The 1,063,108-nt window shown below is 40.4% G+C and overlaps 3 protein-coding genes, 1 long non-coding RNA gene and 1 other non-coding gene across 10 annotated transcripts; 2 read left to right on the top strand and 3 right to left on the bottom strand.

Annotated features, from left to right (window-relative positions):
- Window positions 1–9,697: 9,697 nt before the first annotated feature.
- Window positions 9,698–814,251, bottom strand: ERC2 (ELKS/RAB6-interacting/CAST family member 2). 3 transcript variants are annotated; one of them, XM_075183252.1, is made up of 22 exons: window positions 814,085–814,251; window positions 786,069–786,149; window positions 781,595–782,410; window positions 733,088–733,111; window positions 724,997–725,413; window positions 673,319–673,393; window positions 656,179–656,334; window positions 652,491–652,658; window positions 604,010–604,177; window positions 567,057–567,194; window positions 557,444–557,584; window positions 548,150–548,290; window positions 544,484–544,519; window positions 535,928–535,978; window positions 534,723–534,916; window positions 480,032–480,167; window positions 431,169–431,329; window positions 272,204–272,351; window positions 240,656–240,787; window positions 203,460–203,525; window positions 131,299–131,492; window positions 9,698–11,157 (listed from the first exon to the last, which is right to left on the bottom strand). In XM_075183252.1, exons 3-20 carry the CDS (start codon window positions 782,258–782,260, stop codon window positions 203,499–203,501), a joined length of 2,979 nt encoding a protein of 992 aa, XP_075039353.1. In that variant the 5' UTR covers window positions 782,261–782,410; window positions 786,069–786,149; window positions 814,085–814,251; the 3' UTR covers window positions 9,698–11,157; window positions 131,299–131,492; window positions 203,460–203,498. The 3 variants fall into 3 exon arrangements, with proteins under 3 accessions (XP_075039353.1, XP_075039354.1, XP_075039355.1); XM_075183253.1 differs by lacking the exons at window positions 535,928–535,978; window positions 544,484–544,519; window positions 733,088–733,111; XM_075183254.1 differs by lacking the exons at window positions 9,698–11,157; window positions 131,299–131,492; window positions 203,460–203,525; window positions 240,656–240,787 and adding an exon at window positions 259,518–259,817 and having other exon boundaries at window positions 534,717–534,916.
- Window positions 259,674–259,778, bottom strand: LOC142100523 (U6 spliceosomal RNA). Its single transcript, XR_012678825.1, has one exon. It is a non-coding gene; the product is annotated as a U6 spliceosomal RNA (small nuclear RNA).
- A 94,744-nt stretch (window positions 814,252–908,995) lies between the features above and the next one.
- CCDC66 (coiled-coil domain containing 66) lies at window positions 908,996–937,899 on the top strand. Its single transcript, XM_075183255.1, has 19 exons — window positions 908,996–909,194; window positions 911,779–911,843; window positions 911,932–911,957; window positions 912,051–912,474; window positions 914,082–914,202; window positions 916,258–916,349; window positions 917,760–917,887; window positions 918,158–918,313; window positions 918,546–918,677; window positions 919,006–919,235; window positions 919,424–919,508; window positions 922,336–922,497; window positions 922,655–922,799; window positions 923,189–923,335; window positions 926,167–926,669; window positions 927,491–927,528; window positions 930,194–930,459; window positions 936,793–936,920; window positions 937,659–937,899. Exons 1-19 carry the CDS (start codon window positions 909,184–909,186, stop codon window positions 937,710–937,712), a joined length of 2,913 nt encoding a protein of 970 aa, XP_075039356.1. The 5' UTR covers window positions 908,996–909,183; the 3' UTR covers window positions 937,713–937,899.
- Window positions 937,900–946,059: 8,160 nt separating this feature from the next.
- Window positions 946,060–1,012,619, bottom strand: TASOR (transcription activation suppressor). Of its 4 annotated transcripts, none has more exons than XM_075183258.1 (24): window positions 1,012,136–1,012,617; window positions 1,008,630–1,008,772; window positions 1,007,774–1,007,866; window positions 997,946–998,018; window positions 989,257–989,348; window positions 985,450–985,608; window positions 984,597–984,724; window positions 982,155–982,186; window positions 981,120–981,222; window positions 980,529–980,629; window positions 980,318–980,421; window positions 975,266–975,338; window positions 975,111–975,185; window positions 967,375–968,031; window positions 966,496–966,911; window positions 966,275–966,398; window positions 961,318–961,377; window positions 958,569–959,488; window positions 956,889–957,011; window positions 955,104–955,263; window positions 954,709–954,817; window positions 954,013–954,191; window positions 953,764–953,922; window positions 946,060–947,179 (listed from the first exon to the last, which is right to left on the bottom strand). In XM_075183258.1, exons 1-24 carry the CDS (start codon window positions 1,012,422–1,012,424, stop codon window positions 946,713–946,715), a joined length of 4,839 nt encoding a protein of 1,612 aa, XP_075039359.1. In that variant the 5' UTR covers window positions 1,012,425–1,012,617; the 3' UTR covers window positions 946,060–946,712. The 4 variants fall into 4 exon arrangements, with proteins under 4 accessions (XP_075039359.1, XP_075039358.1, XP_075039360.1 ...); XM_075183257.1 differs by having other exon boundaries at window positions 966,496–966,914; window positions 1,012,136–1,012,616; XM_075183260.1 differs by having other exon boundaries at window positions 947,158–947,304; window positions 966,496–966,914; window positions 1,012,136–1,012,619.
- Window positions 1,012,620–1,012,641: 22 nt separating this feature from the next.
- On the top strand, window positions 1,012,642–1,015,270 carry LOC142099622 (uncharacterized). The gene is made up of 2 exons (XR_012678583.1): window positions 1,012,642–1,013,499; window positions 1,013,906–1,015,270. It is a non-coding gene; the product is annotated as an uncharacterized LOC142099622 (long non-coding RNA).
- Window positions 1,015,271–1,063,108: the final 47,838 nt, after the last annotated feature.

The following is a 1,063,108-nucleotide window of genomic DNA, read 5'->3' on the forward strand; positions in this document are numbered from 1 at the left end:
TTCCCCTCCTTTATCAGACTGTCCCCCTCCTTCATAACACTGCTCCCCTCCTTCATCTCACTGCTCTCCTCCTTCATCACACTGTTCCCCTCCTTTATCAGACTGTCCCCCTCCTTCATAACACTGCTCCCCTCCTTCATCTCACTGCTCTCCTCCTTCATCACACTGCTCCCCTCCTTCATCACACTGTTCCCCTCCTTCATCACACTGCTCCCCTCCTTCGTAACACTGCTCCCCTCCTTCATCACACTGTTCCCCTCCTTCATCACACTGCTCTTCTCCTTCATCACACTGTTCCCCTCCTTCATCACACTGCTCTCCTCATCACACTGCTCCCCTCCTTCATCACACTGCTCTCCTCCTCATCAAACTGTTCCCCTCCTTCATCACACTGCTCCCGCTTCTTCAATACTGTTCCCCCCTCCTTCATTACACGGTTCCCACTCCTTTATTACACTGTTCCCCCTCATTTATACCACTGTTCCCACTCCTTCATCATACTGCTCCCCTCCTTCATCTCACTGTTACCTCCTTCATCACTGTGCCTTCTTCATTACCACACAATTCCCCCTTCAACATCAATACACTGTGCCCCATTCATCACCACGTTCTGCCACCTTCATTATCGCACTGTGTCCCCTTTATCATCCCATTCTTATCTTACCTTGGTATGGTCTTTTATTCTACTGGCAGCGGCTCCTCTTTGCATGGCTCCTCATTGACAGCGTGGGGACGTGATGATGACTTCACGCCCAACAATCGGTGAGTAATGACAGGTGGGGAGGCACGTGCCCCAGTGTTCCCCCTACCCCTGAATCCACCACTGAAGTTTAACACAGTAGGGTGTGGAGATACAAGTTGCCTCCGATTTTGACTTACACATATCTTTAGGATACTCCTTTTAGGAAGTGTATTTGATCAATTGATGTAATTTTTGTTGATTTTAAATTCACATTTTATTACTTTTGCACCAATCTAATGACTCTCTGTTTTATATTTCATTGTGTTGAATTAGTGTTTGCAGGACTGAGATTTTCACTGAAGATTAAAAGAAGATATTTTTTTTTCTCACCAGAGCCTTCATAGATTAAGTAGTCCTTAATTTATTCTCAAAACACCTCCAGGAAGTTTATTCAGCATAATCTGTTGACTAATAACCTCTCTTCACTTTTGCTGGATTACAGGAGAGGAGAATACCCTGGGGGTATCGCAGATTAAACACTTTCTCTATTGACCTGGTGACTGTTATTCCACAAACACAAGTGATTCCTTCTTAAATGAAAACTAAACCTAAAAGATAATGTCATCCAATATCACTAGGTATATTTTACTACTCATAAATATACATTTAGAAGTTACCGTACCATGAATGGATTTAAAACATTGGACTCTTGTTATATACCTCATTAATTCCTCTGTGTTCAGAAAGGCACCGAGCAGTGTAATCTTCTAGGCTTACTTATAGGAATTCTGATGTGGATAGAAAACAAGTTGAATGTATAACCTTCCTTCTGCAGAGGAGTATTAATAATACACATGTATATTCAGGTCAAAGAAGTTCTCAAGCTCCAAGTCAAGAAAGGAAGAGATAGGTGTTTGAAGGACCCCATGCAATGCAATATAGTCATCATCATCTATTTATTTATATAGCGCCACTAATTCCGCAACGCTGTACAGAGAAATCACTTACATCAGTCCCTGCCCCATTGGAGATTACAGTCTAAATTCTCTATTACACACACACAGACAAAGAGTGAGTACGGGCAATTTAATAGCAGCCAATTAACCTACTAGTATGTTTTTTGGATTGTGGAAGGGACCCGGAGCAGCTGGAGAAAACCCACGCAAACGCAAGGAGAAAAGAGAAACTACACACACAGATAAGGCATAGTCGGGAATCAAACTCATGACCCAAGTGCTGTGAGGCAGAAGTGCTAACCACTAAGCCACCTACTGAATGTATTTCTGTCCTTAAAACCATAACAGTTGGTTCTGACGCTGTAGTTGTCATGTCTTAGCCCTTTTTTCTATTCATAGATTTTTTTTTACCCAGGAGGAATATTGCAATATGAACATCTCTGGATTTTGAATTACACAGTGATGGATGGATTTAGCTCTATAGTCACTTTCTATTAATGAATTTCACTACATATTTTTTTATTGGACACTATCATTCTATTTTGATTTCAGGATATATTTGTATTTAAGCAGGCAGGACAGATGATAGCTGAGTCTATTCAGAGACATCAATGGCATAATAAGGCTGGGTACACACTACAGTGTTTTCAGCCAAGTATTGGGTCAATCAAATGATAAACGACCGTTCTGCCTGATATTGCTCCAGCAATGAGCGATGATCGTTCCAAAGCCCAGATCATCGTTTGATTTGATTGCTCAGCAGAACTCCAAATCTCGTTCAGCTAAGGAATGACGTCCTTCCAATTCCGCAGTGAGTATGCAATCACGACTGGCAGTGTCCATAGATCTCTATGGAGTGTGCAGAGTCATGATCTTTTCAGCTGATGGTTATGACAGATGAAGAGCACAGATCTGAAGGTAAATCGTGTATATTGTATATAGTGTGTACACATAAATCGGCATGCTGATCGGGACTTTTTCATGTGTTGGTAAAATCGTTATAGATAACACATCGGGAGAAAATTTCTGTAGATACTTGTGTGCCTCTCAGTCACCTACCATGTAATTCACTTATCTAGCTCTAACACTTGCCATTGATGTAGGATTGACATCATTGGTTGTCCTACACTCAGGAGGCCGTTGATGTCACAAGGAACTCTCCTCTTCTCCATTCTAAGCGTACAACTTCAGTGAGCTTGGAGGAACCCAGCTCACATGAAAATAGATATCACCGGGCGCTAGATCAATAGGTTCACGGGAAAGCAATCTTCTAGAGTTCACTATTGTCATGCATTATATGGTGCCCCAGTGCCAGGGAGGAAATGGTGTGATCAACGGTGTTTCCTGCATGAGTCAAGTGAAAAAAATCCATGTCTAAATTTCATTTTTTTCTATTTTATTTTTTTTGGCCTGTCCTCTTCTCGTTACAAAAACCCTGTAGGTCCTTTAATTAAATATATAACATAGCCCGCTACTAGCTCGTGACTCTGTGCTTGGAAACTTATGGTGATAAGTAAAAGAAAATATCTTTAGAGATGTTTCACTCCACTTAGTGAATGGCACACGGCCTGGAAAAGTTCCGCTCCCTGCACAGAAAGTTCTAGAACGAGTGTCCAGCCAGCGAATATCTCGCAGGCATCCCATACCACAGGCACGTTGTTGTCAGGGGCTTGTCAAAACAATCCAAAGGTAAAAGGATCTTAAGACTTTAACAAATAGGTTCTAATTTGTAACAATACAACAGCAATCCAGATCGGAATGTTAACAATAGATTACCAGGCTGCTATCTCCCTGGACTGTAAAAGTATACATTGAGCTTAACATTTTGTCCTTAAAGGATGATTACAGTAATTTCTGAAAGATGTGTTCTCATGTCACACAAATTTTACTAATTACTTAAGCTGTAAATGACTTTGTGTTGAACAGTCACTCTTATTGAAATTATTGAGAGAGGACCTGGACTGGATGACTGGGTTAGGTAGGGTGAAATTTCCCATATGTGCTAAGGTTTATTTTCTGTTCCTGGCAAACCAATGAAACCAAACACTCAAAAAACACTGACACTGTAATGTCCATAAGAAATCAACATTTATTGAATAAATATTTGTATAAACAGGCGGACACATCTTTTACACGCAAATGGATGGAATGGTCCCTATCCATATCTGTAACTATACGCACTAAACATTTAATTACACAGTCATTATCGTGCCCAATGTTAATTTCTTAAGGTTTTCATATCAATTTCCATATTCACATATCAATATTACGATCCAGAACATGCCACTTTAAAAGTTAGAACGAGAAGCACTATCAAACAAAGGTTGAAAGTTTTGGGGGAGAGGGGGGTAAAACATACTCACGGAGCAGCAGAAGAACATCCAAACATCACCTCACACAGAAAAAAAATTCAGATAACGTTTTTTCCCCCCTTTTTTACAGGCTTAGAGCATTTGTCTCGTTTTTTTAATTAATAAACACTGTTTTTTTTTTTAATAAAACATTTTTCCATCCTGTGCAATCTCATTACACTTAAAATTCTAACAGATTCAATGTAAGCAAAATGCACCGAAACAATACCAAATACATAATACCTAGCAAACCAAAATGAAATTATACAATAAATAATTAAAAAAAAATTAAAAAAAAAAAATTACAATAAATATACCTAGTTCACAGTGTTTATTATAAGCCCCAAGATTTAGCGACTATATTACAGAACATCATTCAGCATATCAGAAAATAAACAAAATGTTCTCTGATGGGACAGTTGAAATGAAAATTTGTTACAGTCTTGCACCATTAATTGTCAGAAAAAATGCCCTAAAATTGTACAATAGAGAAAATTGGCACATACATATAAATGAACTGTACAATTTCACCTCTGTCGTTTACCTAGAGTATGTTAAAACTTGTTAACGTCTCGTCTATTTCAAGTATTTTAATTGCAGAGTTAACATAAAAACCTGATTGAAAGGGAGTGATATCAGCCCCCCTCAGGGACAACAAGTTGTTTAAAGTAATTGTTGTCTGGATGAAAGTGCAACGCTTGTCATATGTTATAAAGTAATATTTTGATACCTTTGCAATACAATAATACAATAACATATAGGGACAAACACATTTATAAATATTTTCTCTCTTATACCTTGGCGTTACATTCTTCATATAGCAATGATAAACTAATTAGATACTATTTTACCATAATTACAAGAATATTATTTTGAAAGAGCAGAGATAGCATTGGTAAATTTGCTAATAAAATTATACTAAGTAGTTTTTAAAACGAGGTAGGGGATGTTTTGTTTATGTCCTCTTGTCTGTGTCTATGTTATCTTGTCTATATTTTATTGTCAATGTTCTCTTGTCTATGTTTTCTTGTCTGTGTCTATGTCTATGTTCTCTTGTCTATGTTTATGTTCTCTTGTCTTTGTCTATTTTCTCTTGTCTATGTCCTCCTGCCTATGTCTATGTTCTCTTGTCTATGTTCTGTTGTCTATATTTATGTTCTCTTGTGTATATTACCTTGTCAATGTTCTCTTGTTTGTGTCTATGTTTTCTTGTCTGTGTCTATGTCCTCTTGTCTATGTCTATGTTCTCTTGTCTATGTTCTCTTGCCTATGTTTATGTTCTCTTGTTTGTGTCTATGTTCTGTTGTCTATATCTATGTTCACTTGCCTATATTTTCTTGTCAATGTTCTCTTGTCTATGTTTTCTTGTCTGTGTCTATGTCCTTTTGTCTATGTTCTCTTGTCTATGTTTATGTTCTCTTCTGTATGTTCTCTTGTCTTTGTCTATGTTCTCTTGTCTATGTTCTCCTGTCTTTGTCTATGTTCTCTTGTCTTTGTCAATGTTATCTTGTCTATGTCCTCTTTCCTATGTCTATGTTCTCTTGTCTATGTCCTCTTTCCTATGTCTATGTTCTCTTGTCTATGTTTTCTTGTCTATGTCTATGTTCTCTTGTCAATGGGAATTGAGGTCCAGACCCCCTGTCTTAATGACTGAGGTTTTCAGGATCTTTTCACCTTAACCATGTAAAGTCCATCAACTGTGGTCTGGTCACATAATACTGCAATAATTTAATGCAAAAGAAACCTCAATCCCTCATAAAAAGTGTTTCTTTTTTGGTTGTCCTTATGAAGAGTGGTCAAGATTCTATTGAAAAAAGGGTTCAATTTTATTTATTCTTCTATCTCTGAAGCCTAGCATGAGTCCCAGATTTTGTCCTTGGCCATTATCTAACATGTCAGGGGACCCTGAAGTCCACCATCTGATTAGAAGGTTATGTAACCTTGTTAATGGTTCTAGTGTAATTTTAACCTGTAATAGCAAAAATAGGCCCCTGTGCACTGTTGAAAAAAATATCCATTAAAATGTTTTAATAATTCTAGAATAAGAATAAGTTATTTATTTGATCAATGTGTAGAAACAACAACATACAACAATTATGGCTAATATTTTATGGTCATTTATTTTTGAGGTGGAGAGTCAGGGGATTCTCTGCAAATCTGGGAAAACTGGGATAAATTATACACAAAAAGGGGGGTATTTAAAAAATAAATAAATAAAGAATTCCTTATTTCAATTCAGGAAAGGGAAGTTGGTGTTGACGGGACAGCCATGTTGTCTCTGCAAAAGAATGAGCAGTACTGGATTTGCAGGATGACAACAGATTAAAGAGTCTCAGAGATCATATAATGCCACCACTCAAATCACAATTTAGCTACACTTAATACATTTATGCTGCTAGGAATGGGTTGTATAATACACTAGTGTAAATTTTTGATTCAAATTAAAGAAAATTTGTGTAAAATTCCAGTATTTTTTATTATTGTTAAAAGCCCTTTATGAATCATTTCATTTCTGTGTATGCCATCACTTTCATACTTGACATCATTTTTGCCGGTCTAGGGTGCAATCTACTTGGTGGAGGTCTAATAGCAGCACATATTGTCTATGTCAAGGCATGGATGTCTAAGACAGACACTACCAAATAACTTCTTTGGGAATCCCTCTGCAGGATTTAGAACAGCGTTGCTTACTATTGCTATATAGCTGCACCGTTCATGTGCTGGTGCTTTCATGGTGGTAGGGCAGGAACAAGTGTCTTAAAACAGTTCTGCCACAAATTCCTGCCAAGTACCGCGAGCGGAACAGTCATTTTAAATCCCTTAGTGATATTGACACTTTACAAGTAAATATAATCTGGACTCCTCTAGGTCGACAACGGAATAAAATATCTAAAATACATATTGAGCCCCAAAAATAAGAATACAGCATATATCTATACACATTTAAAAGTGTTCACACCTTGACAGAATTTAATTGATATTTCATTACTGATGTCAATTACCTGAGTGCAAGAAACTTTCCATGTACTTATCATAGGACTTCCTGCACTGCAGAACAGGAAGTCATGTGTGCATAGGAAAATATTTAGCCTTGTGGAACAGTTGAGTTTTCCGCAAATTATATATATATATATATTCCTGTTTATTCAATATATGTTCAAGATTATATGTGTGTGTATATATATATATATATATATATATATATATATATATATATATTCAATATTATATGTGTATATATATATATATACATATATATATATATATATATATATATATATATATATATATACGCACACACACAGTTATGCAGTTTTTTACACATCAATGAAAATCAAGAGGTATATTTACTAAACTGCAGGTTTGAAAAAGTGGAGATGTTGCCTATAGCAACCAATCAGATTCTAGCTGTCATTTTGTAGAATGCACTAAATAAATGACAGCTAGACTCTGGTTGCTTTAGGCAACATCTCCACTTTTCCAAACCCGCAGTTTAGTAAATCTAGCCCCAAGAGTATAACATTTGTAGGGATCATGTGAGTGTTCTCCTGGAAAGGTATAAAGCGTTAGAATACAGTAGGGTAGGAGTAATTATTAATAAAATGACTAGTTTTGTAGGTGAATACATGGAGATATAGGGGTTTATATGGTGGCTATTAGGAAGATAATAAATGTAAATGAAGTGGTTGAAGGTAATAAACCACTGGTGAAATAAACCAACAGAACCAAAATGAACATGGAAATGTTGATGAAACTATTATCCAACAAAGGGATAGACGTCTGGTGGTCCTGTGAGCCGTCCCACAATCACAGCTACCATGGACTCCAGTGATCCCTGCAGATAATATGATAGAAGACGGAACACAGAAAAGGAAGCAGAACTACAGGACAAATCATTGTATCAGGTATAATGTAGATGAGCTTCAAGTCTGACGCCAATAAATAATGCTTGAAACACTGGTAGCAAAGGAGATTATGTCACGGGAGCACCTCAGGCTGTAACGTAGAGGTAAATGGTACCTACACAATGGCCTTAGGAGCACTAAACTCCCGCAAGATACTCTCTTCCCCCACTAGTATCTCCAACACTGTTCATCTGGTTTTACCAAAACAGTCCAAAGCAACTGTAAGATGATATGTCGATCCGTCCTCTCGCATTGTGCCACTTTCTGTGCTCCTTCTTCTATCAGATCTCTAGGGACAGTTGTGTGTCTCATAAAGATAAAACTAGGCAAGCTAGTGGTTTTATGCAGTTTCACAGTCAAATAGCACTCGGAGATGCTGTGACAAAATAATCTTAGTGAACACCCCATTCTATATATATATATATATCCACAGTACCACAACTATAAATAAGGCCACTCCTTCTTATAATATAAAATCTATCTATTTCTTTCCTTAAATACAATACCATGCAATCTGGCATAGGGTCTGAAGTGATTGTTTAACTGAAATCCGAAAGCAAAATCATTTTTACTTTTGGTTTTACTTTCCATGTATAAACTATTTCCAAACTGCGGATGAATTACTTAAACTACTACGTTCTATCCCATAGTTCCGTGGCATTCAAGGCAGTTTTTATATTCCTATGTGCAATGGCAAAGCTTATGGCAGCATTGAGACAAGCACCTAACTGGAGTCAAGCAGGACGAGAAGTGCAAAAGGTTTTGGGAAAAGTTTTGAGAAGTGGTGTTTTTTTGTTGGGAGTCAGGAAACAAAACTACAAATGTCTCATAAAACCTATTTATACTTATTTTGTACCCACATCCCCATCCCACTTTCCTACAAAACTATCCCTTGTTTGGCAATAATGCACAGGCTTTTAATGTCCTCCACTTCACATGGCTCTGCTTGAAAATGGAGAGCTGCGTGCACCTAACAGTAGTGCACGCAGCATTGCCCATATATATTATAGGGATAGGAAGAGTTGGAGAGCAGCCAAGCACTGTCTAAAATTATAGCTACGCCCCCATGCATGCTGGTCACACCCACTGGCGGCATGGTGTGGAAACCCCCCTCTACAAATCCTGCATTTGCCCGATATATGCACATTTAACTAAAATAGACATTATCATTAAACCTTTGTAATTTATATCTTGCTTAAATATAGTATTATGGTGCTAGAATTGTCCATTTCAATGGAAATGGTGTTCATGTGTTTGCCGATGGCTGTGTTAATACTCACAGAATTCAATTGGGAAATGGAGGTCCATAGTGCAACCAGGTACACATATAATAGAGTATAATGCAAAATGTTAATAAATGAAAGTTTTAAGAGATTGTAAACTCAGGGGCCTCTATCCTCGTTTACCTGCCTAGTCCTATATTGTTCACCTGTACACCCCTCGGTCAGCTCTGTGTCATATGCTCTGTATGTTGCGGACTCTTGTGGTGTCTTATAAGTAAATAAAAATAATAATGTGCACTTAATATGTCCAATCTTTTTTCAGAAAATAAGCCGAGTGGATTTTTACACCTAGTCCAAAGTTCTGTTAATTTGGACTTTCAGGTTGAACCTCTGTGCTCACAGAGGTTGTACACAAAGCTTTAGATACGCACTTGGGGACAAGTAAATAAAAATGTTTAAATCAACAAATTGGTTTTTGGAAAAATACTTTACTTTTGGAGCTGGCAAAATGAATGCAGAATTGTAGTGCTTAAACATGATTCTGTACCTCTATGCGCTACTAAGGCTCTCTAAGGGGGGATCATCCTAACTCAGGTGGCTGGAAATGTGGGACAAAATATGCACTTTGTAAGAGTGCACATACTTATAAACATAGCACAAAATACTATCAGCAGTGTACCTGACTTAACATATGACCATCAGCAACTACATTAATGACGGTAAACAGATACACTTAGAAAACTGACTTTGGGATGTCAGTTAAATCAATCACTCAACATTTTCTCATTTTAAGTGGTTTCATTTAAAAACATTTGCTTGCACGATGTGAATACCTGCCAAAAGTACAGATTTTTGCCGGATAGTTTCTGGCCATAAGGCAATGGCCTGCCAGGAGAGTATTTGGTCTTGCAACAAGTGGGCGTACCATGGGCACGGTTTGGGTGGGTCAGTAGCGTGGCTTATTTTGTCTGGATTGAAAAAGCAGGATGCATGGATATGCACGTGACATAAATAGTATTAAAAAAACAGACATACACACATTTGACGCATACACAATAAGTAAATCTGTTTTGCATGTAAAGATTTGTTTGGGTCCCATTATACAAATGAACTTTTAACATGCAAAACACAAATGAAAAATGACCTGTTTTTAGCCAAAGAATCAAGTAAAATGCATATTTATTCTCAAAAACTTCACCGTGGTAATGTTCTGACGTCACAATGCCATTCAGAATCTTACCACCTTTTCTTGGGCAGAGAAAAGTTATTGTCTTCTCCAGTATTTCACACGTTTAACTTGCGACTACCCAAATATGCTGTTATGTTTTGTAACCATCACGTTAGTTCAGACATCCCATGCACTGTCCAGAGAAACATGCCACTGTTTAAATCACGTCCCATTTTAACCCCTTCACTGCCTCGGGGCCTGCAAAAAAAAATAATAAATAAATTGGAGAATGTGCAGAAATCTCTGGCAGTAAGGGTTTGCTATTGCGTATATATTGATTCGATTGTCCAACCTGGCCCAGAGCAAGTCGGGAACTTTGCTTTGTAATCTTGACAGGGTTAGGCCATCTGTTTTAAGGCTGGGGGGAAGCAGATTCAACAGACAACTCAGGCTATCTTTTGCATATAAAATCCGCTTCTTTACCTTTGGTAACCTGAAGCCCTCGGTTACAACAGTACCAAAAAAATCTGAGAGGACAGAGGAGAGGATTTAAATCTTTGGAATGCATTTTTTTTTTCGTACACCATTCTGATAATCAAGTGCTTTAATAAGGGCAGTTTAGATTGCAGGCAGAACTGGTATTGTAGAGTGTTCCTCACCAATATGAAACTTCCTGTGGGTTCTGACCACTGGTTAATCATACAATACACATTGCTTCATACTGCGGATTTCTGTACTTGTGAACACAATGCAACAGCCACACATTAGCCTCAGATGCCGAATTCTGCAGAGTTGCATCAGCGTGGTGAGAATCCGCATTAGATCATTTATGGGGCTGTTCCACTTCTCTGCTGAATCTTGCTGTTCCTTAACTGGAAAGAGATGAAAAGAATATTTTTGTTATTAATGGAGCAATGAACAGAGGTTTTAATACAGCTCAATGCATTTTTCTATCATTAAGTCTCTCTCTTTTATCGGACAGTAACAGATAATCAGATAAAAGTGCTTTGATTGGTATTTGTGTTTATTTTATCTTTTCACACTCTGTGATAACATTCGGTGATACATATATCCCCAAATTTTTTATTTGAATATAAGGATATAATAAGCCCCAACACTAAACAATGCCAAACCCCAGGAGCATAACAAGTCATTGTTGGGCCCTAAAGCATCATCATCAACATAACCACTTATTTATATAGCGCCCCCAGAAAACAATTGTCATTCACATCAGTCCCTGCCCCATTGGAGCTTATAGTCTAAATTCCTTAACACACAAATAGAGACTAATGTTAATTTTGGTAACAGCCAATTAACCAACCAGTATGTTTCTGGAGTGTGGGAGGAAACTCATAACCCCAGTGCAGTGAGGCAGAAGTGCTAACCACTGAGCCATCATGCTGCCCATGGTGGCTTGGTGCTTAGCAAAAGGTAAAATTTGAAGGGGAGGAAGGAAACTGTGACGATCCATCTTCCAGAGGCCTGTACATGCCCATTAAACCCTCCTTTGAGCTTTTCGCTCCGGATCTCAGCAGCAGATGGGCAGGTATCACTGAACCCTCTCTCATTTCCAGGTCCCTTAGACCCACTTCAACTGCGGTAGTTAAACCACTGCCACACCCAAACCATGTTCCCAATTAGTGAGGCTCCTCCTAATCAGGACTGCTGAGTAGTATGAATATAATATTTTCAGAATATACAAAAATCAGTTGTTCATTTTAGAGCAAAAAAAATGTCCCTAGTCAGTGTAACTTTAAGCATCCTTCTGTTCTGCAAATAAACAAATAAATTGACCACATCCATTTCTACATCTGTTCTGCTTGGAATTTGAAAGAAATAAAAGAATAATTCTGTGATGCGGATTCTTCCTATTTCAGATCTACGGGTAAATGTATCATAGTGCGGGTTGTACAAGTCGCCGGAAATCGGCGAGATGACAGCTTAAATTTAAAGCAGCGCTGCCTTGTAAAGGGAAACTTCCCTTTACAAGGCAGCGCCGCTTTAAATTTAAGCTGTCATCTCGCTGATTTCCGGCGACTTGTACAACCCGCACTATGATACATTTACCCCCTAGTATTCAATTTTCACTGCCCTGTATAAGAATCAACTCTGTATTCATGCCCTATCCCTACAAAGAAATATGGACCTTTGGTAGGAACTGTGTGGCCAGATATGTTAAATTTAACTATGTTTCAATGAGACGTTTTCAATGCATTTTTTATGTACAATTGTAATCTTTATAACTGGTGTCAGGAATATATTTGCGTTTCACTTGTAAACAAAGGTATAAGTGATAGACTTATGTAGGTTTAGCCACATACACTGCAAAACCCTGTAATACAAATTTACGGAAAGTAAGTCTGCAATGTAGAAGGCCATATTGGACAGATCCAAGCGTTTGGTGTAAGGGCTGAATGAACAGATCCCAAATATCACGTTTACTTTCGTGGAGGATATGGTGATTGCCCAACGTTATTTTCTATGCAGTCCGATCAGGGCAGGGCTGGCAAATTTTAGCCCGGGAAGAAAGACTCAACTCAGCGGCCTATTAGGAACATTTTAAAGGAAAAATAATGCAAGTGGCCCAGTGACCCAGACCAAGATAGACCACTATGGGACCGGCCCAGGGGGCATATTCCCCCCAGCCCCTGAGTCCGTTTGCTTGTTCAGCTGAATCATTTTACAGGCCACACAGTTTGGTGGATAATTTCGTCATAGGCCATTTTGTACAGCTAGCCCCATTCTTCCTAACAAGCAGATGACAGAGTCATTCCCAAGTTGTACAAAAGATCTGGAAAAGTAGTCTTCAGGTTGGAAACTATAGAGCATTCAGGGGCACATGTTTATTAGCATTCTAGCCCGTGGTGCAAGTGAGGGTATATACGGGCAGGCCCGGCGCTCCCATTAGGCAAGGTTAGGCACTTGCCTAGGGTGCCGGGCTCTGGAGGGCGCCTGAAGGGCGCCACAGAACTGGAAATTAATTTTAAAACTGTGCGGCGACCGCTGACCATACCTGTCACGGCCGCTGCACAGCATTCAGATGCACGGGGAGGGGGGGGAAGAGGCTATTGCTCACCACCGCCGCCTCTCTGCTCCGTCTCCTCCCCTCCACTCACTAGTGTCAGTGAGTGGTGGGGAGGAGACGGAGCAGAGAGGCGGTGGTGGTGAGACAAGGTAAGAAAAGACGGGGTGAGGGGGGAGGGAGGAGGGCGCCGATTTTTGCGGGGGGGGGGGGGGAGGGCGCTGATTTTGCCTAGGGCGCCATGGACCCTAGCACCGGCCCAGTATACGGGGTACACTATACCGCAACTTCTCCAACTGCCTGCATTGTAAAACAATAAAATACCATTCACTCACATTCCCATTACATTTTCCATACCACCACCTCTAAATTTCCACTTTGACCACTGAATGTCTTAAATAAGGAAATTAGTCTCCATAATCGGCCAAAAAAAATGCAAAAAAAACCCCATTAATTAAATACACTCTCATAAAAGAAATAAACAACTTTTGTGCAATATTTCCTATGAGAACATATTAATCATTCAGCAGCACGACACATTGATCCACATATTACGTTTGGAGGAAATGACTAAATGTTGCCGTCAGGAGACTTCAAGAACAGGGAGATGGGTGCCAACACGCACATGTGTCTCTCAGCTGTGGCAAGAGTCACTGGCACATCGAGGACGCTGGATAGTGTTGGGTAATAATTGCTAAGGCTGAATTTGTTTTGTTACTGCATTGTCATTATTGTTATTATGATGTTACAGTCTGAATGCTGAAATTTACAATTATTTGTGCTACCACATTGGTGGTTGGATTTTCTTATCTAGGGGCTTTAACTTAACTTACAAGTGTTTTGTGCTACCCCAGTATGAATTGGAATCTACTGAGGGTCCTAGAATTAAATAATGCTTGTGTTACCCTATAGGCATTGGATTCTCAAGAATGGGGGGCTGAAATATACAATTTGTTGTGCTATCCCATTGGGGGACATGGATTATACTGCCTGAAGTGTATCAATTACTTTGATTTCATTTTAGATGAGTTTTGTCATGTAAAACAGGTATTATTTGGTATTGACATGTGCATCTGAAAACAAGCTATGACAACTTCTGTGGTACATTGGAACTAACTTGTAAGAAGGGGCGTAACTAGACATGTGTGGGACCCATAAATACATTTTGTTATTTTTTTGGTAGTGCACATGACACAGACAATTTCTCACCTCCACTGACTTACTGAAGCTCCCTCAACTGATCAGTCTATGGCTTCTGTTATAGTAAACAATAGGAAGCAGCCTACACTATTAGTCAATCACAGGTTTCCTTTTGGTTACTATGATACTGACTGTGGCTTGATCACTGGAGGAAGCTTCAGTAAGCTGGGAAAGGTGAGAAACTGTCTGCAGCCTTACTGCTGGTGCATGGAGCACTGGCATAGGAAGTTCATAGCCACTGCACCCTTCTGCTTGTAATGGGGAGCACGGTGGCTACGTGGTTAGCACTTCTGCCTTACAGCACCGGGGTCATGAGTTCAATTCCCAACCATGGCCTTATCTATAAGGAGTTTGCGTGGGTTTCCTCCGGGTGCTCCGGTTTCCTCCCACACTCCAAAAACATACTGGTAGTTTAATTGGCTGCTATCAAATTGACCCTAGTCTGTGTGTGTTAGGAAATTTAGACTGTAAGCCTCGATGGGGCAGGGACTGATGTGCGTGAGTTCTCTGTACAGCGCTGCAGAATTAGTGGCGCTATAGAAATAAATGCTGATGATGATGTATGGGAGGTGACAAGTGAAATCATTCAGACGGCTGTAGAATATTACGAGTGTGTATGGTCATACCAAAAGTGGGTGGTTTGATAAATTTTATGTACCAGTTGTAACTGTATATAACAATTAGCCACTGAGCAAAGTGTACTTATTATGGTATTCATTATAAGTGAGACTAGAGCAGAGTATTGCAAAGGTGACATCTTACTGTGTTACAAATAGCAATTTGAAAGCCTTCTAGTCAACGCTACTTGATATTAAAATCTTTTCATTACATTATTAAAGGACTTTCAGTTACAGACTTATCCATGGAACTTTTTAATGGTCCTTTTAATTACTTCTTTTCTTTAAAAAAATACATTTATTCACGGTGGATTTGCATGTTAGGGTTGGGCTTCTGACCCTTTAAGTAAAGATGTAGTAGCTATTAATATCATTTGCCAGCGTTGTATAACATTAAATAAACTTGTAGGACCATTATCAGAATTTCAGCAGTTGATAATAGAGACTTTAATGGAATATAGACAGGAAAATTGTTCAATCATTCTTCAAAATAAAAAAAAAATCACTTCCAGCCAGCAGATTACACACAAAATGACAGGTTGTTCTGATAAATGGGGGGGAGAGACGGCCCCTCACATCTCTCAATGCAGGTATGTGAGTGTCTTTGTGATGTGTGCGCCTGTGACTGCTCTGTGCCCCGGGCTCTTCCTGACCAATTACAACATATCTGAAGTTGCAACATTATCCTCTTCCTAACAGAGAGCAGGGAGATCAGACAAACCACCTACTCTGCTCCTTCTATAATGATTTCAGATGCTCCCTTAAATTCCTTTCCTTTTATAGGTAAAAGTTAAAAGAATTGACATACACAAACTATTTCTGATAATTGACTACAAAGCTATTATACACCCCAGACTTTTTTTTGGCTGAAAGTTAAAAGAGAAAGGAACATATATATGTGGTGTCTAGTTCTCTGATACTTGGACGATAGTGCAAGCCACGTTCTACTATCTATGCACATAACACCCTCAAAGACAAGTAACAAGATATTTTTCTGGGCTGTTTTCACACAATTTTATTAATAAAATATGACTTTCATCTTTAATAAGCTATATCATACTCGCCTACTCTCCCGGAATTTCCAGGAGGCTCCCGAATTTCGGGGAGTCCTCCCAGACTCCTGGCATTGACTAGTGGGAGGCGGGGCTTAATGATGCAATTGTACCAATAAGCCCCACCCCCGCTAGTCAATGCCGTGAATTTCATTTATTTTGTAGTAGGGGCGGTCCTATGGTGACGTGATGACATCACCACCCCCCCCTACCTCCTGTCATGTGACCTGTCTTCTGGGATCTCCTGGAGGAGAGGTCAAAAAAGTTGGCAAGTATAAGCTATATCATACAAGACAAGTACAGGGTAATCACACTATATATATATAAATAGCTGCTGCTGCTGATGATGATAGACATATTAAATAGCAATAGGTTTGTTTTCTGACCTGGAGCAAACCATAATGTTATCTTATTCACAACCAAAGCAATGGATAAACTGATTACACAACATCAATTGCTTTTGTCTCTGAATGAACAACTGCATTTCTGTACAATCACATCAACAGACAACTGATCCCCGCATTTTATGGTCCAATCATCTGAACTGGAAAAAAATTATTGACTGCTTCATACATATTACAATTCTGAAGGAGCAGTAATACAGTTACAGTGTTTGCACAATAAAGGAATGTTGTAGGATCCTTAGATTTTACCTGAAAGATAACAATGTTCTGAACGGTGTTGAGTTAACATTTTCCTGTGAAGATTGGGTTATGGATGGATGTGTCCAATTACATTTGATCTCACTGGATAGACGGTCACCCATGTACATGTTGAATTTTGCAACAATATGATAAAACAACAGACATAGCTGGATTCTAGTAACTGTGACCACCAAGATGTCGTATCTGTTGGATCTGACCATACACGTACATACATGTGTATGGCCAAATGTGACAGATCCAGGCATTCAGAGCTCTTCTAAACATATGTGTTCATTTTTATAGATTAAGGATGCCCAGGATTACAGTGTGCCTGTGGTTTATTTAGTGAATGTATTTGGCACACCTCCCAATGTTCCTCATTGAAAAGTCACATATCCATCCAACCACAACTCCAACTTCCCATCACACGTCATTGTCCATTTAAGGTCACATTCATTTTCCAAATCTCCAGCAGGTCACAAATTGGGAACTAAAAAAAACCATCAGTTACCTTTATTTTGTATTTTTGGAATAAATATTGACCTGTGTGGAGTTTGTATGTTCTCCCTGTGTTTGCGTGGGTTTCCTCCGGGTGCTCCGGTTTCCTCCCAGACTCCAAAAACATACTGGTAGGTTAATTGGCTGCTATCAAAATTGACCCTAGTGTGTCTGTGTATATTAGGGAATTTAGACTGTAAGCTCCAATGGGGCAGGGACTGATGTGAGTGAGTTCTCTGTATAGCGCTGCGGAATTAGTGGCGCTATATAAATAATTGATGATGATGTTGACCATTGAGAACGATCCAATTCGACCACATTGGCCTACCATATCTGCTTAGAAGTTGTCATGTGACACAGGGAGAAAATACTCCATTACACTTTATGCAGATTAGTAATCCATCAATCAGGTTATTTGCAGAAAATTCAGACAGGTATCAATATGATAAGAGATGATTACTAAAGGAAATATCCTTTCAATAATGAAAAATAAGTCCATATGTTTAGGATATGGGTTGTAATAAACAAACTAGGTTGGGTCTACCTAAATATTGCAAATGAATTGAAATCTTTTTAGTACGTTTGTTTCTATAAACAGATACCTGCCAGAGCAACACATTATTTTAAAGTTATTTTTTCTTTAACTTGCTCATGGGGAATAAGTATCAAGCATTTTAATCTGTCTTTAAGGTGAAAACAAATGATAAAACATAATATTATGTAAAAAAAATAATTTGACACATAATACCAAAATGTGCAAAATTATGAATGACAAAATATGAATTTCTAAATAGATCATTGATATATTGCATCACATTATAGTAACCAATCATATTATGGCAACTATTAATCTGTCTAAATGATAAGAAGTCATGAAACATTTTATTATGTTAAGCAAATCGTATTAAACATTAGGTCAAAATGTGCAAAAGTATATAATTCAGTTATTGCACAACTGTTATGCCAGACAGAGATGTACTTTTTAGATCATGCACTGACTATAGTACATAGTGACTCATGCAGGAATCCAGCAATGAATATAAGCAAAAAGAAAAAACAAGACACAAAAACAAAATAGCTGTCTCGGAAGTTTGGAGACCTGATCAAGGAGTTACAAAGCAAAGCCTTTAAATAATTCCCATGGACAAATAAGATTTTATTTGTGAAACATTCAAGTTAGTACCAAGATAAACTTTTATCTGTTATGATTGTGGAAACTCGTATGTCACTGTGCAGTAACTGATACAAAGTAATAAAAGCAATTGAAACCTTTAGCACTCACAACAATAGATGTATGCTCTGTATGCATGAAGAAAGCATTGGCAGGGATCACTGATCATAGCGGAAGTGATTATGTACAAATTGATTACTAACAAACCTTAGTTACTATCAACATCTGATTGGGAGAATTCAGATGTCGATTGGGAGTCGGCGGAAAATGAGATGGAATGTTGGCTGTGTCACACGGTATTCAACTCTTTGGCCTGAGTAACAAATTGCTGTGTCTTCCTGATTTGACCATATATTTGTGTGGCTAAAATGTACATAGATCTGGGGCACCATTAGACAAAGGATTATTCTTGTTTTACCCAACAAGACATGTTACAAAAGCCATTTTGGCAATAATAAAGTCTCAATCCGTCAAGCCAGTCATATTATTAGGCTGTTGATGTGGAGAGGGGCAGTGATGTTGAGCCTTGAAGAAGAGACGGCATTTGACCATCTTAGTTGGTCGTACCTCTTTATAACACTTTAAGATTATTGGGTTTCCATGGTCCGTTCTTCTCCTCCACCAAGGCTCCTTACCAGTTCCTCTATTGCAGTGATTATATTTCCAGCAATGGTTTCTAATATTCTTCCAATATTAAACTGCACATGACACAGGCACCCTCTGTTGCCCTTGTTGTTTAATGGAGGCATTGAACCCCTGGCTTACTTTGTCAGTGATGGTGACGATATACTTCTTAAGATCACTAACCCAATAACCTCTCTCCCCAATTTCCAAGTTTTACTCTCTGAATCTGGGTATTACTCAGGTTTCAGGGTTAACAATTATAAAATGTAAGTTCACTCAATTAATATACCCCAACAAAAAATTTTATTGTGGAAGCTTAATATCCTATAGGAGTGGAAAGAGTATAAGATATTGACATTACACCAAATTATCATACCCTAAACACAAAAAAAGTCCCTAAATTATTTAATCAACTTTAATCAAACATCGATGTTGACTTGGTGGATGGAATAATTATTACTGAACAATTTGAGGATGGTACCAGCTTAGACTCTGCAATATGCATACAATAAATGGTAAAAAATAGAATACATATTGTTAGTGGCTTATCATTCGAACACCCTGTTGTGGGGATATTTATATCAATGGATTCTCCTCCGTCATTAATACACACAATTGCTTTCTTACTGAATGAATTAATCTGTTGTTTGTGAGCAGCTAAATTAACTTGTAAAGCAGAAAACTTATTGTCTAGGTTCGCAGGACACGGTGGTTACAATTCTCAACATATGTAACACTGACTCAATGACATCACTTTGTATGTGGGAAAAAAAATCTATAATTTTTTTTTAATATTTATAAAGTATAATTTTACAATGAATTCACACAATTTTGCATCATGTTTTTTAACACATGTAAAATTAAAAAACATTTAATCTAAATTATATTCTTATTTTTAATTATTTTTGCACACTTGTGCATTACTCAGCAGCATAGCCATTTTTCTTGCCTAAAATGTTTTAATCCTGCCTAGCAGGAGAATGGACAATTTCTGAATAGTTTCATTCAGAGCCCTATAAACGCACTCAGCTGTTTTTCTACCTTCCTTTTTAGCCTCAGCACCAGAATCTTACAACTCAACACTAGAAATAGCATAAGCTGTTCTATTTTCTTTAACATAAGTCTAATAGGAATGTGGTTACTGTTAATATTTCTTTTACAAATAGTATTTTAAAAGTTCCTTTTGCCCAGAATAAAAATAACAGCTGCCTTCGAAAATGAATCAGTTTATTAATGACTGTGAAGTTATTTTTGTTGCTGTTTTAATGATATAAAATTCTAAAATTTTAAACATTAAAAAACAAAGAACAAAAAGAATTAAGCTTGTCAAATGTAGTCTCTCTATAACAATGACCCAATTCCATTCTTTCTTTTTTTACTTTCAAAATATAATAAAATATGTAGAAAATTCGGGTCTGCATTTTTTTTTTTTTTACAAAACTAATACTTTAATAATATAATTTTAGTGAAATTGATCTTGGAATTGTACTGACCAATTAACACATGTTCACAAAAAAATATTTAGAAAACTCCAATGTCGGCGACATGTAAGGATCTTGATGAGGAGTTAAGGCAAAAGGTAACATAGAATTCACATTTAGGGAATTCTCTTTTGGTCTCTGGCACTAAGCCAGGGTTCCTTGTTAAAAATTTGTTAAATGTGTTTGGCATTAACACAAAAACAAAGTACTCATTTGTTATAGGACTATTGGAATTTATTCATTTAAAGCACAGATGCAGTTAGCAAATATAATAAATAAAAGGTATTTAACATGTATTTAAATGATGCACAATGACATATATGGTGCGTCACCCTGGTGCTGCTGCAACTATACAAATACCCTATTTACCACATCCTTCGTTTATCGCTTATAAACCTAAATTAAAAATGTACAGGAAAAATAATAGTATACTAATGTATGAAAAAAAAACCAAGACAAACTTTTCAGGGAATCAGAATGTTCTTGCTAAAGACGCGGATGTGTACTGTTATATTCTCATTAAAAATCTCAGAAGACAATCTGATGCTCAAATATTCAAATAAATCAAATAAAATCTAAAAACATAATAAATTTGTTTATCACATTGAAAACGTTATTATCGTGTGTTGCTCAATATTTATTATTATTATATAGTTAAAACACATTTTCTTTATATTTTCAATTAAATATATTAATTAAAGAATATATTAAAAAAGCACTGACAAGAAGATTTAACTCTTAAACATTTTAAAATAGTTTGTATTTGTTTAAAAATAAAATAATAAAATTGTTTACAGATGCAACAGTAATCTGCTACACCATGTTCTGCGAATCACAAAATTGATCCAAAACGAAGGTATAGCATGTAAAACAGGATAAATATTACACTTTTAGACTAAATAATGATAATGGAATCCCTGGAAAAATAATCTTATAGTAAATTAACTCTCTTTTGTCCTATCTGGAGTAGTAATGCTTTTTTCCTTCTTTTTATGGTGATGGCAACAGAAAACATTATACTTATAAAGCACTTGACTAGCAGGACACACCTGTCAGTGCTTACATCAATTAATATAACTAATAAAATAACCATTGGCCTAGTAATTACACCACTGAAGCTGATGTACGGATATACTTAAAGGTAAATAGTTGTGTCTATTGTTCTTAAATATATGTTAGAATTATTTCAACAATTTAATACAATGGGTCAAGTATTATTATTTTGCTTTATTGATCTAAAATTCCTTTGCGTACAAGTTCGTCTTCACTTTACCTTAGAATTCTGCAGTCCCTAATGAATGGACAACAGCTAAGTAATTATCTTGTTATACTTGGCACTACAACTAGCTGGAGAGTTTGCCATTAATCAAATATTTTATTTTAATTACTTTATTGTTGGGCACAAGTTAAGTACATATATATATTTACTGAAATCTAACTTATGGAATAAGGTATGTGTACAAAATAACACTTTAACATGATTCACAGTTTATGAATTGTAAATATTTTTACAATAGGGGATCATGCTGACCCCACCATATATGGAATGAGGAGTCACTTTTTTATTCTGACCTAAAGGTTAAGAGTTAGTCGTTAAGTACCAAAGTCAAAGTTGCTCTCGAGAGTGAAAAGGACTATTGAGATAATGTATGACCAAAATGTGTATTACATGGGAAAGTACACAGTAATTATCCAATTCCTCTGAGTCACTTGTCTGCAGACTCACTCTAACAGCAGACAAGCATTATTTTCCGCCTGCTTTCTTGCGAATGTGAATCATTTTATCTTCCAAAGGTATGTTATCAACGTCTTCAAAGTAAGATATTTATGAGACCATTACATGATACAAGCTTAGATAAAATATTTTGCCCCCACTAGGTTTATAATGGTCCTTCTCCCTTATTTCCATCGACCTAAACCTCCACTTCCTCAACCTCTATGTCCCATCTGTATAAACAAACAAAGTATGTCTACCACAAATATATAGGAAATAATAACAAAAGATTTTTAAAAAGTCCTTAAAGAACACATTGTCATCTGGAACAAAAAATGAGATGATATGAAATAAGGGGCAGCCAATTGTCCTACTAATTATCACGTCCTAGACCTGGGCTTTCCAAAAATCAAAGTTGTGATTGTTGGAGATTTATTTTCCCCGGATTTGGATCATGGCACACAACCAATCAGCAATCAAGCTCCAATTGTTTTTTTAGAACCAATTGCTCCCAAATACTTGCTTAAGGTGAACTGCTTGCGAATACTTACCTCACTCTTGTGTCCTGGTGCTTTACCCCAATTTTCTGTTGGTCTGGCCATGGGATCTAGAACAATTTTTTTTGATGTTGCTAATATTTTGTTCCCGGCTGGCTCCACAGTGGACCATCCTGCTCAGATGTTTTTCCCCACTGATCCGATTCTGGTCTCATTGATGCTTCTTCTAGATAAGGCTAACGAGAATAGCTTATGGCTAGGAGTTGGGGACAAGGCTAGGAGCCAGCAAGGTTAGATTTAAACTGCTAGGGAGAGGTATATAATGAAGACCTTACCTGACTATGTCTAGCAACAAGCTTGACTAGATATCAAGCAATTGCTCAAGGTGACAAGACTGGCAATGGCTCACAAGGAATTATAATTAACCACACCAGAATTACTTTAAATAATCTAGAGCTATACTGTTTTTTTCTTTACTTCTAGAGTCTTCGTTAAAATCTTTCAAATTCCACATGTGCAAGACATATAAATTCAGGATACAATGGGTTGCATTTAGGAAGCAAACTGGATGCACACAATAGACGTTGGTTTTGCACCAGTGCTCCTAGATGGTCAGCTAAGCGCACATCATGGTCACGCCTACTATATGCTCTCATGAGACAACTATGTGAACTACAAGTGTACCTAGGTATGGAGAATTGGAAAAATAGTCCAAACTCTTACCTCTCTAGAACAACGTCTTTCTCTAAATTAAACTTTTCTGATTTACTCCTAAAATAGTGCTCGGTTTAGCCTCTTTTATGGTAAATTAATAATGAGAATGAAGGTTCATCGTTTTTATTACGTGTTGTGTGTATTAAGCTTTTATTATATCGCCTAGAAATGTGTTTCTCCGCTGATGAAAAATGGGTCCCATTAAAAGCATAGAGACGAGACCCGGAGACCACCAACTTTGAGTTGGAGCAAAATGAAAGTTTTCTGTCTAAGTGAAAATGGTGTTGCACCACTCAGAACAGGAAAGTAGACCCCTAAACATGTATCCCCTCCACCCTGAAATCTCATTTTTGCATTGTTGAACACAAGGCACACCAATGATTCACTACACATATTCTTGGGGGTAAATGTATTAAGCTGTGGGTTTGAAAAAGTGGAGATGTTGCCTATAGCAACCAATCAGATTCAAGCTGTCATTTTGTAGAATGTACTAAATAAATGATAACTAGAATCTGATTGGTTGCTATAGGCAACATCTCCACTTTTTCAAACCCGCAGCTTGATACGTTTACCCCTTGGACTGTATTTATTATTTGCAGTGGAGACAAACTCTGACATTTCAGTGAAAGAGACATCTACACTGACAGCACCTAATTTGAACATTGCTGCTAGGTACTTTATCTTCAATACTTTTCTCTTCTGTATTCTTGTCAATTAACACAGCAAATCTCTTTTTACATGTCCATGCTCATGGAACTCATTTAACACTTCACCCAAAGGCTTTATTTAGAAATTAAAATGTTCAATGTAGAACACAATATTCCTTTGTGGGATGTAAGGTGAATAACCAAGAACAACTTTTCCCCACAAAATGCAAACTCACTTCTATCCCATAATACGCCTACACACAGGGGGTGTTGGTTAAGCCCAAGGATACTCTAATTTTGTGCACCATGCCCTTCCTATAACAATTTCTTTATTAAACAGACCAATGGAGTAGAGAGCAGAAAGCTCTGCAATGAGCCCTTTGCTCACCAACATTGGCTTCTGATGCCCCAGAATGCTCTGGAGTAGCGAGGCGGCCCAGGTGGGTGAGAGGAAGAGTGGTTAGGTGGATATTATGAGGAGGAGGGGGTTGATGGATAATGATAATGGGGTTTACGATGAATAATGATGATGAGGGGGGGGTTAATAACAAAGGATGATGATGATTAAAAAGGGAAGACAGAAGATGAGGTGTTAATGACTGATGGAGGATGAGAGGTTAATTATGAATGAATACCTATAGAAGAATAACAACATTAGGAACATCCAAATGAAATGTATTGCTCACACCTATAATCCCCTTCAAGGTAGGTTCCCCACCGCCAATCTGATGCTCCATACCACCTGATCAAATTTAATTAGATTTTAAATATTTAGTACAATAGCTGGAGAAACTACAGAAGGTGTAATGGCCACACAAAAATAATCAAAGCGGCCGAATAAATCTCATATCAATCATGGTGTCCAGCATAAGTCTACTGAAGGACACTGTATTCGGCCTCTTGGGAGTCTGACATGGCTGAAAGAGAATAATAGTCTGCACGCAAGTGCAAAGTAAATGTAAATATAATGTGAAACAGCTTCTCAGTCTACATATGGGAACTTATAGATCAATTTCTATTTTAGGTTTATTGGCCTCCACCTACTTTTACATGACTATATATGTCAGGCACATATCTGAAAGCCTAAGGGACTAGTGGAACATGTGAGACACACACTGCGTCAATGGTCTTTGGTCCCCGGGGTTAATGGTGACATGTGAGACACACACTGCGTCAATGGTCTTTGGTCCCCGGGGTTAATGGTGACATGTGAGACACACACTGCGTCAATGGTCTTTGGTCCCCGGGGTTAATGGTGAATCTCCTAGTAACATATAGTGACAGCCTAAGTCTGACAAACCATCTATAGCACTTACAAAACCAACAAAGGAAAAAAAATAAATGATTGTTATTATGTTTACAAAGTGCTATACAAGCCACATTTTCATTATAACACGCCCAAACAACATACTTAAAGTAACACTGCAAGAACACTGATAGTGAAGATTAGGTAATGAATTTCTCAGCAGCCTCTCACCCTTATTTGATGTGGAATGTCGTTTATTCTCAAGCTGGGGACTAATTAGGCTGCTTTTCTGAAGATCAAGGTTTTGCGATCTCTGCTTAATAACATGGTTTGCATGTCTGCCACCTGGGATGCTCTCTCTCTCTTTCGCTCCCTGCCTTAGGCCACTGCAAGTGTGGGCAGGAAACACTGCAGTCCACATTTTCAGCTACTTAACCGTTTCACTGCTTAATGCCACTTTATAGCCGTACACACCAATTTCTTGGAATTAAATGTCTCAGAAACTCACCACTTTTGGCACCAGTCAGTATGTGACGACTACATCTCTAAAGTTTATAACTAGATATAATAATACACACAAAATATTAAAAATCCAGTATTAAAATACTAATTAGGAGGAACCTACTAATGCCACTTAGAAAGATCGATATTTGATAATGACATCAGTTATAGCGTCTACTATGGAGCTGATGATGCCATTTAAAGTGTGTGATAGAGGATGGTCTGTTTGTATAATAAACAATTTTTAAACTGCATATATCTCTAAAAGGAAACTGAAGAGGTTAAGGGTAGTGGATTCAGTTTGATAGTGTTGCTGTCGAATTCAAAATATCGCTGCTTGCCTTTTAAAAAACACTCAAGGGGGTAATTGTATCAAGCTTAGAGGTTTCCGGCTAGTTTGAAAAGTGGAGATGTTGCCTGTAGCAACCAATCAGATTCTAGCTGTCATTTTGTAGAATGTACTAAATAAATGATAGCTAGAATCTGATTGGTTTTTCAAACCCGCCAGAAAACTCTCAGCTTGATACATTTACCCCAAGATATCATGTCACCTCTCTGTATTACTCACATAAATTAATTATTTCAATTTGGAGTGATTGGAAGCTGTGCTGTAAATGTGTCATTTTAAGCATGTGACAACACTAAATATGAGAGCTCAGCGCAGTCCAAGGACACAGTGATTTGGACAGCCAGATGGCTCCAAACCACTGCATGTGTGAGTTCAAAATCACTGGAAATACCAATAAACATCTAACCAAGACTAATCAAATTGTAATCAAGACTGGCGGAAAACCCCAATGACTGAAATCTGTTGGCGTGTGTGGGCATTGGCCTGGTGTAGTTGCATGAGCACCCGGATCCACGCCCAGTTAGTGTAGTGGTGACATTGGCCAGTACATGTGACCGGTTAATGGAGCGTGTGTCACCTCCAGAGGTACAGAGCATTATGGGAACACAATCACAGGTTCTCTTTCTTCTAAGCTCAGCCATAATAGTAAATAATAGTGCTAAAATATACACTTAGCACTACTAGTGTAGAGTGAACTCAGTCTGGTTTGAAACAAATGCAGTTTAACTCTAATTTTGTTTTTTCACTGTATTACACTTTAGCGCTAGACATTTTTATTCTTATTCTACCTTGCAATAAGTTAGTGGTAACCCAATAGTGGGCTTTAAATTATAAGTACCGTTCTTCATCCAGCTGAGGTCCATGTTAGTGATCACTCTTCAAACACAGTCTTAACTTACTTCCTGTTCTACAGCTTCTTATTAACCTTGTCCGTATCAGAGCGATCAGCTGTAATCAGTTTGCTGTTTTCTTATCTGCTTCCTGGAGAATCAAAACCAATCTGACAACTCAGGCCCCACCCTCTCCCGCACATAGAATGACCACTGACTATTACACAGTGACCTTCAAACGTACTAGTAGGTTACACTGCTGCTCACAAACCTCACAGCAACTTGATATTTCGGTGCTTGGTCTGTTTTGATTAAATGTCATTTTAATGTAACAGCATAAAGTAAGGGCTCATTTGCATAGGTGGTTGGATATGCAGTCTTGTTCCAGTGCACGGCACATTGTTCACGGCGTGTTGAATCCACATTTAACCCTTAGGGGGAGATTCAATTCTGTGCGACTCTTCCGCGATGTGCCAATGTACTCATTTCAGATTACTACGATACCCACAGGGGCGCACACAGCGGGGGGGTTTTTGGTTCTCCAGAAACCCCTCCCCTCCGCGAAGAACGGGGGCTAAACGGTGCCCCTACACAGCGGCACTTTATAATACAGCACCGCCGCAGATGCTTCTTTGACAGCGCCGTGGCTGCTGTACAATACAGTGCCGCCGAAATTGAGCTGCTGCACATGCACGGCCGCATGCGCAGCAGCTCTCTCTATTATTTTTTTTTGGGGGGGGGGGAACTCCCCCTTAAAAATCCTGCGTGCGCTCCTGACCCAGAGGATCGCTGGTTTTCATGCCAATCTTTATGGGGTGCAAGGAAAAATGAGCAGAGATACATCACCTGCGGAGTGCTTTCATGGACTGTTTTGGAAGTACTTTCATCATCATCATCATCATTTATTTATATAGCGCCAGCAGATTCCGTAGAGCCTCACTTTGTGACACATTGCAGAAAATTGAATATCGCCCTATATATATAGAAGTGTATTTGAGTCCAGGATTTTTCCTATATATTTGCTTTTATTTTGTACATATTGCTTTTATTAATAAATACATTTATATTGCAAGGTTAGATTGTATATATGTATCTCATTTACATGGATCTCCTGTGATAATAGGCTATTAGCGCTGTGAACTCAATATTTTCCTGTACATTACACCATGTAGGGGTTAGCTGGTACACACTGCAGTGGAGAACAAATTAAATTATTAAAACATATCTAAAACAAAAAAGTACAAACAAGCATTGTGCAACATCCACCAATCAGACGTTTGCTTTCATACACCTATATGCAGATATCAGCTCCTATAGGCTGCAACACATTTCTGCTCTATATTTTTGCATGAGAACTTTGTTATGCGTATGCTGCCAATCTAGTGCTATTTGATGTTCTCCACTTGGTTACAATAATTGAAGACATGACTTGTAGATAGCCAGGCAGGTCTGGTCCTATTAATGATGTGCAGGATTCATTCTTACAGATGTTTCTAAGCAGATAAATGAAGGAAGGAAATCATTCATTACTAGATTCAAAGAGACTTCAAGCGAAAAATGGAAACACAATCCATGGAAACGGTTATCTAGTTTGCTTTAAAAGAGATCACTTTTGGTTACTGCAGGTGGAAAATTTGGTTTGAATTTATCCATCTGAAATACGGTCTTTGATGTAGGCCTGCAAGTGAAATTTTGAGACTAGAACGTTTAAGTAGCATTACATGTAATTTTGCATTAAGGGACAAAAAAAAGACAATAATTAGAGTTTTGGGTTTTTTCCATAACAACTTAGTGTTTCCTGTTTCAGCCATTAGACACTCCTGTGCTGGTAGCTGTGACAGAACACAGCAGGGACATAGGAGCAGTGTCGGACTGGGGCATGAAGGGCCCACCGGGGGAATTCAGTGATAGGGGCCCACTATATTGGGGTGTGGCCAACTTTAGGAGTGGGTGTGGCCAGTAAAGGGGGTGTGGTCAGGCTATGGAGGACAACTTATAGCACTATTTTAAATGTGCACCTTTTGCATTAGACCCTGCCCATTCTACTGGTAGGGAACTACATGGGACCCATTAATAAAACACTTGTGGTTTGGAAGAAACTCCAGTACCAGCTCCTGTCGTCTCCTAATGCACCAAGACAGTTACTTATGATAAGTGCATCATTTGGTTACCTCCAACCCTCGCCTCATATGTTGTTATTGCCCATCATGTATTGAGCTTATTAAAAGCCATTACAAGGGCTACACAAACCAAATAATAACATCATCAATTAGAAGACATAAACTGCACAATTAATTTTTTAGTACAATGGTTACCAACCTGTTGTTGCTGTGACATGTCCTGGAATAAAAGTCAATTCATAAAAAAACAAGTGATTGTAATTCTCAACTAATCTCAGTGAAATCCATCTAATTTCATTTTAAATACGGTTGATATATGCCTATAATACTTTCACTATATCACCCCTAAATTCTAAACAGGACAACCATCAAAAAGAATGCACAATAGGCAAAAGGAAAAATATATAAATATAATTATGTTCTCCTATGCATGTGCCTTTCTACACTAACATACAATATAGACCAACATATTATACAACCCTGAATGATTATATTTTCAACTGGATGCAATTGGAATACTAGACTACATGAAAAGCACCCTTCATTTGCCAGATCTTGTATACACAGTCTGATTATTAAAATGACTCTTTGTTATAATTATTTTTTAAGGACTCTTACAGAATATGCCACTCGTCAAAGACCATACACACAGCATCAGTGCTACTACGGTTGCGTACTTCACCAATGAATGCTTGTTGAGAAGGGAAATTTTAAAAAACAAAAAAATGAACAGAATACAGCCCATCCAAAGCCTGTCACATTTATTCCATATATGCTGGTATGCTGCCAGTGTTGTATGAAAGAGAATATAAATATCAAAGGACGGGCGCAAATGGGGGAAGGGTAAAGAAACACAAGGATTGGGTCAATGAATAAGTCAAGGGGAAAACGGTCCCAAAGTCATTAAAGGATGTTGGTCTTCTAGTTCCACCTATACCGATGTCCCAGATGGTAAACTTACATCAATGTGACCTTTTCTATTCCATACAGTATTTGAATAATGTGTCCTCTTGCTTCAAAAAGCACCACCACGATGTACTTTTACTCCCCTCTAAACCTGTTTCTTCTCCTCACCAGAGTGCACATATGGGAGACCAGGGAGAGAACAGAGAAAGATCTCATGGTGTTTTACGTTCTCTATTTATTAAGTTAAAACATGGGGTTAAAAACACTCACATTTTGTATGTTAAAAAGGTATCTTTCAGTCCATATGTTTCCTCGATCAAACGGCAGTATCCAGCTTCTGTATCCCAGCCACGATCAAACTGGCTGGGCTTCAGATAACCCGGGGAAACTCTGCAGCGTCAGAGGGGGCGTGGTCTATTGCGTCCAGTGTTGCATGAACCTATGATGACCAAACTGACCTTGGATCAGTATGTTGATATCAGGACGTCCTCCTCCCCTGCTCAAACTGCTGAAAAACACACTACCGCGCCTGGGCTCTCTGCATCTGCGCGGTAGTGTGGTTACAGGAGATGTGACCGCCGCCGCCATCTAAACAAAGTTCAACATCAAGCTCCGCCCTAACAACGGAGGGGGCGGAGCTTCAACCCCGCTGGGCCTACCGGTGGATTGACCGGCTGTCCGGCGGGCCAGTCCGAGGCTGCATAGGAGGTGTAGAACATGTGTGTGATGTTTCAGCCAGACACACTAAGGATATATTTGCTAAACGGCGGGTTTGAAAAAGTGGAAATGTTGCCTATAGCAACCAATCAGATTCTAGCTGTCATTTTGTAGAATGTACTAAATAAATGATAACTTGAATCTGATTGGTTGTTATAGGCAACATCTCCACTTTTCAAACCCGCAGTTTAGTAAATATACCCCCAAGTCTTTAACTGTTGTAATAAAATCATTATTTATTTCTGTTTACACTACAAATCATTTTATGCTGTTTTGGGAATTTTAAAAGATGAATAAAAATAATATCAGTGTGCAGATATGCAGGATAAATCTCTCACGCCCAAACATAACACCCACAAATAATCTAAAGAGTTCACCAAAGAAGGAAAAACACTCAACAAAAATATGTTATAGTACATGAGTAGTGTGAATACATGTCTAGGCCGCTGTAAAAATATATTTTTCAACCTCTGACATCGCTAGTCATTAAAGACTTTTCGCTACGGTGGCCATGTTAGGACATACCTCCGCCATGTCACAGAGTGACAAAGATAATATACTCCACATTTGTTCATACACTATATCTGAACAACTTCCTTCACTGCCATTTACCAGTCTTGCCCCCTCCCCCATGTATAGGGATCCTGTCACAGAATCCTCTCACATGACACAGCTGTGTGACAGGATAAAAGCTGTTCCTGCTCTCATTTAACAACAAGTAATTAACAAGAAACATTTACCAAAACTTAACTTAAACAATTAAATAAAATATTAAATGTTTAGCTTACCTTGTCAAAAGCTACAATTCATATAATAATAATAATAATAATAATAATAATAATAATAATAATAATAATAATAATAATAATTATAAAAATAATAATAATAATAGTAATAATACAGAAGGCCCTAGTGTGAAATTTAAGGATGTTAGAAGTCGCCTCCTATATCCATGACCGTGTGAGGCTGTCTAGGCACGGAGATCCTCTGTGACTTCTTATCTCCTTATACTTCACAATAGGGGGTGCATTATGCCGTATAAGATAATTGCACATGTCCACGTTGCAAATACAACTCCTATAGTATTTGTACCCTCTAGGATGTTGACCAGCCAAAGTGGGACACTTAGGACTTGTTAAACAAAAAACAAAGCTCTTCCGAATCGCTGGGCAGCCCCTAACCTCCACTCCTAAAAACACCCTACCAATCCTGGCAGCTGCGTACAGCCCCCATTAGTGGGAAACATCTCCTGACTATACTGGGATAGTCCTGATCAATGGGACGGCAGAGCAGTACCTTCAAACCGGGACTATCCCTAGTAAATCGGGACAGATGGGGAGGATGCTGTTATCCAGGGAGTGAGCGTTGTTATAATAAGGACGCATGGTGGCTCAGTGGTTAGCATTGCTACTTCACAGTGCTGGGGCCATATTTTCGTCACTGCTAGGGGTTATGGCGCTTCACACCTCTGTATACCATCCACAAACAGATGGCTTGGTGGAACGCTTTAACCGCACATTAAAGCACATGCTCAGGAAAGCAGTTGCTCAAGAGAAAAAAGATTGGGACACTCTTATTCCCTATTTGATGTTTGCCATCCGTGAGGTACCTCAAGCTTCAACAGGGTTTAGTCCCTTTGAGTTATTGTTTGGGAGACAGCCCAGGGGTATCTTAGATATGTTAAAAGAAGGCTGGGAGCAGCAAGGTCCCAGGGAGCCAAATCTGGTACAATTTGTGTCCCAAATGTATGAGAGGCTAGGAAAGATAGGGCCCATTGTGCAGCAACATGTAAAAGAGGCTCAGGAACGACAGAAGAAAAGTTATGACAAAAGTGCTGTTGTTCGATCTTTCAAGCCTGGGGACAAGGTCCTAGTCCTGGCAGGGTCCATATGAAGTTCTAGAGGCTGTCGGTCCTGTCAATTACAGAGTCCGCCAGTTAGGTAGGAGAAAGGAGGAGCAAATATATCATGTGAACCTCCTTAAACCCTGGCATGATGAGGAAACCTCTCCTCAGGTAGTGAGTACTGCCATTGAAAAGTCTGAAGTGCCCATAGAGCCAGCCTTGTCCATTCAGCAGAGGCAACAGACTGAAGAAATGATTCGCCGGAACAGGGATGTCTTCTCTTCCATTCCTGGGCGCACTACCTTAATCGAACACGACATTGTCACTGCGCCAGGAGTCATTGTCAAGCAGAAGCCATATCGTATTCCAGAAGCCAGACGGGTGGACGTGGGAAAGGAGGTCGAGAAGATGCTCCAGTTAGATGTAATTGAAGAGTCCACTAGTGAATGGAATAGTCCCATTGTGCTTGTCCTGAATCCCAATGGGACAATTAGGTTCTGAAATGACTTTAGGCGCCTAAACAGTATGTCGCAGTTTGATGCCTATCCGATGCCACGTGTGGATGAACTAGTGGAAAATCTTGCTGGTAGCAATTATTTAACAACCCTTGATCTAACAAAGGGTTATTGGCAAGTTCCCCTGACTTCCACGGCCAAGCCAAAGACTGCATTTTCCACCCCTGATGGTCTCTATCAATATAAAGTCCTACCCTTTGGGTTGCATGGGGCACCTGCCACCTTCCAAAGGGCTATGAATAAATTGCTACGACCTCACACAGCTTATGCAGCTGCTTACTTGGACGATATAGTGATTTATACCCCAGACTGGGGATCACATTTAGCCAAAGTTGAGGTGGTCTTAGCTTCGTTACGGTCTGCAGGGTTAACAGCTAACCCAGAGAAATGTGCCATAGCCATGAGAGAAGCCAAATATTTGGGGTACATTGTTGGTCGAGGGCATGTAAAACCCCAGCTAGACAAAGTGGAGGCAGTCAAAAGACCATAGAAAAAGTCACAGTTAAGAACCTTTTTAGGCTTAGTAGGTTACTACAGGCGGTTTGTAAGCCACTTCGCCACTAGAGCTGCTCCACTTACGGACATGTTAAAAAAAAGTTGTCCAGATAGATTAACCTGGTCTGACTCTGCAGAAACCGCCTGGTCTGATCTTCGGTTAGCTCTTTGTTCCTCTCCAGTTCTACAAGCACCAGATTTTACCCGGAGGTTCTTCCTCCAAACTGATTGTTTTCAGGGATAAATGTGCAAAATTACACATCCAGCTTTCTATACTCGCCACCATATAGGGGCCCTCGGCCCCCCTAAACATTAGCAATGTTATTAAATAAGCCCCATATTTACCGTAAAGGTCCACTACTTGGCCTGACCTAGTCTGGTGTATGTAGGACCCATTCCCACATCTCCCCATCTAATGCTCTTTCTGATCATAATCAACAATACCTAAAACAGTTCCCAAGCAGACCACCAACCTCAGTCACTGGAGCTAAGCTGTTGTTGTCAGAAGTTTAATTCTTTACAGCTCAATCGTTCTGTTGTTTTAGCTTCTTGAATGCAAAGCTCAAATATTGCTGCAGTTTCTACTAATTCATGCGTTGCGTCTTCTCCACAAAGTGCATTATGGAAAGACAGCACCATGAAAATAAAATGTTCTATACTTTTAGATATAACCCTTGTAATTAATCTTACAGCAGTGAAATCTTCTTTCTTCTCTCTATATTATTCATTTGTAATAACGGCGTATGACTGCTCACTGTATCAAAAACCTTGTACGGCCCTTATGTCCCACCTGGTGATATCATATACTGTATTCCACCACTGATGACTGACTCAGGCTACATAAGGTTTATATCGCACTATTAACTAATTATGTATAATATAGATAAAACTGCTCACACACATTCAGATCCCATATACATGAGCAATACGCCACCGAATCTTTGGCCATCCACATAAGTGACCAAATTAGGTCACTTGCCATCTCTCGACACATGCAGAAGAGGAACGGGGTAGGAAGAGGCATGCAAATGGAGCCCAAGTACAGCAAGCGTGTGTTTGCGTAATTCCGAGCTGAGACAGACACGCATGAATAAGCAGATACTCCTGTCAGTGGCTGTATCAACTGCGGGTGCCTGAAGACTGGTGCCAATAGACGCTGATGACAACAGTCGCCAACACTAGCTATCTGCCTCTGATTGGCTGTTTGCAGATTCTCCTCTGTAAACTTCAATTGTGGATTGTGTACATATTATATGTGCTAGTGGGGCATATTTATCGAAGCTTTCCCCCCTGTTAAATCCCCGAAAACAACAGTTTTTGGGGATTAACCGCTAAATTGCTTATTATGATTGTAGCATCGCAGCAAATATCTGAGACATTAACATAATTTAAAAGTTTCAATGCCGACAGCTCTGCTCCGAAGAGCTGAGCTGCACAGCGCATGTGTGGAGGGATCATGTGATCTCTCCCTGTCACATGACTCACCATCTTGCAGTCCAGATCTCTGTGCGCATGCCTGAGCTTTTCGGTTGGCGCATGCGCACAGGGATTCAAAGCAAGCCGGAAACCACATTGCAGAGGATCGCAGACGACCGCAAGTGAAGAGCCCATGAAACATAAGTGTAAGACTTCACAGGAACGGCCGTTTTTCGGAACGGCTGTTCTGTGTTGATTTTTTAATAAATACGAGATATCTTTCAATCCTCATCTATGCGATGAGGATTGAAGAGTATCCTTCATAATATGCGGTGCTACATAAATAGGCCCCATTGTGTGTATGTTAGCAGGACTTATTATTTACTTTCATTTGTACACAAGGAGGATAATTGTCCCTGCTGTAATAAAAGGACTTTTATTTTGAAAAAAAAAACTTAATAGCGAATGCATGTTTATTGTTTATCTCATCTGATCTGGTGTTCTTGATGGAAAAATCATTTCTTTCCCACCATTCAGACGAGCAGTGCTGGTGTTTTCATCTCGCCTTGCTGATGCTTTGTATAAATGAGGATTGTCATTACAGTGTGAGATATGTAATCTCCCTCGAAACAGTTAATCTTTGTGTTAATTGTCCGGCCTCGCCCTGCAGCTGCGTTTGCTGTGTATGGTATTTAATATCAGTGTTTGGTAAGCCTGGCTTGGCATGTGGCTGAAAGGAGGACTCTTAACATTACAGTGGAGTTCTAGATTGGAGTAGAAATTGGCCAATGGTCAGCCGCACAAACTACACTTCCCTACTTTATCCTTACACACTGGTACATAACCAGACTGCAGCCAGCTCCACCACCTGTGCATTTTTCTATTATATTATTACATGTTAATATGCCTTCTGTACACTATGATGTGTATGCTTGATAAAAGGCCCCTACTTTGCCTGCTCTACCTCTACATTTCAACTTCCCCACTATACAGCTCTACGGCTTTTGTGGTACTTTATAAATGAACAATAATAATAATACATATGTTTAATATTCTTTATTTTTCACCATATATTCTAATGATAAATTACTAACATACACACATTATGCAAAAAAAAAAAGTTTTAATCTGCTTTTTTTAATTTGATCATACATGGCCTTAATTATGTGCCGCATCTTGCGTGAAATAGCTCTGCGCCTGCGTCAGAACGGGACTTACGCCAGTGAGCGTAGTTCATAGTTGCCTACTCTCCCGGAATGTCCAGGAGACTCCCGAATTTTTGGGAGTTCTCCCGGACTCCCGGGAGAGCAGGACAACATCCCGGGTCCAGCTCACCTCGTTTGTGAAGCGGGTGGGGGCGGGACTAAATGTGTCATATTGGCCCGCCACCCCCACCGATAAGCTGAAATGGGCAAAGATTGACAGGGGGCATGGCCTAATGCCGCAATTCCCGTGGCCACGTCCCCAAGATGGAGCCCTCTCCCAGACAGCTGGCTGCAAAAGTTGGTAAGTATGGCGTAGTCACATGCAATTTATGTCCGCACGCAAAATGACTCTTCTCCAGGTCTCACCCCTCCATGCTTCACTTTCACCCCCAAAGCTCAAATTTCACCCCAAATCCCAAGGTCGTCTGTTTCCACCAGCAGAGAGCTCTTTTATGGAGACCTTGCGTTAACAATCAGCTTCCTCAGGTTGCTAATTTGCAATTTATTATAAAAATTCCTAAAATATCCTTTTCTGTTGCTGTTTAGTATCCTAATCCTGGTTGCCACAGGGTGCACCCAAAGTTCGTTAGACTTCCGAAATTTTGGGAGTTCTCCGGACTCCCGGGAGAGCAGGACAACATCCCGGGCCCAGCTCACCTCGCCTACGACTTGACTATGGCGAATCAGAGGTGGAAAGGGTCGGCCATGTCCAGCAAGGGCAGATCTGGGCATCTCTCAGGTATGTGCTTTTCAGCCGTATCACTTGCACCAGCTACAGGACAGGTGTAAGTGCAGGTGTAAGTGCCGACTGATAGTGATGAGTACACGTATGTATGCCTGTACATGTGTTTGTAAGTAATAATGCGCATCAAGAACATCCTGATTTATGAATTTCATGTAAAAAAATTACAAATTTTATAAAGATATATGTTTTGCCTGCGTCCTGATTGGACTTTGCACATATGCATGTGACTACCCTGCACTGTGTCCTTTCTGTCTGCATATAGCAAGTAATTTATGGCCAGAGTGTACTTATACCCAGATTCAAATGGAAACGTTTCGTGAGATCCGCTAGTATCTGAATAAGGGCGTGCAAGTTACGTGCGGTTTTTAAAAAGGCAAGTTGCGTTCACATTGCAGTGGAAGATGAATCAAGCCCACAGTATATTGGATGAACCTAATGAAGTGAATACATCCTTATTAAACTATGTGATCAACAAGCAATATCAGTGGTGCAGTCACAGAACATTCGCAATGCAGAGAAGTGTTGATTTGAGTATATCTGACGTACCCCTGACGTAAACCTTGTGTCTATGCTATTGGTGCAGAGCTGCATGCATCATGAGATACGTCTGGCTGAGCACAGGTGTGTAAATATACTATCTATAAATGTGTTTAACTTGAGTGTATATGTGTCTAACTAAGCATGAGTTTCATTGTGTCCCCAGACTGCTCATGGCCAGTGACAAAAGCTAGTACTAATATATCATCATCATCACCATTTATTTATATAGCGCCACTGATTCTGCAGCGCTGTACAGAGAACTCACTCACATCAGTCCCTGCCCCATTGGAGCTTACAGTCTAAATTCCCTAACACACACACAGACAGAGAGAGAGAGAGAGAGACTAGGGTCAATTTTGATAGCAGCCAATTAACCTACCAGTATGTTTTTGGAGTGTGGGAGGAAACCGGAGCACCCGGAGGAAACCCATGCAAACACGGGGAGAACATACAAACTCCTCACAGATCTATATATGTGTATATATATATATATATATATATATATATATATATATATATATATATATATATATATGCATACAGTCCAGTAGATAGGATCAGCATTATCAGTACTCAGCAATGTCAATGCTTAGGTACAATTGCACATATCCCCCCTTTTGAAAGAAGATTAATACGTTAGGGGATATGCACTTAGCTGTTATAAGGAGTATTATGCTCCTACTGGATTCTTAAGGTATTTTCAGTCACCTCAGAGTTTCTATTAAAAGTTTAATGAATGTAAAACAGTCCAATTTATTTGTAACACACATTCCCCTATGCATAATTCCTTTGCTACACTTTATTTACGGGCTCTACCCCCCTCAACAACAAATAATGTCTCCAAAACAACATTCATCCCCTACAGATAATGTTTTGCCTTCCAATTACAGTTCATCATCTGCTACTTCATGAATAGTTTTACTTACAAGCTCCCATCTCCAGGTCTCACCCCTCCATGCTTCACTTTCACCCCCAAAGCTCAAATTTCACCCCAAATCCCAAGGTCGTCTGTTTCCACCAGCAGAGAGCTCTTTTATGGAGACCTTGCGTTAACAATCAGCTTCCTCATGTTGCTAATTTGAAATTTAATATAAAAATTCCTAAAATATCCTTTTCTGTTGCTGTTTAGTATCCTAATCCTGGTTGCCACTGGGTGCACCCAAAGTTCGTTAGACTTCCGAATTTTTGGGAGTTCTCCGGACTCCCGGGAGAGCAGGACAACATCCCGGGCCCAGCTCACCTCGTTTGTGAAGCGTGTGGAGGCGGGGCTAAACGCACCAACCTGGCCCGCTCCCACCCACCGATAGGCTGAAATGGGCAAAGATTGACATGGGGCGTGGCCTAACGGCGTGATTCACATGACCACGCCCCCAAGATGGAGCCCCCTCCCAGACAGCTAAGGTTGGTAAGTATGACCTAAAGAAAGCCACTGACTATTAGTTACCTAGAATTCAGACTCCCTAAACATATTCCTGTATCATCAGAAATAGACACTTTCAATAGTCTTACTGTACACGACATCCAAAAGGAAGCAGCTTAGTGGTAAATACATGGTAGCAAAATATAATGACCCTTATATCCCAATTTAATGATTAAAGAAAGAGGGCCCTATTTGTGCTTCACGTAACGTAATTCTTATCTAACAGTTTATCACACAATGTTTATCACAAATTAAACTTTTACATAGCTAATTGTCTAAGTGACCACCAATATGTATTTGGTGCTCTAATTATTAAATTCACCATTCAACATTAACTAACATGTCCATTTGTTAAATGGTTTGTATCCCTTTAGCAGTTTTAGACGTTAGTTATTTTTTATTTCGTTCATCACCAAGTCTTATAGTCCTTTTTTGTTAGACTGAATTTGTGCTCCAACTTTATTTTTAAAGGACTCTGTCTAAAAGCGGGCATTTATCTTTAAACTAATATGGCACAAATTCTGTGATTGCAGGAGGACTATGCCATTTATCAACGTCGAGCATTTGACAAAAGAAATAATACCCCATTCATCAAGCCCTTCCTCTCTCATAGGTTTCAGAAGACCTATTCCGGGAGGTAAATCAGATGTAGTTCATTTGCCACTGTTTTGCATATTTGATTAATAACCCAAATTATTTCTAAATCAGCACGGTAATAAAGTTAATTGTTTAATGAATTAGTCCCCCATAAAAACAGGTATGGCAGAGCTGAATGTTTGCGGTGTCAGAGATCACTAGTTCAGTTTCATATTGCCAATCCGGAAGGCAGGGCATAGCCAAGCACACAAGGACCAATTTTAGTTGCCTAGAATTCCCTCTAGACCAGAAATAATGAACTGGGCTTTTAAAAAAAGTCAAGAAAAGCTGCTGAACAATAATTTCTAGCATTGAAGAAGACTTGCAATGAGAACCTTTATAAAAATAATGAAAAAATATAAATTTATTTATTATAGCAAAATTGTGGTCACTGTTTGTCTATATTAGGGAATTTAGACTGTAAGCTCCAATGGGGCAGGGACTGATGTGAGGGAGTTCTCTGTACAGCGCTGCGGAATTAGCGGCGCTATATAAATAAATGATGATGATGATGATTATAAATGGAAAATAAATATAAATCAGACTGTGTTATTAACCGACAGTGGAAATGTTGGCACTTAACCTGCCGACATAAATATGTCGGCAGGTTAAATGGAGACACTTCGCAATGTTGCCAATTATAATGCCGACATTAAAACACCTATGCCGGCTGGTCCAGCGACTATACCCCTGTTGGTTTTTTAATGTTGGCATTGTGACCTGCGACATTATGAATGTTGCCAATTACACTATCGATATTGTCAACCTGTCAGCACAATGGAAGTGTCGGCATTTAGCCTGTCGGAATTAGGTACCCTACCCTTATTAACTGGTGTAGTCAGACACATACAGGCTGAATCTGCCACTCACCAGGAGCACCCAGCTACACTCAGTGATAACTTTGGCCACGCATGTGGGTGGACAATTTGGATGAGATCCGGACATTTTCCCACTCATGCCAAATGGCCCGATCACTTTGGGCATCACTGGGGACCTGTAAATCGAATAGAAAGGTGACCTTACACAACGGCAGATAGTGGTCATCTTCTGACCACATTTACTACCATGCCAAATAATGATTTAATACATTTGGGTTTACTGGGCATGATATGGGTTGTACGTGCTAATTGCGTTATATCAGTCAAGATAATCCTAGGGTGTAAGTCTTGCGTCAGAGTGTCCATCATATCAGCTGGGGCTGTGGCCTACATATAGGAAGGTGTACACTTACTGTGATTAGCCCAGGCTGACTAGCCTGGACACTGGTAAAGTGTAAAGGTTTCCTGTGCACTGGTCTCTGCCACATCATGGTAGGACTTATACTTATTAACACTGCACAGTACAGTGCACTCGCCATGCATCAAAAGGCAGTGGATTTATTATCTATTTAGACTGGCTCCAAGGGGTATATTTACTAAATTGCTGATTTGAAAAAGTGGAGATGTTGCCTATAGCAACCAATCAGATTCCAGCTATGATTTATTTAGTACATTCTAGAAAATGACAGCTAGAATCTGATTGGTTGGTATAGGCGACACCTCCACTTTTTCAAACCTGTAGTTTAGTAAATATACCCCCAAGTGTGATACATGGAGGGTGGCAGTACAATCCAGTTTACCCTTATTTCCTAAAAAGACACCTAAGCATTTTTACACACACAATCATATTTCTTTGTGCATTTGCATTTATTAACACAAACTGGTACAGAGTTAGCTCATTCAAAATACAACGCTGCTGCCAACATTATCATATAAAATAGCTGAATATTTGCCAAATAAGAATTGATCAGACATAGAAGTACTTTGCTTATTACAGAAAGAACAGTTCTAAAAAAGAGACATTGGTTTTAAATTAAATGTTTCTGATTATTAATAATATAAATCATAATTGATATTAGAATTTTAGTTCTTTTTTGTGTCGCATTTCTGTCAGAATCGTTTAAATGGAGAAATAAAAAATATATTATAAATATCAGGGAATCTTATAATGTCATGTCACATAACTAACATGATCTGTTCAGACTCCACTGTGCAATAAATAGAAACGTTATCATAGATTATACCAATAACTGGGGCCACAATGCATAACTTAAGCAAACAATGATCTGAGATCCAGGGAAATTTTATTAAAATTAGTGCTACAAAAAAATCCCTCAATCTGTCTTGCACAGAATGACGGCTGCCATGATAATACTGCATACATCTGGCAACTATTAAACAAGTACAAACTTGATTTGATACGCAGACTACAACATTCACATTGTAAAAGTTCTTAATTTACCACCAATGCTAACATGCCACCGTCACAAGCTCAGACTACTCACCGAAATACCATCAACTGGTAGAGTATGCAACAAAGGGGTACAACGGTAGGTATGGTATCTATCAGTTAAAATATAATACACATGGTCACAGACAGCAGGATTCTGTAAGAGCTATGTTTCAGCTGATAAGTTATGGATAATAATGTTTTTTAAAAAATTAACTAAAATAAAAATGTCATCAGCATAAAGGGCTCTGGTTTGGGCAAAACTTGCTTATACTCTAAATTTTAAAGAATTTTAGGAATGGTGAAGGTCATACAAGCCAAGGTCAGAAGTGTAACGCTAGAGAAACTCCTGCAGAGTACAGAATATGAAAGTGTTCTATTGCGGATGTTTGTCACAGGAAATACCCACATAGATATTTCCAGTTGTTTAAACTGTGCGCTTAACAACAGGATTTGTATCCAATCCGTCCACATTTGGTTGCCCAAATTAGCTCTCAGGCTGAGCAACCAGATTGGTTTGTCAGACTGACCATAGTCATCATTCCCAGTTGATCCAGATCAGATTTTGTTAGGGATTGGCGGGTGTTTTGAGCCCACACATAATGCAATTTTGCTTTTTACAGTCCAAGCTAGTCAACTAAACTGTAACATGCTGGGGCCAGTATAAGAGTATCAGAAAAGCTCATGAAGAAATAAGAAATTTCATGAAAGAGATATCAGTGTCTAATCTGAGCCAGAGAGGGGCCGGCTGGGCAGGGGGGCATCTGCCCCTCGGGTCGGTCCCATGGTGGGCTACCTTGGGTTGGGTCACTGGGCCACATGCACTTGTTTTCCTTTAAAATGTACCTAATAGGCTGCTGAGTCGAGTCTTGCCCCTGGCTTAAAATTTGCCAGCCCCCCCTGGAGCCAGAGATAAAGTAAAATGACTGTACAATGTGCAGAATACACTCACACTGCTTGAACAATTCCTATAGCCCTGTATGCAATACATAGCAGTTCATAGTAATGCTGTTAATGTAGCTGTGGGAAATCAGGTTTGCAGATATTGACCCAATGAAATTCTTATCTTATCTACCAATTTAGTTATAAGTGTGTGTGAAGATTCTCATTCTGGTACATGTATGAAAAGAACGCTCAGCAGGTAGAGAACAGCCTCTGGAGGGCGGCTGTAAGGCATTACATAAAAGTAATTTCCTGCCGAGTTCCAAGTGTTCAAGTTCAATAATATTTTGAGTATGTTTGGAAGAGAAGTATTTTTTTTGAACGTTAAAGACACCAATTCCTTTACGGCCTATTTCTTATAAAGTGGTGTCAACGCTGATACCATATAGCTGCTGATTGTGATAGAAAATTTGTTATAGCTGCCATATATCAATCAGATATCACTGGGCAGCTGAGCCACACTCAGCTGCTGCAGCGATACGGTCCAGGAGCGGTAAGACTTGATTCACCGATTTGTCGTGGTTCGCGCACCATTTGGTTCAACTAACAAAAAAATAATAATAAAATAAATAGCTTCAAATTATATAAAATATTTGAAAAATATTGACAAATGAAAAAATGCTTTATTCAAAACAATAATGGATTTTTTCATTAATTTTCTGTTATCTCCAGTGAAGCTAACTAACAGTGCTGCTGGCAGGGATAACCACTTGATAGTTAAGGCAAAGGCTTATTACATCACCAGCCATAGGGCTTTTCTCCCGTTGATAAATAGATCCGTTAGTGTCTTTCCTTTCTAGCACAGGCCTCTTAAGGTCGTAGCATCTGCCAGAATTTAGCGCTGGACAAATTACCATCTTTCTCTGAACTTTACCCATTTACCCAAAGGACATAGGCAAAAAAAGTTAATGACTCCATATAGACACTGTTATTGCATAGGAAGTACTTACTTCCAGATTCTCCAGAGAACTGCAATAGTCTAGGGTAGCTGTGGGCAACAGGTGGACAGCCAGCGGCCCACCAAGCAATGAAATGTGGCCCCTCAGCTGGCTGCTCCCATTCTTATCAGAAAGGGGCAGCTGACTTCCGAGTGTACGGTGCATGGAGGTCACATGACATACCCAGAGGAGGAGGGAGTGCAATGAGCTCTGGCCATTTCCTCTGTCTGGCCCTTCTGCTCTCAAACATTGCCCCTCACTGGTTTATCCAGCCTAAACTCTACAGGGTAGTCCTACAGAAGCTACCTTCCTCTCTGGAGAAGTAGAAGTGAGTGCAGGAGACCTTGCTGCCAGGATGTTTAGCACCAGGCCTGAGATCTTTAACCAAAGTATTGAAACCTAAGATCTAGGCAGGTATCTCCGCCATAGTATATAGTATCCAGAGAGACAGGTTATCTTATTTATGTGTTACAATGTATTTCCCCAAAAAATATGCCAAAGATTATGCAAACAATATATTTCTCCACAATGGGCCTGATTCATTAAGGAAAGTAAAGCAAAAAAATGAGTAACTTTGCACCTTGACAAAACCATGTTGCAATTCGAGGGGTGCAAATTAGTTTATTATTTTGCACATAAGGAAAATACTGGCTGTTTTTTCATGTAGGACAAAAATACTTGATAGATTTTTACAGTGACATTTTAAGTTGATTTGGGACATGCCCAACCCCAACTATAAATATATCCCCACATTTTAAATATACCTCCCCATCCACAATGCAACATGGTTTTGCCAAGGTGAAAAGTTACTATTTTGTTTTGCTTTACTTTCCTTAATGAATCAGGCCCACTAAGTTTAACCTGAGCTCAGCATTATCTTGTGGAATGTTAACAATGATTTAAAACAAGTGAAATATAAAATACACATATACTGTTATATAGTCTAACTTCAATGTTTTTCTGGTCCCAGTTAAACCGGAAGATCATTTAATTGTGTGAAATTTCCCTGTGTCTTGATCGGTAGTTGGATATCGCACAATAAACACTTTGTAGTCTGTGTATCCACTGAACTGGTGATGTTTAATTGCTGCCAGATGGGGTCTGTATTATCATCCCTCTGCCCATCGGTGGTGGGATGTGAGGGAGACTTGTTTGGCTCATGCAGTTGAACGTCTCTAATGAAGCACTTAAGATTTAGAGTATGACGCCAAGAGGTCAAAAAAGCACTATTTACAAATTACCTGCTGCAATTCAGCTGTGTATCGAAACAAGCGTCAGAACTGCATTTACTATGGACATATTAGCAATGACCTATAGTCAAGTATTTATATATTTTTATTATATGGTCATTTTCTACATATTTGGCAGTCCTTTAAAAATCAAAAAAATAAAAATAAAATATTTTTAATTAGAGAAAACCATAAAATCAAAATGGCTCCTTGGTTGGCATCTGTTTGGACCATGCGCAACATTTAATTTTCAGGCTCTGCAATTAAATGTCATGCGGCTAATCACCTAGGAATACATACTAGACCTCATTTACAAAGCAGACTGTGAAACACCTTAATTTTGCGCCAGTGTTCCGTCCAGTGTACACAACGCTACGCACGCCAGTCTCCGCAAAGTAAAAGTGCGCTGCGGTGTGTGGAGAGGTGTAAATATATTTAGGAGCTGCACTGTGCAAAAGTGAAACATCACGTGACAGTCCAACCTTCTGCCACTGTAATAACACCCATAAAGTATAAAGCATAAACTGTGACCACACCTAGAAATGCTCTTCTCCGCAGATGGCCTGTGCCTTTAATGTGACCCATTCAGTGGGTAAGTCATCTGCAGGCGCACTCGCCACCTATAAATAAAACTTTTCAGCAACTTGCGGGGGCTAGTATCCTTTAAGAGGGAGGAGTCACACTCTCCCCAGCTCAGGGCCATCTTAACAACATTATGGGCCCCCGGGCAAAGCAGTGCACGGGGCCCCTATATATATATATATATATATATATATATATATATAGATAGATACACATATCAGGTTTTTTTTCAAATCCCCCTCAACTTACCTTTCAATCGCCTTGTTCTCCGAGTCCGTTCTTCTTCTCTTCTTCGTCGCTGTTCTGCACTCCTCCGTGCTGTGCTCGCCGTGAATGTCGGCTGTGATGACGTCATCACTGCGAGCGCTGCACAGAAGAGGGGACCAGGGAGGGAGCCGGATCGCCACCTGACCTAAACGGGCCCCCTTGTCCGCTAGGCCCGGGGCACCTGCCCATCGTGCCCAGTCGGAATGATGGCCCTACCCCAGCTCCGCTCTTAGATGCTCCAGCCTAACAAGCCTGGGGCTGCTGCGCACTAGAGCAGGAGACTCCACACTCATCATCTCCCTGTTGTAGTGGAAACCAAGCCAGGCCGTTTAGCCCTGGGACTATGTTTCACTATAGCAGGTAGACCCCATGTCTGCGGTCTCCCTGTTATATAGGAGTGCAGCCAAGACTGGGGCTGGTTGTTAATTTTGTTTTTTATTATTATTTATTTTTAGCACACAGTGGAATGTGCATGGAAACTGTTTTATCGCCTTAAAAGTATAGAAGAATACCTGATCTCAGCTAGCTCTGTAATGGTGCAACGTTTAAGTACTTTCAGAGGGCTACAGGCCTGTGTAGCAGAGAATGCCCCTGAAAAGTGCCCTTTCCAGCCCTGTATCACAATAATATAAATATGCCCCTTAAAATCTTGTTTCTGTTCTGTGCAAAATGACTACACCTCTACCATACTCCAATGGGAACGCAACCCAACTTCACCCCTCTGCAAAGGCACATTCCGTAAACCTACCCGCCCTGTCAGAAATCTAGCTGCATTTGTGTAAATCGAGGTGCAATGCGAGTCCAAAGCTGTATTTGCGCTGAGGAGGGGCTGCTTTGCCCTTTGTAAATGACCTTCAATCTGACTTTACATATTTCCTGTTCAATCTCATGATATTAATCTCGCATATGAAAAATAAAACCCAGTTATCATTTCCTTAAAGACTTCAGAATGAACAATTAACCACTCATGCCGTTAAACTCTGTGGCGCAATTAATTGCCTAAGGGCCTTTCAATCCCGGCATTACACAACCGGAGGAGATCATTGCACGACAAAGTGATAAAAAGTTGCTTGTGTAGCAGTGCAATAGACAACAATACATTACAAAACAAGTGATGTATTTTATTAGATGAACCTCTCGAGTTCGCACAAGTAAACATCGCCCATGTAGTTCTAGTCTTCAATGGAAAGTCCAGGAAATTCCCTAGCAACAAAAGTATTAAATAGCCCCTATAACTAATTATCTCAGGTTTTTTACTAATTATACCCAATAACTCAACTGCTTTATCTAATTATACTATGTGTTTCTAGAATTTAAAAAGTGAAACGACATACAATGGCTACTTTAAAAATCCTTTGAGTAAACCTTTGATGGCTTTTGGCAGGCAATACAGACTGACAAATAGTTTATTTCCTGTCCATTAATAATCACCCTGATGATGGTTTGTTCAAATACCCCATAGCCCCATTCAGAGACTGGCAGTTTGATTCCATGAGCTATGGAGAATTAAATGGGCTACTGAGGTTACTTCTTAAGGATACACAACAAAAACAGCAAATACATCTAATTTATAAAGGAAACATAAGGTTTTCTACTTTCAAAGATACCATTTTTTTAGCAACACTTGTAAGTGATCCGTGTAATAGTCGTACCTAACTGAAGTCAACCTCCTCATAGATCAGTTATACAGAAATACATTTTGCAAGTTGTTCATAAATTAACTTATTCGTTTTCTCTCCCTACCCCACGCTGACCTTTACCCTTAAATAAAATCTCATTATTGGCAAAAGGGGAAGTTAGATTTTATTTCTGCTATCTGATGATTGCAATGCAATTAACAAAACAAAAAAACATTTGCTGCCAAATCATCATCATCATCACCATTTATTTATATAAATGCCAAATAAGAAATACTTTATTTGATTAACTCATAAGTTGATTTAAAATATTAGCCTTATTTAAAAAAGAAAAGAGACACAAGTGCTTGTAATTTGCCCCACAAAAACATAGGCAAACCGAGGGGCGGCGTCCCTAGTACCTGGAAACCCCCCTCCCAGCCGGGGGTACTATATGCTTGAGGTGGCTGGACCCTGCCCCGGGACCGGCCACTTTGCAGCTTGTGTGCAGATCGTTTCTGTCTGCACTGTTCACAGCCATCTCTCCCCAACAAGTAGTGAAAGCAGCAAGAACAGGTAGGAGAGAGCAGGACAGTCTGTCAGCTGTTCTGACACACTCAGTCAGGACTTTGTCCTGATTGTAGGGACAGTTGGGAGGTATGTCCCGCTTCACATGGCTCTGCTCGAAAAGGGAGAGCTGTGTGCCCCTAACAGTAGTGCATGCAGCATTGTCCGTGTATATGATGGGGATAGGAAGAGTTGGAAAGCAGCCAAGCACTGCCTAAAATTGTAGCCACAACCCGAAGCATGTTGGCCACTCCGACTGGCAGTGTGGCATGGAAACCGCTCTCTACAAATCCCTGATGAATTGGAAGCTGCCTGGCGCAGAGTCGCTCTTTTCCCTGCAGTCCTACTGATACTTACTGAACTAGTACGCGTTATACTGATGCACATCACCTACTTCCAGCAGTGACCCTGCCCAGGCATGTCACCTTCTTCTTTCAGACATACTAACTATTTATCATTTGGCGGCAATAAGGCTAGTTTTCTATCACTGCTTAGAGCAGTGACGGTAAATAAATTATCACCGCAATTTATTATTAAACATCGTCGAGGCAGCTGAGTGAGACTCGGCTGCCTGGCGAGACTGGCGGGAGAGCTAAGGCTTAACTCACCACTTTGTCCTGGCCAGTCCCGGTGGATATGAGCATGAGTGACCGGCTAGGCGACTCGTGCATGCACCGTGGAACTGGAAGCCCATACTTTACTCGAGTTATAAAGCAATTTTTCCTATATCTCCATCCTGAGATGGCGATAATAGAAGGATTGCGGCACTTCTGGTACCGCTGCGATCCTTGCTAAATAGACGTCCCCAGGCTTTGGATGGGAAAGCTATCGCTGGCGAAACCAAGCGAATCATATCATCGGCAGGGGCTACCTGCAGTGATAGTGGTGCTATCACCCAGGGAGGGCCGGCAAATCTTAGCCCAGGGCGCAAGACTAGACTCAGCAGCCTATTAGGAACATTTTAAAGGAAACAAAAGGGAAGGTGACCCAGCTCAAGATAGCCCTCTATGGGAATGAACCGGGGGGCAGATGCTCCCCTGCCCTCAACCCACCTTGCCCCTGCTATTACTCCCCAAGACCCCTTGATAAATAGGGAGAAGTTCTAACTCCAGTGAAAACACCCGTCTTTCCGGGAGATAAGACTTTTCTCCATTTAGTAAATAGAGCCCAGAGAGGGATCTAGTAACAGAATGGAAGCATTATCACTGTCAATCACTGTGATGATATTTTTGCTTTAGGATTGCCAGCTGGCTATGACTAAGTATTAAGTCAGCTGGGGAACGGAGGCCTCCACAAAACATATACTCTATTACTATTTAATTGATAGTGTCATACCATTTTATTGTGCCCATGTGTTACATGATTCAAAGCAAGCTCATTTAAGCAAATACATTTGTAACTCTCTGTAGGTCTTACAAATGAAGCTCTGTACTTTGAAGAGATGACATTTCTCCACAAACTGCAGAGATAAAATCTGCATTGTAGCAAGATGAGGTGGTGTTAATTTTGGCCTTGGGACTTTAAAGATTTTTGCAGAATTCTTTCTAAGTTTGAGCTTTCTGGCCAGTTTTAACCCACTTCATCCTAATCCTACTGGTTGGACGGCACAGATTGGCCATAAATGGTCATGAAAATCTTTGAGTTCCAAACCTGCCATCCAAGTTGCGAGTCTAGAATCTTGTTATCAACAATTTATTCTACAGGAAATTAACTGTGAAATTAAGACACTGGGGGTTATTCAAGTGACCGCGAGATTTTTTTACCTGCCGCGTTAAAAAAAAGAAATCACCCGCGGGTTTTTAACTGCTATAGCGACCGTTTTTAGTTAATGCAGCGTGAAAACTCAACTGAAAAAGAGGGAACGCTGCCCCCGCATGTTAATCATTGTGTTTGCGAGTTTTTAGGGGAGTGAAGGGGAGCTTTAACGCGGTCATTTATAACACAAAAAAAAGGATTGGCATATATTTTCATACATTTTACTTGATAATATACTTGATAATATCTACATTACAGTACTTTCTTTAGCATATTTCTTTATTTAACTATTTTTGTTTACTATAGAATCATCTATACCATGTCAAAACACATTAGTACATACATATTTGTACCAAAAACATACATAAATATATTTTATTACTGATTTTTTATTTCATTATTTTTTAACAACAAAATCAACTTTTACATGTTAGGCATTAGTGATAAATATAGTTTATCTATTTTTTTTCTCATTATTACATGATTTCAAATAGTTTTCACAGGTTTTTTATTTTTATCACACCCCAAAGAGGTGCGAGATAAAACAGCAAATTGGCCTGTTTAACGCGCCGCGTTTAAAAACAATAGAATAGCTCTTAACGCGGCTGCCTCTCGCACACCCTATACTTTCAATAGATTTTCTACTGGAGCGCGAGAGGACCGTTTGTTAAAAAAACCGGAGTGTGTAAAATGGAATTGAATCGCGGGTAAAGTTAACCCGCTCGAAAATGATAAAAAAAACAGCGTTAAAATGACTTACCGCGGTCTAAAAAAAAACTCGCGGCCAATTGAATACCCCCTATAAATGGCTAGCACAAAAGTAATTGCCTGAATTGTACCAGTTTTGTTTACAATAACTTTTGTAATCTATGACCAATATTTCATGTACCTAGCCAAGGCAATCAATTTGACTTCTACCCATTGTGAACATAATCGCTGCATAATATATTTTCCTTTAAACCATCACATATTCAATGCTCCCTCCCGACAGACCTTTTTTTGGGACAGTCATGGCCTCATAATAGGAGTCTTGACCAAAGACAGTCTAAGGACATGATTGGATAATGTCCAGCTGGGAGTGGTCAATTGTGTCATTACCTTTTAGTTAGGACTTTTGCCAGTGATGTTACCTGTATTCCAAGTAAATATATTTCCATTGTATGCAATGCAATAGTGCAATCTGCTGAAGAGTGATCATTGCTTAGTGTTTATCATATTGTAAGATACATCCCTATACACAGTCTTCTTACCACAGGTCTGTTCTAGGTGGCTAATGGACCGCGCAGAGTCTTGTGTAGGTGCTGTGGTGGGCGAATGCCCAATTAAATGCGACAAAAGGTCATGGCCTGGCAATACTCAAACGCCCACTATAAGTTTTACTTGCTTACCTGGGTGCTATTTACTAGCTTTGTTCCTGCCCCTTGTTCCTCCGGGCCTGCCCTCAGTGCCTATTTTAATCTTGATATCTCGTCTACTGATTAGTTTGCTTCTATCCATTTGACTCAGCCTATGTAACCTCTTCCGCCAGTTCGCTACTGCTAATTAGCCATACAGGTCAGTGGCTGTAGCTAAGTGCACAAGATAAAGGTGAAGACCACGGCTAGCCAGACTATAGTAGCAGACGTACCAGTGTCTCTGGTGACCATTACACATTTTGATTAAATATACTTGTCGTAAGATTAGATGTGGTACAGACCTGGCGCAGAAGGCCTCCGGCACTTATCTCAGCTACCTTGTAGTGCTCACAAAAATGAAGAAGCCGGCGCGACTTGATGACGTCACTGGGAACCGCAACGCTGTTATCGGTGCTGTTAAGGGGGTTAATGCAAGTATGCCAAGGACAATGTACATTGTCAACAGCACTGATAACAGAGATGCGGTTTCCAGTGACGTCATCAAGTCGCGTTGGCTTCTTCATTCACCGCGATTGCTTGCAGTCGGTGGGAACATCAGTCGTCCTGCTGCTTCGTCGGGAAGAAGCCCTTCGGTGTGAAGACGTTGGGGTAAGTCTTGTCGGAATAATCAGCATCATTATTCCGTACCCCACCCTATATGACAGTATATCCTATCAGTTTATTCTGGAATAATTGGTGCTTGACGCTAACTTTTGCTTTGTTAAACTGACATAAAAAAAAAATCATAAAAATAAACCAAAGTTCTGCTGCTGGAAAATCATAGGCGGCAAACTTGACTGTAGTGCTCCGACAGTACTGCACTGTGAGGAGCTCTGCATATCTGTGTGGACTTTGAATGTTCTCTCCGTGTTTGCATGTGTTTCCTCCAGCAACGACACCGTGGTTCCCTTCCACACTCCAAAAACATACTGGTAAATTAATAGGCTGCTGACAAAATTAACCCTCGTCTCTGTGTGTTTGAGAATTTAGACTGTAAGCTCTAGTGGGGCAGGGACTGATGTGGGCGAGTTCTCTGTACAGCGCTGCGGAAATGATGGTGATGATAATTCCCCTTCTTTCATGACACCGCCACCATGAAACAAGGAGTGTTCCTAACACTATACACATAATTATGTATATTTTTACTTTGTTTCTGTACTTTTACATTTTTTTTTTTGTATTATTCTTTTTTTGTTTCTCCATCCATCAAAGAAGCTGACAGTTTGTTCCTTTAGAAATGTACAATGCTCCAGAGAAACCTGACAGATTAGAAACCAACTTTCTCAGCCTGACACCACACCATGTGTTGGTTATAAAAATATGCACACTGTGTATGAGTGGATATCCTGCTAGCTTTACTTCAACAATGTGTATGATTGATGGGGAGTTATGTCTCAGTGTGTACATCCCTCGGAGTTTACAGAAGTATCTATAGCAATCAGTTTGAAGCTTAAATTATGTGCAGATTGAATGAAGTCTAGAAGTGTGAACAGCTCCCGAGTTGGTCTCTCTTCATTGGATTTAAAAGTACTTTTATCTTTTTCATCGCTCTTGACATTTCCATATTGCATACTTTGAACGTCTAAAAGTACTTTATTCCTCGTACCAGTCTTTAACTTTCTTTCATCCAAGAGTTAGATGGTCAATTTCCTCACTATAGTAAGTTCTAGCCTTGTCTTGGAAATGTTTTCACTGCTAGGAAATTATTCAATGGCCCATCAAGTTTATAAATGGTTTAGACCCCCAATTCAGAAAGCCGTCCAAATTAGGTGAACAAATTGTGCTACTGCTGTCTTTTAATCCACTTTAAAAACAGAATACATATTTAATGTGGAACTAAACCTCGGGCATTCTTTTTGTTTGAGAATGATTCAGTTTTCCCTCAAATGTTAGCAGCTCTATATACTTAAGACAGTACTTCAATCAAGATGATCACTGCATGCTTCCATATTTCTATGAAAATCTGCCCATGTCAAGTAATTAAACGGCCTGTCGATTCTTTTACCTCTACCTCTTATCACTAGTCGTGCATAGTTTCTCAACCTATGGTTTGTGTACTCCTGGGGTTACATCAAACAAACTTAATCTTATGAGAACATATATATATATATATATATATATATATATATATATATCATCATCATTTATTTATTTATATAGCGCCACTAATTCTGCAGCGCTGTACAGAGAACTCATTCACATTAGTCCCTGCCCCATTGGAGCTTACAGTCTAAATTTCCTAATATATTCACACTCACACACAGACACAGACAGACAGAAAGAGAGACACTAGGGTCAGTTTTGATAGCAGCCAATTAACCTACCAGTATGTTTTTCTACTCAGCAAAGGCTTAGATTGTACAACTGATGAAAGTTGGTGAACAATACACCTGTATCACTTTCTAATACTTCTCCCATAGGGTTTAGAAATAATTGTTGTTGTCTGCATTTAGTTGGATAGTTCATTAAGAAAACAATATGTTATGAATATATGTTATGAATTTACAGATGAAGGGTGCCCATACATAGCCTTACCCAGCTCTTCAGCATGATTTCGCCGGACACGTCAGTTTAGTCTGCACACATTGTACAGTCACGTTTATTCAAACCCGCCAGCAAAATCTCTGTGTTTATGTGAATGGGAAGTGCCCATATGGTGAAGTATGGTATAATGTATTAACTATTTGAAACTTATGCAAGTACTGGATAATCGGCATAATATACACCTGTGAGAATAGGTCAAGGGTATATATATTTTATAGAAATGTATTTGCTCAGCAAAACTCCCATTTTGTATAATAAGTCGGCCACGTGGTGTTAATGAAAGCAATACAACTTTTTGAAACATGTAGAATATGTGGGTTCATAATTCTTGGGGCTAGATTTACTAAGTTGCGGGTTTGAAAGAGTGGAGTTGTTGCCTATAGCAACCAATCAGATACTAGCCGTCATTTATTTAGTGCATTCTACAAAATGACAGGTAGAATCTGATTGGTTGCCATAGGCAACATCTCCACCTTTTTCAAACCCGCAGTTTAGTAAATATACCCCTTGGACAGAAAGAGGAGTATAAAGAGATAGAAACTACCACATTATATATATATATATATATATATATATATATATATATATATATATATATATATATGTATATATTTAGGGTATATACAAAGTACATAGAGCCATATTGCTTAGCATTAAGGCTAACACATTTCTTGACTAGCTCCTTTTGAATTTCATCTAAAACTCCTTTTCTTGAAAAAAAAAATATTGTATTTTCCACATGGCCAAAGGACTTCAGGCTACAAAGGGAACAAATGACTGTTTTTGCTTCTAAGTACCTATTAATATTTTCTTCGTCCAACTGTCCCCAGCCCCCTTAGTCTTTGAAGCATTTTCCTCAGTAAATTAATGTTTAACAATTAAATCAAGCTGAGGGTGATTTCGAAGGCTTGGCACAATTACTGTTTGGGTAACAGAACAGACCTTTAATTTGAATGGGAAACATCTCTAAAAGGGGACTATAAGACCCAAAAACTAATTATATAATGTGCTGCAACTGAGAAAACACAAGTCAGGAGAATGCAAACATGTCGCCATGTTATATGTCAAGAGGGTACAATGGAACTGGAACGTATATGTATTATCTTTACCAAATAAACTAACGTGCAGCAAAATACAATCCTGGCCCCTAGGTGTAGATTATATTAGAGTTGTGAGAAATTTTTACCTCATTCCATGTTTTGGTGGTGGAATTGTGCCTTAAATTATATCAATCCTACTCCAACCACACAGAAAAACTGATTGATCATCATCATCCCAGCGCTATTTATTCAGCAAAATGCAAATTTATAAATACAGGGCCTGATTTAGAGGTAAAAAAAAATTAGGACAAGTGAGGGCAGCAAAAATACGTTATGTTTTACTGCACATACACAGTAAAACAGAGCGGAGGTTTGAGTTCTACAGGAGATGCCCTTGTGGCCCACCTGCAAAGCCAGGACTCGCTGGAACATGTCAGATACAGGCAACTTAAAATACGCAGATTAGGTCATAATATTGTGACCAAAATATTGTGGACTAAAATATCTGAATGCAAAATTAAGGCCCACTCTAAGTTAGACTTTGCAAAATGGCCTGGTTCCACGTAAAACTCGTGTTGCCTCAAATGATGAGAAAGTGAGAATCAATTTGCGATCCCATGTCTCAGTCGGGTAACTGTATTCTGTGTTCAGTTCCAGTGAAGAGTTTAAATTCCTTGACAATCTATGGTAATTGGTCCTGCTGCCACTTAGCTAAGCTGTTTTAGGAAAAAACACAAAATCTTCTGATGCCCAATCTGAGGGTAAATATATAAAGCTGAGAGTTTTCTGGCGGGTTTGAAAAGTGGAGATGTTGCCTATAGCAACCAATCAGATTCTAGTTATCATTAAAATGTACTAAATAAATGATAGCTAGAATCTGATTGGTTTTTCAAACCCGCCGGAAAACTCTCAGTTTGATACATTTACCCCCTGATCTGTAAATTGTGGAATGGAAGCCTGCAGAAAGGATGGGGAACAGGGTTCCTTATGCTGTACACACTTTGCAGTTCATATAAGCTAATTAACAAAATGGACCGTCACTCAAAACAGATTCAAAATGGTGTATGCATAATGTCACTCCTGGTCACTTTAGCTCATACACTCTTATGAAGCAGATAGGAGCATTGAAGAGACAATGCAAGCCATCTGAACTTAAACCAATGGAAGCAGTATCAACTGAAGACCGAAAAGATCTTGAGAAGTTTGGTTTTTTGCTATGGATCAACTCAAAGTTATCAGAAATCAGATCTAGTATATTTTCACAAAGGATCATCATCATCATCATAATTTAATTATATAGCGCCAACATATTCCGTAGCGCTTTACAATTCGGGACAAACATAGTAATCTAATAAACAAACTGGGTAAAACAAACAAAGAGGTGAGAAGACCCTGCTCGCAAGCTTACAATTGATTGGACAATGGAAGTTTGACACATTAGGTTAAGTCTACAGTTGCAGTCGGCCCAGCCAGACTGCAAAGGTAAAAGTGACTCATAAGCTAAATGATCCAGTCACACAACAATGTTGGTCAAGGGGTAGTTGTATAACGGGTGGTAATAGGATAATGTAGTGAGGTTAAGAGGGTGGTTGAGGAATAATATAAGCTTGTCTGAAGAGGTGGGTTTTCAGAGAACGCTTGAAAGCTTGTAGACCAGAGGAGAGTCTTATTGTGCGAGGGAAAGAATTCCATAGAGTGGGTGCAGCCCAAAAAAAGTCCTGTAACCGGGAATGGGATGATGTAATGAGTGTGGATGAGAGACGCAGATCTGGTGCAGCAGTTGCCGAGTTGGGAGATATTTTGTTGAGAAGCAGAGGAGATGTATGTTGGTGCAGCTTTGTTGATGGCCTTGTAGGTTTGTAAAAGTATTTTATATTGGATTCGGTATAAAACAGGCAACCAGTGTAGAGACATGCAGAGTGATTCAACAGAGGAATAACGATTTGCAAGGAAAATCAATCTTGCCGCAGCGTGCAAAATAGATTGTAGGGGTTTGAGTCTGTTTTTGGGAAGGCCAGTAAGGAGGTAATTGCAATAGTCAATGCGGGAGATGATAAGTGCATGAATTAAGGTTTTTGCAGTGTCTTGTGTGAGATATGTGCGAATTCTAGAAATGTTTTTTAGATGTATGTAACATGATTTAGATATAAAGTCAATGTGGGGAACAAAGGATAGGTGTGAGTCAAGGATTACACCTAGGCAGCGAGCTTGTGTGGTGGGGACAAAGGATTTGGAAAACGTCTACATTTCTGTTACGGCAGAATCAAGTTAGATCCAGTTGTATGTTTCCATAGTTCTGTGGGATCGTATTCTACAATGAAAATATAATACCTGGATCTATCCTGATTCTACTGGAGTAGTTTTGCACCTGTTGGAGGATTATTACACAAAGTCAGTTGTCGGTGTGCAGGGGTAAACACAGGATTTGTAGAGGGGGGTTTCCACACCACAGCACCAGTGGGCGTGACCAGTATGCATGGGGGCGTGGCTATAATATTAGACAGTGCTTGGCTGCTCTCCAACTCTTCCTATTCCTATAATATACATGGGCAATGCTGCATGCACTACTGTTAGGTGCACGCAGCTCTTTTTCAAACAGAGCCATGTGAAGCGGGGGCAGGGTCCAGCCACCTCAATTATACAGTGCCCCAGGCTTGTAGGGGGGTTTCCAGGCACTAGTACCCCCCCCCCCCCCCCCCCCTCGGTTTGCCTATGGTGTGACAACCTTTGAATCCTAAGTTGTAATCCATGTACTAATTTTAAATGTACAAAAGTACTATATTGACTACATTTAAAACTCAGCATTTGATCTACTCCAGCATTCTGTCCTTTACCTAGTGCTCATCAATGCAACTATCTTTGAGAATAAGCACCTGGATGGTTGTGCGTTTAATGGACATTCTGACCGGACCTGGAGAGACAGCTTTTCTTTACTGGGGAAATGATATATGAAGCAGGTAAAGAAAATATTCTGGAAGAATGCACTGAGGGAATTAAAATTACTGGGAGAAACATGTACAAGCTTTGGAACACATATTGATGGTTTCAGGTGAACAAATAATGGACTGATCCCATTTGCATAGTTATTTCTAAATATATCTAACTCCCCCTGTGTAGCACATACAGAATCCTGACAGGGACACCAAACCCTCCCAGTTAGCTGAAACCAATGACACGGAAGCTCACATCAGTACAATCTATACAATGGAGCTCTATTGAAGTGGAATGGACAGAATGAATCTTCCAACAGAGGGAGCCGTAGCGTGATCAGCATTCCGCATTCAGTCGAGGATGTAGCTGTGTAAGAGACTAGATGGGGGGAAGGAAATATTAAGGGGGTTTTCTAAGAGAGGTGAAAGTAGAAATGTGCAAAAGCTGAGCAGCTGCTTGTTTTGTAAAGATAATGTCAACTGGCTATGTCAGCACAATGTAAACAGGTGGTAACAACGTGTGAGAATTTACGTTCCTGGCCTTACGGAAAGGACTAATAGTGAAGTTAAAGCTCAGTTGCCTGAAACTAAAACAAACAGAAGACAAATGGAAAAAGTCGGCAGCAGTTGAGGTGGTAAAACACTATAATTGATGCTATGAGCTTGAACTTGAAGGACTTAGAAGGACAGAGGCTGACAGAAAAGACTGGCATAGTAATTCCATCGCATTATGCAAGTTGGACTTGAGTGGATGCACACTGCCATATCGCTGTGAAAATGTTAACTAGCCTCTCGTTAGATTATATTTTTGTGCTTTTCATGTTGTGGTGTTTCTTTCCAATGTGGCACACAAGGGCTGGCTTTTTTTTTTTTTAAATCTTGGTGCCCTAAAGCATACTTGCCTACTCTCCAAGGCCGTCCAAGAGACTCCAAAATTTCAGCCAGTCCTCCCAGGCTACCGTGAGGATAGGCCACCCTCCCTGATCCTGTCTTGGCCTTGATAAGGTGGTTTGCATCAGTGGGCCTTACCATCCTGCACGGCCCTCACCCTTACCCTTTGAAAACACCCCCCCTGGATTTCCCAAAAATAAGCAAGTATTCCCTAAAGTAAGGTTAAATGCCTTGAAATACCACAGTGACCCGCTTCTGCTGCCACAGTTTGAGATTCAAGTTAGGAAAATGACAAGAGTTGCAGATGAAACAGGCAGTTACTGTACTTGCCAAATCCTTTTGCCTTTATAAATACACAATAAACAGTTCGCTCCCAGTTGTATCATAGCATTCATTATGAAAGTGTTCCATAGTGGTTTTACCCAGTAAACATAGTCAGTCACTCTGTCAGTCTCTACACTGGTACTGGCAGCACAGTGGCCTTGTGGTTAGCACATCTGCCTCACAGCACTGGGGTCATGAGTTCGATTCCCAACCATGGCCTTATCTGTGTGGAGTTTGTATGTTCTCCCTGTGTTTGCGTGGGTTTCCTCCGGGTGCTCCGGTTTCCTCCCACACTCCAAAAACATACTGGAAGGTTAATTGGCTGAAATCAAATTGACTCTAGTCTCTCCCTCTCTGTCTGTCTGTCTGTGTGTGAGTGTGTGTCTATAGTAGGGAATTTAGACTGTAAGCTCCAATGGGGCAGGGACTGATGTGAATGAGTTCTCTGTACAGCGCTGCGGAATTAGTGGCGCTATATAAATAAATGATGATGATGATGATGATGATGATGATGATGGTTGCCTGTTTTTCAACTAATCCAATATAAAATTCTTCTACTAATATACAAGGCCATCAACAAAATTGCACCGATATACATTTCCTCACTTGTCTCAAAATATCTCCCAACTCGACACCACCGTTCTGCACAAGATCTGCGTCTCTCTTCCACTCCCATCACTTCCTCCCATTCTCGGTTACAGGACTTTTTCGGGCTGCACTCACTTTATGAAATTCCCTCCCTTGAATACCACAAGACTTTCCTCTAGTTTTCAAACCTTCAAGTGTTCCCTGAAAACCCACCTCTCCAGACAAGCTTATAATATTCCTCTACCACACTATTAATCTCCCTAGGTTACCCTATTACCACCCCTCTACACAGCTAACACAAGACAACAACCATCTGACCAACATAGTTGTGTGACAGAGCATACAACCAACTAAATACTTTGTAACGTTTGCATTTTAGCTGGACAAATATTCAATATGATGTAGCACTTACCCTTTTGTATCAAACCATTGTACCATAGATTGTAAGCTTGGAAGCAGGGCCCACTTACCTCTCTGTCTGTCTGTATTTCCCAGTATTGTTTTATAACTGTTTGTTCCTAATTGTAAAGCGCTACGGAATCTGCTGGCGCTATATAAATAAATGTTGATGATGATGACGATGATGATGATGAAAGTAAATTGTTCCCTTTACCACAACATGTAAAAATAGTTTTTGCAGGATATTTTCATTTTAAACTTTATGAAAGTACCCAAGGCCAACACAAACTACTACAAAATCACTTTGTTTATATAGAGGAAAAAGGCCTTCAGGACAGAACCTCAAATTTAAATATTTTGTCACTTTTTCCACCTGATCTTTCACCTCAGAAACGCTGAAAGGGGTTAACAGAGTACTTGCAGGGCTAATGGCAGCTTTAAGCTATTTCAGAAGTCGTCTCCACCAGCTTGACCTAAAGGCTGCATCAATGTATACACCTATTAGCTTAAAACAATACTCTTTCTGTCCCCTTATGGGTAACAATTTAAAAGTTCCCATTTGTTGGATTTCTTAAGTAGTATTGTTTTCCTACCGTTCCACATAATACAACAGACTCCAATAACAATTTGCAGACACAGGATGCAATGAGTCACGGGATGTGTAATTTACGTGGAAAATTTCACTGGCTCTTTCTCTTGAATTTCTCCTGTACCTAAATTATGTAATTGCTCAAAAAAAAAATGTCTTAATGAATATGGCCCTCATCAACTCCATGGTCTGATCCTTAAATCTCTCTAAACTAACAAAACGATGATGTAGACAATATGGAGTTTGCTAATTCCCTTCAATCAAGGACATTTTCCCCCTTATTAAAATCTCAAATCTCAACCTTTCAAGCTAATGTCAAAAACTACTGTATAAAGTTTAAGAGAAGGAGAATAGCAGTCTCATTTAATTTAAACCATATCAACAAGGCATTTCCATTGTCCAAAGTGGTGTAAAAAGTTTATCATGCCCAGCTTGAACACATTATATTTTTTATTACAGAATCCTGTGTAATTGGTACCAGTGTGTTCCTGAAACAAAAATGGGAGATATGAAAAAGAGCTGGGACAAATTAATTGTTGCAGTGGTCTCATATTTGAACAGAAAACAAGGAAACCCTGAAGGAAATAATTAAATCCTTCCAAAAATACAGTGTAACAAAACCAAACAAAAATCTCTTTATTTTTCTTTTTTTCAAACAAGCATTTGGGGCAGTTGTAATCCTAAAGGTTGTTTTTTTTTTTTCAATGACAAAATTACAATTGAAATACATTTAATAAAATACGTTTTGGTGAATAATGTTATGTAATGTCTCATCCTGACAAATACACATTATAAAGATAATATTTGTTTACATTTGAAATCAGCTCTTATTGTAAAATAATACAGAATCATTTCATATAGAGAAATAATACGTAGCGATATCACATATCTAAGCAATCGTTTGAGCAAAGTGATTAATCCAGACTCGAATTCCGCCGTACCATAGTAGACAACAGCCATCATGTATGTACACTAATGGCCTCATTTAGAGTCGGACGCAATGTGCGCCTAAGATGTGCATGCAAGAGCAGGAGTGGGAGTGTGCCGCAGCTTGGTAGGGTATCATAAGTGGGATGCAACCCCAGTTGCGTCCCACTCGTAAGACCCTACTGAGCTGCGACTAGTTCCGCAGCTAGCTAACTACTTGCGTCACCTAATTCCTGCCGCAATTTTTCAGTCTATATTGACGTGTGTTCCGTCTGCGTCTTGATCCATCTAGGGTTGTTTTCACGGGTAGACGCCCATAGTATCTAAATTATTCACAGTTACGCCTACATAACTCCGCGTTCCACCCTTTTCCTCGTACTGAGACACAAGCTTTCGCAAGTGTACACTGCGTCTGAAAAGCAGATGGCACTGACGCTTACTGCGCATCAGTGGAAATGTGCACAATGCGCCTGAAATGGACTTTGCGTCCGACTCTAAATGAGGCCCTAATTGTTCACTGCATTTTTTAGATTTAAATCTTTAAACGTAAATTTGTATTCAGCGTAACAACGTAAAGTAAGCAAAATTCAATACAATTATTGACATGTGACATGTAGAAAAATTAGGCGAACTTAACTGCAAAAGATAAATTCATAAAAAGAATCAAGGTAAAAATTAACATATTTTCTATAAAAAAATAGTTGTTTCTTTACATTTGGAAGGTGAAAGAATGAGACAACTATAGTTGTACTTTTTTTATTTTAATTTTTTTCTAGATGGGGTGAACGGGAGCCTGCATGGAGATGATGTGCAGAAAAAACCACAAAGGAATAACAACGATCAAAAGACACACAACAACAACAACAACAACAACAACAACAACAACAACAACAACAAAAAAGTGAATTAGTCATGGGCAGAATTTTCAGGTTATTTTTTACCTTTAGATTCTATGTTCTTTATCCTAATTGAGACTTTGAGCCCCCTTTGTGTAGATGTATAGTATAGAGGCTTCATGTACCCCTGGCCTATGTAAGGGAAACGAGAATATCAGTACTGAGGCAGCACTGCAGTCGGAATGCTGTCAGCAGTCAACAGTCCTACTCAGTTCCTGGATATTAAAAGCATAGGACCTAAGGATTAATTAGGCATAACACTGGTGCCTTTTCAGAGTACACTGGGAAAGGAAACAGTTCATCACTATGATGAAAGATCAGTGAACCGATCAAGGCAAAAGAAGCTGAATAAATATAGGTCGCTTGGTAGTCCTCCAAAATTGTGGAAAAAAAAAAGCACAGGAGAGATCACAAGGTAAACCCAACGTCTGTATCTTGTAATGCTAATTGTGGGCCTTGCAGTGTGAATGTTCATTTGCAGAAACTTTGGCTGGGGTTGTAATCTATTATATGGGAACTTTTGGTAGAAATGACAGCTAAATCTCAGCAGTCATCAGAAAGCTGTGAAGTCATTGTGGAATAAACCACATTTGCATCCGACAGAGCATCTCAAATAACCCAAGAGTCACATAGTGTTTTCAATGAGCAGAGAAGTGGGTGTGAATTGATATGGGGAGAACTGGTGAACTCAGAACACTAAAGTCCAGACTAATTACTGCAGCCAAACCTCCAATAAAACAATGCAATGCAATGTTTAAAGACGCATGTTACGTTTTACATGTATTTTCCATTCACATAGGACATGTCTTAACATAAGCACCTGCCCATTACTCATTCCTGGCTTAAAGTATAATTACATTAAAACTGTAAAATTTCTTTTAAATTCCGTCCCCACAGCTAGTGAACCGCAGGGGTTCCAGCAAAAGGCACCAGGTCCTCAGAATTAAAGCAGTTACTGACCCCAGCGGATCATAAAATCGGCATCTATCCCCTAGTTAAATTATGAGATAAACACTAAACTAAATGAATGGACCTTTAAAAACATTGCATGGTACAAAATCTCATCACTGCAAAGTACTAAGAATATAGACATGTGTGTTATTCTGTTTTTAATGTGTCACACTTATCTATTCTTCCTTCATATTTAATTTCTCTTGGTCAAGATGTACAGCACAAATAACTTTTTGGGTGATGACAGTGTTTTTGTAGCAGGGTATTATTTTCTAAAGGTTTTGCCTGGAGAGTAGTTGGAGCAAGAATGCGGTAGGGCTGAATAAGTGGTTAACTGCAGGGGTCATGGCGATGGGACCCCCATGGTTTAACTAGTTAGTGGGAGGGATTTTAAAGAAAAAAATACATTCTGCATTTTTTTTATCCTTTGATGAGTACTATTTATATTGGTCAGAAATGACTAATACCTTGATCGTTTGTCAGGTTTATCCGCCAATCCTGGCGCAGTATTGTACATGAACACCCCAACGAAAAGAGACGCAGCTATTTAAAAAATTAAATTCAGAGAAATAAATATATCTTACTTAGTGTGCATGCTAACTTATAGTCACTACAAATGTATCTGACAAGTAGTTTTCATCAGCCCAAAATCTCAATTATTTGAAGAAATAAAACCTTTTTGTGTAACCAAAAGTGACCAATAGTACCTACTATTATATGAAGTTTCACAGCTGAGGGACAGGTATGCAATAATGCCGACTTGTACCATCTTATCATATAAACTATTATTTCTTTGTTTACCTCTATTTATAAAGTGCCAACATATTACGGAGTACTAAACAGAGTATATTTAATCATCCACATCAATCCATGTCCCAACAGAGCTTACTCTATGTAAATTCTCTATGACACACCCAGTAACAGTAAAGTACCCTTGTGGGAGGAACCGCGCACATGGAGGAAACCACTGCAAACACTGAGAGAACATAGAAATTACAGAGATAGCGCCCTGGCTGGAATAGAACCTGTGTTCCCAGCCCTGTGAGACGGCCAATGGCAGGACTACTGTTATTGCAGACATACCTCCCAACTATCCCAATATCAGCGGGACAGTCCTGATATTAGGGATCTGTCACACTGTCCAGACCCGGGCACACGTCTGTTCCGAGGGTGGGAATGTTGGGGGGAAGGGAAACATCTAATGGGCAGTCTAGCCCTCTGGGGATGTGGCCACACTCCCTTCGTGATGTAGCCCCACCACCATCAGGGCATGGGCATACCATCTGTTCCATCATGTTGGAGGCCAGATGTGAGAGGGGCATGGCCAGAGGTGAGAGGGCACGGCGATGCCAGTCCTTCTGCTGCAGAGGCCCCTGCTCTGCTCTCCTGAGCATCCACAGGGGCTGGTCCATGTGCACTGAAATTTAAGAACTGAAAGTCCAAAAGGGGCTTTGTGTGAATGGGTCTGCCCCGCACATGCCCAGAAGAGCAGAGCGGGGGTGGGTCCGTAGGGGCATCGCCATCACCACCCCATATTTTTGATATGGGGTAATGAAAGTTACACAAAATATAACCATATTGAGATTCACATAAATATCCTACCCCATACCAGAAAAGAGCAGCCATCTTTAATTACATCTTAATACCTCTAAACAAAGCCACATGCATGTTTCTCATTTTCATAAGGTGCTTTCACAACATTGCCACTGGTGGAATCCCTATGCCAATGTACAATAGAAAACCAGCATCTACAAAGATATATAAGACACAAAATTGCACATTGTTCAAACATGTCTTTGATGCACAGACCCTTATGTGCTGACCGATGCACAATGAGAGCCAGCTTCTAAGTACAACACAAGTGTCAGTCAAACACTCTCAATAAAAACAACACATTTTCTGCGAAGTGTTTGTTAAACAACTGTGTGGAGGAATTAGTGGCTAACAAACTGCTCAATATCATCACGGGTCACAGTTTTAGGCTGCAGAAGCAACCTGATTAGATGAAACTGATAACACTAAGGAAGAAGGCACAAATGCAGAGGAATTCCAGCATTCCTGCTATGATGACGGAGTTCCACTCTCCGAGCGCACAATTAATCCGGGCTGATGAGGGACAAGATGAGGGGTGATGAAATGAACGGGGGGCAGCATGGGAAAGCAGCAGTCCAGAAAAAGCAAAAACATTTCATTGTTTACAAGCAGAGACTTTAAACTAAGATCTTGAGCGAAACAAGGACACCTACATACAACACTATATTAACCTTATAGTTAATAGAATACCCTATATCTGATCAGTTCTTATTACTTACTATCGCTCAATTCACTTTCCTTCTCGTTTTAGTTGTGCTGAGTGACAAGCAACGGTGGAAATTGGGGGCAGAGGCAGTGCACCTTAAGAAATTACTATAAAGTCGCAAAGTTCCTTTAACCCCTTTATATCCGAAGGGTTTGCACCCCTTAATGACCAGTCTAATTTTGGAATACTGGTCATCTGACAGTTCATTGGGAATTTAACCTTTTTACTCTTTAGTCTGCAAAAGTAAAGTTTGAATTGCTTTATTTTAGGACAGAAGTGGATTTCCTTTGGTAGCATATAAGAATATACTTCTTCTTACTTTATGGGTGTTTTGTAGGTAAAAAATAATGTAGCCTCAATATGTACCCCAAAACTTAATCAACAAGTTCTCTGAAGTATAGTGATACCAAATATAGTTATAGAGACCAGGAACAAATCTACAGTTATGAAAGTTTCTTTTCCATAATGATATGCTGAGTTTGCACACAGGTACAGTATACCAAATGTGTACAATGCGTCATAAGGTGCCTCCATATGCTGCAATATTGCAGCCGAAACCAGGCTACTTGCCGGATATTGCGGCAACGTGTAGGAGGAAAACCACTACAATGCTTGATAACTATCCTATCAAACAGGATAATTATCTGTGAAGGCTGAAAAAGCAGTTAGAAGATGATCGCTATCAGTTATCTTCCGACAGGCCTCAATGGAGAAAGAAGTGATCCACTAGACCTTATCCAATCTCATCTTCTGTATCCTGCCAAATTTGCTAACCATAAGCGGCCAAATGAAACAATAATCCTGTTGCTCCCATCACGGAACAGCCCGTGTGCCGCCAGTTTGTTTATTAGTTTACTGTGTTTGTCCCCAATTGTAAAGCGCTACGGAATATGTTGGCACTATATAAATAAATGATGATGATGATGATGGTATGGCTGCAGTGGGAAGACTAATATTGGGGTGTTGGTGTCATCTAAGAGATTTCAATTGGTGACTTTCACACATTTGTTCATGAGTGTATGGTGCTCATACAGCTCATTCTGCTCTATATAAAAGCTTGCAGCTTGTCATAGACAGGCTGATTCTTTTGCAAGGACCTAGCACCAAGTTTCAAGACCAGTTACCAATTTGGCCAGACACATGGGTGGCCTAAAGGACAGATCTGACCATTTGGTGCTCTGACTGAGGGTCAGATCACACTGAGGATTGTAAATATAGTTACCAGATGACAGCAAATACAGACTCACAGAGGTCATCTGCCAACTGATAATGGTCTACCGTGGGCTGGGTCATTGGGCCACTTGTATTTTTTTCCTTGAAATTTTCCTAATAGGCTGCTGAGTCGAGTCTTGCCTCCCCAGTCTAAAATTTGCCAGCCCTCCCCTGATTAGAAATTTGCCAGCCCTTCCATGAAATTACAAAAACAGAGCAGAACTCAAAGATTTCACTTCTTTTGAAATGGGCTATAACGCCACAAAACTAGATTTTTATAAAATTGAATAGCAATTCTGATTATCTCTATTCTATGCAATATACAGAGCATTCTAGTGACTGCTATACGATATACGAGAGATTCTAGAGTGTACTTTACAATACACAGAGCATTCTCGTTACTGCTATACGATATATGAGAGATTCTAGAGTGCACTTTACATTATACAGAGCATTCTAGTGACTGCTATATGATATACGAGATATTCTAGAGTGTACTTTACAATACACAGAGCATTCTAGTGACTGCTATATGATATACAAGAGATTCTAGAGTGTGCTTTACAATACACAGAGCATTCTAGTGACTGCTATACTATACACAAGTGACTCTAGAGTGTACTTTACAATACACAGAACATTCTAGTGACTACTATACGATATACAAGAGATTCTAGAGTGTACTTTATAATACACAGAGCATTCTAGTGACTACTATACGATATACGAGAAATTCTAGAGTGCACTTTACAATACACAGAGCATTCTAGTGTCTGCTATACGATATATGAGAGATTCTAGAGTGTACTTTACAATACAGAGAGCATGGTAGTGCCTATTATACAATTAAGAGGGCATTCTAGTGATCACTATATAATGCAGAGATCAACTTGGTTATCGATATACAATGCAGAGAACGTTCTAATGGCTAATATAAAATATAGCGACCAATTTAGCCGACAAGTAAACAAAACAGAAGTCCACCCTAGTGACTGAATACAAATTTCAGTTGGTTTTACAAAGCAGACATACAAATCTAATTACTTAAACTTTCTGTCTTAAATGACTATGCGTGTAAAAGAGTTTGAATTACGTACTATGTTTCTCTGATTCTTATCTGCTTTAACCAGCAAGAAAGTAAATTATTATTGTTACAATGATAGTGTTATGCTTCTACGGTCTGGCACAGAAGACTCTCTCCATTTATTTCATCAATATATTTTATCTTGCAATACAACACCTGTGCAATCTAGTTTTCGGATATGACATATTTGGAAGAAGAACTTATCTTGCGCTATTTATCTCTCATATAACAAATAAAGTACTAATCCAGATTAATAATTATGTTTGGTGATGGTGAAATGAGAATCCTTCCTAAACTCTCAGTATAACGTGTGAACAAGGCAAAAAGAGAAAACAAAAACAAATAATAGTGCAACACACACTGTATAAATAATGTATGTGTCTTATCTTTTCAACTAGTGTATAGTTGGTTGATGTAAGAATGTTCTAGCTGCAATTGACAGTGAAGCGCTGTTGAAAGCTCTACCCCTTTCTTTATATCTGGAAGAAGGTAAACTGACAACTATGTTGTTATAGAAAAACCTATTTTCACAAATTCCTTTTTACAATATCAATCTTCCCTCTCTTCTTTCACTCGGAAACATATTCCTAAGTCTCAATTTGCCAGGATCAAGGCACTTTGCACTGATTCATAGACATGAGATAAACATCAGTACACCATGATACCGTGCTTTACTGAACATGGTTATTTCAAGCACTTACCCACATTCAATCCGTCTGCCGTTACTGTAGCAAAACCAACAGCTTCCCGCTAGACTTTTGTTACTGCTTATTTTTCAAATTCCCAGGCTATAATAAACACTGGAAATTGTTACTTTGTGAACCTAGATTCCAATCTGCGATGTACTATTCTCAACACGTGTCCTACAAATGCAACAGATCTCTTACAGATTACTTGGTGCATAGTGATACTGCTACTTATGCTACGTTAGTAACTACCTAAAGCTGGGTACACACTACAGAAATTTCAACCAACTTTTTATGCCGAGCGATTTTACATGCGATCGATGTTCCAATCGCTCGGTCCATGGACTGCATACACACTAGCCTTGTTTAGGACGATAAAGGGAAGAGCCAATGTCCCTTTAACGACTTTTTACAGCCATATTGTCGTGAGCAATGACTGTAATTTCGTACTCACTGCTGTGGATCGGTCGGAAGTTTATACACACTACACAGCCGGAAACGATATTGGAACGAAAATATTAAACGGTACGACCAACCAAATGAGGCGACAATCGTCCATTTGGGCAGACTTTCGACCATTGTGTCACTGCACACACTGACCCGACTTTTGAACGAGCGGTCGTATGTCGGCTGATTTAGACGATTATTGGATGAAAACTGTGTAGTGTGTACCCAGCTTAAGTGTCCTAATAGTAATTAGAAAGGTGAACACTGTGTTCATTCTCAGCATGCTACAAACACTAAACACATTCCACATTCCCACATTTTTTTTAAACATAGCATTTTATTTTTTTGCATTTTATTTTTTTGAATATATTGATGGTGCATTTACTGGTGCTGTAGTTTTAAATGCTAGTCCCTGGGCGCATGAACAATGATACCATGTAAAAAAGAACAATTTATTAGATATTAGAATTGCAACTATCATATAGAGCTGTACATATCACACATATAGCAGTGGTGATAAACCTTATGCGGTATGTCACTAACAGCACATTGCATACAACAAGCATATATAGCAAGCATAGGTGGACAATAAACGGAGCAATTGGCATAAATGATCCTAATGGTGCTGATATAACACCTAATAGTCAATCTGGCTAATCATATGTGCAACAAGTACTGGGTAGTCAGCCCACAAGTCAAACACGCACCTATGGATAATAACAAACAATGTCCAATTGTGAATCTCATAAATCCATTCCTCCTGGGTGAGGATATGCAGCAAATGGAATAGTGCAGACAGTTGAATATCCCCAAATGTGTAGTGGATCAGTCCCGAAAATAAATCCTGGTTTAAGAGTGGTTATAAATTGCAGACAGGTCCATCGGGTGAGCCCAATTGCGGAGACTGGTTAACGGACTTACCCTTAGTGAAGCGGAATACAGTTCACATAGTTGTGGTTAATCCATAAACTGAAACGCTCCCTTGTGTTTTTGGGCCCGTTGCCGTGGAGATGTTCTCACATCCTGCTGCCTGGCAGAAGTGTCCGTCTCTGGGTAGATGGCGTTGCGCATGCGCATGCGACTGTGGTACCGCCGCTCGTAGCGGTGGGTTTGAATTTAGTTGTTCACAAAACAAAAACTTCAAAGAACTGTGCAGTATGTAGATGTGTGGATTCAATCCAACGCGTTTCACCTTGGGGCTTCCTCAGGGATTGGTGCTGGTGCTGTCTCTTTTAATTGAGTATATTTATGTCTGATATGTCACAGAGGGGTGGGTTAGCCTCTGATGAAGTGTATGTATGTAAGTGTATGCGTGTATAACATGATGGGCTTTCAATAACCCTATAAGGTGAAATAATATTTTGTGCATTTTCCTCTGGTTACCTACCTTATGCTGAGTGTGAGTGTTGCTACATGGGAGTTTTATATTTACTCACTTGTACCTTGTCAAAATATATATGTGGGTTGCAATACTCGCCCATCAAAAAGTAGAACAGGGGAAGCATATAAGTGCAATCAGAAAATGTTTTAACATACAAGGCACTGAACAGAAAATACAAGCACATTAGGACTGCATTATATTGAGGCTGACTATCATTAACCCAGCAAATCATGGTTTACTGCTCTTGCTCATTAAGAGAAGGTAATTAGAATAAAAGAATGAAATTTACTGGATGCGTAAACTGGGTGCATTAAACCCATAATTGGCAAAATTTAAGATCTCCCCTCTGGAAGCTATCATACGAAAGATGCTTGTACCGAGTGCAAGGGACACATCGGCAAACCGAGGCCCTGCCCCGGGACCAGCCACTTTGCAGCTTGTGTACAGATCATTTCTGTCTGCACTGTTCACAGCCATCTCTCCCCAACAAGTATTGAAAGCAGCAAGAACAGGTAGGAGAGAGCAGGACAGTCTGTCAACTTTTCTGACACGCTCAATCAGGACTTTGTCCTGATTGTAGGGACAGTTGGGAGGTATGTCCCGCTTCACACGGCTCTGCTCGAAAATGGAGCGCTGTGTGCCCCTAACAGTAGTGCACACAGCATTGCCCATGTATATGATGGGGATAGGAAGAGTTGGAGAGCAGCCAAGCACTGCCTAAAATTATAGCCACGCCCTGAAGCACGTTGGCCATGCCGACTGGCGGTGTGGCATGGAAACCCCTCTCTACAAACCCTGTGTTTGCCCCTGGGACATGGCCGAGCGGATCATATAATTAGCCACCGCCGCCTGCTGTTCAAGTGCTGCGATTCGGGGGAGAATACAGCCTGGAGCAGCGCTAGGATGACGCGGATTCGCTGTGAATTGCGTCATTAGGCCCCGTTCCTACCCGCTTCGCAAAAGAAGTGGGGAGATGCGGGAGTTAACACTGCTCTCCCAGATGTCTGGGAGAACTCCTACAAATTTGGGAGTCTCCCGGGCATTCTGGGTAAGTAGGCAACTATGATTAAACCCCATTTGAATTGTGAAATTGTATTTTATATAACCTTATTTATATCTTATCATAACTAGCAAATGGCTCCCAGCACTCTGGTAGAAATCGCTGACCATTCACCAATAAGCATGTTGGGAACACCCAACATTGATTCGTGAATGGCTAGCACTATCCACTAATCAGAGTGCTGGGAGTTGTCTACTGTGCATTAATAATTTGTCATACTCAGTAGATGGCTCAGTCCAATAAACAGTTTGCAGAGCCTGTCCTGACATTTAAGGACAGACTGACCTGAAGGGAAAATGCCCTCCTGCCCTCCTTGCTCACTTTTGTTAAAGGACTTGCAAAATGTTGTAAAACTATCAGTACAGTAAAGTGGACTACCTACAATTAAATAAAGTGGTAAAATAAATAATGCCCATCACATTTTTGTTACCGTCACCTAATACTCTGTTCCAAACATTTCCATGATTCAACACTGTTTTACTTCCATAGAAAAAAAGTAAAAAATATCTGTCCAGTGAGTCAGTGCAATTCAAAACCTAAAATTCCCTTAGTGCTGCTTGAACAGGTGTACCGGTAATCAGTGGATAATTTGTGATTAGTGCAATTCACTTCCAAGCAAGTTGATATGGAAAGTAAAACTGTATTGGGTCTTGCTGTATTTATATAAAAATATGAATAACGTGAATGGAACAAATACATTTGTGGATAAGAATTTTCTGAAGAGTTCAGAGCTGAAGGAAAAAGAGCAATATGACCATTTAAAAAAAAAAAAGAGGCCATTCCCTGCTCGGTCCATATAGTGTTAATTATTGTCATTATGTGTAATTCTAAGGGGGAATACAATTGACTGCGAGGTGCAGCTGGACATCGCTTCGTGCACATTGTCGGACAATACTGAACAGAAATCTCGGCCCATTTTCCCTCTCATCTCTATGGGGGGCGAGGCAAAATGAGAGTTTAGTAAAAGCCCACCGTGTGTCTCCGCTGACAGCTCAGGAGACACATCGCGCACCTGGAGGGCAATTAGGTTGCCCCCTTATATTATACAAAAGACATTACATTTTAGAAAGCACGTTTGTCCTGCTTTACAGCACTAGCCATGTGCCTAGCCACCCCCTTCTCATGGTGTCATAATGTAACCCAGATTAAATTAGTCTGGTTGATACTCATGTATTTATTACATCTCTAAAATTAAAATATGTTTCTAATTGTAACAGAAAAACAAACCAACCAAAGAAAAGATTTGTCAGCCTTTCAGCAACTGTATTTTATAAGTTTTTAACAAGGAAAAATGAAGCTTCAAACATAACCTGCTAAGAACTTGAGCACAGGAGCAGGCACGGGCTGGCAAGATACAGCCCGGGGGGGGGGGGCGCACAGACGGCCGCGTCACATGACACGTGATGCGGCCGCGTCATCAATGACGCAGCCGCATCGCCTGTCATGTGATGCGGCCACCGGTAATAATTAGGTTATAGTGCAACCTGGGGAGGGGGAGCTGGGCGGGCGGCCCTAACAGTGGATAAACTGAGCGGCCCGGGGGACCGATGCCCCCATGCCCCCCGGGCCAGCCCGCTCCTGCACAGGAGTTTAGGAACTTTTAAATCAATGAATACAATTAGGTTTAACAGATTTATCTTGCTGTAAACTAAATAAATATAAACTGGAGTGTGCACTCATTGTAAGTAGCCCTATAAACAGGAGTGCTATATACAGTGATAAGAAACTATGGCTCAATGTGTACATCATCAACAAGATTAAGCAATACAGAGTGGCACTATAATGCTAGTTCCCTCTTATCCAACCAACAGGATATAGGCTCAGAGCTGATCCAGTTATACTTATTACAATTCTGCCAATACAATCCATATGTTTCCTGCTACTTAACCTGCCCTTCCACCTAATTCAATAGCTGCTATCAGCCCACATTATTATAGGATGATAGAGATTAGACAGATCCATTCTTGGACCATCCACCACCTAAATTGACCCTTGTGTGCAGCCCTCCTAACCCACAAAATAATAAGAAAAACAACACGCTACAGCCAGAGGTCACTGACTGCCAAGACTGCCACTTCTCAGACACTGATTGTACGGAGCGAATGACCTGATCGCCGATCCCTTACTACTATCCGTGTTTAAGCAGTACTATAGCTTGGGCGGGGATAGAATAAACTAACCAATCATCTCCCACTTCTTCTAGTAAATATCTGGGCAGCTAACAGGAATAGGGTCTGTTTATATATTTGCTGCCAACAAGGGGACTGTACTGCATGAATGCAGTCCAGCCTTAGTTGTCCTTTACTCCATGCACTATTGCTTTCAGATTCTGTAAAACTACAGTCTACTCCATAACACACAATGGTTATATATTAGCAAGGTCACCTGGTGCTGTATGGGTTCGATTTGTAATATGTAGCAGTTTTTAAATATCAGCAAATTATTTGGTCAATAGACCAAGGGGTATATTTACTAAATTGCGGGTTTGAAAAAGTGTAGATGTTGCCTATAGCAACCAATCAGATACTAGCTGTGATTTTGTAGAATGCACTAAATAAATGATAACTAGGGGCCTGATTCATTAAAGATCTTAACTTAAGAAACTTCTTATTTCAGTCTCCAGTACAAAACCATGTTACAATGCAAGGAGTGCAAATTAGTATTCTGTTTTGCACATAAGTTAAATACTGACTGTTTTTTCATGTAGCACACAAATACTTGATAGCTTATTTGAACACTGAAATTTAAAGTTAATATTTGTGTGCTGCATGAAAAAACAGTCAGTATTTAACTTTTCTGCAAAACAGAAAACAAGTTTCCACCCCTTGCATTGTAAATTGGTTTTGTCCAGGTTAAGATCCTTAATGAATCAGGCCCTAGAATGTGATTGGTTGCTATAGGAAACATCTCCACTTTTTCATACCCGCAGTTTAGTAAATATACCCCCAAAAAGTTTAGAAAATAAGATTTGTTGCTTTGTCGCATTGCAGTTATGTCGTGAGGTTTCCTTCCAGCAGTCAAACAACTGTTTACAAACAAAAAATAATGTTTTAAATATTTGTCGCTCTGATGCTTTAAAACAAACAATCAAGCATTTTATATATATATATATATATATATATATATATATATATATATATATATATATACATATATATAACATGGATATATTTACAGTATGTGTCCGTGTTCTGTGGTGGCATAAAGTATTTACAAGGGTATATTAGCCATTATACTGAGGAAAGAGGGAGAATTTCAATATCTGGAAAGCCCCGAGGTGCTTCCTCTTCCTGCTATCTTTTATTGTCCTGAACACTAATTACAAACGGACATTTTATGTTTCTTGTTAGCTGCCAGGAGCTAAATTGATAGCATGTGACTGAAATCCCCGCCATTTCTCCTCTAATATATTCTCACAAACACAAATGTTTACAGACAAAAATCCCTTGTGGTTATTTTCTCCTGAGAGAATCCATTTGTTATATATGTTTTATTGAGCCCACATGAGATGCAGATTTGGATTGTGGTTGGAAAACTTGGGCATTTCATTTAATAGGCTTCATTTAAATTCAAACATTTTTGGTTTCTCCTCCATTACTTCAATTACGGAAACTGTGGTCCCCCAGCTGTTGTTGAACTACAAATCACAGTGTGTACTGTGACACCAGTGACCACTGACTGTGAACTGCTAGTAACTGACAGGTTAATTCTGTGATGTGTTTGCTGCGATTTTTAGTTCAATGGTCATCATTAATGAAGCTATAAAAACACATCTAATTTTTATACTTAACTGCACATTGGGGCAGCACGGTGGCGAAGTGGTTAGCACTTCTGCCTCACAGCGCAGGGGTCATGAGTTCAAATCCCAACCATGATAAACATGACAAACTCCACACAGATAAGGCATCTGTGTGGAGTTTGTATGTTCTCCCTGTGTTTGCGTGGGCTTCCTCCCACACTCCAAAAATATACTAGCAGGTTAATTGGTTGTTATCAAAAATTGACCCTAGTCCCTCTCTCTCTCTCTGTATATGTTAGAGAATTTAGAATGTAAGCTCCAATGGGGCAGGGACTGGTGTGAATGAGTTCTCTGTACAGCGCTGCGGAATCAGTGGCGCTATATAAATAAATGGTGATGATGATGATGGCATATACGCCACAACATTAAAACCACTGACAAGTGAACATTGATCATCTCGCTACAATGGCAACTGTAAAGGGGTGGGATGTATTAGGCAGTGATAATGTATTTTATATGAAAAGTAGTGTATCTTTAAGAATGCTTCACATTTTAATATGCTCAGGGATATATTGTAGAATTTGTTTTGCAGAGGATGTTAGAAGCAGAAGTAAAGATGGCATCTGCAGAAGTAGCTGATTACAAATAACGTACTAACTTAAGGCTTCTTGGAAAATTGCACCATAACGCTAGAACAAGTACAACCGCAGACTTGTCAGGAAACTGATCTTGTGATTCATCAACTGTTTTTGCACATCAACAAGTTCTTCAGAAGAACTATAAAAATGTGAACCTGGTATGCATTAAACAGAGCAGATTCTATACAGAAGAGATGGTGTTGTGTATATTCTGTTCTCCGATCGATCGTAATGCATGCTTGCAGAAAGATTTCCTTTGATTGTGTATAAGCTCGGCATCAATCGGCATCAATCCACGGACAGCATACGTTGGATTTGACACCAGCAGGTGAACAGTCAAGTTGATGAGTTGGAAGCAGCAAAACTGGGCAAGCGTAAGGATCTGAGCAACTTTGACAAGGGCCAAATTATGATGGCTAAACGACGGGGTCAGAGTATCTCCTAAACGACAGGTCTTTGAGATCTTACAGTATGTAATATACAATTATGTACATATCCTATACATGCCAGATTCAGAATCTCTGGTAATCCTCCAGAATGCCTGTGAAAGTCCCTGATGGTGGGATTAGTGGGCAGAGATAAGGGCACAGTGATGGAGACTGGTGAAAAGGTACAATGAGTTAGGTAAGGATATTAGGTAGGAAAGATGGGAAAAAAGGGGAGCAACGAGGGAGAGGAAGGAGAAGAAGATAGACAGCATGGAGAAACATGGCTGTCAGTGTAGTGCGGGTAATGGTACGTGGGGTAGTGTAGATGAAAAATGTGATAATACAGGTGACTAAGAGAGTAGACATACTGCAAATGAAATGAGTGACAACATTCGCAAGTGGCTCAACAATTCAGCAGTGATCTCAACATCGCTGACAGTTCAGTAGGAAGTGTCTCTAGGAGGTAATACAGAAAGCAGGTGCTTCGAAGTAGAGTGTAAGAGGACTCACTGGAGAGTGATCTGTTTCACCTCCTCTAACAGTGATATATGTTAGAGTGTTCTCATCCTGTTAACTCCAGTATAACTCCAAATTATGCTATATCAATCTTCTTAATGCACTTATGAACATACTATCTAAGCAGCCACACTAGATATGCAGGCAATACACACAAGTGATCGGTGACATCAGTCAACCTCCTATATCAACAAAAGGAAGGCAATAAAATACAAAAACAAATAGTCTAAAAGCAGCATTCCATGTTATTAATTAAAAACAGCAGTTTCTTAAAGAAACTGGGAAATAGTACAGACATGGTTTAAGATAATTACCATGTATTAATCAAAAATAGCAGTTTAAAAGCCACTCTCTATGGCTTATGTTTGATTTTACACTCACTTAACAATCTATTAGCATCACTACCTTATGCAAGGCCCACCTCCATCATTAACTCGCTGTCACAATGGTTCCAGTGCAATAAAGATTGACGCTGGGACTTTAAACTTCAGCAACCGATGACAGGGAATATGGGCCAAAATAAGGATCTGCTTGCAACCTATTAAAATTAAGTCCTCCTTTATGGGGGTCAGATTTACCCGACAGAGCTGAGAGTGGGGACCCAGAGGAGGGCAGCACTTTTAGGGTAAGCAAAGGCAGTGTGGGCGATCTCCAATGGCCTCCCAAACTCAGGTAAAAGCACTAGTAAACAAACCTCATGTCAGACACAATACAAAGGCTTGAGGGCTTAACACTGCTCATACCATGACAGTAGTAATGCCTGCAACCTTGTTATTACACTGATGAGCTAAACCCCAACTATTGTAGGGACTGGGAAATTAAGGGGGATGTGGGAGCTATGACTACTGTACTGAATTCTCAAACTGAACTGATGTTCACCTCATAAGTAAATGTGTTATAACTCTAATATATCCATTATTCTAATATAAGGTGGCAGAAGAGCTAATAAGAGCCATTTGCAAATCATCTTATTAACAAGGTGGGCATTGTGTGAAGTCCCTTTTAAATCTCAGTATCGGTACGTTCCCACTCTTTAAACCACCGCATGGTAATCGTAGCTTGAATGGATACGATCATCTATGGGAACTGCACTGTCACTGTCAGGTATTTGTACCATGCAGCTTACAGTGTTTTTGGTTTGGCCAGTGCTTGAAGCCAATACTAGTGTTTTCTGACCAAACATCCCATAGACATCTAGTGCTCTAGAATCAAATGCGTTCAAGTTGCCGTCACCGTCAATGCAGCTAAACATCACTGCATGTAACGAGATTGGAGCTGCAATAAAATGGTATTTATATGAAATATGGTGCATATAGGAAAAAGCCACCTCTGCTATCTCACCTTTATCTGAAGTATATTAAAATAAGCTCCATAAATGTATTTGTAACTACTAACTTCAAATGAATCAACTCAATTGTAGTTTAAGCATTCATTAGGACCTAATGGAAATATTTTATTATTAAGTCTGTATGCTAGCTATTGAACAAATATAATTTAATATTAATTGAATACATTTGTGTAAAGCATTACTTGCTGGCAAAGTTATTGTGTCATTTACAATTCAACAGTATATAATTCACATTTGCTTTTTGCATGTGTTACTTCCCCATCTGTACACAACAGAACATACTCCGTTATATTTATGTTTATATACAATCCTTTATTAAAACCACTCACTGGCCATATTTAGATGGCTCATAAATGAACAATTTTAAGCTTTATGACCCTTTGTTTCTCACACGGACGATAAATAAATAACGGAAGATAAATAAATAAATAAAAATTAAACTCTGGATGAATTTTGTACAAGCACCTGCGGGCTGTGTTCTGTTTCCATATGATAATCTACTTACATATCACTCTACAAAATATTAACCCCCCATCCCAGGTGAGAATGAGTCTTTAGCTTAAACCTTGGGCTACATGCATGGAAAGAAGACTTCAGAGGTTTTCAAAGCCCATGTAGACATCGATACATCCAGAGGGTATGGAAAACAAGAAAACAAAGATATTGTTCAGTAGGTGTTAACTTTCTTTTCAAATGAATGTGACTAGCCTCACAACACAAAGTAGGTGATGTCTGGTTCGCTGCTTGTTTCCCATTATATGAATGTGGAAAGAGACAGTCCTTCTACTTCTTTTATTGGGTATTCTTCTGAATGATTCTTCTCAAATGCACTACTAGCCTGATAGAACCCTACAAACACTCACTCACCTCCTTCCTCCTAAATGTTGCATTAAAATGGCTGCCGATTGGTGTATGAGTAGGTGGACCAATCAGAAGCTGCAATCTTCAGCTCTCTTCTACCGTCCGTGAAGCCAGACAGCCCTGGGTTCAGCCATGGCCAAAGAGCCCCAGGAAAAATGGCAATATGGAGCAACAATGTACATTATTGTACATTTGTGGTCACTAGTATACAGTGTGCTTTGTATAGTGAGCAATGGAACGCTCTCTGTATTATATATCAGTCACTAGCATTGTCTCTGTTGTTCATGTCACTCGAATGCTCTCTGTATTGTATATCGGTCCCTAACATGATCACTGTTCTGCACGGCATTGGATGGCGGGGGCGGGACTTAATGATGTGATTAAGCCCCACCCCTGCCATTCAATGCCGTGAATTTCAGCGAATCCAGGAAGTTTGCCTACTCTTATGGGAGTCCAGGAATTCCGCGAGTAGGCAAGTATGTTGTATAGAGGTCACTAGAATACTGTCTGTATTGTAAATTGGACACTAAAAATCACTCTGTGTTGTATAGAGATCACTAGAATAGCGTCTGCTTTATATACTGGTCAGATGGGACAGTGTTGAGCCGGACTCTAAAATAACAATTTACCATATATTTCATTGGCTGAGTAAAACCACGCCTGTAGAGTTTTAGCAACCATTTTCTCATTGAGGGACACTGCTAGTAGCGCCTAGCTCTACATATATCTGAATGATTCCAGATTGACAGCCCTCCCATGGGTATTAATCAATATATATTCCATTTATTTTTTGGGGGCCTCGGGCCTTTCTTCACAAAGTTAAAAGAATATATAGTTAGTAGTTTATAAGTCCGAAAATGTTTTTATGTATTGGCAAAAATAATAAATGAAAATTACAGAAAAAAATAAAATAAAAAATATTTTATATATATATATATATATATATATATATATATATATAAAATTATCATAAAGCATATTTTTACTTTATTGCAGAGAATGGTGACTTATTTTTCATTGTGGAAAAAGTTTATTTGTAAAGAATGACATAAACCTGGTTTGTTAAGTGGATTTATGGTTCTTACTACGTCTCTATATGTCATATGATATAAAGAAATAAAACATATCATTCTTGTGTTCTACAGTCTGCTGTCTCCTTTATTTAAAATTGTAACTTCTTGATTTCCGAGTAAAACGACCTTTCACAGACAGACAAATTCGGTTAGATCGCGGCACTTTCATTTCTTTAAACGCTGATCCCCCTGGATTGCAAACATTATTAGATACTATGACCAAATAATACGCAGACAGCCGAGAACAATGAGCTTCGAGCACAAGAAAAAGAGCTTGGTGGATTTCATTATTATTTTAAAGCCTCTCTGCGTTTACAACACCCTCCTGGGGCTGTACAGAGAAATATGACGTGTTACTGGAAATGAATGAGGCTGCAATCACTCAACAACAAAATCACCAATACTATTAGCATCAGATTTCATCTGTACGTCGTCTTACAGCAGCTCATAGGTCGAACGCGTATCCCAGCAGGGATCTTGGATGCAGACGGAGCAGGACGCAATGCATGTCTTGTCTGCTCGGGCTGCTGAGAACAGTGTAGGTGACGCAACGGCACAATAGAGAAGTTAATAACTGACTCCAATCAGCAGAACAGGAGAATTCTGGTGACGTTAGTGTTACTGATGGGATGATCACAACAACAAGGTCTAATGTAACCGAAGACAAATTTATGATAATTACAGTAGGAATCTTTCTAGCATTGACCTTTGACAGCTTTGTGTAGATTTAGACAGCATTTGACACTTGATAAATGTACTGGTAGGAAACACGGGTTGGGTACCAAACCCCGAAGCTGGTAACCCCAAGACTCACCGCACCATCTTCACTGAGAATCATCAGCAGCCCGACATATTCTTAAACATAATTGTTTAGGAAACTGACTTGTAGTGAACGCGATAAATGAACAGTCCGGCAGCACACAATGACGTAGATGTGTACGCACACACTAATCTTTCTACTCTTAAGGGGGCAGTTATAGAATAGCTTAAGGCTTCATTATGTAAGCCTTGCTAAAAAAAACATTGTAGAGGCGGCGCCTCTTTCACTTGCCCCCTTAAGTGTAGAAAGATTAGTGTCAGCGTACACATCGACGTCATTCTGTGCTGCCGGGCTGTTCATTCATCGCATTCATTAGTTTCCTAAACAATCATGATTGAAAATATATCGGGGTGCTGACCAATTGCAGAGAAGATGTCGCGGTGAGTCTTGTCAGGGTTACCAGCAGCGGGAATAAGAGTACCACCGAGAAACGCATAGATCTATCTACATCACTCAGTGTAAATAACTTTATAATATCACGAATAAAAAGTAATCACATAGTTCCTAGCATATTTCTTTTTAAGCAATAAAATAACAAACGTAAGCTTAGTGGTTTTATCATTTAGGAAATCAACCTACAGAGAATTCTATTGTAGATACAACAGATAAGGTCAGGTCTAACCATTGGATACAAGTATATCTACACAGTAGATCTGTTGTGTTGTCACATCTTAAGCTGGGTACGCACTAGTGCAATCTACTTCAGAAGAAATTTCTGTAACGATTTGACCAACGACTAAAGTCCGGATGAGCATGCCCGATTCATGCCTACAGAATTTACCTTCAGATCTGTGATCTTCATCTCTCATAATCATCTACTAAAAAGATCATGACTCTGTACACTCTACAGATATCTGCCTACACTGCTGGTTGTGAGCACATACATCATTACACATTTGACCGACATCGTTCCATCATTGATTGTGATTTTTAGAAAAGTTTATAAAACCAAATAGAATGATGCAATGTGTTTCGGTAAGATAACACATGATCGTGGGAGCGTAAACACTCTTGCAATATCTGACCAAACAATCATTCTTCGTGTGATCTGCACTATAATTGCATCAGTGTGTACCCAGCTTAAGGGTACAAACAAATCTGTCAGGACAATAGAAATGGTGAAGGTGAAATTGTGAAGTTTTGAAATTTTGAAGACCTCTGCCAGGGCGAATTGCAGAGGTCTTCAAAAAGAAGGGTCAACACTGCAAATATTGACTCTTTGCATAAAATTAATGTAATTGTCAATAAAAGCATTTGACACTTATGAAATGCTTGTAATTTTACTTCAATATACCATAGCAACATCTGACAATAAGGTCTAAAAACACTGAAGCAGCAAACTTTGTGAAAACCAATATTTGTCTCATTTTCAAACCTTTTGGCCATGACTGTACTGTAGTAAATGTTCCCCCCACCATACAATCACAACTGTATGTCAAATATCAGGATAAGGTTCTGTATCATCATCAACAGCAGCTATTTATAAAGCGCCACTAATTCCACAGCGCTGTATAGAGAACTAACTCACATCAGTCCCTGCTGCATTGGAGCTTACAGTCTAATTTCTCTAACACACACACACACACACACACACACACACACAAGGGTCAATATGATACCAGCAAATTAACCTACTAGTATGTTTTTGGAGTGTGGGAGGAAACCAGAGCACTCGGAGGAAACCCACGCAAACACGGGGAGAACATACAAGCTCCATATAGCCATGGTCGGGCATCAAACTCATGACCCCAGTGCTGTGTGGCAGAAGTACTAACCACTAGGCCACCATGCTGTAATTTTACATAGATAGTAATGAATGTTGCTAGTAGCTCATTTATGTACGCATACCCGTATTTTTAGGTTTAGAGGTCCTCCAAAGTGAAAACTGGCTCTTACTCTGTACTGGTAAATCTACATCAGGTGCTGGGTGTAGGGCCAAAAAAGAGAGATCTGGCTGTTCAGCATTTTGACTAAACGCCTGAGCCTATGGGGTAAAATTAGTACAATCAGACGATGACCGATAGCGGTCATTCATCCACGTTTTCTGCTGCTCTCAATCAGACAGATTGATTGAGATCAGTGATCAGCAAAAGGCCAACACTTTGGTCTTAAATTACCTAATTGGTCATCAGAATCCCAGACAAGAATGTCAGATAGATTAAAACACTTTATGGAAATATGTGTTTTGTGTGTTTTATAGTAATATCACACCAACATAGCATAGAAATAGTTAATAAATACATACTTTAGAATGCACTCAGCGAAATCCTCTATCATTATAAAGAGATTTATAAAAAAAACAATCATTTGACATAAATTCATTTCAGCATTATTATCCTTCTGTGCTTTTAAACATGGCTAACTAATCACCAAGATGGCAAGGGATGGAGTTTGGCGTGCAGAAATAATGATACTGGGTGTGCTATGTACTGATGTGAATGAGTTCTCTGTACAGCGCTGCGGAATTAGTGGCGCTATATAAATAATGGTGATGATGATGCTATATTTTAGAACTGCTTCAGATGTGTATAAAAAAATCGGAGTTTCTCAGGAAATGGATGCTAAGAAAATTGTACAGCATGCTAAATGTTCTGGTACGTGGGCACATATCTTAAACATGTCTCCGTAAAACTCTTTTTGGATGGTTGAGCAATTATGTGCAATACATGTTAGACTTTGGGGATCATCTCCTTTTAAGTTAAATGTTAGGGCCCATGCACACAGAATAGCCATTGGATTTTCATCTGCAAATTAAACTGTGATTGCCTGTATAAACTCTTCTCTGAAAAATGTAATAACATTTTTTTGTTAATTTTTTTTTTATAGCCCTTGGTATGCAATTCCTACTTTAATAACAGACTAAATCTGAAAGTGAAAGTGAAATATATGAATTAAATGAGAATGTAAGTGTCCTTTCAAATTCCTGTTTCCCCCCATCCCCAACTAGTAAATACATTTTTGGTTCTTCCCTGGGACAGATGCAGTTATTGAGTTATTCACCCCAAAGCATCTATTTTCCAGGTTGCTGTGCCTAGACTATTTTGAATGTAAATTCGTCTCCCATTGGTTATTAAGACACTGCGCCTTAATCAGTCTAGCAGTTCTCTAGGGACAGTGAGCTAAGTGGGGCTGCATTGGAGCTGACGAGCTCAATAAGCAAGGGGTTAACAACGTGGCACACCTGTGATTTTACTAATTGGGGAGAGGGAGATTTTTTGGGGGTAATTATTTTTTTAGGAGCCTGTAGTTCTCATGCCCTTAATGGTGCAACTTTACCAATAATCTTTCCAAACCAAACAAGGTGAAGAATTTACATGAATGAAAATAAATTATTTTGCACCATTTATGGACATTTTACTAGGCGGAAATATTTGTGCAGTTATTAATTAGACAGAAGACTGGAGATAATGTCTTAAGTTTTCATCACAGAGACAAAAGGAGAAACTCAAGATGTGTTAAAGATCCCTTTGAAGTCAAGTTTTAGGTTGTCTTCAAAGGCCAGACATAAAGTTCTTTAGCCACATGATAATAATTTAATTAGCCACATGGATAACAGTGAATGTACATCACTTATGCTAGACATAGTTGGCTGTTGACAGTAAGAGCAGGTCAAAGAATTGCGAAACATTTGGATAATCGTCATGATACAGAAATCATCCACATGATTGAGTAATGTTATTACAAAGTTAGTGAACCCTAAGTTCTACATTCAATCTTTGTTAGGTTTTGCTGCATTGTGAAAGTAGACAAGTCTACAGAATATGTATTGATTGTTTCGTATTCAATCTTTTCACAGGTTTTTTGTTTCGTTAATGTTAATGTTTTTATTTAGTTACTATACTTTTTCAAAGATTTTTATTTATAGAATTAGTTAGGTATTTCATTTTTGTTAACTATTTTTTCATGGGGTAACTCAAAAATCACTCTTTGATGGAATTCCTGCAGTATAACTCTAAATATAACTTAAAAAACAACACATTGTGCAATATTTTTACCGATTGTTGTTTTTTCAAGTATGACTGACACAACTGAGAAGTGTTGCTAGATATTCCATTGTTATTCTGTTCCATGATTAAGAAGAAACAAAACTGGGTTACAAAAATGTCAAAAATTAGGTAATCACAGACAAATGTCTTAAGTAAAATGAAATAGAAATAATATAATAATATATTTTTCTTGTTTAATCTTTACTATGGTGAAATTCCTGCATAACCTTAGTATTTGAATATTTTTATTTTAGTGGATTTTATTCCTACACTTTGATTGGTTTCTGGACTTGAAGTGACAAATGCAAAAACATTTGGAGAATTCTATTTACACAGTGGTGATCATTCATTCTTTAATTCTTTGATTTTCAACAATCATTCACACTGTCCACTTCTACAAACAAAGGAAAGTAACTTCTATAAAATCATCAATATATAGGTGCTACTAACATTATGAATACTCGAAGTAACAGAACATTTTAGAAAATCTTTTAAAAGGATTAATATGTATATTTAAAAGTGGTAAAATAGTCAAATATGATATTACAGTTACCTAATCAGAATGTTGAAATAAGAAATAACAACCACAGATTCAGTGGAAGCGAAACTTTCAAACTTGTGAAGCGAATTGATTTAGATACTATTTTAAAGTAAAAGATTGAAGGAAGCAGAGAAAAAGAAATATAAATGAAATAAAATATATTGTATTAAAGTAAACTAATGATTATATGGAGAATGTGTCACAGACCAAAATAATAATAATGCTGTAATTTATATAGCCAGATAGTAGTGGTATTTAAAAATATTTAACAAGCAACATTTACTGCGTCTGGCTGGGCCTGTGAAATACAATTTATTGTTGTGATAGATGAAACAATTCCAGTGATAATCCTCTCTGTAAAAGGCCACACAAAAAAATCAAACAGAACAATTTAAACTATTCAAAAGGTCTAATCTTGATGCACAGAGAAAATAACACAACCTAATGCTTAAACAACACAAAGCATGCCAGACAAAACAATGTCTGTATGATAAGATGGGCTAGGAAGAATTTTTAGGGGCTATGTGTGAGTCAGATGCTGGTAGCAGGTGAGAAATAGTAACACACTCCAACATGAAAGGTTTGTGCTAACGTAACACAGCCATTTACTACCTGGAAGTATCATTTTCTTTTGCAATATCCTGGCAGTATTTCAGCAAACATTTTAATTATGTTGGACCTTTTTTTTCTTCTGTACAAAGCATGTTTTCTACATGTTACACCTACCACATGACGTCACATAAAACGGTCAGATAAGACTTATAAGAAAGATGACTGTTGGACAAATAAATAATTTTTTATAGAAGGCAACTTGGGGCCTGATTCATTAAGGATCTTAAATGAAGAGGATCCTTATTTCAGTCTCCTGGACAAAACCATGTTACAATGCAAGAGGTGCAAATGAGTGTTCTGTTTTGCACATAAGTTAAACACTGACTATTTTTTCATGTAGTACACAAATACTTGATAGCTTATTTGTACACTGAAATTTAAAGTTGATATGTGTGTGTTACATGAAAAAACAGTCAGTATTTAACTTATGTACAAAACAGAACACTTATTTGCACCCCTTGCATTGTAACATGGTTTTGTCCAGGAGACTGAAATAAGGATCCTCTTCATTTAAGATCCTTAATGAATCAGGCCCTTGGTTACTAAAATGAATATAAACGTAGGGTTCACTTTATAACTACTTTTTCTGTAGTATTTTGTAATGCATGTCCTCCTTTTATATGCCAGCAATTACCAATATTAGTTTCCACTGCCAAGTTACTTGTAAAATAAAATTAAAACAATAAATAAATCATAGATTTTAACGGAACATTTCCACCAAAGTCTAAATTACCATGAAAATTGTAGCATGCTTCAATGACTTTATAACAAAAGAAAGATAAAGCACTTTTGTAGGTCACACTGAAACAAATGAAAACAATGTATACTTTGTATTATGTTCCATTTGTCACTATATGTCCATATTAACCATAAGTTCAAGTCTGTTTTATGCTGATGTTCACGATAGGCATAGATTTAGTTGTGTTAGTTTGTTAGACAAGTGTCATCCTGACAGCTAATGATCCTATTAGAGAAGGAGCAGATTTGTGATTAATGCACTGACGATACGGAGCTTAACAGAACCCAGTGTCACCAAACTGTATGTATTATACAAAAATAATACATTAACATAATTTCCAGTGAACTGATATTATTCATGTTAACTTATAGGGAGCCACATGAGTTTCACAGCGCCATGCAGAGGGCAAACAACAAGACAGTACGTGGTATAACGGCACAATACAGTAGACAAATAACATTACAGCTCTCAACACAGCTACTGGGGTGCAAGGGTTATAATCAGCGCAGGCTGAAACCTGTGCCAATTAGCGTGGGCACAACTAACAGGTTTAGAGCCACAGAAAGAGGTGCGAAGACAATGGATGAGTGGAGTCAATGGGCAGAGAGCCCAAGGAGGAGGTAAACTGGTGAGCAAAAGTTATAGGTAATCATGACAGGAGGGAAGAGAGCACTGCTCACTAGAGCTTACAATCTAAAGGGCAGGGGCGCACGCATGGGGGGTTTCTGGGTCTCCAGAAACCCCTCCCTTCCGCTAAAGAAGTGCCCCTACATAACGGCACTGTACTATATAGCAGCCGCGGACGCTTCTTTGACAGCGCCGCGGCTGCTGTATAGTACAGTGCTGCCGAAACGGAGCTGCTGCGCATGTGCGGGTGCATGCGCAGCAGCTCTCTCGGTTTTTTTTGGGGGGGGGGAAACCCCCTTAAAAATCCTGCGTGCGCCCCTGAAAAAAGTAAACACATGGAGGTGAGCCAATGTAAGGGGATCTGTGGGCAAGAAGCAAAAGTGGGAGACCTGATATTAGGGATTATCTGATATGCAGCATTGTAACATGTGTGAAGAAGCTATCTTATCTGGGAATATTGAGGGGTACTGTTATAAACATCCCAACGTACTTTCTAAGTACCCACATAAACACAAGCTGCTGTTATAAAACTAATCATTCGACTATTTGCTACAGAACAAATTGGAATTTTTTTAAAATCCAAATGATTTTGTGTATATTTATTTTCACTTATTCTCTTATGCAAATTACTTGCTCTTTTAGATGTGTAGACAATTGGAATTTATTTATTTGAGTCTATCTGAGAGCCCCTTAAATCATGTTGGTTGATTCTAAAAAGTAAAACACATGGAAGGGGCTTGGAGGTCATTCTGCCCCACATTATATCTGAGGATAGTTAGCCTGCTCTTGTAGGGCTTGGGTCTGGTTCCCTGATTGGCTAAGGAAGGCAGCCAGGCCCGACCAGCCGTAATTCAGACATACCTGGCAAACTGACAGGGTTCATCTTTATACTTGTTAAATGATCTGCTTGTTTTCTTGTAAGCAGCCAAGAAACGGCATTGGGCATGCATCGATGTGGGAAACATGAGTGGATGCTGTATTTGTGTTGCAAGGTGTTTTAGCTTGCTTGGTATAATTATAAAACATTCCAGTCGGTGTGCAGGACAAAGCACTCGACACACAGCAGTCATGCTTTCATGGTGAGAAAGATGACTGGCCAAAGGATGGAACTGAAAGACGATAACCCAGAATCTCTAGTACGTCTCGGCTATAGTCTGTCTGTGTTAATCTGTAGTGGATTAGAAAGGGTTTTAGAATTGTGCACTGGATCATATACATTTAATAATTTGATATTAAAAAAATTATTTGCTTTAATTAAATGTAATTTATAATCAGGTTTTGAATTTGGTGTGAAAAATATTGTTCACAGGCAAAACAATCCTAATATGTAATATAAACTTTCTACCGCTCTTCGATTTACAAGTTAAAGGTCTGTTGTGAAGTGTAAGATACAGGTTTTGATCAGCGGTGTGCCCCGATGTGCCTAGATGTTTACCAAACCACATAGGTTAGGGGAGCAAGATGTCCACATTTGCAAGGTAGTCATCAGGAAACTATTGGTTTAACAATAGATGTTTGAGCAGGAAGAGATACCAATGGCTGAAATAAGAGCAGTGGTATGTTGTCCAGAAGTCAGACAGGCCAGCTAGTATCAGGAGCGAACAGCAGTAATTAAAAGGACAAACTAGAAATCAGATTCTAAGGGCCAACCGTAAGTGAGGGAAAGTAATATGCTGAGGTCAGTAACCTTTGCTTAAACCTGAAGAAACCGATCTGACCATCAGAACAGGTAAGGGGGGTTAAAAAGAGCAGAAGTTTGCATTGGTGGATGGTAGGAGTTGGGCAGAGTGAGGACGTTCATAGCAAAAATCGTAGTGTGGAAACGAGATTCAATTTTGTGGAGTGAGGTCACTTCTAAGCTCAGAGCTGGAGAACATCGGGCCCCGTCCCATACTTTTAATTAGACAAAACACAAAACACTGTTCCCTTCCCTCCTACCCAGTCCAGGGCTTGAGAGTGCTGGTAGATTTCCATTATAACAGGGACACCATGAGTGTGGGGTCCTTCTGCTATAACAAAACTAGCTAAAATGAGTTATAATTTATCCTTGATGTGCTTGAGCTGAGTTGCACACAGCAATGTGACGAGTACCATAGAAGTGGGTATTACTAACAAAATATTACATGTAAAATAACACACATAAAATAATAAAAGGGGGGTAATAGTGAAGTTGGTAGGGTCACTGTGTTCCTTATATTTTTTAGTTCCCGACTATACTTTTTCAAACTGAAAGATATTGAGGCTTATTTAATAACATGGTGCAGAGAGCAACCAATCGCAGCTCTCGTTACACAAACCACACAAAACTGCCCAAACTTGAGTTCTGATTGCAATCAGAGATTGGCCAAGTGTCAGAGGTTCTCCATGAATTCATACACAAACTGCTCCCAACTCACCATAAATTCACTCAAAAAAAACTATGTCCACTGGAGAGAAATAAAATTACAAAAATAAAATTACTATTAAAGTATTACACTGGAAATACAAATGTTTTCTTTAATTTCTCAGCAGTGCCATCTTGACATTTGTTGAACAGTGTCTATTCCATACCTTCCAACTTTTGAAATTGGGGAATTAGGACAATGTGCATAAGAACGAGAAGGGGCATATTCATGCTTCACAGGACCGGGGGCTTGTTCACGCTTCCCCCAGCTTGTGTGGATGTGCCCTATAGAAGGAAGCAGTTTGTGCTAATATGTTTTTGGATGATTGCAAAAGTGTAATTGAAAATGCTAGTGTGAGAAGGGGCTTAAATATATAGTAGGAAGGTGGAGAACCCAATTAAGTGTACTTTTTTTGATGATTTGAGATCATTTCTCTATCATGATGTGACCCACAAACTGTCTTGGTTTTGCACTGGTGTGCTTTCATCATCATCATCACTATATATTTATAGCGCCACTAATTCCGCAGCGCTGTACAGAGAACTCATTCACATCAGTCCCCATTGGAGCTTACAGTCTAAATTCACTAACACACACACACACACACACACACACACACACACACACACACACACACATAGAGATTAGGGTCAATTTGATAGCAACCAATTAACCTACCATTAATGTTTTTGGAGTGTGGGAAGAAACTGGAGCACCCGGAGGAAACCCACGCAAACACGAGAACATACAAGCTCCACACAGATAAGGCCATGGTTGGGAATTGAACTCATGATTCCAGTGCTGTGAGGCAGAAGGGCTAACCACTAAGTCACCGTGCTGCCCACACGGACATCAAGATACACGTCTCCACTACACAGATGGGAGCAGCATCCACATGCTAAAAGTGCATCTGTTAGTGTGTAAAAATATTTAGGAGGTGCATAGTGTTAATACTTAAGTCCTACTTCCTACCGCTTTAGAAACACTCCAATCATATAACTACAGCTTTCAGTTTTTGTCCCAAATTACTGCGTGGTGTAACATAATTTATGTTATAAATAAATCATATGCGTGAGGGGACATCGGGACACTTTTGTGTGAAGCTATTTATAACAGTGCTCTGAAAAGCACCTAGACTCGCACTTCTCTGTCAAAGAGCTTTATTATTAATGGGACACATTCGACGGAGAAGCACATTTGCAGGCAAACTCACCACCTGTAATTAGAGTCCTCATATAGAGTACTCTGTGTTCATATATAAATTAATAATGGTGATTGAATAGTGGTGAACAAGGATTTTTGGGAGTTTTTTTTATTCAATTAAAGATTTTAAAATTGTGTATGTTTTACTTTTTCGGTGTAATTGGCTAGAGCAATGATGGGCAGCCACTCATTCTTCGAGGGCCGCATATCAAGAGGGCAACACAGAAGAAGGGGGAGCACACTACAGTACCTGTACCTCCATCACCTCCTCCAGTATGCAGTGGGACCTCCCTGCATTGAGCAGAGGAGGCCATGTGATGCGGAATTCTGCTGCCTCCGCTCTGCCTTATATTCAGCTTTAACAAAACAGAGATTAAGGTTGTGAGCAGTCGGCTGGAGGGCCACAGGTGAAGGATCTGCGGGTGCCTTTTGCCCACCATTGGGCTACGGTTATAAGGATAGACAAGCTGTTATTGGCTAGCCCAGGGGTAGGCAACCTGCGGCTCTCCAGGTGTTGTGAAACTACAAGACCCAGCATGCTTTGCCAGTAGATAACCAGCAGTTAGGTGGCAAGGCATGCTGGGATTTGTAGTTTCACAACACCTGGAGAGCTGCAGGTTGCCTACCCCTGGGCTAGGCCAACCACCAACAGAGGCACACACACTCATCATCCTGTGGCTGGTTTTCCCTATAAGCAAGTAGATCCCAAGCTTTTGTACTGGAAGTGTATAAAATGAGCCCCGATCTTCACCAGTGTAGAATTCAAGTTGTTTTGCAGAGAGGGAATTAACATGCACATTTAGGTATGCCCCTGAAAAGTCCCCTTTTTTTTCATTAAAATACACTTGCGCCACAAAACTAGATCTCGTTTGAGTATTGCTCTGCAAAACGTGGTGCATTTCTGCAAATTCAGGGTCAACATGTCAAAAGCAGTATTTTGTCTTTCAGGAATTATCTATTAACAAAGGCAACATAAAAAAAACTGTCAGTAACAACTGTATAATATTTGGGCATAATTATTATTAAGTGCCCCATGGTGCAAATAAAAATACTATGTTGCTCCATTTTATCATGCCCTACTTCCCGACACAGCTCCAGTGAAAAAACGGCGGCCCCTCCCCAACGTGTTTATTCTATCCTTCAGTTAAATTTCATCTGGTCTTATGCCTGCAGTGAGTTATCATTTCCTGTCCGCACTAAATTGTGCATGTGTGGCAAAAATTCTGTTGGTTATATCTGCTCTTCGTCCTTTATTGAATGTACTGCGCATGTGTGGTAAAAAGTACAATCATGCCTTTTTTCCCCAAAGCTCCTTATGGTAATTTGGAATAAATCAACAAATGATGTGGGCGACACTTGAAGGGGGCTGTATTACTTGAAGTAATTCATGCTTTGCACTACACATATCCACCTTGCAACTGGGAAATTGTCTGGATGTCGTCAAATTAGCAAAGGAGTGGTGCAATAGTAATAGAAGCACAGGGAATTTATCTGTCCCTAAGATGCGGTTAAGCTCCAGAACAGAGACTAGGAGTGCGATTGTACTCCAATCTCTGCTCCCATGTAGCTGGCCGGGCCAGGAGGCTCCAATCTCTACTCACATGTAGCTGGCCGGGCCAGGAGGCTCCAATCTCTACTCACATGTAGCTGGCCGGGCCAGGAGGCTCCAATCTCTGCTCCCATGTAGCTGGCCGGGCCAGGAGGCTCCAATCTCTGCTCCAATGTAGCTGGTCGGGCCAGGAGGCTCCAATCTCTACTCACATGAAGTTTGACCAGGCAGGAAGCTCTAATATCTGCTCACATGCAGTTGGCTGCGGCAGGAGCCTCCAATCTCCGCTCACACGCAGTTGGACTGGCCAGGAGGCTCTATTCTCTACTCACATGCAGCTATACTGGTCAGAAGACTCTAATTTCCACTCACATTCAGCTGACCAACCCAGGAGGCTTCAATCTCCACTCACATGCAGCTGGCTGGGCCAGGAGACTCCAATCTCTGCTCACATGCAGTTGGACTGGCCAGGAGGCTCCAATCTCCGCTCACACTCAGCTGGCCCATCCAGGAGTCTACCACTCACAGCATAGGATTGATGATGGGAAAGAAATGCTACCTAACAAAATGCACAAACTTTATCATGTACAGGTGCTAATAACAATTATTGGACCCAATAGTACAACGACTGACCGACTGATGGATGATAGTCAGTTTGCATATTACTCAATCCCTTCTGTGTCTGTAGTGAAATCTCCTGTTTTTCCACTGAAGCTCTCCTTTCTCTTCTTTGGTGCCTGGATAATACTTCATACTGAGAAAGTGTGAGGTGAATTAATCTACCTTGCCATACTGTGAGGTCATGCAGACCACACACTCTTCATGTTTGCCTGACCTCATGGTACCACTGTTCTCATGTATAGGATGAAGTGAAAAGAGCCCCATCGCTCGCTTAAACATCGATAGGACTTTTTGAGCTTTGCTAAATCTGCTCCATAGATGGTCTACAGGGAAATAGTAATTTTTATGTCAGTGATCTAAAACATGAAATGTATATTTCACCAAAACCACTGTTGAATAAATGTGTTTGGTACACAATAGACATATACTTCTCCTTTAACCATTCCCGATAATCTATTCATCTTCTTTTCCTGCTACCATAATAGGACGTCAGGAAGTCTCTGGTTATTTCAATACATAAATATGTATAGAAAAGAGCACTTGAGTTGTCACCAAGTACTCCGGCCAACACATTTTTCTAATTGTAAAAAAACTCAAAAAAAGCCCTAAAATGTTGGAAAAATATTGATCCAACAATAATAAAATGAAGTGTATTGTTCCGTCGACGTGTATCATCTTATAATGACAAGAGCCAGGATTCTAATTGCTGTAGCGAGCTGGGATATGTGCAGTATCAATCTCTAACTGTCCTGGCCAGAGATGTTATAATACTCGGAGGTGTCAGTCAGCACACATGGATCTCCGAGGATTTTCCAGTTGACAATAAGTTTTTTAACATTAAGTAATAAAACACAGTTTCTCTCATTTCATTTTCTGTGTTAAATGATTTTGAGGCTTGAAACTACAAAAGGGAAGTGTATAACAGAGCAAATACATAAAACCATTAAATATAGAGTGATCAGGATAACCTGCGTTTGACCATTGCTATGGCAAAACATTGTACATATGGACTTGTCATACACAGAACATACCATGGGGTCTATTTACCAAGACCCATCCAAAATGAAGATTTTATATTGCTCCTTAACACAGAGATAGAAAATTGTCTGTCACAGTAAGTTATCGATAAAATGTCACTGGGGCAATGCTTAGCGCCCCCGTGATACCGGCTGGCAGCATTAAGAAGAGTCTTAATGCTCTCTAGGCCAGTGTAGTGTTCCGCTGCGCATGCGTGAGGTGTCTTACACATGCGGACCAGAACTGGGCTTCCAGTTTCAGTCTCAATAAAAAAAATAAAAAAATAAAAAATAATAATAATAATGTTAATAATATAATAAAGTTAGTTAAAAAAGTGTAACAAACTAAAAAAAAATAAAATAAACTTTGTTTACAAAAATAAATAATAATAGTAAAGCATTTTTTATTTTACGACAACCCCGGCTATCATCATACTAAGATGGCGACAGTGAAAAGAAGTGAAGAGGCGGTAACTGATACATGACAAATCCACACTCTTTGTGAATTTTCAGGCACCCCTGGCTCCCTCCAACCAAGGGCACATCAGCACGTCGGGCTCAGACACCACCGTCGTCTTGGCCAGAAGACCAGGTGACAGCCCAGCGCCTATAGGAGGCGCCTTTAAGCCCCTACTACATACATGGGCATCTACACCTGATCTTAGCCAAAAGGACATTCATTGGTATTGTTTAAAAAAACTTGAAATGGGGAAGTGCTTATCGCAGCGATAACAATTTATCAATAAAATGTCGCTGAGGCCACCGCGCGATACTAACTTACTTGTATTGGGGAAACTGTCGGCATTATCAGGACAGAATGATCGCGTGGACTTTATATCCTGAGCAAACGTCAGGGAACACTGTTTCCTGTTTTTTTCATTTCACATAGGAAGTTTATTAACAATACATCTTTGAAAGAAATAGTAAAGTTCGTCTAACATCATTTTTCGCAGTAAGGGTTTATAGATGACAAAATTAGTTTGTTTGAATTTGCAATTTGTTCAGTGCTGATTTGAAAGAAATATATTTATTTAAAGAAAAGTATAAGAAGTGTCTCTGCCAGTGTACACAGCTTTGCAGACACTCAGTGGATATCCAATTCCAGAACTATATTATATCAGAATGAAGCATTGGCTCTCCGGGAAGAGGGACTTGCTGGAGGGTCTTTTGTGATGTCTATGTTACACAGCTGTTGCAAACTAACCAGCATAATGTCAATCTAATGCACAAAGAGCAAATGTGTGTTTACCAATTTAAAATCTTTGAAAAATCCCTTTATCCCCTTTATTGGTCTGGGGGTGCTCAGATTTCCAATAAGTGGCATAAATGCATGATAAATCAAAGTTACAGTTTAACTATTATGGTGCATATAACATAGAGGAAATGGGAATATGACAAGAACAATGATATCACGTTATCAAAGAAAAGTCCTTGAAAGTGAAATAAAACTCCAAAAACTGAAAACTCTTATTTTAAAACAGATGTAAGGGGCATTGATTCCTACACATGAAAATGATTAATTGGTGTTTTACATCATGTGTTCTACAGTGTCAGCTTTTGTTGTCAAAGATCAGCCACAATAATCTTTCTCAAATTTGGAAATACTGTACAGAATATAAAGACACCACAGAAGAATCTATCATGGATTTGCTTCGATTCAGGCCCAGATTGGCAGAAGGGCAAAACTGGCAGTTGTGGGGCTGGCGTGCTTGACAGTATTTTTTAAATGGTCTACTGAGGTAGTCAACCACCCAGGCCTGCTTTTATCATAATGGTCTTGTATCGCAGCCACTCTACACTTAGTCCCATTAGTGTACTATACTGTGCCAGTGGGAGCACCAGTAGTTAGACACAATTGTTAGTTTTTGAAGCCACCTGAGGGAGGTACTAAAACTTGGCAAGTATATTGGTACAGGGAGGTAGCTATAAATCTTGTGGTAAAGCCACATAAGCCAATGCTGAGGGTAGATTTGATAGCAGGATGTCGACTTTTTATTATCTTACCATGCACAGTGGCCTAGTGGTTAGCACTTCTGTCTCGCAGCACTAGGGTCACGAGTTCGATTCCCGACCATGGCCCTATCTGTGTGGAGTTTGTATGTTCTCTCTGTGTTTGCGTGGGTTTCCTCCGGTTGCTCCGGTTTCCTCCCATACTCCAAAAACATACTGGTAGGTTAATTGGCTGCTATCAAAATTGACTCTAGTTTGTCTGTCTCCCTCTTTGTCTGTCTGTCTATGTCTGTGTGTGAGTGTGTGTCTATATTAGGGAATTTAGACTGTAAGCCCCAATGGGGCAGGGACTGATGTGAATGAGTTCTCTGTACAGCGCTGCAGAATTAGTGGTGCTATATAAATAAATGATGACGATGATGATGTTTCTTTGGTTATTATACCAATTGGACATGATGGTGTTTAGGACCATGGAGCTCTGTGGTGATGGGAAGAAAGAGGGAGGGGGCAGGAAAGTAAAACCAGGCATGGCTATGGAATATGTTGGCACTATATGAATAAATGATGATGATGATGATGGTAGGCCTAAATTAAATTATTTCCATGTAAAAGTCTGGGACAGAAGACCTGGACCGATGGGAGCAAACAGCAAATTGAGTATCTCCATATGTAGACGTACGGTGTTACTAACAGACATATAGGATGACCAGTATAATGCTAGTCAACATAGTACAAAAAATAGATTTCATTGTATGGATAAAGGACAGAACTGTAACACACAACAGTATATAAACTGTGGGTACGTTACTGTCAGTATTGTTGACAAGACTTTCCAGCAGAATCCCTTCAATCTTTCCCTATGCTGACACTTTGTTTATTATCCTGGTGGTTTAAAAGGATATTTTAGAAACTCCTTGCTGGATATGAGCAAATCCTATATTGAAAAGGTTAAGGCCTGGATGCTTTATGCACTGTATATACACACGCTGTAACATTTTCCAGTCACTAGCCGAGTCGACCATCTCCACACATTCCTTGCTAAGCTGCGATGGCTAATTTAATATTTGCATGGCACTAGACTGACTTTTACACAATCGTTTGCTTTCGCCAAGGGACGAGAAAAATACAATTCGGAAGGTGATATACAGAGTTGGAGATGAAAATTAAAGGAGCGAGAAAAGCCAAAGGAATTGGCAGGAATAATGCATTTACTATGTAAATGCAGCCTGGGGCTCTTTTTAGAAGGAAGAGGCTGAGCTGCCACAGAGGTTTCACGGTCCATACACTGCAAATGATTCCAACTAAAGCAGAGGACTGAAAGCTTGTGGACACACAAGGTCAGCAGCTGTGCTCCACGTTAACTATGGTCCAATACCTCCCCCGTTAATGATATAAATGACAATACGTTTTAAGCAATGAGAGTGAGAAGGGCTGGAAAAGAAATTGAGCTTTATTTAATTTCCTTTCTAAATCACAGCTTAAAACCCAAAGTGAAATATCTTAGCAAATTCCCATGCTCGTGGCTGTTGATTCTCTTTGCTGGAACCAAAGACTTTAATTACCTGCAGAAGTCGTGTTTACCAGCGAGGAGCTCAGTGGAACAGTCAATCTGTCGTTTTCGTTTTTCAAAATATAAACCAGCCCCGGCCCCTAGAAGCGGCATTTATTGTGGATTTCAAAGCAGACGGCCCCATGTGATCTGTTCCATGCTGACTGCTGCTTTGCCATTCAACATTCTTCTGTTTAAAAGTTTTGCTGTAAAATGAGGAATTCACCTCATTGACAAGCCCGACCAAGGAACTCATTGGAACTAATGGTTAACCTCTTACGTTTTTATTGCTCCTACAAATACATGTATTACCTCTAAATCACAAACAGCTGCACTCTACCTAATTACAAGAGAAACTGTTGGCCGGGCTGGAGGTTGGAGATTTCTTTTAACCAAGTGTTGGAGACGGGTTCAACCTATTAACGCCATTGTTCTTGGTTTATTTGATGCTTGCGCTATTTTAAGTTTTGGGGTTGTTGTTTTTTTTCATGCTGTGTGAACTTAGAGCCCAGCAAACTAAAATAATTACTTGAGTCTCTTAGCAAGGGGGGATACCACTTCAGCTAATTTTGGAATGAAAAACTGAGACAACCCAGTGACCTAAAGTTTGTGAAGGTCAGAAGCTCCCAACTCAATGCTTAGTTTTAGGTCCTAAATAAGATAAAACAGTTATAGGAACATATTTATTGTTTATTTATATAGCTCCACCATATTATGCAGCGTTGTACATTTGTCATTCACATCAGTCCCTGCCCCATTGAAGCCTACAGTCTAACTTCCCTACCACACACACACACTACATGTACATTTTAGTCAGCAGCCAATAACCTACCATTAAGGTCTTTAGAGTGTGGAACATAGGGAGAACATACAAACCACATAGATAAGGCCCTAAACAGGAATTCAACTCGACACCAGGGCACTATGTGGCAGCAATGCTAACCGTTCTGCTACCCCCACTTATCATGTTAATTTAGGCACATCAGGGTGGGAAAATTATCAGTCAGTTTAACCATACCCCCCAACATTTATATTTCCAAAATTGGGACAATAAGCCACACCTCGATCTGCCCACTTTTGGACAAAACTCCACGCACTTTGTCTTAGCTCCACCCTGTTTGAGGTCCACATATCGGGACAATTGGGAGGTATGAGGTGTGATTAAATTGGGAAAAAATGAGGACCGTCTGGGGAAAACAAGAACATATTGGATCCCTGGATACCCCCTATATGATTTGAGACCGAGAAAAATGGCAACAAGGAGTATTAAACTTTGTATTAAAGAAAATTCTGCCATATGCAGGACTGATCGTGTTTTTGAATGTTCACGTTTCAGCCACTTCCCCTGCAGGAAATTCAAAAAAATAGGATTGCACTTAGAGGTCTTAATTTGGATTACCAACACTATTCTATAAATCAATGTCGCAACGCCTTTATATATGAGTTATAAACATTTATTAAAATGAAACAATCGTAAAACATTAAAGATTAAAACAACAGACATGTAAATCTGTATACACTAATCTGTTTACATATAGTAACAGTCTCTGTATGACTGCACTTTAGCTATAATGAATTCAGGAAAATTTAATATATCAATCCAGGGGCGCACGCAGGGGGGGGTTTCAGGTTCTCCAAAAACCCCTCCCCTCTGCGAACGAACGGTACTGTACTACAATTCAGCACTACCGCGGACGCTTCTTTGACAGCGTCGCGGCTGCTGTACAATTCAGAATCGCCGAAATGGAGCGCAGCAGCTCTCTCTCTCTCTGTTTTTTTTTGGGGGGGGGAGGGAGCCTTAAAAATCCTGCTTTTTCCCCTGCAATCATATATATCTGATAAGAGTCTCCGTGAAAGGAATAAGTTCTGCAATAGTGAAATGTAATGATGTCTCCAAATTACCACATATGTGGCTCTGTTTGTACAAGGATACAGAAAACCACTCACTTTCCTTCAGGCTGTCAAAGTTCTCTGAACAGACATTCCTCTGATGTCACAGTAGTGCGCCACCAATTAGCTTCCAGTATTCTACAGCTCTAATTCTAGCTGTCTAACTGCCGCAGTGCGCGAAACTTGTCAATCTGCATACAGCCATCAATGTATGTTGATCAAAAAAACACGTATAATTGAGTCGTACTTGACTACCTTTTGGGCCTCCCAGAGGGAAAGTCCAGGGAGCAAGTCTGACTGGTGTGATGACGAGATTTGCATAATCAAGGCCTGATACTCCACCGCACAATGACATGATTTGCGTCATTGCACAACAGGTGTGGGGCCATTAAGTCACAATTCCCATAATCAGGCCACACCCACTGCTACGCGATAACACATCTTAGTGGGGCCTGATGCCGCAAATTGTGTCATTAAGGCCCGTCCACTTCATAAGCAAAAGAAGTGGGTTCTGGGAGGGTGATCTACTCTCCCGGGAGTCTCCCGGTCATTCCAATGTGTTTTGGAACCAAGGTCCTTTTGTCTTTGTGCTCATGCTGTCATGTCATGCTGACTCATATGATTGCTACTATTAATAAAGGCACTTTTTTGCATTTCCTATAGTTACTATAATTATCAATTCACAATTGTGAACTACAACTGAGTGACCTAGCACAGCAGGTCTATTGGTGATTAAACGTTTACAGTAAATCTACTTATATCTACCCTGGGGGAATCCAGCTGTAGGCCTCATTCACTACTCAGGACTTTCTGCATTAGGTCTCCTTTCCTGCCCAAACAGGACTGCCTGCAGTTCATCTCATTTTTTGCCCAGACACCAGGGATGAGGAACTATGCAGTACTGCCTGCAAAGAGCCTCATTCCCTGCCCGGATACCAGGAATGAGGAAATACCCAGGACTGACTGCAGTAGACCTCATTCCCTGCCCAGACACCAGGAACTACCCAGGACTGGCTGCAGCAGGCCTCATTTCCTGTCCAGAGATCAGGAACTGCCCAGGACTGCCTTGAGCAGGCCTCATTTCATGTCCAGAGATCAGTAACTACACAGGACTGCCTGCAGCAGGCCACATTCGCTGCTCAGACACCATGGATGAGGAAATACCCAGGACTGCCTCCAGTAGGCCTCATTCCATGCCCAAACACCGGAGACCAGGGACTATACAGTACTGCCTGCAATTGATCTCATTCCCTGCCTAGACACCAGGGATGAGGAATGATGCAGTACTGCCTGCAGCAGGCCTCATTCCCTATCCAGAGATCAGGAACTACCCAAGACTGCCTGCAGTAGGTCTCATTCCCTGTCCAGATACCAGGGATCAGGAACTACCCAGGACTGCCTGCAGTAGGCCTCATTCCCTGTCCAGATACCAGGAATCAGGAACTACCCAGGACTGCCTGCAGTAGGCCTCATTCCCTGTCCAGATACCAGGGATCAGGAACTTCCCAGGACTGCCTGCAGTAGGCCTCATTCCCTGTCCAGATACCAGGGATCAGGAACTACCCAGGACTGCCTGCAGTAGGCCTCATTCCCTGTCCAGATACCAGGGATCAGGAACTACCCAGGACTGCCTGCAGTAGGCCTCACTCCCTATCCAGAGATCAGGAACTATCCAGGACTGCCTGCAGTTCATCTCGTTTTTTGCCCAGACACCAGGGATGAGGAACTATGCAGTACTGCCTGCAAAGAGCCTCATTCCCTGCCCGGATACCAGGAATGAGGAATTACCCAGGACTGACTGCAGTAGACCTCATTCCCTGCCCAGACACCAGGAACTACCCAGGACTGGCTGCAGCAGGCCTCATTTCCTGTCCAGAGATCAGGAACTACCCAGGACTGCCTTGAGCAGGCCTCATTTCCTGTCCAGAGATCAGTAACTACCCAGGACTGCCTGCAGCAGGCCTCATTCCATGCCCAAACACCGGAGACCAGGGACTATACAGTACTGCCTGCAATTCATCTCATTCCCTGCCTAGACACCAGGGATGAGGAATGATGCAGTACTTCCTGCAGCAGGCCACATTCCCTATCCAGAGATCAGGAACTACCCAAGACTGCCTGCAGTAGGCCACATTCCCTATCCAGAGATCAGGAACTACCCAGGGTTGCCTGCAGTAGGTCTCATTTCCTGTCCAGATACCAGGGATCAGGAACTACCCAGGACTGCCTGCAGTAGCCCTCATTCCCTGTCCAGATACCAGGGATCAGGAACTACCCCGGACTGCCTGCAGTAGGCTTCATTCCCTGTCCAGATACCAGAGATCAGGAACTACCCAGGACTGCCTGCAGTAGGCCTCATTTCCTGTCCAGATACCAGGGATCAGGAACTACCCAGGACTGCCTGCAGTAGGCCTCATTCCCTGTCCAGATACCAGAGATCAGGAACTACCCAGGACTGCCTGCAGTAGGCCTCATTCCCTGTCCAGATACCAGGGATCAGGAACTACCCAGGACTGCCTGCAGTAGGCCTCATTCCCTGTCCAGATACCAGGGATCAGGAACTACCCAGGACTGCCTGCAGCAGGCCTCTTTCCCTGTCCAGATACCAGGGATCAGGAACTACCCAGGACTGCCTGCAGTAGGCCTCATTCCCTGTCCAGATACCAGAGATCAGGAACTACCCAGGACTGCCTGCAGTAGGCCTCATTCCCTGTCCAGATACCAGGGATCAGGAACTACCCAGGACTGCCTGCAGTAAGCCTCTTTCCCTGTCCAGATACCAGGGATCAGGAACTACCCAGGACTACCTGCAGTAGGCCTCTTTCCCTGTCCAGATACCAAGGATAAGGAACTACCCAGGACTGCCTGCAGTAGGCCTCATTCCCTGTCCAGATACCAGGGATCAGGAACTACCCAGGACTGCCTGCAGTAGGCCTCATTCCCTGTCCAGATACCAGGGATCAGGAACTACCCAGGACTGCCTGCAGTAGGCCTCATTCCCTGTCCAGATACCAGGGATCAGGAACTACCCAGGACTGCCTGCAGTAGGCCTCATTCCCTGTCCAGACCAGGGATCAGGAACTAACCAGGACTGCCTGCAGCGGGCCTCATTCCCTAACAGGAATCAGGAACTACCCAGGACTGAGGCTCTAGGTATATCCACTTCATATGGAAAAAAATGCTGGACTGCCAGAAACAATTTCAATGGTCTTCCTAGGAGACCCTTAATCTCAGCAACAAGGAGAACACTGAAAAAAGTTGGACCCTTCTAATCTCAGGATGAATTAATCGCATTCACCCACATATATCACCAATCACGTAAAGCCAAATACAATTTTAATGTGAACCAAAGTTCCAATAATAAGAGATTTTTGGAGGCTGGTAAAATCTAGTGAGAGCTCCCCATACTGTACCTTATCTGAGTGCCAAAGGAGGGCTCATTTATTAAGCCAACGTCCCTTGGAAAGCTTGACTAGCAGAATGAATGCAGCCTTTTCTTTGGTAATAAGTAAGTGAACACCCACAACCCACCCCTTACAATAATAAGACTGGCATGGACACAGGAGGAATCCCAGAAGATTTGCAACTTGTCTAATTGCTTTATTCCAGCCAAATGAAATGTTGTCTTTTCTGCTCTATTAACCCTTGAAATAAACATTGCACAAATTGTGCTCTATATCCATATGGCAAAAATATAGGCTGGGTTTGCCAGTAGCTTTAAATTGAAAACTGGATCGTGATAAAGGTAAATGACTGGGGAAAAAAAACTGCCCAGGTGTTTTCCAACGTCTGGGGGAAGTCGAGCGCATATTTCTGGAATATGATACCAAGAGCACAAATACATCTAAAACAGAAGGCTGCCATTGTGCTACTGAAATGTGTGTGACATAACAAAAGACAATCTGTGGTTTCCATACATTATTACCAAATATAGAACAGATTTACACTGCTATCCAGTTTGTATAGGGTGATGACTGTGGTCAAACGTGAAATTCATTGAAACATGACTTAATTCCAAACTGTTCTGTGTTACTAGATGAGCTAGGCCCATGTCAGTTATTTCTCACTTATTACACTTATTGAAGAGGTTGTAACTATATACTTTTTAATTTCCGTTTGTATGTGTCTAATTTAAATATTAAGGGACAAATGTATAAAATTATTCCTGTTTCTATTATGGTGCTGGTAAGTCAGCTTGCAGTGCTCACCATTCAGCAGGGAAACCATTGTTTTTCTTCCCCCTAATCATACGTGCCTACTTTTTATAAGCTCTGAGAGAGGAAGTCCAAGGGGAAAGTGTAGGGGTTTGATGACGGAATTTGCACCATCGCGACCCCACTTCCAGCAGCTCAATGATGTGATTCGCATCACCGACAGAGGGGAGTAGGATCATGATGACACTATTCACATCATCAGGTCCCGCCCCCATTGTATGACATCACGAAGCGTCGGTGGGGTCTGATCATGCAAATTTTCATCAGGGAACAAAGAAAAAAGAACGGTGATCCGGGAGGATGGCCTACTCTCCCAGGAGACCAGGCCATAATTAAGGAGTGTCTAGGACATTCCTGGGAGAGTAGGCAAGTATGCCCATAATACCTTCATCTTCTCCCAGAGATCCCCAGTCTTAATGAAAGGTGAAAGTGTTCATTTGGGGATGTGGTCTAAAGGCAAAGTTAAAGGCACAATTAAAGGGGTTGGGGTTCTAGATAAATGATGTTGTGGGCATCAGGTACGGACCTAGACTTTATTTTTAGAGGGGGTGATTTAGCATAGTCATGCCCCTTCTTAATTCTGATTGGCTGGTGCAGGCTGGCCCCGCCCCCTCCTCCGTTTTGATAGGCGTCTTGGCCGCAATTTAAAGGTATGCTTGTGCTGCTGGGGGAGGGGCAATTGCCCGATCGACCCCTTCTCCCTGGATCCCCACTGGTGGGTATTTGTGCCTGTGATATGCATACTTTTTATGCCAGCTGTTACAGTCTCCATCGGGTCATGGACGTAAATTATGCATTTCATTCAAAGGAAGGGGTACAACCCTTTTAAGCAGAGGATTATTTTTATAGTACAGACCCTTTAATAAAGCATAATTAACCCCTGTTACAAATACAGGTTTATTAAATAACATATTGGATGTTTTATAGCTGTCTAGTGCACTGCAATGTTGTGCGCTTCATTTAGCACTATTGCACCCCTTTTTTGTGTTCTGTGCACCCCCGGATGTGCGATAAATTTTAAAAGCTTATAAGCAGGTTTGTTTACAAGATTAACAGGGTGCCTAAGAGTGCCATTAACCCTTGCAAAAAAACTTTTCCCCTTGCGACACAGTGGAAGGTAGGAAAAAAAAGAGAGAACTGTTTTTAGCTCTCTTCACTGCAGAAGCCACAAAGTTAAATAAGCAACCAGATAATTTCACTGGGGAGGGCCATGAATAAGATCCTATAGGTATTATATGATCCAACTTTTAGGTAGATGTGTTCCTTGTGCACATTGCATACACCCGTGGACTACATAAAATAAGCTGCCACAAGCCCTAACTATGAGATATTTTGTTCTTTTCTAAATAGTAAACTCCAATGACAGCGTAAACTCTTTACACAAAGAGGAATCTAGTGATCAAAATTTAGTTTGAGCAACTCCAATGCTTTGTGGGTGTAACCAAAAGAACATTCACATTCAGACTGTCCTTTGAAAAAAAAAAACTAAATATATATATAGTCTTCACCCCCCAACATGAAAATCAAACTGGCCTTAGATTGCCCGTCTTTACGCTAATGGGGCACAGCCAGTGGAGTTTCATGATAAGGACTCAGGAACGGATCAGAAATGTTTTTCTTGAGATTGAGACAAATGGAGAAGGATTTAGGTGGCTTTAGGACTGGCAGTGCATCAGAGTTCCAGTGATTCACTGCTTATTTAGTTCAGAGCTTAATCTTCCTTGAGACAGATGAGATTTTGCTATTCTGCATCATACCATGAAGGCCCGAGTCTCACTCCTATTTCTAGGTCATGATTTGAAGAGATTGTAAAATTAGCCAAGTGTAACTTAAGTATATTTTAACAATCTGTTCCAAATGTGCAGTAAAAACATATTTAGTTACATCTGTATCGACATATTCACTCTGTAACATTACAATATTCTGATCTGATTATATATGTGAATGACAAAGAAATATACAGTACATTTAATGTGTACATGTAATCCGATGTGTATTTAAAAGAGTAAAAAAATCCTAAAATAAAAATGTCTATGTTTACATTGCAAGTTAGGAAATAAATTATTCTTGCTGACTGGATGACAAATCTGTCCCATTGTAGTCATTGTGTAACATTGTTTCAAATACATAGTATGTAGTATGCAAATACATAGTATGTAATATACAGTAGTATTAAAAACTAAATATGAAGTGGGTTGAATATATTAACTAACCTACTATCAGGTTTAGTCTATCCTATAGCAGATGATTCAATAACGGTCTACCACAGTGTTGGCTAACCTGTGACACTCCAGGTGTTTGTGAAACTACAAGTCCCAGCATGCTTTGCCAATATATAGCAGCTTTTTGCTGGAAGGGTATGCTGGGACTTGTAGTTTCACAACACCTGGAATGTCATAGTTTAGCCAACAATGGTCTACCACTACCTTTTAATAGCCAGCCAGAATAAAACATTGCCGATGCCTTGGACAATTTTATGCCCCAACATAAAAGTATATATCTGATTACCCGTTTGACACAGATAGCCAATACAGGGGCTGATGTAGAGTTGGATTCTGCGTTTCCAGTGTATAATACGCTAATTTACTTCTACGCACGCTTTCAGAGCAGTTATGTTTGCAGCCTGATGTAGACTGAGACGAATCTTGGGCTTACAGCCGCTTACGATAGAATAGAATGCGGAAAGGCGGAGGGTCTGTAACAGACGCTGGAACGAATGACTTATGTAGACTCAGATGCACATACACCTGTCAGGAGACGGGAAACTTGCTAGTGCTCAATCACTGGTATAAGTCAGCAACCATCAGCTTAGTCCAGTGCAACAAACAACTGTATTTTTGGGATGCAATTTCCGTCTACGTTGCGTCAAACTCTACATGTGGCTCACAGTCAGCAAATAATTTGCTGAATGAATGAATTGATCAAGTGAACAATTATTGCCATTATTCCCCAAATCCCACTGTTTAATGTGTGCCTGATCCATATAAAATAAATAATAAATAAATTAATTAAAAAACGAATTAAAAAAGAATGTTTATTTATGATTGCTGGAATGTGTGTCCCAACACACCAATTACTCCACCTCTCCTAAGAAAAAGAAAAACATGTTGCTTTTATTTGCCATGTACCATTATAACCATACACAGATCATATTTGAGATTCATATTATGTTTGACAAAGGGGTCTGGAACTATTCTTCTCATCAGCAGCTATATTAATGGAGACACATTTATATACAGGCTCAGATTTATGGACTGGTAACACAGGCCTAGACCTAGGGCAGCAGAAAGTAAGGGGGGCAGCGTGCCACTTGTATCCTCATGTTATCACTTTCTACCGTTATGATCATTTAAATCACTGGTAGAATGCATGTATTTGTTTTATTCACATGCTCTAATGAACATAGTGACTGGTCATGTAGCTCTACGGAGATGAATAGTGGGGTGAGGGGGGTCTCCTGGAGTATAAAAATGAGATCCGTGCCTGCCTTTATAAGGTTAAGCTAAAGTAACATGTAGGCAATATATGCAAGCCAATGTTGGCACTCTCATTGATACACTTCAAGGGCCGATGGGTGGCCCTCTCTAACTTTCAAAAGGGCTACACATTACCCTTAATCTTAGCAATAGGTTAAAACAATACACTTAAAAAAGAAAGAGACACCTATCTGTAACAACATATCAGCAAGCAGGTTAAACAAGTGTTACAAGCTATAACAAAGAGATCTGACAATAAAGAAGTAAGGAGCCTGGGCCCCAGGTGAAGGCTTGGAGGGCCACTTGCAGGTCTAAGGACACCTGTTGCCCATCAGTAGAATAGAGGCACCATGAAAGTGCTGGATATCTTAAATATACTTCACGGATGGAACAGTTAGGACTTCTGATGTTATCATTTTACTGTCTGCTTTATCCATCTACAGCTACAAGAAAACAGGTTTCCATGCAGTAACTGAGAAAAGCAATTAGAAATTAAAGAACGGTCATAACTGCAAATTAGACAAATGTAGCAAGTATAATTGTTTATATCATTAGTGCACAAATCCAGCTATGCACTTTTTTTACACTTTGAGGCTGCACTAGTCGTATTAGAAGCATTTAGTATTACAGGGAATGAAATCACATATTTATTAATAAAGAACAATGTTATTCTGTAAGGATTGCAATCCATTATACATGTATTCTGTTCATCAAAAATGCGATTGACAAATATTTTTTATGATCGTAAAGGATCACTAAACTTCAAATTTGAAGTTTTCATATATGAACCAACACAAAGATTAATGTTTACCTGACATTTGGCTGACACTATATTAAAAAGAATCACCTCCCCACTCCATTACAGTCAGATAAAGCTCCTCCTACATACCTAATGGGATTTGATACAGATCAAAACGCTGTGAATGCAATCCTTTGAGCTGCTGTGACATCACTGTACCTGTGCTTGTATTAACCCACCAATCCATTCAGTGATTTTCTGCACTGCAAGTCTGCCGAGCTGTCAGTCACTCTATACCTGCTCAGTAAGATAAGCTCTCTACCCTAATATGGCAAACTGATGCAGAGGGGTAATATAGCATGGCGGACAAACTTAGTTAAGTATAAACACTTCAGTTATTAGAGGTATAATATTTAGCACAATAATACAAAATCTTTTAAATATATTAATTTCAAATAGTGACTTCACTTTAAATCTGGCCATTGCCTCTAAGCAGTGCATGGGTAAAATGACAGTTTTCAGCCAGTGATGTTATTGAGTGTCAGAAGGATGATATATTTCATATGTAGTTGAATTTGAAAAAGTTCCATTAACAACAATTCCCTGTTCTATATCCTCAACCATCTCTGAATCCAAATACATATTTTATCCTCTGTACCTATTCCTAAGGATTCCTAATCCAGTTTTTTTATCAGCTGTTGAAAACGAAAAACTCAAAAATGAAATTAAAAAAGGTCAAAGGAAAAAAGACGTTATACTCTAAAAAATATTTGGCTATTTAACTCTACAGTACTATCTTTCAATGATGTGACAGACTTGAAGAGGGTAGATGAAAAGCCGAAAATTCGTCTCTGAAGATTTTAAACAGGATGCGTTTACAATTAAGTAATGTCTTAATAGCATCTTTCCAAGCTAGAGATCATTTTAGACCAGTAAGATTATTTTACATTGACTGAATTCCATTACACATCAAAGTTCTTTTGTAAAAGAAAGAAAAAGAATGAATTAAGCAGGGGAAAAAAAGTAAAAAACAAACTTCATTCCAAAAAATCTTTGGCTGAACAAATAATTCTTATTTTAAGAGCAGGTGACAGTTACATATTTCCCATGGGCAGAGTATTTAGGATCTGTACTCGGGCTGACAGTCCGATGCTGGTGAAAGCTGGACATTTCTCAGATCTAATGAAAACGTCAACAACATATTGTATTGTGTTTTGAAGATGACAATGTAACTGTTTACGAGATCAATTTAACATTTATCATCGATTATTAAATACAATGTGAAGTCAGCAATTTGGCCGCACAAGACCCATGCGAATGAGCCTTGTATGGTATGTACTTTGTAATTAAGCCAAGAAGCTGACAGCTGAACCATATGGTAAAAGAGAAAATTATTATATTACACACTTATTACACAGTTCATTAGGATAGGATTTAATACCAGCCCGGCAAATATGCTATAATATGCCCAGAACACAGATTACACTGTCTAATGTTGAAGCTTTAATAACAGTTTTAGAGTTAAGCGTTGCACATTATGGGTGTTATGACAATTATAAGGCTGCGCAGACCCTTTGATTCTGTTTTTCCTATGCAGATTTTGCACAAGTCACAATCAATCATTAATAGCATCTGCTCCAATGAAAGCACCAGTAATTAAATATATGTTCCTTGAAATTCCTGCCTTGAAATTCCTTCCTTTTATTTTAATACTGGCCAATTGCAGAGAGGCTGTTCCCTTGTTCAGTATCCTGGGTGTAAATCTCAGTGTCTGCCCTTATTATGCAAAGGGGGCACTAATTTTGTCACATCTACCATCATATCTCTCCGGGATTCACAGAGTAGGTCACTGTCCTTATTGTACAATGACAGCGAGAGACCGTGCATGGCAACGTACAGGCCAATCACTGTGTGCGGCTGACATCGGAATAAGTATGTACAAGGGAAGATGGATACCTCCTTCCCCCCTCCACCCCCACAAGTTGTAGCCTGTCAGTCACCACAAGAACCTCAGGTGGCAATGTGGTACAGGGTAGAGAAACAACCCATCCTGTATGTATTGAAACTCCCACAGTATTCTGTCTTTCAGTATCCTGGACGGAAACCTCAGCAACTTTCAGGACTCATTCACAACTATCCACAGTAAATGCACCAACTAACAACTGAAAAGCGCATTAAAAAATAGGATTAATTGTTCCTTTTGGGCTGTTTCAAGCCATTACATGCTAAACTTTTGAGACTGCATTTAAAATCTTATAATGCAAAACGGTCATGGGAAGGCGGGGGGGGGGGGGGTGAAGGAAGGGGACGACATTACACTGTGGACAATCTGTAGAAATATAAATTATTAATAGCAGTGTGAAGAAACAAACCAAGGAAGGAGGTAAATATCAAGCTTCTTCTTATAGCATGTCATAGTAATTTATGTAACGGACAAAACACCTTTCAATTATTCATGGCTCAAATTAGTCATGATAGTGAGGGGACACTGACTGTCTTTATTACGTGTTGCAAATTTGTGGGTGTAAGACTATATTATATTAGTTTGAGTGTGTCTGTAAATGTACTTCTCTACCAACATACAACATGAAATATACAGGTGCTATATGGGTCCCAAGTATAGGACTAGATACAATCTCTGCCAGCCCTGAATTGGTGCAAAATCCATAGTCCTGTGACAGAATGAAAATGCATTTCAATAATCTTGCCCTGTAAACTGCACAAATCCAAGCATAGCACTGTGCTTACCCCATACGTCTCTAGGAATGCCTTGCCTCCGTCCAACGCCTCCTCTCTGCCTGTGAAAATAGCTGCTCCTCCTTAAATTGGGTTGCAGATAAGGCTCTGACCTTAATACTGGACACCAGGTTGTGCTCTGCATATTAAACTTGGCAGATATGACTTAGGGCATGCCTGTAAATGTGGCCCAGCAGGAGTTTTGGTTGTGGCAAGGGGGCAGCGCTGAAAAAAAAAATCCTGCATAAAAAAAAAAGAAAATACTTACCTTGCGGTCACGTCAGCTGGCTCTCCGGCTCCCTCCCTGGTCTCCTACTCCGTGTGGCGCTCGCAGTGAATGTCGAGGGTGACATCATCACACCCGACATCCATTGCGTAGCGCAGCATAGAGGAGTCACCCGCGCGAACTATCAGCAGCAGTGAAAGATTATCCAGTATCTTATTGTTACTCTGAATTTGGACTTTCTGCACCATGCAATTATGAACTAGCTGTGTTCTCTGTATGTATCGAATATAAATATTAAGAGATAATTGTATTTTTAATATTTTAAACCATTTTAAATGTGCAGTGCTGAGTAGGGTGAAAATATCACCCACTGTTACCCTCATCGGAGGCTGCTCCATGAGCCATTTTTCCCGCCACCCTATCTTTAAATCTCTGTAGATTTCTATTAGTCCTCCTGATGCTACCTATATCGGTGACCATTTCAAACTGGTCAATAAAAAAAATGATTCATGGGTGCAGAAAGAGAGGGAAAAAAAAGTTTTTGGCATTTAATTCCTCGAACCCCACTAAGGTGCAGATGCAGGTAAATTAAATTGTAGCTGGTAATGGGACTACTGCTTTAATCATCATTCTGCAACAGGTTTCCTAACTCTTACTAACTTCATTTCCAAGTAAGTTTAATATGTTAACTATGTTTTCTATGGTTTTTTAGATGATCAGCTATCGTTAGTGTTAGTGTGTTTTATGTGTGGCCCAAACCAACTCGTCGTCTTCCAATGTGGCCCAGGGAAGCTAAAAGGTTGGACACCCCTGACTTAGGGTATTCTACTTTGCACCAAATATGGCAGTGTGCCCTGGACTTGGCACAAGAGAGGGCTCAACTATGAATACTTTTGCAGCAAACATGGCTCAACTGTATGTATTTAGTAACATACCTGGTTCAAATCATTATAGCAGGTGCCAGATATGGTCCCACTTTATATACTTGGCAATAGACATGGCACAATGAATTACACCTGGTGTCTAAGTGCCACTAGAAACTGCATGTCTTTTGTATATTGGTGCTGAACCAGGGAGTTGCTACATAACTATATGAGGTCACTTCTGGTTGAACCTATAACAAGGCAGGTTCCGTAAGCGTTGAAGAAACCGCACATAAATTATCTCCAGTAGCAGTTACAGATGGTTAAAAAAAATATTTTGCTAGTTCTGTAATACAGAAACGACAGAGACCTAGGAAGAAAATGAGCTCTAGAGCTTTGGGTATGGGGCCACCTTAAAACAAATGTTTCCTAGGTGGCAGTGTAGCTTTATGTCAAAGCGTTTTAATCTACAATACAGAATAAGGTATCACAAGTGAAAAAATCCTGCTCTAAAAAGTAAGGTAGATTGTATTACTCAGCTAAAAATCATCATGTATAAATTACATAGAGCCATAACCCACTACACTGCTGAGCAGGACTCACAGATAAATGCCAGTTTGCGAATGAGGCTGATGCATATTTTCCTCAATCAAGGCTGGATTCATCGCTACGCCAGGCAGTTACCTTTCTATAATTCCCACAATCCCTGTGTTTGCAGAGGCATGTAGCTATGAGGATTTGTAGGTACTGGATAGACATTGGCAGCTAAATCTAGATGCCTATCTGCTCATGAGGAATTAATGTTTGGGATTATGTACAAGACCGACCAATCAACCAGATAAAATCAGTAAAAAAATCACCCTGGCTGGCTCTCTGCAGAATAAAGCCCCAGTGTTTGTACAGTATCTCTAAAGTGTTATCATAACGATAGAAACAATGTATTATTATGATAACTTAAAGTACAAAGAAGCACAGTAGAATAACTATAATTTATTTACAAATGCTGATGCTTCATGGAAGTACAGTAAAAGCGCTCTCAGAGGGTGCAGCCAATCAATTCACTAGGAACCACTTACATCACTGAAGTGCTAGATGAGGTCCACACTGCAGGCAGCCATGATGGCTGAACCAATATTCATGACTTGCTCGGATTATCAGTGATGTAAGTGGCTCCTAGAAGCATGTATTCTGGCCAGAGGCAGGACACTGCCCTTTTTGGGGTGGTTGGAGGAGAGGATGTAGTACGAGTGATCGGTGCTGTAAACATGGACACTCTTTAATCCTCCACAATTATTTCTATACTGAACAGAGCGACGAAGACAAAATAACTACTTACAATAGTAAAAAGACAGAGAGTAAATCCGAAGACAGGAGATCGCGACTGTTGTAAATGACGTCACTTACAGCTGCGACTTGCAAAGTTCCTAATTTAAAGCGGCAACGCACGGAACCAGGTATTAGGTTGACATTACCAGTTAGGGGTAGGGGTTTTCACCCTAAGTCCTAACCCCTATCCCTAACTGGTAATATCAACCTAATACTTACCTGGTTCCGTGCGTTGCCGCTTTAAATTAGGAACTTTGCAAGTCGTAGCTGTAAGTGACGTCATTTACAACAGTCGCAATCTCCTGTCTTCGGATTTACTCTCTGTCTTTTTACTATTGTAAGTAGTTATTATGTCTTCGTCGCTCTGTTTAGTATAGGAATAATTAAGGAGGATTAAAGAGTGTCCGTGTTTATAGCTCCGAACACTCGATTACCACCAGGAGGAGAGGGGTGGGGACCCCCTGATGTACAGCCCTATGGGCGGTGAGTATACTCGTTTCTATGGCAAATATTCCCCTAAGTTATTGTTTATGGCGCTACGGTTTCATTTCACTTCCAAAAATCAACATCCAGCGCATCATTTTGACATGTAAAATTGTTTTACAAGATGGTCTCAAGCTGAGTATCTCTGTCCCTGTGACGGGTCTTAGTGGGATAATAAAGACATCATGGACATCTGTGGGAGAATAAGGTATGTGCAACTGCATTCTGGAGCTCAATGGAAAATATCTAAAACTGTAATTTCTCTTCCTTCCTGGGGGATATTCAAATGACCGATTAAGCAGCAACACATACTTTAATTTGCACGGTGTAAAACCAAACCAGTCTTCCCAAATGTTACTTCAACAACAATAATCCTTTGTCTTTTTTTTTTTTATTTATTGCAAAGAGCTGCAGGCCCTTCCAGCAGGAAAAGAGTTAAAGGAAATCTATCTTAACCACTTCAAGACCAGATATGTTTCACACCTTCATGACTAAACAACTGTTTGCATTTTACTTATGTGTCGGTTAAGTATAGATTTATTTTATTTGCATATGAAAATAAAAAAATGGTCAAAATGTTTTGGGAAAAAAAGATAAGTTCATTCTGCCCAATAATATACCACAAAATGTTACAAATATGTGTTTTATTCAAGGTCTGCTAATGTATATGCTCTCAAAATAAATATTCAAGTCTTTATGGTCTTGAAGTATACTATGGGGCATATTCAATTGTCGGCGGGAACGCCGAAAATCCCACAGTCCGCGCACTATAACCGTTATTACGGTAATAGTGAGTGGAAAAACCGTTAATACAGCAATTTTCTCGTTGAGCCGGGAGCTGAAATCCAGCTAACTACTACCATAATAACGGTAGTAGTTTTTACGCGGCAGGGAAACAGCACAATTGAATTTTTCCCTATGACTGCAAAGTCCTAACAGTACTAAAATGCTAAAAAAAAAAAGTTTGGGGAAACTCTACTTCCAAAGTATCACTCTTGGGGTATTTTGAAATGTGCCATAAGTGGGTACACATGGATGTGCAAAAGTGGGCAGGTCCAGAACAGCCTGTGGCCAATCAGAGTAGAGGTGTAAGGGGCAGATTCAATTGGCCGCGTTACTGTCAAATGTTAATACGGCAAAAGTTAATCGCGGGTCAGCATTAAACATTACCGTACTAACGGTAATAATGGGCACTATTACTGTATTAACGGTAGTGGTGCACCGGCTGCGTTACTTTTGACACTAACGCGGCCAATTGAATCTGCCAATGGCTGTCAGTCACAAAGCACAGACCCAATTACAATGTTTTAATAATATTTTTCTGTTTTCCCCCAATGTGATAATGCAGCCTCTTTCCAACTGGGCGACTGTTTTCCCACCTAGTTATATCTCTGATTCAGCTCCCATGTGTTAAGGTGTAGTCACATTTACTCCGGTAGGGGCTAGACCAACATGCAGCCCTCTAAACATTAACAATTATAAGCTCTCAGGAGCAGAGCCCTCTCTCCTCCTCTCTTCTTGTCTGTGTCAATCTGTGAGTCCTTGTATCATGCTTCTTGCATGTTCTGTACAACACTTGTTTGTTCCTTACACATTATGTCTTATTGTGCATTTTTATTCTTAATTTCTCCCTATTCTTCCATGTATGCTTCTTGAATGCCCTGTAATTTTGTACTTTCTTGTTTTGTATTTTGCCTTTTGGTCGTCTACAGGGGAGGGCTGGAAATTTTTACCACGGAGGGCAAGACTCGAACATTTTAAAGGAATGAAAATGCTGGTGGCCTATTGACCCAGCCCAAGATAGCCCACTATGGGACCGGCCTGCGGGGCAGATGCCCCCCTGCCCAGCCTGCCCCTCGTCGTCTATGTCTCTGTGTTATGCTGTATTTAGCCACTGTACGACACTGCAGATTTTTTTGCTGCCATATAAAAAAAAAATAATAATAATACTAGTAGTGATGTGAAACTCCTGACAAATTGTTGCAGGAAGATTGTGGTTTCAATCACAACTCTATATGAAACCGATCACACATCCAACTAGTTTTGGAGAAGCCAACTGAAAATGTATCCAGCTATTTCTCCTGATCACCCAGTGCCTCTTCGTCCATAAGACAGGGTGAGACAACAGCTACAAGGTTCTCATTTCGCCTAGTGGTCGCAAGACTGCACCTGTTCCCCCTCCTGTACATCTGACAGCCACCTGCTCTTGAAAGAGTGAATCCAGTAAGTAGCGCAGCATGACACCAATATGTCTTCCTTCCTGCAGGTCATGCAGTAGTGGAATGGTGACCGATGCATAACTAGAGGCAGAAAACAGGAGGGAGGGTACTTCCTCTCACTTCTCAGTATTTCCACTTGTGCTGTTACTACAATGTCTACAGGTTATTGGTTATTGCTCCTTCAATGAGTTGGAGGAAGGATGAGTAGGAGGAGCGATATCGCTTGTGTTGGAGTGTGGAGATGACACTACCCCCTCATAAGGCATAAGTGTAAGGAAAATATATATTTATGGGAATACCCCCTAAGGGCACTTTACTGCATGGATATGTTAAATTAAAAAGGAAGAGTTTCAATAAGGGCCTAGTACCCAAGATCTATTGTGGAAAACCCTTATGATTAGCCTTCATGCTTACAGGCAATGGAATCCACTGCATAAATGTTCATGAAAAAGGGAAAACTGTACCATTAAACATTGCAAAATAATGAGCCTGATCCACCCAGAAAATGGAAACAGCTCTGCCCACAAATCAGCAGACTACACCCCTTCCCACTATGAAGTAGAGACCGCCCTGTGAACAATGGGACAATTGGCGGAACACCGGACTGGTGTAAAAATGATCAACATATAACTCATAACCCTGACGTTGGAGTAGACATATGGGCCACATATTAATTTTACAATGGCCGACATACAAGGGGATCGCAAGAAGATCCAGTTGCAGGTCCTGTTCCTCATAGATATTAAAAAATAAAATTATATATATATATATATATATCAGATGATTGCCACTCCTCCCCTCCTCCTTAAAATATCTTACTGCCTGGGTGCCCTCCCAGAAAAAAAACTTTTTCAAAATCGATCACCACATGGGGGGGCACTCCTTGGTCTTCCAGAGAATCCTACACAAAGTTGCTCTTATTCCAATGTTTTAATCATGTTCCCTGAGGAAAATCATTAAACATGATACAGTGGTCGAAGCGGGCTGGTTTACGGTGGTATGCCATACTACTACTGCCTTCATTGTAAAACTATCAAAGTCCATCCACTTACACTTTTCACACCGCCACTTCTAAATTTCCACTTTGACCACTATAGAAAACTATATTATATTGACTCTAATATCAATGAGCGATTTCATTATCTTCAGAACTTGGAGTGGCAAAACAGAGCAAGGAAGGGTGCCCATTTTTTGACTTTTCATTCCTATTAACCAATGTTACAAAAAACAACCTCCAATAAAAATACTCAGTTATAACATTATATTATTATTATTATTAATCTTTATTTATAGGGTACCACAAGGTTTCTTCAGGAACAGGCTGGTAGGCTTTACGTGCCCGCTTGAAGGTGCACAAATTAGGGGAGATTCGGATGGAGCGTGGGAGGTCGTTCCAGTGGAGGGGGACAACCTGTGAGAAATCCTGGTTTCTTGAGTGGGATGAGGTGATCAGAGTGGAAGAGAGGCGATGGTCATTGGCTAATCACAGGGAGCGGGAGGGAGAGTGAATGGAGAGGAGGCTGGAGATATAAGGGACAGTAGAGGGGGAGAGGGCCTTGTAGGTTAGGGTGAGGAGCTTGAAAAGGATTCTGTAGGGGAAGAGGAGTCAGTGTAAGGCAAGGCAGAGGCAAGGCAATGCTGTATCTAAGATTCACAATGGTGGCCCTGTGGTGGGTCCTAGTTCCCCTTCACCAGATGTTTACCTGTCAGAAAGCAATAGGTTTAAGAAAAGTACATTTGGCAGAACACCCCATCCTAACTTGCAGACTGCAAGACATTAAAGAACGGGAAGGGGCTTTCTGTCAATGTAAATTGTATTTTATAATAACATAATTTTAAAACATTTTGGTTGACCTTTAAGTTAAACACTTTTTTTCACAGTTACCCGAGCATCAGTTTTCATAAATGACAACATATATATTTCCCTGACCTCTTTTTTTCCCGTAAAACAGAGTTACTTCCATCTCTAAGTTGTTTGCTCAAGTTACTGAATGGTATAGCAAGTATTCAAGTACTTTTAATCATTCAGAGGCCTGGATCAGTGTCCCATATGGGTATCATTCTATGATGTTGTCAGCAGTCTTGGTGGAACCAATCATGTTATTAAATGCAACTAAATTATGTCCTGTGAGTAGAATGACTGTGGTCATGTCTTTCTAGCACCGACAAACTCTATTTGTAAAATGCATATATTACCTCAGTGCCTTTGTAAGGAAGAAAAAAAAAACAAATGGTATCCAGGTGTCAGACGCAGAATACATTTTCATCTCTCTAAAAACAGGAGCACTCAGCAAATTGGTTCTATTGTTGAGGAAAACTGGATTGTGGTAAATGGTCTCTTTTCTGCCACTGACCGTCAGAACAATGTAACCCGACCATATTTTCTCCTGAATAATTATAACGTTCCCCCCACTGTTTATTTGTCGAGAGTGTGTAAGGAGCATCTGGATGAGGGGAAATTGGATGTATAAAATGCAATGTACTTCTTTACACTGTGGCATCCACTCAAGCTGCTTAGCACAGCTCTCTCGTCTGTAATTGTTTTTCCGTCTAAGTTCAATGGACCGTGAAAACGGAGACCTGATCCAATGTACCTTGGCAGCCGGCAGTGATTTGTATCAGAACATCTGTGCACCATTGTGCCTTATTGTCCTCGAACCTTCACTGTGCAGACATCTTTGTTCCTCGAGATTTTGTGGGCAGAAAACGGTTGATTTAAGATTGTATCACACAATCGATAAGGCTTCGGCAGTGTAAATTATAATGTTCTATTTTACTGTAGCTCACTACAGTCTGTAGTAAGCTATCCTAAATTGTTATAAAACGCTCGATACTGCTAAACTAATTTGTTGGACAGGTTTGTTTTTTTTTAGCAAGGGGGAGGGTTAAACAACATGGCTGCAGCTTTGGGAAGATTTTTGTAAAACTTGTGCCAAACGTTTGTACAACTGAAATTTCAGATAATGACAGCAACAGACACAAACTCACATTAGTAAGACATGCAACCTGCTGCGCAGGTGTTTTTCCGAAAATCTAAGGTTACTTGTTAGCACAGAGTCCTAGAGAAAACTGGCCGGCGAACAAGTGCTGATATTAAATACATGAAAACAGAACCGTCTTATCTGAAGAAAATGATAAAATCCCAGATGTCTGGGGGGACAGAATCAGACCATTATAGTTGGGATGATATTTGAGGAGATTTATGGCAACTTAGATAAATCTTTCTCTCCTCTGTTTATGGACATTTCTGCAGATCTTAAAGTGTACTTTTCCCTGCACAAAGTGGAAGCAGACATTTTGTGGGCCGAACCAAGATTCATGAAAATACAGCCAATGAATTTGCTGAGAACTAGTGATGTCACTGTGATGTCACTGGATCCTAGTGAATTGATAGGCTGCATTTCAAGAACATTGGTTCAGTTCTACAGAATGGATTCCTCAACTATGTCTTGTCGATGGTGACCTCTGTCATGGGCACTGTTGGTTACTATGGGCACCCTCCTTTTAAGGTATATAATCATATGGGTGCCCACCTCTATTTTTACACAATAAAACAGATACCTAATTGTGCTGGGTTATAATACGGGTACTGCTCGTATAATGGGTGGGGTACGGAATAATGATTGTGATTATTCCGACAAGACTTACCCCGACGTCTTCACACTGAACGGCTCCTTCCCAACCAGGCTCCAGGACGACTGATGTGACAGCCGACTGCAAGGCATCGCGACGAATGAAGAAGCCGGCGAGACTTGATGATGTCACTGGCGACCGCAATGCTGTTATCGGTGCTGTTAAGGGGGCAATGTAAGTATGCGGGCATGGACAATGTACAGCGTTTTGCAAAGTACATTGTCCATGCCCGCATACTTACATTAGGTTGTCACATCAGTCGTCCTGGAGCCTGGTCGGGAAGGAGCCGATTGGTTTGAAGACGTCGGGGTAAGTCTTGTCGGGGTAGTCAACATCAATATGCTGACTACCACCGCATATAATATGGGCATCAACCTCTTTCCAGGATATATGGGCAAATGTATATGAGATTAAAGCTGTATTACCACCTAATTGTTAATTGTTATTCACCTGCCAATTCCCCTCCCTCGCGACTACAGCTTCTGATTGGCTCTTCTGCTCTATATTGCAGAAACAGAGGAACCCTGGGAAAAAACGTCAGCATGGGGCAACTCTTGGGGTAATGCAGTTTTATAGACATTAATGTGATAAAGTGCTGACGGATGAACAGTTAGCACTAAGGCCCATTTGGTTTTAATCATGTGACTCTGAACAATGTCCTTGGTTAGATAAAATTATGTTTTGCTTTTAAATAGCAAGGTTAGTTTAAGCAATGTGGAGTTAAAAAACACTGCTTTAAAAAACCAACGCTAACATGGTTCCAGCCGGATGCAAAGGCTCCATGTGCCTGAAAGCAAACTCTATATACAATATTGAATTGTTTGGATTGAAACATCTAGGGCTAGATTTACTAAGCTGCGAGTTTGAAATAGTGGAGATGTTGCCTATAGCAACCAATCAGATTCTAGCTTTCATTTATTTAGTACCGTCTACAAAATGACAGCTAGAATCTGATTGGTTGCTATAGGCAACATCCCCACTTTTTCAAACCCGCAGCTTAGTAAATCTAGCCCCTAATGTCAATATATTGTATAGTTCTGCCTTGGGTACTGGAAGATTTCCAAAAAATCTGCACAAACAGCTAATTATACAGCATATACTATTTTGTGTGATGTACTTTTGTTAAGTAACACTAGCGCTTCAGGTGTGATTTAGTCATCGGCCGGGTAAGATCACCAAATTTCTTTGTCTCTTTGTCTGCTGTTTACATGTGAAAACAAATTTAGACAATAAAAAAAAATATATGCTACCGCTTGCTCATCAACCATCTAAAGACACAGGAAACCATTGCGAAAACAAAAATGTACTGAACAAAACTTGAATCTAAAAAAAAAATAAAAATCTAAAAAACAGGAGTTGAAAAACTTCTCAGATGTAGGTGCCATAAAACAGATTAAGGGCGTTGTAGACGCCACCCCCAGTAGAAGTCAGGTGGGGCTCCCTACCCTGTAATAGACATCGGTCACCACGTTTGGAAGAATGGGGAAGAACACAGGAGGACTTGAGTCAGAGACGTGGTCTTAATTCAAAGCTGTGATGGAGTAGCTTTGGGTGGAACACACTAATGACGATGGGTTGTCCTAAAATTGACAACCCCATGAAAGAGTATTCACTTCTTGTTATATCGAGCATTTTCAAGCAATTTATTATTATTAAAAATTGTGTTTGGGACATTAAGTTCTCATGACCAGAACAAGGTAGCTGCAACAGGTTGTAACTGATCACAGGGAATAAAGTCACATTTTCGTTATCAACATGTCAACTCTTGTTGTCCACTTACATGTGTATCGTTTTCAGCTGCGTATATGAAAACACCCATGTAATCAAATGTAAGATTGCTGCCTCTCCAGAAGAGGTTAGTGAACCAACATGCACTGTTCCCTCCATACTGTATACAGATATATCTTAGATGTGCTGTGCCTACAGCTTTATAAGAGGTCCACATTAAAAGCTCAATTAGGCTTTAATCAAGAGAGCCGCCACATGCATTAAATGGTAAAACACAAGTCTGCCAGAAGCCACATTCATGATGAAAGGAAGAGGAGACATGGGAAGAGATAATGACATTAATGTTCTGAATCTCTGTCTCCTATTTTAAGTTGATCCGGCAATTAACCATCATTTATCAACTGAATACATTGTAGCTAAGTTACAAACCACCTTCCAAATCTGAAAAGAACGTTTCTTTAACATTAGTATTCTTCCAGAGATTTTGTTATCTTGATAATAAATATACTCTGTCTTAAAACAAACAGCAGAACTACTGGAACAAAGAATGGGGGTATAATTATTAAAACTTTTTAAAAATAAAATGATATATCTACTTTTTATCTAGTACAGTCTAGAAAATGATAGCTAGAATCTGATTGGTTGCTATGGGCAACACCTCCACTTTTCCTTTTTAAATGCTTTAGTAAATCTACCTCTAGGTGTCATTTATGGGTACAAAACAGCCATGGAGCAGGGTAATATCGGATTTGGTCCACCGAGCATGTGCACCTAAATTTCCGCCAAAGTGCACAGGTTTACATAGCAAGATATTTGCGGAGTAGCAGAAGTTTGCCCAGGCTGAAAGACGGAGTTGGGCACAGTGAGGACATTTTTTTGCTAAGTACATAGTAGGTGAGCAGTGCAATAAAAAGATTACATTTTGCCCAGGTCCATTAGTAAAACGAGAGAAAGGGCACATTTTAGATGTGTCCCTTGCTGAACGGAGGGGAGAATGGTAATTATCGCTCTGCAAAAGAACTTGGATTTTGCATAAGCTGCTCACAGCTTGCGGTCTTCCGGTCTGTTACACTTTTAACTGGTGTCAATGTTAGGCATCAATGTAATATAAAACTTCACACATACAAAAGTGACACATACATAAAAACATACCTAATGTGCCCTCTTATGATTAACTTATGCCATAGTTTGGTAGAAAGAAAATTATTTTTTTATAATTCAATTAAAGCGGAAGGGGGTTGGATTTTTACACAATGTTTACAGTGCGCTTCTTCAGAATTATCCACCTCTCCCTACACTTATTACGCATGTGCTTTGCGGAGATGACTATCAATGGCAGACACTGGGCATGCACTTTGATGCGCTAGGCAGGCGATAGGTAAGAAGCACTGGTGCAAAACCAAAAGCGTTTAAATTACCTCTATTGGTTTTATACCTACCCAATGTGAGTTCTGCTTTTCAACCAAAAGATGGAAGGTGGCTGTAGGCATCAAAAGGGATTAGTCTCCCCTTTAGATAAATGAACAGCTTGTGCACATAGGCTTCCAAACAAAATGCAATACAGAACCTTTATGCAAAAAAAAATAGGGACTAATTTAAGGAAAATAAATGTACATTGGGTAGACAACAATGCCCACATGCAATAAACTGGCAAAGGTGCACATAAAGGGCCTGATTCGTCTTCGTCTTCAGAAGTAAGTCCCTTTGCGTGCCATATCTTGCATGAAATTTCAAAAACAGACTTTATGCCAATGAACGCAATTTCCTTTTCTGAATGCAACTTGAAGGGCGGAATGGGGGAGGAAAGGGTCAGATGAACGTAGGCAATGTACAGTAAGGGTGTGCCAACCTAGATGCGGCTGATTCACGGTCTCTGTATCTCTTAGGTACGTGTTTTTAAGCTGTATCATTTGCACCAGCACAGGGCAGGTGTAAGTGCCGACTGATAATGACGACTGTCACAGCATAGTCTTTGTATTAAAACTAAACGTATGCGTGCAACTAGTTAGCACAGACCATGTCCATGCAAGTAAGAAAGACTATAAAAATGGATTGTACACACAGTATGCACTAAGAACCTGAGTTGTTTTTTAAGCACACTTATACATTTTCTTTTTAGCATGCGTTCTGATGGGAGTTGATATTGGACATATGCATGTGCGTATCCTGCAGTCTGTTCTGTCTATTAACATACGACAAGTATTGTTTAGGCAAAGCATACGTATACAAATGGAAACGTATCTTGAGATCCCCTTGGATTTGAATACAAGGGTACATACGCTCAAGTTCCGTGCTCGTTTTAAAAACGCAACTTGCATCAGACGATGAACCAGGCCCACATCGTATATCTTTTAATAAACAGTCACTGTTATCCGCAATATTATATGTATTCTGTACAGACCATCTCTTTCTATGCATTATAACAATGTTAATGAAAATGTCAGATGCAGTTATGAAGCAAGTTAAAAAGAAAAAAGAATGTCTGTTGCTCCTGGGTGTGAAAACCCCAATGTCGAATGTTGTTTAATCTACCTGTGCCAATAACACCGGGAGCTTCCCGCAGTGCAATGTGTAGATGATGTTTTTGGCATAGAATAGAGAGTGTGTGTGTCTACTACTTAATAAGTTGCGTGGTTCATTGTCGAGTAATATGTCTATATCCCAGGATAATATAAAGGAAATTAAAAGACAATAGGCATAAGAATGATTCTGCAGACAGTGGGGATCATTTAGCATTAAAATATAAAGCGAAAAAAGTACACAACATGCATAGTTTAACCTGTATTTTCCTGCTGTGTGAGATGGGATTGCAACCACTTTGGCTGTCAATACATGTCATTGAAATTGCAAGATTCCACCAACCCAGGACCGGGAACAGGAATGTAGCCTTTTTTTTTTTTTTTTTACCGAAAAAGCTCTGTGGCCCCTTGCAAATGATGGCCACAGCTCCACGTTTGTCCAGTCAGACAACTCAGTGGTCATTTAAATATTAGACTTGCAAAGTTGCCATTTCTGCACTGTGCTGAGTCAATGTCTATAATGCTCCTACAACAGAAATTCACCATCTCAGTAAAAATGAGCAAGACTCTACCTAGTTTATATGATGGCTCTAGTATGTCTGCTTGCAGGTGATCCAAATGAGAATTAATCACATTGTCTTCCCTCCCCCTATTTCTCAAAAGTTTATAAAGAATCTTACCCCCTCAACTAGGTAGTCTTTTTTTGCCAGACAGCTCTTCTGAAAAATGTATTACTTGGTGACCCAGTGGATTCAATCTCTGCTATATGGCAGAGATTATGGATGGCTTGTAAGCTGAATGTTACCAGAGGTAGCAGCAGTTAGAGGGTTAATCTGTCATTGGAAATGGTATAAAAGTCTCCTCCTTGTTCACAAACTAAACTGCAGCCACCAGTGTTTCTGATTCTGATTTTTTTTTCTCCATCTCAATAGATTTACAAGATACTTCACATCCCAATTGTATGATGTCACCAAAAGGTTCCTTTGCTTACTATTGGAGGGATGCACTTTTAGTTTACCAGCCTACCTTTTGTTCTGTCTACCTCATCACCTGTATTCACAAGAGTACTAATCATACTGATTTTGGGGAAAAGAAAGAAGATATACAAACAACCCATTACCTAGATGACATCCTTCTGATGGCAAGAAAGTCAATAATTTACTAAAAACAATGTCTTCCTTTGGGCCTTTTTCCATACAAAAATGAATCAAGTAACTTTTCCAGAGAACAAAATACTGAAGATCTAACTTAAGGTCAAGAAAGTATTGCCCTCCACTATAGTACAGTATAGATAAACATTTTGCCGGTCTTCTGGAAATCTGTCTGCTATCACCAACATGCTCAGATTGGCAAAGTGGCAATTCAGAGGACCTCACAGACATTTCGTAAACCATTTGAACCAACTACCAAACAACTGGGATCAGTCCATCACAGTGTCAACCATTCTGAGAGAGCACATACTGAAAACCAGCTCTACAGTTGCAGGACCTCATTTGATAACCATAACTACAGATTTGAGAGTAACACTAGCGTCTCAAAATGGCCAGGTTTACTGGAGTCTTCTATCAATATATCCTGTAACAAAAAGTGAACAAAAATGCAACCCTACATTTCACACCTCAGGTGCAGGACACACTCATGAAAATTCAGGCAAAACATCAAATAGCCACATGTTATATCAGAAAGCAGTGAGGTACGAACAACCTGGAGCTTCTCTAATAGGTTAACTTAATCCAATCTTCACATTCTAAAACCAGTATTCATTTCCAGAGCCAAGTGACAGACTTTGGGCAGACATGATTGGCAGTTGAACCAGAGAATTTTCAATCAACTGATTAGCAGGCAGGCTGTTTAGAGGTGGTTTGTGTCAACTCCAGACAAAGCTAACCAGATTTTTGGGTTTTTTTGCCGGAAGAATGAGTCATTTCACCTGTCATAGATTTTCCCCAAGTCCCACTTCGCCTCACAGCAGTCAGAAAAATAATTTAAGATCAGGCAGAGGTTATGTTGTCTGTCCATTGGGCTGGCATGCCTTGATTTACCATGATCAACCAGATCATCTTGAGTCTTAGAATCTGTCCTGATCTCCTAAAACAGGGTCCAGTATGACAACACAATCCTAAGCAGTTGGAACTGATTGCTTGGTGACTGAGTGGAGAACTTTTTTCTCTCAATCATCATCCAAACATTATTAAAACCAAGAAATATATCAATATCCTCCACTTACAATTGTTTATGGAAAAGATTATGAGCAGTAAAAAAAGTTTTTTTGATTTCTTCTTACTGTAGCCACCATCCTACAACCTCCACTCCGCTTCCGTTATCACTTGGGAGTACCACAAGGCTCAGTCCTAGGTCCTTTGCTATTCTCTATCTAAACCACTTCTCTAGAAAAACAAATAGGCTCCTTTGGAATTCAGTATCATCTCTATGCGTATGATACACAAATTAATCTATCCTCTCCTGATATCTCACCATCTGTGTTGTCTCGCGTTACTGACTGTCTTTCTGCCATTTCATCTTGGATGTCCTCTCACCAACTCAAACTCAAGCTTTCAAAAACAGAATTAATAATATTCCCACCCAACAATAGACATTACTGCCTGACATCTCTATTTCTGTTGACAAAATGACCATAAATCCCACCCCGCAAGCTTGCTGCCTAGGTGTAATATTCTTTGTTCCTCACATAAACTCTAAATTTATATCATGCTGCATACATCTAAAAAACATTTCCAGAATACGTACATATCTCACACAAGACACTGCAAAAACTTTAATTCATTCACTCATTATCTCCTGCATCGACTATTGTAATTCCCTTCTTACGGGTATTCCCAAAATCAGACTCGAGCCCCTACAATCTATTTTGCACGCAGCGGCTGGATTGATTTTCCATGCAAATCGTTTTACATCTGCTGAGTCACTCTGTCAGTCTCTAGATCGGTTGCCTGTTTTTCAATGAATGCAATATAAAATTCTTCTACCAACATACAAGGCCATCAACAAAACTGCACCCACATACATCTCCTCACTTGTCTCAAAATATCTCCTAACTCGACACCTCCGTTCTCTCTTCCACTCCCATCACTTCCTCCCATTCTCGGTTACAGAACTTTTTTTGGGCTGCACCCACTTTTTGGAAATCACTTCCTCACATCACAAGACTTTCCTCTAGTCTTCAAACCTTCAAGCGTTCTCTGAAAACTCACCTTTTCAGACAAGCTTATAGTATTTCTCTACCACCCTCTTAAACTCCCTAGGTTACCCTATTACCAGCCTCTACACAGCTAACACAAGACAACAACCCTCTGACCAACATATTAGTGTGACTGAGCAAACAGGCCACTAAATACTTTGCAACCTTTGCATTATAGCTGGACAAATATTCACTATGATGTAGCACTTACCCTTGTGTATCAAACCATTGTCCCATAGATTGTAAGCTTGCGAACAGGGCCTTTATCATCATCATTTATTTAAATAGCGCCACTAATTCCGCAGCACTGTACAGAGAACTCATTCACATCAGTCCCTGCCCCACTGGAGCTTACAGTCTAATGTCTTAATATAGACACACACTCAGACACAGACATACAGGGGAACAGACAGACAGAGACTAGGGTCAATTTTAATAGCAGCCAATTAACCTACCAGTATGTTTTTGGAGTGTGGGAGGAAACCGGAGCACCCAGAGAAAACCCACGCAAACATGGGGAACATGGGGAGAACATACAAACTCCTCACAGATAAGGCCATGGTCGGGAATTGAACTCATGACCCCAATGTGTCCTCATGTGTCACAGACACACAGACTAGGGTCAATTTGTTAGCAGCCAATTAACCTGTCCCATAGACTGTAAGCTTGCGAACAGGGCCTTCATCATCATCATTTATTTATATAGCGCCACTTATTCCGCAGCGCTGTACAGAGAACTCACATCAGTCCCTGTCCCACTGGAGCTTACAGTCTAATGCCCTAATATAGGCACACACTCAGACACAGACATACAGGGGAACAGACAGACAGAGACTAGGGTCAATTTTGATAGCAGCCAATTAACCTACCAGTATGTTTTTATGAGTGTGGGAGGAAACCGGAGCACCCAGAGGAAACCCACGCGAGCACAGGGTAAAAATACAAACTACACACAGAAAAGGTCATGGTTGGGAATTAAACTCATGACCCCAGTGCTGTGAGGCAGAAGTGCTAACCACTAGGCCACTGGGCCGTCTTACTAGAGATGCTCGGGCTCGGGTTTCTGAAAACCGAACCCATCCGAACTTAGGGGATCCGAGTAGGCTCACGAGTCGGCTTGGTACTTCGCGCATCCTCGGATCTGAATCTAGGCAAAACTACATTGTTGCGTTGTCGGATCTCGTGGGTTTTGGATTCCACAAGTAGCTCCCTCCCCAGGAGATCCAGCGCCATTGCTCACACAGGGGTAGCAGTGTTCTTCAAATATAAAACCAAAAGGTGGAGCGCTCTAACAAAAGCAGCCTCGGAAGTGTAAATTGGATGTCACCAAATCATCACATATAGCACATAAAATATTGGTAGACACTTCATATAACAATTGTGTATTCTGCATTGTCACAATTGTTTCACCTTATCCGTATATTTATATGATCATATTGATGACATTAGTGGACATTCATGAATTTACCATCATTGTATTTAGCACTAGCACCTATATGAAGTGTCTACCAATAGTTTATGTAGCAGTGATCTTGTCACTCTCCAGTCTCCAGTGACATTGCTCAGTGCCATTGCTCACACAGAAACAGGGGTAGCAGTGTTCTTGTCACTCTCCATTCTCCAGTGACATTGCTCAGTGCCATTGCTCACACAGAAACAGGGGTAGCAGTGTTCTTGTCACTCTCCAGTCTCCAGTGTCATTGCTTACACAGAAATAGGAGGTAGCAGTGTTCTTGTCACTTGACAAAAACTGACTGGAAATGAGTGGAATTTATTGTTATTGAGGTTAATAATAATGTAGGAACAAAAAAGAGCCAAATTATGTGATTATAGCAAAAAAAAAAGAAGGGATTTTAGAGGAAAAAATAGGGATCCAAACAAAAACCAGGACCATAACACGCGAGGGTGGTTTTGCCAAAACCAAAACACAAAGTTAATCCAGATCCAAAACCAAAACACGGGGGTCAGTGAACATCTCTACTTCTTACCTCTATGTATGTATGTATTACCCTGTATTGTTTTATTACTGTTTGTTCCGAATTGTAAAGTGATACGGAATCTGCTGGAGCTATATAAATAAATGTTGATGATGATAATAGAGCTAAGACTATCCTATTAGCAGAAGCGTCGTGCAGTAACGGGTGGCTTATCATAGATTTGCAAATATGTGTAACAGAGAATTCTGCATTTTTAAGTACAAGTAGTACAACACAGTGGTGTTGCTGGAGGATTTTTCTTTGTATTTTCTCCATTCTGGATAATCTCACCCTTATAAGCACCCTCTATGAATCTATAAATTAATTGAGCAATTTCCATTTCTGTATACCTTAAACACGACAAGATGTCTGCAGGTATACATTACCAGAACCAAAAAAATCTGAAATTTCATTTATAGTCTTCAATAAGGTCAGAAGTCTCAATCAAAACAGTAACCAGCTGGATTTTAAAGGCCATTGCAAGACTCAAGGCAAACTAGTCCCCAGGGTCTAATGGTACATTCCAGTGGTTGAAAAACAAGTTTGTGGGCTAGGAAGATGACAGTCTGTGCAGATCGAGTATGCAGAGCAGTAACATGGGTCCCAATGCTGATTAGGGTCGCCAGGAAAATTGTCATATTTACCAAAATTTTAATTTTCAAATTCAGTATTTTCCCACTATAATTCTCTAAGATTAGGGGCCTGATTCATTAAAGATCTTAACTTAAGAAACTTTTTAGTTCAGTCTCCTGGACAAAACCATATTACAATGCAAGGGGTGCAAATTAGTATTCTGTTTTGCACATGAGTTAAATACTGACTGTTTTCTTCATATAGCACACAAATATCAACTTTAAATTTCAGTGTACAAATAAGCTATCAAGTATTTGTGTGTTACATGAAAAAACAGTCAGTATTTAACTCATGTGCAAAACAGAATACTAATTTTCACCCCTTGCATTGTAATATGGTTTTGTCCAGGAGACTGAAATAAGAAGTTTCTTAAGTAAAGATCCTTAATGAATCAGGCCCTAGGTTCTTAAAAGCTGACCTAGCTGTGGGGTAAGGAATCTTTTTAAGCTTCAGGACGGGGAGGGTTTTTTGTCTGGATGTAAGACATGTAACCTAACATAATTAATGCTGAATCGGATCGCTTTGAGTCATGGTCTGATGGCAAAGGATATGCGTGACATCATTAGGGGTGGGATATGACATAATTGGAGGCATAAGCAGGTCCAGAAGTGCAGGTAAAGAGGTGAAAGTCACAACTCCCTATTTTATTTACTTCTTAACATTTATTTATTTATTTAGATCTTACCCTATTATATAAGGCTTTGCGGAGAATATTTAGTCATTCACACCACTCCCTGCCCATGTGGAGGTTACAATCTATATTCTTTACTATACAAACACATACTACGTTTTTTTTTTTCAATTAATGTACCAGTATGTTTTCGGTGTGCAAGAGGAAACCAGAGCACCTGGAGAAAATATAGAAAAAAAAATAATAAATTTCACACAAATAGCGCCCTGGTCATAATAAAATACATGGCCTGTTCCTATGTTTGCTCCCAGGCTGCTCAGAAGGATAAAAGAAAACCATGTCTGGCATCTTCCATCCCCTGTGTTAAGCACAATTATGGAAAAAAAAAAATTAAAACATGAAAGAATAACTGATATCACGGACTATATAAGTAATATACTGTACGCTACTGTATTTGTTGAAGCAGAGCTAAAGGTCACAAGTGTAAATGACATTAAAATGGAAACTGACCATAAGTGTACAACAACTGCCTATGAGTACAAGCTTTTTTTTAATGAAACTTTAAATATTTTTTACAAGGACATAATATGTGATCCTTGAGCAGATAATTGCCTCCATATTATACATTCCAATAAACTGTGGATTGGTGATTTGTAACATTTCTTTCCATCCAGTCTATGCGATATACTCTATTTATGTTTTTTCGACATAAATCACTGTGACAGGCTATAAGAAAAATGTTCATTGCCTTGTATTTATTCTAACTGCTAGGAATGAATTATGACCCTGGACTACCATGGCAACCACAGTAACATGACACATAATGAAATGAGCATAAAGGCTTTTGAACACCCCCTCTGCCATCACAAGACATGCCAAGCCTGTTTCTGTGTAGCAGACTAACTGTGTCTGTCTTTTTGTTTGTCAACCAAAGAGCTTTTGAAAAGGAGATAATGATTTGTAGGAAAAAGAGTACTTGACTTGCTATTTAAAGGAAAAAGTCTTGCCACTATGTTCTTGCATATTTTGGGGCAAATGTATGATTGTGAATAGATATGTAATCATGTTTTAATATAACATTATAATTGGATGTTTTAATACAGCCCTTTTATTAGCAAGTTCCAAAATGCTATATGGTATAAAACAATTACCTGCTCTGGTGTTAAACATTGTTCCTTGTTTTCATCAGATGTCTTCCATCCCCTCCTCCTGCTCCTCGTTCCCTTACTAGCTCAGTAAATGTCAAAGTTCTGGGGGTCTCACTCTAGGCAAAGGTTGGATAGATGATCAATGTACAGCATGAGGTCTTGTCGTGACGATGTGACTCCGGCAGAGACGGGATCATCTGCATAAACAAAATGGGTTTCTAGATAAATATTTTAGGTATTATTTGCCAACGTTTCTAAAAAAACAAAAAAAACCAAACAGGACTTAAAGAAAAATGTAGTATAATCCTCTGGCTGGTCCAAGGCCTACATTAAATCTCCGTATTCATTTATTTCAATAAAATAGCAGTGACCTCTCCGTTTTCTATTGGGTTATTATTATTATTATTACCATTTATTTATATAGCGCCTCTAATTCCGCAGCGCTGTACAGAGAACTCACTCACATCAGTCCCTGCCCCATTGGGGCTTACAGTCTAAATTTCCTAATATAGACACACACACACACACACACACAGACTAGGGTCAATTTGTTAGCAGCCAATTAACCTGTCCCATAGATTGTAAACTTGCGAACAGGGCCTTCATCATCATCATTTATTTATATAGCGCCAATAATTCCGCAGCGCTGTACAGAGAACTCATTCACATCAGTCCCTGCCCCACTGGAGCTTACAGTCTAATGTCTTAATATAGACACACACTCAGACACAGACAGACAGGGGAACAGACAGACAGAGACTAGGGTCAATTTTGATAGCAGCCAATTAACCTACCAGTATGTTTTTGGAGTGTGGGAGGAAACCGGAGCACCCAGAGGAAACCCACGCAAACATGGGGAGAACATACAAACTCCTCACAGATAAGGCCATGGTCGGGAATTGAACTCATGACCCCAATGTGTCCCCATGTGTCCTGATTTTTGGCAATTTTTTAAAAATGTAAATGCTTATTTTAACAGAATTTAAAGTATGTCATTTAGCATGTACCTAGATTAATAAACGTTTGTATTGGATATTAGATCTGCTTTTCAGACCTTAACGTATGTAACGGATGGTTTTCATAAACTGTCTAATCCTCCTGCTCCCGGTGATCACACAAAGTTCCATTTTAGATTTTGGCTGATCAAACATTTTGGCTGCCAATCCTGTAAATAAACGCAAACATTTATGGAATTCCCTGTCTCACCTCATCACACTGATCCTGAACTTTGCACCTTCAAACATTTCCCAATTCTTTAGAGCTACGGGAGAACTCATTCTGTGCTGATGATTGCAAAGGAAAGTGGTTTTATATATCTTATTTTGCTGTGAAAAATGGCAACAACCGTATACAAACTTTTCTCTTATCATTGCAAATCCAAGGGGCAGCAAACTATGTTGCATTAGATTAGGAACAGAGATTCACACTACAGTACAGTGTTTTCAGACGATTATCGGGCCAATCAGACGATAAAAGACTGGTTGGCCTGATATCACAGTAGTGTGTACCCTGTAACGATGAACAATTATCGCTCCAAACCCAACTGTATCAGTTTTTTAAACTGAACTAAAAATCTCATTTAACCATACTTGCCAACCTTTGACAAGTGAATTCTGGGAGATCCCAGGCAGGGGGTGTGGTTGGAGGGCGGGAGGGGGATGGGGCGCGGTCGATATGGTCATTTTGGCCCCATGGGGGCGGGACCATAATGTCGCGATTCACCGCGAATCGAGTCATTTTGGCAAGTAAATTCCAGGATGCGGGATACTTGCCTGCTCTCCCGGGAGTCCGGGGAGACGTACACGGATTCCGGGAGTCTCCCGGACATTCCGGGACAGTTGGCAAGTATGCATTTAACTATGGAAGGATGTCGTTCTAATCCTGCAGTGTGTATGCAGTCACGACTGCAGTGTCCATAGAGCTCTATGGAGTGTGCAGAGTCAGGAACTTTTCAGCTGATGGTTATGACTGATGAAGAGCACAGATCTGAAGGTAAATCATGTAACACTTCAATAGTGTGTACACATGAATCGGCACACTGATTGGGATTTTTTTTTAAATGATAGTCGCTGGTAAAATTGCTAAAAATATTGCATCGTTACAATTTTCCTGTAGTGTGTATTCTGCCTTAGAGTGTAAGCTGTGGATTGAACAAATATTTATCTTACCAATATACTAGAAATTAGTGACATCACTAACATAACACACTTTGTAATGTAATTAATTTCTGGTGAACTAATAGGTTGCCCTTTTATGAATACAAGGGCAGTCCCAGGGGCGGATCTAGAGAATACATCTACCCGGGGCGATTTAGGGGGGGGGGGGGGGGGGGGGGGGATTTAGGCCCCGCCCCCTTTTTGACATCTAAGGCTGCCGGCGGCTGCATACTATGTGCAGTTCCGTTCAGCAGTGACAGATAGGGACACAATCAAAGCGGCCGGGCAGTACACTGTCCCTGCCTGTCACTGCCGAACGGACCTGCACATAGTGTGCAGCCGCCGGCAGCAAGCCCCTGCTAGGGGGGGGCGATCGCCCCGATCCCTCCCCCGTGGATCCGCCACTGGCCAGTCCACAGAATGGGCAGTAATGGGTAAACTTTTACATTTTGTGCAAATATAGGAATTACCGTCTATCCCTCTTTTTTTTTCCGTTATGTAAAATTTGTTGGTTGCATTTTTGTTCTTGTCCTAAAAAATTTTCCCTAAAAATGTGTAAGACAGGTACAAAAATTTGCCAGACAGGTCAGTCACTTCCTGTTCCTGTGCTTGTGGATTTCTATAGTCTTTATGGATAAGAATATTTTAGTAAACAACGCTTATGCTGTTTATGCTTCATGGTCACAAAAGCCAGGGTTGAGGGTGGCGGAATATTAGAGGTCGCTGAAGGACAAGTTTTATCATCTTTTCATGTTTTCATATATGCCTTCCATATACATAAATAATCTTTGAAAATTATAAAGTACTAATAGAATACATTAAATTATGTTCCCCAGTTGTAGAGGTTGGGCCCATGGGCCAAAAGGATAGGTATGGGGGAGGAGGGGAGAACAACAATAGCGGCCTAGCGACCTAGCGAAGGTCTGGACACAATATTTCTATGTATTTACAATCAGGGAATTATCCTAAAAATATTACAGTTTTAAAACATTTCCCTCCAAAAAATATTACTAATATAACAATACAGAGTTTTGTTTTCCAATTTTGTGCTGTTATTTTGAAGATCAATTTGAAAAATAACATTAACATTGTTTTTTGCTGGCATTTAAATAATTTCAGCCCAATAATATTATTTTTTTATTTTATTTTTTTAAATGACAATAAGGTATTTACTTAACCTGTAGTTTGTTTCCTGCTTCCTATACAAGTTAATTATCTTCCTATTACAAATATCTCACATTTGGCCTGGCCACTCATAATAAACATTTAATTACCTTGACACATTTTTTTTTTCCCCCTTCTTCATTATTAACAGTGAACTCTTTACTAAAGAGAGACAAATTATTTGTAACCATGTCACTTGTGGTAGAGCCGAAATTCCCCGCAATCTCCTAATTCCCAAGGTCAAGGACAGAGCAGTTCATAAATGTACACAAATTTCACAGAAAATTTAGGAAGCTGTAGGTGAGCCCATTGCTTAATGTCACGTAACCTCCCGTGGCTTCAAAATGTAACCGTAACCTTTACCCTTACACGTTTAAACACTATAATTATGTAATTAAAAGTAATTACGTAATTCACAGTCCAACATTTTACACTATAAGAGGCATGCCAGTGGCTTGGATCGTTGACCTCTGAAAGTTTTGAACACTGAGCTACAACAATGAGCCTTTAAATTAATTTTGAAGCACAATCTGATTCAAACATCTGAACAGATTATACAATTAAAAGTGGAACTAGTGGATGGTTGAAATCATTAGTGAGGAATGTTTGCTGTACGGAGTGGCTGCCGTTTACTCACATCGTTCACAATCCCACCCCCCCACATCTCCCGGGACCAGCATGTTATAAAAATACATTTAAGACCCTTTAGAAGACCATTATCATTAAAGTCGCTGCTTCTTTTTGTAAACAGCATTGGATTTCTTAAACAAATGTAATTATTCTTTGTAGAAAAAAAAATTACTTTCTTTCAATTAAAATATATTGCTATTTGTCTAAAACCAGATGAATGGCTATTTGCACGTTTCTTTCGCCATCCACTCATTTTTCGGTCACAGAGATGATACATTTTGGTTATTTTTAAGGAGGTGGAAACACAACAAACTACTAAAAGGCCAGTTTACATCATGAAATTACAAGTAAAACTAATTTATGCTTCTCAAAGCAGTATATTCTGTATTATAACATATCAATAATTACTTAGAGCCGTTTAAATACACCGACATAGCAGATTTGTACAATAAGTCAGTGAATACGGAACAGATAAGTTTTCTAAAAAAATGAAATTGAAGCTCAGGCTGTAAGCTGACTTTCCGTTTCACCATATAAAATATTTCCTTGCCTTACCGGTCAACCAATAAAAGGTGGGATATGATATTCTGTTGCAGCTAAATTATTTTTTTTATAGACAAAATAACAGAGCAGTATGTACCTAACACCATTTGATACTCTTTGTTAATATCCATTTGGTGGTTCGTATTATATGATACTTGTCAGGTATGTGCCTAGCAACGGCTAATTTGTTATCCATTTGCCTAATTCTCCATCCTCCTAACCTTACTTTTTATATACATCCTGGTCATCAATATCGGATATCTAACTGGAGGATAGAAATGCATTTGTTTCTCCCTTGTTTCCTTAGCATATGATTCTCCAGGGATCCTTAGGATGCACTTAATAAGTAGCACATTATTTTGCCAAAGGAGGTCTTTGAGCCGGCCTGGGGAATGTATCACAAATTAGTAGCAGAGCCACAAAACTGGCTTACGGTTGTTATTCCAAGTCAATTCTGCAGCAAGAACAGAAAAGGAAAATAAGTAACAATATATTTTTTCGATAGAGCCTGATGCATCCACTGTGTGCCTATTTGTTTATGGAAGTTACTTTGTAGTATATTTTTAAAATTCATGTTCATAAATATAGCAATAGACCAGAGCTGAGGTTTCAAAGCAGAGGTCACATGTAGGGTGTACTGTTGCAGACTTTAAATTGAAAGTTCCTGTATGAATACCAGGCACAGCAGAAAAGATTAATCTCAAATGTTCCTTATTCCTTCAAAACAGACTTTGGTCTGCGTATGTAGTGAGCTTGTCCAGCATTTTGATGAGGCAGGTGGAAATAAATTAAATTGATTACACTGCTGCACCAGTGGCTATATGCATGAACCCAGAAGAGTAACTGAATTATTATATTATTACTATACTATTATTATTAATCATTTTATTGATAAGTCGCCACAAGGGTTCCGCAGTGCCATATAATTATAGGGGGTGAGAACATATGACAAGATAACATAAATACAGACGTGACAAAATTAAATAAATACAAACAACAAATTTACATAACTAAAAACCACAAAATGACATAAGGAAAACACGAGTTTAGAGGGCCCTGCTTGTGTCAGCTTCCATGGCTATTTCTTATGTATAGAAGGTATGCTTGCTATACCGATTTTGTTTGCTGCCTTTCTAGCAGAGTGTACAATCTTCAATTATCTTCACTATTGTGATAGGTATGAGAGAATTTAAGCTAGACGGCTGGATTTTGAAACACAAGCTACCACCTGAGGCAATGCTCCTTGTAAAACAGCGAGTTGAACAACCTTCATGACTGTACTGTCTGCCAAATGTGCCCCGACAATCACCCCTCTCTCATTCTCTGTCCAAGGCAGCCAAAGTAATGGCCAATTGGGTCTGCCCAGCAAATACATGATCCTAAGCAGGAGTGGATGATAATTGCTTAATGGTTCATTAATTCAGCAATCTTCATTCACTGAAGGATTTACTTTTTTTTGGCACTTACACACACACACATACATACACACACACGCACACAAACACACTCATACACAAATAAATTCATACACAAACACATTCATACACATACACACACAAACACATTCATACACATACACACACAAACACACACACACACTCATACACACACAAACACACTCATACACATTCATACACAAACAAACTCATACACAAACACATTCATACACATACACACACAAACAGACTCATACACATACACACACAAACACACACACAAACACACTCATACACATACACACACAAACACACACTCATACACACACCCATACACATAAACACACACTCATACACATACACACACACTCATACAGATACACACACAAACACACACATATAGCATACATTACAACAAATTCTGACAGGTAGTGAAAAAAGGGGTTCAGAAAATCCTGAAAATGCAAAAGTGTACAGTTCCCCCTTCCCTGCAAAATATTAACATTTATTTTGGTTACAACTACAGCTACAACTTGACTTCTGTATGATTCTACATGAATTTAATAGAAGCACCATAAATCAATATATAAAATATATAAATAGTGTTTCTACCTATAAAAGAAAACTGTTAGTATTATCCATTATTTATGAAATCACCGCATATTGCGGAGTACTGTACATTGAGCAGATAGTGATGTACAATGACATGAAAGAGAAGGTAGAGGTGGGCCTGCACCTAACAATCTTACACTATAAAAGGTTTGGGGAGTACTTAATACATATAGTAGCAAAATAACGAGTCTAGCTGCTGGTGGGGAAAGTGTGAGTGACTGCTGTAAGGCTGAGGTAGTGTAGAAGAAAAGGAAGATGGGTAGATTTCTATGAAGAAATGACTCTTCAGGGAGCATTTAAAGATTGAAGAGACTGGAGGGAGGGGTAGAGAGACCTATAAAAGAGGAGCTTCGTGGGAGAGGTCTTGCTGCCATGCATGGGATGAGATTATGAGAAGGGAAGACATTAGAAGGTCACTGCAGGAGCGCAGAGGGCGACTGGTAGAGTATTTATGGATGAGGTGGAAAACAGAGGTGGGATCGGAGTTATGGAGGTGTTTGCAAGCAAAACTCAGCACTTTGGCGTCCGTAAAACTTCAGAATAAAATTCAATAAAGAGCTTAGATAGAGGGGGCAGCAGATGAATGACAGAAACATCAGCATTAATGATTGCAGGAAGCATAGTCTTGTCACCGACAGGACAAACAAGAGGTTGTATAGTCAAGGCAGGAAATTATAAGGGGTGGATTAAAACTGGAAGCATCTTGTGTGCGGAAAGTACATATTTTGCAGATATTGCACAGGTGGAAGTGTGACTTGGAGATTGTTTGTTTCCTCACATTCAGACAATCTAGTAGGTAGAATTATGGTGCCATTCACCGTTAAAGAGATATTGGGCATCAATGATCTGTTGGCTGAAAGACCGCTTGAGATGCTGCCTAATGTAGAGGCAGCAAGTTCAGGAGAGGAAAGGTAAATCCTGGTGTTATCAGTAATACTGGAGCCCTAATGTAGATATTAGTTTACCTAGATATGTGGAGTAAACAACAAAGAATTAACTGGACAACGACCGCTCCTTGGGGTATTTCAACAGAGCGAGAGAAGTTGGTGGAGATGAGAATTCACTGAAGGAAATGGTGAATGATCGACAAGTATGATGAAAACCAAGAGAAGGCATTATCACCAATGCTGGGAATGGAGCGTACGCATGATTAGAAGATGATCAACAGTGTCAGAGAGATCCAGGAGGGAAGATTCAACTGATCCTATGGATTATATTGGGAGAAAATCAAACTGAAAAGGGTCTACTAGGGAGTTAGAGGTGAAAAAATGATCAGTATATTGTGAGCGCTCCTGTAGTTTTGATGGGTATGGAAGTAGAGCAATGGGTAGCTAGATAATGGACTAGGATGGGTTAAGAATGTTTCTTAAGAAAGGGAATGATGATTGTATGTTTGAAGGTGGGGGGGAATACCTGGGGGGTGTAGTACGAGTTATCGGTGCTGTAAACACCGACACTGTTTACTCCTACATAATTATTTCGATAATGAAAAGAGCGACATAGAAAAAATAACTACTTACCAGAAAAGAGACACAGACAAAATCCGATGAGAGGACATCGCGACACTTCCAAATGACGTCAGCTACATGCGCGACTTGGAAATTTCGGCTTTTAAAGCGGAAACACATGGACTATGGTAATATTAATTTTATTCCTAACCCTAACCCCTAATGTAAGTCCGTGCTTTGCTGCTTTTAGAGGCAAAATTTCCAAGTTGCGCACACAACTGACTCCATTTGGAAGTGTTCATTATCGGAATAATTATGTAGGAGTAAACAGTGTCGGTGTTTACAGCAACGACAACTCGATTACCACCGGAGACAATAGTATGGTGGAATTAGAGCACAGAAGGTATGAAGGGATTGGATTAAAGTGAGGTGAATGGGTGAAAGGAGTAGGGTAACTTCATCTTAAAGTACTGGTCTGAAAGAGCCGAGGTTGGAGTTGCAGGTAGGTGAGATGGGTGGGATGTCTGGTACACTGCAATGTCACACCTAATTGTGTCCATTTTACTTTTAAGTAGTTTGCAATGTCTTGGGCACTATTGTTCAGGTGGGTAAAGTTTATTCAGGCAGGACATCAGGCAGTGGGGGATTTGTAAATATTTTTTGTGTAAAACTAAAAATGAGTGCAGCCATGTATTTCTTTACACAAATGTATATAATTTAATTACATTTACTATTTTCAATGCTCTTCCTCCGTAGTATGTGGTTAGCTGTGGATAGATTTTAGTCACAGTCTAGACCTCCTCATACACCCTAGGCTACGAAAAAAACCCAGACTTTCAAAATACTGCATAGGAGAAGCACCAAAACAGACAGTAACTAGATAAACAATCTACAATACAGATGATATATGGTATTTATATTATGTCATTATATTATTAAAATATAATTAATACTCAATTATAGTTAACATAAAAATATATTGTTAACATTAAATGTTGTGGGTGCTCTCTGCTAACTGTCGAGAAACTCAGGGTCCTCAATATACTCCTAGCTGTGACTGGCTCAGTGGGCATTCTCTCTCTGCCTGGGAATTAGAAGTCAAGCAGCAACATTCTTTAGAAAAGCCATCCTGTGCAAATTCCGTCCGGCAAGTAGCAAAGCGGCTCGAATTTTCCAAGGCAGCGTTAATGTGAGGCTACTACAGTCAATTCCCCTCACTTTTACTAGCCATTTGTTCCTGTGCATTAACATGAAACATAGAAGGCCTGATTCACTAAGGAAAGTTAAGTACAAAAATTGAGTAAGTAGTCTCCTGGACAAAACCATGTTACAATGCAAGGGGTGCAAACTAGTTTTTTATTTTGCACATAAGTTAAATACTGTCTGTTTTTTCATGTAGCACACAAATATCAACTTTAAATTTCAGTGTACAAACAAGCAATCAAGTATTTGTGCTGCATGAAAAAACAGACTGTATTTAACTTATGTGCAAAATAGAAAATGAATTTGCACCCCTTGCATTGTAACATGGTTTTGTCCAGGAGACTAATTTTTTTTTACTTAACTTTCCTTAATGAATCAGGCCCAGAGACACATAACCCCGATCAGTTGGAAATTTTAATATGGCAATCTGCATTCAGCCTTTGTGCGTAAAATGGTCATAAACTGGCCAGAAGGGACGAGAAGGGCTAATTACCTTTCAAATGCCATGTGATGGTAAAATCAGGTAGAGAGAGAACAAAACCTCCCACTGGTTTAACAAGGCGATCGGCCTCTTAAGTTTACTGTTGTATGTCTGTATGTGCTTTACTGTGCTCACCCGTAAAAGGATAAAAGCCTTAGAAAAAAAGAATAAAAAACAAAACTTGGGTGTAGTGCTTCCAGTTATTCTTCTAGATTTGAACCGTATGGATAAGTAAGATCTCCCATTAATTCAGCAGTGCCCTGATTGGTTCTAAACTTCAACTGTAGTGTAGGCAGCAAATTACGGACGCTTCGTCTGGCCGCTGCGGAGATTTCTCAAATCGTTTTATTTATTTTTTCACAAAGCTGCGTCTCAACACTTCAGCAGAATGGAGCAGGAAAGGAGAGCTGGTCCATAAGGCACAGAAGAATAATTAGGCCAGAGCAAACATACAGCGAGAAGCAGGAGTCATAAAAATAAGCAAAATATTTATCTTTTTTTTCCCCTCCAGGGATTGGGGTTTGAAATAAAAATGTCAACACTCTATTTCACCAGTTAGCCCAGTTAGTTGAGGTATCAATGGCCAGGCAGATATGCTATACCCACGCACTCAAATGAACTCAGTATTACCCAATGCTAACAGCATTAACCACAGTGATTAAGAGGGCAACAAATGGAAAATCCCAATTGTTTTCCTGTAAAAGAAAGAAAATAAAGAAATTCTTGTTTTTCTCCTGGGGACGACAACATGCCTTAGAATACTGATGAATTTATGCAAAGAATAACATAATATGGAGAACGTCAAAGCTGGGGAACAAGGCTAAAGTCCAAACTCATCAGATTGTTGATGTGATGTGTACTTTATATAGTTCGCACCACCTATTTCCATACATTTCTCAGTTTTTCTTTTTCTCTCTTGAAATGTTATATGTTCCAGATTTTGGTAACTTTAACTCACAGTGTTCTTCTCTCTAGGTGTTGAAATGTTGAGCTGGACAAGCGGGGATGGTGAGAAATGCGAGAAAAATAAAAACATGGTTGTAATTGGACGTGGATTTCCTACGCGTTCCAAAGCGTTCAACACATGCAAAAAGTCAAAACGTTTGCGGCGAGCAACGTGGAGCACGCAGAAATACCAGCTAAGCAGAATAACCAATCCAAATGGCTTATAGTTGTAACAATATATCAATTTTAACCCAACCTGTCACTGCAGAGTCAGAACTACTCAAAGCTAAAATCTTTCTTGCTAGATTACAAGGTGGAGTAAAATGAAAGATCTAACTAATCTAGGATCAACTTATTCTCAGTTCAAAGGCTACGGCCCTTTCTACAGGTTCAATTGCAACTTCCTTTGAAGGCTTGCCCTTAAGTTCATTAAAGAAATTTCACTCACTTTTGACAGATTTCAGCTTTAACAAGATAACAGAAGATTAAAAAAAAATGACAGCTATTCTGTAAAAGTATTGTTTACTTAAAAACATGTGCGCACCACATTGGGTTTTTTCACAGTTTACTTATTTATGAACATGTAGACTTAACCCTTGTGGCGCCACATAGCAGGCTATGAAAAGCACTGATGACCTATCTAAAAGCACTTAATATGGAAGATATAAATATGACATTAAAATAAAATAAACAAAAGGTTATTTTAATTTTTTACAATTAAGGACTGCTGTTTTTATATAAATTATTCAGGCTATGCAAAATTCAATAAAGAGTATTAAAGTCAAGCTGTGTGGATATCATAGTTTTTTGGGTGTCTGGATTTAGCTGAGGATGTGAATTTAGTGTACAATTGCAAAAACTGACAAAATGGTCAGACAGTCACCATACTTCTGAAAAAAGGGATTAACCAGCAGTATTTCATATAGAACTGAGTAGATTCTAAGAAAAACTATGTGATATATTTACTATCTTGTGCTGAAAAATAATTCTACAACAATATAATATTGTATGTTAATGTATGCCTACGTTTAGTTTGCTTAGCAATGAAAGCCTTTCCATCAACTAAAAGAACAGGGTTCCTGAAAATGAGTCCCTTAATTCTTGCTTTCTACAGTCATTGCTACTTGTATGATTTTACAATCAGTGTACATTATAAACTTCAAAAGTATGGGTGCAGGTGGTAGAACTACATACGGAGCAGCTAATGCGGCTGTGATAGGGGCATTTCGATTATAAGAAGTCGCTTAGCTCACTACAGTGACCAGCCAAGGGGGAGCAGAGAGCCACACTTCGGTGCTCAGCAGTGATGACGTGGGCCATATGCAGAGCAGAGTACCGGTAATACAATCAGTGAGAGCAACCGGCTCATAGTTCTTTCCTACATGGGGCAGTAATGGTGGTAGATGTTGTGAAGAATACCTTAACCTCCTCTACCAGACAATCAGGGTATAGGGGGAAATGGAGGACTTGGGAATACATGACAAGGGGAGAGTGGGGAGGGTGTATGTTACATATGTAGCTCTCTGCGTCATTTAAGTTTGGAGGAGATTGGAGAAGGCATCAGTGCGAAGAAGAGGCATACACCTATCTAACATCTCCAGTGTTCTACAATGGGACTGGCAGGAAGTATTATGTGTGTAGGAAACATCCTCCCCTCTTGTTTGCAGCCTTTTCTCAAATAGCTCCAGCTCTTACTGGATCGTCCCACCCACTTCACTAGAACCTGGGTAAGATCCAGGAGAACTACCTGAAATTCGACATTCTGGGAGAGTAGCTAAGTATAACAGCAAATGATATGTCATTTTATATAAGACACGGATGTTCCTGAGGAATACTGAAATAACAGAGCACATTTTATTCAAATATGATTCACAGTAGTTGATGCATATATTGCCATTTGTATATTATACATGTATCGTAATTAATAATTATGACAATGGTATATTTAATATTCAATGTATGTTCAAACATTAATAGCCGGATTATATATACATGAATGTGTTGTGTTGATCACATTGTTGCTATGTGCTTATATATGTATACAATGCTATGCATCTATGTGTAATTTATTTAAAAAAAAATTAAATAAGTTATATTGCAATACTACCTTTTATAATATGCTGTTACAATGGATATTTTTAATTTGCATTACTGTACGTAGCGCTGAATGGATGTATGATACTAAAGGATTCTCTACTGCATTGTACTCACTTCTTATAAAGAATGAAAACGCAGCCTATTAATTCACTAGGAGCTAGGGATATCCATGAGGTATGAGCCACTTTCATGGTCCACTGTATCTAGGCAATGGGTACATTTTCAAGGTAAATGCCTTTATGAGGCCAAGTCTAACATAACCTATTCTTGCAGTGAAATGACTAAAAGATGCTTGACCTTTGCAGTTGAGATTAAATTTACTGCAGGAAACAGTCTTATCAAACGAAGAAAACTTTTCAGAGGGCGAGTGCTGATTAAAAGTGAAATGATAAAGAGAAACGGACAAGATTTCTTTGCTTAAGACATAACACTAAAATATAAGTTTCAGGTTTTTATCCGCTCACCAAATCTGTCATTGTGAATTCAGCCTCCTGCAACCCACTGCTGAGCAAATACCTTCCTGATTAAAAAGGTATTTTAGAAATTGATACTTTCTCTCTGGTGGAGATCTCAATTTTTCCTTGCAATATAAATAGGTCACCTGACAACAGAGACTGGGAGAAAGAGAGTTAACCCTTCCGTCATGGAACAAAGTGGTATCTGAATGGTTAAACAATGGAAAAAAATATTGTCTTTACAGCTACCTACACAGTGCTTTAAAATTAATAACTTACTATAATTTAAAGCTACAGCTAATGATTTGTAATGTAAAATGTTACATATTATAACCTATGTGCTTTGAAATGGTGAGTAGTGATCAGGTTCGGCACTACCACTAGGCGATCACCTAGGGTGCCAAGGTTTAGGGAATGCCTAAAACATTGATCATAGTGGCATTCATTCAGAGTTTTTCTTTTCCCACACTGACATAGAGGGACAGCAGCCGGCAGCTTGGTTACTTCTGGCGCTCCTGACGGTTGCTCCTCCATGATATTGATACCAGGAAGTGTCCAGCTGGACTAGAATGTCACAGCCTAGCGCCACTCTCCCAGTCCGACAGAGGAGCAGAAAATCCCATACCCACCCTGCTCCATGCAAGGTAAGAACCGCGGGGCAGGGTCAGGGTCAGGAGAGTGGTGGAGCACAAGAGGAAGGAGGGGATATTCAATTCTGAGAATATTGAAACAACAAGGGGTGGTCCTGGCTTGTTCCCACACATGCCCTCTCCTTAACCTGTATGTCAAGCATCTATGCTTGACATACAGTCATTCCTTTACCAATCGCCCTTACAACTAGTCACCAAATGTAGAATGCGAGGCCATGATGCGCTTCATATTAAGAGTTATCTGACGGTAAAAAAAAATTATGTTATACAATATTATTATTATTGTAGATTTGTAAGGCACCACAGTGCTCCTTAGCTCCGTACAGTAGGGGAAACAGTACATACATAAAACAGGAACATACAAGGTAGAAAAAATAAATGCAGACATGAAAACAAAGGGTATGGCGGACCCTGCTCATTAGAGAGCTTACATTCTAAGTGGAAGAGTGCACAGCTGAAACAAGAGGAACAAATGTGGCTCAGAGTGGAGATTGGGATAGTTGTGAGGGCACATTAGTGTGAATAGTGTTATTGGCGGTAAGGTCACCTCTAAAAAATAGATGGGTTTTCAAAAAGCATCTAAAGATTTGAAGGCTGTGGGACAGTCTGATTGAGCGTGGCAGGGAATTCCATAAGTGGGGAGCAACACCGGAGAGGTCTTGTAGGTGGGAGTGAGAGGTGGTTACCAGAGACTAGACAAGGCGCAGGTCAGAGGTAGATCTAAGAGGGCGGGAGGGAGAATATTTTGATATGAGATTTGAGATGTATGTAGGGGTGGTGTTGTTGAGGGCTTTGTAGGTACGGGTGAGTAATTTGAATGCAAAGACTTTGTCTTCAGTTACTGGAGAGAATGAATTAAGAGTGGATTGGGGAGTGTAGGTAAAGGCGGATAGAGTGGGTGGAATATAGCATGAGGAAATATCTTATCGAATGGCGTTGATTTCGTCTTCCAAATAGGTGGCAAAGTCATGGGCTGTGAGGGAGAAAGGGGGAGGAGGTGCAGGTGGACAGAGAAGTGAGTTGAATGTGGCAAAGAGGCGACATGGATCAGAACACTGGGTGGATATTAGAGCTTTAAAGAATGTTTGTTTGGCAATTGAAAGGGTAGTGCTGTCAGATGAAAGGATGAATATATAGTGGAGGAAATCGGGATAGGAACAACATTTCCTCCATTAGAGCTCTCTAGTACGAGAGTACTTTTGCATGTAGCGGATTTGTTTGGTGTGCCATGGTTGGGGTTTAGATAATCTGAGAATATATGTAGCAGCTGGAGTTGCATGTTTTGTTGTAGAAAGAGGCAGCCTGATTAGGATAGGATAGGACAATGCAGCAATTGAGGAAAATAGTTGATTTAGTGAAAATGAGAAGTAGTTTGAGTTAAGAGTACTTGGGTTTCATTGTGTACATGTGGATTTGGGTGCAGGGCAGAGGGCATAAGGTAAGGATGAAGGAAACGAGGTTGTGGTTGAAGAGTGGGAAGGCTAAGTTGGAGAATCTAGAGATGGTGCAGTAGAGGGAGAAGACAAGGTCAAGGGAGTGTCCATCACAGTGGGCGGGAGATGAGGTCCATTGAGAGAGTCCAAAGGAGGAAGTAAGTGAAAGACGTTTAGTGGCAGAAGAGACAGTGGGATTATCAATGGGAATGTTGAAATCGCCTAGTATAAGAGTCAAGTCAAAGGACAGGAGATAAGAGTCTATATAAAGTCTATGGAGGTTGTTACGGGTGTTGGGTGTAACAAAAAAGATTTAGAGGGCAACATTGGTCCCTCTGGCTGTCAGTTTGGCACCCTGCTGTGTGTCACACCCAAACCCTTGCTGTATGCCATACCCAAACTATCATCTATAACAGGGGTGGGCAAACCTGTCCTCAAGGGCCATATCCAGTTCATGTTTTTAGGATTTCTGTCTGTAGAAACAGGTGGGATAATTACTGACCCAGCCAAATAGATTAACTCAGCTGTACATGATTAAAGAAATCCTAAAAACATGAACTGGATATGGCCCTTGAGGACAGGTTTGCCCACCCCTGATCTATAAAGTCCAATGTCAGAGGTAGCTACAGATTTCACAGCAAAATACAAACCATATTTCCTCATTCTTCACTGGCTAGTATCTAATCCATTTTATACAATATTTAACAATACACACTGGTTAGGGAGGATTATTGCCTCTGATTTTACTTGGCATGCTGTGTTTGGAATATTTGCTGAATTTAACATTATTAGAAACCTCGGGTCAAATTTTTGACCTTATGGTTAAAAAGAGCCACTGGTCAAAAGGAAACTGGGAACCTAAATCTATCTCCAGCTGATTCCAATTTAACTAACCACTTACAGCTGAATATTAGTCTCTATTATACAACAATTAGACCCTTTCATGCAAAAACACTAAAGTAATTAAAAGACTAAAATGTCCATTTCATAATATTGAGCAAAATTGTAACATGAGATACAGAAATGATATCCTTGAATACTGTATCTATTATAAAAGAATACACGAGATGCGTAAAAAACAAATGATGGCAACACAAACATGTTTTAACTAATTATTTTCAGTATCGTTCGCCATTAAGAATTTAGCTCACATTAGTATATAGTTCCCCCAATATAATTATAACGACCCACAGTCTGCAAGGGGGGGGACATCCTCTACTAAAAGGTCACTGAAAACACAGTGGTGCAGCCATTTTCTGGGCTAAGCCAATATTCATGAGAATGTCGCCTATCTCTTTACTTGTAATCCTTACCTCATGAATACAAAGAAGGAAGTGCTTCAGTGATCATCATCATCAGCTATTTATATAGCGCCACTAATTTTGCAGCGCTGTACAGAGAACTCACGCACATCAGTCCCTGCACCATTGGAGCGAGAGACTAGGGTCAATTTGGTAGCAGCCAATTAACCTACTAGTATGTTTTTTGAGTGTGGAGGATATCGGAGCACCCAGAGGAAACCCACACAAACATGGGTAGAACATACAAACTCCACACACATGGTCAGGAACTGAATTCATGACCCCAGTGCTGTGAGTCAGGCGTGCTAACCACTAAGCCACCGTGCTGCCTAGAGATGCCACTGTTTTGTACAAAAACTCATAGTTTGCGTACTGAGCCAAGAAAATTAATACATCCACAGTGTGTAAGTGACAAGCCCACTTTAAAGGAGCACTCTAAAGGAGAAAACACCCGCCCCCTCTCACCATGGAGATATGAAGCCTTGGGGTAACACTGTTCGAGAGCTATTACTCACACTTGCCAACTCTCCCGGAAAGTCTGGGAGACTCCCGAAATTCGGGTCAGTCTCCCGGGCTCCCGCGAGAGCTGGCATTTCTCCCGCATCCCAAAATTAGCTTGTTAAAATGACGCGATTCACTGAGAATCACGTCATTTTTGGCCCCGCCCCTCGTGACAAAACATCATTTTACTCGTGGGGGTGGGGCCAAAATGACGCGATTTGAAGAGCCCCAATCCCGTCCATTAGTCACGCCCCTCTCCCAGATGTCGCCTACTGGAAGTAGGCAAGTATGCTATTACTCCACACAACTGGCACCTGTCATGGTTTCTTGGAAGTTCTTCTTTCAACATAAGACACTTGTACAACATCCAAGGCCAGTGGAAAGTTACTAGACGCTTTATGCACCCCCTCCTGATCTGCTTTTTACCTTGTTCAGAGAGGGGGGGCGACAGTGGTGGAGAATGTCAGTCTCAGTGCTTTGATGCTGACGACTGCTGTTCCTCCATGTCAGAGACAGGCTAGGAGTGTAGTGCTGGGCCGCAAGGTCCTAGTCTATTACAGACACAGAGGAGAAACAGACAGCAGAATCACAGCATAAAGTAAGAAGCACACAGAGGGCCTGAGTCATTAGGAAGAGCAAAGCATAAAAAAGTAACTTTGCACCTGGGCAAAACCGCGTTGCATTGGAAGGGGAGGTAAATTTAAAGTGTGGGAACAGATTTATAGTTGGGATAGGGCATGTCCTAGATCAACTTTTAAATTCCACTGTAAAAATAAAGCTATCAACTTTTGTGCTAGATGAAAACACAAGCAGTATTTAACTTATGTGCAAAATAATAAACTAATTTGCACCCCTTGAATTGTAACATGGTTTGTCCATGTTATAATGCATGGACGTATACTTCTGTTTTTGCCTTACTTTCCTTAATGACTCAGGCCCAGAGTGCACTCAAGGAAATTTAAATAATTATATATGTTCCCCCCTTTTTCCCTATTATCAGCCAGCGAGTACAGGGAGCGGACGGTGCTCACTAAATGAGGGACATGATTAGATACCCCTAAATGTAAAAAGTACTTACATTTAAAAAAAACACAAAAACAAACAAAACAGAAATCAGTTAAATGACATAAAAAAAAAGATAACACAAAAAAACCTAAAACTACATATTGAAAAATGACTCACCTTGATAAATCTAGCTGAAAAGCTACAATAATAGAACAGTGGAAGTATAGATAATGTGAGGAAGTTTTTATCAATTCTTTATTGTACTTCTGCTGTTGCCTGGGGTGCTATTTTTTTTTAAAATAACAACACAGCAAAGTGCTTGGTTGACAGCACAAACAAAACAGAAGAGAAGAGCAGAATTCTGAGTATTTCCTGCGTGATGGATACTGACATTTGACTGTTGTCATGTGTAACAAATGGTATGAGACAAACAGAGGATACATTCAAGCTGCAGACAAGTTTATTCATTTTGATTTCGTGTTGGATTCTTCCACTCTCTTCCTCACATTCCTATTACTCTAAAAATGTACCTTGATGTTTCACAGGCTGAAATCATATCTCTGAGCTGCCAGGTATGCAAAATAAATTGCCTTGAAATATTTCACTCCATGTATCCAATTGTATTAAACATGTTTTAATGAATAAATACAAGTACATACATACGTATCCTCTCAACTGACAAAATATGAGCTAAACCACATGGGAACTTTCACACCAATTAAATGTATCTCCCACAGGCAGAACCTAGAAAAAGGATTCTTAAAGGAACATTAACCTCAACAATTGTCCTTCCCTAATAGTTCCTAGACCAGAGGGAATTATATGGTAAACATTTTATTTTATACCTCTGCAGCGGGTATTAGCAAATATAAGGAGTTGTGCTTGGTTTTGGACGTCAGACCACACTCACAGTCAAGACATTTTACACCCCAAATTATTTTATGCAAACCCCTTGCTGTACGACTGTACCATAAACTATTGTGAGAGGACTATGGGGTCTATTTACCAAGACCCCTCTGTTAAAAATATTTTCTATCGCTGCTCATTGCATCCCCAGGGCATTAGAGAAGCTTAATGCTTGCCCGACTTAGCGGCTTACTGCTTGCCAGGCCAGTGGCGGAGGGTGCAACTGCGCACGCAAGAACTGAAAGCACAGATTTGGGCTTCAAGATTCAGACAAAATATATATATATATATATATATATTAATAATGAATAATTGTCCGCTGTGGGCACCCCCAGAAGCCATCGGAGGACAGCGGCAGTACTTGTACCGCCACTGTCCTTGGTAAAGAGGCTTCCCAATGCTTTACATGCAGAAACATCGCAGGAGGCACCAGGGGATGGCTAATGCCTGCTATAGCCCTGTTTTCCCGGATTTTAGGGTTTATCTCCCTTTGATAAGTAGACACCTATGACAGATGAACAAGATTAATGGATGGGTTTTGGGAGGAGATAAAAGGATTATAAAATAGAGACACAAAGGATGACAGTCTATTAAATGATTAGCTTTGCAAGCCAATTTAGTTGCAAATGGAACTGTACTATTACACATTTTATCTTACTTTTATCTCACTATTACACATTTATCTTATATTATTTTAGACAAATACAAAGGAAAAATAAATAAAAAAGGGTAGCGTGCCTGTAAACTGTCATATAGATGGTTTTAAGAGAGGGTGAGCAAAAATTATAAACTGTGGAGGAACCTACCATTCTAGACCACTGATGGTAATGCAGGTTAGTTCAGCACCTAATGTATATGACTGGAATACACTTGTACATGTTACATGAACAATTACAGACAGGTATTTTACTATTGTAAAACCAATAAACAATTAAACAACAAACACAATTCACCAGTGCTTGAATATGTCCAATGAATGTAAAACCATGCTTTTATTAACCACAATTCTGAATACAATGGTCAGTTAAAGACTACACACGTAGGTTGGGTGGTTAGCACTTGTTATGTTGGCCATGTGCTGCATTACTGGGTGCTCACTGCCCAATATATGCCCTATGACCTCATGCTTTTATGTGATGACAAAAGTACTTGGCAGCTTCTAAAATCCTTATATATTACAGGGGGTGTGCATAATTTCTATTATATTATACAAGTGACATTAACATATATAACATATATTCTTATACTTTGTGTACAGTGATGTCATCACTTATATTTGGAGAGTCGTGATGTCACTCCTGTAGGTGTTCCATTATGGAATGTACAGCTGTCAGTGAAAGTAACACACACCTGTTCATTAGGATCTTCTCATTCACTTCTCCTTTCATTCTCTTGCTTTGAAGTTTACGCTATCCATCTCTTCTACCCCATCCATCTCCGTGCCTCAGTCATCTACCACATCTTAGTCCCACTTACCTATTTCTTAATAATTTTGCTGCCTGGCATCCTCACTACCTCTCCTCAGACCTCCCCTCTAATATCCTAGGTAACCTTAACGTCACCATTGACAACCCCACAGACTCAGCGTCCATCAAACTTATGCCCTTACTTCCACCTTTGGCCTCGCACAATAAACCTCTTTCACCACTCACTGTCTCAGTCACTCCCCTGCCTTCTCCCATCAATGTGCCTCTCTCTTCCCACCCTCTGACCACCATCTCCTCTCCACTCTTTTCTCATCTCCTGCACACCTCCCCACACCCCAAACATCTGCCCTTTTCTAAACTAAATCTTGATGCTCTTAATCCGGCTATTTTCACCCCTTGTCACTTGAAATTCTCCTCTCCCCTTTATCCTCCCTAGCCTGCCTCAACCAAGCAGCCTTCCTCTACAACCACACCCTCACCAGCGCTCGTTCCTTGGCAGACTTCCTTCATTTTGAGCTCATCCTCTCACCCTACAGTTCCACCCCCTCCTTCGCTAAACAATCATCTCTCATCTCTTCATAGTCCTTCAATTGTTGTTACTTTTAACGCACTCTTTTGCATCCCGCTCCTCCCCTCCCATCCTCCCTTACTGCCATTGACTTTTGTCTCCTTTTTCCCTTCCAAAAGTGATCAGACACTAAATCTTCTCCTACCACTCGTCAGGCGCCGCTCCCGCACTGCTCCTAGGTGCCGGGGAACGCTGCCTGCTTGTCTCTCTGCTAGGCAACAGGACACTCTTCCGGATGTCGGCTTCTCCAGCGCGCACATGCACATTGCACATTTCAGCCGCGTCCCGTTGATAGGCAGCGGGACGCTTTCTCTGTGGCTCTGTCAGCGGTCAGCTGTGCTCTGACTGCCGATATCATCCTCTTCCTATGATGGCACGCGTCCTCCTATTTAGGGACCTCCCTTTCATTGGCTCCTTGCCAGAGTATTGGTTCACCAATCTCCAGCGTTCCAGAGTCCTAGTCCTTGTTCCTCTTTGCTGCTATTCAATTATACCCCTTGGCTTGTTTCTTGACCACCCCTTTGGCTTTGCAATTCGGTACCTTTCTGACCACCAGTTTCTGAACTCGGCTTACTCTGACCATTCTTCCAGGATTCCCCCTCGTTCTTCGCCTCTGCTGTCTACACTCGATGGCTCTGCCACCCTGTGTACACTCCATTGTACTGGTGATTAACTTGGAGAACCGCTCACCTCACGCAGCCAAGTCCATGCCTCCTTGCAGGGGTCCCTGGTGCATTAGACTCCGCGCCTCTCAGTCAAGTTGTGTCATTACCAGTCAGTGGCTACTTCAGCACTACAAACGTGACAGTATACTCTGGCCATGAGTACACAGGAGGAACCAGCCAGGGATCTTCTCCTACACTTGGCCCAATGAGTGGTCAGCAGGAGGCAAATGAAGCTCAGCTCTTGAAATGCATTCAAGCTGTGGTATCACTTCTGGACACCCTGCAAGCTTCTTTACCAGCCTGTCCCGTTGTACCCGCTGTGACAGTAACCACATCTGCCGCTACTGTCACCACCAGTTCTATCAGCACCAGGAGTTTACGTATACCCCTCCAGAGAGATTTGACAGTGATCCTAAAAAGTGCTGTGGGATCCTCAATCAATGTGCCATACAATTTGAATTGGTACCAAAGAACTTTTCCTCGGACAGAACCAAGGTGGCATACACTATATCTCTCCAGTCGGGTCAAGCTCTTGCTGGGGAATCTCCCTTATGGGAACGAGAGGACCCTCAGCTCCAAAATTGTACGACTTTTATCAAAAATTTTCGTAGGGTCAGGGATCATAAGTCCACATCAAGGAACACTTTTAGCTGGTCAGAGTGCGGTGCAATTCCAGACGTTTACATCAGAACTACACTGGAACGACGAGGCTCTTTCCGCTACCTTTTGGCAAGGGTTAAATGACCGCATAAAAGATGATATGGCGTCACAAGATCTTCCTTCCAGATTAGACAATGTGATTTCTCTGTGTCTTAAAGTGGACATACATGATTGTGAACGCACACAGGAGCGTGATCGGGGTCGCTGGTCCATTCCTTGCCTGGCACCACATTTTCTGCCTCCTGTCTTTATTGTGCGACACACGGACATCTTCTTTCCTCTTGTCCCAAAAGACCGGGAAACGCTCCCTCCTAAGTGATAGCAGGGAGGTCAGCCAAGGATTCCAGTCCTTTTCTCCCTGTACCCAAAAAGAATCCGAGTTTCTTATGCCCTTCACCATACTTTCTCCCAATGGTCCTCAACTGCTGTTTACCTTTGTGGACACGGGATCCAGGGGAAACTTCATATCCTCCAGTTTGGTTTCTAAGCTCTCCAGACCACTAGTTTGCCACAGCCTTTGGCGCTGACTGCAGTAGATGGAAACCGAGTCCCCAATGGCTCTATCACCTGCTTTATGGCCCCTATTCGGCTGCTGGTAGGAGCTTTCCACTCTGAATGGGTAAACTTTCTGGTTATCCCGCAATCTGTCAACCCGATTATTTTGGGCCTACCCTGGTTAAAAGCCTATACAATCCACAATTTGATTGGCATCATGTGCAAGTAGTTTTCTGGGGTCTTTTATGCCGGGCATGTTGTCTGACGCCTGTGGTTCCTGGTAATTCGGCTATTCCCTGTCGAGTAAGCTCTCTTCAGGCAGAGTCCTACTCCTTGTTCCTGTTTGTTGCTATTCAATTATAACCTTTGGCTTGCTTCTTGACCACCCCTTTGGTTTTGTGATTTGGTACCTCTCTGCCCGCAATTCCAGACCTCGGCTTACTCTGACTATACTTCTGGGATTCCCCCTCGTACCTCGCCTCTGCTGTCTACACTTGGTGGTTCATCCTGTGTACACTCCATTGTACTGGTGACTAGCTGGGAGAATCGTGACCTGAGCACCTCACGCAGCCAAGTCCATACCTTCTTGCGGGGGTCCCTGGTGAACACCAGGGGATGCGTTAGACTCCGCGCCTCTCAGTCTAGTTGTGTCAATACCAGTCAGTGGCTACTTCAGCACTACAAACAATACATCATCACTCTTCTGCTACTCCTACCACTCCACCCTTCTCTCCCTCCAGCCACCATATTTTTGCTCCTTCCGCTCCACTACGGGTGACGAAGTCCATTCACTTATATTAGTCTTTCCACTGTCAACCTGCCCCCTGTATCCCACCCCCTCTCACCTCTCGCGCTCTCTCCCCCACTGTCTGCAGCCACCTTGCTTATATTTATATCTGTCTCTGTCCACTGGAATCTTCCCCTCATCCTTTAAGCATTCTCTTGTTTCACCCATTCTTAAAAATAACAATCTTGACCCCACCTTACTTTCTAACAACCGCCCCATTTCTCTTCTGCCTTTTGCCTCCAAAATAGTTAAGCAGCTTGTCTACAACTTTGATACTCTCCGATCTGGTTTCTACCCCTCCACTCCATAGAAACTGCCTTGACCAAGTCACCAAAGATCTTCTCTCAGCCAAATCCAGGGGCCATTTCTCCCTGCTTATACTCCTGGACCTCTCTGCGGCCTTCATACCATGGATCAAAGACCTCCCCCTCACGTACAAGGCCCACTCACACTCCACAGCTCCCTAAATCTCCAATCTCATCTCCATACATTATCCCTCCTGCTCACTCCAGTCGGCCAATGACCATTGCCATTCCTCTCCTGGTAACCACATCTCACTCTTGTATCCAAGATTTCTCCTGTACTGCCTCCCATCACAGGAACGATCTCCCTCATTGTATCAGAATATCCCCTAGCCTGTACAGCTTCAAACAGTCATTGAAAATCCACCTTTTTATAAAAGCCTACCAGTCCTCCACTTAACCATTTCACCATGTAGTGCATCTCACTATCTTTAATCCTTCATTCCTCCCACTTGCTTCTTGCCATCAGATCTCCTAACATTGGTTCATCCCCACATGTCAAATGTGTGTCATGGAGCTTCAGTGACAACTCACCCAAGACAACAACATTGTCTAAGGTGACGTCAGCACAGACTCCTGATGGAACAACATCATCAACAAAGGGGAACAGCAGGCAGAATTGCATACTCCAGAATCATGATATCTCTGCTTTAATTTGAAGTTCACGGAAAAATAGGAGAGCAACTTCAGATCAATTAACTGCAAGGTTCAATATGTAGTGGAAGCAGCCACTTTCAACGAAAATAGTCCAAGAAAACTCTACAGAGCAGAATATCATAGTAGGTTGCAATGCATAAACCACTCATCCTACATGGCAGTCCACATTTGCTGGTTAAGTGGTGCAAAGAGCATAGGCTTCAATAATCAGCAGCAAGAAAACAAGACGATAAATACAAATAACACAGATTTGCATGTTTCATAATCTTGGCCATCCCACATGAGATATTAGATAATAGTTTTTGTCAATTGAATAAATCAAGTGTTAGATTGCAGCATTAAGGGCCGAACAAGAAATCTACATATATGTGCTCATTATGGAGTAAAAATTAAATATACAGAGTCTGATTCATAAAGGGACGCATACTGAACATCATGTGCATTTTATTTTTTATTAAAACGGACGTCAATCGAGCAAACACATCCCAGAATTCGGGAGCGGAATTGAAGATACGTGTGAGGATGAATTTGAGTGTAAGCTTGCTCTGCTCTACTACATAGGACACTGCAGGATACAGTCACTACCTATGTGGAATATATAAAGTCACCAAAAAACGCACAGAAAAAAAAATATTTAAACTGTTAATAATATAGCCATTAATGATAAAATATTAAAATATTAAAAACTAAAAAAAAGTTATTTTTTATTTTATTTTTTCCATTAAATACATTTATTAGTAATGTCTACTGTATATAAAATATATTTTTAACAGATTCTCCTGAATGCAAACACATGTAATAGCATACATACTCAACCGTCGTCACTAGCAATCGGCACTTAGATTAGACCTGTAGCTGGAGCAAGAGATACGGCTGAAAAATAAGTAGCTGAGGGAAGCTTGAATCCGACACTGCTGCGAGTGCTTGAGCTTGGCACGCATTTACTGTACAGTGACTACGGGCATATGACCCTCACTGAAACCTGTAGACTGTAGTAAGCGTCGTTTGTGCTCGAGGATGAATTGAACGTTCTGTGGCCTATTGTCTGTGTCTGCCAAGCGCAGAGTAAAATCTGCATTTACCTGCCTTAAGCTGGGTACACACTACAGAATTTTCCACCAACTTTTTATGCCGAGCGATTTTACATGCGATCGATGGTCCGATCGCTCGGTCCATGGACTGCATACACACTAGCCTTGTTTAGGACGATAAAGGGAAGAGCGGCCGACCCTTTAGCGACTTTTTACAGCCATGTTGTTGTGAGCAATGACTGTAATTTCGTACTCACTGTTGTGGATCGGACGGAAGTTTATACACACTACACAACGGAAATGAGATTGGAACGAAAATATTAAACGGTACGACCAACCAAATGTGGCGACAATCGTCCATTTGGGCAGACTTTCGACCATCGTGTCACTGCACACACTGACCCGACTTTTGAACGAGCGGTCGTATGTTGGCTGATTGAGCCGATTATTGGATGAAAACCGTGTAGTGCAGTGGTTCCCAAACTTTCTCAGCTCGAGGCACCCTTAGGGTCACCATAATTTTTCCAAGGCACCCCTAAGCAAAAATAATTTTTAAGTAGTTGGGTCAAAATGACGTAAGATGTATTTAGACCCCTTCACCATCACATTGTGCCCCTTTATCATATCATTTTGTATCCCCTTTGCCATCTTTGCCCTGTGTCCCCCTCTTCGCCATTTCACACCCTGTGTCCCCCTCTTCGCCATCTCACACCCTGTGTCCCCCTCTTCGCCATCTCACACCCTGTGTCCCCCTTTTCCCCATCTTACACTCTGTGTCCCTCTTCATCAGCTCACACTCTGACCCCCCTTCAGCATCTCTCTCTATCCCCCTCATTCAGTGTCTCTCTATCCCCCTGCTTCAGTGTCTCTCTATCCCCCTCCTTCAGTGTCTCTCTGTCCCCCATCAGCGTCTCTGTGTCCCCTTCAGTGTCTCTCTGTCCCCTTCAGTGTCTCTGTGTCCCCCTTCAGTGTCTCTCTGTGTCCCCCTTCAGTGTCTCTCAGTGTCCCCCTTCAGCCTCTCTCTGTCCCCCATCAGCCTCTCTCTGCCCCCTTCAGCCTCTCTGTGTCCCCATCAGTGTCTCTGTGTCCCCATCAGTGTCTCTGTGTCCCCCATCAGTGTCTCTCTGTCCCCTTCAGTGTCTCTCAATGTCCCCCTTCATCATCTCTCTGTCCCCCTTCAGTGTCTCTCTGTCCCCTTCAGTGTCTCTCTGTCCCCTTCAGCCTCTCCGTCCCCTTCAGCCTCTCTCTGTCCCCCTTCAGCCTCTCTCTGCCCCCTTCAGCATCTCTCTGCCCCTTCAGCATCTCTCTGCCCCCTTCAGCCTCTCTGTGTCCCCATCAGTGTCTCTGTGTCCCCCATCAGTGTCTCTGTGTCCCCCATCAGTGTCTCTCAATGTCCCCCTTCATCATCTCTCTGTCCCCCTTCAGTGTCTCTCTGTCCCCTTCAGTGTCTCTCTGTCCCCCTTCAGTGCCTCTGTGTCCCCCTTCAGTGTCTCCCTTCAGCCTGTCTGTGTCTCCCTTCAGCCTGTCTGTGTCTCCCTTCAGCGTCTCTCTGTCCCCTTCAGCCTGTCTGTGTCTCCCTTCAGCCCCTCTCTGTCCCCTTCAGCGTCTCTCAGTGCCCCCTTCACTTCCTTTACTTACATTCTTCCCTGAAGTCTTCTCTGCTGCTGCTCCTTACTGAGGCTGCCGGACATGATGACGTCACGCCCGGCAGTCAGTGAGGAGGAGGATCCGGCGCTGCATGATGGGTAAGTTTTTTTGTTTTTTGTTTTTTTTTCTTTTTGTTTCCTAGGGCGATCGCGGCACCCCTGTGACAGCGCCGCGGCACCCCAGGGAGCCGGGGCGCACAGTTTGGGAACCGCCGGTGTAGTGTGTACCCAGCTTTAGTGAATCAGGCCTAACATGTTGATTCAAGAAATTCTTTGAGAGATGGGAGGAGATAAAGTCTCTTACCAGAGACAAGAATGCTATAGGTGTACACCTAGTAAATCTTCTGATATCTTGGCCAGCCAGGCTGATCATGAACAAGCCACAGTTTCTACCATCAACAGGAGACACAATATCCAGTATGTGCTTTATCATAGTTGTTAGTCCTGCTAAATCCCAACTACATAACTTTGCTGAGAAGCCTTGTGTTGGTTGGAGTGTAAACATGGCTCTCAAGGTGATCTTCTGGGGGTTATCTAGGAATACAAGTGTATCCAAACCATAAATCAGTTGTTTGCACATGTATGTTTGGCTTTTGGGATGAGTGAAAGAATGTTAGTGTCACTGGTCTTTTATAAACATGCTACACAGTTCTTGCCTTTATGTACTACATCATAGACGAGCCTGAGACATAGCTGAAAACTCTGCTTTGGCATTCTGTTCCAACTGCAATATGCTGTCTGGACAATTATACTCAAACATTTATTTTTCTCGGTCTAGCGTAATTTCCTTAGTTAAAAATCTGCAGTAAATAAAATAAAAAATAATTTATATGTCTTACTTCTCCCAGTCTATTTTCATTTATTGGGGTTGCAATAACCATGGTAAGTCAAGGCCAGGACAAAAATAAGCAGCGAGTGTTCCTGGTCATAGAAGGCTATGCATGTGTGTGCATATGTATATTATATACATATAATATGTGATGCAATCTTTGGACACCTGCTGCTTTGTAGCTTTTAGCAACAATATGAAGAATATTTGTAATAGAATATGCATGTGCAGTATCTCATAGCAACCAATGAGGCATCTTCTCTCATTCAACTTGCACTAGAGCAATCAAATCTAATTGCTGTTTCCAGGGCCATAACTATGGTTGTGCGAGACGGGCTAGCACCCAGTCTGCACAGCTGAAGGAGGGCGCAGGGTCGTGAATATTTTAGATTTCGTTGCTATAGGTCACTGCGCAATTGGAGTTTATGCGTAAATAACTGCTATATTCTTGAGTGAAGGAGTGTCAGCAGTGGCCAAATCAAAACACACCATCTACACACAGTGGAGACAAGAGCGTAACAATCTTGGGTGCGACAATTATCCGGCAATACAGGGTTGCCCCCAACTAGAAGGCTACTGCTCCCCAGGGGCGGATCTAGAAAAATGCTGTACCCGGGGCGATTTAGGGGGGGGCGATTTAGGCCCCGCCCCTTTCTAGCATCTTAGGCTGCCGACGGCTGCACACTATGTGCAGGTCCGTCCAGCCGTGACAGGCAGGGACAGTGTGCTGCCCGGCTGCTCTGATTGTGTTTTAAACACAGTCAGAGCAGCCGGGCAGCACACTGTCCCTGCCTGTCACGGCTGGACGGACCTGCACATACAGTGCAGCCATCGGCAGCAAGTATCTGCTAGGGGAGGCGATCGCCCTGATCGCCCCCCCTGGATCCGCCGCTGCTACTCCCTACCCTGGCACGTGTGCAAATTTTGGAACCTCATGAATATAAAACCTCATCTCATGAATATCTGAATACTAGTCAGAGAGGCCTCATTGATATCAGTAGTCCTTAATTAACTGGTAAGTTGCAGCTTCATAAATATTTGCTCAACCCACAAAATAGCTGTTGTAAATTGTGTGAGAGCATACCTCCCAATGGTTCTGATTTCGGAGGGACATTCCGATTCGCGGACTGCAAACGAGGTGGGACTTGACAGGCAAGTGGCTGAAGTTTTACCCAAATCCTTCCGATTGTGAGCGGAGTTTGGGTGTAATGGGGGTGGGGCTTTCAGGATTCCAAATGTTGGGAGGTACGTGTAAGTGACGAATCCACTTTAACATGCATTACACTTGAACAAAGCATCTCTCATACTCGGAAATAAAGCATTCAGCATTAATAGTTGTGCAGAACATAGCTTCAGAAGTTTTAAAAGCATTATGTAGACAAAAAGGCAAATGTAAAAAGCAAACAATGGCTTGAAAGCTATTTTTACTGGCAGGGGTGTTAAAGACTGGTCATTAATGGTACCTTTAGACAATCAAAGGCTTCCAGTCAGCCCCCTCTTATATACACTACAGTACACAAGAGTAAGTTAATACACGGGCGACTGAAAACAAATACTAAAATCCATAGACGTGATGTAAATGAGCCGTGAGGTTTACATTTGCATATATTGCGTAAAGATAACATTCCCCTGCCATTGTGTAATGACATTATTCACACAATACAAAGTTTCACTTTACTTTTGGTAGGCTTGAAAAAACTCCTTCTCAAGGCTGTCACCAAACCTACACGTCCTACAATCACAAGTTCATTATATTAAGATGAGACTCAATTGAAGATTTGCAGTTGTTTGCCGCAAACAGTCATTTTAAATGTGGCGTGACCGGTTCTAAAAACAAGGGTATGACTTTTCTTTTATGGTGTGCTTTGTTTGGTGGGCGAACAAGTGGGCTGATTATCGCTATTCAGAAAATAGAAAATGTTGCAACACTTTGTAATGGCACTTGAGGAGATTGCTTTGATCATTGTTACAACAAAATGGAGCCCACGTCAGGTGATGATGACCAAGGGTTACCAATTAAATGAGCTTGGAAAAAATGAAACACTACCTGCCTCGTTTTTATATTTTAAATCAAAATAGCACAGCGGTTCTATCTATATCGGACTTCTAGTTCACATTGCTCTAAATAAAGTAATTAAACAAATCCTTCGACTGATTCCTGCAATAACATTGTTGTAACTTGCGAACAATCCCGGTAATAAAATGTTCATGGAATGGATCTTGTAACTGGAACTTTTCCCAGTGATGTCATTACAGAAATCCTTATACTGCGGCCTTCAATGACTTCACTGGGGCTGTGCAGTTCCTCATGGAGAGGGCTGTGTGAGCTCAGGGACATATGAACAAGTGTTTTTTATTTTTAACAATAGTAACTATACATTTTCATTTGCTTTACCCATAAATCAGTATCCTAGGCCTTGATTTTGCATGTATAAAATATAGTTTATTTTGTAATCTAAAAAGGTGAGGGGTGCAAGGGAGGGGTTTAGTCTTTTTCTCATCTAAAAATTAAATAAAAACAGATCTCTGAAGTCTTTCCTATGTATGAGTGAACCAATGACAGATTCCGCAAGATATTGGCATGTAGGTATCTCTTTGGCTACTTTAATGTTCCTGAATGTTGAGTAAGAAAGGCAGAGTGCCCCCTAGTGGGGAGCAAATTTTACGTACATGCCTGTAGTTCCACAACTAATCTTTAGGTTTATTCTGGTGGAAAATAAACAGTATCAGAAACCCCCATTTAAAGGGAGCTCAGAGGCAAAAGCTATATATAGGACTACAGGTGCTGCCATGTGCTATCATGCAATAGGGAATATATATATAACAAGTTAACCCGTGCATGATGCTCATGCATTCTAGTCAAATCAAGCTACTTAAGGTGTTAAAAAGGTTCTTGTCATGCATTTGGGCCTAGCCCAGGCCTCCTCAGGGGAAGAGCGTTATTTCCCGACGCAAGCGCCCTTTTTTAACGTGGTTTTGTCCACATGTCACCACCTCATAATTTTTCTCCATCACCTCATCCTTCATCTTCATCGCCACATCCTTCATTAAGCTACTTAAGGTGTTAAAAACTCCCCACTGTCACCCCCGGCAACCACCAATCACTCCCAACTGTCACTTCTCCTTCAAGAAATATATAGGTCAGTGTATAACTCTGCCCAGCAGGTGGCGCTGCAGCTTGGTTTTTTTTTCCCACACACGCCACTAGGCATTTATATAGTAGATGCTTTGCTGTAAGTGTGGTTTAGAGCAGCTTTTAAAGTCAACAAAAATAATATAATTTATTATATTAAAAAATAATCAATGTAAAGGAAAAATGAAGGAGAAAAAGTAGAAGAACGAATATTACACATAATAATAAAAAGGACATGAATAGTTAAGACTCATCACTTATTCTTAACAATACTGCTGTTATTTTATTAAAACATAAAATTTGTTTTCAGTGGGATAGCTAAATATCCTAGAGTAAAATCTCAGCTAGAGTCCCTGGCACCTCCACACGATTAATAATACCCATCACAAACATCAGACCTACCTTTTCCATAGATGTTTTGCCCAGGCTGCCTGCTATCCTGGAATCTCTATGGAATGTTTTCCTCACTATATACTGACTGCAAGAAGAAGCGCAGATGACTGTCCTGGAATCTCTATGGAATTTGTCCATCACTATATACTGACTGCAGGAGGAAATGCAGGTGACTGTCCTGAAATCTCTATGAAATTTGTCCCTCACTATATACTGACTGCAGGAAGAAGCGCAGGTGACTGCCCTGGAATCTTTATGAAATTTGTCCCTCACTATATACTGACTGCAGGAGGAAGCGCAGATGACTGCCCTGGAATCTTTATGAAATTTGTCCCTCACTATATACTGACTGCAGGAGGAAGCGCATGTGACTGTCCTGGAATCTCTATGGGATTTGTCCCTCACTATATACTGACTGCAAGAAGAAGCGCAGGTGACTGTCCTGGAATCTCTATGGGATTTGTCCCTCACTATATACTGACTGCAGGAGGAAGAGCATGTGACTGTCCTGGAATCTCTATGGGATTTGTCCCTCACTATATACTGACTGCAGGAGGAAGAGCATGTGACTGTCCTGGAATCTCTATGGGATTTGTCGCTCACTATATACTGACTGCAGGAGGAAGCGCAGGTGACTGTCCTGGAATCTCTATGGAATTTGTCCCTCACTATAAACTGACTGCAGGAGGAAGCACAGCTGGCTGTTTCACACTGTGCTCCCTCCTGCAGTGAATGACTCAAGAGCACAGGGACTGGCTCTATAAGAGGGAAAGGGATTTAAAGAGAAGAGGGTTTGAAAAGTGAGGTAAAAACCTTATCTGTCCCACTCTGAAGATTGTACCATCTGAGACAATGTTCCATGGTAGAAAAAGCTTTGGCTAAAGTTAAAATCTGGTCTGCATATAGCCAACACTGATATCTGCTACTCTAAATTAGAAACAATCATAGAAAAAGTGTGGTTAAATCAACATGACTCAGCCTTGTCTAGTTAGCATGATAAACTTTGACTCCATTTATTTCCTACATTTCTGAAATAAAGAGACTACATTTTAGAGAACCATGCCACAGCAACAGCAGACAGGAACACAAATGAGTTCCAAGAATTGGGCAATTTTATTTTCCTAAGTTGCAACAGGGCAGCCCTTTATTAAAACAATAATAAAATCCAAAGAAAGTATTACATATACTGGAAATGTCCTCCTTGTACAAAGTTACCAAATGCTTTATGCTACCAGAGTAATTCTACAAGGCTGCTGAAATGCCATTAAGTGGGAAGAACATGTTTGAAACCAGGAGTGTTCTACTGCTATTCGGTGAACAAACCGGTATGATATGGGGGCCTAATTATTAATAGCTGCATTTACCCCATTAATTATCATCCATTATCGCAGCAATAAGGGATGATACAATGCAGACACTTATTACAAAAATCATCCCGCGACAACACATACATTAAGAGGCTGTCCCGGTGATAACTTTACTTTATCCATAACTCCAGGATCTGACCCGGAGTCTTTAATTCACATGCCCAGCCATTAAGTCACTGATGCATCGAGTTATTTTCTGTATTTAATGGAAGGGGGAGCACGAAGCCTGCCTTAGAGGGATCCAGAGACCGTAGCCATCGGAGGTATCTATGATATCTGCTGCGTTAGGCTTTTGTTAAATAGCTATATTACTTTAAAATGTCTAAACCATTCAGAAATGCCATTTCTGCATAGCTTAAGGCTTGGCGTATCTCTGAGCACACACAGCTGCTTGGACTCCATGGATAGGGTTTAATTAAGGGTTCAGGCCACCCTAGGCTAATACACTCATAGCGCGCCCTCGCCTTTCATACCAGGTTAATACGCAGTAGGTAAAATGAACAGACAAAAATACCAAACTGGCTTTTACTCATCACAGTATCTGCTCATGGTCAAAATGCAGATAACTACTATAGATGGGAAAACTCACTGTAATACTGTATGTAGTTTCCATTGCCACATTTAAATTCCCTTTAGCTAGATGCTGACCAAACACACAGCAGCAAGCTGAGACTTGAGTCACTGCTCTCTTTACAACCTGGTGGGATAGAAGGCTTCAGGAAAAGGCTCACAGTCATTAGATGTGGTCAGTAAAAGGCCTGGAGGCTACATACAGCCTTCAGGTTCTTCACCTGTGGCCTTGCGAGCCAGGAATAATTCTTCTGATAATCCTGTTTTAGAGTGATTCTTGAATAGTACAGACGAAAAGGTGGATTAGACTGGTAATTCTTGATCAGATGGTAATGACTTATTACCTTATAGGTCAATCAATGTTACTCTATTGTTTGGGGTCTATAAACCCATCATACTGGTATTGTGTATTATAATGTACAGGATAGTACACACTGTTACAGCTGGTTGAGTAGTTGTGTGGACATTGTGAGTTGATGTTCTCTGCAAATGTAATGTGTTGCAAGCCCATTGAAATAAATTATGTTGCCAACGTATGGCCTTGGACTTTCTCCACTATGCCTTTATATTCCTTCATCCATTGCTCCCAAAAGCCGCTCTGTTGGATCCAAATGTCCGCGTCTATGAATACAAAGTTCTTCTTTGACCATTTTCAGGGAGGTATGACACTATTAGGGGCAGATGGAGCAGCTCTGTGTCATCTACATACACTTTCGAAGAACTCAAAGTAAAACCGAAAATGTTGTTTAGACTGAAGTTACCGTATTTCCCCAAGTATAAGACGCACCTTTTTCCCAAAAATTTGGGATCTAAAAACTGGGTGCGTCTTATACAGTGGCAGCGGTATTTACCTATTTACCTACGATCACCCAGGGATGCAGCATGACATTGTTGACAGAGACTCAGCCTCCCGTACCCTCGCTCTAGTCTCTTCTCCTCTCTCGGAGCTGTCAATAACGTGACCGAGAGTTCCAATGAGTGCCGATGACTCTTTCAGTTTCTCTTCCTCCAGTTCATTGGAATCTGGCTCCGAGGTGAGTTTTATGAATGGGTTCTACTCCGATAAATCTCTGCGAGAGTAAGCTCTTGCCATCCATGGTTGGGGTAGTTTGACATAATAGGCGTTACTAGTCTTGAGTAATTTTTGGGCAGTATGCTGTTTGCTTTTGACAGACCTCTGGTAAAGTGAAAGCCACCGAAAGTAACATGAGGTTGGGGTCCAAAATTAAGGTGCGTCTTATACATGGGTGCTTCTTATACATGGGGAAATATGGTAACTATGTTGAGCTAAAGTATATAGTTTGACTTACTACAATGAGGCCTACCCCCACCCCCACCTGCCCCAAATCACCAGGATCGCCAAAGTCTCCAATGGTCCGTTGCTACTTTCCTCTAAGGTCAGACTTGTTGTAGGCATCGGAGGACCTGCCAAACTTGGGGATTTACATATCGCAGACAAAATGATAGCTCTGGGTAATCGTCTTCATTATCTCCTTTTTTAAATATCTTGTTACGACGTGAAACTTATCCTTACTATGTATGGTGCAGTCTAGATGGAGCTGTGGATATTTGTTCCAGACTGCAGGGGTGCATAAGAGGTCAACACAACAATCAAAATGTGATGAACAAATCATCTTGACAAATTATCAGTAATTTCTTAATCGCGAAAAGCAAAGCAGTGAACCATAAAACAGGTGTTCTGTACCAAAACAGCACATTTCGCAACTGTACTTTTTCAGATATTGCACACAAATATTTAAATTTTACGTGCCGTTCCGAGTGCTAAATAAACACTCTTTGTGCATCAGACTGCAGGAACTGAAACAAGGAATGGATGAATTGTTATGATTCACCAGTTCATATCAATACACAATAACAATTATAGAGAATAAACTATGCAAGCACCTGGAACGATGATCATTTCATTCTGTGTGATCAGTCATGGCTCACTCTTAAGTGAGCCATGACCGATGTAACAGGGCTGTCTGTATAAAGAACCTTTTGTGCCCGGAAGTTTACATGTCCCAAATTCACAGGATACATTCATTTTCCACAGAATTTGTGGCTTAATAAATATCAGACAAACTTGGAAGTAAATTTACCATTGATTATTTTTTTAGGTAGTTTTGAAACCACCACACAACATCTCCGTATTTCCTATATAGAGGTTTGGAGGGTGAAAACTCAAATCGCCGGCGATGTCTGGCGGTTTCAAAATCCCTAAATAACATGTTGTTAAGTGCAAACTGCATGCGCCTTTGAGAAAACAGCCTGGTAAAATCAGATTGGAGGTATTTAGTTTTACCCTATATTGTGTAGCAGCCCAGTGGTACTCAGCATCGGCCATCTAATGGATGGCAGACGGCTCCTCATTGGTAGCCTATTAAGTAGGTGGTCTTACTGGATATTGATTCATTTCCTCTGGAGTTTTACCCAGATATTATTATTATTACCATTTATTTATATAGCACCACTAATTCCGCAGCGCTGTACAGAGAACTCACTCACATCAGTCCTTGCCCCATTGGGACTTACAGTCTAAATTCCCTAACACACACACACAGACAGCCAGAGACAGACACACAGACTAGGGTCAATTTGTTAGCAGTCAATTAACCTACCAGTATGTTTTTGGAGTGTGGGAGAAAATCGGAGCACCCGGAGAAAACCCATGCAAACACGGGGAGAACATACAAACTCCTCACAGATAAGGCCATGGTCGGGAATTGAACTCATGACCCCAGTGCTGTAAGGCAGAAGTGTTAACCACTACGCCACCGTGCTGCCCAGGTAAGTAGACTAATGCACTACAGAAAATTTCAGACATTATTAAGTAATTTATTTATACGTGGTAATTTTGTTGCCTAACTGTACTTTACAATTCACAGACATTCCAAATATAACTGAATGAGAATTTGGGTATATAAAAAGAAAGGGAAAATATGGCGGCCAATGCTGTTCACTGAATTTGCGCAAATGTCTGCCGTAAGCAGCTGCCATCCAGGTTTAATACAGAGAAAACACGTTACATTTTAAATACCCAGATAGGTCTTGTTTGTTATTATTCCGAATTTTTAGTACAACTATGAAATGTACAGCATTAAGAGTACAAATGATTCCTTTATACACAGTGCCTCGGGATATCATGTAATGGTCATTGAGTTAATATATACACATCTATACACTAATATACAGTATGCACACTCACATTAATTTTCTTAATTTATTAAGACCAGCTCGTGTTTTTTTTTTTCTTTGCATTACTGACTACACTCTACCAATTAAACATTGTCAGTCTCTGCTGTAACCGAATCTCTGCTGAAATTCACAGGCGAGATGTAATCTGGACAGGCCATTTGGAATCATTTTTAAAATATGTAAATGCGAACATTCTTCTGCACGAATGAATCAGTACGATAAAAATGTCTAGAATGGCAGGATAATCCATTCATATGAGGGCCTGTCAGAAGGGCCTTCACTTATACTGTAAAACTAAACCGGCCTCACAATTTTTTGTTAGATTTAAAGACTGGCTCATTCAGGTTCGTTAATTCTCTCAGATTTCCCCCAGAATCAGCTAAAACAAACGTCTCAAGATATAAAATAAATACATTCTGAACTCTGCTGGTCTACAAGTGACTATAGGTAACAAAAAGGCCACTAGGTCCTAAAGAACTGCTAAACACAAAATGCATATTACTTTATATAAATGACTAAAAGAGTGGATGGTAACACAGCCAAATATATAGTTTTATAAAAGTTCCAGGAACTTGTTGAAAATTCAGAATACTTGAGATAAGGCTTTAAAATGTGTGTGGCCACTGAAACACAATTTGTGTCATGTGGTAATGGCCTATGTAGGGCATCTGGGTATAATAAGCCCATGTCAGCTCTCCCACAGAGCCATTGGCGCTAATATCATAATTGTCGATGATTTGTAAGGTGCCACAGTGCTCCACAGCGCCAAATAGTGGGGGAAACAGAGAATACATAAAACAGGGACATACAAGGTAGGTAAATCCATAGGTGGATAATGGTATTGTCGGTGAGACTGAGAGGTGGTTATCAGAGAGGAGGAATGGTGCAGCTCAGGGGCAAGTCTAAGAGGGGATGAGGAAGAGTATTTTAAGATACTTGAGAGAAGTTTCATGTACATGAATGGGTGGTGTTGTTAAGTGCTTAGGGTGAGTAATTGTAATTGGATTCTGGAGGATATGGGGAACCATTAGAGATCTGCAGAGTGATGCAGCAGATGCAGAGTGGCGAGAGAAGAATATTAGTCTTGCCGAGACATTTAGGACAGATTGTAGCGGGACAAAGGGTGAGGGTAGTGTGGAGAGGAAGAGATTGGCAGTAGTCGAAGAGAGAAATGATGAAGTATTGGTTACATCTTGGGTAAGACAGTGGCGTATTCTAGCAAGATTGTCAAAGTGAAGACGATAGGACTGGGAGAGAGATTAGGGCCTAGATTTACTAAACTGCGGGTTTGAAAAAGTGGAGATGTTGCCTATAGCAACCAATCAGAATCTAGCTTTCGTTTATTTAGTGCATTCTACAAAATGACAGCTGGAATCTGATTGGTTGCTATAAGCAACATCTCCACTTTTTCAAACCCGCAGTTTAGTAAACATATCCCTAGATGTGAGGAGAAACTTCCACTTTAATATGACCCCAAGAAACACACCTAACCTGTAATAAAGTACAGACATTTGTAATCTCTACAAACGTATATGTGTAGGGTAGCACTATGTGAAAATAACTAAGTACAGAACAATGGCTAAGGGCAATGTTTTAATATTTATGCTCCTTTTTTGATATATAATGATACATATTAATCCCAATATGCTACATGAAGAAATACCTAACTATTGGATAGCCTGAGCCATAAAGTCATTCCTATGTAAACGACACATGGTGTAAGTGTGAAAATTGGCCCAGATAGGAAGGGCTGAAACATAAATACATAGAAAATTCTCTATCGTGTGTTCCAGAAATTCATTTTTTTTTTATTTATGTATTATTACTTCTGGACTTATATTTACTGCTGGTGGCTGCGACAAGTTTTTTCACTGCCATGCGAGGAATTAATTTCAACTATGTATTATACTGCATGAGAAGCTACACTAACACCAGTACACTTGAGTGACTAGGAGGTGTAAAGGTGCCAGTTACGTCATGCAGCCAAAAGTAATTACCACACAGGAGAGTATTTCAGCTTTGCAGACCGGAGAGCATAAGGTAGCAATGAGGCTACAAAGATGTCATAATAAAATTATATCACATGACATATTTTATATTGGGGCATCCCTTTACACAACAAAAACTGTTCTCAAGAAAAGTAATATTTTGCACACAGGCTGCACAAATATGTTTCAGGGTGAAAAGGAAGGGAGAACATGCTTGCTATTAGCATGATGCTGTGCAAACTTGTTAAAGCAATATGGAGGACAGGCCCGGCGCTCCCATTATGCAAGGTTAGGCAGTTGCCTAGGGCGCCGGGCTCTGGAGGGCGCCATAGATTAAAAATTTCTTTAAAACTGGCGACCGCTGACCATACCTTTCATGGCTGCCGCACAGCTTCAGATACATCCACAGGGAGGGGGGGAGGGACTATTGCTCACCACCGCCGCCTCTCTGCTCCGTCAACTCCCCTCCACTCACTGACTGACTGTCGGACGTGACATCATCATCACGGCCCGACAGTGTCAGTGAGTGGAGGGGAGCAGACGGAGCAGAGAGGAGGCAAGTTAAGCTAAGAAGAGACGCACATTTTCAAAATCGGCGCCCCCACCCTGCACACTTACACACTAATTTGTAAGTGTGCAGGGTGGAGGTGCCGATTTTGAAAATGTGCCGGGGGGGGGGGGGGGGCGCCGATTTTGAAAATGTGCCTAGGGCGCCACGGACCCTAGCACCGTGTCACGCGCCATCCCTGTGCGGAGGAAGAGACACAGGGACGGTGCTCTCTTCCGACAATAGACGGCCGGTTGATAGGCAAGCGGCCGGCACTTCCGGGTCCCGGCAGCTGCGCGTCCCGTTGCCTAGTATCCGGCGGTGGTGTTCAGCGTCACCACCGCCGTAGGTAGTCCTGCCCCCTGGGTCCCCCTTTATAAAGCAGACTCTGGCACATGATGAGTGCCAGAGTATTAGGTCATATCCTTGCTCCAGCGTTCCTGTTGCTACATATCTGTGACTCCAATGTATTACCCGGCTTGTTCCTGACCATTCCTATTCTGTGCTCCCTGTGAATTGACCTCAGCTAGTGTGACCATTCTTCTGCGCTTCTGATACCTGACCCGGCTAGCTCCTGACTACGGACATTGGATTTCCCCTGTGGCATCTACTGATCTCTCGGTTCTGACCCGGCCTGCCTGACACCGCTTCCATCCTTGCTTCGCTGGTTGCTCCCTCTGAGGACCGCGACCTGCGTGTTCCCGCAGCTAAGACCATACTTCCTTGCGGGGGTTCCTGGTGAAGACCTGGAACACGTTAGACTCCGCTCCTCTTTGGTGAGTAGTGCCAAAACCAGTAAGAAATACTCCTGAATCGTGACACACCGGCTCTGATGGAGGATGTGCTCATACCATACTCACACTTAGCTTCTGGAATGCCCGGGAGACTCACAAATTTCTGGGAGTTCCTCCTGGACTCCCGGGAGAACAGGGTAATCTCCCAGTTTCTGGCCACTTCATTAGTTAAGAGGAGGGGCTTAGAATGCAATTCATGAGCCATCGTGAACCCGCCCCCTGCTTTAATAGTCTAGAGATTGTGATGTCATGTTAGGGGTGGGGCCAAATGATGCCCCCCCTCCCCACACACACACTTCTCCTCTGGATCTCTCGGAGACCAACTTGCCAAAGTTGACAAGTATGATGTCACCTGAACTCTACTACTATTGGTAGAATATGATTGCAGGAAACCTTTAAGAATGTTCGGGGAAATCCAATACAAAGGCTAAAATGAGAGGCAGCTACCCATTGGATGGCAACAGCACTTGTCCAACCAGGAGCGACCTCTCATTATTGTTTAATCTTTCAGAAAGCTGGCATGCAGTCACAAATGATGTACTAATCTGGGGGTAATGTCATTTGTGTACCACCTAAATGTGGATAAAAATACTTTTGCCAAGGGATAATTTTGGGGTCCTTGAAAATGTACCCCTTCGGGAAGCCAGGGCAAGGCATATGTTCACGCAAAAGAAAACGCTTCTTTGACTTTAAAATTAATTTTACATTTGTTCCATCATGGCAAGCAGAATGAATTTTAAGAAATAGCAGCAAAAACAGTTAGCACACGCAGGTCATATTTCATCCAGTATGCGACATGTCACAGCATTTTACATGCATTATTCACAATGGCTAATCATGTCCTTAAACAATAAACATCCAGTCAGGGTAAATAATCTGATGTATCCACCATTTTAAATGGTTACAGCTGTTTCGAGCACATGTACTTAAAATGCTAATTGCAAATGTCATTTTAATGTACAAAGGAAAAATTTTACATGATGGGAAAGTGAAAAAAAAAATACTTTTACATTATTGTGCTAGTAAAACAATTGAGTTTTGACCTTCACTGTAAAGTTTTTTCTTTTACCATTTTAATCATGGTGGAGCAAGAGATCTGGTCACAGCTGTAAATAGAGATGTATGGATAGAAGGAATGCGTGACTTCAGATAAGATGAAAATCTGCTCAAGAAAGAATTTTTTTTTCTTTAAAGCAATAGTTGTAGACGCAGGGTATGGAGTTCAGCCAAGAATTTGGATTTTGATCTCCAGTGAAATTATTCAACAAACGGTATTTATACTTTGATGTAAAGTGTATACCACCCTAATTAAAACAGAGGAGAAAGAAAAAGAGCTAAGGTACAAATTCTTATACTTCAATCAGATTTTTCTTCATGACTTGACTTATACTTGTGCAAAAAAAATGCAACGAGAAAAAATTTAATTAGTAAACAAGTCCAGGAGCACAAAAGATTACTTTTCTTAAAGCTGTCATTTTTTTTAAAAAATAACAGCAGTAAATTGTTAAGTTAATTTAAAAAAAATACACAAGAAATTGCATTGGTTCATGTAGCGCTCCCTTGAGTGCGCGAGGTTGGAGTGGTTTGTGAGACCCCAGAATTTAGATATAGGGCTTGGGATGCGTAACTGTTGGAGTCGGACTCTGAACTGCTACCCTTTTCCCTTTTGGCAGTTTATATTCCAGCTAACCCAATTGCTATGTGATTGAGAGTGCCTGAGTTCTGAGAGGGAGGCTCTGCGATCAGGTGTGAGAAGCAGCAGAGAGTCCGGGAGTGAGCTTGAGGGAGACTACAGGCTAGAGTGATGCTGACCTATCAGAAAGCTGGGTGTTCGCTCTGAGATACACCCATGAATAATGAGACTGCACTTGTTAGCTGTCAAGTGTGGCCAGGGATAGCGATGAGTGCAATGGTGCCCCTGTGTAAGAGACATACGGGTGTGGCCACACAGATGCGAGATAGGATGGTAGACCCATCATGCGAGAGTGCCAGCTCCTGTGCCAAGCACTGAAACTAGCTCAATATTACAATAAGTAAATAAGAACAGTACTGTAGGGCAGGCTTGGTCAACCCTTGACTCTCCAGGTGTTGTGAAACTACAAGTCCCAGCATGCTTTGCTAGCAGACAGACAACTGATAACTAACAAAGCATGCTGGGACTTGTAGTTTCACAACACCTGGAGAGTCACAGGTTGACCAGACCTGCTGTAGTGTAAATAAAGCTACCTCATTTATTTCCTTCAAGGCCAAAAATGACCTGATATTCATTATTATACCAAGTAGTAACCGTACAGCACTATACTTGCTGCAACAGTATTAGACAAAATTTCTTGCTATCAAACCTGCATGTGTGGGGGATCCTGCTGAGCTGCCAAGAGGACCTGAGACACCAGACTGAGATAGAATCCGAGAGGCAGACTCAAGTGCACTTTAAAGGCAGTCTATAGATTTAAGTAATGGTACAATGTCAAACAAGTCTTGGATAGATAAGCGATTGATTGTAAGTAACACTATATATTTTTAAAGTGCGTTTCCTAAGGGTTAGAGAACCTTTTCAGCTGTCATTCTGTGTTGGTACGGATGTCCTCAGTTTTAAAAGGATGGAGACAGAGCAACCTGTAGCCACATCATCCAAATGTTTACAGCACAGAATAATTCAGAAGATGAGTGTGCTGATCTTGTGGACGGCAGCGACCTGTCTACTTGTGTGATTGTGTATGTGAGGACAGGGCTGCATGTGACAGGGACATGAGAACGAGAGTGGAGATGAAGTCACAGACTTAGGGCTAGATTTACTAAGCTGCGGGTTTGAAAAAGTGGGGATGTTGCCTATAGCAACCAATCAGATTCTAGCTTTCATTTTGTAGAAGGTACTAAATAAATGAAAGCTAGAATCTGATTGGTCGCTATAGGCAACATCCCCACTTTTTCAAACCCGCAGCTTAGCAAATCTAGCCCTTAGAGTTAGACAGTGGATGAAGCAAGGTCTCCCAATGACACAAAGTAGTGATGTAACTCCTGTCAAACTGATTTGGGAACATTGTGACCTCAAATGCACCTCTATATAAAATTAAATCTATACATCCAAATTGTTATTATTCTCATTTAGATCATACTTGCCGACTCTACCTGAATGTCCGGGAGAATACCAAAATATCTCTCTCCCGAGAGAGTCTGCTAATCACCCGGGGAAAGATCAAGAAGCACTGGGCTGAACCATTGGGTGATGACGTTATGCCCGTCACCACTCTCTGCCCACTGTATCACAATAAATCAAAATCATTTTGCATTATCACACTGCAGTGGGTAGAGATTATTATGGCCACGTCATTAATCCTGCCTAGCTTGGACTTTACAGAACTTCATTTTTGCATCTCCTGGAGAGTTGGCAACTATGATTTTTTTTTAATCGTTTTTGTTTCTGGATGAGGATACATAAAAGAGGGGAGGTGGGGGTAAATCAAGTAAATACCAACTACCCAATTCTTGTTTTGTTCTAAGTATATTTCAAGGTTCTGATTATCAACATAGAGCCACCTACTTTATGATTTGTGACATGTACATTTTTGCTACAATCTGGGCTTTATAAAGCTATTATGAATATTATTCAAATGCTTTGCATGTTTAATTTCATGTATACAGCACTCACCAGATTTGCAAATAGGTGATCAGCGTTTCACACTCTATTGAGACCATTGCCAAGAGAACAGGTGCTCCTTATCCTTATAAACCCTGTGTAGCAGGCAGTGAGATCCCATGTAGGCCTTCATCGCATGTGGGGGCGGGCCCAAGCGGGGCATGTATCACAGAGCATCCCACCGGAGTATACAAGCACTGCTTGCACCAACACAGTAAAAGCTAAACAAATAAACAAGCCCTGGGTCATCGTGTATGTATAATATGCAAATATAAAAGTAAGCGGCTAATCCCAGTAAAAAGCGGCAAAACATCTACTTCTTATATAAAAAGCATCATGAACCACAGGCTGATCATAATCTCAGCACGAAAAGGGGAAGTAAATCATTCCTGAATCCAACTGGACTAATGTACACCTGACAAGGGTCATCAGGGATGTTATATTAGACAAAACATGTGTAACACTGCTCATCAACAGAGAAACCTCTATACGCTCAGGGTGGTAGGTCATCTACGGATGGCACTGAAATGGACGGACTCGTTGAATCCTACAGGAGCCAGAGTAATTAGGGTGTAAATCCCTAATGTTTGCCTTTTAAGTAAGAGATGCCTCTCCTCGGAGGGGGGTCAAGATCGATCAGCATAGAGCACAGGCTCGCCAAAGGCTGCTTCAATTGATGAAAATATTGTGCTTATCACTAGTTCCAGTGGCCGGGGCATACAGTATGGAGGATTGATGGATGTCCATCTGCTTTCTTAAACCACATATGGTCTTTTCTACATATATGAAAGCACTAGGGCAGGTTAAAATGTAGATCCCAAATTCTGAGGTACAGGTTAATCTGTAACTAACAAATGACGATAACCTTCCCTGAGTATAATGTTCGAATGAACTCCCAGTGATAATGCTCCGACATGTGGTACAATGCGGGCAACAGTATCAACCCAGATTTTGTGTAAGAAGCCAGCTCTGGCCAGTGGGTGGTACTGATGAAGTCTGGTCTCATGAGAATACCTTTAAAGTTGTGCCACCACCTGTAGCTTATAAGTGGACTTGTCCCACTACAGGCATCTATCGCTGGATCAGGAAACGATATATTCCAATGTTTTTTCAGGATCTTGCAGATATGGTGACAGCCAGTGGAGAAGGTTGTGGAAAAAACAAACATATTCATGTTATGATCATTAGCAACATCAGGTATTCCTGAGGTTAATTTTATTTTTGCCTTCCCAAGCCAGCTGTTGACACCAGTCAGCTATTACCCCATAGCCAAAAACCGTTGAGCTTTGCGGCTATCAAAGTAGTATCGGAATTATTCCAAAAGACCCTCAAAAATTGGGAGACCCATTTTAAATAAAGCTAGATGGTTACCTCTTTGCAAAAAGTGTAGTATCTGTTGGCTTCAGGTATAGGGTGTAACCCAGAGTATAATCCTTAAGAAAAACTGTAACATCCAAAATGTTTATGGATCTCCAGCTAGACTTCATGATGAATCTGGCAGGGGTTGTAAACTGGTCAAAGCCCTCTACCATGTCATTAAGTGTCACAACATCAGTATTCCAAATCAAGAAATATAATCAACAAAATACATGAAACACAGGATCCTGACACAATATTTGGGTAATATGTACTGACGTTCATAATTGTCTAGGTACAAATTGGCATATGCCGGAGCGAGATTAGAACTCATGACCGTGCCAGCATGTAGAACTTATTACTAGTTACAAGTTAAAAGAAAATAACATCACATAACTAGGTTAATCAGCTCAACAATAAATACAATTGGGGTAGAATGATGTCCCCATTGCGCAAGTGACTCTTCTAGCATATAGTGAACATACATTGTTATTATAGTCAAAGCATTGGATAATTGTGAAATGTATTTTAGGTCTTCTACAAAAATTTGCATTTACTGTTAAGTAACTTGAAGTCTTGGACACACAAGGTTAAAGAAAATAACCTATATACTTGGAAATAGGCTGGAAAGGTAAGTTTCTCACTGAGATGAGGACCATTTGGGGGATGTGATATTGTGAATTTTGAACAGGATATACTTAATAAGGAAAATGGGATGTTCTTGTGCACTGGTCTATCCATCCTGTATTCAAGGCAAGTGAGATATACAAATCAGTCTTAGCTTTAAAAGTCATTGCGGGGACAGAATAAGCCTTATGATATGTGTTGGCAGTATTGCATTGCCTGCCATCCCAGATTTCCCCAAGCCTACCCACAAGCTGCTCAGGCACATCATGAGTGTTGCAACTTGTCAAATAGCAGCTTCATAGAAAAAGTTTCATCTTCCTCCCACCATCAATTTGGTGTGTAACAGTGTGTGGGACACATCGAACGGAACACATAACAAGTATTCTGAGAAACTCCTTTTCACAAAGCCATTGTAAGATTCTATAACAGAACAATAATTGCAGAAGTACTTGTACCACTGAGATCCTTGTTAAGTAGGCTTCCAAAATAAAAGTCTGGCAAACTTGGCAAAACGTATTGCCAGTGAGGGCTACCCCTGATATATAGGGCAAAGTGCTATCAATGGAAAAGTAGTTCTTTCCTTCACCTCTATGGTGGGGAAAGTTTCAGGTTATTCTGCATGGCTAAAAATGCCTGAACATGGCCTTTAGTACACGTTTGTGTCTGGTATGCTAGAGAGTCTTTATTATTTATGCCAATAAAACTGGTAAAATAAATAGACAAGCTACTTAATGTGCATAATAAAAATAACATGTATCATGCTTGTATTTCTTGACATTTACCAAATTTAAATTGCATTGGCATTACCACATTGATAATGTGTAACAATATCCTGTATAACGCAGAAATTAATTAAAGAGTCACATTATCGTTCAATGTGTCAAACTGAAACACAATATTAATCATTAATCAATGTATAAAAACAAATGTTTTAGATTATGAAGGCAATGTCCCTTTTAGCAGATAGTGAAAGTAGTACACCCTTTACCAGCGCCTCTTCTGTTTCTGGTGTACTCTTTAAAACAACTAAACAAGATTTTACAGCCGCCAACTGAACTGACAAGTTCCAAAAGTAAAGAAAAGTAACACATTTGGCGTACTCAGCATGATGTTGAATGAATGAAACATGTTCCACTGCATTTGTTAGACAAAGGGAACTAATTAAGTCATTTTGCTGATAACCGCTAACTGAGCAAGCCGTCTGGCATACAAATTTCATTATATACAGTCTAGGCCAGGTTTCATCAATTCAGTACCACTGATACTGAGTCAAACCATACATGTGTGAGTAATAGTTTATGATGGGCTATCATACTGTAACAAAACCACGTGTTTCCCTTTCGCAATATTACACAGCCAACTGTATTACACACATGACTGGTATTCCAAAAATCCGTCAGTGAGCAACAAATGACTCACTGTCGTGTAGTGACTAATTTGGGGCTGACGTTGTAATTGATGACTCTGCAACCTTTGATATTGTGTCGTTATGTGATCATTGTAGCGAATGCTTGTTGTGTTGTGTCTGTAGTAACATCACAGAGAATATTGTGTTGCTATTATGTCTAACACAATGCCCATACTAAACACATTCTCTGTTTAATTATGATATTAATTGCCTGTTTTTGCAAACCTTCATAGGCTTGGAAGGAAATATAATTCTTATAAAAAATAAAGATAATTAAATGAGATATATAGCTTTCACATTATTAGAATTAGCTTATCTCAAGCTTTGCAAATGCATATACATCAGTGGTGTACATTTAAAATTGTCCTCATTTAAGGACAACTCTTTTAAAATGAATTATTTTTAAAAATGATTTATTCCTTCACCTGAACCTTAATGGAGGAGGTCCGTCCTGTGTGACCCTCTTTATGTGTGTTGTCGGAATCCCTGGTTAAAACAGATCTCTAAATAAGAGATCGATGTGCAGAACTTGTCGCAGCAGAGTGTAATGTTTAAAAGTAATGGAATTGTCTTTCAAAGAGCATGCCCACCCAAACAATATGTAATAAGATTTGTTTTCACAATTAAAGAGAGTTTAGTACTTAACTGTTTTGTAATTTTTGGGAACTGTTGCGTGACTTGCCAACTTTGGCAAACATATACGCTCACACATTCTCCGTAGAGGAATAGCACTGTAGTCAATGAGCAGGTGAATCAGCTTAATAACTCCTAATATTTAAAAACCAGCAATGAAAAAGAAAAGTGGAGGTGTTGCCCTTGGCAACCAATCAGATTCTATCATTTTTCTAGTACATTCTAGAAAATCATAGCTAGAATCTGATTGGTTGCTATTAGCAACATCTCCACTTTTCAGAAGGACTGATAAATCCCTAAATCACAAAACAATTTAAAATACTGAAAATGGTTAAAAAATATTGTACTTCTCCTTTAAATATTCCATAGCCATTAACATAACTGCACAAACATATATTTCTTCCCTTGTTTCAAAATATATCCTAACTCGACACTATGCTCTGGCCAAGATCTGTGCCGCTCATCCACTGCTTCATTCCCGATTACAGAGTCATGGGTGTATCTGCCGGGGTACTATGCGGCGTGACAACTGAGGGGTCCCGTGTATCTGACACCCATGCTTCTCCTGGGCCCTGATCCCCTCTGTCCGCTGTGAGCATAGGGTCCAATGAGCTTCCTGTCATGTGGCCGCCAACACTGCAAGGGGTTTGAAGCCGCAGAATGCCATGCAGTCCAGTGAGCATCTTGGGGTTCCAAAGTAAAAATTATGCTCAGAGGGGCCCGGCAAGGTAAGTGAGAAAAGGGGAGGATGTAATGTGGCAGCTTTAAAAATCTTGCCCCGGGAGTTATAGTTATGCCCCAGAATGGTACCTTTGAACCTTCATTCTTATGTATAGAATTTTCCTTTTTTACCCTCTGGTTCACCTGCATTATTGCTACATTTCATCAATAACAACAATTTTGCATATAGACAGCCAATCCCAGTTTGTCAGTGCTGATTGCTTTTCATTATCACAGGTTTTATCCCTAAACCATAGTTAGTGAACTACATCACCTGTATCCAGGGCCGCCATCAGAAAATGCGGGTTCAGTACAAATGTAACAGGCAGGGCCCCCCTCTCTCACCCCACCCCCATGTTTAATTTATCCACTACCCAACATTTGCCTCCCCAACCACCCCCTTCTCTCCAATCAACATCCATCCCCGGTTCTATCTAACCCCTGCAGTAGTTAACTTACCTCCCTGCTTATCTGCTTCTTATACCTGGCTCCTTTCAGCTTTTCTCCATTGACAGCATTGTGACATCATTAATTTCATGACGTCAGCGTCACTGCAGGAAGCTTCTATGCTGCGATGCCGCTCTCTGTCCAGGATCCGGGTGCTTCTCTCTCGGGAAAATGCACATCTGGAGGCTGGGACTGGAACAAATGGAGGCAGCCATGGGGCCCCCACATTTTGGATTTGGAGGCCTACAAGAGTGCCCTCTTCTGTGCCCCTTAATTCAGTGGGGAAGCCTCCTCCCATCACTAACGTCTCAGAAGCAGCTGCCCTCTCCCCTAATAAAACTGCATGTATGGCGGCCCTGCCTTTACTCATGGTAAATTTACAATAAAACACCACCTGCGCTTCTCCTTTACTCTGCCGCCCCTAATACAGCTTTACCCATCTCGTATCTGAAGAAGTCACCTAAAGCAGCTACAGTGGAACGCTCAGCTCCTACACCGTCTCCAACCCACACGCTAATACCTTTTTTCCCAATATATATCTTTTAAACCGATTTGGTATGACAGAAAATGCAGATAGATGGTGACTCTACTTGGCACATATGTGATTCTGCCGACAGCAAAATGATGGGATGTAGCCAAGTTAGACACTGATCTGGTCTGGTCTGGAGCTCAGGGTAAACAACAGGAACTACCAAAGTATATGGGTAGCATCAGTTAAAGAAACGCACGTTCAACATTAATGGTTTCAAAGACAACCAGTTATTTTTTTTATCATTGTATATGATATAGATATGGGATCTTTTCTCTGGAAATCGATTACACAGAAAGTTCCTTAAACCAGAAAGAAAGAGAAGGGAAATAATTGCTGCTACTTGGTGATAACATAGACTCTCAGACATAATCACCATGTGTCTCCTTATAATTAGGAGTGAAATGCCAGGGGCAGTACAGGAAAGACGGGTCATTTTTAAATGCAGTTCAGTATATTTTAGGTATGGTGCTCCAATACGGAAAAACCCTTAGCCAGAAAAACTCTGTGTCGGGTGGTGAAACTACCACCGAGGCTCCTCTGGGGCCCGGCAATGACTGACTGTCTACTCTGGAGACATCAGCTCTGATTCTCTGAGCGTTTGAGAGGGCCGTGGAAATGGACAGTGAGACCAGCTTACTCCTACAGCTCCACTGTAATGTAACTGAAAGCTCAAACGGTGTTCCACTGTGAATGTCATGGCCCCACACACAGGGCCCTCTTAACAACATTTTGGGCCCCCGGGCAAAGCAGTGCATCGGGGCCCCTATATATACATATATATAAAAAAATATATAATATTATATATATGGGCCCAGCAGCCCAGGGGGGCCCGTCGGAGGTAGCACAAAAAAAAAAAACTGAGAAAAAAAAGAAGAAAATACTTACCTTGCGGTCAGCTGGCGATCCGGCTCCCTCCCTGGTCTCCTCTTCCGTCGCGCTCCACAATGGATGTCGGGCGGGCGTGATGACGTCACGCCCGACATGCACTGCGAGCGCCGCACGGAGGAGGAGACCAGGGAGGGAGCCGGATCGCCAGCTGACCGTAAGGTAAGTATTTTCTTCTTTTTTTTCTCAGTTTTTTTTTTTTGTGCTACCTCCGACGGGCCCCCCTGGGCTGCAGGGCCCCCGGGCACCTGCCCATTGTGCCCAATGGGAAAGACGGCCCTGCCCACACATAGTGTAGGAGAGGAGAGACCCTTATATGCCCCCCCCCCCAAAAAAAAAAAACCAACAACAAATGAACAAAACTTTTCTATGTTCCAAGCATTCAGGATAACAGATCTGTAGAAGGGATTATGTCAGGAAAGGAAAGAATTAAAATTTGACTATCTATAAACCAAAATAATGTTTTGTAGAGTTCAAGAAAGCAGGTTGAGTCTCCTTATCTTTTCAAATATGTTCGTTCCCAACCCACTGTAAATCAATCTTTAAATTGGAGGGTGTAATATTGGTAAATAAATAAAAAAAATAATAACTTTTATGCTGGGTCAACAAATATGTAATTCTATGGCCAATCTTAAAGTCTCCAGCAAACAAAGTCAGCAAATTCTAGGAGTTTTATAGACTTTTTACACGATTGCAACACTGAATGCTCGCTATGAGCTTGCAGATCACAAGGATTTGATAAGTAAACCTATAACTGTTTTACTCGCAGAACATAAAACACGTTGTTTGGGAGAATATAAACCAATAAAACTTACTTTTGAAAAAGTAAAGTTCATTTCTTTAAAAAGCTGTAATTGCACTGACCCCGTGTCATGACAGGTCATGCTGAAAATTACATAGGCATCAACTATCTCAAAGAGGCAATTGATGGGATCATCTCAAAGAAGAACATTAAGATTCCTATTTGTTAATCTGCAAACTCATAAAATAGAATTGTCCTGAGCATGTGGAGTGATACAAGGTATACTTAGAAAAGTGCCGAAAATGTATGACCCGATCGTGTGAATGTTTGTCGTACAGAATGGTGGCCACCTTTAATATTTTCAATCACAAATGCTCAACTGAATGCAGTTATTTTATAAAAGTTGTAGACACAATTACACAATAGAAAAAAAAAATAATTTAAATAACTGGGGTTTAAATTATATTTCATGGGGAGGTAATAAGAACCTGTATGTATAGAATGTCTGCATACTCTACAGAGCTGTATAAAAGAAGGAAAATAAATCAATTAACAACATGAAAGAAAACATTATAAACTCAAGAAATTAGGGTACCTTCAATATGTATGTATAATATGTTCCTGCACATATTTAATAAAGTATTTAGATTCAATAATACATATAGCAATAACAGAATTAGCAAGTTCCCAGCTTGAAACTGGTAAGATGTTTATGATAATACAGACACAGTTTAATAATGTTTTGCTGAACAATACTCCTTAGCTATAAAGGATTGGCAAATAATAATAGTTTAAAGACTCATGTTTTAGTTTCTATTCAAACCTAAAATATGCCCATTAATTACATTTGGTTCCATGGGTCAATGGGAATCGCCAACAATTATGAGATGACCTTATAGCTTCCAGCTGGGACCTTTAAAACTTATTTTTAGACCTGTGATTTCTCTGAATCTAAACAACAGAAAGGCAATGGAAAATGGACTTTTTAGAATATACAAGTGATGATAACATAGGCATAAATTTCTGTAAATAATATCCGTATAAATGATGAAGTTTGATGTCATTGCTTTTTATCATTAGGATAACTTGTGTATTATATGGTCTTATGCCTTTACATAGTCATAGTCCTTGGTGATTTCTAATATACTTATCATTTACATAAGTGAATACACCAGGGTCTCTTTATAATTAGAAGAAAGCAGAATTTTTTTAATGCAGCTTATCAAGGAGATATAAAACAACCAGTAAGCGCCGTAAATTAACAAAAGGATATCGCTGGAACAGCTGAGCAATACTGGCTCCAAACTGCAAGGGCTAACTTACAGCTTTGTCAGGTCAGTATTTGCAGATGTACGCATGTGTAGCCTGCTGGCAGGATTACGTATGCACAGTACAAAGTCTAGATACTTGTCCAAATTGCGTCATTTTGGTCCCACCCCTGTGACAAAACTGTCATTTTGGAGCCAGAATGACGCAATTTACCATGGATAGCGTAATTTTATATACTGTGTGCTACTGTTATATACTGATTATATATATATATCACTATAATATATGTGAATATACATACACACACACACACACACATATATATATATATATATATATATATATATATATATACACAGTATATATACACATTATGGGCCTGATTCATTAAGGAAAGTACTGGGTGCTTTTTCATGTAGCACACAAATACTTCATAGCTTCATTTTTACACTGAAATTTAAGGTTGGTCTAGGACATGCCCAACCACAACTATCAATCTGTCTCCACTTTTAAAATGTATCTCCCCCTTCAATGCAACATGGTTTTGCCGAGGTGTGAAGTTACTCCTTTTTTAGCTTTCCTTTCCTTAATGAATCAGGCCCTTTATCTTTGAACACATGAATGAATGTATTCAGAGCAGTAATTGTGCACCAATTCCAATACTGTATCTTAGAGCTGGTTGAGTTTATCTGTGTGCTTGTCATACAGACCCAGCCACAGACACACCCACCTCAGAAACCACATGATGTCACTATACGCCAATGGGCATTTTTCTTCACTTCTTATTGTGTGAGTAATGGCCTGATAGAAAAGTAAAATAAAAAAAAAGTCTACTTTGCCTCGAATTAATCTGACATCATGTCAAATAAATCAAACTAAATAAAGGGGAGAGAAAATGCTTATCGCATTCAGGACAGATCCTATAGGATGTAACAGATTATTATTCACACGTGGGTAGACTTTAATGGGGCTTGGCTGACAAATAGAATGTATTGTCCTATGTAAAGACATCGCTTGCACTGTTATACAATTGGCATGTACCACAGGTCACAATGCATTCTGGAGCCGTGGGGAGCGGCAGCTGCATGTAGGTGTTAAGTTATTACATAACCTTCTTCCAAAAAACCTGAAAAGCAGATTTTTGCTCCTAAAAACATGAAGTCAAATGTTAGATTCCTGATGGCAACAGACTATATACCATGTCAGTTATTTGTACATTATGTAACTAAAATTTACAAATAAAGGGCCTGATTCATAAAGGAAAGTTAAGTAAAAAAAAATTGGGTAAGTAATCTCCTGGACAAAACCATGTCCCAATGCAAGGGGTGCAAATTAGTTTTCTATTTTGCACATAAGTTAAATACTGACTGTTTTTCATGTAGCACACAAATATCAACTTTAAATTTCAGTGTACAAATCAGCTATCAAGTATTTGTGTGCTACATGAAAAAACAGATAGCATTTAACTTATATGGAAAATAAAAAACTAATTTGCACCCCTTGCATTGTAACATGGTTTTGTCCAGGAGAAAACGTACTCAATTTTTTTTACTTAACTTCCATTAATGAATCAGGCCCAAAGTCTTTAAAAAACCCCACTATATATCCTATTTATGAGTATAGTTTATAATACCATATTGTAAGCAGGATGTATTTTAATATTTAAATAAATGATCAGTAAAACATAGGGGGCCTGATTTATTAAGGCTCGCAAAACAACATAAATTGCTTTTTGTTTTTAAACGCAAGTAAATCGAGCATACGCACGTCCATATTCAACAAAGAGTGGATCTAAAGATATGGGTCTAGGTCGAGCAGACAATACCCTGCAGGATACATCCAATACACAGGTGGAAAATAAATTCCACCTGTGAGAAAGCACAGAAGAAAATATTCTATTTCTGTCACCTGTTAATAACATAACAAAACATTAAACTTTTATTTTTCCATGTTTTCCCATAAAATACATTTCTCATGATGTTTTTAATGTCTACTGTACATGAAATGCATTTTTACAGTTGCTTCTGATTGCAAACACATGTTCTAGCAGGCATACACAACCATCATCATTAGTAATGGGCTCTTACACCCGACCTAGAGCTGATGCAAGTGATACGACTGAAACACACGTACCTTAGAGATACCCAAAGCTTGAATAAAAAAAATGCTGTGTGCGCTCGAGCACGGCACGCACTTACTGAACACCGCCTACGTGCATACGCCCAGTCCCCTCCCTGTTCCGTCTATGAAATTGTAGCTTGTAGTAAGGGTCCATTGCGTTGTATATTTCTGCGTTCACTGGTGTATCATCCGGTTCTGCACATTTTTAATGAATCAGGCCCAGGATGTGCACACAGCGTTTTATCAGCCTATGTGCTCGAGGGTGACAAGGATTCAGCATTTTCTATTGTATTATTTATTCAACAACAGTTTCCCATTGACTGTTATGTGGCACCAGGCCTGGAATTGCCACAAAGGCACAGGGACCTATTTAACCAACACTCTGGGCCGGTGAAGACTATCTTTGGTTATCGCCAGCAATAACGAAGCATGGGAAAACCTTCTTATCCTCGTCAATTTTTGACAAAAGTGGAAATGGAAGCCCAAGTCTGAACTTTCAGCATCACTGCACATGCATGAACTCTCACAATGCCCTGGTGAAGCGGGAAGTTCAGCCTCACCGCTACCAGACAGTATTAGCGGGAGGTTAAGTATTGCTCAGGTGCCCCAAGAAAATTTATTGCTAAATAGCGGCGAGAGAAGATTTTCAATCGCTGCAATAAGCACCAATAGAAAATCTCTCATATTGCCATTAAATGTGAAATAAAGCCTTAGATTGATGAAACTGAAGGGGTGTCAGGTGCCCAAAAAATTCTGCTAGATGTTTGTTTTGAATAATTGTGACACTACACAAGCTTCTGGTTTTTGTACCTTATAACATCACCTTTAGCAATGGCCCAGAACACTCCTTCCCTTGTTCAGTATTAATACAGTTAAAAAAAGAAAGAATGACTTCAGGGTTTTCCTCGGAGGGTAAATGGAGAAAGTTGTGTAAAAGCCCAGCAACATAACGTACATGCTGGTCAGACAACTCTCCGTAAAGAAACATGAACATCCAAACCTTTCCTCCATGTTGAGAAATGTTCTATAGTTACAGGCCCAACATTTCACAGGAACATCTGGAGTAAATATATCTTAAAGCCATCCAGCTGAACCTATTTATTTATTGCTTGTGACACTGTTCCTGGCAACTGAAAGCAGCAGAAAGCATCGGTTTACCAAGCCCCGGGTACATAAAAGTACAATGTACCTCAAGTACTTGGATGAATGTGGATCAAAATATTACTCTTTCTCCCTCATTTTTATTGACGGAGATGTACAGCTAATTACATGCACAGCTAATACGCAATTTGAAAATTATTCCTGTTTAAGGAGCATTATATGTGAAAAAATACTTTGTGAGTACTCTTAAGTCTGAGATCTGCTGAATGATGTTAGAGCAAGTGACAAGATAATATGGAAACGTACCTACTCTCCTGAATTTCTGTGAGTTCTCTCTGACTCCAATGAGAGTGTCAGGCGCCGTCCCTGTACACTCACGGGTGCCAGGGACGGACGCCTTCTCTTCTTCCTAGCTGTCCCGTTGCTTAGCAATGGGACGCTACTTCCGGCCATAATAGGAAGTTCGGGCACATGCACCTGAATATTGCGTCAGGCAGCATTTCCTGTCGGCGGTCAGATCAGGTGACCGCCGAACCCACGTCCACCATTGAGTAAGGGGCAGCATGTATATAAACTAGACTCTGACACCACTAGGGTGCCAGAGTATTTAGTTTCTAGTTCTACAGGCTACATTATTTGCCATACCTTGCTTTCTTGTCTATTCGGATTTGACCCAGCTTTGCCTGACTACCTTCTTCGGATTCTCCCTAGGACCCAACCTGATTTCCTGGTTTGACCTCTGGCTTCCTGAAGATTCCTTTGCCTTATCCTTTGGGAACCTTATCTTGCCCACTCGGTTTTGACCTTGGATTGCACGATTCGACTGGTAGCTACCTGGGAATGCCGCGACCTACACGTCTCAGCAGCCAAATCCAAATCTCCTTGCGGGGATCCCCGGTGAAGACCTGAGGCGTGTTTAGACTCCGCGCCTCCCAGCGCAGATACTGGCAGGTGAGACCATCAGAACTACCCAGCTTGTGACAGAGAGCAGTGCACAACCCCGGATCGCACCCACTCCCTCAAACTGCCTAGTAGAGTGGGCAGGATAGAGTGTAGAATTTCGTCATCATGGCCCGCAACCAGAGCGCATTATCACGAAGTGAGGACTGTGCGGGGGCAATGATGACATCATTGCATCATTAATCCCCCCCTGCCCCCTCATAACCACACCCCACAGGAGAGCTGTTAATAGTTGACAAGTGTGTTTTATTAAAGTCTATGATTATTGTTATTTCTCTAAATATTTGTTTCTCTTAACATGATCTGGAATTTCCACTTTGACATATCTATCTATCTATCTATCTATCTATATATGTATGTGTAAAAACTACGGCTATGGACTCAAAAATGGAAATATATTGAACTAGGAGGTGTTGAAGTAATTGTCCACATGAGCTTTCAATCTACCTCAGTTTCTGTATTCTTATGAATATTGGTTCAGATCATAAAATATCGGCTTCCACTCGATTATATGACTTTAAGTACGAAAGCACTGATATTTAAATAGCTATAATTAAAATACACTAATTAATTAATTAAAGAAAATAAGCAAGATAAAAAAAGCCTGTCTATAAATAGGTTATAATTATCTACTGATTTAAACATTTTTTGATGCTAACTGCTGGGGTGCTGCTCTAATTGCCGGGGGTATACAAAGATGGCCGGATAGGTGAGAGGTCGGGGCTCTGAACACTGGCAGGTGTAATAACAAGGAGATGTTCTTTGTAAAGGAAATGCAAACAAGGGCTTTGCCTGAGGACACAGAGGCCCAGACCTCTTACATGCACATTCCTGTGATTGACAGTTGTAACACTGTGTCAAGGGCACAGTAGTTTGGGCACTTTTCAGTACTTAACAAAGCTGAAAGTTGAGAAAGAGTTTAACAGTGGATATTATTTTCTAACTGACACGGTAAAGCATCCACAATGTAGTCTAAAGGAGAGATGCCTCTCTAGTGACAAAATCAAAAACCACCAAATGGACGATTTTCAGCTCATTTCAACACCTGTTGTGCATTGAATTATTTCTCTTCTAACCATTTACACGTTTGTCATCTGTCTACACAACACACACAAACACCCATTGCACCGCTAACCATGTAATTATTCTAAAGATAACTGTGTTAAGCAGAAGAAACTCTGTAATGTTAGGAAAATATGTACAAAATGCTGAAAATCTTTGTCATCTTAGCTGTTAAAGGCTACTCATACAGCATACTTTACTAAAATGAGTAACTTTGATAGAGAACATAGGGCCTGATTCATTAAGGGTCTTAACTTAAGAAACTTCTTATTTCAGTCCCCTGGACAAAACCATGTTACAATGCAAGGGGTGCAAATTAGTATTCTGTTTTGCACATAAGTTAAATACTGACTGTTTTTTCATATAGCACACAAATACTTGATAGCTTATTTGCACACTGAAATTTAGAGTTGATATTTGTGTGCTACATGAAAAAACAGTCAGTATATAACTTATGTGCAAAACAGAAAACTAATTTGCACCCCTTGCATTGTAACATGGTTTTGTCCGGGAGACTGAAATAAGAAGTTTCTTAAGTTAAGATCCTTAATGAATCAGGCCCGTAGTATTTAAACCTGCATTAAAAAAAATCCCTTTTTTTAATTAGTTTTCATTACTTTTTATACAGAACATTATTACACAGGACAACATTATGCAGAATTATTTAGATACAGGCTGACTGTCAAACATGTTTGGCCATTGGACACAGAAATAAAGTGATTCCCCAATGTCTCCAGCAAATCACTGTTGTCACAGTCAGTGTTCTTAACCACCGAGCAGTCATTTTAACCATAAAAAAAGGTAAGAAAAACCCAATCCAAGATATTAATTGGATTCTCACATAGTACAGCCAATCTTATTGTCTGTACTGAAAACCTAGCCTGCTAGCAGTCATCGTTGACCCAAACACTTTACACGTGACATTGCTTTGAAAGAGAATTCCATCTTAGCTTTTGATTTAATCCATAACCTTCCATCAAGAATGAGAACATTTTCAACCTATTGTTATCAGGCGTTGCTGCCATTGGTTGAAAATAAAGCACTTCATACTGCTGTTTTCACACATGGCTTCTGTGCACAATAATCCTAAGGACTTTATCACAGCCACTCTCACTCTTGATTAATTCTTTACAAAAGAACTTGGCAGATAGGCAGCCTATTATAACTCAGTGCTGTCAGGCTCCTGTGACATTCTGGAACATAGTTAACCCTTGGCAATGCACAACATTGATAAGTTTGCACTGCTCTGCCAAATTAGAAATTAGGAGCACCAGTGCACCTACCAAGGATTGCCCTAGTTGTGCCTAACACCGTCCTGGTACAATCTTCTTCTATACTGAAAACTCAGCCATCTTGTTCTGCAAACCCTGTGGTGGAAATCTAGGCATAGCAAAGTGCACAGCATTGCTAAAAGGTGCATCTCAGCCACTGACTTTGGTTTGCATACAATGGTCTACTATGTGACTGGCTACATTTGCTGCTACGTTTATAAAGTGCTGCATGCTCAATTTGGTGATCTGTTCTAATACTTCACAATTCAGCTCCCGGCTTTGTTGGCTGCTGGTCACAGATTTGACACGTTTTGAAGCAAGCTAATGCTCGGTTTGAAAAATGTCTCTTCTCATCCACATCTATCTTTCTTATTCATAAGTCTAAACAGCATCATGAACTTTTGGCATTTAATACACATTCTTTCTAGGAGAAGTTCTCACAAGTTCTCTCATGATGATTGATTGGTGGGATTCCAACCCCAATATCTTCTATTACACGGCAATAGGCAACACACAATTAGTACAATGCAGTTCTTGTCCTATTATAGGGAGATAATTGGGGTCAGAGCACAAGAGCAGCAAACAGGTGACTGAGGAGAGAAAGAAACCGACCTCCCAACTTAAAATCACAGGAAGATATATATATATATATATATATATATATATATATACACATACACATACACACACATATAGATATAGATAGATAGATTCAGTATGTAATGATTTTTTTGCTTCAAGTTTTAGGTGGTTTCCTTGGACAATAATAGATTTGCAGATTTTCATATACACAAAAGTACTTTGTGGCAAATTACTCGCTTGGGGGCCTCACATACACATAGAATACGTGACAGTAAAATGACACATTTTTGTGGGTATGTTAACTTGCACAGATTAGTTGCAAGATAAATGAAACTCAGCCTGGTGTGCTAAATGCATCTGCATGAAGATACATTTGAAGTGTGTGATAATATGCTTTAGTCGTATCTTGATGCAGCCACACACTAGAGACACTTGCTAGTCACGGACATTGTGTGACATCACACTGTCAGCCACAGCCTGGCTTGGTTTCTTATTGGCTGGCTTTAAGTCTTACGGAATCAGGTAATCTTGTGAAATTAAGAGCTTTCTGCTCAATCTGCAGAAAGTTTCCACCCTGATGGATGTAGGGGCGGATCTAGAGATTTTTCTTAGGGGTGGCGATTTAGACACCGCCCCCTTTTTTACGTTTTACTGCTGTCCAGCTGCTCTGATTGTGGTTAAAACACAGTCAGAGCGGTCGGGCAGGATTCTGTCTGCTCACATGGACGTGCAGCACATAGTGTGCGGACGAAGATGTCATGATGTGTCTGGGGGGTGTCATGATGTGACTGTGGAGGGCATAATGTGGCTGGGCATGTCATAATGTGGCTAGATGTGGCATGATGTGGCTGGGGGTGGCATAATGTGGCTAGACGTGGCATGATATGGCTGGGGGTGGCATGATGTGACTGTGGAGGGCATAATGTGGCTGGGCATGTCATAATGTGGCTAGATGTGGCATGATGTGGCTGGGGGTGGCATAATGTGGCTAGACGTGGCATGATATGGCTGGGGGTGGCATGATGTGACTGTGGAGGGCATAATGTGGCTGGGCATGTCATAATGTGGCTAGATGTGGCATGATGTGTCTCGGGGTGGCATGATGTGACTGTGGAGGGCATGATGGGGCTGTGAAGGGCATGATGGGGCTGTGGAGTGTACAAGGTGGCTGTGGAGGGCATGATGTGGCTACAGAGGGCATGGAGCATGATGTGGCTACAGAGGGCATGGGGCATAATGTGGCTACAGAGGGCATGGGGCATAATGTGGCTACAGTGGGCATGATGTGGCTACATAGGGCATGATGTGGCTACAGAGGGCATGTGGCATGATGAGGCTACAGAGAGCATGGGGCGTGATGTGGTTTCTGTATTGTGTGGGGGCCACAAGGCTGCTGAACATATGCGGCTGGGAGAAGTTGTATATGATTATAGCTCTATAACATATTTTCATATAATTCATTGGCTATATATAACCACACCCACAGTACACATACCACATCCACACAGTAATTTCTTGGACCCCCAGGCCAAAGGTTGTCCACCCTTCAATGCTTGTTATCCAACAACCACAGATTTTCCCTATGAGCTTATTTAGACTGTGTATAATTAATGTATGTTAGGCGGCACATAACCCTTATCCTAAGCCTGTATGGAGGGGGGCCAATAGATGTTGCGGTACAGGGGCCACAAATTCCTCCTGGTGGCCCTGCACACTGTAACAGGGAAGTAGTCAAAGTGGGACACAGCTCCAGTCTGTTCAGCAGGAGGATGACTTCCTAGGGGAATGGGTCTGCAAAATAGAGTCCCCCCTTACTAAAAACAGCCTGAAGTGTTGGGGTTATGATGTTTTTATGTAAAAAATAATAATAATAAATTCATATGTGGCACTACTGGTCCCAGCAAGCATTGGCAGCCATAAACTGCTTGGGTATGCTGGCACCCATAGTGCCACGTAGGAAACACTGTAAAAAATAAACACAGACTATATAGATAAATTCTTCAATTAATATAAATACCCCCCTCACTTTAATAGACACTTAATTTTAAAGGGAACCTCTTCTTTCTAATTTAAATCCAAGGTGAAGGTCCGTCTGCCTCTAACCTCTCCAGAGCACCATCTAGCAATTGGCTAGAGCGTGAGAAAGGCGTTCTGATTGGTTAGTAGTGGCTAGACGCCATATGCGGTCTCAATTAACTTCTTTGTGTCAATTTAGTTAATTGATATTCACAATAAGCGGTGAATGAGCAATTAGTGAACTGCTTATTTTAATTTAAGTTTATTTTCTATGGTGTCTGTGTTTTTTACAGTATTTTCCTATACAGCACTACAATTGCCAGCATGCCCTGGATGTCAGTGTATGCTAGTGCTTATAGTTCTACAAGTGCCAGTATGCTCTGGGAGTCATCAGTAAGGTGGCACTGTAGCTCTACGAGGGACAGAACTCTGCATTGCTGGAGCCCATAGCAAAATTTGTGTAGGTGCAAGGCATCCTTCAGGGCCTCTTATGAGCATGTGCTGATGCATTAAGAAGAGGTGAGGGGGTGCCGGGACCCCCTGACCTCTGGGTCCTATAGCTGCCACATTCCCAGAACCCATGGTAATTCCACCACTGCTTGTAATATGCAATATACAGGGTCGGACTGGCCTGCCTGAAATCCGGGCTATACCCCGGTAGGCCCCAACCCCTGTAAATTCTGCCCCCTTCGTTGGTGGGGGGAGCAGGTTTTTTTTTTTAAACATAAAATATACTATATATATATATATATATATATCTCTGCTCCGTTCACATTGGACGTCATCAAGTCACGCCCGACAGCTCAAGAAGAAGAGGGTGTGAGGCACAGAGTGATGAAGAAGAGGGGGGGCACAGAGTGATGAAGATGAGTGGGAGAGGCGCAGAGTGATGAAGAAGAAGGGGGGAAGCACAGAGTGATGAAGAAGAGGGGGGAGGCACAAAGTGATGAAGAAGAGGGGAGGCAGAAAGGCACAGAGTGCTGAAGAAGAGGGGGGGAGAAAGGCACAGAGGGATTAAGAAGAAGGGGGGCAGAAGGGGACAGAGTGATGAAGAAGAGGGGGGGAGGCACGAGTATTAATCGTGGGTCCTAATGATTTAACGCCGGGCCTGGTTGTAATTTTCTAAATGTACCCATTTTTTTCCAAACAGGGCCCCCAACATTCCAGGGTCCGCAAATAAAGAAACCAGCAGCCACAGGTGCTGAAAGTGATGACAAGAACAGGTAGGACAGTCTGTCAAATGTTCTGATTCTAGTGGGACAATCCCGATTTTTGGTGACTGTTCCGCCCAATCGAAGGGGCAGGTCAAGACTCTGTACTTTATATACATACTGCATTCTTTATATACTACACTATGGTGCTAGCTTTCCTTCGTGGGCTGAACACTCCCCCTCTAGTGTTTGATTTCACCTCTATGATGGCTGGCCACACACCCTCTGGTGGGCCCCTAGCATTGCAGTCCCCCGGTGGGCCCTTCATGCCCCAGTCCGACACTGGCAATATAACATACAGTAGAAAAGGAATAAACTGTGAAAATCTTTAGACCTAGGCGTGGTCATTACTTCCTACTTGCAAATCTATGAAATAGTGGCATATAATTCCAAACCACACATTAGAAGGTAAAGGCTATGAGCTGATTCTTTTTTTTTTTCAAACCATTATCTTCAAGAGAAATCCTAGTTTCATACCATGAGCTATTTTTAAAAGATTCCACTTTCATCATGTAGTCAGATTGGAAGATCTTACACAACACAGCATTAATATGACCACATCAAGGACAGACATGGAATGATCACAGTAAAGATGAGAGATGAAAGTGATGTGTCTACACTCACAGTCAAATCATTGCTCTTTGTAAAGATAATGTATGACAAAGGTTCCAATAAAATCTACTCTACAGACTTATCTGTCCAGACTGCCAGCTTTTTTTTTTTAAATTGCAAGCATTCAATTAAAACGTTACAATAATTGGGGACGACAGTCATTGATATATCAGCATGAAAATGTCTATAGCAAGATTATCTGAAGGTTTAACAACGTACAAATTTGCACTTATATCTCAGTTTCTCCATTCTGCTGGTAATTATTACTGTATCTCTAAACAAATGATGATCCAACAAGTGTATTGTCTATGCAATGGCCATTTCCCATCTAGACTTCTCCAATGTGGTCTCAGATGCCCTCAAACATAAACTTTTAAGTGACGATTATCTTATCTTGCCCCTTTCTGCACAGCACGCACACTTTCCATTCATGTGGTTTCTGCATTGGTGTAACTTGCATTAGGGATGAGTAAATGTTTCAAAACTGATGTTTCCCTGAGTGGGAGGAAACCAGAGCACCCGGAGGAAACCCACGCAAACACGGGGCGAACATACAAACTCCACACAGATAAGGCCATGGTTGGGATTCAAACTCATGACTCCAGAGCTGTGAGGCAGAAGTGCTAACCACTAGGCCACCGTGCTGCCCAAACCCATGTCTTTGATTGGGCAAGCTAATGCATGTGGTAAAGGTGTACAGCAAGTGCCCTTGTGTTTCAAACTCCCATTGTCCTATAGATTGTAAGCTTGTAAGCAGGGCCCTCTTACCTCTCTGTCTGTATGTATTACCCAGTATTGTTTTATTAATGTTTGTTTCCAATACTAAAAGCGCTAAGGAATTTCCTGCCGCTAAATAAATCAAAGTTGATGATGATAATGATAACGCATACGAGCAGCTGTATGTCAGGGCACAGGTAAACATTCCCTACTGCCTTACTGTGTACTTGTATAGCTGTAGATATACTGAATAGCCTAGAACAGTGGTTCCCAAACTTTTGCAGTTCGCGGCACCCTTAGAGTCTCCAAATTTTTTCAAGGCACCCCTCCAAAATAATTATTGAGCAGTCCTGTTTTAGAAGTAGTTGGGTCAAAAAATTATAATAGGTATTTAGGTCAGGACAGAAATACTTATTTAGTTGTATGCAAAAATGCCCCCTCTGCATCCAGACACACTGCCCTCAGACACACTGCCCCCTCTGCATCCAGACACTCTGCCCTCAGACACACTGCCCCCTCTGCATCCAGACACTCTGCCCCCTCTGCATCCAGACACACTGCCCCCTCTGTATCCAGACACACTGCCCTCTCTCACACTGCCCCCTGTCACCCCTCCACTGCCCCTCTCACGCTGTGTCCCCCTCCACTGCCCCTCTCCGCTGTGTCCCCCTCCACTGCCCCTCTCACACTGTGTCCTCCTCCACTGCCCTCTCCGCTGTGTCCCCCTCCACTGCCCTTCTCACGCTGTGTCCCCCTCCACTGCCCCTCTCACGCTGTGTCCCCCTCCACTGCCCCTCTCACGCTGTGTCCTCCTCCACTGCCCCGCTGTCACTCTCCTGTGCCCTGCTGTCACTCTCCTCTGCCCCTCTGTCTGCCCCGCTGTCACTCTCCTCTGCCCCTCTGTCACTCTCCTGTGCCCCTCTGTCTGCCCCACTGTCACTCTCCTGTGCCCCTCTGTCTGCCACGCTGTCACTCTCCTCTGCCCCTCTGTCACTCTCCTGTGCCCCTCTGTCTGCCCCGCTGTCACTCTCCTGTGCCCCGCTGTCACTCTCCTGTGCCCCTGTCTGCCCCGCTGTCACTCTCCTGTGCCCCGCTGTCACTCTCCTCTCCCCCTCTGTCTGCCCCGCTGTCACTCTCCTCTGCCCCTCTGTCACTCTCCTGTGCCCCTCTGTCTGCCCCGCTGTCACTCTCCTGTGCCCCTCTGTCTGCCCCGCTGTCACTCTCCTCTGCCCCTCTGTCACTCTCCTGTGCCCCTCTGTCTGCCCCGCTGTCACTCTCCTGTGCCCCTCTGTCTGCCCCGCTGTCACTCTCCTCTGCCCCTCTGTCACTCTCCTGTGCCCCTCTGTCTGCCCCGCTGTCACTCTCCTGTGCCCCTCTGTCTGCCCCGCTGTCACTCTCCTGTGCCCCGCTGTCACTCTCCTCTCCCCCTCTGTCTGCCCCGCTGTCACTCTCCTGTGCCCTGCTGTCACTCTCCCTCTCACTCCTCTGACCCGCGCCAGACATAAAAAAAAAAAAACAAAGAACACATAAACTTACCAATCCGCCGGGCGCCGGGACCCAGCAGACTCCTCTCTCCCGCAGCTGTCACTGAATATCGACGTCAGTAACAAGCTGCTGGAGGAGAGAGGAGGCTGCTGGGTCCCGCCGCACGGCGGATTGGTAAGTTTATGTGTTCTTTGGTTTTTTTTTTATGTCTGGCTCGCGGAACCCCAGTTACAGCGCCGCGGCACCCCTGGGAGCCGCGGCGCACAGTTTGGGAACCGCCGGCTTAGAACTATATGCTGTATTGGAGATCTATACAAAGATAAAGTGTAATAAATTCTACTTATAATTCAGGAATATTTTCCTTTAAATAAATATCTAGACTCTAATACTGACATGGACTTCATTCCTAGTCCATGTAATTCATATTTACTAAGCATGAAGAACTCTACCAATGTACAAATTGCCACACACTGAGGCCAGTGCTTTCATAAAACTGCTACATTTAATATTTCAAATGTATCAGCAGACATATGGAAAGAATAATATCAGATTTCAATGCAGAAATCCCTGAAATTTGTAGAGAACAAATGTACAAAAAAACCTGCATAAACCTTCAATTATAACCGAAAAATGCTCTGAATTTCATATATACTTTTACTCAAAATAAACAACTCAAAATATCCCCAGTCACTAGAAATCACCTTACTGATCTTAAACATTGGAAAACAAGTAATAAAACACTACACAATAATTAGCCCGATTCATTAAGGGAAGTAAACGTCGATTTTGAGCGTATAATCAGCACTGTTACTCTGCGCATGCCCAGACAACACGTCACAGAACGCAAAGGACTCTTACTACAGTCTATGATTTCAAGGAGGGGACGGGGCGAGCGGGGGACGATTGCCCGTAGTCAATGTACAGTAAGGGTGTGCCAATCTCAAATGCACGCAGCTGTGGCTATTCAATCTCTAGACATCTCAAAGGTCCTTGTATTTTAGATGTATCTCTTGCTCCAGCTACAGGTCAAGTCTTGTCAACTGCTGATTACTAGTGATGACGGCTGTGTATGTATGCTAGGACATGTGTTTGCCATCAGGAGCAACTGCAAAAAAATATTTTAAGTACAGTAGATATTAATTAATCATAATAAATGTATTTCATAGAAAATAAAAAATATATATTTTTTTATATTTTGTCAGCAATGACTATGATGGAACAATAACTGTACAGTATTTTTCTTAATTTTCTGTGCATTCTTTTGTGAGTTTATATTCCTCATATGTATTGGACGTATTTACAGTGTCCTGTCTAGTGGAGCACAGCAGACCTACACCTATATTCATCACCACATGTATCTTCACATCCGCTCCTTTGTTGCATTCGGACATGAGTATACGCGATTCTTTAAAAACCGCATATTACAGTTAGTATGCATGTCTTAATGAATCAGGCCCTAATGTTTTGAGAGAAATTACCAAAGCATGACGGAACAATAATTTAGTTTATAAAAATTACTATTAAGCTGCAGTAGTTATAGGAAGGAAATATGCTCCAGATGTATCTATTTTGTTAAACAATTTTAAATTGTCCTAGATTTACACGTTCACACACCAAATGGATGAGCATTTGCAGCGCATTTCTATAGAGATAAATTCAATATTACTGCATAGCTATTATTAGGTTGAATAGTGATCAGTGACCCTTATGACCAATGCAATCTTATTCACATGGCATAACACAATGTGTGCATAGAACCTTGGTATAGTGATGTATCCAAATCCTGCTACATAAACCCAAGAAACATCTCCAGGAAACGCTCATATCTCACACAAGACACTGCAAAAACGTAATTAATTAATTAAATTTAATTAATGCACTTATAGGGCCTAATTATTTAAGGAAAGTAAAGCAAAAAAAAGTGGGTAACTTTGCACCCTGGCAAAACCATGCTGCATTGGAGGGGGAGGTAAATTAAAAAATGTGGGGACAGATTTATAGTTGGGGTAGGGCATGTCATAGATCACCTTAAATTTCAGTGCAAAAATAAAGCTACAAAGTATTTGTGTGTTAGATGAAAAAACAGCCAGTATTTATCTTATGTGCAAAATAATTAACTAATTTGCACCCCTGCAACATGGCTTGTCTCACTCATTTTTTTGCCTTACTTTCCTTAATGAATCAGGCCCATAGTATCCCACACTGATGATTGCAATTCCATTCTTATTAGCCTGACCCTGCCCAGACGTTCATCCCTACAATCCATTTTGAATACAAAATCTAGATTAATTTGCCTTGAAAAAATATTTCTTGGTAGAGCCAGAAAAAGTCTGTAACTGGGAATAAGAGCAAGTAATGAGTCTGAATGAAGAGCTCAGATCTTAGGTAGAGCGGAGGGGATAAGCTGAGAGATATTTTGAAAGAAGAGACTATATTGGTGCAATTCTGATAGCGGCTTTGTATATTAGTAGAAGCATTTTATATTGGATTCGGTAAGGTACAGGCAACTAATGCTTGGACTGGCAGAACAAAACAGAAGTAAAATAACACATTGTGTGGATAAACGTCTGGTTAGGGGAAGATCAATAAGGAGGGTAGTCAATTTCAGTGGTCAAGAAATATAAAATGAGTGCATGAAATATTATTTTTTGCAGAGTGAGATATGTGCGTGTTCTGGAGAAGTATCCAAGATGTACATAAAAGGATTTGAATACAGACTGGATGTGGTGAATAAAGGACAGTTCTGAGTCAAGGTTGACACCTAGGCAGCGAGCTTGATGGGTTGGGTTTATTGTATTGTCATCTGCAGAAGTAGAGATATCAGATGTTGACTGATGGGAAAATGATTAAAGTTTTTGGAAGATCGTTTTTGATGTTGCGAGAGGACATTCAAGATGAATTGTAAAAAGAAATCCTGTAATGCGGGTCAACATGGGTAGTGAAAGATCCACAAAGGATGAATAAGTTTGGGTATTATCTGCATAGAGGTGATAGAAAAATCCAACGGAATTTTGGAATCAGTTTTACAAGAGAAGAGAAACAGATAAAGATGAGCAGATGGACGAGGACTGATAGAGGAAGCAGGATGAAAATGGGTCTAGAAAAATGAACACTGAAGAAGTGGTTTTATATCTAAGGTAAGGTCTCAGAAAGGACGGTGTCCTGAAGACCTGGGGATGCTGCAGTTGTATGAGATGTGAGTGGTCAGAAGTGTCAAATGTAGAAAGGTCAAGAAGAATTAGAAATTAATAGTGGCCTCTAAGGTTTAGGAGATCAAATAATGGTTTGGTTTAGTCTGTGCAGTTTTTGTGGAGTGTTTGGATTGGGAACAAAAGCTTGACTGAAAGGGTCCAATATGTTGTGCGAGGAAAGGCAGTGTGAGGCAAGGTTCAGCATGCCTTCCAACGGAGGGACACGAGAGTTGAGAGATGGGACGGTAATCTGAGAGAGAGTTTGGGTGAGAGTACTTTGTTTTACCGAATAGGAGCAATAACCACATGCTTCAATAGTAACGGAAATATACTAGCATAGCAAGAGATTGAAAGTATACTTGTTTGGCAGCGTTCACAGAATGTCATGTGTGAGTTGTAGATAGCCAGGGGCGGGCTGGCCTGGGGGGCAGGGGGCCGGGCTACTCGTTTCAGCGCTCTTAGGGCCGGCCGGAAGGCGGCCGCATCACATGACACGCAATGCGGCCGCGTCAGACACGGCCGCATCGCGTGTCATATGATGCGGCCGCCTGTGTGCCCCCCGGGTTGTACTATGCCAGCCCGCGCCTGTAGATAGCAGTATATTCCAGTAAGTTATAAGAGGTATGAGACTTTCACTAATGATATTCTACTTGCAGGATAGTTTATGAAGGCTTTAGTCTGCCACGGCTGAGATAGTGGACAGCGTTGAGATGAAAGAGTTCCTGTGGGTACGAGGAGTCATGGATGAGTTAAAGTGCAAAAAGTTTAAAGTGGTGGAAGAGAGCTGGTAGGTGAACAGGTGGCGGTCTAAGAAAGGGAAAAGAGTGTTAAAGAAATCAGAAACGGAACAAACGTCAAGAGAGGAAGTTAGAGTAGTTTGCAGTCACAAAGAGGATGTGGATAATCAATTGGGATGTTTAAATCTCCCAGGATGATGGTTGGGATGTCAGAGGATAAGAAATGAGGTAGTCAAGCAGAGAAATGTTCAAGCGATTGTTGAGATGATCCAGAGGGAAGATAAGTGATGGCAACATCCGGATAGAATGTACTTTAAAAGTTTGGAAGGTGAAAAACAGTTGGCAGAACTGTGACTGTGCAGCTAAGGGAAAGGAGGAAACATAATGGAAGCGCAATTTGAAAAGAAAGATGTGTAAAATATTTGAATGCAATTCATTATTATTATTTGTTGACAATGTGTTTGTCTCTCCACAGTTTCTTTAGCCTGTAAACTCTAGAAGGGTGTTTGAGCATCTAGGGCTCCTTCAGTTTGGTGTAGAGTACATTTATAGAGCCAATGTGTTTGGCTGTATTATAGAGATCTGACAATGAAACAAGGTCTCACAAAACTATACAGGGTGGCATTCTAAATAAGTCCTTTGTCCTTTTGATCAGCCTTATTTGATTACTTCTTCATAGCAAGCTAGCAGCATGTCACCCCACACTCCTATTAGTAAATACAGACATGCAGAGAAAGCATATTCAAAATAACTTGTAATGTGTATAAAAAGATAAAATTAAATAGACTATAGTTATAAACAGGGTGTAGTTTTTCTATAACATAATACCCTTTATTTCTCTAAGGCCAGCCGCACAGTAACTTGATGTATAGGAAGAGGAAAGATCTGTGTCATCCAATCAACATGTATCACCCGCCCAGATAAGGACAAAGGAAGGATAAAGGAGATTTCTGCAAGGAAATCATTCAGGGAAAAACAGGTAAACACAGATTAATTACTAGTGCCCACAGATAGGAGCTGAAAAATCTAGCAGAGGACTGTGAGGGAGACAGGCTGTAAAACAGGGCCATTAAACAGCAATTTGTATGATATTGTTCTCCTGAGAAAAGTTTACCTATAACCCACTGCAAACAACATGAAAGGATGGGGAGGATTTCAACAGATGTTCAAGATTTCAGCCCTTGTCTCTGCTTTTATTTAACAAGAAAAACGCACTTGAGAACAGAGGAGAAACACTGAGGGGAAAGTTTTAAAGATGACATCAATATGGGACAGGAATTTATTTAAATTAACTGGAATGCTGTAATAAAAAAAGCAAAAATATAAATATGTTTCCCTCTCTGTTCATCTGGTAGAGGGTACAGACGAGTAACATGCTAATTACCATGACTAGTATGCTAAGCGCCCTGCTGTACTGTGCTTTGTCTCTCCACTGCCAGCCTCCTCCGTAACATCAGTACTATAGACCAGTGCTCAACTGTATGTACCTCTTTGTACACATTTAGGTTTTAGGAAGTACCCCCCTAAGGTAAGTCAATTTATATTAAGTGCCCCCTACATTGTATAAGTGTACTAAGAAACCCTTACATGTCTTTATAAAAGATCAAAACTATCCATCGCAATTTGTATTGTATTCTTTGTTCATAAATAAACTCCTGGGGGTAAATGTATCAAGCTGAGAGTTTTCCAGCGGGTTTGACAAATTCTAGTTATCATTTATTTAGTACATTCTACAAAATGACAGCTGGAATCTGACTGGTTGCTATAGGCAACATCTCCACTTTTCAAACCCGCAGGAAAACTCTCAGCTGCATATATTTACCCCCAGGTGATAGGTCCACAATAAAATTCGATAAATAGACTTGGCAAGCTAGAAGGACCAACCATAGATATATTTTCAGTAGGGAACAGTAAGTGGCTAAATGATCATGTATTGATCACGATCAATACATGACATTATTGTTCATTGTGATACAATTACTGTGTTCAGTGCCAGTCAGGTGGTTCTTGTGCCTACCTCAAGTCCTGTCCCTAGCCCACCTATACCTCCAATATTATTTGTAGAGCTTCTTGCATTGGTATAAGGTGGATAGCTAATATTTTTATTACATATCTCATTGCTAAATATAATATAATTTTGATGTCTCAAATGTCATTGGGAAAAGTTTTGGATTTGGCAGCAGGGGGTTGATTAGGGCTAGGTTTTGGAAGCTAGGGTTAGTGCCTCATAAATTAACACTGATGACCTAGACCCTCCTGATCAAAAGATCAATATATATATATACACACACACACACACATATATATATATATATATATATATATATATATATATATATACACTACTCAGAAAGTCACACCATCTGTGACTTATTCTTTACTCACACCTCTGTGTATTCATGTTACACGTTTAATGGCAAAGGGCGCATCAACATATAAAACTGTGATGAACCATATGTGCAATGTATTCTATAAAAGAACTAAGATATGCATTACACAAGCCTATAATTATGCTATTTGACAACAGAGTTTCAATGAACGCAAAGCTTGGCAGGCTGCTGAGAAAGTTGTGATTGGCTACTGGTATACCGACATTAGAGCAACCAAAGTCACAGGTGCAAATACATTTTATTTAGTTCTTTTTAACTTTAAGGCCTCAAAAAAGTTCTGTGCATAATTGAAAAGAAAGAAATGAGACAATCCAAATGCCATGGCAATCGTCTCTGGACACAGAATTGACGGCACAGCCAGCTCTTCTACATACATGACAAGCAGAACATGCGATCTCCAAGTTAGGTTAAAATAAAGTTCTTCCTTACCCAACAAAATAAAACTGGAACTTTGGTTTGCTGGAGCTGTTACGCCCATATTCCCTCCTCGTCATCCTGGACGATTCATTTGAAGATCCACCAAGGTGTTAGCATAGGAATGCAGAGAAGAAAGATACATTACAAACAAACACAAACCCATTGTGCTAAAACGATTAGTAACTAAACAAGACATTCCCTTCCCATACCCAACACAAACAGAATTTCTTTTTATTGCATCTGTAAGTTACCCCGTTCTCCAAGATTGATAGTGTTTTGAAACTGCAGACTTGATTTCAAAGATGTTTATTTGAAAACAACAAGAAGGTTACATATAACATAAAAAACACCTGCATAACATTGAAGAAAAGACTTAAGTAGTCATTATAGCCAAAGGACTCCTTTTCTGTATATCTATTAAAGGGCAAGGGGAAGATGTGTTGTGAGAAAAAGGGCAGCGTTGTAATAAAGATCTCATTGACAAACACTTAACCTTAAATCTCCTGTCCCAGCTTATTTATAATGAGCGGTGCCCTGCCTAAATCCCAGAGGACTCTTAAGTCAGGGCCCCGTCTGATGGTGAATACAGATGTGGCATTTGACATCTCTTCTCCTGGTTGTAAAACTATTCTGTAGACTAACATATTTAGTGACATCAATGTTTCGAGCTCGGACGCTGCATACATAGAAGAAAACTCAAAAGATTGTTATATAAAATACATTGCAAAAATCTTTAAAGAGTCTATTACAAAAGAACAGACTCCCGCTGCCTACAGTGCCAACATTAACTGTTGGTGTCATAGATATGGCGGACGAGATTGTGGGACATAAACTATCCACTGGTTGTAACAAAAAATGGCTTATTGCAAAAATGGTTTGTTTGAACAGAAGCAGTAAGGGACAGATATTTCAGACAAGTTGTTAAATGTTGTGATAACACGTCGCCCTGTGATGCCTTGTACTACTACTATGTAGTGTCATATAATACCATATGCTGCCCTGTACCACTAGTAACTATGATGTGATACCATAAGCTGCTCTGTACTACTATATGCTATACTGTGATACAGAGTGATGCCCTAAGATGGCCTGTACCAATATATACTGTCATATAATACCATATACTGCCCTGTGATGCCTTGTACTACTACTATCATATAATACCATATGATGCCCTGTACCATTAGTTACTATGATGTACTACCACAAGATGTCCTTTACCACTGTATACAGTCATATAATACCATATGCTGCCCTGTGATGCCTAGTACCACTAGCTACTATGATGTGCTACCATAAACTGCCTTCTACTATGTACTATATAGTGATATAGAGTGATGCCATAGGATGTCCTGTACCACTATATAGTCATATAAAACCATATGCTGCCCTGTGATGCCTAGTACCACTAGTTACTATGATGTGCTACCATAAACTGCCTTGTACTACTATGTACTATATAGTGATATAGAGTGATGCCATAGGATGTCCTGTACCACTATATACTGTCATATAATACCATATGCTGCCCTGTACTACTAGTAACTAGGATGTGATACCATAAGCTGTCCTGTACTACTATATGCTGTACAGTGATATAGAGTGCTGCCTCAGGATGTCCTGTACCACTATATACTGTCATATAATACCATATGCTGCCCTGTACTACTAGTAACTAGGATGTGATACCATAAGCTGTCCTGTACTACTATATGCTGTACAGTGATATAGAGTGCTGCCTCAGGATGTCCTGTACCACTATATACTGTCATATAATACCATATGCTGCTCTGCGATGCCCTGTACCACTAGTTACTATGATGTGATACCATAAGCTGTCCTGTACTACTATATAGTATACAGTGATAGAGTGATTTTATAGAATGTCCTGTACCATAATATACAGTCATATTATACCATATGCTGCCCTGTGATGCCCTGTACCAGTAGCTAATGTGATGTGCTACCATAAGCTGTACTATACTACTATATATTGTACAGTGATAGAGAGTTGCTCTAAAATATCCTAGATAATGCTGCTCTAGTATTTCCTAGATAATGTGATGTGATGCCTTAAGCTGTCCTGTACTACTATATACTATACAGTGATAGAGAACTGCACTAGGATATCCTATACTAAACACCATATGCTGCCCGGTAACACTAAACAATTGACTTGCAATTAAGACAGGAGCAATGCTGTATATGACCGCATGGAGAAAATGTTTCATGTCACACTGTATCTGTCCATACATAGACTCAATAGTTAGGTAGTTCCAACTTAAAATAAGACGTATACATCTGTATCCGGAGCAAATGTACACCGGTAATGTACTTACATCCAGCTGTAAATCACCCACAGTGTGTATGTGAGTGCAGTGTGCCTGTGTGGACCTTATACACCATCTGTGTTGCCACTCAATTTGTCATCGTTCTTCATCTGTATGCTGACTGCTGTGTTACGCTGTCTTGTACCACTATACTCTATGATATGATTGTGCTTTATGAGGATGCCCTGTAGCACTATATACACTGTGCTGCTCTGTAACATCTTGTTACGTTATGTACTGGTCTGTGAAATTATACACCAGTGAAAGGTGGATCAACTCAAACTTTAGTACTGAATCCCAGAGAAGGCTAGTTAAACTAATGTTTTATATATCAAACCCAGACCCCAGATAAGGAATCCTGTACTTGTAATACTTTGCACAAAAGACCATTCCTTGTCCAAACTTCATAATGAAAATGCTCCAAGATATATTCTTTCATTATAGTGATATCTTCATCCTAGCCGACCTACCGCTGTATATAATACAGTATAAAACAGTACTCCGAGACTGGCGCTGCACGAAACCCAACCACTAAATACACTTTGCAGTTATTAATTATGATTGAAAGAGACAGGAACTGGAGTCTCTCTCGATCTGCCGCCAGTACAACTGGTGTTACTGGTCTTCGCACACAACAGCTCTCTCATGTCAATGATTATTAGGAAACAGATGTTTGGGGGAAATATGTCAGCATGCTCTCAACTGGAGTGGGATATTCTGACAGAGCAGCAATGAGAAGGATATAATGTAACACATGCAAATCACATACACATTCATCATAACCACTGGTTCTGATTACCGAGTTCCCTCAAACTGTACAAAAGGTGTACAGGCTTTTACAGGTTTCTTCTCATTTCTAGGCAAAATAATGAGTTATAATCTGTATTTACATGTAAATGTAACACTCATAAATATAAACATTCCAGATTTTACAAATTAATATAACCTCAGATAATAATGGGGAGTATGTTGGCTCAGTGGTTAGCATTGCTGCCTCATAGAGGGCCCTAGCAGTGTGGCATTTGTATGTTCTCATCGTGCAACTTTGGCTTTAGCAGTGGTGGAAGTGGGGGTGTACGGTGGTATGCCATACCGCCATCATTGTAAAACTAGAAAATTCCGGTCACTTACATTCCCGTTGCATTTTCCATAGCGCCACTTCTACATTTCCTCTTTGACCACTGTGTCTCGGGGATTTTTATCAAACCAGCCTGTTATTAAAGGATCAATCCAAGTTAATGTGAAAATGTACTTGTTTGCATTAGCTCAACTCTAGCATGTTGGCATTAGCTGAGCTCTAGCAACTAGACGCTGAAAGTGGTAGGCAACCTCTAGGCTCCATCACTTGTAGAACTACAAGGTTCAGTATGCAAAACAGTGGTGTGCTTAACTAAATTATGTGCTGAGCCTACCTTCTCCATCAAAATTTTGCAAAATGTTCCACTGCTTACAGTTGTATATTGAGACTACGTTTATCATCTGCTAGCTTTGCTATAGTTCCTCTGGTTCCTGGAAGCTGAAGTTCCCAGTGTTGATTGCAGCCAGCCTCCCACAGGACCTTTAATTAATCTGCAGCATTGTGTTTAAATGAATCATCTCTCCCTATACCTCTTGGATAGTAGTAGAAACACTAAGATTACTGTTCTATCGCTGAAAGGATTAATAAAGCTCACTAGCATATGTATCATGGGAGCAGGGTGTGTGGCACACAGGGGCCCATGAATCCTATAAGCCCTCTGATGTCACCTTGACTCAGGGGCGGATCTAGAAAAGTACTGTACCCGGGGCGATTTAGGCCCCACCCCTTTCTAAAATCTTAGGCTGCAGACGGCTGCACAATATGTGCAGGTACGTCCAGCCGTGACAGGCAGGGACAGTGTGCTGCCCGGCTGCTCTGATTGTGTTCCACACAATCAGAGCAGCCGGGCAGCACACTGTCCCTGCCTGTCACGGCTGGACGGACCTGCACATACTGTGCAGCCGTCGGCAGCAAGTGTCTGCTAGGGGGGGGCGATCGCCCCTATCGCCCCCCCCTGGATCCGCCACTGCCTTGACTTGTGGCCCCCCAGCACCCAGAGACTAATTCTCTCTCTGAGTTCTAGGAGTCCTGAAATCACTTCAGCCCCTATTGGTTAATTCACTGTTGCCTATTGCCTGTATTTTCCTGTTCAACTATTTCACAACTTTTTCCGGTTTTGTATAATACATGGTTGTGGCTGATCTCACATAGGAATAGCTTATTGTAGATATTTATTCTAATTAGAGATGCAGTGCATCTCTGTATATCATTGCAAATTTTGTTAACTTTGCATTGCTTTTAAAATCCAAGATTAAAGAACATCTCACATCCTGATGTTAATCTCTGAAATAAATATATCAAACTTCTTGGGGTCTGGTCGGAAAATGGGGCTGTTTTACCCCCTGTCAGGTTGTGTACAAAACTGTATAAAATGATAACTGTTTGACCATGTAATGTATCATTATTCCATCTGTACCTTCCTGGATATCACTAGTACCTCAAACTAGTGTAACTATCCTTCTTAATAAACATCACTGCTTAAGGAAGCGGAACCTGCCTTGACGCCTACTCACCTGCTGTAATTTCTGTAACCACAGATTAGAACAATCTAATCCGTTATCCGGCTGTTCTGAGGTTTGGATCCAGCATCCAGTACCAACGCTCTGCCTGCTACCTGCAGCTCTGGCCAGTGGGATAGGCCTAGGGAACCATCCACAGCACGCCTGATCTTTTTGAAGGTAAGAGGTCAAGGGTACCAGCCCAGGTGTGCCAGCAAGGGGGTACACTAGCAGCAAGGGTTACCCAGAAGGACGTGGTTCTAGGTGACAGGGTGGCATAGGGGGTCCATCCTGTCACAATGGTGATTTATACTAAAACAAATTTTCTGTGCAGTCTAAAAATTAAGTGTAAGATTATTTTCTTCATTAATATTTTAGGGGTGTGGTCAACCATTATTCTTCCACAGTAGTCCACTGAATTTATAAAATGCCCCTGATAAAGCTGTTAACTTAGCTCCCCATACTACAGCTGTTTACCATATTATTATTATATAATCAGGGACCTAACTAGAAATTACTGGACACACAGCAAAATTCCAATGGCCTGCCAATATGTGTTATTTTTCTTGGGCCTGCCAATGATTCATCCATTATTAGGCTAATCTGATTGTGGACAACCCTGCGGTTTATCCAGTAGGCAACTATGCGTTACAGGAAAGCAGCTAATAAATCTCTAGAGACTGAAGTGTTTTTTACATTTCTGTCTCCATTACTGAAGTTATGTTGTCTTACCTGTCAGTCTTTGATTAAATCTTGGTCTCCATAAAAATGGCCACCTCCATAGGCCTCAATACATGGACATAGGACACAATTTCTGAACTGTGTCTTCATGCCACAGATGGCGAAGCCAACCACGTCTTGTACTGTCTCAGCATCAGGGAGAATGCCAGACTCTTCAGGGAGCGAGGGAGATCACCCCTATTTCAGGGAGTCTCCCTGACATTCAGGGAGAGCTGGCAAGTATGATTAATATACAATGATGCCAATCACATTTTTGAACTGGGTGATGTATTCAAAAAATATTGTCTCTTTCACTAAGCTCTGCATATTACACTATTATGTATAAACGCCAACCCACAGATGTATTGCTAGCTCGTAACCAACACAGCAGAGAAGTTCATAAAGAAAGTATCTATTCATAGCCCCATTCACATCAAGTTTAGAAATAGTTCTTCAAAGCCACAGGGAACAAGTGTAAAATATTGGACAACGTGAATTTATATAATCTTGCTTATAACAACATCCCAATTCCTAAAACTCTTTCTGAGCCAATATCTCTTTTTTTTATTTTTTATTTTTTTTACAATCTAATCCAGTTTTTGCTTGACTAAGTCCTGTGGCCTGTTCCACAGTGGGTGTCTGCTGGAGGAAAGAAAGGTTCACAAGGTTAAAATAAATGTAACACTTTCTCACTGCTCAGCTATCCCACAAGTGAGACCTTTAAAAAAACAAGAAAAAAAAACATTTCTTGATAATATGCGGATGATACTTCCCAACTTCTATTCCAAACTCTGTTTTGCATTTTATTTTGGAACATTTTTCTTACCCACCCTTATTCATCCAATATTTACTAAGCCTACAATAATGAGACAAGAATTGAATGTAAGGCCAAAGCAAGACAATATCAGTAAATCAACTCCAGTGCAAATTGTATTTAAAACACATGTTTACTTAGAGTTGTGCTGATTTGGGTAGTGGAGGACAGAAAGCTTTTACTTCCACATTTCTAGAGTGCTGGCCAAAAGTATTCTATCAATCAAAAACTATTCATCGGGGATCCAGATAAGCTGGAAGCATGTTGACGATGGTTTATCATAGAAAGGATTCATTATGCGTTTTTTTTTTATTATAGTTTTTGACGTATGCCTAACAGTTTTTGGGGAAACACACAGGAAAAGTGTATTTTTCAGAATGCTTTATTAACCTTATTATTAACTTTTATTTATGTAGCGTGAATATACTGTGCACCACATTACAGAGAATATTTAATCATTCACATGACAATTATCTGCTATACAAACACACAATAGGGCCAATTTCCTCCAAAGCCAATCAACCTACAAGTATATTATTTGGATTACGGGAGGGAACCAAAGCACTCACAGGACACAGCTGTAATCAACTTTAAATGAAAGCTCTCCAACTTAATATTCCCAAAATTGTCTATTACTGATATGGGTGTTTTGTGTCGTTTCATTAAAAAAATCCATAAGTATTAGCTTTATTGTATTTGTTGTTGGAATTGATGTTTGCACATGATAGTTGTAAGTGTTATTGCTGAGTGTATGAGACTGAGTGGGAGTGAGGGGTAAGAGAGAGACGGAGTTCTATGTCTATGCTCATGTGGAGGACATGAGTGTACTCAATGCTAGCTGTATGGAGGATTATATGAATAGAGGTATAATGTATATGTGTCAAAATGGAGAAATAATGTTGGAGACATGTATAGGACAATTACTGTAAATAGGTAGTATGGTGGAAAGGTTTTGGGGAATGAAAAGTGAAAGACAATTTGGCATAGATGGATCGGAGGGGTGCGTGACGGGTCCCCAAACCAGTATCCTGCCTACGGACAGGTACACACTGGGGGTTTTTCATCGGGCCAATCAGCATATATACGACCGTTTGGTCAGATATCGAGTTAGTGTGTATACTTACATGATGAACGACAGTCGTCCCAAAGTACTGATTGTCGTTTCATTTGGTGGGTCGGCATGTTTGATAATCTCGTTTCAATCACCTTTTGATCCTGCAGTGTGTATGCACTCATGTTCACAATCTCCATAAGGTTTAGAGAGTCATGGTCTTTTCAGCAGATGCCAGTAATAAGCATGTCCCGGTGACTAAATGTAGTGAGTGCTGTAGATGGAATAATTCGTTCGTTCGTTCTGACACTGAATATTTTGTTTCAGAGTCACAGAAGCTAACGAAATTCATTATGACATTTGGATAGCTATAACGAGGCGGTTAATCAGTGTGACAGGAGTGAATGAATGAGTGACTATTGGGCTGTCATTCTCTAAACAACTATAGGACCAGATGAAGAGCACAGATCTGAATGTAAATCATGTGTAGTGTGTATGCATGACTCACCCTACCGATCGGACCTTCAGTTGTAGGCACAATCGTTGTAGATAACAGATTGGTCGGAAAATTCTCCAGTGTATACCTAGCCTAAAGCTGGGTACACACTACAGGGTTTTTGTCCAATAATCGGCTCAACCAGCCGACATACAACTGCTTGTTCAAAAGTCGGGTCAGTGTGTGTAGTGACACATTGTGTCACTACTCACTACACACGTGTAACTGCAGACAGATATGGGTTGGTCCTTTTGATTGCATTTGCAAGGATTGCCCTTTTTCTCATAGGGATCACTAATTCCCAGTGCACTGGTGTCACACCTGAATGTCTCTTCTGTGAGCTGGAGAAATGGAGCACAGTGGACTGAGATCCCCTTTGTGCAGAAGACCATATTCTAATTTCCAGATCTTGATGTGCACAATTTCCTCAATCTATGTGAATCATTTAAACATGCTCAGTCAGAACCCGTCACCACACTGACAATGATCAGTTATATCAGTAACGCTCTTAGTAACAATCTTATAACAAGTGGCCGAGAATTCTGGAGAGATTTTTCTAGCACTTTATGGTGCAAAAATATATGAATATTGTACATTGAATATTACATGGAACGTTTACAGTTACCTGTTATCTAAAAGCTACATTAATGAATAATTAGACCAGTTTGATGATTTTCAGTAGAAGATTCGGCAGACGTTCCACCTTATAATATATGTTCAATCAAATCTCAATTTACATGGGATGTGTATTGTACATGAGTAGACACGTACAGAGTTACTGCTATCAAATATAATAATCCTAAAGTAATTTTTTGAAGTGTACATAGAACTGTCATTTAGGGAGGGACACAACAGTTAACACTGTATATGAGCAATACCTGTATATAAAGAAACTGTAAATTAAAGAGGCCCTGTGACTTATGTGACAAGTCCTCTTTTGTCAAGTACAGGGTTTTTTACAGCCTTTAGCAGAAAAAATGTTTCTGTCGATCGGTCTGGTTAATGGGGAAAGGGACATAGCTGATATCCTTCACGAATGATATTAACCTGTTAAACCCAATGCAATCTGGCCTCAGAACTGAAGACTGTTTGGCCATGGTTATGGTGACAAATCACTGGCAAAGCGATCTAAAGATTAAGTTTATCGGAACTGCTTTTCTTAACCTGTCTTAATCACAGCCTCCTTTTTCCCTCATTAAAAGCTATTTGACTAGATTCTCTCTCCTTACGCTGGTTCCACAACTATTTCCCTTCTAGGAGAAACCTGAAGTAAACCCTCATCTGCGGACAACCTGGACGAGTTGTTAAAAAAAACCCGACAGAGACTGAGGTTACAGCTTGAACTGCCAACTAACTATAGAGACCAAGAGACAAGAAAGTTCACTTTACGTTCCCTTCCCTAACTGACTACACTGACTTTGTAAACATACTTTACCACAGAGCCCTGTGCCACTTCTCCACTCATCACTGCACGTTATATGCGACCATTGGTTGGACCTCCATATAATACGGACGTGATAAAAATGTAGCTCTCTGGACATAGAAAGCTATCTGTGGCCATCTCCCTCAGTTTATTGGTGATTGTCTGTCTGCCAATATGCCTGGAAACTATGACCTCAGAGCTGTTCACTGGTTTCTCTAAAAAGTAACGTAACGCGTTTTGGTAGAGCTCTCAAAGGATTCATTCATGGTCACTCTAGAATGTGCTACAGAAATCAGTGAAACTAAGGGCACCTGGTAGCATTGCTGGGTTTAAAAGTTTATAATTAAAATACATAACAGTAGTCTGCAACTGGTTTTAATGATCATAGCTTATTCATCCTACCTGCTTCAACAGTCTACAACAAGCTAGCTGTTGCTGTCCTCCTACTTTCTTGCCTCTGTGAATAACTTGTCCCTGAATCACCTACGTATCTATTGCCCTATATCTCACATTCCCTCTACCTATTCCTTGTGTACTTTTACCTACCTATAGCACCTCATTTCCTTCCCTCCTAGTATTAGCCCAGTTATAATCCCCCTGGCCTCCTCTTTCCAACTGGTTGCCCTGCTCTCCAGACACATATCTCCCCCATGATATGCCTGGGTTTCTTTTAAACTCTCTATGTATGCCACTTTGTATGCCCTTTAATTAATCCCTCCTGCACTATATGATGCCTTTACTTTACTGGAATTCTAAGCTATGTCTGTAATTGCATTTGTGTAGGTATAATTCTTAATGACATGCTACCCCATTGTTATGCATATTCTACTGACTGTCCTTTACCTAAACCCAAATGTATTCTATTTATCCTGTCTATTGCAGATCTATCTGTACTATTGTACTCTTGCATCTACTGTCTATTTGTATATAAATGCATTATTGTTGCTCAACTTAATCCACTTTGTAAATGAGCTTAAGCTGGGTACACACTACAGGGTTGTTGTCCAATAATCGTCTCAAACAGCCGACATACGACCGCTCGTTCGAAAGTCGGGTCAGTGTGTATAGTGACACGATGGTCGACAGTCTGCCCAAATGGACGATTGTCGCCTCATTTGGTTGATCGTACTGTTGAATATTTTCGTTCCAATCTCCTTTCTGTTGTGTAGTGTGTATAAGTTTCTGACCGATCCACGACAGTGAGTACAAAATTACAATCATTGCTCACGACACATGGCTGTAAAAAGTCGCTAACAGGACAGCTACTCTTCCCTTTATCGTCTAAAACAAGGCTAGTGTGTATGCAGTCCATGGACTGAGCGATCGGACCATCGATCGGTATAAAGAGTTGGTGGAAAATTCTGTAGTGTGTACCCAGTTTTAGTCAATGATGTTCACCTGGAAAAATAAAGAATTAGATTTATTTTTATTTTGAAAGCATGCTCCGTATGGAAGTAGCATAGTGAGCATCAGACAGACCCTTCAAGTGCGAACACCTTGCTCCACACTAGCTTCTCATTGGTCAAGAGCACTGATGCGGTCAGGAGTGTAGCAGTGGCAACAATTAGCACGTTGTCCAATAAAGATTAGCACAATTTTCAAAACTGTTCCACAAAATAATAGCCCCATTGGCTACAGAATTTTGCGGGTTTTTGCTGTGGAATTTACACATGAGTGTTCCAAGCAAAATTCCCCCTATCAGTTATGTTCTGCCCAGACTTCTCCCTTATTAAACCCCGACCAAAATGCAGCGCAACTCTATAGACTATACATTACACAAAATGCATAATTTACAAATACAGTGAGAAATGCCATTTTCTTGAATGATGAAACAACGGCAAAGGTCAAAGATTGTATCGCCAGAGCTAGGCACTTCTACAAAATGCAGCAAAATTTGATTACGCAAATTATTGCACCAACTGCTCTCATTTCTACTGCTCAGGCTGGTTAGCATGAAACCTTTATTCAGTGTCTGCACTTAAAACAGTGGTGACATGTCCCGTTTATATAACAGGGTCATGTACTTATGCTTGAGTTTAACAATAACTAACCTAGACAAAGCTAAATACTTTATAGTACACACTATTATGCACATTGCTTTTACTTGCCGAGACCTTGTGTTGACAAGGGCGGATTATCTGAATTTACAAATGCAATACGAAAGACATACAAAGTATTTCTTTCTAAACCATTCTAATTTAATTTTCCTCTTGTTGGCTCATGATATATCCACGGATGTAACTGAACAGCCGCTGTTTAACCCGTTTCAACAACTGCAGAGTAACAAAGACGGTGAACGAATTATTATTATTTTAAATTATCTACACAGCCCCATCAGACAGAGCTTTCATCTATCAAAAGCTACACATGAATCACCAAAAAAACACAAAAAACAACAACACAATACAAAAGGAAAACATAAAAATATACATCCTGCTTTGAAAATACCTTCATAACGAGGCCAAATTGAATTTTTTTTAAAAAAAATGGGGCCATCAGTTTAACAGAGAAAATCTATTTTTCCTTACTCTATCCAAGCAATAGAAACACCCTTTTCATAAAAGTAACATTTACGCAATTTGTGAAACCTATGAAGGGTACATTTATCCGACACTGTAAATGCCGGCAATTAACCTGCCGACATGAAAATGTTGGCAGGCTAAATGCTGACACTTAATCAAGTAAAAAGGAGGAACTGCGCTCAACTCCAAAACGGCAAGAGCAGCAAAGAATCAGGAATCCCTTCCTGTGTACCAAACAATGTAAAACAAATAAAATAAAATGCGCTCAATTGCCTAGAACACACCTATTCTTGTGGATGATATCTATTAATGAGTGCAGAAATACAACATGAATAGTGTAGAAATTGCAATAAAACAGTCATTTAATAAGCCAGAGATAAACATTGCAATAATAAAATAATATAATAAAAGAGAATGAAGCAGCAACCAACAATATTGGAATTTATTGTTGGTTGCTGCTTCATTCTCTTTTATTATATTATTATTGCAATATTTTATCTCTGGCTTATTAAATGACTGTTTTATTGCAATTTCTACACTATTCATGTTGTATTTCTGCACTCATTAATAGATATTATTTACAAGAATAGGTGTGTTCTAGGCAATTGAGCGCATTTTATTTTATTTGTTTTAAATGCTGACACTTGCCTTGTATAGACAGGTGGACAACGTCGTCAGTGTGACTGGCGAGATTCACAATGTTGCCAATCACAATGCCGACATTAATAAGACCAATGCCGCCGGGTTCGGTGGCTATACCCTGCACGCGGCAGCATTGGTCTATTAATGTCGGCATCACACTGGCAATATTGTCCACCTGTTTACACAACGTAAGTGTTGGCATTTAGGCTGCCGACATTTTCAGTGTTGGAAAAATGTACGCCACCGTCTATGAAACATAACTAAATTTGTAACATTTGCAGCAATCGTACTCAACCCTATCCTTGGTGCACACCAACAATGCCTGTTTTGCGCATATTTTCACATTTTACTAAATTGGTCAAATTAGTGATTAATGTGCCTTCTGAGAAAATCCAACTCCAAGCATTGCTAGTGTGCCTTGAGAAGCACTGGTTTATAGGGATGCCAATTACAGCTTTGAACTATTTATGTGGGGCAAGAAAAAAACTTTACAGAACATTATTTTTCTTTCAATGACGCCTAAGCTCATGCTAGAGCATAAAACATGCTGCAACAGCAAGGGCACGGTGAGAGTCCTAATACGGGTTGCAAGACTCATAGGGGTAGATATACTAAAGTTTCTAAAGACGAAAAGTGGAGTTGTTGCCCATAGCAACCAATCAGATTCTAGCTATGAATTTCTAGAATGTAGTAGATGATTTCTAGCTAGAATCTGTTTGGTTGCCATGGGAAACAACTCCACTTTTCCATTATAGAAGCTTTAGTAAATCTACCCCCTACAGTCATGGCCAAAAGTTTTGAGAATGACACAAATATTGGTTTTCACAAAGTTTGCTGCTTCAGTGTTCTGAGATCTTTTTGTCAGATGTTGCTATGGTATTCTGAAGTAAAATTACAAGCATTTCATAGGTGTCAAAAGATTTTATTGACAATTACATTAAGTATATTCAAAGAATCAATATTTGCAGTGTTGACCCTTGTTTTTGAAGACCTCTGCAATTCGCCCTGGCATGCTGTCAATCAAGTTCTGGGCCACATACTGACTGGCCGCCCATTCTTGTCTAATCAATGCTTGGAGTTTGTCAGGGTTGTCATTTGTGGGTTTTTGTTTGTCCACCCGAGTCTTAAGGATTGACCACAAGTTCTCAATGGGATTCAGGTCTGGGGAGTTTCCTGGCCATGGACCCAAAATTTTGATGTTTTGATCACCAAGCCACTTAGTTATCACTTTTGCCTTATGGCAAGGTGCTCCATCATTCTGGGAAAGGCATTGTTCGATATCAAACTGTTCTTGGATGATTGGGAGAAGTTGCTCTTGGAGGATGTTTTGGTACCATTCTTTATTCATGGCTGTGTTCTTAGGCAAAATTGTGAATGAACTCACTCCCTTGGCTGAGAAGCAACCCCACACATAAATGGTCTCAGGATGCTCTACAGTTGGCATGGCACAAAACTGATGGTAGCGCTCACCTTTCCTTCTCCGGACAAGCATTTTAGCAGATGCCCCAAACATTCTGCAAGGGGATTCATCAGAGAAAATGACTTTAACCCAGTCCTCAGCAGTCCAATCCCTGCACCTTTTTCAGAACATCAGTCTGTCCCTGATGTTTTTGCTGGAGAGAAGTGGCTTCTTTGCTAGTCTTCTTGACACCAGGCCATCCTTCAAAAGTCTTCGCCTCACTGTGCGTGCAGGTGCACTCACACCTGCCTGCTGCAATTCTGGGGCAAGCTCTGCACTGGTGGTGCCCCGATCCCACAACTGAATCAACTTTAGGAGATGATCCAGGCGCTTGCTGGACGTTCTTGGGCACCTCGAAGCCTTCTTCACAATTATTGAACCTCTCTCCTTGAAGTTCTTGATGATTCGATAAATGGTTGATTTAGGTGCAAACTTACTAGCAGCAATATCCTTGCCTGTGAAGCCTATTTTGTGCAAAGCAATGATGGCTGCCCATGGTTCCTTGCAGATAACCATGGTTAACATAGGAAGAACAATGATTTCAAGCACCACCCACCTTTTAAATCTTCCAGTCTGTTATTGCCTTGTCCTCATCAACACTCTCACCTCTGTTAACGAGAGAATCACTGACCTGATGTCAGCTGGTCCTTTTGTGGCAGGGCTGAAATGCAGTGGAAATGTTGTTTTTGGGATAAAGTTCATTGTCATGGCAAAGAGGGACTTTGAAATTAATTGCAATTCGTCTGATCACTCTTCATGACATTCTGGAGTATATGCAAATTGCCATCATAAAAACTGAGGCAGCAGACTTTGTGAAAACCAATATTTGTGTCATTCTCAAAAATTTTGACCATGACTGTACATATATTTGGCATCCCTATACTCAAGAATCCCTATAGACCCAAATCGAAATTTTGGGTCTATGGCCAGGAAGCTCCCCAGACCTTAATCCCATTGAGAACTTGTGGTCAATCCTCAAGAGGCGGATGGACAAACAAAAACCCACAAATCCTGACAAAATCCAAGCATGGAGTTAGGCTAGAATGGGCAGCCATCAGTCAGTATGTGGCCCAGAAGTTGACTGACAGCATGCCAGGGCGAAGTGCAGAGGTCTTCAAAATGAAGGGTCAACACTGCAAATATTGACTCTTTGCATAAACTTAATGTAATTGTAAATAAAAGCCTTTGACACTTATGAAATGCTTGTAATTTTACATCAGTATACCATAGCAACACCTGACAAAAAGGTCTAAAAAAACACTGAAGCAGCAAACTTTGTGAAAACCAATATTTGTGTCATTCTCAAAACTTTTGCCCATGACTGTACTTCTAACTGGAGACTTAGTGAAAAAAAGTAAAAAGAAAAGAACATACTTTATTTCAGTGCCTATAACTATTTTAATATTTTTAACCAGGAGAGATGTTTAGGAATCATAAAAGATTCCAGTAGGTCTCCCTTATTTTTATTACTAATAGATTTAATGCAAAATGGATCTATTAGTAACTAAAATAGCAGTTAGTATTAGAACCATGTCAGCATGGATCAAATAGTAATGCCTTGCATGGTATAGCTGACTTAGCTATTAGAAGCAAGGACCTAGAGACCTGAAGGAAATCCTTAGTGACGTCACGGGGTGATGCCAGTGGGATTTCCTATGACAATGCAATAGCAGATGTCTGCTAATACATTATACAAAGAAATACAGATGACATGACCAGGAACCAAACAAAACAGTTTCTAGCTCTGTCACTGCGTCTGACGCCTGTCATTGATAGGTGTAGCCAGGAGATTAGGGGGCGGGTCACCAGAAACAGCATTTGTAAGCTTCATTTTGTCTTAAGAGGACGACTACCTGCCCATTAACTGACCACAGTCAAAGCTCTCTGCTTTGTACACTCTGTAATGGGAGGGTTAATACAGCAAAACTTAACATTAGTCATTATTATATACCAAAGCCAGTATATTATTGAGCTAGATAACTTATTTTAAATAACTAAAAAGTTAATACATGCCTGCTACATGTCCTATTTCATTAGTAAATAGTAACCCAATGTGAAGTGGTGAAGCTTCTCTATCTTTCATCAATCTGCAAAAGGTAGTAGCCACTTTGACACTGACCCAGTGCCAACCATAATAACCCGTTCACACTGCCTCAAAAACCTGGGTTATTGCCGGGCTGGGTCGAGGCTGAGTGTGAGTGCATCTACCCGGGTCGGATGACCCAGGAATTGAACCCCGGTCTCTTGAAGGATTATTCCTGGGTCCGACCCATGTAGATGCCAGTTTGAACAGTGAGACTCGGGTTTTTCAACCCAGGTCCACCAAAAAACTATTGAAAGGTAATAATAAAAATGAAAAAAAAAATCGACATCACAAGAGGAGCCAATCAAAGCTCCTCTTGTGATGTTGCCAGAGAGACCCAGATAGACCCTGGTTGAGTGTGGACCCAGTCGACCCGGGAATTTGCTGGCGTGGGAGGCTCTGTCACCCGGCAATATCCCGAGTTTATATAACCGGGAGATTGCCTGGTCGGCAGTGTGAACGAAGTATAAGGAGACTTTTGCTGTTTGTGATGGGGAGCGAAGAGAGATTAATGCACCATTACAATTTACTCTTTTAGCAACATGTAGTGAAAAGTCAAAGTAAAACTAAACAGTGCTTTCTTACTTCTATATGATGCTTCATGCTTGAAAATGTTACATTCTGAGTTTAACTGTCCTTGATTTGGAGAACATTCTGAAAAACTTACTTTAAAGACTCAAAGAATGTGTTCTCCACAAATAGTCCTTTAATAAACTCTTTCACTTCCAGAGTGGAAAAACTGAGCACCCTTTCTTAAAACCTCTCAAAAAAACAACACAGGATTTGAGGTGAGAGATTATCTAAATAAGCCTTGGTTGGTGCACATTTGAAGGCAAATCTGTGCCTGGAGCATCAGACGTGTTGACCTAGATAGTGCCAACCATGGGAAAAAATCCTAAAAATTAATCCACAGATTGGCGGATCCTCACTTCATTGCCAGAGGCCAGTCAAGAAGTGGAGGTAGGCGGTTTTTGGCTATAAATTTTTATTTTTTTTCAAAGAGATTTCAAAATGTGGCACTCACAAGGCAGAATTCAATCAGTTCCAGCACCAACTAATCTTAAAAAAAAAAATGGAAAAAGTCAAGATTTAGCCATATTTATTACAATACATAAGATGTTTTCATAAATATTGCCATGCTGCAATTTTTTATGAAGCGTGGCTATAACTTTAAACAACCTAACAGTGAGATTCTTGGCTCAGTGAGCTGATTCCTCTAAAACTCTTTTTTAACATATAAAATAACAGTAGAAATGTGACAACTTAAGCTGTATGGGGTATTTTGTGTTTTATGGATAGACAGTACCTGACCGGGCTCAAGCAGATTCTCTGTCATGTATGTGCACGTATGCATTAAATTAGCGTCTTAACTAGGGTTAAGTATTACTAGAAACAGTGGTATCCTCTGATCTGCCCTTATTCTGTGTGGCTAGTGACAGTTCAATAAACATGTATCTGCTAGCCCTGAGAATGTGTGAATGTGGATATATCTGTAGGATTATCCGGCAGAAATTATTACACATTCCACACTCTCCACAAATCCATAAAGTGTCCCGCGCTTGCACATCAATACATTAAAACAGCCATATGCTGTGGGAAGCAGAATCCAGTAAGCACCCTTGTAAAATAGATAAAAAAGAAGCACTTCAAAAGTAATTAAAGGTTTACAAAACAAACCTTTAAAAAGAATGGTTAACCTTTTCCCATTCAAGATGTCTTGCAACAGACAGTAAAGCGCTAATTTATAGAATGTCTGAACAAGACTATGTTCACTGCAATTGTTGAGAGGATCAGGCTGTAGATGCCGGATTTTTGCTGTGGAAGTTGCAAGAAACACAGATCAAATAGACCATGTTAATCATTCTGTTGGCGAATATTCAAGGCATCAGAATCTTAAAGTAAAACTTAAGTTGAAACACATTTTTTTGGACGTGTGTGTGTGTGTGGGGGGCAGGGCCATAACTATGGCTGTGCGAGAGTGGCGACCACCCAGGGGGCAACGTTTAAGGGGGGGTGCATGTGAATATTTTAGGTTCATTTGATTAAAATTGAGGGCTAGGGGGGGTGCCAATTTTTCTTCTCGCGCTAAAAGTTTAAATTACAGCTCTGGTGTAGCGAGAGTCTTAAATAGCCACTACCTTCTGGTCAGCGACCAATTCCAATCATCATCATCATTTATTTATATAGCGCCACTAATTCCGCAGCGCGGTACAGAGAACTCATTCACATCAGTCCCTGCCCCATTGGAGCTAACAGTCTAAATTCCCTAACACAGATAACCACACAGGCAGACAGACTAGGGTCAATTTGAGAGCAGCCAATTAACCTACCAGTATGTTGTTGGAGTGTGGGAGGAAACCGGAGCACCCGGAGGAAACCCACGCAAACACGGGGAGAACATACAAACTCCACACAGATAAAGCCATGGTCAGGAGTCAAACTCATGTCCCCAGCGCTGTGAGGCAGAAGTGCTAACCACTAAGCCACCGTGCTGCCATGTTACAGCTCTGGTGTGGGGGGAGAATTAAAAGCCACTGCCTTCTGGTCAGTAACCAATTCCAATGTGAATTACTGCACACAGGGCAGTATTTCAGTTACGGCCCTGGAATACGTCTCTCAGCAATGGCAATTCAGTAATTATGTTTCAATGATTTATATTTCTTATGCTCATTGAAATGTGCACTCCAAGCAGGGTGAAAAATGGTATAGTTTTTGAGCTTCTACTGTTGACAGTTTTTTAAGTTATTCTGCAGACTGCGTTATTCTCAGGCGCCGGTCCGGAGAGGCATTAGATACTAATTAATGTAAGATGCAACTTACACATGAGGAATCCAAACTTGAGGGATCATCCAGAGTTGGAAGTCGAAAACAGAAGTGAAATATGAGCTTTTCTGTGCATGCAAAGAAAAATGGCCTACGTCTAAGTCTGTATTCAGACATAGCGTAGAGAGGCACAATGGGCCGATATATCTAAGAGAAGAGGAACAGGAATGAAAGAAGTAGGATTGTGTAGCTCAAGTATAGTAAGGGTGTGTTCATGCATTTTACTACCTATGTATCGGTTGCGTTTACCATCTCCCTGGTTCAAGACCTCTGCTGATGATGATGATCACCAGCACGGACCTTGCCCCGCCTGTAAAAAAAACTATTTTTGCAAAAATTACCCCTTCTTCCCAATGTGAAACCAGCTCAATTTTGGGGTCCCCCTCACATAGATGGCAGTACTAGTGCTAGGGTATACCAGCCAGGGCTGGTGGCACTATAGCAGGAAAACTCACAGCATGGAGTCCCTCTGAATTCGCTATGGGGAACAGGCCTGGAAAAAAATGCACCCCCCTAGGATAAACCAGCCTGTGCTGAAAGCACTAGGACTATTTCCACACCCATAGGTTAAAGGTGTGGGTCAATAATATAAAGTTATTTAGGGTCAGTTTTGTATGGTGCACTACTGATCCCAGCATCCAGCATGCCCTGGCTGCATTTAAGTGGTTGGGCTCGCTGGCTCTTGTGATACTCAGAGGTCACTACTAGAGGGAACAGAGCTTTTGCTAAATTGCAAACTGGGGTGCAGTGTTGGGGCCAGGTGCCACACTGTTTTGTTTTTGGCTTAGAGCTCAGTCCAGTGTTCAAAATGAATGCTGTGTGTGCAATGGTGAGGATGGCCCCTAAGATGAAAGAATGATCTGAATCAGGTCTGTCCCTACTAGGTACTATTAATGGATCCAATAGTAGCTCAAATGGGAGATGTCTGCAATCATTTATCAAGGTCTTTCCTGGAACTAATGTTGTTTGAGACTGTCAGTATTGCCACCCTCATGGAGTAAATACCTTTTTTATTATATTAAAAACAAACAAACCTTTAACTTACTTCTTGGCCATTTATGTTTAAAGCTGCACTCACGGTTAAACAGCAAAAAATAACCAAGCTGTTTCTTGCCCTTGGTGAAGCACTTGGAACTACATGATGAAACAGTTTTCCCAGAGCTCCAGCATTGCTGTTGTACAACACTGGCGCACTGAGTATGGTGGTGTGACCACACGGATCAATAATATACAGCTTCCAATTGGTCACACTGCTCACACCCATTTTAATCAAACAGGTTGAGTAAACATTAACCATATATGCCTACTCTCCCGGAATATTGGGCAATTCTGCCAGATTCCCAGGGGAGCAACCCAACCGCATCCTGCCCACTTCCTAGTGAAATAGGTGGGATAGGGGTTGGAGGGCCTCAATTATGTAATTTTGGCCCCGCAATGAAATGATCATAGCATTGTGTCATGGGTGCTGGCCCAAAATTATGCAAATAGTGATGCCAGTATGACTTTAATATCAAAGCGGGAGTGCAGCTTAAGCAACTGGCCTTGGACCATGCACTGCCGCATTATCCACTTTTTGTTGCCACCACACTCTGTTTTCTGTTGCCCCCTCATGACAGAAATGCCCCATGGTCTTCACTGCCTCAATCAGCATAAATAAGAGTAAATAACTTGTGAAAATAAATGAAAAAAAATAAAATAAATTCAAATATGGGTCGAGTTATGTACACGGGGAGCAATGCAAAAGTGAACGTTGGATGGGTGGCACTACCATAAATATTAGGCACTATACTTCACCCTATACCAGATTAACAAAAAACAGCTTTAGCACTCTTTGAAGATGTCACTGTTTGATAGACACACTGGGATAGGTTGGATCAAAGGTAGAAATACCCCCGTTGTGACATCTCAGCTGAAATCCATAAATATTTCGAGATTTTATAATAAAAACCACATTTAACATTGGTTGAATGCAGTTGACAAGGAAATCTCACACATTCAACAATTTAAGAATGAAAATATTGTGCTTTCTTTGATGCAATAAGGAAAATATGCGGCATGAAAAAGATGTGTAAATGTTGTGACATCTATAAAGCAAGTGATATGTGCACATCAAAATATAATATTCAGAGCCTCTAATTGTCCAGGAAGCCTTGCTAAGAGATTACGGCTCTCAATAGTTCACAGTCCCAGAAATATTTCCTTTTTATGTCTGAGGATATTTGATATATTGGAAAACAGTAAGATTGTGGTACAAAAGCAATTTAACGTTGTGTTTTTTAAACAAATAAATGGGGGGCCATGAGGACGCAATTTGCGACGAATCATAACATCACAGCTCTCCAACTTCGCAAGAAAATCAAGTGGGATCCAGGAAGGTGGGTGGCCTACTCTCCCAGGAGTCCCGGTGGACCCCGAAATTCTACAGTCTCCCGGACTTTCCGAAAGAGTGGGTAAATATGGGGAAGAATGATTCACACTCTCTAATGGCATACTTGCCAACTCTCCTGGAATGTCCGGGAGACTCCCGCATTTCGGGTGGGTCTCCCGTACTCCCGGGAGAGTGTGGCAATCTCCCGCATCTGCTCTAATTAGTGCCAAAATGCCGCGATTATCCGGGAATCGCGGCATTTGGCCCCGCCCCGCTCTCAAATGACGCGATTTGCGTCATTACGTCTCGGGGGCGGGGCCAAAATGACGCGATTTCAGAGCCCCGCCCCTCGCACGCCCACCTGCCACAGAGAGTCTCCCGGACACCAACTGAAAAAAGTTGGTAAGTACGTCTAATGGCAGGAAGAAAATAGGATTAAATTGCTCTAATGTGCTACTACACTAGTAGTAGTAGAGCCACCTTCTCACAAATATACAAAACATAAATGTACTCTACAAAACTTTATGGAGAATGTCCTCAAATGTTATTGCTTAGTTGTGCCATACCATTTTTTTTTACTCAATCTTTGAAGATCAAGCAAGAAGGCAGCTGTCATTATATATATATAAATTCACAAAGAGTGTTAGGGTTCAGCTGGTTGTTCTCTGCATCTTCCCTTCCATCAAGTCTGAGCTGTTGTGTAGTTGTGTCTTCCTCTGAAGTACATCCCTGCATCCTTGCTTTAAATCATTTCTGAGCTGCTTTGTAGGTGTGCATTTCCTAAATAGACTCCTGATATCTGGTTGCATCATTCAAGTCTGTTTCTGTTTGTCTCCTGGCTACTGTCTACAGGTCTGTATCTACAAGCTATTCACATATAGCTCAACTCAGAATCCCCAGGCATGGACTGTGATAACTATCGTTTGCTCTCTAGCGGGACTTTGCAGTTATTACTGGACTCTGTGTTAATTATCACCAGCCTTGCTTAAAGAGACATTCTGCATTATCTTGCATTGCCTAAGACTTGCCTTGCCTAATTTGCTCCAGTATAACTTAAAAAGATATTGTTTGTTTAAGTATTACACACAGAGGGGCTTTGCAGTGATTACTGGACTCAGTGTTAATTTGCATCAGCATTGCTTCATTCTGCATTATCTTGCCTTGCCAAAGACTGTATCATCTGCTACACTATATCTTCAAGAGATACTGTTTATTATATTCCCTTGTCTAGACTGCTCCAGTATTATTTCAATAGGTATTGTTTATTTCAGTGATGCAACCAAAGACTACACAATTGTGGCAATTACTTATTCCTGCATTATTTCAAGGTTTATGTTTTTCCTGTTTGCTCTCGATTCTTCAATAAACTTCTTAACAGTTTCCACTACAACACAAACTCGTTATCCTGGTGCATACCTAACATATAGCCCAAGTCTGTTATTTAAGCTGCATAAAACATGCCCCACTTTGTGCTCTTGATTATGCTATTTTTGATTCATAAATGTGTGTGCTACACGATTAATATGAATTCTGAGGTCAGCCTTACAAGCCATTGGGGGAGTTCATCCTGTGGTCTGAGAAAACTATGACACTTAGAAAACTGCAATGTTGAGATTAAGAGGACGGGAGCAGAACGAGTGGGATGATGTTCTGAGCTCCAAGAGAGGTGCTCCTTGCTCTACAAGAGTCAAGAGAGATGTGCGGAGAGAAAAACAGGTCTCCAAATTCAAGTAAAGAATGCACCGAGAAAAATCATAGCAGAGCATGCCTGCTGAGTCACCTGAGTGTGAGTCAGGTGCTGAGACAGAAGCAGGGCCTGATCAACCAATAGGCTGATCAGGCTGCAGCGTAGGGCGATTTAATTTTTTCCCCACATCTTTTCTTTTAATTATGGTGGTGGCGGAGCTGGAATCATAGGGAGCACCCCTGGTCTTAAGGGGGAGTGGCCCGACTGTCACTTTTACATGACAGGCAGCCAGGCAGCGATTGCCGATTCAGGTCGGCTGCGGGTCTTAGCCTGGTCTTGCGAGAGCAGGACTTCCACATCTCATGAGACCAGAGTAAGAAGCGTCTGCGGCCGCAATGACAGGCAGCTAGCAGCAATTGCTGCCAAGCTGCCTGTCATGTATAGCGCTGGAGAGAAGACTGCTGCACCAGAACAACAGGTGAGTAAGTCCTAATGTCCAGGAGGTGGGTGTGTGGGGGAAATGTGAAAATGCTAAGGGGGCTGATTATATGGCTGAGGGGGATGGCTAAAGAGGGCAGATGAAATGGCTGAAGAGGGATGATGAAATGTCTGAAGGGGTAGATGAAATTGCTAAAGGGGTAGATGAAATGGCTGAGGGGGGTATTCAAAAAATAAAGCAGCTTTGGGGGGGCATGATCTTTTTATTGTGTGGCGGTTATGAGGATGGTCTCTAGGTTCACTAGAATGCTAAATATTAGTCAGGTGGGACTGATAGAGGTTTGTATTTGATTATAGCTCTTTGACAACTATTTTCAGATATTTTATTTCCTACATATGCCTGTGCTATGGGGTATATTTATCTGGCCATAATTGACTAGTACTTTTGGACAAAAAAGCCTAATCATGCAGGGTTTGTTAACATTTTGCATTATAATACAATTGCTGCATATTTTAAAAACAGGGCCTTGAATTTCCAGAAGTCAACTTGAAGACAACAAACTGGCAAGAACTGGCAAAAGAGAAGAGCGAGAACTGGTAAGAGAGAACAGCACAATCTGTCTAAATTTTAATGCTGGAGAAAAATTCTGAATATTCATATTCAGGTGTATTCCTATGCGCCTATATTGGGGGGAGGAGAGGGAGGGTGCTACTGCTGTAATAGCGTAGGGTGGCCGGAACCCTTAATTTGGCCCTGCACAAACTTGTCTGATTCAGAGACTATAGTTACTAGCTATAATTGCAGTTGAATTTGAGTATGGAAAGAGTTAGAATCTGACAGAGTAGATTGATGTGGACCTGGATGAAGTGGAGTAGAAAGAACCAGTGTACCCTAATATATAAGGTCATTTGCATTAGTTTAGAGACACTAAGGAACTGAAGGCTGATGGGGAACATAGGTCAGTAGCCCAATAGCTACAGTGCTGGAGGAGACAAACAATGTACAGCCCCACAACACGTGTAGGTTGTGGGGCTATCCACATCTGGTTCTTCCTCCACCCCCTCCCCTATCCCTATTGGAGTCCCTCAGGGCTCTGTTCTTGGCCCTCTACTCTTTTCGCTCTACACTTCCTCCCTTGGCGCTCTCATCTCCTCTTTCAGTCTTCAGTATCACCTCTATGCTGATGACATTCAACTCTACATCTCTTCTCCTGATCTTTCCTCCTCCCTCCTCTCTCGTGTATCTGACTGCCTCTCAGCCATCTCCTCCTGGATGTCCTCGCGCTTTCTTAAAATTAACATCTCTAAAACTGAACTCATTGTCTTTCCCCCGCCTAGACTCCCATCCCACCATGACCTCTCTATCGTTGTTAACAACTCCACCATCTCCTCTGTCACCCAACTCTGCTGCCTTGGGGTCACACTTGACTCCTCACTCTCTTTTGCCCCCCACATTCAATCCCTCGCCATTATTGCCCGCATCTGTCCCTTCCTCTCTCAGGATGCCACCAAAACTATCATACACGCACTCATCATCTCCCGCCATGATTACTGCAACCTCCTCCTTACTGGCCTCCCCCACTCCCACCTCGCACCCTCCGCTCTGAAATCAATGCGGCTGCAAGACTCATCTTCCTTTCACGTCGCTCCTCCTCTGCTTTCCCTCTCTGCCTTGCCTTACACTGGCTCCCTTTCCCCTACAGAATCCTTTTCAAACTCCTTACCACCACGTACAAAGCTCTCTCCCAGTCTACAGCCCCTTATATCTCTAACCTCCTCTCCATTCACACTCCTGCCCGCTCCCTACGCTTAGCCAATGACCGCCGCCTCTCCTCCACTCTAATCACCACTTCCCACTCCAGAATCCAAGACTTCTCCCGTGCTGCCCCCCTTCACTGGAACGACCTCCCTTGCTCCATCCGCCTCTCTCCTAATCTGTGCTCCTTCAAACGAGCACTCAAAACTCACCTGTTCCTTAAAGCCTACCAACCTTCTACCTAACCCCGCATCTTCTCCCAACGTTCTACCCTCTCTCCTCCCGGTCCTTCTCTCCATACTTCCACTTCCTCCCATTGTGTCTGTTTAGTTTCACCCACCCTTAGGATGTAAGCTCGTATGAGCAGGGCCTTCTTCCCTCTTGTCTCCACACCTGTTCTTCTGCTCCGCCTCTAGTACATTAACCTGCCTGGAGTTTCTGAAGCATTGGTATTTTTGTTTATTGTTCTGTACTGTCTCACCCTGTAAAGTCTACTGTTTGCTCTGTGTACGGCGCTGCGGAAATCTTGTGGCGCCTAACAAATAAATGATAATAATAATAATAATAGGTTAGCTCTTGAGCCAAGTAAACTTGTTATCACCCAAAAATCTTTTATTTAGGTGGGATGATAATGGATGCTTATACAGTGAACTCCACATGAGTACAAAGTGACATATGCTGCATGTTGTGAAATATAAAGTAAAGAGACAATAAATAAGCCTATATCATTTACCTATACAAAGAAGTTGTCTTAGTGCCCATTATGTTCATCAAACATGTATGTGCCCCATTTCACCTGCCTCACCTCTGTTTGCCTACACTGACCTATATACCCTGGGACCAGCGAGAGAATGAACTGCTGCTGATCATTGCCAGGTCGGTGAAAGGGGAAGACTTGCTTCCACATCACAGATACATAACAAAATATAATAAATATAAACAGAATTATTAATAAATATGAGTGTCGTTAATAACCAAAAGGAAATTACTGCTAATTTGTTATGCTTATAATGAATACCATATATGTTGCAAATATAACTCCTATAGCATATTACAAACGTTTTCCACCATTATTATGACACATCCAGCCCGGTATCATGACACATTGGGAATCACTGACCTATAGCAAGAAAACTTTTAAGCTCACATTTACAGATTGTCACTGTCAGGTTTATATGGCTACTTCTAACAGCTCTTTATACGTATAATTAATGCTCACACATTTTGCGATTATGACTGTTTGTGAGTAGTATGAGTAGTACCATATTAATAGATCTCAGTGGGTTTTGGCACATTCAGTCTTCTTTATGTAATTCTGGAGATTATTTTTACATGGTATAGTCACACACTATTCAGAGGTTCTCAGTGCATTTTACTGTTTTCCTATATGGTTTCCTCACCCTGATGATGTGACCACGATCACATTAAACCACTGACTCAGAATGTTCATTTGGTACATTTATACACTATAAAACCACACAACAATAAAATGTAATATTAACAACCATGAAATTGCTTCATAATAATAAACAGGCAATCTGGAAAGGTGAAAGACAAAGTTCTAAGTATTGCTATGGAGTTTGCTCAATCTATGTTGACACCAGTTGCGGATCCAGGGAGGGGGGCGACCGGGGCGATCGCCCCCCTAGCAGACACTTGCTGCCAACGGCTGCACACTATGTGCAGGTCCGTCCAGCCGTGACAGGCAGGGACAGTGTGCTGCCCGGCTGCTCTGACTGTGTTTAAAACACAATAAGAGCAGCCGGGCAGCACACTGTCCCTGCCTGTCACGGCTGGACGGACCTGCACATAGTGTGCAGCCGTCGGCAGCCTGAGATGTTAGAAAGGGGCGGGGTTTAAATCGCCCCCCCCCCCCCCCAAATCGCCCCGGGTACAGCATTTTTCTAGATCTGCCCCTGGTTGACACAATACTATTAAGGTCACAAGTCTCTGATTATTTGGCGGCTCATGAATGGACACTAGTTATAACATGTAATGAGGTACACGGATGTCTTGGCACTGTTTGAACAGCACAACAAAGTATATCAAAGTGATCACGCAGAAAAGAGATAGACAGCAAGTGTAGAGGAGTACACACATACATATGACAATAACTAGCAGTCGGGAATGGCACAACCAAACACACTGGCGCAGAGTCTAACCGACACCGGACTTACACCGGATCCCAGCAAGAGTTTATGGAGTTCGCTCAGTGAGGACCCAGGTTGAGGCACAGTGTAGCTGGTTCCCTCCATGAAAGCAGCAGAGTACTAAACCAGCATGAGGACTCTGCCGAAAACACAGCAGATGGAAATGGAGGTAAGGGTGTGATGCTGTTGGGGAGAATGGACAAAGGAGATGAGGAAACACAAAGAAACACAAAGAGCTGCTATACTTTCAAGTATAGTCATGGAGTGGGAGAATTGATGTTGGACACAAATGATACACTAAGAAGTTACTTATAGTGGCTGGTTAATTGGTGACACCCAGCTGGGTTCTGGTAAGGATTCTAATTAGGAGGACCAGCAATCAGTGAACTGCTGAGTGTTGGAGAAAGAGCAGTGATGACTGCTGGAACTGGCAGTATCCTCATCAACATCATCATTTATTTATATAGCGCCACTAATTCCGCAGCGCTGTACAGAGAACTCACTCACATCAGTCCCTGCCCCACTGGAGCTTACAGTCTAAATTCCCTAACAACACACACACTGAGAAAGACTAAGGTCAATTAATAGCAGCCAATTAACCTACTAGTATGTATTTGGATTGTGGGAGGAAACCAGAGCACCCGGAGGAAACCCACGCAAGCACGCAGAGAACAAACAAACTCTACACAGATAAGGCCATGGTCGGGAATCAAACTCATGACCCCAGTGCTGTGAGGCAGAAATGCTAACCACTAAGCCACCATGCTGCCCGGGCTGACACCCTCCCTCACAAGGATGGCCAGCGGACAACAACAAATCCTTTAATAGGGGAATTTCAGATGTATTGCTCAAGGCTGAATCCCATCTAATCTACAAGATATTGAAGGGTACCTCTGTATCTGCAGACATATAAAACCTGCTTGGTTTAATACTCCTCCTGTGATGACACTGAACTGGTAGTGGTGGCGTGTTCTGGAAGGAGTACCTATTGATGATGAACTGTTTTAGCAGTGAGATGTGGAACACTTTGGGAATCTGCAGGGAGTCTGCTAACCTCAGCCTAAATGTCACAGAAATGAAGATTTGAAAGGGTCCAATGTATCTCGGGGCAAATTTCATGGAGGGCACACAGTGACGAATGGTCCTAGTTGCTAACGAGACTTTGTCTCCGCGACCCAAACGTAGGCCCTTCCTTCTCCTTTTATCAGCCGGCGTTTTGTATGCGGTGGTGGATTTGGCCAGCAGTGTCTTGACATTCACCCAAATGTCCTGGAATTGTTTGTGTACATTATCCACTGCTGGTACTTTCTTTCTTCTTTTTTGTAAACATATTTTATTAGGGAATTTTTCAACATTTAAACAGTATACAGATTAAGTTACATTGATCAAACAACAATTATAGAACGATTAAGAAAATCAATACATAAAGAACAATGACCAGCGCGCTTTTCTTGGGTTTAGTCTGCTGGCTAACTGCAAATATGCCAAGTTCTTGTGATCAGTGAATAATGACACTGGATGTAAAGCCCCCTCCAGCAGATGTCTCCACTTCTCGATTGCCCACATGATGGTTGGCTGTTCCGTGTCCCCGATGCCATGGTTACTCTATGAAAACAGCATCTTGTTGGAATGATATCCACAGGAGCGAAGCTTCACCTCTCTGCCTTGCCTTACACTGGCTCCCCTTCCCCTACAGAATCCCTTTCAAACTCCTCACCATCACTTACAAGGCTCTCTCCAACTCTACTGCCCCTTATATCTCTAACCTCCTCTCCATTCACACTCCAGCCCGCTCCCTGCGCTCGGCCAACGACTGCTGCCTCTCCTCCACTCTTATCACCTCTTCCCACTCCAGAATCCAAGACTTTTCCCGTGCAGCCCCCCTTCTCTGGAACGACCTCCCTTGTTCCATCCGTCTCTCTCCTACTCTGTGCTCCTTCAAAGGTGCACTCAAAACTCACCTCTTCCTCAAAGCCTACCAACCATCTACTTAACCCCCATCTCCTCCCTTTAGCTCGTCTTCCCTTCTCTCCTCTTGCCTCAACTGGCTCCTCTTGTGCCTGGTCTGTTTACCCTCCCTTAGGATGTAAGCTCGTATGAGCAGGGCCCCCTCCCCTCCTGTCTCCATACCTGTTCTTCTGCTCCGTCTTTACTGTATATGACTGGCCGGAGTTTCTGAAGTATTAGTACTTTTTGTTCACTGTTCTGTATGGTTTCACCCTGTATAGTCTACTGTTAGTACTGTGTGCGGCGCTGCGGATACCTTGTGGCGCCTAACAAATAAATGATAATAATAATAATAATTCACTATGGTTCCCGGCTGGGATAGTACTGCCACTGGTAGGTGGGACTATGAGATTCCCAGAGGGTATGGAAAGGAGCTGGTGGAATTCATCAAGGCATAGTGAAAAGTCCTGCAGACATAGCATTATCTGCTTGGATGTCTACCCTTCCATTGAGGTTTTGCAGGAGATCCATTGCGGATGGAGTGTAACGAATCAGGTTAAGGATTCAGTGCTAATCAAGACTGACAATGGCTGACCAGAGGTGCAGAGTCTAAAGAGGCCCTGGTATTCACCAAAAACCGCCGCAAGGTGGGATGGGCTTAAATGCCAAGAGTTGGCAGGTCGCGGTCCACTGGCCGACCCCAAGATGCAGCACTGCGGATGGAGGTAGAATGGTATGGAGAATGTGCAAATAAGAGATGAGCAAAGTCAGACTGGCCGGTTCAGGTACACAATCTGGTACCAAATCAGGAGGCGGAAATGGAATCAGGATAAGTGGGGTCTGGTACACGATCTGACAGCAAGGTACAGAATCAAAAGGTAGAATCTGGGTCAGGACGAGCCGGGTCTGGTACACAACCTGGCTGTATGATACAGATTAATGAGGCAGAATGTGGAACTGAGCTAGCTGGCTCTGGTACATAGAAATGCAGACAAGCACAATGTGAGGATAGTCAAACAAACCTGGAGTCGGTATACAGGGAAAAGAGAGCAGAGCATAGTCAGCCGAGCAGAGGGTCTGATGCACTGGAATCAACCAAGGATATAGTCAAATACACTGACGTGCAGTCTAAGACCCCCACCAGGGATCCCTGCAAGAGGATATGGACTTTGCTCCATGAAGAGCCATATCGCTGCCCAGTGTAATTGTTTCTCTCTGTGGAAGCAGCACTTATGAGCTGGTATGAGGACTGCCGAAAACACCACAGATGGAAATGTGGGTATGGGTGTGCTGCTTTCGGGGAAATTGAACACAAGAGTTGAATAAACACAAAGAGCTGCTATACTTCCAAGTATAGTACTGGAGCGGGAGTATGGATGTTGGCACTGAGCAGTGCACTGAGCAGATTCTTATATTGGTTGGTCGATTGATGCTTCCCCCCACGTATCTTCATAAATGGAGGTCAGTGGTAACAAGCTAAAAGTCTTATGTCCTCTGAGCTCAGCTGGGATCTTTTAACAATTTCAATTGGGCCAGCAATCAGTGGACTGCTGTCTGTTGGAGGCGGGCAAGTAATGTCTAACACTGCTGGTACTGACACTTCAGCTTTACCATGGGAATACATCAAGATTAAAAACTTACTACATTCTTTCATGCTTTCTTTTGGCTTTAGAGAGCGACTGTTCTCTTAATTTTTAACTCAAAAATGTTTTTAATACATTTTCTAAAGAAAAAGTACAAAAAATAACACAAGTGAAATATGACAGAGTGAATATACCAATGCACGAACAATCAAAGGTCAAGTGGCCTTTAAAAGCATCAGGTATTGTTAACACGTACAAAAACATATCAAACCAAAAGATCAGAAACAAGGGTATAGTACAAACTAAAGGATAAATGTGGGGAGGGTGTGTGGGGGGATATGAGGGATGGAACTCCTGGAGCTGCTAAAGTAGGTAGTCAGGTGGAGTACGCAATAGGCCCCTACGGAAGGGGGGTTAGGAAAAGATAGTGTCATCATCATCATCACCATTTATTTATATCGCACCACTGATTCTGCAGTACTGTACAAAGAACTCATTCATATCAGTCCCTGCCCCATTGGAACTTACAGTCTAAATTCCCTAACATACACACACAGACAGACAGAGAGAGAGAGAGAGAGAGACTAGGGTCAATTTTGATAGCAGCCAATTAACCTACTAGTATTTTTTTGGAGTGTGGGAGGAAACCGGAGCACCCGGAGGAAACCCACGCAAACACGGGGAGAACATACAAACTCCACACAGATAAGGCCATGGTCGGGAATTTAACTCATGACCCCAGTGCTGTGAGGCATAAGTGCTAACCACTTAGCCACCGTGCTCCTAGTTGGACCCAGAGGACAAGAGTGCAGTCCTATGAGTAGCGTAGTAATCACACCAAGAGAACCACTTCATCAAGGAAAAAGTGGCTGAAGTGTCGTATCAGTCCAAAAGCTTGGTCCCATAGAGATCTGATTTTAGGACAGGACCAGAAAATATGAAAGAGTGATCCGGCTTCCTCTCACTCCATCCAACAGTGCTGAGAAATTGAGGGCCAAATTTTATGTAATTTAACAGAGGGTATTGTATAATCTATGGATCATTTTAATGAGCATTTCTGAGTGATTGATACATTTCCACATGGTCTAAACATTTTTGAAAACATGGTCCCAGTCCTCATCTGTCAGGGGCTGACTGAGATCAGTTTCCCATTGCACTTAAACTTGCAATTTACAATACTTGGGAGCTGTCAAGAGACATTGGTACCAAGCAGGCAAGCCCCCAGCGTGGGAACGTGAATCAGCTGCTTCACAAGCCGTAGAGGGGGGCGTGGCAGGTATGGGCATGATTGCTGCGACTGGATCCAATGTCGTACCCAAAGGTATTTGGGAGTTGGTAGCGCTACTGGAGAGAGAAAAACGGGACCAAGATAGCCCGCCCAAAGAGGTCTGAGACCTTATATTCGCTTAATTTTTAAAATAAATTTCAGTGTATACCTCTATCTGTCACAAATTTGCACCCCTAAAAATCTTGTACCCTCCAAAAGCCTCAGGCCCTAGACTGCAGTCTAGCCAGTCTATTGGATAATCAGGCCCTGCCTAAGTGATATGGTGGTGACAGTATCAATTATCCACACTTCTCTCTCTGGCAATTAACACAAGGAACTTTCTATGATAAATATACATAGTCCAGGTTTTATTTTAAATCCTCAACATGATCCATTTCACAGTCACCCTTTTAACATTCTTTTCAAATGGAGTCATTATTCTTCAGATCCACTTTACCACCTCACAATCATCATCCACCATTCTAACCTTACACCCATTACACCGAGAGAACAGTCACTCCAATTGTGTTTTACTGCAATGTTATCAACAAAGTGTGAAACATGTGGGCTGCACTGAACATGTAGGTAGTCATAGGTATTATTACATCCATATCACTACACATCAAAAACAAACAGCCCATCCATACAATAATGGGTGAAGAATCGCAATACGCTAACATTGACAATTACTCAGCTGACCACCAGTGATTCCAATTTGAGACATTTTTCCGCTCTACAGGGAAAGCACCATAGTAAAAGACATTCACACTCTAAGGCGTGAATGTGACTATAACAGGTAAGATCCATTTAAACAGTTTATGGCACACCAGTTTGATTGCACACTAATGATATGGACTTTGTAAAATCCATCTGAAAGCACCACAGATTACGTTTAGGAGACACACACTGCTACAGTCGTATCTGTGAGTATATACATCTGCTGTAAGAATACATCTTTTAAATAAAACCTTTTTTAATCCATTTACTGCCTACTACTTAATGTAACAGTCTACAAGACACCATCATCACAAATCACCATCCCACCCAGTCTCCCATATTGTAACCAGTGTCCACCTCAGAGATACAACTGTCATTCACCTTCCTTTTTATGCAGTCACAACTCTCTTCAGCTATCGCCCACATTACACCATCAACACTCTCATCAACCACCTTCCACATCACACCGTCACCCCTCATCAACCACCTTCCACATCACACCATCACCCCTCATCAATCACCTTCCACATCACACCGTCACCCCTCATCAACCACCTTCCACATCACACCGTCACCCCTCATCAACCACCTTCCACATCACACTGTCACCCCTCATCAACCACCTTCCACATCACACCATCACCCCTCATCAACCACCTTCCACACCACACTGTCACCGCCGTCTTCAACCACCTTTCACATCACACCGTCACCCCTCATCAACCACCTTCCACATCAAACCGTCACCCCTCATCAACCACCTTCCACATCACACTGTCACCGCCGTCTTCAACCACCTTACACATCACACCGTCACCCCTCATCAACCACCTTTCACATCACACTGTCACCCCTCATCAGCCACCTTCCACATCACACCGTCACCCCTCATCAGCCACCTTCCACATCACACCGTCACCCCTCATCAACCACCTTCCACATCACACCGTCACCCCTCATCAACCACCTTCCACATCACACCGTCACCCCTCATCAACCACCTTCCACATCACACCGTCACCCCTCATCAACCACCTTCCACATCACACCGTCACCCCTCATCAACCACCTTCCACATTACATTGTCACCGCCGTCTTCAACCACCTTTCACATCATGTCACCACTCTCTTCAACCACTTTCCACATCACACCATTACAACTCTCATCAACCACCTTCCACATCAAACAGTCACCACTCTCATCAACCACCATTAACATCACACAGTCACCAATCTCATCAGCCACCTGCCACATCACAAATCAGCATTCTCATTCCTCTTACCAAACACTTTCACATCCCAACTTCACCACTCACTTCAACAATCATCCACATCACACAATCGCCCTGTTATCCTCCTTCCTCATCACAGCCATAGAAAAACTTCATTACGGAGAGGTCCTGATGAATAGAACCCTTAGTATATTTGTAGTTCGTAGAAGTTGCAAAATAACATGAGAGGTATATTACGAGGGTTGAGATAAGTTTGTGAAATTAGCTAAGGGAAGACTCATGAAAAAGTGCATTTGACTATGGTACCAAAAGAAACCCCTAAATCATTCGAACAAAAATAAATTGCTTGGGTAGAGTAAAACAAAGAAAATGTTATTCCTGGAGAAATCATTGCATCACAAAAATGTAAAAAATTATTGTTTGAGAGCTTACTGAGATGCGATTTTGTCACAGACCCCTGGCAGCTGAAGTGCTACCTAAAGTTGCCTATAAATTCTGAGCTCAGATTTGAGGAAATACCGATCTCTCTTAAAACCAAAGGGATACTACTATTGAAGATACCCCTCTCAGCTATGCTTGTCCTTCTCTCTATACCATAGTGCTCTCTAAGCAAGCAGGTTAAAGTGATTAACAAGATGGACAGGCCACATTGCCTTAGATAACCAAGTGTAGCTAATTTGCCATAGTAAACCAAAATTTGTCACTTCTAATAAGTAAATGGTTTGTTTATTTAAAAAAAACCCAGTTGCAGAACATTTAAACATATGTTTTTAGCCTGGGCGAGCTTCCCAGATTAGTGACAGAGGACGTATGAAGTATTTTGATGATCAATTGCTGCCATCCGGCAAGTGGAGGTTCTGAAATTTATTTCCAACATCTGCTGGACACTAAGAAGATATGCATGGAAAGGGGAAACATCACTGGCTACTGCAATATGTTCACTGACATGTCAAAGCCTTAATGCCCAAACTCAATGGATCATTGTGATCAAAACAGAACATCCATTCTATTTTGCTGGATATAATGATAACACGCAATCCGTTCTTTCTTGATGACACTGCAACTAAACCATCTGCCTTTACAGTTGTGGCTTATTAAATATAACCTGTTCTTTAGGTCAGTCCCTTGATAAATAAATGGGCACATCATTAAACCAGTACTGCAGAAGATGTTGTCGATTTATAAATAATCATGCATTCTCATTTTTCTTTTGTAAATAAATCCCAAGAGATATTTTTGAAAAACTGCAGAGTTTCAAGCAGCACACGGAATCGAGGGCTGTGGCGTGCCTTGGGATCTCTATCAAAGACATTTCTTTTTTTTTTTTGCAAGTGGAAATCAAGGCTCCATTTACAGTAAATTATTAAATTGTTTAAATGTCATCATTCCGCTGCCAAAATAACTCTTATTTTAATAAAACACATTTTTGGCGAAAGTCCACTCTTAATACGTTTGACGCGAACCGGGTCTGTTACTTTTAAAGCGCTAAACATCTTGGGCTTAATGTGGACCTAAAGGCAAGCAAAGCAAAATATTTTATTAATGACAACCATTGTTGAGCCACAAGTTTTCAATTTTAGAAATCCTAATGTTTTGACAATATATATTCACATTTCGGAGACTTTTTTTTAGGGCCTAAAGGCAAACAATGTAATAAATTAGATGTAGATGTACAAAGACTAAGGGCTAGATTGATTAAACTTTCTAAAGAGGAAAAAGTGTAGGTGTTGCCCATAGTAACCAATAAGATTCTAGCTATCATTTTCTAAATTGTAACTAGATAAATGATAGCTAGAATCTGATCAACACCTTCAAAATGGATACATTTACCACTATATATTTATGCAAGACACAGTGGGCCTGTCTCCTGGACAAAACCATGTTACAATGCAAGGGGTGCAAATGAGTTTATTATTTTGCACATAAGATAAATACTGGCTGTTTATTCATCTAACACACAAATACATGATAGTTTTATTTTTACACTGAACATTAAAAGTTGATCTAGGACAGGGGTCAGGGAACTTTTTTTACCTTTAACCCCCAAATATATTTACATACGCCGACGTTACCCCCTTGATTTGAAAGGAAGGAAATCATATATTATTAATTATTGGAATTCAAAATTTTATTGAATCTATTCAAAATTTATTCGAAAGCTTCAACTTCAAAACTTTGGAGAAATGATGTTGCTGCATATTTGATACGAGAGCATCAATATTGGGGCATTTTGATGTCAGAGCAATTTGGATACAGTCTTCAGCGTCCAATCGATTTCTCTGCTTTGTTTTTATGTTCATTAGAGTGGAAAATCCTTGTTCGCAAAGGTAGGTTGTTGCAAAAGGCAGCAACTTTTTGACTGCCTCATGTTCAATTTTGATGCCTTTGCAGCTGTTGACATCCAAAAATATGACAGATCTGCTTTGTTTTCAAATGCAATACGTGCTTCATTATTGCATCGACGCTCAAGAAGTGCCTCTGCCAACCCTTGAGGCTCTTCTGGTACAACAGCAATTTCACATTTAAAGGGGTCTACAATCCAACTGGCAGCATGTGAATCGGCAGCATTTGGGGTAATTTACCCCTGTTCCCTGACCGCTGATCTAGGACATGCGCTACCCCAACTATAAATCTGTCCCCATAATTTAAATTTACTTCCCCCTCCAATGCAACATGGAATTGCCAAGGTTCAAAGTTACTGAATTTATTTGCTTTACTTTCCTCAATGAATCAGGCCCAGTAAGTGATATTTGCTACACTCAAGTCATAATTTAGCCCCTTCTACCCCCATTGTGAAGTATTTCAGTGTGAACACCTGCTGGGATAGTACTATCGCTATTTGCTAAAACCAGCAAGCGTAATTGCCGAATGGTTCTGTAATATCCATAGTTCACTGCCGTGTCCCCTGTTCAAAAAATGTGTTGTCCCCAATACTGATAGTGATTGTAATGTGTTTACATTACAACTTGCACAATTAATTCATATTATTATCTTATATAACAATGTTAACAGCAACAACAACAAAATTGTATCAAGCGAAACAAATATCTCTATGCGAAACATATCAAGGTCGTACATTCAATCTGTGTTTCACTGCTGTTCAACAAACTTAAAGATTCTAACCTGATCTGGAGAGGGTCTATGGCTAGAGAGCGTTCTCCCAGGAGAACGATGGTGGTGGTGATGGTGGTGATGGTGATGGTGGTGATGATCATCTTCATAGTTGTCCGCTATTAGTTTCATCCGGTTTTGTGTCTGGGTAGAAAACAAAACATAAAGCACAGTTAGCTGTAATTTGTAACAAACCAAATGAAGATAACCAGCCGTGTCCTCATCTCACCCGTCATTTAAAAAACTGATTGCACTCCAAATGCACAACATTATCTCTTCATCCTGCCACTAGTAAAATAAAACCACGTGTGCGGGAAAAAGTAAACAGTGGCTGGTTCTGTACATCCATCTGGCTCAGGGGAAAAATATAAAATAATTTGCAGACAAAGCATTAATACAAAATTATAAAAAGAACCCATAAAATAATTAATACCACATAAGATTTCTGTCTTTCTTTAACTTTCAATGTATGGATTATACTTGCCATCTCTATTCCCTTATATAGTTATCACATCTCTATTGCTTAGCCAGGATTATATCAGCTCCCTCTGTTTGACAGGGGAACCTATCCAGTGCCAATGGTGACATCGGTATGGAATACAGCGAGTTGGGGGAGGGACGTGGAACATTTCCCCTAGCAACTGTAATTCAGCTGAAGAAGTGTCAACTAGTAGTTGGTGCTACAATACCTTTATTCACGTTTATTGATACCCAATTTCTTTTTAATAGCTTGAATTCTACAGATCGGGTACAATATCAGTAATTATTTTTTCATTGGTGGTCCTTCGTTCTCCATCAATGTTAATACAATAAACTGCGGAAGGAGATTGGTAGGCTTAACAAGCTCATTTGTTTAACTTACAAATAAAAGTATTTAGAAATAAAGAACATAAAAAGAAAGGAAAAAAATAGAAAATAAGATCAACAAAATAGTCACAAATAGTAACAGGCAAGTGATCCCATTCATCTGCTTTTAGAATGCTACAGTTTATTATGGAAGAGGAGGAGGATGGGGGGGGGGGGGTGTTCAGGGATAGGTGATCATAACTATAATTCTTACGGTGCTATGACGAAAGGGGGACAGTAACATTTTATAGTTGCCTAAGAAAATACCATGATATTTGCTTAGACATTTATAAGTTTCAACGGGGTAAATGTATCAAGCTGAGAATTTCCGCAGGGTATGAAAAATGAAGATGTTGCCTATTGCAACCAATCAGGTTCTAGCTATCATTTTGTAGAATGTAATAAATAAATGATAACTAGAATCTGATTGGTTGCTATAGGTAACATCTCCACTTTTCAAACTGGACAGAACTCTAAGTTTGATCAATTACCCCATGATATTAGCGTCAACATTGTCATTCAGTGATTATATATACACCTCATTTTTGGTAAAAAAAAAAAAAAAGTAACTTTTGTTTCTATTTTAGGGAGGGTTCTGTCCAGATAGAATGTATCTAATAACTCAGTCTTTAGTGTACCTAAAGACGGGTGCAGTTGGGGTGGTCTAATGCTTTAATATCAACTGTTTTACAATGGCATTTAGTTGTTTTTTGAAAGCCCTTTTGCCATAAAACCATAAAAATTAAATCCCTTTTCTTTATTCTGGATAAGTACCCATTTATGGCCTAATACATAACATTACTTCATGACGAATAATTAGCTTTAGGTACAGATGAGACAGGGATCTCCTTGATTCTGCTTATCTGTTCTATATCACCAGCCACAAAGGCATCACTTACAATCCAATTAAAGACTTGTGAAATGTTAAACCACTGTATTTGACAGCGAATGGGATGGAAACATTTTTGGAGTAGGCATTCTTGACAGTGTGTGATTGGTCGTAGCTTTGGTCCAAACACACAGAGCCTTCTCCTGGTATTGAAATCCAATCACCCCTTTCCGTATAGTCATCAACCCAAAACTTATCTAATACAGCTATAAGACATTATGCAAGTAGGATAGAGAAAATCTTTAGTTACAAATAAATTGATTTAATATTCAAATAATTGCTGCCACAAAAAAAACTATAAGGGAAATACATTAAGTGCACTCATAATAGTACATATATTTACAAAACTGATAACAATTGATGTGTTTCCTCTTCCTTGTAATGAACTGTCAGTGCAGGGTTGAGTGGTGTTCTGCAGAATTTAATTCGTAAGGTGAATACAGGTGGATGGATGGCATGAATCAGTTTCCAGATGTGAGGGGTCAAGTCTAGATTTTCAACGGATTAGAATGGCTTAATTTGACCTGTCACGGCTATGTGATGAATTGAACGTTACATTTTTCGGACATTTTTTCACTTGATTAAGATGTAAAATCTTTCTTTTTTGAAAAGCACTGGAACAAATTCCAAACATTAGCTACAGACAAATATTTTATGGGAGATTCTTTTATTTTTTTCACTCAGCGCTGAACAATGACATTTCATACACAGTATGACATTAGTGACGTCAATAAGTTGAAGGGCGGAAATGATAAGTGTGAGCGTAGATCCGTCTCATCGCAAACCCTGTAATAGAATGTACAAGTATGTAGCAATAACAGCTGTGAAAGTTTTAAAAGTATATATAAATATAGTAGAAAATCCAGGCATTCTATACAAAGGTTGAGTATTATATAAGATGTCAGGATTCTTTTGCAAGGTATGAAATAGACAGCAGCATGGTGGCTTAGTGGTTAGCACTTCTGCCTCACAGCACTGGGGTCATGAGTTCGATTCCTGACCATGGCCTTATCTGTGTGGAGTTTGTATGTTTTCCCCATGTTTGCGTGGGTATCCTCTGGGTGTTCTGGGTTCTAGTTTACTCACACACTCTAAAAACATATTTGTAGGTTATTTGGCTGCTATCAAATTGCTCTCGGTCTGTGTGTGTGTATGTTAGGGAATTTAGACTGTGGGTGACTAAGTATTAGCTCATAAATGGATATCCACCGCTGCAGAATTAGTGGCGCTATGTAGATGACGATATTCTCTAATTGTCTTCTAGAATATATTGTTATTCATTGTATAAACCCCCATACCCCTAGCATACTCAGTTGGAAGTCAACAAAGTAATTTTCAAATAAAATAACATATTTTAAGTTAGGGTCAAGGTATTACTTAAGGTTTGGAAAGTGTAAACTACCCCTATGCACCACTCTATCAGAACCAGGCAGCGCAAGGAGATCACCAATTTTTTTTTTAAAAAAAAGCATCAAACTGTCGCCTGTCCCTAGCCCAAAAATTGTTAAAAAATAATTTTAAAAGACATGCAGTTTGGCTGAGGAGGGAACTGCCTGTGTCCTGATACCAGTATGCAATGGGGCATAACCGAGGATACCAATTTAAATGCAACAGTATTCTTTTCATAGAGTATGTCTATTTCATACTTTCCCTAAAAATGGTTCAGTTATTGTATAGAATGCAGATTAGCTACAAGCAAGATAAAAAAAAAAAAACCCATAATGAAATGTATTGGTTCAATCTACAACACATGTGCCCATCATGTCAGTGAGTTTGTGGCTGTGGTGTAGTATGCTAGAAAGCGTTGCAGAAGGTTCCATGTCAGGCAACTGTACACCAACCATGGGAGTATCAGACGGAATAGAAAGACGTAAGTTATATCCAGATGTGGAATACAGAAGTCCATCATGGGCAATCCTCGTTTCCAGTTACTTCAAAGAAAAGGTCATCACACAGGAAACTGTTCTACAGAATTCAGATATGATGTATGAAGTGCTTCTTACTTCAGTACTATGTATATAAACCAGGGTTACAGGATGATTGTTTTCTTATTGAATGTATTAACCTTGTGACTTCTAGGACCTCATACTTACATGTATAAAGAGCTTCTCTCTTGCTTTTTCAACTGCAGGTTATTGGTTCTCTCTATGAATCTGCAGACTATCTCCCTGTTTTAACGATTTCTTATCATACAGATAAGTATCCTTATAAGTTGGACAATTTGTATGATAATTTTAGGGAGGTGTATAACAGGTGGCAAAATCATGGTTAAGTATATTCCCCCCATCCTTTCTTGTTTTTACTAATCGCTCTGCACTTTTGTATAACTTAATATATGGTCTGACTTTATTCACTTGATCCTGTTACTGTAATGTAATATTTTATTGTTGGACAATCAAAATGAGAAATAAATATATATATATATATATATATATATATTATTTTTTATTTTTTTAAAAAATAAAACTAATACACATGTCAGTTTAGTATGAACAGGCATTAGACATTGTGTCACAGTTACAAAGATGTAAGGCAAAGTTCTGTAACAGAAAAACCTAAAGAGCTCCTATCATCTACTCACAGCTGATGCAGCCATTTTGTGAGCTGAAGCTGTGTTCATGTCTATTAGTTCCCTAGGAACTAGTATCCCACAAGTATTGGTCATGAAGTGCCTTGGTGATATAATTAGCCCATAGTGATCTGATAGCGTCCTTAAGAGAATTGTGCAGCACACAAAATGGCTGTTTCTACCGTGTGTAGTCCATCTAGTGGAGAAGGGCAGGCTGCAGTGACATCACATCTCCTCTGTGACATCATCACCAAACTGTCTGGTTGCAGCAGTTGGTGTCTGAAACCTGCACAGGGTTAACAGGTGCAGAGAAGATAACACACAATGGACTTTTAAAGTGGGTGAGCATAGCAAGGCATTTCTGCGACTTCATAGCAGTGTGTATTACCCAGAGTATCCAAACTAAACAGTATTCTTCCACGGGTGACACTCATTTCTAGGTCTTCTAAACCAAAGCTCAAAGATGCCTTGTTGTCTAAACTGTATATTCGGGCCTAATATATTTAACGGAAGTCATTTATTTGTAAGTGGGCAAATCTTTTAATGTCAGAGAGGCTCCCTGTATTACTAGCCCACCAACATTCAGGTATATCACTGCCTTCAAATTATTTTTATTCATGGAAAGCAAAAGTACATACAGTAGAAGTATGGACAAGAAGACTTGGCAAAGGGGTAGGGGGGCAATTACCCTCTTACTCTCAGGAGAACACCCTGTAAGGTGGACCTGCCTTCCTTAAGATCTACAGCAGGCCTGTCCAACCTGTGGCCCTCCAGGTGTTGTGAAACTACAAGCCCCAGCATGCTTTGCTGGTAGACAACCAGCTGATAGCTGGAAGGGCATGCTGGGACTTGTAGTTTCACAACACCTGGAGGGCCACAGGTTGGACAGGCCTGATCTACAGGTAGTACAGAGAGCAGTAGCTGTACATAGAACTTATTTTAGGCTTTGTGGCTGTTTCCGCACTTTAGCAACATGTAGCGAAAGCAGATTCCCCCAAAAGATGAGGCAACAGACAATTTTTCAGTTTTCCACATTTAACAGAAACGAGAAGTGACAGTCCCATCAACTTTCATGACAGTGATTATTCTACAAAGGAACATGGTTCCCAATCCATCCTGAGTTGTTCTCTGTATTCCATACCTGAAATTCGCAGCAACTTTTTTTTGCAACTTCTATTTTGACTCTTTAACTATGTTGGGTAACATACCAATGTTTAATCTCTGATCAAATGTCAAAAACTACTATTAAAGCTCAGCGCAGAGTTTATATAGCTGTGAAATGAGCCACAGGACTCAAAAGCTAATCCAATCCAATTAATTGCAGTGGTAGTGTACTACGCTACAATTGCTGATCCGGCCAAAGTGGTGTGTCCTAGGGTATGGAATCCATTACTTCACAATTTATCAAGAATGTAGATGGGATCAAGTTGAATCAATTACTCATGAAATACATTAATGGAAATGAACACAACACGGAATTGAACCGTTGGTAACAGATCAATACCATAATATCGCCCCTCCAGGCAATGCAGAGTTCAGTCATGTTTGAAAAACAGCAATGTAGCCTAGTACAGAACACAAACGAGGGGAGCTTCAAAGTGTTACAGGCTGAATATTTTTCTAATCCAAAGATTTCAGCTCCTGAACCCTTCAAACATGGCCCATCTGGAAATCCTTCATATGGATATTAAACATCTTTAGATTGTTTTTTTTTATTAGTGAAATGGAATTAAAATTCCGAAGAAATAACTGATGCAAAACAAAATGTGGGTTATCCACATAAACCTTCTCATTACACGGGTCTCTCTGATTTTTACTTGCAAATGAAAGCAGAGTTTAGAACTGTGGGGTGTGATACACAAATATGTGGCAACCAGCAAGCAGAGACTAGCTGGTCATACAACATTTCAGATCTATCACTAAGAAATCAGGGTTAATTCACAACTGAAATCAGGGTGAAAGTTAAATAAGTGGTTTGCTGGGGAACTCGCTTTCTGGCAAGTACATAAGTGATTTTTACTTGCTGGTAATTGTACTTGATGGCAGGAACATAAACCTTTACTACCTACTGGTAGATACGTAAGCTGTTAATACTTGCTGGTAGGTATGTAACAAATTTCTACTTGCTGGTAGGTACGTAACAAATTTCTACTTGCTAGTAGGTACGTAACAAATTTCTACTTGCTGGTAGGTACGTAAGCAATTACTACTTGCTGGTAGGTACGTAAGCAATTTCTACTTGCTGGTAGGTACGTAAGCAATTGCTACTTGCTGGTAGGTACGTAAGCAATTGCTACTTGCTGGTAGGTACGTAAGCAATTGCTACTTGCTGGTAGGTACGTAAGCAATTGCTACTTGCTGGTAGGTACATAAGCAATTACTACTTGCTGGTAGGTACGTAAGCAATTGTTACTTGCTGGTAGGTACGTAAGCAATTACTACTTGCTGGTAAGTACGTAAGCAATTACTACTTGCTAGTAGGTACGTAAGCAATTTCTACTTGCTAGTAGGTACATAAGCAATTGCTACTTTTTGGTAGGTACGTAAGCAATTACTACTTGCTGGTAGGTACGTAAGCAATTACTACTTTCTGGTAGGTACGTAAGCAATTTCTACTTGCTGGTAGGTACGTAAGCAATTACTACTTGCTAGTAGGTACGTAAGCAATTTCTACTTGCTGGTAGGTACGTAAGCAATTGCTACTTGCTGGTAGGTACGTAAGCAATTGCTACTTGCTGGTAGGTACGTAAGCAATTACTACTTGCTGGTAGGTACGTAAGCAATTGCTACTTGCTGGTCGGTACGTAAGCAATTACTACTTGCTGGTAGGTACGTAAGAAATTACTACTTGCTGGTAGGTACGTAAGCAATTGCTACTTGCTGGTCGGTACGTAAGCAATTACTACTTGCTGGTAGGTACGTAAGCAATTACTACTTGCTGGTAGGTACGTAAGCAATTACTTCTTGCTAGTAGGTACGTAAGCAATTTCTACTTGCTGGTAGGTACGTAAGCAATTACTACTTGCTGGTAGGTACGTAAGCAATTACTTCTTGCTAGTAGGTACGTAAGCAATTTCTACTTGATGGTAGGTACGTAAGCAATTACTACTTGCTAGTAGGTACGTAAGCAATTTCTACTTGCTGGTAGATACGTAAGCAATTACTACTTGCTGGTAGGTACGTAAGCTGTTTGCACTTCCTAGTAGCTACGTATACTGTTAATACTTGCTGGTAGATGCGCTAGCTGCTAGTGTTTGCTGATCAGTACGCAAGCTGTTATTACTTGCAGGCAGGTACGTAAGCAGTTACCACTTCAAGAAAGTTATGTAAGCAGTTATCACTTGCTTGCATGTACTTGAGCAGCTACTAATTGCAGGCAGTTATGTAAGTTGTTTGAGCTTTTATTAGGTATGCCAGCTATTACTACTGCTGAGGAACAGACATTGTAATGGTCATATTTCTGGGACATAAAGGGTAATGTATAACATATATTTGCTTGTAGCTTTGAAGTTATGATCAAACTCCTTTGGTGTCTCAGAACTTGTTTCCATTTTCAATACGTTGCAACTGCGAACATGTTCTAAGCTTTACCAGAATGATATAACCACAATGGCGTATTGAACTTTGTCAAGTAAATATGCATTGAAACTCTATATTTACAACTAATTCTTTATAAACTGTAGGATATTGGAATCTTGTTAAGAACTCGTGAGACTGCTTGTCTGTTAAGATCTCTCCCAGTGATCGCTTGACTAAATTAAATTTCTTCTGATTGTTCGCCATAATTAATGAGCCTCAGGTGTCAATATTCAATACTTGCTGGAAGATATTAAAGCTGTTACTACTTGCCAGTATGTATATAAAGTATTAATACTTGGTGGTAGATACAGATGCAGGGCCTGATTCATGAAGGAAAATAATGCAAAACAAATGAGCAACTTTGAACCTTGGCAAAACCATGTTGTATTGGAGGGGGAGGTAAATTTAAAATGTGAGGACAGATTTAGAATTGGGGTAGAGCATGTCCTAAATCAACTTTTAATGTCAGTGTAAAAATAAAGCTAACAGGTATTTGCGTCCTACATTAAAAAACAGCCATTATTTTCCTTATGTGCAAAACAATAAACTCACTTGCACCCGTTGCATTGTAACATGGATTTGCCATGGTTCAAAATTACTAATTTTTTTGCTTTACTTTCCTTAATGAATCAGGCCCACAGTTACTACTTGCTGGTAGGTAAGTAAGCTGTTAGTTCTTGCTGGTAGGTAAGTAAGCTGTTAGTTCTTGCTGGTAGGTAAGTAAGATGCTACTGATTGCTGGTAGGTTTGAAAGATACTACTACTTGCTCGTAGGTAAGTAAGATGCTACTACTTGCTCGTAGGTAAGTAAGATGCTACTACTTGCTCGTAGGTAAGTAAGATGCTACTGATTGCTGGCAGGTTTGTAAGATACTACTACTTGCTCGCAAGTAAGATGCTACTACTTGCTCATAGGTAAGTAAGATGCTACTGATTGCTGGCAGGTTTGTAAGATACTACTACTTGCTCGTAAGTAAGTAAGATGCTACTACTTGCTCATAGGTAAGTAAGATGCTAATATTTGCTGGTAGGTAAACAAGATGCTACTACTTTCTGGTGGGTAAGTAAGATGTTACTACTTGCTGGTAGGTAAGTAAAATGCTACTACTTGCTGGTGGGTAAGTAAGATGCTTCTATTTGCTGGTGGGTAAGTTGCTACTACTTGCTGGTGGGTAAGTAAGATGATACTACTTGCTGGTGGGTAAGATGCCATTACTTGCTGGTGGGCAAGTAGGATGATACTACTTGCTGGTGGGTAAGTAAGTTGGTAGTTCTTGCTGGTATGTAAGTAGTTAGTTACTACAACAATACATGTTGATAAGTGCCTGCTGCACTTAAAGTATATAACAGATACATTTGTACTATATATTATATATATATATATATATATATATATATATATATATATATATATATATATACATACACACACACACACACACACACACACACACACACACTCTTAAACTAGAACTGGAACACTGTAATTCAAGTAATACTGATTAAGCTCTATTTCTCCCCAGAAATATTTCAGAAAGTTTAGACATAAAATAAAAGCACGCCATCAGCTCTGCCGGAGACCGTCAGGTATTAATATAACCCTAATATTCAGAAGGTTTAGTGTGGATCAAGTAAAGTGAAATAAAAACCCTTGATTGACTGGTAATAGAGCAAGCAGCTTAAAAGCAATCTGTAGCTGTAAAATTCCAATATTTAAACTGTCTTTTTAAAAATATTTTAGCAATGTGGAATTAAGGACTTGTGCTTTGATCAGTCATCTGGATGATGTTAAGACTAAAACATTCATGAACACCGTTTAAATAAGCAAAAACAATAGGCTAACTTGCCAAGAGATAGAGACAAAATAAGCTCTTGCTTGTCCCTTTCCTTCGTGACCTCTATAGGCTTTCTGGGGGCTCTTCTTGATTGGACGCTTTGTGCAAAGTGAAAAAAAAAATATAGCTACAGTTTAAACTTGGACGCCCTTCCCAATAATGGATTTGTTGCTTGCAGTAAGCCCTATATATTAGACACACCAATATTTATTGGTTCGAAAAGCAAAGAGTTTGTCCTGCAGTCTCTCTAGAATCAGTACTTTATAAAAATACAGACAGACAGGACAGGGTTCTCACTTAACTTTGTAGATGCACAAATGAGGTTACAGTAGTGAGAGTGGTTTGTACTCTGTATAGTTCTCTTCCTGCACTGTCAATAGATAGGGTAGGTCATACAGCATGTTTTTAACAACACTTAACTTACTAATGTTCATACGTTAGAGCATACGTTGCCTACTCTCCCGGACTATTGAATTCCAGGCATAGGGAGGGCTGTTAAATTTTAGCCCGTAGGGCAAGACTTGACTCATCAGCCTATTTTAAAGGGAAAAAATGCAGGTGCCCAGTGACCCAACCCAAGGTAATTCAGTATGGGACCGGCCCCTCTGTCCCCCAGCCCAGCCAGCCCGATACCAGGTAGCTCTAACACACTCCCGGGGGAGTAGGCCATCCACCTGAATCCATCCCACTTCCTAGTGAAGTGGGTGGAAAAGAGGCCTTAATGACGTAATTCTCGTCATTTAAGCCCTTTCCTTGCAGCGAGATGTAGGTGTCCCTTAGATTTAGTAAAGGGTGACAAAAGCTCTAGTGATGGCGAAAGATGATATTTTTATTTTATAATTTTGGACTATACATCACAGGGTTATCACAGGTGATAATACCTCTTTGTCTAGTAATAACCCTGCTGGTGCGGGGTGAAGGCTTCTCCATGTCTATTTAACAAGTATCACCATCTCTGCATGGCAAGAACACATTATTATCAGCAGCAATCGGGGGAATAATTATAAATAGGCTCCATAGTCACTGGTTTCCTAGTAAGGCTACTCTTAAAATGATGCGCTGTTTGCAGTTCTTGAAATACAATTTGGTATGGTTGAGTGGGTCAGGGGCACAGAATCTGCACCACGGGCCTGATTCATTAAGGATCTTAACTTGAGAAACTTCTTATTTCAGTCTCCTGGACAAAACCATGTTACAATGCAAGGGGTGCAAATTAGTTTTCTGTTTTGCACATAAGTTAAATACTGACTGTTTTTTCATGTAGCACACAAATATCAACTTTAAATGTCAGTGTAGAAATAAGCTATCAAGTATTTGTGTGCTACATGAAAAAACAGTCAGTATTTAACTTATGTGCAAAACAGAATACTAATTTGCACCCCTTGCATTGTAACATGGTTTTGTCCAGGAGACTGAAATAAGAAGTTTCTCAAGTTAAGATACTTAATGAATCAGGCTCCACATCTCTATTTTTTGTGTTAAAATATTAGTGTAAAAAGCTGATGGAAAGATGCTCGTCTTGTATGAGACACAATAAGGAATCTTTACCTTGTTTCATGTCTTTGTATGTAATTTGCTTGTGTCATGATCCGCTCTGTGTAGTATGTCCGCGATTTATAAATAAAAGATAATAATAATAAGGCAGTGAAGTATCAGAGATATGGAGAAATAGTACATTTGCCAAAGAAAGGATTTCCTCAGAAAATCCTATTTATCCACTTTCAAGAACATCCGTCCTACACTATACAGACAATAAAATAAAATATAATAAGATAGGTGAGAGCTGCAAATATGCAATGGAATGCCGTGTTTTTTTTTAAATAATAGGGCACATAATTCAAGTTTTTGTACTGCACACCAGGCTTCATGGTTTCCAAAGGTAGAGAAGACTGAGGGAAGGTGTTATGGCAAGAAAAAGTAGTGGAGGTCGATGGGGTACAGTGAGGTCACCACGAGCATATAAACAAGTACAGGAATAATTTAATAAAGTCCTTCACCCAATAGATCACTGTTTTAAAAGTAGGGTGTGTACCTTACTTCAACTATACATCTGTTTCTTGGTTGTGAGTAATATTTATTCATGCTCTAAAAAACAAGAATTGACTTGATGTAAATAAAATCCACACAGTTCTAAACGCACATGAAAGACGTCAGTTAAGTCACAACAATATCCACATGCCAAAAATCTCAAATAAAGCATCTTCCAGACTTGCATGCAAGTTCCAAAACAAAATGTATCTAAAGTGACCACAGTAACGCGGCATGTTCTATATTATTTGCATTTGTGTTTAATATTATATCATTACTCCCCATTTCAATTCCTTGTGGAAATGGCCAGCACTGTCAGAAAACTCCTAACACAAGGACCCCTGTAGGGAAAAAAGAATAAGCTGTTTCTCTGTTCCTTAAACTTTGTTTTAAACACAGGAGAGGTACAAGTTTTCCTGGAGAGATAATAAAAAGCTAATTGAGCCATCAAAACATCATACAAAATGTCATATACACTACCATAGCCATATATCAGAACCACTCAGCCACCAGTCCATTGTACCATATAACGTCACTGCCTTTATGCTGTTTGTCACTGTTATATTTTGCAATGTATTCAGAAACTGCGCACTCAAACAGTGGCAGAGCTAAAGTGTTCTGGGTCCCAGAGAAAAATCTGAGCCCACTAGTGAAGATGTTGGCAACTCTCTAATTCTGAATTCTTGAAGAGTTCCCAATTTAGCGTGCCCCCCAGCCACTCTAAAGAGAGTGCCCCAGTGGCATCTGTCCCCCTGGGCCAGTCCCATGGTTGGTTACCTTGGGCTGGGTCACTGGGCCAACCGCAATGTTTTTCCTTTTTGGCTGCTCAGTCAAGTCTTGCCCCTCGGGCTAAAATTTTCCAGCCCTCCCCTGATAATGGCTATATAGCCCAAAGCACACATAACCTATTGTATGCCCTGTGAACCCCAATGAGTTGTTACCGTCACTACTCCATGGCATGTGGGGAGAGAGACCAATAAACAGGGATAATACAGTGTTATACTATGTGTGTGTTTGTGTGGCAGTGTACAATGTCTGACCTCCTACCATTTGGGTGCATCTTATAGGTATTGGTCACTTCAGAAGTGCTGGACACATCTCAGGTGGCACGGGCACACCTCAGATGGCACGGACACACCTCAGGTGGCACGGGCACACCATTGTGACATGTACCCACCCTTCTGGGAGGAGTCCAAATTCAGAAACGTCAAATGTTGGAAGTTATGCATTACTTATTAATAAGACATGGGAAGTCAGGACACAGTTTCCACTGCTTTTCAACCATTTAATATACTGGGGACTTTTCCTGGCAGAAGAGTTACAATTCTTGTTTGTACATTTTATTCATTGCAGTGACCTCCGCAGAAGAGGAACAGTATATAAAAGGCATAGTATGGATCTCATAATATGAAGATGATTTTGTATGTACCTGTGCTATGTAGCTGAGTGAAATATATTGTAAGTCACCCATCATACTTGCCTACCTTTCATGCCTCTCCTCCAGGGGGTTCTGGAAGGGAGGTCCAAGAGTGGCAAGTGCGATGGACAGCCCCCGTTCCCTGCTGTACAATGCTTCAATTTGCATGACCACAGGACACAATGATGTGGTTCACCGTGAAGTGCGTGCCCGCACCACAGTACGCAGGAAGATTGGGTGTGATCCGGGAGGTTGGCCTACTCCCCTAAATTCGGGAGTCCCCAGACATTCCAGGAGAGTAGACATGTAGGCCATGAATTAGACCTCCGTACGGAAGAGATCTGGCACGCAGAATAAAAGCTTTTATTTGCAGCCCTATCTCAAATAACTTTGCTTTTACAAAAATACTGAAACATGGTCAACACGGTGGCTTAGTGGTTAGCACTTCTGCCTCACAGCACTGGGGTCATGAGTTCAATTCCCAACCATGGCCTTATCTGTGTGGAGTTTGCATGTTCTTGACGTATTTGCGTGGGTTTCCTCCGGGTACTCCGGTTTCCATCCACACTTCAAAAACATACTAGTAGGTTAATTGGCCGCTATCAAATTGACCCTAGTCTGTTTGTTTTTGTGTGTGTATGTTAGGGCATTTAGACTGTAAGCTCCAATGGGGCAGGGACTGATGTGAGCGAGTTCTCTGTACAGCACTGCGGAATTATATGGTGCTATATAAGTAAATGATTATGATGATTTGCTTATATAGTTGGGGCAACTTCTATTGGTTCCTTCATATAGAAATTGTTATATTCTAGATCTAGTGGTTGTTGTAGGTGATCTTTATATTGGACATTCAAATGTCTCCATCTACAAGATGTTTAGAAGTCACAAAGCCTAACATAGATGCCCTAATTTTCAAGCGGGACCTATGATTCTTGGAGCGAACTAGACAGGCAGCAACTCAGTGAACAATCTCTGTTTATCAGTAACATCATTTCCAAATATCCAACCTCTGGGCTCTGCTAACACTAGCAAGGCATTTCGGTTTGAACACTGTCTGAGATTTCTTTTTTGTTGTGGTCACTGCGTGTAAAGCTTTCAAGTTGTGTGAGATAATAGGCTGTCTCCAAAACACAGGAAACAACTTGCAATAATAACACAATACTACAGACAGTAACATATAGGCTAATCATGCAAAAAAACATTCGTCCGCTGCTCGGCACGCCAAATGGCATAATTATACAGTGCTACGTGGGATCATTCACACAAAGAAATGGGTTGAAAAAGTGTAATTAAAGCTTAGAACAACACCTCCCTTGGGCATTCCAGCAAAAGCCTTTTCAAACTTCTTCTCACTCTGGCGATGATTTTGTTTTTGCCTTTTTTCTTCTATAAATTCAGGAAATAACTTATTATATGGGACAGTTAAAGAAAATAATTATTGTCAAAGCAGACAGGGTCGGAAGTTATAGAAATCTTAAGCCTCCAACCAGACAAGCAGCCTACATTATGTAAAATTGTATAGCAGAGAACCTGACTGCCTTCTAGACTCTTATTGTTTTTTGCAGCTTTTCCACAGGATTTTAGTTTTTGTTATAATATAACACCTACATCCTGACATTTAAACAGCAAGTACAATGATTAAAGTGTTGTTTTTGTGCCTGCTATTGATCTAGGTTTGAGTATGTGGAGTCTTTCTTCTGTTCCATATGTGGCTACAGGTGTCATTTTGTAATTTTTATCATTAATGTAATAGCAAATTAGAGGGTTAAGGGGCAGATAAGAGGTGTGTATTTTAGGTCAACAAGATCTAAAGTAGACATACTGCAAAACGAATGGAAATAGGTGACGAGACACCAGGGCAAATTGACAAGTATTATAAGGTTAACGAGTTGTCTTTGGTGTGGCCTGGCTATTATTATATAGGGCAGATTATCTGTACAATTTCTGAACGTAGAGTTCTAGTACCTACACTCATAGGAGTGACCGTAGTAGGAGCTTGGGAGAAACATCTGGCAGGAGTAGTACAGGCTTATATTGTAAATTAATTTAATAACACATGGGATAAGCATAATAGCATTCTATAAATTGGTTAGAATAGTTGAAAGATGTGTGGTCCTATAGGAAAAATGTAACCAACTAACAAGCTGTGTGTATTTTCCTTTTTCTTTTTCTGTACATTTTTAAAAAAGCACAATGTAGACTAGAAAAGGATATGTAACATTGAATATTCTCTCTATGCATTAACATGTTTATTTACATAGCATATCTCCCAACTGTCCCAATTTAGGCAGGCTCTGTTCCACCATCCCCACCGTGGACACCATTCCCCACGTGTCGGAAAGCTGAGAGGTAGGTCCCGTTCACTGTTGGCCATGGGTTCAATTTTGCTGGTCAGAAATGAACCCATGGCCCAGCGCTGTGAGATAGCAATGCTAGTCACTGTGCTGATCTATTAAGCATCAGAGAAAGGTTATGCAAACCCTGAGCAGGAACCAAGAACAAAGTCTTGATGTAGTGTAGACTCTCGTTATGTGAAAGCATACTTTCACCTGAAAAGGATTAACATGGCCTGTTCCCACACTCCGATATCTTATCATTGCAATCAGTTCCATATATGTGTCATCATTGCTCTAAGCACCATATGATACCTAAGACAGCACCGAAGTCAGAAAGCCAGATGGCTGGAAGCTGCAGGGTGGCTGCTTGTGAGTTAGTGCTCTCTACTAATGGGGTAAGGGACAGATAATGTGGTAAACCCGCCTGGCATTTATTTACTATTTATTTATAATATTCTACTGTTGTTTTTATTACAATAAATGTACTGTTGTACTTTTCTAACTGCATTTGCCTGAGTGACGATAGGAACCTTAGAAGGTACTGGGTTGGCTTCCCTGGCATAGTAAGGTACCCCTGGGTGGCCTGTCAGAATAAAGTGGGTACAACTAGGCCAGAAAACCAGATATCCCTTCACCAGGCTTCACAAAGAAAAAGCCTTCATGACGAATCACAACTTTACTCATTTCCTGCCGGGGACACAACAAGGAAGGAGCGTTGATACCATTATCACCTATCAGTGTGGGGCCTTTTCTGAGCCTACGCTCAAAGCGCATGTGCAGGTCAGAAGCTTCCGCACCCTCTATTGTTAAGCCCCTGGGTAGGTTCTTATTTGCACTGGAACTGATGTGAATGACTAAATACTCTGTGTAAAGTTCTGCTTAATATATAAGCACTATAAAAATAACTGTTAATAAATAACGACAAGCACGGTAACGCCACTATTCTGCCGAAATTTTGGGGAGATTTCCGCATGTCGGGGAGTCCCGAAAGAGTAGGCATCCCGGGTCTTGGTGGAGGCGAGACTTAATGATGCAATTTGCACATCAAGTCCCACCCCCGATATGTTGTGAATTTCGGTATTTCATAGCAGGGAGTGAAGCCAAAGTGCCCCGTTCTTGCACATGTCACCTTAAAAGTCAGCAAGTCTGCTTCACTCCTAATCAATCTTTGCCATATACATTTATGAAGGTTTCAATGTGACTTTTTTGTATATGCTTTTCATATAGGATCAACTTATGGTTTCCAGTGGCCCTTTAACCTGTAAAGCATTTCCTACAATAACAAGCAGCTCTCAGCACAGCTTCGGTCCTTGCAGGAGGTTTTCCTCAGTTTACATTATACAATTATGATTATGAAAATAGGCTCTGTACATGAAATGGGTCAGAAGACTATAGCTATGTGAGGGCCACAGAGCATGCAACAAATATCTCTTCATTGAGATCACGGGAAGCTGAAAGCACTTAGCACACATGGCAATGCTTTATAATCGGACATGTGATGTAGCTCTAATATAGAAGGCTCTGTATTTAAATGAACATACTGTGTAGCACTGTGTATTGTTATTCCCACTGAGAAAACAAAGCCATTGCCTGATATCTCAAGGCTTTTGCTGATTCTTTGAACATACAAAGCCAATTGAAAACACATGAGCTAATTACTGTGTATGATGCGTGTAGAGAACAATTATAACGTAAAAAAAACAACAGCATCAAATGCATTATGTGCTGACCGCGTGAACAATACGACATAAGCCTCGAGCTGCAGCATTCTAAATACATTCTTTCTATTAACAAAAGCTTCCTAACACATCCTTATTGTAAATGTATAACAGCAAATCTATATATCACAGTCCCACTGGTGCACATATTTGTGGCTAATTGTTGTGTATATGTCAGCAACTAACAATTATATTATATTTTAAATCACAAGCATCTGTAAATTCTCTTCTAAATATTTCAGGGCTGAGCCTAATATTGATCCCAGTGGACTGGTTAGTTATTAATTGTAAAAAATGAAAGGCAGATAAGTACAGACCGGTAGGTCTGACATCATTATGACATGACTTCAGATCATAATAGAGACCTGGCTTCATAAATCAGAAGTAAAAAGTTATTGATTGAATTTTTAAAGTGTTATGATGTAGGTTACTCCTTCTATGTGCCCCTAGTTGTTATATTATTAACCTCTAGCGATATAGTGCAGAGTCACACAGAAATGTATTTAGTCACACCTATCCATGGCCTAGAAGAATGAGGGGACTTAGGGGTCTATTTATTAATTATAAGGGTTTTTCTCTGATATAAATAAAGATTATTATCGCTGTTGGTTGCTCCTAATTGGTAATTAATGTTGTTAGTACGGACAGCGCGGCTGAAAACAGGCTGTGAAAAAGTGTCCTATGTATATTTGTCTTAGCTGCTTGCTTAAAGCAGCAGCATATTACTTGTTTAGCTTCTCCTTTAATATTCATACTGCATGCGTGGGGCGATGTAATGGATCTCTCCAGCGGGTTGTAAAGTTAGTAAAATCACCCTAACGCATGCTTGCCAGCTTTGAATAGTTGTTGACCTGTTGGAGATCCCGAAGCGGGAGCGTGGTGGGTGGGTGGATGGGGTTGGGGTGGGGCAAATTGTGTCATTTTGGCCTCACCTCTAGCTACAAAAGGACAATTTTTATACAGGGCCAAAATGACACACTTTACCACGAATCTCATAATTTTGTGTCTCGATGGGCAGGATTTTGGAGGCTTGATTGCTCTCCCGGGAGTCCTACCTGGAATTCAGGAGTCTCCTGGACAGTCCGGGAGAGTGGGCATGTAAGCTCTAATGCCATTCTGAGATAGCGTTAGAATTTAATGACAGGCGGCGACATGCTAAGCTTTTCGACACTTGATAAGTTAGGTAATTTCTCTGTCCCTATAGAGATCTATCAGGACGGTGGTATTCGGCGTTTACTATGTTAACATGGGAGAAAACAACTTTATAACTAGACCCCAAATTATCTGATGTTTGTTCAATTTTTCAGTTCAAGTATATAGTCCAGAGCATGGATTGAGTGCATTTATATCGTATAAAGATGGATATGTAAGCCATATAGAGTATTCTGCATAGGGCACTACACCAAAACATGATATGACCATTCCATACAGTCATATAAATATTTTTATAATTTTTTTTTATTAGAAGACGTCATTGTACAAAATAACAACAACCAGGTTCGCAAACTTTCAAATTACCTCAGTATACAAATACAAATTGTTTTATATCACAATTATTAATCCTGATACAAAAAAACCCAAAAAACTATGTTCAACTGTTATTTGTGTTATAAAAAAAATAACAAATCTGTAATAACTTGTGAATACTAAATAAAATAAATGTTTTTCACATTTTGTTTTGTATTTGTTGCTTCAGAGTTAACTTTATTTAGAAGTTTCTAACTAAAATGTTCAACAAATGTTCAACAGAATTGTAATATTTATTTGCCAAATACAGTTCTTTAGAAGACTGTCCGTCTTGTGAGTTGCTCTAAAAAATATGGAACGCTTCACGGATTTGCGTGTCATCCTCGTTCTTGGGCCATGCTAATCTTCTCTGTCGTTCCAAGTTTAGTATATGTGATGCCGAAACAAGCACACGAGAATATTTTAATATAATTTAATTTCTCATCATCACCTTTCAAGGAAAATAAAAATCATACACTCAGTTGTGCATCTTCATTAACATTTATTATGAAAATAGCTAAGTTTACTTGTGTGTTAGTGCAAAACACGACCCTCGCTCCAATCATCACTACTGCGGCTGGGCAATTAAAAATTGAGTCACGGCAGCCGTGTTAACCTATTACTAATTTTGTATACAAAAATAAGATCAGGAAAGCGACCATTAAGCAAAACAGAGCTGTAGCTTCAGAAAGGGCAAATCCCCGGATGGCATATGAGAACAGCTGCTGGTTCTAGGAAGGATTTCTGGCATAACCAATTATGAGGCTGTTGTATGTCCCACTGAGTAGTGCGGCGTTTCCCTGTGTCCCTATGGGGACAATTAAAGAACACAAACAGAACAAGATATAGGTATTATGTCAAGCTCTGATACCCACTGGCATTAGGAAAATGCCAATGACGCCGCATGTCAAATGTAGTTGTGTTTAACATTTGGTGGTAACCAGCGACTGCACTTGTGGTTGGGTGGAAGAGGGAGATTAATAAAAGATAGTGAAGTAAACAGACCAGGCATCGCCCCAAAAAATGTCATTGTGCCATTAAACGCTTTTCACTGCACGCACAAGCAGGTATGGTGTCACTGGAACAAATGGGTTCCATTTCCATACCCATGAACATGCTTTGACTGGAATTAATACATGTTATCATGATAACTGGCATCATGATTTAATTGAACTCATGACCCCAGTGCTGTAAGGCAGAAGTGCTAACCACTACGCCACCGTGCTGTGTACACACCTATGCAATTATTGGTCAGATATTGCAAACATGTGTGTACGCTCCCATGATCATGTTTTATCATACTAAAACACATTGATCATTCGATTTGGTTTTCTAAACTTCTTAAAAATCACGATCAACGATGGAACATTGTCGGCAAATGTGGAGCACTCACAGACCAGCAACATAGGCTTATCTCTTTAGAGTGTATTCAGAGTCACAATCTTTTCAGCAGATGGTTATGAGAGATGAAGATCACAGATCTGAAGGTAAGTCGTGTAGGTGTGTACACATGAATAGACATGCTCATCGGGACTATCAATTGTTGGTGAAATCATTAAAGAAATTGCATCTGAAATAAGATTGCATAGGTGTGTACCCAGCTTAAGATTGGTGATATTGAAGAAAGCTCCTCTTTACCTTATGCATCATACAGATTAAGAACCGAAACAACAAGAGTAGTAGGGTTTTGTGCAGTCGCCCATCAATAGAGAAGAAGAATATACAGTATAGTATAAAGGCCATCCAGTATATAGGATAACAGAATAAGAACTGTGTCGTTTTTTCATACACATATAGGAACATGATCTGAGAACTACATATACATATAGCATCAACAACTTCAATGGTCCAATTAAGATGGAACTATTTTAGGAAATCATGGAGATTTGAGAATCATGGCATGTACCATATATTCACTTTTCCTTCTATAAATGCAACAGAAATCATACACATCCATGATTCAATCTACTGTGCACATGTTTTCCCTTGTCGTGTTTTGTGCCCAAGGAAGGAATGGCACAGTTGGCAAAAGGAAAACTGCCCCGTAAGCCAGTGCTTGTCTAACAGGATTAGTGAGGACTGCCTGACTCAACAGGCCAGTGAATTGCCATTGCCAATGTAGACCAGAACATCGCCACTTTAATCTGACAATACATCACTGCGCACAACCTCTCATCTTTGTCTTTGACCTTTCGACCTGCTAAAACACAAAAGCAATAAGTTTGCTGTAAACGCAGCAATGCAATTCCTTTTTTGTGGTCAAAAACAAGTTATTTCCAATGACAGTACTCAGATGAAATGGTGGCTGAGACCAGCCAGAGGGCAATCGCTGTAATGAAGACAGCAGTTCTGTGAGATGACACATCCAATAGCTGCTGACAAGGTCAAGTTCTTTGCACAGAACTTCATCAAATGAAAGAAGACGACGCAAGGTTTAAACGGTACTTTCGAAGGTGTATCACTTCAGGCTGTCCGGCTAATGGCCTTCTTCATCAATATAAAATTCTGTGAAGACTCCCTGATTTTCCCGTCTCTTACCTCAACTACAGCGCTTATTTCACTCTCAAATATTCATCCTGATTTCCAACTTTTCTCGGAAACAAATAGGACCTTTGAGACGAGGGAATTGTTTCGATAGTGAGATGCGGAACTCCTTAATGAATAGTAGAATTTGGTTAAGTCCATTAGATAAAATTACAATAAAAAAAAAAGCCTCACGAGTCTATCCTAGACATGACCAATGATTGAAAACACAAAATTAGAGATCTGTGACCCAGATCGTGACCCCCCTGGGATTATCTACACATCAGACACAATACATATAACAATGTTTTCTTTGTCTGTAAATTCTGAATTATTAATCTGCATAGATGTTTTCTTGAACAAGGCTGTTTCCTACATGCCTCAACACGAATGCTGCTGTACAAATTCCTTCAAATGCTTCATTTTCTAAAGGCACTACATTAATCATAGACTCTAGCAATTTATTCTGTATATTTTTTCAGGTGCTGCAGACACACTATTCTCTGCTATTAACACATGAGATGTGATCACATCCTCACATATTTAGCAACTGTGGATAGGTCTCACATTGGCGACACAGCTCTGCGAGCGCTGCACGTGCGTTGTGAGATCGTGAGGGAGGGGAAAGGTTAAGTGATGTCTCATTAATTGTGTTATTCTATGGAGAAGTGCAAAAAACTACAGGAAAGATTTATATGAATTAGAGTAAAACATTACTGACCACCCGATACTCGCACAGACCACATAAAATGTGAAATCAGAAGATAAAATGTCCACTAAATAAAATATGCATTTCAACCGGATAAAACATAACTTGCTAAGTAGCATATTTGTAACTTTATTGCAGGTAAATGATTCTGTTTATACGGGTCTGTTATACCCCTTTCACACTTCCTAAAATACCCGGGATATTGCCGGGGTTGATCTAGGCTTGGTATGAAAGGGGGTCCCTACTCCCTGCATCTACCTGGATCGGATGACCCGGGAATTGAACTCGGGTCTTTTGCAGGGTTATTCCCATGTAGACCCGGGTAGATGCCAGTGTGATGGTGAGACCCGGGTTTTTCAACCCAGGTCTCACGGACAACAATTGTAAAGTTTAAAGAAAAATAAAAAACACCACAAGTGGAGCCAATCAGAACTCCTCATGTGATGTTGCCAGGGAGACCCGGGCAGATCCCTGTTCAGTGTGAACACGGTCTACCCGGGTATCTGGCAGGGTCGGAGGCACTGTCCCTGGCAATATCCTGGGATCATATACCTGGGATATTGCTGGGGTGGCAGTGTGAAAGTGGTATTACTTACAATCCAAATATTGTTTTATGTCTGGATGATGGGTGATGGATTTAATGCCCAATCCTATAGCACTGCTGAAAATGATCATGCTTTATAAGTATAAGCTATTCAAAAGTAACAGGAGCACAGTTATGTCATTTAATATAATGCCACAAGAAGGCACTTCTAGGGTTATATGCCATTAATAACTTATTTTAAAATAATTTATCCATGAATGCACTATGGCAGCAAGGATCACTAAAGAAGGCACTCGCCCTGGAGTGAGCATAGAGATATATGAGGTCTGATTCTTAGGCTAAGTTCCTGCATTTGTATATGGCTTGCACTGCTTTTCAATGCTCTATCCAGTTTCTTAGTCTATTGTTCCACATGTCACTCTATCCTCGCTCCTGAGCAGAGATCTTTCTATGTCATAGCTGAAGTGGATCACGCATGTCTGCTTGAGCCGCACTTGTGTGAATACGCCTATAGTGTACTCGGCCTGCGTTTACATGCCCCTTCCTTTCCCAGTCCCCCCTCTCCAAGCGCAGGCGGGCGTAAGTGCCAGAACCATGCATGTCTGCATAGGAGCATGTGCATGCACCCACTTACAGGCCATCCACATACACTATACGGACAAAAGTATACAGGCTCTTGACCATTACACCAACAGGGACTGCAATGACATTGTATTTATATACATATACTTTAATATGGAGTTGGTCTCCCTTTTGCAGCAATAACAGCTTCCACTCTTCTTGGAAGGCTTTCCACAACATGTTGGAGTTTTTCTGTGGGAATTTGTGCCCATTCATTCTGTAGAGCATTTATGAGGCACTGATGTTGGACTAGAAGGCCTGGCTCACAATCTCTGTTCCAGTTCATCCCAAAGGTGTTTGATGGGGTTGAGGTCAGGGCTCTGTGCAGGACAGTCAAGTTCTTCCACACCAAACTCATCTAATCATGTCTTTGTAGTCCTTGCTTTGTGCACTGGGACACAGTCATGTTGGAATAAAAAAGGGCCTTCCTCAAACTGTTGCCACAAAGTTGGACGCATAGCATTGTCCAAAATGACTTTGTATGCTGAAGCATTAACTTTACTGGAGATAAGGGACCTAGCCCAAATCCTGAAAAACAACCCCAAACTATTATCCTACCTCCACCAAACTTCACAGTTAGCATAATACAGTCAGGCAGGCAACGTTCTCCAGACATCCGCCAAACCCAGACTCGCCCATCTGACTGCCAAACAGAGAAGCGTGATTCGTCACTCCGCAGAACACATGTCCACTGCTCTAGAGTCCAGTGTCGGTGTGCTTTACACCACTCCATCTGACGCTTGGCATTGGTCTTGGTGATGTGAGTCTTGCATGCAGCTGCTCGGCCATGGAAACCCATTCCATTAAGCTCCCGTCGCACAGTTTTTGTACTTACATTAATGACAGTGGAAGTTCTGAACTCTTCAGCAATGGAATCAGCAGAGCGTTGGCGACTTTTACATGGTCTTCCACTTCGTGGCTGAGTTGCTCTTGTTCCTAAATGCTTCCACTTTCTAATAATATCACTTACAGTTGACTGTGGAATATCCAGCAGAATGAAATTTCACAAACCGTCTTATTGTAAAGGTGGCATCCTATCACAGTATCACGCACGGGGCTCTTCAGAACGACTCATTTTGTATCAAAAATATTTGCAAATGGAGACTGCATCGCTAGGTGCTTGATTTTATCCACCTCTGGCAACAGGTCTGATTGGGACACCTCAATTCAATAATTAACAGGTGTGGCCAAATACTTTTGTCCATATAGTGTAGTACTATGGTAAAAAACTGCTGCACTTTGAATCAGGTCCAGGGTGCTTTATTTTTCTCTGTTCCCTACTGAGTGCAAAAACAGGTACAAGACAATATCTAAAAGCCTTTTTAGGTCAAACATGACTGATCATCGTAAAAGAGAAAGTAAACACACTATCTGATATTAATATATCAAAGGAGATGGTTTATGGAACATAATACTATAGTTGAAATAAAGTGCTTACTTTTATAGATTTATATTACAGTAAGTATGTCCATCATGCTGACTGCTACCCGTCTCTAGCAGGTTCCCATGTCAGGAGAGATCTGCATCTCCATCTATCTTCTCTGTGAAACAGCAAAGTGTGACCATCTCGCTCCTTAGAGCCACTGTGTGTGAATGGTCAGTTACAACAACTGACATGCTGTGCTCTGCAGTTGACCTTTAGTCTGCATTAATTCTACATAGTTGACATCTTGAAGGTGTAGGGTATGACGTCAGCTGTATGTAACACAGGAGAGAGTATCTGCTCAATTCCAATTTACTTTATGATTGAACGTTTTTCGATAACTTAAATTCGGTGTTCAAAAGCTATATTGAAGCTTCTATCTTGTACAATATATAATTCATATATAAACATTTACATTTTTGAAACAGAACCAGAGAAAAAACAAGTCCGCGCTCGGTATATCCCATATTGTATATGGTACCAGCTGCGTGGCAATAAGCCTGCGTTCGGTATATCACATATTGTATATGGTACCATCTGCGTGGCAATATAAATGCTCATATATATATATACAAAACAAAAAGACAGTTGTCAGGGCTTATCCTTAAAACTGCAGATCTGTGTGTATCTAGCAAAATGAAAACATGAGGTATTAATTAGATAATATTTTGATCAAAACTTTTAAGCCTGCATCCCAGCGTCAAGGGACCTCATTATATGCAGATCCTACACTGACCTATATGCTTTAAGGCAATATTTTGAAACAAAACCAGAGAAAAAACAGATATGCAGTTTTAACGATAAACGCTGACAACTGTTTTGTATACATATATGGGATATACCGAGTGTGGGCTTGTTTTTTCTCTGCTTTTGTTTCAAAATATTGCCTCATTGTCATAGCAGCTGTCCATCAAGCCTATTTAAGGCACATTTGGGTGTGGCTCACAAGCCAGCCCTTGCTATATGTAAACCCCTATATCTGGGAGGTGAGTGATTTTAACTGCATTTTAATGGTGTTAAAAGCATATAGGTCAGTGTAGGACCTGCATATAATGAGGTGCCCTTGAAGCTGGGATGCAGGCTTAAATGTTTTGATCAAAATATGAACTATTACCTCATGTTCTCATTTTGCTAGTTACACACAGATATGCAGTTTTAATGATAAGCGCTAACAACTGTCTTTTTATTTTATTTACATTTTTGAGGTTAATTTTCTTTAAACTACACTTTTCTCCTGTGTCCCTTTAAGAGACTCAGATTAATTGCAGTCTTGTTTTTTTTATCACTAATACAGGCCGATGCAAACCCGCCTATCAGTTTGGCTGGTTTCAAAGACTGAGTCCTCTCTGGAATAAGGATACAATTGTCATAGAGACTGAGCAACATGACTATTGTAAAAATGATTGTGTCTTGTTGCACAATATAAGAGTGAGCTCTGAAGTATTATACATCATAACGTGTGCCTGATATTGTTCCCAGTCTAGGGGCGCACGCAGGATTGTTAGGGGGGGGGTTTCCCCCCCACACCCCTCAAAAAAGCATGCGCAGCAGCTCCGTTTTGGCTGCTCTGTACTATACAGTAGCCGCGGCGCTGTCAAAGAAGCTTCTGAGGCGGTGCTCTATACAATACAGCACCGCCGCGGACGCTTCTTTGACAGAGCCGCGGCTCCTGTATAGTACAATGCCGCTATGTGGGGCACTTAGTTAGCGGAGGGGGGGGGGTTTCTGGAGACCCAGAAACCCCCCCTGCGTGCGCCTCTGCAGCCAGAGTCAAAACAAATACTGCTGACAAGGGGCAAGTAAGCAAATATTACAGCGTCTCCTGTGGGAATATGTCCTGCTCCTTCCATCTTAGTATATTCCTTAGTGCTGTCCTTGAACATTACTCACAATGGTTTGTCAACTAAGTAGTGACAATAGCAGCAAAGTTAGATGGTCTCTCCGGAACACTTGAAAGGAAAGGGGGTTGTGATGTGATAAAGTGGGTCTCTATAGAAGGTGATTGGACAATACCCTCGCTACCGGGTAGTCAACCAGCACCAGAAGGGCAAACACAATATATTATATGGGGCCTGTCATATCTGCAGATCAGACTAGAAATGGTTAATTTAACAGTAATATAGGAACAACTACATTTTATTAATGTTTGACCAACAATAGCAAATTCTACTAGAAAATGAAGCAAATACCACAAAGCTGCCATATTAAACTTCAGCTTAGTTCTTCTGTAAATAAAGGGATGTATTGGTAATAAAGTTGAAAAAATAATAATAAGAATGACATTAATATCAGTCTTTTAGAGTACAACTGGAAAACTTTCAAAGCAGAGACATCTGCTGGTGGATTTGAAGTAAGCGTCAAGTTCCCTTGGACACCAGAATAAAGAGAAACACATTCATTGTTCCACAAAATGCCAGGCAATCTCACATGTGTATGGCAGCTGAAAGAAGCTTGCATTAATTAGCATTAAAACCACATTTAACAGGCTAACGCTACAGGGCTTGTATGCGCTACAAAGTATATTGTTCTAGGTCTAGACCAAGCTTATATAACCTGGGGGCGTTTAAAGAGTTTGGAAACTACAAGTCCCAGCAAGCCTACAAAATGCAGAGAGGCACAGGTTGTCTCCTTATGTGCTAGATGCCTTCTATTATAATTATTATCATTGATTTCTAAGGCGCCACAGTGCTCAGCATCGCTGTGACAGTGATAAAAACAGGACATAGAAGAAACAGAGACATATAAGGTAGACAAAAATAAATGCAGACTTAAAAATAAAGGCTAGGGAGGGCCCTGTTCATGAGAGAGATTACAATCTAAGTGGAAGAGGACACAGCTGAAACAAGAGAAGTGAGTGTGGTTCACTCATTGGAGACTGAGATATAGTTGTGAGGGCGCATTAGTGTGAGTAGTATAGGTGGGACTAGGGAAAGCGCTGGGTTCTAAATGCATTCTACAGCTGACTGACCTGAGGCTCTTCGATTGTGTTTGCATCGTGGCTGTAAACAAGGTACTTGGCAGTTATATCTGTGATGAAGTCAGTATCACATATGTTGGGTATTTCAAGGTTTGTTTATATAAGCCTGTAAAGAAAGCTGTCACAATTAGGGGGTAAATGTATTATGCGAGATGAAAAAACCGGAGCATATTACATTTACCCCTAGGAGTGAATTCCAAGACGTTAACTGTGACTGGAATATCTGCTCTCTATACTAAGGACTGGGATATCAGTACCCCCCCCCTGCTGTGATGGGGATACTTGTACTAGTCTGAGATCATCCAATCATATCTCTCTGAGGTCTGAACCATCTACCGCAGCACTTGATGATCAATTGGGCCTTTTCCAACAGCATTTTGTTATATACAACTTTATTTAGTGTAAATAACAACAAACACACTGATAGGTGGTCATTTAAAAAGCACAACATGGGATCTGTACATGGAAAAAGCCTTTTATCTTTAATGTGACTTCACATGAATGGATTCACAGTGAGTTGCGCCTATTTATGTGGCAAGATGGCATCTCCTGTGCGGGAGCAACTTCTTCCTGATAATGGGAGGTTAAGAGCATTTGAGGTGGCAGTGTTCAATACTTAGTGGTATATTTACTAAACTGCGGGTTTGAAAAAGTGGAGATGTTGCCTATAGCAACCAATCAGATTCTAACTGTCATTTTGCAGAGTGCACTAAATAAATGACAGCTAGAATCTGATTGGTTGCTATAGGCAACACCTCCACTTTTTCAAACCCGCAGTTTAGTAAATCTAGCCCTAAGTATGTCATATAGTGTCTGCTTACAGAAATTAAAGAAGAGTATTAGAAAAACACAAAACCAATAAATATGACTTATGACATAAAGGAGGTCCTGACATCCCATTTTTATAATGATTTATTTAATACTGTAATGAGGGTTCTATGTTTACTTGGACAAATCAGCAATTTCATGCGGAGAACGTCAAAACATACAAGTAGGTAGTGATTTGACATAACCTTTTTTTTTTAAGCTTTGAAACCCTGCACAGAAAGTTCTTACAGATCACTATACAAAACTACTAGAATAAACATTCATATGACTGGGGTTTTTCTTCACACATGACCCTTGTGTCCAGAGGCGGAAAGCTGAGGGCCCCGATGCAGGGAAGCGGGGAGGAGGGAACCAGGGGCCCACAGCGCGCTAGATCGCCTTGCACGAGACCCCAGTACTACAGCAATTAGCTTGTATCTGGGGAAATACAGAGCATTAGTAAATGAAATTTATGGGTAAATGTATCAAGCTGAGAGTTTTCCGGTGGGCTTGAAAAACCAATCAGATTTTAGCTATCATTTACTTAGTACATTCTACAAAATGACAGCTAGAATCTGATTGGTTGCTATAGGCAACATCTCCACTTTTAAAACCCGCCGGAAAACTCTCAGCTTGATACATTTACCCCTTTACTCTTTCAGGGAGATTGCAAAAAGCTATAGTGTGTTGTGGATGTTATTCTTCTGATGAAAGTACAAGCAGTACTACAACTAGCCAAGAAAAAAATACTAAACCTGATTTATACTGCCCATTTGCATGGACTGATTTCTGGATTTCATCTGATCACATTTGAGCTGCAAGTCCTCTTTTGAAAACATTCATAACAGCGTCTGTGACAGGGTGCCCTGCACTACAGTTGGCAGCAGGAGTAGTGAGAACTTTCTATTTTACACAGTTAGCCTGACGGGAATAAGATGTTCCTTACCAAATGAACTTGGTCAGCTGTGAATGTATCAACATACATCAACTGGCCTCGGATCTATATTCTTTTAATCTTCATTGTTGCCATACAAATTGCAAATTATTAAATGTATGCATTTATTTAACAGTCTTTGATTGAAAAGTGTTATAATATTTTTATAAATTGTTTACATTGTAATCTTACCACCCGGATAGTACGCTGATAGTGTTGCACAAATACAACGGGAGGAGAACTTCTGAGCATTCCAGTCTGCACATGCTCAGATGAAGCCTCAGCTCTGCTCTACTGAGAGGGGGGCTCATGAGAGAGTGGCATTGCTGAGCCCCTAATCAAATTTTACTATAGGGCCCACGGATGCCCGTTTACACCCCTGAAAGAAAGTACTACTTTTTTTAATATAATTTCTTAGATTTTGGGCATTTTGTTCCAAATTGTGGAAGAAAACCCTTATTCAGAAAATCAAAAGCCAACGGTATTCCTTATACCTGTTAGACATACTCCTCTAACTAATATGATGTCACAGACACAATATTTAATATTTTACAGGAAATTACAAATGTGGGGCCAGTAGCTGTATCCCAACAACACACATATAGGTCATATGAAGAAAGCGATAATCTCCGTCATCACACGCAGTGCCACTGGAAGGTCCGTGGGCGCCCTGGGTGACCATCCAAGGGTGTTGCTCCCCCATTACATCTTATATTGGCAGGTAGGAGGAAAAGATGGAGGCAGAATCCTCTGCTCATGTCAGAATATGTGTCCGGCGTTGGGCTGTGACATCATAACCCCCAACCACGCTCTCAGTCCACCAATAACATTGAGGAGCAGCAACCAGCTCACAGATAAGAAGATGCCGACTGATGCTTATCTATGTCAATGGCCAAGCATGGTATTCTAGGCTATACATTATTTGTAAATCACAAAACGTAATTTAATGCCATCATGAGATGGGGGTAGCTATACGAGGACAATGGTGGTACTTTGCATAGGGAAGCTTCACTGGAGGGCCTTCCGGCAATGGTCTTAACTGGCCCGGGAGCTTTGATAAATAGAAAAAGCCATAAATCCAGCTTTCGCTATTGATAGATAGACCCATTAATATTAGTGCACTGTGTGATCATATTATCAGCGACTTTACTCCTCCCTCTAAGATCATGGAGATTGGAGCTCTAGCTCTTTTAGGGTTATTCAATGCCGAACTGCTCAGACCTTTACCCCCATTAAACATTTATCATAATAAAACACTTTACCCAGTCAATCAAGTGTGGACTAATCATGTGACCTTTATCTTTTATTCTGCCGGCAAGCATACTGAGAAGGTGGGACAATGTGAATCAACATGGTACAATTCGAATGGGTGGTACAGTTTGCATTTCAGCAGGGGCGCACGCAGGATTTTTAGGGGGCGGGGCTTGCCTCCCACAGAAAAAAGAAAAAAAAAAGCGTTTCGGCAGCACTGTACTATACAGCAGCCGCGGCGCTGTCAAAGAAGCATCCGCGGTGGTGCTGTACAGCACCGGCGCGGACGCTTCTTTGACAGCGCCGCGGCTGCTATATAGTACAGTGCCGCGATGAGGGGCACTTCGTTAGCGGAGGGAGGGGTTTTTGGAGACCCAGAAACCCCCCCTGCGTGCGGCCCTGCTCAGCAACCATTTGAACAGATATATTCAGAGCTAATGTGACATTCCAATTTACACTCCTGACAAAGCAGTTGTTTTTATATAAAAATACATTTTACTACTTTGTTCTGCTTAATTGGCATAACGAACCTAAGTGTGTGCATGTGAGCTCCACTGGGGCAGGGACTGATGTGAGTGATTAAACTTTGTCATTATAAAGTACTGTGTAATATGTAGGCAATATATAAAATAAAACCTAATAAATAACTGAGAGGTACTGGGATTAACGGCAAGTAAACTATTGTACACTGCAGTGATTATCTTTTATGTCTGGAGCCGTAACTTAGAATTCTAGTGCCCTGGGCGAGAAAGACAAATGCCGCCCCCCTAGCCCTCAATTTTAACCAAATTAACATAAAATATTCCTAAATTGCGCCCCCCTTCAGCGTTGCGCCCTGGGCGGTCGCCCCTATTGCACAGCCCTAGTTATGGCCCTGCTGGTATGCATAATGGTGGCTGGAAATGATATGTAGCAGCGCTGTAGAGAATTGTGTTGGATATATTTATCTTTATCTTTATCATAGTCAACAGGCATCTGGTTTACCTTCCCCAGAACACATACATAGGCTATTGAAAGAATATAGTCTGGACATAGGTTCTGCATGTACCTGTTGCTTCAATTGATGAACTAGTCTGTCCTTCTCTCTCTTCAGAGCTATCACTTCTTCCTGGGTTTTCTTCTTCTTTGAGGCAGATAGTTCTAGCAAGGCGATGTTAGCGTCCTTCTCACTGATTGCAGCCAACAGTGCTTGCTGCCTGTAAATATATAACCCCAACGTTTAGATCATGCCATCGGTACATATGTATAATATATGCAGTATCTTATAATTCACATGGAGGAAATGACATCTAGGGCTAGATTTACTAAACTGCGGGTTTGAAAAAGTGGAGATGTTGCCTATAACAACCAATCCGATTCTGTTTATCATTTATTTAGTACATTCTGCAAAAAATGACAACTAGAATCTGATTGGTTGCTATAGGCAACATCTCCACTTTTTCAAACCCGCAGTTTAGTAAATCTAGCACCTTGTATCTAACTGGCACAAATTATTTCAATTAGAATTGAGTTTTTCTTAGTATACATAACAAACTACTATTCACATCAAGAGAGATCACTGTGGCAGGCAGCAGTCTGCAAAAACTGATATTGTAGAACTGATAAAGTGATTGAACACATTATTTTTTGATGACGAGTGTGACTGGGCACCTATCGCATAGTGTGATACCCTCCGTTCACCTCTAACAATGCTGTGAAGGCGAATAGACAAAGTTAATACAGCATAATCCAGCATATCCTCTGCTGTTTGGAAGGTGCCAAATTGTGTTATTTAAGTGGAAGAATCCATGGCACTCTAAGGCAGTCTTTAGTTACTTCCTGACTTATCCTAAGATACAATCACAACTTAAACTAATCAGAGATGCTGAAAACCAAACAATTCCCTGCTTTTATTTATTTAGCATTTATACAAACCAAGCCTATTTGACACATGAATTCTTGAAGAACAAAAAGAAAAATTATTAAATGGAGTTTATTATGACAAAAAAAGTCACAATGCTTATTGAATAAAAATGGTGATAAATAATTGACATACTGAAATATAAATGCAAAACAATTTTATTTAAAATGAAACAGGAATAAAAACAGAAATGTTTATAGTATACCCATGTAATTTTGCTGCCTGGGGAAGGCTAGAAGAACTGGACAATTCATCATTAGAAAAACTCCTGATCAATTTTGAATTTAAGCCCTTTTAAAACAGCTTCTTTCTACCCAAACCCCCTTTTGTTTGTGACCTTGCTGAAAAAAGTGAGTGTATGCTAATCTGTTTACAACTGTTGTCCAGCCCATTCTGTGCAAAAAAGTGCTATAACTAAGATATCTCTCATCGGGAACATAACAGAAACGTAATATTACGTCCATTAAACAAATAGTTATCATTCCTCACACATATGCATAGGAAACATCATTATGCAATATAGATTCCTTAGGAAGTTACGTTATTCCATACTTACTGATGGGGTTGGTTTCTATTGATGGTGCATATTATGTTACTAGTTCCACTGTCTACAAATATGTACAGAGGTCTCCCAAAACATAACATATAACAGGTAGTGCTTTGATGTATTATGTTCCTTATTTGAATATATAATGTCCTTGGAATGACCCTACAGGTGCTTTCTAGTAAAATGAATTTCTAATATCTTTTAGAATCTGGGGGTGTTGCAATAAACCATAGTTGGTGGCAAATAGGCATCTTTGCAAATACAATTCAGTCAGGTGACAAGAACCTGGCCATCGCTATCAGGGCCGCCTTCAGCAATCATGGGGCCAAGTACGGGCCCCCCGCGTCCCCCCCCCCCCCCCGATGAGCGCCCTCCCCCATGAGCAAAACAGCAACACATACTTACCTGGGGCCCCGCTGGTCTCCGCTACTCTGTCTTCAGCCTGGCTGTAATCATGTGATTTGCCTGTGACAGCCAGAACACATGATCGCAGGGGGGAATGAATCCTCCACCCCTGCGATCGCATCCTGGTGCCTGGCTGTCACGGTGACAGCCAGGCTGAAGACAGAGTAGCGGAGACCAGCAGGGCCCCAGGTAAGTCTGTGCTGCGCTGTTGTACCGGGCCCCCTGGTGAGCCCGGGCCCGGTACAACAGTACCCCCCGTACCCCCCTGATGGCGGCCCTGATCGCTATACATTACCCCCAGGTTTACTTACACTCAGTGATCTGCTACAAACAATGTTATCAAAACCCATGTGTGTCTTTGGGAGATCTCATGATCACATTAACATATTATTTTTCTAATTCCAAAGTTCTATATTGCCATACAACTCAACAGATAAAAAGAGAGATAATACCCCAATTTAGAGACAATGTTTATTTTCACTGTTGTTTTCTAGAATTATTCATGAAAATATATGGTTATATTTTATATTGACATTTCCAAACACATGAAATGCATATTATATATAGATTAAATTATGTTATTTTAGGAGCACAGATAAGAGTGCAATAGGGACTTGTCTGCCTTTACTGATTTCAAATAAAAATAAGTCTTTTTTTAGGTTTACATATATTCTGTCTGTAAAAATCCCCAAGCCAAAAAAAATAGCTTCTTGAGAAATCGTTAGGGCCATTTAGGAAAAAACAGCTAATTGTTAATTGCTATTATGTGCGTGCATGTTTTGCCAGGCTGCCTAATTACCACCTGTGCTAGTAACATCTAGTCTGGAAAAACAGCAACACATAATTATGCTTTTTGTCATGATCAAAGGAACAATATTGTGTAATGAAAATCGTGTTTATAATTACACCCTGTTCTAACTTGATAACCATACTTACAAAGGGAAGCTAATCCTCATAGCTGGGCCACATTCAACTACCCTTTAAACCAGTTCACCTAAGATGGAAGGTCATGAAACATACCATGAATATATTGTATATGCATGGAAAACATAGTGTACCACAAATATTTGTGGCATTTATTTTCCCGCGTTTCATACACATAAGCATTAAAAAAAAACCTTGTTGCTTTAAAAGAGCCTTCAAAGCATGTTCTCAAAGCATCCCTGCAGCATAGTGTACCATGTCATTTATAAGCGCTCCCACAAAGCTCCTTTATGTCACACCAAGCATTGACACCTGACACTGCAAGCAAACACCAAGCATTGACACCTGACACTGCAAGCAAACACCAAGCATTGACACCTGACACTGCAAGCAAACACCAAGCATTGACACCTGACACTGCAAGTAAACACCAAGCATTGACACCTGACACTGCAAGCAAACACCAAGCATTGACACCTGACACTGCAGGCAAACACCAAGCATTGACACCTGACACTGCAGGCAAACACCAAGCATTGACACCTGACACTGCAAGCAACAGTCGAATTAATGGAATGTGAAACAAACACTTGTTGTAAAGTGTGCGAGTACAAGTCCATTCACTTACATTATTATTTTGATTATTAGTAATAAAGGACATTTAGCACACTTTAAGAATGCGCACTAAACATGCGATTTCAACTACTGGGTTAAACGAGCCCTAATTATAAAGTAAAATATAGGTTTTCATCTGTGGGATTCAGGTATTACTTACCTGTATGCATTTATATGAGTGGGAGCTGACAGGTAAAGTGGACCTTGGATTGTTTCTAGGGGTACAAGGCCCAATAACACTATTTTTTATGTTCCTTATGTATCTGTTAAATACAATAATTAAGGGATGAATGTGTAGTAATATTTTTGAGCCACATTATTTTGATTCATAATTGAGGCTAAACTGAGGATTTTAGGAGAAACCAGAAAAGTTACATTTAATAAAAGGGGTGATTGTAAAGTGGTAGGAGGTAGGGTGTGACAATTACAGTTATGTACAGTGAGCTGCCTCTCTGCATACCTAGATACAAGGGGCTTGATTCATCAAGGCACACATACTGAGCGCAACCTGCGTTTCTTTTAAACGTACATAATTCGGGCATGCGGAAGCGGATCCGATACGTGCGCTGATGAACTCGGGTGTAGGTCTGTTCAGTTCTACTACACAAGACACTGCGGGACACGTCCAATACTTATATGGAATATAAATTCGCAAGTGAGCACACAGCAAAAAATTCAATTAATGCCACCTGCTAATAATATAGGCAATAACTGTATAAAAAAACAAAAGTTACATATATACATGGTCATATTATTGGGATCAGATGACCTTGACCTTTTTAATACACTTCTATTTGTATTTAATGTTATTTTGGCTTTAATTTCCTTGGGCTTTATTTATCAAAGAGAGAAAAGCCCTGTCCACGTGATAGCTTTCCCCATGCAAAGTACATGGAAGCCTATGTAACAAAGATTGTGGCAGTACACGTACCGCTGAAATCCTTTGTCTGCTATCACTATCTCAGGATCGCGATAGCAGGAGATATTCAATTATAAAATAGGAGGTTTTCTATCGCTGCTATAAGTGTCCCCATAGTGTTTACTGTCCCATACAGCACCCATCTCCTTCCAAAGAACGTCTTTCAATTTTAAAGACATGTGATAATCTTCTTCCAAAACAACATCTTGGGATCAAGTGTATTATTAATGGCCAAATCAAACATATTAAAATATGACAAACATGCAGGCAACGGAGTGGTAGCCACAAATACATACTTTCGATTGCAGCCTATACACATTGAAAGTATAAATCTATGTCTAATACAGGCATCCCCTTGTACAAGGCACAAAAGAATATATTGAGGTCCCTTTAATCTGTGAGGCCAACAAAATCTAATCTTTATTTTTCAACAATTTAACCTGGAAATTTAACTTTGGTTTATCAGATAGTAAATATTTGGGTGAAAATCACCTTGAAACCTTGAGTATGTATATACAATATATATATATATATATATATATATATATATATATATATATATATATATATATATATATATATATATATACATACATATACATAGTACATGCGCATACACATATATGTGTCTGTGAAGAACAGGGCTAGATAGCTAATGAAGGACATACATCTATAGCTTTTCAAACACTCCATATTTAATTGTAAACGTTCAGAAAAGGCTGTATGACCATGATAAAAACTTTCTATTAGATGAAATGTAAATATTTAATGCTAGTACTTTTGAGAGAGAAAAGAAAACATCTTGTCTGGCCTACTCCAAAATTAAAGGATGAGGATTAATTTAAAGTAAACACTAAAATTTCTCTCTGAATGCACATGAGCCATTATTTATTGCAATTGTTAGGTTAATGTACAGACTCAGTATGTAATTCTATAAGTCTATATACTGGCTATGACAGAAACATAGACCATATTGTAGACAGCGAACCAAACAAAAGTGGGAAAACTGCACCACAGATCCCTGAGAAATACATTGTAGCCTAATGTCATTCACTGTGGCATCAACGTACAGGACCGAGTGGGTTAATGAAAAAATATACTGTCGATATAAGTAGGTTGTTTTTATTCCTTCTGTATATTTGTATGCATTAACACGATTGGGCATACCACAATGTCCAGGTTTATAGAAGGTATTTTAATTAGGTGTATTTTGCTGAAGTCCTGATCTTAAACATGTATCAACTAAACAGGCCCCGCCCATGTGTACCATGTGACTCATTTTTAAAATAGCGGAATATAAGACTCCTATTCTGTACACTCTAGATACACCCAGACATGAAGTACAACTCATACAAAAACAGGTTTACACCTCAAACAACAAAGTGCCGGTATAGATCCTTGCAGTCATTTGTCTAATATAATTAATAATATGAAAGCAAACATAAGAATATTTGATTGGGGCAGCATAGTGGCTTAGTGGTTAGCACTTCTGCCGCACAGCACTGGGGTCATGAGTTCAATTCCCGACCATGGCCTTATCTGTGTGGAGTTTGTATGTTCTCCCCATGTTTGCATGGTTACAGGTTATTTGGCTGCTATCAAAATTGACCCTAGACTGTGTATGTGTGTGTTAGGGAAGTTAGCTCCAATGGGGCAGGGACTGATGTGAGTTCTCTGTACAGCGCTGCGGAATTAGTGGCGCTATATAAATAAATAATGCTAATGATGATTGGCTGTTACAGGCATCCTGCTATAGAAGAATACGTAAGTATATAATTGGTTATTTTGCAAATAATTTAACATCTCATATCTTATAAATATAATATGAATGTTGGATCTCCTAAATCTAAAAAGAACAGTTCGGGGGAACCAAACGGTTCCTACCTGTCACCAAATGCAACGTTTTTATTTTCGTGGCATATGCTGAGGATCAGCAGAGGGTTCATTAACAAGTCTTCATCTTCTAAGGAGAGGCTAATCTCTTACTGTTGTTTAATAAATGTGGTTAATGAAAATAAATTTTTCAACCATTTATTACAGCGATACATTTCTGAAAATATCTCTGTGTTAATATTTAGAAATACTAATCCGTTCCTCTGTTAGAAGATTGCCTTTCATTTTGGCCGGCTAATCTGCTATATAAACAGCCGGGTACGATTTCTCCCAAACTCTGAGCAAACACTAATGTATCCATTGAATAAATGGAAAGTTGTAGAATCGAGTCTAAATTGAAAACATATACAGCACCATACAGGAATGTGCTGCTTTATTTTCCATTTTTACCTTATAAACATACCCCCAGTTTGCAGATAGTAAAATGTCTGTATTATGCCTGTCAGACAAGTTTTCATTTTATATTATACAAATGTATCTTCATAAGGTTTAATACCTTTCAAACTATTTAGTGTAGCTTATGAATAATGAACAGAATACGAGTAGTGCAATTTAAGGTGAGGCGTAAGAAAAAGTTTCTTCTTTACCAAATAATTTGATTTTTTTTTTCTTCTATTGTATATTATAAAACTGGTCTATTGCATTCCAGTAACCATCTGCAGAAACGTATAATAAGGAAGTCTGAGATTCCAGAACTAATAAAGAGCATAATGTAAAGCTGGGTGGATTTTGGAACTAATCACGTGAAATATTGCAGTATTTTTCCACTTTTAAATTGATAATTGGACAGTACGCACTGATTTTTAACTCGGTACTGCAATCTCAGCCTTTGCCAAATGAGAGCTACCATGATGGGGTGATAATGCGCTGTATTTTCTGAGAGCAAAGAAAATGTTAATGGAATCGCTCTGTCTTTAGTGATTGTATTACATTCCATCACAGAGCACATATTAAAATGAAACATGACACAAGTGGATGAGTACAGAGTAATGCGCAACATCAGATGAGTGAAAAAGGTACTTACAGCATCACAGTTAGCAGTAAAGAAAATCTCCTGTAGCATATTTGCTGTACTTGAATTACTCAACCAGTTTAATCCCTTCATGACCAAACCGCTTTTCAGGGTTTTTTTGTGTTTGTTTAACCAACAATTAACTTTTACCTGTTTTGTGTACTCTACCCAGTTTCACATCGATTTTTTTGTGGCAGATAAGGTTTTCTTTTGGTAGCACAGTGAAATAATGTTTTATTTTAAGAGCATCACATGCAGAGGGACCACTAGGGACTAATAGGCCTTACAGCAAAGTTTTAAAGGGCCTTCACCATCACCCGACACCCAGAAAAAAACACATTTATTAAAGTCCTTATTAGCTTGTCCAAAGTGATGAAAATGATTTCGACAGTGTGCTATAGCAAACTTTAAATATTGAGCTAAAGAGGCTTAGCCATTATTATGATTATTATATTATTATTAAAGAGTACAAACAGTAGACCATACAGGGTAAAATAGTACAGAACAATAGTAATACAACGAGAACAACGAGTAACACCAAGGGATATGATTTCTAAACTACGAGTGTAAAAAAGTGGAGATGTTGCCTAGTTATCATTTATTTGATACATTCTACAAAATGATTGGTTGGTTGCTATAGGCAACATCTCCACTTGTCAAACCCGCAGTTAAGTAAATATATCCCCAAAAATCCAAAAGCTCCAAGTATAGCTAGTACAGTGAAGCTGTAGCAGAAAAATAGGTGTAGAGACAGAAAGGGAAGAGGGCCCTTCTCGAAGAGCTTACATCCTAAAGGGAGGGCAAACAGACACCAGGCACAAACGGAGTCAGTGGAGGGGATCTAGTGCAAGAGGAGCGTGTAAAGGTACAGGGGAAGAGAGAGATGAGGAGATCAAGCATGTAGAGATAGGTGGATGGCAAATAGGCTTTGAGGAACAAGTGATTTAAGTGCCCATTTGAAGGAGCACAGATTAGGGGGATAGTCAGATAAAATGAAGGAGGTCATTCCAATGGAGAAGGGCAGTGTGGGAGAAAATTTGGATTCTGGAGTGGGATGAGATGATCAGAGTGGAGGAGAGGCGACTGTCATTGGCTGATTGCAGGAAAGGGAGGGAGTGTGAATGTAGAAAAGGCTGGAGATATATGGAGCAGTGGAGTGGGAGAGGGCCTTGTAGATGAGGATGAGAAGTTTGAAAATAATTCTGTAGGGGGAAGGGGAGCCTGTGAAAGGCATGGCAGAGAGGGAAGGCAGAAGAAGAGCGGCGTGAAAGGAAGATAAGTCTCGCAGTTGCGTTGAGTATAAACTGAACGCGTTTCGTTCAGTTTGAACTTCTGAATTCCTCCTGATGAAGTTCAAACTGAACGAAACGCGTTGAGGACCACAACTGTACTATCTGAGACCCTGTTTCACTGATCTACCCTGGGAGTAACAAATGAAGATATCACCCTTTCCTGAGCTTTTGTATGGAGCCTATAGAGGGACATTTTTAACTACCTCCAGGGATATGACTACCAGTGATCTTGCCTGTATATTATACAGATAAGCTTATATTTATTATCTTCATTGTGAATTTGCATTTCATATTTTTAATCTGCTGAATAAATTGTTTGCAAAAATACTACACCATATGGCTTTCTTATATCTTTCCTACTATTTAGGGGTGATGCAGCAGTTATTAATAGAACATACTATATTTGCATCTTGTCTCTGCGAGCAAAGGAAATCACCACCTGGGACGACTGAGGAGCCTATATACAGATAAGCTGTTATTTTACTTGTTTCTGGTACGCACACTACTACATTATTAATCTGCACAGTGTCTCACCTGATTTGCTGATATATGCTGCTATCCACCTGCATTACTATTTTTCTCGGGATTTTATGTTCTCTGGACTCTCTGAGCTTACTGACTATATATACACAATTATCTGTTTTTACACCTGAAGGCGCCGTCCTTCCATAACTTATCATTTTGAGATATATATATATATTTATATATAGGCATTTGGTTTGATTTATGGAGTAATGTGTTGTGTTTTAATAAAGTGATAGTTTTGTAGGTACAACCCAGGTGTTTGTGAGTGCCATTCTGCCATATTCCTTATATGTGTGTATACATATTTTTTTATTGTTGCATTTTATAATTTGGCACCCCCGATTGTCTATTGTTTTTATTTTTACCATCTGGATATTTTGTCTTGCTAAAATGGAAAATGTTGTCTTTCCCTAATGTAGAGTGCAGCGAAGCACTGTGGTGCCTTACAAATCTACGATAACAATAATAATAATGGAGTTCTATGACCAGCTTGGGCTAGAGACATAAGGAGTGGGAAAGTGTGATTTGGTGCTGGATTGAGTAAATGAGTAGTTAAATCTGGAGATACCTATAAAAGTTATCTGTAGCATCTCACATTTCCAAAGCATATCTGTTTGAAGGAAACCCAAAAATACCAATACAGAATGTGATATAGCCACTCAAGCACTATGGCCAATCCAGGGATACCAGTGTTCAATTTACTATAGACTTGCGGATCTATGGTAGGCTTTTAAATTAGGCAGCACAAATCATCCTCCAACATTTGGGGAGAAATAGCTGGGATTGAATTTGAAATTAGATGATTACTATGACACAAAGTAGGAATGTGTTCAGTTTAAATTATGAGACTGCACTAATATGGTAGTAAATTATGATTAGTTGGCAAGGAAGATTATGGGTTAGTAATTGCAATCTGTACAGCACTGGCAAACAAGCATATTTTGTGAGATATGCCATGGATGCCCAGGTCCTGAACGCTCCCTGAGTTTGTGATTACTGCAGGCAGTGTGATCTGATCAGACAAGAGTGTATGCAATAAAAGATAGTAGACCATCATCCTCTAGACGTGGCAGTAGAGGTGACACAAGTGCTGCTGATATCATGGGAGAATCCTTCATTTGGGCAGGCAGGGTAGAGGGTAGCCAGGTACTTTATGGTACTTTCGAGGTACGGGGCCGCCTAGGTTGAAAAAATTGAATTGATGGTCCTGATTTAATATTTGTGTGCTTCTCTAGGAGCAGGATGGGTCCCAAGATTTGGAAGGCAGGAGCTATTGATAACAACAGCTACAGGGGGCAGGGCTGGATCCATAGTGGGCTGCCGTGGGCTGGGTCATTCGGCTACTTGCATTTTTTCATTTAAAATGATCCTAATTGGCTGCTGAGACGAGTCTCGTCCCCAGGTTAAAATTTGCCAGCCAGCCCCTGAACAGATGTCCAGTTCTTAGTGCATTTTAGTGCTATGGATGTCCGGGAGCTCATTGTTCACACTTCCATTTGCAGGACCCACTAAATATTTGTCTTTAATTCATGTTTTAGTTTTAAAAATGTTAACCAAGGGAGCCTGCCTCAGGTCTTCCCTATTGTCAGCACTAAAGAATTTAATGTTAACTGTATCTGACAGCAGTTGACCTATCAGCCACTGTTAGATCAAGCATACAGTGGATGTATCATTGCTGACATGCATGGGAGAACTTGCTTACATCTCCATGTGCAAACCTGCCAATAGGTAGATCTGACATCACATGATTCCTTGTGATCAAATGTTAAGGCCACAATTTCCCACAACCTATATATAGTGCTTACTTTGAGTGCCGTGTACGGAAAAACCATAAGTAACATCTCCTGGCCACTTCCCTAGAACCCGAAGCTGTCATTGATAGCCAATCTGCATGTATGGGGCTGAGCTTCACCAAACTTACCAGTTTCCAATTAGGCGGCACATGTGGGTAACCACGTTGATCAAGCTATCTGACACTTGAAACAAGGCCAAAATATTGCAGCACCATAAAGTGCAGGAACAGAGCATATAGAACCATCAAAGAGAAAATGTAGACCACTCTAGTAGCATAAATGCTATAATAATAATACATCAAACATAATGCATAAGACATAATAAGCAAGGAACAGAACAAACATAAAACATAGTACCGAGCATGCAAGATGTATATTGCAAGGACGCACAGGTGGACAAAGCAGGAGCAGATAAGAAGACAGAAGAAGAGAGAGCCCTGCTCCTAAGAGCTTACAATCTATGTAATAAAACGTTATCAAATAATAACAAATATAAAAAAACACATGTATGTCTTATATATTTTGTAGAAACCAAGTGTTAATTCTCAGAAGTCTGACAAAATCTCAGTATTTTTGTATTTTTTCTTCCTAGGCAAAATAATTTATTTTTCGACGCTATTTGCACCTGACAGCTGAAGTCAGAAAAGCCAGAGCAGTTTGTTGTAGTCTGAATAGAAACATTATTCTTGTTCTAATGTTCCTTGTTTCCATTCTATAAATTGTACAAATAGCTTTTGAAAGGAGTGATTTTAATAAGTATCTCCGAGCAGACGTAACCACTAAAACATTTAAATTATATTATCACTATCGATATATTCCACTGCCGCGCAGACATTTCAGGAATATTATGAAGGCAATTTAAAAGTCCTTCTTCTTAATTATACGACTGTAAAATGACTTTCCCTTAAGCTGCTTCAATTTGCTGTGTCGAACATAAAGTTTTGGCTGGAAATCGAGAGCAAATCGCAAAATTAATCATATTGTTAGTTCAGCTGCCAAAGTGGCCAGCTAAATGGAGTATCCGCTTGTCGGCAACACATTTTTATGCACCCTACGTGATGCCATTAATTCAAAACATAAACAAATATGGGTATCTTATAACGTAAGGAAAATCTAATGTACTTCAGAGTTCTCCTAGTAATCTTCTGATAGGGACACGCAGATGTCTGTTCTAATTGTATTTACTATTAAGGCTGCCAAGCAAATTAAATGGGATTTTCAACCTTTGTGAGGTTTACCCAACAATTCCCTTACATAAAATTAGTACATTTGTGGGGTCCCTCCTCATCATTCACTCAATCTAATAATTTCCCGGTACTTACTCTGACAGGAGGCATCTGCTGTAACAATATTCAGGAAAAGGAAGTAATGAATCTGCTATACTCAGCAAACAGCGAGCGTTCCAAAAGGGAGCCCTTTACTGATGTACTAGTGTGGGGTAACTGAGGATAAGTTTATCACAATGAGACTTATGTGCTATTTTAGGGAAGGGCCTACAAGTGGCCACCTGGGGCCGCATACCATCGTCCGAGCCTTCAAATCATCATGATCATCATCAACATTTATTTATATAGCGGCAGCAAATTCCGTAGCGCATTACAATTGGGAACAAACAGTAGTAAAACAATACTGGGTAATACATACATACAGAGAGGTAAGAGGGCCCTGCTCGCAAGCTTACAATCTATGGGACAATGGGAGTTTGATACACAAAAGTAAGTGCTCCATAAATTGCATATTTTTCATATAGAAAAGGTAAAAAGTATATAGTGGGCTGTATGATCAGTCACACAGCAATGTTGGTCAGAGGGTTGTTCTCATGTGTTCGCTGTGTAGAGGGTGATAATAGGGTAACCTAGGGAGAATAAGAGGGTGGTTGAGGAATATTATAAGCTTGTCTGAAGAGGTGGGTTTTCAGAGAACACTTGAAGGTCTGAAGACTAGAGGAAAGTGTAGTTGTGCAAGGGAGGGAATTACACAAAAGGGTGCAGCACGGAAAAAGTCCTGCAACCAGTAATGGGAGGATGCGATGAAAGTGGCCCCCAGTTCCTTCCTGAATCATTGTGAGATTTTTTTGTTATAACTTGTAACACTTGTTTAAAATGCCTGCTGGTATGTTATTACAGATTCTTTGATTATATGCATTGTTTTAACTTATTATGAAGATTACGGTTAATGTGTGGCCCTTTGAAAATGTATAGGGCCGCACCATACGACCACCAAGTGTATCAGGTTGCCCATCATTATACTATATCATTATAAGTGACATTACAAAAAGGAAGGCATGAAAAGTAGGTGTGACACGGATATGACATAAAATAGTTTCACGGTGGATTATTTAACTAGAGTGAAGGTAAAATACATCTATCTGTAATTACTACCTCAAATTACCAACTTCTTTTTAACTTCATGCGGAATCTACCATACATTCAAACAAATATACATTCCAGAGAAGTCCTGTACGACTGTAGCCTAAACATGTCTAAGGGAACTGGTTCATTAATAAGCATGCATTAAACTAACAGTGGTGGGTACAATTAATCAAAAGTACATTACAATGATTTGAACTCCTGATAGGAAACAATACTGTGGAATATCCACATTTGTTAAAACAGAACAGGAAAGACTGCAGCTGAAAGGAGGGGGGGATCAACAAAAAACTAGAACGTGAGGGATGGTATTTTAGATAAATGCTTTTCTGGAGAGCCTGTGCAGTTAACCTCTCTCATAAACTCGCAATGCATAATTGAACTGTCACTTTAAACAGTCATTTTAAAAGGGGGCTCTATAAACATTGCAATTTCATTTACAAAGTCTGTCCTTCCTAACTTCACAGAAACAAAAAGAAGTGATTTTTCATCATATATAACTGGAGCACCAGCTGCAGAACATCTACATGCAAACACAAACTAAACAAAGCCCTAAGGAGCAATAGCGAAGACGAGAGCTTGGTTTTGATCAAGCATTTGATAGAGAACAACTTTCGGATGCTAAAAAATGTTCAAATGAATAGTCAAGCCAAATACGGTATAGTACGCGCCGCATAATTATCAACAGAGAACAAGACAGCCCACAGCTTTGTGTTAATCAGGCAACACTAAAATCCAGCAAGATCAACCTTTTTCTGTTAATTAGTGTTTTCTTTCCCTGGTGACCTTGAAAATTTCAACGTTAAGTGGGAGGTAACGACATAGAATTTAAGGAGCTATCTAGTTAATAAAAAATGTTAACAATGCTGTTTATCTGCTCCGATAAAAAGACCTGTGAGGAAGGAACAAGTGAGGACAACTAGTGCTACATCTTGGAGCACAAATGAGATATATTTCTTTATAAACCTAAAATGTTGACAGCAGATGAAAACCATACATAGTCTGCCAATTTCACTTATTGATATTTTATTCTCAGGAAAGATCCGAGTTTATGACAAACATATATAAATTCATTCACTATTAGGGTCCAAGAATAGCAGAGACATGCTACCGGAAATGTTTTTGAAAACTCTTGCGCTGTTTGTATCTCTATTGTAACAATACTTATGTAGGGCTTAGCATAGCACAATACTTATGTAGGGCTTAGAATAGCAAAGTGGCAACAATTTCGGAGGGAGCCAATAGATTGGAGACTGTCAAGCACAATGAAGGTATGATACCTAATATTTGATTCTGAATAAAGCAAAAATCAAAGACTGATGTACAAGTGCAATAGTGAATTCCAACGGGTGAAGAATATGTGTATATTGGGAAGCATTCTTGTCTTAAGAGAAGAATGCAATCACTTTTTAGGGGTATATTTACTAAGCTGCGGGTTTGAAAAAGTGGAGATGTTGCCTATGGCAACCAATCAGATTCTAGCTGTCATTTTGTAGAATGCACGAAATAAATGACAGCTAGAATCTGATTGGTTGCTATAGGCAACATCTCCACTTTTTTAAACCCGCAGTTTAATAAATCTAGCCCTTAGTCTCATTTGACATCACACTGGAGGAGGTGGTATTCCGAGCTCATCACTATGGGTTGAATGGGTATAATTGTAGGGGAATAGAGAATAGGATTAAATTAAATAAAGGGGTCAAAATGTGATAATAATTAGTGCTTTGATTTTATGTCAGTTTTAATTTTGCATTTTCGGAGACAAGAATATTTCAAATTTAAAGTGTCAAGAAATGTTAAATCGCCACGCAAACAAACATTAATAAAGAGGAATGGGTGTAAGCTCCAATGCATGTGTATTTCGTGAAATACAAGCCTAAAACACGCTGTGCATTTGCTCTCTTTAACCTACAAACAACTTATGTAAACGGAAGAGTTAATGCTGTATTATATTCATATATTCTCACGGTTTAAAGTGGACCTGTTACATTTGGGACAATTAGCTATTTACATATTGCATAATTGACTTTCGGGATTATTTACTATTAAATAGAATGGTTTACTATTGCAGCTTACTGCAGTGATATAAAAGCTCCTATCACCACAATTTACCAAGAAAAAATTGCTAGGGCAATTGAGTGATACCCATCTGACTGGCTCATACTGCCTGACAATGGTAAGAGTACTCTTACTGCTTCGCTGACCAATGCTTGGTCCATCTGCGCATCCGTAACTTGGCTTGCAGATTCATGTATGCGCAGTGGAACTGAAAGTCCAACCTTAGTGGAAGACAGCCGACAAACCTCTTTACTGCCAGAAGCACTCATTCACCATCATTGCTTTACAATGTCACAGCTTCCATTTAACTTAATTTTGCAAAAACTAGTGAGGCAGGGAAGCTAATGGACAGCAGCTCCCAGGAGCATAGGACATTAGGTGGGGCAGCACGGTGGCTAAGTAGTTAGCACTTCTGCCTCACAGCACTGGGGTCATGAGTTCAATTCCCGACCATGGCCTTATCTGTGTGGAGTTTGTACGTTCTCCCAGTGTTTGCGTGAGTTTCCTCCGGGTGGTCCGGTTTCCTCCCACATTCCAAAAACATACTAGTAGGTTAATTGGCTGCTATCAAATTGACCCTAGTCTCTCTCTCTCTCTCTCTGTGTGTATGTTAGGGAATTTAGACTGTAAGCTCCAATGTGGCAGGGACTGATGTGAATGAGTTCTCTGTACAGCGCTGCGGAATTAGTGGCGCTATATAAATAAATGGTGATGATGATTATGTAAAGAACTAAAATTATCCCAAACGTGACAGTGCAGCTCGGTGGCTTAGTGGTTAGCACCATTGTCTCACAGCACTGAGGTCATGAGTTTGATTCGCAACCATGGCCTTATCTGTGTGGAGTTTGTATGTTCTTCCCATGTGTGGGTTTCCTCCGGGTGCTCCGGTTTCCTCCCACACTCCAAAAACATACTGGTAGGTTAATTGGCTGTTACCAAGTTGCCCCTAGTCTGTCTGTGTCTGTTAGGAAATTTAGACTGTAAGCTCCAATGGGGCAGGGACTGATGGGAGTGACAAATATTCTTTGTACAGCGCTGCGTAATTAGTGGTGCTATATATATATATAAATAAATAAATGATGATGAAGATGAATTAATGCAGAAATGTCCTTCTCACACATCCTGGTATCTTATGTATTATTAATTATTGGCTTTTCAAATGCTTATATAAAGCCAAACAATATACATTGTATTACAGTTTACAACTAATTTCTACTTTTACTTTATTTTCTTTAAACACACAATGCAATGCTGTTATGTTGCAAAATATCTAGGTTCACTTTGCTTTCAATGACAGTACAATTATTACTCCAGTAGGCAGGGTCTGTAGGGCTCTGCTTAGGATGAGACAAACTGAGGCAGCAGGTTTGTGGGGACAGTAAAATGTAAGTAATTACATTTTCCTAAATCTAAATTAGTGCTTCAGATCTTGCTGGTAAGATCAAATAATATTTTTCAATGTAAATGTTAATTCTAACGATCTACACATAAATTTAGAAACAACAATTAAAGAGGGTAGCTGCACTCTCCCTGGTCCTAGAACTCTTAACATTGTGATGATGGGGGAAGATGGATTGTCGTTCAGGTGATGGCCTCCGGCATTGTAAATAGTGGTTACTAAAGAAGAGGGCTTCTGCCAAGAGCAGCATTGGAGAGCAGCCTTGCTTGAATGCATATATATCAGGAATATCCTGAATATTTAAATAGTGAAGACAAATCGCTAAATATATTCAAAACTATGTACATGGGTTAAATTCAATTTATTTAACTATTTATTTTTTTACGTTTATTTATGCAAGGTCAAAACAAGAAACCGGCAAAGAATGTGATTACTTACAAAACAGGGCAATAAACCCCAGCATCAATAATGGACAGTTGTGAACCAACGAGGTGCTGGACGTGCTTTACTGTCTGAGTGATATGACCCATGTTTGGGGGGATTTAAGAGGAAGAGGAAAGGGGCAAAAAGAGGTGGACAGAGTCGGGGTGGCTGGTACCGCAAGAAAAAAATAAGGGGGGGGAACGACAGAAGAAGGGGCAGCTGGAGGGGAGGAAGACACTGTGGGATCAAAATAGCTTAATTCAATTATTAAATAAATGGCTATCTCAATTCTATCTAATTTTACATTGTGCCAAACACAAGCCTGAAATGCGCTGTACTCCTGTATGTTTCCATGTTTTAGAATTTAACTTCTCTAGAAAAATGTTTCGCTCCTGACTTTAAAAATAAAGTCACAACAGTACTTTAAACCTAAAATGTACTCATGTAGATGGAGCTAATGATGTATTATATTATTATTATTATCATCTTTTATTTATAAAGCACTATCACCTTATGCAGCGTTGTACAATGAGGGGGTTCTAACAAAAACAAATCACATACAATGACATCAAACAGACGGTAAAAATGGCCCTGACCAATTGAGCTTACAATCTAAGATTTGGTGACGGTTTTTACCGTGTATTACACAGAATAACATAGTAATAAATACAATGTGGATAGTTTAGTCCAGATGAACGAATGCAACTTGCTTTATTTTCACACTTCTGGTGCTGAGTGAGACTGCGATGATCCACAACGTTTGCTGATGTTTTAGAGGTCGTTATGTGATCTTGGCGACGGCACCTGTCTCCTCTACAGGAATACCAATTTGCACAAGGTGGCTACAAAACTTTGACATTGTATCAGATGCCGTTTCTTTTCTTTTCTTCCAATGATGGATCTCCTAGGAGAAAATGCTAAGGATAACAGACGCTGAGGAGACATTGGGCAGCTCTGTGCTCTTGTCCAAATAAATCCATCCGGACCACTGAGCAGAGAGAACTACTCTTGAACACTTATGTCATCTTGTGCTGTTTACTTAACCTGGTGATGTTAAAGAGCCTTGAAATTCTAAAGCTAGAATGAAATGGGCTGATAGATTTTAACATGAAGGAATAGGAGACGACATAGAACTGATATCGGGAGAGGCCTGGTTGAGCCTAACATGAATTGGTATAGTAGCTCTACTTTGTAGAGATGCCTCAGCTTTGTCCTTGTGTAACATTGAAGAGTGTAAATTAATAATTGCACTGTTTGAATTACTACTTTATTTACAATGTATTTGTATATATGATATCAATGCTTCATTGTAAATAATGTTATGGGTTCTCCTTTAATGGTCAGGATGTGGAGGTTTTTACCGTTGCTGGCTCTTGAGCAGGCAACATACAACTGCCCATGTGAGAAGCACGGAGCATGTTGATCCTGGCCTCTCTGAAACACTATTCATGAGCCGTGATGGCAAAACATGGAGTTATGGTTGGCTGCTTGAACTACCAGGAACAGTCTCTGGGCATGAGAGTGGTATGAAGACACACTGCTCCTTGGCATAACCTGTTAGTATGATGGGCTCTGTTATGTGCTCTCTCAAGCCACAGACTCTTGCAGTCTGGTTCCGTTGAAGAGTTCTGGGGCATTGAGGTTCTGCAGCAACATAAAAAGGGGATTCAATCTTCAGCGTCAGTGTGTGAGGAGGTATTCCTGGAGGGTTTAGTTGAAAAATTCCATGTAGTAGTTGGCTCAGTCTTCACCAACTGATGAGGTGCCCATTGTATGTCCTCTCCTCACCAAGAAAATAGTACAGCAGGTTCTTTTTGATTGACCGGTTTGCACTATGACAAGGGGATCCATCCTGTTGGTTTCCCTGTTATAGTGGCACTGGCCCTGTTTTAGCAAAGGGATGCCACGCTCGTTGCCCCCTTGATCTAGTAGTAACCAGGTCCAGGCTAGTGCTGGTTACTTAATTGGGGGTAAATGGGATGCTTTAAACAATATAATTTAAACAGTGTAAAGATATGTGCTGCTGATGTTGTCATCATCATTATCAACACTTACCCTTATTCAAGCCTGAGAAATTCACACTAGATACATGTATGTGTTCCTAAAGATGCACCCAAACCTAAATAGGAAGCTGCTGTAGGGGGCGTGCTACTATTATGTGTGCGCGCCTTTACTGTGTTAAAGATCACCACCAATATGCCTCTCCAGGTGCCAGGGCCGCAAAGGCACTTTATATGTAACTCTAAATACGGGCGCAATTGTTATGCATCATAGTGCATTATTATTTGCTGCAAGTGGATTATGTCCATGCCTAAATGAGTCCCTATGTATCATTGAGCATCATTAAATCTCCATTCACACTGTACATGACAGTCTTGGTGCACCTCTATGCTCCTTTTATTTTCTTTACAATTGCTCATCTAAAAGGTAGTAGGTTTAGCAAAGTTCCATATAAGGTTTATGAATATTCATTTGCAGAAGGTGCTAACCAGAATGTAGAAATTTGCTATACAATGAAAGAAAATACGTTTTAAAAGAAAAGCACTCAAATACACATCATTGTTTTAGTGTGATTTTGGATTGATTAAATAAAATCTTTATTAGATTAATAATATGAGTCATTAAGGGAAGTAAAACAAAAAATAGGAGTAACTGTTCCTGGACAAACCATGTTACAATGCAAGGGGTGCAAAATAGTTTATCAATTTCCACATAAGGAAAATACTGGCTGCTTTTTCATGTAGCACACAAATACTTGATGGTGTTATTTTTACACTGAAATTTAAAGTTTATCTAGGACATGCCCTATCCCAGCTATAAATCTGTCTCCACATTTTAAATTTACCTTCCCCTCTAATGTAACATGGTTTTGCAAAGGTGCAAAGTTACTCCTTTTTTTGCTTTCCTTTCCTTAATGAATCAGGCCCATAAACTTTAGTGTGTAAAGATTAAAAGAGTAGAAGAAAATTCTTCCATCTTATCATGAATCGTACTTGAGAATTTCCTGATTAGAAAGTATTTTTATTTATAAACCACGATAATCTGTGTTTATGCGGTTATAGATATCTGTCCCGCTCCGAGGACAGTGGCAGGTGGGGAGTTTGCATGGGGCGGTACACCTGTCAAACCGTAACGCAGGTTTCCTAAGGCGAGCTCAGGGAGGACAGAAACCTCCCGTGGAGCAGAAGGGTAAAAGATCATGAGAATGTATACTAGGCAGTCTCAATATTAATAGTGCAGTTATAATGTAAAAGACTATATTATTCTGAAATTGATCACAATCCGATATGGATATGTGTATCTGTAAATTCATGCAAACCATAGTGGGGAGAATATTATTGATAGCAATATCTCTATAAAATACCCAGTATATGAATAACTTAGGGGTATATTTATTAGCGGGTGTCAGGGAACCGGGCCACACTGCCAAGATAACATCTCCCACAGGCCCGTCATTCCGCAGGGATTACATGGACTGTCACCCCAGAACCAGTTCTAAAATTGTGCCCGTCGGACAACTTGTTATGGACACATGGGGGAGTAAGAAGAAAGGGACAGGGGAGCAGCTGTGGAAGGCCAGCTCATCTCCACTCCCTCTCCAACCCCCTGGCACAACACCCACCAATGTTTAAGAAGAAGAGACCCAGGGGTTTGCCCTGAAAGGGAAAAACACTGTGGGAATTTGACAAGGGATATAAGGAGCCACTCCAAGATTCATTCTAAGGATTGATTCCTGGAAGGTGTGTGGCTGACTGGTGTTGAGTTTCTGCTCTCTACCAGCAGACCTGGTGATCATCGCTGTCCTGTACCTGGGGCAGCAAGCTGTTGCTCCATCTTGGGACCTGTCCTCACCTCATTCCATTTCAGATACTCGCCAGGTTCTGGGTAAATTGGTGCACCCACAGGAGTGGAGAGAGTGATACCCAGAACCCCACTACACTGGTGGAGAGTTGGCCAAGCATCTGGGAACAGCAAGATACCTGGACATTCTTTTGATAGACTCTTTTGCCCGTGGAACTTTTGTCTGGCTAAGATGGGTAGGGAACCTTGCTGGGACTCCTACTGCAACCGGTGATCCGCTGACCTTTTGTTTAAAGTGTGTAGCTTTATATTCTGTTATTTTACCGTAAGAAAAGTAAAGATAGCGTTCTATCTTTCGTTCTCCTCTTTGCTTGTGTGATTTCTGAACCTAAGGGGACCCGGGTAACATAGTGAACTTCAGTTCTAAAAACTTGGTATCCTCATTAAGGGTGTAAAGCTTCACCCTATGCAGCAAGAGGGTACCACTGGTGATAGAACTGCTGCTGCTGGTAACATTCACCGGTGATACGATTTGCTGAGTTTCCCAAAGAATTGGGTAATCTTATTTCAAAGAGTGCATACCGAACAACTGTTCCTTGAGGGGGAATCTTATTTAATACAGTGCATACTGACCAACTGCTTCTTGAGAGGAGGTCATCTGGCAAGTGTGGAAGGGGACCCGGTGATCCATCACATCACTGTAGCCCCGCCTCTGTCACAACTTGCGGTATTGCGTGGCAGGGGTGGGCTTAACAACACAAATCATGTCCTTAAGCCCAGTCTCCACCAGGGATCCTGGAGAGTGTCTGCTCTCCCCAAAAATTCAGAAGCCCCCCGGGCATTCCGGAGAGTAGGCAAGTATGACATAGTGAAGATAGTTTGTTTTTCATAATTTGTGATCATACAGAGTCATATAATTTTGTGATTTTGGGCAATTTTTTCAAACATCATTTTCTTATTAAAATTTTGCTTTGGATAAGTAGTTTTTCCTAACTTTACCTAAACGGATATATCTGTTTAGAAATTCAAAGTGCCCTCCACGCATGTAGTTTAATTGTTTTCTGTTATATAATGCTAGTGACTTTACTTTTTGAATATATGGAATGGCAGATGGGAATCCGAATCTGTTAAAGGGGGCAATCAATCAGGCCAAAGGTTTAAAAAAAACGTATAACGTATAAAAAAACCGTAAAGATTTAATTACACACCACAGAAAAACAGATGCACACAAAGCACAAACAAGATCTGTGTATGATGGTTAAACGATCCTTGCTTTGTGTTTGACTCTCAATAACAAACCACTAAGCATGGATGTCTCGAGAGAACAAATACTCTTCTTGTAGAAAGGGTTTCCCTTTCCCTAAGAAGTGCTTCATCATCCTTTTGTTAAGCTTTTAAAAACCTGATTCATTCAGTGTCCTAAAATCCCCAAAAGGCGCGCCTGTCTGCTCAGCATAAAAAAGGAAATAAGGCAACGCACTTTGTAACAATGTAAACACTTTTACAAAAGCAAGGGCATAGATAGTAGACATATATGTCTCATTTGAACTCTGTGTCAACCGCACAGTAGACATCCTCCATCGGAGAACGTGAGCACGCAAGAAATGCATTTACTACTTAAATTCAGACATTCTTGTCAAAGAGCAAAAACATTGTTCAATAGAAACTGGTTCTACATGTTGGCGACACGACTGTTCTGATCTACAATAATTCCAGCAACAACATACACCAAGTTTTACTAGAACAAATATATATTTTCGAAAAGTACAAATAGAATAAAAATAAGTACAAATAGTAAATTCTAGAACATGATAGCTACAAGCTGGTGGTTGCTATGGGCAACATTTCTATTGTTCCTTTTAGAATGTTTGATTAATCAAACATTTTTTCTTAAGAGGGAAACTCAAGGCTGTTTTTTGAGAAGGACAATCTCATTAAAATTGTTTATGGTGGAAGCGACTTTCTGTTTGTTCCATGGGGGGGCAATTAACTCTATCCAAAAAAAGCGGGAACCCTTTTAAAAACTTTTACATAGTAAAACAGTTTTTTTTATCTCATTAGCTTTTCCCCCATAAGATGCCCACATACAGTAAGATTTTGGTGTGTTTGGCAAAAGTGGGCAACAAATTGTAAACAATCAAAGTTGGAGTAGATTGTGCAGGATGAAAATGCAGGCTGACCGATGAACCTCATTGCCAAGCGTCTCAGTTCATTGGCTGATCCTTAAATAGTAGTGTGAGCAGATAATAACCATTGCATTCTGATCACATTAGATAGATCACTGTAATCCAATCAGATTTATGCAATTTTACCCGCTACTTGTTTGGGGCCACTGTTTACAAATCCTGTTGGATTGCAATGATCCAATCTGATCAGACTTTAATCTGTGTGACCAGAGACAGGCTGGGCTGGAGGGCAGGTGGGCATTTGCACCCCTGGGCCAGTCCCATAGTGGGCTACCTTGGGCTGGCTCACTAGGCCACCTGCATTTTTTTTCCTTTGAAATGTTCCTAATTGATTGCTGAGCCGAGTCTTTCCTCCGGGGTGAAGTTTGCCAGCTCTCCTCTGTGTGTGACCATATGTTTGGTTGACATATTGATGTGAAAGCCTCAGTGCAGTTACTACTGGTAGTCGGACTTTCACGTGTCTTTATTTCAGCATCTGAAAGGAGTGTTAACGTGTTAGAAGGTGTGGTTCTATCATGCTGTACCTGTGGCTATTCAGGTGTTGTGAAACTACAAGTCACAGCATACCCTGTCAGCTATTGACCAGCTGTTGACTGGCAAAGCATGCTGGAGCTTGTAGTTTCACAACACCAAGTTGTCCAGGCCTGCTTTACATTGTGCCTCTCTTGTGGAAGAAAAGGGGATAGCGGGGGGCGGATCACCACCAAATTCAAGCGGGCACCATTCATTTTGTAAAAATTATCTCTAAAAAATAAATATTTTTATAACTAGAGTATTATAATTTTTTACCGGTTCTTGGAGACACAATGACAATGCAGATATAATGACAGTGGCAACCAGCATGGATGTGGATGCAGGTGTCAATTACAGCCTACAACAGTAGTCACATGGAAAGATCAGTTAATGACACATTTGCTAACTCTCCCGGAATGTCCGAGAGAATCCCGAATTCCTGGTAGGTCTCCCGGACTCCTGGGAGAGTAGGGCAACCTTTCTAGTGAAGTGGGCAAAATTAGTGCCGCAATGAGGCGAATCGTGTCATTTTGTCCCTCCTCCCCTGCTGTAAAACGTAAAGTGTTTGCGGCATTACGTCACAGGGGCAGGGGTAAACATTTTCTAAGCCTGAAAACCTGGCAAGTATGGGTAATGAGCAACCCATAGCACCAAAATATGTTTTTATAATTATTATTATGAATTCTTCGTCTTCCTTTTCCTCTTCTTCTTCATCTTCTTACCCTACCTTTGCTGAAATTTATTCTGTGACTTGTTTAATCACCAAAGGTAGACCAGTTACGCTTTAACACCATAACTTGTTAAATTATTTCTACCACAAAAAGAGGATTTTGATTCCAAACATAATATCAGTAGACAGAGGTAGAGATAATCATATTCTGGAACCAGTATAACTTTTTTCAAACCACTGTAGCTGAATTCAACTTAAGTGGTAACTATCTGCAGCTCACAAAGCAGAGCTTTTGGAATGGGGGATCTTGGGAGGTATTTTTAGCTATGTAATGCAGCCTGCCAAACAAATACTCCCTGATGGTGATATGACCCCCTAGTGACCTCTAAAAATGTTTTAACAATGTGAAAAATATCTCTCTTGTAGCAAGCTGCAATTTTTTTTTAAAATTAAATGTACGCTGAATGCGCGCTTATATACAGATAAATGGTATTCACATTCACTTTCTCTGTTTCCAATTTCAATCTCTTGAAACCCAGCCCAATCTAAATAAATAAATGGAGATGCTAAATAGGAAACTACAAGTTCAAGAGCTTTGTAATTCTACAAACAGCTTTTTTTCATTTTGCACAATGTCAACTTGATCCGGCCGGGAGCACGGGTATCGAACACTCACATTTGGCAGAGAGCGTACAATTTGTAGCTGACAATATGCTGGAGTTTACATTGTCCAATGCACAATATTTTGCAGACACAACGATATTCATAAAATTTGCAGCTGCCATTTGGAAACAGCAATGCATTGTTGCACTCAGAAAGTGCAGGAAAAAAAATATGTGCAAAATTTAATACATTTTATAAGAGCTTTTTTACAAGAGATTTTAGAATAAACTAAAAATTATATGCTATGCTATGTACTAAAATGTTTCCCTTTCTGTTCCCCTTACGATTATGTCATTTCATCCTATTAATGCCTTAGAGCAGGCCTGAGCGACTTTTGTGTCTCCAGGTGTTGTGGAACTACAAGCCCCAGCGTGCTTTCCCAGCCAGTAGCCAGACAATAGTTGACAGGGACTTTTAGTTTAGTTTAGTAACACTTGGAGAGCCACATGTTATCCAGGCCTGCATAAGGGAGTTGCCAGAGAATCAATGCACAGGTTTTTGCAGGAATAAAGAAAATAAAAATCCATAATACTTTTAAATGATAAAATTCTCGTGTTTAGATAGTAATAGTATGTCTCAATGATGGTTACACACATAGGGCACACAATACTATCAATTTTTATTTTGACCACATACATGGGTGGCCAAAATAAACAGATGTGGCCAGAAGATCATCATCAGCAGCTATTTATATAGTGCCACCAATTCCGCAGCGCTGTACAGAGAACTCATATCAGTCCCTGCCCTAGTGGAGATTACAGTCTAAATTCCATCACACACACACACACACAGACCAAGAGAGAATAAGGTTAATTTTGATAGCAGCCAATTAACCTACTAGTATGTTTTTGGAATGTTGGAAGAAATCAGAACGCCCACAAGAAACCCACACAAACAGAGAGAACATAGAAATCCCATACAGATAAGGCCATGATTGGGAATCAAACTCATAAGTCATGACCCCAGTGCTGAGGCAGAAGTGCTAACCACTAAGCCACCGTGCTGCTCCTAAATGACCACATACTTTGGTGGTGATATGATGACTGTATTTACAGATATATCCAAATACTAATCCAATATATTTCATTATTCTCTGTGGTTGGTGTGGAAATTTAGAAGTGACGGTATGAAAACCGTAAGTGAATGGAATTTAAGAGTTGTACAATGGTTGAAGTGGGAGAAGTGGTAGCCTATCACCATATACACCCCCCACTTCAACCATTGATCATAAGCTGTAACCCATAGTAGCAAATTATATATCAGCTTTCATAACACTACTGCAGGTAGAATAATCACCATCATCACCATTTATTTATTTAGCAGCGCTGTACAGAACTCACTCACATCAGTCCCTGCCCCATTGAGGCTTACAGTCTAAATTCCCTAACATATACACACAGACAGACAGACTAGGGTCAATTTGTTAGCAGCCAATTAACCTACCAGTATATTTTTGGAGTGTGGGAGGAAACCGGAGCACCCGTAGGAAACCCACACAAACACGGGGAGAACATACAAACTCCTCACAGATAATGAAACTAATATCAGACTGGTTGAAATAAGTTATAACACATGCTGCACAATTTACTTACAAATAGCCCTATAAATATGGAAAATAAAACATGTTGATTGGATTCATCAAATGTTCAAAATTAAAACAAAGTCCCACCCATACTTGGATGAACTTTTGTTATATTCAGACTGTTTTATTTTAATAACCCTGTAATCTGACATATAAACTAGTCTACACTACAGTCGCACAGTGCTGCAGAAAATACTATTTAAGAGGTACTTGAAGACACAAGCAAGGTCCCAGGACAATTGAGGTTGTTCAGGAATGTTTCTATTTCGAAACCCCAGAACGATGTGACATTCAGCAGCTGTAGGTCAGCTGTCAATTATGAGACAGTTCACAGGTCGCCCACACAATGATGTAAGGGCCCTCAGTGTGATTGTTTAAAAAGTCCATCAGATATCATTACAATGAGCCAATAGGATGGTGATGATAGAGGTGTGGTTATTGTGTGATGTGAAAGCAGGATGGGGGAGAGGAACAGTCGCTGTGGGTCTGCGCTGGGGGTCAGAGGTACAGAAGAGAAGTAACAGCTGGAGCCAAACACCCGTCCACACTTCACACAAGTCACATGACTTACAGGAGGTATTTACCAATAAAATTCACACACGACCCTGTTTAATAGGTGAACACAGCATCTGTGTAAACCAGCTACATTTTATGTACATTCTGTAGCCTGGCCATTTGTTATGATTGCATGAAACAACAGTTCCACTTCATAAAAATACTTTTTATAAATTAATTATGCCCCATTTGTATCTGAATAATGTGAATCTGGCACTTACTTTCTCTGCAGTGAGGAGGCCCCAGAATAAATTATTATTATCAATGTTAATTTATTACATTTTTAAAATTGCTCAAAATTGGGCCTGAAGTACTTAGCATTCCGTAGTGAAATGTAATGTAGGCTCCACTCCCCATCAATGCGCTAACAAAGAGTTTTCATAGTCACAGTACCAATAGCTGCTGCAAGCTCTGCACATTGAGTCCCTTTTGTGGACTGACATCACTAAATTTCATCCACTACAAAGGAAGCTATTCTGGAACAGGAGTTGGGTAACTAACTGATAAAAATACTTCTTATATAGACGTTTGCTATAGGCACATTTTTGTGTTTTGTCTTGAAGGTCTCAATAAAACTGATAAAAAAAAAAACAACTTATACTGAGGAATTGTCCTTTAAGTTACTGCATTCAGTTACAATCTACTGAGAAGAATACTGATCAGATCTATAACACTGTTAATAGAGGGTTCAAGCCAGGGACGTAACTAGAAACTTGTGGATCCCATAGCAAGGTTTTGAAGGGGCTCACAATGTTTCTAGGGGCACCATCCCGTCCTTTCCTCCCTTAAGTGGTTGGCACTTACCTTGCGGGACGGGCCATATCGACCAGCTACCACTCCATTATGCACTTCACTTCCTGGTCATAAAGGAAGGTAGCACCAGAATTCCCTTCCCCCTCGGAGCAGAATTTAATTTTGGAGTCCTAGTATTTCAGCAAGCAAATCTCTTCCCCCCAGCCCCATCATGTGGCAGGCTCCGAAGCAGCTGCTACCCTAGTTGACTACAGTAAGGAGTAGCACACCCCCTGGAGATGAGATTTGGACACATCCCAATATATGCTTCTTAGGAGGTGTATCTTTACAGGAACTCAAGGCATGGTGTAAGGATACATGGTGATGACACCATCAGGACTATCTAACCACTTCTGATTGGCTGTTTGCGTACTGACCCTTATGGATAGTACTTAATTTACTAACGTTGCGGCTATATTATGTTACGTTATAGACGACTACCTGGATTTCTTTATTTGTTACTTCCATTTGGACTATTGCAGGAAAGATTTCCATTAACATTTTAAACCACTACACAATGGATGTGGCTGAGGTTATTGATTAAATTTTATATTGAAAATGTGACTTTCACATTTGTTAATAACACTGTCAAGACATTATTCTCTTGCATATAAGACCTGTGCCATAACTGGGACTGTGCAAGAGGGGAGACCGCTCAGGATGCAATGCTTAAGGGGGGCGCATTTTATGAATATTTTACCCAATTTGGATAAAATTGAAGGCTATAGCCAGGGCAGCAGTTTTCCTTCTCACCCAGATGCTAAAATTTTAAGTTAAGGCTCTGTATAAGACCCTTTATGACATTATATTGTGCACAAATAACCCTAACTAACACTTTTATGCCGCATCTCTATGCTATCATTGGGCTTTAGTATAAGTATTTCTATGCATGATGTACCAATACTATCTTGATATACAGCTAGGTTCGGAAATATTTGAACGGTGACAAATTTTGAACATTTTGCTCTGAACGCCACCACATTGGATTCGAAATTAAACAATGGAGACTTTCAACTTTCATTCCAGGGGTTGAACAAAAATACTGTATGAAATGTTTAGGAATTGTCAATGGCTGCCTGAAGTCTGGAATCCATGGACATCAGCAATTGCTGGGATTCCTCTTTGTTATGCTTTGCCAAACCTCTACTGCAGCTGTCTTCAGTTGTTGTTTGTTCGTGGGTCTTTCTGCCTTTAGTTCTGCCTTCAGCAAGTGAAATGCATGCTCGATCAAGTGACTGACTCGGCCGTTGCAGAATATTAAACCTTTGCCTTAAAAAATTTCTGGTTTGCTTTCGCGGTATATTTTGGGTCATTGTCCATCTGTACTGTGAAGCATCATCCAATCAACTTTCCTGAATTTGGCTGAATCTGAGCAGACAGTATATCCCTATACACAAATCATCAGTTTGCTTCTGTCTTCTGTCACATCATCAATAAACACTATTGACCTAGAGCCATTGGAAGCCATGCATGACCACGCCATGACACTACCTCCACCGTGTCTTACAGATGATGTGGTACGCTTCGGATCATGAACCATTAAAATCCTTCTCCATACTTCTATCTTCTCATCATTCTGGTACAGGTTGATCTGCGTTTCCTCTGTCCGACGAATGCTGTTCCAGAACTGGGCTGGCTTTTTTAGATGTTTTTTTGGCAAAGTCTAATCTGGCCTTTCTATTCTTGAGGCTTATGAATGGTGTTCTGAAACCTCTGTATTAGCTCCTGTGAACTTTTCTCTTTATGGTAGACTAGGATAATGATATGCCTACGTCTTCACTTGGCTGAATGCCGTGAAGGTTTTTTTTCTTTACCATGGAAGGGATACTGCGATCGTCCACCACTGTTGTCTCCCGTGGACGTCCAGGACTTTTTGTGTTGCCAAGCTCACCAGTGCGTTCTTTCTTTCTCAGAATATACTAAACTGTTGATTTGGCCACTCATAAGTTTCTTGCTATATCTCTAATAGATTTTTTTTGTTTTTACAACTTAAGAATGGCCTGTTGCATTGAGATCTCCTGCATGTTGTGGGTTTAGAGCAACAGCTTCCAAATGCAAATGCCACACTTGAATATTTTGTTCATTGCCAGGATTTCCCCAGCAACTGATCCGTTTTCTGGGCACAGGGGAGCATGTGTATCGTGCTGGTTTCCATGTACCAGACTGCAGCCCCTTCTGGCAGTCTTAGGGGCCTCCACCTGCAGGTCTGGTTGCACTCCTTCCTGCATACTTTTACTACTGTAGAGTAGAATGAAAACTCAGATCAAGTGTTACAATAACAAGTCGATAAAATGATGTAATCTTGTACAGCGAAATCCCAAGGAACATAGACTCCAGATTCTCATGTTCAGCAATGTAACCAGAATACAGGACAGGAAAAGCTGATCAAGATATTATATTTTTTTGTTGTGGTGGGAGACAGACCAGCTGGGACATTTAAAATCCCACTCATTAAAAAAAGGAAGGTGAAAGGTCACACTAAGTATGATAAACATGGCAGTTTTGATTCCCATTGGGTGAGGATGAAAGACAAAACAGAAACGATGTACAAAGACCTCACGGAGCGAGGGAGAGTGGGGAAGAAAACAGGTTGATATTTGTGCCATAAAAATTATGTTTTTATTGCTTTCAAAGGGTAATTTTGCAGCTGCAGAAAAGGAAAGATCTGTTTTTAATTATGTCAGTGACTGACACTTATAGGTTTATATGAGGTTATAATGAATAATATGAAATATATAATGCACAATGAATCATGTTCCTATATTTAACTTAGTTTTTTTAAATTGCAATTGAGTACTGGCAAATGTCCTTCATTAATTTCACTCCCATTTGATTACCATTACCATCTAGAAAAAAAATCAATAAAACGGTTTCTTGTATAGTGAGATTTATTTGAACAGATACATTCCATAATCAGTTACATAGTTTTCCAGGAAAATATAAGCACTCAGTGAATATGTCCAATCTCCAAAAGGATGAGCACGGAGAGTACATCCAAAAAGGGTCCCACTGTACCTCAACAGATGAGCAAGTACATCTTGACAGGGGAGTTAACTTGGAGCCAACGTTAGATGGAATTATCCTGCTTTACTAGTCAAGGTCTTGTCTCCATCGTTCTTCATTTATCTGTATTCAGACCCAGCTTAACTTCACGGGTGCACCAAGACAGATCTCAAATTACTCTAACTAAGCCACCATCAGATTATTCCTGCAACAGGAATTCTACGTGTCTCTACTCTCCATTATCATTCTTGCATTAAATGACCACATAAATGCAAACCGATTAATGTAAAAGAACGGCTAGTAATAACTAAATTATATTTGAGATAAGGTTATGGTTTGCACATGAAAAATCTTTTCTTATGCACGTTAGATTTCCTGTTTGTAAACACATCAATGTGAACGGAGCCAATTAGCCTAAAATGGAAAATCAAATGGGATAAGAGCTTCGAATCAGCTACAGATTGAGTAGGATTTATGGAAGTGGTCACTGATGTTACAAAGGATCAACTGAAGAATTCTCTCCACAGTCATAGTAGCACAACAGACACCAAAGTCACATTGCCTTGGTGTTTAATGTGCCAGTTTCCAGATAATTGCTTGTGATGTAGTTGCTCCCTGAGACATTCACTTAATTGCAAAATCATGACCATAACTCTTATAGACAGGAGATTGCGCTTAATCTGCAGGGGCAGGTCACAGACGGGTTGCAGTGGTGGAGGCTAGGGTTAAGAGCAGGGGAAGGTAAGGACTAGGGTGGAACAGGGGACATAAGGTCTGGGTTGCTGGTGGTATGTTGTGGCTGGAAGGTTAGGGTTAGGCTATGAGTTAGAATTTAGGAATAAGTTATGGTAGAAGGTAAGGATTAGACCACAGGGGGAAGGTTAGGCTGCAGTAGGAGGTTACAGGCAGGTTGCAGTATTGGAGGCTAGGGTTATGAGCAAGGGCAAGGTAAGGGTTAGGCAGCAACAGGAGAGATAAGGTCTGGGATGCTGGTGGTATGCTGTGGCTGGAAGGTTAGGGTTAGGCTATGAGTTAGAATTTAGGAATAAGTTATGGTAGAAGGTAAGGATTAGATCACAAGGGGAAGGTTAGGCTGCAGTAGAAGGTTACAGGCAGGTTGCAGTATTGGAGGCTAGGGTTATGAGCAAGGGGAAGGTTAGGCTGCAGTAGAAGGTTACAGGCAGGTTGCAGTATTGGAGGCTAGGGTTATAAGCAAGGGGAAGGTTAGGCTGCAGTAGAAGGTTACAGGCAGGTTGCAGTATTGGAGGCTAGGGTTATGAGCAAGGGGAAGGTTAGACTGCAGAGGAGGTTACAGGCAGGTTGCAGTATTGGAGGCTAGGGTTATAAGCAAGGGGAAGGTTAGGCTGCAGTAGAAGGTTACAGGCAGGTTGCAGTATTGGAGGCTAGAGTTATGAGCAAGGGGAAGGTTAGGCTTCAAAAGGAATGCTGTGAGTTGTGGAGATAATGGTTACACTTCAGGGGAGAGTTAAGAGCTGGGAAAGTTAGGGTCAGAGGTCTTACCCCTAAAATAATTTACATTTCTGTGCCCATTACTACTGAAGGAAATTTTAGTCAAGCAATTGCTAATGCTCAAATGAACCGTAGTAAATTACAGGTGAGCAGGTGTCCTAGAAATGCAAGTCACATCACATTGATTGGTATAATAAAGCCTGCTCTAAGAATAACCACAATGCAATATTAACATCTGGTATTGGATCCTCTAAATAAGACATATTTTAATAACATTTTAGAAAAGGGTATTATTACACTATCACTGTATGGAAAGTTTTTCCTATATAACTTTTGCACGTAACAAATGGCCTTTTTTGTTACATTTAATACACATATAAAAAAAATGTTCACTCTCGATTACAACCTAATTTCAAACATTCTCTGCTGTAATCAGTTAGTAAAACATTTACATTTGTGAATAGCCCTTTTACATACGGCATCTGGTATTATAGGGTTAGTGGTCCTTTATACGTCTGGGTATTTTCTTTTTTTTTTTTTTTTTTAATAGCTCTAATCAGCAAATCTTTGAACATATCGTACACAGCCATACACAATCCACATGAAGATTTATAAAACAGGGAAAAATATACAACCATTTACTCTAAGAAAATACATTCAGAAATATTCCCTTTAAAAACCCATGGAGCGTCAAGCTGTTTTGTTTCCAGAGATCATATGGCATCGTTGTACAACACATACAACATTATGTGGTAAATCTACTCTAAACACCAGGATTTACTCTGTGTTTGAGGAAGGTTTTTACAACTCACTGCAAATGAATACGATGGAAATGCAAAGTCACAACAAAACCAGACATTTGTCAGGACGGGGCACACCTAATACTGCTACAATTGTATGCTGCTAGTAAACAATTGTGACGTGAGGTCACATATATTTTCCCCTTGATATAAATGGATATCATTATTTCTTTATAATATACATTTGATAATAGCATAATGTGTAAAATAACTATGGTCAGCTTGTGTGTATTGGCAATGCAAGGGTCTTGTTAGGGCTGGGTAAGTGGTCGGGGTCAGTCTAGCATTTTGGAAGTACTAGGCATACCCCAAGTTCCAATGCTGGGAAGTATATGTCACTATAAACAGTTGTTAAGATGCTACTATAGTCTAGATATGTTTTGTCCTCAATAACATTTACATTCATAATTTACATTCTGTTAAATTATAATTAACCAGAAGCAGGGACATTGCAGAGTATACATGGATTTTATTACAGTAAAAAAAATACAAAAATTACAGCAGCCATCTCCTTCCTTGCGCCACCCACCTTACATTATGTTCCTAAAGTAACAAGCTAGGCAGACGTGCCAGCTGCACCATTTTTTGCAGAAGACTCCTGCACTTTACACCTGTATCTCACCTTCTGAATGACAGAGGCAGACGTGGAGGAGCCTATAGAGTTTTTCAGAGCCTACGCCCCCTCTCAGGTCCATGACTGTCAGAGAACTCCTGCTAGGTCACTGTGCTACCAACCTATTGGCTAATGCAGCTCCATTTCATTACCTCACTGAACTCTTGACAGTGGAGTTCAGTGCAGAACAGGAAGCTGAATGCTATGAGTCTGTTCTATTGGCTGACAGTATTCAGATTCTTCACTGAATTCTGATTGGCTGTCAGTGTTCAAATAAGATGGAATGGAGCTACTATATTCCAGTGTATAACAGGGTGATAAAAGGTCAGACACCAGTTGAGACGAGGGGACACTAGTGGAGGAGGTAAGCTACAACTAGTCACCAGGGAAAGTGCTCTGCATTATACACTGAGCCACAAATGTCTAGGTGATATCACCTGTTTAGGTAATATAAAGGCTTAGGTGAAATACACAGAACGTCATACATCATTTACAGCGCATATACAGCTTTGGATAGAAATTTGCATATGCGCAGGGGAGGAGTTGGGTGGAGTGAAGGCGGAGACCAAAATTGGCACATCGGGCACCTTGTTTTGTGGAGGAGGGTGGAAAAATAGTTAATTTTGTGTAACTAAATTATTGCAATAAGACGAAGGGGTGATGAGGGAGTATTATTGGGAGAGTTTCTATCTATGCACACTCAATCCAGTGTGTCCCCAGCCACTTCTCCCCCGAAATACTTAACTAGATGGAGAAATGGGGGTTGTACAGAACAGTGTGCCCCCCTTGCAAAGGCTAACACCTCCCCGCTAAAAAGAAACGGGGCTCTTGCTGATCAATATTTCAGGAGTAAAACTGAAAAGTTTATTCCAGAAACATTGGTACTACTGGATTAAGACATTGGGCTTTGATTTGAAGTTTACACTTTTCCACGGTTCACCTCCTAAATTGTACGTCTCTTTTCCAGAGAGGATGTGGACACCTGGGGGTAAATGTATCAAGGTCCAATTTTTTCAGCGATTTCAAATTGCGGAAAATCGCGGGTGATAACCAGTAATTTCATTCTCCAAGTCTCCAGATGTATTAAGCTACGATTTTTACTCTGATCTTCAAAATTGCTGGTCATCTCTGGCGATTTACTGCAATGTCAAACACTCCCATCTTTAGCTAACTCTCTCGTGTTTCGGTTAAAAATCCCATAGACAACACGCTGCTTCCTAGCTGCGAGATTAGTAAACACATCACTGTTACACTGTCTGTCTATAGAGCCGGAGGTCCGGCAGCTGTCAAAAGTGTAAAAATAGATAAATGTAAAAGAAAAAAAAATGTGTGGGGTCCCCCTGTCCGACCACTATTAACCCTAGTGCTGCCAGCGCAATTTGTAATCCAAATCGGAGCATGCATGGCTAAAAAAAAAAAAAAAAAAACATGTTCCGGTTTGGATTACAAATATGGGGCCCCTCCTGGCCTGAAGAACAGAAGACTGCAATCAACAAGAGGGTCCATCTGGCCAGAAGAACAGAAGATATTTACAAGCAGGGACATATGGAATACAAATTATTTTGGACTTTTCAAGCATGGACAATTGGAATTACAAATTAATTTTGGACATGGTTTACAGGCATTTTTGGATTAAAAGCTGCTGACAACAGATGAAAAATTCAGATTGGTAAGTATATTGGGGTTTTATTTAAAAAAAAAATATGTGTTATGAATGAGGGTGTTTAGTGTATTTATTGGGGTTTTATTATTTTTAATACAATGTGGTTTTAAAGACGGTTTTGTGGTTTTGTAAACCTTTTGATTTGTGGTACTAGCCAGCCATGGGTGTCAGGACATGTTGGCACTTGTGGTTCCCAAAGTGCCAGCATGCCCTGGCTGCTATGGGTATGCTGGTGCTTGTAGTTATACAAGCATCAGCATGCCCATACTGTTATTGGCACCCGGGCTGGCTGGGACTTGTAGTTCCACAAAACAAAATGGTGTATGTTTGTTTTTTAACTTTATTTTTACTGATATTACCCTACACCCACCACCCCGGGGGTGTAGGAAGAGCCCTAGTACTTTCAGCACTTGGCTGGGTCTTCCTAGAGGGGGACCTGCTTGTTTTTTTCGGCGGACCCCAATCCCTAGGGAATCCAGCCCAGCGCTGAACAGCCTGGGGTTGGTGTGTCATTATGGCAGGGGGACCCCACACTTTTTTTTTTTTTTTACAATTATCTATTTTTACACTTTTGACAGCTGCCGGACCTCCGGCTGTATAGCAGAACAGTGTAACAGTGTTGTGTTTACTAATCTCGCAGCTAGGAAGCAGCGTGTTGTATTTAGCGATTTTTAAAGCAAACACGGGAGAGTTTGCTAAATTGCAGCTTCATACATTTGAGACTTGTATAGCTAGAGTGGCAAACAGTCGGGGCTTTGATCTCTATCAATTTTGGAAATGGCGATTTTGGCAGAAACACATCTCTGGCAAATTTACATGAAATCTCAGTTTCATACATCAGCGAGTTTCAACTCTTCCGAGAAAATCGCTGGCTTTTCAAAATCGGAGCCTGATACATTTACCCCCTTGGCGGAAAATCGAGATGCACAAATACATTGTGTTTTGCAGTGCACATCGGTACACTTCATAAATGACATCCACAGAAGGAACCAAGAATGAAACTATATATTTGAAGCTATATATTTAGCAAAAATTACAGGATTACATACTCATACCAGTAAATTAAATGTTAAAACAATCTTTGTGGACTTTCTTGTGAGATTAATGCGTAAAATAGCACTTACCTTTGCTGTAGCCTATTCATCTTTGGCAGGCCTGACACACTGAGTCCTCTATGAACGTCTGACCCCCACTGGTACATCACAAATCAGATGCCATCAGGCTTGAACTGAGTAGCATGAACAGCCTTTCACACCACTCAGTTTAAACCACTGATGTCAGCAAAAATACAAGATGGTGGGGGTCATGTGTACAGGGAACACTTAGCACGCTTATCCCACCAAATATGGAGCATACTTGCCTACTCTCCCGGAATTCCCAGGAGGCTCCCAAATTTCGGGGAAAGTAGGCAAAGCTCCCGCATTTGCCAAATGGAGGGAGTGGGGCTTAATCATGTTATTAAGCCCTGCCCCCTCCACTCAACGCCGTGAATTTCAGCTTTTTATAGTGGGGGGCGAGGCTATGGTGACGTGACAATGTCACCACACCCTCCTCTTACCCCATGTCATGTCACATGACTCTGCTACAGTGTATCTAGTTAACGATTACACTTATGAAATGAGTTATAATGACATATTATTCTTATTGGTACCATTGTGATTCAACATTTTTACATTGTGATTTAAAGTTTTTCAGGATAAATAGCATGTAGACAAAAACTTGCAGATGTTATCGTTGCTGTTTTGCCTGTCATTAATAGCTCTCCACGTATAGATACTAAATACTTAGAGGAAGGCAATCAGAACAAAATGCTTGGTACACTAAAACTATGCATAATGTATTAATTAAGTAAATACATTATTCAATAATTTAATTTATAAACCTTTTCATGATAGTTTATGTAATGTAACTATTACATGATGGTATCATAGCTTTAAGTAAATAGATGTCTAAAGAAACTGATTTATATCATTATGAAATTGTTAAGGAGATTAGCTGGATATTCATAAATTCTTCTTGGAGAATCAGTCCATCGTTTTGCGCTGCGACTGTTATAAAAACCGGGATGGCGTGCCAGCTGGCGCGGTTCTTCCCTGGTCATTTTTCATCGGCAAGTCCATCTGAGCTGCCAAAACATTTTTTTTTTCTCTTTATAGCCCTAAATTCTTTAGGCTCATTTTCTGCTCCAAAAAATATCTAGCTTTTTTTTTTTTTTTTCTTTTATTAATTTCTAATGTTTTGGAATAATATAATCTAATTTAGAGTTCGCTACAAGAGGGCAAAGTTAATGTTAAGTTCGTCAATGAGTAATGGAAAGTCGAAATGTTTTGGGTGGCATTCCATAAACTGATTATTTGGAGCTTCATCCCATAACTGTATATTAACCCTCCCTAAATAAATCAATGTTCCACCAGTGAACTTTGTAGAGGACATCTAAGATGATGGATATTTTTTAAGAGTAGAATCAATGACCTTTGGAAAAGAAAAAAAACCTGTCGGAAACTAGCAGGTATTTATGTTATGATTAAAGGAAATCACATTCTATCAATCAGATATTTTACTTTACTATTTTACTTTAACAGTTCATTGTATACAGAGAAAAGGTGTTACTGCCACCTTGAATTTTCAGTGCCAGAAAGGACTTATTGTCCCTGACAATATCCAGTCTTGCTTTTTAACTGCACAGTACCACTTCTTTTGTTCTGCATGCTAAGCGTAATTCTTAGTTTCTATGTATTGCACGGTGTCATTTTAAGTACCTTTTATAATATACATGACTAAAGTACTTAAATGCAACAAAATGGTACTATTATTTCAGTTGTTATATAATGTTAGGGATTTAGTACCGTATGTATATAACTACCAGGGGTGCACAACCTGTGGCAGGGTAGATGCATCCGCTCAGCAGTAGAGAACAGTAACATTTTCAAAACTGTTCCCTGAGGTTTTCATCTTGTTTCGCAATTGGCTACAAAATTGTGCATGTCTGGCTTTAATGAGTTGGAAGGGATAAACAAAACCAGAACTGGAAGATTGTACGTCCTCTGGATCTTTGCACCTCTGTGAAACAGTTGGCTTCACCGCAAAACTCGATTCGGGTGAAATCTTCGCTACTTAGGAGCAAAGCATCCCAGGAACTTGTATTGACAAATATTACCTTAGACACAGAATATATACCGATATGCACTACTTGGTGGGAGACAAATCTTCCAAAACTCCAGATTTTCATGGGACAGTCCTGATTTTCATATGTTAAAAGTTATATAGTCAATCTGGAAAAAGGAAGTTGCCTTAAGGGGAAATGGGCGTTGAATTTGCAGACCTGCCCGCGGTTTGGTGGATAGTGGGGTAGGTGGAAAAGAGTTTTTCTTTTCCGCCTTCCTTTACAATCTCTAAGCTAGCTCCTGCAGTGAGCGGCTGGTGACTGGAGTTCTGGGGAAGTTGGGTGAGGTATGCTGGAGGCCAGTAGGCAAGATGAGTAACTCATCTCTGCCACTACTAGGATAGTGCCACCCAAGACAACTTGCTGACCTCGCCACCTCGCCACATGGGAGGAACAGCCCTGGGCCGAAAAATAGTCATGAGCATGCACCCTAGGAATTCACTAAGAACTAGTGCTTCAGTGATGTAACTAGCGAATTTGTAGTCTGCTAAGTTGGCTACAAGTTCTGCCTACACTGTCTGTAAATGAAAGGTGCATTGTAAACTTTTTTCAGTAAAACATAAAATAAATAAATAATGTTTTGGACCGCGACACAATCTGAGACTGAAAAACAATTTCACAGCACAATTTGTGGGGAAAAAAATGACATAACCCCTATCCTAAGTACAAGCAAGTGTATTGGACAATCTTACCGTTGGAATAATTTCCAAGGGATAACGATACCCTCTCTATCCATGAGGTCCTTGTTTACTTGTTTTCATTCTGTGTTTAAAGATTTGTACAATGCAGATGATGAAAAGTAGAAGAAACAGAAAAGCAGCCATTTCTCAAGCGTTAAGGAAATTTGCAGAACTCTCACCTTACACCGAGCAAAGTCTGGAAACCTACTTCTGAATTCAGAGACTGCTCGTTTACACGGCCACACATTCAAGTCTGTCAGCAAATCCACAGCAAAGGGTCACACACCCAATTTGAATGTCTTAGCCACAATACTGCCAAGATCTCTCAGGCTGTTACTGCCCTGTAACCGATTTACCAGCTCACATATTTAATGCATCTCCCAAATTTTCTAGAGCTCTCCCTGCAATAAGTTCTAATCTTCAGTATTTTGTTACACAGCTTAATACACATCTATCCTTCCAGACAAATACACACTCTCCACATCTTATGTTTTACAAAGAAAATGGTGATGACAGTTGGAGAAAAAAGTAGCGGATTGTAGGGAAAACCAGCGAGACTAGGTAGAACATCAGCATTTAATGTCCAGAGGTGTAGGTGGATGAGCTTTTTAAAACTGCCTGACTGAATAAGTTCCATTTATTTCTGTGAAATGAAGCACTGAAGGAAATTTTTATGAAATACCTCAGGTTGGTAGTATAGATATATATACATTTCTTCTAGCTGGGCTGTGTTAATTGGCAAGCTTCTCGCGTACAGCATACAAATTGAAAACCGAAAATCTAAAGGTGACTCATTGGCGAGAACTTTTGTACCAGATCCAGTGACGAATGTAAAAAATATCCTTGACATAGTTTAGTGAGTGAAGGTATAGGGTCTCTTTGATCACATGTCAATATGAGAGAAACTATTACATACAATAAGCAGCCAATTTGATTCTAAACGCATTTCACTATGAAAAAAACCCTCTTGTTTTCTTATCTCTTCATGTATGGCATTTCTGTGTACGAATGAAAGTTGATGTGTCACTGTGTACAGTGAAGGCAGCCATGTTGTTTGTTCCATACATCTCCTATTATTTCAGGTTCATTAAATAAACAAACACTTTATAACTTTACCACATATTATAGGGTCATTACAAATCCCCACAATCCTTGGCTATGTGGTTTTATACTTGTCTCAGTAACGTGGCTGCTATTCCTTGAAGATGTATAATTAAAAGAATTATGAAAATTATCTAGTTGTAATGTAATTAGTTTGTGATGAATATCAGACCCATAGGAATGGAGGTGGACTACAGTTTAAATATTACATGGTGTCGTACAAAGAGAGTTGAGCTCAGAGTGTGCGTGTGTGTCTATACCGTCATGCCGCCCAACAATTAGAATCCTGAAAACGGGATACAATAAGCCCCGCCCATGATCCACACAAACTCCGCCCACAAATGAATATATTTGGGTAACACTCCACCCAATTTCTGTTAAACCCCATCCCTTTTATGGCCGTGAAACGGGATGTTCCGCCAATATCGGGACAGTTGTGAGGTATGCTCTGTGCATGTGCTCTCATCTATCCCGCTTTTCTACTAAACTTTCACTTTCCTTCATTATACTTCCTATTTTCTTTTTCCGTCTGATGTATATATAGCCCTGTGTGGGTAAATATTGGTTTATACATACATCATTCACCCTCTTCATCAGAACCACTTTAAGATCCTTGTGGACCCCAGGCAAGGGTCACATTAGTAGATCCAAATTCTTGTGTCTGTATAAGGGTTCATCACATTCAGAATTTCAGAGGGAAGAGTAGAACTATTCTTTGGCTCATACTAGTCTTAGAACTTGGGCCAAGTTTATGGTTACACTTTGATTAGTTTTTGGATAATGTATATTATAAACTAATTAAGTTACGTTATCACTAGGGCAATGTATGGCTTAGTATATAGCTTATATGGCTGATGCTAGTAATTAACTCACCATTCTACTTGAAAAAGGAGACTGTGTTCTTTGAAATAACATGTATCTTGTCTTCCTAGGACACTAGGGGCTGATAAATAAGCTTTTACAGCCTCTCCAATCTCCCTTATTCATGGTGGGCAAAAAGCATTTGCCACTGCCCACTTTGCATATCAACAAAAAGGCTCTGCTCTACATTATGACGATTCTTCAAGTTTTTTGGCATATGTAGCCCTTTGTAGGCATAAGTCTGTCAAGATATGTGTGCATGCTTGTAAACTATGACATTACTGTAATTCCCATGCGACACTGGCAGTAGCAGGAGACACACAGGATTCCTTTAAGATCACTGCATCCAAGAAGAATTGCCAACTGCTCTGATTCAAGAAACCTGGGGGGTAGATCATCATCATCATCATTTATTTATATAGCGCCACTAATTCCGCAGCGCTGTACAGAGAACTCATTCACATCAGTCCCTGCCCCACTGGAGCTTACAGTCTAAATTCCCTAATATAGACACACACTCACACAGACACAGACAGACAAAGAGGGAGATAGACAGACAGGGAGAAAGACAGACAGAGACTAGGGTCAATTTTTGATAGCAGCCAATTAACCTACCGGTATGTTTTTGGAGTGTGTGAGGAAACCGGAGCACCCGGAGGAAACCCACGCAAACACAGGGAGAACATACAAACTCCACACAGTTAAGGCCATGGTCGGGATTAGAACTCATGACCATGGTGCTGTGAGGCAGGAGTGCTAACCACTAGGCCACTGTGCTGCCCAAGGTAGATGTAACAAACCTTCATCAAGGAAAAGTGGAGGTGTTGTCCATAGCAACCAGAATGTACAAGATAATTGATAGCTAGAATCTGATTGGTTGCTATGGGTAACACCTCCACTTTTCCATCTTACAAGGTATCCCACCGCCATGAACTCAGAACATACATACACATTCGAAAGATGCTAACAGGTAGCATCACAGGATGTATAGAGCTATATGTACACATATAGTGACGGGAACAAGCCCCTTTTGCACAAATTTTACTATTAGAATTTTTGCTACAAATGTATATAAAATTGAGTACAGATCTATTATTGCCAATGGCCATACTGCACTAAACACCACATCAAATAATACAAAATTTGGCTTAATCGGTACATATTTTAGCTAATGTTTATGACTATAACACATAAAGCCATAATAAAGGACTTCAGCTTAATGGTTTACTATGTATGACAGCTTGGTGAAAAGCCACATTACAAGGATAATACAAATAAATAAGAAACAATAGTTTACACAATGAGAGCACAACAATGTTTGCAAGATCCATGTTATTGTTTTATGTCAGCAAATGTCCTGTGTTCATAAATTATGTTTTGGTACATTCTGTAACTTACGTAACCCTTAAAAGCTTTTTTGTAAAGTAGTAAGAGAGGGATAACTATTTTTTTTAATAAACATTTAATAAAGCACTGGGTATTGCTGAGGGCATTGAACATAATAACTCCTAATGTTGTTTACTTGATTGCTTTCAATATACAAGAATCCATATTCCAGGAACAAGTTTGATGCCAAGATAGAAGTCTGGTCAATCTGCCTTGAAGCTAGTTTGTGGGACTTACACCGTAATATATGGGGGGGATGCTTAAAACAGTGCACAGGTGTATCATTGGACCTCTAGGAACCAGAGCCTTGGGTGATGGAGCTTGGCAAAGGGGTCATGATCTACTAATTCATGCAGGGGGGAGAGAAGCTAAAGACTACTCATCTCCATCGCCATTCATATTTGGACTGAAACCGACGGTAATGTTCTATTCCAAAAGGCTGTGTAAAGCAGACGCAGACTGCATTCATACAAAACAGAATAGAGCTTTTTGCAGTGGACGGAATACCACAGCACAGAAAAATCCCTAGTTATTATTATTATTATTATTATCCTTTACGTCTAAAGCACAGACATATTATACTGCTCTGCGCATTGAGGGGATCATGATATAAACAAACTACATACCATGCGATGAAACAAAAGGCAAATATGGTTCTGCCCAATTGAGCTTACAATCTAAGAGGTGTAGGGAACACTCGATACATAAGTTAGTGAAAACAATTGTAGCTGTTGGTGGGTAAAGTGCTGAACCTACAAGCTAAACGTAGGCACGGTAATCTCAGATCTTGCAGAAGATGACGTCCTTAGCAATAGTGTGCCGTTTACTGAAATAAAATTCTACTGCATCTGTATTTATCCTACGCCAGTAACCACGAAAATCAAGATTTATTACAAAATAATGTACATCAGACAGCTTAGTTAAAGGGAGTTCTATACATACTTCCAGTGACACTGTTCCATGACAGTTGATGAAGATACTTATTGGCGATGTATGTGAATTGCGCAAACCATGGAAGTAAAACGTTACAATTATTAGTCACATGTTACCAATATCAGAACATAATTGAACTGTAACCAAATTCCTGACCTAACAGCAGTCAGGTTTCTGTTCACAATTGCATCATCCAACAAATGATTATTTTTTGGGTGTTGGGGGTATCAGAGCTGTTTAGAAACCATGATACACAAAAAATCTATTGCATGGTAAGTTGGTAAGATAGATCTGTTGCAGTACACTGGTGGCCACGCAATTCTTCTTCCATTATGTGACTACTGCACACCCTTGTGTGGAAAGTAGGGGGGTGGGAACCGTACTGCGTGTGGTGAGTTGGGAGTAAGGCTTATACTACAGGCTCCCTACGTAGTAGGAAGTCCAGGCGTTCCAGGTGGAGTAGAACAGGAGGGGACAATTGTGAATAATACTGGTAATGTGCTCCTAGAGTGCATTCTTTTCACTCAACATCCAGCACATTTCCATATCTTCCCTACAAGTACAGTGCATAACACAAAAATGGTGAAAGATGGCAGAGCCAGTACACAATGGTTTTGTACCCAAGGTGGGAAAAGTTCCCCTGATGCAGGCAGCATGGTGGCTAAGTGGTTAGCACTTCTGCCTCACAGCACTGGGGTCATGAGTTCAATTCCCGACCATGGCCTGTGAGGAGTTTGTATGTTCTCCCTGTGTTTGCGTGGGTTTCCTCCGGGTGCTCCGGTTTCTTCCCACACTCCAAAAACATGCTAGTAGGTTAATTGGCTGCTATCAAATTGACCCTAGTCTCTCTCTATGTCTGTGTGTGTGTATGTGTTAGGAAATGTAGAATGTTAGCTCCAATGGGGCAGGGACTGGTGTGTATGAGCTCTCTGTACAGCGCTGCGGAATTAGTGGCGCTATATAAATAAATGGTGATGATGATGATGATGATGATGATAATATGATGGTTGCAAGATAAGGATTGTAGCTCTTGTCGTATCAATCAGTACATGTGGATGCTGCAGATACAATGACTCTGAAGCTAAGAACAAATAACGGGACATTTAAATCAATCAACAGAAACAAATGTACTGTTTCAATGGAGAAATCAGAAGTCCCTGTGGTTTCACATTAATTTGGAATTGGGATAGCTTTGTTGGTACTTTAAGCTGCAAGAGTCCCACCATGCCATTAAACAGGAAAAGGGTTTTCCTTCCCTTACTTAACTTAGTGTGTGTTTTTTTTAACATACTAACATTCTTTGATACGATATTGAAAACAGCAAAACTCAGTTATACGTTACATCAGAACATGTTCGTCTCAATGTTTTGTAGATCCTTGTAGCTACCGCACACCCTGTGTTACTAGGCTGCTTAGAGGTACACTAAATAGCACCAGAGATCTCCTGGGAAATGCTTAAATTCCAAAATCTGCCAATGCCTTGAGAGCCAGAATAACAGAACATAAAAGAAGAGAGGTAGTCTTTACTTAACCTGCACATAAACCTCAGGACAGATACATTTCCCTTGCACTGCAGAGCTGATGGTAAATCCATTAGTGGAGGATGCTGGGAGAGGCCAGCACTGAGAATTCACGCACTATAAAACCAGGGAGAATTGTTAATGGTGTTATAAGAGGCAAATGTAAGTTGTAGCTGTATCTCATTTCCTTGTCCCCTGCTCTGTACCAATAATATTTTATACATTAAAAATACATGTTTAACTAACTTTTCTAAGAAGAACAAAATTATCAGATGGCAAGTTCTTTGGTCAGAACCGGTTTATTATCATGTTCTGTGGTAGTTTTACATATACTGCAATAATTTCAAATGTACAGTATAACACTAGGATGATTTGCAGGATATATTCTTTAAAGGTGAGTGAAGATAAAAAATGGTTTCAAATAGGAATGATATGGATACACTCCTGATTAAATAGTTTGGCCCCTTCTGGAGTATTACTGGATGACGGCCTGATGTGACTGTGGCTGTACCAGCAATGCAGTGGAGGGAGCCGAACTCCACTCAAACTGCCTGTCTTGCTGTCGACGATGGCGCTGCAACACGGAGGGAGGAGAAAGCTGTTACTGCAACTGGATATTATTTAGTAGTGAATAGCCAGGTAATTGTTAGTGACACATGATTGCAAAATAAAGTATTGAACACACTTTTAAGTTAAATAAAGTAGATTCAGCCGTAAAACATTCATTGGGTGTACTCTGGCATCAAAATATTTTACTCACACTGTTGTCTAGGGGAGTGTTAGCAGGCCCGGCGCTCCCATTAGGCAAGGTTAGGCACTTGCCTAGGGCGCCGGGCTCTGGAGGGCGCCACAAGAATGTAAATTACTTTACAACTGTGCGGCGACCGCTGACCATACCTGTCACGGCCGCTGCACAGCATTCAGATGCACGGGGGAGGGGGGAGAGGCTATTGCTCACCACCACCGCCTCTCTGCTCCATCTCCTCCCCTCCACTCACTAGTGTCAGTGAGTGGAGGGGAGGAGACGAAGCAGAGAGGCGGCGGTGGTGTAACAAGGTAAGGAAAGACGGGGTGAGGAGGGCGCCGATTTCTGCAAAATGCCTAGGGCGCCATGGACCCTAGCACCGGCCCTGAGTGTTAGTAACAAAACTGAAGTTAGTGATCAGGGGCCTGATTCATTAAGGAACTTAAATTAAGAAGTTGGGCCTCAGGTCATGTGGGAACCCCCTGACTGCACATATATACAGATGGTGGTAATTGGTCATTCAGGTTTTCCCAGTAGAAGTCTGATGATTCCAAACTGGATTTGTATAGGGATTGCTGGGAAATTATGACAGAGACCATCAAGTTACAAGACCTGGGGCCTGATTCATTAAGGAATTTAAATTAAGGAGTTTCTTATTTCAGTCTCCTGGACAAAACCATGTTACAATGCAAGGGGTGAAAATTAGTGTTCAGTTTTGCACATAATTTGAATACTGACTGTTTTTTCATGTAGCACACAAATACTTGATAGCTTATTTGTACATTGAAGTTTAAAGTGGATATTTGTGTGTCAGTATTTTCTACTGGGAAAACTGGTGTGCAGTCAGGGGGTCCCCACATGACCTGAGGCCCACCTCTTTCGGGCTGGTACCAAACATGTACATACATTTTGGATAACAGTGGTACCCAAGACCTGACTGATAATCTGGAAACTGTGATATCTACCGGAAAGGGTGGATGGGTTTGCCTGCATTACTATTATGCATTGGATACAGCAAAAACATTGATTCTGAATCCAATATATAGTCACAAATGCAAACATTAGGAAGTGCAAAAAAGATTATTGAGCACATACATATATGAGGCTTGCTCGAGAGCAAGACCACAGTTTTGAATAAATTTCCATCTCTCTCAGGCTTGCTTTATATAATTCTTCTTTATTTAGTTTGCTGTTTATGTATTATAGCTTGTTTATGTTTATACTTTGTATACACACTGTTCCAACTACTTAGCTCACATGATATAAACTCTATGGGGCCAATTCAATTCGGCCACGTTATTCTAGTTAATCCTAAACTAACGTGGCTGAATTGAATCGACCCCAATGTGTTTAAATGAGCACTCTCTATAGCTGCTATACTGCTTCAATCTCAGCTTCGCCCTCACACTCCTTCACAGTGTGATTGTGCGCATTTCAATAAAGTTTGCTCTGATTGGCAACATGGTGTTTCCTGCCATGCAGCCTGGCAGCTGTCACCTGTTCCACCACTGCTTGGCATGGTTACCAAGGCAACTGCTTGTTCAGGGGTTCACACTGTAGGCAATTTAATCAATAGCTCAAGGTATATAAGGTAGACTGTTCTTTATGATATTTGCTTTAAAAAAGGACCCATTCTGGGTCAGAGATGTTGATAAAGATATCTCACCTTTTCTTCACCATTTTTAAGACCATTTGTGGGGTATTCAATTGTTCCTCCGGGCGCCGCCGGAACGAGCGCGTTAAAACTATTACCGTTTATACGGTAAACTTGCCCGTAAAAACCGTTAATACGGTAGTTTACTCGCTAAATTTCATTTCGCAGCTCAGTGAGCTGCGAGATGAAATTCAGCGAGTAATTACCGTATAAACGGTAATAGTTTTAACGCGCTCGTTCCGGCGGCGCCCGGAGGAACAATTGAATACCCCCCTGAGTCTCATTTTTGTTATCTCTCTCTCACTAAATATATACATACATTTATATACACTCAGACACAAATATGACAGACATCCACAACCAGCCTAACTATTTCACCAAACCATGGCGCCTGGCTTATTTAAATTACTAGAGCAATAAAAACAGGTTTACATGTGAAGCCACAGGGGCCATAAACCAGGAGGAGCAGATGTCACTGTGCTGTACAAACTTCTTCCCTAAAAAAAAATGTTTCTGTCCATATACTTTACCAGACGGTAAACATGATATAAATTAATGAAATTCTGCGATAAATAACCTGTACTCTTCATTCCGCGGCCTTTGTGTCAAATGTGGGAAAGACTGCTCACTTCCTGACCATATAGTGCAAGATATTCCTTCTACAGAAGCATGGTTTCAGTCTTCCAGACACTTGGTTCTGCATGGTTTCATAAAGATAGGGCAAAGCTCTGCTTCAAATAGCAAAGGTCACGCGCAGCGAAGATTTCTTCCAGGAATTTGTACCACCAAATATAGTTAATACATTTTCCTTCCACATGATAGTTTGTTTACCTTACACCAGGGAAAACTCTTACCATTCAGATAGATTGCAAGCTCTTTTAATCAGCTTCCTCTTTAAAGTGTTTATAATCTTTTCCACTAATTCTAACAACCCAATTCAAAGTTTATGGGTTATATTTACTAATCTGCGGGTTTGGAAAAGTGGAGATGTTGCCTATAGCAACCAATCAGATTCTAATTATCATTTTGTACAATGCACTAAATAAATGACAGCTACAATCTGATTGGTTGCTATAGGCAACATCTTCCCTTTTTTTCAAACCCACAGTTTAGTAAATAGACCCCTTGGTGTCTTTTTATTAAGGATGCACCAAATACATATTTTAAGATTCTGACGAATTCTGAATCCAGAAGATTTCACCACACACAGAACAGCATATAACTCTAATTTGTACATTAAAATTAAATAAGAGCGCTAAATGATTAATGTTATCTGCAATTTTAAGTTCTGCAAATTAAAAAAAAGTCCATCGACCTCATTTATGATGCAAACTTGGATGAGCAGCAGAAAATGCTTTACTTTAGCATCAGTGCACCTAGCTGGTCCACACTGTGTACATCAAGATTTCTGCCTACTCCCCAATCTTGGGGGACCCCACTTCAAGCTAGAAGTGCATTTAGCAGTGTAAAGGTGACATGAATACATCTCACCAATATAGCAGAACTTCTTTCATTAAATAAAACATTTATCAGTTTTTCTCATAAAATACTACCCAGTGTAGCTTTATTTATGGCATAAATTAATAGTGAGGAGACATAAGCAGTGTCTTCATTACATGTGCCGCTATTTTGTGTTTGAAGATTATTTTACATTGGACAACATGCATCAAGAAATGCGACGCAAGATGCGTTTCAATAAAAGAATAGGACGAGATTCTATCCCTACCAGTTTAGAAATTGGTACAAAAAAAAAAAAAAAAATTGCGGAGTGGAAATAGCTATGCTCCCCTCAGTACAAAAAGAAGCGTCCCTAAAAACGTACACCTCCTCATCTAATTTCAATAATCTCATGCCACAAATCGGGAGCGCATTTGTGCACTGCTCTGCAAAGCTATGCACACAGGTGCTCCTACTCCATACCTTTGTAAGAAATACCCTCCCTCCAGCAACTGCTCCCATCAGCTACTGAAACTTGTGCGCCTCCAAAAAAATGCTGTCGTTCTACTCCGTAAGCCTGTGCGCTTTGGATGAAATCTAGGGGCATTTGTGTACATTGAGGAGCTCAGCACATCCAAAATGTTTGTTATATTGTGCCTTGGCCGTTTTGTACAAGTTTAGAGTTCAATTTGGTTGGTCGAATCCTAAGAATCTGTCCGTAACCCATCTTGATAAAGTCAGGATTAGGATTGAATTCTAGAGTTGGTGCATCACTACTTTCTATCCCTCTAAGAACACAGTGCAGGGAAATGTACCAGGGATCAGCTCTACAAATAGGCGTAAGAAAAGCCACATGGACCAATCTTGCCGCTAAGTGTCAGGCGACACGAAGTGTGTCCAATTTGGCCACACATGTATGTGACCGAATTGGTGGCCAATCCAGCTCCTTCAGGCACGCTCAAACAGCTTGATGTCTTCAACTCAAAAACATCTTATATCTTTGTCATGTAAGAAACAAGTAAAATATTGAGGTATGCTCTATTCATATTCTGGTAGACTACTGCAACATTCTCCTGATCTACCACTAAATAGACTGGCTATACTTCAATCTGTTATGAATTCCGCAGCTCGACTTATGTACCTTCCGTCCCACTCCTCAAGGGCTACAAGCACAGGATACAATGCAAAATCCTAGTATTAAGCTACAGAGCTGTCAGCAAATTTACAGCTCCTTACACTTCTACTTTCCCAAACAGACTCTATACTCTACACATAACTGTCTCTCTAAGTACCTCTTCTCATTTACACCTTCAGGACTTCTCTCCTGCTGCACCTATTCCCTGGAACTCTCTTGCCAAGACACTCACAGAGTCCAAGCTCAAAACGCTTGTCTTCCGACAGACATATAAACTGACCAGATAATAACTCGCTACACTCACGTGATCTATCACACCTTCTCATACCACAATCTAACACACAATCAACTTAAGTGTTCCTTCACCTCTTGTGCCTTTTCATTTAGATTGAAAGCTATTTGAACAGAATTCTCATTCCCATTGTCTCATGTTTGTGTGAATATTAAGGATCATATAATTGATATAATGCCCTTTATGCATTACTTACTCGGTACAGGGCTGCAATAGATTCTGTAACTTATAAATAAATTTTAATAATAATAACATGATGTGTAAAGTACGCTGAATGCCGCCCTTGCATTTTTGGTGCTGTAGGCACAGGCCTATATAGTCTATAATATGAACTGTGCTCAGCAAAAGAAAAACACACAACATAGGTGAGAAGGTAACATACATATAACTCATCTTCAGAAGTACAGTTTAATGCAATATACATCAGCGCAGAATGCTGGAGGTGACAGCTTTAGGGCTTTTTTTTTTTTTTAAAAGGATCATACACACTGAGCAAATGGTGAATAAGAGACAACCTAACAGCCGAGGAAGTTTACAATAAAATCCATGGACGTACAAGCTGAGGCAAAACATTTCAGTGATTGATGTCTGAGAGCAATGACAACTGTATCCATTCAAAAACCATTTTGCGTGTTTTTGTGTAAACAAGGTGAGCTGAGCTTTGATCTGCTAATATGAAGGAATGTTAATAAATGAGGTGATGTCATCGTGGTCACTGACAGACAATTTATACCATCGTATGAGTTGACATTGTCTGAGGGTTCAGTGTGCTGAAAGAAGAGATTTATTCTCTGCCAAATACAGGGAGCTGCCCTTTAAAAGATAAATGTATGACATTTCATCCTATTTAATAATTGTCCATTGCTAAAAGTTATGTATCATAGTTATGCTAATAATGAGAATAATTTTGTACCAGCTCATGTACTACGACAAAAAGCTTAATTTATAAACAAAGAGACAAAGTATGAGTTTTCCCTAAACCTCAGTCCCTGCGTGATAATACTTCTCTTCCTCTGAAGAATGGTTTCCTCTTGTACCTTGTTAGAACCCTTGATGTATTTGAAATCTTCCATTATATCCCCAGCTGCAAATGTTTAGTTTTTTAAGTCATTCCTGGTAAGTTTTGTGATTGCTTGTCCACGTTTATGTCTTCTGAAATAGTAACTGCTAGATCCCTTTCCTCTATAGTAGCTGACATTTTAGTGCCATTAATACTATATGCAGCCTTTAATTAACCTATTAGTATGTTTTTTCTGGAGTGTGGGAGGAAATTCAAGCAAACATGGGGAGATCGGAAATCAAATTTTTGACCTCAGCGCTGTGAGGCAGAAGTGCTGACCACTGAGCCACCATTCTTTCCAAGCTCAAACATTCTAATTTATTTAGACCTCAGTGAGGAACAGTCTGACCTTACAAAATCTAGATATGCTGGATCTACAGCTTCACCTTCATCTATTAGTGTTTTCACCCAGTCACAAAAGTCAATCAGATATTTTGTACATAAGCTCCCCTCAGCAAATCCATTAAGCTTGGATTTTAGATATTCTGCAATTCTTTCTTTCATTATAGGAGTTTGACACATCCTCCGAGAGTAGGCCTAGTGACACATCCTCCGAGAGTAGGCCTAGTGACACATCCTCCGAGAGTAGGCCTAGTGACACATCCTCCGAGAGTAGGCCTAGTGACACATCCTCCGAGAGTAAGCCTAGTGACACATCCTCCGAGAGTAGGCCTAGTGCTTCCCCTTCACCAGAGCACTAGTGGAAGATGTGTGTGGAAACAACTTGCAGCGGTGAGTGGGAGACCGTTGGAAAGGGGAAGTCAAGCGGAATTGTACCAGCCCTTATGTGATGAAAAAAACCTCAAACTGGAACCTGTCAAAGGTCCTCTGTCTCTTTCTCATCACCCAGCCTGAGGTACAGAGACTTTCGGTGAAGGGTGACTGCTGGGCACCGGATTGTTAGTTTTCGCCCTTCTTGGAGTGCCAGTACCACAAGTTAGGTACCGGTGGAAAAGTCTTGTCTTCAACTGCCCACATACTGAGTAATGAGCAGCTAGGGTGCACGGTGCACCCGGTAATCACCAAGACAGTTCCGTTACTCTTCCCAAGGGGCTAGCCCCAAAAGCCCAGTATAATCCCATTAGTGAGGACAACAGTACTATCGGTTCAGCAGGACGGACTCAAATTTAGGGGACTATGAATAAATGTCTTCTTTATGACAAATATAGATGACGTCTTATACGTTGCTTAAGTTTGCTTATATTTTTATTTCATAACAATCATGAATGCATTACTAAGAGACCAAAACCACACTGTATAAACCAGACTTAGGCAACCTGTGGCTAGTCAGCTGTTGTGGAACTACAAATACTCCCAGAATGCATCTGATGTTACCCTGTTATGAAAACCAAGACAGTGTTACAAGAGAAGAGTTGTCCTGCTTGACACATGCTCTGTGCGTGACTGAACTGATCCACACACATGTACCACCAGCACCGACAAACACAGCATGTAAGTACCAGATGCTGGGATTTTTCATTTGGAACATTGTTTTCTGTCACACTGTGTCCATAACTATTTAAATATATATGAAATATATTCTTGTAAACGTACAAACACATGTTTAATATTTAAATGACAAATTAAAAGAAAAATGGAATCTCAATGTATTTGCGTTCAACTGCTCTGACCTGCAGTTTGTATAAATGTTGATTTTCGAGTGAAATCACATGCAGTGACGGAGAATATGTTCATTTCAGAAGCCAAGTCCTCCTATAGGCCCTCATTATAGTTGAAAAATGAACCATGACATGTGTTTGGAAAACTTGCTGAGGGTGAACTATAAGCTCGACTGACTGTCAACTGCACTTTCCATTTTACACTCTATTTTAAGTTAAATCTTTCACATTTTCTGTTTAATTGGGTATTAAAACATAGCCATTTGTTTAGGCAGTGGTTCTAGCAATGCTATTTCTGTGAGAAGTTATTTCACTTAGGACAGAGGTAAAGTCATGTTAAATTACTCTTTGACATACTAATTTGAAATGGAGCAAATAAAATAAATGTCTGCAGCAAGTGGATTCCTGAGCTATGCAGTTCACACTGATAAATGCATATCTTGTGATATTATAAATAACCTTTTTTATGTAATTTAGCAATCAATTTTTTCATTCTTATTTTAAGCTTCAATTTTCTTCAAAAGTCAAATTTAGCATGCAAGTTTATGCTATTAAAATGCTAGCACAAGTTAAAGTCCCATCACCTATGGACAGTGAGCTTAACCAATAAATCTAAATTAATAACTTCGGGTCTGATTCATTAAGGATCTTAACTTGAGAAACTTCTTATTTCAGTCTCCTGGACAAAACCATGTTACAATGCAAGGGGTGGAAATTAGTATTCTGTTTTGCACATAAGTTAAATACTGACTGTTTTTTCATGTAGCACACAAATACTTGATAGCTTATTTGTACACTGAAATTTAAAGTTGATATTTGTGAGCTACATGAAAAAACAGTCAGTATTTAACTTATGTGCAAAACAGAATACTAATTTGAACCCCTTGCATTGTAACATGGTTTTGTCCAGGAGACTGAAATAAGAAGTTTCTTAAGTTAAGATTCTTAATGAATCAGGCCCTTCATTAGGAACTAGTGAATTGCTAGGCTGTACACTGGTTCAACTCACAAAATGCCTACATTACATGTAAGGGATGGGTTCATTTTAAAGGAATATATTTCCTTAGAAGAATTTATATTTTAATCATGGTTGTTGCGAATTGCGTTTTTGGCCAAGCGGCGCGATGAAACAGTCATTCATTTTTCAGTGGGAGGCGGGACCAAAATTACGCAATTTGCGGCACCAAGCCCCCCTGCACTTGCAACTTGACCTTTCCAAAGTTGGCAAGTATGGTTATTATAACATCCTTTTGTCCATATAAAATGCCTCTGCCAGACATGGAGTTTAGCTCCTGTGCACAAGTCACTGCATAAGTTCTCTTTCTACACAGTTTCTACACAGCCCTAAGCAATACTGTATATTTCCATCTTTTATTTCCAACTATCACTTAAGTGCATATACTACTTCTGGGCTCCCTCTCTCCTCCTCAGCTTGCCATTCACAAGCTGTTTACCATGCAGGCCACTTGTGACCGACTGCTGGTTTAGGAGAGAGTTTGAGCTTTGGCAAAGTTACCACTCCAGAGGGTAAATGTATTAAACTGCAGTTTTGCCTTTAAAGACATTGCCGTTTTAAACTTCCCCTGCAAAGTCGCCGAATATCGGTGTTTTGCAAAATCCGCAGTTTAATACATTTACCCCCAAAAGTCCCAATCTTGCGCCCCTTCCAAAATCTGGGGTGTTGGAAGGAGCCTTGAGTGCTTTCCTGCATGGGGCTGGTAGAGGGGGGTGCTGTCTTATTTTTGCACCTTCCCAATAGAGGAGCTGGTTTTCACTGTAGCAGGGGAGAGAGCAGGTTTTTAAGCATGTATTTAAGCATGTATTTAAGCATGTCTTGTCACAGTAATGGACCATACCATGCACCTCCCTGCCACTTGTGTGCCATGGCTCTTTATAACATGTGTCTAGTGTGAGTGTGTGTCAGCTTCATGTCACTGTACTGGGCCAGTTTATGAGCAGGGACTATGACACATTCCTGTTCCTTTCTCAACAGAACGTGCTGATAAATAGCTTCACAGTTTTATGTTTAAAATAGATTCTCCAACCTAAACACATTTCATTTAATTGCTGCAGAATGAAGTTTTGGCAAAAAGAATCTGTCTGATGAAATGTTCCAGCTATTTGCACTGTGTGCAAAAAAAGACTGCATGAACAGATAATTACACTTCTTTGTTATATACAACTTGGAGGGAAAATCTGCACACAACCTTCCCAAGTTGTAAGTCAAGTTCAAATATGGAACATGGCTTTAACCAAGCTGTAACTTGTGCAGCTTCAACGTGGAACTAGAATAGTGCCAGTAAATCGGTGTGTGCAGCCAGCAGGTCAGGTTTAATCATTTTCTAATCCTTACCCTGTAGGTTTTGCATTCAACCCATGGGAACCAATCAGAGATTTGCTTTTATTGTATAATTTGCATTGTTAAGATAAAATTGCTGATTGGTTGTTATGGTTTTAGTGCAAATTTGCACTTCTGAGCATAATAACCCTGGATGTCAGTACATTATGGTCAGCTAGTGACAGTCTATTAGGGCAGATCAACTGGTAGACTGTGGGTCCTTTAAAATTTTTCTGTGGTCCTCAACAGACCTGACCACTCCCTAGAGTGTATTGGTATATAACTTTGTTGCATTCTGCCCATGAACAGAAGGGGACATTTATAAATCTGCAGTGGCGCACGCAGGGGGGATTTCTGGGTCTCTAGAAACCCCTCCCCTCCGCTAAAAAAGTGCCGTGGACGCTTCTTTGTTAGCGCCGCGGCTGCTGTATAGTACAGTGCTGCCTAAACGAAGCTGCTGCGCATGTGCGGCAGCTCTCTCGCTTTTTTTTTTCGGTGGAGGGGAAACCCCCCCTTAAAAATGCTCCGTGCGCCCCTGATCTGTTCACTACAAATGCTCTTTAGTGATGTCATACCTCCTTTTGAGAGAATGTACTAAATTTTACTGTTAAGTGATTGAATTTGGTGGTCAATATGCGAGCATCTGCAAAGATGTAAAAGTCTGATGGGAGGAGTTGAGCAGAGAGGAGGCGTTCCCTGACAAGTGCAGGCTAGGCGAACTAGTGGATGTGGAAACTAGGCATGACTAGGCATGAATTCTCCAGTGTGTCAGAAGTGGACTTTTTCAGGAATGAGCATCTTTAGTGTACTTCAATCAATGTGATGAAAATTTTGAAATAGACAAAAGTAGCACAAGTGATAAACACAGCCCATGGCCCCTCACTCATCAATGGCATCAATAAGGCTAAACTGAGAAGAAAAATAAATACGTAAACATTTATGAAAGCAGTAGTCCCAAAGAGGAAGTAGGCTGCCTTTGTAGCAACTGTCGAAGTCAAATAATTGGATATGATCATTTCAAATTAATATCTGTCAATCTGATTGTCTATGTCTGACATTATGCGAATAGCACACTACGGCATGGAGGAGCGTAATTAACCACAACACGTGCAAACACTTATACACACATTTACACAAACACATACACTTGTAATTAGTTCATATAAAAATAGTTGCAACACATAGTTATTTCTAATGAAATGTAGCAGGGTTTAAAGTTAAATATTATAATGTTATATACACTTTAGGGAGATCTAAGGTTCAGGACACAGGAAACATATCATGTCTGGTATCATTCTAATCCCCTATTTAACCGCAGACGTCCGATGCAGTCGCCTAAAGGATTACACCTTGCGTATGCAAGATATGTAATATAGGGAATAAATGATCATGAATGGTATTATGTGTGTAATGTAAATAGACCAGTTTGAACTAGTTTTCGGCGGAAAGATTAGTATGCATCTTCTGTAGAGGTGACCCCACCCCTGGATGACATTGTTTGAACTGGCCAATGACCTGCATTACACTGAACCTTCCTGAAGCCTGAATCTATGGAAACATGCCAACTTATCTGTATTGTTTTCAATGTATCACTGAGTGTATATAAGCAAGGGTTCTGGGATCAGCAGACAGACTCTTTGACCACAAACTTCAGGACTGAATGACTGTTTGCTGGATCCAGGGCGCCTGCGAACGTAACGACTGTACTTATTTTATTTGAATTGTTACTCTGCTGCTTTTTGCTATTAAATCACATTGTGCTTTGGAACCACATAACTGGAGGTGGACAATCGCTATTGGATAGCGACTAGACATACATAACACAACGTTTCACTGATTCTACCATGCGCAGTATCACCCAACCCACAGGTGTAGATCCAACCCCCTTTTACAGGGGTGTTTACAAAGACCGTGATCTAGGCCTGTTTCTTGAAATATGTCTGGTGGACAATTAGTCACATTTGTGCAAATAAAAAGCCAGTGTGGGACACATTTTCACAGTTCATAAATGACCCTTCTAGCTACGACAGAAACAAGGCCTTCTCCATGGGAATTCTTGGCTAGCTCTGCTCCAAGAGTCATCAATGTACCAGAGGAAAATGTGTGACACAGTAGATACAAAGCAGTGTACGAATGTTCTGTAGTGTTACTTAAAGAGGTTTATTTCCCTATCAGCTTTTGTTCAATAAAACAGATGATGATGTACAGAAGGTTTAATCAAAATAGTATTCATACAGGGTCTGACACCCTTTTAAAAGTGTGAAAATAGTCTTTTAGTAAAGGGAAAAAAAACTAGTAGTAGCAGAAATTTGGATAGCACTGTGTAATGGGTTATTACATTGGTGCCAGGAAAGAATGAATATAATAGCTCTATGCTTGCAAACAATATAAGAGGGCAAGGGAGGTGGCGGCAATCTCATTCCTCAACACTCGGATTAGAGAAGCTGCAAATAAAAAAAAAGTGTACATTTTCTCAGCACAAAACTCTCTCTTCAACAGTCCCATTTTTTGTTGCAGTCCTGATTTAAATCAGGTTAAACATGTAGGGCCTAACAAATAGAAGGCGTGGATACATCAGGCACGTGGACCAAGATGGATCAGGGGGTGGCCTTATTTGTAAAAACTTTTAGTAAGGAATTTTGGAGACATGACAGCATGGAATAATCAAGAGATCTTCTTAAAACCGCCCTATTTCGCTTCTTCCTTTTGCCTCCAAACTCCTTGAACGGGTTGTCTAAAACCGTCTCACCTCCTTTCTTTCCTCTCACTCTCTACTTGACCCGCTCCAATCTGGTTTTTGCCCCCTCCACTCCACTGAAACTGCCCTCACTAAGGTCACTAATGACCTTTTCCTCGCTAAATCCAATAGACACTACTCCCTTCTTATCCTTCTTGACCTCTCTGCTGCCTTCGATACCGTTGAGCACGCACTCCTTTTGCAAACTCTCAAATCTTTAGGCCTATGTAACACTGTCCTTTCCTGGTTTTCCTCTTACCTCACCAACCGATCCTTCTCAGTCTCTACTCATGATTCTACATCACCCCCTCTTCCCCTACCCGTTGGCATTCCTCAAGGCTCCGTTCTTGGCCACATGCTTTTCTCCCTCTACACCTCCTCCCTTGGTGTCCTCATCCACTCCTTTGGCCTCCAGTACCACCTCTATGCTGATGATATCCAAATCTACCTTTCATCCCCTGACCTCTCCCCTTCCCTTCTGTCTCGTGTCTCTTCCTCTCTGCCATCTCATCTTGGATGTCCCAACGCTTTCTTAAACTCAATATTTCCAAGACCGAGCTAATAGTCTTCCTCCCTGCCAGGACTCTCCCACCTCCCCCCCTCTCTATTTCTGTTAATAACACTACCCTCGTTTCTGCCCCCCAAGTCCGATGCCTTGGGGTTATCCTTGATTCCTCCCTCTCATTTAAGCCTCACATTCTGTCCCTCTCAAAATCCTGTTACTTCCACCTTCGGAATATATCTAAGATACGTCCCTTTCTCACCACGGAAGCCACGAAAACCCTTGTTCACTAGCTTATTATCTCTCGCCTTGACTACTGTAACCTTCTTCTCTCTGGCCTACCTGATTCTCGCCTTGATCCTCTTAAGTCTATCCTCAATGCTGCTGCCCGCCTCATTTTTCTCTCCCACCGCTCTATCTCTTGCTGATTTCTACTATCCCTTTCACTATCTGTCAGATATAATCTGATTTGCTTTACCCTGTCAATTGTGTTTGTATATATTTGTGTATCATGTTGTGTCTTGGTTCTGTTTTCTGTATATGTAATGTACGGCGCTGCGGACCCTTTGTGGCGCCTTATAAGTCAAAGATAATAATAATAATAATAATAATAATAATAATAAAACCCGTAATCTGTGTTGTGTGAAATTCAGAATGGGAACTGTTTATGACCACAGTCAGCTTGTTACAATAGTACTCACCTTATGTATTATAATATAAGAAGATATTTATGACTGACATTTAATATAAACCAAACTATTATGTTTTTCTTAAAAAGGAAATATCTACTGGTTTACATATTGGCAATAAAAAAAGGCTATTATATTGGAGAATTATATATACAGAATTCTTAAAATATTAAATATAACAGTGAAATTTGACCCATGCTATATACAGTGCACACAACTATCTGTTTTAGTGATATGCTCAGAATCGATACTTCCCTCTACAGCACTGTACACTGGCTCTTTTTAAAACCCCTTCTGGCTGATTTCTGATAAACTAGCGTTCAGCATTTCCTACCAGGACTGCGGAGAGGAAATATCATTATGACTGCGGACCAATAGGAAGCTATTGTTTGGTGCAGTCACCTGCGTCTTGTTTGCCCACGCTTACAATTCGGCTCTGCATATCTGGTAGGGCCCCCTGATGCCCATCTGGTCACCCTTCTATTTCCATTATAATTTAGGGTATCCAAGACAGGCCTGGGCACCCCCTCACCTATTCACCATCAGTGGAGTGTACAATGCTTTTTAATTTTAGCTGTCACAAATATTGATTTACATTCAATAATTGGCATAAATGAGGATGTGTTTACTAAACATACTGAACTGACCGTATGTTTTACAGATCATTTACAGAACTAAATAATTACATAAAATAACTCTACTACTTTAAAATATGGTGTTACTTCTCATTAATGGAGACATTTTATTTTTTAAATTAAAATGCCTCGGAAATATTTAGAAAACTTATGGGCAGTCTTCTTGGCAACATATGACACACTGCCTATAGCTCTTTGAATACTGACCCTAGTAGATGGAATCTTTTATCAACTTGGAGTATATGCAGTCAATGTGGGTAGAAGCCATCTATCTCACTTGTTTCTTGAGCTGACCCCATATTACATATATAAGTAACAAAATATTTATACTAGTCATAAAAAGTGTTAAATTATTTGATATAGGTGGTCACAGGAAAATGTAATGAGGACTGCTAAATACTTAATTTCCCTGGAAAATTGACATAAAGGCTTTATTTTCCTGCTATGGGATCTGCATGACCTCTGAAAAAATGTATTTTGTAGTCAGAAATACTAAGTCATAAGTGGTATAAGTTAGGGAGTGATATCTGGGTTTGTGTGAGGGTCAGTAGGATGTCATCTACAAATCATGATATCTTAAAGCTAGTGTCACCTACTTCCACTAAAGGTATATCTGTTGAGAACCTTATGGTCGCTGTTATGGGGTTCTATCACCAGGATGAAGATCTGGGTGTCATGATTTGCCCCTAACTGCAGTTCAGCATCTTCTTCCTAGATGTTGCTGTGCCTTCATCTGTTCCTGCCTGCAAGAGGTTAAGTTCTCATCATTGGATCTAGATCAGCTGTGTCCAGTCTTTATAAGACTGCCTTTCCCTGCAAACTGGGCCAGTTCATCAATTGCCACTGCTGCTGGTGTCCCTGTGAAAACTCCTGTGAGCTGACCCTGACTTGCTCCCTGGTTTTTGACTCCTGTTTGTTTCTATGTTTTATACTTCCTCTTGTCTGACCTTGCTCCTGCTTACTCCCTGTAATTATTGAGGATTTCCCAGCTTCTGACTCCTGGCTTGCCTAACCCTCCATTTGCCTGATTCTCCCGTGCTTCAGAAACGGGAGAATCAGGCATCCAATACCTACAGTCACCCGACAAACTTGGAAAACCAGTCTCCAGCTTCTCAGCTTAATTTAGAATTTCAGACATCCTATATCTGCAGTCATTTGTCTAACTTGAAAAAACAGAGTCTCCAGCTTCCCAGCTAAACCTGGTTAACCTGACAACCCGCACCCGCAGTCATCTTGTCTGGTCTGAGGGAACTGAATATAGCACTTGTAAACCTGTAGGGAGGTCTCTGGAAATTCCTAAAGCTTTCAAGTTTGAGTTCATATTTGTCAGGACATGCTATCAAACTTTTTCGGTGTCGAGAGAGAAGATTGTGGCTGGAATCTGACAACCGTCCCTCCTTGTATTGTCCCTAGCTTTGGCTGTGGAATGAGTTCCACTTGGTCACATTAGATCAGAGTAATTAGAATCTGGTTCAAAAAAATTGTCAATACCTTGGCATATAGTTTTCTATTATTATTCAGGAGGGAAATAAATCTAAAGCTTGTGCGGTTATTGATATCTTTTCTTCTTTATGTATGACCTCTATTTTTTCCTTTTGATTTTCTTTTGCAGGTTCAGAGATGTAAGAATCTTTTTTTTTAAGGATTTGGTGTATGAGTGAAACATAAAACATGAATTAGATGTACCTCTATTGTTTGCTAAATATTATGTAAAATACATATGCAAACATTTATTAGCTCAGAGATCCCTCTTCCTCTGTACATTTGCACTTTTCATTATCATTGGTAACTGATATACTCCTTGGCCGTAAACACCTTTCATAGGCTTCCATAGAAAAGTGCCCTAAGAAGCCAAATTATCTGAGAAACAGAATATTTGCTTGAAGTTCCTCAGCAATAACCTTGGAACAAAATTTCTCCAAGACAAAGAGATGACCCTTCTCTTTAATCAGTGATGTTTAAGTACAATGTTCCTTAAAACTATCTCTGTTGAACTTTGTAGCATGTAAATAAAAGACCACAGACATTTACAATAGTTCATACAGCCATAAATTTGGTTGTTTGCAGGAACCGAGATGATTCAAGGAATTACGTGCGGCGGGTAGATTTACTGGAATTTAGGAAATATTTTTTTACATCTGTTTAGATTACAGACATTTATAGAATTGGAAAAAAGTTGTCAAACCTTAATTTTATGGAGTAATAAGACAGCTATTACAAAATGCCTCTTTACAATCGTTATAAACAAAGAGAAAATGCGTAATACACTGGCAAGTTGGAGATTAAAGGATAATATCTGTACTAATAAAAACTATGTTGTACTTAATTAGGTTTTCCTGCCTTCTACAAGCGGCCTGTCCCTCAAAGGACAATAACCACTTTTGTAAGAAAAATTGGGGTTTTCACCTGAAATGGGGTTTGTTTTTGTGTCAATCTATTGGCTATCTCCATCCTCATAGTGCTCTATGGGAATGGCGAAAATATCCTATTTACTATGAAAAAGTTTTGCCGTGATAAATATTTTTCTTAGCATAGCGTTAAGATAAGGAAGGCACTTAAAAAAAGTCAGTCATTAAATATTTTTTTGGGCATAGGTATCTCCCAAATGGATAGAGCTATTGCCCCAGAAAAAAATAATATTTGTAGCGGGCATATATTATATCACTTGCTATTTTTTTTATGCATAAAAGCTTCTATTTTATTTTTAAAGTGGTTATTTAACTTTTCTTATAGCAGTGGAACTGATGGGTCAAATTTGGACAGAGACTGGCGCAAAGCAATAAGTGATGCTTCTGTCAGTGGTTGAAAGGCTTTTTCTATTGTCACAAATTTATTTTAGCTGTCAATAATATACAGAACAATTGTTCATATGAATAGTGATATTAAGGGAGATCAAGTAGTAAGAGAGAGTTCCCATTGGAAATTTTATGCAGGAACTAACGCCCCAAAAAAAGTGACTTATTCTAAAAAAGTATTGAGTGTATAATATGTTACCTTTTGGGGATAATTCATATTTAAGAAAATATGCCAATGGCCCCAATTATCACAGGAAAGTCTCAGTTTTTGTCAATGAAATGGGTGTACCTTCGCCTAAAAAGGCTTTGGCATGACTGAAATTAGGGGCTAGATTCACCAAGCTGCGGGTTTGAAAAAGTGGGGATTATACCTATAGCAACCAATCAGATTATAGCTGTCATTTTGTAGAAAGTACTAAATAAATGAAAGCTAGAATCTGATTGGTTGCTATAGGCAACATCCCCACTTTTTCAAACCCGCAGCTTAGTAAATCTAGCCCTAGGTGTTTTTAGGGGAGCAGAAGGGGGCAGCCCAGCACTTCTGAAGGACAGATGGGAGGTGTGCTGCTGATGGATGCCCCTTGAATGCTGCGCATACCAGCTGCAGGTCTGGACAGCATTGAAGGGGTTTTTTAGGGGAGGGATAGGGGCTGGGACCAGCCCAGCATTTGGGAAGCACTGGACATGCTCCTGGGGGATGTGGCATACCCCAATGATACGTGGCCTTGTCGCCCCTTCAATGGCAGGTATGCACGGCATGAAAGGGGTGTTGTTTGAGGGAGAGGACGTGGCATACCACAACGTGACGTGGCAAAAAAATATTCCCTTAATCGTTCAGCCGTGACACTTCATGGCCACGTGAACACACTGTTTTGATTCCAGAAATAAAAATGTTGTGAGATAGGGTGCAGCGGTCATCCCAGCAGTTTGGAAATGCTGATAGGTGAGGCGCTGATGTATGCTCCTTCAATGCCACGCAAACCAGAAACAGGTGTATTGAAAGGGAGTTCGAGGGGAAGGGGCCTGGGGCCGGCGCAGCACTTTAGAAGTGCTGGACACACTCCCAGGGGGACAGAGCATACCCCAATGTGATATAGTTACATTATACCTTTCTTGGTTGCCCACCAACCCTTCACGGCAGCATGCACACACTGAGTCTGAGTCATAAAGGAGCTTAACTGGCGTTTTTTTGCGAATAATGCGTATAATTACTGCGCCCATGCCCAAAACCGAACCATACGCCACAGAATGCAGCAACTTCCAATTCATCTTCTAGTGCAAAGGACACTGACAACAGCTTACGATTTCAGGGAGGGAACGCAGTAGGGAAGGGGCGTATGCCTGTAGTCAATGTACAGTAAGGGTGTGCCAAGTTTGAGCGCCTGACAAGCTCAAGTGCACACAGCAGCGTCCGTTTCAAGTTCTGGGCAACTCTAGGGTATATGTTTTTCAGATGTATCTCTTGCTCCAGTTACAGGTCTAGTCTAAATGCTGATTACTAGTGATGACAGCTGACTATGTATACTAGTTTTGTCATTAATGACTATATTATTAACAGGTGAAACTGATTGAATAGTTTTTTTTTTACCTTTGCATTCTTTTGTGAGTTTGTATTTCTCATATGCATCGGATGTATCCTGCAATGTCCTGTCTAGTAGAGCAGAGTAGACCTACACCCGTATTCACCACCACACGTATCTTCATATCCGATCCTTGCTGAATACGGACGTGTGTATATCTTTTTCACGTGAGTTTTTTAAAAAAACACACATTGAGCCCGATTCATTAAGGATAGTAAAGCAAAAACAAAATGAGTAACTTTGAAAATTAGCAAAAACCATGTTGTATTGGAGGGGGGTCAATTTAAAATGTGAGGACAGATATATAATTGGGGTAGAGCATGTCCTAGATCAACTTTTAGGGCTAGATTACCTAAACTGCGGGTTTGAAAAAGTGGAGATGTTGCCTATAGCAACCAATCAAATTCTAGTTATCATTTATTTAGTACATTCTACAATGACAGCTAGAATCTGATTGGTTGCTATAGTCAACTTCTCCACTTTTTCTAACCCGCAGTTTAGAAAATATACCCCTTAATGCCAGTGTAAAAATAAAGCTATCAAGTATTTGCATCCTACATGAAGCAACAGCCAGTATTTTCCTTATGTGCAAAATAATAAACTCACTTGCCTCCCTTGCATTGCAATATGGTTTTGCCAAGGTTCAAAGTTACTCTTTCTTTTGCCTTACTTCCCTTAAGAATGTTTGTTTTGCATGCCTTAATGAATCAGGCCCACTGTCTATACTGTGCTATACAATGCTCAAAAATGAGTCCTAAAATGTGTTTTAAAACCAAAAGGAGTCGTTTTTCTTAAAACTAAAACTGAAACATTTTGTTAGATGTTTACTAGAACTGATCGTGCAATGTACAATAATATACTCAATGATTGCCATGTGTGGAAATGTATGCATTCTCCTGTATTATAGTGTCTCTTATGCAGCATAAATAATGACATTGGTATAGACATAATTATTCACAGCACTAGGGGTAAAACAATGGCCCAAAATTCTCAGTACTGTAAACTAAGCTCTGCAAAGGGCTAGGTGATTTTTCAGTATATGCAAATAGTTCTTGATTAACCCTTTACAAGGGATTAACCAGTTCAGGTCGAAAAGGAAGGTACTGTATTGAACTTGAGTGAAAGGGTCAGGCCCCCTTTGATTTTAAAAGCTACTGTAACTTTCCATGTAAGAAAATACCTAAACGTAAATGGTTTTAAGGGAGCAGATACTGAGGCATTCTTGTCTAAAGTCAGATTCCACAGAGAAACAATTAATCTTGTGCTGAGCCTGATGATCTTACTGCCATGGAGAGTCTATCTGCAACTGAAAATAAAGCCTTTAAACCATCCATCTTCCATGCAAAGATACCTGGAGCAGAAACTTGACCCCTTAATGGAGATCATCAGCCCAATTTGAACAGAATCTAGAATGTCAGCCATTGTGCCAGATAATAGGAACTATTCATCTGTCAGACTGTGGAAGCCAGGGTATAAGTACGTTTTGGGCACAGATAAGTCAGAGCACATTCTATGCCGGCAGACAATATAAAAACCCAGAATAATAACCGTTTAATGTTGGAAATACAAATTATAATTGATTTTGCCAACAAAGACTTATTCATCTTTTTTTGTCTAAAATATGTAATAAATAATCTATTATACAATAGGGGTAGAGACAAAAACCTGATAAAAGATTGTACGATTTACAATCAGGAAGGAATCGAGAAATTGGTGTAGTAATCCTATGGGACTTGTGTGTCTCAGGATAAGGAATGTTCAATGTAGAACCTACAGTTTTCTCCAACAATTTTTATCCGTAGTATAGCCGATCTTATAAGGGATGAGAGGATACAGCGTGATACAAACTATACAAAAGACAGATAATTTGTAACAACATTTTTTCTATTTGTGCGCTGTGCAGGAATGAAAATTGTTCTTATATCTTAATATAAAATGCGCTGCAATTAACTTACATATGCGACGAATATGTAATGCCTAAAAGGAATTATCAATCTAAGAGGCATGTAGATACTAGGATCACAATCCTATAGGAACCCGTATAATCTGAAGCAGGATACGTTCTATACAAATTCACACTGCTTTTTGGGGATTAGTTTATTTATGATCCACTCTGTGTATCGGATATTAACCTACAATACCCTCCTCATTCCAGCGTCCTTAAGAATGGAATTTATTTATTATCAGATAGAATTAATTTCCGATTGTTAAACCTATCTGTCCCTGTTATTTAACGGGCTCTATAATTATTAGATATATGCTGCAACAAATTAGATATAGCAGCAGTGGTAGGAGTACTTAATTAACCAATTTATAATTTCTTCCATGGTACAAATAACTAACATCGGTCGCATTTCAAGGCATACTCAGTATTGATACGTAAATTGTATTAGATTAATACAATATTGGACTACATTTACATCCCATAAGGAATAAGTAGAATATCTTTGGATAGTAATCCACCAATGGTCTTATATGAATGGAGATGTACACATTCATGAAATGTGACCAGCATTTTAAATCACATTTTCACTTGTTTATTTTATTGGATATTTCGCTGTTTTTAGGAATTAATAATAATAAAAGTTAAGTTTTATAATGATCAATCCATAGTTGCTTCCTACACAATTTAAATAATGGAGTATTTTAGTGCGTCTTACAACCTGTTTTCTTTCCTCTTCTCTTTTTCTACTGACATGATAGAGGTTTGATGCACCCCTAAATAATCCTAATGGATATAATTATCCTAATTTAATTACTATATTAGAAGGGTTAAATCACTCAACAAACTACTGGTGCGACTACCCCTATTCCCCTTGCCCTATCTTTATAAAAGATTGTACACGTCAAGTTTTATGTCGGTTTTGTGTAGTGTTATATAGCTACCAACACTTAAAAAGGTCAAAGAAAGGATTATACTGAAACATTACCTAGTCTAATCCATATTTGTTTTGTAGAATTCTTCTTGTTGAGTGAACTGCCATGCCTGGGAAATGTCTTGGTCAACAAGTTTTCTAGTATTTGTCATGATAATTTTGGCCAGTGGAGACAAGGTTCCCAAAGAGTCTACAGATTTACCGTAGACAACCTGCAGTTTTCCAGCAGTTCTGGAACTACAAGTCCCAACATACCATTTCAGGCAGAGGCTACCAGAGCATGTTAGGACTGGTTGCTTACTAGGGACAGTGAGATCGTGCTGCCACTCTGCTGGGGCTGTATGGCTGCATCACACCTCACAGGAACATGCCTTGTGCTTCTTAAGTACTAGGCTGCACCCAACCCACGCAACTCTCCTCCACTTGAAAAACCCTTGAACTGCCCCATGCACCATTGACAGATGTACAAACCTCCCAACAAAAAAAACAGTTGTCAGCGCTTATCCTTCACAATGCATATATGTGTGTGTCTAGCAAAATGAAAATATAAAGTATTGGTTCATGTTTTGATCAAACAATTTAAGCCTGCATCCCAACGTCTAGGGCACCTCATTATATGCAGGTCCTACACTGACCTATATGCTTTAAACACCATTAAAATGCAGTTAAAATCAGATGCACTCACCTCCCAGGTATAGGGGTTTACATCTAGCAAGGGCTGGCTTGTGAGCCACACCCAAATGTGCCTAAAATAGGCTTAATGGACAGCTGCTATGACAAAAAGGCAATATTTTGACACAAAACCAGAGAAAAATAAACCCGTGCTCAGTATATTGCACATTATATATGGTACCAGCTGCTTGGCAATAAGCCCGCGCTCGGTATATCCCATATTGTATGTGGTACCAGCTGCGTGGCAATATAAATGCTCATATATGTATACAAAACAAAAAGACAGTTATCAGCGCTTATCCTTCACACTGCATCTACTCCCAACAGACCCTGCATTCAGGATAAAAGTCCTGGCTAGAGGAGGGAAGGACAGTTTCCTAGAATTGGGACTTTACCATTTAAATGGAGAGATGGAAATAATTCTTGTAGTTCTAAAACAGTTGCAGAGTCACGGTTTACTAAGGCTGCTAAACATACGTCCCAACATTTCATTACCTGTTCTGGGGGCATGGCCATGTCGGCAACGTCATTAAGGGGACATGGCCACCCCCTCAGAAAGCTGACTAGTGCTGTAAAGCAATATGCTGCCCATTAGAAACCTCCCTCCCTCTCCAAACATTGCAGAAGCAGATTTGTTACACCCGTTCACCCCTGTTCTGGTATTAGATACCTCCCAGCATTCCCACCCACGGGACAAACATGTCCCCAGCTGGACAAAGCCCTAAAATCTGGACTGCCCCACCAAAATCGGGACAGTTGGGAGGTAAACTAAAGTTGATATTTCATATTGCATTGGCCGAAAAAAACAGTATGGCTGGCACATGTAGCATGCCCCCCATTTATTTTAATAAACACAGATAGGCAGATAAATAAAGTTATGCTTGCATTGTGAATGACTTACAGATATAAATCATACTTTCACATGGGTTTTGGATTTGCATTTAAGATATATAGCACCATCATATTCCATAGAGCTGTATAACAGTGAGCTGACACAAACACAGATAACTACAATGTATAGAGGATGGCGATCACTCTACAGGGCAGATTGCAGTGTGCTGTGATATATGTTCTCATGTATAAAAACAGCGGTCAGCGGCAGACATTTATTTGGCTGAACCAATATTCATTAGTATACAGCTATCAAATCGTTAGGAACTACTGAGATAAACGAGGCACTTAATAACCAATGTACATGAATCAGTATTTCTGAGTGAATGCATAGTAATATACAATGCAGGCAAGCTTCACTATGTTCTTCATTTGATCACGGCCACTTTAATTAATGGTCACCGGACAGTTCCTCAGAGGCGTGTTCATACTGTCCACATGATCGCCTAGAAATCTTCCTATTGGTAGTCTGCCTCTGTTTCATTCATTCCTCATCTGTTATAAGTGCAATTACCTAGAGTTGTGCTCTTGCCTGAGGCTGTACTGACCCATCTTCATGTAGAATGTACAGATTCGCAATATTTTCAGCAGATAGTTACGAGCGATTAAGATCACATAGCTGACGTTAAATCAGGTGTGCACGCATAAATCGGCAGGCTCATTGGGACTTTCAATCCTTGCATCTAAAGTAAAGTGGCATAGGTGTGTACTGAGCTTAATAGAGCCTGTGAATAAACTCTTTGGGGACAATAGGGTACCAGTGTGCATTACCAAATCTAAGCTAAAAGGGCTTCTGTAGGTGAAGCTCACTAGCAGACAAGTGTTGGTGTTACCTAAGCGTTCTTGTGTTTCAGCATTACAGATATGCATTCTATGTCCACGAATAGGCTGCCTGAACAATGTGATAGATGCTCTTTAATGTCCTGCGATGCTCTACACAGCATTAAAACCATCCATGTGATAGATGTATTAGGAATATTTTCTTGTTAGAGTGACTCCAGTATATATCAATGCTGTGACAAGGACCTGTGTGGCATAGAGAGTGACATACAACTAATTAGCACATACTAACCCTATAGTGTGAACAAGGCCTCTTGTAATTGAATACAGTAGCCTGACTTCACAATGAACTTGTTGGGTCTTCTCCAACTCCTAGGTCACACAAACCTCTACAGTGATTGGGGGTAATCTGTTGTGTTGTGTCCTTGGCTCCCATAAACAAGGCAAAGGAGAATTAGTAACCTTATCTTTACCAGGCATCACTGAATGAGAGCCATAAATGCCTGTCTTATCTAAGAGATGTGCAACAGATAGGTACTATTCCTTCTGGACCAGACTTCTAACTGCAACAATAAGGAGAAGGTCGCCGTTAATGACTTCAATTGGCATGACTGTTTTCTAAGAGAAGACACAGGATTATGCAGTCTGGATCTTTTAATCTCCAAAGTACATACTCAGAATTTTTCGGACAAACAATGTGTATTACAATGTGGTGTGTCTGTGAAAGCTCAATTTTATGCTTATCCACGTACAAAGAAAAATCAAAGATAGGACATTCTGCATGCTGATGTTTAGAAATCCACATATAATGAGATGTCTGAAAATCAAAGTCAATTCATGTCAGGTGAAAACATATCAATTGTACGTGCCTCTTAACAAGAGAGAGGATCTGCTCATATATCCCCTGCAAATATCATATATCACTCTGCAGATGTGAGGATAGCCAATGTTCACACCTGCTGCAAACACCTGAGGACGGATGCAGCTGGCTCGGATTAAACATTAGTCCCTCTCTGGTTGTATTCCCCGGATTGCTAGCGATCACGTTTTATGGCCTTGGTGTGTCAGTGTGTTGTATTGAGAGGTAAGAGAGGTTTCAATTCTCCATTGTATCCAAAGACATGTTCTACTGACAGCTCGTAATCCCGAGGCTGACCAGAAGGTCAGCAGGTTACAGGGGGAGCTTTGTTTTGCCATGTATTGTAGTCTCTCCTAAATTCACAGGACTAAAGGATAATGTTTGCTCATAAATAAACAAATGTTTTGTCAAAAACACGCATACAAAAAGAACAGATTTGGAGCTTCATGAGTTAATTTCAAAAATCTATTTTATTTTACAATTCCTCCTGAAGCCAGGTGGTGGAGCAGACTGAGACTCATAATGCCCTTACCTTATGAGCCAAAGTACTCCTTTATTACTGCAGATAATGTATACATTGAATTAATTTACACCTACCTACAATGTGAACTGAGGATTTAAAGGACATATCCGAAGTTTCCTAAACTTTGTTTATTCTTTAGATCCTTATGTCTAGCTCTTTTTCAATACAAACTCATACCCAGAGAAAGCAATTTACAAAAATAAAACCATTTAAGCTTCCCACTGTAGTTGTAACCAAAAACAAAAAACTGAAGGGTACAAGACAGGTGTTGAATTAGGTAAAATGTGTGGATAAGTACGGTACTTTAAAAAGTATCATTTGATAACATGTTAAACTGCAAATATGTGCTGCACACATGCTACATTTCTAGCATATCATTAAAAGGCAAAAAGCTCTATATATCAAGAGGCCATCGTTAGCTGTAACCATTCTCCGAATCTTGCCAGCCATAGCTTCTTCATGCAAAGTTTGGAGAAGTCTACGTAACAAGGATACTTGTTCTGTTATGGCGATAACAGAAGAAAATCAATAAAAAAAATATTTATTATTTTTTATTATTTTTTTCAATGGTCAGTATTCTTTAAATATTTTTCAATTCATTTAGCTTTCGCTCTGTTGCACATGTATGAACCAGCTAGCCAGGTCGCGCATGCGCATTTCTTTGAGACTGTTTCAGCGAAGTGGTAAGTTAACATGACAAGTGATGGGCATTTGAGGAGGTCTGATGTGCATGTGGCGAGGTCTGATGGGCATGTGGCGACGTCCAATGGACATGATGCAATGTCTGGTGGCACGTGGGGAGGTTTGATGGGCATGTAAGGGGCACTTGTGGAATTCTGGGGGACATGAGGCGTGGTCTGAGGGGCATTTGGGGAGGTGTCAGAGGCATGTTGGGAGGTCTGAGTGGCATGTAGGGGAATTTTGGAGTACATGTGGGGTCTGAGTACATGTTGGTGTATTTTCTAGATAGTGGGCGGCTAAGGGCATGTGGGGCTCTTTCTACGCAAGTGGAAGGTCTGAGTGACATGTAGTGGAATTTTGGAGGAAGTGAGGGGCATGTGGGGGCATTTTGGGATGAGTAATGTGGAAGTGCTGAGATTGTTTTCAGGCTGTGTTTTCATTCTTGAAATTAAGGGTACTGTGCAGCCCTGTTGAATGTTGGAGGGTGCATTTGGCCATAATCTTGGCTGTGTACAACCTTCTAGAGGGGAAAGGAATGTCAAAATGTTGAGCTTGGGAAGGTGGTTATACTGATAAGGTTCCCGACTTGCTGGCTCAACTCTATGTTATCTCTAACTGGGTAAAATTAATAATTTTACAATTAGATTTTTGCCAAGACCGATAAGTCTATGAATCTATGTAATTTGTCTTAAATAATATTTTGATCAACTATACAACACACTGGATGTCATTTACAAAGTGCAAATCCAGCTTTGGACCCGCTGCACACCTTGAATTACACAAGTGCATCTAGATTGTTGCCAAGGCGCATGGGTTTGCGGAACAAAACGGCAGCGCTTGCGGAGGAGCAGAAGTTTGCCCAGCCTGAGTGAAGGAAATGATTAGACACATTATAAGACATTCCTTGCAAACTATTAAGTAGGGTCACTGGAACGCCTAGTTTTGTGGAGCTTTGCAATGGGAAAAAGATTTCCCATTACAGAGCGAGATAACTGAAATGAGATACCAGTCCAGGGGGTAAATGTATCATATTCCGATTTGTACAAGTCGCCGGAAATCGCTGAGTTGACAGCTAAAATTTAAAGTGCTGCTGCCTTGTAAAGGGAAGTTTCCCTTTACAAAGCAGCGCCGCTGGCTGATCTATGAGTCTTGTACTATATTTTATGATACAAGACCCATTTTGTGCCTCCTTGTTGCTTTTCAGCGGAGAAGCACATTTCTATGTACACTCCAAACAATATAATAAAAATTTTCAACGCAAAAAATTGCCACATATTATAAAAGACAATCCCAATATTCCTGAACTCTCACGGTTGAGTCTAAACTGAGCTGTTTTAAAGAGAAACATTGATAAGTTTATTTGATTGAAAGGTTTGATACTAGAGCGGTAGGAGCTTTGACTTGATGCAATGATTACACATTTATACAGTGTGAGATGTTTTCGCCTGTCCCCAAATAGAGTATGTAGAGATGACCACGTGGCCACTCTGCTCACCTGGTCCATAAGCACCCTATGATGTATCACCAAAGTGGAATCTATTGCCCTGGTCGGGTAAGCCAACAGACCAGAAGAAAGACCTAGGCGCACTTCCAGATTCCAGAGGACTCTCCTGGGAGTGGAGGGTAGGTATCAGGGCCGGACTGGGACTAAAAATCAGCCCTGGCATTTAAAGCACACAGGCCCACCTCTTGTGGGCTCTATGCACTATATTGTTGTACACTGATGCTGGTGCAGTGCGCATTGCTGGTGCAGTACAACATGATGTAGCATGAGTGTCTGTGTGTGTGTGTGGGGGAGAATTATTTCTCCTAATCACCCTCAACATTACATTGTTAGCACCCCAATTACATCAATAAACACCATGACAATACATTAATAGTACCCAAATTACAGCAATAAATAACCCCCCACACACACTCATACTACATCAATCACCCCCACATTACAGCAACCGGCATCACCCCCCCACATTACAGCAACCGGCATCACCCCCCCACATTACAGCAACCGGCATCACCCCCCACATTACAGCTACCGGCATCACCCCCCGCATTACAGCAACCGGCATCACCACCCCACATTACAGCAACCAGCATCATCCCCCCCTCCCCACATTACAGCAACCAGCATCACCCCCCACATTACAGCATCCAGCATCACCCCCCACATTACAGCATCCAGCATCACCCCCCACATTACAGCAACCAGCATCACCCCCCACATTACACCAACCAGCATCCCCCCACATTACAGCAACCGGCATCACCCCCCACATTACAGCATCCAGCATCACCCCCACATTACAGCAATACCCTCTCCTACTTATTAACAATACTAAGCCCCCAAACACACTACAGCATTGCCGCCACCATGCCACCCCATACTACAGCAATACCACCAATTATACAGGTGCCACTGTAGGAAACCAATGTTTTGCTTTTTTCAAATCTCCCACAAAATAGCAACAACAGAATACTTATACACATATAGGTAACAGGTACCCTTTTCCCTCAATTAAATAGTAATGGCAGAATCATTCCACATGAAATAAAACTCTAACATATATCTAAAAAAAACATAACTATTGAATGATCATTTGAACCCACACGGCCACATTAAGAGTATTTCCATCTACAGCAGGAAGGGGGGGGGGGTCGCGGGGGTGCTGCGAGTTGCGGGGATCATGAGTGTGAGAGAGCCAGTGCGGTAGGGGCTGCTGGGAGAGGGGGTGAGAGACAGTGCACAGCATAACAGGAGAGGGAGCTAAGGAGTGCACAACAGAGGTGGCTGGTTCCCGGGGAGGAACCAGCCACCAGGAAGACAGGAGGAGTCGGGCCGGCCCATATAGCCATTAGGCCATCAGGCCCTGGTTCCGGCATGTTGGGGGCTGGTTGTGGCATGCTAGATTCATGGTTGCAACATGCTGGAGTCATGGTTGGAACATGCTGGAGCCATGGTTGCGGCATGTTGGGGGCTGGTCGTGGCATGCTGCAGTTATGTTTGCGGCATGTTGGAGTCATATTCGCAACATGTTGGGGTCTGGTTGTGGCATGCTGTTGGATTGCATTCACCCTGGGGTTTGGCTAGCAATCCTCAAGTCCCATTTCTGTCTCCAAACCCTCTCCAGAGTCCTAAAATTGTAAATGTCATGAATAAAGGCATGGGCTTCATATAAAACCAATTATGTAATTGCTATGAGAAAAGGTGTGTGAAATAGCAACCATTAAGGACATAGATTCCCTTGTAGTGAGGTTACATGTGATATATGTTGTTATAATAGGAATCTCATGCATGTTATTTAGTAATTTTTAAAGAGTACTCATCATATAAATACAGTTAAGGAAATGCCAGATAGGGCACAGACTATAGTGGCATCGGTGTGTGAATGGGCATACATATTTGTTGTTATTAGTAATAATTCATTATTTACATATTCTATTTAAACATTGTCTGAATTAGAGCTTTATTATTAATACATATCTTTACATGTATTTTTAATATTTGTTTTCTATAGATAAGATGAATTTGTGGTTGTGGAAGTGGACAGCGTTAATGGTGGATACAATTTGGGGCAGGGCATATACGTGGCACAGGTGGGCAAATAAAACAGCCAATTTGATAGCGGAACTAATGTACATATTTATTAGTCCACATGGAAATAGTTCTGACAACAAGATAACGTAAATAACTTTAATAGAGAGGTCATAGTACAATAGGAGCTGTAATAATTTTGAAAGAAAAACAGATAATATGCTCCATTCCATACACACACACACGCACTGTAGACACACAGACATACACTACACTTGCTTTCTTACATCCTTCCTGCGCGCTGCTCGGCGGTCGGAGAGTCAGTGACAGCCGCCTATGCAGTAATCACATGGGATGGCAACTGTCACGTGATGCCGCCCATGTGATTACTCGCATAGGCAGCAGTCACTGACTCTCCGACCGCCGAGCAGGGCGCTGCCGGCCCATCTGGTCATCGGCCCTTCTGGCATTTGCCAGAAGTGCCAGATGGCCAGTCCGGCCCTGGTAGGTATGCACCTGTAAGTGTGCTGTACGGCCTACGCACCGTGGTGTGTTCGGTACTGTCTTCTGTGTGGTCTTTACTGCCTTTGGAAGCAGAGCTGTCTATCCCCTCTTATTGTTACTATTTGTGTCCCAGATTCTTAAATGTATTCTGGTGTATTCAACTGGATTCAGACAAACCTGCAACCTTTTTGGCAAATCCAAATTTGACTGATCTTCTCAAGTCTGAGTTATGGCCTGGATGTGGGATTAAAAATTTGAGGCAGAGGGCCTGAGTCATTAAGGAAAGTAAGGGGAAAAAAAGAGTAAATGTTCTCAGGGAGAAACCCTGTTACAATGCAAGGGGTGCAAATTAGTTTATTTTTTTTGCACATAAGTTAAATACTGGCTGTTTTGTTATCTATCACACAAATACTTGATTTCCTTATTTTTACACTGAAATTTAAAGTTGATCTAGAACATGCTGCATTCCAACTATAAATCTGTTCCCACATTTTAAATTTACCTTCCCCTCCAATGCAACATGGTTTTGTTCAGGTGCAAAGTTACTCAATTTTTATGCTTTTGTCTCCTTAATGACTCAGTCCTAGAGAGTGCTTATCTTTCTAGAGGCTGTAATTTCCCTATAGATAGTGTATGTGTACTCCCGGCTGAAGCCTTTCTTTGGTTTCCAGGTGGAGTTGAGGGTTAACTTCATCTGTAACCATCCACAGTTGTTAGCATTACAGATAGCATAGTCAAAGTATAAAGCATCCTCTGAATAAATTTTTTCCTTTTACTACTATGGACATAGATATGCTTTGGTAGCACTGGTTCTAGTAAAGAGAGGTGCTTCAATTGATCCACTAGTCTGGATTTCCCTTTAATATCCACCCGCTGGTTTGTTTTCTAGTGTAGAAGACGTGGTCTCCTCTACGGCATAAAGACTGTTACAGTGCTGTCTACAGATTTACGTTAGGAAAACAATCCTGTTGTACATCTGTGATCCAATTACTCTTTATCTTGCCAACTGGGTGAATGTTGTTAATGAACTGCCAGTTGTCTACAAATTGAATAATGACTCTGAGAAATTACCCAATTTCCTAAGAATTGGATCCATGACTACCCAGATAAAAACTTTCTGGAAAAATACAGAACATTAAGAAAACTGAAGGAATATAAATATTTGTACCAAGACCCAATAATATCAGATTAGACGAACATAAATGTCCGCAAAATTGTGAAATATTGCTCCTATATGTCCCAATCTCTTGCATCATTACTAATCCCTGATTAGAGTATAATGGCTATTTCGTATTAATGACAACGCACTATAGTCTTTGGGGAAATTAAAACATTGTGTGAGTAGATATTGAGTACCAGCACACCAGGGAACACAAGATATATTTTAGTACACATCCTTACACACTTTAATAACAATTCCCATTCCTGGAGATGTTGAGCCATAGGAAAGTTCAGTATCGTGTTTCCCAAATATTTACAAAGCACTTGTAAGAAGACTGTATTGGTATTAATAAAATTGTTACATGCAGATGTGGGTTTAATTGCTCTATAACTCATACGACAGGGAGGCTTAAGCATATGGCAAGCGTTTTATAATCATAGAACATGTCTGGTTTGCAACGACTGAATCCAAACAAACAAGTATTTATCATACAGATAAGATGGACATTGTTGGGAGACGAGGTGTCTACAATGTGTGATCCGAGTGTAAGAAGCAGGCACAGGCTGGCGGTGTTTGCCTGCCGGGTAAAATAGCGCAGATTCTGGCCATCACTTACAGCCACGGTCATCAGGATACTTTACTATGAAATAGAATTTAAAACTGCAATTTGTGTCAAACAAGAGACAATATAATTCTATCTCCCTCTACAGATAATACTTTTATCAATGAAGTGCACTAGGAGACTTCACAGAGGCAAATGGTTTATTTTTATTACCTACATATTCCATTTGCTAAAGTTGCTCATGTGGAGGTGTGTAGACAATGACTAAAACCGATATACAGACTTTGTATATATATATATATATATATATATATATATATATATATATATATATATATACACAAATAAAAAATATAATAAAAAATAGATTAAAAGTGGGAAAAAAATTTTTTTTTTTCAAATGATGAAACTTTTTTCATTAATTTTCTTCTGCTATCCTCATCTCAGGAAGGATTGCAGCAGTACTTGTAGCACTGCAATCAATTCTTTTTAAATAGCATAGGAACCCTAGACTCAGCGAATCATACCACTGACAGGGGTCACTTTGAGCATGGTTATCGCCAATGGTGTCTCCTTCACAACTAAGGAAAGCAAAAACAACTGCTTGCAATAGAGACAGGATTTTTTCGTTTTTTAATAAATAGACCCCCTAAGTCTAGCTTGTCTTGTCTCTTACTTGAATCATGCAGAAAGACTAATGGAGCCTATTTATTAAATAGCGAAAATTAATATCAATCAAAGGGTCAATGCCGACGGTAGCCTCCGCTGGAGAAAAGATAATCTAAGCACAAGGAAGCCTATTTAACAAGGATCGTTGTGGTACAACTACTGCTGCAAACCTTCTGCCGTCTCAGGATGGCAATAGCAGGGGATATTCAATGACCAAGTGCTAATTATTTAAATAAATGAGTATAACCCTGGTGATATTTTATTAATAAGTCATGGCGATATGAGCTTTTCTATAACTGTGATATGTAAATAAACAATGGGCCTGATTCATTAGTGATCTTATCTGCCGTTTTTTTGCTTATCTTAAGCAAATCCACTCTGTGTATGCTCAGAAAAGGGAGATAAGAAGCAAAATCCACTGCGTAAGTGAAGAATTTCTTAAGTTAAGAAGAAAATCCATCTTAACTTCACTCTTATCTCCCCGATTGTTCTTAAAAATAAGCATCTTAACTTTTGCACAAGATAAGATCACTAATGAATCAGGCCCTATATATATATAAATAAATAATAAATAGCCACATAAGAAGATAGGTAGGATGTGCAAGTTCTGCCGTTTAAGAGGTTCTGCAGCAGATGTAAACTTTGCGGTTATGATGCAATAGACAAGTGTTGCCTTTTGCAGCCGTAGATCTTGAGCTGATCATACATAGTGGACATTCCTCTATGCTACTATATCAAGCAGCCTCTACAAGCATACACCCATGCCCATTGTATCGTATCATGCGAGATCTCTCACATTATTTACAAGTATAGTGCAGGTGGTTGGCTTCCGTCCAACTGCAAATGCTTGCCTTCAGAATCCAGTTTACTTTTATATTTTACTGCATTAAAACAATATTTGGAATAACAAATGCCTTGTTCAGAAATAATGAGTTCCTGCATTTGTCAAAACAGTTCAGGAATGTCTTGAGCCCACAGGCTACATCTGAACTGGTAATATAATAAATATGATTAGCATTACCATCTACACGCTCAACGATGTGTTAATGTGCTGTTTGATATAGCTTCGACAAGGGGAACAGCCCTCAAGGCATTAGATATTCATTAAATTTTCAGAGCACCAAAATAGATGATTGAATCCCAATAGGCAGTACTACAAAAAGGGTGAACTTGTAAAGAAAAAAACAATGCTTTAGAGCAGTGGTTCTCAATCTATATCAGAGCACTGAACCCTAAAAAGCTACAGAGCTCACAGAGGAACCCTTACCGTATCCCATCCCCCATGAAAAACTGAGCTATAAGTTTGTAGAACCTTAACACACGCACACACATATTTATATATATATATATATATATATATATATATATATATATATAGCATATCAAACAAATGGGGGCGCTTCCATAGTGCGTTATCCAAATAAAAGATTTTATTAAAAACAGAATGTACACGTACCAGATATATAATATAATCAAGCATAGAACCAGCAATCAGTTGACTCCTGTAATAGCGAACATCATTAATAGGACCCTAGATCCACAGCCACCTCGACGCGTTTTATCTAATCTGTTTAGATGAAATGCGTGTATGATATTCCAGGAATTGATTGACCCGTGGAGATCGGGTTAGAGAAGGGGAAGACGCGCAGACGAGTGACTGCTAGTGCTGATATTATCCGTGGGAATATTGCTTATTCTACCCGGACTTTTAAAGATATTTTTATAATCTATACCTTGTTTAAGGTGATCTTACAGAATTGTTTGAGCGCACTGTATTTGTTGTATTGATATATATATATATATATATATATATATATATATATATATATATATTATTGAATTGGGGTGTTTCAATCAGACCCATGGCCAAGGGTGTATAAAACCAAGCGCCTAGCCATGCAGTATCCATTTGAAGAATTTGTGATACGAAATGGGTCGTTCCTAAGAGTTCAGTGACTTCAAGCGTGGTACTGTGATAAGATGCCACCTTTGCAATAAGACGGTTTGTGAAATTTAATTCCTACTGGATATTCCACGGTCAACTGTAAGTGACATTATTAGAAAGTGGAAGCGTTTTGGAACAACAGCAACCCAGCGACGAAGTGAAAGATCGCGTACAATCACAGAGCGGGGTCAATGACTGCTAAGGTGCATGGTGCGTAAAAGTCGTCAACGCTCTGCTGATTCCATAGCTGAAGAGTTACGAACTTCCACTGGCATTAATGTAAGCACAAAAACTGTGCAGCGGAAGCTTAATGGAATGGGTTTCCATGGCCAAGCAGTTGCATGCAAGCCTCACATAACCAAAACCAATGCCAAGTGTTGGATTGAGTGGTGTAAAGCACACCGACACTGGAAACATGTTCTGTGGAGTGACGAATCACACTTTTCTGCTTGGCAGTCAGATGGGCGAGTCTGGGTTTGGCAGATGCTGAGAGAACATTCACTGCCTGACTGCATTATGCCAACTGTGAAGTTTGGTGGAGGAGGGATGATGGTTTGGGGCTGTTTATCAAGGTTTCGGCTAGGCCCCTTATCTCCAGTGAAGGGTAATCTTAATGCTTCAGCATAACAAGTCATTTTGGACAATACTATGCTTCCAACTTTGTGGCAACAGTTTGGAAAGGCCCTTTTCTCTTCCAACATGACTGTGCCCCAGTGCACAAAGCAAGGACTACAAAGACATGGTTTGATGAGTTCCGTGTGGAAGAACTTGACGGGCCCGCACATATATAATGTTTTATATCCATTGTGTAGCGCTGACATCTGCTTCTGTGGGAAGGTGAAGACATCGAGGCTTAGTGAAACGAGACATAGAACTTTCCATGGGCTTTATGTGAGTCTTCAGGGGTAGTACTAAGAATCATCTAGAGTGAAGCAGCGGTGAATTGTGCTATCAGTTGCAGAATGGTTAATGTGGAATGACCTCACAAAAATTTTAATTCATACAAATTTGGGAGCATACATATATATTTTCATACATATATATTTTTTTACGCCATTATACATTTTCATCTCACGGAACTCCTGACACTCCTTGGCAGAACCTTGGTCTTCCGAGAAACCCAGTTTGAGAAACACTGCTCTACTATAACTTGTTGACAATTAAATCAAATAACATGGGTAACAAGATGTATTAACTAATCATTACACTTCAATATGTTCACCTAGTTTAAGAACAGCAAGTACTAACATCAGCACTCCTAAGTTTCAGCAGCTTGAAAACAGTTTGCTTGGCACTGCGTACAAAAGTAATATAGGCAGCTGCTTTGTAGTAAGTGAACCATGAGCCAATACAACTGTAAGATCGACAACACCTGTGCTTCACGGTCTATAAATGAGCATTAAGGTCAGCAAGAAAAGCTTACAAAACTCTTAGGGCTAGATTTACTAAAGGGCGGTTTAATGAAGGCCAAACTGCCACTTTACAGATTGCCATCCCGATTTTAATATTGATGAACATACAAATAGCCAGATTTACTAAACCGGGGTTTGCAAAGCCACCACAAAACTAGAGATACTCGGGCTCGGTTTTCTGAAAACCGAACCCATCTGAACTTAGGGGATCCGAGTAAGCTCGGTACTTTCGTGCGTCCTCGGATCTGAATCGAGGCAAAACATCATTGTTGCGTTTTCGGATCTCACAGGTTTTGGATTCCATAAGTACCTCCCTCCCCAGGAGATCCAGCGCCATTGCTCACACAGAAACAGGGGTAGCAGTGTTCTTGTCACTCTCCAGTCTCCAGTGCCATTGCTCATACAGAAAGAGGAGGGGTAACAGTGTACTTGAGACTTCACAAAAATTTACTGGAAATGACTGGAAATTAATGTTATTGAGGTTATTAATAATAATGTAGGAACAAAAAAGAGCCAAATTATGTGATTTTAGCAAAAAAACTAGGGATTTTAGGAAGGGATCAAAAACCAAAACATGCGAGGGCGGTGGTGCCAAAACCAAAACACAAAGTTAATCCAGATCCAAAACCAAAACATTGGGGTCAGTGAACATCTCTACACAAAAACAGCATCCAAATGGCCAAAACAAGAAAAGGTGGTTGTGAGAGGCGAGATAGCTCAAACTGTATGTAGCTTGAGCTATATTGCCATTCAGAACATAAGTGGAAGCACCAGGGACATATACATTATGGGAGCAATCATTATTCATTGATTAAGTGGCAAAATTAATTTATAATTAACTTAACTCTAATTATGTTATGGTGACAATATTATTGTATTATATTATGGGGGAAAAATCAATATATAATTATATTAACAGGGCAATATTATTTGATTGCTAATGGAGCAATAATTATTTATCAATAAATAATGATTGCCCACATAATTTATATGTCAATAGTGCCTCCTTTTATGTTCTGATTGGCAAGATAGCTCAAACAGCATGAGCTACCAAGCCAATCAGAAGCAGGTATAGAAAAACCTGTCTTTTCCTGGCGGTTTTGGGCAAACTGCCGGCAGTTTTACTAAACCACCCTATGTTTTCAATCCGCCAAACATCGCCAGGCATTTTACATCGCTGCCTAAAACCCCCCTATAGTAAATACGGCGGTTTGGAGCACTAAACGCCACCAAATACGTTTCTTAGTAAATTTACTCTTTAGTCTAACAAGAGAAGTATCACCAAGTACTACGGCTTTCTCATATTTGTAATATGACAACTGGACTACTTTTAAATGAAAAAGACAAAAACCCTTGTTCAGAGTTAATACAGGCCCTATAATTTGGTCAAGGTCTAAACAAAGAAGGGATTTCCAATTTGGCCACTCACATGGGTAGAGATTGTACAGGTGTAGACATCCAATGCTCGGGCAAAGCAGCAAGATTACATGAGGCCTGATACTGTGATAAACTAATGACCAGCCAGAGAGTAGGCATATACTAAGTGCATTTAGGAATTATGCCCTAAAATGATCAAATTCATCTTGTTGACCTAAATAAATCTCAGCATAGACCTTGATCTCAGGGCTCATACATGGCAAACTCAAGCCAGTCAGCCAATATTGCTGACTTTGTGTCCAAGATTACGGCACTTCAATTACTCAAGTGTCATCAAAACTAAGACATTCTAAGACTTATAGATTATTTATAGGCTCAGTTTTTAAAGAATGGATTAATGAAGAGGTCCAGCTAAAATAATTTATTAGGTAAACCTTTAACTGAAATATAAATGTTATATAGTTTGCAAATCCCGGCAGGTAACTCTGTTTAAAGTCCCCGGCAAACAGCATGATGGAGACAGTGTAGCTGGAAACATCCCAACATTCTAGAATGTGAAATGAGGAATCAGGCCACGCCCTCGATCTGCCAAACCTTTTCTGACAGACCATGCCTAATTGATAACAGGAAATAGAGACTGTGAAGTACTATTCAGTCTGTGTTGTAGGACATTGTGATACCCATAATCACTGTTACCATGGATCTGACAACATAAAGGGGTGATAGACAAACCATTAAAAAGGAAAACAAAAAAAAGAGTACAAATAAATAAATGTAAACATAAAACTATTCCTCTGGTGTCCCGTAATTAACGCCGACTAGATCTCTAAACTTGACTTCCTAAGTCCTATATCCTGAATTTCAGCCCACCACTAATCTACTATTTGCAGACAGCATACTATAAGGAAATGATAACATGAATGACTATCCCACTAAGCTCTCGTGACCCGTGGCCTTGCGCCACCCTTGCATCTGTCTGTACCTGTAAATGACTGTGTCTTGTGGAACACGGCTGTGGAATATATTGACGCTTTACAGATAAATAGCAATAACATGGGTTATAGTGTGGCAATGACATATGTTTTGTTTATTAAGCCCTACTGCACTGATTGAACATGTTTATATGTTGACTCCTGCTGAGATTTAAAGGTTAGTTCTACTTTATAACTAGCTTTGTTTTGTTTGACATATATATTATATCTTCCATATGCATGTTTACATAAGATATACACATGTGAGCCGGCAGTCTTGGGAGTAACTGCACCAGCAGAACCATTAATCATCATAAAACTGTGACATCCTCACCTAGTTCACTTATTATTTCTGCTCTCACATTAATAAAAATGACAAGAGATAAAAAAAAAATGTAAAAAAATCGGCCCTGTTTATACGTAGACTTGAGCCAAACTTCCAGGCCGCCAGAAGTGTTAATGAAAAATACATTTATATTAAAAATATTTAATATTGTGCACAGAACCTTTCTTGGCGTGTGCACTAAAAGGATTCACAGCTTTATCTCCTCGTGGATTTCCATTATATTCCTTAACGACAGAACTTTGCAATGCTTGAGTGGACTTTTCTAAGAAAATGTGGTTTGTATTACCGGTTAATATGCGGATGGGAAGCGTGAACGGAGGTGTCTCTATTAATCACAGCCTGTGAAGTTTTTTTAAGTAAAGAAGAACAGTTGTATGTGTGCACCTTGAGATGAGGTTGGTATAATTGCTGCCTTAAAGAATATTTAACACAAATCAAAATCAAAACATGCTCAGGTGAAAAGTAACACTATAAAGAAAATATGTCAGTACTGTAAAAAACAAAATAAACCGCACAAAAAAAACAAACTGATTACATGTGCAATCTTTAAGTAAGTAGCAATCGTATTTTATTTACTATCACAAATAGTAAACATATTACCAAAGGCATAGCTTCCAACATTAAGTTTACCGAAAGCAGGGCAGCCCAAACTCCGCCCACAAATCGGGTATTTGGTCAAAAACCCACCCACTTTCCCATTAAGCCCCACCCCCTCTGCAGGCCGTGAATTGGTAAGTCCAGCCAAAATAGGGCAGTGGACAGGTCTTTCTGTGTTTTTTTATACAAATGCTACAAATGGAACGTGCAGCTAAAAAAGTTGCACTTAAAGAGGACCCATTAGGTTTGGTAAAAAGTAATTCTTTATATAGTAAATATGCCTAATACACTACGTATGTGCCAAGTTCCATTATGCTCCCTCTGCCCAGGTGAGAGAATAGTATATTGGCGTCCTATAACAGCTTCAATGTCCAGCATTCCCGAATCTCTGTGGCCCCTGATATTCCTTGAGGCCCCACTCTGTTCTCTCAAGAACAGACATCTGAACAGACCACGCATGTTCAGCAGAGAGCCCTGTTCCGCTCTATTAAGAGTTCAAAGAGGGGCCCAGGATTTGAGAATACATCACTTGGATCCTACTCAAAGTTTCCTATGGGGCCCGTCCCTGAACTTTGGGTTGTTTTATTGAACACACATATACAGTGCACAATGCATTGTACAAAACATCCTTCTTCACAAACCTGACAAGCCCACTTTGAAATTCCCCCGGGTTCATATTGAGACTTTTTGAAACATCACACGTTGGAGAGTTCATTTTACTGTTCTTCAGTCACGGTCGTAACCCATGCGGCGTTTTTACACAATAATGTATCTATTGTCTACGATTGTTCCAGAGAGGACACCCTTATGTGCACGGTACCAGCAGACGTGTAGCAGATGTACAAATTGGTGATACATTTGTTGGAATATTTGAAATCCCTCCCAATTCTTACCTCATATACAAATTAAGCATTCCAAGCATTATACACACAGCCAAGTTCTGCTGTACAAAATGAAATCCTCATATTAATAATAATAAGAGGCAGCATTATACTAATGCAAAAATTACTGTTGCTTTCAAGTTTTGGTCCAAAGCTAAGGAAAGATGGGCTTTTGTTTTAGCCATATTAGGAATCATAATTATTTAAATCATACAAAGAATGTGAAACTTGTTGTACAGGTAATTATGTAGAAAGATGATGTATGACAGCACGGTGGCGTAGAGTTTAGCACTTCTGCCTTACAGCACTAGGGTCATGAGTTTAATTCCCGACCATGGCCTTATCTGTGAGGAGTTTGTATGTTCTCCCAGTGTTTGTGTGGGTTTTCTCCGGGTGCTTCGGTTTCCTCCCACACTCCAAAAACATACTAGTAGATCAACTGGCTGCTATCAAAATTGACCCTAGTCTCTCTCTGTCTCTCTGTCTGTCTGTGAGTATGTTAGGGAATTTAGACTGTAAGCTCCAATGGGGCAGGGACTGATGTGAGTGAATTCTCTGTACAGCGCTGCGGAATTAGTGGCGCTATATAAATAAATGATGATGATGATGTATCCAATCAGATTGTTTGATTTAATTTTCTAACATCTAGAACAGTAATGGGCAAATTCCTCTTCGTCGGGGGCCGTACAGAGATAGGAGGAGAGCACACTGTACTCTCTCCTCTTCCGTCATGCAGTGTGACTTCCCTGCACTGTGCAGAGCAGAGAATAAGATTGTGAGCAGTCGACTGGGGGGCCGCAGATGAAGGCTCGGTGGGCCAGGAGCTGCCTGTTGCTCACCACTAATCTAGACAGAATGTGATTAGTTGTGATAAGCAACACCGCCTTTTATATTGTTAGTAGATGAATTTTCACAAATGTTCCACAATGGGATGTAGTTGATTATAATGTAATTATAATCAACAAAATAAAAATTAGTGTTTTATTTGGGAGCAATGTTTGGATCAAGCATTCGGACAAGCAACGGTTAGAGTAGGTGGGCTGAACGGATCTTCTCTACCATCAAATTTTAAGTTTCTGTAAAATGCTTCACTAGGAAACAGTCCTCAATTCCCTACTGTGCAATATGTTGCAGGAAAAGACAGAACAGGACATTAATGAAACACAGATTCCCTATAAACGTATCTGGAATGTGCTTCTTATACTCAATGTAAAAAATGAAGACTCTGAGGTTTCAGAAGTGACATCAATATGCAATGATTCTTCATGGAAATACGCACACTATCCAAATCCTATAACAAAAAAATATATATAAATATATATATACACAGTTGGCACATTGAAAATAAACTATAATCAAATATGAAACATTGTCTTTCCTATCTCTCCTATTTCCTGGCTGCAGTTGAAACACATTGTTTCAGAACATGCCGACTCAAAGAGGTAGTGGTTTGAGGTTTAACCACTTTAAAACAACTAAAAATACATAGGTTTCCATCCTTAATAAAATGGTATCTAATGGTAAATGGTAACTAATTACCAACAAAGTCACAACAAAACTTGAAGGGGTTGTCGTCCACCTTTGGACAAACCATGGTCAATAAAAGACAGTGTCCCAATCTTACTGAAAACCAGCCGTTCACCACCAGTGTGTGACAGTATGGAGCGGAGAAAGTTGTCAGCATTGGTGGACTCATGGGGAGGGTGTTGTCGCTTAATAAAAGGGGTTTCCAAAGGTATATAACCCCTTTTAAAATAAAACATTATGCAAATCTTAGATATTCATGATCATGCACTATAATATTACCAGAATTCCATCTACGCTGTAGACTTCTATGCCTTCCAGTTTAGTACTTTTTTGCCAATTCTCCACTGCCTAAAAACCTTTCCTTGCTGTATTGTGATTGGCTATCCAGCTCACAGCCAGTCGGGATGGCCAGTCCCAAAACATATGACTGGGATGTCCTGACTTTTGGCAAAAGAATAGCGAGAGGGAGCTAGAGAACACTTTACACACCAACAGTTCTAACTTACACAAATGATCCAGAGTTTCATGGTCAAAGACCATTGGCTCTTCATAATATAGCGGTGGAGCCTCATGATTTACGTCTGTGGTTTTGGTGGAAAAGGTCCTGATTTGGGCAGATGACCTTAAATTACCAAACTGGCAATGTTGTAAGGTATGAGATACATTAACCAGATTTTTTTCAATTGAATTAAATTTGATAATGATTGAGCTGATAGTGCTAAAACTTTTGCAACATTATACTCAGACTGCACATTAATTATTATTTTTAACTAAGGAGCTTCATCATGAATCACATTAATGAAATAAGACGTAATAGAAATATGTCTATCATAGATTCAAATGCGTTCATGTTTTTTTAAACAATACGGCACTAATATATTTTATGGTAAGACTCGCAAGTTGTTCATGAGATTTCATCTAATTTTGTTGAGTTTTGCTTTTCAATGCAGAACACATTTTCTAATTAAGTAACATGACACAGGTGAAAGGAGCATATGGGCAGAGACGGCTCAGAATTGTTCCACGGGATATTCTGGATCAGTGCCTGACAAAACCAGGTGCCTTGGGAAAAGGGGTGTAACCAGAGACTTAAGCCAATCACCTCTGGTGATACATTTGAATAAAGGCAACAAGCCTTATTTGGCTGTAAAACTGGGGGTCAGAATCTGATTGGTTCCTATGGTCAACACTTCCAATATTCCTTTTAAGAAGTTTTAGAAAATCTACCCCCTGGGCTATTTTATGACATTGGAATTTGCTATTCCCACCCCAGTTGAACCTCAGTGCCGGAAAACCTGGCTTCGGGTACTTTGCCTTTTCCTTACAATCCATTTCTCTTTCCCTTCTGAAAATGACTTACTCTCCTAATAACTTAAGCTACTTTAGTACCAGAGACCATCCACCTCTGGTCCTTGCCTGCAGCTGCCATCAGCTACCAAAGTAGTTGATCCACAGATATCCCAAGAGCCAGACCCGTTTCTATCAGGTCTTCCTATCCCAGTTTAATTGATCCCCCTATATGCCCCCATCCCCTGTTCCTCCATTAACTTTTATACTTGTTTTATTGAATACTTGATTCTGCATTGTTCCTCAGTGTGAAACACCCGCAGCTTGTCTGTGGGCCGCCTTGTAAAATGTACATGTAACCTATAAATAGAAAATGCAAAAAAGTGCAATAGTTGCTTCCTGCCTTTTGTAAAATATACATGAACAGAGAAAGGATAACAACATTGCGATGAACTAAGTGAAAGGCAAAATAACTATCAAACTGTGAAAAGTTATTTATCAATAAGAGATGACAGCTGTATACTTAATCATTAAAAGGTGACAATGAAAACTTAAAATACAGGCTAAAAAACAGGCTGCTTTGTATAAACAAACTTATAATAGTATCTACAAATATATTCCTATACAGAACTAGGTATGTGTATTTACATTTACTGTGCAAACTATTGCTCTCTGCTTGCTATCAGCTATTTTCTGCAAAAGGTGACTAGACGAGGCTGGCTTCAGGGTCCTTAACCGAGATTAGGGACAGGAAGTCTGTTGTGCGAAAGAAAATAGCCACCCTTACGCCCTGCATTCACAACCATGTATGAAATATTTTCCTCTCTTATAGAGTTATATTTTAGGTTTACTGGTCCCTTTAAAGATCTGTCTTGTATACGGTACTTCCAGAAGTGCAACTATAATGGAGATGACCTCTAGGTATCACTGGAGTAGTTTTTGTTTATTTATAATTCTCCTGAACCTTAACCAGTTGCCATCCACCATCTGTAAATATATGGATGGGTGCCCCGGATTGCACCCTGACACAACCGCCTACAAGTCCAGACTGTATGCCCTTTATCGGCCGTGGGTATGGTGATTGGACCAGTGACGGATCCAAGGCGAGTGTGTGGGGAAGGGGGGAGGGATAGGTGCAATCGCCCCCCCTATTTCCCCTTGCAAGGGCATGCTCCCTGCGGCTGTACACTATGTACAGGTCAGTGTCGCTGTCAGCACAGACAGGCAGACAGAGAACCCTGTCTGGCCGCTCTGATTGTGTACAGTCAGAGCAGCCGATCAGCATATTCTACCTGTCTGTGCTGACAGCAACACTGACCTGCACATAGTATGCGGCTGCAGGGAGCTCACAATTAGAAGTTTCAAAAAGGGGGGGTCCCTAAATCGCCCTCCCCTAAAAATACAATCTAGATCCGCCCCTGGATTGGACCAGGAACCATACAGAGTTCTGGCCCCATGATCATCATACATGGGGTGGGGGGGGGGGGGGGGGATTCAATTCCCTGTGTTGTTCAATTCCCCATGTTGTAATAATGCGGGCCGTGCACTATTACCGTGACTATGGTAATATATGCGTATTATTACCATTAGTATGGTAATTTTAACGTGAATGTTTGCTCGCGACTCACAGAGCCCGGAATTGAATTCCCCCCATGGTGTTCAAAGTAAATGCTGTGTGTTATATCTAGAGGAACACTGCATTTGGAACAGGAAATCCTGTGACGTCAACAAATGACATTACAGGGATTTCCTTGTAGGGAAAAAAGACCATGTTAAATATATAAGACTCCCATACAAAGTATAATTAATATGCCCATGCAACATTGCTGTAATAGTTACTATTTAGTCCAAATTGCACTAGATATATTCGAGTTCAACACAGAAGAGACCTATTAGTCTTTAGTGACTCATCAAAGTCACCTCTAAACAAAAAAACAAAACAAAGGGAAGAACACACTGACAAAAATCGGATGTGGTAGGCTATGAGAAGAATGTTGATATCTACCATTTACCTTGGTTTTTTTTGTGTTCTTCAGTCTCTCATTAATGATTTATGATTTTGGACTACCATGGCAACCACAGTCACATGACACCTGATGTAGTGAGCAGAGAGGCTTTGGAACGCCCCTCTGAGCTCTATCAGCACAGTGACATCTTCCTTCCCCCCACTCTGACATCACATGGCATGCTGAGAGCAGTGAGCAGACTGACAGTGTCTGTCAGCCATTCTTTTTGTCCATAAAGAGAGTCTAAGTGGGATTGCTGCTTTATATTTTGTGTATAACCTTATATTTTAAAATGGATTGTTCACCTTTTGGTTAATTAACCAAATTTTTACTAAATTATATTAACAAAATATCTTTGTTCAATACTCTGCGATTCACCTTCATTTTTAAATATGCTGGAAGAATGGGATGAAAGCTTTTTTTTTTTTCATTTAGTTAGCAGTTGACAAGGTATCACTCTGAGTTAGTGAACATGCATGTGTGGGTATAAAAGGAAGTCATGTAACAATCAAAAAAAACTCCTGTGTTTTTATTAATACACTAAGGTACCTACTACCTCTTATTTTCTATTGGCACATACTGTGCGGCTGTTTTTTGTTTTAGATAGTTGCCCAAATCCATATCAGCGATGACTTCTATGAAAGGCACTGCACTTATTTGTAAGCCGTAAACCCTTCAGATGACCTAAACTGGTACAAGAGGCATAAATTCTCTGCAGCGGTGTGGGATGTTTACTGTTTGGAATGTCAGTAAAGATTAAACGTATTTAACTTAATGCACTATATACAGAGAGATTTTGGTATCTAGCCATAAAACGTATTGTAAAACAAAGATCTAAATGACAGGGCATGCTATATCAATCTCTGTTCATTTTTACGTGTTTGAATATAGAGAACATCAAAGGGAATGTTCGTATTTGCTATTTTTATGGTTCACATTAGTAGGACTCCTTTATGCCTTTAAATTCTTAGTGTCACAATATAGAATAACATTTGTAATTGTTTACGCTGGATGCCCAGCTGTGGATGGGGAATTCAGTTATAACACTAGATTTTCCTATCAGTTCTGCTCCAGACCTGACCTCAGCTTCTTGTTAGGGTCCATAACGGTAATTTATGAACCGCAAAAGCGTAAAGCCGCTGCATGAATGCTCTTTTGTGACTTGACGCATCTACTTTTGTGTCTAGTTTTATAGGCAATAACTTGAATTTAGGGGCCTAGGTGGTGACTTCATGAATTGCACCACCAGATTGAAGGACCTGAGTGTTCCTTACTAAGGGGTCAATTTATTATAGGGAGATAAGCCTTAAATCCCGCTGCTGTCCTCTGATTGCTAACGCCATCTCAGGATGGCATTGGCCTTGGTGCCCACAGAAAAAAGCTTTATTTTTAAAATAAAAGCATTTTTTCTGGTTTGTTTTAAATTATTATTTTTTTTCTAACTTTTTGTATAGAATCTGGAAATAGAAGCGCAAATCCAGGCTTTGATTTCCAGTTTAGGGGGAAAAAGGGTTGCGCTCTACTCCAAATGTTGCAAGAGCTGGATTAACCAAGGGTATCCCTCCTTAAGAGCTAATAGTTAAGAGTTAAAATTAATAGTTAGGCGCTCATTGACTGAGAAGTGTTGATAATAGGATCGCTACTATAGGTCTAATTCACTAATTGGTATCAATTCCTCTAAATATGGGTGCAAATCTATTAGTTCAACGTGTTTTATTCAACGTGATTGCCTTACACATAAACAATACTATTAAAATCCAGACAATGTCTAACTGATAATGCCTAATATATCATAAAACAATCTGTCAATATCCAATGAACAATAACTCATAAAGCCACATAAAATCACTTAATATACATAAAAATACATAAATTAAACTGTGCATAAATAATGGTCACATTCCTTGTCGAACCATATTTAAATCAGAGGAAAAATCCAGCCAAGTGTCAAGCCAATGGACAAATGAATATATTGTCCACTATGTGTTCCCGGGTAACTGATAGTCCACTGTGGATAGTCCAATATAATAGATAATATCTTAGGCTGAATAATCCTCTTGAAAGGAGGAAGAAATTGGGAGGATGCACTGTGCTGATCTAACCTGTATTCTACAGAGTGCCTACCCAACGGTGTTAGCAGTGATGGATAGACATAGACTAGAGAGTCATTCAAATAATGCAATACATGCTGTGTTATGTTGATGGCCGGGTACCCAGCAACTCCTTTTACCAGAGACATGTCACTTCCGGTTCCAGTGTGCAGCGAATGGAATGGCTGAGGCCTGTGTCCAACGCGTTTTGTCCGAGAAGGACTTTCTCAAGGGTGAATTGAGTTACAGTTTGCATGCCTGGCTCAAGCATGCACAGAGGGTCCCAGGATTGACTTGATCAGCGGTAAGACGCCTATTGCCGCTGCTAGCCAGTATCATCAGGGATCTGACCATCTCTCAGCTGACCCAATGACATTTTCTTAATAAATTGACAAAATAAAAGATTGCTATCATTACGATATGCAGTAATATAAAATGTAGTTATCAGAGGGATCTTAATAAATAGACCCCTATGTGTAGATTAAGCGTCTGTTGTTGCATTGAAATGCAGAAACAAAATTATATTATCTAAATGAAATAAAGGAGTGCAGAGGAGTGGGTAGCCTTTTTCTCCCTGTAAGAGGACTTGAATTATTTGCCACCCCTAATATCCCTTTGATAGGCCCCTACTATAATGGGTCACATGTTGGAAATTGCAGTTGCACTTAGCAGAAAAGCGCTTTTCTAAAATACACAAACATTGTAATAAAAAGGTTCAAAACACACAAAAGTGATACATGTAATAAAGACATAAATGAAGTTAAACAGTATAAGTATTTTTGTGAAAAAAAAGTTAAATGAACAAAGATGGTAGTCCTGAAGTGGTTGTAGATTGGAGTGTGATGTGGTTTGCAGTTTCCATCCTGCACAATTTCAGGAACATCTGTCAAATCGCAAATATAGGGGCAGATTGATTTTAAAGGAGTGTCTCGAAAGAAGCAAAAGGCATGTGACAAATTTTGGAGGTGGGAGTGTGAGCTGTTTATCAAAGAAGAGAAGAGGAACAGGTCAGAAGCAGATCTAAGAGGACAACACGGTCAAAGATGTATAAAGGGGAAGTTGGTGAGGTTAGAAGCTTGAATTGAATTCTGGAGGATATGGGAAGACAATCTAAGAATAATTTGCAGGGTGGAGACGCTCCAGCAAGTGAGAATGATCAGGCTCACCGCCGCATTCAGCATGGATCGTAGGGGGGAAAGACAGGTGAGGGGAAAGCCAGTTGCAGTAGTCAAAGTGGGAGATACTGAGAGCATGGATAAGGGTTTTGGTAATGTTCTGAGTGAGAAAGGTGCGTAATTCATCCAAATTAAACAAAATCTTGCTTTTGGCACTTGTTCGCATAATCAGGTACAAAAGCGGGGTTCTCTCGCATTTCATTTACAGACAGTTCTACCCAGAAACTGAGTACATAATTGCTCATTATACAATGGACACCATCCTGCCGTGCTAATTTTTACAAATGCACAAAAACATATCTGTATGGCAGAATACAGGACGCATTCTGATTTTGCTCAGATTTTTAGTGTAATAAATGAAACCCGATGGCTGTAGTGTCCTGGACAAAATGCAATGAGCAGGTATGATTGAGATTTTCAGTAACAAGTCACAGCATATTTCAATTCTCCAATCTACATTTAATGCTCCCTAATTCACCTGCCAAAAAAGCTGCAGGAGATTCACACTTTAAAATGCAGCGACGGAGCTGCACTACGGCCTCACTGCGCAGTAGTCCTGCAACAATATGAAACTCCACTCTCTCATTAACAGAAGGGTCTCTGCATTTACACAGCGAACACACAGATTTCAGTATGAACGCTATATAAGCTAAGGGGCCAGGTCAAGGCCCCAACAGTGCCATATGGGCCAGTAAGCATACACTTTATAATATTTCTCCTATAACTATTCAACATGTTTCCCTCTACAACTGACTTTATAAGATATATTTCAATGCATGTCATACTTTATATAAAGTCTTTGAAGTATACATAGGCTCCTCAGTTCTTCTTTAAAACCTTGAATCGAGAATAGATTGAGAAGAAATGGTGAATTAAGGGACAAATCATTCTAAGTTTCTGAACTGCTCAGAGCTCATGGTATAACTTACTTCTTATTTAGCGTTGTCAAAATAGTCCCCCCACTATTAGTAACTAAGAAGGGATATACCTTTAATCTTCCCATCACCAGAACTGGCAAAGTTCTCCTTTCATCTAACGCTGAATAAACAATCTCTCTGTTCTAAGGCAGGAACACAAGAGCACCATAAATTGATTGAAAATTCACTGCCGTCCGCTTGGAAATACCACAAACAATACATGCACATAGAGACCTTTGCTTGAAATATTTCCTTTTGTTCGGTTCCACGACTTGAAGCTATCTCTTTATTGTAATATACGGAGGGCAAGCGGGGGGCGGGTGAAGAGAGGGACAATTTACTGTGCTTTACAAAGTCTCTCTTTTTGAACTAAACCGACTACCCCAGAAGGCTACCTTATTGAGACCTTTTGTGAGTGATATTCCGTACGTCACCATTTAATCTTCAGTGGTTAAACAAGAGTCCATTCATCTATCAACTGAAGCACAGGATAAAGACTTTGCCTGATCATTCATACAAGTCGGTTGGCATCAGTATTTTAGAAAAGCCTCTTTTGACAGCTTAGCAGCTGCAAGGACTGCTGGCCAAGTTCTTGATCCCACAAAAATTAGAGCTAAAAATGTATACTTCACTAAATTTCAACACATCTTTAGATGCAATAAGTGCCCCATTGTAATCGCTTTGTCCATAAAAAGGCAGATTAGCGTTGCATCTATCTGTGTTTGTTATTCAGGTAATGGAACCAACTAAATGCTTCATTTTACATATAAATAGAAAAACACTTATTGACTGTGGAGATAATTTGCGAAGTGCACAATGGAGTGTAAAATTAGCTTTGGTCCCATAGTGTGCTTTGAGTTATACAAGCGTGCCTAGATTTCCGCCAAAGTGCATTGGCTTATGGAGCAGGATAGCGTTGTTTGCAGAGGCCAAAGGGAGGAGTCGGGCAGAGTGAGGTTGTTATTTACGAAGTCTACTTTTGTGGAGCAATGCAAAATCGAAACATGATGTTGCAGAGCAAGATTACTGAAACGAGATAAAAGGGTAGAAATGGCGCACTTCTTAGGCGGCGTTCCTTGCAGCTCGACAGGGCAGATTGGCATTTTCACTACTGCACCACTACTTCAGCTCTGTCAGTCTTACTGCTCTTGTCCTATACTTTGATGCATTTTGTGCCTTCATTTGAGGGGGCAAGTGAGGACCCGCCGGCTGTATAATGTTTTTAAAAAGGGTTGGACATTATACAGCCGCCATGTCTTTGCATTGCCCCCTTATTAGCATGAATATAACTGATGCCCTTTGAATTTACGTCATTGTCAGAGTTGGTATGTATAATTGCCTGGATTGTTAGCTGTCACCCTTTCATGAAGTCTGTATTTGATGCATGTTGCAAAAACAGCATTTGCTGTCTTCGCGTTGATCAATCACATGTCGCAATTAATTAAATCGGAAACTCCTACCCCCTCCTCTGAGCAGTCGTTTTGGAGTTATATATAGAAACATAAACGTTGTGGGAGGTCGGACTTTTATGTGATATTTACACCTTTACATAGTGGGCCTCCGTCTTCTGCCCCTCCGCACACCTGGACATACTTCTAGACTGTAGACGCATCTCCCAACACCAGAGAGTAGGCTGGAAGGATCGCTTAGGTCAGTGTTGGCTAACCTGTGACACTCCAGGTGTTGTGAAACTACAAGTCCCAGCATGCTTTGCCAATATATAACAGCTTACTGCTGGAAGGGTATGCTGGAACTTGTAGTTTCACAACACCTGGAGTTTGACAGTTTAGCCAAGACTGGCTTAGGTGCACTAGCGGTTTTCACTGCGCAAACACATGTATAATGACCTCTTGTGTGTTAGGAGTATATTATGCCAGCTGTTTAAAACAGGTGCAGGTCAACAAAAAAAAACATGAAAAGCCTACGAATCAGGACCTGATCAAGGTGTCTTTATAGACAAGGTAGAGAGGACAAGCTACGGCCTCGCCCCATATATCATCATGACACAATGGGCGTGTACCAATATTGTGCGAACACCATATTATCAGCCTGTGTGTTCTGACAGCTGGAAATGAGCCAGACAGAGCATGGAAATGCAGATGAGGAAAAAGAGAGCATCATGTACTGAATACACACTGCAGTTCTCTTAACGCTCAAGGCAGATGCCTCTTCTGCCAACCCCTGATAACGGTCCTGCTAAGAATGGGGTGACTTTTCTAGACAGTTGATATCGCCAGCATGCAATTTCCATTCTGTTTCATGTTCAGCACATGAACAGAAGCACCATGTAAATTTGTTCCCTAAAAACCTAAGCAATTTACCAAAATAAAATGGACCCTACCCAAACCCACCTTTTGTTCCTCCACTCTGGGAAATGCCATTGGGTGATGGGTGGGGCTAAAATGACGCAATTTGTTTCAAAGCATGTAATTTTTCACCTAGGGAGTGAGCAGGCAGCGGGAGAACTGCCTACTTTCCTGAGAGTCCGGGCAACCTACCCAGAATTCAGGAATCTCCCGGACATTCCGGGAGAGTGAAAAAGTATGATGTGTCCACATGGACATACAAGGGTATTTTAAAGAGCAGGATTTTAGGACATCTGCAGATGGTGATATAAGTTGACCATAAAAAGAGTCAATGGACGTTTCCCTTATCCAAAAAGGATCACAGCAAACCTGTAGAAAACTGTGCTGAATGTTTCAAAAAAAATATCTGGATGTCATGAAAGTCATGGAGGAGAATGGAGGTCTTATGGTGAACAAAAATTGCAAGTTATGCAGCAGAAAACACGTGACCATTGTTATTCTGACAATGGCAGACCAAATGATCTGCTACATAAACGTCTGCCTGAATGCATGTCTTATTTAGATGTAAAATTCACTGGAAGACATTTATGAAAGCTGCTCTAACGGTAACTGCAGAAGAGGCAGTGCTGCACAGCAACCAACAAATCAAATGTTTGCTTTCATTTTCTAAACTTTAGTAGAAAAAATAAAACTATAATCTGATTGGTTGCCATGGCAAACACTTCATTTTGTACACAATGCCTTTTAGAACAATCTTTGTAAATGTTACCCAATATACTCAGTCCCTGGAGAAATCTCAAAAATCAACATTGCATTTATAGAAGCTGCGATAATGTGAAAAATTGTAAAAATGCACAATGACATTACCAATCTACAGTCATGGCCAAAAGACCGCGTCCAAAAGTCTACTCCTCACTGTGAGTGCAGATGCATTCACACCTGCCTGTTGCCATTCCTGAGCAAGCTTTGCACTGGTGGGAGTGGGCTCACTCACAATTTTACCTAAGAACACAGCCATTAATATGGAATTGTACCAAAACATCCTCCAAGAGAAACTTCTCCCAACCAACCAACCAAGAACAGTTTGATGATGAACAATGCCTTTTCCGGCATGATGGAGCACCTTGCAATAAGGCAAAAGTGATAACTAAGTGGCTTGGTGATCAAAACAACAAAATTTTGGCTCCATGGCCAGGAAACTCTCCAGACCTTAATCCCATTGAGAACTTGTGGTCAATCCTCAAGAGGCGGGTGGACAAGCAAAAACCCACAAATTCTGACAAAACTCCAAGCATTGATTAGGCAAGAATGGGCGGCCATCAGTCAGTATGTGGCCCAGAAGGTGATTGACAGCATGCCAGGGCGAATTGCAGAGGTCTTCAAAAAGAAAGGTCAACACTGCATATATTGACTATTTGCATAAACAATGTAATTGTCAATAAAAGCCTTTGACACTTATGAAATGATTGTAATTTTATTTCAGCATCCCATAGCAACATCTGACAAAAAGGTCTAAAAACAATGAAGCAGCAAACTTTGTGAAAACCAATACTTGTGTCATTCTCAAAACTTTTGGCTATTACTGTATATAGGCTTAGGACATAACTAGTGCAAATAAATTTGTTACAAATTCAATTGTGATTGTTTATAAATGTTTGCTCTACAGGGGTCTGTTTATCAAGTAGGGAAAAGTCCTAAATGCCTAAATCTGGCACGGTGGCTCAGTGGTTAGCACTTCTGCCTCACAGCACTGGGGTCATGAGTTCAATTCCCGACCATGGCCTTATCTGTGTGGAGTTTGTATGTTCTCCTCATGTTTGCGTGGGTTTCCTCCGGGTGCTCCGGTTTCCTCCCACACGCCAAAAACATACTGGTAGGTTAAATGGCTGCTAACAAATTGACCCTAGTCTGTCTGTCTGTCTGTGTGTCTGTCTGTCTTTGTGTGTTAGGGAATTTAGACTGTAAGCTCCAATGGGGCAGGGACTGATGTGAGTTAGTTCTCTGTACAGCGCTGCGGAATTAGTGGCGCTATATAAATAAATGATGATGATGAGTATATGCCGAATTCAGGGCTTCCTCCTATTTATATAGCATTCCCTGCTGGTTATAGCGTTCACCGATCACAAAAGCATGGGGAAGCCTAGTGGTATCGCTTTCTTCAGATGGCAATAGCACAAGAATATTTTTATTCTTGTGATAAGCAGTGATAGAAAATCTTCATTATGGACCGGTCTTGATAAATTGACCCATAAAGCTGCTTTTCGTTCAGCTATAACTTACCATCAACAACCATTTAAAATTTATTACATCTCAAGATAATCCATGAGCAGGGCCCTACCTTTGTTTTCATGTCAGCATTTGTTTTGTCTACCTTGTATGTATCTGCTGTTCCCACTGTCCAGTGATGCAAATCAACAATAATAATAATAATAATAATAAGCAATATGGGCAGCACAGTGGCTTAGTGGTTAGCACTTCTTCCTCACAGCACTGGGTTCATGAGATCGATTCCCGACCATGGTCTTATCTGTGAGGAGTTTGTATGTTCTCCCCATGTTTGCGTGGGTTTCTTCTGGTTGCTCTGGTTTCCTCCCACACTCTAAAGACATACAGGTAGGTTAATTGGCTGCTATCAAACTGACCATAGTCTCTGTCTGTCTGTGTGTGTGTTCGGGAATTTAGACTGTAAGCTCCAATGGGGAAGGCACTGATGTGAATGACAAATATTTTCTGTACAGCGTTGCAGAATTGGTGGCGCTATATAAATAGCTGCTGATGATGATGAATTAAAGGTTGTCATAGAAAGCTTACACATCCGCTGTGTGGGGATCCACTGGGCAGACAACGTTAGTGCTGCATTTATGATGTAGATCTAGAGGCTTTTGCCTGTGGATTTCCCTGTCACTCAGACTGGTGCAGCTGGCAGTAAATGCATGAGAGGGGCTGCTGACAGACATTAAACAGCCGCAGCGCAGCAATATAATGCTGGTGTGTTCTCATTACCAGCGTCTTACACTCCACTAATTCCAAGTACAGTGCTTGTAATACACAATCTGTCTCCTGAACAGTGATTTGGAGACAGCTCATTCAAACAGCCTCTGCAGGAATGCATTCCTGACAAACAAATCAAACTTTATAAAGTTCAATTAAAAAGATAATATAACCACTTCATAACAGGGTATATTTTAACTGTATTTTTTTAAATCATACAGTAAAACATGTGAACAAATAAACTAATATGAATGGATTTTGGAGCCAGTGTCTTACAATCCAATGTTACATTGTAAAGAGGTAACATATTAAGAGGTATCCATAAAACAAGATGGATAGAAGAGTAGGTCTCAGGTAAGACCCCCTTTCTGGAAGAAGAAAGAAGAAGCAAAGAAAGACAAAATAAAAGTAAAAAGCAGAGGGGAGGAAGTGGTTAGCACTTCTGCCTCACAGCACTGGGGTCATGAGTTCAATTCCCGACCATGGCCTTATCTGTGAGGAGTTTGTATGTTCTCCCCGTGTTTGCGTGGGATTCCACCGGGTGCTCTGGTTTCCTCCCACACTCCAAAAACATACTAGTAGGTTAATTGGCTGCTATCAAATTGACCCTAGTCTGTGTGTGTGTGTGTGTGTGTGTTAGGGAATTTAGACTGTAAGCTCCAATGGGGCAGGGACTGATGTGAATGAGTTCTCTCTACAGCGCTGCGGAATTAGTAGCGCTATATAAATAAATGGTGATGATGATGATTAAAGGAATAAGGGAAGCAAACTGCAAAATAAATAGCAAATGGCCACAAAGAAAGTAGAGTTAAATACACAGTATGGGGAGGAAAATGATGAGCTATGAGCTTTACAAAGACTATTTTCAGCATAATGTTCCTCTAGTAAAGTACTTGCCAATTATACATTGGGGTCTATTTACCAATTATCAAGAATCCCACCCCCTCTATATTTTTTAATGCAGATTTTTGCTCTGACTTGTTGGAGCTATTTATAATTATTTTCATGCCGGGACAGCACTTCTGAAAACGGCTCTCCTGGCGAAGTACTTTAGTCTTTAGCCGCAGTGGTGGCCATAGAATTAGGTAAGATACACTTAACGCCATTGTCATTTTGCGAAAAACGTAGCCATGTAAATAGCAGTCCACATGGAGATTTATGGGGGCAGCAGTACTAAGTACTAATTTAGTGAACTATGATTTGTCTGGCATTATTGCTTTGCTAAATGGCCCTGATATTTAAAGTTGCCATAAATCGTGATTTTGGATACAAATATGCTTAATAATTAGTCCCCCTTATCCTTTCACCAGAGCATGGCAACAGTAAACCTGGGCAAAAATTGTATACAGGGATCCTTTGGTAACTGTCAGTAGTTTAAAACTATGGAGATTTTTAAAGAAGATTTGAACCATAAAACATAGATAACAATTAAATAATATGACTCATAAATATTACACAACAGTAATGATGTTTAAACCCAACACAATATTAACACTATTGCTTTACTTATCACCATCATTAGCTATTTATATTGCATTATTATTTCCGCAGCTCAGTACAGAGAACTCACTCACATCAGTCCCTGCACCCAGTCTAAATTCCCTAAAATACACACATACACACATCGAGAGAGACTAAGGTCAATTTAATAGCAACCAATTAACCATACTTGTTAACTTTTTCAAAAGCCCGTCCGGGAGTTCACAGAGGGAGTATGGGCGGAGGGGGCGGGCCTTATTGTGTCACATCGATTTGGGCCTGCCCCCATGCTTTACATTTGGGGCGTGGCCAAAATGATGCAATTCCCTAAGAATCGCGTTATTGAGGATCTAATGCGGGAGGTTGCTCTGCTCTCTCGGGAGTCTGGGCTCTCTACCTGGAATACGGGAGTCTCCCGAACATTCCAGGAGAGTTGGCAACTATGTAATTAAACTACTAGTATGTTTTTGGAGTGTGGGAGTAAACTGTAGCGCCCGGAGGAAACCCACGCAAACACAGAGAAAACATACAAACTCCACACGGATAACCAACCTACAAATATGCTGTCTTAAAGGGCTAGTTTAAATGAAGAATTATTTATGAACATAATTAAAATAATAGTCCTAACAATTATTTTTTAACATAGAGAAAACAGCACGTCTATGTGGGCACAGATTAAAGCTTCAGTACAATGTTCCTTATATTCCGCAAATCAGGGGGAATTATAGATATACAGCTATGAAAATTGTACAGTGTTTCCTTTTTAATAGAGACGAGATTTGTATATTGGCAAAGATTTTCCTTTAAGAAGATCAATTGAATAACATGGTTGGATCTAAGGATCTTACATTTGTCAAACACATTTTTCAGCCAATTTCTGCCTCTCAAAGCAAGTTTAAAATAACTTTTTACTAGTAATCAAGAGGAGTAATATAAAGCAAACACTTCCCACATGTGTTTCACACTGTAAATACCACTTTAAACTGCTTAACGTTCTTACTAAAAATGTCTTCATAAGTCTGGTAATAATTTCAACAAGTAAATTTGGGTTCTCATGTTCTATAGAGAAGAAAAATGTTATTTGTACTTTACTATAAATGAGGAGTAAAACGAAACGAAGGTCTATATTTACTTTTTACGCAGCGAGTAAACAGACATAAAATAAAAATTGGAAGAGCTGGAACATCTGTGGTGCTTATGTAGGGTGCAGTTATGTATTAATTGCAGCTTGGGATATGTAGTGCTGTAAACTGCTGGAGAACTGAAGTCACAGCTACAGATATCATGTAACTATCTAGCTGTTGCTGAACTACAACTCCCACAATGCTCTATCTAATCGGGCTGTACAAGTTCTAGCACCTGCACGAGCTGGGTCTATAAACCTCCGATATTAATGCATAAAAATTATGGTAGTAATAAAAACAGCTCTTATTCTTCGCAAGTCTTAGAATACTTAAATAAGAAAAAAAGTCACGCAATAGAACTGCTATATGAAAAGTAGAATGTTAGAGACATTTTCATGGGATGAAATACTCATGAGTGATGGTACCCTCCCTCTCCAGTTGAGTTCCTCGTCTGCTGCTCGAGTAGGCAACTGTGCCCATCTCATTCCTTAGACAAGCTAACAAGCATTTGTATACAAGTAAAGCACACAAAAAAAGATGGAGCCATTTTCAATTCTGCCCAACATAGATTTTGCAACAAGAAAATCCTAATTTTTAGGTTTGTTTGACTGGAATCAGAGAACATATTGTACTCATTCTTCATTGGAGACAACAGAGAACAATGTGTAGCCTATAGCAACCAATCAGATTCTAGCTATCATTTTGTAGAATGTACTACATAAATGATAGCTAGAATCTGATTGGCTTTTCAAACCCGCCGGAAAACTCTCAGCTTGATACATTTACCCCCAGAATAGAGAATTGTTGCCTGGCCAACTCCTGCATTTCCAAGTATAGGCAAGTTTGAAAAGTCATGAGCCACACCAACATATAGATAATCTAAATGTATGAACGTTAACAACAGCACATGGCATGAAGCCCTTCTCAAACTGGTGTGGGGTGATTGTGGTGTTTAATTATAAGAAACAAACCCCTTCTGCTGTGAAGTCACGCCTGTGCCTATAATTATACACTGGTTTAACATGATGGAAACTGCTGATATATGGAGCAACAAACAGGGGAGCAAAGAGGGGGGAGAAGCAGGTACAAAAATGCTGGGATCCGGGCCTGGATGGGGGACATGGCCTGTCTGTGTAGTGGGAGGAGCCACCAGCCTGGTGTGACCATGCCCCCCTTTGGCGGCTATCAAAGCACCCCCAAAAAGTTGCTGTACTGGGTGTGACAATTCCTGGCGGCAACTAAGAGGTGCATTTGCAGGACATAGCTGGTTGTGTTGTAGCTGGAGGTTGTGTATAAATAGGAAATTAATAAGGGAAAGGGGTGGTGATAAAGAAAAAGTAGGTGTTAAACAACAAAATCACAACATTTTAATATTTATTCTATCATTTATTTTATTATATTTCAGACTCAGTGTAAAGCAAAAAATGAATTTATAGGGGTTCATTTAGAGTTGTACTTTTTTAAAAATAAATTACAGATAATCCACACTGCTGGATTTTTAAGGGGAAATACTACAGGTGACTGTATTTAATTTTACTTGTGTTTGGATTTAATTACATTTTATATTGAAAATGAAAAATTCACATTCATTAATACCAAAGTCATGACACTGCCCTCTCTTGTCTTTATGTGACATCATTCCATTATTATATTATGTACAAATAGGGTAACGTGACACTAATAATTGAAAATGGACCTCTGCCTGAAGTCACCTGTTCAAAACTCAAAAGCACACTGCTGGTGCAATGTGTTATATAAGTTGTGAATAAGTGATCTTCATCAGCAACACCTGTAACCATGGAAACAATTAGCGCAGTCCACAGTTTCCAATGGTTACAAATGTTGCTACTTAATGTCATTTATTCACAACCTTTCTGTTAAACAGAAGTATAATACGGTATTTTGAGAGATATTCTATTTCAAGCATTATGAGCTATCCCAGAAGCTTGTAGTACCAAGCGTTTTATTAAATTAGACAAAACATTTTTAAAGTAGAAATATCCTTATTTCTAACCAAAGCTTCTCTAGCAATATTTGAAATAGTAATAAAAACTGTGTTTCAGCAAAATTATTTGTTCAGAGGATTTAGTAGAACTGTGAATATTAACTCAGTAAATCCATTATTTACTATTTACCTTGACAATAACTGACCACCAGGCAAAGGCTGCGCCACTTTTTGGTAAAGTGGCTACACAAAAAACAGTATACAATCTAATCCAAAAGTATTTGTTGTGTTTGAAAATTTCATCCAGTACTTTGATTTCCATTACTATGTATGTGCAGATTAAACAGTCATAATTAAGGCTAGTTACCCAGTAGAGTTAAACCACGGCCTCTGCTTTTAACATAAGTGCAATGTATGCAAACGTTATATATGGCGTAGATTCAGTTCGGCGCAAGGTGACACAATGGGCCTGAGTCATTAAGGCGAAAATGGAGTAAATGTTCTCTGGGACAAACCATGTTTTAATGCAAGGGGCGCAAATTAGTTTATTATTTTGCAAATAAGTTAAATACTGGCTTTTTTTTCATCTAACACACAAAAACGTAATACCTTTATTATTACACTGAAATTTAATGTTGATCTAGGACATGCCCTACCCCAACTATAAATCTGTCCCCACATTTTAAATTTACCTCCCCCTCCAATGCAACATGGTTTTGCCCAGGTGTAAATGATACTCCTTTTTTATGCTTTGCTCTCCTCAGGCCCAATGTGTCTCCAGAACAGTTTGCAGAGTTTGTACAGAAATCTCCGTTCACTTTCCCTCGTGTCCCATAGAAGTGCGCAGGAAAATTAGCTGAGATTCCTTACCGTAACAGCCAGCAATATCCGCATCTGAACATGAATGTTCAGCGGCATCCCGCTCTGAATTAAATCTGCTCCTATGTGTCCAAGCCCATTTGCATTAATCCTTGCATCTGTGTTTGAATTGTGGAAATCTGATTTTGAAAAGTGCTTGTTCCAGCTTAAAGCATGTCACTGCACTTGAAAAAGTCAACTGAACTCTGTGGGAGTGCATTGTTTACACACTCACTAGGGGTTAACACAAGCAGTTTAAACAGCACTGTGCCATTCATGTCAATGGCTTATTCATTTCAATGGAGTTATACGATACATGTAGAGATTCCATTAAAATTAATGGGCCATAGACATGAATGAAGCTGCACAGCACTGGTAATTGTTTTTTCCCTCCACATCAATAGAGATTCAGTTAATCTTTATCGATGTGTGACCAAAGCAAGAAATGTCATGGACTCCACTTACTGCCAGCCAATTACATTGAAGCTAGCCTAGAAAACCACTTACGACTGGCTGAGTGGTTAAAGGGAGTCCTAGTCAGTAGATTTTTCTCTAATTCTGCAGCGAAACAATTTGTGTCATCTTAATGTTTGTTTGTTTGTTTTTCTCTCCAGTGCATTACAAGAAAAAGAACCTCCTTGGATTTCTCTGTTGATTACAAATTGAGGACATTTCCAATTGGATTACACAATACTCCCTCTGGATTAAAAGTCTTGGGAGGGGAATCCAATTGCCTGAGTTGTTCTAAAGAACAACATGGGGTGTGCACTGTTACCGTTAGTACGGTAATTGCTGCACGTTATTAACGTTACTACGGTAATTTCAACGCTAGTTTTTGATCGTAGCTCCCTGAGCCGCAAGCAGAAATCCGTATTGAAATTACCGTACCGCATCCAACGCGGGAAATTTAATTCCCTGATAGACTCCCTTTTCTTTTAACAATTTAGGAAATTTCCTTTTGAATTAAAAACTGCACAACTTCCTGTAGGATTAAAACGCATTCAATATATATTGAACAGATCTATTCCATATATCAGATACATGCCCATAGAGTGTATGGGCCTGAGTCATTAAGGAGAGTAAGGCAAAAAAAGGAGCAAATCTTCTCATGGACAAACCATGTTACAATACAAGGGGTGCCAATTAGTTTATTATTTTGCATGTAAAGAAAATACTGGCTGTTTTTTCATGTAACACACAAATACTTGCTAACTTTATTTTTACACTGAAATTTAAAGTTGATCTAGAACATTTACCTCCCCCCTCCAATGCAACATGGTTTTGCCCAGGTGCAAAGTTACTCCTTTTTTATGCTTTGCTCTCGTTAATGACTCAGGCCCTATATGCATTTTCACATGCAATTTGCACTTTTTGATACTACGTTATCTCCAATGATCCACCACCATTTAAGTGTGAAGTACACTGTGATTACGTTGCAGTGTGATACTCAGGGCCGTCTTTCCCATTGGGCACAATGGGCAGGTGCCCGGGAGCCCTGCAGCCCAGGGGGGCCCGTCGGAGGCACCCAAAAAAAAAAAACCTGGAAAAAACAAACAAACAATACTTACCTTTTGGTCAGCTGGCGATCCGGCTCCCTCCATGGTCTCCTCCGTCGCGCTCGCAGTGCATGTCGGGCGTGACGTCATCACGCCCGCCCGACATCCATTGCGGAGCACGACGGAGAACATGGAGGGAGCCGGATCGCCAGCTGACTGCAAGGTAAGTATTGTCTTTTTTTTTCCAGGTTTTTTTTTTTTTTTTGCTGCCTCCGACGGGCCCCCCCTGGGCTGCAGGGCCCATATATATAATCTTTTTTTTTTTTTTTTGTATATATATATAGGGGCCCCGGTACACTGCTGTGCCTGGGGGCCCAAGATGTTCTTAAGAGGGCCCTGGTGATACTGCTATATCCTTTACTGGATTATACACTGTGACTGAACAGACACAGTTAGCTGTTTCTCCCCATATTGTCTCTTGTGTGTGGAATCACTGAATGAAGAGAGTCTATTGGAATAAAGCTTGGCTGATGGGGCCAGATCTGCTATAAGCACATAGTTTTCTTTCACCAGCGCTGGGAAGTGCTTTATTAAACTATTGTTCTCGATTAAAAACGTATGTGTTTGCTCAGTACAACATGGGTCATTGCTTTGAGTGAAAGATTCCCTTGACATGGCAGAGACCCTAATTATATCAAGCATGTGCCAAGTATGTTTTAACCGTATGCAGTTCCAGGTCTGTGCAATGTGAGATTTAATTGTTTAACAGATAGATCAATTTCTCTCCCGGCCTTGCTGCATTGTATTGTGTCACTACACTCTTACCCATACTCACCAACTTTTCACTCCCAGAGGGCAGGTGAAGTGTAATGCAAAAGCGTAATTTAGCCGTGGAAGGCGGGGCCAAAATGATACAATTCACAGCAAATTGCATCATGAAAGATTCCACCCTGCACTCTTCACTAGGCAGTGGGCAGGATGTGGGAGAATGGTCTGCTTTACCGGAAGTCCGGGAGACCTACCCAGAATCTGGGAGTCTGATGGCCATTTCGAGTGAGTGTGCAAATATGCTCTTACTCAGCGGAGCCGGCACATGCGCAATGAAGTCTTAGCCCCATAATATGCTCAAAGGAGCAGATTAAGGGACCCCGGGAGGATGGGTCCCAAAATTTTGCTATGGGGACCTTCTATGCCATAGTCTGGCCCTGTTACTACCTCAGGGTATCCAAACCACCTTGTTGATATTGAAACACTGAATAAATACAAATGAAAATACATTATTGAAAGTTATATTTTATTTATATATATATATATATATATATATATATATATATATATATATATATATATCTATCATACTTGCCAACTCTCCCGGAATGTCCGGGAGACTCCCGATATTTGAGTTGGTCTCACAGACTCCCGGGAGAGCTGGCGATTCTCCCGCATCTGGTCACTTACATAAAATTAGTGCCGGAATGTAAGGGCGGAGCTTCGCGATTCGTGTCATATTGGCCCCACCCACAGTGATGTAATGCTTGTTTGGGGTCTTTTGTGAAAAGACCCAAAACAGGCATTACGGCGCCGGGGGCAGGGGCCAAAATTACGCAAATGCAGCCCCGCCCCCTCCGCCCATACACCTCTCCTGCCCTCCAGGATCTCCCAGGCCCGGCCAATGCAAGCTTGGTAAGTATGATATATGTCAATAAGAGCCGCACAACACTTCCAAACACTTAATAGTGGGTGCCAGGTTTAATAAATTGCACATATATTCCTATCTAGACAAGACTGGAAACCAGCACTCGTATAAAAATAAACTATATTATTACTTTTGAAGTCCAAAAATGAAGCTGTTCCATTACACCATCCATAGCAGCAAGTCAAATAAAGGCAATTCAGCAGCAAGTCGAAAAAAAGACAGATAAGCACCATAATTATTTCACAATATGCTCATCTTGTGCTGGTACTGATGGAACAGAGCTCATGATAGTGTATGTAATAAAATACCCAACGGCCGTTTCGGTGCTCCTGTAGCACCTTTATCAAGGGCTGGTCTAAATATATAGTTTAAGGAGCATTCTAGCCTGACTTACTTGCTGGAGATCCCACTGCAAACCACTTAGTGAAGTCTATGCATCTCAACACTGGAATGGTCTTTCATGCATTCATGGTACAGTGCAGTACTAGAGGGTGCTCCTGTCACAAACATGTAGCACCAAATCCCCATGTACTATAGGCATAGAGTTTATAAATTACCCTTTGTCACAACAGTACTGGTTATAAACTTCAAATTTACTTTCTCAAAAAGTTCAACGTAAGCTTCTCTATCAGCCAAATGTACTGAACCACTATGAGGGATAAAGATTGTATTATATCAGTGAAACTTTAGCCTCTTATACGAAAAACCCCCAATAACTTTCTCATTTCCCAAAAACTTGGCACCTCTCCATAAATTTGAATGAAAACCTAAAACCTCATAGCATCTGAGACTGACGGTAAGTCACAAGGCTATATCAACATTAGTATTTTATGCCAATTACACTCAACATTTATCCGGCCAAGTCAAGTCAGATGAATGGCACGTTACAATATTCTAAGAAACCATCACTTTTTCCATGTAAGGAGTTAATCTGGAATATCCCGTGAACAGACAGTGCCACATTTTTTTTTACATACAAAATGGAGCTATCAAGGCAGAGTTGTCACAGTGCGTTACAGTATGTGGTATTATTTGAAGGTAATTTATTGTGAATTGAGATCAATTTACTGTGAGGCTGAAACTTTAAGTCACTGGAGAAGGGGTGAGGCTACAATACTCTGTGATCGCAAACCGTGATTCTGCAATAATTTCTCTGCAATGAAAAACTGTCATTTCCTCTGAATTCACAATTTAAGTTTATTAAGACAAAAGGAATGTGAGCAACCCAGCGCAGTTGAAGTGGAAATATACTATTTTTTTTTTACATTAAATATGGTTTATTTTGATTTAATTTTTCCAGTGAATGTCCAGTAAAAATTATGGCCATAAGTCTTAAAGTAGGGCAGCACAGTGGCTTAGTGGCTAGCACTTCTGTCTCCCAGCGCTGGGGTCATGAGTTAAATTCCCAACCATGGCCTTATGTGTGTGGAGTTTGTATGTTCTGCCCGTGTCTGTGTGGGTTTCCTCCGGGTGCTCCATTTTCCTCCCACACTCCAAAAACATACTGGTAGGATAATTGGCTCCTATCAAAATTGACCCTAGTCTCTCTCTCTGTGTCTGTCTGTGTGTGTGTAGGAATTTAGACTGTAAGCTCCAATGGGGCAGGGACTGATGAGAATGAGTTCTCTGTACAGCACTGCGGAATCGGTGGCGCTATATAAATAAATGGTGATGATGATGATGATGAAGTAGGGTGGCCTTTCTTACTTTGCTTATCTGCAACTATATCAGAACAATGACCAAGGGGAAAAGAGAAAACAAATAGCTACTTGGGGTGGCAGTTCTATGTCTTGCATCACTCTAGAGTGAAAATTTAAGAGTTTGTAGAGGTTACATAATTAATGTATAACAACTATAGATTGTTGAATTCATTCAAAGCGACGTGTGGATTTAAAACGTTGTGACATCCTGGGAAGCATAACTGACACGTTAAGCTTTATTATCTGAGATTTTTGTCCAAGAGTTAGATCGGCAGTTAGAATAATACTTAAATGTTACTTTGTAACAAGGCGATAGTGGAACGGTAGGGCGAGACTCAATAAACAATTTTCCTTCATATTACCTACAAGAAATGTTATTATTTCCTATCATTTGCTATAAAGATGTTCTTTACATTTTGGAGAAAGATACAATACAGAAACCTGAGATAAGTGCATAGTGGGTGCTTTGTTTTATAGCTTATTTATTACCTTTTAGGTTTAGGTATTTAAGATATTTATGCTAAGGTATTGTATTTTAGGTTTAGTTTTATTTGAAATGTGATAACCACCCTAAAAAAACCTTAAAATAAGTTTATAAGTATAATCAGTATCCTGAGAGTTCAGGAGTTGAGTCAGAGCTCGGTTAGGTCTCCCGTCCCCGCCTTCCTGTGCAATCATTTCCATGATGTTATTGTCTGTGCATGACAGTCAGACACAATACAGTTAGAAAGGGTTGCGCTGTGACAACTGATTGGTGGCTAATGATGGTTGCGGGGGTCAGACAAGCTGAAGATTGAGCTCAAGGTGCACAGGAAGATATAGGAGAATCAATGATGAATCTGCTAAATGGTGACTATTATTTAAATCTGGAAAAAATGAAGGAGGGAGTACTTTTGGTGGGAAATGATAACTTTACTGATGGACGTAACATGTATCCAGTCTACTCCAGTCTTTGAGGTTGTTTTAATCCTCTATCACAAAACAATTTAGTTATGTAAATAAAGATTACACAAAATTGCATAACAGCAGTTTCCTTATACACCCACTTCCCAAACAGTCATCTATCTCCCATGTAATGTTCTGTATCAATATATTACATAAATACGAGGTTTTGTACCACTGAACTGCTACTCAGATTTAATTATATGTAGGCTGCAGACACAGAACAGGGCCTCCGCTATCTGTGTTCATATACAATGCAGAGTGCTTTATGTCAGAAGATATTCAGGATGACTATACAGCCCTGTTCGTCCGCTATCTGTACACACTTATCATTGTTATACTGGTGAGGATACAAAGTATAACAATGATCAGTGTGTTCTTAAATGAGGAAAAGAAGGCAACAAGAGAAATTGGACTTAATAATCCAAAATGAAATTGCCTTCAGCGCCTAATTCATATATCAATGAAAATACATAGTATTTATTTTGAAAAATGCTATGCAGTAATCAACTTAGACCAGTGATGGACAACCTCATACGCTCTAACCTTCATAAGGGTCACACACTACCCTTAATCTCAGTAATAAGTAAAAATATTACATTTAATCAAAGAAAAAGGCACCTATCTGTAGTCGCATAGGCGTGTTGAACAAGTGTTACAAGCTATAACAAACGCATCCGCCAATAAAGCAGAAAGGAGTTAGGTCCACAGGTGAAGACTCGGAGGCCACTTGATGCCCATCACTGATTTAGACACTGTACCCCCCAGTGTTGGAGACAATGTGGAGAGGTTCATTCTTCCAATTCTGGTGGACCTGGCCCATAACAGCCATGTACTGGCACAACATAGTTTCTCTAATCACTAACATCACCCAAATACCCATTTCCAAACCTCCATGCTCATTCCTTCTGGGCCTGCCGACTGCGGGTTTAAATAAATATTCTGATAAAATCTCTGTTCCATTCTGGTATTCAGAGTTTTTGAAACTTACGTTTTTTCAGGCAAGAGATCCTTCTGTAATTTTGGACCACTGTGTCTAAAACATTCTAAACATTTAAGAATCATGTTTTAATTGTGTCTGCTTCTGACAATGTCTACCTCATTGTGGGCCTGATGTCTAAAACTCATGCATAAACTTTATCGGAAAAAGACACAGTCTATATAGTGTGCAGAGTAGGATGCACCTCAGCGGATTATCATCATTATCAGTTTGTATCTTACACCATGGCAGGGGCTGGCTGGGCCCCTTTAAAATGTTCCTAATATTCTGCTGAGTCTTGCCCCCCGGGCTAAAATTTGCCAGCCCTCCCCTCAGAGGAGGGGGGCAAGACTCGACTCAGTAGCCTATTAGGAACATTTTAAAGGAAAAGAAATGCAGGTGGCCCAGTGACCCAGCCCAATATGGGACCGGCCCGGGGGACAGATGCCCCCCTGCCCCCCAGCCCAGCCTGCCCCTGCCTCCCCTGCACCAGGGGTGGGGCACCTGCAACAGGTACGTTGCCTGACAGGTGTATCTGCGTCTGCATCAAGGTCTACAACGTATTTATTAACCCTTATTCTACTTGAATGCCCAGTGACTCCCCGATCCACCTCTATAAGAGTAAGGAGTTATATACACAAGACGCAACTGACTCTACGCAAATGGACTTGCGTCCAACTCTACATAAAGCCCTATATCTATAGCAGCACTCCTCACAGTGACTGCAGGAGAACTGATAATAAAAAATGCCTGTGCTTATGATATTATCACCACACATCTGCAATTTACATTTTTTCCTTTGTTTTTGGAACTTCCTGGAAGTGTTTCCAAATAATAGAATAAGCCTATACTAGGCGCTCATTATAAAGACGATAGTACATTTTTTATTGAATGTTAAATTGTCGCTGAGAGGCTCCATGCTCATGTTCATTAAACCGAAAAGAAAAATGTTTCGTGCTAACACATTTTTAATCACTTAAAGTTGGCTTTGAAAATTATGACTTTTTAAATTAAAAAAGTGGGTAAAACACTTGAAAATCATTAAAATGCACAGGCCTTTTGAAATGGTAAAAGAAAGAGTGAGTTTTAATTGGACATTTTTGAATCTCCCACAGTCACTTTGAGGGGAAAAAAGAACTTGTTATACATCATAAGTTATTTTAATGGATATAATATTCTGTATTCCAGGAATAATGACCACACAATCGCTGCAGTGAAACCTCCAGTTAGATTTGAATGAACCACAACACAGTGATAAGCAGGGATCTGCGACCCTTAACGAGTAACATACAGCAGCAAACATACAGTCCCACTTGTTAAAAGACTCTTAATCCATGAATGACATAGGAAACCAGCTTAATTTGTCAAGATGGCAACGGCTAGTTGTGAATGGTTATTCAAATATAAGAGAGGCATGACACAGTACAGGCTCCCACTGCTGTGTTAAACATAAATATTCTCCGGGAGCAAGTGACAGCTAACATGTTTGTTGTAGAATGGAGACAGGCGCGAAAACACCTTCATTACGACGAGGTGCTGGGTTTAATATTACAAGGGAAAAAAACACCCACATCTTTCAGTCTTCCTACTTCCATAGACAAATCTTTAGCTGTAACACTAATATTGACAAAAAAAAAACGCACATGTGACAAGAAAGTGGCAATGGCTACAACAAAATGGCACACAATTCCGCATTGACACTTTTATTTATGCATCCATACTGAAAATTATACCAACATGTTATTAAAAAAACAAAACAAAACACCAAGAGTACCTCTACGTCTCAGAGATGTTTGTAAAAAATAAAATAAAATAAAAAGAAAGTTACTGTTTGTTTAAACAACACTGATTGCATCCATACACTGTAAATAGCCATATTGTGGGCTAAACCAATATCATTAGAATGTGGCCAATTATTTAACTCTGAATCAATGACATCACTGAGGTAACTAATAACCAAGATTCATAAGGCACTCTTTTCTAGTGAATTGATAGACAACATTCTTATGTATATTGCTTCAGTCCACAAAATGGCTGCCTTCATTGTGTGTAGGTGACCTGTGCTCTTTAAGTCCAGAATATATGTTACAAATATATATCACAATTTGGCCACATGTGGCACTGTTGTAAATAAATCCCAGACTCAAAATTGTACCCATCACCACTTACACACTGTAGGCTGCCATTTTGTTGTCAGAACACATATTCAGCAGATTCATACCTCCCAACTGTCCTGCACCTGATTTGAGGGGACTATTCAGCCATGCCGACAGTCGGCACCTTTCTTCTGACTCCCGGGAAGTTGGCAGTTATGTATCTGCCCCGTGAGCAGGGACATCAACATGGTGAGAGGGTGCTTTGTGCACTTGCCACAAGTGTGCAGGGCAATTCAAAGGTCGCACTAGGCACACCCCTCAAGTTGTTCATATTACCTCCAAAACAATATGGGGAGGTATGGACTATCATTTCACTAGGAACTAGTGACATATTTATACCTCATGCCTCAACGGTGTCACTAGCACCTAATTAATTGATAGGCTGCATTCTCATGAATATTTGGGCAACCCACAAAATGGTCGCCTCCGTGTGTAGGCACAGTTTCAAGGTCAAATAAATCTTTATAAGAAGTTCCTTTAATGAAATGCAATACAAAATAGTGTCTAGTCTAGTGTGGAACTAAGATATCAAAATGGCACATGGCCTAATCAGAAAATGTTTGCTGTGGAACTCACCGAGAAGCAAAACAGAACCGGTAATCAGGCTCGAACATATTTTGTGCTGAGTCTCTTCATCAAGTCTGAAAAATGCACATTATCCAAACACAGCTGGGATGAATAGAGCAAACCACATGGGGAGAGAAGATAATTTTCCAAATTCTGTGTATGGGTGAAACATGTTTAAAATTCAGATGTGCAACACGGTTCTGAGTGGGTTGAGATGTGGGAACGCTCACCTCATCAGGGATAAGCCTTCAGTGGGCAAAGAGTTTTCATAGGGAATTAAGGGCCGGTTAGTGAGGAGAGTTTTTCTGTTTAGACACAATTTACAAGAACGTTCAAATCTTAATGGTGTGGTGTACCACCAGCGTACCACTAATACAAAACACAAATATTCCTGGATTCTTTCATCTTTCATGTGCAGAGAGATTACTGACAGTCTGCCGCTACATCTGTAACAAATGCCAAGTACAACTTTTCCGTAATCACTATGAAGCACTCCTTGTCTTTTCAGTTTAAGTGTATAAAGTTCAGTGAAAATCCATGTTCTAACCCACGATGAGCCCTTAATTAGCAGATCCCACAGGCAGCAGGCAATTCCTGCGCTCATATAACATTTCCCCCTCTCCTTACCTAAATAGGGGTCTATTATGCTCACCTCAACAAGTTTCTAAATGACTATTAGATATTCTACTATATATAAGTGAGTTCTGCAATATATTATATTAGACAAAATAAAACAGCCTGTATATTAATTTCTTTCTTATGAATCTCTTCTGTCAGCTGTCTATTCTTCCTTACAGTTGTAACTGTTATCGTTTTCTATAAAGAGGTCTAATCTGTCACTAATTTCTCTTCACTTATACCTACATACTAAAATGGGCAACGTCAGAAGAAAATTGTAGGGAAATTCTTAAAAGAATACAGAGAAAATAGAGTAAAACACTTCAAAACTAAACTGCAAAAGGAAAAAAAAAACCATAACAATCATTTCAATTTCTATGGGGCATATTTGGAAAATTATGTACCCATGGGTTTCCTGATTTTCAATGCAGCCCTTGGGTGAGAAAATTACAGAAACTAAGCCTTTGGGTTATTTTTTTTTTGTCATTTTAAATATGGGCTTGGGTGGGTGCAGTAATCAAGCAGCATGAGTCACTTTGGCTCTTACTGACCACAGAAATCAGGAGAGAGCAGTAGAGAAAAATTCTAGGCAGCAGGCCCAGTGACATAAGTTTTCTGTCACAGACAGCGTTAGCGGTGGCCTCGCCCACATGAAACTTGGAACCAATCAAATTGGCAGGATCATTCTAGTGTTTATGGCAAATACTTTCCCAGAGAACAGCCTTCCAAAGGTGAGGAGCCAGCAAGTACCTGTATCACCACAGACCAATGACGATACAGGCAGGAGTTTCCTGTGTTGCAACTGGCTTTATCGTGCTAATCCAATAACACAGCAATACAAATAGGAAGGAACCAATTTGGAATTGGCCGATATCCTCCCTCTCTTCCACAAGACTGCAGCGCCAGTCGGCTTCCCCTCAAGTACTTCAGAAAAAGTTAAAAGCATGTTAAAATATCACCCTGGCGTGTTGCGGGCACAGGCGTCACGATTTCAGGTCTGGTCTCTGAAAAAGACCCGCATTGCTTTAGAAAAAATCCTAAATATCATTAGAACTATGAGTACCTTACTAGTGAAAACTACGGAAATGTTACACTATAATCAATTTTACACTAACTTTTACATCTTACATATATTAGTTGTCTTTTTTCTAAAAAATTAAAGTTAAACCAAACCAAAAAAAAACTGTTAAGGGAGTTATTCTACTAATTCTCGCGCCTCAGGACCACCTTGTAACTTCTCACTACCTGAAAACTATTTTTTACTATTTTATATGTGTGAGAATATTATTATGAGAGGTAGGTCACACTTACTCTAACGCGCAGTCACCTCAAACTACCATGTATGAGGCATCCATTCTTTTTTTGCAAATAGTAAATCAGTTTAGCGATCTCACCCTCACCTGGCTGGGAGTTGTGATCTCTTCCAAGTGGATGGTGCTCCTCCTTTAATACTAAGAGCAAAGAAAACTGTACTGTATAATAATGCAATCATGGAATTGCAGTATACGTTCCTGCTAACAAGCCTGTCATTCACTGATTAAAGTCAATGTAAAGATATGGGATGGAATATCAGAGGAATAAGCTGGCACCTGGTAGCATGTAGTGACAATTACTGTCTACAAGATCTTAAAGCAGAGGATGGAGTAGAGATTAACAAGAAAGGAAGGCAATGTCTAACAAAAAGTAATAGGAACATAATAGGGCACAAAAGTACAAGTTGTGTATCACACTATGCCTGGCATTCACCGTCTGCATCCTGTTTGGTTTTCAACTCTGGACAAGGTGGCATCTCTGGGTCTTGTAACTTAACTAGTTGGCAAACGTTAGCTTCTTGCCGAGAGACTGTATTTTATCTCAAATCTTCAAAAACTATGTACACTATGATTAAATATACATTATAGGGGAGAGAGAATGTGCTTGCAGCTCACATCTGTGTCCGGACGTGTCAATACTGCCTCAGCTGTTGGCCTTCCCTGCCCTTGCAATACTTTTTTTTTTTAGTCTGTTTCCAGTCAAAGTGCTTACTTTGGGTGCAGTTTTTTGCTTTTTTTATCTGCTCAAACAGAACTCGTGACCAAAGAAAACAACAAGGACGTGCTCAAGCAACAATTGTTTCAGCAAAAGAAACCTCAGGGGCCGACGCCATCTTTGATTCCTGCTTCTTTTAAGCTACTGGAGACCGTGAAGCAATTGGCAGAAAAGTAGTGTCAAGATCAAATGAAGCTATGGGATCTTTCAAGGGGTCATGGATTCAATCACAAGCAATTTGCTTATTTCGTAGCTTTTACAGAACAGAAATCCGTTCTGAGAGCAGTGTTTGCAGAGTAAACAGAATGTAATGTATAGAGCTATTTCCTGTGATGTGTAGTAGGGATGGTGTCAGACCGGCACTTTCTGTGCCCACCATATAACGGCTCCAGTGACCGGGTGCTTATCCTCTTCTTCTACCCACATGTTGTAAGCAGGACAGGTTCCGGTCACACTACCGTGTATATGCTCTAGGAACGCTATCGTGTCTAGGCGGAGGGAAGATAAATGCCAATTTCCTGGAGCAGTTATACGCTGGGTATAGACACTACCATTACAAAACCGGAAAAAGGATGAGTAGATGAAATAAAAACATGTCCTTCGTATGGGTCATCTCAATTACAGCATTACAGTAAATGGGAGAAAAAGAAAACTATTACTAACCAATGATGCACATTAAAACAGATGTTTTGAGGTTGACCAGCTCTTTTATAATAGCGACATTGTTAAGAGATTTCGAGATGGAAGCATTCACTTTATACATCTGTATTTATCATTGAATAATTAAGTTTCCGTAATTAAAGTAACTGCAATTTTTTTAAATTGGTTTAAATATCAGGGGACATCAAAGATACAGACCGTAAATGCAACAATATGCACTTAAAACGGTACATTGCTTCCATGTACAGTTAGCACGCAAATATAATGCTTTGGTAAATGAGAATAAAGAAACCATATATTGTCAGTAACGTCAAACTGCGCTTAGGACATAGATGCATAATGGCCATCTAGCACGCAGGCTGTGCACAGCTAACCAGCACAAGAACTTCTTCTGCCTCCTCAAGCTTGGCGGCTTCATCAGGGTCAGAGTTAATACGCACAGGTTGCAATAGCTCTCAAACGCCTGACGTACGGTATACAATGGAACTAATCCCAGGTGTAATACATTTAAATAAAAAACAAATAGCAAGAAACCAGTGTAAGGCATTATATTTAGCTAAAATCCAGTTACATGAACAATAAAGGACAGCAAAATGATAAAGATTATTATAAAACTCAAAAAGAATCCAAACACACTAAGCAAAGTAAATTAACAGGAAGTGACCATTCATCAACGTTTTATCTGTCCACATCTGGATATGTCACCATCTAAATGTATGCTGGTCAATCATAGTCAGTGATGCTCTAGTATGAAGAGTATAGATTCTCGTTACCTCATTACGCAAAAGAGAACCCAAGGATAACTTTTTGCATCTATTCCTTTCAAGCACTGACATAATGAATATTCATGAACAACACTACTTGTCAAAACTGTATTTTCTATATCCCGCTGATGTTCTAGTATCCTCTTATATAATTCCCTTTTCGTCTTTCCCACGTAGATGGTATTACATGTACATCTCAGTGGCGAATAACCGTGGTGAACTTATAACTAGCAGTGTGGACAGCTTGTTTATTGATGTATAGATGAGACACGGTACAGTCAGCCTTTTCTGTTCCCTAGACTAGTGGTGGGCAACAGACTGCCCTATATGTGGCCTCCAAGCCTTCACCTGCGGCCCCCAGCTCTTTCCTACTATATTGTCAGATGAGCTTGTTATAGCGTGTAACACTTGTTTAAAATGCCTGCTGATGTTATTACAGATAGGTGTCTCTTTCTTTGATTAAATATATTGTTTTAACTTAGTACTGAGATTAAAGGTAATGTGCGGCCCTTTTGAAGGTTAGAGGGCCATCCATGCAGCCCCTAAAGTTCCCCAGTTTGCCCCATCTCTGACCTAAACACTTCTACATCACACTAGTTGGGGAAACTTATCAGATTACATTGTTCAGAGTGCTCCCTTTGTGAGCAACAACCTGTATGTAGATCTCTCGTCAACCACCCCCCCCCCCCCCCCAACATATTGCTCATCCAGTCCCCTCTGCCTGTCCCATCCTCTCATCTTTATATACTAGCCCAGTGTTGGCTAACCTATGACACTCCAGGTGTTGTGAAACTACAAGTCCCAGCATACCTTTCCAGCAATAAACTACTATATATTGGCAAAGCATGCTGGGACTTGTAGTACTACAACACCTGGGGGTAAATGTATCAAGCTGAGAGTTTTCCGGCGGGTTTGAAAAACCAATCAGATTCTAGCTATCATTTATTTAGAACATTCTACAAAATCACAACTAGAATCTGATTGGTTGCTGTAGGCAACATCTCCACTTTTCAAACCCGCCGGAAAACTCTCAGCTTGATACATTTACCCCCTGGAGTGTTAGCCAACACTGTACTAGGCTTTACTACAGTCAAACTGTCCCTCACCGCCACTACAAATTGTCTTGTATCCCTCCCTTTTATTTTGTGTTTTATGAAATCAGTAAACCTAATAAAATTGGACTTATAAAAATAATACATTCCAGAATCTTGTATTCCCTTTGGAATCACAAACTAGATTACACTTTGCATTTGCTACATTTGTTTAGCTGATTTATGTGTGAGACTTATCAATGTTGACGGTTTATCATCCATCTAGCAAGGATTGATGTGGTGTTCCCTAATATTAACAAGGGCTATAGCACGGCTTGGTCTAAAGGTTGATTAATTGATACACTGGTCAGCATTATTTATAATATTTGCGTCCAACAGTCCTGTCTGCTCATTTTCATGGTAAAGTTATCAATCGTATCACTTTTAGGTTGTACGATTTACATTTACACACGTATTTATATAGCCATTAAATCATGTTTATATTTTAGTTTGTTGTTTCACAAGTATCTGGTTGCAAGTCTTGCTTCCAATGAACTCACAAGGCTAAGTGGCTTAATTTTATTCTTTTAAGTAAAAATACCCCCAAAGAAGTCTAGAAACTTTAATACATAGGGGTAGATTTTTCAAACCCTCTGAAGATGAAAAGTGGAGGTTTTACCCATAGCAACCAATCAGATTGTAGCTATCATTTATCTAGTACATTCTAGGATATGACAGCTAGAATCTGATTGGTTGCTATGGGAAACACCTCCACTGCCCATAGTCATTTCCATAAACATTCTCCATTGATGCTGAATAGTTTGCTGTATCCAGTACCTAACAGAACTGGGAATAAACGTCAGTGAATTCTGTAACAAACTGCAAATTAAATATCATTTTACAATCTGCAAAAGACAGGAATAGGCACGCGTCAGAACGTCATGGAATTGAACCTTTTCTTCACCACTTACAAATAAGTGTAAAAAAATAGACATTTCTTATAAACCAAATTACTTCTGTCAAATTTCACCACAAATTTGCTTACATTTCTGGTACTCCCACAAAACTCACAGCCAGACAGAATGAGAAACAACTGGCTGTAGCATGATGTAAATTGGAAATATACAGCAGACAATGGACAAACAAGCGATTTGAGTATAAATCGAAGGATAGTGGCAAATTCCCAGAATCCGGCTATATGAGAACAGCAGTTGGATCATTCCAAACTAGAGAATTTTAGCAGAAGATTATAGCGGTACTTGCAGTCGAATCTAATTTAGTGTCTCGTCCTTTATGCAAGCAAGATGCAGGACGAATCAGATCTTGGCACAGGTTGCATATTGCTAGAGAATCGTAAATAAGGGGAATAGTCTGCATTATTAGGTCTTCTGGGGAAACAGACTAGGCAGGATTCTTTTCAAACATATCTATCTAATGTGGAGAAACAAGTTCACACGTTAAAGATATTTGAATAGGAAGAAACTGTGAAGTGCTGTGGGGTGAACACAGTGTTACCAGCAACATTTTCCCTCAATTTGAAGGAACATTATACTGAAATAAACATTAGTGTAGTGTTCTTTGCTTTTAATGGTTTAACAGTCTCTTTTTTTTTTTTTTTTTTTTTTTTTTTTTTTTTTAAAATCAGGCAAAAAAAATTCAGTTGTTAGAACTGGAGTCAAAAGTGGATGTGGTCAATTTAGGAAAAAAAATTTTTTTTTATAAAGGACCACTAAACCCCAAAAGATTTTCAGGTAGGAACTAGGAAGGTAAAATATATTATGATATTCCACTGCCACTCTGTTAAAAAGTAAAGTATTACCTCCCTACTTCCTTACAAACAACTGAAACTCCTCCCACAACTTTATGGTTCCTGATGGGAACCATAAAGGTGAAAGAGCCGACACTCAATTGTTCTGACTTAACGGGCCCCGCCCCCATTGCATGAATCAACCAATCCATGCAGTGCACTTCTGTACAAAAAAATCTGCAAACCTGTCACTCAATCTCATGCCTGACGTAGCAACCTGCTGCAGAGGACTGACAGAGAGTGGACATGTAGTAGTTAAGTATACACACTCTAGTTCTTTCATATATATTATAGATTATATATGAATTAGAGATGGTCACTGACCCCCGTGTTTTGGTTTTGGATTCGGTTTTGGATCTGGATTACCGTCGTGTTTTGGTTTTGGTTTTGCAAAACCGCCATTGCGTGTTTTGGTTTTGGTTTTGGTTGGGTTTGTTTTGCTATTTTTTTTGAAAATCCATGTTTTTGGGCCTAAATTAACCCAATTTAGTGCTCCAACTGTTTTAGAGACAAGTAATCTAATTGTTGAGGTAATAAATCATCCAAAAAAACAGTTTAATTCTTCGTTGGTAGGCCTATTCTACACACAAAACAGATTGTCTTCCTCTCCATCTATGCATATTGGCAATGCAGCCATCGTCTTTGCATGTATATTACACCCTACACTTATAGTTAAATATGTAAAGAAATGGAAAAAGCCAGTTTGGTTTCTGTCTCTCAAGGCCCCCCTCCACTTGTATAAAATAGCAAAAAATTCAGCCATTATAGACTGTACAATATTAATTGACATGGAGAAAGCCAGTTTGGTTTCTGTCTCTCTAGGCCCCCCTCCACTTGTATAAAATACTAAAAAATTCAGCCATTATAGACTGTACAATATTAATTGACATGGAGAAAGACAGTTTGGGGTCACTCTGTCTCTCTAGGCCCCCCTCCACTTGTATAAAATACCAAAAAATTCAGCCATTATAGACTGTACAATATTAATTGACATGGAAAAAGCCAGTTTGGTTTCTGTCTCTCTAGGCCCCCCCTCCACTTGTATAAAATACCCAAAAATTCAGCCATTATAGACTGTACAATATTATGAAAAATGGACAAAGCCAGTTTAGGGTCACTCTGTCTATGACACCCTACCCTTAAGGATAAATTGCCCTAACAGCAGCCTTTCAAGATGGTATGTGATATGGAAATGCCACAAGTCCCTTTCCTCTTTGGGGGTAGATTGCACCCTACACTTACATAGAAAGTTTTAAAAAGATGTTATCGGCATCATCTTCAGCTTAATCCTCACCCTCATCAGTGTGTACATCATCATCACAGACTATCAATTCATCGCCGCTTGAATCCGCCATTAGAGAACAGTCAGTGCTTGGATGTCTTGGATGGTGAAGGCCTTCCTCGTGGAAGATGTAGTTCATTTTTATAAACATCATTTTCTCCACATTTTTGGGAAGTAACCTTCTACGGCGATCACTGACTAAGTTCCCTGCTGTGCTGAACACTCGTTCAGAGTACACACTGGAGGGTGGGCAGCTTAGGTATTGCAAAGCAAGTTTGTACATGGGTTTCCAAATGGCCTGCTTTTCTTCCCAGTAAGGAAAGGGACTGTCTGACATTTCCATATCAACAACCTCTTGAAAGTAATCCTCCACCATCCTTTGCATGTTTATACTCATATTGGATGGAGTTATGGGCAAAGTGACACATTTTTTTGAAAAATCCTTCAAACCAGCCCAGATGTTAAATTGTTCTGGTCTGCCCCCTGTGTCTTCCCTGCTTCTTTTTTGGAAATTTAATTTTTTACGAGCAACAGCTTGAGAAAGTGAAGGAGGACACGTCGTCAAGCCGAGGCCCAGTTCAGCGGCCAACTTGCTGAGCAATAGCTCCTTGCAAAAGTTCACATCTCGCTCATTTACAAGTAAAGACTCAATGTAGGTTTTAAACCTTGGATCAAGCACAGTGGCCAAAACGTACTGATCCGAGTTCAAGATCTTAATAACTCGAGGATCATTGTGAAGCGAATTAAGTACTTGATCGACAAGGCCAACATACTTTGCTGAATTGCTTGCTTTCAGCTCCTCCTTCATTTTCTCAAGCTGCTTTTCCAATAGTCTAATTAAAGGAATGACTTGGCTCAAACTAGCAGAGTCTGCACTGACCTCACATGTCACAACTTCAAATGGTTTCAGCACCTTGCACAGCACTGAATGGATTCCCCACTGTGCAAGAGTGAAATACATCCCCCCTCCTTTCCCAATGTCATGACTTGTGCAATATGCTTGGATGGCTTTGCGCTGTTCCTCCATCCTCTGAAGCATGTACAGGGTGGAATTCCACCGAGTTACCACCTCTTGCTTAAGTTGGTGGCAGGGCAAGTTAAACTGCTCTTGGAGCTGCTGTAATCTCCTACATGCTGTGGCTGAATGCCTGAAATGGCCTGAAATTTTACGGGCCACCGAAAGCATCTCCTGCACCTCACGGTTATTTCGTAGGAAGCTCTGCACCACCAAGTTGATGGTGTGAGCAAAACAGGCAATATGTTGGAAATCACCCAGCTGTAATGCTCGCACTATATTGTTGGCGTTATCTGAAATGACATACCCTGGGGAGAGTCCGAGTGGTATAAGCCATGCATCAATCACATCTCTCAGTTTGCGTAACAAATTGTCAGCCGTATGCCTGTTAGTGAAGCCGGTGATACAAAGAGTGGCCTGCCTGTGACAAATGTTACGTAGTGGTGTACATGCTGCTGCTGTTCCTGCTGGTGAAGGTGAATGACCAACCCAGTGGGCTGTCACAGTCATATAGTCTTTGGTTTGGCCACTTCCACTTGTCCACATATCTGTGGTTAAGTGAACAGTGGGCAGAATGGCATTTTTCAGCGCAATCTCTACATTTTTACACACTTTTTGGTATAGTTGTGGAATAGCTTTACGGGAGAAATGGTGTCGCGATGGAATTCTGTAACGCGGACACAAAACCTCAATTAACTGTGAAAAACCAGCTGCGTTTATTGTGGAGATTGGACGCAGATCTAACACTAACATTGCAGCCATGGCGTCTGTGATTCGCTTGGCGACTGGGTGACTGCTGTCATATTTGCTTCCCCTCGCAAATGATTGTTTCACAGTTAATTGCTGAAATGTAGGACTGCTCATTTTATTAACCTGCCTCTGGGATGACGATTCACCCCCAGCAGCAGCAACAGCAGCAGCAGGACTAACGCTTTCTTCAGAGGAATCAATAATAGTGCCGGAGTCATCCAGCCTTAAGTGGGATGCCGGGCTAACTCCGAGCGCTACTGAGGATATTGATGAGGATGGTGTGGTGGGTGTATTTTGTAGCCGTCGGTATGTCGGTGAGCGGAGGGTCTTAGCTGATGAGGGAGTGCTTGTATTCTTTTGGGAAGAACTTTCAGCTTTTCCCAACACTTTGCCATGAACTCTCGTTAAATGGCGTAACATAGACGAGGTTCCAAGATGGTTAAGGTCCCTCCCTCGACTGACTGTGGCTTGACATACACTACAAATGGCTATACAATTGTTGTCTGGATTTGGGTAGAAATAATTTCACACATGAGAAGTGGATTTTTTTGTTTTATGCCCAGGCATGACAATGGCCTTTTTCTTGTCACGTGCCAGAACTGCTGCCACTGGTGCAGGACTTACACAAACAACCTCATCCTCATCAACATCCTCATTAGCGCCCTCGTCGCCTACACAAATCTCCCCCTCATCCTCTTCTAATTCCAAAGTGGCATCCTCAATTTGGGTATCACCGGCTACACTCGGGCTATTAAGGCACACATCAGCAGAATGCTCACGATTAGACATCCCACTGTTGGATGGACTCTCCACAGGGATTGTTGTCATTTGTGAATCAGAGCAAATATTCTCCTGTAATGCCTCACTGTTATCTTGCAGCTCGGCTTTGACGCGTAACAGTAGTTGTGCACCAATTGTAGGCTGGGTAACTTTTTGGGATCTGCCACTAATAGCCAAAGGTGAAGGCCTCATTCTCTCTTTGCCACTGCGTGTGTAGAATGGCATGCTTGCAATTTTTTTTTTATCGTCACTTAACTTTTGCTCAGTTACACTTCTTTTTCGCTTCAATACAGTAATTTTTTTTTGGGTTTTTGTTTTTTGCACTAATTTGAAAACACTCTGTTGTTTGACATCGCCTTGGCCAGATGACGTACTGGGAACACTAACATCAGGACTGGTGACAGAACCTGGTTGCTCATTCAGATCATATGTGGACTGCTTTGAATCCATTCTGAGCGCAAACCACTGGGGAGTGCTAAAAATTATTTAGTAGATACTGCTGACAGTTATGACTTTTGACAGCCAGAAATATTAATGCACAATTAGGGAGGACACCCCAAAAGCACTGAGGAGTGCTAAAAATTATTTAGTAGATACTGCTGACAGATATGACTTTTGACAGCCAGAAATATTTATGCACAATTATGGGGGACACCCCAAAAGCGCTGGGGAGTGCCAAATATGAAGAAAAAATAATAAACCTCTATCCTCCTCTCTGCACTAGCGATTTTGGTTAGAGCAATTGCAAGAACAATATTGTATTCTCTGTCCCTGCTCTAATTAGCCTATGACTACACCCTGCTCTCTCCCTCTGTCAAATGGCGATGGATTGCTGTGGAGGCGTGCATTTATAAAGTTGAAGTATCGCGAGAACCGAGCCCCGAGATCCGACGATGTCACAATGACGTTCGGCCTCGATTTGGATTCGGAATGGGCGGGAGAGTACCGAGCTGCTCAGCTCGGTACTCGGATACCCAAAGTTCGGGTGGGTTCGGTTCTCGGAGAACCGGACCCGCCCATCTCTAATATGAATACAACATAGACTTTAATACACATCAATGTCAAATAGTGGCATTAACAATGATTTAAGAAAGTTTTCAAGGAAAATATAAGCTCCAGATACAACTTATGCTGAATGAACCATGCAGTAGCTAATGTTTACTTTGCATTTTATTAATTAGATGTAAATTAAGGGATATTTTTAGAATATTAATAATTAATAATCATAGAGGGGATCTCAATTGACCGCAAGTTTGTTTTTTTTTAGCAGCGTTAAAAAAAAAAAAGCCTGCGCGGGATTTTAACTGCTATAGAGACAGTTTTTAGTTAGCACAGTGTTAAAACTTGTGCAATTCAATTGAAAAAGAGGTAGCGCTGCCCCCGTGCGTTAATCATTGGTGCTTGTGAATCTTTAGGGGAGGGTTTAACGCGGTCATGTATAAAAAAAAAAAGGATTGGCATACATTTGCGTACATTAGATTGCATTACACAACCTTTCTATTTGATAATATCTACATACAGTACTGTCTTTTAGCATATTTTTTATTTCACTATGTTTTACTATAGAATCATCTATACCATGTCAAAACACATTAGTACTTACATATTAGTACAAAAAACATACCTAAATATAATTAACTAGTGTTTTGTTTTTTGGGTTTTTTTTACATTTTTTTTTTTAAATAAAATCAACTTTTTCATGTTATGCATTACTGATAAACATAGTTTATTTATTTTTTTATTATTACATGATTTCAAATAGTTTTCCTAGTTTTTTTATTTTTACCACACCCCAAAGATGTGCGAGATAAAACAGCATATTGGCCTGTTTGACGCGCCGCGTTAAAAAACAACTGAATAGCTTTTAACGTGGCGGGCTCTCACCCACCCTATACTTTAAATAGACCTTCTACTGGAGCATGATAGCAGCGCTGGATGAAAGAAAACACCGCGTTAAAAATGGAATTGAATCGTGGGTAAAATTAAGTGATAAAAAAACGTGTTAAAATGAATTAATGCGGTGTTAAAAAAAACTTGCGGTCAATTGAATTCCCCCATATAGTATATATTTTATTTTAATGTACTTATTAGAAATGTTTTAACTTATACCATCTCTCATTTATAACAATTAGTCCGTTCTGTGTTAAGTTTTGTTATATATCTATTCCTTATATTTGTCTAAGGATATTTTGTCAGATATGCATTAATTTTCTGAAAGAAAAACTATTGAACATTTTGTTAGTTTGTAGAAATAGTATTAAAATGAGTTTTAGCTCTTTCTTAAAACAGCATCTAAAACAGCTTTTATAAAGGTGTTCTTACGTAGTGTGCTGAGGGACACTTCATTCTAAGATGTTAGCGTTTATTTAATACCATGTGCTGCAAATACTAATAATGTTCTAAAGTTCTGGTCGACCAATCAGGTAACATACCTTTAGCAGCCTAGTGTAGTCCAACTGAACGCTAACTTCTGATTGTTGTGTGTTATAGCAAATCATCGTTCTTTGCACATTACATTGCGTAAGCCCCATTTTTCTTGGACATACGGCCATAGGTGCCACTGTTAATTTCAAGTATACAGATGATTTTCTATTTCATTTTAGCTGGCAAATAAGCATGGCAAAAATAAACTACGCAGATAAAAAATGTTAAGAAAGTGTCCCCTGTCCACCACCCGCAGAGTAATGTAAAGACCATAACATTACGTGATACGTACAAACAGTGCTTATCAAAAATAACATTATTATCATTAACAGTTTTTTTAATATAGTTCCTACATATTATACAGCGCATGTTTTTGGGGTATGGGAGGAAACCAGAATACATGGAGGAAACCCAGTCAAACAAAGAGAACATACAATGTCCACACAGATAGGACCCTGGTCAGAATGAAACTCCTAACCCCAGCGCAGTGAGACAGCAATGCTAACCACTTTGCCACAGTTCGACCATTTTTATTCTAATAAGGTGCTTCACTCAAAAACAAAATGCTTTGGAGATCTCCTCTCTGCGCCCTGAGGGCATGGGCACTCGATTCATGTGGCCACGCCCCTCTGCTATACTTTACAATGTTTGGCCTATTACAGCAGATGGCGGAGCCAGGGTGACAGGATAGCCCCACCCCCATCCTCTTCACTTAAGAAGTGCACAGGATGCGGGACGTTGCCCTGTCCTCCTGGGAGTCCGGGAGAAAGCTCAATAATTCGAGAGTATCCAGGACATTCTGGGAGAGTAGGCAACTAAGTTTTATAGTAAATAATACATTATTCCTTATAACACAATTTTATATAAGATGATTGTCAATGTCATGTTCGGTTCACATTTACACACATTTTCCTAAATTTGTTATTTAACACAAGTAACACCATTAGTCTCCATATATAATGGCACCAACTGCAGGAGTCTTTCATCATCATCACCATTTATTTATATAGCGCCACTGATTCCGCAGTGCTGTACAGAGAACTCACTCACAGTCCCTGCCCCAATGGAGCTTACAGTCTAAATTCCCTAACACACACACACACACACAGACAGACAGACAGACAGAGAGAGAGACTAGGGTCAATTTTGATAGCAGCCAGTTAACCTACTAGTATGTTTTTGGAGTGTGGGAGGAAACCGGAGTACCAGGAGCAAACCCACGCAAACACGGGGAGAACATACAAACTCCACACAGTATAAGGCCATGGTCAAGAATTGAACTCATGATCCCAGTGCTGTGAGGCAGAAGTGCTAACCACTGAGCCGCCGTGCTGCCCATGTCTTTAAATATATATTCATCTCATGTTTTTCAACTATACGTAGTAAAAACATAACTCACTGTATGAAATGCAAGATACTTGTGGCTTATCTGAGCTGAAACATTGGGTATTTATATACGGCAGCTATAGTGCAAACACGAGACATATACTTTGAAGTGCCACAATGAGTTTCTTCATATGAAGAAATACAGCACTTATGGGCAAATCAGTGTTTCATGAAAGGTGTTTGCTAATCATTTACAATTTCTCAGAAGACAAACACAATACTGCACAGACTACGGCAATGTTATCTCCCAGGAAATAGTTAGGTCAATAATAAAAACAATAGTCAGTAACACCGACCTCATTAAAAATCGCTAGTAGAGAGCATTCAGCTCCAAACCAATGAAGAAAACTGATAATACTTTATCTATATTCTATATCGTGCAAAGAAGGACAATAGAAAACTATTTGTAGAAAGAAAAGTGTAGAAGGTGACCACGATAATCATTTCAAGGAATTTTAGTAAAAAAAAGTTATATAGGTTTATAGGCTGTTTTATGTATTGTACAAAAATAAATAGGTTATTTTATTAATCGTATATATCCACTCACAAGAACTTCTTGTAACTGGTGTACTGAGGATCCATTAGAAGCTGAACACAGGCAACAATTTAGATTCTACACCCACATCTTATTGAAAATGAAAAACAAATGAGTGTGTTGAAAGAAAATACCTGTTTGTATTGTGTATGTTATTTGTTATGATGCAGCTCCTCATTAGTGATTTAGTTTTTTTTGTACCCTACACTATATATATATATATATATATATATATATATATATATATATATATATATATATATACATACACACATATATATCTATATATATATATATATATATATATATATATATATATATATATATATATACCCTGCAGTTGTCAATGTTGTCATTGTTGTGTATGAGAAGGTTAGTGGTCTATTTATCAAGACCCCTCCAATAACAGGTTCTGCTTCAATATAAAAAAAAATGTCACATGGGCTGCTGAGTGGTTATCAGCTCCCCGGCAACTCTGGCTATCAGTGGTCCCCGGAGCAGGCAGATCTCTGTGCATGCATAAAAAAAGATAGCTAGCTTGCGCACTGGAACGGGAAACCCAGACTTCAGATTCCAATTCCAGATTCCATTAAAAAAAAAGTAAGTACATTTTGGAAAAAAATTTTGAAAAAAAACAAATTAATTTTATTTAAGAAAAAGAAAAAAAAATTAGTTTAATACCACATTTTTTCCATTGCTGACCCTCAGCTAAGGCTGTCCTCCTGACATGGCGTTAGAAATCAGAAGACAGTGGAGGTACTTGTAAATAGGTATCCCAGTTTGCATGTGGAAGCATTGCAGGAGACCCTGGGTGAAGGCTACTGCTGGCGATAGTCATCACCAGGAGGGGGCATTGATAAATAAGCAGAAGCCATAAAATTAAAATTTAGTTACTTTGTGCCTTTGATAAATAGACTCCTTAGTCAGTTATTAAAGGTGACCACTCGTGGGCGGAACCAGCCACAGGGCCAGCGTGGCCTGATCTATATCACCAAATCATTTCCAATTTGATATTTTGGAGTCTTGAAGATACTAGTATGAGCTGCTACACACAAATCTCACTGTTTCTTCCTCTTTCAGAAAACATTATTCGCATTTAGCTTAACAGGATAAAGCTTAGGGACATGTATGAAACATAGGACAAAGGAAAACTGTGGAGTTCTTCACAGCAATTCCTGAAAATATACCACAGCATATATTAATTAAGGACAGCATATATCATGCTCTCAAAATGAAATTAATCTTATTGCAATGTAAATTGTTGATGAATGCCGTAACTTGAAAACCCATATAGTTAGAGTGTCAGGGAATATTTTAAGATTACATAAATAAAGTACAATATTGTATGCTGAGGTTCCACAGGGCTTTGGTTATCAAGATCATCTCACTACGCTTGTGGATGCTATATCATTGTAGAGTTGAAGATTTGCCCTGTTGATCTGGATCAGTTGGGTATTCATCATCATCCATTTATATATAGCACCACTAATTCCGCAGTGCTGTACAGATAACTCAGTCACATCAGTCCCTGCCCCATTGGAGCTTACTGTCTAAATTCCCTAACATACACACAGACCGAGAGAGACTAAGGTCAATATTGAAAGCAGCCAATTAACCTACCAGTATGTGCTAACCACTAAGCCACCGTGCTGCCTATTCCTTGTTGCAGCCATGATTTCTGATGGAGTCATAGTGTAGAAGAATCACAATGTCTCTCAGTGGCTGATCGGCTGGGGCCTTGATTAAAAAAATGCTTTATGTAAAAGTACAGCATTTTTTTTAATACATCCTGCTATCACTATGGTGAGATATTAAAAGGAGGATTTCGGCGATATATTTATTGCCACCATCCTTTTCATGGGGAAGCTTACACGGGACTTCAGCAGGGTCCAGCACCAGCCATAGCACAGCGGTAGCCTTTCTTACATAGGGAGAAGCACCAGTTTTCGATGGATATAGGACTTTTCTCCCTTTCATAAATAGGCATTATATCTTGTCAGCATTTCAATCTGTGCCCATAAACTTTCTAACGTTGAACACATATTTGGACACTGACACAATCTTAAACTCAAATACTTCCTGTTTTCTCAAAGAGGGTGATAACCGAACATATATTCTCAGCATATTACAACGTTTCTCACTAGTATGTTCACCACACAGTGCAGCAATCCAAGAGAAACAAAATACACTTCTCCAAGCAGACCCATCGTCTACACAAAGTGGAGGCAGCCATTTTGTAGCCTGAATCAATGTTCACTCTATTAATTGGCTATCAGCTAGTGGCAGGCGTTCCTCAGCGATGTCACTAGCCTTTAGAATGTTGGCCTCCAGGAGATCCCGGGGAGGTGGGCGTGTGGGGGAGAATCATGGTGAATCGCATCAATTTTGCTCCGTGACGTAATGAAGCAAAAGTTTTAATGCGGGGGATGGGCCAAAATGATGCAATTCCCCAAGAATGGAATCATGGGGGCTCCAAATTCTGCCCGCTTCACTAGGCAGTGGGCAGATGGGGGAGAATGCCCTACTCTCCCAGCAGTCTGGGAGACCTACTCAGAATTTGGGAGCCCCCCGGACACTCTAGGAGAGTTGGCCAGTATGTACTAGCAGCTAGTAAATGGACAGGCCACAAAATGGCTGCCTTCCACTGCATGCAGGTTCACTTTAACACATAGATGATGTTGCCTATGATGTTGCCTATAGCAACCAATCAGATTCTAGCTGTCATTTTGTAGAGAGCACTAAATAAATGACAGCTAGAATCTGATTGGTTGCTATAGGCAACATCTCCCCTTTTTCAAACCCGCAGTTTAGTAAATCTAGCCCAGGGACTGCTTTACTTCTCTGCATACTCTTCATTATCTAACAAATGAAGACTGATACGATAACCCTGCCACAAGATGAATAAGAGACTGGGCGCAATCTAGCATCATTTTAATTTAATTTCATAATGTAATTGTAACCCTGGGTAAACAGAAGAGTTTCACATTTTACAGCCTATTTCTCTCCCTAACACCGAAGTTTTTAATTATCCTCCATTGCCCGAATAACTAGGGCCTTAGACCAGCCAGCTGGGAATGTGCCCCAGTGATGTTATAACCTTGTTAATGTAACAAAAGAAGGGTTTACTTAAAACTGCGCTGCTAGTGGATTTCAGCCAAATTTACTTGAAAGAGGAAAGAGACTGTCAAAAATCCTACGGTAAACACAAAAACTCAGCTCTTTCACAACCTTCACCTTAATTCATATAGACAAGCAATTTACATGTAAGTGGATGCATATGGCTGGCTCTGAGGCCGCTTGTCTTGACTCAGTCTTTTCCAGGAGCTGCCACCCCCCTCAATTCTGCTCTCTATCTCTTGTATGCAGCAGAAAGCAATATACAATGGCTGAGAATGCAAAAAAATCATATTTATTGTGACAAGCTTTCAATACAGTCTTACAAACTTAAAAAATAAGTAAATAAACACTCGCTGAAAAATTTAAATCTTCCCAAGCATTTATAAATTATGAACACTGTGCTATACCTACAGCAAAATGGGTCTTGTGCGCAGTCTAAAGTTGCACTTCTAATGAGGTAATAGTTACATTAGGCTTAAGTAGATGTTTCTTGTTAGATAGTGATATCCCCAAATGTTCTGCAGCCAAATTACAGCTGGGATTTCCTTGCATGGTCTGCTATTTAGATTACTCGTGGTTATTGCATTAGTAAAACTTTAGCAGAGACTAAACAAAACTCTGCAAGATCATGTTCTGGAAGCCCAGTGCAGGGATCTTCTCTCAGATACCAAATCAATTCATCTTTTTTTACCCACAGCTCGTCTACATGACAATATAATGCGCCACAAGGCGGGTATTTTCATTTATTCGCTTTGGGTCTTTCTAACAAAAAAAATAATCAGGTTCACAATGATCGAAACTAGAGTTCTTTTATTAAACTAGACGTAAAAATATTACCCTGTAAGGTCGGGCAACAGGCTATATCTCAGTGCCAATAACTGTGATACAACAAATCTTCACTGCGTCATATGGAATATAATGCATGGTCTACTCTGCTGGTAGCGAATACTCATACACACTGATGTTGCGGCCTTAGCTGTCCACAGACTGTGTGTATTGTGTACACCGTGCGGTGAACGCAGCTCGGATGGATGTAACCGTTAGGATTCAATTCTTTCTATGGTGAACACATTAGGGCTCATTTTCTATCGTGGCTTGCACAATTTGCATTGAACTACAGCAAGCAACCAGCAATTAGCTTTTATCTCCCTAGTTTAAGTTAGACAATAAAAGCTAAGTGTCTGATTGGTTGTTATGTGCAAATTTTACTAAGTAATAAGTTAGTAAATAGACGGGCTCTATTTACTAAACTGCAGGTTTGATAAAGTGCAGATGTTGCCTATAGCAACCAATCAGATTCTAGCTATCATTTATTTAGTACATTCTACAACATGACAGCTAGAATCTGATTGGTTGCTATAAGCATCATCTCCACCTTTCATTCCCGCAGTTTAGTAAATATACCCCTTAGGAGCATATTCAATTGTTTGAATTCCCCGCAGCGTTAAAAGTATTACCGTTATACTAAGCCGGATTTTAGCTCGCAGCTCCCTGAGCCGCGAGCTAAAATCCAGTGTGTAAAGGTACCGTAATAACGGTATTTACTCGCACTATTACCGTAAGGACAGTAATAGTGCGCGCGACGCGTTACTTTAGCCAGTAACGCTGAATATGCCCCCTAGTGTCAGTACAGTGGGAACACTGAACATATGATAAACATATGTTTTTATTTTTGCTACATTCAGGAGGTGGCAAAAACGTTAGGCTACATACACACTGGTGTCAGAATTAAACATTTAAGAAGGATTTCCAATGCAAGTTAAGCGCATGTAAAAGGATGTGGAAATAAAAACTATTATACCAAATCTTACTTTGCAAACATATATTAAACGTATATAGAACCTCTGCGCCGTTTATGTGCATTTTACTTACATTTTAACATGCGATAAAAAAAACATTGCAAACAACAGTACTTACTACAGTAATCCATGAATCTAAGGGGGGAAATCAATTGACCATGTTACTCGTGAGTGTAAAGCAGCCGCACATTATTACCATTAGTACGGTAATTTGAACTCGGATTACTGCTCGCTGCTCTCAAAGCTGCAGCAAAAATCAGCGTTGAAATTATCATACTAACGGTAATAATGAGCAATATTACCATAGTAAAGGTAATGATGAGCACTATTACCGTAATAACGGTAATGATGAGCACTATAACCGTAGTAATGGTAATGATGAGCACTATTACCGTAATAACGGTAATAATGAGCACTATTACCGTAATAACGATAATAGTGCGCGGGCCATTTGACTTCCCCCCTTAATAGTTAAAACCAGACAAGCAGAGTTAAACGTATACGCCAACTTTCCTGATTTTGCTGGTACAGTCTTGAATTGCGGACGTGGAGCTTTTTGGGGAGATCGAGGGAAGGCCTTATTTTGTCTCGGTTCTGAATGTAGATATGTTGGGAGGTATGGCTGAACCATATGGTTTGATTAGCATTTTAATTTCTTTTTTGACAAGTTACATTTGTAGCATCATACAATTTGCCCTTGTTGGGAATAGTTCATGACTTCAAGTAGCAGCTGCTGATCAGAATCTTTAACTTGTAAGTTCTGTAATTCGGAATGTTTTTGCTTTTTAAATGCAACATCATGGCAGTCTTCGGCCAACAAGATCCCCGTACAGTCCTGTTGTAATCGCAAGGTCAAGGCTAGGTATTTCCCACACTTGCCCACTCTCCCAGAATGTCTGGGTAGGTCTCCCAGACTCCTGAGAGAGCAGGCAATTCTCCCGCATCCTGAAGTGGGCAGGATGGGAGCCTCAATGACATAATTTGCGGTGAACTGCGCAATTTTGGCCCTGCAGCCCGTGACAAAAGTGCTCTTTTTTCGTAGGGGGGGTGGGTAAAATGAGGCAATTCACTGCGACCCTCCCCCTCCTGCCCCCCTCCCAGAGGACAAAAACTAGATGTTGACAAGTATGGGTTTTCCTTGCAGCACAAGCAAAGTTGCACACCAAAACTATTATGCGATGTCAATTGTCTAGCCCATGAAAATCTCAGAGAAAGCAGCAATTATAAATGGCCCCAAGATCCTAGAAGCACAACAACTGGAACACACATACATGGGATAACCTCTGTACAATCAGGCTGCAGCATAGTTACCAGGCGTTAAAGGTTGCCCCTGGGAATGTCCCCGTACGATTCTTATTTTCTCTACAATGACTGCAGTTTTCACCATCATCATTTGTATTATCTGTGCTTTAGAAGATGACATTTTGTTGAATAGGCATATTGAAAAAAAGAGTTGCATCATAACCTAGGCCAGTATAAATATTATTATGTGGGTTGCAGTACACGTGTGCCCACCTAGGAAGCCCGGTGCGTGACATGGTGATACACATCTGCTCAGCAGCAAGATGTCCCTGGAATTTATTTATAAATATATGTTAGCAAGTAAGCAGAACCAATGTGCTGTATTAATAATAAACAAAGGTGCATATCAGATGAAGTCTGGATCCTTGTTTATACGGAAATGAGAAACTAACATAGACCCCACTGGCACTTAGTACAGGTGTGTGCGATATAAAGCTGTGTGTATTTCCACACTGGAGATACACAGGTTTGCGTGTGCACATGCATGTGGCGTTCAGACCCTCCAGATCACATTCTGTGTAACAGCGACCGAGCCCCCCCTCTTGTGGCCGCCGCTCTACCAAGAAATACTGTGCCACAATCCAGTTCAGTTATCTGATCTTGGCCCAACATTGTGCTTTCCAAATGTTAATGGTGTCCTGCTGATTTATGTAAAGACAAATACTCTATAGGACCAGAGACTTCAGCGGTCCATGGTGTAAGAATGGTATGACCTACTGTTAACCCCAAAAGGTATAGCTTTGTGTGTCCTCATCATATCCAGTATATATTTTTCACTTTTCAAACTAAAAATGAAGAACCTTTTCCCCTAATTAAGGTGGCAGATGGCGGGAGGAAGTTATGGCTGCCTGGAAGCAGTTGTCTGCTCCACAGACACTGAAACACTCTAAATTTACAACCAACGGGTTCTGCAAACTGAAAGGCATTTACAGCTATTTCCCATTTTCACAGCCCACACACACAGGACAAAAGAGACGAGCGATCAACGTTTTCACTTAGACGAGCATTTTGTTGAAACATTAATAATAATTTTGCAATAAACTGTTATTTGTACAATCATGGCTCATTTAGACAACTTGATATTGTATTGCTGTGGATGCAGCCTCAATGATAAACCTTAATAATTTCACTTAATTGCAAAATAGGTCATCCTCTAAAAAGTTTTGGCTTGTGTTCTAAGCAGGCAGTATAAAGGGGGACATACTGCATTTAATACACATATAACAGTATTATCGCTCTTCATAAAACGTTTGTGCTAAACTGTTGTAGAATACTGATCTCCATCGTGAACCACAAAGAGATTCAAAATTGTGAATGACATAATTTAAGATAAACATTTTGGCAGGTATCACTTTCTTTGCTAGTGTTCATGATGAGGTTCAGCCTAATACATGGCGAAGATCTGCATATATTCAATAATCACTTGTAAGTGCCATATTTAAAGGAAACTCCAATTTTGTAGAGTTTTTTTAGGAGTTAAATGTGCAAATATAACCTATATCCCATCTCTGCAGTACAGTGTATATAGCATTTAATTGTCCCTTCAACTACTGCCATCTTTAGTGGACCAGCATCGTCTTGCTGAATTCATCAGAGTGCCATGAAAATCTCAGCTCTAATCAGATCAAACCTGATAACAATTGGTTTGTGATGCGCAGGAAGGGAAAAGACACAGGGCTCACTGCAGTCAGCCCACCTGAGATGTCAGGAGCTTAATAACAGGTCAGTGCTACATACACTCGCTCTACTAGACATAGTGCATATAAAAAATGCTGACAAACCCGCCTCTGCCCCCGGTCCTGACGGCTTTTCAGCACAGTATTATAAAAAGTTTGCTGCGGACCTTGTACCTTATCTAACATCCTTTTACAACCAAATTCTGGAGGGGGCTTCCTTTGACTCTGCTACTACGCTTGCCAATATCGCAGTAATTCCTAAACCTGGGAAAGACCTTCTCCACTGTGCGGGCTATAGACCCATTTCCCTCCTCAATGTAGATCTCAAGCTTTACGCTAAAATCTTGGCCATCAGGCTTAACCCCCTGCTCCCCAAGCTGGTTCACTCGGGCCAAACGGGCGTCATCCCAGGGAGACAGGCCCCCGACAACACTAGAAGATCCATCAATTTGATCCACTCTATACATAACGGAAAATTGCCTTCCCTCATGATGGCCTTGGATGCGGAAAAGGCGTTCGACCATATCTCTTGGACATTCATGAGGGGGGTTCTCGAATCCATGCTCTTTTTCGGTAGGTTCCTAACTGGTATTTTGGCTCTCTATCGAAACCCTTCTGCTACGGTTTCGGTCAATGGCCTAACCTCCAAACCATTTACAATTTCTAATGGCACTCGCCAGGGATGCCCCCTCTCTACATTGATCTTCACCCTTATAATCGAACCGTTAGCAGCCAGAATTCGCTGCAACCAATCCATTTCCGGTATAAAGGTCGGTTCTACGGAAAGCAAAATTGCTTTGTATGCATATGATGTCCTCATTAGCATGCCTAACCCTATTACCTCCCTCCCCCCCCCCCCCCCTCCTTTCGGAATTAAATACTTATGGGCACTTCTCGGGCTGTAAAATTAACCCTGCCAAAACTGAAACTCTGGATTTCTACATCTCTAAAACAGATAAGGCAATCCTAGATCAAACATTCCCCTTTACCTGGCATCGCCATAAAAAAGTACTTGGGGGTCTTTCTTACCAAAAATCTCTCCCATCTATTCCAAGCTAATTTCCCCCATACCCTTTCCCAAATTAAGAAAGACTTCAACACCTGGTCCCTTCAATTTATCTCCTGAATAGGTCGTATAAACTCTCTTAAAATAAATATTCTTCCCAGACTGTTATACCTTTTTCAAACCCAGCTATCCGAATTCCCCCCTATGTATTTAAATTCCTCCAATTTGAGTCTTCTAAATTTATTTGGCAGGTAAACGCCCACGAGTACGACTCGGGGTCCTACAGACGTCCTCGCGGGGTGGTGGTCTAGGTATACCTAATTTTAAAAAATACTACCTATCGGCCCAAATCGCTCAATGTGTCCTATGGAACAGTCCTGTTTTTGCTAGGGTCTGGGTAACACTAGAGGCGGAAAGTCTGGGGATGCTTACTCCTGCCTCCCTTCTGTGGATTCCAAGGGCAAGTCGCCCCAAAAAAGCTTTGTCTCATCCCATAATTTCCCACTCTCTGGCTACATGGGACTCATCCATCAGGGTCTATGGTCTCTCTCCGCATCCATCACCAATTATCCCCCTTTTTAATAACCCTGATTTCCCTCCTGGTCTACACCATTCCGCATTCCTTCCGTGGCATTCTCGAGGGATGCGTTTCCTAAATGACATAACCCGCGATCTAACATTTCCCCAATTTGCGGACATTCAAACTAAAATTGGCCTGCCCACACGGATATTTTATCAATTCCTGCAAATTTGCAATTTTCACTCCTTTTCCAAACTACGTCTTACTTCTCGACACCACACAACAATTGAAACATTGTGTCTGCACCAGGTATCGACGTCAGGTCTTATTTCTAATATCTACTCTGAACTAATTGCTCCCTCTACTCCTCCTCAGGACCCTCATGAGATGTCACGGGAACATGACCTGGGCTCTCCTCTTGATGAGGAGGAGTGGTCAGAAATCCAGGACAATGCTGCCTCCAGCTCAATCTGCGTTTGGATAAAGGAAAATGTTTACAAACTCCTCTACCGATGGTACTATGTCCCTACTCGACTACAAAAGATACTACCTGATTCCTCTGACAGGTGTTGGCGTCTATGCTCTGGCGCGGGCTCTTTCTTACATATACGGTGGGACTGCCCGAAACTGATTCCCCTCTGGCGCGAAATTAAAGCTTTGATAGAAATGTTAATTCAAACCCCCTTACCTTTTGACCCAAATTTTTCTTCTACCCCTCGGGTTCCCCACGGCCACTAGACACTAAAATAAACTTGCTCGTCACATTATTTCAGCGGCCACATGTCAAATCGCCATAGATTGGAAACAGGCTGCCCCCCCTTTATTCTCCGCTGTAACTAATAGGTATAAGATGGAATACATGACTAGCATTATACGAAACACAGCCAAATCTTTTAACAAGGTTTGGGACCCCTGGATGTCTCATTTTCAATACTGCTCCCCCTTTTCTTAATCGTACCCTCTCCCCTTACGTAGCCCCCTCCCCCCCATCTCATTGCCTCTGACTCAAGAGGGACTCTACTCGCTCTCCCTCCTTCTCCCCCTCCACCTCTCATCTTCTCGCTTATCTTCCTCTTTCTTCTTCTTTCCTTTTTACTCTTTTAAATAAAAAAAAAAATGCCGGTCTTTATTTCATAGAATCTGTGCTATTTTATCTCCTAGGCACGGAGAGTTCTACTTCACTATCCTATGTACTGAATATATTCTGTTTGATATAACATGTATCCTTTTGCACTGTTAATTCTTTTTTGACCGTTAATAAACACTTGTTTAAAAAAAAAAAAAAAAAATGCTGACAAATATTATGTGATAATATATAACTAGGGAAACCGTCTTAAATTAAACTGAAATCTAACGACTAATTACTTTACTAACAGAATTCAATAACTTTTTTTTATACACTACATTACTATGGAGTATAATGAATAAATAACTATATTATATATCACTGTATTAAAGGAACTAAAGAATTTCTTTATACACTACATTATGGGCGACGTGTAAGGGTTCTACCAAGTTGACGTCCTCGACGGCAGCCTCTTGGCATGATTGTTGTAAGCAAAGCCAAATTAAGTGAATAATGAAATAACACAGCAGTCCGCGATTGAGATCCCCTCAAGAAAACCTTAATAATTGTGACAGATAATAATTGCTGATATATGTGACAGAAAGTAACTGTCACAGTTTCCAGACCACCCAGCAGGTCACATGTTCCAGGTCACCAGCAGGGGCACAATGAGAGTTCACTAACTGTCACAGTTTCCAGAGTAACCAGCAGGTGCACAGGTTTACTGCCAACTGTCACATTTTCCAGAAAAGAATAGTAATGCGTTCTTGTAAATGGTGGGTGGATGTTTTGCAAAATAACTCTGAAACAATGCAACCGATTATAACACCAATATTTTTCTGCAAATCTACATACCAAGACCTTTAATTTGGTAATTCACAAAACAGACCCTTACGGATAGTGTAAGTCTTCAAAAATGTGTATATATATATATATATATATATATATATATATATATATATATATATATATATGTATGTATGTATTTATTTACTATCAGTTATTTATATAGGGCCTACATGTTATACATCACTTTACAGAGAAAATTCTAAAATATGTTAAAATCACATAATTTTGCTCTTTTTTTGTTCCTACATTATTATTACCTCAATAGCACTAATTTCAAGTCATGTGCAGTCAATTTTGACCACCTCACAAATCACAATATTATTTTCATACACTTTCGGACAAATACTGCAGCGACCTGGCTGGATGGTAAGTGACAGAGCAATGACTCAAACACACGGCAGTTCCTACCACATCTAGGACACATTGGCACACAGCAGTGGCAGAAAAGAAAAATGGCGCACAATGGAATTGTCCTTGGGCCCGCCCTAACTCCCACCCACCGTTATGTTGGATCTTAATAAGGAATCCAAAACTTGCGAGATCCGAGATCCGACGAAGTAACGATGATGATTTGCCTTGTTTTCAAATCCAAAAAAGCACGAAAGTACCGAGCTGGCTTGACTCGGATCTGCTAAGTTTGGGTATGTTCGGTTCTCGGGCAAACGAGCCTGAGCATCTCTTATGTAAACTCCATACACACACACATATAATCTATCTGTTGTAGTATAATAGTACACAGATTGGAGGCAGTCATTTTGTGGCCTGAACCAATATTCTTGCGAACGCAACACATCTATTAACTAGAAACTACTGACACCATAAGCCAAGCATGATGTACAAAATGTTAGGGATGTGTTTGTCCAACATATATCAAAGGTATACAGAATGTGATAGCAACTTGTGCCCACCACCAGTGTGGTGCCTGCAGTGCTCCACACCATCTTGTGACTTTTCTTTCAGTACAACGTTCTCCCTTAGTACGGAAATGGTACATGCTATGCCTGCAACACTGCCCGCATTTCAAGCAAGCTCCATTAAAAAAAGACAGTGACTTCTGTTGTGGGATAACTGGCACGGGCTGTAATTTTCTAGGAGCCGTGGTGACTAGAATTTGGCTAGCCCTGTTCTAGGGATCACTTTGGGAGACATGTATGAAAACTGATTCAAAGGAGGAATAAGTGGTGTTACTCATGACAACCAATCAGATGGTTGCTTTCATTTTCTAAATAGTTCTAGAAAACTGACAGATAGAATCTGATTGGTCACTATGGACAAAGCCACCTTTTCCTGTGCACCAGTTTGACTCATTTGTTTTTAAGCTGACGGTTATTATTTTTACCCTTTACTATTTATATAGTGCGAACAGCTGCTGATGTTTAAGCAATAATATGAAAACAGTAAAATTTGCAATCAGTAGACTCAAGTAAATATTATTCCATTAAAGCTGCATACTTAGCCTATAATATTATAATAATGTGATACGTCAAGAGCCTAGACACTGTGTAAAGAATATTGCAAAATGATGGAAAAACATGGATCCCAGTAATTGCAATTTTACAGTAAGCCTCTTCCTTCCTTCCTTTCATCCCACTTTAAATTATGATTCTCTGGCCCTTCACTTTACAGCAGAACGCCTGGAAAAAAAAAAAACCCTCACTTTTCTCATTTTGTCAGGGCCTTCAACATCTGGCGGAATCATAATAGGTTTGTTGGCTGAATCTACCACCGTGGAAATCTGCAGTGGATCAGATGTGCCCTTTGTGTCACATGGGCTCTTGGGAACCAGCTGCATTCAACAAGGGAATTATTCAGCTGGCCGATAAACACTGCAACATCAGACACAGATCACGTATAGTAGCCCTGGGCTTTTCATGCACAGCTCTGAGCTAAATATAACCCTGGTTAACAAGCTATAGAAATCTCCAGGTTCTATCCAGAGTCTAAAGCACAAAACTTCACTGGGAGAGAATCACATAGTCATTTGGAATTAAAGTCACAAATGAGGCTTAGATTACAATTCCATGTCATAGGTATTTAGTATGACATTTGAAAGTGGAAAAAAGTATAATAATATAAATATTTATATTATTTGTAAAAAGCTTTGTGGCTTTCATTACTATTGTTTATCTATAAAATGCATAGTGTAGATTACTCCTCCTATGCAACCCCCCCTTCTGGTTAATCATTCCCCACACTTACAACCTTAAATAAAGACACGGACACCGACTTGAGTTTGGAATAAAAAGGTCACTTTTATTTTTATTATTATTTTTTATTATTTTATTTACTTTATTTTATTTTATTTCTATCAAAGTTTTCTATCAAAAGTTTCTATCAAAAATTGGACCTTTTAATAGGTGGCGAAGAGCAGGGCAGCCAGCTAGACCAACATAAACCAATAAGGTGGAAGATCGTCTCATTTCCACCGACCCAGGTTAAAACCTTATCTATTGGCTGATACTATAACCATAAATTAACTCAATACCCTCTGGACTCAACTAGTTATGCCCTTTCTAGGCAAAAACCTGATACTCCTTACTAGAGCATCAACGAGTCTGATAACGTTGAGGAAACCAAAGCTCGGTATCCAGATCCAGGAAACAGGAAGCTCTCTTCTTCCTCCCCTCTTTGATATATATTTTCCACGACACTCCCACCTCCTCACCATTGGCTGATTCCATCACAGACTTAACCCACAGTGGTAAGTAACATATCAGCTCACAACACATGCTTTTAAACTCCTTTGGCTTAATGGCCTCTCTCATACTTATATGGCACCATAAAATTCTGCAGCACCATACAGTGGTGAAATAGATCATAGTACATAAAACGTAGGGGATCCAACAAGCAAAACACGGAACTAGCAAAGGCAAAATGCAAAAAAACTCAAGAAGCATAAATGCAATAGCAGAACAAAAATTAGGCATAATAGGTGAGACGTAACAGGCAAGGTACAGAACAAACTTGAAGCGTAGTACAGTACATGCAGGAGGCATCATAATACAAGGACGCATGTTGTACATGACCTCCTGAGAGCAGAATACTTGGTGCCTAGTCAGTATCTTTAGTTCTGGAGGGTCCCTAGATGGTCAATCTATGCACAGTAAAGAAGCCACATGGTGGGACAAATCAGGTTTTGTAAGCAGGCCACAGGTAGGAAGAAAAGAATGATCTTGTAGAGACAAAATATCTGCAAAGTAAAATCCATAAATGAATGTCTGCATAGGGGAGACGAGATGTCACACACCGCAGCAACCTTGGTGCAACCCCCAAAATAAGCCCCGCCCACAAATAAGAACATTTACTCAAAACACCACCTACTTTCATGTTAAGCCCCACCCCTTTTGCTGTCCACAAATCAAGACGATTGGGAGATATGGAATTGACTATGAGTACAGTTTACTTTCAAACATTAATAGCCAAAGCCTCTTCATAGCTCACAGCACACTACTTGCTGAAGAGCGTTATCCTGCCTTCAATCACTCCAATTCAGCACCACTTTGAAGTGGAAATAATGCATTAGATGCTGAGTTATGTGAACACCACACTAATATATATATATATATATATATATATAAAATGACAAGTGAGACCATAAGTCAAACATCCTTAAACGCAGGTGATAAGGTTAATGTCTGGTGCTTACCCATTGGGGTTTAAGTTCACTGCAGCTCCCAGCCAATAGCAAGAATCCCATGGGAGTGTTTTCAGAGACAGCATATAACTCCTCCCAGGACATACTGGCGTCTCTTGCTCTGCTGGATATCCCTCCCTCCCGTCAGTTTATGATAATGTGTGCATTGCTATATTTAACCAATTCTTTTCCCATTTGAACAGAGCAGGCACAGTTTGGCAGAAAGGCATTTGTGAGTCAGTGACCAGTTCATACGGTGCTATCGCTGATTGGCCGCAGGTCACTGCCCTCTTCAAAGTATTTTGGCTCTTAATCCCTTAGTGAGGGGGATTCCTTGACCTGCTTTGTGTGGGTAAGTCATTGTGAGTCCAGAGGAGGTGCAGTAATGCTGATGCCAGATTTAGCACCGGCCAATTGTAAAGGACTTTGGTCCTGGGACCAGTGGTTAGTGCCGGATGACCACACACTGCACACTGTTTAGTCTTGGTCTTTATTTTTAATGTAAGGTACTTAGGATTTAAGGTGTGTGTATATATGTGTGTATATATATATATATATATATATATATATATATATATATATATATATGTGTGTGTGTGTGTGTGTGTGTGTGTGTGTGTGTGTTTTATGCCACCATAATAGAGTTTATAAATGCTTTAGAAATTCTCCAGTGTCCAATAAATTAGTGACACTAGGCTGGGGAATCTCAGCATCAGTAATATCACAGATAGTAGCGTCAAATTTTTTAAACGTATGGATCAATCTATTATTAGTATCATTACTTTATAAAGTGCCGACATAATACACAGTGCTGTACATTGAATAGCTCATAATACAAACAAATGACGTACAATGACATAAAACAGAAGGTGAAGATGGCCCAACCCAAATATGCTTACTAAGAGGTCTAATCTAATCTAAGAGGTGTGCGGAACACATGATACCTAAGGTAGCAGAGTAACAATGGTCGCAGGTGGTGTGAATATTACATACTTACCAACATTGGGAGGGGAGATCTCTATGATGCCCCTTTGGGGCGTGGTCACGCAAATTAAATCGTTAGGCCCCACCCCTCTGCTAAACAGTGCCAATTTCAGCCTATTATAGAAGGGGACAGGGCCAGGATGACACGTGTAGCCCCGCCCCCACCCACTTCACCAACGACGTGGGCAGGATGAGGGAGGTTTCCCTGCTCTCCCAAGAGAAGTCCTGAAAATTCTGGAGTCTCACTCCGGGAGAGTAGGCAACTACGGAATAATGTGTGCAGCTAATGTAATGCAGCAGCAATATCAGCCACCAATATTAAAGCAGCCATTGGTGATTGGTTTTTCTCTGCAGCTACTGGTGATACATTTGTAATGAGGAGACACACTGGAAGGTGGAGACATGAGGCATATTTATCAAATAGTAAGAAGCCCAATTACTGGCGAGAATACTTGTCCTGTTATCGACACCTCAGGTTAACAATGACAGAAAGGTCAATAAATTTTCGATGTTTAAAAGTTTTTAAATATTTTTTAAAAAAAATATTTAAAATGTATTTTAAAGCAATTTTTTTTTTTTTACTGAAAATCTGAAATCTTTAGTCTGTACTTACAGTTCCCAGAGACTGGCCCTGGCCAAAGCAGTAATATAACCCTTAATGCACAAGGCTAATATCGCTGAACATTCAATTTCCTTAAATGATGTCACTTTAGCCTCAGTGAAGGATAAGCTGCACTGGATGTGAACATGCGTTCAGTCCACAACATGGCTGCATATTTATTTCATCAGTAACTTTAACGCATAAATTGTTTGTGATTTGAACATACAACTTTTTTTTTTTTTATGGGCCCATTTTTTTCACTGAAATAAGTATGTGTTTTGTAGTCATCCTAAACCTCAATAGATGCAATAAAGGGTGTGGATATCTGCGTATAGGTGGTGTACATTATGCCCCCAGCATTTTCACACACATTTATTGTGTTCCATTTGTGGAATTTGGCAGTCTGAACATTCCTCGCTCAGGTGGGATTACAAAATGGCATCTATACAAAAGACAACATAAAATTTTATGGTGTCAGCTGAGGTGTAAACAACAATTTAGGTGACAGTGAGCATTTATCAGTACCACACCATCATTAAAGTCGCTCAGACAATTTGCCAGGTAAACAGGCCCTCACGCTGTTCCCTGTCTGTTCTCAGAGACCTGCATTTACAGCAAGCGGCCATTTTGCTCCTGTTAAACAGTCACAGTTGTAATGCTGGGAGCTTCTGTTCTAGAGAACAAAGCCGGGGTTTAATATCCTTGTAATGTTTATGGTGTTTGCAAGTAAGTGTGAAAAATGCGAGTGGAGGCTTGGTGAACAGCACACTAGGTAGGAGATGCCTGAGCAGACTTCTCATCTCTCTGAAGAAGATATTAGATCTCTAACTACTTCCCACGGAAGTCTCTGTTGTATTAACATCCTGCTGTTTTGTTTGCATTTAGCCAGGAATAGGATTCACTGTTCCTAGCAGGAATTACTCTTATTTTTGGACACATTGAGATCTGCTACAGGCAATTTAAGATTAAGCCACACCACTTAGAGGTGCATCCTACAGGAATATTGCTATGATATTAGGTAACACCGAGCGCTGTGGTAACACACTGAAAAAGGAAATTGTGATTTTATTAGGGATTGTAAACATAAGTAAAACGTCAGGTATCATCTATACGAAAAATAGTGTAGTTATACTTTGTAACCAATGGCGGCAAAAAAAGGACTAATTTGAAACAAAAACAAGGAACTCCAGTTAAGAAAATCAAAGATATTTAATTTACAAAGTTTCAAATTTACAAAGTTTCAAATTTACAATTAATATTTGCAAAATCTCCAGGATAGTCCCCAATCTTCAAGAGCTGAACAGTTTACAGGACAGAGGTGATACGGGCATTCAAATATAAGTATTAATAGAGTTTAGGAAGGAGGTCTAGAATGGTTTCTAGAACAAGGGGACATACACTTTGACATTTGATGGAGGAAGACTGAAATGTAACATTGCGAAAAACATTTTTTTTAGGAAAAGGTGATAGATCCCTGGAACAGTCTCCCGAAAGTTCTTAAAAGAATTCAAGGATGCATGGGACAAACATATTGCTATTGTTAAGCCACAAAAGCAGAAGCAAAAAAAACAAACAAAAGAAAACCCTCCCACCAAAACAAACAAACACACACTAAAGGCAGACCGGACTAGAGGGACATGTAGGTCCTTTTGGCTAACACATTCTAAGTGACTTTCCCAGTGGTACAGAAGCAGTTGGGAGGCTAGTGAATATCTACTATACAGATTAGTTGCCTATTTCTAAATACAAATATAACCAATGTGGTTATTCAGAACAAAGACCCTACGACCAGAGGCCACCTGGTAAGTGGTGTCTGGCTATGCGTACTTTGTACTATGTGCTCATTCTGGATTTAAATGTAATTTTCTTATATTAAACAATTGAGCACTGGAGGAAATAGCTACTTCTATATTTATGCTGTGACATGTACAAGCCATGAAGTGTTATTTCATTTATTTTAGGAGTTAACTATTCCTTTTTTTGCATATTCATAAGTATAATTTGATGCCAAACTAGCAAATCCAGATCCAGTAGTTGCTCAATGGGAAGGATACATATAAAAGTTTGCTGTAATAATAATAATAATAATAATAATAATAATCATAGTCTAATTATGATAAACATGTAAGCTTGCGAGCAGTGCCTTCTTACCTTTCTGTTTAACCCAGTATTGTTATATTATTATGCTTGTTCCCAACTGTAAAACGCTACGAAATTTGCTGGCGCCATATAAATAAATGATGATAATGATAAACATGCAAGAAAACTGTGGCGTGCTATTTTGAGCTTAGCGTACACCATACTTGCCAACTTGCTATAGACTTGCTCCGGAAGACTGCCGGGGAGGTGGGCGTGAAGGGGCGGGGCTCCAAAATTTGTGTCATTTTGGCCCCGCCCCCGTGAAGTAATGACGCAAACACGTGAAACCGGTGAATCGCTGCGTTTTGGACCTAATTCTGCCCTCTTCACTAGGAAGTGGGCAGAATTCTGCCAGATGCGGGAGATTGCCACACTCTCCCGGGAGCCGTGAGACTCTCGCAAAATGCGGTAGTCTCCCGGACATTCCGGGAGAGATGGCAAGTATGGCGTACACTATATATTTGCATTCACTTGCGCTTGGAGAGGCGGATCAGGGAGTTCTTGTGTCAGTATAAGGGTTTCTGATTTTGACTTACACATATCTTTAAGATGCGTCATTTAAGTTTATCTTTGCGCCATATTGTCTCATAGGAAAGTTTGAGAATGATGCCACATTTCGTGTATTTCTCTACTTGCTTTATTTTTGGTATAAAACAGTCATTTGCTCCAACGTTTGCTATCATTTTCATATGTTGTATTTTATATTTTATCTTCGCTTGACCAACAACGTAAATGAATGAAAAAATGATATTGAACATCAAACTCTCCAATAAACAAAGTAAAATAAAATGTGTAAGGTGAAGCTTTAAGTCAGTGAACAAAAACTGGCATCTCTTACAATAAATGCAACAAAAACAAAACAAAACAAGACAAAAATAAAATTCTAAAACAAAGTAAAGAATAAAGTATAAAGAATAATACATTTAGTACATAAGATAAAGCGTATTTTTTACTTTATATCTTGTAACACATTTTACAACCTTAGTTGACTGTGTATAATGACAAATGTTTACAGTAACTTCTGTTTCTTAGAATTTATTACAATTGTAAGACTGGTTTTACTTTAAATTAAGATCTTTTAACCCTTCTCCACTTTTACAGATTAAACCCCTTTAAAGCACTTGTAAATCCTGCACACATTAGTGCAGGCTTTACTAGACAAGAGCAAGGTGCAAATCTGTGACTCTAGTCATACACCTATATACAGCGAATTCAAGTTTTTCCAGTTTTCACGCAGGAGCTGTTAACAGTTTTAATTTCTACAGCCGAATAATATTACTAGAACCAATTACCTTACCAAAACATCAGCACCTCATAACATGTTTCCCACTTTGGGAGGTTCAAAACATGCTTAATCGCCATGTCGACAACGCCCAACTCAATCGCATCTTCTGACACCTCTGGAATCCTATTTTATAATAACAATGCTATTCAGATTTAATTCACTTATCCTCAATTATCAGACCAAGCTACTGTACATTTAAGACCAACATTTCCTCTAACACATTGAGCTCAGACACTTGGAGACATAATACAAAAAGCAACATCACACAAAAGCATAATAATAGAGAAAAAAACCATTACATGAAAACATTGTCACCTTGTTTATTGTAGGTAGAGGCTTAAATAAAAAAAATAAAATGTTCAAATATAAAGCATTAAAGTAAAATAATTTTTCCACGTCTACCCTAACAATTAATTTCAGCTCTGTTAAAAAAGTAAAAGTTGACACCGTATTATTTTCCATCTACATTACAGACAGCTAGTGCACCTACTGCATCTTTAGGGCAGGGACCCACAGAGATCTCATACAGGTTAAAAAGCTTAACGTTTAGTCAGTTAGTTCACCAATCCACACAATGCACATCTGCAGAGAAAGTCAGATAAAGAATCACCTCCCACATAACATGGCAATCTGCTGCAAATGGGCAAACCAGGAGCATGATGGACATACTACATAGATCTCATAAAATGAACCTTGTCTGGGTGCAGGGTGATCCATAACTAGCGATTATTTATGTCTAGGAGGATAGAGTGGGACAAAAAAACTGGAGGAAAAAAATTATTTAGTGCAGAGGAGGATGAACTGTACAGTCTTACCACAAATATCAGAATAGCTCAGTTCACTCGCATAGCACCTTGGATTGTTCTCAGATTATACTGCACAGAGTCTCTCACTTTGGGGGACAACGTTATATTAGGTTTCAGTCACCAAAGACTGAGGTTGTAGAATTGATGCAAGACACTATAAAATAAATATACCCATTCATATCATTAGCTACTTAATAGCGCCACTAATTCCGCAGATCTGCACAGAGAACTCACTCACATCAGTCCCTGCCCCATTGGAGCTTACAGTCTAAATTCCCTAACACACACACATACAGACAGAGAGAGACTAAAGTCAATTTAATAGCAGCCAATTAACCTACTAGTATGTTTTTGGAGTGTGAGAGGAAACCGAAGCACCCGGAGGAAACCCACGCAATCATGGGGAGAACATATAAATTCCCACAAATAAGGCCAAGGTTGGAAATTGAACTCATGAGCCCAGTGCTCTGAGGCAGAAGTGCTAACCACTGAGCCACCGGACACTACGAAACACAATTACATGTTTCCTCTCATTACTTAACAGGTAGCCAGCGTTGTCTCCCAAGGCTGTAAATGCTTATACACAGCAGTTCCTGGTTTCTGGCTCCCCCCACATCTATAGCCCATTGAAATGTGCCATAGCACACATAGTAAAATAAGATCGCAATATAGTACATTATAAACAGTTATAGATGTTAGGAGTGCTGAAGCTAGGGAACTATATCAAATGCTATATTTGCACTTAGAAGGTTAAGGTTTAATTTTTTTTTAAATAGCAAGTTAAATGCAGTTAAAACACGCATCCAATAGTAATTTTTCTTACCTGTTGTTCTATAAAATATTATCTCCTTTTCAAAATTTCTCTGGAATTTGTAAAAGATATGGTTGCCAGTTACACAGACAGCTTTCAGCATGTCATGTGATGACAGAGGAGGGAGTGTTTTACAGTACACAGAGCAGAGGCTAGCTGCTCACTACATTATGTGCCATGTGACTGTGGTTGCCACGGTAATCCAAGACACTGTGCAGAATAATAAATCATTAATAGCAGCCTGAAGATACAAACCCAAGAGAAATGGTAAATACCCAATTTCTTCATATAACCAACCACAGTGACTTATGTTAAAAACACCTAATTTTTTAAATGAGATTGCTGCTTTAAAGGTAGAAAGTCCTGCAACAAAATCCGTCAGCACTGGAGCTTAACTATTAAGTACTGAAAATAAACACACTTAACACATAGTTACACCATTGGGTGGGAAGGATGGGTACATATTTTATTAGGGAGGAGAAAGTCTATCACTACCATTCACGGTCTTAAAATTGATTACTAACCAAGTTTATGTTTGGAAGATTACCTTTGTGTAAACTACACCTATTTAATACATGAAAACTGCATGCTACATATGAATTGACTGGAGAGCCTTGCGTGTCCTGGTTCCACATGGCAGAAAGAGGGAGAATAAGCAGACAGCAATTACAAAAATTAAAACAGATTCCGTGGGAAAATGATGTGGTAACTAACTGATAAATCCTCCTATTAAATCTTTATTCATCCTCCTGTAAACGTCTTAAAATGATTCAGTTCCTTGATATTCCGAGAGATCCCTAAACACTAACAATTAATGGCCACCAGTAAATTCAGCTGGATCAGATGTCAGGCCGGAATGAAGCAGAACCCCTGAGCTCTGGCTGGAAATGCAAACATTATATAAGCATTGGAAATCATCTCCGACGTTCATACATACAGACACCCCGTCCCGGCTATAACTTACTGACCACATCCCATGAACAGTTCCAACGTAATGCAACTGATAGGCCCTAGTTAAAGGGACAGTACGCTGAAAATGTTCTGTACAGACAAAAATATATACTGTGGATGGCCTTTATTGCAGTCATTGTTACTTCCTCATATCAATGATTTTCAAAAAGACATTGAATATGTCCATCCTAATTGGTATTTATATACCCAACATACTCAAAACCCTTCGACACCCTCTGTCTCTGCTATATTTTTTGAGAAACATAAGTAGTCAGAAAAGAGCAAGTAACAGAACAAGAAATTTAAAGGAAACAAAGTAAATATAATAGACAAGCAACCACTGTACAGAGAACTCACTCACATCAGCCTCTGCCCCATTATAGCTTGCAGTCTAAATTCCCTAACATACACAGACCGAAAGAGACCAAGGTCAATTTTTGTAGCAGCCAATAAGCCTACTAGTATGTTTTTGGAATGTGAGAGGACACCAGAGCACCCGGAGGAAACCCACGCAAACACGGAGACACCATAGAAACTCCACACAGATAAGGCCATGGTCAGGAATTGAACTCATGACCCCAGTGCTGTAAGGCAGAAGTGCTAACCACTAAGCCACTGTGCTGCCCGATATTCATGAGCAAACAGTGATAACACAGAGATCCAACCATGAAATGTTTCTTGTCTCAGCGATGCCACTGGTTTCTAGTGAATTGATAGGTTGCATTCCTATGAATAGTTTTTTGGTTCACACAATGGCTGTCACCATTATGTGTAATCCCATACAGCCACAACATAGTAACAAAGGATTGCATTATCTGCATAACCTTCCTGAGTGCAATAAAAACACTATCATTTAAGGATGAGTGAAGACTTGAGTAGAGAACAATGCCTTTCCTCTCACCAGGAAAATAAAAAGAAATAGTGCTTATACCACGCTTTGATTTAATATTTCATGAACAATCTGCATGGAGTTTGTATTTTCTCCTGATGATTGCCTGGGTTTCTTCCAGGTGCTTTGGTTTCCTTGGCTTCCTATAAAATTGGTCAATTATCTTTATGGGTAGTAAAATTAGACTATAAGTTTCATTGAAGCAAAGGCCGATGTGAATGAAAAATCCTCTACAGCACTGCATAATATGTTGGCGCTAAATAAATAATAATAATAATAATAATAATACTACTATAAAACAGCAACTCTTTGCACTTAATGCTCCACCGACTTTTCTGTTAAATGATTCAGTCGCTGAATTGTACTCCATCTATTTGCTGTTGAATAAATGTATGTTTCTATTTTATTACCAGTATATTACTTTTTTGGTGAGCAAACACATCTATGGTGTGTTGTTTTCTAAATATCCCATGTTGTTCTCAAAACACAATGTTTCTAGTTCAACAAAACTAGTTTAACAGTGTGAATATGTATTGAGGTAGCTCTGCTCCAAAAATCAGCAGAATTCAATATACGTAGGGCAAATTAAACTGTCACCTGCCATTCTGGAATGGAATATACAGGACACCATGGTGTTCATCAGGGACCTCTACTGGATACCCGCAGACTGCGCCCACAAGCTACAGCTGACAACAGGTACCACCAGTACTAGGCAGGAACAGGCCAAGGGTCAGTACAGGAAGCACAATATCAAAGGGTCAAACCAAGGTTATGATCACTGGTAAAACTAGCATCAATATTAGGCAAGTTGGGACGATAATATGTAATTAGACCAGAATAAGTTTAGGTGCTGGACATCTGAACAAGCTGTCTTGTGACATCACCAGGCATGTATCTGTATGCCCTCTTAAACATCACAAGATGCGCCCAGCCCAACGCATCTATAAAAGAATCACAAGATGTGCAATTGAACAGAGATGCGCAGGAGGAAAGGCAGCAACGGAAGCATATGGTATGATGTGACTGCAGAGAGGCAGAGCAGGATGTTACACTGTTTCGTCCTTTCTTGTGTTTCCAATGAATGATCATGTAAGGAGTGGTAGGCAGACTCGCTCCACCGCAATCCTCCTCCATTTCTCCAGGATGGTAGGTTGGTATGGCATCTGAGCAGCTGGGCAGACAGTGCAATCACATTATCACACTGTAGTGAATAAACACCAGAGAGACTTTGATCTCTAGGAGCCTTCGGACTCGCTGCCTGCTCTTTATAGTGCAGAGAGCTCAGTTCCTTTTCAACAATTATAGGTTCAGGCACGCTTAATGCCAGCTTACTAATCCTGTCCAGTTTTCTGGTTTTGACATCAGTCTTGAATACTAACTACTGTTTTGACTGCTGCCTGCTCTGATCACTGCTTTGGATATTAACCACTTCCTAGACCACAGTCTGCTCTGATCTCTGATCTGGACCCTGACTACTCTCATGCTTATTGGATTGAAAACTTTGCTCAATGTCAGATCGACTCGCAAATTCTGCCCCAGACCTGTAACTCCAATATACACTATATGGACAAAAGTATTCAGATGCTTGACCACTACACAAACAGAGACTGTAATGACATTGTATTCAAATACATATCCTGTAATATGGAGTTGGTCCCCGTTTTGCAGCGATAACAGCTTCTACTCTACTTGGAAGGCTTTCCACAAGATGTTGGAGTGTTTCTGTGGGAATATGTGCCCATTCATTCCGTTGAACATTTATGAGGTCAGGCACTGATGTTGGACTAGAAGGCCTGGCTCGTAATCTCCGTTCCAGTTCACCCCAAAGGTGTTCGATGGGGTTGAGGTCAGGGCTCTGTGCGGGCCAGTCAAGTTCTTCCACACCAAACTTATCAAACCATGTCTTTGTAGTCCTTGCTTTGTACACTGGGGCACAGTCATGTTTGAATAGAAAAGGGCCTTCCCCAAACTGTTGCCACAAAGCTGGAAACATAGCATTGTCCAAAATGACTTGGTATGCTGAAGCATTAAGATTGCCCTTCATTGGAATTAAGGGGCCTAGCTCAAACTATGATTCACAGCCCCATACCATTATCCCTCCTCCACCAAACTTCACAGTTGGCATAATGCAGTCAGGTAGGTAACGTTCTGCCGGGATCCGCCAAACCCAGACTCGCCCATCTGACTGTCAAACAGAGAAGCGTGATTCAACACTCGATAAGAAATGTTTCCACTGCTCCACAGTCCAGTGTCGATGTGCTTTACACCACTTCATCCGTTGCTTGGCATTGGTCTTGGTAATGTAAGACTTTCATGCAGCTGCTCGGTCATGGAAACCCATTCCATTAAGGTCCCGCCGCACACATTTTGTGCTTACATTAATGCCAGTAGAAGTTTGGTACTCTTCAGCTATGGAATCAGTAGAGCGTTGGCGACTTTTACGCACCATGCACCTTAGCTGTCATTGACCCCGCTCTGTGATTTTACATGGTTTTCTGCTTCATGGCTGAGTTGCTGTTGTTCCTAAATGCTTCCACTTTCTAACGATATCACTTACAGTTGACCGTGGAATATTCAGCAACGATGAAATTTCACGAACGGTCTTATTGTAAAGGTGGCATCCTATCACAGTAGCTCGTAGTCACTGAGCTCTTCAGAACGTCCCATTTTGTATGACACATGTCTGCAAATGGAGACTGCATAGCTAGGTGCTTGATTTTATACACCTCTGCAAACGGGTCTGATTGAAACACCTCAATTCAATAATTAACAGGTGTGGCCAAATACTTTTGTCCATATAGTGTATATGTATAGCTCCAGAGTTAAGTTCTTTAATAAGCCCCTGCAACCACATGCTTAAGACCAACTACTGATACCACCTTCTACTCTAAGTGAAAGGGTCTTCCGGAGGTAAAGACCACAATTAGCAGGTTCAAATGGTTTTATTCCAGAAATGTTGTCATCTGGCCTCACAGATCATTAGCCTCCTTGTTGCAGTTCGTACTTGATGAAAAGTGGACAACTCTGATACTGAAGTTGTTACCATGGGCTGGCAGAGAACGATGGTACTTCATTGCCGATGGTTACTTAAATCTTTATTCATGCCAAGATTTCTTGCTTGTCCAAGTGTATTTTTATTGCTTGTAACAATTACCATTACTTCCTTTCACTATGTGTATGTTGATGAGAAATCTTTAATGACACTATCTACAGGCACAGCAGTGCCAGTCAGGAAGGATGATGATATTAGATGTTATGGGACAGAGACACGCTGACAAACAGAGAAAGAACAGGCACAATCATCCAGAGCAGAGGAGCCGACAATAGAAAAACAAAGTGACAGATAGTTCAAAACAGAGACATTTCTTTACGATCAAGCCAGTCAATGACTCCATATGTCCCGCGCCTCAGTGTGCTCAGAATTACCAGAAGTTATTATATTAAAAGGAGAGACCAGAAACACTCTTTGGGTTATATATAGCGTAAAACACTTACCTTTCAAGGATGCATGCAGACAGCTAACACTCATGCAAGCCGAGACATTGAATCTTGCAGAAGATCTATATAAATTTTAGAGCTGAACATGTCTCCCCAACAAGTATTGAATGCAATATAATTCAATAGCACAACTTGTGTCTCTGTACAATGCACCAAGACTGAAACCCGATTGGAAGCTTTGGGAAAACAATTTTTACTTTTACATTTGTCTTTAGCAGAGATTCTGAATTTTTATTAGACTGGGACCCAAATCAAGTGTGTCTGCTTTGGAACTCATGGTTGATTTAAATTACCTTATTGCTGGGTAACAAAGTAAGACCACTATTTGGCTTAACACATTTTGGTTCATTAGATTAGCCGTGGAAGGGGGGTGTGAGTGGGAGGACCAATAGTAATCTGCAATGTCCATAATTGCAGAGTCTGATTGGTCCTCCTTCTTCAGATGGTAATGCAGATATTCTCATTTAATAGAAAAACGGTAAGTAAAGATTGTTATTTTTAATGCTGTCACACTGTTTCAAAGAATAAACAATAAACTATAAACGTATCTGAAATAATCAATATCGACTGTTTCCCATAGTGAAACAGCAAATGCTTCAACAAAGTGCAAAACTAACTTTGGCCGTGGATAAGTACTACATTTTAGTGTAGACCAGTGATGGGCAACTCTGTCTTCTTGAAGGGCGGCCCTTCAACCTCCAAAGGGCCACACTGAGGAAGGAGGGAGAGCACAGAGCATTCCCTCCTCCGTCATGCAGTGCGACCTCCCTGCGTCACGTGAGGTTGACTACCCTAGTTCTGCCCTATTCAAAGAATAAGATTGGGCAGCCAGAAGGTGGGCCGCAGGTGAAGGCTCGGTGGGCCGCCTGTTACTTACCACTGGTGTAGACCATAAGAAATGGTTGGAAGAGGTTGTTGGAGCTGAGACAAATGCCAAAACTGACTTGATACATGTGGTGAAATCTCAAGCTCCCAAGAAGATATGATAGAACACAGAAGAAAAGTAAATAATACTTTGCAAATCAAATTATTAACAATTGGGAATATTATTTTAAATGTAGTTATGTTCTATTTTAAGTATTATTATGACTACAATAAAACTGCATTATTTTGTGCATGTACATAATTTATTAACATAAAATTAATAATTAGTATATAAGAAGGTTATACATCATAGTTCTCCCTATGGGTACCTGCATTTACTAATGAAGGCAGAGATACTAGGGGGCATATTCAATTCTCGGCGTGATCGCCGAAAATCCCGCGCTCCAAAAATATTACCGTTAATACAGTAATATCTCGCTGGATTTCAGCTCGCAGCTCCCTGAGCTGCGAGCTGAAATCCAGCGAGTAAATTACTGTATTAACGGTTTTTACGCGCATGATTACCGTGTTAACGGTAATATTTTTGGAGCGCAGGATTTTTGGCGATCCCGCCATCAATTAAATATGCCCCTAGGTATTCAATAGTGGGATCAATAATGAAATACTTCCAGCTCCAAATATTAATAAGGGTGTGTAATATATCTCTTTATTAGAGATGTTCGAAAATTTCAATTGGCTCAAAATTTAATCAAATTAAAAAAAATAACCTCTAATACTAATGTATTCAAAGTTTACCCTGTGAAGTTCATTGCTTGCCATTTGCAATTAAAAACCAACAAAATAGATCAAATTTAGCTTGAACGTGTTTTAATGTTGACCGTGTGCGAATCGGCTCAAACAGACTTGAACGTGATCGAACGTGTTAGACTTTCTTGAATTTAGATATAAAATTTTAGAAATTCCAGCAAACTTTACAATTTTAGAACTGGTTTGTCCAAATTGTTCAAGACTCGATACGCGGACTGTTCGAACATCTCTACTTTTTACTGTTGCAACGGAAGACTCTTGGGGGTGAATTTCCCAGCTTAATGACAGCAATATTAAAGTAGACCCATCACTGTACATAATGGAAGCAAACATTTTTCTGGCTGAACACATATTCATGCAATCAGTTCAATACGAACTAATGACATAATTTCTCACGTCTCAGTGTGGTCACTAGAACCTAGTGAATTGATAGGCTGTACATTGGATCAGCCTATCAAATTGCTTCCTCCATTGCCTATAGGAGATATGTCAACTTTTAAAAAGCAAGCAACTTTTATAATACTTACATTTTATTATACGAGGAACCCAACCAGTTGCAAAGTACATATTATGGATAACTTTGTCTGCATGAAACCAGTGTTGAACTGTACAATAAAGCAGAAATAAATTGTATTCTTACTTCATCTCTAAGATCTCCTCGAGCTGTTTTCGGCGGTCTATCATCAAGTTGTTCAGGTGTGCTTCCTTGTCAGCAAGTGATTGTTGAGTTGAAGAGAGACGGGCTTTGGTGGAATCTAGCTCCTGTCTTGTCTTTTCAAGAGCATTCAGAAGATCATCCATCTAAAAAAGACATTAAAGTAGATTTTATTTTTGCCAATGAAGAAAAAAAAATTATTATTAAAATGTACATCCAAAAATACTTCTGACATATAGAATATTATGATTCTTAAGGATTAAAATTGTTTTTCTTTATTCCTGTTCCCGGACTATAAAATGCTCTGCATATATATATATATTTTTCTGATAGTTTTAGCTGAAAATAAAGCATATGTTATAACTGTTAAAAAAGAACATTACCCAAAACTAAAAATTAAAACCTAAAAATTAAATTTTGGGTGGAGTTCAGCACTGTTTCTTGGTCCCCAATGATATTATCGGTCTCAAGCCACATTCCTCGTTCCTGTTACTGGCTTGATACAATTCCTCGTCTCCATGTACTTTCTATTTGCATGTTTCAAACAGACCACACAGTAAAGCTGGATCCATACTACAGGTTTTTCACCCGATTATCGTGCCGATCACACAATAAACAACCATTAGGTCTGATATTGCTCTTATGATCATGTTTTATCGTTCCAAAGCACATCATATCGTTTCATTTAATTTTATAACCAGATTAAAAATCTCTACAATGGATGGAACGATGTTGGGCAAATTCTGCAGTGTGTAAGCACTCACAACCAGCAGTGTAGGCAGATCTCCATAGAGTTTACAGAGACACGATCTTTTCAGCCGATGGTTATGACAGGTGAACAGCACAGATCTGCAGGTAAATCGTGTAAGTGTGTACACATGAATTGGCATGCTGATCGGGACTATCAGCCTGGCTACCCAATCACATAGGAAGAATTTTTCTGTAGTGTGTACATAGCTTAAGAGAAAAGAGTTTAAAAAGACAGAGGAGTCTTAATTCCCAATATTAGATTACTCAACTCCCAGTAATGGGAGTACACTCGTATCACCAATGAACAATAAAAATAACATTCACAAGACAGGATTGGAGCTCTGCAGTAAACCTTTTAAAACAAATCTTATATAAATGACATAGCCTATATTCTGATCCAGTCTCTACACTGTTATAAGCTACTTAGCTCTAAATATAAGGGACAATTGTATTCAAATAATATTGATGGTGGCTTGTAATGGAAAGAAATGCTGGCTTTCCTGTCTGGTATGTTCCTCTATACATTAAAATTAACCATATTGTTGTAGGAAGGGGTGATATCTGGACCTCCTCAGCCCATGCTCCACAGGTGTAACCAATGGAGGGTGGACTAATGCTGCCCTGTAAATGCCACTGCAAAAAACTAGTGACTAGGCTAATTTATAAAGGCTTAAAAAATAGGCGCCCCTCAACCTAGTGTATTTACAGTTCAACAACATGCAAAGTCACCCTTTATCATACTAAATATAGACCCACTTGTCTTCCATATATGTTTATATTCATAGTTATACCAGTCCTGGTTTCATACTCTCTAAAATTCCAACAGTTCTGAATGGCATGACAGGATGGGGATGGGTTTGGGAAAATCAGGAATTTGGCCGAATTTCAAATTTTCAGGTGTTGAGTTAGGCACTTATGAATATTAATAGTGTGCATTTATGTCCAGTATAAATAACTTCATTACAATGTACTGGTCATTTATCGATAACATTCAAAAAATCTAGCAAAAGTTTCTGGAGTTCATCAAAGCTCAAAATTTTCAGACGAGAATTATGTAATGGGGGATGTTTTTTCCCTGTGTATATAAGATTTCCTGGCAGTAACTTTAAGTACATTGGATGTTTACTCAGCTTAAAACAAAACAGCAAAGAAACTATAATAGAGAACAATAGCTCATAGTGAGGCAAATACAAGGTCCTTCAAAGTCAAACTTCTTCACACATATAACATTATCAGAATATATATTTTAGGATATCGCAAGACACCATTTCATATAGAAACAACAGAAATTCCACTGACAGTTACTGACAGTTTAAATGGGCACTATAAAGAAAGAACACTTAGGGCTAGATTAACTAAACCGCAGGTTTGAAAAAGTTGAGATGTTGCCCATAGCAACCAATCAGATTCTAGCTATCATTTATTTAGTACATTCTACAAAATGAAAGCTAGAATCTGATTGGTTGCTATAGGTAACATCTCCACTTTTTCAAACCCGCAGTTTAGTAAATATACCCCTTAATTTAAAACCAATATATATTTTCTTATTGAGGCAGACCTTGGTACTACCGAGATGGCTTGAAAAGAAACATCAATTTTTCATAACCCCAAAACAATTAAATCTGATTGATTGGGAGGTAGAAAAAGTCAGTTTAGAGAAATGTCTTTAGAAATGCTTTGTTGCAAAACCCACATCCCTGTAAAATGCTTTATGTAAGTGTTAAGTAAACACACTTAAGAAAATGAGGTTTTTCGATCATTATGTTTTCTTTAAAAATTTTAGGACGACTCAATGATTGCTTTTAAAACAGAGATAAGAGCCCTTGAGACGATGGATCTTATTGTAAGGGTTTTTTGCTTTTTTTATTTATGTCAGAACTTTACAGACGCATCTAAAATATTTTATTTGAATAGTTAACAAAGCGTTGGGTTTATAAGCCAGCTGCAACATGCCAGAGATCTCAGCTGTGGCTCTTTACGAGGTACAATCAGAACACATTATCTCATCCTCAAGATTTTCTCAGGAGCAAAAACCGACTCATGGTTATGGGACACAAAAGGGTTTTCAGTGGAGAAGTGTTTTCTTTCGCTTGTATTAATAATCGAACAGGAAAAGTAGATTGAGTTGACGATGCTATCTAGCAATTTATGAGATACAACGGTCTCCAGGGGCAGACTGGGCAGGGGAGTAGGGGGGCATCTGCCCCTGGGCCCGTCTGATAGTGGGTTACCTGGGGCTGGATCACGGGGCTACCTGCATTTTTTTTTTCCTTTAAAATGTTCCTAATAAGCTGCTGAGTCAAGTCTGGCCCCCCAGGCTAAAATTTGCCAGCCCTCCCTTGACAGTCTCCCATTTCAGCTCTATAATACATTATTGTGCTACAATAATAAAGATCAATAAAAAGCACAAAACTTCCAATACTTATTATATCCATAGATGGGAGGCCTGATTCATTAAGGAAAGTAAGGCAAAAATTGATTACGTTTTCTCCAGGACAAAACCATGTTACAATGCAGGGGGTGCAAGTTAGTTTATTACATTGCACATAAGTTAATTACTGTCTTTTTTTTTATCTAGCACACAAATATACGTGATAGTTTATTTGTACACTGAAATTTAAAGTTGATATAGGACATACCCTTCCCCAACTATAAATCTGCCATCACACTGTGCCTCCCCTTCAATGCAACATGGTTTTGCCAAGGTGCAAACTTACAATTTTTTTTGGTTTACTAAATGAATGAAGCCCAATATTTGGATTTGCATATTAGACATAAACTGGGGATACCAATGTTATTTGATTGCAAATAGCACTGACACAAGTCAGGAGTGAGTATAGACAGAGGGGAGACATTCACTCCTTCCATCAGGTCACCTTCGTTCCTTCAGGAGTTTTACACTTTAATGAACAAACCACAGTTCACAGTGATGTGATGTTTTGGGTACACTGGAAAAAAAATAACTTTAACTAAAATTTAATTTATATTGTTTTATTTTATAGAACAAATATTGGATTTGCTAGCATACTGAGATATCTTTAGATTTAGTGTGAATAATGGAATTATTTTAATTTTAAATTATCCAGAAACTTGCAGCAACATGCTATGAAGACACTGTAAGGAGCACTGCTACACAACATAGTACATTCTCCAGAATTTTACCCAGGGTTGTTCCAGCAACTAGTGCAGTCCCAGAAATCAATCCCTAAATAGACGCTACTACTTATCCCAATCATGTCATGCAGGTATAAGCTCTAGATATAAAAATCTGGTTATTTAAAAGGTTTGTTTTTCAGACTGAAGGCACAGCATGTGACTATTACAGAACAGGGTGAAATTAATACACATATTTATAAATTACCGGTAGATCAGTGCTATAATAATGGCTATTTGTACTTGAAAAAAACAAAAACAAAAACAAAATGTATTTTAATTAATAATGTTAAAGATATGTTTTAGTATTTAAGACACGCAGACTGCTTTTATAATAAAATAGTTTCAAATGTTGTAATGAAAAATGTGTTGATAAAAATATGGGACGTAGTTAAGAATTACCAGGTTTTTTTCCCTATTAAGTATCATGACAGTTGACTTTTTGCGACAATTTAATATAGAAATCGGGACAGCACATCGGATAGAAGACTGTCACAGCGATTACTTTTATCTAAGGAAGACTCCGGGTTCTGAGCCGGAGTCTTTACTGCTCATGCGCAGTTGCCATTTGCGTTAAACAGCGCAGGGGAGAGCAGCTAAGCTGTCGAAGATCCCTCTACTGCGATACTCTCCCTACAGACTTGAATGGCTAACGCCATTGTCTATGTATGCGAGTGTGTATACAGTATATATACGAAGGACTATTATATAAATCCATTTCTATTGTATTGTTATTCTGGGAGGTAACAGTGACAACTCCTAGTCCTAACCCATCCTATTCTTCTATTACCACTGACCACACTGAATGAATTCTGTGATGTGCAGTGTTTGTAGATAGAAAGAATCACAGTCCAGGTAAATGATAAGGACTGGCTCTCTCCCTTGTACTGTAACTGGACACAGAATGGCCTGTCAGATAAAAGCATTACTCTTTCTTTCATGAAGTCTGATCTAACATTCTTACATCTGTATAGATTACCTAGAAGATTCACTGACCATTCTTGCCTTATACTGACACCTTTTGGAACCAGATGAAATTGTACATCTGAGAAATTAAAACAGGCAGCCAGCCTGGATATTTTACTGCAATCTCTGCGGCCTGGGATATTTCTGCTGCTTATTTTTCAAGCTAAACGATTCTGTTTGTTCAAGATAAAATGAGGTATCTCACAAACAACCACCAAAGAACAGAGAAGGGCACTAGTCCCCTTAACACAGGAATTCATTACTAACTAGTGAAAGGGAGCATTTAACTTCACTAGGATCAAGAAACGGAGCTTACATGCAAAACACTAGTGCAGACAGCAGTGATTCCATTTCTGCCTCAGTGATGTCACTATTTCCTAGTGAATTGATTGGCTGCATTATTATGGATGGTGGTTCAGCCAACAAAATGGCTTCACAGCGTGCATGATACAGGTAAATATTCATAATTACATTTTTCATTTATGTAAACCTTTTTCCTCAAAACACAATTTTTGCAGGCAGAGAGCAGACATGCTGGGGCGCGCTCTGTTGCTCTCCAATGTAATCATTCACATCAGCCCCTGCTCCACTGGAGCTTACATTCTACATTCACTAACACACACACACACTAGGGTCCATTTTGTCAGTCACTTAACCTACTAGTATGGTTTTGATCTGCTGAAGGAAGTCAAAGTACACAGGTAGGGCAATACAATGGCTTAGTGGTTAGCGCTTCTGCCTCACAGCACTGGGGTCATGAGTTTGATTCCTGACCATGGCCTTATCTGTGAGGAGTTTGTATGTTCTCCCCGTGTTTGCGTGGGTTTCCTCCGGGTGCTCCGGTTCCCTCCCACACTCCAAAAACATACTGGTAGGTTAATTGGCTGATATTAAATTGACCTTAGTCTCTCTTGGTGTGTGTGTGTGTGTGTGTGTGTGTGTATGTTGGGGAATTTAGACTTTAAGCTCTTATGGGGCTGATGATGATGACACAGAAAACATACTATCACAGACACAGACAGGGCCCTGGATGGACTCAAACCACTTTCCCCAGCACAGTGAGTAACAATGCTGCCACCATGCCAACCATAAAGGTACCCATTAAATGATTGCAAGCAGTGGCATTGCCAGCATCATCTATATTGGAATGTAATATAAATGAATCTCTCTCTCTTTGGGATAATTAACCTCAAAGTATTTATCGATATAAATGCACTTTTCCTACATCTTGAATTCAGCGAGAGCAGGGCTAGCATGGATGGCAGTTTGATAATAATGCTCCTGAGTATTCATAATTCCAGACTGTATTTGACTTACTGAAAAAAAAAAACCACTAAAATAACAGAGCTGCAGCTGGGGAGAAGACGGGACGAGGGACAGGTTGTTTTAGACTATGTATGACATAGCCCTGCATGACAAAACACTGGCATCTCTCCAGACATCAGATGTGGAATATTTTATGGATGCGATCTCCAGCCTCTGAGATTTGTATGAACACCAGGGATACTCGGGGGAAGATAAATCCCTACTGTGCTGTGATTATCACATAGGGCCACAATAAATCAATCAAAACTCAGTGTTGTATAAGGAAATAGAAAGACCGATCATACTTTGGAGTGTGCGATAGACATACAAATAGGCAAAATACCATCTAACGGTTGAAGATAACTTTATAAAAAATCTACATGACGCTGTATAGATTGAAAAAAATAAAATAAAAAATAAAACGAGAAAACATTTGTAATTGCATTTCATGCCTTTCAAAAAAACACACTGACACCCCGCTACTTGATCGACAATCTTACTGTAATTTGCACAGAATAAAAATAGCACACATATATTCTGCATCTGAAGTTTCCACATCCTGTTGGAATCTTGTCTCTGCATCAACAATACACCTTCATCCAGAATCTCTTCTTTCAAGTTTCGCTCCGTCCTGTCAAAGCACACAGATTTCATCTGACAGACCTGTCACGCTTTTCTGTGGCATTCACCCACTTTCCATATATCCTCAGGTGTCCAATTTCCACAACTTCCTGAAACTCTAACAAAAAAAAAACCTTGGCTAGAAATGTCTCCCTGTTGTGTGCCCTAATTCCCCCCAAAAGGGTCAGTGAATTGCAAAAATTGAATTCCGATTCATATATTGTAGGTGTCTTCTATATTCCTTTATACATATTATATATAAGTCCTAGATTTATCAGCTTCTGAATGCATGCATATGTGTATTACAGTGTCAAATACAAAGGATGAAAGGCATTTTTTTAACCACATTGTTCACGTTACACACGCAAGCTGTTTTAAATAGCACAGCGTGCATAAGTGGTTACGAAGCCCACCCATGGATTTGTATAAGTAACTTTCCTTGCACACTAAGAGTTATGTGTTTTGTGTTTCTCCTAACAGTGTATTGAGTCTTCTGATTGGAGGATGTCTGGGCATGAAGGGCCGAGTCTCACTGTTAAAGTGTGGCTCATTGATTTTTGAATGGAACGAGGATTTAAGCTCGCATGCTGCTGGAGACACTTACACATAGTAGAAGTGCATCCAGATTTGCAGAGAGGCACTATACAAAACTGTAAACGGCACATCAAATGCCCCATCTCCTTTACATTTTTCTGCTAAAATAGTGCTCAGTTTAGTCTAACTTATGTCTTTTATGAATCATCATTATTTATATAGCACCAGTAATTCCACAGCATTGTACAGAGAACTCACATCAATCCACGCCCCATTGGAACTTACAGTTTAAATTCCCTAACACACACAGGGTTAATTTTATTAGCAGCCAATTTACCTACTAGTATGTTTTTTGGAGTGTGAAAGGAAACCAGAGCAACCAGAGGAAACCCACGCAAACACAAGGATGACATACAAACTCCACACAGATAAGCCCATGGCCAGGAATCGAACTCATGAACCCATCGCTGCAAGGTGCTAACCACTAAGCCACCATGCTGCCCAACATGATAGTGAGCGGATATTGGAACGGTCTTCATTACATAAGGTATTTTGTGCGTTTCAGGCTTATTTATTACATTGGGCAAAGTGTTACTGGAAGTATAGGATGAGACCCAATCTCTCCACTCCATTATTACATTTTTATTATTCTCACTCCGCAAGTCGCAAGTCAAATCTGATTTCTATACTGCTCCACAAAACTAGACAGTGCACCAATGCGCCTACTTTATACACTGCAAAGAAACTCCCTCACTTCACCCAAGTCTCTCTCGCATCGGCAAATCTGTTCCTCCACAAATGCCTCTATTGTGCTCCATATACCTTTTACTTTGGCACAACTAGAGGATAGGTATTCAGAAGTGGAAATATACCAGGAGGGGAAGAGAGATTTGGCTATGAATTATTTTTTTTAAAATAAAATATATTACCGGGACAGCCGAGCGATACTGGGTCCAAGCAATAAGAGTCAACTTACCACTTCCTTAGGCCAGCCTGTGTAGATAAACGCATTCGTAAGGGACTACATCGCTTCCACATGTGTAGAGGAATTGAAAACCTAGATATGGGCTTTCAGTTATATTAATAAAAAATAAATGGAGTTTTAAAAAATAGATAATATTTAAAATAAATAAAAATAATATTTAAAAACATAATTATTAAAAAAAAAATGTGATTTTTTTAAAAATGATTTTCATCTATTGTCAACAATCTGAGATGGCGATAACAGAAAAGTAATTTCAGAAGTAAAGCGTCAGCCAGCGCCTCTTACCACTGGTGTCAGCTGGGTTGTCTTGGGCGGTAACCTTTGTTGTATAGGACGAAGCGAGAAAAAATCCTAACACCACTGAAAACACCTAATTTCCCCAGCAATAGGGTTTTTTGCCCTTTAATAAATCGGCCCATTAGATTGAAAAGAGGGACAGTTGGGAGGTGCGCTGTGGGCGGTGCGCTGTGTGTCAAGTAGCGGATCGGTCTTGTGGAAGCTCTAAATGTATCCGTGCAGCTAACCTGGATGGAGTTCTAAGTAACCAGTCACATGGGATTGCCAGCAGGCGAGATAACGTGTGATGTCCAGACTCCCAGACAAAACTACTTACACCAGAACCACCGACCAACTGCTGCTGGTTACAGCTTGTGCTGTCTTGGGGAAATTCCTGACCCTCTGGATAGAGAGACCATTTAAGGTAGTCTATAGATAGTACCTTTGTCCACGTTCCTATTCACAAATTGGCATTCAACATCTGAATATCTACCCAGTTATGTGCACCTCGCTAACCACGTCTGAGAACACCAGCAGCAGCACAATAAAAACCATTCTGGTTGCAGCCCCATGTCTCAGTACAGTAACATCAGTATAGCCTCTCCTGTACCAAAGAATACCCGTGTATAGGTAGAAAGGGATGAGGTACCTTTGCTGTGCACATCAGATTTCCACTACTGAAGGACACCGCAGTAAGACTTAGGGCTAGATTTACTAAGCTGCGGGTTTGAAAAAGTGGGGATGTTGCCTATAGCAACCAATCAGATTCAAGCTATCATTTTGTAGAAGGTACTAAATAAATGAAAGCTAGAATTTGATTGGTTGCTATAGCCAACATCCCCACTTTTTCAAACCCGAAGCTTAGTAAATCTAGCCCTTAGATGGCTATTAACAGAAGACAACAATTTGCAGTGATTAGATATTATTGCATTTAATGTTAAACATTTACATATATATTTACTGTTCAAGTTCATTCAGGAGTAGCTGATGAAACGTCTCCTGCAGTTTTGAATGCAACAAGTCTATTCCACTAACACTTTTGGAAACCAATTACGGAAGGAGCTGATATGCAACTCAATTGAAACCATAACATTTTGACATTTTAACAGTACTTTGAATTACGTCCCAGTTCCTTTAGCAAAAGTATTGGTGGACAACACACTATATATTTCTGTTATAGTGTTACAAGAAGCATTTTAATACTGAATCAAAATTGTTTTAAGGTTATTAATAGTAATTAGCTGCACTGGCATAAAGAGGCAAGTGCTGTTGAATGGGTTATAAGAGTTTCTGTGCTTCGATTTCTGTATAAATGCAGAATTTCTTTTCAGTAACTTTTTAAAGAGCTGCAAATCTTTTAAAGAATGAATAAAGGATGTTAGGTGCCTGTGACTTGCCATTGAATTTTCTTATTTATTTGTATAAAGCACCATTTGGATATAATTAATGTAATTTACGTGCAACTAAAAAATTCTTCCTTCGGCAATGTCCTTTTTAGGGCATACGGGGAGAGATTGGGGCAGGTGGAAGCATGAATCAGGCCTGAAAAAGCCTCCAAGTGGACGTACCCTTACATACCCGTGTTTTCTCTGTTCCAACAATCTGAGATGTGCCTTCAGCCACATCAACATTAAGCTAGTACACATCTGAAAATAGGGAACATTCTTCCCTACTGAGGCCTGTACACAACAGCCTTTAATGTCAACACTGAGGGATAGATGAACACAGGGAAAAAGCATTTACTATATTTCTGTGATGATTTGTCACTACCCACTGGCACCAAATATGGTGTTTACAGACTTGTTCTAGTTGCATTCTCAAAAGCTTTTCAAAGCAACATAACACAGGCACACAGACTTATTTACTCGTGGAATCATCATCAGTTATTTATTTAGCACCACTAATTCTACAGCGCTGTACAGAGAGAACTCACTCACATCAGTCCTTGCCCCATTGGAGCTTACAATCTAAATTCCCTAACATATACACATAGAACGAGGGAGACTAAGAGCAATTTAATAGCAGCCAATTCACCTATCAATATGTTTTTGGAATGTGGGAGGAAACTGGAGCACCCGGAGGAAACCCACGCAAACACAGGGAGAACATACAAACTCCACACAGATAAGGCCATGGTCAGGAATCAAACTCATGACCTCAGTGCTGTGAGGCAGAAGTGCTAACCACTAAGCCACTGTGCTGCCCATATATTTATGCATGCTAGTAGTATATAAAATACACAAGTAAAAAGGAATATGGGCAGTCTTGGGATTCAAAAATGATTATACCAATTAAAGCTGCATTACTGTATAACCGTTACTAAGGAACAACCTATTCCTGATACTCTGGTAATCTGGTCTCGTAGCAAAAGGTATATGCAAAACTACATGCTGGGAACTGTATTTCTACCAAAGACGTGTGCTACCTTTCCTACCTCTGTTTTGAGCATTACAAACTGTTGTGTAAGTAGTAAGTGCCAGGCAGAGCAGCATTGAACAGACAAATATTTCCCAATTTCCGATCGGGATGGTTGGGTGGTATGCAGGGAAGGGCTGGCAAACTTTAGCCCGGGGGGCGAGACTCGGCTCAGCAGCCTATTGGGAACATTTTAAAGGAAAATAAATGCATGTAGCCTAGTGACCCAGCCCATGGTAGCCCACTACGGGATCGGCTAGGGAGGACAGATGCCCCCCAGCCCCTGGTGGTATGTCATTGACAAAGAAGACTGTAAAATATAACTTGACCCATCGACAAGGACAGCAGTCGTAAAGCTAATATCTCTACATCCACTGCTAGTGTGAGGCCGCACCTACAGGTAGTCAGATCTACCAAAACACTCTTGGTGTTCCGGGTGATATAGAGGTAGGCCACTTATTTTCAAATATTTACTAAACTTTCTAACAGGCAAGAATGTGAATGTAAAAACTTAGGCCTTGGCCCACCCTAGGCGACTGATGGGATCTAAAATAGGAGGTAAACACAGCAGAGACTCACTAAACACTGCGGCAGAACAACCTAAATATCCCATAAATTCTTACCTTCCTATAATGACCCCGAGCTTGTACACATTATTTTTTTGTCATTGTAAAGAATTTAAATTTACTTGTTGGTGGTGAGTGAGAAGACCACCACGTCTAGCCATCTGAACGTGGAATGAATTTGATGGCACAACAGAAATGTACATTATTGTATGTTGGGTTATACGTACAGAAATTACTAGTTGATTGCTATTTGCTGAATGATATTAATCAGTTGTTGGTTATTATACAAGTGAAGACAGTACCGTGAAAAATAGAAGTTTGTTTAAAATCCTATAAGTGGCAATTATTCTCTGTATGACCTGGAAAAAGTCAGCAGTCTTTGTGCTTAACCTCCCCTCATCTGGTGCCTTTAATCTTTATTTCCACTGTCCTCTGTTTGGCCTTTCCTAAAAGCTTGAAGGGTGTGACAGCTCTTTTGTGGCTAGGAGTGTTCTGCGAGGTATACAATGTAACACTGTATGCTGCAACTCTATCCTGATGTACTGTATAAAGAATATAACATACAATATACCACTAGATGGAATACACATTTGATTATGTATTTCTTCTTTCTCTCTGTCCCTACATACAGAAGAAAAGGTTACAGCTTAACCTCTGCTCGTTGTCTTATATACCCATATATATTGTTGTATTTAGCCAATTAATGCACCACTTAACCTCCAACTGATGGACTCTCTTGCTTGATTCTTTCAGTGTTTATTTTCTATTCAGAGCGGAAGAGAGTGAAGCTACTAACCTTCATATCCTGCTCTTTAATATTTCACAAGAACATCACCCTCTAGAGGACAGTACAGGAAAAGCAGGGGACTGATTCATTAAGGAACTTAAATTAAGAAGTTTCTTATTTAAGTCTCCTGGACAAAACCATGTTACAATGCAAGGGGTGCAAATTAGTTTTCTGTTTTGCACATAAGTTAAATACTGACTGTTTTTTCATGTAGTACTAGTTGGGCCCAATATATTTACTTTCTTAGTTTATTAGAAAAATGTTCTCTTTTTGGAAGGAAACTCTGGTGGATGAGATAACTACCCCACCTCCAGACCCCGTATCCACTGTACCACTATTGTTAGGAACCCTCTAGCTAAAAAAGAGGTCAGGGAACGTTTTTACCTTTTACCCTCAAATATATTTAGAAACACTGACATTACCCCCTTGATTTAAAAGGAAGGAAATCATATATTATTAATTATTGAACTTCAAAATTTTATTGAATCTATTCAAAATTTCTTTGAAAGCTTCAACTTTAAAACTTCAGGTTTTGGAGAAATGATGTTGCTTCATTTTTGATACCAGCACATCAATATTAAGGCATTTTGATGTCAGAGCAATTTGGATACAGTCTTCAGCATCCAATCGATTTCTCTGCTTTGTTTTTATGTTCGTTAGAGTGGAAAATCCTTGTTCGCAAAGGTAGGTTTTTACAAAAGGCAGCAACTTCTTGACTGCCTCCTCGTGTGCAATTTTGATGCCTTTGCAGCTGTTGACATCCAAAAATATGACAGATCTGCTTTGTTTTCAAATGCAATACGTGCTTCATTATTGCATCGAAGCTAAAGAAGTGCCTCTGCCAACCCTTGAGGCCCTTCTGGTACAACAGCAATTTCACATTTAAAGGGGTCTACAATCCAACTGACAGCATGTGAATAGGCTGCATTACCCCCAGGAATTTAATTTTTACCCCATTTGGGGTAATTTACCCCTGTTCTCTGACCACTAGGCTAAACAAAGCATGGCTAGCCTGATAGAAGTCATTGGGTAGGGATGGTGATGAAAAAGGTGCCCTAGCAGGTAGAAAAAAAGGGGGTAGGAGTTTGCATGAGTGATATGAAGTAAACACAGTCACACATGCCTCATTAAAGCCACGCCCACTATTTTACATAATCACAATCACTAAGAGCGAGTCCTTAAAAAAAAAAGCTGAAGCTAGACATAAAATGTATTTATTAAATTGTTGCAGAAATTTGTTCAGAACAGAAGAAAGGGGAAAATGACCCTGTAATAGAACAAATGTAGGTTAAGGTTTTATGCTAAGACCAGATTTAAGATACTTTATATTGTACATCTCTTGGTTATCTACCTCATTGCAATATTTCTTTTATCAGTCAGTATTGAAAGTTTCCTTGCCATAGAGATACTGACAAAACGCTGATGTGCCTGAGGAATATAACCCTCCCCTTGATCAAACCATTTTCTCATCTTCCTAACGTTTTACAAAGCTTTGTGAATGTTATAACCAGCCCTGTTATGCAATTATAAAGCGATCAACACTGTAAGCTTTGTAGTCATATAATAAAGGCACGTGTACAGGCTGTTTCTCTCTGGTCATATAGCTTGTTATCAGAATGACATATAGTCACATACAGGCCCAGATAGCCGGCAGTCGCTACAATATCTGGTGGAGAATTCTTGCAGGCTGAAAACAATTAGGCTGTGTTGAGTCTCCTTAGATAAACCATGCAGAGAGAGCAGAACAACTGGTGTAACGTACTGCGCTGTCAGGCTGGCCTTTCTGGTTAATGTCAATAGCACTGCGTATAAAAGGTGACTAAAGTGCGTACGAATGTTGATCTTTACAGAAGGCGTGTCTACAGTCAGACACACGTCTACTATTTCATCCACTGGGTCAGCCCTGAGGATAGAGGGCACATTCAAACTGTTCCAGCCAAAACCCCAGTTTCGATACATTTGTTAAACTCTGCTATAATACGGCTACTTCCCAACAGCTCGTAATCCTGAAATGTAACTGAAGATCTAAAGATTGTAAGACCAAGTGCTGCAGTCCACCTCAGGAAGCTCCTGTCTCTCCTCCTCTGGATTCATACACTGGCAGACAATGAAATGTTTACCAAATGCAGAAGAAAAACAGATTATAGATAGGATCATTTCACAAGGGGGAAACAGCTGAATGATAGATGAGTGGTCTGTTGTCAAATGTCCCCTTCCTATAGCAAAAACACCAGAAGAGTACCACTCAATCTTAAATGCAAGTAACTTCTAATATTCTCTGCTACCTTATATATCATCATTATCATCATTTATTTATATAGCCAGGCCCGGCGCTCCCATTAGGCAAGGTTAGGCACTTGCCTAGGGCGCCGGGCTCTGGAGGGCGCCACAGAATAATAAAAGACTTTAAAACTGTGCAGCGACCGCTGACCATACCTGTCACGGCCGCCGCACAGCATCAGATGGACGGGGAGGGGGGGGGGGGGAAGAGGCTATTTTGTCACCACCACCGCCTCTCTGCTCCGTCTCCTCCCCTCCACTTACTAGTGTCAGTGAGTGGAGAGGAGGAGACGGAGCAGAGAGGCAGCGGTGGTGAGACAAGGTAAGGAGAGGAGGGAGGAGGGCGGCGATTTTTGCGGGGGGTGGGGGGCGGCGATTTTTGCGGGGGGGGGGGGGGGGCGCTGCTTTTTTAAAAATGCCTAGGGCGCCGTGGGCCCTAGCACCGGCCCTGTATATAGCACCAACATATTCCATAGCGCTTTACAATTGGGGACAAACACAGTAAACTAATACACAAACCCCAGTTTATAACAGACAAAGAGGTGAGAAGGCCCTGCTCACAATCTATGGGACAATGGGAGTTTGATACATTAGGTTAAGTCTACATTTTGCATTTCAGCCCAGCCAGACAGCAAAGGTAAAAGTGACTCATAAGCTACATGATCCTGTCACAGAACAATGTTGGTCAGGGTGTAGTTGTCTTGTGTGAAATTGTGTAACGGATGGTAATAGGGTTATGTAGTGAGGTTAAGAGGGTGGTTGAGGAATATTATAAGCTTGTCTGAAGAGGTGGGTTTTCAAAGAATGCTTGAAAGTCCACCCTATATCATCTCTCAGTAATCACTATATTTATATGTAGGGTGATAATTAATAATCCTATGACAAACTATATTACATACAACGTGTCGCTGACCAAATGAGCTTAGTCTTCTGCATATATCAACTATTTCTGCATGCTTATTAGACTGTAAGCTCATTTGGTCAGTGACACCTTGTATGTAATATAGTTTTGTCATAGGAATATTAACTATTAATTATCACCCTACATATATAGTGATTACTGAGAGATGATATAGGATGGATCCATTTTGCTCCCGTGTGATAAGTTACTTTTTTCTCAATAACTGTTAATTAGTGTCAGTGGTGGAACAACAGCCACTGTTGATGGTGCAGTAGGTCAGGGGGAAGACCAGGCAATGCCATCCCAAGGCCACCACACGGCTTTCAGAAGAGCAGGACAATGACCTCATTGTGCCCACGCATACTTGGATGAACCAACTGCACTGCTCTTCTGTGAGCAGAACAATGGGCCTCGGAGGGAGGATGTCATTGCTAGGCCCTCCCCAAAATTTTGCTCTGTGGCTCGTTGATGATGTGTTCCATTCCTGATTAGTATACAGAGCTGCATAATATTTAGGGGCCTTATAAATAAAGTATAATAATAATATTGACATTCACAAATATGACGAGGTATTGATCACGAGGCAGACATTTTAACCTATGTAGTCCAGACCCTATCAGTACCACCACTGTAGAGCACTATATTAACTTTGTTAGAGCTTAAAATTACTAAAAATAGAAGGTAAAATCTGGAAATGAAATACAGGTAGTGTAGAAAAAATGGAAACACAAATAAAAAGTCACTTGGGCTACCACATGAGCCAAGGCATTGAGTCTACCGACATCTGGAATTGTGCAGGAGGGATGCAACACCGTTATTCCACAAGAACGTTACTCAACTGATGCCTGGTTGATGGTGGTGGAAAACGATGTCTCGGGAGCACAGAATAAGTGATCTACTGGGTTTAGATCTAGTTAATGTAAAGGTTGTGACCTATGGATAATATCATCTGTCAGGCTCATCAAACCATCGGGCAACTCTGTCCTCCCCAAAATTTTGCTCTGGGGCTCGTTGATGATTTGTTCCATTCCTGATTAGTGTACAGAGCTGCATAATATTTAGGGGCCTTATAAAGTATAATAATGATATTGACATTCACAAATATGACGAGGTCTTTGATCACGAGGTAGACATTTTAACCTATGTACTCCAGACCCTATCAGTACCACCATTGTAGAGCACTAAATTAACTTTGTTAGAGTGCTAAATGACTGAAAATAGAAGGTAAAATCTGTAAATGAAATACAGGTAGTGGAGAAAAAAATGGAAACACAAATATAAAGTCACGTGGACCACCACATGAGCCAAGGCATTGAGTCTACCGACATCTGGAATTGTGCAGGAAGGATGCAACACCGTTATTCCACAAGAATGTTACGCAACTGATGCCTGGTTGATGGTGGTGGAAAACGCTGTCTCGGGAGCAGAGAATAAGTGATCTACTGGGTTCAGATCTAGTAACTGAGAAGGTCGTGACCTATGGATAACATCATGTGTCATGCTCATCAAACCATTGGGCAACTCTGTCCTCTATGGATGCATTGTCGCATTGTTATCCTGGGAGACAGCCCCTTCCCATCAGGAAATAAATGCTGTAACATGGGGTGTAGATGTCAACCATTAAGTAGTAATTGACATTTGCCTTGTTTGTAAGACAATGAGTGTACCCAAACCATCCCTTGACAATAAGCCCCACAACATTGCAGAACCACCAGAACCATTCCCCGTTGGAAACAAGCATTTAGGGCTGCAGTGTTGTCACCATAGGTACAATAATCCATTCATGAGAACATGACGAAGGAGAATAATCATCTTCCTCTACTGCTCGCTAGTCTACTGTCTGTGTTCTTTACAACACTGACAGGTGTGATCAGTGGTTTATGCACTGCTACCCAACGACAAAATCATTCTCTGTGGAGTGCTCATAAAAGCATTTTCAATTAAACTGGCAGCTAGTTTGAAATTTGCAGTCAATTGATCTGAAGTTCTTTGCCTGTTTTACCTTACACTTCAAATTAATGAACAGTTATCACAAATGTGGAGAATGTGCTTCCGCTCACAGTTACCCTTAGCTGTTGTCTACATCAGAGATCCATGCTGTAATTTCCATAGACAACATTGCTTGTAAAACATTAGCAGATTGAAGAATCTTGGGTCACTGAAGCACCAACCAAATGTGTCTCAACAATCAGTCCTCTTTCAAAATCCCTGAGGTCTCCTCTTACAGCCATAATTATAGGCAACCAGGGCAGTCCAGCATTTTTGTTGCAAAAATGCGTGCATTTATGTCTGTATCTAGATTTCTGCATATCACTGACTTGTGTCCTGATAGGCCTGGATCAGGGATTGGAAGGGACAGGGAAAACGTAAAGCATACTTGCCAACATTTGTATTTCTTTTTCCGGGAGATGCCGGCTGGGACGTAGCGTGCAGGGGGCGTGGCGCCGAAATTGCGTCATTTTGGCCCCGCCCCCGTGACGAAATGACGCAAATTGCATCATTTTACAGTGGGGGCGAGGCTAAACGCCGCGATTCCGGGTGAATCGCGCCGTTTAAACCGAATTCTGCCCACTTCCTATCAGGGAGATTGTCACACTCGTCCGGGAGACTTTCGCAAAATGCGGGAGTCTTCCGGACATTCCGGGAGAGTTGGCAAGTATGACGTAAAGTTTTAAATAAACGTAAACCTAAACGTAAAGTAGTACAGTAAGCATGGAACTGCAACACAATTAGACATGAATGCATCCACAGATACAGCTTTTAGGAGGTGTATCTATTGTGGGTAATGGAGGTACATGATGATGATGACCACCACCACCACTATCCAGGCTCTTCTGATTGGCTGATTGTGCACTGATCCCTCCAGCTCACAGTACTAAATTCATTGTGGTTATATCATATCAAGTCGCGGCAGTCTACTCACATTACTCAATTGGCATTTCAATTTGGGCTATTGCAAGAAAGAAGATTCTCCTGTGATTCTTAAGAGGGTAGAGATGTGGAGGATTTTGTATTTAATTACATTTTATATATAAAATTAGAGTTTTGCATTTATAATAACTGTCAAAACAATATTCTATTTTGTGTATATTACACATCCTTTGCTACTAACACTATCAAGCTTCATCTTTAAGCTATTATGGGGCATAAGTATATACACTTGAATGCCTGAAGTACGTTTGGTGCAAATGTTACGGTTTTAGAGCTGAACGCATCTTGAAATGCATCTGATACACTTAAATATGCTTTTTCTTGCCTCTTATCCTACAAACGTTTCATGTGGAAATGTATCCAACTCTAAATGAGCCTCATTGTTGTCTCAAAAAAAATAATAGATTATAAACTAAATTTGGTAGTAAAAACTGCATTGGAACAATTCTGTGTATAGTGAAGTGGGTAACTGCATGGGATATGTAAAATAAATGATAATATAATGTCAATCACCTTATCTAGGTATGAGGCTTTTACATATTTATTAATGACACAAGATATGTCTCCATGCTGTATAAATCTATACAAATTATTCCATACCAAATATCTAATAGCCAGAAATTTCCAATGTACTTTCTTTCGTTCAAGGGAACACTGTCATAAAATTTATAAGCAGTATAAAAAAACATATATTTAAAGTTGGACTGCGGCTCAGCCGATTCTATTTCGTTCGGCAGTTTAAAGTGACAGACAGCGGAGGAGTGTCGGAGGAGGTCCAATTACAAGCCGTAATCTCTTGATTGTGGTTTGTGATTGGTCCTCTCTCTCTCCTCCCCCCCACCCGCTTTTCACCCACGACTCTAAGAGGAACAGAGGAACCCAGGGAAAAACCGGTGAACAGAGCAGCTAGGAGCTCCAGCTAGGGGTAGTGATACCTTAGTAAAATATTTTACTAGGTGTAAATACAGCATTGAGGAGAGTATATTGGTCTATTTAGTCTAAAAAAAAAATCATTAAAATCTATGTTTACTTTTTAATTGTTGGAAGAAATGGTTTTACATGGTGAGCTACAGTTGTAATACGTGTCGTTTGTCTCATTCAGGGAAAATTTTAAATCTGTCATTAATAGGTTGCAGTTTGCAAACAAAAATTGCATTAATTAATATGTGGCTTTTGTGGCATTTTTTAAAAAACCACAAATTGCACGCAAAAAAACATTAACTCCTAATGTAACTGTCTCTGATACATCCAGTTTTTGATAACATGCACCTTTAATATAGGCCTTATAGGAGTTGTACATTTGTGCGTCTCATAGGCCTTCTGCAAGTTTACATGTCACTGATGATGGCTGCCATACCTGTGCTATGGATTCACCAGTATGCTATATGTAAAGCTCTACATATCATAAGATTTGTGTCTAAGTGTATCTTGGTGGCTGCATTTTAGTGATGACCTTTGTATCAGCATCATGATCAAAACGCACGTGATATGACCAATCTCGGCCATGAGAAGCATGTCTAAAAATATCGGACCTGATTCATTAAGGAGAGCAAAATGAACGCAATGTGCATTTTTCTAAAAATTTGCATAAATCGGGCATAAGCACGTCCGTATTCAACAAGCGGATCTGAAGAAATATCTCTTGTCAAATACGGTCCTAGGTCCACTCTGCTCTGACAGATACAATACACTGCAGTGGCCTAGTGGTTAGCACTTCTGCCTCACTGGGGTCATGAGTTTGATTCCCGACCATGGCCTTATCTGTGAGGAGTTTGTATGCTCTCCCTGTGTTTGCGTGGGTTTCATCCGGGTGCTCCGGTTTCCTCAAACACTCCAAAAATATACTGGTAGGTTAATTGGCTGCTATCAAAAATTGACCCTAGTCTCTGTCTGTTTGTCTCCCTCTTTGTCTGTCTGTCTGTGTGTCTATATTAGGGAATTTAGACTGTAAGCTCCAATGGGGCAGGGACTGATGTGAGTGAGTTCTCTGTACAGCGCTGCGGAATTAGTGGCGCTATATAAATAAATGGTGATGATGATGATGATACGTACAATACATATGTGGAATATAAAGTCCCAAAAGAACGCACAGAAAATAAAAGTATTCAATGACTGTCACCTAATAATATAGTCATTAATGAAAAAACATTAAAAAAAAAAGTGTCCTCCCCATGAATTAGATTAATCAAGATGTTATTAATGTCTCCTGTACATAAAATGCATTTTTACAGTTGCTCTTGATTCATGATTGAAAACACATGTTGTAGCGTGCATATACATAAAGCTATCACTCAGCACTAACACCAGACCTGTAGGTGGTACAAGTGATACAACTGAAAATCACATTACTTAGAGATATCCAAAGCTTGACTTGGACACTGATGCGTGCGCTCAAGCTGGACACACTATTACTGTACATTGACTACATGCATACAACCATCCCCCTGCCCATTCCACCCATGAAATTGTAGCCTGTCTTAAAGGTCCTTTGAGCTTGAAGATGAATTGTATACACTTGCGTTCTCTGGCGTATAATTCGTTTCTGAGCATGCGCAGGGCTATTTAACGTAAAAACACGGCTAGTATAGGCACTTGTGTTCCAGAATGAATCAGGCTCATTTTGTCTATTTATGCAGGTTTCTGTGCTATTTTGTAAACCGCCACTTGATACATTGTACACGATTTGTGTGGAATCACAGGTCGCAAATCCAATATTTCAGCTTGCGATCTGTCGGTTTGAAAAAATGACGCTCGATATGTGGATTTTACTTTGATAAGTGAGCCGACAGGATTTGAAAACTGCACAAAAGGACACATTTTAAATTGTGGTTTGCAAAAACTGCACTTTGATTCATCCCCCTCACCCTCTTGTCACTTTTTTGAAGTGCTGAAAGCCAATAGGGGCATTATTATCCCCGTTTAGCTGATAATGTTGTCTATAACTCAAAGAGTCTATGGCAGTCCCCTTCAGTCAAGAAAACAAAATATATCACCATGGGGGCCTGATGGCTGTGCAAGGCTCTTCTGAAGACACAATAGACACACAGAGATTCCAGATCCAAAGGACATAGTTCAGTAGGATCACACTGGCCCACTCTCCCGGAATCCTGCCCATTTCACAGTGTAGTGACTGACATGGGGGCCTTGATGACTCAATGTGCATCACTTTGGCCACGCCTTTCACAGCAAAATGGCGGGATCATATAATTTTGTTGCGGGGGCAGGACCAAATTGAGGCGATTGGCAGCTACCCGCCCACCGACACAGATGCAAGATAAGGTATATTACTGAAGAACAATACAGCAAATTGTTTCGCAGAATAGTGTCCCTTACCAATAAAACAACATATTTTGGGCTAGATTTACTAAACTGTGGGTTTGAAAAAGTGGAGATGTTGCCTATAGCAACCAATCAGATTCTAGTTATCATTTATTTAGTACATTCTAAAAAATGAAAGCTAGAATCTGATTGATTGCTATAGGCAACATCTCCACTTTTTCAAACCCGCAGTTTAGTGTTTATTGTAATGGATGAAATACAAATCTGACTCCTGTTAGGTCAGTATTACTTAGAAAAAAAATGATGATCGGAGTCATGATACAAAACATCCTAAATAAAGGATTGCGGGCAGCACCAGGTCCTACTTAAAACCTTGTTTTCCGACTGGGCTGCTCGTGCACTTTGAAGTTTCACCATCTTAAACTACTATTGATTTCATTATGTTAATTCAGAAGCGATCGTGCCTTCTGGACACAGCATTCGCTTTAGTGGTTACGGCCCTGAATATTCATGGGAAAGGATATCGTTCAAACATATGGCTGTATTTTACACAATCTGGAAGAAAGCAATTCTGTCATAAATAAATGCAAACAACAAAATAGAAAACATCCCATCCACATGTGAGTACTGTATGTTATTAATGCAGTCGTGTGCGATTTAAACGCGTCTTCCACTAAATGATTGTTAAGAATACAATAAACTTTCAGATTTCGTGTAAATTCTGAGGAAGTGACAATTGAAGAGACACTAAAATAAAAAATAATTGTATGATACACTGTAAAAGGAGACTTTGCTCAGACTTGTATATAATTTCTACTTGGGATTAAAGCTCATTTTAGGCATAGTGGTTATTGCTTTTGTGTGGATGAAACATTGCACAAAAGTTAATTTTGTTACTGTTTTGCTGTTGTAGTAAATATTTCTACATGGTAAAGCTACTATACTATTTTTTTCTCCAGCCACAGTAGCGTATAATTTTTCACAAGATTAGAAAATAATGGTTAGCTGTAATATTATTTCTATGCAGTAGACCCACGAGTAAAGATAGAGTTTGCCAGGGAAGTCCCGACGGCTCTCCAGTACTCTTACAGGGTCACAAAAGACCTGCATTTATGCGATATAGCAGTATGTGCAACATATTATGGGGTCTATTTATCATGACTGCAGTTCTGGAGATTTTCTATTGGTGACTTTAGCAACGACAGAGAATCTTCGGCTGCACAATTTATCAATATAAGGTCACCTGGGCAGCTTGCCAGGCCATTCTGGGGCCGATCTGTGTATGATTGAGACGACTCACCCGACCTTGGGCTTCCAGATCCAGAGTAAAAAAATAAATAGATAAGAAGAATAATAAAGTTGTTTCAAGAAAAAAATAAAAATTGAGAGAAATAAAATAAACTTTATTTAAAACAAAAGTAAAAATGCATCTGCTATCACTATTCTGAGATGGCGATAGTGATAAGGAGTACAGCAGTGGTACAAGATAAATGGGCATCCCCTTGCATTGCATGGAAAAGCTTCTTTGGAGGGCCTCACAGAGGCTATCGTCGGAGATAGCCTTCACCGACCAGGAAGTTCTAATAAACAGGGTTTTAATAACTAGACCCCAGTGTCTCTAGAATAGTCTTACATGACCGAAAGTTATAACTTGCCACTTGCTTTTCTGTTACAATGGGGTCTATTTATTGCAACGTGTCTGAGCTTTAAACACGCTACCAGCTAAATAATGATACTGCAGCTACCAATTGTTTCGCAATGCAGAGAAAAAATTGAGGGCGGGGAAGGAAAACTACTGGGAAAACAAATGTAGGTTTACCACATAGGGAGCAAGGAAGGGAAGGGAAAGGGATCCATAGTGCAAAGTAAAACATTTATTATAACAGTTCATCAACTTAAGATTCAAAACTATGGAGTGCCCCTTTTATTTCTTCATCATCATCATCATCATCACTTATTTATATAGCACCACTGATTCCGCAGTGCTGTACAGAGAACTCACTCACATCAGTCCCTGCCCCACTGGAGCTTACAGTCTAAATTCCCTAACATACACACACACACACACACACACACAGACAGACAATTTTCTGATTTCTTTTATAGATATCTCTACCTGCTCTTGCATGAAGCTGTTCCTTTGGAGGAAAGTAGTGCGTCTGAGTATACTCAAAAAGTTGGATTGAAAGTCACTTTTTCAAGGGGACACTCTAGCACTAAATTGTGAGTATTTTATAATGAGCATACCATGGTGAGCAGGGTTAACTTCACATATAAAAAGGCATTACAATCAAGGCAAATGCTTACATACATACATGCACACAAATAAATAATATACCACAAAAATATATACACAGCAGTTTTTTTTTACTTAGGTATAACGATTGAGTTGCTTGGGCCGCCATCAAATGTAATTATATGTTCTACAGTATAATGAGCAATGTCTAAGGAGCTCAATCTCAAAAAGACACTTACAGGGAGAAGTCCAAATACCTTACGTCAAAGGATTATAATCCTTAAACTGAAAATATTTGAAAAGCTTAAGTACCTAACACACCTGAACACTCAGCTGTGTGACTGTAAATGGATGTTTATACTAAAATAAACACCAGCGCTAGGTACACAACTTATAAGCACAGTTTGAAACCGCTGCGTCTTATGGCGAAACATGCTTTATACCTTCATAAATTCCAAGGAGTTGTACAATTAAGAGAGCTCCTGAATTTAAAGCCTTTAACCCATTTAGTTTTTATTGGGGCATAAAACATCTGTCCTGCACCACCCTGCAAGTCGTTAAAGCAAGGAAAGGGTTACTTTTAATAAGTTTACAGTGGAAATAAACGTAGCTTATTTAGACCTTAGGCAAGCTGATGGCTGGAATGTGGAGATAATTATATCTGAGGCTAGTCCACGACTTGAAGTCCCTATATAATATCACCTTTAAGATCAGGCCAAGACATTCCAGACTGAATCAAGGTTTGTTTATAAAAGGATTTAGCACTTTCAGATCCCATATTGCCTGGAAGACCACCAATTTCCATGTCTAAATATCAGCTTTTATCCCATTCGTAGAATACGTAGAACACGCTGCGCGTACTTGCACAGTCTACTCTCTTTTTCCTTTCTCGTTCATTAGTAAACCTTGAATGGTCCGCAGCTTAGGCTACTGAGGAAACAAAATCCTATGATTGTGTCTCCACTAATCAGTGACAGACACCTACACAAACACTGGACTTTGTAATACTGTCTCCAGTAACCCGGGAGGCACTTGGACTCTGAAACAACGATAGTGTAAAACATTACGGGATGGTTGGGGGGAGACAGCCATAAAAATATTTACAAAGAAAATATGACAAGGAACTAGCAAACATTTTCACTTATTCCATTACCATCCAGTAATTTCCCAAAAAGAAGCATGATGTCACCAAGAATCGCTATAGGAAAAGAGGTTCCTGGTGAGGTCTAATGCTGCTACTAAAATAATTATAAAAAGGTGAACTGCATTAGTGAATTAACAATGTTAATATGAATTAATGAGGTCCAGAAGGAAAGAGAAATTACTTTTAAAAAACTGACTGCATTCATAAAAGCAAAAAAATAGGTTTTATTATTACAAGTATGTTATTCACGAATTAGTGAATGACATAAAATATACATATTTGCCACAACCACCTCTTAACAGTAGGATATATATATATATATATATATATATAAATATATATATATATATATATATATATATATATATATATATATCTTTATAAATAAAACAATTTAACAGCCCAAATTCAGGCTAAAATATTTTTCCTGCAGCTAAGTCTAGAGGCTTGAAGTAGCTGATTTATCCAAGAGTGGACTAATTCTTTAACGGACCCATTAAGTTGTGTTCAAGCTGGTTTTGACCTGGGTCTTTATCTGTTAGTCTGTATCACTCACCCGCCAATTTATTTTTTCTTTTAAGAACCGTTTATTGAGACCTTCAAAGGCACAACCAAAGGATGTTAACTTTTCGTATAAGGTAGGAGGGGTAAGGAGGGGAGTGTGACCATGCGGGTGGATGCTTAGAAGAGGAACTTTGGACAACAGATTATAGAGCCAGTGCAGGGATGACTCTGGTCTACAAATTGAAGAGTTGATTATGAAAGGAGGTCCGGAGGGCCCATACTTTATGAAAAGATACTGAGACTGCTAGTAATGTGTTCCACATGGCATGTATGCCAGATACGATTACAAACCATCATAATTATAGGAGGAGCTCTGTTATCCAAGAGGTCACCTTCCTGTCATATGAGCTGTTTATGGTGTGTTTGTGGAAATCTGGAATATATTTAGTGTCAAGTGGCATCATTAAGCCGGTAATAACGGAGGCAAGGAAGATGACTTCCTTCCAGAAAAATTGGATTTTGGGACAGCTCCATCAAATATGCAGGAAGGACCCCAACTGACCCAGTTTCTCCAGCAAACATCTGGGAAGATGCCACTTGGAACGTACTACCATCGATTAAGTAGCTTACAAGCATTATCTTTAATATTGAAAAAAGAGGATTTCATAATTCCCCCACATATGTCAGACCACTCCTCTGAGTCCAAAGTCTTGCTAAAATCTAGATCCCATTTAACTTGATGCATTTCTTTCGCATCATTCGAGATAGGGAGAAGGGCATTACACAGCATCGAGATAGAACCACTGGAAGAGTTGCTGTGGAGACAGATGTTCTCTACAGCAGTGAGGGATCTGCTGAAGAGGTGGGTTTTAAACTGAACTAACTGAATTAAAAAAGTGTCCTGCAAATACTGGTGGAACCTTGAGAATCCAGGCATATGCCAAATAAGAGAACTGAGGGATTACGCCTGACTTGGGGAGACTGTTCCGGAAAAGTATATTTGCTTAGACCACGCTACGGCCATTTGGGATGAAAGGCCTGGAAAGAAAGCCAGGTTGCCCCCAAGGGAATTACAGGAGAAGGGATTGGGGATAGCTTGCACATCCTATTGAAGAAGCACCAGATAGCTAAGGACAGGCGGACGTTAAGTTGAGAATGGTTCAGAGAGGGTCTTAGTGCCCCGGGGCAATCTGAGCAGTTAGGGATGCCCAGGCCACCTGAGCCTCTAGATCTCTGGAGAATACGGGTTTTGAATACATTTTTTTTCAGACCAAACAAATCTTATCACTAACCTTTGCAAAGGAGAAAGGCACCTCACAACAATGTTCATCTTTATAAATTGTAAGCTCGCGAGCAGGGCCCTTTTACCTCTCTGCATGTATTACCCAGTATTGTTTTATTACTGTTTGTGTCCAATTGTAAAGTGCTACGGAATCTGCTGGCGCTATAGAAATATGATTATGAGTTGATGCGGCCAGTAAAGGAAAATATTAGACCACATCACAAGGACAAACCGCTTTTTATGAGGAGGGAAACTAGTTTGATAGATAGCTTCAATATTCATAGTTAGGATAATACCTAAATACTTGATGTGATTGGTTTGCCAGTTGAAGGGGCACCTGTCAATTTCTGTTTGAAGGCGCAGCACTAGCCAAGCTCCTGGATGGCCATACTTCTGGACAGCTCTACATAGTTGTTAAGTGTCCATAACTTTGATTCATCCTTGCTACACAAAGGGATTGCCCTGCTTATTGCTTTTCTGCCATGGAGTGCAAATCTAGGAGGTATTTGGATAGACCACAACTAATGGGGGCTGTAAGGAACAGTGCAATAACCCCCTTAAAATGGGAGAACACACCGTCAACACACCATACACACCGTCAACACACCGGTGGTATGGTGTCAGAACTTATCTACCTAAGTTTGTAATGTAAACCCTGCTTGGTAGATCAACTAACTGTCGATAACAATATCACCTTGCTTTGGCTTTGATTAGAGGATAAGTAGAGCAGTGATGGGCAATAAGCCACTCAGAGCCCTATAAAGGATCATATGTGCCATCTCCTCACCAAAGTAATTTGCCTTTTTTAGGCCTCCTCCTAGTGATTCTGATATCAAAGAGTGAGCATAGGGCATTCACACAGTCAATGTAGCAGATCATTCCATCACAGACTGAACAAGTGACTCTACGAATTACAGTTCAGCCAGCCATTTGTGGCCAATTTATTGTGGGGAGAAAACCCATGTATCTGGCAAAAATGGCCAGCCCCCACATTTGTGTTCCTAATCCTGACCGTACGTAAGAACTAGTTTGTATGGGCAGTCGTAATATACCGTTAAGGGTAAAGAGGTATGTTTAAAACTAAAACATCTCTGTTACTGTGCTCTATAACTATATCAAACCATACATACAGTACATAAGTAAACCTCATTTGTATCTATATAAACGGGAGGAAATAATTTATTACATTTTAGGGGTAATTATGTGGGATTATCCCTATTACGTGAAAGCAACTATACGAATATTAATAGAAAGGTTTATTTTTTTCCCTTTGAGATAACCTTATTTGTCATTAAAAAACAATGTATGATTCACTTCATTTGACTAAGAAATACAAAATAATTAATGTATCCCAATTTAAAGCAACACCGCGCAAAATGTAAAAAACTGGTCTGGTCATGAGGAGGAAAATACTTCTGGTCTTGAAGTGGTTATTTCATGCTAAAGCTGTGACTTCATAACATGATCGGATTCTTATCTGTAAACACAATGTGCATTTCCAATGCAGGAACAAGGTCCATCTTTGAGGCCTCTGAAAACCATAATTTCTATTATTGTAGAAGCCAGAATAGGTAACTTCCCCTAATCCGCACCAAACTCAAAACCGATTCCCACAATGGTACAGTACATCTCATTAGTAATGTAAATACTTAATAAATCTATAGTACACTGTGCTAAAAAACAGAGGTAACAATTCCAATAATAAAAACAAAAAGTCCTGCAGGTTGCATTATGATCAGATCCACACAAAGGGTTATTGGTGATTTCTAATTGATTGTTTAGAAGGAACAAAGAAGACTTATTTCATATGCTCATTGGAGCATTCTGTCATAGAACACACTGTACTTCTTACTGGTTCATTTGACCAGACGACATGAAACAGATGTATGACTTCATAGTGCCAGAGGCTACTCATGTATTTCCCTCACCCACCTCCCACCTGCACGCTGTAATATATGCAAAGAAACAGGCACAGAGGGGGCTTCACCTATCATGATGATGGAGTGAGTACAACAACATGCAGTTGTAGTTACGTTTGTAAGGTCATTAAACCCAATACATACTGCATGAACTTCAAATGTAGATAAGCTGTAATCAAGCAAAAACTTGGAATGAAACAATTACCTTCCAATGAAGTCTATGAAGATACATTTCCAATTAGTATAATTAGACATACTCGTTAATCTCAGGCATGTGCCTTAAAGAATATTACATTGGGTTATATGTCAAGCTTCACCCAGCCTATACATAATGCCAATGGAAAATGACTCTAGCATACTCTGTAGCCACAATTTGTATCATTGTAAGAGTGTTTTAAGGGGCATGTGTGTATATGACTTTGGGTAGAAGAGCAGGAAAACTCATTCCGAGAAGATCTCCAACAGGTCCCCTGAGTACTGGTCATTAGCCCCTGGTTATTATGCACCTAATAAGTATGCCATTGCTACCTTGTCCTGGTCTCAGTTAACTTGTTTAGGGTCATGTATAAAACTATTGAAGCAAATGAACAATAGCCAACTTAGGTGGATTCATGGATGGTGATAACGACATATTGAAATTAGAATCTTATTTTCCATCAGTAGGAAAATTTAAACTGACCTACTGCACACGTGCAAAACTTGTGCTATCTTCTTAAGTGATGAGTAATCGTTGAATTACCAACAATTGGAACTGGTATTATGCAGCAGCTGTGACATGCCATGGCATAACTGGGGAATCGCCATGAGCAAGATGATATTTTAAGGGAAAAAATATACTAAACGACAATTTATTTTAGGCAATTAAAAAGTATATAAATTATTACTACCCTGGAGGGGAACTCGGCCAATAGTTTTTGGGTAATTATACCCTGGTTTTGAATGGTCACCATGACAAAGCATCGGATGGCCACTTGCTGGGCACTGTAGACATGTCCCTTGGATGTTGGATTATCTGGCATAGTATATGTGGCCTGATGGGGCAAATGGTTGTCAGATACGCCCCTCCACAAAAGATTTAACTTATAAGAATCTAAATAGGCTGTGGCCATATTCTCTCCACAGCTTGGTGTCATGTCTATTATTGATTATGAATCAACTGCAGGTCATAAGTGACATTCCTTTAAATATAAAACACTAAGGAGTATATTTACTAAACTGCATTTTGAAAAAGTGGAGATGTTGCCTTTAGCAACCAATCAGATTCTAGCTATCATTTATTTAGTGCATTCTACATTATGACAGATATAATCTGAATGGTTGCTATAGGCAACATCTCCACTTTTTTAAACCCGCAGCTTAGTAAATATACCCCACAAATGTTTATATTGGGATTTAAGTTACATAGGTTACATTAAGGGTAAAAAGACATAAAGATGTGTCGGCTGTTTGTGTTATATTTTGGTAACATGTACGACAGGCTAGCAACTATCTGACCTTGTAATTTTAACAAGGATCTGATGAAAGGCCATAGAGGCCGGCAAATGCTTGTCTGCGAGTGTCTTACATCCATAAATCCAACCATAACCATTGAGAAGGCAATTCCGGGAGATCCCGGTCGGGGGGTGTGGTTGGAGGGCGCGGAACGCGTCATTTTGGCCCCGCCCCGTGACAAAACCATCATTTTACCGCGGGGGACAGGGCCAAAATTTTGATTAGTGAGTTCCGTATGCAGGATATTTGCCCGCTCTCCCGGGAGTCCGGGAGACCTACCCGAATTTCGGGAGAGTTGGCATGTATGCTTACATCCAATAATATCATCAACATCATCAACATTTATTTATAGTGCGCCAGCAAATTCCGTAGCGCTTAAATTATATGCAGTTATCGAAGCACAAAATTTGCAGACAATCGCCATTAAAAGCAGAATTTGACATACGGTGGGACTGGCAGCAGGGGTCTGGGGGGCTGTGTAACCCCTTTGGCATTATAAAGTCCTCGAGAATGAACTTCTCAAAGAACTTTATTTTCAGTTAGACCACCTACCTACACGTGTAAAACGTACACTGCCTGCTTATCGGAAAGTAACATTCACTCACCTGAACCAAGCACTTTCTCTTCAACTAACCGTGGTGTTAAGACACAAATTATGATCATGGAAAGTATACACATGGGTCCTATCATCCGTGTACATGCACCATCTCGACATGTCATAACAGTTTACGCTTGAATGAAAACCTTTGAATAACCTTTTTGTGTGCTCGTGTTGCATTTATTGAGACGTGAAAAATGTATTATGATACAGTGTGGTAAAGTAGGGGGAAAAATGCTTAAATTGTTATATATTGCATTACCTGTAGAGAGGAAAGCCAGTCAGCTGCGTGACCTACAGTATAGATGTGCAGTTACCTCTAGGCAGGAGAGCTTAGCACTTTAAAACACAGTTAACCGGTAAAGCATTAGGCGAGCGCTGTGCCATGTTGCCGTGGTAACAAAGTATTTAAGCCAAAACACTTAATCAAAGCAGAAGCATGTCAATTAAACTAAAGAAGCCACTTATGGTGAAATGAACACATTTATCCTGCTCTGCAGAATAGTTCTGTCTTAACTTTAAGTGAGAGAAACGCAAACCACAGATAGAAGAGCTTTTCCAGCAGCTGGAGATGAGACAGCCGAGCACTGTGCTTCACTCCCAACATGTGTTATTGCATTTGACAGCACACCAGTAATTTAATGCATTAACATCAACAGTGTGTGGCCCCGACGTGTAGTCAGGAAGAGGGCACATTTGCATGAACGTGTGAAGTCTGACAATGAAGGCATTTTCTGAGACGTACCAGAGAAATGACCATAATGTCTGATTTAGACAACGCTTTAGTCTTACCGTGTGCTAACGCAAGAAGCCAGGGAAGACATCTAGAATTCTACAAAAACCAGAGAGCATTATATTTGTATCTTTTAGGCTTTGTTCCGAACTCTGCAACTGGTTGTTCACTTTCAGGTGACTTTTAATTGGCTTGTACTTACCCTCCTAGAACTATAAATATATCTTAATTTCAGCTATACTTTTAAATCTTCAAGCAGAGTTATTTATGGTCATTGCATATAATTGTATCCAGAGAGCAGGTTTGTGTTGTGTCCAGCGGTGTAGCCAGGTGTTCTGGCACCAGGACTCAGCACCTGCTCAGATGCCCGCTACATGCCTGTTGATACAAAGCGCACTTCCTGCCACGGCGCATGACTGCGGTCCAAAGGGGGGTGGTCAGTGTGCAAGGGGCATGCCTTGAGGTTTAGAACTGCTAGACCTTCCTCCGGACACTTTCCCTGCCAAACCTTTCAAACATTGTACAAAATGGATAGGTGAGAGGTAAAGTTATGTTAGTTTACTGACCTTGAAAACAAAACAGAAACTGCATATAAATGGTATTATAGACAGGAGACTGCATATAAAAATGGTATTAACTAAATTGATATGATATCAATATAGACAGGAGTCTGCACGCTGCATCCTCAAGGAGAAATAACAGGGATGTATCGCAAGACAAAGCAGGTATTATACTTTTATGCATAATAATTTGCCCAGTATTAGTGATAGATATACAATACAGACAGTATCCTAGTGACTAATATACAATACAGACAGCATCCTAGTGACTAATATACAATACAGACAGCATCCTAGTGACTAATATACAATACAGACAGCATCCTAGTGACTAATATACAATACAGACAGCATCCTAGTGACTAATATACAATACAGACAACATCCTAGTTACTGCCAAACAATACAGGCAGCATTCCCCATACAATACAGAGAACATCCTAATTACTACCAAACAATACAGAGAGCATCCAGGCGACCAATACACAACACAGACAGCATCCTGGTGACTAATATACAATACAGGGAGCATCCTAGTGATTAATATACAATACAGAAAGCATCCTAGTGACTAATATACAATACAGACAACATCCTAGTTACTGCCAAACAATACAGACAGCATTCCCCATATAATACAGAGAGCAACCTAATTACTACCAAACAATACAGAGAGCATCCAGGTGACCAATACACAATACAGACAGCATCCTGGTGACTAATATACAATACAGACAGCATCCTGGTGACTAATATACAATACAGAGAGCATCCTAGTAAGTAATATACATACAGACAGCATCCTAGTGACTAGCATACAATACGGACAGCATCCTAGTGACTAATATACAATACAGACAACATCCTAGTTCCTACCAAACAATACTGAGAGCATCCAAGTGACCAATACACAATACAGAGAGTATCAAAGTGACAGCCACAGCCTGACTTCAGCCTATGCTTTACATAGGTTTCTTCCACAGCCTCCACCATCGGAGGGACACACAGAATACACACCTGAGAGAGGTATACATATCCACGCAGCTATGCACATGCATGAGGTACCTGGACCTAGCTGCGTTTTCTGTCTGCTTCAACTGCTAGTCATAGCATCCCTCCTCTCCACTACAAATGGACCAGTCTGCAGGCCCCACAATACGCATCATGGAAGGCGCTCACCAAGGTATATTTACCCTCCTCTTCCATATTCTTCCTCCTACTTCCTCTTCTTCCTTATGTTCATACTCATCCACCTTCATTATCCTCCTTCCTTCTCTATCCTCCTCCTGCTCCTTTATAAATCACATTGCAGCTGTGGCGGTGCAGTGCATGTACAGCCGCAGCTGCGGCGGTGCAGTGCATGTACAGCCGCAGCTGTGCCGGTGCAGTGCATGTACAGCTGTGGCGGTGCAGTGCATGTACAGCCGCAGCTGTACTCTAACGGGCGCCGGTGATGGGAATGAAGGGACCGATCCCACTCGTCTTTCTTGTGAAGTTGGGGAGGCTTCATCATGGCCACCCCCAACCCTCTCCGCAATGACGCAAATCTCATCACTGTACAGCGGAGGGTGGGCCGTGATAACTCCTCGAACCTCCCCTACGGGAGCTCCTGTGAGGAAGGGGAGGACCAAAAACTAGACAATTATGAGACGAATGAAGAAGGTAGATAGAAAATATTATTTCTTTTTGCAAAAGCTGTCTGAGGTCACACACAAGCTAATAAATTAGACATACGGGGGTGATAAAACTCTTGGACATAAAATATTCTAAAGATCAACTAATGACAGCTTGGCACAAACCCTAGATCTACATTTTTATACTGACAAACAATTTCTTATAAGCAACTCATAGAAATACTATTTAACTGCTAATTTGTATTCTTATTTTTCAATATTAACAATATTTCATTTTACACAGAGCTGAAGCCCACAGCGATCATATCGTAAACCTCAGTTATGGAACAAACTGAACAAAGAGTACATCTGTCCAGACAAAGAAATGTGGTGAATGCTGTAGGTGGTTCTTGTTTTCAGAGAAATACACCAAGACAATAGTTGGCTAAATACACTGAACATGAAAAGCAGGTAATCCTGAACTGCAATACTGTCTGTAACATATATATTTTTCATATAATACCGTCCCACCTACCACAAAAGATATACTTGAAAAGGAGAGTATTAAATGTATTTCTTCCTGGTAAAAAAAACAAACAAAGCAATTCTTCCAGTATGTTACTTTATGCAGAAGTTGGCATCGAACTCATCAAATCTATTATCACAAAAACAAAAATAAATACAATTTCTTAACATTAGCCAAGAACTTCAGCAAAAAGGCTTTGCATGCAACCGGAATCCGGTTTTCATTCAATTTATCAAATGTCACTATCCCACTAAAATGACTATAACTTGTATACTTGTAGACAAACACATTCACTCCCTCTTGACCAGACTGTGAAGCTTATTAGCGTTTGCTGCTAACATTTTAAAGGATCACAAGACCCAATCAATAGTGGATGTGAAACTTTTACACCAGAAAAAGCTATTGTCAGCAAAATATGTCTTTTTAACGCACTTTCAACCCAGGAAAGTTGACTTTATATAATTGTCCAACACCTACATATTCAGCAACTAATTTCCTTGTATAAATCTTGTAAGGAAATCTCCCCTCATCACTAGAGAGTGAATTTGAGGTTTGCTCTATAATACTTTTTTAAATTTCATTTCCCTCTCTCCCAGGAAGATCAGTGTGTGGAAATTACACAAATACACATATTCCAAGACCCTGATACTTTGCTGAGGACTCTAAGATTACACTATTTTATGATCATACTTGATACAAACATGAACTCTTTGTAGCAGTAGAGAGTCTACATCAAATATATTTATCTAGAACAAAGAAAGATAACACAAACATATTCAGTAGTTTAATGAAAAGAACATGTGCTAGCTGTTTCCAGAAAAATACTACAATTAACCTTTTCTAAGGTTGACAGAACAAGATTTAAGTATTTTAACAAAGTGGGTATGTAAATATATAACAAATATATATACCAGTATTAAACAATATTAACAGTATTAAAGAAAATGTAAGACGGTCTGCAGAGATGTGTGCAGTTTTATACAGTTAAGGGATCTCTTATCTGGAAAGTTCCAAAAACCAGAAAGAGACATTGTTCTTCTTCTTCTTCTTCTTCTTATTATTATTATTATTATTATAGCATACTTGCTAAATTTAAAAATCTCCTGGAGGGGAGGGTAAGTGGCAAATGTAGGGGGAACATGGCACTGCAAATAGTGTCATTTTGGTGCAGGACCAAAATAACGCAAGTCAAGTCTTTGAGACCCCCGTCCCAAGCACTTTACTAGGAAGTGGGTGGGATACCAGAGAAGAGCCTGCACTACCAGGGTCTGGGAGACCTACCAAACATTTGGGAGTATCCTGGACATTCCGGAAAGTAGACAAGTAGTATTATTGTCATTAATATATAAGGCGCCACAGCTCCAGACAATGGGGAAAACAGAGCATACATAAAACAGAGATATAAAAGGTAGACAAAATTAATCAAATCTGAAAACAAAGTGTAGGGAGTGCCCTGCATGTGTGAGAGCTTGCAATCTAGTTAGTAGTGTGAGATAATTAGATCGGGGTTATTGTCTTCCATGACACTTCAGACAGACCAGCCAAAGATACCACACCAGTCAAATGCTTTGGTTTGACTATCAACAGCTAGTTTTATTTTCCAGTCATAAAAATAAACAAACAGAAACAAAATCCTTGCCTGTCCAAACACCCTCTCTCCAATGAGGGACCTTGTGTCCCACACACATACAAAATACAAGAATTACTGGTCAACGTTTGCAGTGTCTCTCAGGAGGCATCCAACCTCCTGCCCATAGTGTGAGAGACAGAGGAAACTGCCTAGCAGCTATTTGTCAGCATCTTGCAGGTGCAACTCCTGATTAGTCTGCTGTGAGATTGGGAGATCAGATGTCAGGCGCTGTCCCAGTGCTCTTCTGTCTGTAAAGGGATGGACACCGTCTCTCTTACAGGAAGTCGCGTCTGGTTGCTTGGTAACCAGACGCATCAGGCCCGGCGGCTCGCCCTGCGCATATGCGTCCCGTTGCTAGACAACAGGACACTACTCTACACCTGGCAGTGGCTGCTGACATCAGCGCCGCTGGTAATCACTTCTCTTCCTCAAAATCTATTTAAAGAAGGCTCTGGCACCAGTAGGATGCCAGAGTATTAGGTCCCCTAGCTCCAGGCGTTTATGTGGTTCCAATCTTATTGGTCTGACTCCACAGTTCCTGACCCATCTCTCTCCGACACTTATTTTGGATTCTCTCTTGGGCTGTGTAAGACTCTTCTGGTATTTAACTTCAGCTTGCCTACTCCTTTGGATCCTCCTTATGCACTGCGCAGTCCAAATAGCTTGACCTTGGCTTCCCAGACTATCCAATTAGTTCTACCTATCTCACTGAGTGCCCTCCTAGAGAACTGCAACCTGTGCGTCTCTTGCGGCTAAACCCAAACACACTTGTAGGGGTCCCTGGTGAAGACCAGAGGCGCATTAGACTCCACGTTAAGCTCCAGGTTCCTGACAACAGAAGACCCGGACTGGGCCTTATGTATGGAGCCCACTCTTCTCTCTCCATACATAACCCCAGGGACCCTTACCAGCTTTTCCTGAAGCTGAATACACTCCTTGGGAAGCTCCTTCCCATACAAGACAATCTCCCTGGGGTTTTAAACCTGGGACAAATACCTCTGCCCATTCACCACTTGTCCAGTGCTCCTGTCACAGTAGTAAGAAATTGCTGCTATTTGGTGATGTACAAACATACATGATTACTAAGGGCTTCAGCCTCTAGCAGGATTTAAATTGTGCTGGAACATTTTAACCTCGCAGTGTTTAATGTTTAAAGTTAACATATAATGTCCCCCCAGTCACAAGTTTTGAGTTCCATGTTTTGAGTCATGAGTTCCACATATGTTTTCTTCATCTACAAATTAAGCACTGACCCCTGATCTGGAAAATCCTAAGCATTACAGATGCCATATCAGTGCATTATATATGCCACAATAGACAATGGCTTATAGGGAGAATATTTCAGTAGAATCAGCACTAATCTGATTCCAATATGGCACATTGGAATATGCAGTTGGCTGGTGTGTGGGATCATCTTCTGACCGCACTAAGCCAGAAGTGACATGACCATTGCTGAATCCAGCTCCCATATAATTAACCATCTAAGTGAGTGGGACAATGATTCTATTTCTTGGTGCTTGGTCTGAGAGGCAGGAATGTCCTGCATGGTAGGCTATAAGACAGCAGGGAAGCCCTGGGTGTATGGTATATATTATCCATTTAATATCCATAGCACACAAAAAGTGCCCAGCTCATAACAGCCACCAAACGACTAACGTTCCTTACAGTGCGGTCATGTGTCACCTACTATCACACACTATATAAAATGACATGGTCAGCTAATTCCTAGTAATAAGTACTACATAGTGACTGAAACAATAGATCACTTAATAAGTTACTCTGTGATGTGCCCCAATGGAAAATTTGGTGAAGGTCCCGGCGATGTCTGTCCACCCCTCCCGAGGGCCACGCTCTGCTTTTCGGAGCTCAGATTGGAGCTTCAATGTGCAATGAAGCCTGAAACTGGGTTTCACTGTGCATGCGCTGGTCCTCACTGATGCTCAGAAGACCAGAGTGGGGGCCCATCGGGAGTGTGGTCGGCATGACTGGGCCCCCTTTAACTCTGTAGTTCATACCACTGCAATAGTGGCAGTTCTACCATTGCATTGTACACTGTATTTGTCTCTATTGTGCTAACATTTTGCTAGTGAAACTTATATAGCATTACACAGCCTTGGAATGCTTTTGTAAAACCTTGTTATTTATTCTCTGCTGAGCATTGGAGTATCTTATATCTAAAAAATAAATAATCTTGTTCTCGCAATATTTTTTAGCCATTTTTTAATTTAGAAAACCCGTAAAAACAGGCTGTTTTCCCTCAAATTACAACCAAGTTTAATTTGCCATGGCATCAGCTAACCACGTCCTCACATTTTCTGTTTAAATTCTGTGCTGTTGGGGTTCTTCCAGAAATTTTTTTCCCCTCGCAAAACCGCCAGAGATAAATGTATAGTTTACAAGCAGGGATTTATGAAAAAGAAGGCACATAAGTCTTGGTATTTGCAGACCTTGGCAATTGTATTAAAGCTGCTTATCCTCACTGTGTCTCAATGCAGTAATACAGTATGGAATCTGGAGAGCAGATATAATGTTACTTACTTCCAATCACAACATCAAGCAGATGATATCAATACATTACACTACTCCTAGATTTAGCCTATATTTGTATAACACAAAACACATGAGCAGGCTGAGTGGTTCATCCGAATAGAGAATTTGGAATCAATCATTGTGGCTGAATTGGATTGGCCTCTTGTAACACATATTAAGGGACAGATTCAATTTGGTGCGAGTGGATGCCATGTGTCCGCGGAGACGCATCGCGTTGTAGTTTGTACAAAAATTTATGCTAATTTTCCCTTACGTCCCATAGCGATGCGAGGAAAAATGAGCGAAGATTTCTGTACCGTATTAGTCAGCAAGGTGTGCGGCCAGACAACAAGGCGGTGTTTGGGGGCACCGAGAGTGAAATGAATCTGTCTGTAAGGATTTGTGAAATTTAATCTGTCCGTAAGGATATACCAAAGGGGCAATATTACTTATTCTGTCAATAACATACTTTTAGGGGAAGAATTCAATTCAGCATGAGATCCCTAGGAGCAGTATGCGATGTGCGTCTGCACACACTATTGGGTATTACGTTACCTAAAACATAGCTGATTGTTTCTAAAAAATCAGGATGTATTAGGTACCGAACATCCTGTATAGATGTTTAGAGTCCTTCTTACTAGAAATAACAAACATGTTCCCTTGATTCCAAGGGGGAGATTTAATTTGGAGCAATGTGCCACGAACATCAACGCATGTCTTGCTGCACACATTGTCGCTTATTACAGTAAGGAATGTCCACCGCACCTCTATGGGGGGCGAGGAAAGAAGAGCGAAGATATCAAGCTGGACATCGCCTTAGAGTGTCTTCGGTGACTGTTCCAGAGGCACATTGTGGAGAATTAAATCTGCCTCAGAGGTGCACTATTCAACAACGGAAGCCGGAAAACTCAAGTATCTCATTATCTCAAATCTACAGTACGAAAAAAAAGTTATAAAGAGCTTATTATTATGCCATACATCCTTTTAGGCACAACCACATTCACATATTCTATAGCTTATAACCACTTCTCCATACAGCCAATAGCTCATAACACCTTTGTTATGCAGTCAAATGTTTATACTTTTCTTTTTTTACATTGGTCAAACTGCAGCTTTTTTGCAAAAAACAAAAAAGTAACTGCAAGGTGTAAAATGCATAGGTGAGGCCCAGTCTCAAGGACCTCAGAGCATGTGGAAATAAATCCCTATGCTGGCAGAAAAGCGATGGCCGTCCTGTTGGAAAGCAGGGAATGCCTTGTGTCTTCACCACCATCTTGTCATATAAAAATCTGAATGTGGGTGCATAGGTAGGCAGATACATGTGCCTAGTTTACACTAAACAAGAGACGCCCTCCATCAGCCCAGTTCCTCCCATCAGCACACATTTTTCCACCCCTGCAGATGTCTACATCTTGGCCAACGAACCCATGAGCCTCACAGTGTGTGAAAATGAACAGGTTCGCCAACAGGAAAAAAAAGATTCCTGAAAGGCCTATACTGATGAACTTATGGGTAAGAAGGGGCCTGATTCATTAAGGATCTTAACTTAAGAAACTTCGTATTTAAGTCTCCTGGACAAAACCACGTTACAATGCAAGGGGTGCAAATTAGTATTCTGTTTTGCACAGAAGTTAAATACTGACTGTTTTTTCATGTAGCACACAAATTTCAACTATAAATTTCAGTGTACAAATAAGCTATCAAGTATTTGTGTGCTACATGAAAAAACAGTCAGTATTTAACTTATGTGCGAAACAGAAAATGTATTACAATGCATTGTAACATGGTTTTGTCCAGGAGACTTAAATAGGAAGTTTCTTAACTTAAGATCCTTAATGAATCAGGCCCAAGGTATGTTTATGTTACAATCAGAGCTGCAAAAAATATCATAGGCCCGATTATGGATGATCCTATGCCATCCACCCAGGGTGTGAGCACGTGGACCAATAGGAAGTTATTGGTGTGCGCAGTCAATTAACCCCACCAATAATAAGGCTCGGATTCTGACATATCTGCCCCACCATAATCACCAGTGCCCCTAAGAAAGGCCTGGCCATGGGTACTTTGTACCTGCCATTCCCTTTGGCATGCCTGAGTACAGTAAATAGCACACAAACTGATCTAAGCTATATATCCTGGTCCCTATGATAAACTGATTATCATAAGGACCAGGCATGCAGGAAAATGCACATCAGGTACACTCCATGAACCATTTCCATTATCCTATGCTATAAAACTAAAGCCTGCATTTACAGACAATCGGCTTAACTGTAGAACCGAATAACCCCTCTACCTCAGAATTATAACATATACAGGTTACTAACCATTTAAAGACAAACAAACCAGGCTGCTACGTATTGTTCTTTTTGTTCTAAACAAAACCCCCACAGTTGCTTTTTCAGCCCAGAATGGCAAAACACACATCTGTTTCCTAAAATAAAGGAATTGTATAAAAGTTTCTGCTAAACAATTCTGTGTGGTCAGTAATGGTAAATGAAACACAGTATACGTTTTACAATCTTTGATCTAAGTGGATGAACCGTGAACAATTACGAGTCTGCTATTACGACAATATATGTATAGGAATGCTGAAATTCCATATTTCCATGTGCCAAAACAATGGGCCAATATCTTGTCACTAACATAATATATTATTCCTATAACAGCCAGTTTCACTGTGTGTGGCTTACCTTCAACCACAATGCAGGGTGGTTTCCCTATCCCACACAATACATTTTTTTCTACAGAAGAAACTATTAGGAGGTGTTATGTAGAAACTGTGTACTAAATCTGCCAGTCATTTTTTGAAATGCAAAACAATCACTTAACCATGAGGCTCCGAGGTCCTGCACGATTTATCCTTTAATCACTGGTTCCAATCAAAACCAGGTTATTGCTGGTTCCATGTCTGTGTCAGCTGTGTCTTGCTTGGTTAGTTAGGCAGTAACTCTACCCAGGACGGATTACATGCAGCCAATACTACAAGGCCACAGAAGTCTTCTCACCTAGGACAAGATTAGGCTGCATTCTCCTAGGCCAGACGGCACTACGTTTCCTTGTCATTAAGAATTCAGAGGTGGCTTGTTTCCAGCATAATGCATTTACAGTGTCATCTGAGCAAAATGTGTGTGCTTGACAACCTGCAAGCTCTGTTTCACAGCTAAACCTGAACACCCCGATCCATTGCGGACCTCAAATTTCTCATTCCAAATCCATATTAGCTATTTGGAAACTTACCCCTTTGAAAATTTGTCTGTTAGGTAAATGAAGTGTGTCTTAAAATATACAGTCTGAGATGACAAAAAAAAAAGTACTAAGTGCACCATGGTAAATTAATGTACATCACCACTTCTCAAACCCAAGGACAGTTGACTACATAGCAATGCTGATGGTAAAATGTGATATCTGATGATCTACTGCAAGTTATATCCCTGCAGTGTAACATGAAGAGCAATTATGCTAAGGAAAAGGTGATGATATGGCAGTGTGTACTGTGATGCTCGGGTCCAGCTGTAATAGCCGGGCCAAGATAAGTCAAACTAAGTACTTCATTTCAACAAGCTATTTCCTATGGTCAGGATTCCAGACACACCAGCGCTAATCCCACACAGGAATAGTGCTTTGTGTATATATAAAATAATTATTGCATCTCAGCCTCCAAAACCTTTTACACCATGCCAAGGGAAGTTCCCATACACCAATCAGATACAAAGGAAATGGTATGGATGGTTTTGCACCATATCCCATGTGCATGTTTGATTGGTTACAACCAGAAGGAACAGCAGCATGCGGGTGCTGTACATTGTGCGTCACCTACCAAGAAGTTGTGTTGCTTGTGCCATCTTGACATGACTGATTGGTACTAAAGAGGCATGTACATCTCCATTTATTCCAGAGTCGGGTGAGTGCTTCCAGACGTTAAAGTACTTTATATTGTGTGTATCCGTGGATGACCTGTTGGGGGTGTGTGGACCTCATAACTCCGTTCACGCCCGATTCTCCCACCGATGCCAGGCAAGAGAGAACTGGTTGCAGTTCAAGCCTACATTCTCACCCGTTAAAGATTGGTTGTATTGGACGAAAAAGATACCACTAAAACTTACAAACCAATTTTGATTAAATCATAAGGATGTGATTTATCACTATTCCAGTTGGTTAATAATGCAACACTGTCTCCATTGATGATGATATAGGGTTTTTGTTACCCTTATTACAATTTTATTTATGTTGGTTGTTTGGTCAATTATAGGTGTTTATGTTTATTAAATTGTTCATTGGTTTGATACAATACAAATGTATTTATTATTTTGATTTAGGTGTCATCTGCGCAATTCATTTTACTTTTTTATTGTTTGCAATTTGTAGCGGAGGATCAACACTACCTGCTGCATCTGAAACCTTCTGATGTTATATTATATTAAGATTGGTCCAGCACATATATTTCTAGCGCCTGAGATTAAGTAGTGTGTTTTTGTTGGTAACTCCAACAAATCTAATGGACTCTAATCCCCCATCCCATCATTTTATTTTAAAGCACAGTGTACTGCCCGGATAATGAAGTAAGAAGGCATCACTTTTTATCTTTTCATGGCCTTGTCTATTTAGGACCACACTGAGGAACAAGGGAGCCTTTTCTAGGGGTGGGGAAGCACAAGTCAACAGTTTGTCTGTCATGGATCACGATGAGGATCAAAAGCACCTTATTGTAAGCAAACTTAATATTTTGCTCATCCATTATGTCATCGGTTTAGAAGTTGGCGGAGATTAAACAACCTGTAACCAATCAGATCGTCGGCCACAACAGCACAAGACGTGTCTGCTGATCCCGTGTGACAGGCAATGACTTGTGCACTAATGCGATTAATACATCCAACTTGTTTTTATAACAAATGGAGAATGGGGTGTATTACTGTAACTTAGTGAAAATAAAAAATCTATTTATATAAACAAAAAATTAATACTTTAGGAACCTATAGTGGACAGGAGTCTATAGATCTCTTATCCATTATAAATGGACACTATGGGGTATATTTACTAAACTGCGGGTTTGAAAAAGTGGAGATGTTGCCAATAGCAACCAATCAGATTCTAGCTATCATTCATTTAGTACATTCTACAAAATGACAGCTAGAATCTGATTGGCTGCTATAGGTAACATCTCCACTTTGTCAAACCAGCAGTTTAGTAAATCTAGTAAATCTAGCCCTATGTGTAGGTTAACGGTTTACTTACTTAAACTTGAATCAGTTTTGCTAATGTGGCAGGAATGGATTCAATATCATTAGCTAAATAATGATCATTAGAAAAGATAAAGCCTAATAAGATCAAAGTGGAACTAGCGAGCTGTGGGTCACGAAGCAGGGAGGTAGGGTGGAGGGAACCGGGGCCCCTGACCCTCTGCATCTGCCATGCAGCAGGCCCCATTATCTCCATGGGCCCCGTTGCACGGCACCTACCGTATCAATGGTAGATCCGCCTCTGAATAAGATATAAAGTAAAGGTGATCTGCCCTGTAGTATAAAAATGTAATCTAAAGTAATGTATTCATTTGTGAAGACAATATTTTTCTGATCTCTATTGAAATTAAATAAGTTTTCAGACGTCCACTTAGTTGCTTTGTAGTTCCGAGCATAACAGGTTATGAAACATGTCTTATTACTTAGGTAAAGTGGCTAATGCAGTACACAGAATAGCACGTGTGTTGACAGTGACTAGTGAGTTATGTGTGTGACAGGTCATGCAGAATATAGACCAATACATGTGTTGACTCTGACCAATTAATTACATGTATCGCAGCTCGTGTAAGAAAACAGAACACGCAATTATATGGAAAGTGTTCACTACTTGTACAGTAAAGTACTCAAACCTGTCAGACATCATGAAACTCTTTCTGGCGGTCACAAAACAAATGTAAACTTACTAATCAAACATGTTCCACATTTTTCCATTAAACAAATAATGTCTCTACATAATGCATGAAAAATCTTGTAGCGTGTAAAACACGGAGAGGTCATAACTCAGAATCACAATTATTATTAATGAAAGTGTTAGGAAAAGAAAACATTGACAAATAAATCAAATAGAGGCCAAAATGCTATTTTTTAAAGTCAAATAGTGTCCCATACAATGGCCATTAACTAACCAAACAGAGGCCTGTATGAGAGTAAAGCTTTTTAAATGATTTTCCGACACTAATGGAGATGGGTTAAATGCATTGCGTGTGTCCTTGTTCCAGTCATACAACAAGACAAATAACCGCTTACATGTGTAACAGACTCCAAATTGAATGAGAAGCGGTGGGGAGGGAACTAGGACCCAGAACCTCTGCATCTGCCATGCAGCGGGACCCATTATCTCCATGGGCACCAGTGCACGGCACCTGTGGCACCAATGGTAGGTCTGCCATGGAGTAGTTAGCAAAATTGTTACTGATATCATATCGGGAGACATTTTCTGTAGTGTGTACCCAGCTTAGGGGCATATTCAATTGTCCACGTTACTCGGAAAAGTAACACGGCATGCGCACTATTACTGTTATTACGGTAATAGTGCGCATAATTACCGTTATAACGGTACCTTTAACTCTGGCTTTCAGCTCCGACTTAGAATTACCGTAATAACGGTAACAGTTTTAACGCCGTGTTACTTTAGCAAATAACACGGACAATTGAATATGCCCCTTAAAGTACTAAACTACCATCAAACATAAAATGTAAGCTGTCATATGTGGAATATCTGTAAATAACATTCATAGCTTTATATGGAAACATTTCAGCTAATTGAGTGAAATAAAGAAAAGGCTCTGAGTGTGGAGGAAGCCTTTCTTTGAATGCACATTGGGAATTTTGGAGCCTACAATAATTGACAACAGAAGAGTGTAGCTTGCAACAAGGTAAATAACAAGATATAATTGTCGATACCTTGACATATTTTACGTATGTATACATTAGTGAATGTTACAAGATGCATGATGAATAAATTGTTGTTGACCTTGGATTACTATGGCCCTTAGATGCTGTTTATTGTGAACCCCTAGTAAACTGGGTGGTGTTTAATTTTGTAGATACAAGCTTAATCCAAGTGTTCCAAATACCTCTACCAATGCTGTGTAGCTTGGCCCTTGGATTATGTTTTCAGACATAATTTAGCATATGGCCAGTGGGTAGGTGGGAAGGTTATTTCGTGGTGAACAAATGCAGGGTCATGGGATCTGTATTAAAGTGCTAGATTAGTTTGGTTAAAGCATTTTCAGCTTTTCCAAGAGGCAGTGAGCTGAGGGAATCAGAGACGCTGACAGCTCGATGGGTTGGTAGTAAATTGCACTGATCCAACTAAGTCAGTTAGAATGTTGCATGAGATAACATGTACAGAAGCTGTTCTAACTCCACCACACAATTATCCTTCCACTACTGGCTGCACCTGGCACAGTAGTGCAATTATCCTGCACGCTGCTCAGATACAGTAAACTTCCAATGTTTCAAGGGAAGAGCAAATTGTCTTCTCCTGGTATAAACCGCCTGTCACCCTGAATGCAAGAAACTCTCCATTTATGAGGCTGATCATTTTCAGAAAGTGTTCCATGGTGGCCTGTATAAGGGAAATCTACCTAAACAGAGGAATGTATATCATATAATAAAAAGGGTAAACACTTCAAGGGCTCTAGCTATAATACAGGAGAAAACAAACACATGCACAAAAGAAATAAAAAAATAAAAATGTTTAGCTATTTTATTGCGATTACAAAAAGTCTATACAATTGTTGCCAGTGTGACCTGGGTCTGAAAATTGTCAGCTGTGCTCAGAATCTCACCAGCTGTAATACAATCAAATGCAATTATTATTATTATTATTATTTTTTGCAATTATTTTTGTATCTTGCTAGTGCCACCTCTCTGTTTATCAGTTTCAGCGGCAGCATTTACAGGATGACTAGCTATGTAGGGCTCTCGTTCTTAGAGAATAACGTATCAATGACAGACCTTCTCTTAGCTGGGATTCCTCCTTATTGACGTAGTGAGATAATGGCACCATAATGTATCACAGGAGAAGTGGAGAATGTCACATATATCTAGATAAACTGTCATTGTATCAGTCTCATATAATGACATAATTACACCTCCTATCACTTAACAGTGAACAATTTGAGAGTAGTGTGCACATACCAAAAGGGAAATGTGAAAATAAATCAATTGAACGTGTAAGGAAACAGATAAAGGCTGCACTATTAGAGGTTATGTGGCACATATAAATATGTACTATGTTTGTGCATTGATTATATATATATATATATATATATATATATATATATATATATATATATATATATCTTGTGACATTGGGACACTTCTGGTGATGCACACACGAACACCTTCTTGCTTTTTACTTAACATTTTTTTGTCAGGATGGCAGAGTAATTTTCATAACATAAAGCTGCACACACTTTCTTGTGACCATATAGCTCCAGCTCCCTAGATACCAGTCGTCTTATTCAGCTTCGGTCACACTGAACAATGAAAACAGACATGTTTATATACTTTACTCTCCTCCCACAGCCCTAGCTTGATAGACAGGTGCCACTCCCACCTTGCCTTTAAAAGGAGTTCTCATCAGGTGTTCTGCTTGATTGATAAGCTTACCTTAGAGGATGTTAAACCAAGACACAGCAATAAACAGTGATGATATACAGTCCACACACAGCTGACAACTGAGTCTTCTCTGCCAAGCATTAACTTTATACAGTGTGACATCACAAAAGCTATTTATGATGTAATGCTGAGTGACATCACTTTATAACTGAATTGAGGGAAATTACATATCTGCTTATAACACTGTAATGGACACTAACACTGTTTTAGATATTCATGGATAATCCCAACTTGTGTCCCTTAAACATATTAAAGCAATTCTGCACTAGTATGTGAATGTTCTTCAATGGGAAAAATAATTTCATTTGATATAAATGGGCAAACCTCCAGTGATGGGATTTGCTGTTGATTTCACTACCTGACCAATATTCAGCAACTGTATTATAACGCAGTATGTTTTTTCCTATGGAACTTTTGAAAAATATTTAGAAGGCCTAATATATACAGTTCTCTACCACCACAAGTAATTCTCCATATAAATATGATGGTAGTGGAAGCCTATGGGTATGACCAATATACTGTCAACATTTTAAAGGTTTGATTATAGGCACAAACAATGCTGATAGGCTGATATAGTCAAGATGCAATCAGAACTCTTATCCATTCTCTAATCATCTCCCGCCTCAACTATTGAAAGCTCCTATTTGGCATTCCCATCACCTATCTGTCCCCACTTCGTTCTGTCATAAATACAGAGGAAAAACTGATCGTCCTCTCTCATCGCTTCACATCTGCCACACCACTCTGAAAATCTCTACACTGGCTCCCCATATACTCCCGAATCCAATTCAAATTACTCACCCACACAGCCCTCAACAACACCCCTTGCCTTCTCTTTATGAGCCATCTCCTACTCCCATCTGCAAGACTTCTCTTTTGCTGCTAACCACCTATGGAATTCCCTACCTCGTCTGATCAGGTTCTCCCAGTCTTCATATCTTCTACCTCCAGGAAGGCAGGACATGTTAGGGTATACACTACAGAAAATTTCTCCTGAAATCAATAACGAGTTTACTAAAAAACACAAACTCTCGATCAGCATGTCAATTCATGTGTACACACTATCACACTATACATGTTTTAAAAGATTTACCTTCAGATCTGTGCTCTTCATCTGTCATAACCATCTGCTGAAAAGATCAGGGGCTAGATTTACTAAGCTGCGGGTTTGAAAAAGTGGGGATGTTGCCTATAGCAACCAATCAGATTCTAGCTTTCATTTATTTAGTACCTTCTACAAAATGACAGCTAGAATCTGATTGGTTGCTATAGGCAACATCCCCACTTTTTCAAACCCGCAGCTTAGTAAATCTAGCCCCATGACTCTAAACTCTATGGAGATCCTCACTGTGAGTGCATACACACTGCAGAATTGGAATGACTTTGTACCATCGTTGAACAAGTTTTTTACACGGGTTAAAAACCAAATGAAACGATAATCGCTCATCATTTCAGTGTACACACTAATGCAATATCGGTGCGAACAGTCGTTTATCGTGTGATTGGCCTGATAATCGGATCGGCTGAAAAGCCTGTAGTGTGTACCCAGCTCAAGTATATTGTAAAGTTACCTACCCATTAGCATAGCTACCTTGTACTCAGTGGTTTGGGAATAAAGATTTGTAAAGCAAACGTCAAGAGAGACACCTTACAGTTATTTGATCTATTATCATGGGATAATGAGGGTACCTGTAGATGCTGGGAGTTATCTGGCATATTATCATCTCTCCGACGTGTGTCATCCGGAAGTTGGGCATTTTTTTTCTTCTCTATATGTTGATTGTGCTTCAAGTTGGCAACTTTCTTGTTTTGATCTTTCATGACCCTACAAGAAAAGAGCAAAGTGTTACTTGCAGAAGACCTTTAATACAACTTCTATCTCAATAACATTAGGAAGCTAAACACGGAATCCCAGTGAAAGTGTTTATCATTAAATCTCTATTTCCCTCTACATTTGAAGCACACAGATAAAAGTACAGTGCCACCGAACATGACTATGTTTATCCCGCAGGCACCAGCTCAGGGTAGTGCTTGCAAAGGAACAATGGTTTTATGGTACTTCTCTTTAGCTATAATCATTGGGTTTGTTGCTAGTTGCATCATGCTGTCCATTCATTATGTAATCAGAACCATAAAGGTAACTTGGTCATAGAACAGGACGTGAGGATGTGAAGTGCACAATTACTAACAGAGAACATATTGAATCATAATGGACAAGAGAATATAACAACCTCTAAATACCACTCTGCCTCCAAGACAGAAATGTAATTAGATGAAAAATGACAGAGAAATAAAAATGATAATATTAAAAGACAATGTGTATCATATGATAAAGACTTTTATTCAATTTCTTTGAAGTATAGGAGCTTTCATTTATTAGCCTGTACATGTCTCCAACAAGTTTTACTAAATGCCTAACTTGATCTCATTGGCTTCATCATGTATTTATATGGTCAACCAGAGTTGTTCATTATCATTCACCTTGGAAACAAATGAAATCAGGTTCAAAGATAGTGTTTAGTCATCTGAGGTAAAATGAATTAAAGGCCATGGAATCCAATGGAACGGTGCCCCAAGAGGAAAAGGAATCAAGCAAAATACAGGACCCTTATTACAGAACAATATGTTTTAAACAACGCAGCTTTGTCATGACAGTATTCATACAAAAGCAGATCTTTGTATGATCACGACTTACTACAGTTTTGGAAGTGTAAAACTGGTAACAAGTGGGACTGGTGTTGAGTAGGACAAACGGAAAGGACCGCAGTTCACAGAACATACAGCAGAGGCTTAGGGCCCTAAATAAGAAAGGTGACGGCCAGCAGACCCATAAGCAGATTGGGGGCGACTTCTTCCAAGTGATCCAAGCTCTGTACTCATCTCCATCAGCCAAAGTCTTGGTAAACAATGTCTTATCAAAACCCTTTGCTATTACAAATGGCACTAGAAAGTGGTGCCCTTTGTCACCCCTGATAGTTTGCGCTGGTTATCGAGACCTTGGAGCTGAGAATCCGCTTATGCTCAGAGTTAATAGGACGGAAGAATATAAGCTGTGCCTATTCGCTGATGTTGTATTACTTACACTGACCTCCCCTCACATGTCTCTTACAAACCTATTCCAACATCTTTCTGCTTACAGCGCCATCTCAGGTTATAAAATAAATCTCTTTAAAACAGAGTCGCTTGCCTTCCATTTTCAACTTTCAATCCTGGAGCTCTTGAAGAGCAACTATAATTTCTCCTGGAAACACATTAAGATGAAATAACTTGGGATAAATGTCGTCTCCCGATACAAATCTCTGTACCTAGAAAACTTTCCTGAAATAATCAAATCAATCAAGCTGGATTTATCCAGGTGGCAGACATTAATTATATTGTGGCTTGGTAGGTCAGTAGTGCTTAAAACATACCCCCAGCACGCAAGTCCCAGGCAGCGGGATTGGGGGCGTGGTCATGTTTTGATGGGCATGGTCATGTCAGGATGGGGGTATGGCCACACCCCAGAGGGCTGCCTAGTGCTTTAAAAACTAGATATCTCCCTTACCCCTCCATTCCCACCTGCGGGACAAACATGTCTACGGGCAGAACAGCAGGACAGAACTTTAAATTCGGGACTGTCCCACTGAAATCAGGACATTGAGAGGTATGCTTAAAATAAATCTTCTACCCGCCTACTCTATCTCTTCCAATACCTTCCTCTGCTCAGCTCGTCAATGAGCTGTCCTCTCAGAGTCCGTGCAGGACACACAACAGCCTCATACTAGGTCCTCAGCCCCTCGCAGAGACCTATACTGAGAGCTCCAAGCTGCTAATAGGTGTGGACAATCCTGAGGGGAGGGGGGATCCCAAATACCAGGGTCTATACAGATGCAAACTAGCACCACCTCGCCTTTACTCACAACAATACATACAAACACATATATATTATGATATATTTATACTAATATCACGCATTTAAGAGGAACCTGCAAAACAAATGTCAAGTGAAACATTATAGACTGTAATGGAAAAGTGCATCCTTAGGTCATATTATCCCGAAAAACTGTAGAATATTTTTTAAATTTACCATACAAAAACATCTGACCAAAGTGTGGACATGCCCTTGTTTTCTTTCACTACAAGAGCTCCACAAAGCATGGACTGTTTTTAAATTAAATAATGATTCAGTGTAATGTTCTTTTGAGATTAAGGGGGATGTGTATATAATAGATGACTAGTTACGGAATATGTATTCAACTTACACTTTAGCTTCAGATTAGAACTATGGAATATACACAATGCAGCAACGTGTTTCATACAGTATACAGAGATTCTCAGGCTTATAATTATAATGGATGCCATTCTTTGCCTTTCCCCTATCTGATTTTGAACATAAATGTACAAGTTGTCGTTGAAAATGACCATTCCTCTCAAACATTTAAGTAAGTGGAAGCTAAGTGTATACATTTTGTTGCAATGAAAATATACATGTGGTTTTGAACAGAAAAGGAGTCTGCATATTATAAACGCTGCTATCCATAGACTCAATCAGTTAATTCAGCAGTTCAAGTCATGGCTCACATTCCTGGCGCATCTGCCGGAGTAACAGACTGCTGGGAAATCTTTAATCGGGAGGGGCAGCGTAACACTGGATGTGTGCACTATCCCAAACCATGTGGGAAAATTTCTTATGGTTTGATAAGACCAAGGTAATGAACTTTTTAGCCTTAATTGGAAAAGACATGCTTGGGGCAAAGACAACACAGCTCATCACCCAAAGAACACCGTACCTACTGTGAACCACGGTGGTGGCAGTATCGAGCGTTAGGGTTGCTCCTCTCCAGCTGGGACACGGGTTTTAGTCAAAATCAAGGGTATGATGGATAGTTCAAAACATCAAGATAATTTAGCACAAAACCAGATGGCCTCTGTCGGAAGAGGATGATGAAGAGGAATTTCACCTTCCAACATGATAACAATCCTAAGCACTCATCCAAGTCAACCAAGCAATGGCTTCAGAAGAGGAAAACCAACATCCTGGGGGTAAACGTATTGAATAGCGTTTTTTTCAAATCGCCAATATCTGGCGACTTTGCATGGTAAATTTAAAGCGGCAACAGCTTTAAATTTACCATGCAAAGTTGCCGGATATCGACGAATTTTAAAAATCGCTATTCAATACATTTACCCCTTGGAATGGCTCAGTCAGAGCCATTGAAAACTTGTAGAATTATTATTATCCTTTATTTATTAGGCGCCACAAGATTTCCGCAGCTCTGTACACAATACAAACAGAAGACTATACAGGGTGAAACAGTACAGAACAATAAACAAATAATACCAAGAGAATTACCTAAAGAGGCATCGAAATTTGATCGACCTTGAACGTTTTTGCAGGGAAGAATGGGATAGAACTGCAAAGTCCTGGTGTGCAAAGTTGATAGAGACTTATTCAAAAAAACTCACTGCTATAATAAAAGCTTCCACAAACTATTAGCTTATGCAACCAAGGCATTGTAGATTTATTTTATTATCACTTCTTTTCCTAAAAATGGTGTATTAATTTTCCACTTGGATTTTTTTGCTTGGAGGTCAGATTAAAGGTCTTACATGATTTATCTTAATTTCAGGTTTTAAATCACAAACAACTGCAATTTCAATAAGGGTGTGTAGACTTTATTTATCCATTGTATAGACATAGCCAGTAGAACCCTCTTTCTGTTATTAAAAGGTAGTTAAGTCTGCCATAACAAAGTAGAGAAACAAACCAAGTGTGGCACAGACATTCTCACAAGAACTGCAATTGATAGCACAAATAGTATATCAGGCTCCCCAACATAACAAACACATTCGTCAGAAAATGCTCTACTCCTAAACTTTCCACGTATCGTCCTTAGACATCAATTAATGATTTAAAGTAAGTACAAAAATAATTAAGATAAAAGTCTGGGACCGCAACATTGGATGGAAGGAGTTATGTTGGTGGGTTTGGAATATGTCACTGGCAACACAAGTGTCCCTCTAGTAACTAGTGTAAATAATAAAGGAACAAGCAGGGGACAGCGTCAAGCAGTGACAGACTGCCTAGGTCTTCCATCTGTCCCAGTGTTTCTAGGATCATCCTGCAGTCACTGGCACTAGAACAGCATTGCCACTAGTGGACTTGCTCACCAGGGGCATGGAATCTAAATTGATGCCCAACCTTTATCAGCTACCTGCAAGGAGATTATAGTCATCACTACCAGACACCCACAGATCACACCCAGGAAACTAAGCGAATCAGTAAGAAGTGAACAGAAAAATACGTTTGACCAGTACCTTGGTAACTGAACAGGGACCTATTTCTTGGAAACAGTACAGTGCACTCAACAAACTTTTTAAGCCCGACTACTAGGAACATCAGCAGCCGTGAGTCTGACTTGCGACTTCTAATGTGCAAAATAAAAAGAATGAATGTGCGTCTGGTGTTGCAAGTAAAGGAGCCTAGGATTAGCAGTAAGTGACACCTGGTTTTAGCCCTTGCAATATTTATTTTTACTGAATAGAGTCCAAATATTAAATATTAACTTGATTATTTGCTAACTTTAGATATAACTTTAGGTAAGCTAACAATTCTTGTAATAGACTCCATTCACAATCTAATTTAAAATTTATTGCTGATCGTTATACAAACTAGTCTGGATATCTATGAGAAAAGGGTATATGAGTGTTGCCCCCTACTCAATGTGAATCATTGCACTAGTAGTGTGAGTTAGATTATGTAAAGTTAGTTGTATGGCAGAGGGGGCACTAAAACTATCATCGATTTGCACTAGCAGTTTGAATCTGATGTTGGTGATGAGCAACGGGAGAGGGAGGTAGTTAGAAGTAGATGGAATACAGAACTTCTTGATGGTGGTCCATAAAAATATTTTAGACTGTTACAGAAACTTATTGATACTTATCATGGAAAGGAGTTAAGTGAGGCTGTTGGTTTATGGGGTATGCTATGCTAAAAATGACAATGGACTAGTGAGTTTTAAACATATAGAATTAATTTTTCTACAATATACTGATGAATTAAGGATAATATTCAACATACACAGAATACAGCTCACCTATAACCATAATTCCACACTCATATAAAAAGTATTTAAGAACAATCAGAGCGCTACAAGTACCATCGCAATCCTTTGTTTGTTATCGCCAACTCAATATGGTGATATGAGAAATTCAATGAAAAGACTTTATTATTTCAACAAAACATTTCTTTCATATGGGAGTTACATTAAAATATATATTTTTTAAAAAATATATTTTTTCTATTTTAAATTTTTAAAAAAATTTAATCTGGGCTTTGAGTTCCACTGTGCATGCGTGACACAGCTAGCCAGGTCACGCATGCGCATGTCCCTGGAGATTGGATACGAAAAGCAATAAGGTCAGCCGGAAACAGCCAACCTGTTAAATGTAATATGAATTGGGGGGCCTACAGAAGGACAGAAATAGGTGACGCATGTCCCATCATTCACAGGGCTGCTCGGGTGACAAAGGGCCTGTACTACATCAACATTACATCATCGGTGTGCAAATCCTTTTTAAAAGACTCGGAGCTGGGTGATTTCTTGTGATGTGTCAAATGAAAGAATATGCAATCATCGTAGCACATACTTGAAGAAAGGAGCATTTAAAAGCCCTGTCCATAGAACTCCCATCTGTCTAATTTATCTATTGCATTTGCGGATAATTCCAGCAGAATATGGAATAGGAAAGACTGTTTATTTTACTTGATTAGAGTGTTTGTCTTCTGCTGCTGGGGTCTGTTTTTCCTCCAATCTTCTGCCTTTTATCTGTATTTATTTTTCTCCGAGGACCTCTTGCCGCTGCCGGCCTATGTCAAGACCACGGCTGATGTGCACATACACAGAGATGGAACAAATACACGGCCAGTAAAATATGCCACAGGTTTGGTGAGCTTTCATTCCATTAAAGGCAAAATATGCTTGATATAAAAGAAGGGTTTATTTTTACTTTATTGTTCTATAAATGTTTAGTAAAACACATGGGAACTAGTCATTCTTAACAGAAAACCCCATTTCTCTGCATAGTTCCAGTTATTAACAAACTGCCTTAATACTTAATCAAATAATAATGTGAAGAGGGCACAGGCTGGCATAGTGTGTGTGTGAAGGGTCACAGGCTGGTATAATATGTGTGAAGTTGGCACAGGCTGGTATAGTGTGTGTGTGAAGGGTCACAGGCTGGTATAATATGTGTGAAGGTGGCACAGGCTGGTACAGTGTGTGTGTGATGGGAGATGGGACAAAGGCTGATATAATATATGTGAAGAGGGCACAGGCTGGTATAGTGTGTGTGTGGGATATAGGCTGATATAATATATGTGAAGATGACACACACTATACCAGCCTGTGCCCTCTTCGCACATATTATACCAGCCTGTGACCCTTCACACACACACACACACTATACCAGCCTGTGCCCTCTTCACACATATTATACCAGCCTGTGCCCTCTTCACACATATTATACCAGCCTGTGACCCTTCACACACACACTATACCAGCCTGTGCCCTCTTCACGCATATTATACCAGCCTGTGACCCTTCACACACACACACTATACCAGCTTGTGCCACCTTCACATATATTATATCAGCATGTGTCCCATCTCCCTTCACACACACACTATACCAACCTGTGCCCTCTTCGCACATATTATACCAGCCTGTGACCCTTCACACACACACACACTATACCAGCCTGTGCCCTCTTCACATATCTTATACCAGCCTGTGTCTCATCACACACACACTACACCAGCTTGAGCCACCTTCACACACATTATACAAGCCTGTGGCCCATCGCACACGCTATACTAGCCTGTGCCCTCTTCACACATATTATACCAGCCTGTGCACCCGTCACTGTGCACCCAGCCTGTACCTCAGCACATCCGCTATACCAGCCTCTGCCACCTTCACACATATTATACCAACATGTTCCCTATCGCACAAGCTATACAAGCTTGTGTCCTCATCACACATACTATACTAGCCTGTGTCCCATCACACACACACTATACCAGCCTCTGCCACCTTCACACATATTATACCAGCCTGTGGCCCCTTCACACATGAAGTTTAGCATGTAAAATGTATTTATAAATGCTGTGTTTTACTTACTTGGGGTGTGCCGTTCTCAGCTTTTTATCTAAACATATTGAACTCCACCCAAAAGTAATTTTTTATATTTAGGTTGCAGTTATTCTTTAATTCTACATAATGAGTAGAACAGGTTACCGCATGTCTGAGAGATGCTCTGTTGTAACGTAGATATTAGGAACATGTTTCAGAAGATTTGGAGTTTCTACCATGCATTTAACAGCTGGTGAATCTGTTCCCAACGTTAAAAAATAAAAAAAAAAGTTTTACAGAATCTAATTGTCCCTTCAAAGTGCTGTTTTAATAAAAAATAAATAATATATGAAGAAAAAATTCAAAGGAAATTTAAACCACTTTTTTTGGTTTAGTCCATTAATAAAAGATTGCAAACTATGGAAAATTTGCTCATCTCTAAGTTGTTATTGCTTGCAAGCTATGCATATATTCCGCCACATTTCAGTGTGGCCAGTGGGGGGCGCTGTTCTCGTTAACTCAGCATTCTGGCCATGGTGTATTAAATTATTACACCCAAAATGTAATTTGCATAAATGCAAAAGTGCAGACCAGCAGTGCAGATGCTAAACTATGGTGCCATACTCCGATTTTGCGCAAATTAACCCATTTATATGCATAACTGCTTACCAAAATGGCAGCATCTATGGAGATGCAAAATTACAAAACTTTACACCTTCAGATCAAGGCTTTTCCTTACTGAGTTCTGACTACACAAATTAATGTGGATTGTAAATTACTTTAATGACCCAAAAAATCAATATGACAGCTCAACTCCTGTTAATATATAATGTAAAATAAAAAATAGATAAATTAGATATACTTTATCTCTAATAAACACTCATTCTGCTTCAAGGTCACATAGTAATTTAAATACCAAAACATCTAAGACTAAAAGTTCCTTGCCCAGGGGCTGGCTGGTCTTCTATTGCTTGGTGGCTGGCCCCTCCTTCGGGTCCAGCCACCTTCCATCATTGGCCGCGGATACTTTCGCTCCGCCCCCCCCCCCCCCTCCACTCCCCTCCTTCCCCTATGTATCGCCTATCGAGAGACCTGGAATCACATGGGATGCGCACCACGAGTGAAGAGCAGCGCACATGGAAGGAACAAGGTAAGTGAGTAAGTGGTTAATAAAATGTTGGTAGGGGGAGCATGTCAACATAACATGTGTGTGAGGGGGGAGCATGTCAACATAACATGTGTGAGGGGGGAGCATGTCAACATAACGTGTGTGAGGGGGGAGCATGTCAACATAACGTGTGTGTGTGAAGGGGGGCATGTCAACATAACATGTGTGTGAGGGGGGAGCATGTCAACATAACGTGTGTGTGAGGGGGGAGCATGTCAACATAACGTGTGTGTGTGAGGGGGGAGCATGTCAACATAACGTGTGTGTGTGAAGGGGGGCATGTCAACATAACATGTGTGTGAGGGGGGAGCATGTCAACATAACGTGTGTGAGGGGGGAGCATGTCAACATAACGTGTGTGAGGGGGGAGCATGTCAACATAACGTGTGTGTGTGAAGGGGGGCATGTCAACATAACATGTGTGTGAGGGGGGAGCATGTCAACATAACGTGTGTGTGAGGGGGGAGCATGTCAACATAACGTGTGTGTGTGAGGGGGGAGCATGTCAACATAACGTGTGTGTGTGAAGGGGGGCATGTCAACATAACATGTGTGTGTGGGGGGAGCATGTCAACATAACATGCGTGTGTGAAGGGGGGCATGTCAACATAACATGTGTGTGTGGGGGGAGCATGTCAACATAACGTGTGTGTGTGAAGGGGGGAGCATGTCAACATAACGTGTGTGTGTGAGGGGGGAGCATGTTAACATAACATGCATGTGTGAGGGAGGAGCATGTCAACATAACATGCGTGTGTGAGGGGAGAGCATGTCAATATAACGCGTGTGAGAGGGGGGAACATGTCAACATAATGTGTGTGTGAGGGGGGAGCATGTCAACATAACATGTGTGTGAGGGGGGAGCATGTCAACATAACGTGTGTGTGTGTGAAGGGGGAGCATGTCAACATAACACGTCTGTGAGGTGGGAGCATGTCAACATAACACGTGTGTGAGGTGGGAGCATGTCAACATAACCCGTGTGTGTGAGGGGGGAGCATGTCAACATAACATGTGTGTGAGGGGGGAGCATGTCAACATAACGCGTGTGTGAGGGAGGAGCATGTCAACATAACATGTGTGTGTGAGGGGAGAGCATGTCAACATAACGCGTGTGTGAGGGAGGAGCATGTCAACATAACATGTGTGTGAGGGGAGAGCATGTCAATATAACGCGTGTGTGCACACAGTATTGCCTTGTGTATTTGTCTAAAATGATAACCATGTGACATCATAGGGGACCCCTTGTCCATAGTGCTCTTGGCCACCCAGAGCCTTAATCCAGCTCTGGGCCAGGATGTCAGATTGACACCTAGTGCTCTGCTCCTCCTACCAGTACCACTTCTAATATTATTTTAGGTTAACTCTAAAACAATTAATAACCCTACTAGTATATAGGGCAAAGCAAAACCAAGCAATTTTGCTGACAAAAACATCAGAGTTTTAAAGTAGATAATTGATAAATCCCATTATAATCAGACAGGTATGTTCGTTTTTTTGTTTTTAAAAGGTGCTGTAAGGAGAAAGTAAATATAAATTAAAATGCAATATAAAGTAAAGTTTGCTTTTTGTTGCATTATTTTTATTATAAAAGTAATGCTGGATTAAGCAACACGAAAATAGCCTCTTTTTATATTGATAAATATATGATGTACAGAAACCCCCCCTTTAAGGATGGGCTGTGTGAGGAAACGGGGTGCTACCAGAGTGAGAACTTTTTATTCATCACTCATTTCTCAGTTTAATGTACTTTTTAATCCTTGGCCCAGTCCAAGTATATACACCAGAGCATCGGTGTATTATGTGTATTATTATCTCCTGTTATTAGGTACATTTTGCCATTGCTATTACCTACAATATTGTATGTATTAGAAATAGAAAGAATATTGCCATATTGTGTGAAAATAGCAGAACAGCAGAAGTCATTTTGCTTGTCTTAGCTAAGGTAATTACCATTCGTCTCAAATGTCCATTGTCATGAGGTGTGACACAGAGACAGTATGTCTAATAGTTAAAGTATCCACTGATAGACCCCTGCTGAAAGGGGGAAGATTGAGGTATTTCACCCTACTCCCTGTTTATACAGCCAAGAATATAAACAGAGCAGAATGCCAAGAGAGCTATTCGAGCTTGGAGGATCCTGGTGTACAAGACATCAGCGAAAAGGACTCTGGGTAGGCATTGTAGTGCAGCTGGAGGAAACCCTACCAGGACAGGGTCTGTGTGAACCAGCAACCCAGGCTGGGTGACATAGTAACTGTCTAGCTAAACATTAGTGGTAATATTGCAGGAAGACAAGACTCTAAAAGAGCCTGAGATTATTACTTTGGAGTGCTGACTGCAAGAGGCTGCTGGAGGATACATGCAACCACTTACCCTGTATCTTGTGAACGTCTTGTGGTGTTGTGCCGTCATAATAAAGACTTATTTTTTATATACTCTGGTATACACAAGTGAGTTGAATCCCACAGAGGGTCATCATCATCATCATTTATTTATATAGCGCCACTAATTCCGCAGCGCTGTACAGAGAACTCATTCACATCAGTCCCTGCCCCATTGGAGCTTACAGTCTAAATTCCCTAATATAGACACACACTCACACAGACACAGACAGACAAAGAGGGAGATAGACAGACAGGGAGACAGACAGCCAGAGACTAGGGTCAATTTTTGATAGCAGCCAATTAACCTACCAGTATGTTTTTGGAGTGTGGGAGGAAACCGAAGCACCCACGCAAACACAGGGAGAACATACAAACTCCACACAGATAAGGCCATGGTCGGGAATCGAACTCATGACCCCAGTGCTGTGAGGCAGAAGTGCTAACCACTAGGCACTGTGCTGCCCGTACTGCCATCCCAGCTGAGGGTGGTATCCTTACAGGCTGCTACTTATAGACCAGTGCTGTGTGCTTGACCCCCCCCCCCCCCCCCCCATCCCCCGGTTAACATCTGCCAGCCAATCCTTGTTCTTGCCATCCAAGTGGTGGAATTTTGGAGCAAGTGGAAGAATTTTGGGTTGAATGATGTGGGCGCGGCTAATGTCATTTTGGGAGGGGGCTTACCTGTTTCATTTGCAATGGGCCCCACAATTTCTGATGGCAGCCCTACCTGTTTAATTATGAATAACCACGACATGGTTCAGTGAAGTATATCAGCAATGCAACTATCTTCCAGTATTTCCTTTTTTACTGCATTAACACTGTAAATAAAGTTATTCACATAAGCTTTTTTTTTTGCAAGAGCAAATAAAATGCAAATTTCCCACAAACCTCCACCATTCTCTGTTTTCTCAGTAGCTGCAGTAATAATACTGAAGTCGGATTTATATCCAGTGTCAGCTGCTTGCATAAGCAGTAGTTACATTGACTTAAGCCAGAAGAGCCCCTTTTATGTATTTCCCACAATTCCTTATAGGATAGCAGATTTTCAGCCATGGTGCCAGTGTAAACTACTTTTCAGCACTTTTATTTACCCAAGTACTTACACAAGGCTGAGAGCCATCACTGGAACATTTAGCACTTTTTTTTTAGTACATTTTAAACTGCTATGTTGTATGGTGCATAATTAACATATTCCTTCTACGGCTATATCCTATTCAGCATATCTGTGACACTTGTTACTTATACTTCGAGTGTAGCTGAGTCTCCTGTTAATTTGACAGAATAACAGAAACTAGTGTAATGTCCCATTGGTTGTACGAGGATGGTTGACACCTCGGATGACTGACGATAACTCATACTTGCCAACTCTCCCGGAAAGTCCGGGAGACTCACAAAATTCGGGTCAGTCTTCCAGACTCCCGGGAGAGCTGGCATTTCTCCCGCATCCCGCAATTCTCTTGCTAAAATGACGCGATTCAGAGAATCGCATCATTTTGACCCCGCCCCCCCGCAACAAAACGTCATTTCCCTCTAGTCACGCTCCTCTCCCAGACGTCACCTACTGAAAGTAGGCAGGTATGCGGTAACTTAATGAGGGCAGGGCATATAGTATGCGGCAGAACTCGCTATGGTCCCAGGTGGTGCTGTCTGGTGGCAGTGCCAAGTTTGTTTCCATGTTTATTTCCCTACGGGTTATCCCTGACTGTGGGCCCTATTTATCAAGACACGGCTGGTGAGGACAAATGTTAGTATCAAGTCTAATTAGCATTAGCCTAATGCAGGAGATATTGCCAGTGTTAGGCAAACCACCATAGTCCCCATTGTTCTCAATGTGGACTGCGTTCTGGACGTATTTATCAATCTCTGATAAGCTTAACTCTTTAGAGCTTGTCCCCGATAGCTAACTCCATCTGCGGAAGGCATCTATGTGGAGGGCATCGTGGCAGAAGGATCTACTGATTCCACCCCGGCAGACTGGATGCTCTTCCCCTCCCTCCTCTAACTAAACTGATTCTGCACATGCGCTGACCTATGGTCGTGCCAGAATCTGGAATCTCCTTCTTACACTGCTACAATAACCAAGCAGCAAAAGAATTGTGAGTAGTACTCTAATCAGACGCGCAGTCCTGGCATGACTTTGTTCATGAAAAGGTCCGAAACGTCCGAAAAGGCAGCAATAAAGGTATGATAAGTAATGGGGAAGTATTGTGGTGGGTCAGCCTAGGTGTAGGAACGTGCTGCTGTAAGGTCGAGGGATGATGAGTGAGCTGACAGTCCAGTGCAAAGCTAGTCCGGGTCCTGAGAGGGGGCTTCGGAACACAGTGAATGCCCGAGGAGCTGGAAAGATGATAAACTTATGAGAGCTCAATATAGGAGACAGAGAATTGTAAACCTGACTTGTTGAGGAATCACATTGTGAGGGCTGACATGACCAAGTGTGACAGGTAGTAGACAGTGAGACCTGCTGCTAAATGAGGGCAAGGGTAATCTACAGATACTGGCAGTGCAGGTCAAAAGACAGACTCATAAGCCTAAGAGTGAGAGAGTGTCAATTTTTGTGACCTTTGTGAGCAGCTGCATATATTTTTTTTGAATCAAGTATTATTTTATTGAATTTTAGTACATAAAGAGAAAGAATATACAGAAACAAACAAGCAAATGCAATGCGTCAACCGTCAATCAGAGCTTAAAGTGAGATCACTGCGGGTGTTATAATATTATCTTACATCTTTGTATAGACAAAGAGTATAGATATAATTATAGATATAAATGTAAATGTAAAGGAGCAGATCCAGGTTTAAACTAGACAGATACATACAAATATGAGTGAATGCATGAATATTAGGTAAATACCAGTATCAAAGGCAAGCAGCTGCATATATTTAACAAATAATTGGGCAGATGTAATAAATTTGTCAATTTATTTCATCAGGTAAGAAGATCTAGTGCCTACTACTTTTAACAAATTATGATCATACTGTGCTACTACACCTATGACTACATGCTCATCACCTAACACATTATTAAGCCTGCATGTGACGGGGCACCTGTTCCCTTTAACCCACCAAAGAAGGAAACTGAACTAGCCTGCAAGTGACTGATCCACAGATAGGTGTCTGGAGGGATGCAGCTACACCACACTGCCACAGAGCATGGGGCTACTCTACTGAGATGGATGGACACTCTACCTCAGTGGTTATCTCCGTTGCATCTAGACTTTGTGGTAGTGTAATATATGGCTGCTTTGCAACATGTCAAGATCCTCCAAATACTGTAACTATTAGGATAAGTTCTGAAACGTGTCCATGGATACACCTACCACAGCTGCACATATAGTTCCACAGGTGTCTCACATTTCATATCCAACAGTTCAGATTATCTTCATTTGGTCAAATTCAGGAACAACATGCTAGAACACAGTCATTCTGCTAGACTGACATATGACCAGACCTGTAGCACACTTTGCCAAAGCAGGATGACCACATACTGACCACATTTCGCTTCAGCAACGCCGTCATTGAGATACCCAAGAGCATATTGGGATAGTGCAGTGGATCCCAAACTTTCTCAGTTTGAGGCACCCTTAGGGTCTCCATAAGTTTTCCAAGGCACCCCTCATCCAGAATAATTACCAAGTAGTCCCCCGACTTGCTTATCATTGGCCCTGGCCGCGGCACACCTGTGAGATCGCCGTGGTACCCCAGTGAGCCACAGCGCACAGTTTTGGAACCACTGGACTAGGGAATTTTTCTCCACTAGTTAAAAAGTCAAAAAAGTCATTCTATACCAAACTCCACCGTCAGATGTATGACATTCTCCCATAAACAAGGATAGTTGGGGATTGTGCAGCATAGGAACATAAACATACTAGTAGGTTAATTGACTGCTATCAAAATTGACCCTAGTCTCTCTCTCTCTCTTTGTCTATGTATGTATGTTAGGGAATTTAGACTGTAAGCTCCAATGGGGCAGGGACTGATGTGAGTGAGTTCTCTGTACAGCGCTGCGGAATCAGTGGCGCTATATAAATAAATGGTGATGATGATGATGAACATAGGAGTGACAAACTAGGGAATATTCCTAGAACTCCTAACCTTACTGAACAACTGACGTGTTAACAGGACTGCAATACAAGACATGATTCCAAATAAGCCAACATTCTTCTACTACTGCATCCCCTGAAATAGATAAGTGCCTGTCAATCACATCTTCAATAATCTTATCCCCTCTCTTGAATTATCAGAACAGTAATGCTGATAGGAGGAAAGACTTGTCACACAGAGATAATTAGTGAGAACATTCTTCTATAATTCTCATTTCATTAATCTTTTGCAAAACACTTAACACTGTAACCTAGAGGTTAACGGCACTTAAATTCAGTCACTTATAATGTGGGGATGGCAACAGGTTTAATATCATAGTATTAACAAATGTAACTACTCATATTCATAAACACAGGTTTAAAATCTATTATACAGAGAGACAGTGCAAACCATACTTCAAAATCCAGAGAGGGAAAAAATGTAAATAATTGCTCCTGCGCAGTGATGTCATAGCGCACAGATGATCAGTAAGTGCCTACATCTATAGACACTGATGAGCTTTGCTACACAGGATAATGAGGAGGGGAAATCAGGGGCATAGGTGGGAAAGACACGTTAATTTTTTTTTCTTTAAATAACTATATTTAAATTTTAAGTATGCAACACACAAATATACCACTTAGAGACACGCGGGCAAACACAGATACCATGAGACATACAATAGGATATACAGGTGTATGCATAAGTTGAGGGGAGAGAAGGAAGGAATAAATGGAGGGGGGGGGGAGATTAGACCAAACCTGGAACCCCCAGCAGCCAGTTGGACAGGTGAATCAAGTATTATCCTTCCTAAAAATAGAATAGAATGTGGCCTACCCAATCCTGTTCATAGGAAGAGAGCTGAAATATTCTGAGCTTGATCAGGTAGTGGGGCAGGGCCAGAGGGGTTATTGTATATGAACCAATTGCCCCAAATTTGAGAGAATTTGTGGGTTTTCTAATTTAAGTATGCTGATATTTTCTTCCAGTTGCCAAAAACCAGAGAAGTTGCAGTCTGAAAGGAGGATCTGGATATTTCCAGTGTTCATTTTTTAATGTGTTTAGTACATTTTAGAAACTGTGCCCCAAACACAAACTCACATGCAAAAATTAAATAGTCAACTAGCCACAGTATACCCGTATTAGAAGGGCTCTACATCGCCACCTGCTGCCTTAAATGACATTGCAGCAAGTCATTTGTGATATAAAAAAACAAGGCTTTGAAAGGAAGTGACAGCAGCAGATAAGCTTTCAAGTTGCCAACGAAACCCATGCTGCACTTAACACATTAAGACTTTTTTTGGCTGCAGTTTAGCATTTTTTTTCTGCCAGTGTTTTGTTTGCTCTCTGTGCTGTTGAAAGCGATGTGAATGCTTCTAGGGGTCATTCTGAAGCAATCGCCTCTCCCTGGAAAGACTTTTTTTGTCTTTTCTCATTGTAGCACTGTAAGGAGCGCTAGGTAAACATCCTCTTGAATTTTATCAGCATTTCCTTTCTAAAGCTTTATGTCAAGAACCATTTTCTTGTTTCCTACCCACAAAGTTCTTATTAGTATACAGCTGCACCTGCACGCAAAAAGAAAACCGTTTTATATGAAAAGAATAAAGGATTCTCCAGTTCAAACAGTTTCTACCCAACGTACTGCTTGTTTAATTTAGATGAATGAATAGACAAAATAATAAAATAAAAAAAGTTTAATTTATATCTCCCAAATCAATTAGAAGAAAGTAATAAAAATGTCACTTTGTACATGCCTCTATCCAACTACGGGGGGGTAAATGTATCAAGCTGAGAGTTTTCCAGCGGGTTTGAAGAGCCAATCAGATTCTAGCTATCATTTATTTAGTACATTCTACAAAAGGATAGCTACAATCTGATTGGTTGCTATTGGCAACATCTCCACTTTTCAAACCCACCAGAAAACTCTCAGCTTGATACATTTAACCCCTGGAGGCTCTGCATTCGATCATAGGACAAACACGCTAGGAGTAAACCATAAAAAAAAGAAGGTAAGCTATAGATATAACTCTCAATCAACAAGAGAGTGCAAACAAAATAGAAGACCAATGCACAGAGTAAACTATAGAACATAAAGGACCTGATTCCTCAAGTCACGTATTCTGAGTGCAACTCGCTTTTTCAGTATTACACGCAAGTATTTAGGCTTAGCTTGCGGCCAAATTCATCAAGGTACAGTGGCCTATTGGTTAGCACTTCTGCCTCACAGAACTGGGGTCATGAGTTTGGTTCCCGACCATGGCCTTATCTGTGTGAAGTTTGTATGTTCTCCTCGTGTTTGCGTGGGTTTCCTCCGGGTGCTCCGGTTTCCTCCCACACTCAAAAAGCATACTGGTAGGTTATTTGGTTGCTATCAAAATTGACCCTAGTGTCTCTCTCTGTGTGTGTGTTAGGGAATTTAGACTGTAAGCTAGAATGGGGCAGGGACTGATGTGAATGAGTTCTCTGTACAGCGCTGCGGAATTAGTGGCGCTATATAAATAACTGATCGTGATGAAGGCACGGATCTCAAGATGCACGTGCCTTAGAAATCGGGAGCAGGTCTGCTGTGCTCTACAACACCGTCCAATAATAAAGGCATTATGTTTTATTTTCTCCATAAAATACATTTATTAGGATGATCTTAATGTTTACTGAACATAAAATAGATTTTTACACTTGCACGTGATTGCAAACACACGTTTTAGCACACATACGAGACTGTCATCACTACTGATCGGGACTTAGACTAGCCCTGTAGCTGGAGCAAGAGTTATGGCAAAAAAATACAACTAATAACTTGAATCAATTTATAAAAAAATTGTGTATTTATTTGTTCATTTTTACACTTCAGTCACCTTCAAAGTACTCTCCACTTGAATACATTTGTCCAAACGTTTTTTCCATTGCTCAAAACATTTTTTAAACTCATTGTCGTTGATGCCTTTTAGTACTTTTGCTGTTTTTTTGTTTCACCGTTTTAATATCAACAAAACGTTTTCCTTTAAGGTCTCTTTTTATCTGAGGAAACAAAATAAATTTGCACAGGGCAAGATCAGGTGAATACGGTGAGTGAGGCAAAGGCGTCACGTTGTTTTCGGTTAAAAAATGCGCAGCGCTGTGTGGGCAGGTGTGTGATGGAAGAACCAGTCACCTATTTGCCACAAATCAGGATGTTATTTCATCAAAACATGACACAACCTTTTCAAAACTTCCAAATAAAGACTTTGGTTCACTGATTTACCCTGAGTTACAAGTTCTGAGTGCACAATCCCTCTCACATCAAAGAAACAAATGAACATTGTTTTCACATTTGACTTCACTTGTGCTTTTTGGGAAGAAGAGAAGTGGGAGTTTTCCATTGGCTGGATTGCTGTTTTGTTTCTGGATCGAAACCATAGCACCAAGATTCATCTCCTGTTATGACTTTGGAAAACACATCAGGGTCGGCTTCCAAGTGTTCCTTTAAAGCACGGCCCGCAGCCAGGCGACTCTTTCTCTGGTCTGCAGTGAGCACGCAGAATTTTGCTGCAACTCGTTTCATGCCCAAGTCCTCGGTTAAAATTCGCTGTCAGGAACTCCATGAAATCCCAGTCAACTCCACGAGTACATGAATGGCTTGACAGCGATCTTCCAGAATGGCTTGACAATTTTTTTTCACATTTTCCTCTGTTCGGGTGGTCGAAGGACATCGGAAACGAAGTTGATTGTCAATTAACATTTCACCTCATTTGAAACGGGAGAACCATTCGTAAACTTGTGTTTTACTCATGACAACTTCCTTGTAAGCGGTTTACAGGATAACAACTGTTTCCACCGCATTTTTTCCAAAAAAAACCCCCAAAACCTCACAGCAGCACGTTGTTCATGTGAATTAGCCATCACAAAAATAGGCGAAACATTGAATAACTGGTTAAACAAAAACTAACTGGAGTCAAACGCTACCTTCCCCCGCTCCGTCGGAGGGCACACTGGCTTAGAATGGATCCACATACAATCACCTAGTAGCGTAAGCCTGTACTACCCTCTAGAACACTATTCTAGTATCTTTTGGGTACCCCCTCGTATACTGTATATCTAAAGTAAAACATCATTAAAAATTGAATTGTAAATGATAACACCACTGCAAATGGGACCCTGCTATCTAGGTAATGGGGTCATATTTAAAAGAACATGTCCTTTAAATAAACAGTGTTAAACGTGTTATTCAACAACAACAACAGTTAGCATGGTAAATGAGAGTAGGACATTGTATCCTCCAGGTTAAAAGGTAAATGGTTCACATATGAACTTGAACAAGTCTCCTCATCTTATATGGTGCAAAATAGAGTGTAGGCTATATGGGCAAGTACCAACATTTCAGAATACTACGCTGACAAAAAAAAAAAAAAACAGCACCACATAAAAATTTAAAATAATAATTCTCTACTAGAAATATTTTGAAAAATAGTATAATGTGACCCTGAATCAAGGAGTTAAATGTCCAAATTACTGTTAGTAAAATGCATTCCTGACATCCATTCCCTTCGCAAAAACAGCTCCGCGACAGACACTTCATATCAGCTGCCAATTTTCTTTTATGACCAATCAGGTCTTAATGAAAATGGCCTTTTGTGCATTCACTTGAAACGTAAACTGCATATGGCCATAAAGTGAAATGTACAAGTGAAGGTTTGAAGACAAGCTGAATATTCTTGGAAAAGGCTCAAGCCTCAGTGATTTCCAAATCCTCGCCGCTTATATTACTCGCACCTACAGGACACCAGATAAGGCTTTCAACATTTTAATGCCAAATATGTCCCTCTCTTCCCAAAGTAAACAAAATTAGTAATATTTCCATTCAACGTTACAAAAACAGTTCCCTCTGCACCCTTTCTGCGTATTAATACACTTCTCTCTTAATAGGGGAATGCCCGCTAAATGATACATATATATCTTTTACTGTCATTTTCAGCTTGCAGGTGTGTTAAACACGTCAAAGGTTTGAAGCCATGTTCTGTAAACAGAGTGAGACAACCAATTGGTGGTCTAACTCAGTACTCATGAGAGTGTAGCCTATCAATTCACTAGGAACCAGTGACAACCATGAGGAATCAGAAATAAAGTGCAATATTAAAAATAAACAGATGATTTGATGACAGAAAGAAAGGTAATGGTGCATCAACTATTCGACTAAAGTAATAGGGCTTTTTTCCATATCTCCAGTTACCACATGGTGTTAGCCATGCTTTATAACTCTGAATATACCCAGAGACTGGCACGATGAAGCGCTATGTTAAACATTTTCATATAAAGTCATTATCAAGGGGACAGCTGAATATTTTCTTTGTAAAGTCCTATAAATGATTTTTTATTATTTTTTTTTAAAACTTTTATTTATAAAATTTTGTCATATAATAAACAACTGGCACTGTCCCAAGAGGCCCAAGATAAAGTACTACGTGAATTGTAAACTGGGATAGAATGAACAGGCCTAAATGGGGCATTTACAAAATATAAACAGGAAGAAAAATTGTGCAACAATAAACCAATAAAAAACCTAAGAGAGATGCAAGGGATTGTGTCAATGGATATGGTAGCGAAGGAGAGTGTAAGAGGGGAAAGGGGAGGGAAGGGGGGAGTTGAGACTGAGCCCAGGTCCACGGCGACCGAAGGGTATACAAAAAGAGCATTGAGGGGCTATCAACCTAGACAGCACTGATCCCAGAAAAAGGGCCGAAATACTCTGAGTGTGGTCAGGTGGGGAGTTAGGGCCAGGGGGACCATTGTGAATGAAATAATAAGCAGCCACATCATCCCAGAAAGAGGCTATTCCTGGGCAAGACCACCAGATGTGGAGGAAAGACCCCTGTTCCTCACAGCCCCTCCAACACAAGTCAGAAACGGACCAGGTACCAATGGTAATAGAGTTTGTAGGCACCTTGCCATAAGGCAAAAGTGATAACTAAGTGGATCAAAACATCAAAATTTTGGGTCCACGGCCAGGAAACTCCCCAGACCTTAATCCCATTGAGAACTTGTGGTCAATCCTCAAGAGGCGAGTGGACAAACAAAAACCCACAAATTCTGACAAACTCCAAGCATTGATTAGACAAGAATGGGCGGCCATCAGTCAGTATGTGGCCCAGAAGTTGATTGACAGCATGCCAGGGCGAATTGCAGATGTCTTCAAAAGGAAGGGTCAACACTGCAAATATTGACTCTTTGTATAAACTTAATGCAGTTGTCAATAAAAGCCTTTCACACTTATTAAATGCTTGTAATTTTCCTTCAGTATACCATAGCAACATCTGACAAAAAGGTCTAAAAACAGAGAAGCAACAAACTTTGTGAAAACCAATACTTGTATCATTCTCAAAACATTTGACCATGGCTGTATTAATAATTTATTAGTCTACAGCCAAAGAACTGGACATTTCACTTATATATGTATATTTCGATTCTTGCATAGATTACCAGCTGTCTTTCTTTTCTCATGTGTTTCTGATTATACGCACTTTGTATAATCCCCTATTTTACTGCTCAATGCTGCAAGTTTGTGCACCTTTTCAATGTTGTGGCTGCCCTGTAAGGCACGATGTACATCCAGGGACAAATAAAGAAAAACATAATTGCATAATACTATCTACCAAATCATCCACTAGGCGACCTAGGCCAACAGCCACTGCAATCAACAAGTACCTGCTATGTTATTCCCCGAAGAGGAGAGGACATACAAGTCAATGAGCAGCACAATGAATGCTCCGTTAACCTTGATTGTCCTTGTTCTGTTTCGATGTACGATTTGTTTTAATTTGTTATATCGACTGTCTGTCGCAAGTCTGCAGCTTGAAACTCTACATAGTAGATGCTACCATACTAAAACACTGTGGCAAGGGGTAGATTGTCTTCATACCACAAATGCCATTCATGTTCAGCGACTACCCCTTTCAGCTCAAGCTCCTGCAGTTCCCCATGAAGCTATATTTTGCATATACTCGGGAGACTGAATTCCGGGTAGGTCTCCCGGGAGAGCTAGCAATTCTACCGTATCTCCCCACTTCCTAGTGAAGTGGGCAGATTTCAAGCCTCCATGATGCGATTCTCCGGGAATCGCATCATGTTGGTCTGGGGCGGGCCAAAGTGACGTGATTCGCAGAGCCCCGCCTCTCACGCCGAGACTCCCGGAGGCCAGTCTTTAAAGGTTGGCAACTATGATTTTGCATTACCATTAACAAGCAAAAAACTAGTTCAAAACGCGTATATTTCACATAGAAAGCTGGTCAACTGACGGTGGTACAAACACCAACATTTTACCAACATTTGGCCTCTAAACCTGGCCCTATCCCAACATATTTACACCTTAAGGATCTGTGCATGCGGGTACATTGCACTAATGTGTGGTGAGAGCACAGGCTGAGTTTAAAAACAATTTCTTGCTGGGGGTTAAGTCTCAGGAGGTTATCTATGTTGATGTAATAACCATGTGGTAAACATCAGGAGCAATGATTGGTTGAATTATATATAAAGATGACCACTTCTGTGATACTTATTTCCTATCTGACTAAGATTGTAATCTCCAAACTTTATAGTTCCATTTGTGCTCTCTGCTTTTAAAATATAAATGTACATAAACTGGATGAAACCACAACCCTGCCTAGTGCTGCTATATACTGGTATGGAGGAGGAAATCCATCCAGTCATGATGTAAAGGACCACAAAACATGGCAAAAAACATTGCTCAGTGTTGACCTAAAATTACACTGCAGCTCTGTTACGAAGTAAAGTTATATCTCCCCACTTATTACAGACAAACTGAACACACGTCTTTAGTGGTGTCCTAAAAGGATCTGACAGAGGTCCAAAAGCTGAGACTGCAGTCATTTGAGCTGCTGAGACACCACAGGCAATGACCCTGTTTATGAATACACCAATCCATACAGTGCACTTCTGCAGGGTATCTCTGCCGAGCTGTCTGTCACTCTGTGTCTGCTATGTTAAGAGAAACACCTCCCTCACTGCATTGCAGACAAGGGACAGGAAACATGTTGGTCATATATAGTATGGAGCCTACAATCTAACCCCCACCCCCGCACACACAGGTCTATTTTGTCAGAAGCTAATTAACCTAACAGTATGTCTTTGGAATGTGGAAGAAAATTGGAGCACCTGGAGAAAACCCACGCACCCACGGATAGAACATATAAATTCCACACAGATAGGGCCTTAAATTGATTTAAACCAATTATGACACTAGCAATGTGAGGCAGTAATGCTAACCACTGTGCTACCCAGTTATTTAATGTACTGTATATTATACAATTATGCAATAATAGAACACGTATATCAATGCAAATATTGGCTTAACTTACCCATTAACTACTGACACCTTCAGTTTAAGAAAAGGTAATGGACTGTACTTTTATTGGGAGTGGGAAGGTTTCAAAGGTTCAAGTATATCTAACTATATTATGGAAAAGAAGAGAACCTGTTTGGGGAATTTTACAAAGGAGCAATTTGTACTCTTTTTTTTTTTTAATATACAAAGAACTTGTTACAAACTGTAACTCAAACTGATGTCTATTGAGCGAGAATGGCCGTAAAGAGCAGAGAGTGTTTCCCAGCATCCTGCAGTCACATGTCAGTGCTGCTAAATACAGCCTCTCTTATTTCTTTTTCATTTAATTACCACTCTTACTGTATATCACATATCTGTACAAACGGAATGCACGTGTGGCTGATAAATATATCTGGACACTCACAACATATATGTGACACACAATCTCTTGCGCCTGATCATGTCCCTAAAGTGGCTTCGTGTAGGAAGTAAACTGCTTTTTCATGTGTTTCTGTATTCAGGGGTTACTCGTGAATTAAACTGAAATATATAGTACAAGGGATTTGTTAACATGGGCGTTGTGAAAACAGGCGTCCTGTTTCTGCGAATACCGCTAAAGCCAATCCTTCTTGGCAGGAAGGTGAATATACTCACCCAGTTAAACCGTTACCTGCCTTCCATATTGTATGTTTAATAGTGAAGTATCATTTTTTTTTAAAAAAAAAATATTATGTCAAATTATATATTGTTATAAACAGCATTTTTTTTCGATTTAAAAATGTTATGTAATTATTAAGACATTCATGTTAAGCTGATAGTCCTGTCAAGTAAATAGTTGCCTGATGAAGGGGTCTAGTCTATGAGCATTGAAGCGAATATTGCAGAAATTTTAGGTGGGAATGGGTTGTTCGTTCTATTCTGTAATTCCTGCAAATGTAATATTTTTTTGTTATTTTGCCCAGTATTTCTATGATGGTGCAACATCATAAATCACATTGAAAGATCAGCGGAATAAAGAACTGCGAACAAATGCAGACCTTGACACAGATGCATATATGCAAAGCCATTATACCCGTGAAGCTATTAGGTGCTTTCTTCATTACACATGCATATATTATGGCTTTGTCTATGCATTTAAGCAATTTTTTTCACATACATGAGACAAGTGGTATATTTACTAAACTGTGGGTTTGAAAAAGTGGAGATGTTGCCTATAGCAACCAATCAGATTCTAGATTTTATTTATTTAGTGCATTCTACAAAATGACAGCTAGAATCTGATTGGTTGCTATAGGCAACATCTCCAGTTTTTCAAACTCACAGCTTAGTGAATATACCCCAGGGAGTTGTTTCTTCTGCAATGATGTCTAATAAGCAAACATATATTGTAGCTTTTGCATTTGCCTGTAATTGTAGCTCATTTGTAGCTCATTCAGTGAATGGAATCTGCGGTTGTGATGTGGTGCGTGATTGTAGCCATCTCTGTATCAGCCCCGTTGTGTATACAGAACCATGTAAGATTGTTTGCAGTGGACAAAAAAGACATTAATATAAATGGTGTTTTTAAAAAAGGTGGCAATGCATTCAAACCTCATATAATTGTACAAAGTACTACAGACTATACTAGGGCAAGATTTGTATATACTAAAAATGTATTATACCTATGCTCTAGTCTACACCAAAAATGAGATATAGCTATAGACAAAATGAAAATCCTGTACTGTCTCTGTGAGAGGACACTGGTGGAAGTGAGAAGCTTTTTTTTGGGAGGAAGTTTCTATTAGTCTCTAATTAAAATCCCGAGGTCCTCCTGGTGACAGGTTTTATTGAGGCAGGTACGTCTTACCTAAAATGAAGGCAAATGAGAACCACTGTAGAAGACCAATTCGGTTTGATGTGGCCATAACATGTCTATATATGTTTCTTTTTGTTTCTTTTATATTAATTAGCTGTTTCGTTTTGCTTTCATGCATTTTCTGGTGACTGATTACAGAATGAGTACATAAGAAGTTAGTGACTGACATGTCCATCATTTTTCCATTTACCTTTAACAGAAAGATCAATCTTGGCCCAACACTAGGTGAGTTCCTTGAATCCAGTGAGAGGACAAGTGGGAAGATTTCACATAGAGCATCACTACAGCTTTCACAACAATCTCATTTTCTGCTTCTTAAAAAAAATTATCTGCAAATAACTAACATGCTGTTCTTGGTTATGTCAAACTGACAAGTAACAAAACTGCAGATGGCTGTTAGCTGCTTGTCAAACTCCCAGAGACCTCACACGTCTCGGTAACGCTGAGCCTCCCACAGAACCCACTGCACAGACCAGCAACACTGAGCTGTCCTCCCGAATCGCTGGACGTCCATTTATTAAATAATCATCAACATAGATGCTGGACCAGCTTGAAACCTTCTTACTAACGAACAATAACCGGTATACAATTACATTTTAAAAGCCGTTCCTCTCTATAGCCTATCGTATGTTGCTAACAATCACTGCTGACACAGGTGTAAGCATTTTAAAGTGTTTTATAGTTAAAGTGAAAGCCCTATAGTGGATATTGCTATAGTTACTTTGTATAGCGGCTTGCGCTACACCTGATGCTGCCAAAATGTGTGCTCGTAATACGGCGGTCATGTGTGTCTCATGTCCCCATTTGGTCAGCACTACCTTTGTGTCCTGCCCACAAATGTAGCAAATAGTGACGTACCTCCCATGGTGCCCTGTACATTACATGATCTATACTGTGTGTTCACAATCCATTCAGTCCTGAGGGTAAATGTGTCAAGCTGTGAGTTTCTGGCGGGTTTGATAAGTGGAGATGTTGCCTATAGCAAAGAATCAGATTCTAGTTGTCATTTATTTAATACATTCTACAAAATGACAGCTAGAATCTGATTGGTTGCTATAGGCAACATCTCCACTTTTCAAACCCGCCTATAGAGCTAAATAAAAGTGATCCGTTCAGCTCTACTAAAAACAATTGGACAGACCGAGTCCTCCAGCACTGCAAGCGCCCACTCCAATAGTGTTCCAAACCTCGAGATTGGAACAGGTTTGGATTTATAAATCTGGTAACGATAAACACCCGTAGGCGCTAGTAACACCCTTGATTATTACAGGCCTAATTACACGCTTTACACGTGTTTCAAAGTTTAACGTACATACACTTTACACGTTTCACAGAATAGAAAACAAAACATTCGGTATCTGGTCGTCATCCAGCTGTATGTAGCAGAGAGAATTAGTCGGGACAGAACATGACAAATATTCAAGCGGGAATACATCAGCGGATTTACGTATAAGACAAACTTGTCACTTATTATTTAATACCTGAAGCCAAATATCAAGAGACACAATTAGCATAAATGATAAGGCCCTTTAGAACACAATAACCAAGTAATCTCTTCATGGAAATACCTCAAGCCCCTTAAACGACAGTCGCTTTTATGTCAGGCTGTACTGAATGAGAAAATCATTGAGCCAAACATCTGGTAATGTATATATTAGAGCCGATGATAAAATATTAAAAGCTCTAGAATCAACTCCAAAGTAAGCTTCTCAAGTTCTCATCTGGCTCGGTGAAAAACTGCAGTGTTTTTGAAGTGAAACAGAAACATCACTTCCCAATCGTTGGGTTTTAATAGAAATCTGTCCTACTGGATGCATGTATCAGATTTTTTATTCTTTTTAACAAAATTTATTTTTAAACCTTAAGCTGTGGGAAATTTCACAGAGACAGAGCGGGGTTGACAACACGGCACGCTTACAAACACCCAATAGAATTATTATTATTACTAGAATTATTATTTTGCGATCTGACTTGATATGTTTAATTCTATAAACACCATCTGTGTTCATTTAGTTTAGCTGGCCGACTACAACAACATTCCCCAGTTCTATCAACTGTTACTGTTGACAAAAGAAACACACAAGAGCTTTGGTTTAATTAGGCAATCAAATGATACAGCCAAAATTGTATTAAACAGAAAGATAAGCTCTTTACTACAAGAAGTTGTGTGTTGAGTAGAATAATATACATGACATAACTGGATTGTCCATAGTTAATTCATACATGCCAGTTCTTCAGGAATGTCCAGGAAGCCCCCAGATTTCTGGGAGTCTTTGGGACTCCAGAGAAAGTCTACTATTCTCCCGGAAGCTGGGACAAAAATGGGGGGGGGGGGGGCACCATAACTTTGTAGAGCTCCCCTTGGCATCTCCCAGACCACAGGTCCACACTCAAAAAGTATGCCTTAACTAAATATGCCCAACATACTCTCTTTCACACCTTGGAAGCAGTTGCAATATCATCAGGAAGGGTGTTCTCTGACAGAGACAACTTGGTAGAATTGGTTGTAAGAATTGTACTGTTTGGATTGTTTTAGTCATACACAGGGGCAGGTTCAGAGGTGTCACAGTAGCTCAAATGACTGGAGTCTCAGCTTTTTGATCTGTATCAAAGGCTATTAGGGCACTGTCCTACACATATTCGGCCTCCAATACCACCTCTACGCTGATGACACCCAAATCTATATCTCTTCCCCTGACATTTCTCCTTCTATACTATCTCGGGTAACCAACTGTATTTCTGCTATCTCCACATGGATGTCCCAACGCTACCTAAAGCTCAACATGTCCAAAACAGAACTTATTGTCTTCTCTCCTCCTGAGTCACCACCTGCCCTCAAATCTCCCTCACTGTCAATAACGCCACAATTTACTCAGTCTCCCAAGCCCGCTGTCTTGGTGTCACACTTGACTCCGCCCTCTTCTTTATTCCTCACATCCAGACTCTCTCCCAGTCCTGTCGACTCTACCTTAAAAACATTGCCAGAATGCTACCAAAACTCTTATCAAATTCTCTCATCATCTCCTGTCTTGACTACTGCAACCTCCTGCTATCTGGCATTCCTGACACCCATATATCCACACTTCAATCCATCCTAAATGCTGCTGCAAGACTGATCTTTCTCTCTCACCGCTCTACATCTGCTGCAACATTTTGCAAATCCCTACACTGGCTCCCTGTGTGTTCCAGAATCAAATTAAAATTACTCACCCTTACCTACAAAGCCCTCAACAACAACACCCCTGCATAAATCTCAAATCTCATATCAAAATACTCTCCCTCCCACTCTCTTAGACCTACCTCTGACCTGCGCCTTGTCTCGTCTCTGATAACCACCTCTCAGTCCCGCCTACAAGACTTCTCCCATGCTGCTCCCCACTTATGGAATTCCCTACAACGCTCAATCAGATGTTCCCAAAGCCTTCAAATCTTTAGATGCTCTTTGAAAACCCATCTCTTTTTAAGAGGTGACCTTAACCTTGATAACACTATTCACACTAATGCACCCTCACAACTATTCCAGTCTCCACCCTGAGCCACACTCACTCCTTGTGTTTCAGCTGTGCCCTCTTCCCTTTAGAATGTAAGCTCTCTAATGAGCTGGGCCCTCCATACCCTTTGTATTCAGGTCTCCATTCATTTTGTCTGCCTTGTCTGATTCTTGTTTTATGTATGTCCTGTTTTATGTATGTCCTTGTCTTACTTACTGTACGGCGCTGCGGAGCACTGTACAGCACGATGGAGCACTGTGGCGCCTTACAAATCTATGATAATAATAATAATAATGGTAATATGAGAGGAGATTCAGCTGTCTGTAATGGAGTGTAGAGACAATCCTTTAGTATTTAACAGAGCCGCAGTTGGATCTCAGGTTAATACCTAACCATGTTTTTTACTTTCATAGTTCATATCTGAAAATGTTATTAAAGTTGGGGATTATACTCATGGATTGGTAGAATAACAGTGATAAACATGAATGTCCTTCCTATAGTTTTACACTTGTTCCAAACACTGCTGGTCAAAATACCTTCCCATACGCTGACGTTATTAATGAGTCATATTGCAGAGCTCATCTGGTCGGGTAGGAGACCCAGAGTAGAAGCTTGCATCCTTCAGAAACATGTTACGAATGGGGGCCTGGGCCTCCCTAATCTACAAAACTATTATTTATCAGTTCCCCTCACAAAGACAGTGTTTTACCACCTCAATGCCCACACTAGACTTTGGAGAGATATTAAAACAGGTTTATTGAGCATACATTTCACTTATACCCTGCTCTGGATCTCCCGTAGGGGGAGACCTCCACCTTCACAACGTCCCCCAAAAACTTGCTTCACACTTGCCAACTGGGATTATAGTACATGTGCATATAAACTACTATGACACCCCTTCCTAATGACACCACTTTGGAACAACCTACCCCCTGGATCATAAGACTTTTAAACTTTGGACCAACTTCAATAATAAATTAATTTCTGACCTTGCTCCCATTCATTTTGTTCTGGAACCATCAGAACCACTTTTTGCCTTACTCATGACCGCTTTTCTCAGTTTCTCCAGATCAGACATCTATATAACTTGATTCCAGCAATGAGAGAGATAATGCAATTAATAACTGTTGACTTAAGCCGACATAACTGCCTTATGTAGACTTAAGCCAAACCCCAAAGGCTACTGTTTGTTGGCTGCTTATGGCAAACCTGATAAGGATGTCCATAAAATGGAAGGAAGACATGGGAGAGACTCTGGAGAAGCAAGAGTGGGTTAAAATAAAATAACACATTGCCAAAAGCTTGATTTGTGCACAAATTAAAGAAAATGCAATTAAAAATAAACTCAATAGAAGGCAGGTGGTTCCCTCCTGGCTGCATATGATTTATTCCAGTTCTTCTAAAGATTGCTGCAGTGAATACGGACACCTGAGGGTACCCTGTCCCGTATCTGGTGGCACTGCCCTAACATCTCACAATTTTGGCACAACATCTACAAACTTATTCAGGAAATATCTTTCCTTCCTCTTACAGCACGTTCTCCCGGATTCACAATGTCCAAAATTGGGCATATCGTTAAACCAGCAAAATGCTTATCATTGGAAAAATACTGATCCCTCCACCCTCGCAGCTGTAATCAGTAGGATATGACAGGTATACCGCACTGAATATATTTCAAACATCCTCCATGACTGTCCCATCAAATTTTATAATATATGGTCGGACTGGCTTACTTATCACGAGGCCCCTGATCACACCTCATAATACTTATTGAGAGCTTATCCCAGATTAAGCTGAAGACAATTCACTGTAATCTTGGATAAGCCGATCCTCCCACCCAGTTTTCCACTACCAACAACCCCACAAACCTTTCCCCCTCCATACTCCTGTTTGTGATACTCTATTTAATTCCAGTTGACTTGAGTGACTTTGCATTTCCTGTGATAGGTACATTTTTTAAAATAAATATAGAACCCAGCTATCTATATGATTATTTGATTGAAAATCAGAAAAACTGTTACCTGTGCATGGTAATATTACTCAGTTTGGAATCGTCCTTATTTGCAGAAAGGTGATAGTTCACACACTCCTTTAATATCTTTTCAATTGCAATACACATTGACTGTGCACTGTGGAGGACCCACTATTGTGGTAACAGCAAATTCAAAGAAGGACAATTTGTGAGTAGCCAAACCAGAGGGACCTGTCCATTTGGGCATGGAGTGATGGTCAGATCCAATAGGGCACAACTAGTTAAAGTAGATAATTACTGCATACTCAGGACCTGAGTCATTAAGGGGAGCAAAGCATAAAAAGGAGTACCTTTGCACCTGGGCAAAACCATGTTGCATTGGAGGGGGAGGTACATTTAAAATGTGGGGACAGATTTATAGTTGGGACAGGACATGTCCTAGACCAACTTTAAATTTCAGTATAAAAATAAAGTTATCAAGTATTTGTGTGCTACATGAAAAAGCAGCCTGTATTTAACTTGTGTGCAAAATAATAAACTAAATTGCACCCCTGGCATTGTAACATGGTTTGTCCCGGAGAACATTTACTCCTTTTTTTCTTTACTTTTCTTAATGACGCAGACACTCAGATCGCAAAAGTATGTTCCACCAATCCTGATGAAAATCTGAATTCCAGATCAAATGTTAATCAGGACTGCTCATTATTTTGGCCTGTTAATAGCATAAATTGCAACCCAAAACAACCTACTTGACCATTGGAATATGTATGCACAACTGTAGAGAGAGAATACATAGCGGACTTATGATCAACGTTTTCAAATACATGAACAGACTGTATATGAATATATAGATTCACAAGGTGAAGGAACAAAATCAATAAGAACAAACAAATACAGTGTAAGACCATGGAGGCAAAACTGGGCAAATTAATATGTTTCAAAAAAACATTCAAAAGGTCAGGTAAGAAATAAATGTACATAGCTACTAACTGAATAAACTCCATAAATGCAGGAAAGAAGTGAAAAAAACATGGGCTCCTGGAGCAACAATCTTCCCAGACTAATCCGCGTTTGTCATCAATATTTGCCCAGGATGATATGATATGCTCTGCTGTATAAACATTGTTAGAACTTAATAAGATGCAATTTGAAATCAAAATGGCAACTTAAAACAAACATGTGTTAAACACTTTAAAAGAGCTGTCTCTCCATTGATTAATGCTTATTCTCCTGTGAATAGGTTTGTTGATATTTACTGAGTGCAGCAATCGTAAGTAGGCACTAAGGGTCATTGTTTCTGAGGAATTATAAGCAGGAACGTTAATATCTCCTGACGGGTGAGCATCGCTCTTCTCTGCCTCTCGTGATTATGCTAGCCCTAAGGTTATTTTAAATAATATCCTTTTATGTCCAACCAAAACAAACTTAAAAGCATGTCCTCTAAAAAAAAAAAATATGTATTTCGATCTTTTATCGAGCATGCTTAAAACATGGCATGTGCTTACATTATTGCAATCATAAATGATTTATAAAAGGCATATACAATTTATTTTCCCTAGATTCAATTTCTAACATTACAAAAGAGAATCTCATCCTGTCAGTGTCCGGGCTGCAAATAGGTTTGGTAGCCAATTAAAGGGACTAAACCCAATTTTGTTTCTACAATGTGCAGTAATGCAAATGTGAAAATACTGTCTTTTTAATCTCTCAATAAATACATTTTTGAGGGAGACAGCTATTTTTCTTTTACACAGAGGAGGTACATTTCAGTGATCAACAGAGGATCCTTCAGTTTCTTCCTCTCCTCCTACTCTCCTCTAAAATGTCTGATAACAAAGTGCAGTATTTCTACTTGCAGTATGGAAGGAGGGTGGTGCAGATCACAGTTGCCTACTCTCTCAGAATGTCCAGGAGACTCACGGAATATTGGGAGACTTCCGGATTCCCAGAAAAATAGACTAAGATCCAGGATCCCCACTGTGCTACAAGAAAGAGGCTGCCGCTCTCCAGCACATGGAGAGAGGTGTCGTATAAGAAAATGTACGTCGCTGTCCATCACACACTCCTGTTTCCTGATACATAACTATATATATACATATATACACATATATATATATATACACATATATATATATATATATATATATATATATATATACACACACACACACACACAAATGTCCCATCCACTTCTACTTCGCCAATTGTGTGTGCTTATATAAATATATATATACATACACACAAACACAATGACACTTCTATTTTTGAAGGTATCCTACTTTGCAGCATAAAACTTTTGCACAGTACTGTATTTACATATATATTATTATTTTGTAATAATTTATTAGAAGTTCAAAATGTATTTGTAAAGTTTTATAGAGATATGATAGCTTACAAATTTACGTATCAATGTGGTAAAATGTGATAAAATATTTATTGCAGAGATAGGTTTTATTTTTTTTGCTTTGCTTTGTCCTATTTATTCCCCTCGTTATCAAGAAACTGGGCCCCCATGCTTCTGCATGGGAGACCTTTATATTTATCACACAGTGCGGCAGTAACTGCACTGTTGTGCTACTTGGTTATTGTTTGCATTGCATACACCAACCCATTGGGCGGTATGCTGCACCCATTACTATAGGTTCCACCAGTTGGTACTGGACAAGTACGATTAAAATCTGATATTGTATTAATACAACATGTCCATCACTTCTCATGAAAAGAAAAACTGTATAGGAGCCGAATGCTTCTTACAGTCCACGCTGTGTTCCAATATTAAATGACGTATCTGAACAGACACAGAAACAATGGGGGTGCTTCAAATAGGCGGTTTAACTGCTGTTTATAGCAGGCAAGGTCACATATCTGCTTGATATATATGTATATATATATATATATATATAGTTATGTATCAGGAAACAGGAGTGTGTGATGGACAGCGACGTACATTTTCTTATACGACACCTCTCCATATGCTGGAGAGCGGCAGCCATTTTCTTGTAGCACAGTGGGGATCCTGGATCTTAGTCTATTTTTCTGGGAATCTGGAAGTCTCCCAATATTTCTTGAGTCTCCTGGACATTCTGAGAGAGTAGGCAACTGTGATCTGCACCACCCTCCTTCCATACCGCAATTAGAAATACTGCACTTTGTTATCAGACATTTTAGAGGAGAGTAGGATCTCCATTACATAAATCATATGCGGAAAAAATGGGGTTTTGTCAACTTTAAAATCCAAGCAGCCTCAGAGACTCTATAATGTATATGTGTCAGTAATGAAAGGATGCATTGGCAACACTGCACAGTGTAATATAAGTTCCCAGTAACAAAGTGGATAAGTAACTGCTGATCAGGAAAAGTAGCCGGTGCTAACCACAGCCAAAATCATTCTTTTTCAGGAAGGCAGAAAAAAACAGCTCTTATCACTAGATAAATACATATAATTCATTAAGAAGCCACTATTTGTCATGGTACTGGCCCCTATAAAGGGGAGGGATGGAAGCCCTGTACATCTATCATACAGAACTGTCTACTACAGTTTAGTAACCACACATGAAAAGAGTTGGTCTAATTACTGCACATGGAAAAGTCACCTATGTATATGAATTGGTGGTAATTATTTATAGAGCAATTCCCCCCCATGCCACAATGCTAATGGTGTTTAACAATTTAGGCAAATCAAAAAAGCTTTTCCCTGAATTATCTTATCATTAGCTCATACACTGATTACGGATTGTAAACATGAGAGCTGGTTGAATACACTGTGCACTACACAGCAAGCAGTGTGGGTTGTAACTGCTGAGGGATAAATACAGGATTTCACACACATAGCGGAATGCATAATGAAAATACAGTATTTACCAGCGAATTTCTCAATGGGGGAAAAAAGCACTATTGCTGTTGAAAACATTACTGCCGCCATACTTGCTCTGTTATCACCACTTCAGGAACATTGTTTGAATAAAGCACCTTCCCATGTTTAGAGACTTTTAACATTTGTAATATTTTTATTTAATCTATTTTTTAATATATATTTTTCTTTTTACCAAGTGAAACTGAAAACCCACGTCTGGATTTCTAGTTTATTTGTCGCATATTGGGAGAAACGGGTCCAGCTAGGCTGTAAGGGCTGCTCCTGGTCAGCATTGCTGAGATTTTTTTAAAAAATTGTGGCAATAAGAGGTTTTTTTGCTTTTACCACAATGGTTAAATAAACATCCTTATCGATACGTTTTCATAAATAGGTCAGATGATCACATGACAAAATTCAAAGTTACGTAACATTAAAATGTAATTAGTGATCACTGGCAGATTGAGGTGTGACTGGCACTGACCTAAGTAGTGGCTGTGTACACTGATAATTGTTGGATAACCATTTTAAATTATTACAATACCTAGCTGTATTATAGTTGAGACGTGTCTTAAATAATATTTAAGTTATACCCCATTAATACTGCACCAAAATCCCGGGTTTTTGCCGGGGCGAGCTCAAACGACCCGGGTCTTGGTGCAGTATGAATGGTACAAGTCAAAAATCCCGGGTCTAAAAATGTATCTAATCTGTCTAATTTACCGAGGGGTAATTCCCGGGTCGGACCCGGGTTGCCTGCACTATGAATGGTGCAACCCGGGTTTTTCAACTCGGGTTGCACAGAAAACAAGCTGATTGGCTGTCTGCCTGTCTCTGGAGGATGATGTCATCGGTGGGAGCCCGTGGAAGATTCGAGAAGGAGTTTCGGAGAAATGGTGGATGGTGGAGTGCAGATCAAGCTGAAGCAGAATCTGAGTTTGTTGGAGAATGACGGCCATGAAGAAAAGTAATGTGGTAAACAATCACCACCCACTTTTGCATCATCTTTATGCGTCAAAAAACCAGTCACCTTTCAATGACATCACCATTTTTCAGCCAATGAAAACTGCTCTGGTGATGACTCCCACAAATTGCCAGGGCACAGACTTGTGCAGTATGAATGGGGTCAACCCTGGAAATTCCCGGGTCAGAGGCGCAGTATGAATGGTGTTTCTGAGCTGGGACGCTCCGAGCCCCGGCAAAAACCCGGCTTGAAAAACCCGGGATATTGCCGGGGCGGCAGTATGAAAGCGGTATAATATATGCACGGCAATTTGTTTAATTTAAGCCTAAAATAGCCTTTTTAGCAGATTCAGTGGACAACAGGTGATTATTATCCATGAAAGAAAAACTTGTAGCCAATCAGATCATTGTTCATAACAATACAGTACTACGATCTTGTGAGAGGCAACCTGTGTGGTAACCCGTTGATCTAGTGGGCAATTCGCCAGCAATAGGGCTTTTCGCCCAGTTAGCCTGACAGTTTTAAGTCACCCCTTGTATCTTAAATTTGCCAGTGTTAACAAAGCGCATGGCCGTAAAAATAAGGCCTCGATATTAACTACAATTTCAATCACATTCTAAAAACTAATGAAAAGCGTTACGATATTTAACTTAATTGAGGAGTTTTAAATTTAGGATGGTGTCATTAAACTATAATTTTCAACACTATATAATCCAAATTAATTAAAGCTGTTTTCTGAACTTCACACTATTTTCATGGATTGTTTAAAAATAAGCTTACCTTTATCTATTTGAAGTCAAATCAAGCAGACATATGCTCTGGAGCAAAGAGTGAATGCATACAATAGGCATCTGCTCACATACAGCTGATAACTGAGTGTTCTGTGCCAAGCAATAGTATTTATACCCAGGCTGAGTGACATCACAGAGATGATTATGATGTAAGTTAGTCACATGACCAGCCTGGTCACAACTGTTAACTCTCAACCAACCTTCATATTGTTACTGACTGAATGGAAATTACATGACTGCTGATAATTTAATGGACACTAACACTGTTCTAAATATTAGTGGGTAATCCTAAATATATGCTTCCAGTAATGACTGCTATGTTTCATTGATATTATGCTAGCACATAAATATTTGTCTTTATGAGCACACTTGAAGTTAGACATACCTTCCAAATGTCCAGATTCGGCCAAGACAGTCCCAATTCTGGGGGACTGTTCCACCATCCAGACAGTCAGGACTTTTGTCCCAACTGGCAGGAATGTTAGGAGGTATGTCCTACTCACAATGGTGAGCAGGTAAACCGTTGGGTACACCCCCAGGTGACATGACTTTGCAGTGGCCCAATTCCAAACATTGGAATGTTGGGTAGTATGAATTATACAATATGATCCTGGCTTTTGCAACTTGTGTTCTGCATGCTAAAATGTTGGGAGTTGTGAGTGATTGCACTGATCTTGTAGCAGGTGTTAAATGTCCATTTGTGTAATTTAGTAAGTGGGGGCAAAGCTGCATATAAAAGTGTCAGTATCATCATGTGAGGAGGGGAATGGAGGCAAGCGAGAGATTGATATTTAGACATAGTGGAAGAAACAGAAGCCACCCCAAAAGCACAGAGCAGGAAGACTGTAGTATTGAACGCTCCTTTGTATGAAACAAACTTCATGCATTCAACTTATTATAGCTAAAGTAAACTTAATGAGAGTGAGATAATGAAAATGCCACCCTATTTGTGCAATGTTTCTTCACGTTGTACCTTTGTAAAACATTTTTGAATATCTTAGAGATGAGTCATCAAAAGTCACCTCTCCATAAACCTGTCTATAACACCAGGATGTGGAAGCTCAGTTTAGTGAGATGGAAGCCATAGCAGGTTTGGAAACCACTTTTTCAAAGTAGTAAACTTTCCCAGGAAGTTAACTATATATAATAACATGATGTATATGTGTATTCACTACTGTACTTAGAGGAAACAGCAGACCAAGCATGTACGAATGTAGAACAATGGAAGACGTAGCAAATGTTAGAAGACTCTGGACAGATGGCTTTGCCTGGTGCATTGGATGTACATGAGGAACGTTTGAAAGAACAAAAAGGGGACACATGTTTTTAAGAGAAAGGGCAGGTTATTGATGAACAAAACACTGTAGAATTTTCAGAGAAGTGTAAAGAAGGGACTGGGGAACAGAGTCACTGGTAGCTAGATGGTTGCCAGTGCATCCAAAGTAATTGTGGCATATCGCGGAAGAGGAAATATAGGTGACAAGTGCTTAGCTACTCAAATTAATTGAACCAGTTCAACATTTGATCAATTTTGAGTTTTGGGCTGAAATTGCAATTTCAAAGTTGAAGGCTTACAGTTAAAACAAAATACGTAGACATACACTAAAAAATGTTGCCGGTTTGAGCTTATATGGCTACATACTGGTGGCCTGCAGATACCATCTCAACCTATCCCCCAAACTTGCCTAAAGCCTGCCAAAGTGGACTACAGGTTGAACTATGCCACCAACGCTCCCTATAGAGTGTGTGCTCTCTGCTCCGGCCAGCCCATGTTCAAACATCAGAGTTGGAGTAAGCACCAAGGAACCATGCTCCAGACTAGACCTAGCGGAGGAGTGATGTGGAAGTCCCTGCATGCCTACTGGTGAGTAGACTTATACACCCGTTGCCAAGATCCTGAGGCTGGGAACTGACTAGACAGAGATTCCTCTTCGCCTGGTGTGCTGCTAGGCTTCGGAATCACCTGAGTCGCACACTGCCCAGAATACCTGTAAGGTCTGCGGCCTCCTCTACAGCAACGGAGAAGAGAAGACTATTGCAAGTTCACATAAGAACACACCGATACAACCAGAAAAAAACAGCATCAAGTGAATTATCTACGCAGCACCAAGCAATGGCCAAATCAATCATCTACTTAACGGATCTGTAAACAATAGACATAAATCAAAAGAGCTCACAGTACTTGGAACACACCAGTCACTAATACCAGCAGCCAGCTTCCTGGGACTGCAACTCATGTTCTACTGATTATTAGAGCTAAATGTTGTAAGAGTAATACTGTGAGGCAGCTATATAACTCTCTGTGGCCCAAGAAACATCACACAGCCACTTTCGCTGATAGTCTCCACACAAGAAGTAACAAACAAAAGTACTATAAGTAGAGAAACGCAGGCTCGGTTTTCTAAAAACCGAGCCCACCCAAACTTAGGAGATCCGAGTAGGCTCGCGAGCCGGCTCGTTACTTTCACGCATCCTCGGATCTGAATCGAGGCAAAACATCATTGTTGCAATGTTGGATCTCGCGGGTTTTGTTGGATTCCATAAATATTTCCCTCCCCAGCAGGAGATTCAATGCCATTGCTCACACAGAAACAGGGGTTGTAGTGTTCTTGTCACTTGACAAAATTTGACTGGAAATTATTGTAAATTAAAGTTAATGAGGTTAATAATAATAAAGGGATAAAAAAGAGCCAAATTATGTGATTTTAGCAAAAAAAAAATAGAGATTTTAGAAAAAATCAGGATCCAAAAGCAAAACACGCGAGGGCGGTTTTGCCAAAACCGAAACCAAAACACAAAGTTAATCCAGATCCAAAACCAAAACACAAGGGTCAGTGATTATCTTAAATTATAAGTGGATCTGTATGAGCTTGTATCACAGAGAGTAGTAGCAGACACAACTCAAAGTCTGTACAGAGAAAGTCTCGGGTCTCGCTCACACAGACTTTTTTCTGTGACGGTTTTGATGCAGTTGACATGTCTGTTATTCAACATTTGATAACAGGATTGCCATTGTCTCTTACTCCTCTTTTATAAAAAAAATGTTTCTAGGTGTTTTTTCTTCACTGTAGTGATATAATTTCCTATTTAAAAAGACGGATGGAGCGGTACACTCAGGGCCCTCTTAAGAACATCTTGGGCCCCCGGGCACAGCAGTGTACCGGGGCCCCTATGTATACAAAAAAAATATAAAAAATATTATATATATGGGCCCTGCAGCCCAGGGGGGCCCGTCGGAGGCACGAAAAAAAAAAAAAACCTGAAAAAAAAGAAGAAAATACTTACCTTGCAGTCAGCTGGCGATCCGGCTCCCTCCATGGTCTCCTCCTCCGTCGCGCTCCGCAATGGATGTCGGGCGGGCGTGATGTCGTCACGCCCGAGATGCACAACCCAAGGAGGTTGCAAATGAGCTTATTTGTTTCCAGAACAGGGCACAACTCCAGAATGTATAATTATATGCATGTTTTTATCTAAGGTGTCATATGCACTAAATAAACAATGTTACAGAAATAAAATGTCAAGATGATGCTTTACGGACTTGGAGTCAATGTATGTAATAGGTTAGGTATTCCTTTAAATGAGCCTTGTACAGTAATCAGCCTCATTGTGGGATGTTTGTGCTACATTCACAGAAGGATATGCTGCAGAGTCTCTTACAGACAGTGATGACTGATAACCATGGGAGTAGCCTGCAATCACAGGGCCCCGTAGCAAAGTATTGGGAGGAGCTTGTTGATGGGAGGAGCTTGTTGATGTATATCTAATTCGTGGACTTTTGTCTCACAGCACTGGGGTCATGAGTTCGATTCCCAACGATGGCCTTATCTGTGTGGAGTTTGTATGTTCTCCCTGTGTTTGCGTGGGTTTCATCCGAGTGCTCCGGTTTCCTCCAAAAAACATACTAGTGGGTTAATTGGCTGTTATCAAAAATGTACCCTAGTCTCTGTCTGTCTGTCTCCCTCTCTGTCTGTGTGAGTGTATGTCTATATTAGGGAATTTAGACTATAAGCTCCAATGGGGCTGGGACTGATGTGAATGAGTTCTCTGTACAGCGCTTCGGAATTAGTGGCGCTATATAAATAAATGATGATGATGATGATGATGGAGCCAGTTTGGGCTTTCAGTCCCAAGTGATAATTATTACAGTGGAACTTCAGCTATGCATGTGCTGGCCCAGGTGCTTGAGCTTAAGAGCAGAACGGCGGCCTCCAGTATGGATGGACTAGAATCAGCACCCCCCTCTCCTCAAATGCCAGGCCCAATAGCAGCTGCATGTACTGCAAAGCTTGGCGCAATACATTTTCCCTTTCCTTGTGCAAGGGGAAACCAAACCCAACACATCCTACCCCAACAACCCTTCCCACCCATCTTATAAGAATCAGATTAATAATTTAACAATAATCAATAAGAGTGGGAGATATAGGAAAGCAGCCACCCTAACACAACTTAAAGACTGATGCAGAGGCTGGAGCACAAGACTAACTATGGGGACCAGAGTCCATAAATCTTACCAGGAGGCTGCTAGCTAAGGTACAGCAGCAGTGCTATCCATTTGGTGTGGGGACATGAAACTTTCTTTATCACAGGTGTCAATTCTCTGTATGAAGCTTTTTATTACATTGCTCGGAGAACGTTTAGAAATGCATTTCTCTGCAGAAGTGCAACATGAAGGCACAAAAAAGGTCCCATTACAAGTATCACAAGAGACTCAATCTCCTCCAGCTTACAGTTGGTTTTGTGGAGTGCAAATACACAGATGCACATAGCAAGGAACGCTGTACCCTAAAAATATTACAATAATCATTCTCCACAAACTGTAAATGTTTCTACATTGGACACTGGACTATTTGCACTTTATCACACAACATGGAAAAATGTACCCTACTCAAATAAATATTGAAGTCACTAATAATACTTGCCAGGGTTGATCAACAGGAAAGGTATCTGAATAAGCCTATCACTTGATGACTTGCAGATCCCGGCAACCGATCAAGACCATCCTCCCATTTCTCTCCCCTCAGCCCAGGTATATAAGGCTTTTATTTTGCATAACACTTATCCAACTGAAGAGCAAGAGAGAGATTAATTCAGTCTGTTCTGAATCAACATACTCTCAAGAGGGTCCGAAGTTCATTCTATGGGAGTCACTGGAGACTATGCCGCCATGGCATGCCTAATCTGAAATAATCTAAAAAGCATTCTATTAGGTAACCTAAATCTGTTCCATAAGTCATCAAACACAAGCACTAGTCCCTCTAGGGCAATATCCGTACCACATATGAAGCCCTGACTTGTGGATACTGGAATACTTAAAAATTGGAGTACTTGTGACTTTTTATACTGAATAACGCAGATTCTTATAACAAATATGATTTTATTTACAACTATCAATCAGTTTGAACAAATATTTCACGTATTTACTTAATGTTTCTTTCAACACTTTAGAACTCATTTTATTCTCTCAGTTTTAGAGCTAGTTTGACCAGAGCTGTGGAGAATGTTCTTGAGGAAGAGGTATTAAACTTATCATTTACTGGCTCACTTCAGTTTTTATGGTCTACATCTGAAGCTTCGCCAACGTTCAGGGGTTACATCTCGATTTAACTGCCAGAGAAGTAAAGTCTGCAGATGCATTATAGCACACGTCAGCCACATGTCATTCTGGTTCAGAACAATATAGAAATCCAGCAAACCTCAAACATATCACCTGTCTCCCATCACTTGTACTCTATTGAATCATGGACTCTTTCTCTAAAAAACCCTCAACCTTCTGACATTGCTGAGAAACATGGCTCACACAATGAGACTCTGTTCCATAAGCAGCTTTTTCACAGGCTGGTCTCCACTTCAACCATACCTCCAGGCCTAGTAGCAGACAAGGTGGTGAGGATTGACTTCTCCTTTCTCCATAGTAGACATTCCCTGTTGTACCTACTATTCCATCTCTCACACTCCCATCTTTTAAAATACAACCCTTGTTATTTACGCTATTTATTTACATTCTCCTCTCTCTACCTTTCCCAGTTGACTGACTCTTCTACTCATTTTGATGGCCACTGCCTTGATCTTGTTTTCTTCAGACTTTATTCGGTTTCTGATTTCGTTAACACCCCTTTCCCTCTCTCAGACCATCACCCTATCACCTGCATGCTCTCCTCCACAAATTTAATTTCTTTGCACTTGAAATCAACAAGCCTTTTGCAGAACTGCAAAAATTTTAGTTCTATTCATTGTAAACAACTTTCCACCTATTTGCAACAACTTCTTTCCTCAATTCCTACATTGTACAGTCCTGATCTGACAGTACCACATCTTAATGAAACTCTAGCAATTGCATTTGATTGAGTGGCTCTAGTTACTCTTTCCTCTCAGCATCAACCAAGATCTCAACTATGGCATGTTAATAAAATGTACTGCCTTGGAAAAATCGCCCCCAAAAAAGAAAACCATTGGCATTTCTCATAACTTCCTCAAATATACTGCTATCTTCCACTACTATTGAAATGCTCTGGACACTGCCAAACAAATATAGTTTCAATCTCTCATCTCTGCTCTCTAATACATTTAAATTTATTCTCACTCCTCCCACACCAACCCCACCAAGCACACTTGCTGCCAAAGATCTGGATTCCTATTTCAAGAACAAAATTGACAAATCCGGCATGAAATGTTATCCTGTTCAGCAACTTGTGTAACGATACTGGTGGTATTACCTGAAGCCCAATAGCCGAGTAGATATCCAGAGAGTAGTCAGATGTTAGCCGGGTCGGTACGCAAGTGGGTAGTCAGACGTTTGCCGGGTCGCTACACAAGCGGGTAGTCAGACGTTTGCCGGGTCGCTACACAAGCAGGTAGTCACGGTTGCAAGGTAGAGTAGCAGGAGCTGAGCAAGCAGAATACTCAAGCATATGTCTGAACCAGGAAGTGCCATTTATAGGCCCAAACAGGAAACAGGATCCAAGATTGTTTCTCTTTGATTCCAAACTGACCAGCTTGGATAAGGGCAAATCTAAGGGCAAGTTTGCAAATACAGAGACCTCTAGTGGTCGGGTGTAAATGTCAAGGTAATTCCTTACAACTTGTTACATCACTTTCATGTATCTTCTGGCACCTTCTCTTCATTTGATCTACAAATTAAGATGAATTATCTACTCTCTTCTTTTCCTTCAACTCCAATACCTGTCCCCTTAATTCTTGTTCTCCAAAAAATCAATTGCTGTCCTCTAGCCTTAACTTATATCTATAATCTCTCTACTGGTAACTTTCCATCAGTATTCAAGCATGTGCTTATTCTACTCTGAAACAAAAAATATTAATTCTGACCTAAACAGATTACTGTTCCATCTCCCATGCCCTGGAAACCTCATGAGAGGCTTGCTAACGCTCAACCTCACACTCTTCCCTTCCTCACACAATTTATTCATCATCACCATTTATTTATATAGCGCCACTGATGTTGCAGCACTGTACAGAGAACTCATTCACATCAGTCCCTGCCCCATTGGAGCTTACAGTCTAAATTCCCTAACACACACACACTCAGGAGGGACAGACAGATGGACCGGACAGACTAGGGTCAATTTGATAGCAGCCAATTAACCTACTAGTATGTTTTTTTGGAGTGTAGGAGGAAACCGGAGCACCCGGAGGAAACCCATGCAAACACAGGGAGAACATACAAACTCCTCACAGATAAGGCCATGGTCAGGAATTGAACTCATGACCCCAGTGCTGTGAGGCAGAAGTGCTAACCACTATGTCACCGTGTTGCCCAATTTATTGGACTTTCTTTAGTCAGGCTCATGTTTCCAACACTCCACAGAGAATGCACTGGCCAATATGGTCAATGATTTGATCACTGCTAAATCTAAAGATACTTGTTATGCACAGGACCCCTCTTCTCCCTCTCTGGGGTCCGTCACACTACTTACCCAGTTTCAGGCATTGCCCGGTATTCCCTTCATCTCTGAAGCCACCTCTGTCTTGTTAGATGGCGCAATTTTGAATTCTTTTGGCATGCGCAATAGAGCGTATGTCTGTACTATTTATTAAATCTGGCCCCACATGATTTGCCTCCACATCTGCCTATTGCCTCCAGTATATATTGTTCCTCTGATAGTCAGAGTGTGAGAGTAGATTAAGTCTAGCATTTGACAGCTTATTCCTGGATTCCTCCTGTGTTCCCTGCATATTGCATCGCTGTGCTTATCAGTGTGTCTTGGTTATTCCACCCACGCCAGTGTGTTTTGGTTACTCCATCCACGCCAGTGTGTCCTGGTCATTCCACCCATACCAGTGTGTCCTTGTCATTCCACACATACCAGTGAGTCCTAGTCATTCCACCCATACCAGTGTGTCCTGGCTATTCCATCCACGCCAGTGTGTCCTGGTCATTCCACCCATACAAATGTGTCCTAGTTATTCCACCCATACCAGTGTGTCCTGGTTATTCCACCCATACCAGTGTGTCCTGGTTATTCCATCCACGTCAGTGTGCCTTGGTTATTCCATCCACACAAATGTGTCCTGGTTATTCCATCCACGTCAGTGTGCCCTGGTTATTCCATCCACACAATGTGTCCTGGTTATTCCATCTATACCAGTGTGTCCTAGTTATTCTATCTACGTCAGTGTCCTCTGGTTATTCCACCCATGCCAGTGTGTCCTGGTTATTCAACCAACGCCAGCATCTCCTGGTTATTCTGTCCAAGCCAGTGTGTCCTGATTATTCCACCCATACCAGTGTGTCCTGGTTATTCTATCCATGCCAGCGTATTCTGGTTATTCTATCCACGCAAATGTATCCTGGTTACTCCATCTATACCAACATGTCCTGGTTATTCTATCCACGCCAGTGTGCCCTGGTTATACTATCCATGCCAGTGTGTGCTGGTTATTTCACCAATGCCAGTGTGTCCTGGGTATTCCACCTATGCCAGTGCACACTGGTTATTCTATTCACGCCAGTGTTTCCTGGTTATTCCACCCATGCCAATGTGTTCTGGATATTCCATCCATACCAGTGTGCTCTGGTTATTCTATCCACACCAGTGTGCTCTGGTTATTCCATCCACACCAGTGAGCTCTGGTTACACCAACCACACCAGTGTGTCCTGGTAATTCCATCCATACCAGAGTGTACTGACTATTCACTTCACCGTGTATTCCACATTATTCTCACTTGTTCCCTACCGCATGCCAGTCACGTCCAATACCTTCTCTGAGAGTCAAGTCTTGAGAGGGGATAGCAGCCAGGCCAATACGTCCTTGTTGGGGTCCCTGGTGAACACCTATCCTTTGTTAGACCTGCGTCTCCACTGTCAGTAGTTCCAAATCGGACTGCGAGTTGAATCCCCAAAAGTTGCTATGTGATTCCTGACAGTACTATTCTCTCCTATTTTTGCTGGACCTTTTTGTTGAATTTGTCACTGTTGCCCATTCACTTCTCAATGAAATGCTGCATTCCCTAGGTCTTCAGGACATTGTCCTATTCTGGGGCCTGATTCATTATGGATCTTAACTTCAGAAACTTCTTATTTCAGTCTCCTGGACAAAACCATGTTACAATGCAAGGGGCAGAGCCGGATTTAGAACTCATGGGGCCTTAGGCAAGATATTGGTTGGGCCACCCCCCCCCCCCTCCCTGAAACAAACCATAGCACTATGTTTTTTTTAGCATAACATATACTCCTATAGCTGAGTAGAAGGAAAGCTATGTGCCTCCACGCAGGTGTGGTCATATCATTTGGGGCATAGCTTGCATCGTTGGGGGCATACCTAGTAGCAACAACCAACGTTACTAGTAACAACCTAGCAGTTGTCACTTTTGTCCCTCCATCATCACACTGTGCCCCTTCATTGTTACTTTTGCCCCTTCACAATATCATATGTGCCCCTTCCAGCGCTAATAGACAGTGAAATAATTGAGTACAATATGTATATGACAAACCTACTAGGCTTTACTTATTATAAAATCCCATTACAGGAAAACAAATGTGAATGCCAAGATATAAATAAAAACAAAATCAATTGTAGATGCCAAGATACAAATGAATAATCACTGTCAGAATAAACAATAAACACAAAGGTGCACAAGATGGGTTGGCACAAAAAATATGGAAATTGGAAAGAAAAAAGAAAGAAATAAGAAATAGAAAAAAAAGAACTGTCCTGAATCACTGAAAAATTGGTTGCATCTAAATGTTTATATCCAGAATAGGAAGATGAGTACTTGCGGTGTTGCTGAGCCCAAATGTCAGATCCTCATGTTGGATGTCTCAGATGAAGGGTGGCTGATCCGTGTGCTGCAAAGCGAAAATTCTGCTCTCCAACAGGAAATAGGAAGTAGTATATGTGTTCCACGGTGGAACACACGCTACGTCTGGTTTCCGAATAATGTCCTGACCAGGCTCGTCTCGTCACTTCTGTGACTTTTTCAATATTTTTTTTCATTGCTGGCTCCCCCACCACCCGCTGGGCCCCCTGGGTCCGCTGGGCCCTAAGCAAGTGCCTAGGTTGCCTAGTGGTAAATCCGGCCCTGGCAAGGGGTGCAAATTACGTTTTGCACATAAGTTAAATACTGACTGTTTTTTCATGTTTTTTCCCTGTATGGTCTACTGTGTACGGCGCTGAGGAAATCTTGTGGTGCCTTATAAAGAAAAGATAATAATAATAATAATATAGTCTAACTAAGCATTTTTACAATTGCAATCTGGCTGGACTAACATGCAGCGCTTAACCTTGTGTATCAAACTCTATTTTCCTTCTATCGTACCTCGTCATCTGTTTGTTAATACCCAATCGCGTTGCAGAGAATGCTGGCGCTATATAAGTAAATATTAATTATTATAATACTACAAGACGCTGCACCTCTCGCTGTCCATTTACCCCCAACTTCCAGCAAATGCAAATACAAACATTGACAATTTGATTGGCCTCTAACCCTATAAATAAAACTATTGACTTAGTCTCCTTTAATACTTTTGCAAGATCCATACATGGGACAATATTAGCATTATTATTATTATTATTATTATTATTATCATGTATGACAAATCGTGTTCTTCAATACTAGCAATCGGGATGAAAGTTAAGACAATAGCCTTATAAACAATCTTTGTAAAATCAGCACCAGGAATTCGCTCTAGTCATCCATAAATCATGAAAGTTTAGTCTCTGTGAAGCTGTGTGAATGTGAAATTTAGTTCAAGGTAAGGTACACAACAAATTAAAATAATTTCTTTTATTTAGCTTAATTAGAATTAGTTTTTATATGCTGAATATGTGCCGGAACACCAGACATTCATCATATGATTCTTAACTCAGCTTTACAGCCTACAATACATCAAAGGTGTCCTTATGATGTGAATATTTGTACAACGCAAAAAAGATCAATATGACAGATTGTGTGAGTTTATAATGGAAGTTTTACACAACAACCCCCCGGACGTCTGCAATCTCTGCAAGTTTCCGTGTAAAGACACAGTAAATAACCTTATCCATCTCTCTTCCAGATTGCTGTCAGGAGAGGTGTTTAATCAGACCAAGAATGCATTCTGCACATAAACACAACGTTAATGTGACTTTAAATACAACAAGACAATAACAAATGGGAAGATTGCATAGCGCGGACTTGTATCCTGTTTAATAGCTGCAGTTCAAAGCTAATGTAACGGCAGATTGCACACAACACGTTAGATACTATTTATTATTCCCTGGTTGAGTTAAACTACCCACCACATGCTCCATCATGCTCAGCAGATATCTATATATAGCAAACTTACACATCTTAGAGACATTCTTCTCTCAGACAAATGCGTCAAGAACAATGGCGCCGCAAAGCCAATTCCCGTAATGAAGAAAAGATAGTGCTAAATATTTACAGTATATACACATGGAAAACAGCTCACGTTACTCTTTGATTGTACAGAGATGGATGAGTTTGTATATTGGCGGGTTCTATGTACAGGTGTGCACTGTAGGGCTAAACAGCAGTAATAACCTTTAAGATACAAAAGAGACAAAACGGTTATGGATGTAATATACGAGTTCTTTTACCAATCTGAACAATAAGGAAAATTTAAAAAAAAATCCCTGTAAACTATTCAATCTCCGTTTTAACAGCCTTCTGAGCAATCCGACCAAAGCATTAATAGATGAAGAAGGGGGGGCAGACAATTATGGCCCTCAAAATCTTTTTTCGCATCTCCTGATTGTTAGATATGCATTTCATCCTACTGGGAAGCAAAGCTTCTGAGGTCTCCAAAAAATAATACACTCCCATAACAGAGGCACAATTACATTGGACTCCCATAACAATGGCACACTGACACTCAGGTTCCCATAACAATGGCACACTGACACTCAGGTTCCCATAACAATGGCACACTGACACTCAGGTTCCCATAACAATGGCACACTGACACTCAGGTTCCCATAACAATGGCACACTGACACTCAGGTTCCCATAACAATGGCACACTGACACCAAAGCTCCCATAACAATGACACACTGAAACTTAGAATCCCACAACAATGACACACTGATATTTAGGATCCTAGCTCTAAAAGAGGCTGAGCACCACTGCTTTATATATAATAAAAAGATTTAAGATGATACATTAAATCATCAAATAGCTTCCTGACAAGCACATGGGGAAAATAACTAACACATTTAAATAGAAGGTAAGAATATACATGTTTATTTCTCCCTAAATAAATAAGGAAATTGGTTAGTGTATTGTAACACACGTGAGAGGCACATCTGAATGTCGCTTCCCATACAAAGGATACATACTGCTCACCTCAGGGCAAATTTCTGCAATCAGACACTACTGGCATTAGATGAACTAAACTGTATCAATGTATCTACTGTATATATAAAAACACAAGGGTTTAGTTGTGTTCTATGCAATATTGTCCTCTCAGAAGCACCACAGACCTTATATCTACAGGCATCACCTGATCCACGGCTTGGAAATGAGCTAACAAACAATTATAAAGGGGTTGTATACCTTTATACAACTTCTGCAAGTTAGGGACCAACAATGTATCCCTCCCCAGGGGCTCCAACCCCAGCCCCTCACTATTACCACGCTACGTCCTGACAGTGGGTAAAGAGTGATGCCAGAACCATCCTATTCTACGTTGGGCAGTGTGGACCTTAAATAGTTAGATTATCAAACCTGTCCATTCGTAAACCACAGACACTATTTACATACTGAGTGTAGGCTTGAATGTCCTGTCCAGTTGTTACTGATGGCACTCTCCTTATCCAGCAGCTGATGGCGCTGCCAGTGAACACCCGTTGACTGGTAACAGTGGGAATTCCAGAGAGAGGACCTTACCGAAAAGGTATATGAGGGAGCACTGCCCAACACCTGTTACAAATCCCCATGAAGTCCCGAAGAAATAAACAAGATATAAAGGATGGAACGGAAACGTGGTTTTGAGTGCACTGTATATTTCCCAGACTCCTCTTGGTTTCCTTACAAGCTTCAGTTATGACACTAAACTAAGTTGCTGAGCTACAAATTCTTCCATCTGAAGTCAGCGGCCTCAAGAATTAGGATCGGAGAGAGACACAAATGTTTCCCAGTAAATACTATGGCAATGCTCAGAACTAGTACATAATTAATCACAAAATAGTTGCTAATAATGAAGAACAACATAAGGAATAAAAACGGATTATATATGTCAACCGTGTAATTTAAAAAACAACAACTTGGTTTACAATAAAAAGAATCGGTAAGAAGTACTAGAAGAAAGTGATGTCAAACCTGTATATTATAAACTAACATTAGCTATTAATGTATTATGTGTGCATTAAATACCTTTCTATTTCTTGATCAATCTATGAACATAGTTATCTAAATAATAAAATGATGCTTTAACATTGTATCACCATTTCCAGGTATTTATAAATCTATTTTCTCTTTTTGGTCAAGAGTCATACGTTATTAAATAACGCTGAATAAAATCATAATAAAGCACATAAGAAGGAGACAGTTACTATAAATAGACTACATAAAGGTACAGGCTATGGGATATCGGTATAGAAATGAATGAGGTGCTTCCATAGTCAGCATACAATGGCAACTTATACATGCAAAGCGAATGTTAAGCTTATGGAGTACAATGCATTTCACAGTGACAGACTGTACTCTTCAAAACTTCACATCCAGATTTTGCTGTTACTCTTTATTTGCTCACTTTTTAACATTTTAAACATTAGCATATTTGCAAATGCAAAGCGACATTAACTTATAGTCCATAAACCCTTAATTTCACAACTTTATGTTATGCACTGAAAACAACTGTTGCTGTCATACACACAAGGATCAGAAGAGACTTTGAAGTGCAATTCAAGAAACATCAGAGAGATATACACGGACATTTATTAAAGGTACAGGAGAACATTTGCATGTTAACATGCTAAATTGTATCTAAAGGGCCATTTAGGACAGGACAGTGTAGTGCTAATATCTAATGAGCCCCAAGCCAACAACAACTTTTGTTTTTTTGCTACAAGCAGAAAGATATATATTGCTCTGGATATGTATAACAATCTTCTTGCAATAGTGCACTGGTCTAAGCACCACAATCACAAGTACAAGATTTCATTATGCACAAAAAAAACTGAAGTGACCTATAATGAGCAAAAGATAGGACATGAAGACAGCACCTGTCATCCAAAGGCCATGTATCTATACCACCTGGAAGGTCAAATTAACCACTGTATTCCTTCAGCGTGTGCCATTGGCCCGTTCTTGGTGCACCAGATAAAGCAAACACATAATCCCATGCAAGTAAACCAATGTATTAGGAAAATCCACATGACACTTAGGAATTCAGTTTGCCGCTATACGTCTCTGGAACAGTCCACGGAGACACATCGCTAAGGAGATTTTACTAAAATCTCCGCTCATTTTCCCTCACGTCTCATAGACAGGCGAGGGAAAATGAGCCGAGATTTTAGTACCGTATTAGCCGGCAAGGTGCGCAGCCGGACATGGAGGAGATGTCCGGTGGAAAGCTGAATCTGCCCCTTAAAGTCAGCTCCCATGTTCCCTTACTTTTATTCTATTTCTTTGCCAACTACCTGTAGTTGGGGATAAACAAAACTCTAAGGGGTAGATCTAGCAAACCTTCTAGATAAATGATAGAGAGAATCTGATTGGTTGCTGTGGGCAACACCTCCACTCTTCCTTATTAGAAGGTTTTGATAAACCTACTCCAAAAAGTTCGACTGTACGGAAGTGCAAAGGGGTATGATTAAAGATTACATTGCACACTTAGGTGTATGTGTGCTCAGAGGACATAAGTAGAGGAATTGGCACTAAGTTCTAACTTAAGATGTGAACTCTAGTCATTGATTACCTGTTATATGTGCACTAATGAATCAGAGAGAGATGTAACAATGTTCTGTGATTAGGAGATGACTGATAGAAGTTCCTCGAATACACTCTTACACTGGGATGAATTTCTATAGCATTATATAGCAGATTGATTTTTACACAGTAATTTAATTAATGCATTAAATCTACGTGCAGTCTACTGGAGAAACAAAGTCTGAAACAAAAAAAATAGGACATCTTTGCCTGCTTTAAATGTCCAAAAGTATCATCACATGGAACACTATAAAGTGAAGCATTACGTTTTATTTTTAATTTCATATGAGTTGTAGTATATATGACAGAAAAGAATGACACTGTAGCAATAACTGATCAGTAATAAGAAATGTAAGAACTGAGAATATGTAATGTCTGTAATAATTTCAGATGTAATGCGTTAAAATAAAGGTTTGCCAATACTGCGGGCTTCTTAGAATGCCTTGCAAAATATATCAGTATAAGTATGTCAAGTGGAATTAGTAACGGGACGATGCACTGCACATTTTAAAAAGTGTTTGAAAACATTGTGATGTTAAACGAGCAAAGGTGCTGAAAACCAATTATTAAAATTCTGGGTAAGGCAAATAAAAGAATAATAATCTATATGCATTCCAGGAAAAAAATGAAAAGCATTCTGAGTCTCACAAGCTTCGAAAAATGTTATTATTGCAATCACCGTAAAAATCAGCAAAGCACGGCACTAAGATTCAATTCCTTTGTGCTCTAAGGTCAAGAGGCATGGGTATACTGTAGAAAGATTTGTATTTACAGTAGGAGACGTATAAATTTCTTTAGAGGGACCAAAATATTTCTAAAATAAGCTGATCGAAATGATAGAGAAATAGAATAACATGAAAAGTGGAATAATTAATAAAATATGCAGGGTGTGTAGATGTGTACATGTACGTATAATTCCACAGTTGCTTATTCTCCCGGGAAGGTCCGGGAGACCCCCGCATTAGGGGGAGACCTCCCAAACTCCAGAATGAGAGGGCTTATCTGATGCAAAGTGGGTGGGGACATGTGAATTACGTCACAAAGCCCCACCCATGTCAGCAAGCATTGAGTGGCAGGATCATGATGACGTGATTGCCCCGCCCACCTCCTCTTTTCCCACCTGGGGGTAAATGTATCAAGCTGAGAGTTTTCTGGCGGGTTTGAAAGACCAATCAGATTCTAGCTATCATTTATTTAGTACATTCTACAAAATGATAGCTAGAATCTGATTGGTTGCTATAGGCAACATCTCCACTTGATACATTTACCCCCTGGCCTCTTATAGAAGCGACATAGGAAACAAAGGCATGTATCCAGTGACCGTTATGACTTACAAAATCACAAGAAACAGTTGTTGAGTGGGAGTAACTTGTGCCATAGGAAAATATTAGGAAACCCTGGGTGGGAGCGAGAGTGTAAGTGGGTTTGAGAGGGGGCAAAATTAAATTTAGGGGGTTTAGGAGCTTGTAAAACTGTGTGAGAAGGATGTCCTAATAATTTGGGAAGTGGTATTCCAGAAATAGATCCAGATAATGCACAAAGTAATTGTTATTGCTGCTGTCAGATGCAAACAGAAATGTTACCATGCATCTTACATTCAATATCTGTAGGGCCATTTCCCATGCAATCACTTAATGCAAGAAAAATATCAGACAAATTACTCACCCGTAGCTGAAAAATCCCAACAAATAAAAAAAAATGAAACAGGAATTTATTATTTGGATACACATATATATATTGCAACTGTACATTGTGCAAAAAACAAATGAGCTATGAACAGTTTTATTCAATGAGGCCACACAAATATAGAGACCAAAGATCCTGTCTGATATAAGACTATGGGCTAGATTTACTAAGCTGCGGGTTTGAAAAAGTGGGGATGTTGCCTATAGCAACCAATCAGATTCTAGCTTTCATTTATTTAGTACCTTCTACAAAATGACAGCTAGAATCTGATTGGTTGCTATAGGCAACATCCCCACTTTTTCAAACCCGCAGCTTAGTAAATCTAGCCCTATGTCTGTTTCAAGTTCTGCATTTGTGTACTGTGCATGCGCATCAAGCATGCGTAGGCTTAATCCTGCAGAGGTGGAACAGGACAGGTAGGTGTAGACCAAGAAGGGCATGATCACTTAATTAATTAGACAAGGACACCTCTGCAATTTGCACCTTTTAGGTGCTGGATAGGCACTAATGATGACAATGACTATCACCAGCACTATCTAGCTACTTCTGATTGGCTGATTTGGCATTGACTCCTCCAGCTGATAGTACTTAATTTATCAGCGTGATGACTATAATATGTGAATACGTGGCCATTTATACACACTACTTAACTGACATCTCTATTTGCAGTAAAGAAGATTCCAATTTGATTTGCAAAGAGGAGAACAACAGATGTTTGCATTTCATTTAATTTCTATTTGTAATAATGTTTGCATTTAATTACATTTAATATTGAAAATGTGACTTTCACACTTTTCTTTGAATAAAACATTTTCTCAATGATCAATATTTATTTTTTTAAAAATTAATATTTGAATCAATATTTTTTCAATTATTATTTCTTTTAACAGTGGAACTGTAAGCGCAGGTCTGGGCTTTAATTCTCACTTCACGTGCATAAACCAGCCGGGTCACGTGAACGCACATCCCCTGGCACCAGCCTGGCAAAGCGGTAAGTCAATCCTTACTGCTGAAGAGTAGGATCGCTGAGGCCGTTGAGTATGGCTTAGCTGCTCCGATCATGTTTTATTGATAAATTACGGCCAAAAGTGATAAACAAAAAAATCAGCCTTGTCAGCACATATTGATAAAGGGGCGCTAAGTGGTGTGTTGCTATAGAAACAGTTTGTTTTCACCATACTGTATTTCTCTATAACAGTGCATAGTACACATTATATTTCCTGCTATTGTTCTGCGTGCAGTGTAGTGGAGATTGAGTGTCAGTAACGTCAGCGTGACTTCAGAATATAAATGAAAATTCAGCAGAAGGAACAAATACCTTTCCAGCTCTGCGATTTGCTTGTCTTTATCATTTTTCTCATTTTCCACCTCTTTCAGGATCTGCAGGAGCCGGTCCACCTCGGCCTGTGCTTTACTGCACTCCTCCCTGTAGTAAGAAACTTCTTTGTCCATTTGCTTAAGTCTGTCAGTGAGTTCTGGATTCAAGCGGGCCTCCTCTTCAGCTTCGTGGGCCTTTAAGAGAGCAAAAAAGGTTTTAGCGTTGGACACAGGCGAAAAAGGGATTAGACATCAAACGCGTGAGGGAAATGAGATTAACTGTAATAAACTAGAATGAAGGCAGGAAGTACTAGGGTTAATTTTATGTTGAATTTGAATTCATGTTCTTCCTGCACTCCTATAATGATTGCTTACAGGGGCATGTATTGTTGTAGACATTGTTAAATTGATTATTGTTAAAAAATTACAGTACACAAGTACTGGGCAGCTTTATTTTCACACTGTGATTTAGAGTTCAACGAGGTCAATTCTACCCCCAAACTCTAAATCTGTCCGTACATTTGAAATTTCTGCTGCCCCCTGCAGCGCAACATGGTTTCCTAACTCTAAATTAGGACCTATGTGCGCTCCTGACATTAATCAGAGACATTATTTGATCTGCTCAGAATAGATGTCCTGGGTCACAGAAAATTCTTCCTTCTTAAACACTGCAGCTTTAGAGCTATTTTGTTTATAAATATCAATCAGAATTTTATCAAGTTAACAATGTCAACACTATAGTTCCCCTTTAAATACATTTATAATAATCCAAATTTGAATCTGCACAACCACCTTAGAGAGAGTGGAGCATTATTGCTCCGCCCCCTTCCCCCAAAGCCCAGACAGCCCCTTTTCCCCAGGGCTCATTGGTTAAACTCACCACATACCAGGGGTGAGCAGGAGGACCAATGAGAAGCCGCAGTGACGGAAGCTAAGGCTTTCCATTGGTCAACTCGCTCACACCCCTGTTTTGCAGCCATTTTTAAGTGGCGTATAAACATTTTCACCACTATAGGTGGTAATGCAGCTTTGAGTGACTGCCAATTCTTTCCGCATCCGCTACAAACATTATACATGGAATATGGTAAAACAGGCATAACACGAAAGCGACGTTTCATGCAACAGAACAAACATGATTCAACAAATATGTAAAACAGTACATCAATCACACAGCAAGACAATATGCTTCACCTATTATGTACTCACATAACCACAAAGAATTGATACCCCCTGCTTCTCATTACGCCCCACGGGTGTCTTCAAAAAGAGCAAGCAAAGAGGGAAAGAACAAGGCAAGAGCAAGCGATGACTAATCTAAAATACCAGTAAACAACATGCATAGCAAAATAAAACAAACCAATGCAAATGAAAAAAATACCAAAACTGCCGTCAGAAGGTTTGAATTCTTTGTAATGAAAACAAAAAGAAACAACACGTATCAGAAGTTAGATACTTCCTGGTAAAGTGCTACTATTTACACAGTATCATTCCACCCTGCACTGCTGATATGGGGCTTTTACATTGTTTATACATGAAAATAGAGGGGCTGTATATGATACATATTAGGGTGCTTGGTAATTTGATATATACTGTGGGTTGAGGGACTATGTGATATGATATATACTGGAGGACTGCATGTGACATAATATATACTAAAAGGGGCTCTATGTGATATGATATATACTGGAGGACTGCATGTGATATAATATATACTGAAAGTGGGGGCTGGGTGATATGATATATACTGGGAGGAGCCCATTGAGAGATAATATGTTTAGGAATATATAGTGGAGAGCAAGGATATACAGGAGGGGTTTCTAGGCATCAACATATTATACTACATGAGTATATATAAAAAAAAAGTTGCCCACCCAGTGTTGACAGCATGTGACTGGCAGCTCGTGTATATACACTGCATGGAAAGAAAAAGGGTAGTAACTACTAAGGGGTTAGTCAAAATTAGGGGGTTTCTGTGTAGTATGTTAGTTTTACTTATTCTCAGCACACTTTCACTCTGTCCCCAAAGCATTGTGGGTAGTGGACGGGTAGGGATCAGAAAACGTCATGAAGACATATAAAGCCAGGGGGTTATTACTATCCTTCTCCCACCCAGGACAAAGAAAGTGAGGTTATAAAACCTAGTTCATAGGCCTATAGTTCCAGGGGTACCTGGCCAATTATTGTTAAACCCACCAAACAGGGGGTGGGTATAAATTACACCACAGACAGGTATTGGGCACCATTCCTTCTGGTTACTTTGGGTTCAGTCCCAATACCTCTAACCCCAGTCCTCAATATCTATACCATATTTCTAACTCCAGTACCTAATATATAATCCAGTGGCATAGAACCAAAATGACCTGGGAAATTTTTTTATCAAGCTGCGGGTTTGATAAAGTGGAGATGTTGCCTATAGCAACCAATCAGATTCTAGCTGTCAATTTGTAGAATGTACTAAATAAATGATAACTAGAATCTATTGCTATAGGCAACATCTCCACTTTTTTCACACCCGCAGCTTGATAAATTTACCCCCTGGTGTCCAATTGACTTATCGCCTAAATGAACTGGAGCCCAAATGATAAGCAACCAGTCCCTAGACCGACTGACCAACATTAGTCTAAGGCACACAAATTTTGTTGTATATTCTACTTTGACTTAAAAATAATGTATATGCAGATGTACAAAAGTAGCAGAAAGATGGCATTCAGCAAGGAAAGATAATTCTTTGGTGAAATCTTAATTCTTTTTTCTCTCCATCTAATTTACATACTTTCTAAATATGAGAAAACATTTGATGTTTTTAACACTTTTTTCATTAGCCTACTACAAAAATATGGCAAAAAGAAAAAGAAAATTGTACCAATCTCCAAATTCAAGAAAGATCAGTTGTAGAAAATATGAATTTTTGTGTCAGATCTTACGAAAAAATAAATGTAAATTACATGGGTTCTGCAGAAGGCGTATTAGAAATATATTGATTTAAAATATGAACATGAGAAAATAATAGGCTGAAAGTGACATTATAAAACCAAGATCAGCAGGCTGAGAGATGTAATCACACCTCTAGTAGTCAATCTGAAGGTCAGAGAAGGAAGGGTAAATGCAAATAATGGACAGTGGGGTAACAGTTAGTAAATAGTTGGGAGGGTTAAGCTGAGACAAATGCACATTAGAGGTCTATGTGTATCACTGAGTGATGAACTCATAAGCATAATAATATGTGCACTAAGATTTATAGTCAAAAGATGCAAAAAAATAACATTAACATTAGTCGTATTCTTTTATCCAACATCATTTTTAACACCACTATAGTAACCAAAAAACAAACAAAACCAGAACTTAACAGTAGATCAATCTGCTTAGCATTATCATTTTATTACTTAGAAATTGTTGCAGCCATTAAATCTTTCAAATCTGATACTGCCGCTATTTTAACAGCAAGGTTTTTACATTTTTAAAAATAAGCTGAAGCTGATAGTCTTTTTCTCCATATGGTTCTCATATAACTCATTGTATCCTTGCAAAAAAATAACCTGTGGGGGAGATTTATATGGTTGCCACTGCAAAAAAATAAAAGTGTATCTCTACTCGAAATATTTTGCTTTTGCATGTGCTCAGGAAAGTGTAACCTGATCTTTTAGTCAAAGCCAGTAAGTCATGAAGCTCCTCTGTGGTCATGTGATGGAAGAGGAAGGAAGGGGGTGGGATTTATACTGTAAATATTGCAAAGGCTCTCTGCTCACTACATCATATGTCATGTGGCTGTGGTTGCCAAGGCAATCACAAAGGGGCAATTATTTAAAGGGTGAAAAGTCCTTTTGCTGGCAAAAACCTAACCTTTACAGCTCTGGTCCAGTATCACAAAGCAGGTGAGTATAGCTCAGCTGTCCAAGCGATATCTTTTTTATAAATTGTGGCATTAAGGCAATTTTTATTGCCATGATAAAAAAAACTGCCTTATCGCCAGAGAAAAGAGCCTATTGATAAATCATTTTTATCAGCTTGAATCAAAACCCTAAGGAAAAATAAAAAAATACATTTCTTATAAGTAATTAGAGTAACTTATGTTAACGAAACACACCTAAATTTTAGAGGGTGTTGCACCTTTAGCTGAGGTCTTCAATGCTTACATGAAAATGACATGTAACAAACCACTAGCACTAGACACATCCACATTGTGAAGGGGAAACGCCCTAACATAATCTGACCCCTATTGGAAGTGGAGTAGCTATGTCCCACTTTAGAAATTTGAAATCTTCAAAGCTACACATATATAGAGATTACAAAAAAGATTTCATTATAACAGAGTACCTAGTTTAACATGCAAAATGTAAATAAGTATGTAAATGAGTAGTAAATATGGTAATGTTCATTGCTGCTGAAAGGATAGTGTATTTAAATTCATGTAGGTGATCATTGTCTCAGAAATAGGGCAACAATAGTGCAGCAACTAAATCATTTCTTAGTAAACAGAATGACATTCAAGGACAGAAACAACAAAACAGTCCACTATCCTCTACAAAACAACAATTTATTTTGTTTGGTTTTAGATCTACCTCTGTTTAAAAAATTGGAGAGAAACTAACATCTCAAGCAAAAACATTTTATAACCGTAAACATTTGGCTTTACTAAATACTTCCAAGTAAATTGGTTTCTACATTCACTACCTATTAGAGACAGGAAAGCAGCAATTGGCAGATGAACAATTTGGATGGTAATTTTAAAACTTCCAGTGCTACATAAATAAAAATGTGGGTTTTAGACAGTTTGGAACTACAAATAATCCCAAACTCTGCTATATAAATCCAAAGGCATTTTTACATTTTAATTGTCCATAATCAGCTAGAAGATTCAATTTTGAAGATCTCCTGCACTTGCGGTTTTCTAGCTAACATGTTGAATGGGGACTCGCTTTGCTCACTTACATAGTTAACATGAGCATACACTAGAGTCCAGTGACGTGAGCCCTAGGTACATAATGAATATTCACATAAACAGTGCTTATGTCAAGATGGCTCTGTGCACTGCTGGATACTAATGTGGCAGGGAAAAAAAGCTAGGTAGAGACCTAACAGCCCCCTTATATTAATAAAGGGGTGTTTACACCAATATTATGGGGTGATGGGAAGAGGAGGTTACAAGTCTTCTTTAAATAGTCAGATATCTGAGAATATTTAAGACCATTGTTAACGTATTCTCATTATTTATATTTGTATAATCCTACAATTGTTATCATCTCACGATTTTTCAGAACGAAACTTCCACTTAGATTTTCCATTCCTAATTATTTTCAAATCTTAGTTAATGGAACATAAAGCAGTCCAAAAACAAAACTTGTACAAAATGTTCTCAAACGCATTGTAAATCAAGTGATTACACAACTCAAAAAAACAAACATGCATGCACATTATACTTTGCAGGATCCTTCAGAGTAATAATAAATTTAAATTATGGACTGATTCGTTTTTAGGAGGGGCAAAGTGTTACTGTATGTCAACGCTGTATTGGTTGAAGGCACCCATTCTGCATCAAATGATTTGCAGTGAAAGTAATGATCACACTATCAAATCTGGAGTTTTTATTCATTTTTGACAAGTACATTTCACTTTACTGAGAATGTAAGCGTCACTATACTATACAATTATTACCTATCCTGATCAATGTTAGTTGAATGTTGGAATTATGCTGGTGGCCGCATGTGCCCAAAGTCAGGACTTGGCAAAGTGGTACAATTACAGGGTGGTGCTTTAAGATGCCAAAATCTTTCTAATATATGAGATAAAGCAATCCCTACTTTAAATTATAGGCATATTAGAAGTCACCAAAGGGTTAAGTGGCCATATACAAACACAAGGCTGTTAACGGAAAGTGTTTATACTGGTCACTGAAATTCTAAAATCAAACATCTAATACCCATATCATTTCCAGTTAGAGATTATTGATTATGATACACAAGATTTTCTACATGACATCAGAATTCACTGTTCATACATATATCCTTGTGTATCATAATAATAAATGTAACTCATAATTTTAATATTTAGAAAAATGATTTCCTAATATTATGCCAATGGCCTTTCAACAAAAATATAATCCCTTGTGTATCATAATAATAAATGTAACTCATAATTTTAATATTTAGAAAAATGATTTCCTAATATTATGCCAATGGCCTTTCAACAAAAATATAATTGATTTTTTATCAGTGTTTGTCAACATCATTTTGAAGATTGATCTACTTCTTATTTGAAAAGTTTAAATGGATTGTAAACCCCAAAATGTCCACAAAACTTTAAAATGCCAACTGAGTTAAAACATTCAGCTGTTTCATGTGCCATCATAGGATCCTATGTGCCATGACAAGGTGTTTGTGCATGGACGTGAAGTAGGTTTTATGGATGTACTAACTCAACTGTCACCTTTTTTTTTCCCCCTATAATATTTATCTTTATTAAAGTTTTTAAGGCAGTTTCAACAGAGATTCACGAGAATCAACTGTCACATTTACATGTTGTGGAAGCTTTGAAACACACTACTGGTTATTTTCACTGCATTACTTTTGAATATAAAGATTCTGTGGTCCTTCTCCTTCGTCTGTCAATTTGCAATACTTGCTGGATCACCAAGCGTTGGGCTTTCATTGAACAGGAACACGGTGAGATACAATTAAACCATGTGACACCTTGTGCACGTTTTCTCAGCTCCTTCCAATTCTCTGTGCTTCCATTAGGTGGTGAATGAGCATTGTGAGCAATCTATGATCTGAATTATTTCTACCCGAACAGGACAGATTATATGTGTGTATGTATGGGATCTTTTATGCTTAGTTCTGAAGTCAATAAAATAATTTAAAAAAATGAAAGAATAAAAAAATAAATATATGTTGATACTGTGATAATATTATACACACAGACATGTTCATGAAAAGCCTCCTACAGTCACTATGAGGAGCACTGCTCTATAACATAGAGAGAAGAGGGGCCATTTTTAATTGTGTTTTAGTGAATTTTAAGCATGAGTTGGCAAATTGCAAACATCTGAAGTCTCAAGCATTCTTTATAATAGATCCCGTACACGTTTAGCGGAGTGAGCATCAAGGAAGACTTTTTGTATAGTTATACCATCGTAGTGGTGGGTCGAAATTACTAGTGTGTTTTCTGCTAGCTAAAGGACACTGGGAATTAATATTGTTTGTGTTTGTAAGTGTTGTATTCTTACAAAGGATGGGAACCAGTTTTTTGCTCTGCTTCACAGTGATTTTTGGCTCAGACCGCTGTCCTTAAGACTGTGCAGAGCAATCTGCAGAAAACAGATATTGGATGGAGACGGTTGCTGCACCGTGAAGACAAACAAAATTAAATTCTGATTCCCTTGTCGAGGTACATCATGAACATCTGATCTTCAACACACTCGTTCTCATTGTTAAAAGTTGTACATCGATCTTTGTTTGTGCTTCAGCTGGGAAACGTTGGTATTTTCTGTTAAATCAGTCGTGCTGCACATTCCCGCAATACTAAGCTGGAGAGAACGCAACAAATATCTGTATGGCTCATCCGCTACAGGTTGTTTGTGATTAAAAAGGAACTGGAATTAATAAATCTAAAAAGCAGACGAGAACAATCAGTTGGTCAAACTGGAGCCTTTGTGATGAGAAAAATGTTGCAAAATGCAACAAAAGGAGATTTACACATCGCCTGGGCACAAAACGACGGTCTGTGGATTGCATTTTGGACAAATGTAATTGGCAGAGCTATCCTCAGGGTTTTCATTGTGAAAACCACATGTTAGTCAGACAATGATTAAAGCTGAGCAACTGCTTACTTTAATTATCGAAAACCATGTCAGCATTGGGGAAAATAATTACTGAGAGAAGTCAAAGAGTGCACTCCATGACATTAACCTGCAACTGACTGGTGAGACAACTGATGGCATTTGCTGACAGGCAAAAATCTGGGGTAACGTCGTCAAGAAGTGCCAGTGGCTAAACAGCTGTGTTAGCGAGGTCAATTTCTAGGGGAAAGACTGTTCCATGTACGTATACACAAATAGTAAAACGGAGAGATGGTAAAACTGGATAAAACATATAACGCAGTGTTCCTGATCTATAGCCAGGATACACCTGGACTGCTGCACTAAAGACCACATCTACTGGAGTACATTACCAAATTACCAAAGTGTGTGGTCTTAAATGTAAAACTTCAGACTTTAATATGTGTAAGTTAGATAAAAAAACCAGTCTGAAATACACAAATGGAAGTACAGAAGTATATTGCAGAGGAAGAGGACTGTTTGACCAGTAGCCACGTACCGAAGCCTGAAGGCTTAAGCTCCAGATCAATGCTAACACTTCTTTACTGAAAGGGCAGTAGGTATCTGGAACATGCTTCTAAAATCAGATGATTAAACAATGTATTGGGATAACCATAAGGTTATAACAAAGACCACTTGCATCAAATAAGAGGGTGTGTTGAAGACAGAAAAATAATTGGGCAAATTAGCAGAACCTGTCTTTATTTGTTGTTCTATTCCTGTGTTTCGATGACTGCGCTCTATCATGTCTGTTGTGGACTGGGATGGCACCCGTGACGAGTCTGGTATCATGGTTGGAAACAACCCTCACAGCTGGATATTTGCTTTTCCAGGGATTCAAAACTTGAACCCACACCTACACATATAGCTTCTATCCAGATATTGTATCATGAATACAAATCTAGAGCATTGTTTTAGCAATACAAAATGAGTTTTACATCATAATCTGATTCTCTCATTTTATGGCCACTTAGCTCCTATATTGTTCAAGGGGATCGGGGGCCTAACGCTACAGTTAGCGATCAATCCATGACTAACGCAGTAGAAATAGATTTAAAAAAATATTTTTGAAAGGATTTCTATAATATAAATTTTAAATGAACCTTCCAACTCCCCATTAAGCAGTAAGTAAGGGTTTGTCTACCTGAATGTAAATAACTAACAAATGTTTCACTCATATTTTCAGTGTTCTTTTTATACGGCTTGAATGGATGCTGAATCCGTCTCCTTCCAATATACATAACAGTATACTCACATTAGGCATTGGAGTGATGGCAAAGGAGGTGGAGGAAACAGGTAGAACACAGTAAGAACTTGTGAAATGAAATGACTGATATCATATATAAGTAGTTGCAGGAATACTAGTGAGTTACAGAAACTTAATACATGTTGACAGATCCACTTTACAGTGCCTTAAGACAAGGTTACCAAACATTGTCGTGTGATTAATACTTCAACATTCAAAATATGACATGTTATTGAGGAATTCTGTGGACCCCATTAAAACCAACAGGTTCACTGCCTGTGCAGCTGCTGATGCTCATTGTGATACATAATAGCAAAAAAGCATAATATATAACACAATACAGAGCCTTGAAGGCATTTTCACTTGTTGAAATAGAACTAGTTACTTGTTATACTTAATAAACTATATAAAAAAAATTCTCATGGAACTTGAAGAACTCTAGATACCTGAAGGATCCTACATGGTATAAGGTGCATTAAACCTGCTAGTCACCTCTCATGCACGCTGTGGTGCTGTATAAAGCAGAAGCTACTAAATGATCGGTCTCAGCAATGAAACACAGACATGAAGCAGGGAGAGCCGGGGCACGTGTGTACGGCCGGAGTGATGCTATGAGACAAGAAGTGCAGAGGTTTATGTCGATACATTGCTGTAATGATGGAGGTCGCATGCTAGGTCATGTGTTCCCATTATGGCCACTTACAGGACTGTACATCTGATTGAACAACTGCTCAGCTTGCTATATTGGGAAGTTCGAAGGGAATGACACACAAACAGAAAGGGAAAAAGAAGGAAAGATTCAGGAAAACAGCATTAAGACGACACATCCAGTGTGTTTGTACAAAATAAGCTTGTCTTAAATATGTAGCAATGTAAGTTCCTAAACATTCCACAGTGAAAGCGAGAGAGTCACAGGAGACACACACGTGTTTACTTTGGCTCCTAAAAGAGAATAGATTGTGAAATGTATGGTTTACTGTTACTTTCCCTTTCTCAAGTTAAATAACCCATGAAATAAAGTAGGCTGTCCACTTTTGATGACACATTAAGTGCTGGACTTGAGCAATGAATCACAAGAAGTGCTTTTAGCGAAGACAGCAATTAATCATGTAACTTTCAAAGATAGTAATAATAAAAGATTAATTAAGCACTATTGTTAAATACACGCCATTCATTTTCCAGAATGCAAATCGTTGGGAGGGTCACGGCAGGAACATTCTAACGAAGGTGGAAGGGCTGTCGTGAAGATTAAGAACTTGTAGTTACTGCAAAATTAGACCAATTTGTTTTCAAAAGCCATTTTTCATCAAAAATAGAATAAAATGGAAGAGCCCTAAAGCGCAATATAACCACAGCTTTCCTGGAGACACTCAACAAATGCAGATATAGGGGCCAACGCAGAGTGAGCACTATGCTAGATTGAGTAGGATATCTTGTGTGAAATTGCTCTATCCATGGACAGAATAATGGGCGCACGCATAAACAGCTAGGCAGATTCTGACACTTATGCCTGCATGCGCCTGGAGAGGAAAGGGGCATTCTGATGTAGACCCGGTACAGTAAGGAGATGTCCGCCTCACTCAGTTATAGACGCACACCAGGACACATCTGTATATACACCTGTTCTAGCTGTATTATTTACGGGTGGTCAAGAGCAGGTGCATATAGCGGATGATGATGATAACTGTCACCAACAATAGTAAACAGCTTGTGAATGGCTGTTTTTGAAGTGCCATCTTCATTGCTTGTGCATATATCATGCTTTTGTGTGGGTATTTAAGCAAATGTATAGCTTTTTATCACATACACTAGAGGGGGAGTTGTTTCTGATATATTACAAAGGTTTTATTAATAGCCAATACGTATTTTACAAACAAAGCAAACGGCTGTAAACATGGGCGTTAGCATACGGTACAGGTGTAGATCTGCACATATATTGCAGGTTTGCATACACCCATGGTATCAGCTATTTCAGAGAGTGCAATTTGGGGCGCAATTTCTGTCAACTCTGCGTCAGCCCCACAATCTGCTAAGTGGCATCTCCTGCTCCAGTTATTTCTGTATACAAAAGCCGGCAGTGTTTTTTTTATGTCAAAATGTTTCTATCTCTGCACAAGACCTAAAATAAAGATTACAATGATTAAAAGAACAAGATAATACATTTTTTTTTGTAAAATGCATTTATACTGAGTAAGAACGGACAATTACCTGTGTATTTGAGTGCTTTAAGAAGAACTTCACCCAAGTTGAAGGGGTCAATATAAAAAAAAGTATACATACCTTGGATGTGCCATCTGCCAGGTTACGATTGGGTCCTTGATGGCTGTAATGGACCACGCTGCACTACTCTCCTACGTTTATTGCTCGACCCATTTGCCCTGCTTCTATGAATTTCCCATTAACACAAATAGCAAATTTTTAGGCTATCCATACCTGGTTGGTATGTTGAGCTTTAGAGGAAGGTGAGCAGCATGGGACCATTATAGCCATCCGAGACCCCACACGGATCCTGGTAAATAGCGCAACCAAGATAAATATGCTTTTGAATTTTTTTGTACATTAACTCTTTCAGTTCTTACTTTAAGGTAGATTTATACATTTAGTTGTTGTGAGGCTCTATATATCCATTTCTATGCACAAAGCATGTCATTATCATCAACAATACAATAAACAGTAGGAACATGAGGTAATTCAAAATGTTGCACAAAACTTTATCAAATGCAGAAAAGAAAAATGAAGCTTTATTACATCAAACGTTTGTTATGGCAACACTCCTGCTCTGAGGTATTGAGAGACATTTATCAAGATAGTTATCAGAACAATTTGTCAGATAAGTGGTGCAGGAACAACTCTGGTACCTTGTGACAAACACACAGATATGGGACGTCTTACCTGAAAACCTGTTATTAATAAAGTTCATTTGTGGACAAAAATGTAGCCTGTGTAATTCAGCTGTGAAGTAGTCAGACTTTAAAGGGTTAAGTGAAAAACTAGAATTTCTAACTCTCCAACAGAGACTCTCTGGCATTTCATCTGTTGGAGAACCTGACTGCAATTTATCAATCGGGAAGATAATGGTATGTACTGTAAGGGAAGGAAAATGTTCTGTATTAAACTTTGTATTGTTCTAGTGACCCAAGAACACACAGGGGAAACTGGATGATGCTGCCAGTTTGTAGAGTCTGTTTGCCACCATCTGTTAGAGGACTGAAGAGCAGGTGACTAACTCAGCAAATAACATTGCAATTAATGAATGTCACATTAGAACTGATGGCTTTGCAATAGGAATTCATAGATCCCAAGAGGAAAACTCTATACACAAACTGAGCCATTTGAGGTGCAAATAAAAAAAAAACATATTAGTTTGGTGTCACGTAGGAGTGTTTTTTTGCAGAGGAAAAATAAGAAATGTTCTAGCACCCCAATGTGTTTTCAGAGCCGCACACATCATGTGACGGGAAACAGCATTTCCTGCTTTGAGAGCCGCAATGCACCATGTAACAGGGAATAGGTGGCACAGTGGTTAACACTGCTGTCACAGAGCGCTGGGGTCATGGGTTTGATTCCAAACGGGGCCCTATCTTTGCGGAGTTTGTGTGTTCTCCCTCGTTTTTACGTGGCCTTCCTCTGGGTGCTCCCATTTTTCCCCCATAGTCCAAAAACATGCTGATTAATTGGCTTCAGGTAAAATGGACCTAAGTCTGTGTTTGTGTCTTATAAGAAATTTAGAATGTAAGCTCCAGTGGGGCAGGGAGTGATGTGAATGGTAAGATTTTATTAATAAGATTTTAGATCGGTGCAGAGCAGTCTACAATGTAAGCATTGTGGGAAGTTTCAGGTAATTAGTGACTATTAGAGATTTCCTTGGCCATGACAGAAATTCTTTAGTATTGCTGACATTACAGTACCTGTTCCTTGCGGGCACTGTGGAAACTAGCTGTCTGCTCCACACCACAGCTTTGTTTGCACAATAAAACATTGTAGCAGTCAACATTTTTTGATTAGTTTAAGTTAATATCATCCAAGAGTTCAGTTTGGCAACTCGATGACACAATTTAATCCTGAAAAACCACAAAGACTTTGATTTGTAATTATAATATGTTTGGGTTCAGATAAGTGTCAGCGCCCAATCTGGCCCAATAACGTGCGGTTTATATACAACTTTTGTGATAGACTGTTGTTTTACTTTTTTCTAAACTCCCATCACCAGTACTGACAAGACCGTTGTTTCCTGAAGTTCAAAGGAAGCTTTGATGCAGCTGCTGCTCTGCAGAGTGCAACAAATTCATCAGTGCCTGATTATACTATCAGAGAACTTCCAGACACGGTGTATACCATCTCGTTCTCCATACAAAAATATACTACTTACCTTTTTCAACTGAGCTTCCAACTTACTGCACTCCTCTTTTTTCTGTTCGATGGCCATTTCCAGGGATTTCAATTTAGAGTCGCGCTTTACACCCGATGAAGCTAAAGTAGATGCATGTTCTTTCAAGTCAATTAAACTGGTCTAGAAAGATAAAGGAGAGAAAGTAAGGCCAGACCTCTGAAACATGAATGTGTGTGAAAAAAAATAAAATATATATATATATATATATATATATATATATATATATATATATATATATATATATATACACACACATACATGCATATATTAAAATCCAGCACTCCCCAAACCAATGAAGGGATGAATGATCACAATGCAATATACTCTGTAGTTTTCCCTAGGTTCCTCTTTTAGCACATACACACAGGTGTTCCACATGGGTGTAATCGGTTTGCTTTGCTGTGATTTCTTGTAGTGCTGGGGTGGATGATAAAGACACTGTCTGTATTTGTGGGTGGGACCACCAATGACAATAAGTGGCCGGCTTGCAGACAGGGAAGTTATGTCTAGGCAGATGTAGGTGGTGGGGATTTTTTTGTCTACTGTTACTGGATATGATTGCTGAACCAGAGTTGGAACTGTTTATGATCCTGACAACTGCTAATAAACAGTTAAATGGTTCAGCATACCTGTGTCGATTCCTGTGAATGTTGTACCTTCTCACAATATATATATATATATATATATATATATATATATACAGAGAGAGAAAGAGAGAGAGAACATTTAGTGTATAGAGGGAAGTCTCTATCAGATGCTTTAGGGTAGCAGGGACAACATCTCCTATCCTCCCACCTATGAGATTTATCCTGGTTTTTGGGTTAATTGCTTCCTATGGAGTTACATGTCACAGTGTGAGTTAGGGGTGGTCCTGGAGGCTCTTAATGAAATGTGGATATCCCTTTATTAGCTAAGCAAGCCTGATGCTATCATAGAGGTACCCCCATGGGCTTGGTCCTGTGAGTACGAACATGGCTGGTGTTGCTGGTCCCATGCGCTAAGGTAACTCACGGCTAAGGGGCAGCTGACAATGTTGGTTGATGCTGAGATGAAACCATGTTCTGTATAAGGTGGAAAAGGTGAGGTAGGTGGTTCCTAATACGGAGGGCTAGAGGCTGCAAGTGACAGTAATGTGAGCATAGTGAGCACTATTTATGATTACATACAGTACAGTCAAATGCAATAGAAAATATGCTGAAGTGTAAGAATAAAGGTACCGTGGAATGAGTGGGGTTTGGTATTCTGTGTGGAGATGTGGAGATGGAAAAGATGGGGCGATAGGAAAGGGTGGACGGTAGGAGTAATGGGGTTAAGTAGGAGTGTTTAGTGGAGTGAAGGAGTAGGGAGGCTGGGAGTGGGGAGGGTATGAGTATAAAAAGATGGGGGGAGGTGGTGTTAAATGGGGGATCAGGATAGCAGAAGGGATGAACAGAGGGGGAGGGTATGGGGGATGTATGTGGAGAATTAACAGGTAGGACAACCTAACTGTTATGTGAAAAGGGCATGAAATACAGGTAAAACAGGGTAGCCGAAAACAATTTAACATTTTTATGTTCAGAGGAGACAGAACCCACTAAAAAAGCCCCTCTGCGTGGTGAAACAGTTTGAATATTTATTTCTCTGTTTAAATATTTATTTCATTTACTTCTCCTCTTTTTCTTTTCTTTTTATATACTTATACTGCATATCATAAAATTTGTTCAATTTGAATTGTATTTAGCTGTAATGTATGTAACCATAATTAGCTTTCACCCCTATTCTCACATTAATACCCCTTGCAATTCCCTGACCTCCAGACCAGGAACCGCCTACCTCAACTTATTGACCTACTACAGACTATGGTTTCATCTCATCACCAACCAACATTGTCAGCTGCCCTTTAGTAATGAGTTGCCTTTGCGAAAGTGACTAACAACACCAGCTATGTTCGTACCCACAGGACCAAGCACTTCTCTCCATTCACTCCGGTATCTACAGATGACGTCCGCATCCTTCTATCCTCACCCACCTCTACCTGCCTGTTTGACCCCATCATCTCTCACCTCCTCCATTCCCTCTCTCTTTCGGTGCCTGCTTCCAGCATGCCCACCTCTCTCAACATTTCGCTTCCCTCTGGAGCCTTCCTCTCCTCCTTCATACATGCTGTTTTCAACCCCATACTCAAAAAAAAAAAAACTTCACTTAACCCTCCCTCTCTCTCTAATTACCGCCCTATTTTCCTTCTTCATTTTGCCTCCAAACTTTTCAATCCATCTCACCTAATTTATCTCATCTCACTGCCTGTCACAAAATTAGAGTCTACTTTTCATTCTCGACATTGATCCACCTCCCCCCCTCTTCCCTCACCTGTTAAAATCCCCCAAGAAACCGTTTGTGGCCCCCTGTTCTTCTCCCTCTACACCTCCTCTCTTGGTGACCGTTTCATCTGGCCTACAGTACCACCTGTAGGCTGAGGACACCAAAAGCCATCTTTACTTCCCTGATCTCCCCCCTTCCCTTTTGTCTCATATCTCCTGCTGTCTCTCGGCCAGCTCATCTTGGATGGCCCAGCTTTTTCTCAAACTCAATATTTCCAAGACTGAAATAAACCTGTTCTGCCCCCTACGGTTCCCTCACTCCCTCTCTATTTCTGCTGATAAAACTACCCTCTTTTGTGTCCCTCATGTACGCTGCCTAGGGGACATCCTCGACTTTTCCCTCTCCTTCAAACCTTACATTCAGTCCCTCCCAATTCTTACCACCTACATCTCTGGAATACATCCAAGATCCGGCCCTTTCTCATCATGGAATCAACCAGAAATCTTAATCTCTCACATTGATTACTGTAATCTGCTTCTCTCTGGATTTACTAACTCCTGCCTTGCCCCTTTCAAGTCTATCCTGAATGCTGCTGCACACCTTATTTTTATCTCCCGCTGCTCTATCTCTACTCTCCCTCACTGCCAGTCACACATTGGCTCCCCATGGACCACAGATTTAAATTTAAACTTCTTAAAGCTCACTTACAAAGCTCTCAAAATCTCCATGCCACTACATGTCGAACCTCATCTCTACCCACACGCCTTGCCCTCCCCTCCAATCTGCCAATGACCGCCTCCTCATTGCCACACTAATTACCTCTTCCCACTTCTGCCTCCAAAATTTGCCTGGGTTGCTCCCCAGCTCTGGAATGATCTCCCACATTAACCTTTACTCTCCAAGGCTTTAAGCCTGCCCATAAAAGTCACTTATTTATTCAAGCCTATCAGCCCTTCTCCTAACTCCTTTGCCTCAACGATCTTCTTGACACCTCCATTCATTACCACGCTACTTGTGTCTTCCCCTTTCCTTTAGTAAGTAAGTTCACTCAAGCCTGGCCCTCTTTCCTCGTGTCCCCCTTCTACTATTCCATCACCCACTGTACCTATAGGCCTGCTTTCCCAGCCACATCTTCTTGAGCTAAGGCCTACTTCACATTGAACATTACCATCACTCTCACTCACTGTCAAGTAAATAACTTGATCTGCATTGCCAAGCTATCTGTGTTTAATTTGTTTAATCAGTATGTCTGGTCTTTGTGTACTGTTAATTTTCATGTACTATGTAATGTGTTATGGATCTTTGCTGTCTGTTTATTGCATACTACTATAAATGTCTTGTATGGCGCTGCGGACTGTTTGTGGTACAATATGAAATATAAATAAAAATAATAATAATAGCCAAGCTCAATAGTGCATCCCTCAATATTGGCTGGTGGTCTATGGGTTAACCATATACTTAAACAGTTAGTTTTAAAATGGCTTAACTTTAAGTTAAGGCAAATTAGATAATGTTTGGTAAATCAATACTTAGTGTTTAACTGCTTACATCCTTCTGTAATTAATAAATGCTGTGGCCTATTTATGCGCCAACAGTTTACCATAAATCTTTCTATTTAAAAATTGTTAATAAGCTCTATGCCCATATAGACTCTCGGATAATTCTGGGAGGAGACTTTAATATTGTATCCTCAAATGTACTAGACAGGCAAAGTAAAGCGCAGGGTCAACCGCGTAGATATAAGGTTGGAGTTAAATATGTGGAACAACAGTTGCAGCTTATGGATATATGGCGTCTGCGTCATCCAACTGATCTGGATTATACATATCTTTCTCCAATATATAGGACACTCTCTCTAGGATAGACTACCTTCTGCTCTCAAATTCAATGACCAGTCAGTGTACTACCACAGAAATAGAGCCTATTAGTTTATCGGACCACGACCCTATTTAGTTTATACTAAAAATGAACTCAAATGTAGGTAATTATAGGCAGTGACGTTTGCCCACAAGTTTGGTGTCTTCCCAACAATTTAAACATAGACTAGATGCAGCTTGGGCTATATATGTGCAGAATAATGAGGAACACAATTTGGACCCTACACTGTTTTGGCAAATGGCCAAGGGGGTCTTAAGGGGGGACATTATGTCTTGTGCAGCAAAAGTGAAGAAAGACCAATCTGAAATGTATTTGACTTCTCAGAGGGAACTTAAAGCAGCATTCAAGAAGCTGAAGAGAGCTCCGACTAGGAAACACAAGGCACAATATAATGACAAGAAAGTACAGTGTGATAATGTGATAAATGGGGATTAAGCATAGGAAAAAAGGTAGATACCAATTCTATAAATATGTAAACAAAATCAGAAGATTGCTTTCTAATCTGTTGCAAGGTACTAAATCTCCTACCTTGATTATTTCTCTGAGAGATGCTTCAGGGAATCTTAAATATTCTAATGAAGATATCTTAGTGATACTTAAATCCTTTTATGAGGAACTTTATTCCCCCGAAGAACCTAACCTAGAGAATAAATCTAACTTCTGGTCTCAGGTACACTTAACTCATATATCCGAACAGCAGGTTTCTAGATAAATTGCACCAATCTCGGAAGAGGAAGTAATTGCTACCGTGAAACGTTTAAAGTCTAATAAGTCACCTGGCCCTGGTGGGCTGACGGGAGAATTTTATAAGATTCTCCTTCCTCAAATCTCTAAAACCTTGCAATTTTTTTAATGCTATAATTTCTAATAAGACTTTGCCCTATCATTTCAATACCGCCAATATCCCTTTTAAATACAGACTACAAAATATTAGGGGATATTGCCTGACATTATTCATTGTCAGGCGCCGTCTCCACACTGACACTTGGTGCAGGAGACGGACGCCTGCCCCTTCTCAGCAACCACGTCCTGTTGCCTAGCAGCGGGACGCTATCTCTGCTCACCTGTCTGCAGCCAGCAAGTCTTACCGCCAAAATCTCCCTAACCCAATCAGGAGGCACCTTAGGGTATATAAAGCAGCCTCTGACACATGTCTAGTGCCAGAGTATTTGGTCTTCAGCCTTGCTCCAGCGTTTGTTCCTGTGTTGCTGTTATTTTGATTCTGACCCCGGCTTGTTCCTGACTTCTCCTTTGGTTCCTGATTCTGGCTTAGAGTGATATTTGGTATTGACCCAGCTTCCTGACCATTCTCATGCTTCTGATTTGGCTATATCCGTTCCTCTGGTTTTGACCCGGCTTGCTGACTACTCTTCTATCCTGCATCCTGGTGGACTGTCACCGCTGCCTCAATTGTTACCTCGCCAGCTGACTGATACTGAGGGCCGCGACCTGCCCGTCCCTTGTAGCAAAGTCCATACCTCCTTGCGGGGGTTCCTGGTGAAAACCAGGGGCGTGTTAGACTCCGCGCCTCAGTACTCAGCAGTGCCAACTGCTGGCAGGTATCAATTCCACCTGGTGATTCTGACATTCATAAAGACCAAACAGGGTTTATTTGGGGGAGAAACACAGTTTCTAATATTAGGAACGTAATAACTGTACTCCAGTCGGAATGGGAGGCTAGTGGAGATGATCCTGCACTTTTTCTTTCATTAGATGCCGAGAAGGCTTTTGATATGGTAGGCTGGGATCATCTGTACGAAACCTTCCATAGGTTTGGTTTTCCCATACAGTTTATTGAAAGTGTACAAACAATATAATGAATGTATGTTCATTTACTTTGTTATTCCTGTACAATAAACAGTTAAAAAAATTTTTTAAAAATGCTGTGTCCGTTAGCATCCATGTCTCACATTGGATTTACTTTTTGTTGTGAGTGATACAAGTATGATCGGTCATGAAGTAATGGAATCAATGCCGTGCAGTCATTTGGAACTGCAGTTGACCCAGTAGCTTTTCTCCTTCAGTCTCATTGGCTTGTCACTTCTAAACACTAGCTATGTGATCACAAATTAGATGGAAATATTTCCTATAGCGTATGAAGCCTGACCTAGTCAAAATCAATAGGTAGAGTAGAAGAAATTGTGAAAAGTGCAAGCTCTGGAGCTCAAAAACTAGCATGTGTTTTTAATTTTTCATAGTTTTGCATTTATATATTTTTTTACTTTTTTTGTTTGTTTAATTAACAGAGCCTGTCTCATGTCTCCCTTATTGCCAGCAATGATATATTCAGTGTAAACTGTATCTGACAGGAGCGGACATATCAGCCACTGTTAGATCCAGCAAACAATCTGAGACAGATCTCCTTTGCAACTCCCAACCCACAGGGAAATCACATTATAACGACGTCACAGAATTCCTGTGATCTTGTTTATAGTTAAATCTGTCTGTTCAACAGGATACCTGTTACAGCCTATGTGTTAATCCCTAAATTTTATTTCCCCTGCCAGGGCCATCTTTTCCATTGGGCACGATGGGCAGCTGCCCGGGGGCCCCACAGGCAAGGGGGCCCCACAGGCAAGGGGGCCCCATAGGCACGGCTCTTAATGAGAATAAATAATCATGCAAAAGAAAAAACCTGCAAAAAAAACCTACAAGGGTCACTGAGCAAGTACATCTATCTAACTCTATCTCTATATATCTATATCTGTATCTGTATCTGTATACATCTATATATCTATATCTAGGGGCGCCGGTGCACTGCTTTGCCCGGGGGCCCATAATGTTGTTAAGATGGCCCTGTCCCCTGCTCCTTCCCTTCCCCAGTGCTCAGGGGGCTGACCCGTGCAGCTATTTTTACCAAGGTCCCTTCACTTCTCTAATATAGCAAATCTTTTACGTTCACCACTTTAAGATGGACACAGAGGGGTGTGAGAGTAGGTCTCCAGCTTCCAGTTCAAGTGTGCTCTAAATTGCCTGTTCTTTCCCGAGAAAAGGGGGACATGGCGGAAACACCCTTTATTTGTTCCTCCAATAGGGGTAGTAGACTCAATTGGTTGCGATGTTCCTCAGAACATTGTGGCCGCCCTTTATTACCGGTACTACAGTAAAAAGTAACGCAGAATTTTGCTCGCATCTCTTTTCTGCCAGAAAATACTTGCGCAAGGTGTCTTGTGACAATTTCAGAAGTACCTCGCCCGGATATTTTCTGAATTGAATCTGCCCAATAGAGTGAGTACTATGCCAATCTGCGTAGCGTATTTTGTGTGAAAAGTGGCTGCATGCATATGCAACTATGCAGTTTTCTGTGAATCTGGTACTTATGCTCTTGTGTACCCTGAGAGAAGGGGTGTTCTAACGTAGGTCAAGTACAGTAAGGATGTGTTTGTGCAATTGAGAACAGATGCAGACTGGGACACAAAACATACACACCTGTCAATGCCATTTGTTTGAGGGTAGTTAGGGGCAGACAAAAACAGCGGATGATGATGATCGCCAGCAATAGCTTGTGATTGGCTGCTTGTGAATGCTCCGCTGACACTGATAAGTGCTTTCTTCATTGCGCGTGCATATATTATACTTTTGTGTGCATGTTACAGTACTTGCATAGATTTGTGGAAGTTGTAGTTGAATGGTATACTAAATAGTACAATCCTGTGCATCTCATGTAATAAATCCTCATTTCTTTTTATACAAATTCTTTCCATGGGTTCACAATATGCATTTTTGGCAGTACTATAAAAAAATGACTATCAGGCAATTACACACAGATTTTGGCACAATGAAGAAAACGTGTAGCTGTCTGTATGAGACACTCCCCATATCTACTTCTGTTCTGTTTCCCTTGATTGTCATGTATACCATAATGGAACACATTCATAATCAAGCAAGATACACAAGTAAATAAGGGCATGTTTCTTAAAGGGGAACTTTTCCTTTTTATTTCTACACTCAAGTTCATAAATATAAAACTTTTTAACTGTTATTATGGACCTAGAATTCCAGATCTTTGTTAAACAATCAGGCTGAGACCAGGATCTTCCAAGTATACTCTTATGTTGGCCACACATAGATCAATGATATTGCTCAACCTGGGCAGGACCCTTTCATATGTTCTCCAAGCACCAGAGAAGAGATTCAGCTTTTGATGCTCGGGCATCCAGCAGTCAGATAACACACAAACTAGACCATAAATACATAGGGCAGCACGGTGGCGTATTGGTTAGCACTTCTGCCTTACAGCACTGGGGTCATGAGTTCAATTCCCGACCATGGCCTGTGAGGAGTTTGTATGTTCTCCCCGTGTTTGCGTGGGTTTCCTCCGGGTGCTCCGGCTTCCTCCCACACTCCAAAAACATACTGGTAGGTTAATTGGCTGCTAACAAATTGACCCTAGTCTGTGTCTGTGTGTTTGTTAGGGAATTTAAACTGTAAGCTCCAGCGGGGCAGGGACTGATGTGAGTGAGTTCTCTGTACAGCGCTGCGGAATTAATGGCGCTATATAAATAAATGGCGATGATGATGATGATGATAGACCAACAGCGGCCACCTGTCAACAGGATTTTTGGCATGTCCAAAAATTTTCCTATGAATTTTAATTGGACAATTTTCGGTTATCACACTTAACTTGAAGCCACAGATGCACAGCAGTATCAGCCCAGTATGCAACTACTGCAGCATGTGTGGAGGGATAGGTGACCGGAAAACTTCAAATAAGTATTTAAAAGTGTTGTATATGAGTTATAGGGTCTCATTAGCAAACAACAATTTACAAATAACCTTCCTACCAACAAGAATGAATTAATAAAAAATAAAAAAATGTTTATAAGAAAGATTGGGTAAGCACAAAAGGTGCATCTCAACTTTGGTAAAACACATCAAGCATAAAATTATGCTTACCTAGATGTCCCATAAAATGACTTAATGATTAAGTTTTACAATGACTTTTGTTCAGACAACCTCTACACTCCCAAAATAGCTTTATTTAATGTTTTTTTTTTCCACACTCAGCAAATCAATCTATGTCCCTTAATTCTGGTAATGTTCTGAATCCTGTTACTGTATGTCATCGATCAGCTACATCCAGCATATGTGACTCACCTCTTTTTCTGTCAACTCCGCCTGCAAACTGTTCACTTTCTCTTTCAGGTCCTTGTTTTCCTTCTTGTAGTTTTCAATCTCTTCTAGTCTTTCTCTGTCATCTCTCTCCCTCTGTTCTTTCAAACGTTCAATAATTCTCTCCTAAAGAATTTGAGGGAAAGTAGTCAAGAAAAAAAGCGAACTACAGATACATAGGGAAGAACTTAATTCACCCACAGATTCCACATCAGTTGTGGTTAAAACTATATTAAAAGGTCTCACATTTTAACAGAAGAGGTTAGAGGTATGAGAATTCCTTCATATACCGACACTTTACATATATGTATTATCTTTGTATTAACAAAGATTTTATACTGAATGAAGAGAGGTTGTGACAGACATTCACATTATATTTTTAACTGATTCATAATAAAGTTTTAATTAACGACATGAGGCTCTCTATAAAGAAGCCACTTTTATGGAACCACATTATCCTTGAGAAAGTCCTCACGGATTGGACAGGAGTAACCTCTAGGCACCAGTAACCCACAACTGAGGCTTCACTGGGGAGAAGCCTGAAACATTTTTACATGAACGTCACCACAGACTGCGCAGAACGAAATAGAGAAAGCATATATAGGATAAGGTTCAGCTTACAGCAACCAAGTTCCTTAATATTTGCTAGACTGTACTTAAAAAATGTACTCAATTCATCATTTCAGTATAATTACAAATTGTTGCCCGTGCCTACAAATGGTTGGGCAAAGACAGGATACTGACATCCATGAACAGTTATCCTATGCGGGTAAGTTTGTATCTAGAATATAACACCGCACACCTATTCTTAGTTATATCATTTACAAGGAACAGACGTATGCACATTACTTTGTTCTAAAACATTAAGTTCAGTGTTTAAAGCTGCTGTCTGTAATCAGGAAGAGCAGATCTTCAGTGTTTCCATATACATGACTCCATTCAATTAAAAAATAACTTCGATCAAAATTAAAAATGTAGTTTTGAATTAAGTTCAATGCTTAATTAAAAAGTATACTGTAACCACCGTGACTGCACCTTTCATCAGCCTGGAGGCCCCCAAAGGCTGTAAAGATTTGACGCCACACACCTCTTTTCCATTACGGCTTGGGATGTTTGAAACAGGCAAAGTGGGTGTTGAAGTGAATTCACTTTGAACCTTAATTTATGCAAATGTTAAGGCGAGTGCACCGTGGAAAATTGCAGCCAATGGGGTTCTCAGTGGATCTGGCAAGCAACGTATGCACTGCCACACTGCCTAAGCGTTCTTAATGAATTCATGTGCTACGTAGCTTGGTTCTTCAGCGCTACATAACTGAAATAGACGGGATTGTTTGGTTAATGATCATTTTGGTTAAATAAAGTTGAACTGTATTGGAATATAAACTGAAATGGTATTTCAGGAATAACCTAATACTTCGACAAGATGGAAGCGTTGAAAATAAATTTGGCGGTGGCAGATTGGATTAATAGTAAGCGTGTGATATAAAAAGGGGATTTTAACCATTGCTACACAGACCAAGTAGGATTGCTGTGTTTAACCCTTTGTCTCACACACACACACGTCACGTAGGCTCAGGTGAGTGCTGGCTTGTGGCATTGCACATTAATTTTTTATGTATTTTGCAATGAACAGGACTCCATTTAGTTGAATGGCTTCCTGGTGAACTAATGAAACCATGTGTGCAGTTTTACCAAAATTGGATATGCTGAGCACTGAAATAAAGTCCTAATCATCACCCAAAAAAAAACGCATGCCCTCGTGCATGCACAAATTAAAAATGGGGAGACACACACATCGCTAGACTGAAATGAATACAAAAAGCACTGATACCCTAATGTAATGCACTTTACATATCATGTTGTTATTTATGCATTTACTCACAATTTCAAATATGCAAAATGTGGTGCGAACAAGTCATTCTGCAAAGAGAATCTTATTTTTCTGCACAGTTATGTAGTTTAAATAAATATATATTTACCTATAGTCTCCAATGGAACAGTGATCTTAATTGCTAACCTGTCAAGAATAACAGATGACCAATTTCTGGACATTACCTTTTTATACAAATCAAATCATCCCCAAGAGTTGGGACCCTTGTTATATTCAGCAACAAGAATCCATATGTATATTATTATTATTTTTTTTAATAAAAAATACATACACAACACTTTAAAATAATTTCCAGGAACAATACTGCTGAGACAGTACATCTATGCACAGAACGCACAATACTGTCTTTGTGCTTGTCCTTGAAATACTACAATTCCCATCTTGTCATGTTGGCTGAATTTGCTTATTAAGCCTAGAGAGTAAGAATAGATGGTAAGACATGCATCTAGAATGCAGAAAGAGAGGAATGCTATCCTGTAGTTAGTCAATGTTGTAAAATAAAGACATTTCAATGGAAAATAATTTCATGGGGACAATCTGGAAAACCTGGAACTGTCCCTGGTAATAAGGGACCGTAGGAACTATAGTATTATTTCAGTATAAATGTTCCTCTAATGTTAGTTCAGTTTCAGGAAAAAAAGGTCACTTTTATTCTGGGGTTATAAAAAGTTGAGAATATACTGTAGTGTAGTGTACTAAACACTGCGTAGACCAAACAATTCCACAAATGCCTCATAATAAAGACCAGATCAACAACAATAAAATGGACTAATCAGAAAATCATAGGCATCAAAGAGATCATAAAGAGAATGAAAAATGAAAAACTCCATTAAAGAAGGATGCTATGTGCTGACCTGTTAAATAAAACAATGGATTGCTTACAAAAATAAGCCATTCTTGAATCCTGCTTTGTCTTTTACCATTTTGATTCATCTTACACTGAATATAATTGTTTGCCATCATATACAGCTTTTGTTTTCCAACAAATCCCAACATTGGTGTTTAAGAGTTTGTTGTAGAGATGCTTGAAAAATTCAAACCGGTTTGAAATTGATCGAATTTTAACAGTTATATATTATAACAGTAATTAAAATATATTTTGCCTTGTTACATTCAAGTTTCCTCTCAAAGTTCTTCTCAGACCAACACCATAGGGCATATACTTTTATAGTTGGTGACAGGATCTGATTGTCCACCCAAAACATCAGACTCCAGCAAAAATCAAGGAAATTTGGACCGAGATACGCGGATCCTTTTAAGATTAATCCTGTTGTCATCTGTTTGGATCTTCCCAGATCGTTGAAAATTCCTAACACTTTTCACTGCTTTCTTTTTAAGCCGGTTGTTTTCTTCTAAAAATGTTGGGCTCAAACTTTCTTCTAAACCTCCTCTGATAATTGTCGATGGACAGGAATTCGTTGTTGAAAGAATTCTGGATTCTAAATGGGTTCAAGGCCAAATTCCTTATTTAGTGCATTGCAGAGGTTATGGACCAGAAGAAAGGTCTTGGATTTCTGCAAAGAACTTTTATGCAGAATATTTGAAAACGACTTTTTATAAGCAGTTTCCTAACAAACCAGATCTAGGGGTTTTCTAACACCTCCTCAACAGGGGGCACTGTTATGAGCCATAGCGCTTCTCGAAGCGGTTCCCTCTGGAACCCTCTGTCTCGGCTGTTACTAGGCAGCCCGGATGTAAGATTCTGCTTGCTTGGTGCCACGCTGCTCGCCACAGCTCACACTGGTTGTTCTCCCGGCTGTTGCTAAGCAGCCAGGACATTGTTTCCTGTCAGACTGCGGCCCCTTGTGTCCTCGCTGCTTGCTTAGCAGCAGGGATGCTCTGATCAGGGATTGCAGTCTGGTGATTGCAATCACCTGTCACTGCAGGGGGGTTTGCTCTTAACGGCACAATTTGATTGGCCCTCTCAACTTTAAATGGCAGGGAGGGCTTAGCCTCCATGACGGTTATATAGTTGTGCCTCCACCTCGTTACCCTCTTCCTTTGCTGTATGTTTTTTGACTTAACAACCTGCCTGTTCCTTGATATTATATGCCTGCTGTCTGTATTCACCCTTGGCTTGTATCTGGACAATCCGAGCTCACTCTCTACCCCAACCTTTTCACTTGTCTATGGTTATTCTTTCTCTTTTACTGCTGTATACCATCTGGTATGCTGTACTCCCAGACTCTATACATCTTCACTACCTGGTACCTGTGATAAACTTTTACTATTTTGAGTTGCAGTTCTGGGGGCATCTGAGTACCTATCAGAACATCTCTCTCTATGAGAAAGACGGGTTGCTATAGATGAAGATCTCTCTCTCATTCTCGTTCAGTGGTAGTGATAACAGATAGTGAAACCACTCAAGAGGCCAATTTAAGGTGAATGTGCCATGGTAGCTAGAGAAGGGAGAACAGAGAGGCCCGTTTTAAAGCTCTCTGTCTCAACTAGCAGCCAGATTCTAGGTGACTTTGGGAAACTCCTTAGTGTACACTGAGAGAGCTTTGCCGCAAGAAAATAATTTTTAAAGTTTGGGATGCCCAGACCTGCGGAATGAGCCAAGTGCTGTAACCTTGTTTCTTAGCCCATGCAAATTGTGAGATAAATTTTAAGATGTAGGTTTGGGACATGAATTGAGAGGGTCTGAAAAAGATAGAGGAGTTTGGGAAGTAAGTTAATTTTAACAGTGTTAATAGGGCCTACTCGGGTAAAAGTATAGTGTCTAAAAGTGTTGATTTCTTTGAGCAAAGTTGGAGGTGATGACAGTGGGCACATGACTGTCAGAAGTGGTCCATATATAGAGCAATTTTTATGGTTGGTGGCTCAATGATTAGAGCAAATGTTAAAATTGAGAAGGTGTAGTCCTGTCATGTAACTCTGATGGTTTCGAAGGAGGAAGAGGTGATCTTGTTTACTGAAACAATGTAGCTGTGGGAAAGCAATATAAAGCTGACATCCTGTCAAGGAATTTCCCGGTGAAACCCATCGACCTGAGCACCCAAAATATAAAATTTCAATATGTGCGATTGAACGAATTGCAGAGTGCTCGAACCAAAGACGGAAATTTTCATTAGTGGTTAGTGGGGTTTTTTAAATTCGTGGGTATGTGTGTCCCAAGAAACCTGGTCACTTACCACCAGCAGAAGTACAGATATAAACAAAATAGGTAAAAAAGGGACAAATCTGGGATCCATGTAATGGCTTTTATACAACTATGCACCAGGTTCCGAAAAAGACTGTAATGTTCAAATAACCCAGTGCAAAAATATATAAAAATATTTTTTGCGCACTATTACTTTAAAGTGTTTGATGCAGTGGTGGATTTCAGGTTCTGTTCTAATGTTCTTTGTGCTTTTGAAATACATGTTGGAACCTTATCAGACAACCGTAGAGCCAATAAGCTACAATAATGAAATTGCAAGCACTTTTAAGTGAAATATATAAATTCCAGAAAAAAGACTTCACTATTCAATTGAGGATCAGTGTTTATTCATTCATGTTTTCATCAGATTTAAAAAAAACATCTTATAGGTAAAATACAATTGAAAGAGAACACCCACATATTATATATATATATATATATATATATATATATATATATATATATATATATATGGAAATAACACATTTTTTCCTGGGGGTTGAGGATAAGCATGAGTTCATGTTATGAATTTCAATCTAAAAACAAACAGAAATGTTGGTCTTATGGCCAATATCTTGTTTATTTGTCCATATGTAGGAAGTCAAATATCGTCAATAAAACAAGTTACTTTGCACATAACCTAATAGAATTTTGGAACACATGTGGCTCTCATGATCCATTCACTTAGCGTAATTTACAGTGATTACATAAAACTGGACTATGTAATGGACCTTTTAATAAACAGTTCTCTGCAGTTGCAGTCAGTCAGAAAAGGATGACTACTGGGTCTGTCATCGGTATGAGCTGAGAAGTCAAACACATCTGTTAAGGAGTTATAAATGATTAACAGCTAACATGGAGAAATCTCAAAAATATGTTTCTGTTTCAGATGTATTTGCATTGGCAAGATCTTCTTGCACGCTAAACATTTTTTTCTTAACATGGTTAATTGTTTTGTATTTTAATGCAGTAGCAGGAACCAAGCCCAAGGCGAACATAGAACTTATCGGATATGGTCAATTGCTAGTGAGAGTGCAGAAGTTGATTGCATGATCTATGAGACACCAGTAGGAAATTCGGCTCGTAAGTTCTGGCAGCTGTCACTATTTAAATGAGCAGGGACCAGGGGATTCACAACTCTATTTAGACCCAAAACTACTGGTGTGGAGAATATTCTGTGAAAATAAGTATTGTCAGAGTCTGTTATACCATTTTTTGTTTTAGAAATGGGCAAAAGTTTTCTGACTGTCGACCATGGCAGAAAGCGATGTTATTCATTCAAGTTATGGCACTCACTGTATAAAAATAATCATTATTTTGTGAAACATAATCATCAGAATGAGGGACCATTATGAATGCAGTCAAAAGCTTGGACAGGGTTGAGGCCACAAAACAAATATACAGTGGAACATAGTCTAGCAAGGTCCTAAAAACTAGTTATAACTTGATCCCTAAAGATACACTACATGGACAAAAGCATTCGGTTGCTTGACCATTACACCAACAGGGACTGTAATGACATTGTATTCCAATACATATACTTTAATATGGGGTCTTCCAAGAAGAGGTGAGGCTGTTATCGCTGGAAAAGGGGGACTACCCTTCACCTCTTCTTGGAAGACTTTCCACAAGATATTGTAGTGTTTCTGTGGGAATTTGTGCCCATTCATTCTGTAGAGCATTTATGAGGTCAGGCACTGATGTTAGACGTGGAGGGCTGGCTCACAATCTCCGTTCCAGTTCATCCCAAAGGTGTACGATGGGATTGAGATCAGGGCTCTGTGCGGGCCAGTCAAGTTCTTACACACCAAACTCATCAAACCATGTCTTTGTAGTCCTTGCTTTGTGCACTGAGGCAGTCATTTTGGAATAAAAAAGGGCATTCCACAAACTGTTGCCACAGAGTTAGAAGCATAGCATTGTCGAAAAATGACTTGGTATGCTGAAGCATTAAGATTGCCCTTCACTGGAGATAAGGGGCCTAGCCCAAACCATGAAAAACAGCCCCAAACCATTATTCCTCTTCCACCAAACTTCACAGTTGGCATAATGCAGACAGGCAGGTAACGTTCTCCCGGCATCCGCCAAACCCAGACTCGCCCATCTGACTGCCAAACAGAGAAGCGCGACTCATCATTTCACAGAACAAGTTTCCACTGCTCCACACAGTCCATTGTCAGTGTGCTATACATCACTCCATCCAAAGCTTGGCATTGGTCTTGGTGATGTGAGGCTTGCATGCAGCTGGAAATGCATGGAAACTAATTTCATTAAGCTCCCGCCACACAGTTTTGTGCTTCCATTAAAGCCAGTGGAAGTTCCGAACTCTTCAGCTATGGAATCAGCACAGCGACTTTTATGTACTATACGCCTTAGCAGTCATTGGCCCCGCTCTGTGAATTTACGCGGTCTTCCGCTTCATGGCTGAGTTGTTGTTGTTCCTAAATGCTTCACTTTCTAATAATATCACTTACAGTTGGCCGTGGAATAACCAGCAGGGATGAAATGTCACGAACCATCTTATTTCAAAGGTAGTATCCTATCACAGCACCACACTTGAAGTCACTGAGCTCTTCAGAAAGACCTATTTTGTATCACAAATGTTTGCAAATGGAGACTGCATGACTACTAGAAAAACAGCCAATATTTAACTTATGTGGAAATTAATAAACTAATTTGTACCCCTTGAATTGTAACATGTCTCAGGCTGACAGTGTTTATATATATACACATACATATATATATATATATATATATATATATACATATATATATACTATCGGCCTAAGTCATTATGGAGAGTGAGCCAAAAAAAGAGGAGTGAATGTTCTCCGGGACAAGCCATGCTACAATTCAAGGGGTGCAAATATATTTATATATATATATATATATATATATATATATATATATATATATATATAAATATATATAATCCATCTATATAGATATGTATGGGAATTCCGTTCTCAGCAGAAATTTTTATTAACGCTGCGCTAAAAAATGCAAAATGATCCGCGCGGGTTTGGACATGCAATCATGGCTGTTTTTACTTAATGCAGCGTTAAAAATCGTTGTATTCAATTTGAAAAATCGTTAACGCCGTCCTCGTGCGTTAACCATTGGTGCATGCAAACGTTTATGGGAGTGGAGGGGAGGGTTTAACGTGGCCATCTAGAATAAAAAAATGCATTGGCATACATTTGTATTGCATTACACAACCTTATAGTTTACTATACTTTTTTTTTTACTGTACAATTATCTATGCCATGACAAAACAAATTAGTACTTATATATTAGTACATACATACAACATACATTAATTAGTGATTATTGTGTTTATTGATTTTATCAACTTTTTTACATGCTTTTTGTAAAAAAAATTAACCTTTTCCATGTTATACATTACTGAGAAACATATTTTATCTTTTTTTTTCTCATTATTACATGATTTCAATAGTTCTCTTGTTTTTAATTTATGCACAGCCATGAGAGGTTTGAGATAAAAATGTTGATTTGACAGTTTACCGCTGTGCATTAAAAAATAATTTAATAGCTTTTAACACTTCTCCCTCCCTTCCTATACTTTCAATGGATCATCTATTTATCTGCGATAGGACCGCTTTTCGCAAAAACAAAACGGTGCGTTAAAAATAGGTATATGTAGTGGACGAATCGCGTTGCCTTTGGAATTTCTACTTACCTGCTGGAGATTTATGTGAAACATCTCTGCCACCTATCAAGATTACAGTGATCCAGTCCATGTACTGATGGGAAAGCGGCATCTATGGTCGTAATAGGAACACACAAGCGGCAGATTTTTTTCCTCCGGACTTCGCACCTGTTTTATTTCATCATTTGAATCCACACGCTGCCACGCGAACAGCAATAACTTGGAGGAGATTCTATCGAGTGCATACCCTGCTACGCGAACAGTGACAACTTGGAGGAGACTTTATCGGGACATACTATACTTTTGGTGGATACCATGGGGACCTAAGTACATGCGGCGTATTTACGTTAACCCCTACATTATTGTCCAGTCTCACTAACATCTCTCCAATTTCCTATATTGGCGTCCTCCATCTGAGTAAATATCCAGCTGGCGACCTGTGTTCATACACAGGACTTTTTCCGGATTGGCACACCTATTTATATATTTACTATTCAATACAAGGCAGTAATTTCTATTGCCCACCTCAACTGTGCTATATATACTGTGATATTTGTTATCTGCTGCATATTTGATGTTCGTACTGGACCAATTATCTTTATTATATGTTATGTTTTAACTATTAAATTGCAATATTTTATCTCTCATTGAATTTATGTGATCTATATATTGGTGGATATTATATCAACCAGCACACATTTAGGTGGATTTCTTCCAGCGCTGTACACACCCATTTATAATTTGTTCATTTTTGCGGGGGTGTACACATCACCCTTAGTACAGCTGCGGTTGACACTCACCTTTATGGTGTGATTTATATTATAGCGCCAGCTTTCTCTTTGTTATATCTGTATTTTAACAGTAAAATGCCAAGGCTTCTGGAGAACGAGATTACCTTTTCAGAGAGAGCCTCCTCCAGGGTTGCTAGAGCAGTGTCTGTATTACTGGAATCCGTCTGTAGGGACTTGACTCGATCTTTCAGGTTTCCGAGCTGCTTGTCCTTGTCTCTGAGCTGTTCTTGAAGATTTTCAATCTATGGAAAAAAAACAGTTTCAGTAGAAAACAAACAATAAAATCATGATGACTGAATCTCAGATTTTAATGTGACAAAAAATGGAAAGGTTAAAAGGCTAGGACATAGACTGGTCCTATATATAATAGAGATGCGTGCTGACCCCCGTGCTTTGGTTTTAGATGTGGTTTTGGTTCCAGAACGTCTTCGTGTTTTGGTTTTGTTACAGGTTTTGCCCCAAAATCATGACAGATTTTGATTTTGGATCTGGAGTTAATTAACAATTGAGAAAAATAGGAAACACTATGTGATTTTGAGCTGTTTTTGCTTATATATTACTATTTATAGCATTAACAGTCATTTACAGTCTATTTTCTAATGATTTCTTTACAATTGTCCAAATTTTCACCAATTTAGGCCAAAGTATTGCTGCTGACCCACTCCAATGTATTGCTGCTGACCCTCTCCAATGTATTGCTGCTGACCCTCTCCAATGTATTGCTGCTGACCCTCCCCAATGTATTGCTGCGGACCCACTCTAATGTATTTCTGATGACCCTCTCCAATGTATTGCTGCTGACCCACTCCAATGTATTGCTGCTGACCCTCTCCAATGTATTGCTGCTGACCCTCTCCAATGTATTGCTGCTGACCCTCCCCAATGTATTGCTGCGGACCCACTCTAATGTATTGCTGCTGACCCACTCTAATGTATTTTTGCTGACCCACTCTAATGTATTTCTGCTGACCCTCTCCAATGTATTGCTGCTGACCATCTCCAATGTATTGCTGCTGACCCACTCTAATGTATTTCTGCTGACCCTCTCCAATGTATTGCTGCTGACCCTCTCCAATGTATTGCTGCGGACCCACTCCAATGTATTGCTACTGACCCTCTCCAATGTATTGCTGCGGACCCACTCCAATGTATTGCTGCTGACCCACTCTAATGTATTTCTGCTGACCCTCTCCAATGTATTGCTGCTGACTCTCTCCAATGTATGGCTGCGGACACACTCCAATGTATTGCTACTGACCCACTCTAATGTATTTCTGCTGACCCTCTCCAATGTATTGCTGCAGACCCACTCCAATGTATTGCTACTGACCCACTCTAATGTATTGCTGCTGACCCTCTCTAATGTATTTCTGATGACCCTCTCCAATGTATTGCTACTGACCCACTCTACTGTATTGCTGCTGACCCTCTCCAATGTATTGCTGCTGACCCTCTCTAATGTATTTCTGATGACCCTCTCCAATGTACTGCTACTGACCCACTCTAATGTATTGCTACTGACCCTCTCCAATGTATTGCTGCTGACCCACTCTAATGTATTGCTGCTGACCCTCTCCAATGTATTGCTGCTGGTGTATCTTCTTTTTTTAAAAAAATTAAAATGTAACTGATGTTGACATCTTTGATGAGGATGATGAGGGTGATGATAACATTGCCATTTGTCACCATTGAGGAAGAGTATCAGTGACCACTGTTATTCAAATGTTCATGATTCATTTGTCAACATTCATATCTAATCTCCAGTTCAACCAAAATGTTGGTTTTTGTGGGGGCCCAAACAAATCAAGCACTTCAGCCACAAAAGTGACAGTCCCTGTTACTGAAGGGCTTGGTTTTTTTAAACTATGTGCATGTCCTTTTCAACATATGGGTGGGTGGGTTGGTACAAGGACAAACCACCTTGATTTGCATCATTTAATATTGTACCCTCTCATCATCATTTAAATGTCTACTACTGCTGCAGTCCATAGTTGAGGTCTTGTATTCAATATCGTCTTAATGAAGGACTTTGTAACTCTGCCATTGTTGCATTTGCTTTCTCCGATTCAACTTAAAAAAATAATTAACCAGTCTATTCGGTTTTCCAACTTCATCACATAGCGTGAATCGTCAGTCATCATATCTCCATCTATACATGTATTTTTGGCCAGTGCTACAGACTGTCATCTTAATTTCACAGAAAGTGGACTTTAAATTTGCATTGTATTGTCAAGACAGATGTTTTTGGAAACCAAATCTGCATAAAGTGTGTAATTGTGGGGTCCTGACATTGTCGCTTTAAATAGAGATTTCTCTATGTCGTTCTGTGCTGTGTCGCTTTTTAGGTAAGTCTCTATTATATTTATGTCGCTTTTATACTCATCGGGTTTATTTTGTAGGTAACCTCCTCGTTAGTGATTTCAGAGTCAGGAAAACGAGGACCAACGTTCATCACATCCCGGGCTCCATAGCTGTGATTTCTACTGAAGCGTAACACGCTCTTGGCTACAGATGAATGCTCTGCCTATCGAGCTGTGCATAATACTAGTCTTTGAAGTTTTTAGTATGGCCAACTTCTTTTATTTAGTTTTATAAATGTCTGACTCTATTCATTCATACCACTGTCCACCCAAAGACCTCTGCCTGTTAATGTAGCTTCACTGTCTATGATGCATGCTCTGTAACATTCAAAATGTATTGTGTGCGTAGTCTTTGAAGTTTACTAGTATGGATGCAGGACACCTTCTTCTATCATCATCATTTATTTATATAGCAACTGCAAATTATGTAGCGCTTTACAAATAAGTATCTACTTGTCTAAATATCTACTGATGCCTCTGTCCATCTAATGACATCTGATTGTTACTGCCTCTTCACTCTCGATGATGCATGCTTTCTAATGGTCCAAATTTAGTGTGTGTAGTGTTTCAACATTTTTATCTCTTACATCTTACACTAAATTTTTTGTTGTTTAATTTATCTAATTGACTTGCTTCAGTTGGTGGCATAGCACATTACATTTTTTTGCAGCCTTTGCAATCTTCTATATGCGGCCGCTGAATGTAGAAAATGCTTAGAAAAAGCCCTTACATGCAAACGCCCATTTTTCCCTGCTTAACTTAGATGTCACAAAATAATCTTTAACAACTTCAAAAGTATTGAAAAATACAAAAACATTTAGAATATAGTAGTTTTTTGGACAGGTTTTGCTGCTGACCCTCACAACGAACACACAGTTTTTCCCCACTTAATACCCCGCCCAGCAAGATTACTTTCACTAGAAAAATGTAAAATTCAAAAATAAAAAAATCATATAGTTTTTTTTGTTCTGCTGCTAATAGTCATACTAGTTAGCTCAGAATGATATCTAACTCAGTCTATATACTAGAACTAGCTATCTATCTATCTATCTATCTATCTATCTATATATAGATATATATATATATATATATATATGTATAATTAACAATCAGTAGCCACGACTCTGTCTAAACTCTCTGACAGGTTGAAATTAAAACCAATCAATCAGCAAACTATTCTAGCTGACTGATCCCTACAGAACTGCTTTATCTATCCATCTATATATATATATATATATATATATATATATATATATATATAGATAATCTAGGTGGGGTTTGGGCACATCGAGGGAGGGGCTTATTATGTCCCTATTCTCCATGTCTCAGTGTTGGGAGATATCTATATATTGAAAACATTCACTGTATGTGCAATAAAAGAACATTGCTAGGTGCTTTATACCCTACTTGAAGAAGATGAAAATGTCAGTACCTCTACCTCAGGCAGTACCATCACTTTCAAGGTAAACACATTTCACCTGAAACTGGTACTGACCATCATGAGTGTTTCTTTCATGCAGGCCAAGAAGTATTTTATAAACCATGATGGGCTTGCAGAAAATATAGCTTACTAACGAATCAAAATGTTCATCGTCAATAAAATCCACCAGTTAAACAACAATGAATTCCAGCTATTCAAAAACAGGCAAAAAAAGCTATGTCAAAAGAAAGATTAGGGTTCAGCTATAAAACCTTTTCTTTTAATAAAGAGTTTGAGTATAAGGTATAAAACTCCCCAGTTTTCCTAAAACAAACAAACAATACTGGTAAGTTATATTTTGAATAAAATTTAAATTAAAATTAAAATGTGACTACTACTGCTCAAAATGCATACTCAAATAACCTGTTTTTCAAGGCATGAGTTTCTTTTAGCGTTAACAAAAAACTCACACTTTCGTCTATTCATATTGATTGGCCCCTCCTTCCAGATCCATTAACGACACACATATTCAGGAAACCATATATAGACAATCTCTAAATTATTGTCTTGAATGTCTAGATCATTTTTAAGTACAATGAAATCAAGTTTCAGTTCATCATCATCCTCATCATCATCATTTATATAGCGCCACTGATTCCGCAGCGCTGAACAGAGAACTCATTCATATAAGTCCCTGCCCCATTGGAGCTTACAGTCTAGATTTTCTAACATACACACACACACAGACAGACAGAGAGAGAGTGAGAGAGAGAGAGAGAGAGAGAGACTAGGGTCAGTTTTGATAGCAGCCAATTAACCTACTAGTATGTTTTTGGAGTGTGGGAGGAAACCGGAGCACCCGGAGGAAACCCACGCAAACACAGGGAGAACATACAAACTCCACACAGATAAGGCCATGGTCGGGAACTGAACTCATGACCCCAGCACTGTGAGGCAGAAGTGCTAACCACTTAGCCACCGTGCTCCCCATGAACTGATAAGTACTAATGGCTTGCAGAATGTCTGTTGCTCCGTATAGGAGTTATGTCTGGGTAGGGCAAGAAAGGAGGATAATGACCTGCAGCAATCTGCTCAAGCTTTTTTGCTGTCTTGCCAGCAAAGGCAATAGAACAGGCTGCAGTCTTGGGCATCCGCTCAGGCGAGGAATCCCAGGAGCTACCATATGTTCCTGAGCAGATGCCAACTTCTTTCTCCAGTGGTGATATTGTCTCCCTTTCACCACTCTCAAGGAGACAGAGAAACAGTGCAGCCAGTAGAGGCTAAACTGGAAACCCCTGAAACCTCAAGTTAAATGATATACTAGGAGAGGAGCTGCCATGCAAACCATTGTTAAGAAATAAGATAATTCCTGCGTGTCAGTTTACTTCTCTGTTAGGTATCCATACCAGGGACTCTTATATGTGTCATTATACAGTAGTCAATGATGCATATCCAATCTCTTTCCGGCATTCTTACTACTCAGTGTTACTATAGTGCAGTGCATCTGCAAGATGTCTGCATTTACACTGTGGATGGTTGGTTAACACCCAGCAACGTCCACTCCACCTACTCAACTGGCATCTCACTGATTCAGCTGGATGCTATGTAAATAGCATCCAGCATCTCTTCAATACTCAGTAAAGTATCAGTTGTGCAATCACTGCTACAACCATGCAGATAATCCTCTAGTATACTTCTGACTAGCTTTGCTGGCTTTATAAGTTTTTTTCCAGTCACCATTCCAATGCTGGTGAAAATTCCTGCTTGATCTGATGTGCCTTGTATCCTGACCTGTTCTGCTATTAGCTTCAAACCCGGATTGTTAAAGTAACTTCTGTCTTCTCCTGTGCCTTGACCTTGGCTTGTTTAACGGATCAGCTCTTACATCTCTACATGCCCTGACTTGTTTAAAGGAACTGAAAGCTGATTCTCCTGCTCCAGACCTTGGCCTGTCTATCTGTGTTTAATTCATAACTGTCTTTCTCTGAGTCCTGCCATTTACATACTGGTTGCTCACTAACTCCAACTGGCAAGTGCTAGATCAACAACTGCTACTACCCAAGTTTAAGTCCTGGGGGTAAACGAGTACTGTGGAACGTAACAAGTTCCTCAGAAAGGGGGCTGCTAAAAGGTGAACATCTCGTGAAGAGGTTCTTGCAGTTGAGAATCTCACGCTACTCTGCTCTTAACAACCATGTCCCCAACTCATCATATATTTAATCACATCACAAAAAAATTGCCACAACAAACTTCAGACAAAGTAGTGAGGCAGAAATTAGCTCAAAGGTACAAGCCTTCTGGCAAGAATGAATGGTCTCCACCCAGCAATCTCAGACTTTTTGAATATAAAAGTGACAGCATCAAAATATCCTAAGTTAACACCTAGCCCCCATTCAAGGCAGTAGCTATTTGGCCTTTATCTTATTAATGGGCAGTTAGGCAGCTTACCACTTTTCTCTAGTTGATCTACACATGGAAACAAAGTTCTTCATGTATTTATGAGATTTCCTCCCCATTCCATTACTGTAATCACTCTCTCTCTCTCTTCGAGACACTGACTTCACAATGTTCTCTGCCTCTTGCAGGACACACATTGACCTCCCACTTGAACCTTTATGGAGCTCCTTGCTGAACTGTACCCTCCGCTCCTTGCTAAACCTCTGTCTGGTGGATTCCAGTCTCCAATGACAGACCACTTGTCCATCTCTAACACGGGTTGGGTACGCTTGACCGATGAGGAAAAATCCAACATCAACAAGCCCTGCAAATAAAATACGAATTTCTGCAAAACCAATTGGAAAAGAAACAGACTTACCTTGAACCCGACGCTGGAGATTTCCGATTGGATCGCCATGCTGACAGTTATACCGATTGGACAAGTGTTTGGCACTGCAGCTTGATGTCATTGTGACGTCTGTCAACAGAAATTTAAAGCAATGTGGGGACCCCTAAGGTTAAGTGTTTAAACACTTAACCCGACATTGCCGCTTTAAATTTCTATTGACAGACGTCGTGGTGACGTCAAGCTGCAGTGCCGAACACTTGTCCAATCGGAATAACATGCTGTCAGCATGGTGATCCAATCGGAGATCTCCAGCGTCGGGTTCAAGGTAAGTCTGTTTATTTTCCAATCGTTTTTTCAGAAATTCGGATTTTCTTTGTAGGGCTTGTCGATGTCGGATGAGAGGTAATCGTGAAAACGATTACCACCGCTCTAACACATCCTCAAATCTTTCTAAGCTCCTGTAGGGCACACAGCTCCTCTCTTAGCTCACTGAACTGCAGATAGGTGTTGTCACAAACCTTTTCAATCCTGTGGGGGATGATTCCAAACTCCAGAGCCTGGATAGGTGGCTAGTGCCACCATGCCTTTCACCATCATAGTAGCTTACAACTAAACTTCAACTGCAAGTTTTGTTACAAATTTCTTTTACCAGTAACATTCAAAAAGATATTCAACTATTTGTCAGAAGCTTGTGAGAATTAAAACCATTTTAAATAATCATATAATTTGTTGGAGGAAAAAGTTTAGTTTTATTTTATGAGCACTTGGTCTTCTGTTAGCCTAGAAAATTAAATAAAAGTGAACCGTTTAATCGAATATAGCTTGAACTTTAGCTATATAACAAGATTAAACAGTAATATGCAAAATTGCAGGTACCCTATCAGTACGAAAACCTAACTGTGCTTAAATCACGGGTTCCAAATATTTTTTTTAATTAGCTTAGAGTCTAACTATTCTTGCTTTAAGAATTATTTTCTATTCCTCTTTGCAAAACTTTTCAAGCTCAGAAATAGTCAGGTTTTTTTCACTGCATGTTGGGATCTCCCAACTTAGTTCTTCATAGATGATGTTGTGTTATCGTTTGGATTGTTTTCTTGCTGAAATATCCAACTTCTTCACAACTTCAATTTCGTCACTGACTCTGGGACATCAGCTTTATTGATAATTAGTTGAATCCATTCTCCCTTCCATCTAAACAATATTTTCTATGCCACTGGCTGCCACTCAACCTCAAAACATAATAGTTTCAGCACAATGGTAAGGTGTTCTTTTGTTCAAAAGCTTCACCTATTTTTCTACATATATATATTTGTGGTTGTGACAACAAAAATTCTATTCCTGTTTCATCAATCCCTAGCAATTTGCTTCAAAATATTTCTGGCATATCTGAGTATTGTTTTCTACACATCAGATGTTAACTTTTGAAATCACGTCGTAGGAAAAGTTTCCTTCTGACAATTCTTCCATTTAAATAACTGTTGTGTAAGCAACGGTGTAGTGTGGCACTATGGTCAGTTCTAAGAGATTTTTCTGCGTCTTCCATCATCATCATTTATTTATTTAGCGTCACTAATTCCGCAGTGCTGTACAGAGAACTCACCCACATAAGTCCCTGCCCCAATGGAGCTTACAGTCTAAGGGGGATATTCAATTAGGATTCCGGTCCGCGGTAACGTGGTGCGCACTATTGCCGGTAATACGGTACCGCAATAACGAGGATTTTCGTACGCAATCATATGGGCTACGAATGAAAATCCACGTTATTGTGGTACCGTGGATTAAGTTTGCTGGCCGCCCCGATGTGATCCCGCGGACCAGAATCGTAATTGAATATGCCCCTAAATTCTTTACCACACACACAGGCAGTCAGAAACACAGACTAGAGTCAATTTTTGATAGCAGCCAATTAACCTACCAGTATGTTTTTGGAGTGTGGGAGGAAACCGAAGTACCCGAAGGAAACCCACGCAAGCACGGGGAGAACATACAAACTCCACATAGATAAGGCCATGGTCAGGATTCGAACTCATGACCCCAGTGCTGAGAGGCTAACCACTAAGCCACTGTTTGCTTCTGATTTCAACAGCTTCCATTAACTTCCCTTTCTTAATTATGTTTCTGACAGTGAAAATTGTTCTATATTCAGAGGTTTAGAAAGGTCGGCTGATTTATTCAACTCTGGAACTATCTTGACCTGGCCTCATTTAAAACCTAAACAGACAATCAAGTTTTGATGCCATAAAAAAAAGTATTAACAAATTAGCTGGGAAAGTGTCCAAACTTTTGCACATGTCACCATCACTATTATACTATACAATACTACATTTTTTTGTAATTGTATATTGAAATGTGCAATAATAGGCCATTTAACTTTCTACCCTGCAGTGGTTGTGCTAACTTCTTTTCACTTCCAGAGTCAAAGTGTAATTTGACCGGGGTGCTCAAACTTTTGTATACAACTGTGTAATGTACAGTATATTACATGGAAACATCTTACATTTTATACCAGTATAGGGATTTACACACATACACTATATACACAACATACTGTAGATGTCTTTTCACATATATATCAACTTAGGCTGTGTGGCCTTTCTAAAAAAAATATATATATAAAAAAAATGTTTATTTGATAATTCCATGGTTTAAACAGAAATCAATATAATTCCCAAACCTGCCAAACAAATAGAATGTTTAATCTGCCTCCCATCAATTATTCTGCTATTATACATCACAACGGCACACACATCAAACGGAAAAGTGTCAGGATAGACTGTAATTTTTTTTTAAGGGTAATTAAGCCAAACTTGTTTATATAGGTATAATTTTCCTTTACTGAGTACAATGGAAAGTGAGAGGTTCTCCTTTGTTTTCAAGGATTACATTGGCAGATTGTTTAAACAAAGGATTTTTCTGCATCTAAGAAAATATGCTGATGCATCTTAACCACTGAAAGAAGTTACTGGCATAAGAAGTGACAAATAGAAAAGAAAATCCCAAGTACTGGTGTTCTCTGGTTAAACTATACATACACACACATACACATATGTATATATGAAAACTGTGACATGTGCTTAACATGAAACAAAGACATAAAAACTGAGTAGATAATGTATGTGGATAAACAGTGAATTATCGCCTAACCCGATAAGAGTTAGGTTACTGTACAACAGGAACATACACATGATATATATAATACACAAAGAGGGATGTGATTCAAACCCAACCATGAAGCCAACTCTGCTGCGTATACAATGAAATCAAAGTCTTGAGCGTTGTCTTTCATGATCTTGGAACAAGAGCACAGGCTGAGAGTTCAGAACCTCAGAAGCAACGTGTTTCATTACTAAAATAGAATTATACCTGCCTTTATTTAAAAGCATTAACCTGCGTTACAATGTAGGAAGGACGCCAACTATTCCTCATTTATGTAATTGAATGTTTGTGCTCTGAAGAAATGTTACAACACAAAGGTCAAGTGCAAGAAATGATTTTAAAGAAAGTGTGTGTTTTTCCAGCGGGAATGCTGACTGCGACCGTAGACAGACAGCCTCTAAACACAGACAAAATGAGAGGGTTCTACATTTAGATCAACAAACCCATACTATAATAGGCTTGAGGTGCAGTTTATATGCGCAACATACACTCTGCACTCATTTACAATAAATGATCAATTTTAAAGCATTTTTATCTTACATTGCCAAAAAATTAGCTCATGAGATAATTACTTTTTTGGGGCTAAAATATTTACAATATAATTACACGGTTACAACTAGGACATATGAGTACATGAAGTCTAACACTTTGTAAGCAGCTCGGGGGCATCCTAGCAGGAGATGTTTGTGTCTCAATGGGGCATGATGGTAAAAATCTTGAGCTTCCTTCTTCTTTCCTTGTGTACTAATGTGAGAAGCTAAATACATTACAGTGCAGTCAAACAGACATGAAGATGATCATACATGCCGCAATGCTACCAGCGCCAAGCAACATAATCGCGCTACAAATTGGCATTAAAACTTAGATAACACATAGAAGCCTGTTAGTGCGGATGGAAAATGGCCACATAGACAGGCCGATAGTGGTCATAGCATGCTAGAAACAAGGCATACTTTTACAGCTGGATCAGTATCCGACAACGTACTCATTTTGGGGTCATACATGCAGTTTATGGGGCTAATCTGCAGACATCACCAGTGATAAAGCAGCATGTATGAGTACCCGTACAGTGAAACACTACAGATGACATACCAAGCAAGTTGGCCTAAGCCTGCTTTAGTAAGTTTCTATAATGTGCTTACTTACATTTTCCATCGATGTGCCTACAGAAGCAGCATCAAAGTGTGAGATACAATTCAATGGAGGTAACATAGAGTCTGTCTGGGTTAGATGTTGATGCTAAACTTAATGACCTGCCTACTGGAACCTCTTGTGCAATTCCTAAAGTCCCTATTACTAAATTCTACTTATATTAAACTAGAACATAGCTCTTCAAGCTTTGTTGTATCCAAGATTCATTATAGCACAGTGAATCACATCATGGTTTTGTGCCCGCCATTACAAATGGTGAGCTCTATCCACAGAGATAACCTGCTCAGAGAAAAAACACTTAGGGGTATATTACTTTGAAGCGGTTCACTAGAACCGCCGATTCCAGCGATTTGAAGGCATTTTCTTCAAACGGCAGTTTTATTAAAGACAAAACCTGATGGGCTTTGTTTTTAATAAAGTGGCATTTTAAAAAATGCTTTCAAAGCGCCAAGAATCAGCAGTTCTACGGAAATATAGCTGTGTGCTACATTAACATAGTGCCACCGTATTCTAAACTGCTATATAGTATACCTAATCCCGTCAGACCTCGGCCTTTACATCCTACTTTCCATACTAATAGTGGATGTTCTATGTGCATTACTGAGTCTTGTTTTATGTCTAACATAATATACCCCCTACATAGATTATAAGGAAAATGGTTATTATTCTATAATGTGGTATAACTAAAAGTGTACTTACATCCATAGACAGCGCCTCTCTTTTATGAAAACACTTTTATTTGACTTGAAGTTCAGTATAATAGCACAGTCTGATATTTTTACTTTCTGGTATGTGGTCTTTGCTGGATTATGTGCACATTTACTTGTAAGGGTAAGAGTGCATTTCTACACCTGCCGTTAGGAAAATAAAATCCTATTTTAATGTATATAATGTTTGCACAGAAGTTCATTAAAAATATGGGCTCAAAAGATTCAGCACAGAAAACGTTATTTCCATGCATATTTATAATAGGTGGGCAAGCTTTATTCCTATCCCATATGCCGTCAACAACCTGAAGAAATGCTACTCTTCCTCTGTATTGCACTCCTTACAAACACTACAAGAGGAAGCACACTGTGGGGGTCTATTTATCATTCTTTTATTTCATTAATATTCCCCGAAAACTGATAGCCACGTATTTAAGGATCATGTCAATTTATCACTAGGGCATAGCAGCAGATATCTCCAATATCGGCTGCTGTCCTTGTCACTGCAAACGCAAAAGCGGTCCCCATAGGTTTCTACGGAGCTGCTGTTATGCGCAATTTAACAAGTTCAGAAAAACAAAGATTTTCGGATCTTGTTCTCCTTAATGTACGTCGGACAGAACATGCGCACATCTACTATCAACGCTGATCTGCCTTGCAAATCTGATCGGGAGTGAAGACACAGAGAAAAAGGTAAAGTCAGTTTACACGAACAGCAGTTCCTAAAGTTCCTAAAGAAGAATTTTAATAAATAGTCATGATCTTTCACTCCTTATCAGTGCAATTAGGAATGAAAATGATTGTGTTGAAAATGTGCTGTTTAATAAATATTCCCCTGTGAAGCACAGAACAATCACCATGCACTTCCTCCTGCATCCACTGTATGAGAAACTGTGCCAGTGATTGGCATGGGGTGTAGAGGATATGTAAGACAGAGAGTACTTTTGGTCTTTCCCCTGTACCTCCTCTATTGCAGCTAAGTCATAAGACTGGCTGCAGGAGGAAATGCCTTGTGCTTAGTCTGACTAACTAAATGGGTTGGGTACGAAATGTGGACAATGGAAATGTCGGCAGTTATTCTGTCGACATGAGAATGTCGGCAGGCTAAATACCGACACTTCCATTCTGATGCCAGCTTCAAAATGTTGACAGTGCGATAGTTGACATTCACAATGTCGACAGTCACAGTGCCGACATTAAAAAAGCTTGGCGCACCCGTCGGCACAAAACAGTTATTAAATTTAAAAAACAAAAAACAAAAACGAATAAATCCACCGTCCCTCCCAATACACATCCAAACCTTCGCTGATTGCTGGTGCGCCGGAATTGCTCTTTTAATGTCGACAATCACAATGTCAACATTTTCAAGGAGTCACCAAAATGAAAGTGTCGGCATTTAGCTTTCCGACATTTCTACATTTGGAAATATGACCAGATCCAATCTAAGTGGTCTCTTATGTGTAAGTGTAAGTCCTGGGGAATGAGGTAGGGGAAGACTGACTGAGTAGAGAGGTGAGGACCTCGTATCTGACACCCAAGATGAAGTTCTCACCTTATTTCATGCTAGGAACGGCTCTGTAGGAAGTGTGTCATAACTGTTTTATAGAATGAGGCAAAGTGAAATGTTTGCCTCATTGTAATAGTTATATTTCATCATAATGTCCTCTGTTTTATAAACAATGTTCCACTAGGAGTATAGTGTGCCGTGCACATGCAGTCGAGCCACACTATCATGCATACTGTATGTAAGATATAACGAACAACAAAGCACATTTTCTTAATGTCGTTACTAGTGGCTTCTGTATGTCACGAGAAGCAGCGGCTCCAGGCACCGCCGCGACTCCTTGCCCCAGCATCACTTCCGGGTTGTCCCGGTCGTTGCCAAGGCAACGGTCGGGGCACTTTCAGTGTGAAGCGCCGCGCTCCGGCATCCAGGACATTCGGGCGCGGGCGCAAATTAAGAAGGGGCCAGCTGACTAATTATTCCTCCTGGGGCTGTACACTCTCATTGGCCCACATTAAAATTTAAGGCAGGAAGGGGCAAAGCCTCCCTGCCGGTTATAGTCCCTGCTACCCTGCATACTACCCTGCTGTATTTTGCTCCTTGCTTGCTATTTCCTCTTTGATTACTGTTGCTGACCCTTGCTTGGATATTGACTTCATGGATTGCCTGTGACCCTTGACCTTTGGAGTGGATTCTGATTCTCCGTAATTGCCTGTGACCCTGACCCCTTAGCCTGGACCTCGACACTGCTGTACTGCCTGTGACCTTTCGACTTCTGGCCTGGACCTAGACGCTGCTGTTTGCAGGCTACCAAATATACCTCGCCGGGATATTCACTTCACCTCTGTGTTAACACCTGCGCTACGTTCTCAGGTATCAGCTCCTACTACTAGAGTACAAGACCTGGGGGCATCAGAGTACCTGTGAGTGCATCTAGCTCTACGGGAAAAGCGATTCCTATAGGTGAAGACCTCTGAAGCAGTTCTAGGAGCTGATACCTGGGGCGTGAGCCGTAACACTGTATCTGTATTTATAAATGTTGGGATTTCTTAGAGGATTTTAGAGCATGTAAAGTACAAATACAGATATAAATGGTCAGGAAAGTTCGTCTAATAGGAGGCTGCCATCAACATTACCCACTGCATACGTTCCTCAGCCTCCTTAAACAGTCTTTATTGTATTACTGCAATTGTTTCCTGTCCGCATATAATATATGCAGCTTCTCTAAGAAAAGTACGGAATGCTTGAATGTAGAAGTGTCTTGAATGATTTATTTCACAAGAACATTGGAAATTTGTTTCAGGAATAATGCCTAGTTAGACAGGTCATGACTTCCCACGAACAATCACCAAATCATCTATACCTCAAGCTACTTGGGGCAGTCACAACAATCATATTACAAAACCGGTTGCTTTAAAATTCACACATCAAGAGAATTTATTGAACATGTGCCCAGAGTATCATTTAACAAGATGGCCTTGTCATCCTGAAACATCTAAAGCTTAATTTACAGAATATTAAAGGTTCTCAAGGAAAAAATAATGTTTTCAATCATTATTCATTGTGAAATTATTGTACTATATTTTGTTCTATAAAGGAAACACGGAATCAGGTTTCTTTTAGACTTTATAATAGTTTAAGTATCAAAAGTGGTGAGTGACGACTACCATATGGTATTTGCTGTATTATTTTATTCATAAGGGTTTCCTGTGTTATATGCAGTGTCTTGACTTATTCCATACATTACAATAATACATTTTCAGTGCTTTGTTCATTATAGACACCTCTCCCATCCTCTTGTGTTACAGACTCACTCGCTCATCCTGTGTTCATTTAGTTGTAAAAAGCAATCTCTTTTAATCGACACCACCTTTACAAAGGAGTACTTAGCACACACAAAAGATCAGGATTACCATTATCCCATCAGATTCCACCTTTCACAAATGACACAGGATAATCCGGGGAGAGGTTGATTTAGTTTCTGATCTAGTTTCTATAATGGGGCTTCTTGCTGCCTCATCATCGTTCTCCTGTCTACACAGATCATTTCCATGCAGGCTGTCTACTCTAGGGGCAAGATTAACAAAGGGGCTATGAGAGCTGTTGTTCCAGGCCCTTCTCTTAAAAGAGGTCAATTAGATCCTGCCAAATTCTGTGGACATCTAAGTTAAAGAAATCTCTCAGACCAGGATCTATGTGCTTCACTACAGCAAACTGGATCGTAACTTGACAAAATTAATTTAGTGTTAAATAGATAAATACAGACTGATGTTTGGCATTTACCCCAAACCCCCAGAGCAGTATTTTGGGCTTATTAAGGAAAGGGGGGTGTTATGATAACGGCATCTTGGAGATAGTTGTCAAGGGACAATTTAGCAATAAAGGAAAGAAGTCTTCAATAGTGTGGACATACCCCTTAATCCAGCAAAATCGACTCTGATAGACTAAAACAGAGGTCGGCAATCTTTTTCAATCAGTGTGCTGGCTTAAATCTAGTCAAGCCCAGGTGTGCCAGTTGTATATGTGTGTATATATATTTATTTATTTACATAATGTGGTGGAAGTGGGCTGGTGAATGGTGGTATGCCTTACAGCTACTGCTTCTACTGCTTTGATTGTAAAACTATCAAATTCCATTCTCTTACAGTTTCCATACCGCCACTTCTATGTTCCCACTTCAACCACTGTGTACATATGTGTGTTTGTACATGCACAACTGCTAATATCATGATAATATTAATAGTAATGGGACCAACAAATAAACAATCATGTTGTACCACACAGTAGTAGCCCCAGTTCAAATTATGCCACACAGTTGTACCCCCCCAATTCATATTAAGCCACATAGCTGTGCCCCCAGTTATAATTCTGCCTTATAGTTGTGTTCCAGATCATATGTGCTAGCTGCTTCTGTGCTACTTACGTCTGGAGTCAGCATCTTTCCTTCCACAACGGAACCTGGGAGACGCTTCACTAAAGCAGCTGAAGATGGCCCAAACTCCTTCAGCTCATTTAGTGAGGCAGCTGCGGAGCTCCGATGTGCCAGACAAAACTGGCCCACGTGCCACGTCTGGCATGGGTGTCTGGTCTCAGAACTCTCAGCAAAATAGCCTCTAAATTACTGTTGGAAAGGTTATAAGGCTGAAAAGGAAATATTAAACATATATACCACTGGAATTAGATAGAGAGATAGATAGAAAGATAGGCAGGCAGGCAGGCTAGATAGGCAGGCAGGCAGGCAGACAGATAAATCCACGGTTCAAATTATTATAAAAGAAAATGCTAAAAAGCACCTAACTTTATTATATCCGTATTGCTTTTATTTAGTAAATGTTCTCATATCATAATTAAAAGCAATAAAAAGTCAATCTGCATCACAGAACAGCTTCTTCGCAGAACCATCTAAGATTTAGAATCAACAACAAAATCCCTACCTAATCTTTACAATCCTCCCCGATCTACACTTTCATGTCTTTTTAAACTAATCCCACATAAAGTTACATTGGTGACCTAAAAATATCGAACACAAATTTATTTTCTATGATTTAAAAACAACTAAACAAAAACAGAAAGGAATTTTTGTATTCTAAAACAAGTGACAAATACAGAGTCATTGTTAGAACATTCTGGCGAACCTGTCTCCTCCCTCTCATTTGCATACAGTAGCCACTGGCACAACAGGGTGGGAGAAAAACAGCAAAGGAAAGTTGTTTTTTTAAACAACCAGCCTAAACGTAATAACATTTCTGAATCCATGGCAGGTGTGAAATTTAGGCAACTTCACATAATTAAGTATCGAAAATGCTGACTCAAGGTAATAGGTGAATTCTTTATCATTTTGTTAATTCCTGTGGAATTGTAGTATATTTTCCAATGTGACCCTGTCACCAAAAGTATAATCTGTAAATGAACTGCTAATATATATATATATATATACTGTATATTAGTCATTAATTTTGAAAATGTTACTAACTTACTATGGCTTGTCTAAAAATATAGATGATTATATTAACTAATGTAATGTTATTTGTTGAAGATTGCAATCACACACTTGGAACAGAATAGTGTAAAATAAATACCTAACTTAAATTCCTAGGTTTAATCCCCCACTTACAACTATTCTGAAATTATAATTTTTTTATATTTGACTGCAGTGAGTGTAGTTAGAATTTTCACAACTGTAAGGATAAAGGGAACATGACAATAATTTAGCAGTATATGGTACAGAACAGTTTGGCACTTCCAGTAAATCCTGCAGGATTGCAATGACAATAGCGCTTGTTCCACACAAGCCTTTCCTACTTACATTGTTACTTCCATCAGCTCAGAGAAGTGCTAATCTTGTCACTGTTCTGGCGTCTGTCTCAGGAATGTTTCTTAAGAACTCAGGGGATTAAAGGAGATCGCACCTGCAGACAGACACTATAATTCGACAGAAACCTAAGTTCTCAATAGGAAAATTGTCTCTATTATCTGTCCTTAAGCTAAAAACGGTGGAATCTGGAAATTACTGCATCACTACCAATGCATTACAGAGAGAAAAACAACTTGTCTTAAAACTTCATGAAGAACAAAAACAATCTGCAGAGATGCTTTGAGAGACAACATCTAACCCTTCCCAAAAGGTTAAATCCATCTAAGTTTATTGCCCGAATAGCTCTGAAGAATTAGACTTCTTTACAGATGTTTATGTTAAGTTTTCCAGGACTGAAAAGTCGAATTCTAGACCTCACTTGACATACAAGGGGCTCCCTCTGCTGCCAAGAAATGAGAAGGTCTCGCACAACCACAAACCACCCACAATTTGAGCTTCATACAATATTATAAGGAGGGCACAACTGCAGTCACTCAGAATGAGTGAGTAGACAAGCTATCTGCTAAAAATTTCCTGTTCGAAAAATACAATTTACATAGTGCTTCTAGAACAACCATATGGCTGAACTCGGGTTACCAAGAACAAAAGGAAATACAGAAATGAATAATATAAGAGCAACACAGATGGAAGAGAGATAGGTGAAATAACAGACTATATAGCACATTAATGTAGTTGGTACACTCTTGAATGGGGAGATCCAGTCATCTCTAAAGCTATGCCTTTTGCTCTGGTATAACCTGACCGATTGTCAGACTTTACAGTGCGCATTGTGTGTACAATCCATCAGTGCTGAACTGCTAAAAAATAAAATTATGTGTAGTGTCCCCCTCAGAGTCCTGTCAAAAGACAGGGGAATTTCTTGCTGAACAATTTAAATGACAATAAATGACCAAATGAAAAACAGAAACAACCAATTCTCTCAATACATGTGGATGGAATATAGACATGATACACAATCCTCTACTTGTCTCTCTCTGAGCTCCTACCATCTATAATGTTACCTATTATCTTTCCATTATCAGCCCTTCTCCATTGTGTCTTCCCTCAACTTCCACCAGGGGCTGCCTGGCAAATAGTAGCCCAGGAGGTGAGACTCGGCTCAGCACTCTATTGGGAACATTTTAAAAGGAAATTAAATGCAAGTAGCCTAGTGACCAGCCCAAGGTAGCCCACTAAGGGACCAGCCCAGGAAGCAGATGCCTCCTTGCCCAGCCGGCCTCTGGGTTCCACCTACCTGCCCATTCTCTGTTCCCTATTTCTCTTTTGTCTATGTCTTCACTGTCTACATTTCATTGTGTGCCTTTCTATGAGGCACTATAGTCTGTTAGCCTTGTTTGTCCCATTCCCGCCTCATGCTGCCACTTTGTATTATGTGAGGTTCCCGTTGTTCCCTTTGTCTCACGTATACTCCTTTGTCTTCTTTCTGCCCCCCCCCCCTTTCCCTTTATTACCTTCTACCTCAAATTTTCCTGACCTTCTGTCTATAGCCAGTTACCCTTCTTGGGTCTATCTGCCCTTTTCCAGTTAATCTACTGTCCCATCTTGCCTAACGTGCCTGCCTTATTAATGCTTTTGTTGCCCCTCTAATGTACCCTATGGTCTCACTCTCAGCTTTTTGGAACGACAGAGGCAAATTCACTCCTTCAAATAACAGTGCTGTACATCTCACATGTAACTAGACTGTCCCTCTCCTTTTATATAGTTCTATTTTGTTTTCCTACTTATCCTCGTATTGGGGATGCTGCGTCTATCCCTCCTCTTCCTGAGACAATTCAGCCTTTGTCACTTCCCACCTGCTTCTCCCTCTGTTACTTTCCTCTTGGGACTATTCTAGTTGTCCAGGCTCCTCTAGCCACTGAAATTGTGCTGGCAGCTATATCCTGTATAGTTACAACACATAGGTCGGAAATGCCTCCTTTTGCCAACTTTGTAAGTTCAGTGATCATTTAACCTATTTATCGACTGAAGAATTAGGGTCCTGTCCACTGGCAGTGAACGTTAGGTAAACTAATGGGGCCTGATTCATCAAGGCACGCAATCTAAGCGCAACATGCGTTTGTTCAACAACACGTATAAACCGACTCTGCGTGCTCCTGAATTCAACAAGGAACGGATATGAAGATACATGCCCTGTTGAATTCGGGTGTAGGTCTGCTGTGCTCCACTACAAAAGACATTGCAGGATATGTCCAATACTTATGTGGATTATACATTTGTAAAAGAACACACAACAAAAAAATATATAAAAAATGAAATTAATAATATAGGCATTAGTGATAAAAAAAAGTGTTTTTCGTATATAATTCCCCCCCCCCCCATGAAATACATTTATTAGGATGATCTTAATGTCTATTGAGCATAATTTTTTTTTTACATTTGCTCCTGATTGCAAACACATGTTATAGCATGCATACAAGACTGTCATCACTACTGATCAGGACTTAGACCAGCCCTTTAGCTGGAGAAAGAGAAGTCAGAAGGACTAGTAACATTGAGATGCCCAGAGCTCGATTCGGACATGGCTGCGTATGTTCGAGTTTGGTACGCCCTCACTTTACATTGACTACGGCAAAGCGCCCTTTACCACCCCGTTTACTCCTTGAGATCGCAGGCTGTCGTAAGTGTCCTCTGCGGTCAAAGACAGAGCGGACAGAGAAGCGTTAATTCATGTGTGTCCCCGCTCAGGCAATCTGCAGAGTGATTTTGCGGATGAGACGCTCAAGATTGGCAGATATAATGTACATTTCTTGATAAATCAGGCCATGATGTATAAATGAATGACTGTTAAAATACATGTACACACGTAATTGTGGTCAATGACAAATTTTGGAACCAGTTTACTGGAGCCAAAGCAGTGGCGGATCCAGGGGGGGGGGGGGGCGATCGGGGGCGATAGCCTTCCCTAGCAGACACTTGCTGCCGACGGCTGCACAGTATGTGCAGGTCCGTCCATGCGTGACAGGCAGGGACAGTGTGCTGCCCAGCTGCTCTGACTGTGTTTAAAACACAATCAGAGCAGCCGGGCAGCACACTGTCACGGCTGGACGGACCTGCACATAGTGTGCAGCCGTCAGCAGCCTAAGATGTTAGAAAGGGGTGGGGCCTAAATCGCCCCCCCCCCCCCCCCCTATCTCGCCCCGGGTACAGCATTTTTTAGATCCTGAGCCAAAGCCAGGGTGCTCTGTGGGCTAAGATCTTAACTTTATCACAAATCTTACAAGCTTTAGAGCAAACCCACTATTATACATTGTATTGCATGTGTTAACAGATGCTTAAGGGATCTTTGTAATATTGATGTGTCATGTGTACCTGCTTTTATCAATAATAATGCTTTACTTACAACTTCAATTACAAATAGTGTGGCATTATTACTGGTATTACTGGAACTGGTTGTGTGTCTTCTCTCACTGTTGCACCACATTTACAAAGGCCTATAGGTGTGTACTTTCATGGAAACGTTTGTGTTATTATGCAAACCCACCACGTTGCAACCTCTAATACTGTCTGAGAGAACCTAATTTTGAAGCAGACTCTTTGAACAATAATAGAAATGTTCTTAAAACATTATTTTTCTTAATAAACAAAAGATCAGTTAAAAATATACTAATTAAATTAATTTATACAGGGATAATCATCATCTTCAAGAATACATGGTCTACAATGGATATTTAAACATTTAGGGGGGGAATTCAAACGGCAAAGGTACTCTCGAAAGTAACGCGGCCTGCGCACTATTACCATTTATACGGTAATTTTAAGCCGGATTTCTGCTCGCTGCAAAAAATCAGCGTTAAAAATTACTGTACTAATGGTAATAATGCGTACTATTGCTATAGTAACTTAATTACGAGCGTAACGCGGTCAATTGCATTCCCCCCTTATAATATATTCTTTATTTAAATTATGAGGATATTATTATTATTATCCTTAATTTATTAAGCGCCACAAGGTTTCCGCAGTGCCGTACACAATACGGGTGGGATACGGCATATCGATGCCAAGTACCCCCACAAGACTTACCCCGACATGAGGACTCCGAAGGGCTCCTTCCCTGACGATCAGCGATGACGACTACTCTTCAAAGCGACTTCACCCAATCACTATCAAGTAGAAAGCGGCTCCACTTCATGAAGTCATTCATCATGGCGACGGTATTATCGCTGTTAAGGGGGTAATGTAAGTATGCGCTCATGTACAATGTAGCAGGCTTTGTAAACTACATTGTACATGGGCGCATACTTACATTACCCTCTTAACAACAGTGATAATACCGTCGCCGTGGTGAATGACGTCATGAAGTGGATCCGGCTTCTTACTTGATCGTGATTGGGTGAAGTCGCTTTGAAGAGTAGTCGTCATCGCTGATAGGTGGTTAGCACTTCTGCCTCACAGCGCTGGGGTCATGATTTCAATTCCCGACCATGGCCTTATCTGTGTGGAGTTTGTATGTTCTCCCCATGTTTGCGTGGGTTTTCTCCGGGTGCTCCGGTTTCCTCCCACACTACAAAAACATACTAGTATTTTAATTGGCTGCTATCAAAATTGACCCTAGTCTGTCTCTCTCTGTCTGTCTGTGTGTGTATGTTAGGGAATTTAGACTGTAAGCTCCAATGGGACAGGGACTGATGTGAATGAGTTCTCTGTACAGCGCTGAGGAACAAGTGGCGCTATATAAATAAATGATGATGATGATGGTCAGGAAGGAGCCCTTCGGAGTCCTTATGTCGGGGTAAGTCTTGTCGGGGTACTTGGCATCGATATGCCGTGCCAGGGTAAGTCTTGTCGGGGTAGCCAACTCAATATGCTGACTACCAACGCACAATACAAACAGTAGACTATACAGGGTGAAACAGTAGAGAACAATAAACAAAAAATACCAAGACTTCAGAAACTCCAGGCATGGCTATTGTAGTGAAGTTAGAGCAGAAGAAGAGGTATAGACAAGAGGGAAGAGGACCCTGCTCGGGATACTATAATACACCTTGGGATTTCATAAACAAGATACAAGGCTGAAGATCAAGTGCTTTTATACAGGTCATTGAAATCAAGTTTCTTGTGATATCCATTCTAAGTTCTAGTAAAGGGGCACGTTAGTCCTTATAATAAACACATTTTCCTAATAAACACTGCAGCGATGACATCTTCCTCTTCTGGTTACAGTAAATGGAAGAGAACTGACATTTCTTGTAGAGTGTTCATGTTTTTCATTAATTTTCTGACCACCTACGATGCTTATAAGAAACGCTGGTAAACAGAGATGTCAGTAAAAACTGTACAGCCTGCCACGATTAGGATATAGGGCTACCACATAAAATGAAGAGACACAATACCAAAACAAAAAAAAGGCAATTTTACATTGGCATTCTGGGAAATGAGAACATGGTTCCAAGCCAGTAATTTTATTTACTGCTCGGCTGTCACATTTATGATGAATAAGAACAACAGGCGCTAGAGGCAGTGCACTAAGACATATTGTTAGCTGTCCTGTTTTTCGTGTTTGGCTCCTTTCTTATAACATATGCCAAACGTATGTAGTTTTATATTAGAATTAAATGTGAAACCTGACAGTGCACAAATGTTACTTAACACAGCGCTCATTTCCTGATGAGATGTAATACCATACTGATAATAAAGAAACAACGCATCACATTTGCTCACTATGGCGTGACGCAATTTGCATCGTCCCGCTGCAGTGCCTGGAGCGCAAGTTGTGTCCTATGCGCAACCTGCTCCAAAGTTCACAGAGCTACCCTCTGTATCTTCTGGGGGAAAGGCTTAAAAAGACAGCAACTATGATCTTTGATATGTTGTGAAATACACATAGCAGAGGTTGAACCGAATTATTTTACTGTGCTAGTAGTAATATTGATATACACTCCCCTATTAGACATCCACATCAGTGTATTTTCTTGTTCGTCAAAAATAACACTGTGATAACTCTCCTTTATCTATATCTGTTTCACTCCACTAAATATAAAAATGTTATATATGCAATCATCTTGGGTATGGGCCAAGAGTAAATTATAACCAACTGACTTTTTCCAAGAAAGGCTGTAATTCATTAAAATGCTATTTAATCTTTGGGTTGGTGTACTGCTGGCTAAAACGTGGCACAAGGCATTTTCATTCTTAACTTGGGGATTATTGTGTCTTGATCAAGTATTTCCACATAACAGGACTATTTCTGCCACTGTCTCCCTGGTGGGACTATTCTGCCCCAATTCCTCTCCTTCTCCTGGGATTAGCGTATTTTCACTTCCAAAACTTTGCCTCTGTCATTTCACTTCTCCTGTGACTATTTCACATCTAGGTGTCACTGTCCTCCTGCTGGGGCTTGTCTGCATCTGTCTGTCTCCTGATAAGATCGTTCTTCCATTGCCATTGTCCTCCTCTGGACCCTTTTCTCGATACTTATTGTTCTCTACTTTATGCCGGTCTACTCTGCCTCTATCACTCAACTTCTGCTGTGACTATTTCACATCTAGAGGTCACTCAACTTCTGGAAGGTCTGTTTTGCAGTAACTATTTTCTATATACTTTAGTCAATTGCCTCCTGTTGGAACTAGCCTTCTTCTATTACTATTTATTCTGTAATGACTATTCTCCTGTTGTCACTCTCCTCTTGCTGCGACAATCCTTCTTCTGTCACTCTACTCCTGCCAGGTCTATTCTTCAGCATCTATTTTTTCACTGTCAGTCATCTTATGCTGAGACTAGACTCCTTCTGTCACTCTCCTCCTGCCGGGACTTTTCTGCAATTACCATTCTACTACTGTGAATCTCAACATGCTAAAACTAGCCCTTCTCTTCTCACTAACGTCCTGCCAGGTTTATTCTGCAGCAATTTCTTTTTCTGCTGTCAATTTCCTTATGAGACTAACCTAGTTCTGCCACTCTCCTCCTGCTGGGACTGTTCTTCCTCTGTGACTCAATTCCTGCTGGGACTGTTCATTCTCTGTCACTCAAATGCTAGGACTGTTATTCCTCTATGACTCAATTTCTGCTGGGACTTTTCTTCCTCTGCCACTCTACTTCCGCTGGGAGGCGTTTTTTTCAAAATGTTACTCTAATTATAAAGGGGGGCTATGTCTGCTTTGACTTTTTCATTTCTGCTCTGTACTGACTTAAGAAATGAAATGTTGCCAGTTTGAGCATCTCTATTCTTGTCCTGGTCTCTTCCTACACTCCTGCTCAAAATATCCAGCCTCTATTGTTCTCCCCCTATTAATACAGACTCAAACATGGTTGAACCAGCTTGAACCTGTTCAACTTTCTTGAATTTCTCAAATTTTTGATTGTTTAAAAAAAATGTTGCTAAACTCCAGCGAATTTTCATATTTTTATATGGATTTGACGAACCTGTTCAAGAAATGAGACACTTATTGTTAAAGCCTCTCTAGTCTCCTCCTGCCTACCTGCTGAGATTAGTGTGCCTCTGTCTCCTCCTATCCTCCTGCTGTGATGTCTGCCTTTGTTGGTCTCCTATCCTCTTGCTGAGACTAGTCTGTCTCTGTCTCTTTCTTTCCAACTGCTGAGACTAGTCTGTCTCTGTCTCTTCCTATCCTCCTGCTGAGACTAGTCTGTGTCTGTCTCTTACTATCCTCCTGCTGAGACTAGTTTGTCTCTGTCTATCCTCCTGTTGAGACTAGTTTGTTTCTGTCTCTTCCTATCCTCCTGCTGAGACTAGTTTGTCTCTGTCTCTTCCTATCCTCCTGCTGAGACTAGTCTGTCTCTGCAGTCTCCTCCTATCCTCCTGCTAAGACTTGTGTGTCTCTGTCTCTCACTATGCTCCTGCTGAGACTAGTCTGCTTATGCTGGTCTCCTCCTATCCACCAGCTGAGACTTGTTTGTCTCTTGTCTCTTCCAATCCTCCTGCTGAGACTAGTCTGCTTATGTTTATCTCCTTCTATCTTCCTTCTGAGACTAGTCTGCCTCTGTCAGTCTCCTCCTATCTTCCTGCTGAGACTAGTTTGTCTCTGTCTCTTCCTATCCTCCTGCTGAGACTAGTTTGTCTCTGTCTCTTCCTATCCTCCTGCTGAGACTAGTCTGTCTCTGCAGTCTCCTCCTATCCTCCTGCTGAAATTTGTGTGTCTCTGTCTCTTACTATCCTCCTGTTGAGACTAGACTGCTTATGTTTATCTCCTTCTATCTTCCTTCTGAGACTAGTCTGCCTCTGTCAGTCTCTTCCTACCCTCCTGCTAAGACTTGTGTGTCTCTGTCTCTCACTATGCTCCTGCTGAGACTAGTCTGCTTATGCTGGTCTCCTCCTATCCACCAGCTGAGACTTGTTTGTCTCTGTCTCTTCCAATCCTCCTGCTGAGACTAGTCTACTTATGTTTGTCTCCTTCTATCTTCCTTCTGAGACTAGTCTGCTTCTGGCAGTCTCCTCCTATCTTCCTGCTGAGACTAGTTTGTCTCTGTTTATTCCTATCCTCCTGCTGAGACTAGTCTGCTTATGTTTATGTCCTTCTATCTTCCTTCTGAGACTAGTCTGGCTCTGGAAGTCTCCTCCTATCCTCCTGCTAAGGCTTGTGTGTCTCTGTCTCTTACTATCCTCCTGTTGAGACTAGTCTGCTTATGTTGTCTCCTTCTATCCTCCTGCTGAGACTTGTTTGTCTCTGTCTCTTCCTATCCTTCTGTTGAGACTAGTCTGCTTATGTTGGTCTTCTCCTATCCTCCTTCTGAGACTAGTCTGCCTCTCACAGTCTCCTCCTATTCTCATGCAGAGACTAGTCTGTCTCTTTCATTCCTCCTGCTGAGACTAGTCTGCTTATGTTGGTCTCTTCCTATCCTTCTGCTGAGACTAGTCTGCTTATGTTGGTCTTCTCCTATCCTCCTGAGACTAGTCTGCCTCTCACAGTCTCCTCTTATTCTCATGCAGAGACTAGTCTGTCTCTTTCATTCCTCCTGCTGAGACTAGTCTGTTTATGTTGGTCTCCTTCTAAGACAAGTCTGCCTCTGACAGTCTCCTCCTATAGTCCTGCTAAGACTAGTCTTCCTCTGTCTCTGCCTATCCTCCTGCTGAGACTAGGTTGCTTCTGTCAGTCTCCTCTTATCCTCCAGCTGAGACAGTTCTGCCTCTGTCAGTCTCCTTCTGCTGAGACTAGTCTTCCTCTGTCTTTGCCTATCCTCCTGCTGAGACTAGGTTGCTTCTGTCAGTCTCCTCTTATCCTCCAGCTGAGACAGTTCTGCCTCTGTCATTCTCCTTCTGCTGAGACTAGTCTGCCTCCAGTCACTTTAAGATGCTCTATAGCAAGATGGTGATGTTAGTCCCCACCTACATGTGGGAACATCCCCCACAAACCCCCTTACATTATGATATGATAAAAAGCATATTTTCACCGCACAGGTCATGCCATAAGGTAAGTATGCCACATAACAATATGTATATTTACAGGCACAATAATTATGCAGAACTTTACAAAACAAAGATCACAAAAATACAAGTGGAAAATACAACTATAAGCTAACAAAAAGATCACTTAAACGAACCTGTATTGTTCTTTTACATGGGCAAACTTTCCGTGAACAGGTGTGCTTCAATGTATGCAATCAAAGATACTGAACCATAACCAGATGTAGCAGCTGCAAGATCTTTGGGTGAGAGATGATTGACAGTAAAGAATTTCAACTTTCTGCCAGAAATACTTTGCAAGTTCCAAACCAAGAAAAAAAAAATGCTAAAATGCAACTGTTAACAAAGCACAATTTACAACACCAAAAGGATCTGTAATTATATCTAGAAATATAAACCTGAACAAAATGGGAAACTATCCTCTAGTTCTGTTAAGCAAATATCACTGTGTCAACAACAATGGCAGGAAGAAAAAAAAAATATTTGATGGTCAATAAACCGAAAATACAAGTTACTGTACATAAGTGCAATACCATTCACAAATATATATTGTTGTGATTATAGCATAATCAGGAGTTAAAATAAAATATATAAATGTGGTCATAATTACTGCAAAGATAACACAGTAAAACAAGCAGACAGTAACACCACGAGCAGCTAGTTAAATGAATAGTTCCCCTGTGCGTATTTAGTGAAGGGTAGAGGAAGCACCTCGGAATGTAGAAAGTGTAGTATTCTACTAGTATTGAGGAACAATGTAAATGTGCATCTTCACATCATTCTTCGTATTAGAGTATTGTATCATACTCCTAATCCCTCTGATATTCTTTGTCAATCGAAAAGCCATCTGCTTTAGATTTCAGCTGTAACTAAAACAATGCACTGGATTTCTTTACTAACCCTACTGAAAAAAACACATTGTTTTATTTCTACAGCTTGCATTAATATTTAACCAAAACTCTATCAATCTGCATCCATTAATACTGAACCAACCATTAATACATGTTTACAAAACACAAGCTACAATGCTGCTATCCTACCTTACACTGACGTTACTAGAAAATCATGTAGTGGTATTACTCCCGTGCATTTTGCATTTATCCTTAAAACAGTCTGTCTAACTTTAGCCATTCACTTGGGCTAATTTCCTATAATGACCTGTGTTGGCAGCTTCTGTGTATCATACGTCAGACATTTTTATTTCAGATTTTTGCACTTTTTGGCTTGACTCTAAATAGCAAATCATTGTGCATGTCAATAAAACCGCTTTGCTATATGCACAGTGTTACATACTCTGACCCTCCACACTCAACTCCCTGCATATGGTGATGTAACTGTTCTATGCACTAAAGCCATGTCTATGTTATATTAAATGAAAGCAGTAAGTAGTGTATCTATTTTAAATTGCTGTTGAAATAATCATCATAGGAGCTCAATCAACAAGTGCTGACAGAGGGGAACTGCTGGAAGCAGGTACTAGTAAAGAGGAACATGCTTTTATTTTTTTAATTTAGCTCGTTAGTGAATAAGACAGAACGCTGGGTGCTACTTTTTGTTAGATTAGATATATAATATTACATTCTAAGCCCTCATGAGATCTCCAACATTGTCCATCTGTGTGTCTTTGCCCCATGCATGTTGAGCAGAACACTTGTCAATTGTATACCCTATCTATTACATCTATTAAGTATTATGCTTAGTGTCTTACTATTCCTACATTTATGTTTTTGAATGTCCTGTATTTTGACTTTACTTGTTTTGTATTTTACCTGCTAGACCTCTATGTCTTTGATACAGGGTCTATTTCCCTATGGCAACAGAGCGCTGCAGAATTTTGTGGTGACATATAAATAAATACTACTACACATAATAATATATGTATCTCCTATCAATCCTTAAAGTGCCATATATGTTAAATTTGAAAGACCAATTAGTCTGCCTCAGACCAAATTGGCCATAAATCACAGTGTGCATGAAGCCAAAATGACTTCTGATCATGTCATCATCGGACTCTATCAAATGTTGATCAGAACTGGCAAAAAATGTGGTTGCACGTGTGTGGTTATTGTGCAATTGCAATAACTGTGCTTTATAGGCCAACCGGTCCCAACGGGGCATCTACAATAGGCTGGTAACCTAACTCTGTGAGAGTAAGCATGGTGGCTTAGTAACTCTAAATAGAGAGCTAAGCCACATTAGTAAGCATATACTGTATATTACACAATGGAGATCAGAATTTACTATGCAATTACCCTAGCTCCATAGAAATAAAGGTTGTATTCGCCGGGGAACCCATAGATTCATACACTGGAGACCTCAACCGAGAGGACACCAAGAACAACTGTGAAGGAATCAGGAAGGGCAAGTAGTTATTTATAGCCAAGTGCTTATGAATGTGGAGCCAATCTCGGCACAATTACAAGTGGAGTGAGAAAGTTCCTTAGATATGTATTTTTATTATTTTACCAATGAGTGCCTGAGAATTCTTTTTCTCTCTTGTTCATTGCAACGATTTGCTCACGAGCACCTGGGTATAAATCAATATTTAATATATATTTTTATTAAGGTTTTGCAAACTATTGTACAATCATTAGTGATGTTTCAGAAAAAAAAAGTTCACAATACTTTGATTTCACTTATTTTTTTTAATTTTAAACTAATATGAAATTACTCTGACTAGTTCGATGTAACCGCTAATGTTATAAAAATATAATGTACATGTGATGTAGCTATCGTCACATGACTATGTTGTATACGTTTTGTGCGGTTTACAAAACCACAAACTACTCATCTTGTAGATTTGTATCTTTATATGGTTACAGAACTCCCTGGCGAGTTGTAATATTCAAATAAGTAAAACAAGGGAATAGATACATTATCTGATACATTAACCTGGTAGCTGATGTAAAAATGTAAAGCTTTGAGGCCCATCCAAAACGCATTAGGTTTTTTTCCCCCCTATTGAAAATCAAAATGAAATGAACTAAATAACCAAAGGGGGATTCCAGTAATTAGTTAATTTTGTCCAGACTGGCCGAACAATATCACTTTCTCTGTATGACCTCAGCCAGTCATGGGAACTTCTTAAGGAAAAATATTTGGTGATAGAGAGGAGTGAGACCTAGTCAGACGAACCAATATGTACAGAAAATACAATCTGCTCCATTAACCAAGGATGTTACCCAACATTAACTCACATGTGTTTCCTATTAGAAGGGCCTTTGCCTTTCTGAATAGTTTGTCTGAACACATCAAGGTCTCGATTTGTCAAGAAGGGCTGAGGTTTACGGCACCCAATATCTCATGCTCAGAACAACGGGAATGATGGGGGATTTAAACCCTGGCACTCGCAGATAAATCGAGGCCAAAGAGTCACCTAATGTAATTTAATTTGCTAATGCTCAGTAATCCAGTCAAAAGGTGTCCCCAAATTGATAGCTTTGCTGCATCATAAAGTAAAAAGTTAATGTTTCAGGATATACTTTTGAAGACCCCTGAATATGTTTACGTGCAAGAGTCCCTTTTACAATGAAAATGTGCAGTAATGTAGCTTGAATGGGCCCATCAACAGGGAGAGAGGGCTGAGAACTGGGCCGTAACTGCTACTCAGTTATTCCAGGAATTCTGTGCAGATATGACATGATGATATAATGCATTTCTCTTCTCTGTTTATCTCCCTCTCCTCTCAATCTTATCCCATTACCGGTCCACTACCCCATCCCATATGGAAGTCATCAGGGAGAGCCTGCAGTACTTTCCTTTGTCTGGTCTTACACCTTCCTTTCCAGATGTAAAAGAGATCCTAATACAGTCCCCATAGATAGAGGAGCAGGTTGGCGTTCCTAACGTAGGGAAGAAGACAGTAAAATTTCAGTATTCCTTTCCTGGATTAAGTTCCTGTCTGCTGTAGTGGTTGCTGTAAATTTAAAGCGCTTATAAAGTTCAGTAAGCATTTAAACACCAATAGTCAATTGTATTAGATTCATAAAAAAAGACTCTTATAAGAGGTAATCTTAACCTCCTTACAAGTCTTTTATACATTCAGTGCCGGCGCTATCACTAGACGTACCTAGGCGATTGCCTATGGCCCCAGGGTGTAGGGGTGCCCACACACTGTGCATCAGTCACTAACATGAAAGGGCAACAGGTCTGTATCTGTGACTGCCAGCTGCTCCTCCATGTTTGTAAGAGACTGAGGGCGTGGCGCTGGGCTATGATGTCACAGTACAGCACCACACTCCCAACAATAGAAAATATTGACAGACTGAAAGATAGAACAAGCGCAAGAGGTATTTCGACACCAAAACCTAAAAGGAAGTTTAAAGGATGTGGGAAAAAAAGGGTAAGGGATTTTGCTAATTCTGGGCAGCATGTGAGAGAATGGTACGATGAGGACAAATCAATTTATGTCACGTGATGGCAGTACTGCTCCAAAACGGTTTAATTTGGCTGATATCAGGTGGCTGGAATGCCAATGGCATATGGCTTCCTGTACATCATTTGACCACATGACTATTTTCCACAGCTCAGGAGACCACGTGTTAGACCACGTGCTTTTTGCACCATTTTACTCGCAGCATTTTATATTTAGGATATATATTTATTTGGCTTTCATTATTATTAAGGGTAATTTCCATTTCATGGTGAAGACTAAAATTACAAATTGTGTAGACCTAGTAAAATGCAATTCCAATGAAACAAAGGATTTTATTTTATTTGCACAAAATTGACACATACCTGGAATAATTCTCATTTTATCTGGGAAACATCAATGTCCCACTTTACAAATGAAGGTAAAGATTAGCAATTTTCAACCAGTGTGTCTGGACACAAGACTTGATGTGTCACAAAAATAAATCTGTGATATACAACAGGGATTACATGGGAACTGTATTTTCATTGCAAAGTAGCTGTAACATCATCTATTTTTTCCCAAATACTCACATTTATAAAATATTCCGATTTTATTAAATTATGTTCCTATCACTATGTCACAATTAAGTGAATCTTGCGACATGAACCAACAAAGTTTGGTTCACTGGCCTACACAATGTGTGAGGCAGAAACTTTGCTTTATTTGTAAATGTCTTTTTTGTTCTGTTGAACATTAAAATTCCAAAATGTTCTCATTGGCTTTTCTCATAGTTTGTCCAGACATAATACATTGCAGCAAATAATCATTCTGCATACACAACATTTAGGTTTCCTTGGCCTTGGGAACAAGGTTTATATCAAGTTCTCAAATGTACTGTCAAGGCAACATAGAACACTGAAAAATAATAGTGATTGTCATAAATGACATTCTGTACCGAAGACTAAAAGAAAGGCCATCACTAAACAGGAGGCCATTATTTCTATGTAACACTGTTGATGACATAAATAAATTAATTTCATTTTGAAATATTTCGATCATCCACAGTTGTACGTTAAAAAGTCTGACAGGGATTAGTATTAGGTCGCCAAATTTATGTCCCTTCAGGATAAATAATATCCATTCTAGGTCATAACCCATCCAAAACTGTTAAAAAAAACCTCTCCATTCCATAAAATGATCACAATGCCAAGATGTTTTCTAAAACGCCTGCGCTAAAAAGGGTCCATTCTTAACAAAGGAAAGAATAAACAGTGAATGGGGATAATTTATGTTTCGGCAAGGAAAACACAGGGAACATTTCGGCTGTGATTAATCTACCAACAATTTCAAAGCCAAAATAACTATGATGAACCTTTTAAAGGTTAAACAATCAAAACTTTTGAGATTGCCTCTTTGGGAAACTTTGCAGTAATTAAACATGTGCTGAAACAGCAATGTAATGGCGGGATCAATTTTTTTTTTTTTACTTTCATTGGCTCCTTCTCTGCAGGCCTTTATTATTATGTTGCATTATGGATGAAACACATTGGGAATGTGTTCCAGCTCAGAAATGGCATTACCACATTATGCCGTAATGAACCATTAAACGGCTCAGCTGGAGCGCACAACAAAGCAGCAATTATTTTTCTCTCCGTTCTTGAAAGGAAAGATGCCTTGCGCTGTAAATCAATACCGCAAGACATTTAGTGCTAGATCCGACAAGCAACAAGATATATAAATTAAATAAGGCCATTTCAATGATTGTTCAGATTAAGAAAAAACAAATAATCATCTAGCTATCTGCTGTATTCCATGAATGGACATCAATCTGTCTCATAGGAGAGCAGACATAAAAAAAGAGCAAGTTAATGTTGTTTTTTTGCACAGGGCTGGGCTGTTGTACTATGCATTTGGCAGTGACATGGCCCACTGCGATGCAGCATTGCCAGACTCATTAAACTTTAAATGGAAATACATCCCATTGATAAGTAAAATGTATTTAACTTTATTTTCCCAGAAATTGTCAGCAAAACATATCATAAATTATTCTGCATAGATGCATCTACAGTACTATGATGGCCAGTGTAAAGCTTGATCGGCTGATGTAAAACTTAATGCTACTGACTGACTTCAATAAAAGACTACCCTTAGCGACTAAATTATAGTGTTAATAGTTGAAAGTTTGCATAGAGTGATAAAGCAGTAAATTCATAGAGCACTTCTCATAGTGTTAAAAAGTGGTAACTTCATAGAGCACCTCTCATAGTGCGATAAAGTAGTAACTTCATAGAGCACTCTCATAGGGGTCTATGCATCAAGCAAAAATGTACTTAAAAGATGCGGAAACGGCTGTTTCCGTATCTTTTAAGTAAGATTGCTATATATTAACTGTCTAACGGAGGAGATTTTATAGAAATCTCCTCCGTTTAGGCTGACACCATGCAGCATTGCAGAATATCGCAGTCTCCATAGTAATCTATGGGGACTGCAATGTTCTGCAATGCATGAAGCTTTCATAAGCTTTGCATTGCACGGACAGGTAACACCATCTCCGGATGGCGTTACCTGTCATTTCCTATGGGATTCTGCTGAAGTCTCTCTCGCTTCACAGAATCCGGTACAGTGAAAGTGCTGTGTGCATGCGGACAGCACTTCCTCCTGTCACAAGCAGCGCTAAGCTGCTTGTAAGCAGGAAATAAAGTTTGCAGGAGAGGGGTCACTTCGCCGGGGCTCCCAGTGTAGCCCCTGCATGGTGCATCCTATTGGTACCTATATATGCACCGCTACGAAGTGCAGCTATGCATATTTACCTGTACCGCATATTATTGATGTATAGACCCCATAGTGTGATAAAGTGGTAACTTCATAGAGCACCTCTCATAGTGCGATAAAGCAGTAACTTCATAGAGCACCTCTCATAGTGTAATAAAGTGATAACTTCATAGAGCACCTCTCATAGTATGATAAAGCAGTAACTTCATAGAGCACCTCTCATAGTGTAATAAAATGGTAACTTGATAGAGCACCTCTCATAGTATGATAAAGCAGTAACTTCATAGAGCACTTCCCAAAGTGTGATTAAGCAGTAATTTCATAAAACACCCCTCACAATGTGATAAAACAGTAACTTCATAGAGCACCTCTCAGTTTGATAAAGCATTAACTTCATAGAGCTGTGCCCTCTTCCACTTAGAATGTAAGCTCTCTAATGTCTCTGTCTTATGTATGTCCTGTTTTCCCTACTGTACTGAACTGTGGCACCTTATAACTCTATGATGATAATAAGAATAATAGAGCATCTCTCGTAGTGTGATAAAGTCGTAACTTCATAGATCACCTCTCATACTGTGATAAAGCAGTAACTTCATAGAGCACTCTCATAGTGTAATAAAGCCGTAACTTCATAGATCATCTCTCAGTGTGATAAAGCAGTAACTTCATAGAGCACCTCTCACAGTGTCATAAAACGGTAACTTCATAGAGCACCTCTCATAGAATCATAAAGCAGTAACTTCATAGAGCACTCTCATAGTGTGATAAAGCAGTAACATCATAGAGCACTCTCATAGTGTGATAAAGCAGTAACATCATAGAGCACCACTCATAGTATGATAAAGCAGTAACTTCATAGAGCACCTCCATAGTGTTATAAAGCAGTAACTTCATAGAGCACCTCTCATAGTGTGATAAAGCAGTAACTTCATAGAGCACCACTCATAGTATGAAAAAACAGTAACTTCACAGAGCACCTCTAATAGTGTGATAAAGCAGTAACTTCATAGAGCATCTCTCATAGTGTGATAAAGCATTAACTTCATAGAGCACCTCTCAGACATAGGATTATTGGCAAGAATCATTAAAAAAATCATGCTGCAATAGGAGGTTTCCCATTCAATATGCTTTAAAATAGATGGATAATTGTATAATATCATTCTTGTCATGGGGCTGTATGAAGTTTATATGATGGTTTTAGTAGGTCTCCTAGCAAAGCTCACCATTTAGTACAGGTGTCAGTGTTTTGTTTTATCTTTCCTGGAATCTCTTTTAGCCCCTCACATAGCTCTCCCTTGTAAATCATATAGAGATATGATAATCCTCTTACAGTCTAATAGCTTTGGCATATGGCCTAGTGACAAGGATGTGTATGACATGAAAGGAAGTGTTGATAGATCACTGAAGGTGTGGTCTAGTCAGAAAAGGACCAAAAATATGACAGAGGCAAAGAGGGAGTGGACATAACCTCCTGAATTTCCTGATAGGATGAACAGAGTGATAGGATAAGCTCTGCTTAGCATATACCTTCCCATGCACTAGGCACAATTAAGCAAAGAAAATGTTTGTGGTTAGAGCCCCTTTAACAATTTCATATTATTTTAAATACTTAAAACAAAATGGGGATTAAAATTTCACAAATGTGTGGCATTGTCACTACTGACCTGATAATCGAATGTTAGAGCTGCAGCAGATTTAGATCACATTTAAATCTTTGTTCAAAGATGAGCTCTGCTTGTGTTATAGCACAAGCTCATCGCTTACAGTTACACGTTAACCGTAGCATTTGTGGTAGTGATCAGGAACATTACACAAGCTTGGAGACCCCACAAGGACAAGAATTAAATCTGGTTGTTTGTTATTGTTATCAGTACAAACGTGGTATTAATATTATTATCGTTTATTTAGAAAGTGCAGCCATATGATGCAACACTTTACACTGTGGGTGTCACTATACAAACAAATTATACACAATGACATGAAACAGATGGTAAAGATGGAGCAGCTCAAACAAGCGTACACTCTAACAACTGATACAGAATGTAGCTGAATAACAATTGTAGTTGCTGGTGGAGAAAGTGTGAGTAGTAACTCTAAAGCAGTATTGGTGTAAGAACAGTGATTGAGGTGAAGAGGAAGAGGGACAGGCTTCTTAGAAAATATAAATTTTTGGGGACAGTGCAATCCCCAGGGCTGCACAGGCAATAATCTAAGTGTCAGTACGTTGGCGTCTTAGATTATTGCCCGTGCAGCCTCGGGGCTTGCTCCACACACATACCACTGGTTCCAGTGACTATAACAGCAGACACAATATCGGATCGCTGACCGTCGTCTCATATGGCTACTGGATCTACAGAGCGACATACTGAAGGCCAAGTACTCTGTTCATGATCTGTATGATCAGTTTTACAGTTCATTGAGCTGTGTTATTGTTCCCATACTGTGGAGGATTCTTCTTACAGCTAAAGTACCTTTTAAGATTATCTCTATTTGAACACCGATCAGCCGATAAAGTGTTGGAATATCTTGTAGCCGCTAATACACTGTGGATTTATTATTTACCAAAAGGTGTGAACTATTCAATTAATCAATTGGGATTCAGTGGCTAATTGCCATTTTCTATATAGGATTACTTTATATGTATAAGTGGTCTCACTATATTTATGTATTTATGTTACAAATTTGTGACCTTTGCAATATATTATATTGTATATGAAGGCAATAATTTTCATATTGGCATAATATGAGTTGGGAGCATTACTGTGTGGCATAATATGAACTGGAGGGTGTTTCTGTTTGGCAAAATGAGAAATGGGGGGGACTACTGTGTGATATAATATGAACTGGGGGCTCTACTGTGTGGCATAATATGAATTGGGGGCACTACTGTGTGACACAATTTGCACTACTGTGTGGCACAATATGAACGGGGGGACACCTCTAGACACCCGACTCCCCTCAGACAGTGCTAGACACGTCTCGCCAGTGGTGAGCTGTGACACAGTGTATCCCTCTCTAGATTTCCCAGGGTGCACGCCTTAATAAAATGTGCTGCGCATGCTCATGGTGGAGACTAAAGGTGCATTTTACCAAGACTCAACATTGTGAGAACAATACCTTTTTCTGCAGGACGTTAATTTTTCTTTCTTTGACTTCCAGCATATCTTTCATATCTCTGATCTCCCCGGCCAACGTGCCCTTCTCTTCTGTCAGATCCTGAAGCTGCTTGGTTTTTTTGTTAAGAAATGATTCCTTCTCTTCCAGTCTCAGTCGCAATGCATCCACCTGCCAGATAAATAAATAAGTTGTACAGCTTAAAAAGCATGTGATGTTACAGGTACAGAATCATAATTGACTCTTAATTAAAGCTGCACTCCCCAGTAAAAAAAAAAAATGTGTTTTATTAACATAAATTCCTCTAGTTGGTATCTTGCGATTACCATGCCAACCACAGTCACAGGACATGATCTAATAAGCAGAGAGAGAACTTTGATAGAATAAACCACTTCAGGCTCAGAGATCAGGTTATATTCTCTTCAAGAAAGAGCTAAAACCATATGCTTCCACTTGAGAGACAACTGCTTGCAGTAGCAGCCATTTAACTGGCTCAAACAGAGCAATTCTGCAAAGGGAAGACTGAGTTATAGAGGACAATACAGGGTAAAAACCATTCAGTATTATGCAACAAAGGTACACAAATTGCTGTTAAAAAAAAGTGCCTATGTGGGATTGCAGCTTCTAAAATGCCATCACAACAGCAAATTTGTTGTAGCCAGATAATCAAACAGTCAACAGTCAATATGGTTTTCTGATGAGTGCACACACAAATAGATTGGGATCGCAAGCTGGTGAATTTAAAACACATAAGAATAATAATCCAATCAATACCCCTGGAATCTAATATATCTAATCTCAACGTTTGCTGACAAAAGCTGCCATGTATTGCGTTTTGGGGTTTTAATAACACTTTCATATACCGTACATATCATATCATATACACAAGATCTATTGTATTAATCACACTGTCAGTAGACAGTGTGATTAATTGTATTTTTACAAGTCTGTTTCTTACAATTTCACAGTAATCAAAAGCTGAAAGCAGAGGATAATGTTTCATTAACAAAAAAAAAAGAGACTACATCCTCCAGTACCAATGACATATTAGACTTGCTGGCTTTTATTTAAGTGTTTTGCTTGGATTAAAACTGTAAAGGCAGGTGTTTTATACTGATTGTGCCTCAAATGGGGAAGGTCTTTGCAATGTACTGGACGACGAGCTGACGTCTGCTCCTATTACCTCACAGCATTTGAATACAGAGAAGAATTCTAATACATGGGTTTTTTTTAACAGTCCTTATAAACTTGCTGTGGAAGCTAATTTTATCTCATGGGGGAAACCATGAATGCCATTGTGACCTATGAGGCCATTTTTTCCCCTTCTCTCATGTTTGCATGAAAAACGCTGGAGCAAAATTTATAATGGCATTCATAAAACATAGCTGTAGACTCATTTAGGAAATCTATGTAGGCTGCTGGATTTGATGCCGTATAAACATTTTACATTAAAATGGCTCATTAATTTTCTTTAACGGAAAAGGGATAAAAAAAAGGACTTTTCGAAGTATAGCATATGGCAGTAGAAAATAGGAAAGCACAGAGACCTGGCTTACACCGATTCTTCAGGTACATTCATAAAATATGTGCTTTCTTTGTACACAAGAACACTCTCTCCGACTTTTCACTCAACACCACATAATTTTGGAAGCCTGCGCCTCTTTCTCCAGATCTGGCAGCTCAGCTGGTAATAAAAGTTGGCAATCAACTGCAGAAAACAGTAAAATTAGATCTAAGTACCCTCTCCCTTTGGTTTATAATGAGGATCTGTGGATTGCTTTTTTAATATACCTTTCTCTGCCTGTTTAGCCTCACAAAATCTATGCCACTTTGTTGTAAAGGGTTAATTTGCAGCATGCATTTCCTCCAGTCTCTGGGAAGGGGTGTTCCAGAGTGACAGCTGGTAGAAAGTGTCAGAAATGGCCAAATTTACTGTAAATCTTGATTAATCTTAATAATCCCCAAGCCATAACCAACTGCTTAGACGCAGCTCCACAAGTGACTTGTGTTACTCAGTTTTCTAACTTGATACAGTATGTGGTATTACTCACATGACTTACAGAAATACACGGAAATGAGTTTGTAATGCAGCAAGCCGCTATTCACAAATATCAGGATAACATGACATTTTTCATTTGGGGGACAATGCAGCCAATTTAACAGAAACAAACCCATCAAAGTAAAATGTTGTATATTGGCATTATAATTATTTGTATATTGCCATGACTATTGACACCTTGTACTTACATTGATTGATACATTGTCGTCAGTGTAGGCTCCTTACACTGACGACAAGTAGGAATTTTTATCGCTGCAATAGACAACAATACTCTGCAGTACCCACGCACCACTAACAGCTCATGTTTTGAGGATTTCTGTCTGTGGAACAGGTAGGATAATTACTGACCCAGCCATGTAGACTAAGTTACCTGTGTATGATTAAAGAAATCCTGAAAACATGAGCTGTTGACGGCGTGTGAGGACTGGAGTTAAGTAACACTGATCTAAACGCACACATTTTAATTTTTTTTCATCAAGATATATGTAAAACAAGTTAAGTGAGGGGCATCTAGGAAACACTTTTAGCAAGGAACTGTCCCAATTAGTTTTAAATCCTTCCATTGGACATGCTACCATCTTGGCCTGGATATCCAGGCATGATAAAAAACAGTTCATGACAACAGGTCATTTGCATTGCACGCTTCCAATTTTGCATGTTCGTAAAGGACCATTATGGAGACTTCACATGCAGTTTCTTGGCATCCTCACGCATACGAGGATGGACCAAAGACTGTCTGGCAACACGGAGGAGCTGAATATCGCTTAACTGCCTCTGCGATATTTTGTTGATAAATTGAGGCAATGTAAGATAAAACCCTTAGATCCATGAACCCTTAGAGTTAAAGTAATTCAGATTTAAAAGTAATTTGCGTTTGCAGTCCTTTGTGCTTGGAGGGTTGAATTAGGAGTGTGCATGTGCAAGGTCAGTACATTAAGGCAGATGTACAAGGCGCATGTAGCACACCCCCTGGAGATGTCGCTAAGTCAAACTTGGCCACATCTCCAGATACATTTCTTAGGAGACAATCTTTTGCATGTATCTAAGGCAGTGATGGCTAACCTGTGACACTCCAGGTGTTGTAAAACTACAAGCCCCAGCATGCTTTGCCAGCTATCAGCTAATTATCTACTGGCAAAGCATGCTGGGGCTTGTAGTTTCACAACACCTGGAGTGTCACAGGTTAGCCATCACTGATCTAAGGGCTGGTGTAAAGATACATCATCAGCAGCGCATATCTTTACAAGCCCTTAGATACAGGCAAAATATATTTCTCCTAAGAAATATATTACTGTTAAGAAAATAAAGAATAGCTCTGGGGCTCCTACTAGAATCCCTGGGGCAGTAGGTGCCAGGGTGATATTTAAATGTTAAGAATAGATTACATACCATGGAACTCAATGAGCCAGTATGTCTATGGCTGCCAGATGTCGCAATAATTTGGGCACCAGACCATCTCTATAAAAATAAACTCTTATTTTTTTTCCGCCTTCTCACTCCTGCAGCATTCTTACATAAGTAATACGAATATGGTTGCGAATACATTTCCACATACTCATCCTGCACAAAGCTTAAACATGTCTTATGATGTTAATAAGACAGTTCACATCTCCTTAATCCTCCTGCTCCATTCATCAGGGTACTCACATGGATGATTATGGGCAAAACATTTCCCGCATCCAGGCACCTTCTCTTTAACGCATACATGCAGCTGACACCTTCTCTGTGTACTCTAAACTGCATCTCATCCCTTCTAAGAGGGGATGACAACACTCTTGCTTGAGTAAGCTCTGACATTCCATTTCTAGTGTACTCTCAGCCTCTTAAATCACCCCTCCTCTGCATGGTCAATTTCCCTTGTGCTCTGGCACCACTCTCTGGGCAGCTATTCGCCCCTTTTCAGGTTTTTGACAATCACTGCTGCCTCCCATAATATCCCTGGGGTCTACCTAATCCCAACCTCTATTTTTTCAGGGGACACTCTATCATCAAGGTTAACTTGCCCCATGCTAAATGCAGCGAACCCACCTTCTTTTTCGGGCCTTCTTCCTCCCTTGGGGATCTTCCCCCCTTGAGGACTAATTTAAACTTGCCCCATACAGTAGCTTCCGCACACCCAATCCTGGGCAATGCTGGGGGAGCCCGAGACCTTCTCTGCACTGTCCCGGGTCCCCAGCTGCCCAACCCCCCTCAGCCACGGCAAACGTTACTCCCCTCTGTCGGCACAGACTAACACCGCCGTCTGAGGTGATTCTGTAGCCAAACCCCATTTGCAATGCTCATTCCTTGGCACATAGCTAGCTTCATCTGCAGTCACCAGGGGGCATGGTTTAACATATATCATTGTCCAACTCCAACAGGTGGCAGGACCATGAAGACGCGAATTATGTCATCAAGTCCCCATCCTGTTCACTTTACAAGAGGGAGAGACGGGGTCCAGGAGGGTAGAATTTCTCTACCAGGAGTTTCCCAGACGTTCTGGGAGAATAAGCAAGTATAGATATAGTATGAGGAGCCGAGCCTATCAAATCCAAGTGCCAGTTGCAGTGCAGACCCCAGACTTACGGTGCCCATACCATGCAGACCCCAGATCTCTGATTAGAATATAATGCAGACCCTTGATCTCTGATGAAAACATATTGCAGACTCTACAGATCTATAGTTATCTTGAGGTTATGACTGCTTCCCAGTACAACAACAGTAGTCTGTAGTGATGACTATTCAATACAGATCTCCATTTCCACTCTGCTGACCTGTGAAGCGGTGGTGGATGAGAGGAACAGTCCATCTGAGGTTGGGGCTTACTTTATGATCTAGTTCTCCAGGGCACTAGTCCAACCTTATATGACCATATAATATGATTGATGGCTTCTAAAAGATTTAAACAGTGGTAATCAAATCTAACATGTGAGTAGTGGATTGTGAATAAGAAGTATAATATTTACCAGAATAGGCCAATAAAATTGTTTAAAAAAAAAAGTGTAATATTTTCCTTACAAATGAATATGAGGCATGGGTCGTTCCACTGCGCCCTCTCCCTTAGTTGTATAGACATGCCAGCTATACCATTTCACCAGTGGGGAGGAGACCGCCGTGGAGTAAGTCACCTCTAAAGTCTCCATCTCAAAACTATAGTTCACTTTCGATAGGATTTTACTCATAGGGGGGGGTAGTGGTTGCTCCCAAGATAGGGCTATAAATATGTGGCCCATCACATACCTATCCCATTGTGGGACGAATGAGGAATAATGGTGTAGGAGGGCCAGCTCCGGAGAGAGAGATACAGGGTGTCGGAAGACCTTACCGAGCAAGTCAGACTTCCACCCAAAGGGGTTGCACAGCAGGACAGGACCACTCCCTAAGCAGTTATGCCAACAGGATGGAGACACCGTGGGCCATATCTTGTGTAATTTCTCAGGAGTGACATATAACCTGTTTACAAGCTTAACCAACATTTCGTTATGGTTGAGACATATGGACATTTTGAAAGTATTACAAAATATATGTTCCCACTTTTCCCCCGGAAAATTCCAGGTGAATGTCTGCCTCCCACTGAAGCTGGACCCTAGATTTCAACAAGTCAGAATGCATATTCAGCATGCTGTACCAAAAAGTAATGCTGGCCCAATTAGAGTCACTCATCAATTTGGTTAGGTATGTCAGAGGGGGAGGCCTTAATGCTAACCCCTCAAGTGGCAGAGACGACCAGTGCCATAGTTGAAGATATTTAAAGAAGTTAGTTTTAGGTAAGTGATAATGGTCAATAAATTGCAAAAGAGGAAAGAATTCCCGATTTAAACAGGTGCCAGAGGGATAAAATCCCTCTGGAAACCCACAGGGAAGGTTTAAGTCAGGAATATGTTTGGCTACTGCCTGTATCAACACATTAGTTGTCAGGCGATGGAATTGACCATGCAGATCTGGTCCCATACCGTCAGGGCATCACTAGTTAGAGCAGGCAGGTTGTGAGCTGGGGCATCCAGTCTCTTGGGACCCAAATTAGGTCAAACAAGGGGAAATATGGAATACACACTGTTTCCATGTCCACTCAGGGTTTCCGACCCAGAGGAAGAGACCAGTCAAGCATCTAGACAATATGTAAGCCTCATGGTGTTTCCACAAATAAGGAAGGGCCAGCCCCTTTCCCCCTGCATTTTCCCCAGGATAATTTGCTGTAAAGTCATCCGTGGGGGTTTCTATTTCCACACATATGCCTTCAAAACAGCTGTAAGTTTAGACATCAGCTTCACCGGGAGCCTAAATAGGAGCATGACAAATTCATCAGCATCGGGAGAAGCATCATTTTGAACGCCAAAATTCTGCCCAACCAGGAGATCTCGTAGCCCATTCAAGAGGCCGATAAGGTGTTCCAGCGCTTTTAGCCATGTTCTGTGTAGACTGTAGAAGACACTACAGTGGGCGTTCGTTGTATGGAGCCAACTACACGAGTGGGAACTTCCTGCCTTCTCCTTTTTTTTTCTTGCTCTGGACCCTGTGTATATTGGCCCATTGTTTGACGATTATATAATGTAAAGTCAAAACAAGAGGCAGACTTTCATTTATGATTGTCAGATTGAGTAGGCAGTGTGATTTAGACACACATTTCCAGCTGTCCCAAATATTCAGGAATAGTGTTGACAGATGTCAGTTATTTACTTAAAATTCTCATTAGCAGTTCATTGTAAAACTAAGCAACCCTAATCCCACATTAATAGCAGCCTCCCCCAAATAAACATAAATCCTGACTCATAGTAGAAAATTACAGGTGCATTTTAAATAATCCTCAAGGATGATGTATCCATCATACATTAAAATACCCACATTAATCCCTTCTTTAATGGCTAATAAAATAAATGAACCATATGAAACCTCCTAATGCTGCTTCTTCACCAAACTAACATATTTTATTCCTAATAATACACTAAAGTACCCAAACAAATCATTATCAGACATATGCTCAGCTACTTACACAGTTCATTTGCCATCCCTAAAATGAGTATATAATCCACCTTTGATAAATTGCTGCAATAGCTGCGTACTACCCTACTAACTTGATGTTCTATTTATAACGAACCCTGTGATAAAAAGATTTTCTATCGCTGCATATCGCAGCAACAGAAATTCTTTAATCGGCCTATTTATTAAAAAGAAATGTCACCGACGACAAGGCTGGCTGCGGTAAGAGTCCTCCACTTACCAGGCCAGAACAGTGAGTCCCTGCATGTGTGTGAGACAGCATAGCTGGACTTGGGCTTCCAGTTTCAGATCCATTAAAAAAAAATTGTTTTAGGGGAAAAAAATTTTAAAATAAAAATAAATATATATAAATACACCATTCTTTCTATTGCTTCTCCCTGGTTGGGATGGAGTTAGCAATCAGAGAATAATAGTGGCGCTTTTCCATAATAAATAGTCTTCCCCGAGATCCCCAACAAAGGCTACAACTGGTGTTTGTCATCACCAGGAGTTGGACTTTGATAAAAAATCAAAAGCCCTAAATTCTGCCCAAAAAAATCCAATTTTTGCAGGATTTAGAGCTTGTGCCTCTGATAAATAGACCACACAGTAATCTATGTAGAGTATTCAAGTCTGGTCAATACAGTTGTCCACATGTACAGCGATATCATGAAACAATAAATGTGAGAAACTTAAAAATGTGAGCATGTGTCCTGACAAGATGGCTTTCTTATGAGATTCCTGAGGATTTGAGCATAAGCTAAGTCATACAATCGATTTCAAGAACTGGCCAATCAAAATGATATAATTATGGTTCTAAACAATCTATTGGATTAGATTGCAAAGTTTAAGATTGTGATCACATCACAAATAAAACACAAACGCAAAAACAACTTTATGAAAACTTTTAGTACATAAATTCTTACAAAAACATTTATACTTGGAATGTAAATTTGAATTCGGACAAATCCTAAAGGTTTTTAGCAATATTCTGGTTTGCCCAAAACCTAGAGATTGCTAATCCAGATGTTGTGTAATGATTTCCCTTCTAGGAATAAAATATAACTTACTCTAGGCAGGTCACTGTGCTAGCTTTCAAATGTTTAGCTTTGTCTTTGGCAATTTGTGATTACTGTAATGTGACATGCCAATCACACTTATTTGTATACTTATACTAAATGTAAATAATACATATAATAACCGTTAAATGAAATATAGCAAATCTGAAACCTGGGTTTTGTTAGAGACGGTGCTTCAAAATGTGATAAAGCTTCAAGACAACATATACTTTTTTTTTAATTAAACAGCAAGTTTTGCACCTTGTTAACATTAATCCATACTTACCAGCTTTCAAAACCAGAAGGGTGTCGTGGTGTCGCGATAATCCCCGCCCTTTTCACTAGGTAGTGGGCAGGAACCCGTGAAAAAGGATTGCTATCTCGAGGGTTCAGAAGAATTACCCAAAATTCAGGAGTCTCTTAGACACTGATGACCATGGTCGCCATCATAGTTAGATGCTTCTGATTGGCTGATGGCGAATTCACCTCTGAAGGTGATAGGTGCTTTCTGCATTGATGGTCCATATATTATAGGATGTAGTGGTCATATTTTGAAAAATTATTTTTTTTGTTACCTTCTTTCGTACGTGAGAAAGAATATTATATCTGCTGTCTTGTGTGGGCAGCACGGTGGCTAAGTGGTTAGTACTTCTGCCTCACAGCACTGGGGTCATTAGTTTGATTCCCAACCATGGCCTTAGCTGTGTGGAGTATGTATGTTCTCCCCGTGTTTACGTGGGTTTACTCCCGGTGCCCCCTTTTTTTCTCACAGTACAAAAACATACTAGTAGGTTAATTGGCTGCTATTAAATTGACCTTAATCTCTCTTGGTCTCTGTATGTTAGGGAATTCAGTCTGTAAGCACCAATGGGACAGGGACTGATGTGAGTGAGTTCTCTGTACAGCGCTGCGGAATTAGTGGTGCTATATACACAGCTGATGATGATGATGATGATGACATTCAAGTATGCATTAATCTTTGTATTACATGGGAGCAGAGACACAGTTAAGTTTCACCCGAGAGGAGGGTCTACTGACCTCTGAGTCAGAGCCCTCCTTCAGGTACATGAATACAGTGAAAGGAGAAGGGGATAGGTGGTGCTAAGTAGCAAGCTAGTAAGAGGAGGGGTATCTCAAAGTCCCTCTGCTCATTTCATCATATGTCCTATGACTGTTTCCAATACTCGTTGCATGACACTTAGCAATCTGTAAATCATTCACAGCAGCTTGAAGAAATAATAGCAATACCACATCTCTTTTTAACGTAAACCAAAAAAAAACAAAACATTTTTCACATTATTGGAGCTTTAATATGTGCAATGTCTGAAGAGGTAATCACCTGCAGAATTAGAGAGCCGGCTGCAAGATAGACTGTGACAATTCCGGAATCTGCTGTTAAGAGTGTCTGGCCGATCTAGAACCATAAAACCAATTGTATAAAGCCAGCTTTTTATTTTAACTGTGGCTACTTTAACCACTAAAAGTAAGAGGCTTAGGTGGACTACTCTGAAGTTCAGGATTTACTGTACAGTTTAAATCCAGCAAATTTCTAAAAACACATGGGAATTGTAACTCATGTGCTAATACTTAAAAGTTTTTTGTTAATAAAACTTCCAACACTGAGATTACCTCACTAAACTTACCTCAGTAACTTTTATGGTCACCATAAAATTATAGCTGTCATAATATTTTTGACTTACTGCACAAGGAAGTCATACATTCCAGTGTAAATTCTGCTTAGCAACAGAGTAGTGATAAATTATAAAAATTGGAAATAATGGCAGGGATACCAATTTGCATGTGGCTGTTGTATATCACTAATTTAGGTACTGCCGTATATAACTGTTACAATTAACATGGTCACACTGCTTTGAAAGACTAACGCAAAACAGTGCAGGTAACAAAATAAACAAAACAACTGAATAGCACTAAGAATTGCAACAGGTGACACTAAGCATGTCTGCTATAGCTCCTTCCATTACCAGTCTTTATAAATATGTCTACCCTAGATACCCAAACGTCAAGCCAATGGTTTGTTTGTTTTGTTTTACTGAATACAAAGCTGTATATGAAACCTTATCCAACACAATGTATTTTCGAATTTGCTAAAGGCAACTATATACCTTGGAAAAATAAGTAATTATTTTCTAAGTATAGGAAACATGGTTATAAAATGTTAGAGTTAGGCGTTAGATGAATTTGAGAAGTCTGTTAATCTAGAGAGGTTGTGACCTGTGACAGCTTTTCTGATCAGTCTGACAGGCCAAGTAACGCCTCTGATCTATGTCTAAACCTGCAGACAAACATATACAATTAGCGGAATATGGCATTGCAGGTCCCCATAGCAACATTCGGAGGAGGGCCCGGTGATTGGTGTACCCTCCCAAAGCCCGATCTATTCTTCTGAGCATGTGCAGGATCGAGGCATCGCTTGCCCTCTAGAGGGTGGACCGCTATTTTTGACCCTGACTAGCCACCAGGTTAGCCACCTACAGTGTACAGCCACTGGAGGCAGGAGAGTTTCTGAGGGTGCAAGCACAGTGTTGAAGCATTAGAAGACATTTAAGAGGAGAGACCATTTGAGGGTAAGTGGGTCATAATCATATTTTCGTGGAGTTTCCCCGGACACCCAGTAGAGTAGGCCATCCTCCCGCTCTACTTCTAGTAAAGAGGACAGGACCTTGATGAAGTGATTCGTGTCATCAAGACGCACTTGGCAAGTTCTGATAAAGCACAGACCCTTTACCGCTATGCAATGATGGACTCTCCATGACGCGAGGACCAAAAAGAAGCCAAGTAGCCATACTAGTTGCTGTTCTTTAAATTTGTTAAGTTTGCCGTTTCTTGAAATGACTTATGGTTTTAACAGAATAATGAATAAAAAATGAATTACAAAGATTTAAGCATTATGCTTTAGTGCCTACAGTATGTCGAAGCCTGAAGTACATCAGAAATATGTGATAATACCGGCATGAATGACTTTAAGATTTCCATAAAATTCAGAGAAAAAAATAATCACTTCCAAGAATACAGAAAGAGATGAAGCCAGAGCCGCAGGAAGTGTTCCCCTCCATATGATCATCGTTAATGGCTGGTCTTGGCTGGTGTCTGCTAAACACACTCTCAGCACATGCTGTAATTTGGCTTAAAACAGGGCCTAAATGCTTCCAGGATTTTCCTAACAGCAAGTGTGGATGTGTTTCCCATTGAAGTAGTTACTGTATTTTATGAGTGTTGATATTTCTGACAGAAAATATACTACATGAGTGATATGAGATCAGCTGCGCCCGTAGCTTAATAGATATTCAAATAAAATAACTAAAAGCCATTGTCCTGACACTCAGCCCTATAAAAAAGCCAGGCACGGACCCATGAACAACAGGCACATTTTACTAACACATCTCAGTAATATATCTGGTCAATGTAACAGGGTTTAAGGTCATTAAGGACATTCTAAGGCCGAGCTGTCCAAGTATTTACATAAAAAGGAACACCAATATGTTATAACTATGTGATTACTGGCTGAATACAAATAAAAAAGTTATGTACTGTTATATACTGTTATACATTACAGTATATGTTGGTCATTGATAGTGGGACCGTAAGAAAAGCCTTGGGAGAGAGGCCAAGGTGTGACTAGACTTTCTTGGGCCCCAGAGCAGAAAATGTTAAGGGCCCCCATGTACATGAAGCATACAATCTCTCCACCTTCTCCGACTTACTAAAGTACTGATCAGTCCATGGCTACTGCTATAGTAACTAATAGGAACCACACAATTAATTTTTTGTTACCACAACCTGATTATTAAGAGGGAGCTTCAGTAAACTGTTTTCAGTAAATTGTGTAACTCACTTTAGACATGTAGACATCAGAGGGCAGCATGGTGGTTCAGTGGTTATAATTTCTACCTCACATGGGTCATGACGTCCATACACGACCAGGGCCTTACTTGTGTGGAGTTTGTATGTTATCCCCGTGTTTGCGTGGGTTTCGTCCGGGTGCTCTGGTTTGCTCCCACACTACACTCCAAAAACATACAAGTAGGTTAATTGGCTGCTATTAAAATTGACCTTAGTCTCCCTCAGTGTGTGTGTGTGTGTATGCGTATATGTTAGGGGATTTAGATTGTAAGCTCCAATGGAGCAAGGACTGATGTGAATGACAAAAAAAACCTCTGTACAGTGCTGCGGATTTGGTGGCACTATATAAATCAGTTATGATGATGATATAAAGTCACATAACTATTTTCTTCTGAAACTTAACTGCCAAGAAAAGAAGCACAATTTAAGAGCCACCACATAAGTTTTCCTTTTCAGTATAATTTAAGGTAAAAGGAAAATGAGTCATAGAGCCAACGTGTCCAACAGGGGACCCATGCAAATCATCTGGTCCCCACGTCAATTAGTAAAAACGCATAACAAAAAAAGTATATCTTAAATAAAACAAAAAATGCTTAAAAGTTTGGTGTATTTCTACTTGTATCACTCAGAGGCAGTGGAAAGCCAGAGTTCATAAGGCTGGCCATAGTTAGCTTGGCACCAAAATGTTCTACAAAAACAGCAGATTGGCAGATTAATACCCAGAGGCAATGGTAATAATGTCTCAACAGACTTTATGATTTCAGCTTTTTTACCAATATCAGTTCTACTTTGTAGACTGTATAAAAGTTGTGTTAGTGAATATATCAGTTTGTTATGAGGAGGGATAAAATATTTAATTAACAGTTGCTTGTTCACAAGACAAAAGTACAAAGCATGGGTAAGACTGAATACATGCATTTTACATTTATTTTTCCTATAATTAGAGACAACAAATTGGTTTAGCTATTCTAAAATCATTATTTGGAACGGACAAATAGACCTAGTGGTGTAATAAAAAATTAAAAAGGAAAGTGGCTGGATCACTTATAAATAACTTAATGAATAAAAATATTTAAATAATTAGCAGAATGCGCCAATTTCTATAATTGCACTGTACTGATTTTTGATACTGTGTATTAGAAATGTACTGATTTCTGAGGTATTGATTTCTGATGCAATAGGCATTTTTTTGAGGAAATCTGTTGAGAAATTCGAGAGGAAGTCCTCATTAGGCTAATTAAGTATTTTCTTGAGAGTGACCAACATGCCTTTTTAGTCTAAATGCATGTGCAGTTTTCATCCTGTATCTTAGAACTTGTCTGAATAATGCAACCATCATGTTTTAGGAAATCAATGTGAATTTGAGCAAAAAATTGCGATACCTGCACGTCTAGAGAAATATCACATCCTGATAATAAATTATCTGATGTGATATCAGACATTTCGGTGTCTGGTCAGATAAGGGGGCTGGGCTACCCCCTGACCACCTGTGTGTCAGAATCTGTATAAAAAGGAGCTCTGTTTTACCATGTAATGTCTCATCTTCCATCTGAACTTCTGGATGATCATCAGTACCACAAACTGGTAAATAAAAGTCCTTGTCAGGCCTCTTGATTAATGAAACATCACTGCTTGAAGTTTCTGCCTGTGACTATTACCTGCTGTATCCTGTGACCAACAGATAAGAGCTTACACTCTAATCCGTTCCCCATCTGTCCTGTGTTGAACCCAGCGTCTCTGTGTCAATGCTCTGCCCACTACCCACCAGCTCTTATCCATAGTAAGCGGTCAGGAGGTACCAGCCAGCCCCAGCAAAGAGGCATTACAGCAGCTATACCAGCTACCGTAGAAGTAAGCGGTTCTGGATGCCGCAAAGGAGTCCAGTGGTGGCAGTTGAATTCTCCTACAACTAGTGCGCAATTGACATTTGTAGTCAGTGAGTGTCTGGTGGCATGGGGACATCAGTAGAAGTGGTCAGTAACGGTCGGTTGCTGACGGTGAGAGAGAAACCAAGATAAACTGTTCAGGAAGAACATCCCTCCGGTCCTCCTTCCCCCCTACAGACCGAGTGGGAAGTATGCCCATCCGGTCACAGGGAAGATTAGGGAATAACAAATATAAGTAATGTCCAACTGGTGGCCTTTCTGAATGTGGAACATACCCTATCATAAAAATACAAACTTACATGCCTGACATACGTCTTATGGAAATGGTACTGTTTTTGAGCTGGACACATCTTTGAGTTGGACTTCTGTTTGCAAAATTTGGGTATACAATAAGCATGAATTCCACTTAGGAGAACATCAATTAATTTTTATTTTTTTTAAAACAAAACTTTTCTTATTGGTTTTTAACAAGGTACAAAGGTGAGAGACAGTAATAAATGAACAGGTGCATAGGTGTAATGGTTAACAATAGAATATAAACAAGAGAACAAAGTAGAGTCTAAACAAACAAGGGAATGTCAGGCGCTGTCCCCGTGCTGTGTCCGTCGCACAGGGACGGACGCCTGTTCTCACTGACGAGCGCCTGGTTGCTAGGCAACCAGGAGCACTTCCGGGTGCTCATCGGCAGCGTGTCCCGTTGCCTAGCACTCACAGATTCCGTAGGTAGGCCAGTCCCTCCACTATAAATAGCCAGCTCTGGCACCTAGTGGGTGCCAGAGTATTAGGTCCCTAATCTCCAGCGTTCCAGAGTTTCTGCATCTTGTGTCTCTTAGTGTATGACCCGGCTTCATCCTGACTATCCCTGCTTCCTGTGCTCCTCGTGAATTGACTCGGCTACATTTGACCTCCCTTCTATCTATAGTGCTCCTGATATCTGACCCGGCTAGTTTTGACCACGCTCAAGGACTTCCCTACTGGCTTCTCCTGATTGCACGGCTTAACCCGGACCGCCTGACACCTCTTCCATTCTAAACGCTTCACTGGTTGCTCCCTCTGAGGACCGCGACCTGCGTGTCTCCCGCAGCAAAGTCCATACTCCCTTGCGGGGGTTCCTGGCGAAGACCTGGGACATGTTAGACTCGCACCTCCTTGGTGAGTAGTCTTGAAACCAGTAAGCTATGTACCCCCAAGTTTCGTGACAGGGAAACTATATATATCAAGGAGAAAATTTATATCAAAGTTTTAATGGGAAAGGCATACAATGTGGGGGGGTTTAGTTAGCAAGTGTGAGGGTGGGGTGTTATCAGTCAGCATTGAATCTCTAATCTAATCTGTAATGTTGTGAGGATGAATGTAGCAAGTGGGAAGTGGTCGTACTTAAAGGAAGGGAAGCTCCGTAACGAGGGCTCCATAGTGAGCAAACCACCTGGAAGGTAGTAGAGAAGTTGTGAAGCTTTGCTGTGATGCTCTCCATATGATAAGTGGCCGATACATTCTGGATAGTACTGGAGTGAAAGGGAGGGGAGATGCTTTTCCAACATCATTTCATTTATCCTGCTGTTCTTCTCCCACCTCCTCTCAACAAATTCATAATACTATTGTCATCTTACCCACTGAGTATGAAATCTATTTTTAAGGCTTACAAAGAGGAACTGCACATCAGGAACTGTTGAGGAACATTTTAAAAAGCCATACAGAAGCTCCCTTCTTCAGAAGTGTATCAAACTAGAGAGATTTATACTGGCCACATTACTTGTCAAAGCATGCTTGGAACATGAGGCAGTTGAGTAAATTGAAGAAACCAGTAAACAGAACTTGAAGCAGGCTGTGTTGGGGAAAAGTAGTATTAATATTAGTTGGTGGAACAAAAGCATGGAAAATGGTATGATAACTGTGGTCGAAATGAGCTAGTATACGTTGGTATTCTATACCGCTGCTTCTCCTACCGCCTTCTTTGTTAAACTATTAAATTCCATTCACTTCCATTTTTCAAACAGCCACTTCTAAATTTCTACTTCCACCACTGTATTTACAAAAACTAAATTAAAGTTTATGTTATAGGGATTAAAGAATGGAAAGAGTGTAATAGCTGGTGCGGAAATATAAAAAATGTATAAAAAAACAAAAAAAACAAGGTGTAATATGAATTAGTGGGTAGACCATGGAAAGCAGTGCTTGTTTCCAGTGGGTATATGCAGTTTAATGGGTTATGTCTGCTATTTCTTCTTTTGGTAACAGTGGATTGAATGTAGCATGTTATCAAATAGTCTCACTGTCAGGGAATACTTTGCATTACATCCGGTGCTCTACCATATGGGTCTAAAAAACCATCCATCCAAGAAAAGTTGGACAGCACTGATCTAAAGGAAACACATCCAAACTTTAATCTGCTTGTTGAAGTAACCTTATCAAAGACTGTACATGTGAAGACTTAGAATTAATAATTCATCATGTTCACCCTTGCAGCAGTGAAATCTATGTATTAGACATTTGTGAAAAGTAACATCACCACAGAGAGCACAAAATGCTCTACAAGCTGATGAAAGGCCCTGAATATACAATTTATAGAAGCACTAAAAGCTTTTTAAGGCAGATAAAACAAATATATGAGATGGCGCTCTTATTTAATCACTGCTCTAAACATGGAATCTGTCTGCAAATGATACTGAACAGAGAAAGAATCATGAAGAACATATGAGGCAGGGAGAAGTATCCAGGGTGTTTAGATGTGTTGGCAAATAAGAGAAATTCCTTAGGGGAATTTAGATAGAAACACAAGACAAGAGAAGAGACAGCAAATATCCATTACACAACTGACACGCGGACGTCTGTGTACAAGTGGACTCAGGGAGGCGGAACACACGGTTTTTATGATCCTTAAATGGAAACCATGTTTACAGGCAGTTTGCCACACTTTAAGTGCAGTTTCAGGGGGAAAAAAGAGAATTTGCAATGGGCACAGGGCTCAATTTGGGGGTGATATGTTTAAGGTATCTGGTTACAAGTGTAATCAGTATTGGGAAAACAGCAGTGAAATGTCATATAAACTTCAGACAATATAACATACTATGCAACAGTGCACGCACAGGCAATGTAACACGTCACAGTTAATGGAGAAACATAACATATGAACATGGCATAGTATAATTTAAAGAGTATTATTGGAAGAAACATACAATGAGCAAGTCATACACCCTCAATATAACTAATCAGTGGCAACAACACTTACCTACCTAAAGTGTACCTATGGCCTTGTAAAAATCTTATTGCATTCTCAAGAACCACTCTTTGGTAGGTTACTGGCTTGCATGAAAGTGACCTGTAGCATGTTTTGGTATGTCGTAAACAACATTATCAGGACTAGAAAACTGGAATATGACACAACTCAGAAAGAAACCATATATATATGTATAAGAGAGAGAGAGATAACTGAGTGTGCTAATGAGAAGGCCCAGTGGCAGTATAAGAATGCAGAGGGGACCTGTTGCATCTGCCATGCAGCAGGTCTCCATTATCTCATGGGCTCCGGTGCACGGAACCTGCCGCACCAATGGTAGTTCCGCCACTGGCGCAGGCCCAATGAGGGGCTAAGGTGACAGCTCAGTAGGGAGCACAGTAGTAGGACCAGTGTGAGGCTGTTGTGTATCTTGCAAAGAGCAAGTCGAAAGAGCCAGTTGGAAATAGACAAGAGGTGTGTACCAACAGGTTCCACCAGTCAGGGTATAGGTGAGTACTGTTCTACGTACTACAGAGGCACTGATGCAAGGTTAAAACGCAATTTGAGTACAACTTATTAACCGAAAATATGCATGCAAAATATTTAAGCTCACTTGCTGAGTCACACACATCTCAAGACGTGACCAGCGCTGCATCTGTAGCATATGCACCAGGATTACAGTAGACGCTACTTAAACCAACACACAAATAGGCTCAATCGGATCGTAAGCGCAATATGATTTTGTAAGTATGTTTTCATAGTGAAACATTCATTCTTTATTAGGTTTCATATAATACAGTATACACAACGTTTCTTATAATATATGCATGAGTAATATAGAATGCACTAAGCAGCTCACAATCAACCAATCAGAAGCAATTAGCTAGCGCTGCTTAGCCTGTCAGGTCAGTGGATCGGGTCTGCTTCGGATCGTGATTCTGCAAACAGAACCTTACTGTACTCGGGCTATATTAGAACACCTCTTTCCTCCCTCCTCACTCCTCATCAGGCCAAGCAGGCGCAAATGTGCATGTGTGCAAATCTGCTGCTCTGAATGGTAGCAACTCGATGCCTGCCCAGGTTTTGCAATAAATAAGACAGGACAATTCCAAAATTCTTGAAAAACCTGTGAAAATCACAACTATGACAATAAGCCTTGTAGAAGAAACTGCTATTTTATACAGCTGATTTGCAGACAACAATAATTGATAGGAGTCACAAAATGATGCCCAGGTTTATAGAAGGTGTAATTGTTCGATCTAATACAACGCCAAAGCAACACTTAGAAGTGTAGGATGTGTGCTGGTCTAAAACAGCAAATACGTAATAAGATGCTAGCTGAAATTCTGTTTTTTACAATTTTTTCCCCATCAATTTAAGAAATCAAGAGAAATGGATATTGGCGGCGAATAAACGTCTTTTGTACTTACCATAAAAGCCAAAGACCCGGCGTGATCCCTAGTGTACTTTTACATGCAAGACAGCCCAATGTCTACTAAACATTTCTTTAATTCCCTTTGAATTAAGTACCTTTGTGGTTATCCCAGGCACAGAGGCTGCCTACATGAAAATTCCTCTTTTTATTTTCTTTGGGTTTGCTACAATTTCACATCCTTTGGGGAATATTTATTTTGTACACAAGTCTTGGAAGCAGCATCATCTCACCCTTAGGTTTGATTCCTGAATGCCCTTATGGAGCATAGAAAGACCTGTTTGATCCCCGAGAGATTTTCCTAATGAGGTTTTTCTTGCATAGTTTCAACTATTTTTTCCAGCTGTTTACTCCGAAACAGCAGTGGCTAAAATGTACCAACCCCAAACTATTTCGTTTAGAAAACATTCCCTTAATTAATTTTCGCAAAGGTTTACAATATCTTCTTGAGTTCTGAGTAATGGGATACGGTCTCAATCCATCCACATAGTGTCTGTGCAGCACAAGAATGAGGCTGCTCTTCAAAGTAACACAAAACATCTTTCTCTTATGCTGCAAGGCAAATACTTTGAACATGGGCTTCGTTTTATTTTTGTTCCAGGCAGGGCATCTGAAATTAATAAAAGGCAATCAAGCTAATTAAATCAATGGCATCCAGGAGGAACCCATCATTTTTGGGAGGGGAAAAAAAAAACCTCTCACACTCATCTTCTTTAATTTTACCCACGGTCGGCACAAAAATCTAATTGAAACACTGTGCAGAAAGTATGTGTAATCAGTGAATCATAAGGGACAGGCCGATTAGCAATGACTTCTAAAACATTATCATACCCATCTATGGATCGCATTGTAAATCACATGACAGAAAATGTCCAACACTGATAGTATTAAAATCAGAGGTCAGTTACGAGGCATGTGTTATGAAAAGGGGATGCTTGAGCACAGCTAAAAGGACTTCATAAACATACAGGGATGTTAAGGCATAGCTGTCCCTCACGCACAGTGAAGACAGACCTATTGTTGCCTTAGCCTGCATTAGGAGGACAGGATGAGCTTGAATCAGATAAAGTCAATATTGGAACCGGACTTTCTCCAGTCGTGCTTAGCAGAACGGGAGCAACTCCGAAGGTAGTGGGTCAGCTTGGAGTGCCAAGGTAGGGGTTTGGAATGATGGAGCCATGTGTTGGCAAGGGCGGCTTCATCCACGGCTACAGAGATTGTGGACTATTAAAGGAGACTGCTGCATTAGGGTAAGACAATGAGGTGAGGGGAGAGTGGAGTGATTCAAGGGTGGAAAAGAAGCAAGAGGGGTCAAAACTATGCATTGTCTGCAGATTTTTGGTTGTGGGAAGGGGAGAGGGAAGTAGGGAGAGGTAGGGAAGGGAGAGGTAGGGAGGGTGTTGCTGTCAGAAAGCAGGAAAGATGAGCCAGGCAGAAAAATTATTGAAGAAGTGGGAGGTGGGATCAGGGGGGTGGTAGGTGACTGCAAGAAAGAGGTGAAAGGGTAGAAGAAACGTATGGTGTGAATCTCGAAGAGAGAGAATGAGAGGGAGGGCACAGGGGGAACAATGCTGAAGGTGCACTTGGGAGATAAAAGGATGGACATAATAGAAAACAAAACACAGACCAAATCACAGCATACAGCATTTTGGTTCATTTTCCCATACACATATGTTAATAAGCCATACATTTTTAGATTTCATTCAATGATCCCTAGGTCTGTATCATTTTGGGTGTTGCAAGTTCAGTGTTCATACATCAGAAATACACTGAAATAGACTAACCTGAGATGGGAAAATAAATACATGTTCACATTGGCAGTGTGTTTGATAGTACAACATCTGAGTTAGAGACATGTTTAAGGCATGAGATACACCACTTATGGAGTAAAAATGGAAACAATGACCTGAAACTTTTATATGACTTCTGTATGCTGAAAACTATGGCTGTACATCTGCCTAATATAGTAGATATTCCCATATATTTCTGGCATTCCACAATCCCTCACCAAATTCCACACAGTATGGGTTATGTGCTATTGCCTCACTTAGTGACTAGACTGGCCTCAGGCTGTGTTCTCTATGGTCAGCTGTGATTGGAACATAAGACCACAGGTATGGTGCTTGTGTGCATCACAATGTGTGTACTTCTTAGCACATGCACAACAGACGAGAACACTGCTCAGCATTAAGGAATCTAATAGGAAGAGCAAAGAGTTCACAGTGTGCATTCAAGTAGCACATGGCAAAAATGGGCAACATAGTGTTGTTTCCCTGCTGTGTATACCCAATCTAGCACTGCCAGTTTCATCATAGGTTTTGATAGAAGAACCCAAAACTCTATTATTTGGGAAGAGTTAGAAACAAAACACATAAAGGCTTAGGGGTAACTTGTTAAAGAGATAATGCTCCCTTTTTCTATGAAGGCTTTAATTTCAGTTCAATCATTATCATCTTCATTTATTTATATAGCGCCACTAATTCTGCAGCGCGTACAGGGAACTCACTCACATCAGTCCCTACTGCAATAGAGCTTACAGTCTAATTTCCCTAACACACACACACAGACAGACTAGGGTCAATTTGATAGCAGCCAATTAACCTACTAGTATGTTTTTGGATTGTGGGAGGAAACTGGAGCGCCTGGAGGTAACCCACGCAAACACGGCCACGCAAACAAAATTCCGCCATGATCGGGAATTAAACTCATGACTCCAGTGCTGTGAGGCAGAAGTGCTAACCTCTAAGCAACCGTGCTTCAGGAATTATATAAAGAATTTTAAAGTGCACCTGCTGTCTACACCCAGTGGAGGGACACTTATAATAATAAATTCAATTTGACGTTAAGACCAGCGAGAAATATAAAGCTCTTCTTTGACAGTAACAAAACAGTTTGATGCCACCACAAGTTATCTTTATAAAAGTGGCCTTTGGAGTGGCATTTTTCTTTCATAAGACTTGGGGCTAGATTTACTAAGCTGCGGGTTTGAAAAAGTGGGGATGTTGCCAATAGCAACCAATCAGATTCTAGCTTTCATTTATTTAGTACTGTCTACAAAATGACAGCTAGAATCTGATTGGTTGCTATAGGCAACATCCCCACTTTTTCAAACCCGCAGCTTAGTAAATCTAGCCCTTGGTCAGGATGTTCTTGTGTAATGCTACACTTTCTTCAAATTACTCACAATTTCCTATAGACAAAAGGTGAAATTAACAACAGTATTTGTTCTCCATAATTCCTTCAGAACCTTAGTTTTTGATTATGAATTAAATACAGTATATCACTTTAAATCAGAAAATGAAAAGAAAAGGCACTGACAAAATTATTCACATCCTAGACTTACATAGTAACATAGTAACATAGTTGATGAGGTCCATCAAGTTCAACCTATTTTGGATCTCCTGCGATCCTGCACTTATATTTGAAATTAATCCAGAGTAGGCAACCGCCCATCTGTTTCAATTTTGAAAATCCCCCCAGACTCAATAGTGCAATCCAATTTTTACCCTATATCCACTACTATCCTTTATTTTAAATTAACGGTTGTATCCCTGGATACACCTTTCCGCTAAAAATTTGTCTAACCCTTTCTTAAACATATCTATTGAATCTGCCATCACAACCTTCCCTGGCAATGAATTCCATATCTTGACTGCCCTTACTGTAAAGAACCCCTTCCTTTGCTGGTTGTGAAATTTCCTCTCCTCTAACCTTAGGGGATGACCACGAGTCCTGTGTATGGTCCTTGGGGTAAAAAGTTCCCATGAAAGCTCTCTGTATTGACCCTTAATGTATTTGTACATAGTAATCATATCTCCCCTTAGGCGCCTCTTTTCTAAAGTAAACATGCCTAAACTGGCTAACCTTTCCTCATAACTTAATGACTCCATACCCTTTATCAATTTTGTCGCCCTTCTCTGAACCCTTTCTAGTTCCAAAATATCTTTTTTATAGAGTGGTGCCCAGAACTGTACTGCATATTCAAGATGAGGTCTTACCAATGATTTATACAGTGGCAAAATTTCACTGTCTTCCCTTGCATCTATGCCCCTTTTTATGCATGCCAATACTTTGTTTGCCCTTGCAGCTGCTGCTTGACATTGAGCACTATTGCTAAGTCTACTGTCTACGAGCACTCCCAAATCTTTTTCCATTATAGATTCTCCCAAATTAATTCCATTTAATTTATAGATTGCGTTCTTGTTTTTGATCCCTGAATGCATAACCTTACATTTATCTGTGTTAAACCTCATATTCCATTTAGCCGCCCAATCCTCCAGTTTATTTAAGTCCCTCTGTAGAGAAGCTACATCTTGCTCTGATTTTATTACCTTACAGAGTTTAGTGTCATCTGCAAAAATAGAAACTTTACTCTCTAAACCATCACCAAGGTCATTAATAAATATATTAAAAAGGAGTGGTCCCAGCACGGAACCTTGAGGAACTCCACTTAAGACCTTTGACCAATTAGAAAATGTTCCATTTATCACAACTCTCTGTTCCCTATTCTCTAACCAGTTTTCGATCCAAGTACAAATTTTGATTTCTAGACCCAGTTCCCTTATTTTGTAAACCAACCTCTTGTGTGGCACTGTATCAAAGGCCTTTGCAAAATCTAAGTAGACCACATCTACTGTCCTGCCCATGTCTAAGTTCCCACTAACTTCCTCGTAGAAATTAATTAGATTAGTTTGACATGACCTATCCCTCACAAATCCATGTTGATTCCCACTAATAATTTTATTGCGTACCAAGTAATCCTGAATACTGTCCCTTAAAATACCTTCCAGTAGTTTCCCCACTATTGATGTCAGGCTTACAGGTCTATAATTCTCTGGTTGTGATCTCGTCCCCTTTTTAAACAACGGCACCACATCTGCTATTCGCCAATCCCTTGGTACTGAGCCTGATGAGATTGAATCTCTGAAAATTAAGAATAGCGGTCTAGCTATTTCCGAGTTTAATTCCATAAGGACCCTTGGGTGTATGCCATCTGGACCTGGAGCTTTATTTATCTTAATATTCTTCAGTCGCCTTTGGACTTCTTCCTCTGACAACCAAGTATTAATTAATGGCATGGTTTCATTTCCATTTTTATGTATTACTCCTGCCATTTGTTCCTCTCTGGTAAATACTGAAGAAAAGAACGTGTTTAATATCTCTGCTTTTTCCTTAGTATCATTTATCAATTCACCCATCTCACTTCTTAGTGGTCCTATATTATCTTTTTTAATCCTTTTGCCATTTATATACTTAAAAAACTTTTTGGGGTTTGTCTTACTTTCTTTTGCAACGTGCCTTTCATTTTCTAATTTAGCCAATCTAATTTCCTTTTTGCATGTTTTATTACATTCCTTGTACCTATGGAAGGACTCCTCTGACCCTTCAGACTTAAACAATTTAAATGCACGCTTCTTCCTTTGCATTTCTTCCCTTACCTTTTTATTTAGCCACATTGGTTTAGACTTAATTCTTTTACATTTATTTCCCATAGGAATGAACTTATACGTGTATGTTTCCAACAACATTTTAAAGACAGCCCACATTTCTTCCGTATTTTTTCCTTCAAAGGCTTTGTCCCAGTCTATGCTCTTTATAGACTCCTTTAGCATATTAAAATTTGCCTTTTTAAAGTTTAAAGTCCTAGTTGATCCCTTATACTGTTGTTTCTGGAAACTAATTTCAAATGAGACCATATTATGATCACTGTTTCCCAAGTGCTCCTTTACTTGAATATTTGATATTACGTCTACATTGTTTGTTATTACTAGGTCCAGTATAGTCCGCTTCCTAGTTGGTTCCTCAACTAATTGGGACATGTAATGGTCTTTTAGCGTGCTCAGAAACCTATTTCCCCTAGCTGTACCGCAGGTCTCAGTACTCCAATCAATGTCCGGATAATTAAAATCCCCCATAATTAAAATTTGACCTAGTTGTGTAGCCTTTTCAATTTGCTGTAGAAGTTGGGCTTCCTCAATCGTACTAATATCTGGCGGTTTATAGCATATCCCTATCAGAAACTTCTCTGAACTTTTTCCTCCGCTGGATATTTCCACCCACAATGCCTCTATATTATCACCAATATTCTCGTATATAACTTCCTGAATACTTGGTTTTAATTCTGGCTTAATATAAAGACATACTCCTCCTCCCCTTTTATTTACCCTATCCCTCCTGAAGAGAGAATAGCCTTCCAAGTTAACTGCCCAGTCATGTGTATCATCCCACCAGGTCTCAGTAATACCTATAATATCATACTGCTCATTTATTGCTACTAGTTCTAACTCCCCCATTTTACCTGTCAGGCTTCTTGCATTTGCAAGCATACACTTAAGTCTATTGCCTCCCTTAGGTATTTCTTTTTGCTTTAAAAAGGGCCGCTCCTTATCGGCTATGCTTCCCTTTCCCCCCTCTCCACCCCCTTTACTCTTGTTAAATTCCTCCTTACTACTCTCAATGTCTATCCCATAAATACTTGCTTGCCCCTCCCCCCCGGAGCCTAGTTTAAAATCTCCTCCAACCTTCTAACCATCCTCTCCCCTAGCACTGCAGCCCCCTCCTCATTCAGATGCAATCCATCACGACAATAAAGATGGCAACTGACCGAGAAATCAGCCCAGTGCTCTAAGAATCCAAAACCCTCCTTCCTACACCAATCTTTTAGCCACGCATTAACCTCCCTAATCTCCCGCTGCCTCCCTGGACTAGCGCGTGGCACAGGTAGTATTTCCGAAAATACTACCTTGGATGTCCTTGCCTTAAGTTTGCGACCTATGTCCCTGAAATCATTCTTTAGGACACCCCTTCTTCCTCTAACTCGGTCATTGGTGCCAACATGCACCAAAACCGCTGGGTCATTCCCAGCCCCTCCCAACAATCTGTCCACCCGATCCGCAATATGCCGAGCCCGAGCACCCGGGAGACAACACACTGTTCGGCATGCACGGTCCCGGTAACAGATTGCCCTATCTACCTTCCTAATAATTGAATCCCCTACCACCACAATCTGCCTGGGTCCCTGAGTAACTTTGGTCCCCTCTTTGCTGGAGAGACCATTCCCCTGGTTGCTAGAGGAAGCAGTGTCATCCAACTCTACCAATTCTGAACTGCCTTCCACAGTATCTTCATCCAATCTGGCAAATCTGCTGGGATTGCCTAGCTCAGAACTGGCCTGCCTCTTCCTCCCTCTGCTACCCCTAGTAACTGTTACCCAGCTGCCTACCTGTGCATCCTCCTCTGTCTCTGCTCCACCCTGCTCAGATAACGCATCAACGGTGAGCTGTAAACTCTGCTCCAGGTTGGCAATGTCTCTCAATGTTGCAATGGTCTGCTTTAGATCAGTTACCTGGGCTTCCAAAGAGACCAATTGCTCACATTTCTCACAGAGGTATAAACCTTGGAACACTTGCTCCAAGTGTGCATACATATGACAAGATATGCATTGAGTGAGATCATCAAGCCTGCTACTACTCATCTTATTATGGCTAACCTAACTTCTTATAGCCTACAGTCAACTTGAGAGTACTAACCTTTGCTAGCCACTTACCAGATTAAACCCCTTCCTGGATTCAACTCCTTAATGGAACCAACTCCACACTTTAAACAAAAACAGCACTTGAAATAAAAAAAGCAGTGAAATCACAAGCTCAATGAAATCGCTTGCTACCTCCTGTTAAATAGAGCTTGCACTAACCAGCTGTATCAACTATGCAATTAAACCACACCCACTAGCTCTAACAGAGAGAAGGAAAAAAAAAAACACTTAATAAACACACAGAAAAATGAATCCCGTTCAATAAACACACAGAATAATTCCCCAAACTATATCACTCTCTCAGCACAGCACAGCAATCCTTAATGGAACCAACTCCACACTTTAAACAAAAACAGCACTTGAAATCAAAAAAGCAGTGAAATCACAAGCTCAATGAAATCGCTTGCTACCTCCTGTTAAATAGAGCTTGCACTAACCAGCTGTATCAACTATGCAATTAAACCACACCCACTAGCTCTAACAGAGAGAAGGAAAAAAAAAAACACTTAATAAACACACAGAAAAACGAATCCCGTTCAATAAACACACAGAATAATTCCCCAAACTATATCACTCTCTCAGCACAGCACAGCAATCCTTAATGGAACCAACTCCACACTTTAAACAAAAACAGCACTTGAAATCAAAAAAGCAGTGAAATCACAAGCTCAATGAAATCGCTTGCTACCTCCTGTTAAATAGAGCTTGCACTAACCAGCTGTATCAACTATGCAATTAAACCACACCCACTAGCTCTAACAGAGAGAAGGAAAAAAAAAACAAAAAAAAAAAACACTTAATAAACACACAGAAAAACGAATCCCGTTCAATAAACACACAGAATAATTCCCCAAACTATATCACTCTCTCAGCACAGCACAGCAATCCTTAATGGAACCAACTCCACACTTTAAACAAAAACAGCACTTGAAATCAAAAAAGCAGTGAAATCACAAGCTCAATGAAATCGCTTGCTACCTCCTGTTACTTAATATTTGGTAGCACAGCGTTTGGTCAAAATAACTGCATTCAACTGCTTCCTATAATAATTGATGAACTTCCTGCGCCGCTCTACTGGATGTTTGGCTACTCTTTTTCTGCAAACTGATCCATGGTACCTTCTCCCAGCTGCTGTTTTCAAATCTCTCCACAGGTGATCTACAGAATTTAGAGCTGAACTCAATGCTGTAGACTTCAGCACTGTCCAGCATCTTGTCTTGAACCATTCCTGGGTGCTTTTTCAAGTGTGTTTGGGGTCCTTGTTCTACTGGAAGACCGATGACTGTCAACAGTAAACCAGTTTTCTGACACAGGGTTCAACATTGCACTCCAAAGTGTAGTGGTAATCTCTACATTTATTGATACCATGCACACGTTCAAGACACCAATGCCAGATGCAGCACAACAATCGCAAAACATCACCAAATCTACTCCTTATTTGACTGTAAAAAGGTGTACTTTCTGTAACCATAGGGATGATGTGATTTACCAAAAAGCTCTAATTTTGCCTCATCTGTCCACGGGACTTTTCCCCAAGAGGAATTTGGCTTGTTCATGTGTGTTTTGCTCTTAATGGCAATATGTCATGTGATCCTCAACTACCAGAACTGCTTCATGAAATATTCTTATATAGCAGCCCCTTTTCCAAGGAACTAGATGTGTTGCACAGTACTCAGTTGCCCCCAGGACTTATGCTCGATGGAATGGACAGAACAAAGAAGACAGTAGTGAGCAATCTAGATGTTAACAGAAGATTCAATAACAGAGAATCGGACTGCCATGGGTTAACTCAGATTCATAAAACAAGCCAAGGTCAGGGGCAGGAGAATACAGCAATTCTTTTTAACAAGCCAGAGGTCAGGGAAGGTAGAGATAAATGCAGATCCGTTTAACAAGCAATGGTCTGGAGCAGGAGAAGACAGCAATTTAGTTTAAACAACCTGGGTCAAACACTGATACACAGAATCAGGTTAGGATACAAAGGCACACTTGGTCAAGCAGGAACTATCACCAGCATTGGCGAACAATGGCGAACAAAAGGAAGGGTTTATAAAGCCAGAAAAAACAATGAAAGTTTGCAAAGTGATTAGCTGCACAAGTTCAGCAAATGATTAGGAGCAAATAGACAGATGACACAACCTAGCGACTAGCTGAGAGTTGAGAAGACACTAATTGCTATTTACATAGGAACCGACTGGGACTGAAGTAGTGTATCAGAAGGAGAGGAAGCCGATACTGCGCTAGGCAAATACCAGCGAACACCCTGTAACCATATATGGAACCCGACTGACACCAGGGAGCAATCTACCACCACCTGGCAGGGAGTGGATGCCGGCAACAGATCCAACATGGTGCGGCGATCACAATATTTCTTAACACATCATGGCATAATCCACTGACGCCTGAAAGGGAGAGAATGCCATCTACTGTCGCTAGGAAACTGATCCGGTATGCAGCGGTGAATACCATGTTGAGTATGGGGTGAAAACCCCCAATACCGAGGTTTCACAGGATTTCTTTTGTGAAAATCATTCACCAATTTCTTTCCATCAAGATCTCTGGCTAGAACCCAGGATTTTTGCTCCACTCCATAACCTTACCAAAGAACCAGATAATGATCTTGTTTATTGACCGTCTTTGCTTCCAGAATTTTCTCCACTTTAAATTCAGTTTGTCCATCTACCAAAACTGGGGGTAACTGAACATTTGTACTCAGTTTAAATTTTCCAGTCTTTAACACAGTGTTAAACAGAGCATAATGGCATGTTCTGGATATCCTTAAGGAACGAGGAAGATTCAATTGAAAACTTACGGCATTCATTCTTCTAATCATTTTAAATGGTCCTATAAATTTGTGCCCAAATTAATTTGATGGCTGCTTCAAATAAATATTTTTGTGGATAACCATACCCTATCGCCAATTTTGAAATTACACTTCCTGCGATGCTTATCAAAAAATAACTTGGACTGTATTGCCACAAAAGAAAGTAGGATTTGTACTTTCTTCCAACCTTTTCATGCCTATATTGCTATCCCAATTATCAATGGGAGTAAAGTCGGAAAAAGAGAGAAGAGCTTTAAATAGAAGCAGGGCAGGTCTGCTTGGGTCCCCACTAGCGGTCAGTGCAGTAACTGATTGCCAACAGCTGAGAGAAACATCCCTGTAGCCGCACGGTCGTGAAGAGCCAACCAGAAGAGGCTGCGTCCCATTGCTAAACAACGGTACACTCCTGACCAGAAGAGACAGGCGACTGTCCTCGAAAAGTAAATGAACTGCGGGGACAGTGCCTGACAGTAATAATGAAGTTGAACTGGAAAAAGAAGAGAGACCACCAGGCTTGGATTTAGTCTTTCGCAGATACTTGCTATCAGTACACAATGTGATGATGTACCTTGCCTACTCTAGCCAATGTCTCTATTCTTCAAAAGCCCACTTGGCGGCCGACAACTTTCTGCTGCCTACAGCATAATTCATCTCTGCTGTGAAATTTTTTTGTGAGGAAAATGCACATGGGTGTAGTTTTTTGGCCAATGTGTTGACTTGTGAAAGAATAGCCCCAGCTCCAAGATCAGTGGCTTCCACTTCAATAATAAAAGGTTGTTCCAGGTTAGGGTGTTTAAGCACCGGTGCTTTGCAAGAAAATGCATTTTTGGGAATCAGAAAGGCTTACGAAGCTTCTTGGGTACAAACAGAAGGATCTGCTCCCTTATGGGTCACAGTGGTGAGAGGGCAACAACAATAGAAAAAAGACTTTTAAAACCTCCGCCAATAATTCACAAAGCCCAGAAACCTTTGTAAGGCTTTCAAATTAGTTGGATTGATTCAATTGTGTATTGTCTGTACTTAACTTGGATCCATGGAAAATCCTTGGTTAGAGAATATATAACCAGGATAAGTAATCTGAGATACTTTAAATTTGCATTTTTCCAGTTTTGTGAATAATTTATTTTCTCTCAACTTCTGTAGAACTGCTTTGACGTGACAATGATGCTGTGACAGAGAACGAGAATATAGTAGGATGACATACAGATAGATCACGATGTATCTTCCCAGAAAATCTCTCAATCAGCTAATCAGTTCTTGACAAGTTACAGTGGGGGGATTACTTAGCCTGCCGTCTTCCACTCATACCCCTGATGAATACGTATAAGGTTGTATGCTCCTCCAAAATCTATTTTAGTGAAGATTGATGCTTTGTTTTAATGCTTATCTGATTCAGTCCCCTGTAATCAACACACGGTCTCAAACCCCAATTTTTTTGGGCCATGAAGGACAAATAAAACCTTTGGATAAATTTTTAGAAGTGTATTCCTCCACAAATATGAGTTCTGATGAAGCCAGGTCAACAAGTCCTTCTTTAGGTCGTATAACCCCTGGCATGAGATTAATTGTGCAGTCATATGACCTATGGGGTGGAAGTGAGTCTGCTGCTTCCTTACAGAAGACATCAGCATAATCTTGATATGCAGCCGGAATGGAACTAGACCTAGAAGTGGTCAGGCTCACTGGGAACGAAAGACAGGATAGTGAACCGACACGGGAACCACAAAATTATTAGGAGAACTGACAGTATAAAAGGAGATAACCTCTGAGTGCAGGCATCCCACCCATAAGGTGAGGGGGTGGTTTTCAACCATATAAATCCTTCAGGAATCAAGTTTCTATCCAATCCCGAGACGAAGACTGGGGTTTCCAAAAGTACCGTGGATATCTTAAGATTCCATACCACTTCCTGATCAGTAAGGTGGTTTCCTGCTGCCCCGCTATCTACTAGAGCAGCTGTAGCAAAATGTGCCAGGTCAAAAGAAATTCCCATAGCAATCTGAAGGGAGTTAGTGGTCAGGGAATTGTTCTGGCCTAGGAAAAACTCCCCATCATTTCCTAGGCCCTGAAGTTTCCTGCCTTTTTGGGGCATTCTCGTACTGAATGTCCATTACCGCCACAATAAAGGCATAATTCTTGGGATCATCTCCTGACTCTCACTTCTGAGGAGATGTGGTAAGCACAACTTGCATGGGTTCAGGACTGTCTCCATTAGAGGATGTAGAGAAAGAATGAGTGATAACCGCAACACTATAGAAAGGCATTAATAGTGTTCTTGATCTTCATTGTACACTAGATTGTATTCAAAATTACAATGCATCCCTTGTAAAAAATTTAAAATGTCAGCTATAATTGTTAGAATATGGCTGACCAGAATTTCCCAAAAGAAATGTTCTTATTTATTAATCCATTTTGATGGTAAAAATCCCATAAAACAGCAAATATCGAAACACTACACACTTTTATTTTGCAAGTCAGACGCACCGAGTTTGTGAGTTTTGGCAGCGTGTACCAAATACTTGTACATCACAGGGAACTATATGATTTTTAATAAAATTAACATAGCTTTTTTGTTCAGCTAATGATTTATCCCCAAGCACTGTGGCACATAAAACTGTTGTGCGTTGGAAAGCAGCCGGATCAGGAAAGCCAAAAGAGATCCATCAAACATCCGTAGGCATGGAACATGTAAGGGGAGACGGACCCCCTATGATTCACCTAACGTAACACTGACTCAAGGATTCCCAGACAGAGTGATTGTGGTGGTCCACGGCATAAAATGTTCTACAAACAAACTTCAGTATTGTTTTAAAAGGTGAGGCAATACACAAAAATGAAAACATGTATATAAATAGTTAATGTAAAAGACATTTAGACCTCTGAAAGTGACAAGTGAGTAAAATTCTCTAACTTTTATCAGTTTTTAGACTTTACATCGTGAAGCGGTCATAGTCGTCGCTTTCCCCATCTCCGTTAATTAAGTTTATTTAATCATGTATATTTTTGTTGTGCTAAGTTTTAACTCAACTATGTGTAATAGACAGAGGTCCATAGAAGTGTCTGAAACCTATGCTTCATGCAATATTAAGATGTAACCCTCTGTTTTTGGATCTTGCCTCCAACACAGCCTGTATGCATATTACTGTGTAAGGCTTTAAGACTACAAATGTAGGGGGTTGGGGGCACTGCACGTTGTGGATTCTTGGCCTTATTACTTCTACCTGACAGTATGTTCTATACAAAAACACAGGATAATTGTGCTTGGGTCTTTGTTGCCTAGAATGCACCTTGCCATGTGTCTATCGGAAGGAGAACCTGCAAATTAGGTCCAATGCATGTGTGGCATATACCTGCATTGCAGTAGCAATATACTATTTATTTATTTTGCATAGGAAATACTTTTCTGTTAATGCCTAAAATAAGCAGTTACATAACTCTGGAAAATACACTTCCAGTATTACTGTTTGTCATTACAAGGGCAGTAGGAATGATGCCAGGAGGCTCTCTTGCCTATGCTGATCAAATTATACCAATGAGAATGCATGTGGGCCTCAATTCACAGGCCCCAATCTAGCTTTAAACTTGTCCTGCTGTCAAAGCAAGCCTAGCCATTATTGGATTGAATAGGGCAGTTTTATTTCTGCAGGCTTTGACTGTGCTGTCTCAGCAATGCACTGTCATGCCATGTCAGCTACCCTGTTATAAGTGAATTAATGCTCTTTAACACCCTTCATGATGGAGGTAGCTTGCAACATAAGGACTGAAACGATTTTTGCGCTTAGTGCTTAGTTGGCTTCAAGGGGAATAACTTTTTATATGTCTAAGTATAACTGAGCTAAATTATTTTTTTTATTTTCAGAAGAGATAGAACTTTCATTTGGCAGTTTATTGGATTAAATATATTTTCATGTTATGGGCGTTACATGAGGCATAATCACAATAATATACTTAGCCTCAATTCTTTCCACAGTCACTTCAGTTTCACGTAATTAGTCCAAGAAGATTTCACCATAATTGTATTGCCTGAGTATGGAGAAACCAGCGATATGTAGATTTTCCACTAACTAGCATAACACCTACAGAAAAAACTAAAACAAAATCACCTAATTACTACCCAATGGATATAGAATGGATTTGAGAAGTGATAGAAGGGATCATATGAGAACAGGGCAATTCCATTAACACAAATTTTATATTGTTTAATTCCACGCTGTTACAACTCTTTCTCTGAACATCTGCTGTTATCACTGTGATCACATGACCGTGAACTATTCTAATTGGTTCCTGGTCGTTGGTATTTGATCCGCTATCTCGGACAGTCTCTAAAAGGGTGCTATTTTGTTAGGGTCCGAGTTCTCTGCTGTGGGGATTAAAACCCAGTATGGATCATAAGGACCCCATAAACTGTGCAAAACTCTGTTGTACCTAACAGCATATATAATAAATGTAGCACACAAACACATAACAAACCAAAACTAAGGGACATATTATCTATCAAAGGGGTGAAAAGCCCTAGAGTCTGCAGGTTTTCCCGTTATAAAGTGATCCGACCCAGCTTGTGAAGCCTTGTGCTGGCAACCACTGTAGCAGGGGTACACCACTCTTGTTGTTCACCTGTTTTGTCTAAACCATCCCCACGCTGTCACTCTTGTGCTGTTTAATAATTTGGGGGAGGGGAGGGGGATTTTTATTATTATTATTTATTTTTCTAACAATGCAATATGATCTTAAGATGCATGCAACTGAAAATACAGATGTAGAAACGAAGTGTACAGACTTTTTTTAGCATCTACCTTTGGGACGTATTTTAGTGCCCAACTTTAAATCAGACCAAATTTATTTAATGGAAGCCAGTTGTTTTAAATATAAACTTGTATGAAAAATACAATTCTGTCAACTAATAGGAGATCAACTGCTCAGTGGAACATATTTTAAAACTAAACAATCTCTACCCAGACGATGGTGCAACCTAATGTCAGATAATAAAACACTATTTCTATTTTTATGACATATTTTATGATATATTTCAACAGGATTCCCATTGACCTTGTGTGACTCATTCCCTTGTATAAATAGAAGAATGAAGTTTTGTAAGTACCACCAAAAATATTCTTTATTTATCAATAATAAAAATGCAGAATACATTATGTTTATTTTTGAAAGTGGAACTCTTGCCTGGAGAAGTACAGTTTAAGTAATCCAACACTAAAATATCATTACATGTAATCCATTTGATACAGAGCTTGATTATCATAGAAACTGAGCGTTCAAAGGGGTGAAATGAAGTTTGTCTAAAACACTTCAGAAGTAAAGAACTGCAAAGAATCCATTCCATTGACGTTTCAAGTCACTTAGAAAACCAGAAACAAAATAGGTTAGTCTGTGGGACAACTAAAGTTGTGGCTAGATGAATCATAGCACATGTGAATAGGTTTCCAGAACTTCTGAATATTCTTATCAAATAATAACAAAATAATAAAAGGTCCAAAAGCCAGTGCAATGACACTAGCCGTCTGCTTGGAGAATGAAGGATTCAAGACAGAGGCTACAAGATCAATTCTGCCCTGCTGGCACTGTATCGTTCCAGCTGTTAGAATTGAATAGCGATTCTCCACTTAAAGGGTATTACCCTTATATGCAGATCTCTTATTTCATAGCTTCGGGTCCAGGTGGTCGCCCTTTTTCTCCTGAAAACTCCTTTGAACTGAGATGCAGTGAGAACTGAAAAGGTAAAGCTTTGATATCAATGTAATATTAATTCCAATGTAGCAGTAGTTTTCATGGTAGAAGCCTATATATTCAAGCATGGGAGGCAGATATTGGTCCCTCCCCCCTCCCTCCAAGCAACAGAGGCAGATATTGGTCTCCCTCCCTCCAAGCACGGGAGGCAGATATTGGCCTCCCTCCCTCCAAGCATGGGAGGCAGATATTGGTCTCCCCTCCCCCCAATCATGGGAGGCAGATATTGGTCTACCCTCCCCAAAGCATGGGAGGCAGATATAGGTCACCCATCCATCCAAACATGGGAGGCAGATATTGGTCTACCCTCCCCCCAAGCACGAGTGGCAGATATTGGTGTCCCCTCCCCCCAAACATGGTAGGCAGATATTGGTGTCCCCTCCCCCCAAGCACAGGAGGCAGATATTGGTTCCCCCTCCCCCCACACATGGGAAGCAGATATTGGTCTCACCTCCCTCCAAGCATGGAAGGCAGATCTTCGCCCTTCTAACCGTTAGACCATTCCTGGTCTAACCTTCTTTTGATATCATTGTAATATTAATTCCAATGTAGCAATAATTTTCATGGTAGAAGCCTATATAGGCAAGCATGGGAGGCAGATATTGGTCCTTCCCCCCTCCCTCCAAGCATGGGAGGCAGATATTGGTCTCACCTCCCCCAAAGCATAGGCAGCAGATATTGGTCCCCCCTCCCTTCAGGAAAATGTGGCAGATATCAGTCTCCCCTCCCCCAAAGCATGGGAGGCAGATATTGGTCTCCCCTCCCCAAAGCATGGGAAGCAGATATTGGTCTGCCTCCCGTTAATGCATGGGAGGGAGATATTGCCCCCCCCCCCCTCCCTCCAAGCATGGGAGGCAGATATTGGTCTCCCCTCCCCCCAATCATGGGAGGCAGATATTGGTCTACCCTTCCCAAAGCATGGAAGGCAGATATTGGTCCCCCCTCCCCCCAAGCACGAGTGGCAGATATTGGTTCCCCGGTCCCCCCAACCATGGTAGGCAGATATTGGTGTCTCCTCCCCCCAAGCACAGGAGGCAGATATTGGTTCCCCCTACCCCCACACATGGGAGGCAGATATTGGTCTCACCTCCCTCCAAGCATTGAAGGCAGATCTTGGCCCTTCTAACCGTTAGACCATTCCTGGTCTAACCTAACCATTCCTGGAATAAGATATTTAGTGCAAACATTAAAGTATTTAGATGTGCCAACATTAAGGAGAACTCTTATAAAGTCCATACTTATAAAGTAGCATTATACCTCAGACAGGATTTAGAACTCCCGTCCATCTGGGTTGTGTGCAAGAGGGGGACATGCAGCATGTATGGTGGGACTGCTCAGTTGTCAAACACGGTTAGATACAGTTTGCTGACCATGGAGTGTACGGTGTTTGGGTGGAGGGCAAATATCAGCAACTAAATCATTTACTTTGGTTAGTTGCAGTTGTGTTTCAGGAACTTTGTGTATTTTCGTTCTACACTGTACTCCCCATCTCACAGTGTGAGGCAGAGTACCTCCTTCTTTAAATTTGGTATAATTATAAATGGAAATTAAATAGTAAAAAAAAAATAGGCATCCAATTAATTTCTCATTAAAATCAATAGATTAATTATAAAATGTTAGGAACCATATAACTCCTGTCTACAGGGGATTTGTACAGTCCTTTTATACACATATGGGCAGCACAGTGCTTAGCCATGGGCTTTATTCCAACCAGGGCACTAATTGTGTGGAGTTTGTATTATGTTCTCCTTGTGTTTGGTTGGCTCTCCTCCCACAGTCTGGAAACACAAAACATACTGTTAGGTTAGAGATGCGAGAGAGTGAGTGAGAGGGAGAGAAAGAGAGAGAGAGAGAGAGAGAGAGAGAGAGTGCGCGCACTCCACTGGAACATAGACTGATGTAAATAATTAAAACTCTTTAAAGAGCCGAGTAACATTTGACACTATATAAATACAGGGTTAATAATAATAATAATAATAATAATAATTATAATAATAATCTTGTAACAAATACAGGAGTTAGGATGTTTCACGGTATATTTAACCTTGTTACCAAACCCTTAAGGTAGGAGTGGGGTGAGGTGGACAACATTATTATTCTCCAGTAATGTAAACTAGAATAACCAACAATAGATAGGTAGCAAGAATTAAGTTAGACTGAGGTAGGTAGAATGGGATAAATCTTGTAGTGGAAGTAAAGGAAGTAAGGACATTAAAAGAGATTAAGAGCATTTATTTTGGCCTACAGTACACTACACAATGTGTATGTCTCTAACATAACAGGAACTTCCAAAGGCAAAAGTGACATTTTTAATAGGACTCAGCTGATGAACATAAATTGTTGTTATCCTCTATGAAAAACAATTAACTGTTAGAAGGTGACCTTAATGGTATATTAACTGAACAAAATGAATGATGTCTGGAAGCTTATTTAAATTACATGGCCACACTGAAATAGTTAAGATGTGTAACGCTGTAATTGGGCAACAACGGAAGCACATTGTGGTGATGAACATCCCATGTATTGTGCTGAAGGGTTTACTTTACCAGATGAAACCATCTCTCTTCAGTGATCATTTCATCTGGTTATCAGGCACTCCTAGGGTGTAATTAAACGGGTATGTTTGTAAATGTGATGGGTAGATCGTCGCTATATGTTTTCGGTATGTGGTTGCTATCATCTTCCAACTACACTAAAGGGCTCCAATTATTTTGTAAGTGATCCACCAGCTCGGGACAAATGTTCAGCTCTTGTCCAATTTGGCCATCTAAGAGTGTGGTCAAATTGAGCCTTTCGCTTGCAACTCATCCTGGGCATCGGGATTGGTTCATGTCTGGCTGTCTTTAGAAACATCATTGTATCCAATGCTAAGATCTTACCTGTTGTCTTATTCACAGGCAACCAAAGAAAACAAACTGGACAGTAGAATTCTCTTACGGTCGAGATCCTCTTCACCATGGTGGCAGGAACACTCAGAAGATGTGAGGATTCCATCTCAGATGTTGCTTTATAGTTACTGGCTTCAACATTTTATGCTGATATCTGAGGTTGTCTGATTGAATAAACAACACATGTCCCAGGCTCGCACATATACACTACCAACTATGCATAATATGATAACCTATTCGGTGCCCAAGAGGATGATGGCCAAGGTCCCACATGACACTATAGGTCAGGCTTTAACAATAGCAGTTGGAAAAACTCAATGTATGTGGGATCGGATCTGGTAGCAGAGGTTTACAGGTCCCAACTGTTATACACAGAGCTGTAGGATAAATCCAAAGAGTTTTTTGGCAGAATGCGCTAAACATGTTTTTAGTAAATGGACTAGTCAAAGTTATCAAAAGAACTCAATCCCTCAAATCCTCCAAACATTAGTTTAAATGCTGTTCTGCCTCTGATCAAGCACTTTACTGGATAAACTGCTCAGTTCCAGCCAATGGTTTAATAATTTTATCCCAGCATTTCCTGTGACAACACCTAGTATTAAACCCTTGCATCACCGAAACTGCTAAAGGTTAAATCCATTATACTAAACTCGATACATTGAAACCTCCTGCTCTTCCGACTTCAATGCTGAATTTATTTTAAGAAAATCATCTGGACTTCAAAATGTTTTCAGATAGTGAATGAACAAGCAGTTTGTTACAAAAGTGCCAGAGGGGGCAAGTCAGCCAGAAAAACAAATATGTAATATGAAATAATAGTAACGAAGACAAAAGTTTATAGAACTGTAAACAGAATCTACTGAGGACAGCGCTCATGGACTCAAATGGAGACACTGAGTACTGTGTACTGTGCAATCCATACAGTGTGTCACCTCATTAGACTTGTGTGTGTGTGTGTGTGTGTGTGTGTGTGTCTGTCTGTCTCTCTATCTATATATGTTTGTGCAGAGATGAACACTGTCCAAGACTTTCTGGAATGAGTCATATATACCATACACAGGCAGGAGTACAAATAGTTGCTTTGCCAGGGAGGAACCAAACATATTCTGATCTTTAAAAATTGTACCATTCGAAAAACCACACAGATCAAGTAATTTACAGGTTATTATTTTGCTAGCAACTGAAAAACACCTTGTGAAACATACTGTAGAGCATATCTATTTTGAAGCCAGGAATAGCCCCAAAACTGGGTTTACTGTGGCAAAATTCTCAATACTTTTTAAGAGAGCATAGTTTTGAGAACTAATTTCTTATACAAACTCCACTCTCACCTTGCTTGTGTAACATGTCACCTACAACATGAACATTGGGTGAGACAAAAAAACAAGGGTGTATTTGGACAAGGAGGTAAAATACTGTAGAACATAGAGATGTTTAATATATAGAGAAAAAAACTTGTATAACAGATAGAGGGGTAGATTTATAAAACCGTCTAAAAAGGAAAAGTGGAGGTGTTGCTTATAGCAACCAATCATCATCAGTTATTTATATAGCGCCACTAATTCCGCAGCGCTGTACAGAGAGCTCATTCACATCAGTCCCTGCCCCATTGGAGCTTACAGTCTAAATTCCCTAACGTACACTCAGTGAGAGAGAGACTAAGGTCAATTTTGGTAGCAGCCAATTAACCTACTAGTATGTTTTTGAGGCGAGGGAGGAAACCGGAGCACCCGGAGGAAACCCACGCAAACACGGGGAGAACATACAAACTCCACACAGATAAGGCCATGGTCGGGAATTGAACTCATGACCCCAGTGCTGTGAGGCAGAAGTGCTAACCACTAGGCCACTGTGCTGTCCAATCAGATTATAAACACGTACTAGATAAATGATAGCTGGAATATGATTGGTTGCTATGTGCAACACCTCCACTTTTCCTTCTTAAAAGGTTTGACAAATCTACCCAAGATAATCAGTATTACTCTCCTGAAAATTATGTCACACGCTTGCCTGCTTGACATTTCTTAACGAGGAGCAATTAGCATAATGATCCGTTTAACAAATGCCCACAACATATTTCAGTTGAACTTTTATGAGCAGTCCTATTTAATAGGCATAAATAAATAATCAACAGCCGCAGGTGGAGAATAAGATCTGCATGTAATATGTACTGGGGTGGTTCAAGGTAATATCGCTGGACTCAACATGTGATCTTTTATTGCGAGCATTTAATAATTCCCCAAATGGGCATGTACACAAAAGAGACTGTGGTAATTTTATCTGACTGGCAGAGAGAGTGACAGGAAATATAAGACATTACTTTGTTTCACAAAATGATTTGTACGACATTCAAAAAGCTAAGCTTGCTCAGCAAAAAAAAATCTTCTCACAAAGAAAAAGATGCTAAAAAAAGTCTGTGGGCAGGAAAGCGCTCTTACTAATTATGTACAGCTCCACTGTCACCCTTTCAAAAGCACAGGTGTCGTGGTTCGCGAGATGCAGCAGGAAACAGCAAGAAACTGTCTTGAGAATATACGACATATCTGTCACTAAGATGCAATGTCTGGACAAGTACAATGCTAATTAGCCTGTATTATAACGTAGACGTGTTTAGTCGTAGGTATGACTGCACATATAAAGTTTTAAAAAAACGTTGTAAGTAATGCACTATTACAAGTAGCCACTGACGACAGTATCACAAGTAACAGAGACGAGGGGTGACAGAAAGCAGGGGAGGAGATGTAGAGGTGACAAAGGGACAGATACATTCAAGGGATTGTGAAAATGATAAAGCCAGAATGAAATAAAAGGTGGCTGCATGATGGATGCTGCAAAAAGCGGCTGTGGAGGGAATGTTGGAGAAGAAAGGGGGTACAGGGATAGGAGGCCCATGGGATGGATGTGGTATCTGTTATCCATGAGTTCAGTGCAGTAATGGATGCTGTGCTTTGGCTGTAGCAGAAGGAGGCATTTACGGTGCAGTTTCTTGAGTTGGAGGACTAAAAGCAGTGAGTGGGATGGATACAATTATACAGTGACTACAGAATAAGGACAGGAAACGGTGACAGTGAGGTGTGTACAGTAACATGAGAGGGAGGGTGGTACTAACATGATAAAGCAGCGGGGTGGGTACAACCATATATGGAAACAGGTGCAGTTAAACGAGACACTGGGCTAAGTATGAGGTAATAAAGTGGGTGCAGAAAAAGAAGACAGTGCTGTGAGTGTCGTCAAAAGGCTTAGGGGGCCTACTGACTATTTTGCTTTTATGGGAAAGATTTATCACAACGATAGGAAATCTTGTATCACCGCAATTTACTAATATAGTTTTGCTACTCAGCTCCCCAACAATAATGGCTGGCAGTGGTAAGAGGAGTCTCAACGCTTCCACAGCCACTCTGAATCAGAGATGTTCAGGCTCGGTTTTCTGAAACCACCTGAACTTAGGGGATCCGAGTAGGCTCAGTACTTTCACGGGTCCTCAGATCTGAATCGAGGCAAAATGTCATTGTTGCATTGTCGGATCTCGCGGGTTTTGGATTCCATAAGTACCTCCCATCCCAGGAGATCCAGTGCCATTGCTCACACAGAAACAGTGGTAGCAGTGTTCTTGTCACTCTCCATTCTCCAGTGCCATTGCTCAGTGCCATTGCTCACACAGAAACAGGAGGGGTAGCAGTGTTCTTGTCACTCTCCAATCTCCAGTGACATTGCTCAGTGCAATTGCTAATACAGAAACAGGAGGGTTAGCAGTGTTCTTGTCATTCTCCAGTCTCTAGTGACATTGCTCAGTGCCATTGATCACACAGAAACAGGGGTAGCAGTGTTCTTGTCACTCTCCAGTCTCCAGTGACATTGCTCAGTGCAATTGCTAATACAGAAACAGGAGGGGTAGCAGTGTTCTTGTCACTTGACAAAAATTGACGAAATGACTGGAAATTAATGTCATTGAGGTTAGTAATAATGTAGGAACAAAAAAAAGAGCCAAATTATGTGATTTTAGAAAAAAAAGGGATTTTAGAAAAATAATAGGGATCCAAAACCAAAACACACAAGGGCGGTATTGCCAAAACCAAAATCAAAGCAAAGTTAATCCAGATCCAAAACTAAAACACGGGCGTCAGTGAACATCTCTAGTCTAAATGCATCCGTGCACCCTGCTTTGCCGGTTCACACATGTGCAGGGAAACTGGAAGACCTGAATTTATCTTCCAATTCTACTTTCGATAATAAATAAATAAGTAAATAAATAAGATATTTAACAATATTTAAAAAATGCTTAAGATTAATACTATTAAACTAAACTTCCTATAGGGAACAAGGTTAAAAATAAATAAAGTAAAATATTATTTCTGTTAATACCCCCTTCTACCTCAATCCTTTGATGGTTATAGCCTGAGATGACGATAGAGATAAGAGGACTGCGGCAGTACTTATGCATTGCATGGGAAGCTGCCGCTGGAGAAGCCTGGCTCTCGCTGGAGGTAGCCCCTTGACAGATAGGGAGAAGCCCTAACTCAGATGAAAGCACTCGTTGGCAAAAAGGCTTTTCTCCCTTTTTTAAATAGGCCCCTCAGAGTGGAAAAGAGGTACCAAAGCAGGATAAAAAAAATCATTTGGCTTGGAAAGTTTAGGAAGCCTAATTATGGTTAAAGGAGGCAGTAGTGCGAGATAGAGCCTTGTACAAAGGAAGGATGCACAGTAAATAGAGCACCAGGACCCGATGGAAATGAGGAGCAAACTCTCAGCATAGCATAGGATTAGTATAATCACCTAAAAGGACAGGTCATTGCCTTCTACAAGAACACATCCTGGATATACTCTGTGCTGCAGTATGTATACTGGTGATGAATATATTAACTAGAGGTTGGTGTATCCCTGGCCACATCAAAATTAGATTAGAAGATGCAAAGAGCACGTATAAATGTTCTCTGACCCTTGTCAAAAGCCCTTGACAAAGAGAAAACAGTTCATTGATACATAAGTTGTCAAACAGTCACACACGTCGGCCTATACAACAATAGAAAGCAGAAAAACCTCAGATAAAGATATAAGTATAAAAACAGCAGCGCAGTGTACACAGCCAAACAAATGTAATGGAAATACGATGATTAATGGGCGCTTATAGGGAAAAAATGTTTTCTGAGTATACAGACTGAAAGTATTAACACTTTGTGACTCTCTGTAGAATACGCAAACGCCATCACTTTTAAAAGCCCAGCATGTTTCGAATATAGACAGTCTATGATAGTATTGTAAAAGAATGAGAAATATTTGCTTTGTTAAACGATATGCAAGACATAGGATTTTGCACTAATAAATAATTATGGGTTTGAAATTTAACAACTTTAGAAAACATTTTAAAAATGAGATTCAGATATGGATAGTTTATAGCGAATACTTGGGGAAGGGGCTTTCTGTATAACAAGCTGAATAATTTGGAACAGATGAGCAGATTGCTGCGTATGTAATCTTTACCAATTAATATATCCAGTACATGGGTGTTTTGGACACTTCCGTATGGCTGTCTTGGTAGTAGAATGTGTGTATTATACATACAGGTATATAGGATCGCTTATCCAAAAGAGTATTATACTAACAGTGCAAAAGTATACTCTCGAATCCACCCGTTCAGCAGAAACCAGAAGCTCTAGGCTGAGAATGGTGGGCTATACTCATACTAAGGGTACCATTTGATTAACGGAGAGGACACCAAAGTGGATTAATTAAACTCAATGGTCTCCATAACACAGCTACTTTGGATCCTAGCGACAATTTTAGAAAGAGGCGGGAGATCCGGGGGCTTCCATTGCTGAGCTATTGCCGCCCTGGTGGCGAGGAGTATATGCCCTGTGACGTAATGGTCATGGTGTTGGAGCTGTAGGGGGTAGAGGTGTAGTAGGGCATGGAAGGACACTTGTACTGGTGTTCTGATGTATCAGGCTGAACACAGCTTTATATGGGTCATTTGTAAATGTGTTTAAATATATTTCTGGCATGGTGCTCTAAATTACTGTAAAAATACAGTGTACAGAAAAAAATCATCCAGTATTATAGATCAAATACCTACACTGTGAAAAGATTTTACATAATAAACCTAATCAGAGCAGAACACCTTACATGTCATGGAGCTGATTTATACACACTATGAGGCTGATGCAGAGTTGGCCGCAAAATGTGAATAACTTATCCTTTTCAAAAAAGAGCATGTTAAAATAGTGTATTTCCGCTCATATGCAGAACCACACACATCAGCAGCATATGCATCTGGTTTATTAAAATGACTCTATTTCTTCAAAGCTGAAAAATTACAAATGCCATGCTATGGTAATGGGTATGCTATATATACTGCCTTTGCTTAAAGCAATACATGACACAGATAAAAGGGGATCGTTAGTAAGTAAAGTTTGCATTTGACAATGCATCCTAAAGTATATCTTGCATTCTACTTGATTTCAGACCAGCTTCTCCACACACCTACAGGTAACTAACTATACCTTAAAAAAGACAGATGCAGCTACTCTAGTAGTTCAAAAAGACAGATGCGTCTCTGAATGGATGAGTCAAAAGAGTGACTGCATTGTGTCGATTTACCGGCAACCTTGGCAGCACAGTGGCCTAGTGGTTAGCACGTCTGCCTCACAGCACTGGGGTCATGAGTTCAATTCCCGACCATGGCCTTATCTGTGTGGAGTTTGTATGTTCTCCCTGTGTTTGCGTGGGTTTCCTCCGGGTGCTCCGGTTTCCTCCCACACTCCAAAAACATACTGGTAGGTTAATTGGCTGCAATCAAAAATTGACCCTAGTCTCTGTCTGTCTCCCTCTCTGTCTGTCTTTGTGTGAGTGTGTGTATATATTAGGGAATTTAGACTGTAAGCTCCAATGGGGCAGGGACTGATGTGAATGAGTTCTCTGTACAGCGCTGCGGAATTAGTGGCGCTATATAAATAAATGATGATGATGATGATGATGATGAACCTTGGGTCCTTTGACAGAGTGACCGTACACTCATCTTAAGGCAGAAGCTAGATTAACATGGTACAGTCAGCCCTGTTGAGTCAGCCATTGGTCCCAGTATGGTAAATTATTTGGAGGACATCATTATCATCATCATTTATTTATATAGCACCACTAATTCCGCAGTGCTGTACAGAGAACTCATTCACATCAGTCCCTGCCCCATTGGAGCTTACAGTCTAAATTCCCTAATATAGACACACACTCACACACAGACAGAGAGGGGGACAGACAGACAGAGAGGGAGAGAGACAGACAGAGAGGGAGAGACAAGGGTCAATTTTGATAGCAGCCAATTAACCTACTAGTATGTTTTTGAGGCGAGGGAGAAAACCGGAGCACCCGGAGGAAACCCAGGCAAACACAGGGAGAACATACAAACTCCACACAGATAAGGCCATGGTCGGGAATTGAACTCATGACCCCAGCGCTGTGAAGCAGAAGTGCTAACCACTAGGCCACTGTGCTGCAACACTGGATGGACACTGGATGGACATTGGATGATGGAGCAGTGAGGCACTTGTTCTCAGGCTGTTCAAAGCTTCTGCTTCATGTCTTCCAAGTTGGCTGGTGGGACATGCTGGGACTTATATCTACACATCAGTTGCAGAGTCATAGGCTGCCTAAACCTTGGTTACAGTTAAGAATACATTTAAAAAGTATCAAACTACCCTTTCTCCCCACATGCAGCCTTGCAGTTTTGATATGACACATTAATAAGTTAAAAAAATAATAATAATATATGTCCGCCCACAAATTAAATTGATCTGCTGTAGCCCACACTGGTGCTAGAAAACATCACCTATCTTAGGTTTTGCTCTGAGCTTTGTTTGGTCAACCCAGCTCCCACCCAACAGAGGGCAAAAAGGAAGGTGTGCACTAGAGTGGGGGCTGCTAGATTGGCTTTGTACCACACCAACTCTAGAAGGAATAAGTAGAACCCTCCGCGTTCTTCACTCCAACCTGCACTGGTGCTAAGGGATGGAGGTTGTCAGGTACAAAGCCTCTGCCCCAGCCTCCAACACTATAGGAGGGTCCAAGAAGGAACCCCCCAACTTCAGGCAGAGTTCTTTTACAAAATTATACACAACCCATTCCCCATCAGTGGCTGTTAAAATATCCCATCACATCAGCCTGGGATTAGAGTCCATAGCAATAGGGTGAGGGCTAATAAATATATATTAATATTTCACATTGCTCTCAGCAACTGGATAACAATAACATTGTAGCTGCCTTGAGCTTTCTTTATAGTAAACACTTTTTCTTGCTGTTCTGAATTGCTCATTGCTGAATTAGGCATTCTAATTTTCTACGTATAGCAGAGATGTATTTAGTAACTACCTATGCACCAAGCAGGTAGGACCAACAACATGCAACAGTGGGTCAAACCCACAGTTCCGTAAGTAGACACCTTAATTTAAATTCACCGATGAAAACTTGTGGCATTGGGCAAACTTGCTCCCGGACACAGCGTCCCGATTCTGTTTCGTTTGTATATTTCTCTTTAAATGATTCAATGCCACCTAGCTCCACAAATCTGTCATCGGTGTGTGAACGGCCATGTCACTCTACTCTGTGAGTTCATAAATATCACCGCCGAAATTCCTGCAGTTTGGTGTCTCTTCTACTTAGGAAGCCAGGGATCTTATATTAAAGCTGTTCGTACACAGACTGCGAGCATATAAATCACAAGTCAATAGTATGCGAAAACAATCAATGTTGATTGGCTGTACAGCAGTGGACGGCACAGTGCCACAGTTTAAATACCAAGTAAATTTCATATCATTGATGATGGCATTATACACAAACATGCCTTAACTTAAATCTAATCCAGGTAAAGGATGTGGTTTCCAGCCAGCTAACTCAGGGAACACATTTTTATGGCAGCGATCTGAGGCTTCCTTGTGAATGTCAATAATTCATTATAAATATAGCAAGGACTATTTCTTATTTGCTTATTGAGTTGGAACAGCTGGAAACTAATAAATCATAAAGCTGTTAGTGTGTTTGGTTTGGACTTATGGAGCATTAATAGAAAAGCAAAAAAAAATAATAATTTGCTACACAAATGGCAGCCTAGAGGGAGCATATTCCTAGCAGTGCCTGCACGCTACACGCAAACATCCCGAGACACATTCCACACAAAAACATTGCATGTTTTAATATTCCACAAACCTGGGGCAGCCACTTACTGAAGCTGCATATTTTTCACAAGGCAACAATTTGGGGCATATTCAATTGTTCCCGTTTTCTGCCGCAGAAAAAGTATTACCGTTATTACGGTAATACTGAGCCGGATTTCAGCTCGCAGCTCCCTGAGCCGCGAGCTGAAATCCAGCGTGAAAGGTACTGTAATAACGGTATTTACGCGCACTATTACCGTAATGACGGTACTAGTGCATGCGCCACGTTACTTTAGGTAGTAACGCCAACAATTGAATATACCCCAATATCGATGAAAGAGTCCTTCTCCAGAAAGCAATCGTTGCCTCCAATCTGACGTCCGTGTGTGACAGCAGGTACATTATGAAACGCCGATTGAGGCTTATAAGGAAGTAGCTTGTAGTGTTATAAGACTGGAATACCTGTCACATGTGAAATGTGTGACTCCCCAAACCTTGCATTTGCCCACATAGGCGCTAGGAAGCCGGGGAAATCAATGTCTCTCGGCTCTTAAAAAGGTTTGGGGCACTGAAGGGATAACCTTACTATCATTATTGGTATTTTCAACAGAAATTCACATAAATATTAGACAGCACAGTACACACAATTAAGCTGATGATGTAATTTTTAGGACCTGGGACACAAAGAGACAAAGTGACTACAGGGTTATGATAAACTGATCCTATAATCGGAAAAACCAGCAGAAATTGCTCGTACGTAAAGGCTGCTGACAAAGTATATAAACCAGGATCTGTACAAAGTCTCACAACACCGTGGCTATATTAAAGGGCCACAGCTACTACTTTTCTTTCCGTATATGTCCTCCGTGCTGCATTCTCCTTGCGCTGCCCCAGAAGATCATGTGACACTGCTGACAACCAAGTGAACACAATGTTATGTGGCCTTTTCCATACACATCTGGCATTTTAGAGCAGTTACTGTACATTGCCAATAGCATTGTATGTAAAGGACAAGGAAGATACAGACAAAATCAGCAAGAGACAGCGGTGATATAATGCTAGTGTACCCAGCTTAACGATTTGCCCAGTTATGTATCTCTTGGCATTTTATGTTTTGAAATGAGCCTGACTCCACCACTATAGCCCTGATGGGTGGAATAGGAAGCTCATTATCAGAGCCCCTTTCTGATTTACAAATATTCTTCTAGAAGAAAGTCTATATAAAGTAATTTACTCTGTGGATGTAACTGTATGAAGCTGCGAGTTTCTAGCGAGTTTGAGAAGTGAAGATATTGCCTATAGCAACCAATCAGATTCTAGTTATCATTAAGATAGTACATTCTACAAAAAGATAACTAGAATCTGATTGGCTGCTATAAACAACATATCTACTTTTCAAACCCCCTGGAAGGTCGCAGCTTGATACATTTACCCCAAGGTCTTGCATTCCTGATGCCAATTAATTTATATCTTTTTGTTACTACTACTGTGTTCAACAATCTGTAATATTACTCCTTTCTTACTGGTTGTAGAGGCAACATTTCCCTGCACTTTGGACACTTCTTGGCTACAGCCGTCCTTGTACAAGCTAATGGTACTTAAGCTCTTTGTATGTTTTTTAAGGTTTAAATATGTTTTATCACTTGCACATTTGGGCTACTTTTAGTAATTATGCCAATAAACAGCTGGGCCCGTTTTATCCGAGAGCCAATAACTCCTTCAAGTTCCACCTTGTAATGTTATTCTTTTTAGCCTAATAGTCATTTCAGCATTTTTCTCATAGTAGAGACCAATAAAAAAACGATTACTTAATCTGTCAGAATTTGTTAGAGCAGATTCACAATATAGCCGGTGATTAATGAGGGCGCTGTAGTCAGTGAATGAGCGTACCTCGGTCTGAAGGATCGCAGCCCTCTGTTCTTTGGCAGTAAGAGATTCCTTAAGTACTTCAATGTGTTGCTTGCAGTCTGAGTTCTGATTGCCAAGAGTTTCCAACTTGGTTTGTAAGGCAAGAAGTTCAGATTCCTTCTTTGACAGCTCCAGCTTCAACTGGTCAATCTTTAAAATGATAACAATTTATAACAATTAATTATAGCCATTCTATAATAATGAAGAAAAAAAAGAATAATTGGCATAAGAGTCTGGGAAAAAAGGGGGTAGTGAAACTAGGGGGTGACACAAATCATATAGGAGCCCAGGGTTGAAAATTGACGCAGGCCCGAGCACCAATCATCATCACCATTTATTTATATAGCGCCACTGATTCCGCAGCGCTGTACAGAGAACTCACTCACATCAGTTCCTGCCCCATTGGGAAGCCTAAATTCCCTAATATACACACACAGACTAGGGTCAATTTGTTAGCAGCCAATTAACCTACTAGTATGTTTTTGGAGTGTGGGAGAAACCAGAACACCCGGAGGAAACCCACGCAAACACGGGGATAACATACAAACTCCTCACAAATAAGGCCATGGTCGGGAATTGAACTCATGGCCCCAGTGCTGTAAGGCAGAAGTGCTAACCACTAAGCCACCGTGCTGCCCCAATCCACAGATTATGCGAGGAGTCTTTTCACTCAAGCCAAAAATATATTGCAACAATATAATTTATAGACTATACTGGGGCAGGATTTAAGTATACCATACTTGTATATATGTTATATATGTTTACTTTGCATATATTTACAATGAGATTAGAACTTTTCCACTATTTGTTTCTATTTGGAAACCTGAACTTGCCACTTTATACAAATAGGTTTTACATTTTTGTGTTATGTTTCTTGCTTAATAAACTTATTAAAACATTGTAGCAAGTGTTAACGTAACTCAGACAGAATGCATAACATAATGCATAATGCATAACTCAGCAGGAAACCAGATTGTTCAGAATTTCGAAATGAAACACATTATCATCGTCAAAAGTAATTTTTTAACTAAAGCACTATTTAGAATTGCTTCCATTAAAAACAACATCTAATCTGGTAAAGGGGGCAACAGGTGGACCGCGGACTGCCTGCAGCCTACTGAGCCTTCACCAACGTCCCCCAGCTCATTCATGCTTCTTGCTCCATCAGTCCATTTCACTGCTTCATGTTCCGCCAAGGTTCACCTGCGGCCACAGCTTTTATTCTCTGCCAAGCTGTACCCACGGAATAAGAGCTGGGGAAGCGGGTGAAGATTGGCAGAGCACAAGACTGAACTTTATCTTGCTCTTTGCCTGTGAACTCCTCTACAAAACGCAGTGTTGTCATACAGCGCCAACAGCACATCAGGAGTGGAGGGGTGTGCAAAGTGAACCATGCAGTCTCAATCATTCCTCAGTGGGAAAGAGCTGATTCCTGCTTGCATCTTTGAAGGGAAGGAAATTTTGGGCAGCCCTGTCATGTACCAATCTGTTGCAAAGCAGTTGTATATTTTTTATCCCATTTACACATGGGGCACATTAAAAACAACCAGTGCAACAGACTGATGGATAGAAAAACAGACAGGTGTCTCTCTCTTTGATTAGATGTAGTATTACATTATTACTGAGATTTAGGGGAAGATTCAATTCAACGCGAACAGTCTGTGACTCCAGAACAGTCTGCGGAGACAGTCTGAGGCCTGAAACCTCCGCTCATTTCTCTTTCCACCAAATAGAGGTGCGCAAAAAAATGAGTGGACATTCCATACCGTAATAGGTGGCATTGTGTGCAGACGGACATCACTGAATTGTATCTCCCCCTAAGGGGGAGTTTGAATCCAAAATTATTGCCAGAAAGTGGCAGCGGAGCATTCATTTTTACTCGCGTGAGTAATGTACAGCCCTTTTGAAGGTCAGGTGACCACACATGCAGCGCTTCAACTGTATCAGGCTGCCAATCGCTGGAGTGACTCAATTGTGAACCGATCACCCTACAGAGCTTAAAGTGAACTTGCTTCTTATTGGCTGGTTGAGTTACTGTGTTGTCATTGTGACCAATTAATGACAACCAAATCCCTTTATTAGCAGATTTTTATCAATCATATAATCTGGTTATTCTCAAACCAAGAACACAGGCAACACTAGTTAAGAATGTTGGATTGGTGTGGACTGAAAATTCTGGCTACTCACAAGCCATCCACAATCAGTTTTCACATGCTGAGTGAGGAGAGTGATTGTTTCTCATATATTTATTTATTTGTAATAGGAATCCCACATGCTTATCACTCACACCTCATCTCATCTCAGGAATATAAATCATGGAGTTCTGGAGACAAACTCAAGGGAAACAAAGTTGGCCAAAAGGTTTGTTTTGTTCAGTTGCACATCATTGTCATGTTTGTATTTCGGGAGATAAGCATTTTTGAAGTTTCAGGATAAAACACAAGAAACAACTAATAGCTAAGCGGCAACTATGTATTCTAGTAAGAAAAATCATTTGTTAATGTCCACAATTACTACAAAACTATATTTATTATGTCTATCGGTGATTTTACAGTACAAGTACTACAAAGTAAATATCAATTTTTCACCATCTCACCATCTGTCAAAAGATACACTCATGTTTAGACATATCCGTTAAATTCCAAATCTGAAAGGTTAAATACATTGTTCAGTGATAATAAGTTAAATATTACTCCCTATGTGCCATACAGATAACGGGAGCGTCTCTCACTTGAGAAGAATAGGGCTCATTCACTCACTTTGTATTTAGATGCAAAATTTTCAGTAAACAAATCAGACGCTTACATTATGTGACATGTACACGACAGATAAATGATAACTGATAATTTGGTGATTCAGAGTCTGCACCTAAATAAAATGCTGGTAAATGTGTCTTAAGGGTAGATTTACTAAATCGTCTAAAAAGGAAAAATTGAGGTGTTGCTCATAGCAACCAATCAGATTCTAGCTATCATTTCCTAGACTATACTAATAAATGATAGCTAGAATCTGATTGGTTGCTATGGGCAACACCTCCACTTTTCCTTTTCAGATGGTTTAGAAAGTCTGCCCTCTAGTGTCCTTTAGGTATCTGAATATATGTATGAATCAATCAATTCTCAACAAGCATTTCAGCAATCCAAGCCTGCCAAGCTGTCCGTCATTCTGCTATGAACCTTCTTCCTAACATGGCAATTTGCTGCAGGGGAGTGACAGACAGCATGGTGGAATATACTTAGTTAAGTATAAACACATAAGTAATACACAATGTTTTCTTAATGTGAAATTTTGGCTATACTGACTATTTAATTAGTCCTTAAAGGATGTTTTTTTTTTTGCTATTGAGCCCCTGTTTTTCTTTAGATTGTTAGATACACTCTCAAAAAGATTGCATCTAACAGTTCCTTCACTCTGTAAACTTTTCTTCATTGAAAGGTCATACGTGAATCTAGCCAAAATCATGGGGATTCAAATACCCCGTATACAGTGGACATGTCCATTTTACCTGGGAAGATCTCTGAATTACCCTGGCAAATTAGCAAATAATAATCAACTTGGGTCTTTAAAGAGTTTTGCATTATTCATATCCCTATAAAACACTGTTAGAAGCTTTTCAAAACAATCACACTGTAATGTACAGCTCAGGTGCATTGTTTCCATTATTTCTCACCTTGCTTTTCATAAACTTTGAATGACTTTTGTAAACTTCCATCTGTTTGATCTCCTCCTCCCTGTCTTCTGAGTTCAGAACGCCATTTGTTTTTATGATTTGGATTTCGTCTTCAAGGTCTCGGATGTTTCTTTCAAGGGACGCAATTTTGGTATCCTGTGTGGAGATGGAAATACTACTTGTGTAAATGTCGGCACAGGAAGAAAGCAGGCAGCGCTAGGAATCTAATATCACACAAAACCGGATTAAGGTGATTAGAAAGCGATATGAGAAGCAGAGCTAGTGAGTACAGGTTATATAGATCACACGATTCATGCCATGCAGTTCTACATTAATTGTAACAGTAACATTACATGTAGTGTAGACAAACTAGGGCAAGTATTGCTTGGGGATAGTAAGTACACTGCAAGACATCCCCGTTTTATTCCATTAAACCTGATCTACACGGAATATCACAATTCTGTACATATTGATTCATAGAGGAATTTTTACAATAAGACACCCATCAGGTCACCAAATAAAACTCACAATCAGCAATTCTGGCCTGTGGAAAAATCCCTAGTGTAAATAAATTACATTCAAGCACCAACATGAAATACAGTGTCATTTTACCTACACTTATAGTGACTATGGGAAATATATATCAAAGGGCGATAGGGCTTGTGTTAGTGTCACCCTATATACTAACGGGGTTACTGCCACCGACCATAACCCTGTTCTTGATAACATTTTCGCTGTCTATCACTGTACCCAGAAAGCCCTGTGGTGCAAAGGGCTGACTATCAAATAATTTTTTTACCCAAAATTGATTTGATTAAATTAATATTTTCTTTAAAATGAATAGGATATTATTTCCAAAGGTAAGAAGGGCACAGTTATAATATAATACAACTACTGCTATAGTTTTAAGTATATTTGTATTCAACTTTTTCAAAAGCAAAGGACGCAGCAAGTGTTAATTGAAAAAAATATATTATTATATTACTTTATTGTATACTATATTTATTATGTAAAAGAGGTTGCGAAGAACTTTGCTACCCAAACCTGATACCCATCTCTAAAACATTGTATTATCTACAGATCTGGACATTTGTAAGGGGGGTAGGAAGTCTCACTATGAAGACCCCTGCCCAAGCAGCTCTATTCACATAGATAAGAAGGATGAATATGAAAATTTCACAAAAGTATATTTTTTTAACCAAAAAATACTATATCAAGAAAGCTGATTGCCACTTTCTAATTTGGTGGGTTGTTGCAGATACTAAGTATAACGTATAAGGATTAGGACACTGTTATTAAGTCTATATGTTATTTACTTAACAACCTATAAACACTATCCGCCTTAGCATGGAGGGGGAAAAATTCAACATGCGATATTGATCATTTGTTTGACATAGTTCTCCCAAGATATCAAAGTCGGTACAGTTTAGTACAGAGTTAATAAGAGTGATAGATTTAGCAGCCATGCCACATACAAAATGTTTGCTTTTAGTATATCATAGAAAAATCACAGCAACCAAAGATGATGTTCAGCTGTACACACAGAAAGAAAGAATATCAGAAGAGCTCAACTAGTAAATATAGGCAAACAATCAAGGCCAGAGAAAGTAATCAGAGATTAGTACACGCTGAAGGGCAGAGGTTCTTGCTGCAAGTCATACTGGAGTCACTGTACACACCAGCCACACACCACACACAGCACTGAACTGCCTTTCATGAGATGTAAAAATGTAATTGGGAAAAAATCAATATATAATACTGTAGATCATAGAGAATGTCTAAATCTAAGCAGGCACGATCTGTTGAGCTCATCAGGAAATGGAAGTAGATTTATTTAATTAATTAGCACACACTGGAATAAAGTTCAAAACAATATAGTAAGGTGCAGATGAATGTGTGATATATTTACACCTGTCAACAGTCCCGATTTTTCAAGGCATGAATGGAGCGCAATTCAGTCAAACGGACGGTGTTTGGGCGGATCAGGTAGTGACCTAATTTTCTGTTTCAGTGTGTATGGCATTTTTATGAATATATCTGTATAGACAAAGCCTACATGGAGAAAGTACAATCATGTCTAACATATGACACATATATGTTACCTTATATCATGTGCCATACTGCCCAACATTTACCGAGGCAAAACCAGCACAAAATAAGCCCCTCCCTTAATTCATCAAAATACCGCCCTGATCCGCTCAAACACGCTCACTTTCTGAAGATCAGGGGCTGTAATGGCCTCCCGTTGCAAGGACCATTGGGAGGAATGGTGTACCTTAATTGTACCTATAGACATGAATAAGAAATGACTGTATGCAAATAAAAACTAAACAAATAAAAAATTAACTATATACGATGATTTGCCTTTGTATCCGTCTCCTTGCTCTCAAGCACCTACAAGCTGCTGCCATCTATATTGTACATAAGGCTGATTCAGCAGCTGAGTTAATTAGAAAGGTGTTTCCTAAAATGTTAAACAGACGGGGGCGCTTCCATAGTGTATTATCCAAGGTGAAAATGTTTATTACAACCTGTTATCAAAACAATCATCTACACAACCTCTTATTAGATTAGGGTAATTTTATGTGGGCCTGTCTAGTTGGTGAAGTAGATTGTGCCTGGTCTATTAAACATCCTGTGGCTATAGTTGGCTGCAGTTAACAATTCTGTTATCCGTTTTTATATGTATAATATGTATAATATATGGTCAAGTAGAGATTGGGGTTAATCTACTCTAGAAATAATACCAAGCTGCCATCACTTTACCAGCCTTATGCCAACAATTGTCTTTATAAATTACTGTCTGTGCAAGTGGCAAGTTAGCTTTCTCTGGACCACAAACCCTCACCTGGACAAGCCTTTAGTGATTCAAAGCAGTGCATGTTTTCAGGATCTCCTTACTAGCACAAGAAATTCCATGATCAGCAATGAATGTGGCACAGAAGGAAGTGGCAGACAACGGGTCAATTGTGCTTTTATAGAGGAAAACAATCTGCTTAGCAGTGTATAGTGACTATATGGGGCACCTATAGAAACTGGATGCTATTGGCCAATGCAAGTGTCATATATTGTAGTAGATTTTACAGCAAAGCTACAGTATAGGAAACAGCTATAACCATGACTATCCACCAACACACCAGCAACGAATACATTTCCTCCCATAATAGCCTACTATTAAATGTATAACCGGTTCAGTGATATCATGAACCATTTACTTTTACCTACCAAAAGATAAGTGCCCATCAGCTGATTAATACACCTGTTCTAAAGTTCTACAGCTCCAGGAAAGTAACATGTATTGAACTTGGGTGCTAACACTGATCGGCTATGGACTCTCTAAATATGAAACAATACAGGTTGAGTTTTTGTGTCTGAGCTTTGCAGCGTCCCAGAGAACAATGTTTTTGTCTACAGGCACCTAGAGAAAAATGTTTTATTTTTCACCTGATCATATGTACAGATGCAGTAACTTGAATAGATCCACACAGAGAAGTCAATTCATCATACACACCCAAGAAGTATAAAAAAATAGAAACGCACACACAAACCTTTCAACTTACCTGCCAAATAAAATCTGGATCAAAGCACAAAGACGGAGATCTCTACAAGGAGTAAAGTAAAACCACAGATTCATATTCAGTTTGATTCTCCAGTTACAGCACATTCAAGTCATCGGTTATGCCTCGTAATCATAACTATGAAGGACTCTTGGCACGGAATCAAAAACACCATAAGCTAAATTACAGTAGCTCTAACAGGGGATAGCAGCAATTCGTGGTAACAGGCAGGGGAATGATTATGACATGAAATCGAAATAGCTCTATTCATTAGTGGTGCAGTTATGGAATTTCTGTAATGAAATTCTAGCATTACACTTAAGACAATACAGCGAATGCCTGCAGCAGCTACAAGCTAATAATACAATTGGGTACTCTGCCTTTAAAGTGGGGTCAAACGTGAACGGAAAAACTCTGCTGAAATGTTACAATATCTCAGTTAGCGAAGAACATTTGTTCACTACACACTGCCAAATTTCTGTAAAAGTTTTGCAAGCCACTGACTTGTACCGATAGATAAATTACCCTGGTAACAAAGAATGGATGACCTCCTATATTAATTTAAACAATGATTTTCTTAATAAATAACACATTTCTTTAGGTTGGTACTACATCTGTGCTTTTTGCATCTGCGTATTGTAGTCTTAGGAAGGCAGCAGTTATGGTTTCTATTTGCCTGCAGGTAACAGGCAATATAAAGATTAAATACCTTTAACAAGAGCAACAATATGCTCATGAAAAGCCATGTTTCTATGGCTAAGATATTCAGGTGCACAAGTGTAGCCTTACTCTCAGCAAATCAAGCACAATACTGTACCTTAATAACCATTAGTATAATGTCTTTTAGCTATAACATGGGATCACACCCCTCTTTCACCCCAGTCTCTATTTCATTAAATGCTTTTATAGCAATATCGTTTTTTTTGGGTACCACAAACATTAACAGAGACCATCAAAGAAAACTCCAGCCAGAAAAAGAGGAACTAATGTAATGTAATGTAATTCACATGAAGTTTAAACATTTTAGATATGAATGTCAGTTTAGAGATTTCAAATGATCATTCTCTAATGTATATGTGTATATAATTTATATGTTTATATATATTTATAAATAAAAAAAAAAAAAAAAAAACAAGGCTGTAGGCCAGGGGTGGGCAAACCAGTCCTCAAGGGCCATATAACAGTTCATGTTTTTAGGATTTCTGTCTGTAGAAACAGCTGGGATAATTACTGACCCAGCCAAATAGATTAACTCAGCTGTGCATGATTAAAGAAATCCTAAAAACATGAACTGTTATATGGCCCTTGAGGACTGGTTTGCCCACCCCTGCTGTAGGCCAACAAACTATAAAAAATCAAACCGTGAATGTGGTAAAAGTTTGGGAAACCTTTCGGTTGATTCATTAATACAAACCTTGAAAGGCCTTAAAAGTTGATTAACTTAGTAAATTAATCCAGGTGAAGACAATTCCAAAATGATCAGGACTTGAAAATAAATACAATTACTGTTACAATGGAAGGGGAAGACTTTAAAAAAGATATTTAACCAGAGCAAGAGCAAAATAAAAGTTATACCTAACCTGAATGGTGGTGTGGGGGAAAAAAAAAAGATATCTAAACACCAGCTTTTTGGAGAACATGTTGATGCGCTAATAGTTATTTATTAACGCCGCTTATCGCAGTGATGAAAAACCTGTTATCACAACAATTTATCATTAAAATCTGTGTGAGGAACGCTTTACAATACTGGCCTGGAGCCATAATTGGTAACTTTCTACTTCGCTGGGCCAGTCTGAGGGAAGCAGCTTCACGCATATGCACCTAACCTGGAAGCCTAGACTTAGGTTTTTAGCACCACAAAGCAAAAATATTATGAAAAAATAATTGTTAAAATATAGAATAAATATGTAAAAAATAAAAGGAGAATAGTTTGAACACATTGATCATTGAAAACATGCTTTATTCATATAGGACCTAGTTTAGAGTCGGACGCAAAGTCAGTTTTAGGTGCATCAAGCAAAAAAAAAAAACTATCACGCATGCGCAGCAAACGCCATATCCGCCTACATCTTGGATGCAATTAACACTTGCGACAGCTTGTGGCTCACTACGATAGAATGGGCGGAACGCAGAATTGTGAAGGCGTGACCATGTAAGTACATCCTAGTCACAACACATGGCAAAAAAGGGCTAAAACTGTGTGGCAGGAATTAGGTGGCGCAAGCGGTTAGCTAGCTGCAGGAACTGCTCGCAGCTTGGTAGTGTATTAAAAGTGGGACGCAACTGGGGTTGTTTGCCACTGGTCATACCCTACCAAGCTGCGGCACACACCCATTCCTACACTTCTTAGACGGACTTTGCTTCCGACTCTAAATGAGGTCCATAATGTACTGTCGCAATGCTTGTTAAGTAGGCAGGGTATTGCTGGTGGGGTCTCCTTGATGCATAGGGAAAAGCACTCTCGTTGGCGAAAACACACGTTTTCATCCTATGATAAATGTGCCCCTAACTTTCCACTGTCAGAAAAATAATTAAGAATTAGAAGTGAAGGGGGGTTGTTGAGGTCAAATCAATATCTGAAAGACTAATATAAATCTGATAGAACTGCTTGTAAACAGTAAGTCAGATATACAAAGCACAACTTACATCTATAATATAAATGCTTAGTGGCGTGTGTTAGTCTGTGTGTGTGTGTGTGTGTGTGTGTGTGTGTGTGTGTGTGTAAAAAATAAAACCAAGCTGCAGCGCCACCTGCTGGGCGGAGTTATACACTGACCTACTAAATTCTTAGTGTGTGTGGGGGAAAAAATTCAGAAAGGGCTGAAATTTGGTATACTAAGATGTTTTTAATTTGTTAATTTAATTTGTTAATTGTTAAAAGTGTTTATAAAGATTTAAAAAAAATATATATATATTTCTTGAAGGAGAAGTGACAGTGGGGAGTGGTTGGTGGTTGCCGGGGGTGACAGAGTGAGAGGAGTGTGATACTCAGGACCGCTGAGAGAGATCCCTGTGTCTGGATGAGGTGATGGAGAAGAATGATGAGGTGGTGACATGTGGACAAAACCACGTTAAAAAAGGGCGCTTACGTCGGGAAGTAACGCTCTTCCCCTGAGGAGGCCTGGGCTATGACCCAAATGCATGACAAGAACCTTTTTAACACCTCAAGTAGCTTGATTTGACTAGAATGCATGAGTATCATGCACGGGTTAACTTGTATAACACATAACTACAAAAGACTTGCAGAAAGGTTTAGCTGACACTGGAGTAGCACTACACAGATCTAACATAAAACGTCCCTTAAACAAAAATGATCTACATGGATGACCTGTCAAAAGGATATTTTCCCACAACCTCATCACAAAAGTCAATTTCTGATATGACATAACAATATTAAATCAGCCAGAAACTTTTTGGAACAAAGTGCTGTTGACTGAAGAAAAGAAAATTAAACTTTTGGCCACAACTACAATAAATACATGTGAAAAAAAACACGTGATCTACAGTAATATGTTTTGGGGTCGTGTGGAAATATTGAAGAATGGATAGATTCAGGTAATTATCAACAAATCCTAGATGCTAATGGGCCAGCGCATACTTGTGAATTCTTCCCTCCGAGAAATGCTGGAGGGGATGTCAAGTGGCCAGAGCAGGGGGGTTGAGCGTGGCACAGCAAATAGCGTAAATTTGTCATTGAGAGCCACTTCCCAGTTCCCACCCATGGGTAGGAACCCGGGAGAAAGGACTAGGGTCTGGGAGAGCTACCACTAATCTGGGAATCTGCGAGACATTGCAGAACAGCAGGCACAGAGCACTAAGGCTGGTTAGGCTTTTTGTTGGGGATTGGGGGGGGGCGCCCACATTTTTTTAAAATTTATTTATTTCCGGCTTTATGTGTATCTTACTGAAATGTGTGCATTTTGCACACTACGCAGAGCCGCACATATATTAATAAATAGCGTGTAAATGACAAAAGTTGCATTCAACTACACATAAGAGCCCTAATGTGCGGTTAGCAAAGTACACTCATCCGCCCAAATAGTATTTGCACTGATGTTTTGTACTTTTGTGATTTATGTTTTCCTGTAACATTTATATTTAAAAACACCCACACCTGTTGGTTTGAGCATACTTGATTTATTTAAATCATGTACATGGAATAAAGAACAGAAACTTCTACCGTCCACAGGACACAGGGGATAAAAACAGGGGCCCAAATGTCTTCAAATCTGTAAATTATGTATGGAAACATTCATACATAAATACATGTCTGGAAGATATATACGAATAAGCCACTACACAAGGAAAATAGACTTTGGAGTAACTCTATTTACATGCCATTGCCTCTTCACATGTCAACCAGAACAAACTTTCGGGTAAGGCTTAAACTGTCTATCTGTAGGTGCATATTCTATGTCAGCACAAACCGGTGTGATGCTCAAAAACCCTGTGGATTAGGAATTGACTTTAAGGACTGCCATTTAAACAGCTTTACCCAGAAGCCTCTTCTCATTTTGTAAAGGCTCATCTGAATATGATTAGGGAATTGCAGCTGGGAAATCTCCCTAATTTATACCATTGTTATATTGACACGGTTGAGAAGTTCATTAAGCTATGAAAAGAACATATATATTTATAGGGGGAGAATTCAATTGGGCAGCGTTATTCTAGGAATAACGCTGCCTGCACAGTATTACCGTTACTACGGTAATTTTAACACAGATTTTTGCTTGCAGCCCTATACGTTGCAAGCAAAAATCAGCATTAAAATTACCTTACTAATGGTAATACTGCGCACTATTACAGTAATAACGGTAACAGTACGTAGGCCGCTTTATACTCCCGAATAAAAGGGGCCCATAGACTAATGTATTTTTTTTTCTATTTTTTGATGATTTTCTAATAACAAAATATGGCTCTACTTCTCTCAATTGAAACTGCAAGAGGTTCATGTGCTTTATATTAGAGGATTACAGCGCCATAAACGAAACATTTAGTATTTGATGTGAGATAAATCAAATGAGAAAATCTCACTTACCTTCAAATGAATGGGAATTTCATGGGAGAGGAGCACTGTGAACACCACAAGCAGTTTGAAAAGAGTCCACTTTGATCAGGAGCGAATATTCTAGCTTGAACCATTAGATGAATTAATGGACCCAGTGGATTTTTGCCTTTTATGTATCCTTTAAAGATTATAATTTTCTACAAAGGCCACTACTTTGCCCATCATATGAAGCACTATCTAGTTCCGTCTCCTAAAACAATACTAGGGACAAGGTACTTACCTTGACCCACAAGACTGACAATCAGTTTAATTGTTATGTTATGAAGAAGCGCCTGGAAGAAGAGAAAGAAGATAATTTACCTGCTTGACGACGAACAGGTAAGGCTCCGGCAGTGACGACGGCTTCCGAAAAGATTTGCTTTGGTTCAATCAGAGTCCACCATCGAACTGACTGGCGAGGAGAGATGACATTCAAAATGCCCGCGGTGAGCTCCGATTTGAATGTCATCTCTCCGCCACAGTCAGTCCGACGGTGGAGTGAGATAGAGAAGAGCTCCAGGGAGGACAACGTGATCAAGAAGAGAAGATGCCTGAACAAGATGAGAAGACGCCGTTATCAAGACCAGAGGACGCTGGAGAAGAAAAGGCCCTTGGACGGACCTACTTGAATTTAAGCACTAGGCCTGCAGCACAGTTGATTGAGCGCTAAAGGCCCATAGATAATTCAGGCGCAAAGCCCATGTCTACAGTTTATTCAAGTGCTAGACCTGTGTGCACAGTTTATACAGGCACTGCCCATGGGAACAGTTAAATTAGGCAAAGAACCTGTGGAGGCACCAGTGTTTTAGGTCTGTAGCAACATGGATCAGGTATTAGGCTTGTGAGGCATCAGCAGAAGCACTTCCCCTTATCTGTGCCAAAAGCAGTGTTCTCCCTCCTCTCCTCATCCACTGGATCACCAGTGAGTACCACTAGACACCTAGGTGGATAAGAGGTTAGTTCAGTTGGTCTCCTACATCTGAGACCACGCCCTGAAGGTATTTGTCCCACCTTTCTCTTGTGTACATCAGTGATTCAGAAGCACTGTATTGTTTAAAAAATTTCAACCTGTGCTATTCTCCCTGTGCCCTGTACCTACAGGACCCATTAGTCAGCCCCCCATTAGAAGCAGGCTTCTAGTATGTCTTCATTCTGATATAATCCATTAGTCAGACCCCCACTAAAGGTAGTCTTTTGGCTGTTCATTGAATATGTTCTGTCTGTGGCTTTTTGCATTGTGGGTGTTACTGTTAGGTCGGTTAGGGTAGTACATCACATCTAGTGCTAGACGTTAGTTTTGCGCAGCACACAGGTTACATAGAACATTGTTAGGACCAGAGAGCTGCTGCTGTTGTTGCATTGCTAGCTAGCACTAGAGTGGGTGGTATATACTACATAAGCAACAGGTTGGTCCTTTGGGAGGGCTGTTGTGTTTCACCCCTTTCCTAGGAGTCATCTTTAGCCGCAGACCGCGCTCAAGAGGTGATGGTGTTACAACGGTGAGTATGACCTATTCAGTGTCTCTCTTGGTCGGGCCCCCACCCCTGGTGGGTAAGGTGTTCGTGTGGGAGTCTGTATCCCTGTTCCCATGCCAAGAACAAAATCAAGGTGTTTTGAATTCGGAGTGGGGTGCAGTTATCCCATTCAAGCCAAACACCCTTGACATTCCCCCTTCTTCATCTCTTTACTACCACTTCCAAAATAACCATTGCTGTATATCCTCCCTAGGCCAGACCCAGATCGGGAAGGAAAGTGCAAGTAAGTTCCTGGGGAGCTTATCCTTCTTTCCTTAGATAAATGGGCCTTTCAAAGTTTATTAATTTCATAGGATGACAGCCCTCTATATTTACAAAACAAGCTGTGCTGATGGTGAAGGATAGGGACAGGTTCCTTCAATCCCAGAAAAGGGCAGATTAGAGACATGCTAGAAGCTGGTGAGAAGTGAATAAGAGAGAAAGGGGAACCCAGAAAAAAAGGGTAATAAAACATGAGAATGAGGAGATGTAGAAGAGACAACTGTTACAGAGGAGGACTATATATTGAAAATGGGAGGACAATACAAACAAAAATAAATGCCAAATAGGTAAGGGGTAAAGTCAACACCAGGTAGGTTGATAGCATATGAGGCTGGGGTAACGTAGATAAAAAGTAGATGTCTTGTATGTGGTTAGATGTGAAAGATCCTGGGTTGCTGATGAATATAGAAGGAGCTCAAGCTCAGATTTGGCCATGAAGGCAACGGGACTTCAGTTACACCACCGAGCTCTGCTGTGTTTTCAGCAGAGTGAATAGTTCCAAGCATGACTTGGCAGTGTTATCCTGTAATTCTTTTTAAGACAACGAATTGTTGGTCTCACTTATTTGCTTGTGGGAAAGAGTGGTGTCTCCTGCCAACACAAGGGCACCATAGATAATCCATGAGGTGAGCTGCAATGTGGACCTTCAGCTACCATAAGGATTGTGTGACTGGCTTATTATTTAACAGAGCACCAGGATAATGAATTGCAGGGTGACTCCTAATGCCCTAAAGGTTACTGCTCAGTAGTTTAATCACAGGAAGACACCTCTACTGTGTTAGTTGAAGATATATAAACCATGGTTCCCTGGCTGTCAACTGGTTACCATCTAATAAAGAGTTAAGTAACGGAATATTTAAGTGGGCATTCCCTTGAGTACTGTCCAGTATCTACATCTCATGGTAGTGCAAGGGGTACATTTTACTTTGTGTGAATATATAGTCAATGCAGCTCTGAAAATGTTTTATAGTGTTAAAAATGATTAAATTATTAAATAACTTTTACCTCTCCCTCCCAGAGTCTTATGATTCACTAGATTTCTAAAGATTCTAATTTAGATTGTCCCCCTCAGTTGTGTCATTATGCTAAAAGCCTTTCAAGATGATTTACCTGGACATTGATTTACAGAAAGTGCATTTTCCTAGTGGCTGCATTTCCACATAATTAAACTGGCTTTTAAGAGATGATGTTCAGCTGAAAACAAAACTGATTTACTTGAGACATTTACCATCTTAAACATTACAAGACAGCATAAACTATGTGTTGTTGCCAAGTAACAGCTGCAGGACATTAATTGTGGATGCAGTATAATACTGCATCATGTAGTTAATACTGAATTCTAGCATGTTTATTTAAAGTGATGATACAACTAAATCATGTTAGATTTAAAATGTACCTGTCAGATCTATTAGTGTGGAAAAACATAAAAGGACCTAAGTTTTGCATTTGGATTTTTATATAAGGTGAAGGTTTAATTAAATTATTAATTGTTTTGCCGATGTCTGCTTCATCATTAATATGCAAGCAAGACATTTTATTTTCCAATGGAATAGTGGTATCTGCCACATCTATCCATAAATCACTTTAACTCTGACCTAGAATGGGTAATTGTATGCAATTCACTAAAGCCAATGAAATGTGAATTTTAGGAGGAATAATCTTTACTGAACTCTACAGCATTCTATTTGTTGCACTCTAGGTCAGTGGTGCTAGATGTTTTTTAGGTGGAACCCCAAGTGTCAGCGTGTCTTTATGCCCTGACACGCCAAAATAGAAGTGATAAGCTTGTAGCGTTACAATGCGACTATTATCTTATTTTTAAAGTGCTTCATGCCTCTTTGCTTATTTACTGTCCTCTCAAAATGTTAATATTACAAAAAAAAAACTGCCACCCATATCCAGGACCCCTACAGTTCCAGAGAAACTCTCTCCAGCCATTGTTAGCAATGGCCACTTCTCCAGGTCTAACCCTCTTGAGGAGTTTAACTGAATACACAACTCAGTGCACTGTAAATAAAGATCCCACACCCAGAGGCCCTGACAATAGTGGTGCCCTCATTTAATAAGTGTGAGTGTGATATTACATTATTTTATAGTAGACTGCATCAAAGTACTCAGCTGAAGGTATGACTGTTTTAATCCCAATGATTCTAAAAAGATGTCTGTTCGCTCACTAACTGGACAAAGCAGACTGGATTTACTTAATCAAAAAGACAAACTTACAAGAGTTTCCCATTGTTCTGTGTTACTTCCGTCAAGGACCGGTCAACTGGGCCAGAACTCATAAGCTAGACAGCCCGATAATGATGAAATCACATGACATCACAAAGAGTCATATATTTACTTCAAAAGCATACAACCGCAGCACAAATACTAATTTACTGCAACTGCACCTGGTTTTACAAGAAAGCACGCGGTGCATGGCCGTGACTGGGGGGTGAAAAGGTTTGTGCGGGCTAATAGGAGGAAGGAAGGGAGGATCAGACACACAAGTGTTTCTAGATTTGCGCTGAAATGGATACAAAAAGATTTCATATCATATTTTCATATGTTAGAATGATAAAGGCACTGGGAGTGCGTATTTTGTGGCATAGAGGACAGCATTTCAATCCCGTGAATGGGCCAAAGTTTCCGACATCTACAGGGCCTCAGAGATCAGGTCTTGTCCCTATACTTGCAATTCTGATCGAAAACAGATTTGTAGGGACAATTGTAATAAAAAGTTAGAAACACACGAAAGTGACATACCACTCTCATGATTAATTTAAGACATAAATGTAGCTACACCAAGCAGTATTTTAGAAGAAACGTTGAAAAGTTAAAATCAATGAAGAGGGAAGTCTTTATGTGGAATAGTTTGAGATGTTTTTACTCCATCTGTCATTGCACAATTTCATATTTATCGGAAAACCTGCACAGATCAACGTAAAGACCGTGAAATGGACAGAGTAGATGCACGTGATCACATAAAGAACCATTGAAGATCTATTTGTGGCTTGTAGACAAATTGATGAATTGCAGTCGCTTTATCCAATCCAATTTGCTTCTGCCGTGTGCAGTGTAAAATAAATAGCAAAGAAAAATGGGAACCTGAGAATTGTAAAAGTTGGAGGAAATTATTAGATGTTTGATACATACTGCATATTAATTATACATCTAACTGTATACTGCACCGTACGTTGGCCCCTTTTCATGCCTGACAGTAGATAAGATTGTGGAGGTAAAAGTAGTGGATAAAAAAATGTAAACACTTGTCTAAATGAGGGACACTAAACATAATGAAAGCAAAGGGCTTCCACACATGTGCTGCTAATGTATTAATTAAGCAAATAACATTCTCACCATAGATAGGGTTATATATAAGGAGCTATATTATAATAGCCTATAGTTATGGCTATCATGGCTACAAGTGGAGACCTAAATTACTTTGAAAGAGGTGCGATTGATGGTGAGTATTTGGAAGGAGGTTCAGTGACCAAGAAGCTCAACTTGCCATTGTTTCCTGAGCAACTGTGTGTAAGGTGATGTCAGCATGGCACTCAAGAGGGAAAGACATCACCAGTAAAGGGGATATAGTGGGCAGAACTGCATACTCCAGGGTTGTGATATCTTAGCATTAATTCAAAGTGCAAAATAATGCAGATGAGCAACTGCAGGTCAACTGACTGCAAATTTCAATCTGTGTTGCAAGCAGTCAATTTTATTAAAAATCATGCGAAGAGAACTCCACAGAGCAGGATGTTGTAGCCGGATTGCGGTGCACAAAATGCTCATCACATCTGGTAATGCATGTTTGTGAGTTCAGTGGTGCCAAGAGAAGAAGAAATAAACAACCAGACAGCGAAGGACGGTGATATGGTCTGATGAATCATCCTTCACCATGTTCTCAATAAACAGACACGTGTGTTTGTGGTGCCAACTTAACTACTACTACCTGAGTGCTTGTTTCCTGCAGGGGCAGATTCTGGTGGCTCCGTAATATTGTGGTATTTTCCTGGCATAGCTTGCAAACACTCACTTAGGTCAATGCCAATCACTCCTTAATGGTCCTGAGTGATCATCTTTATTCAATGTTACAGCTCTTTGCTAATGGGAAGAGTCAGGATTTTGTTTCACAGGATAACAATGTCCCCATCCACAATGCACATGTGGCTGCCTAATGGTTTCACAAGACTATTGATATGAACTTCTCAGCATTTATGGGATATTCTGGAACAACGCCTTAGCGTTCTCCACCACCATCAACCAGTCCTCCAATTAGATACCTTTTATAAGAAGTAAGATGCTGCATAATTCCGCATAATCTCAGACAATGTTAGATGCAGAGCCACAAGCCACGTGGTAGCCCAACGCCATATTATGTGACGTTATAACGGTCTTTACAATTTATTCCACTATCTATATGGAGTAATCTTTTTTAGCTTAGGTGAACTGCAGCCAAGATCACTTTTAAGGTTGTGGGCTAGATGAAGCTAATTAATTAGTCTTGTGATATACAGCGTATCTATAAACCCATATTACAACGATTTGGTTAAATGACTACTCATGTACTCCTGGCTAATCTAGAATCATGTACTCCTGGCTAATCTAGAATCATGTACTCCTGGCTAATCTAGAATCATGTACTCCTGGCTAATCTAAAATAAGACATATATAGGGCCTGCTTTAGAGTAAATCGTAAAAACGCATCTACACACTAACATTTCTCAGGCTGTATTTTGAGTTGTCCTTATCTTAAGATATGTGCAACTTTAAATCTAGCATATAGATACGTATGGCAGCAATATGCATCTGTTATCATCAACTTCGGAACTTGCACCAGGCTTATTGGATGCGCAAAGTCAGGACTCATAATAAAGACGTATCTTAAAGACATGTGTAAGTCAAAATTCTGACACATCTCTCAGAGGAGTGGATGACTTGCACCCCACGTACCTACTATACTGAACGTCTCTAAATAACCGTTCCAAGAAAAAGAGGCTGCAAACAAAGGATATACTCATCTCAAAATACATCCACAAGTTACGCACATGTGTGCAACACATTTTACGCAAGTCGCATATTTACTTGGCGCAAAAGTTACGCGCAAATCAGTACTTAATGTCACAACACAGATGAAATCTTAATTGTGATTTTATACTAGTATATATACATGTCTAGTTATACATTATTACTTTGTTTTATATACACTTACTAGTTACTACTGTTACCACAAGATAAATAGCCCCATTCGAGTAGCTATTATAAGTGATCATTTAAAGTATAGTATACTCGGTAATTAGTCACTAAATGCACAGTATGAAGGGCAAATTAGAAAATTCTACAACTGTATAATATGTGGGACACGTGGTAATTTAATGTACAGCGGTTTATATAGCATGAGTTTAATACATAGCACAGTATCTATGACGCCTTTAATGTACAGCAGGATATGTATAACATGATCATTAAGTGTACAGCAGTGCATGTACATATGTGATCACTTTATATATAGCAGAATATGTAGGACATGTGATCACTTTATATATAGCAGAATATGTAGGACATGTGATCACTTATAACAGAGCAGGGTATGTAGGTCATGTGATCACTTCTTATAGAGCAGGGTATGTAGGACATGTGATCACTTCTTATAGAGCAGGGTATGTAGGACATGTGATCACTTCTTATAGAGCAGGGTATGTAGGACATGTGATCACTTATTACAGAGCTGGGTATGTAGGACATGTGATCACTTCTTATAGAGCAGGGTATGTAGGACATGTGATCACTTATTACAGAGCTGGGTATGTAGGACATGTGATCACTTATTACAGAGCTGGGTATGTAGGACATGTGATCACTTCTTATAGAGCAGGGTATGTAGGACATGTGATCACTTCTTATAGAGCAGGGTATGTAGGACATGTGATCACTTCTTATAGAGCAGGGTATGTAGGACATGTGATCACTTCTTATAGAGCAGGGTATGTAGGACATGTGATCATTTATTATAGAGCAGGGTATGTAGGACATATGATCATTTATTATAGAGCAAGGTATGTAGGACATGTGATCATTTATTATAGAGCAGGGTATGTAGGACATGTGATCATTTATTATAGAGCAGGGTATGTAGGACATGTGATCATTTATTATAGAGCAAGGTATGAAGGACATGTGATCACTTATTACAGAGCAGGGTATGTAGGACATGTGATCACTTAATATACAGTAGGATCTATAAGATGTGATCAGTTAATCTACAACAGCGTATGTAAGATGTGATCAGTTAAAATACAGCAGGAGGGTATGTAAGGCTCGTGATCACTTAATATACAGCAGGGTATGTAGGACATGTGATGACTTAAATTATACAGCAAGGTATATAAGATGTGATCACTTAATATACAGTAAGGTATATAAGATGTGATCACTTGATATACAGCAAGGTATATAAGATGTGATCACTTAATATACAGTAAGGTATATAAGATGTGATCACTTAATATACAGTAAGGTATATAAGATGTGATCACTTAATATACAGTAAGGTATATAAGATGTGATCACTTAATATACAGCAAGGTATATAAGATGTGATCACTTAATATACAGCAAGGTATATAAGATGTGATCACTTAATATACAGCAGGGTATATAAGATGTGATCACTTAATATACAGCAATGTATGTAGGACATGTGATCACTTAATACACAGCACTGTATGTAGGGCAAATGGTCGGTTTTAGAAAATTACCTTCATCTCGATGACGGTCTGCAGAGCTTTGGTCTTGGCCGACTCGGACTGAAGTTGATTCCGTCTGTGCAGCTCCTGTGGAGGAACGCGATAGAAGTAAGCTTGGCGATTCATACTTTAATTTGATTAACGGCTCATAAAACAAATGGCAGCTACAAAAACTAGGCTGAGCTAATCTGTTAGAATGTATCCGGGAGTCTACAGGTACACGAGTCTGCAGCAGTCACTGTCTTGTGTTACAGCCAATGCATGAATTAATGCTGGGAGCATCATCAATTATGAATGTTCACCATTGCCAAGGTAGCAGGCTACGTCTTAGTGATAATAATACAGCAATTCCAGATGTCCTGTTGGTGAAATTAAATGTTTTTCAATTACTAAACTAGAAACAGAAAACAGCCGTTTAAACACTCAATTGATAGTGTCCGTATGAGTAGCAGGTAAAAAAAGGAAATAATATTTATATTTATTTAGAAAGCAGCTAAAATATTCTACTATTGATGCACAATTGGGAACTAAAAAAAAACAAAATTTCACTGTCTGATCTGCAATTTTAGTGGCATGGATCATAAAATCTCTCCCAAATTTTCTCTGGTTACTGCTCACCAATAGCAACCCAGTTTAAGATCCAGATGTTCCCCGTGTGGGTGGCCAAACTTGATGGACAAGTCGTCCAGGAGAATGACTGGAACTGATAGGACTACTGCAGTGAGCTTGTAACTGCGCACAAATAGCGGTCAGCGACCAACTGCATATTTCTACCTGATTTCAATCCCTTTCAGCTCCATTTATTGGTAAGTGGAACCCTAAAAACTGTGTTACAATTTGGTTTAGGTCAACCAAATTCCCGTACAAACAGTCTACAATATCCATGGGCTCCATTTTTTTTTAAATAGAAAATTGGGGCATCCATGCAATAAATGTTTCATCAGTTTATTAGCCCTTGTTTTTTTTTTTTATTTGATGCCAAAACAGTAAAGTAAATCTTACACATTTCTTGCCTTAGCATTGTTCTGGTAAAACCTTTAAAATTGAAAGCCCATGAATTGTCGTATCTAATTGTACTGCATTGTTTATTAATATAATTACCCTGAAGGTACGGTAGTGTTCATTTACACTTCTTCCTAACACAACCAGAATAGAGGATGGTGCATTATCCACTATGCACATATATATTCTCCTTTTCCTCAAACCAAATGTAGCATAAATCTGAATATAAACTTTTGAGGTTTCAGGTAGTCAAGAAAAATACATAAACCCTTTTTATATATCTCATGTAAGCTTTCATTCAGAAAAGCATGATGCTGAAGAAAAATACACTTTACAAAGTCTATTTAATATCATGTAACACAAACATCATACATTTGTTACCCAAAACATCCAAATATTGATTTTATTTATGAAAGTCTGATTGGGTGGGGGTACGTGTTAACGATGCTGAAGATTCCAACACAGCACATACCTACAAAATAATTCCGATTTGAATAATGGCGATAATAAGCAAATGCAGACATAAAAAGACTCAGTAAATCACCGACACTCCTGCAATGTATTCCGATTGAAGTAAAAGCTGGCACTTGCATTTTACGTCAGTCATAATGGGGACAGTGATATTTCTGAATTTAAATCCACCATTCGCCGCGTGTATAATGTAAAAGCTTTTATTCTAATTGTAATTCTAACCCTAACCCTAAATCTAATCCTAACCCGAGCCTGATTCATTAAGGATCTTAACTTAAGAAACTTCTTATTTAAGTTTCCTGGACAAAACCATTGTACAATGCAAGGGGTGCAAATTAGTTTTCTGTTTTGCACATAAGTTAAATACTGACTGTTTTTTCATGTAGCACACAAATATCAACTTTAAATTTCAGTGTACAAATAAGCTATCAAGTATTTGTGTGCTACATGAAAAAACAGTCAGTATTTAACTTATGTGCATAACAGAATACTAATTTGCACCCCTTGCATTGTAACATGGTTTTGTCCAGGGGACTTAAATAAGAAGTTTTCTTAAGTTAAGATCCTTAATGAATCAGGCCCCTTATCCCTAACCCTAACTCTAATCCTAACCCTATCCCTAAATCTAACCCTTAAATTAAATTGTAAATGCGGCGACTGGTGGCATCGCCGCTTTAAATTCAGAAATATCACTGTCCCCATGATCACTGACGTAAAAATGCAAGTGCCGACTTTTACTTCAATCAATACATTGAAGGAGTGTCTATGATTTACTGAGTCTTTTTTATGCTAAGTCTGCGTTTGGTTATTATCGTCATTATTGACATCTGAATTATTTTGCAGGAATGTACTGTGTCAGAATATGGATCATCGATAACATGACTACTACCGGTCTGATTGGCTGTCATAGTTCACAACATATTCACTTAATTGGCACAATGTTACTAAATAAGCATTTATCAGCAACTAGACCTAACTACTCCTATTGTGTAGTGGTCTCTGGAAAGACAAAAGCAATTAAAACTACATGTTATTAACAGAACAAAAATAAAAGCAAAGAACACATTATGAAAACATTTGTAACCTAAAATGTCTCAGCAAGTACTTGATTGACTGTAACACATAACTGGGGTCTCTGTTGTATGCTTAAAGGGAACGCCTTTTCACAAGCAATGGTCAACTACAGTCATTGTTTGAAGGGAACACACAAACATTAACCTGAGTGTCTACTTTAATTCACAGTGCATTTATTAGTAACATCAGAGCAATAGACAAGATCAGACAGGTAAATCAATTTGCTATAAACCCCCTTGAACATAATTTGTCTTTAGAAGAGTAGAACATCTTGTAGGTTAAATAAAAAAGAACAACATATGTATCAAAATATTATGGGCTGTTTAAGTGGAGTGGTCTCCGGAGGTGTGCCAAAGTACAACCGCGCTACCCAATACTTTCCTGTATACGTTATTGGTTCCATCTGCTACCGACTGACTCAAAGTCCTCCACCTTGTGTCTGAGCCGGCGAAACAGTGCATACTTTAGAACTCTCTTGAGATTGTATTTCAGTTCTCTCAGCACATCGATGATGTGTGGAATTTCTGATTGTCCGAACTTAGACACTGATCTCTTGTTTGAAGACCTGGGAGCCAAACTAACGTAAACAGCTTCTCCCAGTCCACTTACCAGTTTCCAAATGTCACTTTAATCAGCGAGATCTGCAAGCATGATGGGGAAATCCCTTGTAAAATAACCTTTTGAATGGAACTACAGCATCAGAGCAGCTAGCCACTTTTCAAACTGTGGGAGTTTACAAATTTGCCACTTAAGAGTTGATCCATTTGTAGAAGTTCTTCTTTCTGCTTATAAAAAGTATGTATACTAAATAAAACAAAAACTTCTGCATCTCTATGGGGGAATTCAACTGGCCCCGAGATGTTCCAATGTGTCGCTGGGACAGTCTGCGGAGAAACATACATTATACCTTACTAAAATCTTCGCTCATTTTCCCTCACGTCCCATAGACATGCAAGGGAAAATGAGTGGAAAATTTAGTACGGTATTAGCTGGCAAGGTGCAAAGCTGGACAACAAGGAGATGTCCGTCAGCACCTCTCAGCTAGTTGAATCTGACCCTATGCTCTACAAGCTACAGTGTTTTGATATCGCAGGGGGGCTCACCTCCCTGGATATATTTATTCATGAGCCACGGTACCTATTCAAAGCAAATTTTGAGCAAGTCACTACAGTAAATGCAAATGTCTAATAGGTTGCAATTAGCCCTTAAAAGCTCTTGCAGCAAATGAGAACCCCATAAATCCTTTATTGGACAAAACTGATTTCCTACTCTCTGATCTGACTACAATGTCATTTGAGATTTCCAGTTGTTATTTTTACTTATGAATAATATTATAATATATATTATATTAACCTAGCAATGATCATTTTCTAATTCAATACAGCATCAAAAGCTAGCAATATGGCAATGCCTACATAATGACATTCTATGCAAACTAGTAGAATAGCCACAGGTTTGCAACAGTTCAAAAAGAAAGATGGCATCTACCACTGTAGTTTTAAGAAGAGGCTAGGAGGGTAATAACAAAATGTATATGGGCATAAGGGTAATAACAAAAGGTATATGGGCATAAGGTATATAATTGTATGGGACCCTCAGTTTCTGAATAGGTCTCTGTTTCCACGGCAGCTTGTAGGTCTACTCTTTAACCAGTAAGGTATGACATTGCTGTTTTGGCCAACTATGGAATCCAAGATGAGATGGCCATGAGACAGCAGTAGACACAAGACATAAGGGAAGGGGAGAGGTCAGGGGATGAAAGATAGATTTGTACATCAGCCTAGAGGTGGAACTGGAGGCCAAAGGAGCGGATGAGGTCACCAAGGGAGGAGGTGTAGAGGGAGAAGAGTGTATGTGGTCTTAATCTATATGTAAGGACAGTGGTACAGTATTATCTCTTGTGTTTTGTATGCTGGATGTAATTCTCAGTATTTGGTCGGGTTCTATATTTAAGGACAGCTGTACAGTACTAGGTCTCTTGTTCTGTATGCTAGATGTAATTCTCAGTATTTGGTCTGGTTCTATATGTAAGGACAGCTGTACAGTACTAGGTCTCTTGTTATGTATGCTGGATGTAATTCTCAGTATTTGGTCTGATTCTATATGTGAGGACATCTGTACAGTACTAGGTCTCTTGTTCTGTATGCTGTATGTAATTCTCAGTAATTGAACTGGTTCTATATGTAAGGACATCTGTACAGTACTAGGTCTCTTGTTATGTATGCTGGATGTAATTCTCAGTATTTGGTCTGATTCTATATGTGAGGACAGCTCTACAGTACTAGGTCTCTTGTTCTGTATGCTGGATGTAATTCTCATTATTTGGTCTGGTTCTATATGTAAGGACAGCTGTCCTGTACTAGGTCTCTTGTTCTGTATGCTGGATGTAATTCTCAGTATTTGGCCTGGTTCTATATGTAAGGACAGCTGTTCTGTACTAGGTCTCTTGTTCTGTATGCTGGATGTAATTCTCAGCATTTAGTCTGGTTCTATATGGAAGGACAGCTGTCCTGTACTAGGTCTCTTGTTCTGTATGCTGGATGTAATTCTCAGTATTTGGCCTGGTTCTATATGTAAGGACAGCTGTCCTGTACTAGGTCTCTTGTTCTGTATGCTGGATGTAATTCTCAGCATTTAGTCTGGTTCTATATAGAAGGACAGCTGTACTGTACTAGGTCTCTTGTTCTGTATGCTGGATGTAATTCTCAGTAATTGGTCTGGCTCTATATTTAAGGACAGCTGTACAGTACTAGGTCTCTTGTTCTGTATGCTGGATGTAATTCTCAGTATTTGGTCTGGTTCTATAAGTAAGTGTACAGTACTCCTCTTGTTCTCTATGCAGGATGTAATAATTCTAAGTATCTTGTATTGTTCAATTTGTTTGGACTACTGTACTCTCTAAAACATGTACCTAGGAGGTCAATAACGAAATGCAAGAAAAAGGTCTAGAGTAAAATCCTGGTTATTCTTTCTCTCTCTCATTTGCTAGCCACTGCTTTTTAAATAATCAATTATTTACTGATTACACAACAGCCCCTGTGTAATATGGACAAGCAAAGGTTACACGGCAGTCACTGCTTCATTGATAAAATGAAGGGTGCTGCAGCTTTCCGATTCCCATACAAGCTCTCATTCAAGAGAGCGTTGCAGCTTGCTGCTGCCAACATTAATAACTGCTGCTCACCACCTGAACATTCTAAGGCTTGCAGTGCATTAGCATATTTTAACACTAGTTAAAATACTAGTAAAAATGCATGTCAAATGCAAATATGATTGACATGCATTTGTTACTGGCATTACTGCTGGCATTTGAAACTTCCTCTAGGTTTCTACAATGTCTTTACCCACAGTAAAACCAAGTGGATAGAAGAAGATGTGTTCCAAAAACTGAAACGCTACTATAGCATAGAATTAACGCCAATTGGTATGAGACTTAAGAATATTTGGTACAGTAGCTCCACCCATTGGTTGGGTCAAAGCTCTGTATACCTTTGTGCTTTGGCAGAACTCTAGGTGCAGTTGTGCACATTGAGGCACACAGAACTACCAAACAGCCTTACTGCTGTTATCAGAGTTATTTATTGAAGTACTCTGATTAATTTCTAATTATGTAATTGTTAATGGACTTGTTCAGTTCCTTTAAGGCTCCACAACTTCTAACTGATGTATTATCTACAACAATTGCTATAGCAGAGCCTGTTAGTAAAGCTATTAAAATCAATTGAAGATTTTATTTCATACTTGTCTACTCTTCAGGAACAGCTGGGAGACTCCCAAATTTCGAGGAATTCTCATGAACTCCCAGGAGAGTAGACCACCCACTTGCAAGGAGGGCAGGGTCTTCATGGGGCAATTTGCATCTTCATGGCCCCGCCCCTGGCATGCCACACCGTGATAGCATCACTGCACAGCGGGGAACAGGGGCGTGATGATATTAATCGCTTTGTTACAGCCCCAGTACTTCCCCTATGGACCACCCCTCGCGGTGGGGAGGTCCACAAACAAGGTATGTCTTAATTGGCGATATCTTTTAACTGGACATATCCAGTTCTACTTCGGTGAAGAAGTATATTTCCAGGTGCACTTTGATCCATGTAAATAAATTTTCAAGCACACACAAGTGGCACATGTAATAAAGACACAATGTCCTCTCAATCTTATAATTTATTTGGGCCATAAATGAAGCTTTTAGCAGAAAAACGGAAATGTTTTATTCCATAAAAGTGTTATGGGTTTGGACTTTTGATGTGAAGTTTACGCTTTTGCACAGTGAACCTCCTTAGATGTTTCCGCTTATTTGATGATGCCCAATTGTGGTTTAAAAAGTGACATAGATAAATTCTACATATTTTCCCCAGGAATTTAATTTTCACAATCTGACAATCTTGATTTCTAAAATATAAAATAATGTTCAAACTCATATTTAACATGTACATAAAAAAGTGTAAAAACTGGCAAACATATTGTAATCATTTTAAGCAGCTCAAGCATTCATGAAGTGGAAATTTAATTAAAGAGGTACTTGGTACACTGAATATTTAGCATTAGTTATATTACATTAAAGTACTAGGGCCTGATTCATTAAGGATCTTAACTTAATAAACTTCTTATTTAAGTCTCCTGGGCAAAACCATGGTACAATGCAAGGGGTGTAAATTAGTATTCTGTTTTGCACATAAGTTAAATACTGACTGTTTTTCCATGTTGCACACAATTATTTAGCCATTTTATAAGCAAAAGTCTAAGCTGCCCGAATAGTAATCCGAATCTGAATAAAAATGATCAAATGTACCGTACATTCAGGATAAAGAGTAAATCAAAGTACTCCAAGTAAGTTGGTGTAGAGTTGTGTGTTACTTCTTAAATATGAACACATAAAACAATAAAGATTATAAACTGTTATAAAGGAGATTACAGAATAGAATCCACACAAATTCAGCAAAAATGTGTCCATACTGCTAAATATATTCACCTCCTCTAGCGGGGAGCCCCCATGATAATACATGGCTCACTGATGGTGGAAATAATTCTATTAATATTTTAGCATCTCTTAGTTGTCACAAGGAACATCACATTAGGTGTGGACTAAACGTGTTGCATATTTAATGACAGTAATGTATTGTGCTATAAAATATTACATTACAATGCATGTAGCAGGCAGTGTGATGCCATTGTGAGCCATTACATGAACTAGTTATTTTATACAAACTCTTTACTTGGTAATTTTACCATTTTTTAGCAGAAACCCTAAAGGAAAACTTAAACAAAATAGTCAGGCACCTGTATTCATATGCCACAGTTAGGCTACATGCGGCATTCTAATACTTTGTGGATCTACCGATTCAGCACTTCCTGCCATGGCTCTGATGCAAAATATTTTAAAATATTTTGGCATCTATTTATTAATAGGCGGAAAGCTTTTGATCCGTCAAAACCCAAAGCATGGGGAACCCTATTTACTATGTACAGCTTAGGTAAAAGTACGCATGCCCAGATTGACCACAGACTTGCACAGCAATAAAGCCTATTTAAGCCTCTGGTTTCCCGCTTCTGAGAAGAGAGGTGCCATCTTGCCAGGGACCTGGAACAGGAGGAGAGGATGTCCCAGTTCCCCCCAGCATTCCGGGAAGCGGGTGTATGACAGGTAGCAATGAGGGCCAGTTTATAAAACTAAAAACAGAAGTGCCAAATACAGTGTATTATGTAATACAATATTCATGAACGTTTTATTCTAACAAGTCACTGTGTATCAAAGGATAATAAAAATTCCGCTTATCTTACTCACAAAGTGAATTTCAGGAGACGAGGATTTATTTTCCAACTTTCGGATCAATATGTGGCTGTATCCATAATGGAAATTATAAAGCTCCACAAATATAGAAAATAATGGTGTAATACGTCCTTGAAAAATACTTTAAATATAATCTTTATATCAGTCCGAGTACCAAATATACTCTTCGATTTAAAATAGATGAGGAAACTGGCAGTAAAAAACAATATACTTTAATAAAAAAGATTTAAAACAATCAAATCCGTACATTTAAAACAATTAATGACAGCTTATCTGTAATCCTCTACAGCAATGATGTCCTGGGGTGGAATCCCAACTTTGGCCAGAAATAGGGTCCCACACAGGATGTATAGAAGATATCCAGGGTAGATCAAAGTGTTCTCGACGCATTTCGTCATCTTCACTTCCTCAGGACCAATTTATATTGAATAAAAAGGGGAGGGGGGAGAGCCTCAACAAGTCAGCTCCATATCCTAAAAAAGGGGGGTCGCTATAAAACAGAGTGGCAGCAATTTTTATTATTTTAGCCCCACAAGAGCACTAGGGGGATCCCAACCTCCAGGGGTTCCCACAAACAGAGGCATACCAGTAAGGAGGTAAAAGTCCCACTAAATAAAGCAACAAAGGAGTGGGTGTGTGGCAAAGAGCAACGATGAGCACATTGTATATTACAGGGGGAAGAAGAACCCATGTGAAGAGAGTTCAAAACTCTGAGTGTGGGTGATGTTTCAAAGGCCCCCTTGGAAAGAGCTCCCATACAGTGAGGGGGGGGAAGGTTTGCTGCATTAGGGCTGCGCAGCCATACTGAGGGCTGAGACATAATAAGTCAACTTGTAAATTTACCCCATACCGTGAGGGTCGGGGGGCTGTCTCTGCATTAAGGCAGTATGGCTACTATGATAAAGAAAAGTCCCTGTATACTGGTATGATATTAGGAAGCCAGGAGCAACTGCACTGAGAGGAGAAGCTCTGGAGAGTACCTGGATATTGGGGACATTTTATGCTGGAGATCTGTGAGTCATAGGGATATATGTATTAAGCTGCGGGTTTGAAAAAGTAGAGATGTTGCCTATAGCAACCAATCAGATTCTAGCTGTCATTTTGTAGAATATACTAAATAAATGATAACTAGGGTCTGATTGGTTGCTATAGGCAACATCCTCACTTATTCAAACCCATAGCCCATAGCCCTACTGGGCCCAGCAAAGCTACTGGTATGTAACCTGTCTACACTGAGATTGCTGTAACAAAGTAGCAGACGTAAGAGGTGTGTATATAAAATTAGTTATTGTTTGAACTAAGATAGTCCAGTGCCCAACATGTCTTACAAAATTTGCACTGCACTAATACTCTACCCTACTTGTTGCACTTCACTGGTTATCTGTGCTAAGTATCCGTGTATTTGGGTACCCCAGTCAGAGCTAAAGAGATAGAGATACAGAGAATGGGGGGTACCACACTACATCTTGGCACCCCAAGTAAGTGTACATCAAGCACCAAAATGGATCACAAAGTTCTAACATACAAAGTCACTGACTATAAAGTTAAGTTGCACAGAAATTTCTAGGAATACGATTGCCTAATATGTACTTAAAGTAATAATCTCTGTTGTGAACATAGACAGGTCTACAGATATATTTGTGAATGTTACAAAAATGTTTTCATATAAGAGGAACTGCAATTAATAATTGTTTAAAGTTTTTAAAAAAAGAGAAGTAAACAAATGTTAATCAATCTACTATATGGTGCATAACCGAATATAATAACTTAAAAAATAAAAAGCAATTGAAAATATGGATACAAAAATAAGTAAAATATTCTATTAAATGATTTCCACAGGGAAATCCCACACAAAATATCTTGCTACACACCGCTGTAAGCTTAAACACACACATAGAGCAGTGAACAGGATTTATGTCCCTGGCTTCCAGCACTAGAGACATCAGGGTATAATTTATCAATGAGTACAAACCGGGATTTGTGCCATGAGTCATGACGAGGTTTTCCTGCTGGTTTGTGTGCATGGCCCAGCAGCATAATAAAGAAAAGGGCAACAGTAGACACTTAAAAGCCGGTGCTTCCATGGGACACCCCAATCCAATGTACGGGAATTGATTTTCTATTTTCTTCTATCATATGTTTCTGCATTATCAATAGAAAGCAGGGAGAAATTGGGCTTTTTGAAACCACAATATTGGTTCTGAAGAATAAAAGCAAATAAAACCACATCTACAGGAAGCCAAGTACCCAGGAGTTTATTTACCTTGTCAACGTAACATGTATGTAGAAAGGTTAATCAGCACTTGTGTTAATAGTGCACTTAGATGTACACAGATTTTGGGTCAAAAAGTTCCCTCCTTATTTAATTTTGATGTTTTCCTGGCGTTTCAAGAGACATATTAGCTTTTTAAATGACATTTTTATTTAAGAAATGGTACAAACAAAATATCTAAAAAAAAATTGTTATAGTACAAAACTGTATCATATTCAAGTTATTTTAGGTGAGATTTATAGTAGTAACCAGATGAAGGGGAAAGGAAGGGGGGGTTATAGAAAGGGCAAAAGTTCGGAGTTACAATACATGTGACTGTATAACTTATAACTTTGATTAAATAATACACAACATTCTCTGGGTTAGACTCAAAATAGAAGATCATTCCTTAGTTACTGTGATGGAGGTTTTGGTTCTGCTCAGCAAGGGATCTTGAAGAGGGGAGACAGATTCTGATGTTGTGATGGGAGGGTTTTGTAGTTAGGTCGGCGTGGTAGAGATTACTCTAGAAAGACTTAACCCAAGAACTTCTTTGTGTAAAAAAAACATGGGCCTCAAATCTCATCATATTTCATCATATTTGTGTAGTTTATCCTGTAGAAGGAATGTTATTTTTTCCATGCATGTAATGTTCCATCCATACATAGTGTCACGGTTACACGTCACAATTCTGCGACAGGAGTGGCAAGGAGCGGATAACCAGCCAGGAACTAATATAACTCCCAGCAAGGCGCGGAGTCTAACAAGGGAGAGGTATTCGACAGGGACCAGCTGCAAGGCGGTTTGGACTTAGCTGCACCCCCTCACTGGGAGTCGCGGCCCTCACTGGGAGTAATCAGTTGAGGTAGGAGAGAGATAAGCCACAGAAGTAGTAGGTTACTCACGAATGATGATGTATAGCGGAATATAGCCAGTGGGCACGAGGAGATGCTGTAGAGTGTCAGCTCTGCGGACAACTGTTTTACCACGAGAGTAGCGGCAGAATTTCTATACAGCAATCAGCAGGAGTCATGAGTTATGAAGAAATATAGCAGGATATAGCTAGCGGATATGCAGAACACGAGGAGATGCTGTAGAGTGTCAGCTCTGCAGACAACTGTTTTACCACGAGAGTGGCGGCAGGATTTCTATACAGCAATCAGCAGGAGTCACGAGTGATGATGAAATATAGCAGGATATAGCTAGCGGATTACACTGAACACGAGGAGATGCTGTAGAGTGTCAGCTCTGCGGACAACTGTTTTACTACGAGAGTGGCGGCAGGATTTCTATACAGCAATCAGCAGGAGCCACGATACAGCGGTCAGCAGGTAGTCAACTCTTGGAACGAGAGTAGACTAGGAGCCAGGAACCCATCCATGGAAGGTACATGAAGATCAGGCACAGAGTATAGGGAGGAAGTGCCTTTTAAACTTTGGAGCCAAAACTCCAACCAAAAGGGATAGAGAGAGAGAGATTGACAGAAAGATGGCGGCGTCCAGCCCGGACGGACTGAACGGCAGGAACAGGTAAGTAAGCCGGGGATCGGGTCATATACCCGATTACCCGGCGCGTGATACATAGGCTGAGATACAAGGAGGGTTTGATTGTTTCCAATTATTAACGATTAGCCCTTTAGCTGCTGCCAGAAGGTGAAAGCTCAGTTTTTGGCTGGACACGCTAACATCCTGGGGAGGTCTGGAGAGTAGAAAGCCACAAGAATCTTTTGGAATCTGTTGTTCTAACAATGAATTGATAATGGAATCCCGAAAAAGGGCAAGTCCACCAGATAAGATACATAGCTCCCCTGTGGCCACCCTCACAGCAGTTGTAGCTAGCTGCATGAAACAATTTGTATAATCAGTCAGGGGTATAATATGACCTGTAGTAGATTTTATATGAATTTTCTTTGATATGTGTGGAAATGGAGTTTGTGACAAAACCCTTCCCGGGACTCCTCCCAGTACGATTTCTCATATGGGGGTGGGGGCCCAGGACTCTTTCTCATTACTCCTAATGATGACTGTGAGCTTCAAGAGTGATGTCAATTAGCAAATTATATAGAGATGAGATCATACCCTTCCTCAGTGGATATTTCAAACAGATACTCTTAAATGGAGTTAGGTCCAATAGGACATCAGCTGACGGAACAGATATAAGGAAATGCCTCATCCGAAAAACTAAAAAAAAACAAAAAAAAAACCAGAGGTGTGAAGGAGGGGAATCTCTGCTCAGAGTCCTGCAGAGATTCACAGTGTCTGGTCAATAACAACTCTAATATTTGCCTGAATCCAAGGCTTAAAGTGGAGACCTGGAGGGAAATCTGGGTTATCCCATAATGGGGTCATAGGTGAGGTCTCAGATGAAAGATTGAATCTGGTTGCAGTAATCCTAAATATTTATAGAAAATTTGAGGGAATAGAGAATATTCATTTGGAAGGCCTCCTGGTTCGAGGTAATCCCCACAGGGATACAAGCAAATGTAAGCAGAGGAAGCTAGTTTCAATATCAAGCCAATCAATTGTGCCATGAGAGGCAAAGGCAGTCGCTGTTTGGCTCAGATTTGAGGCTAGCTAATATAGTCTTAAACCAGGAAACCCACGACCACCTCTGTTTCTTGGTTTCTTAAGAATGGAAAAAGATCTTCTTGGAGGTTTGTCATTCCATATAAACATGAGAAATGCTGACTGAAGCTCCCAAAAGACCAGATTTGGGACTTTAACTGGGAAGGCTTACAAAAGATACAATAATTTCAGAACTAGGTTCATTCCGAGTGCTATGATCAGCCAAGAGATAATGTGCATTTTCCAGGTTAGCAAATCTGATTTAAGTTTTGATAGTACATGGGAACATTTTCCTGGTATAAAGATTCATATGAAGAGCTATTGAGCACCCTCAAATACTTTCTCTTTTATTTCTGCCACAAGTTGTTTGGATAACTTTGTTGATATGTGGTGCGACATGGAGGAATGTGGTTTCCGACATAGAAAAATGAAGCTGAAAGTGCGCCATATTATCAAGCTATATAGGGTAGGAATAGAGGTTTGCGGTTGGGTAAGAGATAGGAGAATGTCATATAAGACTCATTACCTTTAATATTTGAAATAATTAATTGCGGTCTTGGATTATCCAGATTCATGTTCAATGCATTAGCACAGAAAATTACTATTCTACTATATATAAAGAACCTTAATTATTTATCAGGTATAGCAGTCTAAAAGTGTATAAAATATCAAGATATACAGATCCCATTAGAACACAATCCCATTCAATCTATGTTGGCCACACAACTGTGTAGCCCAAAAATGTATAAAATAAAGCAGACACACAAAAAGCATACCAAAGAACCCAAGGAAATAAAGATGTTGTCCTAGACAACTACAGAAGAGTTCCTCTTTTCCAGCCAAAACTGATTTGAAGGCTGTGGGAGAGTCTGATCAGGTGTTCTATAGATAAAGGAACTCTCAGCTTGTATTGTATTGTTAAAGTATATATCTAAAGTCTTTATAGCCCATGTCTGTGGTCAGAGGATATGAATGATAGCATAGCACTGGTACATCGCAGACGTTGTGCTTTCACATAGTTACAAGGGAAGTGTGCACATGTAAAACCTGAGAACATAATAGCAGCAGGAGGTGAGCATTGTGCAACTCATGATCAGATAACACAAAGAATGTTCTAAAGATTGTCACAGAGTACAGGTCAAATAACAATGAACTATACTTTAGTCCAAAGTAATCTTATTTTGCTTATCTTTCTACCTTCTTGTAAAACAAGAACAACACAACAAATGATCTAACATGGGGATTGATAACCAGCATGTCACCATGCTATGTTGGCTGTATCACAAGAATTGATGGACAATTAGAAAAACATTCTTAAATTAGGTTGGCAATAGAAACTGAATGTGAACTAAACAGTAATTTTAAATCAGCAAATTAGCTACTATTCACTATAGGTTTTCATATATAATCTTATTTATTCCTGGCTCTGGCTTTTTATATTGCAATATTTTATTACTGGTTTGTCCCGAACAAATGAATTAGTTGACATCTGTATTTGCACACAAGGCTGGGAACTGCAGCAATAACAATATGCTCCAGGCTGCAGTCAGACTGTATCCCTCAGAGAGATTTATTGGAAGCTAAAGCTGACTGTATATGCAATGGTTCCATCAGCCATCAACGTGGCCGCGCGCCCCCTGATGTACGCTATTCACTGCATCGCACTGCAAAGATGGCAGGGGTGCGGTGGATGGCGGATCTCCCCGAAATTCGGAAGCCTCCTGGACATTCTGGGAGAGTAGGCAAGTATCATGTTAGCTGTTTAATCACGTTAGATCAAAGTAATACAGAAATAAAAAAAAAAAAAGGTAAATGGTTCGCAACTATTTCACAACTAGAATTGTAATGTTTAATTATAAAAATGTCACTTTTATGCTTTGTTCAATCTTCAAAGCTTTCTGACAGAATCCTCCAAAATTCTAATCTATACTCATTTCTCTGTCACAGAATACAAATATAAGCTAAGCAGCTAATTCCTTGTGTATAAGTATTGCAGTGCGGATAAGATTCTTAGACGTTTTTTCTCTGTCTTGTTTTTGAGGTTTCGGCATCTGCATTCTCACCAAAAGACTAACAGTTGCATAGATTTTCTTAATGTCTTCCCCATATGTGAAAAATCTGGCCATAATTAATCATGTTCGACTCAGATACATTGATATATGGACATAGAAAGCCACATTTACGCTGATGGCCTAAACTCCCCGTACCCATCTGCATTAAAGTGTACAGAGAGGAGTTAGACTACAAACAGACACAGTGGCCAAACAACATTGCGTAACCTGGAACAATGATCTCTCCTTTACTGAATTAAAGGAACTTCATACTGAAATATTACTTATTGTTGAAAGAAAATATGTTGTGCTAAATGTATCTCACTAAATTTAATAGAAGTAACCCCATAACATCGAGATTCCCTACTGTATATAGTACAGGAGTAGTCCTAAAAAAAGAATAAAGACTTGGAAATAGCAAATCCCTTGTATGCATACTTATTTAATTCCCTTTTTTTCTGAGGCTGTGAACCATTTCAATTTGCCTTCATCTTTGGGCTTGTCTGTAGCTTGTTCCAAGAACTACATGTCACATCATGCTTTGCTCCAGTGTCTGGAGTTCCTCTAAAGTTAATTTACAAACATCAAACTAGTTGGACCCACAGCTATAGCCCACAAAGCTCAATTCAGGATTCACTCCCACTTTCCAAAATTCACCTAAAATGTGCATGCTAGAAAGAGTGAAATGACAGATCATAGCCCAAAATACTGCCACTTTAGGACCGCCACCTTCATTCACTTCAACTCTTCCATTTCCTCCTAAAATATTATTTAGTTCAGCCTCATTTATAGGCCACTAACATCTCTCGATTCCTGTGTTATTTCCCCTTCGTGAGTATAGGGCAGGAGTGAAAAGATCTTGCTTCTGCAGCACACTCTCCAGTAGCTTTGTGCATGCTACACCCCGAGAATCAGTACAAAAAGCGATTTGAAATAGAAGTGAACATTTATTGATTCATAAAGGTAGTATTTGTAATTGGAGAATACATTGCAGAAATGTGAAGTGACTATATTTTATAGACAGAAAAAGAGTTTTTATTATTAACGTGGGTAATTTATTATTGGGGGTTAATTGCATGAAATATTTAGTGCTTCCTTGAGACTGAGGTAGATGGAAGTAAGATGCTCTATTTACAGAATTAAATGTCTAAGACTTCATCTAGTAATTTATTTCATTTTCACTTCAATTCTTTCCTTGTGACCTTTCCCAAGGTTCCTCCTCACCAATTCCTCTCCCTTACACCACTTAATAAAGCCATTCCCATACGTCCTGTTTCTTGGTAATGGTCTGGATGGGGTCTTGTTTCCTTCTGTGTCTGTGTCACTCTCTTTCTCAAGGTACAATTGGAGCCATTCTCCCCGCCAACAACTTGACTAGAGCCATACGTCCCAAATGTCCCAATTTAGGCGGGACAGTCCCACCATTGCAATCAGGACAGCTATGTCCCGCACGTCGGAAATTTGGGAGGTACATCTCATTCACTGCTGTTCTGCACTGGCACATACAGCAATGGAGGTGTTTGGCAGCAGCCCCCTATATTAAAAAAAGGAAATATGCAAAGTAATTTTGCATGAGAAAAATAACCTCTGACGATGACTTACATAACACATATAGAAAACCAACTGGGCAAATAACCTCAAGTTAGGGAATATTTCTCTCTTAGATGCTACTAAAAGGCATCTGCATATACTAGAGGGCATACACTAGAGGCTGCCATTGTTTAGGTGCATCCAATTTAATGAATATCAAGCCAATCAATTCACACGCACCCAATGCCATCATTAAGGCACGAGGTGTAGCGGATGGGTGACCTTAAATCTCATCAGTTCATCTGTTCATCTGTAGTAATAGCAGCAGTGAGATGAAGTTCTGTTCGTAGGTACCCATGGAGATTCAAGCAAAAACATTTTCATTTATTCACAGGAAACAAATATATAAACATTCCCCTCTCTAGGTGATTGAATCTTTCTTGGGAAGCCAACTGCAGATGCGGCCAATGTTATTGTAACTGCGGGTGCCTGCCACACATAACGCTCAGAGGTGGGGGCATGAGAGCAATAATACAGTATCACAGGCTGGTGGTAATGTGCAAACTGCCTTACCATTGGGTTTATTACTATTTCATTTACTTTACAAAATGCAACAGGCAGCTTTGCTCACTATATTTCTTCAAATAAATTCAGTCACATCTGCAAACCACTGCCATTTATGAAGTATTTACCAGATGTTCAGAAAACTTCCTTTTCTGAACAAATTTTTTGCTTTATGCCTTTTGTCCCTCTCCGCGTCCATGTTATTCCTCACGTTATCACACTATACTCATCCTTATGGGAGCTGGTACTAAATTAAAGGGAAACAAACTGGTTCAACCCTTTTCTATTTTTAAATTTACATCCATAATAGTTTCACACTGTTTTGACATTTTGAGGGAACCTCTCTCATACATTGGATTTCAATTAATCCTAGAACTCCAAAAGATGGTAGGTCATTTTTGATAGGGACCCTGGTTGTTTTAGGTTTATTTATTTTTTGAACCTGTGGCCTACACAGAAGTGGGTACATTTACTAAACTGCAGGTTTGAAAAAGTGCAGATGTTACCTATAGCAACCAATCAGATTCTAGTTATCATTTATTTAGTACATTCTACAAAATGACAGCTAGAATCTGATTGGTTGCTATAGGCAACATCTCCACTTTCTCAAACCCACAGTTTAGTAAATATACCCCCAGGAGAGAATTGAGATCAACCAATATTTATAAAAATACAGAATTAGGGACATAACTGAGGGAAAAAACAAAAAGTTTCTCATGTTTCTGTGACATTACTAGCTCCTAGTGACTTGTTGGGCTTAATGGGCTGAATATTGGTTCATCCCACAAAATGGTCTCCACTGTGTGTAAGCAACAGGAACACTTTAGTGGTTCTAAATAAGGAGGAAATTTGTGAGTCACGAAATTCCCTTTATAAAAAACACCTGTTAAGAGACAGAGGTGGACTTTAAAAACAAGGGGTTTAGCCTGCTGGACTCCCCTTAAACTGTGATTAATATTGTTTGGATTATAGTGTGTTAACCAAGTATGCATGTATTTTATGTCCAATAGATATTCTTAATAATGCCGATTGGGATCATAGTTATAAGCTGCGGAATCAGTGGCGCTATATAAATAAATGGTGATGATGATGATAAGTTAACTTTCTTATTAGTGTCTTATAATGCAGTAAATATATTGAGGTATGGGCATTTTGTAAGAGAGAATTTGCACAGAGAGAATCTCATGTTAATAACCCTTTGCTTTGCTTTAGGAAAAAGGGGAAAGTGTTATCTTGATCAGCACATTCCAAAGGTGGGGGTTTCTGCAGTGGACTAATGAGGTTCACAGACAGCACTGGTAAGAGAGAACATGAAAGTATTTAAAGGGAGACAGAGAACACAGGGAGAGCTACTACAGAACAAGACTAGGAGCCATTACTCCTGACAGACTGAACCAGGATAATGCCTGAGTGGACATAAAAGTCTCAGTGGACTGTGCTTTCTTTATGGACCTGTAAAAAGCAGGAGGACATCAAACTCAGTCTTAACAATGTGAGTAGAGGAAAGAATATTGTAGCTCTGCAGCCAAGACTCGAAGTGAGAAAAAAACGCTGATGAGAGATATTTATATGTGTCCCTCTTAACGTTTTCTGAGTTCATGATAACAATGGACACCCACAACAAAGTGTCAGGCGCCGTCCCCGCTTCCTCCCTGCGGTGCAGGGACGGCCGCCAGATAGTCCCGGCTGGGGGCGCCCTGTTGCTAAGCAACAGGCGCGCGGAGTCCCCAGCCGTCCTCTGCCTGCCGGGCGCAGGCACTCTAACGCGCCCCGTTTCCGTAGCGGCAACGGGACGTTCTCTGTTGGTGGTCAGCATGCTCTGACCACTCCCCCTTGCGCGCCTATCGCATCCTCCCTACCTCTATTTAAAGCATGCTCTGGCACCATTAGGGGGCCCGAGTATCAGTGTTCCTGCCTCTAGCTTACCTATTGAATTACTTACCTGTTGTGACCCGGCTTTCCAGACCATTCTCCTGCTGCTGTTACTTTCCTAATGTGACCCGGCTAGCTGACCATTCTTCTTCTGTTGTCCCGTTCTGGTACCGCGATTTGGCCCGCCTGACAACTCTTCGGATCTTCCTTTGGCTCTGTTTGCTCCTGATTGGCTCTGACCAGGACTGTTTGACTTCTCTACTACTACACCGGCAACTGGCAAGTGGGACCGCAAACTGAGTGTCCAAACCTCCTTGCGGGGTTCCCTGGTGAATACCAGGGGCACAGTAGGCTCTGCACCCGCTAGTTCAGTGTCAACAATACCGGTTAGTAATCCCTGTGCCTCCATACTCCAGCCGAGCCTGACACAAAGAGCCTGATTTGAGGGTAGGCAGCAAACAGAGCCCTATATAGGTCCAATTCCCTGTTCTGTCAATGCATTGCTACAGGGCACCCAGAGCAGAGCAATAACTATTGTCTCTGAGAGTTTGAATGTCAGTGACCTGAAGCGGGTCAATAACAAGAGAAGGTGGGGCTGACATAGAGCTCTGCTTACAGACCACTCGTACCAGATATAAAAAAAAATCACATGTCCCCTTAGGATGTAAGCTCATATGAGCAGGGCCCCTCTTCCCTCCTGTCTCCAAACCTGTTCTTCCGCTCCATCTCTACTGTATTCCCCTGCCCGGAGTTTCTGAAGTACTGGTACTTTGTGTTTATTGTTCTGTACTGTTTTACCCTGTATAGTCTACTGTTTGTACCGTGTACGGCGCTGCGGAAATCTTGTGGCGCCTAACAAATAAACGATAATAATAACAATACTGTCCATAGAGGTTGTTAAACAAATGGAGCTTGCATGGCCATTAATTTAAATTCCAAAAAGGAGAAAGCCAAAAGGTTAGATTTATGCCACAGCTGTAAGTGAAAAAAAACCCCATCTTTTTATTAGATTTAATAATGACGGTAGCAGTGTCCCATTTCCTAGCAAAGGGATGCGCGCATGTACACATGCCCATGTTGAGCCGGAGCTGGCCAAGTCCCGTTGCTAGGCAAACAGAAGGTGGCAGTACCCACACAGCAGGGAGGGTGCCTGACATCCTCATAAAAAGAAATACCCTCAAAATGCTCTCTCTCCATCCCTTTATCTCATTTCAATATTCTAGCTCCACAAAAGGAAATTTAGTTTCCAGACAGCATATATTTTGCGCTTTGTAAATGAAGTCCTCTTTGCTGCTGTGAGTGCAGGTTTGAGCAGTAGTAATTATTTGCTCAGGAATATGGGCAGAACAGGAAGAGCTGCAGCTTTAGAAATTTATTAGAATTTATTTGCAATTTTGTGACTGTTTGCATGGATAAATTGCTAAAATGGGGGGTCCTGACTTTACAGTGGTAATATTCAATACTTTAAATGAGATGTCACTTATTCACTCAAGAAACGATGACATGGTAATTAAAGACATAAAACGAGTAAATATGACAAAGTAAAGGCAGCCATGATATCCCTGTACTGTCATTAATTATTTAACCTACTAGGAGGTAATGATAGACCGAACACTACATAAAGAAAAAGCAGCAAAATTTCGCATTAACAAACCACTAAAATATATAAAGAAATAACATTCAATTATAGGTCTTTGAAAAAGTAAAGTATACCTCCCCAGGATCTCTACAGACAACTGAAACCACTCCAACATCTTTTGGACAGTGTCTTGATGGGACCTCATACCGGTGAAAGACTTACTTTAACATCCATGGCCCTGTCCCTGTGTATGAATCATCCAAGCTGTACAGTTCTGGACAGCGGCTCTACAAAGCTGTCACTCATTCGCTCTGCCTGTTTAGTTAGAGATGCAACTCCCAACTAACATGGCAACCTGCTGCAGAGGAATGACAGAGAGCATGGTGGACACATTTTGTTAAGTGTGATGTCAAGGTCCAAATAAAAAAAATAAACAAATAGATCATTTCTCCTCAGATAAATTGCTTTAGGAATTTGGTCAGTAAGCATAATGGGGGATAAACTAGGTTAAATGCATCTAAGGGCATATATATGTTCTCAGGAAGCCAGGTTAGCATATGCATATCACAAACCTGACAGAATCACAAAGTTAGTGGGCTTCCAACCAGTAATCCCATTCCCTTCCTGCCATCTATTTAGGACAACTATCTAAATTAAGTTTTTTTTTTGTGAAGACAGGGAGACAATGGCACTGAAATGCCCTATGTATTTATATAGAAAATATAAAACTTCAAAAGGTTCTGCTTCAAATTTCATCTTTTGAGAGATGTCTGTGGCATTCTAAAGTTAGTGACAGGAGCCACGTAAGGTGTGCCATTATAGATAGCATTCGTACAGAGAAACTATAGTAATAATATATCTTCCAAAATATTGGATCATTTGCATTTTGACATGCAATTGTGTGGGATGTTTGACCTGTTTATTGGATGGGGAATTATTTCTCTAGAGTGTGTCAGAGAAAAAGATATGACAGGTATAAGAATTTTGGGCAATTTCTCCCAGGAGCGAAATTCCTCCCCACATTAAACATTTACACTCCTTCTTTGAGTGACCTACCAGGAGAACATGTTTAAAAACCCAATGGATGATATAGACTGAATCTAATTGAGACTGTCCATTTCACTTCTGCCTTTCCCAGAAATACAGACTATATGATCTACGTTAAGTGCTCTATTGTATGTATTTTTATCCCTTTATATTTTAAATGTTATTGGATTTATTTTGTATGTAATTTATTATATTTTTTGATTATATACAATGTCTGGTACCTTTTTATATTTAATCTTGAATTTAGGTTAGCGTATGAATTGTTAACTCCATTGGCTAACAATGACCATAATGTGTGCCAGCGTATACAGAGTTTTAGGGTCCTACTGCCCTAATACAGTAGGTGGTGGCAGCGATTAAGTGGTATACGGATGGAAGAGAACTGCTTTGTGGTGTGATTCAGCTAGATCAGTAACCTGTGTTATTGATGAGTGTAACATTGAGCGCAGAAATCTTGATTAACCCCTTGCAGTAACATCCAAATCACGGTCGCAAGTGTGCATTCTTAACACATAATACCTCCAGTTATTTTGTGTATAATAGTCAGATAGTCAAACTACTCAGGGATATATTTACTAAACTGTGGGTTTGAAAAAGTGGGGATGTTGCCTATATCAACCAATCAGAATCTAGTTAGCATTTATTTAGTACATTCTACAAAATGACAGTTAGGAGTAAATGTATCAAGCTAAGAGTTTTCTGGCAGGTTTGAAAAACCAATCAGATTCTAGCTATCATTTATGTACATTCTACAAAAGTGAAAGCTATAATCTGATTGATAGCTTATAGGCAACATCTCCGCTTTTTCAAACCCGCAGTTTAGTAAATACATCCCTCAGTCTTTATGACTGATAAGGTACAAATGTTGAAGCAGATCTTGCTTTCACAAGAGTTTTCTTTATATTTGCAGTTTCGCAAACACTTGAGTTGCATACTAGAAAACGGCACACACAGGATCAGGGTGACTGGAGTGTGAACAAGGTATCACAAACATGCTGATCTTTTCACTGTCATTAAATTAACAGATGACTGACAACCATGAAAATACGCTCATGTACAGCATCCATGACAATCATTTGTTTTCAGGTAAATTATGTCTCGACGTCGGAAAAAAAAAACAGCTAACCACTGTTATCCACAGTAACGTTTTCAATATAACTCGATCCAGACTCAATCTAGGACGGAACCCTAGTTCTTTAAATATTAGAACAACGTAGTGACGCCGGTAGGTTACACAATACACAAAACAACAAATTATTCACTAAAGAACAATAAAACAGTCTGCCGAATGGCAATTAAACTAAAGACAATAAGATGTGTTATGAACAATTGCAAACAACTAATAGCAAAGCTTAACATGTTATCCTCATTATGCTGAAAGGGTTCTGCCTGATGATTAATTAGTGTAGAACTAATAACATTTCTTGGCCGACCATTAGAGTAAACTTCGTAAAACTTATAAATAATGAGAAGGAAGCAACAGTTCAGAAATATTATTAATTTTCCTCCAGCTCCAGAGGGCTGCTGCTATGGCTTGGTTAATTTTCTGTTCCCTCACGGGACTAATGGAACCAGGCTGCATAATAACTATGTTTTTTTTATGATGGGCCACCATGAGATCTGATGCCACATGTAGTACTAATGAGCCAGCATCGTATTTAGCCCCCTGTTTGGCAGATGTGTAGCTGGCAGGGCCGCTTCCTATATACACAACTAACAGCAGGTGAGCATCTGCCAAACAACCTCTGAAACCGAGATATTTCACTTCTGACCGCACAAGCCACCAGATTCCTCTCAGAGCTCACACCCCAGTTCCCAAAGGAGAACATTCCCCCACAAAGATTCCTTCATTAAATGGAGATACAAAATTGCAGGTTGTAAATGTCCGAGCTGTTAGTGGGATGCAGAAAAAAATACCCAGGATGAGCTATTTTTCAGTAGTTTACATGATATTTCTTTTATCCTAAGTAAAAATCCAGTAAACTGTTCTATACATAACGTGATCTTGGGTGTAACCCCTTTTTTTCAACAGGCGTTAAACGCTATTGTCACAATTTTACAACTAAACCCTAAGTTAGTTACACAGGAATATCTTTTTTTATTTTTTAATATACTCAAGTGAAATATTATATATTTCTTGCGATATGCACTAGAATTACACGAGAAAAAGCAAAAACAGTAAAATAAAAGCACTGTACCTTAATTCCATTATTATGCCCTTTGTTACTGTCACACGGTTACCGAAATGTATCGAAAGAAAACAAAACCTTCAATCGGCGCTATAATAGGATGTTAGACAGTAAACAACAGCTATTTCTTGGAATCTGCATAAGTAGGAGGTGTTTAGCAAATGTATAAAATAGCAATAGCAGCCCTGAAGGGGTTCACTGTAACTGTATCTTAAATTAGGAACAAAAATTTGAAAATAAAACAACAACATAATAAGGGCCGGATTAACCATAGGGCTAACTGGGCTACAGCCCAGGGGCCTCAGGCATCCAGGGGGCCCTTGAAAGTGCTCAACAGCATTATTGATTGGTCGGGGGCAGGGGCGCCCCCGGCCCGATCAATGCTGCTAAGCACTTTCACTGCGGTCTTTCCCCGGCGCGCTGTAGTCTCCTTACTGAGGAGATCTTGTGAGTCTCACTCTCACGAGATCTCCTCAGTAAAGAGCGCACAGCGTGCCGGGGAAAGATCGCATCTCTCACGGGGGAATGGAGGCCCCCTTAGCCCAGGGGCCTCCATTCCCTTAATCCGGCCCTGAACATAATAGAAAACAGGAAATAAATGGCTGAATCAGTTCTAATAAAAAGTATAAGTAATTCTAAAATTTGAACAAAGACATTTATATAAAACAGGACAAACTCAATGGACAAACTCGCAGAATAATATAAATTTTATTAGAAAATCCTTATAACATAATATAAATATAAATAAATTAAAACATATATATATTAATTTGTATCAGTTCATATTTATTCAAGTACTATTTTAAAATACACATTTTCAAGTGTCTGGTGTTTGTGCCTTACATTATAGATATAGATATATTGTATATCCGATTTATGTATGTACTGTTTTCCCTACTGTACAGCGCTGCGGAGCACTGTGGCACCTTACATATCTACGCTAGTTATATATATATATCCCCACTGCTCACCTGGCTGTGGGAGCTGAGCTGCAGTCCCAGTACTGACATGCAGAGAAGAGGTGTGACTTCCATGGCAGCAATTGTTGACCCGGATGGCAGACACTACATTGTAACATCATGATGTGCTATGGGGCATAGAAGTGAGGGAGGAGCCCATCCCTGGGATCAGAAATAGGAGAGACAGAGAAGACAAAGGAGGGATGGGGGGCAGTGCGGTAATGTAGTACAGGAGAACAGAGTGGCTGGGCCCCAGCAGACAGTGGTTACCTGAAGATGCCTTGGTGTCATTAGTTTGGAGAAGAACCGGAGTCCAGGTCTCAATATGGAGTCTAGAGGGTGACCCGCTCTGGAGTCCAGATGTCCGGTTCCAGTATCCGGTGGAGGTCAATCAGCAAGATGGTGCCCAATGTCCACACCAACTATGCTCCGGAGCATTTGGTCTAGCAGAGAGTTTCAAAAGTCAGCAATTCTGGCAAAAGGAGGACCTGGAAGTCCAAGGCAGCTGCCAGCATCCTGAATACTAGCCTTTGCATACCACCCAGGATAGCAGGATTGGTATATACCGTGGGACTGTGTGAGTAACACTGATTCCGTTCTACAGCACACTGGGTTGTTATTAGTGACTGTCTGTCCTACGCTAGGGGTCTGCTCTTACACTACCTCTATAAGCGAGGGGACAACCAAACCAATCATCAACACCATATTAGCCAGAGACTACTCACATTGCCAGTGTAGTCTGTCTAGGACCTCTTTGCACAGATATTGTATGTTTAGTTGCACCCCAGGGACTTTATCTGAGTAGATGGTATATCCTCACAGTATCAGGAACTTTAGATATCATGTGCTAAATAGGGTCTCATCTATTCGTCAATGAGTGAGATATAGGACTCTCAGGTCAATTCAAAATCATGTGACACCAGCTCAAGTCATTGCGGGTTTATGTTACAGTAGATATGACCAGTTTCACTTCCTTAGAGCAAATCAGATTTGTTTTAAAAGCGTACCCACAGTGAAGGTAGTAATTAATGGTCTGAGGCACTATAGATAAGAATGCAGCCAATCATTTCATTAGGAAATGAGCTATATCACTTTGCATCAGTAATGTCACTAGCATGCCTCCCTGCTGCCTTGATTTAAGTTGGACAGTCACGATTCTGGGGTAATATCGCAGCAGTCAGGATGTAGACAAACAAGGACCAATTCTTCTGCTGATCCTGTGAGATAGACGGGATCATATTTTAGTGTGGCCACACTTCCGGCATCACTGTATCCTGTTACTGTAGCGGGAAGATGACTGTACACACAAACCGATCATCTTCCCTCTGCATTTTTTAACATGCCCAATAATGATCATATTGACTTTAAGTTGATTATCAGACATTGGGATCCTTTTGGGTCTACACAGCCATCAACACATGGTCAAATGCCCAATGTAGGCTGCAACATTGCACTGCATGGCCAGCCTTAAACAACTCGGACACTGTCAAGAATATTCCAATCATCTTTGACCGGTCATGTCTGGGCGCTGTGCCAGGTTAGAGTGCTGAAGACTCCGTAAAGTACAGTCACATATACGGAAAGCGCTGACCACTTGGGAAAACAGATAGTGACTGCAAGTAATTTGTAGGTAAAAATACTGAATGAATGCAAGCAATACAATACAAGGAGTAATATCAAACCCACTTTTCTCAAGTATGAAAAATATTTCAGTATGTTTCTATCTGCAGGTTGGCGAGATGGATTGATTTGCCGCTTAAGGTGGGCACACAGGGCAGTGTTTTGATGAATCCCTTTTGTAAAAATAAAATTTTAAGTTGCACCCCTTTGCGGATTACAAAGGCAGAGTGTTATTTACTTTGTATCCACCTGATTGAAGCCCGAAAGGCTCATCCAGTAATGGATGTGTTGGCTGTCAGGAAGAAACAGCGAGATTTCTTCTAAGAACGAAAAGTGACATTGCTGAAGTCTCAGTCAAGATACTTTAAATGAAACCCAAGGAAAGAGCCAAAGAACATCAAGGCTGCTTAAAAAGCCGTCTTCAACATCAGGAGAAGTTTATTTAACGGAACATTAAGTGAAACATGCAGAGTAACTAATCTTTGTCAGGATTTAGGGTATTAGTAAAACGCTTCCAATCTTTAGCCCCAGGGCTTCTCAGATCTTTTTCCTATTAAGAGTTGCTGACCTTAAATTGAGTACAAATAAAACCATTGTTTAGTCAGGAAAGAAAAAAAAACGATGCATAATAGTTGTTTTATTAAATGTTGTGACTGAAGAAGGAGCGCCCTTTGACACGACAGCCTAGTCACAAGGTGCAGTCCTCTAGTGAAATATTCTGGGATTAAATACATTTTGAAATAAAAAATATTTTTGTGTAATTGTAATTCTGATGCTGTCATCCTACCTGGGGGGGCTCACTCACCAACTAATTGCACCCCTCCATTAGTTGACAGATAAACTGCTGTTGTCTCAGGAACTATAAAGGAAATAGCTGCTATATAGTAATGGAAAATAAATTATACATATGCATAGAAATGATGGTTTGAAACTAAAATGTGTAGAAAACCCTGTTAAGCGAAATCAAAGCTCACCTGTAGTCTAGCGCATCCACACCCAGCAAAGTGTAATAAAATGTTCATAATAGCTACCTATGCTTGTTCCTATATGAATATGGGAGAACTTCCTGTAAACCATCAACAAATTATGCAGAATTATTTGAGATATTTCTCTATTGAATGACCCACTACAATCCTCACTCGAAGATCATTCCTCACTACATTGCTCGGGATATCCTAAAGCACCAAAACACACTAAATTAATTCACTACCAATCTACCCAGTTCTCCATGGCAACGACAAGCTAATCAATTATTAATAGTGTCACTGGGTGGAGAACCACCGTTTTAGATTTAGCGCACACTATACTTGCCACGTTAGCAAAGTGCTTAGATAAAACACACTACCAAACACAGAGCTGTATGTAATAGAGCAGTAAGTGTGCGCAGCAAGTATGGGAATGCAGAATTTGCCCTGCATTCAATAATGTCTGTCTATGACCCCTTGCAGTGCTTAGCTCAGCTGACAGTTCTGCATCAATATTATGCATCTAACTCTAAATCAGTCCCACGTTTTGCAAAAGAAACTGCAGCCATTATTTAAATGTTTTAAAAATAAAAATTATTTACTTTAAAAGAAATACAATTTCCAGACATAAATAATAATAAAAAAAAATCAAATACCAGCACAGGGAATATAGACATGAGATAGGTCTTATTTAAAGTGGGGACAACCATAGGCTTATCTCGGGTTGTAAGACATACGTGGCGACATTTAACGACTCCCCTCCAGGAGATCCCAGAGGAGAGTTTCGGGGCCCGGGTTGCGAGGCGGTGTGACAAAGCTCTGCCACGATTCGCGGCATTGTGCGACGTGGGCCTGGCCATGATTATTCGATTTAATGCAAATCATGTCATCTAGGCCCCATTCCACCCACTTCATTAGGAAGTTGGCGGGATCCGGCAGGTCTCCTGGACACTCCGGGAGAGTAGGCTAGAATGCTAGAAGACTAATTCAGGCCTTAACAGGACTGCTACTATAAATTCTAGAACTGTAAATGTAGGTCTCACACAACATAACTTATATCAGTGGAAATGTACAGTCGTCAAGAAAACGTAATGCATTTTACAGTTGGAAGACCACAGCAAAGATTAGAATGGCTTGTGTTTTGCCAAGAGGAATAAGGAACCACTAATGTGACCAATGGCTCTCAACTATACACACAAAACAAATTATGGCCCCATTTTTTAACAGCACACTAAAAATCCTCACTTTCTGCATAATAGATGTCAGTCTTACCATCTATTTTATTACCTTTGCTTTATAACTTAATATTTATTGAACATGAGTATTTAAAAGGCAAAACTGTATATTAATAAAAATCAGTAAACATGACATGATAGGGACTGCAGTGCTCCATTCACCACTGAGACAGGGTCACATGTGATGTGCTTAGATTCAACGGCTGAGTAGAAATGTGTCCCTAGGATCTGATTTTTAATGCTGGCATATTTCTAAATATTATATAATCTATTTTAAGCTATGCAAGAACACGTCTCACCAAGAGACACCGAATCACGTGTTGTGCGACCCCTACAGGTGGCGCTGAAACACAAAAGTTGCATTTCCAGATAAACCCCTGAAATAATATGACTTTAATCATGCTAGACGAAACTACTGCCAGAACAGTCAAGGCCTATTTACTTTGCAGGCCTGTAGACAAGATCTTTTTAGCACATTACAGAAGCCCAGAGGCCTTTCCTGCAAAAAAGACAAAGAGTTTCACTGTAAAATGGCCCTACATCACTAGTTGCCAAACAAACTTGGAGATGGAACGATTTAGCCAAATATCTTGGTTTGGAAACAGGGCGTAGCCCGGGAGGTTCAGTTTGTAGCTTGGCTCGTCCATCCAGCAGTCTCTTTTCGGCTGTTCTAGAACAACCTGACCAACGTCATGCATTCCATGTGTATTCATGTAATGTTACCTGCTCATTCCTGCACCGGTAATGTTCTGCTATTAATCATCCACATGGCTTCTGACAAGGTTAATACTTCTCAGTCCAAATACAAAAAGATATTCTTGCTGCACTACATATCATAAAGAGATGGTGTATTTTTTTTAAAACACAATAGGTCCTTTTTATAAATTCCATTAATTCAGCCACAAATATTTTTTGATTATAAAAGCCAAATAAAAACACGGGATTTTGAAGACATACCTCATTTAAGCGGTAACCTAACCCTACCCAAAATCCACAACGAAAAATGCGTCCAAGACCTTACATTGCTCCGTAATTGGAATTTGCATTTGGGTCAAAGAGCATTATTTATATAATCTGGTCAAATGGCTGACGGATAATAAGCAAAATAGTAGTACATGTACCGATTCGTCTCTCATTGAACATTTCTAAACTGAGAACCAGGTCAAGATCTGAGGAAGTTTAACTCTTCAAGGTTGAGGTTGAAAAAAAATTAAGCAAATACATTATATTGTGTATATCGGCCTCACGTACAGATTTTTATAATCCTCATCATCGGCTATTTATATAGCGCCACTAATTCCGCAGCACTGTACAGAGAACTCACTTATATCAGCCCCTGCCCCACTGGAGCTTACAGTCTAAATTCCCTAACATACGCAACCGGAGTGCCCAGCGGAAGCCCACACATACACGGGGAGAACATACAAATTCCACACAGTCATGGACATGGTTGGGAATTTAACTCATGACCCCAGTGCTGTGAGGCAGAAATGCTAACCACTAAGCCACATGCTTTGTTGCTTAATAGGGACTTTATCAACAGATTTGAATGAATACCATTTTGTGTGTGTGCAACAATCTATTATGATGTAGGAAGAACACAGAAATTGCATGCTGGGCTGGACTGAAAAATGCTTCCGCTACCTGCTTGATTCCGTAAGAACGATCATAAATCTCCGCATATCAACAGAACAAAATGTTGCTGTTTCTAACAATTGGTGGTTCTGAGGGAACAATCAGATCTGTATACAATTTCATCAATTTGTGCAAAACATGCAATTGTTTTTCAGAATGTTCGTTTAGAAATAACAAAGTGTGGTTAGTTTTACCGCTGAAATGTAGGTGTGGGTGAACGCCTTATAAAACATTATAAAACATAAATACAAAAGAATACTTACCTGGGTTGTGGCTATACCTGACTCAGTGAGTCTCCCGATGGGAAGTTGATGGGGGTGGACATGAAAAACACAACTGCCTATTTGAATCAGCGAAGTGGTAGCAAGTGAGAGGAGCTCTTGCAGTTAGAGGCCTCAGGGCACGCAGCATATTGGGATATCGGAACACAGGCAAGTAGTATTTTGTGAATTCATACAAAACAATGTTCTTCAGTCTTATACAGTTACTTATAAACTGCTATAACTTGGACTGATTTAAAGGCACTTAACAGTTCTCTGTGCATATATGTAATGTAGGGGTACGTATGTACTAGATATGGGGGTAAATGTATCAAGCTGAGAGCTTTCCAGCGGGTGTGAAAAGTGGAGATGTTGCCAATAGCAACCAATCAGATTCTAGCTATCATTTTGTAGAATGTACTAAATAAATCTTCTTCTCCTACCTATGTAGTCTCTCTGACTTCTCCATCTCTCCCTTTCCTCTATCCGATCACCATCTCCTCTCCTTCTCTCTCTCCTCCTCTCCTGCTCCCCTCCCCCTGCCCAAACCTACTCTCTCCATACGCAACCTCAACGCTCTTAACCCGGCCTCTCTGTCCTCCTCTCTTGATACCCTCCTTTCTCCCCTTTCCTCCCTGACCTGCCCCAACCAGGCGGTCTCCCTCTACAATCTAACCCTCACCTCTGCTCTGAATGCGGTCGCCCCTGCCCACTCCGTCCACCCTCGCTGCTCCAAACCCCAACCCTGGCACTCCAAATTTACCCGCTTCCTCCAAAAATGCTCCCGTACCGCTGAACACCACTGGAGAAAATCCCGCTCCCTGGCTGACTTCCTCCACTTTAAATTCATCCTTTCTTCCTACAGCTCTGCCCTCTCACTCGCTAAAATATCTTTCTTTAAGTCCCTCATCTTCTCCCAATCCTCTAACCCCCGCCACCTCTTCGCCACCTTCAGCACTCTCCTGGCCCCACCCCCTCCTCCCTGACTGCCCTCGACTTTGCCTTTTTCTCCTCGAAAATTGAGGCCATCCGACTTGAACTCTCCTCCTCTGCTCTCTCGTCCACCCCCCCCCACTCTTCCGTCCTCCCCCTCTAGCCACCTTCCCCTCCACTCCTTCCGCCCCACCACGGGCGAGGAAGTCCACTCTCTCATTTCATCCTCCCCCCCCTCTACCTGTCCCCTGGATCCCATCCCCTCCCACCTTCTTCGCTCACTTTCACCCACCACCTGCTCCCACCTCGCTCACCTCTTTAATCTTTCCCTTTCCACTGGCATCTTCCCCTCCTCCTTCAAACATGCTCTCGTATCCCCCATCCTTAAGAAACCTAATCTTTACCCCACTTCTCCCTCTAACTATTGCCCCATATCTCTTCTCCCCTTTGCCTCTAAAATTCTCGAGAGGCTCGTCTGCAGCCGTCTCTCCTCCAACCTTTCTGAACACTCCCTCCTTGATCCTCTCCAGTCTGGGTTCCGTCCCCTTCACTCCACTGAAACTGCCCTGGCTAAAGTCACCAATGATCTCCTCTCCGCTAAAGCCAGGGGCCATTTCTCCCTTCTCATCCTCCTTGATCTCTCAGCAGCCTTCGACACCGTTGACCAAACCCTTCTCCTCCACACCCTCCAGTCCTTTGGCCTCTCCGGCCCAGTCCTGTCCTGGTTCACGTCTTACCTCGCTGACCGATCCTTCTCCGTTTCCGCCTCTGGGTCTCTCTCCCCCCGTCCACCCTTCCAGTCGGGGTCCCTCAGGGCTCTGTTTCGAGACCTTACTCTTCTCTCTATACACCTCTTCCCTGGGTAAACTCATCAGCAACTATGGCCTCAACTACCACCTCTACGCTGACGACACTCAACTTTACATCTCCTCTCCTGATCTCTCTCCCTCCCTCCTCTCTAGGGTGTCCGCCTGCCTCTCTGCCATCACCTTCTGGATGTCCTCTCAATTCCTCAAACTTAACCTCGACAAAACTGAACTCATAGTCTTTCCTCCCCCTTATGCCTCGCCCCCTTCTGACCTCTCTATCACAGTCAACAACACCTCTATCTCCCCTGTCCCCCAACTTCGCTGCCTCTGTGTCATCCTCGACTCCTCTCTCTCCTTTGGCCCCCACATTCTCTCTCTTGCTAAATCCTGCCGCTTCCAGCGGCAGAACAACGCTCGCATCAGGCCTTTCCTCTCCCAAGATGCCACCAAATGTCTTATTCACTCTCTGATCATCTCCCGCTTGGACTACTGCAACCTCCTCCTTACTGGCCTCCTCCTCTCTCATCTCACTCCCCTTTGACCTGTACTTAACGCAGCCGCTAGGCTTATCTTCCTCTCTCGCCACTCCTCTTCTGTCTCCCCCCTCTACCTATCCCTTCACTGGCTCCAATTCCCCTACAGAATCCTGTTCAAGCTCCTCACTCTTACATACAAGGCCCTCGCCAACGCCACTGCACCGTACATTTCCACCCTCCTCTCTATTCATGCTCCATCCCGCTGTCTCTGTTCTGCCAATGACCGTCGCCTCTCTTCCCCCTGATCACCTCCTCCGTTGCGCGTATCCAAGACTTCGCCCGCGCTGCCCCTCTTCACTGGAACAAGCTCCCTCCCTCCATCAGAACTTCCCCTAATATGTCCAGTTTAAACGGGCTTTAAAAACCCAAATTTTTCTTAAAGCCTTCCAGTCTCCCACTTAACTTCCTACCTTTTCTTCTGCCTCTTCCCCTCTTTCCCCTTCCCTTAACCTCCATTCCTCCTTCTCTCCCTCTCTCCCCCGTGTCTCTCTGTGTGTCTACCCCACCCCTTAGATTGTATGCTCCTTTGAGCAGGGTCTTCTCTCCTCCTGTCTTCACCACTTTTAACTCTGCTCTCCAGCTACCTCACCCTCCTCCTCGAGAACCCTCTTCCCCTTGTCCCCTCTCGCACCCTCCTCCCCCCTCTGGGGGTCTCCCTGTCACCTGTGCCCTCCCTCTTGGACTCTGTCATAGGAGGACCTTCCCCTCTCCCCTCCCTCGCCCCCCTAGCTGTGCTTTGAGCTCACTGAATTACTGTGCTTATTGTTTACTATACTGTGCTGTCTCACCTCGTATTGTAATTTCGTTTGTCCCTGTACGGCGCTACGGACACCTAGTGGCGCCCTATAAATAAAAATTAATAATAGTAATAATAATAATAATAATAAATGTTAGCTAGAATCTGATTGGTTTTTCAAACCCGCCGGAAAACTCTCAGCTTGATACATTTACCCCATGGTATTATAATATGGTTGTAGAGAGGATTGGGTCTGTCCATTCAGAGGATTGGACCTGTCCTCTTTCTGCTTGGGCCCCACTTATCCCTAATGATAACAGGCCACGCCCCATTTATTAGGACAAACCCCCAAGTAGGTTAATTGTGAAAGGATCACCAGTCATCATGAAGAAAACTGGTAGAATAAGGAAATTATGCGACAAAAACAAAGTAGGTAGTATTTTTTATTATAAACTAGTAACTCTAAAATACATGATTCCATTTATAAAAAAATGTGATACTGTTTTTATCTGTGGGGAGAATTTTATTTAATGGACAGAAGACTTGACACCTGTCCAATCACGTGTGACACTTGGGACGCTCCTACTGAACAGCAGTGACTAGCTTTGATTACAAGGTAATATTAGGGCTCACAGGTGAGGAAATATGAATTAACTGCTACTCGGAAGCCTCCAAGCTAACAAGGGGAAGCTTGTCCAAAATTGAAAAATCCCATAAACAGCATTAAAGTTGACTTGCCAGAAAGAATTACGCAGATTATATGGTGATTAATAATTAATTTTTTTATTAATCAGCCAGGACCATCCTTTTAATATTGTGTAACAAATATGTAAATCTACCCCCCTCCCACACACACACTTGTTGCATCAAAGTCTGAGCAGACCGCAGCATCAACTATAATAAAAGCCATTCAGACCTTTTTTCATGATACACTATTGAGAGTTAATAGACAACAGTCATTCATATTTTTCTTAGCAAGACACTTGGCTTTATACTTTTTTTTATAATGATATTGTGCAATGTATGTGACATTTTCTGCACATGGAAACTGTTATGAAGCCAATCTCAGAATTCAACTGCAGAACTGGTGCTTATACGTAGTTATATATATAATCAGCAGCTGCAAAACAGTTGGATTCCAGAAGCCGTTGGGACTGTTTTTATAGCCAATAAGAGACAATATTTTTTTTTAACAAATTAGGTGCAGTTTGTACATACTGCCAAGACAGATCTGAAGCAGAGTGTGAACTGCCACTGAGAATGTGTGATATGCAGTTAATTTACAGTATAGACAGATCTGCAACTAACTTAGTTCAATAACATCATGATGCCCAGGGGCGATGCAACCTGTAATTGCTGAGCCCGTAGCAATATTTGGGGGGTGGGTGCCCAGTGATACCTCTCTATCTCTGTAGATCCAGCCATGGTCTTCTGAGCGTGCACGCGGCCAGAGCTTGTGCAGTGAAGCCCCGTTTAGGCTTTCAGCTTGTGGAGGACTGTCCCCCCCCCCCCCCCCTCCAAACACACATTATGGCAGTGTGGGAACAGATATAGCAGATGGAGAAGCATCGCTGGGCACCCCATCACTGTGGAGCACCATACCCAGCACGCACCCTTTGTACAGCTATAGTGAGTGCCACCCCTGGTGATGTTCATGACAACAGAATTATTTGCTGTAAGAAATACTAAAAAAAAGTCAAGCAAAGGCTCAGGCTGGGTTAGGATTTCCATGTGTGCATAACATAAATGTAGTTAACATGGTATTGGATATTTAAGGATCAGGATTTATGAAAAAAAGGTCTGTCCAGTTTGGGCTAACAACCCTGCTTTAATAACACTTTTATGCAGGTCCCCACCTTTACCTGAGAACAGTTGCAAGGTAGAGCTGTTTCAGTATAATGAATGCAGAAAGCTTCCACGTCTGCCTAGTTGATAGGACAGTTCAAGTACATTTACCAGGGCAGGAGCTGTGGTCACCCAATCTGGTGCTGCATGAAACTCACAGCTTCCGTCACAGCTACTTAACAACCTGGTGTGGTTCCAATCTTCCCTGACTGAATGAGATTTTCTCCTTGTTCAGAAAGAGCATGATGCCACCTGTCAGGTACAATAATTGTGGGGGTCCCACTGTGTATCACATAAGTGTGATACACAGAGGGTTAATTGCTAAAGAGGATTGATTGTTCTGAAGTAAGTAATCCATGTACCTCCTGTTGGTGATTTGTAATGGTGCAGAGGTAATGGAGATTAAATGAATTATTTAGAATGAAAGACGGCAGAGTCCAGGTGCCAACCTCAGAACCTTCTATTTCCTCATTGTAAAACATCTGCTTTATTTATTCCACTATGATTTTTTTAGGTAATTTGATCCGGAGAAATGCCCCACGAAGAGGCCCATGGCGAAGGCAATTGCGGACAGTAGTCTTCACTGGCCCGGGGGCTTGGCATATAAGAAGAAGCCTTAAATCCAGTGACAACTCTTGATGGAGATAGGGATTTTCTCCCTATAATTAAAACACCTCTTATTCTCAGAAAACCACTAGTGGAAATAGGTACAAGAAATAAAAACAGCAATACGCCGATGGCTTAATATCCCCAGAGCATTCAACTGACACATTAAAGCACATATATGACACAGGTTATAGGATATATGTCAGGAATAACCTTTCGGAATTAAACTGTTGAGCGTTTGTTTAATTGTATGCTAATTAAAGGCTAATTACTTAGTATGGCTTGATTCAGTAAGTGTCACCATTTGATCAATTTGCTGCTAATTCTACACAGTAATGCCATGCCTTATCCACATGCACAAGAGAGTGAAAGGTGTTTTTGTGTGATTCAGCTGGAAATTCCTCAAGCAGCTTAAGTGAAATTCAGAAATTGCTACAACTTAGAAAAATAAATTCAAGACAAATTACTGAGTCAATGCAACAATGCATGCAAGACTGCCATCTAGTGCTGAGAGAGGGCTATCACACTTATAATGCCTGCCCTTAGGTTCTTCTAAAAATCCAACATTACAGACAAAACTTGGGAGTATATTTACTAAACTGCGGCTTTGAAAACGTTGAGCTGTTGCCTATAGCAACCAATCAGATTCTAGTAATCATTTATTTAGTACATTCTACAAAATGACAGCTAGAATCTGATTGGTTGCTATGGCAACATCTCTACTTTTTCAAATACGCAGTTTAGTAAATATACCCCTTGGTTTATCAAAATTAAAAGAAAATGTACAATCAATAGGATTATAATAGTTTTAAGCCTAAGAATGAAAATGAACCACCTTTTCTTCAGTTACTTGTATATGCATTCTTTTTATCTGTCTATTTATCTATCTTAGCACCTTTCTCCAAATAGGACTCAAACCGCTCTACATTGTTGCAGCGGGTGAGGCAGCCACCTAGGGCGCACTCAACTCCTATCCTATGGAATCACTCACATCAGGCCCTGTCTCATTGGAGCTTACAGTCTAAATTCCCTACCACATACTAAGGCCCATTTTGTCAGAAGTCAAATAACCCACCACTATGTTTGTTTTTTAGGACTGTGTGGGAGGAAACCGGAGCACCCAGAGGAACCCACACAAACACTGGAAGAACATACAAACTCCACAGAGATAGGACCGTGGTAGGAATCAAACCCATGAGTTCAGCCATGATACAGCAAAGCTAACCACTGTGACACAGTTAGTTGAAAAATATGAATATATCTAAGTGACAGTCAGTATATTCAAAGCTAGGATTCCAACACAAATGCACACAGAGTTAAGAAAATAACTTCCTAGCATGATTAGGGCTTGTTCCGATGACTAGATTGGGAGATGCAAGTAAAGCGCTGGTGAATGCGCAGACTCAGGGACCATGATACCTAAGCAAGTGTGCTGTTCAAATGGGTAAAAAAATAAAAGACAGCACAGACAAAAGTGTGCAAGCTCCACTTTTCTCTGTGTGCTGTGTTTTAAATAGCTCACACGATTTTGTATAGGGATCAGCAATCACTAAGTCTACAGCTCTCAACAGCATTCTACTACTTGTGTCTGTATTCTACTATCTGTGTCAGCATTCTACTACTTGTGTCAGCTTTCTACTACTTGTGTCAGCATTCTACTACCTATGTCAGCATTCTACTACTTGTGTCTGCATTCTACTACTTGTGTCAGCATGCTATTACTTGTGTTTGCATCCTACTACTTGTGTCAGCTTTCTGCTACTTGTGTCTGCATTCTACTACCCGTGTCAGCATTCTACTACCTGTGTCAGAATTCTACTACTTGTGTCAGCATTCTACTACTTGTGTCAGCATGCTATTACTTGTGTCTGCATTCTATCTGGGCGCAACTCAAATAAGCACTCTGAAATTTCTCGTCTGAAAATGACGTATGTTATAAAATTCAGAAAATTCCTTACTGCCAATAATTATGACTGCAAGAGTAGAATACATCATTGGGCAGAAGTGTATTCTCCATTATTCTGATTAAAGCCCATTAAAAGTCAAAGATACATTAACTGATTCTATAATATCAACTTGGGATTACGAGAACTCCCAATGGTGGAATCTTGGGGATTTTGAATGTGTGTTTGACAAGGATCCTACCACCTTATTATATTCCATCTTCATCTCATGCTCGACCGTCTGTACACTGGTTGTTAGCCAATCAGTTTATTACAATATTTACAGCTGGAGAGGAGTGTGCAAATCATATGGGAGGCAGTGATCTGTCCACTTATGTGATTATGTTAAGGAGGACAGGGCTAAATGTGACAGGGGCGGTGTCATGATATGAGAAGGAAAACGGGGCCAGAAGGAATCCACAGATAGAAATATAATAGAGGGAGCAGGCAGAAGTGTAATTAGAAATTTAAGCACCAGGATGTTGGCTCACACCATGCAGGGTATTCTGGGTCTTCTATACAGTGATATAACTTCATGTTGCCCTGATCACTTATAGCAAAAAATAAAGCAGCATATTATGTTTAACCCGAAACAGAAAAACTACTGACCAGATGTATCTCATCAGAATTTGCTATACACAGCAGGTGTCAAACCTCAAGTCTCCTTAGACTTTCGCAATTAAACCATTGCTCATCAACATGAGAACCCAGTCTCATAAACACATTAACGGAGACCTACAAGAATCTGGTGGTTACATGAGTAATAACCACATAAGTATCTGCAAAGATTCCAAATCATTTGGCTGCATCTTAACCAGCGATATATTGTTCTATTATTTTTTTTACCAGCAAACAAGGACAGGGGTGAAATTCCAGCACACTGCTTTGCTATACAATTAATCAATCCAGTGCCTGGGACACTATACTCTGAATACCCCTGGGGATCATGGACCAAGCTAAACTTTCACTGAAAACAAGAGAGAAAAGATATTTTATTCTGGCTTTCAATAAGAGCGCAGGGAGTTACAGGAAATATCAGAGCCGCAAGTTGTACAGTCTATGTGCAAACGATGAAAAGTTATCACATATTTTGAGAAGTAGTTTAGGGCTTTTATGAATAGTTCCCATTGCATACCTGTCACAGAAAACTTAGGTACCTTAGGTGAAGCACAAACATGGGGCCTTATACCCATATATATAAATGTGGGTGTTTGAAAAGTGTGCTCATTCCACAGAATGAATTGACTTTTTGGGGGGAATTCAATAATCTGTGTTACTTGCAAAAGTAACACGGCGTTAAAACTATTACGGTAATAGTGCGCAGAATTACCGTTATTACGGTACCTTTAACGTCGGCTTTCAGCTCGCAGCTCAGGGAGATCCGGCTTAGAATTAACGCAATAACGGCAATAGTATTAACGCTGTGTTACTTTTGCAAGTGACACGGACAATTGAATTCCCCCCCTTTATCTAATGTGTAAGTATCGTAAAAGTTGGATTTCTAAAATTAGTTAAAAAAAATTAAAATGAAATAAATGTACCTGTTTTTTCTCAATGGAAGAATGTACTCACTAGTGAAGTTCTGAAATTCAAATTACCAATTCAGGAAGAAAGGAGGATATAGAAACTGGAGATAACTAATTAGCTGTCATCACTGCATTATAGCACCAATTATATTACGCTATGTAGTCATTCAAATTTGTCCTTGTCCCAATGAAGCTTACAATCGAGGGTCCATTTTGTCAGAAGTCAATTAACCTGCCAGTATGATAGTTTGGGGGAGGAAACTGGAGCACCCTTAGGAACCATGGGTAAAACCTAAAATCTACAGAAAGAATGGGCGCTGGTTGGAATTACTCATGACCACAGTGCTGTGGGGCAGTAATTCTACCCACTGTGCCGATGTCCTGCTCAATTCAATTTCAATTTGGGTTTGAATTCTGCAGTTTGAAGTTCTAGTTAATATTAAAGGATGTAAAACACATATATATAAAATTTTGTTTATTCAGGTATAAATAGTTTTAATGAAAAATACTATACAATGTAGACATTTAAGATCAATCTTTTTAAAACCTGTTTATGATAAAAACCTGTTTATGGACAGCACAGTGGCTAAGTGGTTAGCACTTCTGCCTCACAGCACTGGGGTCATGAGTTCAGTTCCCGACCATGGCCTTATCTGTGTGGAGTTTGTATGTTCACCCCGTGTTTGCGTGGGTTTCCTCTGGGTGCTCCGGTTTCCTCCCACACTCCAAAAACATACTAGTAGGTTAATTGGCTGCTATTAAAATTGACCCTAGTCTCTCTCTCTCTGTATGTCTGTGTGTGTGTGTGTTAGGAAATTTAGACTACAAGCTACAATGGGACAGGGACTGATGTGAATGAGTTCTCTGTACAGCGCTGCGGAATTAGTGGTGCTATATAAATAAATGGTGATGATGATGATACATTAATTGAATGTAACGCATATTTTTCGGTCTATCTAAAGTTCGAGAATATATTGTGGGTTCTTAAAGTTTTACAGTAGATTCAACAAACCGGATTGAGAACCACTTTGAGACAATTCCAGAATCTCTGTTGAATAGAGGAGTGGTTCAGTAATTCAGTAGTGCAGTGGAATTAATATCATGAACCAACACTGGAAGCACTGGATACTGAACCAGCACTGGGAACTACTAAACTGGAAGATATTTGGTCTTGTTTCTAAAGCGAAGCTGCTCACAACTTTAGCCCAAACACTAACAATAGCTTTCAACACTGTTATTTTGTGTATAATTTCTTAGCTTCTAACTGTGCTTGAGTTCCAGGGACAGTCCTAGCTTTTAAAGAATTGCTGTCAAACTGCACATTACAATTTCTCTTACTCGGTCTATAAGATGCAATTCTTATTATTTCTTAATATCCTCTGGATTTCTATGTAATCCATGATACTCATATATTTGAAATGCAAAAAAAGACATTCTAACCATGGTTAGTGAACACGTGATAATGACTGCCAATACTGTAACACGTGTCACCTGCTTACAAGCACCTACGCAGCAGTCAAGTGTTCCTGGACATTATATGCAAATTTTGGCAACTATGATACTTCTTACTGTCATAAACATGAACTTTGTATAGGTAAAATGCTCTATTGTCACACAAGGGGCATTTCACATAAGCTATGATGAACACAGACATACGTGGGTGCCAACATTTTGAAACAATTCCAAGGGACACTTAGCTGCTGAGCCTGTGCATCTAAGCAGGTAACACGGTATGCGGTTGATGGCTAGACTTTCAATTGTCGATAATCAGAAAGTTGACTACATTAGGTCGAAGATTCACATGGTCAACAGTACTGTCAAGTTGGCAATTCGAATGTAGACATTATTATTAGGTAGACAATTCAAATATAGACAGTATTATTAGGTAGACAATTCAAATGTAGACAGAATTATTAGGTAGACAATAGAAATGTAGACAATTCAAATGTAGACAGAATTATTAGGTAGACAATAGAAAAGTAGACAGTGTTATTAGGTAGACAACAGAAATGTAGACAGTATTATTAGGTTGACAATTCAAATGGAGACAGTATTATATGGTTAGGGATAGAGTAAGGGTTACGGGTTTAGGGTTACGGGCATAGGATAAAGGATAGGGTAAAGGATATTATTGTCGACTTAATAATACTGTCTACATTCAAATTGGCGACCTAATAATACTGTCTACATTCAAATTGGCGACCTAATAATACTGTCTACATTTCAATTGTCGACCTACGAACACTGTTGATGTCATTATTTGCAACTTTCCAACGCTGTCTACATTAGGGTGTCGACCATAAAAATGTCAATCATATAACTGTCAAACATATGTATCACACGCGGTAACACACCTTGGTAAACTACAAACCCATCATGATTTGTCTACTCAACTCAACGTCATTTGAGCATTTTTAAATCCTTTGATAAATATGAGCTTATAAAACCAAGGAAAATGAATTAAATTCAGTATACAGAATAATATGAATTGTTTGTACAATTGATTTATATTGAAAATTCAGGACGTTTCCAGGACAAGATGTTTGCAACCCCCCCCCCCCCATATTTGTTTTAAAAACGGTAATTTATTTTTTCCAGCTTCCATATTTATGGACATATTTGTGTTTACAAATGATACTTCATATTTAAGTTACAATAAAGGCTACTAATATAAGGGATGTGCACATAACCTATAAGCCTGAGTAGGAGTTTGCAAAGTGAATTAACCTTGTATAAAATACCTCTCACTCCACAAAAAAACGGTCTACGAAATTAAGCTCAAGACTCCCCAAAAATATATCCAAGTATGCAAAGCATTAGTCAAAACATGACTGAGGCGATTTGAGATAGGAACAGTAAAGGACATACAAGTGCATATTATCACATACACTATTACATTTCCATCAGACCTGTCATTACATTGATGCAAAGTAAAAGGCTGCATGTGGAATCTTGTTGCCTTTAAGGATGAGGGTTATGAGGGTGCTGAGAAAAAGCAAAACGTTATTGTGGGTTGGTCAATACTGAAAAATAGGGACAGTTCGCAAAAAATTCCAGATTCTGAAATCTTTGAGCCCGGAAACTATCCCTGTTAATTAGGGATAATGGACAACTACGCTAGGCTTGCATCTTGCATCCCACACATATGAAGCAAGCCATATTGATCGCATTGCTGCAGAGGAAATTAGGTCACAACATCCTTTCATTGGCCTGCACTGTGTCACAACCATCGTTGGTTACAAATTGTTTAAGTGGACCTGTCACCTAAACACAGTAGAGCCAGTGATTTTTGACCTGAACCCATATCAATAAGGAAGCACCCGATTAATGCACTGAGGCCCACCCAGGGCCGGATTAAGTGAAGGGAGGCCCCCGGGCTAAGGATACTGTGAGGGCCTCCCCTTTAGTCCCCGCCCCCCCCCAATGAGCTTACCTCCTTCTGTTTTCCACTCCCTGTAGTGCTTCCGCGGCGCTCTGTAATCTCCTTATTGAGGAGATCTCGTGAGAGTGAGACTATGACTCACGAGATCTCCTCAGTAAGGAGATAACTGCGCGCTGCGTAAGTACTACAGTGACAGAAGGCAGTTAACAACATACCATTTGCTGTTGGCTGCCTGCTATTCTCCTGGGGGGGATGCGCCCGATCTGATCGATGCCGGCGGGCCCCCCAGCTGCCCGAGGCCCCTGGGCTGTAGCCCCTTTAGCCCTATTGTTAATCCGGCTCTGAGCCCACCAAATAGCTGCCTTAGCACTACTCAAGGAATATGGGAATTATAGTTGCCATACAACAACTACTGTATAGGAGTGTAATATACTGTAGTAAGCATATCATAGATGTATTCTGGACATTGATGCTAAGCAGGGACATTTACGGTTGTTCTGTCTTCAAAAGCCTCAATAAAACAGTCTGGAAAAGTGAATTAAAAATGTCAAATATGTAAATAATCTTCTCTTAAGAAGATTAACAGGTTCTGCTACAGGATAAAATCGATTTAAGCATTATGCGAAATGCAATAATTATAATATAAAAAAGCTTTCAGACATACACTACTTTTGCTTTTAATTTATACCTCATTCATTATACTGCATTTTATAATTCTTTAATAAGTACAGTAAACATAAGGTAGCCAATTACGTAGATGAAGCACAATAAGGTTTTAAAAAAAAACATGTCTGCAGAGGATTCATTAAGTTAATTACGATACTCCAGGGCATGGCGATTATGTTGGCCTTTTCTTTTTACATTTAGAATGCCTGCTGAGATCATAATCCCACTTTAAAGGTATAAGGTGACTGAAATGTACACGCAAAAGTGTTAATGAAACAAAAGAAACTTTATAAACATTTTTTTCCAAGGCAGACAAAAATGAGGGATGGCTGGTAATAAAATGTGTAAAAATAATTCAGAGCACAATATGCAGTCATGAATATGGTCTCCAGAACTCAATCGAGCGTCTCACATATGTCAGGCATATCTGAATACACAGTCATCAAAGATGGAGGAAAACGGTATGGGTGTAAAAGGTACATAAATTAAATCTTTATTTTGCAGATTGTCTTGCAAGGCTGCAGGAAGGCGTCAGGCCTTACAATGGTCACTGGCAATTTGCCAGATACAACGTGAGCGAAAATTCTACATTGCTTTGTGGTAAAAAAAAAAAAAAAAACCTCTGAAATCTTTTTCAAAATGCTTTTATAGTTCAATACTGCAAAGGTAAATGGTCAGAATAAGACAATTTACCTCACCATCAAGGAAAAGAGCTGCTTCATTTACAACTGCAGGAACTATTCATATAACCTTGTTTTCTAACATTGTGCCTGGGTCTGTGCATAGAGCATGATTGGGTTTATGCTATAGACAGACATGGGCTACATCAACCAGACTGAGGCAAAGTTGCTTTGCTTAGAGACCCTATTACAAGTAGACCCACACAGGATAAAAGATGGCCACAATCCGTGGTTGTATTCCAGGCCGGCTGAGATTCTTGGTTCTAATACAATTGGACAGTAATCCTGACACTGGTACTAGCACCGAGCAGCAGTACAAGCCTGTTTCTGGTCAACTTGATAAAACCTGTTTACCTTACTTGAATTTAACGGAAATCTTTCGGTCTCTCTAAAGTTCGAGGATATATTATGAATTCGGAAAGTTTTAGGGCTAGATTTAATAAACAGCGGGTTTGAAAAAAATGGAGATGTTGCCTATAGCAACCAATCAGATTATAGCTATAATTTCTTTAGTACATTCTACAAAATGACAGCTAGAATCTGATTGGTTGCTATAGGCAACATCTCCACTTTTTCAAACCCGCAGTTTAGCAAATATACCCCATAATGGCATATGTTCAGCTGTTGTCTAGATTACCTTTAGGATTTAAAATTGTGGGAGTTATGGTTTCCGGTATTACAAACGCACCCTACTTTCCCATCTACACACGCAAATAAAAAGGGGAGCCTTATGCCATGAAAATCAATTACAAGTAGATGTATTGCTCTCCGCAATCAGTCACAAGCAACTAAACTCCACAGAAGTATATGGAGAAGTTGTATTATTGTGCAAAGGGCTATTAATCAACATCCAAGTCTATCTAAAACACATTTCCAATGCACAATGCAACAAAACTGTATATAGTTGCATATCCCTCAACAGATATAGGAGTCCATGGTATTCATCACTGAACAGTAGAATTAATTTGGACCATGGGAGGAAACAGGAGCACCCAGAGGAAAACCACACAGGCAAACTGTGTAGCTTGCACAGTGATGAAACCAAGGCTACAGCACTGCAAGCTAGCGATGTCATTCACTATGCCACAGTGCCTTTCAAAACTTATCTTAAGTTAAATAGAGCACATCTAGATATATGATCAGTAGTGATGTGGCAAAAGGACTAAACGCTAAAATAAAATATGCAGAAGTATTGTTTCAAGGAAAAACATTATAAAACATTATCTACTGAACTTGCAAATAGAAAAAGGCTGTGTTAAAACTTTGCATTACAGTGGAGGAAATATTAATTTTTCTTTCTTGCCAATCACTGGCCAGTTAAACTAGTTACTTGTAGAGAGACAGACAGCAAGATAGGTGATCGCTTAATATTGCTCGGTACTAGCTTGTCGGCAACAATAGCTGGCAATGTCTCTGTCTCGCACAATCAGGGGGTGTGACATCAGTATATGAATACAATTGGCTGGCTGAAGCATTTCGTTTCAGTGTCAAAATTCTTCCATAAGTGTCTGCATTGAGAACATCTAAAGGAGCCTCATTAACATGTGCTATGCACTAACATGTATATCATGGAACATATGTCACGCATAAGCAAAGCCACTTTGCGATAGTGACCGGAGAGGAGAGACAGACAACGGGAGTTTTAAGGTAAGTGATGTCATCGCCGGGACAGCCTCCTATTGGATGTGATGTCCTGGGATGATTTTTTTTTAATAAATGGTTATGAAAAATCATCTGTCATTGTTGCGATGACTGATGATAATTAACGGGGCAAAATCCTATTAATTAATAAATAGGCTCCATAGTCTTCCAATGCAGCTACTTGGGTGCCTTCACAATCTACTCTCTCTTTGCAAATGCAACATGTGGCCCGCACGATGAACAAATTACCGTGTCTGACCCCTAAAAACTCAGCTATGGAACCACAAAAAAAGAAATATCTTACGGTGCATTCCCTTCTCACAAACCAGTTACATGAAATAACTAAAAATGAATCAATCAGGACAATAAAAATAATCATATTAATATTTGGCCCAGTCTTATCTACTATCAAACAATACGATTAATTAATTGTAGCTGGCCAAGTAAAACACGAGGAAAATAATGTAACAGAAGAAAAAAGGCACCTAATCAAACATGTCTGGGGGGCACTTGCTAGACCCTTTACGAGAGCCTAGTGTTGATAAAGCATTTCCCCAGTAAATTAGTGCTGGCTTCAGTATGAAGCACTTACAGTAAACACAGAGGCTGAGAGGCATGTGTTTTATCTGCGCACAGAGGTGGATCTGCTCCGTCAGCAAGCTTCGCAAGAAAATATCCTATAACAAGTTCACCCAGGCAGTTCCCAGCTCTGTCATTCCACGTTCCTAGTGCCAATGAGTATCCACTGTTAGGTCACCCAAATTCCTCAAATAGAGAAGCATTAAAGTTGTTCTAGAGCTGTCAGAATAACATATGTCTTCCTCGGTATCAATATTTGAATACCTTAAAACACGGGGCTTCAGAAAACGCTATCACAAAACAATTTCAAACTGTGTATAAAATGCTACATGAATTTTAAATTTGTCTTAAGTAGAGGTTCAGCTGTCATTGCCTAAGGCAAGCACTTTGATAGCAATAATAAAAATACTGGATGGTTCTTTGGGTAAACTTTGTGTGGTCAGAGTATTTAAAAAAAAAAAAAAAAATGTTGTAAGACCAAACATCTGTACTAGATTTCCACATGATAAAAACTCTGTATTCCCTTAAGTTAGCCCACAGTTATGTAGAAAGATCTAATGTTTATTTGAAAAGTTAAAAAAAAAAGATCATCCGCTGAGAAAACATAAATACTGGGGACAAAATGAGACGTTCCGGAAACTCAAACGAAAGGCCGGAGGTTCTTAGACTTATCCAGGAGCTAGAAAGAGCAGCTAAAGCAAATATTCAAAAGGTCCAGCTCCGTGTTTGTGGAGTCGCACTTGTAAAATGCCCTTGTGAACATTGGGCAGGGCCGGGGTGGCATAGAATCAAACACTGCTGGAAAATCCAACACAGCCAAGAGTGTGCATGTTACTGAGCAGATTTAAGGAGGGGCGGGAGGATTGCTAAGGGACTTTTCCTCTCCGCTCTGCCGCAAGAGCTGGTAAAAATAAAGGTAAGGGTTAATTCAAGCTGCCTGTACTGCCGCTGGGCTGAAGTCTCCAGGTACAGATATAGGCTGTTGAAACTTATAACAAATCATCATCAATTTATATAGCGCCACTTATTTCGCAGCACTGTACAGAGAACTCATTCACATCAGTCCCCGCCCCTTTGGAGCTTACAGTCTAAATTCCCTAATATAGACACACACTCACGCACAGACAGACATACAGAGAGGGAGACAGACAGGAAGAGACTAGGGTCAATTTAGATAGCAGCCAATTAACCTACCAGTATGTTTTTTTTGGAGTGTGGGAGGAAACTGAAGCACCCGGAGGAAACCCACGCAAACACGGGGAGAGCATACAAACTCCACACGGATAAGGCCATGGTTGGGAATCAAACTCATGACCCCAGTGACGTGAGGCAGAAGTGCTAACCACTAGGCCACTGTGCTGGTAACGCTTGATTGGGTGCCCTTGGCCAACACGACATTCGTTGCTACCTTAACAACAGTATAATCCAGTCTATTCTGAAAGTTACTCCAGGCAATATCAGTGACCCAACTGTTCATCTGTGACTGACTGAAGGATAGTTTCAGGAGCTGAGAGCTGGTCCACAGGTAACCAAGTAACGCTACGTGTTTGCTATGGGTTAGAGCACTTTTCTTTACCAAAACGGTTTTCAAACATGTCCCCACTTGACTCTCTTTTGAACCAAGTGTACTTTAATTGATTTTAAGACTAAGATACAACAGTGATGGCCAACATGCGGCCCACCGAGCCATCACCTGCGGCCTCCAGCTCCTTTCAGCGTTGTCAGATTTATTTATTATAGTGTTTGTTTAAAATGTCTGCTGATATGTTATTACAGATATGTCTCTTTCTTTGACTGAATGTATTGTTTTAACTTATTACTGAGATTAAGGATAATGTGCGGCCCCCGATCTCAGTAATAAGTTGTCTAAAAAGGTTAGAGGGCGGCAACATGCAGCCCCCCGTAGTGTGTCAGGATGCTCGTCACTCAGACACAAGGTTCAGATTATCCACATGCAAAAACAAATAAACAGTATAAATACATAACCTACATGTTATAAATTAGGTCACAATATAGAATATTTTAATAAATATACTTAGAGAAAAATAAATAAAAATAAAATGTATATTGTAAAGTAAGTGCAATTGCAGGGGGTAAATGTACCAAGCTTAGAGTTTTTCGGCGAGTTTTGAAAAGTGGGGATGTTGCCTGTAGCAACCAATCAGATTCTAGCTGTCATTTTGTAGAATGTATTAAATGAACGATAGCTAGAATCTGATTGGTTTTTCAGACCCGCCGAAAAACTCTCAGCTTAATACATTTACGCCCAGGTAATTTACAGTTTATATAAAAATATGTGTTTATAACTGTATAGTTTTATATATTTAGACAAAAAGAATATAATGATGTGTCTCCCTTCTGGGACCTCCTGAGATAATGGTGCCGAGTGTGGGGGTGTCGCTGGATGAATCGCAATGCCATGGGATAATCAAGCCCCGCCACCACCCACTTCACTAGGGAAGTGGGTGGGATGTGGAGAGTGCACTGCTCTCAGAACTCCCCTTCTGTAAATTTGAGAACCTCCCAGGCATTCCGGAAGAGTAGATAACTATACTATGTAAGGGCCGGGAGCTTAGTTATCTGGTTACGGAAAATGTACATCTTTTTATTTGTGAATGTTATTAAATGACTTTTTATACTAGATTACATGTATTTAGACACAGTGGGTCTGAGTCATTAAAGAGAGCAAACTATAAAAAAGGTGTAACTTTGCACCTAGGAAAAACCATGTTGCATTGGAGGGGGAGGTAAATTTATGTGGGGATAACATTATTGTTGGGGTAGGGCATGTCCTAGATCAACTTTAAGTTTAAATTTTCAGTGTAAAAATAAAACTATCAAGTATTTGTGTGCTACATGAAAAAACAGACAGTATTTAACTTACGTGCAAAATAATAAAACTAATTTGCACCCCTTGCATTGTAACATGGTTTGTCCCGGAGAGCATCTACTCCTTTTTTTTTTGCCTTACTTTCCTTAATGACTCAGACCCATTGACCTTTAACCTTATAACAAATGAGAAATATGTAAACCAAATTCTATGTTTATATGTTAACAAGCACAGAGGCCAAAATAATTGGGATTTCATATATTTTATAACCGAATACTGTAAAAACCAACTTCTAAGACGAAAAATAGGTTATGTACTTTTTTTTTTTTTTGGTGGAAAAATGTTAACCTCATTTTCTGTTTCAAGTTACAGAAAGTTAACTCTGCATTCCTTCCAGTCTTTAATTCCAAACATGTTCAAGAGTTCAGATCATTGCTCATGTTGCGGAGCAAAAGAAACAGGTGCCGCTTAACGAGGTATGCAGTAACCTCAGACTAATTTAAGCAATATAGCTTTCAGTATTTAAAGACGTTCATCCTATCACAGAAAAAAAAACATTTCAATGGGAACAATCAATCAAAAATCGATGTTTAAAAAATTGTCCTTATATTGTTTTATTTATAATACTTCTATATATAAGACTAGATTAAATAACTGAATAAAAACATGAGTAATTAAATGCTGTTTTGATATTTTTTCAGCATTAAGCCTTCCTTTCATTTTTAATACAAAATAGATAAAACCAGCAAGCAGGACATCAGCTGGACATAAAGAGATAAATGTATCAAGCTGCGGATTTGAAAAAGTGAAGATGTTGCCTATAGCAGCCAATCAGATTCTAGCTGTAATTTTGTAGAATGTATAAATAAATGGTAGCTAGAATCTAATTGGTTGCTATAGGAAACATCATAAAAGTCTCATAAATGCTTTTCTAATTACAGATATAGAGCAGAGATGAGGAGACCTCTGCCTTCTGTGAGTATAACCGGTTAGTGGGAGGAGTCTACATAAAATTTACATACATGGGGGGAATTGAATTCTGCGTGATGTTCGGCTGTGGGCATTTCCAGGTACTACGGAACTCAAACATTGCAGATTTTCCTGCCCACCTCTATGGGGTGTGAGGCAAAATCGAGTGCCGCAGACAACTGAATTCCCCCCAATGTGTCATGCATTAATTGTTCTTCTAAGGATTCATATTGATTTATTATATTTTTATTGAAAGCACTTCTCAATACTGTTTACACACATTTATCTGCAGAAAGTCTACCTATAGTCTTGTACGATTCAATACCTAGTAGCCGCTCTTTAGCAGAGTCTTTAGTTTCTGTACTTGTATTTTTTTTTACTAACCTCTCTGGAAATTTGTAGAACATTGTCATTTCCCACTTACCCCTTCACAGTAACATATATTGGTATATTCTGTAGCACATAAAGGAGCAGATTCGATTTCATGCGCTGTTCTTTAGAACAACACAGGGTGCTCATCATTACCGTTAATACGGTAATAGATGTGCATTATTACAGTTAGTACGGTAACAGATGTGCATTATTAGCGTTACTATGGTAATAGATGTGCATTATTAGTTAGAACGGTAACAGATGTGCATTATTAGCGCTACTATGGTAATAGATGTGCATTATAACCGTTACTATGGTAATAGATGTGCATCATTACCGTTAATATGGTAATAGATGTGCTTTATTACCGTTACTATGGTAATAGATGTGCATCATTACCGTTAATACGACAATAGATGTGCATTATTACCGTTACTATGGTAATAGATGTGCATCATTACCGTTAATACGGTAATAGATGTGCATTATTACCGTTACTATGGTAATAGATGTGCCCTATTACCGTTAGTACGGTAATTTCAAAGCTGATTATTGCTCGCCGTTCTGTGAGCCGTGAACAAAAATCTGCATTAAAATTATTGATACTAACAGTTATGATGTGCGGACCGAGGGGAGTTGAATCTGCCCCTTAATGCTTAGAATCCTGAAACAGACCCAATATTGTATTAAACTGATGTTCCCTTCTTGTAGACATCTGTAATTCTTAAGGGAACGCTATTCCTGCCAATAATTTCTTATATAAAATCCATTCCTGTCCATTCATCCTCAGTTTTTATAAAAAAAAAAAAAAAGTTACATAGTATTATACAGCTATATGAAATTAGATGGAAGTAGAACATATCTATATGGTTTATGGTAAAATGCTTTAACATGACTCCATGATCTTAAAGATGATTTCTTAAAGTAGGAAGGGGGATACTTCATAAAGGTAAATTCTGCCATAAGAAATCTCCTTACCTCTCTTAGATGAATGTTTTCTTTGTCCTTTTGGTCTAGAAGCACTTCTAAATGATTAAGTTGTGATTCTGCCTCTACAATTCTTCGGGTTTTCTCATTCTCTTCCTCCATTCCCTTCGAGGGCAACCCTTTACTTTGCAGCATCTCAAGAAGCTTTTTGATGGACTCATCTCTGGCACTTAGTGTCTGTTTTTGTGTTTCTATCCTCAATTCCATCTCTTCTAGAGTCTTTCTGAGAAGGAAAAGTTCTTTGGCTTGCCGGTCATGTTCCGCCTGAAGCCTTCGGAAGTTTTCCTCTGTGAGTTCAATGGTGTAATGTTCCGCACCTCGGTTCCCACTCTCCTGTTGGAGAAGATGGTTGAGGTCCCTCTGAGTGCGCAGCTCATCCTGAAGGGCCTGGATGGTCAACTGCAAGTGCTAGAACACAGATGGAAAGGTCAGAAGGAATGAAGGTACTATGCCGTAAACAAATACTACTAACTAGACATACAAAACTATTTGTTGTTACATTAAGAAATGTATAGATATATATACAACAACTATCAGAATAGAGGAACACAGTAACATATTTAGTGATCTATTCACAGTCTTAAAAAAAACTGTGGTCTACTGTGGCATTACTACCTTATTTTTGTGCCCATTGTGATGCGATGCCCAAATTTAACAAGGGCCACGTCTTTCAGAAGAGATACACAGAAACCTAGCTTTAGATATGTCATTATCATTTTGGTTTCTGGGCTTTGCTAGGGCTCACATTTAACATGCAAAACTGCAAAATGGATGAAAGACACTTTTATGGAAGAGCCAGGGGCAAACATTTTGGCAAAATAAAACAATTTAAAATGATGTTAGCCAATGGTGAAAAAGAGGCGGATTTACTTGAACAATATATGTTAAAAAAAAAAGAAACTACATGCAAAATAATAAGGGGTCATTTTTTTATATTTAGCCGAAAGCCAGGTGCAGATTTATTAGGGAACTGTTCCTCTTCCCCTTTCCCTTCACCAAAGAACTAGGGCCATACAGGGGTGCTCTCTAGTCTCTCGCAGATCAGCTTCCATTCTTGGAGTCTATGTGAGTAGACATAGAACATTCCTGCACTGCACTGCATCTTAGGTGGTTGAGAGGTTGGGACAACACAGGGAGGTAAATGTATCAAGCTGCAAGTTTCCTCCAGGTTTGAAAAGTGGAGATGTTGCCTATAGCAACCAATCAGATTCTAGTTGTCATTTTGTAGAATGTACTAAATAAATTATACTTAGAATCTGATTGGTTGCTATAGGCAACATCTCCACTTTTTCAAACCCGACGGAAACTCGCAGCTTGATACATTTATCCCAGGGAAGGGAAAAACATTTAAGGCTGTAATTTACACCTATAAGAGCAATGACTTCAGTTAGTGCAATAACCCTTCTTACTGACAGTTTTATGCTATGTTTAATGATATAATAATTATATATGGAATAATCTATCCCACACTTTAATCGTAAGGATATTAGAGAAATTCCGTGACAGTAAAGTGGCACAAGGCTGCAGGCTGAATGCTTTTATACAGGTCAAGGATCCAAGGTATTTTCTCATATCAGTAATACTTTATAGTATTATTTCTTGTAACACAACATACAAATGTAAAATAAATATTTAATAAAAAAAGTGTTTTATTTATTTTATATACATAGATAAGAAAAAGTTGTCATAATAAAAAGTTAAATGATAACATCAGAGCTCCCATTGACAGCAATGACACATGTTTATACAGATATTATTTACAGAGTTTTATTATAAGGGCGATTAATATATATTTAATATATGTTTATTTGCCTACTTTTACAGTAATCCCTTTTTAGGCTTGCATTATTTTGTACATTTTTGTTATAATTTGTTATGATATTTAGAGATGAATTTCTAATGTAAAAGGCTTTAACTACTGAATATAGGTTACTGTTTATAACCACATTCAACAGAAGATGCCAGGAAGTCAGTCCCGCACCCCCCCCCCCCTCCATCATACCAACTGGTGCAACTAAAACTGGGCTTTTGCAATCAGATGAACCGTCCCCTGAAGCACCATAATTTAGCTGCCTAAAAATGTATACTTTGAACCCTCCCAATACTCTTTAGTGTGTACCCACATAAACTTATTTACTAAAGTGTCATATTAATGCCATATGCTGTAATAGCATCCATCCTGTTAACGTCTTACTGCTTTGTGATGTGTACTGTTGGATGAGAGCCGGATTAATCTAATGGTCCCGGGCAGCTGGGGTACCCTAACAAATATTTTTATATAATACTGCCGATGATCCAGTCGGGGGCGGCCTCCCATTCATTCTAGGCAGGCGTAGCTAACAGCAAATCTGATGCTGTTAGCTGCTCTGCTGTCAGTGTGGCCATGGTGCACATCGTGCTGCTAGAGGAAAGGTCCCTTGAGACTATGACTCATAGTCACGCCAGATCTCCTCACTAACCAGCGCGCTGCCCACCGCACCCGCACAGACAGCGGGACAAGGAGAAAGAAGAGGAGCCTGCGGACTGTAGTGAGAGAAGAGGACCAGGTAAGTGCTGTATATATATATATATATATATATATATATATATATAGGGGGGGGGCTCAAAGTACCAGTACTGGTTGGATATTGTGAGTTTATTGTAGTTTATTTACATAGCACTATTCATATTACACAGTACTGTACAGAGAATAGTTGTCATTCACATCAGTACTTGCACCATTGGAGCAGTGTTCTCCCCAGCACCTATATCCCGGGTGCTCCACCCGGCTGTTTAACTTGGAGCCCAATAGAGTCCTATTATAATAGGATAATCAATGGTTTGTCCTATTATAATAAGCATTGTATGTGCATTGCAGCCAGCAGAGTGTGTTAGACCACTGACCACCAGTCTGACCAGTTCACGGAGGCAGGGGGTCAGCTGCCAGGCTAGAAAAAATTAATGTTTTTTTAAAAAAAAAAATGTGCCCAGTCCAGCCAACACGTGGGCAAACCCCTTTAGTCTTTATAAATAATATAGTTGTTGGCAAAAACCTCCAACATTTATTTTGCTTTAGTAGTATTATTGCGAACTATTACACTACGCCCACCCAGCTACGTCTTAATGCCACCTGGTTGGCAGCATTTTCTGTGGTGAACACTGTTGGAGCTTACAGTCTAAACACCCTACCACTCACAAACTAGAGCCCATTGTATCAGAAGCCAATTACCACATTTGTTTTTGGACTTTGGGGGGAAATGAAAGCAGCCAGATGAAACCCACGCTAACATGGGAGTAAAAATATAAACTAACATATAAACTCAACATAGATAGGGCCCTGGTCAGAATAGAACTCATGAACCCAGCTCTGTGAGGCAGCAATGCTAACCACTGTGCCCCTGGTATGAGTTGTGCTTTATGTCACTTTATACATAAATAATCTAAGCTGTAGCTGTTTTAACTGTAGGTATTTTATCACACTGATCTACAAATGTCTCTCTTAGGATGCTGGAAATGCCGTAAGATGATATTTTATGTTGCTCATCACTGCTATAGCTCCCGGGTATGAAAAATACTGTGAAAGCTTTAACCATCAGTCTTTTCAAGCTGGGATTGCATTTAAATGTGTGGTGGCATGTCCTAGAGTCCTCAATATGGAATATGATAGACAATAAAAGGAGACTGAAGAGGGACCGGTGTTCCGAAGGACAATGGTTAAACCACTCATAAACATTCCAACCCTGCGGTTTTCTCAGGAAGTTTATTTCACGGACGGTAAGTAAAGCCCACTGAGATTTTATAGGAAACATGTCCAAACATTTGTAACATCACTAGTAAAAAGTCACGCAGTGACCAATAAACTATTCATGTACAGTCATGTGGAAAACATCTTTACAATGGTGTCAGTGACACAAACTTTACGTGATCAATGCATAAATACACAGCATGAGAATGCTGCAGCCAATTAATGACTTATCATTGGGGTTTCATTTGTTTTTGTTTCGCAACATTCCAATACATAACCAGGAATGAATAATTAGAAATAAATAGTTAAATTTCAGGATTAATTATGCTGTCATAAGACAATTTTAAAATGAAGCTGAAGTGTAAGCTCTCCAGGGAGGGTTCTCTCTACCCTATGTCTCATGTTCGTCTACCTTGTACATGTCATGTCTTATGCTTTTTTATGATTATTTTTTATTTGGCTGTTTGTTTACCCACACACATGGAATACAGAGCTCTATCTGTGCCAGCTCTGTCTTGGCACATAACTGTCCATGTTGGTGTCGTTATGCTTAATTCATGAATCTATTATTATGTTTATTTTATTCACATGTCACATCTGTACGATGACTGTTCAGTGACACGGAATCTGTGTCGCCCTATAAATTCTGCTGCTGATTGACGATGACGATGGAAAGATCGTTTTATGGTACAGGACATGCTTAAACGTTTCACTGCCAGATCTCTGTGCCGTTTCTTTCACCTCATGTAGCCAAACCAGAATTTGCATGAAAGGCTTGCAGAGGATACAGTGGGAAAATATTTTGAATTAGTCTATCCTAGTGAATGTCACATTGGGGGGTTTTATTTGCAAAAGTAGCAATTTATTTTCTTACCATATTAGCATAAGTATATTTGCATTGTTTTTGGATTACAAAAAGGCCTGTTTTCTATCACTTGAAAGATAACTGAGGCACCAGACATTTAGGGGTATATTTACTAAACTGGGGGTTTGAAAAAGTGGAGATGTTGCCTATAGCAACCAGATTCTAGTTACCGTTTATTTAGTATATTCTACAAAATGACAGCTAGAATCTGATTGGTTGCTATAGGCAACATCTCCACTTTTTCAAACCTGCAGTTTAGTAAATATACTTCTTAGACTTTTTTATTTTAATTGTTATTATATGTACATTAATATAGGTTTGGTAGCATGTGTAGGCCATAATTAAATGCATATGCAAATTGTCTGTGTTTTTTTACCTTTTATTTATATTCCCAATAGAGAAAAAAAAAATATTTGTGTTACAACAGCATGTGTTAACATGCTATAACATAGGTTTGGATGTTAGTGGCAGCAGTCAAAGTGTATATTATAGCATGTCAACACTTGCTTTAATACTAGGGGCCAATTCAATCCAAAAACATACTAGTAAGTATGTGTGTTTGTGTGGTAGAAAACTTAGACTGTAAGCTCCAAAGGAGATAGAGACTGACAAGGAAGATTAAATATTGTCTGTAAAGTGCTGCCAAATATTGTGCAGCAATATAAATATAGATTAACAATAAGTTGCTCCTGTTTCCCAGCGTAATCTAATAAATACTACTATGTCTGTGATCAGGAAACACTTGGATGTATCCGACCTAGATGCCTTCCGCTCCCAATTTCTTAATGACTGTCACTAAAAGGAGAGACTAACATGATGCAGAATCTATGCCCAGGAGTGGGGTTGACGTTGATTCTACTTATATAGATTAGAGGAACACTATTAAAGATACAATATATGGAGTATAAAACTATAGATAACAGAAGTTAGCAATCTATCATCTTACAAGAATATACAGTACTATATTATTTTAGGGTCATCCCCTGACCCTAAATCAGTGGCCAATGGTTTTATATTCCGACAGATTAAATGCAATCTTATTTTGATTGTTTAGGATAGAGACACACACGGTTCAATGGTCAATCAATTTGGTCACATAGGCCATATAGCCGGACAGAATGTTCAGCCAAGGAACATGATCACTATCTAATTTGGCCACATTAATTGGTGACCATAGTGCACGAAACTGGATAAAATATGTGTCATTTTGATAGGGTAGTTAAAGGGCATAATGGTCATTTTTGGCCCCATGCTTTGATATATGGAAAATTGTACAAAAAATATAGCAGCGTGTGTGGCCAGACTGTGACTAAGGTTTTCACAAGATATCAACACACTAACGAAAATGACCTGCAGGATTAAATAGCAGCTGCAGAGCTGATAATGAGGCCAAGCAGCCAGGAACTGTCCATGATCAGGAATCGAGGTTTCAACCCGGATTGTACAAATCTTATCAAAGGGGAAGTTCAGGATAAATAGAACTGCAAATTCTTGTAATATTGTAACAAGTAAATGGAATGTATGGGGATGTATACATGTATAAATGTGGATATTATTTTAGCTTGATGACATTTATTCCACAAATAGTTAACTTTTCCTGAGTATCGGCATACCAAATGTGTGTACAATATGCAACGTGTGATGTTGTTATAAGGCTGAGAAATAAGGATAGATTTATTTTTTATTATTAATTATTGTTTGACTTTTTAAAATTGTACTTAATTTTTTTGTTTTTACTATTTATGCAGGAAGATTGTCTCGGGGATAACTTCTAGACACCACTGATAGATTCAGTGTGACCTAGATCTAACAGCAGTTGGCATATCAGACACTGAATCTATCAGTGCTGACCGGTACGGGGGGATCTAAGATAGTTTATAGACTCCCCTTGCAACAGCAAGACCTTCCCTATTCTGGGGAAATCTCTGAAGATGTTACCACTGTGACTTCAATATTTTTAAAACTAATAGACCTAAAAGTAGATTTATTTAACCTTCTAAAAAGGAACCGTGGATGTGTTGCCATAGCAACCAATCAGATTCTAGTTATTATTTATCTAGCACATACTAGAACTTGAGCACTAGAATCTAATAGGTTGCTATGGGCAACACCTCCACCTTTCCTTTTAAGGTTTAATAAAACTTCCCCCTAGTGCAGTGGTTACCAAACTGTGCGCCGTGGCTCACTAGGGTGCCACGGCGATCTCACGGGGTGAGGTAAGCACGGCGGGGGGACTACTTGGTAATTATTTTGGCTTAGGGTCATACTTGTCAACATTTAATATTTTTCTTCTGGGAGCTGCAAGTAGGAGGTGGGCGTGTAGGGGGCGGGGCCCCAAAATCGCGTCATTTTAGACCCGCCCCCGTGACGTAATGACGCAAATCACGGCATTCCCGGTGAATCGCAGCGTTTGAACCGAATTCTGCCCACTTCACTAGGAAGTGGGCAGATCAGGGAGATTGCCACACTCTCCCGGGAGTCCGAGAGACTCACGCGAAATGCGGGAGTCTCCCGGACGTTCCGGGAGAGTTGGAAAGTATGCTTAAGGTTGCCTTGAAAAAATTATGGAGACCTTAAGAGTGCCTCAAAATGAGAACGTTTGGGATCCACTGCCCTAGTGGAAATCAGATCTGGTGGCCTAAAAAAACAACTGCGATCAGATCCAGTAGGTCAGCATGGGTCTATAAGTGCTGTCATTAATTAGAGGCCTAATATAGGTATCCCCTGCATTTAACTGGGACCGCCTTCCAGTAGAGAATGCATAGAGTCGTCACACAAAACTTTCACAGGCTCACCCTTTAAACATGCTGAAGTGCTAGTTTTGCTGGTAGTAACGGCATCATAGAGACACGAGGCAAATACTTGGTACATGGGACTTGCTTTATCTTATATTCCTCATGAAGGAATATTGTCTGAATGCTACATGAACCTATCAGCGGCAGTTAGGACTTTATTCTCCAAATAATAACTGCATGAATATTGATGATAACACCTGACAAACCTGCAGTATTCCTTATAATACATACATTTTCCTAATGAATACTAAAGTGAAAACATCAAAACTCACCGATTATAAGCAATGACATCAGAACTCATTGTTTAAGCAGATATTATTTATAGTTTACATATATATCTGCAGAACTATATTATGATTAGACTATACTGCTCAGGTGACAGCAAAAGTACATATGACGAATGAAATGGGTCATAACAGAAACGTAAAATGGCAGAATCATTTTGTTTGCAGTCTGAAGTTTGCTCAAGAATAAGGAAATATGATCATAATATAATTTAAAAAAATGATTGCCCCTTCATCTTACATAAACATTTCTTCAATTCAAATTTCACCAGGAACATTTTGCAGTTATTGAATTTCACCACTAGGTGCTGCTGCAGTCACTGGGATATCTATATAACACATAACATAACAACTACGGGAAAGCAGCAGCCGTTTTATGTGGAAAAACAGAATCATTGTTAAGAAAAGACAAACCTTTGTTTTCCTGGAATCCAAAAACTGAACGGCATGGCAAATAAAAAAATGAAGCAAAATCAACACAAAAGCAGATCAAATGTGAGCAAAAATATACAACTAAAGGGACAAGAGAATTGTCAGATACATCCCTGTCACATCCCGAGTGGAGCTGTGCAGAGCGGACACAAGACACATCGAATAAATTTACTTAGACAAGCATACATGAAATGATGAGACATTAGCAACTAAATAGAATGTGACATAGCGCTTCAAGGATGGATGCACAACATAACACATTGCATTTTAATTGTATACCGTATATATATATATATATATATATATATATATATATATATATATATATATATATATATATTGTACATATATATGACTATCTTGAAAATGGGCCTTCATTATTAAGCAGGCTTTCTATTACCATTTAATTCTATACAGGTCAGATTCATTTGATTCACAAAAACACTGCATTTCTTAGATCTATGCAATCTTAACATAAACTCATTTTGTAAACCAAGAGCTCGGCCTATAAATATACAATATACACCATGTGCAATATAATTATAGTACAGATTGGTCTGTCCGCTGCATTGTGACATCAGAGCACCACATAGGTTGATCACTGACCTGCAGCAGATAGATTAGTTCAGGTGAGAAGTCACAAACGTCATCACTGAATAACCAGCTACATAAGATGAGTGACCCTCTCTGACATCACAACTGCTGAGGAAGTATTATTTGGTGATTGACATGATGAAAGCAATAAGATAACAATTTACGTTGCTATAGTAAGAAGAGCATTCACATTTGTTGCAAGTTGTGATATCTTTCACTAGACTGATTTCTTTGATGGAACAATCATGTCTGGAACTTTTAAAACCCCCAGATGTTTTCATTTTATATGGTACCTATAGACCTGTCTGCTTTAGGAATAACTCTTAAATGAAATATCCTCTCAAATATGTTTTATTTAAATTCATGCCCTTCAACTGATGATCTGCAAATTTCTATTAATTTTCCTTCTCTGTTTAGGACTTTACTGCACACGCTTTGGCTTTACAAATGTTCAGAAGCGCAGAGAAGGAGACCTAAGGAGGGTGGATTAGCACAGGGCCCCCCTTGTCCACAGTGGCAGAACATGGCATCACCAGTATCATGCTCTGCCCCTACGGGCAAGCCTTTATAGCATACAGTTCAAAATATAAGGTGCTCATTGAGTGCCTACCTTATCTTTTGAACTGTTATATAAGGGTGGGACCCCCCGTGGGACCCCCCCCCCCCCCAACTGGTAGAGCTGTTCTTGCAACCAAGAAGGAGTGCAGTCCCTTGATCTGTAATATTTATAGCGTACAACAAGAATTTTTGTAGCATTAAGGATTTTGCAGAGAACTACAACATTGTTGCAACAATGTAAAAAAAAAAAGTTACAATAGCATTGGCTGCCTGCCAAGTTCTACTGTAGTGAATAGGAAAGGGAGGGGGGATGTAAGAGTTCTAACTGCAATTTGTTCAAACAGAATTAATACATGTAGCTGGACTATCTATCCAGGTCAGAAGTCTGTTTAAAAAAAAAATCTACTTGTTTTTCCACCACAAGTCACAAGTATTTTTTTGTTTAGAATTTGCTAATCACCATCAGGGGTGGATACAATCATCATCATCATCACCATTTATTTATATAGCACCACTAATTCCGCAGCGCTGTACAGAGAACTCACTCACATCAGTCCCTGCCCCATAGGAGCTTATAGTCTAAATTCCCTAACATACACAGACTAGGGGCAATTTTGATAGCAGCCAAATAACCTACTAGCATGTTTTTGGAGTGTGGGAGGAAACCCACGCAAACACGGGGAGAACATACAAACTCCACACAGATAAGGACATGGTCGGGAATTGAACTCATTACCCCAGCGCTGCGAGGCAGAAGTGCTAACCACTTAGCCACTGTGCCCGTACCATCCTTGGGAGCCAGGCAGTTGTGATTATGGTGGGGATGAATAGTGCTCCACCTCTATCCACACCGAACTGCATTAATAGCCTCCCTACGGATCACACAGTCACACCCTTAGAAGTAGTCTGGGGGAGAGGAATTTGGACCATCACACCTCTAACTGCTTTGCATGCAACCAAAAGGTCTCCAAAATGCTGTCGCACTGCAAGCCATTTTACTGTTTGCTAATATTCCTCACCTGAATCACAAACTTACTGCAGTAGCTTCTTTATCTGAGAGGTGTTTATAATACCAAATAATTAATGCCAACCCTGATCTGAGAAGAGAAAACATCACAGTGCGAAATAGTTCAGTTTGTCAGATCCGCGTGTGTGATGCCAACTTTCTCGGCAATTTGCCTGTGGGATCCCTTGCTCATTTACAAAGTGTCTCTTTTCCCAAGTGTGACATCCCAGGAGAGGAGCAGAACAAGCATAACGCGGGGGCACAATGCCCGCAACCAGGGTGTGCACGCCCGCTTTAGTAAATATTTACATGATCCTGGAGGCAAATTGCTGCACAGAGATCTGTTGTCCGTGACCGTTGTGATTTTCAATAGATTAAGCTTTCTCCCGTCCCTGAATTGCTGACACCAAACACATTTGCATACTGTCTTCACAGGCGGTGGACACAGCAGGGAGCCAGAGATAGAAAACAGCAAACTCAAAAACTACCTTTCTCTTGAAGATGTTCGCTGGAAAATGTATCTTCTGATTACATTGAAAATATATTATTGCAGAAGATTTGACAGATAATTTTAGTGTATTGTTCCTGTATTTGAAGGAATTGTACACAATGCGGCTGATGCAGAATAGGATGTATGCCAGTTTGCCATATCTTGCGTAAAATCACTATGTGCATGCCCTGAAAGTGGGTGCAAACATATGCACCTATGCAGACATAAGCAATTTAGGCACCCGTCTGCACCCTGGGGAGAAGGGACGGAGGAAGGGGCGTTGTAAAGTTGGCGAGTACAGGCGTATTTAGGTTTTGGGGATTTTTTTTAAAGTGATTTACGCTCATTACGCCAACAACTTTGCACCAGCCCCATATTGTGCTAATCCCTGTTTTTTTACTGAGAGGTTTAAAGGTTATCTAGAAATGTCTGTGCTAGACTGTGCACAGCAGATGGGAATGTATGCATCCTTATATGCAGGAAGATTACTACCTCTTTTCCTGCCCACACACCCGCATAGATTTGTCATTAGGTCACGCATCCACGCTATTTTCCCCACACCTCAGCTAGACCGACAGGAAAGCTTTTTTAGGAGACAAGAAGAATCAGTGGAAGAAGAAGCAAACAATGGATCTGTATTAAATAGTGAGCTCTGCAAGCATACATATTAGCACCAACACAGAAAGTAGGCAAATTCTATAGCTACACTATTTTTATACATTTATTCCTTATAGCTGCAACCACATAGACCAACCGAATGTCCAAGTGCAGGAAAGTTATAAGGTGGCACAGTCTTCAGCTACAAGACATTTGCGTTCCTGCACTCATGCTCATTTCAGAGGAGAGGGTCACCTCATCAATGAGTCAAAGCCCTAACTCCTTGTACATGCTGCTAAAAAAAAAGGAGGGTGGCAGGGGCATTGTGCTGGGAACGAGTTTGCTAACAGAAGGGGCATTACAAAGCCTTTCTGCTATATGTCATGTGACTGTGGTTACCATGGTGATCACATGACATTTAGTAACTGTAAATGATTAAAAGCATGCTGAACATAAAATGTAAGGAAAAATAACATCACCATGTGTCTTCTTACAGTAAAGCAGAGTGATTAATGTTGACAATATTGTTTATATGAAATTGAAGCTTTAATATCTACATTAGAGGAATACAATGGTAATATAAAAAAATATAGGGTTAGTGTTGCTTTAAAGGGGAGAGAGAATTCAGCATGGTAGAGGGCAGTACCCATCTTTTGCAGCCACGTAGGGCAATGAAAGCTCTCCCCTCCTCAAAAATCTCCCAGCCAATTCCTGCTAAAGCCAGCAATTTGTATTTAGGTGAAATATGTGTACAACTGCTTTAATAAGACAGTAGATTAATTACATTACACTGGCAGAAAACATTGGTATTGCCAAGCAGCGCTTTCAGCCCATCCATGTATGTCACTTTCTAATATAAACTTGATAATAAACGCAGGTGTTAAATTAAGATTTGATTATTTAACAGAAAATACTGGAAAAAGCAATTGGTAAAGCACCATCCAGTCAGTTATACGGAGCACCCTCCTGTCAGTTATACGGAGCATCCTCCAGTTAGTTACACAGAGCACCCTCCAGTCGGTTATACGGAGCATCCTCCAGTCAGTTACACAGTACCCTCTAGTCAGTTACACTGAGCACCCTCCTGTCAGTTATACAGAGCATCCTCCAGTCAGTTACACAGAGCACCCTCCAGTTAGTTATACTGAGCACCTCCAGTAAGTTATATGGAGCACCCACCAGTCAGTTATACAGAGCACCCTCCAGTCACACGGAGCACCCTCCAGTCAGTTACACAAAGCACCCACCAGTCAGTTATACTGAGCACCCTCCAGTCAGTTATACAGAGCACCCATTAGACAGTTATACGGAGCACCCTCCAGTCAGATATACAGAACACACTCCAGTCAGTTATACGGAGGACCCACCAGTCAGTTATACAGAGCACCCACCAGTCAGTTATACAGAGCTATCTCCTGTCAGTTATATGGAGCACCCACCAATCAGTTATACAGAGCTCTCTCCTGTTAGTTATACGGAGCACCCTCCAGTAAGATATACGGAGCACCCTCCAGTCAGTTATACGGAGCACCCACCATTCAGTTATAGGGAGCTCCGACCAGTCAGTTATAGGGAGCAAAGACCAGTCAGTTATACGGAGCTCCCTCCTGTCAGATATACAGAGCTCCCACCAGACAGTTATACGGAGCACCCACCAGTCAGTTATATGGAGCACCCACCGGTCAGTTATATGGAGCACCCACCGGTCAGTTATATGGAGCACCCACCAGTCAGTTATACGGAGCACAGACCAATCAGTTATACGGAGCACAGACCAGTCAGTCATACGGAGCACCCTCCTGTCAGTTATAAGGAGCACCCACCAATCAGTTATACGGAGCACACACCAGTCAGTTATACGGAGCACCCTCCAGTCAGATATACGGAGCATCCACCAGTCAGTTATACGGAGCACCCACCAATCAGTTATACGGAGCCCCCTCCTGTCAGTTATAAGGACCTTCGACCAGTCAGGTATACGGAGCACCCTCCTGTCAGTTATACGGAGCACCCACAAGTCAGTTATACGGAGCACCCCCCAATCAGTTATACAGAACTCTCTCCTGTCAGTTATAGGGAGCCCCATCCTGTCAGTTATAAGGAGCTCCGACCAGTCAGTTATACCGAGCTCCCTCCTGTCAGTTATACAGAGCTCCCACCAATCAGTTATATGGAGCACCCACCAGTCAGTTATACGGAGCCCCCTCCTGTCAGTTATAAGGAGCTCCAACCAGTCAGGTATACGGAGCACCCTCCTGTCAGTTATATGGAGCACCCACCGGTCAGTTCTATGGAGCACCCACCAGTCTGTTATATGGAGCCCCCTCCTGTCAGTTATAAGGACCTCCGACCAGTCAGGTATATGGAGCACCCACCATTCAGGTATACGGAGCACCCACCAGTCAGTTATATGGAGCACCCACCAGTCAGTTATATGGAGCCCCCTCCTGTCAGTTATATGGAGTACCCACCAATCAGTTATATGGAGCACAGACCAGTCAGTCATACGGAACACAGACCAGTCAGTCATACGGAGCACCCTCCTGTCAGTTATAAGGAGCACCCACCAATCAGTTATATGGAGGACCCACCAGTCAGTTATACGGAGCCCCCTCCTGTCAGTTATACAGAGCTCCCACCAATCAGTTATATGGAGCACCCACCAGTCAGTTATACGGAGCCCCCTCCTGTCAGTTATAAGGACCTCCGACCAGTCAGGTATATGGAGCACCCACCATTCAGGTATACGGAGCACCCACCAGTCAGTTATACGAAGCACCCCCCAATTAGTTATACAGAACTCTCTCCTGTCAGTTATACGGAGCACCCACCAGTCAGTTATATGGAGCCCCCTCCTGTTAGTTATAAGGAGCACCGACCAGTCAGGTATACGGAGCTCCCTCCTGTCAGTAATACGGAGCTCCCACCAATCAGTTATACGGAGCACCCACCAGTCAGTTATACAGAACACCCACCAGTCAGTTATAAGGACCTCCCACCAGTCAGCTATATGGAGCGCCCACCAGTCAGTTATACGGAGTCCAACCCTGTCAGTTATAAGGAGCTCCGACCAGTCAGGTATACGGAGAACCCTCCTGTCAGTTATATAGAGCTCTCTCCTGTCAGTTTTATGGAGCACCCACCAATCAGTTATACAGAGCTCTCTCCTGTCAGTTATACGGAGCACCCTCCAGTCAGATATACAGAGCACCCTCCAGTCAGTTATACGGAGCACCCACCAGTCAGTTATATGGAGTACAGACCAGTCAGTCATACAGAGCTCTCTCCTGTCAGTTATACGGAGCACCCTCCAGTCAGATATATGGAGCACCCTCCTGTCAGTTATACAGAGCACCCACCAATCAGATATACGGAGCCCTTTCCTGTCAGTTATAAGGACCTCCAATCAGTCATGTATACGGAGCACCCTCCTGTCAGTTATACGGAGCACTCCCCAATCAGTTATACAGAACTCTCTCCTGTCAGTTATACGGAGAACAGACCAGTCAGTTATACGGAGCACCCACCAGTCAGTTATAAGGAGCTCCTTCATGTCAGTTATACGAAGCACCCACCAGTCAGTTATACGGAGCCCCCTCCGTTCAGTTATAAGGACCTCCGACCTGTCAGGTATACAGAGCCCCCACCAGTCAGTTATACGGAGTACCCACCAGTCAGTTATACGGAGCACTAACCAGTCAGTTACACAAAGCACCCACCAGTCAGTTATACGGAGCTCCCTCCTGTCAGTTATAAGGAGCTTCTACCAGTCAGTTATACGAAGCACCCACCAGTCAGTTATACAGGGCACCCACCAGTCACTTATACGGAGCACCCTCCTTTCAGTTATACAGAGCACCCACCAGTCAGGTATATGGAGCAGCCTCCTGTCAGTTATACGGAGCACCCACTAGTCAGTTACACAGAGCACCCTCCAGTCAGTTATATGAAGCACCCACCAGTCAGTTATACCGAGCTCCCTCCTGTCAGTTATTCGAAGCACCCACCAGTCAGGTATATGGAGCAGCCTCCTGTCAGTTATACGGAGCACCCACCAATCAGTTATACTGAGCACCCACCAATCAGTTATATGGGGCACCCTCCAGTCAGTTACACAAAGCACCCACGAGTCTGTTATATGGAGCACCCACCAATCACTTATACGAAGCACCCTCCAGTCAGTTATATGGAGAACCCACCAGTCAGTTATACGGAGCACCCTCTAGTCATACGGAGCACCCTCCTCTCAGTTACACGGAGCACCCTCCAGTCAGTTATACGGAGTACCCTCCAGTCAGTTATACGGAGCACCCACCAGTCAGTTATATGGAACACCCACCAGTCAGTTATACGGAGCTCCCTCCTGTCAGTTATAAAGATTTCCCACCAGTCAGATATACGGAGCACCCACATGTCAGATATACGGAGCACCCACCAGTCAGTTATATGGAGCACCCACCAGTCAGTTATATGGAGCACCCACCAGTCACTTATATGGAGCACCCACCAGTCAGTTATACGGAGCACCCACCAGTCAGTTATACGGAGCACCCACCAGTCAGTTATACGGAGCACCCACCAGTCAGTTATATGGAGCACCCACCAGTCAATTATACAGATCACCCACCAGTCAGTTATATGGAGCACCCATCAGTCAGTTATATGGAGCACCCACCAGTCACTTATATGGAACACCCACCAGTCAGTTATACGGAGCACCCACCAGTCAGTTATACGGAGCACCCACCAGTCAGTTACACAAAGCACCCACCAGTCAATTATACGGAGCACCCTCCGGTCAGTTATATGGAGCACCCACCAGTCAGTTAAACGGAGCTCCCTCCTGTCAGGTATCAGGAGCTCCCACCAGTCAGTTTTAAGGAGCTCCCACCAATCAGATATACGGAGCAACCTCTGTCAGTTACACGGAGCACCCTCCTGTCAGTTACACGGAGCACCACCAGTCAGTTATATGGAGCACCCACCAGTCAGTTATACGGAGCACCCTCCTATCAGTTACACGGAGCACCCACCTGTCAGTTATATGGAACACCCACCAGTCAGTTATACGGAGCACCCACTAGTCAGTTACACGGAGCACCCACCAGTCAATTATACAGAGCCGGTAGCTGAGTGTTATTAACAGTTTTCCAGCAGTAAAGAATTGTACTCAAGGGATATGAAAATCTAATATGAGGCCTAAAAATATATAATAAATGTTCTACAAACTTATTTTATTCCTATTTATTTGGACAGCAAACAGCATTCAATTTGTGATCGGAAGAAGCTAAGATCACTGAATTCACAATGTATTATGCGAGTGAAGATTAATTACTGCACAAGAAAATCATTACATAGACACCAAATAAATTACATGTAGTTCAACTACTGTAGTCAGTGGCAATTCTGCTTGTTTTGCTTGATGTATAAAAAATAATCTTTATTCTACAATCAATATTTTTAATATAATAAATATCAACCTCAAAATATACTAACATAACATTCCAGTGTGACTAGTCAGACACTTGGCTGAATTGGATTTCTCCTGCGTCTAAAAACGCAGGAGCAAACTACGTTCACACAAAAAAAGCGCTTGAAATTCTACAACTGCCAGCATGCCCTGGCATCCTTGGGTATGCTGGCACTTGTAGTTGTACAATTGCCAGCATAGCCAAAGAATTTGGGCATGGCAGGGGTTGCTCTGCAAAAAAAGTTTATATTTTGTATCTCCATATTACCCCAGCATACCATGTACAGGATGTTTTCTTCTGAAGGGGGGGCACATTTTTGTGGGAAATTCAGCTCTATGCTGAACAGGCAAGCTCTGGGTGACATATGATAGGGGGACCCCATGCTGCAGGTTTGCATGTCATAGTGTCACCAGCCTAGACGGTCATGGTCCACTGCTGGTAACGGCTTTTTCAGGGGGACACCACGCTGTATGACCCCCAATGTTTGCTTGTTTTTTTTCTAGGTCTGAGTGATGATCAGCAGCAGCAACATGGAACTTGCACCCGCCCTTCAGCAGCTGCAATACATAGAGCTTCTGGCAGGCGGATATGTGGCTGTGTCCAGAACAGACTCATTTGTATGAACGTGCCTTTAGTGGACTTGGCCTCTGCTCATCCTCATCCTCATCCCCACCCCCACCCTTCTTTCCTCTCTAGATGTAAGTGTCAGATGTGTGCAGCCTGTTTTCTGGGCATGAGCAACACCCTGCAAACTGGCATCATTCCACCATTGCATAAGTCCCATAAAAGCTAATTGCTGCTTGGTTGGTGTGGTTCAGTGCAAAATTTGCACCTAACTACAATGGTAGTAAAGGACTCCTGGGAGTCAAAGTCTCTGCCAACATAAAAAGCAACAGCAATAGTAGGTGCTTCAATACAAAATGACCACCAGAGGGCACCAAAGTCATACAATTAGAAAGGCGTTCACACACTACAGCTGTAGGACTAAATTTGTCTAGTGGTAGTTATCAGTTCACTAAAACCATGAAAACCAAGACTATATGTAGTCGAAATATCTTTTTTTGCCGCTACTGTATGTTAAATAAATGTTGCAGATGTACTGAAAAAAAATGACTATAAACAATTACCTAACAACTTGGATACTATGAACATTACCCATAAAATGTGACAATAATATTGTCACATTTTACAGACAATTTACATGATAGGAGGAATATATCTTACATTCTAAAATGCTGAAGACAAAAGGAATCAATTTGAACAGACCTGTCATTATTTATAAACACTGTTACGGATAACGGGTAGTAGTTTAGGCCTTTTTAACCCCTTCTGTCATTTCAAAATCATGATTTTCCCATTTATCTCTTGACTTGAGCCCTCCCTGAGCTTAAAGGGCCACTGCATGTAATATATAAATGGGTATAATATGAAAAAATATTCATCAACATTCAAATGATTATGTAGAAAGATCTAATGCCATAACTGGAGTTAACAGATGAGTCAGTGACCTCGCACAAACACTGTTATTAGCCAAAATTATTATTATTTTTTATATAGTGCAATTCATATTACACACAGCTGCACAGTTGTTATGGTCCCATTGAAGCTTCCCTATCACAAACATGTACATACTCAGATCCATCTTGTCAGAAACCAATTTACACCCCAGTATATATTTGGACGACAAAGGGAGGAAACCGGTTTATCCGTGGGAAACCCCCACAAAGAGAAGATACAAACTTTACAACAGATAGGGCCCTGCTCGGAATCGAACTCATAAACCCCAGTGAAGTGAGGCAGCAATGATAACCACTGTGCCGTCCAGAGTATGGGACAAGTTACAGTGCAATGTGGTCACCAATGACCAAATTAGCTACCGCAATATGTAAGTGTGCCAAAGTATACACATCTGCATGTGTATAATATCTGCCGAGCGACCAGGTCATATAAGGATATTATATTGCAGACATCTGCCAACACGATATTCGGGCATGTCAATCATTTTAAGGACACACAAGCGCTAATATCTTGCCACTATCAGCTGCAAAATTGCAGTATATCATCATCATCACCACCATTTATTTATGATTCCGCAGCGCTGCACAGAGAACTCACTCACATCAGTCCCTGCCCCATTGGGGCTTACAGTCTAAATTCTCTAACACACACATAGACACAGAGAGACAGACTAGGGTCAATTTTGATAGCAGCCAATTAACCTACTAGTATGTTTTTGAAGTGTGGGAGAAAACAGGAGCACCCGGAGGAAACCCACGCACACACAGGAGAACATACAAACTCCTCACAGATAAGGCCATAGTCGGGAATTGAACTCATGACCCCAGCACTGTGAGGCAGAAGTGCTAACAACTTATAGAAGTGTATCTGCTAAAATGACAACCAAGCCAACACTTACATTTACTGTAAATATAGCAAGTGCCATTTAACAGAATAGCAAAAACTGGCAAGAAATTATTTTTTAAGTGGAACAAATAAAAAAAGTATTGCTATATAGGTTACATAAACTTATTTTCTACTTCATTTTAGAAATCTCCCTAAGTCGTTCTATCCTACAGCCGAAAATAGTTCTTCAATGCGATTCCAAAGTTGAAAGCTATTTAAACGTTTCTAAATTTTTAAACACAAATGCTTATCTGAAGTGTTTCACGCCATGCGGTGTTAAGGTGCACAGAGCTTTTAATAAGCTTTAGCGGCAAATTAATGAGTTCTCAGGCGATACATTTTTATCTTCAATCACAATGTGATCTTAAAGAGGTTGAACAAAAAGCCCTGGACAAAAAAAAGAGGTAATAAAGATTTGCTAAGTCAATAACATGAGACATTTAAATATTTAATGCTAGGGATAATTGCTGCTATACTACTTAAATGCAGTAACTGGTCTGTAATTTTTACTATTGGGTAGTATGAAGACATCATTATAAGACTGTGTAAAGTGCTTCGGTGGGCGCTGAAAGAATAACATATGTCTATATATGCCGTGATAACTTAAAGGGACATCAGCCATTCTGTCAGGGTCACTACAAGGTATTATCATAAACACAAGTGGCTCAGTAACCATTTGACTCAAATTAAGTTGTGTAATCACTATATATATATATATATATATATATATATATATATATATATGGCCAACGCTGCTCCTCACCTTTATAGATACACACTCAAAACACTCAAACTAATTTGGTAAAGTGTTTGCAAATGACTCTTGTGTACTTGACTATTCCTTCTGTCTAGATTGTGCTGATTTCTTGGGCTTATTTTATTTGGTTTATTTAGGTTTTTCGTGTGGCAGTTACCATTTGCTATTCCAAATTTACTCGATTTTCTATCCACACGTTTTATTTGCAGTTAGTGTTAAATTAATAGAGATATACTAATTAATTTAAGTAACAAAGTGTAACTGTGATGCCACCTAAAAGGCAAATGTCTACTGTGAGAGTAACTGCACAGCAAAAAGCAGCAAAAAGACGAAGGGCAGAGCCTGACGATAAACTATGACTGATGACCAAACAGAACGGGAACGTGATCGCCATCGTCATGCAAATCTAATTCTTTAACAACTTGCCCGTCACAGAGAAAACAATCTAAGAGTGAACAGGACAGAGGTAACATCACGACAACGCCTAGAGTCAGCCAACAAGATGCCGTTCTTGATGTTGGTAACTTTCATGATGAATCAAATGTTATTGCTCATAACTGTGGTCCCAGGAACAGTATTTGTGAATTTTGCCACATTAAGCATTTTGCGGCTGAGCAGCCATCTGACAAACTATTCAATCAATGCTGCCATAAGGGTAAAGTCAAATTGGGTGAAAAAGGGTCCAACATGATCTTACTCTTATTTTTTTTCCATCATTTTGTTGGGCTTTTAACTAGTAACTTATATTTGAGGAAATGTACGTGTGTCATTGTAATGAAATGAGCCCTTGTAGATGCTGATAATGCATATTTTACAATTTATCCCAAATAAATGGATGCACTGTAAATAAATAGATCATTCTATGGGTATATAATGCATGTGCCATATACCCTGGTCCATATATAATACTCACCCATGTCTTTTGTCTTTAGTTAAAAAAGCACCAACATATTCAGCAGTGTGGTACAATACAGTTGTGATATAATCCAAGTGTGCGTTTTCTTTTAATCAAATATAATTGGACACCTCTCTATTTATGGGCTTTCCTCACTATGATTTTTAAAAAGAGTGCAGTAATGTTCTTCTAGCCTGCAGATGTCACTGTTGCAGCTGTCTATGGAAACTATGGAAACCATAGAAACTTTGGGTTATATTTCTCAAAACTTCTGAAAATGAACATTGTGGGTGTTGCCCATGGCAACCAATCATATTATAGCTATAATTTATCTAGTACATGCTAGAAAAAGATAGCTAGAATCTGATTGGGTGCTATGGACAACACCTCCACTTTTCCTTTTTAGAACTTTTGATAAATCTACTCCTTGTCTAACAGCATCTCTATAGGAAGCAGTGAAAAAAATTAACAATAGCAGGTTATAAGTGTTAAAAATAAATTGGATGAAAGAACTTTGTATAAGAAATAGGTGCTTTTTACTCCATAATTCCCAGGGGGTATATTTACTAAACTGTGGGTTTGAAAAAGTGGAGATGTTGCCTATAGCGACCAATCAGATTCTAGTTATCATTTATTTAGTACATTCTACAAAATGACAGCTATAATCTGACTAGTTGCTATAGGCAACATCTCCACTTTTCAAACCCGCAGTTTAATAAATATACCCCCAGTTTGGCAGGAGTCTCCCATTAATACTCTAATGTTTTTTCTGGGCTTACCACTTGCCTCCATTCTCCTCCTCACATCATGACACCGCCCCTGTCACGTACAGCCCTGTCCTCACTAATAAAACCACACAGTTGGACAGACCACTGCTTCCCACAAGATCAGCACTCTCATTTTCTGCAGTAATCTGTGCTTCCGATAACATTCTGAAGGATCAGATTGGCTACAGGTTGCTCTAATGCATGGTTGTCCAACCCGCGGCCCAGCATGCCTGTAAATGTGGCCCAGCAGGAGTTTTGGTTGTGGCAAGGGGGCAGCGCTGAAAAAAAAAATCCTGCAAAAAAAAAAAAGAGAAAATACTTACCTTGCGGTCACGTCAGCTGGCGCTCCGGCTCCCTCCCTGGTCTCCTCCTCCGAGTGGCGCTCGCAGTGAATGTCGGGGGTGACATCATCACACTCGACATCCATTGCGTAGCGCAGCACAGAGGAGTCACCCATCACGAACTATCAGCAGCAGTGAAAGATTATCCAGTATCTTATTGTTGTTACTCTGAATTTGGACTTTCTGCACCATGCTGTTATGAACTAGCTGTGTTCTCTGTATGTATCTAATATAAATATTAAGATATAATTGTATTTTTAATATTTTAAACCATTTTAAATGTGCAGTGCTGAGTAGGGTGAAAATATCACCCACTGTTACCCTCATCGGAGGCCGCTCCATGAGCCTGTGGGCAGCACGGTGGCTTAGTGGTTAGCACTTCTGCTTTACAGCACTGGGGTCATGAGTTCGATTCCCGACCATGGCCTTATCTGTGTGGAGTTTGTATGTTCTCCCCTTGTTTGCATGGGTTTCCTCTGGGTGCTCCAGTTTCCTACCACACTCCACAAACATACTAGTAGGTTAATTGGCTGCTAACAAATTGACCCTAGTCTGTGTGTGTGTGTGTGTGTGTGTGTGTGTGTGTGTGTGTGTGTGTGTGTGTTAGGGAATTTAGGCTGTAAGCTCCAATGGGACAGGGACTGATGTGAATGAGTTCTCTGTACAGCGCTGCGGAATTAGTGGCGCTATATAAATAAATGATGATGATGATGAGCCATTTTTCCCGCCACCCTATCTTTAAATCTCTGTAGATTTCTATTAGTTCTCCTGATGCTACCTATATCGGTGACCATTTCAAACTGGTCAATAAAAAAAATGATTCATGGGTGCAGAAAGAGAGAAAAAAATTTTTTGGGCATTTAATTCCCCGAACCCCACTAAGGGGCAAATGCAGGTAAGTTTAATTGTAGCTGGTAATGGGACTACTGCTTTAATCATGATTCTGCAACAGGTTTCCTAACTCTTACTAGCTTCATTTCCAAGTAAGTTTAATATGTTAACTATGTTTTCTATGGTTTTTTCGATGATCAGCTATCGTTAGTGTTAGTGTACTTTATATGCGGCCCAAACCAACTCGTCGTCTTCCAATGTGGCCCAGGGAAGCTAAAAGGTTCATGTAATGAAGAGTGATAACAAAAACAAATTTGCTGGCAACTTATGCATAGCAGTTGTGGTACTTCTGTTGTAATCAAAGTGTTGCTCTACTATGTGCACCATATCACCCATGACAAGCTAAACTGAATTATAAGTGTGGTATAATAATGAGCTCCTGTTTTGGACATTAACCTCTAAGTATCCATCCATATAGCGGAATTAATTTGCACATGGCAGGGGCAGACCTAGACTTTTTTTAAGAGGGTGTGGGGGGGATTTTGCATAACCACACCCCTCCTTCACTCTGTTTGGTTGGTTCCGGTTGGCCCAGACCCTTTTCCCTGATAATCAGACCTCCCCACCGCAAATTAATAGGAAGAATATTGCTGTTGGGGGGAGGGGGGGTGGTGTGTGACTGCCCCGATCTCCACCCCTCTGGATCCGCAGGTGGCACATGGACCATGGCTCCTGGTAAACTTCATGGTTAAAGTCTTTAAATTTGAATAGGGTTTTAGGACTAGTTTTAATAATACAGATTGTGGTTTTTTTCATTACTCCTTAAATCATTTCAAGACATCTGTCTGTCTTTATTAGTATTTTATTTTGTGCGTTGTTAGCGATATTGAACATGTAATTCTTGTACTTTAAGTGCGCTGATCCACTTCCTTACTCTATGTTTCTGGCAGCAGTATAGTAGGCTTTAAGTAGTTAAATAATTATTAGGGATATATTTAATTCAATTGAGGGAGGGATGACTGTGTTACTCTTTATTAATTGTACCTCCCTCGTTATTACTCATTCCGCTTCATCTCCCCCACCCCTGTTAATCATCACCCAGCAAGTCCCGTGGGTGCAGGCTGAGCCCACAAGTACCAGGGGCGGATCCAGAAGTTAATTGTAGCGGGGGCGATTTAGCCCCGCCCCCTTTTTGACACCTAAGGCTGCTGACGGCTGCACACTATGTGCAGATCCGTTCAGCAGAGAGAGTTAGGGAGAGAGTCCTGCCCAACTGCTCTGATTGTGTCAATCAGAGCAGTTGGGCAGGACTCTCTCCCTAACTCTCTCTGCTGAACGGATCTGCACATAGTGTGCAGCCGCCGGCAGCAAGCCCCTGCTAGGGGGGGCGATCGCCTGGATCCGCCACTGACAAGTACCATGACCCATGTTGAAGTTAAATAATTGGATGAAGGTGGTAATCAGTCATTTCTGTACACTAATATAGATAGTGATGCAATTAATACGCAACCGAACAATAATCTTAGCAAATGACAACAATGCAAATAAGCTTAATCTATTTATTTTAATTAACCTAAAATATAATGTGGTTAAAAATATAATTAATATTTCCAACATATTAATTGCACTGAGTTTGGTCTCACATTACAACATTTCCTGTATTATTCATGACATGGCGAACACTAGTAATAACTCATATTACTTTTCCTACACCAACTAGCAACTCCAGAGATGTCATAAAAGAACCAGGTTATATAGGTCTAGAGGCAGGAGCCTGAGGAAGGACACCTGAGTTCTTGGGAGGTCATAACCCATCGACCTATGAATGTGGATATTAATACTGTAACTGCATTTGTGATGTCACTGCTGTTTATGGCTATACTGTGTTCACCTCTGGCTTTGGAAACCAGAGCGTCCTAATTGAAGCTTATGTTGGGGCCATTGAGTGCGATACTTTGTCCTGTAATCAATTTTGCAAATAAAACCTCTGTGCTTTGAAACCACAGCGAACGCATCGGAGAATCTTTTATACTATACATACGAATGAATTAACTATGGTCAAGGGATTAGAACCCTCCCCCCCCCCCCCCAATAAATAAAAAGCAGGCTACTGGCAGCACTGGGGCTCCTTTCAACAGCCGGCTGGTGTTGTAGTAAAAGTGGTTAATAGTTCAAAAATAGAATTTTTGTACATGGCACTACCAGTCCCAACAAGTCCTGACAGCCATAAATTGCAGCGTATGCTGGCGCTTGTAGAACTACAAGCGCCAGCATGCCCTGGCATCTAGGGCCCACTGGGACCAGTAGTGCCACATTGAAAAATGCAGTAAAAAAAACACACACATACCCCATAGAACAAATACTTTACTTAAATAAGACTCCCTGTAGCTGTGATTACGTCCACAGCCCTTACTGCACTTGGCCATACTGTACTTTGCCTACATTTGCCGGCTCCTCCGCCTCTGTAAGCGTTAGGAGTGTAAGATGCATCTGAATCTAAATACAAGAACATGTGTGCTCATGTGTAGACGCAAATTAAAGGCATGTTTTCACCCATGAGTAATTAAGTTAGGGGACTACCAGAAGACCAGTAGCAAAAGGAGTTTACTGGAGCTACTGTTGTCTGCTGTCAGCCGATTTCTGCAAAACAATGCTATCAGAGTCTAACTAGTGTCCTTCAATGGGATTACTTACAGGAAACTTGCTGTGTGACGGGGAAATTCTTCTGTCACAGTCACAACTGCATCTTGTAAATCTAACGTTTCAATAAGCTCCTGAAACTTTTAAATTCATTTATTAATGTTACTAGAAGATCTTTCATAAGCCAACTCGCATGCCTGTCCTGAAAACATAGGGAATCTTATCTAATTCCTTAATTGTCCTGGGCTCCCCTTCATTTGGTAGGTAGCTCATATTTGCCAACTCTCCAGGAATGTACGGGAGACTCCCGAAATTCGGGTCAGTCTCACGGACTCCTGGGAGAGCTGGCAAATCTCTTGCATCCCACTACTGCCGTCCCAAAATGACGTGATTCGCAGTGATTCGCGTCATCTAGGCCCCCGCGACAAAACGGCATTTCTGTTGCGGGGCAGGGCCAAAATAAATGGAATATTTAAATCCTACTTAAATATGTCCCCAAGTTGTCTTTCCATCATCTGCCATGGTGGGAGGGACTTGCTAATCTATTCCCCTTACCCACAGACATTAACATGCTTTCACTAGCATGTAGACGGGTATGGGGATGGAACCGGTTTCTATGACCCTAAAACCCCTGCGGTTGGCGGCGGCTGTAGCGTGGCAGGCTGGACAGTGCCTGCTCTATTTTTCTGAGAATACCTCAAGTGCAAGAGTTGTTTACCACTGCATGTCAAACATACTAGCAGTTGACATGAAGAGTCCCGGACATTTTCCCAACGACAGTCGGTAACTAGCCTAATACAGCAGACGCAGAGTGACACACCTGCTTTGAAGAGATAAACTGTGTGGATTGGTTGGTTGATCCATGCGTAAGCAGGGGCAGAATATATGTCACAGACAATGACTAGAGTCTCATCTTATTGGCCTGTATGCGATCCAATCAGGGCACTGAAGATGTGGGCCAATGGAGTGAGGAGGTAATACTGCACTGTTATGCAGAACTGCATCGGAATGTCTGGTTAAAGATGGTACACACTGACTGATGATTGCACGAAAAACCTCCAGTCAGCGGACATCCGACCGTTTGGTCAGATGTCGTGTGAGTGTGTACGAGTATAGTGACACAATGATCTAAAGTCGTCCCAAAGTACCGATCATTGTTTCATTTGGTTGGTCGTACTGTTTAATATTTTCCGACCAATCAACGACCGATCATGTAGTGTGTATGCACTCATGCTGTCGATGTCCATAGAGTTTACAGAGTCGGACTCTTTTCGCCGATACTAGCGATGAATGTCCCGGTGAATAAATGTAGAGAGTGCTGTAGAAGAAATAATTCATTTGTTCGTTCTGAGACAGAATGTTTCGTTTCAGAGTCTAAAGAAGCTAACGAAATTCGCGTGACAATGTGACAATAATGAATGAATGAATGAATATTGTGCTGCCATTCTCTGAAGACTGGAGGACCAGATGAAGAGCACAGATCTGAAGGTAAATCGTATCAGTGTGTATGGATGAATCGCCAGACTGATCGGACCTTCAGTCGTAGGTTCAATCATTGTAGATAACATGTCGGTCGGAAAATTCTTCAGGGTGTACCTAGCCACTGAAAAATTGTTTTACCTTCATGGTTCATATCTAAAACTTCAATTATGGGTTTTAGTGGTGCTTTAATGTTAAAAAGTGGCTTTGACACTTATTCTACAACATTCGGTCCTTGTAAAGTCACACACACACTGTACCCACGTTAGGGCAATAGGTGTCATCTCCATGGACAGATGGTAGATGAAGAAGTCACACAAGTCCAGGGATTTTGAAACAACTGGCCTCAACCAGTTTTATTAAACAGAAAAAAATGAAGAAAACTTCAAAATAAGCATCTTGCCTGTCAGACACTAACTAAACACACATGAAGACCCTATCTCCTGTGAAGGACCTAGTGTCCCACACACATAATAAGCATAGAGGCAATTGATCACCATTTGCAGAGTCTCTTCTGAGACTTCCAACCTCCTCTCCAGTTTTGACTGTTTTTAAACACCCAGCCTGTTTTTTAAACACCCACACACAGGTGCAGCTGCAAATCAGTCTAAACTTAGGATGGAGGCCCAGAAAACCCAGAATGTGGCTGACTTATGGAGCCCGCCCTCTCTCTCCATTCATAACCCCAGGGATCCTTACCATATTTTCCTGCAGCTGAGAAACACACTTTGGGAAGCTTTTCCCACACCCATAAACAATCTCCTTGGGGTTTTAATGTACACAAGGCAGAAAGCCTGGGACATATACCTCCGCCATTCAGCACTTTCCCAGGAAGCGTACAAAATAACGGACACAGCACATTGGTTTCTATTTTCCCAATCATCTACATGCTCTTAAAATTTCTTAAAAGCCCATGGTTAACCCATCATTTTAAAGCCAGTGTATACGTAGAATAAGGCTGTAAGCTCTACTTCGTATGTCTTATGACCTTCCTTCCAGTGCATGTTCCATCATTGTTACTACATGACACCATGAATCTGAATATATTGGCTGTATGCAAATAACGATTATTCAATAATAAAAATATAATCACAGTTTTCTAACATAATAAAAAAAACACTTACATTTAGCAGTTACTGTTCCATGCTAATGATATTAAAAAAAATGTTTAGGAGCACACACAAATGTTATATGTGCTAAATGTATCTATAAGCAGTGCGGAGCAGCTCATTGTATTACAGCACAGAAGAGATTCTCGGTTGTGCTTTGTCCAGTAGATCAGATGATTGTAATGAATCATGGCTCTCCACGTCTGGGCGCTTCCAGAGGGCATCAGATATGAAGCCACTGAGAAATGTGAAAAGGACATTTTAAATTGGAGACAAATACCCAGCGAGGATTTCAAAGTTCCAGGCTCTTTTCTTAGCAAATGTTGTGGTTTCTATTTCTATACATACTTTAACACTTAGGATAAAACACATTAGTACATTTCCAGCCTTTATATTAGGAAACTCAATTGAATGTGGAGAAAAGAAACATGTCTGACTTTACACAAATTGCTTTTATTTCTTTAAAACAACATTTCTATTATGTCAAAACACAATTGAAACCCGCATAAGAATAATGTTATTTTGTAGCGAAAAATGCAAACAAATTACATTTACTGTTCTACTGCGACTCTATAGTAAAACTATAAATCTATCATTTCAATCTCACTCGTGAATATAGGCATGTACCTTGCACTGACTTGCATTTGACTTGCCTGTACAAAGTTTGAAAGCTAGGGAAGCCACATGTAAAATGCAAAAATGACATGTTTGGCATGCGGTTGGTAACTAGCGTTTTTACTTGCGTTTGGATGGTCAATCCACTGACCTCAATCTATTTAACTTGCATTAAACCCAATGAAGAAATATTTAAAAAACACACGACAACGGCTTACATAAAGCACCAAGAATGCAAGTGAAAAAGCAGGTGAGTGGGGGGACATTAGAAAAATTGTGTTTAATTGTCTGACCCATTCACATGAGTTGTGCTCTTGTTTAAAGAGCTAGTAGTAGTATTATTATTACGCATGTAATTTAACGTAATTGGGTACAAGATCTTAAAATGTAGCTGTCATGCATTTTTTATATTAAATATGAACCATACACATGGGGTGTGGGGACGGAGGAGGCTCGGCTCGGTGGATCGCGTCACTTTGACCCCGCCCCCAGGACGCAATGATACAAAACTGTCATTCTGCCAAAATGACGCTCTTCACCACGAATCGCATCATAGAGGGTTCCCATTCTGACAACTTTACTAGGAAGTGGGCAGGATGCTGGAGAATGGCCTGCTCTCCTGGGAGTCCGGGAGACCTACCCGGAATTTGGGAGTCTCACGAAAATTCCGGGAGAGTGGGCATGTATGATATTAACGCCTGAGTAAAACCATTTACACATACCATTGGTGAAACAAATTCAGCTATATAACTATGCCCTCCACTCCCTATGTCATAAATGTCTTAGGTATTACTTTAGCTGTTGGTCTAGGCAGAAGTTCCTGGACACTGAGGTCATGTGATCATTCAGAGAACTGACAGTGGACAGCTTGATGATGTCACAGAATGCCTCCCATGGGCACACTGAGCATGCTCCTGCCAGTACATGGGCGGATCACCCTCTTATTAATATTAATAGAGCTGCCCAGCAGATGACTAACTACATACAAGCATGTTGAAAGGTGCATAATTAATAAAATACACAGGTGTAACACACACAAAATATAAACCTATGGCTAGCTATGTAATGTCTGTTCAAATATCTGTTTAATGCGCAGATGTATGTAGATGACATGTCCGCTTTAAGTCCCTATAAAACATTACCAGCCATAGATAAATCTAGGATGCAACATTCGCATCACACACAGGCTACGCTACAGCAAGAGGTATATCTAAAGTCTCCGATCGATATACATTACACTGACTGTGGTGTTCTATAATTGCGCAACTAACCAGAGACATTGTAGCATTATGCCGGAATCAGGGCCAAAACCTTTTCCCATGCACTGCACATTTATTGAAGCTCTCCTAGACATCACACAGAGCCCAGAGAGAGCACATTACCGTTCTGTATCACTGGGAATATCTGCCGAGCCCCAGAGCCATTAATTAAAGAGCAACAAATCTACTCCTGCCAGGAGGCAGCTATTGTCAGGCAGTAAAAGTAAATAATTACAAGAACAAATATCCACAAATAGAAACGTGTCAGTTTGGATTAACATAATATTGCTCTTTAGCCGATGCAAATTTGCTTTAGTTTCCTATATATTTAGGACAGTCCTGTTGAAAATAGGTCATGGTCCAGGATGACCTGTTCCTTAGTAGACTGTCCTTACCTCAATAACAGTGCTGCATAGTACAATGTTCCAGTATGGGAAAATGCCAGGTTTATATTGATTTTAAATACATCTCCCCACAGACATAAAACATTGTAATATAGTATAATCAACCCTTATGTAAATGTAATGGTATATATTTTATAAAGTAGTAATAGGCACCAAGTTCCAACCATCGAATATATAAAATTTGGCAGGCGGTTGGTTGTTATGTTAAGTGGCATTAACAGACCACAGTACCCAGAATGCAATGCTCTGCTGAAAATCAAAACGGCTTTGTATGCACATGGTTAGTGAACCATGGCACATGCCAATGACACGGGCAGAGGTCTGTCAGATGATATAAATGGCTGATACGTGTGATCATCATCATCATCATTTACTTATATAGCGCCACTGATTCCGCAGCGCTGTACAGAGAACTCATTCACATCAGTCCCTGCCCCATTGGAGCTTACAGTGTAAATTCCCTAACACACACACACACACACAGAGACTAGGAACAATTTTGATAGCAGCCAATTAACCTACTAGTATGTTTTCGGAGTGTGGGAGGAAACCAGAGCCCCTGGAGGAAGCCCACACAAACACAGGGAAAACATACAAACTGCACACAGATAAGGCCATGGTCGTGAATTGAACTCATGACCCCAGCGCTGTGAGGCAGAAGTGCTTGCAACAAATCCGGAAATTCAGTGTGTTGAGCACGTAATACTGGAAAGACCAATGGAAATGGATGAAACAGACAGTGGTTTAGGTGTATGGTAAAGTTGTTGGTCTGTTTAGGTGAAACGGCAAGACTACATGCCGTCTTTATTCCTAGTATAATAGTATATACAATGCTAGACAGACTTCCATTTATACGACATTTGACACTACGCTATATGGTAGTTCCTTAAAAAAAAAATACTGATAATTAGGAAGTTCTTGGGCTTTGAAAACAGTACATGGTAAAGATCGGTCTATAAATACATTTTCTGCAAGACACTTTATGCTACCTTCAAAAAGAGGATTACATTTTACTGTCAGCTTGGGCATCCTGCACTAAAGCATCAGCTGGGAGCTTTACACAGGACTCGAGACCGAGAGCCGAGACTAACGCAAGGAAAGAAGTTCTCTACTTACAAGCTGATGCTAATACTCCCAAATATCTCAGCCATCCAGAAATAGCATTGCATAAACCATCACGGGAAGAAACAAGCAAGAGTGACATGTGCAGAGACAGTAGACAGTACTTTCCAATTAGTTTTCTAGTAATGCCCAGTAAAACAGAGGGGCATATGTGACAATTTTGTTTATCCAATATGGCATGTATAAACATGACCTGAAGCTGTCAGATCACAAAAATCCACTACAGCTAGTTATCAAAGTGTAATATTAACCCTCTGTAGCACAACTAAAGCTTTGCACCAGTCTCTATTTCCACAAATGCATCATCATCATCATCATTCATTTATCTAGCGCCACTAATTCCACATCTAGATTTGCACCAGGGCATATAGATGTTTAGAGCAAAATGGCCACATTTCTAGAGGAGAGGCAGTATGGAAAAGTTGCGCTAAGTTGAGCAGAGTTAAGACATGCCTCAGTTACTCTCCGCTGTAGTCATTTCACATATGTTGGTCATAGAGTGCGGTTGGGTGTTTTTTATTATATGATGATTTCTTAGTTTTTTAAAAAAAAATTGTTAATTTGGGTTAGGAAACCCATGGTCTACCTGTCTAGCTCTGGAGTTGGTTGAGGACTTTTTCACCCATTTTCTAATTATTTATTTTGTAAGAAGCAGCAGCCTCTATTTGGGGACTGTTTTATTACACTGGCTGCGGAGTTCTCTGGTGCCTTATGCTGGGTACACACTATAAAAAAATTTCTCCTGATGCGATATCCTTGGCGATTTTACCAACAATTTTTATTAAAAAAAAGTCCCGATCAGAATGCTGATTCATGTGTACTCACTAAACACGTTTTACTTTCAGATCTGTGATCGTCATCTGTCATAACCATCAGCTGAAGATCTATGGACAGTGCCGGTCGTGAGTGCACACACACTGCAGGATTGGAAGGACATTGTTCCATCATTGAACGAGATTTTTAGTTTGGTTTAAAAATCAAATGAAACAATACAATGTGCTTTGGAACGATAATCGTTCATCGTTGCAGTATACACACTAATGCGATATAGGGCTCAACGGTTGTTTATCGTGAGATTGGCCCGATAGTCGTCTGCAAACAATGCAGTGTGTACTCAGCCCTATAAATCTATGATAATTATTACAACTGTGTGTACTTGTGCCTTACGACAGTGTACAGATACGGCATGGCAGTATTAGCGGTAGATGCAGAAGTAGCATAACCCTATTAGTACACAGCATAATGTATAAAGTGTAATATAGATAAGAGAGAATGTCTTGAAAGGTTTTGGTGCAGCTCTGGTGTGCATAGGCATTTGTGTATACAAATGTGCATCTTAACCATACATGCCCACTTTTAAGATTTCTCCCCCGGGAGATCCGGGGAAGAAGTCATGTGACATGGGGTAGGAGGAGGGCGTGGTGGCATTTTGCGTCACCATAATAGCCCCGCCCCCACTATAAAAAGCCAAAATTCCCGGCATTAAATGGAGGAGGCGGAGCTTAATGACGCAATTAAGCCCCACCCCCTCCATTTACTGCCGTGAATTTGGACAAATTTCGGGAGTTTTGCCTACTCTTCTGGGAGTCCGTGAGGACTCCCCGAATTTTGGGAGCCTCCCGGGAATTCCGGGAGAGTAGGCAGGTATGATCTTAACCAAAACAAATTGATGTGCACCCAATGAGGCTCAAAGGTCATCAGGAGTAAAATGCAGGAAAAAAATACCCCCACTTCGCTAGGAAATGGTACATAATAGGTGCACGGAAAGCCATCCCTAAATGTAGCCGTGCATGTTTTTTGCTTGGTTTATATTGAGAGTTTCATATGCTCTGTAAATCTATAGCAATATTTTTATATTTCTTCCACAACTGAGATAAACACAGTTTAGTTTTAACGTTTAGAGCACCAGGCGGTGGTTTTATAAATGTCCCTTTGTGTGCGTCCATGTGAATAAGTCAAGAACAGGAAAGGAGCAAATCCAGCTGAGCGCAGCCTGACACAGACAGACCACTAGACTAAACGAGATCAGATTTAGAAATGGGGGTTACTAATAAGGGAGAGAAAGTTTTAGATGAAAACAATAATTTTAACTAACTCCCAAAACACTAGATAAAGCTCACATCTGTGATTCCTGGCAGCCTGACAGAGATTCATATGGTTAAATCGTTGCTCTTTCCCCATCCATAATACATTGTATTGGAAAGCAAATTACTCTACATTTCTGCAATTCCATCCTTGTGTGATTTGAGTATGATATATGAAGATAATCATAGAATAATAATGTTTCACTAACACTTTTTTCTAGTTTCCATTTAAAAGGCATATTGACCTATAATCTTCGATGTTGAACTCCATTGTTCCCATTTAGCACAGCAAACTCTTTATTATTTTAGAATTTACAAACTATTCCATGTTTGCTAACCTCTAGATATATGTAACAGGTTTATCCTGTTAAATAGCTCTTTGCAAGTTTCTTATTGACACATCATGCATAGCACAAATTGCACAGAAACTTGAAATGCTGTAGATCAAAAACACAATTTATTTTGAGCCTTCCTTGCCGAATATCTGTAATTAACATAAATATTTTATTACAGGGACTACATCCTGTTTATCGGTTTATTTGAGACACTTTTTACTGAATGTTGTTCAAGCAAAACCATACTCATTCTATCACTTTTGTAGTTTGTGTAGCTGTCAAATGGTTAAGTATGGACATTCATTGGAGGAGCAAAATGAGGACAATTTATAGCATTTGTGTACCAGTATGAGTGGATATATTAATTAGACTTGCAATCATTTCAAATATATTTCCCATACGTGGGAAACTGTATGTGTTGAATCTCAAACAATAAAATCAGTTTATTGGTTAAATGGTATAGCAGTACTATCAGATAGACGTTTCATATGGCTACAGTATATATGTCTGCGAGTCCATAATCTTTATTGTTCCTAGTTGGACTAATTAGTGACTTTAAAGTTCCTTTTAAATTGCCTATGTCCTCTAATTTCAAATTTTATTATATCTCCATCATATCTCCCCAATTCCCCAGGATTTAATAACATAGATGCTGTTTAATTACAAGTTCCTTTATCCTTCATAACCAAATATTACAGTACATTCTTACACTATTTGCGAGGTATATTATAAGAAATAATAATAATTTGATTCAAGTAACCCAGATGCATTATAAACCCTAACAACAAATCAGAAAATATTAGTTTTATGGCTATAACAGAAACTAGACAGATACATCAACACTAACACGTGTTTGATATGGGTTACAGTCCATGTGCTACTTGCAGTAATGGCAGAGGAAGAATGGATATCTGAGCATCAGATAAACATGAAGGACCATGGCCCATACTTAGAAGGAGAACATACTCTTCAAGTTAATGAATTGTGTGTCATCTGGACACCTGTCAGTAAATGGATTTAGAACAGACCCTCCAAATTGCTGTGCGCTTCCCTAGTCTAGCGCATTGGGATCTGGGTACAAATCAATGTTATCCATAGCTACTAATAAGTCATGTAATCCCACTATCACCATCATTATCATCATCATCATCATCATTTATTTATATAGCGCCACTAATTCCGCAGCGCTGTACAGAGAACTCACTCAGATCAGTCCCTGCCCCATTGGAGCTTACAGTCTAAATTCCCTAACATACATACATACACACACACAGACAGAGAGAGACTAGGGTCAATTTTTTGACAGCGGCCAATTAACCTTCCAGTATGTTTTTGGAGTGTGGGAAGAAACTGGAGCACCCGTAGGAAAACCACACAAACACGGGGAGAACATACCAACTCCACACAGATAAGGCCATGGTCGGGAATCAAACTCATGACCCCTAACCACTAAGCCACCGTGCTCCCCAATGTTAAGGATAACAGAATGTGTCACTACTTGGATGAGATAAAGCAATTCTGGGGAAGATATTTTGGTGAAGACAATCTCTTCTTCACGGAGCTCTTTACGTATATTTAATCCACCCCCTTCACAGAGGTGCTCATGACCATGCTCAGCCTATGCAGTCGCTGGAGACTTAGCTGTAAAATGTATGAATCCTGTTGCTTTTGGTGACATAATAAAACTGAAAGTGTAAACATCTATTTGCCACTGTAAGTCAGTATTAAGTAGAGCACACTCTCAAATGTCAGTTTACCCCATTGTAAATGCGGTCCCAGGGAAATGAATACTAATTGACGGTGGATAATGTATCCTAGATAAAGACCACAAGTCAGTAGAGAAAAGCAAATTAGCCTGGAACTGTAGATTGCGTGGACGATGTGAGTGATTGTCAAATGAAGCTAAGAGGAATCCATATTCTAGATTAAAATGGTTTGTAATTCAGACTAATGTGATTTAAAACAAAAACAGTAACATTCACCTAGGATTTCAAATGTTCCCAGCAGATCTCTTATTAAAAAAAACAAAAACAAAAGCAACAAAAAAATGTTACATCCGCTTTCAGGACACATGCAGATGGGCATTTAACCTCCATCCAACCTCCAGTAGATTTATTGTATGCAGGTCCTGCTGAGAGGGAAGCCTCAAGCTTTCTGTTATTAGTCTGCACTGTCCCTCTTCCACATTTTGTGTTATCAGCTCTACACAGCTCCATTAAATTCCACCACTACTAGGCACCCTAAGCATGCCTAGGCCCAGTTGCTTTGTACCCACCCCGTTGGTGCTCCTGACTGCATGGTAACTGGTGTATGGTGCAGTAGGGAGATCATGTACACTTTACAGGTACTAATAGAGATCATACTTGCCAACTCTCCCTGAATGTCATGGAGACTCCCTGAAATAGGGATGATCTCCCTCACTCCCTGAAGAGTCTGGCATTCTCCCTGATGCTGACCCAGTACAAGACGTGGTTGGCTTTGCCATCTGTGGCATTATGACACAGTTCAGAAATTGTGTCCTATGTCCATGTGCTGATGCCTATGGAGGTGGCCATTTTCATGGAGACTAAGACAACATGACCTCAGTAATGGAGACAGAAATGTAAAAGGTACCTCAGTCTCTAGAGATTCATTAGCTGCTTTTCTTTAACGCATAGTTACCTACTGTCCTGAAATGTCTGGGAGACCTCCCGGGAGAGCAGGGCAACCTCCCGGTTCTCGCTTAATGATACAAATATCGCGTCATCTTAGCCTCGCCCCCTGCTGTAATTGGACAAAATTGTGACAACCGTATAGGGGGTGGAGCCAAACTGATGCGATTCGTCAAGCCCCACCCCCGCACGCCCACCTCCCCTGGGATCTCCCTGAAGCCAACGAGGAAAAGTTGGCAAGTATGATAGAGATCAGATGACAGATAGAACAATATAGTGCATGCTACATCCATGATTCATCACCTGTTCTCTACTAATGACGATGTGTATACACTTAAAAAGCAAAACTGATCATATCTGCTTGTTTAGATATTGAACCAAATGGGCAGCACACAAAGTAAAGGCGCAATTCCTATTTCCTCTTCATCCAGTAACCAAATATTCCAGTCTTCCAAAATCAAAACCAGACTAGAATGGATTTTGTCTGCGATGTTGAGGGCCATATATTTAGCAAAGTACCAATTTGACAGCTAACATCTGCATGCAGATGGCCCACTTTAGTACACAGGATTTTACCAGGGTTTCATTTATTCACAAAAAAAAATATGAAGCCCTACCACATTGTTATCCAACTAGAGATATGTGACTGCTAAATCTGTCAGCTTTGCAGAAATACAGAATTGTCCTGTTTTTCCATATCCATTTGTATGTTTGCAATATTACAATTCAGAGCTAGCAGCACAACATTTAATCTCAGAAGAACTCTGCTGGCCAACTATACCAAGTGTTTCATTTCCTCTACAAACAATAAGAGATTCTGGGGATTTATCCATGAAATATTTGTCTTAACAAGGGAAAGGTCCTTTGTGGAATAAGGAAGTATTCTTTCTGGGTAAAAGTGCATTTGTCTATGTGCTATGGCAAGATAATTGATTACCCCTATATTTTATTACATTCTCAGGAGCACACTCATCTTTTGCTTCAATATATTTGATGGCAGCGTTGCTCTAAAAGACAAAGGAGGTGATTTTATAGTCTGAACTATGTCTCTAAGATGTATTCACAGTAAGCTTGGTCCTGCTCCTAGATTTATAATGGTGTATTTTGCAAGAGAAATACACTCATCATTAGTTACATCCATTGTTACAAATTTAATATTATTGTAAAATAATCAATGTCATCAAATCAGGGTGTTTATTTTTATTTTAGGTCATACATGTTAACTTTTTAAAGCTTCCCTCCGGTTGATCCCATTGGGGTGTGAGGATGCAGGGGGGGGGCAGTTTCTGCAAATCGCGTCAGGGTCCAAAAACTGATGCGAGTCACCAAGAATTGCGTCATGGAGACCCCCGTCCTGCCTACTTCACTAGAAGGTGGGAGATGCGGGAGAGTGGCCTGGTCTCCCTGGAGTCCGGGAGACCTACCCGTAATTCAGGAGTCTTCCAGACATTCCGGGAGAGTGGGAAAGTATGTTTTAGGTTTGAGACCAATAAACCTAAGATACAAGTTGAGTTAAATAAAAGAGCTACTAATAACATCCACATATCTATATCTATTTTATTTCCTTGTACCTGATTTTCATGTAAGCTACCTGATCACTAGATTCTACATTAGCTATTTACTTCTTTAATACATAGTGCTTTATTAAGAGTTGCACGCAAGTGCGTTTGAGCAATGTAAAGTGGCACAAAGATCTTGGAGCAAAATGATCACACTGCGCATGTGCACAACTTGTGTACATATTTAGAGTCGCAAGTATTTTGCACTTGTGTTCCTTTGTGCTTGGAAAGCCGAATCGCTATAGTAAAGGAGAACAGACACGCGTTAAGGAGCACATCTGAACTGCAGATTGTTCTGAATTACATGGATCTTGAAACACAGTCACGAGACGTAAATTATGCATCAACATAAACCGGGTGTAAGTTTCGGAGCTGATGATGATGATGGATCCCCATTGCTCTGGACATATCTGTATGCTAGCATTAAGGTTGTAGATATATTCATATGTGTACTACTCAAAATACTATGTGCAGACTCATCTGTGCTCAAACACCTTTACGTGCAAGTCTTAATGAGGCGTTGTGTATTTAACAGCAAAAAACAGGGTCCCTACATTCTATGGAAGCACATGATTCAGCTCACTCTCAGCTGTTACCTCTGCTCCGAGTGGAAGTCCATGACGTTCCCATTTCTCAGTATTACAATCTGTCCAGTCCTCTTGTAAAGAGTTCTATGGAGCTTCAATTAAACGACTGGGCAGATTGAGTTCTCCAGCCATAGTCAGTGTCCCAGCTTCAGATAAAGATGGGCTCCAGAAGGGCCCCCTAGTTACTACATGGGGGCAGGTTATATTAAGTGGGGTTGAACACTTTTTAAATGCTCTTTCAGGATGAACGGCTCATCCTAATGCAACATGCATAAGACAATGTGTAATAGATAAAAAGTCAAAGTGGAACCAGTCACCGTTTAACAGCTTCTCTTGAACTGTAGATTACTGTAAAATGCCCTAATATTCTGCAACAGAATTTAGCCCTTATGGCACATGAACTGTAACTTCACTTGAAACTATTTTTCATACTTGCTCTCTTTCATACTTATGTAGAACTAATAACCTTGAAAGCTGACTGCAATACACATCACGCTCTGGTGTTTTTATGTATACTACAGGGCCCAAAACTTGGCACCAGTCTTCAAACACGGTGTCTTCCTGATAAAGACTTCTTTTCCCACTGTGAGATGAAGGAACAGTTATTATCTGATCCACCAACCACTCTGGAGGACACTTCATGTGTCAATAAATAGAGTGTAATTAACAATATTTAATTATGTCTACGTCAGTGACAATGTCAGGTACATTCAGGTCTTACTATGTCAGGCCTCCCAAAAAAACATCAGAGTGTACAAATACATTCCCTTTCTACCAGACCAGGAAGCTTATAGTTCTTCTTTCACTCTATTCTTTATATTCTACTTTATGCACATAAAAATAATTATAGATGCGTTTAGTAAACTGCAGAAATCTGCCAAACTTGTCCAAACAACAACTCCAAACATTTGCTGAGCACCTAATATCTTAATCCTACACTTTACCTTATTCCTTATAAAACAAGAGTGGTCCTATAACTTAATAATGACTCCGCTGTTCTGAACAACTGCAAATGTGACTGCATTCTTGTAAAAACATTCTCTCAGAAATTCTGTTTCCGAATTTTCACACTTATACAAATTGACCAAAACATTACAAATCCAGCTTTATTTACCTATTACCCACATTTTTATCTCAATTTACAGCACCTTTTTTGGACACTGTTAATTGTGCATCACTTCTCACAAATGGCAGATGCAAGAGGGAGTGAGAGGTGGCTGTGAGAGAGGAGGTGAGGTGCAAATCACAAGCAGTTCTAAGAGAACATGAAGGAGTGTATTTCGAGATTAGAATAAAATGTATAAAGCGGTTTTGTTTAGGCAATTGTAGATGACGGTGAGTATTGGATGGTGGAGGACATGTTGAGCCAGTTTAGTGATTTGCAGACTGATGTGGTGGATGTGGGATAGTGAGAAAGGAAGATAAGCCTTTCCATGGCCTTTAGGACTAATTTAAGTGGCACATATGGGTGTAGTGAACTACAGATGTGAAGAGGTAGCATTAGTTGGAGATGATGAGAGAAAGGATAAGTGTTTTGGTTGTGTCTTGGGTAAGAAAATGGCATCTTCTAGTACTATTTTAAAGGTGGAGGCAACAGTACTACAAAATAGACTCCAGGAAAGCAGAGTGTGGAGTCAAGGGTGACACCAAGGATGAGGAAATTGTGTTGTTGACGCTGAGGGAGTTTTGAGGACAAGCGGTGACTCTGGGTGAAGGGAAAATGATAAGTTCTGTTTTGGACATGTTGAGCTTTAGGGACATCCATGCGGACATACCAGAGAGTCTGTTGGTCACACAAGATATTAGAGATGGCGAGAGGTCAGAGGAGGAGAAGTAGATTTCAATGTTGTTAGATTAGGGGTGGTACTGAATGAATTAGAGGATGTGTACAGTGAGAAAAGTGGGGCAGATAATATTGGTTCCCCAAGTGATAGTGGGAATGGCAGCAGAAGAGCAGATGGATAGGACGGAAATGAACCAGGAAGGAACTGTGTCCTGGAAGTCAAAGGATTGATGAGTGTGCAGGAGAAGAGGATAATCAACGGTGTCAAAAGCAACAGAGAGGTCCAGGGGCATGAGTATGAAGAAGTGACTCCTAGAGAGGTCCAGGGGGATGAGTATGGAGAAGTGACTCCTAGAGAGGTCCAGGGGGATGAGTATGGAGAAATGACTCTTAGAAACTGCTGTAGGTAGATCACTTCTGTAAGGACAGTCTCAGTGGAATGTTGAGGGGGGGGGTGATCCCAATTATAGAGGCAAGAATGAAGCAAGAGATAGGCAATTAAACTCAATGCACTCAAGTTCTGTGAATGCAAAGGGTAGAAGAGAAATAGGCGGTAGTTGAAGAGAGAGAGGCTAGGTCAAGAGATAGTTTCTTTAGATCCAGAGGGAGGAGTATGAGGTTAAATAAAAGGGTATTAGATAATCGAAGAACGGGAAAGGTCAGTTGAGAAACTACAGATGGAGAGGAGAATATGAGGTCCACCACAGTGGGTGGGAGATGAAGTCCAATGGTAGAGACCATAGGAGGAAACTGGCAAAAGAAATTTGAGGTGACATGGACAAGGGTGTTGTCAATGGGAATGTTGAAATCTTTTAGTAAAGAGAATGTAGGTCAAAAGAAAGGAAACACAGTAAATCGGAGAGAAGAGACAAATGTTGTGGATTTCAAAGGAAGATAAGGAGAGGGAGCGTTACGAGGGTATGATTCGGAATGTGCAGTATTGAGAAAGAAGGATTCCTATTCCAACACCTTGTCTGTCTCTGGCAGTGTGGCTGATAGACGTTATACCAACAATTCTACCAATGTGAAAATGGTAACAGCCTCTAGGGGAGAAGGATCAGGGAACTCTTATTTTACCTGCCAATAAATTTACCTGGTAATGTAAAACTATTCAGCATTGTGAGGAGAACAAAATAAAACAAAAAAAGCCCAAACAGTAAATTAACCTTTTATCTCCAAAAAAACCCCAGAAAAGTCTTGGATTCAGAAAGCTTTTAGCCCCAGTGCATCATCCGCAACCTCATCTACTTCCATATGCTGCTGAATTCTGAAGGAAAGTCAATAGTCACAAAACATTAAAGACATCGGGCCTGAGTCATTAATGAGAGCACTGCAAAAAACAGAGCAAGTTTGCTCCTGGACAAACCATGTTACAATGCAAGGGGTGCAAATTAGGTTATTATTTTGCACATAAGTTAAATACTGGCTGTTTGTTCATGCAGCACACAAATACTTGACACTTATTTTTACACTGAAATTAAAAGTTGATCTAGGACATGCCCTGTCCAACTATAAATCTGTCCCCACATGTGAAATTTAATTTCAAATATAAAAAACATTTTTTTATTTATTACTTTCATTTTATATAAATAGTATTTCAATGCGTAGTGTACATACATTTTTATAGTATACGCATTTATGTACTTTTTAATTGGAAGACTATGCCGTGTCATCACTATCCGTCGGCATTTACACCTAAGCTAGGTCCTAAGCTATAGTAGGTGCAAAAAGACACAACTGAAAACAAGCGCACAGGACTTGATTCAAAATATATATATATATATATATATATATACACAAGTTAACCCGTGCATGATACTCATGCATTCTAGTCAAATCAAGCTACGTAAGGTGTTAAAAAGGTTCTTGTCATCTTCATCGCCACACACACACACGCCGCTAGGCTTTTATATATTAGATAATGCTAAGAATTTAGTAGGTCAGTGTATATAACTCCGCCCAGCAGGTGGCGCTGCAGCTTGAGCACTCTGTCACCCGGTAGTTTTTTACACACACACACACACACTAACACAGCATATGTGTTCATGAGGTAAAATTACCTCACGAAAATGAGTTTGACCCCTCAACTCGTAAATTTAGCCTTTACTACCCCTCCCACGGGGGGAAGGGGGGATGATGGAAGTTAACTGACTTCACTATTATAATTTTTTGTCAAATAATGTCAGTATACCAAATTTCAGGTCAATTGGATGAGCCCTTTCTGAGAAAATAGTTTTTTACACACACACACACACACACACACAAACTAACACATGCCGCTAGGCTTTTATATATTAGATAATGCTAAGAATTTAGTAGGTCAGTGTAGCATATAACTCCGCCCAGCAGGTGGCGCTGCAGCTTGAGCACTCTGTCACCTGGTAGTTTTTTCCACACACACACACACACACACACACACACACTAACACACGCCGCTAGGCTTTTATATATTAGATATATTTATATGTTCATGTGCTTTATACAACTATTCTTGCCAAGTATAATGAGTGTACTCCCATGTGAGATTTTTGTTGAAATCAAATATACTTTGAGCCATTTGAAAAAATATTTGACTACCCCCCCTTCCCCCTCCCCCCCCCCCCCCCCCCCTGGCTACAAAAGGGGGCTGCTCTGGCCCATGATAAGTACATTATATATTTTTTAGAAATTACTATATGCAGATTAACAAGGTTTCTGTACATGTATCAAAAATAAAGTATAAACTAACCCTTACTATCTCCAGAATAAATATAATGTTTTAATAAATCACAGTAGAGCTTCAAAAGCAGTTGTTAACTATAACTTTTTCAAACCCAGTTAACTTTGTTATATTCATTCTCCCTTAAAATGAAAATAATGCCCAATTTTCCAAACTATCTTTATTTTTCTAATTTCATGATATTCTAAAGGCACAGCTATATAAGCACAGTGTAGAGGAAAATAATTGCCATGATTACACTCTAGTATAATAAAGCAGATTTAAAATGATCTTTACACTGTATATAACAGTATGATCTCCACTGCAATTTTCAACAAAATAATAGTGCAGGCTATAGCATGCACATCAAGCAATTTTAGCACAGCAAAATAAATTGATTCTGAAAAAAAAAAAAAAACACAGTCATTCGCTTATGTTCTTTACAAGTTTCTGCATAAAAATAGGTTTTCATTAGACAGAGCTTAACTCAAAAGCATTGATATGCTTCAAAAAGTAAGTCCTGAGGGGATGTGGCTTCTAGTGAGCATTTTGATTGGCTGTCTGCCTTATAGTGTGATCCTCACTGTCCGTGATAGATCCAGTTTCCTTATTGTAGGTGCTTACTGCCTGGTTCTGATTCTGGTACTGATGTTGCCTAATTCTCTGGATTGCTGCCTACCTGATATTTTATTTGGAATTTTGACCATTCTTTGGATTGCCAATCGCCTTGTCCTTTTTGCTTGGACTTTTGATCATCCCCTGGATTGCTGCCTGTCCTGACCTCTGCTTGGACACTGAACCTTTATCCTTTTTATTTTTTCTGGCCTAATGAGTACCTGCGCTTTTTCCGTCCCCTGTATTATTATGATTGTTATTTTCCAATATTTCTGGTGCAGTAACTATCTCAGAATAAACCTCTACTTGCGTACCAATGAGCAAGGTCAGCACTAGGGGAAATGGGGCTGCTATAGACAATGGCTAGCCTGGTTCTAGAGGTTTATTCTGGGAATTTGGTGTCTGGAGTCACATGGCTAAAGCCCTAAGTCTTAAAAAAGTTCCTTTGGCACTACCGGCTAGGATGAAAGACTATGCCACTTCGTATCACTCCTAGGGCTAGATTTACTAAACTGTGGGTTTGAAGAAGTGGAGATGTTGCCTATAGCAATCAATCAGATTCTAGCTTTTATTTTATAGAATGCACTAAATAAATGATAGCTAGAACCTTATTGGTTGCTATTGGCAACATCTCCATTTTTTTTTTTCAAACCCGCCGTTTAGTAAATATACCCCCTAGTGTGAAGTGATATGAGGAGGATGGTCACTTGCTGATAATTGGCCCGGGTAGAAGCAAGCATTGTACAACTTCATAGCATGCTCCTTGTCAGCCTAAAATGCTGGGACACCTCTATAACCAACAAGAACATGAGGTGGCAAACAATTATTGTGGAGCTTATTATTGGGCATATTCCTAATTCTGAGCGTTTTATTTGGAATACTAGTAAGTACTCTAGTACTGCTGAGGGTATAAAACTTCTGCTGACTATATAATCAGACATATTACTGTTTTGCATATGAGTGAGGACAATACTACAACTGAGCATACACCCTGCATCACTTCTCCAGGTACAACCCTGCAATACTATAAATATCTATTTACTCGATTTAACCCTGCAATAACTACTATTTTATGTATTTACTATCTTAACCCTACAATACTGCTTTAACTAAAGTCAACCCTGCAATACTATTGCATACTGAATTACTTCTGATTATACTTAATCCTGCAATCTACTAAACCTAACTTAGCCATGCAATCTATTTCACTACTGCTATCTCCAGCCCTTTGGCTCAGAAGTGGAAAATAACAATGGGACCCAGGTACACCCATCTACTGTTCGGAGAAGTCTGGCCAGAAGTGGTCTTCATGGAAGAATTGCGGCAAAAAAGCCAACCTTCCACGTGGAAACAAGGCCAAGCGACTCAACTATGCAAGAAAACATAGGAACTGGGGTGCAGAAAAATGGCAGCAGGTGCTCTGGACTGATGGGTCAAAATTTGAAATATTTGGTTGTAACAGAAGGCAGTTTGTTTGCCGAAGGGCTGGAGAGCGGTACAATAATGAGTGTCTGCAGGCAACAGTGAAGTATAGTGGAATTTCCTTGCAAGTTTTGGGCTACATTTCAGCAAATGGAGTTGAGGATTTGGTCAGGATTAATGGTGTTTTCAATGCTGAGAAATACAGGCAGGTACTTATCCATCATGCAATACTATCACGGAGGCGTCTGCTTGGCTCCATAGTTATTCTGCAGTAGGACAAGGACTCCAAACATACAGCCAATGTCACTAAGAACTATCTTCAGCGTAAAGACGAACAAGGAGTCCTGGAAGTGATGATATGGCCCTGATTTCAACATCATCAAGTCTGTCTGGGATTACATGAAGAGACAGAAGGATTTGAGCAAGCCTACATCCACAGAAGACCTGTAGTAAGTTTTCCAAGATGCTTGGACCGACTTCCCTGCCGAGTTCCTTATAAAACTGTGTGCAAGTGTACCTAGAAGAATTAATGCTGTTTGGAAGGCAAAGGGGGGGTCACACCAAATATTGATTTGATTTAGATTTCCCTTCTGTTCATTCACTTTGCAATTTGTTAATTGATAAAAATAAAAAATGTAATTAACACTTCTATTTTGAGAGCATTCTTTGCAGCATTTTTTCCACACCCGCCTAAAACTTTTGTACAGTATTGTGTGTACGCAGGGGGGGTTTCTGGGTCTCCAGAAACCCCTCCCCTCCGCTAACGAAGTGCCCCACATAGCGGCACTGTACTATACAGCAGCCGCGGCGCTGTCAAAGAAGCGTCCGCGGCGGTGCTGTATTGTATACAGCACTGCCACGGACGTTTCTTTGACAGCGCCGAAACGGAGCTGCTCTCTCACTTTTTTTTTTTGGGGTGGGGGGGAAACTCCCCCCTAAAAATCCTGCGTGCGCCCCTGAGAATGGGGTAACACTCTCCTGGATATAAAGTAGACACTTTTGACAGCTGTTTAGTGGCAGCTTGTAATTTCTTACCTGTTCAATTAATATTACATTATATGTACTTTACGAAAGGATTTACAAGTTATTAAAAGATTTGCTTATGCTCCCATGAGAATGTGTGATTATATCTTTGAAATGTGTTCTTCTTTTATTAAGAAACTCTAACTTTCAAAATGTGCTAATATTTATGAAAAGCTGTATAACGACAATGGCGTATTGTTCTTCGTCCAGTCATAATCTTGTTACTATATCCTTGTAACTATATTCCTATATAAACCACATGATATCTGATGAGCTACAGAGAAGCATTTGGCTGTACAGTGAACACATTGTCAGCTATAAGATCTCTATCACACACCTGGCTCTCACATTTCTGAAAGTCATAATAACAGCAGAGAACTTAAATTGTAACAAGTAAAAAACAGTTATTTACGTTACGATCACCACCCATTTGAAATTCATAGAAAAATCACTTATTCCAGTTGTAATAACTATCTTACATTGATGTATTGCCCTACCTGCTATATGCTTTGTTATCATAAATTGCTAAAGCAGTTGATAAATGCTTTGAAAACATAAATGCAAAAGAACCTGCCAGCTCTCGCCAGCTCCGTTTTGCTTTGTTTTTTTCATAGTCTGATGTGACTGGTGCCAAAAATTATCATACTGGAATAAAAGAAATAGTCGGGCTAAGGACTAAGTGCCTAATTCATCATGTTGCTTCAATGCAACAATGCGGTTTCAGAGTAGTACCCGGCAGTTATAGATAGGTTTGTTATTTTCTATCCTGGTTTTCAGGAACTGAATTATAGACTGGCATCAATCAGACTGATTGATCATGTTGAGATGCAATTCAAGGTATGGATAAAAGGACTTCTTCTCATTTATTGATATATCATTATCTAAAATAAATGACTTACTGCATAAGGTGATTAAATAGATGATGTGTGAAGAATGAAAAAAAAAAATGTTAACAAGAAAACTGGACAAAAGCAAAGAATAGTCAAAGGAGCTGGTCAACTATTAGTCCCGGGAAATCTCACTAACCTGCACTCTGTCATTCCTCTGACTCTGCAGATAAATAGGTACAAGTCTCCAACCTGTAGCAGTCCAAGCAGCAAAGCTTTTTTCAAACTCCTAGGGGTAGATTAAATTCCCCACGTTGTTCTAAAGAACAACACATGGCACCCATCATTACCGCTAGTGTGGTAATTTTAACGCAGATTTTGTTTGCAGCTCACGAGTAAAACTCAAGAGTTGAAATTACCATACTAGTGGTAATAATGCACATCAATTACCATAGTAACGGTAATGATGAGCACCCCGCGTTGTTCTTTGAATCTGCCCCCTAATGGCAAGATCAAGGTCCCTCTCCCATGAGCTTTCAAACCTTGACATTTCCACCAGGAGTTGAAATGAGGATTTCCTGCTTACAGACACTGTGGGGGCCGCCATATAGGAGAAGCACAGGTAAGTGAGATTTTCTTCTTTTATTTTTCTCACATAATACCAACAAAATAACCAGTATGTCCCAGAATTATATGATCTTAAATGATTGATCATTTGCAAGAATGTTTGTAAATATCAGACGGACAACATCTGCCTGTGTGTGCTTTCATAGGCCAACCACAAAAACAGGCCCTGCGTGATTCGGCCAATCAGCCTGAGCCCTGAACGCCTTGATCCCATCCAACTCTGCACCCATATGAAGCCAAAAACTAAATTGGCAAGACTGTCCCATGTTTTGCCAGTATAAGAGTTAGTTAAAGAAAGAAGAACCCACAAACATAGCAGAATCACTGTAGCAGTGTCCCCATTAGATTAAAACTGGAAGACTAAAGATGATTCCCCCTGGATTTAGGTGGGTAATAAATTGGTAAGAGTGTTTATTTTAGTAAAATATTTTGTTGCAGTGTTTTAATTATTTTTAACCAAAAATTTTCTGGTGCCCGACAGGTCCCTGTTAGCCCTGGATGCTAGTCCTACAAGCACCAGCATGCTTTGGCAGTCATGGGTATGCTGTCACTTGTAGTTCTACAAGCACCAGCATGCCCAAGAGGTATGGGGCTGTCATGGCTTGCTGGAAGCATTAGTGTCACAAAACTAATGCTGAACTATATCTTAACTATTTATTAGCAGCCATAGGGCACGTGTGTTGGGAGGAGCCAATTCCTTGTGCAGGGGCTCTAAGATACTATGTGGTAGTTGCCCATAGCAACCAGTCAGATTCTAGCTATCATTTATCTAGTACATTCTAGATAATTGATAGCTAGAATCTGGTTGCTATGGGCAACATCTCCTATTTTCCTTTTTAGAAGTTTGATAAATCTACCCCTATGACAAGGGGACCTCATGCTGCCTGTGCACAGGGCTGGTTGCAGCTCTTGTGGGGGGGATACACACTATCTGTCGCTTTGAAATTACTGCAACCAGTCAAGGCTGAGAAAAGGAAAGAGAAAGGATGTGTTCTATTGGGGTACTCTGGGATGTTCTAACTAGTAACATTTATAAACTTTATTGATTGTCATTAAAATAGTGATAAATCCTGATTCAAGAAAAGTAGCGAAATATAAAATGGTGAACTAGTATAGTGACAGTGCTTATAAAGTGTAAATAAAGTGGATTAAAATTGCAGTCACTGACTGCATATGCGTTATTCTCTATATCTGTATGGAATAAAGCACTTCTATTTGTGTAACAATAATGACTCCGCGTGATTTTTATATAATTATTTTGCCGCTGCAAATACACACATATTCCTGTTGAGGGGTTGTACTAATTTAACATAAGTTCCCCATAATAAGATACTGATATCTAAGTATCTATTCAATTTACCATTACCGCTTACAGATACTGATGGTAATGTCTGAATTGCAACCAGAATTAACTCTCACTATCTATGAGTTGCAATTGACTATTCAGTTTGTCATATTGGCTTGTGAGCCAATAGGTGCAATGCTGTTAGGAAGAGATCTTATACTCGTGTTTATAACCAAAATATTGTGATCTGTGCTGTATCTCTGTTTCTCTTAGTGATGGTACGTCCATTAACTTGCTCTAATAGTAAGATTCAGCTATAGTCTCTCACACTAGTTAATCAGAAATCTGCAATACTATTAGTGTTCACTCTCACATACACATTTATGTATGCAAAAAATAAATTATATTTAGTCACTTGTATAGAAATTATTACATGTCCCCACATTGACTGGAGAGATAATAAAGAGTCCCTCTGCTTATTGTATATGAAAATTGTAGTGTATTAAGAGTGTATAGAATCCTATATGAGAGCTACATTCATCCACACTATGTAATAGATTTCATTAAATTGAATGGTAGATTCATAATTATTGTGCTCAATAAGCTACAAGGACATGCATCCACTATGGATTCCTATTCCAGCAATCACACAGGTAAGATAATCATTCATTCATCTAGTGCCTATGACTACAGCAATTGAGGGCTCCAATTCTGTCATTTACAGTCTCCCCCCTAATCCTTCATTATCTGGTTTGATATTAAAACATAATTAATAGTAGCGTGTGTAGCGGCATGCAGGAGTTTAAGACAAACAATAGAGAGAACGCCAACGCGCATTTCACTACAATTAGCTTTTTCTACAAGCACCAGCATGCTCTGGCACTCACAGGTGTGCTGTCCCTTGTATTACTACAAGAACCAGCATGCTCTGGCAGTCACAGGTATGCTGTCACTTGTAGTTCTACAAGCACCAGCGTGCTCTGGCAGTCACAGGTGTGCCATCACTTGTAGTTCTACAAGCACCAGCGTGCTCTGGCAGTCACAGGCGTGCCGTCACTTGTAGTTCTACAAGCACCAGCGTGCTCTGGCAGTCACAGGTATGCCATCACTTGTAGTTCTACAGGCACCAGCATGCTCTGGCAGTCACAGGTATGCCGTCACTTGTAGTTCTAGAGGCACCAGCATGCTCTGGCAGTCACAGGTGTGCCATCACTTGTAGTTCTACAGGCACCAGCGTGCTCTGGCACTCACAGGTGTGCTGTCCCTTGTAGTTCTACAAGCACCAGCATGCTCTGGCAGTCACAGGTATGCCATCACTTGTAGTTCTACAGGCACCAGCATGCTCTGGCAGTCACAGGTATGCCATCACTTGTAGTTCTACAGGCACCAGCATGCTCTGGCAGTCACAGGTATGCCATCACTTGTAGTTCTACAAGCACCAGCGTGCTCTGGCAGTCACAGGTATGCCATCACTTGTAGTTCTACAGGCACCAGCATGCTCTGGCAGTCACAGGTATGCCATCACTTGTAGTTCTACAGGCACCAGCGTGTTCTGGCACTCACAGGTGTGCTGACCCTTGTAGTTCTACAAGCACCAGCGTGCTCTGGCAGTCACAGGTATGCCATCACTTGTAGTTCTACAGGCACCAGCATGCTCTGGCAGTCACAGGTATGCCGTCACTTGTAGTTCTAGAGGCACCAGCATGCTCTGGCAGTCACAGGTGTGCCATCACTTGTAGTTCTACAGGCACCAGCGTGTTCTGGCACTCACAGGTGTGCTGTCCCTTGTAGTTCTACAAGCACCAGCATGATCTAGCAGTCACAGGCGTGCCATCACTTGTAGTTCTACAAGCACCAGCGTGCTCTGGCAGTCACAGGCGGGCCGTCACTTGTAGTTCTACAAGCACCAGCGTGCTCTGGCAGTCACAGGTGTGCCATCACTTGTAGTTCTACAAGCACCAGCGTGCTCTGGCAGTCACAGGTGTGCCGTCACTTGTAGTTCTACAAGCACCAGCATGCTCTGGCAGTCACAGGTGTACCGTCACTTGTAGTTCTACAGGCACCAGCATGCGCTGGCAGTCACAGGTGTGCCGTCACTTGTAGTTCTACAAGCACCAGCGTGCTCTGGCAGTCACAGGTGTGCCATCACTTGTAGTTCTACAAGCAGCAGCATGCGCTGGCAGTCACAGGCGTGCCGTCACTTGTAGTCCTAGAGGCACCAGCGTGCTCTGGCAGTCACAGGTGTGCCGTCACTTGTAGTTCTACAAGCAGCAGCATGCTCTGGCAGTCACAGGCGTGCCGTCACTTGTAGTTCTACAAGCACCAGCGTGCTCTGGCACTCACAGGTGTGCTGTCACTTGTAGTTCTACAAGCACCAGCGTGCTCTGGCAGTCACAGGCGTGCCGTCACTTGTAGTTCTACAAGCAGCAGCATGCTCTGGCAGTCACAGGTGTGCTGTCCCTTGTAGTTCTACAAGCACCAGCATGCTCTGGCAGTCACAGGTATGCCATCACTTGTAGTTCTACAGGCACCAGCATGCTCTGGCAGTCACAGGTATGCCATCACTTGTAGTTCTACAGGCACCAGCATGCTCTGGCAGTCACAGGTATGCCATCACTTGTAGTTCTACAAGCACCAGCGTGCTCTGGCAGTCACAGGTATGCCATCACTTGTAGTTCTACAGGCACCAGCATGCTCTGGCAGTCACAGGTATGCCATCACTTGTAGTTCTACAGGCACCAGCGTGTTCTGGCACTCACAGGTGTGCTGTCCCTTGTAGTTCTACAAGCACCAGCGTGCTCTGGCAGTCACAGGTATGCCATCACTTGTAGTTCTACAGGCACCAGCATGCTCTGGCAGTCACAGGTATGCCGTCACTTGTAGTTCTAGAGGCACCAGCATGCTCTGGCAGTCACAGGTGTGCCATCACTTGTAGTTCTACAGGCACCAGCGTGTTCTGGCACTCACAGGTGTGCTGTCCCTTGTAGTTCTACAAGCACCAGCATGATCTAGCAGTCACAGGCGTGCCATCACTTGTAGTTCTACAAGCACCAGCGTGCTCTGGCAGTCACAGGCGGGCCGTCACTTGTAGTTCTACAAGCACCAGCGTGCTCTGGCAGTCACAGGCGTGCCGTCACTTGTAGTTCTACAAGCACCAGCGTGCTCTGGCAGTCACAGGTATGCCATCACTTGTAGTTCTACAGGCACCAGCATGCTCTGGCAGTCACAGGTATGCTGTCACTTGTAGTTCTACAAGCACCAGCGTGCTCTGGCAGTCACAGGTGTGCCATCACTTGTAGTTCTACAAGCACCAGCGTGCTCTGGCAGTCACAGGCGTGCCGTCACTTGTAGTTCTACAAGCACCAGCGTGCTCTGGCAGTCACAGGTATGCCATCACTTGTAGTTCTACAGGCACCAGCATGCTCTGGCAGTCACAGGTATGCCGTCACTTGTAGTTCTAGAGGCACCAGCATGCTCTGGCAGTCACAGGTGTGCCATCACTTGTAGTTCTACAGGCACCAGCGTGCTCTGGCACTCACAGGTGTGCTGTCCCTTGTAGTTCTACAAGCACCAGCATGCTCTGGCAGTCACAGGTATGCCATCACTTGTAGTTCTACAGGCACCAGCATGCTCTGGCAGTCACAGGTATGCCATCACTTGTAGTTCTACAGGCACCAGCATGCTCTGGCAGTCACAGGTATGCCATCACTTGTAGTTCTACAAGCACCAGCGTGCTCTGGCAGTCACAGGTATGCCATCACTTGTAGTTCTACAGGCACCAGCATGCTCTGGCAGTCACAGGTATGCCATCACTTGTAGTTCTACAGGCACCAGCGTGTTCTGGCACTCACAGGTGTGCTGTCCCTTGTAGTTCTACAAGCACCAGCGTGCTCTGGCAGTCACAGGTATGCCATCACTTGTAGTTCTACAGGCACCAGCATGCTCTGGCAGTCACAGGTATGCCGTCACTTGTAGTTCTAGAGGCACCAGCATGCTCTGGCAGTCACAGGTGTGCCATCACTTGTAGTTCTACAGGCACCAGCGTGTTCTGGCACTCACAGGTGTGCTGTCCCTTGTAGTTCTACAAGCACCAGCATGATCTAGCAGTCACAGGCGTGCCATCACTTGTAGTTCTACAAGCACCAGCGTGCTCTGGCAGTCACAGGCGGGCCGTCACTTGTAGTTCTACAAGCACCAGCGTGCTCTGGCAGTCACAGGTGTGCCATCACTTGTAGTTCTACAAGCACCAGCGTGCTCTGGCAGTCACAGGTGTGCCGTCACTTGTAGTTCTACAAGCACCAGCATGCTCTGGCAGTCACAGGTGTACCGTCACTTGTAGTTCTACAGGCACCAGCATGCGCTGGCAGTCACAGGTGTGCCGTCACTTGTAGTTCTACAAGCACCAGCGTGCTCTGGCAGTCACAGGTGTGCCATCACTTGTAGTTCTACAAGCAGCAGCATGCGCTGGCAGTCACAGGCGTGCCGTCACTTGTAGTCCTAGAGGCACCAGCGTGCTCTGGCAGTCACAGGTGTGCCGTCACTTGTAGTTCTACAAGCAGCAGCATGCTCTGGCAGTCACAGGCGTGCCGTCACTTGTAGTTCTACAAGCACCAGCGTGCTCTGGCACTCACAGGTGTGCCGTAACTTGTAGTTCTACAAGCACCAGCGTGCTCTGGCAGTCACAGGCGTGCCGTCACTTGTAGTTCTACAAGCAGCAGCATGCTCTGGCAGTCACAGGCGTGCTGTCACTTGTAGTTCTACAAGCACCAGCGTGCTCTGGCACTCACAGGTATGCCGTCACTTGTAGTTCTAGAGGCACCAGCATGCTCTGGCAGTCACAGGTATGCCGTCACTTGCAGTTCTAGAGGCACCAGCGTGCTCTGGCAGTCACAGGCGTGCCGTCACTTGTAGTTCTACAAGCAGCAGCATGCTCTGGCAGTCACAGGCGTGCCGTCACTTGTAGTTCTACAAGCACCAGCGTGCTCTGGCACTCACAGGTGTGCCGTCACTTGTAGTTCTAGAGGCACCAGCGTGCTCTGGCAGTCACAGGCGTGCCGTCACTTGTAGTTCTACAAGCACCAGCGTGCTCTGGCAGTCACAGGTGTACCGTCACTTGTAGTTCTACAAGCACCAGCGTGCTCTGGCAGTCACAGGTGTGCCGTCACTTGTAGTACTACAAGCACCAGCGTGCTCTGGCAGTCACAGGTGTGCCATCACTTGTATTTCTACAAGCACCAGCGTGCTCTGGCAGTCACAGGTGTACAGTCACTTGTAGTGCTACAAGCACCAGCATGCTCCGGCAGTCACAGGTATGCCGTCACTTGTAGTTCTACAAGCACCAGCATGCTCCGGCAGTCACAGGCGTGCCATCACTTGTAGTTCTACAAGCACCAGCATGCTCCGGCAGTCACAGGTGTGCCGTCACTTGTAGTCCTACAGGCACCAACATGCTCTGGCAGTCACAGGTGTACCGTCACTTGTAGTTCTACAAGAACCAGCATGCTCTGGCAGTCACAGGCGTGCCGTCACTTGTAGTTCTACAAGAACCAGCATGCATTGGCAGTCACAGGTGTACCGTCACTTGTAGTTCTACAAGAACCAGCATGCGCTGGCAGTCACAGGCGTGCCGTCACTTGTAGCTCTACAAGCACCAGCGTGCTCTGACACTCACAGGTATGCTGTCACTTGTAGTTCTACAAGCACCAGCATGCTCTGGCAGTCACAGGCGTGCTGTCACTTGTAGTTCTACAACCACCAGCATGCTCTGGCAGTCACAGGCGTGCCGTCACTTGTAGTTCTACAAGCACCAGCATGCTCTGGCACTCACAGGTATGCTGTCACTTGTAGTTCTACAAGCACCAGCATGCTATGGCAGTCACAGGCGTGCCATCACTTGTAGATCTACAAGCACCAGCATGCTCTGACAGTCACAGGTATGCTGTCACTTGTAGTTCTACAACCACCAGCATGCTCTGGCAGTCACAGGCGTGCCATCACTTGTAGTTCTACAAGCACCAGCATGCTCTGGCAGTCACAGGCGTGCCGTCACTTGTAGTTCTACAAGCACCAGCATGCTCTGGCACTCACAGGTATGCTGCCACTTGTAGTTCTACAAGCACCAGCATGCTCTGGCAGTCACAGGCATGCTGTCACTTGTAGTTCTACAAGCACCAGCATGCCCAAGCAGTTTAGAGCTGTCAGGTCTTGCTGGGAGCAGTAGTGTCACACAAATGATGCTGAAATATATTTTAACTGTTTATTAACAGTCACGGGACACGTGTATTGGGAGGAGCCCTATTTGGGATCAATTCGCCCTGCTGGGGCTGTGAGATATTATGACACGGGGACCTTACACTGCCTGTGCTTAGGGTTGGTTGCAGCTCTTGTTGGGGGGGGGGGATGTCCCTTTGAGATTAATGCAACCAGCCCAGGCTATAAATGCTGGTATCACTTTGGCCGGGTAAGGGAGGAATTTTTTTGTTATTTTATAAATAACATTATTTGTTCATTTTTTTCATACATTAAACAGCAGTCACCATCAACTTGATGATATGCTTATGTTCACGCAGCAGATGAAGCTAATATAGTATACTGAGTCGCATGTAACTTAAGGTATATGCAGCTCAGAGTACATGTCCTTTTTTGGACGTGTTTTACGTCGTTAACTGGGTCCAACTCTACATGAGGCCCATAGCTTGATACAAGTGCCATTAAACTATATAGAAATTGCTGCTACAGCCTTACGTTTGTGTTTTATTAGATGATCATTTAACTGATTAGTGAGGTCACTTCTGAAACTTTAGTAATTTTGAAAGTGTGCAGGATAAATTACACTGCAACTTCGGAACAGGGTAAAATACACCAGGATGCGAGGATCACCTCGTACAAGGAAAATTATTTGTAACTTATATAAAATAATAAATAAGCTACCCGCTATAGTAAAATAAAAAAGGACATTTAGGGGTATATTTACTAAACTGCGGGATTGAAAAAGTGGAGATGTTGCCTATAGCAACCAAAAAGATTCTAGTTATCATTAATTTAGTACATACTAGAAAATGAAAGCTAGAATTTGATTGGTTGCTATAGGCAAAATCTCTACTTTTTCAAACCCACAGTTTAGTAAATATACCCCTTAAAGTCCATGATTTTACAATAAGAGGTATATTATCCCCTGTACAATTTATAACATATTTTGCAAGATATACTATAATGAAGTAGCTTCAACTAGCAGACATATTTCTGGGTGTACAAACAAACAGATAATAAACTTCTTAATAGACAGAAAAGCTGACAAGACAAAGTAACTGCACTGCAAAAAAACACAGGATATAAATAATAACTGTGCAATAGTGTATTTTCCCACAATTTAAGTGAAAGACTTCCCATTTAGAAAAAAACGTCGTTTTACAAACTGATAGGTATCACAACTTATAACAAATGTGTTTTCTTTAAATCTGTAAATGTTACAGGAAATAACAGGGTAAAAAAAATAAAAATATTTATACATTTTTATTACCATAGATAACATCATTCTGCCATGGAAATCGTCAATATTGTTTAAATGATTCCCAAAGCAGGAATAGAAAAAAAATGTTCTATTCTAAAATGATGATTCTTAGGATATCTTTAGAAGTCTATGCTCAGCGAAATACCTGATTTTCTTCATGGGACACTCTCATTTGCTCCCTCAGAACGGACATCCTGGCAGCCTCCTCCTTTCGTAGAACTCTTTCTTTCTTGAGTTCCGGGCTCCAGAATGTTTTAATACTGTTCATAGAAGATCCCAGCTTGCTGTCTTTTATATCCAGCTCTTTTCTCAGAAGCTCATTTTCCCTCTGCATATCCTTCATCTGAATCTGAAGATCAAGCATTGTGCTGTCTCTCACCTGTCTCAACATAGAAGGAACTTGATGGTGATGGTGATGATGATGAGAGGCGTTGCTCAAGGCCACATGGTCGGTATAAGACAGGACATCAGTGTGGGACAGACCAGCTGAAGCAATATTTGGACTGCTTCCCATGGCTGTGACTCTACCACCATAGATAGCCCGATTTGTAGCCCTTCCAAGAGTCATGGTGCCTTTTGGATATGCAGTAGACGCTACTCCCTCATGATCACTCAAGTACATGGGTCCAGAGGTTGCATAGGCTGCATTAAGAGACTGGATATTCTCCATTGACAGTGTTTTACCTGCTCCTCCTCCTCCTCCACCACCACTACTTGTTCGTCTATGGCCCAAACGAGGTGATCTTGGCAAACGAGGCGATCTGGAAGGACTGCCTTCCAAATTAGTGATTGTACGAGCACTTCCATACATAGCTGTGCTGTATTGTAGTAACAGACAGGGGAAAAAAATTGGACTAGGAACAATACTAAATGAGGATTAATGTTCTCTCAGCATCTAGAGAGCTGCTTGAGATGTCATTGCTCTTTATCCATTACAAAGACCCTCCAAGTAAAAAAAAACCTAGAAACAAAATAAAAGAAAACACAGAACAAATAATGTTAATTTGCCATCCATAAAACTCATAATAAAATAAGTATATGACCAACAGGAAGAACTTAAGTTACTCATATTCTTTAGGTCTAACACATATAACCGATATACAACAGTTAATGGTGAAGTGCCTTTACCCTAGAAAAAACTGAGCAGATTAAAACAGCGGCATGGCCATGGGATTCTATTTGCGCCCAGCCTATACAACATAGTATCACCACAGACTGAGAGAAGAATTATGGCAGCTGTACCACTAATGGAACACTCTGTAATTGGGAATATACACAGTAAAAATTAAAATACTGGGTATTAGCACAAAGACAAAGGTGGACAAGGGCCCTGTTTGAAAGCTTACAATCTATAGGTTAAGTGCTACAAACTGCATAATGGACCAGCCAGAGTACAATGGGAAAAAATGGGGGACTATATGAACCAATCACAAAACAGTTTTGGTTTGGGGGTCGGGCGGTATGCTATTTGAGTATGGATAGAGAATAAGTGTAAGATTTCCACAAACTTTGTAAAGGGGTTGCAATAGAGTACAATAGCCGTGTGAGGTTATAAGTGTGATTTTGGAAATTGATAAGCTTGCCTGAAGTGGTTAGTTATCAGGGAACGCTCCTAGTTTGGAGGCTAGAGGGCAGTCTTGTTGTGCAATAGAGGGAATTCTACAGAGTGGGTGCTGGAAAAAGTCCTGCAACTAGGAATGGGAGCATGTGACGAACAAGTATGGGCGGTGTAGATCTTAGGAAGAGCAGAGGGATCACTGTGGGAGGTATTTTAAGACAAGTCAAGAGTTGTATGTTGGTACAGTTTTGTTAATGACTTTTTATATTAGTTGTGTATTTTATATTGGATTCTGTAAAGAAAAAGGCAATCGATTTAGGGACTGGCAAGGTGGAACAGCAGTAGAAGAATTTTATAGACTGTATGAGAAAGTCTATTCTGCGGGAGAGGCAGCACATTTCTTTAGAGTGCCACGGCTGAGATCGTGATCGATGCTGATAGGAAAGAGTAGCTTGAGCCACTTAAACAAGGGCTGTTGGCAGGGTGTGATTAAAATGTGGTACTGCTATAATCTGAATACATATCGAACTTGTGTTTATTCACCATGGATTGGTCTAAAAAGCATATAAAAAAATATATGCGTGGTCATTTATATTAAACCTGGTGCACAATAAAAAGGTGATGTTTCCCACAGCGATCAGACGTTAGCTTTTATTTTCTAAGCTGCAGTAAAAAGATGATGTTTTTTTTTTGATTGGTTGCTTAAAGCAACATGACCTGATCTTTCTGATGCGTCATAGAATGGACCCTGCCAGCGTCCAATCTATGATGTTTGTGAAGTCAACATTTCTCTAGCAGGGCTACAAACTGGTTAAAAAAGCTCAAACCTAGGGGTAGAATTTCTAAAACATCTAAAAAGTAAAAGTGGAGGTGTTGCCCATAGCAACCAGTCAGATTCTAGCTATCTAGTACATTCTATAGAATAATAGCTAGAATCTGATTGGTTGCTATGGGCAACACCTCCCCTTTTCCTTTTTAGAAGTTTTAGTAAATCTAACTCTTAAAGTTTGAGTCAAACAAATTACAGTTATATAAATGTAAACTGTATATAATACATTTGGCCTATCCATGTCTGCCCTGAAACATGCAGAAAAAAGACGCACGATAAAGAGTCTATATTGACTATACAGCTTCTAGATTTTAAAAAAGTCTGTTACTTGCTATTTCAAAGAGGGTTTACACCGTCCCTGTCCATAAATGTCAATTTCTCCTCTCCTTCGTCAGCAGCAGAGTTTTGAATAGGGGAGGGCACATGCGTTATAATAGAGGGCAGAATATGATTGGCTGTGAGCAGCTCACTATCAGACATATGTCCCTCTCTATGGCAATGTTCTCTACCCTTTTCAATCTCTGTTATCAATCTGTATCAAAAACAGAATAGAGATGAAGGGTGGACCATCCATTGTTAAAAGAGTTCACACAAAGAATGTTTATCAACCGTTACCGGAATTTCTAGTGCTATATTACAAGTCTGTGCTGGTCACGTTTATCCGAAAGCTAGGAATCAGCAATTTTCAAAAACTGAATAAACTGAAAACCCCTCCAAACTACACAAAATGTGTAATATTCCATGCCCACCAGGGGACACTGTGGAATCTGTAAATTTATATGGTTGATTTCCCCAAAATACATATACCATGCTGCCCTCTCCTGGGATCTGTTGGGAACTACAAAGATTTTCCCAAAAATCAGAGACTATTTGAAGGGACTCTTTCACTAAACTATGATTGTTTTCTTGTTGTTATTTCCCCTTTCTATATTTTTATTCAGAATTGGGTTGTCCTCATCTGAATAATATGACATTTTTCAGATACCATAATACATAGGAAAAATAGCATACCAACCCAATATTTGGGCACATGGCATCAGGACAGGGAGTATGGCGTCGTCATGAAGGGGGCAAGGAGGGGGGTTGTGGTGACTCCTCCGGAGGGCTGCCTAGTGCTATGAAGCACAACGCTGCCCTTAGATATCAGGCAAGCAGTACCCGTTCACCGCTGGCAGCGAAGAACAGAAGGTACCTCCCGACATTCCTACCGGAGGGACAAGCATGAGCCCTACAATCTGGACAATCCTGCCAAAATCAGAACAGTTGGGAGGTATGTTGTAAGTCACAAAACACATGATTAAGAAATACTTATGAATAACATATATTAACTTATGAATAACATAAGAGACACATCCAAAACAGCATATAAACATAAAACAGATTTTGCTGCTGCTAAAATGTTTTCTTGGGTTATAGTCATAAGAACTCAGGGTTAGACAAAACGTGGATGCAAGATAATTCTGAGAGCTATGATTCAACAACATTTGCTAAAAAAAAAAGACCAAGGGGTATATTTACTAAACTGCGTGTTTGAAAAAGTGGAGTTGTTGCCTATAGCAACCAATCAGATTCTAGCTGTCATTTTGTAGAATGTACTAAATAAATGACAACTAGAATGGGATTGGTTGCTATGGGCAACATCTCCACTTTTTCAAAGCCGCAGTTTAGTAAATCAAGCAAAAGATCGTAATATGTATAGTGTGGAGCAGAGAAGGAAACGGGGGGACATGATAGAAACTTTCAAATATATCAAGGGTTCAGGAGGGAAACATTCTTCAAAGGAAGAAATGTATTAGACATGCACTGAAACGGGAAGACAGGTTTAGAGGAAATTTGAGGAAAACCTACTTCACAGAAATGGTAGTGGATAAGTGGTATAGCCTCCTATCAGAGGTGGTAGAGGCTAATACAGCAATTTAAACATTTTTGGGATAGACATAAGGATATGCTTCAAAAATGAAAGTATCAAATAGGGTTTGAGGTTAACATAAGTTAACAAATGGGCAGGCTAGATGGGCCAAGCGGTTCTTATCTGCCATCAAATTTTATGTTTCTATGTTTCAAATTCTATTTTGTGAAAAGCGCAAGAGGATAGACAATAACAGGCACATAAGGAGTTTTGTACCACAGTAACGCACAATCATGACAGGAAGTACACTGTGCTTTTTCTACAGGAACTTCCTCTCTGAGGACAAAAAGAAGAGAACATGATTTATTAAACAGATAACCTACCTGCAATTTCCTGAAAAGCCATGTAATACACAAGATGTCTGCTCTCCAAATCTTGGATGTCAATCTTTTATGCAGAATGCCCTATGGTTGAAAGAGCTCACAGTTAATTAAGAAGGGAACCTTGCTCATGCACACTAGAGTCAAAGAATGTGTGTTATCTACAGGAGAATAAGACGCACACCGATTTCTATGTGTTATTTTCTATACCATGAACAAAAAGAAAACTTAAAAAGATAGCAACAGGTGAAAAGATCTGAAATAAATCTTTGCATTTTAGTGTAGAGAAGAACATGAAAGAATAGCCACAAACACATCAATGGGCAATGAGAACTTCCCACACATGTCAAGTACAGTGAGTAGTTTAACGAAACTCAGAACAGCTTGGTACCATTTCATGAGCTGGGGCACACAACACTATGCTCCTCTAACATTTAAGCACATGTATTTTCAAAGGCTGGTAAGGTCACGAGAGCTGATTTTTTGGCAGCTACTTTTTAATGTAATCCGCAACCAGAACTAGACTGATCTAGGAATGAAGTTAAGAACAAAAGAGAGCACTCATGGTACAGTATTCAAGTGTACCAAATATACATATAAAGTAAATGGCATACTTATAGAAGCAGGAGAAGCAGCTTATCTAAGAAGTAGCTGTGTGTACTACACAATAGATCCACCTTATATGGCTTCTATGGGTGTAGGTATTGCAATCAGCTTTAAAGCACCAGTTCATCAGCTTTGAAAGATCCTCACGTCCTCATGTCTTCATGCTGGGGGTATGCATAGCTTCCAACATTCAGAATTCCGAAAGTGGGACAAAATAAGCCCTGTCCAAACGCTGGCTAGTTCTGCTCAAACTCCGCCCACAAACAGCCATAGTTGGTCAACCCTCACCCACTTCCACATTTAGCCCCACCCCTTTTTCGGCCCACGAATCGGGGCGTCCGCCAAAATAGGCATAGGTCTGTCCTTATCCAAAATGGATCAATACGCCAACTATTCTTAATTTGATCTGCAGCTTCCTCTTATGTAACCTTTTTTTTAATTTTGGTTAGTAATCTAAAAAAGGAATGAGGGGGGATGCTTTATAGAGTAATCAGTTTATTTAGAATTTACAGCCTTACATGAAATATGTGAACCAGCTAAGAATAGAAAGTTGCTTTCAACAAGCAAATTAACCAGACACTCCTGTTATCACTTCTGTAGCTATGTTATTGTTATTATCATTATTATTATTATCCTTTATTTATAAAGCACTGACATATTACACAACAATGTACATTGAGAGGATCATAACAAAGATAACATACAATGACATGAAGCAAGCTCTGCACAAATGAGCTTACAATCTTAGAGGTGTGGGGAACACTTGACACATAAGGTAGCGGAATAAGTATAGAGAACGGAGATTCACATGTTGCTCCGCTGCCAGTCACAGAATTAATTAGAAGCGCCACCCGTGATTATGCCATAATGTGACTACAATAGGTGAAAATTAATAATCTTTAACAAATAGCAAAATAAAAATGCCTAACACAGTTGATGAATCACTGCTCTGATGCCACTTCTCCATAGCTTAGTCCTTCTAAGTAAAATACATTTTAATGTATAAAAACAAAATACTGTCATATCCACTAGGGTCCCTGCTCACTCTAACGCCCCAGCACTGCACTCCACTGCGCACTCTGGACCTCATTTAAAGTCGGACGCAAAGTCTGTTTTAGGCGCATCTAACCAAAAAACACTACCACGCATGTGCAGAAAGCACCATATCCGCCTGCATCTTTGACGCAATTAACACTTGCGACAGCTTGCGACTACGAGAGAATGGGAGGAACGTGGAACTATGAAGACGTGACCATGCAAATACATCCTAGTTGCAGTGAGGCACAGACGCAACACACGTCAAAACAGGGCTAAAGCTGTGCGGCAGGAATTCGGTGGCGCAAGTTTTAGCTAGCTGCAGGAACTGCTCACAGCTCGATAGGGTATTAAGAGTGGAACGCAACTTGGGTTGCTTGCCACTTGTAATACCCTACCAAGCTGCAGCACACTCCCACTCCTACACTTCTTAAACGGACTTTGCGTCCGACTCTAAATGAGGTCCTCTATCTGTTTCAACCCAACCAATCAGCTGCTGATTTCTCTCTCTTATGAGCTTCCCATTCACCTGGGAAGGGCATCATGATTCACCTTCCCGTTCACCTGACAGGTAAGTTATTGTGGAAAGGGCATCAACACCTGCTTGGCTTTTTGCAAACAGGTCAAGTTGAAAGTGGAGTGTGGTGTGGGACCATCAGACCCATCAGAAATACAGCAAACAGAGCGTGGAAGGTATTTGTTTTTTATTTTATCTTATGTAAGGATGGAGTTAGTCATAAATATAGTCCATAGTAGAACAAGTTATTGAGCGTAGTGAAAGTTAACTGCGCAGACTATCAATGCCAAAAGCTTCCAAGAAGAGGTGGAGCATTGATAATAGCTTCTGACCCAGTTTTAGAACAAACTCTACCTTGCAACTAAGGAGGGGAATTAAATAACTCCACCCAGATAAACAATTGCAGAAAAACATCAAGGGGAATATTTACTAAACTGTGGGTTTGAAAAATTGGAGATGTTGTCTATAGCAACCAATGAGATTCTAGCTATCATTTATTTAGTGCATTCTACAAAATGACAGCTAGAGTCTGATTGGTTGCTATAGGCAACATCTCCACTTTTTCAGATCCGCAGTTTAGTAAATATACCTCCAAGTTTAAAAATCGTTAGATACTTCGTTCCTCCACCTTCTCAACAGAAAAACTTGAACATCTCAACCCTTTGATGTCCATTACCTACTTACACGTTATATTGCATTGCTCGTTGTTCCAGAAAATACTTAATTTTCTAAATATCTACCTTTAAACTTTTTCTTCCCTTTCTTCTGGCATTTACTGTCTGACATCAGCAGTGCCTCTATCTAATTAGTAGTCTGAATCACCAGACATTCGAGCAGTTTCAAAATAAAGATGATGTCTATCATCTTTTTAATGCATTCTGTTTTAAGATAGCCAACTAGATAATTTTTTTCATACTTTAAAGGCAGCAATGTGGTTTCCACATGTATAAATATAAGCCTGACGAAAAATATATTTCATTGAGCAAATTAACGTTATAAAATAAAGTGGAATTAGGCCCTAGTTCTAAATACTTCCCTTTAAGAAACAACAAGTTCTAATATTTTTTCTTCTAGTGATACCTCTAGGATACCAAAAGCAATTCATATTCCTTCATATGAAACATTATTTATTATGACGGGTGTTTTAAATTATTTCACCAATTAATAAAAGACTATTAGACAACAGGGAATTTTAATTGTTCTTTAATTTCCCTTCCCTCTTTATTGTAAGCTCTAGATGGTAAATCTCAAATTCAGTGCTATCTTATATTGTGGTTCTGTTTAGTTTTATACCCCTGTAAATGCTACTTGCTATATACATATTTGCTACATACTGTTCGGCCTGTATTCAAATGTTTACGGGGGCAAATGTATATAGCATACTTGCCAACTCTCCCTGAATGTCAGGGAGACTCCATGAAATAGGGGTGATCTCCCTCACTCCCTGAAGAGTCTGGCATTCTCTCTGATGCTGAGCTGGTACAAGACGTGGTTGACTTCACCATCTGTGGCATGATGACATAGTTCAGAAACTGTGTCCTATGTCCATGTATTGATGCCTATGCAGGTGGCCATTTTCATGGAGACCAAAATTTAATCAAAGACTGACAGGTAAGACAACATGACTTCAGTAATGGAGACAGAAATGTAAAAGACACTTCAGTCTCTAGAGATTCATTGGCTGCTTTTCTTTAACACATAGATGCCTACTCTCCCGGAATGTTCGGGAGACACCCGCATTTCTGAGAGACACCCCCCCCCCCCTTTCCCATCCAAAGTACATGTACCACCACTGTCCTACTATCGCATTTCAGGATGGCGATAGCCAAAAGGTCAGCTATGCAATAAATGATTTATTAGTAAAATAAGCATTTATTCCTGTTTTTTTTAATAAAGTTATTTTTATTTTCTAATTTTCTTTTTTAATGTATAGATCAGTAATTGGAAGCTCAAGTTCGGGCTTTCAGATCCGACGTGCATTCGTGGGACTGCGGTCCATCATAAGACTATGCATGCCAGCAATTACAAAGAACCGGCTACATTTGTTTTGAACACCAATTAATTGTTAATTTTCCTATTTAGTTTTATATACTTTTCATCTGCGCCTTATTTATGTTTACATTTCATGTGCCAGGTTTGTACATTTTAATGCTTTAACCTTCATTTCACCAATGTAATAAGAACAATAAAGTGTACCTGTAGAACATTTGTGTGCCTATAATGTGCTTTGCTGTAAAAAAGGGCTCTTGTACTTCCGCAAAGCCTACCAACCATCTACTTAACCACCTCACCTCCTCCACTCGCTCTCCCTTCTCTCCCCCTTGCCTCTTCTGGCTCCCCTTGTGCCTGTTCTGTCTACCCTCCCTTTGGATGTAAGCTCACATGAGCAGGGCCGTCTTCCCTCCTGTCTCCTCACCTGTTCTTCTACTCCGTGCTTATTGTACTAGCCTGCGTGGAGTTTCTGAAGTATTGGTATTTTTGTTTATTGTTCTGTACTGTTTCACCCTGTATAGTCAACTGTTTGTAATGTGTACGGCGCTGCGGAAACCTTGTGGCGCCTAACAAATAAATGATAATAATAATAATAATGCTGTAATAGAGATTCCATTTACAACAACGGTCAATGACACTTTGCCGGCATTTCTTTGCCATGTTAAAGAAAGCTTCCGCGGCCCCCCACTAAGCCAACCCTCATTAAATTCTCAAATATTTCATCACGTAACAAGGAACCTCACTTTTGCATCAGTATGTAGCACAAGGAGAGGTTACTGTGTGTAGTCCAGGATCTGCCCAGGTACTCACACCACAAGCAGCAAAATGTTTCTCCCCCTGCAAAAGCCGCTATCTTAAAGCTATTATACATGCCCTTGCCTGTACACACTGGCACATGATATTAATAAAAGGAAACAAACAGCATCTGCTCTGTGCATACCATTTTTTGACTTGTCAGCCGCACTTAAATATGCAAATTCCTCTATAGTAAAAAGCAAAAGATACAACAGGACTTTTAGAATATTTGACATGACATTATACCTCATTCCCTGACATAAAACGGCTTTCAGAAATTAACATTGCTTTAAGTACTGAACACAGCTTTAAGTGCACCACTATTACATGCATTTATTGTCAACCAGCATTGAAATTGCTATCCTATCTACAATATATAAATGCTATGAAACTGCACAAACAACACACATGAACATTAAGGGATATAAATTACTAAACTGCAGGTTTGCAAAAAGTGAAGATGTTGCCTATACCAACCAATTAGATTCTAGCTGTCATTTTGTAGAATGTACTAAATAAATGATGACTAGAATCTGATTGGTTGCTATAGGCAACATCTCCACTTTTTCAAACCCGCAGTTTAGTAAATAAAAATATATCTCTAAATCTCAGATAAGTAGTACTGAATTGTCATGTGCTTACTAAGGGTGTCAACAAGATGTCTGCTCTTTAATAAGTAACTGAAGCTAGATATTATGAAATGGGTTATGAGGTTATGGGAATATAGCTATTTTAATACACCAACTGCATTTGAAAGCTATTGCACTCGCCAGATACGTTTGTTTACACATACTGGCCAACTGGCCAGGAATATCAGGGACACTCCCAAATTCCAGGTAGGTCTCCTGAACTCCCTGGAGAGAAGGCAATTCTCCTGCATCTTGCCCACTTAATAGTGTAGTAGGCGAGATGGGGGCCCCATGATGCGATTCGTGTCATTTTGGCTTAGCCCTCCGCAGCAAAATGACACGACAATGGCATTATATCTTAGGGGTGGGGCCAAAATGGTGCGATTCACGGCACTCCAACCTTATACCAGAGGTGCTTCAAAGCACCTCTGTATCTCCCAGAGGGGACAGTAAAAATGCTGGCAAGTATCTGTTAAAATTATATCACTCGTTTTTAAAGTGTTATACAATGGAATACAAAACACAATTACTGCTTGGCTGATCAAATTTTATTTTTGTGTGCATTTATTATTTTTCCAAAGAGACACCCTACCCTCTGCTAACTCAATAACTACCAAATGTTTAAAATGTTGTGTAAAACAAGATATAACTGCAAGGCATTTTGATGTATGCATAAAATCAGAAATCCCACGTATATTTTATTCTTTAAATAGCAAGTCAATGTAACCCGCACCTTAGCTATCCTCCTACTTATCATTATCTCATTTTCAAAATCTAACTGAAGGGCAAATAAAAATGTCTGCCAGATACAGTCAGTCTGCTACACAGACACATGCTCTCAACATGTCATGTGATGGCAGGGCAGGGGGGATGTCAGAGTGCACACAGAGATCAGAGGAACATTCCAAAGCCTCTCTGCTCACTAAACCATGTGCCATGTGACTGTGGGTGCCATGGAAGCCCAGAATCATAAATTATTATCAGCAGCTTGAAAGAAAAAAAAAATGTAACATGGTAAATATCAAAAATTTTCTTATAGCCTGCCACAGTGATTTGCGTTAAAAAAAAAAAAATACTACTTTAATGGGATTGCTGCTTTAATGTGTGAAAAACATAAAAAACATTTAATGGGTTCTTAAGTGCTCATTCTCAACTGCATCTGTGGAGACAGACTTAAAGCTTTCCATGTACAGCAGTAACAACAGCAGGTTTGGGTGGGCAACAGCATGCTCCTCTAAATATTGTTGGTCAATTATAAAGATAAAAAATGTAGGCGTTAATTAATTAATGCTAATTAATTAATGCTCTATTGCTCCCTTTTACAGCACAGTACATAAACAGATGAAACAGACGAATAGCCCTATTACTCTCTCTATTGGCCTATCTGAACAGATGCTTTGCACAATATTTTCAGATTTTGGAAATGCAAATGAGATGCGCATATCAGCCAAAGTAAAAACCTTGTCTGAAAATGCCTATAATAACATTTAGACTATCCTCTTACTATTATTGTCATTGATTTATATAACTCCACAGTGCTCCGCACCTCCGGGAATGGGGAATACATGGCATACATAAAATAGGGACATATAAGCTAGCAAAAAAATATTTGCAGATATGAAAACAAAGGGTAGGAAGGCCCTGCTCATGTGAGAGCTTACACTATAGTGGTAATGGGACACAGATGAGAGGAGCAAGAGTGGAGACTGGGACAGTTGTGAGGGTGTACCAGAGTATAGGTGAGATTAGAGGAGATTTCAGAGAGCGTTTAAAGATTTGAAGGTTAGTCTGGATAGAGGATTCCATAAGTGGAAGGGAGAAGTTTTTTTAGGCGGGTGTGAGGTGGTTATTAGAGAGGACAGGTCAGAGGTAGATCTAAGAGGACATGATGGAGAGCATTTTCAGATGAGATTTGAGTTGTATGAAGGGATGGCTCTGTTGAAGGCTTTAAAGGTGAGGATGAGTAATTTGAATCAGATTCTGAAGGCATGAGAAACCAATGTAGGGATTTACATAGTGGTGCAGTCAATCTGTAGCTGTGAAAGAGGAAGATTAGTCATGCCGAGGTATTTAATACGGATTGATGGGTAAGGGGAATGCCAGGTAGCAGGAGGTTGCAGTGGTCGAAGCGGAAGATCCTGAGACAATTGATAAGAGTATTGGTTGTATCTTGGGTAAGAAATAGGTGTATTCTGGCAATATTTCGAAGGTGGAGGCGACAGGACAGGATGAGGCTGGATGTGAGGAATAAAGCAGAGTGCGGAGAAAAGTTTAACACCAGGGTAGTGGGCTTGTGAGGACATTGTGGTGGTGTTGACAGAGAGGGAGATTTGAGGGCAAATGGTGACTGGAAGGAGAGAAGATGATAAGTTCTGTGTTGGACAAGTTGAGCTTTAGGTAACATTTTAACATACATGTGGAAGTAGCAAAGACAGTTTGTCACACTACAGAAAAGGAGAGCTCAGAGGAGTAGAGGTATATTTGGGTGTTGTCAGTATAGAGGTGGTGCTGGAGGTCGAATGAGCAAGTTAGTTCACAAATAGAAGAGGAGTACATTGAGAAAAGCAGAGTCAGAAAGCAGAACCTTATGGGACCCAAATATATTGAAGGAGTGGAAAGGAAGGGGTAGTGACCCTGGAAGAACGATTCGATAGGTAGTAAGTGAACCAGAACAAAACTCTGTCATAAAAGCCAATGGTGTGAAGGGTGTGCAGAGGAGATGGTGAACAGTGAACAGTGTTGAAAGCAGCAAAGAGGTCTCCTTTATTTTAAGTCAACCAGTCCCATATTTAGACATGTTGTATGGGAGTCCAGTCAAATTCCACTTTTGACAATCATCAGGAGAGGAAGAAGAGAGTAACACCCAGGACCAGTGGCAAAGACATTACCAATTAACCTTAATTTTCACAATTTCTGGTAGAAGGAACTGACAGAGCCATAAAGGTGGACATTGTTGATTTATGCATGTGTTTTCCATATGTGTTATTTTATTTTATGTAAGTGCAGAGTTGTCTTATTGCATTCGTTATTATTAAAAGGACCCCCCCCCCGTCTCTCTTTTTTCCATGTGAAGAGTGAATATAAAAAGTTTTCATACCCTGAGTGCAATCACAAAGGGGCCAATGGATGGTGTGATCTCCTTGCTTTCTGTCTAAAGAATTAAGGATCATTGTTCTGTGCAAATAAAATGCTAAAATAGTTTAGTAACATGAGTGCAATCACAGAGGGTTTGAAAACACCAAATTTATCTTCAGACTTTTACTCAATTTTCAAGTCTCGTCACATCACATATAAAGGAGTGAGGATTATTTGGGAACACCTTGCCTTATTGAAAAACTGAGAACTGCACGTGGTGATTATTAAAGAATCAATAATACAATGGGGGATGATACAATTCGAGTGGAATCGCGTCATTAAGCCCCACCTCCACTCACGACACTAGGGAAGTGGGCAGGATGCAAGAAGTTGCACTGCTCTCCCGGGAGTCTGGGAGAACTCCTAGAAGTTTAGGAGTCTTCCGGATGATGACTACGACCTATCATCAAAAGTATATAATAGCTATTAAAACAATGCTCCAAAGAGCAGAGCGGGGGCCAGTGTAGAAAATTAACTAGTATAGATCAGCCCATCTCACTTCTGGGCCCCATAGCCAGCACACTTCCTGCAACGGTTATAGTTCTGTCCCTGGCTTTCAGTTCATATTATATGGATATTAAAAGTTATCGCAGAATCCATGACCCGGGATGGCTGGCAAATTTTAGCTCCGGGGGCAAGACGCGACTCAGCAGCCTATTAGGAAGTTTTTAAAGGAAAAAAAGATGCAAGTGGCCCAGTCCAAGGTAGCCCAGTATGGGACCAGCCTGGTGGGAAGATGTCCCCCTGCCCCCCAGTCCATCCTGCCCATGTCCATGATCTGTATAAAAGAGTTCATATGCAAGTCCACGAGACAGAAAGAAGGCTTCAGAGAATAAAGTTTATGGGCCTGAGTCATTAAGAGAGGAAAGCGACAAAAAGGAGTACATTTTCTCATGGACAAACCATGTTACAATGCAAGGGGTGGTGCAAATTAGTTTATTATTTTGCACATAACTTAATACTGGCTGTTTTTTTTCATATAGCACACAAATACTTGATCGCTTTATTTTTACACTGAAATTTAATGTTCTACCCCAACTATAAATCTGTCCCCACATTTTAAATTTACCTCCCCCCTCCAATGCAACATGGTTTTGCCCAGATGCAAAGTTACTCCTTTTGTATGCTTTGCTCTACTTAATGACTCAGGCCCTATGTGTGGGAATAAAGATCCTACATGCTGCTTTGTACTGTGAAGCACACTTTGAGGCCCAGAGCCCGAATTCTATCTATCTGAGGGAATAAAATAACATGCACCTAGGCAATGTAAGAAAATTTGTAATAAATAAAAAACGGTATGACAACCACCCCTCCAGAATGATCCAAGCACACCAGCACTCAAAACCTGGGCTGGTTGTGTGAGGACAAACAGCATGAATCCCTGGCAATAGCCACAACCAACACCTATGACAGGCTGAATTTCCTAGGGAAATCGTGCCAACACTAGAAATCTGGGCACCTGCCTGTGGGTGCTGGGGTAATAGTGTAAATTAGTAAAAATGTATAAAAAAATAATAATTTTTTGTATGTGGTACTACCGATCCCAACAAGTCCTGGCAGCCACTACAAGTGCCAGCATGCCCAGAGCAAGCTGACATTTGTAAAACCACAAGGACCAGCATGCCCTAGCATCCAGGGCCTGATGGGACAACATTGTTAAGAAAAAATATTTAATTAACTAAAAACTACCACCATCCCTTTTCAACCAATTTATTGTTCACCTAAATCCATGGTGATCTGCTTTCTTCTTCAGGCCTTTAATCCAAAGGGAAGAGAAAAATAAAACACATTGAAAATGGTGTCTCTCCTTTTCAAGCGGACTGTCAAGGCAGGAGGCCTATCATGAACTAACCAATAGAGAGCGGCTTCGGTAAACTCTATAGGAATGGCAGATGCACTACGCCTGTATCTTCTTTTCAGCGGATATGGTGCTGTTCTGCCATGCTGAATATAGAGAAAATATCACAAATCACGGACCACTCCACTCCTACACCTTCAAAAAGCCTGTCGGCAAGGTTAGTTGAAGGCTAGTAAGGCCTCAGGGCCAGATTATGGGCCACATGGGCCTGGGGCTGAAAATTGTAAAGGACCTATTGTAGGAAGTGCCGTCCCACCGGAGGTGTGGCCAGTGATGTGTGCGCTTGGCCAGCACCATGGAGGGCATAGCTTGCAATTCCCTCCAGTCACTTACATCTCCCTCCCATCCTTCCTTATATAAAGAGTGCACCACTAACTGGTTCACACATCTTGTATGTAATGTGAAGAGTGGAAATACGTCCCAGCTGTCCCTCATGCCGGTACAAGCTCCTGGCTAATCAGGATATTCCCCTAAAATCAGGACTATCCTGATGGAATCAGGACAGTTGAGAGGTAAAGGTATGTTATTTTATTGACCATTGAAGACAAAAATACAAACAATGGTTGATTATTTCTATTTAAAAAGTGTTTAACAGAAACATACATGAAAAATGCACATTTTCAGGTTTTTAAGATTGAAGAAAGTACAGGGTGCTAAAAACTAAAGAAAAATAAATTTAAAGAAATAAACTTGAATACACTGTCTATTGTATATATATATATTGATCCTCTATAGCAGAGGTGCCCAAGTTCAGTCCTCCAGGGCTACCAACAGGTCATGTGTTTAAGATTTCTTTAATCATGCACAGGTGAGTTAATCTGTTTTGCTGGGTCAGTAATTATCCTACCTGTTTCTACTGACAGAAATCCTGAAAACATGACCTGTTGGTGGCCCTTGAGGACTGAACTTGGACACCTCTGCTCTATAGGTACATACAATAGACAGTGTAGGTGCCCTCACAAAAAAAACAATTTACTCCTGGCTGGCCTGGGCCTATTTCTGTGGAGAGGCCTGGGGCTGCAGCCTCATCAGGCCCATTGTTAATACCCTGGAAGGCCTGTGCACCGATGATGATATATAGACTACATGAAGGTCAATAGGGCAACACAACGTGTTAACATAGAAACGCAATGAGACTAAAGAGAGCCAGTGTGTTTTTTTAATTGCAGGAAACACCTATAGTGCTCAGCTGTTCATCTGTCAGTCCATATGTACTCAATAAAAAAAATACATTTCCCTTACATCACACTATTTCATTACAAACATTTAAAATGCGGCGACGACATACATAAATGAATGGCTGCGACTGAAATTAGTAGAAGACAAAGCACAGCTAGACAGGAGGATCTCCTTATAAAACTAACCTAATAAATGTACTGTCGCCAGCTCTGTTATTTACTTTTGACAGTTCATTTGGGAGAAAAGCAAGGTTTCAATTTATTTCCCTCACAAATCATTAAAATATGACAAAAAATAAGAACCTAGGTGACACGACGGCATCTTAATTTCCATACTGAAAGACTTTATTTTAGTCCTCTGATCTATTTAAGTAAGGCTGTAAAAAAATAGGGTGACAGACATTTTTGTAATAAAATGCTACACAACAATTATTATAATGGACCTGTCACAATGAAGTACAGTTCCTGACAAAGTAAAGTAACATATCTGTAAATAGTAATAGTTACATCTCACGCTACATGTGTTATACTTCTCGGTTGCTGTAGAAACCTTTCTAATATTAACTTTATTTGTCTCACCCTTCTTTGCTGACATCTCATTCTAAAGATTCCAAAAGAGTACATGTTGGCTTCAGTCATTGGTGGAAGGCATTCAATGGGCGGAACCAACAGCCAAGCGGTCTATTGGTTGACAGGGAGCCTCATGCAAGGGGGTAGCCACAACGTGTGAAGTGATAGGCTGCACTCTCATAAAGATTGGTTGAGCCCACAAAATGGCTGCCACCGCAGTGAATAAACCGGTGGCTACATTATAATTCAAGGAGGAATAAAGGTAAAAGAGGATTCTAACCAGTTACAAACAACTCAAATTATGTGAATAAACATTATTGCGGTATTATATTACATTTGACTATTACTCTGTAAACGCTGCAAGAGTAGTATGCTTAGAAAAAAACAAACACTTTAATCATGGCTCAATTCAGTTATGGCTGCCAAGCACCAGTAAATTCATTTCTTGAAAAAAAGAAAAATAAATAAATTGTATCAATTTTCTGCTTTGCTAGTTTCTGCTGAAAACAGGCATTTTTACGGTGAAGGAATTTTCAATCATTTTCTTTCTATAAAATTGCAACCATTAGTCTCCCAGTAATAATTACACCGAAAACCCACAAAAGAAGCTCAAGTGGCAACTGAGTTTCCATAAATTCACAGATCATCAGCGACGTTGAACACGCGGATTAGCAACTTAACACGTAATGTGAGAATGCGCTGTACTTTTAAACCTAGACAACCAGTGTTTCAAATCACAATGATACCAGCCTGGGTTTTTGTGATAAGGAGCACAGCGGAGGAACTGGGAAATTTCATGTCTGCCAGGCAGATACAAAATTTTTCTCATTTAGCTTTGGATCTTGAACAAAGTCAAATTCCTCTCAATATAGCCATGCAATGATCCTAATCACCCGTCCAGGAGAGATAGAACTGTCATAGGGCAGGTACAGCCTGTCAGAGCACAAATCCCGTTCTCTTCTATACATCTCATAAGATGTGAAGCCAGATGCAGTTTCTAGCTGATGCACCTCTTTCTATTCACCCTCCCTGTGCCCAAAGTACGGAAAAAAAAATATCTTCAGAGATGGTCTTGTCTATTGTTCGCCTATTTATAGGTTGGAAATGCTGTTGTGCTTAGAGAAGTAGATTCACTGCATTACTTTGCTGACATTAGCAGAGAAATACATATATATTATTTTCATGTTCATTATTTGTATCTGAAACATACAGTAAGCACACTAAGGGGATCAGTCAATAAAGAGTCAGCATTAAAAACAGTAAGAAAATAAAAATACAATTTAAATGCTGAAGGATCCACAACATAAGATATCTACATATGGGTGGACTAGATGTTACGATTTTGATGTGTGTCAATGTCGTATGAACGGTATCTTCTATTTTACTTTTCAGTATGTTGGAAAAATATTAAATAAAGCTGTTTAAAAAAAAAGGCATATGATATATGTGATACAATATATTGCTCAAATATGGGCAGCACGGTGGCTTAGTGGTTAGCACTTCTGCCTCACAGCGCTGGGGTCATGAGTTCAATTACCGCCCATGGCCTTATCTCTGTGGAGTTTGTTTGTTCTCCCGGTGTTTGCGTGGGTTTCCTCCGGGTGCTCCGGTTTCCTCCCACACTCCAAAAAACATACTGGTAGGTTAATTGGCTGCTGTAGACCATAGTCTGTGTATGTGTGTATATTAGGGAATTTAGACTGTAAGCTCCAATGGGGCAAGGACTGATGTGAATGAGTTCTCTGTACAGCGCTGCGGAATTAGTGGCGCTATATAAATAGATGATGATGATACGCTAGACGCACAGTTGAGTTTGGTTCTCTCCCCACTGCCAGACCCATTTGTCTATGCGAAAGCACCCAATATTGGTGAGCAGAAAAGGAGACAACTGCACAGTGCATTCACAGTACAGAGGTACGGTGAGCATTTGCTGGTATTTGGGGGAAGAAGAGTAATGCTCATTGTCCAGATTAGTTTAGAAGTTCTGAAACAAGCAATTTGCACATTGGATGCAGTATATTGCAGATGTTATTTTAGGAATATAGCTGAGGCATGGTAGAAATAAGTAACTGTACATTTACTTTATTTCAAATTAAATTAAAATTAAATGCTTCACACATACCAAGTCCCCAAAAATCATCCTACATTATGTAGTTCTCCTGTGCATGGTATAGTAACATTTGTGAAATCAGAATAGCTTTGGCTTCATAACACACTCAAACTGGGCTATTACAAACGTGAATGACAAGCACTGGAAAAAGAGTGTCCATTAGGAGCCTCTCCTTCTAGGCCACAAATCATTCTTAAACTATACAGTGTGTGTTCCCAATGGTATAGAGCAGCGGTTCCCAAAGTGTGCGCCGCGGCTCCTAAGGGTGCCGCGGCGCTGTCACAGGGGTGCTGCGGGAAGGCCAGAAAAAAACAAAACAAATCATAAACTTACCAATCCGCGCGGCGCCGGGACCCAGCATCCTCCTCTCTCACGCAGCTTGTCGCTGCGTGAGAGAGGAGGATGCTGGGTCCCGGCGCCGCGCGGATTGGTAAGTTTATGATTTGTTTTGTTTTTTTCTGGCTTTCCCGTGGCATGGGGTCGTTCTTGACAGAAGAGGACATCTAAGAGTAGGATATTAGAATCATATAATCAATTCACCTCTTTTACGGGTATACCTCACTGTTGCGAAGTTATTCAATAACTATTGTGGAATTGAATAGTGTTCAAATCTTAAGTGGAGGCCAGAGGAGAGGGCAGCGTGACAGAGGGCAGAGGAGGGGAACAGCGTGACAGAGGCCAGAGGAGGGGGCAGCGTGAGAGAGGGCAGAGCAGGGGGACAGCGTGAAAGGGGGCAGTGTGAGAGGGCAGAGGGGGCAGCGTGAGAGGGGGCAGCATGTCTGGATGCAGAGGGGGCATTTTTGCATACAACTAAATAAGTATTTCTGTCCTGACCTAAATACTTATTACATTTTTTTGACCCACCTACTTCTAAAACAGGACTGCTCAGTAATTATTTTGGAGGGGTGCCTTGAAAAAATTATGGAGACTCTAACGGTGCCGCGAACTGCAACAGTTTGGGAACCACTGGTATAGAGGACAGATTCAAGGGATTTGTTAGATGAATTCAGGCCGGTTTGACATCCTCAAACTTGTTCATGGTTCTCTTATGTTTTTGGGCCTGTTCATTCATGGTTCAACCTTAATTTTAAATTGGAGGTAAAAGTGGTGATAAACTGGAGTGGTTAAAGTGATGGTGATAAGCTGGAGGGAAAAGTGCAGGCAAACGTTTATCATTACCTTTACCTATAGTTTATAGCCCTGTTAATCGACAGTTTATTACCACATTTAACTCCATATTACCTCAAGTTTACTACCACTTTACTATCAACTTCATCTCAATTTTATCACTTTTACCTCCAGGTCATCACAGCCATTACCCCAGTTTAGGGATTAATCATCACCACCTAGCAGATAAAGGAACCATCCCTAACTTTACACAAACTAACTGGGATTTGACAATCTAACTTTTTATTGGTTTGAAAGGAGAGGCCTCACACAGCCAATAAAAGGACAACCAGAAGCTCAGAGATGGACTGAAAAAACTTTTCATTTATATTGCACAAGGTAATCTCATTGCATCACAAGCGATTATTAGAATCAGTCAGTCACTTTTTACTGTTTTACTGCCAATTATTATGAATTAATGTGGGTAACTTCAAAAAAAAGCTCCCTAATATAACAAAGCAATACAAATGGTAGCCAGACTGAAGTGCTCAATAAAACTAAATTGTCAGCGCAGGAACAAGACATAGCAAAACATATTATCACTGTATAAAATATAACATTTGAAAGCACTTTACTCAAATGTACAACTGAGTTCAGCAAAAGAGACACTATTTCATCCATAGGCTGTGCATTTCTGAGGTGATTATCCACCAAGCTCTCGAATCCCGCCCTGCAGTAGGTTGCCATGCTAAGTGGGTGTGGAACTCCTCTAACATAGGAGACAGAGTGCCTGACATGTTTGCATAATTCCTCTGCTGCAATGCACTATGCGGAATGGTGGATTTACACAGAGAGGCAGAGCTGGTGATGTCACAGCAGCTCAAATGACTGCAGTCTTAACCTTTTGGTCTCTGAGATCCAATTAGGATACTGTCCTAAAAATGTGGGAGGGTCTGCAACTATATGGTGGGTGGTAACAATTTACTGTCAGGATAATACTGGTCAATGCATTTTACCTTCATGGCTTATATCATCATCATCATCATTTATTTATATAGCGCCACTGATTCCGCAGCGCTGTACAGAGAACTCATTCACATCAGTCCCTGCCCCATTGGAGCTTACAGTCTAAATTCCCTAACATACACACCTAATATCTGACAATTTCAATGCGGGTGTTTAATGGTCCTTTAAGATTTTTTAAATGTGTGTACGATTCTCTCTTGCATTTCTGTTGCTTTATATTCATATGTAACTACAAATATTTTGAGGTGCATTCTTTATATACAAAATACCTAAGTATATGTTTTACTGATCATTTGTAGACAAGAACAGCCTTACTTGAAAAAGGGGGGTTAGTGTTACTTTAACAGATCAGTAAGCACCTCCATTTGATTGATAGATTTATTTTCTTCACTGTAACCTGATCACCTAGCGTGAAGTTTGTGTGAAGAAGGTTCGAATCTTTTAAAGAAATCCTCGACATTATAACTTTTTAATCAAACCTATCTAAGATCTAAACTTGCATGAATGCATCTCAGGTCTAGAAATCGATTTTATATTCTGTACTACAATATCAGGTTAAAAGAGTAAGAACCCATGGACTGTAGTCAACACAAAACCATATACAACCCTCAAGCTGATTTAGAGGAAAGATCTATTCAGATATGCAAAGATCATTATACGCCAATTCATTTTAATATATCCAGTAGGAACTTATGTTTATATTTGATTATGTATAATAAATGTTACTGTTTCAGTAATAATCGTGTGAGGTGAGGAATAGGGGGCTCATTACCCGATACATTACGCATGAAAATGAACAAGCCACATAAAAACAAGATGTGAATATAAGTATAGTTTTAATTATTTCACAATATTACCCTATGAAAGTTGCACTTTTATACTACAACCATTTTTAACTGGTAAGCTAGTTGTACTATCATTGCACTGATTGTAAATAAACTTGTATCATGTGATTTTTAAGTTAAAGATCCATTTCCAGATAAATCGCCTTGTTAAAAGAAAGTCTTTACTACAAAGGATTGGAGTTGAGAAATGCTAGACAAACATCTGTTCATCGACCAAATCAATACAATTTGCATAAGTAAAAAGCTAATAAGGTAGATACAAAAACTAACTGATAACATGACCTCTATAGTTAGTAAAAACATATTGCATGTTACCTTTATAGCAGCAAGTCTACAGCAAGGATAAAATTATCAATAGTTCTTTTTGAAAAAGCTTCAAACCAAAACTTACGGGGCCTGTTTATCGAGGCTTAAACCATGCAGAAATGGCTGTTTCTGCATGGTTTAGGCATAATTTAATATCCTTTATATTTAACAAAAGCCTAACACAGGAGATATCAGAGATACTTCCTGCATTAGGCTAACTAACAGACCAATTTATCAAGCTCAAAAAAGGTTAGCTTTTTGGAGCTTGATCCCGAAGGCGTTAGGCCGTTCTAATATTATAGGTAGGTTCCCAGGCGCTAAAGTGGTAATGTGTAAATGAAAGAGAGATCTGTGGTATTAAAGAGTGGCTGTAAGCCAATGAGTTGTTTATTAACTTAGATTGATAATCAATCAAGGTGTATATTAAAAAAAAGCATGCATCAGGCAAACGAAATGAGTACAGATATCATAATAAAATCGGAATTGCAGGATGGTATATACAAGCGTGTCGAGAAATCATAGCATATCTGCAAATATTACACACAAGTAAAAAGGATGGCAGTAAATGCTCAATAAACAATGCGAATAGAGTCCCATAAACTGGTGTATAAATAGTGTGTGCACCGGGGTCCAAATGGATCCAGGAAAATGTCTACAATAGGATACAAAGATCCAAATGAACACTATATAATGTGCTGGATCCACAGGTTGGGACACTGTAAAGAATTCCGTGGAGATTGTATAATGTGAAGCAACAGTAGTGGTAACGCTATGTGTGATCATGGAAAAATGAGTTCATACACATGGTACCAGTGAAAGTGCATTGTAAATACCAGGAGTTGTTATCTAAATCCTGGAAAGAATGCCCAGAATAATCCTGGTTCGGTATTCAGAGCTCCACAAGGACGACTGTAATGGTATCGCTATGTGTGATCAGGAGGAAATGAGTTCATACACATGGTACCAAAAACGATGTTTACCGATGAGAGAGTTCTTTAGGAAGAACAGAGTGTACTAACCTAGATCCAGAGAAAATGTCCAGGGAGCTCCTGGTCTGGTGGTCAGGGCTCCACGTCTGTAGAGAACAGCTGTCCCGGGTCCTGTGTTAGCACGGAGGGGAGTTACCAGCCCACCGCCCTTCCTCTCTTGGCAGATGTGTATCTACGTCTGTGAGTGTTGCCGAAGTCCGTGCGCATGCACAGAGCCGCCGTGATAATTGGTATAGAGGAAAATGAATGAGTGTTGGGCTCATGAGCTTGTACTCGATATGGTGGTAGACCCAACGCGTTTCGCCCACACGGGGCTTCGTCAGGGATACTAGACATCCAGGATTATTCTGGGCATTCTTTACGGATTTAGATAACAACTCCTGGTATTTACAATGCACTTTCACTGGTACCATGTGTATGAACTCATTTTTCCCTGATCACACATATAGCGTTACCACTACTGTTGCTTCACATTATACAATCTCCACAGAATTCTTTACAGTGTCCCAACCTGTAGATCCAGCACAATATATAGTGTTCATTCGGATCTTTGTATCCTATTGTAGACATTTTCCTGGATCCATTTGGACCCCGATGCACACTATTTATACACCAGTTTATGGGACTCTATTCGCATTGTTTATTGAGCATTTACTGTCATCCTTTTTACTTGTGTGTAATATTTGCAGATATGCTATGATTTCTCGACACGCTTGTATATACCATCCTGCAATTCCGATTTTATTATGATATCTGTATTCATTTAGTTTGCCTGATGCATGCTTTTTTTAATATACACCTTGATTGATTATCAATCTAAGTTAATAAACAACTCATTGGCTTACAGCCACTCTTTACTACCTCAGATATCTCTTTAATTTACACATTACCACTTTAGCGCCTGGGAACCTACCTATAATATTGTTGCCATTCTGGGGAATAGGACGAGCCCCTTTCATATCCCATTGGCAGCTTCTATACATAGGTTAAAGAAGCACGGACCCCACTCTTTGTTTTTCTGTGTTAGGCCGTTCTAGCCTATGGGTAGAGCATCGCAGAAGAGGGATCTTCGGATCCCTCCATGGCAGACTTAATGTTGCAACCCCTGGCTGCCATCATGAATTGTATTCTGCGCATGTGTAGCCTCGTGGTAGCGCAGTAAAGTTCTCACGATTGCCATCAATTTATTATAGACTTTTCACCGGATCAGGCTCCTATTGAAGCTTAACAATTTTGCTAAATCGAAATGTTAATTCATTTCTTATCAATGAGATACAAAATGATAACGGTTAGAACATACAAAGGGTCATAAATAAACCCCTCCAGCGGTATAGTGACATCGCTTAGGTCTTCACTCCAGCACGCATGCATGGTATCACATGTGATGGGTCTGTGGCGTTACCATGCATATTAGGGTGAAACGTTATATTAAAATATAGTGTAATAAATAGTACATTACAGTGTGTTAGAGAGGAAGATTCGCAGGGAGCTGCAGGTCTACAAGCCACCTAGTCTCATAACATGTGGGGAGATGAGCTATGTACTATGTCTGTACACTTCCGGATCAGCACTGGATTGCCAGATAGGCCACAGACTGTAGGACTTGTTAGCTGTCATCTAGGCAACGGCAATTTACAGGGAAGAACAGTTGCAATAATCATTTCATCCCTCTCCCAAACCAACAGTACCCATATGGCTGTTTATGCTACTAAATGCCTGCAGAATAAGTCTCATTTATCTCATACAATAACAGCAGTCATATGTCTTTTTATGCCACTAGAATATCTACTGAATACACCTCCTTCCTCTCATGCAGTAACTGTAACAACATGTCCTATTTATAATACTAGAATGTCTTTCTCTTATACAGTAACAACATGTCCTATTTATGCCACTAGAATGCCCTCCTCTTATACAGTAACAACATGTCCTATTTATGTCACTAGAATGCCTTCCTCTTATACAGTAACAACATGTCCTATTTATGCCACTAGAATGCCCTCCTCTTATACAATAACAACATGTCCTATTTATGTCACTAGAATTCCTTCCTCTTATACAGTAACAACATGTCCTATTTATGCCACTAGAATGCCTCCTAAATAAGCCTCCTTCCTTTTATACAGTAACATGTCCTATTTATGCTACTAAAATGCCTACTGAATAAGCCTCCTTCCTCTTATACAGTAACATGTCCTATTTATGCTACTAGAATGCCTACTGAATAAGCCTCCTTACTCTTATACAGTAACAACATTTCCTATTTATGTCACTAGAATGCCTGCTAAATAAGCCTCCTTCCTTTTATACAGTATCATGTCCTATTTATACTACTAGAATGCCTACTGAATAAGCCTCCTTCCTCTTATACAGTAACAACATGTCCTATTTATGTCACTAGAATGCCTTCTGAATAAGCCTCCTTCCTTTTATACAGTAACATGTCCTATTTATGCTACTAAAATGCCTACTGAATAAGCCTCCTTCCTCTTATACAGTAACATGTCCTATTTATGCTACTAGATTGCCTGCTGAATAAGCCTCCTTCCTCTTATACAGTAACAAAATGTCCTAATTATGCTACTAGAATGCCTGTTGAATAAGCCACCTTCCTCTTATACCGTAACATGTTCTATTTATGCTTCTAGAACGCCTGCTGAATAAGCCTCCTTCCTTTTATACAGTAACATGTCCTATTTATGCTACTAAAATGCCTACTGAATAAGCCACCTTCCTCTTATACAGTAACATGTCCTATTTATGCTACTAGATTGCCTGCTGAATAAGCCTCCTTCCTCTTATACAGTAACAAAATGTCCTATTTATGCTACTAGAATGCCTGTTAAATAAGCCACCTTCCTCTTATACCGTAACATGTTCTATTTATGCTACTAGAACTCCAGCTGAATACGCCCCCTTCCTCTCATACAGTAACAATATGGCCTATGTATACTACTAAAATGCCTGCTGAATAAACCTCCTTCCTCTTATAGAGTAACAACATGTCCTATTTATGCTACTAGAACGCCTGCTGAATAAGCCCCCTTCCTCTTATAGTCACATGTTCTATTTATGCTACTAGAATGCCTGCTTAATAAGCCTCCTTCCTCTTATACCGCAACATGTCCTATTTATGCTACTAGAATGCCTTCTGAATATGCCTCCTTCCTATCATACAGTAACAATATGGCCTATGTATACTACTAGAAAGCTTGCTGAATAAGCCTCCTTCCTCTTATAGAGTAACAACATGTCCTATTTATGCTACTAGAACGTCTGCCTCCTTCTAATATGCTACTGACATTAGAGGGGCTGTCGGCAAGGGAAACAGGCAAAAAGAAATAACAAAGAACAAACATTGTGTCATTTTGTAGATCGCAGCATTATGTTTTGGGCCATGAGAACTTTTCCTGCTTCACATCCACAAATCATCCAGACCGTGGTGATCAGTTTCACAAGAGACAGTAGACTGCGGTAAGAAATATTTAGATATTTTTTTTTTCATTTACTATTGATTGTTGAACTGACAATCTGACTTCCTAAGTAAATATATCAAACAGAAACAGAAAATAAAACGCAAAAAACAAAAACAAACCACAGAACCTTTATTCCCTCAGACTTAAATTGTGGACCAGTGAATAAAACAAAAAGATAGCAGCTCCAAAAACACAGCTAATTAAAGACTCTCAGAGCCCTACCTCAACAATGGTCAGAGCTCATACACACAGCGCATGTCCACGGCACGTTCCTCTTGGGTTTCATTTACCACTTAGTATAATCGGTCCCTATAACGAACACATCAATAGTATATACAAGCGTTCATAAAAAACACTAAATGGACAATGCATGCAAGACACCAGAACATGCTGCATCCAAGAAAAGTCTAGCACAGAAGGTTCTTACAGCAGATGTCAGTAAGTCATGTATAACAATGACCCATGAACCCACAAATCATTAATGCCACCACTACCCCCCTTCACTGCACCTGCAAACGGGAGACCCGAAACAACAAACACATCTCATTTAAACCATGACAAACACAATGATATATTTTACTCCTATGTCCAGACAGCGCAGGGCAGAAAGGATGCTAATGTCAATTATATTCCATGGGGATGTAATTTATGGTACTGCTCCTCAAATTCACCTTAGTAAGCTTGCTACTCTTTACAACTCAAGGTGCCGTTATGTTTTGCTGTGTAATTACAAAACACATCATTGTGATATTCTATCAGATCAAGGCTGGCTGGCTCTGGATTCTAGACGCAAAGTTCAATTTGTCTGTATGTAATTGAAATACTTACTAAACAAGTTACCTAATTACCTGAAAAGACTTAACCCTGGAACTAACAATGGTTATTACCTAAAGTTAGGTACACACTACAGAATTTTCCACCAACTTTTTATGCTAATCGATTTTACATGCGATCGATGTTCCGATCGCTCGGTCCATGGACTGCATACACACTAGCCTTGTTTATGACGATAAAGGGAAGAGCGGACGTCCCTTAAGCGACTTTTTACAGCCATGTTGTCGTGAGCAATGACTGTTATTTCGTACTCACTGTTGTGGATCGGTCGGAAGTTTATACACACTACACAACGGAAACGAGATTGGAACGAAAATATTAAACGGTATGACCAACCAAATAAGGCGACAATCGTCCATTTGAGCAGACTTTCGACCATTGTGTCACTGCACACACTGACCCGACTTTTGAACAAGCGGTCGTATGTCGGCTGATTTAGCCGATTATTGGATGAAAACTGTGTAGTGTGTACCTAGCTTTAGATCTACCTCCAGAATCCTGCCTATTGTCCCTAAATTCAATAAGGAATCTGGATGCTGTCTTCTACAATGGAGCTCCACATGTTTGGGATATCCTGCATGATAAAATCTGCCCCTTATCTGAGATCGCTTCACAGCCCTTTTGGCTAAGATCAAGTGGTGGATCTGTTCTTGTAAGTACATGCCGCACTTGGAGCTCTGCCCGGCGGCTGGAGGCGGCATTGAAAGCCCGGGGCTAACTGTGCCTCCAGTGGTGACATGGGGGTACCAGAAAATGACCATGCTACACCTGGCACCTAATTTTTAGCACCTTTACACATTTATACCGCTTTCGTTTTACGCACCGCCTCCTTATGCCCTGGTCTTTTGCCTGGAAGGAAGAATTTTTATATTTGCCCGACCATTAGGCTGGGGTCGTACCCACCCAACACTTATTCATATCACTTTTTGTTTGTCGCTCTCACTTTTATATTTTCCATTTCACAGATTGTTCGGGGTGCGAGTAGGCCCTTATGGGCTCTGCGCTCCAGTCGAACTAGGGAGTGTCAGTGTGGCCCGTTGGTTCCTACCCTCAGAAACCCTTTGATGTCATCCCTTCCTGGCAGATGGGCGAAGCTCTGACAGATTCCAATGCAAAGGGACCCCCCTAGCCTTGCTAGAAAGGGGGTCTGAAGACCCTTGCTCCATGTGAGGCCTTTTGGTTCCAGTGGGTCAGGGATAAAGGGGCCCTTTCTCTTTAAAGAGGTTTTTGCACCTTTTCTTTTGCATTGGAGCACGAAAAGCACTGATCCCGGGCTTTAATTTAAAAAAAAAATCCTCTTTGAGATCTTGCAAAACTACTGTTATTTTGTTCCATAAACATGTTTGTAGTTATAATACCCTTGTCTGTAAGTAGGTCACAACTGAATATTATGTATCCAGGACATACTCAAACACAGGAGGTATATATAGATTATTAATATTTATTGTAATATATATATATATATATATATATATATATATATATATATATTATTGCTAGGGTTTGTATAAGAATACTGTCTGCACAGATGATGTGACTGACACAATGCACCGGATTTTAGTGACAAAGAAATCAGATTTACAGCTATTTCTGAAGAAATCGTGACTGTGAAAATAATAGCAATCTGATATTGTTAAAATAAGCTGTGTGATATGACAAAACATACCCTGTTTATGAGAGTGGTTTACTTTCACTCTACTACTCTTTAAATGTTAAATTAAATATAGCTATAATGAGGTCAAATGAAACATATACATTGACATAAATAATGTGATTTGGTCATCTTGAGGAAACGGACTAATCTTTTGTGCCATATGGACCCTTTATAGGTAATTACATCTGATCCAGAATGCTTAATTGTGGGTAGAATGCTGATCCCCCCATCACCAAATGTAATGACTTATTGTTCATACTTATATACAGGCAACACCAGGGGGTAGCTGTATCAAGCTGGGTGTTTACAGTGGGTTTTGAAAATTGGAGATGTTGCCTATAGCAATCAGATTATAGTTATAATTTTGTACAATGTACTAAATAAATGAAAACTATAATCTGATTGGTTGCTATAGGCAACATCTCAAGTTTTCAAACCCTCTGTAAACTCACAGCTTGATACATTTACCACCAAAGGAGAGGATGCTCTGCACTGATTTCTGTCTGCTCAACCCAGCACCTGAACAATCTGATCTGTGCAATTTGGTCATGCTTGCCTGCGGCCAAATTGCTCACCGGTCTGGTTGTTCAGTAGTCAGGCTCAACAGCAAGGCCACTTGTTCCCAGATTTAAGCTTGCCACACAAATTTATATTATATTTATATTTGTCCATTTATTACGTTCAATTCAATTCAGATTGATAAATTACTGTACATTGTGCACGTTTGTGTAACCCAACCAAAATCAGATACATTTTGGCATGGCATAAAATCAGCCCTATTAGCCTCTAGTGCATAAGTGAATAGCATTAGCAGAAGTGCCATCTGTGGATTAATGTATTCTGATGGAACAGTGGTTATCAAGTAATAAATTTTTTAACAAATCCTTATTTGATATATGGAAGTACCTTTGTTGTATCAACAGGACCAGATATACAAAACATGTATTGTTATGTTATTGTTGTGTTTAATCTTCTTATATTTATTATGTACATTATTACAAATATGATTAAAGTGATATATTTTTATTAGTTTTGGTTTATGTAATTGCATACATGATAGATGGTAACAGGTGATTAAAAAGTCAATTATGTTAATTTACCTACAAGATCCATTCCACTGTACAACTTCTGTGGAACTGGTAACCATCCCTCAAAGAGACAGTAACAGCTTTTAATACATGCACAAAGGAGATAGATGGTGGGTCTGAAGTGAACATCCGCAGATCTCACCCAATGTTATTTAAACATCCATGTGCTTTACTGGAAGGATATGAGATAAGTGCTCCTTATTTGGGAAGATGAAATATTCTCTGCATTATGGAACTGGAGTAGGAGTCAGGAAAAAGCTGACAGTGACCATTGTATATATATATATTTTTTTTTAATTCACTAAAGTAAATTGTGTATGTGACATACAAATTTTCTGCTAGGTTGAAGATTTGCAATACCAGGATGAAAAAGCATTTTGTCGCTAAAATACCTCTTACAAGAAGAAACGGCTGTAATCCCCATTCTACTTCGCTGGATTGCACATATAATGAGTACAAGGCAGTACAGTTTCATTGGAGGTTCTGAAGCAGCTGAGGTCACCCAATCCCACATTACTGTCAAACATGCAGTAAGTAAGTCCCTAGCGGATCAGCCAGGAATCATTCAGTCGCTGTGCTGATTGGCTTAACTCCCAGTCATTTAGCTAAGAATTGTCAGAAAAGCATGTTTGACTGAGGATGGTGTCTCAGAAATAGGAACAGCACCACAGAAAACCACTGACGGTCCCTTTACACAGAGGGTACAAAAAAGAGGAAACATTCCCAATTATAAATGCCAGGGAGATAATGCTGCACTCATATTGATTCAAGGACATTTAAATTGTAGGAAACCCAGACTTTCCACCCTTGACAGGGGCTGATTGGAATAAGTGGGTTCAGACAATTAGGGTGCATAACATGATCAGCACACAGTAACAGAATCCCAAATTGCCCAAACCTAAACATGTATGCAAATGGGAAGCAGGTTATCATAATATATGGTCCCACTCTTTATTTTACATTATTACCATGTGCAAATTGGGAGACAGGCACCGCACCCCTGTAAAAAACTACAGCTGCATAAAAATCTGCAAAAAGAGGAAGAGCACTTGAGAAACTGCATAAACCACTGCAATATTACCATTATCATGTTAAATCAAAGACACCTGAACAAAACGCCAACGTAGTTCTGTAAATTTGATGATAATGTGCATAGAAAAAAAGACATACACCCCACAATACACCCACAACTCTGTACTGCCTGCAGTCCAAACAGTCCAACACAACACCCTAGTATGTGCGCTGCACTTACATCTCAACGATTATAACAATTAGCATGTAAGAGTGAGAATGACACCCCAATGTGTGCACTCATGCCCCCATAGCCGTGCCAGTAAGTGTTAGAACGCATGTATGCACACAAGGCACCATAAAATATCCATACAAACACTACATTTTAAAATTAGATAGTATTAGTTCAAAGACATTAAACGATAGGTGAAGAAACAGACCAAGTGACATGCATGCAAACAAAATGAGACATAAAGAATATTGAATATATAGAGAGAGAGCAGAGGGAGTAAGAGACAGAAAGAGCCATAAAAGATAGACAGAAAGGGAGAGACTCCGCAACTTTAATAATTTCAAATCAGTGCAGGTCATTCCACAGTTGTTATCCCCATCTCTAATAGCATATATATATATTATATGCATGTATATGGGTATGAGTATACAATGAATTCAGTATGTTTGTGTAATGTATATGTGGTTTGTGTGCAAATGAAATCATGTAAGGAGCATGTGATAGTTATGGTTTGGTGCATACACTAGGTAGAAGCATGATTTACATGTGTGTGGATAAGATGCAATCATATATTATACACATGTGCATGGAAGATAAGTATATGAAGAATAAGACTGATTTATAGTCTGATACATCATTTGTAGGAATTAGCTATAATGGAGATGTGACATTATTTCAACGTGTAAAATGTAAATATAATGTAGATGAACATTGCTGAAATGAAATACAGGATAAATAAGATTTATATTTGCCTATGTACGATATAAATATACATGTGTAGAAGGTAGACCTGAGGTTTGCATGCAGATATGTCTTCATGCAAAGGATTTAAATGCATAATGTGAATGTACATGATTTCCATAGGATGCATTTAGGTAAAGGATGGCAATAAGATGTGCACTGATAGCATGCACTTGTTCCAGTAAATTGTCCTGCCTCCTGGTGCTGAGTCTGTATTATAAGAATATTATGGGGAGGATGAAGAGGACCCCTTGTAGATACACAGACGCCCAACAGCATGCTCACCTCTCCCAGGATGAGATCCCAGCCTGTGACTGCTCCGCCTTGATATCGGGTTTCCCCCGGACCATGTCTGAGGCGAGAGATGTGATAGGGGAGGAGGTCAGCGCTTGTACCCTTGTCTTCCTCACACCGTCTCCCCCAGCCGGGAGCTGACAGCCCCCATGACTCAACACTCCCAGCATGCTCCGGGGTCTTTCCCACTAGCCGACCGCTAGAGGGCAGCAGGAAGACGGGAGAGCGGCGCATCCTCTAATCTGTTTTATCGATATATATATATATATATATATAACCCATGCTAGGGAAATATACATGAGTTATAGAATTACCACGGACGTGAGGTAAATAACCTGTATGTCAAGTCCTCCTCACTGAGAGCGGTGTATATTGTACAATCACCTAAATCAGCATTTATATATAGCCTCATCCTTTTCCAAGCAGTGTATGACACTTGTGTGGTCAAAAATACAAGAGACCCCCCATACTACTAGTCACACATAAATGCAAATCATGACTTCTAACCATTATATTGATCTATCTATCTATTCTATCTATCTATTTATCTATCTACCAATATACTTATAGGCAGAGCCGTAACTTAGAATTCTAGCGCCTGGGGCGAGAAAGACAAATGCCGCCCCCATAGCGCTCAATTTTAACCAAATTAACCTAAAATATTCCTCAATTGCGCCCCCATTCAGCATTGCGCCCTGGGCAGTCGCCCCTGTAGCACAGCCCCTAGTTACGGCCCTGCTTATAGGACCTCATTTAGAGTCGGACGCAAAGTCCGTTTAAGAAATGTAGGAGTGGGAGTGTGCCGCAGCTTGGTAGGGTATTACGACTAGTAAGCAACCCCAGTCTCATCGCACTCGTAATACCCTATTGAGCTGCGAGCAGTTCCTGCAGCTAGCTAACCGCTTGCGCCACCTAATTCCTGCCGCACAGCCCTTTTTTGACGTGTGTTGCGTCTGCGCCTCACTGCGACTAGGATGTATTTACATGGTCACGCCTTCACAATTCCGCGTTCCTCCCATTTTCTCGTAGGGAGTCGCAAGTGTTAATTGCGTTCAAGATGCAGGTGGATTTGGTGCTTGCTGCACATGCGTGGTAGTGTTTTTTTGTTCAATGCACCTAAAACAGACTTTGCGTCCGACTCTAAACGACGTCCATACTGTGTATACACACACACACACCCTCTGTAAACCAACAAAACCAGTTATTAAATACCTGTATGTATATATATATATATATATATATATATATATATATATATATATATATGTATTCAAAACCTGTCTATGTTTCAGTGGTTTACAGAAGATGTCGCAGCACGTATATGTGTATATAAACTCTTAATGAATGCCTAATTTTTCACCTTTTGGTGCATTTCGTTTGCTTTCCCCTTTAATAACCCTTGTGATACCTACTAGGATCTCTGACTGCCTATAGTACTTGGGTGCGTTCACAAATTTCTCCATCTACTTTCGCAAAAAGCCGTCTTGATGTCAAGTACAAGCAATCACTGCCAGAGCACTTTACTACCAGTTATGAATACTAATTAATGTACCGTACATTTTTCAGCCTTTCTGTGGATTTTCTTTCAAGTAAACCTGTCATGCAGTTTTGAAAAATCTAACTTCATCTTCATCGTTTATTTGTAAGGCGCCACAAAACTCTGCAGTGCCGGACAGTCAGAGTTACATATCATCCAAAAATATAATCATTAATGGTATGGACTGAGTGAAAGCCTTACTGCTATGTAAAGGCATTATGCAAACACCATTGCTGAGAGAGAAAAAAACATACTCCCCCAAATTTTCCCCAAGGTAATTTTCAGGACAGAGCACACACAAAAATGAGCTTGATCACACCAGTGACAGGTACGCAGCATTCATTATAGTGAGCAGGGATATACCTCCAAGTTTCCTGCTAGTCAGGACAAATGTACGAACTGGCAGATGACCGTAAATTTGCATAACATCAGGACTCCCTCTTCCTGTGTCATAAATACCATTATTTAAATTAGCTGTTGGTATGGGCAAAAGTTGCAATGACACTGAGCTAATTTGATCATTCAGAGCCAATGTACTGTAAGCAGGCAGCTTGTTAATGTCACAGAATGTTTCCCAGGAGCACACAGAGCATGCTCCTGCCAGTACATGGGCTGTTCACTCTCTCATTATTACTCATGAATATTCATAGCTGACCAGAAGAGGGCTATCTTCATGCAGACATATATAATGGTGACTGTAAAAGAACCTATACACGTTTCGCTCAGGCACCTGTTTAATGTGCTGTCATATGTACATGGCAGGTCCGCTTTAAATAGTTAATTATAATATAGCTTTGAAATAGAAACCTTAGGTATTCTCTATTCCACCACTGCATTCTCTTTCTCTCCTATTATAAAATGTTACAAATGGCATGAATATGTGACAGATGTAGAATGCTCCTTGAACAATGTCTAACGATATTGTAGACCGTTCACCCTTTTATACTCAACGAACCACAACATATAAAATCATATAGCACATTCATGTACAATCTAAATTTGTAATGTTCCTGAAATAATATAACAATATGTCCACTATCCCCTTCTACTATCCCTCTGTTTTGGTTTCAGTATTTAAAAATGACTATAAAATCTATTGATGTTAAATAACAAGCTCTCCAACAAGGCAAGATATATAGAGCTGATTATAACAAGTATAACCTAACGATTATAACATGCAACATACATATGCAAAATACAGAATACTACATGCTCATATAATTAAAATTAAACCTCCACCAAAACATTGCAGAATAAAGGACTGTTAAATATATGGGTCCTTAACTAACTGACAGGGATAGATTTATGGAACGTTTTTGAACGGAAAACTGGAGGTGTTGGTGGTAGCAGCCAATCAGATTATAGCTAACGTTTAACTAGTACATTCTAGAAAATGATTACTAGAGTCTGATTGGTTGCTATGTGTAACACCTCCACTTTAATTTTTACAACGTTTGATAAATCTGCTGAGTGCACCGCTTTAATAACTGAGCAATTCTATATTAATACAATTTGGCAGTACACCAAATCCATGACTTCACAGCATAATAACCTAAGTTAATATTTACTGTCGTTCTACTTCGAAGGGACTTTCTAAATTTCAACAGATGTTAATGAAAAAATGTCAGGACAAATACATGTAAACTTTAATGAAATCAACCATGTGTAAAATTGGGACTGGTCTAATGCGTTTTCACCAAATCTCCCTTTTAATCTTTGATTGAGAACAATTACGTTATTTAGTTGTTGGTGTGCTTGCTATAAAGGGAAGTATCTGGCGTCTTTTCCCGGCATTCATAAAAACATAACATGAATTTCACAGCCTGCCATTGAGCAGCCACCGGTTCACAATATCACACACCATTTGCTTTATCTTCACTCATGGAAAAATTTGACAGCTGTCAGAATATATTGGAGGGAAAGCAAATGCAATAGGTTTGGAGAAAAACACAAACAAAGTTAATGCTGAGATTGCTTTCCCAGGGGTTCTATGCCCAACTTTCATTGCCCAGTCACTTTGGTATGAAAATGGCTTTCCACCATTAGACAACTTTAAATCATTGGGCTGCACATGCCTAATTACAATTTACTGTATAGTACATGGAGCTACCCTTCTCACTTCTTTTATTGTGGTTTTACATATTACCAATAACTTTATATAATTGAGGAAAAGTTGATTGGGCGTGACATACCTCTACTCCGTGAATTCCATTATATCCGATACATAAAACTGAGCTGTATCCAAGAAAATAAACAACGTGGGCATGTACAAAAATCTGAATGCAGGAAATCCATTTAAAAGGAAAATATGCTTTATTTCTTTATATTCACTTTTTATTCTTAAAATTCAATACAGATTATGGTCTACAGTCATTTACCATAGAGAACATTACTTCTCTGCATATATGAAATTATATAGTAACCAAAAGGAAACAGAAGAGAGGAAAAAAACTCATGAGACGAGTACAAAGTAAGATAAAAATAGTATTTATTAAGGCAACAACAACTATTACTCCAGAAGCATAGGGGTATATTTACTAAACGGCGGGTTTGAAAAAGTGGAGACGTTGCCTATAGCAACCAATCGGATTCTAGCTGTCGTTTTGTAGAATGTACTAAATAAATGACAGCTAGAATCTGATTGTTTGCTTTAGGCAACGTCTCCATTTTTTCAAACCCGCAGTTTAGTAAATATACCCCATAGGGTCTTTTAATCTGAGTTTTATAGTGTCAATTTGTCTTCATTGTGTTTGCCTTAATAAATACTATTTTTTATCTTATTTTTTTTGTTTGTAGTGTGCTTCTGTAGTAAGTGTTGGTTATTTTATTTATACACTCAGTAATATGGGCAGCTGTAAATAGGGCAGTGGGATAGGTAACACTGCCCTGGGTGTAAATCTAAGGAGGAAAATGAGGTGTCAGTTTAGATAGGGAAGGGGATTGAGGGGGCAATGAGGATGCTAAGGAGGTGGGGAATGAGGAGTGAGAGGCAGGATAGAGAATGTCTTTGAGTAGTGAGTAGAGCAGTAAGATCAAGGGGACTGAGGAGGGGGAGATGGGGACTGAAGAGGATTACATAGGGCTATGATGTGCATTAAAGAGGGACTTATTTCTGCATGGGGGTATAAGCTGTGTGGAAAGGGGATGACAGCTATATATGTTTATGTTGTCCCAGGAATGTCTGCTGCCGCTGGGACTTCCATCTCATCCAAAATGTCCTTAAACAGCTGTTGGGCAGAGGGCTCTCTGCATTGCCTGATTCTGAAACAGCAGTTAAAGTTAAATGGGAGATTTAATATCCAGCCATAGAAGTGGAAGCGGTGCTGTTACGTTTTTACAATGGCGTCTGTATAATTAACAAGTACCTATCTGAGTGCTTGGACCAAGAGAGCCAGCAGTGCAGTGAGAGATTAGTGTTACAGTGTGTATAACTACATGTAGATATAGTTCATGTGTAGTGGGTTGGGGGGGGGGGGGCATTTTTGAGCTTTACCTTGGGAGTTAGTTTGTCTAGAAGCTGTCCTGGCAGATACCAGGTAAGAAGGTGTTTGTGCATCGTATAATGGACATCACAGGAGTATGAAATATGTAAGGGAGGCTGAGCATTCTGTAATAATCATCTGAAGTGAGCTGTACATTATATCATTTATAGTAGGGGAGAGCTCTACAGGGGCCCGCGCAGGATTTTTAGGGGGGTCTCCCCCCCACCCACAAAAAAAAAAAAAGCGAGAGAGCTGCTGCGCATATACAATACAGCACCGCCGCCGACGCTTCTTTCACAGCGCCGCAGCTGCTATATAGTACAGTGCCGCTATGTGGGGCACTTCGCTAGGGGAGGGGAGGGGTTTCAGGAGACCCAGAAATCCCCCCTGCGTGCGCCCCTGCTCTACATTCTATAATGGACATTAGAGGTGTGCTGTACATCGTGTAATGGACATCTGATAAGGGGCTGTGCATTGTGTTATGGACATTAGAGGTATGTTGTGCATCGTGTAATGGACATATGATAAGGGGCTGTGCATTGTGTAATGGACATCTGATAAGGGGCTGTGCATTGTGTAATGGACATCTGATAAGGGGCTGTGCATTGTGTAATGAACATCTGATAAGGGGCTGTGCATTGTGTAATGGACATCTGATAAGGGACTGTGCATCGTGTAATGGACATATGATAAGGGGATGTGCATTGTGTAATGGACATTAGAGGTATGCTGTGCATCGTGTAATGGACATCTGATAAGGGGCTGTGCATCGTGTAATGGACATCTGATAAGGGGCTGTGCATCGTGTAATGGACATCTGATAAGGGGCTGTGCATTGTGTAATGGACATATGATAAGGGGCTGTGCATTGTGTAATGGACATCTGATAAGGGGCTGTGCATTGTGTTATGGACATTAGAGGTATGTTGTGCATTGTGTAATGGACATCTGATAAGGGGCTGTGCATTGTGTTATGGACATTAGAGGTATGTTGTGCATCGTGTAATGGACATATGATAAGGGGCTGTGCATTGTGTAATGGACATCTGATAAGGGGCTGTGCATTGTGTAATGGACATCTGATAAGGGGCTGTGCATTGTGTAATGGACATCTGATAAGGGGCTGTGCATCGTGTAATGGACATCTGATAAGGGGCTGTGCATCGTGTAATAGACATTAGAGGTATGCTGTGCATCGTGTAATGGACATCTGATAAGGGGCTGTGCATCGTGTAATGGACATCTGAAAAGGGGCTGTGCATCGTGTAATGGACATCTGATAAGGGGATGTGCATCGTGTAATGGACATCTGATAAAGGGCTTTGCATCGTGTAATGGACATCTGATAAGGGGCTGTGCATCGTGTAATGGACATCTGATAAGGGGATGTGCATCGTGTAATGGACATCTGATAAGGGGCTGTGCATCATGTAATGGACATCTGATAAGGGGCTGTGCATCGTGTAATGGACATATGATAAGGGGCTGTGCATTCTGTAATGGACATCTGATAAAGGGCTGTGCATTGTGTAGCAGACATCAGGTGGGACTGTGCATTCTGTAATGGACTAAAGAACAATGACTTTCCATTGTATAATGGACATCAGAGGAAGTTGTGTGGTTTGCCTTGTTCTGTGTAAATACCGACAAAACAGCTTTGAGACACGTCTCAGTCAGTACGATTGATCACAGACTGTATCTCTGATCATTTGTACTGAGTGAGGAGCGTCTCAGAGCAGCACACACTGTCAGTACTCACTCTCGTAGTGGGGAGATTAGACAGGGTTCGTGATGGGTTGGAGGACTATGTAGTGCTTGTAAGGCTAACTACACCCTCTGTTGGCTAGACACACCACCCCATTGTGTTGGCCATGCGTTCTACAGCAGTGTGTCACTTACTATCACCCAACAACATGGGAGGGACGGGACGGTGTTCCCTCTCGCCCAGGACACAAAAATTCTAATTATGGCTTCAGTAGAACACAGACAAATTATAACACCCTATATATATATTTTTGGTGCCACCACTAGTATTTCTCTCTTTTTTTATGAAATTATGATTGAGAACTGATTTTTCACCAAAATTGAAACATTTCAAATTTCAATGAAACAAGCAGAACCCCCAAGGGCCAGTTTGACTTGTAAAATAGCAGAACACAGTACTTGAGCATCTTTAATAAGGAATAAGTTTTGGAAAAAGGGTGAGACAACGGAAACATTCCTGGCATGCAAAGATTATTGTATGGTAATGGCCAGAACTGGTTGGGCTGCTGTGTTCACCTATGGCTTATGTACTGACCAGACCCAATTTTCTTGTGCATATTTCAGCATTTTAATAGTTTTTCATGTTGGGGATTTCAAAACTGCTGATGTCAGCAGATGACACGGACTGGTGGGAGAACATATGCAAAGGACTGCTCACGGTACCCCTTACACTGAACCTCATTATATTGTTATTTTTGCTGTATTTATGGCTAAACATTTTAATTCAGATCCATAAATGCAGCAAAAATAACAATACAATGAAGTTGATTAGAGGAGTAAAGAGGACCTTACTTCCGAGAGTTTAAAATGTTATTAGGAGGGGAGAGGTTGACAAGAGGGGAGGGTGGGAGTAGAGCTAGTCTCTGCCAATGAGAGTAGACATAGGTGGGAGAATGGCAGGCTTTGATGAAGAGGTGGGTTTTTAGGGAGCCTTTAAAGCTTTGAGAATGGGGGGAATTCTGATTGAGTAGGGCAGTGCATTCCAAAGATGGGGATTTATTGCTATATTAAAATATAAAAACAGATTTACTGTAAAAATGTGTTATGTTTTTGACAAGCATTTCTTTCTGACCATTTCTTTCTGATCATTTATTTATATAGCGCCTTTCTCCCAATAGGACTCAAGCCACTTTACATTGTTGCAGAGGGTGATTCAACCATCTTGGGTGCTCTCAGCTGCTATTCTATCATACTTGACTACTTTTTTATTGTACCCTCCGGGAAATCCTGTCACTTTGGCCCAGCATGTTGCATTGCATCGCCGGGGCCAAAATGACACGATTCACAATGGTTGTGGAGGTCCCCGTCTCTCCCACTTCATTAGGCAGTGGGCAGGGTGCGGGTGAGTTACATAGGTCTCCCGGAGTCACAGGGAGACCTACCCCGTTATTTGGGGGTCTCCCAAAAGTTTTTCATTTAACAGTTTGAACACGTACAAACCAATCTAAATATTATAAATTTGATATACTGAGCATACGCAGAAAACAGATTGATTTGTTATGAACATTCTATCTACCCAAGCGCAACACCAACATTACCAAGCTGGGACAATCATATTTCTGACAGATCTTGTAGCTGAAACTAAATTGTAATATCTTTCTTGTGCTTCACACATAGGGCCTGAATCATTAAGGAGCCTAGATGCCGATACCTGCTCTATTTTGCGTAGCATCGCACTGCACTTGCTCAAAATGGGGAGAGCAATGTACGGCAAGTACACCAGCTACAGGTCTGGTGTAAGTGCTCAGCGATAGTGATGACAATCGTGAATGCAAACTAAAACATGTATTTGCAATCAGGAGCAACTGTAAAATCTAGTATTTTTATTGGAATTTTTCAAGGTACAAACATTCCAAACAACAAAAACAAAAAAAAAAAAAAACAATCGCATACACATCAGAATTAAATGACGCAGTTTACAAAACTTCAATAAAGCATAAAAACAGTATATGTGCTATACTCATTAGGATCATACATCGTAAATGCTCAAACATAGGTGTGTTACACATGCAGGGTTCACCATATGGACTCAGATATTTATTATAAGAACTGCGGGAGCCATGCATTTAAGTATTCGGAACATCTGGACTAGATGACACAGGATAAAGTGGAGACTCTAACCATCTGTACCATATACTCTCAAATTTCCTCATAGCCTGTCTGCTAGTATAGACAAATCTCTCGTGCCTTATGGTGGTATTAACCAGTGTAAAAATGCATTTTAGATTCATAACATCCTAATAAATTATGAAAACAAAAAGTTCATGCTTAGCTGACATTAATTTATAACAGAAATTGTGAATATAGTGTTGCCCCTTATCTAAGCATACAGAACAAGTCAAGTGGCACTATGCATTTGTCAGCACACAGAGTATATGGAGTAGGCCAGGCACAAATTCCTCTTCTTCTCTGGTTATTCACCCTAACTGCAATACAAGAATATACAGAAAAATGTGTGAACTATGTTTGAATATTGGTAAAGATGCATTTTCAAAACTCCAAGACATATTTTGAACCAAAGGGTTTGAACTCAAAACAGGGATTCATGTCAATAACTTCCTTCATTACCATGTGTCCTCTTGTAGTGCCCACAGCATTATTTGTAGAGGCCAGTGAGAGACTCCAGTATCCTCCTTTACACAACCAAAGAGCACAATATGCATGTGAGCAATAGGCCCAGTAATCTGATGATCTTAACTTAGTGGTGGCACCAGGCATGCCAAGGGCAAGTACAGTGATGAACATGTGTGCTGGTATTAAGGTACTAATGTAGCATCTATACTGTATATATTAGGGATGAGCGCGCTCGGATTTCTGAAATCCGAGCCCACCCGAACGTTGCGGATCCGAGTCGGATCCGAGACAGATCCGGGTATTGGCGCCAAATTCAAAAGTGAAACTGAGGCTCTGACTCATAATCCCGTTGTCGGATCTCGCGATACTCGGATCCTATAAATTCCCCGCTAGTCGCCGCCATCTTCACTCGGGCATTGATCAGGGTAGAGGGAGGGTGTGTTAGGTGGTCCTCTGTGCTGTTTAGTTCTGTGCTGTTTAGTTCTGTGCTGTTTAGTTCTGTGCTGTGCTGTGCTGTGCTGTGCTGTGCTGTGCTGTGCTGTGCTGTGTTCTGCAGTATCAGTCCAGTGGTGCTGTGTGCTGTGCTCTGTCCTTCTGAGGTCAGTGGTGCTGCTGGGTCCTGTGCTGTGTCCTGTTCAGTCCAGTGGTGCTGTGTCCTGTGCTCTGTGCTTCTAAGGGCATAGTTATTTCCCCAATATTCCCCTGTGTTTAAAAAAATAAAAAAAAGTTTTTTTAAAAAATACCAAAAACTACTTTAATATTTTTTAATTACCACAAAATTTTCACAACCAATCCTGCAGTATAAGCCCATTGGTACTGCAATATTACCAAGTTCACACATTCAGCAGTAAAAGTCCAGTGGTACTGCAATATTACAAAGTTTACACATTCTGCAGTATCAGTCCAGTGGTGCTGTGTCCTGTGCTCTGTCCTGCTGAGTTCCGTAGTGCTGCTGGGTCCTGTGCCGTGTCCTGTTCAGTCCAGTGGTGCTGTGTCCTGTGCTCTGTGCTTCTAAGGGCATAGTTATTTCCCCATTATTCCCAAGTTTTTAAAAAATAAAAAAAAAGTAAAAAATAATAAAAAATTAAAAAAAAAAAAAATATATAATAATTATAACCAAATTTGCAAAACCAATCCAGCATTATAAGTCCATTGGTACTGCAATATTACCAAGTTCACACATTCTGCAGTATCTTGTGCTACATATAATGGAGAGCAAAAATTTGGAGGATAAAGTAGGGAAAGATCAAGACCCACTTCCTCCTAATGCTGAAGCTGCTGCCACTAGTCATGACATAGACGATGAAATGCCATCAACGTCGTCTGGCAAGCACGATGCCCAATCTCCTAGTACAGGGCATGTAAAATCCAAAAAGCCCAAGTTCTCAAAAAACAGCAAAAAAAGAAACTTAAAATCATCTGAGGAGAAACGTAAAGTTGGCAATATGCCAATTACGACAAGTAGTGGCAAGGAACGGCTTAGGCCCTGTCCCGTGTTCATGACTAGTGGTCCAACTTCACCCAAGGATCAAAGCCCTCCTCCCCCCCCCTACAAAAAATTTAAGAGAGTTATGCTGTCAGCAACAACAACAAAACAGCAAAGAACTCTGCCTTCTAAACAGATGACATCACAAATCCCCAAGGCGAGTCCAAGGGTGTTGTTGGTTGTGAACCCTGACCTTCCCATCACTGTACGGGAAGAGGTGACTCCATCCAGCATTTGCAGCACGCCCTCTGCATATGCTGGAAGGATCACCCACAGTCCAGTTACAGATTTGGCTAATGAAGGTGTGAATGTTGTGCACTGGGAGGAGGATATTGATGTAGCTGGCGCTGAGGAGGATGTTGATGATTATGATGCAGACAGATACCAAATTGCATTTCTCAATTTCTATTTATATTCTAGATTATATAACGGCTGAAAAGTTTTCTGTTTTACTCCTAGTGGAGAGGGGATCTGATGCAGACAGATACCAAACTGCCTTTGTCCATTTCTTTGTATATTTGAATTGCTAGTTCTACAGTCTATGCAGGCTGCTTTATTTATATTCAACTACAAGTGTAGGGCGGGGGGGGGGGGCATAGATAGCCACCAAAGTAACGTGGTCCATTTAATTTCACTTTCTAGCTCCACAGTCTGTGCAGCCTGCTTTTTTTTATCTTCAAAGTATTTATATTTACAAGCCTTGCAATCTAAATTAACTAGAGGTAGTGACGTGGTAGAACTCCAAAAGGCAGTTTGGAAGCCCCTGTACAAACTGGCTCTATTTTTTAACTGAGTTGTCCCCCCTCCAGTGTGTACTCGGAAAGAGTTTTTAGTGCAGCGGGGAACCTGGTCAGTGAGCGGCGAAGGAGGTTGCTTCCTCACAACGTTGAAAAAATGATGTTTATAAAAATGAATAATCAATTCCTCAATGAAGTACAGCACTGCCCTCCAGACAGTACAGAGGGACTGTGGTTGTGGAGTCCAGCGGGGACGAATTGATAATGTGTGAGGAGGAGGAAGTACACACTGTAGGGGGAGAGGAATCAGAGGTTGAGGATAAGGACGACATCTTTCCTCATTAGAGCCTGTTTAGTTTGTACAGGGAGAGATGAATTGTTTTATTGGTGTGGGGGCCCAAACAAACCAATCATTTCAGCCACAGTTGTTTGGTAGGCCCTGTCGCTGAAATGATTGGTTTGTTAAAGTGTGCATGTCCTATTTCAACAACATAAGGGTGGGTGGGAGGGCCCAAGGACAATTCCATCTTGCAACTTTTTTTTTGGCATTATGTGACCATTCAACAGTCGTTTGCCATGTTCAAAAAGTAAAAGAAAATGCCAACAAATTCAATAAATTAAATCAAAAGTTAAATGCCCTGTCATTATTTAAAACAAGAGGTTTTGACGTGCTAGAATTAGTGTAGTGTTAAGATGTTATAAACACTACACTTGGAAATTGGAGGAGGTAATGTGGCCCCGGTATCAAATTGGGTACCGGGGCCACCCCACTATGCAGTCCAGATACTTGTTTGGTGGAATTCCGACACGTGGAGGGTTTTTTAATTATATTGTGGCCTCGGTACCAAATTGTGTACCGGGGCCACCACACTACGCAGTCAAGATACTTGTTTGGTGGAATTCAGACCAGTTGAGGGTTTTATTATTATATTGTGTGGACCACTCTATCTATACCACACTACAACTCTATACCACTCTATTTCCTACTTTAATTCTATTTAATTCTATTTCCTACTTTAATTCTATTACTAATTAATTAACATAAAGAGGAACAAAAAAAACCAATTTTACCAAAAGTATAATATGACTTAGACTTACAAACACTACACTTGAAAGATCGTGCCTTTAAATGAAAAAGTAAGTCTTCATTGCACGACTATGTGCAACAGGGACAGTTTTTTTCTTTACAAAGTCAACTAATAACACTTGGACCCTGTCTGTCTTTAACATACTTAATGGGATCTCAATGACGAATTGTCTGTAGCATGTTTGGAGGAGGTATTGTGGCCCCGGTATCAAGTTGGGTACCGGGGCCACCCCACTACGCAGTCCAGATACTTGTTTGGTGGAATTCTGACACGTGGAGGGTGTATTTATTTTATTGTGGCCCCGGTATCAAGTTGGGTACCGGGGCCACCCCACTACGCAGTCCAGATACTTGTTTGGTGGAATTCTGACACGTGGAGGGTTTTTTAATTATATTGTGGCCTCGGTACCAAATTGTGTACCGGGGCCACCACACTACGCAGTCAAGATAGATAGATGCGTATCATAGATAAAGTACATTCAGTGGTGTGGGGCAAATTGAAAAATATTCAAAATGCACTGACATTATCAAAAACAAGAGGTTGTCACACGCTAAAACTCCAACATGTATATGATGGAGAGGATGGAGGAGCAGCCGTATGTGTAGTGTAATGCAGACCTGTTGAAGGTTTTTTATATATTTTATTGTGGTGCCCAGTGCCCACTCCTCTACGCAGTCCAGGTACATTTATTGGTGCGATTCATAAAAGTTCAGGGTTTTTAATATATTGTGGTGACCCACTCCTCTACGCAGTCCAGGTACAATTATTGGTGCGAATCATAAAAGTTCAGGGTTTTTAATATATTGTGGTGACCCACTCCTCTACGCAGTCCAGGTACATTTATTGGTGCGATTCATAAAAGTTCAGGGTTTTTAATATATTGTGGTGACCCACTCCTCTACGCAGTCCAGGTACATTTATTGGTGCGAATCAAACAAGTTGATGGTTTTCTTATTATATATATTGTGGTGACCCACTCCTCTACGCAGTCCAGGTACATTTATTGGTGCGATTCATAAAAGTTCAGGGTTTTTAAGATATTGTGGTGACCCACTCCTCTACGCAGTCCAGGTACAATTATTGGTGCGATTCATAAAAGTTCAGGGTTTTTAATATATTGTGGTGACCCACTCCTCTACGCAGTCCAGGTACATTTATTGGTGCGATTCATAAAAGTTCAGGGTTTTTAATATATTGTGGTGACCCACTCCTCTACGCAGTCCAGGTACATTTATTGGTGCGATTCATAAAAGTTCTGGGTTTTTAATATATTGTGGTGACCCACTCCTCTACGCAGTCCAGGTACAATTATTGGTGCGAATCATAAAAGTTCAGGGTTTTTAAGATATTGTGGTGACCCACTCCTCTACGCAGTCCAGAAAGATACCTTTTTGCAACGTTTTGGACTAATAACTATATTGTGAGGTGTTCAGAATACACTGTAAATTAGTGGAAATGCTTGTTATTGAATGTTATTGAGGTTAATAATAGCCTAGGAGTGAAAATAAGCCCAAAAACTTGATTTTTAAACTTTTTATGTTTTTTTCAAAAAAAATCCGAATCCAATACCTTAAATCCGAACCGAGACCTTTCGTCAAGTGTTTTGCGAGACAAATCCGAACCTCAAAAATAACGAAAATCCGGATCCAAAACACAAAACACGAGACCTCAAAAGTCGCCGGTGCACATCCCTAGTATATATATATATATATATATAAATATATATATATATATATATATATATATATATATATGTATATATAAATATATATATATGGACATTTTATTATATGCTGGACATATGGGTTTATAATATGCTGGCCAATGAGCTTTGTTATATGATCATTTGAAACTGCATCACATGTTGATTACTGAATTGCATGGTGACTGTGGACTATTTAAAATGCTGCAATGTTTTAATTTTGTTTGCATAGTTTGAAGGAGTGGTCAAACATGGGCGGATAACGTAAAAGGGGGCATAGTCTAAAACATTGTCACAATACTATGTAAAATGCTCAGTCTCTCCTCATAAATGTCCTATAAACCTGTTGGACGAATAAAAATATTTCACAGCGATAAAAATAACTATCGGGTAAAAGGAATATTTTAATGGGCTTACGTTGGTTGCAATCTGATACAAAACCAAACAAGCACGTTTTTGGTCTCTATACTACAAATGATGATATTATCAATAAGGAATTAGAAGGATTGTTTTAAAAAAAAAATCAAAAATTATGCATTTTTTATGCATAGATGCTGCGCTTTATCCACCTAGCAAATACAAATACTCCACTTTTTGGGATCTGTGTGAAATGGGTATGCGTCCAATTTTGCAGGATTGCAGATGAATGGTGGAAAGGTTTAAAAACTTAACTTCAAAGTTCTGCCTTCTAGCACTTTCGACCATGTATTCATTTCAGAATCTTTATTTTTCTAAAATACTGCTAGGTGAAGCATCGTTATGTCTTAAATTAATCAGCAGTGTGAGGGGACTTCGGGACTGACTTTATTACATGTCATTTGTGTATATAAACATTTTTATTACATAGTTAAATATTAACGAGCTTACTAGCTTCAAATGTACCTGGATGGCACAGAAGCCCATTAAACAGAGGCAGCCCTTGGTTTACTGAGGTGTTAGACGGAAAATTAAAAGTGATAGTCACAAGAGCCCTTGAAGTTACCTTACGATAAGGAGCGATAGGATGGCTTGCTTATAGTTTACGATTTTTTTTTTTTTTATAATTCTTTATTTTTAATGGTCAAGCGATACAAGGTATACATGATACAAAGTCTGAAAATTACAGTGTGTGCATAGGAAAACATTTACATTGTACTGAAATCCTGGAAGGACATCCACAGGGAACTTAAGCTGTAAAGTGACCAGTTTTTTATATTATTTCTTGCTTTATCTTACATAGATCAGACAACATCAAAATAGTATTGGGGGGGGGGGTTGTAAGAGAGGGGGGGTGGGAAGGAAGACCACAGAAGTTAGGCAGGGGTACAGTCAGGGGGAAGGTAATGAATGTGTGTTAGAGGGTCAAGGGTTGGTATAGCAGGAGCAGGGACTCACTCGCCACACATGGGCCTCCACGAGGAAATCAAGTATCAGAGGGAAACGCGCTTGCCACCATTTGCCATGGAGCCCAGACTTGAGTGAAAGCGTAACCTCTATCGTGTAGATGGTAAGTAATCTCTTCCATTGCTGCCACATTCCAAATTTGTTTTTTAAGGGCCGAAAAAGATGGAGAGGAAGCACGCTTCCAGTTGAGGGCAATAAGAGATTTGGCGGCTGTGAGGATGTGCGCCGTCAGTTTTTTGGCGAATTTATCAAGATCCGGGGGAGGGTAACAAAGGAGAAAGATCCAGGGGTCCTTTGCAACGGGAATCTCAAATAAAGTATTGATAAAGCCATGGATCGCATCCCAGAAGGGAGCGATAATTGGACAAGTCCACCAGATATGTAGCATAGAACCCCTGTGGCCGCAATTCCGCCAGCAGTCCGGCGACGCGGAGGGGAACATTGCGTGAAGTCGAGTGGGGGTATAATACCAGCGATAGTAAATTTTATAGGATGTTTCTTTTAGTCTGGTCGATATAGAGCTTTTGGCTATCCCCAGTCTCATGTCCTCCCAGGCCTCCTCATCTGGCGGAGGGCCGAGATCTCTCTCCCACTCAGCTTCGTGGGGGAGCTGAGGGTGAAGAGTGGAATTGAGAAAGATACTATAAAGTTGTGATATCATGCCCTTGGACATGGGGGGGTGTTTGCATAGGTTCTCAAATGGAGTGAGGGGACGCAGTATAGAATTGGGTGGTAGGGATCGCAAAAAATGGCTGATTTGAAAGAACTCAAAGGGGCTAAGCGTCCGGCCTGGGGAGTGAAACTGGAGCTCAGCTAGTGGAAGCCACTGGCCCTGTTTCGAGAAATCTGATGGAAATTTAAGGCCGGCCTGAGTCCAGAGACGGTGTCTCAATCTAGAGAGGCCGGGAGGGAATATGGGGTTAAACCAGATGGGGGTCAGGGGAGAAAGGGCAGATGTAAGCTTTAATTTGAAGGAGTAGGAATCCCAAATCTTAACGTCAAATTTAATGGTGGGAAGGAGTTTGAAAGGCGAGGGGCGGTGTATAGGGGATATAGTTTACGATTTTTATTCTCTTGTCCACAGTAATATATAGAGCTTTCTTCGTACCCCTTAAGTCTAGGCCTGATTTCAGGGTCTTTATTCCTGGAGGTACAACTGCAGCCAAGGTCCCTCTCTCTTCGTTTTCTCAGGCATTTAACTCTCACTCCCTCTTTACCAGCAAGGGGTCCTAATGTAATGCACATAGGTAAATAGCGGTTTCCTAATTCTGTGGTCTCACAGACCATTTACCACTGCCACCAATGACCATAGCCCACTACCTACAGAAACATGAACATGAATACACTGAAGCTGTACAGTGCCCCAGCAGGTGTGGGGTCTCATACAACTGTCTATACTGCTTATGTTTAGGGCTTCTTCTGCCGTTGAAAGCATAGAATGACTCCAAAGTGTGACATCTCAAAAGCAACTGTAAAACAATATGTGGCAAGAGGCTCTGTGGTCACCGTCAATACAGGGTACACCCTGTAAATGTGTCCTCTGCACCAATTGAATCTCATTTAAATATCTTCATCTGCAAAATAAATTCTCATTTTGTATTTGATAGCAAGATGATGTGCATGAACTAGGTAGGAACATCCCCCAAACAACCCAGATCATCCCATCAGAAGATGCTCCAGAACAGATTTATGTATATTTTATGATGCACACTACACTGCTACAAATATATTTGTCTAACACCTTAAGGCAGTGATGGACAACCTGCTATACCTCAAGGGCAGCATATGCGGTCCTACAACCTTCAAAAGGGATTCACTTTGCTCTTAATTTTAAGAATGTAAAAACAGGTCATAAAACAACCTTGTGATGCCCACATCACTAAATCTAAAATGCCACCACATGTCCTTCTCTTAATACAATTTTCTATCACATGCCCTTAGACTTACCATAGAATGCACCCACATGCACTCAGACCCCCCAGGGCATCAGAACCCACATGTATTTAAAAACACCCCCACATGATGATTAAACCTCCCCACATGCCCCTAAAATGCCTCTCATGCCCATTAGAAATCCCCAAATGCCCCTTACATGCCCATCAGACCTCCCCCACATAACCATCAGACCTCCCCACATGTCCCTTACATGCCCATCAGAGCTCCTGACTTACCTGTCAGACCTCCTAACATGTGCATCAGACCTCCCCACTGCCCCTTACATGCCCATCAGACCCCCTGACTTACCTGTCAGACCTCCTAAAATGTCCATCAGACCTCCCCACTGCCCCTTACATGCCCGTCAGACCCCCTGACTAACCTGTCAGACCTCCTAACATGTCCATCAGACCTCCCCACTGCCCCTTACATGCCCATCAGACCTCCTGACTTACCTGTCAGACCTCCTAACATGTTCAACAGACTTCCCCACATGTCCCTTACATGCCTATTAGACCTCCTGACATGCCCATTGGACCTCCCCACATGCCCTTTACATGTCCATCAGACCTCCTGGCATGCCCATCAAACCTACTAACATGTCCATCAGACCTCCTCACATGCCCCTTACTCAGAGCCGTAACTTAGAATTCTAGTGCCCTGGGCGAGAAAGACAAATGCCGCCCCCGTAGCCCTCAATTTTAACCAAATTAACCTAAAATATTCCTAAATTGCGCCCCATTTAGCGTTGCGCCCTGGGCGGTCGCCCCTGTCGCACAGCCCTAGTTACGGCCCTGCCCTTACTACACTCAGCAGGTCGATGGCAAGCCGCCTGTGGCCTGCCACTGCATTAAGGAGAGCACATTTTCACTTATTAACGCCTGCTGAAGGATGGCTAATTTCCAATCCTAGCAAGAAAGCCTTATCTACTTGTGTTGCCTAAAATTAGGAAGGTAGAAAAAAAAATCAGCTCTTAAGAGTAAATTACTCAACTTGCACACAAATGAGGAACACAGCTTGCTTTAAGAATTTCTGTAAATCATAGGACACATTGATCATTAAAACATCAAATAAGCCTGTCTTAAGGTCTCTCCAAGAAATAAATTTTACTGCATACTGATATATGACGCACAAGATCCGCTAAGCGATCTGTGAGATCCACAGTGGATATAGCAGCATTGAAAGGATGCATTGTGTTCTTCAGTCAGTACAACTAAGCTTTCTATTCAAGCAGATGAAGCCATAAATAAATTGTCTGATTTGGCATTCTGTGACGAACCTGTGCCAAAGATGTCATCTCTGATGCCAGGAAAGCTGCTTCTGTCTGTAAACGCTCTTCATTTTTATGCACACATGGACGATAAGACAAGGGAAACATTCCTGGAATGCCAATATTACTGTATGGTAATGGCCAGAACTGGTTGGACTGCTGTGTTCAGCTATGGCTTATCTACTGACCAGACCCAGATTTTTGGTCAATGACCCAAAGAAAAAATATTCAGTTTCTTTGTCCCATTTTTGTGGGCATATTTCAATATTTTAATATTTATTAGTGAACTCATAACTCAGATCCATAAATGCAGCAAACGTAACAAAATGATGACGTTCATTGGAAGGGGTGCTGTAAGCAGTCCTTTGCATATGTTCGCCGACTAGTCTGTGTCATCTGCTGACATCAACAGTTTTGAAATCCCCAACATGATAAAGTATTTGCCCCGTGATTTTCAACCAGCTATTGCTGGGCGCTATTTTATGTGAGCAAACACCAATTTACTCTAAAATATATTTTTGTATTTATTTAAAATATAAATGAGGTTAGAATTTGCAGTATTATAGGAGAAAATAACCTAAAAGTTATTATTATTATTATTATTATTATTATTATTATTATTATTATTATCATCATTATTATTTATTTATAAAGCACCAAGATATCTGGTGCTTCGCACAATGGATATTTTAGGCATACAACAAAGGTTGTGCAGCTATAACTAGTAAAAATACAGAATAAACATTAGCGTAATAAAGAATATACACATAATGAAATAAAATAAATATTAAGTAAAATACATAAAACATCATAGTATAAAAATCAAGGTACAGCACAAACAAAGAACGTAATAAAGAGCACACTACATGCAATATGCAGGGATGCACAGAAGGATAAGGTGAGAGGAGGAAAGAAGACCTTACTCTTCAGAGTTTATACTCTTATTAGGAGGGTAGAGGCTTACAAGAGGAGAGGGTGGGAACAGAGGTAGTCTCTGCCAATGAGAGTGGAAATAGGTGGAAGAATGGCAGTCTTTGATGAAGAGATGGGATTTTAAGGAGCCTTTAAAGCTTTGGAGGCTGGGGAGATTCTGATTGAGTAGGGGAGTATATTCCAAAGGTGGGGAGTTTATTACCATATTAAAAGAAAAAAACAAAATTACAGTAAAAATGTATTATGTTTTGGACAAGCATTTGGTTCTTATATAATGATAATCATTTCTTTATCTAGCATCTTTCTCCCAATAGGACTCAAACCACTTTACATTGTTGCCAAGGGTGAGGCCACCATCTTGGGTGCTCTCGGCTGCTATTCTATCATACTTGAAAACTTTTTTATTGTCCGGTCTGAGAGATCCTGTCATATTCACCCTGCTGCTTTGTATTGCGTGGCCAGGGCCAAAATGCTGCAATTTACAAAGAAATGCATCTTGGAGGTCTCTGTCGATAAGCGGCAGAGACAGGCGACCGCCTCTCGCACCATAGTCAGTGCCCGAGGCGGCGCCTGTCTCTGCCGCTTGTTGCTAGGCAATGGGACGCTTCCCCTTACATCCGGGTTTCCGCACACGCATGCACGGATACCGGCGCATCCCGGCACTTACGCAACTCTGCCTCCTATCAGAGGAGATACAGGGGGATTTAAGGAAGCCTGTGCCACCATTGGTGCCAGAGTATTGTTCTCACCTTGCTCCAGCTATTAGCCTGCAGCTGTTCCTGACATTGTTCTTACCCAGCTTCCCTCTGACCTTCCATTTGGATTTCGCCTTGTACCTTGGCTCCACCTCTGGTTTCCTGGTATTTGGCCCGTCTTTGACTATTCTTTGGATTCTCCTTCTGTACCCAGCTGCCCGTTGGTTCTTACCCGGTTCGATTGACTATGCTTCGACCACTTTGTTCCTTCGCTGGTGGCTGTCTTGGAGAACCGCGATCTGCGCACCCTCTTGCAGCGAAGCCCAAACTCCCTTGCGGGGTCCCTGGTGAATACCGGGGGTACGTTAGACTCTGCGCCTCATTGCACGGCTGCGCCAATACCAGCTAGTAACCAGTACGTGATAGTCTCCATCTCTCCCACTTCATTAGGAAGTGGGCAGGACGCGGGTGAATTGCCTATTCTCCCTGGAGTCCGGGAGACCTATCCAGAATTTAGGCGTATCCTGGAAATTCCGGGAGAGTTGTCAAGTATGTATTCTGTGGAATCATTCACATCAGTCCCTGCTCCTTTGGAGCATACAGTCTAAATTCCCTACCACATACATACACTAAGGCCTATTTTGGTCAGAAGCCAATTAACTTGTATGTTATTGGACTGTAAGGGAGGAAACCCACACAAACACAGGTACAACATACAAACTGCACACAGACTATGATAGGAATTGAACCAGTGACCCTAGTTATGTGAGACAGCAATGCTGACCACTGTGGCTCCATGCTACTTTAATTTATTTAAGAGGGTGCTTTTAAAGTAATAGTTGCCAGGACTTTGAAGCAACATTTTTACTTTTTTCACCATTTATATTACCATCTGGGCCCAGAATTCTGGTCAAGCAGAGCATTTGCATAAAGGCACTTCCCAAACCAAGATGAAGGTATAAAACTATGTAAGCGGTGGGTGGTCCAATTGGTGTATTTGCACAACATTGCATGCACTGCAAATACAGTATATGCATAATTTGCAATTAGTAAATTAACTTTAAAGATAATGTTTTTAGATTGCTTTTGAAACCCAACAGTTTGCACAATGTTTTCATTACGAAAGGAATAGTATATATAAATTCAGTTATACTTCTTCTTTTAGACCTGGGTATGACTTCCTCATGAGCTAGCTTTTCCACTAAGTAATCAGTAACCTGATTATGTTAAATTAAGAGTGTGGATTGCTAAATCACATTGATGACCTAGTTATTGGTTTCTGTAAAGTGCTTTTTGAAATCCATGAAGAATCATTGGTTGGAGTGGGCTTATTAAATTTAAACGTATTGCGGAGAGGAATAATGTTCTCCAAACATGTCTTTATGAAAAGGTTTTACCGATTTGTGTGGTGCAGCCCTCTAATCAATTAAACTTCTAAAGGTATGTTATGATCCTTGGACATCGAGATGTACTGTATGTAAAAGATCAAATGCAGCTCAGGCGCTCTCTCTAACAAACCATTACTCCAGCCCACACCGCTGATTATACAACGAGAGGTTATTGTATTGCTCTTTATGGAATCAAATGTAAGAGCCATTAGATGTCATGACAGTGCAAGATGCATGGTCTGTGCTCTCTGCGTTACTGATGTGCATAAATGTCACTTTTGTTGCATTGTTCCCCACTCAGTGTCATTGCTCTGTGCTTTGTGAAAATGTGCTGCCCTTTGTTGTTCCATTCAAAGAGATACAATTATACAATAATAAACGGAGAATACAGCTGCATAGAAGAGATATTTGACATGCTAACATAAATTATATACACTGGGCTGTTTGCCTGTACCAGGGAAGGAGGAGGTGTGTGTGATAACAAGGATGGCCAATCAGTGCTAATTAATCCAGCTGTTTAATTGCACCATGAGCAAACCTCTCCTGCATTGTATACATGTATATGACGGAAATGACACAAATGTCTATTTATGGTTTAATACTGGTGGACATCTCTTTTGCCCCCCCCCCCAGGGCTGGGGGGCAGGGGGGCATAAGCATCCCGGGTTGGTAACATAGTGGGCTTCCTTGGGCTAGTTCACTAGACTACATGTATTTATTTTCCTTTAAAATGTTTCTAATACGATGTTGAGCAGAGTCTAGCCCCCCGGGCTGAAGATTGCCAGCCCTCCCCTGCCTGCCCCCACCCACACTTAATCGGACTCTGATTGTACAAATTACCAAAAAAAAAAAAAGCAATACCTATGAATGACCCATATGCCCAATTAACTCAACTTCTCAAAGTATTATTACCGTAGTATGAATATTACACTGTTCCTGTTACTCTATTCTAATATTAAGCACTGATACAGAATTGAATGTATGCCTGTTTGCGTAGTGTACCTTGCGTGATTTCGCTATGCCCATGCTATACCCATGCCCACAACAAATTCTGCAACTACCTACGCCTATGCAAAGTTGTTCCCATCCACACTTGTGCCGGCTTGCGTCTGAAGAGGCATGACAGGAGAGGGAAGGGTTGTTCAAACATAGGTCGAGCACAGTAAGGGCGTGATTGCGGAATATGTGCCTGTATAATAAAATTAGAGTAAGGTTTTTCTCACTGTATGTAGCCTTGTTTGCCTTACTGCAAGCCATTATCCTAGATGACCATCAGCTCTAAAATCTCCATGCACTTTTTTTACTGACTGAATCAATGAGCTGCGTAGGAAAAATTACTTGCAATTTAATTCATATATTGACCTTTTAGGTCATGAATGCATCAATTTCAACTCATCAAATACAATTGCACTGATCGTGGGAACAGCCAAAATGCATACACAAAATCATATCATTACACATGAAAATATAAGTCTTTTCAGTGTTACACTGGCTGCCATACAATGTGAAATAAATTCTTCAGCTTCCGTTTTACAATAACATGAGCAAGTTGGGGCCAAAGGTTCATCTCTGCTGTCACATCGCACGTTTAATGCTAACACAGAACTCTGCTGACTTCAAAATGACACCTGCACCAATTTTCACAAATCCTCATGTGTATCATAACAGGGCTTTCTCCTTCCCTCACACTATGAAATTCTATGCAGATACTATAGATCCTCATTAGTCAAACTAGAATTTAGCTTTCTTGAAATGTAGCCGCAGAGAAGGGAAATGTCATTGGTTATGCAAATGCTCCTGCACTCAAGTGTAAGAACCAAGGTTGTACACCAGGTCCATTTTTTAGCTATGTGCATTCATGTGCACAGCGCACTGGCTCACGCCAATCAGCCAAGCCATAATGAGGGGTTGTTATAACCCTTGTACTGCCCAATGCCGGAGTTAGGAAACATCTCATAATGCTTTAGTACAATGCTTTAGCAGGATTTGTAGCAAGGAATAATGGAACCCACCTCCCCCACCAAGTTCCATCTTTAAGCTACCACTGGGTTTTCTGAATTGTCAGTAAAAATCACATCTGAACCTGCTGCAAATAGACATTCATTAAAAGTTACAGGAGAAAGTCACACAACCGATTTTCCTGAAGTGATTCGCTGTAAATCTGACAGCAGTTTGAACTACTGGAAATAGTACTGCCGGAGGTCAGTGATGAATGGGTGTGTCTCTCTATTTTTTTGAGTAACAAAGTTTCTTTATTTTGTATAAAGGTACAAAACCATACAATACATTACATTTAAGTGTACTGCGTCGCAGCACAGCTGTAAGCACAATACACAGTGAAACAGAAACAGACATACTTTTTAGTAAAAAGGAAGACATAAGGTACAAGATATAGCATCCTACACTATATATCTAGTACTGCACTAACCCTGCATCACTTAAACAACACAACAGTTTCAAACAAGCAATGGTTCTTGATACATTGGGGAGATTATCTATGTAAATGGGGGAGGCTCTGGGCAAAGGAGATGCGAATTGAGTCATCTATTCCCAGTCATGACGTGATTCGCGTAGTTGGGCAGCAAATTGCGTTGTCACGCCCCCCTTCACTTGTCCCTTGGACCTCCACTCTGGGATCAACTGGAGGGGGAATTTCAATCAGTAGGCAAGTATGTTTTCAAGGGGTTTATCATAAAAAAATCAAAATCAGATATTTTCTAAATTGCACCGAATCATGCATTTTACTGTGCCTTTTCATCACCATGGAATCGTGTGTGTGTGTGTACATAATGTACAGCATATCAATTAATATATATATATATACACACACACACGTGTATATATATATATATATATATATATATATATGAAATCACTTTTTTATTACATATATTATGTTAATATTGATTGAAGTTCAGTTTTAAAGTTTCACAGGTTACCTAAGGAAATTACACATGTTGTTTAAATCCAGACAAGAACCTGTGATTCTGAAAGTCTTTGAACCAAGCCTTGCTAGACCAATATATTGATCAATTTCAGGGAAGAACAACTTAAGATTCATGAGCCAGTAATTCCACGAATGTTCAGCATCACTTGATCTCTGCAATGCAGGAGGCCACGTCTTCAATCACAGCAAGTATTAATCAATTAGCAATTGTACAGAATGGTCAGAAAGAAAGCAGTGAGTCAGCATATGGTCAGTTACAGCAAAATTGCTGAGTCAGAGGAGTGGGTTAAAATGCAGGAAGTAGGACTGGGATTATAGGGACTGCAATGACGCACGCAGGGGGGTTTCTGAGTCTCCAGAAACCCCCCCCCCCCGCGCTAACTCAGTGCCCACCATATCGGCACTGTCCTATACAGCAGCCGTGGCGCTGTCAGAGAAGCGTCTGCGGCGGTGCTGTATTGTATACAGCACCGCCGCGGACGCTTCTTTGACAATCCTGTGTGCGCCCCTGGACTGGGACTGTTACTTTAAAGGTGATGAAATTTTACATAGTGTAACCACATATCCCAGTTTACAGACCAGGGGGTATATTTACTAAACTGCGAGTTTGAAAAAGTGGAGATGTTGCCTATAGCAACCAATCAGATTCTAGTTATCATTTGTTTAGTACATTCTACAAAATGACAGCTAGAATCTGATTGGTTGTTATAGGCAACATCTCCACTTTTTCCAACCCGCAGTCTAGTAAATATACCCCTAGGGCTACCTCAGCAAAATGTAGGTTTCAGCACCAGGGATGAAACACACTTGCACATAATAAACTAGATGGGTTGAGATGCAACCTGCCCTTAGCTTCTCTGCTCATATTTTTTAAAATATTTTTAATAAAACATGTATACTTTAAATATATCTTGCAGTTTACATTTCATTTTTATGGGCTGTGCTCCAATGTCTCTTTAAATGTTAGTGATTAAGGGATCGTTAATTCCTTATACAGCTGTTGCAAGGGCATTTTAATGTTTCGTGTTATAGTGTGGACATGTTTAGATGCAAAAAGATAGTCTCCCAACAGAGTATTATTATTTTTATTATCTTTTATTTATAAGGAGCCACAGAAGGTCTGCAGTGCCGTGCATGACATTTACACTAGTATACAATAAACAGACAGCAACAATCGATAACATGTTACATAATACATGAAAAACAAAATAATACATAGACCAGTCATCTACTGATTCAATACATAATACACAGATAACTTACAGTAATGCAGTTTTTACAGGACACTGACTGAGAGTAATGGTAATATCCAACATGAAGTAGGGCTGGGTTCAAGAAAACAGGGCTAGGGAAGCAGATCTAGAGGAACAGAGGGTGATGGAATAGGAGGAGAACACTAGGCTCTCAATAGCTTACAGCCTAAAGGGAAGACTAAGACACAAACAGGGTGGAGAAACATTCAATATGTTTAGACTGGAATTATATTGGGCCTGTCATATACTGTTCCCGGAATATATTCCACCATAGGGTAGCTAGGAAGTAACAAATAGGAAGTATGCATAGCAGCCGCTGGTATGGTATCGCCGAAGGTATTGTAATATTTTCACCATGCTTTAAGTATATCTTTTGGGCAGTTTCCTTAGCCTTCAGGGACTCAGACTTTGTTACAAATCTCATGGGAGTTCATTACTCAATATGCATTTACATGGTCAAGAAGAATCTTGGAGTTCCTGACAATTTTTCACAAAATGCCAGCAAAGGAGAGAGCTACAGGCATGTATTTAACTTGTTTGCATTACTAGGCTAATTTTTCTATGTCAACCCAAAATTGGACAAATTAGGCCATGACCTTGATCGACACAAACTATGGCCAGATTGTAAGGTCACATACCTTTTCTGCTACAATACACCCCTTTTGACCTCAGGAATTTTGTTCTCTCCTGGGAAAGTCAGATTGATATGAGGAGTATGAGATGGATTAAACCTATGTTCAAGCAAAACGAGGAAGTAGATTGGAAGGAAAGGCGGCCATTCAAAATATTTAAATGTTGCCTAGTCATTTATGGTTATTTTACAAAACTCCAAGAGAACATGTGTTTTCAGCAGTGATAGCACATATTCTATAAATTAGGATAACTAAAAGGATTAGATTATCCTGTATTTCAATTATACTTCTAATATTAGGCTATTAACATGCATGAATACAAACATAAAGTTTCATAAATTAATTATATTTTAAGTATTTTTGTACAACATAGTAGGAATGTATTTTAGATATTATGGTGTGACTGATCAAATGTATTAATGGATTTTTTTCTTCTTAACCGACTAAATAAAAAATAGCTGCTAAGAATGCTTAGCTAGGATGTATAAAACCAACAATTACACAAATATAGCATTTCTGTTTCCTGCCAAGTGCAATTTCATTACATTCTCCAGAAAAATTGATTTGCCGTTATTCATTGCCATCACTTTCTCTTTTTCCCAGTCTTAGCTTTTCAAAGCTCTGAATACAAGAGAGAATTGATACTTTGCTGGGGCCCGAAAATATACTTTTGTAAAAATAACTATAGGACAATTTACAGAATGTTCCTTTTTTCTATTGTCCAAAGACGGATGTTTATTTGTGCAGACTACAAGGCATTTAATGGTTTTGTTGGGGAAAGACTACTCGGAACATTACTGCAACATTTAAAGATCTGCACTGCTCAACGAAGGCTTAATTGTTACTACAGTTCAGTCATGTCCATCACTCATGAAACTTACATCCATATTCTCCCACACTAGAATAATTTATAGCTATAAATCTCCTGAGATTAATCACTTAAGAAAACAAAATGCAACATTGTACTGTAATACAACATTGAACTGTTTGCAATTTTCTGCGATTAATCTCATTCAGTTAACTGCCCCCAAAAAGACGTCCAGAAAGAACAATTGATCACTTATCTAGCTGAACTCTATGGGGAAAATTCAATTAGGTTCCGGGATCGTGGCATCGCACAGCCACGCACATAAAGTGCAATTATGGTACCGCCACATTGCAGATTTCCCTTTACAACTCAATGGGGTGCATTACCCTATTACCACCCGTTACACAATTTCACACAAGACAACTACCCCTTGACCAACATTGTTGTGTGACAAGATCATTTAGCTTATGAGTCACTTTTACCTTTGCAGTCTGGCTGGGCCAAAATGCAAAATGTAGACTTAACCTCATGTGTCAATCTCCCATTGTCCCATAGATTGTAAGCTTGCGAGCAGGGCCCTCTCACCTCTTTGTCTGTTTCACCCAGTTTGTTTATTAGTTTATTATGTTTGTCCCCAATTGTAAAGCGCTACGGAATATTTTGGCGCCATATAAATAAATGATGATGATGAAGGGGAAATCTGCAGTGTAGCGGTATCGGGATGGAGGTGGCCGCGTGTACTAGTGATCCCAGAAGCTAATTGAATATGCCCCTATGGAGGAGATTTTAGGCAATTCTATGCAGGAAATGCTCATTTAATTAGAGAACATAGGAAGGTGTTTATTAGGTAGTAATCATATTTCCGATGCACAAAATACTGATACAAAGAATACTGACACAAAAATGCCGACACTGAAAATACTGAGAAGTAGGAAATACCTAACGTTCTAAACACTGACAAGCAAGAAAAGCCGACAGCCTAAATGTCTACATGAAAGAAATCCCAACACATATAAAATACCGACAGTGAAAATGCCGACAGTCACAATGTCGGCATTAAGACGGCAATGTAAGCGGGTCCAGCAGCTATACAGGTCCAATTGCTGTCCAAAAAAATGCCATTCCAGGTCCAGGAATAGTTCAAAAAATCAAAGCCCCCAAAAAATTATATTACAAATCTCCATGACAAACATCTTCTTGCTTCAGTTCAAAGGACCCCATATTATTCCAATAGTCCATGTAAACATCTTTTTTTCTTCAGTCCAAAGAACCCCATAATAATCCACAATGGCTTGAGAAATCTTCTGTTGTTCAGTTCAAAGGACCCATATTAATTCCACTGGAACAGGCTAGGCAAAAAATTAAACCATAGCAAACAACAAGACTTTTGCGCCTCTATGGAGGAACACGTGACACTGAATGAGAAATTAACAAATGTGAGATCTATTTATAGTGTAGGGGGATTTCCCACTCTGTCATAGGGATCCCCCGTACAGTATAAATAGACCTTGCATCTGTTTATTTCTCATTCATTTTATATGTGTCAGGATTTCTTTCATGTAGATATTTAGGCTGTCAGCATTTCTTGCTTGTCAGTGTTTGCAACTTAAGGTATATCTTACTTGTCAGTATTTTCAGTGTTGGCATTTTCATGTCAGTATTTTTTATGTCGGTATTTTGTGCATAGGAAATTTGTAACCAACCCGTTTATTACATGGGGGAATAAACGCATAAAATTGCGTAAAGTCACGTAAGCAATTCATTTAATGAGATTTAATCGCAGAGACTGAAATTGCTCATGTATCACTAGCCTGAGATTTGTGTCTTGAGATTGTGTGGCTAAAACCGCCCATGTCACCTACCCCTTCAACTATAGAAGACACATTTAGTACTGTACAAACTTATTCCTACAATCAAACATCACACCTGACGAAGAGTCTCTTTAGCTAGAGCATTATATATGGAAATACGTTTTTACAATATTTAAAGGTTGACCAATTTCCCTGAACAAGTAGATAAGTGATTAAGATCCCTGACTGTCTAAAAATGACTCATAGACTTGCTGGATATCCAGGTTTGATTCCAGTATGAGCTGCTTGTGACATTGCACAAGTCACTTTCTCTCTACCACACACAGTGGTGTAATCAGTTCAGAGCAAGCAAGGGCTTAGCCTGGTGCTTTTTGGCTACCAGGGCCTGGTCAACGTGGATAATAAGCTAAGACTAAGTGAACCCCAGATTTTACTGGTCTGTAAACAGGGATATGTAATAACACTATGTTAAAAATCATATACAATCTCAACCTACTTGGCCCCAGTATGCAGATATGATCATTTTGGAAATAGGTAAAATATATTTAAGAAACCTCCGTCAGAGACATAGTTTTTAATGACATTTTGTTTAGTTTCTATTTAATTGGAAGCAATAGGTTATGCCTCCTTTGATTACCATTTTAGCCCATGTAATTTAATATGCAGATATCCAAATTTCAGAATCTCCATAAATAGTCATAAGCAATACTGCATATACTCTACTGTACAAGCCTTTGATTTACATGTAGTTCATGTAATTTAATAGTCCAACTTTGAGGGTCGATGATCTCCATATATGGTCATGTGTGATATTCCATAGTTTGTATTGCACATGCTCTAGAAAACAGATGTATAGATTGAATACAGCTGAGAATGTACCCATATGCATAAGCTGAGGGGCTAACCTTTCTAGTGTAACACCCCACCACGAGCATCAAGGCCGTTGCCATGGTCACCACAATTGCAAACTAAGGAAAAGTCTGCAAAGTTCCAGAGGAAGAGGAAGTGAGGAGGCGGAGCTTGAGAAGAGCTGGTGTGGAAAGAGTGATACCCCTTTCTCACCAAAATCCCGGGTCAGACACATAATAATGAACATGGTTTCAACCTGTGTTGCATCTATTCACACTGCACTTTTTTCTCTGGTATATTACTGCTCAGCGCCTTTCACACTGGTCTTGTGTCTGCCCTGCATTATCAAGTTGAGTCATTAAAAGGGGTCAGCAGAGGCTCATATAGATGGTGCAGCAGAGGCTCTTATAGATGAGTCATAAAAAATAGTGACTGCATTGCTTTAATCATGATTTAAGCAGCTATTGTGCAGTATGGAATACCTGTATTATTGTGGATGCCTTATATTTATGGATGCAAATGACAGCTTGATGCAGCTTGTTACAGTCTGTAATCTGACCCAGTCTGTAAACTTGCTGCTGTTAGTGCTTGATAAGTAGTTGCATCTTTCACTATAGCAGTAATCTGCTTTTTTTTATCATCTGCATAGAGTGGAATCTTATGATTACCGGACGGCAGTGTTACCTCAGTGACATCCGGATTGAGGCAGATCTTGGTATCTAATGGCTCTATGTCGAGGGCAAAGAGGCGGGGGGATAGGTGACATCCCTGTCTAATCCAGTTGCGTATGTAATCTGTTTTTTGATCTCCTCTTCCCATCTGACAACCAATAATTCTCTCTTCGGCGTTCTCCCAATTCACCATCCCTGCCATTCTGCAGCATGTAGATGACGTCACCAGAGAGTGATTCCGATCTGCCAATGAGCTGCTTTTAACAGAACCCGGGTAGAATAACCTGGCAACCCCTTTCATACCACAGCATATCTGGCTCCAACACGGGAATAATAACCCTGGTTGCAACCAGGGTCGCGGACATGGGTCACATGACCCGGGTTGACCCATTTGCACTGACACACTACCTGGGTTATTCCGGTGTCCATGCCTCGATGTGAAAGGGGTATGAGAGAAGCAGATAGAGTATGAGTTGAGTTGCAAAGCAAACCAGGAAAAGGGTATAAAGAAGCAGAGAAAAAGCAGGAGAACAAAACAATGAGAAGAGTGCTAGAGATTGCTACAGAAAAGCTGGGAAGTATACCGGACAAGTGGAAAAGCGAAATTTGTCAGAAAGAATTCAAGCAGCTGCAAGCACAATGGTGACTCCAGCAGATCAACAATTAAAGACAGAAGTGAACCTAAAAAGAGTGTAGTGCAGTGTATCTGTTAGGAGCCACGGCGGCCGCGGGCACTGCCGTGACTCACTTCAGTCTCCTCCTGGCATCCCGGATGCCTCCATGACGACCGGGACGTCACTTCCTGTATTCGGCCCGACCGTTGCAAGGGCAACAGGCAGATGCTGAATTGATAGGTATCGTGGCCTAGCAACACAGGGCAGCCTGGCGCGCACGCTACCAAGCCTGTGGGCTGATTTACTTGCTCATTAATTAATTACCACGGCCTGGGGGTGATTACATGGCAAAGCCCTGATTGGCTACCATTAGTATTTAAGGCAGGGAGGGCTTAACCTCCCTGCAGGTTATAGCGTGTATTCTGTCTGTTGCTGACCTGCTCCTGTCCTGTTCCTGCTTTGTCCTATTTTTCCTGTGGATACTCTCCCCGTTTACTATTGGACCTCCTGTTGTGACCCTTTTGCCCTGTTCTTGGATTCTGCTGTCGTGCTGGTGACCCTGACCCTTTTGCGTGTTTCTTGACTATTCTACTTGCTTCGGACCCCTGACCTCGGCTTACTTCTGACCATCTGCTAACATCTACTCAGCCTCCTCCGGCCTGCCGCTGCGGTGTTGTTAACGAACCTACACTACGCTAAGATAAGTCCTGGGGGCATCCGAGTACCTGTAAGCTCTACGGAAAGACGGTTGCTAACTGATGGAAGACCTCTTCCATCAGTTCTGTAAGTTTGTTATCAGACTGGCAGTTTAACAGTATCAGAAATATTACATGCAAATAACAAAAATGGCTAAATTACCATTCACTGCTGGGTATGAAAATAGTTAAAGGCTGCTAACTGCAGGGGATCTGCTTACCCCAATATGGAATTTGCAACAAAGAAAAAATGTACAGCAGCGCTGTACAACTATTAGAGGAACAATATATAAAGATCCGTGGATAATATAAACCAATTTACTATACAAATCATTTTAACAAGCACCAAATATGAGCTCCTATCTTAAAAATTGATCAATGATGATAAACTTATTAACACATCTTCTAAAAACAACCACATACAAATATATCTATCAGGGACTATTGCATTTGATGTTAAAGAACTTGTGGTTCTAAATAGATAACATTAACTTATGTCCAAAATGAATACATATTTTGCTAATTCACAGAAGTCTATTAGATTCAGATCAATGAATCTATAGACCCTCTGTTCATTAGCCATGCTTCACCGTCATAAGACTCTTATACAAACTTTTTGTTGGATTATGATTAATCTCTCCCAAGGTATATTTACCACTTAGAGCCTCTGTTACATGTAATATCGAGGAATACTGATAATGTTCGTATTGAAATATAAAGGCACACAGCCAGGAAGATTTCACCTAGTACTGTCGTGGGCTTTATCACCTGTTCGGCAAGTGCCAATAATAGTTGTCAGGCTCCTTAATTATATGTTGTGGCTGCAGCTTTCTGTTTGATATGGGGATCCAAAGTGTCAACAGCATCTTATGGGAGATATACTTTGCTAGCCGGTGTTGCTCCGAAATGACAGCTAAGTAGCAGCTCCCCGGATAGATACTGCTCTGTCTGACAGGAGCCGAGCCTCACAGACTGCAGACCCTGTCCTGTAGTTTGTGGCTAGCTCCTTCTCCCAGTATGTGTGAATACGTTTATCATTAATCAATTTTTAATATATGAGCTTTAATTTGGTGCATGCTAATATTACATGCAAACCAGCAAGAAAGTTACAGCCTGGAGAGAGAGACAGAGATTATCACTAAGGGTGAAATAGACTCTGTCATAGTCTGCAAAAGAGTGAATGAATGTTAAAATTGAATTTGTTGATTTGATAAAGCAAGCAAGTTATAAATCAGTCCAGCATTTCTGAAACAGAGAAGTCGTGACACATATTAGTGTGAGCACATGCTGTCATGCAGATTCACTGTACAAATGGCATTATAGTGAGGGACAGACCTGCCGCAGCAAGAGGGAAAGATAATTGTGCAGAAGGAATTCATTCAACATTAATTGCATGAAGAGCATGTCATGGTCCAGCGTTCAAGAGAGTGAAATCTAAATTCAAGTGTATCATCTGTAAATAACAGACTGTGGTATTGGGCCCTGCATTGTCAGCAACAAGGGAATCCAGTGAAGAACACTTACACATTAAGTCAAGGACTGACCAGTTGTCATCTGGAAGTGAGTTGTATTTTGCCCCACTGCCAGACATTTGTAAGTTTTGGTGGAGGTAAAAGAGACATTGTACCTGGAGGGACTCACATAGATCCACATCATCATCATCAGCTATTTATATAGCGCCATTAAATCCGCAGCGATGTACAGAGAACTCACTCACTCAGTCCATGCCCCACTGGAGTAATCTAAATTCGAAAGTCATTTTGCATAGTCAACTGTCTGAATACACATCACATGTAATGTCATTTAAACTGTAATTTATATAATTTGCATTGATTTAGTGCATATTGACAGACGTTTGCAATGATTGCTGAACCTTGAGATTTGTATTGAAGGTATTTCATCATGTGCAATGTATTTTTGCTAAAAAAGATTTCACTCGCCATGCCAAATAAATTTTGCCTGGTGCTAACATCCATTCTTGTCTTCATCGTTGGCTCTGTTTTGGGGTGTCTCTGTGTGGGGGCGAATCTCTGCAGTATCTCAGACATGAAACCCATAAGGAGATCTATTACATGAAGGCCTGCAGGTTCTCATTGCCTAGGATATTATCTCCTGCCCTGGGTCATTAACATCATTTTATACTGATTCCCAGCATCGCATCTCAGTACTTTACATTAGCTCTCTTTGGGGCATATTTAAGAAAAAACGGTATTGCACCAACGTGCACTTACCGTGTAATTTGGTCCAGAAAGTGTCTAACGCAAATTTATTAAAGTCCCATCGCACTGATGACTGATGAAAATGACTGCTTTTCACTTCAGATCGTTTTTGGGTGCAGTCACCATTCAACAGAATGGTGACTGCTCCTGGCCGCAATCTAACAAGTCCCGCTGAAGCTGAAGCTGGCGTACATCATCCGAATTGAAGAAATCTAATGCTGTCAGCTCTGCTCCGAAGAGCAGAGCTGGACAGCGCATGTGTGGAGGGATCACATGATCCCTCCCTGTCACTCAGCGCGCTCTCTCTGCAACTATCGTTGCAGAGACAGAGAGGGGATCTGTGTGCGCATGTCCAGTTCTTGGAACTGGACATGCGCAATTGAAGAGTGAAGAGAAGACCCGGAGACAGCGCTTCCGAAGAGGGGGTAAGTATGATTTTTTTTATCACTGAAACAGCAGTTTTTCGGAACTGCTGTTTCTGTGCAGGGCTGTACATAAATGTGAGAAATAGTTCAATCCTTATCATTGCGATAAGGATTGAAAACTACTTTTCACTTTATGTGAATATTGATAAATGTGCTCCTTTGCCTGAATACAGCCTTGGACAAGACGTGCGTTTAATGACTGCCACTGAAGGTCTAAATGTGAAACAGCTAAGAGAGTTCAGCTAAGGCTTCAGGGAGTTACGAAGCTTAGGATTTAGTACACCGTTTGCCGATGAAATGGGAGTGGCTTAAAAGCATACCTCTTTGTAATGCGGAGAGCTGGAGTGCTCGGTCATGTGCACATCACTCAGCTGAAAACGGACAGTGTTGGTAACTCTAAGTGACTGAACAGGTGATATTACTATGAGCATTTAACAGAGAAGGTCCGGAGTCTGGACAGAGGTTAGGTTTACTGATGTAATTAAACAGCAACAGGAACAAGTGTAACAGGAGTCAGGAGGCAATCCGAGTTCAGGAACATGAGACAGCAGGAAAATCAGTATAACAAACTGGTACATGGGGAATCAGAGAAGAGGAAGCCGGGATATCAAATGAACACTTAATAATCTGAAAACTAGGTAAATGAAGAACACACTTTCAAAATTCCAGGATCCTCCTTGCTTTGGTGACCCCGTTTTTCATCCAAAACAGTTTTTATATCTTCAGAACCTGACAGTTCCTGTGGAAGACTCATTAGGTATATTATCATGGGTTGTACAAGGATTATATCTATGTATTGTTAGAGTTAATTGTACTGTACCCCTGCATTTGTTGATACCGTGGATCTTTAGAATGATATAGAAAAGGTTCCCAAAAGGACATGCAAAATACAAATGAACAGGTGCATTCTTATGCAAGTATGTTGAGTTGCATCTTGCAGCCAGAAAAAAAGATACGGCAGTCATCATCATGAACCTTATAATGATGAATGTTGTATTTTTACGGTTTAAAAAAAAAGGCCGCAACAATTTATTTTGCAAAAATGTAGTTACGAAACTTGGAAGTGGTCAACTTTTTTTCTAACGCTGAACCCAATATGTGGCAGGTTTGTTCTATATATCCTTAAAAATATATAAGCAAATAAATAAAAGTACTTGGGCATGCTGGAGCTTGTGGAACTACAAGCAGCTGCACACCTGGCACTCAGGGCCAATTGGAAAATGTTGTTTTACAATAGCTGTAGCTGGGGGGAAAAACACACACAGGAGTAAATGTATTAACCTCCGGATTCTTGAACTCGCGGGAGTTCATGAATCCGGAGGTTAATACATTTACCCCACAGGGTAAATCTATTTATATTTAAATAAACACACCTCCAAACACCTTGTTTGTCTTTTAATTAAACACCTAAATCCAATAGGAATATTCTTTCCTGAAGTAGTTCAAATGGAAATAAAATTTCCTTACAAAACCCAATAGATGCCGAATACTACTCCCAGCTTCAGGCGCTCACACGAATCTTGTGCGAGTTCCTGAAGACACAATTTGGAAAGCAGATCATGTGGAAATTATAGCTCAGAACAGGGTTTTAACACAGTAAATTGTCTCACAGGAATTTCCCTGCAGGGGTTAAACAGATCTGTACGTTGTAAGCTAAATGTTGGAAAATGCTGCTTGCTTAGAGAAAGACAATTTAATAACAGAACAATGTCCTGTATTGGATGGTGTAAATAATAAAATAATTACCCCTGAAATGACTGTTACAGAATTGAAAACTGATTTAGAAGGTAGAAGAAAGATGATTATGATCATGCAATGTACCATGGATAATTTGTCTACAAAGTTTAAAGGTATTTTCACAGCTCCATTAGCCAATGGCAAATGTAGTCACGATCACTATAGGAAATTAGATTTCTTTGTATGGTAGAAAGGAAATTGGTGCAGCCGGGTTCCTCCCGGACATTTCTAATTTGGTATCCACTGCACAGGCGCTTATTCTGAATCTTGAATAGAGGGATGCATGGTTCCCGGTGTTTAATCCCATACTCATGGTAATACACAAATAAGGAATGGATTCAGGGAACAAACTATGGGTGAGAGTATTACTAGTAACAATGTCAATGGGATTTGGAATCGATTTGTCACGATTCCAAATATGAAGACCACAGAGAGCGTAAGTGGAATGACGTGGTTTATTTATAACACAGGCTTAGGATGCAATAAATGGTAAGGCAACAAGTACAAGTCAGCAGGGTATGGCAGTTATAGTATGGATAACTCAGGAAGCCACGGATGCAGAGAATGGTCAATAGTAATACAGTTCTAAAAGGCAGTGCTGAGAAGTCGCATAACAAGGTCTGGTTCAGAGGTTGGAGAAGCAGGATAAACCGTGGGTGTCAGAATACCTGGTTTACTCAAGAGGCAGAAGGCACCAGATGAGTCACGGGTAGGCAGACAGGCAGGAGACTGGATCAGACACGGAGATGTAACAACAGCAGACACAGGAGCTGGATACCTGGAGATGCCACAGAATAGGTGCTGAATTGCTAGAGGAGCATTAAACTGCAGACAAAGTAAAGTAGGTGGTCAAACAAGCTAGGGTTCAAAGACAGACAGTCCACCACAATACCAGGGAGAAACCCGAAGCGTAGTGACAACAATGCCAGGTCAGGGGTCATAGAAGGTGGTGCCAAAGCAAATAGACAAGCAGAGGTCAATACCAGGAAATCAATTATGAATCATACACAGGTAAACCAGCAATAGTTAAGGCAACAGATGAACTGGCAAAGACTGCTGGGAGAGGCAGTCTTTTAAAGGCTAGAGACAGGTGCTAAGCATCCCGAAGTAACAAGCTTAACTCTAGCATGTAGGAGAACAGTCCAAGTACCACGGTGGTCCTTTTGGTGGAACAGCGATACTGCAGGCTGAATACATATATGACAGATTGCAGACATATTCCTTTCAGGCAAGATCAGGGAAAGGCACATCAGCATCTAGATGCAGGGTTACAGCCAGAGACAGATTGTGACACTATTGATGCCAGTACAGCACAAAAGGCATGTGTCATGATCTGCATACTACAGCTCCTGTCTTCCAGGAACTATGTTGGACCCTTGTATATATATATATATATATATATATATATATATATATACATATATATATATATATTTTGTGGCAAAAGCCCGCTACTGCAGAAGCACACGCGAACAACTTCTTCCTTTTATGTAATTTTATTGTCATGATGGTAAATGTTTTGACACCGTACAGATTTCACAGCATTTCTTGGAGACCCTAAACGCTAGCTAGACATAGCTCTGCTCTCTCAAGACCAGCCAGCTTCACCAGCGTTGATCTCTCTGAACAAATGGCACAAACAAGCTTTTATACATGTTACTCCTCCCCCAGCCTTAGCTTGATGGACAGGTGCCCCCACCTTCTCTTTAAAAGAAAACACCCATCAGTGGCTCTGTTTGCCCCAACACACCCTGTCTGTTTGCTGAGAGGAAATCATGTAAGTTAACAAACTTCAAACTACACATACGTTTTTACCTGGTTTAATCTCAACCTAGGTGCATAACTGTGCCAATGTTTTATTCTGTTTGTATACTTTCTCTGCCTCTTGTCAGAAAAATGCCTCCCTTTGTTACAATATACATATATATATATATATATATATATATATATATATATATATATATAAATATATATATATATATATATATATATATATATATATATATATATATATATATGTATCCTGTCTATATTACCACTGTTCCACCAAAGAGGCCACTGTGGTACTTAGACTGCTCTCTTACCTGCCAGAGCTGGCTCGTTACTCTAGGATGCTTAACACCTTATCACCTGTCTCTGGTCTATAAAAGCCGCTTTTGCCAGATCATCTGTTGCCTTTACCTGTGTTGCTTTTCTTTTGTCCTATCCTGATAGATCTCCTGGTATTGACCTCTGCTTGTCCCTCCATTTTTGCACCTCTTCCTGTCACCCCTGACTTGGCTAGTCTGTGCCATACCTTACTATACTGCATCCTGAAACCTGTGTAACCGGTATGTAATAAAAAAAACACATAGTTCACTACGCTCTCTCTGTGGTCTTATATTGGGAATCCTGACAGCATGGGAGAAGAATAAGATTATGGTATGAAAAGGATAACATTTCTGTTCGAACTCTTGAAGTTGTCAAAGTATGCCATCACATGATCTCTATTATGGTATTATAACATATTCATTCATTTTTGTTTAAAGACACTTCCTAAAAATGTCCAAGAGGAAAGGTTCTCCACTGTCATGAACCTAATAGGATATAGGGAAGTAGTAACTCTTGGAATTCTGTCTAACTTTAAATAACTGTAAAGGGTCTATTTATCAAGACCCTATTATATTGAATTTTTTTTCTTGCTGTTTATAGCACAGATAGAGAGTATTCAGCCACACAATTTTTCAAGAAAATGTCACCAGGGCAGCTGAGCGATACTGGCTGGCAGCAGTATTAGAAGTCTTACCTCTTTTATCTAAGCTAGTGTTGGGTACCTCTGCGCATGCATAAGCATTTTGTCCTGGGCTGACTAACAGCTATCGCCATCCTGAGGTGGTGATAGTGATAGGAGGATAACTGCAGTACTTGTACAAGCTCCATACTTGGTATATAGGCTTCCCTAAACATTGCTTGGGGAAGCTCTGACTTCATTGGCCCAGGGGATTTGCTAAATAAGGGATTTTCAGCCATTGATAAATAGACTCCTAAGCCTCTGTCTCTATGTAGTAGGTTTAAAGCGACTGTATACGAGAGTATAGGGTTCCCTTAAGAAATTATCTGCTGGTGAGCTTTGTGTGCTCCAAGATGAAAGATGGTTTCTCCTCCTGCAGTAGAGGTCCACCACAAATACATTATCCAGTCGATCATTGACTCCTGTAGATCTGGAAGAGGAGTGCAGTGCCTAGTTCACTGGTAGGGCTTTGGTCATGAGGACCACTCTTGGATTAAATCGACTGATGTTCACGCAAAAACTCTGCTCACCAAATTCTTCTGGCTGCATCATGCCAAGCCTAGGGGGTCGCATTCTGAGTCTGCTGCTAAACGTAGGGTGCTATGAGTATATACCAGCTACAGATAACAGGTAGCAATTCAGGATTAGAAAAGTTAGAATTTCGGTTCTCTGCTGGTATTCAAGAGGTTGTTTTTCTTGCCTGTTTGACTTCAGCTTCATCCCTCACAATTCTACATTTTCCAAGCCATCAACTTTGGCTTAATTCCTCATGATTTTACCTTTTACAACCCTTCAACTTTGTCCCTAACGACCCATCCTGTCCGGACTGAGTGTCTTGGCCAGTCGTGGAGGGTCTTACCCAAACAAGTGGTACTCTCCTGAAAGTAACCAGTACTGTGACATTCAATTTATAACATTCATCTTCAAGTGACCAACCTCTTCACAGTGACCGAACTACTACCAGAAATGGGCAGATTGGGGATGGTGTGGGGGCTAGCATTGACGGGGACTCAAATATAGTGATCCCTTCACACCAGATGACCCCATTCTGCTCTTCAGAGCATGCAAAGTGAAAAGAGCATGGGTCTCCAGAGAGGTGGATCCATCTCCGGACTCTCCCAAAATTTTGCTATAGGGACTGACGATTAAATTTTACACCCCGTGTCAGGTGCCGTCTTTGCGCTCTCCACAGGCGCCGCAGACGGACACCTTCTCTCCGCAATACACGTCCTGTTGCCTAGAAGCAGAACTCTATCTCTACTCACCTGTCTGCAGCCAGCATGTCTAAACCGCCTAAACCTCCCTAACCCAATCAGGAGGCACCTAAGAGTACTTAAGGCAGCCTCTGACACCTCTCTAGTGCCAGAGTATTGGTTCTACCCTGCTCCAGCATTTAGTTTGCATTCCTGTTCCTGAACTCCTGTGTATAGACTCCTTGGCTTGTTTGACCTCTCTTCCGGATTTCCCTTGTACTTCGCTGCCCGCACTGATATTGACCTTTGGACCGTTCCTGACTACTCTTGCCTACTCTCCGTGGTACCTCGCTTACTTGGTTTCGACTCAGCCTGTCTGACTGTTGCACTGGTGACTTCCTGGGAGAACCGCGACCTGCACATCGTACGCAGCTAAGCCCAAACCTCCTTGCGGGGGTCCCTGATGAACAACGGTGGTGTGTTAGACTCCGCGCCTCTCAGGTTAGTAGCACTAATACCAGTCGTGATATTCTCTGTGTAAAAGTGTGACACCCTGCCTATGCATACATAAATATAGTTCTAGGTCTAAGGAAATCTACAATACAATTGATGATAATAAACTGTTTGTGTAGTTAATGTAGAGAAACAACTTTTAAATATGACAGAAACAATATTAAATATTAATATTATAAAGTGCACTAAATGAGTGCTCTCTATATATTACCACATATCAGGGGCAAACGCAGGATTTGTAGAGGGAGGTTTCCACACCACGCCACCAGTGGGCGTGTCCAGCATGCAAGGGGGTGTAGCTATAATTTTAGACAGTGCTTGGCTGCTCTCCAACTCTTCCTATCCCCATAATATACATGGGCAATGTTGCGTGCACTACTGTTAGGTCTCTTTTCAAGCAGAGCTGTGTGAAGCGGGAGCAGGGTCCAGCCACCTCAATTATACAGTGCCCCAGGCTTGGAGGGGGGTTTCCAGGCATTAGGAACCCCCCACCCCCTTGGTTTGCCTATGCATATGGCTACTTTTCTGTTATAACTGTGTTACCATGCAGCAGTCGGTGGAGATTTCAGGAATCTTGTGACTTATTGTCTGATAGCAGAATAGTGAACTAAGTATATACGTAAACAACAATCCCTTTTTTTTTTACTTGTTTAGGATTCAATTTTATGGATTATAACAATCCTATAGTTAGGTTGTTTCTTCCAAACTTAAACTAGTGTTGAAAATTTTCCTTTGAATTTATCTGCTTTTCTTAAAATGTTCTAAAATAATGGAATTATGTCAAACCATAATTCTGATTGCATTTAATTGAGCCATACTTTCATAATAAACTGAGAAATAAAGGGGAAAAATGACATGCCCCATCTATTGATAAAGTAATAGATTTTTGCTATACTGCAGTGCAGAACTGATTGACTTTTGTCTCTCGTTTGAGCATAAAATTCAATATAATTTCACAAAATATAATTGAACACTGACAATTTCCTCTAATGTTCTCAAGAGACAAAAGACGAGGCGTCTCCTGGCATTGAATTCTTTGCCTGGAAATCTGCAGCTATTGTGCTGTAAGTGTGTAGACACCCTGGAGATAGCTGCAATATGTAGCAAAACCAGTGAAAACGATTAATTTTTAGTCAGCGGTGTTTGATTCAATAACATGAACAGGTCTTCCTCATAGACTGGCACCATGCCACTAGTGGTGTAATTACCACAGTTGCAAAAATCACTACATCAATGAGGCTTCTGGGCATGGGGGTGGTGTGTTCCCAACCATGTAAATAACACAGTGTTCTGTTATACCTGGATCCTCTTGACTTTCAATAACAGCCAGTTCTAGGATCGAACCCAATGCGAAAGGTGTGCACATATAATGGGATAATACCCTGTTAAGCATACAGTGTTGCCATATTTTGCTTTTGAAGTCCCCCTCTTTCTTTAAGTGGATAATTGTGGAATATGGCTCAGGATTCCAACAACGCGGCATTCTAAAGGACCACTAAACATTAATATTAAATATGTTTTGTTGAAAAGTCTCTTACATGCCAACAACCCCAAAGTTGTGCAGAGTTTTAGAAAAATTCCCTGCTGGAAAACCCCCCCCCAAATTCTATAAAGTCCATTAAGCAAAGGTCTCTTGGGGGCTTAAATACATAGATGCATTTTAAAAAGGTTAGTTAAGTAGTTATGATGTTAGATAGTAAGGGATGATGATGAAAGGGATGATAAAAGAAGGGGGTGTTAATGGTAAAAAGATGGAAGGGGATAGTGATGAAAGAGACTGCAGTATGAGATTTGGGAGAGAGAATAATGATAACAGAGTGGGAATAATAATTAAGGGGATAGAGATGGGGAAAGAGAGTGATGAAGATGGGGAGAGATGCATGATGGGACTGAAAGCACAGATTAATGTTTTCAGTTCCATTACTGAAAGTTCTATTACTACTTAATGTTCACCACTTTAAAATGGCCATCGAAAGTGGAAGGGGGGTGTTCCTCTGTTATATCCATCCTTGAGCATTGTCATTTTTTCTCCTGTTTTCTTTACCCTTTTACCCCACATCCCCTCAGGGTCACGCATTCCAGACTTTTTAGCCAGGCAGACCCTGAGAAAGGACCTGAAATTCAATTAGAGAGTTTAGAGTATCTGGGCCATTGTTTCCACTTAAACAACCATCCCACCTCTGGCTCTTCAGTGTCCGTTCTACTCCCCTTTTTTTGGTCTATAGACTTGAAGAGATCAGTGAAGATTGAAACCACAAGTCTGAGGGACTTAATACAGTTGCTAAGTTAATTCTAATCATACCTATGCTATGTATACATCTCAAGCTTGGTAACACTAATTACATCCAATATTAATAAAGAGGCTACACAGAGGGCTATAAGCAGCAAGGAGAAAGCTAAGGGAACTAAATAAAATCACTAAAGGAGTGAAAATCAATTGGCAAAACATGCTTTTTGGACAATTAACTCTGAGTGGAGAAATATGGGTGGAGACACATTTAGAGCAGCGTAACTCCTGCTTTGGCAGCTCAAGTGGCTGTATGGGGCAAAGGTGAGGGTGGAACTGGCGATATGTAGACTGTCCACTCCAGAGGCCCCCACTCTGCTCTTCTGAGCATTTGCTGGGTTAGGGACATGCAAGGTGAATGCTGTTTGAGCATTCAGTTCCAATGTGATGGAACTGAAAGCCAAAACAGGGCTCTACTTCCTGCGCTTAGAAGAGCAGAATAAGGTTCTGAGAGTGGTGAGTAGATACACATTGCAGGGTCAAATGCAGGATTTGTAGAGGGGGGTTTCCACACCACACCGCCAGTGGGGGTGACCAGCATGCATGGGGGCGTGGCTATAATTTTAGAGAGTACTTGGCTGCTCTCCAACACTTCCTATGCCCATAATATACTCAGGCAATGCTCCGTGCACTACTGTTAGGTGCACGCAGCTCTCCCTTTTCAAGCAGAGCTGTGTCCAGCCACCTCAATAATACAGTGCCCTAGGCTTGGAGGGGGTTTTCAGACACTTAGAAACCCCCTCCCCCTCAGTTAGCCTATGCATTGTCCCCACCCCCCAAAAAAATTTTTTTTTGCTATGGGGCCCTTTGACTGAGGAGTTAGGTGGATGGTTGGTAGGCTTTAAGTAAGAAGTGGGTTTTAAGTGCCCGTTTGAAGGACACAGGTTGGGGGAGAGACGGATGGAGCGAAGCAGGTTGTTCCAGTGCAAGGGGGCAGCTCGGGAGAAGTCCTGTATTCTAGAGTGGGAAGAGGTGATCAGAGTGAATGAGAAGCGACGGTCATTGGCCGAGCATTGAGCAGATGATCTGGACCTTTTGGCCTGTAACAGCTGCTTTATATATCATCATCATCATCATCATCATCATCATTTATTTATATAGCGCTAACATATTCCGTAGCGCTTTACAATTAGGGACAAACATAGTAAACTAATAAACAAACTGGGTAAAACAGACAAAGAGGTGAGAAGGTAGAAGGTCCTGCTCGCAAGCTTACAATCTATTGGCATAGAATATATATATATATATATATATATATATATATATATATTTATTTCTATTTAATACTTGCATATGGAAGTAAGATTTGCAGCCTGCAGAGTATGACACATGGGTTATGTCCTCTCTGCCCTGGGAACAGCTCTCCTTATTTATTGAAACACAAAAGCTGAATCTCCAGTGTTCAGACATGATAATGCTGGGGATAGAAACAGCTGTCAGAGCATCTCCTCTGTGAGATGATAACAGCAGACACAATGTAGTATAGGACTTAAACAGTGTTAGTAGGTGATAGCTTGAAAATGTTTGAGCATTTAAAGGAAAATTACATGAAAATTACTTATTTTTAAAAAAATATATGTTAGGTACGGTTTGAACTGGGGCACTAAGATAAATGTAAATCAGATGGGAAGATAATTTGCATGCTAATGTTGAGCAAATGCTACAACAAATTGTTCTGTAATAATCAACCTACTATGGTCAATGAAGGTTAACCCTGTTTATTTATTTTGTATTTAGCTCATAAATAGGCAGCATGGTGGCTTAGTGGTTAGCACCTCTGCCTCACGGCACTGGGGTCATGAGTTCAATTCCTGACCATGTCCTCTGTACATCTTCACAGTTGCTCAAACAACAAACTATTAAGAAGCTTTGAAAACAGGGAAAAACCTCTAAATTTCCTCTGTTGTTAATATATTGTAGATGATCAAGGGTCCTGGCCTGGTAAGCATGGGCTTATTGGGGACAGCCCTGGCCTAGAAGAGTCAGAGGGGATACTTTAACAAAGGGCACAAAGCCATTTTGCTGAAGGAAACAGGTGTATTTGACAGCAAAAAGGGCTTGGCTTCAGTTTGCCTTGTATATTAAAGGGGTTATCCCCAGCAATAACCCCCCTTGGTGGAGCCTGTTTATTGAACAATGAGGCAATACACCCTTTGGTAAAGCCATTCTCAGTTGGTGTTAACATTAAAAAAGGCTTTATCCTTAGAATAAAGCAATGTTTTTATTGTAGCACTGTTTAAATTATTTATATATAAATATATATATATATATAAAGTAAGAAGTTTGTTTGTTTGTTTGTTGGCAAATATCTTCCACAGCTCTGAAGGTAAAGTTGCCAAATCTTACATAGTTATTCAGTATCGAAAAAATAAGCTATTTGACCACATAGCGACAACTCGACAATGCGACAGAGCAACAAATATTTACAAACATCATATTTTGGTTGTAAACAATTGTTTGACTGCTGGAAGGAGAACTCGCCACAACACGACATAACGACAACAAGCAAAAAACCTTGCGACAATTGCATTTTTTAAGTGAAAGTATAACTTTAAAATAAAAAAAAAGTATGTTATACACAAGGAAAATCTTATATATAAAATTCATTGGTCTGTTTGTTTGTTTGTCCGGTTTGGCATTCGGACACTCCTGCACCGGGATGAAACCAATGCGAGGTGTTTCAGTTGGATACTGGCCAGGTTTAGGGGGGGTTAGGGTCCCATTTGGACCTCCCGTTAGTGTACGCTGGGCAGAACTTTGATCCGGAGAGCCTGTTTTGACTCTTTCCACTGGCTGGATATGGATGACATTTAATATAAAATCAAAATCAACAATGGGCAGCCACCTCATGATTGAGTTGGAACAGCTGCTAAGCTGCTAATTATTTTTAAAAGGTTGACAGTTACATCCAACTCATTGATAGTTTAATACAGTGGTTCCCAAACTTTTGCAGTTCGCGGCACCCTTAGTCTCCATAATTTTTTCAAAGCACTCCTCCAAAATAATTACCGAGCAGTCCCGTTTTATAAGTAGTTGGGTCAAAAAAACGTAATAAGTATTTAAGTCAGGACAGAAATACTTATTTAGTTGTATGCAAAAATAATACACATAAATCCGAGGGAAAAGAATATTTTTATACATTTTTTTCAATTATATTTCTGTCAAAGAATAAATTACAGCTAACTCACACTGTGCACTCCTTCATCTCCACACACTATGTGCCCTCCTTCATCTCCACACACTCTGTGCCCTCCTTCATCTCCACACACTCTGCCCCCTCTGCATCCCCTCACTCTGCCCCCTCTGCATCCCCTCCCTCTGCCCCTCTGCATTCCCTCACTCTGCCCCCGCTGCATTCCCTCACTCTGCCCCCTCTGCATCCAGGAAGAGAAAAAAAACCCACAAAAAAAACAAAAACTTTTCGGCGGCGCCCAGGACCCAGGATCATCCTCTCTTCTGCCGCTTGTCACTGAATGTCGGGTGTGATGACGTCACGCCCGACATTCAGTGAGAAGCGAGGAGGAAGGATGCTGGGTCCCGGGCGCCGCCAGATTGGTAAGCTTTTTTTTTTTTGTTTTCTCTTCCTGGCCGCGGCACCCCTGGGAGCCGCGGCACCCCTGGGAGCCGCGGCACTCACTTTGGAAACTGCCAGTTTAGGCATAATTGTAATTACCAAGTAGCAAAAGAAAAAAATGTATACATTTTTCAAAAAAGCTTAATTTAAGTTAAATTCCTGAAAGTGTGATTTTTAATCCTAAAAATGCAAACAATAATATATTTTTAAAAATTGTAATACATAATATTACTGTACATGCACTTATCTAGATCAAAGCTAATCTCACTATAACAACTTTGCTCCTATGGGACTCCCAAAGGAAAAATACAGTAATAATGAATGACACAGCTGCATAGGTCGCAATCAATACTACTTGGCCCACAGGATGCCGGCCGAAGGCAATCAATAGGGGTCCTGTCACGGGCCACATGTCTCCCTTCCTTCTGGGCCAGCCTGCCCCTGCACTTGGTACGTTTAACATATTCGGCTGATAACCAAAGATAGGGTTGGACAACTTGATTTTTTCCCACAATGCAGCAACCTGTCATGTGGCAGAGCTGAGAATGTGCCCAATGAGCCTATTCTGCTGTTTAGGGACATCTGGAACAGGCAGTAAGAGTAAAAGAAATTTAGGGCTTCGGCGGGATGATGACAGTTGTGACAGCAGCAGCAGATGTGCAGAAAGCTCCCCCTTTGGTCACATTGGGGAACATACTGGGCCTGATTCGTTAAGGAAAGCAAAACAAAAAAATGAGTAGGTTTTCTCCTGGACAAAACCATTTTACAATGCCAAGGGTGCAATTTAGTTTTTTGTTTTGCACACAAGTTAAATACTGGCTGTTTTTTCATCTAGCACAAAAATACTTGTTAGCTTTATTTTTACACTGAAATGTAAAGTTGATCTAGGACATGCCTTACCCCAACTATAAATCTGTCTCCACATTTTAAATTTAGCTCCCCCTCCAATGCAACATGGTTTTGTCTAGGTGCAGAGTTACTCATTTTTATTTTTTGTTTTACTTTCCTTAATGAATCAGGCCCACTGTGTATTGTGGCTGGAACATAGGATCATGTAAAAAATAAATTGTAAGAATTTCTTCAACACTTGGAAGACATAGATACTTTGTCCCAAATATAAGCCTAAGATTAAAAATGGTGTTTTACATCTGTTAATTTGGTGAATTGGGTTGATGGTTCTCCTGGTTTTGTTAGCAATCTGATGGCCAGGAACAAACAAGCATGGTCTGCAGGGGCGCACGCAGGATTGTCAGGGGGGGGGTTTCTCCAATCCCCCCCCCCGACCCCCAAAACCCCCCGCCTCAAAAAAAAAAACCACGAGAGAGAGCTCCAATACAGCACCGCCGCGGACGCTTCTTTGACAGCGCCGCGGCTGCTCTATAGGACAGTGCCGATATGGTGGGCACTGAGTTAGCGCAGGGGGGGGTTCTGGAGACTCAGAAACCCCCCCTGCGTGCGCCACTGGTCTGGGTGGATATCTTAAGAGTTAGTAAGGAGGGGATATATGCCATTGGGGGGGGGATCTTTTCCTTCTTCAGAGCTAACTGGTAATTATGTTTTTCTTAGTGGCAAGGTCAAATGAGTCTCCGTCCAGAATCAAATTAAGCATTAGTTTAGGGAAATAAACTCATATTTTCAATGGGGAGTTCCTAGGCCTATGCGAGGAGTTAATAGATGGTAGAAATGTCACAATAGGAATTATGAAGATTAATTGAACTGTCACACATAAATTGCCTTCTAGATTCCATTGCCAGTTAAGCAGCACTTCCAGTGTCAGCATTAAGAACACTTTGACTGAAGTAACAACAGGGTACCCTCTTTAAACTAATCTAAATCCACTTCATAAAGCAATCTGAATATGAATTGCTTACAAACTTCAATCACCAATACAGCACCAGCAATGTTGGGGGACGTCGTGTCATCTGGATATCACATTCTTTAAGTGCAATAAGAGTGTCACTATATGTATATTTGTTTCTCGTTAGCTTAATCAACACATCTTTTGTCAGTTCACAGGAACAATAACAGTATAGGGTGAAGAAAACACCTATCTCAGCAGAAGAGAAAATGAACCAGAGGCATCTGTTTATACCATCCTATTACTAAAATGACTATAGCATGCATAATAAGGATACTTTTAATCTGATGTCCCAAAAGTAATTATATAGGAAACTGTTACCATCAATTGCGATGGAACTAGGGGATGCCATTTTTTATAGACCAGCCCTTTTCTTTAAGTTTGCAAAAACAATATGGTAGATGGTCACAGATGAAAGCATACCAGGCTACTCTCCCGGAATGTCTGGAGGCTCCCGTATTTTGGGTAGTCCTATTAGACTTTCAGAAGAGCACACACCCTTGCGGGGAAATTGATGCGATTCGCCCATGCGTCTCATTCACTCGCAGACGTTACTGCAGACATTCCCTAGAGGACCAGTTAATTACTCAGTCAAACATATTGTACATGTAATATAAACCCTCCTTCATATGTAATTAATGATTATGTAAACTGTAAATCAATACACACAGGGTAAGCATTAAAAAAGGTTCCTCCAATGAAGATAAAGAGGGCCTAAAATCAAAGTTCCTCCCACCTCTCTTGTGGAACACTCTTTGGCCGTCCCAGGAGGGGTTTCCTCGCTGGATCAGACAGCTGCACGTTCATGACGTGAACTCAACTTCATGCAAATAAAAGGATCCCTGTGGGCAAACAAATGAAAAATCACAAACTTTGATTTTTGTAGGGCCTAACCGCAGACCATCTTTGCTGTGTGCGCTGTGGCATCGCTTCCTGAAGGGCCCTGGAAACCCCCAACTTTTACAAAATAAAGTTAAAGCAGTGCCTGAAGAAGTTCACGAATTTTAGTGGCAGTGTCTTGCTGTCCTCCATTTGTGCTAGGATTATATTTAAAGCCCCATCCCTCTTTCTTATGTACTATATTTATATAACGCATATAGCTTTATGCAGCACTGTGCACAGTTTCTCTGTCCAACTGAGCATACAATCTAACCTTATACTTCAAAATAGATAAAAGGTAACATGCAATTTAGATGCATTTATGATGCGTTTGTATCATGCTTTCCATGCACGTTTAGTTCAGTCCATTTTACCGGTACCTTCTATTCTACCGGTAGCACGCAATAAGGCATGGGAAATGAGGCATGATGTGTTCTAAATTGTTAAAACAATGGTAACACGCAATGTTGTGAACAAGCCCATAAGAAAACATTGGTGAACCAGCCCTTAAAGTTTATTTTTAACATTGTCACATAATGTTTTGCGTCTGCTGTTTCTATTTTTCATTTGTATGTGGGGAGTATACTCTCTATTAATTTGTTTTTTTTTCTGAAACTGGTCCATTGTCTTTAAAAGTCTGTATATGCTGCCTGTTTTTCGTAGACAATTTCACATTACTACTACAACAAATACAGTTATTTCAGTGCTGGTTGGAAGCCAAGACTGCATCTCAGCCATTCAAATGATCATTTGCCTTCATTACCACTCAAGCTAAATGTCTCTACCTTACTGCTCCACTAGACACTTCATCTGATATAAAGCATTGTGGCTGGATTGCATGCTAATTTGCTGGGTTTTGCAGATTTGGGAGAAAATACATTTCACTTTTATAGCATGTGACATTAACACACTTTTTCATTCTTTATGTGACTGCAGTAAAACAGGCGCCAGATTCATATTGTGGAATATGTGACTTTGGAATTGAATTAAATGCATCGTGGACACTTGGGTGGGGACATCAAAAAGGTCATTGCTGAACTGTGCAGACTTAAAGATAACGGAAAAGACCCAGGAGAAAATTCTGCACAGTTCAACTAATCTTGGCTCGTTGCCCTGATTTAAATATTTGAATTTACTGTTGTACCACATGCTTCCTCTCCTTTTTATAATAAATTAAATTGCTTAGTGTGCTGAAGTAGATCTATTACCATTTATTACCATTTTTTGTTTAAATAGTATGTAAAACCACATATTTCATAGTAGCAATTATGTCCAGAAATACTATTTTTGTTTATTTGATTATTTCTTCTTTTTTTTTTAAATAAGTTTTTATTGAGCTTTGCATCAGGTAAAGGGGGATAATTTAATCAGGCAAATGGAGTACAGAAAAATAGGAAAGGGGGAGGGGATATATTTTGGGGAAGCATACATCGCAAACACCTTATAGAATATCTCATACCAGAAATCATAATAATGTTGATTTGTACCGAATGTTCCTTTTTTTTTTTTTTAAAGAACTTTGGGCCTGATTCATTAAAGAACTTAAATTAAGAAGTTTCTTATTTCAGTCTCCTGGACAAAACCATGTTACAATGCAAGGGGTGAAAATTAGTTTTCTGTTTTGCACATAAGTTAAATACTGACTGTTTTTTCATGTAGCACACAAATATCAACTTTAAATTTCAGTGTACAAATAAGCTATCAAGTGTTTGTGTGCTACATGAAAAAACAGTCAGTATTTAACTTATGTGCAAAACAGAAAACTAATTTGCACCCCTTGCATTGTAACGTGGTTTTGTCCAGGAGACTGAAACAAGAAACTTCTTAATTTAAGTTCCATCACACAGCATACAAAGACCAAATATAAACATGGGGGGGGCGAAGAATTTGACAACTTATAATTCAAACAGAGAAAATGTAACCCGAATGCTCTTCTAAATATATTTATCGAGTTTCAGAGACAGTATCCATTAGAAGTCAGTGGAAAGAGTGTGTTATAAGGGGAAGGAGAGTTTGGTGGGGAATGGAGAGGGGGGCGTTGGTTGACAAAGTGGAGAAGTGGAAAGGAGAGGAGAAGGGTTGAGCTAAAGATGTATAAATTAGATGAGATGAGCTAAGACTGAAGAGGGGACCATACAGTGTGTAGTTCAGGCCATCCATGTATTTGTAAATAAATTTGGGGGGTTATGAATAACACCAATAAAGTACTCCATTCGGTAGACTTGCCGTATTTTACTGATAATGGAAGGGAAGGTAACAGGGATGTGTTGTCGTAACGGAGAGTAGGAGAAGTATTAAGCGAGTTTTAATACTGCAACCTCCTGAACGCACACAGCTCTCTCTTAGAACATCTCTCACGGAATGTTTGAAAAACAGTACTGCAACAGTGAGTAGTACTAAGTCAATGCTCAGCATAGATCGTTATTTAACAAGCAAATGGATACAATTATTAATGGAATATTGATATTTCTTTTTTAACTCCTCATCCAAGATATTATAGACTTAATATTATTAATGACAGGATGAGAAATTAGCAGCAAAGGAGATCTCTGGGTGAACAGACAATCAATATTCTACTGGAGTTCGGTGCTGTTGTTCCATTGGTTTGACTGCAGTAATTATGTATCTAGACAAAGCGGAGAGCTCCAGGGAGAAGATGTGGATATTACTTGGCAGAGAAAGTCATATATATTAGAGCAAGTACACAATTACCAGAAAATAGTGTCTATAGGTATAGAGCTGCTTTATTGTTTATATGGGCAGCACAGTGGCCTAGCGGTTAGCACTTCTGCCTCACAGCACTGGGGTCATGAGTCCAATTCCCGACCATGGCCTTTTCTGTGAGGAGTTTGCATGGGTTTCCTCCGGGTGCTCCAGTTTCCTCCCACACTCCAAAAACATACTAGTAGGTTAATTGGCTGCTATCTAAATTGACCCTAGTCTCTCCCTCTCTGTCCATCTGTGTGTGTATTAGGGAATTTAGACTGTAAGCTCCAATTGGCAGGGACTGATGTGGGTGAATTCTGTGTACAGCGCTGCGGAATTAGTGGTGCTATATAAATAAATTATGTTGATTGTACCTGCCACCTAGACACAGTGGAAGCAGACATTTTTGTGGACTGGATTAATATTCAGGGTGTGATCTGCGTGGAGTTTGTATGTTTGGTGTGAAGGTATTCCATGTAAAGTACAGAGAAGGCACATTGCCTTGCTTTGCAGACAAGGGCGGACCCAGACATTTGTCCTACCCCGGGCGATTTTAGGGGGGGCAGATTTAGGCCCCGCCCCCTTTCTGTGTTCTAAGGCTGCCGGCGGCTGCACAGTATGTGCAGGTCTGTTCAGCAGTGAAAGTGTGCTGTCCCGCTGCTCTGATTGTGTTTAAAACACAATCAGAGCAGCCGGGCAGCATACTGTCACTGCTGAACGGACCTGCACAGTGTGCAGCTGTCGGCAGCAAGCCCCTGGTAGGGGGGGCGATCAGTATAGAAACAAGATTTCCCTTTGTAGAGTAATATTATTGAAATGAAAAAAGGTGGAGAGTTGACATGTCCATTTACACTCTGCAAAATTGTCAATTTTGCACCAGCTCCTAGTCACACTTCTACATTGCAGAGGTATCTTCCAGGGGAGGAAAGTAGGCCAGTAACTTTCAAGTGCGACCATCCACTAGACACGCTGTATGTCGCTGCAGCACTGGATGAATTTATAAACATATTCAAAAGTTGTTTGAAGCTTGACAAAGACCCATGGTTGGTTAAAATGTTGAAGTTGTTAGTCTTTTTGTAAAATATCCCAATATAAATGGTCTGCCACAATGTTGCTGCAGCTACTAGTATCTACTACTTATCAGTACAAGGGCCAGTACACAGGTCCTGCAGCTACATGCAATAGCTATGTTCACTGAGGTGTAATTAGGAATGGACATCAGGGGCTAGAGACCAGGTTACAGACGAAACAAGTCGGAGAGGTAGCATAATATCACACTGGAAATAAAGAATAATGGAGAAGGGTCATAACAAGAGAAAATATAAAGAAATATTGGAATGGGATCTGTGGGTGGGAGCTAATAATGGAGCTGGCAATATGTTTATACAATGTGTAATTCTCGGTTTCCCTTTTATTTTCTGTATATGAAGACATATACAGAAGGGGCTGGGTCATCTTGAAAAGGGGCAGTGGCCTAAAAGTTAAATTTTCCATGCACAGGGTACAAAAAGTCCTAGTTACACCTCTGGTGGTTTCTATTCAGCTATTAACTGATTAATGCTCTCATGAGCTTGAAGCCGAAAATTACTCTTTGAGGTATATTTACTAAACCGCGGCTTTAAATTGGTTTACAGGTCAAAACAGATAAAGGGGTATATTTACTAAACTGTGGGTTTAGAAAAAGTGGAGATGTTGCCTATAGCAACCAATCAGATTCTAGCTGTCATTTATCTAGTTCATTCTCCAAAATGATAGCTAGAATCTGATTGGTTGCTATAGGCAACATCTCCACTTTTTCAAAACCCACAGTTTATTAAATATACCCTTTTATCTGTTTTGACCTGTAAATCGATTTAAATCAGCTACAACTGGCTATGTCTTGTTTCTCTCACCAACAATTAAAGTAAAAAATAAATAAAGTGTGGGGTCCAGAGCCTGGCACTCTCACCATTTGTGAGACACCCCTCTCTGCCTGATCCACTGTCATATCTGCTGACGAGGGAGAGAAAAATGCTCTGAGTGGGTGGGTGGACAACTGTCCAGTCAGAGCTCTCCAGACATGAGGTACTCACAATCAAAATTCTTAAGTGGGGGGGATGAGTAACTCACAAGTAGCAAAGGCCACAGACACGGATCCCTGTGAGATTGCTCGTATTGAGATGGGAGCGTTAGAATATAACTGTAGTCCTGAGAGGATCCCACCATGCTGAGGTCTAGTATAGAATATAGTTTTTCAATCCTCGCCTATCTCCAATGTATCATGTACTGATGAGAGTTTGAGGAATAAATACTGACACAGTCAATCAGATCGATTTGTTTGTGTAAGACTAAGAAAATTCTCAATACATTTTGAGAGTATGACCTCATTTCACATGAAACACGCTCTAGTCCACGCCAACTTTCCAAGTAGCCCCATCTACTTCACCTATAAGCCCCGCACATTTCTGAATGGGGACAATTGCGAGGTTTTGCTTTTGCATGACCAGTCAAACTTTTCTTGTCTCAAAATTCTACAGAAACAAAGGGCCCGATTCATTAAGAGACGCATACTGAGCACAATGTGCGGGTTTTTTTTTAAACGTACGTAAATCGGGCATACACACGTCCGAATTCATCAAGGAGTGGATGTAAAGATACATGTGGTGGTGAATATGGGTGTAGGTTTGCTCTGCTCTAATACACAAGACTCTGCAGGTTACGTCCAATACATATGTGGAATATAAACTCACCAAAGTACGCACTGAAAAAAAGCTATTCAGTTAATGTCATCTGTTAATAATATAGACATTAATGATAAAACATTAAAAAATAATAAAGTGTTTTTATTTTTTTGTATGAAATACATTTATTAGGATGTTATGAATGTCTACTGTACATAAACATTTTTACAGGTGCTTCTGATTGCAAACACATGTCCTAACATGCGTACACAGCCGTCATCACTAGTAATTGCCACTTAGACTAGACCCGTAGCTTGGACTAGAGATACGGCTGAAAAACAAGTAGCTGAGAGATGCCCAGATATTGAATTGGACTCTGCTGCATACGCTTGAGCTTGGCACATGATGACTGTACATTGACTACGGGCATCCACCCCTTCCCTGTCCCGTTCACTCCCTGAAATTGTAGCCTGTTGTGTCCTTTGCGCTGGAAGATGAATTGAACGTGGATGTGTTCACTGGCATATTGTCCGGTTCTGGACAAGCGCAGAGTGATTGTGCGGATTATATGAAGAAAATCTTCAGGGGCGGGCTGGACAGGGGGGCAGCGGGCACCCGTGCCGCTCAGTCTAACGGCTGTTTGGGCCGGCCGCCTCCCCCCATCTCCCCCCGTGGCCGCATCGCGTGTCACATGATGCGGCCGCCTGTGCGCCCCCCAGGCCGAAACCTACCAGCCCGCGCCTGAAAATCGTTGTTTACGTGCCTTAATGAATTAGCCCCAAAGGGTCTGAGTCATTAAGGAAAGTACGGCAAAAAAAAGGAGTAAATGTTTTCCGGGACAAACCATGTTACAATGCAAGGGGTGCAAATTAGTTTCTTATTTTGCACAGAAGTTAAATACTGGCTGTTTTTTCATATAGCACACAAATACTTTATAGCTTTATTTTTACACTAAAATTTAAAGTTGATCTAGGACATGCCCTACCACAACTATAAATCTGTCCCCACATTTTAAATTTACCCCACCACCACCACCACCACCCCCCAATGTAGCAAGGTTTTGCCCAGGTGCAAAGTTACTCCTTTTTTATGCTTTGCTCTCCTTAATCAGGCCCAAAGTGTTTAGGAGTTTTGGCAGCAACTGATTATGGGCTTCTTCAGCAAGATTACATGGCGCTGTAACTCTCCCCCCTAATTTATTATTGTTTATTTATATAGCGCCACCATATGATTTAGTGGTTTTACAGTGAATAATTCTCCTCAGTCCCTGTTTTTGTACTGTAGGAGGGAACCAAGCACCCAGAGGAAACCCACGCAGATGATTTTTTTGAGCGGTAAACCAACATTCATTAGAATGTACAGCATGTTATGCTTTATTGATATTATTTGCCTCTACTGAATTGATTGATTTAGTGATTGATAGGCTATATTCTCATGAACATTGGCTCAGCCCAAAAATAGCTTCTTCAGCAGTGTGTAGGTGACTGGAACAATATTCAACCTGCAACAAATGGCTTATTTCCATTATTCTGGAGATGTTACATATAGCAACCAATCAGATTCTAGTTATTTATTTAGTACATTCTACAAATGACAGCTACAATCAAATTGGTTGCTATAGGCAACATCTCCACTTTTTCAAACCCGCAGCTTGATAAATTTACTGGAATAAAATCCCATGTTTCATTTCACCCTTTACTTTTGTTAAAATTCTTTATTTAAATGGTCTGCAAAAAAGAGGCAACTATACAAATAAAAGCTCATAGTAAATAACTGTTTTACATCCTTTTTTTTCTGTTACCTCATTACACAATATAAGACCCATTACCAGGGCCGGATTAAGGGAAGGGAGGCCTCCGGGCTAAGGGTCCTGTGTGGGCCCCCCCATGAGCCCCCCCGTGAGCTTACCTCCTTCCGTTGTTCCACTCCCTGTAAAGCTTCCGTGCTTCCGCTTCGCGCTGTAATCTCCTTACTGCGGAGATCTCGTGAGAGTGAGACTATGACTCATAGTCTCACTCTCACAAGATCTCCTCAGTAAGGAGATTACTGCGCACCGCGTAAGTACTACAGTGACAGCAGGCAGCTAACAGCATAACATTTGCTGTTAGCTGCCTGCCATTCTCCTTGAACAGGTGACAGTCGGGGGCGGGGACGCCCCTGACCCGATGAATGCTGGAAGGCCCCCAAGATGCCCTAGGCCACTGGGCTGTAGCCCCTTTAGCCCTATTGTTAATCCGGCTCTGCCCATTACTTATAGTTTTGTTATTAAGAAGTTCCTTCCTGCAAATATTTTGATACTTGAATCCTGTTCCCACCCGTTCCTGCTTAGTAGCACCACAGATTCACACATACACATACAAAATAAGTAATATAATGTCAAGTCACCACTAAATATTCGTAAACTAGGTTATGTTTATTAGGGGTCGTATCACTGTTTTGGGTACATGTACATATGTTGTTGATCTATTCCTACTAATTACGACAAGAGTATTGCAATTACTGTGTCATGCACAATTAAAATGATCAGCAAATTTGTGAAACATGTTTACTTTATAGGCTGCACATGTCACTGTTTCCCCTGCTGCATATGGAGAGGTTTAGCTTTATAGCAAATACTTTCTATAGACAGCAACTGCAACAGTGACATCTGGCGGCTAAAATAAAGTAGTGCACTCCATTAAACATTATACTAATTCTGTTGTTTAAAGAGTTTCCATACTCCTAGTTTGCTATATATATTTCTCATAGGTCTAGGTACCCCCATACGGCTACAGCTTTTTTTCCCAGTGAGTAGTTCTACACACATTTTATATGCATAAGTTACAGGGACTGGAATGGGGGACAACCACACAGCACTGGACTATGAGCAGCAGCATCATCCTTAAAACTTGGTTTTAGGTACAGAACATAGGTGCTGATTTATCAAAGGGTGAAAAGTCCTTTTGCTGGAGAAAATGGGTGTTTTTCACCAGCAAAAGAACTATTTCTGAGGGTGCCTGTTTATCAAGCATCAAGACGGTACACAATTATCTGGTAAAGCTACCATCAGATTTCGTTAGCAGAACAGACACATTAAAAGAACGGAATAATGTGTTTTTCCTAATGCAGTGCTGTTTACATTATTTTTATTTATTTATAATAAAAAAAAAGAAAGGTACTTGTAATTATACAGGTGCTACTGTAAGTCACCAGCACGTGACGCTACTTCCACTTGAACATCTGTTTTCAGATCTCCCTGGCGTAAGTCAAGAGTCGCTCAAGCAGAAGATTTGGAAATAGCGGTTCAAGTGAAAGAAGTGGCGCGATGCTGGTGAGCTATAGGGGCGTAAATATTGAAATATATGAACACACACTTACTTACCTAGAGAAAAGTTAATGTGCTTCCTTCCTACGTTCCTTCTCTTTCCTAGGACCACAACCATGTAGGGCCAATGCTGTGTCAGTGAATGTCAGGCTACATAGGCCTCTCATAATTGGCCCATGGCATATCAAGTATTACCCGGCCGGATGCTAGGTAAACACCGGGAGGCTAATACCCCTTTCATACTGCAGCCTTGACCCAGGTTTTTGCCGGGACTCACTCCGAGGCTTCAGTATGAATGACTCCAGGTCTAGTTTCCGGGTCGGCTGACCCTGGACTTTTGGTGAGTTAATTCCCGGGTCCAACCCAGGTCGCCCGCACTATGAATGATAGACCCAGGTTGAAAAACCTGGGTCTCACTAGAAATAATGTTAAAGTTTGGAAAAAAAGATCACAAGAGGAGCCAATCAGAGCTCCTCTTGTGATGTTGCCATGGAGACTCGGGCAGACCCGTGTTCAGTATGAGCAGCGTCTACCTGGAAATTTGACAGGTAAGTTCCTCTGCCGCCCCGGTAATATCCCGGGTTCATATACCCAGGATATTGCCGGGGCGCCAGTATGAAAGCGGTATTATTCCCTCTTCTCCCAGATCAGTTATTTAATAAAGGAAAGCATCAGTATTAAGGTGAATCTCTCTTACCTACACTGTCCACAGACAGAAGGCAATACATGCATAATACATTTAGAAATTACCATGGAAATAATCAGATAACTGCCCAGACAGACAACACCAAGTGCCCAAAAAGAGCTGAAAACAAGCATCAAATTGATGTCTTCAAAGGATAAAGATTTGATGAGAATACAAAGGTAGAACGACCGCATGTAGAAGCTGGTCGCAGACTAATAATCATTTTATCCCACATTCCCTCATTTGTCTTCTCTGGCTTAATCTTCATCTTTAGACAGATTTTCTTCTAAATTGAATTTCACTTACGTGTACTTGGAAAAAGTGCTGCTCTGCACAATCTCCTACAATTATCCAGACAATGCCATTACTTGCAACAAAAAAAATAGAGGTCAGGCAAGCTGCAAATCGAGAACTTGGGCAGAAGATTGTTTAATGAGGTGGAACAGAGGAAAGGTTTGTTCATAGCCCTGCTGCAGACAATGCTTGTGTTCGGCGTATCTAATCAAGCTGTTTCTCGAATCTGGTGTATGTTTCTCATACGGAAATGTTCTGTCCATATTTTAATAAATGCTGCATTACACAAACATATGTAAAGGAACATTAGCAAAATATGCACCACACTAATCTTACTGTGTGATGTTGGTGTTTCATCCTCACATAGCTCAGGAATTAAAGGGAAACCAACTTATTTACAAGTAGCATATATTGTTCTTCTCATATATTTGTATCTGTTGGTTTAAGGAGCTTAAATTTAACATCAGAAATAGGCTCTGATGTAACAATGCACCCTATGGCCTTATTGTAATTGAAATTGTAGAGCATGTGCCATACATTTTTTATTTTATTTTCTGTTGTACTTGTCAAGCTGCACTGTTAGGAGATCAATGTATAATAACATTCATGTTACGGTGCTCTCTCTAGCTTAAATAAAGGTGTTATCAAGACTGCTTGCAGAATGTACCATGCACTAAAGAGTCCTCTTTTTTCTGTGTCACATAATCCCCAGATGTCTTCCCTAAGCACTGTCAAAATTATTAATGTGTTACATAGTGTCATGGAAATGAACTACACAGATGTCTAGGTTAAAAAAGATATATATCCATCAAGTTCAACATTTCACCCTAAAAAACCCTAGTTGAACCAGAGGAAGGCAAAAATTGTTGGAAATCATAGTGTTAGGATATCGAGACTGCCTCTTTAATTTTGGTGAGCTTGAATCACTAACTGTGTATGTTGTCATTACCTCTTCAACTGTGGTGAGCATGAGTCTTTGCACACCTGTCTCATTAATTTAGGGTGTGTTTCTCACCTGACCTGATTGGACCTTTGGAATTTAAAACCCCCTTATGTTCTATGCAATCCTTACCTGTGATAGAAAGTACTCTATCCTGAACAGCCTGCTCTCTGAGAGCCTTCAGTTACCAGTTTCTGCTTCAACTCTGTACGTTGGTAAAACAACATTACTACTCCACCCCAACTTTTTTGCATCCAGCTTACTTTGAATTCCTCTCTGAATATTGCAGCTTGAACATGGACCTGCTTATATAAACAATTATCTGCTCCCTAGAAAGGAAATCACTCTGCCCGCTGATACTTGTTTGTGGAGCTCTGGGCTCATCTCAGTTGCACTTGGCCTTTTGCTGCTTTCAGGTGATCAGGAATTTTGGATAACCTCCATTAACAAGATTGCATCTGTGAATACTATTGACTACTATCAGAACTGTTATGCTACTGTTTGAAGTACTACAAACTGCCAGTGTCTCTGAAAATCTTTAATTACTACAGCTGTCTGAGACTACCATGACTTTGTTCTGTACTCATTAATCAGCTGCAAGCTGTGTTTCCTCTATATCTAATCATCAGTTACTCTTGATGTTTTCAACACATTCAAAATAAATTCAGTTGTTTGAACTCCTGCCTCTATCTTGCATTGAATTATCTAACACATAGATCAATTTGTCTTATGAAGGGAAAGATTTCTTCCTGACTGCTAGAACAACATACTATTTGGTGTTATTAATGCCAGTAGCCTTATATATTCTGTGTTTGCCAGTACCATTCCTTGTGGAAGCACACTTCACAGTAAAAATATGTAACCCGTTTCATAGCTGACCTGAAACTGAACAGGTTATCATTGAATTTCCAATATGGTTCATTAACATATGTATACTTATACCCCTTATCCATCCATGCAAACATTCATGCCTGCCCCGCTATCATTTCACAGCATGTGTTGTGTCTGTGTTAGTGTGCATGTTCTGAAATTAACAGAAGGGGGTTGAAAGAGGATAGATTGTCTTGCCAAACACTACTCCCCAAAATGTTGTTATGGGGCTTGGTCATGTACGTTAGTGTTCCACTCCTGTTGGCAGGCATATATGATGAAAAAAATATGAGAAACCATGGGCGGCCTGCTGTCTCTACAGTTCTGCCACCATTGGCTTAAGCCTATGTGGCCTTTCCACAATTCTGGGCCTGACAGTTATAAAGTTGAATCTAATGTTAGTAACGGGAGAATATTCAGTGGAATCTGTAAGTTTAGTTACAGCAACACAACTGAAGAAAAGTGGTGGCGCTTCTCTGGCTTTTTCCCCCTCTTTTATTTGTAGTGGAGTAAAATACTGTGAAAGACAGAACGGAAGTAAAGTCATGTGTCCACAGTTCGTATAATTTTGGTGCTATTAGATGACAAAGGGAAACATGATAATATATAATAGCCACATGGCTCTATTTAAAAAACCTTGGGAAGTGTCATCGGCATTCTTCTTAATCAGAGAAGGTTCCAATAGAAGTATCCCGGTTATTGCGTAGAAGTTTAAGTGCTTAATTAAAGTCTTGCTAGACTGTATGTAACTTTTGGATCTTCATTACATTGCTAAATTTCTTCTGGAATTTTTATGGATGGGCACATGCTTATCTCTACATTGTAAAAACCAGAAACGTAACGAGGGCTGTGCGACCGGGGGCGACCGCCCAGGGCGCAACGCTGAAGGGTCGCGCAATTTAGGAATATTTTAGGTTAATTTGGTTAAAATTGAGGCTAGGGGGGCAGCATTTGTCTTTCTCGCCCCGGGCGCTAGAATTCTAAGTTACGGCTCTGGTAAAAACAACCTATAAAATGTGCGCAATACAACAGAAAATAGACCACATATGTTTCAAGTGACAATCATAGAGATCAATGATCTCCATACCCATACCCATTTCATGTAAACAGAAAGCATCCAACCTACATGTCTTTGGTGTAAGGACTTCCTAAAGGCATGTGTTCCTCATTGAATAATGTTGCTCACACCATGACAAAAACTATTGTTCTTTTTATGTTTGTAGAATTCTGCTGAATCTGTCAACTCATCTACATATGGTAGTACTGGTATGTTAGGGTTCCCAGTAAACAGAGTGGGCCTGATTCACTAATAAAAATAAAGCAAAAAAAAAAGGAATAACTTTTCACCTTTGCAAAACCATGTTGCATTGGAGACGGAGGTAAATTTAAATACAAGGACAGATTTATAGTTGGGATAGGCAGTGGTACTGTCACGGGCACTAGGAGTCTTTACCCAGGGATCACCAGGTGATAGGCTTACCAGAGCAGTATAGGTGGTAATATGGTACTCTGGTAGCAGGGTGATCACGGAACAGGAAATAGCAGATGATGAGATGCTCAGGAAAGTCTATGACTAGCAGCACTGGCAATATGGAGGTAGTAATACACGAGGAACTGTATGGACAAAGGACACGTGAAGGTAGTCAGTGGTCTGCGGTAGCAAGTTGTACCACTGCTATAGTGAGGAGGAATGTCCAACAGAAACGAGGAGGTGATGAGAGTCAGCGGTCTGCGGATAGCAAGTTGTACCGCTGTCTGAGTGAAGGAATGGAATCCAAGTGGAGATATCCGGGGAGTCAGTGGTCTGCGTTAGCAAGTTGTACCACTGCTATGTGAGAGGATACTGGAACAGGTGAAACTGGAAACAGGAGTCAGTGGTCTGCCACTAGCAAGTTGTACTACTGAATATATATGTGAGGAGGTGCACGGGGAGAGACTGCAACACAATATATACACGGGCACCTTGACTTTGATCCACAGTAATATGCACAATATAAATGTATAAATGACTGAACAATACTGCCAATATAGAAAGTCTCTTGAAGTAGTCCAGCATAAGATAACACAGTCAATGATGGCAATAGACTCAGCGGATAGCACACTCCAGAGGAGAACCAACACAGTCCAGCAAGGTATGCAATACACAGCACAGTCAATGAGAAGTATGCATACCGTGGTTCAGGAGGCAGTCAGACAGGAGTGCAGAGATACCTGAACGGCAGGAGGCCGGCAGGATGCGAAGTCCCTGGATGGGTGAAGCGGTGGTCTAGTAGGTGCAGCGCACGGGAAGGTAGACCAGCAGGGAACACAGGAAAGCGTGGAGAGCGGATCAGCAGTAGATGGATGAGTAGTGCTGAGGAGTAGCAGCAGCGGGTCTCTGCGGGAACACGGAGGTAGCCAATAGCAACCAGCAGGTGCAGTAACGATGGGACACGGGAGAGCAGAGTTGAACAGGCACTGTTGATCACGGAGAATAGCGGGTAGCAATAGTGGAGGCAGACTCAAGAAAACACGGGAGCGTTGACAAGGACTGAAGACTGAAGCGCACAGAGGCAGCGGATAGGAATCAGCCAAACAGTCACGATGAAACACAGACGGGTTGCAGGTTGAAGACTGTAGTGCACGGAGGCAGCGGATAGGAATCAGCTAGCAGTCACGATGATGAAACACAGACGAGTTGCAGGTTGAAGACTGTAGTGCACGGAGGCAGCGGACAGGAACCAGCCAGCAGCCACGATGATGAAACACAGACGAGTTGCAGGTTGAAGCCTGTAGTGCACGGAGGCAGCGGATAGGAACCAGCTGGCAGTCACAATCATGAACAGGTGAGTGGATGTGGTTGAAGCCTGTAATGCACGGAGGCAGCGGATAGGCATCAGCTAACAGTCCCAATGATACATGGTAGAGTTGAAGTGATTAGAAGACTGTAGTGCACGGAGGCAGCGGATAGGAATCAGCTCACAGTCACGATGATTCAGTAGATGGTAGAAGTGGTATGGGAACCACAGTAGCAGAAGTGGTTTGGAAACCACAGAGGTAGAAGTGGTTTGGAAACCACAGGAATCAGCAGGGCTGAATAAACAAGGAAACACAGGAACACCTTCAGAGACTCATGGGGAATGAGACTCCAAGATCAGGCAACGTGGTGTTGACCACAGGTGCTTAATATAGGGAGGTTGCCTGATCTGCCAATTAAGTTAAAGGAACATACACTGAAGGTTTGGAAAGGGCTGCGCATGCGCAGTCCCTCAGGATAGAGGACGTCCACGGTTCCTAATAGTCCGGGAAGAAGCACTCACAGTCCGGTGAGTGACAGTACCCCCCCTTTTAAAGGTGGGCACAGAACGCCTGGAACCGGGCTTGTCCGGATTTTTGGAATAAAACTTCTTCAGAAGGGCAGGAGCATTAAGATCTTCAGCTTTGATCCATGAACGCTCTTCAGGACCAAAGCCCTTCCAATGAACGAGGAAACGGAGGACTCCTCGCGAAATTTTTGCATCCAATACCTCAGTAATCTCGAAATCCTCCTCCTGATGAACTTGAACTGGCTGCGGTGCTGAGGGAGGAGTCGAGAAACGATTGATAATAAGAGGTTTGAGTAAGGACACATGGAAGGCATTGGAAATCCGAAGATTCTTAGGAAGAAGAAGTTTAACACATACTGGATTGATAACTTGAATGATCCTATATGGACCAATAAAACGAGGGGCGAATTTCATAGATGGAACCTTCAAACGAATATTTTTGGTAGATAACCAAACCCGATCTCCAATTTTTAGTGGTGGAATAGCCCGCCTCTTCTTATCTGCGAAAGACTTATATTTGTTAGATGTCTTCTTTAAACAGGTTTTGACCTGAGACCAGATATTTTTGAAGGTCTGACAAGCAGTCTCCACAGCAGGAACTTGGGTGGGTGGGAGGGCAGGAAATTCCGGAAAAGACGGATGGTGACCGTAAACCACAAAGAATGGAGTTTTGGATGATGACTCATGGTACATGTTGTTATGGGCGAATTCAGCCCAAGGGAGCAATTCTACCCAGTTGTCTTGGTTGGCTGAAGAGAACATCCTAATAAAAGTCTCAAGATCTTGATTGACTCGTTCCGTTTGTCCGTTAGATTGCGGATGGTACGATGATGAGAGTGCTAATCGTATGCCCAAGGTTTTACAAAGGGCCCGCCAGAATCTGGAAACGAATTGTACTCCTCTATCTGACACAATCTCAGACGGACATCCATGGATGCGGAAGATTTCTTTAATGAAATGTTCAGCCAGAGTAGACGAGGAAGGTAAACCGGACAGAGGGACGAAATGAGCCATCTTCGAAAATCTGTCTACCACTACCCAAATAGTATTGTGATTCTTACTTGGTGGCAAATCAGTAACGAAATCCATACTAATATGGGTCCAAGGCTTGGACGGAATGGGTAGTGGTCGCAGCAACCCTGCTGGAGTTCTGCGGGAGGATTTGAACTGAGAACATAAATCACAGGAAGCAATAAACTCTTTGACGTCTCTCCTCATTGAAGGCCACCAGTAACTACGAGAGAGAATCTCAAAGGTCTTATGTTCACCGGCGTGTCCAGAAAAACGAGAGGCATGGAACCACGAAAGGATTTTCCTCCTCAGAGTAGGAGGCACGAGGGTCTTCCCAAATGGTAGCATTTTGGTGGATGAAGCAGCCAGAGAAATACATTTGGGGTCTAGAATAGCATGGTTGGGAACCTCTTCTACATCAGAGGACGTCACAAAAGCTCGAGATAGAGCGTCAGCTTTCTTGTTCTTAGCCGCTGGTTTGAAGGTTATAATTAATTCAAAACGGGAAAAGAAAAGAGACCATCTTGCTTGACGAGGGTTCAAGCATTGAGCAGATTGCAAATATGACAAGTTCTTATGATCCGTGAAGATCGTCACCGGATGGCGAGCTCCTTCCAACAAGTATCTCCATTCCTCTAATGCAGCTTTGATGGCCAGCAACTCCTTGTCCCCGATAGTATAGTTTTTCTCTGCGGGCAGAAGACCCCGAGAGTAGAAGGCACAAGGATGTAATTTTTGTTGCTCCGAGCGTTGGGAGAGAATAGCTCCTAAGCCCACATTAGAGGCATCTACTTCTAGGAAGAAGGGGAGTGTCACATCAGGTTGTCGCAGAATGGGAGCAGACGAGAAGGACTCTTTGAGGATTTGAAAGGCTTGGAGAGCCTCAGATGACCATTGCTTAGTATTAGCCCCTTTCCGAGTTAAGGCCACAATGGGAGATGCAATGGATGAGAAGTCTTGAATGAAGCGTCTATAGTAATTGGCGAAACCTAAAAAACGCTGGATGGCACGAAGAGTAGTTGGCTGAGGCCAATGTAGTACAGCATTTACTTTGTCTGGATCCATCTTCAGGCCAACTCCGGAAACTATATACCCCAAGAATGGAATCTGGGGTAACTCGAATGAACATTTTTCCAATTTACAGAACAATGAGTTTTTCCGTAGTCTGGAGAGGACCTCTGCCACATGTTGGTGATGAGAAGGCAGGTCCTGTGAGAAGATCAATATGTCGTCCAGGTAGACAACGACACATACATATAATAAGTCCCGAAAGATCTCATTGATGAAACCCTGGAAAACCGCGGGGGCATTACACAGCCCGAAGGGCATTACTAAATATTCGTAATGCCCATCTCTGGTGTTAAACGCGGTCTTCCATTCGTCACCGGAACGGATTCTAATTAAATTGTAGGCACCACGAAGATCCAACTTAGTAAATATCCGAGCTCCCTTGATGCGATCAAATAGCTCAGTGATCAGCGGAATGGGATACCGATTCTTGATAGTAATGGCGTTGAGTCCACGAAAATCTATACAAGGGCGTAATGATCCATCCTTCTTTTTGACGAAGAAGAACCCAGCTCCAGCGGGAGAGGTGGAAGGTCGAATGAAGCCACGCTGGAGATTCTCCTGTATGTACTCAGATGTGGCTTGAGTTTCAGGTAACGAGAGAGGATAGACCCGACCCCTGGGAGGAGTCTTGCCAGGTAGAAGGTCGATCGGACAATCCCAAGAACGATGAGGAGGAAGACGTTCAGACTGAGCTTTATCAAACACATCGGCAAATGAAGCATACTGAGGAGGGAGTCCCGGGGAGGAAGATGAGATGGAAGATTGCTGTACTTTAAGAGGAATAACTTGAGAGAGACAACGATGGTGACATTCAGGCCCCCAAGACGTAACTTGAGGGGTGCGCCAGTCAATCTGGGGAGAGTGACATTGAAGCCATGGAAGGCCTAAGACAATCGGACTTGTCGTAACAGGAAGAATTAAAAACGAAATTTCTTCATGGTGTAGTACACCAATCTGAAGGGTTACTGGAGACGTACTCTGGGTGATGAGACCATTGATGAGACGTGATCCATCTATAGCCGTCACAGTAATGGGTGTTTTTAAAGTGATCACTGGTAGGGACCATTGATTCACTAGTGATTTAGAAATGAAATTTCCTGCTGCTCCGGAATCAATCAATGCCTGTGACTCAAAGGATTTAGTAGCAAAGGAAATCGTAACATCGAAAGCGCAGACTTTAGATTTCATAGACAATGGAGAGGACTCCAGGGACCCTAACTTCACCTCTCCAGAACTAGTTAGGGCCTGGCATTTCCCGATTTCTTAGGGCAAGAACTGAGCATATGTGTGGAATCAGCACAATAGATACAGAGTCTATTCTTTACTCTTCGTTTCCTCTCTTCTAAAGATAATTTGGAACGTCCTATCTCCATGGGAATCACAGAAGGTGAAACTGGACGAAATTGAGGGTTTAAACGAAGAGGTGCTTTAGCAGAAGTTGTTTTCTCAGATTCTCTTTCACGAAATCTCATGTCTACACGATGGCAAAGAGAGATCAAATCTTCTAGTGACGAAGGAAGCTCTTGGGTAGTCAATGCATCTTTAATTTTATCGGAGAGCCCCTGCCAGAAGGCGGCAACTAATGCTTCAGTGTTCCACTGAAGTTCAGAGGCTAAGATCCTAAATTGAATGACATACTGTCCTACTGTATGGGAGCCTTGTCGCAAACGAAGAATGCTGGAAGCAGCGGAGGTCACACGACCTGGTTCATCGAACACACTTCGGAACGTGGAAATGAATTTGGCACTATCTTGTAGAATTGGATCGTTTCTTTCCCACAGAGGGGAGGCCCAAGCCAGGGCTTGTCCAGAAAACAATGAGATAAGATAGGCCACTCTGGAACGATGGGTAGAAAAATTTTGAGGTTGGAGTTCAAAATGGACTGAACATTGGTTAAGGAAACCTCTACAAGTTTTGGGGTCCCCGTCATATTTTGACGGAGTAGGCAGGTGAAGCGTAGGAGCTGTAGACACCTGGGATGGCACTGGGGAAACGGAGGAAAGCACAGGAGCTTCAATACTAGCTGTAACAGTCTGTCCAGATGTTCCTTGGGAGGTTAACGATTGGTAACATTGAAGTAACAGCTGTTGGCGAGCATCCTGTTGCTCCACACGACTGACCAGATGCTGCAGCATCTCTTTAGCAGTAGGTTCCGTATCTGGGTCTGTCATGGCCTGATCTTACTGTCACGGGCACTAGGAGTCTTTACCCAGGGATCACCAGGTGATAGGCTTACCAGAGCAGTATAGGTGGTAATATGGTACTCTGGTAGCAGGGTGATCACGGAACAGGAAATAGCAGATGATGAGATGCTCAGGAAAGTCTATGACTAGCAGCACTGGCAATATGGAGGTAGTAATACACGAGGAACTGTATGGACAAAGGACACGTGAAGGTAGTCAGTGGTCTGCGGTAGCAAGTTGTACCACTGCTATAGTGAGGAGGAATGTCCAACAGAAACGAGGAGGTGATGAGAGTCAGCGGTCTGCGGATAGCAAGTTGTACCGCTGTCTGAGTGAAGGAATGGAATCCAAGTGGAGATATCCGGGGAGTCAGTGGTCTGCGTTAGCAAGTTGTACCACTGCTATGTGAGAGGATACTGGAACAGGTGAAACTGGAAACAGGAGTCAGTGGTCTGCCACTAGCAAGTTGTACTACTGAATATATATGTGAGGAGGTGCACGGGGAGAGACTGCAACACAATATATACACGGGCACCTTGACTTTGATCCACAGTAATATGCACAATATAAATGTATAAATGACTGAACAATACTGCCAATATAGAAAGTCTCTTGAAGTAGTCCAGCATAAGATAACACAGTCAATGATGGCAATAGACTCAGCGGATAGCACACTCCAGAGGAGAACCAACACAGTCCAGCAAGGTATGCAATACACAGCACAGTCAATGAGAAGTATGCATACCGTGGTTCAGGAGGCAGTCAGACAGGAGTGCAGAGATACCTGAACGGCAGGAGGCCGGCAGGATGCGAAGTCCCTGGATGGGTGAAGCGGTGGTCTAGTAGGTGCAGCGCACGGGAAGGTAGACCAGCAGGGAACACAGGAAAGCGTGGAGAGCGGATCAGCAGTAGATGGATGAGTAGTGCTGAGGAGTAGCAGCAGCGGGTCTCTGCGGGAACACGGAGGTAGCCAATAGCAACCAGCAGGTGCAGTAACGATGGGACACGGGAGAGCAGAGTTGAACAGGCACTGTTGATCACGGAGAATAGCGGGTAGCAATAGTGGAGGCAGACTCAAGAAAACACGGGAGCGTTGACAAGGACTGAAGACTGAAGCGCACAGAGGCAGCGGATAGGAATCAGCCAAACAGTCACGATGAAACACAGACGGGTTGCAGGTTGAAGACTGTAGTGCACGGAGGCAGCGGATAGGAATCAGCTAGCAGTCACGATGATGAAACACAGACGAGTTGCAGGTTGAAGACTGTAGTGCACGGAGGCAGCGGACAGGAACCAGCCAGCAGCCACGATGATGAAACACAGACGAGTTGCAGGTTGAAGCCTGTAGTGCACGGAGGCAGCGGATAGGAACCAGCTGGCAGTCACAATCATGAACAGGTGAGTGGATGTGGTTGAAGCCTGTAATGCACGGAGGCAGCGGATAGGCATCAGCTAACAGTCCCAATGATACATGGTAGAGTTGAAGTGATTAGAAGACTGTAGTGCACGGAGGCAGCGGATAGGAATCAGCTCACAGTCACGATGATTCAGTAGATGGTAGAAGTGGTATGGGAACCACAGTAGCAGAAGTGGTTTGGAAACCACAGAGGTAGAAGTGGTTTGGAAACCACAGGAATCAGCAGGGCTGAATAAACAAGGAAACACAGGAACACCTTCAGAGACTCATGGGGAATGAGACTCCAAGATCAGGCAACGTGGTGTTGACCACAGGTGCTTAATATAGGGAGGTTGCCTGATCTGCCAATTAAGTTAAAGGAACATACACTGAAGGTTTGGAAAGGGCTGCGCATGCGCAGTCCCTCAGGATAGAGGACGTCCACGGTTCCTAATAGTCCGGGAAGAAGCACTCACAGTCCGGTGAGTGACAGGTACTCTTATTACCAATGCTGTAAACCCCAACAAGACTCACCGTGACATCTTGAGTGCGAATCCTCAGCAGTGGGACATATTGTTAATCACAACTTTTTACTATAGAGACTTGGGGCTAGATTTACTAAGAATCGAGTTTGGTGGCGGTTTCACCGCCACCCATCACTGGCGATTTAGTGGTCCAAACTGCCATATTTACTATAGGGCGGCTTGAGGCTTTAATTTATAATGTCTGGCGATGGATGGCGGATTGAAAAAGCTAAACTGCCGCCGGTTTGCCAGCGGTTTGAATAAAACCACCATCCAAAGGATAGGACAGTTTTAATACCTGCTTCAGAATGGCTGGATAGCTTAAACATGCTGTTTGAACTCTTTTGCCATTAAGAACATAAGAGAAGCACCATTGGCACTTAAATTAGGTTGGCAATCATTATTTATTGATTAAGGTGTCAAAATGAACTAAATAATAACTTATGATTGCGGACAAAAATAATTGTATTCAGGGGATAAAATTATTTAATTATTATAATATTCAGACAATATGTAATGACAAATTGTTCAATATAAATAACTATATCCACCATTAACAATCAGTTAATAATATTATATATTCACATGTCCCACATAATATAATGCTATAATAGTGTCCCTTTAAAAAAAAAAAAAAAAATTCACCCATAGGTTAACATTAAATTCATGTTGTCCCTTTATCTATAAATAATGATTTTCCAAATATTTTAAATGTCAATACCCAAACAGTTAAAGGGACAAAATGGTTTATTACTATTATTTTTTTATTATTATTACCTCACACCCACTGCCCAGGGGTGTGGGAACAGACCTAGTGCTTTCAGCATGGGGCTTGGTACACCTAGGCATTTTTTTGCGGAACCGAACTCCCTAGGGATTCCAGCTCCGTGCTGACCAGCCTGGTTTGTCATTGTTGCAGCGGGACCCCCTGCTGCGGGTTCCTCTGTTATTGTGCCTAGTGCTGGTACTAGTAAAACTGAGGGGACCCCGCGCTATTGGCCCCTCGCTTTTGCTAGTATCGACATAGTCTGGCAGCACTAAGGTTAGATAAGCTCTTTGTGTAGGCAGAGTGTACCTACACCTGTATTCAACAATTCTTCAGATCCGCTTCTAGTTGAATATGGACCTGCATATGTCTGAATTATGTGCGTTTTTCAAAAAGCGCACAATACTTTTTTTCCGTGCACCTTAATGAGTAAAGCCAAGCTAGAAAATTGAGGAAGAAGAATCTTTTATGATAGTCATTGGTATATCATTTATATATACTAATGAATCAGAAAGTAATAAGGAATAGAATGAGAAAATATTAATTAAAGTTGACAAGTAGACATGAAAGTTATGTTGTGTGAGTAGCAACAGTAATATCATCAAGAGCAAGTGGCCTATAAATGTAGAACTAATATAGAGATCATCTTCTCTCTGTTAGATCTGGCATTTATGTCAGCAGAACCTTTTATCCCTCTCTTCTCTCAAATTTGACTTTGTGCAAAAATAGCTTTTCCACCACTAATCTGTGCATGAAATATGGATTTTCTGTGCCGAAGATCCTCCTAATCTTTCCGTGCTTCCTCAGATCTGATAGGGACAGCAGAATGCTAGTGACACAGACATATTCTTAAACCAAGGACACTGAATATGAATACTGGCCTGGATTCTAATTTAACTCTCACCAGACATACTCTTAAGATAACTACATAGGCAGATCTGTCTACTGAATGCTGAGCTGCTATACCTATGTCCAATTTCAGTTAAAAACCCATGTAGTCACGTTGTCAAGTTACACAGATAGAGCCAATTGGCACTCAGGCCACAGCTAGTGCCACTCAGATCATCTTATATACCACAACTAGTGCAGTCAGATGCATATATGTGTGTGTGTAGAGGGAGGAGCGCAGAGCCATTGCTCCACGCTACATCTCTGCCTCTCCGTTGCAGGGTGTTTGTAGCACCTACGTAGTGGTTCAGACAATAGCATTGATTTTCTTTCAATGGATCACCGAATCCTTAACGAAAACTGGCAAAACCTCCATCATGGTACCTCCAGTAGCTGCAGAAGCATCAACATCTAGTAAAGTATGTCCAAATTTTATGTTAGATGCAATAGTAGAGATACCACTGTGAAAGTTTTAAATAGTCAAAAGTGGCAATTTTAAATTTCATTCCATACTATGATGTCAATAAAATATTCTTCTGCCCATTTTCTGAAAATTCAAGGAACTTAACATAGAAAGAAAATTATCCAAACTTCGAAATCCAGTTGATTTTTGGCTTGTGCGCCATGTTTATTTATGTTGCCGATACCGGAATCATGGAAACAGCGGTAGGACTAAATCCTGCGGGTATAAACCGTTAGTTTTTACCACTACTTTTGTTAAGCAACTCCACTGTCACTCAAAGGGTTCAGTGGGCAGCATTTACATGTTTCTATTATTTACCCTTATTATTATTATTTACCCAGCTGATATGAATATTATTATTCAATTGTAGTGTGGGAGAAGATAAAGCAGTTGCTAGGGGTAGAAATGCTGGACAGGGTGAAGGGTTTTTGGACGAATCGGCGACAGAGGGTGCGCCAGAATCTCATGAAGTGTTAAACCAACTGCCTTCTAGTTCTTTGGAGACCAGCGCCACAGGAAATAGAACAGTAAAAAGGAAGCATCATGATTCCTACTTAGATATTGGATTAATTATGACCAGTGACAAGAAACCACAATGCATAATTTTGCGGCAAAGTGATATCAAACAGTGCGACTTTCCCTGAAAAATTAACTGTCATTTTGAGGGGGTACGGTGAACTTACACATGCCCAGAAAATGATATCCTATCACTCAAAAACAGTTATCAGGGACTTAAAAGCTACTTTACTTTCATGAATAAAATGCACAAAATGGATGAATCAATAGATGTGGCCGGGTTGGCAATTTTAATATAATTAGCGGAACTGCCTTCTTTCATTTCCTCATTCAATTTCTCTAGCTGCTTTTCAAAAAGTCTTATTAGGGAAATCACTTGACTCAAGCTAACTGTGTCTGTACTGTCTTCACAGGTGACTACTTCAAGTGGTTTCAGCAACTTGCACAACACAAAAAATATTTTCCACTGCACTGGACTAAAGTACATTCCCCCTGAAATTCTATTCTTCTTGGAGCTGCTGTATTCTCCTACATGCTGTTGCAGAATGCTGAAAATTACCCAAAATATTTCTGGACACAGACATCATCTCCTGCATGTCACTGTCATGTTTTAAAAAGTTCAAGTTGATTGTGTGAGCAAAACAGGGAATGTGATGGAATTCCCCCCGCTGCAATGCTCTAACAATATTGGTGGCGTAATCAGAAATCACATATCCTCAGGAGAGTCCAAGCAGGATAAGCTATGTTGCAATGACATCCCTTAGTTTTTCAAAACGGTTGTCAGCGGTATCATCATCATCATCATTTATTTATATAGCGCCACTAATTCCGCAGCGCTGTACAGAGAACTCATTCACATCAGTCCCTGCCCCATTGGAGCTTACAGTCTAAATTCCCTAATATAGACACACACTCACACACACATAGACATATACATACAGACAGAGAGGTAGAGACTAGGGTCAATTTGTTAGCAGCCAATTAACCTACCAGTATGTTTTTGGAGTGTGGGAGGAAACCGGAGCACCCGGAGGAAACCCACGCAAACACGGGGAGAACATACAAACTCCTCACAGATAAGGCCACGGTATGACTCTTCATGAAGCAGATGATACAGAGTAGCCTGCCTCTGAAAGTTCTGGCATTGCTTGTTAGATGCTGCTGCTGTTCCTGCTGCTGAAGGCAGCACAGTTGGCTGTCAGTCATATAATGTTTAGTGTTCCCAGTTTTGCTTGTCCCCATATCTGTGGTTAAGTGTACAGTGGGTAGAATGGCATTTTGCATCCCAATTATTTTCATTTTTGTAACCTCCTGGTACAAGTGAGGAATTGCTTGTCTAGTAACATGGTGTTGAGATGGAATTTGGTAACGGGGACACAGGACCTCATTTAACTGTCTTATTTCTGCTGCATTAATGGTGGATATTGGACGCAAATCTAATACTAGTATAGCCATGTCGCCTGTGATCCGCTGTGTTACTGGGTGACAGCTGCCATACTTGCTTTCTCTTGCAAAGGATTGTTTAACAGTCAATTGTTTTAAACTATTAGTAGTCTTCTTCTTGGTCTGTTTCTGGGTTGAAGATCCATCCCCAGCAGCAGGAGCAGCAGCAGTGGGACCAACGCTCAAGAAATCTTCTAAAGAGTCCTGGATAGGGGAGGAGTCATCTTGCCTTAGCAACTTGGATGCAGGACTAACTCCAATCACTTTTGAGATTATTGATCATCATCATCATCAACATTTATTTATATAGCGCCAGCAAATTCCGTAGCGCTTTACAATTGGGATGATGAAGGTGTTGGGGGTGTAGATTGCAGGTGCTGGGATTTAGCTGAGAGAAGGGAGGTAGCTGATTCTGGACTGCTTGTTGTCATATTTTTAGCATACGTTTCTGATTTTAAGAGGTGGATTTTTTGGTCTTATGCCCAGGCAGGACAATGGTCTTCTTCTTATCACTGGCAAGAACTGCTTCCACTGGTGCATGACTTGCCACAGTAGAGTTCATTAACAGCACTGTTTGTTTAGGTGCCTTAAGCCTATTGTTAGCTTGTTTTGTGGGGGCCCTAACAAACCAAGCACTTCAGTCATAAAAGTTGCACTCCTTGTCGCTGGAGCACTTGCTTTGTTAAACTGTACATGTCCTTTTCAATATCTTACATAAAGGTGGGTGGGAGGGCCCAAGGACAATTTCATCTTGCACCACTTTTCCAAAATCCTGCTTATCATCAATATGCACAAAGGCTTATACCACTATAATAGGCTGGTGTTTGGTATCATCTCTACACCAGCTATCTTGCAGCAAACCATGGACCAAGTCTGGTACTCGGTGCTATCTTGATGTTATTGTAAGAGGAGCATCCACTAAAGAACATCTAAACAACCTCAAAATGGTCCTACAGCAGCAAGAACAGTAGGACTATGAGTAAAATAAGAAAGTGTGAGTCCAGTAAAAAAATCTGTTACATATTGCTGCTTAGGGACCTCACAAATGTCAAGATAATGTTTTAAAAGCCCCACAGCCACGAGATGTTTCCCAGTTGTCATCCTTTCTGGGATTCAACAATTATTACAACAGATTCTTGCCAAATCTAGTGACAGTGCTCCAAACATTACATCGACCCTCACAGTGGTCAGAAATGGTGGTGGTCTGAAGAATGTGCATGTGCAGTTGCTTCTGCGGCCCGTTGCTAGGCAACAGCATGCTATTGGGCTCCATTGTCGGCAGTCAGCTACGCTCTGATCGCCGAATCTGCTACTGGCCAATCAGGCTCTTGCTCACTCTATAGATAGGAATCTCTGGCACCACTAGGGTGTCAAAGTATCAGGTCCTCTCATGCTCCAGTGCTCCAGGTTCTGCTCCTGCCTCCTGACTGACCTCCTGGCTTCTGACTCGGCTACTCCTGACCCTGATCTTGGATTCTCCCTTGGGCTGTATTTCTCTCATGGTTTTTTACTCCTGACTTCCTGACTACCCTTTTGGTTTAACCCCTTGTACCTCACATCCCGCACGGCTTGACCTCGAACAGTACTACTATGCCTATGCACCTGCTACTTAATTGGTGGCTGGCTTGGAGAATCGCGACCTGCGTGTCTCTTGCAGCAAAACCCATTCTCCCTTGTGAGGGTCCCTGGTGAAGACTAAAGGTGCGTTAGACTCCATGCCTCCAAGTTTAGCTATGTTAATACCAGCAATTAGCCATCAGTCTGACCAAGCTCTGGTTACATCTGACACTGTGCTAAACCTCTATGACCCCTTGCCCCCCCATTAAGTTGGCTTATGATGCATCAGCGTATGGAATAGAAGCCATATAGTTCCACATAATGGCAGATGGGAGTGAGAGTCCAATAGTCTTTGCATTCATGGTGCTATCATAGGCAGAGTGTTACTATGCTCAAATAGACAGGGAAGCACTGAATGTAATCTGGGGCATGAAACGCTCATTCAATGCTTATATGTTAAAAAAAAAACATAGGAATCTTCTGCATTAATTTACCAGTGAAGGATATTAATTGGCAGTGTTCTTTTTAAATGTAATCAATCTACCTCTTAAATGCATACCTACATTATAATTGGGCTCTTGAGGCTTTTTTCAAGAATAACAAAGTTGCCAGGTTAAGAATGTACATACTAGGGGGTGTATGTATCAATAAGATGCGGTACAGCTAAATATGCGCAGCGATGCATATTTAGGTACTGCTAAGATGCACCATGAGGGGGCTACTCTGAGAGTCCCGGCGAAGTGACCCCTATGATGCAATCTTTTTTCCTATTTACCGGCAGCTTAGCGCTGCCGGTGATAGGAGGAAGTACTGTGCGCATGCGCACAACACTCCCACTGTACCGGAATCTGCGAAGCCTGAGAGGCTTCATCAGAATTCCATAGGAAATGACAGGTAACGCCATCCTGAGATGACGTTATCTGTCTGTGCAATGCAAAGCTTATCAAAGCTTGATGCATTACAGAACATCTCAGTTCCTATAGTAATCTATGGGGACTGTGATGCTGCACGATATTTGCCTAAACGGAGGCGATTTCCGATTGGCAGTTAATGCATAGCAAATAAACTACTGTTTCCGCATCTTTTAAGTGTCAAAAATGCTTGATGCATAAAACCCTGTATGTAATGTGCACAACCTTGGTTATGCTTTGACCCTTAGAACTCTGTCACTAGGGATCATGAATTGCTTTGTGACAATTTGGTAATTATGAAACAAACTCATTATGACTTACTACCTTTAGCCCTATTGCACTCTGAAAGCATTGACATTTTTATTTTTACTTCTGGTCACGATAATAACATGTTTTCATACAACAAATGACATGCACTAACCTAAAAATATATGTTGTCTTCTTCAAGAGCCTTTCAGCTTGGCCTTCAAACTAATTATCAACTGACATAATTTTTCTTCTGTGTTAATAAGCATGGCTGTGCTGCCCTCCTCTGACTAAACGGTATCTTTACAGGGCCATCACTATTCAAACTGACTTCATTATATTTGTAATAGTATTTCAGCTGTTTACTTTAAACCTCTCACAGTGAGTAGTTAGATGCTGTTTGACATACAGGGCCTGATTCATCGAGGGACGCAAAACAAAAATGCATTGTGCATTTCTTTTCAAAAACACACATCTATTGGGCAAACGCATCTCTATATTCAGTAAAGAGCAGATCTAAAGATATGTCTGTTGATGAATAGGTTCGTTCTGGCAAGACACTGCAAGATGCGTCCAATACATATGTGGAATATAAAGTCCCAAAAGAACACACAGAAAGAAAAGAAAACTATTCAATAAATGTCACCGTTAATAATATAATAATATATTAATATATGTCACTTGTTAATAATATTTTTTTATTTGTGAATGTTAATGACAAAACATTTAAAAATAAAAAAGTGGTTATCCCCCCCCCCCCCCACATAAAATACATTTATGATAATGTTATGGATGTCTACTGTACGTAAAATGCATTTTTACACTTTCTCCTGTTTGCAAACACATGTTCTAGCATGTATATGTGACTTTCATCATTAGTAATAGGCACTTACATCCGACCTGTAGCGGGTGCATGTGATAAGACCGAAAAACACGTACCTTTGAGATGCCCAAAGCTTGAATCAGACGCTGCTGTGTGCGCTCGTGCTTGGCGCGCCCGTACTGTGCATTGACTATGTTCATACGCCCAGTAGGCTCCCAATTCTGTTCCTGAATCCGTATGCTGTAGTACGGGTCCTTGGCGCTCGAAGATGAATTGGACGTTGCTATGTTCTCTAGTGTATGGTTCGTTTCTGGCCATGCACGGTGCAATTTTACCCAAAGTGCGACATATATATTACAAGGCGCTGCAGACGCCTTGTGGCGCCTTATAAATAAAAATTAATAATAATAATAATAATAATATATCGGCATTTATGTACCTTAATGTATCAGGCCCACAATCTTAACAGCTGACACAGCTCAGCTAATGCTGGAAATTAGTTGGCTACTGGCCACAGTTACATGTATAATGTATGTAATTTTCTGCATCTTATGTTACTCTCTCTCTCTATATATATATATATATATATATATATGGAAGATAAACGCATTGGGCATGATGCTGAGTTGTCCGCAATTGAGTCCCAAATAGCAGGTGCAAATTGCATTCACTAAACAAATATGCAATTGAGGGAATATGCAAAGTTGCACCTATCGCAAGATTCTGTATGTGCAAGTCTGCACCAGTAGCATATGTGCATGGTTTAAGCCAGGCATTCGTCACATACACTTACTACCATGTTTATAATCATTTATTTTGTTTTCAAAATATGTATTTGCTATTAGGCATCAATAATACTTCAAAGACTTCTCTAAACAAGAGAAACAACCCCTGTCAGTTGTAGAAAAACAATTGCTTAAACATGCACATAAAAGTGTACTAAATGCATGTGCAACAAAGAAAGTACCTATCCATATCAGCGGAGCATTCACAAACTAAAATAATACTCCGGAAAGAAAAACTCCTTCATCTCCGTTCATGTTCTGGATCCAATTCTCGTCTGTTTTTTCCCCTGTATGTATAGAAAATAACACAGACCCACTTTGTATTCTGGATGTTATAATGTGTTTTGGGTAAAAGTATCTTGTTTGCATTATATATGCTGCATAAGTAATGACGTATTGAAGATGAACTTGTATTTAGCAATTTTAACCATGGCAGTGGGGTTGGCCGTTCATGGTGACACATAAAATTAACTGGTTATCTTTTACAAACAGCCCAAAAGCATTCACTTCCCGCTTTGTGAAATGACATTCCTATTTATGTCACCTTGATGCGTCTGTTTTCATGGACATGTGCATTGTAAAGAACAAATATTTGCACAATATAATGGGTGGCAAAACATGACTGGATCAGTGTGTTCTATACAGAATGACAGTGTGGCTGTTCTGTAGGTGAATATATTGTAAAGTGGTTGAAACTGCGTATATTTTGATATGTTCCAAGAGTGGATGCAGCCATTATAGCTACTCTGAATAGTCAGATAATACCGCTATAGAGGTATGGATAAACAGAACTGAGATACTGCTTTCACTGTGATGCTTTTTAAGCATACTTGCCCACTGGCGGAATGTCCGCGGGAGACTCCTGAATTCCGGGAACCACTCCCAGGCTGTACTGCCCACTTCCTAGCAAAGTGGGCAGGACGAGGACCTTGAGGACGCAATTTGTAGCCAATCGCTTAATTTTCACCCCGCTCCCATGACGCAATGACAATATTGCGCCATTTCACCATAGGGGTGGGGCTGGCCAAATGGAGCAATGCTCACTTCAAACTACCCACTTCACCTCCCCTCTGGGGACAGTCAGAAAGTTGGCAACTATGTTTTTAAGATGTGATTAAAATTAGGGTCAAACCACCTTTTAATAATAATCAATCTTCATTTCTGCTCGTGTGGTTGTCTGCAGTTTTCAAGTGGGTGGAAATAGAACAACCTGTATATAATTAGATTATCAAAAATTTCAAACGGTGCATAGTATTTCAGGAGGTAAGTGTGCAGCTACTGCCTGGAGTCATGAATTAGTACAGTGTCTGTGACCACCAACTGCCTGGAGCCATGAATTAGTACAGTGTCTGTGACCACCAACTGCCTGGAGCCATGAATTAGTACAGTGTCTGTGACCACCAACTGCCTGGAGCCATGAATTAGTACAGTGTCTGTTACCACCAACTGCCTGGAGCCATGAATTAGTACAGTGTCTGTGACCACCAACCAGTGTCGGACTGGGGCATGAAGGGCCCACCGGGGGACTGCAACGCTAGGGGCCCACCAGTGGGGGTGTGGCCGGCCATCAAAGAGGCGGGGCCAGACACTAGAGGGGGAGTAGTCAGCTCACGAAGGACAGCTAGTACCATAGTGTAGTATATAAAGAATGCAGTGTGTATATAGAGTACACAGTCTTGACCTGCCCCTTAGATTGAGTAGAACAGTCACCAAAAATTGGGATTGTTCCAGTAAACCAGGCTTGGCTAACCTGTGGCACTCCAGGTGTTGTGAAACTACAAGCCCCAGCATGCTTTGCCAATATATAGCAGCTTACTGCTGGAAGGGTATGCTGGAACTTGTAGTTTCACAACACTTGGAGTGCCACAGGTTAGCTAAGCTTGCACTAGACTCAGAACATTTGACAGACTGTCCTATCTGTTGTTGTCACTTTTACCACCTGTGGCTTCTGGTTTCTTTAGTTGCGGCTTGTCTGGATCCTGGAATGTTGAGGGTCCTATTTGGAAAAAATAATGGATACATTTAGAAAACACCAACCATCCCCGCTATTAAATCAACAGCACCCACATTTAATAAATAGTGCTCTCTCCAGCCCCAACATTAAAGTAATAGTACTCACATTTGATAAATAGATCTATTTCCCTCCAACCGACCCCAACATTAAATTAATACTATTCCCATTTAATAAATAAACCTATTACCCTCCCTCCAAACAGCCCCAGCAAGAAATTAATAGCATTTACGTTTAATACATCCATTTCCCACATTAAATATTAATATTCACATTTAATAGATAGCCCTCCTCCCCACACTCAGCCCTACATTCAATTATAGACCCAAACCACCCCAGCATTAAATTAAAGGTCCCATCACCCCCTCCCTATAGTGTTCTCTGTACAGCCCCCCTCCCTATAGTTTAGCAAAGGCAGCCCCCTCTAATTATAGTTTAGCATAGGCAGCCCCCCCCCTCACTATAGTTTAGTATAGATAGGCAGCCCCCCTATGCCACATAGTAGTGCCCCCAAAACAATATTATGCCACACAGTAGTGCCCCAAACAGTGTTACTCCACACAGTAGTGCCCCAAACAATATTATGCCACACAGTAGTACCCGAAATTCACATATGCCACGTAATATTGTCCCCAATTCATATTATGCCCACAATAGTGTCCCCAATTCAAATTATACCCTCAATAGTGACCCCCAATTCACATATGCCATGGAATAGTGCTCTCTCAATTTGCGCACACACTAATATATATATATATATATATATATATATATATATATATATATATATATATATATATATATATATATATTTTCTCTGCAGTAAGCCTCTGCTTACCCAGTAGCTAGAGAACAGATGGAGGCTATATATATAAGATAATTCTGTGTCAAGTGAAAGTCCTGGAATTTGGAGGAAATTAAAAGACATATCCAATAATATTAAATAAAAATAAGAAAATCTACTTACCCATATTTTGATTGATGCAGCCTTTGCTCCTTAGTCCTTCAGCGGCGGCGGGAGCATAAGACAGTCAGCTGACAGGAGGAGGAGGGGGCAGGTCACATGATCGCAGCTGCGATCGCATTTGAAAGATGACTGCAGCCAGTCATCTGTAGCAGCAGGGACGCCGATCACCAGGTGAGCTGACCCCCCCCCCATTTGATCCAGAACGTGGCTGCTGGCTGGATGACAGGATACGTATGTTCAGCAGCCATTCATTACTTCCTGGTTTAAGTTAAATTTTCTACGAGTATTCCCTTTATTATTCCGCTCACGCTCAGACAGTTTGTGTGTAACACACTTACTGACAAGAAGTCTGATGTGAGTAGGGGGAACTGTTCCCTGTGGTCAAACCTTATCTGGAAATATCTGACAAGAATCCCTGGACCTGGTCTCCCAGCAGGCACACGCTCCTCTGTCTAACACGCTGGCAGGATCTGGGCACACGTACTGCGTGTAACACGGGTGATATCAGGATGGTGATTGGGGAACTCTCCACACCAGGCCGGCAGTGAGAATGATTACAAAGGTTTATAACAAGCAGACGAGATGAACTCTGTACACACAGCAGCAGGGACGCCGGGGAGGGCAGCAGGGATACCGAACATGTGAGCTGAATGGGCTCCGCCCACTTCTAGAAGGGGGTGTGGCCGTAAGGCAGAGGGGCCTACCGGTAATTTTTCCGGTAGTCCTGTGGGCCAGTCCGACACTGCCACCAACTGCCTGGAGCCATGAATTAGTACAGTGTCTGTGACCACCAACTGCCTGGAGCCATGAATTAGTACAGTGTCTGTGACCACCAACTGCCTGGAGCCATGAATTAGTACAGTGTCTGTGACCACCAACTGCCTGGAGCCAGAAACTACAGTAGAACAGAGCCTGTAATCACCTGTTGAATAGAGACAGGAACTAGCACAGTGCCAGCAGCAATGAGCAGGTATCCACACCAACAGCTGCAATTGTTATTCTGCAACCTTATGTTTCAGACGTTTCCCACACCACTTAGCATTGTAAGCTCATTTGGACAGGTCCATCTTCACCTTCTGTTTGACATCATTGTATGTCATTTATTGTTATCATGATCCCCTCAATCTATAGAGCTGTGTAATAGTTCAGAGTTTTAAAACTAAAAGACAAAAATAACAGCAGTAATAATAAAAAAAAATGAATCAACTTTCACTGTGAAACCTGTGTAAATCATACTTGCCTACTTTTGGAGGCAGCTGTCTGGGAGGGGATCCGTCGAGGGGGCGTTGACACGCGCGGGGTGCCATTAGGCTCCGCCCCTGTCAATTTTAGTCCATTTTAGCCAATCACAGCAGGGGGTGGGGCCACGAGGTTGCTTTTAGCCCCGCCCCCACCATTTTAAAGAACGGCGACAGCTGGATCCGGGATTTTTGCCTGCTCTCTTGGAAGTCCGGGAGAACTCCCAAAAATTCAGGAGTCTCTCGGACATTCCGGGAGAGTAAGCAACTATGGTGTAAATGCCTTCAATAACTATGTGTGTTTCAGTGCATTACAAATAAAACTAAATATGCAAAATAATAACACATCACATATGGGTCAATTTGTGACCCTTCACATTTTCTGCACATTAATTATCATTTCTTATCACGGTGATAAGAAATGGTTTAATGTGTCTATTTATTAAAATTGATTAGCCTGTCCCGGAGAATAGTCTATAGTACAGTGATCGCAATGGGTTCTGACCTGGCTTTTACACGGCGCATGAACGCCCATCAGGCCGCACACGCTCGGAATACAATTAGTGATAGGAGGGAGGGGAGGAGCACGAAGCCTGCCAGGGAGAAATCCGAAAATTCCTCTCTTGCAATGCTCTCCCCATAGGATAGAACTGTCACAAATCGGGATCTTAGCCGCACTTACCTCATCCGCCGCTGTCATATCACGGCTACCTGGGTCCCTTCTGGTCATCTGCAGCATTCCCGTTCTCCACACCTTCATTTGTAAACAAACACATACTGTTTGTCCTGCTGCATGGGCGCGGCCATCTTGGATGCAGTCAGGTGATCATTCCAAACCAACCAGATTCAGAAGCTGTGATCACATGAACTGATCAGCCAATAGTTGTTTGGGACATCCTATTTAAACCTGCTGCTGTGATCTGTTCATTGCCAGAACAACACACTTCTCTCCAGAGGATAGTTCTTGGCTTCAGTGTTCCTGACTGCATTGCAAGTGCAGTGTTCCTGACTGCATTACAAGTGCAGTGTTCCTGTCAGAATTACAAAGTGCACTGTTCCGGTCTGCATTACTAGTGCACTGTTCCTGTCAACATGTCTAGACTGCTCATTCCCCTGCTATATTCTACAATGAGCAAGAAGATCATCCAGGCTGCTAAGTTCAGTTTCACTCATGCTCCAGCTAGTCCCAAGGGTCCCGAATCGGATCAAGAAATTCAGACGACCGTGACAGTTTGTTCTGGCCTAATGGATCTGCTAGGGGAACATACCCCGAGGGAGGACTCTGTCCAAATATTAGCTGAACGCATTGAGAGACAAGAAACTAACCAGGGGCAAATTTTGAGATTGCTGCAGGATGTTTCTACACGTATGGATACCTTGCAGTTATTCCGCAGTCAACCATCCCATACTCCGCCTGAGCCAGTAATACCTGCTTCACTACCTACTTCATCCAGACTCCATCTTCCCACGCCAGCTAAATACAATGGCGATCCGAAGAATTGCCGCGGGTTTCTCAACCAGTGTAGTATACATGTCACGGGCACTAGGAGTCTTTACCCAGGGATCACCAGGTGGTAGGCTTACCAGAGCAATGAAGATGGTAATAGGGTACTCTGGTAGCTGGGTGATCACGGACCAGGAAGCAGCAGATGATGAGATGCTCAGGAAAGTCTATGACTAGCAGCACTGGTAATATGGAGGTAATAGTACACGAGGAACTGTAGGACAAGGACACGTGAAGGTAGTCAGTGGTCTGCGGTAGCAAGTTGTACCACTGCTATAGTGAGGAGGAATGTCCAACAGAAACGAGGAGGTGATGAGAGTCAGCGGTCTGCGGATAGCAAGTGGTACCGCTGTCTGAGTGAAGGAGTGGAATCCAAGTGGAGGTATCCGGGGAGTCAGTGGTCTGCGATAGCAAGTTGTACCACTGCTATGTGAGAGGATACTGGAACAGGTGATACTGGAAACAGGGATCAGTGGTCTGCTACCAGCAAGTTGTACCACTGAATATATATGTGAGGAGGTGCACGGGGAGAGACTGCAACACAGGATATACACAGGCACCTTATATACGATCCACAGTAACATGCACAATATATATAAATGACTGAACAGGTCTGCAAATATAGAAAGTCTCTTGAAGTAGTCCAGCACAAGTTAACACAGTCAATGATGGCAATAGACTCAGCGGATAGCAGACTCCAGAGGAGAACCAACACAGTCCAGCAAGATATGCAATACACCAGCACAGTCAATGAGAAGTATGCATACCGTGGTTCAGAAGCAGGCAGTCAGATAGGAGTGCAGGGATACCTGAGCGGCAGGAGGCCGGCTGGATGAGAAGTCCCAGGATAGCTGAGGCAGCGGTCAGTAGGTGCAGCGCACAGATAAGTAGACCAACAGGGACACGAATCCACAGGAATCAGTAACACGTGGAACTGGACTCAAGGAGGACCCAGGAGAGTGGAGATGATCCAGCAGAGGAGTAGTTGATGAGATATAACTCCAATGCTGACAGGAGGGTAGACCTGCGGGACACGTGAAGGCGTGGAGAGCGGATCAGCAGTAGATGGGTGATAGCGCGGTCAGCAGCAGCAGGACTCTGCGGTACACGGAGGTAACCAGTAGCAACCAATAGTTGTCAGTAGCGATGGAACACGGGAGAGCAGAGTAGACCAGGAGCTGTTGATCACGGAGAGTAGCAAATGGCAATGAGAGCAGCAGTCTCGAGGAAACACAGGAGAGCTGAGAAGAGACTGCAGTGCACAGGGGCAGCGGATAGGAATCAGCTAACTTGTCACGATGATGAACACAGGCGAGTTGTAGGCTGGAGGCTGTAGTGCACGGAAGCAGCGGATAGACATCAGCTAACAGTCACGATGATGAACACAGGCGAGTTGTAGGCTGGAGGCTGTAGTGCACGGAAGCAGCGGATAGACAACAGCTAACAGTCACGATAATGAACACAGGCGAGTTGTAGGCTGGAGGCTGTAGTGCACGGAGGCAGCGGATAGGAATCAGCTCACGGACTTGATGAGGAACAGGTGAGTGGATGTAAAGTAACGGTTGGAGTGCACAGAGGCAGCGGGTAGGAACCAGCAAACAGTCACAGTGAAATATAATAGCGTGATGTGGATTAGAGGACTGTAGTGCACGGAGGCAGCGGATAGGAATCAGCAAACAGTCACAATGATAAGTAATAGCGTTGAAGTGGTTTGGAAGACTGTAGTGCACGGAGGCAGCGGATAGGAATCAGCTAACAGTCACGATGATACAGATGATGGTAGAAGTGGTATGGGAACCACAGAGGTAGAAGTGGTTTGGAAACCACAGGAATCAGCAGCGCTGAAAACACGAGGAATACAGGAACACCTTCAGAGACTCATAGGAAATGAGACTCCAAGATCAGGCAACGTGGTGTTGACCACAGGTGCTTAATATAGGGAGTGTTGCCTGATCTGCCAATTGAGTTAAAGGGACATACACTGAAGTATAGGAAAGGGCTGCGCATGCGCAGACCCTCAGGATGGAGGACGGCCACGGTTCCTAAATGTCCGGGAAGAGGCACTCACAGTACGGTGAGTGACAATACACTTTGAATTACAACCCGGAAATGTCCCCACTGCACGTACCAAAACTGCTTATATTGTTTCGCTACTATCAGGGCAAGCTCTGGCATGGGCATCACCGCTCTGGGAAAAATCTGACCCAATTTTATTTGATATTGATAGCTTCCTGTCTACCTTCCGCAGAATATTCGACGAGCCTGGAAGAACAACGTCAGCCGCTTTAGATATTCTGCGCCTTCGGCAAGGGCAGCAGTCTGTGGGCCAATATGCCGTTCAATTTCAAACACTTTCCTCTGAACTATCTTGGAATAACGATGCTCTTGTTGCGGTTTTCTGGCAGGGCCTGTCTGACCACATTAAGGATGTATTAGCGTCTCGGGACTTACCTACAACGCTAGACCAATTGATTACCACCTGCAATCGGGTTGATCTTCGGTTCAGAGAGAGAGCTCTAGAAAAGAGGAAGCTGAAACACCCCAAGTTCCACCCTATTCAACGGGTCCGTGTAACGTCTCCTTTCCCTGAAGGACCCATGCAATTTGGCAAAGCACGTCTTTTACCCACCGAGCGAGAACGGCGAGTTAGAGAGAAACTTTGCTTATACTGTGCCAGTTCCGGACATCTGTTACATCATTGTCCTCGTAAGCCGGGTAAACACAACCTCCTAGCTGACGATGAGGAAGTGAGCCTAGGAGTGGCTCTTCGCTCCCCACAAGGCAAGGACTGTATTATCCCAGTCACTCTGAAACACGCTCAAGGCTCCCAATACATTTCAGCCCTGCTGGATTCTGGAGCAGCTGGGAATTTCATGTCTGCCAGATTAGCTGCTGAACTAGCCATTCCACTAGAGAAAATTCCAGTGACCATCTTTCTCTCTGCGGTTGACGGTAGCCGTATTCCAGGGGGTACCATTACGCATCAGACTTCTCCAGTGACGCTCCAAATAGGAGTTCTGCATTCCGAGTCTCTTACCTTTTTGGTCATCCCAGAAGCCACTAGCCCTGTGGTTCTCGGGTTTCCATGGCTTCAAACGCATAACCCCCATATTGACTGGTCGACTCCACAAATCCTGGCGTGGGCTCCAACTTGTTTCGGGTCCTGTTTACAAGGTGTTCTTCCACATTGCTCCACCTCTGATAAGGAAGTTTTGCCAGTTCCTTCTGCCTACCAAGAGTTCACAAACGTTTTCAGTAAGCAGGCCGCTGAAACTCTACCACCTCATCGGGATTGGGACTGTCCCATTGATCTTGTTCCGGGTAAAACCCCACCGCGTGGCAGAGTCTACCCTCTTTCTATCCCTGAGACAAAATCTATGTCTGAATATGTAAAAGAGAACTTGGAAAGGGGCTTTATTCGCCCATCCTCTTCACCAGCAGGAGCCGGGTTCTTTTTTGTAAAAAAAAAAGATGGTGGATTACGTCCCTGCATCGATTACCGAGGTCTCAACGACATTACCATCAAGAACCGGTATCCTCTGCCCCTCATCACAGAGTTATTCGACAGAGTCAAAGGTGCGCAAATATTTACGAAGTTGGATCTCCGCGGGGCCTACAATTTGATCCGTATCAGGCGTGGCGATGAATGGAAAACCGCCTTTAACACCAGGGATGGGCACTACGAATATCTTGTCATGCCATTCGGTCTGAGCAATGCCCCAGCGGTTTTTCAGAATTTCATAAACGAAATCTTTCGGGACTTACTGTACCATACTATTGTGGTATATTTGGACGATATCCTCGTTTTCTCCTCTGATATCCAGTCCCATCGCAGACATGTTAAAGAGGTCCTCAGCCGTCTCAGAAGGAATAAACTGTATTGCAAGCTTGAAAAATGCACCTTCGAAGTTGAATCCATTCCATTCTTGGGGTATATCATCTCGGGCACCGGTCTCCGTATGGACCCAGAGAAGGTGCAAGCTATTCTTAACTGGCCTCAACCATCTACACTAAAGGCAGTACAGCGATTTCTGGGATTTGCTAACTACTATCGAAAATTTATTCGTGGCTACTCTACTGTAGTAGCACCACTCACCGCCCTCACAAAAAAAGGAGCTAATCCTGCCAAGTGGTCTGAAGAAGCCCAATCTGCTTTTCAACTTCTGAAACAAGCATTTATTTCTGCTCCCATACTGAGGCAACCAGATTTAACCTGTCCATTCTATTTGGAAGTTGATGCCTCATCTGTCGGAGTAGGGGCAGTTCTCTCCCAAAAACCAGCTGATGAGCAATGGCATCCCTGCGGGTTCTTCTCCCGAAAATTTTTACCAGCTGAACGAAATTATGCCATAGGGGACAAAGAGCTGCTTGCCATCAAATTGGCGCTTGAAGAGTGGAGACATTTACTTGAGGGAGCTCGTTATCCTGTCACAATATACACGGATCACAAGAATCTGCTCTACCTTAAAACTGCACAGTGCATGAATCCACGTCAGGCCCGATGGGCACTATTCTTTTCTCGATTTGATATCCATGTCACCTTCCGTCCCGGTTCCAAAAATCGCAAGGCCGATGCTCTGTCACGTTCTATGGTAAAAGAAGAAGATTCCATCATTGTGGATCCACGGCCTATTATCAGCCCACTCAGCATCGCAGTCAGTAGACCCGACAATACACCTCCCCAAGGAAAAACTTTTGTTCCTGAGAATCTGCGTAAAAAATTGCTCCAATGGGCACATTGTTCCAGATTTGCCGGTCATGCTGGCATCCGCAAAACTCAATCTTTCATATTGAGAAGCTACTGGTGGCCTACGCTTCATGAGGATGTTCAGCAATTTGTTTCCGCATGTGGCAGCTGTGCCCAACATAAAAGTTCAAGACAATCTTCAGCTGGCCAACTTTTGCCTCTGCCTATTCCCACCAAACCCTGGACCCATATTTCTATGGACTTTGTTTCCGATTTGCCCAATTCTAATAATTTCAATACCATCTGGGTCATCGTTGACCGATTCTCTAAAATGGCGCATTTTGTTCCTCTCCGTGGACTCCCATCAGCACCTATCCTGGCTCAGCAATTTATAAAGGAGATCTTCCGTTTGCATGGGTGTCCTGAAGAAATCGTCTCAGATAGAGGAGTTCAGTTTGTGGCGAAATTCTGGAGATCCTTGTGCCAAGCACTACAGATCAAACTAAACTTCTCTTCGGGCCTATCATCCCCAATCCAACGGGCAAACGGAAAGAGTTAATCAAGACCTAGAAACATTTCTCCGTTTGTACATATCCTCTTCTCAAGACGACTGGGTAGATCTGCTTCCTTGGGCAGAATTTGCTCATAATAATCATTATCACGAATCCTCTGCTTCCACTCCATTTCATACGGTCTATGGCCTACACCCCAGGGTACCCTTGTTTACTCCACTTCCTACAGCCTCAGTACCTGCCTCTGAAGTTTTCCTAAAGAATTTTTCAGGCCACTGGCGCCAGGTACGGGAATCTCTACTTAAAGCGTCCCAACGCTACAAAATTCAGGCCGACAAAAAGCGACGAGCCATTCCAAGCTTGAAACCCGGAGACAGAGTCTGGCTGTCTACTCGCAATCTACGCCTCAGAGTTCCATCTATGAAATTCGCTCCTCGCTTTATTGGACCGTTTAACATCTCCCAAGTCATCAATCCAGTGTCCTACAAATTACATCTACCATCTTACCTCAGGGTACCCAACACCTTCCATATCTCTCTCTTAAAACCACTGGTGCTAAATCGGTTTTATACACCCAAACTGGTTTCTCCTGAAGTGCAGACTGAACATGGTGACGAATATGAAATTAAAGAGATCTTGGACTCTCGGTTTCGACATAAAACCTTACAATATCTAGTCGACTGGAAAGGCTATGGTCCAGAAGAGAGGGCCTGGATCAAAGCTTCTGATGTTCACGCTCCATCTCTCATCAAAAAATTTCACCGCAAGTTTCCAACTAAGCCCCAATCTAAGTGTCCAGTGGCCACTCGTAAGGGAGGGGGTACTGTCACAAATCGGGATCTTAGCCGCACTTACCTCATCCGCCGCTGTCATATCACGGCTACCTGGGTCCCTTCTGGTCATCTGCAGCATTCCCGTTCTCCACACCTTCATTTGTAAACAAACACATACTGTTTGTCCTGCTGCATGGGCGCGGCCATCTTGGATGCAGTCAGGTGATCATTCCAAACCAACCAGATTCAGAAGCTGTGATCACATGAACTGATCAGCCAATAGTTGTTTGGGACATCCTATTTAAACCTGCTGCTGTGATCTGTTCATTGCCAGAACAACACACTTCTCTCCAGAGGATAGTTCTTGGCTTCAGTGTTCCTGACTGCATTACAAGTGCAGTGTTCCTGTCTGCATTGCAAGTGCAGTGTTCCTGATTGCATTACAAGTGCAGTGTTCCTGACTGCATTACAAGTGCAGTGTTCCTGTCAGAATTACAAAGTGCACTGTTCCGGTCTGCATTACTAGTGCACTGTTCCTGTCAACATGTCTAGACTGCTCATTCCCCTGCTATATTCTACAATGAGCAAGAAGATCATCCAGGCTGCTAAGTTCTGTTTCACTCATGCTCCAGCTAGTCCCAAGGGTCCCGAATCGGATCAAGAAATTCAGACGACCGTGACAAGAACAGCTAACACCATCTTCAGACATTTCTGCATGGTTATAAGCTTGATAAATAGACCCTATGATGGTAGTCCTGATGTCCCCCAACTGATTGTTATTAGTTATTTAAGAAATAAATTAGAGTCATATGAGCAGTAATTCAGGAAAACAAATTACCCTATTAGAGCCATTACTCTCATTTGCTCCATCCACAGGATGATACAAGTTGTGTAGTTAAGTAATGCCCACATATTCCTTTTAAACCTACCTTCTGCATCTCACTGAGGGTGGGTATGAAAAGTAGACAAGTATGCATTACAAACCTATTTAATATAAATTCATTCAGTCTGACAATTGAAAAAATAGTGGGAAAAGAAGGAATATTGTATTATTAGCCCATGAAATGACTCAGGTTGACATGCACCTAGGCCAGTGTTGGCTAACCTGTGACACTCCAGGTGTTGTGAAACTACAAGTACCAGCATGCTTTGCCAATATATAGCAGCTTATTGCTGGAAGGGTATGCTGGGGCTTGTAGTTTCACAACACCTGGAGTGTCACAGGTTAGCCAACACTGACCTAGGCCTATCAGAACAGGGAACGGAGAATTGGTGAAATGAAGATGGTAATCCGGTAGATAAAGATTGTGATATATTGCATGCAGTTAGTTAAAACACATTATGGATATCTCCAACAGTCCCATTTTTTGTGTAGAACAGTCCTAATTTCCACTGCAGAAAATGTGTGTGGCCTCATAATTTGGGGAGTGACTTTTAGTTAAATGCCTCCCAACTGTCCCGATTTAGATGTGACATTCCTATGTTGGCTACAGAATAGCATAACAGCTGTAAACTGAAGATGGCTCCCAACGTTCCCATCAAACATGTCCACTGGCCGGACAGCGGGATAGAGCCCTAAAATCGTCCCTAAAACTGAAGTTTATAGGAAGTTGGTGGTGCTTAGCCAATAAATTGGTGAGATTGGGAGGATTGCATATCCCCCAACATTTAGGTGGAAGGGACAGAGCCCTCAAATCGGGACTGTGCCTGCTAAATTGGGACTGTTTGGAGGTATGGGATTGGGAAGTGTTTTGGGTGACTTGGGGGCGTTCACTGATCATTTTTTAGGCTTATTTTGCCCATACTTAACAACTTTTCACACCTTCCCTGATGAAGATGCTGGATGGGAGGTAAAACTTGCGAACGAAAAGGGGTGGGTGCAGCAAGGGTTAAAATGACATGATTCCACCCTTGCTCTCCTGGGAGTCCAGGAGACCTACCTGGAATTCGGGTGTCTCCCTGTGAAACCTCTCGGGTACGGGTGTTGTTATGTGCACACACTAACTTGGGGTATTCTGAGGTTGCTTGGTACCCCACTTTCTGTTGCCCTCCTCTACTGCTCCGTCTATGTCGCGGGTATGGCATCTACCCCCAGGGGGTCCTCTGAATACTCATGGATTTAAATCACAGTTACAGAGAAGTGGCCACTAGTGGTGGTGCAATGTAAGTGTACATAAATATTGTACACCAGGCCATCTCGGTTCAAAACAAAAGGTGACTTTATTACAATCCTCTTCCTCCAGCACGATAATCATAACTGTTGCAAGGTATATATATATATATATACATGGAAAACACCAGACTCCTCCAGCACTCAGCAGCAGTAAAACAATTCTGGCAGTTCACATACTCCGTGCTATAGGTATAAGTATTGCAGAGATAATCATGTACACAGGGGGATAATCATGTACACAGGGGGATGGTAGGCATGGTCCAGAGGTTCTTGCACTCAGCTTGTGTACACCATCCCTCCCTCCTTTACAAATTGCAGCCACATTGCTTTTATGCATCCCCCCCCTCAAGGTATGGGGGTACTTTCCAAGCAGGCTCTCCTACTGCGGCTGTACAGAATGATTCCCCACTATACAAGGACATCCCTTCATCTCCCTACTGAAGCTGGGAATACTGCTTAGGGAACACTTCCAAAATCATTTCGGGTGTTAACACATCCCAGTATTCAGGGATTCTTCCACTACAGACTGGTAGTCACATAATGTCTCACTGCGCTCACTGCTGTACATAACTACCTCCCTCCATTTAGTTGCACAGTAACTCACAGTCTCCTATGGTACCTGGCCATGAACCCTCTATCAGAGTGCTGACACTCTTAGTGACTATATCCATGGGCTCTCATCTCCTCTTTATACATACACAAACGCTCCTTTGTGGAAGCTGCCACTGACCCCTTCCCAGGGTCTCTGTCTGCCATTCACTAATTCCTCTCTTCTCCAGACAAGCTCTGCCAGGCAATCCCCTTCAAATGCTCTACCATCCTCATAACCTGTGGTGTTGGGGACTCTCCCCCACTTGTACCTGTCATGCAGTACTACATTTATTTATGCTCTCCCCCTGCACTGGTGCCTCTCCTGGGGTACCCCTAAAGGTGGGGACCCCCTCTCTCTATGGGGCTCTTTATTGCAGTTTCTGCCTGGGCTCTTTATGCTGTGGAGCGCTGTCCCCATTGAAGGGGTTCTAAATAAATGGGCCTTGCGCCATCACCGCATCCCCTTCCCCCTTGCTGGGGTCCTGGGACCACCCACTTTCTACACAGGTCCCCGGCTAAAATGGCTCCTCTCCTCCAGGGCGGGAAGCTCCCACCTGACCACTGCATACCCAACACTGGAGATTTTGCATTGCGCCGTTGGCCACGCAATCACCAATGATGCAGCTGCCTGTGTCTTTGCACAGTAAAGCCTATCTCGCATCACTAATGGTGCCCACAGAATTAGACACTAGTCTCTCTGTGGTTAGATATTTTTGACCTCCTCTGCCACCTCCGGGGGGACGTAATGCTCCCAACTGTTACAAATTGGACATTGCGGGAGAGTGGGCAAGTATGATTTTTGTCCCAATTTATCACAATTTTCTTATCAGTAATGAGTTAAAAGAGGTATTCTGGAATTGTTACTGTACAGGAATGTATCAAGCATATAAACCAATTGCAAGTCTATTAGATCAGCGATGTAATTATTATTATCATCATTATCTTTAATTTATAAGGCGCCACAAAGTGTCCACAGCGCTGTAAATCCAAACACGAATGAAATGCACATGCTACATGGCGGCACTACAGTTACCTTACATATGTGCTGCACACCCAGGGCTTCCACATGTCCTGGTTTAAGTCATGCAGCTTATGTGTATTACACAAAGGAGAGCTTTTGAATTAATATCAATATTTATTTTACATATAAGCTGTTTATAGCAGTAGGTATATGTAACATAACTGATCTTTACATTTCCATTACATATCATAATCAATTATCGCTTTCGTTACACGTCGAATGATTTCAACAATTGAATTCCATATAGGATATACGAAATAACCTGCCCTAATCAAAAATGGCGTCAATGAGCTCAACAGCAAATGGCATACAGCCAACCCGGCACTACTTGATATATTTTCCCAACTGTCACCAGGCGAGTAACGAGCACTGTGATTGGCCGCGATCTCGTCCAATGACTGGGGGTGTGTTTGAGCTGTGGCAGCAACCATCGTACACACTGGGAGTCCGGGAAGTGCTGAGCTCAGGATGCCTGACAGTTAGTGGGGAGAGCAGCCTGGCAGAGCGCTGTATTTGGGGGTCCACCTCTGCAAGCTTGGAAGAAAAGACCGGGGGCCATGAATCTGGGGTAAGTGCACAGCACCCTCCAGTATTAATGTGCATGTGACTTGTCTGCAGTGAGGCAGGTCTGCTGCTAATCATCTGTGGGGAATCAATGGTTTCCATGAACATTATTTTATTCTCTTTTATATATCTTGTGTTCAGAAACTTAATTTCAGATTTTGACTAGCGCTAATATATTCTGCAGTGCACTACAGGACAATGCCTGAACATGTGTAGCTCCAACATATTCTGCAGTGCTGTACAAAGTCAGTGTTTGTCACTGTTAGCCTGCCTTACTTAGGGCCCAACTCAATTTAGTGCAGAGATTCTGTAGTAGATTCCCACGTGACATATGTGCATAAAAATGGCAATTATGGTAATACAAACTTTGATAATTTTGCTTCTGATTTGCACTATGAGGTGCAAATTAAAAAGGAGTGAAGATCATTACTTGAACATCAGGCACAGAACGTGTGATGCTACTACGGAAACTTCCCACTAATTGAATCGGCCCCTAAATTACTTTATGCCATTTCATCTTGGATGTCCTCTCACCACCTCAAAGTAAAAAGTGAGCTAATAATCCCATCCAACCTGTTGACAACATTACAATAAACTACACTCCTCAAGCTCGCTTCCTAGGTGTGCTCCTTGACTCAAAATTCTCCCTTGTTCACCACATCCAATCTGTAGCCGAATCCTGTTACATATATCTAAGAAACATTACCAGAACATGCACGTAGCTCACACAAGACACTGCAATAACTATACTTCATGCACTCATTATCTTCCACTTCCCTTCCCAACAATCTATTTAGCAAGCGAGATCATTTTCTTTACAAAATCTTCTTTTGATGCTGCTCTTCTCTGTCAGGCCCTGTTTAGACATGTTGAGAAGTCGAGCATTTTACATTATTTCAGTAGACCTGGAGTTCAGTCCCTTTTTGTTTTGTAAAGGTGTCAACACTACATTTAGCTTTCATGAGTTAGCGGTTTTACATCCCATTATAGATCCCAGAGACTTCAGTCATGAATTAACAGTAAATATTTTCTACGTTTTACTGACACACAAAATGTTCTTTCCAAAATTTTAAGTGACACCAGCCTTCACAAACGCTGAACTGTTCTGCTTTATAGCACATATTTCGGGAGCCTTGTGTCCTTTACGTCACTGTACGACAATTTGTGTTTCTAGTGTCAACAATGCTCGGGAATATTTAAAAGGCTGTGTTAGAAAATGGGCTGGTCACTCTTAAGTTAACAATAATTGTTCATGTCACAGGAGAAAACAATTAAAGCTGGGTACACACTACAGAATTTTCCAATCAATGTGTTATCTACAACGATTGTACCAACGACTGGGGGACCAAAAGTCTCGATCAGCAAGCCGATCCATGCATGCGCACTATACATGTTTCAAAAGATTTACCATCAGGTCTGTGCTCTTCAACTGTCATAACCGTCGGCTGAAAAGATCATGACTATATGGATATCCTGATCGTGAGTGCATAGACCCTGCAGGATTGGAAGGACGTCGTTCCATAGCTGAATGAGATTTATAGTTCTGAGCAATCAAATCAAACGATGATCTGGCCTTTGGAACGATGCTCGTTCATCGCTATAGCATACACACTAATGCAATATCAGGCCAAATGGTCATTTATCGTTTGATTGACCCAATACTCAGCTGAGAACACTGTAGTGTGTACCCAGCCTAACTACTTATTTCCTGTTAGGTTTACGATGGCTCAAAGTTTTGACTTCTCAGTTTGTTCTAAGGGTACATAAAGGTGGTTTTACACCTGCTCGTGGTGCACAGCTTGAATACTCGTGAAATACGTGATCGATAGATCTCTATGATAAATGCTTTAATAATTTTCATGGTATTTTTAGCAAAGCTGGACAGGTAAGGTGATTTCTGCGTTTTTGGTCCAGTGATTATTGTTGAAAAGTTTCATAGTCGTCTATCAATCACTATTTTAACAAGTGTCTGAACTGTGAATATGCTGTGCATTAGTCCTTAGTAAGCAATATTTTCTTCTTTGAACAAGGTATCTTGTCCCAAAACGTTTATATATTATTAGTGTGTGGGCAGCTGTGTTTAAAAAAAACAAAACAAAAAAAGAACTAGACATAAAATGAGCCTTTTCATATTATGACATTATCAAAATCATTGACATTATCGGTTACTGCTCGTTTTATTGCTCCGCTCATGCTGGCATTAGGCAACTTGACAGCTATCACGGCATTACCCAACATTAGGCAGGACATAAATTAATTAATTGATTTATTTGGGTATATTGTGTGATTTTTATTTCTGTGTAGGAAGATATAAGCTTATAGAACACTTTGGGGTATATTTACTAAACTGCGGGTTAGAAAAAGTGGGGATGTTGCCTATGGCAACCAATCAGATTCTAGCTGCCATTTTTGTAGAATGCAATAAATAAATGAAAGCTAGAATCTGATTGGTTGTCATAGGCAACATCTCCACTTTTTCAAACCCGCCGTTTAGTAAATCTAGCCCTTTGTGTTTAGTAATGTGGAATCTAACCTACACTCTGCAGTAAGCAACATATATTTGTAACTAATGTGTTTTTATTTTGTAGGGATGGACTAAAGCTTGAAACTCAAATTCTGAATGGCAAAACTAAGCTTATTTTGGCTCCATATGGTATGATATCCATCATAAAGATTTTCAGAATTGACAGTTAAAATGTGTTTTTTGGATTTACTGTAAAATGTTTTTTGCTTTTTTTCAGGAGTCCAAGAGAAGGTTGGTAAGCAGGTAATTTATTTTAAACGACATTTATGTGTTTCATTTAGATTTATTTTTTTGTATCTTTTTGCTGTAGTGCCTAATTATTTTTTGCTTTGGCAGGCAGGTAACAGGGGAAGGACACACAAAGCTATAGTAAAAATAAAGACTCCTGCTCAGGTCCTGCACTCGATACAAAGCAACAATTCCAAGACAGAGCCTCCTGTGTTAAAACCCAGATCTGGAATTGGAGGGGGGGTGTATAGTAAACCTCCAGCTAATGTCCTTAAGGAACTCGAAAACAAACACCATGATCCTATCATGCATCAAAATGTGCAGCAAGCAAAGCCAGATGCCGGGAAGGCAAAACCCATTCCCAAAAAAGCATCTAATGGGCCAAAGCAGAGGCTCCAACAGAAACCAGCGATCTCTGCTGATGAACTAAGGGAGAGTCTCGTGTGTCTGACCCAGGAGCAGTTCCAGCAAATTTTAATGACCATCAATCAGGGAGGTAAACCAATCACAGAGGAGCAGACAAATGACATAGGTAATTCAGGTGTGCCTGTATGCTTATGTTTCTGTGTGTTTTTTGTAGCATTTGAGGACAATTGCTTGCAGCTCTTTTGACAGCTTGTGATTGCTTTATGAGCAACTGCTCGAATCTGATGGAGCTCAGTGATGATTTTTTAAGCAGGAACCTCTCTCCTCTCACTCCTAATCCAAGCCCCCACGTCCTTATGGCATTCTTATCCAAAGCTCGCTCCCCCCACCTCCTGCAACAACCTTAATCGTTAACTGTCCCTCCACACTCCTCCTTGGAAGCACGTTTTTATAATAAGACCTTTGAAATCTAAGGATACCTATGAAGAAAGAGAGGCTGACAGCACTTTCAGAAATGTATAGTGGTTGAACAAAACAAAAATAGCTTATTATTTGAGCACAGCAGTGTGACAATGATATATTTCACAGTACATTATCATCATCATGATCATAATTTATGTAGCGCCACTAATTCTGCAGCGCTGTACAGAGAACTCGCTCACATCAGTCCCTGCCCCATTGGAGCTTACAGTCTAAATTCCCTAACATACACGTATAAGAGCTTAGTGATGTTTATATCCCAAGTGTTCTCCAAATATTGTATGTGTAGCATTAAAACCTGTATAATGTGAATAATAAAATTATCTTTATTCTCAACTTACATAAACCAGTAGCCAGCCGACTGACCAGATACTAAAACCTAGGTTTTGTGGGTAAATCACCTTTTGGAAAGCATAAGTTTTCTCTTGAGAAGCACGCATGCACTAAAATATCTTCCAATTTTAACAAATACTGTTTGTGATGTTTATGCTCCTTGCTTATTAGATACCTTACTTCTGTTTCCATTCTTGTAATAGCATTAAGATCTATATGATAGGCACCACGATGGCTTAGTGGTGAGCACTGGGATCATGATATGGATTCCCGACCATGGCCTTATCTGTGTGGAGTTTGTATGTTCTTCCTGTGTTTACGTGGGTTATCTGCGGGGTCTTTAGTTTTCTCCCACACTCCAAAAAATATCCTCCTAGGTTAATTAAATGGTTAATATCTAAATGGTGGCTTCTTTTCCGGACTAGTAATACAAGTAATCCACATTATCCTTTAATTCAGCTCCAAAGGAGCAATTCTATCATATTCAGCAGTCCTCGGATCGGATCTCATTAGTGGTATTTATATTTTTCTACATATGGTACCATATGTTAATTATTTTTGGCCAACAGCTTGTTTGTACTACTAGGACAAGCTTGTTTCTGTACAGTTGTTTGATTTATCTAGCCTCCGGCTATATGCTGAATCCATTTTAACATTGTTTTTAATTGTAATAAATAATTAATTTAAGTACTTGGTGCTTTGCGCTCCTCTTTTTTGTGCCCAGTTTCCTAGGTTAATTGGCTGCTTTTAAATTGGCCTGGAGTCTCTCTTGGTCTGTGTGTGTGTTAGGGAATTTACACTGTAAGCTCCTATGGGACAGGGACTGATGTGAGTGAGTTCTCTGTACAGCGCTACCGAATTAGTGGCGCTATATAAATGACTGATGATGATATGGTTTTTCTTTGAATGATAATGCTAAACTATGTCAATGTGAATACTGATTTTGTTTTTTCTTCTAAGACTTGGATAAACAGGAAATGGAGAACATTGCACAACCCCCAATTGCAGAGGAGGAGGATGCCAATGGTGGAATATCTGAGGACAAAAACTATCTCCGCACTGCTGAGCAGGCAACAGATGTGTATGTACCATTTCTATACAATTATATTGATTGTACATTCACCAGGTCATTTCCAAAAGTACAAAGCTGCAGACACGCAGCACAAATGAAGTTTAGTAATCCTATTTTTACAGGAAGTGCAAAGCGTGTATATGTCAAAATTTAGCATGTTCTGATAAATATATAAAGAAAGGCAGTCGGGCGCTAAGGAACAATATGGACCTTCCTACAGGGATTCCTGCATATCCGACCTCCATATGTTCCACCCACAGCTCCCTGGGATCTTAATCTGGTCCTTAATATGCTTCAAGGACCTCCCTTTGAACCGTTACAGATTGCGGAGTTACGGTTGTTGACATGGAAAGTTGCGTTTCTGCTAGCTATTGCGTCATCTTGTAGAGTTTCCGAGCTGTGGGCTCTCTCATGTCAAGAACCATATTTTGTGTTTCATGATGATAGGGCGGTTCTCGGAACAGTTCCTACTTTTCTGCCAAAAGTAATTTCTGGTTTTCATGTTAACCAAGAAATAGTGGTTCCAGTGTTCACAGAGGAACCACAAGCATCTGGAACAGGCTCTATGGAATTTCTCAATGGGGTCAGATGTCTCCGAATCTATGTCCATAGAACATTCAAGATTCGCCGCACGGATTCTTTATTTATTTTATTTGACTTCAAAACGAGGATGGCCGGCCTTTAAGCAATCAATTGCTAGATGGCTTACGTTTACTATTAAGCAGGTTTATATCAATGCTAACTGACCTGTGCCAGATCGTATTGTTGCCCATTCTATCTATTCGATGGGCAGGCCACCCCTCTTACATTAATCAGAGAGGGAGAGCATTTCTACCAATAGAGTCGTAAAGCCTCCCTTGATTTATTTAGGCATAATTTAGGATAACCCAAGCAGTATTTGGGGAGAAAAATAGAAAGTTTTACATTATTAAAGGGGTTGGACCTAAACTGTTAGTAGGCAGGACTTTCTGGTGATGTTCACATCATCCACGTTTCCATCTAGATCCTTAATCACACAAAAGTGGGTGTCTGACTTTACATATGCAGTTCTAAAAACTGGAATGTGGGCAGGTTCCTTATTATAACCCCAGGGCAGACTATTGGGCACGGTGCATAGAATGAAGTGCTTTGCACACCTTCACATATGGTTTGTAAATGTCATTTACCATCTTAATTTATGGTTTCCATTCCCCTGCTGTCCGGTGTGATGCACTGTTGATTATTTGTCTTTAACTTCAGCAATTTCAAGACATGTTAAAGAAATGCAAATTTAAAAATATATATTTATTTTTTACGATAAGTGTTTTATGTTAATGTATTCACTAGTCAACCGTGATCCTCTTCTAGAGGAGCTGGATACTACTGACACTTTGCCAGTGAGATTCTTGCATGCAGACTAACTCTTATTGATGAAGCATTGTAATACATGTCTGCTCCGATCCTTGTTTAAAAATACAAGTGTTTGCGAAGAGCAATAGATCACACAACTGTTAAACTGCTGATCTCAATGGCAGGTGATGCCCCTTTCTCACCTTTCTTTAACATTGAGCTAAATTCATGCTCGCTAGTGATTGATAAATTACAGCCATGCAGGAAATCTGAAATTGTTTCCAACATCATTATTATCCTTTTATGTATAAATATTATATCATGCTGTGCTTTTATAATCAGAGAATTATTGTCCATTCACATCCAGAAGTAGATATTATAGTGTAATTGCCCTGCAGAGAGTACATAAACACAGACTCGCATCTACCTTTATGTTATCAGACTAGTGGTGAAAGCCCACGTGAACAAAGGGAGAATGTGCCACCGTTGCATTGCTTAAATTAGTAAATAAAATGTCATATAAGATTTTCAAGCCAACTAGGATACAGAAAATAGTATCCTTATAAATAATGGAAATTGTCACAAAAGCTAGGGGATGTATGTCAAGTGCTTATGATTTCAGCTGTATTATTTCAAGTGCAATAAATAAATGACATTCAACTGCACATAGATTTCCAGCTCCTCAGCATCACACTCTGACCTGCAATATAAAATACCATGTTCTGATTTCTTCAGGCAAACAAGCAACTTGTTCAGTACACTTGGAGAACGGGAGAGAGACAAGAGTTTACAGGAAGCAAAGAAAGTCCAGTGGAGGCGTGAGCTTGGTGCGTACCCTTACACTACACCGGAGCTGAGAGAATTTAACATTCAGTTATTGACAGAAAGGAATCTTACTTCCTATAAGCATATACTAATCATTCAGGGAAAGATTCTATCTTACAGTTGGGACCTTAAGATATTATCATTACCAGTGTGGTTGTGGGACCACTATGCCTTCTGCTGGAGTTTTGAGAGGTTTATGTATTAAATCAAAGTGACCCAAATGTTTAAATTACAATTATAAGGCCTCATTGCTGTGTGCTTATTTGCTGATTTCCCCAATTATGATGAGATGGGTTATCGGATCCAACATTTAAAGTTGACCATTATTATTGTAGCCATATGTTCAGCAGACTTTTCGAGGGACCATAAGGCTGTAACTTCTCACTCGTGGCGCATACACAATAATACTTACTCTCATATAATATGAGGGGGGGACGGTTTATAAATGAAAGAGGTCAATAAGTCATCAATCACACAGTTTGGAAGCAGAGAGATGGGAAAAGAGACCCTGCTCTTCACATGAGAGGCTGTTGCTTTTTTTCTTTCTTCTGTGCGAACCATTCATTTACTGTGCAGTATTTGTTTTCCGGGTGGGGTTAATGTGATGTTTTACTTATGCCTTAGGATGACTCTAAATTTAATCAAGCTGTAGGCTTCCAATTTCACCAACGATCACTTAAAAATGTGCACATTAGAACACTTTGAAATAGGTTCATGCTCTTGTAGGCAATTATCCCTTTGTATTCTTGTGTAATAAACTAGCCACACATTTGTCTACACTACAAAGCCTACATTGATTTACCTTTTCACTGGGAAATTGGTGTTAAAACTAGAATATTTTCAAAGGACAGTTTGACACATAACCTTTGTGTGTGGTATTTCATGTTACATTGGAAGAGTGAACAATATTGCTGCAATCCTATTAAAGGTCACCTGTTGCTTCCACATGGTACAGGCAGCCGTTTTGAATCCCATCCACTCTTGCTGGGTCCTTTTTACATCAATAGTGATTCATCTCACAGATTGCCTACCTCTACTCTGTGTAAGTTTTGTGTGCAGTTTAATATGATTAATTGCGTTCATATTCTTTCAGTTTTCAAGGTTAAATGAAGTACCAAGCACATACAGAGAGTAAAGTAGGAGTTGCTTTGTGCGTAACTGGTTCATAGTGATTTATAGCCTGCATGTATATTGCCTGCTTCCACTGTGTGTAGACAATAGGTGTCATATGTCTGGAGGGAGGGGGGGTATCTGCATCATAAATTCTGCTCATGTCCCTTAGAGGTTTTGAAAATGAAAGTATTGGGGGGAAAAATCCATTTTTAAATGAGGTTGTTTTTTCTTCCCTCCGTTTCACTTTCCAATAAAAAACAAATCTTCTTAAATATTCTTTGTCTGTTTGTCTGATGTAGATGAACAAGTGGCTTTAAAGAAGAGACTGAAGGAAGCGGATCAGGATGGAATAAATGTCAGACTCCGTGAAATACACAGCAGAGAATCTTCTGCATCAGAAAGGACACCATTTTCTGATCTGCCAAAAGTAAGGGCGGCCACAGGATAGGATACAGATCTATACATTGGTGTTCTTTCTCTTTATTACATATAACTCTTGTAATTGTCAGTCTTCGGCACTCAGGCTGACTGTATCTTCCATTGTACACTGCTAACCAGTGATTCTTTATTTACCTTGCCCATCACTGAGTTAAACACTATTGGGAAGAGTATAACATGGTGTTTACATCTAAGCCTTTTATAGTGAACTACATCACCGAGATAGGAACTGGTAGTGATGAATGTCTTATCTCTCTAGAGTACACCTCTCAACTATGGTACACCAGACCAAGAGGATTCCATATTTAAGACCCCTACAGTCACAGAGACCACTGACTCCTCACCTGTTGGAAGGGCTTCAAGTTTCAGCTCTCCTGAACTTCCTGCTGCTATCCGTAGTGCATTTGTTTTGGGGGTAAGATAACTTATTTAACTACTACATTTTTTTTATTTTTTTTTGATAGGAGTCACAAATATCTTCTAACATTTCTTCTTAATTGTGTCTTAATAATAAATTCTCTATAACTGAAGAGCAGTCCATTTGAAGGACCCAATTTTTTCAATGGATGTCTGTCATTATAATCTGAGATTTGCATAAGATATCCCATTTCTGACTCTTACTATGAGCTCTTGTTTGGGTGTTACAGGAAGCGGCACCACTAGATCATCCGTTTAGTGCTGTCAAACGTCAACAACAAAAGAAGTGGCTTGAGGAGCTAAACAAACAAAGAGAAGAGGACACCCTGCGCAAAGTGCAAGAGAAGCAGAAGTTCCAGGAGGTAGATCTGAAATGTGATTTATAGAACTTTTATCATGCAGCATATCAAGAAAATCACATATCTATAAATATATCACCTGGGACTTATTGGCTAATTGAATCTTTTCCATAATCCATGTTTTTTTTTTTTTCTATTTTGACCAGTTGAAAGCCCAATTTACATAATCTATGTTAAATTTAATGAGTACCTATATCAACCTTCTCCTGCCCCCCATTCCCTTAGCAGAATATATAAAAATATAGCTCATTGCCATATGGTTACTGAAATAACTAGGTGGTGCTAGGATTATAAAAGGTTGTTTTAACTGATCTTTCTTTTCGGTATGCAGACTGTTGAACAGGATCATTGGGCGAAGCATTTTGATTCATTTAAGAAACAAACAGATTCTCAAACTCCTGCGTATCAGATTACAGCAACATTTCAGCAGTACGAAACTCCTCCCTCAACATCCGGCCCGGCGCCAGTGGAGCCGTCTCCTGCAGCAAGTCCTTTCCACCAGGAACGGGCAGAAACGCAGAAATCAACAGAGGAAGGACATTTTCAAAGTCAGAAATCTGGGTAAGCATTGTATTTACAATAACATGCAATGACACTGGAGAAATCTTATTTTTATATGTAATGCTCTATGGTAAACGATTATTACATATTGATCTTAATAATGGGTACAAACAGACCTATGAGTAATTATCTTAAAATCGGAGTATATATAGTACTTATAATTATGGGTATAATTTAATTTACTTTAGGTTTCTACGTACTATGACATCTTTGTTAGATCCTGTACAGATTGAGGAAAGGGACCGGAAGAGAGTGAAGCAGCTGGAACATCAGGTATATATGCTCGCTGTCCCTCTAGTGGATGGTGTGAATCTCTAGCAGATTTGTTTTTCTATAGGAATGTTTGCAAGTTTTGCTGTAGAATGTAATAGTCACACATTTTATATTTTTATACTTTTAATATATATTTCTTATTTATCCCTTGGAACTTGAATTGAATGTTGGCTCCTTTTGAACCACTGGGCTTGGAAAATCTCATGTTCCTTACATGGAAGACTGTAATCCTTCTGGCCATCTCCACGGCTCGAAGGCTGCTGGAACTGGGGGCTCTGTCTTACTGATCTCTGTCTGGTTTTCATGGGGATAGGAGCCATTCTTCATATATATAAAAAAATATAATCTTTCATCCTTATGGGGCCACTGAAGCTCTGGGGTGTAGAGACTGAGTTGGAGTTTGGACACTTTAAATTTTACTCTAAAACTCTAACCCCTCCCCTATATACACCTCCAGCTTGCTGGGACAATCTAATTCTTTTTAATTCTGCCCGGGAGGAGTTAATCACATTTTTCTATGGCTGTTATTGGCAGCTCGGATTTTTTAAATCTTTATTTTACTTGTTCATCTCCCCTTGTCTTTGCCATTGCCTGCACCCCTATAGCTGTGGTAGCTGCTGGATGCCTGAAGCGTGCTGAGGAGGTACGGTTGCAGTTGCCTCCTCCTGCTGCCCGCCTGCTTCCATTGTGGTACAGCCCCTGGTGGGACACAGCCGCTGCCATCGCAGGTAGTGACCGGGATTCCTGTGCCTTGAACACCATTGGGCAGCGAAAACTGGCACTAGAGGCATCCAGCAAGCATTATATATCCAGGACAGCCAGGAGTCTGATGTGCTTTCCTTTCCTTCTTCCTCTCAGTTGGAAGACCTTTTTAAGTGAAGTATGGGCCAAACCTAATTGAAGGTTCCAGGACTCACGCAGGTTGCAAACCCTTTATCCTCTCCACAGCGAGAATACAGTGACATGGGAGTTTCCACCTAAAGTAGATACTCTCATAGCACGCTTGTCTAGGACCACCACCATTCCAATTCTGAATGCCACTGACTGAAGGGATAGCATGGATTGGATGATTTTAAGCAACCCTTAAGTACGTTAATATAGCAGTGTGGTCTCCCTTAGTCCCATCTTGGCTTGGGTCAGTAAGGCCAGAGAGGTGGTTGGAGCAGCTGGTGGAGGGATTGCAGTCTGGTAGGCCCAGATTGGATTTGCTACCTTTGGTGGTGCACATCCTGGGAGGCAGACGCTGGACCAAAAAGAACTCTGGAGTCCCTACCCTTTCTATGGGAATTTCTTATTTGGTCCAGAACTGGATAAGATTATATTATATTATATTACAGTGCATCCGGAAAGTATTCACAGCTTAATTTTTTCCACATTTTGTTATGTTACAGCCTTATTCCAAAATGGAATAAATTCCTTTTTTCCCTCAAAATTTTACACACAATACCCCATAATGACAACGTGCAAAAAGTTTTTTTGAGATTTTTGCAAATTTATTAAAAATAAAAGACCTAAGAAATCACATGTACATAAGTATTCACAGCCTTTGCTCAATACTTTGTTGATGCTCCTTTGGCAGCAATTACAGCCTCAAGTCTTTTTGAATACGATGCCACAAGCTTGCCACACCTATCTTTGGGCAGTTTCGCTCATTCCTCTTTGATAGGAATGCATAGCACCCACAACTGTCTCCACCCCCCATATTGCTGTATCGTGTGCTGGATCAGACTTGGCCTGGAAGGGGAGGAGCCGTGTGCTATTTCTGCCATTGGCTGAGTGCAGCCTGGTCTCTCCTCATCATTAAAATACTATTTATTATTTTAATTTTTTTTCAATTTATAATATTAAACATGATTGTAATCTGTAGTTTCACATAATTATACATACTGTGTATCTATGTATATATCCAGTCCTGTGTACTTTTAAAGATTAAGCAGAATGTTTTATCGCCTCATAAATAACCAGCCTCCATAATGTATACCCAGAGGGTATTGTTACATCGGATTTTTTTTTTTATCTGCTCCATAATAATGCGGCGGCAAAATTCTGAGTGGTGGATTGTTACAGGGAAATGTAGAAGTGTCAAATGATAAAAAATACTAAGCAACAATATTGCATCATGTAAAAAGATCAGTGTTGGGTTTTGTGTGAATCACATTAAATTTAATGGGACAGTATTTCTTACAACCAACTAATGGGTAAAAATACTCATTTGGAGAAATAGAAAAAAACATTCATTGCTGTTGAAGTTTTAGGGAGTATGATCAAGGTGTGTTTGTTTTGTTTTTTTCCTCTTGGAGAAACACAACTGAAAACATATCTCACACTACATGCAGTATTACAGTGCATTCTAAAGTGAATTTATTATTAAAGAAGTCTTTGGGGTGCTTATATTTAATGAAACCAAGATATGCAATATAATTACTCTCCAGACAGCTGTCTTTAGCAGCACAGATGGAGAGATGCAGCTGCTGGGGTTACTATGCAGAAATTAACCAATACTGTGTGTGTGTGTGTGTGTGTGTTTCACTACTTTAACCATAGTTTTATATTTAATGGTTATTTATACATGATTGTTAGGTTTTTCTTTGGAATAACAGATCATCATAATTATCACCATTTATTATTTATATAGTGCCACCAGTTATGCAGTGCTGTACTTTGTCATTTAAGCACTAATAGGTGCACCATTAATATTCGTAACAGCTTGCATTATAAAGAATGTGAGCATACGCAAATCTGTGGTTTATTTTAGATTATTTTTTTTTTCACTAAAACAATTTTACAGTCTGTCTGTCTCTCTCTTGCCCCCTCTCCAACTTGCCAGAAGGCCATCGCAGCTCAAGTTGAACAAAAGCGGCAGAAAAAACAGCTGGAAGACGAACAAAGGCAACAGGAAGAGCAGGAGGAGGAGAGGCGGTTGGCGAGAGACCGGGAGCAGATGCAGAAGCAGTATGAAGAGGACTCCTTTAGACAGAAACAGAAAGAAGTATGAGATTTTTCCATTGTATCTATTGCAGGCTCTCCCGGCACAGCCACTTATGGAGGTGTTGTTGGGCTGTGGAGGAATCGCTTTATCGTTCTAACCCCTCCTGCTGGTTTGGAGCACTCTCATGAGTTATTGTTTTTATTCTGTTGGCTAATAGGAGGTTCTTAACCAGAAGACTAAAGAACTGTACCAGAGTATGCAGAGAGCCCAGGAAGAAGCACAGCGACTGAAGCAGGAGCAGCGGATGCGCCACTTATTACAAAAAGGACATGACGTATCTAAACTGCAGAAAAATATAGCTGGTAATACATGTAGTTCTGTAATTTTCTGATTATATTTCACCCTCACAGGGAGATTAGTTGTATATATGTACAGACTAAAACCTCTTATCAACCATTCTGGTATGATTATTTCGTATCCGAATACTAAAAAAAAAGTTATCTGGCACTTCGCTTCACCTGAAGTATTCCTTTACCAAACTCTGTGCCAATCTGGTGTTAAATTTAAATTTGTGTGATCAGGAAAGTTATCCAATCCAAATCCCAGGCAAATTAGAGATCTGTAAAATGTGTACTTTTAAGGTGAGCCAACTCTGAATTGAATGCAGTTTGTAGATCTCTTGTCAAATTTGTAAATGTGGGTCAGACTTTCCCCTTCTAACATGTACAAAATTAATTTCGTCTATGTTTAGGTGACGCAGTCAACCAGGATCTCAGCAGGGCTGCTAGCCGCTCTACTGGCATTATATGGGATGACTATCAAAGTGCCACCAACAGTGTTGTGAAACAGAGCATTACAGCATTAACCTCGCCAAGGAAAGACACAGCTGTTCAGACAGGTAATCTTATTCATTTATCTGTGCATAACATGTTAGAGCTGAATGAGTGCACAGTTGGTTCTTTTTACCTGTTAGTTTGTGATTATAATTGATGCTTTTATATTTTCTTTAACATGCAGAACAGCTGTTTCCATATTCATAATTTACATTTTTTATTGTCTTTGGTCTAAGAACGAATACCTATATTTGTGGTTACATTGGGACAGACTAGCACCATTGAGCTAAAACTCCTGTTTCCAGAAGGTTGGAAAGCTGGTGTTTAAGTATTGACTCCTCCCTCTCAAGCTGAACCTAATTGTACTATACATCATACAACCATGTTTATATTATATGTTGGACACATCAGGCTTACCTGGTGTTGTCCAAGAAAAGTGAAGGCAAATCTAAATATTCATATATGAAGGTAAAAAGACTTTCCTTGTCATGTTTTGTAGGATGGGATCAAGGAGCTGCCACTTACATAAAATTACTTTTAAGGAGCTGGGTTTATTGATAGTGGGCTTCTGGATAGCCCTTAGTAGTGTCATTTTTCTCTTTATTTGTTGTTCACTTTAATTTCTTTTTTTTAGGAGACATGTTATTGTGTGCTGGTCCACCCCTCAGGGAGGAGGAGGTGGGGCAGCGACATTGGCACAGCTGAGGCACAAGAGTGGGTGTTTAGACTAAGTGGAATAACCTCAGAGGGGTGTCCTTCCAACAAGGGGGAATAATGGATGAGTGGCTTAGGTTGAGTTTACTCAAAGTGCAGGTCTCTGCGATGTCTATTTATTTTCAGAAGCGTTTTGCAGTCATTCCGGCAGTGCAGACCTTCCTGCAGGGGGGCATACATAATCAGCCTGCCTATTGCACCATGGGATCTCAGCCCGGTGCTGTTTGCCCTTCAGCGTGTCCTATATGTTGACTTGAGGTGGTTGACCTAGAATTGGTTTCCCTTCTAGCCATTGCCTCTGCTAAACCGGTCTCGCTTCATGAGGACCAGGTGGTGCCCTGTATTTTCCTTCAGTGAAAGGTGTTGTCAAGTTTTCATCTGAAATGAGGATATTGTCCATTCTGTGTTTTGCCATCCAGCTCTTATACTGCTCAGCTGGGCTAAGAGCTGTCTGATGTGGTGCAAGCTCTCTGTGTCTACGTGGACAGAACATCCAGTGTTCATTGCACGGATACTTTGCTGGTATTGTATGATGCTCTGAAAGAGGCTGGCTGGCTTCTAAGCTGACGAGTGCAAGATGGATTAGATCTACCATTTTGCAGGCTTATTCCTCTTCTGGGCATACGACTTCTGTGTCTGTCTCTGCACACTCCGCTAGGTTGGCGAGTGCTGACTGGGCTGTGCAGTATGGGGCTTCAGCGGAACAGCTTCGCTAGGCGACTATTTGGTCCTCTGTTCAAATATTTGTCAAGATTTATCGTTTTCATGTTTTTGCATCCAGGGATGAGCGTTTTGGACGGAAAGTTCCATGTTCAGGTTTGGCCAAGTGTACCTTAGGGGCGACTTTTGAACTTTCCATGATAGCAGTGTCCCCCAGATAGAACAACAGAGAAAATGGCATTTTTGTACTTACCGTTCACTCATTTTCTGAGTTCATCTAGGGGACACTGCGTTCCCACCCTTACGCTCAGTGTCCTGGCTTGATTGTTGCACTGTGTTGTTAAGTACTTTAATGGATCCAAATCTTGGAAGCTTTAAACCCCAAAACAAATTACAAAGGTCCTGTAGCTGTCAGTGGTGGTTGTTGTGTTTTGTTTTTTTTACCCAGCAGCTGCCCGCATTAGTTTCCAGGTGTTTTGTGAGGGAGGGGGGTTAGTTTAACTTTTTATTACCTGAGCTCACACTGTTCTATCTTGATTTCACTTGTCAAGTGTCCTCATAGTTAAATTGATCTCTTTCCGACTGTTGATTTCAAAACAGTGAAGTGCTAGAATGAATATCCGTGTACCAAATGTATAGCTCAAAATAGTTTATCTGAAGTGCTTGTTGTCATCTTCATATATAGAAAGATTCTGTTTTTTCTCACAAGAAAGAGTAAAAAATATCAATGTAGTATGCTTGAAATAATAGAAAATGTCTCTATGTATTGAGACCAATATGCAGACCAAATGTACTGTATATTGTAGAGCTTTGAATAAAGTGTCCTAAATTCCACTTAATTTGCGCTAAATTCCAAAGTAATGTTATGATAACAATTATTAAATATTACTGTTGGGAGTTTTCCTTTTGGCCAGAAAATGTCTCACTGTTTGACATCTTGCTTGGACTCCTTGCAGATAAGCCTGTTGTTGTTTCTGTTTGAATGTACGCTTTATGGATTACCATTTTATGTTTATTAAATCATTTTTTGGCATAAAATAATTTTAGAATTTAGGATACTTTATTCAAAGCTCTACTATATACAGTACGTTTTGGTACACATATTGGTCTTAATATATAAACATTTTTTATTTTAAGCATACTACACTATGATATTTTTAGTCTTTCTTGTGAGCAAAACAGGTTCTTTGTGATGGAAAACATCCTGTTTGAATATATAAAGACACAACAAGTAAATCAGATAAGTTTTTTTGATCTATACATTTGGTATGTGGATATTAGTTTGAGCACTTCAACATTGTTTTGAAATAATTGATAATACTAAACTATGTTTGGAGCTCTTTTTTTGTATGTGTATTCTAGATTCATACCTGGAACTGGTATCTGAGACAAGAGTCGCTTACTGTATGGCGTTAACTTCATTATATTTCTTTATATTATATATACATATTTTGTTAATCACCGAACGCTATAAATTGTATTATTGTGATATTATTTATTTATAATTGTTTGTACTTCCCAGATGACTTGGATGTTTTAACAAAGTCCGATTTTGTATCAAATTCCAAGGGGACGACATGGAGACATGAGCAAAATGCCTCTCCTGATATACCCGTAGAATTCAATGACGAGCAGCCAAAGGCTGAACTACAAACAAGAAAGATTCTGAGAGACAGGAATGACTCCAGCAAGGAAAACACAAATATTTACAATGATGTTTATGATCCGTTTGCAAGAACAGAAAAGCAGGTTAGGGAACATGGTCGAAAACCAGACTGGAATAAAAACAAACCCCACAAGAAATACGTCAAGGCATCTGAGAGGTACCCCAAAGGGCTTCAGAAACAGAGGGAGGAGAGCAAAGTGAGGAGACAGATGGAGCTACTTCATTTAGTAGAAAAAAACTCCTCTAATAACCCACAAGTTAAAAAAGGGAATTCTCCAGAAAAGTCTCCAGTTCCTCAAGATCAAGCCAAGGTCTCACGGCCTCAAGAGCATGTAAAGATTGTGCCGGAATCTAAGAAGGTAGAAATTCATCCTATGTGCATGCAGTGGTCAGATTCTAAAGCTAAACCCATTGTTGTTCCTTCAGGTGTGTCAGCCATGATGGTAAAGCAAAAAGACAAATGTCCAATCCAGAGTGGCACCAACACTTTACATTTCTGGATGTCCTCCTCCAGAATGTCCTGGTTCTATAGGTTCCTAAGGAAAACATGTTACCAGAATTTCTGAGACCCTTTCCAGATTGATCACATGATACAGGCTAGGAGTCTTCTTACACCATTACAGTCCTGGCATCACTGGCAAGACTATATGCATACCAGTATTTTAGATTTGTCATCCAAATCCTTGAATGTACAGCCTCCAAGCGTTGTCTCCTTCCAATCACATGCACGATAAATATTTATGCACAATGTAGACCGCTTTTTCATGCAAACTTGTGGTATACATTTCTGTGTGTCTGTAAAAAGCTCTACAAGTTCTGTGTGTGTGACCGTTAACAATGGCAGATATATCATGCATTTGACAATGAACTATAATAATGGAGATGAGATATCACTTGCAAAAGCCCAGACACTAAGGAGGTAATGTTAACTCCTACTCTGTGGGCCACACACCCCGATATGACATTAAACTTAATTTACAAAATCACTGTATTAAGGGTGCTTTAGTATTTTCCCCAAGCAAGTGAGAAACTTGCTGACCCACTAGAAATACACAGCAATCAAATATTCTGTTCAGCATAAGTAGATCTTTACATAAATGTATCACTGTTTGGGAAGGTTTTTGCATTTTATTAAATAGACCTATGAAAATGAAGTAAATTGTTTTTGGTTTTTTTAAAGGAAGAAAAAATTCAGAAAGTTGATTCTAATTTCAAGAGGTAAGTGCAGTTTCTAACTAATTAGCAATATTTCTCCATCATCCACTTTGGGGGACACTGCTGCCATGGGATTGTATGAGGGTGCATGGAGTTGGCACTTAAATAGTTAACAACTAAGTTTGCTGCTGTCTCATCTCCTCTGCAACCCCACAGATCTCAGTTTCGTTTAAGTGCCCAAAGGAGTTGGACTGTTAAGTACTGCTCAGCAGTACTTGCTGCTGGATCAGATTTGTATTATTTTCTTTGTGTTATTGACATGTCAGTGAGGTTAGGAGTGGATTATGTTTTACACTGGTTCATTTAGTTTTCAAATGGAATGCAATTCCATTGTTGTTTATTAAAAAAAGAAGAACAAGAAAGAAGATAGAAAATAATCAGCCTCCATGCAGTGATAGATATAGATATGTGTGTGTGTGTTTACAAAGGGTATATAGGGTTATAACTAGCCTCTATCTGCACTTAGGTGAATTTTCACAATATCTTCCACTTTTACATTATTACCACAGATATTTATATTACTGTTTTGAGGCTATTAACCAGAGTCAGAACTAGTAATTATTTTACTGTATTATTCTCTGTGAAAGTTGTCTAATCTGTATTTCTTTTAGAAAAAAAGAAAGAAATCTAATGTCTGATAGGTTCAAGAATTTTTGCGCAGAATTTTATCCCTGTTTGCACAGTGTTGAACTGTTCTCAGCAGCTAAGTACCCCACTGGGGAATAACTAGTTATTGAAGTTCCTTGTGGTAATAGAGTCTATATATATCTATATCTATATCTATATCTATAATATAAATGCTTAGTGGCGTGTGTTAGTCTGTCTGTGTGTGGAAAAAATAAAACCAAGCTGCAGCGCCACCTGCTGGGCGGAGTTATACACTGACCTACTAAATTCTTAGTGTGTGTGTAAAAAAAAATTCAGAAAGGGCTGAAATTTGGTATACTAAGATGTTTTTAATTTGTTAATTGTTAAAAGTGTTTATAAAGATTTAAAAAAAAAATATATATATATATAGTTCTTGAAGGAGAAGTGACAGTTGGGAGTGGTTGGTGGTTGCCGGAGGTGACAGCGAAAGAGGAGTGTGATACTCAGGACCGCTGAGAGAGATCCCTGTGTCTGGATAGACATCTGGATAGATGTGGCGATGAAAATGAAGGATGAGGTGATGGAGAAGAATGATGAGGTGGTGACATGTGGACAAAACCACGTTAAAAAAGGGCGCCTACGTCGGGAAGTAACGCTCTTCCCCTGAGGAGGCCTGGGCTATGGCCCAAATGCATGACAAGAACCTTTTTAACACCTTAAGTAGCTTGATTTGACTAGAATGCATGAGTATCATGCATGGGTTAACTTGTGTGTGTGTGTATATATATAATCATCTATATCTATATATATATATATATATATCTACCTACAGTTTAGATTTTTATTATAGAAGGCACTAAAGTTAATGGAGACAGTATTTTACATGAGTGTTCAGTTAAGATATTCTGAGACATTCATTTTGTTATCCAGAGATTAATTTTCATACAGTTTTGAGGCAATAGCCAGGGTCAAAACAAAAGTGATTATACTATTATCTCTGTGGTGTAGTTTGTTTATGGTCTCTCTGTTTCTTTTTAAATAATAACACATCATTTTTACTTGACAGTTACAAGTACTATTACACACATATAGTGCTTATAAACTGAGGAGGAGCATGTCATTTTCATATAAGACTGCTCCGTCTTCACAAATGGGTATGTTTCTTGGAGCCAATTCACAGAACTGGACAGTAGACAGTTGAAGAACCTCCTGAGCAGTTTTACCTCACAGACACTGTTGCTGATCAGCAGTATATACTGTGTGTGACTGACAGTCTGCTCTCTATCAGCAGTATACTGTGTCTGTCTGACAGGTTGCTTTCTATCTGCGGGTACTCTGCCCTAGACATGGTTCTGGAGGGATGAGTGCCTTACATCAGTTTTGCCTTACACATATCTGTGTATATGTGTGTGTGTATATATATATATATATATATATATATATATATATATATATATATATATATATATATATATATATATATATATATATATACACACAAACACATAATGCTATGTATACACACTTTATAATCCACATGATGGGACCTTCCTCTCCTCTCAACTGCGGGGATAGGGGGTCGCCAACAATTATTCAAGTATCAGTGGGAGGCGTCCACCTGAGATATTTGGATCTTGGGAATCATGTCCAGAGTGGCAGAAACACCAGGGGTTTTATTCAAACCTGTTCTTGGTGCCCAAACAGAACGGTTTGTTTCCATCAATTCTAAACCTCAAGGGGCTAAACCAACATCTACGAGTAGAAGTTTCAGATAGGATTTTTTTTAAATAGTTTTTTAAAATATTTTTTTTTTTTTTATTTGTTTTGGTTTTTGTTTTGTTTTTTAAATCTTGGCTAGACATTCATAGAGCAGTCAGGACCAAGGATGATTTTTTTACATATAATTATTTGTCCTGCTTCCAGATAGCGCAGATTGATTATTCAACTCCTACATTGATAGAAGGATCTAATGGTGTGATTCTTCTTACCCCAACCAATTCCAAAAGTAACTAAAAAGATTTGAGGCATGTGAGGGTGATTTATGTTGTGAAACATAACCTTGTTTGTTATGTTGGCACAGATCGGACTCTCCACCAGTTCCTGCTGTGAAAAACAGATTATATCAAGCTCAGAAAAGATCGACTGTAACCCCTGCTCCTTCAGTTTACAATGGGAGTACCCTGTCACCCCAATGGAACGTCTCTCCAAGCCTGGACAAACAGGAATCTGAGCGACCACCTTCTTCACAATTTATACCATATGTGCGGACAAAAGAGATCTACTATTTGGATCCTGATGCCCCTATGTCAAGGCCTTCAACACACGACCCCCAGTACAAACGGATTGGTAAGAATCTGTTGATTTTGATATTGCAGAATTTGATCTCATTTACATTAACGCCATTTCTCAACTTTAAATATTTTCTTATTTTTTCCTTCTTCTCTTATTTATATAAATGTTTACCATATAGTTTCAATGTTTTATACATGTTTATTGACTAGCAATATACATTATGTATTTACACAACATTTATTTTAATAGAATAACCTTTTGTGCATTGCTATGTGCACTGTATATGTGCTTTTTCCCTGACAAAAGACAGCATAGAAAATCATTGTTTACTGTACGCTAGACTTGTCTTCAGACTCTGGCCACATACTGACCTATGCTGTCTTTTTATGCAGTTTCCTTCCTACGTCACAGCTCCACTGCCTCATGAACACTTACAAGGCAGAGGAACTGGATGAGGTATATGAAGTATCTGGCAGGCAATGGATAAATGTCTATAAGACTTAAGCAGCCAGGGCTAAAAGTTGAGGTCCAGTGATCCTGCAATATGCAAATTAACATTTAATTTAACATGTGTATATATAATAACAATAAAAAAATCATGGTAAGCCCCGTACTGAAGCTGCTGCAGTGTTTCTGGTTCGGGAGTCGGGGCAGTAGTGAGGCATCGGTGGCTGGGGCGGGGTCCGTCCTTATGTTTGGTCCCATCCTAAGGGAGCCACATCACCACCTCCTTGGCGGGCTTCATGACTCTGTGAATCCAGAAAGACTGCAGGTGGGACCAGCACAAGAAAATCTGGTCAAGGGTCCAGGTAAGGACCCCAGGGTAAAATCTCCACACTGCAAACACTTTCAGGTGCTGCATTGCTGGACTAGTGTCAAAGGACCTGCAGATGGTGTCTTCCCTCTCCAGGCCATAGAAGGCAGTGGAGTCTGCTTATTTTAGAGATCATTTGGAATGAAGGAAGCCACCAAGACCTTCGTTCCTCAGGCAGGGTTATGCCACTTGCTCCCGGTCCAAAAACCTGACTGATTCTTTTGGTCCATTTGAAACTCAGGTCTCTAAACACTCAGGTTTTGGTAGACAGATACAAAATGGAATTGTTGATCTCTCATATATCATCAGCTATTTATATAGTGCTACTAAAATCCACAGCACTATATAGAGAACTCGCTCACATCAGTCCTTGCCCCATTGGAACTTACAGTTTAACCAAACAAGTTCAGGGTTTCCATGTACATCAGGTATGCTTATCTGTAGGTTCTGATCTGGAAAGGTCACTAATATTTTCTCAGATTTGTGGTGTGGTCACAACTTGTTAGTTTTGGGCCCTGCCACCTTGTTCTGGCGACCGAATCGTGAGTATTCGCAAAGATCTGGGCTGGATTTCCACTCTTGCTTCTATCTTATATACCAGAGACAGCACGGATATTCGAGTCCCAGGGGAGTGCTGTCCCCAGAAAATTTTGCCAGCCGGGTGGCATTAGGAAGCAGCCAGGTGGGGGCAGTGTAATACTTTGTAGTAATACTGAAAAATGTTGAAGGTTATTGCCCACACCTGCCAGGACTGGTGGTCAGTGGTCTAACACACATAGCTGGCTGCAGTGCTCTTATAGCACCTGTTTTAATAGGAGAAACAATGGTTTATTCTATTATAATAGGACTCTGTTGGGCTCCAAGAGCTGGGTAGCAAGTAAACACAGCTGGGTGGAGCACCCAGGAAATAGTTCCTGAGAAGAACACTACAGGGGTGGATGAATCTTTTATAGCAAATCCAACCTAATTCCTATTCAGAGGTTTGTTTTTCAACTGGACAGTAGACATTATTCTTGACAAGGACAAAAAATATACTTGTTTCTCAGCCTGGAAAAGTCTGTTGGCTCTCAGACAGACTTCTGTCCTCTTTGTATGAGAGTCCTAAGAAACAGGGTCCTGACCTTCAAGGAGGTACAGTTAGCACAGTTTCATGCAAGGAAGTTCCAGTTCGAGTTTTTATATAGAAATGGAAAAAGTTTAACCACAGTTTGAACAGTCAGTTCATCAGACTGTAACCTAAGGCATCAATTGCTCTTTGTGTGGGCTGATAGACAACCAGAACAGGTCCTTTTGGTGGCATACATTAACCATCAGGGAGGCATCAAGAGCTCCCTTGCAATGAGGGAAATAAGCAGGATCTTGTAGAAACCTAAGGTTTCAGTTATATCGGAAGTGTTCACCCAAGGGTAAACAACTGGGAGACGGATTCTGTTCCCTCCAGTAGAAATGCTTCCACTCATTCACAAAAAGGTGAAATCAGAAAGGGTCACGGTCAGTGGATTTCAAACTTTTTCAGTTCAAGACACCCTTAGGGTCTCCAAAAATTTTTCAAGGCACCCCTAAGCCAAAATAATTACCAAGTAGGCCCCCACCTTGCTTACCACTGGCCCTGGCTGAGGCACCCCTGTGGGATCTCCAAGACACCACAGGCGCACCGTTTGGGAACCACTGGTCTAGGTGATGCTGCTAGAACTAGACTGGCCAAGAAGGTTGCTTTAAAAATGTTGACAGGCCAGCTTTGGTATTGTTTTTAACATTACAGTACCGCCTGGTTTCAGCAAATTTTTTTTTTTTATAGGATCTGGAAGACCTATATATTTCTGGTACCTGGAAAGCAGTATCTTGTCACTACTTTCAGTAGACTTGGTTAACATATGTTTTTGCAGAAGGTATTAGACAATGGATTGAGTCTTGGGCTTTTAAAGATGCAGATCCCTGCTCTTCGGTGAAAGGATGATGGCACTTTTGAAGGACGTGCAGGGAGTTATGCAGGGCAAACTCCATACAATCCACCTATTGCACCTTGAGATTTAAAACTGGTCTTGATGGCTTTACAACATCCCCTTTTCGAACTGCTGGATCGGGGGGAGAGCAAGTTTCTTTCCCCCCCCCCCATGAGATTAGGCTGGTTTTTCTAATTAAGCCTTTCTTTTCACCTAAAGTGGTGTTATTCCACTTATATAGGATATTATGACGTTGTCTTTGCACCATGATTAATCTGCGGGGGAAGAGGGGTCTCTTTCCTTATTGAATATTAGGGCTCTAATATCTGTCAAAAGACTCTTGTGATTTGGAAGATTGATCTTTTTGGTTCTTATTAATAATACCTACAAGAGAGGATTGTCTGTGTCAGAGCAGTGGATTGTTAAGTAGATTACTTTTTGTCACTCAACGGGCTTAGTTTGGGGCATGTTCCTGATAGTGTAAATGCACATTCTAAAAGATCAGTAGGTAGCCTCTTGAGCTGCAAGATATGGCTTGTAAGTGTATCGTTCAGACACCTGGTCCTTGTTACAAACATTACAGAGTTTTACAGGTCCAATCTGGTTGCGTCCAAGGAAACCTCCGATTCCACTGGGGGACACTGTGCGCCTACCGTAGCGTTACCAACCAGTTTTGAAGGTTAAGAAGGTGTTTTGTTTTCTCCCTCCCTCTTGTGTTTGTTCCTCTCATTCCTGTCTTGTGGTGCTTGGTGGTTATTAATTGATTGTTTAAAGTCCCTTACTACAGAGCTGAGTCTCTATACCCCATGGTTGAAGTTTCCTGAATGAAATCCGAGAAATGAATTTGACATCCATATTAATTCAGCTTTTTTTTGTTCAGGGCACTAATAACAGACCCATTCTATAAGTCTGGAATGTACATTATGTAATAGAACCATTAGACATGTGGCAGTTAGGAGGTAATCTTTATTCTATTACACATCAGAGTAATTATGGTTAATTGAAGACTCAAACCTGTTGGGCCGTAGCGATTTGAAATATTTCAACCTATATCCATTTCTTTATTTTTTCTTTATGAATAACTACCATGTACAGAAATTGCACATTTTGGTAAAAGTTTGGCAGACTTTTCAAATGTTTCTTTAGATAAGAGTGTATAATCTCTGTACATAGACACATTGTTCTCTGCAACCCATGCAAAAATTTGGATTTAGGAATTCCATGTCAGAATTCTGTTTTGGGAATGGAAAAAACATGACAGGACATGTGGTCTTTTGTCTTGGCTTGTAGGCTCCAAGCCAAATGTAGGTTCAACAACGCAGAGGCCTGTGACAACTTTTTGACTTGACAGAAGGACCTACAACAGCTTTTGCACAAAGTTTGGTAGCAATCAGTGACTGTTTGGTGAATAGTTGACTATCCCTCACTTAAAAACAGTTAACTTCTACAGCTCATAAGCACGAATGTTAAACCTCTGTATAATACTGGGTCTGATGAATCATCCAGTTAATTATTATTATTTTTTTTAAACGTTTTCTTTTTTTTCATGGTCACTAGAGAAATAAAGTTTACAGCTGACCGTACGAGTTTACAAGTTGAAATTAACAAAATAAGCAAACAGTCTATGACCAGCCCAGCGTAGAGGTAGAACTCGATATACCAGTTACTTTTTTAACATTACAATTACTTGCTTAAATGTTTGAGAAGGTGATTAGCATGTTGGCCTGGGGCAAATAAGACAGCTCTGCCTGAATGTCGCACCAGAATGTTTAATGAGTGCCTCTCACTAGCGAACAATAGAAACCAAGCAATTGCAACCTTGAGGGTTAACTGCACAATTGCAGAACAGTAGTTCATACCACTCGGGGATTATGTTCAGTTCAGTACAAACAAACTTTGACATCTCAGACCACAGCCTCCAAACAAAGCACTAACTCATGTAATTGCCATAAGTAAAAGTGTTGCTACATTGAGTAACATCAAACTTATTCTCTTAATACCAGGATTCCCGCAGGCTATTTGCTCTGGCTAAACAGAGAGGAGTGTGCCTTGGGTATCCGGTAACGTCTCCCACATAAGTTCAGCCCACTGCCCTTTCCCAGTATCATGGATGTGAGAATAAAATCCACACCCAGTCAAGTATCCAGATTAATACAACCATTTATTGAATAAAAAAGTTACAACTGTGACCTTAGCACTCTTAAATAATATTACAATTATTTACATTTAAGATGAAACAAACATTGAAAATAGGCACACAATATGGTTCCTGCTCCATGGTTGAACCGCCAACATTGGATTTAACCTTTTGAGGCTGCCAGCAAGGCAGCGGTCCAGCTTCCCTGTCATTCCACATTTGGTAGAGAGTTTCACCAGACCCACAGGGATTCTTGAGGAAGGAACAAGACTAGTTAATCTTCACAGTCCTTCCGGAGTGGTTCAGTCTTCAGTCGGTCCAGAGGAACTGTAATTCCTAGCCAGTCCTGGCACTCTGTTCTTCCAGGTCACTCTGGATTAAAGGCTACACTTTGAGACCAGTGTTCCGTCCCCATCCTTCATGGCAGTGCTTTCCTTCTCTTTCTCTGCCTACTCAATTGGAGATCTTATCTCCTGTTGCTGGCTCTCAAGCAAGGAAAACTAATCACTGGTGATGTGATTAGTAAGGCATTGTCCTGAAAAGTGTCTAATTGCTGGAGATTTAATTAGCAAGGCCATTGACCCTGGATTCATCTCTGCATTATTGTTTAAAGGGTAGTACTTCCAATAGACACAGCAAAAGAAATACTGTACATAATGTATAAATCAAGACACACACTACATATATTAAAAGGCAGCAGATAAAGACAGAATTTGGGGATATCTCAAGCAGAGTGGGTTCTGGTAGGAGTAACCTTTATTGGAGCCTACCAGTACCCACCTCTCCTGTAACATGGGCTTGGGGGAACAGAAGGAGTAGCGAAGTTGGGAAATAGTTACTCTTCATTTCGTCACACTTACAATAAGAAAACACAAAATAATAACCACTCCACATGGTGATATATTAGCAATATTGGTGGTGTTATTGGGTAAAATGTGAGGCTGCAAAAAATCTATCGGACCATTATTGTGCATGTTGGAAGATGACCATACAACGGATCCCAGGGAAAAAACCATAGCTACGTTGTTGAGTGGTCACATTTCGTCCAACTTGCCCACTGATGCTGTTGCTTGGATCAGTGTGTGTTCTGTCTGCTTCCAGTCACACATATGGCAGTAAGCAGCAAAATTTACCAGTCAGTTCATCGATCTAGAACAAATATAGAGCACTAAGTAGCACATGTACTACTTCCCTTGTGGATTCAGTACCCACAAGACACCAATCAGTAAACTGGCCACCCACGTCTGCTGAGGACAGCACAATGTGTTGGATTCAACTGGTAACTACAGTCTCCCCAAAGTAAGTCGGCCCGTAAGAGAGCATTGTGCATAGTGAAAGAGCAATATAGAATGTTCTCTTCTGGGCAAATGGAGAAACCATTTTTTTTTTTTTGTGAATGTCTTATTTTTTAGAACACCTTTTCATAATTCAATGTTCAGATGCTCTGATTTTATTATCAATTCCGTTAAGAACAAAATGCATCTTATCTTTAGGTACTGATCAAGAATCACGACAAATATTCAGCTCTGATCATGTGAGTGACCCATTACTGAATCCTCATATTGTCAGAAATAAGGACCGACAGCAAGCGATCCTGAGAGGATTATCCGAATTACGGAAGGTTTGTAATCTGCTGTGCTTGGTTAAGAGGGCAGTACCCAAAGTAATTTTATTTTAGTAGTATTGAACGGATTGAATACCTTGATTTCTACAGTAGTGTCAAAGCCTATTGATAGATATAGATGGATATAGAGAGAAATATAGTAGCTATATGCTAATGATATGCATATTATAAATCAACAATAGTTGATGTAGGATTACCAAAAAATATTTTATTAAATGTAACTTACCTCTGCAACTTCTCAAGCTTTAGTCACACCACCTTCGGCGGAACTTCAATAGTTTGTCAATTTGTCTGATGCTCATGGTTAGCAGTACCCCAGCTCTGATTATCTTTTGAGTCATGGAACTTTCAAACAGATCTTGCACACCCAGTTGAGATCCAGAATTGACACAACTGATTAGACAATCTAAGGTCAGCCAAGATCTGCCACACCAGCTTTTAATATTCTCCGATCTAGGGGAAATATAACAATTGGCAGTAGTAATGCCAGGGAGGGTGAGGCAAACTGCGGTGGTTACCAGAGAGGGTGGTGACGATATATTTAAAATAAAAATATGGAGACTGGAGTTTAACCCTGCATATAGCACTTATAATGGCAATTTTTGGAGCACTATCTGTAAATTAACTTTTGTATAAACAGTATTTATAAAATGGCGCACTTTATTTGTTATGCTGCAATTTTATCACATTGGATCTGAACTGTTCCCTTTCACATATGATTTGTATTTCCTTTAGGGTTTGCTTCAGAAACAAAAGGAACTGGAGACCGGTTTAATGCCAGATGTATGAGACGATGGAACAGACATGTCCATTTATATGTGATATGAATGGACTGGTTATGAATATTTGTATTAGGTTAACGAGATGCACTGCAATGTGAAGTCCTGTGTTTGCTGCTGTTTTTAATGTGTATTTATAAAGACTTCTCATAGGAGTGTGTGTGTGTTTTTGATAAATAAATATTTTTTTAAATATATGAATGTATACAGTTGTGTTTTTTAAAGGTTATACAGCTAAAATAGTAGCCTAAATGTGAGCTTGAAACCAATCACATTAGTCAACACCAATGTTCATAACAATGAAGTGATAGTATTAGAGATCCTTTGAGAAATGGATTTTTACGGTATTACTTCAGATTCCATTGAGGGATACTGCAATCCACTAGGTGGACTTGGAGTTGGGGCACTTTAATTCCTAAACTGTTGAATGGATAGCTCCTTTCCTACTATGCCCCCACCATCTAGATACATCCTCTGTTTCTATAACAAAGCACAGAAGAGAGACCCTAACTAGGCATAACCAGGTACCTAGATCAATATCAACAAACAGCAAGGAGAGGACGCACAGCTGTATCCCCCCAATGCACTCGGAGAAATGGATTTTACTGAGTTAAAAAAAAAAATTAAAAATCATGTTTTCTACAATGCAATCATGGAAACATTCCAAAGCTGCCCCTAAGGGTGGGATGGCTCTGAAACAGCTGCACGTAAGACCTTGCACCCAAAACCATCATCACGAGATGCAAAGCTCTGCAACTTGTAGAATTTTGAAAAGGTGTTGACACACTATCACATAGTGGCCTCGCACAACTGTTTGGCTAACGTACCATAACGAGTAGCCCAGGAAGCACCAACTGCTCTGGTCGAATGAGGCTTCAATCCACACACCACCGGTATAGCTGCCTCAATGTAAGCCGAACGACTAGTAGATGATATCCAACGAGTGCTAGATTGCTTAAATGCCAGCCAACCATGCTTATGCACTTAATACAGAATGAAGAGGTTATTGGTCCTCTGAACAAAATGCTATGTGGATTGTACTACTTTGAAGACCCCGACCCCATACAGGAGTTGCAAAGAGGCATCCAAAGTCTGATATCTAGGATAAAACAATCTCAAAGACAATCGCCTGGTTCAAGTGAAACCGCGAGACCACCTTTGGTACAAAAACACCAGAAAAGGTGGGTTAGAACTCGGACAAACGAAAAGCTGAGGGTAAAAACACCCCTTGTAGGTAACATAATTGAGATCAGCTGATTCCAAAGGCTGAAAGGGCTCCCATGTAAGTGCCCTTAGCAGTAAATTAAGATCCCAAGGCTCTAAATGATGTACAAAGGGAGGATGAACATGTAGAACCCCTGTAGCAATGTCCGCTAGTCTCTCATTAATGCCAACTTGCACTGGAATAAAATGAAGACCACCAAAATCTACGTCTTTAAGAGGAGACGCGCTCGGAGGAAGGATAACCTGCAGGAAAAACAAAACCTGGAAGTGTGAAAACTCTTACCTTCACACAGTCTTCTATACACGGTAGCAATTTGCAGGAGATGATGGTTTCCTTGCCTTAATCTGTCTGGACCACCTTTTGTGAAAAATGCCTGGCTCATGGTCTCTGTAGCCATGCCGTCAAAGCTAGACTACTTAAAGAATGTTACTGAAGAGGACCCTGAGCCAAAACTCTGTACAAGTATAGCAAACGTGAAGGCACCATTCTCCCATGTGGATCTTATTGTGGCTGAAGTAATCGGACTCCCAGTGAGACGAATGTTGCAGATATCACCGGAATATGGCGATTCAAGTATTCATTGCACATTGCCATTTTCTTCTCATCGGTGTGGCTGTGTTATATTTCCATTTGCTATATAATGGATCGAGTTTTCTGTCGACTTGAGGCCCCCACGTCTGCCAGACCCCTTGCCTCTGTGAAAAGAGCCCCAAGAGTAGGAAGAATGTCCTCTGGTGGAAACTGGTCTTGTCGCTTCAGAAGGAACGAAGCCCCGGCAGTTTTGATTTAGTATTGCTGTCTGACAGAATGGCGCTCTTGCCTCCTGTAGCTACATTAATGATCTGTTCCAGTTCTGAACCAAAAAAGACTCAAGTATACATTTTGATTCCACATCCGTCACCCAGGATCGTAACTACAAGGATCGCCTGGTCGCAATTATTATTACAGAAAATCTGGAGGTGACAGAAACAGCATCCAAAGATGCCTGACCTAAGTAATCTGAAGTTCCTAAATGTGTTCAGCCAACCCTAAGAACTCCACTGTAGGTCTATTTTATAGCAGGCCCGTAACCAGCTGTCCCATCCCCATTTCTGAATAGCCTATTTACCCAGGTCATGAACTTTATTGGTCTGAACAAACTTCCTGCTGCTTCATCAACAGACCTAAGGAGACAGTCACAGGTTTTTGTCTGTACTTTCTCAGAGCGAAACTGCTCTGGTAACGCGGTGGTTCTAGCTAGGCATGTAAGAGAAGGATCCACCATAAGAGATTTTTTTCGATTTAACCAACTTTTCCAATGTTCAAGGGATAAAGGGATTTAAATTTCCTTGGCACTGAATCATTCTACCAGCACTAGGCCAAGCCCCTGAAACCATATCTAAGAGGTGAGAGCAGAAAAACAACCATCTTTTTGGTCTGTCTTTTTAAAAGTCAGGATTTGCAGAACCTGAGGTTACAGAGTCTTCTGAGTTTGTCTCAGGATGCTGAATCCCTGCGAATAATTTATCCACGCTGTGTTCTGGAGGAATCCTCTACACGATAAGTGTCCTCTTCAAACCCATGCACTAATGTACCATCAGACTAAGGAAAAATACTTTGTAATGTATCAGGAAACTGGATTTTGCTTGTCTTCTTCTGGGAGGGCACACCAGTGGTAGGCAGTGGCTGTGATGCAGCAATGTGCGTAGGAAAAGGCCCAGTTACCTCTCTGAACTGTCATTACCCAAGTGAGTTTGGCTATGGATGTTGCCAGAGCTTTAGCCCAAGCTGATTCCTCGAAGGGCACAGGTGCGCACTGGTCACGGTACTTAGTCTCTCAGGACGCTCACAGGGCATCCGGGTCTGATGGTCCACAAGATAACTTAGAATTACATTTGGCACAGGTGTAATGGTGTACAGACTTCGTAGTGACCCCCTTAGGCTTGGAAGTCCTTTTCTCAGTCATGATGGTGAAATTGCAAATATACAGACACACCAGAGAAATATTGCTATTAAATACCTCAGCTATTCTAATTACACACAATGATAATCAAAGGGTGTATTATGAAAACTGCTCGGTCTACAAATCGTGAAACAATCTTTAAGCTGTATAGCAGTTAAACTGATCAATGAAACTTGCATACTCACTACACACATTAAGAGGTAGGAAGCATGCCAAACAGGAGAGCCTTGACCCAACATGCAAAGTGCATGCACTGACACCTCCCTGCTGCTGCATATGTACACCTACTATACCCAATGGTTGCAGAGTCTCCCATAAGTAGGGAAGAGACAATAATAGTGTAATACATTTTGGACCAATATAATTTAACTCTTAGTTGATCATCTTAATTTATTATACCAGTCCAGAACCTATTTCACTATTATTGTTCCTCACTTCTTTTCCAGCACTGTGACAAGGGACCTCTACTACACTGATTGTGAAAGCATTTGAGGACCTTCACAATCCCTCTTGGGGATACAAACTGAGTACTTCACATCATTGACTGCACAAATTGGGTTGGTGAAGTCAGTTTCTATTTATTTTTATTTTTTTTTTACTATTTAGGACTGGTGACCTCCTACAGATGTGCCTATTTTTTTATTTGGACATTTCTCCACTTGGTTGTTGCCTCAGTTATTTCACTGGCTCTTAGCTAAGTGCATAGGTTGCCGTTTCATTAATATTGGTTTAGCTGTCTGTACTGTGCAGGTCCTTTTCATTCAAGACAGTGTTGACCTCAACCCTATGGGACCCACCCATTAGTATAAAATCAAACAAAAAGGAGTGTTCAAGGGTACTAAAGGACAACTGAGAGAGGGAACATTCTACAATGAAATATAATATTACAAGTTTCAGATTACCTCAATGTAGAACTCGAACTCAACCCCAACCCTCCCTCCCCAAAAAAACGTCAGTGTTTGAATATTTTTTTTTTTTGGGGGGGGGGGGGGGGGGGAAGGGGGGGATGCGTGAACTCCATTTGGACTTAAACCCTCCCCCTGAATAAATAGCCGGTGGCATGTGCTCATTCGGACACAAAAGTGTGAGGCCTGCAAGATTGTTGAAGCTTTACTGACACTAGCACTTGGTTAGAACAGACTCCACAAAATTAATTTATTTGTGGTTGTGTTTAAAAATGTAGTATTGCTCCTAATAACTTTTAGTGTGTGAGATTGCAGTAACTTTTTTGGGTATTTTTTTAATTGGCTCTTGACTGCATCTTTTGGTCCTGCTGTGTAATTATATATCACTATTTGTGAGGGAAAGGGGACACACATACTTGGGGGGGGGGGGGGGGGGCAGTTAAAGGGAGACAGAGGCAAGTTCTTATTTTCAGCTTTGCATGTATTATACAATGTCCAGCCAATAGAAATTGTGAATTCACTCTTGAATATCTAGAAAGTTACAATTATATGTCAACAGCTGTTAGAGATGTTTGCACTTTAGGTCAGGCTGTCTCATACCTCCCACATAATAATTTTCTCACAATTATAAAATAAACATTTGTAAATTGGGAAATTTTAAAGTAGTATTGAGTGGCATCACACCATAAATAAGGTCGTTTTGAGAATTGAATGAACTGTCTGCTCAATTTACACGCTCGCCTTCTACGTTCAGCTGCTGGACCTGTTGACTGAGTATATAATCCAGACTACCTAGCTGTTCTATTCTTATACATAAATTTTATATCTCAGAGCAGCTTGTGTACCTACAGTCCCTTAGAAAGCACCAGACGTGGTTAGATATTCTTGATGGCGCATTCAGTCCAGACTATGAGTCATCACAGCCAAAGTGTGGCTCTCCCACTATGAGCAGCTGATGGACCATTGCTTTAGCACACTGCCTGGGCTCAGATTACAACATTAGGTGACAGGGGAACTGTATCCTGCTTCATAACAGTTTCCTCAAATCCCGCAATCTTCCAAAGCTGAATCACCTTAGCACACTTCTCTGGGGGCTGTCAAGAACAGATCACCAATGAATGGCAAGCTTCTTTGATCATAGAGGCCTCCTTGATAGCAGAAGCTGCAGCCACAACTTTTATTTCTTGTCTCCACTTTCCACTGTTGCTCCTTCTTCCATCACCACAACAGCAGCAATCTACACCAATGGCTGCTTTAAGATTGGTGGTTGATATTGTTTGTGCCTTTCAAAAGCCAGACACTCTCCCAGTGAGTTACAGTTGTTATTCCATCACCTTATATTTCCAAGTGTTTCCCATCTCACATGGATTGTAATCTTAGCTGGGCAGGGCTATCTTTACCTTTTTAATGACACTGTATGCAACTCGCTTCTACCATGATCCCTCTCAATGTACAACACTGGATAATGTTGGCACTTTACAAAACAAAAAAAAGCCTCCATATTGCTCTTCCTCAATTTACTACTCATGGTAGCAAGGAGACCAGAAGAATAAGAGGCGCAAAGTAATATAAATACATTTGTGGATGGGCAGGCACATCCCCACTCCCTTTACAGCCTTCAATGAATGTTAAGAACAGCAAACAAAACTCATCTTCCTCTTCTGAAAGTCTGTGGTCCTATTGCAGATGTCCCAAAACCACCCTGAACCAGGGAAGGAATGTAAAAGAAAAGCCAACTGGAGGAAGTTTCGCACAAAGAAAATATCAACCTTATGGAACCTGGAAAAGCATAAAGTAATAACACAGTTGCTAGTCTGCTGAAGCAGTGGCACACTGCCCAAGAACGATCAACTCTCTTGGTTCATCTGCACTAATGGTGCACTCAAACTAATACCTTCACTGCAAAATAAGCCATGTGAACTGCTATCCAAGACCAGAGGTCAACTAAGATGCGCCATATCTCACCCAATATCTGTTAAAATAAAATAAATTTACTTCAAGGACACGTAGTTAAGAAAAAAAAAAAAAAAGGCATATTCTGGCAGTATTTCTAAGGTGGAGGTGAGGAATAATGCAAAGGACAGAGTGCAGGTGGGCAGAGAAGCAAGTTGAAGGTGTCAAAGAGGCGACAGAGGTCAGAAGACTTGGTGGATGTTAGATAAAGTGAAGTATCTTTTGCTTGGCAAGGGAACGGGCAGGATGAAAGGATGAATTTATAGAGTAGGAAATTTGCATAGGAGCGAGACTTCCTGCTGTGGTGCTCAGCAGGGTGGGGACATTCTTGCAGGTAACTGGTATGTTTGGAGAAGATGATAGAGCAGTGACAGGAAACATGAAAAAGATGGGGGACCATTCTGTTAAGATGAGCAGCCGGCTGGTGGGCTGCCTGTTGCCCACCTCTGGAATAGACTGAGAGCAGACTTCAAAGGGAATAGAAAGAGTCAGAGGGTTCCCGGTGTATGACTTGCAGAAGCAGAATGGAGAAAGTAAAATGCCTACTTCACCACCTTTTCTGTTTCTGGGTCTGGGGTGTAGCTGAGGGATTTAAAATGAATATATCATGGACAGATGCATTCCAAAGTGTGCAGGAAAAGTTGAGGTAATGGAGATATGTGGATAAGGCTGGAAGGATTGGAAGTATGAGGCGGATGTAAAGTTTTCTGGTGGAATGAGGAGCAGAAGCAGTGGGAATTGTATGGGGTCCGCAGGAGAAGTCACCAGCAGCCATGATAAGGAGCAGGGGCAAGAAAGGACATGATGATGATGGTGATTTGCAAGTATGAAGTTTGTTTCATAGGCTGGCGATTGTGGTGGGTGCCGGAAAACAAAACCGGTCATGGGTGCCGACTAGTTAGGATGGAAGTAGTAAAGAGAAAATAGTGAAGGGAAAGGTGCATGGTGGAGTCATGTGAAAGATGTGGATAAGCTAGGGTAGATAATGAGAGAGTGGGGAAGAATAACTGATCCAAGCTGTGCAGGGCCATGGAGGAGGTGGAGGCCACTTTACCACCCCCTGGCTGAGGTTAATAGAGAAGGCAGTCTCAGCACAGCCGAGACCTCATGTCAAAGCTGAAACCAGTTGGTATCTGTGGGCCAAGCAATCAACAGAGATGACAACAGGTGTGACAAATGACAGTGGAACCAGCAGATCAATAGAAATGGCAACATCCTTGATGATCCTTTTTCGAGAGAGCCCTCTTTGGGCCTCAATTGAAAAGAGGAAGGGAAGATGAAAACTCTGCGCATTACAACATTACACCTCTAACATTTTCGGCTAAACAGGCTTTTGAAAAGCCCTCCAATCCTCTTGTCCAAGGGATTTTTTAAAGGATACAGTGCAATGCAAAAGGATTATGGTGCAAGAGATCCGAGGACTTGTCAGGTCACCCTGGGAAAAAGGGGTAAATGACTCAAATGATAAGTCACAAAGTTTTATCCAGATCAGCCTGTTTGTACAGTGATTTGTTAAAAAGTAGGCCTGAGGGTAGCTGAAGGCAGTGCAGCAAGCTGTAATGCTGTGGAGTCCACTCTCTGTAGGAAGGAAGGGCTTCCCATAGATCCCTGCTGCCGATAGCTCAGTACATGACTTATTTTGCACAGCAGCAGTTTAACACTCCCTGGCAGCGATACTGGTTTCCACAACCAGAGTACTCTACTGAAGAAGCTACAGGGCCAAAGGAAAACAAAAAAAAGGGATTCCTTGCCCTTGTAGGCCAGGGCCCACATGACCTGTAGTTGAAGTTAGGAACAGAGTTGAGGGTAAGACATTAATGAGTTGTGGCAAGGATGCTTTACACGAATGGAAACAGCTGAGGCTGTCCCTCAGGAGGTGCGATCAGGCACATATCAGGTAACATAAAAACACAAATGATACTAGAGCTCAAAGCTCTGTGCCATCCTCCTATGTAGGGAAATGGGAAAAAAATTAACCGAGGAGCAAGAAGGTTATAAGGGAAATGAGTGTGTGTTTTGACCAATTAAACTGCATTTGTGCGTGTGTGGAGGGGGGGAGGGGGGGGGGGGGGGTCTGTGTGTTTTCACAAATTTTATGGTATAGTGGAAGGAGATCTTATGGATACTGTCCATTATGCAAAGGCAAAAGCGATAGAATGGTTTTCATTCTGGAGGTGCCATTCATTACACAGACGCCACTAATTTTGAATGCAGGTCTAGTAACTGTAACTAGTAAATTCAAGTGTGCATCAAGTCCAAACCTGGATACCAATTTGAAGAACTCCTATTATCTTGTTTTAAAAATATTTAAAATAAAAAAAGGCTAAACATGTTGTAAGTAGCAGCATTTTAATGCAATGGATTGTGACAAAAGATTTGGATAAATCAGTGACAATCCCAGTAACCAAAAAACCAATATGGCAAAGAGCTTTCATGCTTCACAGGTGTACAAAGTTGATAAATTATACTAGTAAACTACTAAGTGCAAAAAGTTTATTATTGTAAATAAGACTGCACCATTTAATAGTCTATATCTGTAAGCATTTAAATTGCACCTTTGGTAAAAATTATAATAAAAAAAAATAAAAAAACGTAAAAATTAAAGATTTTAAATCTATAGAAAACATTGTGTTAACTATTAAAGATGACCGAGTTCATAAAAAATGTGTAAAGTAATTGTACACAAAATTGATTTTTTCTAAAGCCAAAAAATACTGTTGAAAAATGGAAGATATGAAGAGAACATAAACGTTTAAAACTTAAAAAGTGCAAACCTTTCAATACAATGAATTAAAAAAATATTTATTTACTTGCCGATGTTCAATATACATGCCATAATGATTCCAAAAAGAGGCAGAGAAAAGTTTTTTCTTCCATATGTAATAAAATGTGTATTTTACTTTGGATAAGAAACAGAACAAATCTTACAAAATGTCATTTATATATAAATATTTCAATTACATCACAAGAAGAGGGGAAAAATATCTATTTTACATTCCACTTCGGATCCCACTCAGGAAGTTGTGATGTATCCTGCTGTTCCATTGACTGGTTATATGAATTTGGGAAATAGTTTTCTCCTGCTGTTTGGGTACCTAAGATGGGGTACACCATAGATCCAAGAAAAGTCTGATGCGTGAGGAGGTTGAAATGTGAAATACCGGATTGTCTGTTGTGGTAATCTTGAATATTTTTGGAGAGTTCATCTCCAGTTGTATTGCTATTGTCACCTGTTGAGCCAGGGGTTACCAGCTGTCTGTAATCAGAACCAATTAATGGAGTCTTGCTTTTTGGACCTTCAGCTTGAGAGAGTACAAATTCCGATTGGCTTACAGACTTATCTCTGCAAGGTTCCAGCTTTGCAGTATCTGTGCATACTTCAATCTGTGGTGTTTCATCCCCTGAGTCTAGAGACATGTCCTCTTCTTCCTTTTCATCAGCTTCACTGGGAGCTGTATTACAAAAAGAAGCTTCCTAAGTAAGCGGTTATAAAAATATTACTCACTCTGGTAGTCTGGTTCAAGGTCAGCAATCTTTGCCAAAGTCATCCTCTATCACATGTGGGGCAGTGATGGACCTTTGGAGTAAAAGTTAGGATTTTTGTTCAGAAAACATGAAAAATGTGTTTATTGGGAAATCCCAACTCACTGACGTAAGGTTACAAATTCCAGATTTTACCATCTGGCAAACACAATGAATAAGTAGATGAATAGATATAAAACAAATGGCCCTCTTTACAAGGACATCTGAAGATTGTCAGAAGTTACTTTAGTTCATAGGTATGCGGTAGATTTATGAAAGCTCTTGAAGGATTTCCCATTTAAGGAAACATCCCAGCTAACAAGAATAGCCAAACTGAGCTCTATGCCTGCTTTGGAAAATTCAGATTTATTAATACTTCTATTCTGGTTTTATTAAACATGGATTTTTATTTCCCACTTCTGTTATAGTGTGGTCAATTCAATATGAAAAGGCAACTTGTTCACATGGTAAGGCTGTGAGATTTATTACTGCATTAAATAAGTTGGGATTAAACAGGAGAAATTACTGCAAGACGAGTCTTTTGGCATATGCTCAAACTGATTTTTTCTTCTCTTTATACTGCATCTTGACCATATATTTAAATGTAAAGCCCAACAAAAAAGTTTTGGATAAAATAAGGTATCTTGTAATTTGTTTTTTAATTTACAAATTAAAGCTCCAATATAATGGCAGAAATTAAATGTATTTGAGTTCTGTAATCTTGTTAGCTAAATCCAAATTTATGTTTAAGAGTTCTGGGGGAAACTGCTGCAAGCCCAGAACATAACTTAATACTATCTAATAGGCTCCATTATTCTATTATATGTACATAAAATATTTTTGGGTCACAGAAGATGCATGCTACAATACAATGATTAAATACAAGAAATGGTGTGGGATGCAAGTGGTCACAAAGGTAATCCAAGAAATCAATGACCAGGTTAATGTTATAAAACGTAACAAACTCTGTACATCATAGTGAGACACTAACTGTATAGCCTTGCTTTTATCTTTAAGATCCTATTTATAAACAAATGGCCTAAACAAAAGACATTACTGTAAATATTCCCAGGAAAACAGTTATTAAATCAAAATTACCAATACAAGTGGTAATGAGATAAATCAATGTGCAGTAATGGGATGTTTATACATATGTTTAATCCTCTTCTCTGAATCCAATAGTTGACACTGGATCTCTGAGTGTGGTGACAGGAGCTTGGGCACTTAAATTCTTGCCAAACTGAAGCTCTTCCACCCCTTAAAATGCCCACTGACTGTCTGCGACCTCAGTAATTATTTAACAAATCCCCAAAAGGACAGAACAAGAGGGAGAGAACAGAACAATGTTTTCCAATGAGAACAATATCCACGAAAGAACAGGAACAAAAAATAAGACCATAAAGGGATTTAGTGAAAAGGATTTAATTCAAGTACAAATATCCCATTTACTCATTCATCCATGGAGGAACATGGAAATGTCCCAAAGCTGTCCCTAACGGAGGGTACGCGCAGAATTTGCCAAAACTGGCAACTTTGGGTGCAAAAGTATTAAACCTGTAAAAGGTTTAGGAACGGGTGCAGAAGCATGATGGTGAACAGGCAACCACTTTTTTTTTTTTATTTAAATACGTTTTATTAATAACATCTGATCTTGAACAGCATTACAAGACATAAAACTCTTGAAAGGTACATTAGTGAGATGATAAATGCAAATACAAATTTAACAATGCGTATGACACTCTCACAGTGCTTTTACAAAACAAATTCAGCTTCATATGAGCATGAAAACATGGCGATGTTATTTTGTTTTAAGTTATACAAATAAAAGGAAAAAGATGAAGGGGAGTATAGGGCAAAATGGGGGAGGGGAAAGAACAGATTGGGAAGGTTAGGGGAAGGGGGAAGGAATTCACGCTTTTATGTTTTTTGCAGAGGGTAATCTGGGGTTTCAAGCAACAAATCGGATATGACTAGAATTGAAGCAGGGGTTGGTTATAGTATGAAGCCAATGGAGACCAGACTTTGTTGAAGGACACGGAGGAGCCACTAAGCACGCTGGTGACGTATTCCATCTGATAGGTGTGCCAGACTCGACCACAGACCATCTGGAGCGTTGGAGGCGTGGGGTTCTTCCAGTGAGCAGCTATTTGGCAGGTAGCTGCACTGATTATATGCCGAAGAAGCTTATGGGTGTGTGTTGGAAGGTCTGGGAGAGGTAGAGGCAGTAATACATGCTTAGGGTCGGAGGGTACGGGAGTATCGAGAATAGCTGTTGCTAGTGCAAGAACTTCTGTCCAGAACGGGCGCAGTTTGGGACAGTCCCACCAAGTGTGTATAAAGGTGCCAGTGTGGCCCCAACCTCTCCAGCACGCTGGGCTTGTTTGAGGGTATATAATATGGAGCCTAGAGGGGACGTAATACCATCTATTCATCAATTTATTAGCGTTTTCTTTGATACGGACATTTATGGAACAACGTGCTGTCCACTCATAGATGTCCGACCATTCTTCTGGATCTAGGGATGTTCCCAAATCTGCCTCCCACTGTGTCTGAAAATGGTCATTGGCCTCCGTGGAGGTAGGAATTAGGGCATTGTATAGCGTTGAGATCAGACCTTTTGAGGATGGTCCCGATAGACATAGGTTCTCAAACACAGTGAGGGATCTAGCAGATAGCTGAGCCCTGACCTGCTGGTGATAATGTCTGATTTGTAAGTATTGGTGGAACTGTCCCATCCTGAACCCGCACCGTTCACAGGCAACCACTTTTAGGGTAGTTGCTTCTTAGCCAATAGCAAATTGCACTGCCTTGAAGGTGGAAACCATTTTTCCCAAGGACCTTCATGCACATATGAACCAACACGTCTGCTACCCAATCTGGACTATACACTACCTGTAGAGTAAAGATTTTATCCTCTAGTAAGAACACATTCTGCTGACAGGTGTTGAAGAACAGCCCCAGAAGGACCATCTGCTAGCAAGCAATCAGGCTGGATAACTCGTAGTGGCAGATCCAACCATGAGATTCAAAGATTTGGGCAGACTACCAAACATGAGATAGCAGCAAGGATGGAGACCCTTCCTTGTACAGCAGTAAGGAATGTCACCCCCACTGGATCTCAAAATGGTTGTCATCACTGTACTACTCTTGGTGAACACCCTCGGCGCTGTTGGCTGAAAGGTAGAGCCTTAAACTGAAAATGTGGTACAGTACAGCAAAACTGTGGAGACACTGGTGTACCTTCCAGATGTTAAACAGAAGCCCAAGGAAGATCATCTGCTGGGAAGGACTGGTTGTATTTCTTGAAATTGATGATTCAAACATGAGCTTGAAAAATCTGGGTTGTTTCTTGAACATGAGCCTGAAATTAGGTGCGGAATTAGCCTTGATCAGCAGATCACCCAGATAAGGGATGCCATCACCACCATGTTTCTGAACACGCTTGGCTTTGTTGCCAGGGCGAATATAGAGCCCTGAGACTGATGGGACTGAACCTCCCAGATTGGAACAAGCAAGCATGCACCCTTAATGTCCAAAGAACCATGAACTAAATCACTGTTCAATGCTGTTGATGACCAACCCAAAGAACTCCATCATGAACCAGTCTTACACTGGAAGTTTTTGTATTCCTGGACCAAGAAAAGATTTAAAGTAAAAATCCAGCCCTGTTATTCAGGAATGCAAATAACTACTATTGTAGAAATAAGGGACTGGTCTGAATAGCTTCCATTAAACATTTTGCTCTGTTTCCAGAAAAAACAGTGGTGAAAAAGGGAATTTGGGCAGGGAATTTGGGCAGGGAATTTAGGCGTCTGCTTTTCTTCCACGTCCAGTGGTTTGATTTAACCACAGACGGCCTCCATCACAGGAGATCCGGTCATGCTGATTGCTTGTCAGATCTTGGACGCAGGACATTTAGCTGCCCAAACCTGTCTATCCCATCTCATCCTTGAGTGGAGAACCGACATCTTGCCTTCCCGTTGCGGCGAAAGAAGTAAAACCAAAAGGCCCTTAGAGGTCAATGAGCATTAATAGGGAGAAAAATTATTTGCTCCTGTGGACTGGGAAATTATTTTTATCAAGTTCTCAACCGAACATGGTCCTCGTGCACTCTACCTCCTAGTTCTGAAACAGATGCACGAAATACTTAGACTTCCGCGGAAGAAATTCTAGCCCTGATGAGTCCCCACATAAATGGTGGCTTCCCCTAAATATTGCAAGGCCTCACAGATATATTCAGCCAGAATAAGCAAACCCTATTTTGCTCTGTCAGATTCCAGACCTTACACCAATTGCGCCAAATACCTCCCCCATCACCTTATTGACCCAAGCCGAAGGTAAGCTGCCCCTATTTTCCTATCTGTAGTATCCCGTAAGGGAGCGATGTTCAGAATAGGAATTAATCCAAAACGAGCATTGACTAAGCTATGGGAGCATATACCTTAGGTGGAGATTCCCATATCCTCGCTAGGAGGAGGATAAAAGGATTGCAATCTGTGCAAGCTGAAATCTATCATCAAGTCTAGTCCACGTTTTGCTAAGCTGATTCTCTCATCTGACAAGGTGAAGTAAAGGAAACAGTCTGTTTCTTTATTCTCTTAAAACAGCAATTCCTCGCTGTCCTTAGTCTCTAGAGTTTGTCTGACAGCACACACTAGATTGTCCACTCACTGCAGGGATCCTTCTCAAGATACAAGGAAACGTCAAGGTTAGAGCCTTCCTTGCTATACCTGTTCAACATCTTGGGTGCACGCAGGTGAGAGCGGCCACATTTCCTCTGCCTCACACAAGGCCTCTGCCCCAGACTGTGCAGAAGGCATCTGGAGAAAGCAAAACTTAAGCTTGGCCCTTGACACTACCATTCCCAGACAGAGAAAAATGAGGGAAGAAAATGAGAGGACATATACAGTTGAACAATCAAGGAAGATGTGGAGCTCCAAAAGACAAGCCAGATGAAGACCACAGAAAACCAGCACTCCAATAAATCTCACCACTACTTCTGTACAGCTGACAGGGCAGATGGGGAGTAGAATGAATCGCTGCTTCTGGCTACTCCCAAGATGGCGGCTGTGACCATTCTAGTGGGTTTGCCCAACTAGAAAGGTGGTGCTGAAGGGATATCACCTCCCCTAGGACCCGGTCCATAGGGATGGTTGTCGTTCAAAGAAAACCTCCTATGCAGGCCCGAGTTCTGGGGAATACTGGTGACACCCTATGAGAGCAGGGAGCTCCGTTTCCAGTCACTATCTTATTGTCGTGCTTCTGGCGCCAGTCCTTGCCCAATGGCACTGGAGCCAAGGAATTCTTGGCCACTGTAACTGGGTGCCCCTGGAGGCCATCCCATGATTATGGCACTTCTGCAGACCACTCCAGGGCATCCCCAGCTACAAGTATGAAAAATGAGCCATAAAAAATAAAAAAATAATTTAATCTAAATGCAGAGGCTGCCCTAGACTGCAATAGAAGTAGCACCCAGTTCCAACAGGCACTTGAAAAAAATAATGTCTCAGGCAGTCAGTGAGGGTATAGAGTGGGAGCAGCTTGAATTTTGCTGGTAAATTTAAAGTGTACAAGCTCCTATCACAGCACTCTATGCCACAGTGTTCCCCATGGATGAAAGAGAAAACTGATAAAAACTGCATTCAAATGACATTTTTAATATGAATTTGAATAAGGGTAAGTTATTCTTAGAAGTTCGTAAATGGTCAATGAGAACAGTATGTGTCAGATTTTGCACCAAACTGCAGCTTTTTGATACATCCCAAAAGTGTCTACAAATGCATTATTTTCTAATACAATTAATGTTAATATAAATTTAGGTGCATGTCTTTGTCCCCCGCACTGGAAAGTTTTGAAGCAGGTGGCAGTAAACAACCTACAGTGAAGGAGGTCAAATAATGCACACATCAGCACATAGTATTTCCGGAGACCAATGTTCGGATGTTATAGGACAAGTGACCTGCCTTTTTGTGTAAGTGAAGACAGGACTGCATGGAACAGATGCAGTGTTATGATGTGAGGAGGAAAATGGAGTAGAGTAGGAAGTCACAGACTGGGAGTTAGAAAATAAGAGTAGGGTCCTCCTACAAGAGAAGTGATGTGAGGCTCCTGTCAAACTGATGTGAGAAGACTAATGGCAAATGCAGTTAAAGTTAAACATGAAGTATATACATCCAACTAAATATTAAGACCAAAGAATTGTTTCAATGGCAAACAAACTTCTACTGGGACTAAACTTGTGACCACTTCCATCCAATTACATTTTATTATCACTATTATTGTAACCAACAGTTTACTGTACATTTTCTCTAACCTAAAAGTCTGATTTTTTTTTTTAAATATTCATGAGGTCATATGGTATTGATCTTCACAGAGTGTACACCCACAGTTATTTGGGAATTATCCCTAGCCACACTCAAAAACTACAGCCAATATCCCAAGATATAGTGGAAAAGATACTTCAGAATCAGAAGTTCATTCTAAATAATCAACACAACAATAAAATCTTAAATACCTGTCTGGTTGTCTTGAGTCACAAGATGTGATAAGCAATTTTCTTCACTATTGGAACTATGGTGACCAACAAGGCTGGTAAAATTATGCATGAAATCAGCCATTTTTGTGACCACAATCCCATTTTCTGCATAATTAGCAAACAAGGATGCATTCTTTTCTGGAAAAGATGGACATTGAGAAAGTAAATAAACCTTAATTCCACTTTCTGAGAGCTACTAATCACATGTGACAAACATAGAAACGTTACCTGTCAGAAATATTAGGTGACGCTGCTGAATGTTCTGAACCTGAAGCTTGATCAGACAGTCTAGTTCCGGAGCTTGTCGGGTCTGAGAATCACAGTTATGATACGAAAGAATTTCTACCAGGTGCTTCTTCTGGTATGTGTTCAAGAGTGCCAAAATATTCAGTGCATGCTTGCTTCCCCTATAAACAGAGGAATTTTTTTTTTTAAATATTTATACAAAAAAATTATATATATATATATACATACACACACAGGGTGATTCGAAAGTCGCAGTACACCCTTTTATTTCAAAAACTCTACAGGAATTGGGCCAATTTCAAGATGGAGCCCATGTTTGGTACATACCGTAAAAGATATACCACGTCACCAATACCTTACTGGAGTATTCAGGTTTCCCAATTTCCTGTAGAGTTTTTGAAATAAAAGGGTGTACTGCGACTTTTGAATCACTATATATATATATATATATATATATATATATATATATATATATATATATATTTATATATTATATAAAAATAGACACACAAACTCTCTAGATATCTATATATGTAGTGATTGAAGTGGAAGCCACATTCTCAGCTTTGCATAATTAAATCTATGCCTCCTTCCTGTGCTCTGCCTCTGAAACACCCCCCCCCCACCACCACCACTAAAACCCACTGATGAAGAACAGGCTTGCAAGCAATTACTCACCTTCCCAGCTCCTTCAATTTCTTTTGAAATTTGCAATGGATTTTCCATTGCCATTTTCCTTCAGGGCTGTTTATTTGCTCAAGAAAAAGCAGGAACTTTTTCAGTTCATCTATAAGATAATATAGAACACCAATTACCAAACAAAATAAATAAATGTGCAATGCTAAATACAAACGTTCAAGTAATTAAGGTACTGCAATTATGCAGATAATGTAAAGCTTGAGATTGTAAAGGGAAAAAACAAATTAAAAAAAGTCATTAACTACCACCAAAATGCTCTTAGAAATGTTAAGTTTAGATGTAAAGGTGTCTTGTTTGGCTACCTTATGCTAAAGTTCCATTACAATTAGAATGTTCATAAGAGTTAAAAGATAATTATAATAGAGAAATCTTACCAACTGTAACAGGATCAGGACTTAGCACGGTTTCATCAGATACAATAAATCCTCCTGACACAAATAATTCATTATATGTGTGGTTTTTCAAATCATCCAAACTGTCAACACCAGCAAAACTAACACATGGACGCCTCTTCAATGTTATCAAGGACGGAATCTAGTAAGAAGCAAATTTAGTTAAAAATATGCAAGCGATCCATGGAGGAATCATAGTCACAAATGTATTTTTATAGTTTTGACAAGTGTAAATAAAGCTTTCATTTAAAACTAAATGCATCATTACATCAACGCAGTATTAAACAAATGTTACAGTGTTTTAATTAAAAATCCTATTAGCAAAAGATTCCCTGACCAAATAAAGCTGGAAGGAAAGAAAAATAAGGAAAACTTTGAGCTTTGAACTTTGTTGACTGATTGTGTTCCATTCAACTACTGGAAATGCAGAGTTAAAATGGAAAAGGAGGTGACAGTTGATTTAGTATGGAAATATTAATATGCTTGGATGACATAATTAGATGCACTTTAAAGCCATGGATGCTTGAGGTAGGGCACACAGAGTGGTTCATGCAAGATTTATGCCCAATGGACACCGGTTATCAGAAAATTGAGGTTGTTTGCTAGATATGCCAATGGTCTCAGCTACATTTCAGAATTCTGTGCATAGTAAAGCCAATTACCTAGTTATCTGCTTTCCCAGTGCAAACAATGGATGCTCTGTCTGTAATGTGACAAAGGAGATGGAGAAGTTTGCGATAGTGCCTGTTCAAAATAGCACAGACTTCATCCAATCACTTTTCTAAGAGGACAAGACCAGACTCTGACCGGGCATCCAAAATGTTTGTGCAGTTGAAAAGGTCAACTTACACTGCTCCAAATCCTGCAGTGGCTCACTTGTGGGCCTCTCCAGCTAAAATCCCTGGATTTTAGCAGGAGTGCTCTATGTATCCAAGTTACTACATGACCTGGTTAAAGTCATGTGGTGTCCATAGCAGGCACTCCTTTCTGCTCAATCTTCTGACATGCATATTAGCAACCTAGAGGACAGATACACTACCTTGTATTGTGTGTCACATTTGCAAATTTACACTGCTATTCCATCAGGTGCTAATCAGCCTGTGGTCATTTCCCACACCAGTATATCTTATTTGCTGATAATGCTTGAAAAATTTCAACACATCTGAGTTTCGTGGTAATAAAAGGACCAGTAGTTTTCTTTGGCATATTATCATAATCCATTCACTATTATTTACAGATAGTCTCATACAGAGAGTGATACATTACTTTCCAACTTTGCTGATCTGTGTGTTCTGATCAGGTGATAACGTTTCATTATTATGTATTAATGAAATCATTTAATCCATACAAGCTTTCCCTTCCAAGAAATCCCCATACCTTAATGGCTTAACCATAGAAAACCATGCTCATCATGCTGATTCAATAGCAAACAATTTTTCTAAATCCTTTTGAGATTAAAACCTTGAAGCAAATAAGCTTTAAGAATTTTTTTTATATTTTTTATGCATTCACAACTCCAGACACCAGATTTATATGTCTTAAAGAGGGGTATCCCACTTTTTGACACTAAGGATCACCAATGTACTCTGCCTGTTACCAAAGGGTACGGCGCTAGTGCGCTCGTTTTTCTGCAGCAGAACAATTGCATTGAAGGCCATCCATAATCCCACTTATTTTGTAGTCCATTGAAAAAAAACAAAAAAAAAACCCAAAAAAAAACGGACAAACATCTCATAGAAGTGTCAACATTCAATGCACATAACTCACCTTATGAATACTCTGGGCAATGTCTTCATTCTGAATAATTATTAGTAGTTTATCAGAGTCTGCATTACAGTGTAAAAACTGCGCCGGGTAACACTGTAGATTGCCAAGTTTTATCAGATAATCCTACAGCAAAATACATAAAAATTTAGAAATAAATTTGGAAAATTTCATTCAAGCCAGTTCAAGCACTGCAGAAGTACACAACTTGTTTATTGTGGTTTTAAAGTAACAATTTACAAATATACAGAACCTGCTTATGCTGCAATTGCAATACAATAAGATATATAGACAGGACTATGAACATATGCAAACTTAGTGTATTTTTAAGAAAATCATGAATAAAAAAAATTGCAGAGATATCTTCAAGAGTAATTCAATGTGGATATAAACAAAGATCATACTGAATGTCTTAAACAGATGGTGCCTTCTGCTGAAAGCACCGACATTAAAGTAGTAAAATGAACACAGATGGGAATGTGCCACAAAATTAAACAGAATTGAAATATTTAAAGCCTACAGCAGGAATTGCATTATTTTTTATAATACATAGATTTGTCACAGTGGTCCCAACAATGATCATTTGAGTGGTAACATCACGCAACTTTTGCCATCATCAAAAATACTTAAAATCACAGTAAAACATGTAACCTGTAATCTAATAAAAGTATATATTATAATTAGAGCAATGTTGTCAAAAGCTAACAACGTACAATGACATCATTGATATTAAGGACATCGCTACAACTCGTGAATAAAAGTGAGGTCCCAGTAATGCTAAAAGCAAAAAACAAAACTATTGGGTCTGTGCACATTTGTAGATATCTACAATTAAATGTGTAGTTTTCCATGGATTTCTTCCATGAACATAACTGATCAAAATACAGTATTATATAGTATGTGTCCCAAAACACATTATATTCATTTAAAGAAAAGTGGCTTAAAACACTGGAGCATTTTTTTTTGCTTTGGAAACTTACTGACCAGTATTTGTACAATTGTAAATTGGAATTTAGGAACGCACACAGGTATAGAATGCAGTAGATTGATAAAGCAGCTAGAGTACAAAGCTGATCCAAACCTTGTGAATAATAGATATACAAAAGTGATGTTCCAGCGCTATTAAGCAGTAATATGTATATGAGTAAATACAGGACTTAATTTCATTAATGCCCCTTTAACTAAATTATCTTGTAAGTTGTTGCAACACAACTTAAACATATATCCTCAGTATCCAGTGTCATCAACTTTAAGTAGTCAAATGCAACAAGTGAATCAATATTAATAGTGCAATGACAGTTTATATGAAAATTCTCTATAAATCAATTCAAATATACAGTACACAAAATACTTCATATTAATCAACATTGAGCGGTATTCATAAGTCCAACCCTAATAGATGAATGGCTGATCTATAAGACCAAAGATCCTATATAAGAAAAAACGCTGTTCTAAAAAAGTTCCAATGAATAAAAATGGGGGATTGTTGCCCCAGTACATGCAGTGAATATTTGTACAAATCTACAATACTGTTGTCTATAAGGTTATACAGTGACCAGGAAGGACAAAGTGCCGATGGTGCTCTCTGATTTGCAAGCAACAATGAAATACTTTTTAACAGTGAAATTCTCTATAGACCATTTTTCTAAATGCAATGAACAAGGAACACTAATCTTACATTACCTTGATTTCACAGCATATTGCGTTTTCTTCTTGCTCTGCGTGAATATAGAATTTTACTATATTTTTGTTTACGTGGGTGAATATCTTCACCAAGTTGTTAAATACTTCCGGATGCATTTGGTTTATTAAATCTGCTAGCGCTGTATGTGATGCTGTAATGCCGTCTGGTAAGTCGGATGTAGATGTTTCTGGATTTTGTGGCACAATATCCTGGGAAGTCTGGGGCAACGCATCTACTGGAGTACAAGGATTTCCACCCGCTGGAGCATCCTCATTATTGAGAGGAACCTGGTCTATACAGCCATTACGAATCAAGTCAGAGCTTTGTAAAGGTTCTGGCATCTGAGAAATGTCCATATTAGTGTGAACAGGAACACTTATACTGTCTGCTTGCTGTCCAAGAGATTCCAATGGTTTCTTTGTTTCAGAATCTGTACCAATAGACCTGCCACTATCCGAAATACTTATATATGAATTCACAACACTGTCCAGTTTTACACGCAATTCGTCTACATACTGCTGCACAGGGATAGTCGAGTTCTGTGCATAAAACCAGTCTGAAAGTCTCACCACTCTCTCATCTGAAGAAAGTAAGGGTGGTGAAGTGCCAGTAAATGAAATATCTCTTTCTCTTAAAAGCTCCTGCAGCTGCTCTGAGAACTTGCTGTAGACTTCCTGCACAGTGGTCTCAATCACTCCGTTCTGACAGTGTTTGGATTTAAAAAAGTCATGTCCTCTCTTTGTAGTGCGATCTCTGTAAGGTCCTTTCTCATTCCTAGAGGACCGCCTCTTTCCTTTCCTGCACTCAACTGGCGAACAGCCAGGCCCTCTGCACCTCCTAATATGATGAGCTCTTGGATCGTTTGGAAGTGCATCATTTGGAGACAAATACACGAGCTGTTCTTCTGTGAGACTTAAGCCTGGGGGGACAAACAATGAAAGCATATTTTTAGTAACCTAAATTTAAGTTTGCAGTTTTAAAGTATGGCTATGAAATCTCAGTTGGTAAGAAAGGTGGGGTTGTCAAGAACTGGACTTCCTCTTTTTTGATCACTCTTTCATGTAGCAAATGTCACCAGAAGCCATACTGCACTGTGACCCTACAGTAAAGAAAGTCTGTCCTGTCATGCAGTGGAATTAAAGGGAGGGGGGGAATCTAGGATGGGGTCCAGATATTAAAGCAGTTGTCCAAAGTTGGACCTCCTCTTGGGTCAAACTTTCAGCAGTACTTCCCATCATTGCAAATAATGAGCAAGAATAAAAAGGATGAGTCTGAGGCAATTAAGTAGCACACATTCCATAACTGCCCAATATTTGCTGATCGTAACAGGATTTGAGGTTAATTGCTTAACAGCTGCTTGTCCAAATATGGCATTTATTTAATGTGTAATATGCCTACTGAACTCAAAGGATATTTGTTAGTGTGTACCCTGTCACTGGGGCCAGCCCATTTTGTGGACTGAACAAATATACATAAGAATGTAGGTTTTTCACTTGGAGCAAGTCACATCACTAAGACAATCACATATAATTGCATGTGGTAAACAAGACATTAGCAGAATTGCAGTTGTAGTTAATACACATCAACATTTATTATCCTGGTTAATGCAGAAGTTATATAGGAACACTACAGAGCATGTTAATGCAATGACAATGACTTGGCACATATTATGGCCTAAGATCATTTCAGAAGAGATTGTGGAATCTACCCTATTTATTGGCTTAAAAAGGAGAAATATGTATCTATTTTTTTTTTAATAAAAAATTGATTATTCCCTATTGTTGGAGATATATAATCAATACAAAATACAACCAATTAGCAGGCTAATATATTGCAATATCTCAACTGTTAAGTCACTGTAACATAGTGTTTAAACATTTCAAAACAAACATGAAAATTCACACAAAAAAAAAATTCATTTTAAGTATATGTATATCGCAGAAATGATGAGACACACAGGGGGTATTCAATTGTTGCTTTTAACGCGCTAAAACAAAAAAAACGAGCGCTCGAAAAATATTACAGTTTATACGGTAATATGCGCGTAAATACCGTTAATACGGTAGTTTACTCGCTGAATTTCACCCTGAGCTGCGAGATGAAATTTAGCGAGTAATTACCGTATTAACGCTAATATTTTTACAGCGCTCGTTTGAGAGCGTTAACGGCAACAATTGAATACCCCCCACAGAACAATGCCTGAAATGTACAAGTGGATGAGATGGAATGCTCATTAGAGACACTGAACCTCTAGCTTTCACCCAACTATTAAACAGAAAATGGTTTCTTAAGTTAAAAAGATTTGCACAAAAGAAGCAGCACTAAAAAAACAAAATACTTTATTTAATCCATGTGGTTTGAATGCAACTTTTGCATAATGACCTGTAACCATTCCTTATTGTCCTAATTGTTTTTGCAGTTTGTTTTCTTAATTTCAGATTTTGACACATGCAATTGTTTGGTGCTATCCTAGCACAGAAATATAAACCTGACCTGTGATTAGAGGGTAACAACCCCCCAAAAGAATTGCATAATTAAATCCACCACTGGAGGTTATGTATCCATTATTCTACAGCTGCTGCAGCATGCCTTTAGGGGCGGTATTAAGCCGTCACCCACCTACCCCTGCTGTGTACATAGAAAGGACTGGAACTATAGGCTGGTAATGCAATGTTTCCATGTTTTACTGGTTTACAACAGTGCTTTGATTAGAACTGTAACTTGGATCAAACCGATAAACCTCCTCACCTTGTTGTTTTTCAGCTCTAAGATTTCCAACATGATCCTCTGGAGCTCTTCCTTCCTCTCCTGAGGGAAACCAGTAGTTAGAAATCACGGAATCTTATCTAAATTCTAATTTAGTGCCAATTTCTATGGTTCGAGTGGCTTATAGTCTACAGAGTGAACACTGCAGCAGAAAAAAAAACCCTTAGAGATTTAGATAATTCTTCGATGGTAGAATAGCTGCTGGAAATTTTTAACAAAATTGTTTGATACATTAGATTACATGACTCGCACTGCACATCACTTGCATGAAAACGAACCAGTGCAGAACACAGCTGTCATTCTCAGTAAAGATATTTTTTAAGACCGCAAGGTTGCTGGTGAGAGACTAAATGTTTTCTTTGTTTTCAAATACACAAAGATCACTGTGTAGTTTAAGATAAATGTTAAATATGTCTTTGCCCATAAAAATTTTAGCTAAACAAAATTTTTTGGAATGGGTTCAGATATAGCAATATGTAAAAGTACATGGATACAAATTTTGTTCTGTGGTTTTAGAATGCTGAAAGATTAAAAGCATTTGAATCTGTAGAAAAAAAAATGTTCTATTTCATCTAATTAGAGGACTCTAGAAAACATCCATCCAGCATTGCCAGTTGGGGGGACAGTGCACTCAAAACGATACTTGATTCCTTCATTGACATTACCTCCCACACAGCATTAACGGAGTCTGTGTTTGATCTGTTAACAGGAAGAGAATGCGTGTGGTGGAGGGAGATTGGGCAGACACACATAGCATATACTGGCTTATTACTCTTAAGCACTGTGGCCCTCTAGCTGTTCTTATAGAAAACGAATGTGAAATGTTTCAAACAGCAATCAGTGGTATCAATATTGAAGCCACCATTGCTTAAAAAGCTGTATGGGTTTACTGCCACCTCTGGCTTCACTTTCAAAAGAAGGAGAGTTAACTAAGATAAAAATCCAACTCTGTAGAGTTTGAACCAGACATGCGCACACTTCAGATGGCAGAGGGAGTCAGACAGCAAGATACACAATATATAGGCAGAAACAGCGGCATCTGCTATTTTATTGCTTACAGCACACACTTAAAAATCATAATTCTATTTTTAAAAAATGCATTTATGCTTCTCTATGATAACTATTAAGAGATAGATATATACTGTTCATGTGGCAGCCTTTTACCTAGATTCTGTAAAGGCCACTCTAAATCTCATCGTAGCCAGGGCTCAGACAATATTGGCATGCAAAAACAGTCCCCTCCCCTGAGTTAAGAATTTTGTATGATTCTGGGATGCTACACTATATTGTTCCCCATTTGTTTTGTTTCCCTTGCTGAACTCTAGAACACTCAGTAGGTATTTACAACTACACAGTGCTACTTCTCATTCTGCATTCAACTGTTCTCATTTTGTGTGTATGGAAAACTGCACAAAATGCTGCTCTTGTTCAGTATGATGGGATGTATTTCTCAGTGACAATACAAATTAAAATACAAATGTAGCTGGGGGACCCAGCTACCTTGGGTATAGAAGGCTCATGCTGGAGTAGGCACTTAGGCTGAATCTGTGAAAACTGTTTGAATTTGGAACTCCTCTCCTTCTATACTCCACTACCCACAACTAATCAGTTTATACTAACAAAGCCCCATAGGAAAGGACAAAAGAATCAAACAATAACAATATGGAAACAAACACTGAACCTTACGATAGAACTTAAAAGGGTTGGAACGCAGTGTCCCCCAATGGTATAAAGAAATGGATTAAATGAAGAATAAAAATCCTCTCTTCTCTTTCTTCCAGTTTGGAACGTCCGCAACATCACCCAACATTGCTCTTAAGTGAGGGTACGCTTAGACACAGCAGAGCGCAATACTTTTCTTCCAAAGAAAGCTTCGTTGGATACAAATGCACTAAACTGGTATAATTTTGTAAATATATAGACAGATGATCAAGTTGCTGCCAGACAACTGCTCAGCCAAGGCTCCATGCTGCGCTGTCCAGGATGCGCTTACCTATCTGGTAGAATCAGCTATGATGTTCTCAGAGACGGTTTTCCCTTCAGAGATATAAGCAAGCTGAATCGCAGTCCTAATCCATCTGGAAACGGTTTGTTATGATGCTAGACAGACTTTCTTCTGCACAGCATGAAGAATCAGAAGGCCATTAGTACTTCATCCATCTATATGGACATTTACATAGATCCTCAAGGCTCTAACCACATCTAACAAATGCAGAGATTTCACCTCCAGGAGGACAAACTGTCCTAGAGCAGGGAAAACAATGTGCTTGTACAGGTGATATTTTGACACCACCTTAGGTGGAAGGACAGCCCTCATCATGAAAAATAAAAGTGACTTGCAAGACAGAGCAGCCAAACCAAATACCCTTCCTGCCAAGTATATAGCCAAAAGGAATGTAACTTTCCAAGTAAGGAAATATGAAATCAACAGATTCCAATGGTTCAAAAGGCGACTGCTGTAGTGCAGAGACAACCAAATTTAAGTCCCAATTGGTCAGTAGAACATAAGGTGTCTGGCTGTGCATGAAACCCAGTAAGAACATCGGAATCTCAGGAATAAGGGACAATTGATTTTGCAAAGCGACTAACAAAAGATGTGCCAAGTTAAAAGGAAGAAGTGTGTCCTTCCCCTCACTGCAGGAAATGCACGCTTTCCACACTGGTCATTTTTCAAGAAGATTGGCTTTCTGGCTTTAATCATGATCTGAATGACCTTTTCAGATAGACCTTTAACTCTTGGCTTCAACAGCCACAACATTAAAACCAGCTGAGCCAAATCTATTTTGGGGGAAAAAAAGGTAATCCCTTCTTAGAAGATCTCTTAGAGGATGTGTCCATGATGGCATTGGTGTCATGTACAAGATGTCGGCGTACTATGATCTTCTCTGCCAATCTACAAGTAGGATTACTAGTACACAAGGTAGCATGGTTATGGTTGGAAAATAAATAAATCAGCCGACTGTCTCATGCAGTCTGAAGAACAATGTCACCAAGAGTGAGTAGGATTTGGACGACTTGGCTCACCACCCACCTCCAAAACACCCACAAAAACGCAGGTTATTTTGCTCTAACCTTGGACCAACACCAAAACACCTTGAAGTTAAATTTAGATCCCTACCTATACAACATTACAGCTTGTTTTTGCATCTAATAAGGTACATGTGTGCCTAGACTGCATTTAGCTAGGAACCCTCATTGCACAGTCACTCTGAATGGAAGAACCATACATATCTACCCCAAACAGGTGCTGCTCACTTGATGCTAGTTCATGTGCTTCCTGTAAAACCAGATAGATATGCACAAAAATAGGCACATGGTGTCATACAAAAAGCTTCACTTCCCCTGCCAGGTTGCATTTTTGTAAATGATCCTTAATGCCTTTACAAAACATTCAGGCACACATGAAAAATGTCACAAAAGGAAATATTATTGATAGTAACCAACTCTGATTGCTTGCTAGATGCTCCATTATTGTTGGTATTTATCCATTTTAAATATTTTACTGTAATAGACATGTAACTTGGTACAACATACCGTAATATAACACTAGGTGCATCATTTTTAACATCCTGAATTAGGTGTAGATGACCTAAGATTAAAACTAATTTATGTTCCCATAAACAAAGCAGGAAATAGTTACGCATTAAGTACTAGTGGCACATAACACAACTCACAGATGGGGTGGTATAAGAAAACTATTTAAAATATTATATCTCTCTATATCTATATATCTATCTATATATCTCTATATATCTATATCTCTATATAATATATATTATATAAAATAAATAATACATAATATAATATATAAAACAAAATCTGTCAAAACAATAAATGTAGTAATGCTTCTACCAGCTTAAAAACCACCCCAATAAGTCTGTAAAGTTTATGTACCTGTGCAATGTTGAGTGCTAACATAGATGCCAGTTTTATATGAAAGTGAAAACATTTAGATAACAGATACAAAAACGCAGCCATCATTCACAATCTGTTCTTACATTCATGGGAAAATGTTCAAATGAATAAACAACAAGATTTGAACAAGAGGAGTGAAATGACAGCTGTGGAAAGCATAGAAAAAAGTAATACATATCACACGTCTAGAGTTTTAAACGATATAGAGCAATCTTTCGCATCAGATCACTGGACGGTTTTGGAACATCTCCTTGAGACGAACGGTTATGTTGCTCCAGTTTATGTTACCTGTGTCACATGTACCTTGACTGTATAATTTGCTTGCAATGCCATACTTTTATTTTTTTATCATTCTGCTACAAACATACAAAGAAAAAAAAAAAGATAGTGCACACACTGAACTAGAAAAAGAGGGAAGTTATAGTGCACCCATCACTACGGGCACATGGTGTTTTCACTGATAAAAAATGAACTTTAAGATCTTCTGTGGAATTAGGGGGTGGAAGCAATATCCTCCCCCCAGCTTCTCCAGGAGAGCAGAATAGCTTCACTGGACGCACTCTAATTGCCGATTTATAGCTTTGCCTGTGTGACTGAACATGGTAAGGAGTGGTAAAAAAATGGAGCTGGCCATATACTACTAGACAGTTGCAAAACAGGATGGACTTTTAATCCACTTATAGTGACCACATGCCCTTTTTCCTGAAAGCAAATCAAAAAAATTAAAAAACAAGTTATCAGGTAGCTGGAATCTTTACATTCACTCTATACAACACCAATATTAAAGTAGCTTATTTATTGCGAAAAAAAAAAGCTTAAAAATTAATGATCATCATATAATATTAAATTGCTCTGCGAATGTGGACAGGTAATTTTAATAACCACTCTTCAAAGCTTATTTCAATGTAACCAGGCCGTGTTGGACAGAGCAACGAATAAGAATTGCTGAAAGAGACAGGAAATTCCCAACACAAGTATATTTGTTGCAAACTTGAACGCTTGAAAAAGGGTCCACGAGTATTACCTGTAATTGGGATTAATTTCCAGTGCATTTCACACTCCACATTGCTTGAGCTAGGGTTCTGCTGTGGGTAAACCTGTTCAGTAGGTGTGCTGGGACAAGGACTGACACATCCTGAAAATGGCTCCTTAAAATAGATATACAAAAAAAATGTAAAGAAATCGGTTTCATTTTAAATTTAACACTTAACGGCTATTTGTGCCAAATTTAATGCAATAACTTACCAGGATGCTTTCCTCAGCAGGATATGGATATAGATGATCACTCCTACCAGCTTCTTTTCCAACACCACCATCATCAACAGGTGGAACTGCTAGTGATACATTGCTTTCCAGATGGGCCACACTTTGCTGTTCTGTGTAAGTGCTTTGCTCATAATCTGCTGAACTGGCAACAGCATCCACTGACGTTAAAAGATCCATTTTTACAGTCTCATCTGTGATTCTATTTTGATCAGGTAATAGCTTGTTTAAGGAGTCCAGTAAACCAGAGTCTGACAGTTTTTCAAAAAGCACTTTGTAATATTCTGGATCAGTAGTATTGGATTCTGGTTCTGGGCTGCCCTGTCTCAGATCTGTATCTTGCCCACCAAGTGCAGAGATGAAAGAGGAAACCGAATGTGAAGGCTCCGCTGTCTCTTCTCCTTTGCAGGAAATAATTAAAAAAAAGTGTTATTCAAAAGCATTTTAAGTTTACATTTTACAAGACAAACCAAGTTTGCTGAATCTGAACGTGACATGTCTGCCCCTCATTTAAATAGTACCATTCATCTGCATTTAAGTATTACATTTTGAAAAGTCTAACAATGCCAAATGCATACCTTATGACAGATTTCTGCTGCTTGAGCATTGTGTAAAGTTCTAATGAGAATGCTGTGAATGTGTTCCAGCTGCCGAAAACAGCTGGTACTAGTTCACAGACTATGCAGAGATTACTACTACATGTGTCTTGCTACAGATAGAGGTTATGAATTTGCTCACAAAATGGGCTAACCACTAGTCAGACTGGAGTAGACCATTTTCAACAAAGCATTTACTAAATTCATCACACAGACACATTAATTTGGTACAATCAACATTACAGAAAACCTAGCAATTACTCACGGAAACACTTAATGTAGTCTTCGGTTTTATGATGTTTCCACTCTGTTGTTTCTGGACTACTTTCCAGTTTTCTCTTCAATCCACTGTTTGAAGCTTCCTCGATTTCGGGATTATTAGACGTATTATTTTTCTTAATGTAAATAAGATTTATTAGGCCCTTTAATTTGTCCATATCATAGTCTGTATTTTCAGACAGTCTTTCGCGGACAGATTCTCTGGTCATGCTTGTTGGAACGTCATGATCATCTTCAATAGGTTCATAATCAGATACTGGACTGAACTGCTGTACCCTTCGATTTTCCATGATCAGTTCCTTTGCTCTATCCACTGGCAGAATATATGCTTCCGACCCACGTATATAACTATTTAAACCTGGGTGTATCCGGCTTCGATCTTTTGGAGCTGTATACAGGTTTTTTCTACAATCCAACCTCTGATCGTAAACTCTTAGTACACAATCTTTGCGCTTATAGGTCCCTTCTGCTCTTCTTTTCAAATATATGCGCAGGTGCTTCTCCACAACAATGTTAAAGTTGTCAGAGGTGTCTTTCTGGCACTTAATAAGGGCGCTGTGCAGAGATGCAATAAAAGTCAAAAGATCGGGCAAAATTTCATGGTTTTCTGGCATGAAATAGGGCTGGACTTTAACATGTGATGCTGAAATAAATAAGGAAAACAAAAATATTCAAACTACAATACAGTTTGATCCCAAAAAAAATTAAATAGATTAGAATAGCTTTGGTATATCCTCAAACAAGAAACACTAAAGCAGATAAAAGTGCTGGCTGTTCAGTCTGGTTGCTCTGTGTACCCCTTGCAGTGGATAGAGTAGTGCAAATTATCCATCCCCAAACAGTAAGATAAGTGGATTTTTCCTTAAAGGTCAATAAAGTCAGTGCAGACGACAAGAGTGTCTGTACCTTTTCCACTGGGAGAAACAATAAAAGACTTAACCTAACTCCTCCCAGGTGTAAACACCTCTGCAACAGGAAGAAGCCCGTATTTTCAAGTAGCAAAGTGAGTCTATAGTGTAAAAAACTGTAGCAGAAAAGGAACAGCGAGGAAAAATGAATGGGTCTTACGAAAGGAGTTAACGGAGTAAAATATAAAAATTATCTTTTCTTGCAGTGGTCCTATGTTGAAGTAGGGACATGGGGAGGCTGAATATGCAGCACTGCCTGAAGAAAGGTACGAACGTCCAGTAAAGAGGCCAAACGTTGCTGGAAGAAAATAGAGAGGGCCGAGACTTGCACCTTTAAAGAACTTAACCTAAGACCTGCTTCTAGACCATCTTGGAGAAATGCTAGAAAGCGGGGCAGGCTGAAAAATACTGGGTCACAACACTTCTTTTCACACCATAGAATGCAAATCTTCCACACCCTATGATATTTCTTAGCAGATACCGGCTTACGAGCTTTCATTAGGGTATCCACCACTCTCAATGAGAACCCTCTTGATCTCCAGAGACTGGCTTCAATAGCCATGCCATTAAAGCCAATCGAGTTAAGTCCTGATAATGAAACGGACCTTGACTGAGAAGATCGTATCTGAGTGGAAGAGGCCAACCTCTTCCTACCGCCATATGTAATATGTCTGCAAACCAAACTCGCCTTGGCCAATTTGACGCCACTAGAATTACTGGAGGACGTCCCACTCTGACTCTTCGTAGCACCCGAGGAATCATCGGGATTGGGGGAAATAGGTATCCCAGGCCGAAATCCCACTTAATTTACATCACATCCACCGCTACCGCTAGATGGTGGTCCCTGGTTCTTGCGCAAAACCTCGGTACCCAATGGTTGTATCTGGATGCCATTAAATCCAGGTCTGGGAGGCCCCATCTTTGAACCAGCTGTTGAAAAACCTGTGGCTGTAGAGTCCATTCCCCTGGAAGAATTGCATGTCTGCTTAGATAATCCGCCTCCCAGTTTTCCACTCCTGGAATAAAGATAACGGATATCGCTGGAACCCAGTTCTCTGCCCAAGACACGATCTGTTCCGCTACCTGCATTACTCCTGCGCTTCTTGTTCCTCCCTGACGATTCACGTACGCCACTGCCGTGGCGTTGTCTGACTGCAGAGGAACCAGATTTCCTTGCAGGAAGGATTTAGCTCCTTGAAGGCCTAGCAACATCGCCCACAATTCTAGAATATTGATCGGGAAAAGAGTCTCCCTGATGGACCAGAGTCCCTGCAGCCGAAGGTGGAGAACAACTGTTCCCCAGCCTTGCAAACTGGCATCCGTAGTCACTACGATCCATTCCACTAGAGCAAAAGACTTGCCTAATCGCAGATGGTCCGGAATGAGCCACCAACCCAGAGAATCGCGAGACTTCCTGGAGAGGTGAATCACTTGAGACTCCAAATGCTTTGGCGACCCCCGACCATTGATTTAGAAGATCCCACTGGAAAGCCCGTGAATGGAATTGACCGTAGGGAAGAGTCTCGAATGCTGATACCATCAGTCCTAAAACCTGCATCCCCAACTTCATTGAGGGACGAGGATGATTCCAAAGCAGGCGGACAGAGTTCTGAATGGACCAAATCTTTTTCTCTGGGAGAAAAACCTTCTGTAGGGTTGCGTCCATTAGAAGTCCTAACATCACCATCCTTTGTGACGGCTGTAGAAACGACTTTGGATAATTGACTATCCAGCCGTGCAGCTCCAGAAAACTCAGGGAGAGTTTCAGGTGTTCAGATAAGATCACCTGCAAGGGAGCTTTGACGAGCAAATCGTCCAGGTATGGAACAACATTCACTCCCTGGGCACGATAACCTGCTGCCATCACCGCCATGACCTTCGTGAACACTCTGGGAGCAGTTGAAAGACCGAAGGGAAGAGCCTGAAATTGAAAATGCAAATTCCCTACGGTGAAACGAAGGAGGGATTGCTGTCCTTCCCAAATTGGAACATGTAGATATGCGTCGCAAATGTCTATAGACACTAGAAACTCCAAGGGTTCCAATCCATTGATCACCGAGCGAATTGACTCCATACGGAATTTGGTTATTTGAAGATGAGTATTGAGGTTCTTGAGGTTCAAGATCAGTGGAAATGATCAGTTTTGTTTGGGCACTAAAAACAGGTTTGAGTAAAACCCTTCTACCTTCTGGTTTTCCGGAACCCTGCAAATGACCCTGGCGGAAAGAGGAGAAGCGACTGATTGAAGCATCGACCTTCTCTTGATGCAATCACGAGGCAATTGGGTTTGGAAGAAATTTTGAGGAGAAGGACCCATAATGTCCATAAAATAACCTCTGGATATTATCCCCAATATCCAAACATCCTTGGTGGAGGCCACCCATTGGTCCCTGAACAATCGAAGGCGACCCCCCCACCCCTGCAGCCGCTAGGAGAGGGGGAATCCCTTCATGAGGAGGATTTACCTCTTAGAATAGGAGCCTCTTTCTTTCTGGGAAAATCCCGTTAGCGAGAGGCCTTCCCCTACTGGAGGATTGCCCTCTTGAGACTGAATTCCCACGAAAGGACTGACGAAAGGAAACAAAACGTGAAGTCTTGGGCTTAGATGCATTAACCGGCAAAAAGAGCTTTTGCCTCCGGTAGTCTGACTGATCATATTATCCAAATCAGGTCCGAAGAGAACGGAGCCTGAAAATGGAAGAGCCTCTAAAGATCATTTAGATTCCAGGTCGGCATTCCACGATCGAAGCCACAGCGGTCTCCTAGCTGCGACTGCCGAAGCAGACACCGAGGAAGAAATGGAAGCGGAATTTTGGGCTGCCGCATAGACGTAACCCGATGCTTTCTTAAGGTGAAGAGCCAAGGATAGCAATTCTGAATCTTGTAACCTAGAAGCTAATTGGTCTGCCCAAGTCTCCATTGCTCTCGCCACCCAGGCGGAAGCGAATAAAGGCTTGAAGGATGTTCCGGCCGCCAGGGAAATACTTCTTAGAAACCCTTCCAACCGACGATCTGTGGGATCCCGAAGGACCGCTGCGCCAGGAACCTGCAGAGTAGTGTGACGAGCTAGTCTAGCAACCGGAGTATCAAGCTTGGGTAGTTGTTCCCAACGAGATACCTCCTGCTCTTGAAGAGGATAAAGCATTGAATACCTGCGAGGCACGGTAAATTTTTTATCCGGTTGTTTCCATGCTGATTCAGCAATTTCTAAAAGCTCAGCTGAGGATGGAAAACAAATAGTCTGAGGTCTATTTCGTTTGAACAAGCCCTGGGTAGGAATGGACTGTTCCTCTTCCATTTGGCAACCCACCATGGCGGAAGGACCACCCCAGGACTACCCGCCCTGTACTCAAGCTTCACACTGCGCACAAAGAGCCTCCTGGTCCAACTGTCCCCCTGGCAGTTTAGCTGAACATGTAAACTCCACTGCCCTATAGACTGTCTCTCACTCGGGAGATCCTCGTTCCCACTCCGCCTCAGCGGGGACTTGGTATGTTCCACAATGTGCAGTCTCCGAACGGAGTGCGGCACTCTCTGCCAGTGGCAGCGCCGAACCCATCGGGACTAAATAATGAAAAACGCTCAGCGCTCTCACCATAAACTGTTGCAAGAGACTTTTTTTTTTATAAACAAAAACGGAATACTTCTTTAATAATCAATTCTATGAGGAGAAAAATGTTGGAAACATCTGTCCTCATCTACACTAATAAAATAGCCACTAAGGAAAATAAAAAATTCTAATAAATACAGGAAGTACTGCTAAGCAGTACCAAACACAGCCCAACTCCTTGGGCACTTATACAGAACTGAAGTGTGTGGGCTTGCTGAGGGGAGGAGTCAGCAGCAAGTTTAGTTATTAAATATTTAAGTGCCGACTCCAAGCGCCCTCAGACAACCCCATTGTAGCAGTGTCCCCCAGAGTGGATGATGGAGAAAAGGAACCAGAGCGGCTGCATACTAAATGGCTGGACAAATATGCAGCATGTAAATTTAACCTCATGTATCGGACTCCCTTTGACCTACAGATTGTAAGCAGGGCCCTCTTGCCTCTGTCTGTTTTACCCAGCATTGTTTATTACAGTTTGTTTCCAAATTGTAAAGCGCTACGGAATTTGCTGGCACTATATAACTTGTTGATTATGATGATGGTAGGACCCAACCACTGTGTAACCCTGCAACGAGTCCTCTCCGAAACACCTCAGTTTAAGAATGAAAAGTTTGAGCTGCAAGAAGTAGTTCTATGCAGATACAAATCTAGCAAATGGTGTGTACAGTTTCCAAAGTATGGAGGATAAAAGCATATCTATGTGAAAGGTCAAAAGGAGCTCTTTGCAGGACAATGTTCGAAAAGACAGAGCACAGTGACAGAAGGAAAGCTATTTTCCAATTAATACATTTAAGGTCACAGGGAAATAGTGGCTTGAATGGTAGGTATTGTAACATTAAGAGGACTAGGTTGAGATCTCAATGCAGTGTATATTCTTTGAATTGTAGATCTAAATGGAAAACTGCTTTAAAGAAGCAGATGCAGGGCTAGTTGTACGACAACATGCTAGTGAGACTTTCACATGGGCTTTGGATGTAACAGACTTTCACAACCAGAGTCTGAGAAGCCCTTGGATTTCCTTAACTGGGACTCAAGTGCCAATTAGCCAGGTGGAGAAAACAGATTGGAATAACATGCTTATCTTTCAGTGAACAGGTCTTTCCCAAGAGTCAGTTTCCAAGGTGGGCTAACTGACATTAACAAAATCTAAGTACCAAGAGTCCACATAAGAAATATTCGAGTGGAGGTAGTCTTCAGATTCCAAACAACAAAAGGGAGTAAGCACTATTGGTGGGTTAAAAAAACAACAACAAAAAAAACAAACAAACACACATACACCACCAGAAACCCACATAATGACCCGAGTGCTAATAAACACTGCATGCAGGTCTCAAATCCAAATACACCACTAGCTTGTCCTAAATGCAATTGAGCCTTTCTGTGTAAGACCCCACAAAGTAGGGGTGCATCACCGCTCCCCAGCCAAAAATATCTGTCATATTTACAGTCCAGTTCTGTGGAAGCCTGAATCACTGTATTTGTTGTGTGTGTAATGGCTGACATCACAGTAATATGGGAGTGAGTGTTTGATAGAGGTATGATATGGAACATGCCCATGGTAACTTACTCTGTTGTAGAAACTTGAATTGAAGAAAACTTAATCATAAGAAAAGAATGGTGACTACACATGCAGTGGTGAATAGCCCAAATAGGAGTGTCCTGAATTGGAAGTTGTGATAGTTGAATTGGTGGATGTGTGGGTTGACATACTGTATATCGATGAAGGTCATGAAGGTGGAGTTAATTACAGATCTGATTAACTATTATGAAGTGATTATAGTCAACCAGTAGATTAAGAGAACTCAGAATGAGTACAAGTCAATGTCCCCATACTTTTTCTTGACAAGAAATAATTGTGTATAGTATCATCTGGGGGCACAGATGATTGGATTTCAGGATACAAATATGGCAAAACCCTCCAATAGGAAGTGGAGGAGATGAGCGAAATAGAATCCTGTAGCGCTAGTAAATAATACAGAGTACCAAAGTTTACTGTGCAGTGACAAAGCCATTTCCCATGCAAGAAAAGCCTGCCTTCTATGGCTTCCTCACACTCGCATGTCGCTAAAGATTCATCAAATAGAACTTTTGGAGTTCTCAGACTGTGTGTGGATGTTGCCTTGAGGGTCCCATGATGACTTCTTGTAAACTGACCAAATCCAGGTGGTCTAAGCTTGATCCACAAACTACCCAAAGCACTTTCAGTTAGTGGCCCATGCACGTCTGTTGAAGACTCACAAGAAAATATAGCAGGAAGGAAGAAAGTATTCCCTCCATTAACGTCTACGATGAGCAGTTTTAGATAAGGGCTAAGTAGGTGCAAGTGTGAAGCTTAGTAAAATAATCTTATTTTTGTAACTGGCATAACCTGATGTCATTAACCAAAGGGCCCTTTGAGTAGCAATAGCGGTCACCGTGGCACAGGCGGCAAGATGTATGACGATAAAAGATACAACATATAAAAGAAAATGGTCAGCAAGCTTCTGTACCTCCTGCATGGCTAGGTCAGGGGAATGGTCACAATGACAGAGCTTTCCAGAGCCAAGTGTATGTTGGTGCAACCACCTTACACTGGTGGTCTGACGATTGTTGGCTCTGCAAAGTAAAGTTCCAATGCATTCCTCCACAGGTCATCCTACTAAACCATTTAATGGGAAAGCTTCAGATTATCATGTAATTTCTAAACGTAATGCATTTGAAGCTGAAAACAGGTGATGCAAGGATAGAACAAGAAGAACTACCTACTCTCCTGTATAGTGGGTGACCAATTAACTTCAAAGTGGCAGTTGAATCTCATGTAATGTGAGAAGATGGCACCCATAAAGCCTCCACATAGGCCGGTGGAAACTTTTCCAAAGGTCGGAAGTTGTGACACAGACCAATATCATGTACCAGATCACCACCATGGTTCAGGCTAGCAATTATGAGTTCACCAATGGTTTGAGTAGGGAATGTGCCATAGCCTCATTGAAATATCCTGACCAGACATGAGGTCGGATGCCAGCCAAGCATTCCTTGAATGCTGCAGTGGATTCAATGGTTTGGCAACCAAGTATGGGCCCATAGCAACAAAAACTATAATTTCTTTTTCGAACAAATAGATGACAAATTACCTTGTTTCCCATATGGTTATTATGACTGGAGCTAAACCTAAAGAATACTCCCTAAATATAACATTAACTTATAATCAGGATCCATCACACTCACCAGGCTGCAGAGATTCTCTGGACTCTGGATAAATAAAGAGAGCGTGCAGGGGAAACGATTTCGTACTTTGAACACCTAAAATGTTAAAATAATGTTTCAGACAATTGCAAATTTTCTTGACAGTTTGTATGTGAAGATAATAAATAAATACTTACCATATGAAGTGGTCATGGGTGTAGGAAAATATAACAACAAGAACCCTCTGTCTGCCAGTGGTTTAACCAATGCCTACGGAAAAAATTCACGCTATATTACATTAAGTCTTCACATAGCTTTTAGTACAAAAATTGTATTATTGTACTTGTGTTATAACCTTTCCTCTGAATCCAGTAGGGTACACAGATACTTATTGCAGAAGCAGGAAGTTAGAAATTTAAAATTTACTGTTAGTTCCTCCCACTCTATACTGCCATTGGCTGCTTGGTAACCTCAGTATTTTATCAAGGAAGCCCACCAAAGGATAGAACAAGAGGGAGAGAAGAGCAATATTCCAAGAAAAACAACAGAAACAAGAATGAAAAGTGTAAAGGAAGGTTATCCAGTGTCCCCATTGCATTCAGAGAAAAGCATTTCAATTAAGTACAAAAATCCCATTTTCTCATTCATACACTGAAATACTGGGGACATCCCAAAGGAAGGTATACTCAGACGCTTCAGTGCTCACCACCTAATGTCAAAAACTGGCATCTCTGGACCCAAACCTACTGAACCCATAGAACTTTGTGAAGGTGCACACCAAAGACCATGTGGCCGCCCAGCCAAGGCCCCATACCAATCCGCCCAAGGTCCCCACCGATATGTGCAATCACATATCTGGAATCAGGTTGTCCTGCCCAAACGCATTACTGGCGAATTACCAAAGTGATCAATCTATCAATAGTCTGTTAATATGCCAGACAACCTCTCTTGTGTGCATCAAATAACCAAGAGGTCATCAGTTCTACGCAGTTCATAAGGATGTGATTATGCCTCAGTATAAAACCAGTATCACAATGTCCTGATTAAGATGGAACTTGGAAACCACTTTAGGCTGAAAAGAAGACTTAGGGCTAGATTTACTTATCTGCGGGTTTGAAAAAGTGGGGATGTTGCCTATAGCAACCAATCAGATTCTAGCTATCATTTTGTAGAAGGTACTAAATAAATGAAAGCTAGAATCTGATTGGTTGCTATAGGCAACATCCCCACTTTTTCAAACCCGCAGCTTAGTAAATCTAGCCCTTAGTCCAAAGAACAGCCCTGTTATCATGAATGATAAGAAACAAAGACCGACAAGACAGAGCTCCAAGCTCTTAAACTTTCCAGGCTGGGGATATGGCCAACAGAGAAGTAGTCATCCAGGTGAAAAAACTTCAACTACACTGAATCCCAGGATGCAAGGTTGTAAGCACCAGACTGAGATCACAAGGCACTACTGAGGAGGGGGAGGCGGTGTATGAAGGACATGTATCACTCTCTACAAGAAAGTCTGAACTTCCCATAAGAGTGCTAGTTTTCTGAGAGAAAGTCGATAAGGCAGAATTCTGAACCAACAAGGAGTTAAACTTAAAGTCAAATCTTCCTGTAAGAAAAGGAGAAGTAAACGAGCAAAGTGAAAATAAGAGGTAGGAAACCGTCCTTTTACACCAGGATATGTTGGTTTTCCAAACTATGTGATAACTCCTGTCGGAAACTGGCTTTCTGGTGTTTAGCCTTGTCTGAATCTTGCTGACCGGGAAGCTCTTACACCCAAGGTTCATGCACTCAACAGCCACACCATACAAGGCAGACGAGGTAAACTTTAATGAAGCAGATGTCTTAGAGGCAGATGCCATGACAGGTCCTCAACCATGCTGAGAATGTCCTTGTACAAAGGACTTTCTCAGCAAGTAGAGTGCCACCAGAATCACCTGAACATCACCTCTCTTTTAAATCTTCTTTAGCACTCACAAAAGAATAGTTACCAGAAGGAAGTCCCAAGGTACCGATATGGCAACTGCCAACAACGACCCCTTGAGGTGGAGTAGAAGCATTCTACCTTCTGGTTCAATAAAACGCCATCATGTCTCTATCTGGCTGACACCATTAGTTCACAATCTGCTGGAAAACTTGATGGGACAATTCAAAGAGGTAAAGGGCCAGCACGCAGAGAAACTCTACTTTCCAGTTCTCCGCAAGAGATCAACATCGCTGAGACAGCTGGTACATTCTGTGTCGCCCATTGTATGATCCTGCAGGTCTCTCACACGGCCAGGGCACACAATGTTCCTCGCCGATGATTCACTTCATGTTACCACTTCTTGCGATAACAGCGTATCATTGCAAGAACCGTTGTGTTCTACCCAGGATGAAGAAAACCACAGAGTTCCAGCACAGTTAAAGGGGGCTCTGGAGTCCAAAAACCCGAAAGCCTTGATGCAATTTCTCTCCCAGGCATCTGTGTTGGAATCAAACTGCTGGTCCTTGGAGAAGCAGATGAAAGATCGCAGGTGGGTAACCTGTCTATCCTGCTGATTGTTTAGCGGAAAGATTAAGTGCTGAATGCTTAGCCGCCCAAGCCTGTCTTCCCCTCTACTGAACTCGTGGAGGAACAGAGGTTAGAACGTTGGAGGTCTGACTTTCCCCAGAGACAATAAAATCGAAACTTAGGGCCCCTAGGTCCTGGAGCATAAAATGGGAGAAGGGAACTCTTTTCCCCAGTGGCCTGGAAAATAACCTGGTCTAGGACCACTCAAAACTTCTCCAGAAAAGGGCAAGGACCAAGCCCACCACCCAAGCCCTAGGGCTTGGCAAGACAAGCAAGGCAAAAAACCTATCACAATGATTCCCACATTGATAGCGGCTTCACCCAAAAACTTAGAGGCCTCCCGAATATGCTCACATGAGCATAATCTAGTCTGGGTCTGCTAACAGATCCTCAGCTAATAGTGCAGACCACCTCTTCACTGTCACCCTTGTAAAACAACATAGGGATTACCTCGTTCTTCCAATGCATGATATGTCATAAGATAGCAGCAGTCAGAATTGGAATGGTACTAATCTTAGACAGGAAAGCAATGGGAGCATCTAACCAAAGTGGAGATTCCCATGTCCCCATACATACACTAAAAAAAGGATAAGAGGAATAACACCTGCGGGAGACCTAAAATCTACATTCAGGCTTGGATCCAGCTTCGCTTAAAGGGTCTTCTCACCAGGGGGAAGAAAGAGGGGAAGCAAACAGTCTATTTTTCCATCCTCTTAAACAGCAAATTGTCAGGAATCTCAAATTCCTCACTGTCCTTAACATTTAGTTTCTGTCAGATGGCTCACACAAAATAGTCTACCCCCTGCTTTCTGTTGGGAGTCCACATTAGGGCACGAAGTAACCTCAGGGCCAGAGTCTTTGGCCTATTTCCCCTGTCTAGTTAGAGGCACATAGCATTATCCTTTTCAGACCAGACTGCATTGGCTCATTCGGCAATTGCAGCAGCGGAGCCAAAAGACCCTTGGCCATGCGCTACAGATAGGAAAGTTTCGTTTTACAACTCCCCCAGAAGGGACAGGAGGAGTGTACCCCCCCCCCCCCCAAAAAAAAACCGCAGACAGCAGCAAAAGATCTGCAATGCACCGTGCCAAAGACAATGCCCAGACAGGTTCAGCTTTTTCAGCCAGGAAAGCAGCTGCAAGCAGTCTGCATCACAAGCTGCACATACAGCGTCAACACCTGACTAGCCACTAGAAAAGCGAGAGCAGCACCTGGAAAAAATAAAACCACTGATGTTTCCTTTTCAGGCACACCCTTAGATGTATTCCCCTTTATCAGCCATAATAGGAAAGCTAAGAGGACATATAGAGGACAGCTGCAGTGCACTGACAGGTTCACTGTGTACTGCAAAATAGACAAAGTTCAGAGCAAAGCTGCAGTGCACAATGACAAGCACACTGTGGACTGCAAACACAAACAAGTTCAGATCAACAGTCACTGAAATAAATCCAGTCACAAATCACCTTCCTGACACTATGCTCCCAAAGTAAAGAGGGAGAGCTGCGGTGTCTAACTTTTTAGAGGGATTGTTATGGAGAAGTATACTCTACCAAGAAGGTGGTGCTGGATAGGGATAGCAAGTGCCAGCTTCCAAATGCCCAGCACTAAGATGGCCGAAGTAGATAAGCCCTCCCCTCCCCCCCAACACCATCATGTGACTGTTGTGGAGCTACCTGGACCAAAAGCACTTACCTGACTCCAGTTCCTAGCAACCTGCATCCACTTCTCCTATGCATGTCCTCGCAACGGGATGAGTCCACGACTTAAATCCAGTCCCCCACAGCAATCAAACACTGGGAGCAAGTTAACAGGAGGAAGAACTAATGGCAATACCTCCGCAGCCCACTACAGGAATCCCCGGCTACCATAAGAAAGCACCTAGCTCAAGAGGGCAAGAAAGAAAACTGGGGTTCCCAGACAGTCAATAGGGGTATGGAAGGTGAGAATCTTGAGTTTTTGCAGGTACATTTAAGTGCCCAAGCTCCTGCCTCAGCACTCTATACCTAGTGTTCCAGTGGCCCCAATGGATGAATGAGAAATATAATTATTTCAGTACTGTTTGACATACTGCTATAGATCAATATTTGTCAATAAATAAGACCTAACAGCACTAAAAGTCAATGACCAGATAGCCAGTAATTGATATGTCTGCTAACCAGTTGCAGTCCAGCTTTCTTCCAGATTATAATGAACATAGTATGCATGAATAAAATAACTTGACTACTCTGAATAACGCTGACAATAGCCAATGACTTGTCAATTGGCAGTATTAAAAATACACTAGGAGGAAATTTTGGCAATACAATAAAAAGCTTCAAAACTGTGGATAATTATAGAAAAGTGTTTACAGCAAAATTACGTATTTGGATTATAGGATCACTATAATAATTAAGATATCAAGAGCTCTTAAAGTGAACCTGCAGACACTAGAGGCAGTTCTTTTTTTGGGGCAAAACCAAACCACAACACAGCCTACAAATTCACTAGGAATTAGAGATGTCACCAAGGTAAAAGTAAATGTGTGATTCAAACCTTTATGATGTTCCTAGCTCATAATGAACTGGATTGAATATTTGGTCAGCCTACAAAAGGTCTGTCCATGCTGTGTCATGAGTTGAAAAGTCCACTTTGCTAATATAACCTGAAATTACATCAGTGGTACCTGTAAAACAACTAAACATTTAAACAAAACCAGCCTTACCAGTTTTTCTTTTTCCAATTTTTGTAACAAGCCCTGCAAGTCGTTTCCAGTCCTTGTCTTGTCAGACACTTCATAAAGGCTGCTACATAGCCCACCTTTTACAACTGTCAAAATTGCAATAAAAAATGGAGGGGAGAATTCATTAATGTAACCTTACATAAATAAGTCTAAAGTATGTCTACAAGTAATTCCAGTACTGTACTTTACATACCTTCCTTGGTCTTATGAGTTTCTTTATAGAACAACAACGATGGAATTCTCTTTTTAATTTGTTCTAAGCGCATGACAATTTCCAAGTCAATTTTTTCCGCTCTAGGTAACAAAAAATATTACATTTGACCAATGTTTAAATAGAAAACAAAATTTTCAAAAAAATCTGAATCTGTTTCAGTGAACAACAATTACAAAATGTTTACTCCGAAATGCAAAAGATGCTTTGCATCCACTACGAGACTTAATTTGCACAAATGCACCGAGATTACACTGATGCATATAGATTTACAGACAAAGATGGTTACATTTGTAGTGAAGCAGCAGTCTAATGTTGAGGTGGGTGGAGTTGGTAGGAAAACATACATTCCAACCAAAGTATGGAAGTGCAGAACAATATTTGATTATGCAGTGCACAGCCATTTCCAAGATGAGATAGAAGGTGTGCACCTTAAAATGCAGTGGGCAGACCATTCAAATTTATTAGAGCAAAACCAAAGTATTTTGCAGTGTTTATCATGTGCTCTTTAAAAATTGCCTCCACTGAGTGGGTTCTGCCTTTAAAAGAACAAATACAAATTAGTGCACTTACAGTTTGTAAGGAAAAAATGGGCCATTTGTCGATTTAAGAGAAGCATAGCACAGGAGCTTTCCTTTACTCAGAAGCTGCCCTCTCCATAATATGAAATTGCGGTCTGTAGGGAAAAAAAAAACAAAAAAAAACCCATGAACATTCATCCTTAACCCTGCTATTGTGAACAAATTGCAACATAAAACAATAAAGTAATAAATATCCTTTAAGAGGTGGTGTGTTCAGTGCAACACTCCTAACACCATGTGTATCATAATGCCAGGATACACTTTGTATGATTCCTGGGGGGGGGTCAAGGCTCTATGCCGCTGTGGGACGCACACACACACATATACACACCCCTGAGAAAGTTATTATACAAAACATGTGGGGTAACCTCCCACACACCAGTCTACATTGTGATCTTACTTTTTCGTCGGTCTACACTCTTGATTCCAATGAGACCCATTTTCATGTGCCAGAACCGGCAACATGAGTTTGAGGATCAAGAGCTGCCAGATACCAATAAGCTCATGAAATGTTTTACTGATGTAAGAGCATTCACTATTGTTTTTATATAGTGAATAAAAAAGGTATTCCTATACATACAGGATCTTTGTGGCTATCCTTCTCATTCGTCCCTTGCTTCCCTTTATTGGTGGGCAGGTTTAGGAATTCCTGGAAACAATCCTAGGTCATTACTAGAGCCATGAAGTAATTATTGATGAATCCTGGCTTCTGGCAAGACATCATTATTTTACTTAATATGTATGCAGATTTCTATTGAATTACTTGAAGGTGTACTAATATACTTCATTATACTGCACTCTCCTGTTTTTGTTTTATAGCATTACTTCAGGTCAACTGGACTATTGAGTGAATATTCATTATGGTGGATTATACACACATATATACATACACACAGATATACATACACACACAGATACAGTAGGCAGCATCAGATTAGAGCTCATTACAAATCCCATGTTCAAATACTGATTACAAATTTTTAAATTCAAAATATACATGTTAAGGCATTTTAAAGGCAATACGTACCATTGTACCGATCAGAGGTGAAGCTAACAGCCCTATTACAAAATAAAAATAAATTTTAGCTATTTCAATGCAATATTTATTCTTTTTCATCCAGAAAATGAATCCTATCACATAAAGTTGCAGTTCAGGGCATTCAAATAAAAGGTTCCTAGTCTAAGCCTCTGGGGTGGCTACAGGCAGTTGTTTTTTTCCTGGTGCTCCACTGGTTAATACAGAACTGACAAATATTGCCAACCAATTTGACACAGGATAAAGAGGGGCCTAAAAACTCTGGTAGGAAGGAGGGTGGAGAAAGGCAGGAGCACTACAACTCTGCACTTGGTGGTAGTACAGATTAAAAAAACCCAAAAAAAACATAAAAGAAGCAAATCAAGCCACAGTCAACTGTAAAGCTACTATTTCAGAGGGGTAACATAATACTGATTTAGACACTCCAGATTTTTTTGCAAGCTGGGACTATTTGTTACACTCTGCACTCTAACCTTACCTATCATGTGAAATAAACAAGCTAGAAAGCCGCCCTTCTGAAACTGCAGCTGTCTGAAGATGTGTTCTTAAATCTGGAATTATTTGCTGAATTTATATATTGTCACTGTGTTGTAACTTTAGGTATCACTTCACATACTGTTAAGATTTTGCAGCTCAGACTTAAGAAAAGTGAGCCTTACACAATCCTAGACAATGTTGTACTAGACATCTACAAATACCACTTGCAAATACAATGTATATATAGTTGTAATGTTTTGCTACAGTGAATAAGCATTTCTATAATGCAAGGGTTACAATGTACTGTATATGACACATACCATTTACATGTAATACTCGGGGAACTGCCCTGTCATCTACTGCCTAAATTTAGTATTGTGTATAATATTATAATATCTATAATATAAAAGCCTAGTGGCGTGTGTTAGTCTGTGTGTGGAAAAAAAAACCAACAAGCTGCAGCGCCACCTTCTGGGCGGAGTTATACACTGACCTACTAAATTCTTAGCATTATCTAATATATAAAAGTAAAAGCCTAGCGGAGTGTGTTAGTGTGTGTGGAAAAAACTATTTTCTCAGAAAGGGCTCATCCAATTGACCTGAAATTTGGTATACTGACATTATTTGACAAAAAAATTAGAATAGTGAAGTCAGTTAACTTACATCATCCCCCCTTCTCCCCGTGGGAGGGGTAGTAAAGGCTAAATTTATGAGCTGAGGGCTCAAACTCATTTTCGTGAGGTAATTTTACCTTATGAACACACATTAAAAAGGGCGCTTGCGTCGGGAAGTAACGCTCTTCCCCTGAGGAGGCCTGGGCAAGAACCTTTTTAAGACCTTAAGTAGCTTGATTTGACTAGAATGCATGATTATCATGCACGGGTTAACTTGTGTCATGCATTTGGGCCATAGCCCAGGCCTCAACCACCAACCACTCCCCACTGTCACCCCCGGCAACCACCAACCACTCCCCACTGTCACTTCTCCTTCAAGAAATATATATATATTTTTTAAAATCTTTATAAACACTTTTAACAATTAACAAATTAAATTAACAAATTAAAAACATCTTAGTATACCAAATTTCAGCCCTTTCTGAATTTTTTTTTCCACACACACTAAGAATTTAGTAGGTCAGTGTATAACTCCGCCCAGCATGTGGCGCTGCAGCTTGGTTTTATTTTTTCCACACACACCCAGACAGACTAACACACGCCACTAGACATTTATATTATAGAGAGATATATATATATATATATATATATATATATATATATATATATATATATATATATATATATATATATCTCAATTCAGTATTATATCTAACATTAGTATTGTATCAATTGTTCCTATGAAAAAAAATCTATGTTAAAAAAAACAAACAAAAAAAACTGCAGTTTATTGGAATCTGTTGTGGACAAAGACACTATGGCCCAATCTCCTCTCCATGTCAAGATGAAAGGTCTGCTGGTTAAATTGAGATCCACACACTAATCCGTTTGTACACTGTCCTTATTTACTACAGTTAGGGCCACATCATTTTTCTATTAGATATTCTGCATCAATTGGTATTCTTTGTGCTAGTATATCATGATTGTAATGTTGATAACTTGATGCAACCAGAAAACCAATTCAAACAATTCGCAAGCACTGCACCGAATCAGAGAACTGACTTAAACAGAAAAAAAAACAGGACTCCGAAAATAGCAAGAAATTATTAACCTAGCATTAGTTAGTTTCTCTTTATATAACCCTTATAAAATAATGACAATAAGTTATGTCAAATGAGACACAAAAACGATACTCTTGAACTGTTATAATTCCTTGCACAGAGCTGCTACACTTCGTCAGCATGCATACTGTTAACCAGGATCACTGGAATTGGTTATTGTAAATCAGTCCTCTTTAAATAACAGGATGTATACAGAAACACTATGGAAATAAGTCACTTACCCTGGAAGAGGTGATGATGATTGCCTTGGTTTCTGATCAACCTTGTAGCCAAATGACACAACTGCATATGGGCACACATGTCGAGGCCTTTTGAGAATCTCATCAAAGCCATACTCGTAAAAATAATACTAAGAGACAGGAAAATACATTCTAAGATCATATATAAAGATGTAGCTGTGAGCAGATTTTCTATATCAAGACATTAGCTTTGACATTGCTTCTTGTGTGAATTTTAGGTATATAATACAAAACCATACAGTACTTTTTCCTCCTCATTATGCAATGGATATGTCAGTCACATTAAAACAGGTTTAGTGCTACAAAAATTTGCAAATGGAAAACTTGATATGAAGTTTGATCACACCGTAAAGGTTACCCTGTACTTGGTTCTCAAAACCATTTTACAAACCCAGACAGAATTAAGAGAAAATAAACAAATTGGCTGAGAAACAAAATGGGTACTCTTCTAGGAAAACCAGAACACAAGGGCCGTAACTAAATCTACGATAATAAAATATATTTGACTGGCATTGCAATGTTTGGAAAGTTATGGAAAGTTGAAAGACTTTTTAAACTAGTTAAGTCACTTTCAGACAATAAATGAATCCAATATGGACTTTAAGTAATACCAAACTACCAAATATACCTTAAATAACTGAAGTGGTTAGATGTAACGTAATCTGTCCAAAACACTAATTGTTCTGTTCATTAGAGAAGTACAATATCCTGCTTTGGGTGTGGGGTGCTTCTCTATCATTCAGTGTTTGTAGGAAACCACAGTTTGATATTGGTTTGTTATTGTTCTCTGTAACAAAAATAATCTCTAAAAGACTGCAGGTTAATGGATTCATACCTGAGTGCGTTCAAATGCCCTGTAGCTTAGCAATGATGTAACTGCGTTCAAGTTCTTTAACACATGACACTCGTGTTTAGGGGCTGGATCCAAGTTTCCATTACCAGTGAGTGAATCCTGATTATTCCTAAAGTTATCATAAATGGCTTTCATTTTCCCCTATAAACAAAACAGTTAAAAAATTACTACATTAATGTACTTTATAATAGATATGGCACCACGCTCAAGCCGAATTACATACAAGCCAATAAAACAAATCTTAACCCAAGACAAAACGAACAATGCATTGTTAAAAATAAATAAAATAATATTCTACATTTGGAGGTGCATAAAAAAACCAGTATTGCTTTTCTAAAATAATTAAAATTTTAAGTTGCAAAATTGAATTTAAAACATTAAAAAGGTAGATACTTGTTTGAGGTCATCATATGTAGGAGTGTGCCACCTTGCATGAAATGGACTGTTTATAAGATTAACACATTATAACCTGTCCTGCAAACAATGATCATTGAAACCTATGGAGCCATCAGTAAATGCCAACTTTCAAGAAGCAGATTATGAATTGAAGACAATGGGAAATTCTGCAAACATGGTTTGTCTAGCACTCACAGTGAACACTAGTGTGCACTGATCCCAATTTGCAGTACCAGCTATGCTACATTCACACATTGAATCTATCCCAGAACAATCATGCTAAAGTTACATGGAATTCGCACTTTTGTACTAATGCATTCTAACAAGAAACTCTCACCACTTACAGAAAACTGGGGAAGAGCAGCAACTGCTTTTTGCCTTGGCAAAACATATCTAAATAAATGGACACAAAATCGGTGTTGATGCTCAGTAGTTTTCAAAAACTACATAGACCCCTCAAAGAATGTATGTAACTAGCACCACTACACTTGATATTTATGCAACTTAACAGGGTTAGTTCACATGTATACAACTACCAGCTGCACATTCACTGTAGGCATGTCAAATGCATGACAAAAAAAATAAAAAATTAGTGTAGCGAGATTCCACCTAACCTTCAAGCTCATACAATCCATTTTCTCAATATACTAGTTTTTACCTTGCTTACCCCTCATATATGCAATCCACTCCCTCTTTGTTCTGTCTAATTTTTTCAATTTTTTTTTATAGTTTCTTCAAATTATTTATTTGTTAAAAGGTAAAAAAGAAACTAAGCAATATTCATCGGTTTCATATATTTGGCCTGATTATATTCTTTTGCTTTGTAACATAAGACCTCTGAAGGTGTCCTGTGGTATCTGGCACCATGACGTTAGCAGCAGATCCTTTAAGTCCTGTAAGCTGCAAGGTGGGTGCTCCATGACTTGGACTTGTTTTTCCAGCACATCTCATAGATGCTTGATCGAAATAAGATCTGGGTAATTTGAAGGCCAAGTCAACACCTTAAATTTATGTTCCTCAAACAATTCCTGAACAATTTTTGCAGGGTGCAATATCCTGCTGAAAGAGGCCAGTCATCAGGGAATACCATTGCCATGAAGGGGTGTACTTGGTCTGCAGCAATGTTTAGGTAGATGGGTCATGACATTCATGTAGATGTTACTTAGACACTTACCAAGTTTTCCCAGCATCGCATTGCCCAGAGAATCACACTGTCTATGTCGGCTTGCCTTCTTCGCATAGTGCATCATGGTGCCATCTCTTCCCAAGGTAAACAATGCATACGCACCCGGCCGTCTTAAATGATGCAACATGTGATTCATCAGACCAGGCCATCCTCTTCCATTAGTCTATGGTCCAGTTCTGGCGCTCACTTGCTCATTCTAGGCACTTTGGGCGGTGGACAGGGGTCAGCATGGACCGGTCTGCAGCTACACAGAAAGCTGCCATGCACTGTGTGTTCGGACACCTTTCTATCACAACCAGCATTAACTTATTCAGCAATTAGTGCTACAGTAGCTCTTCTGTGGGATTGGATCAGATGGGCTAGCCTTTGCTCCGCACATACATCAATGACCCATGACCCTGTCCTTCATTCACTTTTAGTAGCTACTAACGAGTGCATATCAGGACCACCACATAAGACCTGCCATTATGGAGATACCCAATTGTCTAGCCATCACAAAAAGCACCCTAAATCGCTCAGATCTCTACGCTTGCCAATTTTTTTATGCTTCAAACACATCAAGAACTGACTGTTCACTTGCTGTCTAATATATCCCACACCATTCCCCTAGATGTCATTGTAGTAAATCAATGTTATCCAATTCATTGGTTTTAATGTACATCATTGTTGGGGGAAAAACTAGCATTACCACAGTGCAAATTGTTGTTTTAAGGCAAAAGCTTTTTGTAATATCACTTGTGAGTGTTTTTAACCACTTTATATTGAGTATTATTAAATATTAATAACATTATAATATTTAATACACTGTGCAATGTTTGCATCCTTTGAGAAGTCAAAAATAAAACTATTGATAGAAATGGAAGGGTGTACCAAGAGCAAGTGCACCACAGTCAAATATATAATTTAGGCTGACACAAATTTGTCCGCAAGTGAGTGCAATTTAAATTATAAGAGATACATCCTGCGGTTCTAGAATTTCATTATTGTTTTTCTAAGCTCTAGAGACTCTGAAAGTATCCAACCATATCATTTGAATCTATACGAGTATAACTGAGAGTCAGATTGAGCGTATGATTTCACATTTCATTCATGTCTTGAGGTTTTTGATTGCACCAGCACATGTTTTTCATTGGATAAGAGTTGCATGGGGCAAAGTATGATTAATTTTTAGATATTGCACACTATATATACTTTTCATACTATAATAAAAAGAGTGGATTAAAGGCTTTATATAAAAGAGAAAAATACATTGAAGAATGTAATATAAAATGAGTGAACGTCACTACACTGAGATTGGACTGATTGTAGGGTAATCATTATTATATATTTAATATTGTTATGTGAAGTGCCAGTGTTTATATTGTTGTGGTATGTACAGGCCCGGCGCTCCCATTAGGCAAGGTTAGGCACTTGCCTAGGGCGCCGGGCTCTGGAGGGCGCGACAGAAAACTAAAAGACTTTAAAACTGTGCGGCGACCGCTGACCATACCTGTCACGGCCGCCGCACAGCATTCAGATGCACGGGGAGGGGGGGAGGCTATTTTGTCACCACCGCCGCCTCTCTGCTCCGTCTCCTCCCCTCCACTTACTAGTGTCAGTGAGTGGAGGGGAGGAGACGGAGCAGAGAGGCGGCGGTGGTGAGACAAGGTAAGGAGAGGAGGGAGGCGATTTTTGCGGTGGGGGGCGCCGCTTTTTTAAAAATGCCTAGGGCGCCGTGGACCCTAGCACTGGCCCTGGGTATGTAACATTTCATTGAAGGGTTGGTGGTATCTTCTATATAAACTAGGCAGCATCACGAGTGAGCGCTCGTGAACACTCTTTAGCAACTGTTCCCACCTTTTCACATTTTACAGTGCATTAAAGTCCCTTTTACGTGGTAAGGAGCAGTTACCATGGCTATAAATGGTCCTTTTGACTATCACCTCAGTTATTCTTGCTGTTTGTCTCTGGCAAATGTAAACTGATTATCTGCATTTGCACATATCTATGGGCAGTAACATTAATATTTCAGTTTAAGTGATCATCCACACAATTTCCTTTTGTCCAAACTTCTCATCGGCAACAGCCCTTCAAAGTCAGGGTTCAAGAAATTGAAGTGGATCTCAATTTCAGAAAGCATGCGTGTAAAAATGTGAACGACAAAAAAGGTGAACTTTTATGGTGTCCAAATATAGTAATTTACTTCCAGCGATTAGCCGTATATTTACCTTGATTACTTTAAATATGAAGATACTGCCAGATGCGCCTGATTCTAAAGGGTTGGCTTGCACTAAATCAGAAAATTTAGACAGGTATACCCCTGTGGAGAGAAGATAAAAGATAAAATTACTCAAGTTGTCAAAGAAACATGCAAATCTCATGGGCGAATTCAATTAGCCGCAATGTGGCTGCTCATTTTTCCTCATACCACTATAGGGTGCAAGTAAAAATCAGCGGAAATTTCTGTAAAAATCCTGTGGTCATGAGGGAACATCGCATCTAATTGAATTCCCCCTTAGTATATCCAGATGCTGCAAACATCGTTTGCCAAAACACACAGTTACAGTTTCTTTGTACTGTGTAATGCGCACAGAAGATGATTTTTGGTACTTTAAATCTATTTCCCCAGATCCATTTGGGGGGACACTGCTACCATGGGTTTTTAGAGGCTGATCCAGGAGCTAGACACTTAGAACATTATACTGTACAAAATAAGAAGCTACTCCACTCTATAAACCCTTCAGATATAACGAACAAAGCCCCATAGGAAAGAGAAATAGTGGAAACCCTGAAATTAAACACACACACACCACAAACATAACATTTGAAATAGCTAATGTAACAAAAAAAAAACAAGCAACAAAAGGAGCATAAGGGTGTGAGCACATCGTGTCCCAAATGGATTCAAAGCGAGTACCAAAACCCCTCTTTTCTCTTTCATACTATTTGGGGACACTGCCACCTTGGGGACATTCCAAAGCTACCCCAGCTGCAGGAAGGGCAGTTGCAGACAAAGCTGTGTGCAAATCCTTTCATCCAAAGCTATCTTCTTTGGAGTTAAAAACAATGAACCAATAAAATTTAGTGAAGGTATGCATTGATGACCAGGTGGCCGAATGACACAGCTGCTCGGCCGAAGCTACATGCCGCGTAGCCCAGGTACAACTCACCAATCTGGTAGTGAGAGCTGTAATGTTCTCTGGAACCGGTTTCCCAGTGTGGATATAAGCCTGTTGAATTTCTGCTGTAATCGATCTGGCATTGGTCTGCTTTGCTGTTGGCCGACCTCGTCTGCACGTCGTATGAGACCAGGAGATTCCTTTCCATATAGAACTTCAGTAATCTGACCACATTCAGCATAAGAAGATTCTCATCCCCTTCCCAGGGTCTACTTTTTCCTAGAGATGGGGATAACAATGTCCTGGTAGAACCTAGACACCACCTTAGACTGGAAAGATGGTCTAGTATATGCAGGACAGCCCTATTATCATGGAATGGCAGAAACAGTGATCTGCAGGATAGAGCACCAAACTCAGAAACTCTCCTCGCCAAGAAGATGGTCAGAAGAAACATTTTCTTCCATTTAAGGAACTTAAGGTCAACAGTGTCCGACAGCTCGAACAGTAGGAGTTACAAGGCCAAAAGGAGCAAGTTGGGATCCCAAAATGCCAGAGGAATGCACAGCAGCTGAGCATGAGGGACTATCAGAAGAAAAGTCTGTTTTCCTCTCCCTATCCATGCTTTTCACCGAGACCAGTTCCTGGACTTAAGCAAGGTTTGGATGACCTTTTCAGAGATATCCTTAGCTCTAAGAATAAGGTCTTCAACAACCACAAAGCTAAAGTCAAACAAGCTAAGTCTTGGTGTAGATGGGGACCATGGCTTAGTAAATTGTCCCTTAAAAGGAAGTATCCATGCTGGTCCAGTCGCCATCGTTAGAATGTCAGAGTACCAGAATATTTTTGGCAAATCCTGAGCTACAAGGATTATTGGACTTTTTCTCGTTTGACCTTCTTCAGTACTCTGGAAAGCATGACAAAAGGCCATCAAATTTACCTCCGGATGATAACACCCTTCCAAGATCTGACGGAAGACCTCTGGGTGAAGCGACCAATCCCCGGGGATGAATGTGAAGCCTGTTCATAAAGTCTGTCACCCAATTCTCCACCCTCCGTTCCACTCATGTTAAAATGCTGGAAGACTCCATCACTAGGAAGCTTCTACTGCCTCCCTGATGATTTATGTATGCCACAGCCAAGGTGTTCAGATTTAACTCAAACTGCTCTGCCTTTTAGGAATGAGCATTTGTTTCTGCTCTGAGTTCGAACACGTTGATGGGAAGCTTCACTTCCTTGCGCTACCAAATACCTTGCAGCTCAAGCTGCATAGTCACAGTTCCCATCCCCATAGATTGGCATCTGTAGTCTATAAGGTCCAGTGCCAGATGGTGAAGGGACGGCCCCCCTGTTGAGCTTTCAGCCACTACTGGCGAGTTTAAGGCGACAGCCTGATGAACTGTGAGGCTAATCGTAGATAATACCTGCACCATTTGGCTAGAATTTTGTTTTGAGTCTGAGTGGAAGTATGCAAACTGCATCGCTTCGAAAGTGGACACCGTTTTCCCCTGAAGCTTCATGTACAGAAGAAAGGTCTTCGGAATAAGACATATCTCACCAGCATATGGACCGGAAGCATGTTTTCCTCTGGCAAGAAGACTCTATGCAGTCTGGTGTCAAAGAAGAGACCCAACAATGTAATCTGGCATTTGATACTTTATAATCCACTCATTAAACCTCCAGACTCTTGGTTATTACTTGTAGGTGGGTCTGAAGAAAGGATGTCAGTCTTCTAAATGGAGGATGCCTAGATAGAGGGCCACCGCTACTCCCTTTGATCCCTGGAGAGCAGCACATTGTCGTCATAATTGTAAATACTTTGGAAGTAGTGGCCAAAATGACGGGAAGGGCTCTGAATTGGAAATTACGAATCTGAGAAGACTTGCCTTCCACCCAGATCTGGATGCGAAGGTACGAATCCTTTACATCCATGGAAGCTAGAAATTCATCTTATTCCATACATTTTATAAGAGACCTTAAAAAGACTATCTTGAATCTGGGTCAGAAAAGTAAAACCCAACTTTTGAACGATAAAGATGTGAATTAGAACCTACAGTTCTCTGCTCCTCTGGAGCTGGGAAAATCACCCCTGACAACAGGAGGAACTGAATATCCTCTATAAGAGCCAAATCTTTTTTACTTTTCTTTTAGAAGACCAGTAGAAAAAAGCCGACTGGGTGGAGACCCCTGCAGCTCCAAACCTAACCCACCAAAACCCCATAACATACTACCAAATGGCAAGTTGGGGAAAGAGCACAGAACATGCACCTTTGCTAAGGAACACGCCCATTGGATTATTTTCCAGGTCTAGTAGGAGATCTACCTCATACCTCCCTATGACACTTGTAAAAGAGGGTGTCCAAATTATGGAACTTCTCAGGCGCCAGAGAGATAGATCCGCAGACAAAGGAAGAAGCGCTCATTCTTTGGGTTTGTGATGAGGGCGCAAAGAAGGCACCAACTATCAACACCTGGTTAATTTGAAACACTGTAAACTATACGAAGGACTGTTTTCTACGGTAAAGAGCTAGCTGTTCACTGAGATAAAGGAGAAACAAAGGTAGTCAAACATTTCCCACTCCTTAATTTAAAAAAATAACAATAATCCTGCTAAACATTTGTAAGCAGAGCTAACAGGTGCTGAAAAGAGGGCAGAGACCTGAACCTTGAGCGCATGTCCAGATCCTTTATCGGAAAAGGAGCAATCAAGATAAGGCGCTATATAAATAGCTGATGATGATGATGATGAACAACATACTTTGGGTGAAAAACGCCATTCAACGCACAAGGTCAAGTAAGATTTCCAAAGCCAATAGACACAAGATGAAGAGAAAGTTCTGTCAGGCTCTGCTGAAAGAAGGAGCTCATATAAGGAGGTCTTTCAAAGGAGGGAGATACGGAGGTTGACTGACAGAAAGATCACAGATTCTGCATAAAGGACTAGACCCACTCTGGCTCAGGGATTTCTGCATGATTTAAGCCTCTGGCCATGCATCTGGGAATAATGAAACAGGGAGTACAGAAAGCACCTGACTACCCAGCAGGAAATTTAGTCTGGCATTTTGCTCATATATAATTAGACCACCAAGGTTGGGGGCTAGTGCACCCCATCTTTGATATGGATTACCAAAAATCAGTGTCTACAGGGAACATCTCCTGAATACTTGCACTCTTCCGGGCCTTCCGCCTGTCCAACACTGAATTTTCAAATGAGGCGTTTGGGTTGCCATTTGGGTAACAGCCACTCTCCCTAATCTAAGCACACCAGCGAGTCCAAGGCTCAAGTGACACCATGAATGTCTGGGAGAACAACAACACCATTCAGCTCTCCCTTGCTCATTAGGAAAAACAAAGATGTGATGAGTAGTGAGGTGAAACAGCAGCTATCCTCAGCAGTAACTTACCCCTCACCCCCACCCTAAGCGGCAAAGGGCCAACATGTCCTATGGCGGAGAACAGTGACAGCAGGGGAGGTGAAGGCAATCAGACAGTCTTTAAAAAGGTACTCAATACAAGTCAAAAGGGGAAAGAATGCTCCGGACTCTTCTAGAGGAGTATTTTCTCTTTAATGACCTCCCCGATACTTCCCCCATGACCCTCTGGGAAGCCCATAAGGCAGTAGTGCGGGGCCATCTTATTAGCATGGTCTCACGCCATAAGAAGTTGGCCATCTCCAAACGTGCATCATTAACTATTCAACTCCAGACTCTGGAGAGACAGCATAAACTATCCCCAGATGAGGATGTACTGATCAAACTCCTAAAGGTGAGATCTGACTTGAACCTCCTTCTCTCGGAGTCCACTGCATCGGCCCTGAAACGGCAGAGGCAAACGTTCTACGAGAAGGGAGATAAAGCTGACAGATTAGCTACCCATCTGAGGGCTCAGAGATCTCAAAACAACTTTATGGCCCCGAAGTCTCCTTCTGACTCACCCATTTACAGTCCTGACCAGATAGGGCGCGAGTTTCAGAAATTTTATTCTACATTGTATAATTTGGACGCTCTGAATCCCGGGAGCTCTCCCCCTGCGGATACTATAGCAGCTTTTTTGAGGCGTGCGAATCTCCCTACCCTTTCCAGTAACCTAATCAACAACTCAATGAGGAGATTACATCGGAGGAAATACTGGCAGTTATCAAGGCCCAAAAGACCTCCAAGGCCCCGGGGACTGATGGTTTCACCGCAGCCTACTATAAAAGATTTTCCCAGACCCTGGTTCCCCACTTCCGCTCCCTGTTCAATGCAGTCTTGCATGAAGACCCCTTCCCTAAATCGATGTTAGAGGCGCGTATTGTAGTCATACATAAGGAGGGGAAGGACCCTAGCGACTGTGCAAGCTACCATCCCATCTCCCTTCTTAATGTCAACATTAAGATTTACACAAAGATCCTGGCCACCCGCCTGAATGGAGTCCTTACGGATCTAATCCTCTATGACCAGGTGGGCTTCATCCCGGGTCGCCAGGCTAGGGATAATTACTCATCGTGCGATAGACCTTATTCAAATTATTAATCAAAAGACGTCTTCCGGCCATGATGCTTTCTCTGGATGCCGAGAAGGCATTCGATCGAATTTCGAACACCTTCTCGAATTTGTGACCCTTGCTCTGTAGGCGTACGGCTTCTCAGCTGAATTTCTGACCGGGGTATCTTTCCTCTACAACTCTCCCTCAGCTAGGGTCCTGGTTAATGGCTCTTTATCTGACCCTCTCTCCCTCTCCAATGGGACAAGACCGGGCTGCCCCCTATCGCCCTTAATATTCGCGCTAGTGATACAACTCTTGGCAGCGATGATCAGACAGACGGCATCGATTTCTGGTGTGACAGTGGGGCCCGCGGGAACTCAAGGTTTCTCTCTTTGCTGATGACATACTTCTTTCTCTGACAAAATCTCAGGAATCTCTACCCGCCTTATATAAACTTATGGATGAATATCGCCTCCTTTCAGGCTATAAAATTAATTTTGTTAAATCAGAGGCCATGCTCCTCCGTGCTTCCCCTTCCCTCAGGGCCAGTTTACAGACCAATTTCGCAGTACGCTGGCAGGCGAATAAGATCAAATATCTTGGAGTTTACATCACCTCAACTTATGATAGATTATATCTGGAAAACTTCCCTGCCCCCCCCCCCTTCTGACTAAAATCAAGCAGGAACTGGAGACTTGGAGGAGCTATATCATATCGTGGCTGGGGAGAATTATCGCTATCAAGATGAACTTGATTCCTAAACTTCTATATCTTTTCCAGACTCTTCCGGTGAGGGTTCCTGACTCCGTATTTAGAGACTTGCATTCCTCCTTCCTAAAGTTTGTATGGCATGCCAAGCCCCCTAGAATCTCAGTAGCAGTGGTCAAAAAGCCCCGGGCTCGGGGAGGCAGAGGCTTTCCAGACATTAAATTTTATTATTTGGCATCCCATCTGACCCAGGTGGCGGTAAACCTATGCCCCTTACCAGTCCATAGCGTGGGTGGACCTGGAGACCCACTATATTGGGGTCCCTTCTATGGCATCACTCTGGGGCCTCCTTCTTCAAGCTCTTAAATCCTGTTTGCCCCTTTGGGACTCATACCGGGCCAAAACATAAATTGTCCTCCCCTATCTCACCTCTGACTCCTCTCTGAGGCAACCCACACTTCCCTCCTGGCAATTCAACACAATAATTTAAACACTGGATAAGTGCGGGAATACGGGTGGTCTCGGACCTGGCACTTAATCAAACTTGGGCTTCTATGTCGGAGCTTCACCACAGTTTTGAACCGTTTCACCCGCTTTTTTTAGTACTTCCAGGTCCGACACTTCGCTATGTCTTTGCCCCCCGCAGGATGTTCTCCGGACCCTTACTTCCTTTGTGTATATGTGTCTACATTCCCCTCTCACTAATTGGCTCATAGAATATACCTTCGATACCCCAGGCCGACATGAGCGGGAATGGGAAAATAACCTTGGACCTCCTCCAGATGATTCATGCTGGGAGGAGATCAGGGAGGGGATTGCCAAGAGATCAAGCTCTACATTAATTAAGGAAACAGCCTATAAAGTGTACTATAGGTGGTACTATACTCCTGATAAGATGTCTCGAATGCTTCCCACGGCCACTCCGAATTGCTGGCGGGAATGTGGCCAGAGGGGTACGATGCTACATATATGGTGGACCTACCCTCGTATAGTTCCTTTCTGGAACATGGTGCTTACATTTATAAACTCTGTCAGAACAACAGATAAACAAGGACCTCTAGTCATTACTTCTCTCTCGCCCTATACCTGAGAGCGCGCCTTCTAATAAGCTTATTTCCCACATCTTCGCAGCTGCTAAATCCCTAATAGCAAAGCATTGGAAAGACCCTAGGGCTCCCTCTATGCAGGAATTACGGTCCTACATATGGCATGTCGCAAGCATGGAGAGTATAACGTGCTATCTTCATGATAAATCATAATTTTGATAAGGTGTGGGCCCCGTGGTACTCACTAGAAAGCCGCAGCTCTCTATCCAGTGCGGCTCCCCCTCCCGCAGTTGGAATATAGCTCCTGGGCCACCTCCGGATCCCCTAGGTTGAATACGGCGCGCTGCTGGTGAGTAACGTATGTCTTATTTTTTCGCCAATTTAATCGTGTGGTTTAGCTTTTCCTAGCAATGTTCCATGTCTACTTATTAGCAATATTGTTAATAGTATTTGTGCCTTTCTACCCCCCATCCCTCTTCTCTCTCTCCCCCCCCCCCTACTCCACCCCACCGATATAAAATGTATAAAACACAGAGGAGACACCTCGTTTATTAATAGTTATGTTCACTATGTTGACTGTATTTTTCCTGTTTCTTCTTTAAATAAAGAGTTTAAATAAAAAAGAAAAAAAAAGGGGAAAGCATGTTAATATAAATACAAGCATAATACATAATTTGTAATAGCATTTAGGCTCTGGTTTCAAACCTCTGCTACCAATTTTGCTGTCACAGCTCACCATTCAGTAGAGTTGTCTTTCCTTGTCTCACCCATCCATAATTCTTTATCTTGTTTCGGGGGCGATTCAATTAGACGCTGTGCATTTTTATCGTTATTAGAGTAAAATTTACGCTCATTTTTCCTCTCACATCTATGTGGTGCATGGAAAAATCAGCAGAGATTTCTGTAAAAATCTTGCTGCCCGCGATGTTCCACAGGCTAACTGAATACTCCCCCCTCAAGGTCTTACTTGTTTGTGATAATACTCACAAACAATAGCTTGTGTGTATGGCATAGCTGTAATGGATGTTTATCATTAGGCCATGGTAAAAGGCCAGAAAATATTTCAGCAGCAAAAACAGGTGGTGGACAACTCCATATGAGCTTATATCAAGTAAAGATGTATTAGGATGATGAAGGGCATAGATGGTGAGGGTTCGGTCTAAAATGTCTGACAACTGAATAAGCTGGCATTCAACTAAGTCTCCAGTATAAAACACAATAGGCTTTATGCTGGGCTATTTAATTGGAGGTTTTCTGGCACAGAGTATCTTTTTACATAAAAGTTTGTGAGTAGCATTAACCGCCAACTTGAATTTCAAAATTTGCCTTTTTAATGTGTGGAAACTATCACACTGTTTCCTTGGTCTCTGCTTAGACAAACTATTATTGAAAACTGTTGCATACTTGCCTGTAATAGGTAATAATGAGACTGTATGCTTGTACTATTTGCATCCAAGAATGAATATATGAAGTGCCACTATAGAGTTGTAAGTTATGGGTGTTCAACTGTACCATTTCCCAATGCCTCAAAACACAAAATCGATAGAAATATATATTCAAAATTATAGACACAAACTTACCCATAGAAGGTTTGCCAAGAGTTGTTACCCGAGAATGCCCCACATGTAATCCTTTCTCGCATATACGATGCACCTAAGAGGTAAGGCATCAATTAATAAATAAAACACCAGGCAGAGCTCAATCAAGTTTCTGTGGCAGTGGACGAACTTACTCACATACATTCCACTTTACAGTAATGTTTAGCAGTTTGTCAAAATGTTTTGGGTACTTTTTTTAATTTTTTTTAAAACAATTTACTGAAACATTGGAGATATGAATAGACACATTGTACAGGTCATAATACAACCAGATCAGCTAATCAAACAAGTGCTTATTAAAAGGAGTTTAGCAATGTTCATAATAGTAGCCAAGTGGTAGCTAAGTTAAGTGCCAGAAAGGCACATGGAAACTTAGCAACTTTGACAGTGAAAGAAAAAATGTTTTGCCAAATATAATAACGTATGCACATTTGGCAAAGCGATTCTTCTTTGAAAGAAGACAAAAATAGCAGACACCTTAACCTTAAACAGTGATCAAAAATAGGTAGGGAACCGCTTTCCTTTCACACCAGGCAATATATGTCCTCCAGACACGCATGGTTTGCACATCGCGATCACACAAACCCTTAGCTTGAGGGATTATGGCTTCAACAACCACGCTGTTAAAGCCATGACTGACCCACTGCCATGAAAAATGTCGGTGAACCAGACCCTCCAAAGCCAATCTGACGCTACCAGAATGATCAAAATGCCTTCAAGACACTCTGAAGCATTCCAGGTGAAACAGCCAGGGAACGGACATGGCATCTACGAAGACTGCCCAAGGATCTCTCGCCCTGGAGCAGAAACACACGACCTTGTGGTTCAACTGAGAATCCATCATGTCGACGTCTGGTTGACTCCACCTGTTCACCAACTCGTGAAATATCTCCGGATATAGAGACCATTCACCAGAGAGGGAGTGGGGTCTGCCTGCTCAGAGAATCAGCCTACCAATTTTCCACCCATGGGATAAAAAATAATTGCCATGAAGGCTCAAAACGTGATTTTCAGCCCATTGAAATATCATGCGCATTTCTCTCATGGTTAGAGAGCCCCTGGTGCCACACTGGTGATTGAGGTATGCCACTGCTGTGGAATTGTCCGACTATCTTCACCGATCTGCCACGCAGCTAAAGTCCTGCACTGACCAGAGCACAGACAACCACTTTCAGCTCCAACACATTAGAGAAGTCCAAAGAACCTGAAAGCAGGTGTAAAGACATAGTTTCCCAACCCTGAAAGGCTTGCATCAGTCGTCACCAAATTCAGTCCCAGATCGAGAATGGACGACCCCTGCAAAGATTGTCCTTCTGCAGACAACAAAGGAGTGATTGACGTACCAGAGTAAAAAGACGAAACACCCGACTAGAATGAAGAGGGTTATGCTCACCGTCTGCAGCTCTTTCATTGCTAGACGAACCTCCTTTGCTGAGGCAAGCTAGGCACAGCCAGCTTCTCTGGAGGTGTCCAGCAGTGGAAGCATGAGGCTTCAGCAAAGGTGCGCCGCGCCCCCCCCCCACTTCCAATCACCCGCCCCAAGCAGCGCACAGCTGTCCGTGCTGTGCATTGCTCAGGTACACAAGAGAAAAGCCTCAAAGTAATAAAGAAATAAATTGTCCAAAAACAAAAGCATGTCCTGCCACGCTGAGGCACTTAACTAAACTGTGGTCTAACATGAGAGGGGGTGGAGCTAGTGTCAAATGTTTAAGAACTTAAAGTGTCCGTATGTCTGGATGCCCCTACACTATACCAAAATGTTCCTGCTGTCCCCCAGAGGATGCGGGAGAAAAATAGTTTATTATTTTTACCAGGGTGAATAGTACATGTCAATCAATGACACATTGTGTTACAAACGATGTACGAATATACAGGTATAAAACAAACAGCCGTGGCGCAACTTGAAGTGCCTGTAGGGGGAGAGAAGTGGAAGGGGTGCTTTTATTTTAATTAAGTTCCTCTAAGTTCTTTGCTGTAGATGAGAGTTGTTCTCCTGTTTGTTCTTGTGTGTTGTGTCTGTTGGTCCTTGTAACGCTTTGAGTAGTTGTGACGCAAAGTTCCATTCAGAATGGGGCAAGTTTGGGACACTGCCACCAAATATGGAGGAATGAACCTTCCACCGCCCTACATCCTCTCCAGTATGTGCTGGACAAGTCTGGGAAGATTTTTTTGTAGTTTGGTTGGGACCAAGTACCATAAAGGAGTTTATATGTGTTTTCTTTCAATTTCATACATATTGAACTGGAGGCTGTATTAGCTCTTATTTCTTACCAGTCCTCGTTATCTAGAGGTCCTCACAGGTCTTCCTCCCAGGCCCATTTATGAGAATCCCGCCCGCCCGTCCGTATCAGGGATTCTGAGTTCCCAGTATAGTAGAGATATGAGACCTTTGGTAGAGGACTGCTGGAGGAAAAGCGACTCAAAAATGGTCAATGGCCTGATACCTAAAGTTAATTTAGTGGTAGATAGTTTGATATATTTTATGCGATTGCCATATGGTGGTCATATTTTATTCAAACCACTCTTACAAGTTGTCATAAGAAATGAGTTATACAGATCACCCCCTTATATATGTTTATTAATACATGAAGAATTCCTCCTTATATGGGTTATCAAGAAAGGATTTGAACTATAGCCAGTAAGTATAACATAGCTAAGATTAAATGTTGTACTATTAATTACTTAAGTAAGGGAAGAATATTTAGATTATATTCATCTTTTTCTAAGAGGATTTTTGTACTCATGGTAAAATCTATTTCTCTAAATTCATTTGGGGAACACTGCATAACCATGGGTATAGAGGGCGCTGTGCAGGACTAAGGCACCAATTCTAAATTAAAACCTGTTTGGACTATGCTCCTCCTCCATGTTCTTACACCTCAACCCCTGGTTTTTTAATTTATGCCCAAGGAGTAGAGTACCTTTATTTAACTTTTTTTTATCAGTTTAACCAACAAAGCCCACAGGATAGGAGTGAAATAAAAACAACAGCACTCAACGGAAAATCAAAGAGAACAGAAGAGGTGGTTACGAAGTATATACAAAATGGATTTAGAGAAATGGATTGAACCACAGGGAGCAGAGTTTTTGTCTAAAGCAAACGTATTTGGAAACAAAATCATGGGTTGCTCCTCAGCACAACAGTCAAACCGAGGCCCCATGCTGTTCACTTAATAGACTCTATATTATAATCTGAGATATAAACCTGAAGGATTGTAGCTTTAATCTATCTTGCAACTTTGTTTTGTTGCCGACAATCTGTCTACATAAACCCTTAAGGCTCTAACCATATCCAGCATGTGGAGAGATCCTTGACTTCCTGATGTGGCCCCATGATATAACAACTAGAACAACAATACCTTGGTTTAGATTAAATTTCTCACCAAAATCCTGAGTTAAACAAGGGATAATGAAAACGATGTCAGCCCATGTTGCAACCTTTCACACCGCTCCTTGGTTCAGAGCATATTTCAGGTCAGTGCCTTTCACATTGGACCCGTGTCTGCCCTGCATTATTAAGTTATGTCATTAAAAGGAGACACCAGAGGCCAATGAGCTTCTTTTAACAGAACCCCTCATACAGCAGCATATCCAGCTCAAACATGGATATAACCCTGGTCGCGGACCCAGGTTGACCCATACACACCGACACTACCTGGGTAATTCCCTGGTCCATGCCTCTGTATGAAAGGGGTACTAGACACTTTGGGCTGAAAAGAAGGCCTGGTGTGAAGAACAGCTCTATTTGTGAAAGATTGGTGACCAGCAAGACAGGGCAAATAACGCATACACCAGTCTTGCTGAAGCAATCGGCGGTAAAAGGAGACACCTTTCAGTTTAGGCATTTAAGATCAACAGATTCAAGAGCCTTGAACGGCAGCTTACGTAGTGCTGAACACAAAGTTTAGTTCCCATAGAACTACTGGTGGAACATAAGGCAGTTGGATGTGAATAACCCTGTGAAGAAAGGGCTGGACCTCGGCCAGTTAGGGCCAACACTTGGCTTTAAGAGAGGTTATTCGCAACCCACTGTCTTGGCCATGCTGTAAGAAGAATAAGAAGCATGCACAATTAAAAGATGAAGTGCAAAGTCGTTTTCTCCCACACCAGCCCATGTTGGTTTTCCACACACTGATAATTTTTAGAAGACGCCTTGATCATGGTCCAATTGATAGTCTTCTAAAATGGTCCCATAGCTTGAAGAATCATAGTCACAACAGCCATGCAGTTAAAGCCAGCTGTCTCCACAGTCTTTCTGCCATCATACTTCGTATGTCAGCGTACTATGAACTTCGAGCAGTCTGGTGTTGCCAGAATTACTGACATCCTCTTGGCCACCTTCACTACCAGAGGTAGCATGGGAATCGGAAGGAAAAGATACAATCGTTGATACTTCCATGGGACAGTTCATGGCATCCCAAAAGGAATGCCTTCAGATCCCTGGTTCTTGCACAATTCCAAGACACTCTGGTTCAGCCAAAAGAATATCACCCGACCACCCAAAGATCTGGTTGAAGACCTCTCAATGGAGAGACCATTCCATGGAATGGTATGCAGATTCAAGAAGTTCACCTCTCAATTGTTCGCCCCTGGGATAACCACCACAGATATCACTGGGACATAATATTCCGTGCAGCATATTTTTCAGGCTGTCTCCGTAACCAAAGCGCTCCTGGTCCCCATGGTGGTTTATGTACACCAGTCTTGGTGCTGCTAAACTATATTCAGATGGGTCTGCCCCTTAAGAGGGACTCCACTTACAGAAGAGCATTTGGGACCGCCCGGAGCTCAAGAATGGTTATGGATTCACTGTAGTGTGAGGACCAGCACCAGTGCTCCCCATTTCTGCAAGCTGGCATCAGTGGTCATGATGGTCCATCCTAAAGCTATCATAGAAGAGACTAAAGAGTATCAACAGTCAGTAAACCGGCGTTGAAAAATGAGGGTTGGGCCTTGACCATCTGGCTAGAATTTCATTATGGAAACCGCGGGAGTGGAAGTGAGCAACCTGCACTGCTTTGAAGAAAGATCACCATTTTCCCCATTAGCTGTATGCAATGGAGAACAGACCTGTCTGAGAGATAACAGAGCTTTCATCCGTTTCTCAACGGCCACAATCGTCTCAACCCGTAAAAACAAACAAACTGACAACTGGTGTCGAAGAGGAGACCCAGAAAAATCATGTACTGAACTAGGACAAGACTGAACTTTTGATAGTTTATCACCTAGCCGTGCAATTCCAGCATTTTTGCTGTCAAGCGCAAATGGGTCAAGAGAAGGGCAGAGGCTACCTTTATTAAAAAGTCATTTAGGTACGGTATAACCATCATTTTACAAGAGAGCTGCCATGACTTTTAGTGGCCACTGCAGGGTAATTAAAGTTTGTTTCCCTTCATTTATAAAGGACTCTACTACTACTCTACAAGTATGCACAAATCATGCTATGAAGCAGCTTTCCATCTTCAGCCATATCATATTTAAACTGGGATACCAGCAATTAACAATATCAGTAACTCATTACAGCATACCAAATTATGGGGACTGAGCACCACAAATTAACAGCATTTAATTTAAGCTGCTTATTATATGGTTGTTTGATTGTACCTGTTCTTGTTATCAAATGTGCATAAGAACAAAGTCTGCTTGATGGAAAAAAAAACAAAAAAAAAACCCGCTATATTAGAATTATTTGCATCTGTTTTGGATGTTTGTTTTCTTTCTTTTTTTTTAAACAAACTGATGGTTCACTTTTTTTTTTTACAATAACTGAGCTTTATAACACAATTTTGTACCCTAACTCAGCGCTTTTCATAGTTCTGAATGCACTGTGCAAAACTGTAAACTTTACACCAGAAATCCAATCTACCACCATTGCAGAACCTACCCTTTCATTAAACTTTTGGGTTTTTGTTTTTTTTAAAGTAAAATAAAAGATGTAATAAAGGCTTAATCTCATTTATGGGTAAATGAATAATGAGTGAGTCGGACATTGAACTATCACGTTTAGCATCTTTATGCAAGTCTAAAAAAATGCTTTACCAAAGTGCAACAGGAAAGTACAAAATACATTCTATTAAAAGCACAGGATAATAGCAGATTGGTGTCCATAGAGCTGTTGCAAAATGGCCATGTACCTTTCCACAAAACAAGAAACGTACCTACAAATTGGCTATGCAAAATGTATAATTTTTGCACTGCTTTGCCAAACTAGGCGCACTTGTGCACCTAGATCATACTTAGAAGTTGGGCTATTCCTTTCACCCATTTGTCTTTGAAATCAAATTAACTTTGTCATGCTACTCATTTTGAGTCAACGTGCCTAAATTTATGCCAAAGACAATTTTGCATCAAGGCTCAGACGTTTTGCAAATTGTAAATGAGGTCCTGAATAAATATGGATAAAGAACCAGATAGACAAGTTTTCCTTGACAGAGCCTTTAATGCCAGAGACGGTCAAGGCTTCACAATGAAGGGCAAGAAATTACAACAAAAATGATTTATTGTGTCAGCATCACTTAACATTTAAAAATATCTAATGGTCTTGATTCCAGTGATACAACTCCAGCTTCACAAGCCAAAAGAAGTCATAAGTTATGAATGTAGAACGGATGCAATCGTCACGTCTGAAAGCAGTAACTGATGTGTTTTATCCAGGCACATACTGCCTTGTAGGCTTTGTAGAAGATGAATTAGGTCATTGTTAAGTGCATAGGAACAACCTTAAAGTTTATGAGGACCTTTGTGGACTCTTCATGTGCAAAATTGACCCAAAATTGGTTTACTGGCTGTAGACTAAAGACCGAAAATGGCAGGGTCTGTTTTGGACATCCAACCCCTCAAAAGATAAATTTAAAGCCAAAACCTGCACAAATGCATATGAAGAGTCGATAAATGAATTTGCTGTTACAAACGGCTGTAAGAGCCATTCCTCTCTCCTGCACAAGAGGCATTTTTCCTATATTATTACACCTCTTAGGTTACACAAACATGCTGAGCTCCTAAAGTATTTAATAAGGTACTTAAGACTTTTGTGCACTTAGCCTTCCTTCACTGTAAACAATATTCTACAGCAGTAAACTGGTCAAGCAAAGGAAGCATAACCTTCAACAGATTAACCTATTTTCAGAGGAAATATATTCCTGCTTTCTAGTCATCTTGCCAAACACAAAATTAACTTTTTCCAGCTAATCGATATGTAATGTCAGGTCAAAGTAAGGGTCCAGTCTACTTAAGTATCAAACTTTTTATACATTTTCCTAGTAATAGATGCTAGTTTACAGACTTTAGTGCTAACCCTGTTTACATTGGAATTTATATTTTAAAAAACTGAAGGATATACAATGCTATTCAAAAGCATTATAAAATCGAGAGAAATATACACATACACTACATGGCCAAAAGTATGTGGACATCCAAACATCAGGTCCATATGTGCTTGTTGAAAATCTCATTTCAAAACCATGGACATTAAATCAAAGAATTGTTCCCCAATTTGCTGCAACAACAGCCTCCACTCTTCGGGTAAGGTTTTTCAGTAGATCTTGGGACATATCTGTGGGGATTTGCATCCCATTCTGCCACAAGAGCATTAGCGAGTTCGGGCACTGGTGTTGGGTGATAAGTTCTGGCTCGCAGTCTGCATTCCAAATAATCCTAAAGGTGTTCGATGGGGGAAGAGGTCAGAGCTCTGTGCAGGTCAGTCAAGTTCTTTTAAACCAAACTCATTTTTTGCTAAGCCTCACTTTGTGCATGGTGGCTCTGTCATGCCTAGAGAGGAAAGGGCCTTCCTTCATTTGTTGCAACAAAGTTGGAAGCACACACTTTTCTAGAATGACACTGTAGCATTAATATTTCCCTTCACTAGAATTAAGTGGCCTAGAACAACCCATTAAAAAGCAATGAAAAAATGCTACAGGCAATTATTTCTCCTTCCACCATATACGTTGGTGGACACCACACATTCGTGGTAGGAAGTGTCCTCCTAGCATCCAAGACCAGAGTCGTCTGTCAGACTGCCAAATGGTGAATCATGATAAATCACTCCAGAGAATGGGTTTCCACTGCTTCAGGGTCCAATGGTCGTTTGCTTTACACTAATTGTTTGTGTGCAGCTGCTCGCCCATGGAAATCCAATCCAAGAAGGTCCCAAACTGTCATTATCCCATGAAAGATCCACACCAGAAGAACAAATATCCTCATCATATTGTGCTTGCATCCATAAAACTGCATTTAGCTACCAGAAAAGGACATAATTGCTATTGTCTATACCTGAATAATTTTTGGGGTTATGCAGAAGTGGCCCAGATTCCAGTTGCAAACTGCATCCTCTTCAGAACAAATGGACCAACATGGAAGTGTGCTCAACCCCAGAAATAAAGAACTCTGTATCTAACTTCCTGGAACTGATTTGTTGCACCAGACACGCGTTTCAGGATTGCCGTTTCCCACATGGCTCTTGTTTGAGTTGTTTGAGGGCCCTTCTGCTTTCATGCCACAGTTGATCCCCAAGGTTGTCAGTTACAAGTGTTAAATATATTTTATTTTCCAAAAATGTAATACTTTGCACTGAATGTATGATTTTTCTGTAAGCATTTCCAATGGTTTCAGAGTTTGTGTAAGTGTGCAGGCCAAAGCACCATTCACTTATTGCCACCTAGTTCTTTCTGTGACAATATTTCTAGCCCTACAATGAGGACTATTTCAGTTTTTCCTATTTACCCTTTAAATCTCCTCCCCTAAACCACCCACTCATTAGTAGCACTACATGGGGCATATGTACAGGGATTCAGCATGCATACATTACAGGGTTTAAAACTCTTTTTTTCAGTGCTCGTTGAAAAAACACCCGTGTAGGTCAAGATGTTTATCCTTTTGTCCATCTATAAATGTGCAGCGTTTTAAACTACCCAAGCAACTGAAGACCAGTCCTGAAATCCTTTCATCAGAATAAAGCGATTGTAGTACGCTACAAGAAACAAATGTCTCCTTTGATATTGAATACTGTTTTGTCACATTAACATTTAATGCCCCTATATCAAGGCAGTATTGCAGACATTTAGAAACTCTTACAAAGCCCCTTGACACTATTAGGAGACTAATTTACCCCATATAAATCTAACCTCTCCTCAAACGGTCAAAAGGATACTATTACCGAGCAATCCATTGGTTTCAGGAACTTGATGGCAGAAAATGACCTTTGTGCTTGGAGGACAATATAACCAGGCTTTAGGTGCTATACATGATTTTCTACGACCAATGACTCATATGTATTTGATACTACTGACATATGGTCCCTCCAAAATCACTAAAGTCCTACTTAGTCTGACCATGACCCCGTCTCAATGACTTGAGAGCATTTTCACTAGTCTCCACTAACCCATGGCAATAATTCCTAACATCTAATGATGGTTGTCTTCAATCTTCACTAAACATATACTTTTACACCAGTAGAAGATCTCCCTCTTTATTAAGTTTTTGATGCACATTTAAAGCTGTGGTTATGTGCCACAGACAGAAAAGAAAAGCTGTGATACAGTATTAATGTCTTAGAAGCACATAAAATATTTCATTCAGGAACTGGTAGACAGACACTAAAGGCTCTCTGAGAACAATTTCACTTTCTAAGTTACAAGGTGCTTTCCTTCCGGATTCAGGTATTCAATGCTCAAGTTAACAGGGGATACAAACTGCAACTCCGAAAGCTTAGAGGTCAACAAAATTCTCTTTCTCCATCCAATGTACTGCAGATATTGTGTGTTGCTAAAACTAGTCTTTAGAAACAGAATTAGCAACAGCGTAAGTCTATCTTACCTGCTCTTCATCAACCAAAAGAAAAGCATAAGATTCAACAAGTTCTTTTTCAAGTCGACCGTCAAATTTCAGTTGTCTTCTTTTCTCAGTGAACTAAGAAAAAAAAAAAAAAGTGTGTGGAATTGGGGACAGGCTTGAGAATAGACAAAAAATAAAATCCTTAAATATAAAGGCAAAGATTGCCACTTCTAACTACCCTTGACTGCTTATCAAGTGCACTATATTCAGTGTTCTCCCCAGAAAGTTTTGCCAGCCGGGTGGCACTAAGAAGCAACCGGTTGGGGGCAGTGTAATACTTAGCAATAGTATTGAAAAGTGTTGGAGGTTACTGCTCACCCCTGCCAGGACTTGTCAGATGGGTGGTCAGTGGTCTAACACACACACTGTAGTGCTCACATAGTGCCTGTTCTAATAGGAAACAATGGTTTATTCTATTATAATAGGACATGTTGGGCTTCAAGAGCCAGATAGCAAGGAAAAACAGCCAGGTGGAGCACCCAGGAAATAGGTGCTGGGGAGAACACATTTAAAATATAAATCATTAAAATGTGCAAACTAGGATATCATTGCTACATTATTAGCAGCCTGAGTATTATATTTTGAACTTCACAGACCATTGGAATTGTATTGGCTATTCCATATTCAACTTTCTTTGTAAAGCGTGCAACATTTGTTGATGAAGTCCGTTGTGTTTTGTTTATTTCCTTGATTTGGCAAAGGATTAACAATTAAAATACTAGTTCTTGAAAATCACTATAATTCTGCTGTATGAATTGTACACGTTTTTGACTGGTGCAAGCATTTTCAAAAGACCATATCTCTACAGTCCACAGTTGATCAATCTATGCTCACTGACCTCTTTCTCCAAGAATTCATTATGAACCACTCTGGCAGTTTTGTATGTAAAATATATCTTAGAATTTGCATCCAAGAATGATGAATGTAGAATGTTCAAAATTTCCTCAAACTCCCGTGAGTCAGAACTAATGGGCTGAAGAGCTAAAACATGAAGGGGAAGGGGGGAGAAAAAAAAAAAAAGTTACTTCCGATGTATGTATTTTAAGTTTCAAATTGGCAAGTTCATAAACGCGCATATTTATAAAATAACTCAAAGTCACACTAGAAAACAAAAATAGATTACACTGTTTATTATGTTTTACTTTGCACAATACATTTACCATGTTAACACATTGAAAACAAAGTAAAAGAAAGTATGCAATTTTACAAAAATTTTTTAGTTCAGCCAAAAAATAGACCTGCAAATATATAGTGAAAGGATATGGTTTATTAATACATAGTGATACAGGACAGATATATTTAAAAAAAAACAACCCACAAAAACAAATGGGCTGGGCGTGTCACTGAATCTCCCAGAGAAAGTAAAGAGCCTAGACGGGACAAGATTAAATATTAACTTCATGGCAGCTTAATGGAAGATACAGCATGTGGACTAGATTTGCAGATGGAGCATCACATAGTTCTACTTTGGGTCTTTCTCCCTTTCAACTCAATGATTTATTAACTGCAGCAGAACATGGTATTACAATGGTTGTCGTTGACAAAGTTATGGCTGGGCACACACTACAGAAAATTTCTCCCGATGCGATATTTTTTTAACGATTTTACCAACGACCGAATGTCCCGATCAGCATGCCGATTTATGTACACACGTTTTACCTTCAGATCTGTGCTCTTCATCTGTCATAACCATCGCATGACTCTGCACACTACATAAAGATCTATGGACACTGCGGGTCGTGAGTGCATACACACCGCAGAATTGAAATGTCATGTTCCATTATTGAATATTTTTAATTTGGCTTCAAAATCAAACGAAACGATACGATGTTCTTTGGAACGATAGAGTTCGTCGTTGGAGCGAACACACTAATGCGATATCAGACCGAATGGTTGTTTATCGCGTGATTGACCCGATAATCGTTTGAACCCCCTGTAGCGAGTACCCAACCTTACTCAATGCGTTTTTTCGTCGAAGAGAATCAAATGACTTGGGTGTCGGCACTGTTTTTTATGAAAGTAAAGTTCAAAGTACAAAAATGGAGATATATTTGAACTACAGAATTACTAACTCCTCAACAACCTTTAATGAGAAAATACCTATAAGAGACCACACTTGGAACATGCAGTATAGTTATGGTGGCCAACTTACAAAAAAAATGGCATATCAAATTGGGGGAAAGCACAGAGATGAGTATCCAAATAAGTAAGCAGAATGACAATTTAGCTATATAATAGGCTATTCAAGTAAAGTGTGTATACCTTGAAGAATTTTTATTTTTTTTAAAAAAAAAAAGATTAAACAAGCAATTTAAAAAGGTTGCTTATGCTTTCCATACATGGACTAATCCAGTATATCAAACGGGTTGGTGAAGCCAGGTGTTTGTGCACGTTAGATGACGACACACATGCAGCAGCTAGTGGTCAGTTGCCCTTAGATTTTATAAGCATGCTTAAAAAACATCCGAACGAACTGGATCAGATCAAGTTCAATCGAAGACCATTGTGCTCATTTTTAGTCTGCTCAAGCAGTCAATATTGCCGTATGTGACCAGCAAGTCAAAATGAAAATTCGTCTCCATATCTATTAACAGGACTTAACAAACGACATGGAGGGGGATTAATGGAGATCCAAATAACTTGTCTCACTGCAAATTACAATGGTTTGAGCAAAGTAGTCAATTTGTGGTACGTACCACCAGTAAAGAAAGCACCAGAAGACTTGGTACAGCACTGAAATAGCTTTCATGTCATTTTAAACTTAATATAGTATATAAAGTTACAAGTATGACTGGATTTTTTTCATCCCAATCCCACTGAATTCAATAACACATTTTGCCAGATCATCAGTAAAGAGAAGTGAGGCTTACATGTAATGAGCAGTCGAACTTGATGGACTTTCATTTTACTAGCCAATGAAAACAGAGGAAGTGAAATCCATGTGTTTAGAGGTACACATTTGATGAAAAAAGGATACACAAACTGCTTTTTGGTTTGTTTAGGTTTTTCCTGGTATACTATACTTTGTATTTGCTTGACACTTAAGTGCCCTTGTAAAACAGCACCATGATTGCCAGATTTTATTGTCTAACACCTCATGGGAGGCACTATACAGCTATTACGTTATACTTCCATACCTGAATAATTGTCAGCTGCAAGAAACAAAAAAAATGTAGATCACTATTGTTGCTTTGAAACACATACTTGGGTGTTTTTTTGCTAAACAATTTCAAGGCAAATAAAAATGTAAAATAGGAAGAAAAATGTAACTGAATAGCAGAAACCACGTAGATCCCCAAAGGGGACTTCAACACCTTACATTGAAGAGCTCAGGTTTCTTTTATTTATTGTTAATGACACATTAGTAGATTAAGAGCGTGTAATTACTTAAAATTAGAAAAAACGATGGCACTGTTGGGACACAAGCATATGCACATAATGATGTGTTCCCAAAAGGCAAGCGGCTTTACTCTACAATGGAAGTGTCATCACAAATGATCCTTTTAAAATAATAAAAAAAAAAAATCCTATAAGACCGTGGGAAAATTGACCATGCCCAGGTAATTAATATAAAATCAAGCATTTTCATTTAACGCATAAAATAGTTCTCACAAAAGGAACTTACTCTTCATATACAAGTTAGATTTAGTTTCCTACCAATGTGCATTTAAACTTGAAGATGCAGTTATAATCGTTATAAATGTATCAAAATAGAGTGCACCTCCAGATCTGCGTCGTTTAAGAGACTAATCAGTTTAACAATACAGATTGCAGACTAAATTTTTGTTACAGAGGACTTCAACAGGATAGTAGAAAAATAGGACATCATGTACCACATTATCTGCCTCAAAAAGTGGTTATAATTGGCTAAACCTTAAATGTGCATTTCATTCCAATACTGCTTGTTTTTCTTCAAATCACTTCCATGTGTCCCCAAAAAGGCATACATCGCTACACTATTATAAGGCACAAACGCTACACTATGAGGCATAAAGAAAACTGCATCTCCAACTAACCAATAGGAAGAGATACAACTCCGCTAAGCTATAGCGCGGGGGCGGGGCATAAACTATAGCGCGGGGGTTGAGAGCACCCGCTGAGCGCGGTTCTCCTGACGCTGCTCAACTCATCTACAAACTGCAGAGTTACGGGCGCATCGAAGCTAGCGGGCCCAGCACAAGTGATGTAATGTTACATCCTCATCTTGTCAGTCATGTACTGGCCCCTAGAGATCTACTCTGGAGCCCATTGGGCACTGCAGTTGCGCAACTTAATCCACAACCATCAGGCGGCATGCAAGGTATCACGGTTTATACAATGTATGCGAGATTAACAGATGACAACCTTTCTTTTCCCTGCTCTTCCTTGGAATCTGAAAACGCTTCCTGGGGGGCTCTTCTGGGGGTGAAACCCCTTTCCCGCCGCCGCTGTTGTTGTTTTCAGCCTTCATGTGTTCGCTGTTAAAGCTGCTGTGTCTGCGCCGATAATCAGTTTTCTCCGCAGCAGCCGCCTCCTCAGCTTGTGCCAGTTCGCCATTTTGTTCAACGCCGATTCTGGCTTCTTCGACTACGAGTCTCGTACTTCCACCGCCCACGCTGCCGTCCCTGACCGCGCTGGGCTTCTCTTTCTCCATCGCCTCGGCAGGTTTCCTTCTCCTTGGACCCGCGTGACTATAACCCGCAGGACGTCACCTGACCGCCAGTTGCTTTCAGGTAACTGGTAAACGGTTCTGTGCGCGCGAGTGTGTGCTGCTATCTAATGTTCGGTGCGAGGCCCCCACATTCTCCTCAGCTTCTGTTCACGGCGCCATCTCACGACTCTTCCTCGCGTGCCTCTCTGCCTTATTTCTCTACTCCCTCCCTCCTCCTCCTTCTCCAACCCAACCCCAGGCGACGTCACGGAGAGGCGGGGCGACTAACGAACTAGCCAATAGGAGATCGAAGCTCGGTGCGCAGTAGCCAATAGAGGTAAAGCAGAGTATTCCTCTCAGAGACGAGCCGCCATCTTGAAGCTCGTAATTTCTCATATATCATTTGGTTTGCGGGCGTGCTAAATGGCTTCCTGTAAAGATCTCGGGTTAATTTATGACGAACATGCGATCTCGCTGCGAACTGTTTCTGTTCGTAGCACTCTCGTATGATTTCGGCCGCTCGCTTATTAGCGCGCCGCTGGCTTAGCTACGTGTTTTGTTAATGGCGACGCTGTGGGTGATAATGAATGTTCGCATCTCGAGATCTCAATACATCAGTAACTGCTGTTTGCATAGGAGACTTGTTATTACTACATGAATTGTAGTGAAATGCCCAGATTTTGGGGCGTATGTATTTGAACATTATTTTTATTTTATACGGCATTGGGAAACCCAGAAAAGTATGGTGAGTTAATGTAAAATGACGTTTATACGTAGTAGATCTAAACAGTACAATAGCTGAGTGGGCACAAGCTAAGATGGAGCTTTATTATGTTGTGGTAATTTCTTTGTTTTATTATGTTTTCATGATTCTACTCAATGTCATAGTTTTGAAATTGTCAAAGACTGGTGTTTGGGGGGTGTCAAACTTCACACTACCTTTTCGGTACTATGTGATAACCATCTGTTGGTAAAACACAATCCTCAAATTGCACATTTGTTGTCTTGTGAACATGTCTACAGAAAGAGCATAGTGGTGCCTCATACAAACACACCAAATGTTTGCTGGAGAAAGTGGGTGAGTATTATGCAATAACATTTTCTAAAGTTCATCATCATTTATTTAGCAAAAGTTCATGCTTCAGTGTAAAGGACATGTTTGCAGTGTCTTCACCATTTACTCCAAATAAAGAAGCTTGTGATCTCATCACCACACATATCATTTTTATCACTGGGTGAGAAACGCACGTATAGCGAAAGGGCTCATCTACAAGTCCTCTGAAAATGTTTCTTTTTCTGGGACCTAAGTTAGGAACTTTGGGTTTTGTATGGTTGTGCAAGGGCATAACAATGGCCAGGTATCTTGTCTTAACAAGTGCCACTTACTGATTTAACCCAATTATTTTCATACTTTTCAATCGTAAGGGTGCCACTTGAAATGGAGCGGCCGCTCTGATTTGGATTCCGCCTACCTTTTATTTCAGGGGTTTGGTAATCCACTTCCTGAGCAAGAGCAATGGGGGTGGCTGAGTTCCCAACTAACAACTGCTGTTGTCAGGGAGCCCACCCCTTTGGAGAACAGCACTGCTGCTTGGCAACTAAGGTCAGTGAACAGGATGGGCAGAGGATGAGGTGAAAAAGAAAATGTGTGCGTCGGAGAACTAAAATTACAGCGAGCACCAATGAACACACAGCAGGATCCTGCTCATCTCCATCGCCGTGTCAAGTGCCTGCACGTATGATTAGCAAGTATTGCATGTTTTTACAATTTTGTTGTTAATGGTGAATTTAGTGGTATGGATTGTTTCAAAAGTGTAGTTTACCACTGTTATTCTTATAAACATGCCTTTTTTTAATAAATCATTATATATGTGTAGTGACTTTATATTTTTCATGACAGACCTTTAAACTAAATTGATTTAATTTAAAAACCATTTCAGGAGGAAAATCATGAATGTTGTATAAGGACTTTGAAGTTAGGATTTAGGGATCTTGTTAGGGACTGATCCAGAGGTGAAAAAGGTAAGGAGCTATGTGAGATGCATTTGTGTTTAGTAGCCACCTTAAAAATAAATCCGTGTTTTGGTTTCAAGAATTCATTACATATGCATTCACCGTGCAAGTATATGGTTAGATTGGATAACATTCAATCAATATATATTGGCCAGATATATCGCTCAAAGGGTGAGATTGCCAATGATGTGGCGCGTGGATATTGCACTGAGCACATTGCTGACAATTACGATATGAATCTGCTAAATTTTGCGATGAACAACTATCGGAAATGCCAACATTGGCGCAAGGTGTCTCTGCGGACATTCTGGGCACACCACACGCAGAATTGAATCTCCCCCCAAAGGCTAGGCTTGCACAAAGTAAATTTTGTAGATTAATATACATATGTTTTCTAGCTTTGTTTTTTGTTTGTTTTTGTTTTCCTTCAAATGTTAAAGAACAGTTACTGTGTAATTAGTGGGCCTTAATCAGGATTTGTTTAGATGATATAGTACAATGTGGTTGGGATAAGGGCATATTCAATTGTCTGCAGTTTCCGCCGTGGAAAAACTATAAGCTGGATTTCAGCTCGCAGCTCCCTGAAATCCAGCGAGAAAAGTAACCTAATACCGGTATTTACGCGCACTATTACCATAATGACGGTAATAGTGCGCATGCCGTGATATTTTAGGACATAACGCCAACAAATGAATATGCCTCATAGTGTTTTACTTGAAAGGCGTGGCATGCATTCTCCTAAAGTAGTAATTATTTATCAAGTGCAATGTAAAAACCTATGTAATAATATTTTTCTATCTGTTAAAATAATTAAAATAAACAGATTATAAACCAGACTTTTTGTGTTTTACCAGACTTACTTTTTTTTTTTTTTTTTACCTCTGGGTGATTTTGCAAGAGTAATTACTGATCTTTACTATTTACATATTTCAAAGAGAAAATTTTGTTCACATGTTAATTTGGTTGGACAATTTGGAAGCTTTTGTCCAAAAGCCCCAATAGCTGCATGTTTGTTTACCATCAGGAATTAAAATCTGACTGCTGCGATCAGATTGGCAAATTCAAGGGGTCACCACTTTGCCACACTAAATAAGGCTCCTTGCAATGTTACCATTTTACCACTGAACGACCATGACTGTATGGCCCAATTGGACACCTTTTTTTACATGATCACCATACAACCAAACCAAATGCTCACAGTTTTGGAGAGACATTGATACCTGCACATAGAAATACCAGTATATTCAAGGTGAATTTGACTCGATTAGAGCTCCTTTTTGTTTATATTATTCATCACATACACATCCTTTAAAGTCGCTACCAATAAAACAAACCCATAGTTGATCCGATCTTCTAAATGTTCACAGCAGGACCGATTATTTCTGGGAATGAAGATGGTAATTTTATTATCAATATTTAAGTGATCTGGCCACTCGTGCTAGTGAATGGAGGGCAGCATATGACAGGGCAATGTTATGAAGTAGGGAACGGCAATGGAGGCAAGCAGGATTCCACAGACTGAGCAAAAGTGGGACTAGCACGGTCCCTAGACGGCAAAGACTATTGATGCAAGACGTCTGTCATACAGATGCAGGAATATTGTGTTATGGCACGTACATCTATGAAACAGTTCATGCATCCAACTTGTTTGTATTTATCATTGAGATCTAAAGCTTCTTCAATACCAATCTGCAATACCAACAACTATGTTAAAGTTAATTAACATGGTTTGATCTTCAAACACTGGATAAAATCAAATAGTGCTAGTCAGCTTTGACTAAAGAGATGAATGGAAAAATTGCAAATATAGAAGTCCTGTGGTGTGTTCAATTTCAAGAAGGTTATGAAACGGGCCTTGTGGGATCACAAAGGAAAGTGTAGTATTATAGGAACAGGTACTGCACAGTAATGGTTGCATGTTTGGATACATTAAAGAAAACAAATGGGAGCCTAGTTGTGTTGTCGATGAGCGAGTTGGCATCTAATGGCATGCTGTCTTGATTACATCTACAGGAAAATAAAACCTCATTTTATTTATAAGAGGGAAAATAAAACGTTTTTGTGTTTGTATGTAATCAAATGTTATGTTAATAATGCAACTGTCAAGATGGTATTCTCATGTAGTAATGTGGCATATGCACTAGTATATAGTGTAAAAATAAAGCAATGCGACTTTAGCGTATACTGCTAACACTGTCAAGGCCCATCTCTGATCTTGTTGGGCACAAATGCAATTGTTTTTAAGATGGATGTCCAGATGCAAGTAAATACAATTTTTATGTGTCCTTTCCCTACGTACTTTTGAAGCTTAAATGCATCTTCCTTTATATGTGCAGGTGATTGCATTTGTGTGTACTCTGTAAGAGGTGAAGGCTGCAGCACTATGGTAAGATTTTTATTTTCTCCCTCAATCATAGAATATGTGCCAATGACCTCCAAACCAAAAGAGTTTGTGAGAGATTTCTACAACCCTTTGCTCATAAATGGTCTATGGTTACAAATGAAAGCTGTTACAACAAGTTAGGTTTTCTCTTTAGAAGGCATACAACTAGCTAAGCTTACATCATATATTGTATGAAGCATAGCATTCATCACTAGTTCTGGTAAACACTAGACCCCAGTTTTGATGTATAATTAGAGCTCTATAGATCTAATTGCAAAGGAAACCTAGAAATAAGCCTAAACATTGTTTTCCAACCAGCAAGCTGTGGCATCTCCTAGCAGTTACTACCACAGGTTTGGAATTAACAGCGCTCGGCTGAAATAGCCATGTAGTAGAGGTCTGGTGGTAAAGATTGGGTAAGGGAGGCTTGCAATGAGCTGTTCTCACAGTTCTTATGTGACAGTTGATACTGTGAACTGCAAGTCACCAATCACATAACTATTTGAAAATCTGCAAAGGTTCAGATTTGTTGACTTTCAGAATTTATGTACAAATAAGTGATTTTGCTACTTTGCTGTTAAGACTTTATTTCTAAAAATTGTAAATTCATTAGACAATCAAAAGTTTAACAGCACCAAACTAATGGCAACACTCCATATAGCATTTCTTTTGTTATTGAAGAAATCTGGAGAAAATGTTTGGTTTTTACCTACGGGCTTCACATAGCAATATTGGCCTTTATACTGTTGACCCACCCAGTGCCTAAGAATTATCAAATGAAAAATGTATTTGATCTTTTTCAGACATGCTTATAAATTAGATGATTACTCTGGTTTCTGTCATCTACCAGAACCTAATGTGTTCCTAATGGCCAGATCGATCCTGTTAACTGGATTGACCGTTGTAGCCAACTTAGTAAATTGCTTATTGTGTGCGTTTCCAAAGGAAACAAGCCTAACTTAGTTTGTTTTTATCGGGAAAAACTTCCACTCCAATTTCCTACTTTTGGATGCTCATCTGTATTTTTCTCCTTCACATATGCCATTTTTGTCAGTTGGGACATCCTCCCTGCACTGCATCTTCTGAGTGTGGCCCCACTACAAAATTGTACTAAGGCAAGATTATACTGTTGTCATGTACCTGTATTCCTTAATTATTTTTAGCATTGGATGGCATTCAATTTTTACCTAGTTTTTTTTTATCCATTGCGAATTTAAGTATAGTACAATTTAATAGTCGATGTTTAGTAATTCTGCATCCTAAATATATAACTCTACCTCTATTGAACTTTACCTTCTAATAAGCAGCCCAACACAAAATTGAACTCACTTTGAAGAAAAGAGACAGCATGTACTGTGTTTACATCATATTATCAATAGTTAATCTTGAAATACCATGTGCTGATAAAAATTAGTAAATTATTAAAGGGGAAACACACCCAAAGCAAAGCAGAACCATGTGATACTCCACTTGCAAATTTGTCCCACATGCAGCATCTATTGATAGTATGTTGACATGAAGCTTATTTTAGCATAAGTCAAGTGCAGTTAATTCCTTTATGGCAGTTTATGCAACACACTCTGTGCCCTGTAACACACAATTGTCCCAGTGTAGTGTAAGGTATGTGAAATCCTTTCCATTATTCACCCACAACAAATGGTCAATTTTTAAGCCTAGCTCTACATGTTATATTATTTTATAGGTAGTGCACTTTGTGACCAATTATATAGCTCCTTATATAGCCACTTGTACTGCTGGTGTTTAACCTCAAATTTACCACACTTCTAAATGTATTCCTAATGTCCTGTTCATCCTCTTTACCATTCTGTACGCTGGGTGTGATATGATTTGTCTTTGCATTCCTAAAAAAGATTATGGTGCATGACCCGTCCACCAAAATAGGGTCCCTTGTCCTATTTAATGATATGGGAACATGTGATGACTAAATACCTGTGTCAACAGAGTTTTAGCTCTTTGAAATTACATGGGGGGGTTAACTCTGGGGAACACTTCCACTAGGTTAAAAAAAATACATTGATTACAGCAAGTGCATATCTGTTGTCTCCTCGCAGAGAAGAGTCCATTGTCGATATGCTCACATTTGAGTATTTTTCATTATTGTGCAAGACTGCAAAAGCACATCATGTGGCAATACAATATTAGCTCTTACTATTTGTTTCGAACAAGTTAGGCTGGGGGCGGTTGAGCGTATGCATCGGAACAGTTTCAAGTAGTTTCAACACATTAAGATCCAAATGCAACATGGGCGATCCAAATCTTTCCTTGTAATTTTTACAAAGCCTCGAGCGATGATATTTGGTGCCAGCACAAACAAAATCTGAGCTAGCAATGTGTAGAATTTCCCCTTAATTGCAAGTATGAAAGACGTAAAAATGTGATGGTTGTCAAATCAGAACAACCAAGACGGACATATTTCAGGCACAATGTTGTACCTAAGTGCAAGTACAACAGAGCAACATAGGCGTGAAGACGGACAGGTGTAATACACATAGTTTTTAGACAGGCACAGTGCGTTAACAGACTACACTAATTACTCTACCCACTTTATAAAGGGCGTAAGCCTGTCCAAAGTGTGAAAGGGTTGGAGCTATTCCATATTAATCGATAAGATAAGGGCTTCCTCAGCCAGTGGTACTGTTCCTAAAGCTGGGTACACACTACACGGTTTTCGTCCAACAATCTGCTCAATCAGCCGACATACGACCGCTCGTTCAAAGGTCGGGTCAGTGTGTGCACTGACACGATGGTCGAAAGTCTGCCCAAATGGACGATTGTCGCCCCATTTGGTTGGTTGTACCGTTTAATATTTTCGTTCCAATCTCGTTTCCGCTGTGTAGTGTGTATAAACTTCCGACCCATCTACGACAATCCTCCGATACTTCCTCGACCAGGGGAGCGTGTGTATGTAAATTATTGGATGTCTGTCCCAGTCCCACGTGGTGCGGAATCCGCACATCACTGACTTGTGTTTTGTATAGATGTATATTGCACATGTCTGGCTGCAGACCATTCCACTTGTATAAAGCACGTGTGTTATTACCCTTTGCATCTATGTTGGCAATGTATTCATATTTACTCTTTATAAACTTTAACCTTTATAACCTATTAAAGTTATATTAACCTTTATTAACTTATAATTGTGAAGTACCCAGAATAAACCACAGTGTTCATGTAACATTTTTATTGCAGGAAAAAGGTACAAAATTTTTTACATACACAGCTGTCTGAAAGATCCGCATGAGAAGTGAGCGCGCCCATACCAATCAGAGCGCAGAGTATTATTTTTAGTATTTAGTATTTTTAAAGGTGCTACTGGTTTGTGGCAGAACAGGTCTTGATATCGCTTGGGTTTCTATTCCCTTTGATTTCTTTATCTACGATACAAGGAAATAAAAAAATGTTTACCATTTAACTTCTATATCTGTAATTTACATTCTACGACACAAATACTCATTTTCTCACCTTGCACACTGCTCGAGATCAGTTTATATTTTAGTCCCTGTGGCGAAATCGCAATAATAGCGGGCTTAACCTCCATACATTCTGGAAAACAGGCGCCATTTTGGTTATTATAACGGTACAGGTATGTGGGCAAAGCATATAGCTGTCTATACATGTTCACTGAAATACCTTTGTGTAGAACTTCATTAGTATATGTGTCTTTTTCAATTTTTTTCTTGTTTGATAACAGGTGTAACATTAGTGGTATCAGTGGTATCTAAACAGGCCTTCTCACTGTTAATTCTTCGTTCTGACATAAAAAAAATAGGTTACAAATTAGGCGTTTACATTATTTCATTCTAGTTTCACACGAAGCAAAGTCCTTCTAGCAGGTACACTACATATGCTACTGACCTTTTTTAATGTCATTGTCGTCCTGGTCCAGTACTTTGACCATCATCTCCACCTCTTTTGAGCTCATTGGATTTGCTCTTTGCTCTTCTTGACTATCTCCATCCTCCACCTTAACTTTTCCAAATATTTTTGGCCCTTCCAGCACCATCTCTGACTCTGTCTCAGTCTCCATAGCTGCAACCCCAATTGAAACCTCCTCACCCGCAACCACCACTGACACCTTCTCCTGAACCTTAACACCCACTGACACTTTCTCACTCGCCATCTTCTCACGCTCCTCGGCGCCAAACTGGTTCCTTTATCATTTTATATACTCAGACATGGGCGTTCGTTTCTGCTGTGGGCCAATCAGCGATGATGCACGCCGAGAATGGAGCATTCCATTACATACGAAGGGATTTTATTATTCGGGAATATTCATTGCATTGCACTTCAGCAGTTTAATGTTTTTCTAAATTTTATGTATGTTACTAAACTTCTATTTTATATGAATGAATGAAGAGACAGTGTTGCCTTCTCTTTTTATGCAGCTTTGGGTGTTAACTATAGCGAAAGCTCTGCCCCTTTATGCTAATGTATTTGGTATCCCGTTACATTTCCCGCAAATGTCGCTGCAGTGTGTACGAAATTAAAATCATTGCTCACGACAACATGGCTGTAAAAAGTCGCTAAAGGGACGTCCGCTCTTCTTTTTATCGTCCTAAACAAGGCTAGTGTATAAGCAGTCCATGGACCGAGCGATCGGAACATCAATCGCATGTAAAATCGCATAAAAAGTTGGTTGAATTTCTTGTAGTGTTTACCCAGCTTAAGTAACAGCTCACAACCACTCTGGGACTCTTAATAACAGACTTAATTTTAGTTTTAATGGGACTAATTGGATCTTTAAAAAGTGTGTTCAGCTGTAACTGATTTATGAAAATGCTGCTTTTTGATCTGAGACCTGTTGTGTGGTTATTGGTTTCCTCTAAAATAATAGCGAGTGATCTTGGACAACTGACCGAACGTTTACATCCCTCCTGCAGTACAACCACCTCATGGGATCGTGGTTGTTTATAACAACAAAATGACCCTCCCCCTCCCAGTTAATAAAAGGGCATTGACTAGATTTCATGGTGATGTGAGCATAGCGCTTCCAGCTTAAATTCAACACTGTACTCCCTGACACAGGGTTGACTACAATAGAAGAATCCGCTTGGAGAACAATCTTTGATGAAATTCCGGGACCATAAAACAAAGCTATCACGAGAGTGTGTGTTTAACCTTGCAAAACACAGTCTGATATGCAGGAGACGACAAAGTGCAGTTATTGGTAAAAGTTTCTAAGGCTGTGTTAGCAAGGCTACAAGGGAGGAAAATGACTTATAACCCTCCATAATATCCAGCCATTTTCATTGCACTAAAGGACTGCATGTATTTTTTTGAAACTAAACACACTTTCCTAAGATATTAGTTTGTGGTTGGTAGACAACCTAACCTAGAAAGCTTTGAGAAGACTTAGGATTAACCATTTACCCAAGACATCAGTCTGTGGTGGGTAGACAAAAAAAACCTAGAAGACTTGGGACTCCTTTCACTAAATTAGACAGTTTGAGTCTTAGTTTTTGAAGACAACTTTCAGTACTTTGGCATATTGTTCTATTAATTTGTTGTTCACTGGTCTAGCTGTGGCATTTTTATAACAGAAAGGATTCTATATGATCCACACTACCCCTATTTATTTTAAAAGCAACCCTGACTATAGAAATCAGAATAAAAGGGGCTAGATGCTTTTGCCTGGGGACTAGCCACCTCAGCTTGAACCCTAGGCCATAAAAGGTCTGCTATTTCCAGAGTTTTTATTCAAAGAAAGTTAACACCTGTCATTTCAATGGTGACAGAACTGATTCCTGAAAGGGATATCCTGTTTCTTTATGTTTGTCTTTCCTTTGCAGGATATTATTTTACAAATAAAGCAAAGATCTCTGCTCTGCCACAAAGGGTAACACATGATCAATTGCAGGGAACAGGATGGATACAAGATTGTAGATGTAGTGGAGTGGGGTAGGGCCTTGTAGGTGAGGGTGAGTAGTTTGAAAAGGATTCTGTAGGGGAAGGGGAGCTTCGGAAGAGGATTATGAGTCGCAGTCATGTTGAGTATAGACCTAAGGGGGAGGGGGATACAGGACGGGGCGGCCACTGAGAAGAAGGTTGCAGTAATCAAGTCAGTAAATGAGTGCACGAACAAAGGTTTTAGTGGCTTCCTTAGATAGGAAGGGCCAGATGCTGGCAGTGTGAGAAGCGACCGGATTGGGCAAAAGATTGAACGTAGGCGGCAAAGGGGAGCGTAGAGTCAAAGGTGACGCACAGACAGTGGTTAACAGTGATCAAGAGATCACGATGGGAAGAAGATTTATAAGGAAAACAATGAGTTTGGTTTGGCGAGAACAGAAGAACCAGCAAGGCAGAAAAAAAAAAAAGGGTATGTAACAGGAGGGGGTGCTCAATGGTGTCGAAGGCCATGGAAAGGTTCAGGAAGATGAGCAGAGAAAAGGTCATTAGAAACTTTGGCCAGGGCAGTTTCAGTACAATGGAGGGGGCGGAAGCTGCATTGGTGAGGGTCATGGAGGGAGTTGTCCAAGAGGTGCCTAGTGAGACAGTTGCAGACTACCCTCTCGAGTAGTTAAGAGACAAAGGGGAGAAGTGAGATGGGGCAGTAGTACAAATATCCAAGAATCCGTATATATTGTAGGCAAGTTTAAAGCCAAAGATCTGGAGCTTGTTGCATATACTACTTGTTGGGCTTGTTGAAGCTTGTTGGATAAACTACTTGGCACACTACGGGTTAACTTCTGATATTCAAAACATGCAAATTGAGAAATAACAAAAATCATGATCAAGGGCTAGCTGAGGATTGGTCTGTAAGAAACCCACCATCAGGATAGAAGTTTCCCCATATAGTAAGGAGGATATGGGCAGTCAGGTAGGACCATACATTCCATGTATACTGCCAATATGAATGGGACATGTCTTTGGATGACTGAGAACCTTCAAACGCTAGGGTATTTCACCCCCCTGACCACTTTCCTCTGAGTTAGAACCAGTACCTGTAATAGCGATGCCTCTGGTAAAGAACTCTGTAAAGGAAAGTTCATCTGGAGGTGGTATGTAGGTACCAAATTTCAAAACAAAAATCTATAAATGCAGATCCATTAATGATCAAAATAATGGATTTACCTAACTATAGGAGGCTACGTTGATCCCGAAAAAAAAGAAGAAAAATTAGAGAAAAAGTGATAACATATAAGGGGGCTTGGAGATCCAGATGGATATATATATATATATATATATATATATATATATATATATATATATATATATATATATATATATATACACACACACACACACACCGATCGACCACAACATTAAATCCACTGACAAGTGAATAGAATTGATTATCTCACTACAATGGCACCTGTAGAGGGGTGGAATATATTAGGCAGCAGGTGAAAAGTCAGTTCTTGAGATTGATGTGTTGGAAGCAGGGAAAATGGGCAAGTGTAACGATCTGAGCAACTTTGACAAGGGCTAAATTGTGATAGCTAGATGACTGGGTCAGAGCATCTCCAAAATTGCAGGTCTTGTAGGGTGTTTCCATATGCAGTGGTTAGTACCTACCAAAAGTGGTCCAAGGAAAGACAACCAGTGAACCGACGACAGGGTATGGTGACCAAGGCTCATTGAGCTTGGAGCGCAAAGGCTAGCCCATTTGGTCCAAACCCACAGAAGAGCTACTGTAGCAGGAATTGCTGAAACAGTTAATGCTGGCTATGATAGAAAGGTGTCAGAAACACAATGCATCACAGCTTGCTGCGTATGGGTTTTCATAGCTGCAGACTGCCCATGCTGATCCCTGCCCACCGCTGAAAGCATCTTCAATGGACACGTGAGCGCCAGAAGTGTGGAAGATGGTGGCCTGGTCTAATGAATCACGTTTTCTTTTACATCATGCGGATGAGATGGTGGTGTGTGCGTTGTTTACCTGGTGAAGAGATGGCACCAGGATGCACTAGTTTCCTTTGCATGCTGGTAAAGGAAGTGTAATGCTGTGGGCAATGTTTAGCTTGGAAAACTTGGGTCCTGGCATTCATACGGATGTTACTTTGACATGTTGCACCTACCTAAACATTGTTGCAGACCAAGTACACCTCTTCATGGCAACAGTATTGCCTGATGGCAGTGGCCTCTTTCAGCCCTGCCACACTAAAAAGTGTTCAGGAATGGTTTGAGGATCATGACAAAGAGTTCAAGGTGTTGACTGTTCCAAATTTCCCAGATCTCAATCCAATCTAGCATCTGTGGGATGTGCTGGAAAACAAGATCGGGCCATTGAGGCCCCACCTCACAACTTACAGGACTTAAAGGATCTGCTGCGAACGTCTTGGTTCCAGATACCACAGGACATCTTCAGAGGTCTTATGGAGTCCATGCCTTAACGTGTCAGAGCTGCTTTGGTAGCATGTGCTTTTAATGTTGTGGCTGATCAGTGTATTAATATATGTGCATCTGTATGTGTGTATATATATATATATATATATATATATATATATATATATATATATATATATATATATAGAGAGAGAGAGTTGGTGTAAATGTATTCTGCAATTATTTTATGGGGAAAATAAAGCATAATATTAAAAGTGTGAGAAATACATGTGAATATAGGTGAAAGATTATGTAATTATAAATAGTCTAGGGGGTATATTTACTAAACTTTGGGTTTAAAAAAAGTGGGGATGTTGCCTATAGCAACCAATCAGATTCTAGTCGTCCTTTTGTAGAATGTACTAAATAAATGATAATTAGAATCTGGTTGCTATAGGTAACATGTCCACTTTTTCAACCTTTAGTAAATATACCACTGGGAATATGCTAACGGCTTTTCTGATGTAGAGAAAGAAAGACGTTACTTGATGGCAGTCTGGTTGCTGAGGAAGGTGAGAGCTGGTATTGGGAGTGTGCAATAGTGTCTCTGTGAATGGTCTCCCTAAACAGGAGGCAGAAGGGAAGAATAACAGCAGAGGGTTTAGATAAGCAGTGCTGCAGAGGAGGTGTTGAGGATTAAATACACAGAAATATGTTCAGTAGAAGTCAGTTTAAGGGATATGTTGCTGTGTTCCTATCTGCTTTAAGAAAGGCAGTTTTGTATAGGTAAAATGGTACATGCAACAGAGGAGATAGGACGAGAAAGGTGTTGGGAGATGGAGCAGAGCGAGGGGATGGAATGGATAAGTGAGAGGGTGTGAATTGTATGCAAATATGACAAGGCACAAAGTTTATTGAAAATTAGTTCAATGCAGTAGAGGTCCAGTGGCTCCAATTCTTCTAATTAACTTGATCTTTAGGAAAGTGCTGATTGCAGTAAATGAAAAAGAATGTGCAGTTGTAAGTGTCTGTAGCTGAAATTGGAGCGGACGCTCACAATGCCCCTCCCTCACCCTCTCCTTTAGGACCACCCTGGATGCGACTACTTAGGCTTGGCACTGAAGATCAACTTACTCCAAGAGCATTCCTTAGAAACAATGCTCTTCCAGTGTACCAGATACTTTACACCTCTTCCGTATCTGCTGCAGTCAGTGATCAACTGGATAATGTATTTCAGGTTGCCCTCTACTGCTGAAGAAGAAATCAACTTTACCATAACCTTATCTGTGTGGTGTTTGTACTCCCCGCATGGCTTTCCTCCATGTGCTCCAGTTTCCTCCCACACTCCAAAAACATACTGGTAGGTTAATTAGCTGCTATCAAGTTGATAATAGTTTCTCTCTCTGTGTGTGTGTATGTTAGGGAATTTAGAATGTAAGCTCCAATGGGGCAGGGACTGATGTGAGTGTGTTCTCTGTACAGTACAACCTATAAATAGCTGCTGATGATAATGATCTTTCATCTTGGATATGGGTCCCTCATCACCAAAAGGAGAATTAAAACACTGGGTGGATCTGGAAGGTGAGAGCGCTAGCAATGTTGCCCACTGCGAACACTGTCTCTGCTCATCAAACCATTTTGTGTTAATTACCACCAACTTCAGCCTCTCCTGTGGCCTCTTGAACAGTTCACGGAGGTTTGCAGAGTAAACCCCAGAAGGGACATGTTAAGGCAGGATAACCACCAGGTGAAATCCATGGATAAAATAGCATTGCTCTATGCGTGACTTGCGAGGCTAAGGACCTGGGCCAGCGCTCATCTGGGGATGACTCCGGTGTACCAGAGCCAGCATGGGCTGGGGAACTGGCAATCTCTATTATGGAGCTCAAGCGGGACACCATATGGTCTGAGACGGTAGATGTTAATCCTAAGTCTCTTGTGCTAGGCACTTAGCATGCGGAGGCACTTCCCTCAGGGCAGGCGTCGTAGCAACTCCAAGAGATGTCAGCGATGGCCATTGCACCTACCTGAATGCAAAACCTGGAAAGATCTGTACAAGGTCTGGTCAGAGTTTCGTCATCCCTGTAAAGAATATTAGAGTCTTCTTCCTCAGATAGGCAGCGCAAACACCAAATTCATTCCCAGGCCCAAGAGCTGCCAGAGTCAGACATTGACCCCTCACTTATGGAGGATGGTGAACTTGTTGAAGACTCAGACAATGAGGAGTTATCTGCCTGGGAGGGTGATCTCATTCTAGCAGTAAAATAAGTGCTAGACATATCTGAGGAAGAACAGATGACCTCTCAGTTATCCATGTTTAAACGGAAAAGAAATAAACAATTTCTTTTCCATCCTCCCCACAATTGTCAGAGATTTGGCAAGAGGCCAGAATGAAACCTGATAGTAGATATCTGTTTCCCAGAAGGACTCTGAAGTGGTGTCATGGGAAAATCACCCCAGCGTGGATGCGCCCATTGCGCATTTAGTAAAATCCACCATTATTCCACTACCCAGTGCTGCTGACTTAATAGATGTCACTGATAGAAAATGTAAGGGCATCCTGAAATCCATATATTTGGCTTCAGGGGCTTACCTCCAACCCGTAAACGGCGGCAGCATGGATGATAAAAGCGGTGGAAAAGTGGGCCTCTTCCCTCAGTGGTGGCCTTCAATCAGCAGTTCTTAGAGCTGAACTCTCTGCTTTGGCCGACCACATTAAGGAGGCGGCCGAATATTTGGAAGATGCCGTACTTGACACAGGTCAGGGATTATCCCGGACCTCTTCCCTGGCAGTGGCGACTAGATGCACACTGTGGTTGAGATTGTGGAAGGCCGATGCTGAATCCAAAAAGGCTTTGGAGGCATTACCATATGTTGGCTCAGCATTATTCGGTCCACCCTTAGAAAAATGTATCTCTTAGGCCACTGGGGGAAGAAGTGCGTGGCTACTCCCAAACAAAAGGTAGGCATTTTTGCTCCTTTCGCACTGTATATTTATTGTAAGAGGTGTTGCATATATAGCGAGAGTGCCCCTTACCCCCAGTTTTTCTACAGCTTTTGCTCCTTTCATTTTGCAGGCACATCCAGAGGCACCGCCACCAGAGGTCAGTCCTCAGTACCCCAGGGAGGTGCACAGCGAGGTAGGCATGTTTAGACAGGGCAGCGCCCAAAGCCAACAGACAAGCAACCTGCATGACTCCTCCCCGCCCCTTCCGGAAATACGGTGGTGGGGGCCCGTCTCCTGATGTTGCGGGACCAATGGTACAGTTTTACCACAGACGCCTGGGTAAAAGGAATAGCTTGCAGCAGTTATGTCATAGACCTTTTGGGACCGCCCCTGCGGCATTTCATGATTACTCCCCCTCTACGAGAAGGAGCCTGGAGGGTGGCCCTTCAAAAAGCTATTCTCTCCCTGTTGGGGTTAAGGGTGATTGTACTGGTACCAAAAGAACAACAGGGTTGGGGTTTCACTCACATCACTTCCTGGTACAAAAACCAGACCTGTCATTCCGTCCCATTCTAAAATTACAGTCCCTCAATGCTCACTTCAGGGTTCCCAGTTTCCGCATGGAATTAATCCGTTTAGTAATAAATTCAATGGAACTGAGCGAGTTTTTAGCATCTTTGGACATCAAGGATGTGTCACGAGCCGCGGTGGTACGCTGCATCCTGGCGTGATCTAGCTGCCGGGCACGTGCATTAGTTACTATGCTCTGTTATTATTCTTTGGGGTTATCTTTGTGGTGTAGGGACATCCTCCAACTCCAGGGGGAGCTCTCGTATGATTTAAACTGGTTCATTTATATATTTATACATGTTTCTGGTTTATGTTATTACCTATGCCAGTTCTAAGCTGGTAATTAATTAGCAGCCTCCTGAGGCTGATTGTCAGCCCTGTCTTCCTCTGTCCTGATTGGCTCTTAGTACTGTTTAAGGCAGTGAGGTCTGAGCCTCACTGCCGGTTATAGCGTCCAGCTTCCCTGACAGCTAACCTGCTCCTGTGCTGTGTTTGGTGAAAGCCTTTTGGATTGACTACTGTGTATGACCTGTGCATGTACCTTGGACCTTGTCTACTTGCCTGTGACCCTAACCCTTTGGCCTGTACCTTGGACCCCGCTGTGTTGCCTGTGACCCTGACCTTTTGGCGTGTTTACTGACTATCCTGCTTGCCTGTTACCCTTGACCTCGGGTAATCGTCTGACTATCCGCTGCCTTCTCTTCAGCCTCCTGGCCTGCCGCTACGGGCCTGTATTACCAACTCGCACTACGCCTGGAGTTAAGTCCTGGGGCATCTGAGTACCGGTGAGCGTATAAAGCTCTAAGGGAAAGGCAGCTGCTATAGGTGAAGAACTCCGCCATCTGGTTCTGTGAGTTGGTGATCAGACCGTCAGCCTAACAGGATGCTTACCTTCATATACCAATATGGCAGGGACATCACAACCTCCTCAGGTTTGTGGTAGACCAGTCTCACTATCAATTCCAGGCTCTGCCCTTTGGTCTGGCAACAGCACCAAGAGTATTTGCAAAAGTCGTGGCAGTGGTCCTTGCATACTTGGATGATCTCCTGATCAAGGCAAATTCGTCGTCTCGGCTGAGGTCCTGACTGCTTCTGACTATACAGACCTTAGAGTCTCACGGCTGGATTATAAACTTTAAAAAATCCAGTCTAGTGCTTATTCAACGCATGGTTTTCCTCTGCCTCTTGTTCGACACCAGTTGCCAAAGCGTGTTTTTGCCACCAGAAAAAATCCGGATCCTGCAACAACAGGTAAAAGCTCTGTTGTCCCGAAGCGTGTATCCATCATTCAGTGCATGAAGATGATGGGATGCATGATGTCATGCTTCGAGACGCTTCACTTTGCGAGATTCCATTTTCACCTCTTCCAGCAAGAGCTCCTATCGAAGTTTACCTCCCCCTAGTCCAAGCACAGTCATTGGATTCATTCAAATTCATTCCGACAATGCCACAGCGGTGGCATATATCAACCACGAAGGGGGAACCAGAAGTCCTCTGGCCATGAAGGAGGGGACTAAGATCATGGTGTGAGTGGAACAGTGGGTTCCTTCCATCTCAGCTGTATTACCAGGAGTGGACAACTGGAAATCAGATTACCTGAGTTGCTATGCCATTCACTCGGGAGAGTGGTCCCTCCACCCAAAGGATTTCTCACTGATTGTGCAAGGGTGGGGTCAGCCGGAGGTGGACATCGTGGCCTCTCGGTTGAATTGCAAGGTCACCAAGTATTGTGCCAGGTCACGGGATCCCCAAGCGTACCTAGTGGATACCATGATGGTTACTTGGAGGTTCAAGTTGGTTTACATTTTTCCCCTAATACCGATGTTACCCCGGGTATTGAAGAATATCAGACACGAAGGAGTCGAGGTCATTCTTCTGCACCCGATTGCCCAAGAAGACCATGGTACGTGGATCTTCTCGCCATGAGCACACCTTGGAAGCTTCCTCTCAGGAAAGATCTGCTCGGTCAGAGCCTATTTTTTCATCAGTACCTAGCACGGTTGGCTTTGATGGCCTGGAGGTTGAAACCTTAATCCTCCGACATAAGGGTCTCTCAGATAGGGTCATTCAAACAATGATAAAGGCTAGAAAACCAACATCTTCTAGAAATTATCATTGTGTCTGGAAGACATATTTAGGTTGGTGTGAGCAGAAAACTGTGTCAACCTCTTCCTTCCGTTTAGCCACAGTATTAGCATTCCGTCAGGACGGTTTGGATAAGTGCTTGCGACTGGCATCACTTAAGGTACAGGTGTCGGCTCTGTCAATTTATTTTCAGAGGCGTCTGGCTCTTCTGCCAGAGGTACAGACTTTTCTCCAGGGGGTCTAACATGCTCAGCCACACTTTGTTCCTCCGGTGGTTCCTTGGGACCTAAACTTAGCCCGAACTGCGTTACAGAAACCACCATTTGAACTGCTGGAATCTATTTCCTTCAAGCTTCTCACTTGGAAAGTAGCTTTTTTTGTTGGCAATTACTTCGGCAAGACGTGTGTCAGGGTTGGCAGCACTCTCCTGCAGAGCTCCCTTCTTGGTTTTTCATGACGACAGGGCTGTCTTGAGGACTCTGCCTTTCTTTCAACCAAAAGTTGTATCCAAATTTCATATAACTCAGAATATAGTGATCCCAACGTTTCTAGAGACCCTTCATCCAACAGTCAGGGCTCTCTAACGGAATTGGATGTGGTCAGAGCCTTACGGACCTATGTGGATCTGGAACATTGGTAACTGGGCACCACCATGATGTTTTCGTCTGTATAGGATAGAATGCTTAAAGCGGGGTCTCCTTTTCCCCCAAACAAAGTCGCGTACCAAGTGCTGGAGACTGTCAAGGAACCTCTGAGGAATCAAAATTGGGAGCGCTTGCATAATGTAAAGGACTTTGGGGAGGATATTCATTTTTATAATATTCATTTTGCCTAGCCATGAGAATTTAGAAGACGACCAGGTAGCTAAGTCCCTTTTAATTTTAGATAAGAGGGGAATAGTTTAGGTGGAATAATTGGTCGTTCGATCTCACAATGGAGACCCCAAGATAACGAATATGTGATGACTGCCACTTAACAGGAAACGCTGTCTTGAGATCAACTATCATTTGATCTGGAGCCAAGATATTAAGGGCGTTTATTTTAAAGTTAGAGAGTGTACAAAACTTAGAAAATTCTGACATCAGATTAGGTAATGTGGTAATTGGGTTGGTGATAATAGCTAGTAGGTCATCAGCAAATAGAGCAAGACGGTAGTCTTTCTTGCTAATCTGGAGACCTGTGATGTTTGGTTTAGATTGGATAGCCCTAGCCAGGGCCTCCATACACAGAACGAATATCAATGCAGGTAATCGGCAGCCTTGTCGGGTGCCGTTAAAAATGGTAAAAGGGTCAGAGAGCATGCAGTTTGCTCTAACCTTGGCAGTTGGGGATTTATACAAGGCTAAAAAAAAAATGGAAACATGAGGTACTGAGACCCATATGGAGAAGAACCCCTTTCAAGAAACCCCAATCCACCCTGTCGAATGCTTTCTCAGCAGCGGTGGACAGGAGGACCGTAGGCAAAGCTAAAGAGGAGACATGGTGTATGAGGTCTTTAATCTTGGTAGTATTATCTTTTGCTTCTCTGCCTGGAATAAACCCTTCTTGGTCATTAGTAATCAGTTCAGGGAGAAGAATCTTTAATCTATTGGAGATCAATTTTGCAAACAGTTTAACATCTATATTCAAAAGAGAAATTGGGCGGTAACTATGGCATAATGCTGGATCCTTTCCCTCCTTAGGGATAACTGTTATATGTGCCTCCAGTGACGGGTGAAAATCCATTCATGTCAGATACTTCGTTAAAGGCATCTAGTAGGATGGGACATAGCTTCTCCATGTACGTTTTGTAATATGAGATGGAGAACCCATCTGGGCCCGGGCTCTTTTCAAGAGGGGAAGACTTGATAGCTTCATTAAGTTCAGCAAGAGAAAAGGGGGAGTCTAGGAGATCTCTTGCCTGTTGTGAAATTTTGGGGAAATCAATATCCCGCAGGTACTTTTCTATTTCTTTATCAGAAAGGGCATTGTCACTTTCTGATAATTGAGGGCAGATGTGGTAAAGACTTGCATAATAAGAACAGAAGGTCTCAGCAAATGACCTATCAGTGTGCATTATCAATCCTCTGGTATATTGGATACTATGTATATATGAGCGGGTGCATTGAGAACGGAGAGACTATGTATATATGAGCGGGTGCATTGAGAACGGAGAGCTCTGGCCAAGAGACGACCAGATTTATCACCCCATTGATAAAATTTGTTTTTGCAACAATGCCAGGTCTTTTTCATACAATCATTTAATAGGGAATTAAGTGATGACCGTTTATTGTGTAATTCCACCAGAGTCTCTGGGGACAAGGAGCTTTTATGAATGGTTTCTAATTTTTTAATGTCCGATAAGAGTGCGTCTCAAACTGCCTTCTTCTGCTTCTTAAGGTATGAGCCTAGCTGGATACATTTCCCTCGTATTACACATTTGTGAGCTTACCAGACTAACAATTTGGACGTCTTTCCGTTATCATTAATAGGTAAGCATTCATCAATCGCAGGACTCAATTGTGATTTACAGCATGGGTCCTGTAATAACAGTTCATTGAATCTCCAAAACCACTGTCTAGGGGAAGGGGAGACAACCTAATAGTCATGTATATAGGGGCGTGGTCAGAGTCAGTTATTTGACCTATCCAAGGTCATCTATAAGGTCAAGGTCAATGATTTATAAAGAGGTGGTCTATGCGCGAATAAGAGGAGTGAGGGTACAAGGAAAAAGTATAATCCCTGTCTGAGGGATGAAAAATTCGCCAGGCGTCGGCCAACTGGTGGTCATACATTTTCCTCCTAACCTTGCGGGTGTCTCTAAGAGATGTCCTAGGGGCACCAGTAGAGGAATCAATCTGAGGAAGTAAGGCCCAATTCAGATCTACACCCAGAACTACCACCCCTTCAAGCTGATCCTCAATCTGTGACAGAGTTTTGGATAAAAAGGGAACCTGAGAACTATTGGGGGCATAGATATTAACCAGTGAGAATTGATGGTCAAAAATCTTAAATTTAATAAGCAAGCAAAACTCTACCCTCTACAATTACACTTTAAGAAATTTCAGATAGGCGGAGATGCTTAGCAAATAAGATCGCAACACCCATAGATTTAGTCATCGAGTAGTTGCTAAAGAAACCAGTAGGATAAAAATGATTGGAGAGAGAAGGGGCATGACTATTTTTAAAGTGAGCTTCCTAAATAAAGGCTACATCAACCTTATCTATGTGTAACGTATGTAAAAGGCAAGAGCGTTTTTGTGGGACATTTAGACCTCTAACATTAGTATAAATAAATTTCAACTTATCCATTGAAGATACAGTCGGTAGCGAACTCGGTCACAGCCAGACCATGCGGAATATGCAGAGATGAACCAGGAGGCGGTGTTCAAACTTCCAGGCTTGAAAGCATTAAAGAAGCTCCGGGGGGGGGGGGAGAGTGAGGGTGAAACAGCAAGGCCGGGTAAGGTAACATAGCAATCCACCGTCCCGAAGACCAGGGGGGAAAATAGTATCCCCTGGACAAATCTAACAGGACGGAAAATCCAAGGGTATACGGTGGGTGTTGGGGCTACCCCAGCCAAGGATGAAGTGTTAAACTATAACTATAACAGGTGTATCTGTGTAAATGTTACTACTATATGCGCGCATAAAAAAGGCTCTTTATGCCATGTAAATCACATTCTGCATATACGACTCCTTACACTTAAAGTGGCGAATCGAGGGAGGCAAGGAGAGTGCAAGGGTAGGGCAGGTACAATAAGGACACGTTCAAGTAAATGCTAATGTTTTAAGTGTTATAAACTAGAGGGGTTAATACACAATTAGCTAATCATCGTCATTGCTTATCTAGTTGCCAGCCCTAATGCAAAATATATTCCTCTTGATAGACATACTGCGTATGTGTCCACTTCTAATTGAGTCACATTTATGCAAACTCACTCTTACTTGTTCCCCTTCTTTCCCCTGGTGTAGGGAGATGAATGTCAACGATACCCAAAAATCTGCGTACAGGCATAAGCATACTAATTTTTGCAGTTGGTTAATAATATTTAGCGTAGTCATCCCAAGGTTGCATTTGAACCGATTATGACAGCTAACAGTGCTATGAACTGTTCCACCAGGTAGGTTACACTGTTGCCGAATCTCATGGCCAATCTCAGTAAAGCTGCCCTTTTAAAAACAAAAAACTGCTTTACAATATTTCTGTAGCTATAACCCTTACAAAATACAGAATACTATGAAGACAGCTTTATACATCTTCCTTTTTACTAGAGATGAGCGCACTCGGATTTCTGAAATCCGAGCCCACCCGAACGTTGCCGATCCGAGTCGGATCCGAGACAGATCCGGGTATTGGCGCCAAATTCAAATCTGAAACTGAGGCTCTGACTCATAATCCCGTTGTCGGATCTCGCGATACTCGGATCCTATAAATTCCCCGCTAGTCGCCGCCATCTTCACTCGGGCATTGATCAGGGTAGAGGGAGGGTGTGTTAGGTGGTCCTCTGTCCTGGTAGATCTCGTGCTGTGCTGTTTAGTTCTGTGCTGTGCTGTGTTCTGCAGTATCAGTCCAGTGGTGCTGTGTGCTGTGCTCTGTCCTTCTGAGGTCAGTGGTGCTGCTGGGTCCTGTGCTGTGTCCTGTTCAGTCCAGTGGTGCTGTGTCCTGTGCTCTGTGCTTCTAAGGGCATAGTTATTTCCCCAATATTCCCCTGTGTTTAAAAAAATAAAAAAAAGTTATTTAAAAAAATACCAAAAACTAATTATTTTTTTTTTAATTACCACAAAATTTGCACAACCAATCCTGCAGTATAAGCCCATTGGTACTGCAATATTACCAAGTTCACACATTCAGCAGTAAAAGTCCAGTGGTACTGCAATATTACAAAGTTCACACATTCTGCAGTATCAGTCCAGTGGTGCTGTGTCCTGTGCTCTGTCCTGCTGAGTTCCGTAGTGCTGCTGGGTCCTGTGCCGTGTCCTGTTCAGTCCAGTGGTGCTGTGTCCTGTGCTCTGTGCTTCTAAGGGCATAGTTATTTCCCCATTATTCCCAAGTTTTTAAAAAATAAAAAAAAAGTAAAAAAAAATAAAAAATTAAAAAAAAAATATATAATTATAACCAAATTTGCAAAACCAATCCAGCAGTATAAGTCCATTGGTACTGCAATATTACAAAGTTCACACATTCTGCAGTATCAGTCCAGTGGTGCTGTGTCCTGTGCTCTGTCCTGCTGAGTTCCGTAGTGCTGCTGGGTCCTGTGCCGTGTCCTGTTCAGTCCAGTGGTGCTGTGTCCTGTGCTCTGTGCTTCTAAGGGCATAGTTATTTCCCCATTATTCCCAAGTTTTTTAAAAAAAAAAATATAATTATAACCAAATTTGCAAAACCAATCCAGCAGTATAAGTCCATTGGTACTGCAATATTACCAAGTTCACACATTCTGCAGTATCTTGTGCTACATATAATGGAGACCAAAAATTTGGAGGATAAAGTAGGGAAAGATCAAGACCCACTTCCTCCTAATGCTGAAGCTGCTGCCACTAGTCATGACATAGACGATGAAATGCCATCAACGTCGTCTTCCAAGCCCGATGCCCAATCTCGTAGTACCGGGCATGTAAAATCCAAAAAGCCCAAGTTAAGAAAAAGTAGCAAAAAGAGAAACTTAAAATCATCTGAGGAGAAACGTAAAGTTGCCAATATGCCATTTACGACACGGAGTGGCAAGGAACGGCTTAGGCCCTGGCCCGTGTTCATGACTAGTGGTTCAGCTTCACCCACGGATCTTAGCCCTCCTCCTCCTCCCCCTCCCTACAAAAAATTGAAGAGAGTTATGCTGTCAGCAACAAAACAGCAAACAACTCTGCCTTCTAAAGAGAAATTATCACAAATCCACAAGGCAAGTCCAAGGATGTTGGTGGTTGTCAAGCCTGACCTTCCCATCACTGTACGGGAAGAGGTGGCTCGGGAGGAGGCTATTGATGATGTAGCTGGCGCTGTGGAGGAACTTGATGATGAGGATGGTGATGTGGTTATTGTAAATGAGGCACCAGGGGGGGAAACAGCTGATGTCCATGGGATGAAAAAGCCCATCGTCATGCCTGGTCAGAAGACCAAAAAATGCACCTCTTCGGTCTGGAGTTATTTTTATCCAAATCCAGACAACCAATGTATGGCCATATGTAGCTTATGTAAAGCTCAAATAACCAGGGGTAAGGATCTTGCCCATCTAGGAACATCCTCCCTTATACGTCACCTGAATAACCTTCATAGTTCAGTGGTTAGTTCAGGAACTGGGGCTAGGACCCTCATCGGTACAGGGACACCTAAATCCCGTGGTCCAGTTGGATACACACCAGCAACACCCTCCTCGTCAACTTCCTCCACAATCTCCATCAGATTCAGTCCTGCAGCCCAAGTCAGCAGCCAGACTGAGTCCTCCTCAATACGGGATTCATCCGAGGAATCCTGCAGCGGTACGCCTACTACTGCCACTGCTGCTGTTGCTGCTGTTAGTCGGTCATCTTCCCAGAGGGGAAGTCGTAAGACCGCTAAGTCTTTCACAAAACAATTGACCGTCCAACAGTCGTTTCCCATGACCACAAAATACGATAGTAGTCACCCTATTGCAAAGCGTATAACTGCGGCTGTAACTGCAATGTTGGTGTTAGACGTGCGCCCGGTGTCCGCCATCAGTGGAGTGGGATTTAGAGGGTTGATGGAGGTATTGTGTCCCCGGTACCAAATCCCGTCGAGATTCCACTTCACTAGGCAGGCGATTCCAAAAATGTACAGAGAAGTACGATCAAGTGTCCTCAGTGCTCTAAAAAATGTGGTTGTACCCACTGTCCACTTAACCACGGACATGTGGACAAGTGGTTCTGGGCAAACGAAGGACTATATGACTGTGACAGCCCACTGGGTAGATGCATCCCCTTCCGCAGCAACAGCAACAGCTGCATCAGTAGCAGCAACTACAAAATGGCTGCTCGTGCAAAGGCAGGCAACATTGTGTATTACAGGCTTTAATAAGAGGCACAACGCTGACAACATATTAGAGAAAATGAGGGAAATTATCTCCCAGTGGCTTACCCCACTTAGACTCTCATGGGGATTTGTGGTGTCAGACAATGCCAGTAACATTGTGCGGGCATTAAATATGGGCAATTTCCAGCACGTCCCATGTTTTGCCCACACCATTAATTTGGTGGTGCAGCATTACCTCAAGAGTGACAGGGGTGTGCAGGAGATGCTTGCGGTGGCGCTCAAAATTGCTGGACACTTTCGGCATTCAGCCAGTGCCTACCGCAGACTAGAGGCACATCAAAAAAGCATGAACCTGCCCTGCCATCACCTCAAACAAGAGGTTGTGACGCGCTGGAACTCCACCCTCTATATGCTGCAGAGGATGGAGGAGCAGCAAAAGGCCATTCAGGCCTACACAGCCACCTACGACATAGGCAAAAGAGTGGGGATGCGCCTCAGTCAAGCGCAGTGGAGACTGATTTCCGTGTTGTGCAAGGTTCTGCAGCCATTTGAACTTGCCACACGAGAAGTCAGTTCCGACACTGCCAGCTTGAGTCAGGTCATTCCCCTGATCAGGCTGTTGCAGAAGCAGCTGGAGAAAGTGAGGGAGGAGCTGGTAAGCCATTGCGATTACACCAAGCATTTAGCTCTTGTGGATGTAGCCCTTCGTACGCTTTGCCAGGATCCGAGGGTGGTCACAGTCGTTTGCCATGTTCAAAAAGTAAAACCAAATTTAAACAAATTCAAGAAATTAAACCAAAAGTAAAATGCCCTGTCATAATTTAAAACAAGAGGTATTGACGTGCTCTAAAACTACTGTATTGTTGTTTATATTTTATAAACACTACACTTGAAAGCTTGAGTCTTTCAATAAAAAAGTAACTGTCCATTGCACGAATATTTGCAACAGGGACAATTTTAGGGTTAAGAAAGTCAACTAATAACACTTCGACGCTGTCTGTCTTTATAAACACTACACTTGGAAGTTGGAGGAGGTATTGTGGCCCCGGCACCAAATTTACTACCGTAATATTTAGGTGTATCAGATATTAAACAACGGTGACAGTTGATGCCCAATTTTTTAATTATATTGTGGCCTCGGTACCAAATTGTGTACCGGGGCCACCACACTACGCAGTCCAGATACTTGTTTGGTGGAATTCAGACCAGTTGAGGGTTTTATTATTATATTGTGGGGACCACTCTATCTATACCACACTACAACTCTATACCACTCTATTTAATACTTTAATTCTATTTAATACTTTAATTCTATTTCATACTTTAATTCTATTTAATACTTTAATTCTATTTCATACTTTAATTCTATTTAATACTTTAATTCTATTACTAATTACCATAAAGAGGAACTGCCGCTTCTATTTAATACTTTAATTCTATTAGTAGTTACCATAAAGAGGAACAAAATAAACCAATTTTACCAAAAGTATAATATGACTTAGACTTACAAACACTACACTTGAAAGATGGTGCCTTTAAATGAAAAAGTCAGTCTTCATTGCACGACTATGTGCAACAGGGACAGTTTTTTGGTTTACAAAGTCAACCAATAACACTTGGACCCTGTCTGTCTTTAACATACTTGATGGGATCTCAATGACGAATTGTCTGTACCATGTTTGGAGGAGGTATTGTGGCCCCGGTATCAAATTGGGTACCGGGGCCACCCCACTACGCAGTCCAGATACTTGTTTGGTGGAATTCTGACACGTGGAGGGTGTATTTATTTTATTGTGGCCCCGGTATCAAATTGGGTACCGGGGCCACCACACTACGCAGTCCATACCCTTTTTTGGTGGAATTCTGACCCGTGGAGGGTTTTTTAATTATATTGTGGCCTCGGTACCAAATTGTGTACCGGGGCCACCACACTACGCAGTCAAGATAGATAGATGCGTATCATAGATAAAGTACATTCAGTGGTGTGGGGCAAATTGAAAAATATTCAAAATGCACTGACATTATCAAAAACAAGAGGTTGTCACACGCTAAAACTCCAACATGTATATGATGGAGAGGATGGAGGAGCAGCCGTATGTGCAGTGTAATGCAGACCTGTTGAAGGTTTTTTATATATTTTATTGTGGTGCCCAGTGCCCACTCCTCTACGCAGTCCAGATACATTTATTGGTGCGAATCATAAAAGTTCAGGGTTTTTAATATATATTGTGGTGACCCACTCCTCTACGCAGTCCAGGTACATTTATTGGTGCGAATCATACAAGTTCAGGGTTTTTAATATATATTGTGGTGACCCACTCCTCTACGCAGTCCAGGTACATTTATTGGTGCGAATCATACAAGTTGATGGTTTTCTTATTATATATATTGTGGTGACCCACTCCTCTACGCAGTCCAGATACATTTATTGGTGCGAATCATAAAAGTTCAGGGTTTTTAATATATATTGTGGTGACCCACTCCTCTACGCAGTCCAGGTACATTTATTGGTGCGAATCATACAAGTTGATGGTTTTCTTATTATATATATTGTGGTGACCCACTCCTCTACGCAGTCCAGATACATTTATTGGTGCGAATCATAAAAGTTCAGGGTTTTTAATATATATTGTGGTGACCCACTCCTCTACGCAGTCCAGGTACATTTATTGGTGCGAATCATACAAGTTGATGGTTTTCTTATTATATATATATTGTGGTGACCCACTCCTCTACGCAGTCCAGATACATTTATTGGTGCGAATCATAAAAGTTCAGGGTTTTTAATATATATTGTGGTGACCCACTCCTCTACGCAGTCCAGGTACATTTATTGGTGCGAATCATACAAGTTCAGGGTTTTTAATATATATTGTGGTGACCCACTCCTCTACGCAGTCCAGGTACATTTATTGGTGCGAATCATACAAGTTGATGGTTTTCTTATTATATATATTGTGGTGACCCACTCCTCTACGCAGTCCAGATACATTTATTGGTGCGAATCATAAAAGTTCAGGGTTTTTAATATATATTGTGGTGACCCACTCCTCTACGCAGTCCAGGTACATTTATTGGTGCGAATCATACAAGTTCAGGGTTTTTAATATATATTGTGGTGACCCACTCCTCTACGCAGTCCAGGAACATTTATTGGTGCGAATCATACAAGTTCAGGGTTTTTAATATATATTGTGGTGACCCACTCCTCTACGCAGTCCAGGTACATTTATTGGTGCGAATCATACAAGTTGACGGTTTTCTTATTATATATATTGTGGTGACCCACTCCTCTACGCAGTCCAGAAAGATACCTCGTTGCAACGTTTTGGACTAATAACTATATTGTGAGGTGTTCAGAATACACTGTAAATTAGTGGAAATGCTTGTTATTGAATGTTATTGAGGTTACTAATAGCATAGGAGTGAAAATAAGCCCAAAAACTTGATTTTTAAACTTTTTATGTTTTTTCCAAAAAAAATCCGAATCCAAAACCTTAAATCCGAACCGAGACCTTTCGTCAAGTGTTTTGCGAGACAAATCCGAACCCCAAAAATAATGAAAATCCGGATCCAAAACACAAAACACGAGACCTCAAAAGTCGCCGGTGCACATCCCTACTTTTTACTTGAAGTTGTGTAAATCTGTGTTTAATCTGTCAGAAGCCCCAATATCTTGTTTCCCTCGGCTGTAAAGAGATCTGGTTTAAAGTCTTGCCCATCTGAGTGATTGTACTGGTATTTTTAAATTTTTCAATTCTCCGCAATTCTTTACAATATCCCTTACAATCCTATTTGTCCAGAGCTCTGGTTTTCCTGATAATAAAACTGATCCCTGAATCCTCTGCATGTAAGTCAGAAAATGTAGTACACAAAGCTACAAAGATACAAAAAATAAGCAAATGATGCTTTGTGATGTCTTCTGTCCATTTTTACTGGAAGCACACGAATTAGCCCCTTAAGATGGCTGCATTTGCGGAATGGAAATGTTTTTAATCTTCTCATGGGAGAAGCTATCAGACAGTTGGCAGACTGGGGCTATCCCTCCTCTCATATTGCACCCACATGCAAAAATATGTTTTTATTTCCCCAGAAGAGAAGCAGTAGATTTGGGTGTCTTTTGCATAGAGGTAGTATTAGAAGCTAAAGGAACATATTAGTTCACCAAGAGATAACCTATAAAGAGAGAAAAGCAGAGGACCAAGATCAGAGCCTTGAGGAGTCCTGAGCCACGACAAATAGTGTAAGTGGAGGGGAGGATGTGCCAGCAGTAGAGACACTGAAAGAGCATTCATAAAGGTAGGAGGTGAACCAGAATGCCACAAAGGTCAAGGCATTGAAAAGTGTGCAGGAGAGGAGGGTGGTCAACTGGATCAAAATCAACAGAGAGGTCAAGGAGGATGAGTATGGAGAAATGATCCTTCAACTGTGAGCAGATTATTGGTCACTTTAGTGCGGACAGTCTCAGTGGAAAGTAGATGGTGAAAGCCCAATTACAGAGGACTGAGGATCAAATAAGGAGAGAAGCTGTCGGGTCTTGTGCTTCTTCAGTCCTTGACTTACCCTGCGGTTGGTCCACAAGTTTCAAATGCTCTGACATCTTTACTGTCTGCACGCTGGGGGTCTCCATTTTGGTCTGCGCCTCTTTTCCAACATGGCGGTGGCAGTCCACAGACACAGGGTTTCCCATATTACCTGACAACTCTGCTGGATCCTGTGCAGTGAAACACAGTTTTAGTTAATAAGCTGCTGCATTCTTTTCATCACTTTTGTGTAAACCTACATCAGAGCATAGACTAATGACCTGCTGCTAGTAATTAGTTGCCAGTACCTGAGGCTTCATCCACATGTTCATACCTATATAAGCAGCTTCCTGGAAACAACACACTACCAGTTTATTGAGATTCTCTCCTTAAACCAGAACTCTGTATCCTGTTGTCACCTGGCTGCCTTACTCTGTCTGTCCCTTGGCTCGCAAATGACTATTCTCTCTAGCTTTGACCTCTGGCTCTTGGATGACTACCCTCTCTAGCTTTGACCTCTTGCTACTGGATGACTTATTCACTGGTTTTGACCCCTAGCTCTTGGACAACTACCTTCTCTGGCTTTTACCCCTGGCTTTCGGATAACTACCTTCTCTGGCTCTGGATCCCTGGCTAATCCCTGGACCTGGCTAATCCCTGGACTTGCTGCTACATAAGAATCACTCTCTTTATTTAAAGGTACAATACCTCTTCTCACTAAAGTCTCTTCCTGTGTCTTCCTGCTACTGGAATCCAACTACCCAATATTTACAAACATAAATCCTAGATACCTGACATAAGACTCTCAAGTAGTTTGGAAGCAAAGGGGAGGAGAGTAAAAGAGCATTAGTTGGTGACACAGGTAGGGTTGCAAGATAGTTTATTGAGAGTAGGTGTAACATTTTAGCTGGAAATGCCACACATGAGTTATATGGAACTTACAACTTGGCACCTAAGACTGGAGGAATACATCTGAGTAACATTGTTGATTTTGAACCCCACCTACCTACAATAAGAACTTTAGTTGGACTTTATCCTTAAGGACACATTGGTCTTATTCCTTTATGATTACTCAAAGTTTTTAATCCACATTTTATATATGAGCTGTTTCAACTGTTATATCAATTGAGAGATACATTTACTCATACATGTGACTGATATCTTATAGTGGGTATATACCTTGTTCTCTATAGACTGTGTATTACTGGATTGTCTATTGTTTCTTTTAGCAGCAGAGATACTTACATTTTGATTATTTCTCTTATTCTGTGCAGCGCAGACCTTCAGATGTGTTTATATTAATGGAAAATTCTATTTGACTAAATAAACTGAGATCACACTCACACCTACTCCTAGCCACACTGTGGCTATTAGTAGCAGTGAGCACTCGCCTTTACATGACTGTGCGGCATCAATTATCCTCCACTCACATAATAACCCATCATAGTTATTTATATATGAGTATATGTCTTGCAAATATGTCTTTGATCATGCTTGAAGCCGCTTCTGGGTCCTCCTCATAATTGTATAAAACAGGATCCTTCATGACACATAAGCTATCTCATTTTACTTAGATATTTTACAGCTATTTCAGGCCATGCCATTCTATACTTAAAATTATTTTTGTTTGAACATCTTTTGAAATGTTGTCTCATACTGTTTCTGAACCCACTCTCCTTAAACCTTCTGCTTCTTCCCTCATCCAGTTTTAAACAAAAAACAAACAAAGGAGAAACACTATCTAACTTAGTACTGAAAAAGTTAATGCTGACCATGATAGAGAAGTGTCAAAACACACAGTACATCGCAGCTTGCAGCGTATGGAGCTGCGTAGCAGCAGACCGGTCAGAGTGCCCATACTGACCCTTGTTCACCGCTGAAAGTGCCTACAACTGGCACGTGAGCGCCAGAACTGGACCATGGACCAAAGGAAGAAGGTGGCCTGCTCTGATGAATCACATTTTCTTTTGCATCATGTGGACGGCTGGGTGCGTGTGCGTCATTTACGTGGGGAAGAGATAGCACTAGCATGCACTATGGGAAGAAAGCAAACCGGCGTAGGCAGTGTGATCCTCTGGGCAATGCTCTGCTGGGAAACCTTGGGTCATGTAATTCATATGGATGTTACTTTGACATGTACCACCTATCTAAACATTGTTGCAAACCAAGCACACCCCTTATTGGCAAAGTTATTCCCTGATGGCAATGGCCTCTTTCTGCAGGATAATGTGCCCTACCACACTGCAAAAATTGTTCATTCATTGTTTGAGAAAATTGACAAAAAATAAAGGGGTTGAATTTGTCTCTCATTATACCGGCTAGTTCCATATAATTGGGGCACCCTTGTTCTCCATATTCAACTCTGTGAACTGTGCCTGAGACAGTCCTATATCTGCTTGGGATTGGAGATCTACTTGCTGAGTAGCAGAAAGGAGTCCAGGCTTTAATATACAGGCAGTAGTAGAGGCTATGGTTTGATTTTTCAGGTAAACTTCCTTTTAGTATCTTGGATGTTGCACTAGTCTCTGATGACATTGAGAACCTAGGCTCATTGATGTCATTGAGAAAAGTATCTGCACTAACATAGCAAACAAGCAGGTTTGGTGGACTAGTAGTGTGGTGCTCTACTGACAGCAATGGAAGAGTTCTTGGATTGAGTCCTAAGGTAGGTTTCATTTTTAGGCATTTGAATGCTGCACCAGGCTGGTTGATAAACATTGAGACAAATATCTAGAAACACTCACACCACAAGCTAGCTTGTTAGCTTGCTAGCTTAGTTGTCGAGAACACCAGTACTCACCTGGCTATGATGGAGGTGTCTAGAAGCCAGGTACTCATTTGGCTGTGATGGTGGAACTTGTTACTTGAATTCGTAGGTGTGTTCTCTCTTACTACCATGAATGTTGCTGGCTGGTTTATAGCATTGAGAAAAATAGATGAGCTGGCCCAGCAAGCCACTGGCAGTGATGGTAGAGTCCCAGGTTTGAATTTGCAGACAGATATCATTTTAGTACATAAGATAGCACATGCTTGATGACATTTAGAAAAGTCTTACCTCCTAAAGATACTGTACTGTGGACTAGTACCCATGTGCTCTATTAAAAGAGATGTTGAAGTCCAGGTTTGAGTTCCCCCAAACAGCATTCTGTTAGTACCTTGTATGTTGCTCCAGGCTGGTTGATGGCATTGAGCATAATCTCCCCCCCATACCTAGCAAACAAGCTGGTTCTGGAGACTCGTGTTTAGAATCTCTGTTCACAGCTAATGGTGGAGACTCTGGTTTGAATCCTGCGACAGGCTTCTTTTAACTACTCGCATGATGCACAAGGATGAATTATGACACTGAGGGCTCATATAAACTTAGCTGGCTCAGAGGGCTTGTAGCCTGGTTGTAGAGATTATTGAGTTCTTAGTTCAAATTCCCAAACAGCTGTAGCTTTTCACCTTGGATTTTACAACTAGCTTGTTGAAGACATTGAGAAAAGTCTCCTGACTTACTTACACTCTTTGGTGGCTCTGATGACTAGAAGCCAGGTGCTCTCCTGCCATTAGATGGCTGAGGTCCTGGTTCACATCTCCTTTGTACATTGGTTGGTGTACCTGGCTGATTCATGACATTGAGAAGAGTCTTCCTACTTACCTGAAGGATAGTCTGAATTTTATTCACATTGAGGGCATAAATAAAGTGCTCAACTGACAACAGCGCTCCTATCGATATTGAGAAAAGAGTAGTGTAGTGAAACATTAATAATATAAGAAAGAGTTGTCTTTTCATACATTGGCTGTTGCTTTTTGGACACAATAGCCAAGTTTACTAAAGAATGCTAGACAAACAAGTTAACATATCATCCCTACCAGGAGAGAACCCAATAACTAGCCCACTGAGCAGGTTAATGATATAGGAATGATCATCAAGCCTGTCTGTGGATTCAAACTGGGACCTCCAACATCAAAGTCAGCAATCTGGGTACTAGTCAACAGCGCCAGTACACGATGTGAGCAGCAGTGAAACTTTTATCAATGCCATCAAGGGGCCTGTAGCAAACTCAAAGGTGCTATAAATGTTACCTGGCTGGGGATTCAAACAAGGGAAGCCCTATAAACTGTAAACAGATCTCCTGTCCACTGGGCCACCAAGCTAGAACATTTGTTGAAGATTTAAGAGACTTTTTTCATGGACATCATCAATCCTGTTGCAACATGAAATGTGCTTAAAAGGAAGCCACGCGGAATTCAAAGCAGGGCCTCTACCATGAGCATCTCACGACTAGTCAACTGAGCTAACTTAAATTCTTTTCTCAATGTCTTCAACCAGCCTGGTGCAACATTCAATTTACTAAAATGAAACCAGAGAGGGAATTCAAACCAGAGCCTTCTCTATCACTGCAAATAAAGAACCTGGCTACTAGCCTGCTGAGCCATTCCTTTCTTTAAGCAAGGGAAGAGACTTTTCTCACTGTCTTCAATCAATAACTTTGTATCAGAAATGAGCCATGTTTCTGAACTGCAAGTCCCAGCAAACTCAATAAACCTCTGTTTGACCATCAGTGGAGAGAGTCCAGCCACAACTGGAGTCCTCTATTTCTCTGACTGCAGTAGCATTTGGTATTTGATTATCTTATATACCTTTGAGAACACTAAAAGACATGGGGCTAGATTTACTAAACTGCGGGTTTGAAAAAGTGGAGATATTGCCTATGGCAACCAATCAGATTCTAGCTGATTCTAGATGATCTCATATTAAGAGCATAGTGCCATCATTCAGGGAGAAAATTACTAAACCAATTTTGAGTCACGTGGTTATGAATATACTACACTATTTTTATTGATCTTAGTGAATAATGGCACCCGTTGATGATCTAAATGAATAATGGTGCCCCTCGATGATCTAAATGAATAATAGTGCCCCTTCATGATTTAAATTAATAGTGCCCGCCTTCATGATCAAAATTAATAAAAGTGCCCCCTGATGAACTTAATAGTGCACTTTGATGATCTTAATACTAGTGCCCATTGATGAGTATAATTATTAATAGTGTCCCCTTAATGATTGTAATTGATAATAATACCCTTTGAATAATAGTGCCACTTTGATGATGGTAATTAATAGTGGCCCCTTGATGAGTGTAATTAATAATAGTGCCCCCTTGATTATCTTAATAAAAGTGCCCCCATGGTGAATGTAATTAATAATAGTGCCCCCTCTTCTCTTCCCACGCTGTATTCAGAGAGGCTCCCAGTTTATGGCAGTGATGTAATAATGCTACAACTCTTAAAGAAACCAGGAACCTCTGCATACAGTTGCGTTTGGGAAATGGTTCCCAGAGAAGTGCTTCTGCACAGTCCAACTCTGGTCCGGAAAGGCCCCATGAGAGAGTGTGGGCAAGGGCATGTGCCCCACCCATTAATCTGGCTCTAGGTGAACCTTGGATCTGGCTGGTCCTAAGGCTCCTTTATGATGGTGCAAAAATGCAAATGCTTTGGTGTGATTTTACAGATATCTGCATGCATATGAAGCCAAATTGGAGCAAAATTATTGAAATAAAAGGCATGGAGTCAACTCATTTTTAGGAGTGATCATTAGTGCCCCTTGATGATCAAAATTAATAATAGTACTTCCTTGATGAACGGCAATTGAAAATTGTGCCCCCCTTGAACTAAATAATGGTGCTCCCTCCGTGATCAAAATGAACAAAAGCGCCCCCTTGATAAACTTATTAATAACAGTACTCCCTTGATGATCATAATTAATAATAGTGCCCCATTGATTATTGAAATTATTAATAGTGCCCCCTTGATTAAATTAATAATAGTGCCCCCTGATGATTCTAATTTATAATAGTGCCCCTTGATTATCTCAATTTGTAATAGTGCCTGTTTGATTAACATTATAATAGTGCCCTCTTGATCATAATTAATAATAGTGCCTCCTTGATGATCTTAATTAATAATAGTGTCCACTTGATGAGTGTAATTAATGATAGTGCCCCCTTAACAGCTCTAGCAGCACCTGTTCCCAGCACTTAATCCAGCTCTGGGTGAGGCTTGGATCTTGCTGGTCCTGAAACTCATTTTTCAAATATGCAAACGCTTTGCTATGATTTTACAGACATTCGCATGGATTTGAACTCCTAAATAACAGCGCCTGTAGGTTTACACTTTCCAATGGGTTGGATAGATAATGGCTTGTCTTACTGTTTCCAAAGGCCAGGAAGCGACTATGCACCTTGAAATGTACTGTGCCGGCAATAAGGTGCAGTTGTATGAATTCAAATTATTTGCAGATCCTAAATGAGTGTGAATAATGAAAACCACAGATGTGTCTTTAGTGCTGCTTACTATTCCTTACTAATCTTGCAAAGACTGGGAGGAAGAAGTGAACTGTAAATCTCTCTACCAGCTTTCTCTCCCTCTGGTATACGGTGCTGCTGTCAGAGGCATAGATGTCTCCAGCCTAATGATGCAATCTACTGTAAGCTGACAAGAGATTACATCATGGCTTCTTTGGTAAGATAATGAGGTATAAGCTAGGCTAAAACAGAAAAATTCTGAAATACAAAACAGGTTAAAACTCAAGTTACACAAGAATACAGTACTCTACAATACATTGATATGGCATACTTGCCCAACCTTCCGGGTTGTCTGTCAGATTTTGAGTAGTTTTCCTGGGAGAGAAGCCATCCGCACTCACTTCTTGCCCACATCCTAGTGGTGGGTAGGACAGGGACCATGATGATGCAATTCATGGCGAATGGAGTAGTTTTGGTATCCCCTGCACAGTGCGAAGACATGATCCCACCGCCCACCCCACAACTTACCACTTAATCTCCTGGAGGGGAGACAATTAAAGGTGGCAAGTATTTGATATAATCCATGAACAATTAATCTTAAGCATTGCATGCATTATTGAGGAATATGTTTTAAGCAAAACAAACATATATACACTCCAAAAACATACTAGTAGGTTAATTGGCAGCAACCAAATTGACCCTAGTCTCTCTCTCTCTCTCTCTCTCTCTCTATGCTCCAATGGGGCAGGAACAAATGTGAGTAAGTTCTCTGTACAGCTCTGCGGAATCAGTGGCGCTATATAAATAAATAATGTGAAGATGATATACAATATATATAGATAGATACACATATATATATATATATATATATGTGTATCTATCATCTGATTCAGATGTCCCAAAACATGCCTTTTTAATAGACAAGTGATGCTGTGCTAATCTTTCCTTTAATATATGTTTTTTTTTTACCAATGTATAAGAGGTTACACAGACATATTAAGATGTAAATGACAAATTACCTGTCAATTTGTACTGTAAGCCATCGATAAATTCAAGGGTTATTTCCACGCCAATTTAAACTATTGCCCTTGGGATACATTATGTCTGTCTTGATCAATAAATCTCTCAAATTTTGGCCTCTTCTGTAGATGAACCTTGGTGTGGACGTAGCTTTAGAAGATAATGGAGGATCAGTAGAGATCAAGTACCAATGTTTGAGAACCATTTCACGTATATATGTCTTGATGCCGCAGTATAGGTGAAACAAAAATTTATGACTTTTTTGTCATTCTGCTCAAATGAACGACGGGTTTAAGCAAGGTCTCTCTATTAATTCCGAACTTCAACTGGCATTAATGTAAGCACAAAAACTGTACGGTGGGAGCTTAATGGAATGGGTTTCCACTGCCGAGCAGCTGCATGCAAGCCTCACATCACCAAGACCAATGCCAAGCGTTGGATGAAGTGGTGTAAAGCACACCGACACTGGACTGTGGAGCAGTGGAAACGTGTTCTGTGGAGTGACAAATTATGCTTCTCTGTTTGGCAGACTAGGTTTGGCGGAAAGTTTAGGAAGGCCCTTTTCTATTCCAACATCAGTGTGCCCCAGTGCACAAAGCAACGACTACGAAGACATGGTTTGATGAGTTTGGTGTGCAAGAAGTTGACTGGCCCGCACAGAGTCTTGACCTCAACCACATCGAACACCTTTGGAATGAACTAGAACGGAAATTGCGAGCCAGGCCTTCTTGTCCAACATCAGTGCCTGAATTCATAAATGTTCTACGAATGAATGGGCACAAATTCCCACAGAACCACTCCAACATCTTGTGGAAAGCCTTCCAAGAAGAGTAGAAGTTGTTATCACTTTAAAAGGGGGACCAACTCCATATTAAATTCTATGTATTTGAATACAAAGTCATTACAGTCCCTGATGGTGTAGTGGTCAAGTGTCTGAATCCTTCTGTCCATATAGTGTATCAGTGGTAGTCTTAAACCCGATGACCATAACCCTGTCAACAGATAATACGACAGGAATAAGGTTGCCTCTCAGTTCGAGGCACCCTTAGGATCTCCATAATTTTTCCAAGGCACCCCTAAGCCAAAATAATTTCCAGGTAGTCTTGTTTTTTAAGTACTTGGGTCAAATAACGTAAGAAGTATTTAGGCCCCTTCACCATCCACACTGTGCCCCTTCACAATATCACAATGTGCCCCATCACATTGTGCCCCTTCACAATATCACATGTGATCCTTCACAATGTGCCCTTTCACAATATCACATGAGCTCCTTCACAATATTACATGTGCCCCTTCACAATATCATATGTGTCCCTTCACAATGTGCCCCTTTACAATATCACATGCGATCCTTCACAATGTGCCCTTTCACAATATTACATGTGCCCCTTCACAATGTGCCCCTTTACAATATCACAATGTACCCCTTCACAATATCACAATGTGCCCCTTCACAATGTGCACCTTTACAATATCACAATGTACCCCTTCACAATATCACAATGTGCCCCTTCAAAATATCACAATGTGCCCCTTCTCTATTTCACTCTGTGCAACTTGAATTTTTCACCCTGTGCCCCTTTCCCCTTGTCTTTTTCACCCTATGCCCCTTGTCTTTTTCACTCTATGTCCCTTGTCTTACAATTTACTTGCCCTTCTGTCTTCTGTTTTCTTCTGTCTTCTTAAGTTTCCCTCCATGGTCTATTTTCATGCTCCTCACTGCTTAGCTCTTCACTGAAAATGTTGCGTGTGACGATGTCACACCCGTCATTCAGTGAGGAGGGGAGGAAAATGTCAGGTTGTTTTTTTTGCCCAGACGGTGGACAAACGGGGGGGTTGGGGGTGGGGATGGCAGGCAGACTGGAGCACTAGGTAATTCCCCCCCCCCCCGCCTTGCCTACCCCGCTCACCACCGGCCCTGGCCACGGCACCCTTGCGTGATTGCCGCAGTTCCTTGGAGAGTTTGTTAACCGCTACACTAGGCCATTCGTTTATGATTGACAGGATCAGCAAACCAATCATTATGCATTGAAAGATGTAAACTTTTTATCACATGCCTGTACAAATTCATTATAGTTCTGATTTGCAAAGTACATTTTCTCGAAGTAAAAAGATCTACCACCAGATGGCAGCATGTCACCAGTAATGTAACTATATGACCCTGATTTGGCATACTGCTTACTTATGTGATGACTACTTTATTAGTATTTTAGGTGTATGTAATAATAATAATAATAATAATAATAATTTTATTTATATAATACCTTTAACATATGATACAAAATAAACTTATAAAGAATTAATGGAATACAGATAGGAACTAAACACAGGGTATTATTATCATTATCATCATCAACATTTATTTATATAGCGCCAGCAAATTCCATAGTGTTCTACAATTGGGGACAAACATAGTATTAAACAATACTGGATAAAATAGACAAAGATTTAAGAGGGTCCTGCCCACAAGCTTACAATCTATAGGTCAATGGGAGTCAGATACATGAGGTTAAATATACATATTGCATATTGATACAGCCAGATTACAAAGGTAAAAAGTGATTTCTTTGCTATGTGATTCAGTCACACAGCAATGTTGGTCTGGGATCAGAGGGTTGTTGTCTTGTGTAAATTGTGTAAAGTGTGGTAATAGAGTAACCTAGTGAAGTTAAGAGGGTGGTTGAAGAATATTATAAGCTTGCCTGAAGAGGTGCGTTTTTTTGAACATTTCTAGAAAGGGCGCCTTTCGGATTGTGCGAAGCAGCAAGATTCAAAGAATCTAAATGATCATACCCCAAATGATGTATAGGAGATTCTAGGTACTGTTAGTAGTCCTTCATCTGCAGATCAAAGTGAGTGAGAGGGAGTATAGAGAATCAAAGCTGCTTCAAATATCTAGGATACTCAAACTTGACAGGAACTCTGACTTTTCATGGATGATTGTGGACTGGTATTCTGCAGTATGCTTGATTAATATTACCATATCCTGTACAATACAAGTCTTCCGACATCGCATTTCGAGTTTGCGACCCGTCTTCAGTTCCCTGTACTGTTGTCCAAACAAGGTGCTTGGCATTGTGGTATGTGTGGTTGTATACAAACAGGAGCAATAGTATTCATTGCAGTCATCACATCCTTATTATAGTGATGGATAACAGAACATGGATTCTCACAGGCACTCAGTACATCAGAGATATTCTGATTTACAATCAGAGCCTGGGAAGTAACAGCCTTCATTGGACGATACCTAATCATCTCCATGGGTGAAGTTCTATTTTGAGGACTTACAACTGAGAACAAAATCAAGCGTGTGACCGCTGAATGTGTAGCAGAGGATCAGCTCATTCATTGTGTAGAGAAGGGGGTAAATGTATCAAGCTGAGAGTTTTCCGGCGGGTTTGAAATACCAATCAGATTCTAGCTATCATTTATTTAGTACATTCTACAAAATGATAGCTAGAATCTGATTGGTTGCTATAGGCAACATCTCCACTTTTCAAACCCGCCGGAAAACTCTCAGCTTGATACATTTACCCCAAGGTCTTGGTCAGGGTGTGAGATTTTATCATGGCCTGATTATCCAATAGGCTGATTAGGCTGCAGCCTAGAGTATGAAGCACTTGGGGGGGACGGGACAAAATTGTGAAAGGGAGGAAATTCATTTCACAATATGAGAAAATAGTTCTCCAATAAAAATAAAACATAAAATAAATGTGGTAAGATTTGAATCTTGACATATCCCAATGGTAAGGGCTGAAGAATCATCCTTGGGTGGGCGCTTAACGATAAGCGAGTAGAAGAGACAAGGATGGCAACAGATGACAGTGTGACAGCACTCTCCACCTTCACATCTTAACTCTCAGTCTTAACCCTCAGTCATGCCTCCATTATGCTGTCCAGTTCTTATTTTAATGAAAACGAAATGAGTGGCAAAGACGCCATGACTCTTTTAAAAATCCAAGCGGAGCTGAGTTTCAAAAACACGGGAACATAAGTATTGGTGGGGGGTGTTACAAATGTATTAGCCTAGGGCGGCCTCAACCCTTAATCAGGCCCTGGAGTTTATCATTGAACCATGCATTGAAATCACCCAGGATAAGCCATCTTTGCAGCTCTAGTACTAGATCAGCAACAATGTCTACAATTTCTTGCAGTAATATCTCCCCATCTCCAGTGGGCAGTAGATGAGAAGGACTCTGAAACTTAAACCTGTAGAGCTCCGGCCAGAAATACACTCACATCAGCGAGTTATTCCCACTGAGTTGACCATAAGTTTAAACAAAAACAAAAAAAATATCAGATTGCCACTCCACCTCTCCTGCAGCCTTGTCTTGAACAGTGGATCGCAGAGATATTGGTTGGAACTTCAGTCACTATAATGGAAGCTGTGTTTTCATCTATCCAGGTCTCTGTAAAACATGCTTCATCATCATCATCATCATCATTTATTTATATAGCGCCACTAATTCCGCAGTGCTGTACAGAGAACTCACTCACACCAGTCCCTGCCCCATTGGGGCTTACAGTCTAACTTCCCTAACACACACACACACACACACAGAGACAGACAGACAGACATAGACAGACACACAGACTAGGGTCAATTTGTTAGCAGCCAATTAACCTACCAGTATGCTTGATCTGATTCTTTAGTTGTAGCAGTCTTGTTTCTTATAGATCTGGTATTACAGAGGACAGTCCTAATAGGGCATACCATAGGGCTTGTGGTAGATTTTTTGTATATCTAGTAAGAGTCTCTGTTGATGGGTGTCACACAGGGAAAATTCACAGTTCTGTTCCTCCAAACATTAGATGGTCTGTTGGACACCACTTCTATCTGTTTCCTCTTTAGAAATGGGGACCAGTGCATCATGGAGGGGGAGTGTAGCAAATAGGATAACGGGCAGTAGGGAAGGCTTCTGTGGAAGATATGGCATATAGGAGCAGTGAAGAGGAATGTGGCATTTGCAGTGTCTGGCAGCAACGAAGGGGAATGAGGCAGATGAGGTGCAACTCCACATTACCTAGATCCGTTCCTAGAAGCTGCTAGAAGAGCTATTAGCCTAGGAAGCTGATGTGGTGTCTAAATGGAGTGTGACGAGCCGAGATTGCTGAAACTGATATACTGACTCCAATCAGTCCAGCAGCTAGAGCTGCATTCCTTAAATACTCTGTAGCTCCTCCAGTCTACTCCACCAAAGCAGCAATTCAGAATCTGGTCTACCAGCTATCAAACCTTCTGAAAGCTGTTCCAACCACCTCTCCACAGCTTTGTTAACCCAAACAGAGGCTAATATGGCTTGAAAAGAGGCCTCTGTAGCCGCAAAAATGAATTGAGAATGCTCTCAACCTTACGGTCAGTGCCATTTTTAATGTTTTCCTTATTGGGAATGGGAATTGTGGTTGTCTTGGACAACCTCACTACAGAAGCATCAACCTCTTCTGGTGGAGGATACATTTAACTGTATCCTCCACCAGAAGAGGATAACAATTTTGCAGCTTACAGGATATCTAGAATTTACGGTCTGGTGTGGTCCACGCCTCACCCAGCAAATCATTTAGCTGTTGAGATGAAGGGAAAAAACAGATTTCTTTGCCTTCCTTTTAAATAGGGAAGTTTCCAAAATATTCCAAACCTACATGCCTTGGATGTCCAATATCTGGTGCATACCCCGTTTGAGATCATCCTTCCCTTGTTGACTATAAGGAGCTTCTTCAAAGTATGAAGTATCCTCTAGATCTGAACCACCAGCTACTTCACCCTCCTCTTGGGAGAGAGCCTATCAGAATCTGACTCATTTCCACGATAGGGAGCCATACCTCTACATTTGCAAGAGGCAGGAGGAGTTGCAAAAAACAAAATATCCTTTCCAAGGAGGAGAAACTTTGACTAATCCCTGCAGAGAAGTCATGAGACTGCTTGCCTATACAAGCTCCCTCTGAGATGCCTCCATGGAACTCACAGGCCCCTGTCTAGGCATGACCAACAGGACTCCTCTCACAACAACGGATCAGCTGAGCAATCTCATCACTCGCACTAGCTAAGGACCCAGGCAGGTTCCGCCATATCGGTACCAGAGCCTTCTGGTGTACACAGCACATGATCTTCAGATTGGCAGGCTACGCATAATACATCTGTGTCTGACTCTCCCAGAGGTAACTTAAAATGACATTTACAACATCTAAACATTTTTACAGGAGCCACCTTCACAGCCTTAGCTCTGGAAGAACCCCACTTGTCAGACTTAGCAGAAAGGCAGACAATTTAGAATAAAATAAGCAGAACACAATCAAACAAATGAAAGTGAATCTGCTAACCAAGCCTGGTAAACTGAGTAAAAAGTCACTCATAAACCACCCCAAACTATTACTCACGGCACCAGTGGTATAGAAGTGGAGAACTGGACTTGGAAGGGTCTGCTACATCGAGTGTGCTTCAATTGCAGTGAAAAAGCAAGCCAAGGAGGAGAGACTAAGTAGCCATCTTATGAAAGAAGAAATCCTCCCCCTAGGGCCTAGCACCAAATGGCTGCCATCTTGAAGGATGGCTCCTTCAGACCACATTAGTGCCTAGCAGCGTACTAGGCTATAGTAACTCCTACCTGACCTGGCCCCAAGCTGACCAACAACTGTTTTCTCTCTAAAAACAAAACACACAGTCGTTAGTCCTAGAGCCTCTAAAATCTCCCTCCCAGCTAGGAGAGACACTTAAAGGTATATCAGCGCCTTCTTCTTACCCCCTTGTATAATACAAAAAATTTATATAAAACACTAAGGGCTAGATTTACTAAACTGTGGGTTTGAAAAAGTGGAGATGTTGCCTATAGCAACCTATCAGATTCTCGCTGTCATTTATTTAGTACATTCTACAAAATGATAACTAGAATCTGATTGGTTGCTATAGGCAATATCTCCACTTTTTCAAACCCGCAATTTAGTAAATATACCCCTAAGTCTGCATATCAAATTGAATAGCAATGATTTATTTTAAACTAGGTACAATAAAAACAAAGTAATTAACAAATATCCATGTATAAAAATGGCAAATCACTAATATACAATTCCCTTTCAGTGTACACTAATAAATTAGAAAGCAGCTGCTATCATGAAAAATATCAGAGATCTCAGAGTAGTTTTAATAACTTCCTCTAAGATGGAATAATGGTCACCTCTAAAGTAAGTCTTGCAATTGCACTGCAAGTCTCGGAGAAATAAGTCAATCCCAGAATAGATGAGGACACAAATCAGATTGAGCCTTAGAAATAAGCTTTATTATGGCTTCTTATACAGATCCAAACAGTTCTTCAAGTAGTAGTGTGAAACACGTACTGATAATCTCCAGAAAAGCACATATGCTTAAACAGTCACCCCATAAGGGATTCAACTTTTCATATGCTTCTTCAAAAATGTTCACATCACACTTAGCTGTATATCGGTATCCAATGTTTATTAAGAATCCGTCACAGCTCCACACGGACTAGGGAGTAAATGTATTATGCTCCGACTTTTTCATCTCGTCGGAAATCGGCGACTTTGCAGCTAAAATTTAAAGCGGCGATGGCTTGTAAAGGCCTTTACAAGCCATCGCCGCTTTAAATTTTAGCTGCAAAGTCGCCGATTTCCGACGAGATGAAAAAGTCGGAGCATAATACATTTACCCCTAGATCTCCTATTTACCACTGTCCGCATTTTATGAAAGATACTTTGCAATCCTCATCACATAGATAAGAATTGAAGTATCTTCCATATTTAATAAAAACCCTACACAGGAATAGCAGTTCTGAAAAACTGCTGTTCCTCCGAATAAAAAATTTACCTTTCACTTGCCTCTTCTCAATGCGATCATCTTTCCTCCTTTCAATCGCTGTGCGCATGTGCGGACTGAAAATCTCAGGCATACGCACAGAGAATCCTACTGTACAGCACTGAATGAACTTGAATCATGCATCACATGATCCCTCCACACATGCGCTGTCCAGCTCTGCTCTTCAGAGTAATAAAACGTACGCTGGCGTACATTAACAGGAAATAAAAGCGAAATTAAATAATTTTCGGATGTTGATAACTAGCATTACTGAGCAATCCCCATACACTTTTATGAATACTGTTCTGTAAAACTAACAGTACAGCTTGCTCCAAGTGATCGCAAAGAAGGTTTCTGAACGATCCGGTGTGTAATTGAAAATCCTGCACAGGTCCAGATGAAATAATACAACTTACTTCAAGTGAAAACAGGAGAGGTTTTTGACCAAACTGCTAACACTGAAGAGGCTTAATGGTAATAATGCTCCTGGGAAACCAATGTAGGTTTATCATTCAATGATGGTTTTTTTGTTCGAGAAAAACTTGCATTTACACGACCATGGACTCTAACCATAAAATGTATGACCTGAATTTATCAAGATGCAGTGAAAACCTCATATTTATTTTATGCTGATGGAGGAGATGGATTAGAACATTCTGTTCAGTTATTACCTTTCCTATCTATGTTTATGTTCTTATGCCAACAACTGGAAACACCCTTCCTTACTTTGCTTCTGCTTTTCCTTTACAAATGCATTTACTTTTTGAAAGTGTAACCCCACCAGTTAAAACCCAGGGATCACAGCCAAAACAATTCTACATTCAGAATTGCATTTGATGACTAGTGTTACTCCAGAAACCTAAATATATAGATTAGTCAATACAGATGCACAATACATTTACTGGCAGAGACCCTACAAGTAAGTAATCTAAAGAAATCACAAACTAAATTAGAAAGAGCCAGAGTGATAGAAAGCAAAATATATTTTTCACTACAAAACACAAACAAGTGGATGTTATTTAAAAGAACCGTTCGACCCAACAAAATTCAACTTAAAAGTCAAGTGTCAACGTTATGAGAGTTCTATACATTTAGACAGACCATCCTTCTACCGGCATTCTAAACACCATATTCCTCTGTCATACCATCCATTTCATTATTATATGATGTTTTATTATGTCCTGTGTTTTCCTATCAATCTATCCATCTATGAATGTGACATCTACCAGTACAGGATTTAACGAGTACCTTGACTTGATAAACTTATGAGAGACATGCAAATTTGTAACAGTACAGAAGTAACTCTGCCTTTTGGCCAAGACCAAGGGGTAAATGTATCATGCTGAGAGTTTTCCGGCGGGTTTGAAGAGTGGAGATGTTGCATATAGCAACCAATCAGATTCTAGCTCTCATTTTGTAGAATGTAATAAATAAATGATAGCTAGAATCTGGTTTTTCAAATTCTCAGCTTGATACATTTACCCCAAGTGTAGATCTGCTTGTATCCATGTGGTTTAAAGGTATGCTACGGAGGTGAGGCAACATCACTTGGTCCTCTGGCCAGGGGCGGAGACGCTATAAGCCGAATGTGCAAGCTGGAAATCGAACCCAAGGATGAGGATCAGCACTGTGTCATAGAAGGCAGGATTCCTAATCACGTTGATCGTTTTTATCAAATTTTTACAAAAAGAAGAAAATAAAGCAACTGATTTGATCCAAACTGTAAGATACTTCTACCAACAGTGACATGAAACTTCCTGTACCTTCTAATATCTTTATCACACAGACTAGGGTCAATTTGTTTGCAGCCAAATAACCTACCAGTGTTTCTTTGGAGTGTGGGAGGAAACCGGAGCACCCGGAGGAAACCCACGCAAACACGGGGAGAACATACAAACCCCACACAGATAAGGCCATGGTCGGGAGTTGAATTCATGACCTCAGTGCTGTGAGGCAGAAGTGCTAACCACTTAGCCACCGTGGTGCAGTTGGACATTAAAGTTGAAGACCATGCTTAGCCTGCTTCTAGAGGTTTATTCTGAGAATCCAGTGTCTGGCATCACAGGCGCGTGGGTTTATGAAGCAATATGGCAGCATATTTGGAGAAGGAGAAGTATGTGCATGCTGGAGTTGACCAGGGTGAAGGTGTTTCTAGCGAGGAAGGTCTCACTGTGTAAAGCCGTGCAGAAATGAGATTTTGCTTCATGGAACCAGATTGTTGAAATGTATTAAAATTGTCACAAGTAATAAGGCCAGTCCCAATGTACCCTCCTCATGATTAATTTAAGCCACTAATAAAACTAAATGAAAGCAGTATTGAAAAATACTGAATCATGGAGATGTTTATTTTATTGAATTGAGTGGTTCTAAAGTGTTAGTAGGTTGGACTTTGACGTCAAATGACTTTTACACCTTCATGAGATTTCTTTGTTTTCCTGGACTCCTACCCACACTTCTATTTTGAGGGTGGCACTTTGAAGTGTGCAGGGTGGACCATCCAGACGCATTAATGCTAAACCAAGGTGTCCTGAGGTGTGCATTTGTTGCATTAATTACCTCCACAGTCGCCAGCTCTTCTGGCATTGCCAGGATTTGTCCATGTAAATTTTGGACCCTAGAAATGTCGCCATATTTGAGGGCTTGCTCACACTTATCCGTTGTTAATTCACTTTTCAGGCGCTAAGGCCTGAAAACCACATTAAAAGTAGAATGTGTGGTTTCATATAGGCTAGTTCCCCTAACTGCGTTCTGAAATTTAACGCTGCATTTAAAATTTTAGAATATGGCATGATCTATTTCTCATGTGCGAAGTTAGTAAAAGCACAATTCATCTAAAGTGCATGGAAAACGGGTTAAAACTAATTACTAAAATGAGCCTAAAGCACATTACTTTTCACTTCCCCTGAACATATGTGTGAACAAGCTCTATCATGATCAACTGCACAATACAATTTTGTATATTCCGTATATAATATTACAATTCACACAATTTTTCTTACTCCCCAGGCTTTATGCTACTATTTAATAATTTATATGAAAATGTCTAACCTAGCAGGATATAAGGGCAGCATCATTTAGGTAATTACTTTAAATAAATGCTACTTTTCTTGTTAGTCTACAATTGATGGTCTCTACCCTGTTGGTGAATATAATATTAATTTATGTGGTTCTGTGTCCACTGATTCACTGGAACGCTTAATGGGCATGATTAACCTGCTGTCCTTTATGTGTCTTATTATGACATCATACAGAATATTTGTGTTTGGTTGTTCATTATAGCTGCTACGCTACATTTCCATGTTCTTATAGGTTAACCAACCTGTATACAGAAATTGCTAAAATAAAGTAAAAATAGATCTGGATACAAAAACAAAATATGGTAATTTCAGACTGTTCTAGCCAACCTGAAAACTCAGCTGAAGGTTCTGAGTACATATGGCTGATCTGAGTTATATTGTTGGTTTGGAATGCAGTTTTTCATGTTGATGTAGAATTGACAAGAAAGCCCTGGGGTATTACTTGTTAATGCTACTAACACGGCCAGACCCTGTCTGTCCAAACGTAAATGCAGTGTGCTCTCAATTGTACATACGCAAAGGTTTCTGCTTTTTGAATTGCAAAATGTACAGATTGCCTAAAGGTTGTACCGGGTGGCGGTGTGTGGAACAAACATTGGGTTGCACAAACATTGCACAATGCAGCAGATGAAAATCCATTAAAAACAAAAGCCATCATAACACAAAAAAATGCTAAGAGGACAGGAAACAAATATTAATTAAAAGGGTAATTAAATTGGGGAGATGCCCATACGATCTATAAGCCTGCCTTACACAGCAACAATATTGCATCAGGGATGGATTTAGGCACAAGTATTTTTTTTTCTCCATTGTGCTGTGTATGTTAGGAAATTTAGACTGTAAGCTCCAATGGGGCAGGGACTGATGTGAGTGAATTAGTGGTGCAATATAAATAGATGATGATGATGACCAGGCAGCGTTCAGACAAGAAAACGAATTAGAATCAGAAAAACGGGAAAGAAAAAAAAGGAAGAAAATATCTTTATAAATGCAGCCAGGCTACAAAACTATCATTAATGATATTGATAAAAATAGAGGGTGACTGGAAAGAAATCTCAAGGATAAAAGAGGACACAACTGCATTATTCAAGTGCTACAGGATGACGTATGTATGTAATATATATAACAAACCTTTATCTATGAGAGTGGTATGAACTTTCTAGTAAACAATACCATTTCCCTAAGGAATATACATATGTGGTGAGATGATTACTCCTCATCTAGTAGAATAAAAAAACAAAATTTGAGCTCTAGTGAATTGGGTATAATGTCACCTTACAGTCATGTAAGTTGTGGCCACAAATATTGGCACTCTTGCAGATTTTTTTTTATTAATGCACTATTTCTTACAGAAAATTGTTGAAATTAAAAAATATTTTGGTATATACATATGTATTTTTTGGGTTTCAATGGAATAGAGCACAAGAAACAGAAAAATGTACTAAGTTGCAGCTTATTTCAAACAGAAATCCTTAAATACTTTTTTACCCCAAGGACTATACAAAGGACACGTGGTCACCCCCTAAGGTTAGAGGAGAGGAAATTTCACAACCAGCAAAGGAAGGGGTTCTTTACAGTAAGGGCAGTCATGATATGGAATTCACTGTCAGGCAATTTTTTTGTGGAATAGTGTATCCAGGGTTACGACTGTTAATTAAAATGAAGGATAGTAGAAAGAAAGAAAATAACAACTTCCTACAGTCATACATGGAGGAGGTTCAGTGATTTTTTTGTGATGCTGTAGTTGGCATTGGGTGTCTGAAACGTGTGCGTGGCATCGTGCAATCTGGAGATATCCAAGACAATTTTGCGTCCAATGTTGAATCCAGTGTAAGAAAGCTTCGTCTCTGTCAAAAGGTCATGGATCTTACAGCTGGACAATGCCCTCAAACACACTTCACAAAAGAACTGAGGAATGGTTCAAAACAGGATGATGGACTGTTCTGAAGTGTCCATAAATGAGTCCAGGGGGTAAATGTATCAATGTCCGGATTCTTCAACTCCAGCGAGATCGGCGTCTTCAGCGCTTAAATTTAAAGCAGCGCTGCCTTGTAATCCCCCAGATCTAAATCCCACAGAACACCTTATGGAGAGGTCGGAAAACAGCAGAACTAGAAAATCTGGGAGAACTAGAGCAGTTTGCAGAAGAAAAGTGGACCAAATGCCAGTAGAGGGATGCAAAAAGCTCGTCCATAGCTATATGAAGAGGTTGATTGTAGCTATTTTGACCAAATATTAAGTCTGGAGTGTCAATAATTTTGTTAATGCCATTTATTTTCATTGTCAGATTTAAAATGATATACAGAAGTTAATTCAGAAAAAAAAATGTTCAATAATATTAATAGAGACAAATTGTGGAGACGAAATAATGTTAATCATCATCACCATTTATTTATATAGCGCCACTGATTCCGCAGCGCTGTACAGAGAACTCATTCACATCAATCCCTGCCCCATTGAAGCTTACAGTCTAAATTCCCTAACACACACAGACAGAGAGACTAGAGTCAATTTAATAGCAGCCAATTAACCTACTAGTATGTTTTTGGAGTGTGGGAGGAAACCAGAGCACCCAGAGGAAACCCACGCAAACACGGGGAGAACATACAAACTTCACACAGATAAGGCCATGGTTGGGAATTGAACTCATGACATCAGTGTTGTGAGGCAGAAGTGCTAACCACTTAGTCACCGTGCTGCCCCATAATTTCAACTTATGTTTAGT

Source organism: Mixophyes fleayi, chromosome 8, assembly GCF_038048845.1.
Source record: "Mixophyes fleayi isolate aMixFle1 chromosome 8, aMixFle1.hap1, whole genome shotgun sequence".
Taxonomy (NCBI): domain Eukaryota; kingdom Metazoa; phylum Chordata; class Amphibia; order Anura; family Limnodynastidae; genus Mixophyes; species Mixophyes fleayi.

What these genes read in the sequence shown, in the direction of transcription:
- TASOR (XM_075183257.1), bottom strand. Translation starts at nt 1,012,424, where the DNA reads ATGGAGAAAGAGAAGCCCAGCGCGGTCAGGGACGGCAGCGTGGGCGGT. An exon ending in AACTCATAAGACCAAGGAAG is followed by an intron (nt 980,422 to 980,528) that starts GTATGTAAAGTA and finishes CAATTTTGACAG; the next exon opens with TTGTAAAAGGTGGGCTATGT. An exon ending in TAGAGCTGAAAAACAACAAG is followed by an intron (nt 959,489 to 961,317) that starts GTGAGGAGGTTT and finishes TTGTCCCCCCAG; the next exon opens with GCTTAAGTCTCACAGAAGAA.
- ERC2 (XM_075183252.1), bottom strand. Translation starts at nt 782,260, where the DNA reads ATGTATGGAAGTGCTCGTACAATCACTAATTTGGAAGGCAGTCCTTCC. An exon ending in CGGAGTTGACAGAAAAAGAG is followed by an intron (nt 548,291 to 557,443) that starts GTGAGTCACATA and finishes TTATCTTTCTAG; the next exon opens with ACCAGTTTAATTGACTTGAA. An exon ending in GAGGAGATCTTAGAGATGAA is followed by an intron (nt 272,352 to 431,168) that starts GTAAGAATACAA and finishes ATATATTTACAG; the next exon opens with GCAGCAAGCACTGTTGGCTG.
- CCDC66 (XM_075183255.1), top strand. An exon ending in AAGAGAAGGTTGGTAAGCAG is followed by an intron (nt 911,958 to 912,050) that starts GTAATTTATTTT and finishes TTGCTTTGGCAG; the next exon opens with GCAGGTAACAGGGGAAGGAC. An exon ending in GTTGATTCTAATTTCAAGAG is followed by an intron (nt 927,529 to 930,193) that starts GTAAGTGCAGTT and finishes ATGTTGGCACAG; the next exon opens with ATCGGACTCTCCACCAGTTC.